This window comes from Lissotriton vulgaris, chromosome 2_1 (assembly GCF_964263255.1).
Source record: "Lissotriton vulgaris chromosome 2_1, aLisVul1.2, whole genome shotgun sequence".
Taxonomy (NCBI): Eukaryota; Metazoa; Chordata; class Amphibia; order Caudata; family Salamandridae; genus Lissotriton; species Lissotriton vulgaris.
Window position 1 is genome coordinate 1,309,748,238 of NC_141687.1, and position 1,107,500 is coordinate 1,310,855,737.

The 1,107,500-nt window shown below is 44.9% G+C and overlaps 2 protein-coding genes and 2 pseudogenes across 3 annotated transcripts in view; 1 reads left to right on the forward strand and 3 right to left on the reverse strand.

Annotated features, from left to right (window-relative positions):
- Nucleotides 1-4,458: 4,458 nt before the first annotated feature.
- SLC49A4 (solute carrier family 49 member 4) lies at nt 4,459-535,019 on the reverse strand. Of its 2 annotated transcripts, none has more exons than XM_086957070.1 (9): nt 534,553-535,019; nt 421,249-421,342; nt 323,434-323,699; nt 292,454-292,583; nt 251,730-251,838; nt 208,703-208,770; nt 154,840-154,967; nt 71,776-71,958; nt 4,459-7,073 (listed from the first exon to the last, which is right to left on the reverse strand). In XM_086957070.1, exons 1-9 carry the CDS (start codon nt 534,839-534,841, stop codon nt 6,958-6,960), a joined length of 1,383 nt encoding a protein of 460 aa, XP_086813196.1. In that variant the 5' UTR covers nt 534,842-535,019; the 3' UTR covers nt 4,459-6,957. The 2 variants fall into 2 exon arrangements, with proteins under 2 accessions (XP_086813196.1, XP_086813197.1); XM_086957071.1 differs by lacking the exon at nt 4,459-7,073 and adding an exon at nt 7,080-7,225 and having other exon boundaries at nt 534,553-535,014.
- LOC147732547 (TSC22 domain family protein 1-like) lies at nt 527,238-529,042 on the reverse strand (annotated as a pseudogene).
- Nucleotides 535,020-724,052: 189,033 nt separating the features above from the next.
- LOC147732548 (serine/threonine-protein kinase mos-like) lies at nt 724,053-769,385 on the forward strand (annotated as a pseudogene).
- Nucleotides 769,386-1,032,481: 263,096 nt separating this feature from the next.
- Nucleotides 1,032,482-1,107,500, reverse strand: part of SEMA5B (semaphorin 5B) — an 848,743-nt gene continuing 773,724 nt past the window's right edge. The window contains exons 20-23 of the mRNA XM_086957072.1: nt 1,101,228-1,101,377; nt 1,100,344-1,100,388; nt 1,069,198-1,069,403; nt 1,032,482-1,034,925 (exon numbers count right to left, since the gene is read on the reverse strand). Of these exons, the coding sequence (XP_086813198.1) occupies nt 1,034,770-1,034,925; nt 1,069,198-1,069,403; nt 1,100,344-1,100,388; nt 1,101,228-1,101,377 (557 nt within the window). The 3' untranslated portion in view covers nt 1,032,482-1,034,769. The remainder of the gene's footprint in view (nt 1,034,926-1,069,197; nt 1,069,404-1,100,343; nt 1,100,389-1,101,227; nt 1,101,378-1,107,500) is intronic.

The window sequence follows — 1,107,500 nt, forward strand, 5'->3', positions numbered from 1 at the left end:
TGAGCCTGCGCTCCGTTCTCAGTATATAGCAAGAAAAATATTAGCAGGATAGCAATAGATGAATCTGGCCTGAGGAATGGCAATTGGCCCAAGAGGCTGTCCTGCAGATTACATAAATTAAAACTATGTCCACCTGTAACGTCGTTTTGAAGGTCCTAACAAAAATACTTCCTTACTTCCATGCCTCCTTCTATAGGACCATCAAATAGGGAACCATTACTTGACAGCTAGACTATTGGAATGACCTCTCTATGGGAATCTCTCAGTATGTCTTCTAGACTTCGATAGGCCCAGACCACTGCAACTCACTTTATTCATCTTAGTAGATCCACTCACTTCACTTCTCAACTTAAATGGCTATCTATACCCTAATGATACCTCGGCATTTGCCATTGTTCTAATAACCACAATGGAACGGTCTTCATCTGCGACTCGCAGATCAGGCATCGGCTTCACAGGTTCACCTGCCTTCCAACGGCAACCTACTCATAGTAACTTATGTATGACATATCCACTTTGGGGTGAGTGGTTTTCTTTTGGCATAGACTGTCAAAGCTTGGAAATTTTCTTGATATTCCTTAAGCTTGATGGACACTCTTTTCTGCAAGGTCTCAAAACCTGCCTCGTTTCATCTCCTCTCTCCATACCTTTTTATTTACCTCTGCACGCTTTCCCTTCTCCTCCTAGGAGAAAACGTCAGGACATTCTGTTCCAGGGTAGCAGCTATGATTCATAAATAACTATTGTTCATTCTTTCATATGAAAAGATGTGTATAAGACACCTCATATTAACTAAAGCCCCTGTTTTCAGGCAACTTTGACTTATCACAGTGAACTCAGGCAAGGGCAGGATCTTGAGAACCAGTCAGTGCAAAAGTTCATCAGATTATGGATATACATGGCCACCCCGACACCTCTAATTACATTCAAGGCAACTACAGTGTTGCTAAAGTCTTTAGGAAAGACCCTGCAACATGGCGCTGCAACATGATCAACAGAAAAAACACTTTTCGTGAGCCAGCAACCTATCTTAATAAAAGAGATACCCAGGGTAGCAATCTTTAAATATTTGGGTGCCATATTTCTCTGTGTTGATGATGCAATCATTTGTTTTGAAGTTAGGGAGGAAGTACTTCTGTATTGGCAACCTTGATCCTAACAAAGATCCTGAATGACTAAACACGAAGTGGAGGCTTGTGCCCTTAGTGTGAGCAAAGGGTTTCAATTCTATAGAAGCAAGGAGGCAGAGAAACATTTAGGATGTTAAAAGTAGTTACTATTTATTTAGCTGGAGAGTTATTAGTTAATTTGTCTTTTGCTGGTAGATAAACCATTTTCGTATCTCAGCAGAATTCCTGTCCATAATGGTGTGGTGCTACTGGTAGGTTTGTTCTGACAATTAACGTCACCCGGACATTTCCAAATAAGACAAACCATTCATTTGGAAAAGTGGATTGCTAGTAATGACAGACCGGAACTTAGGGCTTTATTCAGAGTTTGGCGGGTGTGGGATATCTGCTCAAAATGCAGGGATGTTCTGTTCGCCTTATTAAGAGAGTAAATTACCACATTTCTAAACTCTAAACAAGGTCCTTAGTCATAACATCTGAGCTTCGGACAGAATTTACGTTTTGTTTTCTGACTGTCAAAACAGGTTTTTGCCTGTCAAGGGGAGATGAATGGTCCTATTTTGGGTGTCCACTGTGAACAATGAAGATATAAAAACCAACCTGGTTGACATGGATACAACTATATGTTGGTGGATGTCAATAGGAGAACATGTTGCATTCAGTATTTTGGAGATTCTTTGGGGGTTTTTTGTTCCACAATTCTTTATTGGAAGAGCAGAACAAAATAACATATAAGAGGTATGGGGAACATAAGGCACGATATGTGGAACAGTAATAATGTACAAAAAACAGAGCACAATGGATCACAGCACTAGATACATAGCATGTGGAGGTCCCATGAGGCTGGGGCTCTTGAGTGGGGGTCAAGAAGAAGCAATATCAAGGAGTGCACGTGGGTCCATATCTGTGCACAGGATGAACAGCAGGGGGGTTAGAGAGGGGAAAGGGTGGGAGAGAAGAAAGAGGAGAGAGGCAAATAAGAAGCAAAATGTGGAAAAGATGGGAGTGGAAGAGGGAAGTGGGAGTTGGGAGGGGTTGGGAGTAGGCACACACCCTCGAGGATCATGACCAGGCAGGGCCCCATGAGCAGCGTCAGCTTGATATAATATCTGGTCATGCCATTAGGTAATCAGGGGTGCGCTCAACTAAGAGCTAACAAACTTTGTCCTGTAGAAAAGGGGCCCAGGTGAAGGGCTCTGTCTTATCCTGCAGGTTAGAGATGACACGCTCATAAGAAGCTGTCAGGTACATTGTAGAGAGCCATTCATCACTGGGGGGAGGGGGCAAGGGAGGAGAGCACCAGTGAAGGAATATGCAGATCTTTGCAGTGGCAAGTGTTGTATGCAGTAGACGGCCCTGAATGCAGGAAAGGTCTGGGGAGGTAGTGATGTTATGTAGAAGGATCAAGGGGCAAGGCAGGGGTGTCGTGACTAGTAGGGTCTCACTCAGGGTGGTGCCACCCGTCTCCCAAAAAGGTCATACCAAGGGGCAATCACAGAGGACGTGTACGAGGTCAGAGCAGTTGTGGCCACAGCGCAAATAATTGCAGGAGGTAAGAGCCCGCTGCCCGCAGTTTTACGGGAGTCCAGTGCCAGTCATGCATTGACTTAAAGAGACAGAACTTCAACCATGCCTCACAGGCCCTACAATCCAATGCCTCCAGAAGGTCTGCCTTTAGTTTCATATTCTGTTTGAAGTCTGGTTTGCCATGTGATACAGAAGCTATTTAGAAGAGGCAGGGAGAAAAGATGACGGCTCAAGAGAATATAGAAGCCAGACATCACCCCGGGGAAGCCGCCCTACACTTTAAGGAAGGAGACTACATGAGAGGGCTGGAGAACCCAGGGTTGTGCACCAAGGCAACGATTGAGGCAATGTCGGTGCTGTAAATATCGCCAGGGCTGATGGGATGGGAGACTGAAATCTTCACAGACCGCTGCAAAGTATTTAAGGACTCCCTGTTTGAGGACTTGATGGAGGCCAGTTCACCATCTTGCCACCTATAGGAATGCTAGAGTTGCCCAATAACGGAGCATAGTTGTGAAGAAGAGGATCCACCCTGAAAAGGCGGTGGGCCCGCTGCCAAGAATTTGACCATGGCTTGTAGCCTTGTGTCGGTGGGATTCAGCATAGGTGCACCACTCTTGCAGAGTGAGTGCAGTCCCTGCGGGCAACTCAGAAGGGTGCACCCTGCCAACACCCACTGCCGCGGATCCAGGTCACAGGAAGCATGCAATCAAGCTGTGCCAACTGCAAGGCAAGAGCATAGTGCTCAACCAAGGGGAGGCCCAGGCTCCCACAACATCGGTGACCCAGGAGTTTGCCACTGGCTAACTGGGACCTGGAGGTATCTCAGACAAAAGACTGTATGCTCCACAGAATGAAGCAATGAAAGAGTGACCAACAGGGCCAACATGCAGAGGACGTAGGTGTATTGTGGCAGTGTCACCATCTAAACCGGCTGTACCAATGCCCCATAACAAGAGGCTGAGGTTGGCATACTTCTTGAAGTCCAATTTCATATGTGCCTGCAGGGGATCGAGGTTATCCGTAACTATGAGGTCCAGTCCTCGGTTTATGTAGCCCCAAGACACTTAAGACGCGAGGACTTCCATTGGAAGGGATAAGCAGATACTGCTGCACTGATGGTCACCTGTGACAAGGATAGTGCCTCACTTTTACCCCTGTTAACCTGGTACTACGAGAGAACCGCAAAGCAAGAGAGGATGTTCGGGAGGGCCTGGTGGGAACAAGGGAGGTCTGAGAGGGCAAGCAAGATGTAAAGATAAAACGGGAATCTTTGTTTTATCGAGAAGCACTCTAATAAGTTGCTCAGTTATTTCTAGAAACAAGCGTTGAATCCTCATATCGTGCCATCAGAGAAGCATTCACAGGGGTTAATGAGGAAATGTACACGTCACTCCCTCTTTGCAAGGAGCAAGTTCAGAAAAACTAATTGCAATACAAAAATAACAAAAAGCTGGTATTTAGGTTATGTGCTTAAAGGTAGTGCCTAGAAACAGGCATTTTGTTTAGTGGTTAGTGTGTAATTGAAGTGATGACTAGCATCATGGCCGATGAAATCCTAAATTCACCTTTAAGGAAGATTGTAAAGAGAATAATCTTGTTTGGCAGCCACTGTAAGAAGCTGGATGGACTCACTGGGAGAATATTTGAATTCAAGGAATGAGCTGAGTTAGATAAAGTGCACCTCTTCAGAGTTGGCCTCCACAAAAGAAACACTTGTAAGGGAAATGAGGGAAGGCCATTATGTTCTCCCTTCTTAACAAAATATGTCGATCCTGCAGAAGCAACTGTTGAACTGATCTTTTGTTTTTTTACTAATAACGAAGCAGTGGGCAATCACTTAGTACCTCTGTGGTAACTCATATTGTACTTCTGAGGTCCCCCTGGATTAAAATTCGTATTTTATTTTATATAGCAAGAACAGAAAGGAAATGTCAAGTCCTCGGTTTATTAATAGGTAGAGTTGACCCAAGAACCTGGTGGGGCTTGCCAACATTTCAATTAGTAAATCTTATACATTTACACTTTTGTACTGATGAAGAAATTACAACTACCCATAGTTGGCAGCAAACAACTGCCACATCTTTGGGAAGTAACACAGAGACCCCTTTTGGGGTCAAGACACCTTAGAACAAGATAGGAACTCAATAATATGTGTAAACATAGGAAAGGAACTCTTCGCTCTGCACTAAAACGAGCCTAAAAGAGACAAAGCATTTTTCATGTAATGGGGACTAAAAATAAAGCAGTGATTAGATAACAGAGATTTTGTCAAGAGATTCATTATGGCCTGCGATAAAATGGCAATTATTTTAAAAGCAAAAACAACATTTAAAACAGGGGGCATGAATTCAAAGTAGACAATAGGAGGGTGGTGGGGATCAAACAAAGATCTGACCCGTGCAATGCCCCCACTCCTTGTATTTCAGCCTCTATTGCGTAAACAGGCTAGCAGAAGAACAGGTTTCTATTGGGAGAAGAAGGTGGCACGATACCTGATCATCTACATACCGGAAAGAAAGAACAATGACTCTCAACTACACAGTCCCAAAGAAGAACAAGGCATGGCTGGCTGTGTTGGCAGAGTAACTGGAGTGCTAAGTGTGGCATAAGTGGCATCCATGAAGGGTAAGGCTACGAGTCTGTATATACGACAACAAAAGACTTTAACATAGTAATACTGTTCACTAGGTGCCAGTGCTTCCAATCCCTGGGAATGGAGAGGCAGTAGATGGGATTACAACCTGATCTATCACAAAGTGAAAAGATCCAGTTATGTGGAAGTTTGCCATTCCCTTTTGTTTGCAGACACTAGTTAGCACTGCACTTGTGCAACAACAACAAAAGAAAACATACATAATGTACTCTGTACGATTATACCATAGTCCTGTGGAGTCCAAAATAATATCAATAACTTTTAATATGTAACTGTGCAAGTAAAACTGTGTCATGTGCAGCATTTGATAAGGGTCAACATTCTAAGATGAGTAAACATAGAGGTTAAAAGATCTCTAGTCATTCATTAAAAACAATCAATAAGGATACAGTCATACAGATACTAAATGTTAGTTTCCAGTTAAATGGCCATATATTGGGCATTCATTTAATAATACAACATTTAATAAACGGTTTACTACCTGCTCTTCCTGAAAAGCAGCTAATATTATTCAGGATGGATAAAATCGTATTTATGTGCTTTGACCTCTTCAGAACGAAACGAGTTGCAGACATTAATTCTCTCCAAGGGTACAAACCGATCTTCTGGGACAGCACCCTGATATGCACTATTTATGCACGTTTCACAAAGAAAATATGTCCTCAAACAAAACCATTTTTTGCCTTGTTAATACATCTAGATCCATCAGCTGGGATGAATTTACATGAAGCTTATATTAAATACTAAAACATGAGAGGAGAACATCCGTGAAATTATTAATCAATAAATGCAGTTTGCATTCAAGTAGAAGTAGTTTTTCCTTGGAAAGCTTTACAATACTTATCACAGGGTTTAATCGAGATCTGGTAAATTGCAGTACAGTGGAAGCTGAAATCCATTTGTAGTATGGTGGCTAACATAAATTACAATTTGTGTGCTCATTTTAAAAATTCTTCACGTTAGATTGCTAGATTGAAATAAAAAAACTTTGCAGTCTTTTTCCCCACGGATACTCAATACCAATCACAACTGTTCCTGGTATCTTGCAACCCAGATACTCACTCAAACTGTTTAAAGTGCATTCATAAATTACACTTGATTGTACACCCCACGGCCAACCACCCAGTGAAACGCTGTAATAGGATTTGTATTTTTAAAATACTTTTTCAAATCTCCTTCTTAAAAAAAAATACTACTTTTTGTCACACCATAAAGGGCTGAAGGAAGAGGGAACGAGAACCATCATCATGAGCACTATCAACAGTTAGTTGGTTATCAATTTGTCTCTTCACAAATATTACACAGCCACAAATCGTATATAAAGTTCAGTCGGTGGAACTGGCATGTATTGTACATTCCTTCCAGATACATCCTTTTCGGGTAGGAAAGAAGTATTGTGACCTCGTCCTACATATAGCGTTGGCATCTAATGTTCTCTGCAGTTCAGTCCAGTGTCCATTTTATTATCTTAGAAGCGTACACTATGAAATGACATCTGAAAACCACATATACAAATAATGTCACAGGCGACCAAATGCCTAGGCGGTGCTTGTGGATTCTTCTCCCTTTTTTTCAGCTGTGCAAATCCAAGCAAATGTGCAGTGTACAGAATTACAGTCTCATTAAAATTCCATCACTTCAGTCTTACACCGAAACAAAGACGTCAAGATAGAGTCGATCATAAGATTCCCGGAAGCATAAAATAAAAAGGAGGCTGAGCAAACAGGATCCAGTGAGGCACCAGTTCAGCCAGGACAGTTCTGCAAATGAGAAAACAACACTCAGTGTCTTAAACAATGTCATAAGGCATATTTCCCATGGTGGAGCTTATCGCTGGACTCCTTGAAGCACAGAATACACAGCAGACCAAGCAAACACGATCCAGCGAGGAACCCATTCAACCACGACACGTCTGTATAAACACAAGAAAACAACATACTCTAGTTCAAAAACACTTGTCAAGTAGGCCAGCCCAGCTGAGTCCTTCTTTAGATGTGCTGAATTAAACTCTAGTTGGTAAAGGTCGTTTAATAGCCTGCTATTATCTAGGGATACAATTATTTAGATATACTTTTTTAATATTACTTATGTGACCTCCAATATAATGATAAGAACTTCTCATTTTCATAAATTGTGTCATTTATTGGTGACTATATCCAAAACCAACGTTAACGTGATATTCATGTGAAAAGCATTACAATTTTATTTGATACTTTTATAAACAATCAGATTGAGGACTTCAGTGTGCAATAGAAATGCTGAGACTGTAGAATTCAGGGTGTACATTCCCTAGGTTTTACTTTAATCTGCCGCTTTATAACATATTAAAATGGTTGATTGTAGCTGGTTATGTATCCTTCTTTCCACACAGTGAATTAGAAGTGCATTACAAACCCCTTTGGTAAATGTCATATTTGCGATGCAAAGGGTTGAGAGTGGAGAAAATATATGCACATAACTTTTGCATCAATACACGTATGTATTCACATATATTTGAAATATATATTTGTATTGGAAGTCGCACTGTAACTGACGATATTAATCACAGCCAGTAAATGTATTTTTACATTCTTCAAAAATGTTTCACCTTTGGTGACTTCAAAGGTGTCATGCAGTTAGCATAGTAGCAAAGACATAGTGGTGGCAAAAAAAATAGTAAAAGTTTGACTAATTAAATGAAGACCATATCATATGGTGGGTGTGCATTTGTTGCATTATTCCATGCACACTATAAATAGCATGGAGCAACAGAAAATAGGAAAAAGAACATGATCTCTTATGCATAGTAGAAAATAAACATTACATACAGTGGTCAGCAATTCCTACTATTAACTTCATGGCATCCTTAGCCCTCTCACTAACCAAAGGAGATTTAATGACAACCTGAGAAAGAGCATTGTCTAAATCCACCGAAAATTAAGACCACTTTTTTTGGTAGGGAAAAAAACGAAATTTTGAGAATCAAAGTAATTTTGCTTTAACTTAACAAAGCTGCTTTGTCTGCTGACAAATTGCTACACTGCTTACAGAACAGGCCTAATTTGTTATCTACAAATATAAAAAGAAAAGCATAAATCCAAGCTGGACCACTTGTAGCAGTAACTGATTAGAAACCTTCGCAAAACTATACAAAATTCACAATGCCAAATTCGGAAACCAATTGGCAGCTCAAAAGGTTTAATTATTTATCAAATGGTTTTAATCAGAAAGGTAGGTAATGGAGTCCTCGCAGCATCAGTATTTCGTCTCTGCCTCAGGTTTTCCAAAGGAACATCAATTTTCCTTCGAACGGCCGTTTGCTTCTCCAGGTATTTCTACTGAATTCTAAACACAGCCGCAAGCTTCAGTAATCATATTAAAGGTTTCAGCACTGGTGCCCGGGCGTAATCCATAATTCATGCAGCTGAAGGAAAAGAGCAATTTATGTTCTGGAACGCACAACATAAAAATCAGACACCGAGAAGCCAACCTCCAGAAATTGACAGAGCTAAAAAAAATAAAAAAAATCTCTCCTCATATACTACAGCGGCATTTCTTGCTGTTCAGGGGACATCTACAGCTGATACACAATGCATGCATATCATAGCCCGCCGAACACATGTGTATAACTACTATCGTGGCTTGTGTATATTAATGTATGTAACACGTCAAAGTGTAAATAAGAAAAAAAATGCGCACATCTGTACATAGAGACATCAACCAAGAAATGACTGTCAGTTTAAAAGCAGAGTAAAAAAGACAAAAAACACATAGTGCAAATCATTTCACTGTAACTAATTATGCCAGGGTGACCTTGTGTCCTTGTTGGAGGACTGCTGTCCAATTGCAGAATTGTGCATCAAGTTAGTTCACTCATCAAATTATTATTTTGTTTCTACTTTTACCACAATATAGGAGTGTTGGCATACATGCAAAACTTAAAGATAAGGTGGCCAACTTTAAATGCGCATATTTGTGGGATCGGAAGCCAATGTAGTTTTTCCATAAGGGGGAGATATGTTCCCATCTGGGTTGCTGAAAGATCAGCCCGGCTGCCTGGTGCACCAGTTGCAGTCTTTTAGTGAGTCATATAGAGATGCCAAAATATAAAGAATTAGCATAGTCTATATGTGATATAGCCATGGCTAGGATTACCTGGACCATTGCTTCCTGAGTGAGTAGTCTACCAATCTTCCTTATCTTTCTTTTGGGATTTTGGGTGGTTACATTCTTTCTTGATTGAAAAACCAAGCAGAAAGTGATCAGACCATACAAGGGGAAGAGGTAAGGCAGTTTCTATTAATACGTTAGAAAAGACCTTGCACAATATGTTCCGAAAGTCTGAAGCAATAATAAAAACATGTGCAGTACTTTTCTAAAATAATGTTGTGGCACATTTTATGCCAAGCATGATGTGTGCAAGGCAAAGCAGACTAAAATACGAGCAAATTAAGAGGGTCCTGAGGGAAACACACGAAAAGCTGGGACAATCAAAGCAATAAAAAAAAAACACAAGCATTGTGCCGTTCAAATGGAAGCAGGCTGTTATTACCCCACTCCTGAAAAAGTCCACCCTTGATCCATGTTGGAACTACCAACCAATTTCTCACAGAGACCTGGCTCTCGGAGGATATGGTCGCGGAGCAAGTGCTCGCACTCCCGGAAGGCTGTAAGATACATACCCTCAACAGGGAAACGAGAGGCGGGGTTATTGCTGTCATTCTTAAAACAGGTTATCTTTGCACCTTTATAAAACAACCCGTTGCCGGTTGCGAATGTGCACGCTTTAAAATCACCCTTAATCCCAACTACACTATGGCAGGTTTACTAATCTACTGACCTCCGGGTCCCTCAAAAGTCTTCAGGGAAGCTCTTAGCAGGACTATCAGTGCCCTGGCGGTCAAAGCCTCCAATTTAACAGTCACAGGTGATCTTAATCTGCATCTGAATAACCACCCTGACTCCGAAGTGACACATTTTTTGGCCGATCTTGCAGTTTGTCAGCTAGATCAATGGGTCTCAGGACCAACGCCTTCAGCTGGCCACCTGTTGGACCCAGTTTTTACAAATATACCTTCCCTTACTGTCCGACCCCCTGTCCCGATGGGTTGGTCGGATCATTATCTGGCCCCCATGTCCATTTAGGGCATCACGCCTGATCGTAATTTAGATAAAACATTTCGCATCATACGCCCCTGGCATAAACTGAATTGGGACCAATTCCATACCCATCTCTCCGCCAACTCGCCAGCTTTACCGGCTGACCATAACAATGCTAACTCAGTCTTCTGTAACTGGATTAGCTAGCTCCTGGATAGCCTGATTCCAGCTAAATTGTCCATGAATCGTCAATCTAAATCCAATCTAAATTAGCTGCTTTGCAAAAATCTGTAAAAAGCTGGAGAGAATCTGGAGAAGGGACTATAACCCGACCTCTAAGGATCACTACCGGGTAGCCGTAAGGAGATATCACAGGGCCATCCAAGTTGAGTGTGCAGCATTTTATGCTGAGCAAATCAGCAAGAGTACTAACCCGGCGAAGAGTATCTTCTCGATAGTCTCAGGCCTTAAAACTCAGAAAGACGCTGAAGTCCATTGATCACCTATCACCTCTGATCAGCAGTGTGAAGAGCTTGCCTCCTACTTTATCAGGAAGATAGAACACATATATAAATGCTTCACTATGCTCCAACTCGGCCCCCTGAGGCATCTTGCAATCACACCAATGTCACACTAGAGGCTTTTTCCCCTATTCCTCCGGATCTACTACTTTCCCTTTGTTCTAAAATCAAGTCAGGCTCTCCAGTCGATCCACTGACGCCCGACCAATTTCGGAAAATTCTACCCACTATCTTACTTCCTTTAGAACAGGTGATCAATGGGTCCCTCAGTACAGTGGTCGTGCCTATGGCTTGGAAACAGGCCAAGGTGATACCACTGCTCAAAAAACCTTCCTTAGCCCCAAAGAAGCCAGGAAAACTTTTGGCCAATCTCCCTGCTACCTTGGGCCGCAAAGATCACGGCGGCCAATGTTAACTCCCTCCTCACGGAACAACTAAACTCCAACAACAGGATCGACCGTTCCCAAAATGGTTTTTGCCCTGGTCACAGCACAGAGTTGGCGCTCTTGGCTGTGACAGAATATCTCTGGACAGCTTTAGACGCTGGGCAGATGTCGGCACTAATCCTTCTGGATCTCAGTGCCGTGTTTTTTAAAATGTATTTATAGAGTTTTATATAGCGCAGACTTGACCCCTGGGTATCAGAGCGCTTCACAGTTACATGAGGTACATTTGGAATACAGTTGGAATAGCAGCATTAATATATATAATATTCCGGTACATGACTTTCTTATCGATTTCAACAAAAGACAATTTTTACAAGTTGTAACAGTATTTCTATACAAATGGTTCTGATGTGCTTTCCATGAGTTCTACATCAGAAACGGTTCATGGTCGATGTTTGGGTATTAGTCACGATGCTGAAGGGAGCAGTCGAGCATAAGGAAGGAACTTGCTCATTAGGAAGATCTTCGCTTCCTTCTTGAATGTTGCTTTTTTTGGGAATTTTTCTGATGTTTGGAGGGAGTGAGTTCCAGATTCTGGGGGCTGCTCCCGAGAAAGCTCTGTCATACGTTTTCTTCTTCCGAAAGATGGGTGGTTTCAGCAGCAGCTCTCTGGCACTCCTAGCTGGTCTGCTTCCCCCTGAGAGCTCAATTTTCTGAGCTAAGTACCTTGGAGTTTTGTAGTGGAGCGCTTTGTGAGTAGAACATGCCAGTTAGTTTGAGTTGAATTCTGACTTCGTATGGGAACCAGTTTAATGCTTTCAGGAGAGGGGAGATATGGTCGTATTTTATGGATCCAGTAAGGAGTCTTGCCGTCGCATTTAGACATGCTTTTAGTGGAGCTGTGGACATTTTTGATAGACCTGCTAGAGTTGTACATCCATATTCAATCCTTGAAATAACTGAGGACTGGACTGCCAGTTTGAGGTCCGCTGTAGAAACTAGTGGTTTAATTTTTCTAATATAGTTCAGGTGACACCAGGCACTTTTGTCATTGATTTGATGTGGGCTTTCATCTCTAGAATCTTATCAAGTGTGATTCCCAGTGATTTTGCAGATTCAGGTATGGGGTGCAGTTTAGCGCTGTGATCAGTTTGGTCCATTCCTTCACTTCTGTGGGTTTCTTCGGTGGTGATATTAATAGGAATTCCGTTTTTTGTACATTTAGTTTCAGAACGATTGCTAGTTAACCAGTGGTTTCTTCGGTGGTGATATTAATAGGAATTCCGTTTTTTGTACATTTAGTTTCAGAACGATTGCTAGTTAACCAGTGTAATGACATTTTTAAGGCCTCATTCATTTTCTTTATGTCTTCCAATGACGTTATCTTGATGTAGCTCTGAGTGTCATCTGCGTACATGTGATAAGATATGCTTGCTTCTCTGAGAATTTCTGAGGGGTTAGACATAAAGGTTGAATAGTGATGGAGATAGTGTTGATCCTTCAGGGACTCCAATCGAGTTTGGGCTAAGTATGGGCTGAAAATCCGTTCCGCTCGCGAACAATTTCACGGTCCGCGAATCGCGAGAAATTGTCAAAGAATTCGCGATTTAGCTGATTTTTTCAGCTTGGTCGCGCTTCAAAAATACAACCTCGCGCTTGGCGTTGACATACCGTGATTCTGAGTTCACCAAGTTGTTTTCCTCCCGGTTTGCATGCGCTGCGCCATTTTTGATCTTACTGCGTGATCGCGCTAGACTTTTCGACCGCGAGTACGTCATTGCGTGACCGGGCGAGACTTTTCTACCGTGAGTACGTCATAGCGTCCCGCCATCTGGCACCGGGAGACTTTCAGAACGCGAATACGTCATAAGGGCCCACGATTACTTAGATGCGCCGCGCAGCTGACATCCGGCAAGAGATTTGAACAGCTCGCTTTCCCGAAATAGCAAAAATTGCAATTCTGCACAAGAAATCTATTGTTGGCAGCATACACCTTCTGAAATTGATGATTTGGATCAGAATAACTCCTCAGATTGACATTTGGCTGCATTTTTTTGTGCAAGGAGTCAATTTTTTGGGGGGGTGAGAGGGAGTAAGTGCCCCACAGTCTCCAACTTCCTGTTCCTGTCCAGCAGGCTCCTCCCAGTGCTTTGTCCATGTCCTGGTCACTTTTCATTTAGATCTGGAGCTGGAAAGATTACTCTTTGTGGCTGCTGCTGGATATTTGTATTTGAGGACTTTTTTGGGGTATCACTTTTGAATTTGAGATTTTACATGTAAGTTGGTGTTGTTTGTTTGGGGCATTGCAGTTGCTGCAACTTCAATTTATAAACCTTTTCACAACTTTAAAAAATATATATTGAGGGTACCCACAGTATCCAGTAGGCCCAGGGATAGTCATGGGTGCATGATAAACTGTTTCTGGGAGTTTTGTTGAAATTAAATATAATTTATGGCATGTTATTGAGTAACTCACTGTTATATGTGGATTTTTTTTAAATTTTGGGGTGTGTGTTAAAGCCACACTAGCCATAGTCAGTAGGCCCAGTGGTAGTCAGTGGTGCATGAGCCATGTCTTTCTGTGTGTTCTCTTGAATGTAAACATCATTTAGGGCATGGATGCCATTGGATTGGGGAGATTTTTGTGTGTATTTCGATTTTTTGGGTGTTGTTGGGGCCTGGTCCAGGGCCTGGCCATGTGGGTGGGGTCCATTTTGAAGCCTGGTCCAGGGCCTGTCCACGTGGGTGGGGGTCTAGGGGGGGCCATTTTGAAGCCAGGCAGTGTGCTTTGTTGTGCCATAGGCCTGCACCCAGTCTGCCTTGCTTTCATCCATTATGCCCAGGGGCAGCCAGTGTTGCATGTGCCAAGTCTTCTGTGAGTTCTCTTGATTTTAAACATCATTTAGGGTATGGATACTATTGGATTGGGGTGATTTTTGTGTGTATTTCGATTTTTTGGGTGTTGTTGGGGCCTTGTCCAGGGCCTGGCCATGTGGGTGGGGGCCATTTTGAGGCCTGGTCCAAGGCCTGGCCATGTGGGTGGGGGTCTAAGGGGGCCATTTTGAAGCCAGGCAGTATGCTTTGTTGTGCGATAGGCCTGCACCCAGTCTGCCTTGCTTTCATCCATTATGCCCAGGGGTACTCACTCAGTGGTGCATGAAACAACTCTCTCTGTGTGGTCTCTCTCTCTTTTATTATTTTAAACATCCATTTTGGATTAGAATTGCAATTTTTATTTTGGGTCTTTCCGTTTTTGGGTGTGTGTTGTGTTAATAATAATAAATGCCTAGTTGCAAATTCTAATTGAAGCACGACATATGCAACTTTTATTTAACTGATGTTCCTCTGGCTTTCTTTGCTTTAGGTTCACAAAGACCGACAAAATCATCCTCATCATCATCACTTGCTGTAGTGCCAGGCAGAAGTCCTGCTGCGATGTGTGCACAACGTCACGTGACGTCACGTGTGGTGGCCACAGACAACCCCGCAACTCGTGCAACAGCGTCCTGCTGTTCTGACATCTGAAGAAGATGGGCCCAAAGAAAGGTGGCCGTAGCTCCTCTACGAAGAAAGTTGCCAGTGCCACTGCCAGTAAGAAGGAGCAGAAGAAGCAAGTGGCACCACTTACCAAGGAGACTGGTGTGCCGACAGACACTTTTTTGGGGGAAAAAAAACCGACGTCTGCAGCAGCTATGTCCGCCGGGGACCAAGCGGGGAGCAGCACCTCTGCTTCATTGGTCTCAGTGCCACCACGCCAAGTAAGGCCCAAGTCCATGAGTGCCGCAGAGGCAGCCTCTTTAATTGCTGTTTCACCATCGACCAGTGATGTTGGCGTTGACTCATCGCAAAGTAGCATCCAATCAACGCAGGGTGTAACTCATCTGCCAGTGTTCAAGGAGGGCTAGTACAAGTTCTTCTTCAAGCTCCCTTCCTTCTGATGATCTAGATCTTGATTGGAACCCACCAATGCAGTCTGAGAGGGAGGCACGCCATGAGCCGACAAAGGTAGCTAAAAGGAAGGTTCCCGCAAGGTCTTCACTTATGGGTGATGACGACGAACAAGAAGTAGAAGAAGTGGTGTATTCTGCTGCTGATGAACAGTCTGACGATGACGACCCAGTCATCACAGTCGTCACTCCAGCCCCAGCGGGCATGCAGCAGACAGACATTTTTACCCTATCCAAAAATGCTGCTGTGCAGGATGTGTGTAGCGTTGCGCCACTGGTGGTACCACCACCAACACAGGTAACTACTACACCAACACGACCTACAGCTTCCATATTTTCTCGTCAGAAGGGCCGGCAGGGACCTACATCCAGCTCGACCTCCATTTCCTCAAGTAGTGGTGCTGTAAGTGCACAACAGAGTCAAATTCAGCCACGCCCATCCCACACTTCATCTGGCATTGAAAGTAGCACCTCCACCACCACCAGAAATCTCCAGTACCCAGTTTGGGATTTCTTTAGTATAAGCAAAAAGGCGGAAAACCTAGTCATTTGTTCGATTTGTAAACAAGTAGTTAGTCGGGGTAAGCTTGGTACCAACTATGGTACCGAAGGCCAGAGAGGTAATCTAAAAAAACACCACATTATCCAGTGGGAGGCGCACCTAAGTAACATCCGGAAAGCCAAAAGTACAAATCCAAATGTAGACATTGATTTTGCATCTGATGACGAGGAGGAGCTGATCATGCAGGGGGGAGGTGAACAACCGAGAGACATTTTTTCTGGTACACACAGTACCCCTGGCAGCAGCACTGCAGTGGTAGCGCCCACACCCTCCTTTAGCCCAACAACATCAAGGAGGCACAGTAGTCTGGTAGAGACACCAATGCGAAAAAGTACATCAATGAGCCTAACTGGGTTGAAGAGGTCTGGATCCTCCTCATCACATATGAAAACGGTCCAGACCACCATTAAAAGCATGTTTTGGTCGGAGGCGCCATTTGAACGCAACCATCCAACGGCACGTCTTTATAATGCAATGCTGGCTAAAATGTTAGCGCTGGACCTCCTCCCTTTTTCTTTCGTGGAAGGGGAGGATTTTTTAGAATTTGTGGCAACAGTCTGCCCTAAATGGAAGGTTCCTAGCCGGTCCCATTTTGCCAGAGTTGCGGTTCCAGCACTACATCAAGATGTGCTGGAGGTGATTGGGGCAGTTTTACAGAAGAGTGCTGTTCACACTATCCACCTGACAACAGATGTGTGGACCAGTTGCCAAGCCCTTGATTACATGTGCATCACTGCACACTGGGTCTCTTTTGCGGGGGTTCGAGACAAGATATCTGCAGGTATTGACAGTGCCACAATTTTTCAGGCTAGTCAGACACATGCAACAGTAGCCATGTTTGCCATGGAGAGATCTCATACTGCAGTAAACAATTTGGAGGAGTTTAACAGTAAGGTCTTTAAATGGCTGCATCCAAGAAAGCACATGATTGGTTATGTTTCCACGGATAATGGCAGTAATATAGTTAAGGCCATGAATGATGGTGGATATTTCAGAGTGCCCTGTTTGGCGCACAGTATTAACATTGTTGTTCAAGATTTCTTGAAAAAAGAAAAAGTCAGCAAGTTACTGACCACCTGCCGAAGAATCTGTACACATTTCAGCCCTTCTTTTAAGGCCCGGAAGCAGCTGAGGATAATTCAACGTGTCCGTAGAGTGCCAGTCAGAGGACTCATCCAGGAGGTGGCAACACGTTGGAACGCAACCTTCTACATGCTTGAGCGTCTGTTTGAGCAGTGCTTGGTAATCAATGAGTATGTCTTTGCACGGGGTTCTTCTATGAAAGACATGAGGCTAGAGGTGGAGGAATGAGACCTAGTTAAAAGCCTGACAGACATGCTTCGTCCTTTTGAGGTCTTCACGCGTGAAGTCAGCAGGGAGGACTGTACTTTGGGCAAAGCTATCCCATTGTTGCGCATGCTATAGCACCAACTGAAGGCGGTGTCTTCAACGTTCAGAGATGATACTGACAAGCAAGACGCATATCAGTTGGCGTAGAGCTTATTAACCCGCCTCCTTGACAATGCAAGGCTTAAAGGAATACATTGTGAACAACATTACATTTGTGCCACTATTCTGGATCCACGGTACAAAAAGGCAGTGGCCAGCAATGCGTTAATTCCTTTTAATGAAGCAGATGTTTCAAAGTACAAACATTGGCTAGCTCTGTCAGCCACTCGGTACGAAAAAGAGTGGAAGGAAATTGAAGGAACCGGCAGAAGTACTACTGAATCAGCAGGCCATCCGGCGTCAAGGTCCACTTCTGTGGCCGAAGGCAGTCACTTTCCCTCACAGCCGTTACCGACACCAGCAACCGTATCATCATCATCATCATGCTCACCTGCACCAGGCCCAGCCATAATATTGTCAGAAGCGGATTGGATAACTCATCAAGGGTTTGCTCATTCCAGTGTTGATGCAAAGGCCTCAGATGGTACGCAAAGTTCAGCACCTTATTTGTCTTGCCCACTCGCAAGTGTGTCTTCTGAACGTGTTTTCAGTGCTGCTGGTGCCATTGTAACTTCAAAAAGGACCCGCCTCTCACCCAAAAATGTGGAGAGGTTAATAAGGATCAAGATGAATCAGCACTTCATACCACCAGATTACAAAATACGTGAATCCACGCAGGAAGAAGAGGACACCGACTTAGGTGGACGTTCTTCTCTGTTAGCTGACCTACTCCCGTCTCAATTCACAGAGTTTGAGGACGAGCTCTACTTCCCTGACATCTAGGCCTGAAACTGACTTCCTTTTTTTAGTCCTTATTCACTTTTATTCCTGTGTGTCTTTCTTTGTTTTGCAACTTTTACCACAACAAATCTCTAATCACCTAATCACAACAAGTCCATCAGCAGCACTGTCTTCATCTTATTTCCTTATTGATGGTGCCACTGTCTGCATTCCTGAAGTTCACAACTCAGTCATGCTCCTCTATCCTCCTCCTCCAGACTCCCCCTATCCATTTCCCTCAAGGCAGATGGCTGGATTACGCAGAATCATAAAACTGTCGCTTCGTAGACGAGTCCCCTCAAAAGAAGTGGGACTGGAATTACTGACTATATGCTGATTGCTGACAGTTACTGTTCTGGCCTGTGCACCTTCACTTTAAGAACAAGATGCGGACAAAAAGTGGAACAGGTAATGAATAATGAGATGGCATGCAGTGGACAACACTGGCTGTCTGGCTATGATGAAAGCAATTGCTGTTTGTTTGTTGCTCATGAAATGAATCATATGTCTTCTGTTAATATTTAATCTTTTACACACTAAATGTAACTCAAGTCTACTCTATTTTTACCTTGTTTAATTCAAATTGTACTTCTACTGCAGGGGCCACTACGTTGCATTTTTTAATATGCAAAATGTCCTTGGACTCACAGTGTGTGTAGACTGCGACTGCATGAACAACAATGAGTTTGCCAATATACCATGATGATGATGAGTCTTGATGATCAAAGTTAAATAATATCTTTTTTCTTTACAGTCACTCACTGGGATGGATGGATCATCATCGTCGGTTTACAGAAGAACTATGGCCCTTTTGTGAGTGGCAAACAGGTAAACAAGTCAACAACAACTAAAGTAGAACTTTATGCCTGTCTAGTCGTGGTATAGAGTGGTGGAGCCAGTGTAGTGTTGTTATGCCAGAGTCCAGACAGCAGTTCATGTAAAATTGTGGCTATGTGGCTTGCTGCATACAATTAGATATGCTTTGTCTGTCTGTGTCAAAGAGGTATGCTACATCAGGTTGCTTAACTCAGTGGTGCCTGCCTTGACCATCTGCATGGCCTTGGCCTGCTGTGTGCTAATTACTATCCTTGAAAAGGAGACTCAGAGTGCAGACTTTTGAAATGATGCTTGTATGTAATATTGTCGCCTCTGAAACTTGAAGTGTTGTTTTTGCACTACACACCGTACCTTATATTTTTTTCTGCGTGGTGTTTAATATCACTTCCTGTTTTTCCTTAACAATTACAGGCCGGCTTTTATCCTGTGCGATGGGAAAAACGATTAACTCAGGCTTACCATTAGCGATCCGCAATTCAGCATCTGCCAGGAAGGCAGTGGACAGTGTGTCTGGTCACCAAGATTGATCGATGGAGCGTCAGATGGAATGGAGGAGTACCGCGAATAAGAGGAATGGTTTGATGCATGCAACTTCCCAAATTGAACAGGACAACTACAACATACAGTTACAGTATCCTCTTCACTTCTCCTTATCTTTTAAATGATGTTATTGTTGTGAACTTCTATGAGTGTGACTCTGTGCGTTTGTTTGCTCTCTGCTTCAAATTCATCCCTCCAGTTATTTGATAAGTTTCTTTGCTATTTTTAAAACTAATTTAATGTACTAATAAGTGTTTATTCTCTCTGAGGGCAGATAGGCAAGTTAAATTGCGTAATTACTGCAGCCCTGTACTGTCAAATTGTTTCTTCATAGTTAGTAAGTTGTAGTAAGTACTACTTTTCAGCAACCTAACCATCCATTTAGCAAACAACTTCATGCATGCAGTAGTGCACTTCTTTTATGTCCCCTAAAAGATTTATTGATATCTTCGTATCCAAAGATTTGTTTTTCTTCATTTGTTGTTTGTCCATGCTGTGTTTTTTTTTTCCTCTCTCCGCAAAACTTTCCCAAAAACCCCCATTCCCATCCAATTTTCTAACCCAAACCCTCTTTCCCCGGGCTGTGTGGTTTTCATTGAGGTGTGACTAAATGACAACAATAATTCCACAAACTTGATGGGGATGATAAGGTCAAAGCAACAGAAAATCAATTTTAAGGCTGGTGAAGGAATCCGAGGATATATTCTTATTCTTATTCTGCTTGACACACCCATGAGTATTCTCAAATCAAATCAGAATTTCAAGTGCGCCATCAAGTGGATTGATCATAAACATCCTCCTCCTACACGTGACGAATGCTTACGCTGCTGTGTCGTACACCTTCAGTACTATTTCTTGTAGTAGCCATACTCCACGCAACTAGTACTTATATTTTGAATACTTTAGCATTGCTTAGGCTACAATTCATGGCACTGTTCTTGTGTACTGTACTATCGATCACACTGTTCTAATGCTATGCTCAGGCCACTCTATGTTTCATTTCCTTTTTTTTCATATGCTGCTACTGCCAGTGTGTACCACTACTACTACCACCACAACAATGACATTTAATCCGTCCAGGATTCCATAGCCAACCTTAATCGCCATTTGCCAAGCAGCCAGCCCTATGCCTAGCCCTATTCTCAAACACAAATCACAGGTAAGATAAGCATTTTGGGGGAAGAAGAATAATGGAGTAGGAGGAGAGGAGAGGAGAACCTGACGGTAGTACTAGTAAAGTAGTAGGACAATTGAATTCACTAACTCTGTCAGTGGCACTTTTGTACAAATTTGGGCGATTAGACAATTTGAATCAACAAGTCAGTTAAGTTTCAGGAAAACAAACGTACAGTTAACCCACCCCTGCCTCCCCCACAAAACAGTAAAAAAAAAACGTGGATGCTATGTTGAAGTTGAAATAAATAATTATTTGAACCCTAACAAAAATAAACTATCCCACAAGAAAGACCCGACACCCCCCCTCCCTAACCCCAACCAATGTCCATGAAATCAATGTCCCCAGTCCAAAAACCCCAAAGCCCAATTCCCACCCCCCCAAAAGTCTTTAAAAAAGGGGCAAGGGACAGTCTCTCTACTTCCCCCGGCGGTGTCCTTTGGCCAGGTGGTCACGCTGCTCTCTCCGGATGTCCTTGATCAGGGCATTCAGCCTCGCCACCTCCTGCTCAAGGTTGGACACTCTCAGGGTCAAGCGGTGCACACAACCCTTGCAGGTACTGTGGGGGGCAGCTGTTTTTGCTGCTCGGCGGTGGCGGGTGGCTGCCAGACCGCGGCTCTGTACCGCTGGAGTATTGTGCTGACCGTATGACCCAGGGGCAACGGAGGAGGATGCAGCTGTTGTCGATGTCGACTGCGATTCCTCTTCCTCCTGGGCCACCAGCCGCCGATATTGGGCGACAATTGCCTCCAGCTTCCGTTGCAGGGGCCCGTCTAGCCAACTCCTTCCTTGTTAGTTTGGAAGGAGTATCTATATGAAGAAAGAAAAACATACTGTAACCAATGCTCTTTAACACCTTGAATGCTACAGCTAATTCTCCTGGATGCTGACTTTTCTGGATTCCCATTGTTCATGACGAGCTCAGCTCGTCATGAGTGTATGGAGGTGTACATCATGACGAGCTGAGCTCGTCATGAGCGTCCAAGGGGTTAAGATTAACACAAAATAATTCAGCAGAAAGTTGTTGTGTCACAGTAGCACTAGCAACTTGCAAGCACAGTACATAACATTTGTGGCACCTATCTATCTAACCTCCCACTTCATCACCCTCTGCTCTAACATTAGTGGGAGTTTCAGGAATTCTACGAGCACTATATGGACTCACTACATTAGACTCAGACAGTACACCAGTCTTCTTCTTCTCTCTTGTTTAGCGAAATTGGTACTTAAACTTGTGGAAGCCAGCATAATGGCAGCGCAGTCAACTTGCACCCGAAAAAAACAGAAGCAAGCCATGATGACACAGACTTGCTTTACTGTTACCAGTCCAGTACATGCAGGTGGTGAAGCTCTTACTTTTCTATTATGGGCGGCACTGGCCATACTCTGTTACAAGGGCTACTGCTTAATTAATTTAACTTTCACCCTGCCCTGCCCCTGACTACTACAAAAGGAAAATGAAGAAGATAAATAATATGATCTATCCCTTCACAGGATATTTGCTTACATATGGGATGACATTTAGGTGCTTTGTTTTTGATTGAGTGAACACCGATCGGCCACACCTGAAAGACAAAGTTGTAAAAAATATATTAACAGAGGTAGTGAGTGAGTGGTCACCGTAATCGCCGGATAAATGCTGTGCTTGCAAACTACTATTACTAGTCATGGTAGTATTCTGAAAAATTACAACTTCTACTTTCCTCGGCTTTGCTACTCTGGCACGGACGTGCGGTGTTACATGCTCTTCAAAGTAACACTCTTCATCCAGTGACCCTCTACTCTGTCTACATACACCTATGCTAACTATGAGGAAGATACCATCCAGGCAAGCATCCATCCATTCAAAGTAAATGTCAATCATTCTTCTTAATGTCTGACTCTCAAGTGGACAAACCTTACTTTTCTCACCAAAAAACAACCTTTTCATTTTATTTTGTAAAACGCCAGCCAAGAATCCGTGCTTAACTTGCATTTGACTTTGAACCAAAGGATATATTGTGCACACATACAGTTTCTGTTTCACCAACCCAGGCAGTCCTCTTCTCTTTCTCCTTCCACCCATCCTTGCTTCAGCCTTCAACCGGCCATGCATCAGATTCCCAGCCACCTCGGGCAGCATTCAAAAACAAGTATCATTCTTTGCCAGTCATTAATTTTCACTCGCTCGTCCTTCCTTACACCCTTCTTTCCCTTTTCTTTCATCCCATCCATCAAGTTCATCTCTGATCTGACTTGGCTTCTCGATAAAACTTTCACAGCTGAGTTGAAGTCAAATTTAGAGGAGGCCATTGGCTACTCGTCAACTCCCGCCGCTATTGCTAATGAGAAGTCAAGGGTGACTGTCTTCTACCTGGTTGACAAAAACTTAGTTCTAAATTTGTAAGTCTTCTTAACAGTAACGTGTACTTGTACTGTGCAACATATACACCCCCGCAGAGAGCCCACTCTGCAATCTCAATAAGTAAGGAATATAATAGCTTACCACTGCCCGCCACTACCTTGGCATCCCCCACAGCAGTTCCTGCTGGCTGTGGCACCGCATCTGACCCTGAAGTGCCCACCTCCGCGCTGGCCCCCGACACTGGAGGTTAGCTGTGCTGATGCTGTTACACCTAGAAAAAACATTTAATATTTTTAGATGCCATATACACCACTCCCTATTTTGTCTAGGAATGAAAAAAAGTTACTAGTACTACATAAACAAATTTAATAATTTGTGACTCTCTAGTCTAAAATAAAAATTTCCATTTCTTCAGGATAGGGTGTTTTTTATTCATGCTTAGCCATAAGATGTTATGCTACACTTTTTGACACAACTGATGAATGCTTGCTTTTTAACACACACGATTTTTCTCATTACAGACAGAAGCTTCCTTTCTACGAACAAGAGCAAGATCATCATCATATGTTAGTCGGAGTCGTCAACGATTCATCCCCACAAAGAAGACTTTAAGTCCAACTAGGTGAGGGCTCTCCCACAATTAATGTGTGAAATCAGCCACTTTTCAGTCGTTCACCGTTTATTAGGTTTCGCCTGGTGTTCACTGCGCAGCAGGGTCGCGCAGCCGAAATCTTTTGATCTACAGTATGGGGCTTTAACCCGCCTCTCTCTTCCATTGGCTAGCTCCATAAATGGAGGCTAGCCATTGGAAGAGATGGTTGTCAATCACTCTTTCCCCCGTCACGACGCGATTCGTGGGCGTTTCTGGGTCTTTTTTTAAGTCCCTCCCCTTTTTTCGTCATCTGCTGCAAGTCAATTTGATTGTGATCTCCGGCGCACGTTGTGTAGGTTTTAAAATGACATCGCATCTGCTTTGGTATATTTTCTTTTCTGTATCTGGCACTGTGCAGCTGCTCATGGAATCTGTGTCATTTGGAGTCATATTAAGACTTTCCTGCAGTCCGTGCAAAGTGTTTGGCTCCTGACGTGGTGCCTGGGATGCCGTGTGTTTTATTTCTGCGATTTAAATCCAGTTTATTCTTCTTAATTTGCTGTCCTGTAGAATCGGACTTAAATATTCAGGCGGTCAGACTGGAGGATTGAAATAGTTTTCGAAGATTTTCTATGAATGATGTAATCTTTCAAGCGCTTGTGTCTGAGCAGTAAGGCAGGCCAGCTGAACTCCGGATCCTGCAGGGAGGGATGTCAGACGTGTCTGGGGCAGCAGTGTGCCTATTGCTTGGCATGGATATGAGGGGCAGCCAGCCTATGATGTCATGCACCCTCCCAGGATGACCAGCCTGACGAGATGACGTCAGAGGGTGTTTGAGGCACGCAGCAGGTATATACTCCCCTAGAGTACCGCCAGGGCGCCTGCACTAGAAAGGACTCGCACCATCACCCCTCTCTATGTGCCATCCTAACTGAAGACAGCACCCTGAAGACCTGTCAGAGGGTGTTTGAGACACACCGCAGGTATATACTCCCCTAGAGTACCTGCCGAGTAGAGGAAACCCATAGAGAAGCGCTCATAGGAGGTACGGGAGGCTATAGTGCGCATGCGCTGGAGTCCCCTAACCAGTCACCACCACAACTTTTTATGTGCCATCACAACTGAATGCAGCACCCAGAAGACATGTCAGAGGGTGCTTGAAGTGTACTGCGGGCACCTGGTTACACGCACCTCCCTAGCTGTGTACCCGTTGAGTAGAGCACTGCTTTACAGGAGTGTACCTCGAGGTAAACCCCTTGGGAGTCCAGCGAGCTCTAGCCTTCACCAGCCTGCCCGGTGGGCACCATTCACAAGCCCTCAACTTCTATGTTCTTTATTTATTTTATTGTATTTTTGTATTCCTGTTTATGTACACTGCTCCAAAAAGGTATAGCTGCGCTGTATCAAACACACCTAAATAAAGAGGCCCCGTTTCCGTAAAAGTCTACGAAATCGCGGCAAAGAGACAGATGTGATCTCCCCATTACCATTGTGGCCCTGTGGACATGCCGTCCGAGCTGCCCTGCCCCCAGGGTGGGAATGTTGTGCGAGGCACGCCCAGAGCTCGAACCAAGCCCCCCTGGGCAGGGCGGGGCCCTGGATCGCCCCACCCCCCCGGCCCCCCTCCGGATGTCTATGGGGGTCCAGATACGATCGGCATTTATGTAAAGTGCCTGGAAATGAGGGGGGATGTTGTGAGAGTGAGACTAGTGCCTCTGATCTGTCGAGGAATGCGTGCTCTGTCCGAGGCAGGGGCATCGCTCAATGTCTCTAATCCACACAAATGCTACCTGGGCATCAACACCCAACAGGTGCCCTCCTCCCCCATGGAGTCACGTGCACCAGAATAGTCTGGTTGGGGATACTTTCTGCTGATTTAATGACCGTGAAGGCTGCCATACACTGGGAAGATGGTATTACACCTGATTTGTTCCTGTTTGTTGTACTGATGCCCATTTAATATGGGCACTGCGAACCTAGAATGCTTTTATTCTACAGCATATTAAGGTTAGCTTACTATGATAATAATCAGCAGTAATCATACCCTTCATTGAACATCCAGGAACACTGATAGGCCTTTTTTGTAACACCCACAGGTACTGAGATCTCTGCTCCAGAACTACTGGCAGTCGAAAAGTGTCTTGTTCATGCACCTGTCAACACTCACTCAGAGCTCTGATCAGTCAGAGCTCTTATACCACTGATACTTGGGGCTCTGCTCAGTGAGAGCTCTTATACCACTGATACTCCTGGGTCTGTGCTGGATAACTATCGCACATGCTGAGATCAGTGAGCATGATTAATCCGGGGCTTACTCAGGACTGACAAACTCACTCCATGAAACCCAGACTCACTCAGAGCTCTGGTCTTGGTAATACACTCCCTCAGTCAGCTGTTTATGCCAATGATACTCCGGGCTCTGCTCAGTCAGAGCTCTTTATGCCACTGATACTCCGGGATCTGTGCTGGATAACAAACACAGTTGCTAAGATCTGAGTATGATTATACAGGGGGTTACTTGGACTGAAGAGCTCACTCCATAAAGCTCAGTTAGCTCCCGTTACTATTTCACTTTTTACTACTCGCTCTTTACTACTCGCTCTCTAATACTCTCTCTACTACTCTCTACTTACTCTCTAATACTCGCTATACTCATTACTACTCACACTAGTCCTCTCTACAACTCACTACTACTCACACACTAATAATCACTCTATTACTCTCTAGTACATGCTCTACTACATACTCTCTACTCCTCTACTACGCACTCTCTACTACTAACTATTACTCACTCTAATACTAGGTTTAGCATTTGCAAGAGATTACGCTATTGGCATAGTAAATGACAATGCCATTTATTTATCTGTTTTCAAAAACCAACACATAAATACACATTTTGTCATTTACAATGCCAATAGCTCTAACTTTTGCAAAGGCGAGACCGTTGCATTGTAAATGCTTGTCTTATATGACATTGATTTCAATAAATGTTTTTATATAATGCACAATCTAAATTTTTACAGAGTACACACAGAGCTAGATGTTTTACTTTTAATAACGCTTTAAAACTTACAAAGACTGTGTGGTTTTTGGTCATGCGTGAGTGAGTGAAAGGGTTTTCAATTTGCAAGCATGAGTCCGTAACTCTGAGAGGTCGGGACTCTGAACCCGTAGTCTTATGTTCTGGGTTGTATAATCATTGGGGATCATTGCTGCATTCTGGAGCTAAATAATGACTCTGACACACTAGCTAGTCAGTAAGGAGATTGGGGGTTCAACTTCTGTTATGACTGAGGTATGTGGAAAGTCTAACTGCGCCTATTATCACCAATGCCCTATTTCTTGTCCATAGTTCTGTATATGCAGAATAGTCCCTGCAACAGTAGTAGTATGTCCTCCTATCCAATGAAAAGGTAAACTAGTAGCTTATTCTTGGTGGCATTGACATTTTATTGTTGGGAAATGTCAAAGCATAAACATTTAGAAGACTTCAATAGACATTATGGACAACCCAGAGGACTGCACTCAGTGCCTAGAGCTATTGCTGAATAGGAGTTTTGTTTACCAGTACACCTTTGCCAACTGTGCAAGCTTAGCTAGCTACACAGACAGACTAATAATAATCTAGTAGTAGCACAGAGAGTCATAGTAGAGGCAGGATAAGAATTTAGAAACAGTCTACAAGAAGATCAAAGACGATCTAGGAAAAAAAGAGTTATGAGGAACGTTTGGAATAAATATGTGCTGTAAAAGATAGGGAAGTATAATTAATAATATTAACAGGAAAACTTACTAGGGCCAGCAGAGGAGCCCTTGGCGGACCTATCCTGGCCTTCCTGTTGTTCCTGCTCCGCCGGCGCAGTGACCTCCTCCTCTGTCCTCTTGCCCCCGGAGGGAGCTGATGTACAACATAAAAGAAAGACACAAACATGGATGATTGTTTTCAACCAAATCAAACATTTAAAAAAACAATTGCACTAAATTTATTGACCTATCTGATGTGGTCTACTAGGATATTAGTATTGCTGGATTCGTGGACCGTCTACTTGGAAAGTTATGTAACTCACTAAACCAACTACAAAAAGGTTCTACTAGGACTGGCAGGCAGCACTACGCAGCACGCAAAGTGACAGACACAGTCCGTCATGATCGCAGACCACTAAAAAGTTTCCTACTAAATAACCAGTCATAATATACTCAAACTATCAATCCACCAGCACCATCTCTTCATAGTGGCAGGAGTACAAAGGAAGGACTGGACTCAAGTCTCTAGTGTCTAGCATTACGCAGTTCTGTAAAGTACACTCATACATAATCACGCAGGCCAAATGAGCACAAAATTGAAAACAAGTAAGCATAGTAGCACCGCCAGTGAGCAGGCGAGCACCTGCAATCACAGAAGCTTTTGAAACATAATTTACCTGCAATGTAATCGGCAGCATTCTTGCTCTTCGGAAAAAACAAATATTTGCAATATCATAACAGAGCAGGAGAAAACAAAGTAGGTATTAAATAGCTACTACTACTCACCAAGCCCAGGGATCTCGATGCCAAGCAGGTCGAGCAGGTCTTGTTTCCGTTCCAGGATGTCGGACCACCGGTGCGTCGCCTGGTTGTAGGTGCGCCGGACCCCAGACTCCCGATAAATGGCCCGGCACACCTTACCCCATAGCTGTCGACGCTCCCGGAGCCTGTACCCGGTACAGGGCCTGCCACGACGGTCTTGGGGCGCTGGACAAAAAAAAACAGTGCGGCCACCTCCACCGCGCTGAAGATCTCCCGGGCAGTTACTGCTTCCCCCCTTAAGCGCCCGCAAGGGAGCCGGCTACGGGGTGCGGGACCCTTCCCCCTCAGATTTGTGCCGGCTCCCTTTGCCATGGTCTTGGACAGAAAATAAAATCGGAAAGAATAGAGAAAGTAAGTAAAAGAGAAGAGAGTTTAAAAAAGTAGTTTTAAAGTAACCAAAAGTAGAAAAAAAACACAAAATATAGATGTAGAAAAATAAAGAGATAGATAATGAGTAAAAAAGATTAAAAGAAAGTTCAAACAAACAAAGGATTACAAAGATTAAAGGAGGATTGAAAAAGCATGCCCAGAACCATAGCAATGAATGAAAAACAAGATGGCCGCGCCCATTGCGACCACGTGGGCAAGTTCGAGTGATATTTCCCCCGTGAGCACGCAAAAATGGACGCGAATACGTAATTGCGCCCCGCGCACAACGCGAGCATGCAACTAGCGCCCAGAAACGGAAATACGCAACACGAATAAGATGGCTGCGCCGATGTACGACCGCATGGGTAACTCCGCGGTAGCCGCGCTGAAAAAAACCCAGCGAACACGCAAAAATAAAAAAATCCATAAATTCACACACATTCGCGGATTTTGCGGACAGTGATTTCGCTTTCACGCTAATTCACGTATCGCGAATTTGCTAATTTTGCCCATACTTAATTTGGGCATGATGGGGAAAGAGTCTGGTTGACCAGGATTCTATGAGTTCTGTTCTGAAGGAAGGATTCAAACCATTTCAGAACAATTCCAGATAATCCCATCCTGACTTGAAGCCTGGCTAGCGATTGTTCATGGTTTACTGTGTCAAAGGCAGACGACAGGTCAAGTAGGACTAGTAGTCATGTTTGATTGTGATCTAGGGCCTGCAGCGCATCATCCACTATGTGTAAGATTGCTGTTTCCGTACTGTGGCCTGGTCTGATTCCGGATTGGCAGTCGTCCAGCAGCTTGAAATTGGTGATGTGACTGCTCAGTTGATTTTGTACACATTTCTCAATTAGTTTGGCAAGTATTGGAATATTGGTTACTGGGCAAAAGTTATTTGGCTCTGTCGGGTCAGCTATAGGCTTTTTGACAATGGGAAGGACTTGGCCTATTTTTAGGCATTCTGGTAAGATCCCTTGAGATAGTGAGGCATTTATTATTTTTGTCCATACTAGGACGACAATAGGATTGATTCTTTTTAAGCATTTAGAGCGGAGGGGGTCATTGTAGTGGTTGTTAGGATTGATATCCGAGAAAGTCTTGTCAATGGTATTCTGATCATATCGCTTGAAAATTGCCCATTGTGCATTGTTTTTCAATTTATCATGATCGTTTGTCGTGGTTTCATTGTTCTGTGTTGGTTGTCGGCTAGGAAGGTTGTCAGCTGCCAACCTGAGCTCTCTTTCTAGCGTGTTAGCCTTGTCAGTGAAGAATGCTGAGAATTCTTCGCAGCTCAGTTGAGTTTTAGTAGTTTCTTGTGCAGATTTGGCCAACTTATTTGATTGTTGCTTTAACATCTCAAATAGTTTCTGCGGTCTGTTTTTGGCACTGTCTAGTTCCGATCTAAAGAATTCCTTCTTGGAATTGAGTAACTTTTTGTTGTACTCGTTTCCGATCTTTCTGAGTGTTTTAAGCTGGGGGGATGATGGGTGCTGTCTCCATTTTCTTTCTGCAAGTCTCAGTTCCCCTATCTCCATTCAGTGTTTCATTAAACCATGGATTTTTATCCTTCTCAGATATTCTTTTCAGTTTTAGTGGCATGCTGGAGTTGACTATATTCGCTATTGACTTGTGTAGTGCTCAGTGAGTTCATTAGTGATCAGCAAGTTGTTAGGCGGATTTAGATTCTTCTCGCCTCTTGCTATTAGTAGCTCAATATTAGGGTCTTTGGTATCCCAGGTCCACTTTTTCAGTTTGACCGGCTGCGCGGTCTTGCTCTTTTTTATTGTAGGTATCAGGAAGGTTATGGCACGGTGATCTGACCAATCACAAGGAACAATTGATTGGACTGTAATATCTTTACTCCGTGAAATTACCCAATCTAAGGTTGCCCCTTTCGAGTGAGTTGGCTGTGTGCAGGCTTGAGTAAGGTTTAGATCTGTTAAAAAGTCTTTAAGTGTGTTGATCTGTTTGTCATTATTGTTATCCCAGTGTAAACTGAAGTCGCCTAGGAATATGTTATTACTGTGACTGTTAGAGTTAGCCGTGATGATCTTTATGAACGGTAGCATTATTGCCTGGTGGGTGGTAAAGCGCATGCAGGTTGCAACTTTGATTGTCTGCAGTTCTTATTTTTAGGCCTAGGTATTCACAAGATTCGAGAGGGTCGGACTGTATTTGGTTGACCTCTATATCCGATCGGTGTAGACAGGCTATGCCGCCACCTGTCTTCTCTTGTCTGTCTAATCGCACTATGTTATAACGAGGGAGCACCAGTAGATCCATGAACGGGGAAGAGGATTCCGTAAGCCATGTTTCTGTTAGGATTGTTACGTCTATTTTGTGGCTAACGATGAGGGCAGAAATGTCAGAGGCATGTTTTGCTGCAGATCGACAGTTGATCAGTAGGCATAGTAGTGGTTTCCCTCTGCTACTAGACTTCATCTCTCGAGTATTGGGGTTAGCTGGACTTGTTGAAGGTTGTTAAGGTTGGGTTTCCTATTCTTAGGCCAGGATTTTCCATTAGCATCGACCCGGGACTGATTTAATTTCCTCACCTCTGCTGCTAGCTCCCGGTTCATATGACCGCATTATGGGTAAGGTTTCAGCGTCTGATAAATATTTAAGATTACTGTCTGGTCGGTTATGTCTATTTGATAATGGCATGGCTCTCTCTATACTCTTCTCTTGAGAGCTATGCACTAATTTTTGGACGTATTCGACTTTGGCGTGGGTGCTTACCGTGATTTTTAGTATTTTTTCCATAGTTTGCAACACGTTTAAAATGTCCTGTGACATATTGCCCACTTGTGTTTGAAGAGCTTCGATTTCTTTCTGAGACTGAGAAGATATTTTGGGAGTATGCGTCTGTCTATTTCGTGTTTTGTTTGTGTCCTGGTGCTTCAGAACTTTGATTTCTTCAGTTTTCCTATTTTTGTCATTGGTTCGGGAGTTAGTTCCTCCTCTGTTTGTGGAGTGGGATGTGCTCCCTAAGTCCTGAGCTCTTGATCTTACGTTACGAGGATTTGAGTTTCATAGAGTCATTGATGTACTTCGTGATGTTGTTGAGTGGGGTAAGAGAGGGGTGTTAGCTTTCAAATCCTTTATTTCTGGAAGGAGGTTCCCGCTGACTGTCCTGCATGTAGGAGAAGTCAAATCCCAAGATAAAGGCGTTGATTCTTCTCTCTGTGGTGGCGTCAGGCGGTATTGGCATATGGTGTAAAATTTTCACCTGTCTCGATATCACTTCCGTCTAATGAGCCTCCTGTTAACGTTATGCCTCCTGGCATGATTGTAGGTTATGGATCTAGAGGGTCTCTGATTGTTGCGAAGTCTGTGGTGGTGGTATTGTTGGAGGTGAGTAGGGTGGCTGCTTGTGTGGTCTGTTATTGGTTAGAGAACCTTGAGTTATCTACACACTCTTTTAGCGTTAAAGATAGTTTGTCGAACTTTTCAAGCTTGTTGTTAGCTGCTTGTATAAGTACAATGCCGTTCTCATAGATAGTTATGCATAGATCCCCTCTTAGTCTTGGTGACGGGACGATCATAAATTTTATGCCATGTGGGATGTTGTTTATATTTTTTTATGTTGAGCATCTTCGTAATGACAGTGCGCCATTTAGCCATTTTTCTAGTGAAAAATATCAAGTCATTAATAACTATGCCTTTGTTTAGGTTAAAATAGGGGTTAGAGATCAGCAAGTCTGCATGTTTTCTAATTAGGTTGTGTTTGAGATTTTTGGCTGCATTCTTAGATAGGTTAGTTAGGTACTTTATGACAAAGGAGTTTGTGCCTGCTGATCCTAAGTTGGTTCCAGCCATATTTACTTCTCACATGAGCTGGCGGTAGCCTCCTGCTTCAGTTGGCCTTCCTTGTGCTTGGCTGCCAACACGGGTGTGCCACAACCTGCTAGCTAGTTCCAACGACAGTGGAGCAGCACTGCATTGAATATTGCTAGCCCCATGTCCTGGGAGAACTAGGTAGATGCATGCTGTGTGAGTGCCCCCTTGTGGGGGGTTGACAACACTGCAGGTGTATGGTCGCTCTAGATGAGACTGCACCCATGCAGGCCTCTGCCACTCAGGAAGACCTGTTTTATACTATGCTGTTCTTCTGATAGTCACCCAGGTTCATTTCAGATTTCCTTAGCTTATTGTCTGACCAGTCATCATTAAATACTTTACGGTCCGTAGAGGATGAGATCACCTTTAATCCTTGCTACTAGTCTAAATGTCTAACCGCATCTTCACCTTTCATCTTTCACCTTTCATCTTTTCAGACTTCATGAAAAGTCTTCAAAGTCGTTCATCCTGCACTGTGTACTGTTAATTGAACAACACAGTGGGTGGCTGCTCGAGTACGAGTGTGCTCTCAGCGGCGTCCTCTGCGATCTCGGTGACGTCCTCTGTATCGGAATGCCAATTACGTGAAGCCGAGTGATGCCAGCCTTCATACATTTGACACGGTGTCCCACACCATCCTGTTGCGATGCCTGGAGGAGGCTGGAATCATTGGCTCAGCCTTGAAGTGTCTCGCCTCGTTCCTTACGGATAGGATGTTTCAGGTGATAGCTCCCCCCTTTACCTCGGGCATCCTTCCCATCAGGCAAGGGGTACCACAGGGCTACTCCCTGAGCTCTCTGCTTTTCAATCTTTACGTATAACCTCTGGCCGTAGTAGCCAAGAGCAGAGGGCTGACCATGGTCTCCGATGCCCGACGACACACAGTTGGTGGTGGCTCTCTCGAGCGACTCCAAGCAAGACGATTTTACATTTCAAGGTGACCTTGCGGCAGTCGCCGAGTGGATGACCGCCAACTGTCTCCAACTGAATGCCATATGCAAACAACAATGACCAGGTCCAAATAGGCTATATATATTTTTCTAGAAATGTACTTCTTGTTGCAATACTTTAACAAATATCTACCCTTCATTTATGAACCATGGGGTAGGGAGTACAATGTTGCCATGCCACGTTAAAAGGCCTCCATCCCTTCTAAGACAGTCAAGAAGGACAGACAATAAACACAAAAGTGTAGTGAAAAAATGTGTGAGAGAGCGAGATGACCCCTCACGGGCGAACCACCAAACGGGAACCCTGGTAGGTACTCACCAGTGTTGCCCTGTTATCATCATCGGTGGTCATCAAGCTTTTAAATATAGTGTCTAAATCAATGTGTAAATGGAATTTAAAGTATAGTGAAAAAAAGTGTAGTGAGAAAAAGTGTAAAACACAGAACAGACAGACAGTGCAATGCGACGAGATAGGATCTGCACTTATATATAACTTTTATTCTCCTTCTTAGTACAGGCTATCAATTAAAACGGAGGGAGTGGCTATTAATTATATAACCACATACCACACGCCAACATGTTTCATTGCCATATGTCTTTTAGGCAATTTCTTCAGGGAAAATGAGTTTTTACACTGCATCAATTGCTGGACACACCATTCTTCATGACCTTACAAAGCCAAGGCGACTCCTACCGGCCGTAAGGATGAGATTAAAATTAAGGAACAACCCCTGCAGTGGGTTGACCCAGGTCTCGTGTCGTTTTCTAACGATCTACAGGGACCGCACCAGAGGGATTTTCAGTGCCGTGTGCAGTGTTCCCTGTAACCTGCGCGGCTGAGCGGCCGCGCACTTCTATGACCCGGAGCGTGCAGTGTGCCGAGTGAAGCGCGCACACATCCCGGGAGAGCATTCACGAACACCGGTCATTTTGAGGCTCCAGGGTCGAGTTGTAAAGCTAATTTTCATTCTTAATGGGCCAAGGCTGTGGGCTGATTGTGAGCCATTGTGAAAATATTCCTGTTAATTGCAGCGCAGTAGGGTGCTGCAATTAACAGGAATACATTCACAAATGCCCACAATCAGCCCACAGCCGCGATCTATTAAGAAAAGGCATGCATCAGTTTCAAAAGCACGGCGTGTAAAGCGCACGTCATGCTTTTGGGCTTGCTGCATTCCTTCTCTTAATGTAGCGTGGCTGAGAGCTGATTGTGGGCAATTGTGAATGTATTCCTGTTAATTGCAGCACCCTACTGCGCTGCAATTAACAGCAATATTTTCACGATGGCTCACAATTAGTGCTCAGCCTTGCTTTATTTGGCTGTCCAGTGAGGGCCGCCACATAGGCTGCTGGACAGTCTCCGTTTGGTAATGCCTGCTGCTCGGTATAGCCTGTGATTTCTATTTGTAAAGGAAAATGTGCATACGTTTGAATAGCACAAGTTGAAAAAAATAAAAACAAAAGGTGTGCATCCCATCCCAATATTGTATCTTCATGAACTTTGACCTGTTCGGGATAGCACCCGCCCGTTAAAAAGGAAAAGTAATGAGACACAGATGTGCCTCATGCATCCACAGGGTTTGGTGAAAGATCTTGAGTTCGTCTAGAAAGTCGGTGTTAATGTTCTATTGGAAACAGACTTTAAAGTTGTGATAATTCTTACATGATAATTATTGGTTTTTGAAATGACATTGATTATTATGGTTGGATAGTGCAAATCGATCATGAATGATAATCCCGTTCTCTTCAGAAAATGTTAAGTTGCATTATGGGAAATGAAGTATTTTTTTTTTTTAATGATATTATCAATGTCCGTAAACTGGTGCAGTTAAGGGCCAAATAGGAGGAATTTTGGCGGGTGGATGGGTTTAAAGAGGGGTGAGGGAATGACACAGATGATTACTTGCTAAGAAGGAAGACGCATATGGCCGATTTTAACCTGTGATGGCAGGTAGGGGAATCATGTGGTGTTTAATCCAGTAGATGGGAGGTTTAAAAGGTGGTGATTTCATCAGCTTGTGACTCCTACCGGCCGTAAGGATGAGATTAAAATTAAGGAACAACCCCTGCAGTGGGTTGACCCAGGTCTCGTGTCGTTTTCTAACGATCTACAGGGACCGCACCAGAGGGATTTTCAGTGCTGTGTGCAGTGTTCCCTGTAACCTGCGCGGCTGAGCGGCCGCGCACCTCTGTGACCCGGAGCGTGCAGTGTGCCGAGTGAAGCGCGCACACATCCCGGGAGAGCATTCACGAACACCGGTCATTTTGAGGCTCCAGGGTCGAGTTGTAAAGCTAATTTTCATTCTTAATGGGCCAAGGCTGTGGGCTGATTGTGAGCCATTGTGAAAATATTCCTGTTAATTGCAGCGCAGTAGGGTGCTGCAATTAACAGGAATACATTCACAAATGCCCACAATCATCCCACAGCCGCAATCTATTAAGAAAAGGCATGCATCAGTTTCAAAAGCACGGCGTGTAAAGCGCAAGTCATGCTTTTGGGCTTGCTGCATTCCTTCTCTTAATGTAGCGTGGATGAGAGCTGATTGTGGGCAATTGTGAATGTATTCCTGTTAATTGCAGCACCCTACTGCGCTGCAATTAACAGCAATATTTTCACGATGGCTCACAATTAGTGCTCAGCCTTGCTTTATTTGGCTGTCCAGTGAGGGCCGCCACAGAGGCTGCTGGACAGTCTCCGTTTGGTAATGCCTGCTGCTCGGTATGGCCTGTGATTTCCATTTGTAAAGGAAAATGTGGACACGTTTAAATAGCACAAGTTAAAAAAAATAATCTTGAGTTCGTCTAGAAAGTCGGTGTTAATGTTCTATTGGAAACAGACTTTAAAGTTGTGATAATTCTTACATGATAATTATTGGTTTTTGAAATGACATTGATTATTATGGTTGGATAGTGCAACTCTATCATGAATGATAATCCCGTTCTCTTCAGAAAATGTTAAATTGCATTATGGGAAATGAAGTATTTTTTTTTTTAATGATATTATCAATGTCCGTAAACTGGTGCAGTTAAGGGCCAAATAGGAGGAATTTTGGCGGGTGGATGGGTTTAAAGAGGGGTGAGGGAATGACACAGATGAATACTTGCTAAGAAGGAAGACGCATATGGCCGATTTTAACCTGTGATGGCAGGTAGGGGAATCATGTGGTGTTTAATCCAGTAGATGGGAGGTTTAAAAGGTGGTGATTTCATCAGCTTGTGAATGTGTGAGGTTTGGAACATCACCATCTATATGATCGTTTAGATGGTGGTGAGAAAGTGGAAATGCAAGCAACATTTAAACACACACGGCACAGAGTGATTGTTATTGGAGGAGGAGAACGGAGGTAAATGTTTTGAAGGGCCGAACAATATTTTGAGACATTAAGTGCGTCACGAGAAGGGAAAAAGCTTAACGTTTGGTAGAACGTGATGGAGGGAGGGGAAAGGCTCAAGGGAAGATGAAAGTTTAAAATTCATTGGTTTGTTTTGATAACGGAGGGTGATTAGCTGCATTGATGGAAATGTTTTCCATTCTATTTTGGAGGGAACATTTGAGCAAGCAGTTTAGAATATGTGTTCATTTTAAGAAATCACATATGAATTTGTGCTGTTTTATAGAGCAAAATGCAATATTATGGTATAATTCCACATGTGGATGAGAACTTAAATGACTGTGGAAAGAAGACGAAAAGAAGAAAGTATATAAAGAATACATTGATGAGTAAAAAATAAAGGAGAGGCAGAAATGGCGCAATTAAGCTGTGCGAGTGGTTGGGGGTGTATTTACGCCCCTGTTATCATGTTGTGTTTCAGTCTTTGGTATCATAATAGGTTGGCACTTCACCATTCTGCACGCATTAAAGGAGAATGTGGACAAGTTTGAAAAGCACAAGTTAAAAAGTAAAAACAAAAGGTGTGCATCCCACCTCCATATTGTATATCCCTGTGATTTGTATGTAGCACAACGGTCTTTCATCCCCTGTTGGTTCCTCCCCCCCCCCAACATGGGTGGAATTGGATTGATGATCATAGTAGTTAACCTACTTAATACATAGATACATTTTTGGGAGTTTATTTTAAAACCAGGACATATACAAAGGACCATGTTGGGTTTTAAATACATTGGATTATTGTTTTTTTTTTGTCGGTGACAGGGACGTGTAGACACAGTACTGTGCACTGCCCGAGGCACAGAGACAGATAAGAGACAGAAACAGACAAATAGAGACAGGGACAGACTGATAGAGACAGACAAAGGCAAAGACAGAGTCAGTGACAGATAGAGACAGAGACAGATGGAGACATAAAGAGACAAAACCAGGTAGAGACAGAAAGTTAACCTACTTAATACATAGATACATTTTTGGGAGTTTATTTTAAAACCAGGACATATACAAAGGACCATGTTGGGTTTTAAATACATTGGATTATTGTTTTTTTTTTGTCGGTGACAGGGACGTGTAGACACAGTACTGTGCACTGCCCGAGGCACAGAGACAGATAGAGACAGAAACAGACAAATAGAGACAGGGACAGACTGATAGAGACAGACAAAGGCAAAGACAGAGTCAGTGACAGATAGAGACAGAGACAGATGGAGACATAAAGAGACAAAACCAGGTAGAGACAGAAAGAGGCAGGGGCTGAAGGACTGGGTTCTTTGGACCCAGCGGTGCCAGGGCACAACACCTGAAACCTTCGTGGGTAACCTGCTCCGGCGTACAAGTCACAGAGACACGGGACACTTCCTTCGGCGTCAAAGAGTCAAGGTTTATTTACTGCAGGGAACACAGAAGTCACAGGAAGTACATCGAGTGTAGTTCGGGGAGACTGCTTCAAATTGTATTTGTGGATCGCTCCTTTTATACAGTTTTTACCCATAGGATAACATGATACACAATAGTTTACAACCTGGTTCCCACAAGTCGCTCTCAGAGGGGTCGCTTAGATCACTTTGAAACACACAAGATCCGGAACATAAGTGCGGAAACATTTGGCGATTCCCAACTGTAAAAACCCATCTTCCCACCATTAGCAAATTCCAATCAGCAGTAAAGTAGATCGAAATAGGAACGAAGACAGGTGCAGAGGAAGACGGAGACAGTAGGGAGATCGGAAAGGGTGTAAAAGGGGAGTGTCGAGAAGCACGAGATACAGGCATCAAAGGGACGTGCCTAATGAGATGCACGACTGAGACAATAAGCCCGTGCGGCAAGATGAGCCTCGAGCGGCGCCATCTGCCTTACAGTAGCATCCCCCTCGTCATAAAGACACTTACAAAGAACATGCGTCTTCCGCCATATCTTGGGAGTCCCAGGGTCGCGAAGCGGACAGCGTCCGTTCGCTGGCTACTTGAGGGCAAGAGACAAAATGGATGCCGTATCTAAGATGGAACCCGTGGGTACAGATGACAAACCCACATAACAAACGAACGGTTTAAGTTAGCACAGCGAAACTGCGCACACTTACAAAACTCGTCATTTGCGGTTCATAGATACTAGACTCGACCATATTCGTGCGAGTCGAAAACACCACTTACAATCGTCACGGAACCTCAGACGCTCCTTTTGCCCTCATGTAGGCAAGCACTAGTCGGAATCATATTTGATATTCATCAGACCATCAAGATGTCGTTGTAGCATAGCTCTGTCCAACCGAGTCCCCTTGGTAACAGATGGTTGTCTCATACACGTTGTAGCACAGAGGCCACATAAGGCAGGACCACACTGCACACAAAGGCAACACGTGAACAGGAACACTACCACAACCCCGATGATCGTCAGAATCTTCCAACCCCAAGTCGACATCAGGCCCCAAAACCAACCAAGTAGCGTCCAATCCCCTACATCCACGTGTATGGATTCGGAGATCTTGTGCAACTTCGAGATGGCTTGATAGACAGTAGGAGCATTATCTGGAATGAAAATGCAACAGCTCGAATGGATCACTTTACATACCCCACCGCGATCTGCTAAGACAACATCTAAAACCATACGGTTTTGTAATGTCATAAGTCTCTCCGCCTGAAGTTCTGTGGTGATATTACCAAGGGCACTGGCAGTAATGTTAGCTGTCGATTCTACCACTCGAGTCAAATGTCTCAGGTTCCTACTATTAACCATAGGTCCCCAAAACGGGAGGAAACCCTTGAAAAAGTCTCCTGCCTCTTGACCGGCAGTATCCTCTTCGCTAATTACGCCTCGTACAACTCTAGTCTTATGATAATCGGCATCTACAGTAAACGTCGGAGGCAACAGATTTGCAACAAAACATGAGCCCATGAAGTCTGCGGGCAACCATGTGTATGCACGATCATGACAGATGAAGTACGTACCCTTGGCAGCCAGAAGCACAGGGATCGGGGACATTGACAGAACGTAACTTTCAGTGCAAGCACTTACTCCAAGTGAGGCTTGCGAACCACGACCCACGATACAAAAATTACCAGTGTGGGGTACGACCCATATCGGAGGCGAGCTTTTAAGCTGCTTTTCATTAGTGAACGTACTATATTCCCCTCTATCCGGTGCCCTATAGGCTTGTACCTCTGCCTTAGGGATGAGAAAAGCATCATAGATCTCATCTTCCAAATCCTGTATTATCATCGATACCACCCACTGCCACGAGGTAGGACCCGGTTTGGGGGAACGTTCTGGAGAGGGGTGGAAACCTAGTGCGCTTCGAAGCATTGTTTGGAATGCTCGAGCTGACCCTTGGGAACTATACGGTAACACCAGATATGGAATTCCCTTACCCGTAGTATGTGGCATCAACCCACACACCCAACAATTAGTAGTGTTAACCACTAACTGATGCTGATGGAGGAGCTGGATAAAGGAATTGTTGCGGAATTCTACACGTCTAGCCTGTTCGTGTTCTGGTAACATATGAAAGGAATGAGGAGAAGCAGTAGAAGTAATGTTAGGGTAAGGAGTAGGAGTAGGGGTAGGAAGTAAGAAGTAAGACATAGTGTAATACACCCCACCCGCCAAAAATGCAGAAGCAGTTAAAAACAAAACAAACAACTGGGATACAAAACATTTCGTACGACTAAGTTTCTGCAGCTTGACTCTATATGCCTGAGCTCCTTCCAAATCATTCAGCTTCGAAAATGCCATTTCCCTACGACCGTCCGCAACGTTTCTTGACGCACTTCGTTCTGTGCAGCAATAGTCAATCCCCAGGAGTTCCTAGGAACCGACGGTCTTTAACCTAGTGTCAAGACCTACTGTCCAGAAGGAAGTACGCGTGCGGCCCTACGGCCCTCAATACACAATATGTATATATTAGCACAATATTTCTCAGCTGTGGAAGAAAAAGATACAAGGAAGAAGCTTGATATATATATATATACAAAACAATTTTCAATGATACGAATGTTCAAAGTTGATCATGGGAAACGAAGATATTGCAGTTATCAATTTCAGCAAAGCAAGCAAATTTTTATTTGTCCTTAGTGTGAGATCGCAAAGAATATCGATGTTTCCCGGGACGTGTCTGCACGTCGAACAAAGGATCTGTCGAAGAGACAGCGTCCTGCTGATCAGTTCGTTGGTCTGGTCTTGAGTCTCTTGCTGACAAATGTTCAACAGTGGCTTTCTGCTGCGCTGAGGGTTCTCCAACAAGCTGTGCGTCGCTAAAAGGTACAAACGCCGGCAATGTTTCTGTTTCTGTTGACGCAATGCCTTTCCTTACCCACGGGTCTGCCGACAAAGGAATAGGGACTCGCTTACAATGGGTAGCATGTACCCAATTTTTCCGCCCCTCAAGACGAACGGCAGTCCTCGTGGCCAGGAGCACCTGGTAAGGTCCGGTGAAGCGAGGGTCCAGATTGTTTTTTCGTGAAAAATTTCGGGTAACCACCCAATCTCCGGGCTGGAGCTGGTGGCCTGGACCCTCCGTCTGCGTCGGCAAGGCGTCGTAAACCTGTTGATGAATTAACCTCAGTTTAGCAGTCAAGTCATGTAAGTAATCAATCAACATCGGAAACTCAAGATCAGAGAATATTCCTGGCCTAGGAACCCCCCACACATTCGCAGGACGGCCGAACACTATTTCATAGGGACTGAGCCCTATTCGGGAGTGTACAGTCGCCCTAGTTGACAGTAATGCTAGAGGCAAAGCATCAGGCCACGAAAGTCCAGTCGTAGCTTGAATCTTCGCTAATTTTAGTTTAAGGGTGCCATTGTACCCTTCAACCAATCCAGCTGACTGGGGATGATTGGCGCTATGGAATTTCTGATTTATTCCAAGGCCCTTACACACACTCTTCATCACACTTCCAACAAACTCACTTCCGTTATCTGACCACACGACTCTAGGCATTCCATACCGAGGAAAGTATTCCTTCAGTAGGATTTTTGCGAGGATCAGGCAAAGTTTGTTTCACCTGAAGCACTTCCGATCGTTTCCAAGGGAGGTGTATCCACACTCTCTGGAAATGTGCTGGTATTGGAGCATTAGCATTAGTATTATCAGCGGGTACCCAAACTGGCGGAACTTCACGCATAGGATATTGGCCAGACCCATCTCGTTGTTCAATGTCCTCAACGAACAATGCATGAGGAATAGGAGCGGGACGAAGAGATAGCAACCGCTCAATAGCACGTCGGACATTAGTGTCGACTATCAGTCCAGTTGCGAACTGAAGCCGGAGTTCAGACAGGGCGGTCAGCACCTCGTCAGGCGCATTGGCCGCTATCTGATCATGTAAGAACTTGCACATTTCATCAAACACATATCTCTGAGTAGGTATGTTGAATTGATCAAACGTTTCGAGGACAACACGAGGTGGATTTCTAACAGGGTTTATCATCCAACCCATCGCCATATTGTATAGCGCAACACGTTCTCTATTACCAGGAAGCTGGCTACGTCTCTGTGGACCATCAGAACCTGCAGACCCAAAAACAGGTCCGAGCGACTGAAAGAAGTTTGTCGCAAGGGGAGAATCACGATTACGAGTAGAGGGAGAAGAGTAAGACACAGGACTAACAAGAGAAGGAGTAGAGACGTTAGCAGCAACAGGGGTTAACAACACAGGAGCAGTAGCGTGAGCAGTAGCGGGAACAGGAGTATGTGGAAGCGGAGGAGCAGTAGGAATAGAAATAGGCAAAGGAGCAGGAACAGTCGGAAGAGCAGGTGCAGGTTGAGGAACTGGTGGAGGAATTACAGGTGGAAGAACAGGTACGGCAGGGACCACAGGAGCTGCGGTACCCTGTACGTACGGAGGTGGCGACTTCATAAGATAGGACATTAAAGAATCCTCAACTGCCTCTTCCTTCTTATCCGACTCCGTAGGCAAAACAGGATAGCATTTGTCTATGGACATACGCTGTGATCTCTCAAACACTTCCTTATCCTTATCCTCCTTATCACGCTGAAACTGCTCAGCTTTCTTCACTATAGTAGCAACAGTATCTCGCTGACTACGTTTATTTTGTCTGATCTCTTTCTGTCGGGCTTCTTTGCGCCAGAACCGAAAGGCATCAAACATGGCCGGCCTTGATTTACGTTCGAACAACTTTATTTCCAAATTATCTAAGATCGACGCTTCGAAGCTACCGTGAGGTGGCCAACGAAGATCGCCGTCTTTCTTTGTATATTTGATCCAATAATCGTTAAAAGCAATCGGGCCTAGCCCATGTTTGCTATATAAGTCATATGTAGGAGTTCCAACCGGAGGTATCGGACACGAGTCCTCCAGCAGGGAATCCGCACCACAAGGTCTAAAGCAACTGAACAAAGTACTGCGACCAGGCATCTTGCACACTAGCCGAGTTTCACAAACTTCAAGGGTTACGGGATTTCGGGATTTACCAAGTCCCAGCAAAGAACTAAACCCTCGGTCTTTGGCGGCTGCAGTCGTCAAACAAATACAACAACAACAAAGTACGCTAGCAAAGTGTCACCGACAAAAACACTCACACAGCGTGTACAACAAAGACACCCGCTAAAGTGTCTACAACAAAAACACTCGCTAAAGTGTTTACAACAAAGACACTCGCTAAAGTGTCTACAACCAAGAACTCTGGGAGCGACCCACAAATACTTAACTCAAAGATCAATGGCGTCCTCAGGAAGGCCCGTCAATCGTCTCGCTATACCAAGGTCTACGCCAGGCGCCAAAACAGGTCTACAGTCAGGGCAGCAGTCCGTCGCAGCCGTTAGGAGGCGGGAATCTTCGCGGGAAAAGTCTTCGGGCCACTTATTTCGACAACAGGATCGATGAAGCGGGGTGCACCTTCCCTCGGAGATTTCACACGAAGTTCCTCACGATCGTCGGGCTTGGACCGGTACCACTGATGCAGCCCCACGTTGGGCGCCAACTGAAGGACTGGGTTCTTTGGACCCAGCGGTGCCAGGGCACAACACCTGAAACCTTCGTGGGTAACCTGCTCCGGCGTACAAGTCACAGAGACACGGGACACTTCCTTCGGCGTCAAAGAGTCAAGGTTTATTTACTGCAGGGAACACAGAAGTCACAGGAAGTACATCGAGTGTAGTTCGGGGAGACTGCTTCAAATTGTATTTGTGGATCGCTCCTTTTATACAGTTTTTACCCATAGGATAACATGATACACAATAGTTTACAACCTGGTTCCCACAAGTCGCTCTCAGAGGGGTCGCTTAGATCACTTTGAAACACACAAGATCCGGAACATAAGTGCGGAAACATTTGGCGATTCCCAACTGTAAAAACCCATCTTCCCACCATTAGCAAATTCCAATCAGCAGTAAAGTAGATCGAAATAGGAACGAAGACAGGTGCAGAGGAAGACGGAGACAGTAGGGAGATCGGAAAGGGTGTAAAAGGGGAGTGTCGAGAAGCACGAGATACAGGCATCAAAGGGACGTGCCTAATGAGATGCACGACTGAGACAATAAGCCCGTGCGGCAAGATGAGCCTCGAGCGGCGCCATCTGCCTTACAGTAGCATCCCCCTCGTCATAAAGACACTTACAAAGAACATGCGTCTTCCGCCATATCTTGGGAGTCCCAGGGTCGCGAAGCGGACAGCGTCCGTTCGCTGGCTACTTGAGGGCAAGAGACAAAATGGATGCCGTATCTAAGATGGAACCCGTGGGTACAGATGACAAACCCACATAACAAACGAACGGTTTAAGTTAGCACAGCGAAACTGCGCACACTTACAAAACTCGTCATTTGCGGTTCATAGATACTAGACTCGACCATATTCGTGCGAGTCGAAAACACCACTTACAATCGTCACGGAACCTCAGGGCAGACAGAGCTAGATAGAGGCAGAGACAGGGACAGACTGGCGGAGACAGATAGAGGTAGAGAGCGACAGAGAGAGAGAGAGACAGAGCTAGATGCAGGGAGACAGAGAGAGGCAGAGACAGACAGAGATAGAGACAGGGACAGAGAGACGGAGAGGGAGACAGAGGGACGGAGACAGGGACAGACAGAGACAGGGACATGGACTGACACAGACAGAGACAGACACCGGCAGGGACAGACACAGGCAGAGACAGAGAGGCAGAGAGATGGAGAAGGAGAAGGAGAGGGAGACGGAGGGAGAGAGAGGGAAGGAGGGAAACAGAGCAAGGGAGACAGAGGGTGACAGAGAGAGGGAGAGGGAGGGAGACAGAGAGAGGGAGACAGAGAGGGAGGCAGAGGGAGTCAAGGGAGACAGAGGGAGGGAGAGGGAGACAGACAGAGGGAGACAGAATCACAGAGACAGACAGACAGAGGGAGACAGACAGAGGGAGACAGGGGGAGGGAGACAGGGGGAGGGAGACAGAGAGAGGGAGAGGGAGACAGAGAGAGAGGGAGACAGAGAGAGAGGGAGACAGAGGAGGGGGGGACAGAGACAGAGGGAGGGAGGGAGACAGGGAGGGAGGGAGACAGAGGGCGACAGACAGAGGGAGGGAGACAGATAGAGGGAGGGAGACAGATAGAGGGAGACAGAGGGAGGGAGACAGAAGGAGGGAGACAGAGGGAGGGAGACAGAAAGAGGGAGACAGAAAGAGGGAGACAGATAGACGAGACAGAGGGAGGGAGAAAGAGAGAGAGAGGGAGAAAGAGGCAGGGAGGGAGGGAGAGAGGAAGAGCAGGAGAGAGAGAGAGAGGGAGACAGAGAGAGAGAGAGAGAGAGAGAGAGAGAGGGAGGGAGAGATAGAGGGAGGGAGAAAGATAGAGAGAGCGAGTAAGAGAGAGAGAGACAGAGAGAGAGAGTGAGAGAGAGGTGTGTATGCCAGGTCTGGTGGCTCAGAATAATAAGAAGGCGACCGCTGCAAGGGCCTGTGTTCAACCTCATGTTCAACCTCATGGTCACAGTTTTTTTTTGCTCTAGCCCGCCCCCTTCCCCCACTGACCTTGCCCCCACCGGTGCGGCCCTCGGCCACAAACCACACTGTAAATTTGACCCCGAGAGAAAGTTTGTGAATACCCATGATCTACACTAAATAAAACCAGTTTTGTTTTCTGCCCATCCCCCTTACTTGCTTGCAGCTCCATAATACTATTCTTTGATCTAGTTTCACTTTGGGCCTGCCTTTTCACTAGACATGAGACTCATCTGATCTACCCGCCTTGGAGTCACTCACCACATCACCACCCCCCAAGACTGCAGCCCTGCTCTCGTGTTTTTGGGCACTGAAGGCAGAATGTTAAAATAGGAGAAGGTTGCCATTGCAATGAGTAACCTCCTACTCTGTAAAAAGTGAAAACAAAAACACCCACTTCTTTGCATTTGGGTGTCTGTTGTTTAACACTGCAGGAAGCCGGCATTAAATCTCCCCTCCAGCTAGCTAAATATGCATTTAAAACAGCAATTTAAAAATGAAAAAACACTCAATCTCCACATAATGATTAACAGAAAGAAATGTATCATTTTTTTTGCCCCTGTTAACTACCAATAGTTTGCAACTTACTGCTTTTGATATACGTTTGATACCACATACGTTTCATGCCATAATAAAACAGGCTAGCCACCTGACATAACCACGTGTTTTCTGGGGGCATTAACAAACCATTTGAGTGTCCCCCTTGTATTTTTGTTAATTGAACATTTCAACCAATGGAAACTCCATGTTGTCTTGTGGTGCTACAAAGCCATCGCAGGATTTAGGTGACGTGCAAACTCCTCCTCCTTGGGGTTCCATAATTTACTATCCTGTCACTACAACCCTTCACTGTCTTTAAAAGAAGGTGATAATACCCATTACATTTTACACGTTTTTCTTCGTTACATGTACCCAGTGGTTAAATTGAGCCGGTGGTCTCATCCTCACTCGTTCTTTGGGACTGGCATTTATTTGTCCTCATCCCATATTGACCACCAACAATAGAGAGAGAAACACACCAACTGGAAAGGAGAAGGAAGAGAAAGACAGGAAAACAGGCACAAAAGGAGAAAGCAGAGACAAGCAAGAGTGGAAATTGCTATTTTGCTGCATCTTTTTGTCACTGCATACAGATTTATGATACAACAAGTAACATTACACCTACAGCAGTAAAATCTTATGATGGTACCAACATTGGAGTCTTGTGCTTTTCTAAACTTGAAGTGTACTTGCCTGTGTCACCAATTCATGTCATGCATGTGTATCCAAATTGCAAACCTGCCTTGAGACCCTTAACATGGTGCTGTATTTGTGGAAATGCACCGTCGATTCACTTTTTTAAGCAAAAGTTTGGAGTGAGATTTGACGCTGAACCCACACGCGAGGTCTGGTTCCTGGCGCACATAGCCATGGCTGCAGTGCACAGAGACCCTACATTGCCGCATACAGAGGGAAAAAATGAGAGGGAACATTGGCCGTGTGTGCGGACGGCTCCCGGCCTTTCGACGCATGGATCAGGTTAAAGGCTATTCCAGACATCATGCAGAGCCAGGTGGGATTTAATGTGTTTTGTGAAGTTCATACGTGTTTTCCCAGCCCCCTCACTCTTTTTTTTTAATAAATATTTTTATTAAAACAATATTCCACTCATGGTAAAAGAATTACATCGTAATAGCTTAGCGAGTCCCAATATAATATAATGATAAATCATAAACATTCCTCATATAGTAGTTGATTTCCCTCAAGTCGCCCTCCCCATTCCCTCCCTCCAAATATCTGGATATGCTGTTTCTTGATCATGTCTAAGTCTTTCAACCGGTCTGCACAGCATCCCTCGATATTCATTCAATTTTCCCCAAATCTTGGTCCAGTTGTGCGGGCAGCCTCTACTCTCATAGACCCCCCTTTCCACAACCATACACCATTGTAAATCTGCCTTCCATTTGTTCAAAGTCGGGTTGACCTCTGCCCTATAGCCCTGTGCGATATTATGCTTTGCAACTATAAATCCCAACGTAACCCATAGACGCTCGTGAGGTCCGAGTCTCCCATATACTTAGCAAACACCATCTCAGTGATTTAACCTCCTCCACCTTATAAACTTCTCTCATGTTCAACAATATTGCTGCCCAGTACTCCTGAAGTGCTGGGCAATCCCACAGCAGGTGGAAGAAAGTACCCTCTCGTCCACACCCTCTGGGAGAGAGCGGTGAAATCAGCACTCGCATTTTCCCCTGGGTGGTACATTAGGAGACTCTATGGGGAATCTTGAGCTGCACTAACCTAAAGTGTAGGTGTATGGTCATCTCCCTGGGAGTGGACATATCTTCCAGCCAGTCTTTCTCCTCTAGGGTGCCCTCCCACAGAGACCTAAGCGTTGACGGGGCTCCGGGGAGTTGTTTATAAGTTTGCGGTACACCAGGGAATTTTTTTTTGTCTAAATAATCATCCAGTAGTCTATCCTCCAGTGGAGAAGCGCCAGGCAGCACTGTCCCCTTAGGTATTGCCGCTCTCAATGCATGGGTAATCTGGAGATATATAAATGTTTTTCACTGTGACATCTGGTACTTCTTCTGCAGGGCCCAAAAGGTTTTAATGCCGCCTCCCTCCCAGACGTCGCCAACCCTGGAGATCCCAATCATGTCCCATGTGTGAAAGCCTGTGTTTTGCACCATCAAGCCCAGCCTTCAAGAATCCCACAATGGAGCCATTAAAGCGATTCTGTTATGCCAACCTAGTTTATTTGTTCTCTCCTGCCAGATTCAAAGTGTAGTTGGTCAGCACCCCCCATTGAGCGACTTATGATGGCCATCTGGCTCCATGTTAACACGATCCAGCCTGTATGCCGGTTCAGCTAGGGTTTTATGTACCCAGTGGTTAATTACTGTGAGCTGTGCTCCCCGTAGTAACTCTGAAGGGAGGGGAGAGCTACCCCCACACCCCCCATCATACCATCCCCATGTCAACTTTGTTAGGGAGATCCGCGGCGCACCTCTAACCCATAATTACTGTTACACTGCAGCGTCTATTTGTTGCAAGTAGGGTGGGAGCACCACATAGTGTGCGTTATGGAGTAGGTATAAGAATCTATTTCTTGCCCGAATTCCTCAGTGCCGAAGTTATTTTTCGGTCTCCCTTAGCCAACTTTTTCGCAATCCACGCATCCTAGCAGATGTTTATAGGGATATCTGGAATTGATATCAGAGTTCAGTGAGTCTGTGGAACTTGTCTTGCAAATGTAGCGCTATCATCCATTATCAAAAGCCATCAAACTCCGGTGAGTGAATTTAGGAAAGCAGACCAACTCAAAGTGCCGCCAGGAAAGACAGTTACCACTGCATGTGGGATAGCACAAAATAATGCAATATTCTAGTATCAGTTATCTAAACTTGCAGAGCAAGCTCAAAGGACAATTTCTGCGAATATAGTGTAATACTATTCCTGGTGGTAATCAATTACACAGATTTCAACCTGCAAGTCAATGCAGCAGGATATGTTTTATGAAAGTATGTACCCAGGTAACGCAATTGAAAATCATTACCTTAAGTCTGCATTAAAAGTGACTTCCTCATTTTTACAATATTTCATTTTCCAGCAGACAGTTTTGATCAATATGGACGCAATTGATTAATAACTGTACATTGCTAAGCAGTGGTCTGCAAATAGTGCACTGTTAAATCAGAGGACATTACTGTAAGTCACAAAATACCACCCCTCTCTCTCTAGAACAAAAATCTTGTTTTCATTTAGTATTTTGTATTCATTTATTTGGCAAATGCCTAAAACTCTTCATATGAAATAGTTTCAGAACTTAATAAAAAAAAAACTGAAGCAGCTCAGAAAGAAGCTTGCATTTTTTTTACACTTAGGGCCAGATCCATCAAGCATTTTTCTCCTCACAAACGGGCAAATTTGCAGAATCGGCCTGTTTGCGATCGCAAAAAATGCTTTTGCGTTGCATCAAACCCAATTTGTTATCAAATCGCAAAATGGGTTTGCAATTCGCTATTAGGAAGGGGAATGTTTAGGGCGTCCCTTCCGAATAGCGAATCCTAACGGAATTCCTTAATGTTTTGTGACCATGAATGCGGTTGCAAAACATTCGCATTTTACCACCTACTTCAAGTAAGTGGTAACTCATTCGCAAATGTTCGCAAATGTGAAGGGGTCCACAAGGGACCCCTTCCAAATTAGTGAATGTAAGTTAACTTATTTTTAAGAGCCTGCAGTGGTCTCACGGACCATTACCAGCTCTTACAAAATGAAAAGAAAACGTTTCTTTTTTTTTTAAACGCATCAAGGTTTCCTTTAAGGAAAAAGGCTGTATTTAAAAAAAAGAATTGCTTTATTAAAAAGCAATCACAGACATTGTGGTCTGCTGATCTCAGCAGCCCATCATCCCTGTGATTTTTGCGATTCCTAAGGGGTCGCAAATTGCGAACTACCTCATTGATATTCATGAGGTATGTCATTTGCGATCCCCTAGGAATAACTAAAAGTGTTAAACACACTTTCATGCATTCAGTTTTGCAATTTCTTAATTGCGAATCGCAAAGATTCGCAATTAGGAAATCGCAAAACAGGGCCTTTAAGCATCTGCCCTTAGCTTTCATTTACAAAATCTTTAAATGGACTTTTAACAGTGAGCTGTCAGGCATGCTACAAAGATAAGGATCAATTATTTTAACAGGGGTAAGAATTCTCCTCTTCTTGAACTTGAACAAGGTCAGAATGATGAATCTAAGGAGGATAAAAAAGTTAACATTCCCAAGGTGCAGCTTATGCTTATTCCTCCCTGGGCTAAGACTCTGGTCATATGAAACGTTACAAACACATCTTAGGGTCTTATTATTAACCCACGGTGGCAGTGCAGATACAGCCGCAGCGGAAGTCCGCCCGCCCAATTACAAGTAGGGAGGGGAGACCGCCATGGAACTGTTACCGCCAACAGGGATCTGTGATCTCTGGCGGTATTGCTGCGGTCTGAGGCCCCTAATATGCTGGTGATGCCGTTGTGGAACTGCCAAGCATATTAGGAGTTTCCTCAACGCCACAGTTTTCATGGCGGTGAACGTGCCATGAAAAGTGTGGAGGTAAGGCAACAAAGGGGACCCTAGAGGGCCCCATGTTGCATCTAAAATAGGGGCTGCATGCAGGGGGGCACATGGTTTGTCCCCCTGTCTGCATGCACCCCCAGTTCCTGCAAGGCATGGGCTCAAAAGTGCATGCCCTGCAGGAACTGCCTTTGACGCTTCCAATGCAGTGCCTTGTTCACACGCACCGCAGTGGGAACGCCAAAGAACAGGCTACCTGAGACAAAAAAGTTGTAATCTGGCGGCAGTTTGTTATGGCTTTGAAGTCTTGGAGTGGTGGTGTGATAGCCCTGCTCCAAGACCACCAAAGTCATAATAATGCCCTTAGTATCAAAGTTCTTCACCACAAATACTGGCATATAAAAGCCTGGTCCTTAGTAGTGATGATGGTAATTATTTTTTGCTGCAAGCTGGAGAAGAAATGTAACTGGGGATGCTTTGCAAGACATAAGTGGCCCTGTTTTCAAATAGCTGTGTAGAGCAGTTAGTCACATATGGAGTGCATCTCTCTCAGGCATTCTCAAAAAATAAATCCTGTATTCACAAATACGACTAATGTTTTGAGAGGGCAGGGTGGGCATAGCAAATACACAGCTTGGCACCCTATGCATATGTAATTATTGGCCATGTGCTCAATACTGCAAATATGTGCTAATATATACTCCCAGATTCCATATAGGGATGGCTGTGCTCAATGTAGTAAATTTCTGGCCCTCCGCCCTCATGGATGGAGGGACCACAGAGAAGCAATGAAATAGTTACACCAATATCTGTGCAGTAGTGTTGAGTTAAGACTGCACACAAAAAGTAAGACATAAAAAATGAATAGATCTACATGGAATCCTCTCATGCTCATGGACACACAAGACACAAAAAGGCTATCATGATACTGCTAAAATGAGAACACATGACTTCAGATTGAGGGAACAAACTTCCATGGGGATAGTAAAACTGTAACCACGGTATACATTCATGCCTATGTGCAAGATGTGATTTTGCACACCCAGCATGTCCAAGGAAATGGCTCACATGCAAGACCTGCATGAATGAAGGCAGTCAAGATACAGAATATGAAAAACCGTAAATAAAAAGGAGGACTAATTCACTTTTTTTGAACAGAAAAAGAAAGATGTACATTTAGGGCTTTTGATGTTCAGTTAAAACCGATTAGATCTGATAAATCCCCACAGAAACAGATGTGTATTTCATTAGAAACCCAAAAATATTGAATTATGCTTGAGTGTGATTACTCTTGTTTTGCTTTGGCAGTCTGTGATATCAAAGCAGTGTTATTTGTTTGCTGTTTCACATAGTCTGAATCGGACACATCTGGGTATCAAAGAGCTTTACAGTATTTAACGTATAAACTGAGAGTGTATACGTAGGAGGGAATGGTGGAGATCATGCCCCCAAACCCAAGGGGTATATGTAAATAACATGGAAATCTAGTAGTTATTTACACAAAGGATGTATTCGCTCTCATAATCTATTTGATGTCACTCCAAAAGTCTTGATGAAAACATTCACGTTTTTCAATATTACCCATATATATTTTATAAGTAATAACATTCTGTTTTTAGTATCTTAAGATAAAGAACAGGGACAAGTTAACACTGACTTGCAATAACAGTGCACCAAACACCCCACAACATATGGATTATACCTTAATCAAAAAATCTTCCTTCCGCTGGTCACTACCATTTAACTGAAGAAAAGAGCTGTAGGATGGTGAGTTGCGTGCCAACATTAACCTTTTGTTTGCTACACTAACATCTTAATGTGATGGAAACATATCTCCAGCCATGCACATCCTTAACATGATGTGGGACCGGTCTACTAGGAAGAGGATTTTAAGTGAAAAGAAAGAGAGGCAGTGAGGTGAGAAAACAAATAAAAAGTAGCAAGTTTAAGGAAAGGGTGGAAGGACTGGCTCTGGAGCAGTAATAAAGGAAGAGGTGATTTGGTTGATTAAATATAAACCACACTCTCTACAGAGGGAGTTTAGGTTTTACCAATCTGGAACAACTTTTCCACTTTATGAAATACTGTGTAGCTGCAAAACAATTTCTACTGTTAAGACCATTTCAGATTTTGAAAGTTAGTGTTGCCACATTCAGAAATCGGATAAAGATGTGATTAGGGGTTTAGTTCCAGCTTTATTACGTAGAGCCACACTTGAGCAGAGGCACCACTGATCTGTAAAAAACCTGTGTAAATAGGTAACCTAAGAAATCTATAGATAGGAAGGTGAAAACAATTAATGTTTTTGCATCAAAGCTAAACATAAGGGAAACAGTACATCAAACTTCACTAGCTGTTTTGATTTTTAATAATGTTAAGGTCTAAAAAGCAAGCTAATCGAAAATGCATCCATTCTCATCTTTTTTTGTGATTTTGTATGTCAAAGTGTCTATTTTCCTTAAGCAGCTCGCCTCCACGCCAACCCACCATCTCAGCAACCTCTTTATGTCCCAGTGCCAGGATATGTGAGGCATCTCACACCTTGTACATGTCTTTGTACCTAACTGCATATACAACTGTGTTGCATTCAGTTATAGAGAACATGAGAAGAAACAGGAACTTGGGCTTGGAGTCTTCCCTACAAGTCTCATTATGCATGTTTTCATTGCTGGGCCCAGTCTGAAACTCAGACAAGCTGCTATTGTGAATAATGGGTAACTCAGTAAGTGCTCAAAGATGATCTCCTGTTTTCAACAAACAATGTAGAAGAGGGAACATGTCGCCTAGCTAAGGAGCTGGCCGAGAGCTGATTCCAGACACCCATACCGCAATCGTAAAAGAATGAACTGTAAGATGGATCTCTGCCCGTATATGTAGTCTAAGTTTATTCTGGTAATTTGCTGTACCCTACCGCACCTTACTCGGTCGCCAGAGGTCATATACGCTGAGTGTTGTTCGAGGGTGGCAGTCGGCGGCCATTGCCGGCGGCAGTTTTTCCACTTTCGTTCTCCTCTCTCCTGCTTCTGCCCGCAGTGTCTTCCCCCATTCACGTTGCGGTCTGTTCCGGGTTTGGATTGGTTTTCACTGAGGGTTCCAGCCAGATGTGTGTTGGACCGGCGGGTCTCAGAGCGACGGGTGCACTCGGGGAATCTCCAGCTGCGCTCTGCTTTCGCTCTTTGTTCTTTTGTTCTGGGGGAGGTGGCCTTGCTGCAGGGATCACCCCGGGCCGCGGCAGTGGTGGAAAAAACATTAGAGACAGTACCAGCACAAGTGAACCCTCGAAGGGGGCTTAGAGGGGACAGCAGAGAGAAGCGAAGAAGACCACTCCGACAAACAGAGCATTAAACAGCAGACACAACAGGCAAACCAGGAAAATCATCTTAACAAGGTAAAAGTGGGATATGGCATGACTGCCTATTGCACGGACCGAATGAGTAAAAATTTAAAAGATAAAGAGGCGGGATTAGACAGTGAGACTGTAAATCCGATAGAAAAAGACTCAGTGGAAGGAGAACTGGGAAATACAGAGAGAGAAGTGATCCGGAAAAGAAGGTACAAACTGCGATCAAATCTCTTTCTACGTAAGGTTGCAGACTCTACGTGGAGACACAAGCAGGGCAGCCATCAACTTTCCCACAAGGCAACATTAAGAACAAAAACTTGGCTGCTAAAGCGGGAAGGAGTACATCAGTAAAGGAAAGGAAGAAAAATCTGCTACATTAGCCCCCAGAGTGACTCCATCACTATGGTCCTACTTCAAGCTAAATCCACAAGTTAACTCTCAGAGCAACATGGAGTTGTCTACTCCTACATAGGTTCAGATAGAGCCTGTTACATCGAATATTTTAAACTTTAACCTCACCTTCACCTTTACCTTTACCTACACAACAAGTAGCTATATCAGCCGGTACGCCAGCTATCTCGGTTTTGAACAGGTACTCTCCCCTGAGTGATATTATCACCCCTACTAATGAGGCATCTGGGGGTGTAATAGGGGTAAAGGAGACTGACCCGGCTGAGGACACCCAAGCAAAAGAGGGAGCTAAAGACACCTCAGGCTTAAATATTGTGAAAGACCTACTGAGTCAGCTTTCCCTAGAGATTAAAGACTGCTTTAGTACTTCAGAGATCAATCAGAGAAAAATCCAAGAAACGTGTAGCAGCTTGGAGGAGAATTTGCTAGTGTTAACAAAGCGTACGGAGGATTTAGAAAATAAAGTGCTAGAACTTGGGAAAGATATTCAAGACCAGGCTCAGGAACTAAATAGGCTCAAGATGAAGGAAAAGGATATGTCAGACAGATTAGAGAGGATGGAAAACAACTCAAGAAGGAACAATATTCGGATTCTTGATGTTAAGGAGGGTGCCGAAGGGGAAAACATAAAAGGCTTTGTGATAGATATTCTTTTTACCGCAAATAGCCTCCGCTTCAGTTTGGGATGCAGAAATCCAGTGAGTGTATCGGGACCCTTTCAGGCTTAACCCGGGTCGGAAGAAGCCTAAAGAAATTCTGGTATACGTACAATCATATTCCCTCAAAGAAAAACTTTTAGGGGCAGCCTTAAAACTAACAAATATTCAGGCCCAGAACTTTTCTTTTAAAATAAGGTCTGATATATCCAGGGTCACTGAAGACAGAAGATGGGAGTTAGGTAAGAGGATGGAATCCTTGAGACAAGTTGGTGCCCAAGTTCAGCTGAGATTCCCAGCATTTCATAAAGTAATGAGGGCCAATAAAATGTATAATTTTTATTCCCCGGAGGAGGTAGATGAATTTCTGTTAGGCTGTAAGGCAAGTGGTTAGTTGTGTATAATTATGAAAAATAAATAGATTAAGATGCTCAGATGCGGGAGACCAGTGCTAATACATGTTTTGAAGGTGGGTGCGGGTTTGCAGCTCGAATTGGCATTAGCCAATTTAGTAGGCAGGGAGGGTTCTCAGGGGAAGAGGGGGTGGGGAGCACTTGGGTGGTGGAAGGGTGTTTGGTGGGGAGCATAGGGACAAAACAGAAAAAAAAATGGAAAAAGTGTCCTCTTTTGATATAGCCAATGATACTGTAAACAGAAGGATTAGAATATCTAAAGATGGGGGATAGGAATCCAAGCAAAGGAAGTGAGCGTTTGGGCATATTATGCTGGAATATAAACTGATTGAGGGTTAAGAGGAGACAGAGACTACTCTTGGAATATTTGAAAAATACCTCCATGAATGTGCTCATGCTTCAGGAGACCCATCTATTGAGGTCTGAATGTATGGCATTATTTAATAAGCAGATATGGGTAAATAGGTAGTAGCCACAGACCAGCAATGTTGTTCTAAAGGAGTTGCAATAGTTATTTTAAAAAACGCAGGAATTGAACTGTGTAAAACGCAGGTAGACACTAAAGGGCGCTGGGTTGTTGCCGAGATAAAAACTCGGGCTAACACTTGTACGTTGGCTAGCTATTATGGTCCAAATGAGGATGAGGTTAGCTTTTTGAATAATTTATGTTCCGCCTTGCTAGATTTTGAGGCCCCACTAATAATTGGCAGGGACTTTAACTTACTAATGAATAATGAGCTGGATAGATCCACACCTCGTACCCAAATGTATGCGCCCTGAGTTAGAGCTTGACTTTATGTGATGTATGGCGAAAGAAAATGTGAAATGTAAGGGAGTACTCCTTTTTTAGTAAAAAGAACGGCCATTACTCTAGGATAGATTATATTTTTATGGATCGACTAGAAGCGGACAAGGTAAAGAGAATTGAGTATTTGCCCATCCATATATCAGACCATGGTGCAGTTGAATTAATAATGGAGCTTTCCTCCACGCCAGTAGTGAAAAGGTGGACACTAAATAGAAGACTGCTAGCACAAACTGGAGTTATGTAGAAAATCAAATAGATGCCGCAGCCTTTTTTAATCAACACCTAGAGTCTGCACCCATCCATTTGGTTTGGGATTCCTTCAAAGCATGGCTGAGAGGGACGTTGATGGGGGCGGCTGCAGGGTGGGTCAAATTAGAGAAGGAGAGGATGGCCTCGATAGAGGAACGATTGAGAAAATCTGAAGCAAGTTTAAAGTTTGGTCAAGTCCAAGGGGAAGAAAAGGATAAACTGAAGGGTATAGTGGAGGATTTGCAAAGCAAACACAGGGTGACAGTGGAAGGAATAATGCTGCAGAAGTGTGAAGCAAGCAGAATGAGAGAGTTTGGTCAGGGTGAAGAATGCAGAAAACTGCTAGCAATGAAGAGTAGAATGGAGAGGTCTCAAAATGTTATTAGAAGGATCAGATTAGAAAATGGTGTTGACCCTTCTGCTCAGATTTCTGACAATAAGAACGAGATTGAGAGGGAGTTTTGTAAATTCTTTCAGGATTTGTATAAAGAGGATTTAGAGATAGATAAACCAGGCGTAGATCTCTGGCTTGCTCAAAAACAGCTCCCTAAAGTGAGCCCTGAAGGATTAACACTACACAATCTAGACATAACAGGGAGTGAAATTATAGAAGCGCTCAAGAAAATCAAAAAAGGCAAAGCTGCAGGCCTAGACCGGATTCCTAATGAGATCTATTCGATATTAATGGAAGAAGTCATCCCAATTTGGGTGAAACTATTTAACGATATCCTGAGAGGACGTTTTCCATTACCAGATACTTGGAAGGAGGCAGTCATTACCCTGATCTTAAAGCCTGGTAAAGATCCCACGCAATGCAAATCTTACCGTCCGATATCCCTTTTGAACTCTGACTATAAGGTTTTTACTGGTATTATGAATGCTCGATTAAGTAAAATAGCAGGGGTAATAATACATGAAGATCAGAAGGGTTTTCTTCCTGGGCAGCAGATGAAGGACCGGGTCATCTCTTTAATTGGTGCAATAGATCTTGCAACCGTGGCTAGAGCTCCCTTAACAATTATAACATTGGATGCTGCAAAAGTCTTTGGTCGCGTTAATTGGTCTTATCTTTCGAGTGTATTGGAGACTTCTGGGTTTTACTGCACCTTTAGAGATCTGTTGGGGAAGATATATAATGAACCACAAGCCCAAATATTAGTTAATGGGACCCTTTCGGCCCCGGTTGCAATAGGGCGAGGTACCAGACAGGGCTGTCCGTTGTCTCCCACCCTTTTCAATCTATATATCGAGCCGTTCGCTCAAAGTTTAAGGTTAAACAAAGAAATACACCCTTTTTTAATGAATGGTTTCTCAAGGAAACTTGCTCTATATACGGACGACTTGGTACTTTTTACGTCTAATGTCAACCAAGCCTTACAAAGTCTATTTGGGAATTTCAGGTCTTTGGTAGAATGTCAGGCTATGAGATCAATTGTAGACTGAGATTATGTCATGGAACTCGGCAGTGCAGGGTTTTGAGGTATCAAAGGAGATAAAATATCTGGGAATCAGTATCACACAAGTTCTGTCTGAACTCCCCAAAACAAATATAGTCCGAGTTTCTGAAGAGGTTGATACGCTATTGAAGAGATGGCAGAATTTACAACTTACACTGTACGTCAGGGTAAATTTGATTAAAATGTGTGTATTGCCGAAGCTCACTTACTATTTTAATAACATCCCCTGACTTTTGAAAAAAAACTCTTTTAAATAAAATTCAGGGAAAGATCTCCACTTTTGTTTGGGCTGGTAAGGGGATCAGATTGTCATGGAAAAAGCTCAGACGAAAACTGGCACATGGAGGACTGAGTCTACCTGATCTACAATTATACTGTTGGGCATACCAACTGCAAAACAGTAGAATGCTCCTAAATAGGCCAGATGACCACCTGATTGGCCACATGTTTACGGCTATGTTGCACGAAAGCCCAGCTGAGGGCTTTGTTTACAAGTTTAGCACCCCAAAATTCTTTTGAAAAGTCCGCCTGAAGTCCTTATATGCTGCTGCCAAATTATGGTTTGACTGCCGTAGTATTCTAGGTATTCCTTATTATAGCGAGTGGGCTCCAGTGTGGGACTCCTCAGGCACTCCGGAATGCCTGAACGATGCCTTATCACAACCCTTGAAAGAGGTTGGGTGATCTAGTAGAACGAAACAGCTGCCTTCCCTGGGATACCTTGAGTAATTTAACAAAAGATAGCCTTTTCAGATTTACATTTTATCAAATTTCGACCTGGTGCGAAAACATACATTGGGAGTTCCCAGGAGATTGTGCAATGGAAGATGATCTCCATGATCCAAAGCCAAGAAAGAAGGAGATCGCTCTTTGGTACAACTATCTACTGGAGGCTGCAGAAAAAAAAATTGATCCCCCCACAAGGTCTGGGATAAGTGCTTGCCAGATGAAGAGCGGCAAACCTTATGGCAAGTATCTTTGGATAAATTATACAATTTGATTAAATCCGCTGCCCTAAGAAAGAACAACCTCTTTACCATTTACAGGATATATTGGTCTCCGCTCAGGATATCCAAAATGAGGGGAGGAGGAGAAACTAGCTGTACAAGATGCCATACTCAAGAGGCAGATGCTATCCACATGTTTTTTACCTGTCCAGGGTTAAAGGATCCTGGAAGAATGTGGGTAAGACCCTGACAGAAATACTGGGCAAAGATATAGAGGTAAGCCTCGTATTAATATTTTTCGGCATACTACAGCCTTCTGAGGGGGAGGGGGACATCACAGAAGAACAGGTTAAACTGGTGTTTTATTTGATTCTCCTAGCAAGGAGAGAAATTCGTAAAAGGTGGCGTCAGACGGACACCCCATCGCAGAGGGAATGGTGGAATCCAGTTAGATATTTTAAAGAGTTGGATCAAGAGGCTAATTGTTTTAGCAATAGAAGAGAGTGTGGCCTTTTTTGGGGGACTATTAGATCAGGAGTAAGGCTAAGGGTGGGTAGAACTGTCCAATGATTACACCTCTCGGTCAGTCTACGATGTGCCATGTGGGCCTGGTCCCATAGTACATCAGCTGAGATCAGACCCTCTAAGATATAAGCATTTGGGTTGCTGTCATCGAGAGGATGCTTATACAATAGTATGGAGGTTATATGAAGACTAAAAAAAAAAAAAAAAAAGAAGAGGGTCCACATGCACTAAAGACACAGTAAAACAGCCTATAAATGTGTCTGGGCTCTGTGTTAACTTGGGAAATTTTTCTTTAGTACTCGATACGATGAGACTCGGCTGAGTCGAACCACTTACATGTAGCACACCATTTCTACTTTCCTGTCATGAAAGGATAAAAGGCTAAGTTAGGCAGCCCTAAAAACTGTTAAGTGCACATCAAAGCAAATGTCAGCAGTGAGCATCTAATTCACTGATCCATCTTGCTGGCTTTGTTGTAGCATCCATTATAATCTCACTTTCGAGTTTCCCTCCCCATTTTTATGATGTAAAGCATCTAAGGAGCATGGTCTTCCTCGATTCATGTTATTGTAGCTTCTGTTTCTACCTCTCACTAGAGTCAACTATACTGCAAGTGCCATCTGTAGAGGCTAACTCCTAAGCATTATCCTCTATGAATTGTATGGCCAAAAGTTTATGTTTAAAAAACAGAGATAGTCTAAGATCTACGGAGGAAGAGGGAATGTGTCTACAGACCAAAAGCAAACAAATTGCAACAAAAGGACTATCTGCCTATAAGTTCTTTCAGGCAAATACAAGTTCCCCCCTTTACTGGGCTACAAGAGCCATTAGATATCTTTAGTACAATCAGTAGCATTCCTTGCTTGTAGGTACCCTGTTACTATCTCATTTCAATTGTGTTTTTACCACCAAGGTACAGACTACTTGACTAGATGTCCACATCACTCTGTCAAGCGCAACAGAGCAAATTACAAAGCTGGCTTTGTTGGATACCGTATCCAATGTTTGCTTAGGACTTGGTTCTCTGCGTTAGACCTTATTTTATCAAAGCTCTCTCCTCTGTGATCATTTCTAAGTTAAAAGCCCTCATCAAATGTTTGTTTTCCAGAGGGGGTGTTCTTAAAAGTTGAAGATTACGGAAGTGCCACCTCCATTCAAGAAACTCTCTTTTGATCTAGCTGCACTACCAAAATTGAGCTGTGTTTCTAACTTACTTAGTGACAGAGTAGTTTCACAAACAAAAACTGTCTCCTGGGTAACATCTTTTTTAAATCCATGTATTGTTTTTAATATAGAAATGCAACACCATCAGCCACTCAGATACACACATTTCATCTATAATGCGAATATAAGATACATACCAGTGTACTGTTATTTCCTTTTTTCCCCTTTAGCAGAAGAAAAATCCAGTATAACCAGAGTAAGTGATGATAGGTAAGGATTTACAGACACAGACCATAAAGAAGACCAGCTAATTTAGACCCAACTCAGTGTGATTTTGAAATGTTTCTGGAGGTTGGTGGGCAATCAAGAATTTGTGTACTGGTTAGAGCAGGCAGACCCTGAAGCAGAGGTCAGACCCAGGACCAGGGTTCGATACCCGACGCGGCAGGGTCTTGAGCTCAAATGTCCATGGACTCGATAATTCTCGCTTCGGTGCCTGACCTAATCATGGGTTCACACTCTGCAACTCTGGGCATTAAGCTTGCTTAATCTCCACAACGGCCCCCCGCGGCGGGATGCCTGGCTTTCACCTTGGGGATGCCCTGTAGGGGCTATCTCACAGGGAAAAAGCCAGGACGGGTTCCCAAGGCAAGCGCGGAGATACCCCTTCGGGGGTCGATTCTGGCGCTATATAAGAAATGCAATAATAATAATAATAATGGGGGGATGAGGTCAGTCAATGGCATGCCCTACCTTAACTTTTCCAAGGCAATCTATTCGCTAACTTCACGATTTAAAAAGTTTTATAAGATTTTGTCCCATATTTATACCAGTGGCTCCCTATGAAGGGCCTTTCTTTCTTCTACGTGCGGGGGAAGGGTGCACAAACAGAATATTGAGTTTTAAATATCGATATACACAAATATTGAGTTAAAAATATCGTGATACAGGAATATCGACATCAAGATTATTGTGGTCAAGAATATCAAATTTAAGGTAAGAAATTTCGTTTTTGAAAATATCGAAGTTTGTAATATTGTTTGCAAAAATATTGTTTAAAATATCGATGTTTAAATTAGTGTAATCTATTTTAGTATGTATTTTGAAAGTATGTGGTCTATTTTTTTGTATAAGTATTGCTTTTGTTTTTTAATATATGTGTTACATTTTTAGTAGTGATTAATATTATGATATTCAAATTTTGCGTTTAGTTCTGGAGCGGGTTGTAGGTTTATAGGGGAATAGGGTGGGTAGTAATTTAATTATAATACATTAATTAGATGTTACTTATTAGTATTTATTTAATTTTATAGTGTCAATTGTTGGAATTCATTTATTAATTAATTATTAATTGGTTGATCATTTTAATTAATTGATTATTAATTATGATAATTGTGTTATTTATTAGGAGCAGGTTGTGGGGTTATAGGGAAGTAATTTAATTATAATACATTATTTAATATTTTGTATTTATTAGTAATTATTTAATTTAAATTGTAAAGCATAATTTGTGGGAATTAATGTATTAATTGGTTGTTAATTATTATGAATTAGTTAATAATTATGTTGTTTCATTTTTGTAGGAGCAGGTTGTGGGATTATAGGGGAATAGGGTGGGAAGTAATTTAATTTTAATACATTTAATGATAATTTTTATATATTCATATTTATTTATTTATAGAGTTAATTGTGGGAATTAATTTATTAATGATTATTCCAGTTTGTTAATTATTATTGATTAATTAATTAATTAATTAATTGGTAATTAATTGTTAATTGTGTAATTTTTTAGGAATGGGTGGTGGGTTTATAAGGCAATAGGGTGGGAAGTAATTTATTTAAAATTAATACATAATTATTTGTTAAACAATGGTAATTAATTAAAAATTAAATATGGCATTTAGGTAATTCATTTGAGATGTAAATTATTTTCAATTAATTCGTAAGTTGTTAATTGATACTACGTTAATAATTAGGGCTCCCGGTTTTCCGTTTTTACGGATTTTTACATATAAATACAGACAGAAAACAAGTTTTCCTTTATCTGTATTTATATATAAAAACGGGAAAATACTAGTGGGTTAAGAGGTGTCAGCCCGGGATGAGACAGCTTCCAAGCACACACAGATCTGCCAGCTGCACCTGAGTACTTCACAGGTCTATAAAAGACCATTTGCTTATTGATGAGTCCTTGTTGTTTTTTCAACCCTTCTAAGAGCCCCTGCCAGAGTCAAATTAGGAGCCTCTCTTCACAGCTCGCTCCGAGAAGTGCCTTGGAGGGAGGGCGTTAAACCCTGGGGCACCATGAACACCCTGAGGGCAAAGCTATTGCCTCGTGGGTTGAACTCCACCCCCTGAGGCGTTTGCTATGAAGTTAGCCCCGGGCGCTTTAGCCAGAAGCCCTGCAGTGCCGGGGGCTTTCTGTCAATCAGGGAATTTAACCTCCGTCACGCCGCCCTTTCACAGCTCTTTACAGGGTAGGGTGGGGTTAACCTCACTGCACTCACCCTTGGCCCCACTCATCCCTGTGACAAATGGTGAAGGGGTGGATTATGAGGGTGCAGGCAGGAAGTTGAGCACTACGTCTGCTGTGTAGTTTGCCTGCGCAGGTTTGATGTTGATGGCATGGCACACTGAACACACTCCAGTAGTGAGCTTTCCCCTCTGTGCTTCGAGTGCCTGCCATGCATTTCCAGGGGCAGTTCATTTACTTTAGTGGACAGATCAATCCTTTACAGGAATGCGCACTACAGTGCACGTGAGTTGAGCACTGTGTGCACTGAGAGGTCAGCCACTTGTATTCTGAGCGGTGATCTCTAGAGCGTGCTCTGTTTAAGTTTGCAAAGCTGGTGTCTTTCGGGTAAAAAAAAAGTACCTCTGAACATATACAATCCATGCTTGTTCAATAAGTAATTGAAAAAAATGTCAGTTCGAATGACAATGTGGTTTATGCAATTAAACACTAATTCACATTGTACATATTTACTTCTTTTGCTAGTGGTGTCTTACGAAAGAAAAATCAACGCCCATTTTGTCTTTATAAATGAATTTGGAATGCTGATTTTCTTTTTCCTGCCGAAAACCGAAAATAACACAAATCCATGGAAGAAAGAAGATGAGCAAATTGGCACAGAGATGTGATTTCACTGTTTTCTTTTCGTGCCTTTGCTGTTTTTCAGGAGCAAAACTATGAATTGTTTAGTGGCAAAATGCAAAAAATCATTTTGAGTGCCATAAAACAGCACTGATCACTACAATCTCCCGAGGGTCCCCTCATTGTTTTACTCAATTATGTTTCATAGGTTACCCTGTACATGCCTTTCCTCTTCCAATAGAATTGTGTTTTTATGTGTTCAATGCCAAGGACAAAAAGCAAGAATCATTTCACTTCTTAGTTCATTTCCTGCTTTGTACATGCTATAAATTTCCTGATAATTATTTTCACACCCTTTCAATGACTGGTCACAGTGCTTTGCTGAAAGATTTGTTTCTCTTAACCTGTAACTATGCTCTTAATGCTTTTGTAGGCCTGAATCTCGGCAGTAGGACTAGCACTACAAGCTTACAATTCATTAGTGTGCCTTGCATAATAAACACAGCACACAAAATACATTATGAAGGTGAACGTATATTATATCCACAGAGTGTGTATGTACAACAAGAGAGGAAGGGAATAATGGCTACTCTCCTACCCCAAATTCTATAACTTATATCAGCGAAAGAGCGCCTACAAATGTGAATTGGCTATACGACAGTTTGTCACAAGTGGAAACCTACAACACAGTGGATAAATTAGATTACTCTAAATTAGGTGGTCAAACAACAAACAAAAGGGGGACCGTAGTGAAGAAAAATCTATTATTTTCTAAAAGAACCCTCACTCACCCTAGTGGTGACATGCTTCATCATGGGGTTCAGTCACAGGTGGGACCGACTATCCCCACCTGTGTGCTTCGACGCCTGCAAGTGCAGCGGAGCAGGTGTATGTGAAAAAGTGATCTGTGAAGGGAGGTGTATTTTAAAAGATCGCAACTGTGCCTCAACAAACTTTTTTAAGGGCCAGTTGTTCACAATAAAAACAGTGAAGTTACTGGGATTTGTATTAGAATTCCAGTGACTTAGTGTGGATGGTCGACATGTTTCTGCTGGTAATGCTGTTTCAGCTCAGCTTTCTTCAGGACCAAGAAAAACAAAGAAAAAAGAAAAGCGTCCTACGGGGGTCCAAGCACGCTCCACAGAGTTTATCATATTTTCCAACTAGTTTTTCTGCTAAGAACTGTAAATAATCGTTATCTTTGTCTACATTGGGCCTCCTTCAAAGGGTGATGGATCTTTAAAAGAAAGAGAAACTATTGTTATATGTTTGTGTACCACAAGCAATTAATGCACAAAAAAAGAACACATGTTTGTGTGCTGTGCTTGTACTCAGACCTTATATGTTGATGCTTGTACTTTATGGAAAGGCTTTGCTGTCCACTGCAGTGCATTCAACTTTTTCCTTAGGTGTACTATCCGAGCGCCCATTTCATCTTTTAAATATACTCATTATCTTTAGCAGCTGGGAGACCTGCATGAGAACTAACTTCATGTTATGGGGAGAGGATGTGGCACTCTGCCGATGACAGATACTGCAAGGCTCTGAGACAAATGGCTTGTGATAGTACTTTTAAGCATATTTGGGACATTCTGCAAATGGCAAAGTTTTCAGATGAATGTGTAGTGTTGACCAATAACAACCGAGCGCATGTGTGCAGTGTCACTTTAAATAAATGTGGAAAAATACTAGCTGTAGCGTCGTATTTTGCTGTGGCAAAAATAAATGTGGATAAATACAGAAAAAATGTCCCAAAAATAAGTATGGATAAATACAGACGGAAATGGCAAAAAAATAAATACCATAAAACCGGTAGCCCTATTAATAATGTAAGATTAGTTATGGAAATTGTGTAATGATTTTTAGGTATGTGTTGTGGTATTAATTGGGGTAGAGGGTGGTAAGTATTTGAGTTTTTTTAATTAATAATTAGTTGCTCATTATTATTCATTTATTAATTGATAAATATTTTTGGTAATTGTTTACTTTTATTTTGTGTGTGGATTTTGGTGTTTAAGGGGTAATGTTTGTTGAGTAAATTAATTTGTAACTGTTTTAATTTGTTTTTTAAATAATGCTATTTGGTTATTTGATAATTATGTTAATTATGGAAGTACACTTCTGTTAGAAATGTAGATGTCTGTTGTGAATTGTGTGGTGTTATAGGGTAGGAAATAAATATTAATTTTATGTTAGAATGTTTTTGATTATAATTAATTTTGATTAAATATAGTTATTTGTTTTAAAATTATTTTTGAAATTTTTATAAAAGAGTGTAGGTAATTTTTTAACAGTATAATATCTTTCTATCTTTTGTAATTTTTTATTATTTTTATATATGATTTTTTTTGTTTTTAACATTTTTTGTATTATAGTTGATATTTTGTTTGTTTTCAATTTTGTATTGACTTCAGTGGGAATACTAATTTTGACCCTTCTGCTTACCAACACTTTCCCTGCTGTTTCACTCACTGGAGTGGGAATAGTAATTTTTACATCTTTGCTATTCAACATTTGTACTGGTGGGAATAGTAAAAGTTACCCCTCCGCTATCCAACACTTTCCCTACTGTTGCACTCACTTGAGTGGGAATAGTCATTTTTATAATCTTGCTATCCAACACTTTCCCTACTGTTGCACACACTGGAGTGGGAATAGTAATTTTTACCCCATCACTATCCAACACTTTCCCTACTGTTGCACTCACTGGAGTGGGAATAGTAATTTGTACCACTCCGCTATCAAACACTTTCCCTACTGTTGCACTCACTGGAGTGGGAATAGTAAATTTTACCCCTCGGCTGTCCAACACTTTCCCTACTGTTGCACTCACTTGAGTGGGAATAGTATTTTTTACATCTTCGCTATCCAACACTTTCCCTACTGTTGCACTCACTGGTGTGGGAATAGTAATTTTTACCCCCCGTTATACAACACTTTCTCTACTTTTACACTCATTGGAGTGGGAATAGTAACTTTTACATCTTTGCTATCCAACACTTGAGTGGGAATAGTCATTTCTACAATCTTGCTATCCAACACTTTCCCTACTGTTGCACCCACTGGAGTGGGAATAGTAATTTTTACCCCATCACTATCCAGGACTTTTCCTACTGTTGCACTCACTGAAGTGGGAATAGTAATTTGTACCCCTCCGTTATCCAACACTTTCCCTACTGTTGCACTCACTGAGATCTAGCTATTGTGTCTGATGCCCGATGGAGTTACCTGGTTTAGCTATAGGGGAGACAGGTCAGGGTTTCCCTCCTTGGACGTCCCCTACCCAGTCGGTCTTTAGCCAGACTTCCTTTCGTCTCTCCTGTCGTCTCTTCCCGCATCCTCCCTCTATTAATGTCTCTCCTTCTCTCCTCTCTCAATGTATTGAGACTGAACTATTTTGTCTGATGCCCGATGGAGCTACCTGGTTTAGCTATAGGGGAGATGGGCCGTGGACTCCCTCCTTGGTCGTCACCTACCCAGTCGGGCTTTAGACAGACTTCATTTAGTCTCTCCTTGTTGTCTCTTCCCCTATCCTCCCTTTCTCACCTTCCCTGTCCCCTTCCCTCTACGCTCCATTTATTTTGCCCTTCATGTTCTTTAAATGTTTCCCATTGAGACCTAGCTATTTGGCCAAAGCCCAATGGAGCTATCTGATAGCTATAGAGGAGATGGGTTTTGGGACTTCCCCCTCGACCGCCACCTACCCAGCTGACTTTGGGCAGACTTTCCTTCGTCTTTCTGCTGTATCTCCCTCCCACCCCTTTACCCTTATTATTATTATTATTATGTTTCTTATATAGCGCCTGAATCGACCCCCGAAGGGGTATCTCCGCGCTTGCCTTGGGAACCCGTCCTGGCTTTTCCCTGTGAGATAGCCCCTACAGGGCATCCAAAAGGTGAAAGCCAGGCATCCCGCCGCGGGGGCCGTTGTGGAGATTAAGCAAGCTTAATGCCCAGAGTTGCAGAGTGTGAACCCATGATTAGGTCAGGCACCGAAGCGAGAATTATCGAGTCCATGGACATTTGAGCTCAAGACCCTGCCGCGTCGGGAATTGAACCCTGGTCCCGGGTTTGACCTCTGCTTCAGGGTCTGCCTGCTCTAACCAGTGAGCCACACTTCTCCATACCCTTACCCCCTTACCCTCTATTCTTCACTTATCTCGTTTTCCATGCTCTTGTAATTGTTTGTCTAGCAACTGATGTAAATTGGAACCGATGTAATCTTGTTATTTCGTGGAAACTCATGTAAAGCTCTCTGATACCTCCGGGTCTAGCCAGCGCTATATAAAACTCTTAAAATAAATAAAAAAATAAAGTGTGCAAAATCAAAGTTTAAAAATGTATAATATATTTTTTTTTATTAGATTTTATGTTATAGGTGTGTGTATATATATAATATATATATATATTTGTAAATTTGTATATATTTGTAACATTTTAAAATAAATTAAAATGATTAGTTTATAAATTATTTTAAAGTAAATATACATTTATATATCACTTTTTATATATGTGTTTTAAAAAAATATTACATGTGTTTATAATATTTGTTAAAATGTACATTACATCTTAATTTCTTTCAAGTTAATTTTGTTATTTAATTAATTGAACTTAATTTTTTATATACAATAAAACAATATTTTGTACATCGATATTTTTTACATCTATTATTTTTTCGATATTTTAGTCATTTACATTATAAAGATAGGATGTCGATATTTTGGCAATCAATATTTTTGTGTCAATATTTGTGTATGGGGATATTTTGATCATCGATATTATGTCAGTGATCCGCGGGGAAGACTTTCAGACTTGGTCCATTTGCTAAGATCTCGTCGTCATCTATCAATGGGAAGGAGCGCTTTAGGATTCCAACACATCACTATGCGCTGCATCGCTAGAATTGTTACCAAGTCAATGTATTACTTCCTGCTTTTTGAGTCTTTTGAAAACAGATCCAACTAGCAGACCTGTGGAGTAAGCAGTTGTTCTCTACAGAGCAAAGAGTTAAGCTATTCCACAACATATCTTCAGTATACCTGAATCTCATTACAAACCGAAACCATGTGACAGTAGATGGCATCGCAGAATTACACCTAAGGCAGGCCAAGTCTTCTATACCCGTCATCAGATTAACTTGCTTGCGGGACAAGTTAGTCATATGCTCATAATTAAAATGGGTGTATTTAAGCTTCATGTTTCTGGAAACCTTTTGTGTATGCCCCAAGAACTTTACCCATTTCTTTTCACTGAGAACTATGCCTAGTTCTGCCCCCATCTAACACTGATGTGCACCAAGTCTGGTTTTGTCATTTCCAATAGGAAATTGCAAAATCACTTCAATAGATTAGAGCCGCCCCAAGCTATAAACAATAGCTGCAGTACTTCATGGGTATTTGGTTCTGTCTCATGGATGACATGGAACCAGGAACTTCTACTGAGATACTGCTGGTAATTACTATTCACATGGCAGCAGACAAAAGAGATGTCAGGGACTGATTTTTTTTATGGGGTGCATTTTCATCCTTTCTTAAGGTACATCATTAGATGTCACCTCACTCAGCAGAACCACTAGTGGTACAAGCGGAGTCTGCCAGGAACGTATCTTATACTCATCAATCTATTCATTTAAGAGTTGACTGGGTATATTGATGTCAGGAATAGTTCTATGCTAATTATATTTAGATTGTCCTCTTGGTGGATGGAAGAAAAAAACTGATACCCCCTCCTTTTAAGCAAACGTTTTACTTCAGTAAACTAACTCGGTTGCAACCTACTTAAACTAATTTCTGAAAAGACTGATCTTCTTGCTTTTGATGTCAGTGTTGATACACATTTGGACTATTTTATTTTCGTAAAACAAGTCATAGCTGGCCAGTTTACCTACTAGTATGCTTATATGGGATGGAAAATGCAGCAGTCCATCTGGTCACGATCAGAGCTATACAAGATGCTTTCGAGTGAGAAGCTTGAATACAGTTGGGAAGTTGACACTAGACGTTTGGCTCTGCCAGAAACATGATTTGGGGAAAATCATAAACAGTGGTTCCCAATGAGCCCTTCAATAAGAAAATCAAGCGATTTGTACGTTGCCGGATAAATATATATATCCATGGTGTCACAAAGCTTATTAACGCCATAGTAATTTGAATGAATAGTAGCAAATCAAAATAATGAAAGAAAAGGATCCAACAAATTGAAGACTGGTTTCAGTAGTCCATGCATGCATATATTCTTCAATCCTATACTAAAAATAGGTTTAGAGGCAGATGTGAAAGGGCTGACAGAGCAGTGCATGTTGATAAGGTGAGTGAGCAAACTATATACATTACAACAGAGGAATAATGGGAGATGTCAAACAATTTTGTGAAATCGGAGGAGTCTCTGCTCATGCGTTAATTTCACTAGATCCACTTCCTGTATTTAAATGTTATGTTTTGAACCATAGTGGCCTGAGCCTGAGGGTTACGTGACTAACGGGTACAAAGGACTGGAGGCAGCGCCGAGACACCTCCGGGTATTTGTTGCGCTATAAAAGTTGCGTAAATAAATTAATATATTGCAATGAGTTGGAACTAGAAGTGGGGGACATACCTGTTGATGCCCAGTTACTGGGTCAAACCTGTTCTCACCTACTATATGTGCTTATGTGAGAGAGAGTGAGTATTCTGCCTTCTATATGAACTAACAGGCCCAGGCTCTAAGCGGCTGAAAGACAATAGGGGAGAGTTGTGGTTTAGGCAACTGCTTAGAGGACAACCTCCTCTACATAGGCGTTAATTGCATGTAGTTTGTTATATGTAATAGGCATCCCATAATTCTTGAAGGCAGAGGAAATAAACATGTTCATTTAATGTTCCCCTTGGAAAATTGTTTAATTAGCATGCATTAGAATGCAGAGTGGCCCAGGTATGTTTGTAGTTGTGCAAGTGTCCAGCACAGCCTCTGTCCCACCTCTATACCAACTCTCCTGGGGTTACCATAAGACTTTGTGATACAAAGACTTCTCATTTAAAGGCACATGCTTTCATTTACCAGAAGAGTAGATTCTGAGATTTGTAGATTTAGTTTACCTTACCTGGACTTACTTCATTATCCTTTAAAATTAATATGATACATTAAAAAAGTCCAAAACTGGAAAATGTGTACCCTTGTGACATGGAGCCATATGGTAACCCAGCTCTCTTGTGTGTAGTGACACACGTTCTCAGACACTCAGAAGAAAATATCTGCGAAAACTCTGGTCATTCGCTTAACTCAGGTTGGCTAATCTTAGCGTGGGTTCCAGGGTAATGCTCCCGGTCATTTCCAGGTCAATATCGAAAAGTACCAAAAAGAGGTTTCTTTGAAAGCAGATGATGCCGCCAATGTCAGCATATTAAGTCCCTATCTGGGAAGTGGAAAACAATTGCCCAAAACTGACTTACTTGGAAATGTACAGTACATTAATAGCTAAACTTTGTTAAGGGGCCTTCCTTAAAACAGAAAATAAAACTGAGGTGAGGCTACCTACGTTGTTGTAACATTGGGCAAGCATGAGATGTTTTCCACTAGCCAAAGGCTTCTGGGTTCCTGCACTGGAAGGCATAATTTTATCAATGCACATACAAAGGAGAATTTCACAGGAAATTCTATGCTTCACGATGGTGGAACGATCTTTTAGAAGTAAGTGGCATCACAGAAAAAACATGGTTATCATTTTTACTCAAGACAAACGTTTTGCACATTTTTTTAAAAGTATACAGTCAGCCTAAGAGTCTTATAGCATGATGGATAAATAGCAGGTACCAGTGTTCCAATAAATTATGAGGGTTGTGTTGCCCAGATTCTGTAGTGAACCACCTAGCAGTTATGGTGGTGGGACACACTCCAAAGTCACCTGCACCCTGTAGCCCGGAGTGCCAAAGGGATAAATGAAGGGATTCGGAACCGTTCGTGCCCATTCCAGATATTGACCCAGTGCGTGCATCACCACTGTTGCGGGTGCTTTTCCACATACCTGTACACTTCCCCGCACGCTGCAGTAGACTACAATGAGGTCCGCAGTAAAATACAACCACTCAATAGATTTGGCTTTCTGATGCTTACCTGTGTGGTAAAACGTAAGTAACGAGAGCAGCACGCCCATAAAAATATTGCTTAAGAAGGTGACCACTCCACAGGTAATTCCTTCTGGTATGGGGTACACGGTTTCCACGAACAGCTCGAAGAAGATCGGCACGCTGCTGTTCAGAAACACACCAAGCAAGATGCAGGATGCGTACAGCGTGGCTAGAATCAAATAAACGGAAAAGAGTTAGAAGAGCATTTACTTTTTGCTGATTTAGACGACGATGCTCAAGTAATTACTTCTAAGTGCCACATCTTAATTATAACGCAATGGGAAGGGACTGAACATTTCAACATTTCGATGCTACCGTAATGGGCCTATTTCCTTTTGACTACTGATGAAGGGACCGAGTCTCGGGACGATTAGAACGAGATCCTCGCTCTTCGGGAGCGATTTGTGTCTAGAAACAGATGACGCCATGAAAATGCAGATGAGGAGGCAGCCGGCAGCGGCAGAGAGCTCAGCGTTCTTCGTCGCAGTAAAAAAACAAAACACAAACAAAAAGCATCCTGCTCAGTTTTCTTTTACTTACCAGTGCCAGCGCTAAAATGAGTGTACAAGGGATACAAGAGCGACCCAATGTGCCAAAAGGATACCTTGGTAATTACATAACTTCTTAAGAAACAGTGGTTACCCAGGACTGATATAGCGTCTGTGGCCAGGGAGGGCCGGCATGTTGCTGCGGGAGTCAACCAATGTCGGACTGGCGGCCTATGTTCGGGGCAATCAAGCAGTGCCCGATGGGGCGGGCTGACAGCTCAGTGTTGGTGACATTTTGCTGGTTGTGTGTGTGCTTTTTTATGGTCTACTGGGGGCTGTTTGATTTACCCGATATTAAAACTAACATTGCCTGCAGTAAGTTCAAATCCATGCGGTCATCCATGCCATGCAAAACACATATACAGAGTGTCTTAACGAGTTCAAAACTTCCCCATCTGCAAACATGGGCCACTATTTTAGGTTTCAAATGTAATATTTGTGGCCACTTTTATTTTGGTGCCCGGGCCTATTTTCTGTCCCAGCACAACACTGGCGATCACTGAGCTGGAGGCAGAACCATGCTTTCCTGTTTACCCACGCAATTACCCTATTGATTCCATCTGTGTACAAAGGTACAGGCTTCATCCCTATTGCTAACTTATTAAATTGATTGAATTGGAACAGTGGGGTTCCTACTGAATCCCACCTAATGCCTCTTTTCTCCATCCATTACACGGATTACAGATGGATACCGCTGTACTTTCTGCAGGTTCTCCAACAAGTATTTACAATGCAACGGTCTCGCCTTTGCAAAAGTTCGAGCTATTGGCATTGTAAATGACAATTTTTTTAATGTATGTGTTGGTTTTGAAAACAGATAAATAAATGGCATTGTTATTTACACTGCAAATAGCTTAATCTCTCGCAAATGCGAGACCTACGGCATTTGCACCCACACACACAGAGAGTCTCCCCCCCCCACACACACACACACACGCACACACACACACAGAGCCACAAACACACACACAGAGCCACACACACACAGAGCCACACACACTCACACACAGCCACACACACACAACAGATATGGTGGTGGTGGATCTGGTGGTGGTGGTGGATCTGGTGGTGGTGGTGGTGGATGTGGTGGTGGGTGTGGTGGTGGATGTGGTAGTGGTGGATGTTGTGGTGGTGGATGTGGTGGTGGATGAGGTGGTGGTGGTGGTGGATGTGGTGGTGGATGTGGTGGTGGGGGATGTGGTGGTGGTGGATGTGGTGGTGGTGGATGTGGTGGTGGATGAGGTGGATGAGGTGGCGGTGGTGGATGTGGTTGTGGTGGTGGTGGATGTGGTGGATGTTTTGGTGGTGGTGGATGCGGTGGATGTGGTATTGGTGGATGTGGTGGTGCTGGATGTGGTGGATGTGGTGGTGGTGGATGGGGTGGTGGATGAGGTGGTGGTGGATGAGGTAGTGGTGGATGTGGTGGTGGATGTGGTGGTGGATGTGGTGGTGGTGGATGTGGTGGTGGTGGATGTGGTGGTGGTGGATGTGGTGGTGGTGGATGTGGTGGTGGTGAATGAGATGGTGGTGGATGTGGTGGTGGTGGATCATGTGGTGGTGGAAGTGGTGGTGGGTGTGATGGTGGATGTGGTAGTGGAGGTGGATATGGTGGTAGTGGATATGGTGGTGGTGGATGTGGTGGTGGTGGATGTGGTGGTGGATGTGGTGGTGGATGTAGTGGTGGTGGATGAGGTTGGTGGTGGATGTGGTGGTGAATATGGTGGATGAGGTGGTGCTGGATGTGGTAGTGGTGGATGTGATGGTGGATGTAGTGGTGGTGGATGAGGTTATGGTGGATGTGGATGTGGTGGTGGATATGGTGGATGTGGATGTGGTGGTGGATATGGTGGATGAGGTGGTGGTGGATATGGTGGATGAGGTGGTGGTGGATATGGTGGATGAGGTGGTGGTGGATGTGGTGGTGGTGGATCTGGTGGTGGTGGTGGATCTGGTGGTGGTGGTGGATGTGGTGGTGGTGGTGGATGTGGTGGTGGTGGTGGATGTGGTGGTGGTGGATGTGGTGGAGGGGGTGGATGTGGTGGTGGTGGATGTGGTGGTGGATGAGGTAGATGTGGTGGTGTTGGATGTGGTGGATGTGGTGGTGGTGGATGTGGTGGTGGTGGATGTGGTGGTGGTGGATGTGGTGGTGGTGGCATCCTGCTCAGTTTTCTTTTACTTACCAGTGCCAGCGCTAAAATGAGTGTACAAGGGATACAAGAGCGACCCAATGTGCCAAAAGGATACCTTGGTAATTACATAACTTCTTAAGAAACAGTGGTTACCCAGGACTGATATAGCGTCTGTGGCCAGGGAGGGCCGGCATGTTGCTGCGGGAGTCAACCAATGTCGGACTGGCGGCCTATGTTCGGGGCAATCAAGCAGTGCCCGATGGGGCGGGCTGACAGCTCAGTGTTGGTGACATTTTGCTGGTTGTGTGTGTGCTTTTTTATGGTCTACTGGGGGCTGTTTGATTTACCCGATATTAAAACTAACATTGCCTGCAGTAAGTTCAAATCCATGCGGTCATCCATGCCATGCAAAACACATATACAGAGTGTCTTAACGAGTTCAAAACTTCCCCATCTGCAAACATGGGCCACTATTTTAGGTTTCAAATGTAATATTTGTGGCCACTTTTATTTTGGTGCCCGGGCCTATTTTCTGTCCCAGCACAACACTGGCGATCACTGAGCTGGAGGCAGAACCATGCTTTCCTGTTTACCCACGCAATTACCCTATTGATTCCATCTGTGTACAAAGGTACAGGCTTCATCCCTATTGCTAACTTATTAAATTGATTGAATTGGAACAGTGGGGTTCCTACTGAATCCCACCTAATGCCTCTTTTCTCCATCCATTACACGGATTACAGATGGATACCGCTGTACTTTCTGCAGGTTCTCCAACAAGTATTTACAATGCAACGGTCTCGCCTTTGCAAAAGTTCGAGCTATTGGCATTGTAAATGACAATTTTTTTAATGTATGTGTTGGTTTTGAAAACAGATAAATAAATGGCATTGTTATTTACACTGCAAATAGCTTAATCTCTCGCAAATGCGAGACCTACGGCATTTGCACCCACACACACAGAGAGTCTCCCCCCCCCCCACACACACACACACACGCACACACACACACAGAGCCACAAACACACACACAGAGCCACACACACACAGAGCCACACACACTCACACACAGCCACACACACACAACAGATATGGTGGTGGTGGATCTGGTGGTGGTGGTGGATCTGGTGGTGGTGGTGGTGGATGTGGTGGTGGGTGTGGTGGTGGATGTGGTGGTGGTGGATGTTGTGGTGGTGGATGTGGTGGTGGATGAGGTGGTGGTGGTGGATGTGGTGGTGGATGTGGTGGTGGGGGATGTGGTGGTGGTGGATGTGGTGGTGGTGGATGTGGTGGTGGATGAGGTGGATGAGGTGGCGGTGGTGGATGTGGTTGTGGTGGTGGTGGATGTGGTGGATGTTTTGGTGGTGGTGGATGCGGTGGATGTGGTATTGGTGGATGTGGTGGTGCTGGATGTGGTGGATGTGGTGGTGGTGGATGGGGTGGTGGATGAGGTGGTGGTGGATGAGGTAGTGGTGGATGTGGTGGTGGATGTGGTGGTGGATGTGGTGGTGGTGGATGTGGTGGTGGTGGATGTGGTGGTGGTGGATGTGGTGGTGGTGAATGAGATGGTGGTGGATGTGGTGGTGGTGGATCATGTGGTGGTGGAAGTGGTGGTGGGTGTGATGGTGGATGTGGTAGTGGAGGTGGATATGGTGGTAGTGGATATGGTGGTGGTGGATGTGGTGGTGGTGGATGTGGTGGTGGATGTAGTGGTGGTGGATGAGGTTGGTGGTGGATGTGGTGGTGAATATGGTGGATGAGGTGGTGCTGGATGTGGTAGTGGTGGATGTGATGGTGGATGTAGTGGTGGTGGATGAGGTTATGGTGGATGTGGATGTGGTGGTGGATATGGTGGATGAGGTGGTGGTGGATATGGTGGATGAGGTGGTGGTGGATATGGTGGATGAGGTGGTGGTGGATGTGGAGGTGGTGGATCTGGTGGTGGTGGTGGATCTGGTGGTGGTGGTGGATGTGGTGGTGGTGGTGGATGTGGTGGTGGTGGTGGATGTGGTGGTGGTGGATGTGGTGGAGGGGGTGGATGTGGTGGTGGTGGATGTGGTGGTGGATGAGGTAGATGTGGTGGTGTTGGATGTGGTGGATGTGGTGGTGGTGGATGTGGTGGTGGTGGATGTGGTGGTGGTGGATGTGGTGGTGGTGGATGTGGTGGATGTGGTGGTGGTGGATGTGGTGGTGGTGGATGTGGTGGTGGTGGATGTGGTGGTGGTGGTGGATGTGGTGGTGGTGGATGTGGTGGATGTGGTGGAGGGGGTGGATGTGGTGGTGGTGGATGTGGTGGTGGATGAGGTAGATGTGGTGGTGTTGGATGTGGTGGATGTGGTGGTGGTGGATGTGGCGGTGGTGGATGTGGTGGTGGTGGATGTGGTGGTGGTGGATGTGGTGGTGGTGGATGTGGTGGTGGTGGATGTGGTGGATGTGGTGGTGGTGGATGTGGTGGTGGTGGATGTGGTGGTGGATGTGGAGGTGGTGGATGTGGTGGTGGTGGATGTGGTGGTGAATGTGGTGGTGGTGGATGTAGTGGATGTGGTGGATGCGCCTCGACGCCACCTCCAGCCCCCCAGTATCGCTGAGCCAGAGGTTGACGGGCACGGAAGCAGGAGCTGGGCGAGAGGGCGAAACTCTGAAGCGAAAGTGAAAGCATCCGCTCCCCGAGGTGCCCTGCCCAGGAAGGAGGAGCTGTGGCCACCTAAACTGCTGCAACTGTCCTCACACCACTTACCCAGAGGAAACCATACGCCAAACGTTCCCAGAGGGTGCAGTTAGCACCAGGCCTGGGATTATGACCCAATAATAAGTAGGTTAGCTACAGATGAATGCCAATGCTAGGACCACCAGCCTGGAGGGATGAACAGATTTACCCACTAGCTAACATCTTTCCAGTAAACAAAATCCGTAATAACTGGAGTTGCCAAAGCTTGCTAATTGATGGGTTAACCTCCTTTGAGTGGCGCACTCAGCTGGTGATTATAGTTGGGAGGGGGCTCTTTTCGGGTCATCTGTTGATAACGTGATTATGAACGGATGGTGGGGTTGGGGTGGGGCAGCGAAATGAGCAAACTGGCATGGCCAGAGGGTCCTTATCTGCAGGAAATCACCACACTGATTTGCATTAGGTTGAGTACAGTGCCATCTCGAACATTTATTTTTAGGGTGGGGCGCACACTGGGTCACGGATAAAACTGGTGGGATGTGTATTTATCTTTGATACACATATATACCTTCATACAGAAAGTTGAATCTAATCATTTAAAGCAAATATTGGTGCCTGTGTTGCCTCAAATAGTGCTTTGCATTGAAAGGCACATAGAAAAATAAATGTGCATGGCAAGTTGCAATGTCTGTTTTTAGGTCTTGCCTAAGACAGTACATGCGCTGACAGTTGCGAGACATTGTTATCTTAGTTCTTAAGCCAACCAATGGTAAGCAATGGGTCGGCGCTTGGTCATTCTGATCTCAATCGTTAAAGTGTGTGTCCTATCCATCCTCCTCTTTTTTTGTCTCTCCCCTCCACTGATCGCTTTTTTAAGTGCTACTTTTAAATTTTTGCTGGAGCAGTCTACGAACGTGTATGTGCTTTCCAGCTGTCAGTCTCGTATGCTTTTCTTCCTCTCTGTTCTGAACAGTGTGTTCCAGTCCCTCACCCATAAGTTTCTCCACCACTCCAGGCCAACTATTCTAGACTATTTGCTTTCTCCTTGCCAGCTCCATGTTACTGCCTTTCAGTTGCGTTTCCACACCCCTGAAATGCTGCCCCATCCTTTCCCTGTTTTGCCTCAGCTGCCGTTGGGGATGCTGTGTCTCGTGGCTAAAACCACTGCCAAAGCCCAACAGGTCACACAAGGTGAGCCCAATTGTCTATGCCAATGCTGGTTTTCTGTGTTGCCTCTTGACACATTCAACAGCTGTTGTGATGGGTACAAGGGAGAGCAGGCATTTAATATACAACAAGGGTACTGACTCCATCAGACCCACCTTTGAGGACGCCACAGGAAAATGGGAACCAGGGTAGGCCTGGGGGGACATTTCTAGAAAACAGTAGAGCCACAGAAAGATAGTTAAGTTAGAAGTGTGCCTCTCTCTCACTCACACACACACATTTTACATTTCCGTGCGTTGTGTTTGAGAAGAAGTTGCAGGTAGCCTCGAACGGCCTTGAAATGTGAGCCTCGGCTCGGTTGGGGGAAGAGTTCCCCTTTCAGCCCCATGTTGTACATCACTATCCTGGATGGTTAAGGGGGAGGGGGTTTGGGGCCGTGGCTTCTTTTGAGGCTAACGGTTTTCATTTGGTGGAAAGGGCTGACGGGGAGGTTGGCAGGAAGTACCCCGGGGTCACATTACACAAGAGGCGGCAGGTTCCTAGGGGAAGAGGCGCATATTAATGAACAAAGCCTTCCCAGCACTCCCCAGGGGAGGCGGTGGCACAGCTGCTACCAGATACGGCGGCCTGGGGAGATGGCTGGAGACTGATAGGTGGTTGGGGGGGCGGGGTGGGGGGTCGAATGTCGAATAGAAGAAGGGCTTCGGGTATCACGTGGGATATCAGAGGCGCCATATAAAATCAACAACTAACAATGATCACACATAATATTCTTTTACTTCGAGGTGGTGGATCAAGTGAAGCACTTTCACTTTTAAAAAAGATTATGTTTAGGTTTGACATTTTATAATAAAAAATTAAATCAAAGGGGCCTTTGAGATTCGACAAGGGTGCTAGAGGGTTCGATGCTCCAAGGAGTAACTGTTTTGGGTAAGTGAGACTCAATCAAAAGGGCCAAACTTTTATTCAAGGGCAGAGTCAGTCACATATAAAGAGTGAAATCGCAACAAGCAATAAGCGACTGCATGCAGGTTTTAAGATTCACATTCGAAGAGAAAGGCAGTAACCCAGTTAGACTGTGTGAATGTGTCAGACTGGCACCGAATCTGACCTGCACAAACTATGCGGGGAGTGCACTATTTGGCACTGCATGGGGATGGCGGTGTGAAATGTTGCACCTAGTGCCAGCAGTGAGTGCTGGATTCATGTTTGTCAGGATGCGTTCGAATTATGCAAGGCGTGTTGGTGGGGGTTAGTGGTGTTTTTGGCATCGTACTGTGTTATGTCGTAATTATGGTGTGGGTTTTCCTGGGCGATGTGTTGTTACAAACTTGTAACTGAATTGTAAACCACTGCAGAGCCCAGCCGTTACAGGACGAGGAAGTAAAAGTAGGGCAGCTGTGGTGACCCTTACATATTTTTGGGGAAGGTAGACCAACCTCCCCCGCACACCACACTTTCAGAGCCTAGCTGCGGCATCGCAAAGGCACCTTGAGCTCTAATGCAACAAGCGCTCGCCATTTGTCACTAAGCCCCGTCCTTTTCAGACTGGGGGAGTGTTTTTCTTTCTCGCCTCTTCTCTATTGGCTGGAACGTAAGCAACGGGCGTGTTGTTTACATTCCAGCGAATGGAGAAGAGGGGAGAAAGAAACTAAAAAACACGCCCCCTAATCCGAAAAGGACAGGGGTTAGATCGAGAGAATGTCATCACTGGGACCTCTTCTCCAATGGCTGGCTGCCGTTTAGGAGGCCAGCCAATGGAGAAGATGGGTGGGGCTTAACCTTGCTACTCAGAGACATTAAATCTCGCCAGCGAGACTGCGCATGTGCGCAGCCTACGCTAGCCGAGACCAAAAAAGCGGCCCTCCTGCACTTACAGTCCAATACCTTTGTGATTTCTCCTGGTTCTAAAGCAAAATCCAGCTATCTCTGTGATTAGTACAACAGGAAGTCGCTTATTCCCTAAAGTGGGATATTAATAGACTTCCCCAGTTTCAACCTTCCCACTCTCGCTCCTCATAGCATTTGTGGCTTAAAATTGGACACAGTCCCAGATCAATGACATAATCTACTACAAACCTAAAGTTCTAAGCCCATATATTAATATGGCTAAGTTCACGTTGAGTCCCATATGTGCTAGTCCTGATAAAATCAACAAATAATTAAGAGGTCGAAACACCATCAAGAGCAACATAACCTACCTTTCACCGCCAAAATATAATTATTCAGCTGTGAAAATTATATCCAATCAGACACACAGCATTTTTATTTTGGGTGAATTGGTTGGTGGTTGTTCTCTACATCTTATAACCACTGAATTCTCTCATTGTTGTGAACACTGGGGACCCTAAGCACTTTGCCTTTCTGACATACTGTTCTTAAAACAATTGGCATCTGTGAAATATTTAATATTATCTTTGTGTATTGATAGAATAGATTTTCCTTTTCTTTTAATGTAGTCAAGAGGTTGTAATAGTTTATACACCTGGAATAAGTAGGTGAGTAATGTAAACGACTTTCAGGAAACCAAACTCTCCACAGTTCTTACTGTACACGTAAGAGAACTAGACTCTAGAAAACTTCACCAGTCCATAAAATGTTTCCTCCCGTTAGTGTGCATCAGTTATGAAAGAAGAACACATTCTCCCGTTTGTAAGGTCAGTCTAACTGTCTGTCAGACTTACTGCTACCAATTCTTTATAGTATACTGAAAGTGGTCTGAGATTTTCCCTCTCAGGAGTATTTCCTTCTCCCAACATGCAATTGGTTGCTCAATGCATCACTCAGCCTCTTATTGAGTGCTTGCTGTGCAATGCATCAGGGACTATTTTACATCCCAAGAGTACAATGAAGCATCTAATAATTTCTCTAATAAGTGCATTGCATACAGAAATACATCATTTTCTGTTATCTTTTTTATTCCATCTACCCCTTTGTTCATTCTCATCTTTGTATTACCTACCATCTTTCCATTTATGTTTATTTCTTGCTGTTTATTTCCTCTATGAATGTTCCTGCTATCTTTTCTATCTGTCGCTTATTAATTGTTCTTCTTCCTCTCTTTTTCTTGCAGCAAACTCTATGCCAAAGTGAGTAAGTAGGGTCTTAATGAGCTAACTTGTGCAAATACAGCCACAAACAAAATCTGTTTCCGTGGGTTATCACATTAAACACAATCCTTTTTGGTTTTGACAATGCTTTTTACCTAAGACACGGACGAGAACACAGTATTATAATACCTACTGGAACAGTGTTCTCCTAATACACTATATTTCGAAGAAACTTAGGGCCAGATTCACTAAGATTTTACTATTTCTAGGTCTGATTTAATTTTGAAATGTTCCTGATTTACTCATTCATGAGTACTACATAAGTAAGTCACATGCGAAATCTCAATGACCAAGCTCATAGCACGATCATTTTTATTTCTCCCACAAAACTAATTTATGTTACTGATATATAACATATAAGTGGGTAAAACTAAAACTTTTTTTACTACCTGGTAGGTGCACAATTTGTATCGGTTTGTATCTCCGTTTATTGAGAAATTATCCTTTTAAGAGAAGTACAATACATAGCATCATGCAGTACACAAAGACCTTAAATGTACAGTTAGATGGTTACATACAGGTAGACGGGTGATACATGAATCGAGTAGAAAAAATGTGTTGATAAAAAAAGACATCTGACAAAAGTAAAGAATTTACCTAGATAGCAAGGTACATTTCGTTTCAGAACTTTATTCGATTATTTCACAATAATCATAAAAGCATACAAAATATATACAATATACATTCCTTTCAAAATGTTCTGATACAAATTTACTACCAATTTCAGGTTAAAAACAGTGAATAAAACAAATACTAAAAACAGATATATAGGAGCAGGTGCCGCACATGTTGGTTAAAAAACGGCTTAATTAATTAATTAGAAGACCATACTTTTCCTAGCGGCCATTGATTTTAAGATAAACGTGGCTGTGAAAAAACAAATATCAGGGTCCTCTAGGGAGAATAACAAACTCATTGCTGATTTTATCGTTATAACAGCCTTTTTTTAAATAAGGGTTTCAGATATGCAATGCGAAAGGGTAGAAAAAGGTCATAGATCAATAAAAAATGTGTAGAACTCTGTTTAGTAACCCTGTCACAAGGGCAGGGTGCGGAGGGATGATATTTCATACGCGGAAAGGCCACCAGATGGTGGACAATTCCCAGTCGTAATCTGGTTAAGACAAACCGATGGGATGGCCTGGTAACTATTCTCAGATAATTTTGAAAACCAGATATAGATATGTTGGAGTAATAAAATTGTGAGGTAGCTAGCAACATATTTCCGTTTCTCCGCACTTGTGCTTTCTTATCCATGTAAAGACTCTTTAACTCTTTCTTAGGGAAGTCAGATAAACATTCGGGGTCTGCCTGGACATCTACATTAAATACATCCTTAGTTGTTGTCATTACATAGTCAATCCATGGGATCGTTGAACATTTATCTAGGCGGAGACAATCTCTGATAATACTCCTAGTGAAGCCGGTTCCTTCTTTTGACCAAATTGCTCTCCACACCAACAAAGGTCTTACACTTATCAGGTCAGATAAATACTCCAGCCCCAATTCAATGTGCGTTATCTCAGTTGAGGCTGATTTAGGTAGGCATAACAATTTTTTGATAAAACAATTCTCTTCTACCTGTAGGTCCACATGGCGACAATGCCCCCAAACACCGGATCCATATAATGCAATTGAAACACATCTGCACCTGTAAATGTGCAGCATATCAAGGATACGACGGTCCCCAAGTTAAGTTGCAAATTTAAAAACACCATGGATACTCCTAGACATTTTAGCTTTAACATTGGTTACCTCTTGAGACCACATACCATTGCAGTTAAACGTTATACCCAAATAGCAGAAATTGTTCACAATTTCAATTTTCTTATCATCTATATAAAAGGGTTTCATCTTCCTCATTTTCTTCCTACACTGCATAATAAAAGTTTTTGTAGTGTTAATTTTCAACTTCCTGCCCTTAATAAATCCTGCAAACTTGTCCATTAGCCTCTGCAAACCGAGGGGGGTTCTGGATATAAGCACCGAATCATCGGCGTAAAGCAAGACGGGGGTAGCCAGGCCATCTACTTGTGGGGCATCAGAGTTAACCTCCTTAAGTTCAGTATCAATAGCAATAATAAAGAGAGAGAAGGGGGAGGAGCTACGCGGGCATCCAAGATGGTCGCGTGAGCAGAGAGCTCCCGAGACCCGCGCCGCCCTTCTTCATCTATCCTGCACATATCCTGATTACTTCGACGGGCTTTTGGAGTACAACTCTCACTGATGCTGTTGATCCTTTTTTGGTCGAAATCGGACCTTGGGGACCGTTTTTCTATCGTCCTCCACTTTCTGGCCTAACCACCGACGCAACCGGGGTCTCGTCTGCCTGTTATGGCCGAGCTGTAATGCAACAACAACGGCTGCCTGGCATCTGGCCCACCGGTGGTGTGCCACTTTCACTTTCGGTTTCCGGCCTCATCGTCTCTGTCTCCTCCTACTCTATCTTCGCCTGCCACTCTCACAGTGCACGCTCTCCTTCCTTGGGCTGGAAAGGAGGCCCGTGGCATTCTCTCTTAAAACCACAGTTCAGAGTTTTTGGACTTATCATCGTCCTGCTGTACCTGGGTGTCTTCTACCGCTGCTGAATGCAACATGGCGACAAAACCTGAGGCGGAAAAACGCAGAAAGGCTGTAACTCGGGGAGGGTCGATCCAGCCTAATATGATCGAGCGCTACACCCAGCCGAGAGGCTCCCCTGGTGTCACCAGTGTTGGCTCTGAAGGCCCTCGAACGGACATGTCGTCTTCCTCTGAAGTGTCGCTCCAAGACCTTTTGGCCGCCATTTCTGGACTTAAGGCCAATATGAGTCAGCAATACGAAGCCATCGTGTCCAAGATAGACACGGTGGCAGTGGATGTTACTCTTATTCGAGCCGATCTGGCCAAGACGAACGAGAGGGTGAAGGCACTGGACTTGAAGGCGTCGAGTTTGTAACGGACATGGCGGAGGCGCAATCCGAGATTGGGAACCTGCGTTCCTCACACGACCTACTGCTCAAACGTATGGAAGACTACGACAATAGGGCCAGGCGGAACAACATACGCCTGGTCGGAGTGCCGGAAAGTGATGGTGCTGCCTCGATCGATCTACTGGTCGAGGAACTTATTGTTGCCAAACTCGTTCCTGCTGGACTCAGCAAGTTCTTTGCAGTAGAGCGCGCCTATCGTTTCCGAGGAGGTCAAGTGAAGCCAGGAGGCCCGCCGAGGCCTATCATCGCAAGACTATTTCACTATCGAGACAGAGACGCTATCCTACAGGCCGCTCGTAAACACGGCCCGTTGAAATACGACAATAACTCAATCTCCATCTATCCGGACTTCACTCCCCAAGTGCAACGACAGCGATCTGGGTTCCTCGGAGTGAAGCGTCGTCTAAGGGACCGGGGACTGAAGTACGCCATGTTGTTTCCAGCTCGCCTGCGGATTGAGTTCAGGGAACGAGCTTATTTCTTTGATCAGCCGGACCGTGCTAATGACTGGTTGGACTCGTTGCCGACGGATGATACCGAGAGCGGAGGCCCTGGTGGTGCAGAAGGTGGCGCAGCGGCCCAGGAGTAACGTGGGCCCCCGAAGGTCCGACTTGAGACTATGAACTCTACTGAGTAAATTTATTGTGTGCTTTATGTCTATGCCTGTGGCGGTGCGGGTGCGGGTGATTTCTCCCTTCCTCCTCGGGGGGTTCTTTGTGTAGATCAGATGGGGCGACAGGCACACTGCAGTTTGGGGTGGCTTTTTAGTCAGCAGGGGTGCAGGGTGGGGGGTGTTGTAACGGGTTCTTGGTTGGGGGATGGTTCTTGGGGACTTGGTTGTGTTTCGGTCTGTTTGTTATGTTCTCTTTTTCATGGTATGTCACTGATTGCAAATATTCCACAATTGGGGTTGTGGGGGGGGTCGGGGCAGATTGCCTTTGCTGTGATGGGGGGTGGGGGGGGGGTGAGATGCAGGTTCTTTCTTGGAACGTCAACGGTTTGGGTGACAGAATCAAACGTGGCATCGTTTTACAGTTTTTGAGGCGCCATGCCCCTGATGTTGTGTTCCTTCAGGAGACCCACTTGATCGGTAATGCCTGTAAGGCTCTCGACCGTCGGGGCTACCGATTGGTCGCTCATGCTGGTTTCACCTCTGGGTCCCGGGGAGTGGGTATCATGGTGAAATCCTCCCTAGCCCTTGCGATTGACGATGTTACATTAGACGATCGGGGGCGGTATGCTGCTGTCTCCGGGAGGTGGGAGGGTAAACCGATTGTGTTAGTGGTTGTATATATTCCCCCGGGGCTGCAAGCTACCACCTACGCCGACCTTGGCAAGACCCTCCTTGGTCTCCCAGATGGACTGTTAATCATGGGTGGGGACTTCAACTCTGTTATGTCTGGGGAATGTGATCGGCTGCCCTCCAGAGTCCTACCGCCTTCCCAGATGTGGCTCAATGAGATGGCGGATACTTTTGGTCTGGTAGATGTCTGGCGTTCACTACACCCGTCCCTCCTGCAGTATACCTTCCACTCTGGTGCGCATGGCAGCCTCTCTCGTATAGATTATTTCTTTATGCTGGCTTCCACTCTGTCCACTGTCCGGAAGGTTCGCCATCTTCCCCGGGGTATCTCGGACCATTCCCCCTTGATGGTTAGGATTTCTGTGGGTGGTTTGCTTGGTAACAGGATTCCCCCTGTCCCTCAGATATGGTGAAGGCGATTGACTGTTACTTTGATGAAAATGTGGGCTCTGTCACCTCCCCTACTGTTCTGTGGGAGGCCTTTAAAACGGTTATCAGGGGTTCCGCATTATCTCTCATTGCTGCTGAGCGAAAGACGAAGAGGGAGGCTGTTCTGGCCCTTGAGACTGAGATCACTGCGCTTGAGAATGAGCTGGGTGGAGACGACACGCCTGCGCTGTTGCACACTCTGGAACTGAAACAGGCTGACTACAAGGCTTGTGTTACTGATGCTGCTAAGTTGATGCGAGCGAATCAATTGGGCCGGCTTTATGATGTGGGTGACAAAGCTAGCAAACTCCTGGCATGGCTGGATAAGGCTGAACGAGCGAGTCGTGTTGTGCCTGTTATTGTTCGCGAATCTGGTGTGACTGTCTCCGACCCTGGCGAGATTGTTGATTGTTTTGTGGACCACTTCCGGAAGGTTTATACCCCGGTGAGGGATCGGGATGAGGCTGATTCCAGGCTGTTATTGCGTGATATAGCTCTTCCTACTGTCTCGGAAGAAGATGGCCTTGCTTTGGAGGCTCCATTCACCGTAGATGAGATTGCCCTCGCCATCCGATCGTTACGCTCGGGTAAGGCGATGGGCCCGAACGGGTTGCCCATTGAACTTTACAAACTCTGTCCGGACAAGATGGCCGCCTATCTGCGCAACATGTTTCTCGATGCGTTTGAGGCTGGAAGCCTTCCACTCGAGCAGCGCCTAGCTACCATAGTGGTCATATATAAGGATGGCAAGCCTCGTGACCACTGCACCTCCTACCGCCCCATTTCTCTGCTAAATGCGGAACCCAAAATCCTGGCTAAGGTTCTGGCCAATCGGTTGTTGAAGGTCATTTGCGACTTGATCCATCCGGATCAATCCGGTTTCATTCCGCACAGGAACACGGCCCTTAACCTGCGTAGGCTTCATGGTGTTCTCGCGAGGGCTGCAGCTCTCGCGGAGCCGGCAGTGGTGGCCTCCCTGGACGCCACTATGGCCTTTGACACCATCGAATGGCCCTATCTCTGGGCGGCCCTCTCTAAGTTTGGCTTCGGTCCTAACTTTATTGCATGGGTCAAGCTCCTTTACGAACAACCACTCGCTCAAGTTGTGGTAAATGGTAGATGCTCTGACCCCTTTCCATTAGGCCGTGGCACTCGTCAGGGCTGTCCGCTTTCCCCGCTTCTATTCGCGCTGGCGCTTGAACCCCTTGCGGCGTGGCTTCGGTGGGAACCCTCGATTAAGGGGATCCGGTGGTCGCCAGATCTCGAGGATCGCGTCTCATTGTATGCCGATGATATCCTTCTCTATCTCACTTCCCCTCAAAAGTCTCTTAACGTCCTCTTCGACGTTCTTACATCCTTCGGTAAGAACTCCGGATTAGTCATCAATTGGACTAAGTCCTGTGTCTACGCTATAGCCGGAGCTCTACCACCTCTGCCTCTCAGGTTCCCCATCTTGGTGGCGACGGACGGCTTCAAATATTTGGGGATCTATGTCTCTACGGTCTCTTCAGTCCGCTATGAGCGGAACCTATATGCTCCGCTCCGCCGACTCAAGCAGGATGTGAGAAGGTGGCGTGAACTGCCCCTATCCCCATTGGGTCGAGCGGCGCTCTTCAAAATGATGTCGCTCCCCCGATTTCTTTACGCCCTGCAGAATTTCTTCGACCCTGTCCCTGCTCGCTACTTTCGCGAGGTCGAGAGTCTACAGCGACAACTAATTTGGGATGGTCGTGCCCGTATTGCATTGTCCAAGCTCACCCTCTCCTGGTACGATGGTGGTATTGCTTTGCCGGATATTAGACGCTATTACTGGGCCTCACATCTGAGCGCTATCAATCACGCGACGTACTCTTCAGAACCCGCTCCCGCCTTTGCTTTGGATAAAATGTTATTGCCAGGTGGAAACTTTAATAGGGCTTTGTACTCTAAATCGCCCATCCGTCTCCTTACAGGTCCTACGAAGTGTGCGGTGCGGACCTGGAGGGATGCTACCGTGGCCACGGGCTGGGGTGGTAAGCTGACGCGTATGACGCCATTGTATGACTCGGATCGGTTGGGCAACCTGTGGAAGACGAAAGGGTTTGATAAGTGGGACATGATTGGGATTAGTAAGGTGGAGGATCTGTGGGCGCGGGGCGTTGTGAAATCCTTCGCTCTTTTGAAACTGGAGTACCGGCTCGATGACAGAGAGCACTTTCGATATATGCAGGTTCGACATGCCTTGTCCTCCGTCTTTCCCCCTGGTACTGATATTCCGCAGTCCTCCCCCCTGGAGGACCGTGTCTTGGATGGCCATGTCCCCGATAGCACGATTTCCTTGATATATAAAAAGCTCATTAACAACAGGGCTGACCAACTGGAGAAACTTTGTGCTTCTTGGACGGCTGACGGGCTCGAACTCGACGACGAGGACTGGCAGTCCGCTGTGTCCTCCCCTAAGGAGGTGGCTATTCCGGCTCGGCTTCGTTTTGTCCAGCTGAAGATCCTCCACTGTGTGTATGTGACCGGAATGCGTCTGGTACGAATGGGTTTAGTTACGGATGGACGGTGCAGGCGTGGGTGTGGTATGGATGGTACCTTCCTCCATGTTTTATGGGAATGCCCGCTGGTCTCGGCCTTTTGGTCCAGAGTACATGATGTTATGGGTCGTGTCACCGGAATCCCCCTCCTTCCCGAAGCACGACGTTGCCTGCTTAATGTGTGGGAGCCTTCGGATTGCAATGCGGCTCAGACGCTTTGGGTCACTTTGGGCAATATGGTCGCGAAGAGAGATATAGCTCAGCTCTGGGGCTCCCCTAGACCACCGTCGCTCAGTGCCTGGAAGGAGAACATGGACTGGCGCATGTTCCGAGAAAAATCGGTATACGAGGCACGTGGGCGTCCCAGGAAATGGTCGAGGGTCTGGGCTCAGTGGAATTCGTACCGCGGAGATATTTGCTCCCCTCCACTTGACTATGAGGATCCTCTCCCCTCTTCCCCATGATTGACGTTCCGTTTCCTGTTTTCCGGATTACCTTTGTTTTTTCCCCTTCATGCTCGCCCCCCCTCACCAGATTTGTTCCTCTATTTATCTGTTTCAGCCCCCCTTTCCCCCCTCTTACGACCCTTGCCAGTATGATACCATGTGTTTGTGTGTGGTTGTTCTTCTCGACAAAATCATAAAATTAAACCTTTTTAATCCTATTAGACATGGTGCTATGTTCTACATGACAATGTATGCTCAAGAGATTGCTTTAACGGCGTACTGTCTCCTAATTTCTTCTTTATCCTTCCGTATATGTCATAGCGGCCGGCCCCGCGGGGTTGTAGGCAGACGCTGTGTAATGTGCTTTTATAAATAAAGGTTTAAAAAAAAAATAATAAAATAAAGAGAGAGAAGAGGAGTGGTGCGAGAACGCACCCTTGTCTAATACCCAGGTTTACCTTAATGCTATCCGTACATTCTCCCTCTTGTCCATATCTTATGCGGGCAAATAACTTTATATATAATCTTGCCAAGAAATAAATAATCCCAACTGGAGCGCCTTGTTCTAATAGGGTTGACCATAGCAGTGCGTGGTCGACGAGATCAAACGCGCTGCTAAGATCTGCAAAGCAGAGAGAAAGTGATCCCTGCTTTGCGCGTGTATACTTCCCTATTAGAAGATCTAAATTTATGCACTGTCATATTGTTCCTAAACCTTTACGGAACCCAAATCGGTATTGCGCAAGGATGCCACAACCTTCAGCCCATTCCTCCAGCCTAACCAGCATTACTGGACTCTTAGTTTTAAGTGATGAGTCTAAAAGGGAGATAGATCGGTAGTTCTTCGCCTCCGACCTATCTCCCTTTTTATATATTGGTATCATTATTGATTCCCCCCAAGTAGGTGGGGTGCTCTCCATAATCGCCGCATTGAAAACCTTAGTCAAGACGAGGCCCCATAATTTTATGTCGGCCTTATACAGGTCGATGGGTACCCCGTCAGGGCCCGGTGCTTTCCCACCCTTGCTAAGTCTGATGGAGTGCTCTACCTCAAGAACAGCGATATTCAATGGAACAATTGGCCAATAATTGAACGCCTGCGGCGCCGAGACACCCTCCTCTTCCGGGTCAAATATGCTCATAAAGTGCGATAGCCAGCATTCCTCACTGACCTGGGCAGTGAGGGCAGGGGTATTATCACAATTAAGGAAGGGGCTATTGACAGTATCCCAAAAAAGTTTACTGTCAGAAAGGTCAACAGCCTTGGTAAGCTTGTCCCATGCTTCCTACTGCAATTCATGTTTCCTGCGCTTTAACTGCCCGTTATAAGTAGCCCTAAGGTTCTTGATAAACAACCTATCCCTAGGCCAGCTCGCTAGAGCCTTCTTCAGCTTCCGTAATGCCACAGGACATGCAGTATCAAACCAACCAGACCTCGGTTTCTTACTACTGGGCCTGGGGACAATCAAAACATTTCCAATTATAGTGTTAATCTCACTAAAATCATTCAAAATGCTCCTTGAGTCTGCGTTTTCATCCAAGCCACAATACAGATTAGGCAGACAAGCCACCACAATTTTTACTAGTAGATTTGCGGCATTGTCTCCCCTCCATTTTATCCTATAACCATTTGGTCGACATGGGACAATATCAGTGACAATAGTTTTTGCTACTGATGCTTTGTTAACCCAGATAGTTAACTCTAATGTAATACAATTGTGGTCGCTGATCGCGAGATCCAATACGACCGGAACATTACAAAACCCACTAATGTTGTCTGAGATCAACAAATGGTCGATAACCGTAGCAGCATTCCTTCCAGTGAAAGTCGGAACAATGTTGCCCTCGCAATCCTTTGCAGTTTGCAGGGCAACTAAGTCGTATTTCGCTAGAACTGAGTTCAATGACTCTCCGTACATATTATGAATAAAATGTACACACCCATCACCTCTATCGTCATCGAACCCACATGCCTTAGTTAACGATAGCGGGCACATTTGAAGATTAAAATCCCCCCCCCAGATACATACAAGGTTAGCATGATTAGCATAACAAATTTTGTCCAAAGCCTTCTCCAATTCATTTACTGCAATTGAACGTAGGGGGTCCGGCAAGCTATTATAATAATTAATCAGCAGAACATCACGGCTATTGGTGTGTTGCAGCCATAACAATTGGGAGTGATATCCAACCTTTTCGTACAAAATAACCTTCACCGGAAAGTCGATTGAGAGCAAGATCAAGAGGCCTCCTTTAGCTCTGCCCATAGTTGATCCCTGTGCTGGCAGATTGAATGAAACAAATCCCTCGTAACTTATATCTTCGACACTCCTTGTCTCTTGGAGGCAGAGGTTATCGAATCTATCCATGAGATCTCTCCATCCCAGGGACTCTATTTTACTATTCCAACCTGCGATGTTCCAACATGCTAATTTATAACCGCTCTGGCAGTCTACTCTCTCTAATTCGGGAATTATATTCTGCTCCCTAGATATTACATCTATGGCCCCCTGGTCACCACTTTTTACCATAGAGGGATTATGTTGGGGGCATACCCCCCATAATCTTCCTCCTCTTGCACGCCTGGGTCCATGCTATCTTTAGGGCCATCACCATCCACAAGATTGGGCCATACTTGACTTAAAGGTTCTGCCAATTCCAAGGGGTCCCTACCCTCTCCTTCCAGGTCCCGATGAGACCTTATCTCTTATATTGAGTACCGTCAATCTACCGCATCTAAACAGTTGAAGCGGTTATAGCTAAGGAACCCATCTGGAATGAGGAGGGGGTCCGGTCTATTCCAGTTCCCCCTGTTCGCTCCCCTCCTTTCTACTCTTATCCACTCATTAAAGCCTCCCATAGCTACCCCTGCATTAGAGGGAGGATAAAAAAAGGTTAGTGGGAGGGTCTGGATGGTTTCATCTAGCCCTTGATTTGGCCAGGCACATATATGGGAGATGGTTCTTGGGTCTCTAAAGGTAACCACTATACAGTCACCTTTTATTCTTCTAGCCGTTCTACCAATCCAGGGTGTTCTCCTTACCATTACAATCTCTCCGATGAAATGAGGGGGCAACGGTCTATTCAAACTAAGCCAGTTGATAAAGTTTTTTTTAAGTGAAGCAAAAGATTCTTGCACGTGCTCCCTCAGGGTTGGCACGCCAGCTAAAATAACCACTAAAGGGCTGGCTTCGGGTGGGAGCTCCGGTGTTAGAAGTCTCCCACTCTTACTGAAACCTGCTTCTCCTTTCTCTTTAGACAGAGAATCAGGTTCCTTAGATGTTTCCTGGCCTGCCACAAACGGGCCGCTGGGCGATTTACTTAGGGCTTATTAGTAGGAACAGATTTATTACCACCCTGACATGGCTGAAGGGCAACATTTGAGGTAACTACATTTTTACTTACAGATTTATTAAAAGTTACCTGGGCAGCACCACAAGGGCCCCGTAGCTGATTAGCAATCGCAGGTGTCTTAAGTATCTTAGCAGGCTCCCTTACAGTAGCTAACTTGCCCAATGTGCTGCAGTTTCCTTTTACTAGTTTTTCTAGCTGATTTAATTTACTAATAATCATTCGTGTCCGTTCAACAAGGGGCAATATAAAAGATTTCATCATAACCTCTATTTTCCCCAAAAGCTCATTATTTGTACTAAGTTCAGGATCTGGGATGGTATCGCCAATCGATGCGCTAGGTGGCCGGGGGCTCCCTGTTAGATGAGTTTATTTAGGTATTTTAGCCAAGCTCCCCTTCTGGGCACCATCCCCTCTTTTTCTCTTAGTATTATTATTGTTATTTTTATTTTTATTCTTAGAACTAGGCTTGGACTTCCCTCTGGGAAACGGTCTTGGTGTTACTTCCGGAGAGCTAAGTCATAAAGAGGGAGTAGGGGATAGTGGAGAATTTATGGAAATACCATGCAGGGATAGAGACTCATGGGATCCACCAGGAACTATACTAATTCTGGTGGAATTTAAAGTAGCATCTCCAGCGTCTAACTCTTGTAACGGGGAGTCTGACATGGAGCGTTGGGCGGCAGTTAAGTCAAATAGTCCTGGATCAGGAGAAGCAGCTACCCCAATGTGACCCAAGGATGAGCGCTTCCCTGTCACTAAATCTAGGGACAGTCTTTTTTCCGTCAGGGCTATTTCCTTTTCCAATATAACCGTAGCCCGTTTAAGAAATTGATCCATAGTCCCCGTTACTACCCCACCCGCAGTACTGAGGGTTACCTTCCTCCCCTTCCCTGAGCGGAGAACCATCGTGTTCAGTATTGAATAGAACACAGTCAAGATGAAGAAAATGAAAGAGACAGGGCCTGGCCTGGCCTTGTCCGGCCCCGGACGGCCACAGACGGCCCGCCCTTTGCCCGGGCTTAGCCCGGCACATGCCCGCGCGCGTCCCGCGTGCGGGCGTGTTAGGTGGTGGAGCTGAAATAGGGAGGTGGAGGCAGGAAGAGGACCCAGGTGCGGCTGGTCTCTCGCCGCAAAGCAACCTGGTCCTCGCAGTCCCGCAGTTCGGTCAGTTCTTCTAGCCCTAGTCGGCGTTGGACCTCTCTTCTCCCACGTTGGTATGAGGTCGTGAAATGAGCCCCACAAATGCAGGCAGCCAAGAAACGCGCCGGTAAACAGGATTCACCAAGTCTTTGAGCCTCGAGCGGCTCCCGCGAAGTGGGGGCCGTGAGGCGCTATATGGTGCAGGGAGGCGGGGCGGGAAGAGGACCCAGGTACGGCCGGTCTCTCGCCGCAAAGCAACCTGGTCCTCGCAGTCCCGCAGTTTGGTCAGTTCTTCTAGCCCCAGTCGGCGTTGGACCTCTCTTCTCCCACGTTGGTATGAGGTCGTGAAATGAGCACCACAAATGCAGGCAGCCACGAAATGCGCCGGTAAACAGGATTCACCAAGTCTTTGAGCCTTGAGCGGCACAAGCGAAGCGGGGGCCGCGAGGCGCTATATGGTGCAGGGAGGCGGGCGGGAAGAGGACCCAGGTGCGGCCGGTCTCTCGCCGCCAAGCAACCTGGTCCTCACAGTCCCGCAGTTCGGTCAGTTCTTCTAGCCCCTGTCGGCGTTGGACCTCTCCTCTCCCACGTTGGTATGAGGTCGTGAAATGAGCCCCACAAACGCAGGCAGCCAAGAAATGCGCCAGTAAACAGGATTCACCAAGTCTTTGAGCCTCGAGCGGCAAGGTACATTTAAGTGAAGGTAACAGACAGATTACACATGTACTTTTTCACATTTTGCAGTAAGCAAGCCATAATAGAGACCACAATTCTGCTAATTTATATTCTGAGGAATAGTGGGAGGGGATTTTCGGGATTTCAGACACGGTGTTTCTAAGTTAAAAGGTGGAATTTGAAGTTGCCTACAAACTTAGGGACCGTGGGGTGGCTCTGAGCTGCAGACAGTACATTCCAGAGAAGAGAACCAAGCATGTCAAATGATCGGGTGAGGATAGGGCTGGGAAGATTAGCAGAGGAAAGACACCATGATGGGTTGTGGCATGTGGTTTGTTGGAAGAACTAAAGTGCGACAGTGTCACACGTATCTTCAATGTACCCTTTCTGGGCCACAATACCTATGCACTCTATGCGAGTAATCTCAGAAGTGAACAGTCGTTCTTGTAGGCCACTTTTTCGAAAGCTGAGCCTTAAGGGTGCATGTGACAGTCTTTTCACAATAATGCTTGCCTCCTGCGTTACTCCTCATCCTTATGTACACCAGTATAACAGCCAATTGCCTGATCTATGCTACAGCAAGTAAATCCGTCTGTCAAATGATGACACAGAAGAAGAATCCGGTTTTAAGAGAAGTCTTGTGATGATATGGTAAGGACAAATGCAAACTTTTACTTCAGCCTTTATCGCAGTTAAGCTGTAATGGTCGTTTTTTTTTTAAACAAAAAAAAGGAAACATCTACCTTTATACTTCTAATGCTACGAATTTGTGTTTTTAAAAAAAAAGAAACTAAGTGGCAGAAAGGTATGCAGTGGTGGTCTAAAGGTGATGCACAAAGGTACATGCTTCGGAATCTACCGTACAGTTAAGAGAACATGGAATGATGGACTAGAAAAAAAGTCAAAGGACAGGTAAGAGAGCAGGCCTCTCCCTTTATGTTAAAAAAAAGAGTTAGAGTTAGGAAATATCCTGCAAGCATTCTTATTTCCAATTTTACCACCTTCACCTTTCCACAAAAGATGATGAATCACACAAGTGAAGGCTTAAATAAACAGGACACAGGTGCATGTAAAAGAGTAACAAGCACCTAAGTAAAAGTTAAAGAAATGTTAAGAGTGACGATATGACGCCACAACGTGGGACATCGACGCCCACCTGGGCTACGAAAAGAAAAAAAAAAAAAGAAAAAAAAAGACTATGATTCCGGACCCAACCACTAGACCGTGGAATAATGCACAGCATAGTGAATCCAGAAAGATTCACGCTGCAAAACTGGCAACATTGTGTTCGAATGATGAGGAATAATCTGGTCACTGTGTCTGTGACTCGTGAACGTTTAGTACTACTAGACCCCAAAAGATATTTGGACAGCATAAATAAGAAAGCAATTTTGGGCACATGGGTGCATTTGAGGCCCAGCCAGCAGCCAGAACCCACCTACTAACCCATTTGCTAGCTTCTCCAGCAATCAGCTAATTTTCTCTCAATCAACACCAATTTCAAGAAAGACTAAAATACAGGCATGGCAAGTGGGTCTTTTGGGGAAGGATCTTTCAGAAGATTGCTACAGTAAATTAATGTTATTAATCATAGTTATTAATCATAGTTATTATTCATACATCCAACCTCAATTTTTCCAGAGTAATCCCTATTGGCAAGTATCCAGAAATTCAAATAGGGAGAGGCAGCTATCAATGAATTAGTTCTATCACTCTATCTATCGCCCTCACTCTATCTATCGCCCTCACTTTATCTATCGCCCTCACTCTATCGCCCTCACTCTATCTATCACCCTCACTCTATCTATCTTTCTATCACCCTCACTCTATCTATCGCCCTATCACCCTCACTCTATCACCCTCGCTCTATTTATTGCCCTCACTCTATCTATCTATTGCCCTCACTCTATCTATCTATTGCCCTCACTCTATCTATCTATCGCCCACACTCTATCTATCTATCGCCCACACTCTATCTATCTATCGCCCACACTCTATCTATCTATCGCCCACACTCTATCTATCTATCGCCCACACTCTATCTATCTATCGCCCACACTCTATCTATCTATCGCCCACACTCTATCTATCTATCGCCCACACTCTATCTATCTATCGCCCTCACTCTATCGCCCTCACTCTATCTATCGCCTTCTATCTATCTATCTATCACCCTCACTCTATCGCCCTCACTCTATCTATCGCCCTCACTCTATCTATCACCCTCACTCTATCTATCGCCCTCACTCTATCGCCCTCACTCTATCTATCGCCCTCACTCTATCTATCTATCTATCGCCCTCCCTCTATCACCCTCGCTCTATCTATCGCCCTCGCTCTATCTATCGCCCTCACTCTATCTATCGCCCTCACTCTATCTATCGCCCTCACTCTATCTATCGCCCTCACTCTATCTATCGCCCTCACTCTATCTATCGCCCTCACTCTATCGCCCTCACTCTATCGCCCTCACTCTATCTATCGCACTCACTCTATCTATCGCCCTCACTCTATCTATCGCCCTCACTCTATCTATCGCCCTCACTCTATCTATCGCCCTCACTCTATCGCCCTCACTCTATCTATTGCCTTCTATCTATCGCCCTCACTCTATCTATCGCCCTCACTCTATCTATCGCCCTCACTCTATCGCCCTCACTCTATCTATCGCCCTCACTCTATCTATCGCCCTCACTCTATCTATCGCCCTCACTCTATCTATCGCCCTCACTCTATCTATCGCCCTCACTCTATCTATCGCCCTCACTCTATCTATCGCCCTCACTCTATCGCCCTCACTCTATCGCCCTCACTCTATCGACCTCACTCTATCGCCCTCACTCAATCTAGCTAGCTATCTATCTGTCTATTGCCCTCACTCTATCGCCCTCTATCTATCTATCGCCCTCTAGCTATCTATCTATCGCCCTCACTCTATCTATTGCCCTCACTCTATCTATTGCCCTCACTCTATCTATCTATTGCCCTCACTCTATCTATCTATTGCCCTCACTCTATCTATCTATTGCCCTCACTCTATCTATCGCCCTCACTCTATCTATCGCCTTCACTCTATCTATCGCCTTCACTCTATCTATCGCCTTCACTCTATCTATCGCCTTCACTCTATCTATCGCCTTCACTCTATCTATCGCCTTCACTCTATCTATCGACCTCACTCTATCGCCCTCACTCTATCTATCGCCTTTTATCTATCCATCGCCCTCACTCTATCTATCGCCCTCATTCTATCTATCGCCCTCATTCTATCGATCGCCCTCATTCTATCGATCGCCCTCACTCTATCTATCGCCCTCACTCTATCTATCGCCCTCACTCTATCTATCGCCCTCACTCTATCTATCGCCCTCACTCTATCTATCGCCATCACTCTATCTATCGCCATCACTCTATCTATCGCCATCACTCTATCTATCGCCCTCACTCTATCTATCGCCCTCACTCTATCTATCGCCCTCACTCTATCTATCGCCCTCACTCTATCTATCGCCCTCATTCTATCTATCGCCCTCACTCTATCTATCGCCCTCACTCTATCTATCGCCCTCACTCTATCTATCGCCCTCACTCTATCTATCGCCCTCACTCTATCTATCGCCCTCACTCTATCTATCGCCCTCACTCTATCTATCGCCCTCACTCTATCTATCGCCCTCACTCTATCTATCGCCCTCACTCTATCTATCGCCCTCACTCTATCTATCTCACTCTATCTATCGCCCTCACTCTATCTATCTATCGCCCTCACTCTATCTATCTATCGCCCTCACTCTATCTATCTATCGCCCTCACTCTATCTATCTATCGCCCTCACTCTATCTATCTATCGCCCTCACTCTATCTATCTATCTCCCTCACTCTATCTATCTATCTCCCTCACTCTATCTATCTATCTCCCTCACTCTATCTATCTATCGCCCTCACTCTATCTATCTATCGCCCTCACTCTATCTATCTATCGCCCTCACTCTATCTATCTATCGCCCTCACTCTATCTATCTCCCTCACTCTATCTATCTATCGCCCTCACTCTATCTATCTATCGCCCTCACTCTATCTATCGCCCTCACTCTATCTATCACCTTCACTCTATCTATCGCCTTCACTCTATCTATCGCCTTCACTATATCTATCGCCTTCTATCTATCTATTGCCCTCACTCTATCTATCGCCCTCACTCTATCTATCGCCCTCACTCTATCTATCGCCTTCTATCTATCTATTGCCCTCACTCTATCTATCGCCCTCACTCTATCTATCGCCCTCAATCTATCTATCGCCCTCACTCTATCTATCGCCCTCACTCTATCTATCGCCCTCACTCTATCTATCGCCCTCACTCTATCTATCGCCCTCACTCTATCTATCGCCCTCACTCTATCTATCACCCTCACTCTATCTATCGCCCTCACTCTATCTATCGCCCTCACTCTATCTATCGCCCTCACTCTATCTATTGCCTTCACTCTATCTATCTCCTTCACTCTATCGCCTTCACTCTATCGCCTTCACTCTATCGCCCTCACTCAATCTATCGCCTTCTATCTATCCATCGCCCTCACTCTATCGCCCTCACTCTATCGCCCTCACTCTATCTATCTATCGCCCTCACTCTATCTATCTATCGCCCTCACTCTATCTATCGCCCTCACTCTATCTATCGCCCTCACTCTATCTATCGCCCTCACTCTATCTATCTATCGCCCTCACTCTATCTATCTATCGCCCTCACTCTATCTATCTATCGCCCTCACTCTATCTATCTATCGCCCTCACTCTATCTATCTATCGCCCTCACTCTATCTATCGCCCTCACTCTATCTATCTATCGCCCTCACTCTATCTATCTATCGCCCTCACTCTATCTATCGCCCTCACTCTATCTATCTATCGCCCTCACTCTATCTATCTCCCTCACTCTATCTATCGCCCTCACTCTATCTATCGCCCTCACTCTATCTATCGCCCTCACTCTATCTATCGCCCTCACTCTATCTATCGCCCACACTCTATCTATCTATCTCCCTCACTCTATCTATCTATCTCCCTCACTCTATCTATCTATCTCCCTCACTCTATCTATCTATCTCCCTCACTCTATCTATCTATCTCCCTCACTCTATCTATCGCCCTCACTCTATCTATCACCCTCACTCTATCTATCACCCTCACTCTATTTATCGCCCCTCACTCTATCGCCCTCACTCTATCCATCGCCCTCACTCTATCCATCGCCCTCACTCTATCCATCGCCCTCACTCTATCCATCGCCCTCACTCTATCCATCGCCCTCACTCTATCCATCGCCCTCACTCTATCCATCGCCCTCACTCTATCCATCGCCCTCACTCTATCCATCGCCCTCACTCTATCCATCGCCCTCACTCTATCCATCGCCCTCACTCTATCCATCGCCCTCACTCTATCCATCGCCCTCACTCTATCTATCGCCCTCACTCTATCTATCGCCCTCACTCTATCTATCGCCCTCACTCTATCTATCGCCCTCACTCTATCTATCTATCTCCCTCACTCTATCTATCTATCTCCCTCACTCTATCTATCTATCTCCCTCACTCTATCTATCTATCTCCCTCACTCTATCTATCTATCTCCCTCACTCTATCTATCACCCTCACTCTATCTATCACCCTCACTCTATCTATCGCCCCTCACTCTATTTATCGCCCCTCACTCTATCGCCCTCACTCTATCTATCGCCCTCACTCTATCTATCGCCCTCACTCTATCTATCGCCCTCACTCTATCTATCGCCCTCACTCTATCTATCGCCCTCACTCTATCTATCGCCCTCACTCTATCTATCGCCCTCACTCTATCTATCGCCCTCACTCTATCTATCGCCCTCACTCTATCTATCGCCCTCACTCTATCTATCGCCCTCACTCTATCTATCGCCCTCACTCTATCTATCGCCCTCACTCTATCTATCGCCCTCACTCTATCTATCGCCCTCACTCTATCTATCGCCCTCACTCTATCTATCGCCCTCACTCTATCTATCGCCCTCACTCTATCCATCGCCCTCACTCTATCCATCGCCCTCACTCTATCCATCGCCCTCACTCTATCCATCGCCCTCACTCTATCCATCGCCCTCACTCTATCCATCGCCCTCACTCTATCCATCGCCCTCACTCTATCCATCGCCCTCACTCTATCCATCGCCCTCACTCTATCCATCGCCCTCACTCTATCTATCGCCCTCACTCTATCTATCGCCCTCACTCTATCTATCGCCCTCACTCTATCTATCGCCCTCACTCTATCTATCGCCCTCACTCTATCTATCGCCCTCACTCTATCTATCGCCCTCACTCTATCCCCCTCACTCTATCGCCCTCACTCTATCTATCGCCCTCACTCTATCTATCGCCCTCACTCTATCTATCGCCCTCACTCTATCTATCGCCCTCACTCTATCGCCCTCACTCTATCTATTGCCTTCTATCTATCGCCCTCACTCTATCTATCGCCCTCACTCTATCTATCGCCCTCACTCTATCTATCGCCCTCACTCTATCTATCCCCCTCACTCTATCTATCGCCCTCACTCTATCTATCGCCCTCACTCTATTGCCCTCACTCTATCTATTGCCTTCTATCTATCGCCCTCACTCTATCTATCGCCCTCACTCTATCTATCGCCCTCACTCTATCTATCGCCCTCACTCTATCTATTGCCCACACTCTATCTATTGCCCACACTCTATCTATCGCCCACACTCTATCTATCGCCCTCACTCTATCTATCGCCCTCACTCTATCTATCGCCCTCACTCTATCTATCGCCCTCACTCTATCTATCGCCCTCACTCTATCGCCCTCACTCTATCTATTGCCTTCTATCTATCGCCCTCACTCTATCTATCGCCCTCACTCTATCTATCGCCCTCACTCTATCTATCGCCCTCACTCTATCTATCGCCCTCACTCTATCTATCGCCCTCACTCTATCTATCGCCCACACTCTATCTATCTATCTCCCTCACTCTATCTATCTATCTCCCTCACTCTATCTATCTATCTCCCTCACTCTATCTATCGCCCTCACTCTATCTATCACCCTCACTCTATCTATCACCCTCACTCTATCTATCACCCTCACTCTATTTATCGCCCCTCACTCTATCGCCCTCACTCTATCCATCGCCCTCACTCTATCCATCGCCCTCACTCTATCCATCGCCCTCACTCTATCCATCGCCCTCACTCTATCCATCGCCCTCACTCTATCCATCGCCCTCACTCTATCCATCGCCCTCACTCTATCTATCGCCCTCACTCTATCTATCGCCCTCACTCTATCTATCGCCCTCACTCTATCGCCCTCACTCTATCGCCCTCACTCTATCGCCCTCACTCTATCGCCCTCACTCTATCGCCCTCACTCTATCGCCCTCACTCAATCTAGCTAGCTATCTATCTGTCTATTGCCCTCACTCTATCTATCTATTGCCCTCACTCTATCTATCGCCCTCACTCTATCTATCGCCTTCACTCTATCTATCGCCTTCACTCTATCTATCGCCTTCACTCTATCTATCGCCTTCACTCTATCTATCGCCTTCACTCTATCTATCGCCTTCACTCTATCTATCGCCTTCACTCTATCGCCTTCACTCTATCGACCTCACTCTATCGCCCTCACTCTATCTATCGCCTTTTATCTATCCATCGCCCTCACTCTATCTATCGCCTTTTATCTATCCATCGCCCTCACTCTATCTATCGCCCTCATTCTATCTATCGCCCTCATTCTATCGATCGCCCTCACTCTATCTATCGCCCTCACTCTATCTATTGCCTTCACTCTATCTATCTCCTTCACTCTATCGCCTTCACTCTATCGCCTTCACTCTATCGCCCTCACTCAATCTATCGCCCTCACTCTATCTATCGCCCTCACTCTATCTATCCATCGCCCTCACTCTATCGCCCTCACTCTATCCATCGCCCTCACTCTATCCATCGCCCTCACTCTATCCATCGCCCTCACTCTATCCATCGCCCTCACTCTATCCATCGCCCTCACTCTATCCATCGCCCTCACTCTATCCATCGCCCTCACTCTATCCATCGCCCTCACTCTATCCATCGCCCTCACTCTATCCATCGCCCTCACTCTATCTATCGCCCTCACTCTATCTATCGCCCTCACTCTATCTATCGCCCTCACTCTATCTATCGCCCTCACTCTATCTATCGCCCTCACTTTATCTATCGCCCTCACTCTATCTATCGCCCTCACTCTATCTATCGCCCTCACTCTATCTATCGCCCTCACTCTATCTATCTATCGCCCTCACTCTATCGCCCTCACTCTATCTATCTATCGCCCTCACTCTATCGCCCTCACTCTATCTATCGCCCTCACTCTATCTATCGCCCTCACTCTATCGCCCTCACTCTATCTATCTATCGCCCTCACTCTATCTATCTATCGCCCTCACTCTATCGCCCTCACTCTATCTATCTATCGCCCTCACTCTATCTATCTATCGCCCTCACTCTATCTATCTATCGCCCTCACTCTATCGCCCTCACTCTATCTATCGCCCTCACTCTATCTATCGCCCTCACTCTATCGCCCTCACTCTATCTATCGCCTTCACTCTATCTATCGCCTTCACTCTATCGCCTTCACTCTATCGCCTTCACTCTATCGCCTTCACTCTATCGCCTTCACTCTATCGCCTTCACTCTATCTATCGCCCTCACTCTATCTATCGCCCTCACTCTATCTATCGCCCTCACTCTATCTATCGCCCTCACTCTATCTATCGCCCTCACTCTATCTATCGCCCTCACTCTATCTATCGCCCTCACTCTATCTATCGCCCTCACTCTATCTATCGCCCTCACTCTATCTATCGCCCTCACTCTATCTATCTCACTCTATCTATCGCCCTCACTCTATCTATCTATCGCCCTCACTCTATCTATCTATCGCCCTCACTCTATCTATCTATCGCCCTCACTCTATCTATCTATCGCCCTCACTCTATCTATCTCCCTCACTCTATCTATCCATCGCCCTCACTCTATCGCCCTCACTCTATCCATCGCCCTCACTCTATCCATCGCCCTCACTCTATCCATCGCCCTCACTCTATCCATCGCCCTCACTCTATCCATCGCCCTCACTCTATCTATCGCCCTCACTCTATCTATCGCCCTCACTCTATCTATCACCCTCACTCTATCTATCGCCCTCACTCTATCTATCGCCCTCACTCTATCTATCTATCGCCCTCACTCTATCTATCGCCCTCACTCTATCTATCGCCCTCACTCTATCTATCGCCCTCACTCTATCTATCGCCCTCACTCTATCTATCGCCCTCACTCTATCTATCACCCCCCCTCACTCTATCTATCGCCCTCACTCTATCTATCGCCCTCACTCTATCTATCGCCCTCACTCTATCTATCGCCCTCACTCTATCTATCGCCCTCACTCTATCTATCGCCCTCACTCTATCTATCGCCCTCACTCTATCTATCGCCCTCACTCTATCTATCGCCCTCACTCTATCTATCTATCGCCCTCACTCTATCTATCTATCGCCCTCACTCTATCTATCTATCGCCCTCACTCTATCGCCCTCACTCTATCTATCGCCTTCACTCTATCTATCGCCTTCACTCTATCGCCTTCACTCTATCGCCTTCACTCTATCGCCTTCACTCTATCGCCTTCACTCTATCGCCTTCACTCTATCGCCCTCACTCAATCTATCGCCTTCACTCTATCGCCCTCACTCAATCTATCGCCTTCTATCTATCCATCGCCCTCACTCTATCGCCCTCACTCTATCTATCGCCCTCACTCTATCTATCGCCCTCACTCTATCTATCGCCTTCACTCTATCTATCGCCTTCACTCTATCGCCTTCACTCTATCGCCTTCACTCTATCGCCTTCACTCTATCTATCGCCCTCACTCTATCTATCCATCGCCCTCACTCTATCCATCGCCCTCACTCTATCCATCGCCCTCACTCTATCCATCGCCCTCACTCTATCCATCGCCCTCACTCTATCCATCGCCCTCACTCTATCCATCGCCCTCACTCTATCGCCCTCACTCTATCGCCCTCACTCTATCTATCGCCCTCACTCTATCTATCGCCCTCACTCTATCTATCGCCCTCACTCTATCTATCGCCCTCACTCTATCTATCGCCCTCACTCTATCTATCGCCCTCACTCTATCTATCGCCCTCACTCTATCTATCGCCCTCACTCTATCTATCGCCCTCACTCTATCGCCCTCACTCTATCTATCGCCCTCACTCTATCTATCGCCCTCACTCTATCTATCTATCGCCCTCACTCTATCTATCTATCGCCCTCACTCTATCTATCTATCGCCCTCACTCTATCTATCTATCGCCCTCACTCTATCTATCGCCCTCACTCTATCTATCGCCCTCACTCTATCTATCGCCCTCACTCTATCTATCGCCCTCACTCTATCTATCGCCCTCACTCTATCTATCGCCATCACTCTATCTATCGCCATCACTCTATCTATCGCCATCACTCTATCTATCGCCATCACTCTATCTATCGCCATCACTCTATCTATCGCCTATCTATCGCCTTCACTCTATCTATCGCCCTCACTCTATCTATCGCCCTCACTCTATCTATCGCCCTCACTCTATCTATCGCCCTCACTCTATCTATCGCCCTCACTCTATCTATCGCCCTCACTCTATCTATCGCCCTCACTCTATCTATCGCCCTCACTCTATCTATCGCCCTCACTCTATCTATCGCCCTCACTCTATCTATCGCCCTCACTCTATCTATCGCCCTCACTCTATCTATCGCCCTCACTCTATCTATCGCCCTCACTCTATCTATCGCCCTCACTCTATCTATCGCCCTCACTCTATCTATCGCCCTCACTCAATCTATCGCCCTCACTCTATCTATCGCCCTCACTCTATCTATCGCCTTCACTCTATCGCCTTCACTCTATCGCCTTCACTCTATCGCCTTCACTCTATCGCCCTCACTCAATCTATCGCCTTCTATCTATCCATCGCCCTCACTCTATCGCCCTCACTCTATCTATCGCCCTCACTCTATCTATCGCCCTCACTCTATCTATCGCCCTCACTCTATCTATCGCCCTCACTCTATCTATCGCCCTCACTCTATCTATCGCCCTCACTCTATCTATCGCCCTCACTCTATCTATCGCCCTCACTCTATCTATCTCACTCTATCTATCGCCCTCACTCTATCTATCTATCGCCCTCACTCTATCTATCTATCGCCCTCACTCTATCTATCTATCGCCCTCACTCTATCTATCTATCGCCCTCACTCTATCTATCTATCGCCCTCACTCTATCTATCTCCCTCACTCTATCTATCTATCGCCCTCACTCTATCTATCTATCGCCCTCACTCTATCTATCTATCGCCCTCACTCTATCTATCTATCGCCCTCACTCTATCTATCTCCCTCACTCTATCTATCTATCGCCCTCACTCTATCTATCTATCGCCTTCACACTATCTATCACCTTCACTCTATCTATCGCCTTCACTCTATCTATCGCCTTCACTCTATCACCCTCACTCTATCTATCTATCGCCCTCACTCTATCTATCTATCGCCCTCACTCTATCTATCTATCGCCCTCACTCTATCTATCTATCTATCGCCCTCACTCTATCTATCGCCCTCACTCTATCTATCGCCCTCACTCTATCTATCGCCCTCACTCTATCTATCGCCCTCACTCTATCTATCGCCCTCACTCTATCTATCGCCCTCACTCTATCTATCGCCCTCACTCTATCTATCGCCCTCACTCTATCTATCTATCGCCCTCACTCTATCTATCTATCTCCCTCCCTCTATCTATCTATCTCCCTCACTCTATCTATCTATCTCCCTCACTCTATCTATCTATCTCCCTCACTCTATCTATCTCCCTCACTCTATCTATCGCCCTCACTCTATCTATCGCCCTCACTCTATCTATCGCCCTCACTCTATCTATCACCCCCCCTCACTCTATCTATCGCCCTCACTCTATCTATCGCCCTCACTCTATCTATCGCCCTCACTCTATCTATCTCCCTCACTCTATCTATCTATCGCCCTCACTCTATCTATCTATCGCCTTCACACTATCTATCACCTTCACTCTATCTATCGCCTTCACTCTATCTATCGCCTTCACTCTATCACCCTCACTCTATCTATCTATCGCCCTCACTCTATCTATCTATCGCCCTCACTCTATCTATCTATCGCCCTCACTCTATCTATCTATCTATCGCCCTCACTCTATCTATCGCCCTCACTCTATCTATCGCCCTCACTCTATCTATCGCCCTCACTCTATCTATCGCCCTCACTCTATCTATCGCCCTCACTCTATCTATCGCCCTCACTCTATCTATCGCCCTCACTCTATCTATCGCCCTCACTCTATCTATCTATCGCCCTCACTCTATCTATCTATCTCCCTCCCTCTATCTATCTATCTCCCTCACTCTATCTATCTATCTCCCTCACTCTATCTATCTATCTCCCTCACTCTATCTATCTCCCTCACTCTATCTATCGCCCTCACTCTATCTATCGCCCTCACTCTATCTATCGCCCTCACTCTATCTATCACCCCCCCTCACTCTATCTATCGCCCTCACTCTATCTATCGCCCTCACTCTATCTATCGCCCTCACTCTATCTATCGCCCTCACTCTATCTATCGCCCTCACTCTATCTATCGCCCTCACTCTATCTATCGCCCTCACTCTATCTATCGCCCTCACTCTATCTATCACCCTCACTCTATCTATCGCCCTCACTCTATCTATCGCCCTCACTCTATCTATCGCCCTCACTCTATCTATCTATCTCCCTCCCTCTATCTATCTATCTCCCTCACTCTATCTATCTATCTCCCTCACTCTATCTATCTCCCTCACTCTATCTATCTCCCTCACTCTATCTATCGCCCTCACTCTATCTATCGCCCTCACTCTATCTATCGCCCTCACTCTATCTATCGCCCTCACTCTATCTATCGCCCTCACTCTATCTATCGCCCTCACTCTATCTATCGCCCTCACTCTATCTATCTCCCTCACTCTATCTATCGCCCTCACTCTATCTATCGCCCTCACTCTATCTATCGCCCTCACTCTATCTATCGCCCTCACTCTATCTATCGCCCTCACTCTATCTATCGCCCTCACTCTATCTATCGCCCTCACTCTATCTATCGCCCTCACTCTATCTATCGCCCTCACTCTATCCATCGCCCTCACTCTATCCATCGCCCTCACTCTATCCATCGCCCTCACTCTATCCATCGCCCTCACTCTATCCATCGCCCTCACTCTATCCATCGCCCTCACTCTATCCATCGCCCTCACTCTATCCATCGCCCTCACTCTATCCATCGCCCTCACTCTATCCATCGCCCTCACTCTATCCATCGCCCTCACTCTATCCATCGCCCTCACTCTATCCATCGCCCTCACTCTATCCATCGCCCTCACTCTATCCATCGCCCTCACTCTATCCATCGCCCTCACTCTATCCATCGCCCTCACTCTATCCATCGCCCTCACTCTATCCATCGCCCTCACTCTATCCATCGCCCTCACTCTATCCATCGCCCTCACTCTATCCATCGCCCTCACTCTATCCATCGCCCTCACTCTATCCATCGCCCTCACTCTATCCATCGCCCTCACTCTATCCATCGCCCTCACTCTATCCATCGCCCTCACTCTATCCATCGCCCTCACTCTATCCATCGCCCTCACTCTATCCATCGCCCTCACTCTATTTATCGCCCTTACTCTATCGCCCTCACTCTATCTATCGCCCTCACTCTATCTATCGCCCTCACTCTATCGCCCTCACTCTATCTATTGCCCTCACTCTATCTATCGCCCTCACTCTATCTATCGCCCTCACTCTATCTATCGCCCTCACTCTATCTATCACCCTCACTCTATTTATCGCCCCTCACTCTATCTATCGCCCTCACTCTATCTATCGCCCTCACTCTATCTATCGCCCTCACTCTATCTATCGCCCTCACTCTATCCATCGCCCTCACTCTATCCATCGCCCTCACTCTATCCATCGCCCTCACTCTATCCATCGCCCTCACTCTATCCATCGCCCTCACTCTATCCATCGCCCTCACTCTATCCATCGCCCTCACTCTATCCATCGCCCTCACTCTATCCATCGCCCTCACTCTATCCATCGCCCTCACTCTATCCATCGCCCTCACTCTATCCATCGCCCTCACTCTATCCATCGCCCTCACTCTATCCATCGCCCTCACTCTATCCATCGCCCTCACTCTATCCATCGCCCTCACTCTATCCATCGCCCTCACTCTATCCATCGCCCTCACTCTATCCATCGCCCTCACTCTATCCATCGCCCTCACTCTATCCATCGCCCTCACTCTATCCATCGCCCTCACTCTATCCATCGCCCTCACTCTATCCATCGCCCTCACTCTATCCATCGCCCTCACTCTATCCATCGCCCTCACTCTATCCATCGCCCTCACTCTATTTATCGCCCTTCACTCTATCGCCCTCACTCTATCGCCCTCACTCTATCTATCGCCCTCACTCTATCGATCGCCCTCACTCTATCGATCGCCCTCACTCTATCGATCGCCCTCACTCTGTCACCCTCACTCTATCACCCTCACTCTATCACCCTCACTCTATCGCCCTCACTCAATCTAGCAATCTATCTGTCTATTGCCCTCACTCTATCGCCCTCTATCTATCTATCGCCCTCTAGCTATCTATCTATCGCCCTCACTCTATCTATCCGTCTATCTATCGCCCTCACTCTGTCTATCGCCCTCACTCTATCTATCGCCCTCACTCTATCTATCGCCCTCACTCTATCGCCCTCACTCTATCGCCCTCACTCTATCGCCCTCACTCTATCGCCCTCACTCTATCTATCGCCCTCACTCTATCGCCCTCACTCTATCTATCGCCCTCACTCTATCGCCCTCACTCTATCTATCGCCCTCACTCTATCTATCGCCCTCACTCTATCTATCGCCCTCACTCTATCTATCGCCCTCACTCTATCTATCGCCCCTCACTCTATTTATCGCCCCTCACTCTATCTATCGCCCTCACTCTATCTATCGCCCTCACTCTATCTATCGCCCTCACTCTATCTATCGCCCTCACTCTATCCATCGCCCTCACTCTATCCATCGCCCTCACTCTATCCATCGCCCTCACTCTATCCATCGCCCTCACTCTATCCATCGCCCTCACTCTATCCATCGCCCTCACTCTATCCATCGCCCTCACTCTATCCATCGCCCTCACTCTATCCATCGCCCTCACTCTATCCATCGCCCTCACTCTATCCATCGCCCTCACTCTATCCATCGCCCTCACTCTATCTATCTATCGCCCTCACTCTATCTATCTATCGCCCTCACTCTATCTATCTATCGCCCTCACTCTATCTATCGCCCTCACTCTATCGCCCTCACTCTATCGCCCTCACTCTATCGCCCTCACTCTATCTATCTATCGCCCTCACTCTATCTATCTATCGCCCTCACTCTATCTATCTATCGCCCTCACTCTATCTATCTATCGCCCTCACTCTATCTATCGCCCTCACTCTATCTATCTATCGCCCTCACTCTATCTATCTATCGCCCTCACTCTATCCATCGCCCTCACTCTATCCATCGCCCTCACTCTATCCATCGCCCTCACTCTATCCATCGCCCTCACTCTATCCATCGCCCTCACTCTATCTATCGCCCTCACTCTATCTATCGCCCTCACTCTATCTATCGCCCTCACTCTATCTATCCATCGCCCTCACTCTATCGCCCTCACTCTATCCATCGCCCTCACTCTATCCATCGCCCTCACTCTATCCATCGCCCTCACTCTATCCATCGCCCTCACTCTATCCATCGCCCTCACTCTATCCATCGCCCTCACTCTATCCATCGCCCTCACTCTATCTATCGCCCTCATTCTATCTATCGCCCTCATTCTATCGATCGCCCTCACTCTATCTATCACCTTCACTCTATCTATAGCCTTCACTCTATCTATCGCCTTCACTCTATCGCCCTCACTCTATCGCCCTCACTCTATCGCCCTCACTCTATCGCCCTCACTATATCTATCGCCTTCTATCTATCTATCGCCCTCACTCTATCTATCGCCCTCACTCTATCGCCCTCACTCTATCTAGCTATCTATCTGTCTATTGCCCTCACTCTATCGCCCTCTATCTATCTATCGCCCTCTAGCTATCTATCTATCGCCCTCACTCTATCAATCCGTCTATCTATCTCCCTCACTCTATCTATCACCGTCACTCTATTTATCTATCTATCTATCGCACTCACTCTATTTATCTATCACCCTCACTCTATCTTTCGCCCTCCCTCTAGCTATCTATCGCCCTCACTCTATCTATCTATCGCACCACCACAGCATTACTCAGGGGCACCACAGCATCACTCAGGGGCACCACAACATCACTATGCGCTACCACAGCATCATTGAACGCCACAGCATCACTTGTCGCTACCACAACATCACTCCGCGCCACCACAGCATCAATCTGTGGAACGATTCAACAACAACTGGTTCAAATATGTTCTCTCAATGTTTCAAGCTTTATTAGAAATGTCACAAAATGATGTTAATATTTCACTTCTGTTCTTGGATTTTCGTCACAATAAAATACACTGAACATAATCTTCACAAAAGTTATTTACAAAAGTTTAAGCTATTGCAATTAGAAATTACAATAACTTTTATTTAAGTATTAATTATTTAAAAAAATTAAAAGCCATTGTTATTTGTAATATCAATACATCTAAGTCACGTAAATACAAAACATGTTGCATTACAAATGCTATAGGTGTCACATTTGCAAAAGTTAAAAGTATTGGCATTGTAAATGACAAAGCTATTAATTTCGCTATTTTCAAAACCAACACATAAATAAAAAATGTGTCATTTACAAGACCAATAGCTCAAACTTTCCTAATGCGAGACCTATTGCATTGCAAATGCTTGTTAAGAGATTCTCCATAGGCTGGGAAATGGAGTAGAAGGGACTGCTTTCCCCTCTCCTTTTCATGTTGGCCCTGGTACCTCTGGCGTTTTGGGTGAGGGCGGACACCAAGCTCCAAGGCCTGAGATGGACACCAGATTGGGATATATTTTCTCCCTACATGCAGATAACAGTGTTATACCTAGCCTACCCCTGCAGACTGAGCCCAAGATTCTCATGATTCTCGATCCCTTTGGCAAATTCTCTGGGATATTTATTAATTGGCAGAAATCGGTGATGTTTTCACTGTCCTCCAGGTTCCATCCACCCCAAACAAAGGGGACTGCTCACTATGCTGAGGCCGGGAAGACGTTTAGATATTTAGGGGTCTGGGTTATATTTGAAGTTGTGACATTCCGAGAACAATGCTGGGGTCAGGATCTGGAGGGGTACAGGGGAGATGCTGGACATTGGAGGGCTCTCCTGCTAACCCTGATGGAAAGGGCAGCCATGTACAAGATGATCACACACCCTAAATTCCTCTATTTACTGCAAAATACACTATTTGAAATCCCAGAGAAGTTATTTACGTCAGTAGATGCAACCAACACAAACCCTGTATGGGATGGCAGAACCCACTGCATCACACTTTCGGCTTTTGACTTTGACAAGGAATCCTTACAATTAAAATAATGAAATAAAAAAGTATGGGATGAGTACTGAAAGTAGTACATCATCAAAAATAATTCACCTTGCGTTTGGTAAAGAGCTCAGGAACCATGAGCCAGGCACTGCAGCAACCTCCTACTGATCCATTCTAAAGGCAAAGCACATCATGGGTTGTCTCCATCGTAGGTTGGATGGATGCTCTAGAGCCAACCTCCACACAGCAGTAGCTGGCTTTAAGAGAGACTGAGCAGAGTCTCCCGCTCAGTACAGCAGAACATTGGGAAATAATGGAAAATAAAAACCATAGGAGTGGGAAAAAGCAAATAATGAACTTACTTTAATAAGCAAACCTCAGAAATTCCCTGTAGCTGTCTAAGTAAAAACAAAGTTATGGCCAAAAATTGGCCAGTCCTGGTTAGAAGCATAACTCACACCTGCTATGCCCTACTGACATCTAAAATAACATAACGGATAAGACATAACAATGTAATTCTCGGCGACAACACTGTCTTGAACTCTCGTGAATTCAGATATTGGTTCCACCATGACAAATAATTTTGCAATGGCACAGTTTAGTTTTTACTCTCCCACACCACCCACTAGAACTACAATATGTCCAAACTTTGTGGTTGCCATACACACAATATTTTTTAAACTGATGTAATTGATTTGACTTTAGTCAACATCCATCCTCCAAACTGCATTATAAGTGTAGTCATTAGCCTTCACGAACATCTTCCAATAAGCATAAGACTTCACACCAAGTGGCAAAACCTTCGGACACAATTATTACTTTTTACTCTGTATCTTGTCCAGGTCACACTACCTGCAGTCCTAGTCTACATTTCACTCAATGTGTTGCTTTTTTGTGAACATTTAGGATTAGTTTAATTCAACAAACCAGGGAATATAAAATACCTTTATACAATTATCCAGTGAAAAACACTTAAACACTTCCTCTGCCTAGCACACAAGGACAAGTTTGAGGTTGCCAATAAAAGATTAGCTGCTAAGGTTTAGAAGTAGTTTGCAGATACAAACAAGTGCATGGACATTTAAAAAAACAAGCATTGGAAATGCAATAGGTCTCGCATTAGAAAAGTTGGAGCTATTGGTCTTGTAAATGACAAATATTTTATTTATTTGTTGGTTTTTAAAATTGCTAAATTGATAGCTTTGTCATTTACAATGCCAATAGTTATAACTTTTGCGAATGTGACACCTATAGCATTTGGAATGCAACATGTTTTGTATTTATGTGACTTAGATGGCAGCTCTGGTCGTTAGGCCACATCTCTAGAGAGCAGGAGAGTGCAGCAGGGGAGAGAAGCACAGCAATGCAATAGGTCTCGCATTAGGAAAGTTTGAGCTATTGGTATTCTAAAGGACACTTTTTTTATTTATGTGCTTGTTTTGAAAATAGCGAAATTAATAGCTTTGTTATTTACAATGCCAATAGTTTTATCTTTCGCAAATGTGACACCTATTGTAACACAATATGTGTTGTAGCACTGAGTGGGGTGAGGGGGGTGAGGGTGTGTGTGAGGGTGAGTGAGGGTGGGTGAGTGAGGGTGAGGGTGAGGGTGTGTGAGGGTGAGGGTGTGTGAGGGTGTGCGAGGGTGTGTGAGGGTGGGTGAGGGTGAGAGGATGTGAGGGTGTGTGATGGTGAGGAAGTGTGAGGGTGACAGGGTGTGTGAGGGTGAGGGGGTGAGGGTAAGGGTGTGTGAGGGTGAGTGGGTGTGTGAGGGGGTGTGAAGGTGTGTGAGGGTGGGTGAGGGGTGTGAGGGTGGGTGAGGGGTGTGAGGGTGAGTGAGGGGGTGTGAGGGTGAGGGGTGAGGGTGGTGAGGGTGAGGGTGATGGGGTGTAAGGGTGAGGGTGTGAGGGTGACAGGGTGTGTGCACTGACTGCTGGTGGTGTGTGTGGCTGGTGAAAGCGTGCACTAACGTCTTGTGGTGTGTGCCTGGTGGAAGCATGCACTGACAGCTGTTGTTTTTTGTGCCCGGTGAAAGCGTGCACTGACGACTGTGTGGTTGTGTGTGTGGTTTTGTGTGTGTGTGGTTGTGGTTGCATGTGTGTGGTTGTGGTTGCATGTGTGTGGTTGTGTGTGGAGATTTGGTTGTGTGTGTGTGTGTGGTTGTATGTGTGGTTGTGGGTGCGGTTGCGGGTTCGGGTGTGGTTGTGTGTGGATGTGTGGTTGTGTGTGGTTGTGTGTGTGTGGTTGTGTGTGTGGTTGTGGTTGAGTGTGTGGTTATGTGTGTGGTTATGCGTGTGGTTATGTGTGTGGTTATGTGTGTTTGGTTGTGTGTGTAGTTGTACTCACGAACATATTTCGACTATTCACAGCAGTGTTTCGGTGCTCCAAGAGAGAGCAGTGAAGGTGTTCAGATTAGGCACTGCCACGCTCGCGAATGCCTTACCATGCATGGCAGAAGTCAATAGTGCTTTGGCATTGCACACTGCCACCACCACACCACCAGTGCTGGAGGCCTGAAAGGGAGAAAAGGGGTCCTTGTATCATGCCACAGTCAAGCTAAAAGAACCAGTGAAGGTCTTACTGTAAACAGCAGGAGTCAATGGTGCTTCGGCACTGCACACCACGCACTACCCCCACCACGCCACCAGTTCTGGAGGCCTGGCAGTGTGGGTGGGTGTGTGTATGCCTGTGTGTGAGAGAGAGAGGGAGAGCGAGCGTGCATGTGTGCGTGCATGCATGTGAGAAAGCGAGAGCGCGCATGTGTCCGTGCGTGGATGTGTGTGAAAGAGAGAGTGCATGTGTTTGTGCGTGTGTGTGGCGGAGAGAGAGAATGTGCATGTGTGCATGCCTTTGTGTGAGAGAGAGAGAGAGAGTGTGCATGTGTGTGAGAGGGGGAGACAGAGCAGAGCCTGCATGTGTGAGTATGTGTGTGTGTGTGTGTGAGTGTGAGAGAGCGGGCATGTGGGCCTGTGTGTGGAGGGCTCAGGCGTGCAACTGCTTATCAACGCGTCCACAGTAGTGGCACACACCTGCTTTAGTTCTTTCTATTCCTGGTGGATGCCATTTCAACAAGTTAACCCCTTCAATTTCAACTGGGTTGGGGCCCTTGAAAAAACCTTTTTTTAATGAATTGGTTGATCCCCAGGTCCATTTTTTTTCTTGATGCTGCCGAACAAATAAGGTAGAGCCATCAGGCGTGAGAAATAATTGGCTACCTTGGATGGGTCATCTCAACTAGGTTTTGATGGTAGAGTGTCAGGTGTCCATGGCAGTGTAGTAGTTCCATATAGTAAATGTATATGCATTTATAAAATTGCAGATTTTCACATCAAAAGTGTATTTGTCCACTGGGGGCGCGAGCGGGTTCACAAAATGCAACAGCTGACTACCACACAATTTTAATTTAACGGTGACGCCTGGGGGAGGGTGTGGAAAAGAGTGTCAACATCCTAAAGAACAGCGCTACAGTCTCTTCCAGGGAAGGATAATAACAGGTCGGTTGCAATGCTGGTCTCAAATGATGTTATTATTGCTCGTTCAGACAGAACATTAAGGGGATGAGTACATACAGATAAAACCTGAGCTACGCTCCCCAAATGCTTTGAAATGACAGTTGCAAGTAGAACGTCCGAAAGGGAAACCTTTAGTAGAGTAGAAGGCATCCCCGCCACTTCTTAGAGGGGTGAGAAATTGCAATCTCTTTCATACAACATTTACCTACAGCTGACAATGATTTGCTGTAATTTACAGTGTGTTAAAATGGAAGACTTTGCCTCTCCATCATAATACCTGCATGATCACGCCCAATGCTTTAGGAAACTAACATCTGTTCTGCTGCAGTGGGCACTATACACCGAAATTAAGCATTAACTGACTGCATATTCATTTTGCACATCACAAGAACAATAGTAACATTCTACAAGAAAAATTCTGCATTTGACCATGTGCTTCCACCACGACACATTTTCAACGGAGGAGCCTTAGTTGCTCGTTCTCTTCTGATCTGCCTCAGTAGAACCCATAGGAATATTGCTTAAATGTCCTACCTCTGAAGTAAGATAAGTTGGTGGAAGATTACAAATTTTACCTGAACCTCGTTCTCCCCTGCAGAATACCGAAAGTTCTTTGCCCTTAAAAAACACAAATCACAGAATTTTCCGGAGGTGCATGTGTGTGTACAGTGAGGAATAAGGCATGCAGAGAAGCATGTACATAGTTGAAATTGTATTTAGGTCAGAGTGCTTGCATAGTTGATGTCTGATATAACTGCATTGCAGAAAAACAGACTTTGATAGCAAACTATCAGTTCCGGCCCAGCTATATTATCAACTCTAAACACACAGACCCAACACTGACTCCAACTTAACCTTTACTTTCCGGCTACTATTTTCCTCCGTGTTTGACTCTTTTGTTTACAAGTAACGTCCTGGGGCTGTTGTTAATGCCACACTATTGAAGCCACTTGTCCCTTTCCTCCTGTTCATCACCAAAGGCACCTTCAGCTCAGTCTGTTACACCACCGATAGATGACTCTCTTTGATGTGTACATCATTTAAAAGACAAAGCAGCTAATAGAGGAACTCCAGAGCTGAGACCACAAGCTCAAATTGTGTTTGTTTCTTAAAGGAATCTGAACAAACCCCCATACGGCGATTGGCAAGGAGAAGAGCAGGGTGCGGCAAGAGATGATGAAGCTCATACACAGCAGCGGGTTGTGATGTAGCGCCTCACACTGCAGCTACAATTATTGCAATAGGTGTTTTGCCCACACAGGTAACAGATAACTGTGAAACAGAGTTGTGCGAGGTTTAAAGGCTGTGGGATCACAAAACGCCCAAGCACGGCAGAAACGAGAGTCACCGCCAGCCGGCCGTGAAAAAGCCTTTGATGCAGCAGGGGGCGGAGCGGGAAGAGCTGCTGGCGGCACCAAGCTGACGATTTGATGCTGTGCACGCGCATTTTAACTCATTGCGCTTGCGCAATGAGTTAAAAAGCACATGCACTGCAAGGAATCGCCAGTAGTTAAACACTGTTTAAGGCCCTATAGAGCTTGCCAGCTATGCCCATGCGCACAGCAGGCGAGCCCTAAAAAAGAGGGACTTTCCAATCGCCTCAGTACAAACTTAGACCATTCTTTCACAATTAACATGTTTTACGTTTGGAAAAACCTCGAATACACCCAGTCAGTTGAAAAGAATCTGCAAAATATGCAATATGAACTTGCGCAGTATAAAGCATTGAACATATATAGATCTGTTAAGCTCCACGTGAACATTGTAGAAAAGCTTACGTTCTCAGGAAAAGGAAACGCTGAAACGCTAAATAGTAGAACAGTAAAACAATCGTTGCAAATTAGGTCGTAGAACATTTCGCTGTACTGGAAATATAAATATGACTCATTTCCGTTAGGGACCAGTGATTCTCAATTTACAGACTAGGCTAACGACTCGCATACATTTTGCAGATCTCCTAATTACTGAATTTATATTGCTAATGGCGAGCAATATACTTCTAAGATTGTTGGATTACGATTCTCAGTGCAATTATTAAACAAATCTGAGAATATTATTGGCTTTTACAAAAGCAATATTTCATGCACAATAATTTTTCATTAGGCATTGGGCTTCAGTTAATCAAAAAGCCAAGACCACAAACGCAGCAAGTTCCAGTTTGTTGCAAAACGTAGGTTTGAGATCAGTTGAAGATATTTTTCTTTCCATGGTAGGATGAAGGGAGGTTGTTCTCAGTAGGAGTAGACCTGACTATGGGAGGACTGGCGCATTAAAACAAAGTGAGCAGTCCACATGAACACATTTGACCGAAAGAAAAATTACGTAAAAAAATGTAGATTGATAAGCAAGGGTTCGCCATTGAGTTGTATTATGGTGGATGAAGGGATATTAATAAAGATGTTTGATCTAATCTGACAAGTTTTTTTTCAAAACAATTCTTTTTTAGAGTGGAGAAGTGTGGCTCACTGGTTAGAGCGGCAGACTCTGAAGCAGAGATCAGGCCCGGGACCAGGGTTCAAATCCCGACGCAGCAGGGTCTTGGGCTCAATGTCTGCGGACTCGATAATTCTCGCCTCGGAGGCTACTTTAATCATGAGTCCCACGCTGCAACTCTGGGCAATAGTTGCTTAATCTCCACAACGGCCCCAACAACACTGGGATGCCTGGCTTCACCTTGGGGGTGCACAGGAGGGGCATCTCACAATGAGAGCCAGGAAGGGTTCCACAGCGTTATACAGCGCAGGGATGCTCGTTGCTGGGGCAGCTGTGCGCTTTACAAGTATACTACATTTACATTCGACTTCTGTCCTATTTCAACCAAAGTACCGGATATTTACATTCATGGTTAATTTGCGAAGTCAACACCATAACACTGGGGCATGTATGCAAGTTCACGCCCATTTGTAAGTTATCAGGGGCAGTAAAGAAAGAAGCTGAACATTTTAATATATACTTTATTTCCTCACAAAGAGCGAAAAGCAGTGTCCTAGCTAATGGTCATTTATTAGTTTAAAAGTGTTAATAACAGCACGGGGACGGTTTTAATTAGCTGGTTGGTAAAGAAGAAAACGTACTCAACAGATAGCAGTGCACCAGCACATCAGTGGATCAACCCTACAAAAGCAAACTGGGAAGCATTTTGGCTCTGTAAGTAGTTAAAGGTGCTCACTATAATTTTTCTATCCATCTAACATCCCCGTGGTTTCAAAATCTTTCCGACACTAATCAAAATGTTACTGCCGGTAGGTTCAGAAACACCCATATTAGTGAAGGCGTGGATTTGATGAATTAATCTATCTTTACGGCTCCGAGAGTATATCAGTTTGGTTTGTTATATCAGTGTAAGACTGCCTTTCAAGACATGTGACACGTGATGTGTGCTTTAAAGACAGACTATTCTATCAAAAAACCATGGGCTGCAAACAGTAATTATCTGCACCAGAGCCCTAATTTATGTCTAAACCCCAATGAAGCACTATTATGGGAGGAAGGTTGCTCTTTAAATTGCAAAAAATGTTACATCGCTACATGGAGCCCTGTGGATTAATAGGCATTTAAGTTTACTACTACTCCTGAATGAATACACAAGGACAAAAGCTGTCACGTGTGTCATTATCTGAGTCATCAAATTAAGATTTCACACTGAATGAAGAAAGTAAGTGTTTAAAAAGAGTCTCCCGAAAGACACTTGATGTCACCACAGCCAGGACACTTACTTGATTGGTGTTTACATCAAAAGAGATCAGGAATAACAGAGACCCTTTCCTAACACACTGCACAGCAAAACGTTACTTTTTGTTTATAAATCAGAAATTGGAGCACCTGAAAATAAATGTACAAACATAAAACAAACAGAACGAATATTGCTGGTAGTGGATATGGTAAAAATTCAGTATCCTTAGGGACTATTAATGTCTGGAACACTCCTTGCATTTCAAGGAATAATTGTCACGGTCAAAATACTTTTTCTGAGACAACAACACTACCATTACCAAGTGGCTGTTTTCAAGAGGTAAATGGCCAACTGGATAACCGCAATGATGTTTGGTCTTAAACTTAAATAATTCATAGAAAAAGAAGGCCATTGGCTTCCTACCTTGGAGATGGATGAAATCAATTTTTACTAGCTAATTTAGATATATCCCTCCTCTGTATCTTTGAGCATTAGCTGTCTGGAGGTCTACTCCAACGATACATTAGGCATTGCTTTATTTCAGGTATTGTACTGTATTGAAATTGTATTTATACAGTGCTTACTACCCCTGATAAATCGTCAAATCGCTTTTCAGCAAGTAGCATGCTACTGCAGAACCCATAAAGGGTTAGTGGTGGATTAGTATAGTGAAATGTGAGTTAATTTGAGGGTGGACATGTGAGTCTGTTAGTTAGATTGAAAAGGATGATGGGGGATAGAAGAGGGAAGAGTCTACAAGGTGTTTATTGGGAGATCATATTAGTTGGATGAGGTTTGAAATGATTATAATGATAGCTGGAGGAGGGAGAATCTCTAGAAATGGATTAGGGAAATCACTGTAGTAAAATGAGTTTTGGGATCAGTCAAAGGAGGGATAGGTGGGGGAAGAATTTAGAAGGGTTGTTTGGGAGATCATAGTATTAAAATGAGGTTTGGGGCGATCCAAGGAGTGATAGAGGAGGGGAGAGTGGGGTTATTTTTTAGATCATATGTGAGAAGTTGGTCTGGTACATGCTGTCCACTAAGTAAAGTGGACACCGTGCACCAAACGACCCTTATGATGTATCATGTCTAAGATAACCTTCAGAAAGCTATCCTAGTGGTATCTGTGGAGAGCAGCCTTCTGGCTTAATGATGAAGGAATGTAAAGCAGTTTGTTTTACCAGAATATCACCTCCTAAATTAATTAAATGAAAGGAGAACCATACAGTAGTTATATAAAAATATGTATTTATTAATATAACACTCTCTAGTATCCTCTACCCGAGGATAGAACACAAAGCTCACAATACAAGATTAATAGAACAATTGTAAGCAGCACAGAACAGAATGGGCTCCAGGGGGAGACCAAACCATATACTAAAATAGTGGTATAACAATCACGACTCGGGTCAAGACAAGGTCTGGAGCACATAGAATCGCTGGGCCCCTAAGGAACCACCCAAAGTGAGTAGATAGGGACCCCATGGAGGATGGGTATAGTGTGCCTACACGACGCGGTCTCTGTACAATTCTATGAGAAAGTCGCAGTTGCAATTTTACAGTTTAAGGACCCTTCTAGGTGGACTTCGAGGAAACCCTTCAGAACATAAGAGGTTGGAGAGCCTCCTCACCCGTGGATACCGTAGTACCAGAGGAGCCGGGTGCATAGGGCTGAAGTGGCGTAGGAAACCGCTGTTGTTCTCTATGGAAGGCTCCAAAAAAGTGCTGCTGCGTGAAGGTGAAAAGGGTCTGGTGGAATCCAGGCATGGATTCTGGATGGAAGGAACCTGAAACCAGGTGGAACAGAGTCTAGGTAACTTCAGAGTGACCAGGGGCTCGGTAGGCGAATGTACACCGATGTCGGATGCTTCAGGTGCGAAGAAGTGATGCTTGACTCTGCAGCTAAGAGGACCAGGAGACATCGGCGACTACCAGGAGCCAGGTGCGAGCTTTCCCACGAAGGATGTTGAGTGCTGAGGGGTCTGTGTCTGGCTGGAGCAACCCACACAGGAAGGTCAAGCAGGTTACGGTGTGGACCAGCAAGGTCCAGGGGACGCACCAAGCAATGGGGAGCCAGGGCACGTCTGGAGTAACCAGGAAAGCCTAACAGAAATCAGGATGACCCTCAGGAGGACCCACAGGCCTCATGACCAGGAGTCAGGAGGCGGCCTTAAGCAAGATTACAAAGTACCAGCACTCGGTGCGAGGAGGCCAGAGTTCTTTGGTGCAAATACTGTTCAGGGTCAGGACTACACGAAGTCCAATGCACAAGCTCGGGAATCGCCAACAAGCATATGAAACTGCAAATTGACGCGGTGCAGAGAGGTTCAGGTTATGCAGTCCCCAAGAGTGATACTGGCCTCAAACCTCAGCGACCTTTGTAACCCACCTTCTGTTTTGCCGGAATCTTCGGAGTCTGCAGGAGCTCAGGAGCAGCAGACCGGTCAGTTGTGTTGAGGTGCCTGCGAATGCAGGGGAGTGACTCCTTCACCCCAAGGGAGATTCTTCAGTTGTCCTTAGTGCACCACAGGTCCGACACAGCATGTATGGAACAAGGGCACAGACAAAGCTTTGGACGGAGAGGGGGACGAAGTCAGGCCCAGTCGAAGTCCAGCAAAGTCCAGGGTGTCCAGGCGGTAGATGGTCAGTGGTTTCTTCTTGTAGAATCTTGTCCACGTAAAATCTAAAGAGCTACAGTCAGGTAAGCCCTTTTGTACCCACAGGAGAGGGTTGGACAGATTCAGGGACCTCTCCTAGGGGAGGGGCAGAACAGAGGGAAGGTTACTTTCATGTTCTTTGTCCAGTTTCACGCCAGAGCAGGAGCCAATGGCTCCCAGAACTGGTTTGAGCTGGACTATGCACAGGGAGACCAAATGTGCCTCAGGTGCAGACTTTCAGGCACTCTCAGAGTGCACCCACCCAGCCCAAATACACTAAATCCTGTCTGGGAGGTGGTCACACCTCCCTGTGGCAGGATGCCTATTGTGTTGCCTTCCTCTACTCGAGCTTGGCTCAGCAGTCGGAGTGCAGAAATGTGTCTCTGCTCAGCAGCACCCATTTTGTGCTGTCCGGGTCAGGAAGGCTGGCACTGGATAGACCAGTGACCCCACAAAGCTCGCTTCAGAAGGGTGGAATCATACCTCCCACACTGGTTACTGGTGTGGAGGTATGATTCTAACGTGTTTGATACCAATCACGATAATTTTCCATGCAGCCGTTTTCGAGATAGCTTTTATCGTGAGGTTATATTGCACCTCTACCTATATGTTCGGCTGAGTCACAGACAGCCCGGGAGAATGATCTCCGAAGGCTGCAGAGGGGGTCTGCTCATGCAGGGGTACCCTGTCACGTAAAATCCAGCACCCTCCCTTCAGGAATGATAAGGCCTGCTATAGGGGTGACTTATACATTTTAAATTGAATGACCTAAAGATATAGTGAACCTATATATTTAGTAAGTGGTGCAAGCACCAGCTTACACGGGTTGCTGTAGCAGACCTGTAGGTCCATTTTGCATGGTCTCTCAGGAATGACATAATACATGCTTCAGCCCATGGGAGGCCTCTGGGGTACCTATGCCCTGGATACATGGGTACCATATACTAGGGACTTATAAGGGTACCCCAGTATCCAACCTGCAGTGTACCAAAGTACATGCATAGCAATATAAAGGAAAAAGCAAATATACTGGGGTCTTGATTGACAGGATCCCAGCCAGACTAGTCAAAAACAGTGCAACAACAAGCAAACAGTGGGGGTGCCCATAAGAAGCAGATCATACTTTCCTACATCATAGTAGTAGAATTAGATTTTGGGTGAGTCAGAGTGGAGTTAGAGGATATATTGAGAGAGGTATAGGGTGAAATATGGAGTAGCTCATTGGAGAGAGTCAGTTTTTTTAGTTTTTATTTAAAAAAGTTCCTTTGTTGAATGGATTTGGTGGCTTTTATTCCTGATGAAAAGTGGTCCTGTTCCATGTAATGTTTTGGATTTTGTGTCAACCGGTAACCAATGTAGGGCCCTCAGGGCAAGGGAGATGTAGACTTTTGGCTTTACGTGTAGGAGTAGTCTGGTAGCACAGTTCTGAATCTGTTGTACTCTTTTCATAGTTGATAAAGATGATCCATCATAGAGGCCACTGGCGTAATCAAGTTACACAGTACAAGAGAGATATTGGCTTGGACCTTGTGTGGAATTCCAAGTTGGGGGAAGGTGCGATGTACTATTCGCTGTTACAACATAGTACTTAGTTGCATACATTTTTGATGCACTTTAAGACTCTTTGGGTGTTTAAGAGATCCTTCACGTCAGCCAATTTTCTTGTGCAGCATCCTTATTTATGCCTCTTTTAGTAGAGAAGTTCCCATCTCACAAGGTATGTATTTAGGAGCCAAGTAATCCATCTATGCAAACTGCATTTTTTTCCTTTGTGTGCTATTTTCAAGATGGCAAATCTCCACCATTGACACTTCTAAAAAGTGAGCTCATTTAAGAAATATACCTCTAAAAGAAAACAAAGAAATCTGGAATGTAACTCAAAAGTCACAGGTTGATCAGAAAGGAAAGGTTAATGCTTTCGAAGCATTTGATGAGCCTTAAAGTTCCTTTGGTAGAAATGTGTAACACATGCTTCAATTTTTTTTAACTATACATTTTAGGAATGTTTACGATCAAGTACATGTACTACTGCCATTGAAAGCCCATGTAATGACCGTGAAATATTTTACAGTCTTGGACAGGCATGACAGTAATGACTAGAACCTATCACAGTCTATAATCCGGAGCCGGAATTACTAGGGTAAAAAGTATTTATTTTCTTACAGACTATTTACTTCAACTACTTGTAAAGAAAATGTTTTTTTTTTATAAACTCTGGCTGATTCCTCAAGATAACGAACCTGAAATTCATCAGAGGGTGGGAAGCTCGGGTGGAACAATTTATCTTCATTCACTAAAGGAAAACTATTAAGTGGCCAGTGTTTTCAATTCATGAAGCTATACCTCTGACCAGAGCAACGCCTATGAAAGGAAATCAAGTAGACAGCATCAAAGTGCTGCCAAATGGCAGAGTATACATTAAGAAGGGTGAATTACTTCAACTGCTATGTTCATAAAATATCGCTACCAAGGCATTATAAAAATAAAAGTTCTGTTGTGTAGGAATGTCCTGTGAATAGTCGTGCACAACAGAGTAAATTCATTCAGACAACATGGATAGTGGAAACTAACTATTTGTTTGCAAGTTCGAAAAAAAAATAGCAGATCCCTTCTGTGCCCGGTTAGTAATTTATTTTTTCCGATTGTGAGAGAAATGAGAATACCTTCGCCCTGCCAATCTCCAATCTCAGTTTTTCCTGCAACTCATAGCACTGCATTCAACCCTGTAAACATGGAGATTAAGTAGTGTATGCTGGTGCCAACTCGACGACAGTATTGTTAAAAAGATAATCATGAATAGACTACAAAAGAACATGCTTCAGATGAGTTGGAGAACGCCTCTAAATTAAGTATGTGAAAACTATTGAACCCCCATTGGAAGGTCCTCCAAAGACACAGATGGAATTTGGAAATAATGAAAGACAACTGCTTGGCAGCAAGAGACATATCTACTTTCTGTACACATGGACTGAGTACTAAAGGTCCAGAGATAGGCTTTCGTAAGAACAAAAAAATAATGTTTGAAGTTAGCACTCTTGCCTGGTCCAACAAGCAAGAGGCCAATCAACACAAATAGTACAGATGAAGAAACTCCATGGATTCTTTTTGTTTCCAGCAGGCATCTTTGGAATCAAAGAGACACAGTTTAGCCTTGGATCAATTTTCCCTCAAAGAAATTAGCGGAGTTGTTCCTGAAAGTCCTAGGCCCCTTTCAAACCAAACTGGAGCATCTAAAGCTAAGATAATGTTTTGAGACAAAATGTTTACTTTTGCATACCTCACTACTGTGCCAATCTCTGGTGTTTCAGCCATTATAGAAAGAGGTCCACTATCCCTGTGGATGCCAAACTCGTTTTTAAAAAGGCTGTTCTGCAGTAACATCAGCATTAAAATTGCAAACCGAAGATGACTGGATAAGAGTGCCGTGAACAGATATCACGCTTTGTAAGGGTTAATGATGTGGAACTACCTAACATAAACAAGATCACGCTTTGTAAGGGTTAATGATGTTGAACTACCTAACATAAACAATTAACTTGTTTATGCAGATAACAAGTGACTCATGATGAAGGCTATCCAATCTCTAAAGAAACAATTGATTATATCCAACTAAAAAAGCCTCTATCGTGAAAATCAAGTTACAGTAAAAGAGTACAAAAAAATAAACTACATGATCTATGCTAAAGACAAACAAAAAGGAAACGTGATACCATGGCTATTAGAGAGCTCTATATACGTCCAGTGAAGTCAACCTAACTCAATAGTTAGCAGTAATGACATGAAACATCCCTATTTGTGATGAGATTTCTTCCTGGGAGGATTGTGATCCCTACCCCTTGCATTTAGAAGGTTTGCAGAGACTTCTGTTCTATCTTTCTCAGAGCTGCAGCTCCACTATAACGCTTTCCTACGTTTCCATAGCAAACTGAAAAATGTTTTTGTTATAGAATTAAACCTGAAAATCCTTTAACTGTAAAGGAACACATCTAATAAAGAATTCGCATAACTATAAACCAAAAGGGTCACAGTAGACCACGAACAAAATTACAACACTAGAGGTACAGAACAAGAAATGGCATTGTACTATACTAGTATGAACTTGCATTAGAAAATGTATTATCATCAATGACCATCTAATTCTTTCTCCTGCAGAGGTTAATTTCAACATAATTCAGCTGTTCACTGTCAGGGCTGTATCATTTGCTTAATTTCACTACAAAATCTTCAGATCATTATCATGGTTATCACAATAGTCCATGGAATAAAAGGTAAGCACACGAAGTACTGATTTAAAGTGGGCATGGCCTATTGTCTTCTATTTAAGCAGACCCTTCTTACAAAATCTCATACTTTGCAAAAAAAATAGCTCGACGTGCATACAAAGGCAGGTTGCCTCATTGTTTACTTCGTTTATTCAGGATTCTGACAGGAATAAAACATGGTGAGCTAGTAAGATCATAACTCAAACTCTGTCTCACTCGTCTGCAAAACTCTGTGTCTGCCAAACTCCCCAGTGAAAGCATTAGATGTAGTTATAGGTACAACAAGATCTTAAAGCCACAACTCTAAGGCTGGAGCACTTTTGTGTTCAAAAAGTATAATCTGCCTAGGCAAATAACATACATTGATTAAGAAGGAGCCTGGATCTGTGGAAATGTAAACCCATAGGTCGAAAAAACAATGATATTGCAGACTATCAATAACAATAAATTCAGGGGTTGGGGTCTGAGCAAGCGTTTACCCATGTGTGAGGAACGCAGTGGCCATTTTGAAAAAAGTCAAATTTGACAATATTTAATTTTGTAGATATGCACACCCGTCCCAATAATTTGCACAACTGCACATGGTGCAAAAATGGCTATATAAAATATGCAACTTCAGCCTCTGAAACACCCAAGGACTCTCATGTTTTCCCCACATGGAGGAGACGGTATTTATCACAAATATTTTGGAGATGGAATAAAAAAAGGGAGCAAAATTAAAAAGTGTACAAGCACTTTCACGATGACCGTAGAATGACAGATTTTCTGACGAAGAAAAATCGACAGACTTTGGAAAGGCCAACATGGGAATTTCTATGCAAGGGCTCAGAAAACTGTGAATCTCCAGAAAAGAGTTAGCCAAAACTGTAGATGTAAGTTTACAAACCACAATATCTCATTTTTTTTAAGCTGGTTGAGATAACGATACAGACTACTAATTAAGACTTTCTCTCCTTACTGCCAAACTAAAAATATTGAAACAGATAAAATCATGTATTTCTTGTACTGCATTGTGTCGTAGCTGTGGAAACCGTACGGGTTGTGGATGTGAATGTTGTAGGTTTACAGCAGGTAGCCGTCTGGACACAATAACTCCGGGCGTGAAGGTTTACCCTGCCACGAGCCCAGGTTGAAATTCCAACTTATACGGATAATTGATGACCCTTAGCAATATAAGGAGAGTCTACACAGGTATTCCGTGAGTTTTTATGTTTATATTGTCTATCTCCACAGAGTGGTCACGCCTTAGGGTGCATATACCACTGTGGGATAGCCTATGGTCCTGATGAATGCTGAGCTCAATTAGCTCATTATAGCAGAAACATGTCGACCACAATGACTATATAGGATACTCTGGTTCAAATTCACTCAACCATTAGTTGTCCGTTTGCACTTTGTTTTTATTGAAGGTCAGCTATCCCTTTATTAAAATAAGTAAAGGGAATAGCTGCTTCTTCTTTTAACTCACTGACTCACACGTGGGCACTAATATACAAGCCCTAAAAAATGATACCAATGATGAAGCTAGTAACCAACTTTGTTGGTGCATGAGGGTTCTTTTTTGATTCACAGTTCCTCTCACTAACTCCTCCCGCCTTCCCCCCTTTTTTTGACGTGGGTTATAAGGTAATTAGCTCTTACCCGGTTTGTATTGCACCTGGTTTTGTCACTCTTCTGTTGTTTGATAAAGTTTATCTAAGGGGTACATGAGTGACTGTGTGACTCTTTCTCTCCAGTTGTTCGATTATGTAGCTGTGGAAACTCCAAATAGGTTACATGCAGCAAGCAACTGCCCACACCATACTAACTGTAGAGGCATGTAATAACTGAGGAGATCTGTTGGGCACTAAAGGCTACCGAAATACTTCAGCACAGTCCACTCTCCAGATACAAATTAGCTCTCAGATATGTATTCTGATAACTATGTATCACTTATAATGACAATAATCTGAGGAATGACAATGCAGTCCACCATGGAAGATCTCCTGCGCTATGACCCGACTATGCATACCCAGCTCCAAAAGACGTCAGTGTGGAAAACCCAACCAGCAAACTGGACTGAGAAGATTACAGAAAATCAAAACATCATATAGGGATCTGCAGATCTGATCACAACTACCAGCATCCCTCTCTTTCATACTTGATCCATCACACTACTAAAATAACCGTACCTCTGTGGTTATCACACACGACACGGAAATACTCCCACATGAATCAAAACAAAGACAACACCCTACCAACCTGCATGGTATAGCTTGCTATCAATGCAGGCAAACTCTTCAGCACCCAACACAGGTGTAGTCAAAATTACATAAATGCCATAGTACAACTCAATTAAAACCATTCAGTTGAGATGGCATAACAGCCGCTTGTAAAGCTACAGCTACAACATAGCAAATTTGTAATAACAAGAGCTATATTAAATACATTAATGTTTTTCAACCATTTAAGATGTGCAGAACTGGTTCCACAGAATTACCAGGCTGTCTATAAAGCTGGGTTATTCAGTAGTCTGTGTGAAACATTGGGGGACTTAACTGAGGGGGTTGAACACCCACCTCATATAATACCCACAATCCTTGTCAGGGTGAACCTACATTAAACTGAGATCAACCTACTGTAGCTGTGGCATAGTGTCAGGAATGTTCCTACCCAAAACTTACACAGGAGCAGAATGATGACTGTTCCCAATGCCCTTCCTGAACCCTTCGGTTCTCCAGATGAACAAGATGCCAGGAGTGTTTCAAGGGGGATACAGGATGGGGATAAAGAAGAGACTGGCTAATCGTCTCTGCTTTTCTTCTCGATCTGGAGTCATGCCCTATTTTCTGGCATGTGGACCCAAGTAAGCCTTTGTACTTGATACTCATGCAAGTCTTTAGAAGTTAACTGCACACGAGCATAAATAGATCACAAATATCCTGAAATACAACTGATGTATACCATATATGTATACATGCCTTTGAAACTTATACTTCACTAGATACCCAAAGTGGATTAGAACTACTATTGTAGATAGATGATGGTTTATCTTGTATTATGTGGATTTAAATATTAATCTTTTTCTTTTAGGAATAATGAGTTTTACAATGAAAGAATACTCGCAAAGAACTCGGCTGACGAATTCCCAGGTCAGTGCAGTTCTTGTAATAGTTCAATTTAACTATTTTCTCCAACTTCACACATTATCATGAGGGAAAAAAGAATAACTAAACATTACGGTCTTGTGCAATTAATTTCTCTTCAGTACAATAAACATGTAGTTAAATTTACTTTGCTGCTGTATTTCCTTTAGCTCTCTCCTAAGCGCTGACTCAAGTTGTTAGATTTTAATTCGCCTCAAAGTCTCAGAAGAAGGGACACTGTCCCCTTTGTTTAACAAGCATTGGCTTAGCCAATAGGTCTCGCTTTTGGGACCTTGTAAGTGTTTAGCCATACATTTATAAATACATACATGGAGGGGCCAATCAAAGAGCGACGCACACTTCTGTAGGTCAACAATAAGGAATGTAGAATTGGGTAGAAAAGGCCCCAAGAGGGACAGCTGTGTTTAAAAAGATAGGTCATCTGTGGGAGCGTTGTACGACTCCTACGGCACATAAGCTGGCACTAGTCAGGCTGCCTCCACCTCTGTAAACTCACCACACATAAATTAGAGAATAAAAAAAGCCTATCTAGCCATAAAAAGCTAGGAAGTATTACAGAAGTACAACAGCAAGGGCAAACACAGGCGTAAAATCCATGCCATGGCTTGTAAACGCACACATGCAAGGAAGTTAGCGCTGAATTGGTTTCCTGTAATTAGTAAAAACTAATTTTTTTAAGTGATTTTATGAACACTTTAAAAAATGCAGCCAACTTCAAAATAAACAGTAGTCGTGAACAGTACAGGATTCAGACCTATGACCTATTCCTTACCCACAGTAGGAAACATGCTAAACACCAGCTGTATTTTCGTAGGATATGAAGCCCATCTCCGTTGTGGTTACTTTGCACTGAGCTTTCTTATCAACTGATACACGTGGCTAGCAAATATGGTCATTAATTCTCAAGGTTCATTTTTGCTACTGCAAAAATCTGTAAGCTTACTGGTCAAACGTTAAAAGCTCACTGTGGCCAAAAAGCCTTTTTAAAGCTTCCACACTTGATAAAACATATTTACAATGCTGAGTAACAACAAGACTGGAGTGTAATTGTAATTGCCATTTATAGAGCGCATTATCACCTTCAGGTGCCATGGAAAAATAATCACAAACGTGCCGCGAATACCTCTACAGTCGTATGTGTGTATTATATGAGTGTGTAGATTAGCGCTGGAAAGGGAATTCATTTTTTCACAGTATGTGCACATTCTCAAGGTGTAAACCAAAGACTAAATCTTACATTCACTGCACTGCTTGCACGTACCATGTTACAGGCATTGTTGCAAATGGCCCAAGATTACGGCGCTTTATACAGTCATAGTGTTACTACTGATTTGTTACTCTTGTTGAGGAAGATTGTATTTATACGTTTGTCAAGCACGGTTTTCTGTCCCACGAGTATTAAAAACAGGGAAAACTATGTAGTAAAATGCTAGGTCTACGTATTATTCACAGCATGTAACAAGAATAAAGGAGGTATAAAGAACTATATCCAAAAAGGCATTTTTATGGCCGTGTCACAGGAGAGGTCTGCAGTTCTTGCAGCATAACTCCGATGAACGCTAAGTGTAGGGCATTCGTGTTAATGTGAACTGAATGAAGGTGCTGTCGGTAGTTGCACAGGAACAGGCGATTTGGTCAGTCATTTTACCAAAGCTGAAGAAAGAGTAGTGCATTTATTCCACTGGTGAAAATAAGACAGTAGAGACTCTAGAGTCTCGAACAAGATGGCAACAGTTCGGTAGGTGCAGTCAGGGGTTCCCAAAATGCAAGTATGATGTCAAAGGATTCAAAGGTCCAATTGTCAAATGTTACACAAGGGCACCACTGTCCCATGAGGGGTTGCTCAGCTGACCAAGACCGGCACACACGTTTTTTGCCCAGATATCTCCGCGCTACCTGGGAGCCTGCTTGGGAGACCTTACCCGGGGATTTTGCCTGACGCTGCCCTCCTGCTGTTTCCCCCCACCGCCAGTGCCACTCCACATCAGGTGCAGCCACAGAGAGGGTGAAACAAAGAACTCCAACCTCCAGGAGCCCTCAGTGCATACACGCCCATAACGCGCCCGGAGGCGCTTAAAAAGCTGTGATACCTTCGGCTGAGCGGGTTGCTCAGCTGACCAAGACCGGCACACACGTTTTTTGCCCTCGTATCTCCGCGCTACCCTGGAGCCTGCTTGGGAGACCTTACCCAGGATTTTGCCTGACGCTGCCCTCCTGCTGTTTTCCCCCGCCGCCACTTCACATCTGGCGCAGCCGCAGAGAGGGGGAAACAAAGAACTCCAACCTCCAGGAGCCCTCAGTGCATACACGCCCATAACGCGCCCGGAGGCGCTTAAAAAGCTGCGATAGCTCCCGCCTCGCGGGACGTGTGCGGGACTGCGCCGGGCTAAGCCCTGACAAAGGGCGGGCCGTCTGTGGCCGTCCGGGGCAGGACGAGGCTTGGCTGGGCCCCCCCTCTTTAGTTCCGCTTACCCAGCCTGATGGACTCAAACATTTATCTGATTAATTCAAACCTAGTGGACTTTGTGGTAAGCCAGTCGAGTGGGATTTGGTTCTTCTTTTGTGTGTACTTGTACTGTTGTTTTAGTAACTAGTACTATTAGTCCTCTTGTTAAAATGGGAAGAAAGAGAATACAGCCAATTCATGTGGATACTAGTAACACTATAAATAACTACTTAGTGAAAGCTGTGAGCGCCCTGGCCGATGAAATTGATTGGACAGAAAGGCGTCTCTCACTGGGGTTAAGTACAGCATTGAATGAGATAATTAATCCAAGCCCAATTATGAGAGTAAGCACTGTTGCCACCCCAGGTTCTGATCGAGAAGTGGGCTCGGAAGACGACAGTTCTCGCATGTCAAGGACCCCCATTTTGGTATCAGATAACACCCCTGTTACTACGGTAGTGCCCGCCGTTTCAGGAAAATTAAGGGGGCAAAAAAGAGGGGGTTCGAAAAATGCTAAAAATGCGAGAGTGAATACGGTTACCAGCAAGCCCCACCAAGGCAATATGGCGACAACTAGGTCAAAGCTCACTAGTCCTGCACCCTCAAGTACTATAGATCCAGAGGATGTCTATAATAAATTAATTGAGCTAATGAAACCCATCCACAATAAAATTGACAATATGGCTAGGGAGGTACATAACTTAGAAACCAGATAGAGAAATCCAATACTGCAGCCCATCTGGATGCCCTCAAGCTAGCCCAAAATAGGGATATTATACCGGCTATGGAGAGCAAGAATAGTACGAGTGCACCCAGTCAGGTAATTACCCATCACCCTACCCCCAAAGAAAGCCTCCCAAAAGAAACGGCCCGTAGAGAATCTAGGGGTATCACGGGTTCAGGGACAATTAGCCCAGATCCCATCCCAAAAAAACTACCTCCTAATGATTCCACTAATGTTATAGGGCAGACAGCATTACAAGAGCGCAATAAGCAAGGTACTTTAGTACCTAAGAATGCAGCTAGACCAGAGCCTGCTGGCCGAAATCAAAATGCAATCCCTGCTGTGATTAACTTACCCCCAGAATGTGGCCCTTATGTCGCTGTCCTTGCTAATATCCCAAAATTGAAGCCCACGCAATTTGAAAGTCATCAAATGCTTAAAAATAAAACCCTGCACTGGCTTTCTAAGTACTGCGGGTTCCCTATGTATGGGGCTAATCAGATAATTATGACCCAGAGAGTAGGCTGTCTGGGCCCCCTTGAAAAGAAAATCGAGGGTGACTGTGTGATTATCAATTACAGAACACCAGATTGGGCAAGGGATTGTATCCTGAATGCACTGCCACCTTCCAAATGGGAGTGTAATAGAACTCTATTCCCATTAGATTTTTTCTATGGATAACAGCCAGGTAAACACATTAATGTACAAACAAATGACTATCCCGGGGCTATTCACCACACTAATGCCTATACTGCATTTGCCCAACTAAAATTTCAAGATGGTTTTTCCATCCCAACTTCTAACAATTGAAGTGAACATTGCACTGACTTAGGGCCGATCTATTATTATCCCCCTTTTTAGGGCTCGGACTCCTCCCCACTGTAAAGTGGGAGGAGTTTCGAGAACTAATGTTAAAGAAGAAAAAAAAGTATCTCCTAGGGCTTTGGCCGAGACAAATTCCACACATTCCTTTGCGTGTTCTGTCATCTGGCCAGTGATTCGTGTTCGTTGTGTGGTCGTTTTAATAGGCTTGAAGTGATAGGGTAAATGTAGTTTTGTTCCGCCATTTTGGGCATATTTCGTTCGTGCTCGCGCAAAGAAGTACATTAATTATAATTAGGAGCTGTCAGGGTGCCTCCGTAAGTGAATGCAGATGGCCGGGCGCGTTCACCATTCAGCAGCGCTCAGCGCGCAGCTGCTGCATGCCAGGCCGGGAAAGGGCTTCATCAGCCTCACTCATCCGGATCACAAACTCGGATCCTCACCATGATGGAACACACCCCTTGGCACTGCAGTTTGTGCTTTTCGCGCAACGCGCACCGTGTTGCACAATTCTTGATAAAGCAGTGATTTATATTGTTATCCCTTGCTGTGCCATTGAGAGTTACTCAACCGAGCCTTCTTCCGCCAGGGGGGCATTTGTCTCTGAACATGGAAAAATCTTTGTGTAACAAGAAGACAGGCGTGCCAAAGCATGTACAACACACCCAGGGACTTGCTAAGGAATGGAGAGCACACTGAAGCTGCGGTGTAAGGAAGGAACACGTCGAACGCCTTATTTATTGTGATTTGTTTTTGTCAGCCACTTCGACACGTGAGGACTGGACTTTTGAGAGACGCGGAGCCAGCGGTGCGTCGCTGCTGTAATCTCAGCTCCTTGTCTGTGCCTGCGGCTGGCTGAAGTCTTGGGCAGCTGCCAGCTCCCCAACTCGGAAGAAAGAACCCGTCTACAGTTCCGCAGCTGTAACACAGTCCTGGGAAGGACGGCCTGTGAGAAAGTTTCTCGGAAACAAGGAGGGAGCGAGGCACACCCGAGCCGTACCTCGGGTGCACCTTTCAAAGAGCGGCAGCGGTCACGGAGAGACAGCAGCGGCCCACCGGCGAGGAAATGGATACCGCGGCGTGAGGACGACGCAGGCCCCGGCGAAGCCACCCAAGGGACCGGGCGGTCCCCTGTTGGCCTCTTTCCTGCCAGGTAAGCAGCGCCCCTCGCTGTGATGTGGCACAGCAGCGAACCTCTCTTGGCGCTACAGAGTGCTATAGTTATGTAAAGGCGGACAGACATGGCTGAAGTGTCTCTTCTTTGCTGCCACATACTAACCAAAACAATATGTGCCCTCCTGTGTGTCAATTTGGATCTACAGGTCTTGGGGTAGTCTATAAATGTGGGGGCATTCTGCCTCGCTACTCAATTGGCACTTTCGCTCTGAAAAAGAGAAAAGAGCACCGCAGTTTTAAAAAGGGAAGCACCATTTTTACTGTCAGCTTAGTTTCTCATTTTTTTGCCCACTGAAAATGTATGATTACACGTGCATAAACATGGCACATGTGATTGCTCGGCGAATGGCGACCTACCAACTCTCTATAGAGACGTGGGTGTCGTGTAAGTCGGGGTGAAGGCACTAATCATGGCGGCCGTTAGATACGTTCATCAATTCAAGGCCGATAAACAAGTGGCACTGAATTAGATGCCAATGATGACCCCTATTGAAACTCCTCCGTGCAATTCAGTTCAGACTGCTTACTGAACGAGTTCTCAATAGGCAGAATATAGAATTCAAATTGCAGACAATTTACTTTGTGTTGTAGCCTACATAGTTATGTATTCTAGTATTAGGCCTATGAAGTGTTGTTTGTTTGTTTTGACTCTATAGAATTCCTATTTGAATACTGCCGAGCGTTGATAGCTGCTATCCCATAATGCGCTCTGTGTAGCACTCTAGGACAACAGGACAAACAGATAGCATTTCGGGACATAGAATACTACACTGTACAATGAGCGTTTACCATTTTCTGCATGACATCTTACTTTCAATGGTAAAAGGATGCTACAGCCTCATTTCCCTCTCTATGTAGAATATACTGTATTTTTATGCATTTCTCATTGCTAATATTAGTCTGGGCCCCAAATCTACACAAAGAGTAGCAAAGAGCACAAAAAGGGGAATGGCAGGCGGTCTGACTGACTTCCATTCATTTTCCTTCACATCAATCAAGCGTTCCTGGCCATTATCAACAGGCCTGAAGGGAATGGGATTGCATTTGTAATTGTGTTGTGCAAAGTTGTAAAGTTCTAGAACTCAGAAGGTCACAGTTTTTTAAGAAAAAAAAAACACGGTGAAATCTCCAGTTCGTAGTTTCACATCCTGGAATGGACTCTTCAGCCTTGAAACCTTTGAAGGACTATAAAATTAGCACCTGTGGGGTAAGTAATTAGGGTATCTATTGGTTAAGCACAAAAACTGGAATTTCATGTTATAATGGTTATGTGTTATCCTATGCAATGATAGGCTGATGAGTGGATAATACTGTGTGGCGTGTGGTCATGGTAACACACGCTGAGAACCACCTCATGCCTCTTTCATTGACTACCAGGCACATCCTGCCTTTTTAATTTACTCATGCAGGCTTCCTCCATCTTTACAACTTGTGTATTCCCCTCTCATGGTCTCAGGAAATATACAATGGGAAAAACAAGTGCCTGTCTCCAAAATAAGTGCCGGAGGCGCCTACTAGCAACCACCCTCAACATAGGCACTGAATAGATATGTATTAGAGTCGTCAATAGTGTCTTTCTCGCTATGGCCTGCCCTTAGTCTGTAGTAAAAGCTTCTTTGGACTGCTTAGACATTTGGCCTGGTTTAAAAAAACACGCTGTACGTTTTACAAAAAAGTATGATTTGTACCAAATGTAATCTTGGAAAGCTTTGTGCAGATTTGGCATCAAGGAGGGTAATTTTCAGGGCCTTCAAAATGCATTTCCTATTCATGAAAAGGAACATAAACATGGCCCAGTAGCCAGCTTGAAAATACAGAGGTAAGGTGCTCCTTTTTGAGTCTTGTGTAAATCTGTCTAGAAGTTAACAAAAGAAAGGACCAACATATTTTTTACTAATTATCTGATGGATTCACTAAACACCATTTTATTTTACCTTGCCTTTTGATTGTCTGTCAAGAGTCTAACAATGCTGTTCCTGCTGCCATTTTGAGGTTCACAGAGATTCCAGTCCACGAGCCTCGCTGCTAAAAAAGGTGGTAGAGTGTGTGGACATGGAGACCACACCGCAGCCCTGGAGGAACAAGGGCACGCATACCCTAGTTTGGGGGAAAGTGCCCATATAAAAAATAAATAAAACACTTAATTTTCAGCTGCATGGTTTTGAAACTTTAGCCCAGATTCGTGCATCGATATGCACATTTTCTGTTACAGTGTCAGTTTTTAAGGTGTCCAAAAAGTTTCCATATGCACATAAAACAGGCACATTCATCTGTGAACCACAAAAAATGAGCAGTCAAATAGAATAGGAGATCCAAATATTCACTGATGTCCTTCCCCTTCGCCCATAGACCTTACACTACTGGTACTAGCGATGGGGCAACTGCAAGAAACCCGTGACAGAAGTCATGCCTTATGGCCATTGTCCACTGGGCCTGGTCATTATGCTTACAAAATTTGTGAGTTTCCAAAATTTGTGTTATGAGAATTTCACTTTGGCTGCAGCTTGTATAAAGAGACTCGCCATCCTAAGTGTGCAATTCATTCCTTTCTTAGTTCGTCTCACCTCCTCCCTTCTTTTCTACTCTCCCCCCGCCCCTCCTATTTTCTTGCCATCGCTGGTTGCACTCTCTCCTCTCCGCTACTAGTAATACCCGATGCAGAGTGGGGGTGCAGAGTGGCGGTGCAGAGTGCAGAGTGGCGGTGCAGAGTGGCGGTGCAGAGTGGCAGTGCAGAGTGGCGGTGCAGCAGTGCAGAGTGGCGGTGCAGAGTGGCGGTGCGGCGGTGCAGAGTGCAGAGTGGCGGTGCAGAGTGGCGGTGCAGAGTGGCGGTGCAGAGTGGCGGTGCAGAGTGCAGAGTGGCAGTGCAGAGTGGCGGTGCAGCAGTGCAGAGTGGCGGTGCAGAGTGGCGGTGCAGAGTGCAGAGTGGCGGTGCAGAGTGGCGGTGCAGAGTGCAGAGTGGCGGTGCAGAGTGGCGGCGCAGAGTGGCGGCGCAGAGTGGCGGCGCAGAGTGGCGGCGCAGAGTGGCGGCGCAGAGTGGTGGTGCAGAGTGGAGGTGCAGAGTGCAGAGTGGCGGTGCAGAGTGGCGGTGCAGAGTGGCGGTGCAGAGTGGCGGTGCAGAGTGGCGGTGCAGAGTGCAGAGTGGCGGTGCAGAGTGGCGGTGCAGAGTGGCGGTGCAGAGTGGCGGTGCGGCGGTGCAGAGTGGCGGTGCAGAGTGGTGGTGCAGAGTGGTGCAGAGTGCAGAGTGGCGGTGAGTGCAGAGTGACAGTGAGTGCAGAGTGACAGTGAGTGCAGAGTGACAGTGAGTGCAGAGTGACAGTGAGTGCAGAGTGACAGTGAGTGCAGAGTGACTGCAGAGACAGTGTGTCAGGGTGCACATTGTGTGAGTGTGCAGAATGAGTGTGCAGGGTAAACAGTGTGTGACTATGCAGGGTGACATTGGGAGTGTGCGGGTGAGCAGTGTGTGAATGTTACGGGGCAGTGTGTGAGTGTGCAGAAAACACCACACACACATAACGCACACACAAACCACACACCTCAGTCTCTCAACACCACACACTTGTCACCACTCAACACAACACACTCACCACCACACTCACTCCCCAGGCTCACCCCCACAGACTCACCAGCACACACTCACCAGCACACAGAAAACAACACACACAACAACACACCCCCAGCCGTCAATGAATGCTTTCACCATGCACAAACACCAACAACCATCATCCATCTGTGCACGCTTTTACCAAGCACACACCCACCAGCCGTCAGTGCACCCTTCCACCAGGCACACACACCTCCAGCCGGCAGTGCACTTTTCCACCAAGCAATCGCAGTATGGTACACTTTACTTTTAAACATATTCATATAAAGCACAGCATGCCACCATTGGTAAAATTACAATTCAACCAACATACTTCCACTACACACCACATGCACACACTCCATAACACATGGCAAAAAGACATTGGCATTTTCAATGCCATTAGCTCAAACTCAAATAAATCCGAGCCCGATTGCATTTCTAATGCTTGTTAAAAAAGGCTCCAGGACAGAGGCATGCAATTATCGTCCCATCTCCCTTCTTGACTCGTCGATTAAAGTACTAAGTAGAATCCTCTTAGATAGATTAGAAACATGGGCAGAGGAGGAAAGCATCTTATCACCGGTACAGTACTGGTTCCGAAGGGGGGATGGGTACAATGGAGCAATGTATAAACCTTGACCTCATTATTAACAAATACACAACAGTAAAAGAAGGAAACTTTTTTTTATGTTTTGCGGATTTAAGTTCTGCTTTTGATTTAGTTGAACACTCACTTTTATGGCCTATTTTATTGGAAATGGGTGCACCAAAGGAGGTTATATATTTCCTGGCTAGATTGTACGAAAGATTGACGAGTAAAGTGCGATTCGGTCAACAGAGGCATTAGGCAAGGTTGTATTTTAGCACTACTTTTATTTTCTTTATTCATTAATCAGATAGATCCAACTCTCAGAATGATCGCAGCGGACGCACCCCTACTTGATGGCGAACCTATCCCAATCCTGTTGTACGCAGACGATGCGGTCCTCCTATCACGCACTCGAATTGGTCTCCAACACCTCATTGATAAATTCCAGATATTTATAGCCAGCAGGAAATTGCTAATTAACAAAGATAACACTTTTATAATGTCATGTGGGAAGAAGACTAAGCAAAATAGGAGCTTTTATTTAGAGAACGTAAAGTTAGAAACTGTTAAGAAATTCTGTTATCTTGGCATTACATTTTCCGGAGACGGGGGCTGGACCAACGAGCAAGGGAGTGTACGGCTAAAATTGGTCAGGACTACTAATAGTGTTTTTAGATTTGCCGCCAAACTGGGGAGCCGTAGAATAAAGGACATGGTTTATATCTACAACACAAGGTGTTTGACATCTGCACTATATGGGGCAGGCGTATGGGGGCATCACATCCACAGCGGCAAGCTGATTCAACAAGAGGAAATTTAGTTTTTGAACCGCCTGCTGTGTACCCCTGCATCTGCCTCCATCGAGCTCATTCACAGGGAAGTAGGCCTACATCATATCAGGGATTTAGCAGCTTTGCGTCTGCTGACTTTATGGCGATCTATATGGTCCAAAACCGAAACTAAATTCACACAAAATGTAATTAAAGACTGTCTAAACCTTGAGCATTGTATGTGCATCCCATGGCTTAGACATATTCGGTTTTGGTACAAGTCACTTCTTGATTTACATCCTTTCCTGGAAATAGAACAGGGTGTCTCCATATCTAAAAAAGAGCTTAGGGAAGCCTTTTCAGAACATACAGGGAAGGTCAGGGCAGTCGAATACGCAAAACAACGCACCTTTGCTTCTACCAGGAGCATAATGTAAACAAAGGTTTCCAGCCGTATCTGACAGAAGTCACAAGAAGCTCTCATCGTTTTGTACTGACACGGTTAAGATTAGGTACTGTGCATCATCTTGTGGCTTTCCCTTATACCAGACGGAATAGTACTTCCCCTTGTCCTTGTGACGGCCTATCCAAACAGAGTTGTTGTCATTTCATGCTTTTTTGTAATTTTTTTAATCTTTTTAAGAAAATTATATTTAAAGCCCATTCTTTTAAAGTACAAAATAAGAACAACTAAGGATGCATTGCAGATAATGTTTGAACTGAGAAGTACGGATGTATGCTTTTATGTAGCTACATATATTTTAAAATGTGTATCTGTAAGGAAATCAATCATTATATGAATATGAATTATTAGGTTCCACTTTATGATACCTTTTAGTATGAGAAATGAGCCCATAGGTGCTGTTTATTAGCATGAGCCACTTTAATATTGCAACTTTTTGCACATGCATCACTGCGGAAACTGCACTTTACTATTGCGAGTTTTGCACATGTGTTTTCTAAGGAATTCGTATATATTTATTTTTAGGTTGGCATGAATCACTTTACTGCGAATTTTGCACATGTATTTCAAATGTTTTTCAATCTTATACTCGCTCTTTTCCGGAAAAACTGCCTTATGCTTACGTACAAACACTGTAAGGCCTATCTTACTACAGAAAACTGTATTTTATTTTCTATATGTACTGTAATGTAAAGTTTTATACTTGTTTGCTATATGGTTATATATATATACACCGAATAAAGCATTTTTTGAATTGAATTGGGTGTTGCAGCCAAACCCCTGTTTACCAGACACCCTGCTTCTCCGCCCGGCCCATGGTCGCTTCCTCCGGATGGGCGATCATACAGAGCAGCACCTGGTAGAGCAGCGCATAGCCCCGTGATGGACATATGTCCCAGCTCAAGACAGCGGTGGGGATTAGGCCTTCGGTGCAGGGCAAGAGCAACACATCCTCCCAGTGTGACTGTGCCACTGCTCAGCAGACTCTACACCGGCCGCTCCACTGAGTCTGCTCCAGTGTAGGCCACAAAAAGCGCATGTGCAAGCCCCAGCCCGAGGGGGTGGGAGATTAATTTAGCTAGCAGACAGAAATGACTACGTACAGCCTGATTCACGGTTGCGCCAATCTTGTACTGTTCAAATGTAAGTATATAATCTACAAGCATCACTAAACACAGTCAACTATTTTTTATAAAATAGAACTATTAATGTTGACGAGCATGCATTATTTTTTCAACAAAGATACAGATGTATTTTATCATTAATTGCAGAGCTGATGCAATATGTAAAGCAAGCCATGCAACTGCAATATTGATTAATACGTAAAAATAAAAATTATTAAATATTTGTGCCTAAACTCTAAATACTGCAATTTAGGTTGAACAACGAGTGGCCATGTTTGCAGAAGTGACTGTGAGACCACGGACACGTGATTCATTAGACATCATGGAGAAGAACAATGCATCTGATCTCCACTGTGTATATTTCTAGCTGAGAAGGCAACTGATGTATTCCTGGTTTACAACGAGCGTGTGTACACACCAAAAAGGAGGGCATGGGCTACCAAGAGGGTTTCGAGAGGGAGGAAGGGTGTGAAGACAATAACGGAGCAAGGAGCCGAGGGGAAACGAGGGGAGTGGAAAGAATAGTGGGTGTAATGGGGGAAAGGGGTAAGAGACTTGACAGAATGCAGATATTAAGACTGGAAAAGGAAGAAGTAGGGGGGGGGGAAATCAGCAGTGTTGCGCTGGCTGCAGGGGACAAAAGAGCCTGACAAGGAGGGAGGAGGAGAAGGCAACCACAGCCCGAAGAGAGGGACCAAGCATTGGCTCATGTGAAGAGCTTGGCAAAATAAAAAAATTAAAAAGTTCCCGCCCCTAAAAGTAAAACTGAAAAAAAAGCAGGAGCAGACAAGTCCTGGGGCGATACTCTAGGGGAGTGATCAAGTTACAATCAAGCCGTAATTGCTACTTATTTATGTTATGCAACGAACAACCATTGACAAAGCCAATTGTAGGTATGATGTTACTTGTATCATATATCTGGATGCAATGACATAAATAGCAAAATACAAGTTGGGTGGCACACTCTGCTAAGCAAAGATTTTTAGCTGGGGTTTGTAAGTCACGCCCTTAATTACTTTGGCCACGCCCGTTTGAGAGCCCCCTAGTTTTTTCATCCCACTTAAAGCCCTGCCTACAGCGAAACCAGGACGGCAATCAACAAAACCAACATGAAAGTATTTGCGTGCACTCTCTAGCTTTTCAGAGGCTGTGAAGATGTTTCCTGCAAACCCAGGTTTTTTAGCCGGCACAGAAAAGCACAGATCAGAACAAGGAGTGCACTGACGACAAATTCGGGGCTCCAGCACAACAGCGCCAGCGTCTCTATCTCTTTAATTTGAGGCGAGCTGTAGCGCTAGGCCCCTCATGGGCGAAAGCCATTTGAGCATACGTGCTGGAGTTCTCTTTGACGCACACAGTGACAACTGGTCTGACAAGTCCAATAGGGAGGCAACTGGGACGTTTGTGATGCATGAAAGCGTTCTAAAATCTTTATGTACCTAAGAACATTTTTGGTGAGCGTGAGGAGAAAATGAAAGTAAATTGCCTATGTTGTTATATAGCATTGTGGCATTACCGGGGAGAAGATGGGGTGAAAAAGTTGCGGCAGGCAGTTGCCGAAGTCACGTGGTTCAAAACATGCTGACCTTCTGCACCTGGAGTGGACCGCGCTAAAAAGCGCAAGGAGGCGATAGTAGCTGCCGTGGGGTGCACCCAGCCTGCTAGCTTCGCAATTTTTACTCCAGCCTGATAGGGCATGGCATGGCAGGACCCTCTACTACAGCGGAGGAGCACAGAAGGACCCGAGCACAAGTCCCAACAAGAGATGGAAGGGGGCACAGGCGCGAGATGAGTGGTGCGCGCGTGCTCGCGCAACGCTCCGACCGCAGTGGAGAACAAGCGCGCGCCTCAGTGGGAGGGGATATGCGCGATGTCCTTGCGGGAGCCTGCGACGCGTGCTCCCGCAAGGAAATCTCCAGGCGTGCACGCATTTGCATTGCAAGCAATGCAAAGCGTGCACTTCTTTGATGAAAAAGTGGTGCCAATGGCTTTAGGTCCCTCTTATGTAGCGCGCATGCGCGCTGCGTAGGCGAGACCTAAAAATAGATTGGAAGACACTCCGATATCTCTCTCACTCTTGGCATTCAGGAACATGCTGCAACACACTGCTAGTAAGAAGAGAGCAGACTCAAAGAAGAGACACTGCTCTCTTAGCTTAAAAAAAATTGCAAGACTCTCCTTCCCTCTGATGAGACACTAACATTTCAGAGATGAAGATAGGAAGATTCCTTACTTCACACTCTCTTACGTTTGAGACTCAAAAAACTAAACATTGCTCAGTTGAATTCACTTTCTACACTCGACCCTGCAACAGAGAGGTAACAAAAAGGAACTAAGGCAATGCCCCTTACAGACGCCACTACCCTAAAACTAACTAAGACGAAGGAGAAAGGGGTTTGAAGGGCAGCCAAAGCCTGAAAGGTATGCCCCCGGGCAGATTGGGAGGGGGTGGAGCCGGCCGATTAGCCTGGAATGGAGCGATGGGGAGGGAAGGGGATTTCAGCAATCAGGAAGTGGGGAATTTGTTTAAGGTGGGATGCAGTTGGGCTTAGGGGTCAGTAGGAAGAGGGGAAAAGGGGTAGTAGGGGAGGGGGCATGTAGGCCCAGCACACCAGACCAATCCTTTTTATTGCAGGTGAGGGAGCAACAGCAGGTTTCAGACTTGGCAGAGCTGGGAGAGGTGCAGAGTAGAAGGGAGGGCGGAGCCCCGCGCGGCACGTCCTGTACTGGCGGGGATCCCAGTTGCGGCTGGCAGAAATAGGTCCTGAGCGGTCTCGCTGGCCCCAACACCTGATGGACCTCAACGGTCTACAGGGCGATAAGGAAACAAGAATATGTCGCCGAAAGGTGCCGGGGAGTACCGGCAGGTGCAGTCAGCCCCTCCTGAAGGAGTGAATTGGGGGCCCAATGGGCCACAGAAGGAGGGTAGTGAGTGGCGGGAGGAATTGGATTATGATGAAGAAATCTTAGAAGAGGGCGAAGTAAGAGAAGTGGATGATGGGGACACAGGGGGGCAGAGTAATGTGTCTCATAGTGTGGTACAGGTGACACGTCGGGTGGTGGAGCCTGCGGAAAAGATAACCATGGTGGCCAGGAACATGACCCACATGGCAAGGCGGACTGCAGCATCACGGGCACCCTCCTTAGCGCCACGTAAAGCACAAGGGATTGGGGGAAAGCCTAAAATGATCTCTGTAGGGGTTGGGGGTGGGGAAGAGGAGCAAGAGGAGGCAGGTACACTGAGGAAGGGCAAATACGTGTTAGACATAGGTGTAGGTACAGAAGAGGACGTTAAGTCAGCAACACCGAAAACAGAACTGCCTTCAGAACCGAGATCAGCACTGCCATCACTGAATATTTTGCTCAAATGAGGGCTCTGTTTCTTCCCCGTCGGGTGTATGGGAGGCCTTCAAGGCTGTGATCCGAAGCGCGTGTATCGCCAAGCAAGTAGGGGTCCTCAAGGCGATAAAAGCACGCCTTGCAGTGCTATAGCACAAACTCCGAGTGATCAATCTAGAACTCTGTTAACCTAGGAGTCCCGCGGCTATGGCAACCTTTCACAAAAAACTCATTGAATATAATGAAGAGCAGTGAGAGAGTTAAACTACTTGTCTCGTGAGGCGACAGCACGTTGCTATGGTGAGGGTGATCGCCTCGGCAGAATGCTCACTAAGAAGCTACATAGGCAGGAAGCCTCAGACTATGTATTGGAACTACTTGATGACCAACTGGGATGACAAACAGCCCACACCATGTCATTACACACAATGACCTCTTTGTACACTCAACTCTATCAGGCTATGATGGTACCAAGTCGGGAGGAGCTCACAACTTACCTGGATTCTATACTGTTGCTCTGGCTTGACCACCTCCATCACCCATTTTTAGATTCTCCATTCACAGAAGAAGTACTACAGGTCATACAGAGCCTCCACCGTGATAAGTCGCCTGGCCTTGATAGACTCACAACTTCCTTTTACAAGAAATATGCTGCCCTTCTAATCCCACACCTCCTAGCCATGTTTGAGGCCTCTCTGTAGTCAGATGAATTGCCCCCATTGCTCATGCTACTCAAACTCAACAAGCCGGCGAACCGGTGTGATTCCTATATGCCTTTATCGATGATAAAAAGAGACAACAAAATATTCTTCAAGCTCATAGCTAACCGTCTCCTGACTTTTGTGCCCACCATAGTATGCCCAGACAAATCTGGGTTTGTGCCTGGGCGATCCACTGCACATAGTCTTTGCATGCTGTTAGCTACTATTGAAGAGTGGAGCCCAACTTTGCAGTTGCAGCTCTACTAGACACTACAAAGGTGTTTGATTAATTGAAGTGGGCTTTTCTATTCTTTCTTCCCTCTCTCGATGAACTCAGTCATTGGTTTGTGTACCTTATCAAACTACTATACACCTCCACAATGGCCAGATTACACTAAAATGGGAAGATATCAGATTCTTTTCCGATCACATGTGGTGCTGGCAGGGATGCCCCCTCCTTTCAGTTCTTTTCACTGTTGCGATGGAGCTGCTTGTGGCCAAACTGTGGCAGCATCACTCTCAATGGGGGCTTAACTTTATGGCACGCAGGTTTTTAATTTCCATGTACGCAGATGATGTTGCACTCTGTGTGCTTGACTGTAAGGCGAATCTCGATCCAATCTAATGGGGAGAATTAGATCTGGCAGCCACTCCTGCATCCCAATAAATTGGGCTCAATCCATCTGTTTCCACTCACTGCCAGCCCACAGCCAATTGCATCAGAGTTCCCCTCGTGGTGAGCCTTGGAGCCAGCGACCTATCTTGGCCTCTGGATCAGCCATGACGTGGATGAACTGCGGCATGCCAACTATGGTGTGGCCATGTCCTGGCTTGAGGAAAGAATACCAACATGGACAGGGAGATTAGCTATGGCCAAAATTGTTGCCTTTTCTAAATTCATATATATTTTCCCTAATATCCCCATGCCGCATAATTCACAATAACTTTGGCACTTACGCTCAAATCTTTATGTCTGTGATTAAAGATACTAGCATTGACTTTGCGAGCAGCAATGTCAGCAGCCTTGTTCGCTGAAGAGATCTTGAGTGTCACCAATTTGTCTGTGTGCCATGGATGCAGATGCAAGGCGTCGATCTTGACGATAACAAACTGTTTTCTTGCTGCAAAAGGCGAGGCAAACTTCGTAGGAGGTGTTGTTGTTGTTCGGAAACAGACACAGATTACAAACCTTGTGAAGGTATTTCCATGGAAACTTGGTGTGACACCTTGGGTAGTATAAAAATGTTGTTCTTTCCATAATTTACAGGACATTCTCAAGGACCAAACTGCCTGGAAATGGCCTCAGAAGGGTGATGCCCCGATTGGGAAGTCAGAGGAGTCTTGTAAGTCAAATCAGATGAAAAAAAGTTAATTCAAGACGAAAGAGGAAACATGACAACAACACAATACCGAGAAGTGAAGAGGATCAGAACGAGCCCAAAGACAACACCATGAGGCGTCGACCCAGAGCTTGTTTAAGCATGTCCTACCACAAAGGCAGAAAAAAACCATTCAAGGAATTGATGCCCATGCACATATCCACTAATAGGACGAGTGACTCGAAAGACTTCTTTGAAGAAATACAAGTTGAACATGTCTGATCCCAACACTAGAAGGCAGGAGTATGCACAGCATGTGTATCTACAGCTACACATGCCACGAAGATTAAACATAAGTAACGGTACTGCTCACATAGTGTATACTTAAATCTAAAATATGGGTATGAGGCTTGGCAAAGTGGCCGTCATAACATTCTCATTTTAAAAAATTTGACTCCTTTCTATTATAGCTGTAGTCCTGATGTGTCCCTCAACGTAATATATTTATTGTTCACAACGACTGCAGAAGAGCCTCAGAGTGCTGAACTGATGAGCTATGCCTCAATGTGGAGGACTGAGAGGATGCCCAGTGGTGTGTTGCCTGGTCTCTGTCCGAGCAGGCCTGCATCTTGGTGATCCTACTGAAGCCGGGGCACCAGGTAGGAGGCAATAGGCACTGCCTCTGCTGCTATGCTTTGAGGACTGCCTTCAGTGGCGGGACTTATCAGAGTAGACATGAGAGGTGCGCCTGGAGGAAAACGGAGGCAGAAGTGTTGGAACAGGGTGCAGGAGGCAGCGGCCTGCCTGTGCAGATCTGGTGCTTAGAGCAACAATGCTGAGGAAAGGTACACAGGTGATAAAAGGGCACCACAGACTGTTAGAGGAAACACAGCAGTCATTGTAATGCACATGAGGAAGGGGCCTGCATTGCTAGCTCACTATTTTGGAAGCAGTGGACTCGCTCTTCCTTTCTGTACTAGGGATTAAAAACAGAGCTAACACCTGGATGGCACCTTCAATGCTCTCCAGGTGTTGGCTGGCCTGGCTATAGATGATGGTTGGATGGTGGAAGGTGGGCAGATGGAATGAGCCTGAGATGCAAAGCTAGTGACTGCTGCATCATCATGCCTCTTCTAGCCTCTATGATAAGAGAATTGGAAAAGCAGGCGGGGGTACAGTAGTCTGGTGACTAATTGGAGGAAACAAGAAAGATTGTTTCCTCTACCCCACCTACAATTGAAAGGGGGCGTAAATGAGAACCATCCCTTGCCGCAGGAACTGGGCTCCACAAGATTCACAGCTAAGATGACCCGCAGTGTGTGTGTGTGTGTGTGTGTGTATGCAGGCTAGGAGGGAAAACAAAGGTATTAATACCCTCAAATGGAGGGTGTGCACATCCACTGGGCCAAAGCCAACAAGATATTTTGCAAGCATAAACATTAGGCTGCAGGAGATCTGGGTGATCACAAGGCCAAGGCAAATATGATGATCTCTAAAGTGCAATATGAAAACGAGGAGCAGGAGCTGATGGCAACAGAAGGGAAAACCCAGAGGTGACTGTTGTAAAGCTAGTCGTGCCAGAAAGAGACAGCTGCCCCAGAGAGAAAGCCGAAAAGCACAATGGCTAAGGACACCGAGAACTAATGAAAGCATTAAAATAAGATGGATAAATACACATCAGCAAAGGCGCTGACACAAAGGGATGCAACTGGACTCTTGGGAGCTTTCCTTGCCATAAATACTGCAAGCTCCAGAGAGATCCTACAAAACAAAAAATTACACAATCTCAATCAAACGTTAACCTACTCCGGACAGATTTTGGGAAAGTAGCAGATGAAGCACAGGAAACAGAAAAAAGAATGGACAAATTGAAAATGAAATGTCAGAACTGCAGACACAAGTTAAGGCATTGCTAAACAGAACACATGTGTTGAAAGATCAACGCAAAATAACTTTGTTTTTTTGCGTCTACAAGAGAAAGAGAAGCGCTCGACAGCTGACCTATTCATGAAAAAGTAGAACATGAAAGTTCTCGGGCCAAAGGGTCAATCAAACTTTTTCAAAGCTTGAAATTATCATTTACAACAAGATCACCATGAAATCACAGATCAACGCGGTCTCCTCCGACTGCTTCCCCACTCTGCGTATGCTACGTAAGATCTTCAAGTACCCCTAAACACGAGACGCACAGTGACACAAGCCCTCATCACCAGCCGACTGGACCATGGCAATGCCCTCTAAGTAGGAATCGCCACACACCTTCTACAAAGTCTTCAGACCATACAGAACGCCGCAGCCAGACTCATTCTCTGCCGTCCCCGACAAACTCAAGCCACACCCCACCACAGGACACTCACCTGGCTCCCCCTACAGAAGAGATGGCAATTCAAGCTGCTGTCTCGAATGCACAAGGCTCCACACAACCAAGGTCCAGCCTACAGTAACAACCGCCTGAACTTCCACCAACCATTGAGAAGACTACGCTCCACCTCCCATTCACTTGCCTATAATCCCTGCATCTACAGAAGTAGAAATGGAGGACGCTCCTTCTCCCACATCGCTGAAAGAACTGGAACAGCCTCTCCACGCAACTCCGGACCATCACATCACTTCTGGAATTCCGAATGGCCCTAAAGATGTTGCTGTTTGAATAAGCCTCCAGGGCCTGCAAGCGTCCGGCTTCCCTCTTCGGTGATTAACCATGCTTTATAAATGTTGATTGATTGATTGAGTGATTGGAGCACTGAAAAGGCTCACAGGTCATTGCCCTCACATCTGCGTCCCAGACCACTACTTCAAGTGAGAATAGTGGGGTTACACAATTATTAAATTATGGAAAGATTGCCCACATCTTAACATTGCGAGCATCAACCGGATAGGTATTTTCCAATGTCCAATGGAGGCTGTGGTTTCTGGGAACATTTTCTAAATAATTTTTTATGGAAAATGGTATCAGACTCTTTAAAGCCATACCAGACAGGGACCATCCCCTGATGTTCCTGAGCTGCCCTGGATAGAGGCCTCCGAGGCAGAGATTTTAGTGGGTGGTGTAGGGGATCTGGTCGATTCCCTGAGTATTTTAATGGATCGCGGCATGCTTGGAGGGGTGGGTGGTTATGGGGGGCTTGTTCGGGTGTTTAAGGTTCTGGAGGGTGGGATGGGTATTGGGAGTTTCTTATTTGAATTTATATTATTGGATTGTAACGTACCTGGAGACAAATCGAACTGTACGCTGGTCTGACTATGGGAAGATGGTGGGGAACTGATGAAGCACTCCTGAAGGCCCCTTGGAGAACTTTTGGCTTGCTGCCAGCTCCGGGACAACTGCAAGAATACTGATGTATATAATTGTACTCTGTGGCCCCCTTCCAGCTAAATCTCTAAGGTGCCCATGGGGTTGCTTGTATAGATTTTTTCGGAAAACCAATAAAAAATGTGTTTAAAAAAATCTGAATCTTTAAAGCCATCTAATGCATCACCAAACCAAAATGTTTAGCCCTTTAACTTCAACTCCTGAGGGAAAAAAAGTGTTTTCAATTTTTCTGTATAGGATATCGACAGTTTTTGGCATCAAAGTAATTCATTTTTATTCTTTACTGATACCAGTTTCATTTGTTTTAGAGTAGTACCACCCACCCACTGAATGCAGTTCTAAAAAAGCACTTGAAGAGTCAATTGTTCTGGCATTGGTTGACAACCTATTTTCTTGGCTAGAGTCTGTTTTTGTAATAATTATTGTAAATTTATTTTTAAAAACTGCAGAAATGCACTGTGCATGGACATGCATGCTAATGCATTGACAACAATCTTTAAATGTTTTTTGTTAAGGTAAAAAAAAAACACATTAAAAGATGTGCACCCAAAGTTCCACATGCAGCGTACCTGAGCAGCTATTTCATATTTGTTCTTTAAAAATCACTCACGGTTTAGTTAGCCAATAGATAAAGCAGGTGGACCCACTGCCCCAAGCATTCCTCTATAGTGGGTAGAAGATAAATGTGAATGATACAACAAAAGCCTTTGTATGACCATTTAATCTTGTCCCCATTTTGGTGCGGTAAATAAGACCTTGCCTCTCAGATTAGGAGGTGGAGTTATTTTTAAGGGGTGTGCTTATATTTCACAACTTACACACGTGGAGCCCATGACCTGCTTAAAAGCCAAACTTCTTCGATAAGATACAGACCAATCCATAACTCTGCCTGTCCAAGGCACAACATATAGCAATTTAACCAGGGGCGGCTCCTCCCCTTAAGGCAGAGGAGCGTCGCTCCTTGAGCAGTGCAAAAGAAAAAAGAAAATGATAACAACAAGAAGTTATTATCATTTTACTTTTCTTTGCTCCAGCTAGGTTGGGCGGGGCGAGTTGGTTCGCCGCAGAGGGAGCAGGAGTGGTTTGTACTCACTCCTTACGTTCGCATGACGGCTTGACCGGCCCTCTAGGACTGGCCAAACTGTCATGAGTACTTGGCATGTTCTCCTTTGGGCTGTCCTGCACAGCACCGTGGAGAACATGCCCAGCCTCCCCAGGCACTGCCTGAAAGGCCAAACAGGCCGCTCTGACCAATCACGACGCTTCTCAGGCAGCGTTGTGATTAGCTGGGAGAATCCAGACCACCGGGTGTTTCCTGTGCTGCCAGCAGGCAGAGGAGAGGTGTGCAGCGGCAGGAGAGGCGTGCGGCGGCTGCAAAGGTAAGTTTATTTATTTCACCTGCCTTCCCCGGCTCACCACCCCAGTTCAGAGGCAGCCACCACTGCATTTAATTTGTCGTGTTAATTTGCATTTGACCTGCCAACTGAGAACCTACAACATAGAACACAAACTACTGAAACATTTTTAATTTAGAATCTCAAAGACATCATTAGCCAAGAATCACAGAGAAACTCTGAGCAGGCCAAAGCAATATAACTTGTTTTTGATACCAACAAATAATATTAAACTAGGAAACTTAACTCTTTTCTTTGTCAAATATTTTGTCGTCTTTCTCTTCCTTCTTATATCTATTCCTGTTCTGTTCCTCTTTTTTCACTTCCCTCTCAGTTTCCCCTTATCTTTGTCTGGTCTGCTTTTTTCCTCAACCTCTCATACTCTTCACCAAAGTAGTCTGTATTCCCTAATCCTCTTTTCTGCTTTCTCGCTAGAGAAAGTCTGTGGCAGACGTAATGTGATACTTACAGGTACCTTGGGATCTGCCCTTACTCGTGATTATAATTGCTTAATTCCCTGCTCCTAATCAATAGCTCTCCTCCCTACTTTTGTGTTTGTTCTGCACTAGGAGCATTCGGGTTTACCACAGTTTTTAATTGGTTGAATGTATCCTTCCAATGATGACTTTAGGGAATCCGTTTTCTTTTTACATGTAACTTTAGCGCTTCAGCTTTACTGCTGAATAAGACAGCATATCCTGCTTCTCTTCCTCCTCTTTTCCACTGCCCAACTCCACAGTCATCTTTAGTATTTCCCCCACACATATTGTCTACATATCTCTTCCCTCTTCTTCTTCTGCCACCTCTCCAACTAATGACACTGAGAACTGTGGCTACTCCGTGTCTCGCTCGTCCCTTTCCTCCCATGCTCTGCTACCCACATGATTGGCACAGTACCTGCCACCTTGAAAATATAGAAAATAACATTCCAAGATGGCAGGACGCTGCTAACATACCAATGCACAATAATCAATTCTACATGCACTGGCAAACAGTCAACAGTGCAGGAAGTCAAGTTGAAATGTAATTGTGTACACTAACAAGATGGCCACCACATTTGTTCTATATGCAATGTGATGGAAAATCTTGGAAGCATACAAAATACTAATTCAAAATGGCTGTCCACACTACTGGCATTGCCAATGTATGCAATGCAATTCTAAAGTACTGCAAAAAACCAATGATGGCAGCAAACAAGCATTGGCAAATTGCGACAATTTAATTATGTCAATACTTATTTTCACTCTGCTGTGCCTTTTTTGGGCATTTGACTCATGTTCATGTAACTGAATAATTTGTGAACAGATAGTCCAAGATCAATCGCTGGGTTTAATAAGTCTTACCTCGTCTAACTTTTAAAAATATATGAAGATGAAACATTTTTCTCAGAGTCTGATTCCCCTGGATCAGAACCTGAAGAAGATTATGTGACAAAATAACATCTGCTTTGCTTCTAGATTCCAAACTACTCCTACAAAGCCATTGCATGCTTGTTGTGACAGCTTCCATTTAGTATGATTCTATCCATGAACTCCAGAAGCATTATATTTACGCTGTCTAACATATCAGTAAGTTACTGCAGTAATCAACATGACACTGAAGAAGGTAAATTGGCTGTATTCAAACTCAGTGGGGTCCACATAATTTAGAATCGTATAATTAAATATTTTGCTTGCATTTTTAATAACTGTTTTGTTCTCTCAATGTTGAGACATGTTTTCAGATGCAGACTCCTTGTTTAAGGTGCATATGGACTCATGCTTGACCTCCTGGATGAGATCAAACAATGTATGCCTCTGAACGCGTGTTTTACCATGTAGGTAGAACATGGACTTATCGTGAAAGTTGTACTGCTACTCATGGGTGTGGCCAGGCTTCTTGGTATATAGTCTTCTCTTCAAATGGTTCAGGCTAAATATGATGGAATGGTGAACATAGCTACCCGCTGCAGTAAAGAACCATCAATTCAAGCATTTGAATCACATTTTAGTAGATGATGTTCTATATCAATCACCAGTCCAACCAAGTAAAGTGAAACGCTAATATATTAATCTAGCATAATGTAGTAAGTATACCATGAGGTAGCTTTGGGGTAGTAAACAACCATCTGGGAACAGCCAAAAGGGGTCATATCAAAACTAGTTTTGCCACAAGGGGGAGAGGTAAGGCAAAAACGCTGTTTTTTTTGTTATTTTTGAAAAGCAAATCCCTAGTGGTCTGAGGAAATTAGCTCCCCTTGGGACTCCAAAGAAGAGAGGAAGTAGGAAGGTATTTACCTCCGAAACAGAATTTCAGATGAGCAAAATGTAACTGTTGGAGGGCCAAATGCCAGGGGACACCTCTCGACTGTTTAGAACATGATACTCTACTGCTGTACAGAATTCATTAAGGAGTCAATCACTAGTCACAGCTGCAGTCATTATGCATTCCCTACCGACCACTACGTAACCTTGGGAACCCAGAAATTCTTAGGCATGCTACTTCCGGAGTCTCTTGCATTCAGAAAGCAGAGATGAGCATTGTACTGTACACCTTCACCTCTTGCAGGAAACTGCAACAGAGAAGAGAGAATATTTAAAACCTCTATAAATGTTATGGCAAAACCAGTAATTCAGTTTACCTTGGAATGCCAGCACTGGGAGTGTGCTTCCCATGCCCATCTTTGGGGGACCAAAGAGTAGCCAAATGTGTGTAAAAATGAGGGCACCATTGTTAGAGACCGACAAACAATAAACTCAAAATGTAGAATAAGGTGTAGGGAATGTTATCATCCTCAGAGAGCCCAGTTCAAGAAGTTGCGTGTTCACCTGATCTGAGGTCCCATGGAAGCTATGTGTGATGGGAAGAAGACAATCAGGACTAATTACAATCCACCACATAGTCACACCATGGCTCTCCACCCACTGTGTATTTTTGTCTTCCAAAATCAATACCTGGATTCTGCAGCAAGGAAAGAAGCAGCTCCCTGTTTCAGGTTGTCTTTGCAGTCTGGTTGGGGAACAAATAATATTAAACTAGGAAACTTAACTCTTTTCTTTGTCAAATATTTTGTCGTCTTTCTCTTCCTTCTTATATCTATTCCTGTTCTGTTCCTCTTTTTTAACTTCCCTCTCAGTTTCCCCTTATCTTTGTCTGGTCTGCTTTTTTCCTCAACCTCTCATACTCTTCACCAAAGTAGTCTGTATTCCCTAATCCTCTTTTCTGCTTTCTCGCTACAGAAAGTCTGTGGGTCATAATCCACAGCACGGAATCTTCACAGGAGAAGAGAGTGCCCCATGTCCATCTATTACTTCCGAGTACACAAAAACCACTGGGGGAGAGCACAGAGACACAACTAGGTCCTCATTTGGGTAGTGCGGGAACAGAGACATTTGTGTTGACTTCATTGGTCTGGGGAGTCTATTGCATATTGCAGAAGTGAAAGCAATTCCACTGTTACCCTGAAAGTGTTATTCAAAAATGTTACACAGAAAACCGGCCCCCATGAACTTTGGTCAAAGGATGAGGATATCACTTTCTTAGCTGTGCACATTAAGTTCCAAACACCAGTGGTCCAAAACATAAGTGTCTTAAAACACCCACCAAAGAAGAGGGGGGCACTAGTAACTAACTCGTCAGATTAGTCCTTGTGAATCGGTAACATGGTCAGTAATATTATTTTCTTTAAAAACATGCAGATTTTTTTACTTGTATGTAAACAAAATACACAACTATGCTTCAAAGTACATCCCACAGCACTTGTTCGGAAGAGAAATTACATACTTCAATTGCATATGTAACATCTGAACATGAAATGTATATTTCTGCCTACCTGATGTTAGAGGAAGGTGGGTGACATTACTTAAGGAGGTCAGAGTGAACCAAGTGGCAGACAGAGTTGCACCAGAAAACAGTAACACTAGGATGAGCTTCAGCATGCCCCGGATATAATCCGCAAATCTGAAAGAAAGCAGAAAAGATCAGAAACATAGTGCCATAAACATTTAGAGAAAACATGCAATTTGCAATTGCTAGGCACTATCCATGAGCCAAGGGAACCTTAGTTGGCGCTTGCCTCAGGGTGCTAGTAGCAAATTTAACTGAAATATCTTCAGATAACAGAAAAGAAACTGACACCACCTATGGATGTCAAAATATTGTAGACTTTAATCAAACATTGCCTTTATTTTTAGGCGTGGCATGCAATAGTGCTAGCACCATTAATCGGAATTAGGTTTCAGGTGTTTTATTTATTTTGAAAGTTTTATACAGAGCTAGCTTAACCCGTAGTTATCAGAGCGCTTTACATTCATCCTGTAAAAAGAACAGACGGAAATTGCATTACATAGTAGGCAGGCTGTAAGGAAGCAAACCAAGGATCAAAAAATACAGCATGAAAAATTAGGTGGTTAACACAGTCCGGTCACCAACTATCCTTGAATGTCAAGAGAGAGGAGTAAACTCAAAATTTGAAGACTAGGTTAGTTGACGTTGGTCAGGAAAGGAGATGGAGTTTCAGGTCCCTTTTGAAACAGGAGATGGAGGGGTTGCATCTGAGGGCTCCAGGGAGAGTGTTCCACATCCTGGGAGCGTTGCCAGAAATTAATCTGTATTTTGTGTGGATTTCTTTTTCAGTTTCGGAGGAATAAGGAGGAGTGAGTTGGAGCTTTTCAGAGTTCTAGATTGACCTGCCCATACCAGTTTGTTGTTCAGGTAGTTAGGGGCCGGAGAGTGAAGGGTTTTGTGTGTGATGTAATGGAACTTGTGCCATTCATGGTGAACATAACATATTCAAAATATACTCTCTACATACAAAAAGCAGCTTTATGTCCACCTCCTTCAGCTATTGCCTTCTTTGACTCCAGAACATTCTACCACTTGCTTGAGACACAGTCCCCCATCCACCCCACTGACTTTCGATTTCCCCATCCGACTCCATTTAAGTGCACTAGAAACTATTTTATATGTGAAAAACATTCAACCCTATCACATCTAATCTTTTGTTTTATATAAATGAATCATATGGAGAATCAGTTCGCCCGTAGTGTCTGAAAAAGGCTGGTGTGTCAGTAAATGCATCCGCAGAGGTACTTTTTCAAATTTACTCTGAAATGTATGAACTGCATACATTTGAACTGTGTGCGTGATTTGCAGGAAAAATCTCATAGCACAAACTCGGGTTTAGTCCAAACTATTTTCTGGTGTTTTGTAAGCAAATCACCTGTTTCGAAGCCAGAGAGAAAATTGTTATGTTTTAAACGAGATAATCCTAGTAGGCCTATTATTTTACAAAAGGGCAGGTAGTTTATAAAGAACCCGCTTTAGCAAACAATGTATCTGTTCGAGCAGCACTGTCTCATCTCCTGTGTCATATGCATTCTGGAGAGGAAATAAAAGCTGGGAAACAGATGCAGCGTGCTGCCCGCGGCACTAGAAAAGTATAATGGCAGCAGGGCGAGAAGGCATGTTTGCCTTCCAAAATGAAAAATCCTTCTCCTAGCCTAATTCTCTTTACAACAATGTACCTTTTAGCTAGATAGTAATTTTTGAAGTTCAGTTTTAAAGACAAGTTTTGTGTCGTAGTAAAGAAAATGCACCGAAGCTTGAAGTCATTAAAACTCTTCTGTAATCAGTTAGAGTGGAGCCCACCGACACATCCACCAGAACTAAAATGCCTTGAGCCAGTACAACATTTTGGTTTTGAGCCCAGATTTTTTTTACTCCTGCTGCTTTGCCGTTGAAAAAGGAAAACAAGCATTTGCAATGCAATAGGTCTCGCAGTAATTAAGTTTGAGCTTTTGGCATTGCTTAATATTGCAACACTAATTGCAACAAAAGTCAATAAATTGTAGGCCAAAAAAAAGTGTTCTGAGGGGTTTGAAAGGGTCTATTTTAGATATTTTTTATTCTGGGAGGGTGAATCCTTTATCTTATAGACAGCCCGGTGCAGATCCTGGGTCCCATCGACACCCTCCACATGTAATCACCCCACAAAAAATCCATTCAAAATGCACCCTTCTATGCACTGGATATGCTTTGCTATAGGTCATGTGAGCTATAACAAGACGGAAAAATTCCCGGACAGACACAGGAAAGTAATCCAAGTACAAACACAAAGACAGAGCTGAGACTGGATAGAGTGCGACAAGCGGGCGGGCCTGTAGCTGCTATAAGCATCTATGCACCGTTATGCCAGCCCTGCAAAGTAGGCCGTGTTAGACAAAAAGATGTCAGTACGGCTAAACATGCACAGCAACAAAATAAAAATAAAAAATGCACGCAGAGGGAGAGAACCATGCCTAAACTGTACATAGGGTTTCCTGGCTAGGGCCAGTTGTATCTCACCTAAACATGGCTCCAAATTATAGGTGTCCTTTATTTTCAGGAAGTTAACTGTGAGAGAGCCTATGCATAGTAGCAAATACACGCATATGGGCGCGCTGGTCCCTCGATGTGGCGCAAACCGCACTTGCTGATTCCGGCCACTTATTCACCACCGTCAAGAGCAACCTAATGCCTGCCTTCTCGCTATCACTAGCCTCAAATGGCCCCCAATCCAGCAATTCTGCAAGGCTCATACGGGACTCTACTACCCCCGCAGCAGAGGCAGCTTTTCACCCGCTCCCTCTCCAAACACTTGAGGGGGGGATACGGGGCTGGAGGCAGCGATAGGGCAGGGAGTACGGCGAGCACGACTACGAGGGGTGCGGGGGGACTACCCGGGAGCATTATAACAAACCACCGACCTGTGCTGGGTTCCCAAACCTAGCCACCTTGCTGCCAGGTCACTCTGCTCCGTGCTGCCAGCTGACCGTACCTCGCTTCTTGCTTGAAACGCTGTCAGACTCTGCCCAACTGCTTCCGTAGTCACTTCACTACCCACTCATGTTGACTATTTGAAAATAAAACGTACTCCCTGCATGCTCATCATAACATGTGAAGTTCCTGCGATGTGCTATGGCCTGGGAAGACGGGCTCCAACATGTGCAATGTTGTCATTCTTGCTGAGGTTAGGCCAGTTTGAATACTACAGATCGCCTCTGTATGCAGTGACCTGAAGGTCACAAGTTCGAACCGTTGCAAGGTTCTCAGCCTTCCACCCTTATAAGGATGGTAAAGAGAGTGGTTACATTTTATTTGGTAATAGTATCAATAGGTATGAGTTAGCTGTACCAGTACTCAGTAAAACTTGCTACTAAAAGCACTATGGAGCAGCAAGTATGGGCTTGGAAGGACCATATAACTGAAAAAACTATAGTACAGAAAACAGTGCTAAATTAGTGCAATGCCTGTACTATAGACAGACGTCAACATCCAGCTGAAGAATTTAGTGCAATATCAAAACAAGTACTTAACCCCTTGAGGAACCCAGTTCAACAATTGATCGTGAAACTTTGTCCCTAACACACCAACAATGGAAATAATCTAAAAAGAACCCTAACACAAGACAGATTCCTTATATTTCGACTCATGGAATGTTGCAGGCTTTCAAACATTAAAAGGTGATTGAATTATACACCTGACCCTATTGCGTCACATTTTTTGCACTCAGAAAATAGGGTGCCTGGACCACCAGCCAATTACTGGATTTTATTTAGCTCACAACTTGCGGGGTAAGCTCGGGGGTAAAATGCCAGAACATGCAGGCGGTTAACAATATATAGACTGCAACAAAGATAGGCCTTCATGTTAAAGAAATAGCAACTAATAATGCAATTTATATTGGCGGACAAGAAACCTGATAGCCCACCTCGGTACAGAAGAGTTACCAAGAATAGCGCAGTAGTTATAAATTGCACTTTCGTAATCCTCTCAGTGTTTAAATATATAAAAGATCACAACATACTGAACTGTTTTGAAAGAGATCACTTCATTCAGGCAGCAAACGTGGAGGCTTGATTGAGGAAGACAGCCAGAGCACTGTTAATCGGTTACTTTACTGGTACACACAAAGTCTGAAAAAACCAAAATGGAATACAAAGCCTTATAGCAAAATAAAAACAGGAACAGAAGGCGGTCTAAATGGCAAGATGTACTGCAATTATAAATTTAAAAATTGACAGAGTGGGCAAATCACAGAGTCAATGGCCAATAAAAAAAGCATTTACAATGCAATATATCCTGCATTTCTTGGACTTGAAGCTATTGGCATTGGAAATGACAATCCCTTTTATTTATGTGTTTTAAAAAACCTGCAATAATAGAAGGCATTGTAATTGACAATATCAATAGGTCAAAGTTTCAAAAATGCGAGACCTATTGCATTGCAAATTCTTGTTTAAATTGTCTTTACCGTCCTGTTTCCAAACCGCAAACGCACACGACCCCCCCCCCACCCAACATACCTCCACCCCCCCATCATGCCAGCTACGACTGGTTGTTTCCGATTCTAAGTATTACTTGCAAGGTGGAGTTGGTGCACCTCTAGGATACTGAGTACGGAACACCCAAGTGGGGGTGTAATGAACACGTTTGATTTAAATACACAATACAATCTTTTTTACTGTGGGGCATGAGGAGGGAGATGGTGCACGTTTTTGAGCCAGTCACATTGGATGGCTTGGATTTGTTTCTGACATTGGACTTTAGGAAGGATAGGTACATCCGTACATTTTAACCACTAACACAGCTATATTCATCTTTCCTCACATTGGCCTTTTGGGAGTGTCACTAATGTTTAACTGATTCGTTTTCATGATGAAAAAAAAAAGCCTGCGAGAAGCTGCAGGCGGATTGGTTAGGTTCAAGAGGCAACAGAGTTTTCCTCGGATCTCAGTTGGGGTCTGCAGCCTCAAAGCGAGGTAGAAGTGCTGCTGGGCAATGCATCGTTGTTGGTAAGCAGGCAACGCCGGTAAGTAACCGTCGTGGTGCCCACGAGCTCCATGCACAGGGCACTGCTGTGCGGGGGCTTTATTGTATAGTGCCGTGACACCAGGGCACTGAGGGCCAGCCTCGGCTGTGCAGGGGTCTGTGGTTCTGCGACAGAAATATCCGTGTATGAACTGTTTCCCTTCTCCCCCAAGCACTCTCCCAGCTGACCACTTGAAGTGCAAGCAAAGAGAGGGAGAAGCAATACTTAAAACTGAAGCACACTGCTCTCCAATATACACACGAACTGTAAACAAACAAAAATCCATAAACAGAATACCGCCATACAGTGGAAAACGCCAGAATATTAAATGCACACAAAATGCTCACAGCGTTTGCAGACAAAAAACGCATTGACACAGAAACAGAAGTATACAAATAAAGAGAAAACAGTCACAAAAGGTATGCACATTAATACATATGTGCACAAATATACACAGAATAGGTAACACTAACAGAAAGGAACATACACAGAAGAGACAAAAAAAATTAGGAAGAAGAAACATACACGTAAACAAATAGAATATACATGATAATGCACACAAACAGGTTAAGAGTAGAAACATACATACAGAGAATAAGACTGTATTTACGTAATCCCTCTTAGGCACTAAAATAAACACGCATATCTCACCCGACACACATACAAGCCAGTTCTGTTGTTGGAGCACTGTAAGCAGGCGCCTCCATAATAACACAATGGTAAATCATTCACTGAGGTGTACAGCACAACCTCATAAGAGCGCCATGTGCCAGGAGCATTGTGTTGTGATGGCCAGGGCTGACTTGTCCCTGTGACAACCAAGAGAGATAGAGGAAAAGCCTTATTCCCTGCACAAGCACCATCTTTAATAGTGACGGCACCCGTGCTTAGACTTTGAACATCTTAAGCTAAAGTGCGGGTGTCGCGATTGCTGTGAAAGTAACCATTTTTTTATTTCTATACTTTTAAAGCTATTGCGACACCCGCGCTTTAGCTTAACATGTTCAAAATCTAAGCGCTGGTGCCCTCGTTGTCAAAGAAAAGTTAATAAATAAAAAAAAAATGCACGGCTTTTGTTTCTTGAAATATCACCTGCTAACCAGTAAGGGCTCCGCGAGGAGGCGTGGGGTCGGGGCTCGGATCTGGAGGCCGCCCGAGCGCGAGAGCTGTGAGGTCTAGAGCGGTGTTATGCCCGAGAGTAGGATTTGGGCGGAGCTCGGTTTGGAAGAGTACTCCCGGCCTGCCACTGTAATAGGCCCTTGGCTTGTTGGCGTCGGCCCAGTGAGGCGGGGCCTCCTCTCTGATGGGAAGGCCCTGGTACAGTTAGGCGCGGCGCCCAGAGCTCACACCGAGGCGCACCTTTATCGAAACACGCACCGCCACCAACTCGCGAGGAGAGGAGGCAGATCCCGTTAATACCCCGAGGCACCCAGTCCGACCTAGAGGTAAGGGCTTCCCGTGGCCGCTAGTGTCATTACCACGTTGCCTTGAGTGACAGGCCCGAGCCCGACATCTTACAGTATCCAGCGCTAGGCTGCCTGGCGGGGGTGGGGGGGCGGCGGCGTGTGTGCGCTCGTGTGTCTGTGTGTGTGTGTGTGTGTGTGTGCATGTTTGGGTGCGCGCGCGCGTGTATGTGTGGGGGGGTGTGTCTCTGTATGTATGCGTGCGTGCATGGGCGCTCGTGTGTGTATTTCTGTGTGTGCGCATGCGTGTGTGTTGGAGCTTCCCAGGAGACGGCCACAGCGAGCGCGTTCGCGAGCGCGTGGCCCGCTCCAATCGCCATGGGCGCGGCCAGGTCCTGTCTCCTGGGAAGCAGACCCAGCGACAATAGATCTCTGGCGGACACAGTGCTTACGCGCTGTTAAACGCCACGAGACCTAAACAGTATATGTTTTAGTGCATTTCCAGAAAAGATATGCTTTAACTATATAACAAAAGCTCTTTCACATATTGGATGCAATTTGTTAATATATATTTCAATTCGTTAATACATATTTCACAGACAGCTGTAGAATTCGTATACCACTACAGACCAGCCCTGTTTGCCCCATTATTAGAAATAATGTGAGGGTGTGGCAGGCTCTGTTTGCAGTTCATGTTTCAGAATACATCATGTTTTTGTTATTTTAGAGCAACAGTAGTTATTTTGCTTTAGGGTACTGCAGAAAGGAAATCACGTGTTGGTGCTTTGTGGGTCTCGCCGAGACGGCGTTTGCTCCGTCTCTTCGAGACATGCTGTATTCAGGATATGAACAAGAAAGACTACAAGTGGTTCTGTTGGGGGAAACAATTGCTTAGTACATGCAAAAATGAGTCTGTAAAGTCAAACTCTAATACATTCATGAATAGACTTTGAATGTTTCGTTCCATTCAGCCTATGAATGAATGTATTAGAAAGTGTGATCTGATAGGCACCTAGGTAACCTAGAGCACAAAATTCCCAAGCCAGCTCCCCTGAAATTAAGATGCAGACTTGTCTCTGTTCTCACTGACTACCTCCCTATTCAATATTTACTAATTAGAATAACCACCACAACACATAACCATAATTTTAATTGGATTATAATAGGCTGATATTAAAGACTAATTTATATTTAAATACAAAGTAAGAATTTTACTTTGTAATTGACACATGTTAACTAGAATGGGAAGAAAATGCAGTCATGAGCAGCAATTACATAAAATATACCCTGGAGCGAATTCTGCTTTCCCGAGATGTAAGAAATGGGGGCAGATTTCTCTCACGTGGCGTGGAAATGTGATGTTATACAGGACTACTCTAACACAATGGTGGAAATCGACAGTGGCAATAACGGAAAGATAACTGAGCCCAGAGGCTTATTCCCAGATCCAAACAGAAAGATAACTGAACCCCGAGGCTTATTCTTAGATCCAAACAGAAAGATAACTGAACCCCGAGGCTTATTCCCAGATCCAAACAGAAAGATAACTGAACCCCGAGGCTTATTCCCAGATCCCAAAAAGTATAGGGCCACAAACAAACTAGAGGATTTTGCAGAGAAAAATCGTAATGGGTTGGAAAACATCGGTATCATACCCTATAAAACAGTGGCGGAATCTGCCCCAAATAAGGAAAAAAGTAGAAAGTGAGACATTGATCAAAGTACGTCTGGAGCAAATGAGAGGAACTGAAATTGGTACAGGGGACATGACTATGTTAGCCATTGCGGGCAAAACAAAGACAGGTCAGTGAGGCCACAATAGATGTACACCTTGAGAACGGAGGAGAATAAAAAAACAAATTGACAGCCCAGGCAAGATATCTTAGACCTTTGAAAGAAGGAGGATGTTTGTGTACGGAATGCTGAAGAGGTAGGCATATATTATTATTATTATTATTCTGAGTTTTGTATAGCGCCTGGTTACCAATAGGCATCCTAGCGCTTCCAGAACATAACACTACTGAAAGAATGAAGGGATTAAACGGAGAACAAAAAAGTTTTAAAAAGTTTACGGAACTGAAGCAGACTAGCTTCCGATCGCAGTTGTAGGGGCAATGAGTTCCACAAGGAGGCCACATTTATTGAGAACCTTCTGCCACCCGTTCTGGCCTTTTTCACCCTGCCAACCTGGAGGAGATGTTGGTGGTCAGAGCGAAGGGAGCGCGCGGCCTTGTAAGGCTGGACCATCTCCTCAAGAATAGGAGGGCCTACCCCGTGCAGAACTTTATGGGCAATACAAAGGGACTTGAATTTCACCCTGTCCCTCACAGGGAGCCAATGCAATGCCCTCAACGCCGGGCGAGCAGATTGACGCCTGGGGAGACCCGTCAGAAGCCTGGCAGCCGTGTTCTGCACTTGCTGCAGTTTATTCAGGGTGGATTCGGGCGCGCCCAGGAATAGCGCATTGCTGAAATCCAGCCGCGAGATGATAAGTCCCTGGATGAGAAGCCTTCGAGTAGCCACTGGGAGCAGAGGCAGAATCTTCTGGGCTGAGCGGAGCAGGCCGAAGCACACGCCAGCGGTCTTTTTGGCATGAGTTTTAAACGATAGGTCCTGCTCCAGCCACACCCCAGGTTCTTGATCTCCTGCTTGGGGGGGGGTACCGGTCCCAGACAGTCTGGCCAGCTGCTGGGGGACAGAGATGGAGAAGAGTTCCCCAGCAGCATCAACTCCGTCTTGGAGCCATTTAGCTTTAGGGCTGAGCTGCACATCCACGTGTAGATCTTCTCAAGACACGCGTGCAGTCTGTCGGGATGGTGCGCCGAATATATACACAAATACAGAACAAGGAGAGTAGCTGGGCATTATGACATCAAGCATTAAACAAGGAATGCATAAAAAGGACACCCAGAAGTGAAGAAAAGATTACAGCACGTTATTGTAACACACCTAAAAGACATGAACCCACAGCTGGGTGAGAGCACAACGCTTAAAGTTTTAATATTAATTATTTGAATAAAATGTTCTCTTGATATAAAATGGATTGGGCTGTGGAAACACAGAACTACTGCTTTATAATGGTATAATGAAACAACTACTCCACCTACATCTCACTTTTATCAAGAAACAATACGGGCAAAAGTCTGATCACAAGAGTAAAAGTATGAATTTAAAAAAAATAACGTTTTTTAAAATATATATAAGACAAAAGAGCAGCCGTAAAAGAATGTCAAGTCAAGCTGCTTTTTATAACTCTGTCAGTACAAGCCAACCCACGTTTAACTGGCACTAAGCCTATCTCCAATAATATAGTTCAAACCTTATGCTTTAAATATAGCTCTCAAGAAACACTAACTTGTTATTGCAACTTTTGTAAAATCCTTGCAATCAGCAACCCCACAAAATAATAAAGGAAACTGCAAATGAATAATAATTATACCATCATTTTTACTTACTAAGATCTATCACCAAAATAGATTCGAAAAATGAATGGCAGACCAAAAGGCACATAGTTTCAATGGTATAGGGAGAAATTCTGTTTACAAAGTAAAGTGTATTTCAAGCCTACAATCTTGGAGCACTTTAACCCCTTGCATGTTCATGACGGCCCCCGGCTGTCATGAGTCACGGTGGGCGTGTGCTCACGATGGCAGGAGGCCGTCCGAATCCCGCCCACTATGTAAATTGCCCGCACAGCGCGAAAATTTGCGGCGCATGCAAGGGGTTAAATGAATCGCTCCAAAGTTATCTTATGAAGACAACAAGCACTATAAAAAATATCTGAAGAAATAAATGCAAAATATACATATTTTCAAATGTAATGAGAGAGAACTCTCATTACAGCCTTATTTGCAGTCTGTACTATATTTAGTAGTTCAAAATGATTCAATAGACTCTACCTATCATCTAATTTACCATCATATTATTTTTCCCACAAAACGTCTCTGCAGAAACATACTGCAATTGCTTGTTGAATCTCTTAAACTTACCGTGCTACATACCAGCTTAATTATTTCCAAAACAAAATAAATATGAACAGGTTAAGAAATTGGCTTATTAATTTGGGTGGGAAACTTCCCACATGAAGGAATACTCACAACCTTTAATATCACTAAATTAACCTGAGCTCAACCCCCTGGTAGATATGGCACAGAAAAGACAGGCTTAACCCTAGGGCAATGATTAAAGTATTTATTCAGTAGGAAAACAGTAATAAAGTCAAAATGCAAAAGAATAAAAATTCCAAAACCTTATTAGAAAAAGAGAGTAACATTTAACAAACAAAATGTCACCGAAATGATAAAAATTCAATAAGGGAAACAAAAGATAATAATGTTTAAGGTTTTAAGTAAAAGTAACACCAAGAAGCACATAGTGCCAATGATAGTTAATGGTCTCAGTAGTGGTCAAAGATTCTACCTTCTGACTTTAGTTCTTTAAGTCCCAATTCGCAAGAGTGCACTTCTAAAGTCCCTTAGAGGCCAACCAGTAGGGTCCAGTCCAGTATCAGATGCCACTGGTCCCCTGAGTAGTTGCAGGAGAGGACCTCTTGCAGCTTTTTTGTGTCCCTTTAGCTTTAACAGGAAGTCAGCTTAATGATTCTTGGAGTCCACTTCTTTATCCTGGGTACAAAAGGGAGCCGGATCCAGTTCTTAATGGCTTCTATCAGGTCATACACAATGTGAATAACAAGGACCCCCTGAATTAAAAAAATCATTCAATTCCTAGGTCAAGGACAAATATATATGAGAAATAACAACCTAGGCAATTATATAATCTTGTCTGTAAACTGATAACTAGGAGAGGCAACTGAGGTTCTCGAGGAGCTTCACGCGCAACCAAGATGGCCGCATGAGCACAGAGCTCCCGAGACCCTCGTAACCTCCCGAATATATCCTGTCATTTATCCTGTTTGCTGTCAACATCTTCGTGCAGATAAACCACAGGAGAAGCGAAAGTTGAAATTTGTATCCCAATCGGACCCCGGAGGCCGGAGCTGTGGTGCTGGAAAGTTTGCGGCCTTCGTCTCTTGGATGCCCGGCGCTTGGGTTGGCATGGTGCCCGGGGTGTAATTGAACAACATCGGCCCAAGATCGTGGAGGCGGCCGGTCCGGCTTCACTTTCACTTTCGTTTTTGGCACTTGGTTCGGATCCCGGGCTGGGGACGCCTCATTGAAGCTAAAGCTCGTAGCCCTGTTGGTGCTTGACCATACTGAACAACACACAAGGTGTCAGACTTTGGCCTATAGTGTGAGCCGTCTTTTTCTGGCTAATTCCCGTGCTTTGCCCGAGGGCCATTTTGTACTTTCGCTTTCTGGACTCTGAGTGGATAAGTCACGTTGGTCGACTTCCCTATCAGCTAGGTCTTGTCCACTGCTTGCTGGACTGGACACTTGTTTCCCCCCAGCTCTTGATTTGGACAGCAACTGGGGATTTTCTTGAAATGGCGAGCAAACCGGAGGGGGACAAGCAGAAGTCGAAAACCACCAGACGGGGTGGATATACTCAAACCAATGTCATGGATCGATATGCCCAGGTTAAGGGGTCGCCCAGTGGACCGGGTAGGTCACTGGAGGAGGCGAAGGACTCATCGGCTCCGGTAACTGAACCAACTTTACAAGACGTGATGGCCGCCATCGATGGTATCAGGTCTTCCCTCGGGAAGCAAATGGAGACCCTTGCCCATAAATTAGATACAGTGGCGATCGATGTGAATTTGATTCGCACGGACCTTACAAAGACTAATGAAAAGGTCAAATCGTTGGATGTAAAGACACTGAGTTTAACGGATGATGTCGTCGACCGGCAGACCGAGGTCCCTAACCTGAAGGCCTCGAATGACATTGTTGTCCGTCGCCTGGAGGATTTTGAAGGGAGGGACCGGCGGAATAATGTCTGTATAATTGGAGTTCCGGAAAAGGCGGAATATCAAGCGGCTAACATCTTTGTTGAGGACCTTATCGTCAACCAGCTAGCGCCCAAGGGACTGAGCAAGTTCTTTACTGAGGAGCGAGCGCACAGGGTCCCAGGCGGCAGACCGAAAGTGGGTGCCCAGCCGAGGCTTATGATAGCGCGGATATTCAACTTTCGGGACAGGGATGCTATCCTCCCGGCCTCTCGAGCGGGTGGGCCCTTGAATTTCGACAACTCATCAATCAGTTTCTACCCAGATTTCACACAGACGGTCCAAAAACAGAGGGTACGTTTTCTGGGGGTGAACTGGAGACTTCGTAATATGGGTCTCAAATACACCAGGCTTTACCCGGCCACGTTGAGGATCGAGTATGATGAACGGGTCCACTTCTTTGATAGGCCTGAGGTGGTGGCCGACTGGTTGGACACTCTGCCGGCCCAACAAAACCCAGAGAGACAATCTGGCGGAGCGGAGGGAGGAACTATGGAGCAGGAATGAGCACCGACTGTCTGGTTTTTGGGGACACTAGGGGGTTTACTATTGTGGTGGTTCGAGTTTTGATGTACGGTTAATTGCAGATGGAATGGGGGGTTGCGAGGCTATCGGAGGGTCTCTCTCCTCCTCAGCTTTACTTCTTGTAGCTTAGTTTAGATGTGGGGTCGACAGGCACACTGCGAGTTGGGGTGGCTCTATAGTCGTAAGCAGGGGTGCAGGGTGGGGGATATTGCAACGGGTTGTTTGGGGGGGTAGTGGGGGGTGCTGATCTTCAGGTTACTGTTTTCGCAAGGCGCTATATTGCAAGACATTCTCATTGACGTGCTGGACTCAGGTGGGGGTTGGGTCATCTTTCTCTTTTATGATGGGGGTAGGGGGTTGAGGTTGATGAGCTGGAATGTTAACGGGTTGGGGGACAAGATTAAACACGGGGTGGTATTGCAACTTTTAAAACGACATTCCCCTGATGTTGTTCTACTTCAGGAGACCCACTTGGTAGGAAATACATGTCATGCCATGAACAGGAAGGGATATCGTCTTGTGGCACATGCTGGGTTCTCTTCCGGGTCCTGGGGGGTTGGAATCCTTATTAAGAACTCTTTCCCGCTTGAGGTGGACTCTAAGGTCCTTGATGAAAGGGGGCGCTATGTGGCGGTGTCGGGACGGTGGGAGGGCTGCATGCTTTCCCTGGTGTCTATTTATGTTCCTCCTGGCCTGCAGTCTAAAATCTTCGCTGACATGGGACGGGTTCTACTCGATCTCCCTGGGGTTTTTTAAATTCTGGGTGGTGATTTTAATGCAGTGGTTTCCGGCACGCTGGATAGACATCCACCTAGGGATGTCAGGGGGGCTCATGGCTGGCTGCCTGACTTCATTGACACAATAAGCCTGGTGGACTGCTGGAGACTGCTTCACTCTACTCAGCGGCAGTATATGTTTCATTCGGGCACCCATGGTAGTCTCTCCAGGATTGATTATGTTTTGGTGCCGGCTGCACAAGCGTCCTATGTTGCGGAGGTTAGGCATATGGCTTGGGGTATCTCTGATCACTCCCCGCAGTGGCTTCGGTTTGAATTGGCGCCGGGCTCTGGGGGAAGGATAGCCCCTATTAACCCTTGGTATCTTCGAAATCCTAAGACTCGCAGTGAGCTTGTAAAGGCTTTTGATCATTATTTCCGGGAGAATGAGGGTTCGGTTTCTTCCTCGATATCGCTGTGGGAGGCTTTCAAGACTGTCCTAGGGGGCCAAGCTCTCTCGTTAATTACTGGAGTTAAGAAGCAGAAGGAGGATGTGGTAAGGGTAGAGACGGAGATAGCGGACTTGGAACTGGAACTAGAACAAGAGGTAACCCGCTCTAAACTGCAAGAGGTACTTCAAAAAGGGTTTAGTTTCGCCCCAACCAATATCCATTCCTTATTTAACTTAGAAAGCGATTTAAAAAACTTTTTTAGAAAGGTACAACTGAACAGATTCTTTGAAAATAGAGTTTATGATCCGGCCCCTAGTGTCACGGGCCTCAAACCAAAATCAACCTTCCTCCCCAGTTTACATCAAGTGGACAAAAATGTTGAGTTCTTTGAACGCGTGGTAGAGGTAGAGATTACAACTTTATTCACTAACCCTGAGTATAAGAAATTCAACAATAATCTCTCTAAGGAATAAAGAACAGCCCTAACTAACCTCCAAAATAGTGACGAGCTCCCAATTAAGCCCGCAGACAAAGGCGGTGGAGTGGTGTTATTCAACACCCCGGCATATGAAAACAAAATACGTGAGCTACTTAATGTACAAGAACACTATAAGAGAGCTAAATATATGGAACTTAGCCAACTGAAAACAGAGGTGGCAAATCTTTTAGTTAGGGGGAAGGAAGAAGGCTTTATCAATGAACAAGAATATAAATTTCTTCTCAACACACATCCCACCATCCCAGCAATTTATGGTCTGCCAAAAATACATAAAAACGTAGCAGATCCCCCGATGAGACCCATCATTAGTGGGATTGGTTCTATTCTTGAACCTCGCAGCCGCTATGTAGACCACGTCTTGCAACCTCTAGTGAAGAAACAAAGGTCTTACTTAAAAAGACACTTCCCACACGATTACCACCTTCGAGGGCAGAGTGTTCCACAGGGCGACCCAATTCTTGGTCGCCCTGGACATCGAAGCCCTATATACGAACATCCCGCAAAACGACACCTTGGAGGTGATACAGTCCATTTTAGAAACTGAGGACCTAAGAGGTGGCAACAGTAATTTTTATCATGTCCTGCCTTTACTTTATACTTAAGAAGATTTTTTTCTTATTTAAAGATGAGCTCTATCTCCAAGTGAAGGGGACCAGCATGGGGGCCACATGTGCCCCCAGCCTGGCATGCCTCTATGTAGGTAACTTTGAGGAACTACATATATTCAATGAGATAGCTCCCTTTTACGAAAACATATCCTGCTGGCACCGCTACATAGATGATATCATTTTCATCTGGAGCGGAGCCAGCAGTGATTTAGTCACCTTTCTAACATGGCTTAATCTGGGCGACTCCAATTTAAAATTCACGGGTAATTACAGCAACGAGAGAGTTGCATTTCTGGACATTAATATAAAAGAGGAGGATGGTATTCTTAAGGTGGAACTCTACACCAAACCCACCGACAAAAATTCATTACTCCATTACTCCAGCAACCATCCTAGAGCCCAGAAAGACAATGTGCCTTTCGGCGAATTTCTCAGATTGAGGCGCAATTGCTCTAATCTAGAGGACTTCTATAAACACGCCGAAAACCCCAAAAATAAATTAAAAGCAAGGGGATATCCGAACAAACTCATAAAACATGCACTCAAACGTGCACGTTTTTATGATAGAGACAGTCTGTTAGATCAGAATAAACCAAATAAGAGACAGGACGTGACCTTTGACAGAATAGTCTTTGTCACACAATACTCGCATGTCAGTAATCAAATCAAAAATATCATAAATAGAACTGGAAAATTCTCAACTTCAACATGGACAAACAACTAAATAAACCCCTTTTCTCTTTCCGTAAAAAGAAAACAATTAGGAATAGTCTTGTCCACACTTACAAGCCCATTAAGGACACTCAACTAACCCTAACTGGGGGAGTTGCATCCGGCAATTACAAATGTGGGACATGTTCCATATGTCCCCATTGTATTACCGGAAAAAATCTAGAGTACAATGGCAAAAAACTAACCCCCACTACGTTTAACAACTGTCGAAGCCAAAATGTGGTATACCTGCTCCTATGCCCCTGTAACTTGGGGTATGTTGGAGAAACGAGCAGGGAGTTGCATACCCGCGTGCTGGAACATAAATAAGCAATACGGACCAAAAAACCTAGCGCACCACTAACTGAACACTTCCAAACCTCCAACCATACATGTGACGATTTAGGGTGGTTTATCTTAGAAAAAATTAGAATCAACAGAAGAGGGGGAGACATTGACAAAACTAGAAAGATTAGGGAACAGTGGTATTTCTGCCACTTAAATACCATTTACAAAGGGCTGAACAGTAGGGAAGATTGGACCAAATGTTTATAGAAATCTCTGTGATCTTGTAGGGGAGAGATCTTTCTCTCCTAACTTGCCAGGTAGGATATATCCATTAGGGATCTCCTACCTTTTGTTGCTCTTACGCATCTGTAACTACCCTATAGGCCCCCATGTTGATTCAGTTTCTCCCAATCCCAGGTCTTGTAGAAGTCCATATATTAGAATTCGATTCTAGGACGTTCCATCCCCCTCTTTTATTGACAGCAACGTTTTTCATATGTCTCCTTAACTCAGCAAACATTTGATGTGTTGCCATAATTAAACATACATTACTTAGGTCAATATAATATGCCTGCATCCCAGCAGACATGAGTCGTGATACAAGACATGACAGCCAACAATTTTTATAGGTTTTTCATAATTTAGCAGACCTTTGATGTGTTTCCATTATTATACATACATTACTGAGGCTAATATAATATGCCTATATTCCAATAGACATGAACGGCGATACAAGATAGGACCCCGATATTCTCCTGACAGCTATCAGCTATCAGCCTCGGGACTTAGTCTCGAATTTTGCTACGGTAGCAGCCCGCTACACGCCGCCCAGCGAGCACCGATCCCGATTTCGGGCTCCAATACTTTAAAATGAACGCCTCACAGTAGCGAGCCGTACTCGGGCAATGTATGACCTCATGATGTCTTGGGCTCATCTTTTTCAATTCCAATTCATGCAACAACTATAGGGTGCACTTTGAATCAATTTGCATTGCATGCAATAGTACGGGCCCCGGGCCGCTGGCGGTAACACTGTTTCGGACCAGAAAGTAAACCAGAATGTTCGACATGCATTGTACTCCGATTGGATAATAAGAACCAATGAGCGCCGCAGCCTCTCAAGACTATTTAGCATATCCGGATTTAAACTGTCTTCCCGAGATTGGTGCATAGCACTCTGGCATTGTTCAATCACGACGGAGCTTACTGTTTTTAACCGTGAGGAACACGGGTTGTTCCTGCATACGACGCGGACCCCCACAGACAGCGGAACGAGTAACTACTGACTAGGTGAGCGAGCTGCACGTCCCTGCCCTTTTCGGGATACTTATATAGCTTTAAACGCACGCATAGGACTCTCTAAAAATCTTTATCATGATGCCTGTTTCTACCCATTTGCAGGTAGTCCTTTAAAGGCCAAGAAAGAAATTTAGATGGACATTGGAACCACGTGCCATCCGATTAGGTGAGCAGTAATATGGCCCCAGTCTTGATTCCATACGAGAACCTAAAACAAATGCCTAGGACAGTCTCTTGATAATGGTTTCATTTTAAATTTAAGGTAATTTCTGAAGAGGCCAAGAGAGAGGCACCGACCACAAACAACCAATCTAATCGATAATTATAAGAAGTTGGGACTTTACGGTTACCTCTGATGGTATACCCTCATATAAACCTATGTACTACTGCTTATTTTCAACAGCAGAAATACGTAATTTTAAAACCCATGTATTTCCCTTTTTATTATCTCTAGGCAATTGTGGCCTAATAACAAACAAATCAAAAGATTTTCATTTCATCCAATTTAACTTGGGACAGTGACATGAAGTGGGAGAAATAAAAGCCGTATTAAGCAAAACAGGTAGGCATCGATCTTTACTTAATAGGTCATAGACGTTAATGTGTATATTTAAATTGTACTAATCTAGTAATCCTGGTACTGCAGGACACACTACTGGCAACAGCAATTTAACAGGTTTCCAGTAGACTTCCATGTTCCGATAAGGAATTGATAATTGACCGTAACAAGTGACCATCAGCAGAAACCTAGGGTAAGCAGATACTATTATTTCCAGCTTACACGTCTCACTATGAACTCTGGGTGCTCCATAGTAATGATAAACTGGGAATTGCCCATCGGCCCCCTGTATCTTTTTAATACTTAAACCCTCTATGAAGAAGCACCAGCGTGTAGTTATGTTATGAGTGAACTGTTAGCCTTTCCAAGAGATTGGTTCTCTATTTCTTTACCACTGTTCTATTTGTTTCTTTTTATCTTTTGAAAATACCAGCGTGGAGTTGTGCTATTATTGAATTGTCAACTTTACTCAGTGATCGGTTCTGTTTTTAATACCGCTGTATAGGTTTTATGTTATCCCTTGAAAGTTGGATTATAAATATATACAATAGACAAATGCCCAAGGGCAATATGTAGTGTAACAGGGTTAAGATCAGATACATGTAAGCGACAAATGACTACCAGATATGTTCTGTTGCTCCACAAGTGCTCAGGTTCAGCAGTATGAAAATCTATACATGTTCTTTTCAGCTTAGGATCTCAATTTACTGACGTAACATGAGGGTCCAGAGTTAACTATGTTTTGTACACATGTTGCGATTCATCGATATGCAATAAGTTAACTGCATCAATTTGACGTTCATTGTTTGCATGATATCTATTACAGGGCGATTGTATACATTCCCTGGTGGTGACAGAATATTACTTGTCTTGATAAAGGTGGTAACTATAAGGAGAACCCACCGAAACGCGTCGACGCAAAAAACCGTATAATTCAAGTCTCCAACACCATAATTGATATGCTGATGTCGTAGCGATACAACACTGGTGCTTTCACTACGGAGCAAGAATATACAATTCGTACTCAACAATTTTATGTTGTACCTATTCTGTCTGTTCTCAATCGTGCAGGTCGCTATTGAGTCTACTGTTTTATTGTGTTTTAGACTAGGGATCTAGTTCAGTGCGCCCTATTTTTGTGTCTTTTTAATTTATTCAAAATAAATGAATTTTTAACTTTCAATATGTTTTTGTTGTATGTACTTGTGACATTGTAAGGTCTGGTATTCCAAACCTTTGCTTAGTTCTGCTTCAAGGGAACTTTCTTACTCATGTCCTGCAATTGAAGCAGCTGGAATATAGAACGTTGGTAACGGATGAGGCGAAGGCCATTAGTCAGGAACAGCAGGGGCGTCTCTATGATGCTGGGGACAAGGCGGGCAAATTAATTGCATGGTTGGATAGGAAAGATAGAGCTAGTCGTGTGGTTCCTGAAATCGAAATGGAGAGTGGGGTACTGATCACTGACCCGCAAGGGATAGTGACATGTTTCGCCGATCATTTCCACACTGTGTACTCTTCCGTGTCGGATAGGCCGGAGGAGGACTCTTGCTTGCTGTTGCGAGATATTGCACTCCCGAGCCTTTCTGAGGCGGACCGAGAACTCATGGACTGTAAAATCACTGCGGATGAGGTAGCGTTAGCTATGCGTTCCCTACACTCGGGTAAAGCGATGGGTCCCAACAGTCTCCCGATTGAGATTTACAAGCTTCGTCCAGACAAGATTGCTCTGTATTTAAGAGACATTTCTTGGAGTCCGGAGATCGTGGCCTCCTCCCCCGCGATCAGCGTTTGGCATCGATAGTGGTAATACAAAAGGAAGGGAAACCGAGTAATAAGTGTGTTTCGTATCGACCGATTTCACTGTTAAATGCCGAACCTAAAATTCTAGCCAAGCTGCTGGCTAATAGACTGATCAAGGTCATTAGTGAGCTGGTCCACCCGGATCAGTCTGGTTTTACCCCCTACAGGAATGTGGCGTTGAACCTTAGGCGTCTACACGGGGCTCTCGCGAGGGCCGCGACTCTTCGTGAGCCGGCCATTTTGGTGTCGTTAGATGCCACTATGGCGTTCGATACGGTGGAATGGCTGTATTTGTGGGCGGTGTTGGCTAAATTTGGCTTCGGGTCCCTGATATCCACAAATATTACTGGGCCGCACACCTCTCCGCCATTAATCAGTGTACTTACGGTGACGGTGACGACCCGGCATACGCAATGGACCGCTGGCTCTTACCAGGCGGCAACTTTGAAGCGGCGCTCTACTCCAAACCGGGATGATACCCGCTGACGGGACCAACGCAACACTCGGTACAGCTATGGCATATTGTGCAACGCAAACTGGGCTGGGCTGACACCCTCACGATGGCCACCCCCCTTTGGGTTTCTGAGAGACTCGGAAGGCTAGGCCGTACCAAGGGGTTCCATAACTGGGACCTCATAGGCATATCTCATGTCCGGGACCTATGGGGCCCGAAGGAGATTACACCTTTTGTCTCACTCCAACACACCTACGAATTGGCTCACTCTGAACACTTTAGATACACGCAGATCAGGCACTCCCTCCAGGCCAGCATTCCGGCGGGAACACAGCCCCCTGCCTACTCACCGCTGGAGGACAGACTCCTCGATGGTCATCTTCCCGAACACGCCATATCACTCACGTACAAGAAAATCATTAATCATTCCCCAGACCTATTGCTCCCCCTCAAGGGTAAATGGGAAGCGGACGGTCTAGAAATAGATGAGGAGGAATGGCAATCTGCACTAGCCTCCCCCAAGGAGGTGGCTATTTCGGCCAGACTCTAGCTCATTCAATTCAAAATATTACATTGTGTTTACCTCTCAGGGACTAGACTACAACGAATGGGCCGAAGTACAGACGGGCTCTGTAGACGGGGATGCGGAGAGGTAGGGACCTTCTTCCACATACCCTGGGAATGCCCAAGGCTGCACCACTACTGGACCCCGAGTTACCCGATGCATGCAAGAAGTGTGGGAGGTAGAGGTCAGACTTGAAGCTAAAAGGTGCCTGTTAAACATTTGGGAGCCCACAGACTTATCGCAGAGTGGGAAGGTGTGAGCCACCCTAGGATTTGCGATTGCCAAAAGGAACATTGCTAGGCTCTGGGGGGCGGCTCGACCTCCTAAGATCGGCCAATGGAAACGGGACATGGACTGGTGCATGCTCCAAGAAAAGACAGTGTACGAGACACGGGGCTGCCCACGGAAATGGACACAAATTTGGACCACCTGGAACGATTACAGAGGGAACATTTGCGAACCCCCTCAGAACGCCTCAATTGATGAACCTCTTGTACTATAAATGCTCTTTGATATGCTTGTGTATCCCTCCATACTGATATAATTGTGTGTGCCCTGGAACTCCCTGCGCTTAAATGTAGAATATTATTATTGCCTTGATTGTGATGATTGCCACTTATCTCTTGTTGCTTTTGTTGCTAATAAAAAGAATAAAAAAAAAAAAAATTGGGCTTCGGGTCGGATTTCATTAGCTGGGTGCGGCTTCTTTATGCGGACCCTCTCGCCCAGATAGTGGTTAATGGACGCGTCTCGGCGCCATTTTGTCTTGGGCGGGGTACTCGCCAGGGTTGTCCGCTGTCTCCTCTTTTGTTCACATTGGCCCTAGAGCCTCTCGCAGCTTGGATCCGTTGGGAGCCCTCAATGAGGGGTATTCATTGGTCTCTGCAGTTCGAAGATCGCATCTCATTATATGCGGACAACATCTTGCTTTACTTAACTTCGCCCAGGAAATCTTTGATAGTACTATGTGAAGTTTTTGCTTCCTTCGGTAGAAACTCTGGCTTGGTTATCAACTGGGCAAAATCCTATCTTTATGTTCTTTGTGGTGATGCTCCGATCCTACCGCGTAACTGCCCCATCCAGATAGCGCAAGAGGGGTTCAAATATCTCGGGATCTATGTATCGATGGACCCTGTGGTTCGATATGAAAAGAACATTCTCCCTCCTTTGAGTCGGTGGAAGCAAGATGTTGCGGGCTGGCGGAGGCTCCCGCTGTCACTGCTCGGGTGAGCGACTCTTTTCAAGATGATGTCTCTCCCTCGTTTTCTATATGCCCTTCAGAACACAGTTGATATTGTTCCAGCTAGTTACTTTCGTGTAGTTGAGGGTCTGCAATGGGAATTGTTGTGGGATAGCAGACCTCGCATTGCGCTTGCCAAGTTAACGCTCCCGTGGTATGACGGGGGCATTGCTCTCCCCGACATTAAAAGATATTATTGGGCGTTGCCGTTAGGTGCCATCAACCACGGTATGTATGGCCCTGAGATAAATCCTAGTTTTGCCATGGATAGGTGGCTACTTCCCGGCGGCAATTATTACAGAGCGTTATATTCTAAATCTGTGGTAAAAACTCTTACGGGGCCGACGAGAACGGCCGTACGGATCTGGCAAGATGCTACTAGTTTGTTAGGGTGGAAGGATCGTTTGACCTTGGCGACCCCGCTTTTCAGCTCTAATAGGTTTGGTAAATTGTGGAACACTAAGGGGTTCGACAAGTGGGATCTCATTGGCATCTCCAGGGTGGGAGACCTCTGGGTTAAGGGACAAGTGAAATAGTTCGCGGCTTTACAGACTGAGTTTGAACTGGGAGGGACGGAGTAATTCCATTATGCTAATCGGCGATCTCCTCACCGAAGGAGGTCGCGGTTCCGGGACGACTCAGATTAGTTCAGCTCAAGATATTGCATAGGGTCTATGTCACGGGTCCCCGTCTGGTCCGGATGGGTTTTGCCGAGGAGGGTCTGTGTCAACGGGGTTGTGGACAGCTGGGGACGTTCCTCCACATCATCTGGGAGTGTCAGGAAGTCACTGACTATTGGAGTAGGATACACGAGGTGATGCAGGAGGTTACAGGTGTGGCTCTCTTGCCAGAGGCCAGGCGCTGCCTGTTGAATGTTTGGGAGCCCACGGATCATAATGTGGCACAGACCCAGTGGGTGACTCAAGGGGCCATGATTGCCAAACGGAACATTGCACAGTTGTGGGGGTCCCAGAGGCCTCCTACTCTTGAGGTGTGGATGTGAAAACATGGATTGGTGCATGTTCAGGGAAAAAACTGTATATTTGGCTCGGGTCGCCCCCGAAAATGGCATAAGGTTTGGGGTCCCTGGAATCGATATAGAGGGGACATATGTGTACCACCAGCGACTGCAGTCCTTGATGTCTGACTTTCCCCCTGACCCCTTATTGTTCCTGATTGCTTTCATGTTACTGCTGCACCCTCTTCTCCTCCCCACTTACCATTAATATCAACCTGTGATGGCCATCAGCCCTTGCGTGACGTAGGACGCCGTTCGCCTCTGGTTCTTTCTGGCCAAGCATTATCACAGGTTGATATTGTACCATTGTTTGCTGCTTGTTGTTCATAGATATTATCTCCCTTTCTAAAAATACTCGATATTAATGTGGCTATTTAAACGAGAACCTTTGTAGCTTAGTTTTAGCTTAAACGTCATTTTCTGATATTGTCTCTCTGCTTGACTTTGCAGCTTCGTGTTTTGAAAGTCATTGTTATACCAGAAGGCTATGCCTGTCTCCTAAATACACTAGGTAATCATGCTCACACAACCATGAGGTTTATTTATTTTTCTGCTCTCTGTATCGGACTTTAACTTAATGCGTTATGTATGTGTGTTTATTTAGCTTCACACTACATCTTTTTTGCATAACTATTAGAAATTTGATATAACGTCTCATAATAGGGCTTAAACGTTTTTCTGCTTGATTTTGAAGCTTCTCGTTTTTATCAGTTTTTTCATATACCAGAAGAAACGTTGGTCGTCTTATGACATTAGGTAATTAAGCTTACATTATTATGAAGCTTATTCTTCATTTGATAACGGACATTGACTTGGTGGGTTTTTGACGTGTGTTTATTTAATTACACACGACATTTCTTTTGCATTTAGAAATCTTCAGCAGCCTATTGTCATAAAATCCTACAATAAGGCGCGTTTACGTGACAGTATTATCTGCTTCATCAAATATACGACGTCGCCCCAATGTGTATTTTAGCAGCAAGAGAACACGTGCATAATTGTCTGAATTGTGGCTGGCTTTATTCGACATCGCAAATGTAAACAGCTCGTCAGAATTGAGAAGTACGATTTTAAGAAGAGTAAACCGTAATACTTATGTAAGTAACAAATGAGATCTGGGACTAGTCTCTCCTTAATGATTATGGTTTTTCTCATGGGTGCTTTGTCTATATCGTATGCTCTATTCTCTTACAGATAAACTAATTATCATATCGATATGAAAACGATTTTTAAACATTCCTATTGAACTGTCGAAAGTGTCTGTTAAGTAAGTATCGTAAAAAGTTCTGCCATAATTCAAATAGGTTTAAAATCAATGTAACTAGCTGATATTAATGGTTGTTTGCCCTTGCGATTATATAAAGGGTATGCAACATGGCTCAAACTTTTGCCATAATCCAGATAGGTTTATATCCATGCAACTACCTGGTATTAGTGGCTTTTAGCCTTCACAACTATATAAATGGTATACTACACGGTCCAAAATGAGCATTGAAGTAAACCGTAGGCTTTAACTGTTGTAAGTCTTTCTTGTCCATTTTTAAGTGGGGGGCACCAAGCATATTTCTCAAGCTGTTTAACTATGGGTTCTGCTGTTACTTTGTTTCGAATTGAATTATTTGAATCTGTTTCTTTTGTCATCTTTGAATATGTGATACATTAGATATGTAATGTTTCTAATAAATGTATTTCATTATACACTTTTCCCAGGTAATACGTGGCTATTCCTGAAGAAGGCGCTGGTTCGCCGAAACGCGCATCGAATTTATTGTTGTGCCGCTTTGTTTTTTCTTAATTTTGGGATTTTGTCTTTATAATACTGTTTGATTTGGTCTATATTGCATATGGAAACAAGTCTTTTTTAATGAAATATGTATTTTAAAATGTGTCTTTATAAAAAAAAGTTATAAGTGTGACAATAAAAAGCAGAACCTCAGTTGTTAATGTGTTGCCTCTCTTAGTTATCAGTTTACAGACAAGATGATATAATTGCCTAGGTTGTTATTTCTCATATATATTCTATCAGGTCATAGACACCAGGTCCAGTCCTCAGGTCCAGAAGTGTTCTGAGGTGGGTGATTGGAGATGCCACATTGATGTCTAGCATTAATTAGCTAGTGGGTGGGAATCACTTCAGGGCACACCCTAACCAATGGAGTAAAAGTTCACAAGGCCAACTTCACCAACTTTCGGTATTTTCAAGCTAGCGGGCGTCTTTGGCCACACTATACTTGGACTCTGAGAGCTGGGAGTGAATACTAAATTAATCCTAGTGTCCTCCACCCTTCTAGTACTAAAATCCAGGTTGAAGCAGGTACTTCAACAACAGTGGATCCACATGAATTACCTTGCATCCTGTACTCGCTGCCCTTTGAAAGGTGGCCCGGGTATAATAAGTAAAACCCCGGCAGACCTTTCAAGCAGGATTTGATAATATAATGTCAAAAAGGAGGCTCACAGCCCCAGCCGGCATATTCTGTAAGGTCCAGAGGGGTCATTGCTGCCCATTCACTGCAGCCTATGCTTTGCTTTTGTGAGGCATTTACACCTTTTCACACCTATTCAATTCTAATTACTGGTTTGCAGAAGTGGGAGAACAAACACAAATGGGACTCCAGCGGTTTTGAGTTAAGAAAAGGTAACTTTCTGAAAGTACATTTTCTTTAATATTTACCATAAATCCGACTACATTACTGAATTTGATTTTAATGACTATTAAAATAGTCTCATTTTTTCCCTAGCTGTTCCATACTAAAGTTAGAATTATTAAATGTAATAATGTAACCGGAGTTCAGCCAGACTTGCTATAAGATTTGGGTTTTAGCTTCAGGTCACAATGTTCATTCAGTTCCAGTATCCTAGCTTATAGAGTTAATATATATTCTGCAGAGATCAGTGAGTTGTAAATTGCCCTTGGGACCGCCACCCACCAGGGCGGGCTTCAGCAACGTCCCGGGGTGCCCACCCCGGGAAATTAGAGATTGTTATGCGATGGCGGGAGTACTTTGAACAAGCGGACCATTTTACCACTTGCCCCCTTCCGTGTTTTTTTATTTATAATTTATAAAAAGAAAAAAATGGCCGGACACCGGAGGATGGGGTCCCCAGGGCCAAAATCGGCCTGGGAAGGGGGGCCGACCAGCCCCCTCCTTTAAAATAAAATATATATTTTTTAAAGAAATGGCCATGCCCCAGGGGCATTGTGCGGCCCCCATCCTTTTTATTTAAATTATTTTTAAACTGGGTCAGGTCCCGGGGGATTGTGTCCCCGGGGCCCAAAGTGGTCAAGGGAAGGGAGGGCCTCACAGCCCCTCTTCTTAAAAAGTGGTCATCAGTGATGTCACTGAGGATGTCATGAGTGAAGTAATATGCGAGGTCACATTGCGGGGGCACGTGTTAAAGTTAACTCAACTAACTATAACAGCTGAATTCTCTGGTTTTGTTTGCGTAAAATATGACTAACTATAACATCCCTGTAACATTTGTTTTTTTAGTGAATTATACATATATATATCCCTAATATGAGTTCTAATATATGTATTTATACAGATGGGTCTATGATCTATACTCTAGGTAATGCGCATTTAGGCTACTACTCAAAATCTCACTATGATACATAATCTTATAGTTTTTATACATAATTTTGTATATTTATGTGTTTTAACTTTCAATTGCACAGTTAAAGATTCCTATTGCCTATTTCAGAGATTTATCTCGGCATCTGCTAAATGCAAAAGCTTTGAGTGCAGGATGACAGTATTTCTTCACTTTTGATGGTCACATGACCTGCAATGTGATGGTTGGGTCCGTGCACTTTTGAACATTTTAAAATGTAACATGGTTACTGTGACCCGTATGAGAACAAAGGCTCGTTGGCCCGAAACGCGTCATTGCTGATATCACCTGAATAAATAATATCATCTAGCCAAATCCTGTGGTCCGTCTCCTTCTTCGCCTGTCTGTGTGGACCGGAGGTTGTTCGGAGTTGTTTCTGCATGTTACTACGGAAGTCGGTTTGCTTCCGGTAACGGACCCCCTCCCTGCAAGTTGGCGTCCGCCTTCAAACCATTCTTTTGGAAATCCTTGGCAGAATTTTGGTGAATGCCCCCTATTTCTGCCGGAAGATTCTGTAAGCAGAGAAGCGAAAGCGAGCGGCGACCGGGTTGGAGGACCTGTCGAAGATTGTTTTTGGCTGTGCGGTGAGTCACAAGGCATTGCATAGGTGGGGAGGTTAGGAGATCGGCGTCAAGATACTGTAGCTGTTAATTTTCAAGCTACGTGATTAACAAGAGATCAGGTGTTTCAGCATGTCAGCAGAAACTGTCCGCGAACGGGAGGCGGTGGCCGCGGAGTTATTTGGAAATATGCCGACTACCATGGCAAGTATAAATAATGCTTCTAATAATGACAATGGATAAGAAGAAAAAAACATTAAAATACTGCTAAAAGACCTTGAAAAAAACAAAAGATTAGAAATCACAAAATGTTGGGGACACTGCTCTTTGACAAAGTATGCGGAAGCAGGGCGTGTTCCACGAGGTTTACGTATTTTATTAGCGCCCAGTTTCGACAAACCGAATCCATCGATGTTGAAGGAATGGGGAGAAAGCAACCTCGCAACGTCTATGAATCTGGTCCATATTTTAGTAAAGTATGCTGCAATATACTAAATGCTGAGATTGACAAAATTGAAGAAACAGACGTTATCAAAAAATTGAAAGAGACTATGAATGAAAGACCATGCAAACATGAGGATAATATAAAAATTAGAAAAGCGCATAAGTTCGCACGTGATCAGGCGGACTATAACAGTCAAATTTTCACCTTTGCAAGTAATTACAATGCAATCAAACGACAACAATATAGTGACAAGGGTAGCAAAAAAATAATTGCTCATACATCATCTACTGCAATGCGTAATGCCAACAGGGCAGTTTCTAGGTGTAGTGCCGCCCTAGGCGAGAATTGAAAAATGCCGCCCCCTCCCTTTGCAGTATTATCCTTCTAACTGTGTTTGGTACTCGTTTGTAACATGCACATGTCACTTTTCTCTCATAACACACTGTTTTCTACCTCTTACATTTTGTTTGTTTTCGATACTTGCACAAGTGCCACCATTGCCTATGTAACGTTTGGTGTTTGAGTGTTCTCCATATATTGCAGTATTATACCTCTATGTTTACTTTGTACACTTTTGTAGCCTGCACACATGTCACTTTTTCCTCCTGTAATGCACCGTTTGCTACCTATTGTATTTTGTTGGCTCACGATTGTCACTTTTGCCTCATTTAATGTAACGTTTGCTTTTGTAATTTGTTCACTTGTAATGTTCTCATGTATCAGTTCTGTTCCTATTGTGAAGGGCTCTGACACCTTTGGGTAAAGTCCGCCCTATATAAAAACGCATAAATAAGGTAAGGGGTCCTCTGCTCTTAAGTTCTGCACTGCGCACACTCTCTTCGTGCTTCCTTGTCCCCCTCTCCCGTGTCCTACTACTCCTCCAGGCTCCTTCAGCCTCGCTCACATGCAGGGACTCGGAGATCATAGATTCTTTCCATCATCACCTCACCTCAGTCACAGGCCGGAGGCCTGGACATGGGGCCCACCACCAACGCCATCTTATCTACTTTCAGATCTTTTTAGCCTGCCTGGCCTGCTGCAGCAAACAGACTCGCCCCGCCCGCGCCACCACCATCCAAACCGTCCTCATTCGGACACAGGGGGTCACCTCACCCCTCACAGTGCTGCCTGCTACCCAGCTCCTGCTCACTCAGTGACAGTGTTTTGCGCCACTCTCCAGCCGACCGTGCGGACGGGCTCGGTCCGGAGTCGGAGATAACAGATAATGAATCACCTCACCCGCCCGCCTCCGCCTCATTTACAACATTAGGCCTGAGTGATGTACACATAATTAACACATGATTCATTTACAAATAATTGAATTTGCAGCATGCAAATGCATCTGATTCCGATCCGATCCGAAATATATATTTTTATATTTATTTTCGCAGCCAAGCCCAGCGGCCTTCTGACTGACTCACCGGCGGTGTGTGCACTGACTGACTGCTCAAGTCACGACCTGCTGCTGCGTACGTACGACGGTCCCCACGACACGACCACCACGGCCAGGCCTGACCACGGCTATGCTGTTTTGCAGGCTTGTGGTGCTGGGGAGAGGGCCGGCGGGAGACGGAGTCGGGACTGGACAAGACTCTGTGTGGCACTGGCAGGGGGCAGCTGCAGACCAGTATACTAATTAAATTATGGGCAAAGGGGGAGCAGGGCGTCAGCCGACACACACAGTCCAACCGTCCCCCGCGTGCGCCAAGAGAGATGGTGGCACTGGTGCGCCGTGCGCGTCACCGTCACTGGCCTGCCCTCCCTGGCCGAAGCACTGCTCGTGGATTGGCCAAGAATGTTCCCCAGGGCCGTCATTGGGAGCGCTATCCCAGCACTACAAGATTGACGGCCCTGGGGACCCACACTTACACTAGTGTGTCCCGCATGCCGCTCTTCTTCTACACACACACGCCATCAATCTAGGGTGTGCCGCTCGGCGGGCTAAACGCAACTAACAAGCAATTGCAAACATCAGCAGGTGCGCTACACTTGCACAGTGCACTCCAGACTCCACTGCATGATTACAACAAAATGCCGCCCTCATCATTTTGCCGCCCTAGGCGGCCGCCTAGTCCTGCCTAATGGCAGAAACAGCCCTGAATGCCAATAATGAATTATCAAGCTTAGAAACTGAGTCCTTAACCAGCGAGTCTAGTTTTGATTCAGATTCCAACAAACAAACAGCAACCAAACTAAATTTATAACAGGAATTTGATTTTTTGGTCAAAGAGAGACTGCAGACATTGAGACCGAGACAAAAGAATTTCACAAGAAACGAAGGAATAAAAGAATACGAGAAAGAAGAAGAAGAAATGAACAAAAAACACAAAAAGAAAACGAAAACTCAATGCAAAGGAAACAACAGTAGAGGGCAAATCGATCATGAATTTGTCTGACATAATTTTTAACCAAACCGGAAGAGCAAATGTTATCGCTTGGTCTAAATTTTTGCCCCAATCAATATTTTAAGATGCGTGAACACGAATAGATGTTTTCTGCTTCATTAGGAAATTAAAATTAAAAAAATGTTTTGCATTGCAAACTTTAAAAAACACTACTGAAGCAGATACTCGTCTCACTGTAACGACAATGAAAGAGTTGAATTATTGTCCTCTGATGTTTCCTCTCTCCTTACTGTGCATGACCTCAATGAAGCCACCAATTACCAACCCTCAGGTCCAGATGCGGATTTAACCACACAATCAAGAGGAAGTAAAATCAATATGTTACAAAAAGGCGCTGGGATCAGTCCTTTTAAGGCCAAATCCAGTTTCATTCCTTTAATGATTAAGGATGCAGTGGACACATTTCATGACTGTGTTACAAATGACATTAAGCAACTGTATCGACAAACTAAAGGCAAAAAAAAATAATCATCAACGTAAGAAACAAGACTATGTCAACCTTATGAAAACGCTAAATGACAATACTGAAATTGTGATAAAAAACTCAGACAAAGGTGGCAATTTGGTCATCTGGCCCAAGAAAGATTACATTAATGAAGCCAACAGGCAAGTGAATGATGTCAATTGTTATGAAAAATCAACACAAAGAATATGCTAAGGCAAAGGAGACACTATACAAACAGTTATCCCAATGGCGCAGGGAAGGCCTAATTTCAAAAGAAGAATTTAAATTAATGAACAACGCATTTCCTGTCCTCCCTGTGTTATATTTAATTCCGAAAATCCACAAAGGTATAATCCCAACACTAGGAAGACAGATTATTTCGCACATTAAAAGTGTCAGAGAACAGGTTGGCCAATATATCGATTTCTTTCTGCAAGATGCTGTAAAAAATCTACCCAGCTAAATATAAGGATACTAGCGATTTCCTAGAAAAAATTAAAGATCTTGAGTGGAATGATGGCATGTTATTAATAACTTTAGACGTAGAGTCTTTATATACCAGCATAGATCATGTAAAAGGGTTGGCTGCAGTAAAACACTTATCAATCTAATTGAATGGTGCCGGCACAACAACTTCTTTCTTTTTGGAAAGGAGTTGTTCAGACAACTCAGAGGTGTGGCGATGGGTTCCTGTTTCTCCCCCAGCTATGCGTGCTTGCACATTGGCTGGTGGGAGGAACAGGTTTTAAACATAGAACACAGGGTATGGGTCAACGAAAAGATAGTAAGATATCTTAGATATATTGATGATATTTTCATTTTATGGCAAGGAGATGAGCAGGAAGCTTTACTTTTTGTTAAAGCCATTAATTCTAATTCCCTCAATCTCAATTTCACATCACATATTAATAAATCTAGTATAGAATTTTTAGATGTGAGAATATATGTTAATAATGCCAGAATTGAAACCACCCTGTTTAGAAAACCCACCGCTGGGAATACTACGCTACATGCAACTAGTTTGCATCCTAAACACACAATAGCTAGCATTCCTTACGGGGAGATTCTTAGATTGAAAAGAATATGCAGTTTGACCATTGATTTCGAAACACGTTTGCAAGAAATTATGATAGGATTAAAGGCGCTTGGATACTCTGATAACACACTTAAGCAAGCTATAGCTAAGGCCGATTTGTGTCCTAGAGAAAGTTTGTTTCAACCTAAGCTTAAGGATACTGAAGGTATAGATAAGGATGAAGCTATCAATGACAATAGTGAGGTTAATGAATGTCCTAGGTTAATTACTGCATTCAGCAATGAAGAAAGAAGAATCAGGACTAAATTGGCCCATAGTATTAACTGATATGGTTTTAGGCTCCAGATTACCTAGTACTCCCATGATTACATTCAGAAGAGCTAAAAGCATGGGATCTGTTCTTGACAAAAGTAGCCCGGAAACTAGACAAAAAACGATGTGGCTTCAACAGGCACAAGGTTTTCGAAAATGCTCTACTTGTAGAGCATGCAAATTCGGAACAAATAAAACATTACCACAAACCTTTCAGTTCCTAAGAGATAGCTATTTCAGGCAGCTTCAACTGTAAGACAGAATTTGCTGTTTATGTCCTGACATGCACTTGTGGCTTAAACTACATTGGTCACACAAAGCTAAAGGTGCATGTCAGGATCTTGCAGCATCTTAGAGCTATTTTACACAGTGATCCCGCTTACCCGGTAGCAAGTCATTTTAAGAGAACCCCTAACAATGACGTAGGGCGTTTAAAATATTATGTGGTGGGATCAATTCATAAATCCCGTAGAGGAGGAGATCGGGAACATCAGTTGAGGCAGCTTGAAACCACAATGATTGTCAAATTTGACAGCAAATGGCCCAACGGGTTGAACAATACATAAGACATGTTAAATTTCTTATAACTATAACTAGTGCTTAGTTAGAATATTTATTGTTCTCCATATTATTTATTTCAACTGGTTTTATCTGGTCATCTGCCTTATATATACAATAACACTTTGTCTTGAAGCAGATTTTACATTGACTTTGGTCACTTTTCCAATCTTAATACATAGGTTCCCTATTATTAAGAACATCTTGAATTAAATGAATAACTCCTACAGCCGCTTGTATATATGAAATAACAAAAAGATTATAATTACATGTATATATTTTTTTCACCTCGTATTTTGCACCATGAACCGTTATGATGAATTTCAAAAGAATGTTATTTATATGATTTTAACAATAGGATCCAGCAATGGCTATTTTATGGTTAACAATATTTATACATTACATTTTATCATACAGTATGCACTTTATACAACGTTTTGCACTAGTTTTGCACAGAACTATGAATGCTGCGTAGTTATAGATTTTTGCACTTTAAGAAATAATGCCAACCATCAGATACTGTCTAATCGATTAACAAAGTAAATCATGCAATTGGTAATTTATCTAAGATAGGGTTAGCTGCCTAAATTATGGGATTCATCCCCAATATGAGTTCTAATGTATGTATTTATACAGATAGGTCTATGATCTATACTCTAGGTAATGCGCATTTAGGCTGCTACTCCAAATTTCACTATGATACGTAATTTTATAGTTTTTATACATAATTTTGTATATGTATGTGTTTTAACTTTCAATTGCACAGTTAAAGATTCCTATTTCAGAGACTTATCTCGGTATCTGCTAAATGCAAAAGCTTTGAGTGCAGGATGACAGTATTTCTTTACTTTTGATGGTCACATGACCTGCAATGTGATGGTTTGGGCGTGCACTTTTGAACATTTAAAAATGTAACATGGTTACTGTGACCGGTATGTGAACAAGGGCTCGTGGGCCCGAAACAAGTCATTGCTGATATCACCTGAATAAATAATATTGTCTAGCCAGATCCTGTGGTCCGTCTCCTTCTTTGCCTGTTTGTGTTCGGATATATATATATATATATCAAACACACGCAGGAAAGCCCTCGGAATGACGCCACAGGAAAGCAGAATTACACTGGTAGTTTTATTTCACCAAATGCCAGCAGACGATACAACAGGAAAAGTCTTCAAAAACCAAGTGAGAAGCCAGACGCGTTTCGGGATAAAACAATCCTTTCATCAGTGGCTTGTAGCAGAGGAATGAAAAGCCATGTTTCTAGCGCACGTTTTTAAGTTCCAATTATCTGTCCAGGTGGGCGTGGCTTATTGCAAAGCCATCTGGGCATTGTAGTGCGACAAAGGTTTTCCCCTCGTGGGGTGGCTTGAAAATCCCCTCTGAATTAGCTCGGGGTAACATACAAGTGAATAGAAGCAAAGTCCCATCTTACATCTGCCCCGCTTTGCTGAGGTGAAATGCAGTGTTGCAGCGCAGCGTCACCCTGTAATGGCGCTACACTCGCCTTCCTCCCAAAGTTGCAGGTATTCAGATCAACCTGCACAAGCACGCCTTCAGCGCTGGGCAGTCTTCCACGGCTGGGCAACAGCCGTATTGTATCAAACACACGCAGGAAAGCCCTCGGAATGACGCCACAGGAAAGCAGAATTACACTGGGAGTTTTATTTCACCAAATGCCAGCAGACGATACAACAGGAAAAGTCTTCAAAAACCAAGTGAGTAGCCAGACGCGTTTCGGGATAAAACAATCTTTTCATCAGTGGCTTCTAGCAGAGGAATGAAAAGCCATGTTTCTAGCGCACGTTTTTAAGTTCCAATTACCTGTCCAGGTGGGCGTGGCTTATTGCAAAGCCATCTGGGCATTATAGTGCGACAAAGGTTTTCCCCTCGTGGGGTGGCTTGAAAATCCCCTCTGAATTAGCTCGGGGTAACATACAAGTGAATAGAAGCAAAGTCCTGTCTTACATCTGCCCCGCTTTGCTGAGGTGAAATGCAGTGTTGCAGCGCAGCGTCACCCTGTAATGGCGCTACACTCGCCTTCCTCCCAAAGTTGCAGGTATTCAGATCAACCTGCACAGGCACGCCTTCAGCGCTGGGCAGTCTTCCACGGCTGGGCAACAGCCGTATTGTATCAAACACACGCAGGAAAGCCCTCGGAATGACGCCACAGGAAAGCAGAATTAGACTGGTAGTTTTATTTCACCAAATGCCAGCAGACGATATAACAGGAAAAGTCTTCAAAAACCAAGTGAGTAGCCAGACGCGTTTCGGGATAAAACAATCCTTTCATCAGTGGCTTGTAGCAGAGGAATGAAAAGCCATGTTTCTAGCGCACGTTTTTAAGTTAAGTTTTTTGTCGCACTACAATGCCCAGATGGCTTTGCAATAAGCCACGCCCACCTGGACAGGTAATTGGAACTTAAAAACGTGCGCTAGAAACATGGCTTTTCATTCCTCTGCAACAAGCCACTGATGAAAGGATTGTTTTATCCCGAAACGCGTCTGGCTACTCACTTGGGTTTTTGAAGACTTTTCCTGTTGTATCGTCTGCTGGCATTTGGTGAAATAAAACTACCAGTGTAATTCTGCTTTCCTGTGGCGTCATTCCGAGGGCTTTCCTGCGTGTGTTTGATACAATACGGCTGTTGCCCAGCCGTGGAAGACTGCCCAGCGCTGAAGGCGTGCCGGTGCAGGTTGATCTGAATACCTGCAACTTTGGGAGGAAGGCGAGTGTAGCGCCATTACAGGGTGACGCTGCGCTGCAACACTGCATTTCACCTCAGCAAAGCGGGGCAGATGTAAGATGGGACTTTGCTTCTATTCACTTGTATGTTACCCCGAGCTAATTCAGAGGGGATTTTTAAGCCACCCCACGAGGGGAAAACCTTTGTCGCACTACAATGCCCAGATGGCTTTGCAATAAGCCACGCCCACCTGGACAGGTAATTGGAACTTAAAAACGTGCGCTAGAAACATGGCTTTTCATTCCTCTGCTACAAGCCACTGATGAAAGGATTGTTTTACCCCGAAACGCGTCTGGCTACTCACTTGGTTTTTGAAGACTTTTCCTGTTGTATCGTCTGCTGGCATTTGGTGACATAAAACTACCAGTGTAATTCTGCTTTCCTGTGGCGTCATTCCGAGGGCTTTCCTGCGTGTGTTTGGTACAATACGGCTGTTGCCCAGCCGTGGAAGACTGCCCAGCGCTGAAGGCGTGCCTGTGCAGGTTGATCTGAATACCTGCAACTTTGGGAGGAAGGCGAGTGTAGCGCCATTACAGGGTGACGCTGCGCTGCAACACTGCATTTCACCTCAGCAAAGCGGGGCAGATGTAAGATGGGACTTTGCTTCTATTCACTTGTATGTTACCCCGAGCTAATTCAGAGGGGATTTTTAAGCCACCCCACGAGGGGAAAACCTTTGTCGCACTACAATGCCCAGATGGCTTTGCAATAAGCAACGCCCACCTGGACAGGTAATTGGAACTTAAAAACGTGCGCTAAAAACATGGCTTTTCATTCCTCTGCTACAAGCCACTGATGAAAGGATTGTTTTATCCTGAAACGCGTCTGGCTACTCACTTGGTTTTTGAAGACTTTTCCTGTTGTATCGTCTGCTGGCATTTGGTGAAATAAAACTACCAGTTTAATTCTGCTTTCCTGTGGCGTCATTCCGAGGGCTTTCCTGCGTGTGTTTGATACAATACGGCTGTTGCCCAGCCGTGGAAGACTGCCCAGCGCTGAAGGCGTGCCTGTGCAGGTTGATCTGAATACCTGCAACTTTGGGAGGAAGGCGAGTGTAGCGCCATTACAGGGTGACGCTGCGCTGCAACACTGCATTTCACCTCAGCAAAGCGGGGCAGATGTAAGATGGGACTTTGCTTCTATTCACTTGTATGTTACCCCGAGCTAATTCAGAGGGGATTTTTAAGCCACCCCACGAGGGGAAAACCTTTGTAGCACTACAATGCCCAGATGGCTTTGCAATAAGCCACGCCCACCTGGACAGGTAATTGGAACTTAAAAACGTGCGCTAGAAACATGGCCATTCCTCTGCTACAAGCCACTGATGAAAGGATTGTTTTATCCCGAAACGCGTCTGGCTACTCACTTGGTTTTTGAAGACTTTTCCTGTTGTATCGTCTGCTGGCATTTGGTGAAATAAAACTACCAGTGTAATTCTGCTTTCCTGTGGCGTCATTCCGAGGGCTTTCCTGCGTGTGTTTGATATATATATATATATATATATATACACACACACACACACACACACACCAAAACATACTAAATATAGGGTGGTAAACGCGAAATGCTCAATAACACACATGTAAAGATGCACAAGACAAAGATGTTGTGCAATTAGTAAAATTATGCCAGATGAGCAATAATGGAAGGAGATGACAAGACATGCTGCTATCCAGCTTTTTAAAGGAAGTGAAAAGGACTTCTGCAGTACAAACAGACTTCATGACCAAGTAAAGAAGTGGATAAACAATTAGGTTTAGCAACCTGAGCAGATACTACATAACCTTTAAAGACCTTGGTTTCGCCTAGTCCTTCCTGGCTAGAGAAGCCCACAATTTTGAGCAGGGGTTAGCGCCCCAAGCCAATCTCATGTTTGTGAAAGGATTCCAAAGGTGGACGAGCTTGAGTTGAGCGACCGGAAGTCGGGTTTTGGGTCAAAACTCACTGAGTCTGCAAGTCCCTGCAGAGGCAAAGGTGAGAGACGAAATGCTTGATAGGTTACTGCCCTGACAGAAGAACAAATATGACTACATTGTGTTAACTTTTTTAATTTTCACATGGTGCAATCCCAATACTTTTTTTCAAGATACCAAAGACGTTTGCTCTTTCTGATTTGCATAAGGAGCACCATCTTGCTCTTCCAGAATTACCTTCCAAAGAACCTCCTTTTCATTATGGAAGGGAATGATATTGCAGGGTAAATAACTGATGAAAGGTGAATTACCACGCTTCCATTGTTTCTGCACGGAAAACAGCGTGGCACCGAGTTGATCGGTCAGTTCCCCATACTCTGCTCTCGTCTCTAAGGGAAGCCTTTGATTCTTATAATAGTTACCAAACAGGTGTCGATTCCTGTTCCAGACAACATCTGATTATGCCTCTTTACACAATGACTGCAGCCAGCAAAGTTTGCTGGCTCTGCTAGACAATGTAACTCACACTTCTGACATGGAAGAAAAGGACCCTCTGTCTCCACCTTGTTCATCCAAATACTCTGACATTTGGGCCCAGCAGAATAATTATGTTGAATGTTAAAACAAAACATGTTGGGAAGCCAAAACGCGATTGTGTTTAAAGCAAAAATAGAGAGCAGCAGAGCAAATAATCAAAAGAAAATTGCCATAGTTACTAGCCAAAGCCCTCACTCAAAATGGCCAAGAGCACAGAATTCAGAATTCTAAAATGCATGCAAGCTGGATGACTTCCTTTCTGAATGGTCGGTCCTATCAGGTCTGCGATGGCACGACCCTCTCCGAGTAGATCCCCCTCCAGTGTGGAGTCCCGCAGGGCTCTTCATTGAGCCCGACGCTCTTTAATATCTACATGGCCCCACTGGAGGATGTGGTTTCACCCTTCGGGGTGAAAATAGTGACCTATGCGGACGACACCCAGCTTGTCGTCTCGCTATCCCACCATGAAAATGCGGCAGAAAGATTCGGGTGCTGTCTGACAGGTATCATGGCCTGGATGACAGAATCACGGCTGAAACTCAACGGGTCCAAAACGGAACTTATGCTGTTGGGTAACCTTTCTACCTCCCTTCCCAAAGCCATGTGGCCCCTCTGTCTGGGCGAGGCGCCCCAACCCAAGAATGAGATTAAGAGCTTGGGGGTATGGCTGGAGCCTGACCTGACGTTCAGAGTACAAACTAAGAAAGTGGCAGGTATCTGCTATGGTTTGTTACGCTCTGTCCGGAAGGTGTTGCCTCTTCTTCCCTTCAGCTCCAGGAAACTTCTGATCCAGGGGCTAATACTGTCAAGGTTGGACTACAGCAACGCTTTGCTGCTCGGTGCCCCTGAATCAGCCATTAACACCCTTCAGCGAGTACAAAATGCGGCGGCCAGAGTACTGACAGGCACGGCGAAAAGAACTTCGGCCAAACCTGCTCTCAGATCACTCCATTGGCTCCCCATCCGGGAGAGAATCAAATTTAAGGCCCTTTCCATCGCCTTTAAGTCTCTCCATGGAATGGGCCCCCCCTATTCTCAGGGACCTTATATGCCCCTACAAGTCCTCGCGTTTCCTTCACTCAGACGCGAGTAACTTGCTGACCATCCCCAGAGTGAGGAGAGCACGTTCCGGAGGTTCTCTGTGAATGTTGCCAAGATCTGGAACGATCTTCCTGACGGTCTTCGCCTGGAACCCTGTCTCCAGAAGTTTCGGAAATCCTTAAAGACCTTCCTTTTCCCGCGGGGAGTCTGAGTCCGTTGTCTGAGGATCATGGAAGCTTGCGGTGTGTACCAGCGCTGGGACGCTCTTGGGCAGCCATGCGCTTAAGAAATCAATTTTCATTTCATTTCATGCAAATCTGAACAGTTTGTATATATTTATATACACAGTGCAAGCCTAGAGAACGCACACGTGTGTCTGAAACTAGTTATTCTCACTGGAACATATCTCATAAGCAAGTGGCAGTATCTTCTCAAGGGGGAAATGCAAGATGTCTGTGAGACAGAAATACAATTCAAGAACGCACTGCTGACTTCATTCATTTCTTAAAATCATACTTTTGGTTGCCAATTTCAAAAGGGAGGCTAGACTTTCATACGAGATGCCGGAAATGTGCAAATGTACTACCTCAAATAAAACAGCTTCTAGGCCTACCAGAACCATGAAACTTAGTAACCGGATGTATGACGTTACAACGCATACTTTTACCACGCATACCTTTACAACTCGGTTTTTACAACGCATGCCTTTACAACGCATAGCGCTTTGGGGTGCTGGAAAGTGAAAAGTTTAATTTACTATTCCAACTCCAGTCCCCGTGGACACTAGGGAAGGTGTTGGATAGTAAATTAAACTTATTCCCTATCCTAGAGCGCCCCCCAGCGCAATGCGTTTTAATGGTTTGCGTTGTAATGACTGCGTTGTAATGGTAGTGCGTGGTAAAAGTTTCGTTGTAAAGGTTGTATACCTTAGTAACCATATTGAGGCTTCAGGCAACATCAAATTAGTAACTAAACAACATCCATATTTGGTTATAAAAAATATCAGTGCACATTTTGATATGTGGGTGCAAGAGGACATTCATGTTAAACACAGGGTTCTCCAAAGTAGGTCCTGGAGGGCTGGGTCCATGCCAGATTTTTAACATATCCCCATTTATATAAATGTAGTTTTCCTGAAAATCTGGCATGGATCCGACCCTTCAGTACTGACTTTGGAAAACTCTGTGTTAAGTCAATGTTAATGTTGCATAAGCCTGCCTTGCTGCTTCCTAGTTAAAGAGGTTGCACTATATTTCCAATCCTAGGTCAATAAAGATCAACTTTTTTTATTTGGTGCGGTCACGGCTTACAGTACAGCACATTTGTAAACTCAAAACAATAGACTCCCATCTCTCCAAATGTACTTGTTCTTTCTTCCATCTGACCTAGAAATTAGCGTAACTGACAGGCACTACAGTTAGCTCAAATTGCTTCATCTTTCTCAATACTGAGAAAATTTAACGAAGCTTTTCACACACTATTTACACGATCAACAGGAGCATTGTACTGCTTGTCTTTTAAAACCAGTCTGTATTTACCACATATTTTCTCTTAAAAAATAAACTTGAAGTACATTTGATAAAAGCATGGAAAACTAAGGGTGTTCATAGACTACGACAACATTTTTTAGGGTAGGGGTGGCAACACTGTGGTGGCATAGAACTGGAAGCCGTATGCAGACCAATGCACCACACATGCCTCTCAATCAGCTGCAGGCACCAAGACCAGCTCTAGGGCACTCAAAGTCATCATGGGTGGGTTGTATTGATGGCACTATTCCTGCAGTGGGCAGGAACCAAATCTGAATGACCTACTTAAGCAAAAAGCGTTGGAGGTTTGTTTTTGAAAAACAGCCATCTTAAGGTGGCAACTGAAACTTCTCTGACCAAACCCACTCAACTTTTAGTAGGAGGGGGGAACCTGTTGCTCCCAATCTCTTGGGCATCGTGCTGGGACATACAGAGGCCGCAATGGCTACCAACGGTTGCTGACAGCTACCTTTACATCGCCTAGCCTGCCCCTTACAAATATAGAAACAAGGCAAATAGTACAGTTCATCCTCTCTCCAACATTGCTAGACTTTGAGTAGAGCGTGATACATGTTGGGTGTGCAGTGCTGCTGCCATGCTCTGTCCTGAGCAAAGCATAAATGATAACAGTAGGTAGTTGTACTTTCCACAACCAGTGCCTGGCAACCAGTGCGGTTCATGATAAGGCGCCTCACAAATTCCAATGAAAGCACTTCAAAGACGGGTGGACTAACACAATTAATGACCAATGACGTGCTTGTGAAATGGAAGTACTCCACCAGCCTTATCCAAAGTGTGAATTAGACTTTTTTTCCAGCAACAAAGGGAGCTGCCCAAAACTCTGTGTATATATATATATTCACTTAAAAAACCATAGGTTTCAGGTCATATATAGTTAGGAGTTAGCATTTAAAAAACCTTTGAAATTCACTAAAAAAATTATAGGTTTCAGGCCTTATATAGTTAGGAATTAGCATTTAAAAAACCATTGAAATTGCTCCTATATAGTTAGTTGTACTAACTATATTTCGCGCACCCGCAATCCACTGCTGATGATGTCACATATTACATCATTCATGACATGGTCAGTGACATCACTGATGACATCTCAAATGACCGTGCGCGGACCCCGTGATTTAAAAAAAAAATAATTGGGGGGGGCTTTGGGGGTCCTTGTGGGACCCCCTGAGCAAGCCTAGGGGGTCAGGGTTCTTCTACCCTGCCCCCTTTTTGAGTTCTACATGTTTGTTTTTCTGCTTTCCTGTGCCTCAGTCTACCGAGGCACAAGATGGCTGCCAACAATTTCTGTTTTGGAGTGTTGGCAGACATTGGCAGCCAATCAGCATGCAGCTCGCGCACGCTAAGGTCCGCGCACGTGCAAGGACAGTGCAAGGACGGTGCGCGCACGGGCGCGCACCGTGTCCCGCCCATAGATATATAATTTGAAAAAAGCCGATTTTCTCAACAATTACTGAAGGGATTTTCACCAACTATACAAAAGGCACTTCTGCATACCAGGCTCTACCATTTTGCCAAGTTTGCAGTAATTCCATTCAGCCGTTCGGGCTGTAGCTGTGTCTAAAGGTCCTATGGAAAATTGCATTGGACTCAATTTCACATTCAATTTTCTCATAAACTACTGGAGGGATTTACACCAAACATACAAAAGGCACTGCTCCATACCAGTCCCTACCATTTTGCCAAATCTGGTGTAATTCCGTTCAGCTGTTTGAGCTGTAGCCTTGTCTGAATGTCCCTATGGAAATTAACATGGGGAAAACACGTTTTGGGACCCCCCTTTTTTCTCGGCCCCCGCTTGACGAATCCCCCCGAAACTTTCAGGGAAGGAGCGAGGCAGATTTAAGGAAAATTACAGGCAGATCCCTCAATCGGCGCCAAAGTTATTCCCAATAGAATGTTTGGCATTTCCTATGGCAACTAGGTCCTAACTATATATACCTTTACATATATATATATATACCTTTATATATATATATATATATATATATATATATATATATATATATATATATATATATATATCGAGAGAGAGAGAGAGAGAGAGAGAGAGAGAGAGAGAGACAGACATTAATTCTGGCAGACTGCTAAAGCAGTCTGTACCCTAGCAAAAAAAAGGCAAAAAACCTTGCCAAAACATTGGAAGAACAGATGTTGCAAACATGCATCCAATAAATTATGAACCCCCATTTCCCCAGAGTTTCTAATCTCCAGAAAGAAACATCTCACACATCTCTAAATCATACGGCTCTTCAGAATTCCAATTAACGAATTCAGAAACTCTAAACATAACGTTGTTCACTGATTACAATAGCTAGAAATAATTGCTGCTGTGAGATCTTCAAAGATTGAAGCACAAAGAATGGAGATAAGTGCCAGCTGTCTAGCCCGTTCGGGATATTTCCCTGTACACTGTGAAGCGAAGCATCTCTGTATAAGAAAAAAGAACCAGGCATCTGTGAAAGTTGGTGAGAGAAGAATGCTGTCAGACACACTCCTCATCTCATACCGACTTGGTAACGGAGAAACTCGTGTCCTACAACCTGAGCAGAGATCTTGAAACCCATTGGTGCCAGTAGGCCCCAAAGATGCAATGACAACACTGTGCAATGCACGCCCCAGAAGCAACCAACATTGAGTGATCCTCAACCTGTGTAAAACAAAGACCTGGCACATGCAGCTGCTCCCCAGTGCTGCAAGCCCCAGCTAGTTTGAGCAGCCTCAATGTGTTCCCGGAAATTGATGCAAGTCGTCCTGAAGAGACCTGTGAGCCATACTTATTTCTGCAAACCAGAGGACCATATACAATGCTTCAACAAGGATTTATTGTGAATGATACATGTGCATCTGAACAAAGTTACCCCTAACCACCATGCAAGAGTAAGTCTTAACTGTTAATCCAATCAAAGGGACTATAGCTTAGCTGCAAAGTCTTATGCTTCTGGCGGCACAGGCTCCCCAAGGACAAGGGTTCAAATCCTGACACTGAGGTGAATTTGTTAAGCGTATTACCCCCTGAAAGTTAAAGGGCAACAAGTAGATACTTGGGTATTCAGTGAGCTAACAGTATTACCTGATTTGGATGTTCCCAAAGACGGAGGCAGTATTTATTAAAAGGAGTGCCTAACTAACCTTAAATCAAACATTGCCCCGGCGAAATGGCCTGGCAACCCATACCCTCGCAGCAGTTTCATTCGCTCAATCAACTATTCTACAAGAATAATTTAAATGATCTGTAATTTGGGTTTAATTAACAAATTGCCAGATTTAATATTGTTTTATCTAGATTTATTTACCCCAATAAGAGATCACAAGTATGATAAAAGCAGGACGTAAACATGTTAAGCACCATATCCCACACAAGTGTCTTTGTGTGTTATAAGATTGTACTACGACCCACAAACGTAGTTCTACTAGTGTTAATTTCACAAGACTAGAAGACCAAGGGCTAGACGTAGGTAATTCCCATTTACAGACTCTTAAATACCGAATTTTACCGAATCGGTATTTAAGAGTCTGTAAATCGGAAGGGGGCAGAAGTAGGTAATTCCGAATTTAGGAATACCGAATCTGTAAGATTCGGTATTTACAGATTCAGTAAATACCAAATCGGTATTGCCCATTGATTCCTATGGGCCTTGAAGCCCATAGGAATCAATGGGAAATACCGATTCGGTATTTACCGAATCGGTAAATACCGAATCCTGCAAGGGTGCAGGGGGTGTCACTTTGACACCCTCTAGCACCCCAAGTACAGGCTTGTGTGACATGTGGCACACATACATGCCCTAAGGGCATGTCTGTGTGTCACATGGCACAGGTTTGCATGCACAGATGTGCATGCACACCTGAATTCGGTATTTTACCACACAATAGGAATGTGTGGTAAAATACTGACTCTTAAGGGCCTGTGGCACTCTTAGAAGTGTCAGCTACATATGGATTTACCGATTCGGTAAAAATACCGATTCGGTATTTTCGGTAAATATACCGATTCGGTAAAATACCGAATCGGTATTTTTACCGAATCTGTAAAATTACCGATTCGGTAGGCCCCCTACATCTGAAAAGCCTAATACCGGTCGGAAACGGACGAAATCGGCTGTTTCCGACCGGTATTAGGGCTCCTACATCTGGCCCCAAATTATCTACAATGGTATATGAACCTTTGTTTTCCAGATTGCACACCTATCCCTGTAGAAAATGCATTAAAATCTTAAGTTATGAAGATTTGTACAGCACTCGTATCACCCAGGGGTGAAGTGGGCTTTCCATGAAGAAGAACAGGGGAGCAACCCTGACTGAGGCCTAACGAAAAAGCCAGGTTTTCAGTCTGTGGATATCCAGATGAGGGAACGTGGGCGAGCAGGAGCTTGGCGGAGCGAAGGTGTCTGCTTTAGAATTAAATAGATATTTAGCATTGGGCAAAACATGTGTGACAAAACCAGAATGTAAGCAAAATTCAAAAAGAAGTCTGCCTTTACTTAAACTGAATGGAATGTATCTGCCAAATTTCTCTTAGTTGAATCAATGTAGTGGTCTACAATACCACCTTTGCATTTCCTTGCTCCTGCTTTCTCTCAGTAAGTCGATCAAAAATCAAAAGTATGTGTCCTTAGAAGGCGAGTAATAGATGTTTTTGGTGGTAGGTGCATTACATCTCCAGCCCTGTAACTAACCTAGCTCTTGGAAAGCAGTGTTACTGAGTGACAATTGTTATTTTGCCCAGATTTTTGTATATGTTTGTTAAACACATGCTATTAAACATGGGGTTCCTCAGGGCTCTATACAGAGCCCTACACTTTTTAACATCTATGTATAGCCCCTAGCCCTGCTGGTAAAAAGCAGAGGGTTGCCTTTTCGAGGAACTGCCAAGATAATCTCGTCAAATTGAAAGAGGACTTGGTAGCTTCCTCTGACTGGATGGCAGCTAATTGTTTACAGCTGAATGCTGCCAAGTCCGAAATCCTAGTACTAGGGAGAGACACATCCCTCTGGTCAGAACAGTGGTGGCCTGACATACTTAAACCCGCACCCCAGCCAAAGAAGGCAGTAAAAAATGTGGGCTTTTGGATCAACAGCGAACTTTCATTTGATGTGCAATCCAAGGCCCTGGCGGGATCTTGCTTTGGTCTCCTAAGAGGGTTGAGGACCCTACTTGGCTATTTTGCACCAAAGGTTCGCCAAACCATCCTTCAGGCTACAATTTTGTCAAGGCTGGACTATGGGAATTCCTCATATTTAGGCGCCAACAAGTCCTGTATTGTCTGCCTGCAGAGAATCCAGAACGCAGCAGCTCGTGCCCTGCTAGCTTTGCCTAAATCATGCTCAGTCTCGCACCTTCTGCCTAAATTGCACTGGCTACCGATAGCGAAAAGAATTCAGTTTAAGTCTTTGTGTGTGGCCCATAAAATATTGACCTGCCAAGGACCGCAGATTTTGCCGGATCTGCTGGTTCAATATGTATCGAAATGCCCTTTGCGTTCGGCTAAAGCGGGCTTGGTTTGTACTCCCCGTTTTCTCAGAGCGGGCGGTCGATCATTTAAAGTTCAGGCGGCGCGCCTTTGGAACTCTCTTCCTACCCCCATCAGAGGACTCCAGAACCATCTGTCCTTTCGTAAGGCGTTAAAGACTTTGCAGCTTAGGCTCTCCTTTTTCCTTGGAAGTGTTTCAGCCGTGGCTTAGTTAGCGCTGGGACGTTCCGTCACTGGGGCAGCTATGCGCTTTATAAAACTTTAAATAAATAATAAAATAAAATTTATATTCCTATCCTATTGACAAATTCGTTTTGTAAGATCAGTACAACTTGCATGATAACCTTGGTCTGGGCGGGAAAATAATCTAGATGAAGCTAGACTACATTAATAGAACCCTATGAGCAGGATGGGTTGGGGCCTGATATATGTACCTGTATTAACTTTGTGCACAAGCGCAATTTGCATACAATTGTTACTTTCCAATACAATATTTGCCTCACCTAGCGATGGAATATGATGACACCCATCCAATACCTCTTACGGCCATCCTACCGTATGAGCGAGCATAGATCGCATGACTGGAAATCAACACCATATGCAATTTCTCGAAAGCCTGGCATAAATTGAGTGTGGGGGCAAGTAAGCTCCCGGTGTATGCATCTGCAATGCCCTTGAAGTATTACCCTTTCATCTCTGTCACCCACGAACCTAAAGCTTTCGTCATACTAGAGAGGGTGGGGGAAGCAACATTAGGAGACCGATACCCTGAGGGGATATTTTTGACACTAGAAGCCTTCTCCTCTACGCAACCCCAATATCGGTATTCATATATCCTAGGCTTCGGGCAGCTGTGAGATCTCTGTATCCCTGATTCCTGGAAAAGCGGCTAACGTAAGGGGCACTGCAGACTATGCTAACACGTAGCTCATGCAAAGGCCTCATAACAAGATCATATAACGCTTCTCTGCGGGAGGTGCCGGACGGCTCGGCTGCAGCCCTCGATAGATGGAATTCAGTGCTAGATAGACCGATGTCTCAGGGGGACTGGGTGGCTTGTTGCGCACTCACAGGTAAGCTCACTGCCAACTGTAACCTTAGAATAACACTAACTATTTGCAGCAAATATATTATACACCACTTCAATTACATAAATATGGGCTCCGCGCTAGTTCCAAGTGTGTCAGATGCAGAAAGATAGAAGCAGATTTTCTACACTTAGCCTGTAACTGCACATTAATATACAGATTCTGGACACGGATAGTGCAAGCTCCGACTGCCGTAGAAATGGAGAGGGCAGAATGTCCTACAAGGATAGGTCTCCTGGGGCTAGGTAAAGCTCTACAGCAATGGAATCGTAAGCTGGTGCCCAATACCACACTACTAGCCAAATGATAGGTGCCAATAAACTGGGGGCGGGGGGAGAAGCAGCCCACAAGGTGGAATAATGGTTACAGATGTCACATTCTGTGGAGATCAATTAGACACATACGCAGAGGAGCTGCCAGCAGCCTCCAGAACTAAGGCTATATGGTGCTTGTTACCTAGTGTGAACCCAAGCAAGGACTTAATCGAGATATCATGTATAGACCTAATTCAGGGCTTTACAGGATGGAAATGCAAAATGGAAGTGACTGTACTGCAATAAGAAATGTTTGATGTGATGTGCAACTATGCACTTATCTGTCATTAGTACTGCAATACGACTGCAATGTATGAATAGTTTGTTTGAAAAATCAATAAACTCATTAAAAAAAGAAAGAAAGCAGTGTTATTGCTATGATAAAGGATGAAGATACTTTTATTAGGCAATGAAAACATACAACAACACTATTTTGACAACAGGATAGCTATTTGTTATACTACACCAATTTAATGCGTATGAAAATTAATTTAATTAGAATATTTTACAGAAACCATACAAAGAAATTTTGCTGAGCCAACTATTATGTGTAAGAGGATTATCCAGTCTATATTCGTAGACATCAATATGTTTAGAAGTACACACATTATTCTAAGCACTTTAAGAACTGACAACTGCAACAAACAGGAAGTCCTGAATGGCAACACATAGGCATGTTCTTAATATAACAAAATATAAGTCAATCGGGTACTTGTTACAGACACCATGGGTACTGGAATACTACTACAACCTAGTTCTAAGTCCAGCTTCTCTTCCTAAAACTGTATTTTAGTCTAATTTAATTTGAGTAACTTAAGAGTTAACAGATACTCCAATACATTCAATATTTACACTGAGTTCACTGGTACTATGCATCCATAGGCTCCTGACATTTGTCTGAGCTGAAATCAACACAGAGATATTTATGGAGTTCAATTCATAGTTAGAGGATACTTGTAATCCGAACAAACACAGCACAAATTTGACATGCGTGTCTCGGGTTCTGATAGCAAGATTATGCCTCTCACTCTCTTTTGTAAGCAGCCCTTGGATAAGTCTTTCTTCTCCCCTAGATCCACAGATAAAGTGAAACACATTCCTGATAAACTATACATCTAGAGAAGGGCGTCGCGGAGGGGAGTAGAAGCGTTACCTAAGACTTATTTCAAATCATTTTCTGAACACAGCATGGGCATTCAAATACCTCCAAAAGGACTTCCAAAGAGGGAGAAATCAGACATAATACCTCACCGTAGCCGTCGTGCAGTAGCACACTACAAGCAATATTCAAGACGATTTACATTCGCTCTGGTGTGTGGGTCTGAGGTGCAATAGTCACTTGGTCAAAATGACAGAAGGATATTTATGTGCGACAAATCCTGTAGTTAGAACGCACAAGCTGGATTAACTGAGTTACAGACGTGAAAGCCACTGAGCACTCTTTGGAGAGGTACGCAACCGGTGTAGCACTATGTCTTGAAATCTTCTGCGCTCAGAATGTATCTTTAAATAGTTCAGTTGTGAAAAGATAGGTAGGTGTGTTTTTACATAGTGCAATGCGTGTGCATACAACACAGATGTATCTGAGGCATTAGGTACATGACCAGAGGTGCGATGTCCTCAGGGTCATGCATTCCAATGTTGCAACCTGAAAATTCTGATGTGAAAGGAGCGAATCTTACAAGGTATACACAATCCAGGAGTGAAAATCATATGGGTATGTTTGCTTCTAGTATGTGTATACTGAGAACCTAGCCAAAAGGCACTGCAGCGCTGTGCAGGGTCAAAGGTAAAGATACAGTCAACGAGGGACTGGGAAATTAGCTAGGCTGAGAGGTAACGTGGACTGTTACTGCTTCATTAAATTCATGAGATTTTGGAAGAAGTGTGTCCTCAGCTCTTTCATACAGTACAGCAGAGTCAGAGGGTCATGATGGGCAGAGGGGTTTTGTGCCGAAAGTAGTTACTGTGTCATAGGTATCTAAGGAGGCTTCATAATTAACAGTATTGGATCCTCCCACTGGGCGCCCATGAGTCGTAGTCATCCTTGTAAGTATGTGCTCATACAAATTAGAGGTAACCGTTCACCTCTCCTATCTCACTTCGAAAATATCAAACCACCTATCTATGCTTCCAGATATCTCAGCCTGTGCAGTATTTCCTTCTATTTTTAAGGGCCAAGCTTGTGCTGGGCTTCAGAATGATGCCGAAACACTAAGCCTCAGGACTCATCACGTAATTGGCTTTTTGCCACTTCTAACTTCATAGGTTTTGAAACTTTAAAGGTTATATGATTTTGACCTTATCAGTCAAAAATGAGCTGGTTTTATTTCACGTTATCTCTTGTTAATCACTGAGCAGTATAGCTCCCCCTAATTCTAATGCAACACTTCAAAATTGTCAACAATTGACAAACTTATCATCAAGTCTGCAGGAAAACGGTTTCCATGCATTTAGTAGTTTCCTAAAGTGGTGTTGTGCGGCAATTTAGATTCTGTATGCATTTTCCCGATTCATGCCTTTATATAGGTACAATTCACGTTGCCCTTATATAGGCATAGCAATCCAGTCCTTATTCAGGAATTGCCCATGCTGCCCAAATACAGGCATGGCTACTTCCATCCGTTCATCTACGTCACAATGATTTCTGGGAAAACCAGACTCTTAAGTCATTAGGGACTTCCCCTTGCTTGAATATTGATTTCTCCAGGAACTCAGTTATTATGCTTGAACAACTATTCCTTAGGGATTCATTCATGACGTTCATATGCCCGACTACGTCAAAGCTGGCATTCCTAAACACCTTCAAGGTATAAATATACCTTCACTTGCTATAGCAAAGCACGGTGTGGTTCGATGCAGTTCGACTACCTACTTGCACGACGCAGCTTGTTACAGCAAGTGCTGAAGGAAGCCAACTCTCCAGCTGACGCACTGATTAGAAGCTGTCCTCCTCTGCCGAGAAATCCAGCTGCAGTGTTTCTGACTCCCCTTGCGGGGTGCTGGGAAATCGAGTCCGTGAAAGAGAGACCAACCTCTCTCATTCTAAGGTATGGAGCTGATTAGAACCTAGAGAAACCTTTCGCAACTCTTGGCAAAACTAAACCTATGCTAAAGACCACACTTACTTCTTCCCTCGTACTAGACCTAGGTTAGGTACATTGGGGTAGGTGTATTTTAGAAGCACCAGTTGAGTATTTTAGCCTGTGTTATTTATGTATGTATTTTTATATGTCATAGCACCAGACAATGCTATTACAGTATTATTTTATATTACTGTTTATGCTGTACGCATTATACTTTGCATTCTGTCTAACGATTGTAGCAGTGCACCTCTCTTGCATGAGAAAGAAGACTGTTCAATAAACCCCTTTTATTGAAATGCCTGTCTCTCTATTTTCTCTGCAAATCTGTAGAAACGAAGCATGCACAATTGACTGAGTAAAATAGTTATCTATTGTTTCCACGACTCTGAAGATATGTTTTAACTGTTGGGGAAACAAAGTTGTCATGTCTATGAGGTTGTCAGAAACTAATCCCTTCTTGTGTATTCTACAAAGTTTCTAGTGACCTCTGAGCTAGCTGGCACTCACAATTAAGTTTAGTATACTCGATAGAGACATACTGACCTCAGTCCTATGTCAAACCTATAGTGTATATTATTCCAATGCGCAGAGCCTACTGGGAATATAGGAACTACATTACAGAGGCACAGGCCTCCTTCCAATCACTTCACATTGCTCAGAGTGCTTGTTGCAGACTGTGTGCCATCACAAGTATGCAGGAATGTAGTGTCCATTCAGCTATGGGTAGGATCCATCAGAACAATACTCCAGTTGTAACCTGTTATCTGCGAGGCACTGAGTTAAAGCCGAGCTTGAACAGCTCACTGTGCTAACCCTTCTATAGACGAAAGTGGTTCAATTCCTCCACAAGTAATTATTTAAAGACATTCTACAGCTTGGTGCCCAGGACTCTGAGGGATGTGCCTTCATGTTTCAACCATCCAAAATCTTGCTGACCGATCAAATATGTTGTTGCTGACCGCAAGATGCTGGGACAATGCATGGTGGGATGCATATTTTTAGGGTTTTCTGACCCTCTGCCTCACTTTACAGTATGCTTGATGCAATGGACCTTGAACTTCAGTGGCTTTTTGGCTGACTGTGAGCACCATCAATTTTTGCCCATCTGGTTTTGTAGCTCTGAAAGCCAAATGTGCTATCACTATACTTTTGTTAGTTCTATTTGGAAATCAGTTCCGAGCAGTGGGAGAATATTATGGTGGTTTACACCATTGAAAGTGTGGACTTGTGGGTGAATGAGAGAAGAGATGGCCAGCATTCTAGCTTCCTTACTTTCTGCCAGGTGAGCGGTGGAGCTCACCTGGAGTGGCGTAGGCAAACGGAAAAGCAGTTGGGGAGGCACTTATCCTCAAAGTACCAGACCTTAGTCTTGGCTTCACTCTTGCTCGGGAAGCCCTCCAAAATGCAGATCAACATACGAAGCAAGCAATAGAGTTTCCTGGTTTACTTTCTCATCAGAAGCGGATTCATGTGTTGCAGAATTTTTGGGAATTTGATCTGCTGCTCCTCAAGAAGGTTCTTCTTAAATTAGGACAGCTTATCTAAAACAACTGAAGTGAACTACCTAAATATTTGTCACTGTTCACAGTGAATACTGTGTTAGCTTGTTGTTACGCCTGGTCAGTGTGTGAGTTTAAAGTGTAAGTGTTTAACTTTAGTGGATTTGTATAATTCGTGGCACTGAAGTCATGTTTGAGCTAAATACAGTCTTCATTCCCCTTCAGCAAACACTTATCATTTAGGAATAAGAATTCTGATGCTTAGCCTGCAGGGGTTTTCCATGCATCCAGTTTGACCAGTCCAACCCTGCCTCCATTTTAAATAGGGCTGGGATGGACAGCGTAACCTGCAGAGCGCATCCCCATGGATGGTCTGTACATCTTTCCTGAACAATATCTAGCAGCTACTTCTAAAGCAACCATATCTAAATGCAGAAGTCAGTCATGGCACAGGAAGTACACTGGGGCTGCACTTAGGACCACGAGAGATAGGCGTCTCCTCACGCGAACTTCACAATTTTACACATACGGCTCTCAGACAGGTGAATAAGTTGACTTATTTATTAGAAATAATAGGTTTTCCGCAGTCAGAGAGAAAACAAACAAGGGACCAACATTTATGTTAAATACTAAAATGCGGGGATAAGTGTCAAAATTCATTCGATTTTGGCACACTGGTTTCCAAAAAAAATGGGTTAAATAACACTGCTTTACAAATTAGTAACGTTTAGAACAAAGTACAATATGGAAAACTGGTAGCCCGGGTAAGTTTAATACATCAGTTTGTCCCACTTGATAAGAATTATGACCTAATTTTCCTAATAACAACTTTCAGCAGATTAGAGACGAACACGTCATTGATTCCAAGTCATGAGGAGAAACGCTGAATAGGCCCAGAGTGAGCCATTACCCATCAAAAGTGACAAATACCATCCTTTGTAATGCATAACCTACTATTCGACTGTATACATCCAGAATTGGAAAGTCGTATTTAGAGCCAGACCATTAGCTTTTCTTAATTTACTGAAAAGCGAGGATCGGAATTCAGTAAAATACAGGTCTCGCTGCATGGTTTGAAATCAATTTTGCTGTCGTTATAAAGACATTAGGCATTTTTCTGTCTTAAACTGAGCTATATATTAAGTGAATTAATCTACCATAAAGGTTGAGATTTGCATGAATTGCTGATTCAGCAGGGTATTTTCGTTACTGCTAAAAAAAGGCTAAGACTCCCAAAAACCTTCGGAATAAGAAAAAGGCAGTGTTTAAATTGTGCCGGTTGTTGCAGTTAGTGGACAGTGGCACTCATTTATGGTGACTGAGACTTGTTTTGAATCATCAGACTTTAACACACAAAAAGTGAGAAAAAGGTAAAAAAAAATGGCGAGGAGGTGGACGAAGATGGGAAAACCGTAAAAAGGGAGAAAGCCAGACATGAACAAGAACTCGCAAGAGCGAGATGTACAGAAAGAGTAGTAGGCTGGTGGAACAGAAGGCAATCCCAACATTCAGCAGCACTTGTGACGGGGCCCGTTTGGACCCCTGCACGTTATTTGTTTATACATTAAGTACTGTAAAAAGTTATAGGTGTGGTGTGGAAAAGGTCTGCCTTATTGTTAAAAAAGTAATAAAAATAATGGGATGACCCGGTGTCCCTCAGAACCTGGGTATAAATATAACTCTAACAATTGGTTCTGTCGGGGATTTTCAATTGTTTAGGATATTCAAAATGTAAAAACTTACTCATAACACATATGTCAATAAATGAAATAACACACACCAAAATCAGAATTTCAATAATGTATTCGAAATTGAATATCAAATATTTTAGGAGGGTCACAATTTACAAATTCAATTGTAGTGAGAAATAAATGACCGTGGTGAAAAAAGTGACATATAGGTTGGTGATATTGACAGTACACTATATACAGGACATGACATGTGTTATTGTTAAAAAACACAATACTAGCCTATATTGACTATGATGTGAATGCACGCCTAGTAATTTACGGTAATTCTCTGAAAGTAAAGTGATTGTACACTGCATCGTTAGAACATTGAAAAAAAGAAACGGTAGGAAGTGGATTTATTTTCTACTGTTGTTTTTATCACTTGCATTAAAAGCTACCGCAGATTTTTTTTTAAGCGATTCATAAAAGATTAAAACTTAATTCTCTCACCTTGCCAGAGCTATCCCGACAACGCAGCCTCCAACAATCGACCAAAATCCAATCCAGCCGGCATTCACCTAGAAAAAAAAGTATGAATACGGTTTTTGGTAGGGTGACGGTGGGGGGGGGGGGGGGAATCAGCGGTTGGACCGATTTCTTGAACTGCACCACCATGTTACATGACGAGATGATTTATTTTGCTGGTATTGGTTGCACACCGGTATTATGTTATTGTGCAAAACTTTAAATAAAGTTTCTAAAAAAAATGTAAAGGGGATCAGTACATGAAACATCTGTAATAATTGAGAATTTAAAGGCTGACCCAATGCCAGCACATGTTATTTCTAAATGTGCACTATTTATGGTAACGGTATTTATTACTGACTTGCAGTATAACAGCTAAACTTTCAACATTCTGTTAATTACTCCATTAAGGGAGGGGGGTGCTCATTTCACCCAAATGACAATGCAGCATAGCTCCACTGTACATAAACAGCAGAATGTAGTCCTAATAGAGCTATGGTAGCTGCATTAAGCGGTATTCATTGTTTTAGGGATTGGGCACGGGGGAGGGGATACAATAAAGAGGTACATATTGATTTTGAAGGTTCAAGGAAGCATAGAGTTAAGGGTGGTTAGGGTTCTGTAGGGTTCAGGGTTGGGTAACAGAGCACAGTAAGGGGTTTGTAGGGCTCAAGGAAAATTATTGTAAATAGGATTTTAGGGTGAGGGAAGGGTAACTTTAAGCGATCATACAGGATTTTTATTTGTCAAGGATGGGTAGCATTAAAGGATAGCAAGTACTTTTTAGGGTTCAGGGGAGGATAGTGTTAATGCATATTAAGGGTTTTTGAGGTTCAGGGGTGGGTACCGTTTAGAGGTAGGAATGGGCTTTTAGTGGAATGGTAGCTAAGGAGTTTATAGGGTTTAGGGAAGGGTATCATTAAGGGGTGGTAAGGAGCTTTTAGGGTTCAGGGAAGGGTAGCATTAGGCAGTAGTAAGGGGTTTTAGGTTTCAAAGGGCAGTGTGACAGACATTATTAGTGGTTGATGGAGTTTTAGGGTGCAGGGAATATTAGTGTTAAGGAGTAGTGTTTTTAAGGTTTATGAGATAGTAGTGTTAAGGGGCAGTTTGGATTTTTTAGGATTCAGACAAGGGTAGCATTAAAGGATAGCAACATTTATAATTCACAGAAGAGTAGTGGGTTCAGGGAAGTGTAGCTTTATGGGGTAAGTGTTTTTTAGGTCTCCAGGATAAGTAGCATTAAGGGGGTAGGAAGGGGCTTTTAGGGTACGTGGAAGGGTAGCGGTAATGGATAGGAAGGATCTGTAGTGTTCAGGGAATGGTAAGGATACGAGGTACTAAGGGGTATTTAGGGAAGAGTAATTTAAAATTACAGTAGTATAAATAGGTAATGAATTTAACATATACAATGTTTAATTTGCTGTTAAGTAACTAGAATAGTAGTCATGTAATTTGTTTAAATTAAATAAGAAATTAAAGGAGCTTACAAAAAGTCTCTCCAGCCATAAATCCTGAAAGTAGGAATTAGAAAAAAAATCATTCTCTCAAGCAGTTTAATGCTAAGGTATCCCTGAAGATGATGAGGGAGACAGAATATGGGACTCGACTCAAACTGTAATACAGCAACACATTCCCACTGATGGCTCCCCTCCTAATTGTGTTGCTCCCTGAGAAAAACACCATAATTATCTAATTATTTAGGCGATTTATAGCATTGCACTGGCATGCATCAAGCTGTGCTGTAACATAATAGACTTGATATAGAGCTCTGGGTCAGACACCTTGATGAACAAGTTACTTACCTTCAGTAATGCTCCTTCCGCTCGATACTCTAACTGCAGATTGCCCATCCTGTGAATAGCCCCTGTTGTCTGAATGGATCTGGAGAATTTTCACAGCATTGCTCCTGCACACCAGCAGGTGGCATTGTAAATGTAAATGTAAATGTCAAGGTATTTGTAGAGCGCACTGTCACCAAGCGGTTTCCTGGCGCTATTACTCATACCGCTGAGGAACCCATCCTGGCTTTCCCTGTGAAGTGTCCACTCCTGGGCACCCCCAGGGTGAAGCAAAGCATCCTAGCGCTGTTGGGGCCGGTGTGGAGGTTAAGCAAGCTATTGCCCAGAGTTGCAGCGTGGGGCCCATGATTAGAATAGGCACGAGGCGAGAATTGTCAGGTCTGAGGAAATCGAGACCAAGACCCGCCGAGGCGGGAATTGAACCCTGGTCCCGTGTGGTACTGAAAAATCTGGACCCTGCTCTTGTATGGTACCGAAGCTTTACACTCGTGTCAAAAATATCATCATATCATGACGAATTTGGTATCGGCAGACCGGTAATGACTGGGACATTATACCTATGCATTTGCGTCATGATCGAGTGATGCAATCACCCCAAAATCGTAGTTTTTGTCTTGAACCCTTGGGTTCCATTTTGTGAGCGGCATCCATTTTGTGGTTGCCCTTACATAGTCAAAATGACCAAGGCCGAATTCGATCTGAAAGGACACGTACACCTTTGCTGACTCCTCTGTGACCTGGGCGAGCTGACTCCACTGCCTCAAGCCAAACCTGTTCGGGCAGTTCCCATCCCAATGGCCGAGCGAGATTAGCATCAAGGCACAACATGTCATAAACCGTTCATCGCATACAAGCTACTCTAATCACACACACACCTGTCCCTGTTTCTTCTTTATGACTGGTTTTACAAGGAGGAGGTGCCCAATTTTATTGGGGTTTCATCGATATCTGATGGAAGTTCTGGGCCTTGCCGGGTAATCTATCACGAACTGGACAAACTAAAATGTGGGCTTGTCATCATGACTCTGCTTTTTCTTTGTAGTGAAAATATGTATATGGCCAAACTGTACCCTCCTGGCGACGCACCGCTGAAGATTTAACTTGTAGAGGGTGTGGCAAAACAGCTGAAACTATGTCGCATGTGATCTGCCTCTGCCCAGCTTTTAATTCAGAACGCAGGCGGAGACTAAAACCAGAATGGAATAGGCTGGGTGCCAGGACTTGCAGGCAAGCTATCATGGTAGCTTTAAATCCGGAAAACACATCCCTAAACATAAGACTCATAAACTTCATTCTGCAAGCATACCGTAATTTCAATCAAAAGAGGCCCTGCTAAAGTGCCCCTCCCACTTTCCAACTCTTAGGGAGGTTAAAATAAAATGACCAGTAACCTCAGGAATGTCGGCTGCTTCCTAAAAGTAGGATACCATTGATGCCGAGTATAATATAAAAGGGAGGAAGAGACGACTTTTTTCCCTATACATCATGCTTCAAGCTACTCTATTTTATTTAAAGAGGCTTGAGAGAAGACAATTTCCGTTTTTATAATGACTGTTAACTGACCATGTTTTTATTCTTCAAGATTTTTTAATCTTATTTATTGATACACAATGTGAATTTTGTAACCTTCTTTTAAAGATATATGTGTTATATCTAAATAAAGATAATTGATTTGATTTGAACATGTCATAAACCGTTCATCGCATACAAGCTACTCTAATCACACACACACCTGTCCCTGTTTCTTCTTTATGACTGGTTTTACAAGGAGGAGGTGCCCAATTTTATTGGGGTTTCATCGATATCTGATGGAAGTTCTGGGCCTTGCCGGGTAATCTATCACGAACTGGACAAACTAAAATGTGGGCTTGTCATCATGACTCTGCTTTTTCTTTGTAGTGAAAATATGTATATGGCCAAACTGTAAAACTAGGAATTCTTGCCCGAAGCTTAATATTTAGTATAAAGAGAAGAGGCTGGTTCTGTAAAAACGAGCAGTCTCCTGAGAACATACATGCGCTTCATGCTGTTGTACTTCTAGGATACCGGTTACTGGTTGCAGCCAATAAACTCGATCCTTGACATCACCTAGAAGACTCTGTGTTTCTGTGGTCCAAAACAGGAAGAACTCAAGAGGTCTTTGGGTGTACCCCTGGCACCGCCGGGTCCATAAAAACCCGGTACCTCACCCGGGCCAGAGCTCTGCATCAGGGTCTGCCGCTCTAACCATTGAGCCACACTCCTCCACATCACATTGTGATGCTGCTTGTTAACTCAATCCTGCTCTGGAAGTAATGCGCCAATCAATCAATTGTAAAACGCAACTACTCATTCTAGAGGGTCGGAAGGCCTTTTGAAAGGGGGGGGGGGCAGCTGAACCGTCTGGGTGTGGAGGTTCAGTCGAAGAGCAAGGTCCTGAAATCCTCCCTGAATTGGGTCAGCAATAGGGATTGCCTGGAGTGGAGAGGCAGGGTGTTCCAGGTCTTGGTGGTGAGGTAGGAGAAGGACCTGCCTCCAGTTCTGTTCTTGTGAATCCGTGGGACAGTGGCCAGGGCAAGTTGGGCAGAGAGAGGTTGTCTGGCGGGTACGTGGAATTAGAGGCTGTGGTTCAGATATGCTGCTTCTGCATTGTGAGGAGCTTTGTAGGCATTTGTGAGGAGCTTGAAGTTGATTTTCTTTTTGACTGGGAGCAAGTGGAGCTGTTGTGTTATGTTGCTGTGCCACATACAAGCCTCAGCCCTGTGCAATGACATCATTTTCTTTCATGAATCTGTCAAGACAGATCTCTAATTTGGGACCTTTCTATTGATGGAGAAGGCAGCCTATTCTACACAACAGGAATGTGGGAGGGTGGTGAGGAAACTACAGTTAGTCAGAATATTCACCAGAATAAGTGTTACCAAAGGAAAGTATGTCTTGTGTTTGATACATTTAACCGCAGATTCCTCACCTTGTGAATAGATACCAAAGCAATACATCCTAATAATAATAATTCACATTTGTAAAGCGCAAACAATCACCCGTAAGGGTCTCCAGGCGCTGGGGGTCGTTGGGAAGATTAAGCAAACTATTTCCCAGAGCCACATGGTGCTGGGCTAATCTGTAGCCGGAGCCGGGAATCGAACCGTGATCCCCAGATTCCAGCGTCAGTCGCTCTGGCCGCGGAGCCACACCTCTCCCCTAAGGTGGTGGGTCTGTGGAATGGCTCAAACCAAAAAGTACAGCAGGATTGAACAGAAAAACTTGACCATTTGGCTGATCAGGCTGTCAATTTACTGGAAATAGGAAGTGACATCCTTGTCTTGACAGATGTTTGACAACGGTGCTTTGTGTGTCACCACAGTGAGAGCAGCCTCGACTCTGGTAGAATGAGCTCTCATACTTTTAGGAGGCGCCTTCTTGGACAATGCATAGCAGATCTTAATACACAGGACTAGTCAGTTATAATTTTATTCTGCACCACTTCACCCTGTCATATAGATATACATTGCCTATATGCTGTGTTAAGTTAGCATGAGCTTATTAGGAGTTTAAACGCAATTTTACCTTTCTGCTGCTTCTGCACACAACACATTGCTGTTGCTTTAGCTTTGAGCCTAGTAGAATGTTTTGATTCATGCGAGAATAATATGTTGTTACTCTGATATCAGCCTTGCTTGGTGAGCTGTGTCTGTACAGTGAGTGCAGAAACCTTCAAGGATATCTCAACACAGTCGTTGTTGTGAGGTCTGATCTTCGCACGTTCCTAGACATAACATACATGCAGCTGCGGCCAAGTTCTGGCTTTAGGCACGTTTTATATTGCTTTGCACAAGAGCATAGAAAAACACTTGATGGTGCTTCGCATGCAGAGAGCTGGTGGAAGATGATGTGATCCCTTACCACTAGGATCTATTTGAAGCATGGCGTAGGCCCTATCACATATAATGAAGTGTTGATCCGATACACCAGAAACGATGGTGTTTTAAAATGGCCCCAATATGGTAGTTTCGACACAGAGATTTTAGATAATCTAGAGGTCAAACTTTTCAAGAAGAAAGCCCGGCCGGCGATGTTTGACTCTTTTCGCCTATGGCGCAAAGAAGCCAAACAGAAAGAAATGAAATTAGCAAAGAAAAATAAAAGAGGTATGTCAATGGTACAAGCCGTCGTTGCATTCACGGATAATGAGGAAGAGCAAGAGAATGAACAAACGCTTAGAAGTAAGAAGCTAGCAGTAGATAAATGCTACCCAGTTCTGCCACGTAAAGGACGAGGTTCAAAAGACGAACTTGACAAGGATCCTTTAATGTCTCATTTGCTGAGTTCACCACTTCCATATGCGCAAAGTGCTACAGCACCGCAGCAACCTTTGGTTGTGCAACAGGCTATTGTTGGACAACAGGTCCTACCACAATCACCAGCTCCTCTTCAGCTGGTTTCTACTCCTCCGGCGCAGCCCTCTCAAGGGCCGCCGCCTTTGCTACCTACTCCCATCTGTTTTTCCTACGACTTCGCCTACTGCTTCAACTGCTTATCCTAATACTCCCTCTGCTACTGCCTCCACCTCTGCTTTACATCAGCCTGTCTTTTCTGGCGTATCTACCTTTCCGCCAGCTTCTCCTTCTGTTCGACAGAGAGTGACAAACACTGTCACTGGTCTTTTCTCACCTTTCTTTGGGTCGCCTAAGACGACCCCTAACGCAGAACGTAGACAGTTGCGGAGTCGACTGCCTGACTATCATGAGAGAGAAATACTGAATGAGTTAGCACGTAAATGGGTTACTAACACTGTAAAGTATGACGTTCAGTCCGTTATGGAAGTCTTCCGTCAGTGGGAAGCATCTACACAGAGATATGTTTTTGAACAAATGTGTGTATTTCTCTGTGAAGATTTGGAGGGAAATGATCCGGAATACGACATGCCTGAATTATTCCGTTTGCGGTTCAAGTTCGCGGAGGGCATGATTGTGGGTGCCGACGTTGAACGAGCAATTGAAATTTTGTTGTCTTATAGGAGTAAGGGGAGCAATTCTTGATCACTGTCTGAGCATGATGCACCAGGTAGGAAAAAGGCGCGACAGTATCCCATGAGAGAGGTTCCCCCAGTTTGGAGGGAAGGTGATGCAAATGCTAATCCAGCCATTCCCCCGCAGTTTCAGCGTGTGTGGGTACATGTTCCTTGGAAGAGATCTGAGGTTTTGGCTCTAAAACAGACGTTACCTGATCCCCGTAAAAGTCCTGCAGGGTATTATAAGGAGTTATCACAGACTGCCAGCTCCTGTATCATGAATCTAGCAGATGTAGACATGTTGTTTGGAAATGTTGTTCCACAGCCTTTATGGGGAAAGATTCGTCATGCAGTTCATGATCAAGAATTAGGTGACACATGGGTTAATATTGCTGCTGCTGATGCTAGACAGGTTGGTGGCTCTAAGCCCGATCCTTTGGTAGCAGAGCTTCCTGGTAGAATTATCACATATATGAAGACTTTAATGCCCGAATTGCGTGTGAATTGGGACAAGTTGTCTGCGTGTTAACAGAAAAAAGATGAAAATGTGTCCGACTTTTTCACAAGGTTCGAAGAGACCTTCGTCGATCATAGTGGTCAGGATATGGCTACTGAGGGTGGCCAAAGATTGTTTGTCGACAAATTTGTGCATAATTTGCTTCCTGAACTATGTAATAAGTTGAAGGATTCTGAGAGTGCATGGGCTGTTTCCACGTCAGCGCAGATTTTAGCCACAGCCCAGTACTATGAAAATAGGCGTAAAGATGAGTTAGAGAAAGCAGATAAAAAGACTAAAGAATTGAAAACTAAAGTCCTTCTGCAGCAAGCTTATCCACCTCGTACTGCTAGTCAGCACGATTATCAGCAACCCCAGCAGTATTCGAGGAACTCGCAAAGAAACGAGTCTTCTCAACCACGTTTACCGTATGGACCCAATCAGTGCGCGTATTGCAAGGAAGAGGGTCATTTCAAGAATAGTTGTCCGGCTTTGTTACGGCGTATGAATGGTGTTTCTGGTGCAAGAGGTCGAGGTGTTCAGCAAGCCTCTAGAGGTAGGGGTCGTGGAAATTTCCCCCAGAATGCTCCTTCTTTCCCGTCTCAGAACTCTATGAATAGTTTTGACCAACAGAATAACGCGTCTTCTAGGACAGCTCAGTACTATGCTGATGACTACTATGCAGAAAATGAGAATATGAAGGGTAACGATTGCTAGGACAGCCATGGACAAAGAGAGGGAGTTGTTTCAGTTCCAGTAGATCAGAATGGCCCTTATGTTGAGGTGATTACATCAGGTGTGTCAGAACCTTTTCTGTTGGATACTGGTGCTACAAAGAGTTCTATTATGCACTCAAAACTCCCATGCGCACCTTTGTCTGGCGAAATGAATGTTTCTGTAGGTTTTTCTGGCGCCCCGGTTAGGAACCCAATTTCTAGTCCTATGTCCCTTTCTGTTGGGCCATGTGAATTAGAAGCACCCCTCATTCTTACAACAGGTTGTGGTGAAAACTTGTTGGGATTGGATCTGTTAAAGAGATTATATGCGACTTTGTACTGTTCTCCTTCGGGAGTACAACTTACACTGGGTAAGAAAGTGGTTTCTCCAATGTATTTGTCAAGGGAAAATATTCCAACAGAATTGTCTTCTCTTCCAGATATACTTTGGGCCACTGGTTTCAATGATGTGGGTCTTTTGGAAATAGCACCATATGTTATAACATTGAAAGCCAATGTTAGAATGCCACGTATTCCCCAATACAAAATCTCCAGCGAAGGTGAAAAGGCGTTGTTAGCAATTACTTATGATCTGATTGAGAAAGATGTCATTGAAGAGACAACAGGCAACATTTGTAATAGTCCTGTTTTGCCGGTTTTAAAGCGTACTGATCCTTCCCAACCACCTGTTTATAGGTTCGTGATTGATCTTAGAGAAGTGAATAAGATTGTTGTGCCACAGTTTCCAGTTGTTCCCGATATTACTGCCCTATTGACAATGATTCCAGCTTCAGCCACTTGGTTCTCGGTGATTGACTTGAAGAATGCTTTCTTCAGCATCCCGATTGCCGAGGAGAGCAGAGATATTTTTGGCTTCAATTTAGGAGGCCGAAGTTTCCGCTTCAAACGCGCTCCTCAGGGCTACTGTGAAAGTCCATCAATATTCAGTCAGGCTCTGAAATCACAGCTTGACACGATTGTTTTACCTGATGGCGCGACCCTTATTCAGTATGTAGATGATTTGCTGGTCGCTGCAGATACTGAGGAGATTTGCAGACAAGCCACTTTGTCAATGTTGCATCATTTATGTGATCTGCACCACAAAGTCTCTCTTTCAAAACTGCAATATTGTCGACAAGAAGTGACCTACTTAGGTCACATCTTATCGAAGGAGGGAAGGAAGCTGACCCCAGAGAGAATTCAGGCAATTGCAAAATTGAGTGTCCCGAGGACACAGAGAGAAGTGCGTGCTTTCTTGGGCATTACATCATATTGCAGACAATGGATACCGAATTTCTCTTTGTTGGCCAAACCTTTGGTAGCACTAACTTACAAAGATACACCGAATCCCATTCCATGGTCTGAAGATTGTCAGAAAAGTTTTTCCGAATTACGCAATGCGTTGTGTTCGGCTCCTGTGTTGGGTACCCCCGACTACAGTAAGCCTTTCACATTATATGTCCATGAGAAAGAAGGTTGTGCATTATCAGTCCTGACACAGTCTTTTGGGGGCAAACAGCGTCCATGTGCGTACTTTTCTTCGACTTTAGATCCTGTAGCTAGAGCGTTGCCGAGTTGCTTGAGAGCCACTGCGGCAGCAGGTGTTTGTATTCGTCAATCTGCTGGAATAGTAATGAATAAAATGCTAATCGTCATGGTCCCACATGCAGTAGACATTTTGTTAAACAGAACAAAGACACAGCACTTAACTAGTGCTCGATTGTCCAAGTTATGAGCTGACACTACTAGCGAGTCACATACACATAAAGAGGTGTGACACACTAAACCCAGCCACGTTATTGCCCATTTCAGTAGGAACAGATGAGGTTGAAGAACAGGACTGCTGCTTTAGGACAGAAGAAGAGACAAAAGGGAGAGTAGATTTGCAAGATACTCCTCTTCCTTAATGTGATGATGCTCTATGGGTTGATGGTTCATGTTTCAAGTTGCCAAATGGTGATACGACTGCAGCATATGCTGTGACGACTTTGCATACGATTGTTGAAGCTGCACGTATCCCACACAACTCAGCACAAGTGGCAGAATTGATTGCACTTACAAGAGCGTGTGTGTTGGCAAAAGGAAAGCGAGTGAATGTGTACACGGATAGCCAATACGCCTTTGGCGTGGCTCACAGTTTTGGACGATTGTGGCGTGAACGTGGGTTCCTGACGTCGCATGGTAATAAGATCCAACATGGTCAGTTAGTAAATGAGCTTCTCGAGTCACTGACCTTGCCGCTACAAGTTGCGATTGTGAAATGCAGTGCACACAAAAAGATTACGGATGATGTTGGTCGTGGAAATGCGTTTGCGGATGAAGTTGCAAAAGAGACTGCAAGGAATGTAGTGAGTCGAATGTATGTTGCAGGTCCCGCAAGATGGATTGGTGACATTGGTATGTGTGAAGATACGATTGAGAGTGTGAAGTCCATCCAAGCAGAAGCCACAGAGAAAGAGGTGAATGAATGGAGAGAAAGCAAGGGTAAATTGGATGCGAATGGTTGTTGGATTGAATTGTCAGAGCATCAGAGATGGCTGTTACCCGATGCGTATGTGCTTGCAGTGGTGACAATGGCTCATGGGATGGCTCACATCAGTGTGAAAGGGATCTGTAAGTTGTTGGCTCCAGTATGGCAGAATAGTGGAATCCTTAAGTGTGCAGAGAATGTGGTCAAGAATTGTATGGTGTGTCTGAAATACAACCCTGGTAAGGGAACTCCAACTCCAGCTGGTCATTTTGCACCTCCAACGTATCCGTTTGAGGTTTTGCAGCTAGATTACATCCACATGGAAAGGTGCAACAATTTGAAATACGTACTCGTTGTTGTTTGTGCCTTCTCCAAGTGGGTTGAAGTGTATCCCCTTAAGGACAATACTGCTTTATCCACAGCAAAAGCCCTTGTCAAAGAGTTCTTCCCTAGGTTTGGAATGCCTAGAATGGTCTGGAGTGATAATGGGAGTGGATTCGTGGGACGAGTGATGAAGAGAGTGTGTGAAGGGCTAGGCATACAACAGAAGTTCCACGCTGCAAATCACCCCCAATCAGCTGGATTAGTAGAGTGCTATAACGGCACGTTAAAGTTGAAACAGGCCAAGATTCAAGCAAGCACAGGTCTTAAATGGCCTGACGCTCTGCCTTTGGCACTCCTATCAACAAGAATGACTGTTCACTCTAGAGTGGGACTTAGTCCACATGAAATTGTGTTCGGCCGCCCGGCCAACATATGGGGAGTGCCAAGGCCCACTAGGTTCAGTGAAATAGAGCATCCTGTACTACTTGATTATCTGTATGAATTGACGGCTAAATTGCGTGTTTTACACCAACACGTCCACGACACACTACCTCAGGCCTCTGAAGCCCCAGGACACCCTATCGATCCTGGAACCTATGTCCTTGTGAAAAACTTCCAGTGAACAAAGAATGACCAGCCCCGGTGGACGGCCCTCATCTAGTCCTTCTCTCGACCAGATCCGCCGTCCGAGTGGAAGGAAAGAAAAACTGGGTGCACGACAGTCACTGTAAGAGGGTCCCACTGCCTCTTCCGTATGACCGCTGGGCCCAGGAGGGAATTGCTGATTCTGAGGCTGAGTCTGTGCCTCGTTTCCTGCTTTTTAGTGATGCACGTCTGAAAGGAACTAATTCTGAAAAGGACAGCAACAACATTTTACAAGAAGCTGTGCCTCCGTCAATTCGATTGAACACTGCTGAGCCTGAACTCTTGTTTCAAGACCACACAGCACCTGGTAGAGGTCGCTATAATTTGAGGCCAAGACCTATGACTATGGACAAATAAAAAGTTTTTTTCTTTTTGATTGTGCAGCTCTCTCATCCAAGAAACTTGCTCATTTTTGATTTTCGAACCGCCATCCGGTTCTGCTGCTAGGGTCGCGGCTGCTCAAAGTCTTTGGGGTGCAGCCGAAGATGCTTAGGTCGACGGTTCTGGTTGGTCTAAGGGAGTTGCCCTAAACTGACAGAAGCACCCCTTAGAAGAATCAACCTCCCGCCGCGGGCAGCAATCTAGAGGATGGAGTTTCCCAAGATGGAGAGACCTGCCAGACCAACGAACTTTGAAACCAGAATATGCACTGTGATGGCGAAAAAGCGATTTTTAATAATATGCATTTTTATGTTGTGTAGTATAATGATGATTTTAATAGGCTATGCTTTATTCACCTTTCGGGTGTCATTTGCACACCCCACACATCCTCCTACTGTTTCCCCGCACTCTTTTCACCCTCTACCTGACCACGAGTCTGCCAGAAGATTAGAATTCATAAATAACCCATTCGTTCAGCTCCTGCATCAACACCAGTCTGTAATGAACACGACAAATTGTTGGGTATGTGGACTGATGCCACACACGACAGATAAAGGTATCCCGTATTTTGTCCTGCCATTCAGCTACTATGGTTCTTTGTGGGCATTTCAAACGATGTTCCTATTCGCCATCGAACCATATCCCCCACGTTCCACAGGGAGCAACTCGAGCAACAAGGCACTAGTGGCAGGAATCAGAAATATGAGCAGGGACATCGACACGTTTAGAACGATTCCCAGAGATGAATTGCAGGCTTACAGTAGATGGAATATGACAAAGTGTGGAATTTCCTTGAGCGAAAGCCAGCGAGCACAGAAATCCTCCCCAATTTGGATAGTACCCCATCAGGGTCGCCTATGTCTGCAGGGAAATGGCAAAAACCCCAGAGCTCAGTTGGGGAAGAGTGTCTGTACTGAAACTTATGTCTTCCCGTCTCAGACCTCCCCCTCATTCTTTATCCAGAAAAACAATGGTTCCTGTGGCATATCACTAAATAAATTTATGAATAAATTGGGCACCTAATGCCTATCATGCTATTAGAAACAGGGTGGCAAAGAGAAAAGACACAATTGGGTCCGTATCAAACCATTCTTTATGTAAATTTAGGGTTGAAAAAATCAACAATGCTTTAGACTACAACATATACTACAATATATACAGTGCAGTGCAGTGTGTCCCCAGTGATTTGTGAAGTAACCAAAGAAACAACTGTGTACATGCAGGTGAAATATACAGGTTACAATTGTGATTATTTACAAGAAAAGAGGCATAACTCAAAAAAGATTATTTAAATCAATCGTAGAACAGATGCTACACAATCATAGGCACTGTATGAGTCACATTCGCCTCCAGTACGTCGACGGCGTTTCGACCCTTAGAGTGAGGGTCTCATCAGGACAAGGGGTGTGGGACGTCTAAAAAACATAATATATATTGTGCAATTATAATTATATGTAGTCGCCTTGAATATTAGTAAATATTCTTGGAAAGGTGGGGTGATTTACCTTAGAAGGGCCAATAGATGTAAAACCCATGCGTGTTTAAGTAAATGATTTTACTTACAGTGAACCCAGCCGGGCACTGTCAGGGGGTAGACAAGTAAAGGCATTGAATTAGCCACTGAGCCAAGAAACAACAGGGATACATATCCAAAGTGACACATAATCCACAACTTACCACTGTCATAGACTTTTTAGTGGTTGTAGTGTCTCTGTGTCAAAAAACGAACGATGACGCTGTTTGGCAGAATCACTCAAGGTTCTGCTAGTTTCTAGCGATTGCGCTAGTATACACCGCGCTCAGGTAGGCATCACTACGTGATGAGTATTTAGCACTTATAAATAATTAGATATTGCCTATTTACCACTCACTAAGACCCCAATTGCTAAATTCACAGAACCTTGAGTGATTCTGCCAAACAGCGTCATCGTTCGTTTTTTGACACAGAGACACTACAACCACTAAAAAGTCTATGACAGTGGTAAGTTGTGGATTATGTGTCACTTTGGATATGTATCCCTGTTGTTTCTTGGCTCAGTGGCTAATTCAATGCCTTTACTTGTCTACCCCCTGACAGTGCCCGGCTGGGTTCACTGTAAGTAAAATCATTTACTTAAACACGCATGGGTTTTACATCTATTGGCCCTTCTAAGGTAAATCACCCCACCTTTCCAAGAATATTTACTAATATTCAAGGCGACTACATATAATTATAATTGCACAATATATATTATGTTTTTTAGACGTCCCACACCCCTTGTCCTGATGAGACCCTCACTCTAAGGGTCGAAACGCCGTCGACGTACTGGAGGCGAATGTGACTCATACAGTGCCTATGATTGTGTAGCATCTGTTCTACGATTGATTTAAATAATCTTTTTTGAGTTATGCCTCTTTTCTTGTAAATAATCACAATTGTAACCTGTATATTTCACCTGTATGTACACAGTTGTTTCTTTGGTTACTTCACAAATCACTGGGGACACACTGCACTGCACTGTATATATTGTAGTATATGTTGTAGTCTAAAGCATTGTTGATTTTTTTCAACCCTAAATTTACATAAAGAATGGTTTGATACGGACCCAATTGTGTCTTTTCTCTTTGCCACCCTGTTTCTAATAGTATGATAGGCATTAGGTGCCCAATTTATTCATAAATTTATTTAGTGATATGCCACAGGAACCATTATTTTTCTGGATAAACACTTCATCCTGGTTCCGTTGTGAGTAGGGTTTCCCTTGTTCTTTCTTTTCCCCCTCATTCTTGGCAGCTAAGGGTACATACTTCGTCCGCTATGACAGAGCATATACATGGCTGCCCCCTGACTTTTCGGGCACATGTTTTGTCTCGTTCCTGTTGCCACCCACCTACACGGCCGCAGCAGATTACCATAGGACAAGGACAGTTAGGGGTGTCGTGAGTAAAGACGACACTGCGGAACAGGAGTTTGGGGATTTCGCAAAAGGTTTTCTGCCGTTCCGGGGGCCTATGGTAAACAGCAGGAACATTCGCCAATTGACGAGGGTAGTTGAATCCGCCGTAATTGAAACGGCTGGTGCCCTTAGTAACTTGACTGCGGAGCTCCAGTCTGACCGCCTTATGAGTCTTCAGAACAGGGTTGCCCTAGATGTCATACTTGCAGACCGTGGTGGGGTATGTAAAGTGATCCAATCAAGTTGCTGCATTTTCATCCCCGATAACGCTCCGACAGTATACCAGGCCATCTCCAAACTGCATAAGATCTCTGAATCCATTCATGTGGATGAAGGAGACTGGTCATTAATGGGGTGGTTCTGGGAACTGATATCTGCCTGGGGATGGAAAATTCTGGTAGTCATTGGGATGGTCTGTTCATGTTCTGTCTATGTGTGCAGTGCGCTCCTGCAATATGTGGCCTCTGTGCTACGTCATGTGTAAGGAAGCCTGTATCTAGAGATGAACTAAGCAATAGGATGATGCTACAACAGCATCTCAATGACTTTATGTATACTGACCTGGACTCAGATTAGCATGAGTATAGGTTATTGCCTATATAAGGGCAAAAGGAGTGTCTGTGGTACTGAAAAATCTGGACCCTGCTCTTGTATGGTACCGAAGCTTTACACTCGTGTCAAAAATATCATCATATCATGACGAATTTGGTATCGGCAGACCGGTAATGACTGGGACATTATACCTATGCATTTGCGTCATGATCGAGTGATGCAATCACCCCAAAATCGTAGTTTTTGTCTTGAACCCTCGGGTTCCATTTTGTGAGCGGCATCCATTTTGTGGTTGCCTTTACATAGTCAAAATGACCAAGGCCGAATTCGATCTGAAAGGACACGTACACCTTTGCTGACTCCTCTGTGACCTGGGCGAGCTGACTCCACTGCCTCAAGCCGAACCTGTTCGGGCAGTTCCCATCCCAATGGCCGAGCGAGATTAGCATCAAGGCACAACATGTCATAAACCGCTCATCGCATACAAGCTACGCTAATCACACACACACACCTGTCCCTGTTTCTTCTTTATGACTGGTTTTACAAGGAGGAGGTGCCCGATTTTATTGGGGTTTCATCGATATCTGATAGAAGTTCTGGGCCTTGCCGGGTAATCTATCACGAACTGGACAAACTAAAATGTGGGCTTGTCATCATGACTCTGCTTTTTCTTTGTAGTGAAAATATGTATATGGCCAAACTGTAAAACTAGGAATTCTTGCCCGAAGCTTAATATTTAGTATAAAGAGAAGAGGCTGGTTCTGTAAAAACGAGCAGTCTCCTGAGAACATACATGCGCTTCATGCTGTTGTAGTTCTAGGATACCTGTTACTGGTTGCAGCCAATAAACTCGATCCTTGACATCACCTAGAAGACTCTGTGTTTCTGTGGTCCAAAACAGGAAGAACTCAAGAGGTCTTTGGGTGTACCCCTGGCACCGCCGGGTCCATAAAAACCCGGTACCTCACCCGGGCCAGAGCTCTGCATCAGGGTCTGCCGCTCTAACCATTGAGCCACACTCCTCCACATCACATTGTGATGCTGCTTGTTAACTCAATCCTGCTCTGGAAGTAATGCGCGAATCAATCAATTGTCAAACGCAACTACTCATTCTAGAGGGTCGGAAGGCCTTTTGAAGGGGGGGGGGGCAGCGGAATCGTCTGGGTGTGGAGGTTCAGTCGAAGAGCAAGGTCCTGACATCCTCCCTGAATTGGGTCAGCAATAGGGATTGCCTGGAGTGGAGAGGCAGGGTGTTCCAGGTCTTGGTGGTGAGGTAGGAGAAGGACCTGCCTCCAGTTCTGTTCTTGTGAATCCGTGGGACAGTGGCCAGGGCAAGTTGGGCAGAGAGAGGTTGTCTGGCGGGTACGTGGAATTAGAGGCTGTGGTTCAGATATGCTGCTTCTGCATTGTGAGGAGCTTTGTAGGCATTTGTGAGGAGCTTGAAGTTGATTTTCTTTTTGACTGGGAGCAAGTGGAGCTGTTGTGTTATGTGGCTGTGCCACATACAAGCCTCACCCCTGTGCAATGACATCATTTACTTTCATGAATCTGTCAAGACAGATCTCTAATTTGGGACCTTTCTATTGATGGAGAAGGCAGCCTATTCTACACAACAGGAATGTGGGAGGGTGGTGAGGAAACTACAGTTAGCAGAATATTCACCAGAATAAGTGTTACCAAAGGAAAGTATGTCTTGTGTTTGATACATTTAACCGCAGATTCCTCACCTTGTGAATAGACACCAAAGCAATACATCCTAATAATAATAATTCACATTTGTAAAGCGCAAACAATCACTCGTAAGGGTCTCCAGGCGCTGGGGGCCATTGGGAAGATTAAGCAAGCTATTTCCCAGAGTCACATGGTGCTGGGCTAATCTGTAGCCGGAGCCGGGAATCGAACCGTGATCCCCAGATTCCAGCGTCAGTCGCCCTGGCCGCGGAGCCACACCTCTCCCCTAAGGTGGTAGGTCTGTGGAATGGCTCAAACCAAAAAGTACAGCAGGATTGAACAGAAAAACTTGACCATTTGGCTGATCAGGCTGTCAATTTACTGGAAATAGGAAGTGACATCCTTGTCTTGACAGATGTTTGACAACGGTGCTTTGTGTGTCACCACAGTGAGAGCAGCCTCGACTCTGGTAGAATGAGCTCTCATACTTTTAGGAGGCGCCTTCTTGGACAATGCATAGCAGATCTTAATATACAGGACTAGTCAGTTATAATTTTATTCTGCACCACTTCACCCTGTCATATAGATATACATTGCCTATATGCTGTGTTAAGTTAGCATGAGCTTATTAGGAGTTTAAACGCCATTTTACCTTTCTGCTGCTTCTGCACACGACACATTGCTGTTGCTTTAGCTTTGAGCCTAGTAGAATGTTTTGATTCATGCGAGAATAATATGTTGTTACTCTGATATCAGCCTTGCTTGGTGAGCTGTGTCTGTACAGTGACTGCAGAAACCTTCAAGGATATCTCAACACAGTCGTTGTTGTGAGGTCTGATCTTCGCACGTTCCTAGACATAACATACAAGCAGCTGCGTCCAAGTTCTGGCTTTAGGCACGTTTTATATTGCTTAGCACAAGAGCATATAAAAACACTTGATGGTGCTTCGCATGCAGAGAGCTGGTGGAAGATGATGTGATCCCTTACCACTAGGATCTTGAGGTATGGGGCCGCCCTGCTAAAACCCAAAGAGACCTTCTTAGATATAATATAATATACTATCTAGAGAGGGTGAGAATTAGGTGTTACTGAACCCTATTCGTTTTAGCTTTATACCATGCTTTCACCTTTTGTGTTCTATGGACTAGTGACTATACCGATTACTTTGTTTCTTATAATATGTTTGCTTATATTAGCTAAGATACTGCGTTTCAGAACACTGCATTAGTGAATAAACATTTCAAATATGCACGTGTCTTCTTTGACTCCTTGTTCTGGATTGAAATGATTGTATAACAAAAGAGTGTTCATGTGTTCCACGTTACCTGAGGTGTACTAAGTCCATATTCTGGTTTGTCTAAGCATTGGAGGTTTGTGATCACCAATGAGACACTGTAGCTAGTCTGGTAGGGGATTTTGGGTACTAAGGTGAGTTTTGTACACCCTAATACACTGGGGTTCCAAGTCTCTATGCACAGTTCTGTATGAGAACGGAATCCCTAAGACAACCCTTCTTTACTCTAAAGAACCTCATAATGAGCTGACCATCCACCTGATGGTTCTTGTAAAGATTGATGTAGGAGCTCAAGACTTTTATGAGGTCCTAACGGTGAAAACTCTCCTGCTTTGAGGGATTACGTGGAGAAAAGGATGGTTATAGATTGTCGGATATGAAAATGCATCACAACCTTTGGCAGAAAAGCAAAGGACAGCTGTGCATTGTCTCAAAAGCAGTATGCATAACAAAGGTGCAAACCAAATTAAAGTCCCACTGCAGCAGAAAAAAGGCTAGGGTGGAAACAGAGGCATCACAGCTTTAAGAAAATTCCTCACAACAGGTAATTTAAATAAGGAGGGTTCGTCTAGTAAATGCAAAAAGGTCACAAGGGCAGACAAATAACCTTTAACAGTGCCCACAGCACGTACTTGCTGGGCTAAAGACAGCAAAAAAAGCTGTTTTCATAGATGGACACCCAGCCGCTATGTTAACATTCACTACCTCAGGAGGAAGGTGGAAAGCAGTCAACTGTCACTGCACAATCCTCAAGCATGTAGATGTATATTGCTCAGGGATGGGTGCAGAACCCTTCAATGCTACTGTAACAGGAGAAGTAGACAGATGCTCTTGCCCAGAAGTTCCAGGTACCAAACTCCCCTTGATCAATCTGGTGCCACTAGGATGACTGGGCCTGCTCGTTCCTGGTCTTCTTCAGAACTCTGGGCAGCAGAGGGAAAAAGGCATACAGGAGACCCGATCTAGGTGGAATGAGAGTCCTGCCAAGTATCACGCATCAGACGTGACACTAACGCCTTTCAATGTGGTGCTCCGCATCACCGCACTGAAATGCATTGTCACTCATAATGCATAGTGGTAGTCTCAGGTGTACATTTACTGATGGCTGCAAACATGAGTGTGGCAGCTGGCTGCAGGCACTGCTTGTGGTCTGCATGCGCCGGCGTGCTGCTTCCCTGGTCTTCTTGAGGCAGTGATCCCAGCTCAGCGCCTGCCAGTCCCAGGTTCTGCTTCTCTGCTACAATGTATCACCGGCGGCAGCGCGGCTCTCTGTCAGCCTGCCTGACGTCACGTCCATTGCCCAAGCTAGGGCTCTGAGGGGGAATGTCACATCCTGCTGGCTCAGAGAGTTGGGAGTTTGTTCTTCAGGAAGGCGCTAAGGGGGCCGCAAATAATTATGGGGAAGCGCTGTTGCTTGCACATGGTGGCCCGGCCATACGGACTCATTTGTGAAACATGGTCATTGTCAAAGAAGGCAGAGAGGGTTGGGGGCTGCACAGTTTTAGGCAGAGGCTTAGACCCCGCGCTGCAGTAGAGATGGCTGTGACAGACTGTCAGAGCTTGATACTTTGTTTATTGTATCGGAGGTGTGAGGCCGTTCAGGCCGGAATCTCTGCCACGTGTATCCGATGTGAAATGGACAATAGCGAGAGGAGGGCCCTGCTTACATAGAACCAGTGTTTGGCAGGAAGCAGTAGCATTACTCTTCGCCTCTGTGCCTGCACTCGCAGAACAAGGAGGAGGCACCTCAGTTGTGGTGTAGGATGTTTTTGCTGCGCCAGTAGCAGGAAGAGCAAAGGGTCTTGTATAGTATACCCCCAACACAGTCGCAGTTCACTGGCTTAAAAGTGACAGCGATGGTCGGCCGCACCACCAGTCTGAGGAGATAAACTCCAATGCTGCTGGCAGCAGGATCGGAGGATGACGCGACGAAAGAGAAAGCCAGTGTGATACTGGTTGGCTAAATTGAGTTTGATTATTGAGAAAATCACATTAAACATTATTTTTCTTGGTGCGGTGCCCACTGCAGGCAGAGTGAATATGGGGCCGGCATCATGTGGTGCACGCTGCACCTCATGGACGGTGCACTTTATTAAGTTAGCCTTGAAAAGGGACTTCGGCGCACGACTATCAGGCAGGAAGTTTTTTAATTCTGCTAAATCCTGCCGGAAAACTGTTTGAGGGTTCCCTAACCATCAAAACTGCTGCCAACCAGAGCGAGACACTCCTTAGGGGAGGAGACCTGCCTGTGACCCTCCAACTCGAAACCCGAAGAAACGTGGCAGCTCAAGAGGTTTAAACAAAGCTGCTGGCAAAGCGCTCACCTTTCAGCCCCCCAGGCTCTTGTGTAATGGCAGCAGGAAGGTTAGTCACAGGCTGTGCCCTGTGTTGATTTGATAACAGCAACATGTACTTAAATGGATTAGGTTAACAAATACAATGGCATGAGTGTGTGAGACTTGCTCATTGATAATTTCTTTACCTTTATATTATCTTTATACTTCTTTGCACATTTTAATACCGTATCCATTCCAAATTGTATTCTTTGTAAAACAGCTTGAAAGGGAATGCCTGCTTCTACTTAATTTCCTCCTTCTGCGGCTATGGTTTCATCTTAAACATTTTATTTGGTCTTTGCAATGGAGCAAAAGAAACATTTTGAAAACTAGCATGTGCAGCCATGTATAATTTCTGCCTATGTTTCTTGTAGGAGGGAATCTTGGAAGAGATGTTGCAGATAAAGTTCCACTCTTTCAGTGATTCAGCAGAACACCACCTACATGGATGTTATCTCATGAGCGGCTGACTTTCTTCCTGCTTGGCTTACATGTTTTGATGATGATAATTTAAGTTTTGTAACTGACCGCAGACCACTGCATATTCACTGGATGAAACACTTGTTCGTTGTTCATGAACATCACGTGCCTTGCTGCTATACCCATGCTCTTGTAGGTTATAAGCAGCCGCTTCGCTCACTGAGGGTTTCTGCTGTTTTTGGCCTCCCATTCCACTCAAGGAGGTGTCCATATGTGGACAATGAGCACCCTACTTTCATCATGCTTGAGTGCACAGGCCCTACCCGCAGCTGTCGCCACAGTTTCATCCTACAGACAAGCTTCACTTTGCACACTCTGCAGCCCTTTGCAAACGTTTAGCACAATTGCTATTACATTTCTGACTGCTACAATGTGATATTGGTGGCCTGAACAGTGGTCTCATTGGTATCCGCATCTTTACCTTCTGTTTCAGGGGTTTTGAGCAGTTCCCAGATATTTTAGTGCTTCCCATTGACAAAAGACTGCAATTTCTGATATTTAGCTCTTTTCATGCACTTCATTTTTCTTGTGAGAAAGTGTCACTCGTAATTGTTAAATGTCACTCGTAATCACACTGAAATTATGAAAATGTCACAAACAGCAATCTTAAACCTTGGCAGCTATGGAATGAGCCTCAGAGAGGTTTTTTGGGAACTCCAGAATACAAAACTGTTGACATTGTGCACTTTCAGCATTGGCAAATAGGTCGAGTCAGGGTTCTCTGAGCTGCTGGAAGACGTCCTGGGGCATCTTTGGATCCAGCTGCCACTTTAGATCTGATGGCATCGGAGTTTGTCTGTCATCGCGTTTAAAGATCTCACCAGGTGGTTCACGAGGATGCCCTGCCAACTCAGCGAGTTCCAGAGACGCAAGGCCTAACACAGAGCTCCCACTCTGCCCTGCTTGTTGCAGCACCACATGGCAGTGATGTTATCTGTGAAGAACTGAACGAGTCTCCCTTTAAAGGATGGTAGGAAGGTACTTCAGCACTAGGCAAATGCCCGCAACACCAATAGATTGATGTGAAGGCAGGTCTCTATCATAGACCAGAAGACTCTGATTGCCACCTCTCTGAGATGGCTTCCCCAACCCCACAGAGACACATCTGCCACCACCATCAGCTCCGGGTGGGTTAGGGAGAGGGGTATGCCACCGGTCCATTTGTGGTCAAGCAGACACCACTGCAGGTCTTTTGCAGTCTCCTCTGAAACCTGGATGGAATTTGACAAGTTCCCTTTATGCTGAGGCCACAGAGACTTTAGATCCTGCTGCAGAGCCTGCACGTGCAATCTGGTATAGTTGGAAAGCCCAGGACCAACGTCAAAACATTGAGATTATAGCTCAAATGTCCTACATTCAGTTCAGTTTATAACTTTATTCGACAGTTTAAAAAAACGTCATAAAAGTACACAAATAAAATCAAACATGTAACATTACACAGGGAAAGTACATATCATCATGGTTTGTTTTCAGGGCATACAGAAGTCAACCAATAAAAACAAAAAAATAGCTAAAAAAACATACTTTTTCTTGCAGCAACAGATTTCAGGATAAAGGTTGCGATAAAAAAACACAGATCCGGGCTAGCAAGCGAAAATAACAATTTCATGGCATTTGAAGTAGAAGACACAGAGTATTTTTTAAATAACGGTTTCAGATAAACAATACGTAGGGCTTTATAAAGGGGGCAGATTAACATAAAATGCAGGGTACTTTGTTTGGTTAATCCATCACATGGACAAGCAGATGTTGGATAATTTTTCATCTTTGGAAAGGCCACAAAATTATGGACAATACCAAGTCTAAATCTGGATAGGACGAATTGGTGAGATTGCCTGTAGATAATTTTAAGATAGGTAGGCAAACCAGGTCCCTCGTTTGCATTGGAGGAATAGAAAGCATGGGTTGAGTAGTTACTTGTATCTGCTTTCCGTTTATCGAATTTTACCCTCAGAAATTCTTCTTTCACCTCCTTTTTGGATAAAGTAGTTACAATCTCGGGATCTTTACGTACATCCAAATCAAAGAGTTCTTTAAAGGTAGTGGTCACATACTTTATCCATGGTATATTCTTGAAATTATCCAAAGACAAACAATCTTTGATAATGCTCTTTGTGAAACTTGTTTCATCCTTCAGCCAAATAGACCTCCATACCAGGAGAGGTCTCAATTCGATTAAATCGGCTATATGGTTCAACCTTAGTTCCTCGTGGACCAGGTAGTTAGATGCCGATGAAGGTAAACAAAGTAACCGTTTCAGAAACAAATTTTCCAGAATTTGCAAGTCTCTGTTAGACCCGTACCCCCATACCCCTGAACCATAAAGCGCTATTGATGAACATCTGTGTCTATAAATATTTAACATTGCTGGAATCCGTCGGCTACCCAGTTTATTGGCAAAACGGAAGACACCTAGTGAAGCCTTCCCCATCCTGGCTTTTATGTTAGTTTGTTCTGGTGTCCATGAGCCCCGACTGTTAAAAGTAATGCCCAGATAACAAAAGTTATTTACAACATCAATTCTGTTATCTTTAAAATAGAAAGACTTTCGGTGATTCACTTTTTTGCCACAGACCATTATGAATGTTTTAGAGTTATTGATTTTGAGTTTCTTACCCTGAATAAAATCATAAAAACAGTTCATTAGCCGCTGGAGGCCGATTGGGGTTCTAGATAATAAAACAGTGTCGTCCGCATATAACAACACTGGAATAGGTAGGCCTCCTGCTTGTGGTGCATCAGCTTGGACCTGTTTTAATTCTTTTTCCATAGAATTGATAAAAAGGGAAAAAAGCAAGGGGGCCAATACGCACCCCTGCCTAATGCCTGATTTTACCATAATCTTTCTCGTACACTCTCCTGCTGGTCCATATCGAATCTGTGTGGAAAGATTGGAATATAACCTAGCTAAGAAATGGATAATAGCTGAGGGTGCTCCCATATCAAGAAGGGTTGTCCACAGCAGGGAATGATTCACCAGGTCGAAGGCACTAGAGAGGTCCGCAAAACAAAGGAATAAGGAGCCGGATTTGACCTTAGTATATTTACCTATTAAAAGGTTGAGGTTGATGCACTGGTCAATGGTCCCCAAACCCTTTCTAAAGCCATATTGGGATTGTGCCAGGATATTATTATCGGTCGCCCACTCCTCCAGGCGTAGCAGTAGTACCCGGCTCATAATTTTAAGGGAGGAGTCTAAAAGGGAGATGGGGCGGTAGTTTTTGGCCTCCCCTCTATCTCCCTTCTTATAAATCGGGATAATAACGGATTCACTCCAGGTTGCCGGAGTGGAATAATCAGTGGCAGCATTAAAGACCTGGGTCAATAGAGGGCTCCAAAGGGCCAGATCATGTTTGTATAGATCTATCGGGACCCCGTCGGGTCCTGGGGCTTTACCTCCTTTACTAGAATTAATTGCCGTGACTACTTCTCGGATGGTAATTCCCAAAGGCTGCGGAGTCAGCTGGGGATTCATACAGGTTTTATCATAAGACTCCTCAGGGGGGTCAAAAATTCCTGAAAAATATCGGACCCAGCTATCTTCGCTTACTAATGCGGTAAGTACTGGGAAATCTTCTTTCTGGAGGAATGGGGCGTTAATAGTACTCCAAAACAATTTACAGTCCCGGAGAGCTGCAGCACAATCCAAATTGTCCCAGGCTTGTTCCCGGAGTTCGTTTTTCCTACGTTTAAGTTCTATATTATAATTGGACCTCAAGGTTTTAATCACTTCCCTATCTCTTGGGAGGTTGGACAGTGCTTGCTTAAGAGTTTTTAGCGCTGTTGTACAGGCTTGGTCAAACCAGCCAACCTTATCCCGTCTAGAATTGATCTTATTGTTAGTAAAAATTCTATTAATAATAGTGCCAAGATCCTCAAAATCCGCTATAATACCCATAGGGGGGGCATTGACTTCAGACAGCGGAATATCTGTCTGGAACCACCTACCACAACTGTACTATGTAATTTTTCTGATTTTTCCGTACACCACTTTATCCGGGTTCCATTAGGCCTACTTGGAACAATATTGTCAACAACCCTGCCTGTAGGCGTAATTCTGGGACCCCAGATAAGAATAGACATAGTTAGGGCATTATGATCGCTCAGACAATAGTCCTTAATGATTGGCACTGTACAGAATGGCACCAAAAGGGTTGAAATCAACAAATGGTCAATAACCGACTCAGTATCCCTCCCTTTGAAAGTTGGAACAATATTGCCCATTTTATCAAGAACTGGTTGGTGGATAACTAAATCAAATTTTAGCAGGAGACCATTAAGGGATGTCCCATATGGGGAGTGTCGAAAATGTGCTAAATTCTCCCCCGAATCCCCATCAAACCCACAAACTGGGGTGTGAGAGTGCGGGCACGTTCTGATGTTGAAGTCCCCTCCCCATATGATGTCGTAGGATGTGTGGGATTTATTACAGATTTCATTTAAAAAGGCTTCCAGTTCGTCCACGACTAAGGTGCTGGTAGGATCAAATGTGTTATTGTAATGATTGATCAGTAGAGTGTTCCTACCCTTTTTGGCTTGTAATTCCAGAATTTGTGAATGTGTGCCAACAGTAGAATATGAACCTACGGTTATCGGGAGATCAACTGATATTAGAACAAGCAGGCCCCCTTTTGCCCTCCCCATAACGGATTCCTGTGCAACACAATTATAAGAAACAAAACCATCAAAATGAATGTCTATAGTGGACCATGTTTCCTGTAAACATAAAATATCAAACCCAAGAATAAGTTCCCTCCACCCTAGAGCCGAAGCTCTCTGACGCCAGCCAGCTATATTCCAGCTCGCCATGGAATACCCTTGATCACTTGAAGTAGATATCTCTTCTAAAGGAGAAATCATTGTACATCCCCTATCAGCAATAGCCTCATCGGGTGGTGAAAGATGGACTTCAGTTGGTTTATCGAGTGTTAAGGGGATCAGATCGGGTAAATCAGGAGTTATTTTGCCAACCATTACTGGTAAGGTGTAATGCTCCACAGTAACCCCGCTATCGAAAGAATTAGTCTCGTTGGGTAGAGGGGGGACAGTGGTATAAACACTGGGTAGTCAGTCGACTCCTTCAAGCCCATCAAGACAACTATATCGATTATAATCCCAGAAGGTGTTCTGCGGGGTCTGAAATGGGGGCAATCTGGTGTGTCTGGGGCGAAAAGGCCTTCCCCTACGTTCAACCCTAGTCCAGTCATTACTTCCATCATAGTACATGGGGTTAATAGGTGGTGGGAAGAAAAAGGAGACAGGGAGAGTCTGGATAGTAGAATCTAAAGACCTATTAACACCCGCACATATGTATGACACTGTACGTGGATCTCTAAAACTGACAGTGATACAATCTCCCTTAATGGATTTAGGGGTTTTACCAACCCATGGTACCCTCCTCACCATGATAACTTCATTGTGCAGGTGTGCCGGTAAGGGTCGGTTCCAATTAAGCCATTTTATAACTTGGTTTTTGAGGGAGTTAAAGGTTTCAGTTTCACCCCTATCTAATGGAGGTGCTCCTGCCAGAATTACCATAAACCGGTTGGCCTCCGGTGGGAGATCAGGCCGTCTAATTCTTGGTGTTTTAAGATCTTCGGGTGGGGGCCCTTGGGTATCGATAGACATAAGTGCGGGTGGGATATGCAAACCTGGCGGGGGGCCTTGAATATTCTGTGGGGCAACTAGGTTAACCGAGTTGGAAACTTGGGGAACAGGTTGGGTGCTAACGGTCGTTGGAACAGGAATTTGGGACACAGTAGTTGGAGGAATAATTTGGGGAGTAGGCATGCTAGGAGGGAGACCAGAACTATTAGGCTTGGAGGAATTAGCTAGAAGTATAGCAGTTGATTTCTCTATATTAGACATTCTGAAATCAAGCCTATCTAGTTTGGCCTCTAATGGAAAAATAAACGATTTTAGTAGGGTTGCTATTTTATCCATAGAGATATCGTTACTGGGTGAGCTCCCTTCACCGTTGGAATTCAACAATACAGATTCTCCATCTATTCTAGCTGTTTTTGATGCCCTCCCGGTATATTTACCCTTACTGTTATACTGTCTCTTCCGTTTCTTAATAGCCCCTTCTTTCCCCCCCTGAGTGGCAAGGAGGGTAGTATTTCCATCATTCTCCAAAATTAGAGAGTCTCCCAGGGACCAGAAAGGACTGGGTAATTAGAACTATATCAAAATATTTCCTTTCTGTGTATTGATCTTTCAGTTGGTGACCATACGGCCTACACACTTAAATTGTTGTTACATTATATTTACCATCATCTGATTACCAATGGAACGCCACACATCAATATTATTCTTTATAACTCTCAAAGTTTTATTAAAATTTCATTAAAATGTTGTTTTGTGAAGAAATTTCTTTAGAATCAAACACATATTTCATTGGTACACCATATAGATACAGTTATATTTATAAATTTATAAAAAGTGTGCTCTGTTACAATTTTATCCACTATCTAACAAATCCAAATTACGGTATCTACTGCAGAGTCACACCACAAATTAAGAATCCTGGTGTAATAAAATTAAATGCATTGTACAAACAAATTATACACATTAAAAAGTCCCATTGTCGACGCGTTTCGGTGCGTAGATATACATTTGTGGCACCTTCCTCAGGACAGACGTAATGTTAAAACCAATGATTTGAACTTCTTTCTACAAAAAACACAAATAAATATAATCAATACTTTATACCTCTAGAGAGTTTTTTCTAACTGAGTGTGGACTAATTTTATTGAGGTTCACTTTTGATATATCTGATGCTCTTACTTGAATATTAGATTATGGGGTCCTTATGTTAATCTTTCAGGACTTCTTCACTTTTCATGAAGCGTACAGATAAATTCGTTCTCACCATCTACATTCCCTTTCGATGGCCTTTCTATGGATAGAAAGCATGGAGTTATACACCATACTGAAAATGAGTCCTTTAGCTAATACCTTCCAATCTCATACGTTACTTACTCTTGGGGTTTCTAAATGGCCCCTTAGAGAAAACGTCTTAATATAGCAGAAGTCCTTTTCGATTTAAGGTCCGTTTCTTTTCTGCACTTTTAGCCGCGCCTGTAAATAGTGCACATTTACTTTGGCAGTTTATTGTATTAATATTATGTTTACTGTTATTAATACTGTGTGGGACTAAAGGCACCTATACATACCCGTAGCTTTTGTTAATATAGCCGACACCCAGGCTTTTCTTCTCGCACAGCGCCTCACAGGGTCTAATGTTACCTGTTCCTAAAAGACATGTGCTTATATTTTAGTAAGTCGGGTCTCTTAATTTCTGGATGTTCTGTCCTAACATGCGTTTAGGTTTACATACCTTTTAAGGGTGGAGGTTTCTTTAAAATGCCCAGGATGCAGCTGTTAATATTCTTAAGCCGTTACTGGTGTTCACTGATTGTTGGAGGATATCTCTTCCCTCTTTTTCAACCTAGATGGTAAATACGGCATATATCTGGTGAGGGTCCCTTTTTTTTACACTCGCTTCCTAGTTGTTACATTGTGGCTATTTTTTAAAATTTTAGGATTCTTTATGGCAAATCTGGGACTCCACTCCGTGGTACATGTAAGGGTCCCACTCTGTTTCTTATATTATTACCCTTGAACCCTTTACAATGGGGATGATTTTACATTAAGCCCTAGTCACAAGTCAGGGGTTCCCACAACCTCCCATCGACTCGCCTAGCTCTCGGGGACAGATTGCTCACCTTTTCAGTGCGGGCGTTGTGGTGGCTCAGCATACATCGGACCTTCAACTGGCGGCTTCCTCCTGCTTCTGCTAGCCTGACTCGGAGGTGCCGATCTTTTATACTTTGTTGCTCAATTTAATTAGTCCCAATTAGTACAATTATTCAATTATTCCAAGGGACAGACGCCATACTTGTAGTTTATTCACGATTTTTGATGAGGCTGAGACACTTCCGTCCTCTCGATGGTTTCATGGAGGCTGTATATTTATGCTTAATTGGCGCTACCCTGAGTCGGGAATGCATATTACTTTTTTAATATAATTTTATGAACTTCAGGGTTCTGATTCACCTCGTCTCCCGGATCGTGTTTATTCACGCTAGTACTCGCGGGTCCCGTATTTCCGCGCCATTTTGGTAGTTTTCCGTATTAAATTAAACTACCAGGATCAGTGTTCGCGCCCCGGGGTCGTCAGAACAAAATCTTGCTGGTCTACTTCTTTTTGTAATTTGTGCCCGCTACACAACGGGTAAATGTGCCTATTTATTTAGGGACATCGCGAACCATTTGTTTTTTATCTACACGGGTCAATTTTAATCCGAATCATGTTATCTGTCCCTGAATACCAATTGAGGTATTTGTTGCTGATTCACTCTTCATGCTACGTAGATTTTGGGAAGCATTATTCGTTTTCTAATACAGAAGGGTCAGAGATAGCCACTGTTTCATTATCCATCTATGTTATCTGACAGACAGCTTATTCTTCAATATTTAAGGAGACAGGTCTACTTAAATTGGATTAACCAGTTCATTGATAATAGTACAGTAATACATCTTGCTGCAACTAGTGGTAATAACAGGCTTGTTGTAGGCTGTCAAATACTGTGTACAAAATTCACACCAATACAAATCAGTGGGAAAAATTCACATATGTCATAATCTCGTAGTTATTTTCATATAGTGATTGGTATTGCGAACAGGTGAATTCATATAGGGCTACTACAATATACCTAGTCCACATATTACAACCATTGCGCAGATGTCATATTATCGAATCATTCTGTCCCACTCCTCCCGAGAGTTTAACCCATGGTAGTATGACTTAAATTTGGACATATAGAACTGTTCCCGTTGTTTTCGTTTTTTATTCAAATCACCCCCTCTCGCAGAGATCTTGATTTTCTCCAAAATAAACCACTTGATTTCATCAAGGTTATGTTTTTCCGCTATCCAATGATCTACCAGTGGGGCATTCTTTTTTTGGTTTCTGATCGCGGAGCGGTGTTCTGTCAGGCGTAGGCGCATTTCGCGTCCTGTTTCGCCGATGTAACATTTGTTGCATGGACACAGCAATAGGTACACCACGTTTGCAGTGCGGCAATTGACGTGTTCATTCATCCAGTGGGTTATCCCCTGCACCTCCAACTTATCAGTCTTGATAACATTCTTACAGTGTGTGCAGGAGCCACAAGGTAAATTACCCCTAATGGGATTATTTGTCACAACATCTCTTTGTCCTCCCCGCTTTGGCTCTTTGAAAGTGTGTACTAGATGGTTTCTTATGGTCTTATTCCTCCTGTAAGCATAAACTGGTTTTGCCATAGATGTTGTTCCTGCTTTATTTAATATGGTCCAGTTTTTGTTTATGAGGTTCTTTACTTTATTGCTGAAGCCATTAAAGTCACTCACCATGATGATTTTTTCATCACTACTGCATTTCTGTTTATGTGACACCTCAAAAAAACTGTCACGATTATAATATTTAGCTCGCTTATAAGCTTGTTTTATTAGGCGCTTGGGGTAGCCTCTTTGTGCAAGCTTAGTTTTTAAGTTCGCTGCATGTTTTTCATAGCTTGCCCTATCACTGCAGTTCCGCCTTATTCTCAGGAACTGACTAAAGGGTATCCCATCTTTTTGGCATCTGGGATGATAGCTTTCATGATGAAGGAGCGTATTTCGATCAGTCGGCTTTACAAACAGGTCCACATTTAAGACTCCTTCTCTTTCATGGATTTTGATATCAAGGAAGTCTACTGCCTCTTGGCTTTTGTTTGAAGTAAACTTGAGGTTCGGATCCCCACAGTTTATCCATTCTAAAAAGTTGTCTAGATCTTTTTCTTCGCCCTCCCAAATGAAAAAAATATCATCTATAAAACGTGACCAGCACTTCACATTCTCAAAAAATGGACACATTTCATTATAGATATGTTGGCTCTCAAAGTTCCCCACATATAGGCATGCCAGACTGGGAGCACATGTGGCTCCCATACTGGTACCCTTGATTTGACAATAATAGTCTTGGTTAAAAAGAAAAATGTTATTTTTTAAGATTATCTCTATACACTCTAGTATAAAAGAGTTTTGTGAGGTTAAGTCTCCATTTTCATCACTTAAAATGCCATTCATCATTCTGACAGTATCTTCTTGCGGAATGTTTGTGTATAATGCTTCGATGTCGAGGCACACCAGCCACTGAGTCTCCTTATTAAATTCTCTACCCTCTATTTTTGAGATCATATGGGTGGTGTCCTTTACATATGAGGGTAATTCCGTGACCAAAGGTTGAATAAAGTGGTCAACGTATTTACTGAGGGGCTCAGTCAAAGAGTCTATTCCGGACACTATCGGGCGCATTGGAGGATCCTCCAAATTTTTATGCACTTTAGGCAACCCGTATAGTGCCGGGATTCTAGGATTTTCGTTTATCAGGAATCTGTATTCCTCCTCACAGATAACATTATCTTCCTTTGCGAAGTTTACAATGTCGAGAACTTTTTTCTTAAGATTATTCCATTCCCTCACGTTACTTGGTTTATAATGTAACTCATTATTTAAGAGTGTTAGCATTCTAGCTTCATAATCTTTGGTGTCTAACACCACTATGCTCCCCCCCTTATCTCCAGGTTTTATAGTTATTTCTTCACAGGAAGCCAGGGTTTTTAGAGCATCCCTTTCCTCTTTTGAAAGATTGTTTTCTGTCCATATTTTTGTGTCTAATAATTTTTCAAGGCCTATGGTCACAGCTTTTTCAAAAGTATCTACTTCGGGGCCTACCATCCCTATGTTGGGAGTCCATGTGGATAAAGGTTTGAGGCCGGACTTGTTGGTAGTTTCTCTATCTTCCTTGCCCATAAAGAACTTCTTAAGTCTTATCTTTCTAAATAGGTCCCTCACATCCCTTTCAATATTAAATCTACAGCCCATTGTGCTAGGGGCGAACCCCAAACCCTTTTCGAGGACACTAGTTTCATGCTCACTCAATGCTTTATTAGAAAGGTTTATTATTGGGGCTTTTTGGACTTCACCCTCCCTTGTCTTTTCCTGATTCGGGGATATTGGGTTTTCTCCTATTAATCCCATTCTTTCTGACTGCGGGTCCGCATATAGGGTCTCCGTGTCATTCCTCCTGTTTGTTGATTGCCCTGACGTCCCCTCCCCCGGGCTCTGAAACCACGTTGTTGTCTCCTCTGTGGCTGACCTAAAAAAACTGGTTGGTATTCTCTGTTTGTCTGGCCTCCTTGTCTGTCATCAGTTTTGTTTCTAGGATCTTGATGGTTTTCCCCTTCCGATTCAGAGCTATTATAGGAGGTATCAGAGAATGTGACATTCTTCTTATGATACCGATTCCTATTGTAATTGAAGTGTTTACCGTTATATTCTGTAGGTGCTGGTTGCTCATAATAATCTTTTTGGGTATATGGATACACAGTTTCAATTTTATAATTAGCTATATCTTTCCTTAGCTTGTTTGTTTTCTTATTTATCATGTACTCCTGGTATCCATTGATGTCCTCCTTTATCTCTTCTAATTTCTTCTTAGCTTCCTCCAACGCTGTACTCTCATTTAGCTGTTTTTCAAGGGTCTCAATTTCTTCCCTCTCTATTACAATTATGGCTTGGGCAGTCTCTATTATGAGCAGCATCCAATCGCGACTGCACCTGTTCGCGATTAGAGTCCAGCTTTCCTTGAACTTCTCATTATTGACGAACAAGCCCGGTTCGTTCCTAATTTGAAGTCCTATTGGTATGATCCCCTTCCTACAATATTGGATTATAAACTCGGAGTGTAATTCTGTTCTGATCATCTTTTTCTTTAGGTTCCACAGTTTGTTCCACCTTTCATCATCGTTTTTAGTCAATGTTAAAGAGTTAATTGTTTTAGATGAATCCCCTATCAATTGTTTAAATTGGTCTTCTGAAAAACCAAACGTACGTAAAGTGTCCATTTTATGTATTACAGTGCCCACTCTCCAGCCAATAGGCTGTAGAACAATCTCCAAAATTAGAGAGTCTCCCAGGGACCAGAAAGGACTGGGTAATTAGAACTATATCAAAATATTTCCTTTCTGTGTATTGATCTTTCAGTTGGTGACCATACGGCCTACACACTTAAATTGTTGTTACATTATATTTACCATCATCTGATTACCAATGGAACGCCACACATCAATATTATTCTTTATAACTCTCAAAGTTTTATTAAAATTTCATTAAAATGTTGTTTTGTGAAGAAATTTCTTTAGAATCAAACACATATTTCATTGGTACACCATATAGATACAGTTATATTTATAAATTTATAAAAAGTGTGCTCTGTTACAATTTTATCCACTATCTAACAAATCCAAATTACGGTATCTACTGCAGAGTCACACCACAAATTAAGAATCCTGGTGTAATAAAATTAAATGCATTGTACAAACAAATTATACACATTAAAAAGTCCCATTGTCGACGCGTTTCGGTGCGTAGATATACATTTGTGGCACCTTCCTCAGGACAGACGTAATGTTAAAACCAATGATTTGAACTTCTTTCTACAAAAAACACAAATAAATATAATCAATACTTTATACCTCTAGAGAGTTTTTTCTAACTGAGTGTGGACTAATTTTATTGAGGTTCACTTTTGATATATCTGATGCTCTTACTTGAATATTAGATTATGGGGTCCTTATGTTAATCTTTCAGGACTTCTTCACTTTTCATGAAGCGTACAGATAAATTCGTTCTCACCATCTACATTCCCTTTCGATGGCCTTTCTATGGATAGAAAGCATGGAGTTATACACCATACTGAAAATGAGTCCTTTAGCTAATACCTTCCAATCTCATACGTTACTTACTCTTGGGGTTTCTAAATGGCCCCTTAGAGAAAACGTCTTAATATAGCAGATTCTAAAGAAATTTCTTCACAAAACAACATTTTAATGAAATTTTAATAAAACTTTGAGAGTTATAAAGAATAATATTGATGTGTGGCGTTCCATTGGTAATCAGATGATGGTAAATATAATGTAACAACAATTTAAGTGTGTAGGCCGTATGGTCACCAACTGAAAGATCAATACACAGAAAGGAAATATTTTGATATAGTATTTCCATCATTTACAGAGGGAAAGGAAACATTTGCACAATCAGAGACAAGGCTAGAATCAGCTACGATAATGGGGGGATTAGATATAACAACAGAATCTACACTTAGCGGGGGGCAGAATCGGGAAGTAAAAGTTGGGCATCCACCACAGGCAAGCAGTCAATAGGTCTTTCGGGAGTTTTAGCATTGGCTAAAGGGCCCATACTAGAACGTTTAAGAGACATTAGTTCCTTGGACAGTCGTTTCCCCAGTGTGACAATTTCTTTGTCAATAATGTTATTAGCCCTAGTAAGAAACTTCTCCATACCTCCTGCGGCAGATTGAGACCCTCCGGCCAACAGGGATTTGCTCCTGGTTTCGCGACCGACCATGATCCACGGGAAATCAGGCAGCAGGAAGATTTAGGGGGGTAGCCCGGTCCGGTCACTGCCGGTCACGAACGGGCACAAACGGGCCCGCTCTTGGCCCGGTCTTCGCCCGCTTCGTCGTCCGCGCGCGTCCTGCGTACGCGTTCCAGGCGTGGATAAAATAGAGGAGGAGATTTCCAGGCAGGTTGGAGGGAGAAGGGGGCGGGAAGAGGAACCAGGTGCGCGCGGTGGACGGCGCTAGCACTTCTGGACCTCGCAGTCCCGCTCCCAAGGCAGATGACAGATCAGGCTCTCCCCCTGCCGAAGTGACCGAGCCGATATAGCTCAAATGTCCTACATTCGCTGAACCGGAGGGAACGCTCGAAACTATACCCTTTCAAGAATGGCTCAGGTGAATGGAAGCTTCTGGAAAGGAGTCAGGTGTGACATCGGCACATTGATCAAGAACCCCAAAGGTGTTAGGAGGTTCGCCATTGTCTGGAGATGGTCAACAACTGTGGTGAACCTGCCTTCATTAGCCAGTCTTCCACCTGGAAGACTTGTATCCCCAAACTCCAAAGAAATGCAGAGACCACAGTAGTCACTTTTGTGAACAAATGAGGGGCACTGGTAAGGCTGAAGGAAACCCTGGAAAACTGAAAAAGCTCCTGATCCTCCTTCAGCCGTAGCGAACACTTATAGGACTTTAAGACAGGAATTTGGAAATCGGAGGAGTCCTGCAGGTTCAGTGCCACCATACAGTCACCTTGGTCCAGAGCAGATGGAACTCGTCCCAACACATCCTGACTTTTCCTTTTTTCAGGAAAAATTTGTGAGGACAAAGACCTAAATTAGGATGAAGGTCTCCGTTCTTCGGCAACAGGAAATAACAGGAGTAACAACTAGTCACTTTTTTCAATGTCAGAACTCTCTCTATGGCTTCTTTGTCCAAAAGAGCCTGGATTTCCTTTCACGGAACAGACAAATGGTCCTCCAAAAACTGCTCTTCAGTAGTTTGGATATGCGGTGGGACTGACTAATAGAAGAACATAGCCTGGCTGAATGATTTGGAGAACCTACTGGTCAGATGCAATGCTCTGCCATCCCAGATGATAACTTATCCTGCCTCATACACTGCGGCCATGTGCTGCAGAGAGAAAACAAAAGCCTGGAAGCTGAAGATCGGGGAATGGGCAATATGCTACCCCTGCTGGCCTGGACATTGTCAGCTAGATCCCGGACACCAGCTTCGAAAGGACTGGAAGGGTCTGTTGCAGAGCGGATTACCTTAACACTGCCTTGGCACCGAACCCCTTCCAAAGCTGTGAAAGGAGTGAAATGGATGGGGAAAAATAATAAGTTTCCTTCTCAGATTCCATAACTACTAAGTTAGCTGACTATAGGCCGAACTCAACTCCAAAATGAGTAAGCATTTCTCAAATGGAAGTATCCTTTCTGAAGGAGAGGATGTCTTCCTTAAAGTCGGGGCTTCCTTGAAACCCTTGCCCTCCTAGGTTCCTGAAATTGCTTACTCCTACACTTGTTCCAGCACTTTCATGTTTTTAAAATGAATCACTTTGTTTAGGAAGCTTTCCTGACATTATAAAAAAGTGTGTTCTTCTCTTGCTGATGAAACAATGCTAATTCCAAAGTCCTACCTAATTATAAACTAATTTCTCTTCTCCCAGCTTCTTGAAAGATTCTTGAAGCAAATATTAATACAAAATCTTGCAAAGTATCTAGATGACTCTAATGCTTAGTACACACTCAATCGGGTATCAAATTTGGCTACAAAACGCAATCTGTCTTAATTACATTCCCTAATGAGATCTATCTCTGTTTGGATTGAGGACATTCAGCCATTCTGGGCCTCTTGGCCTTGTCTTGGGCCTTCAACACAGTGCCGGACCCAATTCTCTTCCATGTGTTGGACGAGGTAGAAGTGCCCTGGACTCGAACCATTATTTCCTGGCAAATAGATCTCAAGCAGTATTTAACACTGGCAAGAAATCATTTGATACTTGGTCCTACAGTCTCCTTTATTTAGCATACGCAGCCAAAACACAACTTATTATCAGTCTGGAAGATAATATATCTTCCTGAAACGCTAGGTTTAGAGACTGTATGTCAGAAATTGCTGCATGAGTGCATGAAAATGTGCTAACTAAACTCCTCCAAAACTGAATTAGGTCATGAATCCGTAGTGAAAGCAGTTTGGTTGACCCCTTCTTTTGCCACTGAAAATGTTGCTGCAAGATTGCTGTTAGGCATTAGAAAGTTTCAGCAGATCTCACATCTTTGCGCCCTGCACTGGGGTCCCATTAGGAAAAGATATAGCTTTAAAGTCCTGTGCTATCGTTTTAGAGCCTAAACACTACCCACCATGATCTTTAAGATCGGCATCCGCCAACCTGCGTTCACTTCCACGCATAAAGAAGCTGAGAGCATGTGAAAGCTCATTTCATTATCCCACAACTTCGATTGGGTTAAGAAGCCTATTTCTCTATGGATTAGGACACAATTCTTGGTTTTTAACAAGCAACTATAAATGCTTTTCTTTGCTGAAACATGTGCTCCCAGCAGGAGTCACATTTGTTTTCTGCTTTTCTTAGCACCAAGACAACCTTTCGGGTAACAGTGCACTGTATAAAAGTTCAATCAATCAGTCAATGAGAAAAAAGGTCTATCTCAAGTACTGGATCCAACATAAGGAATGTGCATTCCTTCAAGCCCTGACTCAATGAGGAAATCTATACACACTCGAACGTTACTACACTCTACTTTTAAAAGGAATTCATATGGTTTAAGTCGCACACTATCCAGACCCTCTTCTGAGAATATTTTACGAAGTTGTCAGTTTCACATAACCCATATCCTGAGTGTTACAGTAGAAGAATCTGAAAACCTTTGGTTGTCTTCGCATAACTGTAACTTGCTACTGACATGTTTTCTTGCTCACACAAGCTGGGCAATACCGCACGTGCTCATTTCCGAGCCTCGAATTTGCTGTGCCCTGGAATTCGAGACACAGAAGTTTAAAAACCAGGTTGGACAGCTGAACCTGTTCGCATTTTTGCTGCGTGTGGAGGCCATGTATTAGGTCTCTCATAAGCTCAGCTAAGCTCCTGCTTGCTCTCCCAGTGAGAACTTTGTCATGTCATTGAGACTAAAACCATATGTGTTAGAACGTATACAGTTGTCCTCAGCATTGTATTGGGGACCCTGGCGCTACTGCTGATGTATGAGGGATCCCCTTTTCAGCAATCTCTGTGAGTTATAGACTATTAATTTTTCCTAATAGTTTCATAGTTGAAAGAAAATATAAGAAGAACATTCTTACATAGATTTTGGTGCGTTGGCTGAGAATTGTCTTCACTTATCCAGATGTGGCGACTGAACTCTACCAGACCTCTATTTGACAACCACAGGCAACAAGTTAAGAAGGGATACTCCACTGGGAGCATGGACGGAGGATGATCAAGTCAGACAGTATTTCTATTTTAAAATGTGAGCCTGTCTGTGCCTATTAAGTACTTTTACACCACTTTAAATATGGTTAAGTCTTCTGGGCAGGAGAAGACAGGATCAAATGGCTGGGAAGCAACATATAAGTCCCAAGAACGAAGATGTAGACGTGTGTAAAATCCACAGCACTGGAGCTGGAAACCTGAAGGGATGGCAGTGGTTGTCTAGGTGCCCAGCACAGTACCATACTGAAGCAACATGTTGTAAATCGTACACTGTTTCAGCCACCCCAGAGCTTCTGCCGGCCTCAACAGGCGCAAGAACCCAGTGGATAAGCATGAACGCACTCTCCAACTTCCCTCCTAGGTAGCTAGCAAGAGAAGTCTGTCAGACCCCTTCTTTTCACTCGAACCCTTCTCTCACACAGGACACAAGTGCACTGGAATATAGTGCTACAAAAACAAGATGCATGACTTAATGCTGGAGTGGCATGGAATTAGCTACTCAAAATTGCATTGAGAGTGTAGAATAAAACCTTTAACTCCAACCCCCTGCAGCCCCCAAGAATATCGGATCTAGATCTTACATGAAGAAAATGATGAGCACAATGAAAACAGGTTGTAATCCATAATGTTCAGTCGGAAAAAACGGCAACTAGTAAAATAAAAACAGAAGCGTGCTGCGTATGACATAGGCCTGCATCTGTAGTACTGGTGAGCCGAAATCTAGATCAACAGTGATTAAAGCAGTTTTCTATACAGACAATAGGAGAGCAAATATCCATATTAAGAGTAGGCCGTAGAAAAATGTGCCATTATGGAATTCAGAGATGACATGTGGATTCCCCAGAGTGCACCAAGTTGAGAGTTCCTGTTCAAATCATCATATCCAGTACACTTCATAAACAAACTACAGTGTTTGTCCATTCAGCTACAGTTTAACAGGAACTGTAAAAAGTGTGGTAAGTTTACTTCTAACATGGACCTTGGATCAGAGTCTGAAGTGTTATGCTCATGAGCAAAAGCAAAGCAGTGATTGGTGTTCCAATGCAGGTAGCGTGTCACACCTCAGGTTTGTTGCAGATCGGAATGTCACCTCTACTAACAGGTTTTTGTTCCGAAGATTCCTTCCCAGTTGTTGGGACGATCTACACGGGAACAAACTGGTAATTCAGTTTCGTTTTTGCTACAAACTCTTGAAGATTTTTAATTTGAAGATAACTGTCCATTATACAAGCCTGTGATATAGAAACATAAAAGAGAGACACTGTTGGGCCAAAGGTAGGCAACTGTAATTTACTGCAGGCACAAACAGCCACAATCCGCTTCAGAGGCTCATTACAAGCATGAGCATTAATTATGTCTTGAAGTCGGTCCTAATAAACAGGGCTGGAGGAGAAGATCCTGAGACGCTAAGAAAAAAGACGCTAAGAAAAAGCTAAGAGGGCCATTTGGTGTGCAAAAGACAACTTAATTATTAGGCCTGGGTAGTCCTGGGTAGGAGGTGGACGAAATTGGAAGCGAATGACTGGCTAGAGGCATTGAAAACAAGTGAACCCCAGGCCAATCAGGACATTGACAGGGCAAATGAAGATTTTAATCAATGGATCGAACTATCATTGGATAGTGTGCTCCCAAAAAAACATATTTCCAAAAAGAAAGGTCCCACTAAACAACCCTGGTTTACTTCAGAATTAAGGTCCCTAAAACAGGAATGTAAACGGTTGGAGAGGCAGTGGCGAAAATACTTTGAGGAAGAGAAAAAAACCAAATACAGACTCACTTTAAAGAAATATAAAGCTGCTCTTAACATGGCCAAATCCACCTTCTATGCAGAAAAAATTGAGGTCTCCGCCACCGCCCCAAGAGAGATGTTTAAGATAGCTAAATCTCTGCTAAAAGTCCCTGACCCGTCATCTTCACCAGCATGCGCTCAGGAAGCTGACGCTCACTGCGATAATTTGGCAATTTTTTTTGCCGAAAAAATTCAAAAGATCCTCCTTCCCCCCCCCCCCCTATCCTTGGAAGAACCAATCCCTTCTCCGGTAGACGATACTGACACTACTCCACCTTGCCTCCCTTTCTTTTCTCCCCTTAGTGAAGAGCTTTTACCTCCACTCTTCAACTCTATAAAAAGCGGCTCTCCGCTAGACCCTGCCCCTATGAACATCTTAAATTTAGCCCTGCCTTACATTAGTACACATATTATCCACCTAGTTAACACCTCACTTGAATCCGGTAAGGTACCTCAAGATTGGAAACTGGCCATGGTCAGGGCCTTGTTAAAAAAGCCACACCTCGATCCTCAAGACTTTTCCAACTACCGTCCCATCTCCCTGCTCCCTGGCATCAGTAAGCTTGCTGAAAAATGGGTGAACAAACAGCTAGCATCCTTTTTGGAGACCCATAATTTGCTTCATCCAACTCAAACTGGGTTCCGGAGAGGACAGGGAATGGAGACGGCATTGTTGAGGGTGGTCTAGGATTCCAGGAGGATTCTGGACGCAGGTGGCAGCGCGGCCATTATCCTCCTGGACCTCAGTGCCGCCTTCGACACGGTGAATCACTGTGTCCTCCTGTCTCGTCTCAGAAGGATTGGGGTCAAAGGCAGGGCCCTTATGTGGCTGGAGTCCTTTCTTGGCGACAGATTCTTCAAGGTCTTTTCAGGAAACAGCTGCTCTCCGCCAATACCATTACAGTATGGGGTGCCACAGGGCTCCTCCCTTAGCCCCACACTGTTTAATGTTTATATGGCGCCCCTGGCGGAAGTAGTAGCTCCTTTCGGAGTCCAACTAGTAAGCTATGCTGGCGACACCCATCTACTTGTTTCTCTTAATCAGGTGGAGTCCCTCCCTTCCAATCTTTGCAGCTGCCTGGAGGCGGTTGCAAAATGGATGGACCTGTCCCACCTGAAATTGTATGGAGGAAAAACGGAGCTGATGCTTCTAGGGAAAAAGGCCATATTCGACAACTTGACACACTGGCCCTCTTGCATGGGCCCTGGACCTACTCCAAAGACCGAGATTAAAAGTCTTGGGTTTTGGCTGGATGCAGAGCTGTCATTTAAGATCCAGGCAAGGAAGACAGTGGCCACCTGCTTCGGGTTGCTAAAAACAATTCGAAAAATCCTCCCTCAGCTACCCGAAACAGCTAAGAAAACTATAGTCCAGTCCCTTGTTCTATCCAGGCTGGACTATGGAAACGCGCTTTATCTTGGAGCCCCTGTCTCGGTTATCCGGCAACTGCAGGTTGCCCAGAACTCCGCAGCAAGGCTACTTACGGGCACTAGCCATCGCACATCAGCTAGACCCGCGCTTTGCACCTTGCACTGGCTCCCCATAAAGGAGCGAATCCACTTCAAGACACTTTGCACGGTCCATAAAACACTCTAGGGAGAGGCCCCCCCATTTTAGAGGACATGATTAAGCCATACAAACCTCCTAGGAATCTTCGTTCGAATCAACAAAATCTTCTGGTAACTCCCAGGAACAACTGGGCCCGCACAGGGGGCCGTCTTTTTTCGCATAATGCGGCTAGGTTATGGAATGCTCTTCCTCTACCCCTTCGTCAAGAACCTAGCCTACTCGCCTTTCGGAAAAAGTTAAAAACTTTCCTGTTCCCAAAAAGCTAGATAACACAGACCTCTGCATCTCTGTAATCCACCTCCTTCTGGTTAGCCTAAGCGCTGGGATGCTTCCGAGTAGCCATGCGCTATAGAAGAGCCTTTTAATAATAATAATAATAATGATAGGCTTGTATAGCACTACGTTATTGTAGGTTGACAATAACGGCGTACATCAACCTAACCACTACATCGCAAGTTAAGTATATATTTACAATTCATAATTCTAGATCTACTTAGCTAGGTTTCCCCTGCGATACAACGCAGAGGCAATGTAGTGGTTGCGATATCTGTGTTATTCAATACCACACAGGGCTTAATTTGAGGCAGTCGTTTTAGGTGCTAGGCATCAGCAATTAATTGTCAACATCAGCACTTATGACAGTCTGCCACATAGTTGCTCTGTTTGTCTAATTTAGGGATGAGCACAATCACAGTTGTATAATGATTCAATATACATTGAAAATATTAAACCTGTCACCCAAGCAGTTCTTATAGCTTTGGGGGCATGTAGCAGTCCCAGTTGTCACACTTGTAGGAGTGTGAGGGTTAGGAGTTGTGTTGGTACTGACATTGGCAGCAGGGGCGGCCTTAGGCATGTGCAAGCTGTGCACCTGCACAGGGCCACCAAACCCCAGGGGCCACCACTCCAATATATATCCTTAATTTAATAATCCTCTGAGGATGGATACATATTTGCGTGGCGGCCCCTGGCAGGGATTTGACGGCCTCTGGCTCTGTTCCACTCCCAAACACCCTGACCCCCCCCCCTCTTCATTGGCCTCCGTGCTCCGCCCCGCCCCGCCCGGACCCCCTCTTCCTGGGCCCCCTACCTACACTCCCTGCCCAGGGCTGCCATGAGCCTAGAGCCGCCCCTGTTGGCAGCACTAATGGGGCAATCGGTGGCGCAAGCTGCAGTGGCCTCCTGACAAGGTCCGTGGAAATTTTTTTTTTTTTTTACAAATTAGGCACTGCATATTCTATATAGTGAGTGTGTACCAGTTATCAGAAATAGAAAAAAGGGATTGAAGCGAAATGAACAGGCAAGCAGCGAAGGGAGCAGGGCCCACAGGTATACTTAGTCTGGCGGCTACATCACATCATTAATCTGAAGCATGAGTGACGTGATGTACAGCAAAACAGCCCAAAATGTTGGAAAGCAAATCTACCAGTCTTATTCCAAAGTTGTTTATCTGAACCACTTCCCACATTGGTGAAGCCAAGTGTGAGTTATGAAAAGTGTCAAGACAAATAAAAATAATGCTCTGCATTAAACCATGCAATATACATTACAGAACAAACTGCAGCAGTCAGATACTAAACAACAGTGTGCACAAAAACTTAAAACCCAATACTAGAAATAATATCTGCGACTGTGAGCCTATAAATGTGCCCAATACTTACTTGAGTTATATGAAGAGGTGTCAAAATCAAGTCCAAAACACCAGACCATCCGGCGAACACGCCCAAAGGTAAAGCATATGCTACTGCAATCATCAGAAATCGAACGTTACTAAGAAAGAAAACACACAATAAAAAAAGATAGTTACATAGTGCAACCAAAAGATTTTATGCACGCGGAAGAATAAAGATTTAGCAACGTGGAAGTGTTCACTGCTATTTTTTCTTTTACACGTCAAAGAACATTAGTGTCAAAGATAGCGATTCTGTAGACATTATTGAGTAGTTCTTAACGAAGACAATTAAAAAAAAGAATACACTACCTAGGGCCCTGATCGATGCATCTTCAGAAAATTGGCTAAAATCCACATGCATACAGATCTTTCCCTATTTATCCTGTTATGAATAAAGCGCAAAATCCACCCGCCCGGAATTCAGAACGCAGTGGGCGTCCACAGAAAAGGTTTCAGGGGGCGACAATATTTTTACTTCATCCATCCTTTGACATGTTGTGAGCCAGGTGCGGCCCAAGAAACAGTAGGGTGCAAGAAGCAGGCCACATATGTTCCCTTACACAATTGGTTTGTTGTGCCACTGCCATTTCTTTCTTTTGTGGCCTTTGGTAGATATCACACCTTCTAGCAGTTGGCAAAGAAAAAAGCAGAGCTGCAGGCAGGAGCAGCTCCTGGCCAAAGGTGAAAAAGTGCAGGCATGCAAAGGGTTGAGAAACCGGACGTAAAAGCTTAATAGAAGGATCAAGCTGCCATCGTCTGATTAGCAGTTTCTAATCTGTCACCACTATTGAATGCACCACATTATTCATACACACAAGATCAAAGCACTATAACTGAATTATTAAAAAACCATGTAGAATCTGCATTTGATGTTAACATGCACAAATGAATGAAAATTAAAATATATGACAAATATATTTATTTTGAAAATGTATTAACTTAAATTTATTAACATGCATCCATTGACACAGCGGTATGAGGAGGGGGGACTTGGAAGTCCCCAGGATGGATATATGCTACTATGCAGCTCAGTTACAACATGCAGCCCGGTGGCTGGATGAGGGCGATAACTGGGAAAAAAGACTTCTGCGGGGGCGAGTTCAGCCGATTAGACTCTAAACGGCTTTGATGGAGGGTGCTGGTGTCTCTGGTGACATGCCCTATGTGGAAACATATATGTGAAGGGGCAGGAACCCTCTCATGAAGACGTGCGCACTGTTAACTAGAAACTGTTAGGTTTCTTCTCTTCTGTATCTGCGAATTCATAATAAATTGGGGAGACGTTCGTGAACAGGCACTCGGAGAGTTGCCAACTTCCCGTTTGTCAACTCTCTGAGTGCCTGTTCACCAACGTCTCCCCATACTCCTGAGGAAGGGTCAATCCATCTGACCCGAAATGCATTGGGTAACGAATTAACGTTCAACTTTGTGTATTTTGAAGAAAATCTTTCTTATGAAGGAAAATAAGAAATGAAAATTTGCACAAAATAAATATCTGATACTATTTGGATTAAGCCTCATGGATTAATTTATTATGAACTCACAGATACAGAAGAGAAGAAACCTAACAGTTTCTAGTTAACAGTGCACACGTCTTCGTGAGAGGGTTCCTGCCCCTTCACATATATGTTTCCAGTTCATTAAAGGCATGGATGGGCACCGTGTGACAGTCGTAGCGCCAACCTAAAATAGATTAACCTAAAACATTTGGATTACTTGAGTGCATAGGGACTATAAACTTATTTGTATCAGACATGCCCTATGTGGTCATACAGACTGCAAAAACATGGCAGTCGATTGTTGAACGAATACTAAAACAGGCACCATTCCATAGGAAACATCCCATATGGATACTTACCCCAGTGCGGAAAATGATGGATGGGATGGATGGGATGTCATTTCAAGAATGGAGGGAAGGGGTTGTTAAGTACTGGTGGATCTGAAACCAAATGAAACTTTCATCGTCCTGCGGCTGGGTCAGGTCCAGTTTTTCCAGTGTGCCGGACTCTCAGACCTGGCTAGGGCGACATGGCCCACATATCCAAATGTCCCAACAACGCAAACGCTGGACCTAATGCTTACCAGTGGCTCTGGTCGTTGGCTTATTTCCCTCTTGTATGATGCCATGAGGGATGACACGGCGGGCCCTCCACCTGGGCCAGTTTGGCATGAGATTGGACTTGACGGATCCCCTGACTGAGTCAAAACGGAAAGGGATAAGCACACTCACATATACAGTGCCTTGCAATGTGCGCTTCATGTTTATACATTTCAACTATTTACATCGCACATATATGACCCCGATGAGCCTATGCCGCATCGCCCCGGATTGCTCCGAAGCAAGTGAGGTGCGGTGCTGCGGGGGCAGATTTTCTACATTTGGCGTGGGGCTGCCCTGAGGTACACCACTTCTGGACCTGGTGGCGGAATCGGTAAAAAGGGTACCAGATTTAAGGTACAGACAACCCCGCTGCATTGTTTATTCGGACATGTGAAGAAGCGTAAAATGGAGTATACATTATTGCAACTCCTCTTGGTCCTACCTAAGCGCAGGGTGGCGATAACCTGGATGGGGAAGCTTCCCCCCTCTCTGGATGAGGAATGTGCACGAGTAGACTCTGGTAGAGAAAGCCCAAATGAACAATAGGAGAACAGAACAGATAGTGGCTGGGTAGCTCTTGCGCAACAACAACTAAATTAATATTCTCCTAATAAGATGGCTCAAGGGAACAGGGGAAAGCGGCCACCTGCGTCCCCAAAAAGAGTCCTCTGAGAACAGAGAATTCAATGACAAACGGAACCCCTTTTTGACGACATGAGGAGTACTCTCCCTGATCTAAATCATATATTACCCAATATAAAGAACTCTGAGATAGAATATGGACTGAGTTCTAATTAATAATTGAGGAACAACTGTCTTCTGGAATTGGCCCGTATGATTTGGCATTTGGATTAAATTTCTGCCCTGAAGAAGTCATTTGGGTTATTGTACCCTCTGACGAAACACGTGTTGGCACTGGTCTTTTTGACCTATTGGCTACATTCTGTATGAACTTGATTAAGACTGTGAAGAATTTTCTGACATATGAAGAGAAAAGAAATGGAAATTAAAGGAACTTGATTCGATGAACTTTGAAAGAACATTGATTTGATTGTGGTTATCTTTTCTCTTGAAACAATATAAGAACTTGCATATATGTGCTCGGGAACAATGTATCCTTGAACAATAGGAGAATGGATGAGAAGCTAGAAGATAATCTCACGACTTGGAGGGAGTTATGTCATGTGTTTTTAAACATTTTAAGCATAATTCGGATGCTAGTGCATGTTCAGCTGAAGAGGATGCTTGTTGATATTCTGAAGTTCTCATGAGAAGCTCAGTGTTATTGGATAACTGGTAAAGCTGACAGTGTTCATGTACTGTTTATATAACCTTGCACTATATCGTGGATCCCACCAAAATTTATTTTTTTGACATTATGTGCCTATATTGGTTTTACTGATTGTAAAAATTAAAAATAAAAGTATAAAAAAACAACTTAAATATATTTTTTTTAAAACAATTAAATATATGAACTTAAATAAAATAACAACTGTTCTAATCCAAGTTGTAAAATAAAACATATAAACTTAAACTGGATAACCGTTGCAGGTTACAAACAGCAAACAAACACCCTTGCTCAAATATAACAATCACATTTTTCAATGAGTAGTTTGATACAGTTTTAGTTCACTGGTTAGTGATCTTAAAAAAAGAACTGTAAACGTTCGTAGTTTTGTGAAAATTTATCAATTACTTTTTCAAGCAGCTGTTTGTTTTCATAAATTTTTGCTCGATGTATGCTCATCATGCATAAACCAGATAGGCGATCGTCTGCCATTGTCGACCTCAACCAGGTTTTCGCCCTTCTCGTTGTGCTGAAAGACCTTCCCACTGTCAAGTCGTCACTGGTAATGTGAGAGCAATGAGAATTGCTTGCTGGACTGATGGAAATAAATCTGTGTGGTTTAGCAAATCCAAAATTCCATTTTCAAACTACTTATCCTTCGTTGACTGGATCTCAAACCATGTGACTGCTTTGGCTTCCAGGTTAATGTCGTAAATTTCTCGGATGTGTGCAATATGGCATTTGTATTGCTTGAATGTAATTTTTGCCATGTGTTTTGGATAACGTGAGAACGGACTCAAATCTGTCTTATTTTCATTGCCAAAACGGCTTTGTAATGATGTGATGATAGAGACCATGAATGGCACATAGACAGAATGGTAATAGTATTCTTCCACAGAAGAGGAACCAAAATTCAAACAAAATACTTGCCGGCCACAGTTTGAACATTTGAAAAAAGTTCCTTAAATTGCTTTTCTGAGTTTTGTCTGTGATCACGGAACATAGTCAGAAGGTCTCACATGTGATTACACACCTTGAGGATACCAAGCTGAACAACTTGGCAAGCCTGGCTTACAGATTCCAAGATTGATGAGTGCTTTGAAATTATGGACAAGCAAAAGAGAAAGCTTACTGTGCTTGAGTAACATTGCAATTGATGTGCATCCTGACGTGTTATCCCTAATGCTGTAGTAAACAGTAAGCTTAATTGCTTAAAAATCTCTTCAAAGTTTGAGAAAAAGAATTCTAGTGCTCTTTTGCTGTCCATCGTGTTTCACTCAGCAATGACACATTGGGAATAAGAGATCTTTTTGGACTCTCACGGAAAAACTTGATGAGGGCTTTCACTGTGCCAATAGAATTCCATATATCAGGATCAGCATTCAGGTCATTAACAACAAAATTAAGTTTATGGGGAGCATAATGATCAAAAGCAGCTTTAAGATATTTTCCCTTTATTATGGCTTGAACACCACCACCTTCTTTTCCTGCCATTGGCTATTGAGTTTTTCTACATTGGACCCAGATTTTGAACATGTATCCATAATCATATCTGCAATTGAGATAGCATTGATTTCTTTTAAAGTTGCATATCCAAGGAATTCTTCGCTGATGACAGCTACAGTGCTACTTGTGTCTACAAAATACACTCCAAGTGACACCTGTTCTTTTACGAACATGTAGGCACTTTTCATTAGCAATGATTAAAAATCAATTTGACATTGACTAAGGATACTAAATCCTCCCAATGTTTCTTCACACAATGTAATAATTTCAACTAGAACTGATGTATAACGTGCATTAACTGGTGCATTTTCCACTCGAGGCATAGAGGTAAGAAGGTGCCCGCAGCGTAGGCTGCCTGCTCCTGACGGACTTTGCAGAGCGGATTGCGAGGGGAGAAGTGAGGAGAGAAGCCACCTGATGTTACTGTCGGCAGCGTTACTTTGGAGGCATTGTGGTGTTTTCGGCTTGGTTCCTGGCTTTGTGGCTGCCGAGGACGTCGATATTGGAGGTCTTGCCCGGATTGATGGTAGCTCTGGCTGACCTGACGCTGTTTGTGGGCATTTTCACTCGGCAATCAACACTGTGCCTGGAGGGCGTTGGCGACGCCGTGTATCGAGCGGGAGGAAAGAACAAGATTAGAAATACCCCCGAAAGGGACCCGGGGGAGACCCCGTGCTCAGGACGATGAGACCGCAGACTTAACCGTTGTGCGAGTGTGGTGGTGAGAGAAGGTACTTCGGTTGAAGGAGAAAAAATTGGTAAAACTGCAGCTGATGATACCGCGGTTGCAAACCCTAAGGGGGGCTTGTTGGATAAAAAGAAGATCCCGCCGATGTTTGCTGCCGCTAAGGACAAACTTAAAGGAAAGCAAATTGCCCTCGCCACGGAAGGGGGGCTGATCTGTTTGAACAGAGTCCTGCGGCATTAACAGATGTTGGAGAAATGGTAAACATGGTAAATATGCAGGATATGCTGAATGAGGTGGTAACTGGCAATGAGGAAGTTGGGGGTGAAGGACAAAACTGTATTAAGAATACTCAACCCCGTATCTTGGCTGCCCTACCGCTTGCTCATGATATTACTTTTGATAATGATTTGCCAGAAAGCCATAATATCAATACAGGGGTACTGGGGACCAATCAACACCCTAATATCTTAGCCAATACACAAAGTGAGGATCAAGCAATAGGACCAGAGGCAAAATCGGGGGGGATTTTTTTTCTCTGTCTGAGCAATCTACTTCCTCTTGTGAGGATTTGGTGTCACATTATGCTACTCATATGAGTGTAGTCGATGGTAGTGACCACAGCAGCCAGTTTTTGCACGAATCAGGTGATCTCACAGAGGGTAGTCTTCACACGGTTCGGAAGAGGCTAGAACTGAATAACAGTCAGGGAGATACGGTAAAGGTATCGCAAGTGGCTGATCTTACACAAAATGTTGGGGAAGATATTTCTCTGTCACTAATTTACCAGTTTATTATGTCTCATCGCGCAGAACGAAGGGAGGAGAGTCAGAGAGTTCAAAATATCTGTCGGAAACTGCAAAATTCCGTTCGACGCATGACTAAATCCCATGCGGCCTTTGTATCAAGATGTAATGAGTCGGATGCTCGAATTTCCAGTCTAGAAGATGAGCAGGCCCAACAAAAAACTTTGACTGCTTCAATCCAATCAGTTAGGGATGACACTCAATGGAAGATGGCGGTCTTGGAAAACCGAGCACGCAGGAACAACCTGAGAGTGCTTCAGATTCCGGAGGGGAAGGAAGGATCGGACCCGCAAGGATTTATTGTTGAGTTGTTTAAGAAGGCATTCCCTGAGTTGTCTAAAGTGGATTGGGATTGGGATAGGGATAGGGAGATTAAACGTGCCCACAGGTTTCCTTTTAATGTTCGTCTTCATGCTGGTCAGCCTAATGATAAACCTAGAGCTTTTTTAATTGCATTTAACAGCTTCTTGGCAAGAGAAGAGGTTTATAAACTAGCACAGACAAAAAAAGAGCAGCTGCTGATTTTGAGTTGTTTGTGAAGCCGGACTTCTGCCAATCTACGGTAGAGCTCCGTAGGCAATTGCAGGAATTGATCACACAATTCCATGCTAAGGGGGCCCAAGCATATTTATTGAGTCTTGCAAAATTAAAAGTGATCTTTAAGGATCACACTCGCTTCTTTACAGGTGAAGGGTCTGCTAAAGTGTATTTTATGTTAATTTAGGGAGGCTGTTCTCCGTCTCCTTTTCTTTTTTTTTGCTTTCTGTTAGAAGGGTAAAGGTGTTGTTGACCTTTTCCAGTTCAGTTTATTTTTCCTTTCTCTCCGTTCTCTTTTCTATCTATTTTTAGGATACAGGGTTGTATCCTTCTTTACCTAGGGTTGTGAGCTCTGCAAGGGATGGTAGGGGGGCCACGGAGACTGCCGCTACAGTACCATTTGTCCTAAAGCCTTGTTACAGAGGGGAGGGGGCGGATGGGTGTGTACGGAGCACTGGACTGGGAGGGGTGGGGGTCACTTTGGTAGGGTAGAAGGTGTAAAAAATCCACAGTAACTAGTAAAGAGCAACAAAGACAAGTACAATTTTTTCTATCTCATATGCGAATATATGTTTGTTATCATACTTACTATATCATGTATCAGTAGTTTCTCTTTTTGATTGTCATGATGTTACCTAAGGGGATAAAGATTTGTTCTTTAAATGTCTCTGGCCTTAATAACTGAAACAAAAGGAACAGGTTTGCCGCAGAATTGCGAAACATTCAGCCAGATTTGGTTCGTCTCCAAGAGACACATATACCGTGGAAGCAGCGGTCAGTGTTAGAAACTTTTGGGTTCTCGCTGGTGGTGTCCTCACAGCAATCCTCAATGATTTGGGGGTGGTGATTCTAGCTAAATCTAATGTTAAATCAACGGGTCGGTAGATGGGCTATCGCTGAATGTATTTTTGGGGATATTAAATTCACAGTTTGCACCATCTATGGATCCAACTTAGATGAAGGAACTATTTTGGAGGAGTTAAATATAGAATTGGCAACTTGGGGGACCCTGCTGTTAGTATGTGGGGATATAAATATTAACTTAGCAAATCAAGAGCTTCAGAATGGACTCCGAAGATATAAAGGCCGCAAAACGCGGGTTTTTAAAGCCCTATATAATCTTGTAAAGGATCATGCCATTCTTGATGTTTGGGGGAAATTACACCCGTTGGATCCAGGGTATACATTCTACTCCTTTCCTCATAAAAAGATGGTGTGGCTGGATTATTTTTTTACATCTACCAGAGTTTTGGTAGGGGCCTCTTGCCAAATTTTTCCGAGGATCGCTTCGGATCATTCTCCAATTGTTTTAGAAATTGTTGTTGATGGTTGTCACTCACGCCCAAATGTGTTTTTATTTGACCGGAAACTCTGCTTAAATTATGATTTTAAAGATCATATGTCCCAGGGGTGTGGAATTTATTAAAATATCTACTTGTCCATGGGGCAGGTTGCTTCATAAATCTACTTGTCCTGTAACAAAATCCACTTGTCCCTTTGGTGCCATGTACTGCAGCGACAAATTATGTCAGCAATCTCATTATATAAGAGCTCTGATATAGCTTCTCTGATTATGCCAGGGCTCATACCATAGCAGTGTTTGAATACTTGCAATGCCCTTGTGTTGCTATGTTTCCACAGATCAACATACGGGGGCTGAAGGTAGTGGTAAGCAATAGTTCCAGGCTTAGAATGCCCTTTTGAGTCTGTGCAAACCTACTAACTTGTATGTTTTAAGGGTTTAAAACAACTCTTCTCTAATCTTTTCCCATACTGAGAAATGTTGGAAATTTACTCCTGACAAAGGCAGACGTTAGCCTTCTTCCAGAGTTGGGAAAAATGTGGTTGGGTGGAAAGTAAATTTGCAAACACTCGCATGAGCAAATCTACACATGAATATCTGCTCATGCTAAAATGCAGTTCACAAATATTTTCTAGGAGTACAATTTTTTGTCCTACTTTTGTATATTGTTGGGAATTCACAAAAGCTGTATAGCTGCACTTAATGCAAGGACATATACCATGGGTGCACTTTTGAGACTTTCTTTATAATTAGGCCCCTAATTTAGTCTGGCCCTGACCTTTTACGTTCATTAAAATTCTGTCCCTCTCTCTCTCTCTGTATCAGCTGGATTCACTGTGAGTGACAGCATTCCGCTTGTTCGCAAAGAGCATATCGGCACACAAAGTCGTTTTGATCGGTGCCAGTAACTAGTGTGGCAGTGTGTGCTTTTTGAGACCAAAAAACAATTTTGCTTTTGTCAATGTTTGTTATAATCGCGCGGGCCCGGCAGCTCCCACAACAATAACGTTTTACAAAAACCATGGCAAAACAAATCACACATTGACAAAACTAAAAAGCTGACTACCAATTTTCAGACTTACTGATTTTGCCAATGCTTGTTTATTTTTCTTTGCCATTATCTTATGGAAACTGGTTACACCGATTTTCCATTATGTATATTTTTGGGAAATACTAGCCTGCACCAACACGTTACTAAATGATGCTGCAAAGAAATGGTACCTGAAATTTTACAGTAGTTTAGCTAAATGTTTTTTTGTTCTGCTTTCTTTTTTTTGTCAACATTTTATTTTGAAAGCAAAGAATCATCAATCTTGCTTTCAAGCTTCTGCAAATATTTGCATCACATCAGAGAGCATTCTGGGAGCATTAGATATAGCCTCATATTGCTAAACTTTGAACATGTGTGTACACATTTTTATACTACCACCATTGTCAGTAGTGCGGTCAGAGCTTACAACATTTACATGGAGCGCTCACCCTAATAATAAAGGCTTTCAATTAATGAACCATAAATACAAGTTTGAACATCATTCACATATGGACAAAAATATTACATTAACTGCAGGCAGTGCCCTTCCCTGATGCCTAATGTGATACTGCACACTGGCTTCCAAAGGGTTTGTGTTGCACGGGGCTGGGACTACTTGTCCCAAGGACAAAATCCACATAAAAACTTGTTGCCCTTGACCCCAAACAATATGTCCTGGCCATCTGGCTATAGGAATTCCACATCCATGTGTCCTGTTGGATCACGGAATTTTTTGAGAATAACAGACACTCCGCTCACAGTGCAGTTGTATGGGATACGTTTAAAGCATGTTTCAGAGGGGAGGCTCTAAGTTTTAGCTCTTATCAGCTAAGAAAAATAATATCTGAGATGCAGGCACTATATAATGTTTTGAGAGAGGCCAATAATATCATTATATTAGAAGAGGTTGTTGCTAGAGCCCGGGCTAGAATACAGGGTGTGTGGAAGATGGAGAATGCTTGAAAATACCTGGCTTATAAAAAAGTGAATCATGAGTTTGGGGAAGCAGTAGGCAGGTCTCTAGCGCTACGGCTGCGAATGAAAGAATCTGCCTGCTGTATCAAGGCGCTGAAGGATAAAACAGGGACGGTCTATCAGGAACCCTCAGGGATCCTTTCAATTATTCATCAGTTTTATACTGAACTGTACACGTGTCAGGTAGATAAGGGCACTGATATTAATAGGTGTATGAACGGGGTCATATCATATTTAGATCCGGATGTGGCAGCCCAACTTGAGTCTCCAATCACGATGGAAGAGTTAGAGCTGGCTGTTAATAGTCTAGACTTAGGGAAGGCTGCCGGGCTGAACAAGCTTCTGGCGGAGATTTAGAAGCTTTTCTGCAACCTAATTAAAGAGGATTTGCTGAGTACATATAGGATTGCACAGATAGGGGTGCGCCCCTAAATCTTGGGCAGAAGTCATCATCGTAATTTTCAGTAAAAAGGGTAAAGACCCGGAGTTGGTAGGGTCATATCGCCCAATTTCATTACTAAATTGTGATGGCAAAATTTACACGAAGATCTTAGCCTCCCGACTATCTAAGATTATTAGCTCGTTAGTCTCTCAAAATTGTATTGTATTGTTATTTGTATAGCGCGATTGCTGCCCCAAGGGGCGTCCAAGCGCTGTCCAAAATCAGCATGGGTTCATACCGTCGCGAGGGACAGTTACTCATGTGAACAAAGTGGTGACGCTCCTTGATGATGCCCAGACGAAGAAACGAGACTTGGGGCTAATTTTATTGGATGCGGAGAAGGCATTCGACCGCGTGGAGTGGGAATACCTATGGGAGCTGATGCGTCGACTGGCTTTGGGAAAAGGTTCATGACTGCCCTACAGGTATTGTACACTTCACCGGTTGCTAAAATTGCATCAATGGGTATACTATCGATTCAGCTGATATTACAAGAGGCACAAGGCAAGGGTGTCCCTGCTCACCATTGCTTTTCGCTCTTTATATCAATCCGTTTATTGAGCAATTAGGCAATACGGCTTTGATTAAGCCTTTTGTTGTACATAATATTCATATTCAGTGTTTGCTTACGCTGATGATATTGCGGTAATGTCGGCTGTTCCACATGCTGCAATTTTAGAAATCGAGTGGTTAGCAACAATTTTTGACCAGGTATCAGGATATAAACTAAACGTTAACAAAACTCAAATGTTATGTGCTGATAATCTTGTTACTGATGATGTCAGAATTTTAAAAGAAGTGACTTACTTGGGTATCAAAATAAGAGTGCCAATACTTGAAGTGGTGGATACTAACTGGACTCCGTTGCTACGTATCATCAAAGAATCACTATATAGGTGGGCAAGACTTCATTTTACCCTAATAGGTAGAAGTAACATCATTAAAATGAAAGTCTTACCAAAAGTTTTATACCTTTTTAGGTCATTACTTTTGGAAGTATCTGCTGCTCAATTGCAACATTTGCAATCCATGTGTGCTAAATTTCTCTAGGCACCCGGTAAACCTAGACGCGCCAGTAGATTTATGACACTACCAATTGAACAGGGGGGTTTAGCTATCCCTGATTTTGCTTTGTATTTTTATGTATGCTTTTTGTTAAAGATGATGGTGTTATTGACAGGGGAAGATCCGGCTAATAGGGCAGAGGCTCCTTCGATTTTTCAGATTTTGTCAGACTCTGAGGCACGACAATGTCTCTTTAAAGAAATTGATGGCAGCTACTTTAAGCAAACTAGATTTAAAGTTTTGGAATCTGCTTTCAAAGTTTGGAAGAGAATTCGCAAATTATGCTCACTGGAGAAACTTTTTCAGTATACTCCCACGAATGCGGTGACAATTCTTCCCCCTATTTTTTCGGATAGTGTAGCTCTTTGATGGAGGACTAAGGGTATTCTCCAATTTCTTTGTGGTCGGTGGACCCCTTATGTCTTATGAAGACCTAGGGAGACAGTATAATCTATCAAATCTTCAATTTTTTTAATTTCTTCAAATCCGAGATTTTATAAATCTGAGAAAAGTTTCAGGCGCACCCAATTTAGTTGTTGAAGCAGTCAGGCGGCAGGAGAAGATTGGGGTGCTATACAAGATATTATTATCTTATAGATTAGATCACTTAGAAAAACATAACTCCAAATGGTCTATGATATTGGGGGTCGATAATCTATGTATAGAAAATGCTATTATAAGATCCAGGGAAGCTCTACTGTCTGCTAACCTGAAAGTGCAATGCTTCAAAACTGTTTTTAGGTTGTACTACACGCCAGCACACATGTTTAATTGGGGGGGTGGGCATGATGGCAAATGTTTTCGGTGAGGGGCTGACATGACGGATAGCCTTCATATTTTTTTCAGCTGTTGTAAATTATCAAGATATGTGCTTGGAATTGAGAATTTTATGACCAGGATTATTGGGACTCCGATATGTATCACTCCTGTTATTATGCTTTTGGGAATTGGGCCTGAACTAGAAAAGGGGTCCTTTTTGTATAAACATCAATATTTGACTTTTATTGCAATGACGGTCGCTCGATTATGTATTGCCGTCGAATGGTTACAATCTGAACCTCCTTCTTTTGAATGTTGGCGGGCAAAAATGTATAATTTATTTCATTTAAAATTTACTCTGTTCTCTGTAAAGAAACGCAAGATCAGTTTAGGTATTCGGGGTGCTTTTCCTGATCATATGAATCTGTGAATTCATGAAATTTTGATTGTTTTTTTAATATATCTGTGTTACTGTGGTATAATAAAAAAAAAAAAATAATAAAACTGGTGCATTTTCCAGATGGCTCTTTAGGATCACATCTCCTGCTGCAATGCAAAATTAGTACAGACTTTGCATCTTTCCGGTTGTACTCTTTTTCCCCATGTGAAGCAGTCATGTATGTTACAATATAAGGTAGTGGACAAAATAGGAAATAACTTTTCCTGATTTTCTTAAACTTGCCTTTTCATAGCGCTGTCTATTTGGCAAATAAAACTTGTTTCCCTTTCCTTCTGATCTCCAAAAAGTGAGTTGCGTTCACTTGTGTGCATGCACTTTCATGGAAGTCTATATATTTATTGAAAGGCACAGTTATGAATACCCCTTGAGTACATGGTCAAACCCAAAATTCCAGCGTCTGGGTAGCAGTACGTAAGGCCAGGAAACAATATAAGAAATTAATATGGACTGAAAAGCAAAATCTTGTAAATGAATTCTGGTCTAAACTGCTGCATAATATAAAGAGAGCAGACTCAAGGGCCTTCTGGCTACAAGTTAGCTCCGTAAACCGGACAGCTCAATCAATAAGTATGACCTGTATAACCGAATCGGAATGGACCCAACACATAACGGACACATTTTCAATAAATAATTTGAAGATAGCAACAACTTTGCCAAGCAAAGTAACAGACAAATCAGAGTGGGAACACGTCGCCCAAGCCCACCAAGGGGACCGCGTAAAAGTCCGCGAAAGCACGGTATCATGCTCCAGACAAGACGACAAACACAGCATACTAAAAATAATTAAGAAAAGTAGGCAAGATAGCGCCCCTGGTCCAAACGTCGTTCCGCAAGCTATCTACAAGGAGGACCCACAGTACTGGGCTAGCAAATTTGATTCGCTTTTTCGAACAGTAAACAACACAGGTGGTATCCCAGAGAGCTGGAGGGGAGCGATCATAACTCCAATCTACAAAGACGGAGACCGCAAAGATCCAAATAACTACCGTCTGATAGCTCTCATCGACGCCAAAGCAAAATACTATGCGTCAATGATTCTAGCAGACCTGGCTCAATGGTCAGACATGAATAGCAAAATACCACTGAATCAGTCTGAGTTTCGCAGTTGCATGGGAACAATGACGAATGCTATGGCCCTATGCCTGACCGCAGAGAAAAGCCTACAGAACCGCCAAGAGCTTTACACCTGTTTTGTGGACTTCAAGGCGGCATTTGACGGCGTCAACAGGCAAATGCTATGGGCAAAACTAAAACACCAGGGCCTACCGGACTCAATTCTCTTGCCCATCATTAACCTGTACACTGACACCTGGATGCAGGTAAAAATCGACAATGGGCATCGCTTGACCTGGAAGATCAACACTGCCGACGGTCTAAAGCAAGGCTGTGTCTTGGCCCCACATTTATTTAATCTATTTATGCATGATCTGGCGGAAAGCTTGGACAAGGTCAATGCACATCCTCCCCGGTTAGGTAGCCTCCGTGTAACACACTTATCGTGCGCGGACGACGTGGTACTGCTGAGCCAGACAAAAATTGGCCTTCAACGCCTACTGCATGACATGTCCGATTATACAAAAAAGAATTTGCTAACAATTAACATCAGGAAAACAAAGGTAATGCTCATAACGCGACGACGCAAAACTCCACCAACCTTCCGAATAAACAATGACCAACTGGAAGTGGTAAACAGCTATAAATACCTGGGGGTACATTGAGACAAGCACCTTAACTTCCAAGTGCATTTTAAGGATATGGAAAAAAAAGGATCCACTTTATTGCACGCCTTCACTGGCTTGGCAACCGAGCTAAAAGGTCCTCTTGTCTCCCCCTTGCTAACCGCAATGAAAGCAAAACTATTACCTACAATAGCATATGGGAGTGTATTACATCATGGGAGAAGCGCTACTCTCCTAGACAAAATACAAACTAAAGTCTACAAACGTGTCTTTTCCTTACCGAACAGTTCCTCACCAGCGCAAGTAAGACTTGAATTCGGATTACAATCTCAAGCATTACTGAAAAAATATGAGGCCATCAAATTCTGGTACAACGCTTGGAGGAACAAGGAAAACAAAATAAATGAGGCATTGTGAGAAGCAATCCACACAAGCCCGAACTCAGAGTACGTAAAGTACCTAAAACTCTCATTAGATATAACCGAGCTGGGACCATTGTGGGAAACAAAATTGCTGGTTTCTTCGTTCAAACAAGTGGTTATGAGGATCGCCAAGAAACACTCGTTCCTCAACGACAAAATAACCTTCAGCGCCCGGACCCACGCCTGGATGACTATCAAATCATACATAAAGCCCATATCAGCAGCTTATCTAGATATTGCATTCTCATTGTATATCAAACGCAAATATCTCCAATTAAGGCTGGGCAATCTTCTGACAAGATTTGACCAACCAAAATGGAAACCACAAGAAACAACAGAATGCGACCTTTGCGGTGCAGGCAAACAAGATATCATCCACATAGTTTGCATCTGCCCAGATATGTACCAAGGTCGGCGGCACTGGCTAAAGGAGAAGCTCAATGAGCAAGGAGTACGCACCTGCCGGACTGCGATAGTAAAAATCCTATGCACAGCGGATCCACAACTGATTTGCAGACCAGTTAAATTCCTGGAGAGTTTCGCGGAAAAACAAGGCCTATCGTCATAGGACCTTCATCTTGACTTAAGAACCCCGTTATTAAAGTCTATTTGTGTTCTGAATAAGTTTACTGAAACTCAAGACAGACTCTCGGCCACACAGATTTCATACTCTTCTTCTTCTCTTTTTCTCTTTTATGTAGTACTAAAAGTTTGTTTTAAATATTGTGGAATTTTATACATTGTAATGGTTTTAATTAACCAACAATAAAGAATTACTTACTTACTTACTAATACCCCTTGTGTCCCACGATGAACTGGCTGTAGAAAGAATGTGCATATTGAACGTTTCCGTTGTGGAGAGTAGCTAAGCCATAGTGAATATTGATTAATCCACACATGACAGAAACCTGAATCCTTCTGTAAGTCATACTTTTCAAGTGGGGCATACATATTTATTAGTAGATTGTATTTAAAATCATGTTAGTTTTTGTGATGAATTCAAATACAATCCAATATCATTTATAGGAGCATCAACACCATAGCTACATTCTATTGAAGCTGAAACTGGACCTGCAGAACTGCTTGTGCTTGGTTCTTCTGCTTCCTGTTCACCTTGTCTAGATTCTTTTCTTGCTTCTTTAATATCAGATTCTAAATCATCCAATTTTTGTTTTGAAATACATTTACAGGTTTCCATTTACCCCCAAAAATGGGGATCATTAAATACTCTTTTCATCACCAGGCTGGATTATTGAGTAAGAAGTGAGTTGTAGGTGAGCTGCAGGGAGTTGAAAAAGCCCTTTAAGTTTCTCCTGCAAGGAGATCAAAGCTTACCTTGCATAATGCATAGTTATAATGGTAAGGTGATATTTGTGAATGCCAAATACCTCACCTACAATGCACAATTTATTAAATACAGCCCTGTATGCAGTAATAGAAACTTAACAAAGGAAAAATGTATGTGTGTGGGTATATGTACACATGCACACATTAATGCAAATATATATATATATATATATATATATATATATATATATATATATATAATCCTCCAAAGATTGCAGGTACGAAGCGTAGCTCCAGACCGAGAGGGCGTGTCACAAGACCAGTACCTGCGAACTGGTAAAACATAGCACCTCGACTCCCTCTTGGTCAAGAAAGAGAGTGACACAGCTCCGGGGGAATAAGTGCAGATTTATTGATTTTTCTTGCGCAAGTCCCTGAAACGCTGGGCAGACGCGTTTCAGCCATCCATTGGCCTCATCAGTGCCCGTCTCAGCTGCCTTCTCGTTGTTTCTGGGCGTCCGTTGTGGTGATGTTTTAACCTGTGACCACTCTTGATCATGTGATCACTGGCCCCACCTTTTGCCTCACAGGTGTGAGACATGTTGCGCTATTCTACAGTCCCACTGCATGCTGGGCGTTGAAGTCCTTCGTCAGAGCCCATACAGTGAAGGGGTTTCCAAAACACCAGGTGGTGCTTCCAAAGTTATTTGGCCGAAGATTTCACGCCTTTCTACAGCCGGGATTGCAGGTAAATCTGTCCTTTGTCCCCCTTTATCAGGCAAACGCCGCGTTTGCCTCCTCTCTCCCCATGCGTTCAATCGCCTCCAAGTGGAAATCCAACGCCGGGGGGGGCGACGCGTATTCAAACAATCCTATATATATATATATATACACGCACACACACACACACACACACACACACACACATACACATACTGCAGTACCAGATTTCACTTTCTGCAGCACCATAGTGCATGCACAGCAGTTGCCACAGCACTAGATTGCACCCACAGTTCCAGATTGCACCCAAAACACTTGCCTTGGCACCAGCTATAAACCGACAGCACTTGCCTTGGCACCGTATGGCATACACATCATTCACCAGATATAAGCCACATCACCAGGTATAACTCTTCCACACCAGATGTTCCTATACCCCTCTATGGTGGCACAAATTATAAACCTGCTGCTTTTTCATGCTTTTGCTTAGTTTTTTTCGGCTCTCTCCTTCCGCCCCCGCTTTTTCGGAGTGCAATCTCCAGCTTATGTGTTTGCAGGGGGAGGTGTGGGGGCGGGGCTTGGGGGTTGGGGATTTAACAAAAAAGAAAGTTTCCCACTTAAATTACCACAGGTAATCTTGGTAATGTACATAGAGAAAAAAGCACTAAACAATTTACACCAAACTCAGAGCAGAAAGCAGTGCTTGCTCCACATTCGCAGTCCTTTTCGGGTTTAATGTACATCCATCAGATGAAATAGTCACACAGAACTAAAATTTGAATCCAAACTATAATCTGACTGGCTGAAGGTTTCGATGGTTTTAGCAAGTTTGTGGATTCAAACCTGCTCTCCGGTTTTGAGAAAGATGGTTGTAACAGCATTCCAATATATATATTTCTTTGCAGTAACTGAATGCAGTTGTAGCAATATTCTACTGTAGAAACCTAGAAGTCATAAAATAGTATATAAAGAATTGTATTCTTCTCCACCCAACCAACAGATTTTCCTGCCCATCAGACACTTCCTGTGACAATGCCCTGAGGGCTCTACAGTAGAGACCTGGACTTTGCCTTTACCTATGCCAAGTCTACCTGTCCACAATAGCCACTGTGAACAGCCTGTAGCCATACCCAAAAGCCATTCCATACTGTGCAGAAAGCAAGGCATTGTGCTGAGTCACGTACACCTGCTGCCAGAACCCGACAACATGGCTTGTGTCCATGCCCACCACTTCATGACCCACTTCCCAGAACCCAGGCCTCTTGTGCTTTGAGGCCAAGTCTGGCAGACAGTGAGCAAGGACTGCAGCCATGCATTGTCTCTAATACCGTGACTACAGTTCCCACTGAGAGCTAACTTATATTAGCCCAAGGGATAGCTTTTTGTTATACCCTGTTGCTATAACTATGCCCTGATTCAGTTTTTAACATTTCTATTACATCCGTGACTGTTTTCATACCCCTATGGTCAACACAATTATTAAAATCTCCGAAGTGTTCAAGAACCATGACAATCATGAACTAAACATCTTACATGTCACTTTTCTTTAAAAAAAAATAACAAACTTTTGATACCGTTAGGGCATGCCTGGGTTCCTCTAGGGGTGGGCTGTGCTCTCTACATATGCAAAAAGAACAGTACAGAGATCTGGGCCTAAATCCATCGTTTTTTTGCTCACCATGCCATTCCAGTTTGCACCCAGCCATATAAAAATCAGTCTTGACCCTGCGCCCAATGGGAACAGTTCAGCCCAAACTGCCAGGCCAGGTCCTCCTTATACTGGAAACAAGCATCCTAGGACCGGTTTCAGGCTTTCAGCCCTCATCAGCCAGGCTAGCTTAACTTGAGTGGCATGGAGAGCACGGGACCCATATCTGGGCATACCCGTCCAACTCAGGGTGACAAATGCATATGCTTTGTTTGCCCAAGTTGGCAGGGTATGCCCAGACATGGATCCCTTGCTCACTTTGCCACTGGATTCAAGCTAGCCTAGCTGATGGGGGCTCTTAGTCCGAAACCGGTCCCAGGGTGCTTGTTTCCAGTCCAGGGAAGACATAGCTTGGCAGTTCGGGCTGGACTGTTCCCATGAGGCACAGGGTCAAACACTGATTTGCATATAGCTGTGTCTGAACTGGGGTGGCGAAGTGAGCTAAAGAACGATGATGGATTAAAACCCAGATCTGTGACTGGGGGTGAGTGTCTGAAAAGTTTCAACTCACCGTCCATCATCTCCTTGTGTTCTCCCTAAGTTGGCAGGGTATGCCCAGACGTGGGTCCCTTGCTCACTTTGCCACTGCATTCAAGCTAGCCTGGCTGATGGGGGCTGTTAGCCCGAAACCGGTCCCAGGGTGCTTGTTTCCGGTCCAGGGAAGACATGGCTTGCAGTTCGGGCTGGACTGTTCCCATGAGGCACAGGGCCAAGACTGATTTGCATATAGCTGTGTCTGAACTGGGATGGCGAAGTGAGCTAAAGAACGATGTTGGATTAAACCCAGATCTGTGACTGGCGTTGAGGGTCTGAAAAGTTTCAGCGCTCCGCCGATCATCTCCTTTTGTTTGCTTTGTGCTCTCTACATAGCCAGAAAAAAATCAAAATGTAGTTCACGAAGCCAGCTTGCATGACCGCTCCCCAAGCCAACATGATCAGATGTTCACAGCAAACCAGATTCCAATTTCAGATTGAAACTTCAGTTTGTAAGCCACTTGACAAACTAAAAGGGTACAGTCTATAAACCAATCTGACGGTACATGTAAAAGTATGTGTGAAGCAGATTAACTATTATTTTGTTAATAGAGTCCATCATTTTTTTTTATTCTGAAGTATTTATGGAACCAACTGACATAAGCCTGACTTCCTTTGCCCTGACTGGCTGGCCAGTGGAATACATTGAACAAGATCTGTCTAAGATTTTAAATCTGATCATTTCCTTCAGTGTCTCTTGCACAGAGACCTACCCCTACAAATGCTTGACCGTCATCTGTGTTCTTCTGGGTCACTTGAGTGTAAAGACACTATAATACATGGGTTTTTAAAGGGCTTGGATGTCCACAGGGAATACATTGGGTGCAGAACATTTGGGAAAATTCAAAAAGCAACTGAAATGCAGGTTTAGGGTACCTGCCTTTTAGTCACAGGTATCACCCTTGGAAAGTGTAAACCACAAACATATATGTTTACCATCTACGCATCATAAAGTTTCTGTTGCTGAGTAGTTTTTCCACACCTTCGCTAGGTGGAACAATCCTACATCCTAACCTTACAATTCCTATATCCTGTCTCACTTTGTCTATTAGTAGGGTGTGAGGCCTTCATAAATCCAGAAAACAGTGGACTGAGCTAGTCAGCATAGCTAGAGAAGAGCCGGGGCATATCTGCCCATAGCTGCTTCTGTAGCCACACCCACCATCTTAATTCTTTGATGGACATGGAGAGAATAGGAAAACGGCCCCATTAGTGAGCACCAGGCAACTTCACTAGTTCATTAGTTTTCCATAACCTGGAAGTGTTCATCCACTGGCAAACTCCTCCACAGCACCAGGAAGTTTGCCCCACATCAGGGGGTGTGGCAGACGCAGAATAAAATAAACAAAGGCCACTGGGCACAAAGGGTGTTTTACATTTTTGACATATATGTATGCTATAAGGGATGTCTAGAGAGGGAACGGGTTAAAAACAAAGTTTGCTATCATAACGTGAAATTGCTTAATGTACTGCTCCAGTGTGAATACTTTAGACTTCTAAGTGCATTGCTAACTAAAGAAGATATCCACCACATCACAAAAATATACATCTTAGGCCATTGAGAACATTGTCGACACACCAAATTGTCACTTGCACAACTATATATTGAAGATTCCTAATTAGCTAGATGTGCCAGGTTTGAAAATAGTCTGCCATACAAGCAAACAGAACCATTCACACTAGCGAAACTGAAATAAACACCAAAGCACATGCATCTACAGACATAATACAGTAGAAAAATGACGTATGGAATCTAACACGTTCGTTTTCACATTAACAGATTACAACGGTTTATAAGTAAACATTTTCCAAAGCAGCACTTGCTAAACAAGCTAAACTAGTCAGTGAAAATGCCATAACCATCCAAAAAGTATGGGGTGAAATAAAAAATTGCCATGTGTGTTATCCAAATGCTCGTAAGTAACACTTAACAGGTTTAGCTCCTCCATGTAGGCGGAGGAGCGTCACCCCACTGCTTTCGAGTGAATATTTGGATATTTGGAGGGGTATTTATAGAGCGCGGCGTTCGCTCCGGAAGGAGCATCATGGCGCTGAAAGTCCTTGAAGCCAGTTTACCATTTTATGTTTCTGCTTCTCGCATTGCGATAAAGCAAAAGGAAGGGTTTGGTTGGGGGCGGGTGGGTGGGCTGTCCTGCTGCAGGGCAGGGGAGGAGTAGCTTGCCCACTGTTGTGGGCACTGACTGTTTGGTCTGTCCTAAAGCCGACCAAACCAGTCATGCACACTCTTGGTTTTCTCCATGTAGGCTGCATGCAGCCTGTACGGGGGAAAGTGCCTCCCCATTGCACCTGTGCGGTCAGCGTCCCAGCCAATCACAACGCTGCCATTGCAGCGCTGTGATTGGCTTAGGGGAGGGGAGGGAGGCTGCCGGCTTGGCTGCTTCTTGCTTTGAAGAGAGGACGCGGGACCAGACCAGAGCCAGCCACTAAGGTAAGTTACTTTTTTTTTTTATGCGAGACATGCTGGCCGCAACTGCTTACAATAGGCTGAAGAGGAGAAGGGGACCCGGATAATCCCTACAGACAGCAAAGTGTACACCTTGAGGACCAGTTGTAGGGAAGAAGAGTTAAAAAATGAGCACATATTGAACTGAAAAGAAATTATATATCAGAACCAGAAGAGAGGACCAGGCATTCTTTCTTCACTTTATTTTAGCAGCAGTCATATTAAATATATAACCATAAACTACCTCTCCCATGAAACAATGGGAAAGAAAGGTAAAACGCATGCAGCCAGTGGTAACACTGCAAGTGCCATAATAGTCCTTCTTTGATCACCAGGCCCCCTCTTTCTTCACTGCTGCAGCCATGGGATAAGTGACATCTCCATTGTATGCTTAACTTTCTACTGTACCAAACAAGGGAGATTTTGGTTCTATTGTTTAACCAACCCTTTCCCCCTTAACAAGGGTGCCGCAGGAAGACATCTCAGCGCTCCTTACGCAGCACCGATTCTTCACTTGAGCAGGATGTGGTACCCACGGTACCGGCCTCCACCCACTAGGGGGGCACTCTTACCTAACTAGAGCAGTCATAGAGAGGTGCTACAAGCTCCTCTGTATCTTTGAAAGAATATAAAAAAGAGAGATACTACACCAGTTACAGTTGGTTTTTAAGATTTTACAGATGGCCTAATAAGTCTGTTTTAAAGCTTTCACTGCCCTATTGACATATACATAGGTTATGAAACTGTATTCACAGGACGCCCTTTTGATGTGCATATACATCAACAGGGCAAAGTGGTCCGGCGGTAGTTTTTTTGTGGGGTTTCCTATCTGCCCAATCGAAAACACCTAGCGATTGGGAACGAGTTGCAGGTGCCCAGTTCTTTCTGGGCACCAGCAGAATTCTGAAAAAGGTGGTTCAGTGGTTACTACTAGGCCACATTATTAATATGCAGGTGACATCACTAATGACATCACAATCACTGGGAGAGATTCTCTACCCCCTGATCCATTCAAAGTTCAAGCTGGTGGATAGGGTTGTGTGATGGTCTAGGTTCAACTATTACTGTCCCCAGCTTCTCCCTAACCATACCCACCAGCTTCAGTCACTCTTGTCTATTGGTGGAAAGGAGAGAGGTGAAAGAGAGAGTGGGAGGAGAAGCCAAGTTACTCCCATCCTACCAACAGAAAACACAAACCTGAAGATGGGAATTGAAAGGAGAGAAATTAAGATTGTTCCTAGTCCCTTCTCCATCTTCCAGATTTGGTTTCATGTGGCTCCTTGGTCTCCCAGTGGATCTCAGTCCACGAAAGCAGTAGGACTAAAAGGAGCTGTCTGTGTCCCTCACAGGGAGGGAGACACACTTTGGCTATCCTTTAGACTAAGAAAAAAAGCTAAGAGTTTCAAACCCTTTTCTGGAAAACAGACACAACTTTCCTTAACCACATTACAAACTGATTGTGAAACCCTTGCTAGCTTAACTGGTAAGGAGTGAGTGGATAGAGCCCAGCCTGATCAATTTGCTTCTCCCCGTCCTGTCCAGCCTGTCAATCAAAACGTGCCTTTATATACAAAACGGAAAACGGCCTACTCTCAATAACTCTGCTAATTTAACTAGATCTGCACTTGTTGAGTCTCCCATACTACATGATCATTTCAATTGAAAAGAGGCTATTAGGGGCCTGTTTAAGCAATTTGGCGAGGAGATTATACGGAGTCTAAGTTGTCAGTGTTGTATAATTGTTTGTGATGCATTAAGGCAAATTAAACAATAAGGATACTAAACTGGGCCATGAAGTGGCTGGAGAGGGTGACAACATCCCTGAGCAGAGGCCCCCTAGAACTGCACAGGAACAACAGTGCCTGGATGAGGGGAGGGGCTGTTGTCCACCTGTTTGCCCAGTGTGGTCTCTGTACCCAGACTAGCTATGCCCCCCCGCCCCCCGAGTTTGAGGGCACCCGAACCACTCAACCCACTAGTGAGGGTTCACCGTTTAGCAGGAAATTTTACCGATCCTGACAAACCTACGGGATGAATTCCTGGTTATACCACCAGGATTCTATGACTAAACAACTTTGTGGTATGTGATTATTTGTTGTTCAGACTTCGTTGTTCAGGTAAGTCGTTGTTTGAACTTAGTTGTTTAGGATGTTTCCCACCACCAGATGTGACCTTTCTCGAGCCACGTGTCCTTATGTAATCTGTAAACATCATGGCAAATGTCCCAATGTTGCGCCCTGAAGCGATTGAGTATACCTAGGAACTCATTAATAGAACTGTACATTGTATTAAGGGGAACTCCAGGCTGAAGGGCTGTTTATTTCCGGAGGGCCTTATGGCCAGAAGGGTAGGATTGATTGGGAATATGCATAAGGAATTTTAGGGGATTGCATAATTGTCTCCTTTAGGAACCCCATGATGGCCAGGGACCTAATCTAGGCCTCTCAGCAAGGCTACCTCAAAAGCGGTAAGATTAAGATGCTGCCCCTTCGTTTTTCTATAGGGATCTGGCAAAAAGAAAAAAAATGCCCTATTGTACCTCAACGATCACCTCTCAATATCCGCATTCAAAACCGTTTCTTCCCTCTAGTTGACGTCTCCAAAAATTATTGATTTAGCTCCTGTAACATGATAAATTCTACCCCCAGTCAGGAGATTAGATGTGGTACAGGCTCTTTAGTAGCCCATTCTAGTACATCCCATCTGTGGTGCCCTTCCCGATTAGAACTAACCCCCAATGCAAAGAGATACTCAGGCCACCTAATGAGTTAAACCCAACTACCTTTGTGGACCCAGCCACTGATGCTAATAATCTCTACTGGAACATCACTGGCCTTGCCAGAAAAATAGGCTGTGAAGATGGGGCCACTACATACACAAAGTGTATTATCTTTTTCCAGGAGACTTGGGCCACTGAGGATATTATCAAGGATGGCTATTATTCTCATGTGGTCTTTGCTGTTCCTTTTCCCTCGGGTGGGGCCAGGGCGGGCCTTTTGACCTGGTTCAAAGTGACCCTGGGCTGTAGTGTTACTCCAATCCTTTCTGATAGCCTTCTATTTCAACCGTTTTTATCTACTGGTCCAATGGCTTAAGTATTGTCCGAATATCTCTTTTTAAATGGGTATTTTGATACAGACCATACTGCTAATCTTAATGTGTTGTCTTATTTTATTCTTGGTATTGATGCACAGCTAGCTTTTTAGCTCAAAGGATTTCACATTATTTTAGGCAGAGACTTTAATGTTAAACTAGGGCTTACTCAGGAGGAAGACGAGTGATACATGTTCGGCTGCCTTAGTATTCAAAGCGACAGGCACCCCAGGGAAAAGAAGGGCTAGACTATCTTCCAAAAAATCAAAATGTTTGATTTTCCTAATGTTACTGAACTTTGTTATCAACTATACATGGCTAAAGCTACTTTTGAGTTGGGGGAAGAGGGGTGCTACTCAGTTATAGATTATAATTTTATTAGCCACGACTTGTGTGCTAGGGTATCAAGGTCTGCCCTTAATGAAAGTCCACATAGTGACCATAACCCCCTAAGCCTTGGTCTACGTATTCTTAGGAGGGGGGAGCTCCTAACACCATGGCTACTCAGTCCCTAGTTGTCACATCCCAGGGATTGTGTTTGGCATGGCAAAATGTCATGAGCATCCTTCTAGAAAGAAATTGTTCTAACCTCCTTCCTGTGCTACTTGATTGCCTTAACCAGTCTGAAAGTCATGGGGTTGTGTCCACCCAATTTGTGAAACTAGGTTTAGTGCTGAGAAGTCTACTGATAAAGCCCAACAGAGCAAGGCAAGACGAGTATATGTGGTTTGACCAATCTTGTAAAAAGGGTCTCAATGCGACTTCATAAGGTCTTGAAAGAAACACCCAGGGACACCTATAAAGTGCACCAATGTAGAGTGGATTACAGGGCTACCCAAAGGGCAAAGAGCAACGAACTTCTGAATGAATCCTAGGGGCAAGCAGGTCATGGCTTGTAGGTTGTAAGACACAAGAGCCTTCTAGGCCACCACAGTGAACATTAAATCTGTGGGTGTAAATCCCAACACCGTAATTACCTCCATTAGCCAAGAACCCTGGGTCAACCATGTTCAAACAGTTTATAGATCCATGAGTGCCTTCTCGTCCATTGATGAAGAAGTGGCATTTCCTCTAGCGTTGGAATTTACTCTAGAAAAAGTGAAGGGAGCAATCAACAAAAGCCCTCTAAAGAAGGCCCCCAGACAGGGTTCCCATGTATCTGTATAAATCTGTGCCGGATCTGGGGGCCCCCTGTTGTCTAACTACTTTAATGCCATCTGTAAGACAGGCCTCCCCCAATCACGGCACACTGAGGTTATCGTCCCCAATCCCCACAGTGTTACTGACCGATATTCTTATCAGGCTCTACGGTTAAGCTGGTGGGGAGGGTCGTGCTGGAATACCTTTTAGACTGGGTCGGGGAGACAGAAATTCTGTCGGAGGTGCAGTATGGGTTCCTTGAGTGACTTAGCACGATGAAGCAATGCCTTAACTTGCAGCTGCTGATCAGTAAATACACCATCACTAAGCAGGGCTCAATCTACCTGGCCTTTATGGAGCTCTCCAGCACTTTTGACAATGCAGGGACTAAAACTCTGGGAGATATTGACTGACATGTGGGTCGAGGGGAACTTGGTTTAGTCCTTGAGAGCACAGCATTATGACCTCTCTGCATCAGTCATGTTTGGTCCTGCAGGAGAGAGGACAGACTGTTTTAAGATAGGGAGAGGGGTACGTCAGGGGTGCGTCCTATCTCCATTAATGTTCCTTCTGTATATTAACGGTCTAGGTTTCGCCCTGTCTGCTACAGTTTCTGATGCCCCCTGCATTGATAGGAAAAAGGTTCCTGTCCTACTATATGAAATGAAATGAAATGAATGAAACTTATATAGCGCACGACTTACCCTGGGGCATCTCCGCGCTTGCTTAGGGAACCCGTCCTGGTATTCCCCTGTGAGATAACCCTGGCAGGGTATCCACAAGGTGAAAGCCAGGCATCCCACCGCGAGGGGCCATTGTGGAGATTAAGCAAGCTATTGCCCAGAGTCGCAGAGTGTGAACCCATGAGTCGAGAAGGCACCGGAGCAAGAATTAACGAGTCCGTGGAATTTTGAGCCCAAGAGCCGCCGAGGCGGGGAATTGAACCCTGGTCCAGGACCGAACTCAAGCTCCAGGTCTGCCGCCTCTAACCCCTGAGCCACTGAAGTTTAACTTTCAAGAACCCCCAATGGCCTTAACACCTTGTTTCAAGAATTTGTCACCTTTATGAAGTCTCTTCTGTGGCCACCAATTGAACCAAATGTTTTATAATGACATGTAATACCAAGCAAACTAAGATGCGGGGTGTCTCACTACAAGGTCACCCCATGGCTCTCACGCTGGATTTCTCTCACCTAAGTTTAATTTTTGATGCGAAGGGCAATTGGAGTCCTTGTACTGCTTAAGTCCACCAGGAATTTGCTAGCTAAGCTGGAAATAATTTTAATCTTGCCAGGCGTAATGGTAAAAAACCAGTGGCCCTACTGTAGAGATTTATAGAAGAAAGTGCCTCCCATCTTAATGTATGGGTCAGGTATCTGGGGTTATATTAATTCAAACACCTTCAGGGTGAACAAAATAGAGGGTTAAGAAGACTGCTGGATGTTCCACCTGAGTGTTCTACTTTTATCTTGCACCAGGAGTTTAGCGTGGATTATGTGGAAGACTATTAAATTGGCCCCCTTCCTTTTTTGGTGCTCAATATGGACTAACCCACATGCCTCCTTCAATAGGGAAATTATCAAAGATTGTTTGTCCTATGAGAGAGGTTTAAAAAATTCCCTGGTTTCACTACATTGAGATTGCTCTGACAGACTTGGGATTAGACGCTCTTAATCTATGAGCCTGAGACCTTGATTTAGCACAACCAGGTGCAGTTGCAAATCTCCTATGAGTTGAATAAACATCACCTTAGAGAGGTTCACGAGCTTACCAAAACCTCCACCAGGGAGTACATCTGACTATGCAGTATACCAGGCCTGAAACCATACCTGGAGTGAATTGATCGCTCCTGGGAGAGAGTGTTACTCACCTGCTTTAGATTAGGATTTTCAAATTGGGACTTGTGAATTGGCACCTGGGTTTTCCCTTGGGCAGTTTATCCTTCCAAATTCTTGCTGTGTCCATGTGATGAATTTTCAACCCAGAAGTTGATGGCATTTTACTTTTGTTTGTAAACTTTCTCTTGATTTTACCTAATGGTTTTTAATCCCAATTATTAGGAAAACAGGCATCAGAAGCCTGAAGGTGGCACTGGAATATTTGCAACTGTTGGATTGTAGTCTAACTGTGTTAATATAGGTTCCTTTTTAAAATGCGCTGTTAATAGAACAGATGTGGCTCTTCCCTCTGGGTGGTGTAGTACAACTTTTAAAATATTATTTACACCTACTTTTTATACATTGTGGTTATTGGCTTTTTGTAATTATGTCTTCTTTTATTATTTAATTACAACAAGGGGTGGTGAGGGACAGAGTCTCTGAATTAAGCAGAAAGCTCTCACCCAGTCAAGAGATCAGGGCTAGATCCAACACCGTTTTTTAGCTCACTGCACCATCCCAGTTTCAGAACCTGGCTGTATGCAAATTAGTCTGTTCCTGTCCCAGTGCATGATGGGAACAGGGCAAACCAAACTACAAAAGCCAATTCTTACAACGGTGATGGATCAAGCCCTGATCTTTGGACTGGGTAAGAGTGGTCTGTTTAACTCAGACACTCTGTTCATCACCACCCCCTTTTCTAAATCGTTTTTGGCCACTATAGGTGTGGCAGGGTATACTCAGACATGAGTCCCTTTCTCACTGCTCCATCAGGATTCAAGCAAGCCGGGCCGAAGAAGGCTGAAATGCCAGAAACCGGTCCCCGGTAGCTTGTCTCCTTTCTGGTGAAGAATTGGCTTGGTAGTTTAGTCTGCCCTGTTCCCATGATGCACTGGGCCAGGGACAGACTGATTTGCATATAGCCAGGTTCTGAGCTGGGATGGGGCAGTGAGATAAATAACGGTGATGGATCAAGCCCTGATCTTTGGACTGGGTAAGAGTGGTCTGTTTAACTCAGACACTCTGTTCATCACCACCCCCTTTTCTAAATCGTTTTTGGCCACTATAGGTGTGGCAGGGTATACTCAGACATGAGTCCCTTTCTCACTGCTCCATCAGGATTCAAGCAAGCCGGGCCGAAGAAGGCTGAAATGCCAGAAACCGGTCCCCGGTAGCTTGTCTCCTTTCTGGTGAAGAATTGGCTTGGTAGTTTAGTCTGCCCTGTTCCCATGATGCACTGGGCCAGTGACAGACTGATTTGCATATAGCCAGGTTCTGAGCTGGGATGGGGCAGTGAGATAAATAACGGTGATGGATCAAGCCCTGATCTTTGGACTGGGTAAGAGTGGCCTGTTTAACTCAGACACTCTGTTCATCACCACCCCCTTTTCTAAATCGTTCTTTTATTATTTGGCACTTCCACTTTACTTTCATCATAACGGGATGAAAAGTTGCTCAAAAAGAGGGTCTACATTACTGCCATGTGATATGCTGGTGACTCCTGGATGCTTGGACTCCTGCACTGTAGGGCATTGATGCTTTTATCTTCATACACTGTGCGGACTTGAAATGTTTTAACATCATGTTTTTTTTCTGTGATGCACTTTTATGGTTACCATGGTAACCGAAATAAAGTTTAACTTGACTTGATAGAAACATTAGGATGTGTAGATGTTAAAAATATATGGTTGTGGTTTGTTTCTAGAGCCCACGGTGATATCTTAACCAAAGGACAGGAACCCTAAAACAGGGGTTTTGTTTGCAGTTCCTTTCCAAATTTCAAAAATGCACTACAACCAGTTAATTGCCTGTGGGCATTTCAGGTAGATCCACCCTGAGGTGACTCAAAGGAACAAAGTTCCAAGTCAAGCCATGGCGTGGATGTGTTCCTGTGCAAGGAAGACTAGAAGGAAATACCATGCTTTGGGAACAAAATTCTACAAACCTGGCATACTTCTTCATCGGCACAATCTCGCAGCAAGCCAATAAGGCACCCAGTGATAGAACCTTTCGGGTGAGCAGATGTATAAAATATATGGTTGCGATGAACAGATTAAGACTAGGTGTCCCATCTATCTGAAGGGGAAAACGGCCACCTTTGTTATCAAGCCCTCCTGGGAGCTGGTAAGTATTTCCTATCAGTGACAAGGCTAAAATCCAACAACACGTGGATCAAGTATTTTCGATTCATGCCGCTATTTGTGAAATGGGCTTCCACTTGATACAAGTTCACTCCCTACACTAATCCGGTTTAGAAGGCCTTCAAGACTTTGTGTTCACTGACTGCTGTTGCACCGGGTTATGACTCACATTGTTTTAGACTTGCCATGCGCAGTAAGGTGCTTTAGTAAGCTACGAGGGAATTAAACAAACAAATATTAACAAATAACCTGCAAGCCACTGCAAAATGGACTTTATAACAATTCAACGAGCAAAACTCAGAGATGCCACTCTATGCAGCTAACAAACATGGGCATATTTAAAGGCTTTGAATGGCAATTAATACTTCGAAATGCCTTCTTATAACAGAGGTGGGGCCTGTTCAAGTTACAAGATTTAAGGTAAGCTAACAAACATCCAGGAATGAATTAAAATGTGGATACATATATATATATATATATATTTACCTAAAAAAGACAAATTCACAGAAAAAACAAAGGTTACAGGAACATTATAGATAGGCTTAGATTTTATTTGGACAAAACCAATGAAATTCAGCTGTTATATTTAGCTGAGCTAACTATAACTCATCCTACCCTAATGCATGCTTATGACCTCACATATTACATCGCTCATGAGATGGTCAGTGACATCACTCATGACATCTCAAATGACTTCACTGATGACCAGCAGCGGCCGTTGTAGGTAAGTGCAGTGGGATGGGGTGTGGCGGGGAGTGATGTCAACAAACGGCAGAATAGGATTTATTTAATTTTTCCTATCCCCCCCGCCCCACCCCACCGCGCTTACCTGCACCGGCTGCAGGTGCTGCTGACCTCATCCAGTGAGTGTAAGTGTTTTCTAAAAGTTTATGAGTGTCAAATATATGTACCAAAGTACTACAAAAGGTAACATTGTATATTTTCTTCTACTACTGAGTGATACTATTTCTAACATATGTGAGTGACTTTGTAACTGTGTCTATCCGTGTATGAGTGGGTGTCAGAGTGCTGTATGGGTGTGTGAGGAGCGGATGTCTGAATGGCTGCATGAGTGAGTGACTGGCTGTATGAGTGAGAGGTTGTTTGAGCGGGTGTTTGGTTAGGTTATATTGTACAGTAAGTGTCTGTGTGAATAGATGTATGGGTGAGTAAGCAGATGTGCAAGTGATTGCCTGGATGTGAAAATGGGTATGTAAGTGGTTGTGTGGGTGTGTGAGTGCTTGAATGGGTGAGTGGGTGTGCGAGTGGCTCTATGGATGAGGGAGTGGTTGTGTGAGTACTTGCATGTGTCTGTGAATGGGTGTGTGAGTGGTTGTGTGGGCTTGTGAGTGAGCATATGAGAGGTTGTATAAGGGTATAAGGGGATGAGTGCTTCTGTGGATGATGTCATTCGAGATGTTATCCGTGAGGTCACGGACGATGTTATAAGTGATGTAATATGTGAGGTCATAAGCAGTGCATTGCGGGGCATAAGTTATAGGTAGGACAGTTAACTATAACCGCTGAATTTGACTGGTTTTGTATGAGTGAAATCTGAGCCGAACTATAACATCCCTGTAACCTTTGCTTTTTTCTGTGAATTTCTAACGATTTTTTAAAATATAGTTTCTTACACTATATTGTACCTGTAACCTTTGTTTTTTTAAGTGAATTTATAAGGTATAAAAAAATGTATTGCCTAACTGTAACCACTAACATTTGATAGTGCGTGTGTGCATGACTATCTCAATGGGTCTATCAGTGGGCGTGTCAGTGGGCATGTGAGTGTCTGAGAGGGTTTGTAAGTGAGTGCATGAGTATCTGAGTGGGTCTGCTGGTAATACCACACAGGTAGGTTACAGCGCGGACGTTACATCGTCCGCTTTGTTACCACGCATGGCATTACATCGCAAGTTGTTTCAACAACGTGTGCTAGATGGCGCGCAACCCCAGGGAATGTGTTGGATTTAAACTCGAACACATTCCCTGCTGTTGGGCTAACTGGAGTAGGAATAGTACTTTATACTATTCCTAAGTCCAGCGCGCCATCTAGTGCAAGTCATAGAAACGACTTGTGATGTAAAGCCATGCGTGGTAAGAACGTGGACGATGTAACGTCCATGTTGTAACCTACCACATGGTAATAGCATGCATAGAAACGTCATACATTCGCCTGAGTGGGTTTGCGAGTGAGTGCATGAGTCTCTGAGTGGGTCTGTGAGTGGGTGCATGAGTCTCTGAGTCTGTGTGTAAGTGAGTCTGAGTGGGTCAGTGAGTGGGTGCAAGAGTATCTGTGTGGGTCTATGACTGATTGCATGAGTCTCTGTGACTGAGTGTGTGAGTCTCCGAGTGGGTCTGTAACTGAATGCATTGGTGTGTGGGTGGGTGCATGAGTCTGACTGGGTAAGTGAGGGGGTGCATGAGTCTCCGAGTGTGTCTGTGTGTGGGTGCATGAGTCTCTGAGTGGGCCTGTGAGTGTCTAAGTGGGTTTGTGATAAGTATGGGCGGAAAATCCGTTCCGCTCGCGGATTTTGCGGATTTTTGGTAAATTCGCAATCCGCGAGATTCGCGAATTTCCCGCAAAATCCGCAAATCCGCGAGCAGCGGATTTTATGGCTTGCTCGCACTGTTCGCGTGAGTTCGCGGCTTCCCAGTTAAACTTCGCACCCCGCGAATAAGCGCTAAATTGCAGAAATACGATCTTAGCAAAACTGAAACTACTTACCAGGTTCAAAAGTTCAAGCTCATCATTAGTAGCCATTTCGTGTAGTGCTTCCTGAGGGGCCCCTCCAGAGTTCAGTTGCCTACTTGCAACTATTATGTGACCCTGCTCTGACCCTCAGAATAGTTACACAAAGGTCCTGAATTACAGCTAAGGCAGACAAGCAGGAGCCAGGCTGGAAGTTCAAATCCAGTGACACATTAATCAGCCCCTAATTCATTATTGTCAGTTGGGGCAGGGCAGGTGTTGTAACTAATTTTGCAACAATGAAAGCACTTAGCAAGTGCAAAAGATCACTAATCAGGAAGCACTAAGGAAGCAGGTGCCAGCTAAAAAAATATTCTGTGACACATTAATCAGCCCCAAATTAATTCAGGTCACTTGAGGCAGGGAAGGTGTGCTTTGCTTTGCCACAATAATGTACACTGGACAACCAGAGGGTGCTGTGATGAAACAGAGGGTGGCATGGGTGGGCCAGAGGGTGGCATGAGTAGTCAGAGACTGGCAGTGGTGACAGAGAGTGGCAGTGATGAAGAAGAGTGTCCCAAACAGGCTGGACACGTAGAAACAACAAGTTCGCAAAACTTGCGACCCGACAGGTAAGTTCGCGTTTGCGAAATTGTAAAAAACCCTCGCGAACTGGCAGAAACCCGCGCGAACACAAAAAAAAAATACGCAAATTCGCGAGAATTCGCTGATTTTGCGGGTTGCGAGTTCGCAAATCCGCAAAATTCGCGAACGCGAGATTCGCAAAATTCGCCCATGCATAGTTTGTGAGTGGGTGGATGAGTGTCTCAGTGGGTCTGTGAGCAGGTGTGCGAGTCTGAGTGGGTGTGGGGGTGCTCTCTGTTTTGCCCTCCTCTGCTCTGTTCTGCCTATCATGCTCGTTTTCCCTGCCCTCTGTTTTGCCTTTCCTGCTCGTTTTTCTACATTCTATTTTGCAGTTTTTGCTTATTTTTCTACCTTCTGTTTTTACTTTTCTGCTCTTTTGTGCCCTCTGTTTTGCCTTTTCACCTCCGTTTTTTTGTCCTCTGTTTCTTTTTTTCTGTCCTCCGTTTTGCCTTATTGAGTGAAGGAGTGCCCCATCCACTGAGGCCGGCCTTAACTGAATGGGGGAGGGAGGCTGCACGGACCCCCTCCCCGGGCCGATTTCGGCCACGGAGATCCAATTCCCCGGGGCCTGACCTTAATATACTTAGAATCAAAATCCCCTGGTTCACTGGACGAAATGTGATGGGAGAGGAGGGCCAGGCGCTCCCCTCCACAAGCCGAATTCAGCCCCAAGGACCCATCCCCTGGGGCCCGGCCATGTCTCCTAGGTGCCCTGGAGCTCACCCAGGGTACCCAGTGTGCAGCCTCAAGGACCCCTCCGGTCCCAGCTGGCTCCACGCCTCCTCGGGAGCCGGCATTGCTGCTGCATTATTGCCCCTGCATGCAGGGAGCTGCATTTCCAGCAGCTCCTTGCATGCAGAGGCAATAGTTTATTCTACTTCCCATCCGCATGTCTGCGGGCAGGGAAAGAGATCCAACCTCTGCTTCCAGTGGGCGGAGCACTTTGACAGCTTTCGCCGGCTGGAACCGGACTGTTTGCTTTTGCATGGCGGTAGCTGTCAGCTGAGAAACATATTGATAAGCTTTTTGCGAAAGAAAAAGAGCAAAGGAAAACAGAACATCATGAGCAAACATGGATAAATAGCAGATATGGTGGGCAGTATCTACACCTTATGTAGTGGACAGGTTTTCATCACCTGGACTCAAGCATGCACTGCACTGCTATGTTGATATACTTCATTTAACAACCGATCAAATATGTTTGCGTGAACTGTTCAGCAGTATTTGATTTCATACGCTTCATATACATCGCAAACTTTTCATAATCATTTAATTTTTCATTTAAATAAAAAAAAACAAGTTACAAAACAATCAGTGTTTTAACAATCATTGTATAAATGCTGGTGAGTCTTCGGCCATTGCATTTCGGGAAGGACTGTCCCTTTGTCAGGGGAAAAACGATTCGCCACTGCCACTGCTAAACCAACATCGTGACGGTGCCGCCAAAATCGTCATTACCTGCTTCCCAAGTATTAAGAGCGGAACTCAAAGCTTAAATCTCCTCAATCGTGTAATATCGAAGGAATTGCAGCACAATTCAAGTTTCAACTACTCGCTTCCCAGTGTTTTACTCTACTCAGTATCGACACCTTGCCATCAGTCATGTCATGCATACATATGCTAATATACACACAAAAACTGATAAAAGTACTCAATTCTTCCAGATTTCAAGAGTAGGCTCATTAATTACAACCACCAACAGCAACAGCTCAGCAACTGGCACAGTTTTCATTGGAATGTCATTAGTCACAGAATGATGCAATGTATTAAATATTCCTTAAAGGAGAAAGTAAATTATAACACTTCCCCTTACATAATAATGAATTAAAAAAATTAAACCTTAAGAACTAAAAATAACAAAGACCAATATCAACTTATTAATACAAAACATCAAGGCTTGCTAATACATAACATAATCCTTGAACTTTCCAGGCAGATGTCTTGGTCTTCTCGAATTATTACTCAAATCCCAATTAGAGGAAGTGTCCATGGAATGGCCTTTGCACTCTTTCAGTTCAGTACACTTGGCCAACTGGGACATGTTCCAAGTGCAACCATTGTCTAAAGTAACAGCATTTGTCTTTACTGTGACAATGATAAAAGGGCCAATAAAATTGGAAGTGCCTTTGTAACCATGTTTAGATTTTTTAACTAGCACACAATCACCTACATTCCACTTCCTCATTTTGACACCTATTTTACTGTCATACCGTTGTTTATATCTCTCTTGATACCTAGTTAACACCTCCTTCCTTCTCAAATCATCTTCCAAATCACCTTCCACACTATTCCCACTATCTTTCAGTGGAAGCCAAGCCGGATTGAGTTTAGAACTGGCTATTCTTCCTCTTAAGGCCTCAAAAGGAGACTTTTGCATAATAGCATTAGGCACTGTGCGATGTGCCCACCATGTTTCTCTCTGCACACCACTAAACGAAACCCTAGACTCCAGAGCTCGTTGTGCACAACTCTTCACCACTCTATTCATCCTCTCTGTAAGACCATTGGCCTGGGGAGAATAAAGAGCTGTTTTCTGATGAATAATTCCAAGATTTTTAAGAAAAACATTCATCTCATTAGAGGTAAATTGCACCCCGTTATCTGTAACTAAGTACTTAGGAACACCTTCTGAAACAAATACATCCTTAAGAAACTCAATAACAGACCTAGAATTGACTACCCCCATGCACTTTGAGACAACCCACTTTGAGGTATAGTCTACTAACAATATAACAAATCTTTCATACGAGGGCATCAATTCAAAAGGACCTTCAATATCAAGTCCTACTTTAGTCCAAACTGCAGATGGAATTTCCACTGGAGACAGAGGAGAATGAGATGTGGTGCGAGACTTGTCATTAACAGCACACAAATGACATTCTTTCACTATCGACTCAACCATTCGGTCCATTCCAGGCCACCAGTATCTCTCTCTAACACGTGCTTTGGTGAGACTCCTTCCCAAGTGACCCTCATGAGCCAAATTGACTATCCTTTCCCTCAAATCACCTGGTGGAACTATCCTGTCACCTCTCATCAAATTGCCTTCCCAAAAGGTCAGTTTATCTCGCACAGTCCAGTACAACCTCAACTTGTCATCAAGTACTTAATAATTAGGCCAGCCAGTTGTTATGACTCTTTTTAGAGATTGAAAAATGCTGTCACTCTCAACACACTTCAACCATTCATCCTTAGATATTGATGATTCAATTACCCAATTCACACTCTCACTAACTTCAAAAACATGTTTACCCTCTATGGGTAAACATGACAAGCAGTCAGCAGGCTTATTATTCTGTCCCGAAATGTATTGCACCACAAAGTTATATTCTTGTAAACCCTCACTCCACCTTTTCAACCTGGGGGTCATGTGATCATTTTGGTGACATGAAAATATTTGCACAAGGGGACGATGGTCAGTCTTAACAACAAATGGAATTCCCCATAAATAAAACTTAAAATGATAAATAGCCCAAAATACTCCCAACGCTTCTCTTTCAATACAAGAATAATTCTTTTCTGCTTCCCTAAGGGCCCTTGAAGCAAAAGCCACAACCACTTCCTCCCCATTCACCATTTTAGAGAGTACAGTCCCAAGACCTTTGAGACTGGCATAAAGTAGTCAAGATGGTCTTCAATTTGGAATCAAAGTGACCCAGAGTCGGTATTTTTCCAATTTCTTAATAGTGTTAAAAGCCTCCTCACAATCTTTGGACCATACAAAACTCACACCCTTTTTTAAAAGGGCTCTTATGGGTTCAGTAACACTTGCAAATCCCTTGACGAATTTGGAATAAAATTCAGCCATTCCCAAAAATGACTTTACCTGGTCTTTATCTTCTGGAGCAGGGGCTTTAACAATACTCTCTGCAAGCTCCAACTTTGGTTGTATGCCACTCCCAGATATCACGTGTCCAAGATAAGTAACAGACTCTAACCCAATACGACACTTTTCTTTTTTAACTGTGAGACCACTCTCCTCCAACTTGTCCAACACAGATCTCAACACTTTCTCATACTCGCACTCATCTTTCCCATACATCAAGATATCGTCTTGGAAGAACATCACATTACCCAGACTCCCAAGAACCATTTTCATCACCCTTTGAAAACATGCCGCAGCCGAGGCCAACCCAAAAGGCATCCTCAAAAATTGGTAAGCTCCCAGAGGAGTAACGAAAGATGTCAAATGTCTCGAACCTTTGTGCAGAACAATTTGATGATATGCCGATGAAAGGTCAAGCACACTAAAGATCTTTGCTCCCTTCAACACACTAATGGACTCAGAAATGTTAGGTAGTGGTTGGCGATCCACCCATATCCATTCGTTCAATCCGCGCAAGTCCACACACATTCTCACTGACTTTCCCCCATCTTTGGGTGCCAAAACTATTGGACTCAACCACTCTGAAGATTCAATTTCCTCAATTACTCCCAGCTTCAACAACCTATCAATTTCCAATTTCAAAGGTTCAACCATCATAAGAGCTACCTTTCTGACTTTATGAACACAAGTTTTAGCAAATTTTTTGAGGATTATTTTGTGTTCAAACCCTTTTAAACATCCAAGTGTGTCCGAAAATACTTTAGAATAATCATTGACATATCTATTTAAATCACACACTCTGCCAATTGTCGGAGGATAAGCATTACCAAGCAATTCTTCCAACAACATTACCTAGTTCTGAGGATCTTTGGCGCCAGCATTAAGAACTATTCCTAAATCATGTTGATGTCTCCACCCAAGGAGATTGTCACCCCTTACAGCATCATACACTTTTCCAGTGGTCACTTTACCCTTGAATGTGATCTTAGCCACTATGTATCCTAGAATATCAATTTTGGCCCCTGCATAGCTTAAGGGAGCGATGTCAGGAGGCAAGAGTGGTACATTCTAAAAACCCACAACCTCATCCCAAATTTTGTTCCCAATTAGGGTAAAAGGAGAACCTGAATCTGCCATTAGTTTGAACACATAATCATCAATCCCAACATCACAAAATGGCATAAAAATCTGTTCAGAATCAATGCTTTTCTCATCAAGCTTCACATTTGATACTACCACAGTGCATATAATGTCTGTAGTATCATTACCCGCTTCTTTTTTCCTGCCAGATTTACACATGCGAGCATAGTGCCCCTTAACACCACAATTATTACACATGCAGTCTTTTGTATAACAGTTAGGAAAGTTTGAAGTGTGAGAAAAATTGCCACATCTATAACAACGTATTCTTTGATGTGCAACAGAACGTTGTTGACCAGAATCACGTTCCTTGCTCAAGGAAGACTCTCTACTGAAAGAAGGACGAGATTGACTGTTCAAAATACTCTTCTGAGTGTGAGGATTCTGAGGGTTTTTTTGTGCAGTTTTATTTTTCAAACCAGTCGTCACTCTGGCAACTCCTTCAGGACACTCATCGATAATATCACCATCTTCCAACATGTGTACATTGTCTTGACTTTTCTTTTTACTGTTACTGTTGCTACTCAAGTGACTTCCTTCTTTCTTATTTTTCCATATTTCTTTAACCCAAGAGGAAGCATTCTCCATTCCCTCTACAATAGCCAAAGCTTCCTTCAAAGTTGGATTTTTTGATAACAGTTTTTCCTGAACCCTTGAACTGTTTGTGCACCTTACAAGTTGATCTCTCACAAGTGATTCGGACAGTTCTCCAAAATCACATGTACACGCCAAAGTTTTAAGACCAGCTACGTGCGTTCCAACACGTTCAGAGGGACCTTGTACATGCGTGAAAAACCTATGTCATTCCAGAACAACATTAACCCTTGGGCCAAAATAACGTTCTAACATAGTCATGGACATTTCATATATGTCTGCTGGTTCTCCATCTGCTCCACCAATAGGTATAAGATCCATACTATCGTAAGTATTCCTACCTTCCACTCCTAGATTGTGCAATAAAATTGCTTGTTTCCTAAACGCAGAAAACTTCTCACCCCCAATAGCCACCAAATAAGAATCGAATAAATGTCTTCATCTCTTCCATGGAAGAACTGGCTCCCCTTCATCAGATAGAAAAGGTGGGGGTTGTGACATGCTCGCAGCTGAAGTCATCGTAAAGATACATTAGATACAGTCACAAGGTAAAGATAAAATGAGTCACATGAAATCTTGAATATCTATATACTTTCCACTAGTTCATCCAAAAGAAAAAATGTATATGTCTCACAAAGGATGGATAATAGAGAAAAAAAAATGTTATCCAAAAAAAATGATAAACGAAACCTCACCTTTTGAATGGTCAGAAAATTCACACAACAGCGTGACCAGATTACAATTAATTCAATTCCAACATGCGAAATAATGAAGTATCAGTCAATTTTCCGTTTCTTTATCACAAAACTGCCGGGTGAATTGAAATCGGCAATTGAGTCAATCTAAAATGGCTACCACGTCTCTGACGTCATGCGCTATGCATGAGGACGTCGGGTCAAAGTTGAAGTCACGCGATAGCTTATGCGCGATCACTTCCGAAGCAACAGACCAGACCACACGCGCTGGATTCCTTTGCGCGATTTCATTTGGAGTGGCATGCGAATGCAGGAAGATCAAATGAAAACAAGACGTGACACCAATCCAACGGTGTTTACAATAGTAAGTAAACTTGAGCCAAAAATGTAAAAATTACTTAAAGTTGGTGCCTTACATCGGACAGTCACCGTTTCTTCAGTCATTGAGTATCATCAACGTAAGGTACAATTAAATACCATAGCCCACAGTCTTCTCCAGTGCGATGTTAAAAAAAAATATCAAAATGAATCAAAAACAATCCTTCACGGCAAGGCAATGTACGTTGTGGCCACAATAGGGCAATCCAAGATAGTCAATCCGAAATAAATATCTTCAAAATAAAGGTTTCCAAATCTGTGAAAACAATGAAAACCAAAATCCAAGTTTCTGTTACGCAGGGGAGTTGATGGTTGTAAGAGCTTGTCCCCAATCGAGCATAGGTCCTCGTCGCCAGTGATAAAAGTACTCATTTCTTACAGATTTCAAGAGTAGGTTTATTAATTACAACCACCAACAGCAACAGCTCAGCAACTGGCACAGTTTTCATTGGAATGTCATTACTCACAGAATGATGCAATGTATTAAACATTACTTAAAGGAGAAAGTAAATTATAACACAAACGTAATAACCTAACAGTGCTATATTCTGTATTAATGGTATGTAATTCATTTACTCTAACAACGCTGGAAAATAACTTGCCACTGCAATCGATATTATTTTAATTCCAATTTAAAGGAACTAAGACAAAACCGAAGAGAACATATTTTTAAATAAAAAAGGTCAAATGAATGCCAACATCATTACAGTGCAGGTTAACATACCTTAAGAGTTTCCAGATACTGCTCCTGTAACTGAGCCGCCTGCTCGCTGCAGCCACGCTGGGAGGGACCGGAGGCCGCATGGGAAAATAAGCCACGCTCGCAGCAAATATCAGAGAAATCATTCCGAATTCTAAGGAATAAGAAACACAAATGAGGTGCATTCCTTGGAAATCAAATACAGATAACACATTTAAAACAGTACATGTTTTGCAGAAACGTATGCCGTTTCTACTTCTACAAGTATACATTTATCCACAAAATATATTTATTTGTGGAGAACTCTATGCAATTTCTCTGCTATTTTTTAACCCCAGTCCTGCAAGACCTCACCGGGAGAGAAAGATCAAGTTTAGAACACTCGTGAAATAAATAATCGTGGGCAAAATGTGGCCAGGCAACCCATCGCAGGCCACCTCTCATGCCAGGGATGTTTCTACAGCATCTGCATTGTGACTTGGCCAATTTTCTCAACTACACAGGGGCAACCTGTGCACCCAAACGGACAGGAGTATTGGTAAATGTAATCAACAATGTCCATGTAGGTAACAATATTCTGTGGAATATAAATCGGTATCAATATTATAGGGAACCCACCATTTTCACAATACCATCAATGTATTTTAATCACAGTAAATGTGAAATACTAGAGGCGGTTAAGGACTTGAGCATGTATATACAAATAAACGTTATACAGAACATCAAAATACAGGGGGAAAAACATTCGCTCAGTGAATAATGTAATAATCCGGCATAGTGCAAACAGGATGGTGAGGCGGATTAGCAAATATTATGGGTCAGCTTTTTTAGTTAGGCAGGATCCTTCTGCAAATAGCATAGAGACTAGACGAGAATGCAGAAATGGGGGACTGCCAAGAAAAGCAAAGCTCCATTATTGCATTCACAGTGCAATGTGGCGGTACTGGAACTCTTGTCACTGAGAGAGCGCAAGTTGAGAAAAAATGTATAAGTGCACCATATTTACAAGCTAGATGCACGAATATAGTTAAAGCATTTAGAAGTGTGAAAATATATAGAATTACATACACTTATGAGTGTTTAATCAATGTAGAATGCATATTATAGAGTGTGAAGCTAATGTAGTAATGTTTAGAAATGTTAGAGTGCTGTTAAGACTCCATGTTATGTGACTGTTGCAGAAGAAAATGTAATGCTGTTAAACGTAGAAATGTGCAGGCCTCATGGCAATGTATGAAGAACGAAAACGTGCCTTTGCAGATCACATGAGATGGATTATTTTGTTACTGCTATTATATAGAATGTTATTGATTTTGCGTTAGAAATCATGTTTTGTAGAAGTGTTACATATAATCAGAGTGTATTAAGTAGAACTTGTTTTAGTTTTAAGAAATAAAGGTTCACAGAGTGCAGGCCTCTTGCAAAGTAATTTAGTAGGCCTGGAAAGATAAAGTTGCTTCTTTGATCTGCACGTGTTAGTTAAAAATCGAGTCTCGTTAAGCATAAATTGCCAACCATGTTCGAAGTTTTACGACCTGAATAGATAACTGGAGGTCGGAATTTGGGGCCCAATTCATGGGTGTCTGTTTGCAGGTGCGAGGGGGTTCCAATCAAGAGAGTGATGAATAGAGCTCTGTCCGGGGAGACAGGCACATGCCTGGAGGAGGATCCAGGAATTTAATGGGGGGTACCGGCGAGCGGAGAAGAAGCCTGGGAAGCAAGGTCAACGCTAACAAGAGGCCCAGAGGAGTATCAGTATGGAAGAAGCCAGAACCAAAACCACGTGAGAGGTGTAGGTGAGGGGCGTCTCTGAGGGGCGTTTCAACTGTACTTGTGATTTTGTATTAGGGATAGCACCCTGGGGGGGAGTTAGAGCAGATGGCCTGAGGACCCTTAGAGAGTGGATGGGTAGGCAGAGAGGGCATGACTGCAATGCACAGAATTACATCAGAAACTAAGGGAAAGTGAGTGAACTTCTTTGGAAGTCACCACGGCTGACACCTTTTTAGCTCAAGATTCTGTTAAGTAGGGATGTCACTTAGTCTAGTGTAGGGACAGTCTAACCTGATTCTTTCTCTATTGTAAATGACGCTTAAATTACAACTTGTGTCTATTCTTGTAAACCTGTTGATTTTCGAGCTGGTTTTGGTGATATTTTTCTGTTGCCTAAGATCATTCAGAGAATTTATGTTTGTTTTGGTACCAGTATACCTGATGAACCTTTTATTGAGATGTTTGTATCTCCAGTTAACTTTGGCTTTATAATAAAACTTTAAAACTGATTCGTGGTAAGTGGTTCTTCAGAGTCGTGCCAAATTATTGATTTGCTTAAACTAGTAGTGGATTGCTTTTTACTCTATGACAGGCAACAAAGGTTCAGTCGACCTAAGTGGGGATTTAGATCTAGAGTAATCAAATGCAAGATCAAAAATCCCGCCTTTTCATCACTTAAAGGGACAGGAGTTGCACTCCCCCAAATTAGCAGCTTTTTTGAAAGGGAAATCGGAAACAGCTTGCACTATTTGAATACTGGAAGACTGATACGGGAAGTTAGACACATTTGTCAAAGTAGCTTGAATTATGATTAATTATTATAACCTGCAACATCCACGGTTTCATGGTCATACTTTAACCAACCCTTCTGAAATGAGATGTGAAACGGACCCTGGCACCCAAAGCTAGGATTTAGCAGAATGATGTTGCTTTTGCAGAAAATCTGTTCTTATGCTGATACTTTTAAAGGCCTTCCACTCTTGTTCTCAAATGCACACCCAGCACCTTCTCGCTACAGAATTGAAAAACCTTGAACATGTGACTGATTTTTATAAGTCTATGCATTAGGATACAGTATCCTGGGAGTCACAGATTTTTTTCCAATCTCTGCATTTTCAGATGCAACTGAAACTAAAGTTTCCTTCCACATCTTTCAATGCTTTGCGACCGTCTGAGATTTTGCAAACCATTGGTTTGCATGCTCGTGAATAGCAGAAAAGGGTTACATGCTTCTTTGCATCGGCCTGTTATTCTTTGCCACTTTCAAAGACCTGAAATGTTGACATTGTGAGTCATAAATACATTTACATTTGCAATGTCATTTTAACATACTACAATTTACCTTTAGCCCTCACAAAGAAGCCACCGACTGTTGGATCATCTAAAAGCACGTATAAAGGCTGTGGAAACAAGGATTGGGACTAGGAGAGTCATAGCTCTGGAAGCTGCATAGTGACTTCCTTTCAACTCTTTTGGCAGCCTAATGGCAAACATAACCCCTTAATATTCTCGAAGGACCACAACAGACTGTGGTGAATCCCAGACCTCAGTGAGAAGAGACCCGGTCTTCCAATGAGGTCTTAATGATGAGCAAACCAGGGAGTTAATCGGCCTAATTCAACACACGCATGGCACTTCTGAAAAATGAGCCAGATTTTATGCATCAGATCATAAACCAAGGAGTAGGTCCCTGCCTGTAAAGGGTTTAGTTACAGAGGTAACACCTAGTTCAGACTGAATGTTGACTGTTGGGGATGTACTATGAAACACCCACCATAGGACGATATCTGTGGTGAACCTCTTAGAAGTTTGGTATTGCCTCCAGCTAACATCCTCGACCCCAGGGTGAAGGGTGGTAAGGCAACAACTTGGCCTTGAAAAGTGGACTCAAGATTGGTATGGGAAGATTTGCATCTAAAATCCCTTTTGAAATTACGTCTGTAGGCGGGAGCTGGCTGTTGGTTATTACCTACTTGGCTTTCAACACCATCAATCACCACATACTGCTGGTGACTGAAGGAGGTAGGTCTACACCCATATCTATTGGGGGATCATGGTCTTACACAAAAACAACTCCACAAGTGTCCACAGTAGGGAAGATGTGAAGAGGAGGGTGGTGGAGGGCTTACTGTATTTTCTCCTGTCCAGCAACGAGTCTACAAAATCTCTGTACTTGCCCCACTCCACTTTAATTTTTCATTAATGAATGGTACATGCATTCAGCCCTCCTGCTTCTAAACACCACCATGCTCCTAGCCAGGACACCAAATACTCGGAGGCCATTGCTGCTGGCGTTAGCAACTTACTGAACTAGGAAAAAGCATGCCATTAATGTTAATAAGCCAGAAGTAATGGCATCAACATCTTGGCATGAGGATTCAAGTTTTGCTCTGGAAAGAGGAATCCTGAATAAAGTTAGGGTCTTGCACTACGTGGGTGTACATTTGTTTCAAACATAAACCTAGATCTAACACACAGAAGAGTCGCAATTTGTGTATTACTACAAGAATCACCAATAGAAAAATAGGGATACTTCTGCCAGCAGCAGGAGAAACTCGTATACAGGGGAAATGGTGCAACAATAGTGCAGGTTTCACGCAGTGATTGGAGGGAGGCTGAAAAACAGAGACTTATAGTCTACAAGGATGAAGTCAAAAGAATAGCACTAGTGGCCATTCATAAACGAGATGTAGTGAACAGCATATAAGGAGGGTCTACAAATATAGGGAAAAGGTTTGTGGGGTGGACTTTGGCATTAAAGTATTGCAACAGAGATGATTTTTGGAGTTTTCAAGGTCATTGACGTTCCTTGGGGGGCTTTGTACATTGCTACGAATCAATCACTGGAAGCATATGTTATTTGAAAGGGTTGATACTCATCAAGCACTTACTTTCATTTATACTGACGCATTCTCAGTGAGAGAGCCAAGATTGGGAAACCCATCCTAAAGTTAGACACAGTAATGGAATTTGGTCCCAAAACATGGGGCCCTAGCAGCTAACTAAATAAGGTATACATAGCTAAACACAACATTCGGAAATGATACCTGGCATGTACTGTGTGAGAAGTTGGCCTGGTATATACTGTCCACTAGTTTAAATGGGCACCCTGTGTAGGAAGGTGGATATCTGACTATGGTTACCCCCAAACTTTTTGCCTGGTGTTTAGCTGGTTTTTGACATAGTTGGCCTGGGATCCTGCTATTCAGGGCCCCAGGCTGATTGATCTCTCCTTAAAATGGACTCCATGTACCTTAGGTGCATACACAATTGGAACTGGTTCACCTTATAGGCCCCTGTAACAGTGTACCATAGGTACCCAGGGCATAGGTGTAGCCAAGGCCTACCAGGGGCTGCAGCATGTATTGTGCCACACCTGGCCTGGCCTCCATATTTGACACAACTGGCTGATCACTCAGCTGGGGTAAGTTGGTGTAATCACCTCTTGCTTAGATATAGTATCCCTATATCTAACCTTAACTGGACACATGTTAACCTATAAGCCATTCCTATGGAAGGACCCTGCAATCCTTGGGGCAGAGTGCGTGGTTTCATGTGAGATGGTGCTCTAGCATGAGCTGAGCCTGTCTGCAGCTGTCGGGAACAACTCCCTTAGCTGTTCCGGGATATTGCCATACCATATACTCTTAAGTGCACTACAATCCTCGCGGTTATATGCTAACTTTGGTTTGTCTTTATCAAAACATGTCGAGTAAGGTGTCATACGATTTGGAATACTATCCCCTCGACAGTTCTGTCGACGGGGATAGCATTCCACCCTTCTAGAGGGACACAACATGTACATAGCCTTAACCCCGGTTAAAGTTAACCAGCGCCTCAGCATCACAAAATGGATGCTGCCACCACAGACACAAGTCTGACCTCCTGCTGCTGGGAGTCCTTCCAGCGAGGGAGGCTTGGACAAAGGGTTTCCTGCCTTGGGAGGTGCGAGCACCACCCCAGACAGGATTTTGTGTATTGGGTAGGACAGGGCTGAATAGAATCAGACATGCCCGCGGCACACAAGGTGTCCCCGTGCATAAGCCAGTCCAAACCGGTCCTGGGACTTTCCAGACCCAGGCCTGGCGAGGAGCTGGACAAAGGAAAGGGGGTGTAACCGCCCCCCTTCCTGGTCCCACCCAGAGGAGGGACCTAGCAGGTGATCCACCCCTCAGATTGGGAATAAGAGTGGGAGCAGTGCCATAGCACCTCAGATCATCCTGAATCAACTTGAAATTAAGAAGACAACTGGACTTTGACATTCTGCTGCACAGAAGACTGAAGAGCATCTCCCTTGTGGCCTAGGAGTGGCCACCCTGTGAACACAGGCACCATCCAGCAACTTGACATCTGCTTTGCCGCCGCCTCCCGCCGAAGCCCGAGCCCAGAGCCTGACGAAACCCAGACTCCCAGACTTCTCACAGCCCTATCCACAGTCCCTGCAAAGAAGGGACCCGTGGAGGCACCGAGAGACGTCGGACCGGACATCTCGAAAGACCCCCGAGAAGCTGACTGCGCAGCACCCGAGGCACCCTCGACGCTGTGCTTTGGGGATTGAGAAGCCCCACAACCGAGCAGCCCTCGCACCGAAGATCAGCCCCCCAGCATCTCCACGATCTGCGTGTGGCCCTTTCGCATCGTGCCACTCGACGCGCCATCCTGGCCACTTGCCACGTGGTCAGCGGCCATCTTGGCGACAAAACCTACAATCTACACTGCGGGTCTGGTTGCTCTAGACTTGCCCTCGCACCTGTAAAAGGGAGCACCCGCTCTGACCTTGCTGTCCGAGTGATAAGCCTTTTTCGATTCCTGCGTGGCTTGCATTAGCCAAGGCCTGTTTGCTCCGATCAAGTTGCCGACACCGCCATCAGCTAGAGCCTTCGTGGGACAGCTCGTGACCGACGCCTGGACGTCCTCGACCTCTTCGTGTCCACGTGGCTGCCGAGTGAAGCTACACCTCATCGCCTGTTTGCACCCGACATCGCCTGGTTCCAATCTGGTTCCACGGTAGTCACTGGCTAGTGACTTTGAACATTGTCCCCTCTGCTTTCAGGTCTTCATCACTTCAGATCCACCCTTGGATCCACCGGAACTCTTCACATCGAGCCACCTGCAGCATCTTCAGCTCCAAGCACCATCGACCTGCGTGACGAAACCCGACACTACTTCGCACCTGTGCACCCGGTTCCTGTGGGTGAGGTAACTCAACAACGCCGGTGGTCCTACACTGGTACACACCTCTAGTGTCTGTGTCTAAAGTTTCACTCCTCTAGGTCACTCGGAAGGTTCCTAAAACACTAACTTTGTAACTTTTACGCACCATAGACAATGCATTGGTGAATGCGTGCACTTTAAACACTGCACCCGAGTCCCGCGGGCCTTTCCCGACTTAGTCACTGCTAGTCCCGATCAGCTCCAGCGATTCCCAAGGCCCTAGGCCTATTTCCTTTTCGATTGGTATCTCTTATACCACTTTCTTAGTATATGGTTTAGGTGGCCCCTAGGGCTCATCCATATTAATAATAATAATAATAATAAAACATTTATTAAGCGCCTGGCTGCACAAAACTGTGTAACCCCGCGCTAACTGCTAGTACAAAACAATCCAGAGGGGAAGAGTCAGGAAACTCAGCAGAGGCATTACTATTTAGGGAACAGGTGAGTTTTTAATTTTGCCCTGAATCTCATTTCGGAGGGCTCCATCCGCAAGTGGAGCGGAAGTGCGTTCCAGTGTTTAGTGGCCAAATAGCGGAAAGATCTTCCTCCCATTTTAGCATTTTAGCATATTGTGCAACTTTTGTGTATTTTAACTGTGTTTTGTTTCAACGCTTGTGCTTCTGTGCTCATAAAGAGTATAGGGGATATTTGTAGTTAATAAATATATATATATATTTTCAATATATATCTGTGTGGTGTCATTTCATTGGTATTCAAGGGGGTTGTATATGGTAAAACAGCTTGCTTCACATGCCTTTCAGAGTTTAGCCTAAGACTGCTTTGTCCACGCTACCACTAGGATAGCTGGTCTATAAGGTTGACTTACAACCAATCATCATAAGGGTTGCTTGGCATGGTACAAGGTGATCACTAGAACTAGTGAGCATCACATACCAGGCCAACTTCTCACACCCTGTACCAGTCCAAACAACCCTTATGGTGATTAGGTTAAAGATAACCTTTATGAAAGCAATCCTAGTGGTTGCTATGGAGAGCAGCTTTCAGGCTAAGGAATGTAAAGCAGCTTGTTTTACCAGATCAGAACCTCCTGAATAATCAAATGAAAGAAGAACCACACAAGTGTTATATAAAATATAGGTATTTATTATTAAACACTCTCTACTAACCTCTTTATGAGATTAGAGCACAAAGCACACAATACTTAAACAATAGAACAACAGTAAATAGCACAAAATACAGTGGGCTCCAGGGGGAGACCGAACCATATACAAAAAAAATGGTATAACAACGACTTCACTAGACACAGTGCCTGGAGCACGTAGAATCATTAGGACCCCAAGGAACCACCCAGATGAGTGACACAGGGAGCCCACAGAAGACAGATGCAGTGTGAGAACACAGACGCGTGTTCCGTACAACTCTACGGGAAAGTCACGGATGGAAAATTACAGTTTATGGACACTTCGGAGAGGACTTCTAGCAAACTCTTTGGAACATAGAAGGTTCTAAGGGCAGCACCCTTGTGAGTACCGAGGTACCATTGTTACCTATGCCAGAGGAGCCGGGTGCAGAGGGGTCAAGTGGTGTCAGAAACCCTTGTCGCTTTCAATGGCGTGATGCAAAGAAGTGCAGCTGCCGGGAAGATAAAAAATGTCTGGTGGAATCCAAGCCTGGATCCAAGGTGAGAAGAACCTGAAAGCGGAGGTCTGGGTCACTTCAGGGTGACCAGGGGCTCGGTACACGAATGCCCACCGATGTCGGGTGCTTCAGGTGTGAAGATAGGATGCTTAACTCTGCAGCCAAGGGGACCAGAAGATGTCGATGATGACCAAAGTCTGGAGGTGAGCTGTCCCACGAAGGGTGTCGAGTGTTGAGGGGTCAGTGCCCGGATTGAACACCAAAAAGCCTTGGCAAATACAACCCATGCGGGCAAAGGAAACAAGTTACGGTGAGGACCAGCAAGGTCCAGGAGACTCTCCAAGCTATGGGGAGTCAGGGCACTTCTGGAGCAATCAGAGAAGTCCATGGGAAATCAAAGTTACCCTAGCTAGAACCCACAGGCCAACGGACCAGGGATCGCAAAGGGACCTCGAGCTGAATCACAAAGCACCAGCCTGCGGAGCACTCGAACAGTGGAGGCCGGAAATCTGCTGTGGAAATACTGCGCTGGGTCAGGACTACACGTAGCCCAATGCCCCGCCTCAGAGGTTGCCAAAAAGCATATGCTACTGCAAAAGCACACAGTGCACAGGGGTTCGGGTTGCACAGTCCCCACGAGGGATATTGATTTCCGGATTGGTGAGAGAGCAGATCGACCTGAGAGATGCTTGGGAACCTACCTCCTGTGTTACAGAAATCTTCAGAGTCCTCAGGAGCTCGGGAGATGCAAACAGGTCAGATGCGTTTCGCTGCAGGGGAGTAACTCCCTTACTCCAAGGGAGATTCTTCTGTCGTCCAGCAAAGTGTAGGACGTCGAAGTTCTTGGTTTCTGCTTGCAGAGTTTAGTCCAGGTAAAATCTAAAGTCAGGTTTCCTACTTTATATCGAAGGAAGGGGGTGGACGAACTCTGGGGATCCTCCTAGGGGAGGGGCAGGACAGAGCAGTGGCTACACTCATGTCCTTTGTCCCGTTGCTGTGCCAGAGCAGGAGCAAATGGCTCCTGCAACTGGTTTGAGCTGGGCTATGCACGGTGACACCAAATGTGCCCCTAGTGCAGGCTTTATGGCACTTTCAGAGTGCACCCACTCAGCCCCAATACACTAAAGGCTGTCTGGGAGGTGGTCACATCTCCCTGTGACAGGACACCTATTGTCAGGCCTTCCCCTGCTCGAGCTCAGCTCAGCAGCAGGAGGGCAGACTCGTCTCAGTGGCTGGCAGCATCCATTTTGTGCTTTCCAGGTCGAGAAAGCTGGTACCGGGTAGACCGGTGACCCACAGTAGTGGTTCTAGAAGGGAGGAATCAGTTACTGGTGTGGAGGTATGATTCCAAGGTGTTTGACACCAAACACAACATGTTTCTAAGCAACCGTTTTAAAGTTAGCATTTACCGCTAGGTTTTAATGCACTTAAGTATATATGGTTGGCTGCATCACAGACCACCCCGGAGAATAGGTTCCGAAGGCTTTATAGGGGCTCTGCTCATGCAGGGTCACCCTTTCACACAAAACCCAGCACCCTGCCTTCAGGATTGATAAGGCCTGCCATAGGGGTGACTGATAGGTTTATATGTGCAGGTACTTTAGAATAGATATAGGTAGCCTATATCTAAGTAAGGGGTGCATGCATCACCTTACACAGGTTGCAGTAGCAGACCTGTGGTGCCATTTTGAATGGTCTCTAAGGGGTGGCACAATACATGCTTCAGCCCCTGGGAGGCCTCTGGGGTACCTATGCCCTGGGTGCATGATGTACCACATACTAGGGATTGATAATGGTACCCCAGTATCCAATCTGGAGTGTACCTAAAGTACATGCAATCAATTTAGAGGAGAAAGCAGATAGACTGGGGTCCTGGAGAGCAGAATCCCAGTCAGTCTAAGTCGAAAACAGTGATACATCAGCAAAAAGTGGGGGTAACCATAAGAGGCAGATCCTACTCCCCTACATACTGAATCAATCCATTTGAAAGCAGAATTAGGCTACATGATTCTAGCAATAAAAGAAAGGCAGATGGCAATGGGCAATGTACTAATGTGTACAGTGGGGAACATCAAACGGATCTATCTAGGGTTGAAATGCTTTCACTGGAGCCACTCAACCTGTACACGGAATTGACGGAGAACTATCTGCATAACTTGGACTGTCCTATCTCCCTTTTCTCCAGATGAGGTAAGAGGATCATTTACCAACGATTTAGCTTAAAGAGCAGCAAGACCTGGCCAATGATGCCCTAATTTTTAAGGACAGACAAGACACGAGTAAGTAAGACAAAACATCTATCCTGGAGTGAAATCTAGGAACCCTGGGAACATTCCATGATTACCTGACCACAAAGGGCAATAAAAGGAAATGCAGATGGTTTTAAGGAAGAATAGGTAAGCTCCCCACCGAGGAGATGAGGTTAAGAAGAAACAATTGCATATCCCCAGCATGTGGATGCAGTGAAAAGGAAACTGGAAACAATGCACATTTGCTGCTGAACTGCCAGAGATGGAAATCACTGAGAGCAAGGTTAGAAAGAAGAAACGTAAAGGTGGCAAAAACGATGTTCCTGAGTTTGTATTTTTCCTTCTAACTAATCAGTATGCTGACATTTCAAAGGTAGTGGTAATTTTTATTAAAAAATCCAGCGGAGAAGGATGAGAGCTGTAATTTTATTCAGGTTTTCTACACACCAGACGTAATCCCAAAGGATGATAAAGCTCTCTACAGAGAGTATGTGAACATATCAAATTTGCAATTCTATATTTACAATGGTCACTGTAATTTAAATTTAGATGTGTGTCTTTGAGAATAGACAGTATACAAGTGAAGGGCAAGAAGTGCATTTGCAGTTTTATATTTACAGTGGTCATTCCAGTTAGCATTGAGATAGGCTGCCTGAGTATTGATACAGCATATGATCAAGGAAGGTAAGAATCTAATGCAGTAGTGCATGTGTAGGAAGGCAATGCGACAATAGAAATCATGATTAATCTGGATGTGAGAGTGGGAGGGGAAAAAGAGAGCAATATGGGATTTAAGGTGAGCTAGCCTCTACAAACGGGAGCTGCAACCTTTTAAAAACAAGCATTCACAATGCAACGGTCTGGCCTTTGCAAATGTTAGAGCTATTGGCATTGCAAATGACAACATTTTTATTTATGTGTTGGTTTTGAAAACAGATAAATAAATGGCAATGTCATTTACAATACCAATAGCTTAATCTCTTGCAAATGCGAGACCTATTGCATTTGCACCCACACAGAGCCACACACACACACAGAGCCACACACACAGAGCCCTCCACACATACACAGAGCCACACACACACAGAGCCCCCCCACACACACACAGCCCCCCACACACACAGAGCCACACACAGAGCCCCACACCCACACAGAGCCCCCCCCACACACACAGAGCCCCCCACACACACAGACACACACACACACAGAGACACACACACAGACACACACACACACACACACACACACAAACACAGACACACACAGACACACACACACACACAGAGCCACACACACATAGACACACACACACAGAACCACACACACACAGAACCACACACACACAGAACCACACACACACAGAACCACACACACACAGAACCACACACACACACAGAGCCACACACAGAGCCACACACAGAGCCACACACAGAGCCACACACAGAGCCACACACAGAGCCACACGCACACACACAGAGCCACACACACACACACACAGCCACACACACACAGAGCCACACACACAGAGCTACACATACATACACAGAGCCTCAGAGCATAATTCCAAGAGCCAATATAGTTTAAAAATTACTTGTGAAGAAGCATCCGGGGCACTGTGAAGGCACAGACAGCTCATTTGCTACTGTGCGCCCAGTGGTCCATCACTGGGTGCTGAGGTAAACACCCTGCGTCACGAGGCAGCCAGAGACCTAAACAAAGACCCACTACTCCCAGGCCGGCCCTTCCTGTCACACACTGAAAACATTTTAAAGCATTTTAGCAGATGTCACAAAGAGGTGTGCAGGGGGGGCGGGGGGGGCACTTTTTTTGGTAAATGAGTGCTCAGCTTTAAAGGGAATGAAGAACCTTTGACCATAGATTGGTCATGACCGATATCGGAAAATCTATGAAGCCGATAGATGTTGCTTCTAGGTAACTCCATGTCACTGAAATACATGATGTTTAATGAACGGAGTATATTCTGGGAGCGGTAGCCTTCATTGGGGTATAAATAAACTTGGAATAAACATGCCGAATATTGTCAGAGCATACAGGAAGCAGTCACCAAGGCAAAAGTAAGAAACTGCAACTGGTAAAGGCATCCCAAGAGCAGCTTAGCAGAAAACCCCACTTCTCCCAGGCCCCATCCCTCCACTCATCTCATGCAATGAACGAGCACCAGCACTGCGCCCCCCACCAAGTCCCACTCAACAGAGCTCTCGGGGGTCCCTCGATGACTGGACACGTACGGCTCGCACTGCGGCTGCGGGAGCCCTGCCGCTGGGATTCCTGAAAGCTTCATTGGGGCAACGTCACGGGGCAGGGTTCAGGTAGGAGGCATCAAGGGCAGCAGGGAGGCAGAGGAGTGAGGGATGCACGGGGTTCAGGTAGGAATCATCAAGGGCAGCAGGGAGGCAGGGGAGTGAGGGATGCACGGGGTTCAGCTAGGAGGCATCAAGAGCAGCAGGGAGGCAGGGGAGTGAGGGATGCACGGTGTTCAGGTAGGAGGCATCAAGGGCAGCAGGGAGGCACAGGAGTTCAGAGAGGACACAGGGGCCGCCAGGGGCACTGGGTATGCACACGGTACAGAGATCCAACAAGGGCAGAGATGAAGTATGAGGGGCGTCGAGGAGGCACAGGGGGGAAGAGTGAGGCCTGGGCCCATAATCTAATGATCCGCCGGCCTAAAGGTCTTGGAAACTGAGTAATACGGCAGGGGTTGTACCGGCTAACTCACCTTCACGAGACAGCAGGCTCCGGCGCTGGGCTGCATCCGGGGCGCACAAAGCTCACGCCTGCGGTGGCACCGCTCTTGCAGAGGGCAGCACGGAAGGCGATTCCGTGAAGGCCCAGAGCAGCTGCCATCAGTCACCGTCATGTATAATGCACAGCCCCCCTGCATTCAGTGCGCAAACCTTAGAAAGAGTCACATCTCCAGCTACAATACTCTTCTGTTTTTTACACCGCACCTCACAAACTTAAGATGCCATTAAATTATGATTATCGTGAAGGATGAACGTCTGCAGCTACAGGATACTTCCATTTTTACAACCACGAGGTGGCAATCTCAGAGTGCTCTAAATTATGTAAATCTTGAACGGAATATCATCTCCAGCTACAGGAGCCTTCTGTTTTTAAACCACATAACGTCAGTTTAGAAGACACCAAAAATAAGGTTTTGTAAATTGTGTAAAGAGCCCAAAATTAAGATTCGCAAATTATTCAAAACGTCAAAGGCGTAACATGTCCAGCTACGGGATTCTACTAGCTTAAAAACACAGGGCACAAGGTCAAATGCCGCATACCTTATGCAGATCGTCGAAAGTGTGACGTCTACAGCTACGAGAGTCTTCTATTTTTTAAAACAAACATTAGGTGCTGAATACATTCTGCAAACTTCGAAACAGTAACGCCTGCCGCTGCAAGATTAATACACCCCATTATGCCAAATCAGGAGTGCCGCATAAATTATGCAGGGTTTTGAAAGAGTGATATCTATAGCTGCTGAATTCTTCTATGTTAAAAAAATACACTTAGCAACCTTATTGTGTTGTTAAAAAAATAAACAAATTTAGAAGAGCAGCACGTACAGCTATAGCATTCCTTTATTATTATAGCCAATCCTTCTAGAGTAATAGATTCATTGTGCTAATCTTTAAAAGATTTGCATGTACAACTAGGTTGTTGTATTTTAAATATGATCGTCACAACAAATATAGATTAATTTATGAAACGGTGACATATACAGCTATAGCCTTCTGTTATTGTTAGAACCAATTCCCAGAGTAATCGATATATTGTGCTCATCTTTGACAGAGTAACATCAACAGCCTCAGCATTATTTTATTATCCAAGGCCATAAATCGAGTCATAGGTAAATTGTGCTAATCTTTGTCAATCTAACATCTACAGCTACAACATTATTTTGCAGATAAAACCCGTTGATTGAATAATTGGTAAATTGCGCTAATCTTAAACATAGCAACATCTACAGCTAGATTGTTCTATTAATACAAGCATTTACAATGCAGTAGGTCTCGCAGTTACACGAGTTAAAGCTATTGGCATTGTATATGACAATGCCTTTTATTTATGTTTTTAAAATGAAAACAAAAATAAAAGGCATTGTTATTTGCAATGGCAAGAGCTGAAACTCGCGTAAATGCGAGACCTATTGCATTGGAAATGCTTGTTTCTTAAGCAGGTAGGGGGCACTGGTGTAACAAAGCACAAGGCATGGAGAGGGCGCAATCTGAAGCGCAGAGGTGGGCAAACGGGCAGGAGATAGAACAAAATGGAACTGGATGGACAAGCAAATGGCCAAAAAAGCAAGGAGGAGGGGGGAGTGCATCAAGGACGGCGTGGGGGAGGCACATTGAGCAAGAGACAGCAATACAGGGTGTGGCACAGAGTGGATGAGAAGTACATACGCAAGAAAGCCAGAAAACATGCATTCTTGTGGATTGCCTAATCAAACTGAAAATATGCTTTGGCAAAGCCAATAGGTCTCAGCTTTGGGACTTACTAGATATGACAAAGTTTTTTGTAACGCCTCACAGCTACATGGTTAAAGAACTGAAGTAAAAAGATTTTCACACACTCGGTCAGGTTATATAGGCTGGCACCCACCAAAGTTGGATTAATAACAAAATCATGGGAACTCTTTTTTTTTTTTTTTTTAGCAGCTGAGAAGCAACACAGAGGGTGTGAGGGAGAGGCAACATGGAGGGCACAGGTGAGGGGAAGAAAACAGACAGCAGAGTTGAGCACACAGGCGAGAAAACAACATGGGCATGTTGGTGAAAAGTACATAGCTAATAGAGGAACCTGGAGTGCAGCGGAGGGTGAGGGGGGAAGAATACATGAAGAATACAGATTGAAAACACATGCACTCACAGAATGTTTAAATAAAAAGAAAAAAGTCGTGCCTGAAAAAGTGAGCTGTGGAAGGACAAAATAATGTGTTTATGCTCCAGGGGATGGATAGACAAAAGATGACGAAGGAACGCACAGAGAACTAATGTATAAGAAGCAAGTAAATGAGTGACAATGACGTAAGCCACAGACAGGCGTAAAGATCACCATAAGCTAACAATATGTCTTGCAATGGACAGCGCATGTGGTGTTTTAGGTGAGACCTTAAAAAGTAGTGCCTGAAAGAGTGAGAGACATGAATGACATCTGTGCCTCTGTGGACCAGACGCGCATTCCTCGGTGTCTTTGAGGGAGAGGGAGCGTGGGGTCAACGTGAAACTACGGATCGTGTAGTAGGAGCCCCTCCCCAAATACAAAACACAAAAATATGCCCTGCGAGGATTCCATCCGGAGATGTTTTGAGGGGTGGGCAAAGCGTGCATCTTCCCTGAGAAAATGACTCTCTTAACTTCTCCGCTGGTTTCTGTGGTTCGTTTCTGACAATGTAAATATATATCTCATTAATCGTTTTGCATCTTGCAGGCTCATATTAGTAGGAAATGATTAATAATATTAAAATGTTCACCCAACCAAAATATGTCCTGCATGGGGCACCCAAAAACAATAGGATAAAATGCCTCCATCATACATCCCCCCCACCACCACCCCCAGTGACGCAGTTTGAAAGCTCCCCCAAGTGAACAGCCCTGCTCTCAAAGCACTCATCTCTCCCTATGCTCCCTCATTTTCTGGGGTCGCACTCTACCAGTGTATAAATAAATCTATATTTCTGCACCCTCCCCTCTCCCTGGGTCAAAACCTTACCAGGAGAAATCCTCTACCTGACCCCGACAAAAGACAATCTTACCCCAAGCACCCTCCCATGTTAAACCCCCTGCGATCACGTCCCATGGAGGCGGAGTCCTACTTACGGTCGCTTTCCAGCGGGAACCCGCATCTAATTAGCACCAAAGACAACCGCAGGAAGTTGAACACAGCCCGAAGCGATGAAACAAAGGCTCTCACCATGGCCGAGTCCACGTCCTCTCTGCCGCCTTCTCAGGCCTTAACTCATGCACCTGCCACGCGCCCGTCCTCACTCTCACTCACTCCTTCACGTGCTGCACACAGACCCCTTCCAGAAGGGCCCGGCAGGGAAGGGAGAAAGCAAGCAGGAGGCAAACGGGAATACGTGAGGTAAGGCACCACAAATGAGCTTGTGATGTAAAATAAAAGTGCTAAAAGGCATGGGTGTGGGCTGCGAAAAGTTTGTCTAACGAAATAATGTATTATGGGCAGGATTTAAGGTGCAGTGGTCTGTGAGCAAATCGGGAATACGGTAGTTTGTTGGGTAAAGACCTGTTTGAAAACAAGCATCGCGGCACCTGTGCTTCACATCGGGCCAGGGAGGAGACAGTGGGGGATAGGAGCGCCAGGGCTTCTGGCGCATGCGCTGTTCCTGGATCTGCGGCTCGTGCACAGTGGCGGCGATGCAGACTTTAGGGGGCTCCTGTGATCAAGACGGAGTATGCCGATAAAGACACGAGACCAGCGCAAAGTCACCACAATTGCTGGTAAGTGGGGTATATCTACATTTAAAACATTTAAAGACTTATATGTTGAATGCAGTGTTGTTTACTGTCCACTAAAAGCCTGGTGTAAGTGCATTGTCGACGCGAAAGTGAAACTGCATGCTTTTGCCTCGGGACAGGAAATGTGCACGTCCATAGACCACAATCTGCTCGTGCCCCGGGCTGTCTCCCTTGAGAGGCATCTCAACGACAATAGGTCTCGAGAACCGAGACCTAAAAAATTGGACTATAGGTGGCAACTTTCCCCTGGCAATCTAAGCATTAAGCACTGGAAAGTACCGGTATGTATAATGGGATACACACATGAAAATATTGAAAAAGTATACAATTCCAGTGGTCATTGAGCTACGAGGTGTTCCTCAGGCAATGAGTCAGGCCATGAAAGAGGCAGATTAAAGAAGGAAGGTATAATTCAAGAGGAAGACATTTCTGAGTGGGTGGCTCCAGTGGTCTTGCCTTGCAAAGCTCCGGTGATATTAGATTGTGTGTGGATTTAAGGGGCTTCAAAACGGAGGTAGTCGTAGATGCGTTTTTCACTTGGCGAACATCTCTGACATGCTAGTATAGCTAGGGGGGGCAAAGGTATACTCCACATTAGATTTCCGGGCGGCCTACCACTAAACTGAACTGGGATAACATTCTAGAGACTGCGCTGTATTTATCACAATCTTTGGGGTGTTTAGGTTCACAAGGATGCACTTTAGTTTGCTCTACTGCCTCAGCATTTCAGTGGGCCATGGAGGACATATTGGAGGGTCTTGGAGGGTCTTGAAAGTGACAATGGCTATCAAGGTGACGTTTTGGTCTTTGGGGACACCTTGGAGCAACGTGATCAGCGTTTGAGAAAAGTTATGGAGAGATTTAAGCAATATGGTCTCACATTGAGGAAGTGTAGGATTGAGAGCGAGGAAATCATCTATTTAGGGCCCATTCTGACAGCAACTGGGATCAGTCCAAGTAAATAGTAAGGGGAATAGATCAAGCAGTTGGTTTCCCCAGATAGTAAAGAAGACTTGATCAAGTTTACCCCTAACTTTGCGGTCCAGGCGTATACTATGAGAAAGCTATTAAACAAGCATTTGCAATAAAGTAGGTCTCGCATTTAATAAGTTTAAGCTATTGGTATTCTAATTGACAATGACTTTTGTTTATGTTTTCAAAACCAAAACATAAATAAAAGGTATTGTCATTTACAATGCAAATAGCTTAAACTCATGTAAATGTGAGACCTATTGCATTCCAAATGCTCTACAGAACCGAAGGTCAGCAATGTGAGACAGAGTGCGGTGTCCATGAAGCGGGCATCGCAATCGACATGAAAGTAAAAAAAAGAATTTGTAACGGAACGTGGTGTCCCTAAAGCTGGCACCGTGCTCAGCATGCAAGTTAGAGCGGTATAGCGCTCTATATGAAAAACGGCCACCATTGTCCTGTGTGGGTGCACTACAAATACAAAAAGCAGCTGCCATTGTTCCTATCAGTGTCGAAAAACAAAATAGTTCTCACCCACTAGATAAAGCAGACTGTGTAACGAGCCAAGTAAAAGGTCCTGTCATTATGGGAGGTAACAGATGCAGACAAGGCGGTACTAAGGACGCACTAACAAGCCTATTTACGAATCAGAAGCCAGCATTTACAAAGGACAATGATACAAGGCAATGACAAATATGGCTAGAGAGTGGGCGGGGCTCCCAGTGTATACTCCAATACAGCATGCCTTGAAGAGTGAGCAGCGTATGCGCACTGCCGCTAGGCTCAACCTAAAAAAGGGTAACATTTATGTGGTCAACACAATGTGACAGAATTGGATGATCTCAAAGGGGCATAGTCTAATGCTCCTTTTTGAAAGCTTTTGGAACAAAGGATGAATCGGTATTGGTTACTGATGCCAGTGTGAAAGGGCTAGTTGCTCTTCTAAAACAGGGTATAGAAAAGAAAGAGCACACAGTAATGTTTCTGTCAAGAAGTTTAAAGGGACCTGAGATTCAATACTCTGATCGAGAGAGAAGCTCCATGTATAGTGTGGGTCATAAAAAATGAAATCATTTTCTATGGGGCACACACTTTGTGATCAGAAAGGATCACAAATCATTGAAAGAGATTTTTGACAGAAAGGGTATTGATGCAGTATCGAGAAGAAAATGCAAGTGGATAATTACATTACAAGACTTTAATTTTAAGGTGAAATACATACCCAGAAGTGAGAATAGTGTGGCAGATTTCTTATCAAGATTAGTGAAAATTAAAACGAAGGGGGGTGTAGGATCCCACTGAGGAACATTTGTGGGAACTGAGTGAGCTTGAAGTGTATTAAGTTGCAGAAGGGATTATAGGTTGTGAGGAAAGGTGAACAAAGAAGAGGTGTTAACACAATTGAGAGAACTCCTTGAGAAAGGCTGGGGTGAACATAACCAGTTGTCTCCATTGTACAGGGAATATTGGGAGGTCAGGAATGAGTTCGCAAAACATCATGGATTGGTGTGGAGGGGCACCAAATTGGTTCCTCCTGTGAGGTTGAGGTGTAGGTTGAATAACCTGGCGCATCAGGGACACCTGGGCATCAGCAAGACCAAAGAACGGTTATGACTTTGTTTCGGAGGCGGGGTCCAGGCCTAAGTAAACTGGTCAGTGCATGGAGTGGAGAAGCATTGACAAAGTCTGTAAAGCGAGGAAACAACCTACAATGGTAATAAAATAACCTCAGAGACTATGGGAGCAAATATGCCTAGACATCACTCAGGAAAATATTATGTTTTGGTGGACTTGTTCTCTAGGTGGCCTGGGATAATATCCACTTAGGATATTTAGACAAGTAATGTAGTGACATTTTTAAAGGACATTTTTGCCAGACAGCGGGTTCCAGATTCCATTTTGATGGATAATTGATTACTGTTGGTTTCCTCAGAAATGGAAACTTCCTTTCATAAAAGGGTATTCTCCACAAGAAATGTTCTTTATATCACACAGAATCTAATGGGGTGGTTGAAAGATTTAACAATGTGCTCAAAGAAGCTATACAAATGGCTCAACAAGAAGCAAAAGATGGGAGGAAGGAGATTCAGACAAGCGTGGAAGCGTATTGTCTCAGCCTACACTCAGTCACGGGCAAGGTACCATTTGAATTGTTTTGGGGAGAGAGCCAGCTCTCAGATGTGCCCACCTAGGATTAATTATCTCCAGGGAAATGACGAGGAGGCGGGACATGGGAAAACGAGGCAACAGGAAAAAACATAGTGCAGTAAAAGGCCGTATGACATGAGCTATGCAGTAAAGTGTACAGTAGTATCTCTGGGGGATTTGGTCAGGATAAAATTGCTTACAGGTGTGACAAAGACAACAAGGTATGTTAGTCCTCAAAGAGTGGTTAAACTTTTTTTAAATGCAGTCAAACTAGAAGATAAACGTATTTGGGAAGGGTGGTGGTAGTGGCTACAGAGCATGGAGCAGGGAAACAAAGGAGGAATATGATGAGCAACATGAAAAGGGACCTGAGCACAAACGTAGATGGGAGCTATCCCCTGCAGGACACAAGACATCAGGTGGAGTTAGCTGGCGACACAATAACAGGAGGGCAGGACCACCTGAATGTTTTAAAGATTATGTTCTATTTTGGGTCATCAAATTCAAATATAAGATGTATTTGCATTGGTAAGCTTCCTTGTATATCATGTCTCCCTCACTTCTCTTTCATTACATTTAATTATGAGATGTATCTATTTTGGTAAGCTTCCTTGGATATCTTTTATCCCACTCTTCTATTCCTATGTATATAGTTGTTATTAATGATTTTGCAATTAAGTTGCCAATGATTATATCAATTTGATATAAAAGGGAAAAGTGTGTGGTATCCAGGTATCCAAGGATACCTGGGGAACTTGGTAGTGGAATGTGGGATGCAAGATGTTCTGAGAGCAGCAGTTGGGAGTTGGCAGACCAGAGCTTAATAGAGGCTGAGGCATTGTCCTTATGTACTCAAATAAACCCAATTTAACATATTGCGAAGTTAGTTACATCATTACAAAAGTGTTCTTAACCTGTGGTTCGGAGACCCGTGGGGGTCTGCAAATCCTACTCAGGGGATCTGTGACTGCGTAGAAAATTAAATTATATAACAGATTATTAAAGTGTTATAAATGATAAATGAAGAAGCAAAATGTAAAACTGAAAATGTTAAAACGTTCTGTAAATGTGAATTAATTTGAAGTTGGAGGCTAAAAAGTTTGTTGGTATGCTCAGATGGATTCGTGGTAGCAGTCAGTACAAGTTCATCCAACAAAGTAGAACATGGATGATGAGTTACCTCAGTTGAATTTGGAAAATCTCCAGCCTTCCTATTTAAATACAAATTTCGTTTTTTTTACATTTGTTTGTGAATTAAATAAAATATTTAATCATTCATTTATTACGTTGATGAATGCTTGTGTCTGGATTTGTATATATTGTTTTGAGTTTCCAATCCTCAAAATTGATTTGGCTGAAGTCCCCAGCTTCTATCAATGACTGAGTGCAGGTCCCCGGATTTCAATCATTATTCCATGGGTTCTCTGGATTCTAGAAATGATTAAGTGGGGTCCACAAAAGTCAAAGCGTTAATAACCCCTGATGCAGGCGATGATGTATGTGATATGAGTGAAGCTTTAGTACAGTGTCAGGGAGTAGGGTTTCAGTGCAGTAGTGTGTGAGCAGTAAAAATAGACATGCGGTATATGTGTTGTATGTGCTGTTGTGGATCGTGTTTTTGGTGGCATTGTGTAGTATGTTTGCATCAATGTCGCTTGTGATGTGGTTTGCAGGTGAAGCTGTTGTATTCTTACAGCCTTCAGACCCCAAAAATGCACCAAAGTGCTTTGCAAATGGACATCAAGCTTGGGAGTGCTTTGGATGGAAGAATGTTATGTCTCTCTCTCATGTGGCTTATATGGGTGGTGTTAGAGGTTATATGTAAAGACCAAAGTTGTGCCCGAAGGTGTTTTCTGCTGTGGTGCTTATACGAGAATCTGAAGCAAAAAGTATTGAAAGCTAACTAGTTTTAGCATTAGTAGTTGGTGTGGGGATGAACAGAAGGCACCTTTGTATAGTGTGGCCTATGTGGAAAGGGTTCTGGTGTTGTACAGGTATGGCAGAGACAGGTCAAACAATGCTGTAGGAAGTGTGTAGTTATGCCTGTGCACAGGGTGTAGTAAAAGGACATGATAAAAAACAATATTTTCCAGATACGCGAAACCTACCATTTTTGCACTGGCTGTGTCATACAGTTTAAAGCACAATGAAAAGCAGAATAGCAATTGCCCAAAGCAAATGATGATACCCTTGGACGAGGGTGAGGCACAACCTTGTATCATCTATCCTATATGGTTTGGAGCCCGCATAGGAGGAGAAGGGGAGCTATGCAAGGAATGAATGGGCAACCATGGTATGTATATGTGCTACAGAATCCACCCATGGACAAGTAGGGAACACCCATAATAATAGGCATTATTTAGCTGCCTATAGTGCATGCTGTCCTGGGTCACTGTGGAGCACCTTAGAAGTACACCCTGAAGAGTCCTTTCAGAACCAGCATGAAGGCATCTTTAGAAATATGCAACCATGATATATGCTCATGTGGGTCCATCAAGGAGTGGCAAAGGAGAAACTAGAATGAGAAGCGTTTGCCCTGTCATCCTATATGGTTTGCAGACTTCCCCTCAATCCCTGGACTGACAGAGCAGAAACCTAAGCAATGAAGTGACACCATATACACATGAAATTCTAGGGACCATCAAGGAGAAGTGATAGAAAACAAGAGGAGTAGTCTATCAGTGATTCTATGTGAAGAAAACATTTAGGCCACACAGGAAGGGACAGGGTCGTGGTTCAAGACAACAGTTGGAAGGAGGTGAATGTGGCACAAGTTCAGATCCTGGGCCCTTTAAAAATTGAACCTGCATAAACAGAGATCACAACACAGGACAATGCCCTTAACCTTTCTGCCCTTCATCTGGAAGACCTGCCTAAATACAGTGGGAGAAGTAGGGTTGAACCACAAGTCACGTAAAGTATAGGTAACAGACAATCTTAATGTAGGCGTATGATTGTATAAGTTAAGTTTAGCGCCGGGACACCCCCGCTGGAGGTAGCCGTGCGCTCTATAAGCTTCTTAAATAAATAAATAAATACATTTCAGGTAATATATGAAGTTTGTAGATTCCACTGTGAAAGGGGGATTAAAGCTATATATGAAGCTATCCCCTGTCCCTGTACTTTATAGTGGGAGTGGATTTTAATCCTGTTATAAACATTCCCTAATAAAGGAAACACTGTGTCCTGGAACCAGATATCAGTAATCAAGTTGTAGCCATAACAGGCACAGTTACTACAAGAAAATCAAACTTCAGTAGGACCAACAGCCAAATATTACCATAAGAACCCACCTGCCAACAAATGATCCACCTATGATTATCGTTAGATCCAGAACCACATACATATTCTTTGCTCGCATGAATTTACTAGAATCTTAAACACGACTTTTAGGCCATAATAAGGATTGAAAGTGAATACAATCCACTGGTACTAAATGTTATAAACATTTCCACATGCACAGGGAAATAACCATTAATCTGTGAACAGTTGAGAGGGAGTGGTGGGTTGGGGGTGTCCAACTGTGCTAATTCTGACCGCTAAAATTAGAAAAAGACTTCAAGTCCCAGATGGATTTGAGTGAATGCGTTTCTGGTAACGGAAACTGGTCCTGTCAAAGGATTTAAAATTACAGATAATCTCTGAAAAGTGATGATAAACCAAGGAGAATAATCCAGTTTAGTAAGTGTCTGGCAACGCTTCCCCTCCTGCCAATGTTCGAACCATCACATTGGTAGCAGCATCTCCCACAAGTAGAAGAAATAGATTAGAGCTATAACTGACAGTTGCACTTCCGATGATTTTCCATGGTACTCCTACATCTGAAAGGGCGGGGGGGACACGGTTCAAGAAGTGCTCTTCCAGAAGCCACAGACTCATGACCTCTCACCCACTTAACTTATGGTGGCCTGGGCTAAAATAACAAAGTTTAGGTCTTCACACTAGATTGCTTAAATGTCTTATCTAATGAAATCTATTTAGCCTTGGCCTAACAAGACATGGGTTTGTGTCTGAATGGAACTGGGATCTGTGGCAGGATGTAGAGCCATGTCTGTTAAGCACGAAGATTTTAGTATCCTGGGCTGCTAAGAGGAGTGGGTGAGTCAGTGAGGAGTGAAGTACGGCAGGGGTCCCTGTATGAGGGAGAACAGGAGCACTTTAAAGCATTTTAAAGTGTGTCTTGAGTGAAAATGTGAGTGAAAATGTAAGTAAGTTCCACTTCAGGGGTCTGACTTCGACCCCAATGTGCAGCTGGAGCCAATGCACCTCAAATTTCCAGAGTCATCTGTAAAATAGTAGATTAATGTGGTAAATAAAGATCAATGTCCAGATGTAGGTTCAGGAGCCATTTAATAGACTCATCCACGAACAGCCAAAGTATAACTGACAAAACCAATCTTTGACCATTCTAAGAATGATCAGACAAGAGGAATCTACATTCTATGAGGAAGCAAGTGTTAATGAGCAAAGTAATACATTACACATCTCCCTCTTATACAATGACAATAAAAATAATAAAAGAAATGAGAGAAAAGAGAAGTATGGCAAGAAAACACAAGTCACGCTTAACAGTGGAAACAAAAGAAAGATTAAACATAATCTTTCATATAGGCAGGTGCTCTGCATAATCTCTGACTTCTCATGCGAGGGGAAAAGGAATTGTTGGGACGGGATATAGGGAGCTTGAATGAAGGAGTAGATTCACAAACAGTATCAGAACCATCTTGAGAAACATTTCTCGATCTAATCACAACTACTCTACTTTTATTCCAGATCCTTCCATCTTGTGTCTTAATGGCATTACCAAACACCTTGATAACAGGTCTGACGTTTGTATATTTAGACCATGAACTTCTCCCAACAGGTGCCTTTATTTTTACAAAATCACCTACTTTGATTTCCTGAAATCGAACACATTTTTTTTTATCAAAGTAAGCCTTCCTACATGCTTGTTTCTCTAACTCCCTCTCCCTCCAAACACCAATATGATTGTCAACAAACCCTTTGTTTAGATTCATCCAACCAGGACACAACATTGTGTTGGGTACTCTTCCTTTGAATAACTCAAAAGGGGATTTACCAGTGGTAGAGTGAGGGGAGCTCCGGTAAGCCTCAATTCTTTCCCTAAGTGCTTCTTTCCAATTTAAACCATTGACTCTAGCAAGTTGGATACATTCTTTTAGTGTTTTATTTACTCTCTCTACTGCCCCATTAGTTTCTGGGTGGTACAAAGAGGACAGTTTGTGTGATATGCCACATTTGGTGAGATAGGCATCAAACTGTGCCGAACAAAACTGAGGGCCATTGTCTGACAAAATACTGTTAGGAAAACTTTCTCTCATAAATATCTCAGACAAAAACTTAATAATAGACTCGGAAGTTATCTCACTGACAGCACACACTTCAATCCAACGGGAATATAGGTCAACTAAAACTATCAAATAAGGGGCGTCAGAAACACCAGTAAGAGGACCCAAGATGTCAATAGCTAATTCATCCCAAGGATGATTAGGTAAAGCTCTACAAACCATAGGCATCTGTCTAGTTTTCAGGATTTTGTCACTTGCGCAACACTCTACACAATCTCTGACCATACGTTCTGTCTCCAAATCCATGCCAGGCCACCAAAACTGGGTGCGCAACATTTCCTTAGTTTTTACTATACCCTGATGCCCAGAGTGTGCATGCAACAACAATCTTTTCCTTAAAGTATTGGGAGGGATAAGCCGCAAACCTCGTGTCAGCAGATCATCAGTTATCGATAATTCATGTGAAACTAGAGACCATGGTTTCTCTAAACGCTTGTTATCCCTCAGTAAGGATATTACTTTACTTAGCTCTTCATCTTTTTGTAATTCTTCTTTCCACTCATCTTTCCCAACAACACCCTCAGTAACTTCACAAACATCAAGAAAATCATCGTCATCTACAATTACCTCATCATTGCAAAGATCATTTCCTTTGACAAGTCTTGAAAAGCAATCTGCTGCCTTATTCGATACACCAGGTAAATATTGCACCTCAAAATCAAACTCCTGTAAGGATATTATCCATCTTCTAATCCTTGAAGAAATTGAATCTAACCCTTTCTTGCAAAAAACCTCTTTCAAGGGTTTATGGTCTGACTTTACAATGAATTTTGTGCCCCAGACCAAATTCTTAAATTTTTTAAGAGCCCAAAAAATAGCTAACGACTCTTTTTCAATAACCGAGTAATTAAGCTCGGGACCACGAAGACATCTTGATGCACAGGCAATAAGGGAATCATTACCATCTTTGTTTTGTACTAAAACCGCTCCCAGACCTTTATCACTAGCATCGGTATATACAAATGTAGGCAGGCCAGGAACAAATGCCTGAAGCCATGGAGCATTTTTTAACTCTTTCTTTATCTCATCAAATTCTTTTTTACAGTCAACTGATAACTCAAATGTCACATTTTTAGCGGTGAGCCTTCTCATATTCTTTGTCTTATCCGCAAAATGTAAAATAAACTTCCCATAGAACTCAACCATTCCAAGAAATGATAACAACTCATCTCTATTTACCGGCTCCACCATGTTATCAATCGATGTGACCAACTCAGACTTAGGAAAAACACCTTCACTCTTAATACAGTGACCAAGATAGTTCACTTCCTCTAACCCAAACTTGCACTTTTCCTTCTTAAGAGATAACCCAGAATCTGACAATCTCTTCAACACCTCACACACTCGTTCATTATGTTCTTGTATGTTGGCACCATAAATTAGTAAATCATCCTGATAGCATTTCACACCTAAGAGACCTTTTAGTATGTGAGTCATAATCCGTTGAAATACTGAGGCTGCTGAGATTAATCCGAATGGCATCCTTTTAAATTTAAAGGTTCCCATAGGGGTAATGAAAGCAGTCAGATCTTGGCATGCGGTATCTAGTTCCACTTGGTGGTATGCAGAAGCTAGATCTAAAGTGGTAAAGTACTTCGCTCCTTCTAATGTCCCCACAATCTCATCAATGTTTGGCAATGGAAATCTGTCTACAATTACCTCCTTATTCAGAGCCCTCAAATCAATACATAAACGAATTTCTCCGGTAGGCTTCTTAGCTATAACAATTGGAGCCAACCATTCTGTAGCTTCTACTGGTTCTATTATGTTATTATCAATTAATTTTTCAATCTCTTTTTGCACTTTACCTTGTTCTGCTAAGGGAATCCTCCTTACCTTTGCTATAATAGGTATAGCATTCTTTTTCAACTTTATGCAGTGCTTGTAGCCCTTTAAACATCCTAACTGTTCTTTAAACACATTGGGAAACTTTCCTGCAAACATCTCCGACAAGTTTTCCACCTGTTGTATCTGCACCTGAGGTGAAGCATTGGGATCAAGTGTTACTCCTAAATCTCGCTGATCTCTCCAACTGATCAAGGCATCACCAAAATTAGTCACATAAATGTTACCAGGAATGATGCGACTTCCCAACTCAAGAGTGGCCATAAAATATCCAAATATTTTAATAGGCTTTTTCCCATAACCTAAGGGTATTATGTCGCTTTTGAAGAGTTTGACACTATCTCCAAAAGTCTTACGTAATAATTCTTGGTCAATCATGGTGATTTGGGAACACGAATCAAACTTAAACTCAATCATAGCATGATCGACTTTTACCAAGTGTGAGGGATGTTCCAAAGGACCACTATCGACTTGGAAAGTCACAGTCTTCACCTGTGGTTGAGACCATTTTCTATATACATTATCTCTCTTACCACTTTTAGTCCTACAACACTTAGAGAAATGACCTCTTCTACCACAGTTGTTACAAATTGACTTCAAAGCAGGGCAATTTGGTGAATTAGCTAAATGCCCATTATTTCCGCATCTAAAACAAGAAAATTTATTAGAAACATTAAAGTTCGGATTGTAATTATTCGTTCCATTTTCATTTTTCTCTCCAGACGATTTTTCTTCTTTCTTTACTTGACACACCACTTCCTCAACTTTAGATTCACTTTTCTTTTCAGGCTCATTCATTTTTTCTTTTTCCTCCTTCAACTCATCAACGCATTTTGTCATGTGCTCAACTTGTTTTGCTATAACAAGAACTTCATCTAATGGTGGTTCATCCTTTAGCCAAAGTTCCTTCCGAATACTGTCATGAGCACATTTCAAAACAAATTGATCTCTTATTCTCTCATCCAAAGTCTGTCCAAATTTGCAAGATGAAGCCAACTTTCTTAGTGCAGAAACATATTCCTCAACTGATTCGTCTTTCTTTTGTCCCCTTAAGCCGAAATGATATCTCTCCATTATCGTGCTTAGTCTAGGAAGATAATGTCGGTCTAATTGTTCAATTGCTATTTCATATTCGTTTAAATTTCTTTGCTCAGATGCAGTGAGTTCAGGTAAATGTTCTAATACATCTTGACCTTCTCCTCCCAGACAGTGTAATAGTAATGAATGTTTCCTTTCTGCACTTAAATTCGTGCCACATACTCTTGCATAATTAGCAAAAATCTTTTTCCATTTCTGCCATTTTACGTTTGGCTCACCTGGACTTGTTAAGAAGAATGCAGGTTGTGTTACATTCTGCATTTTCCTCTTTTTTTTTTATTATGTTCTTTTAAATTTGAGAAGATAAAAAAAATTGCTGTTTTCTTTTCAATTTTAATCTCAATGCTCCTTGTAATATGCTCCTTGTAACAATAAATAGAATGTTAATAGCAGTGTTATTTTAAAGGAAAAAAATAATTAAAGAGAAAGACTTCTTTTCAATACTAATATCCTCTTTTTTTTTTTATTGTTGATGTCACAATTCAATAGTTCTCTAGGCGTGCTCTCAGTGTTCTTTTGTTAAGAATTTTAACTTTGTAAAGATTCTTGGGTACTTCACAATGCTCTCTTTCTTCAAGATAAGTACAAAGTTCTTCCTTTGGAATCATCAGGCGTCACAAAGCCCTTTGTTTATGTGACGCGCATTTTCCTTCAACCTAGCACTGTGCGTCAAAGCTCCTTCAAAGAGAGGCTGAGTTCTCCTCAAAACGAGGCTAGGTCTATTTCCTCATTGACGCGCAAGCGCAGCGTCATTGAAACGCACCACCATTTTGTTTTACGAGCAGAGCGAGGAGATGCACAGTGAGCGCGAGGGAATGTGCAAGGTTTTAAAACAAAGACGAGCGCGCGCCTTTAATTTTATTATTATCCCTTTTTTTTAAATGAAATTCAAGTCCCTTTCTTCCAACTATCCTCCCGCTTGCTCCTCACCGTACAAGCTCTTCTTCAAAGACGGTGATGATTTTCTTACTCGGCCGCTGGGAAGACTACGCTTCCTTAAATGTTTGTACAGCCGCTGGAGAGGTGTCAGGGACGGCCGCGTGTTGAGGCAGAGAGGTAGGATCGTCGCCAGTGTAAAATAGTAGATTAATGTGGTAAATAAAGATCAATGTCCAGATGTAGGTTCAGGAGCCATTTAATAGCCTCATCCACGAACAGCCAAAGTATAACTGACAAAACCAATCTTTGACCATTCTAAGAATGATCAGACAAGAGGAATCTACATTCTATGAGGAAGCAAGTGTTAATGAGCAAAGTAATACATTACATCATCCAGTACTCTTAAGCAGGTAGAGGCTTTCAAACATGCAATGCTGCAATTTTCCAGGCAATTCTTGGTCGCCTTGAAGCATCTTTGAGCACCATGGATCCACCGAATCCCACAGTAAGACTTGCGACTGCACCAACGGAACCCATCAGGGCTCCGCCCAGCATCTCAGCGGCACTGAGCTTGAAACAGCAATCAGAAATAGCAATTTCTTAAAGGAGAATCACAGTGAAGATTTTCCTCATGTACACACCCACAAAACACATCAGTTACAGCCTTCCCTCATTCTGCCATGCAAACGCGTATACCCACATTCACAATTTCAACAAAATTCTACCATACAGCACACTATAGTGTGTACCACAGAAGATGACAGTACAACATATTAACTGCCTCAGCAAATCAAAATGCCAAGAGTATACGTGCCTGTCTGTTGCAGTCCCTTTGAGTTGGGAGAGGTGAGTGCTTTCTCAATAACTCACAGTTATATCGATTACCAGCATGAATGCAAGAAAGCACTGGAGCACCCAAACAGTCCAATTATAGCTCAGTGGTGTGTCTGCTGTGGAAAAAGGGATACTCTGTCCACTACCCATTAGGAGATAACTGCACTGTGTGTTTTCTTAAAGATCAGAGATTGCTCCCAAAGAGTTTAAGTTAACCCAAAAGAGTAGTTTTTATTGCCATGGTAAAACTGAAAAATTCCTAGGCTAATAAAATCCTAATCGGATCAAAAGCAGGTAATAGATGGGTTAAATGGAGTACTGCAAAGGGCTCAGTACAAATCTCAACAAACTCGAAGAAAGAACAGTTTCATGTGGTCAAATTTAGTAAATTCACCAAACAATAACTTTTTTGAAGACTCGACACTGGGTAGGTGGAGTGAAAGACTGATAAATATAAAACAAACGTTTCTGTTCAGTAGAACTGATACAATATAGTGAATCAAAGTCTAAAATACCTCCATACATTACAGCTTCAATACGATCCCTCATTTGGCCATTGTGCCCATGAGGCGAGGCCAGAGGTGCTGTTCCATTCGGACCTGGAACAACCAGTGGTCCAACCAAAAATGCGCATGCCCCTCCAAAGTAACTAAGCATTGATGCAATGGCAGTAGCTGTGGCACGCTCATCCGGGGAAAACCATGTTGTGGAGAGGAAAGGAGCAGCATTCATTACAGTTGGGCCCGCTAAGCCATTGAACAGCTGCCCTGCATGTATCAGCCTGAAACAGAGACAATAAGGATAGTTAGAGATGCATGGCATTCAATATCAATGCATAGACATTGCCAGTCAGGATTCTATAGCTGGACTGGAAGCAAGAATTACGTTTTTATCTTTTTTTGTTTTACTCAAAAGCTTCAAACAACCTTAAAGTCTCATTATAGCCACATACACACACACACACTAAGAATCATTTGATAAGAACAACAAAAATCACATGAGAAAAAAGCTGCCTAAACAGATCAGAGTCCCCAGTACAACCCAGATTTCTCCCTTTATTTGCTGCTCAACAGCTTAAGATAAGTGCTATTTTGTCATTTACTTCACCTCACTGCTTCTACTGTTAGAGCCATTTCAGTTTTGTATGCTTTGTACATAACGCAACAGCAACACTGCGGTATGTCATATTCATACATTCATTGGTGCCTCCAGAGAACGCCAAGCTTGATGTAGCAGAGCATTTACTTTTCAGGCACATAGGTCAGATGAGCTCTGCTTGTTATGGCTGCAGGCAGCGAGTATCTGGTCCGCAACACAGGGTAAATGGTGCTATATCTTGTGTTTTACTTTGCATGTTCCCCGGTGCATTCACTGGTCCTTGCTGCTCAGCCAGTATGAATGCACTGTGCGGAATGTTCGAGTGCAGGGTGATGCAATGGGAGTGCAGGCTCATTAGCAGGGAGGTTTCTCTTGGTGGGGCTATCCCAACATCCAAGCTAAGTACCTATAATATACCTGCAACTAGGATCAATAAACAATCTTATATTATCTATAACTGGGCTAATGGACTTCATTACTACAGTGAAACTTCAGGTAATCTAGTCTTTCTTTTCTAAAGGTCCCAGGGACTTTGCAGGTATTGGAGGTACAGGCTGGGATGTGTTTATTTCTTCAAAGAAAGAGTTCAGGCAGACTTTACAAAGGGACAAGCTGGTGCCATGAGCAACTTTGGGAGGCAGTTGCTTCTGGCTGTTCACCGCAATGAACCACCATTATGGAGAAAACCTGTACCACCACAATCTTTCTCTCTTCCAACCAGGGTTCTCCAAACAGTAAATTGTTCGTCTCTATTGCGCTTCTATCTTTCCACAGATGAAGAATCTTGAGAGCCGATTTTTCTGAGATGAGTGATTGCACATTTCAAATGGAGGTACAGTTAGTTATTTGGGCTGCCTTAAAGCCGCTGTATAAGACACTGAAATCAAGCCTTTTCCTAACTTGCTCCCACCACTTTCTCCAAGGGAAGAGGGAAAGGCTTCTCTGGTACTTTGGGGATATGGGTAAAGTGGAAAGGCACTGTCGTACTAAAGCTGAAGCAAAACTTAACTGGCCACTACAATCTGATTTTTGGGAACAATTTTAAAATGTACTTTTAACCAAAGAGTCACCCACCCAGGCTGAATTAACCCACTAAGAAGGTATTAGGTTTCTTGTAAATGGTTCAATCAGTCTAAATAATAACCTAAAGCAAGACAGCGAGCACACAATCTCATATGAAAGAACAATCAGATGGGAATTATGGAAGAATTTACAAGTGATGGCCATATAGGAGGTCCTAGAGAAGCTTCCTCAGGTGACTAAGCCATTCTCCACAATACACTCAATACCAGTAACTCCTGCTACAAGACATGATCAACCCTTATATTGTTCTTTTAGGTCTTTGGACTGGGTGCCACCACAGAAGATGCCATATATGTGCAGGATTTTTTAGGAACACCCACTGATAGAGACGTGCTTATCTACTTTAGGGCAGAAATCCCCAAGCTACCTTGGTATCTTTAAGACCTGAAATACGTCTCAAATGACAGCCTTCATGGGCATATTATTTTTGAGAAACCTGAAGAAGAAACAGACAGGTTGTGGAATTCATATCAGGACAGAGAAGGATAATACGGTCTAACATTTTTGGCTCCAATAAAGAAAAGTACTGAAATGTAGTTAACAGCTTTTAAAAGGGGGGTAAGGGTAGTCTGAGGTAGAAAAGTGAGGACAGTAACGCCTAGGTCACTGAGATAGTGCTAATGTGAGTACAACATAAGGTTAACATGAATGGTCTGCAAAGGTAAGGAATAGGTGTAACTATTAGGATGGGCTTGGGTCATTCTGAAGACACACATTGGCAATAATAGACAGTGGCGCTGTGGGGGCAGTGAGGCGGGCCTGGTGGGTAGGTAGTGGAGTTTGATATACGACAAGAAAATGGAAAGCAAATAAATAAATAAATAAAACCACTTACCTTGCGCTTGTCGCATCGCCGACATGTGGCGAGCGCAAAGTAAGTGGTTTTAATTATTTATTTGCTTTCCACTTTCCAGTCGTATGTCAAACTCCACTACCCCCACCCCCCCACCCGAACAAATCCCGTCCCACCTCACTGCATTACCTGTACGAACTGCCACTGACAATAGATGAAACACTTGAAAGCTGAGAAAAATAAAACTGTGATGAGGGGAATTATTCAAACAATCTCAGTCACTATTAATTACTCTGGCCTGCATTCCACTCCATCAGTTTTAGGACTATGAGGAAATAGAAATTTTACGTGGTCAATGTGTCCCCTGCATGTACCCCACGTTTAGTGTATGTTCATGTCACCCATGCACTTTCCCTCTCATGCCTGTAATAATAATGTCTCTGCATTTCAGTCCCACATTAGAATGTCAGTTACCAAGCCGTCCATGAAAGAAACGTTAATTCTGCACTGAGGCCTATGTTGCCAATGTATTTGCATGGTGCACGTTTAAAAGTCGAGATGAACCCGTTTTGTGGCTCAGCCTGAGCCAGGACCCGAATTTAGGCTCCATGCCTCCAGACCCTCTGAAAGCTGCAGCTCAGCTACGTATCCCTGACCTCTCGCATACTTTCTGCTCAGCCGAGAGGGGCCCAGCCCGGCTTGCCAAGACAGTATTCTGCACACCGTTATCTGCTTGCTCCACAGAAACACATTCCTGCCCAGTGAAGTAGGTAAACATAACCCGCCTGCAGAAGATAGGGCCTAGCCTTTCTGTCTCCGTTTAAGTGATTTACAGAGCTTGCATCCATAGAAAGCCCATGGCCCCCACGCAATGCACGAAGACGTATATGCACACACTGGCTCTTGGTGATGAGCAACCTTTGCTCGAGCGACCTTTACTTCAGACAATACATCCTCCAAACTCAAGATATCAGATAATACCAGACGTGCAGGTCGTCCCGACACTGAAGGTTTCTCTACTAGATCGAAAGTCAGCTCCCCCCAGCTTCCCCCAGTTACACGTTAATTGTACGTCATGACCAAGTTGCACGCACAAGTAGGGTAAAGGTTCCAGCTGACCATGCAGACCCCCTCCATGTATCCACCCACCTATGACTCACCTATGACTCCTCAAGTGAACGCCTCCTTACACGCCCTCTTGCACGCCCACATGCTCTTATCTCTCTCTTTCTCTTGCTCTGCCTGGAGCGCTCCTCCTTCTCTATGCAAGTTAATGTATTTCCAATGTATAAATATTGTACTCTGTGAATAAAGTTCTGAAGACCCTTCCTGAACCTTAGTGGTGATGGAACCCGATTCTCCCTTAACTCGAGTTACTGAAATAAAGCCCTTTTGAATCGGACACCACGGACTCTGCCTCTCATTATATGCACGACCCATTGTTTAAGTATAGAAATTCCGACAGGGTAATATTTAATTTACCACATAATTCTGGCGCCCGAATAGGGACAAGTCCCCTTCCCCACGCGCCGGTGATGTAGGTCCAGCCCTTGCCCCCTTCTACAGCCGTGACGGACTCCAAAGTGTACACGCCAGCGGGACTTCCTGCTTACTCCCTCAGGCCCACGAGGAGGACGGACTGCGACCAGGCATCCACACGAGGCGGTGAGGATTGCGGATCATCCCAACCAGAGCCCAAGCCGTGAGAGAGCAAGGTCTGAGGTTTCCAGAGGCCCACCTGTTCCGAGGCGCATGCGCAGCACCGCAGTCACGCAGTATCGAGTTTCCGAGGCCTTCAAGTTCTGCTTCCCGGTGAGTACCGTTACTACAGGGAACGCATAAAGTTTCAAGACGGGTTCATTTATTTGAGCTCGGTAAAGACGTGTCCGTTCACACAGGCACGGTAAAGACAGGTCCATTTCGGTGGGCACAGTAAAGACGTGTCTCTTTACGAGACCGGTATGGCTGTACTGTATTCCAGTGCATAAAGATTAACAGTTTTCAAGTTCATGTTTTTCCCCATGTATCAGTTAGAATGTATCTGTTTTTGATGTTTTAGTGTTGTAGTATGAATGGTTGTTTCAGTCAGTCTATTTTGGTGTATATTGTGTTTTCGTTAAGTTAGTTTCAACATGCCACTGTTCTCGAAATTACGTCAGATAGGGACCAGGAAAGGGATACTCGAAGAGTCAGTTCCCGTCCCGCCTAGAGACACACCTGGTCATTTCATGTACAATAAACATGGGCTAGATGCCATATTGTTTTTAGACTTATGGGTAGATTACACGAAGGATTTAGAGGAGAAGTACAGATGGCCTGCCTCAGGAACATGGGATTCTGAATGCATTATGAAAGTAGAGGAAGCGCTGTGGAAAAGGAAAGTAAGACCGTCTCAGAAAGATGCCATTGAGTTATGGCGTAAAGAGTCACATAGGAGGGCAGAGAAAGAATTCCACCAAGCAGAGAGAAGTAAACAAGCAGCGGAAAAAGCCAGAGAAAAAGAACTGCGGGAAGAGGGGGAACGGGTCAGGGCAGAACAGGCCGATAGAGAAAGAAATGCCCTTGTTGCTGGTATTTATCCCGTCCTCTCAGAAGAACTAGCTAAAGTGACCCCCTCAGAAATACCCCGTAGGTCGCATACGCGACCACCAGTACCCTTTAGAGTACGTAGAACAAAGCCGACAGCCTCTGAAGCTTTTATTTCCTCCTATCTAGAAGAGCCCGCACCGGACTATGTAAACGCAGAATTCCCTCCGCCCCCATCACAGGATCAGCTCGTACAGCTTCAGCTTCCGCAGGTCGTGAAAGACGACGTAGGTGCCGGGGCAGTGGGAGGGGGGCCACCGCCAACGCCACGAACCCCGCCAACGACACGAACACCGCTAGGGCTAGGGCCACCACGAACGCCACAAATGACATCAACACCATTTAAGTATGTAGGTGTAACGATCCCACGTTGTATATACGATCCAGTACACGGAGAGGGTGCAATGCTCGTGTTTTCACTAAGATGAAGACATGCCGTCGACTATTTGATCACATTACCAGGCATGAAGGAACACCTAGATAAAATATACCATTTCATTAGAACGGGGGAGGGACCCGAGAGTATAGAAGAGGCCATGGACCACAGAAAGGTGGAGGTTAAGAACTTCATTTTACGTTTTATGATCAACTGTCTGATCAGGGAACAAGACCAACTAGACAAAGATGTAAATAAAGGTCTGATGGATTGGAGTGACAACATAGCTGCCGGTCGGCATGACAAACAGGGACAGACAGAAAGTATGTACAGGAAAATATGAAAGGAGATCTTAGAAATACACAAGGAAGAGTCTGATGGGAAGTATGAGTCATCAACGGAAGATATTGAGCCAGAAACCGAGGAAAAGGACAAAATAAATTACGTAGGCAAAGCACAACAGTTTGACAGGCCCAAGTGTCTCGACTACCGCAAACAGGGACATTCTATAAAAGAAAGATATTCCCTTGAAAATCTATTCCAAGCTACTGAAAAGGCCCTGAAAAGACGGGTAGAGAGCGAACGATCCCACACCCCACACGAAAAGGAGTTGGCCCGGTCAGCCGTCCAGTGGGTGTCTAATTCTAAGATATATAGCAATGACATAGTGGCCCAGACTTTCTTGAGCCTTCCGCCGAACGAACAGCGTTTGGCTGGTATTTACATGGTTTAACATTTGATAACGTTGTATGAGAGTCAATATTCTGATCCCGGTCCCTTGTATAAATTACTGGACGATATTCTTCTAGACAGATGGACAGACCTGGGTAATGAATTAATTAGTGTCATTCTGGATCAACGACATAAGTACTTGACTTCTCTGACCACATGCATGTTTCCCGCCCCACACCACGACAGAAAGAACTTACACATAGACAGACAGAACCCCCTACGAGAGGTACATCCCGTCAAAAATACAGCGGGTGAGCTTCAACGAGTGTATGTTTACACACCCTTGACGAAACTAGAAATACTGGAAATGAAAAAGATGTTGCCCTGCCATGATAAAGACCTGGGGGGGGTTTCACCGTGAATTAAAGGACATTCTCCGCATAGGGGATTACACGTACGCTGACATTATAAAATTATTGAAAGTACTGTTGCCTGCTGGTATTTAGGAAAAGCTTAAGGAAAAAGACTGGGAGGTGGGAGAGAAAAAGTTACGTTGGGCAGAATTGGAAGCAGAGGATAAAGACCGGCACCCTGGTGTTGGTCTTGGGGACAAAGCTAAAGCACTACCTGAACTCCTAATACAGGTTTTGCCGAGACTATTGATTACTAAAAAGGAAGATTGGGATGCTATTTCAGCCTGTAAACAGAAACAAGACGAGGACACAAGCGATTTCTATTCCAGATATCGAGAAATGTTTTTCTATTAATAGTGGCCTTAAGCCCAGTAGCGAGTCATATCCACATCTTTTCGTGAGCAAACTAGTAGAGAATTCCTTACCCCCGATCAAGAATAGAGTACTGAAGGTTGAGAGTACTTGGCAAGCAAATAGCCCTTCCCAAATGTTGCAAATGCTACAATATCACCAGAACAGAATTAGAGAGGAACAGGATCATGAAAAGAGACGCATGAAAGACACGAAAATGAAAGTGCTGGTTGCCCAAACGGTACCAGCTAATGCGAACAAAAAGGGCACGACACTTGTTAATGGGAACTGTAATTATTGCAAACAGCCAGGTCACTTTGTAAAAGATTGTGCCGTCCTGAAACACAATATAGCTACAGGCAAGACGAAAGAACGACCGCATCCTCCTAGGCAGAATAGCACCCCACAAAACACGCAACAGACAGTAGCGAATTTTCCACCCCCACCACCACCTGCCACACAACATGCCACACAACAAATGTATCAGTACACGCAGTCAGACTATCCAGAATACCAACAGTTCTCATGAAACAGCCTAGAGAGGGAAGTTGGCTTGCCCCTTATTGAGGTTCCTGTAGATCAAGAGGGCCCTTATGTACATAGTTGTGTATTGGGAAAGTATAAAAAGTTTCTGATTGACACAGGGGCGAGCAGAACTACCATCAGCCATGACGAGGTTCCAGGGGCACCCCTCTCAGGCTCACAGAATGTTTCCCTGGAATATTCAGGAAAGCCTATTGTTAACGAAGTGTCGAAACCAGTTTCCCTAGGAGTAGGTCCATTGTCACGTACCACAGACTTGCTACTTACCAGATCATGTCCAGAAAACTTGCTTGGTATAAAGACATTAAAAGAACTAGGAGCAGTTATATGTTGTTCTCCGGAAGGAGTACGACTGTTCTTACGTGATTTTAAAGGACATTATGTGTTGAAAGATTTTGACCACAGACTCCGGAATGTACCACAGCACCTATGGGCACAAGGTCCGACTGACGTAGGTTACATGCACATTACACCACACCGTGTCACTCTCAAGACAGGAGTAGTACTACCACGTATCCGACAATACAAGTTACCACCTGATGCCATAGTAGCCTTACTGAAAATTGTTGACGAACTCATTGGACAAGGGGTGGTAGTAGAGACTGACTCGAATGTATGTAATTCACCTGTCATCCCTATTCTTAACCGAACAGACCCTAATGCACCACCAGTTTACAGACTAGTTGTGGACCTTCGAGAATTGAATAAATGTGTAGTTCCTCAATACCCAGTGGTTCCAGATATTTCTTCATTACTGACTGCTATTGATTCTGAGGCAACGTTCTTTACTGTAATTGACTTGAAGAATGCCTTTTTCAGTGTCCCAATTCATCCCGATAGTCAGTACCTCTTCGGATTCAGTTTAAATGGACGCAGCTTTAAATTTACGAGAGCTCCCCAAGGTTTTACAGAGAGTCCTAGCATTTACAGCCAAGCATTAAAAAGACAGCTAGACAGTATTCATATGCCTACCGACACTGCGCTGCTCCAGTATGTAGACGACATCCTAATCACAGCACGATCAGAACCAGACTGCGAAAATGCATCACTGACAGTTTTACACTTTCTGGCAGACAAGGGGCACAAAGTGTCCCCTTCAAAGTTGCAATTCTGTGCACAGCAAGTGGTATACCTTGGACACTTGCTGTCCAAGAGGGGTAGACAGCTGACACAAGAACGTATTCAGTTAATTGCTAATCTTTCACAGCCCAAGACACAAAAGGAAGTACGGGCCTTCATTGGCCTCACTTCATACTGCAGACAATGGATTCCCCAGTATGCCTATCTAGCCAAACCACTCATACAGTTGACATCACAGGAGGCAGCGTCTTCGGCTGTCCTCCCTTGGACACAAGAACATACTTTGGCATTTGAAGAATTAAAAAGAGCCTTATGTCAAGCACCAGTTTTAGCGACTCCTTGTTACCGCAAACCCTTTACGCTTTTTGTCACTGAACGAGATGGAACAGCATTATCTGTCCTCACACAAGATCAAGCAGGAAAACACAAGCCTTGTGCTTATTTTTCTAGTACACTGGATCCAGTGGCCCAGGCTCTGCCTGTGTGCCTGAAATCAGTTGCAGCAACAGCCCTAGCTATAAGACAGAGTGACTCCATAGTGCTGGGACACCCTCTGACAGTTCAGGTACCACATGCAGTGGAAGTTCTCTTGAACAGGACACAGACACAGCACTTGACTGTAGCGAGACTGACAGGATATGAACTGACGTTATTTCAGCCACACATAGAGATCAGACGATGCAATATTCTCAACCCTGCTACACTTTTGCCCTCAAGTACAGTAGACACTGCACCACATGACTGTGTGGAAGTGATAAATACAGTGACGAAACCAAGACAAGACCTGACAGACATCGCACTGCCAGACCCTGACCTGACACTTTATGTTGATGGTTCATGCATGAGAACAAGCACAGGAGAGTTAGTGGCCGCATATGCCGTGACCACTGATACTGAAGTCATAGAGACACAAAGAATAGACACACTGTCAGCACAAGCAGCAGAGCTCATCGCTCTGACACAAGCCTGCATAAGAGCCAAGAACTTGAAAGTGAACATATATACAGATTCACAGTATGCTTTTGGTGTTGTTCATGATTTCGGAGTGTTATGGAGGGAGAGAGGTTTCTTAACCTCTCATGGGGCTAAAATTCAGCACGGTCCGCTTATTCAGGCTCTGTTAGAAGCAATACATTTACCTACAGCCATAGCCATCCTGAAATGCAAAGCACACACCAAAGTTACAGACACCATTTCCCAGGGTAATGACCTGGCAGACCGAACCGCTAAGCTTACAGCCCAGACTCTAAAAGACCCGACAAAGACAGAGGTACCGTTACCGACTAAAAGCATGACAGTCAGGGATCCTTCACAAGATGTACTCGACATACAGACACATGCCACTCCAGACGAAATAAAGAAATGGACTGAACAAGGAGGGGTCCAGACTGACCAAGGTTGGATGACAAAAGGCAAAGCTACATGGTTTCTCCCAGACTCTATGGTACAAGTCATCATAAACACAGCACACAGTCCAGCACACTTGGGAGAAAAGGCAATGCTAGACAGCTTACAGAATATCTGGTTTAACAAGCACCTACGTGCAGCAGCGAAACAGAAAGTACGTACCTGTATGATCTGTTGCCAGTTCAATCCAGACAAAGGCATTCCGGTGGAACAAGGTGGATTTCATCCTCCTGACCATCCTTTTGAAGTCCTCCAGATGGATTATATCCAGATGGGCAGATGTAGAGGTTACAAGTATGTCCTGGTAGTTGTATGTGCACTATCCAGATGGACAGAAGCGTACCCAGTCCCAGATTATACTGCTGTGACCACCGCCAGGCAATTGGTGCGTGAGTTTTTCCCCAGGTACGGATTGGCCCGTGTCGTGTACTCAGATAATGGTCAACCATTTTCCTCTGAATTAATGAAACAAGTGTCCCTTCTGTTAGGATACCAGTGGAAGTTTCATTGTGTACGACACCCTGAAGCAGCTGGACTTGTCGAGCGCCATAATCAGACACTTAAGACGAAATTAGCAAAAGTCTGTGCAGAAAAAGGCGTGGATTGGATGGTAGCCTTGCCGGTTGCCCTCTTTTACATGCGTATGGTAGCTCATTCCAGAACAGGCCTATCTCCGTACGAAGTGGTTTTCGGTAGACCACCGAATATGTGGGGTACGCCTATGCCTAAGAAAATAACTGAGGTTGACAGTAACATGCTGACAGATTACCTGGCTTCCTTGATGTCTGCACTACTCTCTTGTCGTTCACAGGTTGCCGCTGCCTTCCCTGACAACACCCAAGTCAAGGAACATGCCATCGTCCCTGGTGATCACGTGTATATTCGGAATTTTGATCGATCAAGCCCCCTTGAGCCGCGCTGGAAGACACCGAAATTAGTACTGCTCACCACGAGGACTGCCGTCAAGGTCGAAGGACGCAAAGGTTGGCTTCATGCCCAACACTGCAAGAAATTCTTTGGAGATTCCGGAACTTTGATCAAGACTAAAGACAGTCCCGATAGTACTGACTCTAAGCCCCCTTTGCTAGAAAAGACTCCGCAACAGGAATATAGGTCCAAGTTACGATCTAGTAAGTCAGACAGTGTTTAATTGTTTAAGTCCACTAGGTGGTGAATCGGTTAGACAGGTTCCTGACATGTATAAGATCGTAGACCAGAATAGTAAAAAGAGAGAAAGGAGAGAAAAGTACTGCAAGACATTACGCAGTAGATGTATAGTAACTGATTTTTATGTCTCTTCTAAGTATAACTATAATATGTATCAGTTTGACACTACATGTTTTCTTTCCTCCTATTTCTTCACGTATACACTTTTCTTTTAATGACACCGTAGAGCATACATTCAGTGATCTGCCACCCCATGAACTGTCATATCGACTAGCCCTGCGCAACAATACCTTTATTTGAATGTTGCACAATTCTCATCAGACCAGCAATGCAACAAATTGCTGGGTATGTGGCCGACTCCCACCTTATCAGAAAACGACGGGAGTTCTGCCCCTTTTTCCTTTTCCGTTCTCGCACAATGGTTCGTGCGGAGCATGGTTTGCCTTAATGTCGTCACTAGACAGAAAGTCCGCAGTTTCTCAGGGTGTCTGGATATGGGGAAACTTGAATACAGTTATGAATGAGGCATGTTTTCCAGACAAAGACGGTCTTCCCCAAAGGAAGGGGACCGATCTAGAAAATGAAGTGTACGAGCAAGGAAATGCTTCCCTTAACTTTATGATTCTGAATGTCCAGCCCGAGCAAAATACAGGTCCACCGTTTATATCAGTCCTACCAGTAAAAGGTGAATTGTGCGTTAGAAAGAAAGGATCAGTGCATTTGGGACACAGTGAATGTAATACTGTAGTCGAGTTTAATGATAAAGGAAAGTCTTCTTTCAAAGCTTCCGGCCATTCCTATTTCATTTGCGGTCAGACAGCCTATGTACGTCTGCCCTTAGACTGGGGTGGGACATGTTATATAGCGTTCCTGCTGCCACCTGTCTTTCTTGCCCCATCCCATTATCATCGAGATTCACGACTAGTACATGTTAGACACAGGAGGGAGATCGATTCCCCAGTGGTTGATCAGACTGAGTCAGTTTGGGAGCAATATACGGATTTTATTAAAGGATACTTCTGGTTCATAGGTCCCGTCCAAAACAGTAAACTCATACGCAGGTTAACAAGAACTCTAGAAGCAGTAGTGAATGAAACTACATCTGCCCTGGCGAACTTGACCGAGGAGCAGTCTGCCATACGACTTGTTGTTCTTCAGAATCGTCTTGTTCTTGACGTCATCCTGGCAGATAGGGGCGGGGCTTGTAGAGTGATCGGCTCCAGTTGTTGCGTGTTTATTCCTAATAACGCACCATCCGTGTACGCAGCAATAACAAGACTCCACAAGATAGTTCACGAGATGCATCAAGACCCATGGACTTGGTCCAGTTGGCTCTGGGGTGTAATATCGGGATGGGGATGGACAGTGTTGTCATTCCTAGGAATTATACTGCTTATGATATTCGGTTGCTGTCTCTGTCTGCAATGTGGCCCGGCGATTTGCGGCCTGTGTGCCACTGCCTGTATTCCCCATCCACGTATACAAAAGAGAAAAGACAAACAAATGATGCTGTATGATCAGGTATACGGTCTCATGAATATAGATGTGTCCTGAAAGGCACAGTAGGGGACAAGGAGGGAATGAGGAAATAGAAATTTTATGTGGCCAATGTGTCCCCTGCATGTACCCCACGTTTAGTGTATGTTCATGTCACCCATGCACTTTCCCTCTCATGCCTGTAATAATAATGTCTCTGCATTTCCGTCCCACATTAGAATGTCAGTTACCAAGCCTTCCATGAAAGAAACGTTAATTCTGCACTGAGGCCTATGTTGCCAATGTATTTGCATGGTGCACGTTTAAAAGTCGAGATGAACCCGTTTTGTGGCTCAGCCTGAGCCAGGACCCGAATTTAGGCTCCATGCCTCCAGACCCTCTGAAAGCTGCAGCTCAGCTACGTATCCCTGACCTCTCGCATACTTTCTGCTCAGCCGAGAGGGGCCCAGCCCGGCCTGCCAAGACAGTATTCTGCACACCGTTATCTGCTTGCTCCACAGAAACACATTCCTGCCCAGTGAAGTAGGTAAACATAACCCGCCTGCAGAAGATAGGGCCTAGCCTTTCTGTCTCCGTTTAAGTGATTTACAGAGCTTGCATCCATAGAAAGCCCATGGCCCCCACGCAATGCACGAAGACGTATATGCACACACTGGCTCTTGGTGATGAGCAACCTTTGCTCGAGCGACCTTTACTTCAGACAATAAATCCTCCAAACTCAAGATATCAGATAATACCAGACGTGCAGGTCGTCCCGACACTGAAGGTTTCTCTACTAGATCGAAAGTCAGCTCCCCCCAGCTTCCCCCAGTTACACGTTAATTGTACGTCATGACCAAGTTGCACGCACAAGTAGGGTAAAGGTTCCAGCTGACCATGCAGACCCCCTCCATGTATCCACCCACCTATGACTCACCTATGACTCCTCAAGTGAACGCCTCCTTACACGCCCTCTTGCACGCCCACATGCTCTTATCTCTCTCTTTCTCTTGATCTGCCTGGAGCGCTCCTCCTTCTCTATGCAAGTTAATGTATTTCCAATGTATAAATATTGTACTCTGTGAATAAAGTTCTGAAGACCCTTCCTGAACCTTAGTGGTGATGGAACCCGATTCTCCCTTAACTCGAGTTACTGAAATAAAGCCCTTTTGAATCGGACACCACGGACTCTGCCTCTCATTATATGCACGACCCATTGTTTAAGTATAGAAATTCTGACAGGGTAATATTTAATTTACCACAACTAGCTTACAACACAGCTGTCGCCAGACCTTAGGTGATCAACGTTGTGCTTTTGGTAGTACTGCTGAAAGAGGGTCTTTGGCTATGGCCTCGTTAATAACCTCGAATGCAGTATTTACTATAGTATAAATTGTGTGCTTGCTTCAAAAAGGAGTTCTTGTTGCCTATCCTATTAGCTTTTTAGAGATCATCCTTTCCTTACAAGGTTTACCACACTGCAATGTCATTATGCAGCAGCTATTGAAAAATTTGCAACTGCCATCTTGTCCTCCAGTTTTGTTATTCATTTTTATTTTATTTATTATTGAACATTTTGATGAAGGTCAGGAAATAGTTGTCTCTTTCGATCATGTCTTGCGTGGGCTTCTGAAGGAGATGGGTGCTGAGGGTATAGTTCAGTTCATACAGTCTAACAAAGGCAGAAACATACCAGGAGGTCCATAAATGGGGGCCACACAAATTATCCACCTCACTTCCTCCTCGGCCTGAAAATGGTGCAGGGGCCACAGGAATGCATGCACATGTGGCAGAAAATAACATATCGGTATAAAGTCCTATGCATCAGGAAAATTGCCTGTTTTCGAAATGCTTTTCAGCAAGGTGTATTTGTCTTTGTGCTCCCTGGGCCTGAAGCCGTTACCTTTACGGATTTACCCTAAAGCAGTACTCAGGCCTGGCCACGGAGTCCAATCTGTACTGTGAACAGCACCACCTGAACCAGGAGTACAACCAGAGACGCTCACAGGGCTTGGAGGCCCTTTCTATCTGGACAAAATATAATACTTAGTAGCCACTCAAGGAATTCATGTGATCCACAGCAATTTAAGGATACAGGGAATACAATTTGTAAATATTGAAGGAATATATATGGCCCATAGCCATTGAAGGGAACAGCTAATTGAGAAAGAATAATGAATTGACTGCTTAGTCCAATCACATTTATTTGTGTCAAATGGGGAATGCATTACATAATAGATACACATGTTTTTATTAGAATGTAAGGATGCAGTGAACGGGAGTGGCAGGAGGTGTAGGACGAATGACAGTAAGTGTGATACAACTATTTTAGAGCGATATATTAGGTGGCATGTGATCTGCAAATTATTTTTCACTATACATTTTAAGAATATTTGAGGTATATTGCACAACATTTTGTCATGTGACTTGTGCTGCGATGCCAAGGAAATGGCCAGATACGCTGGCCCTGACCACTGCACTTACAACCCTAGGATCCAGGGCCGACCATTTGCATGGTGCTCCTCTCCAGTCCTGATTCCACTCCTCAGTTAAGGAGTCGGCCTTGATAGAGCGTCAAGTTATTCTGAAAATTGTAGGGGTGCACCATAATCCCAGATAGTCAGCACCCCCATATCTAAAGGAATGTTTTAACGTGTGGTTCAGTGGCGGTTTTTCTTTAAGGGCGTCGGGGCTCCGCCCTCTTTACCTTTAAAAACGTTCCAAAAATAGCAGCAATGCTAAATCTGTTTTAATTAAAACAAAATACACACTTTTAAGTTGCTTGAATTGGGGGCATTGCCTTCCCTCCTCACCTCGTTGTTGCTGTGAACGAATAACACACACACGACTGACAGCGACTGCGTTGCTCCACCTGGGAACTTGCTCGAAATCCAAGTGTTTGCTGGGCTGACAATCTCTAAGCCCTGAGGCCTGTGAGGTCATCAGCTCTGCAAATACACGTTATCAAGACCGAGTCTCCTCCCCCTGATGCCGTGGTGGTAGAGTTAGCCCTGGGCATTTCAGATGCAAGTCCTGTAGAGCTAATCCCCCACGTCAATCAGGGAGTGGAGAGCATTGTAACCCCACCCTTTCCCAACACGTCACAGGGTGGATTGGGACCCCCTGTGAGGAGTTGGGAAAGGGTGTGGTAGACAGGCTCCAGGCGGGAAGGAAAGAAAATGAGTCTGCGCAGACTCGACTTTTGGTGAGACAGACTGCTTCCCATGCGCGAGTTAGAGGCCATTTTAGCTCTGGTATGTATCTGAGTGTTTATCTCAGTCTGCATACAGTACCAGCAGTGTCTTTGCGCACAGAACTGCAGGTTCGTGTGGTGACTCCGACTGGTGAACATCGTGCACATCTGTGAATGACTCGGCAGAGTGAGGTAAAAAAAAGTAACAGCTACAGGGCCCAGGCCCATTTTAGTTTGTTTCAATTTGGCTGTTTCAGGCCAGGTTCTAATGTTTGGTCCTCCCAGAAATAGCAGAGTGCAGAGAGCAGCTTCACTGATTGCAGTGTTGGTGTAATACAGCCCGGTCTGAGAGTGCAAGAGGCAGTGGGTAGGGATGCCCAGACCATGAGACTAACTCAAACACGGGCCTGTTCACCTGCGATGAGCAGACATGGGAGAAGGGCATGCACCTCATCTGGGACTGGCTGTCCGGGGTTTGAAGAGCCACTGCCTATATTTATCCTATCATTATGGATAGATGACAGCGACTGCAAAATGTGCTGCGACAATGATGTTGTGCATAAAAAGGCTCTCTACACCTAGCCTTTGTTGTTGGCTCAGCGCATGTTCATCTGAGTAAACTGCGTCACACCTACACACTAACTTAGCCTAGGATCGGAGCATAGCTACAAAGACTGCCGAATGCCCTTATATGACTATCTCCACAACGGAGGAGTGCAGAGAGGGTCTCAACACAGAGGTCTATCCGCAGCTGTTTTTGACTGTGCCTGCGCCATGACAGTGCAAAGCGCCTTACAGAGTAAAGCTGTCTAGCAAAGGCCCTTGCTGAGTATGCGAGGCTAGTCCCAGTGCAAAGCATCTTACAGAGTCCAGACTATGTGAGTGAGGCCAGTCCCAGTTCACTGGCAATGAGCAGGATGTCATAGAAAATCTGTTTTAACGTGGTAGAATCTTGGGAGAATTATTTTTTAATTCCGTTAGTAACTCTCTTCTTCACTGATTGAGACATGATTTAAAGTTGTCGCATAGATGGCCTGTTTGAAACATTCAGCCAGTTGTGGGTTTTGGTTACGAAAAGTTTTTAAAAATTCAGCACTGTCTGACAATCTTTCCTTTCACTGGATGGGGAGTTTGCAGTCCGTCAAGTGACTTGGAGCTTGCTAAGTCTGAGTCCAATAGAATTAACGTTGTTTAGTAAACTTAGAGAGATGTCCAGCGGGAATGGTTCCAGTCCGGCCTGTAAAGGGGCGTTTTGGAAAGGGCCTGCTGTCACGAGGCACTCTAGTAATGATGAAGAGCTCAGCTCGTACACCGGAATAGTGATGGGAGGGGACAGTGCTGAGAACCTCATGTGTAGATGCAGAAAGTAGCTCCGGGGGATGTTACAGATCAACAGGATGCCGGCTCCTAGTCCCACAAATAGCCAGAGGTGCATATAGGGTGCACAGCCTCTTATGACTGGAATAGTGTATGTGAGAGTGAAGCAACAGCCCTGCTGTCCGAGGCCTGCTCTAGTTATGACAAGTGCCAAATCATACTCGAATTTGTAAAATCGGTGTAATGTAATCTGAAAGATACATTTGACTAGGCTTGATTTTGTGAGACTGTTGTAAAACAATAACTCTGCTGTCTGTAACTTTTTATTAATGTCATAGTGAGGGACTGTATAAATGGCAAACATATATATATATTTTTGTTACAGAAAATCGAATTTTGGAAAGTTTAACAACTGTTCTATGCGTAGGACATTTAGGAAATTTCTTATAAAATGTTGAAAGTTTTCCAAAGAACCCACAGATTTTTCCTGAATTTTGAGGGAGAGCAAGAGCCTGCAAAATCTTCAGTAATAAAGGAGGAAGGACGGTTTTCGAAAAGAAGGGTCTCACTTAGTTACTAATTTGTGGTGATGCCAGCACGAGTTGCAGATGGGCTGAGGTGTTTGCACTTGCAAATGCTTCTCTTTCAGTGTGTTTTGCAAGTAAGATCTGTGCAATAAGTCGGGCAGGTCTGCTTTCTGAGATGTAAGCATGCGCTATCAGTGTATCCTGAAGGACAGCACTGCCAGCCTGTAAGACCTTGGTAGATCTACTCTCCTAGGCAAGTCATTGCATGACCTCTGTAACCAGAGGTATAATTCTGCATAACATGGCCTGCATAACATGGCCTGTCTAATCAGAGGGATAGCTCAACTGTAAGAGGCCTGGATTAAGATGTCTAAACCAAGCGATAGCACGAAAAGCAATTTAATAAGTATGTAAAATATCTGAAGGTTTTTTCTAATGTTGGATACCCCAAGTGGATAAAGTCTCTAACTCGAAGGGTAGCTCCACTTTAGAAAGGTTGACCCAGCTAGATACATCTAGTCAAAGTGATAGTTGCTCCATCGTGCACATTTAGTGATCACGTGTAGGAAAAAATGTATTCACACCAAATTAGACATCTTGTATGGGAAAGCCCATGGATGTAAAATGTAAATGTAAATTGATACTTGTAAAGCGCACTACTCACCCACAAGGGTCTCAAGGCGTTTGTACGAATACCGCTGTGGAACCCATCCTGGCGCTCCCTGTGAGGCGTCCACTCGTGGGCACCCCAAGGTGGAGGCCAGGCATCCTTAGCGTTGTGGGGGCCGTTGTGGAGATTAAGCAAACTATTGCCCAGAGTTGCAGAGTGGGACTCCATGATTGGAATAGGCACCGAGGCTAGAATTATCTGGTCCGAGGAATTTTTGAGCTTAAGACCCGCCAAGGAGGGGAATTGAACCCTGGTCCCGGGCTAGACCTCTGCATCAGGGTCTGCCGTTCTAATCATTGAGCCACACTTCTCATATAGCTGACTCAAATTAACACAGAAAGCCTTTTCAGTTCTCATTAATGTACGCTGCTCTAGTTTCTCTCAGGCTGCCTGGTCTGGAACCTGTAAGGGGGTGCCCAGGGTGCCCCCTGGAGAAACAGTAACCTGTGACCCCTCCCTCTTATTTTCACAGCCCCAGTGTCCTCCCTCTTGGAACCAGGTGGAGGAGTGCTACAGTTGCGATGATGAAGACCTTGACAGTGGCCCCTTTAAATGGTACCGAGGGCTTGAGGAGGGGCCGACTCCACCTTAAAAGAGGAAGGTGTTCAAGACCAGGTGTGTCTATACACCGGAGGAGCGGTCAGCAGGAGGAGCGGAGTGGTGTGGAGCAATAAGGACGAGAGCTACGAATGGTGGGAGGAAGACGACTCGCTGGAGAGGAGATGGCAATGAAGAGAACAGCGGGACGACTCGAGCCCTGAGGAGGAGACGCTGAGAGAAGTCCGAGGACTTGGAGGAGCGTCTTTGGAGCCGGAGATATACAGAGACGCAAGACAAGAACCGGAGGCGATTCGGGAAGCCGTCACCTTCGAAGGCGAAACCGGAGCGGAGGTGCAACCGGAGAGAGTGGAGGAAACAGACGGATCAGGATCCGAAGAAACACCGAAGCCGGGAGGCCACCGACACCGCGCTCCCCCCAGCCACTCCCCTGGAGGGGCGTGGCTCACAGAGGTACGTTCCCGTATAGCGGGCTGGGTGGGGAGAAAAGCGAAACGCAAATAGACTTCCCTGAGCCCATTATCTAGTGTGATAAAGTAAAACACGGCGTACACAATCCTCACGTTCACTAGAGTGTTTTGGTTTTGAGCACCGGGCGTCCCTCACTACCCACCCCCCTTGTGTGTTTGGGTGTTACCTTTCCCGGCCATGATTCTAACGTACCTCTATTGTTTCTCCCCTCCACCGGTGGAGCCAAGGGCACGACGGAGTCGGAAGGAGGAGAACGGAGGAGGCCTCTAACCAAAAGAAGAGAGGAAGGCGTCCTATCAAAGAGCCGAAAGGAAAGAAGCCGCTCACCTAGGAAAACTGTACCTAGAAAAATGTGTACTGACCATCTTTTGCACAAAATAAAACCACTAAATACAGTAACAAGAACTCGTCTCCTGCCTCTCCCTGTCGCCCCCGTTACAGTGGTGGAGAATGCGGGCACAGGGACCATCTGCCTAACAAAGATGGAAGAGGTAGTACAAAGCCTGATCAAGGGGCAGGAACGGCTCGAATGGGCCATACAGCAGCAGATCCTGACGGCCGAAGCAGACAGAGAAATAATGAAGGCAGCAATGACCGCCCGGGCCCTGGATCCTACAGTTGTAGCCGGACTGGTAGCCTCGGCTACGGCCACCCCCCATATCAGCGGGGTATCTTTGCAAAAATACCAGCCGGGAGAGGACCCGAACGCCTTCTTGCTTAACTTCGAGAGGGCAGCCCGAGCCTGTTGGTGGCCCGTGATCAAATGGCCGTTCTTCCTCGCTCCCCTGTTAGTGGGCGAGGCACAGGCCGCCTACCAGGTGGCCAATCCAACGGGCGATACCGCGTACGCAGATATTAAGCGGATCATACTAGACCATCTGGGCCTAGATCAGGAGGCCTATCGCCTTCGGTTTAGAAAAGAAAGAGGGGTACCGGGAGAAACCCCTAAAACTTTGTTTGTGCGCTTAAAAATGGCCGCCGACAAGTGGCTGACCCCTAATCTCTGCACAAAGGAAGAGATTATGGATAGGGTCTATCTGGAGCAGTTCCTAGAGGCCCTACCATACGCAACTCAGAGATGGTTGAGGCAGCACCACCATCTCACCACGGCTAAAGCAGTGGATATGGCAACTACCTTTTCCAGGGTGCAACCAAGGCTCTCCCAGACATGGGAAAACAAAAGACACAAGCCCATAGGAAGGAGCGAAAAGAAACCACTGAAAACCCCAGAGCCCAGCAAAACTAGAGCATGGAGACCTGAGGGGCCCTTGCATAGTGGGCCCCAATGCTTCGACTGCGGCACGTGGGGACACATAGCCCGCCTATGTCCCAGGAGGAGACAGCCCGAAGAACCGATGGAAGTGGGCTATCTCCCCAGAGCGGTGATGTACTCGAGTGAAATGGGACAGGCGTTTCGAGTAAGTGTTGGGGTAAACGGCACCTCCCTCCAGGCCCTATTGGATTCTGGCTGTCGCCAGTCAGTGGTCCAGTCCAGACATGTGAGACCCACCCAGATAGTATCCCAGGAACAGGCCAATATCCGTTGTGTACATGGGGATGTTAGGCCCTATCCGGTAGCATTGTTGCCCATCAAACCCCAAGGGAGTAGACCCCATACTATAAGGGTGGGGTACTGGCCACTCTCCCTGAGGACCTTATAATAGGTACAGACAACCCCGACTTTTTGGATATGTTCAATAAGAGCATCCCCCTTGAGGAAACCCAAGACAAAGTACGGAACACCGAGCAATACATCCCCGCCCTTGTCACAGCTGAGCCATGGGTCTTGGATCGCAGTTTCCGGTTCTCCCAGAGCAATGATGCCACTCTATTCAATGAATGGGAGGCGGCGGAAAGGACCCGGGACCAGAACCCCATACTGTATCCTCATTTCTTTGTGAAAAATGACCTACTCTACCGACAAGGACAGAAGGATGACCCTGAAGAACTCCTGGTACCGGTGTCCTTCAGGGAGCAAGTGTTGTTCTATTCCCATGCTCATTTGGTAGCGGGTCACACAGGAGCAGAAAAAACCTCTCAAAACCTGTTACGCCACTTTTACTGGCCAGGCATCTATAAGGACACCATGCAGTACTGTCAGGAGTGTGAGGTATGTCAAAAGCGGAATATGACATGCCCCCCAGCAGTCCCCCTACAACCCCTGCCCATTATAGGGGCTCCCTTTGAAAGGATAGGAATGGACTTGATAGGGCCCTTACCCAAAACACGGAAAGGGTTCCAATACGTATTAGTAGTGGTAGACTACGCTACAAGATTCCCTGAGGCTTACCCATTGACTACGACCACTACCAAACAGATAGCCGATAAGATGCTGGAGTTGTTCTCACGAGTGGGGTTCCCTAAAGAGATACTAACTGACCAGGGAACCCCCTTTGTTTCCCGTTTAATGAAAGAGGTCTGCCAGCTACTACACATCCAACAGGTCCGAACGGCGGTATATCACCCCCAAACCGACGGGCTCGTCGAAAGATATAACCGAACTCTGAAGACAACCCTAAGGAAAATGTTGGAGGTCAACGGAGCTGAGTGGGATCAAGTGTTACCCCTGGCCTTGTATGTAATCAGGGGACAGAAGCAAAGCAGTTTGGGGTTCTCTTCATTCGAATTGTTGTACGGCCGGCAACCTCGGTCACTCCTTGAGATGACCAAAGAGGCTTGGGAGAAAGAGACCCCCGAAGAGACATTGAAGACCCTGGAATAGGCCCGGAACCTGAGATCCAAGATCGGAAAGTTGAGAGAATTGGCATATACCAACTTAGAAAGAAACCAACAACAACAGAAGACCTTTTATGATAAAGGAAAACGGTGGAGAAGACTGCAGGTGGGAGACTGGGCGTTGGTTCTCATGCCCTCCTCAACGCAGAAATTTAGGGCCGAATGGGGAGAACCCTATGGGGTAGTGGACACGATAGGAAATATGAGCTATAAGCTCCAAATTACCCCGAGGAAGGTACAGGTATATCACATCAACCTGTTAAAGTGGCTGGGTCCCCCTCCCGTAGGAGTACATCTGATGGACGCCAACCCCCCTGACGTCTCCAGTACCTTGGACCAACTCATTGTGAACGACGACCTAAGGGAAAATGAAAAACAGGGTCTGAGGAAAACACTACAGAAGCACTCTGCGGTGTTCTCGGACATACCAGGTAGAACCATCCTGGCGACGCATCACATCCAGACTCAACCCGGAAAAATAGTGAAAATACGGCCATACCGTGTCCCTGAAGCACGAAGAAAAGGGATCAAGCAAGAGGTACAGGAGATGTTGAAGCTAGGCGTTATTCGCCCCTCGAAGAGCAACTGGTCAAGTCCTATAGTGTTGATTCCCAAACCTGATGGATCACGTCGCTTTTGCATGGATTTCCGGGCTCTCAACAATATTTCAACGTTCGATGCTTATCCAATCCCGAGAATCGACGAGCTAATAGAAAAACTGGGGGAGTCCAAGTAAATCAGCACGATAGATCTAACGAAGGGGTACTGGCAAGTACCCCTTAAAGAAGAAGACGCCACAAAACTGCATTCTCAACAGATGACGGACACTACGAGTTCACGGTATTACCCTTCGGACTGCACGGCGCCCCCGCCACTTTCCAAAGATTAATGAATAACGTCCTAAAAGATTTAACCTTCTTTACCTCGGCATATCTGGACGATATTGTAGTCTTCAGCCCAGATTGGGAAACCCACCTCCCGCACCTTCACCAAGTATTCGACACCCTGAGAGACGCAGGCTTGAAAATCAACGCAAAGAAATCAAGAATTGCTTACCAAAGGGTGAAATACCTCGGGTATATACTTGGTCACGGTCTTATCGAGCCACAAATAGAAATGGCCCGTGCCATAGCGGACACCCCTTTCCCGAACACCAAGAAGGACATGAGAGCGTTTCTGGGGTTGATAGGCTATTACCGAAGGTTTATTCCCCTGTTTGCCCCGATCGCCACCCCCCTCACAGACATGTTGAACAGCAGGTCCCCGGAGAAGGCCCTAAGACACCCCACTCCCGAAATGCGGGATGCCTTCGCTTCCCTAAAAAAATGTATCACCTCCACTCCTGTCTTGTCTTCCCCTGACTTTACTCGGCCTTTTTCCTTACACACTGACGCCTCCGATTATGGGATCGGGCGGTGCTATCACAGCAGAGGGAGGATGGGGTAGATCACCCCATCCTGTATGTCAGTAGGAAGTTGTTCCCAAGGGAGCTGAAATATTCCACCGTAGAAAAAGAATGTCTAGCTATCAGGTGGGCGGTGGACAAACTGGCGTATTACCTGGAGGGAAGACCGTTTGCCCTATATACAGACCATGCCCCCCTGCAATGGATGGCCTGGAACAAAGCCAACAACGCTAGGGTCATGCGTTGGTTCCTGGCATTACAGCCGTATGCCTTTACGGTGCAGCATAAAAAAGGAATAGACAATACGGGGGCTGACTTTCTATCTCGTTATCCCCTTCCCGAACGGAAGTGTCCAGGGGGGAGGTATGTAAGGGGGTGCCCAGGGTGCCCCCTGGAGAAACAGTAACCTGTGACCCCTCCCTCTTATTTTCACAGCCCCAGTGTCCTTCCTCTTGGAACCAGGTGGAGGAGCGCTACAGTTGCTATGATGAAGACCTTGACAGCTGCCCCTTTAAATGGTACTGAGGGCTTGAGGAGGAGGGGCCCGACTCCACCTTAAAAGAGGAAGGTGTTCAAGACCAGGTGTGTCTATACGCCGGAGGAGCGGTCAGCAGGAGGAGCGGAGTGGCGTGGAGCAATAAGGACGAGAGCTACGAATGGTGGGAGGAAGACGACTCGCTGGAGAGGAGACAGCAACGAAGAGAACAGCGGGACGACTCGAGCCCTGAGGAGGAGACGCTGAGAGAAGTCCGAGGACTTGGAGGAGCGTCTTGGGAGCCGGAGATATATAGAGACGCAAGACAAGAACCGGAGGCGATTCGGGAAGCCGTCACCTTCGAAGGCGAAACCGGAGCGGAGGTGCAACCGGAGAGAGTGGAGGAAGCAGACGGATCGGGATCCGAAGATACACCGAAGCCGGGAGGCCACCGACACATCGCTCCGCCCAGCCACTCCCCTGGAGGGGCGTGGCTCACAGAGGTACGTTCCCGTATAGCGGGCTGGGTGGGGAGAAAAGCGAAACGCAAATAGACTTCCCTGAGCCCATTATCTAGTGTGATAAAGTAAAACGCGGCGTACACAATCCTCACGTTCACTAGAGTGTTTTGGTTATGAGCACCGGGCGTCCCTCACTACCCACCCCCCTTGTGTGTTTGGGTGTTACCTTTCCCGGCCGTGATTCTAACGTACCTCCATTGTTTCTCCCCTCCACCGGTGGAGCCAAGGGCACGACGGAGTCGGAAGGAGGAGAACGGAGGAGGCCTCTAACCAAAAGAAGAGACAAAGGCATCCTATCAAAGAGCCGAAAGGAAAGAAGCCGCTCACCTAGGAAAACTGTACCTAGAAAAACGTGTACTGACCATCTTTTGCACAAAATAAAACCACTAAATACAGTAACAAGAACTCGTCTCCTGCCTCTCCCTGTCACCCCTGTTACAGAACAATTCATAAATGTTATCTAAGGCTAGTGGGCATGGCCTGTGTGGGCTGATTAATACGATCAGTTCTGGTCTCGTGATAACTGGAATACTTGAGCCTCTGCGATTAAGTAAATATGGCCCTTGGATGTTTCATAAAGCATGTTTGTAACCCGTTATATGCCTGAATCAGTTCTCAATAAAATAGCCTGTTCTGCATTCGTCCTGGTTCATGGTTCTGGTATTTAGCATATACTGTGTTTGGATTTTAAGCATATAGAGCATTAAGGTATAATTGTCAATTTCTTTTGAACAGTGTTTTTAATCTTGTTAACTCATCCCGTCCAGGTAGTGAGAATACATTTTGTTCACAGACAAGTAACATAAAAATGCAGCTATTTATCTCATTTTTGTTAAAAATGATTTGCACAGGAAATTACGACTTGTGTCCCGAAACATGCCGTGCCTAGTGTCCCCCCTGACCAAGCCCAGCCCCACTACTCACAAAACTCACCAGCCGCCACTGGTGTGGTTATTAAAAGTGTAGTACTAAAGCAGCATATATTAGTGAGAATAGAAATGTAACTATGTCATTTATGAAGCTCAATGTAGTGTTTAATCGAAAATGTATTTTAGATGATGCATAATGAATTAATTCACGTATAAGGAGATGCATTAGAAGTAAACGTGCACCATATTAAAGTCTGCACGTGTAGTTTGCTTATTCATGTATGCAAAGTAATGTAATCAATGCTTATAATGTGATTTTGGAAATGTATGCTTAAACGTGTAAAGATCTAGAAGAATTTCTATGGCTTGCAATGAGAGGCCTGTTTGAAAATTCTTATGTTAGCTGAATAATGCAGGCCCGAAATGTATTTTCCTTGGGAAAGCTCTCAGTCGAAGGTAGTCAGCAGATTTTGTGTGTGTGCAAGGTTGTTTCGCTCACATGTTTCTTGTTGCAGGTGCAAGGACACGCATCTCGTTAGGCAGAATAACCATTTTGTTTTAGGAGTTAGGATGGTAGGAGAAGCTGCTATGGGAGTGTACAGGAATGCAGATATGATACTTTCAGCAGAGATGGCGCCCGGGACCCAAGGACATATCAACAGTTTTTGGATGCAGTCTGAGTTTCAATGGAAATGTATGGGAAAGAAGACCTGTCCGAAGGGTCGTGTGAAGGGCGCGTTTTACTGTTTTGGGATGTTGTATTAGGGATAGTGCCCCAGAGGGTGGAGCAGTTGAGGACTAGAGGGGAAGCTAGAAGGAGCATCTCAGAACGAGCTCTGTAGCTTTGGCTACTTATCTATGCAAAGTGAGTGTACTTCTGAGGAAATCCTCACTACTGGCACCTTTTTCTCTCTTGCCTGGGGATGGTGCTAAGTAGGGATGTCACTCCAGCGACAGTGTAGGGACAGATTAATTGTTTTTCTTTTCTAGGTTAATAAAAACTAAAATGGAGATTGGAGCAGTCATCGCGTGCCTAATGCTTCTAGAATTAACTATTCTTCTTATTCTGAGTAGGATGAAACTCTTGCGTATGACTATGCTTGTATTAGTGCCCATTTATTTTCTTCACCTCCAGTTGAGGTGTTTGTACGTTCGGTTATTTTTGGCTTTGTAATACATCCCTTTAAAATTTGATTTCGGAGTCAGTGATCCTTTAGAGTTTCAAGATTGAGTAGGTCTATCATGTGGTAAAATTTGATTTTTCCTCTTTACACTTCTTAGTAGATAATAAAGATCCAGTGGACCTAGGATTCTTATAATTGGTAAGATATGATAAAAGATAAGATAAGAATCTGGCGTTGTCAGTTGGTAGCAGAGTAGGATGGTTTTCTCTAGAGTAAGGGGAGATTCAGATTAGGATAAGAGATTTGCGAGACCCATAGAATTCAAGTGATGGTTGTCCGGCGGATCGTCAGCGGAGGAGAACGGAGTTCGATGGAAAATGACTGAGAATGACGGTGCGGCGAAAGCAGCAGCTCGTGGGAGAGTGAGTTTGAACAGGGTCATGTGTTGTCAGACTGAGGTGTGGTTCTGATAGTGTTATGTCTTGCGGAGTTGGAGTGAGTGTTGAGTGATTGTGAGATCAGGCTGTGAGCGTGCGCAGCCCAGGAGATCTTATGCTCGACGAGTAGCCTGAGAGATTGTGGTGTAGAAGACACCCAGAGAGTAGTTGTCGACCATTGATTGGGGAGACGTGAGACGTCATTGATTACCCCACCTGAGATAGGGAGCGAAAGGGTGAGTGTCTGAGTGGCTAACGCAGGGCGTAGGTCACTGTGCATGTATAATCGAGTGATTGAATCCTATCAGTGATTAGTGTAGCTGTCTGATCATTTCAGGGACAGACAGTTGCCAGATTGAGGTTGACAATTACAAGAGGCTGTGGACGGAGAGTCAGAGAAGTGATTGATTGGTTGGTCGTTTCGCGGACAAACAGTCATTTCAGAGTATGAAAGGGGCGCGTGAGTGAATACAAGAAAATTGTAAAGGAGGGGAACTGCTGCGAGCTGAGGAAAAGTGGCGTCAGAGGGTGCCTCCCTGCGATAGGTCAGTAGGAGTGAAGCCGCGTTGGTATTGGTGGATAGTCATCAGGAAGTAAATGTGCGCTGCGAGAGGTGGAAAGTAATTTCATCATGAAGTGTTTTCGAGTTTTACGAGATATGTGTAGAGGAGATAAAAGGGGGGTTAGTCAAGGAGGAGAAGAAGCTCCGCCCGAGGATACCCCAGCTCAGTACATGGCTACGAATGTGGGATTGCATACTATAATTTGGCTTGAGAATTGGCACAAAATGACAGAAGGAAATGAGGAATTGACTTTTCCCCCGTTATGGGACTTTTAGATTGGAAGTGTTACATTGGTTGGAGGCAATTATGGCTTTTTTGCGACCTTTACCTACACCAACAGTTTGAAGAGTTACATGCATGGATTAGGGCAGACCATGAAAGAAAGAGAGATCGAAGTCAGGAAAGAGTGAAAAAGTTGATTAGGGCATTTCAGGATGTGAGATGGGATGCATTGGCGAAAAGATGGAAAGTGCAAACTATTGAGGGAGATAAGATGTTCCCGTTGTTGGTAAAGACAGGAGATGCCCAAAAGAAGTGTGCGGAGGAAAGCGATCGCAACACCGATGACAGCTTGATAGAAAGGTTGCTTTTATAGAGACCACCTCCATATAACCCAGACTCGTAAGAGGGAAAGTCAGCGCTGACAGAGGTAATGGGTGAATCACAGGTTCTAGCTAGTGCAGGAATAGTTGGGAAACTCTCTACCGGAGGGATGGGAACACAGACCCCAGCGAGCACGGAAGTTAAGGGGGTACATATGTTAGGAGGTTGCCAGACGCTCTTATGGTGCCTGTTTCCATTGGTCCCATAGTGTCAGTGTACGATCCAGATCAAGCGAGGAATGGGAGTACATCACAGTTAAGAGTAGAAGAGAGAATTAGCCCTGGAGGGAATGGCACAGTGAGTGGAATGGCTCATTTACTGAGGCCCATAGAATTGAGCATGCCATTGACAGCCACTGAAGACTCATCAAGGGGACAGATGGAGATAAGGACGGTGAGGCCGAGATCCCTTGCCGATTCAAGATCAGACCTAAGAATGTGGAAGCCACCCGTGAGGAATATGAATGACAGAATGACAGGAACTTGGGATCATGGAAGTGAAGAGAACAGACCAGCCCTTAGAGACACAGTTGAAGGGACTAGATGCAGAGAACAGAGAAGTGGAAGTGGAGAATCGAGTGGTGCATATGGTTGAGGGACTCTGAAAGCGGCCGTAAGGGCAAATATGTTGGATGTAGTGAGACTGATAGCAGAGGTAGATTAGAAAATTGAGGGAAACTTACCTTTGGAGAGAGTGGAGCATTACGAACCAGATGAGTTATTATTTTTGGCAAACAATGTGACTCGTAAGGCAAGGTCGGCACACGAGAAACTGTCTGATTTGGCAAAAAGATACGAGTTGGATCTGCCCAAAATAAAGATGTTACAGGAGTGTCCCAGGTTGCAGTACAGTGATCAGGAACTGGAAGAGGAGAGTGTCATTGGGCTGAGGACTCACATTCGGGAACTGATGGTAGGGGTACGCGCATGGAGTATGCTCGATAAGTGGGAAGAAAGATGGTCCAAAAAAAAGAGTGCCAAAAAGAGCGTAGGAGAGGCAGTGCCTCCAAGAGAGGGAATGCTGGGAGTACAGAATTACCCTTTCCGAGAGGCAGCTAGTGGAGGGTATGTGCATGTGCCTTGGAGTAGATGTGATCTGGCAGCGTTCACAAATGACTTCCCTAAGCTGAGGGAGAAACCAGTTGAATGGTACTAACAGGTTGATCGCTTTGTTAAGACCTCAAAGGTGTTGTGGATTGATCTGAATATGCTGTTTGACATCGTAGTTCCAAGCGATTTGTGGTCAGCTTCTAAGGTTGCTATTGATTGGCTTACTTCTGAACCAGATAGGGATTCTGCTACAAATGGTCCTTCGCCTATTGTCATGAAGACGTTTGAACAGGTAATCACATGGCTGAAGTCCAAGGTAGCGTCACAGGACATTGATTGAGACAAGATAGATCGAATAGTTCAGGAACCAAAGGAGACAGTACATGAGTATTATGAGAAGCTTGTGCAAGTCTTTAAACAGTACAGTGGGCTAGATACCTTAGACCCAAAAGATATGGGCCAGTTTGTTTCAAAGTTCGTCTTGGGCCTGAGACTAGAGATCAGCCTCATGATTCAACAGCAATTGATCTGTTGGAAGAATAAGCCAGTGGACGAGATACTGCGATATGCCAGGTATTGCAGTGATGAGGTGGACTCATAACATAGGAAGCTTCAAGATAAGCTGATGCTAGTCCAGATGCAAACTGCTGACAAGGGACTTCAGATGCAGACGAGCGGAAGGACGTTAGGGAGAAGACAGGGACACAATCAGGGAGGAACACAGAATGGTCAGAATCAGGGAAAAGGAAAAGCGGTGGACCCAAAAATGGGAATGGATGTGGCAACACTGAAAAAGACCACTGCGTGTCATCTTTGTCACCTGATCGGGCATTGGAAACGCGAGTGTCCATTGAACCCAGCAAACAGCTGCAGCAGGAAGTAGAGACAGTGCAGGTACCTGAAATGGTAAACACCGTGACAAGGCCAAGATCGATGAAAGGGGGGACATTGGTTCCACAAGTACTGGTTCCCCAGCCACGTAGAATCCTGCAAGGGATTCTGACATACCAGCAGATGCCTCTTTTTGATGGACCTGACGAGTACAATCCCGACCCGTTGGCATGACGGTGCCTGAGGGGGGAGGAAGACTGCACTCTTGGGGCAGTCTTGGAGGTAGACCAGAGGGGACCGTTTGTAGAAGCTGATGTTGACGGTCATCCTACCACCTTTTTGGTTGACACTGGTGCTACCCATTCTACTGTGAGATCTGCAGTAGTCCCCAACCTACCCTTCTCGGGACAATCAATCCAAGTTGTAGGAGTAGCGAACAAGAAAATGACAAGTCCATTGACTGAGCCGATTCCTGAGAGAATAGGAACTTTCCAAGATAGGGAAGAGCGTCCACTTGACTTAAAAGGTTCAGTCTCATTGAAGGTGTGGGATATCACAGGAGAGGATATTAGACTCATCAAAAGAGTTGAACCGGTTAAGATCCATGTTAAGCAAAACATTGAGTTTCCAAGAACACCTCAGTATAATCGGTCACCAGAAATTATCGCAGGGATAAAGCCTGTAATCAACTCTATGATCAAGCAGGGAATTCTGAAAGAAATTATGGGCAGTCCATGCAACTCACCTATTATGGGATTGCAGAAACCGAGTGGGAAATTCAGGATTGTGCAAGCTCTGCGAAAGGTCAACACAATAGTTGTTCCATGTTGTCCAATGGTACCGGATACATCAGTGATATTGTTTCATATTTCATGCAAAGCAGAGTGGTTCACCGTGATTTGTGTCAAGCCTCCTTTTTGCTGCCACTCTATGAAGAGAGCCAATTTCTTTTTGCTTTTAAGCTGGAAAACCGTGTGTTAAAATGGTTTCGTATCCCTCAAGGGTATACAGAAGGCCATCGATCTTCAATAAGATTTTGAAGAAGAATCTTGAGAGTCTTGTGTTGCCGCAGAACTGAGTTCTCGTGCAGTATATAGACGATCTCCTTGTAACATCCGAGACAGAGGATGCTTGCAGGATTGACACCATTGCCCTACGGAATCATTTGGCTGAGAATGGACACAAAGTGTCCCGAAACAAGTTACAGTATTGTCTGAATGAGGTGCAATACTTGGATCACCGTATAGAGAAAGGCAAGCGAAAGGTGTCCCCTGATCGAATTGAGGCAATCATGAGTATGGCTATACCTACCACACAGAGGGAAGTCAGGATGTTCATAGGGATGGTTGGCTATTGTCGCCAATGGGTTCCCAACTTCTCTCTGAAAGCAAAGCCTTTGCAGAGGCTGACGCACAAGGATGTGAGTGATACGGTACCATGGGACAATGACTGTATGAAGGTGTTTTTGGAGTTGAGAGAGGACCTATATTGTGCTCCGGCCCTGGGAATGCCTGATTAGAATAAGCCTTTTTCATGATTCTGTTGTGAACAAGAAGGTTGTGTATTATCAGTTTTGACTCAGGATCACAGAGGTGTCCATAGACCAGTTGCCTATTTCTCAGCTACTTTAGATCCAGTAGCTTCAGCGTTGCCCGGATGTCTCTAGTCAGTTGCCGCAACAGGTGTCAGTATTGAAAGGTGTGAAAGCATTGTGATGGGGCATTCTTTAATTGAGTACGTTCTGCATTCTGTTGAACTGCTCATGACAAGGACGAAAACACAGCACCTGACCAACAATAGACTCACACCCTACGAGCAAGTCATACTTGCTGCGAAGAATGTGACTCTAAGAAGGTGTTCTGTTTCGAACCCAGCCACTTTGATGCCTTTACCAAACACGCTTGATGAAGATTGTGAGGATCATGACTGTCTCGATGGGACTGAAATTTGTACCAAACCGAGACCCGACATTGTTGATGAACCTCTGTGTGACCCTGATGAAATATTCTCTGTTGATGGTTCATGTTTAAGAGACAGTATCGGTCAGTTAAGAGCAGCGATTGCTGTATGTACCATTACGGGAGTGGTTGAAGCTGCTTGTCTAAAAGGAGTATACTCCGCACTGGTAGCTGAAATCATTGCTTTGACTTGTGCCTGTCTGGCCGCTGATCAAATTCGAATCACCATTTACACCGACTGCCAATATGGGTTTGGCGTGGTTCATGACTTCAGACAGTTATGGTCAAAGAGGGGTTGTATGGCATCATCTGGATCTCCTATCAGAAACTGGGAGTTTGTGAGGCTACTATTGGAAGCCTTGCAGCGCCCTAGAGGAAGTCGCCGTGGTAAAGTGTGCTGCACATGGGAGGGGGAGGGATTTTGTCTCTCTTGGCAATAAATATTCTGATGAAGTTGCCCGTTTTTGTGCTGAACAAGGTTGCATTTTCACTGGAGATTAGGTAGGAGAGAGCCAAGAAAGAACCAAGTTCAACATGATGTTAGCCATGGCAGACACTTGGGATGAACTCAAGGGCCTGCAGGAACAGGTTTCATACCAGAAGAAAAGTGTGTGGATCAAGTCAGGATGTGAGAAAGGGGATGTTGACATTTGGGTCTCGAATGATGGTCGAGCAGTATTACTGGATGATATGTTGAACCCGATGGCAAGACAAATTCATGGTGCGGTACATTTGGGCAGAAATGCAATGGTGTGAGTGTTCAGACAGACGTGGTACAATCCACGATTTCGTGCACTGGCTGAAGCTGTATGTCAGAGGTGTGTCACTTAACAAATAAATGCTGGAAAGAAGACTGTGGTTACTCTGAGTCACATTGGGAGGTCGGGGGGGACCTTTCAATAGAATGCAGTTAGATTTCATTGAAATGCCTAAGTGCAATGGGTTGAGGTACATTTTGGTGGTGGTATGTGTGTTCTCAAGATGGGTGGAGGCTTAACCAACACGTAGGTGCAACACACTTACCGTAGCTAAGATGCTGTTGAGGGAATTGATACTGAGATTCGGTTTTCCGACCTCTTTGGAATCAGATAGAGGGACACACTTCCACAGTGAGATCATGAAGATGCTTTGCACAGCTTTGAACGTAGACCAAAGGCTCTATTGTAGCTATCGACCAGAGGCTTTTGGGATAGTGGAGCAAATTAATGGGACTTTGAAAGCCCAAATGGCGAAGGTGTGTTCGTCTACATCACTGAAAAAACTTGATGCCTTGGCGCTAATGAGCGTCCGCAAGTACACTCGATAGGAGAACAGGTCTTTTGCCCCACGAAGTATTAATGGGGAGGGCTATGAGATTGACATCAGTACCATCAATAGCCTTAGTAAACATCACACTTATGATCTGATCCTTGATTATTGCAAGGGACTCGCTGATGCGGTCCGTTCTGTGTCTCATCAGGTGCAGGATGCTGCTGTTCCAGCTTCAAGCGATCTTTGTCACGACCAGCCCAGGGGATTGGGTGCTTGTCTGAAAGCATGTGAGGAAGAGCTGCTTGTATGTTTGCTGGAGAGCCTACCAGGTGATACTGGTAATGAACACTGCAGTAAAGTGTGGGGGACTGTCAAATTGGGTGCACGCTTCGCACACCCGCAGAGTTTCAGCACCCTTGGAGAAACAGCTTCTCTCCCGAATGAAAATACAGCTGTGGTGGCAGAGCCACTGGAGGGGACAAGCCAAGCTGTGAGGGTTGCTGAGGAAGCTGGTTACTCACCATGCCAAGCTGAGGAGGGTCGCATTGACAGCAGCACCTATACTGCTTCGGAGGGAGGAAGTTCGTGTGAGAGTGGTCCAGAATCAGATTCAGCAAAAGGAATTGGTGTGCAGGGTGGGAGAGAGGAAAGCAGAAGAACTAAAATCACAGAAGAAGTGTGGCGCTAAAGGCAGAGGCAACTGAATCTACAACTGGTTTCCGAGAGAAATCTTGCTCCTGTGTCTGTGGACTCTGAATCAGGGGAGTGAAGAAGGGCAAACTCGTGGAGGTCTAAGAAGATCAACACGAAGGAGAGGGCTTTGCCAGAGATACGCTACTCCAGAGTAGTCATACGATGTGACCGATGCCAGGTGCGCTGAGTTACGGGAGGCTGAGGGTAGTCACAGTGGTCAGTAATAGTCCTAATGTGAAATAGATGTGGTGTTGTTGGTTCCAGGACTTGAAATCGAAGGAGTACTGACCATCACAGTTCCGAATCCTCCAGTTTTGAGCAGAATTCACCATCTGATTTTGCACAGGTTGACGTTTCCTACGTTTGGCTATAAACCTCCGTCTCACGAAGTGATTGTTCTTCATCTTGAACTTTTGCAGCATGTTCTAGAGATAATTGGAGATAATCTTTTTTTGGACCAAAGGTGAAATTTGTTGTAAATAAGTTAAAAGAAGATAACCTAGGTCCGAGTGGAAGAAGAAGAAATTTAGGGACTCTCCGTAGAGGAAGGAGATGGGTTAAGGAAGTCTTTTTCGGACTGTGTCAAAAAGGAACTGAAAGCATAAAAGGGGACATCCAGCCTTTTCTAAGAGTTGTTCGAACTGGCTTGCAGGCAACTGAAGGAGTAGAAAAGAGACTCTTGAGTATTCGTTGCTGGAACTGGGAACTTTGAGAACTTTTTCTGAGATAATGAAGGCTGGAAATCCAAATCATAGATCCAAATGTATAATAGGTACACTTGTAGGTGGAGTGATAGTTTCATAATCCTAGTAGTTGTAGTTTCATATATTAGTTCCACATGAGCAGGCAATGGAGGTTCAGGGAAACCCTACATCTACCACTCCTAGCCAGAAAGAGGTTACAATAGGAGCTGAAAGAGCTTTGCTACTAGAAGAAAGTCGTACATTTCATGTAGATCTTTCTAGAGGTGATTTTATGCTTAATGTGTATGCTAAGCTGCTATATGAGTATATTGAAGCCATGGATGCGAAGGACTTATGTGTGAATGCAATTACCTGCTTCAGTGGACAAGAGTATTCAAAATCACCACCTTCCACTGACGTAGGGTATTTCATGAAGTTTGTTGCTTAGTATCTTTTATGGAAGAGGTCAGTTTGAATATTTCTTTTCTAATTATGATGCAGTGCTTCCTGAAGTACCAGCTTACAAGCATTTGAAGAAGTATGATTATTACAAATCAGAGGATAGGCTTAGGAAGTATTTTATACCGTCATTAGAATTGGATACAGCATATGCCCATAGGCATAATCTTACATATTCATTGACCGATGTAGAGAAAACGTTTTAGATCAGGTAGAAGATAGATATAGAAAACTAACACAGATCAGAGATTCAGGAGATGGTACGGTGGAGTAGACCGATGAAGAGAGATTGCATAAATCAAAGGGGAGTTATGGTCCTATAGCGCTCGATAAGGAGCAGAGAGGGAAGCGGTGTATAAGACTTAAACAGACTTATTACGAGAATGTTCCAGTGGGACAGACTACATGTGATCATGTTTTCACCTTGGAAGATTCTGCAAAGGACTTTTTGCAGGGTCCTGTACAAGTAATACCAACTGTATATTATATGTATGGAACAAATGCTTACATAAGATTGCCTAAGAAATGGTATGGTACGTGTTATTTGGCTATTATTTTCCCAAACATCTATCATGCAGAAGATTTGGAACTTCTAGAGGGAGGGAAGCATTCAAGAGTGAAAAGAGGTGAAAGTGTGGGAGCAATAGTAGGAGATATTTTTGGAGCAATGATACCAGGCTTGGGAGTGATCTTGAATGATGTAAAAATCAGAAGATTGGAGACTGTGGTTGATGAGTTGTCTATGAACACAGCAAAGTCGTTGGTGTAAGGAGAGATGTTGTCGATAAGGACTCTGTTTTTGCAGAATCGTCTTGCTTTAGATTTTCTTTTAGCAAAAGAGGGCTGAGTCTGTAAAATGTTGAAAGTTCAGGAATGCTGTACTTATATACCAGACAACAGCAAAAATCTGGAGAAATATACAAGTAACATCACTACGTTTCATCATGAAATTGAGGATTTGACTGAGGAAGGAGTTTGGGAGAAAGTTGGCAAAAGGTTTGGCTCCACGAGGATTCCCGACCCGACATCTCATTAGCCCTCCCTTCATACTATCAGTTGACCAGACAGGACAGGAAAGGCAAGAAAGGAGGGGGCATAGGCATAGCCTTTAAAGCCAACACTGGCATACAAACTATTGACACTGTCTAAGCGTCTTGGGGAGATCTCTGCATTTTTAAAATAAATAGTAGCAAGAAAGGAACATGGAGAGGGGCCTTACTCTATCGCCCCCCTGGCAACAAAAGTCTCTTTACCAGCCATTTAATGGAGGCAATTGCACCTCACGTCCTCGCTGCGGACAGTTTACTCCATCTGGGGGATTTTAATTACCACACTGAACTACCATCTGAACCCCACTCAGACGATCTTGTCACAAGCCTCAACACTCTCGGCCTTGACCAAATGGTAATTGGGCCCATCCACACAGCAGGCCATACCCTAGATCTCCTATTCACTAACTCCCGCCAAGTAAAGGTCGCCCAACCAGTCCCTGTCTTATGGTCGGACCATCATGTCCTCAGGTTTCAAATGCCGGGTACTGCAGCCCTACCTAATCCACCAATAGAGTCGCGACCTAGCAGGCCATGGAACAAAATAAACTTACACTCTTTCACCACCAATTTCGCCTTCCTTCCACCACTCAAATCAGAGAGCCCTGATGAGGCGGCCAAGTCGCTTGAACAAGCCATATCATCCACACTCGATAAAATTGCCCAGTTCAAATATACGAAATGCCCTCTCAAACTTTCCCCCTGGTTCACACTGGACCTAAAGAATGACAAACTAGGAACCAAAAAGGTGGAACGTAAATGGAGACACACACAAAGCGCCTCAGATAAGCTGAATTATAAAACTAGCCATCGGCGCTAAAGGGATCATATAGCTGCCGCCGAAAAAAACTACTTAGGGGATAAAATCACAAAAAGAACTCTATACAATCTTGAAAGAATGCACCAATCCTCCCTGCTGCCAACAAACTCTGACCTCCTCACAGGAGTGGGTCGACTCCCTCTTAGTCTTTTTTTGTGAATAAAATCAACATCATCCACAGCTCTTTCCCTCAGTCTGAAAGCTCACCCCCTTCAGCTAGGAATCCTGATACCCCCAGACTCTGTCTCACACCCCTCAGAGAATTCCACCCCACTACAGAGGAAGAAATCCTATTAACACTCTCTAGGATCAAATCTGGCTCCCCCACCGACCCAGCCTCCGCCCACATCATATCCAAAATCAGACCCGCCCTCACACCTAGACTGACTTAACTACTCAACAACTCACTGTCTCCGTCCACTGTACCCAACACCTGGAAAGAGGCCATAGTAAAACCCATTATTAAAAAACCTAACTCTGACCCCAAAGTGCATAATAATTACAGACCCATCTCCCTCCTACCTCTCTTCAGGAAGGTACTACAGACACTAGTAAACAAGCAATTGTCTGTGCACCTTGAGAATAATAACCTGTTTGACCCCTCACAGTCCGGGTTCCGAGCCTTCCACAGCACCGAAACGGCACTACTCAAGATGGTTAACATCAAACTCACCCTCGATGCAAACAACCCGCCATCTTGGTGCTATTAGACCTGTTGGCAGCCTTCGACACCCTCTCCCACAGCATCCTCCTGGATCGACTGTATGAGCTTGGTGTTGAGGGGAATGCACTAAACTGGATCAAGAACTACCTCACCAACCATACATCGAAAGTCCAAATATGATCTTTCACATCCAGTAGCCAGCCTATAGATAAGGGCGTGCCCCAGGGTTCCATACTGAGCCCCACCCTTTTTAACGTGTATCGATCCCCCCTGGCCAAAATAATCAAAGCTCACGGCTTAGTTACAGTGTTGTACACTGACGACACCCAAATATTAATCACCCACGATCCAGATCCTACCTACATATAACTCCAATTTAAACAGTGTCTGATTGACATAAAGGACTGGATGACTACTAACCACCTCCAACTCAATGCCGGAAAGACAGAGATCTTGCTCTTCGGGGAGGCCCAGCAACTGTGGACCGACGACTTGTGGCCCTCCACGTTAGGGCCCTGCACTTCTCCGAAAAAGGCAGCACGCATCCTAGGCGTGACAATTGACACCAAACTTTCAATGCCAGACCACGTCAACCAGGTAGTGCGCACATGCTATGGGCTAATGCACGGCCTGAGAAAAATCTTCAAATGGATACCACTCTCTTCACGTATGCCATTAGTGCAAGGATTGATCATCAGCCCGCCTTGACTATGGGAATGCTCTGTTGGCATCGATAAATGAAGCTCACCTAACCAAACTCCAGGTCCTGCAAAATACTGCGGCCAGACTGGTCCTTAAACTCCCCCCTTGTTCGCCCTCTGCCACCAGTCTGAAGTCCCTCCACTGGCTGCCCATTAAAAAGCGGATCACCTTTAAAATATGCTGCCTTGTACATAACACCCTAAACAAAAAGGGACCCCATTACCTAGCGCAGAAACTAATCTGGTATCAACCCACCAGAACCCTTCGCTCAGCCAGTAAAGATCTCCTAACCATACCAAACACCCGTACCGTCAAATGCGGCGGCAGACCATTCTCCGAAATTGCCCCCACTATCTGGAACACGCTGCCCATACACCTTCGAATAGAAAGCGATCATAAGAAATTCCGTAAGTCCCTCAAAATTCTATTATTCTAATTGCACTCACCCTCAGCTCGTCCTCTCTGTCACTTTCTGCTACTGCTTGTATCAGCGCTATGAGACCGAACGGTGATATATGCACTTAACAAATGTTAAATAATAATAACAAGTGGGAAGTTGGTTTGCGAATTTGGGAAAGGGTTTCCTTGGTTATGTCTTGAAACCTCTCATTATCCTGGTTGTTTGTGTGATCTGTTTGTGGGGTTTTTTCAGAGCTTACGAGTGGTATAGAACCAGCAGGATTGAGAGATCACTTAGAGAGCAGGAGAGAAGGATGGAAAGACTGCAGGAGAGTCACTATCAGAGTCTTAAGAACATGGAGAGACGCAGACGATAAAGGATGGCCACAAGTTCTGTTTAAGTTGGTTCTTTCTCCAAGGAAGTGTGTAAAAGTGTGATGACGCTAGTCATCAAAGGGGGGGAACTTATAGAGGGTCATGTTATTCTGAAAATAGTAGGGGTGCACCATATTCCAGATAGTCAGCACCCGCATATCTAAAGGAATGTATTAACGTGTGGTTATTAAAAGTGTAGTACTAAAACAGCATATATTAGTGCGAATAAAAATGTAACTATGTCATTTATGAAGCTCAATGTAGTGTTTAATCGAAAATGTATTTTAGATGATGCATAATGAATTAATTCACATATAAGGTGATGCATTAGAAGTAAACGTGCACCATATTAAAGTCTGCACATGTAGGTTGCTTATTCAAGTATGCAAAGTAATGTAATCAATGCCTATAATGTGTTTTTGGAAATGTATGCTTAAACGTGTAAAGACCTAGAAGATTTTCTATGCCTTGCAATGAGAGGCCTGTTTGAAATTTCTTGTTAGCTGAATATTGCAGGCCCGAAATTTATTTTTCTTGGGAAAGCTCAGCCGTAGGTAGTCAGCAGATTTTGTGTGCGTGCAAGGTTGTTTATCTCACATGTTTCTTGTTGCATGTGCAAGGACACGCATCTCGTTAGGCAGAATAACCCTTTTGTTTTAGGAGTTAGGATGGTACAAGAAACTGCCATGGGAGTGTACAGGAATGAAGATATGATACTTTTAGTGGAGAAGGTGCCCGGGACCTAAGGACATATCAAAGGTGTTTGGATGAAGTTAAAGTTTCAATGGAAAAGTATGGGAAAGAAGACCTGTCCGAAGGGGCGCGTAAGTGGTGCGTTTAACTGTTCTGGGATTTTGTATTAGGGATAGTGCCCCGGAGAGTGGACCAGTTGCGGACTAGAGGGGAAGCTAGAAGGAGCATCTCGGAACGAGTCCTGAGAGATGAGGCAGCACGCCCTGCAGCCTATGAACTTTGCTTTTTCCCTACTGACGATTGAGGAATCATGAAACACGTGTCTAGGGTTACGAATTGAAACTAATAATACCGCACTGGCTATTAACACTTTGAATTGAATTGAGCGAGAAATAATGAACTACATGAACCATCATGCAAGAGGTAATTACGTTGGGGCGTGTCTGGTGCGCTCCCACCCCCCTAAGAGCATCTCGGAACGAGCTCTGTAGCTTTGGCTACTTATCTATGCAAAGTGAGTGTACTTCTGAGGAAGTCCTCACTACTGACACCTTTTTCTCTCTTCCCTGGGGATGGTGCTAAGTAGGGATGTCACTTCAGCGATAGTGTAGGGACGGATTAATTGTTTTTCTTTTCTAGGTTAATGAATACTAAAATAGAGATTGGAGCAGTCATCGCGTGGCTAATGCTTCTAGAATATCTTATTCTGAGTCGGATGAGACTCTTGCGTAGGATTAGGTTTGTATTAGTGCCCATTTATTTTCTTAACCCCGTGTTGAGATGTTTGTACGTTCAGTTATTTTTGGCTTTGGAATAAATCCCTTTAAAATTTGATTTCGGAATCAGTGATCCTTTAGAGTTTCAAGATTGATTTGGTCGATCATGTGGTAAAATTTGATTTTTCCCCTTTACACTTCTTAGCAGATAATAAAGATCCTGTCAACATAGGATTTTTATAATTGGTAAGATATGATAAAAGATAAGAATCCAGTGTTATCAGCTTAACCACAGTGCAAAAGGTGGGGGAAAGAAGGTGACTGGTGAAAAGGTGGTCTCTGTGCATGAGGACAGTCATGGCGAGCGGTGAAAGCAGCTCCCGTGTGTTTTGCAGCTGAAGTCCTGCTACAATGGTGGGGCCAGTACTCGGGGGCAGAAAAAGGTGAATGCATCATTAAAAGCATCTCACCATAGCCACTACTTGTTAATTGACATGGAGGAATACCAAAGTACCGGTAGCGGGCCAGTAGCAGACTGGAGCAGATGGTAACAATCCTCTAAACAAAACTGCTCTGAGGTGTTGTGTTGTGCTCGCTACTACATATTCTTTTTAGCTGGAGCACACAGAGAGTCGGTGCAGTGAGGTGACCTATTCTAACTTTAACACCAAGGCTGCCTGTGCTGTAAGCAACAGAGGCAGAACCAGCTAAAAGACAATAGGAAGAGATAACATGCTGTGTAGTAAGAGAGGGAATGAGCAGATACTCCTAGCTTAATGCGCACTTGTTGAACCAACCAAGATCCCTTAACTAGTACCTGGCCCCCACTTGTGAATAGTAATTTGAAAATGATTGCAAAACATGAAACAACAATGTACCACATTAAGTAATATATACTAGCCAGCCTATAGAATATAATGACTAAAATGGTTATCATTAAGGTTGAAATTGAGTGAACGCTAAATTGCTTTAATTAAATTTGTAACCATAACTGCATAGAAATCTGCCAATATTTGGATGTGGTTGTTACATGCCTGTATACTCCAGAAAAAGAGGTAACGATTACACCACACTACTTACAAAACAAATGCGCCCGCCCAACTTCTCAACAAGACTAGCTAAAAATGCAATAACAAATCAGCATCAGAGTGCCAATCCCAACAATCAAATGATAAATACATATTAAAATCTAAAGCAAAGATAAACACAAATCATTATATCATAAATGTAGAAACTTAACTGGTGCTTCTGCAACAAATATAGATGTATACCAACTATCTGGGCAGCAAGAGGCTTCCATCATAGGCTTCGACACAAACACCATATCTCAAATATTTTTAAACAAACGCAACCAAATATAATATGACCTCCTAAATCAGCGGAGACAAAAAAACTCTTCCTTTCACTAACAATGAACTCTATCGCGAACACTTCAATTAATAAACAGAAATCGTTCAAGAAACATGGAGGCAGAAAAGAAACGCATTAAGCATCTGCAACAGTCAACTTTAGCTCACACTAACTGACATAAACCTATGGAGTGTGTCTCAAACTGAAGCTGGAGTCATCCTCACCTCGGCTCCACCAGTAAATTCTACAAAGCCAAAACATGCTTTAAGCAAAGCAGAAATACCTAAAGATGAGTCCCATAACATTGAAATAGTGTGCACAAACGAACTCTGTGAACTATTTAATATGACATCCCGGATGAGAACTTACTAGTGATCATGCTAGATGACCAATCAAGAGAGTCCTGGGGAAAAATGAATTATAAAACTTTATGAACTTTAAAAACAAACTCGAAACTTAATACATCTGATAAAGTAAGTAATTGCTTTGAGATGACCGTGGCATTAAATGTCATGATAAAAGCAATGTCAAAACAAACTCTCATTGCGGAAAGACAAGCTAATACAATGGATACAAAAAATAATTCAATACTAGCAAATAATAAAACAAGCAAACTAAAGGCATTGATGAGTTGGGTTCAGGAGGGTGTAAAACCTCTCTTGTGTCCGTTATTAGATAGACTGTTAAAAGTACAACATCTCCTCCAGTCAATGATAGAAGACCTGAAAAAACCGTCTATAATACAATATTATTTTTAAAAAGGGTCCAAGACTGTCAGTCGACATCAGTGCAAACTAAAGAAATCACGGTAACAGCAGTTATCCGCTCTGATGGTATCAAATGACAAGATCCACCAACCCCATTAACATTAACCAAAAATGCTATTAATCTATTAAAATGCAGTGAATCTGCACCAACATAGGAATCTGAAAAACCTACGCCTGTAAAAATATGTATTGAACTCAGAGGGAACAGAGATCGTGGAAGGTAAATCCAATTTCACCTTTTGTATTTTAATGAAAACAAGAAAAAACTAGCACCTGTTCACGAGCAAACTAAAATTATGCAACACACAGCAGATAAATCAAACGTGTATCCAGTCAATCTTCACATTCAAAATAATAAACTCTAAAAAACAGTTGTCTAATACTGGACCACTGACTAGCCCCAAATCTCAGGATCAAACTCCAAAGGTGCGTATACAATCTATTCTATGTAAAAAGACAAATCCAATAGGGCAGTCAAAACCCAGAAGTAAATTGGATAAGGACAGACAAACTCCAACTACACCAACTTAAAGAAAAAACAAAGGAACTAAAGATGGACTAAGTCCCACAAATAGAAATGGTGGCAATTACAAACAATCCAATAAGAGAAATATCAATTAATTCTTATAATTGAATTACATCCACGTTTTTTGAAGCTGTGAACCTAATTTAGATAAAGGCTATTAGGTTGTGCTCAGATGAAAAGGAAAAACAATTGAACAGCAGCAAGACAACCAACAACACACACCAATTAACAAGCGAACAATTCCAGTTAACCCCTTCCATGCTCATGACGGAACGGTTCCATCATGGTTCCATAGCCCCAATGGAACGTTCAGCACTGAACGGGTTAAACCATTATGAATACGTTCCAACAGCTACAAATACAGACCTTAGTCTCTTAAAATATTCAAGAACATGAACTCAGATAAACGACTATAAAGTAACGAAATCCAACCAGACGAATTGCAAATGCCAGATTTCACTTCTCCATGAACAGCAATCAATTACAGTCCGAGTGAGTGTGGAAATAAAATAATATTCAATGAAACAACTAGGTCCTTATACATCACCAAAACATGTCTCCCACAAATAAAGCTTTTTAGATATGCTACGGCTGAAGTAAATTCAATCAACGAAAAGCCTCAATTTGCCTAATCACCTGAGCTAGCAGAAAATTGCGGCAACACAGATTGCACTTCTTCCAAATCTCGCTTGACTCCCCAATACATCTCTGGAGGACCTCATGACTGCTTAAACTGTGGAGACATCTTAAACCTGTTAAAGCCTCTCCCACAGTCTAACAAGTTCTCCAATGCATCAATATAAAATGAGCCCTTTCTACCTTCACAAACAGGTGATAAAAAATGAAACAACCAAATTGACTAAGTACGCAAGATGAACTTCAAAAACTACTATCCAATATAAATTTAATTGGAGAAAAGGAATATCACAATATCTGTGCCAATACCAGAAAGTGATCCGCTCATACTCAGTCAAATTAAAAACAATTACAAGAGAAAAGAGTCAAAACCCGTTTGGTGTGCCTTGCAGATGCCACTGCCCTGGTCTGAGACTCCCTGTCCCATAGCTCATCACTGCTGTAAGGAGTGGTCTCACGCCAATTTCCACCGGGGACAGGGGAGGAATTGACCTGCTGGTATCGGCTGGCCAGAGGTCTCCGGAACCTGCAGAGGCCAGGAGATGGGAGTATGCCACTGGTGAGCTACTGGGACCCCCTCAATCATTCATTTGTTGCAGTCTAACCCACGACTTGCCTAAGGTGCCAGCTGGGTGAGGACTTTGTGTGTCTACGAGCTCTTTAAGGGTCTGTCAGGCCCAACCCACATAGCATAGGGGGGCATTGCATTACCCGCTCTTGTGTTTTTCTAGTGCCAGATCAGTACTGTAGCACGGGACGATCTTGTGCACTCTGGAACTTTGGAGGATTGAAAAGTCGCTGCCTGCCTTACAACAAGAGGCGCCAATTCATTTGTCCTCACACTCCTATGCTTCTAATCTGGGCTGCGCCTCCACCAATTGCTGTCCTAGCTCGAATTCGGCTGGAACTTTATTTATTGATCTGAACTTGTTTTCCCCTCAAACCAAGACCGAAGGTCAGCCCGGTCTTCTTGCTTCCAGGGAGGCAGAATTGTCTTATTCACTTGAACATTTTGCCTATATAAACTGCTGAACTAGTTTTAACAGTGTTAACTGCCTAGTACACAGCCTATCCAAATGGGAAAAAAGCAGGCAATGGAGGAGTCGAAAGGCTTAAGTAGAGCCAAAATGTCTCTGAGAACAGCAGGGGACAATTATTGACAATCTGCTGGAAGAACGTAACATTATTATTAACACCCCTCTCACAGGGGCTGCAAGTTCACCTAACTCCTCCCAAAGCGTTTCATGTACCAGTAACAAGTGTATACCACAAATGTTTACATTGCGGGCTGTACCAGCGAAACCAGAATAGAACCCATCAGCAGACAATGTCGAAGTTGTAGATATCGAGGTCCCGATTACAAAACAGGATAAGCTCACAGTGGGGTGCCACAATCGCTTCTCGGCACTCTGCTGTGATGAAGCAACCCAGGAGGTAAGGGATTTCGACAGTGAAAGAGGGCACCCAATAAGGGGGGCCTGAAAACTATTGAAAGTCTCCTAGAACTAATATATGGTTTGAAAAGGGAAGTCTCCTCCCTCAAAATATGGCTGAAGGTTTGGAAAGAAAGATTGGGGAAGTAACAATCACAAAGTGTGCAAGTTTGTTTGGGAAAGACAGCAAGGAGAGGTCAGAAGGGGCTACTAATAGCGTGAGATCTATGGCCCAAAATCCGGTCTCTAGAGTTTGTATTCCCATTGCCTAATCTGAATGCCTTTCATCAAGTTCTCCTCCTTCTTTGGTAAACATGCTAGATTAGGTGCCGCGCCAAGAGAGAGCTTACTCAGAAACCCACCAGCAGGGCTACCTAAGAAGTGACCATAATAGGTAGGTGGCAAAGGGGCAAGGGGGCCTTTGGGAGGTCATATCAGGAAACTCATTCCCTTGCAAGACCTTGCTCCCAATGGTACCCTTACTTATTTCCCCCAAACCCACCAGATACACAGGGAAGGGTGTATGACAGGGACCAATCCTAGGCACCAATGATTTACCAGACAAGCTACAATCTTCCTCAACCAGGTCCCCAAACTGCCAGTTGGGGCCAAGGAATACCAGGATTCCCTAATTAACAAGGTGACCTACTAGCTTTCAGAAATAAAGCAATGCTATTCCATCATTAGGAGCGATATCAATAGAGTTGACAGGATTAACCCTAAAGGAGATTCCTTTGATGAGCTTACGGTATGATTTATTAGTGAGGGCCTAGTGGTAGGCCTAATGTCTATAGATGCACACTCAATCTGTAATGTGAATACAAAAATCTCAATCAGTTATAAAATGTGCAACAACACGCAAGCTTCTCCAAATCTAGGCAATACATCCAACTCTGAAACAGTTGCAGCCACCAGACCGAAATGACTTAGGGGATCGAGTATGGCTAGGATAAGAGAAGGTACGAGCATCAGTAATAATGTGGTGGAAAACTGAGACTATTCCACAACAGAAACAGCCCCAAGCTTGGAAGGGTCCCAGTGTAGTAGGGGTGATAGAACATGGGACAGTGTCCAAAGAGATGAACCGGTAAATAGGATTAAAATTCTGTCATGGAATGGGGTGCGGATACAAAGTTTGCTGCCAGAATCTGACTGGGCGAAGTTCATTGATGCCCACAACATTTGCCTGTTCCAAGAGACATGGAGTATTGTTCTCATTTACAGGAATGGGTATAAAGCCTTTTGTACCAATGCAGCACAATGAGATATGGGGAAGACAATTGGGTGCCTAGCAATTTGGGAAATGGTCTCGCGCTAAAGTGTAATTTCCCCTATTAGTACAGATTCACCAGATCGGGCGCCAAGCAATTTGGGAAAAGGTCTCGCTCTAATGTCTGATTTCCCCTATCAGTACAGAGTTACCAGATCTTTTAGCAGTCAGCTTAAAGCTCTCAACTCTAAATATTTGTATTGTTTAGAACCGGGTGGAAGGTCATTCACCTGATAAGAGAGTATTAAATGAACTAGAGTCCAAACTGTCAGAACTTCCCGGGCATCCTTTTGTAATAGTGGCTGGGTATTTCATCACCACTATGGAGCCTTTGCTTGCATGTGTCCCAGAGCTGACTGCAGAATCTGATTTCAAATGGAAGATTCTACAGATAGAACTCCCATATGTTAAGTAAACAGCTAGGACAGCACAAGCAATGGCACTGACACTCCATTACGTTCTCAGAGCGGCTAATGGTAGAACTCCATCGACAGAGCGAGTAAGGTTACCTTCAATAAAGTAGGTCACTCAAGTAGAATAGATTACTTCTTAATTAATGTAAGACTCTCGCCATTCATACAGGGTATGGAAGTCTTGGCTAGGAAGGATAGTGACCACAACGCAGTCATTAACATTGTTGGGCAGCGTGGCCCTGAAGCCCCGAGCTTAGCCCGTCTGGATTTGGGGAGGTTTTGCACTCTAACAGTGTAAAGTATATCCGGTGGGACTGGGTTGTTTGGAACCCTGATATGATCAAGAGAGTTGCTACTTTGGTAAAGGATGTAGTAGAGAAATTGGCTGATATTTCCCCCGAAACTAGAAAGATGGTATTACAGGAAGAGCATGACCTGCTTTACACTGGGATTAGAGGATCTCTAGCTACCAAGAAGAGAGTAGAGAAAAATAACTTCAAGGAAGAGGTTTGGTGCAATCCATCATGTAGGGAAGCAAAAACCAAGCCTCCTTAAAGCAGCTGAAGCCAACTGCAGAGACTCCCCCTTGTGAAGTGTAGGTCACTCTATAGGACTGCTGAAGGCAAAAAAAGAATGGGAGAGTTCCCTATAGGAAACCGGAATGTGGCCCTGTCATCCAAAAATTATAAAGCCTTTTTGGAAAGCTATTGCGGTGTGTACCAGCGGACCTAAAAGGATCCTAGAATTCTGTGTGCAACCCCAGCACTGGGCCAACCATTTTATCAATCTTTATATGGATGGCAACAGTCATTACCAGGATGGCTAAGATTTACCCTTAGAGTATGATTTTACTAGGTGTTGTGATTCTGCCAACCTGGAATTTGGGCTTGGTGAAGCCATTACAGCTATTACCTCCTGCCTGGCTGCTATAGCCCCAGTGCCCGACATGATCCCCAATGACCTTTTTGGCCAATGTGGAGATTTGGAGATCGTACCTTAACCTCTGGTCCAATGCCATCTTGCTAGGTATGGAGGTCCCTAGCTCCTGGAAAATGGTGGAGGTGATTCCAATTTTTAAAAAAGGGCAATACAGTGATTCCGGCAACTATAGGCTCATTAGCCTAATTGATGCTGTACAAAAAATATTTTGCAAACAAGTGCTCGCCCATTTGCAAGAGTGGAAAGAGTACCAAGATGTGTTATGTGACTATCATGCAAGCTTTAGAAGTAAAGTTAGCACCGTTGACCAGGTCTTAAGCTTTACTCACATTTATAAGAAAACCTCAATAATCCTTAAGGGCAAACTTTAGGTTGCCTTTGTTGATTTAAGAGCTACCTTTGACTGGATCCCCGGAACTAAGCTCTGGAAGATCCTTGAAGAAATGGACATCCCTGCTAACCTTTTGAACATACTGGTTCGGCTCCACTCAGAAAACTATACCCAAATAAGTTAGGGTGAACATGGGCATCTGACAAAGCTCTTTTGCATCAAACGTTGAGTCAGACAGGGCTGTGTACTGGCCTCAAACTTTTCTCCTTGTATATTAATCCGGTGGTGAGGTACCTGAACCAGGATGGGCGTGTTTCACCAAAGGTGGGTGAACAGAGGGTGCCAGCCCTTCTTTCTGCTGATGGCACTCTCCTGCTCTCAAAATCTGCCAAGGCCTCAGACAGCTTTCAAATAATTTTACACTACTGAAAATAAATGTATTACATCGCTTCTGGCACTACCAGCTAGTACCCCAGGATTCCACTATGCCCAGATTCAGCCCATAGATATATCATCCACAAAGTTGAGTGCAGACTGCTTCTATATTGCCATCAACTGTGGTCAACAGAAGCATTAAGCTCCTATCTTGTGGGTCTGAAAGATCTTATGTCTCCCGCATGTGTACATAAAATTCTTGGCTGAATTTTATAAGAATGCTATTGGAGAAATTGGAGCTAGTGAATCTCCGGGGTTTATTGCGAAAGCCAGCCTTAAAGACATTTATTGAGAATTTGCCACACTTCAATTAAATGTTAACAGTAGAGGTTCCTTCATAAGGGATTTCCTTGACGTCAGGTAATTCCCGAGTTATGAGTCCTCTATAGATTAAAATACGGCCCTCGCATGTACACTGTATATTCAGTTCAGGTACAGGATGCTTCCAACCAGGAAATGTTGTAGTAATTGGTCTAGAGCCGAATCTGGTGAAGCTGTATGTCCGGTCTGTGGAGGGGCTATGGAATCATTAACGCATATTCTGCTTTTTTGCCCCACAATTTCCAGATTCCTGGATCTAGCACAGCCAGTGTCAACGGACAAGAGCTGCTTATGAAATGGCAAAGCAATGTTTTCATGGTTTTAATGATCTTTTATCTTTTTATTTTTTTGTGGCTAAGGAAATGTGAATTAAAATCTAAATGGCCGCTAATATGGAGCTCTACTTCCCGTAATAAAATATCTCTGGTCTTGTCTCAAACAAAACTATGGCTTCTACATAAAGCTTTCTGGACACCTGCTCGCTTGCACTCACAACATCTCCGCGATGACTCTGTTTGTTGGAATTATAAAGAAGGAACAGGCAATTTAGCCCATCTTATTTTACACTGTAAAGCTGTATCGCCATTTTGGGATAACATATTTGATTTTTTAACTAAACTATATTAAAATGTAAGCTAAAAAGAGAATTCTCCACATTGACAACTGGCTTTCTTGATGATGATAAATTAAACTGTGCATACATAACCCTATTAGATATTTTATTTACATCAGCAATAAAAAATGGTCCTAAATATTTGGAAAGACACACATAAGACTTCATATAAAGGATGGATGAATTGGATTATTCACCTCAGGGGTGCAGATAATATTGCTCTTCAAAATTCTCCATGGAAATCTTCTACCAGATACATGTGGGATACCCTAGATATATATTTCTCCACACATAATCCACCATGAACATACAGGCGTTGTCTTTCTTTAAGAGATTTTCCTTTTACATATTCTCTCAATCATAACCAATTTCTAAAGATGTATAATATTCTGATTGGACTCTTGGTCGTATTAACCTAGTAGAGCCTGTTTCACAGGACTTTTTCATTAATTACATGTACTTAGATATTATAAAAACATTAAGTATTCGCAGATCTTAATATTATTCTGATCCGTATTAATTTCTCTACTGTTTAAGTATTAATAGTTTCTTTCTTAGTATTTAGTTTGTTATTCATTTTCTCTCCTTTTTATTTTGATTATTATTTGATGTTTACCTATTGGTGTACAATATTTGATATCAGCTGCCACCTTGGTTCTCACGTCTCTTGTATATTGATGGAGATAATTTTTCTTGTTTTTCCTATTGATACGTTTAATGCTTTCTCCCAGCTGTGGTAATGCGTTAAATGTTGCATGTTTGTACACTCTACGAAGTATGTATTCATCTGTAGTTTTTTTTAAAGAAAATATCTAATAAAAACTATTTGAAGTGGAAATGTGAGTTTGTAGGTCTGACATAGCACTTGGTTGGAAAGTTGCATGATGCAATTAGAATATTTGGTATAGCACTTTATCGCAGCAATTGCATGTCTTTTAATAGAAGGGATTGTAACCTATAGGTACAATTCAGCTCCTATTTTAAACTACCATTAGGGCACTTTTATGAGTGCTTTGTTAGGCTCTCAGCACTGCTAATTCTCAAAGCGATGTTACATAATCCTATATTGCCTTTTGCTTGACGTTAAGTCCATTTGGTTTTATTGATCGCCTCTCTGTCTTCATCTATGTACAAACATATATGGTATACATCGAACTTCTTTTAAGCCTGTAAGAATGTTTTGTGCTGTGGATGTTTTACTTTTATGATCCTGGAGTCGAAATAAAATTATTATGAATATAACAAGAGCCAAAACAGCAGACTGCAAGCGCAAATTTATGAAAACAACAAGCATTGGCAAAGCCAATAGGTTGCGCATTTTGGCTGCCATGAAGACCTATTGATTTTACCAATGCTGCCAATCTGTGTTTGAGACTGTAGCTGTGCGTCCTTGTGAGCCTGAGTGTTTGCTTGATATTTTTCTTCTGTATTTGTGTGCCAGTTCATACTGCCCTCTTTATGTGTCTTTTGTCTGTGTAGGTGTGCCAGTTTGTTTATATAGAGTGACTGTATCAGTCTTGGTTTCTTTCTGACTGTGTCCACATGCGTCTGTACATGCTTGAATCGATCTATTTTTGTGTGAAGGCATTGTTATTTGTGCATACTTTGGTCTGCATATGCCTAGGAGCGTCTCCATGTCTCTCTGTCCGGTATTGGCTGCATGTTTGTGTTTGTGTGTCTGCGTTTTATTGGCGTCTGTGTCCACATGTATGCATGCATGTGTCTGCCATGTTCTGGTCTGTCTGTCTGTACTCGTTTATGTGTCTGAGTGAATGGATCTTTGTACGGATGAGTGTGTAAGTGTCAGTCTGTGTAATTGCTGGATTTGTACGGGTGTGTTGAACTTTATTCTAGTATTTGTGTAGCAGTTTCCTCCTTGTGAGCCTATGTATGGCCAATTGAGCTCATGCGACTATGTGTGTATGTTGTAAGCAAAGGCGCAACTAGAGCCAAATTTCGGGGGGGGCTAAGAAAAAATTTCGGAGGGGGCTGAACCTTTAATCAGTAGGCAGAGTGGAGTTGCAGGGCCTCCAACAAGGGGTGAAACAACAGCAAGGCCTAATTAACATTCAAATGGTCTTTCAAAGACCTGTGAAACGTTCGGGTGCGGCTCTGTGTGTGCCCGGGATCTGTCTCATCCCGGGCTGCCACACACGACGTGGGGGGTGGGGGGGGCGAAGCTCGGTGAGTCCAATGGGTGTTGCGTGCCTGGTTGCAAGTTACTTTATGCAACTGTAGGTCTGTTTCTGACTGTAGGCGTGTCTTTATGTGTGTGTTCATTAGATGTGCATCTGTCTGTTTGCTGAGGTCGAGAGCTAAGAAACAGTTGATTAGTTCTGGAAACAGAGAATAATCAATCAGCTTTGCAGATGGAAAACAGCGAACTTTTTGGTGTGGGTGTGTGCATTTGTATGTGTTTCTTCACCTAAATGTATGTCTCAAATTGGATGGTATGATCGGTGCTGTAGCTTATCCCTAGATGCAGTTCCTTTCCCTAACATTCTGCACTGATCACGCTTAGTAGGAAAAGCCGTAGTAGCTTTGCACCGATAGGCAAAGAGAAGTAATAACAAGCATTTGCAATGCACAAGGTCTCGCATTTACACAAGTTTGAGCTATTGACATTGTAAATGACAATGCCTTTTATTTTTGTTTTCGTTTTTACAACATAAATAAAAGGCATTGTCATTTACAATGCCAACAGCTTTAACCTGGGTACATGCGAAACCTATTGCATTGGAAATGCTTGCTATTTGATACCTGCTGGCCTGCCCCTCATGTCCTGCTTGAGCACATGATGATGTGGGATGATGCAGAGTTAAAAAGATTAATTGAAAACCAAGGAGACAAGGCCTAGGATCGAGTATTACAGCAAGGTCGCTAAGGCCAATGCCGTAGATCATGAATAGTGCTGCCTCACCCACCTTAAGATGGATCAGTTAGTAGGACGTGGAGGAGTGGGGGTGGCCCGGGCATGCAATAGTCTGGCACCCTTGTTGTTCCTGGGCCCCTGCTCTTCGCAATGAGTCGAAACGGTAACTCCTTCCAATGGAGACAATCCAGAAGATAGACAGGCTTCACACAATGTTAGTGAATTAATGTAAGTGTAAGTTAAAAAGGGTCCAGTCCAGTCTCAGGCAACATAAAACTGAGCACAACAGATAAGTGACAAAAGGCAGATGAAACAGGTAGAATCTAGTAAAGGGCAAAAGAAGGGGGAGCTCGTAGCAGGAGACAGACCGCTTAAGGACTTAGTCCGACTGTCTCCGATAGTGCTGCCACCACACCTCACTCTGCTCATCTCACTTTGCGCTTTTTATGGTGGAAGTGCCTCCAAATCCAGATGCTGGAGCTGTAAATGCTGTCTAGGCTTGCGTCCAAACGTCCTCTTTGTATGGGTGCCGAGCCTCACTGCCGCTGACCCGGAAAGCAGCCAACATCCCAGATACTGATGCGCCCCCACTCCTAGGCCTGCTTCCAGCCTCACGAGGACAAGGAGGGGCCAAGGAGAAGACCCACAGAAGCTCCAAGCAGCAACAAACAAGGGGGATAGCGGGGGTAAGGCACCGGACTTCACGAGGCTTGGGGGGCTAAGCCAGGCCGGGAGACACCAAGCGCTGCAGCCTAGAGCAGCTGGTGACAGGGCGGCAGTAAGCAAACTTTCCCGGGGGCCATAAACGCTGGAGCACCGAGCTGGCATGCAGCTCACTCGTGGTTGCCAGCAAAAACTCATACATCCTCCTCCGAATCCTAAATGACTTTAAACAAGCATTTGCAATGCAATAGGACTAGCATTTACACAAGACCTATTGCATTGTAAACGGGAGTGCTGGCGGGCGGGGGCAGGGGGGCAAGAAGGCACGGACAGCTGGGGTTTGGGGGTGCAAGAAGGCACGGACAATGGGAGTGGGGGGATGGGGAAGAAGGCACGGGCAACGGGAGGGCGGGGGAGGGGGTGAGAAGGCACGGAAAAAATAGTGCTCTAAATAACACGTCCGTACAGTGTAACACTCGAAGTAAGGTGGCCAATAGCCATGGGAGGGTACAAATGACGACATGGCATAATAAGGCGGGACTAACAAGCCCCATAATCAATCAGAAGACAGAATTTATGAAGGACAAACACGGAAGCCAAATAAAAATATGGGCGGAGAGTGAGGGCAGCTTGTCTCCCATACTATACTACTGCATGACTCGCAGAGCGAGCAGCGCATGGACACTGCCGCAAAACCTCAAACCTAATAAAGAAGAGTACAGAGTGAAAAGAGCAGCAATTTAATAAGGTGGTAGACGACTCACTCAAGCTCTTTTTTATTGCCACCAACTTAAAGCAGCCGGAACACTGTCAAGCCCCTTCTACAATAAGACGTGCAGAGACTCTGGGTGTGTGTGTGTGTGTTCTTCATTACACATTTTCAATTAATTGGTTCTCAATCCTGTGATACAGACCTCTCAAAAAGAAATGTGTTTGCTGTATTGTACACAGTGAATCAAAGGTTGTTTTTTTGAAGGGATCACTGGTGAATGCCAGGGAATGCAACAACCAGCAAACTAGGAAGTGCTGTTCTTGGAAAAACTAAAAGGATTGGCACCAAGCAGCTCCTCTCTTCAATTAGTACCACAGCAAGAATACAAAAGCAAGCATTGGCAAAGAGTTTATAGAAAAAAGAAAAGGTAAAATGGGAGTGGGTTGCATGTCAGAGGCGAAAGCAGAACAGGAGAGCAGGAAGGGAAAAAGAAGAACAGGAAAGCTGGTGGGGGAGGGAAGTGAAACTGGCAAATAAAGCACACACACAGGAGACGGAGAAAAGTTAAAACTGGTTGGGCAGGAGAAAAGCACATGATGACTGGGAAACACATGCACCCTCATGGAGTGCTTCACAAAAAAAGAAAAAAAATGTTCATGAAAAGCAGATACTGGGGGAAGCTACGAACCTGTCACTTAGAGAGGCGGTAAACAGGTTATGCTCAATCTGAGGTACAAACAGGAGATGGACAGGTTAAAACAAATAAAACCATCAAATAGAAAGCAAGAACATAAAAATTACAAAACAAAAAGCCAATGGAAAGCAATGGTTCGAGTTGCTTTCTAGGTCAGCTCGCAGCATGTCGTCAAGAGTCTTTCGCAACCAGATTGCTGTGCTGTCTGGAAGGCTGCGACCTAGAAAGGATATTTAAGACCATGTACAATCAAAATCCCAAATATTTTGCAACATCTTTACCTTGCAGAGTCTAAAGCGCCCCATGCTCTCAAGATAGCAAAAAACCCTACAATATTAACCTACACAGATGCGGACCTTATAAAAATACACCAACTATTCAGGAGCTAGGCACTTCACCCTAAAAGGAAATATCACACCTAGAATGGAAATGGTTGGCAGCATCACTAAAGAATAAGGATTTCTACTCAATTAGTCAAGTAAAACTATGATCCTGAGACATAGCAAGTTGGTCACAACTCCGTGGTCAAGGAGACACAATGAAGATTATTTCAGGTTTCGATATATGACTCATAGAAACTTGGAAAACTGATACATTAAACCAGACATGCTTAGAAAACTTTGACAACCCAGCAGTAAGAACAGCATCAGTCCTGGTAGCAATAAGGCTCCAACTAAAACCAGAGAAAATTGATAGTGGGCTTCCATCGACATTATTGGTTAACATAAAATTCCAGAAAAACCTGGTTTAGTACTCATCGATAATAATAATGAATTTATACATATAACCAGGAGGTGGAAACAAGAGACAAAACATTACTGACTTCATCAAACTTCAATGGACATTATTACTAGCGAACAACTTAAGTAGCATAATATTAACAGGAGATTTCAATCTCATGTCACTAGGCTCAGAGGATGATGAACACCCAGAATAAGACCTGCTATTTGAAGATCCGGGAGCAAGCAATACTCCCTCAAAGAAGAGACCCATTGGGTAATTTGCTACTCTAATCCTTATCAAACATGAGTCTAACAGTTGTTCACAGTCACTTGGATACGGATATCACAATGGCCATTCTACACATTACTAAGACAACTAAGGCAGTACTAGATTACACCATCACCTCAATTAAAATGTTAAACTGTTTTATCAGCTTAAAGTTAGAATGTCTGCCCGAAAGTGACTACTTAGAGCAAATTATGCCCTTGAACAACAGAGAATTGTTAACTCTACACAAAACCATTAGGAGACAAATTAAAATAAATTGAATGGTCATCTAGTATAAAAATAAAATTGGAAAAATGATTGCGAAAACAGCTTCAGACTTCACCATATTTTTCAGCCATACTGCAGGAAAACACGGATCATATGATCATGCACTGTGGGACAAATTCACAGAGCAACTATGGCCTAATTAAACAAACAGTCCATAAAACACTTTCCATAGCAAAGTAAAAACCTAAATGTATGGTACATATTGGAACTTCGCGAATAGGAAGAGAGAACGTTGACAAAAAAGTCAAAATAATAAACCAGCCATTCAACAATGCCAACCTTGCCCTGGAGCCTGCAAAGCTATGTTAATAATATGAAAATGTGTTTAGGATGCAAAACGCTCACATAAACAATAGCAGTGGCTAGACCTTAACAGAGCTTGTCAATCCAGGAGCTCCAGAGATTTCTGAAGCCATGATAACAAAACATCAGACACAGAAGCCTTTCCAATGAGTAACAATGTCAACACTACAGCATGGACTGTGTTGATTGCATTACTACATATATAAAAGGTGGGTGACCAAAGCGAAGAACTGACATCAAACTCCAACATCTTTTGAGTTCCTCCAAACCTCGACCCAAAACTACTCTAACTAGGAACTACAAAATTAATCAATCACCAAAAACTCACCTACAACCCACTGGGTAATCACAAATTGACCACTAGAGATATATAATAGAAGCAAGAAAGATGCAGCACCAGGGTCAAGAGGAATACCTGTAGTCCTCTTCAAATGGAATCCTACATATTGGCCTGAACTATTTAAAACCTTCTTATAAAGACGTTATACACTAGCACGGTTCTGCACTTCGGGAGAGGCCAATCTCTACATCCATTCTATTAGAAAGGCAACTAACAAGATCCTGCCAATCAAAGTGGCTGAACTATTGCATGTAATACAGTAAATACTTTGGAGTCTTGCAGCTAGAAGCCATGGGGAACTGAGTAGAAGAAAAGGTCTTACTTCCCTGTTTCCACACAGGTTTTCAATCAGACTGCAGCACCATGGACAACATTATGGCAATCACTCACCTTGCATGCAAAACTATATCCAATCGTAGTTATTTACATACAGGGATCTGGAATTCATACTGCAAGAGGTATGCAGTTTTCTGCCACAAACAAGAAGGTTTAAATCTATTTTGTCAAGTGAACAACTAGACATTATATCATGGTAAAACGCGCCACTTCCGTGCTCTCAGTCAATAAGAAACAATGTAAGAAATCCCATCAATATGGGAAAGTGTGTAACCCTGTGACTGGGTATAAGCCTATGACTGGACTTTAACCTGGAATTGACTAGGGAGTGCTGAGCCCAACCTCCCCCCAAGCGATTGGAGAAGATAGATTAGGGGTGGTCTCACGCACAAGCTCTCTTCTACTACTGACTTCTGAAGGGTGGCTTCAGAAAGTAGTCCAGGTCTGCTTTTTCTCCGTAGCTATATTGGACAAAAGAGAGGACCATGCCACTGCAGCTCTTGCTGTACACCTCCAGCGCTCTGTGGTAAGAAGCTGGAAGGTCGAGACTCAAGGGCATATCTCATCCCAGTTCCTCCGATGCTGGCCTTGAACTCTTTGTTTCCCTTACACCCCCTCCACTGCCACTTATGTCTGCCCCCCATGCTCAGTGCCAGTCTGGTTTACTTTGCCCCTCCAGGTGCTTTCATCCTTGCCCCTTGTGCATTTGCCTTGGGCCGCAGATGCCTGACACTTATGGCCCTCCTTTTCACCACTGTGCTCTCACACCTGCTCTTAAAATGCCTAGCCTGCTCAACAGTATTCATCTGCCTCTCCCCTGGGCGGGGGTAGGGGTATATATGTATGTATGTATATCCCATGCTGTGAGGACTGGTTTGGTCATCATAGCATGGGTTAACCTTTCAGGAACCTGACAAATACTATCTTTGTGAGGACCGGTCCCAGTAGTATGTTTAGGTACTTTCAACAAGCATATAAAAAACTAAAAGTGAAGTTATATTCGCCTCGGTCCGCTTTATAACCTACCTTGCTATCAAAGTGTGTATGAAGTTAAAATAGTAACTACACATTTAATTAAGGTCAATGGCCAGTCCCGAGTAAGTGAGAGAGACAGAGTGTGAGACAGAGAGAGTGAGAGTAAGTGTCGCCTTGCTATTTTGGGTCCACTGAATGGCTTTGAGATCTAGGCTTCTGTATCATTTACTTAAGCTTATTTGAAGGGCCTGGTTATGGCATTTGTTTATGAGGTGGTTGTGGGTGGGAGGGAACTGCAACAACACAGACCATATTCAGCACGTAAACCTGCTGAAGCATAGAACTCAGACAAACTTATTTTGTATCATCATCACTATGTATAATTAATATATGCAGGCAAGTCTTGCTTGTACTCAGGATTTGTAGAATAAAATAAACGGTTCAATCCGAACGGCCTGTGTCCTTTGTGAAGCAAGGTCTAAACATTGTATAGTGTGCATTAATTTATTCAAACAGTGTGAGCACAACATTTGTCACCTTGTGTAAGAAATTGGATTAGTGTTTGGGGTGGGGGGGTCTAACCAGCCTAGACAGGGTGAACCTTCAAATTCACTAAATTAACCTGAGCTCAATACCCGGGTAGGTATGGCATAGAGCAGGCAGGCTTAACTTAGAGCAATGTGTAAAGTATTTACAGTATTAGAGTAAAAATGCATAACAATAAAAACTCCAAACCGAATTACAAAAATAAAGTAAAAGTTAATAAACAAAATGGCACCAAAATGTTCAATAGGAGATATCAATTGCAAAAGTCGTAAGTACTAATAGCGGCAAGAAACACAAAGTGAGATGGTAATTAATGGTCACAGTAGACCAGGAACTAGGCGAAATTTGAGGCAGACTGCAATGGAGCACAGATCATACGCACTAACCAGGTTCGTCTTGGTCAAAGACTTACCTTCTGACTCAGTCTTTGAAGTCCCAATCCACCGGATAAAGAGGCCTTACTCTCATTTTTACATGGGAAGACAAGAATGGTGCTACTGCTTTTCAAGTTAAAGTGTGTTTTTTCTGGCTCATGTTACTAGTCCTCAATTTAGGCCTATGCACCATCTTGTTCTAAATGGATGTCTCCTGCATATTCACTGTTCATCATTTCTGCTGCAGCACAAAGTCAAGCAGTCATGTTTGTTAATTTCCACTGACATTGTTTTTGCAGTCTTAGAAACAACTATTTCGATGATGGGCTTAGTAATATTGCACTTCCCAAGGCTCTTCCGCTAACTTGTTGCAGTTTCCGAGGCATTTCTGCTAGCTCACTTTACCTCATTCATCCATATAAGTTTACTGTTGTTCTTTAACTAATTTGTTCTGCTATCACCTGATGACATTAGCATAGAGTGAGCAGAATATTCATGTAGTGGGATAGTGCTTCAATGGTAAGACAATAGGACTTTTAATAGAATCTTTCATTTGCAGAAAGTAGTGATCTTTTGCTCAACACTTTCCATATTAATCTGGGAGAAGATTTACTATATATACCCTCAAATTTGGGGGTGAGCAGAAAAACTTTCTGATGCTAGTAGGGATGCTGCCCATTTTCGTACTGATTTTGCTGCTCATTTTAGACTTAGAATGTATGTACTGCCCTATTTACGGAGAGCCTTCAAGGCAATGACTTTATGTATGTCTTTGCATATACAACCTGCTGCAACTCGCTTTTTAATTCTATAATAAATCATTTGTATTTTTATTTTCGCCCTAAAACTCAATTACTGAGCATGTCCTTACTTAACTGACTATATTTTGATATGTTGGGAGGTATCATATCATGGAGAAATATTGCCCATTGAAATTGTGGTTTAACACCGTCTCAGATTTATCTGCTGTGGACATAATAGTTTGGGGTATAAATCACAGGTCTCAAACCCAAAGCCTTTAACAAAGCTATTGTTTATTTCCTCCCTTAATTAGCAACTTATTGGGAATATAATGCTGAGAGTTGGTGAACTTTAAAAGATGTGCTTTCAACTTTTCATCAACTGAACTGCATATATTCAAATGGTTTAAGTGGAGTTACCATTAGTTTGCTGTATTTCCCACTCTGTTTGTAAAACCTGAACGAGATGCTGATTTCTGGCATACCTCCAGAATCATTGTGCCTGCTATGGGATCTAACATTCTGTGAGCTTAATCATACATGCACAATGTAGACTCTCAGTGTCCCACAGCACTCCAGAATGTCAAACACAAAATTACCTGTGGCTTTCTAGCAGGGCATGTGTCCAATATATGCATAATTTTGGACCTTGAAAAAGCTTGTTGGTTTGCAGCTCAGAATTTCTCAAAAACATGCCTATACACAGCTAGTGATGTGTGTATGACAATACTATGCTGATTCAAGCAGAGAGGGTGACGGGTACACTAATTCCCTAAGTACACCCGCAACATATATTTTTAACCCTATCAGGAAAGTCCCAGGAATAAAATAAAAGGGTACCCTCCTAGACAGTTTTAATTTAATTACTACCTCTGCATAAATGGAGTTTTTTTGAAAAAATAATTTTTGCGCTCCACCCTGTAAGTTGGCCTACAGCAGGGTGTAGAAGCAGCCCTATGATGAAGCATGCCACTAACTAGTGGGTGAGGGCAGTATTATTAAACCCTAAGGATTTCTCTAATGCAGATTGCAAAAAATAAACGAACATAGAGGCTTTCACTCCTTTATGTGTGATGTCATACTATGCAGCTGCCTACTATCCCCTCAGCAGGGGAATGTCAAATTGCTTCTTCTAGAAGTATCACTCACTGTCACGTCCCCATTGCTCCGAGAGAAAAAATTGACTTTCCTAAATATGCCAAATATTCTTGGCGTGCATAGTTGGTATCAGATGATGTTTGCGATGCTTATTCCGTCTGCCATCTCCTTATCTGCTGGGTGCAAAGTGCCTTCGCAGTCTCAAGTCTGTCTCTGTTCCTACAATATGACCTATTGTGACCCAGGGCTGTCAGTGCAGCACAGCGGAGGATAAATCTGTGGATCAACACTTGGGGGTTAGTGTTCATTACTGGAGTACCAGTCCATTCCACGTAAAGAGAGTGGCATGGCAATCCATGATTCTCCTCAGCAGACATTTCCATTTTAAAGCGAGCAAGACAAGAGTCTACAGCTTTGTTCATTAACTCGAATATAACTGTCCTTAGCATGGGAAATCTCAGAAAATCAGTATTAAGAATTGAATCCTTAAAGACCCTTAAACAACTCAGAAAGGCTAGAACACACATACAACCCTAATCCTTCTGCAAGCTCCTTAGATGGAACCATTCTTATTTTAAGCTTGTAGAACAGATCCTGTTTTGAATGGAAACTGCACAACTTCTTCTAGGCCGGTCAGTACATCTTGTGATTTCTGTATGGGGGAAAGAGAGATGAGTGTCGGTAGTTCCTACCCGAGTGCAGGGTGGTGTTGGGGGTGAGTTCAGGCAGCGACTGGGAATATGCAAGCATGCCTGTAGCAGGTGCCGTCTATGTGTTTGAGTGCATGAGGAGCTGCATGAATGTGAGAATGAGAGCGGAGGTGAGCTTTGTGTGAGTGCAGTGTGGTCCTCTGTGTGAGAGCAGAGGCTTGCTGTGAGTGCAAGGGTTGTGAGTAGGGGTGACCGAGTGAAGGCGGAGAGGTGTGACTGCAGGAGTAGACGGGTGCCTTTGTTTGTGTAGTGAGTTGTGTGCCTGTGTGTGTGCAGGTCATGATTGTCGGAGGAGCCTGTAAGAGCAAAGTGAAGGGAGCACTTGTAAGGGAGTACTGGGCAGCGTCGGATTGGAAATGAGGGCAATCGGGCAATGCCTGAGGGGCCGGTGTCAGATCTCCAGCTGTGGGCTGCTTTTTTGAGCAACTTGGGGGCCGATTTGGGCGGTTTCTGAGTTGTTCCATGTCACCAACGGCCCAGTTGGGTTCTGAGTGGCCTTTCTGGAGGTAAATGGGCGTCCATTACCTCCCTTTTACCAAGGGGCAGAGGTGTCACTCCTTTTGTTTTGCTGGGCCGGCCCATTATTGTATGCATATTGAGCGGGGGGTAGGGGTCTGAGCAAAAGTGGCCTCCCTCGTCTTCAGGTGTGTTCCACCTGTGTTAACTAATCCTTGCATTTTCTTTTTAACGCTTCCTCCCCACACCTTTTTAATAACATTTTGCTGAAGCATTGTTTTGCGGCAACGTAATATGCAAATGTGGGCCACTTTTTTTTACGTGCCCGGGCCGATTTTCAATCCCAATCCAACCCTGGCACTGGGCATGCCTGTAGTGTGTGGGTGCAGGGGTGCCTGTGTAGATTCAGGGTAGGGATGCCTGTGGCAGGTGAGTATTCCTGTAAAGGGTGGGTTTGTGGTTGGTGTCTGTAAAGGGAAAATCAAGAGAATAACTTGGAAGTAAGTGTGATAAGTGCCTATAGTGTGCGCATGGAGGGAGTGAATGTGGGAGTGAGTGCAGTGTGTGCAATGAGTTTGGCTGCAGGATGTGCAATGAGTTTGGCTGCAGGATGTGCCTTTGTGCGAGTGTGAGGGATGGGTATAAGTGCATGAGAAAAGTGTTGGTGCGAGGTAACAGTGTGTCTGTATCGGGTGCCTGTAGTGAGTGTAGGGGTATCCGCAGTGATCAAGTGCAATGGGTGCCTGTAGGGAGTGCGTGTAAGGGGTACCACTGTGAGTGGGGGCACCTAGTGAGGGTTACTGAATTGGATGCCTACGAGTGAGCAGGATGTGATTGTAGCGGGTCAGAGCATGGGCTATGTATGAGGGGTGGCCAGTGAAATGCCTGTGCTAGCACAGGGGGAGCCTGTGCATCCCTGTGAGTACAAGGAGGAGGAGCTGTGAGCATAGGGGGAATATGTGAATACAGAGGGTACGGTATACCAGTGCGAGTGTAGTGCGCTGCACATCAAGTCAGACCAATTGTCACTGCCAGTGCTTTTTAGCTCATTATGCCACTCCAGAGGGGACCAACCTTATTCAGCAGTAAAGCCTACAAATGCAAACTGTACTAGAGTGAGGCAGACGCTGAAAGGAGCAAATGGCATGCTCCAGGATTAGATAACTACAGAAAAGTTGTGTTAGGAGAAGGAATTACAACTTTTGTGCATAATAAGGATTTCCTGTTACTGAGGTGGAACTTTGGTTGACACATCAGGGTAAGATCATACATCAAGATATGTTTGGTCAACAAAAGAACTTAAAGGATATGGGATGTGATTCCAGGTGGAAAGTCTTCAGTTTGGCTAGTCCGAGTTAAAAATGTGCATATAGATTGCAGTAACACAAAACGTTTTACAATCACATGACAACTAGTAGATATGTAAGAGAGACTGGGCCATTAGAAAGGACAACTATACTACTGAACGGCACGCACCACTAGAACAAACATTAGTAAATGGATTAGGTTTCACCTATGGTATTAATCATAAATTTAGGTGTGTGGGGGCAGTGTAGTAATGCAGGGAGAATGGTGTGCGTGCTCTCTGTGCAGTGTGAGTGGTGGATGAATGACGATTAATAAGTGTCTGAGTGCAGGGTGAAAGTGCCTCAATGCATGGTGATTGATGTGTGTTCAGTGCAGAATGAGAATTGTGTCAGTGTACAGGGTGAGAGAGGTTACCCTGTACAAAGTAAGAGGTGTGAGAGTATAGGCTGATTGGTATTGTCAATAGTGCAGGATGATGGGACTGCCCCGTTATCCACACCTACTGGGTACAAGTAGTGGGGGAACTGAGTAAAGTACTAGACGATACCCTCCCTCTAGACCCAAAATTCATATTGCTGGGCATATTCGCAGATGTTGATTTGGGTCGCCCCCAGCTTATTTTTTCACTACTGGCCTTGGTGGTAGTGAAGAAGGCCGTGGCACGAACATGGGGGCGTCGCTACCCCCCAATTGGAAGAATAGAGAAGGGGAATGGACATGTATATGGCGGCGGAAAGGGTTACATTCAAAGCAAGAGGATGACCCCGGAATTTCTGTAAGGTAATGTAATGTAATGTAATGTAATGATGATACTTGTAAAGCGCACTGTTACCCCATCTCGGGGTGTCCTGGCGCTGAAGACCGCTGGGGAACCCGTCCTGGCTTTCCCTGTGAGATGGTCCCTTCTGGGGATCTCCAAGGTGAAACCAGGCATCCCCGGCGTCTGTGGGGGGCCGTTGTAGAGATGAGGCAAGCTTAATGCCCAGAGTTGCCGAGTGTGATCCCTGGATAGGGTAGGCACCGAGGCGAGAATTATCAAGTCCGTTGACCCTGGTCCACAACCCTGCCGCGTCGGGAATTGAACCCTGGTCCCGGGCCGTTCTCTGCTTCCGGGTCTGCCGCCTCTAACCAGTGAGCCACACCACTCCACTCCAGGTATGGGGGAAATGGAGAAAGTATCATGGATTGAATGGTGGTCTAAGAGCGAATTAGCACACTATGATCTTTGGACGTGCCTGGGCTTTGGACTGGGGGACCACTGGGCCTGTATCTCCGACTCTTGGAAAAGATATGTAGGGTGGGGAGGTGCCTGCCAGATCTGCAACTCATGAGGGGGTTGTATGTTCCCCTGTTTCTTGGAAAGACGGGGGTGGTGTCTTTTGTTGAGATGGGTGGTGGGCAGATACTTTAGCGCGGGAGTGACCAAGTGTGACATGTTTGTTGAGCTGTATTGGTTGAAAATGCAAATAAAAAGATTTATTAAAAAAATAAAAATAGTGCCGGATGAGCGGTTTGAGTTCAGGATGAGAGGTGTGGGTGGCGGGTGAGAGGAATGCAAGTGCTGGGTGAGAGGTTTGTCAATGGTGTGTGAGTGCGGATTCAGCGCTGTGAGAGTGGTGGGTGATCAGTATATGACTGCCAGCGCAAGTCAGGGTGACTGTGCACAGTAAATGGTGGGTGAGTGTGCAGGGTCAGTAGTGTCTGGGAGTAGGTGACAGGTATGCAAGGGTTGTAAAGACATGTCAGCAGTGCAACCAAAAAACTATCTAGTTTACAAACCGCTCGTTATGTATGTGTAATCAAAACATGATCAATCACTTAAGGTTACTGAATCGCAAAGGCACAAAATGAGGCACAGCTGTGCTGTGTTGTAATATGAAGCTGACATGCTAATCGCTTGGAGTAATGGTGATGTGGTAATATGGCGATTAGATATTAAAACGCAGGGTCATAACGTGAAGCAAAGACATGCTCCTTAATAAAAGTAGACTGGTATGTTAGCCGCTCGTAAAATGTATATGATATGCTGGCATCATCAATAAGGTGCAAACAAAAATTAACACGACTACCTGTTAAAGAGAATCACACAAATGTCTGAAAACTGCACTGATGCACTAATATTGTGAATTGGTATTGAAATGCAGGGTCATAACGTGAGGTAAAGACAATGGAGGATCTAGCTCAGTGCAAGCAGATGGAGAACACCGATGCTGCTTATTCGAAAGAGCAGCAAGAAGGAAGAGGAACAACGAAGGAGCAGGGGGTTTAAAGAAATTAGGCAAACAAGTTGGGAGAGGCAGAGACACAATAGAAAAGCTCTATGGGGAGGGGAAACAAACATTTGAGAGCAAGAAGAGAATATGGGGGTGGGAGAAGAACTAGGGAAACAGCAAGAAAACACAAAGGAATCTAGAAGGAGACGTCTCAACAGAAGAGCTAGAGGCAGCAATATCCGCAATGACCAATAGTAAAAAGATATAAGCAGAATGCTTACTATCTGATTATAGTGGCCATAGTAGCATTATTGTTTGTGAAGCCAGATGAGAGTCCTCAGCCGCTGTCATGGCAATGTGTTACTTTACACTTTAATATCGACAAAGAAAAACGTCTAAAAACTGACTCTACAGTACACAAAAAATGTAATTGTGTGGTCACAGTCTCATTATCATCAGGTTTGCCCACACCTAACATGGCCGCTCTAGCAGTAGTGACGTTGCCATGACAGTGGCTGAGGACTCAGTGCACGTCTTGCCTACACTGTGATCGGTACCTGTGGCCTGTGCTTGTGTGCTGATGCTGGAGCAGAAAAGATGCTGGCCAGCACAGAGGACCCCAAAAAACACCTCATTCTCAGCAGCGCTCGTAATTAATTTGGTCTCTCGGGAAGCGAGGAGGAGGCTGTGGCTGCACTGGTCATACATGTGGAGATGTACCGTTTTTTGGAAGAAGGCAATCAGATCTTGCTGAGTGTATTGTGAAGACTCAGGGGCGAGTTGAGCCTGGACAACAAGGTACTGAGAGAGCTTAATTCAGCTTGCATCAGTCGGGTGCAGACAAGCTAATCCACTGTACATCCTGTAACTCTAATGTATCTACCCTGACTAGTTTGTAACATACATGATCTCCACATATAAAGAATTTTCTCCACCAGCACTGCAGTGAAGTTGAGTTGAAGTTAGTCTCCTGATTTCTTATTAGCGTGACTGCTGCCAGACTCCAAGATGGCAGCAGTCTCACAACAACGAGACGGGGATGTGTTGAAATGCTTGTCATTGAAGCGGTGCATGGGAGGAGGGAAAAGGGATGGGTAAGCAACATGAGGAATGGAGACGAATTGTAGAGAGCCATGAACTCGGCAGAAAGTAAATAACAAGCACAGGGCAAGTGCTGTGCAGGCAAAGCTGAAAAAAGTCCCACAACGCAGATGAATACAGTACTTCGGCCACAGGAGACTGACAAGAGAAAGACGCAAGGAACAACAGGAAATAGTATGCTACAGCCAATAGAAACTCAGGCAAAGTAAGTTGCAAAAACCAATGAAAAGCAAGTGGGAGGGATGTAAGCCCCTTTTAAGATTTATATTAACAATAAATTTTACAAGCACAGCGCAAGTGCTGTGCAGGCGAAACCTAAAAATGAGAGGGGTCTGAGGAAAACCATGAAGGTCGTTAAAAAAATAAGAACAGAAACCATCTCAGATCTTCATATCAACATCCAATACGGCTTTCTGTCAACTAGCTGCAGCCACTAGCTCAATTTTTATAGTACTTCCACCAATAATTAGTTTCCTTTTCAGCTGGAGGTTGTCATTTTACAGGCAAGTTGTTGATATTCGTGTACGTTTTTTTGGGGGGGTGGGGGGAGAGTTTTACATAGCGGGAACTCGACCCGATGGTGTCAGAGCTTTCCATGAGCACCAGTTGTGTTACAGACGGGCACAATAATTTTGTTAGGCACAGGGAGATTAAGTGTTTAGCCAAGAATCACAGGATGTTGAGCGCCCTTGCTGAGGCTTGAACCCGGTTCCCCAGCTTTGAGGTCGACCACTATAGCTGGTAGGCCACATCCTCTTCCCCTTACCGAGTATAGATTCATAGACTGTATGAGATCACTGTCTCCTTCCATTTCCAATCGTTTCTTCCTGTAATTGTCCAAGTCCTCCACCAGGGCACCTGTTTATAGACTGACCTAGGCAGCCTTTTGTTTTCTTCCTCTACCTCAGAATTCACAAAGTAGTGCAAGTGTGATCCCTGATGGTAGACTTGTTACTTCATTACTTCTTGGCCCAGCTTCCCTAAACAGGATTTAGACAGATGCTGTTGCAGTTATTTAATGGGTCATTGGTCCGACAGGAGATGGGAAAGGTGTTTTATCTCTTCACTTGCGTTTCACCTTTGCAAGAATCAACTGGAGAATCAAAGTTACCTTGCCTAGCATGATCATCAATCAGCTTACTTTGTAACAGTTCTCAGTCCTGGTTAAACTCTGTTCCTGAGTGACAATTTTAGCGCCATTGGTTCAAGTGTCCTTCAAAGATGCTGCTACCCATTCAGGGCTGGATGAAGATAGAGTCTACTGCTGCCCAGTGATTATCCTTCAGTCGATCTTAAAATGTGGCTAGACCTCTGTCACATCACAATTACATATTTTCATCAGGTTGCATTTACATTTTTTGGTGGTCGATTTAGAATTTTGATGCAGTGGAGAATGCACCATCTTATCTGAAGTATGACACATTTGTGCTTCAATATGAAACCAAGGAGGGGTGGAGTTCCTAAAAGCATAACTCAGTTGATCATAAACCCACACCACAATTAATGCTCAAGACAGTGGCATTACCAGTGATTGTTATCAGAAATCATCTCCTACCAGAAACAAACGTGTAGTTCACTACAACTATAAAAATTCCCAAAACTGCTATAAGGAATCTTCTGAGTGGACTAGATGTCTACTGTACGAAGGCTTAACAGTGATAGTATGAAGAGAGGTTCTGCAACAGAGTTTGAGATCATCAATAAGACATTAGTGAAAAGAGCTTAGCTTATTTTGTGATTTAAAGGTTCACAAAACGAAGTAAGCACACACTTGAAAGGGGTCCATCAGCCCCATCAGGAACCCTAGATCTGCATCATGTTTGTTAGCCATGTCTCCTAGATTCTATAGTGAAAGACAGGGTGGACACTACTTTACAGTTTTAGTAGTCAAGGAATGAAATCACGTTCCCGCTTGATGCAGTCTATCGGGGACGAGTATGTATTTAAAAAATCCCTTAAAACCTGCTTATTTGAATCCTGTTTGTAGGTAGCGCCGCCTGAGTTCCTAGTGCCTGGACACTGTTTTGAATAGCTGTTAATTTTACAAATCGCTCATTCATTAATTCAAGAACGTTTCTGACACTTCATTTGATAGTTTGTCAGAATCACAAAAAGGTTAATTGACCAATGTTTTGTGCATTTTACAGGTGCTACAAAATACAAGCCGCTCTGTGATTTAAGTGATGGTGATGTATTAACAGTATTAATCTTAAAAACAGCCACATCCCAGCAGTAAAACATGAAAGAATAAACCGATCTTCCTAACCTTGTGTGTAGAAAAGGTTTCTGCAGCATAGCGATAAATATGGTTAATGTTTATTGAAATTCTATGCTCTGCTTGTTTGTTGTATCTTCATTTCACACAATGTGGTTTCAGTCTTCACCATTTATCAAGCAAAAATGCCATTGTCCTTAAACAGTATTAACAGCGAGACGAAAAATAGCTGCCATCGATCAGATGTGGAGAGAGTGAGTAAGTAGAATGACAGCATTGTGTGCAGCATCTCTCATAGAATTTCAAACAGGTAAATGTTAAAGCTAAACTAGTAATCAGTCAAGTGTCAGAAAGAGAAATGCAGTGCACTCTTTAAACATTATAAACATCTTCCAAAACGTATTAAGGGGAGTTACAAGAAAAAAAAAGCCTGAGGGGTGTGCTGTACCTTAGTTTAGGCCATGGGTGCAAACCATAGGAATTATCATGAAAAATCTGGCTTGGAACAGGCCATCCTATGTCCTAACTATGTAAATAAGGATACATTTAGATGACACATATCTTAATGAAACTATATGAATAGCCCCAAAATATGGCATGGATCCGGCATTCATAGTCCACCTACATTGGACAATCCTGGTTTAGACTACTGTCCCACTAATATCAGGTCAGATGGGCTGTTGGGGTGTAGCTATACATGTACAAAGTGAGCCATACTTCACAGAGAGTTGGTAAGATTTTACCCAACTCTACAGTCTAGGTAGAATTTTAAAACTCGTAATATCCAGGGAGCGTAAAGAGCTCTCAGCTGGAAAGAAGGTACTACTGAAGAAAACCGGCAACTGGGATTGATTTTTTTATGTGGAATTCGCATTTGGTCAGAATGAAGGATGTGGTTTTCTTTATTGGAATAAAATACAGTATAATCTATTACAAGGTTCCACAGCTGAAAAAGCTTGCTATAACAGCTGATGTAATAGCGACTAGAAAATCTGTTTTCCATGAGAGGTACAGATATGTTGTTTTATTAATAGGCTGAAATGCAATCAATTTAGATCAACCAACTAGAGTCCCAGGGGGGCGTGGCCAAGCCAGAGACCAAGATGGTCACCCGGCACTGAAGCTCCGCCGCCTATCGTGGCATAGATAGATTATCCCACGCTACAGCGAGGCCACTGAGCACTACAGGGGCCGTTGTGAGATGCTGTGGAGTCCCTGAGCAGACACTATCCAGTCGCTGTGCACAGCAGCACAAGGGAAGAGGAAATGGCCTATGTGACGGAGTGAGGCCCAAAATGGCGGCATGAGCGTGACAATGAAGCTCCGGGAGCTGCAGTAGTGAGACTGACCTTCGGTGGACCCCCAGCGATCGTGGTGCGGTGAGTCGGGGGGGGGTCGCGGGCCGGAGCATCGGGCGGCTGCATTCCGGCGCTTGATCCGGGTGGGGGGTCCGTTTGGCTTCCTGCGGATCGAGCACTGCGCTTCCCCGACGGTAGTGAGCACGGGAACGCGTGGGGATAGGGCCTGCGGCTGTTTCCCTCAGCGCGGTTTTGGTGTGAAGCGAGAACTGCTTCAGTGCTCCTGGGGGCATTGCAGCATGGCCTGCACTCGGCCGCGGCCCTCCTGATCTCCCTTCCACCACCCCTTTTGCGGGACGCACGTGGCAAGATGCTGCTTCCCTGGCTGGTTGGCTGCCAAAGTGCACATTTTGTCAGGCCCCAATTGTTGCACCACTGACAACATCCTTGTTCAGCCAAGAGACACGAGGGGACCACAGCGGCCTGAACATCACCACCAGCACTCCACAAAGTCTGCTCTGAAACAACTGCAGGCATACCAACTGTAAACCCTTCACGCAATTACCAGAGGGAACCGGTCTGAGCATCTAGAGCCTTCCCGGACATCTGGAGGGTGCAGTCACCGGTTTATCGCCCCTACATTACTTGATACCACTGCTGGGATGCTGGCCTGAACTTCTTTTGCCACAATCGCCCTGCTACCTGCCCATCAAGAGATATGCGGAAAATGCTGCAGCCTACTAGCCATCACTCATTGACCGGACAGTCTACTATGGAGTGACCGGAGGCATATGGTCTGTTAACCCTTTATGCTCATTCCACTGGGAAGCAGTAACTGAGCATTTAGACCCCTCCTAGTGACCAAGAAGATGCAGACACCGGTTCCATCGCCCCCATCTTGCTGGACACCACCACAGAGACGCTAGCCTGCAATTTTTCGCCACCTTGCTACACCCTCCCCCGTTACTATAGTTGAAGTGTTCTGATCTGGGTCTCTCTCCTTGCTCTACTGGTGCAACTGCGGCATGGGCCGCAAAGATCCCAAACAACGTCTTCTCCCTTTTGAAAAGATTTCAGAGGCAACCCAGGACGTTCCCGGAACCATGGCGGAGGGTGGGCAGAAGGACGCTGTGCCTGAGGGCAACACTAGCCAGATGGGCTCCCTGCTGCACGAGATGAGGGCGGGGTTTAAGGCTCTGGATGTGCGTTTTGACTCACTTGATAAGCACATGGCTGATCTGGGGTCGAAGATCCAAGTCCACGACAGGCGGCTGGACGTGGATTTGGAAGATGGACCAGCGCAGTCACTGAAGAGGCTTGACCGCATGGAGCGCATCCTTAAAAATGTGGCAATAAAAAATGAGGACTTGGAGGCAGGTATTCGGCGAAATAACGTTAGCATTTTGGGCGTTCCAGAATCCACTGCCACTGGCCGCATAGACACACTGTTTGAAACGATACTGATAGATTTATTCGTCAGGGACGTCTTCACGCCGGGCTTTGTCATAGAACGCGCTCATCGATCGCTGGACCCAAGACCCAATCCTGGTTGTCCACCCAGACCCATCATAGCCCGTGTCATGAATTTTAGGGATCGGGACAAGGCCTTACGTCTAGCACGTGAAAAGGGTGAAACAGTATGGCAGGGCTCTAAGTTGTCCCTATACCCAGACTTTACCATTATGGTCCAGGAAGCCAGGCGAAAGTATAATGGAGTCAAGGCAACGCTCAGGAACTTTGGCCTGAAATATGGCATGCTGTACCCAGCAAGGTTGCGAGTCGAGATCAATGGGAGGGCCAGAGTACTTGACAACCCCACAGACGTACAAGAGTTCTGTCATACGTATAAACTTAACAACAAACGCCCAGTTGAAGTTAATAGTTTATCCCCTCCACAAAGTGGCTCAGATGCAAGTATGGAACTCTTCTCCGGATCGGCGCATGGCTGACCTGTTTCTCCTGGCCTAATATTAAGCGATCTCTCAAACTATTGGGATTTAGTTCAATCTATTAAAGTTCATTTTCTTCCCTTATTGCCACGTAGCCGAAGGGGCGTTGCCACCACCCCTATTGGTGATCACCTTATAAATGATGTGTGCTTTTTGTATGTACCCCTTATGGTTGTGTTCCACTATTTTAAAGGTATTATTGGTACTATGTTTCTCTTGGATGGTAACGGTATTGCCTCTCTGGATGGGTGGGGAGGCTGGGTGGGGGGCAGTGTCAGATTGTTGTTCAGCTACTCTAGGACACTCTTAGGTTTGCAACTCGTTGCAACCGGCAGGTGCGCACAGTTCTTTATTAGATTCTCTTTTTCAACACTAATATGGCTCAGTTAGGTCATAATTCTGGCCCATCGGAGGTGGTTTTGGTAACATGGAATATCCCCGGCCTAAACACCACTCGAAAAAGGAGGCAGATAGCTCAGTATTTACTATGCCACAGGGGAGACATAGCTTTCCTACAGGAAACGCGTTTACCCACTACCCACAATACGTGATAATGAAGGCAGATATATCATTGTCCTGGGCACGTTAATGAGTCACAAGGTATTATTGGTCTGTGTATACAATCCCAATACCGATTCCCCTGATTTTTATTATGCCTTACTCTCTAAACTGGCGCAGCTAGGCTCAGTGCCCCTTCTGCTAGAGGGCGATTTTAATATTGCCCCGGACCAAGCATTGGATAGCACATTGAGAGCACCAGATCCCAAACCGCGAGCGCGGAAGGCATTGGGTGCACTATGTAAACAATTCTCCCTAGTTGACATAGGTCGTACGCAAAATCCTCACTGCACTGACTACACACACTACACTGGCAGTCACAATACCTGGACTAGAATTCATTACTGGGTGATCCGAACACTCCCTCGAACATACTCTGATCACTCCCCTGTACTGTTGACGTTGAAGGTCCCGCGACCCGACGGTTTTGAGCGACAATGGAGATTCCCCAGCCGAGCATTGGACAATGAGGTATTCCGACAGGCACTACGGGAGGCGATAGAAGACTATTCTACCATTAATACTGGTTCAGTAGATTCTGAGGCAATGCTGTGGGAGGGCTTTAAAGCGTACATGAGAGGGGTATGTATCTCCAAGAGTGCCGGCGTGCTGCGAGAACTACAGAGAATGTTGGCCCAATTGGAAAAAGACCTAATGGCGCTAGACTCCAGTCGACACTTATCAAACGATCCCGAATTGGAAAAACAGCGGGTATCCCTGCTCTCAGAATTTAAAGATACCGCCGACCGGGAGATCCTTTTTATGGGTAAATATCACAACGCCAGGCAATATGGTGAAGGCGAATGACCGGGACGGGTCTTAGCACAAATGATTAGGCCCCCTTACAGTAAGGCTTATATTCCAGAGTTACGAACGGATCAGGGAAACAACTCACTGACCCACTGGATATCCAGAGGGAATTTTTATCCTATTTCAAAACATTGTATACTTCCAGACTGGGACAGGATAGAGAGGAGCAAGAGTGCTATTTATCTGAAGTTGCCTTAGTGCATCTTGGAAAATTCATGCAAGACTTCCTCGCTGAACCTATCACAGAGGAGAGTATTGACAAAGCCATCACTGCTTTACAGAGTTCCTCAGCTCCTGGACTGGATGGCTTCACTGCCGATTTTTATAAGTCTTGTAAGGATTTATTGATTCCCTAGCTCCTAGAAGTGTACGTAGAGGCCCTGGAGAGACCGGTCCTACCACCTGCCCTACGTGAGTCTGTCATCATTCTCCTCCCTAAACCGGGTGAAGATCCCCTCTTATGCGGCTCCTATCGCCCACTCTCACTTCTAAACCTTGACTACAAAATCCTAGCCAAGGCCCTGGCATGTCGTCTCTCTCTCCTAATGGAATCTATCATTTCTCCTGCCCAGTCAGGTTTCATACCCCATCGCTCAACGGCTTTTAATCTGCGCACTTTTTTTATTACCTTGCATAGAATAAACCCTGAAATCCCAGCTGCAGCGATATTATTGGACACCGAAAAAGCTGTTGACTCCCTCGAATGGCCTTTTAGTTTATCCATTATGCAACGTATGGGGATGCCCTGACGGCACCTTTTACTCTCGCGCGCGGTACGAGACAGGGTTGCCCACTGTCACCCCTGTTGTTCATATTAGCCATGGACCCACTAATACGACACTTCCAAGAGAAACACCTAGACAGAGGCTTACAATTCAGGGCCATTGTTAGTATCGCTGTAAGCCGATGACACTATACTGTACGTTCGCCACCCCCAGACTAATTTGGATCCTCTTATTCGAGAAATTCTACGCTTTGGAATACATTCTGGTCTATGAATCAATTGGCAAAAGTCAGTGATTTTTCCACTCACAGCCAGCACAGACGAGTGGGACATGGAGTTCCCGCCGGAATGGAGTACAGATTCGGTTAAATACCTGGGCATCACTATACACGTAGAGACTGATCAGATTATCCGCCGCAACTACAGGACAGCTATTTCCAAATTAGAAACACAAATAGAAAAATGGCTTAAGCTCCCGCTGTCCATTGCCGGGGGTGTTGCCCTCATTAAAATGATCGAGCTTCCCAAATTTTTATATTTATTTCAAAATATCCTGATCCCCCTCACAAATAAAACATTTTCTGCACTCTGCTCCCACCTAATTAGATTGGTATGGGGAGACAGAAATGCCAGGGTTAGCTGGCAGGTTATGACACTTCCTTGCGATAGAGCAGGGTACGGTGTCCCTGATTTACATCTATACTATCTAGCTGCGCAGTGCAGTTTTGCACAGGCATGGTATCATCCAGACGCCAGAATTCCCTACCTCCGGCCAGAATCCGACCTAGTACTTCCATAGAAATTAATGGCTATTTTACCCAAGGGATTCCCAAGAGACCCTAAGGATATCCAACCGGTATCCACCACTAGTTGGGCTTGGGAGAAATTACGACGCATCACACACACATCATTGCTTTATGCTTCCGATCTCCCACTTCCAAACGCTATATGGTTCCCTACCACTGGTGAAAAGATTGTACAGAAGACCTGTGCTAAGTTCAATATTGCAAAAGTTGGTGATCTGTTTCCAGATGGCCATATCTTTGATCCTGATAATAAGTCCTCCTTCCCTGACCCCACATTCATGGACAGGTTTGTCCTTCTGAGACTCTGTTCCGCCCTGCGAGCTACACCCCCTGACTATCCCCTAGAGCCTCCATCCTTCCCGAAACTCACGACAGTCATTGGCAGCGAGAGAGGGGTGCATCTTGTGTCACAACTCTACAAGTCCTGTGCTGCCATCATGCCACATAACGATGACAAAATACGTAATGCCTTGGAGACGGACTTGGGTAATTCAATAACGGACGAACAGTGGACGGCCTGTTGCGCTGTCACAAAAAATGTTTCTCTTAATAGCCGCTACAAATTAATTCATTTTAAGTTCCTACGTAGGATGTATATTACCCCATCCAGACTCCACAGGATAGACCCTGCCAGATCACACCGCTGGGCGAGATGCAATGCTCCACAGGCCGACTTTGCCCACCTCGCCTGGACCTGTCCGTGTATATATACGTCTGGGTAGAAGTCCATAAGAAGATAAGTGACATGGTTAAGGTACCAATGATTCCCCTGCCCGAAATTGCCCTGTTGGGGTACGTAGTGCAATTCCCTCGGGCAATTCATAGATTTGTTGCCATTGGTTTGCTGCTGGCTAAAAGGGAAGTCTCCATCCACTGGGGGGGGGGGGGGGGGGCAGATCAGCACCTACAGTTTCGGAATGGCTGAGGAACATGTCCTCTTGCTCTACGAACTCCGACCTGTACACAACAACTATCCCTCCCTCTTCCAGGCCCAAAGATATATGGGGTCCTTTCAGATCCTACCTAGAAGCGCAGCGACAAGACACCCCCACGCAAAAGGAACAGGGCATAGTCCCATCTGGGGTGGGTTAGGCTGCCCCGATGTGCACGACTATTAATCCACTTTGCAGGATAGTAGACCTATTCTTACTGACACTCATGCAGTTTATATATTTCATAAGTCATGCTGTTAAGTATTATTTTTGTCAAATAAAGGAGATGGCTGATATTACTGCGAATATGTTGGGGACTACAGGGAATGATGTGTGTAATGTTAAGTCGGAACAAGACATGAACTGAGCCTGTGGTAACTTGTTTTATGTTTCTATTATACGTGACAAATAATTTGATTTGTCCTAGTGTACTGCTTGTTGTATACTAAAATGCAAACTAAAGTTAAAAAAAAAATAGAGCTCCCAAGAAGGAGAAAGCTGCTATCTAGATTTTATGTCTTCTGTAACCCTTCTAGAATATTTTTTGTTACATGACAAAAAAATTTTTTTAAGACCTTTTCCAATAAGCCTTAATAGCTGTCAAACACACCTTAATAGTACAAAATTGCAATTTTGACTGCGTAAGGTGGAGAAGATATGGTATAGTCACACCTTTGTGAAAAGCGACAGGGTTGTATTTATCACTTTGGCACCATAAAAGAAAACAGTTTCCATTTGAAGGCATAAGAAGCACTTGTGGATGGTCTGTCTGCCCATATATCAGCCACCATTCAGGAGGCCTTGGAGCAGATTGTGGTTTCTGAGCCATAACCGTTGGGATTCAGGCCTTTAACCACTGCTGTCCTGGGGTCTGCCCTACTATGGCTCTGCAAACTGAGCCAACAGCAACCCTATCTGCACTTTACTCAGTAGTAGATAGAGAGGGCAAGCAGTAACAGGCTTCTCAGAGAGGTTCTGGTGGGGATGGGGGTTACTCGGGCTCACAATACAATAGTGCTTCTCTCTGTAGAAAATGTACCACAGAACTAAAAAGAGGTGACAGCAGGCTGCACCCAGCTATTTATGCCCCCAACTTGCAGAGCTCAGGAAGAGAAACAAGAATCTGTGCCTCATCAAAGAGCTCTTTTCCCTAACAGATACTGCAAGCCTCACCCTGTACCCCTTGCGATTTACCTAATGGCAGCTGGTTCTTCATAACCAGCAAACTTTAAGTGAATGGGCCTATATGCAACACATTAGAAAGTAAGTAAACCGCTTCTAAAGAGCGCGTATTTCGAGGCATCTTGGCTCAAGTGTCCTTTAACAGAAGCATATTGGGAGAATTATTTCTTACAAGAAGTAAAAAGCTTATATCAATAAGATTAAAGTGGGTAGCCAGTATGTGGAGGATAAAGATGATATTGAACAGGCTTTTATTGAATTCTTCCAGGACTTACACCAGGAGGATTTACTGGGGGATGAAGGCACCTTAGACCAGTGGCTTGTGGGGAAACAGCTCCCAAAGTTGAGCTCAGATAGCCTAGTATTGCTCACTGAAGATATAACTGGGAGTGAAATCCTCACTTCCCTTAATAAAGTCAAGAAAGGGAAAGCTGCTTGGCCGGATGCAATTCCTAATGAGATTTATTCTTTACTGACAGATAAAATTATCTTTATTTGGTTGAAGCTATTTAACGAAATTTTGAGAGCTACCACTCCTTTACCAGATTCATGGACGGAGGCTGTCATTTCACTAATCCTGAAGCCCAGGAAGGATCCAACCCAGTTCCAGTCTTATCGGCCAATATCATTATTGAACTGCGATTACAAGATCTTCGCTGGGATACTAAATGGCCATCTCTGTAAGATCACGGAGCCGATAATCCATGAAGACCAAAAGGGCGTCCTTCCGGGGAAGCAGATGAAGGATCTGGTTTATACTTGAATTTGTTCGATAGACCTGCCAACAGCACCTGGCGCTCCACTCTCAATCATCACTATAGAAGCAGCAAAAGCCTTTTATCGAGTTAACTGGCATTATTTGAGCAGAGTATTGAAGGCTTTTGGCTTCAATGAGATCTTCAGGGAGGTCCTTAAAAACAAATCTATAAAGTTCCCAGGGCTCAGATTGTGGTTAATGATAACCTCACAGCATCTGTATTAATAGTACATTAGGCCTTTGGCCCATTGTTTAAGGCAGAACAAAACGATCTCTTCTTTTGTTGTAAATGGCTTTATGAGGAAGCTAGCCCTGTATGCTGATGATTTGATTATATTATCATCCAATGTCAGTCAAACTTTAACACAGTTATTCACCAAAGTACAGGCCTTTGGGAAACTGTCCGGGTATGTGGTCAAGTGTGGAGAAGTGTGGCTCAGGGGTTAGAGGCGGCAGACCCAGAAGCTGAGATCGGTCCTGGACCAGGGTTCAATTCCCCGCCTCGGTGGGTCTTGGGCTCAAAAATTCCACGGACTCGATAATTCTCGTTCCGGTGCCTACTCAACTCATGGGTTCACACTCTGCGACTCTGGGCAACAGCTTGCTTAATCTCCACTACGGCCCCTCGCGGCGGGATGCCTGGCTTTCACCTTGTGGATACCCTGCTGGGGTTATCTCACAGGGGAATACCAGGACGGGTTCCCAAGGCAAGCGCCTTGATGCCTTCGGGTGATACGTGCGCTATATAAATCACAATACATTTACATTTACAATGACGACAAGACTGAAGTTATGGTCTGGAACATGGCAGTTCAGGGGGTGAAGGTTTCTAAGGAGATTAGATATCTTGGAGTAACCATAACTCAGGAGCTTACAGAAATTCCTAAAATAAACCTGGATAGAGTCTCTAAGGAAGTGGATGTATTAGTGAAAAGATGGAAGAACCTCACGTTAAAAGACTTTGGGCAGATTCATTTGATCAAAATGTGTGTTCTACCCAAGTATGTTTACCTATTTAATAACATCCCATTTGAGTTTGATAAAGGCCCTTTACTTAAACTCCAGGGCAAGATCTCTTCTTTTGTATGGGCGGGTAAGGGGGATTAGACATAAACTTTCACATGGTGGCATGGGATTACCTGATCTCCAGTTGTACTGTTGGGCATACCAATTAAAGAATTGTAGGATGTAACTTCTTAGGCCAGATAGTACTCTGATTGGCAGCATGTTTAAGGCTATGTTGTCAGACTGCTCTAAGGAAGGCTTTATGGGAAAATGTGGCGATTAAAGGATGTGGGTGTTGCACGCTGGAAGGATATAGTAGACGGTGAAAAATGTTTATCTTGGGATAACTGGAGAAATGTAACCAGTGGTACATTATCCAGATTCAAATATTACCAAATTTCAACATGGTGCAAGAGCCAACAGTGGCACCCCCCGGAGGACAACTTAATGGAGGACTAGTTGCAAGATCAGAACCCAAAAACGAGGGAAGCAGCACACTGGTACAATCATCTCCGTGCTGTAGCAGACAGAAAGATGGATCATCCCTATTTGGTCTGGAAGAAATACTTGCCAAATGAGGAGCTGAAAAACTTATGGCAAGTATCTTCAGACAGACTTTATTCGTTGATCAAATCTCCTGCACTTAGGAGAGATAACTTTTTTACACTCCACAGGATATACTGACCCCACTTAAACTTTTCAAAATAAACGGCGGTGGAGAAGCAAAGTGTACGAGATGTGGTGCCCAGAAGGTGGATGACATACACATGTTCACCTCCTGTCCCCTGATAAAGAAGTTCTGGGGCAATGTGGGTAAGACCTTGTCGGACATCCTGGGTAAAGGTGTGGAGGTAAGCCCCTCTGTAATTTTATTTGGTACTGTCCTTTTGCCTGATGTGGTGGAAGGCCTTTCGGGGTTGCAAAATAAACTAGTGTTTTATTTGATCCTCTTGGCAAGGAGGGAGATCTGTAAGAACTGGCGCCAGGCAGCTCCTCCTACATGGAGAGGTTGATGGAACTCAGTGATATATTTCAGGGATTTAGATCAAAAGGTTAATGTCTATAGAGAAAGAACTGAGCTTGGGCTATTACGAAGCTCCGAGATCCTGAATAGTAGGGACTGGTTATATTAATGCATCCAATGATTATACCTCTTGGTCAGCTCATGATGTGTAGTGCGTGTTGGCTCTCGTGACAAAATCAGCTGAGACTGGACCCCCAAGATATGAGCAGCAGGGGCGGACTAGACTGAGAGGTTGCTTATTCTATGGAGGTTATATGAGGACAACAAAACAACATTCTAAAAAAACGAAGTAAAAAGCCACATTTTTACACATTTCCATATGAGAACCAGACTTGGTTAGGATCTCAGCGTAAGAGGCAACGTATTCCAAAAATTACCTGCTGAGTAGGAAAAGATTCAAGCACCCCATGTAGTTTTCTTTATCTTTGGGATGTACACTATTTTGGCTGTTTCTGATCTGAAATTGCGATGGGGGGTATGCCAAGAGAAAAGCCTCTGAAAATATAGGGGACCAGAATTGTGCAGGGCGTATGGACCATGCACAAGGCCTTATATTTGACCCTCTCACAGACTGGTAGCCAATGAAGGCTAGAGATGCTTTTTGAAACAGAATTTAATTTAGGTATTTTTAGAAGTATGCGAGCTGCCGAATGTTGCAATGATTGAAGTAGTTGCAGACACTTCTGATTTCCCAGATACAATGCATTGCAATAATCGACTTTAGTGAGGACCAAGGCTTCAATGATAGTTTTTTGGATATCTGGGGGAAAGAAAGAAAAAACGTTTTTTAATACTCTAAGAAGATGGAATTAGGTAGAGGTAATTTGATTAATCTTGTCAGAGAAGCAGAGCTGTACATCAAATAGCACTCCTAGTTCTTCACTTTCCGAGCAGGAGAAGCTAGGGGACCAGGATTGGAAGGCCACCATGAGGTGTTCCAGAAAGCAGTGTTGTGACCAAACAGGATCACCTCCATTTTCTCAGTGTTTAATTCAAGGCAGTTTGCCTGCATTCAGACCACAGTCTGGGCCAAATAGTTTTTGAATGTGTTGGCTGTAACTTCGACATCAGACAAAATGTGCGTGTCATCGACATAAGAAACTACAGAAAGACCGTATAATCTAATGAGTTCCCCCAAAGGTGTGACATAGATGTTGAAAAGTGTTGGAGATGAACCCTGAAAAATCTCGATCAGGGGTAAAAGGTTTGGTTTGAAAAAAGTTTGAAATGGTGTTAAAAGATTTAAAATGTTCTCTTGCAGAGTCTCGGGCAGTGTTTATTTTTGCTGTAAAATATTTCGTTTTTTTCTAACATGATTAATGCTTAATACTCTCCATGGAATACATTTTATTTATTTTTCTCTTCAATACTATGCTCCCACCTCCACCTCTGTTCACAACCCATTTCTGTTTACGCTTGCATAGTTCAGGAGATTACCACGGAGCAGATGGACTTTTTCTGTAACTTCTTTTCGTATTTTTCTGAGGCCAATTCTGAAACTGCAGAATCGATCCAATCTGTATAATTGGAAGTAGCATCTTCAATATTGGAGTCCAGAACTGGACTATGAATTTTTTGTCTGGTGTCTAACTCAGAACCATCAATTTTACGACAAGGGTGAACTTTAATGATATTCTGAGGTTTAGAAGAACAAGATTTTCTAGCTGAGATTGCAAGTTTAAAAAAGACTGCACTGTGATCAGACCAAGTCAGAGGGAGAGCTTTATCAAAACTTAAAGATGGATTATTAGTAAAGATCCCATCCAACGTATTGTTGACCTTATGAGTAGGTTGGTTAACTGACTGTGTAAGGCCACGGCTACATAGACAGTCAACCAGAATCTCAGTTTCAGTATTATCATTGCGTTCCAAGTGAAAATTGAAATCCCCAGGGAGAGTGAACTTGGGGAACTCAATACAGGATTCCATGAAGGTCTGCACAGATGTGACAAAACTGTCTTGACACAGGTATAGAGTATACCAGGGTGCCATTAAAGGCAGAAATGTTATAAAATTTGACTGTAAACACCAATTATTCCGTATCTAAGTGGGCACAACTTTAAAATGCGCTAAATTATCGCAACCCCCTCCCTTTCCCTGACTATGTACTCTGTAGATAAACTTCTGAGATGATAATTTTGAAGTCTGGGGTCGACAAATCGTCAGTCTAGGTTTCAGTAAGACATACTATTTCTGGGGCATAACCAACCAAGAATTCAGCGATTTCAAATTGATGTTAATCAAGGCATCTGGTATTTACTAACAACCCGGTAATCAGTTCAGATGAGCCTCTTGGTGCCTGAACAGAGGGTCTGAGATTTGGCAGGACGCCAAGTCATGTCTCACAGGTAAATACCTGCCATTATAATTCATCAATCACCGTGCGCTGCCTCCATTGCGCTCCACGCATAGGACCCACGACAGAGACGGTAGTTCCCAGTCACTATGAGGGTGCGCCAGTCCCCTTTCAGTACTATGTCCAGAACCTATGACTCTCAAAAGACTGGGCCAAGGTTAATATTCACATGCAGGATTAGTGAGTGGCATGAACAAATATCAAAAAACATTATCACAGGAATGCAGTTTGGACCTGCAGGACATCATGCAGGGAACATTTCCATCAAAGCATCATACAAATCTGTGAGAGATTTAAATGTCCCTATTATACGGCCTCATGAGCCCTTCTTCCAAATTCAAGGGGGTCACACTAAGATGGTGAAGTTGGCCCTGTATTTGGTTAATGGAACTGATTTGCACGGAAGCGATGCAACGATACATGAAGACGGTCTTGAACTACCACTGCATTGGCCACTCGTCGGCTATAAGAATCGTATTGGCCTTTGAGTATTTCATTTCCACAAGAACTATCAGAATTAGGAGATTTGGCTTCAACAGCATAGACAAATGTGTGATTAACCTATCAAAAGGGTATTGCTGACAGATCCTGAATCCCACACCAAAAGGATGTCTAGAAGTACACTGTTGTTGAGGAGCCATTTATCGTTTTCCATGAACATCCTCTTGAGAACATATGCTTTGGAGTTCTGCAGGCCGGGAGATGTACTGCGTGTACAGAGAGATTTTTTGCAACAAGACATTTCCAGATTGAATTGAATTCCAGAGGGTTCAGTACCTAGTACTGCCTTGCTTGTTGAGTTAATGCATTGTGGTTATACTTTCTATCAGATCAGAAGCCTGTCAGAGTTACAAAGAAGGCCTCGAAAGAGATGGAGAAGCGTTTTAAGAGGGCTCGTCGAGCAACAGTATAATCCTTTATAATTCTGACAGCCAGAGACAGTGAGGCATCCTGAAATAGCAATCTAAAGGACAATGAGCAGGTGCCCTCATTAGGATTCCCTTGGCGTTGTGCTGGGACGCCTGAACTGGCCACTTGGTGAAACCCCACCGATGGGAGGTAGTGAGCCCAGAGCTGGGTTGTCTTGCTGTGGCCATGTGGGCCGCTCAGCACACGGGCCTGAGACTTGGGTTGGCTCTCACCTTGAAAGCACATGTCTAGGAGGAGGACAAAGGGATGCCTCACCGCCACCCCCGCCCCACTCGAAGTAATAATATGGACGGCCAGGAAGAAGCCTGGGAGAGGTGGGTCATGCTGTGCCCACCTCCTGTAGTATGTCTTTGGGCTGTCTCAGCTAGAGGAGGTGAGCTAGGACCCCGGTGGCTGTAGACCTGGAGCTTGGCTGCAGAGGTGGAACGTGGCAGCTGTATTGTTCCCGGATGGTACGACAGTTGCGGACACTGTAATGGGGTGGGCTGCACCATGCCCCATTCACTATCGCTTCCTGCTTCTGAGCTTCATGGCGGCACCAGGGGAACGTTAGCAGTGGTAGGCGAATCAACGAAGGGTACAACGACGTGTGCAGTGGGCATTTACCATGTTTAAAGGGAACCCGGCTCCCTTGAAGTATAACGTTTTCCCCGTGGCTGGAGCACATTTGCGCTAGGGAGTGCTTGTATAAGGGAGTCAACCTTAAAACTAAGCACATAAATGCTTGAGCATGGGACGACTGCTGGATCGAAATATCTGTGTATATGCTCTGTGATATATAACCAGTGGAACTGTCCTAACTGGGAATCATTGAAATGCTTGCTTATAGTCCTCTTTAAATGAGTAGTGTGGTCATGAGCAAGCGGCCCTAGGCTCCATCTTGGCGATGCCCTTGGTTGGAGTGCGTGAGGACGGACAAGCCAACAAGTTGCAGTGACTCAAAGACCAGCTCAAACCGTGAGTCTCTGCCTATGCAAATTTAAACCTGAAATACAGTGAGATTCAATGACTGGATGAAGCTAATCAAATAGATGTCCTCATTTGGTTACATCTTATATTGTGCATTACAGATTGACTACACCTAACTTCATATGATAAGGAGCAGTAGTGTAATTAATATTAGTATAGTGTTTGAAAGATTATTTATCCCAAATAATACCCCTGTGAGACTTAATTGCAGTATTCTATTACACCTTATGAACTTGAGTAAATTATTAAAACTTCCCTATATAGGTGGTTGCTGTATTAAAATTATGCATATAAGGTATTTTAACTATGAGATGTGATCCCAATCAGATATTGGAGTTCTTTATCAGTGGTTATTGGTCTGTTACCATCTAAAGATGGTGCTTGTCCAAAAGGTAATGGGTAATCTAGGGAGCATGACATCTGCACTTTAGAACGAAATTTAACTAAGATGTGAGGTTGATCAGGTAGCAAAATTAACTTGTGGAGGCCATCACATTTATGTGGTCGAGTATAATATTGAGATTCATTTCAAATACTAGAAGTTATGCGTTCAATATATAACAATGATATCATTCCAAGATGGCGATTACTAGAATGGTATGCTGCCCAAACGTCTTGGGGTCACGTGGTGGGATACATATTAACGTTACGAGGGAAATCCGGAAGTGATAAACAAGTCTGCGGCGGAGAAAGAAAATGTTTTGCCGAATTGAACAACCGCATTTACATGCGGACCCAGAAGTAAAAGGCCATTCTAAATGACTTCATGGGCAAATAAGAACAGCAAGTCTTACCGATAAAGAAGGGAGGTATAATTTAGTGTTGGATATTATGTTTTGTTTCCCTTTTAGGTCATAGGTCCCCCGCCGAACTTTAAATATTTGTGGGAAGTTGTTTAACTCCCCGTACAAGCCTATGCTGATCTAATCTAACAGCCGCCATATTTTAAATATAAATGAAATAATAAGCGTTATACCCAGAGTAATATACCTTATAACAATAGGTAATATAAATATGTATATATTTTTTCATGATTGGTTTTTATCAAAATAATAAGACTACCGAACACGGCAGGATAAGGGGCTGATGAACCTTGGCACTTATGCATATTGCTTTGCACATCATAAAAATTGTCTCCTAGAAATTCATGAAAAAGATAGGCTACTATTCAATATACTAATGTGGAGGAATGGGCGAGTAATTTAGTCTTATCGAGTTTTTACCTGTGGGTGAATAACCATGACTATTGAGCAGGAAATAAAAACAATAGTCGCGGCTGCTAGGATGAATGAGTGGAATGGTTGTTGGTTTTATCAAAACTGGTGATAGTATGAATTACGTTTTTTTAATCCGTTGTGTTGGACCAGCATTTGATTTGATGGATACAGGAACACCTATAGCAATTATGAAGTCAAATTGGATTGTCAAAATAAATAGTTTTGAATTGTAGAAGGTATGATATTTTTATGTACAAAATGTATTTTCTTTTTAATTAGGTTTGATGAATAATTATAGGAGAGGAGAAAAAATAAGTTTGGGTCCTGAAGAAGGTGGTTCCATTGTTTTAAACCCACCGAAACGCATCAATACATTGTTTTGTCATTAGATTTGTAATGTACGGAACAACATTCTGACACAAGAATTGATAGTTTGCACTATGTTGAGTTGATGTATTTTTACAAATTAATGTATTTAATGTCAAATGTGATTGTCTTTTCGAATTCCTTTCTGATTTTTAGATTATGAATTTTGTATGATCCATGATTTTAGCAACTGTTTATTTGATGTATTTGTGATAAAGGACTCTTTTATTAAATTGAATTTATAAGTATTTCGATATCCTGTCAATTTCTGCACTTGTGACTTACAGTTGGATGGTCTGCACTTGTGACTTACAGTTGGATGTATGTGAGCATATATGGAGTGTCTGTTAATGAATGTACCCAAAGGGAATTATATACTTGACATTGAGTCACATGCAAATGTAAACGGATCCAACTATCATTTGGAAAATACACACCCCCCAAAGCCCCTGCACAAAATAAAATAAACAAATATTCCATGTCTATGCTGAAACTGAATGAAGAAGCTGACACAAATCCGCCTGATACTATGGAAATCGCAGAAATTACCGTTAGCATAAGCTGAAGCTATTTTGTTTGTGGCATCAATTTTAGTTAGCCATGTGTTAGCCATGTGCTTCTTCCGTCTTCACTGTTGCCTGCTTTTCTGTTCTGCTTGAGTCGTCAACTATAGTTAACTCTTTCAGTACTGAGCCAGAGCACTGCGCATGCTAAGAAAGGCTTGTGGCTGTTTTAGACTGTAACTGTCTAGCTGTTTTAACTGATGTAAGCAGAAATGTCTACCCTCCCACTTTGCTGACCAAGACATATTTGTATGCCCATGTTAGCCAACAAATATTCCTGTATGTGCCAGTACCTACCCTTTGAGTCTCCATGCTGACTATGCAACAAATGAATATATAAGGCCCCTGGCATCTATATTCGATGGACTACCTCCTACAGTGGCCTGAGGGTACTGTATTGATGTAGTCCCAATCGATTTATTTGATATTACAGCTTCCGTGCCAATCTCTTCTTTGCTGGTATAAGTACCAGTGGACAGATAAGGGTGAACCCCTGCACCAGTGGGCCGCTAAAAAGGCTAATTTCCACAATATGGCAACGTGACAAATCACACCACAACAAACCTTTCAAGCTTATATGCTTCACACAACATTCCTTGGAGAAGTAGATTGGTGGACTGGGAATGGAATGTGGCCTTGTGTAACAGGACCTATGAAACGTTGCTGACAAAGCACAGAGGTGAAAGCCAACTATTGAGATGAAATGAGAAATAACTTAATTTGTTTGCATCTCTAAAGGCCCCCATCCTGAACAATTTATTGATATTTGGCTAATGCTGTGGGTCCCAGCAAATATGTTATCAATCTGATTTGCTAGAGAGAGAGAGCCCACCACTCACCAGCGCGGAGTCCCCCCTCCGGGCCCCCCAAGATCCATGATTATCAGGTTTTTAAACTATGCTGAGAGCGAAGCTGTGCTGGGCCAGTCGTGCATCACGCCCAAACTATCAACTCTTCCATAATCAGCATATATCTGTACTATACAACGTAAGTCCTACAAATGTGCTGATCATTCCAAGCTGTTAAACAGAAACTAGAGGAGATGTATTTCTTTGACTCAGCCAAAGAAATCTGGGATTAGCTGGAAAAGTGGTCGCCGGGGGCTGCCGCCAACCGACTGAACAGTGGACCAGATGGAGAGACTAGGGGGCCACCCTTATGATCTCCGTGCCAAGAGATATCAAAGCTCTGACGGAAAGAACTTGGATCAGCAGCCACTGGGACTCCTAACATGGTGGCAGCTGGGCCATTCCAGATAAGGACAGTGGCAGCAAAAGGTTTTCAGATGTGGTTGGTCCAGGGTATTGCAAGGAGGCTGTGACCTCTGCGCTCAGCAAGCCCTAACTCTAGCCTTTGGGTGTTTTATCATTGCTTTGTTACTTGTGGCAACTATACTAGAGGAATATGCAGACATTAACCCATAAGGCTCCAATTGAAGCTGGGTCAGCAAAGTTCATATGTATTTTTTGCTGCTCTAATTGCTACCTCTGGGTAAGGACCCCAAATCACATGGTTCTTATGTTGGGGGTGGGGCAGATGCTTTAGTTCTGGAGGAGTGAGGAGGAGAGTAGGGAACCTTATAGTTGTTTTAAGTTATCATTCCTGTTTGGTTTGGTCATTTTTCCAGCACTATAAATACAGCCCGAGTACATTCTCAATATCAACACACGCATGCCACCATGCTCCACTACCTCTCTTTCAATGTTAACACTCTTAATAACAAACTCAAGAGTGGAGTAGGATTTTAATTCAAGTGCCACTCACCCTCAAAAGAGCTTCTTCAATAGACACATTTTTGGCACTAAATGTACTATCTTATCCTGCAATGACTACACTCGGGTACTTCACTCAGGATACAGGCGCTTCCCCAAGGGTGTGGCAATATAGATTCTTAAACAGTCCCCATGTATGTTACCGCTAATGAAGGCACTTTGGGAAACACAAGATAGTCATTTGTCTTGGTCTACGCACTGCCCTCTCTGACCGACAATACACAGAAAGCATTGACAACCCTTTCATCTACATTTCGCTCAGGGACTATGGTACTTTGGGAAGGGGGGGGGGGGGGGGGGGACTTCGACCTGATTATGGATCCTATGGCAGATACAATGTGAACCACAGCTTTACGTAGAGCCGCAGCCCTTTCACCTTAGTCTGGATGGCTGGGCTGATCTGACATCTGGCAAGTACTGCACCCTCAAGCCACAATCTTCACATACTTCTCACATGTACACAGATTCTCCTCCAGGATTGATTACATTGTCGCTTCCGCCTCAGTCATAAGATGTTTTACATTACTAAGTATACTTACAAGTGCCTTTTGCTGACTAAGCGCCACTGCTGGCCACCCTTGGGGAACCTGTTGGATGGGCGACACCCTCTGGAGAATGAAAGCCTTTTGGTGACAGTACAGAGATTTGGGGACTTTTATAGACAGCAGATAGTAGAATACTTTAATTTTAACGACAAAATGTCACAGCCCGAATTACACATTGGGAAGCCCTTAAAGGGATCTTGCGTGGGCAAATTCTATCCTATCAGACAGAAAAGCGTGGACACCAGGAAATATGTGACAATCCCCCCCCCCCCCAGGACTTAATGCTTAGCCTTGCGCAATACAGAGTTTTGCTTTGTCAGACACTACTGGCTACTGTGTTGATGTCTGGGAAAGCACTGCATCATAGGATTTATGAACATGGAGACAAGAGGCTGGTAAACTCCTCTGCCGGCTTGGCTATAGAGATTTGGAACTCACATTGATGCCCAACATTCTTAAGCAGAAGGACCAGCTCCAGAAGCCAATCAAATATCTCAAGAATTTGCACACTTTTACTAATCACTGTACACAGCCAGAGATCTCTCTCTGGCTGAGCACAACAATCTAATAGTTGGGGAGTGAATCAACCACCGGGTCACTAAGTGGGATGAAGACCTAGATTAGTGCTGCACAGCCGAAAAAGTGGTGTACCAAAGTATGGGATGCCCATGGAAGTGGGACAAGATTTGGGGCCGATGGATGGCATATACAGGGCCTTGAGGTCCGCCTGACCATCGAGGAATCGTTGGGAAGGGCGCTCCTGCAGGGCTAAAAAATGGTGTGGGATTGTGGCTAGTACTGACTTTGCTAATGTAACATTGTAATGGATTGTTGAATGTGGACGATGTCCCTGACATTCCCATGGAGACTGTACACAACTGATGATTGAATAACTGTATTAGACAACAAAAGAGATGACTGGGCTGTTCCTAGGGGTAGAAAGAGGGAGAAAGTCACTAGGGTATAAGGGCTAGTGCTCAATGGAGGACCACCCCTGGGTATCCAATTTGTTGGATATAATGGCCTCACACACCCTTGCGAGTGTCATGCTTCATAATCGGCAATGCTCCTCGTTGGGCAGGTGGTGCAATGCCAAACGGGCTCACCTCAAAGAGGGGCTCTTTATCAGAGATCTTTTATCCAACTGCCTATGGGTGAAGATGGGGGTGAGGGTCCAGGCTTTTGTTTGAGAAAAATAATTTAAAAGAAAAACAATAATCTAATAGTCGAGCACTTGGTAGTTTCCAGACAGTCTACGGAAGACCGTTTACATTTAGATGAACTGAAGAGGAATTACTTGTAGCGTTGAGTCCGGCAGCTTCCCACATGAAGCCTTTAAAAACCTGCATCTTCTCTCATGCCAACACTACTTGATGCATACAGAGAAGCATACGAATGGGGTCAGGGTAAATGGTACTCTCTACTCCCCAATCGAAATTCACTGGGGCTCCTGACGGTACTGTCATAATCCTTTCTTTTCACCCTCCCTATACAACAGGTGGCTGAGTGGATGAGATAAAAAGTCCTAATATAATGAGGCCTCCTTTAAGAAGGTTGGACTTCTTGAGCCATCATGAAAGCGACTGTTTAGCTGGTAGAGAGCTTACATTTGTCCTCGCAATTGTCTTTCAATTGAGATAACTGAGCTTCTCAGCCTTCTTGTAGAGGTCTCAAAAGAAGAAGCCTCACACTTGGTACAATGAGAATACAGGAGACCATCTATCCTAGGAAAGAAGACATTTGTTGAACTGTATAAATTAGTAGACATTTCTGTCAAATGAAAGACTCTCTCTCCTCAGTAGGTGATACTTCACCTTACTTTGTGTTCAATGAAGCCTCTACATAAGTTAGTATCTGGATTGGTGGAGGTGTTGTTTTCTAAAAGTTGATCTGTAGGACCAGACGGTGAAATTAGGTAGATGTTACATTGTTATTTTGAAGGGCTTTATCTGGAGACTGAGCTTTATTAACCAGTGGCCCAGATAGGAATAAACAATTATCCTCCGTCAACAAAAAGTGGTACAACTCTCATGGCCTTCGAAAAAATGTGCGAGGGGCAAATTTCTGATCAAAGAGAACTCTGTATTGATATGTGCGTTTCCAACTGTGAATTGTGGGTGTAAGAAATTGAGTTAATGGATGAGGGAAGTGAAACCCTTCTCAAGCGGTAACCACAATTCTTCTGAAAGTGAAGTTACAAGCAAACATAAAGTAACCTGTGCTCAACTCTCAAGTAGCTTGGAACAGAGCAGGAAGGCTTAACTCAGAGGCAATGTGTAAAGTATTTGAGCAACACTTCAAAGAGTAACACAGTCACAAAACACCACAAAAGGATACAACACGAGTTTAGAAAACAATAGTCATTTTAATGAACAAAACAAGCCCAAAAATGGCACAATCCCACTCAGTAGAACTGGGGATATGCAGGTTTAAAGTTTCACAAAACACAGCGCTAAACAGCACAAAACGCCAACTGTGGATATCTGGTTGTGCCGACCAGGACAAAGTCAAAAGTTCATGCCGACCAAGATAGAGCGAGTGCCGCCTACAGTGACCCACTTAACAAAGTTCCTTAAATCCTGGTTTGCAGAGAGTTGTGCAGGTCTGTGTCACAGATGCATTGCACAGTCGAATCGATGTGTTGTTCCGACATGTGGTGAAGGAGCGGTTTAAAGTCCTGCAGGATTGTTGAGGATCCCGTTGACAAGGGCTTGCTACATGAAATCCAGCGCCTAGGATGCATCATGCAGTCAGGGTGATGTGTCAGTTCCGAGGAGCTGTGAGGAAGCGATGCAGAGTCTGGCATCGTTGTCGAGTCTGCCGTCAACGAGAGATGCAAAGGATGCGTTGCACAGCGGCGGCTCCGCTGGAGCGACAGGCTGGGATGCGCGTCTTTGCAGTGGTATTGATCCACAAAGCAGCAAGGATGCATCGGTTCTGCTTGGGGCTGCAACATGCAGCGCAGGAGATGTGTTGGTTCTGCTGAACCACAGAGGCTGGCAAAGCACTTCCAAGGGTCCAGGACTGGGACAGTACTACTTGACAGGGTAGACTTACAGATGGCAGAATCCAGGTGCTGGGTTCAAGGTTATTTGAGCCTTTTGTCCCGGAGGCTCAAGTCAGGAGGCCAGTCAACTAGCTCTTGGAATCACTTTTGTTTCCTCGATTCAACAGATGCAGGTCCTATTCTTTTCATCCCAGCAGGAGAGCAGCAGGTCAGCACATGAGGTGTCATGATTTCTCCAGAAAGAAAAGGCTCCCTGCTAAGTTATGCTCGTGTCCTACTAGAAAACCACTCAAAAAGACAACACGAAAAAAGAAAAAGAGTATATTGTTTAAAAGGAAAAGATTGTTGCAAAGGTGGTTAATAGCAGATCATTGTGACTAAGATGGAACCTCTGTTTCGGTGTGGAAATGTAATAGTGTAATATTTCCACTCCATAACGTTATAGGTCAACTCAGTACAGTTTCTTTCATTTCAAGCATGTGAGGAAGATAAATCACGCTTGCTTTTATGTTCATTTGTTTTCCTTTTAAGTTGCAGTCCATGTGCGACGTAGAGACTTCGCGGCTGCCATGATCTTATAAAAATGGCCACACCCTGCTGCTGAGTGCAAATTATTGCAGTTCACAAACTGCTTCAGTTAATAGTTCTTTTTATTGAGGAAGTCATTTCGGGAATGTTTCCTGCGACGATTTGAACCTGTCGAATGACCGGAATCAGGTAAAATATTTTTATTCTTTCTGCCTGAAGTGTTCTCGAGCAGTGCCTGCGTGGTGCAACAACCCAGGAAACGAAAGCCTGACAGTTTTTTTTTTCTTTCATGTGACCAGAAACGGAGTGGCTAATTAATCATAGCAGATTAATTAACATAACCTTTGAGTGAAACGAAAAGTTTCTTTAGACATTGGATTTTATTAATATAATTTAAACTGATGGAGATATTTGAATACATTCTTTTCGTGTGATTTTGGCTTTCAAGCACTTTTCGATATTCTTGGAAAAAAGAGTTATTTTCTCGCCCTTGTATTGGTTAAGTTACTGTGGAACGGTATACCAGTATAAGTGTTCTTCTAAGAAAAAAAGACTGCCTTTAATTACTAACATCTCTCAGGAGAAGAGCACGATTTTACATTTACAGTTAATAAAACACATATATCTTACATATATGAATGATTCAATTCATCTTTTGATTGTGGTTTATACTACCAGTGCTAACGTGTTGGATCATCTGTTCCGAGTCTCCCTCCCCACAGTACTCTCCCTAAATCCTTTCCCCGAATCTGGATATTCTGATCCTCTGTGTTTTATAGATCAGAGTCGGAACAGTCAGAAGGTTGGCCTCTTGAGGGTACTGCTCCTGAGGAACATATCTAGTCTTGACAGCAGGGCAGCAGTCCTTCATAGCAGTTGTCCAGCAGAGTGGCAGCCGTTTCAGCAGCACAGCAGTTCTTCATTCTGGCAGGGTATTCACAGGTCCAGAAGTGTACTGAAGAGTTGGTGTCTGAGGGCCAGTATCTATACCCATTCGTGCCTTTGAAGAAGAGAAGACTCTTCTAGCGGTTTCGCTTGGAAGTCCACAAGCATCCTGCTTTCCCTGTCCTGGCTCGAGACTAAGTACAAGGGGTATGGAGCCCTTTGTCTGGAGTCAGGGCATAGCCTCTTCAAGTGTAAGCAGGACTGAGATGAGGTCCGCGCTCCCATCCAGTCATTGATGGCCCATCCAGGCACACCAAAGCTTTTTGTGTGTTGCTGTCTAGGAGAAATACATAAAGCCCAACGTCAGCTACACCAAGTCATGCGACCCAGACGCAGGCTACAGGAACTAAATGGTTAAGGCAGGAAAATGCCAACTTTCTAAAAGTGACATTTTCTAAATTGTAATTTAAAAAATCCAACTTTGACTGCAATTCCAAAGACACCAAACATTAACTTGTTACCAGCTCCCATTTGCAAATTACAGCTTATTAAATGTAATAAAATAACTATAATGTTATCTTATTAAATGTAATAAGATAACTATAATGTAATCATCTGGGATACATAGGACTTGCAGTAGAGATAAATAAATGTAAGAGATCCTCACTATCATGACATATAAAGCTTAAAAGTATATGCCCTAATTTATAAATACCTTACATCCTAACCTCTGGACTGTCCAGGGCCTACCCTAGGGGTACTACGTACTAAAAAGAACGATTTTGGAACTGGCAAAAGGTTTATTTTGCAAGGTTGACATGGCAGTTTAAAAACTGTACACACAAGCTGCAATGACATGCCGGAGAAATGTTTAAAGAGCTAATTAAGTGTGTGGCAGGCACAAAAGGGGTTCAGGCCCACTAGTAGAGTTTAATTTACAGGCCCTGGGAACATGTAGTACCACCTTAAAAGGGACTTCTAAGTACATTAAACAAGTCAACTGGGGAAAATCCTATGTTACCAGAATTGAAGGGATGAGTACATGTCCTTTAGCACTGGCTCGAAGTGGTAAAGCATGTAGAGTCCTAGAACCAGCAAAAACAAGATCAGCAAAAATGGAGGAGGAATGTAAAACATTTGGGGGAAGACCTACCCAAAGGCTGACAGCTCTAATAGTGGAAATGATATGTATTTCCTTGCCACCAAATTGTGAAACTAAGCACCTTTGAAATGGACTGCACACATCCAATTGTTTCCTCAGATGGAGAAACATATGGTGAAAGGTCAGCATCTGAACGTTTTGATGGGAAATTTAGATATGAAAATTTACCTGAATTCTAAATTTAGACCCATTTGCTAGCCCCAAAATACCATAAATAGATGCATTTTCATCTTTGAGATAAAGACGCAGGTTCTATTGTGCTTTTTTGTAAAAAAAAAAATTGCAGCTTCCTTCTGATGCAGCTGGTATTTTGGGGCACTCTTTGGAGGGATGGAAGGTGGGTTTTTTTGGACCAAAATGCATTGCCGTTTTGAAAAGTGTTTAAACCCCACTTGTTGTATTAATAGCTTGCCTCTCTTTGAGAATCCAGCTTCCATTGGAGTGGCACACAAGGAAGACGAGGTGGGGAAGTATTAGTCAGTAAATAAGCTAGTGGTGTCCTAGAAGATAACAAATGCTCCTGTTCATGGCCTCTTTTAGTTTTGTTGTATGTCTACCTTTGCTGCTAGTTCTGGGTTGGATCATTCTGCCTTGCAGAGATCAGTGACTAAATTGCAATTACTTTTGTTTTTCTTTTATTCAAAGTCCACAGCTTTTAGAGCTTCTTCGCTTTTCATTCATTGCATTTCATTAGCAATCTTAAATGCAACCAAGATGACCTTCTAAGACGGTACTTTGACAGAACACGTAAACCACCAAGTATGCTGTCAACTAAGGAGTTATTGGCTTGAGAGTAGCATGCCCTCCTGGACCTACTGCAAGAAGTCTTGTTTTCTCACTCTTGCTGAGAAAACCAGCAAAACCTTGAAGCAAATTATACAGTGCTCTGTCATGCCTTCCTAAAAATGCTGTTGTGCTTGCTGCTTTAAAAACTGTAACAAAAATTCCATAACTCTCTGCCAGCAGCATCTATTAACTTACAGTTCCAATTAAGTGTAAAGCATGTTTCAGTACTTGTCCTGGAACATCCAATCAAGAAGTGTGCTTCTTTCTGACTACAGAACCAATAGAACATCGGGTTTGAGCTTCTGTTATGGGTATACAGCGTCATGAACCTGTGACTTATCTTTCTTTATGAGCCTTGGAGTAATGTTTCTTGTGGGTGAGGGAGAGAGAAACTTCTCTTCCACTAGTTCTGCAATGCCAATGGAAGTAAAGGCTGGGAGAAACTCATATCTGTAGTGTCCTCATAATCACCAATACTGAAGCTTGATGAAGCTTGTCATTAGAGTGTTTAGCTTTTTTGCTCCTTTGACTAATACATAACAAAGGTGATGATACAATATATCAGTGATGACCTTGGAGGGGAGAAAGCGGGAGCCATATATATGAAGGGGATGATTCGGAGTCTGAAAAGTCATCCATGTATAGGCATAGTGACCTGTTTCTTTGTGTCTGTGATGGGTGTGAACAACTCAGCTCCCTGAAGTTTGAGAAACAGGAGTGTGGAACTCTGGAATAGACATTCATGCTGTGTCATGAGATCTTGGCGGTAGGGGAACAGACAGCTTCCTGTTGGAAAACATGGATATGTGTCTCTGAACCATCATTGGTTTTGGTGGCTGAATTAATGTTTGAAAATGTTGATGGAGAAGATTTTCACCCAGGTTTTTCACCAATGTCGCTTTGGTTAAAACAAAAGATTCCACCAGAGATGGTGGTAAGGGCAAATAAACAAATAATTCATAAATCATGCAGATTGTCTTTCGCTTCCCCTCCCGTAAATATAAATTTTATTTCTTTTGTTTTGTAATCTAGTAGTGCTGCTGAGCTGCTTCCACACTCACGCCACCAATCCATCTTGTGTATCTTCATGGACCCCACCGCCTTGATTTTGTAGCATTGCATATATTTTTTAAAGTGCTGCCTAACAACTAAGCAGTGTGGTGCTGCTTTATGTGGGCCTGCACATTGCAATAGCTACTTTCCTTTTTCCCAGCCTCTCTTTTTCTTAACCACTGTGATTAATTTGACAAAAACTTACACAAACGAACAAATAAATACCTAGATCAATAGATACATACAAGTGTAGGGGCTCAGTTTTACTAAGGCACACACTGGGGTTGCTGAATGCCAGGCTTTCCGAATCCCAGGTTATCTTAGTCTTAACTTCATTTCATGCCTCTTTCTTCTGCCACCCTACACTTACGGTATTCTTCTGTGCTTTTTTTCCTCCCCTGCTCTCTCGCTTTGTCTTACTTTTTCTACCTAATCTTTCCCTTGCTTCTTTCTCCCTTTTCATTATTTCTTACTCTTGCTCTGGGTAGCAGACTGATTATAGAAAGTATGGGCTGGTGCAACAAAAACAAAGCAGTTGCAATAGGGCTTGTGCCCTAAAACACTGGGGGAAAACATCAGCACTGAGGCACTGTTTCTCAGAGTTCCATGATGGATTCTCTGTCTATGTTTTATTGAACCACGGGCTAAAATAAAAAAGGCACTGTGATGCATTTTTAACTGGATATTGCAAATCTCACTAGTAGACATGGCTCAAAACTGAATTTCTCACTCATTTCAATTTCCCCACATTTAGATCCCACTTGGTGGACTACAAATGTGTCTGGTAGTCCAAATTCTAGTCCTAATACACTCACAGCAATAAATTAAAATAAGCAACATCACCTCTCAGTAAAAATCAAATTCACAATGAGGTTGGGAGTGTAGTTGTTGGTGACTAGAAGTCCATGAGTTCTCAAGACACCTGTATGTCATGCACAAGAGGAAGGGAGCATGGCATCACGGTGGTGTCCTTTGTGATCTCTATATTGGAGATATGTATGCATGCAAATCATTTTACACAGCTAAGTATGGAAGAAGAGTGCTTATGTACAATGTTCACCTACAAACCCCACACATTCATCAAGCAGATGCACAAAACTTGTGACACAAGTAGGACAAATGTGCATTAGTGCCTATTGGACCCTAAACCGTATTAAAGGATATGTGCATGAAAATTTGTTTCTCAACAATCAAACTTAAGAAAAAACTGTACAAAAACATAATCGAAAATAGAAGATGAACCACCATGTACGACATAGTTAAAATCTCTGCTGACAGTCTGAAAAGCTTCAAGCAACAGATCAAAACAACTAAAACATCAATAAAGAACGCGCATGAACGAACAAAGTTGTTTAGACTGCAGACGGGCATCGGGGCATGGTGCAGGAAGAAGAATGGCGGTTAAATAAACTACAGGTTTCACTGCTTCTGAAGGAAAAGCAGTGAACACCTAGAAAGAGACACTGAATGTGTAAAAACGATTTCAGAAGTCTCCATCTTCTATTGAACTACTCATGTCTAGCAAGTTTGACCACATCCCTCCTGATCTTAAACTTGTCTCTCTACATGTGAAGCAATTTCGGTCACAAGAGTGATAATATGAAGAGAAATTTCTCGGACTTCGTGCCTTAAAATCGAGATAAAGGCTATATCTTTGCAGATATTTAATGTAGTGCGTGTAGTGACTCCAGAATAGAGGTGTAAGAATCCAACTGAAACCCCAAAACCTATGACTCTTTCCACAAGTCTGAACTCTCTTCATTAGCTTCTAGTGTGTCCGAGGCTATTATAAATCTCTGCAGGCTGATCGAGCTAACTTTCTTTGACCATGGACCACTGCAGGACTACAAACTCAGCTAGCTCGCACTCCTTGACAGGGTGTATTCTCAGTCTCCTCCCGCCACCACCCCTTGGCAACAACCACAGGCATCCAAATTGCACTTCTCTGGAACTCTCTGCCTAAGAACTTACTTGAAGCATCCTCATTTAAAATTTCACAGGGCACTTAAGATATGGCCTTTTAACCAGTGGTATGCAGGACAAAGTGTATTAAATTAATCCCTAGCAACAATAAAACAGATTTGGGCTGTGTTCATGTTATGAGATAACTTACATAACACAATGGACATTAAAACATTTGTGAAAAATGTATTCAAAGGAGCAAGCCTAGCTACTGCTTCTCCAATGTGCTAGTGTATTGAAAGAGTACATTTACAGAACACAAATAACAAAGTTACCAAAATTGTGATGGCAGTAAATTGAACATCCCAAAGCAGAAGCATGGTAGCATAAAAATATAATTTAAAAGAGAGCATCCCTTACCTTTGTTTAATTATTACATTAGAAACTGGGACGCATCTTAGTCCTGCTCCTATTACCATCAAGGCAGAGGTAAGCAACATAACAACCCGTAGTCCTAGGAGAGAAGCAACAGATGGCATATTAAACTAAACACAACCATTACTTTGGTCATCAATATGAAGTAAACAAGTAATCCAAGGAAAATGTTAAAGAGCACCAAAATAGATGTTATAGGCTTCCTGGTTCTTTAATGACCTAACGATGGGTCCAATGTGAAACATTCTAGAACTACAAGTCAGATTCATTTGGATTTTTTTTTTTAAAGTCATAACATTTGATATTAAACCAGCAAGATCGCAAATGCAATATTACCAAGGCCACTGGAATTACATGGAATGAGAGCGCCAAATTATGTGGCAGCACGGACTAAATTATGCAGCAAGAAAAGACAAATTATGAGGCATAATGCGGCTCATTTTTTGACAGGATTACTTCATTGTTTTGTAGTGTTTTTAGGTGAAGCTGTCTGGTATGCTAACGACTTCTTGGAGACATTCTGAAAGCTTCCCTGGAAATACATTATGCCCATTGCTTACCACTGGCTTTCTGTTTATAAGTCACATTTGTTTGGGGTCTATTTGCTGGCTTTATTTGCATTAAGCTGTGCAGCTTGACTTCGTCCCTACCGTGGATCAAAGCCTAATTCCTGTATTCTTCCAAAATTGATCGCTCTCTGTAAACAGGCCTTTAAATCTTGTTCTTATAATGTCACATTTGCTTTGCATTCAGAGGCATAAGTCAATTGTCATGCTATGTCTTCCAAGGGAGCTTTGTTTACTTTTCGTTCTCTGACTTCAAAGTGTGAGGATTTACCCAACAATCTTGCTGTGAAAGGAAAGCCATTTTTCAGCACTAAACAAAATTGAAATGTCTGTAAATGAACTATGCAGATATTTCAGAATATATCATAACTAGGAAAGCACAATTGAAGCACATTTGTTTGTAATTTTGAAGTGTGGTGGAAACAAATTATGTTAATATGATCAAAACAAATCAATACTCTAAGTGAACATTTCCATGTATTATAGCTCACGTTTGTGAGCCATATACTTTTATCAGTAAAACTGTATGTCTAAGCAAATTTAAGGTTATTTCAACTGAAACTTTGTTGTCTGTAATGGCAATGTGCTACAACGCAATCAATACTCCGCACTATGTCACTCCATTTTACACCACGCCACAACACTAACTTCACTCTATGCCCCTCCACACTATGCCACTCTATAACACTCCACGGCCCTCCACTCTAAGACACTTTAAACACTCCACTATGCCCCTCCACTCTATGGCACACACCACCACTCTATGCCACGCCACTCTACTGTACGTCACACCACTCCATTCCCCTCCACTATATGCCCCTTTACGCCACTCAACGACACGCTTCTCCACTCTATGACACGTCCCTCCACTCTATGACACTCAACTCCACTCTACAACACTCTACACAACTCTCTCTACCCTACTAAATGCCATCTACTCCACTAAGCCACTCTATGGCACACACTCCACGCCACTCTGCTGTATAACACTGTTCTACTCTACGCAACTCCCTCTATGCTACTCCAGGCCACTTTAGTCCACTCTATGCCATTCCACTCTACAACTCTCTACCCTATGACACTCTACACCAGTCCACTATTAGAGACTCTATTACACATCACTACTTCTCTCTATAATAGTATAATATAAGACACTATACCAATCCACTATCAGACACTCTACGCTACGCTACTCTACTCTAGGACACTATGACACGCTACACCACAACACTCATAACACACTGTATGACACTCTGAGCCACTCCACGACGTTCTACTCCTCTCTATGCCGGTCAACTGTACAACACTCTAATCCCTCCACAACAGTCCATGCCAGTCTACGCCACTCTGCAACACTCTATGCAAATCCATTCTATGAAACTCTACTCCACTTCTATGCCATTTCACTCTACGACAATGGACTCCACTCTACTCCACAACACTCTAGTCTATGCCTCTATGCGCAACTCCCTTTACACAACTTTACTCAACTCTACGCCACTCCACTCTATGACACTCTACGCCACTTGATCCTATGCCACTACACAACACACTACGCCACTGCGTGACACTCTACTCCACTGTACGACACTCTACTCCCTCCATAACACTCTGCTCTACATGAATAAACAGCAGCCACGCTGGTGTACAACATGGCTAAAACAATATTGGCAAAGATAACAGTTGTTGCATTGGTCAGGTCTAGTGGTTTATAAGTGGTAATACTGTCTAGGCAAATATTTCACCTCAGTGGTACCAGTTTAACATCCAAATGCAGAAATAAGCAACCTTCCAAAGCATGCACACACGTTTAATAACTTTGGATTCGTTTGAGCTAGAAACAACATTTCTTTTTGCTAAAATCTTCCGATTATGCAGGGGATGATGGATTATGTGGCAAATGCAGCAAACCATAATTATGTGCGAAAAACGCCCCTGCTTTGCATAATTTCAGTGGCCCTGAATATTATTGCCGTTTGTGTGAATACTCTGAAAGGAAGTTAGCACAACACTCATGAAATATTCAAATCTAATAGCAGAAATCCTAGCATCAAAATGCATGATTGTAACTTAACAGCTGTATACACTAAAAATGCTGCCTTTTCATTGACTCCTAGCTGTTAGTATCAACTCAGGAGATTCACAGTACTGAAGGCAAGCATTTTTACAGTCTCAACACAAACATTGCTACCCCTCCTTTAACTAACAGCATCGTATGAAGATCATAGCGTTCAAATAAAGGGCTAGAATGTAAACCTAGCTTACAGAATGTGCCTGCACCGGTCGACAAGCTGCTGGAGAAGACAGTTTAACAATAATTAAATTTCCTGTACAGATAGGTGAATATGTCCCTGAAAATGCTGCTGATCTCTGCTGCTGCAAGGTCCTGAAATAAACAAGTCCACATGTTTGCACTAGAAAATTGTAATTATTCCGCAGTTTGTGAAAATTCTGTAGTGTTCAGTGCTTAAAAATAGCAGCCTCACTGTTATGTCAAATTGTCCAAGTTAATTATTTTAAAATAAGTTTTAATTAAATAACCTTCACAGCAGTAATTTAAAAGGTATACAGAGCAATATTTGATATAGAAAAACACATCTTTAAATGTGTATTATACTTTCTTTATATTCAACTAGCAATGCTTCTTAATTGGAATCCAGTGCACATTCATGCAGTGAGATGCAACTACTCACAAAAAAACGAGGAAAAGTATAAAAAGATCAAATTAAATGTCCAAATAGCATCTCATTTGCAGGGTCTCACTACCCATTGGAGAACAAATAGATTTGTTTAAAATACGGGATCTACCTATACATAGCTTCCTGTACTAATAAAATAAACTATATACTCCCATCCATTTAAATGGAGAACTTAAAAAAAAACCTTTGAATTCTATTAAAAACTTTTATGAACTATTTTGATCCCTTTAAAATATATTATGCCATAAATGACTTAAACCCTGTACTTCTGCTCAATTTTGTTTTAACATATGTGTTTTATATATGTTTAAACACCACAATGCTTATTTACTCCAGCCTACTCCATAGACAAAAACTTTAAATTCAACTGCTCCAGTTCCAGCAACATGACCCTAAGGCCCCACTTTTCTCTCAATCTAAGAATCTTAGCACTCTAGTGTATTATGGGTATAATGTTGTAGTTGTACTCTCGTTTATTACGGGGTTTGCTTTCCTCCATTCATCATTTTTTTGTGTGGAATTTTCCTGTGTCATGTATGGGGATTCTAGAGTGTGAGCATATAAGCAGACACTTTATTTATTTATTTATTCAGGAAGTTTTCTATAGCGCTGTCAAGACCCGGAGGTAGCAGAGCGCTTTACAGTAATAGAATGACAAAAATCTGTATAAACATATGCATAACATAAACATAAACATGAACATAACATATGTAAGGTATAAGCATTCAAAGAGTGACATTGTAAGCGGAACATGGGTGAGTTGCCGAGCTTCTTTGGTTATGGGATTCACTGTAGTCACATAGTTCAGGGGTTGCATGCTGACCCCGGTTATCCGCAGCCAAGGGAGCGGATCAGGAACAAGGATTTGAGTTGCCTTTTGAATTCCACAAAAGAAGGAATAGTTCAGATGTGTGGGGGGATGGAGTTCCAGATTTTGGGGGCATTTCCAGTGAAGGAGCAGTCCGCTGTTCTTTTCTTTCTGGTTTTGGGTAGGATGAGCAGGAAGGAGTTAGAGCTTCTCAGATTCCTGGCTTGGCCTGCTTTTTTGAGTTTATTTGCCAGGTATTCGTGTTTGCCGGTATGGAGGGCTTTGTGTGTTAGGCAGGCCGTTCTGAAGTAACTACGCATTTCTACTGGGAGTCATTTGAGTTCCTTGAGTGCTGGGGAGATGTGATCCGATTTTTTGATGCCGGTAATCATTCTAGCTGCAGCATGTAGGGTTGTTTTGATCGGTGCCAAGTTCGATTTTGGGATGCCTGTTAGGATTGCGTTCCCATAGTCTAGCCTTGACAGTACCATGGGTTGAGTGGCCAGTTTGAGATCCTTGTTAGGAATGTAGGGTTTGATCTTGTTCAACAGTCTGAGGTTAAAGAAAGCACCTTTGGCTGCATTCTTGATTTGTGTTACCATGTTTAGTTTGGGGTCTATGATGATGCCAAGAGATTTAACAGAGTCGGCTAGAGTAAGATTTCCTTTAAGCGCATCAATAGCTTTTAGCCATTCAGTGATTTGCGGGTTGTCTTCCTTGTTCGAGATGAGGAGTGTCTCAGCTTTGTCTGGATTCCGTTTCAAGTGATTGTTTGTCAGCCATTGTTGAACATATTTCAGGACAGCATTTAGTCTATGTATGTCAGTGAGAGAGGAAGTTTCCAGATATATTTGTGTATCGTCCGCGTAGAGGTGAAAGCGAATGTTGGCTTTTCTGAGTAGCTTGGAGAGTGGTTCCATATAGATGTTAAAGAGCTGGGGCGAGAGCACTGAACCTTGGGGGACGCCCTTATTGACCTGTTGGATTTCGGAGGTGAAATTCTTGATTTTTATTATTTGTGTTTGGTTGTGTATGAATGAGGAGAACCATTTGAGAACTACTTCGCCGAGGCCTGCTCTTTCTTGAAGAGCCTTGGTGAGGAGTTTGTGATCCACCGTATCGAATGCTGCAGAAAGGTCAAGGAGAATGAGGAGGCAGCATTTGTCTGAATCTAGAGATCCGTGGATATCGTCTATGATGTTCAGCATCGCTGTTTCTGTGCTAAATCCTTGTCTGAAGCCAGACTGGAGGGGGTCTAGGAGATTGATGTTGTCCAGATGGTGAGTCAGTTGCAGGAGTACACATCGTTCCAATGTTTTGGCTAGTAGAGGGAGGTTGGATATTGGTCTGAAGTTGTTCAGGTCTGTTGAGTCAAGACCTGGTTTTTGTCAGCAGGGGGGTAACTTGCCCAATTTTTAGGCAGTCAGGGACCACTCCATTTTTTAGGGAGCTGTTTATGATTTTGCCCCATATAGGTGCAAGAGAGTGTTTCATTTTCATGATTAGTGAGGGAGGAATGGGGTCAGAGATATGAGCTGATGGTTTGGAGGACGAGATCAGCGAGATTATCTCTGCGTCTGGGACGGACGGAAGCTAAGCCAGGGGGTGCTCAGAGAGCCAGGAGAGAGAGCCTGCGGAGCAGCCGCACTGGTCTTCTTGGGGTGTGAATTGTTGGGGTCAAGTGAAAGTTCAATTTTTGTGATCTGTTCGTTGAAGAAGTGGGCGAAATTGTTGCAAAGATCTTTGGACGCTAGCACAGAAGAAGACAGTGGTTTGGACGTTTGTTGCCTGATGATGCTGTAAAGTTCCTTCGGTCTATTTTTGGCTTGGTCCAGAGCCTCGCGGAAGAAGCTGGATTTTTTGTTTTTGATGTGGTTGTTGTATTTCCTGCGGGCTGCTTTCAGTTGATCACGAAGGATGGCCGTTGGGTTGTTTCTCCACTTTCTTTCCTTGGCTCTTAGAGTTCTCCTTTCTGCGTTGAGGTCAGCGTTGAACCACGTTCTGGAAGGGATAACTCTGCTTCTTTTGAGCTTTAGTGGCGCAAGTTTGTCGAGTATGGACACTAGCTCGGAGTTGTAGCAGTCGGGGAGCTCATTGGTGGAAAGGTGCGCTTTATTGGCCGGAAGAAGAGAGCTTAACTGAACATCCAGGATATCCAGGGGTATTTGAGAGTGGTTTCTTGTCCATTTGGGGGGGGTCTTGTGGGGGTTTATGTGAGGTAATGGGGTGATTGATATGAAAGAGGATCATGTGGTGGTCTGACCAGTCGACGGGAAGGATGTGGTTGATCGTGATTGATTTCTTTTGTGAGATGATAGCATCCAGTGTGGCTCCTTTGTAATGAGTCTCCTCTGTGCAATGTTGTTGCAGGTTGTTATCATGAAGGAGGCTGGATAACGATTGGATTAGGGGATTGTGTGTCTCATTCCAGCGAAGGTTCAGATCCCCAAGAATTAGGTTATTGGAGTCGCCGAGTGGGCCTTGTGCAATCAGGTCGGAAAGTTGTTCTCCAAAAGGAGAACCACTTGATGTGCTGCTGTGCATGGAAGCGGTTGTGGGCCCTTTACCAGAATAAATATTTCCTTTAAGAAGATATCTATGTGTGCCAAGATCCATTTTTTAGGTCTCAGCCTGATCCAGCGCATGAGTTGGTCTGGCCAAGACATTTAGTAGCTGCTTGGGAAAGTGCTACTTTCCCGGCGACCAGCTTACTATCACGCGCACAAGCGCGCGCATGACGTGCATAGCTGCCATCGGGTGCTCTCACATTCACCGCACAAGCACGAGCTGTTGCTGAGCTCTTTCGCACGCGCACACAACTCCTGTTTGCGCCTTTGATCGCGCTCGCGATCCCTTTCACTTGGTGGTTTGTTTCCATAGTTGCTTCTTACAGACTACCTGTACCTGCGACGTCTCTGGTTTAACTGTGAATTCAGCAGACACAGCGGGTGTTGCAATAAATCCTGTGTCACTCCCTGGTCTTTAACTGCTGGCCTTTGTATTCTTTTCTAAACAGTTATCTTCAGGGTTCGCCACCTCTCTTCCCCTCGTAAGATGGCGTCACTCTGGCTTCAGTGGTGGGCAGGGTGGGCGTGGCCTGGTCCTTCAGGTCTACCGTAGCACAACACGGCCAGCCGGCCTGGGTACTTGGAGTTATACCGAGTCAGCTATTTCCATACGTTTATTGCCTCTGTTTTCTCCAACTTCGTATTTCGCATTAAATACTTCCCACCTTACATCCCCACCCTTGTATTTTCTCCCTAATATACCCACTCTTACACTTCAAATCTTTATTTCCCAATGATTTTTTCACCCATAGAACTGCACCTTGATATGTCCTCCTTTTGTTTCACACACAGCCTTCACTCTCAGAACTCCCATTGGGCTCTCCTCGGTGTGTCTGCATGTGTATGTGCCTTTCTACGAGACTGAATGTGTATCTGTATGTGGGTTGTCTGTGTATGTGCCCGTGTCTGTATTTGCGTCGGTGTGTTCTTGTGTGTGTCTGTGTGTCTGTGTCTCAGCCAGTGTTTATGTGTGTCTGCTTGTGTGTGTGTGTGTGTGCTTGCGTCTGCACCTCGGTGCGTGTGTGTATGTGTGTTTGTATGTGTCTGTACGTGTGTCTGTGTGTCTAGATGCTAGTGTTTAAGTGTGTTTGGGTGTATGCGTGGTGCGTGTGTCTGCCTATCTGAGTGTCTGTAAATGTGTCTGCTTGAGTGTCTGCGTGTCTAGGTGAGAGTATGTATCTGTGTGTGAGTGTGTGTCGGGCTCTCCGAGTGTCTGTCATTGTGTCTACCTGTGTGTCTGCTTGTCTCAGCGAGATTCTGCCTGAGTGTATGTGGTTTGGAAGCGTATGGGGCTGCCTCTCTGCATGTGTGTCTTTGCTGTGGAGAGGAGGCTGTGGAGATGCCAAGTGGTCCTTTCAGTGCACAGTCGCAAGACTTCTTTGTGTTCCAAATCTGGAGCACACAGCACCTGGGGCAGCCAACGCAGATATCCTTGTACAATGATGTGTAATAATTTCAGCGAAAAGCCCGGGCAGCTCTGTGGGCGTCTTGGGTAATGCACAGAGCCTCGTGTCGTCTGCCTAAGATAACAAACACCCCCTCTGCCATTCTGCCGGCCTCTGATGGACCAGTCTCGCTTCTTTTTTGCAACCCTTAAATAAATATCTGTCTGTCTGACTGTCTGCTTTCTATCTTGCTATCGGTCTGTCTGATGGCCGGTGGGTCTGTCTGATGTATGCACACACTCAGTTGATGCACAGAATGTAAGCTGCTGTTTATTACCATTGTTGAGCGGGTGAGAGGCCATAACTCCCGAGAGATGAATCCTCAAGTGGGTCACGTGCCCCTTTAAAAAATTGTGCTAACTAGCATATTACAAACTGCACATAAGCATAAATGGTTCATGCTAAGGCATTGTTCATGTGGGTTTACCAGTGCCAGGATGGAAGGGGTTACATTTGTGCCATGGGCAACCCACCATAGAAGAGGCCGAATGCTGTGTCACACGGTTGTCACGTAATCTGTGAGGCCATAAACAGTGACCAACCTACATCACTTTTGATATATTGTTGTAATTTCATGAGATTTTAATTTTGCATTTTAGTTATAAATATTAGAATGTGTGTTTATTAATATATTTGCTTGAAATAACGTTATTAGGCCACATTTGTTTTCATTTCTGTGGGGTGTGGGTGTTTTATAGGAAACACACACATGCACACACCGACCTCCCCTTGGCAGTGGGACAATTGCTTGCAGCAATTTCCAGAAAACAAGTTCACACATTTATTACTAAAGTGCAAGGGCCAAATTCAATGTTATCACAGAATACCGTAATTGATCTAAAAAACGCACTACTAATTATTTCACGTGTCACGTGTGACAGTACAAAGAAAAACAATTGAGGTACTGGTGACAAGACATGTTCATTCTGATTATATGTCATTATGTTCATTTAATCTCTTAAACCCTGGTTATCTGCAAATACCTTTACTTATAGCTACTATACATGCAGATGTGCAGCAGAATATGATAATGCTTACTATTGTTAGGGGAGGGAAGTGGCATCAAAACTAGGGCCACTTAAATTATGTGGCACAGGAGCACCATATATGCGGCAGGGTTGACTAAATTCTGAACCAAAAAAAGGCAAGTTATACTGTATAATGCAGCACATTCTTACAGTATTATGTTGTATTCTCTGCACTTATGTTTTGCTGTACCCCTTTAAGTCTTACATTCCATTTTCCTGATGTCATCTTCCACTGTGTTCTCCCCAGTCAGTTAGCTCCCTGCTTTCTGATGGGAACACCAGTTATTCTCTGTAGTGCATAATAAATGCCTTATATTCCTCCATTGGCCTCATTACTTCATTTACTACACATGGCGACGATGAGCAGGGCGAGCTAAACAACTACAGAGGGAGAAGAACTCCACTGGTGAGAGAAGAACCACGCAATTTAAAAAAATATTTGAGACTGGTGAAGAACTTGACAAAAGAAAAGAAAAGAAACTGAAACTTAAAGGAAAGGAAATCACCAGAAGAAAATCTCACAAGAATTAATTCAAGTCACTTTGAGGAAAAGTGCATTATCTTCATGGAAAAGTTCAAGTAAGGAAAGAGACATTCTTTGGGAAAAGAAGAACTACAAAAGAGTAAAGGAAATCGACCTTTGGCTTTGGCACCTTATTCAAACTACTGGTGAGTTTGAGAGACCTTTTAACCTAATTTTGAGTCAGACTGTGTCCCTTAAGAGTAGCGGAGAATCGTCATTAAAACTGTGCATTTAATTGGAATTTAAACGGACCATTACTTTCCCTTTTGATTGCCTATGGATTGACTACTTAGTTCGAAACAAAATGCACAATTTATACTCTATTGATCATTAACGTGAATTGTAATCGTCGGAAAACAGTCTGCTGCATCTTTTAAATCTGTCGGCATCTTTTAAGTAGGAGCGCGAGCAGCGCGAGCAGACAGCGCCTACCTGGTGTCACAGCTCGAACCAAGCATCTTTTAAATCTGTCGGCATCCTTTAAGTACGAGCGCGAGCAGCGCGAGCAGACAGCGCCTACCTGGTGTCACCGCTCGAACCAAGCCATTCGCACCGTAGACGTCACACTGAACGTCTAGCAGGAAGTAGATCGGAGACCAGCGTCAGGCAACGTCAGGCGGAAATGACGCATCGACGCAACGGAGACGCCATTTTGTTTACAAGGTAACTAGGCAACGCGTTGTACGAGCGCTGTTTCCAGTAACTAAACAACGCGTCATACAAGCATCGTAGTAGCTGGCAAAGGACACTTTCCGTGGCTAATTTTCCAAAAGACGAGCGACAGCAAACAACAAAGGAGGTGATTTAAACAGTGAGAAAATTATTTGGAGAAATCAAAAGTACACTTTAAAGGCTCAAGGGTAACCAGAATGTCAAGTAGTCTCTGACACAATCCATATTACTAGACTGTGTACTTTATGACATTAAACTGAATGGCCTACTTAAAGCATCTTTTTGGAATAGTACTTTAATATACTGAACTTAAAGGATTGAGAAAAATATATATTTTATTTTATAAGCAATATATCGAGAGTGTGCAATTAAAAAAAAAAAACTTTTGAAATGGAGAACCTTAATGTTATTGTACCTCCTATGTTCCTACAAACTACTGGAGATCCACCCATTGAGTGGGATGAATGGATAGACATTTTCTAGAATTATATAGAAGCACTTGATAGGAAGGATTTCAGTGCAACTAGAAAAAAAGCCCTTTTGTTAAGTGATTTAGGCAAAGAAGGTCAACTTTCTTTTAAATATCTTCCGGTAGGACTAAACCAAGATGGAAGGGCAATAACCAACGTGTACACAGAAGCAAAGGCTCGTATGAAGAAGCAGTATGCAAAGGAAGTAAACATCGTCATGGCGAGACATAAATTTTACACTCAACCCCAAAGGAATGAGGAATCAGTAGACCAATTTGTGGCTAGGTTACGTGAGTTGTCCATTAAATGTAATTTCGGAGAGATAAGAGACGAAATGATACGAGATCAGTTGATAGTACAATGCCGGAATAAAAAGATGCAGGAAAAACTGTGGGCTGCAAAAAATCCTACCTTGCAAATGGCTATTGACATAGCGATAGTAGTTGAGGAATCGAATGCATGTATGAGAGAGATGGAAAGAAAAGATAACGCAAAGGAAAATGTACAAGGGAATGGAGTTTCTTGTGTTGAACATGATGAAGTTGCTGCTGTGAACAAGAAAAGTGTAGATCTGGGTGAGAGAGGTCCGAGGAGATTTAACAATGGGTTTTCAGGCATTGACAAGAATAGATTCCAAGGGAGGATGTGCAGTAGGTGCGGGAGTACTTTCCATAGTTCAGATTTCAGGAGATGCTTTGCAATTGACAAAGTGTGTAGAAAGTGTGGGAGGAAAGGACATTTCGCCAAGATGTGTAGGGGTGCAAACGCTGATAAAGTGGCTGTTGTGGAAAACAGGGAAGTAGTGAGAGACATTATTGGTGTTGAGGGTGCCAACAAAATATTGTGTTTGGGTGAGGATGGTGTGAACGAAGGTGAGCCTGGTAGAAGATACAGGCCTAAAGCCCTATTCCTTATTGATAAAATAGAGATCCAGTTGATGGTTGATCCTGGGTCATTGTGGACTATTATCCCCAAAGATATGTACTTAGAAAATTGGAAGGACGTGCAATTATTTGCTAGTGATATTAGTCCCTGTGGGTATCAGGGTGAGAGTATAGATGTGATCGGATTTATGGTATGTGTAATATCATTTAAGGACCGTTCCGCTAAAGGAAAGGTGTATGTAGCCAAATCAGGTCCTGCAATTTTGGGGTGGGGGCAACAGTATGACCTCGGTATAATCATCAATCCCAGGGCAGCACAACAGGTGATGGTTGTAGATAGTATAACCACGGATTCAATTGTTGAAGGGATGAATGGTTTGTTTGATGAGCACATTGGAGAGTTGAGAGGTTATGTGCATAAGATTGTACTGCGTGATGATGCTGTATCTATGCGACACAGGGTGAGGAAGGTTCCATTTATTGCACGTGAGGAAGTGAAGAAGATGTTGAAGGAGATGCTAGACCAGGGGGTGATAGAACAGATCGAAACGTCACCCTGGATTTCTCCCGTAGTTATTACGACCAAATCTGACGGAAAATTCAGTTTTTGTGTGGACCTTCACACCCTGAACCAGAACATTGTAGTAGACAACTTCCCATTACCGAACAACAACGAGCTGGTTTTGTCACTAAAAGGGGGAAAGTACTTCTCTAAGCTGGATCTCCGCAGCGCTTATCACCAAATAAAGCTACATCAAGACTCCAAGGCATTGACCGCTTTCATAACAACTGAGGGAATATGTCAATTCACACGTATGCCTTTCGGACTTGCCTCTGCAGCTGGAGTATTTCAAAGAATGATGGGGGCTGTACTGAAGGGTGTGAACAACGTGGTGTATTTCCAGGACGATGTTTTGATATTTGGAGAGACTGTTGAAGAACACAATTTGATTTTAAAAACTGTTTTGGAGAGGATGGAACAAGCCGGATTGACTCTAAAGAAAGAGAAATGTAAATTTGCGGTGGAGGAAGTTGAATACCTTGGATATACTCTGTCTGTTGACGGGGTTAAACCCAAGAGAGATTTATTGGACTCTATCAGGAATGCACCAGCTCCGTGTGACAAAGATCAGTTGAGGTCTTTTCTCGGCCTCATTGAGTACTATGCTAAGTTTGTAAGAGATTTTGCAGAGAAAACCGAAGGGATCAAGGTGTTGTTGAGGAAAGGATGCAAGTTTGTGTGGGGTGTGGAACAAGAAGAGTGTTTTAAAAAGATCAAGGTTGAAATTTGTGAGGCAGGCATCTTAACACCGTTCGACACCAACCGTAAGTCAGTCTTGACGGTGGATGCGAGTGCTGTGGGGGTTGGTGCGGTTTTGGCTCAAGTACATGAATCTGGACTCAAGACTGTAGCTTTTGCTTCAAGGACACTCACAACGGCAGAGAGGAATTACTCTATAATCGAGCGGGAAGCCCTAGCTGCAGCGTGGGGTTGTGAGTATTACAGAATGTACTTGTGGGGGTTCAAGTTTACGTTATTGACAGATCACAAACCCTTAGTTAAAATCCTTTCACCTGGTGGGGCTGGCAAGGGTTCTGCGAGGTTAGCTAGACTCGCTGCTAGGATTCAAGAGTATTTGTACACTGTTGAGTATATTCCAGGTTGGAGGAACTGCCAAGCTGATGGACTCTCTAGACTTCCACTACCTTGAATGAATGAATGAAATATCATTTGTAATGCGCAACTATGCCCAGTGGGCGTCAAGGCGCCTAAGCCAAATAAAAAGCTGTTAGCAGACAGAAACAGAGCCTACTGGTATGCCTTAATAAAGAGCCAAGTTTTCAGTGACTTCCTAAAGAGGTCGAGGGAAGGAAGTAGTTTGATTTCAAGGGGGAGTGAATTCCACGTCAGAGGTGCCAGTATGGAGAAAGCTTTGCTCCCCCATCTAGCCTTCTTGGCTCTGGGAATTACCAGTTGATTAAGCTCGCTGGATCGTAAACATCTGCTCGGAACATATCTGGTGAGTAATGAACCAAGGGCATCAGCCGAGCCTGCAGTTAGAGCCTTATATGTAAGGCAAAGAAGTTTAAAAGTGATCCTTGAAGGAATGGGGAGCCAGTGGAGGTTCTTCCTCGCTAGGGTCATAGATGCCAACCAGGGCAAAGCGAGAGCAAACCGCGCTGCAGCGTTCTGTATGACCTGCAAACGCTGAAGCAGGCCCTTGTTGGCCCCGGCGTATACTGAGTTGCAGTAGTCAAGCCTTGAGCCAACAAGGGCAATCACCACCTGTTTCCGTGCCTGTGGGGACAGATAGTGCACGATCCTTTTCAGGGTCTTGATGACACCCCAACAGGTAGCCACCATTCTGTTAACCTGAAGCTCCATGGAGAGCTGGGTGTCAAAGATGACGCCTAGGTTCCTGGCAGATTGTGTAGGTATAGGGCAGCTACCTAAAGAAGGAGGCCACCAATCACCTGACCACATGTCCTGGTCCTTGCCAAAGACCAGGACCTCTGTCTTGTCCCCGTTCAACTTTAGGGAGTTAGAGACCATCCACTCTGCAACAAGTTGCATGCAGGCCCTAAAGTTAGAAGCAGTTTCACTTACAGAGTGGGTCAGGGATACCATAATCTGCGTGTCGTCAGCATACAACACTACCTCCATCCCCTGAGATCTTACTAGTCTTGCAAGGGGGGCCACGTAGATGTTGAACAGGGTCGGACTCAATGCCGACCCCTGTGGCACCCCACATTGCAAAGACTTAGCAGGGGAGAGGTATTCACCTAGCATGACACGCTGCTCTCGTTGATGTAAAAAGGAGCTCAGGAGGCTGAGCGCCGGTCCATCTACCCCTGCCTCCCTTAACCTAGATGTTAAAGTCAGGGGAGACAGGGTGTCGAATGCTGCTGAAAGATCTAGCAGCACCAGTACGGTGGTGAGACCCAAATCTACTTTTCTGCGGATGTTATCCATGACTTTCGTCAAGGCAGACTCCGTGCTATGCAGCTTTCTGAAGCCATGTTGGGACCTGTCCAGGAAGCCTGAGGTGTCAAGGAAGTTTGAAAGATGGAAATTCAAATGGGTCTCCAACATCTTAGCAGGGGCCGGCAGCAGAGAGATGGGTCTAAAATTCTTCAGCACTCCAGGGTCTAAGGTGGTCTTTTTCAGAAGCGGCTTTACGATGGCTCTCTTCCAGAGTGACGGAAAGATACCCTGTTCCAAGGCTCCATTCATTACTTCCAGCATCGGGGGAAGAATGATCTCTCTGCAGTTCTTAAGTACTTTCAGAGGAACTGGATCAAGTGGGGATGAAGATTTTGTTTTATCCAACAGGCTATTAAGATCTTCTAGAGAGAGAGCAGGGAAGTGTTCAAGGGACTGAGGGGAGTCTTTATTCCAAGCTTCCAGTCGTGTAATTTGCGAGGAGTCCTCAGAACTAAGCAAGTTCCTCTGCGACTTTAGGGCTATGTAAATATCGTCTATCTTTTTGTAGAAAAAGTTTGATATGTCATCACATAGCTCCTGGGAAGCAACTACTGGGTCAGGAACCTGAAGAGAGCAGAGGGAGTCTACAATTTTGAAAAGCTCTTTGGAGGATGTTAGAGAACAGGTTAGGTTGGAAAAATAGTCCTGTTTTTCCTTGATGACTCTCTTTTTATACTCTCGTAGTAGGCTCTTATAGCCTTCTCTATCTTTGTGATCCCAGGATTTACGCCAGCCACGTTCCTTCTGTCTGCATTTTTGTCTGAGAAGCCTCAGATCGGCAGAAAACCAGGGGGCAGATGGCTTCTGTCTAGCTGCAGATTTCAAGGAGGGGGGGGCTAGTTCGTCAACGGCTCTGGTAATGGCATCAGTGAGTTCTTGGGCCGATTCATCTTGGGAGATGGTAGACAAGTTAGGGGTAGAATCACTCAATTCAGAAGGGTCTGTGGCTGCTGTGGATGAGGTAGTGGATATGTGTGCTGGAGCAATTAGTAGGAGTTTGTGGAATACCTCCATGGCTAAGGACGTGGTGTTGAGTGAAGTGAAAGACCTGATTGTGAAGGGTCCAAGGAGAGAGAGTTGCTTATCCCCTGCACTTCGCCCATATTTGAAGGTTCTGGAACAATTGTCTGTCTTGGACAAAGATGGTTTCATGATTTTAATGGAAGATACATTTATTCCTCCACAGGAAGTGAGGTTTACTCTATTTAAGTTAGCCCACAAGGGTCACCTAGGACAGTCCCTCACTAAGAGGAGAGTTAGGGAGAATTTTTGGTGGCCCGGAATGGACTTAGAAATCTCTCAGTGGGTGGAAAAATGTACAGACTGCTTGGAGAGCGAGAAGAGGCTTAAAGTCGGCAGTCATGCTGGTTGTGGCTCAATAGTAGACCCAGGGTGTCCATGGCACACCATATGTCTTGATTTCATTGGCCCGTTTTACCAGTTGAGTCAAGATATGAGGTTTGGGTTAGTAGTAGTTGATGTTTCTTCAAAGTGGTTGGTAGTTAAATTCATGAAGGAGATCACTACGAACAGCACCATTGCTGTGTTGAGTGAAATTTTTAGAGAGGAAGGTTTTCCAACAAGGATTATCACTGATAATGGGACGCAATTGACTTCCCTGGAGATGGCCAATTTCTTGGGAAAGTGCGGTATTGCACACTCAAGGACCTCACTTTACAACCCCCAGGGGAATGGAATAGTCGAGAGGGCGAACCGGATTGTTAAAGGTGCGATTCAGATGGCGATTTCTTCTAGGACGGATGTGAGAGGATTGGTTAATGACCTGGTTTGGGCCTACAGAACTACTGAAAATGGTGTGACTGGTATGATTCCTTTTAGTGTCATGAGGAGGCGTTCAGCTGGTACCAAGCTTGTCGCTGCATGGATGAAGGAGTATCTGAACGCTGACGTTCCCGTTAGCCCTGACAATCCTGACAATGTGAGTGAACCAGATGGAAGGTGTAAATTTGCAGTGAATGATTGGGTGAAAGTCAAACCTGGTCGAGTTGGCGTCGGGTTGACAAAGTTCAGGGGACCATTTAAGGTCAAGTCTGTCCATAAAAGGTTTGTGACTCTATTTAACGGTGAGAGTTGGAATTTGAGGCGTGTGGCACTGTACAAGAAGGCTGAGTGTGGGGGTAATGTGCCTTCTAATGAGATTGGTGTTGGTAGAGCTCAGAGAGTGAGAAGACCTCCGGGTTACTTACATGATTTTGTTTGCAAGTAAGGTCTCTCTCTGTAACGAAGAGCATGTGCTTAGTATTTTTGTTTTTTTTTATTTACTTTTGTTTTTTCTATACGAAGGGAAGAGGATATGTTGTATTCTCTGCACTTATGTTTTGCTGTACCCCTTTAAGTCTTACATTCCATTTTCCTGATGTCATCTTCCACTGTGTTCTCCCCAGTCAGTTAGCTCCCTGCTTTCTGATGGGAACACCCGTTATTGTCTGTAGTGCATAATAAATGCCTTATATTCCTCCATTGGCCTCATTACTTCATTTACTACATATTACTTCATTATTTTGTAATTTGTTCACATGGTTACACTGTCTGGGCAAATATTTAACCCCATTAGTACCAGTTTTACTACCAAATGCGTAAATAAGCATCTGGTAGATGACCAGTTAACCTTTGAAAACAGTCTTCCAAAGCGTGAAAATACATGTTGCCACTATTGTTTAAGTAACCTTTGATTTTACTAGAGATAGAAACAACTCTTTTTGTTAAAATCTGCAGATTACGAGTCAGATAATGGATTATGTGGTACATGGAGCAAATCCTTAATTATGCGAGAAAAGCCGCAGACAGAATCACACAATTCCAGTGATCCACTCAAAGATGCACCTCTCATGAACCATGGCCCCTTCTCACGCTCAGCAGTGGGAATCAGATGCATATTACATTCTGCACGATTGTGTGTGTGAGTAAAGCAAATGGGACCCTGCAACACATGTGTAAAAGCCTGCCTCTAATTTCCTCAATATAGGCTAGTTCTTAAGTATCTAGTTATCTTTAATAAAGAAATGGCAGAGCAGCTAAACTGCGAGGCAGCTGCCATGGTGAGAACCAGGCCATGGAATGTAATAAAACTGCAGTCCAAAAAACAACAATCATTGGCATAGCCAATAGGTCTCACCTTTGGGACCTTACAAGTATTTAATTATGCAGCACAATATCCTTGGTGCAACATCAACTGTTGCATGGCTAAAGACTTCTAAGGTCCCAAAGGCGAGACCTATTGGCTATACCAAAGCTTGTTCTACATTGGATGCTACATTTACATGGCGATGAGCGTTTGAGGAGGTATTGGGATCAAACGACAGGGTACAAGCTACATTTCAATCAGACATGAGCAAACGCAGCAGACCGTGATTAAATCAGTAGTGAATCTGAAGCTTTAACGTGTGTGTTTGTGACTCTTCAACTTCTATATCTTTTATGCTTGACATGTGAGATTCTTTGTATTCATATTTGCGGGGTGCGGCTTTGCTTGAATGGCAGTTGAAGTTGAATTTGAGTAATGCACTTACTGTTAAGCGTGCGAGAGTGACTGTACTCCATTTAAGCAGATTGCGAGAGATATCTTAATTAATGCACTTCCCAACGGAGCAGAGTTGTCGTCTTTCCTCTTATTGTGTGTGTGCATGCTTATGATGTGGAGCCCTGCAATTCAAGATCTATTTCCTTTCGAAAGTAGGTTTTGAGTGGCCATCTTGGAAAACTGGGTTACTTTTCTTGATTGAATTGTGTTTTCTGACGTTTCTGGGCCATATCATCAGCCAATCCTGTTACGCCTGTTTATACTCTCGGATAGGCACACATATTTATAACGACAATCGCACTCACTAGAACGCTTCGGTACCGGCGCAGGAATACCTTGGATAGGGCCTGTTTACACACCATGACAGGCACACGTTTAAAACGCCGTTTTACCTTGATCACTATTTTCCTGCCTATGGAACTTACCTTACATATCTTCTAAAGTTGTATATTCATTTCACCTTCACTTTGGCAACCGCTCAACGGTGACAGGCACACCTTGCTTGTTGTTTTGTGATTATCGTCTTGTTAATTTGTTTCTATTAGGATTTATACATTTCCTCCTAATGGCTATGGCCAGTAATGTGGTACAACCGCCACCTTTACTACAGAACACGAATCATTGATGGCCTGGAATGAGTGGCTTAGGATGTTTGAAAACTTCTTGTAGCAATAGATGCATCAAAATACAATGCCATTACATGGAAAGCTTTGTTATTTAACCATTTAGGTGAAACAGGTATTCGATAATATACCGACTGTAAGTGCACCTGATGGCGATGATAACTGGGATGTTTACATTGGAGCATTAGCCCGCATGGGTAAACAATACACAAATGAGCGAGCTGTCGGTTATGCTAGAAAGGATTTTTTTTTTTACGTAACCAAATGTTAGAAGAGTCTTTAGAAGATTATTTGGCTGTACTCAAGAGTTTTAGCGGCAAAATGTGAATTTGGGGCCCATTTAGATGTATATATACGTGATCAACTAGTCATATGTATTTTAACCAGCAAAAACCCTTCTTTAACCCCTTCGCTGCTGGCCCGTTTCCGCCGCTGTGCGGTAAACAAATGAACAGGGGCGGGCCATGACGAACCCCAGCCGTCATCAGCACACGAGCACCGTAGTGCATGACGGCTGGGGTTCGTCATCAGCATACAAGGGGTTAAAGAATTTATGGATATTGCGCACAGCACAGAGCGTTCTTTGATTTCTTCTAAAATATTAACAGAAGATCTCAGGAGTAAAACTATAGATGTTAAAAATGATATGCAGGCGGCTGCTGGGCAGAAATAGATGATGCTGAAGTCAGTGCAGTCTTCAATAAGAAGAAAGTTCAGAAAAGAAATTGACAGGAGCATTTTACAGGTGCGGATCAAAATATCACATGGGAAATAGTACTACATGTCCTGCACAAGGCAAGAGATGCAAGAATTGCAAAAAGATAGGACATTTTTATACTGTATTCAAATCTGCAAAAAGAAAATCTAAAGTTAACCAGATTAGCATCGAGGATGAAACTTTGAGCGAAAGTTTGAACAATGTGTGGCTAAATGTAGATGCGAATATGCTTAATGGTTCTTTTAAAAACACAAGTAAAGGTCCAATTTCTGAGGTGCGGATTGGTGCAGTCAGTTTAGGTGCAATGGCAGACTCTGGCTCACCAATCACCATCCTTGCGGATCTTGCATTTGAAATGTTGTGGGCTAAGACATTATTGAAAGCTACAGAAGTAAATCCAAAAGTCTTCTGAGAATATGATATCATTATGAAAGGGTACTTTATTGATGCGGTTAAATGTATGGTGTAAAAGAAACAGCAAGCTTTTGATAGCATTAAAAGGTTGATTGTAATGCCTCCACTATCATTCCTTTAACTCATTAGGAAAGAAGTATTGTCACTATGGATGCCAGCTCATAAGATTCAGGGACAGTTTTGAGCCAATTTATGTAAGGGCAAGAATTGACTGAAGCATTTGCTTCTAGAATGCTAAGAGCTGCAGAGAAAAATTACAGCACAATTGAGAGGGAAACAATAGCTTATTCATGTGTGACAGAATTATTCAAAATATATATTTGGAGTACAAATTTTGAGTTATTTGCTGATCAAAAGCTCTATATGTTGGGTGACAGTTGCTCTAACAAGGCCTCTTCTAGACTTATTAGATTGTGGTCTACATTACAAGAGTTCAATTTTGATGTAAAATATCTATTAGTGGGTAAAACTATCAGAGTGGACTGTCTCTCACATTTGCCTGTGAAGATGGTGATAGTCATGAGAAGCACATGGATGAAGATGAATTTGTGCCGACTTTAAGTGATGCTACAGAATAGTTAAGAATAACAGAAAAGGAATGGGATGATAATTGAAAAAATAATGAATGTTTGAACAGTGTTAAAAAGTACTTAGTAAAAGGGTGGTTACGAGACAGGAGCTAAAGTATTGAGAGGCGATTGTTTGCTCAGGTGGCGTCTTAATTATCTCTGATCAATGAGGACATGTTTTTGTGCCGCCTGCAGGACTGCGTAACAAAATAATTGCTCTTGCCTATGAAGGGCATCTAGGGATTATTGCTACTATCAGAAAGATTAAACATCCTGGCCAGAAATAGATGGTCAGGTTAGGAAACTTGTAGAGAAGAATGCAAAATAATTGTGTTCTGATAAACACTGGAAGACTACCACAGCATCTTTATGTCTGGTGGAATGGCTGAAAGGTGCTTGGGAGAACATGGAATTTGCTGGTCCGTTCAATATATTAGGTTATGATAATACATTTCTCATTTTAGCCATTGACTACTTTTCCAAATGGTTGTATTTTGCATTTGTCAAAGTTGCTGACATTCATAATGTTGTAAACTTTTTGGAACTGTTGTTTCTTATAGAAGGTACCATAAAAGAGATTGTAACTGATAATAACATGCACTTTATCTCGTCCGAGATGCCCAAAAATCTCAGAAAGCAGGACATCAAACATGTTAAAGTGCCATTGTATAGTCCCTCTTTCAATGGTCTTGTTGAAGGAGCTAACAGCTTGTTGAGAGTGGGAGTGCAGGCGGCAATTGCAAGCAAACTCAATGTTGCAATTATTTGCAGCATAAAGTGTGGAGTTACAGTACTACCCCGTCCAGTACCACAGGCCATTTGTTCTTTTAAGATGAAGGCCTAGGTCTGCTTTGAATTCTGCTTGGGGGGAATATAGAGCGGACAAGCTAATGGAGTGTTAGATTTGGAGAAGGTGCATGAACATCTGAAGTAAGACAAGAAGCCTGTAATAGCAATTTTGATAAACAAAAACATGGGAAGGATATGCATTTGGTGTCTGGCAATTGGGTTTTAATAAAAAAAAAACATTTGAGTTGTGAAAGGACATTCTAAATTTGCAGAACTTACTAAAGTACTTAAAGTGTCCAAAATGACTGTTTGTTGTAAGACAAAGGGGTGTGGAACAGAAATGCACTTGTCCAATCAAGCAAAGAACAGAAGCGCATTATAAGTAATAGAATCTGGCGTGAGAGTGGGAAATATGACACAGGAAATGAAGACTTCTTTTATCTTGGAAAAATGTTTTAACACATCTAATGTAGAACATGAGACAACATCTAACTCTATTTCTCCTGCCATGAGTGGTAGCGGGGGAGATGATGGTTGTGTTACTACTGCTCATTCTTGCAAAATACAGGATAGAGTAATGCTCAGTGTGGAGAGGGAAGTAGTTTACTAATAAGTGATAGGGTTAGAACAGCTCCTATCAGGTTTAGAGGTTATGTGATTACTGATCCCTGTTTGAGGAGTGTATATTTAGAGCGTTTATTACATACTCTACTTTTGGTTGTTATAAAAAAAAAAAGGGAATGATGTAATATGGCTTTAATGGTGTAACTATTCTCCTTTATTACTGAGTATGCTTTCCTTCATGTATCCTTCTTTTGTGGAATTTGTCTATGTCATGTATGGAGATTATAGAGTTTGAGCATGTAAGCAGAGACTTGTTAGAGAGGAAATTGCATTTAAACGTTTAATGACATGAGAAAACTCTAAAGTGACACTTTCTGTGAAAAAGTTAATAAACGTGCACCACCTGCACCACCTGCACGTTCAATAACATGACAAAACAAGAGTCTTAGTTACTCCACCGTAAAGCATGCAGAAAAAGGTATATTCTAGATGATTTCAATCATGCAAATAATATAGACTGTGATTTACTAATAGAAAAAGAATAATTTTTCTTCTACTGGAGCTAGAAATGAGTAAATGGTGAACTCTCACGTTATGGAGTTTATCTCTAATCATACTTTATTATCATTTATACGTGTGTCTGTGTGTATAACTAATGGAAACTAGTTAATCATCAAGATTTGACCTGAATATTATGACCAATTCAATTTAAATGCATCTTTCATGTGTAAACGCATGCACCAAAATGACAAAAGAAAAGTAGGTGCTACACATTACAAATGAATGATGCCTTCATGAAACTTGCATAGATAGTATTTCATACATGTACTAATGTCATACACTTAGAACAAATTTAATACATTACGATTTTAAATGTACTTACATGTTAGTACATTCGAAAAGCGAAAATATGCCATACTGACACATTGTTTGTAACCATACTATATGATTTTAAGTGCATCATAATTGTACTACAATTCTGACCAATTCCTATTATCTATGATCATAAATGTTTTACATTATATTAGCTCAATATAATGTAGACCTCACTGCATATAAGAAGTCCCTTGACTTGCTGAGTCTACTGCTCGTGAGAGAGTTCCTCAGTAAAACCAATATTCTGAAACAGTGTTTTCTTTCCTGAGTTCTCATGTATTGTAGAAGATATTTGCTACATTTTTCTGAAACAATGCTGAACAGCTGCCTCAGAACTGTCCTCTTGAACTCGCTTATTTGCTCTTGCTAAAGGAGGATTGTAGTAACATATCACATATTGGATTGCTTAGGAACTGCGTAATAGCCCCACCTATTTCTCTACAATTTGTGTCTTCTTTATGTCGCCTGACACCCATCCTATACAAACTGCCCAATAGACTGAGTGGTCTGACCAGATGAGGTGAATCCAGGAGGTGTCACCCTCGGAACTTCAAGACTGTAATATAGCCTGATTCAACTGATGTGAGTTGCTTCTTTTTCCCTGGCTGGAGTTAAGTCTTTTGCTGGTGACAGATGAGCTGGGAAGTCTTAGGGAAACTTCCCTTGGTAAGTTTTGGCTGCTGTGTGGGGGAAGCGGTTGTGGATCCTTTATCAGAATAAATCTTTCCATTAAGAACATATCCATGCGTGCCAAGATCCTTTATTTCTATATTAGATGTGACATCTAGTTGTTCATTAGAATTCTGTGGTGAACCTGCAGTAGAACGCTGAGAAACCAACTGATTGAATTTTGCTTCTGGAAGACGTACAGTTCTTCTCACATGGTTGAAGATGTTATTTGCGAATTCATAGACAATGTTTCCTTGTTTTAGCTTCTTAAACAATGACCATAAATTCCATGAGAAAATAATGAATGAAAGACATAAATCATAGAAGATGATTACAAATTTTCACCGGGAGAAAATCACATTAGAATTCAAAATTCCTTAAATCAGTATAGCACCATCAACAGATGATTTATATTGGATCTAAAATCTGTTATCTCACTTTCTATATGCTTCTTTCTGTGTTCCTCAAAATCAGGCATTCACAACAATGCATTTCAATAGGTTAATAATGTCGAAGCTTCTAACCAAAATATGCAATAGGCATTCTTTTTGTAATCTTCCACCTACATAAAAACACACCATTTACTACACTATTTTGTGAATTTCACACCCCAATTGTAAGGGTCTGGTTTACAAAAGCATTATTATCCAAGGGAGAGAGCTCTCCCAGGTAGTTAAGGACCAGGGTGGAGTAGGGCTCTCAGTTTCGCAACAGGCTTTCTGACTCCTCCCCAGTCTTTCACTACGTTGGAGAGAAGATGGTCCTGGGTGTGTACAAAATAGGAAAGATATGTGATTAAACTGCACAGATGGCCATGATTTTTAAGAATACTGTGGAGGAACTAAGAGACATTTCTATCAAAGTGGAGGGAAGAGGATAAGAGGTCCATTCAGCTCCCCTGGACAGATATGCGATAATCAAAAATAGAATGGACACTGGTATCTACAAAACCTTTGGTTTGTATTCGAAAACCCTCATAGACATCCTGGTTTTATCGTTGCGGTGTATCTTTTATCCGCCCCCTCAGGAGTCATGGCGTATTCATAGGGTAGTCGATTAACGTGCTGGATGCCTGCCTCACCCGAGGCTACCTCCGGTATAGGTAGAAGTGTCCAGAGATACTGGAAAAGGATAGAAGTGGGATAAAAATAGTGTCTCACCTAAGAGTTTATTTATTAGAAAAAAGAGGGGTAGGCACTATTGTTAAATGAAAGTGCGATATGATGGTAATCGTGTTACTGGATTACTTCATGTCTTGAAAAATGTGTCAACATGTTTCAGCTCTCTTGGCCCAGCCGGGTCTACAGAGCTTTCGTCAGGACAAAACACAAACGTAAAAAGGATAGAAAGTTATTAACTTACACCACTTGTGTAGTTTTGATGATAAGTATAGACAGCCTATACTTAGATTCCCTGTGCTGTGGAAACAAAAGCCAACAGTATCCATTATATATGTGGCTCCAGATGTGAGGTGAGCAAGCAGACATGTTGAGAATACATGTGGAGCACAAATCTCCTCATTAGGAGCGTACGCCATACTAGTGGCCTTAATACCGTATTTAGAAAGGAAAGGATTATAAACAAGGTCTAATACAGGAAGTACATTCAGGATTGCAACGTGTGCGAAGTTATATTTATATAAGACCCACTTAAGTAGGAGGTCCTATGTTGGTAGAACTCATTGTGGACGGGAATTTAAACCCTTAGTCTAGTGATCTAATTACAAAACACTACAACACGGTGCAATATAATTACCTGTATTGAGCTCAATGGTAGCTTCAACAGGGGTCGGAGAGTCGCTTGTGGTCTTTGCTGTAGTGGTACAAACAGGCCCGCTGTGTTAGTAAAGCGGTTAACAGTCTTACCAGATAGTAGAGATCATGTCCTGCTGCCATTCTTACCCACGAGGTTCAGCGCTTTGTCCCCTGTGCTGACTCTGCCCCTGGCTATGGGCGTGTCTTGTTTTCCCCTTCTTTTAAAAAGGGCTTAGACATTAAGAGTGGACTACTTGCGGACAAAGAAGCCCCATGTAAGATGGTTGCCTCCCGGTGCAAGAAAATATACACATTAGGTGTTATACAGGATCAAATGTTTGATGTTGTGTGGAAAATGTCCACAACGGACGTAGTTAATGTACAAAGGGTAATTCCGTCACAAAATTACGAGTGTGGTTAAAAATTAGTTATCACAAAGGTTGGGACTCATAGTAAGCACACACTTGACCCAGTAGAATTGGTGCCACGGGATGTTATTGTTCATCCCCACAATGTCTGTTTTGAGACGGTCCACCCACCTTTGTTCTTTTTCAAATAGGACCTGCTCAGCGTTGTTGTTTTTGTCTAGTAACATTTCAAGAACCGTCCATCTCAAGTCGTCACATGAATGTCCTGCTTCTACGAAGTGAGTACACAGCTTGGTGGTATTTTTCTTGAGTCTCACATTGCTTCTGTGTTCTCCTATGCGGAGTTTGATTTTGCGACAGGTCATGCCCACGTATTGTCGTTGGCAGGGGCAGGTCACTAAATAAATTACATGTGTGGAGTTACAATTTGTATGTTGTCTCTGGGTCCACAATAAGGTGTCTGTCAGTTGTAGGACTTTAGAGGTCTTGGTGAACTTGCAAACTCCACAGGTGCCTCATGGGTAGTGGCCTGTAACTGGGGCCATAGTGATATCTCTGATTGTTGATTTCACTGGTTTCTTTTTTGGCCTAGTATGTACGAGGACATCTTTGATGTTTTTTGTTCTTCTGTTGGCTAATCTTGGTTTGGGCCAGTTGAATTTGCCTGACGTAACAATCTGCCAGTTTTTCCTTATCAATTTTTGGACGTCATAGGTCGCAGGGCAGTAGGTAGTGACGCATGTGACTAGATCCTTAATGGGTTCTTTACAGTTGTTTTGTAAAAGGCATTCGTGGGGCTGATGTTTTGCCCGTTTTTTACACTTAGAGATTACTGCTGGGGTATAATCTCTAGATTGTAACTTTCGGCTGAGTTCCTGCGCCTGTTTCCTGTAGTCACTCTCTTTACTGCAGTTACGATGTGTCTTAAAAACTGACTGTAAGGGAGATTATCCCGCAAGTGTCGGTGGTGGTACCTTTGATACGAGAGTAGGCTGTTCTTGGCTGTGGGTTTGGTGAAGGTTTTGGTCTCCAATTTCCCATTTTCACAGAAAATCGTAAGGTCCAAGAAGTCAATGTGTTGGTTGCTCGAGGTAAAGGTGAATTATAGCCACCTATCTCTCCCATTAAGCCATTTCATGAAGGTGGTGAGATCTAATTTGATATCCCAGATTAGTAGAATGTCGTCGATATAACGCTTCCAGTGTATTATACTGGAAACGTAGGGGTTGGTATTGTTGAGGACAAATTCTTGTTCAAACTGGCTCACGTAGAGTCCAGCTACCGAAGGCGCAAAGGCGCTGCCCATGGAGGTACCATGACACTGTAGGAAGAGTTGGCAGTTATATTCAAAATAGTTCTCTTTAAGAGCTAATCGGCAACATTCGAGGATGAAATGCCGTGGAGTGTGTCCATTCTTTCATGAAAAGCAGGTCTTCCAACATCTTTAGGGTGTCTTCTTGGGGTAGGCTGGTGTAAAGGGACTCAACATCAAGACCCACCAGTAGCATCGTGTTGGGATTGAATTCACGATCCGCAATCTGGATCAGGAGATCTCTAGTGTCTTTTAAGTAGGTTGGCGTGCTCTGAACTAAAGGTTTTAGATACTCATCGGCAAATTTGGATAGTGGCTCTAGTAATGATCCAATATCCAAGACTATCGGGTGTCCCGGAGGGGGGGACTTGTTTTTGTGAGTTTTTGGCAATGAATAGAAAAAGGGTACCTTGGGTCCATTGGGTGTCAAGAAGTCAGCCTCCTTCTTTGAGATCCAACCATTGACCTCTGCTTCATGTGTCATGATTGCAATAGTGTTGGTTAACCTCTCGGTGGGGTCGTTGTCCAATTTTTTATAGAAGGTTTCATCTGACAGTAGGGCCAGACATTGCTGATTGTATCCTTCTTTGGTCAGGATAACTACCCCACCGCCCTTGTCCGCTGGTTTAATGACTATGTTGTCATTGTCTCTCAGTTCTGCTAGAGCTTTTCTTTCTTTGTTGCTCAGGTTTTGATAGGTCTTCTTTTTGCTGTCTAATTTGTCAATCCCATTCATGACTGCCTGTTCAAAAGTTTGAATTTCGATAGGTACAGCAGTGGTAGGAGGACAGAATTTGGATTTCCTTCTCAGAGTGGTGTCACCTTCTGTAGGCTGGGTAGTGGAATGATTGAAGAATGCTTTGAGTTTGAGAGTTCTACAAAATTCAGAAACTTCACATTTGAGTTTGAAACGGTCTAATGGAGAGGTGGGCACAAACCCGAGTCCTTTATTTAGGACAGTCAGTTGGTCAGTCGACAGGATTGTATTCGTTAGATTCACTACTAGTGAGTTTCGCTTGTGCTCGGTTGGGCTGAAGCCATGCTCCGTGTCTGCACGCTGAGTTGTTGATCCTGCCATCTGAGGTTTTTCTTTCTGCCCCGGGGTTGATTTTGGCTTCTTCCTAAAAAAGGCTGGGCTTGGTGGTGCTGGTTAGTGGGATTCGTCATCTGGTGGTTACCCATTGGTTGTTGTTGGTTCATGTTCGGATGAAAGGGGTTCATCCATCCCGCATATGGAGGCATGTAAGGTTGATAAAACGGTATTGAATTTCCATGGAAAAAAGGTGGACGTTGCCACTGGTTGCCTTGTCTGGGGCGTTGAAATCTGAAGTTGTTTCGGCCCCTTCTCGGTGTTGACTCGTCGGAGTTGCCATCTGACCCATCAGAAGAATTCCAGCCAGTGGAGTCACCATCTGAACAGTTAGGGTTTGCTGTGAAGTCATCTTTCGAGTATGGGTGCATTTTCTCTTGGCTGAATTTTTTCAGATCCTTAGTTAGTTTCTGAAGTTTATTTTGCATTAAGAACTCCTGCATTTCATCCATTTCTTTTGTTATTTCATCTATCCGCTTTTTGTATACCAAGGGGTTGAGGTTTTTCTTAAGTTCATTTTCACATTCTTCTATTTCCACCAGTAGTGCATCCGATAATCTCTTAGCTGTTTTGACTATGAGAACTAGGTAATCCAAGGTACATTTCCATGAAATGGATGACCAATCCCGTCGCAGTACGAGATCATGTAGAAATACCTAGTTCTCATAGAACAAAAGAAATGGATGAAATGCAGGAGTTCTTAATGCAAAATAAACTTCAGAAACTAACTAAGGATCTGAAAAAATTCAGCCAAGAGAAAATGCACCCATACTCGAAAGATGACTTCACAGCAACCCCTAACTGTTCAGATGGTGATTCCACAGGCTGGAATTCTTCTGATGGGTCAGATGGCAGCTCCGACGAGACAACACCGAGAAGGGGCCGAAACAACTTCAGATTTCAACGCCCCAGACGAGGCAACCGGTGGCAACGTCCACCTTTTTTCCATGGAAATTAAATACTGTTTTATCAACCTTACATGCCTCCATATGCGGGATGGATGAACCCCTTTCATCCGAACATAAACCAACAACAACCAATGGGTAACCACCAGATGACGAATCCCACTAACCAGCACCACCAAGCCAAGCCTTTTTTAGGAAGAAGCCAAAATCAACCCCGGGGCAGAAAGAAAAACCCCAGATGGCAGGATCAACAACTCAGCGTGCAGACACGGAGCATGGCTTCAGCCCAACCGAGCACGAGCAAAACTCACTAGTAGTGAATCTAACAAATACAATCCTGTCGACTGACCAACTGACTGTCCTAAATAAAGGATTCGGGTTTGTACCCACCTCTCCATTAGACCGTTTCAAACTCAAATGGGAAGTTTCTGAATTTTGTAGAACTCTCAACCTCAAAGCATTCTTCAATGATTCCACTACCCAGCCTACAGAATGTGACACCACTCTGAGAAGGAAATCCAAATTCTGTCCTCCTACCACTGCTGTACCTATCGAAATTCAAACTTTTGAACAGGCAGTCATGAATGGGATTGACAAATTAGACAGCAAAAAGAAGACCTATCAAAACCTGAGCAACAAAGAAAGAAAAGCTCTAGCAGAACTGAGAGACAATGACAACATAGTCATTAAACCAGCGGACAAGGGCGGTGGGGTAGTTATCCTGACCAAAGAAGGATACAATCAGCAATGTCTGGCCCTACTGTCAGATGAAACCTTCTATAAAAAATTGGACAACGACCCCACCGAGAGGTTAACCAACACTATCGCAATCATGACACATGAAGCAGAGGTCAATGGTTGGATCTCAAAGAAGGAGGCTGACTTCTTGATACCCAAAGGACCCATGGTACCCTTTTTCTATTAATTGCCAAAAACTCACAAAAACAAGTCCCCCCCCCCTCCGGGACGCCCGATAGTCTCAGGTATTGGATCATTACTAGAGCCACTATCCAAATTTGCCGATGAGTATCTAAAACCTTTAGTTCAGAGCACGCCAACCTACTTAAAAGACACTAGAGATCTCCCGATCCAGATTGCGGATCGTGAATTCAATCCCAACACGATGCTACTGGTGGGTCTTGATGTTGAGTCCCTTTACACCAGCCTACCCCAAGAAGACACCCTAAAGATGTTGGAAGACCTGCTTTTCATGAAAGAATGGACACACAAGACTCCACGGCATTTCATCCTCGAATGTTGCCGATTAGCTCTTAAAGAGAACTATTTTGAATATAATGGCCAACTCTTCCTACAGTGTCATGGTACCTCCATGGGCAGCGTCTTTGCGCCTTCGGTAGCTGGACTCTACGTGAGCCAGTTTGAACAAGAATTTGTCCTCAACAATACCAACCCCTACGTTTCCAGTATAATACACTGGAAGCGTTATATCAACGACATTCTACTAATCTGGGATATCAAACTAGATCTCACCACCTTCATGGAATGGCTTAATGGGAGAGATAGGTGGCTAAAATTCACCTTTACCTCGAGTAACCAACACATTGACTTCTTGGACCTTACGATTTTCTGTGAAAATGGGAAATTGGAGACCAAAACCTTCATCAAACCCACATCCAAGAACAGCCTACTCTCGTATCAAAGCTACCACGCCCGACCCTTGTGGGATAATCTCCCTTACAGTCAGTTTTTAAGACACAAACGTAACTGCAGTAAAGAGAGTGACTACAGGAAGCAGGCGCAGGAACTCAGCCGAAAGTTACAATCTAGAGATTATACCCCAGCAGTAATCTCTAAGTGTAAAAAACGGGCAAAACATCAGCCCCGCGAATGCCTTTTACAAAACAACTGTAAATAACTCATTAAGGATCTAGTCACATGTGTCACTACCTACTGCCCTGCGACCTATGACGTCCAAAAATTGATAAGGAAAAACTGGCAGATTGTTACGTCAGGCAAATTCAACCGGCCCAAACCAAGATTCGCCAGCAGAAGAACCAAAAACATCAAAGATGTCCTCGTACATACTAGGCCAAAAAAGAAACCAGTGAAATCAACAATCAGAGATATCACTATGGCCCCAGTTACAGGCCACTACCCATGTGGCACCTGTGGAGTTTGCAAGTTCACCAAGACCACTAAAGTCCTACAACTGACAGACACCTTATTGTGGACCCAGAGACAACATACAAATTGTAACTCCACACATGTAATTTATTTAGTGACCTGCCCCTGCCAACGACAATACGTGGGCATGACCTGTCGCAAAATCAAACTCCGCATAGGAGAACACAGAAGCAATGTGAGACTCAAGAAAAATACCACCAAGCTGTGTACTCACTTCGTAGAAGCAGGACATTCATGTGACGACTTGAGATGGACGGTTCTTGAAATGTTACTAGACAAAAACAACAACGCTGAGCAGGTCCTATTTGAAAAAGAACAAAGGGGGTGGACCGTCTCAAAACAGACATTGTGGGGATGAACGATAACATCTCGTGGCACCAATTCTACTGAGTCAAGTGTGTGCTTACTATGAGTCCCAACCTTAGTGATAACTAATTTTTATACCACACTCATAATTTTGTGACGGAATTACCCTTTGTACATTAACTACGTCCGTTGTGGACATTTTCCACACAGCATCAAACATTTGATCCTGTATAACACCGAATGTGTATATTTTCTTGCACCGGGAGGCAACCATCTTACATGGGGCTTCTTTGTCCGCAAGTAGTCCACTCTTTATGTCTAAGCCCTTTTTAAAAGAAGGGGAAAACAAGACACGCCCATAGCCAGGGGCAGAGTCAGCACAGGGGACAAAGCGCTGAACCTCGTGGGTAAGAATGGCAGCAGGACATGATCTCTACTATCTGGTAAGACTGTTAACCGCTTTACTAACACAGCGGGCCTGTTTGTACCACTACAGCAAAGACCACAAGCGACTCTCCGACCCCTGTTGAAGCTACCATTGAGCTCAATACAGGTAATTATATTGCACCGTGTTGTAGTGTTTTGTAATTAGATCACTAGACTAAGGGTTTAAATTCCCGTCCACAATGAGTTCTACCAACATAGGACCTCCTACTTAAGTGGGTCTTATATAAATATAACTTTGCACACGTTGCAATCCTGAATGTACTTCCTGTATTAGACCTTGTTTATAATCCTTTCCTTTCTAGATACGGTATTAAGGCCACTAGTATGGCGTACGCTCCTAATGAGGAGATTTGTGCTCCACATGTATTCTCAATATGTCTGCTTGCTCACCTCACATCTGGAGCCACATATATAATGGATACTGTTGGCTTTTGTTTCCACAGCACAGGGAATCTAAGTATAAGCTGTCTATACTTATCATCAAAACTACACAAGTGGTGTAAGTTAATAACTTTCTAGCCTTTTTACGTTTGTGTTTTGTCCTGACGAAAGCTCTGTAGACCCGGCTGGGCCAAGAGAGCTGAAACATGTTGACACATTTTTCAAGACATGAAGTAATCCAGTAACACGATTACCATCATATCGCACTTTCATTTAGCAATAGTGCCTACCCCTCTTTTTTCTAATAAATAAACTCTTAGGTGAGACACTATTTTTATCCCACTTCTATCCTTTTCCAGTATCTCTGGACACTTCTACCTATACCGAAGGTAGCCTCGGGTGAGGCAGGCATCCAGCACGTTAATAGACTACCCTATGAATACGCCATGACTCCTGAGGGGGCGGATAAAAGATACACCGCAACGATAAAACCAGGATGTCTATGAGGGTTTTCGAATACAAACCAAAGGTTTTGTAGATACCAGCGGAACTAAGAGACAGTCACACACATTTTGTTTTCATTTAGCCTCATATGCAAACATTGAACCCATACACTGATACTCTCAAACTTGATGGCAACAGGAGCAGATCTTGGGGATCTGGACTAGCTTTATTACCTAATCACAAGGGAGCACCAATCACAAACTGGCATATCATACAGCCTCATGGGCAGAAAAACAATGAAGAACTGAGATTTTAGGCTTGAAGTTCTGTTGCCTGCACTCCGAAAGCACTAGACTTGTGGAAGTAATGTATAATTTATCAAAGAGTTTAACAAAATAAGGGGTAAGGATAGTAAGAGAGGCCCACAAGACCAGGCAGGCCCACAACCGAGGAAGTAGAGCAGAAGTAAGAACAGCCCCAGCACACTCAAAAGGGGGTGAGGGGAAAGACTGACTTTGTCCTATGCATGAACAAGATTCAAGGCCGCCTTTGGAAGAGACACAGTTCCATGAATATCCCTGAGAAAGATACCTTGTTCTGGAGAATCTTTCACAATGCAATTAAGTGTACATGTCCAACAGCATGCTCAGAAAGAACTGGTGAAAATATTCCTTCAGGAAGTTTCAACTCCAAAAAGTAAACTATCGAAGTCACTGTCTTACACTCAGCAAAAAAGAGAATAATGCTTGGTGTTCGAATAGTACAAACCATATATGAAAGAGAAGTTGATGAATTAAAAGCAAAAGGAAGGAGATGATTTTAAGTATATGGGCTGGTGCCTAATAAACATACCAGTGTACCTCCCCACCCACAAACTATTATACTGGCTTCACAGATCACAGAGATTGCTGGGAATGAAAAAATATCACATGAAGAGAAGGGGGCGGGGGGGAGAGAGAGAAACGTTACGACTACATGGGCACCACTAATTCCAGACAAACAGGAGATAAGGTTGGAGGAAGAGGTAGCTAAATCAGGATTTCTACAATTTTGAGAACCACTCATATGTGGTGCATGAAGGTTTCGTTATAGGTCTTTGTTTACAGGGACGGAAAATATGAGTGTCCTGAGTGATAGACTGAAAGAGACATAAAAACATGAGATTTGATCAGAGGTGGGGGAAAGGTATGTTTCAAACCTACGGCGGGAAGTCTCAATTTTGTTGTAGGTTACACATTCAATAAATATTATAGAAACATAAGAATACCCATGCGGTGGTTGGGTAGCCCTGGCTGCAAGCATGCTATGAGAATAATACATTATGCTACTTGCAACAAAGTCATATAAAGAAATCAAAGCCACATCATACATGAAGCATTTTCTTTTATTGCGCTGGGCAAACCTTTTGTGAAGGAAAATGCGCCGTATTATGATGAATGCTCTGCGTCATTCATGTGAAAAACAGAGCAGCTGCTTTGAGGCCGCTTTGTGTTTTCCCAATGCAGGCAGTAACTAACCTACAGTTTGAAGTGGGATTAGAAATCCCTTTGCGGGTGAGTGCAGTCAGTGACGAGGGGATGTCTGGGTGTCCATAGGACCCCTTTTCGTGCCTCCAGAGGGCTGCACACAGGGAGCACACTGACCGTACGCCACCTTTTAGGTGCTGCACTATCAGTGCGGCTCCTGAGAGTTTCTTTGCCTTTTACGTACGCCAGTGTCTGTAATGCTGTGTGGATGCAGAGGAAAAAGATTGCCCCATTTGCATGGAGAACGCCCCCATGCAAATGATGAACGCCCTCTGAAGATAGCGCTGGTGCTCTATGTGCACCAGCGCTATAGGTATTACAGAAAGGGGCTGTACAAGCTTCTGCAGCCCCTTCTGTAATACCAAAGTGCCTTGGGATGAGCAAAGCGGGCGCAAACGCCCATTGTGCCCCCAGGGCACTTTGTGTAATACGGCCCCCAATATCGATTATGGTGCAAATCTAAGAGATAAAGCATTTTTAAATGGCTATATCTACATGCCAATCTGCATAACACACTGACTTGGGGTCAACAATAGTTAGCTCAAAACACAAAAACTGAAGAACATGAAAGCTGAGAAATTGGGAAAATCTGACATGACAAGGAGTACTGTATTAAATGACTCCAAGCACAACTTCCAAATACCTTCACATCATTTAACAAAACGTCTATCAAAATGGGCAAATATATTCACTCTCCAGTAAAAATACCAACATTCCGAACCTGCCCCAGATTAACTCTGCCAGAACAACTTCAGGATGTTTTAAGAACTGTTGGCTCTGCAAAATTATACTGCAATGGTGAAACTACTGCTCGAAATTAGAGCGCTGAAAATAAAAGTAAGGAGAAAGCATAAAGTCCCATCAAAGATTCACTAGGTGACCTTATTTGGCAGCAATAAGAAAAACATGGACTTACAAAAGTAAAATATCCATAGGTTGCCTAAATTTGGCGTCTACTTACTGGACAACTGGTGCATGGAGTTTATGAACTCACACTTTAATTAATATATTTTTTTTACTATCTTTCAGGTAAGTTTGAAGGCATATTTTTTAAAAATCCCAAAGAGATGGCATACATGTTTTTTAGACTGTCTCTAGAAGCGGTCTCTCCGGACTTGGCTGTCCAGGCAGTAGTGTTTTGTGAATGTGTGCAGAGATGCCCACGTAGCTGCCTGACAGATGTCATTGAGGGGGACTCCATGACCCAAAACAGTGGTAGCTGCCATAGCCCTAGTGGAATGGGCGCGTAGCCCGATAGGAGGCTCCTTCTTTGCCAAAGAATAGCAAGCTTGATACACAAAACAACACATCTAGAGATGGTCCACTTGTGTTTGGCTGGACCTTTCTTAGCACCCACGTAGCCCACAAAGAGCTGGTCATCCACCCGGAATTGTTTTGTGCGATCCAAGTAAAAAGAAAGCGAACGCTTTGGATCGAGACGGTGGAGCCTCTCTTCCAACTTAGAAGGATGCGGAGGCGGAAAGACGGTGGGCAAAGTGATGGTTTTGCCAATATGGAAAGAGGTAAACACTTTGGGAAGAAAGGATGGACGTGTTCAAAGGACAACCTTGTCTGGATGAACAGCCAGAAAAGGCGGTTTTGAAGAAGAGCTTGGAGCTCACTCACCCTGCGCGCAGAGGAGATGGCAACCAGAAAATCAGCCTTGAAGGTCAGAAGCCTAAGAGGACAGTTATCTAGCGGTTCAAAGGGAGCACGCATAAGATACGTTAAAACTAGGATCAAGTCCCACTGGGGCATTACGAAGATGAGTAATGCCCTTAAGAAAGCGATTTACAGCAGGGGACTTGCAAAGAGAAGGCTGATCAGGAAGTCTAAGAAAGGCTGAAATGGCCAAGAGGTAGCCCTTAAGAGTGCCCAGAGCAGAGTCCTACTTGGCCAAAGAAAGAAGACACAAATGTGTTCCATCTACAGGCGTATACCGTCTTAGTGGAGGGACGCCTGGCTGCCAGGATAACATCACAAACTTCGGGAGGCAGGTCAAACGCCGTCAACCGCCGCCACTGAATCTCCACGCAAGGAGGTGGAGGCTGGACAGGTTCGGGATGAGGACCATGCCCTCCTGCTGCGACAGACGACCCTCCCCAAGAGGCAGTCTGATTGGTGGATCGATGGCAATGTGTAGCAGCTCGGGATACCAGACTCCTCATGTCCAATCCAGAGCCACAAGAATAACTTGGGCCCGGTCACACTTCATCTTCAGCACTCTGGGCAGAAGTGGTACAGGCGGAAAGGCGTATAGAAAACCGCAACTCCACTCGAGACGAAAAGCGTTGCCTAGCGAGTTACGCCTTGGAAATTCCAACATGCAGAATTGCTGACATTGAGCGTTCTCTTCAGTGGTCAATAGATCTAACCAAGGCTCTCCCCACTGCTGAAAGAGACCTTGCACCACCTCCGAGTGAAGACTCCATTCGTGATCCATCATGCACCTGTGGCGAAGTTCGTCTGCCCTGTCATTCAGAGAACCTGCCAGGTGTTGAACCACTATGGATATGCCCTTATGTTCCAGCCATGTCCAGAGACAGAGAGTCTCTTGACGTAGGGTCCATGACCCCACCTCGCCCTGTTTGTTGCAATACCACTTGGCGGTGGTGTTGTCTGTGAACACCTGCACTGCTCTTCCCCAGACAGAGGGAAGGAATGCTTTTAGTGCAAGACGGATCGCCCGAAGCTTGATGTGGAGCCCGTACTCCACCGGAGACCAGAGGCCTCTGATCTCTGTTTCTCCTATGTGGCCGGCCCACCCCAGAAGGGATGCATCAGTCACCACCGTGAACTTTGGTTGGGGAAGGAAAAAGGGTCTGCCAGTGACCCAATCCTGGTTTGTTAGCCACCACTGCAATTGCTGTGCAGTGCCCTCCGAGATCTGAACGCGAGATCCCCTGACGCTGTGCCCACTGGAACCACAGTTCCCACAGCAGAGCCCGCATATGCCACCTGACATGATCTACTAGCAGGATGCAGAAGGCCATGAGGCTCTGTAGCCTCAGGGTCATTCTGATCGAAACCCGGGATAGAGGCTGAAAAATCGGAATCATAGGCCGAATATCCCTAACTCGCTGCTCAGGAGGATAAGCCTGAAACTGCGTCGTGTCTAGAGCCGCTCCTATTTAAAGGAGCTCCCAGAAGGGAATCAGGTGTGACTTTGGCACGTTTATAGTGAACACAGCGAGTGCAAGAGGTCCGTCGTAGTCTGGAGGTGGGAGACAACTGCCTGGGACGAGCCCGACTTCAACAGCCAGTCGTTGAGATAGGGGAAGACTGGAACCCCTGATCTGCGCAGATGAGCTGCGACCACCGCCTTCCCTTTTGTGAACACCCAAGAGACGCTGGTAAAGCCAAAGGGGAGCACAGTAAAGTGAAAGTGCTCGTAGCCTACCGTGAACCGCAGGTAATGCCGGTGGGCCAGCAGGACGGCGATGTGAAAGTAAGAGACCTGCAAGTCCTACGCTACCTTCCAGTCTCCAGGGTCGAGGGCAAACAGGACCTGAGCCAGTGTCAACATTTTGAACTTCTCCTTGTGGAGGAAGCGGTTGTTGTTCCGGAGATCCAAGATAGGACGCAGACCTTTGTCCTTCTTGGGCACCAGAAAGTAGTGGGAGTAGCAACAACAACCTACTTCTGGAGCAGGAACACGCTTGAAGGCTCCCTAGGCCAAGAGAGACGCAACTTCCTGTTGGAGAAGGGCCAGATGATCCTGTTATGGTATGTTATTTTAATTTATAGTGCGCACGGATACTCACGAGTGTCCCAGCGCGAAGCCTACAAGAAGTGGGAGTGTGTCTGTTTAAACGAAAAGATGTGTTTTCAAGTTTTTCTTGAATACTGCTGGGTCTTGAATGTTATGGAGGGCGAGGGGCAGCGCATTCCAGGCAATAGTGTCCTTCCTTACCAACGAACTGCCACCTAGCCTCTGATATTTGAATCGGGGAACCTGAACAAGGCGAAGGGATGAAGAGTGCAACTGTCTAGCTGGTATATAAAAAGAGAACTGTTTTTGAAGGTAGGATGGGCCAAGGCCGTGCAGAGCACTGTGGGCCAAAACCAGTGCTTTAAACTTCACCCGTTCCACCACAGGCAGCCAATGTAGAAAACGCAGGTGATGTTGCATGCTGTTCCTGGCAGAAATACCCAGAAGTCTGGCTGCCGCATTTTGGACCACCTGGAGCTTTTTCAACGAGTAACCCGAAATGCCCATATAAAGAACATTAGCATAGTCTAATGGGGATAAAATGAGTGCGCAGGTGACAGTTTCTCTCGCTGCCTTGGGAAGGAGAGGAAAAAACCTCCTCATAGTCTTGAGAAGACCAAAACAGTTGACGGCCAACTTCTTGATATGGTTTGAGAAAGAAAGGCTCTCGTCAAACCACACCCCCAAGTTCTTGGCCGGCTTCCCAACAGAGGCGGACAAGGGAAACTCAGGGAGCAAAAGAGATTCCAGAGAGTTGGGCGGAAATTTACTGTAAAAGAGAATCTCTGACTTCTCCTCATTACATTTTAAATGCGCAGCCGCCAACCATTTAAAAATGGATGATAGACAGTAGTGAACCGAGGAGACAGACGCATCACTATCATCCCACGTAAATAGCAGCTGGGTGTCATAAGCATAAGCCATCACCTTAGCCCCCAGACTCTTGGCCAGATAGACTAAAGGAGTCATATAGATGCTAAAGAGAAGGGGGCTAAGGGAGGACCCCTGGGGGACTCCCGTAGTCACAGGCTGTAGAGAGGAGGAGGATGGAGAAATCCAAATCTGAAGGGCCCACCCCTCCAGCAAGGATCTAAGCCAGTTCCAGGCCTTACCTGACACTCCGACATGCAATGGTACTTAGGTGGCATGGCTGGGGGGGTGGGGGGGGGGGTAGTCTAGAAGGGTAGGGAGTAGTAGCTGTCTGACGCAATGGTGCACCAGTGGGGGAGGTGATGGCAAATCCTGCTGCCCACTGGCGATCGGTGGCCCTGAATGTTTAAACTAGGAGGGTTTGGAGGCTGCTGCAACCAGACCCACGATGGTGGCCCCCATGTCCTCGAGACTGAACAGCTTGGGGCGAAAGGCAGACTGCGCAGGGCGGGTGGTGGAGAGGCCCAAGGTCTTGGCTGTAACTCGTGAGTTCTTAAGGCGTTCTAGAGCATTGTCTGCCTTGTCGCCTAACAGGCAATGGCCATCAAAGGGCATGTCCATAAGGGTAGCTTGGACATCCCCTGAAAACCAGTTGACCTGTGCCAGGCGTAGCATCGAAGGGCTACCGACGTGGAAAACGTCCTGCGTAGCGAGTCGGCGGTATCCAGTCCACAGCGAATGGTAAACTTGGCTGCGTATCTCCCCTTTGCAACTGCACTGGAGAGTACGGCCCAGGCCTCCTATGGGCACTGGGGTAGCACCTGCGCCACCGTATCCCACATGGAGTGGGTGTAAGAGCCAACAGACATGCAGTGTTTACCAACTGCAGTCCCAAGCTGGAGGAACAAAACCTCTTCCCAAGGAGGTCCAGTTTTTTGTATTCCCGATCAGGTGGTGCGTTAGGGAATGTGTATTTTGATGTGGAGGCTTGGACCACCAAGCTCTCAGGGGTGGAGTGTTGGGAGAGGAAAGTGTTGTCGCCCGGGGCCGGGCGGTGGCGTCTGGCAATCCTCCTATCCACAGGAGCCCCTGTTTTGGGCCTGGACCAGGTGCCCAAAAGGATGTTGGTTAGGGCTTCATTAAATGGCAGCAGGGACTCCACAAGTGCTCAATGCCAGTTGAAACACCTCTATCAAGAGGTTAGTCCTGACTGCCACCGTAGGGAGCTCGAGGTTGAGAGCCTCGCCGCCCTACGCAACACCAGTGCATAAGACGCTCCCTCCTCCGTAGCCACTGTCGGAAGAGACAACATGCCAAGGTCTCGCGAGGTATCCAGAACACTGGCTTACCCCAGTTCCTCTCTCCAGTCCGGTTCCTAACCCAACTGGTCAGTCAAAGGGTCTCCAGACCACTCCCTGTCCTCCTCACCCTCCTCTGGTTGCCAATCTGGCCTTTAAGAACCAGGGCAGAACAAGGGCAAAAAAGTACCCTTTGGCATTGTATCAGTCATCGGCCGACGCCGGTCCGACTCCAAGTCTACATAGGGGTGGAGGCCGGAATCAATGCCGGCTGGGGACACAACCGGCATCGGCTGCGGACGTGGTGCTGGTGGAGTTGGTGCTGGTGGAGTTGGCGCCGGGAAAGGCGTAGTCAGGTCGACTGGTGCCGATCCAGATCAGGGCCTGGATCCAAGGGGACCTTGCCGTGCCGTGCCGACGATGCCAGCGTCGAAGGCCCTGGGCACCCAGCCGAGTCCGGGGGGCCCGAAGGAGCGCCAACGGAATCTGGCTGCCCAAATATGGCATGCATCGTTTCGTAGAAACTCCGAAGCTCGGAGGGGTTGCACCGGGTCCCGAGAAAGGAGGGAAACCCAGAGTCGGCAAGGGCGCTGCACGCAGAGCCGCTGGAGGGGTACCACCAACATCACTCATTGCGTTGGTTGAAGGACGGGGAGTAGTCAAAGAGCGATGATGCTTCTTCGACTTCTTCTTGTACTTCGACTTACCGGAGGAGTGCAAAGACTTGGAAGAAGATTGGTCGTGGATCTGCGACCGGGACCTCCAGCGGAGCCAACTGCCAGGCATCGAGAAGCTCTTGGGACCGCTCCCACAAAGACTTCGGATTCATTGTCCGGCAGTCGGAACATGACTTGGAGTCGTGGTCGGGTTCCAAACAGAACAGGCACACATGGTGCGGATCAGTCACCAACATCAACTGTCGGCAGGAACCGCAAGTCTTGAAACCGGGCATCCCTGACGTGCACCAGGAGTCGAAGACTCAAAAACGACATTGATAAAGTCGGCAAAAAGTCAGTCAAAAAGCAACTGGAGGTACCGCTCTATCCAGATCTGCGCTGGCTGCCACAGAAAAAGTAAGAACTGACGTTAGCGCACAAGGGCAGCATCTAAGTAGCTGCTGCAATGTCATCCCGGCAACTATGATGCCAACGACGAAAGCGGAGCAGACCGACACCACCTTTCGACGCGCAGGGGTGCTGCTGACGAAAAAATTCTCTGTTTCCAGTCTGAATCCTGGGGGTATTTCTAAGGTAAGGAATCTATAACTAATTGTATCTTTCAGATAATACTTTCACAATAAAGGAAGTATGAGTAAAAAAAAACAACACAGGCGTGTCCCTGTGAAACATTGTGAACGAATTGAAAAATGCCACAACAATATCATAGCCACTATGGCCAACTTAAAGTTGCAAGATGCAGTTAGCTTGAATGCATTTGGCATTGCTAGATCAAAATAAGAGTCAGAAGAGGCTGTGAGATGGCCTTCTAGGCGGCACAAGTGCATAGGACCGGTCAAATAGCTCATGAGAGCATCTTTAGCGATGGAGGACTCACCAGGTCTGTTCCATTTGTCACCTATAGCCACAATGTAGATTTTACAGGTAAATATCTGAACCTAGCAAACACAAGGAGATTATGGACAGAGTGCTGAAACTTTTCAGACACTCACCCCCAGTCAAAGATCTGGGTTGAATCCATCATTGTTCTTTAGCTCACTTCGCCACCCTAGTTCAGACACCGCCATATGCAAATCAGTCTTGGCCCTGTGCCTCATGGGAACAGTCCAGCCGAACTGCCAAGCCATGTCTTCCCTGGACGGGAATCAAGCATCGTGGGAGCAATTTCGGGGTAACACCCCTCATCAGCCAGGCTAGCTAGCTGTGAGCGAGTGTCTGTAAAGTTTGAGCGCTCCGTCCATCATCTCTTTGTGTTTGCTTGTTCGCCCTAAGTTGGCAGGGTATGCCCAGACGTTGGTCCCTTGCTCACTTTGCCACTGGATTTAAGCTGATGAGAGGTTTTAGGTGATGTGGGTTCGTTTTGGGAGATCCACGACGAGTCAGGCTGCAGTGTTCTGTGAGATCTGCAGTGGGAGGAGGAGGTGAACTGCCATCCCTGTATAGAGAGAATTGCTATAGTCCAGTCGCTGGAGATGAGGGCCTGGGTTATGGTGAGTACTGAACTTTGGGATAGCCATATGAATATCTTACAAAGCATACAGAGGATGAAGAAGCAGGAGGAGGAGACAGTGTTAACCTGAGTCGTCATGTTTAGCTTGTTTTCCAGAATGAAGTCTATGTTCCTAGTATGGTAAGTGGGGGTAAGAGTAGGTCCGAGTTCTGAGGGCCATCAGGATGCACCCCATGGGCAGCTTTTGTTTCTAAAAGTCAGTACGATAGCTTAGGAAGGCTTGGATGTCCTTAGTTAGGTACAGAACAGTGGAAATGTCTTTGAGAACGCTCTCCATTTATTAGTGTAAAGTATGCAATACTTTACCTAGAACAAGAGGTATCAGCACTAATCATCACGTGATATTACAGCAAACATTTTAGATGGGGGTCAGAGTAAACATAGCTTATGTTAGCCTAAGCTAAGTTTCCAATGTATACAGAGCAAAAATGGAAAAAACTGCTCTCATAGTGCTTATACTTCTTTTTGTGCCTCTTGAGCTTCAGTGTGGACTTTGACGGCATTTAAGTACTAGCTGATACCTATCTCCTGATTTTCCGACTCCGAGGTTCACTGGTTGCTCACTAAAGGATGCTTCCCTTCTCATCTGGAACCTGCACCGCACAGGAGCAAGACGCTAACATGCGGGCAGACAAGTCGTCAGGAGAGAGGCATTCCGATTCTTGCAGGATCTTTGACTAAGATCACTCATGGGTGCAGATGGACTCTACTCTCTGTTGCATGTCGCTGGAGTGAGTGGAACACACAGAGACTTCATCTTGAGATCTGAGAAGAGATATTCTGAATTTCACGCTGAAGCAGACTTGTAACACCACCAGGTAGAGGTTGGCTTGACCCTTCAGTGCAAAGGCAGCTTGGGGCTTCTTTGACCAGACAAAAAGCAGAATTCAGTCTTGCAAAAAAGGCTCTGTCAGGGGTGGTGGTCAGGAATGATCCTCTTCTCACAGAAACGTTTTATAATTTTTCTTCCCCAGGACTGTAACCACTGTGCCCAGTTGGGACAATGCATCAGGTGCTGGAAACAGATGGATCTTGGAGAGGGCCCTTCACCTTGCTCAGGGATACTCGCTCCCTTGCTCCACTTACACAGGGCCAGAGAGGGTGTTCTTCACAATGGAAATAGAAAGTCCCACAGAGTAATTTATTACTTTATCAGCTGAAAGGGTGTGCAAAATTGCATTTGTGATTGAGACCAGTACATATCACCCGAGTCTTCCTGATGGTTTTTAGTCTAATTGGCCCACACACGAAACGTGCACCCTTTATCTATATTCTAGCAAGACTGTCCCAAAGGGTTCCTGAACCAATGGTCGAACAAACGGAATAGACGTGTACCTGACAACTATTTACCATGCCAATGGAGAACAGGCTAAGTGGGTTCCACTCAGAGCACTGCATCAGCAGCCACCAGATCTGAAAGTAAAATGAATACTGAGAAACACAGTTCAAGCACAGACCCAAATACGGACACAAGAATAAGTGGCTAGGCTGAATAAAAGCAATCCGCTTAGCATCAAACAAGCAGGTTCTGATCGACACATATGGAAAATAAAAACAGAAACGAAGAGGACACAGAGATGAGGCGTAAAACAGATGCTGTGCACATTTTTAAGGGGTAGTGGTGCATAAAGCCGTGCATTTAAGTAAGCTACAAAAGCAGTTTCAGGTGCCTACACTAAGTAGTAGGGACGCAGACAGGTTATATTAAAATATGTTTAAAGATCATATACAAATAATCAATTTCAAGAAAACAAATTTGCTTCTTTGTCGGTGAAGGGAAAGAAACTATTTTAACAAGGTATGCACAATCTGCACAAGCTTTGTGTAGTCACACAAAGTATAGGAGCAAATGGGTAAAGCCACCCACTACTCCATACTGTATGTAGGCTGTGGTAGGTGAAACCAAAACGTACCAATTCAACAAACAAAAGGATGAAGCCTGTTGACCAAAAGCTCTTCTAAGGATTGCATACAATTTAAGATCGCTGAGAAAAACAATAGTCCGGTGACCTATAAAAATCAACAAGCCTATCAAGTCATGTCCTTTGCTACTGGCTGTGACACCTGGAGACCCAGTCTAAAGCCTTATCTCAATTCCCATCAACATTTGTTAATCAGATGTTTTTCTCAGCTCATATGTTGCTGTTCATCACATTCACCTGTTCAGCTTAACATATGGATTTCACATTTCTCTCCACTTCTAGAAGCCTAGGAGGTTATTCCAAGCTGCAGTCATTGGCACCAAACAGGGATTCTGCCCTGCGGCTGATCTAGGAAGGCAGGCACACTACACTGCAAGTACAAGGATGAGTTGCATGCCGTCAGCAAAAGCTCATAAATCTTTTCAGAAAATGAACTGGCCACTTCTTTTCTCTCTCTCCCATTTCAGTTTCACTGCTGGAAGGAAAATGACATACTTTAACACGCTTCTGCGGGCAATGGTTTGGGAGCTAATGTTTTATGTGTTGCACAGAATCTTATTTTATCAGCAGTATCGCTTTATCGCTATAAATGGTGAAATACTAGAAAGCTGTTGCCATCTTACACACATGATTAGGGAGCATAACCATTATAAAGATAATGGTACATCCCAGCTTTCTCATTTGTTTAATGGGATTTGATTTCCACCGAAACAGCTCTATTAGGAACATGAATAGTGCGTGTCTTTAATTCATTTGTCAAGAATAACTGCATATTTAGCCGTGAAAAATTACCCAGGGAGCAAGGGTACAAGACTGCAGAAAACTTAAGCCACCATGCAATACCAGGGGCAGTGCAATACATCTCAAATTGATAGTACAAAAGGCTATAGTGGAAAACACTCGAACGTGCCTTTATTAGAAGTGTGTGGAAGAAAGCAGGGAGAGTAATATGAACACAACAACTGGAAACCGAAGAAGGTAAGGTTTCCAGAGAATTGTGGATTGTTCACATTTTTAATCACAGACTTTTCTGGAGACAAACTTCCCACATAATTTGTAATGTTGCTTTCAACACAGGGGCTGCCTTTAAGAGGAACCTATACCACCAGGGGAGGCTCATGGCGGCCCTGGGCAGGGAGCGTAGGTAGGGGGCCCTGGAAGAGGGGGTCCGGGCGGGACGGAGCGAGGAGGCCAGTGAAAAGGGGGGGTCAGGGTGTTTGGAAGTGGAACAGAGCCGGAAGCTGCCAAATCCCTGCCAGGGGCCGCCATGCAAATATGTATCCATCCTCAGAAGATTATTATATTAAGGATATATATTGGCGTGGTGGCCCCTGGGGTTTGGTGGCCCTGTGCAGGTGCACAGCGTGCACATGCCTAAGGCCGCCCCTGATACCACTTCAAGGTGGACCTATTGAGGCCTACATTCTACATAGAAATCATGAGTGCAATACATGGAAGCAGCTTCTGAAGTGCTTACGAATGAAACGCCCTTTTGTACCATTGATGGTTTGGTCACTCAATAAGTTATCTTTCATGCACTCTGTCACTCATCGTGTGTATCCATCCATCCATCTGTCCTCTGACTCATTTTGGCATTCATCCTTGGACACAACCACAATAAAAGCATATACAAACTCAACATCATTTTTAAGATAAATTAAAAGTATACAAGTAGAAAAAAGAAAACATGCTGACATCTATACAAGGTGGGCAAATGCTTGCAATAACAAAACTAAATATAGAAGTGGGTAGCCGTCACACAGGTATTGCAAATAGTCTTTTGTTGATTTAAAGCTTCAGCATGGCCACCAAATTTAGGACCACACTGTTGGTTATCTTAGAAAGGTACAACACTATGGACAACAGCATTCCATAATGGTCTCTGGGTTTAGAAGAAATGACCATGAGGGATGCAGAGCACTGCAGATGAAATGAACAGCAAGGCAGCAACTTCTTGGCACTTTTGGGGAGTTGTAGTTTCTCTTAAGAAACATTAAAATAAAAAAGGAGAAGCAAAGAAATGAAAGAGGAACTACAAAAGGAGAACATAGTAAACTAAAGAACTTGCCAGTCTGCCCTCATACTGAAGCACTCTCATTTTCAGGTGAATCTGCACCTGATCAGAAAATGCAGTCATTCACAGGACAAAAGAGCCAATGACAGATGGGCGGTTATCCATTAACCCATGCAGTTCCCCATTATGAATGGAAGCACTGGTGTAAATGACACTCTGTCAGACCAAGTCAGAACAGAGATGACCCAAAGGTCCTCAATATATCCATATGGATATATATTTATTTATATATATATATATATCTGGAAGTATGTAATATTTTATTGTTATTTACAGATCCTGACAGACAGCTAAGAAGAGCCACCAAAAGCTTCCCAACAAAAGTAATGAGTGAAATTTCATTGAACAAAATATCTATCGGTTTTAATACACAGAAATAACAATCCACCTATAAATGCCTTTCTGAGCTTAACCTACACTTCAAGGCAATGTTATGTTATGTTATGTTATAGTGCTAATGAAACTCCTTCCTCCCCAAATCGATTTCTAACCCTTACAGTGGTAACCAATCTAGCCTTAGCCAATAGAAGAATTCTACTAGGAGTGTACCAGCTAAAAACCTTCCATAGTAATTTTGGTCCTTCTCTGTACAAGGCGTTATGAGCACCACAGAGTGCCTTAAATTTAATTTGCTGTTGTACCAGGAGCCAATGAAGATCCTGAACGCCTGCAAATATCAGCTGATATTTGGGAATATCCAGGATCAATCTGGCATCTGCATTCGGCACCGTGTGAAGTTTCCTAAATAATTTAACCTGGAGATTCATGTATACAATGTTACAATAGTCCATTCCTGGTGTTTCTGGGAATAAACAGGAGGCTGTTTGTCAGAGTTCTGATGGTATAGAAAGAGGAGGCCACTACCTTAGAGACCTGGGCCTCATTTGTTAGGTTCTCGTCCATGATAAAGACAAGATTTTTAACTTTAATCACTGGAATGGGGGTGGGCCTAGACTGTCTGGCCACCAGACAGAAGACCATGTTGGAGAGAGGTTACCGAATAATAGAACCTCTGTTTTGCTTGAGTTCAGCTTTAAGCAGTGTTTTCTCATCCAGCTACTCAGAGCGATCATGATCATACAATCGTGTAATCTTAGAGAATAGTTGACATCATTATCAACAACTGAGATCACCAATTGGGTGTCATCAGCATAGGATGTTGGATTCAGGTTGAAACTTTTAATCAAAGGGGCAAGTTCTGAGACATAAATATTAAAAAATCGTCGGGCTCATTGAAGAACCGTGAGTAATCCCACATGGCAGAGTACAGGGTGATGATTTAAACTGGCCCATATTTACAGTTTGAGATCTCCCTGATAGAAAGGATGTTAGCAAAGTAAGAGCTTTTCCTTTTACTCCTATAGAGTTCAGACGGTGGATCAATAAACCATGGTCCACCATCCCAAAGGCCGCAGATAGGTCCAGTAAAATAGGAGCTGCTGACCCTCCACTGTCTAATTCGCATTTCTTCCGTAGTTTTTATCAATGCAGTCTCTGTACTGTGATTCGCTCTAAACCCAAACTGACTGGGATTTAAAAGCTTATTCTCAGAAATAAAATTTGACAGTTCTGCATTGATTATTTTTTCTTCAGTTTTAGCTGGCAACGGAAGTCTTGAAATGGGACGATAATTAGCAGGATCGCTAATGTCCAGGTTTGGCTTCTTAATAAGAGGAAGGAAACAGGCTTGTTTCCAAATAATGGGAAATGATCCTTGTAAAAACATTTGATAAAACACTGATGGCATACAGTCATAAAATTACATAGTATACAAAATTACAGTTGGCAAAGCAAAATACTATCTCTTCTAAGAAGGCTAAAGAGGATTCGGACAGTGCACATCTTCTGCACCCACAGTTTATCAAATGAGGTCACCAGCACGAAAATCCTTGCCTACTACGGTAAAGTGTGAGACTCCATGTAACAAAATACCCATCTGTAGGCTTTAATATAGAGAAGTAACAATCTCCAATGTAATGCCTATTTAACATATGCTTTTCCACAATCAATATGTCAGGTCTACTGCCTTTATCATAACTTTTTTTTATCATGAAGAATCAGGCATATAACCATTATCATTGGCTTAGCACCATAACGAACATGGACCTACTGTGTTGGTTCTAGACTTTCGCACAAGGCAGCCATCAGGTATATCATATTAACATAATACTATGTTTAAAATGCAGCTGTCTGAACAATATAAAAGCCTACTACTACAAGAGCATAATTAAGTATTACCATAGTGCAAACATCTATCAGAATGGTTCACCATACCCCTTCCTATTTCAGTAAACTGCAGGATCCCATGTAAGAAAATACCTGCTACAGCTTTAGCACAGTGTATTAACAATTCTATGTCTGGACCGGAGGCGAGGATTATGCTCTACTTTCTTCCATTTAGTAAATCATGCAGACTTTAACAATAAAACGAACTTTCCCAGAATGCAAAGGGATAAGCACTACAACAGTTCATCCAATCAGAGTGAGATCTCCCATATATGCTGGCTTGCTGGATTAACTAAGTGAAAGTAAAGCATAATCCATTCTTAAAAGCCTAATGCCGGGAGGGGGGAGGGAGGGGGTTTAAGTATTTTCACTTACAGATTGGGTCTAGCCTTTACCAACGACTTGATACTATATGAAGTGTGTATAAATTAGGAATCATCATGCATGCATTTATAAAAGTTACAAATATTTACAAATTTGCAGTTAGCAAAACAATATACAACACCTCTCAATGGGGCCTAAAAAGAATTATCATTGTGAGATTATAATTCCAAGGTTTGTCAGAATGGGTGACTAACATCAAAATATTTTCCTACTACAGTAATCTGTGAGAATGTATTTAACTGAATACCTTTCTATGGCCTGTAACATAATGCCTTTTGACTTCCGCATATGCTTCACACAATTTATATGTGAGGCCCATTGCTTTTATTGTACCTTTTCATACTAAATAATCCGACCTTTAGGCTTTATTATTGGTTTGACATCATAACCAACTCAACAGTTCTGTACCGAGCGCAAGTCTTCCATAAGGTAAACATCTGACACAGTCACAAAAGTTCACATATATACAAAGTTGGAAAATCAAAATATTCTCTCTCCTTACAGAACCTAACAAGGATTACTAAGGTCCACATCTTCAATCACTTCTGTTTGTTTAGGAGGATGACCAACACCAAAACCCTAGCCTACAAGGGTAATCTGTGAAATTCCATATAAAAATAAATACCCGGCAACAGGTTTAGCACAGAGTAATAAAAATTAATCTAGAAAAACATATTGTCTTTAACATATGATTTTCACAATAAGTATGCCAAGCCTACTTGCTTTGTCATAACGTTTCAAATTAAACAGATCAAACCTAGCAAATCAGGCATGACTTTTCTCAAAGAACCATCAAAGCCATTACCTTAACTCATTACCCAACACTGGGCTATTAAATTGGTCACAACCTTGCAACCATAGTGCATAAAGTTATAAAATTATAAATATGTTGAAAATACAGCTCACAAAATATACAACCTGTTGAAATGCACTGTGGTGCAAGATGGTAGCTGGGCTTTGTGATTTCATTAGAATGGCATGTTTATCTATGTTCTAGGAAATCCTTTTAGTGGGTCTTTATGCCTGAGGTTAGGAAGATGTGAAGATTAGTAACTTAATAACTTAATAACGAAGACCTTTGAAGAAACCTACATTTGTGTACCTGATTAGTACAGTTTTGGCGACGAGCGTCCACCTACTCTGCGCAGGGGGCAGAGACTATTAAGCAACCTCGGCCCCTGGAGAAGTACTGGTACAAGGTGCTGGACTGTACTATGAAGAGTATACCATTATACAAAATCTACATATTCTACAAAATCGTGCTGTAACTGCTCTAACTGGAAGTTATCCATTTATTTTCAATATTCCTGGAACACTACTTCGTCGTATCTCCTTAACCAGAAGATAACGTTGAAAGCTTGCTTGAGCCAACTTGTTCTTCGTAGATTTCCAGTTTCCCTCACATAACTTTTTTTTCACTTTTCTTTTGATTTTGATTTTTTTTAATGTATTTGGAGTCCAAAGTAAACAAAATAGCGTTTAAATGGGAAACTGAACTTGAGACGGCATTCAATAACTTCAAACAGTCACTGGTAACAGTGACAAGAATAGGGTGGTCAGGCAACCTCCGTTAGAGTATGTAAAATTTCCCAGTAGGCCGTGGGAGAAGTTGTCAATTGATTTTTTAGGTCCTGTAGAAAAGTTGGGTCATAGAGACCGGTTCATTGCAGTTCTTGTGGACTTTCACAGCAAATGGTTTGTGGTCCAGAAGTTTGACAATATCACAACTAAGAATGTCATAGAATTCTTGAAGAGAGTGTTTTCTGAAGAAGGATACCCAAGGCGTAGGTTACGGATTATGGAGAGCAGCTGGTGTCTTCAGCCATGTCTGAGTTTCTGGCTGGTCTGGGAATTAGGCATGACAGTGCTGCACTTTGTCGACCTCAGGACAACAGATTGGTAGGGAGAGTCAACAGCATTGATATGGATAATATTCAGTTAGCTTTAGCTAATGGGTTGGCATGGAAAGGAGAATTGCTAAAAATTATGTGGGCTCATAGTGACGTAGCTTTCTCCTTTAGTACTCTTAAAGGAAGGGAGCCTGTGACTGAAGAATCTCCAAAGTGGTTACTTGGAAAAAAACTGATCTGGGTTGATCGTGAGGGTATGCTTGCTAAAGCATTTGAATCTCAAAGTTGCAATAAAGGGGATTATGATAACAGGAAAAGAGTGAAAGTTGTTGATTTGAAGTGTGGAGATTGGGTGGGTAGTGAACAAACCGGAGCATGTGATGAAAGGTGAACGTACGTTTTCCCTGCCACACAAAGTGATCAGTGTATCTAAATCTAAGGCCAAATTGGAGAATGGAAAGGAATGAAGCATAGGCAATGAATGTAAGGTCAAACCTTCTATTTAATGCATATATTTTTCTTTTCTCTTGTTTATGTCAAATTCGATGATATGAGTTATGCTATTGTTCCATTCTTTCTAATTGAATACTAAACTTTGGACTAGTTTATATTCCTCGTTTTCAGAGGGGGGAGAAGTGTGGGAATGCACTGTGGTGCAAGATGGTAGCTGGGCTTTGTGATGCCCTATAATGGGATGTTTATCTATGTTCTAGGAAATACTGTTAGTGGGTCGTTATACTGAAGGGTATGAAGATGTGAAGATGCATACATAATAAAGAAGAACTTTGAAGAAACCTACATTTGTGTACCTGATTACTACACAACCCCTCTCAACACAGCCTAATAAGAATCACCACAGTGAAAAACTCCTGGATCTGTCCAAGTGGGTGGCCAATGCCAATATCCTTGCCTACCACTGTAATCAGTGAAATTCCATGTAACATAATAACCTATGAACCAATAAGTCTATTGCATGTAACACAATGTTATAACAGCCAACTGTTAAAGACTTACAGGCCTTAACAAATGCTTTTCAAAATTAAAAAGCTAGTCCAGCTGCCTTTGTCAAAAGGTTTCAAATTAAGCACATCAGACATAACGTTGCCCAGAGCACCAATCAAGCCTATAGTTTGTCACTATAACCAACCCACGCAAATAGGTTTCAAAAGGCAATCATCAGACACACAATCATAAAATTGAAAAGGAATACAAAATAACAGCTGGCTAAGCAAAATATTCCCCTTCATCCTTCTGTGATGAGGGGATAACAAGGACGCCCACAAGGAAACAATTTATATTCATGGTTTGTCACAAGGATTAACAAACACCAAAACCACGGTCTGCTGCAGTAATCTGTGTGATTTCATGTAACAAACCAGCTATCTGTATTTGAATGCCTATTGACCTTACATAAGTTTCTCACATTACATATGACAGACCTAGTGCTCTCATAACATTTTGAAATAAACAGATCAGTCCTATAGCCATGATCATTGGTTTGCCATCATAATTAAATCAGTCCTCCGGGATGGAGCATTGCTTTTGCCACAAGCCAGAAAAGTGCAAAACAAGAAGAATTTTTACTGAAAGCACACAAAAGCAGCTCAATCAAATCCTGTACGTGGGAAAAAATACATGTAGGTGGAGCTTAAGCCCCTTTCTCAGTACTCTGAAAGCTCTTTTTTGATGATTACATGAGGTAAAGCAACAACTGCACTGTCAAGCCAGACCTAAAAATCCATGTACACTAGTGTAGCTCTGACCATTCCATACGGCTCGCAATCCTGAAAACTGTTCTCTGGAGCCTAAAGCTAATGATGGTAGGAAAGGGTGCTGGGAATGCAATAAATACTTATGAATAACCTCCATAAGTTATCTAGTTCCCGAAGACACATTATCAGCATTACAATGTAATGTGTGTACCCCTGAAAGTTCAAGCTCAGTCAGCCATATTTCTAAATAAACAAAATAATCACAGCAGCGTGGAGGGAAAGCACTTTTTTCTGTGGAAGCACGCAACAATACCCACATTAGGCTGAGTAAAAGCCCCTCTCTGTAATACTCCTGAAATCTTGTTTTTAGATTGATCACATTATGTCTGGCGACAGCTGTGCTATCAAGCTACATCTAAAAATCCACCCGATAATGTCTCTACGGGAAAAACATCATAGAATTACTCTAGTACAGGCTCAATCTTTGCTAATACAAACATTGCAAAGTTGCGCATTCTTCAAAATAATCACAAGGTCTATGGTTGAAAACTGCACCTGCTGTTATACAGGATGTTGGCATTTGGCACAAACTCAAAGAGAACTCTGAAACACTAGGCAGGGTGAATTGTCAGCATCACAATAACCCCCTTGTGTGTGCAATCAGAGAGCGTTTTTGATTTTTTTTTAATAAATCTTTCTTATTATTGAACAGTTGCTGAGCACGCATCAGAATATATATTTGTGGTCAGTAACATCACCTTAACAAGATGGAGAGGAATACACCACAACAGCCTCAGGCCTTAGCAAAATTGACAAATCATTTGCACACAGATGTGAACGCGTTAAAAATAGAATGACTTCAATCCTTGTTCGAACTCCTTTCCTCCCACCCTCCCAGAACTCCCAAAACAGGTCTTTATGTTTCCTTATAGAGGCTCACTTTGCGCAACCCCGATTTTTAGGTCTCGCCTGGCGACGCAGCGCGAACCGCTGTCGCCAGCGAGATTATTGTTGCCTCTCATGGGAGACAAGAGATGGGCACGTACAAGAGACGGACTGGAAATGTGGACGCACGCGTGAACACGCGCTGAGCCCCGCGTCCCCACTGCTCCTCTCGGCCAGCCACTCCGTGGGCGCGGGCTTCCCGCAGAAGGCGGATGTCCCGCCCCACGACAGATTGCAATTGTATTGGCCTCTTTGGTTTCACCATGACACCAGGGGCCATAGCAGACAATCCAAGATGGCGAGGAGGGAGAAGGTGCCCTGATGGCCCTATCGGTGGGGCCCGACTGTAGCCAATCTGCAAGGAGACATTTGGTTTCTGGAAGTCGCTTTGAAGGTACAGTAAAGTAAGACTGAAAGAGGGTCACGCCTCACTCTATGTGTCTTCATCCAGTCTGAGTTCGGAGTACACCGTATGCGAGTTCCCCCCCCCGCGCGCCCGGAAGCGTTGACACTGTTGCGATCAGGAAGTGGGAGGGGGGACCCGAGATACCACCAGCAGTCTTGGTCACAGTCAAAGCCCCCTGAATTTTCAAATCTTTAGTAGCGTGCCCTGTCCCCATCGGGTCAGCAGTCTCCACCAGACCAGGGACACTTCTGCCCACAGAGAGTATTCCCTGGGCAGTACAAATATTCCAGGTCAACTGGTGCCCCTCCTCGGTGCCCTCCACTGCTCCCTAGGCCCGTTTGCTAAATATAAAAGGGAGGAGGGCCCATCAGCCTCTCGGTCCCTTCGCCCTCATGCTGCCCCGAACTCAAGGCCTCCTCCTCTGCACTCTCTGTTCCAGCCAAGGAGTATCCTCCTGTATCGCGGGGCAGCATAGATCTCCACCGTACCGATCCCCAGCCTCCAGGGCGCTCTAGGGATCCTTTCTGTGGTGTAGCACCACTCTGACCATCCGTCCCCTCCACGACAGGAGTCACAGGAACACGCAGCGCTCCGCTGTCTGGTCCGGTTACGCAATCCTCAAGGCTGCTGCTCCCTCCACACGGCCAATCACTGAACTCAAGCCCTGGAAAGTGCAGTGCGGCCCACAACAGGTCCAAGGGCTATCCCCAGAGGTACACACTACTCCAGTGGCGGCCTCTTTACTCCCTACTAGCTCGGTGTACCCTCCCCAGGTAGACCAGTTAGGAACTCCTTGGCTCAGGTGGTGCGTGTGCTGTAGATCCAGCCACCGCATGGACCGTAATCCCAGGCATTATTCGGACTCAAATTCACTCCTTGAGCGGTCAGGTACTCAGGAGATCAAAGGCTTGTCCTGTGGATATTGATGGGACCAAAACATGTAGCAGATGTCAGGGTTTAGATAAGGAGGCTCGCCGGAGCTCTCTCATATTACACCCTTCTTGGTTGGTGCCAAGCCACCGCAATCAGAGAATTTAATAAAACTCTGTATAGTAAGCAAGCGGATATTAATTTATGCATACTCATAAACCATATACTAATGACCCTCATACATCTAATATACCTAAATCGCCAAGAAAGGAAAATAAGCATTTATATGCTGGTGATTAAGCAATTTTGCATATGAGCGGAAACAAAAGGGCTGATTTTATTAAAGACACAGATACAACTATAATCCCCTCTAAATTTTTATAACTAAAATAAATAATGTCTATAGTCTCTTAAGTTATTAACCCTTCACATTTCTTTTCTGAAATGATTTGTCAATTTCCTTTGTAGTTCATGTGCCAGCTCCGCCTGGAGCAGCCAAAAAGAGGTCCATGGAGGATTTTCAGTGAGTGAGCAGTTACTTTACTTATTTTCGCAGTTCTGATCCTCTTTTTTTCTCCTCTACAAGGCAAACTTTAACATTTCCATACATCAATATTATATTGTTATATTAAGGATAGTTGAACTGGATTTTTGCCTCATTCATTGATAAACAGATCACTAGTGTCCAATTTTTTTTAGATCTCCCTTGACAGCATGTCTGTTTTCTGACCATAAGTGATCAACAGAGATAGCGGTCTAAAGAGCAGAACTGAGAAAGGGGCATTTCTTCCACCCAAATGCTGGCTTCCTTTAGTAAAAATTTTGATTGAGCGGCAGTTGTAGTTTTGCACGGAAAAAAAGTGTTTGTATTGCACTTTTTGCCTTGTTGAAAAGTGTACGCTCAACGCAGCAGGACTGGGTTAGTTATGGTGACAAGCCATTGATCAAGTCCATTAGCCTGATCTGTTTATTATGAAAGGTAATGGCAAATATGATAGGTCTGATGTATTTATTGTGATTTTTGTTTTTACACCAATTAGTACTTAACCCCTTCACTGCGGCGGCTATTCCGCCGCAGTGCTAAGGGGGCAGGGCGGCCGCGCGGCGGCCGCATGCTGGTGAAGGAACCGCTCCGTCACCAGCCTCGGTTGAGCTGTGCTCATGACAGAGCGGTTCCGTCATGGCCCGCCCCGCTCAATAGAACGCTCAGCGCAGGCGCGGAATTCGCGCCGCGCATGAGCGGCGAGCGGGCCATGACGGAACCGCTCCGTCATCAGCACAGCGCACCCGCAGCTGATGACGGAGCGGTTCCGTCATCACTGTGCAAGGGGTTAAGGAAGGATTCTTATTACAATGCATTGAAGTAGTTATGTATTTTGTTACAGAGATCCTCAAAGATTGCCACAGTAGGCAAGGAATTTGGTGTTGATTACCCTTCTGACAAACCCTACTGGTAGAACACTTGCACTTTTGGAATCCAAAATAGACGTCATTTTAGGAAGCTATGTATATTGTTTTGCCAACTGTAATTTTGTGCACATTAGTCATTTTATCACCACTGAGCGAGGGAATTTGTCTGTGCCCAAATGTTGATTCCTTTCAGTACAGATTTTGTTTGGGCAGAATTTGGGTAGGTCTGCTGAAAAATAGTGCTGGTAATGTGCATCTTCCTGTGTGGGAGAGTTTATGCTCCATACAGCAGGATTGAGTTGGTTATGGACTCAAACACTATAGTCTTGAACGGTTTATAATGAAAAGTTGTGAAAAGCATATGTTAAAGCCAAAAGACGGATAAGGGTTGATTGTAATTACACTGGGTTAATTCCACTAAACAGTCATTCTGTTACATGGCATCTCACAGAGTGCTGTAGTAAGCAAGGATTTTGGTGTTGGTTATGTCCTTTGACACATCCAGGGCTAGACTATAAAGCACTGCAATAATTATTGCTAAGCCCTCTTCGGAGGACCTGGCAGGTGTATTTGTCGGCTAGGCACTTGTAGTAATAATAATAAAAAATAAAAAACTCTACATACAAGGAGGGTCTTTGCGTCAGCCCTCTACAGCCTTTTTGAGCGTAATTCACATTTTGCTACTCCCCATGATAGCATACTAAATGGGGCTATTAGGTATCCCACTTCTGCCATTAGCTCTACTGCTCTCAGAGAATCAGCAGTTTGCCTTATCACACCTATACATCTGCCTGAAAAAGAGGGTCCTTCAATGTCTGCACTGGTAGCCAGACCATTTTTATCTTTCATTTTTTCCCTCTTTCATTTCTTTTGTTCTCTTTTACTTTTTCCTATGTGTCCTCAAGCTCCCCAGACAGCACTACTGGGCAGCTCGCTTGCCACTCACTTCATCTGATGTGTACTGAATCCTATGTAGCCATCTTGGAATGGTATTGCCTATATGGTATAACTGTTTTAATGTGCAGAGATGGAGACCATTTTTAGAAGCATTATGTTGCCCACCTTGGATCAGTACACCAGTGATGCAACTTAGTAGTCACAGCGCCGTGTTTACCGAGCAGCCATCTTGGAATTGCAGTGTGTATAGTGGATTATTGTTTCTCCTGCTGCAAGGCGGTCAACATGTTGCTTCTAAGCGTAGCAGCTATGTTCGAATTTTAAAAAAGCAATACACCGTGCACGATTCAACTTAAAGACAGCCACCCACTGCTATGCTTAATTTTATTATTGAATTGTAAGCCTATGCCCATCAAGGAATAATTTTGTATCTTTTATTCTTCTAATTTGTCGTTCATATTTGTGTTTGTGTCTCAGTTTTATTGGAGATAGGTAAGCATGTAAATGAATTGTTGAATGGTTGACGAGATGAGTGACAGATTGCATGTATGAGGTCTTATTGAGTGTCTACACTCATCAGGGACTAAAAAGGTATTTTCAATTCGAAGCAAGACCTCCTGGAATTTTCGATGCTGGTTTCATGGGTTGCTGGCATGTTTTCTTTTCAACTGGCTTCTGATTAAATGAGTTGGCAAGAGGTAAGCATAATATGAGCCTCATACCATGTCTTAAAATGTATCTTATCCGTCTTAAAGCATTATGTGGCATAGCAAAACTCACATGTGAAGTCCACCATCAATTAAAAGTTAAGAGGTGCTAAGCACAAGACTCTGCATTTTTAGGTTTCGCCTGCGTAGGCTGCACATGCGCATTCTCGCTGGCAAGATCTTTTGACTTTGAGGAGCTTTCACTAGCAGGATTTAAGCCCCGCCCCTGTTTCCCATTGGCCGGCGTCACCGTTTATGCTAAACGGTGGCCAGCCATTGGGAAAGAGGTCATGGTGACGTATTCTTTTCTCTTTTTCTGCTGTTCCACTTGGACGGACTGCCCTGACTTCCTGTTGGCGTAAAAGGTTTGTTATCTTTATGGGGCTAAATACATGGCCCCATAAAGATAATAAAAACCTTTTACCCCAGCAGGAAGTCAGGGCAGTCCGTCCAAGTTGGATGGCATAAAAAGAGAACTCAGCGTCGTGGTGAGCGCTTGTTCATTATTGCTAACATTAACAGCAGCACCCCCTTCCCTCTCGCTTCCTTCCCCACCCTGGAAGTTGTTGTAGCACAATTGACTGTGGATGACCCTATGCGTGGTTTTGGTGTCTGTGACGCTGGAACTCTGTGTGATCTTCGTCTGACAGTTTAGGATCTTTGATCAACACAGGACCTCTCCCCAGCCCAGCACATCGTTAAGAGAACATGCAGGTCTGCCCTGCTTGCGGTATGAAGGCGCTATGATAGAAGACAGATCTGATCTTCTAACGGTACCGCGGCGCTATTACAGCACACAGATCCGTCCTGCTTGGGGTACCGAGGCGCTATGATGTGCTCTCCGCACCGCGGCGCTAGGACAGCCCCCAGCTCTCACCTGCTTGCACAGCTCCACCAGCTGGCTCTCGTAGGGCTCCAAGTCCCGCTAGGCGGGGGTGCTCCGGTTGGCTGAGATGTACTGGATCTCTTCCTCCAGGCGGTGGTTGGCAGCCTCCAGGCCCCTCACCCTCTCCATGTAGCCGGCCAGCCGCTCGTTCAGTCCCTGCATGGCCTCCTGGTGGTTATTGGCAGACAGCAGCGGGTCCATGCCGACAAGGAGCCCGGGCAGGGAGGCAATGCATGTTGGCCCGGAGGGAACTCAAGCGGGAGGTGGAGAAGCGTAGCTCCCTGGGAGCGCCATACAGACTCGAGGAGCTGGAGCGCAGCTTCTGCCGCATGGACACCTGGTAAAACATCTCCGGGGTGTCAGAGACTCTGAGCGGATCTGTCTCCTCTGGCGCTATATGAGGGGAGGCGGCACCCAGCTTTCGCTAATACTGCTCTCTTCTCTGCCCAGCAGTCCTTCACTCTGCCCCTACTTATTTTCCTCATTCTCTCCTTAGTTACCTCCTTTCTTCATTCCCCCCATGTTTCATCTTCTGCCCCGCTTCTTGCATTTCCTCCCTCTATCCCTTTTCCTTCCGTTCCTACTCGTCACCCTCTTCCTTCCCTCTCCCCTTCTTTCTCTCCCTTCCTTCTACTTTACTGTATTTCTCTTCCTTCCCCTCTCTCTCTGAACACTCCTGTTCTTTCAGTTATCTTCACCAGACATCCCTCCACTCACCCTCTTTCTTTTGCTCCATTCTTCCTTCCTCCCCTCACCCCCCACCTCCAGTCCCTCTATCCTCCCTCATTCCCTCTTCCGCCATCCCTTCCCGCTGCCTGTCGTTCTGGTCTTCCGCCCCTCACAAATCCCCTCCAATCCTTCATGCGTGAGGTGGGACCCATTTAGAGGTGCGCGAGCACGGCCTGAGTGACCCACTTGAGGGGGCAGTGCCACAAGATGAGTACTCCATACACCCCTCCAGGGGTGTGGCCTATGCAAATTTGCCTAGGTGAGGATGGCCAGGTACTACCTGATTGGACGGGTGCTGGTTGCAGGTGTACCCTGGCACGCCCGAGGACCCTGGGTGACCCCCCCACTCTTATTACGCCCCCACCTGCAGCAGTCCAGCAGTTGGAGCTGCTCTGCTTTCTTCACTCCTGAGAGACATCGGTTCAGAGGAGCTTTACCCACACCTGGCAGGTGCCCCCAACCAAAGCCCCACTACCACCCTTGGCAGATGCCCCCACTCTGAGGACGTTCTCCCATACCTGGCAGGTGCCCCAACCCTGAAGCCCTGCTACCACACCTGGCAGGTGTCCTCTCTGAGCAGCTCTTAGCTGGTACCTGCACCCCCATGTGGTACTCGGAGCAGTTCCTCCCACAGCGCCCAGTGCTCCACTTCTAGGAGCTCAAGGACTCCCCACAAGTGCCCCTCTCTTTGAAGAGCTCCCACCCCACCTGACAGTGCCCCAGCCCACCCGGAGCCTGCTAGGACTCTGTACGGCAGCTGCTATGGGGACTGTCGCGGCGGCTTCAGCAGCAGCTCCCAGGGGTTGCTGTCCCTGTCTGGCCGCCCCTGGTCCAGCAGCGGGGTGATGGGCTACCAACCCGGGCTCCAGAGGTCCACCAGCGCCCTGACCCAGGCCAGGAGCAGGCAGACGCTCACCCGGGCCACCCCGGCTTCCTGCTCTCCTCCATGCCCACCCTGGAGATCGACCCCCAGCTGCACCAGATCCGCTCTAAAGAAAAGGAGCAGAGGAAAGGTCTCAACAACCAGTTTGTCTCCTTCATCAACAAGGCATGCCCTGGCTGCGGGCCAGTGGAGCTGGGGAGGAGTCAGTCACATGTACATCTAGCGCCTCAGAGAGGCCGGTAGGACTGGGGTCGATCAGGCCACATTTAAATCTGGGGACGCAGAAAGGTCGGTAAGGCTGGGGCTGGGTCACTCACGTGTGAGCTTCCTGCATCAGGAAGGGCAGTAGGGCTGAGTAGTCAGTATTCAGTAACGTGCACGTCTGGCGTCTCTACTAGGCAAGCAGGGTTGTGTATTATTAGTCACATAACCAGGGCCACTGGCATTATGTGATAGGGAGAGGCAAAAATTACGCAGCAGATATGAGTAAATTATGGGGCGCAATGTGGCACATTTTGTGAAAGTATTCATTATTTTGTAATTTTTACACTGCCTTGGTATTGTTTGCACCTCATTAGTACCAGTTTGACACCCCGATGCAGCAATAAGCAACAGTAAGGTGACAGTCAAACTTTGCATTGGGCCTTCCTCTTTGCGGCAACACGTGTGACGTATCGCTGCATTTTTAGTAACTTTTGGATCGCTTGAGATGGATTTTTTTGGGTTTCAATTTCTGCAGAAGACGATGAATTGTGTGGCAAATGCAGCAAATATGCAATTATGCGGAAAACCTCCACAGCCGCACAATCCCATATTGTCAGTGGCCCAGCATATAACTAACTGGGGAGCATGACATCCGGACCTAGGCGCAGCCGAGACACAAGCGGTCCTGTGTCTTGCTTGATTCAGCCATTCATCCTTCGGAGGCCAATAGAATCAGCATACTGGGCTGGCTGATAGAGTGGCATATTGCCAGCCCATCCATCATTCCTTGCCAGGGTACTCACGAAGTGCAGTGTGGGGAATCGGATAGTGAAGCATTTCAAGACAGAAGGTTTTGGGGTTCGTGATTGATCTCCTCACCCTAAATATATAGCTGGAAGGCTTCATGCCCGGCTCGTTTTAGGGTCACAGCCAACTCCGCCATTCACAGTTGGGGTGCTTGGAAGTCAAGCCTGTGCAGTAATGTGGAAGAGGGAGGAGATGCGAGGCGGGGGGGTAGGAAAGAGAGAGGAGAGAGGGTATTGTATAGCAAAGCAAATGGCTTTAACTTAATAAAAGGCGAGACCTATTGCCTTTGTAAAGCTTATTTTCAGGTCTCGCCCTGCCAATGCGCTTGCGCATTGCTGGCGAGAGATAAAGAGGACCACCAGCAAATCCTACCAAGAGGTTTCGGAGTGCGGATTATGCCCAGTTCATGTGAATCATTCAAGCGTGAAGCTTCGCAAGCGCGCACTCGGCCTCACTTCTTGCTCCCCCTCTTACTTTCGTTATCGCTCACACCCCATATGCTCGTTCCCTCCCAGACTTCAAAGGAACGCCGCTCCCCTGCTCCCCCGCAATGCCGAGAGCTTGTTAAGCAGTGCGGCACGCCGCACTTACTCTATTGTTTTTTTATAATCTGCACTTTCCGCCCCCCCGCCACAGCAATGCCGAAGTGCTTGTTTTATTTCTCCTCTCTCAAACATTCCGAACATTTTTCTCGCCTTTGCCTCACTCCTGTGAGCTCTCTCGTCTTTCACGTTCTCTACCTCTTCTATCTCTCCTTTCACTCAGTATTCTCCCATTGGTTCTTTCTAATCCACTTTTTAGAATTCTTTCTCTTGCTTTTTTTCCGTCTTCCCCTCCTATATTGCCCTCCGTCTCTCTTCTCCTTACTCCAATTGTATTTCTCTTTATCTCACCCACTATATGTGTACTTATTTCTTGTGTTTTGCGTCTTCTCTGCTCACTGACTTATCTCTCTTTCACCTCTAGATCATTCCCCTATGTGTTCTCTCTCTCTATTTCACTTTCCGTTTCCCTCCCTCAACCTCTTTCATTCTCTCCTTCTCCCCGTTCATGGTTGCCCTCTCTTTCCATCTAATCTCTTCTCCTCTCATAATATACTTATTTATTTATTTTATTTATTTATTTCAAAGGTTTTATATAGCGCTACTGGACCCCAGAGTATCAGAGCGCTTTACAAGGATGGTGAACATAATGAGATAAAATTAACAATTAAGCGAAAAAGAGTTACAGTATGATAATGCATTCAACAGGGCTAAGGGGCAGAGAAACAGAGAGATAACATTAAGTGGAAAGTGAATATTAAAAGTTAGGAGTGAGAGGGGGTGAAGAGAGGGGGAGTGAGAAAAATGAAGGGATTGAGAGGGGGTGGGAAGACAAGCGGACAAGGGAAGAGAGAGGAGTGGACATGTTCAGAGTCAGTAACATTAGATACCCCAGTATTTGTTGAGAAGGAGTACTTTGAGTTCCTTTTTGAAGAGAGGGTAAGAGGGGTTGCAGCGAAGATCCTTAGGGAGAGAGTGCCAAATTGTATGAGCGTTACCAGCGAACGCACAGGATTGGGTCTTTTGACATTTGAGTCTAGGTGGGATCAAGACAAGGGAGTTTGTGCTCCTCATGGACCTGGAGCAACCTGCTTTGTGTAGTTTCGTTGTAAGGTAAGAAGGGGTGTTTTGGTGAAGAGCTTTGTGAGTGATGCAGGCAATCTTGTAGGTGGATTTTCCTTCTATTGGGAGCCAATTGATATTTTTGAGGACAGGGGAGATGTGATCACATTTTTTACAATCAGAGAGGATTCTCGCAGCTAGATTGAGGACAGATTTAAATCGGTGCAAGATGGATTTTAGGGGTGCCAGCCTAAGTGGCGTTACCATAGTCAATCCTGGAAAGGACAAGCGATTGGACAACAAGCTTGAAATCGTCCGCTGGAATAAATGGTTTAAGTTTCTTGAGGTGGAGAAGGGTGAAAAGCTCACTTGTATTGAAATTTGGATTCTGCAGATTATATAAAGATCTCCGCAGAAGGTGCATGAATTAACCATTCATCTTAGTACAACCGACCAGTGGCTTACGTCCTCCTGCTGAAGCAGTTAGCTTTAAGGTGAACGTTACCTGTTTTCGATTCTGACAGAGTCTGGGGTGACCCTGCAGTACCGACCAGGCACTGGCGAACAATTCGAATTATACAGTCGGCGCCCCTAAATTAATTTCCAATACGGTCATGCCACCGGAAAGGCCTTTGCCAAAATGGTCACTGGAGGGATATTTACAGATTGCTTTGAGTTTTCCAGACCCAGCACACAGCATGCACCAATGTAATCACTCTTTTTGACAACAATGGCATAGCTCACATGATTCCAACTCACTCATGGTGGTCTCACATGTCTGATGTATTTAGTGGTTTAAAAGATACATGGACTGCTTCGTATTGACCGGACCATAACATCAGTTTCTCACATCCTCCCACCAGATAACAAGCTTGCTATGTTTTCATGGTCTGTCAATCTCACTAGAGGTGTAAGTGCTTTATACTCAACGCTTCTCTCCCCTCCAGCATGCAATGAAGGCGACACAAAATGCGGTTTGATGTTACTGTCGATCCAATACCAGTGTTACTTAACTATACACAACACATTAACAAAGCACTCCGGTAGTGGCACAGCGCACAGAAATGGCGAAGAATTATCAGTGAGCAAAAGAGCTCCCCCTCCCCCCCACAGCAATGCAGACAATGTTTACAGTAGCCTTAGTCCTCAAATGCTGTTGCGTTGTTGCCATCTCTCTAGTGACACTCAGCTTGAAAACACTTGACTTGCTAGCTGCAATGATGTCTGCCCTGCCACCATTTACTTCAGACCCTCACACACCCACTCGCCCTCACTCGCCCTCACTCGCCCTCACTCGCCCTCACTCGCCCTCACTCGCCCTCACTCGCCCTCACTCATCCTTACCCACCCTCACTCACCCTCACACCTTCGCCCCCTCACCCCCCTCACCCTCACTCACCCTCACCCTCACCCTCACAATCCTCTCACAATCCTCTCACCCTCACTCACCCTCACCCCCTCACCCTCACACACACACACCCTCACCCTCACTCACCCTCTCACAGCCTCTCATCCCCACCCTCACACACACTCTCAACCACGCTCACCCTCACACCCCCTCAACCTCACACCCCCTCACACCCATCACACCCACACCCCCTCACCCTCACAACCCATCACACACCCTCACCCTCACACACCTTCACCCTCACTCACAATCACACACCCTCTCACCCTCACACACCCTCTCACCCTCACACACCCTCTCACCCCCTCACACCCACACCCCATCACACCCACACCCCCTCACCCTCACACACCTTCACCCTCACTCACAATCACACACCCTCTCACCCTCACACACCCTCTCACCCCCTCACACCCACACCCCATCACCCTCACACCCCATCACACCCACACCCCATCACACCCATACCCCATCACACCCACACCCCATCACACCCACACCCCATCACACCCACACCCCATCACACCCACAACCCCTCACCCTCACACCCCCTCACACACCCTCACCCTCACACACTCTCACCCTCACTCACAATCACACACTCTCACCCTCACTCACAATCACACTCTCACCCTCACTCACAATCACACTCTCACCCTCACACACCCTCTCACCCCCTCACCCTCACACCCCTCACCCTCACACTCCCTCACCCTCACACTCCCTCACCCTCACACTCCCTCACCCTCACACTCCCTCACCCTCCCACACTCACCCTCACACATGCTCTCAACCTCACACCCTCTCACCCTCACACACCCTCTCACCCTCTCCCCCACACACCCTCTCCCCCACACACCCTCTCCCCCACACACCCTCTCACCCACACACCCTCTCACCCACACACCCTCTCACCCACACACCCTCTCACCTCACGCCTCACACTGCTGCACGCCACACACTGCTGCACGCCTTAATCTTCTGCACGCTGCACACTGCTGCATTACTCTACTGCATGCTGCACACTGCTGTCCATCTCACACGGCTGCACGCCTCACACTGCTGCACGCCTCACACTGCTGTCTGTCTTACACTGCTGCACGTCTCATACTGCTGCACACTGCTGCATTACTTACACTGCTGCACACTGCTGCATGCTGCACACTGCCGCACGCCTCACACTGCTGCACGCTGCACACCGCTGCACGCCTCACACCGCTGCACGCCTCACACCACTGCACGCCTCACACCGCTGCACGCCTCACACCGCTGCACGCCTCACACCGCTGCACGCCTCACACTGCTGCACGCCTCACACTGCTGCACGCCACACAACACCACCACATCACTCTGGGACACCACCACATCACTCAGGGACACCACCACATCACTCAGGGGCACCACCACATCACTCAGGGGCATCACTACATCACTCAGGGACACCACCACATCACTCAGGGACACCACCACATCACTCAGGGACACCACCACATCACTCAGGGACACCACCACATCACTCAGGGGCATCACTACATCACTCAGGGACACCACCACATCACTCAGGAACACCACCACATCACTCAGGAACACCACCAGGAACACCACCACATCACTCAGGAACACCACCACATCACTCAGGGACACCACCACATCACTCAGGGACACCACCACATCACTCAGGGACACCACCACATCACTCTAATACACCACCACATCACTCTAATACACCACATCACTCTAATACACCACCACATCACTCTAATACACCGCCACATCACTCTAATACACCGCCACATCACTCTAATACACCGCCACATCACTCAGCCCAACCACATCATCACTCAGCGCCACAACAGCACTGCTTTGCTTGCTACCAACAAGCATTGCCATAGCCAATAGGACTCGCATTAGGAAAGTGTAAGCTATTGGCTTTGTAAACAACAATGCTATTAATTTATATATTTTCAAAGCCAACACATTAAAAACAAGTTTTTGCAATGCAATAGGTCTCGCATTTACGCAAGTTTGAGCTATTGACAATGCAAATAACAATGCCTTTTATTTTTGTTTTCGTTTTAAAAACATAAATAAAAGGCATTGTAATTTACAATGCCATTCGCTTAAACTTGCGTAAATGCTAGACCGATTGAATTGCAAATGCTTGTTAAGCATTAGAGGATCCTTTCTCCATGTTGTCCATTCCTGTTTTGAGGAAGAGTATTATCGGAAGTAGTTTTTTCTTTCAACTTTACTAAATAAAAATAAAAATCAAGAAAAGAATGTACAATGCTTGCCTCAATGTCTTTAATAAAAATGAGTACTTTCCTTCACTACTGAGTTAGGAAAATCCAAATTTGTGCATATCAAAGCACAAATTGAGCTAGTTGCTGGTCTCTGCTCATCTTATGGTTTATTGAAGAGTAAAAAGGCTTAAACATTTCTATCCTCAGCACAACATTTAGAAAGCTATGGCCATGATTGGTTCAGAGGAAATTGGTATCTTTAGGGCTTTACAATCGCAAGTCCGGTAAGTGTCATCCAATTAGTTGCTCACCTGCCTCATTATCTGGGGAATCCATCAGCAGGATATTTAGTAGAAACGTCTTATTGAATTTCTTTGAACTTAACTTCCCTTTCCTCTATTAAGTCTTCAAGTTTGAATGCCACGCTTACAGGAAGCAAAAAAGACTTTTCCCACGTATCTTAGTGGCCAGCAACAGTCATGGAAGAAGAAAATGGTTTCCGTCACAGTGAATTTGACAGTGGAATACACAACACTGGAATTCTATTGCATCAAAAAAGCCAAATATACATCTTCAAAATTAGGTTAAAAACAAATGGAAGGCTTTGTACATATGGAGCTGGACACAAGAGATGTTCAGTAAAAAATAAAATACACTACACAGCCTTTATATTTGAGGCTATTCCAGGGTGCAAAAACCATCACCTTCACGGGCTTGTGCAGTAATTATAGCCGCAAACAACATGGCTTTCAAGGAATGTTATGGCTCTCAGGGGATGGTATGAGTCTCAAGGTTCAGAGGCATGAAATTCCAGATTATGACAGCAGCCACAGAAAGGAAGAACTCACACATTTATATTTCTTTTTGAAGCATTAGCCAATCAACAACAGAGATGAGAAAAATCTAAGATGCCTCAATCGAGGATTGAATGTAATGATAGGGAAATGCATAATGGGCAGTGCGTAAGAGTTTGAATACAATGGGCATCAACACTGGCAGCCAAAGTGTATGCCAGGTATCATGGTACTTTGGATACTAGGCTCGAAGAAAAGTCAAAAGAGTATATAAAGACATTTATCTTTTTACCAATGTGTGGAGCAGAAGAACTTTTTTTTGACTTTTTAGAAAGGATCTTTAGTGCGTTATTTAATGCAGTAAAGGTGTACCTTACTGGTATGACGTGACAGATTCCATACTCTTAGATTGCATACATAGCATAGATCACAGATAGCATGGCATGTGAAAGGCAGAGGAGCCGAGATAGCGGTCCAAAAATTAAAATGGTAACAGACACATAACAAGTATGTCAATAGTGCAAGGCCTTACTGAGCCCCGGCCCTACTGAGATGGACCAGAACCGCCAAAACCTTGTGGACTTTTGTGCCGTCTAACAAGCCGCAGCCGGCCAGGATAACAGCCACTTTCTTACCCATGGCGTGAGTGTATGCACGGCAGGCACAGAGACACACAGGCAGACAAGTGTTAAAGTAGGCGCGGGCGCTGACTTTAAGTAAAAACCGGAATGTTCCATCTACTTAATGTAATGCCGGAGCAGAGCGAAGGACATGGCTGTGCCATGAACCGGAGACACAGTACAACAAGCCCGGGAGTTGTGTGCACGTGTGCTAAATAGAAATAAAAAAAACGCGAGTGGTGGGCACGCGTGCGCGCGGAGGCAAAAGTGAAAGCAGAAATTAAGAAAATATGCGAGTGGTGCACGCTCTTTTCTGCCTCCATTAGATAAAGTACATGTCGCCCATATTCAGTCCCTTTTAAATTAGCAGTACAGATGCCTTGGGGGCCCTGGGCCATAAATAAAATGGTTGTTAAGGCAGCTATGTACAAGGCATATTGCAGTGCACTACTGGAGGCAGAATTTCGTATCTGTTTAAACTGCCGATTTTTTTATTTTGCAGAATCTGTCCGCAGGGATTCTATGTTTATGTGGATATATACATATGTATTCAAATATAAACGGTCATATGCCTCTTAAATTATAGTACGCAAGCAGTTTCAGGGTCACTCCAGAAGTTTCATATAAGTGTTTATTCCACCAACCCAGACTGTAAAATATACCCTTTGGTCTGTCTTTACTATTTACATCTTCATAAAATGTTCCGACCTTCTTAACATTTTATGTAAGAATTTTCTTACACTTACTACCTCTCAGCACTTATTTTTTGTATTTATTTATTTGTGGCATTTATTTTATTCAGTTTCAAGCCCTCCATGCAAATTGTGTTTCATTTTGAAATAATACGAGATGCAGCAGCGTTAAAGGGAGCATGCTGCTCTGGAGGTGCCTAAATGATACTTCGGTTTCCTGCCTTTTCTTTTGGGAGGGTGGCGGGGGGCGCTGTTGAGAATCAGGGGCAGGCAACAGGGATGGAAGCAAAGCGAAATTGCATCAAGCAAGTATTTTATACTGATAACGGGCACGCCGCTGAAGTGAAGAAATTTCACATTACAAGATTAGAACCATCCAACAAAAGATTGACGTGAGAAATGTTGATTCATTCTATAGCCTCACCCTGATAAATTTGTAGGACATACTTAGTTGCTTAAAATAAGTATTAACGTAAGAGCCAATGGAAAGCATGCAGCCTTTTCTTCTCTCACATGTGCATACATCGCACACTCTGCCCTCTACACCACCAAACCTCCTTATTCATTAACTTGCAGTTTTACTTGTGTAATAGATCTGCAAAGCGCACTTCCTGTCCTCCTTAAACACCCCTTGATATTTCAGAGTTCGAATGCAACTCACAAAATGGAGTCCGTGAGAAAATATCTTCCCAAAAAAGTTAATAAAACAGCTTTCAAAAATGTTATTAAAGGTGGGATGTCGATGTGATTGTAATATTGCAAGAGATGAGAAAACCTTTGGATTCCGAAATCTAGGAAAAGCACGGATGCTTTGCCCAAAATTATGAGATTTTTTTACACAGACTCTGAATGCCCCGTATAAATAGCAGGAAATGTAAAGCCAAATATGTTTGTGGTGAAGTAGAAAGATGGTCAGTTTTGTAGATGTGTGTCAGCTTCACCTGGACAATCCTAACACCCACAGGATGTAAGATGAAATTCAAGCCTCATTTTCTTTTCATTTCTTTTTTATACACTGGTCGTGGCGCTGCTGATTTCAGCCAGGAGTTGTGGGTTGCAGGAGTCTGGGGATAATTAATTTGAGTGTCAGCTCTCCAAGAAACTTGTTTTCTCGGCCTCAGGAACAGTTATTTGTTCTTTTGACTTCAAATCCAGGTTCAAAGCGGAACAGATAGCTCACGAGGACTTTGCACACAGGGGTTGTAAAGCGGGAGCGCCCGATTTCATAGCCTCCCCTGGGGCGGGACTTCCGCCTTCTGCGGGAAGCCTGCGCCCACAAAGTGACTGGACGAGAAGGGCAGAAGGCGGAAGTCCCGCCCCAGGGGAGGCTGTGAAACGCTGTAGGCACGTAGGAGGAGCAGAGGCCGCCAATGCAAGTGAGGGAAGCCCCGCGTGACGGAGCCTGTAGCCCGGTGAGTGGGGCGGGTGGGGCTTAGTTGTAGGGGTGTGTTTGTGTGTGTGTGTGTGTGTGTCTGCATGTGTGTGTGTGTCTGCATGTGTGTGTGTGTGTGTGTGAGTGTGTGTGTGTGTGTGTGTCTGCATGCGTGTGTGTGTGTGTGTGCATGCGTATATGTGTCTGTGCGTGCGTGTGCGTGTGTGTGTGTGTGTGTGTGTGTGTGTGTGTGTGTGTGTGTGTGTGTGTGTGTGTGTGTGTGTGTGTGTGTGTGTGCATACGTGAGTGTGGCTGTGTGTGTGCACGCGCGCGCGATTGAGAGAGGCGAGAGGCTGACTTGCTGTTCACAGTTTCTGGGAAGCGCGTTCACAGACCAGAATCTGCTCGTGCACCGGTCTGTACCACTTGGGAGCCAACACAAACACAATAGGTCTCGCTGGCGACAAAGCTTCGCGCTGCAACGCCAGGCTAGACCTAAAAAAATTGTAATTTACAATACCAATAGCTAATACTTTCCTAATGCGAGACCTATTGCATTGCAAATGCTTGTTTAACTGGTTCACAGCCTGCAAGTTTCTCTCCACATATAAACCTTCAATTTTCAATTCTCGCTATGCCCATTTCCATAAACATCAAAATCTAGCAAGAAGGAAAACGTAACGTTTTCCCACTCACATCCTTCTTCATTTCAAGACAACTTTTCAAACCACACTCTGATTATGACTTGTTTGCTTGGAAATTTAACAAACTCTACCAGAACTCATCACGCACACACAGTTCCACTGTCAGCTATTTAAGCCCATTTTTAGGTCAGGCTAGAGCAACCCTTTAATGCCACATACATTGTGTACAAAATAGTTTAAATTGGGCCATCAAAATTACAAACAAATGTTCTCACAGCTACTCATAAAAGATTAAAAACTACAACCTGGTTAAAGAATTTTAGAGGACCTTCAGGGATGATCCTCTAAGAAATATCAACAAAACAGATCCGCAGTATCTAGCACTGTTAAAGCCAATAGATCAGGAGTTGGCTGACAGTTTTATTTTTTTTAAGAGTTTTATACAGCACAAACTAGACCCGAAGATATCGGGTATAAGAGCGCTTTAGATAGCACCAGTTTTGTTACACAAGGACACATTAATTTATTGGTTAAGCACGGGGAGATTAAGTGATTTGCCCAGAATCACAGGATGTTGAGCTTCGTTGCCAAGACTCGAAACCGGTTCCCCAGCTTCGACGTCGACCTCTCTAGCCATAAGGCTACATCCTTTGGAAATTCTTATTTTGTTGTCACATGGGTTTTGCTAAACTTTATTTTTGAGGAAGTTTTGAGGCCTTCATCAGTCTAAAATAAGAATTGCCTAAAGGCAAAAAATTTTTGGGGTTAAATAAAAAATATCACACATTATCACAGTAGCCCTTGGCATTGAAGGAAGCTACTTTGTGAGGGAATGTGCTCCTTGAGAATGAGCAGCATGGGAAGGAAGCTACTTTGTGAGGGAATATGCTCCTTGTGAATGAGCAGCATGCCGTAACTCTCAGTGAGGGAGTTGCATACTCGGAAAAGATTAAATAGATAGAGGGGATTACCCAGATAGAGTTGCAACAATAGAAAAATAAATAGACAATGGGGCTTTGCGGGGGGTGGCCGACCGGAGGGAGGCCCGCCCCCCCGGGGAGTTTTGGGCCCCGGGAGAGGGGAGGGGGGGGATGACTGGCAGGAGACTGGGCCAGGCTGTTTTGGGCTGGTTGGGCTGGTTGGGCTGTCTTTGGGCGGTATTTGGGCTGGGTTTTGGCTCCTTGGGCTTGTGGGGGTACTTAACCGGCCATGTCAGGTCACTGTCCTCCATTTTAGGGACAGTGACACGGCAGCCGGTGTTTAGGCAGGGGCGATTTTGCCCACCCACCCTCCCTATATCGCAGCACTTTGGGGGAGTGTTTTTGGTTTGTTATGGCTCTGCTTTTTGGCGGGTGATAGCGGGGTATCGGGTCCCGGGGGAAAGGGTAACTGTTGGGTGTCTTTCTTGGGAGCAGGTGTGTCCGAGGGCAGGTGGTGAGATTGGGTTTCGTGTCGCTGGAACAGGTGCTGGTGGGATGGTTGCTTTAATGGCGCTTTTTCCTAGTCTAGGGGGGAAAGGGTCAGGATATGAGGACTGAGGTGCTTCTGGACTGAGGGGGGGGGGGGGGAGTTTACATATGACAAGTATATAACAGTTAGCCAGGCATGGTGCAGTTTGCAAATTGTGTGTATGTTGTTCTTCGGGGGGAACCATTTTAGGGGTGGGGGTGGGGGGTTGTCAGGTAATGCATATTTGGTTAGGCCTAGTTTTGTACGGCACAGGCCAAGGGCTTTTGGTATTGTTAGGGTGCACCTGCTTCCAATAAAGCGGCCTTTGTCACACTTTAAATTGGTCTCCGGTTGGTTTGTACCCCCCCCCCCTCTCCTGATGGGCCCCAAATTGGATTTCATAGACTGAAAGGTATACAGACAGAAGGATAGATTGACAAAGCGAAGGTTACACTAAGCCAGACAGGTAGATAGACAGACACAGATGTGTATAGACCGATAACACTGATAGACAGATAGAAAGCAGGTTAGACAGACATGTAGATTTACAAACAACAGAGACAATTAGATAAATAGACAGATAAGACTGGTAAACAGACAGACGGACAGCTAGATAAGTGAAATAAAGGGCACAGCTTCAATTAGTAATAAAAAAGTTACATTTCTTTATACGCACGACATACAAGCGCAGTGAGAGTCAATTAGAAAGACATACAAGCACGGCATACATATTAGATTGGTTCACAAACTATATTCCTCCTTAAAAATACATACCAGCTTGACTTGCAGTTATAAATGCACTTCACTGCATGCATACTAAAAAAGGCTAGCATGAATAAAGAACAGTTTCAAATGGAAACAAACTGGTACGCTGTGAAATAGCAGCAGTCAGTTCAACCAAGGCCACTCCTAAAGAAATTTACATTTTACAACAGCATTAGCCTTATAACGCTGGAATGTGCCCTGTGCTCATATCAATAACATCCTGCCATCACATCAGGCTCTATACACAAAAGCACACTACAGTAATAGTAAAGTTAAAACAACAATAACGCCGGCACCGAAGGGAACTACATAGTGAAAGAGGAAAATGCAGTCACTCAAGGTAAAGCTAGACAGTGGCTCTTTGCCCTATGCTGCAGTGGGCGCAAGCAAAATGTTGATGACAAAGCAACAGACCAACGGATAAAAAGTGCTGGCTTAAAGCTTCTCTAAGTAAGTATATTATATACATATAATATTTTAGAAAAACAAAAAGGCCTTGACGAACACCAGACCCAAAAACTGTCAAAAAGCAATGTACTGTCTTTTCTTTAAAAAATCCAAAATATTAAATGGAAGATATACTGTAAGCAAAGGAGCCTAAACGTGCAAGGGATATTATAGTACACCAAAAACATTTAGAGAAAAACACATTTTTAATCTTTTGTCTTTTATTTATTTTTCACATCAGGTATTATTTTGGCCCCACGTCAACTGAGCCACTTTCTGCCAGTCGAGACATTCCAACCAAAAGCACTTTGCATGCTGGGGTTTATGTGCCCTTACTGCCACTGTGAAAGGCTAAACTACAAGTCCCAAGGTTCAGTACTCTGTGGGTTAAAACACCTAGCCTGGCCGATGGTGTCGCGCAAGACTTAAAGGTCATTCCGCAGCTTTCACAATTCGAACATTGCAGCTGCATCCATTTATCCCTCTTAAAAGCATACTCAAATGAGTAATAGCCAATGCAATTCTGGATGATGTATCACCTTAAGTGTTTACAATATGATCATTTATTCAGAAATGAGGGTGTGAGAAGTGGAGAGGCTTTTGGGGCTCTCTTGGACACGTACTTTGCAGCCAGAACGTGACTGACAAACAGTTACTAGGGGCTTGTTTACGATAGCCCAATTAGGTTTGGCTCACAACTGCTCTGTATTCTTTCACAACTACAGCATATTTTCCTCAGCGTAAGTAATCCTCATTACAAAATATCTTACAACGATAGCAGGAAGAACACCTGCGAGAGCGAGCATGGTAGTTACACTTGTTGTAATCGCTGCGTGGGCAACAGCAACTAGAGCTGTCACACCATTAGGAATTAAAGCAATGACACAGGCTGACACACAGCAGCAACAATAGCTGCAAACACAGCAGTGGCTACCGGTGTGACTACAGCTGTAAAGAGCACACAAGTAAAAGAAGATGGCACAAAAGTCGGGACAGATATTATCACAACTGTAGCCAAAGAAGGCATAGCTAGACCATGGCAGCAACAAAAGCAGCGATAAGAGTTCAAACCACTGCAGAGAACACAGCAACAATAAGAGATGAAACAGAATTAACCACAAACGCTACCACTGTACCTACCATATATATTATGTTAAGAAATGTTATTGGAATTTATAAGAAGCACACGATTACCCGTGGGTGTACTGGCGCCGAGCTAGGCCTAAACATACGTCGATGTGATCAGAGAGAGAAAAGCCAGGTCTTCAGGCCTCTTCTGAAGGAGGACAGATTAGCAGCGTTCCTCAGGTGGAACGGCAACTCGTTCCACGCCTTGGATGTGCAGGTGATGAAGCTCCTCCCTCCCCAGCCGGCTTTCTTGAAGGTCGGTGTTTGGACCAATTTAGCACCCAGGGATCGAAGCGCCCTACCAGGGATATACCATTTAAACCTCTGCCTCAAGTGGTCAGGGCCAATACCATTAAGGGCCTTGAAGGCTATACAGAGGGCCTTAAAACGAACCCTCTGTTTCACCGTAAGCCAAAGTAGCCGAGTTAGTTCTGTTCGGATTGAGACAAATTTAGGTATATCTGACAGTCTTGCCGCAGCATTTTGAACTATCTGAAGCCTATTAAGCAGTTGTTTCTGGGTATTCAGATATATGCTATTGCAATAGTCAAGTCGTGACAGTACAAGGACTGTGACTACCGTCCTAAAATTGTCATCTGAAAGATAGGGTTTTATTTTCCTTAAGACTCGCAGAATCAAGAAGCAGGCGGAGACAACTGAACTGATGTGAGCACAAAAGGTCAGTTTAAAATCCACTATCACACCCAGGTTTCTCACTTTAGAGCTTGGAGTGGGGTGGTTTCCCATATCTGCTGGCCACCAATCTGATGTCAATACATGGGGGTTATTTCCGAATACAATCAACCTCCGTTTTATTGGAATTCAGTTTCAAACAATTTGCTGACTTCCAGTTTGCAATAGCCCCCATGAAGTCATGGAAGCGAGCACCTGTTTCTTTTACCGGCCCGTCCTTGAAGGATAGTACAATCTGAGTGTCGTCAGCATAAGAGGTCAACTAAAAACCATACGATCTAACCAAGGCTGCCAGGGGCGTCACATAGATATTGAAGAGCGTAGGGCTCAGTGACGACCCCTGCGGCACCCAAACACGGAAGGTTAACCCCTTTGCTGCTGATGACGAGCTCAGCTCGTCATCAGCCACGGTGGTCGTGTGCGGATGACGAGCTCGTCATCTAACGCGGCTTTTGGAAAAAAGCCGCACAGCGCAAAAATAACCCCCGCACGCATGTGGTTAAACGGCTGAGATTTGTTATTATCTAGGTCGACCGTTTGTGATCTCCCTGACAGAAAGGAGTGTAGGAGTTTCCAAGCGACCCCTTGCACCCCAGCCCCCGACAACCTGTCCATCAAAACTTTATGATGGACCGTGTCGAAGGCTGCTGATAGATCTTACATTATGAGAATAGCCTTCCCCCTGCAGTCCAAGGCCTCCCTTACTTCCTCACAGGATTTAATGAGGGCCGATTTGGTGCTATGGTCAGCTCTGAAGCCATATTAGGTGGGGACAAGTACATTATTGCCATGAAAAAAGCTACTAAGCTGTACATTCATGGCCTTTTCAATGATTTTGTGTGTACAAAAGAGGGTATCCCCGACTAGAGTTCCTAATTCGGGATAAATCAAACAATTGAGAATACGATAAATTACCGTTAGAGTTTGAATCTTTCTAATATCTCCCTCCACAACCCACAGCTCATTAGCATATCTAGGTGCTTACTTTGCACTACCATGTTTCATTGGGGAACAATAAAAAACATTGACACTTTGCCAATATCCTCCCTTGGTCCACAGATACTATTGAATATAGAAGGTTTCTGATATTCTTCTTCCGAATCTACTTCCCTACCGGACACCATCATTGGAACACCCGATACAGCTTATGGGCAGGTACTTCATTTACATAAAAAGCGAGACATTAGAGGGACTGTTCCTTTCCATCTATTTTTTAATTTTAATTCCAACATCTCTTGTCCCCTCGCTCCAGGGCCTAACAAAACCTCAGCCTCAAGACCGGCCTAGGCAGATTCCAATCCACGTATAAGGTATAACAAAGTATCCATATCTGTGCAGGTTAAAGCCACCTCCATGTCACAATCCCAGGACTGCTGCACCCATATCTCATCTCTATTACTCACTTGCAGTCTCTTTTACTCTTTATTTACCTTTCCTTTTCAAGCTGCTCCTGATATCTACCATCCGTCTTCAGATACCTACGCTCATCACTTTCTAACCTCACTCTCCCTCCTTTTTTCCCTCCTCTTCCCCCCCCCCCACCCCCCTCCCCCCCACGGCCCCCCCTTGCCCCACGCCCGCCCTTTGCACCCATCTGTGCCTTTTTCCGTCCCCACTTCCAAATTGGGCTTATCAGAATGTTTAAATAGTTGCAGGAAATGTAATTCTATAGGATTGTATTATAGCATCTTTTAAGTAGATATATGTGCAGTTGTAGATCTGTATAAGTGTATATATAACAGTAATGTATCATCATGGTCCACTCCAATATGATTGCATTACAGCATTCTCTGTGTGTATATATATGTGTATGACTGTAGATCTGTACAAATGTAACTAAAGATAGTGAGGCCTTATTGTGCTCCACGTCCACTCACAACACACTTGTAAATATTGTACATAGATAGACACTGCTAAGGTTTTCACCTTGTATAAACTCTAACTGTAAAGGACAATAGACTGACATTCTAAATTTGTACAAATTGACACTGATATGTATTTTTGTATCTCTTTATTTATATATTTCCCCATATAGGGTAACTGGAAACAGTCATGGCTTCCTGATGAAGGCTCACAGCCGAAACGCGCGTAGTACACTGTAACCTATAGCCATGTTTTAAATATTTACTGTAATGCACTTTAAAAATCCATAAATTGGAATTCACAGTATGCAATGTATGTAGAAAGTTCTTCACATATACCCAAAAATCATTGTAACTCTTTTTAAAACTTATCATGATTTAATAAAGAACGAATATTTTTGTACCCAAACTTTGGTTTAGATACATTTTCTATTGTCTAATGTCAGTCTAAGTCCATAATTCAACCTGTTCCTAATTTATCGTATTCTCAATCTTTTCAATGATTTTTGCAGGCAGGGGGAGTCGCAAAATAGGCCAATATTCCCCGGGTCTATAGGATCCAAAGTGGGCTTCTTTAAAAGGGGGAGTATCGAAAACTTCTTCCAAGCAGTCGGAAAAACCCCAAAAGTGAAGATATTATTAATCAGAGGGTTCAAAACTGAACAAATCACTTCAGAGATGGATTTGAGTATTAGTACCGGACAAGGGTCAGTGGGACACCCTGAGCGGGCAGAAGATAACAATTTAACAGTTTCATCAAGCCCTAAGGGGGCGAAATGATCAAAAGCAGATCCTGAGCTTAAATCATCCTGACTAAGACTCACTGGACAGAGCTCCTTTCAACTGGGGAGTAAATGCAGAAAATATTGCCTCCACCTTTTGCTGAAAGAAAGTGGCCAGATTGTCACAAAATTCCGGACTACTATCAGTTTTAGTAGTGTGAGGAGAAGATAACCTTTTCACCGTTTTAATAAGTTCTTTCGGGTTAGACTTGGTTTGAAAAATTTCCTTAGAAAAAAAGTTCTTTGTTTTCAGCATTGTCTTTGTACTGTTTTAGACTACATTTATAATTTGCTTTATCAACGGTACAGTAGCCCCTCCTCCGGGCCCTTTCAAGTTTTTTACAAGCCAATTTCTGGCATTTCAGCTGGTCAGAATACCAGAGGGCCGAAGGGTTCGCTCTCTTATGGGTCCACTTTATTATTGGAACCAGTTTCTTACATGCTTTATCAAGCCAATCAGTATAATCATTAGTAGCTTTGTCAATGTTGCATGGGGGAGGGGGTAGAGTATTCTTGAGTTCTTCCTCCAGTTGAACCCTATCTAAATCTTTCCATACTCTTTTTTTCAACCGACTTAAGTAGAGCCCTCTCTGTTTTAAGAACTAGAGGTTCCTTAAGCCCGAATATAATGGCACTGTGGTCAGACCAGGCCAAGGGAAGGACCTCCTGACAGGATACATTAGTGTTAGAAAAAATCCCATCTAGCGTGTGACCTTTTAAGATGTGTAGGACCGGCTACCAGTCCTCAAGATAAAAGTTAAAATCGCCCAAGACCGTAAGGGAACTTTGACACAGGCCATCCTCAAGTAATGTACCTATCATATAAAAAAAAACCAAGTCGTGGCCCCGGAGGTCGATATAAAAGTAGCCCTTTGAAAATACTGTGATGCTCAAAATTAAGATAAATAAAAAGAGCTTCACAAAAGGAATTAGAAGCAGGATGGAAGACTGGATTTAATGAATTGTGGTAATTAACCACTAAGCCCCCCCTTTCCTCAAAGGTCTATCTAAGGAAAAACAGGAGAACCCTGAGGGAGTGGCCTTTATTAAGTCTGGACCAGATGCTTTGTCGGTTCAAGATTCCGTAATAAAAGCAACTTTAATGCTATGTTCTTCTAAAAAAAGGGCACATTCTGAGCTATGTTTAACTAGGGACCTTGCATTAAGAAGCAAACACTTAATATTGACTCTGACATTATCTGGACCAGCGTAAAATTATCATACAGACTGTGAACCGGTCGATTAAGGATAATAGGCAATTGTTCGCCGCATTTGCTGCATACCCCAAGTGAACCCTTAACTCCCCTCTCACAGGCATGTTTAGGGCAATTAACCATACCCCCTCTTGGCCTGAGCTCTACAAGTTTCTGCTTTGAATATTTCTTGACATCTAAAGTCTCACGAGCAGGACGACTGGCCCTGAGCCCGGAACGAGCGCAGACGGGCTTGCCCGCGCCCGCTGCGCGCGTCCGCTGCGCATCCACGTCATGATGCCTCTTAAATAGGCAGCGTGGAAAGCCTAGAGCGCTACCCGACCTGCAACCTAATATGGTCCCCGAGAAACGAGCAAAAGTGCAAATAGGCAGACCCCCCCCCCCCCCCCCCCCCCCCCCTGAAGTGCCCCAGGTACAAACACACACAGTTAAAAGATTTTAAAAAGCAAATTAGCTCAGATTAGCAGCGTCTTGAATGTTTGTAGAAAGCCAGTCAGGCATTGAGCACAGCTCCGACCCGGTTTAGGCAATAGATACCAGTGCAGGTGCCATTGGAAAGTGACAAGGTCTGCCTGAAGGCCCATGGAATTAAAAATGGCCCACAATTTGGATTGATTTACACAGTTAAAGGCACTTGTTAGCTACATAAACACCAACTGTAAAGAGCTGCCCCTGGCAAACGTGCATTTGGTAAAAAGAAGATAGAGATTTAGACATGGTCTATGGTGCCAAGGACTTGCTTGCATCCATATTGTGCTGGGAAAGATGATGTTTTTTTCAGTTGACCCACGAGCAAATGGTCTAGTATGATTCTCCCAATTATTTTAGTAACAGACTCAAGAAGTAAAATTGGGCGGTAGCACTTAGAGTTGTGCATATTTGCCTTTTTAAAGACTGGAACTATTACAGACTTGCACCAGGAAGGTGGGATGACAGCCTTGCAGGTGCAGTTAATGATATTAGTGAGTAGAGGTGACAAAAACCCTGAGTTTACCTTGAATATGTTCACGAGTACCCTGCCCGGTCCAGGAGCCTTTTTGAAGGGCCATTAATGATGGCTTAGACACCTCATCTACAGAGAAGTTGATACTCAAGGGTAACTGGGCATCAAACAATTCTTCCTCAGAACTTGGGGTGCTGGATTGTTAAATGAAATTAAAGTGTTCTATCCAGCTTTCGGGCAATATGGGTGCTCACTTTGTCTGGCGGGACTCCTGGGGAGAAACAAATGTGAACTGCCTTCCAGAATGCCTGGGTATCCTTAGACTGGCAGGCAGTTAAAAGGGGTTTCCCACTTCTCGTCCCTAAGCTCTGGCTTCCTTTTTTTAGGACCAGGGCATAAGCTTTTCTCTATGCACTAATTGCTTCCTAATACCATGGAAATTGATTCAGTTCCCCACACAACTTAGCATTGGTAGACCTGCAGGCTTTGTCGGACCATGACTTATGGTGCTTGCTTTAATCTGTATGGGCCTTGTTAACATATCACTAATAGCCAAGGTAAGATTTGTAAAGCTAGATATTACAGCAGTAGGCTCAGACTCCTCCGATGACCAGATGTGCATATTCCTTGATAAACTGGCCCCTTACTAGCTTTATATCTGTGGACTGCCAGACAAGCCTGCTTCCTGCTTCTTTTGTGGTCAGTAACTGTCTATTCCCCTTGCGGGTCCTTGTGTCCTTTGTAGTCATGTTAATAGTGAGGTCTAGAGGGTGTTGCACATTCACCGGGCTCTCTGCAGTCAGTGGAGTAGATGATAATACTCTGGTTTCTGGTTTCAATTTCATGTATACGTGTACCACGGTTTACTGTTTATCGTTTTTTTCACAATTGCTGTGTACATTTCATTTTTGACCTCTCTTCCAACCTATTGTAAAGCCCTCCATTATCCTTCGGGATCTTGTTCGCGCTATATAAAACTTAATAAATAAATAAAATAAATAAATTTAAGAAGCAGCAACATCTGGAACAATAGTACCAACCAAAAAGTGGACCACAGCAGTAACTATAACTTCCACCAGAGCTGTGACCACAGTGTTAACCACAGCCGCACCATAACAGGGAAAACAGTAATAACCACATCTGGCACTATGACGGGCACAAAAGAAGTAATCAAAACTGTAACCACCACAGACACAATGGCAGGGACCACAGCAAGAACCAACACTGTACTGACAGCAGAGAACAGATATGGACTGGTGCATGTTCTCAGAAGAAAACGTATATGAAGTCAGAGGATGCCCTGGGAAAAGGGGGAAAATATAATGAATCAATCAATTAGCATTTGTAAAGCGCAGCACTGTCAACCCTAGGGGTATCTGGGAGCTCTGGGTGTGACGTCTTTGGTCAAAAAGTCAGATATTGAGTTGCTTTCTAAAGTCCGCCCGGGAGGGTGTTGTTCTAAAGAAGAAGGGGCAGATTGTTCAAAGTTTTGGCAGCAATGTATGAGAAGGAGCAGCCCCATTGTGAGGGATGCAGGGGTGTGCATGGGTTAGTGAAAAGGAGCGCAGGTGTCTTGCGGGTAGATGGAAGTTCAGTCAATAGTTGATGTAGGCCAGCCCTTGACAGTGTAGAGCTTTGCAGGTGCGAGGATCTTGAACTGGCATCTCTTCTGTATTGGGAGCCAGTGAAGGTTTCTGAGGTGGGGGGTGATGTGGATTCATGTGGGGAGGTCCAAGATGTCTGGCTGCGGCATTTTGTATGGGCTGGAGTCTTCCGAGGAGCTGGGTGGAGATGCCAACGCAGGTAGATGCCTAACAAAAACATTATAAAAATGAATGTGTCCTCATGTAACGAAACTGGTGCTCATGTAAAGAGCTGTGATACCAGATGTCTCGGGTCTAGTTCGCACTGCGGAAAAACTCTTAAAAAAAAAAAAAATAGCACTGCCTTAGTCAAGGTGGCTGGTGACGAGGGCCTGGTTGACAGTTTTACTGTTGTCAACTGGGATCCATCTGAATATGTTTGCGTAGCATGTGGAACCAGAAGGAGGAGACTGCGTAAATTTGTCATTTTATCATCAGTTCGCTGTCGAGGATGATGTCTAGGTTTCGTGCACGGTCTGTTGGCTTGGGTGTAGATCTGAGTTCTGCTGGCCACCAGCTGTGGTCCCATACTGACATGTTCTTCCCGAAGAGGAGTATGTCTGTCTTGTCGGAGTTGATTTTCAGGCATTTGTCTACCATCCAGTTGGCTAAGTTGGTTTTGGCATCACACAAGTTGGTTTTGGCCGCAGAGAGTTCTTCGGTGTGAGAGAGGATGAGTTGAGTGTCGTCTGCGTATGAAATTATGTTGAGGCCATGGGATCGGATGATGCCTGCAAGGGTGGTCAGGTAGGTGTTGAACAAGGTTGGACTGAGGGATGATCCTTGGGGTACGCTGCAAATTATGTCTTTGAGTTCGGACGTGAAGGGAGGCAGCCGGATGCTCCGAGTGCGTCCTGTAAGGAAGGAGGCGATCCACTTGAGGGTGTTATGCTGTATGCCAATGCTGTAGAGTCTTGTTGATGTGGACGTGGTGGGAGATTGTGTCGAATGCAGCGGAGGTTCAGGCTGAAAGTCTCTCCACGTTCATGGAGTGTTCTGATGTCATCTGTAGCAGCGATCAGCACGGTCTCAGTGATGTGGTTGGAGCAGAATCCTGAATGGGATGTGTTGAGTAGGTTGTTTTTGTTCTAGGTGTTCGTAAGATGTTCATTGATGGCATTCTCGAGTAGCTTGGATGGTTAAGGGAGCATAAATTGTCCGATAATTCTTGAGTTTGCTGCGCTCTGCAGAGGGTTTCTTTAGGAGGTCTGACCTCTGTGTGTTTCCAACTGACCGGAAAGACTGATGTCGAGATGGAGGTGTTGATGATGCTGGTAAGTACTGTGCTGATTGGTTTGGTTCCGAGTTTGAAGAGAAGATGGGGCAGGGGTCGGTGGGTGCCCAGAGTGGACGGAAGACATGATGCATGTGGTGGTCTGTGTGGTGAGTGGAGGCCAGGTGGTCATCTTTAGCTGCTGTGCGCTGGTTGGTTGAGGCTGTTGGGATTGAGGGTAGTAGGTTGAGGGGTAAAGTTGTTGTTGATGGTGGCGATCCTGCTGTGGAAGTAGTCCGAAAGAGTGTTGCAGAGTTCCTGGGAGGGGTGAACGGTGCTCTCTGTGGTGACTGGGTTGGTGAATTCCTTTACTATTTTCAAGAGCTCTTTAGTTTTGCTGGCCACTGAGTCGATGTGGTCTGTGAAGGCTGTTCTCTTGGCTTCCTTGGTGCACAGGTGGTAGTTGCCGAGGGCTGCTTTGTGAGTGTCTCCATCGGAGGGTTTTCTTGGGGTGCACCATTATTTCTCAAGTCCGTAGCAGCTGTGTGTGGTGGTTTTGAACTCTGGGGTGTACCAGTTGGCTTGTTTTGATTGTTGCTGGTTTCATTGAGGTGACTCTGTTGGTTCATTTGGTGATCCATGCTGAGAAGTTCTGGACAGTCCGGTTGAGGTCTGATGAAGCTTCGAGATGGGTTATGCTGAGGGCCTGTGTCCACTGTGTCTCAGTTACCTTGCCCCAGCTGCGTTGGGCCGAGCTGTGGTGCTTGGTGATGGTTGCTGAGCATCGGTGATGGTGAAGTGAATGATGGAATGGTCAGTCAGGTGAGTTCTGTGATGTGGCTGAACTTGATTCTGTCGCTTGAGGTGAAAATGGGTAGTGTGTGGCTGGCTCTGTGCGTGGGTTCAGTGACCAGTTGGGCGAGGCCAATGTTCTTCAGGTTCTCAAGGAGGAAGGTGGAGTTGGCATTGTAGAGGTCGTCGACATGCAAATGGACTTCACTGAATAGGACGTAGTGGTAGGAGTGGAAGGCTAGCGGGGCGATGAAGTCAGAGATGGCGTTGCAGAAAGCGGGTCGGGGTCCCAGGTGTTGTAAGTGAGAGAGTCTCTGATCTTGGTCTTGGCCTGAAGTTGAGGTGTTCCATGAGTGGTGTGGGGGTCATCATTGGTGGCTATGCAACGGATGTTTCCTTGAAGATGATGGCAATGCTGTCACCGTGTTGGTTGGTGCAGTTTCGGTGTATCAACTTGTATTCTTCGGGCGTGGCTGTGTCGAGGTTTGAGGAGGGGTTGAGCCATGTTACAGTGATGAGGGTATCGTCAGGGGAGAGGCTGGTAATTGTGTCCCAGATTACTGTGGCATGTTTGCAGAGGGGTCAGGCATTGAGCAGGATGCATTGGAGCGGTTCCGGGTTGTTGGAGGTCTTCTGGGCGGGTCCTGTGCGGGATGGTGGTGCTTTGTTAAAGAAGAATTGGTTCTGATGGCAGGTGAAAGGTACTTGGGTTGATCGCGGAGACGAAGAGCAGCAGCTGTTCTGTCAGTGTCCGTGGTCCAGGGCTAGTAGTTCCTCAGGATGTAGCGGCGGATATTAGGAGAGCCAGGTGTCCTGGCACTGTGGGACAGTCCAGGTGCAGAATGGCTTGCCTTTGGCGCGGCCGCACTGCAGCCTCCATTAAGTAGGTCCTGGGCGGGGCGCTGGATGGTGGAAAGCAGGAGGCAGGTGCAGGCAAAGGTAACAGCAAGTTGAGAGCAGTAAAAGAAATAAAGGAAACATACAAAAATTAACAGAGATGCAAGTTAGCAGAGTGCAGACAATGGCAAAGATATGCTGGCTAACAGGAAGGACGCGGATTGTGTACAGGAACTTGGAGGGCAGAGGATGTGTGTCACACAGACATCACTGAGGTTAAGCTTAAGTCAAATGGCAGAGCGGGCATAGGAGCTATGTCTGGTTATACCCTTACACCTAGGGCATCTCACTGTGAAAAGCAAACAAGCACTGGCAAAGCAAGCAGATCTGGCTTTAACATACTAACATATAGAAACACAGGCATGCAAAAATGTGAACAGCCGGACAGCTTTTGTTCATGTATTGTTGCAGATGGATTATTTGTTGAATGCAGGAATGATTCAGTGGCTGAATGAATGAATACATAAGTGGAATGATCAATGTCAGCGCACATTTATGACATATTGAGAGCTTAAACTCACCAGTGAATGAAGAGGAACTTTCAATTTTAAGTTAGACCTATAGGCATTGCTGATACTTGTTTAAAGACAGAATGTGAAGGAGCAGCCAGTTTGATCCACAGGATGGGTGCCAGTAATTTAAAAGACCGAAAACTTGAAGCTGAACAAAGAGGACGAAAATTACAAAGAGTTAATTAGGAACCAGCTCAAAAAGAATGTGATAGAGGGCATCAAGAAATCAGAGAGCATAGATAAGATGGAGCCAGAGAACCTAGATATCTGAAAACAATTGTACGAAAGTTCAGTCTGAACTGGACTGAAACTGAAAAAGTAGTTGAGCTCAGTAAAGTGAATTTGAATTATGACTGAGGAGTTGAGAAAATTAAACTCACACGAATTCTGAATAATTTGGAGAAGGGAGAGCAGGTACGTTGAAAGACCTACATAAAGTACAGAACAAAATTGAATATGGGAAAGAATTGTAGTCAGCAACAGAAGTGTTAAGTAGAGGACAGAAAAATAATTATTTTGTAGCTATTTTACAACTACAAATGACAAGACTTCCACCAAAGAGAATTGAGGAGCGAGATTCAAAGAAGAATCCAACACAAATCCTAGATTTTGGACTGATACATAAAAGTGAATACATTCAGAATAGGTGATATTGGGAGGTGGAGAGAAAATCAGTTAAAGAGGATGAGCACACATTTCTTATTTGAATACAACTCATAAACAAGGGACATTGAGGACAGTGTGCCATGTGTTGCGTATGAACCACTACTCAATAACATATCAAAGCAATGATTGTTTGACCAACTAGCACAATGACTCAGCGAACGTTCTGTAAACAGGGAGTCTGAAGAAATCCAAAACATGACTAAGCTCATCAACCTATCAATTAATATAGACTTACTGCATATACCAACAATTACATTCTTCCTCACCATAAGACATAATCAAGTTCTGCACCTGTCTTCACCCATGATTAGGTATCATCAGCGAGTGGAAATATTACACAGCACATCAGAATGTCAATTGTCTTAAGCACTGATACATTTATAGAAAGGCACTGGGTATTCTCTGGTTGTTCGCACAAGGCAGGATCTTCATGTAGGCCACTATCATCAACAGCATCCTGCTATTTCCTCCTGAACCAAGATTGACAAACGTCACTTTTTCCACTAGATTCAAGACGTCCTGATGGTTCTTACAGTTACACTCAGAATTCATGTCCTTTGCTTCTAGGTCAGCCACATTGTTAGACCTGTTATCCTTAAGGTGGTCTTCCCCCACACTTTGTGCCTGCTTACCTCCTCCTGAGCACTTTACTACGGCTGACTGGTGCTAAAGTGCATGTGCTTCTCCCCTAAACATGGTGACATTAGTGTATACCCAATTGACATGACATATTTAGTTGATCTGTAAGTCCCCTGTAAAGTGGTTTACTATATACCCAGGTCCTGTAACCTAAATGCTAATAGTAGACATGCAGCACTGATTATACCACCCACACAAGTCGCAGTGGCATTACAAGGCCTGTGTATGTGGTGTAGTCTACTGCCCCTTCTTATTAGGGAACCCCAAAGGCAGGCCTTAGGTAGCCCTAAGGGAAGGGTGTTGTGTAGGTAAAAGGTAGGACATGTACTATTAAGTTTCCCTTGTCCTGGTAGTGGCAAACACCCAAATTCGTTTTTCACTACTATGAGGCCTACTACACTCATAGGTTAACATTGAGAAGCTGTAATTCCTGACCAGAAAGCAGTAGCTGCATCATGTTTTATCTTTGGAATGGTAACGATAAATAATCTTTAATGGTGAAACTGGACTTAACATTACTATTTTAGAAATGTCACTTTTAGAAGGTGGGCGTTTCTCTGCTCTTACGGCTCTTTGTGCCTGCAACCTGTCTCAAATACATGTCGGAGATGGGTGACTGCTACACTGTGTGCATTCCCTCTAGAAAGGGAGGGAACACAGGAAGGGTGGGTGCGACGGAGAACTCATCTGCATTTATCTGCATTCTGATAGCTCTTCCTGGGCAGTAGGAAAGAGTGGAGCTGACATATCTGAATAGGCAGTGTCATGTTTCCCACACAAAGAGCTGATTACCCCAACCGAAAATCTGGAGCAACGGCTGGGAAGAAAAGACCTGTGTGCACTTCAAAGACCCTTCTTTGAAGTCACCCCCACTTCAAAGGCACAACTGGGTATAAGTACTGAGGCTCTGACCCTACCGAGACATCACAGTACTAGGGTTGTGAAGAACTCTGGCAGAAGTAAAGACTGCTGTGCTACAAGGATTGCCACTCTGCTTGACTGCTGGTCTGGAAGAACTGTTTTTAGGTCGAGCCTGTCAATGCGCGTGCGCATTGAGCTTGCGAGAGATATTGGGGCTTAACGAGAGCTTAACCATCGGGCGATGTGATGCTGTGCCCGTGAAAAGCAAGCTCAATACGCAAGCGCATTGACCTAAAAAGCGCGTGCACATCAAAGCCACCAGGCTCCCTCCCACAGGCATCCCCCAGCGAGCGCTGTGCCTCAGGCATTTCTCCTCCACTAATTACATCCTGCTTTGATCGTCTCTTGTAGCCTCTTTCCCCCTCCCTCCGTCCCATTCCAACCTCGTCAGATTGCCCTCACATCCGAACGCCTTTCACTACAGGCCTGTAAATCTTGCTCGTATCTGGTCACAGCTGTAGAGCATTCAAATACCTTTCTATTTCCTCTTCCCTTACCAAGGACATGCTCTCACAGTTTCACGTAAAATTATCGGATTACATTTAAATATTTGTTTGTTTCCTCAACTTGCTCTTTTTAAACATTTTGTTTAGGTAATGAACTCTTGTGTTTTAACAATTAGGAGAATGCCTATGCCTTTCTCTTGTCATGAAAATTGTATACGGCTAAATGTGGCCTCTCTAAAAAGGTCTTCGCTGTTTACTTACACCGCTGAAGATTGGTATGTGCCACAGGCTGCCAGCAGACTTACTGCAGCCATGAACTCTCGTGTTTTAACAATTAGGAGAATGCCTGTGCCTTTCTCTAGTAACGAAAATTGTATACGGCTAAATGTGGCCTCTCTAAAAGGTATTAGCTGTTTACTTACACCGCTGAAGATTGGTATGTGCCACAGGCTGCCCGCAAGCTTACTGCAGCCACACGCACTGGTACATATGTCATGGCAGCACTTTGCAAACTCCTCCATGGGCATTACTGGCCCAACTATGGAAGTCACCACATCTGCCTGCCGTCGTCTTCCATCCTCACCGGCGCTTTTTTTTTCTTGTCACTTTTGTAAAGTGCAGCGAGTTATCGATTATTAATTATTTTTGTGGATCGTGCTTAAGTGGCAGCTTTATTATCTATAACTTTGGTCAATGTTTAAAATATATGGTGCTTCACTCACTCTGTCTCCTGTAGCCTCTTTCTCCCTCCTACCTGCCCCATCCCAACCCAGCCAGATGGCACTCGCATCCGAACGCACTGATTTAACTGCCAGGAAATCGATCTTATAGCAATAAACAAGACCTCGGTCTTCCTTCCCTCGTGGCCTCTGGTCCAGCCTGACCCCAGCTCGTCCAAAAATCTACTTTGCCGGCTATGCTGACAAGTTCTGCACCAGTCCTATAGCAATTGACAATAATTTGTTAAAAGATATATATATTTTATGTGCATGGGCCTAATGCTGAACAGCAAAAAACGGCATTAAACAACCACAAGAATGATGTTTACCAATATGATGGTTCTAGGGGAATGGCATGTTACAATGCTTTTGTGGGGGAGGGGTTGTGACGGCATTGTGCATTATTCTACTGCAGCCTTCCCAAGAAACATGTAGGAGGTGTGATGCGCTACAGTTGATGCATTTTCATTATTACCTCCTTGTCAGTCTCCCCACACACACAACCCCCCCACACACACACAAACCCCCCACGCACACAGACAAACCCCCCACGCACAAACACAATCCCACACACGCAAAAAACCCCACACACACACAACCCCACACACACACAACCCCCCCCCACACACAAACCCCCCACACACACACAATCCCACACACACAAACCCCCCACACACACACAATCCCACACACACAACCCCCCACACACACACAAACCCCCCCACACACACACAATCCCACACACACACAATCCCACACACACACACAACCACACACACACACAACCACACACACACACACACACAACCACACACCAGGATAGCAACACATAGTATAACAAAACATAGTATAGCATAACAAAACATAGTATAGCATAACAAAACATGGCATAACAAAACATGGCATAACAAAACATAGCTAGGCATAACAAAACATAGCTAGGCATAACAAAACATAGCATAACAAAACAAAGCATAGCACAGCATAACAAAACATAGCATAACATAAAGCACAGCATAACAAAACAAAACATAGCATAACATAATACATAGCATAACAAAACACAACATAGCATAGCATAACAAAACATATTATAGCATAACAAAACACAACAAAACATAGCATAACAAAACATATCATAGCATAACAAAACACAACAAAACATAGCATAACAACATAAAGGAAAAGCATAGCATAACACAACAAAACATAGCATAGAATAACAAAACATAGCATAGCATAACCAAACACAACGAAACATAGCATAACAAAACATAGCACAACAAAACAAAACACAACATAGCATAGCATAATAAAGCATAACAAAACATAGCACAACCTAATGCATAGCAAAGCATAACAAAACACAACAAAACATAGCATAACAAAACAGAACTTAGCATAGCATAACAAAACATAGCATAACAAAACATACATAACAAAATACAGCATAGCATAGCAAAACACAACAAAACATAGCATAGCATAAAACACAAAAAACACAGCATAGCATAACAAAACATAGCATAGCATAACAAAACAAAACATAGCATACCATAACAAAACATAGCATAATAAAACAACAAAACATAGCATAACAAAATATAGCATAGCATAGCAAAACACAACAAAACATAGCATAGCATAACAAAACACAGCATAGCATTGCATTACAAAACATAGCATAACAAAACACAACACAGCATAGCATAACAAAACACAACAAAGCATAGCGCAGCATAACAAAACATAGCATAGCATTACGAAACACAACAAAGCTTAGCATAACATAACATAGCATAGCATAACAAAACATAGCATAGCATAACAAAACATAGCATAGCACAACAAAACATAGCATAGCATAACAAAACAAAGCATAGCATAACAAAATACAAAAAAATAGCATAACAAAACATAGCATAGCAAAGCATAGTATAACAAAACAAAACGCATAGCATAGTATAACAAAACAAAACATAGCATAGCATAACTAAACATAGCATAACAAAACAAAGCATAGCATAATAAAACACAACATAATAGCATAACAAAACATAGCAGAGCAGAGCAAAACACAGCAAAGCATAACAAAACATAGCAGATCATAACAAAACATAGCATACAAAGCATAGCATAGCATAACAAAACATAGCATAGCATACCATAACATAGCATAGCATAACATAGCATAACATAACATAGCATAGCAAAGCATAGCATAACAAAACATATCATTGCATAGCATAGCATACCAAACACTACAAAACATAGCATAGCATAACAAAACACAACAAAACATAGCATAACAAAACCTAGCATAGCAAAGCATAGCATAACAAAACAAAACATATAGCATAGCAAAACATAGCATAGCATACCAAACACAACAAAACATAGCATAGCATAACAAAACATAGCATAAGAAAGCATAGCATAACAAAACATAGCACAACAAAACATATCACAGCAAAACATAGCACAGCAAAACAAAGCATACGAAAACAAAGCATAGCATAATAAAACACAACAAAACAGCATAGCATAACAAAACATAGCATAGCATAACAAAACATAGCATAGCATAACAAAGCATAGCAAAACATAGCATAGCATAACAAAACATAGCATAGCATAACAAATCAAAGCATAGGATAGCAAAACATAGCATAGCATAACAAAACATAGGATAGCAAAACAAAACATAGCATAGCATACAACATCACTCAGCCCCACCACAGCATCACTCAGGGGCACCACAACATCACTATGCGCTACCACAGCATCACTGAACGCCACAGCATCACTCGTTCGCCACCACAACATCACTCAGCGCCTCCACAGCATCAATCTGTTCAACCATTCAACAACAACTGGTTCAAATATGTTCTCTCAATGTTTGAAGCTTTATTAAAAATGTCACAAAAAGATGCTAATATTTCACTTCTGTTCTTAGATTTTCGTCACAATAAAATACACTGAACATAATCTTCACAAGTTATTTACAAAAGTTTAAGCTATTGCCCGAACTGCCAAGCCATGCCTTCCCTGGACCGGAAACAAGCTTCCTAGGACCGGTTTCTGGCATTACAGCCGTCTTCAGCCAGGCTTGCTTGAATCCATTGGCAATGCTGCTGACGAGAGGTAACAACCTCGAAACACGTGTCCAGGGATGGCCAACGCGACTTTGATTTTTTTGCTCAAGACCCTGGCTGAGGCGCACCCGCTGATGCTGACTACATGGACCACGATGCTTTGGGGCAACACGCTGATAAGACAAGCCGTGTGCGACCAATTGGACTTTTACTTATATTCAAGCTCCTTGGAGCTGGTGGGGCTGACGAGCCGGGTTACGCACCTGCGTGCCACGAGTGGTACCGGACCTGAGGATATTTTTTGGCAGCCTATGCAGCACCCCTAAATACATGGCTATTCCCTGCTGACGAGAGGTAACAACCTCGAAACACGTGTCCAGGGATGGCCAACGCGACTCTGATTTTTTGCTCAAGACCCTGGCTGAGGCGCACCCGCTGATGCTGACTACATGGACCACGATGCTTTGGGGCAACACGCTGATAGGACAAGCAGTGTGCGACCAATTGGACTTTTACTTCCATTGGCAAAGTGAGCAAGGGACTCACGTCTGAGCATACCCTGCCAACTTATGGCGAACTAAGCGGTACAAAAGGGGGTGGTGATAGAAAGAGCATCTGAACCAATCAAACACTCACACCCAGTCAACAGATCTGGGTTTAATCCATCACCGTTCTTTAGCCCACTCTGCCACCCCAGTTCAGAAAAGGCCATATGCAAATCAGTCTGACCCTGCGCCTCATGGGAACAGTCCAGCCCGAACTGGCAAGCCATGCTTTCCCTGGCACGGATTCAAGCTTCCTAGGACCGGTTTCTGGCATTACAGCCGTCTTCAGCCAGACTTGCTTGAATGCAGTGGCAAAGTGGTATTAAGAAACGAGAGGTATTAGTGTTCCCTACAACAGAGATAAGAGATGGAATCGCACATCTAGTGATCATTTGCAGTCAACAATTCACAGTGTGAGAACAAGGAGTTTTTATCAACACAAAATTTTCAACTGTTATCGGGGTGTTATTCTGATCTTTCTGGCACCCACTACCCAAAGAGTACCATTGGTTACAACAAACAAGTTGTGTACACAAATGTATAACAATTAGAAAGACATTTGGAGCTCACCCTTATGTTTACAACAAAACGGCCAATATAGGGGCCTTAGATTCATGAAATCAATATTTCATGTACTCAGCACAAAAATGTTCTTTCTGGTGACCAAGTAAGCTCTATACAGGAATCATCGCCCTACTCCTTAAGAGACTCCAGACAAAACAGACCTCAGCTTCCAGACGCATCATCGACACACGAAAAGGATCCACATCACCCCCACCTCAGGACCTCCACTAAATCCCTAATCAGAAAATATGCCACTTCAAGATGTTGACCCACTCCTACAAGGCCCTCCACAACCAAAGACCAGCACACATCAACCACCGGCTGAACTTCTACCAACCCTCCAGACATCTGCGCTCAGTCTCTCTCTAACTCAAACACACCCCTGCACCCACCAAAGCTATAGTGGAGAATGCTCCTTCACTTAACTCGCTGCATAGTCCTTGAACAACCTTCCCCTATGAACATCATCCTCTCTCTCGGAATTCAGAAAGAGACACAAGACTTGGTTTTTCAATTGAGCCTAGCAAGAACCTAGCACCTGGAGACCCTTACAAGTGACTAGCCGCGCTTTACAAATCCAAGTTGATTGATTGATTGACTGGTGTTCCATAAGTTGGGTACATAGTTTTCTTTGCAAGTTCGGGTTCACCAATTGGCTGGAAGATCAATGTGGTGGTCGGTTGGGTTGCTGATGTTTATGGGTGAATTGTTCATAAACCATCAATTGCAGGTTTGCCAATGCTACTATTGACAAACACTTCAAATCAATTACATTCCTGACCTGAAAAGTGAGAGAGCTTCATAACCCAAGGAAAGTGAGGCAAAGTAGATATGGCATGAAACGTATTCTATTCTCCCCGGCTGGGTCCAATTTACATCCAAATGAGAAAATAGTAAATTATTTGCCTAGTTCAGCTTGCACTTGAGAAGGGTAGTGATACTTATTCGAAGGACTGTCAATTTTAAATCGAGAAAGGTTACTGCAGACTACATTGACAAATAATTGCTGGTGAAGGACTTCTTTTTCGGCACACACTGACCCTCATCAATATTTATGGCCTGAACCACGATTTAATGACTATAATAGATAACACCTTTGACCTCTGCAGACAACACAATGCCAGGATTTTCTCTAGTGAAGGGACTTTAACCTTGTTTTAGACCCGTCGCTGGACAGATCTTGCTCTTCTATGAAATCCTTACTGTATGGCATGGAAATTCTGGGTTAGACAACATGTGGAGAGCTTGACATGGAGTGTCATAGGCACTTTCATTATATCTTACGGTGCACAACACATTATCTTTCATAGACCTGTTTTTGGGACACAGACTCTTGATCACCTAGGGGTCCAATATAATCAATCTACTGAGGTCTTTGACCACTCCCCTCTAAATCTCATGCTAAATTTACCTGCCCTTAGGAACCAGGTAGAATCACTTCCTCAATAAGTCATTGTGTGTGAAGCATGTAAGGTCCTTATTATGGGTTTTAGAATTTCAAGGCACAAAGTGTGTGATGCTACGTGCTTGCATTGGCAACTAGGTATATAGAAACAAATAGTACCAGTATCAATACTGAGAGAATAAACTTTACATTTACATGTCACTGCCCCTCACATTTTTTCTTTGTTTGTATAGAGTTTCTGTGGTGACAAACAGGCACAGTTTGAGGGAGCCTTTCCTGACCGCCAAGCAAGTGCATCTGCCCCAATTAAGGATATAGGAACAAAGACAGGCAGGCTTTCAGAAGCACCAGGAGGTGGGTGGAGGAAGGAAGGTCCATATGGAACTAATCTCATTCTGAAAGAATCCAGAGAACCCTTTTTAAGCCAAGGTAGCGAGGGCTTGGAAATATGGGGAGGATGAGCAGTTGGGTAGGGTAAACAACTTTACAGCAAATCTTTCTCCACGCAGGGAATCACAACAACCGCGTTGCGATTCCGCATACCATTACTCCGCAACTCGGAAAGACTTGCGGAGGGGGGGGGGGTGCGGGGGGGGGGAGGTGTTGGATTTAAAATCCAACACCTTCCCTATTGTCCACACTGACTGGAGTTGGAATAGTAAATTATAGTATTCCAACATCCAGCGCCCCCACCCTCCGCAAATCGTTGTTCCGACTTGCGGAGTAATGGTATGCAGAATCACAACGTGGTCGTTCAAACGACCGCGTTGTGATTACCTGCGGGGAGAAATACAGCGGGATGGCATCACATATTCGTCGGGTAGACCTTTTATGCGGCTTATTCGTTGATCGATTAGTCAGAATGTGGCTACATCCCTCTACAATGATGCAAGGGAGATGATGTTTAGCAATAATTGTATACAAGATACATCTGCTGAGTACTAAAGGCTATTGCACCTTTCAATCTACTCTCATGTCACTCCAGACCAGGAAGAAATTGCTATGGCTTGGATAGATAGATGGGGAATAGAGACATACCATTGTTGCTCCCCTGTAGGATACAAAAATGTGGACTAAAATAGACAATCTGATCATATGTAGAATTACTATGCATGCTATTACTGCTAAATCTTACATAAGTCCTGGAGCTGGTGGGCTCCCATGGGCCACTTAAGGGGCCATTTTTTATCCTGTTGCTTTAACCTTACAGTGAGACATGTCAATCGTATAGGCCCCTGTCTCTTCTTAACATTGGTATTCAAATGCAGGTGTGGGTGACCGTAAATGAACTTTTAATGCAGAGTCTAGAGCTCTCTAATCAGATAGGTTTTACCCCTGGCAGATCAACATCTTACAGCATACATAACTCTTCCCTCATTTGTAAAATGTACCTTCCATTTGCCTCTCATGATGCAGAGAAGGAGTATGACTTCATAAAATGTTTTTAATGAAAATGTTGCCCAGTAGGTTAGGTATGCATGACTGAATGTTAAAACTCATTCAGTTCTTATACTCAAAATCAACAGCCCTAGTCTCGGTTACCGGCTAAATAACCCACCCCTTTGAGATCAGCAGGGCAAGTGGCAGAGAGGTCCCTTTCATCATTCACAACTTCGGGCCTGCCACTGAGAAGCTCACTTCAAGGAGAAGACATTTATACAATTGCATCTATAGTGGGCATTACAGGCCTTATTAAATTTGTGGTTTTGCCAAAATTCCAACTCTCCATCAACATCCCTATTCTATTACCACAGTCAATCTTTTATCAGGCTTCAGAACATACTGTCTACTCTAATTTGGGCAGGAAGAAAGCCCATCTTAGATGGGACACTGTAACCCTGCATTTTGAGATAGGCAGCTTCTCAGTGCCAGACCAAGAACACTACCATTACACCACATAAACCCACTTTGCTTTATAATAGTTCATCTCATCCTGCCTTCCACATATAGTAGAGGAAACCGCTTGTTGAGAATCAGGTACACTGCAGATGGTAATAGTAACCAAGATACCATGCCAAAAGGTCATGGACAGACACAGTGGCCTCCACCAAATGGGCATAGTATACATTGGGCAGGCAATATAGATACACTTGTGTTTATTCTCTAGTTACATGAATAAGGGATGCGCGAGGAGCACTCCTAATTTGTAAGTATTTTAAACCTTCTTGTCAATTGGTGCAATGATTGTAGAGGGTTGTCACTCCTAGGTTCAAATGTAGGTAAGACTAGCCGAACGGTTAGTCCAATCATGCACTGTTCGCTCGGTGTATTCCCACACCTATTCTGCTTTTGACTTTAAATTAATTCATAATACCACCACTTTTCATGCTTTTTAATTTTCCTTGATTTCAAAATTCATATTGCACGTCACAAATCATACGTTCATCACAATCACTTTGAGTTTAGAAATCATATATACATTTATACATTATGATAGTTTTCTCATATCATTTCATATTTCAATCAACATTAACATTTGACACGCCCAATGCATTTCGGTATCGAACCGGTAATTTCCTCAGGGGCAACTCTCAATTGGATGGATATTTGTAAAATCTCGCCCGAGGGTACTTTGGACTGGTTCTCTAGTTACACCACGCTAAAATCACCTGGCTATCCCTCTTACAATTGAACAGGCAGCAATAGAATCTCTTAGAAGACAGGAGTCAACCTGTCTAAGGTACCTCTGTAGAGATGGGAAGTTCATGGCATCTCTATAGAGATGGGAAGTTCGTACATCTAGACTATCTGTGAGAGGATGGTGCTGGCGGCCCTCTTCATATATTTACAGGCTGAGGAACACAGTCAGGTCAGTCAGCTCTTTCTTCCCAAACGAACACCCAACATTCGCTCCCTTGAGAAACTGATACACTTGAAGTACACTAGGGATTGGGTTTCCAGACTATGCAGTATGACTACCGATATCAAAGTGAAGACCTTCATTCCATCAGGAAAGCATTATAGGCAGATTTTGGGGAAACGCTGAAGGACAATAGTTTTCTTTTGCTGCAGTACCAAAATGGCTGTCATCTCTCTATAAATTACAAATGCAAGCTACTTCACTTCATACACCACGTCTATGTCATAGCCGCCATTAAGCACAAGATAGACCTGACTCAAAATCACATATATTATAGATGTTATTTCCCAGCAAGCACACTTTTCCATTTATCTTAGATGTGTGCTTTGATACAATATTACTGGTGCAGGACTCGTTCCTGACCGGTTGCTCCCTCCTCGCTCCTCTCCCATTACTGCTGCTGCCTGCCTGGTGATCTTCGCACCCCTAACTGGACAACACGGTATCGCCTGCGCTTAGTTAATTAGCGTAGTGTGATTTTAAAAGCTGCTCACTATAACGCTGTCCCCGCATTGTAATTGACCGGCTCATAGCGCATGTAATTGTAGCGCCGCCCGCCCTGCTTTGCAATTATCTGTGTTTGCTTACTTCTGCCAGCAACTTCAATTATATTTATTCCACTTTCGGTGACTCAGGCGATTTGCTGCCCCTGCCTCGCCTCCCCTTTGACCTCCATTTTGTTTGCTGTTGTTGTTGTTCCCAGGCACGCCCCTCCTCCCCGCTACCGCCTCCCAGCTGCTGACCCTCCCACGCTCCGCCCCCTCCACCATCCATTTATGGCCAATGCCCCCACGCGCAGCGTCCACGCGCTACGGCCGCGCCGAAGGTGCGCCAAAGGTAAGCCCATCTACGCCCGTCCGCGCCTGGACCGCGCCCAGCGCCAGACCCCCTGGTCCTCGTAATGCCCGCCCCTCCCGCATTACATACGATGCCACCACCCTCCTAGCCCTTAACCCCGGCCGTTCCCCCAACTGCGTCCAAGCCGCTCCTGGACACACCCATGGACCCTTCTCCTGCAACTCCTGCAAGTTCAGCGGCACCAAGAACAACCCCTCATCTACGAACACACAACAGACATCCGACCCCAACCACCTACAATGCATCCTGCTCAACACCCGCTCTGTCCACAGGCACGCCATCGACCTCTGGAATCTACTCGACACCATCTCTCCGGACGTCGCCTTCCTAACAGAAACATGGATGAACGCCACATCAGCCCCAGACATCACCATTGCCATCCCGGAAGACTATAAGATCATTCGCAAGTACCGTACCGGCTACACAGGAGGAGGCATCGCTATCGTCCATAAGAAATCCATCCGCATCTCAACCAGCTCAGACGTCAATCTCGCCAACACTGAACACCTTCACTTCCTGATCCACATCGACCCCAAGACCACACTCAGAGGCACCCTCCTTTACAGGCCACCAGGACCCCGCGCACAATTTAGTGAAGACATCACGGACTTCATCACTCCACACGCGCTCCCCTCCGAGGATTACATCCTTTTGGGAGACCTCAACTTTCACCTTGAAAAGAACAACGACCGCAACACCACCACCCTTTTGGACAACCTTGCCAACCTCGGACTTAAACAACTTGTCACTACCCCCACCCACATCGCAGGTCACACACTCGACCCTATCTTCACCTCCAGCAAACATGTCTCCTTCAGCCACACCACAGCTCTCCTTTGGACTGACCACAGCTGCGTTCACTTTACCTACAACAAGCCCACATCCAACAACCACCCCCAACCTACTCTGCAAAGAAACTGGAACAAAATCACCATCGACCAGATCTCCTCATCGCTTCTTCTAAACCCCCCAGCCCACTCCTCAAACCCCGACCAAGCAGCCACCAACCTCACCCAATGGTTATCCAACAGCGCCGACATCCTAGCACCACTGAAAAAACGACAAATCATACTAGGCAGCAAGAAGGCCTCCTGGTTCAACGATGATCTTAAGAAATCCAAGAAACTCTGTCGCTGCCTCGAGAAGGCCTGGAAAAAAGACCCATCCACCAGCTCCAAGGACGCCTTCAAAAACGCCACCCGCATACACCACCAACTGATCCGGAATGCCAAGAAAGCCGCCTTCAAGGACCGACTAGATAACAACGCCCACAACAGCAAGGAATTATTCAACATCGTCAAGGAATTTACCAACCCCTCAGCCAACTCCAACGACATCACCCCCTCTCAAGCCCTCTGCGACTCCCTAGCCTCATTCTTCCACAACAAAATTGCAGACATCCACAACAGCTTCGACAACCGACCCGAAGACCAACCCACCCAACCCCCTGCAGGACCCCCACCCCCCTTGAACATCCTCAATGACTGGAAGCCAATCTCCACTGAGGACACCATCCGTCTGATGAACTCTATCCACTCAGGATCCCCCACAGACCCATGCCCTCACCACATCTTCAACAAAGCAGACTCCATCATAGCACCTCACCTCCGAGACGTCATCAACTGCTCCCTCAACTCCGCAACCTTCCCGGAAAGCTGGAAACATGCCGAACTCAGCGCCCTCCTGAAGAAACCCACAGCTGACCCCACCGAACTCAAAAACTACCGCCCTATCTCACTCCTTCCATTCCCGGCCAAAGTCATCGAAAAAGCGGTCAACAACCAGGTCGCCGCATTCCTCGAAACCAACAAATCCCTCGACTCCTCACAATCCGGCTTCCGAGCCAAGCACAGCACTGAAACCGCCCTCATCGCAGCAACAGACGACATTCAAACTCTATTGGACAATGGAGACACAGTCGCCCTCATCCTCCTCGACCTCTCCGCAGCCTTCGACACAGTCTGTCATAGCACCCTGCTACAACGCCTCAGAAACATCGGAATCCAAGAAAAAGCACTGGACTGGATCACCTCGTTCCTTGCCGGAAGAACCCAGAGAGTCCGCCTCCCACCATTCAAGTCAGAGGCCACTGAAGTCATCTGCGGCGTACCACAAGGATCCTCACTTAGCCCCACCCTCTTCAACGTATACATGAGCCCCCTCGCGGCCATCGCACGCCAACACAACCTCAACATCATCTCCTACGCCGATGACACTCAATTGATCCTATCCCTCACCAGAGACCCTAACACTGCCAAAACCAACCTGCATGAAGGAATGAAAGAAGTAGCCGACTGGATGAAGCACAGCCGTCTCAAACTGAACTCAGACAAAACAGAAGTCCTCATCCTAGGCACCTCCCCCTCCGCCTGGGATGACTCTTGGTGGCCTGAGGCCCTTGGAAAAGCACCCATCCCGACAGACCACGCACGGAACCTGGGCGTCATCCTGGATTCCTCCCTCTCGATGAACAGACAAGTCAACGCCGTTTCTTCATCTTGCTTCAACATTCTTCGCATGCTCAAAAAAACATTTCGTTGGATCCCCACCGAAACTAGAAAAACGGTCACCCACGCTCTGATCACGAGCCGACTGGACTACGGAAACACCCTCTACGCCGGTACCACCGCAAAACTCCAGAAAAAACTCCAACGCATCCAGAACGCTTCAGCCAGGCTCATACTAGACATCCCGCGTAAAGAACACATCTCTGGTCACCTGAAAAACCTCCACTGGCTCCCCATCAATAAGAGGATTACTTTCCGGCTCCTAACCCACGCACACAAAGCACTCTACGAAATCGGACCCGAATGCCTCAACACACGACTGTCCTTCTACACCCCCTCCCGCCAGCTACGATCCTCCAACCAAGCCCTTGCCACTGTACCTCGCATCAACAAAACCACCATGGGAGGTAGATCCTTCTCCTACCTGGCAGCTAAAACCTGGAACTCACTTCCCACTCACCTTCGCCTCACTCAGAACCACCTAGCATTTAGAAAACAACTTAAAACGTGGATATTTGACAAATAATTTCCCACCCTTCTTCAAGCGCCTTGAGACCCTCTGGGTATGTAGCGCGCTATACAAATTTTTGACTTGACTTGACTTGAAAGATGGTCTCTAAAATTATTTTATATGAAATCCAAACGTTATCACCAAAACCAGTACTGTGATATGTTGCAGAGACACCTAAAGACAGTTAGCAGGTTGACAACAAAAATCCGAAGCATGATCTCTACAAGTGTTTCTTAATCTGTGGTCCACGAATCCTAATCAGGAGGCCTGTAACTACTTGGAAAATTAAATAATTTTAACAGATTAATGAAGTGTACATAAATAAAGAAGCAAAAAAGCAACATTGAAAATTTTAAAAACTTCTCTAAAACTGAAGGAATTCGAAACTGGAAGCTAAAAATTAATTTAGTACTGTCCAATTGATTTTTAATAGCAGTACAAGTACATACAATATAATATAGTATAGAAACGCTCCAACCTTCTCATTTAAATACAAACGTAGTTTGTGAATTCAACAAAATATTTCATTATTCATGTATTTGTTTTACAACATAGCTAAAAACAGAAAAATCTGCTCGTAATTACTTAGAAAATATAGCAGAGAACTAAAAATCTGCAGAATAAGGACTCTTATAAATGAGCGCTGCCTAGATATCCTTTAAAAATCAAATCTGTGTGTAAGTACTTTATCACTAACCAAGTTGAACAGCCAGGCAAAGCACCTAAAGTGCTCTTCAAAATCATTTGTGATTTTACTAGCCCTCGGGCGTGTGTGCAGTCCTTTAGTGTCGCAGGAACTGTGTAACTCTCTAGAACACTTTTTCTCAGGAGAAAATATCTCAGATTTACTTAAACTTCAAGACTCTTCCCATTATAGACAATTCCAATACCAACAGTGTGGCTGATATAGAAGTATTAGAGACACTCACATTGAAAGGGATCAAAGCCTTCTTTTTGGAGGAAGTCCAGAGATCTCTGGGCTGTGCAAAATCAGGCTCCCCCTTAGATATCTGCGCTCCCAGAGTCATGGCTTCACTATTTAGACATTTTGCTCTGGCTATTCAATTTATATTTCATCTTATGGTGTAAACTGGTACAATTCCCTCTGAATGGAAACTGGTCCTAAAATCTTGACCCGAGCATCTCATCCAATTACCTCCCCATATCCTTGTTTCCCCTTCTGGGTAAATTGTTGGAAGGCCTATTCAACAAACATTTAACAGCCTATCTTTTAGGAGGATCAAATTTTGGATCCCTCGCAGTCCGGATTTAGACTATGCTCATGCTGTTTGATCTTTCAGCAGCCTGTGATACGGTCTCTCATTCCAGGCTGTTGAAAAGGCTGTGCGAGATAGGCATTCAGGGGACAGCTCTCAAATCGTTACATCATTTTTAGGACGACAGATTCCAAACGATCACACTTGGCCTCTATACCTCCCGCAAGGTGCAACTGGACACAAGTGTTTCACAGGGCTCATGCTTCAGCCCTACATTTATATGACACCCCTTGCTAAGATTATAGAGCCTTTTGGCTTTGGAATACTGTCCTACAATGACAATACTCAGCTGACCTTCACTTTTGATTCTGATCTGGCTATAACCAAAGATCGCTTTGCTAAGGGAATGTTAGCCATCTCTAGTTGAATGACTGACAACTATCTGCAATTGAACGTAGACAAGACCGAGATCATCCTGTTAAGCAAAGCCACAGCTAAGTGGTCAAGGGAGTGGTGTCCCCCTCAACGGGAATCAATCCGTCTCCCAAATAATCTGTGAAGAACCTTGGCATAAAAATTGACCAAGCCCTCTCTATGAAAGTTTATATTTTGGTTACCACGAGTTTGTGCCACCATAATATGCATCTTCTTCGCAGAATATTTTCTTAACTTCCGATCTCTGCCACAGAACATTAGTTCATGCCCTGGTAGTGAGCTGACTTTATTACAGTAATGCTTTACTGGCTGCAGTAAATGAGACACTTGTGGCTAATGTAAAGGTAGTTCAAAATACGGTACCATGTCGGCCCCTTCGTTAAAGACTCTCCATTGGCTGCCAGTAAGAAAAAGGGAGCATTTTTAAGATCTGCTTTCTCACATATAATGCCTTAAGGGGCAAAGGCTCCAGTGATCTTCAACAGAAAATCAAATCTTATGTACCCACCAGAAGTCTAAGATCCAAGAACAAAGCCCTGCTATGCGTACCCCGCATCTGCTTGGCTAGATGTAGTGGGAGAGCCTTTTCTTACCTGGCTCCTTTTCATTGGAATAGACTACCTGTGCATATTTGTATTTGCACAAAAAACTGCCAATTTAGAAAACTGCTGAAAGCCTCCCTATTTTAATAGCGACCTCTTCTTTTGTCTTGTGGATTCTTGCTTGCTATTATAGGCAGGGCCGAGATGCCCTAGGGTGATTTGAGCGCTATATTTAATATAATTAACATAACAAAGCTCATTTTCGTATTTTTTGTGCATTGTTCTGCGGTTCAAATAATTGAAAAACACTTAGGCCAGGGCCCCCCAGCTTCCAGTATTGACTCAGTAAAGTTGCCCAGATTCCAATAACGATTCGGAAGGGGTCCCCAGGTTCCAGTAATGAATAAGTGAGGATCCACAGAAGTAAAAAGACTAAGAACCACGAACCTATACAATTAAATAGGTAAAGGGGTAAGCATGATTGCGTCTTTCCCTCACACTCTCCACAACATTACATGCCTATGTACTGCGATGCACGGTGCACCATGTTTAGAGCATGTGTCTGACCCTCACGCACCTCAACCAACATTTCTCACAGAATTCAACAAACACATTTCCAACATTACAATAAGAGGCACGAAACACTATACAAAAGTGACAATACAGAGAAACAGTAACATCTCCGAAGGTCATAACGATGGCCACAGCTATCTCGCAAACAGGACTAATCAACAAAATGCATGACTAAGTCTGTTCACTGCACCTTCATGCACCCACCAAAATGCTAAAGCCAATCAGAAGGTGTAGTGCGGTCACATCCAATCCAACTCAACGTAATATACCAGCTGCTGTTCCACGCTTTGTCAATGCCTGATACTCTACAGAAAGCAAGCACCATCCAAGGCGTAACAGTGACGGCAGGTAGCAGAAAATGGCTTTCCTAAAACATAAGCCAAGCAGACAAATAATACGGCCCTCGCAGCACTCTTAAAACAAGCATTTACAATGCAGTGGTTTCGGCATTATTAAAGGTAGAGCTATTGACATTGTTCATGACATTTTTTTTGTGTTTTTTAAAAAAAATCATAAATAGCATTGTTATTTACATTACCAATAGCTTAATTGTTAAATAAATGGCATTGTCATGTACAAAGCCAATAGCTTAATCGCTCGCATATGCATGACCTATTGCATTTACACCCACACAGAGCCACACACATACACAGCCACCCACACAGTCATTCACACAGAGCCACCCACACACACAGACAGAGCCACCCACACACACAGACAGAGCCACCCACACACAGACAGAGCCACCTACAAAAAAAGCTATCCACACAGAGCCCCCCACTCACACAGAGCCCCCCACTCACACAGAGCCCCCCACTCACGGCGAGAGCCGGGGGAGGAGGGTGGAGGGAAGGGAGAGAACCCAAGAGGAGAGCCGGCGCGAAGAGGAAGAGCAAGCAGAGGTGGAGGAAAGCAGCACCAGCGAAGGGAAAGAGCACCGCGAGAAGAAGGGGAGGCAGTTCATGTCTAGGGAGGGCAGACAAGTGATGGAGGAGAAGGAACAGACAGGCGGAAGGAGGGTGATTCGAGAGGCAACAGAGAGGGATTGGAAAGAACTGAGACGTGAGAGACGAGACGAAGACGAGCAGAGGCGACCAGACCAGTCGGAGAAAGAATAGAGAAAGATGGCTTATCTGTAAAATTGCCATTCATTTTAGAAGCGTCGTTAATTATTATGCAAACTTGTAAATGATGTCGATTTTTATGATAAACTGAGAATATATGCTTTTTATGTTTATAGTGTTTAATAAACTGATGATAAACTATTATTTTGATAAACAGTAGATCAGCGGGAGCAAGCAAGAGCCGAGAACTGCGGGGGTAGAGAGCCGGAAGTGGGTTCTAGGTCATGGAATGGAGAGATAGCAGAGGTGTGGAGAACAAGAACAGATTGAGAGTGAGTGTGAGAGTGTGAGAGAGTGAGAGCAGGAGAAGAAAAGAAGTAGGCGAAAGAGGGAGCAAGGAAAGTGCAAAAGCGGGGGGGGGGGGGCAGTGAGCAGAGGGGAGAGGGACAGGTCTGACCGGAAAAGAGAGGGCAGACAGAGACAGAAGAGGGGGAGTTGAGGGCAGCAGCAAAGAGGGGAGGGGGAAGGGAAGGCTTGAGGGATGGGCATAAGGAGGGACATGAGAAAGCGAAGGGGAGATGGAAGGGGCGAGGGTACAGACAGAGCAGAATATATAGAGGGGGTGGAGGCGAGTTTAGGAGAAAGAACGAAGATAGGACTGAAGAGAGGGAAAGAACAGAGGGGTGCGAGGGAGAAGAAACAGCAGCGACACCAGGAGAGAGGAATACATCCAGGGGAGCAGGGAGAGGATAAGAGTGTGGAGAAGCGAGATCAGAGGGATGGAAGATGGGGGAGAGGGCTGGGGACAAGTAGAGAACAGGGGAACTCCAGAAACCGGAGGTGAGGAGGGATGCGTGCACTCTGAGGAGAGAGGGCAGAGGGAGCACGTGGAGGCGAAGGGAGAAATCTGAAAGAGGGTGAAAGAGCGGGCGCTGTGATGAGATATGAGGGGTGGAGGTGAGGGGTGGAGGTGAGGGTGGGTGGGTGGGGGGCAGAGAGGAGCGGATGAGGAGATAAAGTACCGGTCTGAGTTCATGAATGAGAGCTGGGCTGGTGGGGAACTGGAGGTACGCCTTGTAGAAAATACATTGATTCATATCCTGGATAGAAATGAATAACTAGGAAAAAGTTCAGGAGAAAAAACAGACTCATGAGCAAACAACAGGCAGCTGTACCCTACCATCTCAGACACTCTTGATCCTGCTTGAAATCCCTGGAATTCGTCGAAGAGAAATTGCACTTTACTTCTGGAAGTTTGTGTCGCATCACAAACACACAGTAGTACCTAGCAGTTACGGAAACGTGTGCTTTAAGACACACAGTTTCTAAAAGCAGTTTAAATGGAGTTAAGGACATCCAAAAAGTGCCGTCCAAAGTTAACCGATGTATAAATCTTTTTTAACATAGTAGCATTAAATTAGGGTTCAGATCTACAAAATTAAAAACCATGATGCATAGCAAGATGCACAGCAAGATGCACAATTCCCCCCAATACTGTAAGCACAAAACAGAAGGCACAAAAGGTGAGTACTAGAGAGTGTTTTCGAAGTCACAGGACACGCCATCACTGAGTCAACCAAATTGTGAAAGGGTAGAGGGTACACCAAGGCCATCACATGACCTTACCTGTCATCCTCGCCATCGACCAGAGGTAAGGACTTCAAGGGAAGAAGCCAGACCCGCTAGACTGCTACCCCTCCCTTCCAAAGAAGTTGAACCACCTATTCCTGAAATGCCTTCAGCGATGATGGACTGCGGCAAACCGGCCACCGAGTGCTCCATGAGACGCCTTGCATCTGGGATCTGATTTGCCACTGACTGGATGAGCGAGGGCGCAAAGATTTGAGCAGAACTTAAGAGGTATCTGGTGTGGTATGTGCTGAGACACCGGTACACTGGCAGGATAGTGAGCAACACCCTGAGCCCTGTTGTGTACAGTGGGGGGTGTACAGTGGGGGGCTGGGACATGACAAGTGCGGGGCCCAGACCAGCAGAAGCTGTCAAGCTGATCTGGCTAACAGTGGCTGAGGCAGGGGCAATTGGGCCGACAGCCGGGATCTGCTGATTATTCATTCCTTGAAGCACGGGTTCCAATCCTTGAGCCTGGGGTTTTGCGGGAACGGGGGCCTTCTGCGCTGCCATGACCAGTTACTGAGGAAGGCTCCGCGGGCCCATCGGCACCCCCTGGGACTGAAGCGGCTGCAGGAGAGGTGCAGTTAGAGTGGGGGCACTCTGCTGCATGACGGAGGGCATTCCTTGGTTAATAGCTGCTGGAGCTCGCTGCGCCGTGGAGGGCAGATTCAAGTGCTGACCCACTGCCACATTATGACTGGACTGCGACGCAGTGGGCAGATTTAAGGATTGACCCACGCTGTGACTGACAGGCGTTGCAAGGGGGAGATTTATTTGCTGGGGCACATTCTGACTGGTGACCACTGACGTGGGCATCATCGTGGGTGCATGTGCAGCAGTCATAGCAGAGGCCGTGGATTGTGCTTGTGCGGCTGTGGATTGCATGTGTGCCGAAAGATTATGCCCAGGAGCCCTGGCCCTACCAAGGTCTGCAGCTTATGGGGGTGCTGCAAGTAATCAGCCACGCTCCCTGTAACAGTAGTCTGAGTAGCCGGCATGGCGATGAGGGGAATCTGCTGCTGGGCTGCAAAGTGGAGCTGCTGGGGCAGAGTCTGTACAGGCTGTGAATAGGGGGGTTGTTGGTGCACTGAAGGCACGGCCCCCATACTATGACCAGCCGAAGGGTTCAATGGAGGTTGGTAGCCCGGCTTTTGCTGTCCACAGCCGCCTTCAGGCGGGTGCGATTGTGCTGGCAAGGTGGCACTCTGAGCCCCGGGCTCCGAGTACCCCTGCTGCAGACCGGGGCCTGCGCACTCCGTATAGTGGCTCAGAGTGCTGCTGGCCGAGCTCTCGCTGGTGCTTTCCCTCTCCTCGGCCGCCTGCCTGACACTCTCCACCACCCTGTGAGGGGCCTCCACAGGCTGCCCCCGCTCGTAGTACTAGATGCAAGTCCAGCGGCCCTTGCGGAAGGGCTAAGAGCTTGAGTCCAGTTTCACCACCCGGAACCGTGATGCGGCCGCCGCCGTGTCGGGAGCTGCGGGGGGAGGGGGCTGAGTTTGCGGCTGCCCCACGGCCGACCCCAGCGCGGCGGCCGCCACCGCCGCCTGTGCCACCTGTGCGATGGAGCCCCCGGAGGCCGGATGGGGGGGGCTACGTGCACAGCTCCAGGGAGGTTGTTCATCATGTTCACTGCAGCCATGCCCCTGGGCAGGCCAGCGGCAGGAGGCTGCAGGGGCTCGGGGTGCAGGGGCCCGGCGATGCCATTTATGAGCAGCGGCTGAGGAGGGGGCAGGCCGGGCAGGCGCGGCTGGTTTGGGGGACAGCGCCCCGCAAGTGCTGCAGCTGCTCCTCGTCGCCGCGCTCGTCACCGGACAACTCCGGCGCCGCTTTCTGTTGGGAGTCCTCGCTGCACAGCTGAGGGAATCCCGCCTGCTCCTCATCAGCTCGATCCTCCAGCTGCTGTTGAGCGGCACTCAGGATGCCTGAACGAAGGCGCCGCGGCCTGGATTACGCCGTGCACCTTCCATGATTGCCGCAGAGGATTAGGCTCCCGCACACCAGGAAGTGAACGCGGACGCTTGGGTGCGGTCTGCTCTGTCGGTGGCCGGTTACTAAAGGTTTCCTGGCGCTACAGCCGGACGTCAAAAACGGGCAGCGTAAGAGCCTGGGGAAAAGAAACCCAAAAAACACCTAAATATTAACTTGGGACTGCTGCCCGAGCAGAGCAGCCATACAAAGAAGAAGTACTTGTCCGTCACAAAACGCAACGTGACATTGCAGGCGGTGGTGCTTGTGAGTCGGAAGCCCGTGGCGCAGTTAATTTTCTCGCAGGTGGCAGCAGTTGGAGGAGAGCAGAGGAAGCGGCAGCTGTTCGTATCAGCTGAGGAAACTTTGACAAGAGAGGAGCCCTCCACGACCACGTTTCTCCGAGGCAGAAAGGCCTCGGAGAAACCACTGCCATTTTCGTGATTGGGGGGCGTGTTTTCGTTCTCTCCTCTTCCCATTGGCTGGAAGGTAAAATTCCAGCCAATGGGAAGAGGAGAGGGCGTGACTTAAAAAAAGACACGGAAACGCCCCCGAATCGCGTGAAGGCGGGCCCTGAACTCAGTGACGCTCCTCTCCTCCAATGGCTGGCCAGCATTTACGAGGCCAGCCAATGGAGAAGAGGGGCGTGTTCAGGCCCCCTATACTACTAACAAAAGATTTCAGCTCCGCCTACCCACTGCTTACACAGTGGGACGGTAGCCGAAACCTAAACAGCCAGTACTAGTAATCTTGGCTCTGGAGCTGTGTGCTACTCGTTTTAAATCACTTCAGTGCCTTGTCAGGAGTAGTAAGTGCGATATATAAGTAATTACAACACAAGTTACAGGCAGCTACTGAAGCATGTTGATTAGAAATGCTGTACATAATAATAAGGGGTTTGGAGGAAAAACACTAAACAAACGTGCACACAGTGCTTGCAAAGAGAAACAACGAGGCAGCCTGTTTGTTTCCCGAAGAAAACAGAAGGTCACCCACTGGACAACGAGTAAAAACACAAACATATCTCTTCCAGATAAGCACGTCTACTCCTTGGCTACACTGCCAAACATACCGACCCCCATACAACTAACTATACCCTTTATAAAAAATCTTAACTAACATCAATACTTCAAACTCTGGTCTGCACGAACACCCACGGCCATATTGAGCAGCACATTCCAGGGGGTCCACAAGCTACAAGCACATACCAATGTCAACTAAGTTCTATAAAAAGACTTGGAAAATTAAACACCCGAGCACCTCACAGCAGTTTGCACGCACCCTAAAAGTTCGAAAAAAAATAAAGATTTCAAAATGTTCAATAAGTCACAAGGAACCCCAGAACCCATTACATTTTGCTCAATCACCTTTTTTTTTTTAGTTGAAGATGGATTCCTGTTGAACAAGCAAAAAAGAAGGACATTTTGCCAACAAGGTGCGAGACGCTCAAAACAAGTTAGTAAGCCCTGTGTACCTAAAATACCAGGTATTTCAAGCACATCAGCCAAGGGCAATTCTTTAACATTTCATTTGACTTCCTTTACTACCTCTTGTTCATTCCTTTCTTGTTGAACCAGAGGTACAGGACCAACACCACGTTCTGATTTGTATTCAAGGAAGCGCGTCACGCATTCGTAAACAGTGCTTGAAACTATCACGTGAATCTTGCACATAGGAAAAACATCGGACGTCAAACAGATTACGCAACACTCTTAGAATGAGGAACCAGACTACCGGTATCGTGATTTACTGTCTGCAAGTCAGCACTACAGGTGACCGCATCAGATGTCAGAACCCGTGGTAAAGACAAGTGCAAGTTCACACAGGTCTTAGAAAATTCAGGGCACTTAGTAAGGGCTGAAGACTGTGTTGCTTTCAAGTAAAACATTTACTATGTAAGCAAAAACTGCCTAAAACGCAGACTTACTCTGTCCAAAATAACATGGTAGACATTATTTGGGAGAACTCCCTACTCTCTCCCGCTTATCCCTGGTGTACCCTCTCTCCAACGCTGAATTCTTGTTTCATTTAACTATAGCTAAGAGCAATTTTAGGACTGCTGTTGCGCTCTACTAAAATCTGCACTTTTCACTAACTTAATAAAATAAATATATGCTTTTATAGTGGACGATGCTGGGTTTACCTCAACTGACATGTAAATCGATTCACAAGGGTCGTTCGAGGGGGACATAGATTCTAGCTTAAAGGGTCTTGCATTTTATCAAACTAATTAGAGTAACATAAACAAAACAAAAACACAACAAAAGTTTAGAATCAAAAAACCATATCAAGGATTATTATAAAAGTAGGTTACGTGATGAAGGGTTATTAAGTGGTCTTAAAAAGGTATGCATCGATGGGTGGCGTAGATATTAATTTCTGGTGTTTTATAGTACTTTCATGCTGTCAAGTCCCTGTTGTTAAGTCAAACAGATGTTCTTAAGCATTTGGTTGGTCCTACCTGTTTAAACACTTGTTGAATAAGGTTAGTTTGATAATTAAACATTGGCCTGATATAATTCACCAATTTACAGTTCCGGCTTGAAATCAACCTAATTGTACTGAAGAGGGGCGCAAGGGGTTTGTATTGGGACAGAGGGAGATGGACTACAAGCAGGTCAGACTGTGAAGTCATATCTCTGCTCACTTTCTTTTGATCACTATATTCTGCTTACAATATGTGCCAAGTTTTACCAAAACATAAAGGTGATCCTCAAGCTTTTTTCTCTCATCACCGGATTCCTCTTTGCAATTTATGTATTTGGGATCAAAAGAGTAATTTAAATAAAGTTTGGGAAAACTAGTGGTTGGTCAAACTCAAGAGTCCAGTCAAGGGATGGGAGCACACCAATCCTACAGACCTCGGGATTTACATCCTACAATTTTAATACTGAGATTAAAACTAATATGAAAAGTGTGCCTTCAAAAAGTATTCTGCATAGCGGTGGCAAAAGACATTTCTTGTTTGGTCAATGTTGAGCATGGTGGCCAATCACAGGTTCATGGTTATCAGCTAACTGAGAGACCAGACGCTGAAGATGACTAGGGCCATTACTCCAGTAACCCATGTGCAAATAAATGATTATTTGATTTAATCGTAGATGTGAAGAGTTTTTTTAGAGTGGTTTTTATTTAGATTATGTTCTGATATCTCCTAGGAGCATAAACTACTCCTCTTGTGGCACAGTTCTGTAGTATTTAACAGTTTTTTAATAGATCTCTTTGCACACCAATAAAAAGGGATCTGCAAATAATCAATTATGGATTTTGCAACCTTAGATCTGTGCTTCTCATCTTGAAATGGAACTGTGATTGCTTGATAGTTGAATATATTACCTTGAAGAACCTACTACTGTACCTGCATGTCTTTTCATAAACAGGATAAAATAAATAAAATCACATCAAATGCCTTGATTTTCTCCAGAGGAGCAACTATGGTATCAGGAATACATGTCAGTGTTTAAGGCTGCTGGAAACCAAAACCAGCTCTGGCAAAATGTTCAACTCAGCTCAACACTTGAGGAAGAAATTATTAGAATGAAGCTATGAGGGCATGATGGTGTCATGGTAGCCCATCCTGCTCAGACAGCACGCCCATAGACTGCAGCCTCCCAGGTAAATGTCAGAGTGGCATTAAGGAACGTCCGGCCCAGTTTGTATTTAATTTGATCTGGTTTTCTCTCTTCACACAGCAAGAATTACGTTGGGCCCCATTAAGACACAACAAATTACTGTTTAGGCATTCAATATGGTAACAGTTCCAGGCTATATGAAATCCATATCTTGCTTAGGAGATTGAAGAAGATTCTAGTATTGTCTACATAAGAATGGAACTACAACTACAACTTTAACAGGAACTGATGTAAAGACCTGGTAGATCTGGAAAGTATGATGAACGCCATGAGCCCAGTGCGACCCAAGAATAAACCAGTGGCCAAGCAAAAGAAAGATTCCCTAAGAAGACTCTGCAACCTGTGAAGGAATGGGAAAGGATTGTGTAGATTACACTACAGTAGCTCCTCAGGCATTGTATCATCAGTGTTCTTATCAACTAAACTCATTAGAAGGGTTGTGAGATAAGTAGGAGATTTCAGGACAAGGAAAATTAGGAATTAGGGCCCTCTAATGCTTCATTTATTTGGATGGGATGTTTAGTACTAGGTTACAGACTATGCTGAGGTTTTTTACTTGATGTGTTTGATAGCATGATATCTCTACAGAGTTGTGAAACAAGAACTGGGTCAACTTAGCCCTACCATGATCTCTGTTTTAGCACTACTAAGGCAGATGTAGTTCTGTTTCATTCAAACATCGAACCCCAATGTTGAAATACACTCATCTGAGCATAGGGAATTTTTTTGAGAGCACATTTCCCACAGAAGCTTACATGTTGAAGCACCATATATGTTTAACAAACAAAATTAAATAACCTTTTTTAGTGGCGGCGGCTAGATCTAGATCACGCAAGATATTATAAGGTTTTCCCAAATGAATTGCATTTTAACATCTTTTTAAAAATAATCTTTTTTGCTCAAATACCTCGCCATATGAACTTGATTGGTATGAAATTGTTTAATTGTGTTTTATCTGTATAAAAATGTTTTTAATTATCTTTGTATGATTTTTAACTAAATCGAATAAAGATTCTTTGACTGACTGACTGAAATAACCTTTAACATTTCACGTTGTGAAAGACAACAAATGGGTAAATCTTAGAAAGTTTAGCCAGAAACATTATGGGATCCCATATGCTTGTGACCATATGTCTCCAAGATGCTGTAAACAACGCTGCCTACTGAATGTTTATTTAACAAATCAATGCTTGCTGAGTATTGTAGATACAGTTAGCTTTCATTGTCCTATGGAACTAGAATCAGACTATGTCGAGTTGTTAAAGTAAAGATCATAACTTGAAACACGTCTCCTCACTGGCCTGTAACCTCATAGTGAAGATACCCATAAGCAAACAAAATGAGATAGCAAATAAATTCATTGTTACAAATTAGAGATGTTGTCATCAACCAATACTGTATTTTCAATAACAACAAAAACGTTATAGTAGGTATACCGTAAACAAGGGGCAGTCAGAAGCTCAAAAGCCGAGTTGTAAGTAATTGGGCCCAGTAGCCATTAATATAGTTACAGTGGGCACAGGAAGGTAAGTCGTCATGAGGACTGTGGAATAGACAGCGGATGGGGGTGCAGTAGTCAGGAGAGGGGACGGGTACCCGGAGGTCAGCAGGCAGGGTCTCAGAGAACAGCGAGCCGGAGATCAGCAGGGGAACGATGATATTTGGGGAGGGGGAGATCAACAGAGGCCTACAGGTCAGCAGCACTCACCCTTTTTGTCCATAAGCCACATGAAGATGAAGCAAGGCAGGAAGCCTATGGGCCCCCACAGCACTAACAGGGCAATGTCCAGGCTAGAGAAGCCGTACGCCTGCTTGGCCGAGCCTTGAATGGGGCCCCAGGTGTTCCATACCAGGCCCTGCATGAATGCCATCATCGAAAAGAGGCCAAGGACCAGCCAGCGCCGCCCGAACACTCGGCTGCCCCTGGCCGGAGAGGTGGGCAGCCCTAGCAGCGCCTCCCGCTCCTCCGGGGCGCTGCTGCTCCACTGCAGTCCCATGCCGCCGGCACCGGGGAGGGGAGCGCTGGGGAACGGTGAAGGGAAACCGCCGGCCTACGGCACTACCGGGTGTCCAGTTCCAGCTACAACCGGCGAAAACACCTGCTTGCTTCAGCGCTGGGTGCCGGGTACTGGGACTGTAAAAGCAAAACAAGCCCGGTCCCGGCGCATGCGCAGCTGGCTCCTCTTGTTTGAACTCTGCGTTACACAATACTCTGCGAGGAAACCCAGAGGAAGAAGGAGAATGAAGTAGAGCGGTCCCCAGTAGGACTAAAGGCAAGCCAAGGGGTCAATGGGAAGGAGAAGGGACACATGCTGCTACAGAGGAAGGAGAAGAGGCGCAGCACGAGTCGGAAACAGCTCAACGCATTCTAGATTCAGCACAGGGATGATGCACCAGAGGAGGGGGAGACACAGCATCGATGAAAAACAAAGCAAAAGGTTAAAGGGAGAAGGCGCAGCAGAGCAAAGTGGGAAATGTGACGTACACATGGAGAAGGGATTGGGCTAGCACAGGGGAATACATACCAGAAGTAAAAAAAAAATATATATATATGCTATGAGAGAGAGCTGGAAGGAGAAGCAAATTAAACAATCTGTTTATTCCGAGCGTTACCCCTTTAAACCACTTATTCATATAATAATTTTCAATCCATGGTAATATATATAAAACGTTCAGAAGATACAAAAGAATCTTAAGAACCATTAGAATTGTAGTCCAAAATCCCTTTCTCAAGATTAAACGTAGCCAGCAGCAACCTAGCTAGCCACTGCTGGAACGTTGGGGCAGCTTGATCCAGCCAGGCTGAGGCAATGCAGATGCGTAGTACCACCATAGCTAAAAAAGGAAATCGTAATAGGGATTTTGTACTTCCTTACTATTTATCCCCAAAAGTATTAGAGATGGAGTAAGAGAAATGTTAAGGTTCAGTGTTTGGTCAAAAAACATTTCAATTGCACTCATCAGGGCTTGCAACCAAGGACAAGACGAAAACATATGAGTTAAATCAGCATCCACGCTATTGCAGCAAGGACATCAAATTCCCTCCTGCCCCCCCCCCTTGTTGTGTCTAAGTACAAGGATGACAGACAAGTATATGTATATTCATAGGAGCTTTATTGAGTACCTCCTTCAGTGTCCCTGTCCCTACTCTAACTGCCCCTATCCTGTCCATGCTCCTCCTCTTCCCCTCAACCCCACTAGCTCCACCCACCCAACTACTAGACTGCTGACTACATAACATCTCCCCCTTTCTTAACAAAATAACAGAACAGTGTGCTAGATCATATTTCTTCAATTAGTCTTTTCGGTCGTTGTATATCTCGGCGGGGTCGCATAGACATGGCTCCAGTCGTATCATCTACCAGAGGGTCTGTTCCCTTGATAGAGCGCGCAGTTCACCCGGGTCACTGGGTTTCCCGATTCTCACACGCACTGGGCCCTGGCGTGCACTTACAAACAAATGACTGTCGTTTGGCGTGAACCGGGTGAGTTTTTACACGCTACTATGAGTAATTCGGGGGGTGACTTCACACCACTGCTGATCATGTACCTGACTTACCACAGGCACATTATTCCAGACGGATCAGGAGCTAGCAGGGAATAGGTGACAGGGGTCCTAGAAGAAATACACTTTATAAACCAAAATACATTGTCCACACTGTAATCTGTAAAATGACCACAGACACCTGATGAGTTTAAGAGTTTATAAAAAAGATTTCAGAGTGAATATGCCAAGATAAGACAAATACTAAATAACACATCAAGCATTAAGATCACAACCAAAAGGTAGCTATGAATTAGGGCAAGGATCATTTGAGTATACGTGAACACTAAGGGTAAGAATATTAAGAGCCAACTAGTCACTGCAAGTTTATACTAGGACATGGGACATGAACAGGACCTAACATGTATTTAAACTAGACTACCTAGGCTATTCTTAATAAGTTCACTGCAACCACACTAAAGGAAGGGGAAAATTGGGAACACACTAGTATGTATGACAGATCAATGATATCCTACAGGTGGGGAGAGAAGTGGAACAAATCTAAGAAACAATCGCATATAATTGGCATAAAGTGATAGAGCAATATCACAGGCAAGAGTGCTTTATTAAGAAAGGAGAGAAAAAGAGATAAGAAGACGCAAACCCACAGTTTAATATTTACCTAATTAAGAATGAAGACTAACCCTGGCCACGGGTCAGTTGGGAAAGACGGGGACAAGGACCCTCAAGGAATGGAATACCAGGATGCGAGCAGGTACAGCTCACGGGAAATCAGGACAGGATACCCCTCAGGTTTGGGTCAGGACTGGGCTCACCAAGGTACGACCAACTCCCACAGCTTCGGATGCAACGCCTGCGTTACCCCTTTCTGCAAGTAATCCGCCAGTAACCCCAATTGGGTTTTTCGAATTTCCCCAGCAAAGTGCTTCGCCAGCACTCAGGACAATTTCCACCCCTTAGGAGTTTGTGGAAAGTATGGACAGGGTGCTCCGCAGCACTCTTAGATTGATCACCTATAGAGTTCGTAGGGTCAGTGACAGGTCTGCTACTCGGACAAGTCGGACAATTTCTCTATGGAATACCAGGTCAATTATACTGTTTGGGAACCCTCAGACCACCCACTAATGTTGCAAGTGACAATTTCCCACATGGTGATTGGTCAGGAGAGGTGATTCGGTCATTGTTACCTCCTAGAATTCAGTGTTCACATCATAAATATTAAATTTTGCTTATCCGCCCCTTGGGTTCACGTTCCCATCCATAGGAATACAGTAGACAATACGAGAATACAGGGCATAGCAACATTGTCTTTGAGGTTCAAGGTAAAAGACTGCATCTTGTGATGGGTTTCTCAGGCGCATCGGGCTTCAGGAGCCAGCTGGCTTGTTTCAGCTTCTGCGCAGTAGAGTTTCTCCCCGGTCACATGACGGTGCCCAGCAGAGCCTCAAGTATGGCTCCGCTCCCGATTTTCCCAGCCCCAGAGACGCGATACATGAAAAGTAAGCGAGAACAAATTAGAATCACACATAAAATGATCACACTGTATACCGTGATAAAATTTAACACACCCCTTACTTTATAACATTTATAGCATTAAAGTTTAGTGCGAAAAGACAGATAGGCTGAAGCAGCAGTAGCAGGCAGAGTGCGTGGTGAGAAACAAGCGGCCATGTTTGCATCAGTGCGCATGAGCAACAGATTCCCTCCAGAATGCGAGTGCGTCACATCACATGGGTATGACCGACGCATGCGCAGACTGAATTTCAGCGAAGCAGCCATTTCTTCTAGTGCAAGCTTTGTTAGTATGAAAAAGACACACAGGCAAGCCTCTTGGGGACACCCGCGTGTTGGGGAAAATGCTAAATAAATGACGAACAGTTGGATTAATATGATTATACATTAGACGAGGTTCATGAATGAGAGCAAGTCGCTTTACGTGCGAATCCTTGCTCCATCAATCCCCTCTTTGATGATATTTACTATCATCACTACATAACGGAAACAGATGCCAACTTTCATTCTTCCACATCATTCATCTCAATTTCAACAAATTTGTTGTTGATTTTTCTTTCAGCTTCTCTATGAGAGTGGTGATTCTTCACCTTTTTGTAGATTTCGTTCCTTAATTCTTCTAATTCTAATTCATCAATGTTTCTCTTCACCCCTCTTTTGTTTACAGTGTATTTTCTTTTGCATTTTTGACATTTACAGCAGATGAAAATTATCAACACAATCACACCTATTCCAATCATTGGCATCAGTATTTTCCACAGGATGTTTCTACCTAGGTTAGAAAACCAACTACCTATAGAGGAGAGACCTCCAGTCAGTCTCGTCCAGGCACTGTCAACCTCTAATGGTTTGAGTTCCTTTTCCAAATTAGTTATGTTCTTCACATATTGTTTTAATTCGATACTTTTGTCAGGAATGTAGGTGCAACAATGTTGCACCTTCAGCATTCTACAGACTCCACCCTCTTTTGCCAATAAGGTGTCAAGAGCAAGGCGATTTTGCAAACCCATTGATCTGATCGCAACCATTTCAGTATTGACCAGCAGGAATCCAGCAGCAGTGTCAGTTGATAACCGATCCACTACAGTAGACCATTTGCAGATTCTGTGAGTGTTCAGAACTACCCCCATTCCAGGTATCAGTGCACTAAAGATATCACCTATAATTTCACCTACACTTTCACGTTTACTACGCACTAAGCCATTAGTTTCTTCATTGCTTCCAGCTGCATTATTCACATGGTATATTTTCGGGAAAACAATGCCAAAATAGCAGCTTCCATACCAGTGATCCGGCAATTTGAAATAAGCCTTGTTCCCACATATATAATAAATTCCGGGGAACACAGGTTCTGACCCATTTTTGAAACCCCAACCTCCAATTACCTTGTAATTATGTTCACACTCGCTGGAACCGATGAATACATTGTTATAATACTCTGTCTTTTCCCTATGGATACAAAGTTTTCCCTTTCGTTCAAAATCCAGCAACAAAGCAGGATTAGCTTCGCCTTGTGAGGTGTTATCCATGTGCTCAGCCCACCTAGGGACTCTATCCTTTTCGTCACTTGCTTTCTTCTGAAACTTTTCTCTTCTTCTATCTGCCATCTTTATGAACATCTTTTCCTGCTCTTGCAGAGAACAGGTCAGATTAGCTTGTCTTGCTTCATCTAAATCTATGTTACCTATAGTCAGGAAGTATTCTCCCATATGACGAGTTACTTCACTTTTAATATGTACAAGGTTCAGGTGTCCTCTAATAGGAAGCTCAGAAAAGACTACGTCAGCATTTGAATAGTAGTACTGTAACGTGCTTCTATAAAACAAGCTAGCTAATATACTACAGGAAATTCCATAGGTTAGGGGTAAGTGGTGGTATGTCACGCCTTCAGCTACAGAAGTGGGTAGCTTCATGCAGACATAGCAGTCTTCTATTTCCATAGCCTCTACATAATGCACTAACAGGTTAGCAAAAACATTTAAATGCGTCCGGTTTCTCATTTTGTGAAAATGTAGTTCACCCTCATCTGATGCTTCTAAATTAGGTCGTGTGTGTCTCAGACTCACTGGTTTGTCACGTCGTTCTAAGCTACGTGGTGTTTCTGCAGTTTGTACAGCTCCTACGTCTACTGCTTCTGGTTCAGTCGGGGACAAGTTAGGGTCTTTACTTATCATAAAAGGTATGAAAACTGTAAGTCCTATCCATATCACTATTAACATGGCTACACTACATAAGCATATTTTACAGCAAGTTTTACAACACCCAAATCTGGATCTCCCAGCTACGTTTGAATCAGACATTTTTAGCTTACAGGTGGTTTTTGCAACCCCTTTTCTTTTCTTTATACCGAAGGCTCACTTCGGGGTTTTCTCTAGGGGGGTCTTCGTCAGAACTCCGATCAGTGGTGGACTCTTCGTCACTTTTGCCACTGTGGTGTGGTTCATCAGTTTCTTCCAACACCAAGTATGTCCATTCAGGGCTCCGATACAGCCGGTTCTGCTTCTTTACTCTGTCGCTCTTTCTCAGAGACTTCCCTCGGGCTGCTTTTCTTTCACTTTCAGCCCTTTTTCGGTCTTTCAGCTTTTCTTCGACTGTCTTTATTCGGAGCCTCAGCCTTTTGACGTACCGGGGTGCACCTTTGCCTCTGGGACTCCCAGTGGTCGAGGAAACCTGGCCTTCCTTGTGCACTCTTTTTATTTCACTTCGTTGTGGCACCTCTGTATTGTCTGATTTTATTTCCCTTCCTGTCTGACTAGTTCCAGGTCTTTCATCTATTTCTTCTGCCTGGTCCCTAAGCTGGTCCTGTTCAGGTTCGAACTGTATGTGCTTTCTATTTTCGGGCGACTTTATTTCCGTTGCCTGAACACGTTCGTCTATTTCTATCTGTTCCTGTTCATGCACTTCGATCTCTTGGTTTTCTTCCGCATGAACATCAGCTTTAATCACTATCTGTCCCTTTCCAGACTCCAGAGTTTCAGGAGGAGTCTCGATGTCTTGATCTGTCCCTACTTGGCCTACTTCCTGATCAGGTGTGATGTGATTTTCGTTGATCTGACCGTCTTCTTCTAGATCTGTCTCACCTGGACTATCCCACTCACTGTCTAGATAGGAACATTTTCTGGTTCGTATTGGATCATGAACCAGGTCGACGGCGGGGAACCAATCAACGTCTCGACTTGTGCTCGGCAGTTCGATGTCAGCTAGCTCCGGACTCTCTTCCTCGGGAGCCTCTTCAGCTGCGCTGCCTTCAGCTCCAGTCGCGTTTTCTCCAGTTACCCGCTTCGTGTGACTGGCATGGATCCACTTCGGTACACCAGAACACTTTACAGCAGTTGTAGTGACGAGGATCACTTGTCTCGGCTTTCCCCACTTCGGTCCCAGGCAACTCTTCCGGGTGTGTTTCTTTAACGCCACCCAATCTCCTGGTCGCAGTTTATGTGCTGGAGTCTTTGGCCACTCATCAGTCGTCTCTCCAATCTGCTGAGAGAGAGAACGCACTTGGTCACCCAGCTGCTTGCAGTATTCTAGCACCATATCATCAGAAATGCTTAGCAGTTTGTGTCCGGGTACCCACGCCTGTCGCATCACTCTCCCCATTAACACCTCATGGGGGCTCAGGCCAGTTTTCCGGTTCGGGATACTTCTCAAACTCATCAGCACAAGGGGTAAAGCGTCTATCCAGTTCATTTTTGTGGAATCACACATCTTTGCCAGCCTGGACTTCAGGGTGCCATTTATTTGCTCCACTACCCCAGAAGCCTCTGGACGGTAGGCACAATGCAGTCTTTGCTTCATCTTAAATGCTGCACAGAGTTCCTCTAGGACATCGTTGGCAAAATGCCCACCTTGGTCCGTTTCAATCGTCTCAGGGATTCCATACCTAGGTATCAACTCCCTGAGCAATAACTTGGCTGTAGTTAGGGCATCATTTTTCTTTGCTGGGTAGGCCTCCACCCACCGGGAGAACAGGCAAACTATGACCAGGATATATCTATATCCCTTGCATTTGGGCATTGTTATAAAGTCTGCCTGCATTCTGACAAAGGGACCTACTGCCTTTCCAATGGTACTCTGTTCTACTACAGTCCTCTTTCCTGCATTGAATTGCTGACACACTAGGCACCTCTGGCAAAGCCTTTCCGCCTCGTTCCTGAACTTTGAGTTATAGAACACTTTGTCAAACACACGACACATCGCATCCCTTCCCATATGTGTTGGTTCGTGTATCATCCTGATCATGGGGTCTATCAGGCTGTCAGGTAGCACAGGCACCCCAGTCGAGTTTATCACCACACCATCATCCCTCAATTTGCATCCATCCACCGACCACCTGCCTTTCTCTTGCCTGTCTGTTGCCTGTTGCAAGTCTTTTAGTTCATCCCATGTTGACACATTCTCAAACAACATAAGTTGGCAGCTGGTTCCACCCCACAACCCAATTTTGAGGGACATTTGGTATCGGGCACAAAATTGGGCAATTTGGTCAGCGTATCTATTTCCGGCTGTCACATCGTCATTTCCTGATCTGTGAGCCGCACACTTGACCACAGCCAATTCTTTGGGCAATTGAATAGCTTCCAGTAAGTCATGTACCACCTTTCCATTCCTGATAGGGGTACCTGAGGAAGTCATGAATTCTCTTTGCAACCACAATTGGCCGAAGTCATGAACAACCCCGTAACAGTACTGGCTGTCGGTGTAAACAGTTATTCTTTTGTTCTTACCCCTCTTACATGCTCTGGTTAACGCGATGAGCTCTGCCACTTGTGCAGATTTCACCTCGCACAGGTAAGATGCTTCCAGAGTGTGCGTCAATGTGACCACAGCATAGGCAGCACACAGTCCTCCACTTTCATGTCTTAAACACGAGCCATCACTATAGCGCGGAGATACCCCTTCGGGGGTCTAGTCTAGCGCTCTATAAGCAAATAAAATAAATAAAGATGGTAAGATCTCCATCAAGTAAAGCTATTTCGCGGATTTCAGGACGGGGCTTAGTACTGAATTCTGTTAAATCGATGCAATTATGTTCCCCTTCCTCTTCAATTTCTACATCCAGAGGAACAGGTAACAGCGTCGCAGGGTTTAGGACGTTGCACCGGGAAATTGTTACATTTTCAGCACCAATCAAAATCCTCTCATACTTAGTCAGCCGACTAGGTGTGAGGTACTGGGTCTTAGTTTTTGTCAGTAGAATTACAACAGAATGTGGAACATATACGGTGACATGATGTCCCATGACAATATTTTCACTCTGTTCTAGACTGACACAAGTAGCAGCTACTGCTTTCAGACATCCGGGTAATCCAGCAGCCACCGGATCTAGGGTGGCCGAAAAATAGGCCACAGGACGCCGGACCAGTCCATGTTCCTGGGTCAGGACGGAAAGAGCACAATTTTCTCTGGTGTCACAGAACAGTTCAAAAGACTTAGAATAGTCAGGCATACCTAATGCAGGAGCGGTACATAGACAGTTTCGCAACGTTACCCAAGCGTTCATGCTCTCATTGTCCCAACTGACGGGGTCTTCTACTCCTTTCTTGGTCATTTTTATCAATGGTTTCGCTAGGGCTGCAAATCCTACAATCCACTGTCTGCAGTAACCCACGATTCCCAGAAACATTCTCACTTCCTTCTGAGTTCGGGGTAGTTCCATTGCTTTAATTATTTTGATTCTCTCTGTGGTGACTTTCCTGATTCCTTTTTCTATCTGGTGCCCCAGATACTTCACTGAGTTCTTACAAAACTGCAATTTATCAGGCGACACTTTATGTCCTCCCTTTCCTAGGTGATTCAGTAAGGCAATTGTGTCGGTGACACAGTCATTTTGGGTCTTAGACGCCACCAGCAGGTCATCTATGTACTGCACCAAAACAGACTCTCTTGGCAGTACTAGAGATTCAAGGCATTTTTTCAATATCTGGTTGAAAATCGATGGACTTTCAGTGTACCCTTGAGGAACACCATTCCAGACATAGATATGGCTGTCAAATTCAAAACTAAAAAGGAACTTGCTTTCGGGATGTAATGGGATGGAAAAGAATGCATGGCACAAGTCAATGACCGTGAACCATTCCGCATTCCAGGGAATCTGATATAGTATCACTGCAGGGTTGGGCACAATAGGACAGCAAGGTACAACAATTTGGTTTACCTTGCGCAAATCCTGCACTACCCGGTACTTTCCACTAGGCTTTTTAATCCCAATGATAGGTGAATTGCAGGGACTGCTCATTACTTCCTCTATTATTTCTGCTTCGAGCAACCTGGTTATTTCGATTGCGACTCCTGCTTTTACTTCTGCGCTCATTTTGTACTGTCTGGTTTTGGGGTATACAGCATTTGTCTTTATGGCTATTTTAATTGGGTCTACATTTGCCATTAAACCTACATCTTTTCCTGTGAAATCCCATACCTCTGGTACTACTCTTAACTGGAGCTCTTCAGGTAAGTTCTCTACGGACAAAGGTTTAATATCAGAGTCAGGTCTCACTAGCATCAGTTTGTACAAACCATCTTCATCGGGGGTCTGAATTTCGACACCCTTTGGTGTGCAATAGATGGTGCAGTTCATCTTGCACAACAAATCGCGTCCTAATAGGTTCACAGGACTGGAATCACAGACCACAAATCTGTGCATTTCTTTAAAATTTCCTATGGAGATTTCCATAGGCTCAGTTACTGGAGTACTAATAATTTGATTGGAGACACCCACTACTTGGATTGCTTCTCCCGAGAGGGGTAGGTTAGGAACATCCACTGTTCGTACAGTGGACCGGGTAGCACCAGTGTCCAACAGAAAGGTGACGTATTTTCCCTCTACCTTTCCTTCAATGTATGGTCCAGTCTGGTCTACCGGTAAGGAGGCGCCAAGCACGCACTCCTCATCCTCCCCCCTCAGGCCCCGTCAATCTTGTTCTTCACAGAGGAACGAATCGTTTAACAAGTACTGTGGAATTACTGCATTTCTTTCATTCTCGACTTCCCATACCTCCGCCCTCTCATTCTGCTGGCCCTGATTCTTAAAATTCTGTCTAGGAGCGCGAGGTACTGGAGGTAGCTTTACCTGTTGCTGGTTCTTCCTTGTCCCCTCTTTCTGCACCTGTGGATTTAAACCATTTATAGGGGCATTACCGGCCTGTAGGTGTGGACACTCGTCTCTCCAATGCCCTATCTGGCCACACCCGTGGCAGGGGAACTTTTTCATAGCCTCTTCCCGACTCATTTTAGCTCGGGGCTTCCCTCCTCCCCCAGCATTGGTATTCTGTGTATTATTATTAGAATTTAATTTACTTAACTGTTTTTCTTGCTGTTCAGCCAATTTCACTTGAGCCCACATTACTTTCTCCTTGAGGGCTTTCTTTTTATTCTCAATTTCATCTTCGCAGTATTTTGCGTACTTAAGGACATCATCTATGGGTTTTTCTTGCCAACTTATTTTATTGTCCCGAATCCATTGGGATATTTCAGGCCTTAAACCTAGCACAAATCTGTAACTGAAATGGGTCATGTCTTTCATGTCCACATTATCGATTCCACTGTAAGTTTTGAATACTTGCAGTACCCTTTCATAAAAGGAATGGACAGTTTCATCACGCTCTTGGGTAGTTCTATCTATCCGGGTCCAATCTGTTTCCTTTGCGGGCACCTTTTTCTTGAGGTACTGTATGACTTGATCATACTTTCTCATTACTTCAGGTGAAGGAGCTCCTGTTTTCTCATCTCTAGCATATTCCTCACTGGGCCAATCAATTTCAATTTTGCATTCAGTCCACAGATCTACAGGTACTACAATGTCGAAAAACCCATCCAGGTCTTTTAAGAGACATTTCTGGACTTTTATGAAACGCTCGACCTGTCGGTACCAATCGACTGGTTTCTCTCGCAATTTTGGGAAATCATTTGTAAATGACACAATATCCTGCCGGGACCACGGGACATGAACATATTTTCCCCCTGGGACCTCTCTCATGGGACACAATTTTTCTGCTGGGGTTACTTCTTTTAGCACGTATTCTGAAGCCTGAGACTTTGCCCTGCTGTCTTCCTTTTTCTTTGCCCACCGGGTTCTCCACTTTCCTACATCCCCCCATTTCTGCAAGAGTTTCAGTAATTCTTTTATCTGGATTTGTTTTCCTACCACATTCAAGCTTTCTAAGTCCTTGTCTGAAAAATCTACTCTGTAGGGTTTCTGAAGGATTTTGGAGCGACTGACATCTATTCCCATTTCTGTGGCAGTGTCCATTATTCTCTCATGGAGCAATCTAGCGTTCCGGGTAAGGTTTTTGCTGATGAACAATAACTCTTCTTCGCTGAAGGAGTTTAAGCGCTCTAATCCTACATTTCCAGCCATCATCTCTTCTATTTCTATCCTTAATTTATATATCTCTAATGCTTTGGGTTGGGGAGTGGTCTCTTTTTCCAATTCTTTGGTCCATCTATCTAATTCTTCCGGGGATACTACTGTGGCACTCCTAACCCCTGATGTGCTTTCTATCAGAACTTCCTTTGCCTTATTCTGTCGTCGGGTTCCTGACATGCTAGCCCTAGATTCTCTAATGGGCATATCCATCAGGACCACTGATTCGCATTCACTTTCTTGATCATCATCTATGAACACTTCTTTTCTTGAGAGTGGAATGCTAGGAGTCGGCATGATTGGGGAAATAACAGGAGGACGAGGACTAGCCAGGCCATCCCTATACAGAGGAATAGCAGGACCAATAGTTACTGGAATAGTCAGGGAATCTGGATGGGGATGTATCTGGGCTATGGTTCGAACCAAATCATCTCGCTGTCTAGCCAGGGCTTCCTTCTCCTGTTCTCGTAAAGCCTTTTCTGCAGAATTGTCATGCAATACTTGGGGTACCAAAGGAGGATAAATACTTGGGGCAGTCGGGGTAACTAATCGGGGTGGACCTTCTCCAAACGGCTGATAATTTGGGACCGTAGATCTAGGTCTGCAAAACCCGTCCCTTTCACTGGTTTTACTATCCGTACCCGTTCCTTCTGTCTCGCTATCTCTCCTACATCTGGGATATTTAGCAAACGGGTTTGGTGAACTTAAAGGCTCTGACTCTGCTACATAGGGAGGTGGGTTTTTCATTAACAAATCTTCCAGGTGCTCATCCTCTGAGTCCCCTACGGGCATTAAGTGATGGGTCTTTTCTGTGCTTTTTCCTTTTCCTTGTTCTAATACCCCCATCATTGGAAACAATCCCTCTGTCATCATGCTTTGTCTCCACTGTTTCATTTTCTGCTCTTTGGTTTCTCTATGGACCCTCGGATACCATTTGCTTACTCCCTTGTCCATTCTGGGTCTATCTCTTTCCAGAGCCTCAATTTCCCATTCCTCTAGGGCTTCGTACTGTGTTAATCTGGGTCTGGGAGGTAATTCATTCATGCGAGTCCTCAAGTTAAACAAAATTCTCCCATTAAACGTACCATCAATAGGAAATGCTAGGACTCCGTCATCTGCAGTATACTTTGCCCAATTTTCTAACCATACACAGGTATGATACCCTTTTTCAAACATCATGAATGAAGCAGGGGTATTCGGTGGAGGAATGATCACACCCTCCCTCGTCCTAATGGGTTTGTCTGTTTTGAAAAAATTCTTTATTTTATCGGCAAGTGACATTTTTCTTTTTATTCCGTACATCATATGCGGTCTACCTCGTATAATCTGTTCCTTATAAAAGCCTGAGTTTTGAGGATTAGGTAAAAACTCAGGGTACCACATACACCTTTCTAGACTCGCTTCTAACTCGGCCTGATTAATTTTGTTTACCTTTGTGCTTCCAATACTAGCACGGCTTCTATCTCGTAGTAACCAATCAACACTGTGAATACAAAAATCTCTGTCCAATGGGTGCGCGGCCTTTTCGCAAGATGAGGTCTCACGCTTCGGCACTCACCCCTCCTTTACAAATTCGGCTTCACTACACACCCGCTGTCTTGACCAATACCAGCGCGGCACGGAGTGACGTCAGAGCAGTCTTCCGACCGACTCCCTCCTTCACAAGGTAACGGAAACTTTTTACTTTCCCTAAAGTGCGAGTGCAAATTTTAGTTAACAACATGCAACAATTGCCACTGTGTCTGAGTGTTCTAAATAGATAGAAGAACTTTCTCTCTCTACAAGTAAACCACTTCTGTCTACTCTTCATTCACTCCGGACAGACTTCTTTGCCTATCCTCTCACTCTAGTAATATAGAACCTGTTATTCTTCTGACTCATCCACTTCTTTCCGGGATATATACTAAGTCAGAATTTCACCAGCGGACTATTTTACTTACCATTCAAGCCTCGGAGACCCTATTACTCCTCCCGTATGTGACCCTTACTAGGTGATATCACAATGAAAGTTTTATAAAGGACTCGTAGCTATCATTTATTCAGGTGCAAAAAGATCCTAATTAGTGCTTCCAGTTATTCCTAACCCTGCACTAATGACTCTAACAAGTGACCTTAGCAGCTAACCGGATTCTACTCACCGTTAGCTAAATACTTCCCCGGGGATTCGGACTACACTGAACACGTACAAACAGTTCTTTTGTTAATATTACATATAATACTTATAGCAGTAATGCAAAATCATATACACAGTCATATAAATCCTTAAAACATCGCAAAATATTTGAAAAATGCAATAGAAAATCAGCAGCATAGAAATTTCAGCAGCACATTTTAATTTCACAGTTTGTTTATCAACTATCCTGTCTACCTAATTTAACTAGTCTTAACCATTACCTCTGCTACCAGAAAATTACTGATAGAGCGCGCAGTTCACCCGGGTCACTGGGTTTCCCGATTCTCACACGCACTGGGCCCTGGCGTGCACTTACAAACAAATGACTGTCGTTTAGCGTGAACCGGGTGAGTTTTTACACGCTACTATGAGTAATTCGGGGGGTGACTTCACACCACTGCTGATCATGTACCTGACTTACCACAGGCACATTATTCCAGACGGATCAGGAGCTAGCAGGGAATAGGTGACAGGGGTCCTAGAAGAAATACACTTTATAAACCAAAATACATTGTCCACACTGTAATCTGTAAAATGACCACAGACACCTGATGAGTTTAAGAGTTTATAAAAAAGATTTCAGAGTGAATATGCCAAGATAAGACAAATACTAAATAACACATCAAGCATTAAGATCACAACCAAAAGGTAGCTATGAATTAGGGCAAGGATCATTTGAGTATACGTGAACACTAAGGGTAAGAATATTAAGAGCCAACTAGTCACTGCAAGTTTATACTAGGACATGGGACATGAACAGGACCTAACATGTATTTAAACTAGACTACCTAGGCTATTCTTAATAAGTTCACTGCAACCACACTAAAGGAAGGGGAAAATTGGGAACACACTAGTATGTATGACAGATCAATGATATCCTACAGGTGGGGAGAGAAGTGGAACAAATCTAAGAAACAATCGCATATAATTGGCATAAAGTGATAGAGCAATATAACAGGCAAGAGTGCTTTATTAAGAAAGGAGAGAAAAAGAGATAAGAAGACGCAGACCCACAGTTTAATATTTACCTAATTAAGAATGAAGACTAACCCTGGCCACGGGTCAGTTGGGAAAGACGGGGACAAGGACCCTCAAGGAATGGAATACCAGGATGCGAGCAGGTACAGCTCACGGGAAATCAGGACAGGATACCCCTCAGGTTTGGGTCAGGACTGGGCTCACCAAGGTACGACCAACTCCCACAGCTTCGGATGCAATGCCTGCGTTACCCCTTTCTGCAAGTAATCCGCCAGTAACCCCGATTGGGTTTTTCGAATTTCCCCAGCAAAGTGCTTCGCCAGCACTCAGGACAATTTCCACCCCTTAGGAGTTTGTGGAAAGTATGGACAGGGTGCTCCGCAGCACTCTTAGATTGATCACCTATAGAGTTCGTAGGGTCAGTGACAGGTCTGCTACTCGGACAAGTCGGACAATTTCTCTATGGAATACCAGGTCAATTATACTGTTTGGGAACCCTCAGACCACCCACTAATGTTGCAAGTGACAATTTCCCACATGGTGATTGGTCAGGAGAGGTGATTCGGTCATTGCTACCTCCTAGAATTCAGTGTTCACATCATAAATATTAAATTTTGCTTATCCGCCCCTTGGGTTCACGTTCCCATCCATAGGAATACAGTAGACAATACGAGAATACAGGGCATAGCAACATTGTCTTTGGGGTTCAAGGTAAAAGACTGCATCTTGTGATGGGTTTCTCAGGCGCATCGGGCTTCAGGAGCCAGCTGGCTTGTTTCAGCTTCTGCGCAGTAGAGTTTCTCCCCGGTCACATGACGGTGCCCAGCAGAGCCTCAAGTATGGCTCCGCTCCCGATTTTCCCAGCCCCAGAGACGCGATACATGAAAAGTAAGCGAGAACAAATTAGAATCACACATAAAATGATCACACTGTATACCGTGATAAAATTTAACACACCCCTTACTTTATAACATCTATAGCATTAAAGTTTAGTGCGAAAAGACAGATAGGCTAAAGCAGCAGTAGCAGGCAGAGTGCGTGGTGAGAAACAAGCGGCCATGTTTGCATCAGTGCGCCTGAGCAACAGATTCCCTCCAGAATGCGAGTGCGTCACATCACATGGGTATGACCGACGCATGCGCAGACTGAATTTCAGCGAAGCAGCCATTTCTTCTAGTGCAAGCTTTGTTAGTATGAAAAAGACACACAGGCAAGCCTCTTGGGGACACCCGCGTGTTGGGGAAAATGCTAAATAAATGACGAACAGTTGGATTAATATGATTATACATTAGACGAGGTTCATGAATGAGAGCAAGTCGCTTTACGTGCGAATCCTTGCTCCATCACCCTGACTCTCGCTCTCTTGGTCAACTCGGTCAGACTCTTTGGGAGCAAGTGCTCCAGTCACGTTCGTTGAAGTTCTTTGCATGTCCGGAGGGCATTTCTTGAAATACGATACATTCCTGGTAATTCATCGTTGATCAGATTCCGCAGGTAGCATAGTGCCTTTCTGTTGGGTGACCAGCAAAGGTTCATCTCGAAAGCGACAGTCAGTCTTTCTTTGTTGGTCTTGTTTGACGATGACGTAATCTCCTTCATGCAAAGATGGTGATCGCGCCCTCCTCTTGGTATCTGCATATGATTTCATTTTGTCCTTGTTGCAACTATCAGTTGCTGTCACCTCTTGGTGGCTGCGGAGTGGCGACACTGCCCGCAAGGCCCCTTCCAAGGTCGGGATGCGATTTCTTATGGGGCGCCCCAGCATCAGTGTTGCAGGACACTTTCCGGTGGTCGAGTGAGGAGTTGTCCTATATGCTCTAAGGACCTCATTGAGGGCTGCTTGCAGGTCCTTCTTTTCAGCAGTGGCTTGTTGAAACGTCTTTTTAAGTGTGGCCATGAACCTTTCAATGGTCCCATTTGCTTGTGGCCAGAGAGGTGTAATTCTCCTGTGTTTAAAGTCCAGGTGCTTTGCAAATGCACTGAACTCGTGCCCATTGAACGGAGGTCCATTGTCCGTTTTCACCTCTCTGGGTACACCCCATGCTGCAAACACTTCATCTAGCACTTTGAGAGTGCTAGAGGCACTTGTGGATGACACGAATTGCGCGATGGGAAATCGTGAGTACTCATCAATGATGGCTACCACATATTTTCCAGATTGTAGTGGTCCGTAGAAATCCATGGCAAGTTCTTGCCACACTCCGCTGGGTAGGGTGGTCATTTGTAATGGGGCCGGTGGATCCCCTTTGTTGGTCAGCTGGCATAGATGGCAATCCTTCAGAGTAGACTCCACCATTTGGTCGAGGAGGGGAAACCACACTCGTTCCCGGAGGGCTCGTTTTGTTGACACTACTCCTCTGTGCCCTTCATGGGCAAGGTTGATGACGCCTTGCCGTAGTTGACCAGGAATAACAATCCCCTGACCTCGCAGTATCACTCCATCCATGGTGACAGACAGTTTGTCACAGACGTGTCGGAATGCTTGCATTTCCTGCTTGACAGCCGGATCATTGTTGTCTCCTTTAGAATCATGTCTCCACCGGTTGGTCTGAATCCGACGGAGTTCCTTCTGCAAGACAATGTCTTGCGCAGTGGTCTCTCGGATGACTTCCATGGGAATGGCAGGTGGCAATGCTCGATCAGCCACAAAGTGGATGTACTCCTCAGCAATGGAGGGCTTGGAGTCTGACGATGCGTGAGGGTGTCGTGACATGTAGTCTGCCGGGTTCTCCGCCTTCCCGGGTTTGTGGACAATAGTGAAAGTGTATTCCTGGAGTCTCAGGCCCCATCTCCCAATCCTCTGAGGCATTTTGGATCTAGGGTTGCGTAGATGGTGACCAGTGCCTGATGATCGGTGATCAGAGTAAAGTGCTTGCCGTAAATAAAAACATGAAAATGTTCACATGCCCAAACCACCAGCAAGACTCTCCTTTTCAGGTTGTGAATATGCCCTTCCGGGATCGGACAGACTGCGACTGGCGTAGGCAACGATGCGTCTCTGGTCAGAGTCATTGTCATATTGTGCCAGAATCGCCCCTAAACCTACAGGGCTGGCATCCACAGTAATTTCAGTTTTCTGTCGAGGATTAAAGTATGAGAGGTTGTCGGCGGACTCCACCGCCAGTTTGATCTCTCTAAATGCTAGTTCACACAGGGGCGTCCAGTCAAACGGTTGGCCTTGTTTTGTGAGAGCACGAAGGGGAAGGCTGATGGTCGCATAGTCTCTGATGTAACGGGCACAATAGCTGACCATCCCCAGGAACGATCTCAATTCACTGACATCTTGTGGGCTCTTGGTGTTGTTCAGAGTAGCTATCTTGTCCGGATCGGGTTTCATCCCGGCACTCGAGAAAATGTGACCAAAGAATTTCAAAGTGGATTGGTGGAACTCACACTTATCTTTGTTCAACGTCAGGTTGGCATCCAGCAGGGCGTGACAGACGCGATCTAGGGCCATGTCGTGTTCACGAACGTCTGAGCCATACACAAGAATATCGTCGCTGTAGTTAAGAGTGTTGGGTATGTGCTGAATGATTTGACGGATTGCCTCTTTGTTGGACAGGCCTCGTGGAAGGCCCGATCCCTCCCCGCATGGCGGGTCACGGACCCCTGCACCTCCTGTTTCCGGGACAAGAACCACCCCTGCAACCCGCCGGGTCAACCCACGGCCCGTCCCCGACGGAACCCTGGCTCCTGAACCCCACAGTATCGGCTGGCCCGGATCCCTTCCAGAACCCCTGTCCCTGGCCCAGCCGCCATTTTTGGACACTACACGACCAGGCCTCGTGGCCTCGGGCCGACCTCGGCCTCGGACCCAGCCAGGCCCCGACATCGAGGCACCACCATCCACCCAGGGGGTAAAGAGACCACTTGGCAGGTCAATGGAAGGAGGAGTGTCGATGGCTCCCCTCCGCCAGGTTTCGATCGCCCCCAGCCTCCCTGGGCGCTGGCTCCACCCCCCTGCTGGGTGTCTGGACTCCCTCATCCCGGACCTCCCGACCTCCAAGTGCGAGGGTCCGGACATCAAAGGGCGCCAGACCTATAACTGGTATTTACAACAAGGGGTGGTGAGGGACAGAGTCTCTGAATTAAGCAGAAAGCTCTCACCCAGTCAAGAGATCAGGGCTAGATCCAACACCGTTTTTTAGCTCACTGCACCATCCCAGTTTCAGAACCTGGCTGTATGCAAATTAGTCTGTTCCTGTCCCAGTGCATGATGGGAACAGGGCAAACCAAACTACAAAAGCCAATTCTTATGGTGAAGAATTGGCTTGGCAGTTTAGTCTGCCCTGTTCCCATGATGCACTGGGCCAGGGACAGACTGATTTGCATATAGCCAGGTTCTGAGCTGGGATGGGGCAGTGAGATAAATAACGGTGATGGATCAAGCCCTGATCTTTGGACTGGGTAAGAGTGGTCTGTTTAACTCAGACACTCTGTTCATCACCACCCCCCTTTTTGTAAATCGTTTTTGGCCACTATAGGTGTGGCAGGGTATACTCAGACATGAGTCCCTTTCTCACTGCTCCATCAGGATTCAAGCAAGCCGGGCCGAAGAAGGCTGAAATGCCAGAAACCGGTCCCCGGTAGCTTGTCTCCTTTCTGGTGAAGAATTGGCTTGGCAGTTTAGTCTGCCCTGTTCCCATGATGCACTGGGCCAGGGACAGACTGATTTGCATATAGCCAGGTTCTGAGCTGGGATGGGGCAGTGAGATAAATAACGGTGATGGATCAAGCCCTGATCTTTGGACTGGGTAAGAGTGGTCTGTTTAACTCAGACACTCTGTTCATCACCACCCCCCTTTTTGTAAATCGTTTTTGGCCACTATAGGTGTGGCAGGGTATACTCAGACATGAGTCCCTTTCTCACTGCTCCATCAGGATTCAAGCAAGCCGGGCCGAAGAAGGCTGAAATGCCAGAAACCGGTCCCCGGTAGCTTGTCTCCTTTCTGGTGAAGAATTGGCTTGGTAGTTTAGTCTGCCCAGTTCCCATGATGCACTGGGCCAGGGACAGACTGATTTGCATATAGCCAGGTTCTGAGCTGGGATGGGGCAGTGAGATAAATAACGGTGATGGATCAAGCCCTGATCTTTGGACTGGGTAAGAGTGGTCTGTTTAACTCAGACACTCTGTTCATCACCACCCCCCTTTTTGTAAATCGTTTTTGGCCACTATAGGTGTGGCAGGGTATACTCAGACATGAGTCCCTTTCTCACTGCTCCATCAGGATTCAAGCAAGCCGGGCCGAAGAAGGCTGAAATGCCAGAAACCGGTCCCCGGTAGCTTGTCTCCTTTCTGGTGAAGAATTGGCTTGGTAGTTTAGTCTGCCCTGTTCCCATGATGCACTGGGCCAGGGACAGACTGATTTGCATATAGCCAGGTTCTGAGCTGGGATGGGGCAGTGAGATAAATAACGGTGATGGATCAAGCCCTGATCTTTGGACTGGGTAAGAGTGGTCTGTTTAACTCAGACACTCTGTTCATCACCACCCCCCTTTTTGTAAATCGTTTTTGGCCACTATAGGTGTGGCAGGGTATACTCAGACATGAGTCCCTTTCTCACTGCTCCATCAGGATTCAAGCAAGCCGGGCCGAAGAAGGCTGAAATGCCAGAAACCGGTCCCCGGTAGCTTGTCTCCTTTCTGGTGAAGAATTGGCTTGGTAGTTTAGTCTGCCCTGTTCCCATGATGCACTGGGCCAGGGACAGACTGATTTGCATATAGCCAGGTTCTGAGCTGGGATGGGGCAGTGAGATAAATAACGGTGATGGATCAAGCCCTGATCTTTGGACTGGGTAAGAGTGGTCTGTTTAACTCAGACACTCTGTTCATCACCACCCCCCTTTTTGTAAATCGTTTTTGGCCACTATAGGTGTGGCAGGGTATACTCAGACATGAGTCCCTTTCTCACTGCTCCATCAGGATTCAAGCAAGCCGGGCCGAAGAAGGCTGAAATGCCAGAAACCGGTCCCCGGTAGCTTGTCTCCTTTCTGGTGAAGAATTGGCTTGGTAGTTTAGTCTGCCCTGTTCCCATGATGCACTGGGCCAGGGACAGACTGATTTGCATATAGCCAGGTTCTGAGCTGGGATGGGGCAGTGAGATAAATAACGGTGATGGATCAAGCCCTGATCTTTGGACTGGGTAAGAGTGGTCTGTTTAACTCAGACACTCTGTTCATCACCACCCCCCTTTTTGTAAATCGTTTTTGGCCACTATAGGTGTGGCAGGGTATACTCAGACATGAGTCCCTTTCTCACTGCTCCATCAGGATTCAAGCAAGCCGGGCCGAAGAAGGCTGAAATGCCAGAAACCGGTCCCCGGTAGCTTGTCTCCTTTCTGGTGAAGAATTGGCTTGGTAGTTTAGTCTGCCCAGTTCCCATGATGCACTGGGCCAGGGACAGACTGATTTGCATATAGCCAGGTTCTGAGCTGGGATGGGGCAGTGAGATAAATAACGGTGATGGATCAAGCCCTGATCTTTGGACTGGGTAAGAGTGGTCTGTTTAACTCAGACACTCTGTTCATCACCACCCCCTTTTTGTAAATCGTTTTTGGCCACTATAGGTGTGGCAGGGTATACTCAGACATGAGTCCCTTTCTCACTGCTCCATCAGGATTCAAGCAAGCCGGGCCGAAGAAGGCTGAAATGCCAGAAACCGGTCCCCGGTAGCTTGTCTCCTTTCTGGTGAAGAATTGGCTTGGTAGTTTAGTCTGCCCTGTTCCCATGATGCACTGGGCCAGGGACAGACTGATTTGCATATAGCCAGGTTCTGAGCTGGGATGGGGCAGTGAGATAAATAAAGGTGATGGATCAAGCCCTGATCTTTGGACTGGGTAAGAGTGGTCTGTTTAACTCAGACACTCTGTTCATCACCACCCCCCTTTTTGTAAATCGTTTTTGGCCACTATAGGTGTGGCAGGGTATACTCAGACATGAGTCCCTTTCTCACTGCTCCATCAGGATTCAAGCAAGCCGGGCCGAAGAAGGCTGAAATGCCAGAAACCGGTCCCCGGTAGCTTGTCTCCTTTCTGGTGAAGAATTGGCTTGGAAGTTTAGTCTGCCCTGTTCCCATGATGCACTGGGCCAGGGACAGACTGATTTGCATATAGCCAGGTTCTGAGCTGGGATGGGGCAGTGAGATAAATAACGGTGATGGATCAAGCCCTGATCTTTGGACTGGGTAAGAGTGGTCTGTTTAACTCAGACACTCTGTTCATCACCACCCCCCTTTTTGTAAATCGTTTTTGGCCACTATAGGTGTGGCAGGGTATACTCAGACATGAGTCCCTTTCTCACTGCTCCATCAGGATTCAAGCAAGCCGGGCCGAAGAAGGCTGAAATGCCAGAAACCGGTCCCCGGTAGCTTGTCTCCTTTCTGGTGAAGAATTGGCTTGGTAGTTTAGTCTGCCCTGTTCCCATGATGCACTGGGCCAGGGACAGACTGATTTGCATATAGCCAGGTTCTGAGCTGGGATGGGGCAGTGAGATAAATAACGGTGATGGATCAAGCCCTGATCTTTGGACTGGGTAAGAGTGGTCTGTTTAACTCAGACACTCTGTTCATCACCACCCCCCTTTTTGTAAATCGTTTTTGGCCACTATAGGTGTGGCAGGGTATACTCAGACATGAGTCCCTTTCTCACTGCTCCATCAGGATTCAAGCAAGCCGGGCCGAAGAAGGCTGAAATGCCAGAAACCGGTCCCCGGTAGCTTGTCTCCTTTCTGGTGAAGAATTGGCTTGGTAGTTTAGTCTGCCCTGTTCCCATGATGCACTGGGCCAGGGACAGACTGATTTGCATATAGCCAGGTTCTGAGCTGGGATGGGGCAGTGAGATAAATAACGGTGATGGATCAAGCCCTGATCTTTGGACTGGGTAAGAGTGGTCTGTTTAACTCAGACACTCTGTTCATCACCACCCCCCTTTTTGTAAATCGTTTTTGGCCACTATAGGTGTGGCAGGGTATACTCAGACATGAGTCCCTTTCTCACTGCTCCATCAGGATTCAAGCAAGCCGGGCCGAAGAAGGCTGAAATGCCAGAAACCGGTCCCCGGTAGCTTGTCTCCTTTCTGGTGAAGAATTGGCTTGGTAGTTTAGTCTGCCCTGTTCCCATGATGCACTGGGCCAGGGACAGACTGATTTGCATATAGCCAGGTTCTGAGCTGGGATGGGGCAGTGAGATAAATAACGGTGATGGATCAAGCCCTGATCTTTGGACTGGGTAAGAGTGGTCTGTTTAACTCAGACACTCTGTTCATCACCACCCCCCTTTTTGTAAATCGTTTTTGGCCACTATAGGTGTGGCAGGGTATACTCAGACATGAGTCCCTTTCTCACTGCTCCATCAGGATTCAAGCAAGCCGGGCCGAAGAAGGCTGAAATGCCAGAAACCGGTCCCCGGTAGCTTGTCTCCTTTCTGGTGAAGAATTGGCTTGGTAGTTTAGTCTGCCCTGTTCCCATGATGCACTGGGCCAGGGACAGACTGATTTGCATATAGCCAGGTTCTGAGCTGGGATGGGGCAGTGAGATAAATAACGGTGATGGATCAAGCCCTGATCTTTGGACTGGGTAAGAGTGGTCTGTTTAACTCGGGCACTCTGTTCATCACCACCCCCCTTTTTGTAAATCGTTTTTGGCCACTATAGGTGTGGCAGGGTATACTCAGACATGAGTCCCTTTCTCACTGCTCCATCAGGATTCAAGCAAGCCGGGCCGAAGAAGGCTGAAATGCCAGAAACCGGTCCCCGGTAGCTTGTCTCCTTTCTGGTGAAGAATTGGCTTGGTAGTTTAGTCTGCCCTGTTCCCATGATGCACTGGGCCAGGGACAGACTGATTTGCATATAGCCAGGTTCTGAGCTGGGATGGGGCAGTGAGATAAATAACGGTGATGGATCAAGCCCTGATCTTTGGACTGGGTAAGAGTGGTCTGTTTAACTCAGACACTCTGTTCATCACCACCCCCCTTTTTGTAAATCGTTTTTGGCCACTATAGGTGTGGCAGGGTATACTCAGACATGAGTCCCTTTCTCACTGCTCCATCAGGATTCAAGCAAGCCGGGCCGAAGAAGGCTGAAATGCCAGAAACCGGTCCCCGGTAGCTTGTCTCCTTTCTGGTGAAGAATTGGCTTGGTAGTTTAGTCTGCCCTGTTCCCATGATGCACTGGGCCAGGGACAGACTGATTTGCATATAGCCAGGTTCTGAGCTGGGATGGGGCAGTGAGATAAATAACGGTGATGGATCAAGCCCTGATCTTTGGACTGGGTAAGAGTGGTCTGTTTAACTCAGACACTCTGTTCATCACCACCCCCCTTTTTGTAAATCGTTTTTGGCCATTATAGGTGTGGCAGGGTATACTCAGACATGAGTCCCTTTCTCACTGCTCCATCAGGATTCAAGCAAGCCGGGCCGAAGAAGGCTGAAATGCCAGAAACCGGTCCCCGATAGCTTGTCTCCTTTCTGGTGAAGAATTGGCTTGGTAGTTTAGTCTGCCCTGTTCCCATGATGCACTGGGCCAGGGACAGACTGATTTGCATATAGCCAGGTTCTGAGCTGGGATGGGGCAGTGAGATAAATAACGGTGATGGATCAAGCCCTGATCTTTGGACTGGGTAAGAGTGGTCTGTTTAACTCAGACACTCTGTTCATCACCACCCCCCTTTTTGTAAATCGTTTTTGGCCACTATAGGTGTGGCAGGGTATACTCAGACATGAGTCCCTTTCTCACTGCTCCATCAGGATTCAAGCAAGCCGGGCCGAAGAAGGCTGAAATGCCAGAAACCGGTCCCCGATAGCTTGTCTCCTTTCTGGTGAAGAATTGGCTTGGTAGTTTAGTCTGCCCTGTTCCCATGATGCACTGGGCCAGGGACAGACTGATTTGCATATAGCCAGGTTCTGAGCTGGGATGGGGCAGTGAGATAAATAACGGTGATGGATCAAGCCCTGATCTTTGGACTGGGTAAGAGTGGTCTGTTTAACTCAGACACTCTGTTCATCACCACCCCCCTTTTTGTAAATCGTTTTTGGCCACTATAGGTGTGGCAGGGTATACTCAGACATGAGTCCCTTTCTCACTGCTCCATCAGGATTCAAGCAAGCCGGGCCGAAGAAGGCTGAAATGCCAGAAACCGGTCCCCGGTAGCTTGTCTCCTTTCTGGTGAAGAATTGGCTTGGTAGTTTAGTCTGCCCTGTTCCCATGATGCACTGGGCCAGGGACAGACTGATTTGCATATAGCCAGGTTCTGAGCTGGGATGGGGCAGTGAGATAAATAACGGTGATGGATCAAGCCCTGATCTTTGGACTGGGTAAGAGTGGTCTGTTTAACTCAGACACTCTGTTCATCACCACCCCCCTTTTTGTAAATCGTTTTTGGCCACTATAGGTGTGGCAGGGTATACTCAGACATGAGTCCCTTTCTCACTGCTCCATCAGGATTCAAGCAAGCCGGGCCGAAGAAGGCTGAAATGCCAGAAACCGGTCCCTGGTAGCTTGTCTCCTTTCTGGTGAAGAATTGGCTTGGTAGTTTAGTCTGCCCTGTTCCCATGATGCACTGGGCCAGGGACAGACTGATTTGCATATAGCCAGGTTCTGAGCTGGGATGGGGCAGTGAGATAAATAACGGTGATGGATCAAGCCCTGATCTTTGGACTGGGTAAGAGTGGTCTGTTTAACTCAGACACTCTGTTCATCACCACCCCCCTTTTTGTAAATCGTTTTTGGCCACTATAGGTGTGGCAGGGTATACTCAGACATGAGTCCCTTTCTCACTGCTCCATCAGGATTCAAGCAAGCCGGGCCGAAGAAGGCTGAAATGCCAGAAACCGGTCCCCGGTAGCTTGTCTCCTTTCTGGTGAAGAATTGGCTTGGTAGTTTAGTCTGCCCTGTTCCCATGATGCACTGGGCCAGGGACAGACTGATTTGCATATAGCCAGGTTCTGAGCTGGGATGGGGCAGTGAGATAAATAACGGTGATGGATCAAGCCCTGATCTTTGGACTGGGTAAGAGTGGTCTGTTTAACTCAGACACTCTGTTCATCACCACCCCCCTTTTTGTAAATCGTTTTTGGCCACTATAGGTGTGGCAGGGTATACTCAGACATGAGTCCCTTTCTCACTGCTCCATCAGGATTCAAGCAAGCCGGGCCGAAGAAGGCTGAAATGCCAGAAACCGGTCCCCGGTAGCTTGTCTCCTTTCTGGTGAAGAATTGGCTTGGTAGTTTAGTCTGCCCTGTTCCCATGATGCACTGGGCCAGGGACAGACTGATTTGCATATAGCCAGGTTCTGAGCTGGGATGGGGCAGTGAGATAAATAACGGTGATGGATCAAGCCCTGATCTTTGGACTGGGTAAGAGTGGTCTGTTTAACTCAGACACTCTGTTCATCACCACCCCCCTTTTTGTAAATCGTTTTTGGCCACTATAGGTGTGGCAGGGTATACTCAGACATGAGTCCCTTTCTCACTGCTCCATCAGGATTCAAGCAAGCCGGGCCGAAGAAGGCTGAAATGCCAGAAACCGGTCCCCGGTAGCTTGTCTCCTTTCTGGTGAAGAATTGGCTTGGTAGTTTAGTCTGCCCTGTTCCCATGATGCACTGGGCCAGGGACAGACTGATTTGCATATAGCCAGGTTCTGAGCTGGGATGGGGCAGTGAGATAAATAACGGTGATGGATCAAGCCCTGATCTTTGGACTGGGTAAGAGTGGTCTGTTTAACTCAGACACTCTGTTCATCACCACCCCCCTTTTTGTAAATCGTTTTTGGCCACTATAGGTGTGGCAGGGTATACTCAGACATGAGTCCCTTTCTCACTGCTCCATCAGGATTCAAGCAAGCCGGGCCGAAGAAGGCTGAAATGCCAGAAACCGGTCCCCGGTAGCTTCTCTCCTTTCTGGTGAAGAATTGGCATGGTAGTTTAGTCTGCCCTGTTCCCACGATGCACTGGGCCAGGGACAGACTGATTTGCATATAGCCAGGTTCTGAGCTGGGATGGGGCAGTGAGATAAATAACGGTGATGGATCAAGCCCTGATCTTTGGACTGGGTAAGAGTGGTCTGTTTAACTCAGACACTCTGTTCATCACCACCCCCCTTTTTGTAAATCGTTTTTGGCCACTATAGGTGTGGCAGGGTATACTCAGACATGAGTCCCTTTCTCACTGCTCCATCAGGATTCAAGCAAGCCGGGCCGAAGAAGGCTGAAATGCCAGAAACCGGTCCCCGGTAGCTTGTCTCCTTTCTGGTGAAGAATTGGCTTGGTAGTTTAGTCTGCCCTGTTCCCATGATGCACTGGGTCAGGGACAGACTGATTTGCATATAGCCAGGTTCTGAGCTGGGATGGGGCAGTGAGATAAATAACGGTGATGGATCAAGCCCTGATCTTTGGACTGGGTAAGAGTGGTCTGTTTAACTCAGACACTCTGTTCATCACCACCCCCCTTTTTGTAAATCGTTTTTGGCCACTATAGGTGTGGCAGGGTATACTCAGACATGAGTCCCTTTCTCACTGCTCCATCAGGATTCAAGCAAGCCGGGCCGAAGAAGGCTGAAATGCCAGAAACCGGTCCCCGGTAGCTTGTCTCCTTTCTGGTGAAGAATTGGCTTGGTAGTTTAGTCTGCCCTGTTCCCATGATGCACTGGGCCAGGGACAGACTGATTTGCATATAGCCAGGTTCTGAGCTGGGATGGGGCAGTGAGATAAATAACGGTGATGGATCAAGCCCTGATCTTTGGACTGGGTAAGAGTGGTCTGTTTAACTCAGACACTCTGTTCATCACCACCCCCCTTTTTGTAAATCGTTTTTGGCCACTATAGGTGTGGCAGGGTATACTCAGACATGAGTCCCTTTCTCACTGCTCCATCAGGATTCAAGCAAGCCGGGCCGAAGAAGGCTGAAATGCCAGAAACCGGTCCCCGGTAGCTTGTCTCCTTTCTGGTGAAGAATTGGCTTGGTAGTTTAGTCTGCCCTGTTCCCATGATGCACTGGGCCAGGGACAGACTGATTTGCATATAGCCAGGTTCTGAGCTGGGATGGGGCAGTGAGATAAATAACGGTGATGGATCAAGCCCTGATCTTTGGACTGGGTAAGAGTGGTCTGTTTAACTCAGACACTCTGTTCATCACCACCCCCCTTTTTGTAAATCGTTTTTGGCCACTATAGGTGTGGCAGGGTATACTCAGACATGAGTCCCTTTCTCACTGCTCCATCAGGATTCAAGCAAGCCGGGCCGAAGAAGGCTGAAATGCCAGAAACCGGTCCCCGGTAGCTTGTCTCCTTTCTGGTGAAGAATTGGCTTGGTAGTTTAGTCTGCCCTGTTCCCATGATGCACTGGGCCAGGGACAGACTGATTTGCATATAGCCAGGTTCTGAGCTGGGATGGGGCAGTGAGATAAATAACGGTGATGGATCAAGCCCTGATCTTTGGACTGGGTAAGAGTGGTCTGTTTAACTCAGACACTCTGTTCATCACCACCCCCCTTTTTGTAAATCGTTTTTGGCCACTATAGGTGTGGCAGGGTATACTCAGACATGAGTCCCTTTCTCACTGCTCCATCAGGATTCAAGCAAGCCGGGCCGAAGAAGGCTGAAATGCCAGAAACCGGTCCCCGGTAGCTTGTCTCCTTTCTGGTGAAGAATTGGCTTGGTAGTTTAGTCTGCCCTGTTCCCATGATGCACTGGGCCAGGGACAGACTGATTTGCATATAGCCAGGTTCTGAGCTGGGATGGGGCAGTGAGATAAATAACGGTGATGGATCAAGCCCTGATCTTTGGACTGGGTAAGAGTGGTCTGTTTAACTCAGACACTCTGTTCATCACCACCCCCCTTTTTGTAAATCGTTTTTGGCCACTATAGGTGTGGCAGGGTATACTCAGACATGAGTCCCTTTCTCACTGCTCCATCAGGATTCAAGCAAGCCGGGCCGAAGAAGGCTGAAATGCCAGAAACCGGTCCCCGGTAGCTTGTCTCCTTTCTGGTGAAGAATTGGCTTGGTAGTTTAGTCTGTCCTGTTCCCATGATGCACTGGGCCAGGGACAGACTGATTTGCATATAGCCAGGTTCTGAGCTGGGATGGGGCAGTGAGATAAATAACGGTGATGGATCAAGCCCTGATCTTTGGACTGGGTAAGAGTGGTCTGTTTAACTCAGACACTCTGTTCATCACCACCCCCCTTTTTGTAAATCGTTTTTGGCCACTATAGGTGTGGCAGGGTATACTCAGACATGAGTCCCTTTCTCACTGCTCCATCAGGATTCAAGCAAGCCGGGCCGAAGAAGGCTGAAATGCCAGAAACCGGTCCCCGATAGCTTGTCTCCTTTCTGGTGAAGAATTGGCTTGGTAGTTTAGTCTGCCCTGTTCCCATGATGCACTGGGCCAGGGACAGACTGATTTGCATATAGCCAGGTTCTGAGCTGGGATGGGGCAGTGAGATAAATAACGGTGATGGATCAAGCCCTGATCTTTGGACTGGGTAAGAGTGGTCTGTTTAACTCAGACACTCTGTTCATCACCACCCCCCTTTTTGTAAATCGTTTTTGGCCACTATAGGTGTGGCATGGTATACTCAGACATGAGTCCCTTTCTCACTGCTCCATCAGGATTCAAGCAAGCCGGGCCGAAGAAGGCTGAAATGCCAGAAACCGGTCCCCGGTAGCTTGTCTCCTTTCTGGTGAAGAATTGGCTTGGTAGTTTAGTCTGCCCTGTTCCCATGATGCACTGGGCCAGGGACAGACTGATTTGCATATAGCCAGGTTCTGAGCTGGGATGGGGCAGTGAGATAAATAACGGTGATGGATCAAGCCCTGATCTTTGGACTGGGTAAGAGTGGTCTGTTTAACTCAGACACTCTGTTCATCACCACCCCCCTTTTTGTAAATCGTTTTTGGCCTCTATAGGTGTGGCAGGGTATACTCAGACATGAGTCCCTTTCTCACTGCTCCATCAGGATTCAAGCAAGCCGGGCCGAAGAAGGCTGAAATGCCAGAAACCGGTCCCCGGTAGCTTGTCTCCTTTCTGGTGAAGAATTGGCTTGGTAGTTTAGTCTGCCGTTTCCCATGATGCACTGGGCCAGGGACAGACTGATTTGCATATAGCCAGGTTCTGAGCTGGGATGGGGCAGTGAGATAAATAATGGTGATGGATCAAGCCCTGATCTTTGGACTGGGTAAGAGTGGTCTGTTTAACTCAGACACTCTGTTCATCACCACCCCCCTTTTTGTAAATTGTTTTTGGCCACTATAGGTGTGGCAGGGTATACTCAGACATGAGTCCCTTTCTCACTGCTCCATCAGGATTCAAGCAAGCCGGGCCGAAGAAGGCTGAAATGCCAGAAACCGGTCCCCGGTAGCTTGTCTCCTTTCTGGTGAAGAATTGGCTTGGTAGTTTAGTCTGCCCTGTTCCCATGATGCACTGGGCCAGGGACAGACTGATTTGCATATAGCCAGGTTCTGAGCTGGGATGGGGCAGTGAGATAAATAACGGTGATGGATCAAGCCCTGATCTTTGGACTGGGTAAGAGTGGTCTGTTTAACTCAGACACTCTGTTCATCACCACCCCCCTTTTTGTAAATCGTTTTTGGCCACTATAGGTGTGGCAGGGTATACTCAGACATGAGTCCCTTTCTCACTGCTCCATCAGGATTCAAGCAAGCCGGGCCGAAGAAGGCTGAAATGCCAGAAACCGGTCCCCGGTAGCTTGTCTCCTTTCTGGTGAAGAATTGGCTTGGTAGTTTAGTCTGCCCTGTTCCCATGATGCACTGGGCCAGGGACAGACTGATTTGCATATAGCCAGGTTCTGAGCTGGGATGGGGCAGTGAGATAAATAACGGTGATGGATCAAGCCCTGATCTTTGGACTGGGTAAGAGTGGTCTGTTTAACTCAGACACTCTGTTCATCACCACCCCCCTTTTTGTAAATCGTTTTTGGCCACTATAGGTGTGGCAGGGTATACTCAGACATGAGTCCCTTTCTCACTGCTCCATCAGGATTCAAGCAAGCCGGGCCGAAGAAGGCTGAAATGCCAGAAACCGGTCCCCGGTAGCTTGTCTCCTTTCTGGTGAAGAATTGGCTTGGTAGTTTAGTCTGCCCTGTTCCCATGATGCACTGGGCCAGGGACAGACTGATTTGCATATAGCCAGGTTCTGAGCTGGGATGGGGCAGTGAGATAAATAACGGTGATGGATCAAGCCCTGATCTTTGGACTGGGTAAGAGTGGTCTGTTTAACTCAGACACTCTGTTCATCACCACCCCCCTTTTTGTAAATCGTTTTTGGCCACTATAGGTGTGGCAGGGTATACTCAGACATGAGTCCCTTTCTCACTGCTCCATCAGGATTCAAGCAAGCCGGGCCGAAGAAGGCTGAAATGCCAGAAACCGGTCCCCGGTAGCTTGTCTCCTTTCTGGTGAAGAATTGGCTTGGTAGTTTAGTCTGCCCTGTTCCCATGATGCACTGGGCCAGGGACAGACTGATTTGCATATAGCCAGGTTCTGAGCTGGGATGGGGCAGTGAGATAAATAACGGTGATGGATCAAGCCCTGATCTTTGGACTGGGTAAGAGTGGTCTGTTTAACTCAGACACTCTGTTCATCACCACCCCCCTTTTTGTAAATCGTTTTTGGCCACTATAGGTGTGGCAGGGTATACTCAGACATGAGTCCCTTTCTCACTGTTCCATCAGGATTCAAGCAAGCCGGGCCGAAGAAGGCTGAAATGCCAGAAACCGGTCCCCGGTAGCTTGTCTCCTTTCTGGTGAAGAATTGGCTTGGTAGTTTAGTCTGCCCTGTTCCCATGATGCACTGGGCCAGGGACAGACTGATTTGCATATAGCCAGGTTCTGAGCTGGGATGGGGCAGTGAGATAAATAACGGTGATGGATCAAGCCCTGATCTTTGGACTGGGTAAGAGTGGTCTGTTTAACTCAGACACTCTGTTCATCACCACCCCCCTTTTTGTAAATCGTTTTTGGCCACTATAGGTGTGGCAGGGTATACTCAGACATGAGTCCCTTTCTCACTGCTCCATCAGGATTCAAGCAAGCCGGGCCGAAGAAGGCTGAAATGCCAGAAACCGGTCCCCGGTAGCTTGTCTCCTTTCTGGTGAAGAATTGGCTTGGTAGTTTAGTCTGCCCTGTTCCCATGATGCACTGGGCCAGGGACAGACTGATTTGCATATAGCCAGGTTCTGAGCTGGGATGGGGCAGTGAGATAAATAACGGTGATGGATCAAGCCCTGATCTTTGGACTGGGTAAGAGTGGTCTGTTTAACTCAGACACTCTGTTCATCACCACCCCCCTTTTTGTAAATCGTTTTTGGCCACTATAGGTGTGGCAGGGTATACTCAGACATGAGTCCCTTTCTCACTGCTCCATCAGGATTCAAGCAAGCCGGGCCGAAGAAGGCTGAAATGCCAGAAACCGGTCCCCGGTAGCTTGTCTCCTTTCTGGTGAAGAATTGGCTTGGTAGTTTAGTCTGCCCTGTTCCCATGATGCACTGGGCCAGGGACAGACTGATTTGCATATAGCCAGGTTCTGAGCTGGGATGGGGCAGTGAGATAAATAACGGTGATGGATCAAGCCCTGATCTTTGGACTGGGTAAGAGTGGTCTGTTTAACTCAGACACTCTGTTCATCACCACCCCCCTTTTTGTAGACCTATAACTGGGGCAGCTCCAGAGCAGGAAGGCAGTTGTATCCTGGAGTCGAGAGACTCCGAGACAAACTCATCCTTGGAGGCCTGCTGGCTCTGCCGCGGCTCCTCTTCGTGAACGCTCTTGAAGGCCTGCTGGCGCTGCAGCGGCTCATCCTTATCGTAAACCATCGTGAAGGCCTGCTGGCCCTGCCGCGGCTCATCCTTTCATGAACCATCTTGAAGGCCTGCTGGCGCTGCCGCGGCTCATCCTTTAGTGAACCATCTTGAAGGCCTGCTGGCGCTGCCGCGGCTCATCCTTTCGTGAACCATCTTGAAGGCCTACTGGCGCTGCTGCGGCTCCTCCTTTCGTGAACCATCTTGAAGGCCTGCTGGCGCTGCCGCGGCCCCTACTTGCGAACCCACCAGCTCGAGGATTGTGAGCTCCACACCCGCTATCCCCGTACCTGTCCGGTACTGAGACTGTCCCGCTACCCTTTTTCCCAAAGAGACTAGAATTGACAGGATCCTCGTATCCTGGTCCTGCTGTACCGCCAGTTACCTTGCCTAAAGATATATATTAAAGTGTGCAGAACTCATCTCTGTGTGGTGTCTATCTGTGGGGGGGAAGTTACTTGTCTGTCCGATTACCGGAGAGGGCCCTCACCAAGATGCCTCTCCCCCTTTACTCGGCCAACCCTCCGGGTCCCCGTCTAACATTGGTGGCCAGCGGCGCGATCCGAGCCGACGCATAATCGTACAGAGAGTAACTCACCCCACGACACACAGCCACCATGACGACAAAAGAGAGTGGAACAACCGAAACATTTCAGATGGAAAAGCTGGAAGAATACAGCCACAAAAAACTAAAGCAATTCTGCATAGAGCTGGGCATTGCTACCACGGGACTAAGCACGAAGGATGACCTCAAGCACGCCTTGGAATCTTGGGTGGAGACGGAAACATCCCCACCCCAAAATCAAAGCCTCGAGACAACAGAAGCAAACACCACTCCTGTGGAAGAAAGAAGAGCGGGCCTCTCGTCCGAAGAGGCCCGAGAACGGGAGAAAAGCCGGCTCCACGAGTTGGAGCTGGCTCGACTCCGCCTAGATGGAGAACTCAAACTGGCAGAACAAAAAATAACCCTCGAACACTTACGGCTCAGGGAAGAACGAGAAGAGAAAAAGAGCCAGAGGGAGCTGGAAGAAAAAAGACTAGCATACGAGCATGAGCGCAACTTGAAGGAGTTAGAAATTCGACGGCAGAACAAAGACCTCGGCATCTCCGGGCACCAGAGCCCCACTTCCCCTACGGACCCCAAGGTCCACATCCCCAAGGACGTCGTCCGGGAATACTACCGGAACGATGATATCCAGCAATGGTTTAAGGCCTACGAGGTAGCAATGACCTCCCACCGAATCCCGCGAAGTGACTGGGGAGCCGGGTTATGGGGAAAATTCGTCAACGAAGGAAGAGATGCCCTGCTGCAACTCCCCGACCACGAGATGACATCCTACGACCACATAGCATTGAAGAAATTGAAGAAATTGACTTTTAAAAATTGTGTATAATTGTGTTTTTAAAGCGATAGCACTTTACCTGAATAGACTGCTAGAAGCCTCCCCAACAGCGAGTCTTGCACTGGGAAGGAGAGTACATAGGAGCTCTGTCAGGCGCCATCGACCACGCCGAGCAGAGGGCCACGCCCCCTTCCTGATAGTACATCTGCAGCGCTGAAACTCGAGCGCGCCAGAAACCCACAACCCTCCTGAGGCACAGCCGGGAGCGAGATTTTAGCGAGCATTGAAGAAATTGACTTTTAAAAATTGTGTATAATTGTGATTTTAAAGCGATAGCACTTTACCTGAATAGACTGCTAGAAGCCTCCCCAACAGCGAGTCTTGCGCTGGGAAGGAGAGTACATAGGAGCTCTGTCAGGCGCCATCGACCACGCCGAACAGAGGGACACGCCCCCTCGAGGCCACGCCCCCTTCTCGCCCTACAATAATGTGTATGCACAGGAAGCGCAGTGGACGAGCGCAGCGGGCGCGACGAATGCGCGCCGAAGGCGCGCATAAGGCAAGCTCGTCTGCGCTCGTCCGCGCCGAGTCCGGGCCAAGGGCCACATCCCCTGGACAAATAAACCGCCACATAGGGCCACGGAAATACTCAAGTGAGGAACTAAAATGTTGGAGACCTACCACCTTATGCCCCAAGATAGAACCACATACAGAGGGCAAGAAATGTCCGTCATGTCCACTCACTTTCGATTTTCTTCCCGCCAAAAATATGGCTAACACCGGGATACCAAAGCACAGAAATTATAATCTGAAAGTCGGTCTGATCAATACAAGGTCACTGGTTAAGCACAATATACAAACGTCCGAATTAATAAACGGACAGAAAATAGATATATTATTTGTCACTGAAACATGGGCAGACGAGGCATCAGATGCTGACCTAGCCTTAGCCATTCCAGACGGATACTCTCTCTCCAGAGTTGACAGAAAAATTAAACGCGGAGGAGGGATAGCGATTATAGCTAAGGATTCATTGAAGGTAAAAACCTCAGACAAAGGTAATACCGCAGACTGTGAAACATTGTCATTCCAAATAAAGATCACAGATAATCACACTTTTAATGGAATACTAATATATAGACCACCCAGTGCGAAAACCCCCTTAATCAACTTACTAAGCCCCTTTCTTGAATCAAGTGTGACATGTCCCGACTATACCATCCTAGGTGACTTTAATCTACACTTAGAGAAAAAATCAGACCCTAAGATAGCAGCATTTATTGATGCTATGGCTAACTTTGACCTGGAAAACAAAGTCAACGTCGAAACTCATAATGCTGGACATACACTAGACGGGATTTTCTCGTCGTGTCAGAACCTACACAATGTAGAGACTCTCCCGATTCCATGGACAGATCATAAATTAGTAACCTTTACGCTAGAAATTAAAAAGGAGACGGGAAGACCAGTGGACATTATTAGGCAGGTAACATATCAGGACTGGTCTAAAATTGACAACCAGGCGTTCAAGGAGAAACTCCAAATATCCTACCCCACATTGGACGATAACTGTAATACAGCCTGTAAACAATTTAATGAGTGGATAGATAAGGCAGTCAATTCGGCTGTCCCTCAAAAAAAGGTAACTGTGAAAAGAAAAACCCCATCACAACCCTGGTTCTCAGACGCGTTAGGAACACAAAAACAAATTTGCAGAAAAGCAGAGAAAAAATGGAGAACCAAATACGACGCCCACCTCAGACAAGAATATAATGTCACCTTAAATAATTATAAAAAATTAATAATTGAAGAAAAAGGTAGATACTTCACTAATAAAATTAATGAGTCAAAAAACTGCAGTAAAACTCTTTTTGACACTGTCAAAAAACTTTCAAAGTTTGAAAACAATAATCAGGAAGCACTGTCATCGGAATTCTGCAATACACTTGGTGACTTCTTTGTTAACAAAGTCTCATCAGTATACAACTCCTTTAAAAATCAGAACAGTGAAACTCTGGAAAAAGATATATCCCACTCAATTAATTCAGAAACTCAACAAGACCTAATACCAGCCTTTAGTTTCACACCCCCTACAGCTGAGCAGATACAGAAAGAAATCCTTACTTGCAACTCAGGCAGCCCAACAGACCCCTGCCCACCCCGAATAATGCAGGCTTGCTCCATTGAACTAAGCCTGGTGTTGGAAAAACTATTCTCCAAAATTATCATTACCAACACCTTCCCTGACGAATGGAAAATGATATCCATTAGGCCACTGCTAAAAAAAACCAATCTGGACGGCGAAAATCCCAACAACTACAGACCAATAGCCAGGATCCCTTTTGCCGCTAAAATTCTGGAGAAACTGCTAAATAAACAACTATCCCAACATCTGATGGACGGAGAATGGCTGGACCATTCACAATTTGGCTTTAGGGCGGAGCATGGAACGGAGACAGCCTTGATCACAGCAGTGGAGGAACTCAGGACAATAATGGATAACGGATCGAAGGCCGCATTGATATTACTTGACCTATCGGCGGCCTTCGATACGGTTAGCCACGAAATCCTCATAACACGGCTAAAAACAGCAAATATTCATGAGTCAACCTGTGCTCTTATAGCCTCATATCTGGAAAATAGAACATTCTCAGTTGAATCAGGAGAAGCAAAGTCTAATCTGTTCAGCTTGCCATGCGGAGTTCCGCAGGGATCATCGATGAGCCCCACGCTTTTTAATTTATATGTAGCCCCACTCGCGCAAATAATAAGAAGTGAGGGATTCACCCCTATATCCTACGCCGACGACACCCAAATTGTGGTGTCAATAAATAAAGAGGTACAAGACACAGCAGCAAAATTCCAATGCTGCATGACAAAAATCAGCCAATGGATGCAAATGAATTGCTTGAAATTAAACGGCGATAAGAGTGAAGTACTGATACTAGGTGGTGACACAAACATATGGTCACCTTTATGGTGGCCCACAGATATGGGAAGATGCCCAGATTCGTCGGAAAAGGTAAAAAACCTAGGAATAATGCTAGATACTAACCTCTCATTTGACGCTCAAGCAAGCAAACTAGCATCATCACTTTGGTACATCCTGAAAATGATAAGAAAAATATTACCTTATATACCACATGACTCTCGGAAAACAGTGGTGACGGCATTGGCCTTGTCCAGATTGGATTATGGAAATGGTCTATATGTCGGAGCAAGGAAGAAAATTCTTCTTAAATTACAACGCCTGCAGAATGCAGCAGCGAGGCTGATATTGGAAATTCCAAAGTTCGAAAGAGTAAGCCACAAACTTAAGAGTTTGCATTGGCTCCCAATTGCAAGTAGGATAGAATTTAAGTCATTATGCTTGGCATACAAAGCAATAAATGGAACGGGATCAAAATTTCTAAAAACACACCTACAACTGTATGAGCCAAATAGACTTCTGAGATCCGGACAAAGGAAACTCATAAAAGTACCCAGATACAGAAGAACAAACTGGGGAGGCAGAAGCTTCCTAGTGCAGACGGCAAAAATGTGGAACCAATTACCGCTGGAATTGAAAAACAGTCCATCCCTGAAAACCTTCAGAAAGGGAGTCAAAACATGGCTTTTTGCTAAACAGCCCTAACTACATACTTAGGAGTCAGTGGGAATCTCAGCGCCAAGACGCCTTTTGGCATTCGCGCGCTATACAAATTGAAAAATCAAATCAAATCAAATCAATCAAATCACATGAAGGCCGCCCTCCTCACTCGCTATGGGCTCACGCCCGAGATGTACCGGCAGCGATTCCGAGACTGTAAACGCATCCCTGGTACAACCTGGGTGGAGTACGTAAACTTTTTTAGCAGAGCCTTTGAGGGATGGATCAAGGGCAGCCGGGTCACCACCTACGAGCAATTATTCGACCTTATTGTGTGGTAGCACCTCTCCAATAATTGTTTCGTCGAACTCAGACAGCACCTCCTTGATAGTAAGCTGACCGAACCTCGGAAACTCGCCATCGAGGCAGACCGATGGGAGAGCACCCGAGTCCCTCGGAGCTGGCCCAGCGAACAGAACAGAGCCTCCCAAGGGCCCCACCGCCCACGGGGGGAGGAGGAGGCCAGGGTCGGGGCCGGGACACCGTCACGGTGCCCCCGACTAGCAACCCCCCGCCCCCGGCCGGAAGAGGAAGCCCTCCAACGCGACCAGGGTTCCGCGCCAACGTTACCTGCCACAAATGCCAGCGACCCGGCCCCTACGCCAATGATCCCAACTGCCCGAAAAATCAGAGCCCCATGAACCGCCAGATCACCGCCGCCGCCCTGGCAGAAGAGCCGGGCCACGAAGAAGCCGAGGAGTACGAGCAGTACCAGCCCGAGTGGGAACCAGCCGCCATGTCCCTGGTCTGTCTAGGGGAGAGGGACATGGTCCCGCAGGTGCCCATCCCCGCCAACACGCAGAAATACAGCCAGTGGGTCACCATCAATGGACGCCGGGCTGAAGCCCTACGTGACACAGGGGCCAGTGTGACCGCAGTCCGCTGCCATCTGGTGACCCCTGACCAGATCCTACCCAATGTACTTAGTCCCGTGCGGTCGGCAGACAACTCCGAGAGCCTGTACCAGATGGCCCGCGTCCCCTTCGAGTGGGGGGGGGGTGTCCGGCATGCTAAAAGTGACTGTCCGCGACGATGCCCCGGTGGACTGCCTTCTGGGGAACGACCTCGAGAGCTCCCCCTGGTCAGCCGTTGAGCGAAGAGAGCACCTGGGGATGCTTGGTCTCCCTGAATGGGTCTGTGTAACGACCCGATCCATGGCCGCCCGCGCCATCTCCAGCCCAGAGGAACCGGAGTGGCCCGAACCTCCTCCGCCAATCGTCACAGAAGAAACCACCCCTGAGCCTGGTCCTCCGGGGTTCGGCAACGAAGAACCGGATCAACTCCAAGACCTCCCGGAGCTGGCCCAGTGGCGCCAAGAAGGTGGCCCCACTCAGGAACAGTTCCGCCAGGAACAAAGGGCATGTCCCTCCCTCGAGGGACTCCGACAACAAGCCATAGCCCAGAGCGCAGGGGATGCCTCGGGGGCCCACTAGATCTACTGGGACAACGGGCTGCTCTACAGTGAGCAAAAGATTGGCGAGCTGGGAGCCAGCCGGGTGCTGGTGGTCCCCCTCAGCTTCAGAGACTTCCTATTGAACCTGGCACACAATTTGCCTCTTGCCGGGCACCTGGGGCAGGACAAGACGTACAGCCGCCTGGTGACCCACTTCTACTGGCCGAAGATGCGGAACGATGTAGTGAACCACTGCCGGGCCTGCCCCACCTGCCAGGCCAGCGGGAAGAGCGGCCGAAAACTGAAAGTCCCCCTGCAACCCTTTCCCATCGTCACCACCCCCTTTGAACGGGTGGGAATAGACATTGTGGGGCCCCTGGAGCCCCGGACAGCACAGGGACACCGGTTCATCCTTGTCCTGGTGGACCATGCCACCTGCTATCCCGAGGCCATACCTCTCCGGACCGTGACGGCGCCCGTGGTGGGCCGAGCCTTGATGGGGATCTTCTCGCTGGTGGGCTTCCCCCGAGAAGTCGTCAGTGACAGGGGCACGAACTTTATCTCCAGGTACATGAAGTCCCTATGGCAACAGTGCGGGGTCACCTACAAATTCACAACCCCCTATCACCCGCAAGGGAACGGACTAGTAGAACGATTCAACCGCACCCTCAAGGGGATGATCATGGGCCTGGAAGAACCCCTACATCGCCAATGGGACGTGCTGCTCCCGTGCTTCCTGTTCGCTTACAGGGAGGTCCCCCAGAAATCCCTGGGCTTCAGTCCGTTCGAACTCTTGTATGGACACCCCGTCCGGGGCCCCCTCAGCCTGGTCAAAGAAGGGTGGGAGGTGGCCCCTCAGAAGACTCCCCCTGATGTATACAAGTACCTCTTGACCCTCCGTAACCAGACCCGGCGGTTCAGGGAACTTGCCAAGGCCAACCTCGAAGCCAGCCAAGAGGACATGAAGCGTTGGTATGATCAGAATGCCTCATCCATCGAGTTCGAGCCGGGTCAACAGGTCTGGGTGATGTCCCCGGTTGAACCTTGCGCCCTCCAGGACAAATGGACGGGACCCTTCAAAGTGGTGGAGCGCAAGGGCCCCGTCACCTACCTGGTAGACATGGAGTCACCCCGAAACCCCCTACGTGTCCTCCACGCCAACCGACTCAAGCCCCACTTTGTGCGCTCTGAACTTAGCCTCCTGATGGCTACCGACAGTGGTGCTGAAGAAGACTCCGAGCCCCTCCCCGATCTCCTGAAAACGTTCGAGAAAGACGGCTCCGTGGAGGGAGTCCAACTCTCCGATACCCAGTCCCCAGCACAGCGCCAAGACTGCCAAAAACTGCTACTACAATTTGCCGACCTGTTCTCCCTCATTCCGGGGGTCACGCCCTGGTGCCTCCACGACGTTGACACCGGGGATAGCCCCCCTATCCGACACAGGGCGTACAGGGTGCCTGATCGAGTACGCGCCTGCATCCAGTCGGAAGTCTCCAAGATGCTAGCTCTAGGAGTGATCGAGCCGTCCGACAGCCCCTGGGTCCCCAAGGCCGCCGCCCCGGGCGTCGCCCCCGAGCTCAGGTTCTGTGTAGACTATCGGGGTCTGAACGCCGTCACCAGGACCGACGCTCACCCCATTCCACTGGCAGATGAACTGATCGACTGCATGGGGGCCGCCCGCTACCTGAGCATCTTTGATTTGACAGCGGGCTATTGGCAGATCGGCCTCACTCCAGGTGCCCAGGAGCGATCCGCCTTCTCCACCTCGGATGGCCGCTACCACTTCAAGGTGATGCCATTCGGAATGAAAAACGCACCCGCCACCTTCCAGAGACTAGTGAACAAAGTCTTGGCGGGTCTGGAGGAATTCAGCGCCGCCTATCTGGACGATATTGCCGTGTACAGCCGCCACTGGGCAGAACACCTCCACCACCTCCAGAAGGTCCTGAACGCCCTCCGGCAGGCCGGGCTAACCATCAAGGCCAGCAAGTGCCAGATCGGCCAAGGGTCCATGACCTACCTGGGGCACCAAGTGGGAAGTGGCCTGGTGGCCCCCCTCCAGCTCAAGATTGCCGCCATCCAGGCCTGGGAGCCCCCGGTCACCCAAACAGAGGTCCGAGCCTTCCTGGGGCTCACCGGGTACTACCGGCGCTTCGTAAAAGACTATGGCAGCATTGTGGGGCCCCTCACAGAACTCACATCCAAGAAGAACCCCCAGAAAGTCCACTGGACTTCCGAATGTCAGGCGGCCTTTGAGAACCTCAAGTCCGCCATGTGCACCGCCCCCGTGCTCCAAGCCCCCGACTACAGCCGGGAATTCATAGTACAGACGGACGCCTCAGATCATGGCGTTGGGGCCGTCCTCTCCCAACTCAACACCGAGGGAGTCGATCAGCCAGTGGCCTTCATCAGCCGACGCCTGCTGGCCCGAGAATAGCGCTGGAGCACCATTGAGCGGGAGGCCTTCGCCGTAGTGTGGGCCCTCAAGAAGCCCCGGCCCTATCTCTTCGGTACCCACTTCCGGGTGCAAACAGATCACCGACCCCTGCAATGGCTGAGGCAGATGCGGGGAGAAAATCCGAAGCTGTTGCGTTGGTCCATCTCCCTGCAGGGGATGGATTTCACTGTGGAGCATCGCCCCGACCAAGACCACGCCAACGCAGACGGCCTGTCCCGCTTCTTCCGCCTCGGCGAGGAGAGTACCCAAGAGGATGGGTGACTCTCCTTGCCTTCAGCTGGGGGGGGACGCACGTTGGACAGGCCTCGTGGAAGGCCCGATCCCTCCCCGCATGGCGGGTCACGGACCCCTGCACCTCCTGTTTCCCGGACAAGAACCACCCCTGCAACCCGACGGGTCAACCCACGGCCCGTCCCCGACGGAACCCTGGCTCCTGAACCCCACAGTATTGGCTGGCCCGGGTCTCTTCCAGAACCCCTGTCCCCGGCCCAGCCACCATTTTTGGAAACTACACGACCAGGCCTCGTGGCCTCTGGCCGACCTCGGCTTCGGACCCAGCCAGGCCCCGACATCGAGGCACCACCATCCACCCAGGGGGTAAAGAGACCACTTGGCAGGTCAATGGAAGGAGGAGTGTCGATGGCTCCCCTCCGCCAGGTTTCGATCGCCCCCAGCCTCCCTGGGCGCTGGCTCCACCCCCCTGCTGGGTGTCTGGACTCCCTCATCCCGGACCTCCCGACCTCCAAGTGCGAGGGTCCGGACATCAAAGGGCGCCAGACCTATAACTGGGGCAGCTCCAGAGCAGGAAGGCAGTTGTATCCTGGAGTCGAGAGACACCGAGACAAACTCATCCTTGGAGGCCTGCTGGCGCTGCCGCGGCTCCTCTTCGTGAACGCTCTTGAAGGCCTGCTGGCGCTGCCGCGGCTCATCCTCATCGTAAACCATTGTGAAGGCCTGCTGGCGCTGCCGCGGCTCATCCTTTCGTGAACCATCTTGAAGGCCTGCTGGCGCTGCCACGGCTCATCGTTTAGTGAACCATCTTGAAGGCCTGCTGGCGCTGCCGCGGCTCATCCTTTCGTGAACCATCTTGAAGGCCTGCTGACGCTGCCGCGGCTCCTCCTTTCATGAACCATCTTGAAGGCCTGCTGGCGCTGCCGCGGCTCCTCCTTTCGCGAACCATCTTGAAGGCCTGCTGGCGCTGCCGCGGCCCCTACTTGCGAACCCACCAGCTCGAGGATTGTGAGCTCCACACCCGCTATCCCCGTACCTGTCCGGTACTGAGACTGTCCCGCTACCCTTTTCCCCAAAGAGACTAGAATTGACACGATCCTCGTATCCTGGTCCTGCTGTACCGCCAGTTACCTTGCCTAAAGATATATATAAAAGTGTGCAGAACTCATCTCTGTGTGGTGTCTATCTGTGGGGGGGGAGTTACTTGTCTGTCCGATTACCAGAGAGGGCCCTCACCAGGAGGCCTCTCCCCCTTTACTCGGCCGACCCTCCGGGTCCCCGTCTAACACTCTTGAAAAATGTCTGCGGCTGAGGAGACGCCAAAACTCAGTCGCTTGTATCTGAAAAGTCCCAAGTGAGTTGCAAATGTCGTAATGTAGCGGGACTTGATGTCCAACTCCAGCTGGTGGTAGCCTTTGTTTAAATCCAGCTTTGAGAACACCCTCGCCCCATTCAGAGCAGAAATCATGTCGCTTAGATGCGGCCCCAGGGTGACGCTCCCTTTCTATTGCCGTGTTAGGTAGTCGCATGTCGACACACAGCCTCACCTTGTTAGCGGTGCCCTTCTTTGGTACTATGACCACTGGCGATACCCACGGAGTTGGACCATCCGTCCGTTCAATAATGTCTGCTGATAGGAGGTCTTGGAGTTCAACTTCTACAGCTTTTTGGAGATGAAATGGTACAAGTCGAGTGTGCTGTGCCACAGGTCTGATCTGTTCGTTGATGTGCAGATGGATTTGGCATCCCTTCAACTTCACTAGTCCCTGAAATAGTCTGGGAAACTTGCTGGCGATGTCTTGATCATCACTGACCTTAAATAGGATCTCAATGAGGCAGAGACGCTCTGCGGTTGGTTGACTGAGTAAGCAATCTGCCTCAGGGCCTTTGATGACATGTATGACCGCTGGAATGGTTACAGTGTCGTGTTTGAGTGTTGTTGGAAATTTTCCCAAGCAAGGGAGAGGCTTCTTGGACATCCAAGTGAAAACTCGGACCGGTGCATAAGTTAGTGGTGGCTTAGGATTCATTCTAAGACACCATGGATTCCAGAAGGTTTCTATAAAGTTCTCAAAACTGCGATTTGTGCAAGTTTATTAAATCATTTGTTAATCCATGATTTTTAAATTCCTCATTATCTCTTTATCAGACTTCATACATTGAGAAGGCTCCGATGCATTTCGGACTCTCCAAGTCCGAAATGCATCAGAGCCTTCTCAATGTATGAAGTCTGATAAAGAGATAATGAGGAATTTAAAAATCATGGATTAACAAATGATTTAATAAACTTGCACAAATCGCAGTTTTGAGAACTTTATTGAAACCTTCTGGAATCCATGGTGTCTTAGACACACAGAACCTGAATAAGTGTGCCCTATACAGGGATGCGCCTACACTGCTGTAGCACACTTACCCTCATTTACAATTTCAGACGCACCAGAACAGTTGCGTCACCTGTGGGAGCACCTTGAAAACCACAACCATCTACTACTTTCCGTTTGAATTTCAAACTATCAACCCAGTGGTGCGCCGTGCTCATTTCTTTTCCATTAGGATTCATTCTCTCATATTCTGTGACCGGGATGTAGTTTAGCGACGCCCCGCTGTCCAGCACGAATTTGGTATCATGGTTCCCTACTTTTATATCCAGGCGTGGATATTTCTTGAGCTGGTCGGGATCTGCAATCATATTCACGTACTCCACTGTGTACTCAGAGTCTCTGGATGATGATCTGGAGTCTCGGGATGGTGATCTCCGCTCCCATCGAGATATGTGTGACTCTCGGCTGGAGTGTGACAAGCCTGAGGACAATGTAGACTTTCCTTGGACTGCCCTTATGTGATGTTTCCTGGTGTTGGAACGAGATGACCTCGTTGTTCCGCTTCGCCTCTCCTTGTGGTAGTCCCCACACATCGCTTCGAAGTGGTTCGTCCGCCCACATCTCCTACATCGCTGGCCCATGGCAGGGCAGGCATCTGCATGTGGATAGTCATATCCACACCTATAACATCTTTTTGTGCTTTCCGGCCTCCTTTCTCTTCGCCCAGGGTCTCATCTCCTGTGCTCAGTGTGTCTTTGACAGGATGACGCCCTGGGTCTCCATTGCTTTTTCTTCGAGTTTCGTCGGCTGCTGCCGCTGGCTTGGACACGACGCGCTTGTTCATGACTTACGTTGCGTCCTGTTTCAATGCTGGTGGCATGTTCCTCGGCCTGATCATAGACACAAGTCATTTCTTCAATTTCATCTAGTTCATGAGGTTTTCTTAGTAGCCGCCTCCTGAGGGTTTCCGAGTGGCATTCATCTATGATTTGTGATTTTATGGCGGCATCTGTTGAGAAGGTGTCAAATTCACAGTGTCTCGATAGTCCCCGCAGTCGGGTGATGAACGCGCTCATTGCTTCATCCTTTCCTTGGCGTGCTTGATGAAACGCATGATGTTCATAATCAACATTTCTTTTATGGAGGAATTTCTTGTTCAAGGCCTCACGCACCTTGTCGTATGTTCCAACATCTGCAGGGGGAAGATCCTTGATTATCTTGCTTATTTCTCGACCTGCCAGGTTGCGGAGGGCAATCAATTTCTCTTCATCAACTGTTACCTTGGACCCTTTGATGTAGTCCTCGAAATCTTCAAGCCATTCTTGCCACCTTGGGCCCATGCTCCCTCCTGTAGTCAGTGTCAAGGGTTCCGGGGGCCGCAGATGCGACGCTCCTGTGAGAATTGGCTTGACTTCATTTCGCTGCGGGGATGTATTTGGAGTCACCATCGTGATATCACGTGCTTCACACCCTGTTCTCTGACTCTGATTGGCCTGTTGCTTCCTGTTCACAGGTGCTCTGGTTGATCAATTACTGTCGTCTGTAGTCAATATTATTTAACTTTACTAGTGCTTGTTTATATTGTTAAAGCTGCTTGTGCTTGTTTAGCATGGATTTCTTGTGTTGGTTCATGCTTGTTTTACTTCTTTGTAGTCTGTGTGTGTCATTTCTTGCTTGTCACTTAACACGCCTGACCCTAAAATGGCCGCCCCCACACTGCACAAGGGGTCTGTCCTTATGGCTGCCTGACCTCAAAATGGCCGCCGTTGCTGAAATCTCACTTCACACAAGACTTTCTCTCTGTTCATTCTAACCAGGGCCGATTCAAACGGGACTCACCGGCCGCCGGTCTCAGGGACAGTAGTACTTCTCCACACCTTGTGCCACTGCTGCCACGTTCAGGTGAGGTTGGGGTGGGCTCCCACCTTGCTTCTTGGGGTCTCGCGCTCACTCGGCGACGCCTTGCCGAATCTCACGCATCGGGAGTGAGATCTCGATGTTGTGTGCCCCTTGAGCTCCGTCTTTCACCACGCTCAACGTCGCTGGTCCGCAGGCCTTCCACGGACAGTGCTCACTGTTAGGGCAATCCCGGATTGCTTTGGGTGGCAGGCAGAGTCAGAGTGGGCTCCCGATTTCTGCTCCTTCAGTGCGTGCCAACTTGCACGCATCGGGCGTGAGTCGCGTTTTGGCGCGAATGAGTTCTTCTTTTCTCGAGCGTCTCGGCGCTCGTCACTTCGGCTCCTCTTGGCTCCCTCACAGTCGCCTGACTGGGGAATAGGGTCACCTGCTGCTGGCCTCTCACATCAGGCGGCAGCTCCACTCTGCACAGCACCGCTTCTCTTTCTGGACGCTTCTTGGGACGGGACGCTCCTGCAGGGTTCTGTGGGTGGTAGGCACACCAATCCCACCCTCGTCGCCAGTTGTCGTGTCTAAATACAAGGGTGACAGACAAGTATATGTATATTCATAGGAGCTTTATTGAGTACCTCCTTCAGTGTCCCTGTCCCTACTCTAACTGCCCCTATCCTGTCCACGCTCCTCCTCTTCCCCTCAACCCCACTAGCTCCACCCACCCAACTACTAGACTGCTGACTACATAACACCCCCCACTGTGGAATACTTGCTGGTGTGTAGTATAGATAAAAGATTGTTTTAAAATGCTGAGCTTGGAGCCCCTCAGAACAGAGGGCAGTCTGGCCCAGCTCTAAGGAACCACAAAAACTATCTTGATCAATGCCAAGCTTGTCTGCCTATTTCTTCCCATGCTTATCCAAATCATCCTGCTTAAGTAGCGAAAGTTCAGCATAAATCCTCTTAATAGTACAATCTTCTCCTTCTCTTACAACATCAATAATTTTGATTTCTCTAAAACCGTTCAGCCCGCCCTTTTTCCCGCCTAGGAAGCTACGTATTTGAAGGTACTTAAAAAAATTCTCTTATCAATACCATAATCATATTGGATTTCGCTAAAAGGGCGAATTCGTTCTGGCCCAATTAAATCCCCTATTTTCCAGGTCCTGCACTCCTCCCATTCTGACATTATTGTGTCCGAAAAAATTACTGGAAAAATGGGATTTCTAAACAGCTAGGTATAAAAATGGAGTCTCCCTAGACCTGTTTTTTTTCTAAACATTGCCCAAATCTTAAACGCAGCCATCAGAGTCTTAAATCTTTTCTTTTTAAAATAGCTAGGCTCGGTGAATTTCAAAAAGCAATTCACAGCATCCTCTCCTAACAATAACTTATATATCTCTGGTGACCCTCTATTGATCCATGGATCGGTAACATTCCCACCGATTGGCCCACTCATGTATTGAAAGGCCGCTGCCCAATAATACATTTTAAAATCGGGGACAGCCCAACCTCCTCTTTCCCTTGGCAGTGACATATATCTCAGGGACCTCCTTGTTTTCCCCTGTGCCCATATAAGCCTGTTCACCTTATGTTCGAGCGCCGCAAACCATTGCCTCTCGAATTATTCTAGCGGTATAGCCCTGAAGAGGTAGAGTACCTTGAGAAAGGGATCTACGAGAGAAAGAGCAAGAGAGGGAGCATGCTCAGCAGATATATTTGGGGACCCATATATAGATGGAAGGAAGATATGTTCGATAGCAGAGCCTGAAGTAGCTTAAACAGGCAGATTTTAATTTCTACTTTCCGAATGTGAGTAGGTGACATGAATTATGATGGTAACAGTAGTTAAAATAATGATTACTTTTTTCTGTTAAAAATGTAATGTTGTTCTTCTTTTTTACAAGTGCTTTACGTATTTAGAAGGCTTGTTGGAAATGTGTATATATGGAGTTTGATGAACTATTCCTCAAATAATATCTGTTTGTATTATAAAATTTGCTGTGATTTAAAAAATAAAGAATTTTAGTCCAAAAGATGATAAAACTACGTTTCCGATACATCTCCTGTGCTAATACAGTACTTTCTTCTTACATTTCATACAGACATAGAATATTTTAAAATGCTTGAAAGAATGGGTTCCTTAGGATCATGTTCTTAGAGCCTCTTCATAGTGCAACAGTCCTAAATTGTGACAAACCGGTGCAATCCATTTCTTACAAGCATAGGAATAAGCTTTACAGCAAAACATTAGTTGGCCATTGTAGAGTCCTCTCCAGCCCGGTAACATGCAAAGGACCACACCACACACGGAGCTCTTTAGTACACGTCATTATTCTTCAGGGTGCAACCTTTAACTGAATGCACTGTCTCATAAAGTTTATTAACCACACCAAGACACACCCAACCAATAGCATCATTCTCCTACTGAGTCCACCATGGATCCGAGGGGTCTTGCTATTTATATTTACACTACATTTCCCCTTTGTTAAATAAAAAGTACAAATACTACACGTATGCATTATATTTATTCAATGAGTCACTGAGGTGCTCGAACCAATCTTCCGGATTTCGTTGTGTTAGGTTGGTGAGGCGTAGGAGAGAGACCTACCTCGGATACAGGTGATGCAGAGGCAGGTGTATGAGTTGGGCTCTCCAGACTTTCTGGTGGACATGTCTCACTTCTAACATCTGAAGCTGAGGAACATCGAGGCAGGCGCTTGAAATGTGATGCGTCTCTCGCGATGAACTCTCCGGTACGTCGAGCGATCACTGTAGAAAAGTAGGATCATTCACATATAGATACCCCCACTTTTTGCCTTCTGTCAGTGTGTTTTGACTGTAGTTCACTGGAATCCTGCTAATCCGGATCCCAGTGGCAGTGCTCTCTCCTCTCAAATCTCTGGTAAATACCTTGTACCCCCACATTTGGCATACTGGGATACCATTATAAGTCCCTAGCATATGGTATTGAGGTACCCAGAGCATTGGTACACTGGGGGTCTCCTATGGGCAGCAGCATGTATTATGCCACCCATAGGTGCCCATGCAAACTGTGTCTGCAGAGCTGCAATTACAGTCTGTGTGACAAGGTGCAGGCACCCTTCACTTTGGATATAAGGTTAGCCGTATAGCCCGGTCACTGCATTACTAACCTATAAGTCCCCAATGAGGTAGTCTATTCAGTCCAAGGGCAGTGTGCATGGTCCTAAGTGTGTGGCTATCCATGCACTAGCAGAGGTACCCCTACAAACCCCGGACTCCATTCTCTGGGCTTAGTAAGTGCAGGACAGCCATTACAAGGTATGTAGTGGACACTGGCAAGTCGAGATGTCCAACTACATAATGGCTGCCTGAACCTGGTTATGTTTCGTATCTAACATGTTGGAATAATGCCATCCCCCATACCTATCTGTGCAGCCTTACAGGGTCTGCCTGCCAGCCTGCACTGCTGCAGACCCTAGACATGTTTTGCCTCCCTGCTGATGAGCTTAACTCGGACAGGGGAAGCTGAACAAAGGATTTCCTGCAAAGGAAGAGTGTGACCACCTCTCCTTTAGAATTAGGTTGGGTGGGGACGATTCCGAGCGCCACCAGACTGCATTGAAGGGCGCATTTGGTGCCCTCCATGCATAAACCAGTTTTGCACAGTTCCGGAGACCTTGGCCCCCGCAATGGTGCAAAACCACACAAAAGACAGGGGAGTGTGCACCCCCTGTCTAGCTCCTTCCTAGGGAGGTGCCTAGAGATCTTCGAGGTGGGTACTTGATTCTCCCATGTTGAATCTTGGCCCCTGGGAGAATCTGACTGGCTAGGACAGCTGAGTAGCGTCCCGGACCCCCTCTGATAGGTGGATCGCCGTCGAAGAGGTCCTTCGCCTTTTTAGGGTTACTTAAGACTCCCAGGGCCGGACTGGCCATAGCGGGCACCGGGCAATCCCCCAGTGCGCCGCATGGGTGGGGGCCGGTTTTGGGGCCCTGGGGGCCGTTTTTGTTACAGGACCATTTTTTCAGCATAGCTGCAAAATCGGTCCTGTACCAAAATCGGCCAAAAACCGGCCCCGGCAAAGAGCTCGGTGGCACCTCCACCCCCGAGTGATGGGAGGGGGGAGCCGAGCACTTTGCGAGGGCTGGTTGTGGTTCCCAGTCCAGCCCTGAAGGCTCCCCTGAAGGTGGGTCCCTAGATCCGTCCTGACAACAACTTTAGGAACGGACTGCCTGTTGCTGAAGATTGTTCAAAGACTCTTCTGCTAGTGAACACTGGAACTCTGCTATTTTTGCAAGTCAAGACTCACGACAAGACTGCTCCCAGCAGGAAGAATCCTGCTGCATATTCAACCTATGCTTCTCCAAAGATCTGCAACTCCATGGCCATGCATCCTCTGAGTCCCCAAGGACTCAGCCTGCATCCTAGCATGAATGAATCTCCCTTGAAGTGAAGGAGTCACTTCCCTGCATCTGCAGGATCCTCGACACCGATGATCAGTTTGCTGATTTTGTTGGTTGTTCCACGGACATCGTTCGGCTCTGCAACACAGGTGGGGGTTTGTTTGATCTCCAGATGCATGACCAGTCTTTCCTGCAAGTGGGGAGACTGTAATCCCTCTCCAGCCAACATGGACTACCTTCCTGTGCACCACATCTGTTGAGTGTTAACAAGGCTTGTTGGATCACTCAACCAAAGATCTTCAAGCTCCAAGTAGCCTCTGCCTCCAGCACTGTAACACTCCAAGCACCCCATCCTGCCTGCAACCTGTGCATTGTGTGCCTTCATCTCCTGTATGCTGATGGAGCTTCCTTGCGACCTCCTGTGCCTCCTGACAGAGGGTCCTCGAAGGGGGCTCCACCAATTCCTGCTGGCTCTCCATTGTGCTGAGGGCCGGTCCTGACTTACCTATGCTGGGGTAGTCCCTCAGGCCTTGCTGGTCTGCAACCAAGCATCTCCTTCTGCTAACTGTTGTTTGCATTTGCCAAGGCTTGATGGTGGTCCTACCGGCCACTGACCCTCCTGCACACATCAAATGGCGTGGGACAGCTTGTGAAAGGCTCCTGCACTCCTACAATGTCACCTGGTCTCCACAGCTTCTGTTACTTCTACTCAGTGCTGCACCAAGAGCCTTCAACCAGGGCTGGCATTGTCCTTTATTGCCCCCGGTCAACTCCAGGTGGTTGGGACTCTGTCTCCTCTGCTTTCAAGTTCTTCTCATCTGGATTCTTCATCCTGATTCCACCGACCTTGTCCACGAGACGATGTAGCTCATGTACTTCCACGACCCTCTATTGGCATCTACTGAGGTTTTTGACAGGCCTCAACCCTATGCACCCGGGCTCTCTGGTGCAGGTTTCTGTATCTTCTGGGTATCCATGGGTGGGGTGACTCTTTAAACTTCCTTCGGGGTCCTTTGGGAAGGGTCAAAGAACTCAAAATTTCCAACCACGACTTACTGTGTGTTGTCCTATGGACGTCTGACCCGGTGTAACCACTCTGCACCAGGTCGCCTTGGGGTCCCTGGCTACTCAAAAGAAGGGGGGTGGTTGCGCACAAGCTTGGGTTTGAAACAACGTTGGTATTTTTCTAAATTTGTAAGGTGCCTCCAGAGGTCTCACTTTGTTGACCATAAAGTGTTCAAATACATAAAACAAGATGCGAACTCTAATAATAGTGTTCGACCCTCTGGGCACACCGTAAGTGTCGCTGTCTCGCGATTTAAATCAACAAAGTTTACTAAATGCCAAAATCTTTCTACGTTATATAGATGACATCTTTGTATTATGGTTAGGCCCACAAACTACACTGATTCAAGCGCTGGAACAATTGAATACAATAAACGATCGGATACAATTTACTCATCAAATTGATAATAAATCTATTCCGTACCTTGATGTCCTTTTGTACATTAAAGAAAACAGAATTAAAAACTGCTCTCTTTAAAAAACCAATAGATCGGAATAACCTTCTTCACTATAGACGTTTCCACCAAATACCACTCAAAAATAACTTACCACTATCACAACTATATAGAGTTAAAAGAATTGTGTCAAATACCACCGAATCAGATATACAAATTGACAACATGATGAACCGCTTCAAAGAAAGAGGATATCCAGATAGGATCTTACAAGAAGCCAAAAACAAATGCGCTTCAAAAACAAGAACGGAACTACTGAAAAGCGCAGTAAGAACCAATCAGACACGAGTAGTGATAGTTTCAAAATATTCAACAAAAAGCTATTAATTTAAACAATCAATAATAATACATTGGCAAATCCTTACAAATGAATCAGATTTCAATGGTATTTTTCAAAACAAACCTATATTTGCCTACACATGGAGCAAAAATATACAAGAGATGTTAAAGCCCAAAGAACAGGTACAAATTATTCATAAAGGTACATTACCTTGTCACAATTGTAATAACTGTCATTCCATCATTAAAGGTAACAACATTATGCATCCCAGGAAAGGCACACCTATCAAGTTGAAAGTTACAGCAACCTGTGATACCTCTCAAGTTGTTTACATTTTGAAATGCCTGTGTGGCCTAGTTTACATAGGCAAAACGATCAGAAAAATCAAAATAAGACTGTCGGAACATAACTGCAACATCAGAATGAAGAATGAAAAATATGCAGTGGCAGTTCACTTTAATGAGAGACAACACAATATATCACAACTTCAGTTTACCATTTTGGAAACTATAAAACAAATAGAAGGCCAAGACATAAATAAAGTTCTATTGAAAAAAGAAAATGCATGGATATATAGACTGGAAGGGGGCGTGGCTTGGACGCCGATCGGGATGGCGGCGTGAGCTTGCAGCTCCGCGCCTGATCCCGTTACTTCTCCTGAAATCCCTACCATCAGCGCTCCCTGAGGGGCGGTTTCACCGCACGAAGTATCGAAGGAGCAGAGGAGAGCGGCTGAGGACCAGCGGGAGACCGAACATAGTGCTGGGATCCGATCCCGGAGTCCGGAGGAGCCGAGCCGGGTACAAAGAAAATAGCGGCGCACGGGAGCTGTGGAGACTGCTAGCGGGACGAGGCGGGTCGGCACTGAGCCGGATTACAAGCTACTGCTTAATAAGGCGGGCGGAGCAGGGGCCCGACAGAGAGAGACTCCGGTGCAGGGCTGGAGACGTGAGGGGCTCCCGACGACCCAGGAAACGGCGGACACAGCGCCCATCCCCCGCTCCCTGACATGGCGGCTGTGTGAAGGGCGGCCCGCCCTCAGACTGCGACCTCTGCCTCCAGTGGCTGCCGGGACCATCGTGAAGCCAACCAAAGATCCCTCAGGAAGGGGCTGCGAGTGGAAGAAGGTGCGGCCGCTTGCACAAGGGGCACCAACTACCGGCAACAGGCTTACTTATAGCCTCAAGCGCGGACCCTGGACACACGCGGATCCGGATTCTGAGCATCGGTGGGAACAGCTACTGCCGTATGTACTGAGAACCGGTCCTGGCTACGCTCAGTGCACTAATTGAGGCTGCAGGGGGCTGGTGATCAGCGGTGAGTCACCCAACACTATAGGGCTCACTGTATGGTGGTGGGGCCGAATCTGCGCGGCGTTTGGGACTGAGGCATAAGCTTCACACGGCGCAACGCCCGTGGGCGGACAGCACATCCGGCTCTGGCGGACGCCCGCCTGCTCTGTCGGGTTCATATTGCTGATTCCTCTGACACCTGGATTGGACCTTCCCTGGGCCTTGCTGAGGGGGTGTGGTGGGTCCGCACTGAAGACGGCGATAAACTGTATGGAGAGACCCCTGGGCCATGAGCGATCTGCGGGTGCATGAGACGAGAGGCGGGCATATAGAAAGCCTTTTTGGCTAATGGGGCTGAGCCCTTGTGCTGACGACGGCTTGGCCTTTGGAGGTGGTGATCGCTGCTGAGTGGAACTGTTGGGACGCTTAAGCGAGGACGGAGAAAAGAGGGCAGCGTTCCCACGACGGAGGACGTGGGGACTGGTAAAGCCCCTAGAGGCGACCCCATAGCGACACACGAGACGACCAAGATGGCCGCCACTGGCAGTGATCTACCTATGAAGCAAGGTCGTGACGACGCGACCGCTCTGGTCCAAGATAGCGGAGCCCATACCCCCCCGGATGCAACGGCGCAGGAACGGAGGCTGAATCTGCGACTAGACAACATACTAGAAGCAATAACCGCGACAAAGGAGTCATTGCACCAAGACATAGCGCAGGTCGCCACGGGACTGGGTCTCCTGAGGGCGGACCATGCTAAGCTCTCAGACAGAGTAAAAGAAAATGAACAACTACTTCAGGAGCTGAAACCGGCAGTAGTGACCGCGGAACACAAATTGACAGATATCCTTGGCCGCCTGGCGACACTGGAGAGACGTGCAGAAGATGCTGAAAGTCGCAATCGGAGGAACAACGTGAGGGTGGTGGGCCTTCCGGAAAAAATTGAAGGGGATGATGCTGTGGCCTATATGGAGAACTGGTTTAAAACGGTTGTAGCACCGGAGGGTCTCTCTCCCTTCTTCTCCCTGGAGCGAGCACACAGGGTCCCGGCCCGCCTGTCTAGGCAGGGCCGGCCACCTAGGCCGATGGTGGTAAAACTATTGCACTACAAGGATCGTGACCTGCTGATACAGAGGGCGCGCTCACTGGGCCCCTTTCAAGTGGACAATAACCAGGTCACAGTCTTCCCGGATTACACACAGGAGGTTCAGAAGAACAGAGCATCCTTCCTGACCGTGAAAAAAGAACTGAGGGAGGAAGGGATCCAATACTCCTTGCTTTTCCCAGCCAAGCTAAGAGTGATCCTAGATGGGAAAACCCAATTCTTTCAGACCCCGGATGAGGCATGGTCATGGCTCGAATTATACCGCGGTGGAACGGACCGCAATAACAAAAGCGAGAGGGGGAGACAAAAACCGATCTAGGTCCGAAAATCACAGCACATCCGCAAACGAAATAAACTCAAAAGAGCGATGCGGGATGTTCAGATGGCGGCAGACAGGAAGGGTGCATTAGCTGCAACAGCAATCATTACGGGGTCGCAACAAGAGCAGGCATCGGTGGGGTCGGACTCTGACGATGATGGAAGAAAATCTGGAGGAGACGTATCGGAAGCTGAGAGCTCGAAGGGACCAGCGGTCACCCCGCAGACATCAGATGGACTATTTAATGAGTAAATGTAAATGTAAATGTAAATGTATTGGCATTTATATAGCGCACTACTTACCCGTAGGGTCCCAAGGCGCTTCGACCGCTGCGAAACCCTTCCTGGCTTCCCTGAGAGATGGTCCCTTAATGGGTATCTCCAGGGTGAGACCAGGCATCCCCGGCGGTCTGGTGGGGCCGTTAGTGAAGATGAGGCAAGCTAATGCCCAGAGTTGCCGAGTGTGATCGCTGATCAGAGTGGGCACCGAGGCGAGAGAATTATCGAGTCCGCTGACCCTGGTCCAGAAACCTGCCGCGCCGGGAATCGAACCCTGGTCCCGGGCCGTCCTCTGCTCTCGGGTCTGCTGCCTCTAACCAGTGAGCCACACTACTTCACTGAGTGACATTTAAGAGAACAGAACAATTCCGATACTCCTATTGGGGCAGGCTCTCCTGGTGTTTGGCGGACTAGCAGGTATGGTGCTGCAAATGCAGTATGGGATCAAGGGCGCGGGGTGAGAGCTCTGCCCGCCCTGGGTCGGCGCTAACTCACCCTCTTGTGGGCCTTAAGGCCTTCTGTGGTGGCGACCACAGATTAGTGTAATGTATGATGTGTTACAGGTTTGGATCAGGGCTGAAGCTGGGTTATTAGGTCCTGTCCTGGGGAGAGGGGTTTGGAGAGTTTTTCGGGTAGTTTTGAAGGGGGGGTACAACTGCAATGATGTGGGGAACAACTGGTTGTTATTGATATGATACGGTACGGAGATGGCTACTATGGGGACGTTACTAATTTGAAATGCCTTACATGGAATGTCCGTGGACTTCGAACAATGGTGAGACGTCATAAGGTTCATGCCTATTTGGTGAAGCGAGGCGTCCAGATTGCAATGTTACAGGAAACTCATTTAACCAAGCAGTAATGCACTGCACTGCAGAGGAGGTGGCGTGGTCAGGTGTTCGGCACCACGTATTCGGCATTTGCCAGAGGGGTGCTGATATGGGTAAGGGCGCGGATACCGTTCCAGGTCACGAACCAGCTGGTGGACCCTGAGGGTAGATACGTGGTGGTGGAGGGGAGGCTATACGGTCGGGATGTGGTCTTATGTAGTGTATACACCCCTAATGCTGATCAGGCCCAATTTTACGATAATCTAACTAGTTCGCTGGCATATTTCCTGGCGGGCCCCATCATCCTGGGAGGTGACTTTAATTCGATCACTGATGTGATACTTGATAGGTCGCATCCACCATTGGCCGATTCCCCAGTGCGCAGGTTAGCCACACACAGGAAAGACTGGCAGGAGAGATGGGGACTGAAAGATGTGTGGAGGGAGCAGCATCCTGCTACTAGGGACTATTCTTTTTTTTCAGCCTTGCATGCGTTACACGTCAGAATAGACTCCGTCTTATGTAGTGGCCTCCTAGCTGCCGTGATAACTCACACGGAATACCTGACCAGGACTATCTCAGATCATAATCCCTTATTAGTGTCAGTGCAGTGGCACCAGGCAAGATCAGCGGTTCCAACATGGAGGCTGCGGCCTGATACACTAGAGGATCTGGTGTTTAGTGACACGGTCCAACAGGGCATCGAACACTATTTTGAGGTGAATGAGGGTTCAACTTCCACGAGATCGATAGAATGGGATGCGATGAAAGTAGTAGTGAGAGGCGTATGCATGGGCAGGTTCTCGAATGCAAGGACATCAGTCTTGACTGCTCTGGCGAAGGCGGAGGATGTGTTAAGGGCACTTGAATAGCATAGGCCTGAATGACCGGACCTACAGGAGCAATTACTTGAGGCTAAGGAAGTGGTGGTGACTGAAACAGAACGGCTGCAGTGCTATGACTATAAGCTGTACACCACCAAGGTACATGCAGAAGGAGATAAAGTGGGTTCGCTCCTTGCTAAGCTTGCCAACCCGGAACCTAGAGGATGCCCGGTCATGAGCATAAGAACAGAGACGGGGAAAATAGTCTACTCGCAGTCAGTGGTCCTGGCGCGCTTCCAGTCTTATTACACGAGTTTGTATGCGTGCCAACTGGGGGTGGAGGTCTCTGAGATAAGTGAATACTTGGAATCTGTCCCACTGCCAGTGCTGGATGGCGAGGATGCGAAAGACCTGGGAGGACCCGTAACTCTATCAGAGATTAGGGTGGCCATTAAACAGATGGCTAGAAATAAAACGCCGGGGGTGGATGGCCTACCGATTGAATTCTACGTAAAATATATTGATATTTTAGCGCCCAGACTATTGGTGGTGTACTCTGAAGCCAGAAAGTTGGGGCACTTGCCCAAATCGATGAGGGAGGCGCTAGTGGTGCCACTACTGAAACCCGGCAGAGAGGCATTGGATGTGACGTCTTATCTGCCCTTGTCTATGCTGACGGTGGATTATAAGATCTTGAAACGTATCCTAGCCACCAGACTACTACCGCACATGACCAAGCTAGTACACGGGGACCAAGCAGGGTTTATTCCTACTAGGAACACGTCAATGAACATACGCCGATTGGTCCGGATACTAGACAGTGCCGGGGACTCAGATCATAATCCTGCAGTATTATCAGTTGATATCGAAAAAGCTTTCGATAGCCTTGAGTGGAAGTACCTAGATGAGGTGTTGGTGAAGTTCGGCATAGGAGAAGGGTTTGGGAGATGGACAAGAGTTCTTTACTCATCTGCTACAGCGAGGGTACGACTAGGGTCGGTTATATCCTCGGCTTACCCAGTGCGTAGAGGGACGAGGCAGGGTTGCTCGCTGTCTCCCTTGTTGTTCGCACTGGCGATGGAACCACTGGCGGCGCAGGCAAGGTCAGGGGCAATGTACCAAGGGATCAAGCAGGGTGCGGAGTCGCATTACATATCACTGTATGCGGATGATCTGTTACTATACCTAGCAGACACGGAACGGGCCCTGGAGGGAGTGGTAGACATGTTATCCAGATTTGGTCAGTTGTCAGGCCTTAACTGGACTAAAACCTGTGTTTTTCCGTTGCGGGCAGGCGCGCCGTGTCCCCCTCTTACGATGGAGGTGGTCTGGGAGCCCTCCTGCTTCACTTATTTGGGTGTCCGCATCTACCATGAGGCCGCAAACCTGTTGGAGGGTAATATAGGGCGTTGCGTGCGCTCGCTGAGGGGTTGCATAGCCTTTTGGGCCCCCCTCCCTCTATCAGTGTTGGGCCGAGTAGCACTATTGAAGATGGTGGCACTACCGCAGTTGCTTTATTACTTCCGTACCCTGCCGATATGGATCCCACAGCGGATCTTCAAAGAACTGAAGTTGATGGTAACTGACTTCCTTTGGGGTCACGGAACACGCAGGGTGGCATTGAATACTCTGACTAGACCCAAACTCGAGGGGGGGATGGCAGTCCCCGATTTTGAATTATATTATTTGGTGGCACAACTGCAGATATTAACGCAACACATTGCCAGAGAGTTCAGGGGACCGGACCACAAACGAGAGACTGGTACTCAGCGACATGTCTTGTCCTACATAGTTATGCAACAGAAACTAGATATGAGGGACCTCACAATGGAGGAAAGGACTCTCAGATTTTGTTGGCACAGAAGTCTGAAGAGAGCGAAGAGAGCCCGGCCATATACGCCGGAGATACCACTGGGGATGCTGACTGCACTGCCGCATGGGGGCGATTGGTCCCCGTTGTCAGAGTGGGAAGAGTTGGGCTTGCAGATGGTGGGGGACTTATACATAGATGGGACACTGGTCCCCTTTCAGACGTTGCAAGATCAGTTTGGCCTGCCAGACGGGAATTTTCTTCTGCATACAGCAGTGGTTGCGGCGATGCAAAAGCACTGGAAGGGAGGGCTAGCTGAGCCAGACACGACCATGGCCTGCCAGTATGTGGTGATGGCTGCGGGCACTTTTAAAGCGGTGACCTGCCTCCATACTAGAATGTTAAATGAAGGACTGGAACCACTGCAAGCGCTGAAGTCGAGATGGGAGGACAGCATAGGTAAGCTCATACCGGACACGGTCTGGGGCCATATTATGAAACGGACGTGGAAGGGAACCAGGAATGCACGTTTTCAGCAGGTACACTTCTTCGTCATACATAGGGCCTACCTGACCCCGGAGAGGATTAAGCGGTACTTTCGGGTACACGACGCAATGTGCCCGAGATGCTTGGCGCCTAAAGTTGACCTGGATCACCTGATGTGGGGATGTCCGAAGTTAGGGACATACTGGCCTGAAGTGGGAGAACTCCTGAATGTGGTTACTGACAGGGAGGTAGACTTTGACATGGCAGCGTGTTTACTGCTTTGGTTCCCTCACACAACGAGGACGAAAATCACAAGCAAATTTATCGACCTAGGACTCATGTTGGCTCAAAGAGAGATTACCTGGCACTGGAAATCCAAGGAGGGCCCGTCAGTGAGGAGGTGGATGAATGAGCTGTTGAAATGGTCCGGATGTGAAAGTGTAATTAGAATGCGACAGGCTGCCAGGACTGACAATGATAAAAGCTTGGAGATGGCGAGAGCATGGGAAATGATAGTTCAAGCGTTGCGTGACTGCATGATAGAGGATGAAGATTAGGCACATTGAATGAACGGGGCTCCATGAGGCTTGAGCGAACAAAAGCAACACCCGACCAGTGACGTGCTCCGTTATCAATACAGAATGACTATGCCCGCATCAGCAGCAGTTGGGGGGGAGGAGGGAGGGAGGGAGGGTTTGAGAGGGGTTGTTAGGCACCGGGGCAATATTATGGAGGGTACCAGCAGCTGGGACCTAGGGCTGGGTTACAGCAGTGAGGTCCCCGAGGGGGGTAAGGCATTTCCCGGGAGGCGGTAATAGTAAGACCCTGGAGACGGCCACCATAGAAGAACACTAGCAGGAACACGTTGGCACAGGTATTAGAATACCGACATCGCCCCACAGGGCGCCTGGATGTGCTTGACGGTGTATAGGGGGGTGGGAGTTTAGGGGGGAAAAAAAGCAGATACTGAATGGTGTTGTTAACCAGACACCCGTATGAGGTGGCCACTGTGACATTTTTATTGCAAATACGACTTGGTGCACCGCCCGGCCTCCGGGATGTGGGCTAATTGGCTGTGTTCGAATTTACTATTATTTCTATGCTTTGCGATGTCATAAGTGTACTGGTTGACCTACTTCGAGGTCTTGTTTCTCATTCTGCAATAAAAACAAATTTAAAAAAAGGGATATATAGACTGGAAACTATGAAGCCCTTGGGGCTAAATGACCACTTGGAACTTTCTTGCTATCTATGATCATTTGCATATTGAACTCTGTAAGCCACTGACAATTTTTGCTAATTTTTACCATTCAGTTATTATCTTTTGAGTTTATTATTTTATCTCATACTTTTATCCTTTTTATTTATTTTATTTTTCCTTCTACATTCACCCTATATTAGGTTCACACCATTACATTTTACACTAACACCAACTCTATTTCAAAACAAGGGACATTTCATTTAACCGCGTTTTGTTTCATCGGCGATTAGTCGCATTACGAGATACACTTAACATAGAGGATTACACCACTCTAAGATGGCGGCTTCATTTCGAGCAACATCACGTGATGCGGAAACACTCCGCCTTTTTCAATTTCTACTATATTTAAATGCTGTTCATATTGACGGCACTCACAAATTTTGAACGCATGAATACCGCAGAAGAAACCGATACCAGAACATCACCACTATTATAGTCCGGTAAGAAATCTCCGTCTATACCACAGTTTCAAAGTTTATTGGGAGACTTGAGACAACGCGTCCAGTTCCCTTTCACCTAGACTAATCCCTTGTTCACGTCTTAGACCCTAAGGCTTTCCATTTCAATTACATGCCCACAGTTACTATGTTTGTTTATTTCGCTCCTTACATCTTTTGTGCGCAGTTCCATTAACTCAAACACAAGCACTTCTTTTGTTTAAAAACACTTTCACAAGTAATTTTTCCCGATTTCATTCACTAACAGCAACTCATGGATATTTCACGAACATTGACCATAATTAGTAAAGCAACAACTATTATTTATTTAGTACCCTCATTGATTCATGTGTATTATTTTTATCAGATTCCCCTGATGAAGTGCCATGATGGCACGAAATGCATTGGGAAAAATTGAATAAATGTGTAACTATGATGTCTGGAAATATTCCTTTGAAGAATGATATGTGATTTACAACATATACGAACAAATTAATAAAATTAGAGGAAAGAAGAACATCAACTTTTTGTTTACCTTTGGATTATTCAAGTTGTTTTCAAAAAAACTTTATTGATTTAAATCGCGAGACAGCGACACTTACAGTGTGCCCAGAGGGTCGAACACTATTATTAGAGTTCGCATCTAGTCCCTGGCTACTCACCATGGGTGGTTCCTGGCTTCCCCTGGGGTCCTCCAACTTTGGCTACTAATCCTGCTTTGGTACTCACCCTGCATCCCACTATGTTAGTATGTGGCTTGGCCCCCAGTTGGGCCCTATGCGTTTTTCTATGCTACTTGGCTGTTTTCTATGTGTTCTTTTGTATAATTAATATCTCTGTGTAGGAGATATACCAAGTTAGTGTCTAGTGTATAGTAATAAATATAAAGTATTTTTCTACTCACCTGGTGTGGTTCTTTCTTGTGTGAAAAGCTTACTGACCGACTATAGGGGTATATGCTACTGCTTTACGCCCTCCTGGATGAGCCTTAACTGCTCTCCACAGCTACCCCTTGAGAGCTTTGGTTTTCAGGGACCTAAACACCATCACTAAGGGTTGCCTGGACTCAATGCACAGTGCCTCACCATAGGTGGACACTATATACTGAGCCAACCTACTACCATCAACATATGTCCTTTTCTCATCACAACCCTAAGTGGATCTGCATCAAACCGAGATTCAGACTTGTGTTTCCTTTTTTGTTTGACTAGGACCTGGTCTGCTTCCTTGAAAAGCATGTCCCGAAAACATCAGCGTTTGCCAGCATAGGTCTTTATTCTGTACTTGTGAAAGCAATCCGTTGTACGGATCTTGTCAGCATTTGTCAAACTATTAGTGGTCCATTGTGCATATTTTATTCCCATGTCTCTCCCAAACTCTCCCAAACATCAAGGTGGTGGGGCTTTCACCTTTTGTGGAGTGGGAAGTTGACCTGTAACCACAAATGGCCGAACATAAAGCTGACTTGCGGTCACTTCCTTCAAGCGCAGCGCGCTGAACTACTCTTTTTACTGTTCCCATGAATCGTTCGACAACACCATTAGCCTGTGGCAAGAGAGGTGTACTTGGTGTACTTTTCTGATGTTTTTAGAAAGAAACAGACGTCCGGGTTCGTTGGACAGTCAGGATGTTGTCTTATTTTAGTATAGGACTAATGGGTATCACCTTTAACAACCTAGGATAATTACCAATGCTTGGAGGGCATATTTACCACGAAGAAGGCAAAAATTACACACTTGTTGTGAAGCAAAGAGCATACATTTATATAGTTGCTTATGGTAGGAAAAATACATATATGTTGTTTGGTAGAATAATTACGGGGAAATGACAGGATCCAAAAAAGTTGATTCAGTTATCTGAAGCCAATCTTATGCATTTGATTACAACAAAACAGACAAATTTAAACAAGTTAATTGATTAAAAACGTTTTTTGATTAAAAACATATCACCACATTTGTTTGGTAACAGTATATAGGTTTTATTACACAATGCAAAATATAAAAACACATTAAAAGCATTAAACAATGAACATGATCATCACAATGTTATTAAAAAAAGGTCACAGAATCAAAGGGTCGACGCGGCGTTTCGGCTTTTTCTAGTACACCTTCATCAGGACTGATTCTAGACAATTAAAATCATAAAACACAAAGTTACCAAACAGGTAAAGAACGTCTAATACATTATTTGTCTGTCCATTGTTGCTTCTCACAACCCCGATCTAGGATGCTATGTTTTTCCGCATAGTCTAGACACATATTACTAATGAATTACACTGCACATTCTCGCTTTTCTACAATTCACATGGTTTTCTTTTGACATATATTTTTATACTCCTCTCTCTATTTGCCTTCCCCTTGGATATGTGTGCTATTGTATAAGAGACACCCATTTACTCCCTTACTAAAAGAAAATACCTCCTAAATATAATGGAGGGTCCTTTTTAATTATTATTATTACTACCCTATTTAGCAAAAATAGGGTGTTAATAATAATAATTAAAAAGGACCCTCCATATCTATATTTTTATATCCACAGGCATAAAAGGAGAGTATTAAATCTCCGACCGTATATATAATTTTACTAAGCTGATCTGGAAGTGGGGGAAATTAAATTAACCCACGACATTGGTATGTAACAAAAGTTTTTTTGACTATATGCAGCCCAAACATGAAAATCAACATGTACATATAGAGTGGTTATTTAGTATCTGTATGTCTTTATTTAAGAGACCGAGCAACTTTGCAAATACTCAACAAGCAAAGCACCAAAAGTCCAAATTTCTCAAAAAGGACTCCTCATAGAACCAAGAAGTTCCATCCAGGTGGAAAATAAATCCATTTGGATTAACAAGGTACGCACCGAATTATAGGAGGTACTTTCTTTTAGTAAGGGAGTAAATGGGTGTCTCTTATACAATAGCACACATATCCAAGGGGAAGGCAAATAGAGAGAGGAGTATAAAAATATCTGTCAAAAGAAAACTATGTGGAGGAACATGGCGGCGGGCTGAAAGCCGGTCGCGGCAGCTCCGTGGTGTCCGGATGACCAAAGAAAGGATTGCAATTTCACAGTGAGAGGTCGCGTGTCTCCCCGCGTTGCGGTGAGTAACAGATGCGCTTTCCCCCTCTGAAATCGCCGACGGCAAGCCTAATGCCGGTGCCTTTGTTCTTTTCCCTCGAGGAAAACCAGCCGTCCCAGGAGGTACTGCTGCAGGCGGGTTAGATCGGATTGGGGTGTCCGGTTGTGGTCTGCTGCAGGAGTCGTCACAACAGGACGAAATGGAGGTGGTTTGCAGACCGTTTTCTTTCCTCATTTAAAGCGCCTAGAAAAACGCTTAAAGAATCATTAAGGTAATACTGCACCAAAGCGGAGAGCAGCATCAGCGGTAAGGAGAAACACAGGGGGGGCTTAATAGAAGCTTTTGGAATAGCCCTTAATTGCTCATTCCTTATAAGAAAGGATGCAATGAAGATGAGATATAGGTGCAAGGCATTATGGGCATTGGAGTCTTGGCAATATTGGGTTACTTTGAACACTGACTCTGACTTCGAATATTGACTTACTAGCTCCGCTATTGTGAAAAGGAGTGCATCTGCAGCACATGCAACGGAGTATGTATGACATTTGATCCTCTTTTTTTACAAAAAAAAAAAAAAACACAGCCCACTCTAGCCCACTCTAGTCCTCCCTCACTGTGTGACTTAGAGGGTGTATTTAAGACTTTCAAGCAGCTGCCTATCATATTTGCACTTTTAAGGTTGCAGCGGGCTAAGCTTGGTTTAAGCTAGGCAGATCTGACTGTGGACTAGTGCACACTTTCACTCAGTGCACATCTATATCTACATATATGCTGGAAGAACGCCGCCGATGTTTATGGAGCAGGTTTCGCTCTGCACTGTTCAAAATTAAACTCGGAAGCCTAGTAATACAACCACCTAAACAACATCACACTAAAATAGGCCTCGAGAAAAAAAAACTTTACTCTCCTGCAGCAAAGTGCAGGGATAGGGGGACTAGAGGGGAAGAGGCTCCAGGACTTACTACTGGAAGGGGGGGTTGTATGGATCACACGCAGCCTGGTCCCCTAAAGTATTACAGCACGACTGAATTCACTGAAGTCACTGAAAGTTTAGAGCAAGAGCCAGTTCTGCTGAAAGCTCCTGAGTTAGGCGGGCCAGAATCAACAGAGGCAGTATCATTTAAGACCACAGAGCAAGCCAAGGCGGAGATAAGTTTAACTTCGGTAAAACAGGGTTACATTCTTCCAGTAAGAAGAAACAGGTATCAGCTTAGATCCAGGGCAGGATTAAAAGAGAAAGAGGCTCTACAATTTGAAGAGAGAGAGAGACCTATGCCACTAACCCCCTGTAAAAGCAAAAAGAAAAAGAATATTTCAGTCAAAAAGTTCAAAGGTGCACCTCACGAGGGCCAAGTGGTAAAAAGTACTCCATCCCTAAAATCTTTTTTTAAGGTCCTGGATCAGGCTAAGCGTTCCGCAGTGCAGTTGGAGGGCAATCCCGGCTCTACCCCTTTAACAAATAGATACAAGGTCTTAGAAAATATAGACAATATGGAAAATGCAGACGAGGCCGAGAGTGTAACAGAAAACTTGGCTAACTTGACTAAAGCCCTTACAACAGACTCAACTAAAGCCCCCACAATAGATAAAACCCGAGGAAACCAAGACACCAGACCCAAGAGTCAGGTTGCAACAGTTAAATTTACACAGAGCAGTTCTAAGGAGGCAGATGAGGTGATTAGGACATTACACGCAAGTAAAGATAATCATTTAGACATGAGCGAGCAGGAAAGTGACCGTATGGGAGACCTCTTTCGATCCTTGAGAGTAGACATGATGTCGAAATTTGAGATATCGGAAAACAATCAAAAAGCAATACAGGACAGATTCGATATGTTAGAATCTAAGCTTGAGGAGGTCACTCAGCGTACAGGGAAACTTGAAATAGAGACGGCTGCCTTGGACAAAACTGTACATGAAAATAAAAAAGATATAGAACATCTCAAAGCCCAGAATAGATTACTGGTAATGGACATTGAACGGATGGAGACTCATGCTAGGAGGAATAACCTAAGGATCTTGAAAATACCTGAAGGGGAAGAACTGGAGGATTTAAAGGGATTTGTCTGCAAACTCTTGAGAGACGGCGTTCTAAATGATCGTCCAGATATAAATTTGGAGGAAGAAATCCAGAGGGTGCACAGAGACCCCTACAAGAGGCGTACGGACAGGAAAACTCCCAGGAAAATACTGATAAACTTTCAGACATACAGTGTAAAAGAGCTTATCCTAGGGCGATCCCTTACGAGAACAGATCTACGGTATAACTCTAGTCCCTACCTTATCAGGTCGGACATCGGTGCAAAAACTGCGCAAAGACAATGGGAACTGGGCACTAGAATGCCGGACTTAAGGTCTTTGGGAGCACATGTCCAGATGAGATTTCCAGCTATGCTCAGGATTATGTGGAAAAACAGGACATATAGCTTTACACAGCCAGAGGAGGTCGACAATCTTCTAGATCGAATAAGAAGCGAGCAGGAGGAACAGGAACAGGAATAGGTCCGGAATAGGTCCGGATAAATAAGCTGAGTAATTTGTCGAAGATATAACAAAAAGATGAAAGGAATAAAAGGGAATAGAAAGGGGAAAAAAAAAAAAAAAAAAAAAAAAAAAAAAAAAAAAAATTAAAGGAATGGATAAAAGGGGGGACAGGAAAGAAAAAAAAAAAAGAAAAAAAAAAAAAAAAAAAAAAAAAACACTACATAATACAAAAAGGGAAATGGTGGAGGGAGAACTTGAAAGAAAAAGAAAAGAAAAAATAAAAAAAAAATAAAAAAATAAAAGATTGTTTGAGTTGGCTGAATGATAAAAAGGGGACACGAAGATTTATTCGCGATATAATTAGTCTCATTTGAATATAGTAAATGGGGAATTGGTGAGGGGGGAATTTGAAAAAGTAAGGGACTATATAAGTAGGCTGTATGATAGAAATGGGGGACATGAAGATGTATTTGTAATTTAACTTGTCTCACTTGAATACAGTAAATCGGTCAAGGGCACCACATGGGGGCTCCGAAAGGCGAAGTCATCGCCAGGTATGTTAGGGGGGTTCCTCAGGGGGGGGGTGTTCAAGGGGCAGAGGGAGGTGGGGGGGGGAAAATAAAAAATAAAAAATCCTCATATATAAATAATTGCTTGATGTATAAAAAAAAAATAGATGGGTGCGTGAGTACATCAGAACTATGACCAATTTATATAAGCTTAAGGTCCTGTCATGGAATATTAATGGTTTAGGGGAAAGAATAAAACAGAACAGAATCTGTGAATTCTTGAGAAATTCGGACGCTCAAATTATAATGTTACAAGAAACACATTTGGAGGCAACAGTATGTGATTCTCTTTTTAAAAAGTGTAGGTGGGTACAGGATATAATCAGTTCCAGGCAGTTAGGTGTCACCAGGGGAGTTTCTATTATAATTCGATCGAACAGCGGGATTAGTCTGAGAAGTTTTGAGACGGATCAATCAGGGAGGTGGCTAGTTGCACAAGTACACATTCAAACTATCCCACATACTTTCGCAGTGTACTATGGTCCTAACGAGGACAATCCAGCTCCGCTTTCTAAACTAGAACTAGCTTTATTTACAACAACTGGTCCTCTAATTCTTGGAGGGGATTTCAACCTGGTCTTCGACCAAAAATTAGACAGAACTTCTAAGGCCAAATACCATGCTCCCTTAAAATCACTAGCCATCTTGGATGCTTTAATGAAAGACTTCACTCTAGTGGATGTCTGGAGAAAAAAGTACAAATCGCAATTAGGTTTTACTTTTTATAGCAAAAAATACAAGAATTATTCTAGAATAGATCATTTCTTGGCTGACCAACATCTTCTTAAAGATATTAGTTATCTCTCTTTCACACCGTCTGGATTATCGGACCATGCAGTACTAGAAATGGAAATTAAACTTAATATAACTTTATCAAAACCAAGGTGGACTCTGGAAAGATCCTTTTTATTGGATAACCAGTTAAAAGCAGCTGTTAAAGACAACACATCAGAATTCTTTTTAATAAATTCAGGATCCTCCTCTCCCCAGATAGTATGGGAAACATATAAGGCTTACCTGAGGGGTGTTTTAAGTACCCTAATATATCATAAGAGAAAAAGTATAAAAATAAAAAGAAAGGAAGACCTAGCAATAATATCTAGAAAGGATCTTGAACTACAAAATGCAGTACTAACAAACTCCAGAGAAATACTTGCGTTAGAGAAGGAACTTGTTGACTTGCAGCTCCAGTTAAAAATTTCGGATGAAAGAATCCTTAAAGAAAAATGGGAGTCCAGCAGATTAAAAAATTTTGAGTACGGAGAGAAGTGCGGAGCACTCCTGGCCTGGAAAGCTAGAGAAGAGAGAACGAGAAATAACATTAAAGCGTTGGTACTTAGACAGACAGGTAATCTGATAGAAACAGACGCAGAAATAAGAGAGGAAGCTAGGTCCTTTATGAGGAGTCTCTACACGGAAGATAAAGATCCCACGGGGGCGGATTTAGAATCCTGGTTGAGTATAAAGCATCTGCCACAAATGTCCGAATCAGAAAAAGCATACTTGGAATCTGAGATAACAGATGGGGAAATTCTAAACCAGTTGAAGAAAATGAAAAAGGGGAAAGCTGCAGGCTCAGATGGGCTGCCAGTGGAGATTTATACGGACAATAAAGATCAATTAATAACTCAATTAAGAGAACTTTTCAATTTTTTATTGATTCAAGGCCATTCTATACCTTCCTCGTGGGGAGAAGCTATCATTACGCTTATACCCAAGCCTAATAAAGACCCGAAAAAAATTGAGTCCTACAGACCTATTTCGTTACTGAATTCGGATATGAAGATTTACTCAGGCATCTTGGCCACCAGATTATCAAAGGTAATAAAATCCATAATCCACCCTGACCAGAGAGGCTTTATCCCGGGGAGACAGTTAAATGAATTAACGTTTCAAGCTATAGGGGCGGTAGATTATGCAAATGCTAAAAATCTCCCACTGGCGCTGGTGGCCATAGATGCGGCTAAGGCCTTCGACCAGGTCAATTGGAAATATCTTTGGGCCACAATGGCGGCCTTCGGGCTCCCCAAAATTTTCATAGAGGCGGTCAGATCCTTATATCACCGCCCTAAGGCTAAGGTTTTAGTTAACGGAATTTTATCTGAGTGGTTTGATATATCACGAGGCACTAGGCAGGGCTGCCCTCTGTCCCCCCTTCTGTTCGATGTTTATATGGAGCCTTTTGTTTGCGGGATTAGAGAGGACAATATTATTCAACCATTCCAGCTTGGAAATTTGTTTTTGAAGGTGGCGTTGTACGCTGATGATCTTCTTTTATACACCTCTGATCACTCGGAAGCAATCCCAAGGTTATTTTTTTTATCCGAGGAATTTGGGAAACTGTCCGGGTACCAGATTAATAAGGATAAAACAGAGATCATGGGATGGAATAATAACACACATATAGCTGGTGCAAAACAGAGTATGAGGTACCTGGGAATCCACTTAACTCAATCTTTAAATGATACCACTTCTCTCAGTTGGCAGAAGGTGGTTAAAGATATTAATAAAACTTTAACAAGATGGGGGAACTTGCCTTTAAACATTTACGGTCGGGTCAACCTTATCAAAATGACAATTCTTCCTAAATTGACCTTTCTATTTAATTGCATCCCCCTTTCATTTTCACTGAAAGACATCAACATTTTACAGGGCAAAATTGGATCCTTTATATGGGCCTGCAAGTCAACAAGAATCGCATGGAAGAAATTAAGGAGGGGTTTAAAAATAGGAGGGCTAGCCCTCCCTGACATTCTCTCATACTGTCATGCATTCCATTTTAAAAATTTTAGGCTTCTTGCAAACAAGTTGGACGCATCATCACAGGGCCGCCTGTTTCAAGCCTTATTAACTGATTTACCCTACGACCATGATTACTTCACTTTCAAGTTTGGAGACCAGAAATTTTTCAAAAAAATCCGCCTTAAAATCCTACAGACTGCATTAAAAAATTGGGGTTTTATGAGGAAGACATTTAATATTTCCTATTACCATACACATTCCCCGATCTGGGATTCTCCTGGCACACCTCAATGCCTCCAGGATCAATTATCACAACCCTTGAAAACAGCTGGCTTCAAAAAATGGGGAGACCTCTGGGCAGACTCGGGCCTAATGAGTTGGAACACGCTGGCACAGCTTACGGTGGGACAGTTGACTAGGTTTAAATATTACCAGCTGTCCGCTTGGTGGTCTAGTCAAAGTATGCAAAGGGAGGAAGATACAGATATTTTTGAGGCAATCGGCAGAAGGGGGAAATGGGTAAAAGAGTTATCTTTTTGGTACAATTCAATGGTCAAAGAAGAGGAGATTGAGTTGTACCCGGAGATAGTAAAGTTATGGGGAAACAGCATAGCAGAGCCCCCTGAAGAAGTCTGTAAGGCATGGTTAGACTCTTTTTCCCTTTCACAGAGGCTAATTAAACCCGCTAATTTAAGGCGTAATCACCTGTTTACGGCTCACAGAGTCTATTGGACTCCGGCAAAATTACACAGGATAACACAAAACAACTACTATTGCCCCCGCTGTAACCAGAACGCCGCGGATGATATCCACATCTTTCTAGAATGTCCAGCCATTCAAAATTTCTGGAAAGCGATAATGGATTTCTTGGGAGATGTACTTTCAACAACTATTGCATGTTCTCGCAGATTAGTCTTTTTTGGCTTTCTGAAAGAATATAACATCAAGGATTTGGATACTCAATTCATTTTTTACACAATAATTATTGCAAGGAGACAAATATGTATGGAGTGGAAGTCAGCGGCTCCCCCTAGATTTGCAGTATGTTTGAAGTACCTAATGGAAGTGTGTAAAATGGATCAGGCTGGCCGCAGCGAGAGTTTGGAGAATGTCTGGTCTAAACTGATGGTCTGGATAAATAGGTGAGCAGTCCTGTGATTATGCCAGAGGTTGTGTAGGTCCTGTCCTCCACCAGGCCTAGGGTGCCCAAAATAGGTCTGGAGGAGTAGGATAAGGAAAACAGCCTACCTCTGGGAACCCCTGTTCGCTATGATACTGTTTTCCATGGTGGACCAGAAAGAAAAACAACAGTATAAGAGGCAACAGTGAGACCCATCTAGAGCATATATATTCTGGTGGCATATATGAGGACAAAAAAAAAAAAAAAAAAAAAAAAAAAGAAAACTATGTGAATTGTAGAAAAGCGAGAATGTGCAGTGTAATTCATTAGTAATATGTGTCTAGACTATGCGGAAAAACATAGCATCCTAGATCGGGGTTGTGAGAAGCAACAATGGACAGACAAATAATGTATTAGACGTTCTTTACCTGTTTGGTAACTTTGTGTTTTATGATTTTAATTGTCTAGAATCAGTCCTGATGAAGGTGTACTAGAAAAAGCCGAAACGCCGCGTCGACCCTTTGATTCTGTGACCTTTTTTTAATAACATTGTGATGATCATGTTCATTGTTTAATGCTTTTAATGTGTTTTTATATTTTGCATTGTGTAATAAAACCTATATACTGTTACCAAACAAATGTGGTGATATGTTTTTAATGAAAAAACGTTTTTAATCAATTAACTTGTTTAAATTTGTCTGTTTTGTTGTAATCAAATGCATAAGATTGGCTTCAGATAACTGAATCAACTTTTTTGGATCCTGTCATTTCCCCGTAATTATTCTACCAAACAATATATATGTATTTTTCCTACCATAAGCAACTATATAAATGTATACTCTTTGCTTCACAACAAGTGTGTAATTTTTGCCTTCTTCGTGGTAAATATGCCCCCCAAGCATTGGTAATTATCCTAGGTTGTTAAAGGTGATACCCATTAGTCCTATACTAAAATAAGACAACATCCTGACTGTCCAACGAAGCCGGACGTCTGTTTCTTTCTAATTACTTTCCCCACCGTCCTCTACAAGTTAGAGTGGGGTCCTCCTACTTGTTTATACATTTATACCTTTTCTGATGTTTAACATTCATATTAGTGAGAAAGTCCTTAAACTCCCGGATTTTGCAATGTGTTCCATTCTCAAACCTTAGGATGGAGTCAACACCCAATGTTGCATAATTGTCATTTAATGTCCCAATTACTTTTTCATCTGTGGTTAATGATAGATCTTCGACAAGGGCAAATCGTGAGTGTTCATCATTGACTACCATGAGATGATGTCAATTGTTCAGGTGTCCAAAGAAATCAACTGCAATCCTCTCAAACAAGTGGCTTCGGAAGATCAGACACAACTAGAACTTTTTTTGGGGGGGAAAATAGCAGTTTCACTAATGACAGGCCTTTAATTCTCTTTCAACTCTTTCATCAAGGCGAGGACACCACACTCAGTCTCAGAGAGCTCTTTTAGTGGTGACAAAGCCACAATGACCCTTGTGTGCTAATTCAATGACTTGTTGTCTCAGGTTCTCGAGAATGACAAATTTCGAACCTTTTAATATAAGGCCTTCTCGAGTGACAGAAAGTTCTTCTCTCGCATTTTTGAAATTTTGATATTCAAAGTTATCCATAAGAGATGGAGAATGTTTACTCCAGGATTACTGTGCAGTAATGTCCTTGAGGGCAAGCATATCTCGATCAGTGTTCGTAGCAGCAAGAATTTGTTCCACAACTATAGCTGCAGGCATACTTGACTATAAAGTTAATACATGCTTAAGCCACTTTAGACATTGTACTGTGACACTGCAATGGCACTCGTGAAAAATAGTCCGCGGGATTTTGATCTTTCCCAGGCCAATGCACAATAGTGTAATCATACTCTTGCAGTTGCAACCCCCACGTCTCGATGTGGGGGGTCAACTTGGCTTTTGGATTTCGAAAAATGGTGAGCAATGCCTGGTGATCATTGACAAGGGTGAAGGGCTTTCCCTATGGAAATGTATGGAGGTGTTCCAAAGTCACTACAGCTAGGCTTTCGTTCTCCGGTTGGGAATAAGTATGTTCAGTCTGCAACAGACTCTTGGTTACAAATTCCACAATGTGTCTCTGAACATTGTTGTGCCCATTTTGCTGGACAGGGATTGCACCCAGCCCCACTGGGCTTGCATCTACAACAATATCAGTATGTAGTTTTGGATCAAAATAGGCCATTTCAGTCACGTTCTCAATTGCATATTTGATTTCCTTAAAGCTCCAATCACATTCATGTGACCACTTGAACAGAGCTTTGCGTTTTGTTAAATCTTTTAATGGGGCACTGACTGGCAAAGTTACAAATGCACCTGGAACAATAACTGGCCACGCTGAGGAAAGATCGATGCATGTTTCCATCCTGTTTGGGACAAGTGGATGATAAGGCTTGCCCTGAAGCCGGATCAGGTGTCATCCCCTTTTCAGAGAAAATATGCCCAAAGAATTTGAATCTTGTTTTGTGAAATGCACAGTTTTCTGCTTTCCAAGTGAAACCTGTTTCAACAAGTAAATGACTTACTTGTGTAAGGGCTTTGTCATGTTCCTTTTGAGTGGCCCCAAATACCAGTATTTCATCACTGTAATTAAAAGCATGTGTGACCGGCTGTATTATGCGGCAAATGACATCCTGAAAATGTTCTGCAGCTGACGACACCCCAAAACGTAGACTTTGATATCTGAACAAACCAACATAAGTCAAAAAGGTAGTAATGTACCTGCAGTTTCCTTCTAGTTCGACTTGATGATACCCCTTGTTCATATCAAGGCAGGGAAAGACTTTGGCACCATTCAGTTGCGCATTGATTACAGCAATGTGGGGACATGGATGTTGTTCCCTCTCATTTGCCTTGTTAGCATAGCGCATCAACACAAATGCGTGCAGCCTCCACTGTTTGCCACTACCACTATTGGCGAAACCTATGGCTTCGAATCAGGAGAATGTTCAATGATTTCATGCTTGAACAGCATTTCAAGTTCTTTCTCAGCAGCTTCATGTAGTTGGAAACCACTTCGATGATGTTGTTGAGAAACAGGACCAATGTCCGCCTTAATGTGAAGTTGCACTTTCATTGTCTTAAGCTTTCCTAGTCCATGAAACAACAATGGGAACTGACTCACTATTTAAGCATGAACATTTAGTTTATAATTGATAGAGATTAGCCCTATGTCAGCAGCAGTACTGAAACTGAGTAAACATGCACTTTACAAAGTACCTTGAAGAACATAAATTGTCGCATGTACTTTCATCTTTTTATGTTGTATGATTGTTGCAGATGATCCTTGACTTTGCAATGGCGTGAGTCAGCCCACTTGTATACTTTACTCTTGTGTGGGACGGGGCGCCAGAGAGAGTTTGTTGTATTTTTCTGCAAGCATGATGTTTATCCGTGCATCACTGTCAATGATAATAGCTATGGACCAAGCATTCACCTTTACTGTGATCTTAGGGCACTCTCCAAGTGAATTCGGTTCTTTCACGTTGCAATCTTTCTTGGACTTGGGCTCTTTTCAATATGCAGCCAAACCTACATGTGCACATTGTTCAGTGGTTGACATCATCGCAAAGCCACCTTTTTCACTGTTTCCAAACCCGTGGAGCAAGTCTCCAGATCGGCCCTAGCCTAGTGGGGTGTTGCGCAGGGGCCATGATGGAATAGTATGTATTGTCATCATAGTTCATGAACGGGTTACATGTCCTGATGTATTGGGGCTAAGGCAGAAAGGTATGCTAAGAAGAACAGATGAAGGCCTGTCGTTCCTATAGTGTTCAAAAGAAGAGAGTGTGATCATCCCTGGCCATATTGAGGTAGTACTCAGTAGAGGTAAAATCCACCAGTGTGGAGTCAGGAGGGACTGGAATAGACCTGGTCCTCCAGCCCCATGAGAAATGCATATAATGAAAGCATTTACATTGTTGATCATTACTTGGGAAACCGGCGCTTCAAGTTAGCCAGAGCAAGATTATTTTGCTATGGCGGCCCTCAGAGGAAGTAGTGCTAACCAGAGCCAACAGAATTTAGCGTTTGAGCTCGCTCCAAAGTATATCATTGTTTAAACCTGTCAAGTTGGTTGACAAGTGGAAAATACAATGTTGTTCTCTGTGAAACAGGTCAGCTTTGAGTATGGCATCTAGGACTGTCCAGTTCAAATCGTCTGGTGAATGGCCCTTCTCTTGGTAATGGGAACTCATCTTAGTGATGTCTCTACTATATCTAACATTACTGAAGTGTTCTGTTATTCTTGTCTTGACCTGTCTGGTAGTCATGCCAAAATATTGTTTGGAGCACAGGCAAGTGATTGTATATATGCAGATTTTTGTGTTGCAGTTCGTGTGGGTTGTCTGGAACCATGTGCTGGTAGCGCAATACTGGATTTCTTTTGAAGATTATGTTGTGGCACACACTACATGACCCACATGGATAGTGTTCCTTAACAGGTGGGAGACCCCACAGTGTATTATGTGCTGTCCTATTGAAGCTTTTTGGTCTTATGTGTACAATGTTATCTTTCCGGTTGGTAGTGCGCTTGAAGGCAAATCGTGGTAATGCCTGAGTTAGCCAGAGTTAGGCTCCCTGTGTGTAGTAATGGCCAATATTTCTTTATGATTTATTAATTCTCAGGAGAGTTAGGAGTGAAAGATGTTACACATGTGAGAGCATTATCTATTGGTCAGTTCGTTGTTTCCAGGAGGGCCTCCCTGTTATTATTCCTAGCTCTTTTGAATGCTCGTTCCACCACTCTGGATCATATCTCTAATTGATCAGGTTGGTAGTCAAGGTGTATGCCTGTTCTTTGCACTCACTGATCATACTGCAATTACGGCATAGCCGTATAAACTGTCCAACCGGTAGATTATCCCTGAGATATTTCAGGTGGTGGCTATCATATCTAAGGAGGCTGTTACAGTCAGTTTTTTTAGGTGGTGGTGTGTGGTTTACCTTCCTTGATGGATATCAGTAGGTCTAGGAATGAGATGTGTGACCCTGATATATTAATAGTGAATCTCAGAAATGGGTTTTCATGTGCCTACCCAATCACAAAATTGCTGGAAGGTGTCCATATTGCCTCTTCCTAAGACGAGGATATCGTCGATGTAGTGTCTCAGATGATAATGTTGACGGCAAAGGGGTTCTCATCAGTGAGGACATCAAGTGTTTCAAAATTAGCCATGTATAAACAGGCAAGACTAGGGGTGAAGGTGCTGCCCATCGATGTACCCTGCTTTTGGTGGTACAGTTGGTCCTAGAACTGATTTTGTTTCTTTCAGTGCCAGGGTTCCACACTCCATAATAAATCTCACAGGAGTCCGTGATGTCCAGGTCTCTTTGAGTAGGGGCAGTTCAGTAAGTCTAGGGTTGCATCTTGACTGATATTGGTGTAGAGGGCTTCTACATCTAGTTGACGAATAGATCAATAGAAATACCCTCCTCTAGGTTCTCCAGTAAATTAAGAACGTCCTTGGTGCCCTTCAAGAATGAGGGTGTATTGGATACTAATGGTCATAGGAAGTGGTCACAGAACTGCAAAAAGGGTTCCAGCAAAAACCCTATGACCGATACTATTGGTCTACCTGGAAGGGGCATGGTATAAAAGTATGGAATCTTTGATCAGAAACTTGGATTCTTTTTTGCTGATCCAGCCTTGGGTCTCAGCAGAGAAGACTAATGACCCAATTTGGGTTTTGAGTCTTTTGGTTGGGTTGGTTGTGATGGGAGTATAGTACGCTGTATTGGCCAGTAGGCATACGCATTCTGTCACGTAGTCATCAGTATTCATGATAACGGTGGCTCCTCCCTTATCTGCTGGTTTTATGGCAATAGAGGTATCATTGCCCAGGGTTTTCATGGTAAGGGGATCAATTTTGAAATGTTCTTAAAATGAATTCTCTTTGGGAGGTTATTGATCTCCTTCAGCACAGGTCAACACTTCGTTGGGACCAACCCTGAGTTTGGAGTGAAGTTGGTGGGGTTTTGTAGCCCTGTGCCAAACATCTCCATCTCTGGTTTGACCCGGAAGAACGCGTGTAAACGTATCTTCCTGAAAAAGCCATGCAGTTCTCGGGTTGTCAGGAATTGGTTGTCACTAGGAGTTGGGACAGAAGCCAGACCTTTCTCTAGGACCGTAATTTCTGTTGAGGTGAGTGATCTCAAAGAGAGATTAACTATTCGTTTTTCTTTGTCTGGCTGCATGTTTGTCGTGATGTTTCTGCTGTTGTCTCCTGCCACTGTACATGTTTGTTTGATGATCTCTTCTTCTTCCTCTCCCTCTGTCCCAGCCTCTGCCTAAAATAGGCTGGTAAAATGGTTATGGTGATGCCATCCCATTGGTGGTCCCTGATACGGGGGTGGCCCGTAGCCCATTAGTGGAGGCGGCGGTTGGCCTTGATGGGTTTGGCGAAAGTCGCTGGTACTCCTGCTTACTTGGCTGGAGGCATCATTAAGAAAAATGGGGTATGACCCAGAAGGAGTCCAAGGACCTGGGTAACGTATAATATAGAAAACAAAGTGGTCCTAGACACAATTTATCTAGTACATTTCAATGCAATATTCATTTCTGCATATAGGTACTTTTTAAAGGATTCAATCCTAGAAAATGGAAAAAAAACACACAACAGAAAGCCAAATGTGGGTACGCTGTAAAACCCAGGGGCTCCACTTGTGGAACACTTTGTGAGATTTGACCACTCCCCTGAGAGTCTGAGATGGCGGGTTATTGAGAAAGTTACCAGAAACCCACGTGGAGGAACATCACCTTTGGGTGAGTGTCTTCATTTTATTATTCATTGTTTGAAATGTTTTGTGTCAATGCCGTTTTTGAGTTTGTTGGTGATACATGTGTGGCATGATAATTATTTGTATGGATATATATATTTTTTGTTTTTAGTGATTTGGATACAATCCTTTTGTGAAATAGTATAACGGAACCACATGAACAGTATATGAGGGGCAGTCTCAACACTAAGTGAATAGAACCTTATCCTTTGTTCTAAAACCATTTGAATTTCTTCTCTTTATTTTTCTTGTCTCTCTTGAGCACACCCTATTGCACTCTCTACTGCACTGGCAGAACCTCTCTATTCCTGTCATTTATAAATATATATATATTAATATGAAATAAAATGTGAATTAATTTTTTCAAAAAACTCAGTGTGGTAATAATTCCTTTTGGGTACATATGTACAATATTGCGCTGAGACTGCATACACATTTGGCTTTCTGTTGTGTTTTTTTTTTCCATTTTCTAGGATTGAATCCTTTACAAAGTACCTATATGCAGAAATGAATATTGCATTGAAATGTACTAGATAAATTTTGTCTAGGACCACTTTGTTTTCTATATTTTACTTGGCTGGGGGTGCTGCTAAATGAGGAATTCCATCAGTGTGAAGAGTTGCTCTCATCAGAGGATACAGATTCTTCTCGTAGGTACTGGTAGACTTTTTCTTTTTCTGACTTTTTAATGTCCTCTGTCATTTGTTGACTTTTTGTTTCAACAAATGCTCTTTATTTTCATTGATTTCACTGATTATGTCTGGGAATTTTGCCTTGAAGGTTGAAATCTGGATAGTGGTTTTAATCCACTTTCTGCCATCTTGATCTTAATGGTTAGTGCGTCCGTCAGTCTTTTAGCTGTATTTATAATCAGTATTTGCCAGTCCCTGGTGCATTTCCATGCTACCAGGGACCAGTCTTTCTTGAAAATGGGGTCCTCGAGAAAGATGTGCGGCATGTGGGTGACTATCAGGCCACTAGAGGCTATATTTGTCATTAGAACATTGGAATGTGGAGCACTCCATTGAATACAATGGAGTGCTCCATGCTTCAATGGGCCGGTAAAAGACTGCAGAGCAACATTCCAATGTTGCTTTTGTTCACAGGCTTCTCGGAACCCGAGCGGATTTAACCCTCCTCGGGCTCGGGGTTATGTTTGTTAGAACATTCTGCCCTCTAGTGGCAGAAGGCTCTAATAGCCTTATAGCTCTTCGTAGCTGAGCTATACCGGCTTTTAAAGTCCCGCTCCCTTGTTAATGCTGGAGGCAGGACCGGACTGGCCATAGCGGGCACCGGGCAATCCCCCGGTGCGACGCAATGGTGGGGGCCGGTTTCGGGCCCCTGGGGCTGTTTTTGTTACAGGGCCGTTTTTGCAGCATAGCTGCATAATCGGCCCTGTACCAAAATCGGCCGCAAACAGGCCCCAACAAAGAGCTCGGCTGGCAACTCTCCCCCACCCCCCCTCCGACTGGGAAGGGGGGGGAGCGGCGGCCGAGCACTTTGCCAGGGCCGGTTGTGGTTCCCAGTCCGGCCCTGGCTGGAGCGGGCCTTTAATAGCCGGAATAACCCACTACGGTGGACTATAAGGCTATAGTAGATACTCCATCATCCGTATTCCATGCAAGGTTACTTTGATTAGTTGTCTTTTGAGATATAATAGGGATGACCAGCCAACATTCTGGCTGCCAATGGCAGCAGCTCTATCAGCTCCAATGAGAGACGGTGCTTTCAGGATCTCATTGACCATGGCGTTGTCAAAAGCCAGTCATGGATGTTTGTCCGTGTTGATAGGGCATGGGTGACAAGGTTAGGGAGGCAAGGGAGTGATGGGAAAGAAGAGGCAGGACCAGAAGGCCGAAGTCCTGGTGGTCCAAAGGGGGATAGTAAGCTGCTTATAAATCTGATCCTACGGCTGTGCAGCCGTACTAAATATAACACATCAAGAAAGGTGGAATCAGGGCGATAAACGTCGAGCTAACGAGCCCCAAGGTATGAACTGTAAATAGTGAGGTGTGCTGTACCTAAAGGGAGACAGGGGTGGAGTCGCTCCTATAAGTAGCAAGGGCCTTCACACACCGCGAAGAGTGTCATGCTTCATCATATGGCAGCTCCTCGTTGGGTCGGCGTTGCAATGCCCAACAGGCCCCGCAGGGGGGCTCTTTGCTGGAGATCTTTTTACCTGTAAAACCAACCCTCCTTTCCCCTCTCCCTGCTTTCCCGCCTTTTTCTACCTAGGGCCCTACTTGAGAGGACCCTTGTTGCTGTTGGTGTATCTGGTGAGCGCATGGTTTCCTATTCTTTTACCTAGATGTGAACCACCCCGATGAGTAGTTTTTTTTATTGGCATTTTATACAACAAACATTTAAAGTGTAGCACCACAGTCAGTTGAATATTATGAGTACACATGTACACAGCATTATCATACAGAGCATAACAATTCTCAGCAGGTAAGATACCTTGCATGGCGTGGCCGAGCCAGCTAATAACAGTTCTTTATCTGGGTTTTGTGGCAAAGAATTGGGATCTGGGATGTCGTGGAATGTGGGGCCATCAAACTAGTGTAAAGCTGCAAACAATTTTACGAAACAATGAGCCTGTCTCTAATACACACCAAACACCCTAGCCCCTGAAGTTTAAATTCCTGAAAAAATACCAAGATCACACATAGGGTGTAGACTAAGTTCCTAGAACAACACCCCTCCCTCTCACCCTGTGAGTTTGCCCACGTCAGGAAAGGGTCCCATATATCTCTTGGTCTAGATGAGGGCGACATCAACTCCCAAAATGTGGGGAGCTGTGTGTGGCAAAACAATTCATCCTGCAGCCAATCCTCCGTCTTGGGAACCCCCATTCTACCTCAATGTATGGCCAGTCTGCGCTTGGCGAAAAGCAGAAGCATAGCATGCAATTTACGGGTTTCCGCTGGTGTGTCCCTCACATACCCCAACAGGCCTCTGTGTGGCTCTGGTTCCGCTGATGTGCCAATTATCCCATGGATTGTGGTAGAAATCGTTGTCCAAAATGATACCACTGGGGGACATTGCCAGGCTAGATGCAGGAAATCCACCAGAGCATGACCACACCTCCAACATCTCCCATCTGCCTTTATTCCCATTTTATGTAATTGCACCAGGGTTCTATAAAATCGATTAATGTATTTAAAGTGAATCAAACGTAATTTATAATTGAGGGAAAGAACTGTCAATTGACCGCAACAGTAGGACCACTGTTCCTCTGTCAGTGGGGCAGGCAATTCAGAATTCCAAGCCTGTAACGCTTTAGGTGTGGTTATGGGGGCAGTGTTCTGCATCTGACTATACAGTCTAGTTATTAGTTTCCGTGGGGATGCTCTTTAAATGACATTTTCAAGTGCCTATAGTGTCGGTGGAGGGGTAGGAAATGTCTTATGTATTTGCTTACAAGATGCCCTGAGTTTATAGTAGAAGAAAAGCTCAGAGAAGTTCTTTGGTCTTCCCTCCACTGAGCCAGTAGGTGCTAAGAATTTATCCGTAGGATATATGTCAGCAAAGGTACACAGACATAGTTTCCTAGCCATAATTCTATTAGCCCCTTCAGCCATGGCAGGGATCATGGGGTTATACGCCAGCGGGATGGATGGGGCATAAAGTATCGCCAATTTGGCTCTATCTCGAAGTTTTTCCAATGCCCATCTCAGGGTCTTGACTGTGTTTATGCCATCTCGTGGCCTTCTGTGTGGCTTGTATGCTGCCACCTGAAGCTGAGTTGCCGCTGCAATATCCCTCTCCACCGCAATGTGTGGCTGAAATGGGGTCGGTGCAGCTAAAAATGAAGACATTGTGCTTGAGCACAGTAGGCATATAACCGAAAATCAGGCACACCTAGTCCCCCCTGTGTTAGTGGCAGCATTGAGAGTTCCCTAGACACCCAAGCCTGTCTGCCCGCCCAAACCAAGGAAATTAGTACAGCGCGAAGTTTGCCAAAAAAGGCCTGAGAGCGGACAAGCGGAATATTAACAAATATGTATAAAAACTTTGGTAGAACTACCATCTTGGCAACTGCTATCCTACCAGCAAGGGACAGGGACAGCTTAGCCCTAGCGTTGATCTTGTCCTCAAACTACGTGACTGCATGCCCGAAGTTCAGGGCCCAGAGTTCCCGCTCGTCCCTGCTCAGCCATATACCTAAATATTTTATTTGGCCATTAGCCCACTGTAGTGCTTAATCAGTGGAGAATGAGGTGGTTGCTTCTGTAAGTAGAAAGAGAGTGGATTTTTCCAAATTGATGTAGATACCCGATAACCCGACAAACTTTATTAATTCACGTAGAATGGGGTCAGTATTCGTCACAGGATCAATTATGTACAGTGTGATATCATCTGCATAGAGTGAGATTAACAGACCCCTTGTGCTGAAGCCCAACCCTCTCTCAGCATGGTGCTGTTTGATCCGCGCCGCTAATGGCTCCATCGCTACAGTGAAGAGAAGAGGGGACAGGGGGCATCCCTGCCTCGTCCTTCCTGTGATTTGAAAGGGGTCCAATAACATACCATTTAGCTGGATTCGGGCAGATGGCGCTGTGTACAACAGGTGTATAAGGCCCAGGGATAGAGGGCTAAAGCCCATTCTCGCCAGGACAGTACACAAGTAAGTCCATTCCAAGGAATCAAACGCTTTAGTAGAGTCCAGAAATACGGCCACTGCCTGTGTGTCAGGATGTAAATAGTGTACTACAGTGAAAAATCTACATAAGTTCTGTGCTGTGGAACGTTCGGGAATGAAGCCTGACTGATAACAACGTGCGATTAGTGGGAGCAGGGGTTGCAATGTCTGTGCCAGTAGTTTTGCCACAATTCTGACGTCCACGTTGGTCAGAGAGAGTGGTCTATGTGAGTCTACCTCCTCACTTGGTTTCCCGGGCTTGAGCAAAGTTATAATAATTGCTTCACAAAATTGAGGGTGGAAGGACACGAGAGGTCGGTGCCTCTTTAAACACCTCGATAAGGTGTGGGTCAGCTCTGTGGCGTAGGTTATATAAAATGTTGTAGTGAGACCATCTGACCCAGGTGCTTTATCTCATGGAATTCTGTAGAAGTGACATTCCTATCAGTCTCACTGGTGCAGCGACACCCTTTGTCTACGGGTTCACAAATGAGGATCAACACTGGAGTGGAAACAAAAGACAAGTTTATTTCATTCATGAGGGGAGTCCCATCATTCAGACACTGCAAGTGCCCGAGGGAGGGAACTGATAAGCACAAGTTAAAGTACGGCATTTATACAGTTTGGTGCCTCATGAAACACATTGGAAACCACTACGTCATGATGAAATGCAGACTGCTAACTCCTGATAAACCCCCACCCACGTCATCTTTGTAGACAGGCAAGGGTGATTACAGGCGTTGGTGGGCTTATAGATTAAACATCTGTGTGCTCAGGCCTTTCGGCAGGGCAGGGCCTCTACTCTGGCACACAAGCATTATCAGCACAACCAGTTTTCAGTGAGCACGTAACTTCTGACTTTGCAAAAAGTCCCTGCAGAAACACAAAATGGGGGCTGGTAGACAAAATGGAAGAGGAGTAGAGGATAACTTATCAAAATAATTTTTTTACCGTTTAACAAGTCCACGTATTACTTGAGTCATATCCTCAACAGTGAATGGGGCATCCAAATACTCTCTATGTCCCCTACCCAACTACACGAGCTCCAGGGATTCCAGAAAGGGTTGCAGAGAATCGGTTATCTTGGATTAGGTTGAAGTGTATAAGTCTGTATAAAACTGCGTAAATCTGTCTAGAATTTTAGGGGGGTCTCTGATTAGTGTCTGGTGTTCCCCTTTTACCTCAGTTACAAATGTGGCAGTTCACGAAGCTCGGAGCATGTTGGTGAGTGTTTTGCCAGGCCGATCCCCTTCCCCGTAGCGTCGAGCCTGCGAGTATTTGCTCAAAAACCTAACCTCGAGCTGTTCCCCCTCTTCAAATACCAGCAGCTCTGCCTGTAATTGAGCTAGCAAGCCCAGGTCCCCCTTTTGTAGAATTGTGTCTCTAGCTCTGATGCGGGCCTCCAATGAACCTAACGTGGACCTGATCGACTGTAACACCCCAGCCTGACGTGCAATGCACTTGCCCCTGATTAACACTTTGAATGCCTCCCACAAGGAGGCCTGTGACATGACTGATCCAGTGTTTTGTTCAAAATACCCGGAGATATCACATCTTATTTCCTCACTAAAAGCCTCATCCTAGAGGGCATTAGGAGGCAATCTCCAGGTGAACATTATATTCAGTGTGTTGGGGAGAGATAGGTGGACTAAGCAAGGGGCATGGTTCAACAGCGTCCTGGGGAGATGACGAACTTCTTCTGCCCACGAGGCTGCATCCCTAGACAGCAGACAGAAGTCCAGCCTGGACCAAGCCCTATGATGTTCCGAAATACATGTTCCTTCTAATGTGTTCGTGTGATGGTGTCTCTAAATGTCAATCAGGTTAACGTTTGATATGATGGCATTGAGAGCAGTGCTAGAGTGCTAGAATTGGGGTGAAGGGTACTGGAGTCGTCTAGCACAGCACTGAAATCCCCTCCCCAGATCACTGTGTCACATCCCAGGGATCTAATCTTCCCCCATACAGTTTGAAAAAAATCCGGCCTGTCAGTGTTTGGTCCATAAATGGCAGCCAATGTTACCAAAACACCTCTGAGGGATCCCAGCAACAAAACAAATCTCCCCTCGGCATCCATGATTGACTCACAGAGCTTCCAGTCAATGCCTTGTCGTACCATGATTGTCACCCCCCTTAAGTAATTAGAATGTATTGCAGAATAAATGTGACCCCAGCGCTTATGTTTGAGCCTAGTGATAGGGGCACAGTTCAGGAGCGTCTCCTGTAAAAAGCAGACGTCGACATTGTGTCTAAACAAAAAAGCGTGGACCAACCTGGTCTTTCTATAATCATTAAGTCCGCAAAGGTTCCATGTGAGGAAATTTCGTAATGACATTGTTGGCCATAGGGTATCTGTCCGGGTCCCGCGGCACAACTAGCTGTCTTCACAACACCCCAAATATATGTTAGACCCATAGAGGATGTACTCTTAGCCTCCGTAGTGCACCACAGACCAAGCTTAGCAACAAATATGCTGAAGACATGCTTATCCAATTGCAAAGAAAAATTACCAGTACCGACTGTGAACAAAATAATAAAAAATCCTACCCCACCGCCCCCACCCACATCAACCCCCAAACAGATTGTGAATTACCTACCCTCCTTGAACAATGACCCAACATTTTGCTCAAGGTATTGTACCTTAGAAGCAAATGTGAACCCTCCCTGGAGGGCATTAGGACACTGGCGTACCACCCTGCCCGAAGGTAGGGTGGCCAAATGCAGGATGGGGTGCCAGCGCATTGCAACTCAATTACAAAGAATGTCGCCATCTCAAAGGCGCCTCCAAATAACAGTTATCAGTAAAAGTTAACCTCAGCGCAACACATTTCATTACAATTCAGAATACTCAACGGAAGAAGATATCTATCTAATTTCAGTCACTGTCGCTCAGACCAGCGTCAGAAGCAGGACCAGATTTCGACCGGTTTGTGCTCTTCTTCCCTCCCACATGCTTGGCATACTTCAAAACAGATTTGTCATCTGTGAAGAAGTGGACCTCACCTTCATGTGTCACTTTTAGTTTGGCCGGGTAGAGCAGGGCATATGAGATCTTGGACTGTAGTAAATTGCGCTTAGCGGCTAGGAACTATTTGCAAGCAGCCTGCACTGCAGGAGTGAAGTCAGGATAAAGGGAGATGTTATTACTTTTGTAGTTGATAGTCTCGCTCTCCCTAGCCAGTCTCAACACGTGTCTCTATCCTGGTAGTTTAGAATGCGGACTAATATCGATGTGGGTGTTGCACCTATAGGCGGCTTGGGGCCTAGCATACGATGAGCCCTCTCAACCGCGAACACCGCGGAGAGCCAAGGCCAAAAAGCTCCTGCAATAGTTCGTCTACGTAGGTCTCCATCCTGGAAATGGTGGTGGTCTCTGGAATGCCTATAACACAAAGGTTATTTCACCTAGATCTGGCTTCCAAGTCTTTGTTTTTAACCCTGATCAGGCCCAGCACTTTATCCATTTGTAGGAGCTGCTCCTTCATTTCGACTTGGAACTTGTGGTGGTACTGAGGAAATAGAAATTTTTAGGTAGTCAGTGTGTCCCCCACTCGCACCCCATCCATGCACACGTGCCCCATGTATGTCATGTAATTCCTTTTCCATGCCTGCCATGAAGACGCATATGCATTTTCGTCCAACGTTAACATGTCAGTTATTCAGTCCCCCCAGAAAACCACGTTAATTTGGCTTTTAGGCCTATGGTGCCAACGTCTTTACATGGTGCACTTTTAAAATATCGCAAAGCACACGTTCTTCACGTTATTCTGGCTCAGCCGAGCCAGGCCCTTAATTGAGGCTCCGAGTCTCTTCTGTCTCTGAAAGCTGCAATTTAGGTATGCATCCCTGACCTCTACCTTACATCCTGCCCAGACGAGCGGTGCCCGGCTCGGCCTGGCCTGCCTGCCAAGACGGTATTTTGCCTACAGTTATCTGCTCAGCCTCCGCAAAAAAACACATTCCAGTCTAGTGAAATAGGTAAACATATTCCCGGCTGCAGAGCAAAGGGCCCTGCCTTCCTGTCTCCATGCAAGTAATTTACTGAACCCATTACCATGGTAGGCCCATGGCCCCCGTACATTGCATGAAGAACCATATGCACGCACTAGCATACAGTATTGAACGGCCTCTGCCCGAGAGACCTTTTACTTCAGATAATACATCCTCTAAACACAAGATACCAAATATGCTATAGGTGCAGGTCGTTCTGACATCCCAGACACCAGTCTCCTCTACTAGTGCTAAAGTCAAGCCCCCAGCTCTCCCCAGTTACACAGCTACACCACGTCATGCTCAGTTGCGCGCGCATCCGTGGCAAAGGTTTCTGCTGACCCTGCAAACTTTCTCTAAGCATCCACCCACTTGTGACGTTTCTCTGACTCGTCAAGTGCACGCCTACGTGTACGCCCCTTTACACGCCTTCTTTTATGCCAATGTGTTCTTATCTCTCTCTTTTCACTTGTTACGCCTACTGTATTCATTCCAATTGTACAGTTTTACTATATATAATGTGTGATGTTAATAAAATGTTGAATATCCCTTCCTGAACCTTAGTGGTGATGGAACCCGATATCCAGTGTCTCGAGATACTTAATTAAAGCCCGTATGACTCTGATACCACGGACTCTGCCTCTCATTTGATTGAGCTATCCTTATTGTCATTTAATGTATAGAAAAATTCTGTCCGAAAATGTTTTAATGTGTTTAATGTCGTGGTATGAATGATTGTTTGCAATCTATTACTGTGTTTATTGTGTTCACGTTCAAGGCAGTTCAAATATGCAGCTGTTCTCGAAATTACGTCAGATAGGAACCAGGAAAGGGATACTCGAAGAGGCAGTTCCCGTCCCGCCTAGGGACACTCCCGGATATTTTATGTACCATAAACATGGCTTAGATGCCATACTGTATTTAGACTTATGGGTTGACTACACCAAGGATCTGGAAGAAAAGTATAGATGGCCTGTCTCAGGGACAAGGGATGCTGAATGCATCATGAGAGTAGAAGAAGCATTATGGAAAAAGAAAGCCAGACAATCCCAGAAAGATGCCATAGAATTATGGCGTTAAGAAGCGCATAGAAGAACAGAGAAAGAAATCAGGAAAGCAGAGAGAAGTAGAGAAGAATCCGAAAAAGGTAAAGAAAGAGAACTACTAGAAGAAGGTGAACGAGTTCACGCAGAACAATTAGACAGACAAAGAAATGCCCTTATTACAGGTCTGTATCCTGTTCTCGCCGAGGGCCTACCTAAGGCGACCCCGGAAGTACCCCGTAACTTGCCGCCACCATTGGTCCTGACTAAACTCCGTCATAAACAGACCGCAGCAGACATTTTTCTTTCTTCCTATTTAGATGACGTTGCTCCAGAGTATGCCAATGCACGTGTACCACCTACTAATAATAATCTTCAGCCCCCTGTTCATGACACGATTCCCCCCATTGTTTCTTCCCCTACTGTCTCTCCTGTCACTGGTCCTGGAAATCCTTTTGCAACCCAGGGCCAACCCACATTACCTACACCTACATTACCAGCTATGACACCACCAGCGACAGCACAGCTAGTAATAGTTGACGGTCACGCTTCAGGAGGAGCAGTAGGAGGTCTCCCTATCACCCCGCCTCAAGTAAAACGAACAACACTTAGAGAAGCAGCAATACAACGCACCCCAAAAGTAACTACATACGCAGCCCTTAAACAGTACCTTACTGATTGCAGATATGATCCAGTACCAGGCGAAGACCAGATGATACTATATTCAATACGTTTACGACGGGTTACAAACTATTTGACTATTTTTCCAGGTATGAGAGAACATTTAGATAACATATATCACTTTATTAGAACGGGGGAGAGACCAGAAAGTATTCATGAAGCCATGGCACACAGGAAGGTGGAAACACAAAATATGATCTTACAGTTTTTGATAAATTGTTTGATAAGGGAACAAGATCAGCCAGGTAAAAGCAAAGAAGAGATGAAAGTCCTGATAAAATGGAGTGACAACATAGCTGATGGTAAACATAGTAAACAAGGTTGTATAGAATCCATGTATAGAAAGATTCGTAAAGAAATCCTAGACATACACGCAAGGGAAAAAGCAGCGAGGGAAGCCGAGAAAGCGGAGAATGAAGTCTCAGAGGACGATGATATAGAAGATATAGAAACCGAGAACCCAGATAGAGTAGCGTATGTAGGTAGGACAAGACCTTTTGACAGACCCATACGCCCAGAATACAAGAAACATTTCCTTTCTCCCATACCAGAACAATGTTCTCTTGAGCATCTATTCCAAGCCACTGATAAGGTACTGAAACAACAAATAGGTTACAGTGAACTTAGTACCATGCACTAACAGGAACTAGCCCGGTCAGCAGTACAATGGGCTGGAAATACTAGCGTATATAAAGATGATTCAGTAGCGCAAACATTTTTGAATCTTTCCCCAGATGAACAAAGATTAGCTGGTATGTACATGATCCAGCATCTCATTACACTATATGAGATTCAGCATTCTGATCCAGGTCCCCTATATAATATATTGGACGAGTTACTCCTGGGTAGATGGAGAGGCCTAGGTACCAATTTAATTAATATCATTCTAGAACAACGACACAAATACAGAACTTTCCTGACTCCACATTTTGTTCCCGTTCCACCCCCAGTACGGAAAACATTTTACATAGACAGACAGAATCCCTTACGAGAAGTTCATCCTGTTCGGACAACAGACGGTGAGCTTGAACGAGTATTTGTTTACACCCCTTTAACGAAAATAGAACTATTGGAAATGAAGAAATTAGTACCCTGTCACGATAAAGATCCAGCAGGGTTTCACCGTGAATTAAAAGACATGCTCCGCATGGGGGAGTATACGTATCCCGATATTATTAAAATGTTAAAGGTACTGTTGCCAGCCGGCATTTACGAAAAACTGAAAGAAAAAGAGTGGGAGGTGGGAGAGAAAAAGATTGATTGGGCAGAATTAGAAAACGAAGACAATACACGAGTTCCTGGTACTGGTCTCGGGGAAAAAGCCAAAGCATTACCCGAGTTATTAATACAGGTTTTGCCAAGATTACTAACTACGAAAAAGGAAGACTGGGATGCAATCTCAGCCTGCAAACAGAAACAAGACGAAGACACTAGTGATTTTTATTCTAGATTCGAGAAATGTTTCATTATTAATAGCGGCCTGAAAACAAGTAGTGAATCATACCCACATCTCTTTGTGACCAAATTAGTAGAGAATTCCTTACCACAAGTTAAAAATAGAGTACTGAAAGTCGAGAGTACATGGCAAGCAAATAGCCCTTCTCAAATGTTACAAATGTTACAGTATCACCAGAACCGAATTAGAGAGGAACATGAACACGAACAGAGACGTATTAAAGACACGAAAATGAAAGTACTAGTTGCTCAGTCTGTCCCAGCTGACAGTCAGAAGAAGGGTACGGCACCGCCAGGTCATTCTGCAGCTCCCGTTAAAGGGAACTGCAATTATTGTAAACAGCCAGGTCACTATATAAACGAATGTACCGTTCTAAAATACAATATTGCTACAGGCAGGACGAAAGAAAGACCGCGTCCACCTAGACAAGAACATGTTCCACAACATATTTCGCAGAACACGCAACCTCCACAGAATACACAACAGACAGTAGCTGTACCCCAACCCATTGCTGCCACACAACATGTCACGCAACAAATGTACCAGTATGCACAATCAGACTACCCAGATTATCAGCATTACTCATGAAACAGCCTAGAGAGGGAGGTTGGCTTGCCCCTTATTGAGGTTCCTGTAGATCAAGAGGGTCCCTATGTACATAGTCAGGTATTAGGGAAAGACAGAAAATTTTTGATTGACACAGGGGCGAGCAGAACTACCATCAGTCATGACGAGGTTCCAGGGGCACCCCTCTCAGGCTCACAGAATGTTTCCCTGGGATTTTCAGGAAAGCCTATTGTTAACGAAGTGTCAAAGCCAGTTTCCCTAGAAGTTGGTCCACTGTCCCGTACTACAGACTTGTTACTTACGAAAGCATGTCCTGAAAATCTGCTTGGTATCAAAACGTTGAAGGCACTAGGAGCAGTAATATGTTGTTCTCCGGAAGGAGTGAGATTGTTTTTACGTGATTTTAAAGGACATTATGTGTTGAGAGATTTTGATCCAAGACTGCAGACTGTTCCACAGCATTTATGGGCACAAGGTCCGACTGATGTTGGTTGTATGCACATTACACCATATCGTGTTACACTCAAGCAAGGAGTTGTACTACCCCGAATCCGACAATACAAATTACCACCTGAGGCTGTAGCAGCCTTGCTGAAAATTATTGACGAACTGATTGCACAAGGAGTGGTTGTTGAAACCGACTCCAATGTATGTAATTCTCCAATCATTCCGATTCTTAAATGAACTGACCCAAATGCACCACCGGTCTACAGATTGGTGATCGACCTTCGAGAATTAAACAAATGCATAATACCCCAGTACCCAGTGGTCCCAGACATTTCTTCCTTATTAACTGCCATTGATTCCGAAGCAGCGTTCTTCACTGTCATCGATCTCAAGAACGCCTTCTTTAGTGTCCCCATCCATCCGGAAAGCCAGTATCTTTATGGATTCTGTTTAAATGGCCGAAGCTTCAAATTTGCACGTGCTCCTCAAGGGTTCACGGAAAGTCCTAGTATATACAGTCAAGCTCTGAAACGACAACTAGACAGTATTCACATGCCTACTGACACTGCCCTGCTCCAGTATGTTGACGATCTGTTAATTACAGCACGGACCGAACGTGACTGCGAGCGTGCATCACTGACTGCCTTGTATTTCTTGGCCGAAAAGGGGCATAAGGTGTCCCCTTCTAAGCTACAATTCTGTGCCCAGCAAGTGGTATACCTTGGACACTTGCTGTCCAAGTGGGGTAGACAGTTGACACCAGACCGTATCCAGTTAATTGCACATCTTCCACAACCCAAGACACAAAAGGAAGTACGGGCCTTTATTGGCCTCACTTCTTACTGCCGACAATGGATCCCTCAGTATGCATACCTAGCCAAACCACTCATACAGTTGACAACACAGGAGGCAGCGACTTCGACTGTCCTCCCTTGGACTCAGGAACATACACTTGCTTTTGATGAATTGAAGAAAGCCCTATGCCAAGCACCTGTTTTAGCGACACCATGTTACAGCAAACCTTTTACACTTTTTGTCACTGAACGCGATGGCACAGCATTACCTGTTCTCACACAAGATCAAGCAGGAAAACACAAGCCTTGTGCTTATTTTTCTAGTACATTGGATCCAGTAGCCCAGGCTCTGCCTGCGTGCCTAAAATCAGTTGCAGCAACAGCTTTAGCAATCAGACAAAGTGACTCAATAGTGTTAGGACATCCCCTGACAGTACAAGTTCCACATTCCGTGGAAGTTCTTCTGAACCGAACCCAGACACAGCACCTGACCATAGCACGACTGACAGGATATGAATTGATATTGTTTCAGCCACACATAGGGATCAGACGTTGCAACACTTTAAACCCTGCCACATTGTTACCCTCAAGCACAATCGACCCTACACCACATGACTGTGTGGAAGTCATTAATACTGTAACAAAACCCAGACAAGACTTGACAGACATTGCATTGCCCGACCCAGACCTGACACTTTATGTGGATGGTTCATGTATGAGAACAAGCACAGGAGAGTTAGTGGCCGCATATGCAGTGACCACTGAAACTGAAGTCATAGAAACACATCGTATTGACACATTGTCTGCTCAAGCAGCAGAGCTCATCGCTCTGACCCAAGCCTGCATACGAGCCAAGAACCTGAAAGTAAACATATACACAGATTCACAGTACGCATTCGGAGTCGTTCACGACTTCGGAGTCCTCTGGCAAGAAAGAGGTTTTTTAACTTCTCACGGCGCCAAGATACAACATGGTCCCCTCATTCAAGCTCTGTTAGAGGCAATACACTTACCTGCATCCATTGCTATCATGAAGTGCAAAGCACATACGAAAGTTACTGACACCATTACCCAGGGTAACGACCTGGCAGATCGAACAGCTAAACTCACAGCTCAGACTCAAACAGACATACCGACTGATCCGACAAAGACTAAAGTATCATCACAGACACATTGTATGACAGTTAAGGATCCCATACTAGATGTACTCGACATACAGACACATGCCACTCCAGACGAAATCAAGAAATGGACTGAACAAGGAGGGATCCAGACAGATCAGGGATGGATGACGAAGGGAAGAGCCACATGGTTTCTCCCCGACTCTATGGTTCAAGTTATCATAAATACAGCACATAGTCCAGCACACTTAGGAGAAAAAGCCATGTTAGATAGCATACAGAATATATGGTCCAACAAGCATTTACGTGCAGCAGCAAAACAGAAAGTGCGTACCTGCATGATCTGTTGTCAGTTCAATCCAGGCAAAGGCATTCCCGTGGAACAAGGTGGATTCCATCCTCCTGACCACCCTTTCGAAGTCCTTCAGGTGGATTATATCCAGATGGATCGGTGTCGAGGATTCAAATATGTCCTCGTAGTTGTATGCGCCCTTTCCAGATGGACAGAAGCGTACCCGGTCCCAGATTATACTGCCGTGACCACTGCCAAACAGTTGGTCCGTGAGTTTTTCCCGCGATACGGCTTGCCCCGTGTCGTGTACTCAGATAATGGACAGCCATTCTCGTCCGAACTCATGAAACAGGTATCACTCCTGTTAGGTTACCAGTGGAAATTTCATTGTGTACGACACCCCGAAGCAGCTGGCCTTGTCGAGAGACACAATCAGACTCTGAAAACACGGTTAGCGAAGGTCTGTGCAGAAAAAGACGTAGATTGGATGGTAGCCCTGCCGGTTGCCCTCTTTTACATGCGTATGGTAGCTCATTCCATAACCGGACTATCTCCCTATGAGGTAGTCTTCGGCAGACTTCCAAACATGTGGGGTACGCCTATGCCTCGTAAGATTACTGATGTTGATAGTAACATGCTGACAGATTACCTGGCTTCCTTGATGTCTGCACTACTCTCTTGTCGTTCACAGGTTGCGGCTGCCTTCCCGGACAACACCCAAGTGAAACCGCATGAAATCGTTCCAGGAGACCTAGTGTGCATCAGGAATTTCGATCGCTCAAGCCCACTGGAGCCCAGGTGGAGGGAACCGAAACTGGTGTTGATGACCACGAGGACCGCTGTCAAGGTTGAGGGAAGAAAAGGTTGGCTCCATTCCAGCCACATCAAACGTTTTCATGGACTGTGTCCAGAGACTTTTCCCAAGGACTGCCCCGATACTGACTGTAAACTCCCTCTGTTAGAGAAAACTCCGCAACAGGAGTACAAAAGTAAACTAAGGTCTAGTAAGTCAGACAGCGTTTAATTGTTTAAATCTCCCTCGGGTGAAGCGGTTAGACAGGTTTCTGACATGTATAAGATAGACCCAAGTAGTCAGAGAGATAGGCGAATCGAAAAGAGAGAAAAATATTGCAAAAACCTGCACAGCAGATGCGTCATTACTTTAATTATTATGTTTGTTCTGAGTATCTCGATTATATGCTTAAGCTTGATGCTACATGTTTTCTTTCCTCCTCTTGGTTCACATGTACATACTTCTTCTAATGACACCGTAGAGCACACTTTCAGTACCTGCCCCCTCACGAGCTGTCCTATCGATTAGCAATGCGCAACAACACTTTCATTCGTATGTTACACCATACTCACCAGACCAGCAATGCCACAAATTGCTGGGTATGTGGCCACTCCCACCTTATCAGAAATATAAGGGAGCTCTGCCCCTCTTTCCCTACCCGTTTACACATAATGGTTCGTGCGGAGCATGGTTTGCTTTAATGTCCTCCTTAGACAGTAAGTCCAAAGTTTCCCAAGGCAATTGGATATGGGGGAACCTGAATACAGTCATGAATAAAGCATATTTCCCAGACGCAGACGGTCTTCCCCAAAGGATAGGGACCGATCTAGAAAATGAAGTGTATGAATTAGGTAATTTTTCCCTCAATCTCATGATTCTGAACGTTCAGTCCGAGACTAATTCGGACTTGCCGTTTATGACAGTTTTACCAGTGAAAGGCGAATTATGTGTTAGAAAGAATGGTTCAGTACATTTAGGACACAGTGATTGTAATACTGTGGTCGAATTCAGCGATAAAGGAAAGTCTACTTTCAAAGCCTCTCGCCATTCCTATTTTATTTGTGGTCAGACAGCTTATGTACATCTGCCCCTGGATTGGGATGGAACGTGTTATATTGCGTTCTTATTACCCCCTGTTTTTCTAGCCCCACCTGATTATCATCGAAATTCACGCCTTGTGCATGTAAGACATAGAAGGGAGATCAAGTCCCCAATTGTCGACCAGACTGAGACAACGTGGGAACAATATACAGATTTCAATAAAGGATTCTTTTTCTTTGTAGGTCCTGTCCAAAACAGTAAACTGATACGCAAATTAACCAGAACATTGGAAGCAGTAGTGAATGAGACTACTTCTGCTTTAGGTAACCTGACCGAAGAGCAGTCTGCTGTGAGACTTATTGTTCTTCAAAACCGCCTTGTTCTTGACGTCATCCTGGCCGATAGGGGTGGGGCTTGTAGAGTGATCAGATCCAGTTGTTGCGTGTTTATTCCTAATAACGCGCCATCCGTGTATAAAGCAATAACAAGGCTTCATGAAATTGCTCACCTGATACACCAGAATCCTGGCACCTGGACATGATCCGTTTGGCTCTGGAGTGTAATATCCGCCTGGGGATGGAAAGTGTTGTCATTCCTAGGAATAATACTGCTTATTTTATTCAGTTGTTGTCTCTGTCTGCAATGTGGGCCAGCGATTTGCGGCTTGTGCGCCACGGCTTGTATTCCCCATCCAAGTTCACGTTCCCGTTCCCGAATGAAGAAAGATGAGCAAATGATGTTATACGAACAAATAGATGGTCTCATGAAGATAGACATATCCTAAAGGGTGAAGTAGGGGCCAAGGAGGGAATGAGGAAATAGAAATTTTTAGGTAGTCAGTGTGTCCCCCACTCGCACCCCATCCATGCACACGTGCCCCATGTATGTCATGTAATTCCTTTTCCGTGCCTGCCATGAAGACGCATATGCATTTTCGTCCAACGTTAACATGTCAGTTATTCAGTCCCCCCAGAAAACCACGTTAATTTGGCTTTTAGGCCTATGGTGCCAACGTCTTTACATGGTGCACTTTTAAAATATCGCAAAGCACACGTTCTTCACGTTATTCTGGCTCAGCCGAGCTAGGCCCTTAATTGAGGCTCTGAGTCTCTTCTGTCTCTGAAAGCTGCAATTTAGGTATGCATCCCTGACCTCTACCTTACATCCTGCCCAGACGAGCGGTGCCCGGCTCGGCCTGGCCTGCCTGCCAAGACGGTATTTTGCCTACAGTTATCTGCTCAGCCTCCGCAAAAAACACATTCCAGTCTAGTGAAATAGGTAAACATATTCCCGGCTGCAGAGCAAAGGGCCCTGCCTTCCTGTCTCCATGCAAGTAATTTACTGAACCCATTACCATGGTAGGCCCATGGCCCCGTACATTGCATGAAGAACCATATGCACGCACTAGCATACAGTATTGAACGGCCTCTGCCCGAGAGACCTTTTACTTCAGATAATACATCATCTAAACACAAGATACCAGATATGCTATAGGTGCAGGTCGTTCTGACATCCAGACACCAGTCTCCTCTACTAGTGCTAAAGTCAAGCCCCCAGCTCTCCCCAGTTACACAGCTACACCACGTCATGCTCAGTTGCGCGCACATCCGTGGCAAAGGTTTCTGCTGACCCTGCAAACTTTCTCTAAGCATACACCCACTTGTGACGTTTCTCTGACTCGTCAAGTGCACGCCTACGTGTACGCCCCTTTACACGCCTTCTTTTATGCCAATGTGTTCTTATCTCTCTCTTTTCACTTGTTACGCCTACTGTATTCATTCCAATTGTACAGTTTTACTATATATAATGTGTGATGTTAATAAAATGTTGAATATCCCTTCCTGAACCTTAGTGGTGATGGAACCCGATGCCCAGTGTCTCGAGATACTTAATTAAAGCCCGTATGACTCTGATACCACGGACTCTGCCTCTCATTTGATTGAGCTATCCTTATTGTCATTTAATGTATAGAAAAATAGTCCCGGTAATTTTATTTACCACAGTACATGCTGCGATTTTTCAGCATGTTGAGGCGGTGCTCATGAGTGTCAACTTGTTGTTTGACTGCATCTAGTTGAGTGGTTAGAACATCCAGCTTGGCGTCAATTGTCTTTCAACTCGATTGCATTTCCAGCAACAACCTGCGAAGGTCTTCGCCCTGCTCCTCTGACTGAGCAGGAGATTGGCGGTCAGCTGCGCCCTGTATCTCTGCCTTCATCAATCTTGTGTGCCTTTTTGTTTCGAAGTTTAGTTTGGGCTGCTTCGCATCATTCTTGCCCATGACGACTGCCCAACCACGCGCTCCGCACAATGCGTGATCCTATAGCCAGTTGGACCCAAGATGTCTGGGTGTGGGTCTGCTGGACTCTGCAGCTCTACCTGGTCCCAGCGGGTGCCACTTCACCATCAGTGTGTCCAGAACAGCGCCAGGGTGATACCTACAGTGTAGTGTCCAGCAGTGAACAGTGTCCCTGCGTAGTGGCCCCACGAGCTGTGGATGACCAACTGTTCCCCACACATTTTACACCAGGCGTGGGCCCTGGTGCGCAAGTCAGCATGTGCCACTTCCAAGAGAAACCATATGCCTCGGCACTGTCTGTGCCTCTGACCGCTTGTCTACTTACACTGCATCCAGTCCTGCACATAGCATTCCCAGGCCCGGGCTGCTCTGCTAGAACTCACCAGCCACAAACCCTGGCGCGGTATCATCACAAGCCCCAGCTGGTGCCTAAAGGGGGCCAAAATCATCAGCGACCGCCTCTCACCAGCCGGGGCTAATTTGACCACGGCGGCGTCACACCCGCTCACTCGCGAAGCCTTTCTCATCGGGGCGCCTGTCTCCAAGATGGCGTCCACGCTCACCCAGACAGCAGGCAACCCGGCCGTTGGCAGCTAGAGCGGGCCGATCCTCTATCCCTAGGATCACCATGTTTACCTCCACCTCCCGCAGACACCGTTATTGCGACCAAATACACTTTCAGGAACAAGAGGGAGTCAACAGCTGTTCCCCGTCACATTCTATGATTCCCCATCGTTGGTGGCAGGATGGCTCCGCAGGCTTCCTTCAAAGACCGGCTCAGGACTGCCCTCACTGTTAAAATGTAAAATCTGATTCTCTCTTTTTTTGATTAAGCTGTGCCTTATCCAATTTTCACCCCTGCCCTATTTCCAGTCTGGCTCTATCCTTGACACCGCATCTTTATAAACATGAGTAAAGAATCTAGATTTGGGCATTGTAGGCTGTGTATACATGCAGAGACAGTGCAAAATAACAACTGGCGTCTGCTTGGGGTTTTTCAGACAATGGTAAAGCCTCAAGTAAAGTTTACTCAGATAGCATATCTTTTTGTTATGTTATGTTATGTTACTGGGGGTTTTGTATAGCGCACAGCTGCTCCAAAGAGCGTCCCGGCGCTGCAGATCAAGAACAAACACCAGCAACCAACAAAGAATACCACCGGGGAAGGAAAGTGCTCAGAAGAAAAAAAGAATTATTGGGAAAAGAGAAAAGTCTTGAGCTCCTTTCTAATTGCGAGCAGGTTAGAGCTAGCGCGTAAGGTCAGAGGTAGCTCGTTCCAAAGACGTGGAGCAAGGTAGTTGAAGGAACGTCCTCCACATCGTGCACGTCTCACTGCCGGCACGATTGCCTTGGCCAAGGCAGCTGACCTCAAGGGTCTGGATGGAAAGTAGAAGTTGACCCTTTTTTGTAGATACATTGCTCCGATGTTATGTAGAGCTTTAAACGCCATCGTTAAGGTCTTGAAAGTGATGCGTTTACGAACCGGCAGCCAGTGCAACGCTCTAAGAAGGTCGCTGGCCCTAGCTCTTTTGGTTAGGCCGTAAATGGCCCTGGCTGCCGAATTCTGGACAACCTGAAGACGAGTCAGGAGATATTCGGGGAGGCCTAGGATGTTAGAGTAGTCTAAGCGCAATCCTATCAGCGCCTGCACCGTGATCTTTCTGTGCTCCAATGATAGGAACGGCAAAAACTTCCTCAGCATCCTTAAGATGGCAAAACACTTCCCCGTAAGTCCTGCTACTTGAGCCTTAAAGGAGAGAGTGTTATCCACCTGGATGCCCAGATTCTTCGCTGTTACAGAATCACCGGCTGGCGGGAACATGGCCGAAGGCCACCATTCCTTCCATCTCAGGTCGGCGGGACAACCAAAGAAAAGGATCTCGGACTTGTCCGAGTTGCACTTGAGGCCGCTCTTCCCAAACCAACCAAACACAGCCTCAAGACACCTCCGAATGGCAGCCCCGTCGAAGTCACAGCCCTTGTCACATGTGAACAAGAGCTGGGTGTCATCCGCATAGGAGACGATCTGGGCCCCATGCTCCTCCGCTAGCGCAGCTAAGGGTGTCAGGAAGATATTAAAGAGGGAGGGGCTGAGTATAGAACCCTGCGGGACCCCTACCTCAAGCTGCGGCATCACGGCGGAGAAAGGGGGGGCCCAGATCGTTTGTCTGCGGTCGGTCAGAAAGGATTGGAACCATTTGAACACCGTTCCCCTAAGACCTATCTCCCAAAGTCTAGTAAGGAGAAGGTCATGGGGAACGGTGTCAAAGGCCGCCGACAGATCAAGCATGATAAGCAGGGCCTTTCCACCCCTATCCAGAGTTTCCTTCACAGCCTCAGTAACCTCGAGTAAAGCAGTTTCAGTACTCAGGTTAGATCTAAACCCGGACTGTGACTGATGAAGTAAGGAGTTAGACTCTAAAAAGTGGGATAGGGTGGTGTGTACATGCTTCTCTGCTATTTTCGCCAGAGCGGGCAGCAATGAGATTGGTCTATAATTAGAGTGAAGTTTCGGGTCCATGTTAGGCTTTTTAATAAGGGGAAGGACGAGGGCCTGCTTCCAGGGAGTGGGAACCTCGCCTGTGCTAAGAGACAGATTAATAATGGGGTTAATAATAGGGTTAAGATCGGGGGCCAAGGTCGCAAGAAATTTGGCGGGGCAAGGATCTAAGGGAGAACCTGATTTCAATTTAACCAGGAGGTCCAACGAGATATGGAGCTCCAAAGCTGGAAAACAGTCCAGGATAGGACCGGTAGTAGCTGTGACTGAGTCGGAATGGAGTGACCAGGGGACGGGGGAATCACCAGGATTGGAGTTGGAATCAGAGATATTATCCGTTCCCTTCAAGGTCGCTTGGATCGTGAGAATTTTGTGGTGAAAAATTCTGCTAGTTCAGTTATCCATGGTTCCGAAAAGGAAGACGTGGGGATGCAGCAGGTGGGAGAAATTAACTCTTTAACAATCTTAAATATTTCTTTACAGGAGATATCTGCTTCCTCAATCCTTCTAGCTAGATAGGATTTCTTTTCTGCTGTAATATCCCTATGATATTCTTTCACAGCTGCTCTGTAAGTCTGCTTGGAGGTTGAATCATACTGCTTCCGCCAATCTCTTTCGAGCTTCTTGCAGTACCTTCTTTTGCCCGCCAAGGCTGCAGAGAACCAGGGGGCAGAAGCTTTTGCCGAAAGTGGCCTAGCCTGCCGCGGCGGAGCGAGGGCTGCGAAACGTGCAGTAAGCCAGTCCTGAAAAAGGTTGACACCGTCACTCAGCTTGCCTGTGAGTACGCACGGATAGGTCTCTAAGGCCTGAGTGAGCATGGCTGGAGAAATTTTGTGAAAGGCTCTGGAAGTGCGAACCTCGCGCAACTGACCATCACGTGGGGTCGCTGTGAGATGTGCAATCTGAAAATTGGCTAAAAAAATGGTCTGACCAAAGGACTGGGGCGAGGGAGGATATGGTAACTGGTTCAGTAGAGAAGATTTGGTCTAAAATGTGCCCTTTGTCATGTGTAGGTGCCCGTAAGTACAAATTGAACCCCGCGGAGGATGTCATGTCCAGAAATCTTTGCACTTCCGGGTCCTCCGCCTTATCCATATGGATGTTAAAGTCACCTAGGACCAAGCAATGTCTCGACCTCAGGCTAAGTGTGGAAATGATCGCAAAAAGGTCCTCGGCGAATGAGCTGAGAGGGCCTGGGGGTCTGTAAAGCAAAAGCCCAATGCAGGACTGTTGGGGGGAAAAGGACAGGGAAAAGGCTAGGATTTCACAGCCCGGTAGATTGTCCACAGGAAGGATTGTGCAGGGGATGAGTTTATTTACAATAAGAGCCACACCGCCCCCCCTGCCCGTGCTTCTGTCTTTGCGGAAAATCGCATGGCTCGGAGGAATGGCTATGGCCAGATCAGGCTCAGAGCCTTCGCCTAGCCAAGTTTCCGTGAGGAAAAGACAGTCCGTCTTCTCATGAGCTAGGAGGCTAAAGATGTTAAGAGCGTGTTGGGGCAGTGACCTAGTATTCAGGAGCGCACAACTACTGCTAGTAGGGGTGGAATTGCATGGGGAGATACCGGCAGTGCCGGGGCACCACCCACAAGCGAAGCAGTTGACCGAGCCCACAGCAGAATTAGGAAAGACTCGATGACAAGGAGCAGTGTTATTATCATAAGAGATGAGCTCCTCTCTCGTATATATCCTCATCGTGGCGTCACTTACCCGCCTGGCTCGCGCCGCGAGCGCCTCCGGGACGCTGACGGGCGCAGACGGGCTAACTCAGGCTAGACTCTGGCGCTGATGAGGCGCCCCCGCAAACGCGTCCGCTAACGCGGAAGGCGACCGTATCCTTATATGCAGACCACTAGAGCGCTCTCACCGCTCTCGCTCCCACTCAAGATGGCCGCCGTAGGTGCAGCCTTAGGATGCGACAATTGCACAAGACACCAAGGCTGTCAATTCTAACCGTTACCTAATTTGTGGGTTCTTCCCAAAGGTCTATTTACCTCTGGGCATCCCTTGTTTGTGATCTTTTGCTATAAAAACCCATGTACCCATCGTTCGGTGTGCTTCCTCCTAGAGTATCTCTAATGTGCTTGAATGATAATAAATGACCCTTGGTTTGTACTTCACTCCAGTGTTGATTCCTCCTTACTTGTTAAGAACCTGTGGGCCAAGGGTTGTAGTGTAGTTCCTATATTCCCAAGAGGCTCTGCGCATTGGAATAATATATTCTATAGATTAGACGTAGGACTGAGGGCAACTAGGTCTCTATCGAATATATTAAACTTAATAGTGAGTGCCAGCTAGCTCAGAGGTCACTAGAAGCTTTCTCGAATTCACAAGAAGGATTTGTTTCTGACAATGCATAAACATGACAACTTTGTTTCCCATGAATAAGAAATATATCTCTCAGAGTCACAGAAACAATAGATAAGTATTTCACTCAGTCAATCGTGCATGCTTCGTTTCAACAGAGTTGTAGAGAAAATAGAGAGACGGGCGTTTTCAATAAAAAGGTTTATTGAACAGTCTTCTTTCTCATACAAGAGAAGTGAACTGCTACAATCGTTAAGCAGACTGCAAAATATAATGCGTACAGCGAGAATAGTATTAAAAAATAATACTGTAAAAGCATTGCATGGTTTCTAAGCCATATAAAAATACATACATAAATAACATTGATTAAAATACTCAACTGGTGCTTCTAAGTATGCCTACCCCAATGTACCTAACCTACTTCTAGTACGCGGGAAGAAGTAAGTATTGTGTAGCATAGGTTTAGTTGTTTTTGCCAAGAATCTACCCAAGAATTCTCTAAGTTCTAATCAGCTCCATACCTTAGTTAGAATGAAGGAGGTCTGGTATCTCAGTCTCGGGACTCGATTTCCCAACACCCCGTAAGGGGAGCTTGGAAACACTGGAGCTGGATTCTCGGCAGGAGAAGGGTAGCCTCTTGATCAGTGCATCAGCTGGAGGGTCAGCTTCCTTCGGCACTTGTTGTAGTGAGCTGCTTCGGGCACGTAGATAGTCGAACTACTCCGAACCACCGTAGTTTGCCATAGCAAGTGAAGGTATATTTGTACCGTGAAGGTGCTTAGGAATGCCATAGTTTGATGTAAAGTCGGGGATATGAACGTCAGGAAAGAACCCCTAGGGAATAGTTGTTCTTTGCAAAGTTCTTGGACAAATCAATATTCAAGCAAGGGGAAGTTCCCTAACTGCTTAAGCCGTTTTTCCTAGAAATCGTTGTGATGTTTGGTACGGGTGGAAGTAGCCATGCCTGTATTTGGGTCACATGGTCTAGGCCTAAATAAGGGAATGATTTCTATGCCTATATAAGGGCAATGTGAATTGTACCTATATAAGGGCTTGAATCGGAAAAATTCACTAGGAGCTCTAAACGCCACACAACAGGGTGACCCTGCACCAGGGGTTTTTCCATAATCTGCTTCCACATCACCGCCCAGTAACTACTGGGACGGCACCATCGGCAGCAGACTACTCTCTGGTGACTGTTTATTTAAGCGCTGGCACTCAATTCACCAGGATACTGGAAGGATTATGGTTTGGCCGGCAGAGCTCGCCTAGGCAGAGGCCATTTCGGAGCGCGGTTAGCCACGCCCCCACCCCGATGAGTAGTTAGTAGTTTCTTTAGATCTTGATGAAATGCCACGATCTTTCAAGACAACATAAGGCATGAAACATGTCGACAGCTATTCTCACTTAAATGCTTGACGAGACTATTAGAGTCTTTCTATGCAAGCAGCAAGGTTTTTAATCGTGACATGGAATCCACTAATTAAATATAGTCCAGCTGGTTCCCATAGTTATTTTTAATCTCACACGTCTCCTACACACTAATCACACTTGTATATACACCACATGCCCTACACACACCCGCTTCATCCACGGCCAGGAATACAAGTAAAAAGATCTTCTGCAAAGACCCCCCTGTGGGGCCCATTGGGCATTGCAGTGCCGGCCCAACATGGAGCTGCCCCATGATGAAGCATGACACTCTTCAGGGTCTGTTAGACCCTTGCTCCTTATGTAGTTATCAGGGTTCCCAAGGCCTACATGCTCCGAAGATAACCCACTTACACTCAAGAACTGTTGGCACGGAAACTGTAAAAGGCAAAGAACAAGTTTATTAAGACCCCATGGGGTGGTGGTACACTCAAACAGCACCCTTCGGTAATGCAAGAGGTATCACACCGAACACCGGTGTGACCCCGATTTATATACAGTTTTGGGGCAATAAAAGATAGGCGGCACAAGTTAGAACACATTTATGTACATATATGGTCATCTTTTGGAACACAGCCAGCTCATTGGAGGGGGCACAACTCCGCTGGTCAGTTTGGCGCACATTCCTGAAGGGTAACTGGTCAGTTGGGAATGCGCATGTGCAAGCTTGACCAGTACTAAAAATAGCCTGTTGCTGGGCAGACTGAAGTGGTCAGTGGTACGGACAACGGACTAAAGGGCACGCCAGCCACGAGGCCGCTTATGGTCTAAGATGGCCGCCGCAACATTCAAAATGGCGTTTTCGTATATAGCCAAGTTAAGGAGGACAACGTGTAGTTTCAGCTAATCGCTAACGCGGCCATGCCAAATACGACACTTATAGGAGCTGCCCCACCCCTGTCTCCCTTTTGGAACAGCACACCTCACTATTTACAGTTCATACCTTGGGGCTCGTGTCCTGGACCTTTATTGCCCCAATCCCCCCTTCCTTGATGTGTTATTCTCCAAGGGAATCCATCAGAGACCAGAAGGGTCCTGCTATTCATATTCACAAGACACCACAGCCATATGTTTCTCTTTCAATCTCCCTCAGACCATTGCCTTGAGGGAGCATCAGACTGTTAGAGTGAATCAGCGTCAAAAGCAGGCCGGGGGCCTGAGCTCAAGGGCTGCTGGCTGCAGCTGCGCAGACCTAGAGTGCCGCCTGCTTCTACCAGATTTTGGTATCCAGGGGGCCTCGGACACCCCCCCCCCCCAGTGATCCCAGACTCCTACATCTGGTTTCTCCCTCCTGGCACCTGGGCTTGTGCCTCGCTTCGCTCAGCAAGACCCAGAGAATCTGCAGGCTGAAGTGGCGAGGCCAGACTGCCTCCCTGTGCCTTCCCTTGCCTCGCCCTACTCACATCGAATTTTAGAGGAAGTAAGGGGGGTTGAGACTCTGACCTCCAGAGGCTGCAGGCTTCTTTGGGATCCCCTCATCTTTAACCTCGATTCATCTGAGGCCCTCCTGAATAAGAGGCTGTAGTGGTGGTGGCACCAACCCAACAGACACTCATCGGTAGAGAGGTCAGGCAAGCACTGATGCTGTAGTGAGGTGCCGCGAAGTGAGAGCCCAGACCCCTGTGGAAGCATCCCAGCTATGTCTGTGTGTGGCTTGCTTGAGCAGCCGGTGAGCTCCAGCTTGCACCCCCCTCACCTTGGCATAACCACTGGCAGCAAAGAACTAAATGCCAGCATTAACGCCAGCATGCACAATTGCTCCACCCTTCTGTGCTTTGTTACTTCTAACTACGACTGTGCCACAGGAGTCTACATCAATCTTCAAATAACATTGGTGCCTTTTGGGAGTTAGAAGATTATAGAAGGAATCAGGAAGTGGGTGAATGCTCAATCTTTGCACCCCAGCTTTCACCTAGCTGTAGTGTCCTACTCTCAATAATGACAGACACTCATATCTCTTATACAGGAGCCTTTATTTATGCGCCCTACCTCGACCCTGTCCCTACTCTAACTGCCCAGGTTCCTGTCACTGGCTCCTCCCGTTCCTGCTCCTCCCTCTTAACTCCACCCCCCAACCACTAGACTACATCATACAATCCTACATCTCCCCCCTTCTTAACAAAATGAACTTAATTTCCACAGTGTTCGCAATTCTTCAATCCACCACACAGGTTGGCGGACAGCTTGTTCTTCAAGCATCAGTAGTGTCGAATCCGTGGTGGTCCTGACTTTGATCAATCTTTCCGGTGTCTTAGCCAGGACATCCTTGACTACGGGAGTGCACTTTTGAGAATGCAACCCATTTCGTGTGGGCTGCTTATTATCCGGTTCCGCAGTTATCATGGTTCTTTCTTGTTGTGTGACTGCTACTGGCTCAGCTCTGCAGTGGCAGTCTGCTTTCCTTGGTGACTCTTGTTCTATTGACGGTTGATCTCCTTCGGGAGTGGACGATGTTCTGGTCCTCTTCCGAGCTCCCACCTGTAAGGTTATTTCTCTTTGTCTTGTCAGGTTGGGAGCAGCACTGTTCTTCTGTTCACCGTCAGGCATGCCAGACGTTAATGTACTATCTGAAATGAGTGTCCTGTCTTGATTCTTGGACTCGTTTGCTGCCTCTGTTTGTCTCTCCCCCTCCCACTCATGTTTGAGACTGGCGAAACCCTTGACCATCCGGTCATGTACCTGTTTCTCTCTCATTCGGTGACAGTCTATCTCTGTCACCACATTTGGTCCTCCTCGCGGGGTGACAGGATAATCCTTTTCCACTTGGTAGATACTGCCCCATCTCTTTGTTTTCCTTCCGTCAGTTCTTTGAGTCAGCCTCGCTGACCCCATCAGGGGTGACGGTATATTACTCATGTCTTGAAATGGCGATGACTGATATGACATGTTGTCCTTTGGTTCTGTTGTGCGCTCGGGTGATTGATGCCATGGACGTGGTCTGGAACATGATTTGGTTGACCCGAATGATCGGACAGACAAGTTTTCCGACTCGGAGGAGTCGTTCACTGATTCCCTTTGAGAACGTCGTGACTGATAAGTTTATTGAGTTGGTAGTCTGGGATGACATGCTCCTGGAGTTGGAGCTATCTACGGAACATTCCTTTGGGTACATCTCTTTATGTGTCTTCTGTGTTGTTGCGGTGGAGAGATTGTTTGCTAACCACACGTTTACTTCTTTAGTTTGATCCCGTAGCATTTGGTCTTTACCCTTTTCACGGCACATCAATTGTCCCTTCTCCGTTTTCTCATTGACACAACTGTCTTGAGTGCACATGCCCCTCCCTTTTCGGTGTCTGAGTGGCTTACCACTCCTCATGTGGTTGGTTTCTTCTTCTCGCTTGTTGGGAGTGCTGACGTCCGTGCCATTGGGGTGATGTGTCTCACTGCTTGATGCTTCCTCGGACTCATCTACAGACTTTGGTGCAAAGCCTACTTCCTGCTTTATATTGGCCCGCTTTCGAGTGTTCGTACTCTGAACCCGATCCAAACAGATGTGCATTTATCCGTCGAATTAATATATAGCTAGGTGAGTTACTTATAAGCATGCTTCTTTTTATATTTTTTAGACTAACGGATAGATTTGTGTGTGTATTAATACTGGACATACACCTTTTTTTAGAATTTCTCGTGAGTGTTGTTGCCTTTTTATCGTATAATTCGTGAAGGCACCTTATGGTACAATCTGAATCTTCAGTGTTTTACAAAAGGATTTGCATACTTGCATCTTCTACATGTCAGACTTACCTTCACCTAGCATAATGTTTTCTAGCACCCCGTTTTTTTCTGCTTACTTACTCGGTGTGTTAGTATATAGGAGGTATATACTACTTTTGGGCCTTGTGTGACAAACCCCTCTTCCTCTTTTTATTTGTTCGCCAATAGCTTATTTGCTGGGCCGCACTTCTGACCATTGTGACAGTTGCCATAGACCGGAAGACTTTCCCCATTCTCGCAACTTGCTCCATTTTTCACCCTACAACATATATATCCTGGGTGAGTTTATTGCCGCTTCATTTACTGTAAGCATGAATGCTCTATAATTTCCAATCTGCGCATTTACACCATCTTCCATGGGATTGTGTATGCACATTATACGCATAATTATTATGGCATAATTATTATGTAACATCCTTGTGCATTCCTCTTTACGATATGACTATTCTCTGTTATGGACCTCATAGGCAAACTTATAACTCAGCTATCATGCTTTACTAAATTTAAGTTTTTTCAAATATAGTCTCCTTGCGGCCTTAGTAATATTAGGCGTTTGTTTGGACACATGTACCAGTGAGTTGAGATTCTCAATTTGGATCCTTTTTCTTTACATATTCTATCTCCTCAGATACTAAGCTTCATTTCTAAACTACCGTTGGTTCTGCCCTAACTTGATGCCGCGCACACATCTCAGGTCGCCTTACTCATGGTGGGTGTGCTTATATGTATATATATATATATTTCCCAAACTGTATATATGGACGATATGTGTTACACGTAATGCACTTAAACCCCTTAAGGATTATTCTGCTTTGTGAAGATATCCCCTTGTCATTCGGGATACCTGTGTTTTATATTGCTATATTTTGCCTATAACATGTTATATGTCATTATGTGAGACAATACATCACAAGATAAAAAACATCATATGTGGTTTTGTGTTACATACATTATAGGCAATGTTAGCATGTGTTAATGTATTAATGTATATATGTCTTTTTAACTTGTTTTCACACCATGTGTATATATATAAAACTTTTTAAACTTGATATCACATTGTATATTGTTTATACATTTTTTCCAGCCTTGAAAAAGTCCTTGTGTAGGACGAAACACGTGTTGGTGATCTCTATTTTTTGCTGGGAATATCTGTTTTTATGGAAATTGAAAGAATAAAGATTGAAGAAAACGAAATAAGTGGACTATATTTTGAAACCCCTTGTGTCGACAACTTCTATTGAATACAACTTTGTCATCTGTTTCCTTTTTTGAATACTCTATAACTAGTAGAGCTTGATATATTGGAGCCAATCAGGGCTTATAATTTATGCCCTAAACTGTTATCATTATTTGTCTATAGGAGTGCTGTCAATAGTTTCTCAAAATTTTGTTTGAATGTATGTGTCACACTTTTGTGTGCACTAACGGCACCTCTAGGTGGTAGGTGCCCTGAATTTCTGTAGCACCCTCTCAATGATTACTTTCCTTATAAGACATAGACTTTCTGATGTGTACTAAATGCTGAGATAATAAGATTGTTTTGTAGAGTGTGTGCGGGCGTTTCCCTTTGGGAACACTACCACCTGTCTTTTGCGAATAGTATTAGTGAGCCCTGCACCACCCTTTTCTCTGTACACGTGAACTGTGTAAGATTAATCACTGATTCAGAATATCAATAGACGTTCGAAATTTAGAATGGCTAACTTTTCAGATGATAGAGATAAATTATTTAATGACATTTTCCATGACAAGGGGAGTCAATCTAAACCAATCACGAGTGTAGAAGACAAACCTGTTGGTTTGAAACAACTATTTGTGAAATTAGAGAGGCTCCGTAAAGCGGAACTCTCTAGATGGTGGGACTTGGCCACCTTAAAAAAGTACATAGAACTGAAACAAATCCCCAGGGGTTTACGTGTAATAATTTTCCCGACCTTCGAGGATCTTGACCCGGATCTTCTTAGTGAGTGGGAAAAACTAATAGCTGGCTCTTCATTTGGGATGATTGATATTCTCATCCGACATGCAGAACGCAAAAGAGCTAAATTATTGACTGAAATTGAGGCCATAGAAGAGGAGATCAAATCACTAAACCTACCAGAAAATACAGAAAAAAACTATAATGTTCTTAAGGGAATACTTAACTCTCATCAAATTTACATTAGGAACAAGAAATTCAGAAAACTTAAGAGAGACGAAAATGATTATCGTAATGGGAGGATTTTCACTTTCGCTAAAAAGTTTGATGAAGTGAAACCCAGAGCAGGTACAGCCTCTTTAGCAGAAAAGAGAGCTGATACAACTATATCAGCCAGCAACTCTGATCTTTCTAGCTGTGCTAGTGGATATAGTGAAACTAGAAGTGAGATCTCACCTAACGATGCAACTCCTAATGTGGGAAACACTGGTTCGGCTTTTTTATTAGAACTGGAGAGGTTCCGCAAGGGAACCAAGTCGACATACAGTCGAAAAAACACAGGAAACGAACCAGAAGAGGTGGGAGAAAGAATAGGAACAGACGAGAGCAAACGGGTGACAAGATCAGCCTCACGTGTACAGAGAAAATAGTGGAAAATACTGATATTGCCAATACAAGTCATACTGCTGCATGTCCTTCTCAACCTAATGATGTGTCCATTATAAACCTGTCTTCTATTACATTGAGCATTGAAGAGGAAAGTGTTTTAAAGAAGGGCTTGAATTTTTGTCCAATGACCAAACCTGATTTTGTTTCATTACACATTGATTTGTTTAAATTCACTAGAAGACTAAAATTAAAAAAGTTCTTTGATACAAACAAAAAAGTGTCAACTGTTCCTGTGTATAATGTAGCTGAAAGTGGACAATCTATCAAAGATATACAAAACGTGCAGATGTTATTAGAACTTGATGACAGCATAGATAATCCACCAGGAATACATGACATCATGATAGATTTGGGTATTGATGATAACTTTACAACAAATAGTGGTTTGAAACATAAATCTATCTTTATTCCACAACTCCCACATGATAATTTGATTGAATGTTTTTTTAGAGCAGTAACAGCAGAGCTCTACAAATTAGAAGATAAATTTAAATGGTCATCTGTTACAAAATGTGATAACATAAGTTCTCAGGAAAGGAGAGCCCTTAAACAGTTGGGTGGTTATGACAACACGGTGTTTAGAGAGGCCGATAAAGGAGGTAATATCGTCCTCATGGACAAAAATGACTATTTTGCAGAAATAGATAGACAACTTATGGACACTACTTCTTACACTTGCATTGCAGCTAATCCTACTTCTGAAGTCAATTCCTGTTTGGAGAAAATGTTAAAATACTGGCATAGCACAGGGGTTTTGTCTGATGTAGAACTTAAATATCTATATAATCCCAATCCCATGGCAGCGTATATGTATATTCTTCCCAAAATACATAAAAGTACGACCAAACCACCAGGAAGACCCATAATATCAGGAATTGGCTGTCCCACAGAACACATCTCTGAGTATATAGACATTACATTACAACCTATTGTACGCAATTTGCCCTCATATATAGAGGATACTAAGGACCTCCTCAACAAACTGAAAATTTGACATGGATGGATGATGCTATACTGGTGATGTTTGTGCTTTATACACCAGTATTCCAGATGATAAAGGTATGGAGGCCCTCACCTATTTTCTTGCCAAACGGGACGCTACCTTATACTATCATACTGAAATGATCTTGGAATTTACTCGCTTTGCCCTCAACAACAATTACTTTGTTCACAACAAAAAATGGTTCCATCAGCATTTGGGTGTTGCAATGGGGGCCACATTTTCGCCTTCTTTTGCAAATATCTATATGGTTTTTTTGAAGAATTCCACATTTGGAAAAATGGTCCCCCTGATTTGTCGAATCACATCATTTTTTGGTGTCGATTTATAGACGATATTTTTTTAATTTGGGGAGGCGATGAAACATCTCTCAACAAGTTTGTCATGTACATCAATGACAATATATACAATTTAAGCTTTACGTCACATCATAGCAAAAGCAGTGTAGATTTTCTGGACATTACCATATTTGTGAACAATGATAAATTAGAAAGTAAATTATATCGAAAAAGTACTGCCTGTAATGCAGTTCTGCATGCAAGCAGTGCTCATCCATCATCCCAGATTACTGCAATCCCATTTGGTGAAATGACCAGATTGCGCCGTAACTGCAGTCGTGAAACTGATTTTCAAAATGAGATTAGTAACCTAAAAGAACGTTTTACAGTTAGAGGATATGACAGGGCAATACTAGACAAAGCACATGATCGTATTAACAAAGTGGCTAGATCTGAAACTCTTAAAAAGAATCCAAAGAAAAAGAACAAGAAAAGAACTACAGAGAAAGTAGCTTTTATTACTCAGTTTAATTCTCACAGCAATCAAGTGTATAAGACCATCAACAAACATTGGAATATTCTTAGGATGGATCCAGAACTTGGATCTTACCTTACCAACAAACCTAGAATTGTATATAGACGAGGACAAACCCTTAGAAATCAAATTAGTCCCTCTATAATTAAGGAACCAGCACCAACAGGGAACACAAACCCTTGGTTTCCAGATAAACCGAAAGGTTTCTTCAAATGCACCCAATGCTGTGTTTGCCAATTCGCCGATGATAAAAAGAAAAGTTTCAAGTACAATTCCCAACAAACCCACAAGATTGATCAATTTATAAATTGTAACACGAAATTCACTGTGTATTGCATAGTGTGTCAGTGTGGCCTAATCTATGTTGGGAGTTCCACCAGACCCCTCAAAGAAAGAATTCAAGAACATATACGAGCCATTCGAAACTGTAACCAAAGCTACCCTTTGGCAGTTCACTATAACACAGCTCATGCCGGTTCTGAAATAATTGCAATCAAATTTCATGGCATTACTGAGGTAAAAGTCAACCCGAGAGGAGGGGACAGAACCAGTGCACTCAGAAAATGTGAATCCCAATGGCTTATCAAATTACGAGCGGTTGACATGGGACTTAACGTTGACCGCGAGCTTCATGTCTTTCTTAAAGATTAGCTCATCAGTCACTTTCATATTTCTGCTTATTTTTATGCACATATACAGATGTCAATCTTTCCATCTCTATGTGTATGTACACTTGCTTGTAACAACTATGCACTTTGATTATTGTTATGTCTTGATGAATTGTATGTTATACTAACTCTAAGGTGAATACTGTATTAATGAGAAAATATCTCTCTTGGTTCTCTTTTTAGTTTCATATGCCAACATATAAGCCCGACTTTGTTTGCAACTTGCTCTAAGCTCACTTTGACATGTCTATTACGGGTTTGATTGTGTATCAAGGTAAATTTTGAGAACTTAGCGTAGCTGATGCTAGTGTCCAAAAGATTAAATCTACTACTTAATTCTAATTCTTAGGCAAATAGAATGCGCATATTTTTTCGGCATAAATCCACTCTCTTATCTTAAATCTTAGACAAAGAGAATGCACATAATTTTTCGTATAAAATGCTACCGATTAGTCTCTGTGTCTTTTTGACACTCCAATATGGATGCCGTTCTCATATGGATGGTCTGGTACTCTACGAGCTAGTCCTTCCTTTATCTTTCTGGAACAGTGGCCCACGTGGGTGGCGGCGTTTTCGATCTGTCGGCCAGTGCATATAATGCCGCTGGTTGATTCACTTCGCTTCGCGACACAGAGACAATTTGGGTGAAGATATGTGATAGCCGTAAACATGGTAAGCGCCCACGAGTTCTTGGTATGCACGATACTAGTTGGATAATGGGGTTAATTCGGCAAATTTCCTTTATTTTACTCATGTCGTTTCAGCTGTTCAACTTATCATGGTTGTAAATCCTACTTCCTGCTTTATATTGGCCCGCTTTCGAGTGTTCGTACTCTGAACCCGATCCAAACAGACGTGCATTTATCCGTCGAATTAATATATAGCTAGGTGAGTTACTTATAAGCATGCTTCTTTTTATATTTTTTAGACTGACTAACGGATAGATTTGTGTGTGTATTAATACTGGACATACACCTTTTTTTAGAATTTCTCGTGAGTGTTGTTGCCTTTTTATCGTATAATTCGTGAAGGCACCTTATGGTACAATCTGAATCTTCAGTGTTTTACAAAAGGATTTGCATACTTGCATCTTCTACATGTCAGACTTACCTTCACCTAGCATAATGTTTTCTAGCACCCCGGTTTTTTTCTGCTTACTTACTCGGTGTGTTAGTATATAGGAGGTATATACTACTTTTGGGCCTTGTGTGACAAACCCCTCTTTCTCTTTTTATTTGTTCGCCAATAGCTTATTTGCTGGGCCGCACTTCTGACCATTGTGACAGTTGCCATAGACCGGAAGACTTTCCCCATTCTCGCAACTTGCTCCATTTTTCACCCTACAACATATATATCCTGGGTGAGTTTATTGCCGCTTCATTTACTGTAAGCATGAATGCTCTATAATTTCCAATCTGCGAATTTACACCATCTTCCATGGGATTGTGTATGCACATTATACGCATAATTATTATGTAACCTCCTTGTGCATTCCTCTTTACGATATGACTATTCTCTGTTATGGACCTCATAGGCAAACTTATAACTCAGCTATCATGCTTTACTAAATTTAATTTTTTTCAAATATAGTCTCCTTGCGGCCTTAGTAATATTAGGCGTTTGTTTGGACACATGTACCAGTGAGTTGAGATTCTCAATTTGGATCCTTTTTCTTTACATATTCTATCTCCTCAGATACTAAGCTTCATTTCTAAACTACGGTTGGTTCTGCCCTAACTTGATGCCGCGCACACATCTCAGGTCGCCTTACTCATGGTGGGTGTGCTTATATGTATATATATATATTTCCCAAACTGTATATATGGACGATATGTGTTACACGTAATGCACTTAAATCCCTTAAGGATTATTCTGCTATGTGAAGATATCCCCTTGTCATTCGGGATACCTGTGTTTTATATTGCTATATTTTACCTATAACATGTTATATGTCATTATGTGAGACAATACATCACAAGATAAAAAACATCATATGTGGTTTTGTGTTACATACATTATAGGCAATGTTAGCATGTGTTAATGTATTAATGTATATATGTCTTTTTAACTTGTTTTCACACCATGTGTATATATATAAAACTTTTTAAACTTGATATCACATTGTATATTGTTTATACATTTTTTCCAGCCTTGAAAAAGTCCTTGTGTAGGACGAAACACGTGTTGGTGATCTCTATTTTTTGCTGGGAATATCTGTTTTTATGGAAATTGAAAGAATAAAGATTGAAGAAAACGAAATAAGTGGACTATATTTTGAAACCCCTTGTGTCGACAACTTCTATTGAATACAACTTTGTCATTTATGCCCTAAACTGTTATCATTATTTGTCTATAGGAGTGCTGTCAATAGTTTCTCAAAATTTTGTTTGAATGTATGTGTCACTCTTTTGTGTGCACTAACGGCACCTCTAGGTGGTAGGTGCCCTGAGTTTCTGTAGCACCCTCTCAATGATTACTTTCCTTATTAGACATAGACTTTCTGATGTGTACTAAATGCTGAGATAATAAGATTGTTTTGTAGAGTGTGTGCGGACGTTTCCCTTTGGGAACACTACCACCTGTCTTTTGCGAATTGTTGCGGTGGAGAGAGTGTTTGCTAACCACACGTTTACTTCTTTAGTTTGATCCCGTAGCATTTGGTCTTTACCCTTTTCACGGGACATCAATTGTCCCTTCTCCGTTTTCTCATTGACACAACTGTCTTGAGTGCACATGCCCCTCCCTTTTCGGTGTCTGAGTGGCTTACCACTCCTCATGTGGTTGGTTTCTTCTTCTCGCTTGTTGGGTGTGCTGACGTCCGTGCCATTGGGGTGATGTGTCTCACTGCTTGATGCTTCCTCGGACTCATCTACAGATTTTGGTGCATAGTGGGAGGATGCCCGGGGATGTTCGTGTGTCAATTTCCGGCGTTGACGGGATTGGGCCCGTCTTCTGTAGTTTGTCTTTCTTGCCCTCTTGTTGAGCAATCTGCCATCTTGTCCATGGGTGTGATCTGTCCCACTTGACACTTCATCTGCTTCATAACCATTTTCATCATCGGTTGACTGACTCCTTGAGGTTGAGTAACTCCGTGAGGTTGTATCAGTATCATCATCTGTTGACTGACTCCTTGAGGTTGGATAACTCCGTGAGGTTGTATCAGTGCCGCTATCGCAATCCTGATTCATCCTGGTCTTTTGCGATGTTGACTTGGAGTATTCCATGACGCTTTGTCTCTTGTTTCGTCTTGGCTCTGATTCATCCTCCCTCTTTTCAGTTTTGTTTGTTTCCTGTGCCTTGCCCCCAGACATGAGGGATGTCTCTTTCCAGACATCCATGTGTCTTGCATTCGAGTGCACGTCTTTCGATAAGTCTTTTGCTTTTACCCACACTCCAACCTCGGCCCCTCTGATGATTCTCTTTAGCGACCACTGCCCCTGAAGAATCTTGTGCTTCGTGTCTGCGCTTGAACAGCCTTCGATTATCCGGAGCCGAACTGCTTCTTCATTTGTAAATGTATTGAAGTAGCAGCAGGGTACCAGACTTAGCAACCGGGTGATGAATTTCGGCAATGGTTCTCCTGGTTCCTGCGGTGCTGTAGTGAAAGCGATGCGAGCATGATCCACTTCTACCTGTGCATGGAAATGGGCACGTAGCTTCACTTGGAGTCTTTCATAGCTTTCTGTGTCCCTTTTGGGAAATGTTCTGATTAAGCGTCGGCCCTCATGACCGACCAGCTGGAGGAGTAGTATCAGACATTTTCTATCTCTTCGCTCACCAATTGCCTCAAGAAAATCGTCCAGTGATTCCAGCCACCGGTTCCATTTGAGACCCAAACTCTGACTGTCAGTCTGTTGCACTGGGGGTGGTACTTCAATGCAGGGATTGGACCGATGGGTTGCATTTACCACCGCCATGAGGGAGGAAAGGTTTCGTCTGCTACCGTCGCAGGATTGTTCACTTTGCCTCCAGTCTTATTTGCTGACCTTCTTCGCCCGAGATCCTGTGTCTAGTTGTCTCCTTCGACGTTGGGAAGGTTCGCCACTCCTGGGTAACTACTGTATTCTGTCCGCCCTTAGCACGACTGTCTCTGTAGGCTTCAATGAGTGAGGCTTGGATTTCATGATTTCGAAATGCCCACTACTCAGCTGCTCCTTACGTGATGCGTGGCTCAGCAACTTCCCACTTCCGGTAGGGTGACCTGCTAACTGTAGGTAATTTGGGACTCTTTCTTGTTTATACTTGAAGCACGTGTTTGCTTGTGCTTGTTTTCAGTGTATCTCTTGCACTTGCCAGTGCTCGTTGCTAATGGTCGCTTTTGTTCATTCCCCTTCTGGTCACTTGTATTAGTGCTTGTTCTGTTGCACTTCTTGCATTTGTCAATGCTTGTTGATTTACATATACCAGTGTTTGTACTCTCGTGTTTACCAATGCTTGTTGTACTCTCTCTTCTTGTCTTTATCAAAGCTTGTTTTGTAGTTGCTCGTGCTTGTTTATTCTGTTCTCTTGCATTTACTTGTGCTCGTTCCACCTCTTGCCTTATCTTGTGCTTGTTTGCTTGTTTCTGCTGCTTGCATTAGCAGGTGCTTGTTTGCACCTGTGCACCTCTCGCATTTGTATGTGCCTGTTTTCTTTTATACTCCTTGCATTTGCTAATGCTTGTTCCATTACAGGTACCAATGCTTGTTTTCAGTTTCCAATGCTTGTTTCATCAAACTGGAGTTTGCCTGACTCCAAGATGGCCGCTTCACAGTTGTACAGGGATGTCCTTCCCAGTTGCCTGACTCAAAGATGGCCGCCGCTATGAGAATCTCGTTTCCCACGAGATCTCAGTCTCATTTAGGCCTCCAGACTCACGTCTCTTTACTCGGCACTCACCGGCAGCCGATTTCCAGGTAGACAGCACTTCCAGACACACCCTGGACACCAGCGTGGCAGGTAGGATCGGGGTGGGCTCCCGACCTCCGTTTCTTCAGCCGCCCCGCCACTCCTCACGCAACCGGGGTGAGCACCCGGTCCTAGCACTCGGTCGCGCTTTTCCCGCCGGGGCAGATCCAGCGCTCACTAGCTTGGGCTCCACTCACCGCACTCACCGGGTGCAGGGGCTCACTTCTGCATGATGAGACCTCCACCGTCTCCACTCCAGCAACGGACACCAGGGGAAAGATCGGGGTGGGCTCCCGACGTCACGTTCCCCTCCCTTGGACTCACGCTTCAGGGGTGAGTTTTTTTGAAGTCCGTTTTGGCGCACGATTGCGCTCGCTGATTCTTCCAGCGATTCACTCGCAGAGCAGCATGCTCCATGCAGCCTTCTCGGCCACAGAGCTTCAGGCTGGCAGGCAGTGTTTCTGGCGGCTCACTCCTTGCTGTGACGCTCCTTTCTATTGCGGTGGTCGCGATGGCAAACTCCTCATCGGCGCCACCTGGGACAGGGTCACACTGTGTCACGAGATCGGTGTGGGGTGCACGATGTGCTCTATCCCACCCTCGTCGCCAGCTGTAGTGTCCTGCTCTTAATAATGACAGACACTCATATCTCTTTTACAGGAGTCTTTATTCATGCGCCCTACCTCGACCCTGTCCCTACTCTAACTGCCCAGGTTCCTGTCACTGGCTCCTCCCGTTCCGTCTCCTCCCTCTTAACTCCACCCCCCAACCACTAGACTACATCATACAATCCTACACTAGCCTCCGACACAGCTATTTACTCTGCTACTTTGGTGAGTTTTTATTTTGCTAGAATACTCAAAACTCGTGCATGAAATTACTGCTAATGCAATAAGGTGAAAGAGGTTTTGTGCAACTTTTGGGCACACATAAAACATGCTTATGCCTATCTCGGGCTTGACTGGTTTACAATCACAATCTTTGATATTTTAGAAAATCAGTGCCTGTAATGAGAGCTAGAAGCTCCCTCTTCGTAATGGCTCATGACAGAGCACAGAACATGATAAGGAAAAAGAAATCAACCATAAAAGGCCAACTTTCATTGAATTTAGGAAACAACAAAATCTTGTGATCATCGCCGGCTGCTGACCACAAAACAAGTCAAGACACCTCAACTCAAACCGCTCCAGATAGCCAAGCCTTCGGCAAAAAGCTGTCCAAAGGCCTAAGCAGAATCATCAGACGAATCCAAAATTGCAGCCTCACACTAAAATGGGCAAAACAATTTGAAAATATTTTAGCCCTGACAATACAAACCAGGGCATAGTAGCGACACCTCTAAAAAAACCTGATAGGCGCAAATCAATCCTGGAAATCCTTTGGTGATAGTGCAATATCCTGGGACTTGGATTTAGAAAATATGCTTCTGTCCTCATGGCTCCAAGTGCCCATGGCTGATCTAGAGTTTCCCAGAGACCTTAATGTCGTTGAATCCCTCCCTCTACCATGCACCCCCAAAAAGATTTTACTCCTGTCTTCCTGAATTTCAGGTACCAAAGCATTTGGGGCGGAAGAGGGACAGAATCTTATTTGTCGATCAAGAGTCTACAGACCAACCACACAAAACCAATAGTCACAGGATCTGACAAGAAGAAATATTGTCAAGCGTGGAAGACTCCCCTTACATAGCTCCCTTTCTGCCTGGAACCTACAGCCACTATCACGCAGGCATGACATCAAGGGCCCGATGTAGGTACCAAATACCGGTCAGAAACGGCCGAAATCGGCAGTTTCCGACCGGTATTTGACCTACTGAGATGTAGGGGACCTTTTTATGTCCGAATCGGTATTTTACCGATTCGGTAAAATTACCGAATCGCAAAAATACCGAATCGGTAATTTTACCGATTTTTTTAATTTGGGATGTAGGTGGGACTACTTTCAGTCCCACAGGCCCTTCAGATTCGGTATTTTAACACCCAATCCAATTGGGTGTTAAAATACCGAATCCAGGTGTGCATGCACATGTGTGCATGCACACCTATGCCATGTGACAGACAGACATGCCCTTAGGGCATGTCTGTGTGCCACATGGCTCACATGCCTGTTTTGGGGGTGCTAGAGGGTGTCAAAGTGACACCCTCTGCACCCTTGCACAAATCGGTAATTACCGAATCGGTAATTACCGATTCGGTAATGCCCATTGATTCCTATGGGCTTCAAGGTCCATAGGAAGCAATGGGGGATACCGAATCGGTATTTACAGAATCGGTAAATACCGAATCTTACAGATTCGGTATTTACCGAATCTGAAATACCTACATCTCCCCCCCTCTAATTTACCACTTCATAAACACCGATTCGGTATGATTCGGTATGATTCGGTATTTATGAAGTGGTAAATGTAGATTTACCTACATCGGGCCCCATATCCCCTTGGGTTAGCATTAATAGCACAGGAAGAAGGAGTAGGCTGTCATGTATACACGGAAGTGGGGTCAAATTGCAGTCCAAAAGCACAGCAACTAACCAAGCCAATTCACCTGGAGGGCCAAAAGACTAAAAAAACTACTCATACCAGCACGCCCCTAATTAAAAGCCGAACCTCAGACAAGCAAAACTTACCCGGAGAACAGTACAGGGCAGAAATACTACTATAGGTCCTGACTGGAACAGGTTCCTCAAAACACTCTCTGCAATAACAGCCGCAACTACCATGAACACTGACAAATTAAACGTACAGATATCAGTTCTTCAAACACTAGTGTCCTATCAGTCAACTGACTCCAAGCTGGAAAGACTGAAGTCTCTGATAACAAGAGCCCAACAAGCTGTGAAGGAGTGACAGGAGCTCTGTAGCTTGCACCAGCTGTGGAGAAACGGAGTTACCTGAGGTAGTGAAAAATCTGATAGTGGAGTTAAAACATACAGTCTATCCTTATGAAAAACAAGAGCTGATGTTTTATGCGCTCCCTCCACTGCAAGTAAAGGATCACAAAGCTAAAATTATAGCACAAATCGTAACAGACCAAGGAGACCTTCTGCTTCAGGATCCTCTATTGCACTCATCAAATATGGAACCAAAAAACACAGTTCCCAAGGCCAACCATCACCCCAGCATGCACCCCAAATCAAATAGTATCAACTGCACTCCAGTCAGAAGCTGCCACTGAAGAAATCAAATCTCCTTGAGAAAGCACTGTTCCCGAAAATCAGTTACATTCAGTACCCCCTAGAAAAAAAGGCTGAGGAAACTCAATAAAAATCTCCCAAATATGTTGCCCCTTACGAATATGTTGCCTGGCACCAAAAAAACCAAAAGCAACAGAAAACCCTCAAATCTACCCGCTCTTCAAACTGGCACAAATGATCAATACTATTGCCCAACTCTTGGAGCAAGTGGAAACTTCTACAAAGCATAGTGAAGTGGGCAATGTAGGCAAAAGTGTGGCAGAAACCAGCCTGCGCCCAGCAATTAAATACCTGACGAGCAATGTACCCCAGGAGCTTATGAGTCTGCAGTGCCTGCCCGGCCAGGCCCCACACCTGCAAACAACCAACACACAAAGTATGAGCGAAGGACCTCTCCCATTGACTCAAAAGGAATGCAAGCACAAGTTTCTGGAACATACAGACAGGCAAAATAACACCCAGTCAAGTCCTTTCACCGCAGACAGCAACATTCTAATTGGGGCACTCACCGTATGGGGCATTAAAGAACATGATAGGCAAACAGTCAACTAGTCCACAGCAATACGAATCCCCGACAAGGGACCAGCAGACAACACAACATCCCAATAGGGACACCAGGGTGCCACCCACAACAGACGACCTACCACTTCAGAGAATCATCATGGTGATCAACTACAAACTTATCAAATGTAAATGTAAATGTATTTGAGCTTATGTAGCGCACAGCTACCCACAAAGGGTTTCCCGGCGCTTGCTTAGGGAACCCGTCCTGGTATTCCCCTGTGAGATAACCCCAGCAGGGTATCCACAAGGTGAAAGCCAGGCATCCCGCTGCGAGGGGCCGTTGTGGAGATTAAGCAAGCTATTGCCCAGAGTCGCAGAGTGTGAACCTGTGAGTTGAGAAGGCACCGGAGCGAGAATTATCGAGTCCGTGGAATTTTTGAGCCCAAGACCCGCCGAGGCGGGGAATTGAACCCTGGTCCAGGGCCGAATCAAAAACAACTGACTGCACAAAAGCAAGCTCCCAGTAGGAGGCCAGGGGAGAGTGCGATGTCTGAGCTGGCACACTAGGGGCAGGAGCACATAACACTCTTAACCAATGACAAGAGCCAACATGAGGGTCAAAGTCAACCGCTCAAAAACAGCAAACCAAACAAGAAAAAAACGAACTGCCCTGACCCACATGCCCAAGCGGGCTAAACAATTATTCAAGAATTGCTGGAACTCCTTGTCATCTCGAAAGAAAACCTTGGGAGGTACTCAACACTTCAACAAAAACTAAGCTGGCTCTATCCCGTCAATCCTTCAACCTCAACTTTCACCCAAGGGCAGATAATTTATAAACTAGATCCTACTCTTTTGCCCCAAAACCAGACACTTTAGTCTTCTGCCCCATGTACAGTTCCTGTGGCCCCTATGACATACTAAACAGGTCAAACATAATCAAAATTTGTTCAGCCCTTCAAGGCCTGGATAAGATTAATACCAAAGACTTGGCGCCTTGAGTGGGCAAGAAAAGAGAGCCCACCGAAATTGCCTTCCATGACTCCACCATTGCTGGTCTTACACTTAACCACAGCACACAGCTGGAAGAATGGGGAATTACCCTGCGACACGGAGCACCAGAAAACTATCCATATTTGATGAACTCTCAGCCAACTACACACCCACAAAACGATCACCAGTGCCAGAGACAAAGGCATTTAGTAGTCATAGGTGCGAAAGGCCCTCTGTCTTGGCATAATTTGAAGATCACCACTCCCTCAATGCAGTTAGATGTATTAGCAAAAATACAGCTTGCAATCCAAATACTGATTGGCTCACGGACTCACACATGTTCCTAGCACTCGCACAATACCCCTCCCCCCCTCCCTCACCCCCATGAGGGTCCAGCTCTGAGTCCTCTGGGAAGTTCGTCCTGTTATCCAGGCAGATCACAGATCCCGAACTGAAAACTCACCTTAGATTAGCGGTTTCTAACCTCTTGTCCGCGGACCCCAGGGGTCCGTGACCCATTCCCAGGGGATCTGCAAGTCCCGAGCGCCTACAAAAGCCTTCTGCAGAAGAGCTGTGCTCTTCTTGTTTTGAGGCTCCCCACCTGGGGCCTCTCGACAGAAACACTCAATTGTTTTCATATTTGTTACTTCATTTGTGCAGCAGTTTTGAAAGCTCTGCTAAGTTACTTGTTTATTCAGCAGTTTTGGGACCCCAATAAAAGTGTCAAGATAACTCTGGTGATTAATGTACCTGCTGGAGAGAGATGGGAGTTGTGTCTAGTGGCACCTTTGACTTATCTAAAATAGTGCAGATGGTTACTATGCCTGCTGCAAAGAATGTGTACTATGCACATCAAAAACAGTATTTTCTGTGCATAGCCTAGCGAGCTACTGCTTTTGTCTCAGAGCTTCTTTTGTTACTGTGCAGTTCATAAGTTAAAATCATAATCTAGCACACTGGAACCCAACCTTTTTTAGATTCACAAAGAAAATCGATGCTAAGATGAACATCATTGCAAATTTGTATTTAATTTAGAAGATTTTAAAAATGAATTATATCGTTTTATAAGCAATATTACGTTTACGGTGAAAATGTACAGTATGTATATGTATTTTAAAATGGAGAAACTGCAATGGTTTTTATTAACTATGCAAAATAAATTAAATTAAAAAAATTTAAAAAAAAAATAATCTAGCACAGCGAGCTATGAACTGCTATCACCAGCTGCAAGCAAACTGCATGGTACAGTTAGAAAGTTATGTTTTTCCCAGTCTTTATTTATTTATTTATCCTAATGCTGCTATAAAGGTTTTTTTGCAGGAATAAATTCTTATAATTAAAGTCAACGCATCCACTGTGTTATGTTCTGAATCCTGAGTTTGTGCTTCTCCAGACCAAACACTCCTAAAAAATGCTTATCAGAGTGGATGACGTGAATCCTACACCTTGTAGTCCCCTTTTCCTTATGTTACATTTTCTATACACTGATTTACACATGTATTATTCATTGTCTCTTGCTGCACTCGCTATGCACCATACAGGGGCTGGTCTGACAAAATTTCCCAGGGTTGCTTTGGGTTACCGGTCCCTCCCTGGCCGGAGCAGGAGGCTCGTACCTCTAAATAGGCCACTATATGCCTACATGCGATAGACCTGATTCAGGCTGACTCCCGCCTGAAATTGCCTCTGCTTCAATAAAGATGGATGGGGGAAATACATTCTCCTGAATATTTTTCTTAAATCTCCAACTTTCGTTGACAGGTATGTGCATGCATTTATGTAAAAAAGCTTTCTCAGTTTGTACGTATCTAAAAAATAAATACAGAAATCATTTGGGAAACGTAGAATGTGACCTGAGGATTCAACTTTCTGAAATACAACCGCACATTGAAAAGTTAGTTGCTGAGATGAAGCACCAACTTTCCCATTATATTTTTAGTTTTTTGCATATATTTTCAATATAAAATGATTAAATCTTTAGTAATTTGGGTATTTGTTTGGTATGTACTTGTTTGTGTATTTTTTGCAAATCACTGTTTTAATGTTTGAAATGTAATTTCTACAAATTGCTTGCGGGTCCCCTGCTTCCAGTAGTGTTTCAGTGGGGGTCCTCAGAAGTCAAAAGTTTGTGAACCACTGCCTTAGATTATTTGATATAATATGCCTCCAAGAGATCTGGAGCCTCAGAGAAACTCCATTGAATGGCTAAACAGAATGCCATAATAAAAGGCAGAGCCAAAGGCAGGCTAAAAGTTGGGCTAAGCATATATGTGTCTCTTAACAAAGACCTAAATGCAACCGAATTCAGAGCAGATTCTGCCTTCATGCAAGCAGTACAGATCAGCAACTGGAAATCAGATGCACAAGTGAAAAAGGTTTTAATAGTGAATGTTTACCTGGACCCAAAGGAGGCCCGAAAGCAAAAGGCAATTGCATCCCTGGGACACACATTTCTAGAATTAAACAGTCACCGTCATAGCGATGAATGGATATCATCTGGCCACTTTAATTTAAACCTGGCAAACCACTCAAGGAGGAGGAAGGAATCTCGTGTCCTAGATACCTGCTGAGCCTGAGACACACCCAAACAGGTTTCACAATATGCAAAAATAGACGGCTCTCCCCATCAGCTGCTGCCCACAATTGAAGCCATAGAACTCAGAGCAATACATGGAAGATTTGCAACATGGCAGCAACACGAATAACAAAGTCAATGAAAATCAGAATTAGATTACGTATTTGATTCCTTCTACGTGTTTCAGAGGGTCACTATATTTAAAATGCAAGACCGCAGTGAAAACACCCACCAACCTCTGGTGGCAATAATCAAACATGACAATGAACAGGTCGCTCTGCGGTGTAATATAAGCTCCAAGGACTGGGGAACAACATAGATTTGTGTAAGGTGGTTGGAGCTTGCCCAGGAAAAATATGAATGATGAAAGAAAACTGACCCAAAAGGTGGATGGGATCTCCAGAATCCATTAGCCTCTGACTATGGTATCAAAACCGATTCAAAAGTGATTCCATCGCAATATTAACTTCAATATAAATGCGTGAGAAGGTCTATGGATGGCTCTGAAAGTGCTACCATTTGTAGAGGCTAGGAATTCTTGCGTTATGGTGGGTTTGATTGTGGTCAATTACCACCACATCTCTCATCATTGCCCAAATGTGGACATCTCACACTGTATAGTCAATTCTCCTTGTTCATACTATTAAAGAATAGCTTACCCTTTCCCTCAGAGCTAGAACAACCCTTACAAGACCTTAGTCGTAGGGACAGCATTACTCCGCTTAACTGGACTGCAAGGCTCACCAGTGTTTGATTGGGAATCGATCTAATCTTCAGCTCCCCAATTTCTCTTCTTCAGCCTTTGTGATGGAATGTTCAGTGCTGCATAGCAGTTCATATGTAAAATTAAAATCTCTGCCAATATCAATGAACCCCTTTCCATGTTTGTTTTATGTGGTGTTCAAACTGATATATTGTTTCAAATTGTGTGCAACCTGTCACAGAGTAAATTAATTCCTAAAATACCAAATGAGTTGAGTCATGAGATCTTGATTTTACTCTTTAGCAACTTCTTTACCCAGCTTGCTAAGCACCTGGAGGGTTTTCCCATATCTGAAGAAACAGCTGTGATACTGAAGTTTGTGTAGCCATATCTAAAAACCTGCTCGGTACACAAAGGGACAGATCATAATACGGCCTGTAAAGATTCAGGGCCACTCGGCTTCCTTTCTGACTGCCTCATTATGATGGAGGCGGTCAGAAAGGAAACCGGACGGTCATTCCGGCTGGTCTCCAACGGGCTTGGACAGCTTGTCAGCCAGTCAGTAATCTTGGGGGTGGGCTTTCCGCCCTTGAGATTATGATGCGTGGTTTCCAACATGATTTCCATGCCAGCCTGTCCGACATGGAAACCATATCGGAAAGCGTATTTAGGGGCCCCAGCAAGGGGCCCCCTATTGATCCCTGCACCTTGTGGCAGGCACCTTTTGGCTCCTGCCACGGGGTGCAGGGATGAACTGCACCTCCCTTTCCTTGTGTTATGGCTGGTTTACGGCCATAACACGAGCTCCCATTGAGGAAAGGAGGCATGCGACCTAAATCTGTTCGGTCACATCGAAAAGAGTCGGTCGGGAGCGCCGACTAGGTGTCGGTCGGTCCCAGGACTGAGTCGGTATTACATAGAAGCAATTCTGCCCAACATCAAAATAAACCCCTAGGTCTCTTGAAAAATACATATATTGAGCTACAGTCCACAAAATGATGCTCAGTTGCCCTTGCTGTTTGGTCTGTGGATATTCACTATATTCACTGGATTTTTGTACTTCCTCCTACATATACTTGAGTTTGGCACCCAATATCTTAAGCTCTGTGATTTCTGTCTTCAGATGGTTTACTATTCTAGACAGAGATTACTATAGTGGTTGAATTGTTGGGTCTTTCCACGTGCCTTTTTCCGCTAGACTCAACACATAGTTTGATGAGTGCTTCTGGATCAAATGTGTTGCACACTACACTAGGGTCTGGGAGGATGGGGAATTTGGTCCATCATTTATCCCACTCCCCTCTGCTGATGGAATATTCAATGGCAGCGGTTTAGAGCAAATAGTTTTTGAATTTGGTGACCTGTTTCCAAACAATTTCGGAAAGTCTTGTGGGCTTGCTAGCAGGTTTTGCAGTGTGAGCTTTCTAAGAATTTAAAATTATTTCCACCTCTTCATTCAAATCATCTATTTTCCTCAGGGTGCAATTGTCTGGTAACTGCTCAGCATTTTTTAATTGGCTTAACTGCACCCTGGAGGTTGTCGGCTGCCTTCCTATTGGTCCCGACTTTCAGAGTGAAATTCAGGTGAGGAAGCTATGGAGGTAGCCCTGGGGCTTTGCTCAGCAGAGAGATACTACCCTCCAATTCTTAGCTAACACAACCAACAAAACAACTATAGATGTAGCATTAAGAATTATTTGCACTAAGAACACACTTTAAAATGTCTAGGATTTATATGAAGCAACAAAAGGTCTTCGGCAAAGAGGCCCTAAGCAATAAAACCATGGGGCACGTCCCACACTGTGGGAGCCTCATTGTCATTTTATAGCGCTGTGGGGGGCCTGTCTCCTCTCTGCATGTGCTCGGTCCCTGTACCAAGGTTAGAGGACATGGAGTCTCCAGGCAATGTCAAGTGTGTCCTGCGCAGTGGCACTTTATAGTGCTGTGAGTGCCATCTCCTTTTCCCTGCGTGTGAGTTGACCTGGCATGAACGTTTGTGGGCCTTGGAGCCCCCAGCCAATGTCAAGTGAATGAAGCAAACAGGGCCGGACTGGCCGTTGCGGGCACCGGGCAATCCCCCTATGTGCCACAAGGGTGGAGGCCTTGTTTTTTTTGTGCCAAATCGGCCCTGTAACAAAATCGGCCGAAAACCGGCCTCTGCAAGGAGCTCGGTCGTACCCCCAACCTCCCCGGGGTGGGGGGGGGGGGGGGGGGGGGGGGCGGCCGAGCAATTTGCCTGGGCCGGTTTTGGGACCCAGTCCGGCCCTGGACGCAAATAACAAGGGACAGCACGATTTAGTGTTGGTGGGTAGTATGAATGGCAAAGCCTCCCATGCACAACCGATGCAGGAATAATTGGGCATATTCAAAAAGGTATAGAGTTAGAGAGAAGGGGGAACAGGTGTGGCTATTAAGACTGTTGAACCATTCACAACTCTCATAACTGTTGATCCTCAAAATGAGGATGAGGTGAGGTGTTTAAGAGGGTGATGCAATTAAAGTGAACAAAGAAAAAACTATTTTTTTCAAGGGTGGTGTAGGATTTGCAAAGAGGGACACCTCATAGAAGGCTATGGAAGTATGTTGCTTTTTAGGAGGGTGTACATTACAGGGGCGGCTCCACCTCTAAGGCAGAGGAGCATCGCCCCACTGCTCTCAAAGAAGGAAAAATCAAACAACAATAACTTAGTTATTATAATTTTTTGTTGTTGTTTCGGGGCTGGGTAAGGGCGGGGTGGGGCTGGTGGCACAGGTGGAGGAATGGTTTGTGCACACTAAGTGCACATGCCTGCTTGGCTGGCTGCCTGAGACCGGCCAAACAGTCATGCGTACTTAGCATGTTCCACACCAGGCTGCATTACAGAGCCTGGTGGGGAAACTACCTAGACTCCCTGTCCCCATCTGAGCGCCGAATCACGACGCTCAGACCAATCACAATGCTGCATTGCAGAGTTACGATTGGCTTAGGGGAGCCTGGGAGCCCAGGTGCTTCCTGCTGCTTTCTGGTTCTGGGTCGAAGCAATAGAGGAGAGACGGCAGCTGGCAGCTGTGGGGATGGAGATAAGTATTTTACATTTTTTATATTTTGTTCCCTCCCTCCCTCCCCTGCCCCGCACCCCTGTTCCCTGGCAGCCGCTACTGGTACATTATTGAAAAGAGGGTGATAAAGCCAAATGAGGGTAAATTGACAGGTATGAATTGTGGGACTTAAGCTAAGCTAGCCGTGAACAAGCAAATTTGGACTTTCTTATTTAAAGCTGCCGGGCCAGATAAAAGTTGACATTGCCGGAAGTGGGTGAATTTTCTCACTGCCCTAACACAGCAACAGAGGGATAATCAACTGGATAGAGCTAAGTGGGAAACCTGTGTTACCAATTTGTACAGAACTAATGTGGTGGCCTCAGAAACACCTTCTGCGCCATTCAAGAAAACTCCAACAATGTTGCATCGCATCCAACTGTTGAATGTAGAAACATGCTGTAGTAGTGTTTGGACAAAATATTGGAAAAAAAGTGTTGTAATACAAAGCATTGTGTCAAGAATATCAGGACATGAACATTTTGGTCAACTGGAGTATCGAAGGTAAAAATATTGTTTTTAGGGTTTTTAAAATTGTTGTAAAAAATATCGATGTACCACATTTTGTTGTATGCAATATAGTTTGTAAGTGTTAATTAGTATATAATTCATTGTGCTGTGTTTTATTGCATCTGTTTATTTTTTCTATTTGTGTTTTTAGTAAGATTATTTTGAGGTATGAAATTGTTGAAAATGTGTATATTTAGTTGTATTAAAGTATACAAATAATTTTTTGATGCTTTTTTCTAGTGGCTGAAGACTCCCAGGGAGGTAGAAAGACTGTGAAATTTGTTTGGGGGTGGAGGCATTGGCATGCCCATTTATGGCAGCCCCCACCCCTATATACATTAAAAAAAATCCATGGTGCCTGGCGTGCTTTCTGCCACCCCGGGGGGCAGATCGAGGCCATTGCCCACCAGGGGAGGCAGAAGGACTGTGGCAATTTTTGTTAGGTGGTGGCGGCAAAGGCATGCCCATTTTGGGCAGTCTCCACCCCATAAGACATACAAAAGAATCTCTGGTCCTAGTGTGCTTTCTGCCCCCCCCCCCACCCCTCCCTCCGGGGCGGATCGGGGCTGTTGCTCTATTGGCCTCCTGTGGGGGGGCAGGAAGACTGTGGAATTTTTTTGGGGTGGGGGTATTGGCATGCCATTTTGGGCAAACCCCACCCCTATTTACATTTAAAAAAAATCCCTGGTGCCTACTTTGCTTTCTGCCCCCCAGAGCGGACGCGCTTCCTCGGTGAGGCGCTAACAGCTGAGTCACTGAGCACTCTGCTCTGTTTATTTGCACTTACCCTTCAGTCCTTTCACGGCTGATTTTAGGAATACTTGTACGAATTTTTAAAACTGTCTGTGAGTCTTGCACGTTAGTGATTACTACTCATTGTGTATATTTTTAACTCACCTGCACTTCGCTGCCTATCGCTGGTCAATAGCCCCGTTCTACCACGGCTGGTGCCGCTTGAGTGGAGGGCTAAGGGACCAATAGCTGGGCTAATTCGAGCTCCCCTGGTGACGCTTGTCCGGGGGCGGGCTGCAGGCGGGCCTTCCCTGGGATGTCCTATTTTAAGGGAATGGCAGCACCGTCGCGCAGCGGACGCGCTTCCTCGGTGAGGCGCTAGCAGCTGAGTCACTGAGCGCTCTGCTCTGTTTATTTGCACTTACCCTTCAGTCCTTGATGGCTGATTTTAGGAATACTTGTACGCATTTTTAAAACTGTCTGTGAGTCTTGCACTTTAGTGATTACTACTCATTGTGTATATTTTCAACTCACCTGCACTTCGCTTCCTATCGCTGGTCAATAGCCCCGTTCCACCACGGCTGGTGCCGCTTGAGTGGAGGGCCAAGGGACCAATAGTTGGGCTAATTCGAGCTCCCCCTGGTGACGCACGTCCGGGGGCGGGCTGCAGGCGGGCCTTTCCTGGGATGTCCTACTTTAAGGGAATGGCGGCACCGTCGCGCAGCGGACGCGCATCCTCGGTGAGGCGCTAACAGCTGAGTCACTGAGCGCTCTGCTCTGTTTATTTGCACTTACTCTTCAGTCCTTGACGGCTGATTTTAGGAATACTTGTACGCATTTTTAAAACTGTCTGTGTGTCTTGCACTTTAGTGATTACTACTCATTGTGTATATTTTTAACTCACCTGCACTTCACTGCCTATCGCTGGTCAATAGCCCCGTTCCACCACGGCTGGTGCCGCTTGAGTGGAGGGCTAAGGGACCAATAGCTGGGCTAATTCGGGCTCCCCCTGGTGACGCACGTCCGGGGGCGGGCTGCAGGCGGGCCTTCCCTGGGATGTCCTATTTTAAGGGAATGGCGGCACCGTCGCGCAGCGGACGCGCGCAGCGGGCGTGCCGAAGGCGAGCCCGTCTGCGCCCGTCCGCGCCAGTTCGGGCCCAGGGGCCAGGACCCCTGGCTCTGTCATGGTCTATTCTAGACAGTCTTTGCTATGCTGTAATTCACCTGCCCACACACTACCAGATAGGGTAATTCTGAAACTTAATCGGGAAGGACTCCTGAGACCCAACGCTAGCCCCAAGTTAACAATTGGACCATCCCTACAGGACACTCCGCCGAAACAGGCTAGCAGGCAGGGGTGCAAGTTTGCACTGCTTAACGCCCGATCCCTGCAGAAGCACCACCTCGAAGTCTTGTCCCTCCTACAGGAGGAAACTGTTGATATCCTATGTATCACCGAATCCTGGCTGAATGAGTTTTCTACCCCTGACTTAGTGGCAGCCTTCCCCCCGAACTTCTCCGCCATTTATGCCAACCGGCCAGATAATGTCATGGGGGGTGGAGTTGCGTTCCTCTTTAACGACACCTTAAAGACGGAAACAATATACTCTGAATGTATTGAAGGCGTAGACGTCCTGGGCGTGAAATTCTGCTCCCCTACGGACTGTGTGACCTTCCTGTTAGTCTACCGCCCTCCAAGCACAACTGTTAAGTTCATGGAACCATTCTTGAAGATGGTCCAGGACCTTCGCACTCGCTATGAAGGGTTGGTGGTATTAGGGGACTTTAACTTTCATTGGGAAATCACCCCAAAGATTAGTCAGGCAAACCAACTGGATGAAGTCCTTACATACTTGGGACTCACACAGGTAGTTGAGGAGCCAACCCATCTGAAGGGCCACACGTTGGACCTAATCTGGTCCTCCCGCCCTCTCTTAGCTCCCCCGGTGATCTCCCCTTGTCCTTGGTCTGATCACTATTGTCCTTGGTCTGATCACTACCTGATTGAAGGCCATTTTCCTCTCCTGTTAGGACAGCAAGAAGTTAAATCACAGTGGAAATTCCTTCGTAGCTGTAAACAGGTTAAAGCTGATGATTTAATAACCGCCCTATCACATACCACATATCCCTTGTCACCAAGTGACGATGTGAACACTGAAAGCACCGCCCTGCAGGACTCACTCAAAGAAGCCATTGAGGTTGTGGCCCCTGTCCACAAAATCAGAATGAGAGACAAGGGCAAAGCCGTAGGATGGTTCAATATAGATCTCAGGAATCTAAAGCAAGTTTTACGTCAACGTGAAAGAGCCTGGCGGAAGTCCCGTGCGCTCACGGAACGCGAGGCTTACACACTGCAGCTTGCGCTTTATAAAAAAGCTATTTGTTTGAGGAAGGCCGAAATTTACGAACAGCCATACAAATGGCAGCTAACCCCCAGAAAGAAGTTTTTAAAGTCCTGAATGACCTACGTACTATCAAAGAGTCAAAACCTTCCTTTGACTCCAAAGACTGTCAGGACTTTCAAGACTTCTTCATGAGTAAAATCAAGAAATTGGTCACAGAAATCAATCAGATTCCCACCCTCCCGTGCTCTACTGAACCCCTCCCACCCCCTGTCAGACTCACCTCGCAAAACTTATCAGCCTTACCAGCCCTAACCAAGGAGTGTTTAGCGACTATACTGAACCGGGTGAAATCTGGCTCTCCAGCTGACCCCTGTCCACCTCAGATTTTCAAGCTGGGTTGGCCTGGATTGGAGGACAATGTCCTCAAGCTGCTAAATCACTCCTTGGAGAAGGGACTGGTGCCCTCTAATTTTAAAGAGGCAAGGGTGATTCCGTTACTCAAGAAACCGGGTGCGGACCCAAAAGACCTGAAGAACTTTAGGCCGATCTCCCAGCTTCCTTTCCTTGCGAAAATCTTAGAGCAGCATGTGCTACACTCTCTCACCCACTTCCTGGAAAGTAACCACCTCCTTGAGCCCAACCAGGCGGGTTTCAGAGCTCACCACAGCACGGAACTGGTAATGCTATCCGTGCTGGTCGACCTGAGACTCAAGGCTGACAATAAAAAACCTTGTGCCCTGATCCTCTTGGACTTATCCGCGGCATTTGATACCGTTAATCACTTCCAACTTCTATCGCGGATAAAGGACTTGGGGATTCAGGGTACAGCCTTTACCTGGTTGACATCCTTCCTCGAAGACAGGTCACAACGAGTGCAGCTTGCCGACCTTGTATCCAAGTCAGCAAATCTGACCTGTGGCGTGCCCCAAGGTTCGGCTCTGTCACCACTACTCTTTAACATATACCTCCAACCACTGATCGCGTCACTGAACAGGATGGACTGTAGAGTCTACAGTTATGCAGACGACACACAGATTCTGATTCAGATTGACGACACTGCTCAGGCTCATTTGAGAATGCAGAACATACTCAAATTCACAGTTAGCTGGATGTCGAATAACTCCCTAAAAATAAATCCAGACAAAACTGAAGTCCTGGCAATTACTACAGCTGCCAATCCTTGGTGTGACCAGTTCTGGCCTGCTGAATTGGGGCCACTTCCAGCATCAGCGCCAGCAGTTAAAAGTCTTGGCATCAAAATTGATGCCTGACTTTCTATGACTCAGCAGGTATCATCTGTGGTGGGCATTTGTGTGAGTCTGATTCGCCAGCTGCGGAAACTCTCCTCATTTCTATCTTTCTCTACAATGAGGCTGGCGGTCTCCGCCTTAATTCTGGCACGGCTGGACTATGGTAATTCCCTTTACTATGGCCTCCCAAACATCCTTCTGGCCCGACTACAGGTCGTAATGAATGATACGGCCAGGCTTATCTTTAATAAACCTAGGCATACTCGTGCTACGCCCCTACTCCGCAGCTTACACTGGCTGCCCATTGTCCAAGGAACTAAATTTAAAAGTCTCTGCATTGCACACAAAGCTATCTACGGCTCAGCCCCTAAATACATCAAAGATCGGCTCTCCAGGTACCTACCTACTAGGTCCCTCCGGTCGGCTGAGGCATGTAACCTACTTTGTCCTCGGTACAACCTTACATCCAAGGGCGGCAGAGCCTTCTCTAGCACTGTCCCCCTAGCATGGAACCATCTTCCTGCTGAACCTAGGAAGGAAACAAACCTACTGCTGTTCAGGAAAAAGCTGAAGACGGTGCTCTTTGAGGAGGCGTGGGGACCTCTGTGATCTGGCTTCTGTACCCACTGATGTTGTGTATCCGCTGACAACGCTTAGATACCCTTGGGTGATACAGCGCTCTACAAGCTTATTATAACATAACATAACATCAGGGGTTATTGCCCCATCTGCCTCTCAGGGGGGCAGAAAGACTGTGGAATTTTGTTTTGGGGGTGGGGACCCTGGCATGCCCATTTTGAGCAGCCACCACTTCTGTAGCCATAAAATAAAAAAATCCCTGGTGCTTAGTATGCTTTCTGGCCCCCGGGGGGCAGATCGAGGGCTACTGCCCCATCTGCCTCTGGGGAGACAGAATATCTGATGTGGCCCAAAAATATGGGGGGAGCAAAAGCTCTTGCCCAAGGGGCCACTCCCCCCTCCCCAGTGCCTAGTGGGTGGTGATCCTGCTTGGGTATTGCCCTCTTGATGTGATCACCAAGCAGGGATCCACTAGGGATGCTGGGGTGCCATGAAAGGGGAATGAAACGGGAATGAAAGGGGAGATTCTCTCCTTTCCAATGATACTCCTCCCATCTGCCTCGTTGCTAAGGGGGCTGATTTAGCCCCCTAAGCACTGAGGCAGTGAAAGTGGAACTGAAATGAAGCCAGCGAAACGTGCGCACCGATCGTTATTTCAGGAAAACTATCAGAACACCCGGGGGGGGGCTGGGGAAGCTCCTCCCCAGGTCAAAATGGTGTTTTGTCTGAAGCCCCCTAAGCACTGATGTAGTGAAACTGAAACTGAAATGACGTCAGCGTGACGTGCGCACCGATCGTTATTTCAGGAAAACTATCAGAACACCCAGGGGGGGCTGGGGAAGCTCTTCTCCAACTCAAAAGGGTGTTTTGACTGAAAGGAAATCACTCTGGTGGGATTTCCAGTGCCATGTGAGAGGACGGCCAGGAGCCGTCCTACGCACATGAGCACTGTGGCGTCGGTCAGCTCCCGGCTGCCTGACACACCAAACAGGTTAAGCGAAGTGTTCTTATATTAGCCAAAGCAGTAGGCCTGAAATGCAAGCCTCTGACAACTCTCACTTTAGAATTCATGTTCTAAATTTCAGGTGCACTATGGAACTGTTCTCTCTCACGTTTTGCATTGCAAGTGGAGAAGCATTCTTTTGGCAAAATAATGTCTATGTTTTAGCAGCTAGGACAGGAGAGAAGAAGTTACAATCGTATGAATCGAAGGCAATAAAGGAAAGATGTTGGTTTCACATGGGAGAAGGCCTGGGAATCAAGGACGAATTGTTGAAAAAGATGTATATGGAGAACACAGTGGAAAAGTTTGATTGTGACTGTACTCATCGTGGAGTTTGTGCAAAGCTGTGCACCATGAGAACTACCTGTGGATAACTGTTTTTTGGAACTAGGCAAAGTCCCCACATCTTTCTTTCCTTTTGGACGAGGAGCATCTTAGAGCGAGCTCTTTCATTTGTGATAGTGGCTTTATGCTACCTGGCCATCTTGACGGCGGAGAGACTTCTTAGGAACACTCCACAACTGACACCTTTTTTCCTCTTGGTTAGAATTGTTTATATATTAACATAGGGATTTCATTTTAGCGATAGAGTAGGGATACATTTAATGCTTTTAATCCACCAACCCTCGATACAGGAAAATTTGCTTCCTGATAATATGCATTCACTTTCTTGAACTAATAGTTCTATTTACGCTGCACCGCCTGATTTGGGCCGATAGATTTGGCTTCATGCTGTTTCCTTTGTATTTCCATATACTCCTATTGAGGGGAATTTATGTTAAAATATTTCTGGTGTTGTAATAAATCAAACTAACCTGTCTAAATTGTCTTTTGGTTATTATGTATTCGGAAGTAGTGGGTTAAACTGATTGTGTAATAATGATTTTCTTCCCATGACACTTTCATACTGCTAAAAAGATCCATCAGAGAGTGTCTCTAGAAAATTTCAGAAATAATTTATGGGCTCCCTTTCAATGTGCATACCTGGATTGAATAGTTTGTATCCTAGGAGTTGGGTTCAGATTACCCCAGGGCCCGCAATAAAAGAAACAAAACATCTATCCTGGCTTTAGTTACTCCTCAAAAACTGGGTTAGTGTATGTAGGTATACACATCTGGTGCTGAGTTTGTAGGTGTCAGTTTATATATCAATGGATCTGAGTAATCAGTGGCAGTGTGCATGTGTCTGTGTGTCTGTGTGTCTGTCGGTGTGGACGTATGCATGTGAGGGTGTGGAATCATCTGTGGTTGTGTGAATGCATGCGTTTGCATGTGTGTTTGTGTGTGTTTCAGATTGTCAGAATACATGTCTTGTGTGTCTGTGGCTTAGACAAGGCATGAATTGGACCATGCATTTGCAGGTCTGTGTATATGTGTGCATCTCTGTGGGTTTGTCTTATTTGCTATCTGCTGTCCTTTGTGAGTGTGAGCATGTGTGTGTGTGTGTGTGTGTGTGTGTGTGTCTGTGTCTGTGTCTGGGTTTGTGTGTGCATGCCTGGAGTTACCCCATGGTTAGCATCTATATTTGAGTATGCATATGCATACATCTGTGTGTCTGAGTTTGTGTGTGCATGGGTGCGGAGTTATCTGTCTCTTAGTGTGTTTGTGAAAATGTGTCTGTGGGCGGGGTATACATAGCACTGGAGTTATTGTCCTCAGGGTTTTAGACATGGGCATGTCTATAGGTGTATGTCGGTGTACTGTGACTCTTGGCTAGCTATACAGTTTTAATCTTGAACTCTAGTATCAGCATGGTAGTAAACCAGAATATTGTAGGACTGAAGTTAGAATAGTAAAATGGCCCATCTCGACATTTTGCCATAGCATTTAATCGAGTCATAAATGTAAGGCAGACGATACTTCTTTTTGAGATTTCTTTGTCAAGACTTGTCAAGGGGAGAGGAAGAAGCCTAACAGCTAGGGCGGTCGACCTCAAATCTGGGGAACCGGGTTTGAGTCTCGGCAACAACGCTCAACATCCTGTGATTCTAGGCAAATCCTGTAATCTCCCCGTGCCTAACAAAAATGAATGTGTCCTCATGTAACACAACTGGTGCTCATGTAATCGCTCTGATACCTGATTTCGGGTCAAGTTCACGCTATATAAAACTTCGAAAAAAAAGACTTGTTCTCGTTGGCGTGTTTGTAGTCAAGATTATGAAATAATCTGAAATAATAAATAATCTGAAATCATGTGATGAAGCACGGTTGGTTTAAGATTTTATTTTGGGCAAACTGATTGTGAAAGAAATGTATGCCTCAAGCAAGGTTCAAATGCTAACATATTGGGAGACATAGGAACTACGGTGGCCAACTGGCATGGGTGCAAATTCAGGACTATGAGTCTAAAAGTTCAAGATAAAGGGTCAAAATTCAGAACACAAATTCAGGACAGAAGTACAAAATTCAGGATAAAACTTCAGAACAAAAGGTACATTAAAGCGGCACGCATAGGACCTTATGGCCAGGATGCCTATCACCCCCTCCCAACACAATCCCCAAGGATGGGAAGACGGACGCAGTTCTGAACTTTTGGAAGGCGGGAGGGAGTTACCCTCCCGGCCGTATTTATTAAAATATGAAACAAAATTAAAACATTAAAATAACAGTTTCATATCATGTACAATTTTTCATTTATACATTTCACTGCAGTCATGTTTATTGGCTAACCTTAACAAATCTCTAATACAAAGGTTCTCCTAGCCGAGTCTAAACATCCTGCAAATGCATACTTTCTAAAATAAAAATTGTACATCCTAACATTACAGGCCAACGGCAAGGTCGTAACCGGTGTCAGATCCCTACTACCAGAACTCCCCCCTCACGTGTGAGGGGCGGTCGCACAGAGGACTGTACCTCTATGCCAACTTCTAATTTCCCTTGTCTTAGCGGGGGCCCCTTATTTAACTCGACGCCATCTTAGTGGTCGTCCGAGGACTCGTGTGAGGTGTCTAGAAGGTAGCTTGGACCCCCCTCCCACCCCACACTGTCTATCACATCCGCCGTCGCGGATATCCTGGCCCCGGGAAATTCCATAGGAGGGGCATCGAGCCGCCTCCTCCCCTGGGAGGGGCCTATGACCGCCTTCCCTTCGGCGACCCCATACTTAGTGGGTGCCGCCTCCCCTTGTGAGGGGCCCATGGCCGCCTCCCCCCGGGCGCTCCCATCCATAATGGGTGACGCCCCCTCTAGGGATCTTGAAACTACTGCTCACCGATCATGACCTTACCGCCCGACCAAAATAAATACGACGTTTTTTGGACCTAAAGAAGAGAGCGATAAAAGCGGATACCTGGACATTGTACTATTCATCCACTTATCTACACATGCTACACATTTCATTAGACTATGATACTCCGCTCTCCTGGAGAGAAAATTGTTCTGAAGCAAATTACTTTATTGCATTTCAAACATCTGACATCTTTATTACACACTAAAAAACTTTGGAAAAAAAAAGATAATATCAATGCAACTCCATTTTAATGCATTACTAAACTTCGCCATAAGGGGCTGGTGGGTGGGTCAAAATTGCTCCTTGTTCCGTCTAGGGCTCACGTGCAACGAGAGGGTGCAGCTTCCAAGCACAGGAACAAGAGGATGCTTCTCTGGATTGTTTCTCCTTTTATTCCTCTTCGGGAGGGCGTGTACCCTCCTCTGGTACGCCTACGGGGCGTGACCAACAGTGTAGGTGTCTAGGACAACCCTTTCTTGGGCAGGAAAAGGCGCGCCCCGGCTACGCCGCTTCGGCATACCAGCCGAGACACGCCCACCACCCAAAATGGTTTCCCGGGGGATCCGGGCACCCCGCCATACGTTCGGGGGGACCGAGTGGTCGCCCCTTTCCATATGGCCGGGATGCCTATCACCCCCTCCCAACACAATCCCCAAGGATGGGAAGACGGAAGCAGTTCTGAACTTTTGGAAGGCGGGAGGGAGTTACCCTCCCGGCCGTATTTATTAAAATATGAAACAAAATTAAAACATTAAAATAACAGTTTCATATCATGTACAATTTTTCATTTATACATTTCACTGCAGTCATGTTTATTGGCTAACCTTAACAAATCTCTAATACAAAGGTTCTCCTAGCCGAGTCTAAACATCCTGCAAATGCATACTTTCTAAAATAAAAATTGTACATCCTAACATTACGGGCCAACGGCAAGGTCGTAACCGGTGTCAGATCCCTACTACCAGAACTCCCCCCTCACGTGTGAGGGGCAGTCGCACAGAGGACTGTACCTCTATGCCAACTTCTAATTTCCCTTGTCTTAGCGGGGGCCCCTTATTTAACTCGACGCCATCTTAGTGGTCGTCCGAGGACTCGTGTGAGGTGTCTAGAAGGTAGCGTGGACCCCCCTCCCACCCCACACTGTCTATCACATCCGCCGTCGCGGATATCCTGGCCCCGGGAAATTCCATAGGAGGGGCATCGAGCCGCCTCCTCCCCTGGGAGGGGCCTATGACCGCCTTCCCTTCGGCGACCTCATACTTAGTGGGTGCCGCCTCCCCTTGTGAGGGGCCCATGGCCGCCTCCCCCCGGGCGCTCCCATCCATAATGGGTGACGCCCCCTCTAGGGATCTTGAAATTACTGCACACCGATCATGACCTTACCGCCACAGGCCGGATAGTTGACCGGCTATCCGGACCCCCCACACTCCTACTAAAGGTCATGACTATACAAACCCCGTAACCACGCTAAGAAGTCTCCTATGAGTAAGACATTCCCCTCCCGGGACAAATGAACCCCGTCTTCGAGATACATATGATCCCCCCGGATACATCCATGCGGAATACAGTGCAACTGTCCTGAACGAAACAATCTACCCAGCTTGTTATTAACCTTCTTTACTGAATGATTCAAAGCTGACACAGAGAGGGCCCCCCGCCACACCTTCCTTGGAATCATGTGTGACCATGCTATCGTGCACCCCGGAATCCTCTTTGCCAACCAGCTAACAGTGGATAGAACCTGCTCGAGGAGTACTCGTCGACCGAGCGACACCAAGTCATTGCCCCCCAGATGCACTATGATTATAGACGGCGGTGACCTCGTCCGCCCTAACAGTTCCTCGACAAAACACTGAAACCGGTCAATACAGAGCCCGCCCCTTCCATGGAAGGTCACCCTGTACCCGTATTCCCCAGCTGCGTGAATCATGTCACCTGCTTTGAATACGTCCACGGCACGCCTCACGTATGAGTGGCCCACGACCCACTCCACTCTTTCCTCAGCCGGTGGTCTTTGACCGCTGGTCCCCAGGTGTCGGGTCGACTGCACAGTCCGCCCCGCCTCGCAAGCTCGCGAAACTGTAAACCAAACAAAAGACAAGAAGCGTGAGTGCATGACATTAGCTTCACAACATGTGCAACGCACATACCTTTTATAACAGTTCGAGGACCATCGTCCCAATTGTTTCACCATTTCCACACTTTGACCCCTGGCTGTAGCCTCTGTAGCAGCCCCTATCCTGAAGGAATGGGTCCCAAAATCGCTCGGGTCCAACCCGCTGCCGCGATTGCCAAAGTTAACACCCGCTGAAACTGAAACCTTGTCAGTGGGGTGGTGTCGGTGTGTCTCAGCAAGCTTCCCCCCCATGTTACAGCCCTTTGCGCCAGGTATTGCTCGACGCACTGCACCGGGCACATGGGGGATCCTCGCATGCGCTGGACCACAATACTGTCCCCCATTGCGCCCTGGTCGGTCTTAGACCTGGCTATTGTGATTACCATTGAATCACCCTTGATCTGAACGTGCTCCCGGCATAGACCTCCCCCCACATCCTTCTTATTTCTTGCCACCAGCTCGCTCACCCGCATAGCCCCATGGAATGCTAATGCGAAAGCAGCCCGGAACAGCACTACTTCGGACTGGGAGGAACATGTCGTGGGGAGCACTGACATCAGCAGGGACAATCTTTCTAACCCAATCGGGCGCCTCTCGTCTACTTTATGACCCTCGAGGCGTTGCCACCCTCGTAGCGCCTTTTTAACCAGAAAGGACGATGTAGGGTCCTTGATGCCGTAAGCCTGCGCCATGAATGCAATGGCGGCCCGGTGCCTATTGGCCGTCGCTGCTGATCGGCCTGCCTTGTGGAGTGCTACCAAAAACTTCAGTACATACTCCTCCTGTCCCCACTTATCCCCTCCTGCTGGACCCAAAAATGTGAAATAGGAACGAAACGCTCCTTCGTATGCCTTCCATGTCCTGGGGGCTAGGCTGGCTCCCACGAGGTCCTGTAATCCGGGGCACCGAGTAACCAGAGAGCTTCGGAAACGGTGCCGCCACTAGATCCGCAGAAGGTAGATACCCCCTGAAGGCCTGCATGTGGGAACGAGAGAGTGCATCAGCCGCCTGGTTCAATACACCCGGCACACATGCCTTGCCCTAAACTGAACATTCAGTCTCATGCACAGTAGGACAATTTCTTTTAGCAATCTCAAAATCAACTTGCAGCGTGCTGCCTGATTGTTTATGCATTCAACCACGGTCATGTTATCGGACCAAAATACAACTGAGCGATCACGGAAATTGTCAGGCCATGCCTTCAGGGCCACCAAAATGGGGAACAGCTCAAGAAATCCAATGTTACCTGTTAGCCCACTGGTGTGCCACCACGTCGGCCATGTTTGCGCCGACCATTGATTACCAAAGATGGAGCCAAATCCCACGCTCCCTGCCGAGTCGGTCCACAAACCCAGCTCTTCCGAGGATGCTGGCGGTTTGCTCCATACCACACGACCGTTGAAATCCGCCAGAAATGCCAACCATATGCGCATATCCTGGCGAACCTCTGCAGACAGCCTCGTGCGGTGATGTCCTTCTTTGAGACCGACCATGGCTTGTGCAATAGACCGGGAAAAGGGGCGGGCCATTGGTATCACTCTGAGGGCAAAGTTAAGTTGGCCCACCGCTTGCTGCAACTGATGGAGAGTTACCTTCTCTTTGCTAATGCACAATTCTAGCGAGGCCCTAAATTTCATTACCTTGTCCCTGGGCAAACGGAAGCATCCCTCCACTGAATCGAGCTCAATTCCAAGAAACTCGAGTGAAGTAGATGGCCCCACCGTTTTCCCCGGTGCCAATGGCACGCCAAACCGTTTCATGAGATTGCAAAATTCCAGTAAAGCCTGAGCACATTCCGTGTCACCGGCTGGCCCCAAGAACAAAAAATCATCTAGGTAGTGCATAACCTGTGTATAGCCCGTAGCTTTTGTGAACGCCCATTGCAGAAAACAGCTGAATTTCTCAAAATAAGCACAAGAGATGGAGCAGCCCATAGGCATACATCTGTCCATGTAATAGCGTCCTTGAAACACAAAACCTAACAGACGCTGATCTTGAGGATGTACCGGGAGCAACCGGAATGCTGACTCAATATCTGATCAACGCTCCGGGCCCCAGGCGATTCAACATGGCGACGGCCTCATCAAAGGATGCGTACCGCACCGAACAGACTCCAGGATCAATCGCATCGTTCACCGAAAGACCCCTAGGAGCCGACAAGTTATGAATTAACCTAAACTCACCTGGGTCCTTCTTGGGGACTACTCCCAACGGTGAACAAATGAAATTCGGAACAGGCGGGTGCCTATATGGGCCGGCAACCCGGCCCCGGACAACTTCCTTCGCAATCTTGTTTTCTACCACCATCGGGTGCTGCTGAACGGACAGTTGATTTCTGCACATCGAGTCCCCCCGAAAATCCCCCGCCGGGATGTGGAAGCCATATGAAAAACCGTCTCGCAACACCCCAGCGGAGACATGATCAGGGTATTCGTTTAGCCAGGGGATCATTGCCATGATATCCACGGGGGTAGGTAGCGGTGCCCCTCGGCCAGTATTAGACCTGTTTGGTACCTCCTCTACCCCCGGTATCCCTATTCTTGGCTCTGCACGAACTCTCCGGGTGTGAAGAATGTCCGCACCCTGCACACTCATGCCTGAACCTACATGTCCCCTGTGGCCTCGTGCACTTGCCTCTGTTAAAATTCCAACAAACCCCCTTTTTACCTCCATTCCCACTACTCCTGGGTTGGTGATCCCCTGCGGGGTTTGATCGAAAGGGCGCCGCCGATTGAGGGCGGGAAGGCGCCGACCCATACTCGCCGAGCGAGGACGACTTTGTCGTGCCCGGTAAGAGCTGCTTCTGCCAAGAGACGGAGTCGAGACAGTCCCACGTCAGAGACGAATCGTGCTCCTTGGCCTTACGAAACTTACTATCATAACCCCTCCACATATCGCCCTCATATGTTTCATAGAAATCCATTATACGTGTTTGATAACAGGCTAACTCGGTCATAATCTCTGGCTTACGCTCACCCATAATAGCAGTAAACATCCCAAAGGCCTTGGCCCAATTCGAAATCGTCTCATCCACCCTGAAGCTCGCCATTTTTGCGCGCCATACACTCGGATGCAACAAATCCTTCTGAGCTTTAACATACTCAATCTCGTGGTGATCAGTCAGGAGTGAAAACATATTGACATACTTATCAGCCCAAATCATCTCTTTTGGGGCCAGAGGAATATGCTGAACTACTTTCTCCCTCCTTGAGGGCAGAGACCCCCCATTTGCCATTGGCAATGGCTACTTACCAGACTCCACAGCCGGTCCTGCCGATCTATCACCGCTAGCCGCTGGTGCTTCCGAGGGAATCTGTGAGGGGACAAGAGGAACATTCGCATTCGCGGCATCTCGCGATTGCCGTAACTGCTTCATTAGCAACCTAGCCTCTTTGGCCGTGTCTCTGGGCGCCGCTGCGCCCTCGGTATTCTTTCCAAGCCATGCGGCCAACTGGGCGGCCAACTCCGGAGGCATTTCCTCCTCGCTAGTGGGCGTAACTACTACCGGAATTGGCTGGCCCGCATCCGGGATCGGTACAGGTACCGGGGCCTCAACAGGACTAACTGGGCTTACCGGGGGTAACTCAAGAACTGGAGACTCCCCCCCTGCCGCCCTATTCCTGGCCCTTTTACCTCTCCCTGCGGGTACTACTCCCGGCAATGCTGGTCCGATGACCTTCTTCGGTCTGCCCGTATTATTCATGGCCGCCATTTGCTTTTTCATGTTCGCCATGTCCTTCACCAGCATGCGGAGCATCTGCTCCGTCCCTGCCTTCTTTCCGACCTTCTTGCCAGGCATCGTTGTCAGAGACTCGACCCTTGCTGCTTAGCTGCTCAACGAGGTCCTGGATCCAGAGGTCCGCAGACGCTGGGAGAGAAGGCTCCTGGAAGAGAAACAAAAAAAATTACAAGTTCTCAAAATTGCTCCTTGTTCCGTCTAGGGCTCACGTGCAACGAGAGGGTGCAGCTTCCAAGCACAGGAACAAGAGGATGCTTCTCTGGATTGTTGCTCCTTTTATTCCTCTTCGGGAGGGCGTGTACCCTCCTCTGGTACGCCTACGGGGCGTGACCAACGGTGTAGGTGTCTAGGACAACCCTTTCTTGGGCGGGAAAAGGCGCGCCCCGGCTACGCCGCTTCGGGCATACCAGCCGAGACACGCCCCCCGCCCAAAATGGTTTCCCGGGGGGATCCGGGCACCCCGCCATACGTTCGGGGGGACCGAGTGGTCGCCCCTTTCCAGAAGAGCTGGACTAGAGTGCAGTCCTCCGAGTGGCCAGCTTTATGTGTCAGATCACTTCAGGTATTCCATGTCTGTTCAGCTGGCGATAAGTGGTTAAGGGACTGGTACAGTACTGGGTGATGGATAAGACCCATAGTGGACAGGTCTTGTGTGAGGGTAAGAGCATGAAGCAAAAAAAGGGAGTTATTAACAAGCCTGCATGAGCTATAATTGGCTCCAGACTGCTGAGCGTTATGATATTACGGTGGGTTAGGACAGTTAGATAGGAGTTGACATTACTATATAATGATCTGGCTAGTCATGTATCAGCCCTCCCTATCTTACCTGTATATGGGAAAATAGTACACTACTTTGCCTGTTTAGTTTCTGTGAGCTGAAACTGCAGATTCTCCTTGATGCACAGAAGTGTGCTACAGACTAGAAGCTGTATATGTTGTTGGGGCACTATTGTAGGTCAGAAGGAGGAACTGTATTATACATACATAACATTTTCTACTGAATGGAAGCAAAATGCCAACATTCAGTCTTACTTATAAAACTACACAGTGCACAGATACTAATTTGTGGAATGTGGTTTCGGCAAATAAGTATCATTTGAATATCACCAAGTAAAGTGTCTTGATTGTGTTGACCCTATTAAACCTCTGTTTTCAGCACACTTCTGAATTACAAACAAGTGATCCATTTGTGGTTTCCTAACTGCTGATATGTTTTGCACAGTTCCTATGCAGATATTTAGAAGTTGTGTGTTACAAACAAACTGACAGCTTACAACCATTTTTTTTGCAGCCCCAAGAAAATTTACGAAAACATGGTGCATTCTACAACACATTTGTCATTCTATAATACATTGTATTAGCTTCTAAAGCATATTAAATGATGACCTTACCGTGCACCAGGATATGACAATCTTTGATGGGGCTCTTCAATGATTCCCTCACTATCACCAAAAGTGCCTCTCTCTCACATGTATTTCATTTGTTTTATAGCGCTTCTCATACCAGTATAAGGTGCCAGAACACTTTACATCACACACACACAGACAATGAATGATATATGTGTAAATAGGTGTATAGAAAATGTTACATAAGCAACGGGGACTATAAGTTGTAGGGTGCACATCACCCATACTGGTACGCATTTTGTAAGAGTGCTTGGTCTGAAGAAGCACAAACTCAGGTTCCAGAACTTAACATAGTAGTTAGAATTGACTAAATTGATAAGAATTTATTTCTAACCAAAGAAACCCTTTTAGCAACATCAGGATAATGAAAACTGGGATGAAAGCTTAACTTTGTAACCTGTACCATGCAGCTTAAATGCAGCTTTTTGATGGCAGTTCATAGCTCACTGAGCTAGATTAGATATGTAACTTATGAACTGCATGGTAACAAAAAATCCCAGTGACAAAAGCAGTGACCCACTGACCTGTGCACATAAAATGCTGTTTGTTAATATGTATGGTACACATTCTTTGCAGCAGGCATATTAACTCTCTGTGCTACCTTGGATGATTCAAAACTGCCACTAGACAAAACTCCCATCTCTCTCCAGCAGGTACATTAGTCACTGGAGTTATTGTGACACTTTTATTGTTGCCTGAAAACTGCTGGATATACAAGGAACTTTGCAGTGCCAGCCTCCAGTAACAAACCCCCCACCCTTACAGCCTCCCAGGGAAACGCCCGAAGCTGAGTCTGGCCTTGCTACCACCCTCCACTGGTGCCCCTCATCTTCACATAGACCCTCCCTCTCATGTGTATTTAATTTCTTTTATAGTGCTACTCATCCGAAGTATGTACGACAGGGTGTCGATGTGTGTTACATCACACATATTATATAGAGACAATTACTCATAAATGTGAAAGTGGATGTATAGGAAATGTTACTTAAGACAATGAGGGCTACAAGGTGTGAGAGTCAGATGTCATCCATACTGGTAGGCAGTGGCGTAGCGTGGGTGGGGCCAAAGGGGCGGGTGACCCAGCTGCAATATTCTTAGGGGTCAAACATGTTTAAAGAAAAAAAAATTGTGGTATAAGGGACTCAAGTCACGTTAGTGCTGTTGTCTGCAAGTGCAGGTTATGTTGTCTTGCTTGCCTTTCCCCGCAGAAGGGCTGCAGGGAGCTGTGCCCTCATGCATCTCTCATGGCCTCGGGGCAGGTGGAGGGCTGCTTGTGCTGCTTCCCGGTGGCATGGGAGCAGAGCCACCCAGCATCACAACAGCAGAACATCTCTTGTGGTAACACGGTGCTGTTCAATGAATTCGTTTTTGATTTCTGGCAGGCAGAAAGAGCATTTCAAGCCCGAGTTCCGCGCTTGCTGCCTGACGTTATGTGTCGGATTGCGGTGGTGGGTTGGGTCTCCCCGGGGGTGGGGCATCCATTCATTGTTTCATCCATCATTCAGTCTTTCACCATTCAGCTGTGTGCCCATCCATGTCCAAACCTATTCAACAATTTCCAAACCTATCCATCATCTATCCTTCAATCCATCAATTCACTCATCCACCCATCATCCATCCATCCTTTCACCATATCCATTCTTTCACTCATCCATCCACACTTCCACCCACCCACCCATCCATCCATTCACTCATCCATCCAACCCTTTACCCTTTCACCCTTCCAGCCATCCTTTCACTTAGTTATCCATCCATCCACCCATCACTCATTTGTCCATTCATCCACCCATTCACCATTTCACTCATCCATTCCTTTCTTCCAGATCTCCACCATCCCTTTCACTCATCTATGCATTCTTTCACTCATCCATCTTTACACTCATCCATGCACCAATTTGCCCATCCATCCTGTCAATCATCCATCTATACTTTCACTCATCCATCCTCCCATTCTCGCTCCTTCCCCTTTCATTTAGCCATCCCTTCACCGATCTATCCATCCATCCTCTCATGAATCCATCTATTGACCCTATCACTCATCCTTCCTTTCACTCATCCATTCTTTTTCTCATCCATCCTTTCACTTCTCCATCCATCCTTTTGCCCATCTAACTTCCCTCCCACTCACTCATCCATCCTTACATTCACCCTTTCACTCATCCATCCATCAATTCACCCTTTCACTTATCAATTCATCAATCCATCCATCATTTCAATCATCCATCCACCAATTCACTAGCCCATCACCCACCCTTTCAATCATATATCCATCCTTTCACTCATCTGTCCACCCTTTTACCCATCCATCCACAATGCCACCCCTATATTTATTTACCCTTTCTCTCACCCTTTTTCCACTCACTCATCCATCCATTCTTTCTCTCATTATCCATCCATTCACCCTTTCACTCATCCATTCACCCATTCCTTCACTTTCTCACTGACCTTTTCACATTAATTATGAGCTGAGCCTTTGTGCAGACAGAAGAGGCCCATCAAGAACTTCACCCTTGCTGTAGTTCCTAAAGTAAGAGGTGGGGGAGGGTTCACTATGCCCCTGCACATAGGCAATCTGAAAATGTTGATGTCATGAGTCTTGCATGATGCACAGTGCCAGGATGTGAGGTGACTGTGACATGGTGATGTTTCCAAGGCTTTAAGTGAATTGAAAAAACGTTGAGATTTCTCCAAAGGGCGTGTCCGATGTAATTAAGGGCGTGCCTTAAAACACATAAGCTAAAAATCTGTGCTTAGCAAAGTGTGCTGCCTGACTGGTATTCTGCTACTTCTGTTATCGCATCCAGATATATAATACAACAAGTAACATTATACCTACAACATGACAGAACTATTGGCTTGGCCAACGGTTGTTAGTTGCATTAAATAAAAAAAGCAGCAAATATGGCTTCATTGTATACAATATTTAAAATGCTTCAGTTCTAAAATGATGAGACTGTGAAAGAACTATGACCCCTTCTTTTTAACTTCTTTTGCTGGCTTCTTTTCATGTGCTGGGTTCTGAATGCTTCTTCCATCTGGTGAGATGCAACATTTTTATTTATGTACAGTTAAAACAGAATGCCCTGCCATATACTGAGTCAGGAGGAGGAGGCCCACCACATGCTGCAACACCCCAGACTGGCCCATTTGTATTCTGTACTGGCATACAGAATGCCAATGGGCGGATTGGGCCCCATCAGTGACTGAGGCTTCTCGCAGGGGAGCAGGGCTGCTTCCTTTAAATTCCTTCAAATCACGGACGGTCCCTGAAATTTACACCCCAATAGGAACTGATTTATAGGTGGGTGGCAATGGCTAATATGACAAAAATAGCAGATGTCTCTTCCGACCTTTTGCCCATTCTCCTATTTCACAAAGAAATGCGTGGATCACAGCTTTTCCGACAGCACAGCGGTCTCTGGATCTATTGGTGGAAAAACCCTTTTAGCCAACTGTGGTTGATGGGAATGTTGTGTTAGTGATGCGACCCTATTAGGTAGGGTCACCAGATTATGTAAACAAAAAACCAGGACAGGCCGCAAACATAGAAGTAGGACTATAATTATAGTTATAGTTATAGTTATTGATTTACCGGCACAGGAAGACTACATTGACAGCACAGACAAACATAGAAAAGTCGGATAATAGGTACCACAGGGGATTAAAAACTGTTTTCGTACATAGTTTTATCTGTGCTAACTAAATTTCTTTCTGATAAGGGCTAATAATTAATACTGCACCAAAATGCATGAATACTTTCCTCCCTATGTACTATCTTCGAAAAACCAGGGCATGTGCTGGAATTTTATAAGAAAACAGGTCTGGCTGCGCAAATTCCAGGATGCCAGGTCACACTAACTATAGTGACTTCACTTGTTGCCATGGAAGAACTACACTGGCACATCCCATAAATCATTTTGTTAATCTTTGCCTAGCTGAAGGAAGACATTGGACAGGTCTCTAGTTGCCTTATGAGTAGATCATTGAACCTGTTGGCATTCTGGGACTTGTAGTCTTGGCTGCACCTATAAAAGGTACACACATAGCTGAGAGTGACAAAAGCAAATGATAAAACCAAGACTTGATAAAAGTACAGACGTGCCTACAACATATAACGTGGAAGGATGCACTAGGATCCATTAAAAATATACATCTGCCTTTACTACAATATGGAACCAAAAATAAAACATACACGGTTTCTTTTTGAAGATGAGATTACATTAAAGTTGTGCCCATGCCCCACAATCAAACTAAAATAGCATAAACAGTACAGTGTTTCCATTAAATAGACCCTCTCCTCAGGGAGAGGGGGGGGGGGGGCAGGGGGTTCTTTTGTCCTCAAGAATAGCTCAGAGCAGTGGCCAGTATGAGTTATGAACACACATTTGTCTCTTGCCCCCTCGCTTAAATAACCTATTCACAGGGCTTTAAGTGGGGCGGGTCCCTCTGGGTCTCAATGATTTAAAACTGGCATTGAAAAGGGTCTCTTTCGGCCCTGTATTTATGTCCTTAACTTTCCTTGTAAAAACACCAATTGACTTCTGAACGTGTAAAATGCGGTGAGGTAAATCACGTCATTCCTGCTTATGTCCCATGCTTTACTTAATTGAGCTGGGAACCATGTTCAAGTCCCTGCATCAGCTCCACATCCTGTGATTCCGGGCAAATCACTAAATCTCCCCGTGCCTAATAAATAAATGAATGTGTCAAGTTTGCGCTATATAAAACCGCAAAACAAATCTTACATTCCCTGTGAGTGTTTGGTTTTTTCCAGGCTGTTGTATTGCGTTTTTCAGGTAGCATTTTACTCTTGTTTAGCGCATAATTCGAATTGAGTTGCATCCAGGTGTTTATAACTGGATACAATTGAGTTGTGTCTGAATGCAGTGTGAGTTACTCTCAGTGCCTGTCAGTGTGGCAAAAAAGGTGTTCAGAATACGTGATCATCCAATCCTTGGCCTCTCTGTAAAGCTCATAGAGCAATGGTCATATATGCCAATTGCAGTTGTGATTCTATGCAAATGTATGGGTGGGGTGACACACTATGGGAATTATAGTATACATGTTAAACCTCACCCTAAATTATATAGGCCTCTAGAGCTTTAAGTGATCCTGACGGTGTTCAGAACCTGCAGTTCTAACAAGCATTGGTAGATGCACTAGGTTTCGTCTATGTGATTAATAAGCTGTTTTTGTTGTAAGATGTATCTTGCTGAGTAATTGTACGATATAAGTTACAGAAAGTTTGCTGAAGTGTTATGACTTGTTTATGTACAAAAAGGCAATATAGTGTGCTGTTACTAGTGGTATAGTGCGGGTAAGTAATAGCAATTTTTTGAAAAATGAAATGGAAGAGGGAAATAATAGAATTATTTGATGTGATAACAATATTATGTGTTTAGAGGAGTTCTGACAACTTTTGGGCCCGATGCCACTACACCTGCTGCACCATTCAAATCCTGCCCCGAGTGCCGGCAAGATAACTGAATTTGTGACTTCCTGTTTAGTAGGAAAATATAGCAATATTTGGTGTTTAGAGGAGTTATGACTACTATGACAACTTTTGCCCCCCTGTGCCACTGCATCTGCTGCACTATTCAAATCATGACCCTATTGTGTGTAAGGTTACTGACCTTGTGACTGCTTCTTTAGTAGTTAACTAGCAGCCCGCCCCAGCGTTGCCTGGGGCAGAAGGGGGCTGGGGGCAGCATTTCAGGCTTGCGTGCACTCCCGCCCCGGCCCCCGCCCGCCACCACATTGTCTGTATTCCGGACAATGTCGTGGCGGGCGGGGGCCGGGGCGGGAGTGCACGCAAGCCTGAAATGCTGCCCCCAGACCCTGAGCCTTACCGCAGTTGTTCCGGCCCAACCTCCCGCACCGGCTCCCTCCCGTCCCGTGTCCCAGAGCCTTACCTGAGCCGCCGCTCCTCCCCGAGCTCCTCACTTCACCGCCGCTCCTCCTCGCAATCCTGAAATGCTGCCCCCAGACCCTGAGCCTTACCGCAGTTGTTCCGGGCCAACCTCCCGCACCGGCTCCTCCCGTCCTGTGTCCCAGAGCCTTACCTGAGCCGCCGCTCCTCCCCGAGCTCTTCACTTCACCGCCGCTCCTCCTCGTCATCACGTACGTTGCGGTCAGCGCTACGTCGTGGCCATCAGCGTCGCGGCCGGCGCTACTTTCAGGGCACTACTTTTTTTTTAATTATATTTTTAAATTTACGGTTTTTTAAAATTTTCTATAGCCTATGTCCATCTGCACACCCTGAGGATTACAACAATGTATTGGGCGTGTGGATTGGCTCTGTGGTTCCCGAGTTTACCTTGCCAAAAGGTTTCTGTTCTCTCTTTATAATAGTAGTATAGATTACAGCAATACTTGGTGTTTAGAGACATTCTGACAACTTTTGGCCCAGTGCCACTGCCACTGCAACACATGGCCCTAGTGCCTGCTAGATAACTGCACTTGTGACTACCTGTTAAGTAGAAAAATTTAAAAATATTCTGAATTTAGTGGGGCCACTAGAGCTTCTGGTCCTGTTGCTACTGCACCTGCTGCACCATTCAAATCATGACCCTATTGCCAGCTAGATAACTGCATTTGGGACTGTCTTATTTAGGAGTTCTGCGTTTAGTGGGCTCCCTGGAGCTTTTTGCCCCAGTGCCACTGCACCTGCTGCACCATTCACATCAAGTCCCTTTTAACTAGAAGGTAAATGCAAATGTGACTGCCTGTTTACTAGTCAAATATAGCAATATTATATGTTTAGAGGAGTTTTGACAACTTGTGGGCCAGGTGCTACTGCACCCGCTGCACCATTCAAATCATGACCCTGTTGTCTGCAAGATAACTGCACTTGTGGTCGGCTGTTTAGGAATGAAATATAGCAATATTAGGTGTTTAGTGGGGTGCCTCAAGCTTTTGGTCCGGGTGCCACTGCACCTGCTGCACTATTGAAATTATGACCGTAGTGTTTGCTAGATAAATGCACTTATGACTGCCTGTTTAGTTGTAAAATATAGAAATATTAAGTATTTAGAGGAGTTCTGACAACTTTTGGGCCCGGTTCCGCTGCAACTGCTGCACCATTCAAATAATGACCCTGTTGCCTGCAAGATAACTGCACTTGTGGCTGCCTGTTTAGTACTAAAATATAGAGATGTTAGTTGTTTAGTGCGGTGCCAAGAGCTTGTCGCTCTGGTGCCACTATACCTACTGCACCATTTAAATCAAGCACCTTTCAACTGCAAGGTGCCTGCAATTATGACTGCCTTTTTAGTCGTAAAACATAGCAATATTAAGTGTTTAGAGGAGTTCTGACAGCTTTTTGGCCCGGTGCCACTGCACCTGCTGCATCATTCGAATCATGACCCTGTTGTTAGCAGGGTAATGCACTTGGGATTGCCTGTTTAGTAGTAAAATGTAGCAATTTTGGGTGTTTAGTGGAGTACCTGGAGCTTTTGGTACTGGTATCACTGCACCTTTGAAATCATGACCATGTTGTGTGCAGGTAACTGCACTTGTGACTGCCTGTTTAGTTTTAAACTTTAGCAATAATCTGGGTTTAGTGGGATACCTAGAGCATTTGGCCCTGGTGTCACTACACTTGCTACACTATTCAAATCAAGTCCCTTTTAACTGCAAGGTAACTGCAATTGTTACTGCATCTTTAGTAGTGAAATATAGCAACATGGTGTGTCTAGAGGAGGTCTAACAACTTTTGGACCAGGTGCTTCTGTACCTGCTGCACCATTGAATTCATGACCCTGTTGTCTGCAAGGTAAGTGCACTTGTGGCTGCCTGTTTAGTAGTAAAATATAGCATAGCTCTTGTATATTAACTTTATTTTTATCGTGCAATGTTTACTACAACATTTAGAATTTGATCATATTGGCCAAATCGATGAAGTTTAAAAAAACAATCCAACAAAATGCAAAGAAACGTACTGAGGCATGAATAGGAAATACTACAAATATTCTAAGGTAAAGCATTTGCTTCACACAACTAAGTAATAAAAAACAAGCCTTCCAGCATACTGTTAGAGGCTGTCTGCCTTTTCTGTGGGGAGAGATCTTATCTTGATAGTAAATCGGGCTTAAACAGTGTGAATAGCTTTAGTAGAAGTAATGCTAATGCGAGCAGAAAGTGGAAGTTGACAAAAAAAAGCGTCACACAAAAGTGAATGAACACTGTAATTCGGAAAAAGGAACTCATAAGAGCCCCCATTTAAGATATATTAAATACAAGAGATTTCACAAGCAGAGCGCAAGCGCTGTGCAGGAGAAACCTAAAAAGCAGATGCTAATTCTGGCCCCTAGCAAGCTCTCAACTTTTGTCCTCACCCTCAGGGTAATAAAAAATCTTAACTCTGCAGCAGTACCACTCTTCACTGCCATTGATGTAACTTCGTAGAGATTCGTTATAGTTCTTTCACAGCTTCATCATTTCAGAACTGAAAAATTTTCAATATGATATACAATGAAGCTATAGTTGTTGCTTATTTATTTTATGCAACTAACAACCATTAGCAGAGCCAATAGTCCTGGATTTTTGTAGGTATAATATTACTTGTATTATATATCTGGATGCAATGACAGAAACAGCAAAATACCAGTTGGGCGACACACAATGCTAAGCCCTAATTTTTAGCTTAGGTGTTTTTAAGCCACACCCTTAATTACATCAGCTACACCCATTTGAGAGACCCCCTCCCCCCTCAGTCTTTTCATCCAACTTAAAGCCCTATAAGCCCCATCTCTTTCAGGGACACTAACGTTTTTCATTCCGCTTAAACCCTGTCTGTCACGATGTCCAGATGCTCCAACGCTTCGCAGGGGCAGTACTGACGAATGTCCCGATCACCCTTCCACCGGTACCCTCGCTTCAAGAGCAAGACCACCAGCAGCAGGGAAAGGGGAAGTGGACAGAGAAGAGAATACCTGTACTTCGACTGGCACCCTACTTCTAGCGACTGCTATACGTCTCAACGTCGACTCTGTAGGTGCCTAATACACAGAAGGGAGAGAGACAGAGAATATACCACAAACCTTTCTTCACTATGCAGGCTATTCTTAAATGGTAAACGAAACTTGTCCTACCAGTTTCTGCCCAGGTATTTGCCTCTCTTCTATATTGTGGAATGTTATCTGACTGAGCTTCCTGCAGTGAAGACATATACGAACATTAATATTGCCACCCAGAATATTTCTCCACTCTCGCTCACTCTCTCTCTCGGACTGAACTAGTACCTGTGAAGCCCTTCGTCAGACTTGGTCTTGGGGGTTCTATGCAGAGTTGATCTTCTGGTCAGAAGTGCGAGCAAGAGTTAAACAGAATCTCCGTAGCACGCAAAAAGGATATAGGAAGGAACAAGGGGGAGGAAAGGCAAGGAAAAACGCAAGGGGGAATGTCCAGGGGTAAATGCGAGTGCTGACAATACAGTTTTTGTACTTGCTGGCTTGACGAGAAGATGTAACACCTTACTTGTAGAGTTCGGGAATCTCTTCAGTTGAATACTCAACCTCGTCGTGTCTGGTCAAGTCACTCTCGCCTTATCCTGAAGAGCAGTTATGATATCTGGATGCCAGCTGTCACCGCTCTGGGACAGTGGCCGGGAGCTTCGTCTGGATAGAGGTGCCTCTCTGAGCAGTGAGAGCGCACGACAAGGATTTCTCTCACAAACGTCTCTGTAAACTCAAGTACTATGATACTCCGAATGTCTTAGATAATTGCTGTTATTCTCCCGTCATGAATAGTTGACGCGGAGCAGCGACAAGAACAAGCTTCTCGAACGGAATCTTCGTTGAAGTGCGCAGTTAGGAGCGCGCGCCTTCCAGAAGTCCACTAGAGGGCGCATCTATCGAGTACTCTAAATGGAACATTGAGCGGCCATCTTAGGGAGGGGAACTATATACAATCTCAGCAGTTCTTTAGTTCAATGACCCGGATTACCTCTGGAATCTCTCAGTCTGCCAGAGGAATAAGGAAACCACACATTAGATCGTGCAGAACGGGGCCATGACAGGGATTTGAACAACAGTCTTGAGGAAGCTACAGTGGCTACTCGATGAATCCTGACACTGTCTATTAAGCTGATGAACTGGTGATGAGATCCAATAGGAGCAGACAATTGAGAAAAAAGGGTAAGTGACAGACAATCCCAGGGAGCTTAGAAAAGTAAAGAAAACAACATTTTTATGGAGAGCCTTTGAGGTAATAATCTGATTAAGAGGATTTGGCCTTTGGACCAGAGCTGCATACTCTAAAACTTCGGAGGACGAAACCCACCAGCATGGTGGTAAAGTCTAGGTTTGGGCAGCTGAGCTGAAGGAGACCTGCTAAACCTTAAACGACCTCTAAAGTATTAGTTTTGAGTAACCTTGGAGGTCACCTGAGATGTATTACCTGTGGTTAATTCCTCTTATGTGACCCTAGATAAGCTTTTATGAAGAAACACTTTGGAGTCTAGGTGCCCTGTTGTCTAAACCGCTCTGAGGAGTGATTGCGAGGTCTAAGTACCAGATACACATTCATACAACCTTTTAAGTCTTGCTAATAAGGCAGTTTAGAGTGGTGTGTCATAAACAAGGGACCAAGCCTTTACAACTATATCGATAAAACTGAGCATTTTAGATTGATACATCTGATGAACTGGGGTTTAGCGAAGAGCTTTTAAGGCAGGCTTAATATGATGTTACTGATTTAGAGACTTGTTTAAAGACGGTCGGTAATGGGGCATCCACCAAAATGAGGATGAAGTCATGTCCAGCCACTTATTGCAACCCTTGTATCATTTAGAGGTGTGGGATGGTGGTTTTCCCAATGAAGTAGCTGCAACTGACTTTCCTGTTCAAGAAAAGTCTATCAGCAGGGCTCCAGCCCTGGCATCATAGAGGCTAGAGTATCTAAGGCAAGCACTCATACCATGCCAGCTGGCTTTTAAATGTTATCCCTTCTCCACAGTAAAGAAAGTTAAAGCTCTTGGAGGCAGAATAGTGGTTATTGACCACCTACCTTGTGCCAAGGTATAACTAGTTGTGTTTCAGAACTATTTAATTGAAGGAAATTGCCTGACATTCAATCTTCATATTTCAGTAGGTGCTGTAGGTCCAGGGTGGGCTTAAGATCAGGCGCTAATTTGATATAAACCATGGGACAGGAGAGACACCTGGCAGACCAGGAAGAGGTCGATCAGAGAGCACAAATAAACATTCAGTGGGGCTGAAGGCAAAGCTGATCCTTGTGAAACACAATAGTTCGGCTTTCAGGTCCCAGGTCTAAAGGGTTCTAATTGCACCTGTTAGCCGTTATTCAGGAAGGAGGGAAACTATCATGCAACTGAATCTGATTTCCCTGTAATAGAAACCTGAAGCTCAATCAAGATGTCATGGTTAACTGTGCTGAAGGCTGCAGATCGGTCCAGAAACCCGCACAGAGAGGCTGCCCCTTCATTGATGAGATACAAGGTGTTATCCCAGTCGGTCACTAAGGCAGTATCAGTACAATCCCCTGTCCAAAGCCAAACTGACTGTAGCAGGGAATGTGATGATGATCTAAAAAAGTCTGCAGTTGTTATATGATAAACTTTTCCTATATTTTGGAAAGGCATTGTGTTTTGGCAATGGCCTGAAATTCAACCCTTGGAGGTAGCCATAGTAGCTATTTTCAACAATAGATTGACTAGGTCTTCCTTAGGGGGTGACTAGAATCAAAGATACCCTATCTGAAAGACGTAAACAAATGTTGCGTTATCCTGAAGAGAACAACATCCCCACTTTTCACTCCGAATTATGAAATTTGAATCATATATATATATTTGCTTGATGTCCTCTTTTGCTAGTAATCACACTGTAGTCAGTTATATCAGTTATAGGTCATCATTTATTCAGTTTGAGTCTTCATAATAGTAGTGTTGGCCCATCACACTCCAATTGTTATTCAAATGCATTTTATAGGTATCCCAATGCAAATGGGAATGTGACCTGTAATATAATCAACATCTGGTTATCAAATAACCAAGAAAGGTACATCCTGCAAGTCATATGTATAATCATTGAAAAAGCTGTGTATGTTAGTGGCAAGTCATAAGGATTAACGTCAAGAAAAACACTGACACTGAGGATGTGTCATGAATGTGCAGTCCAAAGGCAATCAGTTATCGTGAATTGTCACCGGCTTGTGTAACCCAAAGGAGAGAATATAAGTGAAGCAAGGTATCCAAGAACATGCCCCCTTTTTAAAGAAACGTTCCTCGACCTACTTGACTGAAAATGGAACTGACTCTACCATACATTATGAATTCTATCAAATTGGCACCACTCTTGCTGTGGATTTCCATATGGCGTAGGGACACAGTCCCCCTTATACAAAATGTAATAACAACTATTCTAAAATCAGACAACTACAGCAGGATCAGGTGGATAAAGTATGTGGAGTCAGAACAAACTGCAATCGGTCTAAGTCGCCTTTTTAAAGATCCATCCACCTGTAACTCCATTACAAAGCGGAAAGTCACTGAGATATTCACACAGAGAACCCAATATTTAAGACGAGATAAAAACTTCCACACTCAGTCAGCTCGTCTGTATGAATTACCCCAGTGCTGGAGGAGGGAATCTACTTTTATTTGGCTGATGTTACATTGCCACATTACAAATACATTTTATTAAGATTCCGCCTAAATTTGATGCCACTGATGGTAGGATATCCAAGGAAGAAATATAAACATTCTGATCTTTCCCTGTGTCCATGTGACAAGTTATCCCCACAAAATGATCTTCATCTTTTATTCTTTTGTGGTTTTTACCACCAGGAAAGACATAATTTTATTGTACCGATTTGTAAGCGTTACAATTTTAAATTCTGTTGCGTAGCATGTTTTTTTTCAGATTCTTGCAGAATTCTTTTGTGTGTTTCTCACTAGCATCGTTTTTATGGGCATGTTTGAAAAAGAGCAAGCAGGTTGGCTCATACGACGATTTAGGACTGTTTTGCAAGCTCTTATTGTATTTGTATATGTATTTAGATGTAATGGATTTTAACCAAATTGTATGTTAGCGCATTTTTAAGTATCAGAATTTATGCTACTTTTATCTGTACCTTTTCTTAAACTGTGACTGTAAATACTTTTATGATCTTATGGGTAAAATCGAATAAAAGATTTGAAATTTGACTGAAAATGTCAAGACTAGAACAAAACAGTGCAGTCTAGGACCTGTGATTACTAGAACAACATAAAAACCCATGTTTAGAACAAATGAATCCGTGTTTGTAACAAATGCGCAGGTAATTGCAGCTTGTGTTCATAACAAGTTGAGACTGCATTGATTGGCAAAAATGCTTCAATTTATCTGTTAGTGAGCAAAACATGCAGTCAGCAATACCAAATGTACTGAATGGTGCAACATGTGCCCGCATGTGAGGAATACATCTCAGAAGAGGAGAATATGTGAACGAATGCAGCAGGTGTACTGTGAAATTAGCTACTACACGTACACGGCTGATGCAACCTAACCGCATATGCGAATGGCGACAAACTCCAAAAAGCATGCAAATTAATTGCAGAAAGAGCACTATGAAATTAGCCTAGTGAGAGAGCGCAATTTGAATGAAAAGTATATCTGTACCATATTTACAAGCATATCGCATAAACGTAGAAGTTGTAACATGAAGGAGCACTTGTAGTGTATAGGTTAGCCGATGTAACCTAAGTAATAGGAATTGTATCTGTATTCACTTTAGAAATACATTAGAAAGACCGTGTATATATAGTGGTCTAATATAGAAATGTGAAAATGCTTAAACATGCTAAACTGAATATACGTATGTAATCATTAGACAAAGAAAGAAGACAAATTATAAAGCGAAGAAATGTGTAGATTATAAAACACTGTGTAGAAACGAGAATGTAAACGTTGTATTTTATGTAACATGGATTCAAGTATAATCACCGATTCGCTAATTCGATTATATATATATATGTATGTGTGTTAAAGGTTATACTGTGTAGACGAAGGAGTTTTAGAAAGTGTGGTCATGTGTGATTTTAACCTAATAGGCCAAGCGTTCGCAAGAGTGTAGTCCACTGCATATAATTTCGTGGTCTCACAGGAAGAGGGGGATAGCCTTGATCTGTACGTGCGAGACAAGAGTCAAAGGTCTTGCTAGATTTAAGGTGACAATGCTGGACGAAGTTTATGGCCTAAGTGAGATAAGAGACGCTTGGAATTTGGGGTCTTGTTTAGGAATGACCGTTCACAGGACCAAACGAGGTTATGATCACAACGGTAATGAAGGGAACTCTGTTGAGGTGATAGACTTTGCTCTGAAAGTGTCAACTGGAATGTCAATGAAGGCACCAGCACGAAGACGAAGATGGAGCCTAAGAAGCAAGGTCAACTTAACGGACGACGCGAAGAGATGAAGCTATGGAAAAACCCAAGAATGAGAGCATGTGTAAATGTATACGTGGTGGGCGTCAAGGGGCGTTCCACCCATACTGTGATTGTGTATTTAGGGACAGCACCCTGGGGAGAAGATAGCGTAGATGGCCTGAGGAGTCAGAGAGAAAGAGCAGAGCGCAAGGGAGCAGTAGGCCGAGGACCCTTAGAGAGCGGATGGGTAGGCAGAAAGGGTACTGTTTCTCGATAAATTACCATTAGAGGCTAAGAGAGTTTGAACTTCTTTGGAAGTCAAACTGCTGACACCTTTTTTAGGTAAGGAACTTGCGAAGTAGGGATGTCACCTAGTATAGAGTAGGGACAGATTTAACTTGTTATTCTCTTTTATAGATGACGCAACGGATCCACTTTGTGTCTATGCTTTTAATCTGTTGATTCTGGAATTGATCTTAATTGTATTCTTTTGTAGACTTAGATTCTTTAGGGAATTTATGTTCCTTTTAATTCCTGTACACTTGTTGAATCTTATCCTGAGAGGATTGTATATGAAATTGATTTGATTTTATATTAAACTTTTAAACTTTATCAGTCGTAAGTGGTTCTTCAGAGTTGTGTCAGTTTATGGGGTTGATTTAACCTATGTGGGGTTGCCTTTTACTCAATGACAGAAAATAATCGATCCAAAAGGAAGAATGAGATAGGTATCTAAGTAATCAGAAAAGGTATCAAAATCTCATTCCCCGCAGTTGGTAGCAGAGAAAGATGGTTTTCTTCTTGAGGAAGACAACCTAGGTCAGGTCTAGATTACCCCAAGGTCCCTAGTCATCGACGACCAGAAGAAGAATCCCTGCCGAAGAAGGTGCTGACGGTGCGAGAGAAAAGCAGCAGAGTCGGTCGAGAGTGAGTATAAGGGTCATGCGTTGCCAGATTGCGGTGTTTTGTGTTGTACCTGTATTGTAATGTCAAGCGGAGTTGAATGCCTGTAGTGTGATTGAGGGAAGGTTTTGAGCGCGCGCAACCGGATAAAATCTTAAGATCCAGTGAAGGGCTTAAGTGGTTCGGGTGTATCGAACACCCAGAGTAATTGTCTACCATTGTAAAGGGGGTCATGAGGTACCATTGATCGCCCTTAGGACCGATGATAGGGGGAGTGACGGAGTGAGTGTATGAGTAACGGACGCTGGTCGGACGTTTTACTGTGTGTAAGTAACCTATCAGTTAAGGCGAGCGTCTGAACGTGAGAGGAAAGACGTCTCGTCCGTTGAGGTGACAATTACAGTTAGACTGTGGACGTACAGTCAAGAAAAGTGATCGCTTGGACGGAAGTAGTCATTTTTCGGCGTATGAATGAAAACGCATGCAAGATCGTGAGACGAGTTGAGAAAGGAGAGGAACTGCTGCAGAGGGGACGAGTGACGTCAGCGTAGAGCCGCGCTGAGATTGGCCGGTCAGCGTAGAGTCGCGCTGGGATAGGCGGGTCAGCGAGAGCCGCGTAGGGATTGGTGGTTGTCAGCGGGAAGTAAATAAGAAAGAGAATTAAAGGAAAATCGTAGATTTTGAAAATGAAGTGTTTTAAACGTTTAAGGGCGATCTTTAAGAAAGATAGAGGAAGCTTGTATGCAGGGGAAGAAGCTCCACCAGAAGGCACACCAGCTTATTATATGGCGGTGAATGTAGGGTTACACTCAATACTATGGATATCCGAGTGGAGTAAGCTAACAGAAGGAAATGAGGAACTGACGTTCCCGAGATACGGGACGTTTAGGTTAGAAGTATTGAACCAACTAAAAGCGGTAATGCTAGCAACGAGACCTCTACCGAGGCCAACACAGTTCGAAGCCCTTAGTGCATGGTTTAGAACGGCACACGAAAAGAGCTCGAATAGGCGCCAAGAAAGAGTGAGACGATCGGTAAAAGCAGTGCAGGATGCTAAATGGGATGATGAAGCTAAAAAGTGGAGGGTGCAGAAGATAGAAGCAGACAAATTGTACCCAATGCTAGAGGTTACGGGAGAAAAGAAACCTCTAGAAGAAGATGAGGATAGCGAGCCGGATGAGGATCTGATAGAGAGGCTATTATTAGATAGACCACCTCCGTACAACAGAGAAGCCGAAAGTCCCGAACTACAGCAAGGGGATGGGGCTAGGTGGGGGGAATATAAACCGCTCCCCACAACAGAGTGGGATCCCAAGAAAGGTGAGGAAGTACCTCAATCTAGTCCCGTACAGAGAGTAGTAGGAAGATTCGTGGTCCAGAAGGTGCCAGAAACGCAGTGTGCAAAGTCGTATCAATTGCCGGATGCTCTACAAGTACCTGTTACCATAGGTCCTATAGTGTCAATCTACAACCCGGAGGGAGTCTAGCAGGAGGAACAGGCACGATGGGACAGGGAAAGGGCAGAGATGGAAAGTAGGAATAATACGATCAATTCCCAAAGGCAGTTGCTAGGACCAAAGAGTCGGAGTACCTCATTGGATTCAGCAACGGGTCCCTGGATAGAACAAGGGGGTCAGAGAGGACAGATGGATCTGAGGGGACCGAAACCGAAAACCTGTAAGGAATTAAGGGAGTATTTGAAAGAATGGGATGCTGCCGAAGAGACTCAGAATAAAAGATTAGAAACAGAAGCAGAATGGAGAGATCAGGATAACAGGATCCTCTCTCACTGCGGAGCTGGCGAAAGCAGCCCGGAGTGGGAGGGAGGGAGTCAAGGAAGCAAGGGAGATACTTGCCATACCATCGGTGGCACTAGACAAATGTGTGAGGACAAGAGTGCAGGGTGTGGGGGAGTGCCTCGCCTCATTCTTAGTGAGGGAGGACGAAAGACGCAGGAGTACCAAGATAGCTTCAGGTGCACTCACCATGCCCCGGGAGAAAATGCGCGACATTGGAGTCACGAGAATATAGGGAGTCGCGAAAGGTCTCGCCATACATCCAGTGATCACGGACGGGATCGCGGGAACATGGAGGACCGTGAAGGACCTTACCGTTTATTGAGTGACACCAGACAGCAAGGGAATAGCAGTGATTTAGAACAGAACGAAGGATCCTATCTCGCATCTAGAGAGGCCGAGCTAAAAAGACAGGATGCAGTGATGGGGAATAGAACATTGTTCCACCATACCCCAAGGGAGGATGGGAGAGCTTGGGATCTAGAGAGGTGGGAACAAAGAGAAGCAAGAAGGACGCCTCATAACTCACCTGCACCGAGACGTAGGGCTCGTAGTGGGGGTGAAAGGGATGTATCCGAACCACCTAGGGGTGAGGTACTGAGAGCTGAGATAAAAGCAAAACGGCTTGATGTAATGAGTTTAAAATCAGATTTGGATGAAATATTAGACGGCACATTGCCAATGGAAAGGATAGAGCTGTACGATCAGGGAGAAATACTGTTTATGTCTAAGGATGTTACTCGGAAAGCGAGGTCAGTTCATGAAAAATGATCTGAGTTGGCAGACAGGTACATGATAGACTTATCCCGAACTAAAGCTTTACAGGGTGACTCAGGAGGGTCAGTGGCGGTGATCCTCCTGGACCTAAGCGCGGCGTTCGACACTGTGAACCATCAGGTGTTGATCCGACGGCTGGCTGAGGCAGGGGTCTCCGGGGCGGCCCTGCAGTGGCTGAGATCTTTTCTTTCGAATCGTTCCTACCAGGTGTGGGATGGCCCCGAGAGATCCAAATCCATTCCCCTCCAGTGTGGAGTGCCACAGGGCTCGTCATTGAGCCCTACATTATTTAATGTATATATGGCCCCCCTGGAGGACGTAGTATCCCCATATGACATCAAAATCGTCAGCTACGCTGACGATACGCAGCTAGTGGTTTCCTTATCACATCTGGCCGACAATCCTGACATCTTGAACTCCTGCCTGGTAGATGTTCATACTTGGATGGGAGATTCCTCCCTTAAGTTAAACGGCTCAAAAACGGAAATACTGCTGCTGTGGAGTAAAACTACCCTTCTCCCGCCGCTTAGTTGGCCGGGATGTATGGGCGATCCCCCGGCCCCCAAGGATGCGATCAAAAGCCTTGGAGTCTGGCTGGAACCAGACTTGTCTTTCCGCACCCAAGCCAAGAAAACAGCAGGAGTATGTTATGCCCTGCTCAGGTCGGCTCGGAAAATCTTCCCCCTACTTCCGGTAACATCGAGGAAGTTGTTGATTCAGGGTCTCATAACATCTAGACTCGATTATTGCAACGCCATCTTTTTAGGCGCCCCTGAATCAACCTTTAAGACTCTTCAACAGGTCCAAAATGCAGCGGCAAGGCTGCTCACGGACATTCCGAGGAAACAATCTGCGAAACCAGCATTGAAGGCACTGCATTGGCTCCCCGTGCGGGAGAGAGTGACTTTTAAAGCACTCTGTACCGCTCATAAAATTCTTGCAGGCAAAGGTCCCCTTATTTTAAAAAATCTAGTGACTCCCTATAAAGCTGGCAGAACGTTGCGGTCAGACACAAAACATCTCTTGATGGTGCCCAGAGTCAAAAAGGCCCGCACTGGTGGGAGAAGATTTTCATTTAACACGGCAAAGCTCTGGAACTCGCTTCTCCTAAAACTCCGAGCTGAGCCCTGCACACTGCGTTTCCGCAAGGGTCTTAAAACCTTCCTGTTCCCAGCATAACGCCTTGATGCTGTTTCCTTTTACCATCCGATGTTGTCTTGAAGCGCCGGGATGCCCTAGGGTAGCTGCGCGCTATATAAGATTTTAAAATAAATAAATAAATAAATAACCATAGGCTAAACTGCACGGATCAGGATCTAGATGAGCGTAGGACGATTGGGCTGAAAGTACACATAAAGGAACTGATCCTGAGTATCAGGATGTGGAGGGATTTGGATAAATGGGGGGAAAGATGGTCCAAGAGGGGATCCGTCAGAAGGAGTACACTTACGAGGTCCCCGGATGGAGAGCTAATGCGAATGGAAGCTTTCCCTTTGAGAGAAATCGCGAACGGAAGCTACGTGCATGTGCCCTGGAGTAGGGGGGATTTAGCGGCATTTACCAATTCCTTTCCAAATCTCAGGGAGAATCCCGTCGAGTGGTACAAACAGGTAGAGAGGTTCGTGAAGATCTCTAAGGTGCTGTGGATCGACTTGAACACCCTATTTGATATCGTAGTACCCGGAGATTTGTGGACGGCATGTAAGCTTAGTGTCGAATGGCCCAGTTGTGAACCCACGAGGGATGCCCGGACGAATGGTCCATCAGAGAGAGTCATGGAAAAATACGAGAGGGTAATTGCATGGTTAAAAGAGAAGGTGCCGTTGCAGGACATAGACTGGGTTAAGATAGATCGAACAACTCAGGAACCTAAAGAGACAGTTCACGAGTTCTATGAGAGATTGCTGAAAGCATTCAAACAGTACAGTGGGTGGGATGTGATGGATCCCAAAGACATAGGACAGTTTGTGTCAAAGTTTGTCCTGGGATTGCGACCAGACATAGGCTTAATGATACAACAGCATTTGATCTGTTGGCAAAACAAACCGTTAGATGAGATTCTGAGGTATGCGAGGTACTGTAGCGATGAAATAGATTCAAAAGCAAAAAAACTTAAGGAGAAGCTGATGTTGGTGCAGATGCAATCAGCTGGAAAGGGTGGACAGCGGCAACAGGGAACAGGAACACTAGGAAAGAAACAGAATAATCAGAGCAGAGATGAGGAAGAAAGACCAAGACCGAGGGTAGATATCGCGACACTGAAAAAGACAACGAGGTGCCATCAGTGTAACGAGGTGGGACATTGGAGACGCGAGTGTCCCTATAATGTCGAGACGGGGGAATTAGAACAGGAGGAGGATGAGGTTCAAACCAGCATGGTAAAGGGAACAGCAGTCCCGAAGGGAAAGTTTATCAAAGGGGGGACTCAGACTCCTCGAGCCCCGTTCCCTCAACCGCCTCGCATTACAAATGGAGGGAAAACATATAGACAACTGCCACTGTTCGTAGGAGGAGAAGAATGCTACTACGTTGATCCTCTTACAGGGCAACGAGTGAATAGGGAAGAAGACTGTACTCTAGGAGCAGCCCTGGAAGTAGACCAGAGAGGACCATACGTAGAGGCTGAGGTGGCTGGATGTCCTACGACCTTTTTGGTGGATACAGGGGCCACTCGATCCACTTTGAGATCGGCGGTAGTCCCAGGTCTGCCAATGTCGGGAGAGACGATTCAGGTGGTAGGAGTCGCAAACAGGAGAATGACGAATCCTCTGACTGAACCAGTGTCAGTGAAAATAGGGAACTACAGTGATGAACATCAGTTTGTGATTTGTGATTCTAGCCCTGTGTGTCTACTAGGAAGAGATCTGTTGTGTAAACTAAATTGCACTATATATTGCACACCTGAAGGAGTAGAAGTGCAGACTAACGATGATGATGCCGATTTTAAGGTTGTAAACTCGCAGGAATGCGTGGAACTATATCCTACCCTAACGGTGGAGGAGCTTCCACTGGACTTGAAGGAGACAGTGTCAGCTGAGGTGTGGGATTTTACTGGAGAAGAAATAGGACTGATCAAAGGGGTAGAACCGGTAAAGATCATGGTAAAACCCAATGCTGAGTATCCAAGAACACCACAATATAAGTTGACACCGGAGACAATTGCAGGAATAAAGCCTGTGATCGAATCCATGATTAAACAGGGAATACTGAAGGAGATCGTGGGAAGCCCATGTAACTCCCCGATTATGGGTTTGCAGAAGCCTAGTGGGAAATACAGAATAGTGCAGGATCTTCGAAAGATTAATAATATTGTTGTTTCATGTTGTCCAGTGGTACCGAATCCATCAGTAATATTGTTTCAGATACCGTTCCAAGCTGAATGGTTCACAGTGATAGACTTGTGCCAGGCTTTCTTTTCGATTCCTTTAGACGAGGAGAGCCAGTATTTGTTTGCTTTTAAGCTGGAAAATCGCGTTTTAACATGGTGTCGTATTCCCCAGGGGTATACAGAAAGCCCATCGATTTTTAACCAGCTGCTGAAGAAGAATCTTGAAAGTCTAGTACTGCCCAAGAACTCGGTTCTGGTCCAGTACATAGACGATCTCCTAGTGGCGTCAGAAACTGAGGAAGCTTGCAAAGTGGACACCATCACCTTACTAAATCACTTGGCCGAGAACGGACACAAGGTGTCTCCAAGTAAATTGCAGTATTGTCTGACCGAAGTGCAATACTTGGGCCACAGGATTGAAAAGGGAAAACGGAAGGTGTCTCCGGACAGAATAGAGGCGATCATGAAAATGAACGCGCCAAAAAACACAAAGAGAAGTCAGGATGTTTCTAGGCATGGTCGGTTATTGTCGGCAGTGGATAGCCAACTTTTCACTGAAGGCAAAACCTTTACTAAAACTGACGCACAAGGGAGTGAGTGATCCGGTACCATGGGACAAAGATTGTTTGATGGCATTTTTGCAGCTGAGGGAGGACTTGTGTCGTGCCCCGGCTTTGGGAATGCCTGATTACGAAAAACCATTCTTGCTTTACTGCTGCGAAAGAGAAGGTTGTGCTTTAGCAGTTTTGGCCCAGATACACGGAAATGCGCGTAGGCCAGCTGCGTATTTTTCGGCTACATTAGATCCAGTAGCCGCAGCGTTGCCCGGATGTCTCAAATCCGTTGCTGCAACGGGTGTCAGCATTGAAAGATGTGAAAATGTGGTAATGGGACATCAGTTAGTGGTGTACGTACCGCATTCTGTGGAATTGTTAATGACCAGGACTAAGACTCAGCATCTGACGAATAGTAGGCTCACACGCTACGAGCAAGTCATATTGGCTGCTGAGAATGTGACCCTAAAGAGATGCTCTGTCTTGAATCCTGCTACTTTGATGCCACTTCCAAATGACATTGATGATGAAATCTGTACAGATCATGACTGCCTTGATGTGACTGAACTATGCACCAAACCGAGACCAGATATCGTGGATGAGCCATTGACTGACCCCGATGAAATATTCTTTGTTGATGGTTCATGCGTAAGAGACGATATCGGGTAGCTGAGAGCAGCATATGCAATTTGTACAATTACCAGAGTTGTGGAAGCCGCCTGCCTGGAAGGAGTACATTCCGCTCAGGTAGCTGAAATCATTGCTTTGACCCGTGCCTGTTTGGCAGGCAACAAAATTCGAGTCACTATATACACCGATAGCCAGTATGGTTTCGGGGTAGTTCACGACTACGGGCAGTTATGGTCTCAAAGAGGTTACATGACCTCCTCGGGTTCTCCAATTAGGAATGGAGAATTCGTGAGATTATTGTTAGAGGCATTGCAAGGTCCGACAGCCATAGCGGTTGTTAAATGCGCCGCGCACACAAAGAATACTGACTTTGTGTCACAAGGAAACCGATACGCAGACGAAGTTGCACGTTATTGTGCAGAACAAGGGTATTCTCACACCAATGTAGAAGTGGGGGGAATACAGGAAAGAACTGAGTTGACTATGTTGTTAGACACTGTAGATACGTGGGACGAACTAAAGTGCGTTCAGGAAAATGCACCAGATGATGAGAAAAAAGCATGGGAGACAGCTGGATGTACCAAAAGTGAAATGAATTTTTGGATTTCTGCAGATGGGAGAGCAGTTCTACCAAACGAACTTGTTAGTCCAATGGCAAGGAGATTGCATGGACCAGCACACATAGGTAGAGATGCTATAGTGAGAGTATTCAGACAAACGTGGTACAATCCGAAGTTTAGAGTAGCGGCAGAAGCAGTATGTCAGCGTTGTGCGATCTGTCAGCAACTAAACGTAGGGAAAAGAACACCAGTCACATTGAGTCACATAGGGAGGTCTTGGGGGCCTTTCAATAGAATGCAGCTGGATTTTATTGAAATGCCCAAATGCAATCGACTCAGATACGTCTTAGTGATTGTTTGTATATTTTCCAGATGGGTTGAAGCTTACCCGACACGTAGGTGCGATACACTTACAGTAGCAAAACTGTTGCTTAGAGAGTTGATACCGAGGTTTGGGGTGCCATCCTCTTTGGAATCGGACAGAGGAACTCATTTCAACAGCGAAGTAGTGAAGATGCTATGTTCAGCCTTGAGTATTGACCAGAAGCTCCACTGTAGTTATCGACCAGAAGCTTCGGGGATTGTAGAACAAATCAACAGCACAATTAAATTCAGACTTGCCAAAGTTTGTTCATCGACATCTCTGAGTTGGCCTGATGCACTTCCATTGGTTCTTATGAGCATACGTAGCACACCAGATAGAAGAACAGGTCTCTCTCCACACGAGGTGCTAATGGGAAGAGCTATGAGATTGCCATCGGTTCCGACTGCAGCATTATTGAACATCACAGACGATTTGATCTTGGACTACTGCAAGGGACTATCTGATGCCATTCATTCTGTGTCCCTCCAGGTCCAGGCTGCAGAGGTTCCATCAGCACAAGACTTGTGCCATGACCTGTGTCCGGGGGACTGGGTCCTGGTGAAGAAGCATGTCAGGAAGAACTGTCTAGACGCGCGCTGGCGAGGACCGTTCCAAGTCATACTAGTTACGAATACTGCAGTAAAGTGTGGAGGCTTGCCCAACTGGATACACGCCTCACACACCCGAAGAGTTCCAGCACCTCTGGAAGAAACAGCTCCTCTCTCGGATGAGAATCCAGCGGAAAGCGGAGAAGCCACAGAGAAAAGGCTGCAGTAAACAACACAGCAGCTGCTGCCTGGCTGAAGCCTGCTGCACAAAATAGGATATCCCAGCACAGTGAAACACATAAACTTGCAAATTCAATCATTGTTGGCAGAGAAGGCCCTCAGTAAAACGCACCTCCATGTCTCTTTATGTCAGTGAGGAAGGAAACACCTGCAAAGCCCGGGGCGAGAGAGGGGAAAGACAGCACAGTGAAGGAGAAAGGCAAATGAGATATAGACACTAAACGACATAGGTGAGAGGGAGAAAGAGACAGAGAGAACTGCGAGAATTAGTGTGGGGTAATAAAGAACATGTTACAGAGAGAGGTGGAGACGTGGGAGGATGAGAAAAAGGCAGATGAGAGAGGAGACAGGTGTTTAGACAGAAATAGGCGAGACAGTTGCCAGAGAATTAGAGTAGAGAGGTGATAATGAAGCAGCCAGGTGGAAAAGGAACAGGGTAGAGAGACAGAGAGGAAACAGGTGAGTGAGTGATAGACATGTGAAACACCATGGGGAGCGTTAAAAGGGAGGTCAATTAAAGAGTTACAATAGAGACTGGGGTAAGAAAAGAAATAGCTGAGAGAGAGAAAGAGAGTAAGTGAGATTGGGATTGGGGTTGGTAAAGAGACAGCCATGTTATAAAGGACAACTGAGGATAACAGGGTGGAGGAGACAGATGTGAGAGAGCTAGCAGACAAGTGAGAGACAGTTAAAGATAGAAGGGTAGAGAAGTGATAGAGCTAGAACAGTAAGAAAGAAAGACAGTTGAGAAAGAGAGAGCCAGTTGTTGGGAGGAAGATAAGTTAAACACAGCTGAGAGATATGGAAAGGAGAGAATTGTGGGAGAGAGGTGATAGATATATAGAGGCATATGGGAAGGAGACAGCTTAAAGGACATGCAGGGGGAGCACTGGAGAGGGAGAAGGGCTCGGCAGGGAAGACAGGTGAACGAGATAGACTGGATGATTAAGAGAGAAAAGTGAAAAAAGGACTGCAGAGTAGAAGAGACAAACCGAGATAGAAAGGAGACAGGCATTTGAGAGAGATAAACATAGGTGAATGACAACTCAGAGAGTTAAAAATGGTGGTAGATGAGAAGGTTATAAAGAGACAGCCAAGAAAGCAATAGCCTCAAGAGAGCATAGGTAGTAACAAAAGAGCGCAATGAGAAAGAGACATACAGGTTTGAGAGAGAGAGGCGAGAAAGGGACAAGCTAACAGGTGACAAAGAGACATTGAGGATAGGGGGCAAAGTAAATTAAGAGACATATACAGATGAGAAAGAACTGAGAGAGAGGCAGAGAGAGTGTGGAGATTAGAGAGAGCATAATGATAAAGAGACAAGTTAGAAAGAGAGCAGAGAGGGTGGGGAGAAATACCTAGTTGATAAAGGGACATGCATGATATAAAGAGACATGTATGGAGAGAAGAGGTAATTACATGCTAATTATGTGAGTGAGAGATACCTAAGCAAGAGTGGAGAGAACGGGGCAAGAGGTGATAAAGAGACATATATAACCAAGAAAAAACTGATAGGGAAAGGTAGTAGTGATGATAAAGTGACACTCGAAAGAGAGGGAGAGGTGAGAGAGGAAAACAGGTGGGACAGAGACGAGTAATATGGAAGGGGAAAAGACAGACAACTCAATAGAGAAGAGATGACAAAAAAAGCATGAAGAAAGGGCAGAGGAGAGGAATTGAATTAAATGCCAGAGAAATGGAGGGAGAATCATAGGAAATGGAAGACATGAAGGAGAGAGTAAAAATAGCCCACATGAGGTAGAATGTTAGTAGAAGACACAATGGAGTAGAACTCAAAGGAGAAAATTGAGCATGTCCTATCACAAATATAGATCACCATTCTGGTGTTCTAATATGGAGAATGTATATGTATGTAGAGTGTTGGCCACTGCACAAAGAACAGCATTACCTGTTAGAGCCATAACTCATCCTTAGCTATACATTTTCTTGAAATTGGCTGGTTTTTAACAGTTTCTCGGTTGCCTAGTTATCCGAAGTCAATATGTAACATCGGGAAACCACGAAGATTGACAAAGAAGGCTCCACTGCAATGACTTTTACAGTATCTCAGAGCCATAGGTCTCATTGGAGCTGAAAATCTCAAATGTCTTCAGGGGCAGTATCTTCTAATGACTTATTAAGGCACACAACGCCTTTGTAATAAATACTCTATGTGTCAGGCATAGTACCCTTAAGTCTATGGAGCACAACATAATGGTGCTCCTTCACTCTGTAAATCAATCACATAGCTTGGTCTTGAGCCATCTGGAACACGTAAATCTGTCTGCAGTTATCTTGACATGAAGAACCCTGTCATAGTGCATACAAAATAAAATTATAACCTTCATAATTACAGCCCTTTTCTTTCAGTCCAAGAATGGAAGAAGATTTCTAGCCAGTCTGGACTAAACCTTTCACTTCTGTCCTTATTTTGGGAACTAAAGAGAGTTGATGGCCAGTATAGACTCTCAGGTTCTTAACGATGGAGCTGGTTCATGATGCTGCCGTGTGGCGTGGCCGACTGCCGAACATGGCGGCTGCCATTTAGCTGAGCTCCGTGCCCGGGCTCTAAAATCCTGAATTTCCACTAACACATGCCGCACGGGCTCCTTGCGAGGTGTCCTGGAGCAGCTGGCCAGCACTGATGATCGAACCTGCTTCCCGGCCCACTACTGCCCATACAGTGAGACATCCGCTGCCCAGAGCCTGTGTGCCGGCGGGGGGACGGCGAAGGACCCGGAGTTGAGGATGAGACGTGTTGCTCTATGCCTGGTGCTGTCTGTGGCTTTATCGAGGAGGTAGACCGGAGGAAATTGCCGACGGGTCATAGGGGACGGACCTGGCTGCTGTGAGCCCTGTAGAGCAGACCGGAGTGAGGCAATGGGTGTGCCTGCACCCTGGAGGAAGCCCTAGGGTCTGCAGCTACGCGAGGCCTGGGGATGTGCTGCGGCCTGTGGCTCACGCCTTGAGAACAGACTTGTAAAGCGAACGGTCCCGCTCACATGACAATGCGCAGTGCTATAAGAGGGGCATGAGGAGCAACTGGCGGCGAGTGCAGACCTGGGACCGTATTACAGACAGGAAGAGGTCAGTGTAATTGCTGCGTCATCACACTGGTGGAGGGCCTACTCAGTGGAAATACGGCGGCATGGCTGTGAGGAAAGTTGGGTAGCTCCACTACGAATGTGAGGAGGGGGGCGCGGAGCGCAGAACTCACCCTTGGTGCATGCACTGGAGTACTGGGCACCCCTACATCACTGGGTGGCCCTACCAACGCCATGCCTGTACTATGGGGGACGACTCCTGTGGACCCGTACGACCTGTGGCGGGTCAGAGCAGGTCGTGCCTCTAGGCGAGATATCTAGGCAGATAACGGTCCCACAGTGCCCATACCCACAGAGGGCCACATTTTATACCGGTGCAAACGCCAACTACTTATCTTGAATGTGCAGCAGTGACCGGCTGTGTGCCTCATTGGTAGGATTGCGGCTGGTGGCCTGTTGCTGGGGTGCCCCCCTCCCGGGAGGCGACGAGGAAGCCCATCGCTTTGCTGACCAGGCTAATACGACAGTGAGGGGCCGCCTTAAAGGAAAGCAACAGGACTCTGGGCCCAGTGTGGACAACGGGATGGAGCGAGCAGACTCTAGTGAAGCGTCACAGTCTCCCAGTTGTATACCACCTACAGCGGATGTGGTGCCCCTGGACAAACTGGATCTTATCCTTCAGGAGGTAAGGGACTCCAGCAAGTCCATCGAGCAGCAAATTGGTGCCCTGACAACTCTTTTTTTACGCTGCTCACTGCGGATCATGCCAAACTAGCTGATAAAGTTAAGGATCACACCGTGGCGCTGACAGAACTGTCTCCACAACAGGTCCAGAACACGACTCATACACAGCAGCACCAGAAACAAGAGAATACCATGATGGATCAAGTCTAAGACGCGGAAGGGAGGACGAGACAGAATAACATACGCATAATTGGCCTGCCAGAACGTTGTGAAGGGATGGATTCAGCCGGCTACATGTAGCAATGGTTCCACGAACATGTCAAGTCGGAGGGCTTCACCTCCCAATACTGCGTGGAACGAGCGCATAGGATACCTACAGGTTAACCAAAACCGGGAGCCCCTCTGTGGCCTCTTATCGTCCTCCTATTAAATTATAGGGACCGTGATATGCTATTGCAAAAAGCAAGAGAACTGAAGCAGAAACATTTTGAGAATAAGCAGAATGTCGCTCTATCCGAATTACACGCTTATTGTGCAGAGACAGCGCTCCTCCTTCATAGCAGTCAAAAGTAAATTGAGAGACCTAAACCTAAAATAGGCACTTCTCTTTCCGGCCTGCCTGAAAATGATCTATGAGCGCAAAACCCACTTTTTTGAGAGCCCAGAAGACGCTGAGGAATGGTTGGAGGTGATGGATACTACAGTGGCTGGAGACAACGCCTCCCAAGGCATGCAACATAGCATCAGCCGAACGGAACTAACCGGTACACGTCGGAGCAGGCGAATCTGAGGGAACTCTAGACGGAACAACCTGACGTCACAGCAGCAACAGCAGGGCAAGAAACAGGCACTAATAGCAGCTGCTACGTTTCAAGAGACTGCATTAATTGAGGACTCAGCCTCCTCTGAGGATGAACTGCACAGGTCAGACTCCGAGGGAAGTGTGGCCCTGTCTCCCAAGGTGACCCCGCAGACGGCGGAAGGATTGTTTGGCTGACTGCCATGAGGACACTCATGCTCAATGATTTGCTTCTGCCCATGCTGCAATATCCTTTTTGTTGAACCATGTTGCGGCGATGTGTGCATACATTTTTTCTTGAGCCTGGGCACTTGCTCGGTGTGAGCTTTACAGAGTTCCGGAGTGCGAATTGCACCCCATGGTTGGCGTTAGCGATGTCCACCGAATTGCAAATGCTATTGTTGTACAGGGCATAGTTTTGTTTGCTATAGTTTTGGGAAGGGGTACAGTCCTATTTACTGATTTAGTATGATGCGGCTTACCACTCACACATATAAGACACAACCTGACCACAGGATCACTTTACAAATCCAATGCATACACTCAGCCAATATAACATAATCACATGGAACGTGAGAGGTATGAGTTTGGTACAGAAACGCCATAGAATACATGCCCAATTGCAAAGGCGCAAAGCACACATAATATATTTGCAAGAAACATATCTGTTAGAGCAGGAGGCAGTGAGGCTCCGCAAGAAATGGAGGAGGCAGGTTTTCTCTACTAATTACTCTGGATATGCCCGTGGGGTCACTGTATGGATCAGACATGGTGTTCCCTTTACAGCACTGGAACAACTAGTAGACAAACAGGGACGATACGTTCTCCTGAGGGAGTCCCTGGATGGTCAACGGGTTGTGTTGGGCAGCACATATGCACTAAATACAGAGCAAGAGGGTATTTTAACTACCTTGAACTTAGCACTGACCGGGTGGGAGACACATCCCTGGATTATCGGTGGGGATTGTAACACAATCATGGATGTTGTTCTAGACAGGTCCCATCCCCCTTTGAATGGCACAGGTGTGATTAAGAAGGCGAAGGCACTCTGTAACTGGGCGGAGGGTTGGGCATTGTGCGATGTGTGGAGAATGCAACACCCAACACATAGGGAATACTCGTTTTACTCCCCGGTCCATATGCTACACACTAGGATAGATATAATTTACTGCTCAAACACGATTGTGATGCAGGTCACATATGCTAAGTAATTAGCAAAAACCTTCTTGGATCATAACCCTTTGGAGATAGCTGTCACATGGGGTAGGATACCCACTCTGGTTCCTACATGGAGGCTATGGCCACAGCTACTGGGGGACACAGTGTTCCGTACTGCCATGGCTGACACTATTACACAGTATTTTGTCGAAAATATTAATACAGCTTCTAATGGTTTAATTGAGTGGGACGCTTTTAAGGCTGTCATACGCGGGACGGCGATAAGTGCAACAGTGGGAGCTAGGCAGGAAGTGCATAAGGCCCTTACGGAAACAGAATGTCAGATGGATAGGTTAGGACAGGAGGCCGCACACGACAGGGAGAAACAGGCACCGCTCCAGGAAGCCCGCATTAAGCATGCAGAATTGTTAGAATCCCTACGTGTCATAGACCACCAACACTACATGCAGAGGTGCTACTCCGAGGTGGACAAATCGGGGGCACAGTTAGCCAAATTACTGCGTGATTATCCCCCAGCCATTGTGATCACTGAAATTAATACCATGACAGGGCACATACCCAAAATGACATTAATGCGGCCTCCTGTCGAAATTACGCTACATTGTACAGCAGACCTACAGATGGTGGGGACACGGGAATTGACGATTTTCTCCACGCATTACCATACCCACAACCGACTGCAGAAGCCCTGAAACACCTATTAGGTCCCATTACAAAATCAGAAATTAAGGTGGCAATTAAAGGGCTCCCCCGTAATAAGACCCCTGAGCTGGACGGGTTACCAGCAGAATTTTATGACGTCTTAATGGACTCACTCCTACCACACTTGGAGGCCCTATACAACACAGCACTGGTGGAGGGAACGCTGCCCCTTACCACGGCACAAGCACTGATGATCTCTCTCCTGAAACAGGGTCGGGACCCCACTGATATGGCAAGTTACCATCCATTATCGTTACTAGCCACGGAATATAAAATACTTAGTAAGGTACTGGCAAATAGGCTCCTGCCTATCCTGAATAAGTTGATACATATAGATCAGACTGGAGCACGTCTTTGAATACCAGGAGACTGCACTATTTAATGTCGGCCACCTCCACATGCTACTCTCACGCAGGTTGCATATTACTAGACCTACGCAGGCATTTGATACGCTAAATTAGGAGTACATGTTCAAGGCACTAGCGAAATTTGGGCTCCCAGATGATTATCTTAAGTGGCTCCGGCTCATATATGATACCCCCACTGCTAGGGTTCATACTGGGGGCCATATAAAGCTGAATACCCTATATTTAGGGGGACGAGACAAGGGTGCCCACTCTCACCGCTTCTGTTTATATTAGCACTGGAACCCTTGGCACTAAAGCTGCGCGCAGATGCCCAAGGGGTGGGCATTCCGATCGGGTCTAACACACATCTCTTCTCTGCATACACAGACAACATTGTTCTGTACATAAAGGACCTTAAGTCGGATGTAGACCCCTGCCCGGGATATTTGCCGTATTTGAACGCATATCGGGCCTGGCCATTAATTCATCGAAATCGCATGCCTTTTTCTTTCAAGCGCAGGCCATGCCTATGAGTATCCTGTTTGGGCCCACGACTTTACAGGTGGCACCACAAAAATTTAAATATTTGGGTATTCAGGTATACTGGATGCCCACCGATATGTTAGACGGTAACCTACACTGAGCACTTAGAGCTCTGCGCTCCAGTATTGCCTTTTGGACCACATTACCAATATCGGTGATGGGAAGAGTAGCCATTACCAAAATGGTGGTCCTCCCACGCCTGCTTTATTATTTTACCTACCTACTGGTGTTACTCCCACAGTCCACTTTTAAACTTCTAAACACTATGCTTATTGATCTTATATGGGGACCCGGCAGGAGGAGGTTAAGCCTCAAAAAGCTACAGCTCGATACGGACAAAGTAGTACTGGGAGTACCGGACCTCATAGAATACTACTATGCTTGCCAATTGCAGTGGTTGTCCTTCTGGACGGCCAGGCGTAATTTGCAGGAAATCGGTTACACCGAGCGTGATATGGCAAGAGGAGCTTTGCATACACTACTGTTGCCACCCTGCATAGTCCCCTGGCATCTTCCTCCCCTGATGCACACGGAGCTGCAGTGCTGAAATGCGACACTTCAATATACAGGCCCACACCCTGCTTATGCTGGCAGCATCCCGTTATTGGGAATACCACTAGCATCTGGACACATAATGACACACACTCTCGCTCCCTGGCTTGAAGCAGGGGTTAGCACGATATCGGACTTGTTCAATGATGGACAGCTACTGGACCATGGAAACTTTGTTAGAGAGACCGGGGTGCCGGATCATTTGTATATATTACATGCAGTGCTAATACAATATGTAAAGGCACACTGGGACCCACGCCGGCAGGAACCATCTACGCATGCACTGGTAAGAGCACTTTATTATATGGGACGGGGCAGACACTTAATTAAATGGTTATACGTGGGGATTCGTGTTCATACAGGGATAGCCCTCACTACTCTACGAATCACATGGTCAGATGACATAGGGCGAGCCCTAGAAGAAAAAGAATGGGAGAGAATTCTGGAACATCCTAGGAAAATACAGAGGAACGCAACATTCAGATATATCCAAACCATGATATTACTCAGGGCATATCTCACCCCTCACAGACTGGACAGAATGTTCCCGCAAACACAACACTACTGCCCTAGATGTCACTGGGAGAGGGCAGAGAGATAGTTCATATGGTGTGGGCTTGCCCACATATTCAAGAGTTTTGGGACTTGGTCAGGCGCTATACACAGGCAGCCACCAAAGGGACATACCCGACACCCTGGAAGCATATATCCTGGGCCTCCGCATGTCCTCCACTAAACCCAAAGTGCAATATAGGTTTGTGAACCTATCACTCATCTGAGCAATAAGGGCTATCACCATGCGGTGGAAATCCAAGAAGTCACCTTCCGTACATACGTGACATAGTGAATTGACTCGGTGGGGTAGTACAGAAAGCGCGGCCATCAGACCAGAGGAGGCCAGGGGCTTACGCAAAACCCCGATAGTACTGGAGTGGGATGTTATGCTGGAAACCCTTAAAGCGCAAGAATTACATACTGCAGATGCTCGAACTGGCTCACAATAAAAAATGTGTAAAAATTCCAAACCCACCTCTTAGAGATAATCACAATGGCAAGCACACATACCGATGAACAAATGTCATTATCAACCTAACCCAAGAAGTACTTATGTTGATAAATGATGTGATGTATCAAGCCTGAGGCACCATGGTGTCTTCGGACACTGCTATATGAGGTTAGAAGGACTGGAGGGAGGGGGGAGGGGGACAAGTTAGGGTTTTATTTTTTGTTGTTATAGCATACAAGGTCGTGTTGGGATACAGCCATGCATCCGACTCAGAATATTTGTAAAATGCTTAACCGGGAATTATTTGTAATTGAGTGGACTATATATAGTGTGAGCAAAAGCAGGTATTGGCTTTGTCTGCCTTATTTTCTTTTCTTTTTATACAGCTGAGATCACAAATTTAAAGATACTGTGTGTGCCGATCCACATGTTAATTGTACTGCAGTAGCCTTATTTTGAAAAATGAAAATCTGTTAATAAAATGTATTTAAAAAAATAAATAAATGATGCTGCGGTAAGGAACTCTGGCCAAGAAAACAGAGACTTAGATAGAATAGCCACTCCATTTTGTGATATTTCATTTTTTCTGTCACTGATTGTTGGTTTACTTACTCTCATCCCCGCAAGAAACTGTTATTTGCTCTCTCTCTTTTGTCAGACATGAGGGGATAGATTACAACAACCCTCACTCTAAAATGGTACATGACTCCTGATTTACAAGAAGAGGCAGCACCAAGCCTCAGGATGATGGCAGTGTAATTTCTGCCTTTCAAGATTGCGTCTTCGAACTTGCCATTACCAACGGTTCCGGAGTGAAATGGTAATCAGCAGTAGAGTTGACAAGCTGTAGAATAGCCAGAGATGGCAAAGAAACCAGAAGCCTGAAGTGACGCACTGCTAGTTGAAATTCTGACCTTAAAATGCCTGGTAATAAAGGTATCTGTCTGACCCGGGCTGAATATAGCAGGCAAGTAAAAAAGTAGCACAGTGGCACTGAAAGGGCAAAGAGGACCATTTGGAACTGAAAGAATGTAGGAAATCTGGAAGAGTGAGAGCATACACGCTAAGGGGTAGACAAGGTGAAGAACGTGGAGCAGTGGTAAGCAGGAGGATGCATAGATGAGCTGGAGAGGTTCTGTACTGCAGCGAAATGCTGTGGAACAATGACAGTGGTAGTTAAACTCCCTTTTTAGTGTACTGATACTTGAGCATGTTCAAGTGATCAGAGTTTTCTTAAAGGCATTTGCTGTATTCCGTTTACTGACAAGAAGGCATGTGCAAGACAACAGCTAATTTTCTGCTTGGTTTGGTTGCTGATGCAGGCTCTTGGATGAAGGTAATCATTCCATGATTACATGTTGTCATTCAGAGGCCACAATCTCTGTGAGCCATTAATAATGTGGGACCAGAGCCTGGCAACTACCTTCCTCCAGATGAAACCTGATTCCTGTGTCATATTTAGTGTTGAAAGTTCAGTCCCGTTGGAAGACCAGCCATATATCTTTGAAAAATAATGGATGAACTGCAGAACCTGGTGGTAAGTAAAACTTACAAACATTCTGCTGGATCATTTCAATTTCAATTCAAAAGTGCTTTATTCGAGTAATTACTCATAAAAGCAAGACATACAAATATTTTAAAAAGCAATTAAATATACAATTACATGGAAATTACAAAGTACTTACAAATCCATAGAACCATTGTATTTAAAACACTACAATATTAATAAGCGAATAAGAAGGTGTAAAAGTTAATTGTTAAAATCTTGATTTTAAATGACCAAAGTTAAAAACAATAATATGCATTTCACGAAGACACTGATATAATACATTAGCAGGGAATAGTCGATACACTAGCAATCTCTGCTTATCATCGGTGGAGAATAGTTACATTACTAGCAGTCTCCTCCTGATGATCCAAGCCCACCCAAGATATTTTGCAGTGGCAATTATGATCCATGTAAGGGAGGTTGTACATAGAATGCGCAACGCAACTCTACTGCATGTGGTACCAAGGTTTCTGCACATAGGTGCCAGCCAGACTCGTCTAGGGACACTATAGATTTTACAAGAGAACAAAAAATGTCCGAGAGAATCTCTTCCTAAGCCACAAGCAGGGCAGATAGTGGACCCTCCAGAGCCCCATTTTGCTGTTAGTGATCTTAGGGGGAGCGAACCAGCTCTCATTTGAAACAAAAGTTTCCTGTCTAAGGGTTTAGATATAAAATCCCAGTACATTTCAAATACAGGAAACAATTTGGCCTCCAGAAAACTAACAGCCATGGACCCATTATTAGAATGACGCAAACTGGCGTTAGCAACATATTCCCAATACATATTCTTTAAGATTGACTTAGACGGGAATAACGCTCCTGATGGGTCAAACCACAACTCACTTAACTCGAGCTCAAACAACATCAGTTTTAGCATTTTAAACCAAGTAATCTTATGGAAACAGTCTGCTTTGATGACGTCAGTAAATCCTTCCGCGTAGTGGGCGAGCTCAGGAGTAGTCCAGAGCCTACGCCAGTATAGAATTGGCCGTAGTCTGGCTAAGTCCATAATTTGCTTCCTGCCAAGATCGTATCTCAAGGGCAATAATGGAGTGCTATTCGGGGTACTAGTGATTAATCTCAAGAATTTATTTTCAGATTTTTGGAGCGCACTCAAATTTTCGTAACCCCACATCTCTGCCCCGTAGAGCGCAGACCCGATTGCCTTGGCTTCATAAATCATCAAAGCTGGTTTAACTGGTTTAGTCAAAGACTTCCTATGTTCCAGATTGATAACACCAGCTAATTGTTTATGACGTAGAGTTGCTATATCAATGTGATGGCACCACCTGTTGTTATCCGCTATGTGGATCCCCAGGTAGGTGAATGACTTTACCACATCAAGAGGACGTCCACTCATAACGATTTGGGACTTAAAGCTACGATGTGGATTAAATATCATAAGCTTCGTCTTAGAGACATTCACCTCCAGGCCGTGATCCACACAGAAGGTATCAAAGATGGTCAATGCATGTTGTAAACCACTTAGGGTTTTGGATAAAATTAACGTGTCATCCGCAAACATTAAAATAGGAACTTTTACACCTGCAAGAGAGGGAGCATCCACTGACTGAGATAGCATACGTGGGACAATACCGTTGATAAATAGGGTAAACAGGGTTGGGGCCATTGAGCACCCTTGCCGAACCCCGCGCTCAACGGGAAATTCGGCAGTGTCCTTTCCATAACCCCCCCACTGTGTTTTGCGTAGGTGTATTCATGAAGTCTCATGATCATAGTCAGCAGAACCTCGGGAACCCCCAATTCCGCCAGAACCTGCCATAGTTTTACCCGCGGCACCAGGTCGAAGGCTGCCCGCAAATCGACAAAAGCCGCATAGAGGCTGCCTCCTCCTAATACCACGGTCCTCCACTGGATCAGTTGAAAGCGAAAAACTTGATCCACTGTGCTGGTTGCCCTTCGGAAGCCAGCCTGGAAAGGTGATAGAATATTGTTGTCATCTGCCCATTCGAGCAATCTATTAACAATCACTCGGCCGACTATTTTTTTGTATAGTGTCGATCAAGCTTATTGGGCGATAATTACTTGGCTGAGCTCTGTCTCCCTTTTTATACACAGGAATAATCACAGCCCCCGCCATGATGCCGGAATATCAGCACCCTTAGCGATGTGGTTAGTAAGCAAATGAATGTATCTGCACCATCTCTCTTTATCATTTAAGAAAACGTCCGCGGGGACGCCGTCTAAGCCTGGTGCACGTCCACTATGCACAGATTTGAGGGCAGACAAGATTTCATTAAGTGTAAATGTATTATCCTCTGCTAAGGACTGGCTAGGGGAATTCCCAGCTTCCACCTGGGCACTTGCCGCATACTGGGAGCTAAAAATTTTTAACCCAGTCATCTTGTGGGACATTATTATTGGGTGGCTCCTCAGGTCTTTCGCTACCCCATTTAACTATATTCCAAAACAACCGGGAATTTTTCATATCACTAGCACATTTCAATTTATTTCAATGTGCCTCATCCCAGGTTCTTTTGGCTTTCGCAATACAGGCTTTGTAATTCTTTCTAGCAAGGCGGATATCCACTACCCCCTTAATCCTGATTGCCTTTCCCAAAGATTTTCGAGCCAACCTACAATCATTGTTATACCATTTGGCAGGTTTGCATACACGGGATCCATGATTTTTTACCGGTTTCAAAAAGTGACATTTAATTTTACAAAAAAGGTTATTATGGATTTTGGTCACGTCACCCAGACCAGGGGGCACACCTGCGAATGACTCCAAGGCCAAAATAGCTTTATCTGCTTCCTCTTTGATTTTTACAATAGCCTGCTGATCAGTCATGACGCTAGCCCACCGTAGCCTACGCATATCATTTTCAGGGATAATCAGCGGTGGAACAAGAACATCAGAGCAGTTACAATCATCAACAGTCAACCACCATTTGTGTGCCACACATAGAGGATTATGATCACTTTCAGGTCTTGATATAACTTCCATGTCACAAACAGTCGACCATAGAATTAAACTACATATCACATAATCAATTCGACTTTTGTGTCTCCCATTATCAAATGTCGTGGAGGCTGTCTTGTCTGACTTAGTCCTACCATTTAATGCCCTTAGTCCTAGTTCCAGACACATAGCATTTAGACCTAGGATATCATCTGTCCAGCGTAATACTGGATTTGTCTCTAGGGTAGGGTTGCCCCATTGTAAATCCTCATCAATACCTAGAAGGCCTTCATCAGCGACCAGGGGCTCAAAAGTTCGATTCAGGTCCCCAGCTATTATAATCCTATGACCAAGCGAGTATGTGTCAAGAAGGTTATAAAGAGAAAGAAGGACCTCAGATCTGCCTGTCTTACTGCCTCTAGCATATATGTTATAAATGTCTAGTACTTCAGAGATATCACTGGTAATCCTAATTAACTGAATATCTTTTTGACCAATCACCAGGCTCTTTACTGTCAATTTAAGGGACTGTCGGACCCAAATGGTAAGACCTCCCATAGGTCGTCCCTTTGGTCCCTTAGTAGCTGGTACATAGAAATTTAAATATCCCAAGGCATAGATAGGTTCACAAGCCCAAGTCTCCTGAAACATACAGACGTCATATGTGCTGACAAAGCCTAACCAGTTTCCACATACTAACTTGGAGCTCAACCCTGCCACGTTCCAGGATAATAAGCTACCCGTCCCAGGCGGGGATTCACATGTTAACTTTGAAGTAGTGACAAGATTACTTGGTACAGCATCACCTTGAGTGATGATGTTATACTGGCATGCATGACCCGGGATAACAGAGTTTCCCACTCCCTGTGGAGCGGAGACTAAATCACAACCTTTCCTTGCTGTACCATCAACCGCTTGGCGGTCACTCTCAATATCCCTGCTAGTACACAGGTTAGATGAGGGTTGAACTACAAACTTTGAGCATGCCAGAAGTCAATCACATTCGTTCAAGTTGGAAAGGACAGAGAACCTGTTGTCAAGACTTAATTCCCAGCCGTTAAATGCAGGTGCATTACTCCCCCGATTAAGGACAAAGTGGAATGTGGTGCGTAGAGTACTGGGATTAGTGCCTTTTCCTCTACGTGGGTAGAAAAAATCGAAAGTCAATGGAACAATAGAGGTCGATCTTCTCTGTGGAGGGAATACATTAGGTAGAATATTTGTCAGTACCTCTGGGTTAGAGAAGCTAAGAACAACACAATCCCCCTTAAATCTCTTAGCCCTGTTTCCAATCCACTCAACCCTTCTCGCCGTCATTAGCTCTTCTGATAATTGTTGTTTCCCCCAAGGAGTTATCTCCATGTTATTGGTTAGCCAGGATAGAGATTTGTACAATAAGGATGAAGTAGATTCTTCTTGACCAGAGGCTAGTGGGGGAACATTCGCTAAGACAAGAACAAGGGGAGAGGCCCGACAATAAGCTCGGATGAGCCTATTCCAAAGTTCGTGGCATTAGGTATAGGTGGTGGGGCTGCCAGACCTTGCACATTTCCAGCTAGATTTGTTGGCGGAGCCATTGTCTGGTTTATTCGGGGGATGGCATCAATGCCTCCCTCGGAGTTAGATATACTCTTTAGGGACTCAACTCTAGTCACAACTTCATCAGGTAGTTTTTCCACTTCCACTAGAGTTTTATTCAACAAACCCCCTAATCTGTTAACCTCGGAAGTTAACTTTTCAATTCGACCTACCAACGGCTTTACAATGCCCCTAATTTTTGCATCCAGCATACCACACAACTTGTTAAATTGAGTATTAGTTAGAGTCACGCAAGCTTCGTCGCTCGACCCATCATCCTCCTCCTCAGGTATTCTTCTAGGGGGAGTAGCAACTTTGTTCCTACTTGAACGAAGCCCCCCACGTTTAGGCAGAGTCTTTTTCCACCCCTGGTGGCACGTGGGGCAGGCACTGGCACTGGATCAGGGGGAGTGGGCTCATTCACAGCCTCTCCCTCGCTGTCGCTGCTATCTTCTATATCAGCTACAGTACCACTAGGCTGTATGATAACTACATCTATGGGAGAATCAGAAGTTAGCCCAAATCTATCACTGTTTTCCTGGACAAAAGGATCCTCCGGCTGTGAGTCCCGAGAAGGGGATTCTGTAGGTATATCTAAACCCAGCGAAGATCTTCTTTCGCTGTTTATTTTTGCCACTACTTGGCCGAGATAGTTCTCCATAGTGTTTTTAGCAGGTGAATGTCTTTTAGGTGGCATAGTTCAACGTACTTATTGAATTATTTTAAGTGTACTATACTAATGAAGTAAATAATACCTATATATCACAGTTATCCAAAGTGGGCCTTAAGACTTAAGTCACACAACAGGTTTTCAGCAGAGTATCTTGCCCAGACCAGACGCTGCCAGTCGCGGACTGTCGCAGACTGTCCCGCCCTTGTCCCGGGCTTCTCCCGGGCGCCTCCCGCGCGCGACTCGCGGGGCGCGAGGCGGCGTCTCCTTTTCAGCGCCTCCTGGCGCTCCCTACGCGTCAAGGGCACGTCGCCCCTAGTGCTGCTGGGGACTGGAGTCCTGTGATCTCATGTGGCGCTCCCGCTCCGCTCCTGACACAGTCAACAGCCATTCACCTCATGGCAGCCCGATGGCGCTTTCGTTCAGCACAAGTAAGGCAAGTAAGGCAATGCAAGGCTCAGGGCTCAGTGTTCACTGCGCTGTGGATTATGAGGCTGGATCATTTCATGTACCACTCCCTCCGACACTTGGTCAATACCGGCAAATAAGAACTTGGTCTAAAATTGTCAGTCATCCATAAAACAGACCTTCTTTTTTGAAGGTGGGGTGTCACAACAGCTGTTTTAATCTATTGTGAGACCACATCCTCTTGCCATAAAAGGGGCAGATACCAAAACATGCTGCTTGGCTGTGACCCAACAGTGCCTCACCCAGTGAGATAGGGAGGGAAAAAATGTAATTTCTGACTAGATAGTATTTATATTTTGTGTTGGATAATAATAAAAAGCCTCAAGGTTTCTGCCTACCATGTCCACAAATCCTGAAACAAAGTATTGAGCATGTCAGTGCTTAGTGCTTTTTGCGTTTGCACTACATAAGCCTTCTGATAGATTGATGTTTATTCTGTCTACAGTTGATTGCATTTCAGCTCTGCCATTTCCTCACTTAAATAAAGATCTTTTTAGATCTTCTGATTTCCTCTCTAACCACTCCAGCATTGCATACACTAAAAACAATAGTAATTTGTCTAAGATGCCTCTCATTCTTGTATCAGTAACATACCTACTCCTCAGTTCAGCACCCAGTACGGTCGATTCCATTTAGTGTGTGCAGCCTGAAGGCCTTTTTTACTTTAAATACAACACAGTCTCAATCCACAGCCTGAGGATTTGTGTAATCTGGGAATCGTTCTGCTGAAAGTGTCTATATGTTGTGCAGTTCTGAAAGTCCTTGCAAAGGTGAAAGGTGAGGGACATAGATTTCATGTAGGTGAGCAGGGTCCCTTCATTGCACCTTGCAGGGAGGTCCCCCTAAGGTTTTGTTACGCCACTGGCTATGAGGCCTAGATAGGGGTATTTATTGTCAAAGTTGGTGTTGGAAGGCTAGTCGAGCCGTAAGCTTAATGAGAATATCATAGCAAGATGGAAGAGTTGGTCCGGAGTGTTTGGATGGGGAAAGATGTTTGACCGGTGGCAACGAGTGTCAAATAGGACAAAAAGGACCGTGGATCATGGGTGAGGGATCACCAAAGGCCTTCTGGGAGTGTCAGAGTACATGCTGAGACTTTCTGAACCCAAATGTAATGGGAAATTGATTGAGCGGCAGTAAGGGGGCAACGAAACTCTCTAAGGGTAGATTGTCAATATTTTAGGATCAGCTGGAGGCATTTGAACTAGGGCCTTAACAGGGTTCAATGAGTCAGCCAGAATATCTTTCTACAAATCCGCTGCTTCTGATGGTTCAGGCCTGTGATTAACTTCCATATGTAGGAAAATAGCAAGAGGTAAAACAAGTGAAAACATCCCTTTCTCCAGACTTGGGCCTGTGCTTTAAAGGAATGTTCAATAAAGAGCCCTCGTTGCTTTAAATGTATATCTGCTGGGCTCTGCTGAAGCCTGGATGCTTTCAGTTTCACCTGCCACACTTACAGTGTTTAAGGGGCCATCCAGTAATATAAAGAGAAAAATCTGTTCTCTTTGTCATGTCCTTAATCTCTAACAATCACAAACAGTAGCCATTGTAGAACATTTGGTCGATGATCTCAGCTGGCCATTATAAATACGATGACATCACTCCAGTATGGCCCCTTAAAAGTGAAATGAAAAGCAAGAATATATTTAAGTGGCATGACATGTATTTGCAGGGACTTCTCTGCAGTCTCCCTTTTCACCTCTTGACCTACGCCTCTTGACGTATCAGGTTTTTTTGCTGTTCTTTGCAGTACCTAAAAGAATTTCTGCTAGCTACAGAAAACTAACTAATACAAGGAAATTCTGAATTGCTGGTGATATAAGATGCCAGATTGAGGGCTATATTTTTATGTGCAAAGTTCTCCACCCTGACTGCAGAGTCACCGCAGTCATAAAGTTAATATTAAATTGTAGTTTTGTGAATATTGAAAAAGAATAAATGTACACAAACGTGTACGTTTACCTTTGTGAATTTGGCCCTGATTTGGCTCAGGCAATGGGCATACTCACCTTTGAGTTACTTGGGCAGTGGAGAACACGTCTTATCGAAACTCTGCTTTAGCCCCTTAGTCTTAACCTGCAGCACAGCAGGAAATTCCAGCACTGGAACCCACCCCCAAACAAGCATTTACAATGCAATGGTCACAGCTTTGTTAAAGTTAGAGCTATTGACATTGCAAATAACATTTATTTTCATTTTTTGTTTTTTTTAAAACATAAATAAATGGTATTGTCATTTACAATGGCATTAGGTGAGCATTAGAGAGTAGTAGAGAGTATTAGCGGACACAGAGACACACACACACACACACACAGAGCCACACACACAGAGCCACACACACAGAGCCCAGCTCACACACAGAGCCCAGCACACACACAGCGCCCCAAACACACACAGAGCCCCAAACACACACAGAGCCCCCCCACACACACAGAGCCCCACACACACACACAGAGCCCCCCCCACACACAGAGCCCCCCACACACACAGAGCCCCACACACACAGAGCCCCCCCCCACACACACAGAGCCCCACACACGTACAAAGAGCCCCACACACACAGAGGCAGGGCTCGAAGAATTACGAAGTTCAGTTCAGCCGTGATCAGATCAGCAGGGCTTTCTTGTCCAGGATACAACTGCCCGCTAGTTCAGGGGTGGGCCTTGATATAGTCCAAGGGCTCTTTGATGTCCGGACCCTCGCAGGCGGAGGTCCGAGGCTTTGGGGCGGCCCATTGGTGAGGTCCGGTGGTTGGTCCTTTGATCCCTTTGAGGATGCGTCTGGGGATTCCCAGACGCCCAGCAGGTCTGGAGCCAGCACTCGGGGAGGCCAGAGGTGCAATCAAAACTGGCCCCCAGGGGAAGACCAGAGGTGTGACAGAAACCAGTCTCTCAGGGGAGGCCGGAGGTGCAATCTAAACTCCTTGTCTTCTCTTACTAGGGTAGCCCTCACCCTCCCAACAGGGGCTGACGTGTCTGGAGCCTAAGCTGCGCTGGGGCTGGGGTCATGCTAAGCCCATGGAGTCAGGGATCTTGGGAAGGGAAAATGGCTGCCGGTGGGCCTATGGGGCCTTGCGGGTTTGGGACGCGCGGGCTGGGAAGGTGGCCGAGGACAGGCCGATGGGGGCCGCGGGCGTTTGGTCGGACATGGGCAGGGCAGCCAGGGGTTTCTAAGTACAGAGCTGGGCTAACGGGGAGCTGAGGAACGGGGGGAACCACGCCACCAGGCCAGGTCCAACACCCCCACACACACAGAGCCCCACACACACACACACACACAGAGCCCCCACACACACAGAACCCAACACACAGAGCCCCCCCACACACACACAGAGCCCCCCACACACACAGAGCCCCCCCCACACACACAGAACCCAACACACAGAGCCCCCCCCCACACACACAGAGCCCCCCACACACACAGAGCCCCCCCCACACACACAGAGCCCCCCCCACACACACACACACACAGAGCCCCCCCCACACACAGAGCCCCATGCACACACAGAGCCTCACACACACACAGAGCCCCACACACACACAGAGCCCCCCCCACACACACAGAGCCCGACACACACAGAGCCCCACACACACACACAGCCCCCCCACACACAGAGCCACACACCCACAGAGCCCAACACACACACAGAGCCCAACACACACAGAGAGCCCAACACACACAGAGCCACACACACACAGAGCCCCAAACACACACAGAGCCCAACACACATACAGAGCCCAACACACACACAGAGCCCCCCCCACACACAGAGCCCAACACACACACACAGAGCCCAACACACACACAGAGCCACACACCCACAGAGCCCAACACACACACAGAGCCCAACACACACAGAGAGCCCAACACACACAGAGCCACACACACACAGAGCCCCAAACACACACAGAGCCCAACACACATACAGAGCCCAACACACACACAGAGCCCCCCCCACACACAGAGCCCAACACACACACACAGAGCCCAACACACACACAGAGCCCAACACACACACACAGCCCCACACACACACAGAGCCCCCCACACACACACACACACACAGAGCCCCCCCACACACACAGAGCCCCCCACACACACAGAGCCCCACACACACAGAGCCCCCCCCACACACACAGAGCCCCCCACACACAGAGCCCCTCCCACACACACAGAGCCCCACACACAGAGAGCCCCCCACACACACACACACAGAGCCACACACACAGAGCCCCACCCACACAAACAGAGCCACACACACACACAGCCACACACACACAGAGCCACACACACACAGAGCCACACACACACACACAGCCACACACACTGGCAAGAGAATTGTGCACAAGCAGGGAACAGAGGTAAGAAAAGCGAAAAATACCAGCCGGCTTCCCGGTGCTGCTGCTACTCCACTGCTAGTGCCTGGGCCCGCTGTGCGCCACGTTGGTGCTGGCGGTGCCCGCCCTGGCTTGGCTGGCGCTGGGCGGCCGGTGTGGGACGGAGCCCCCCATTGATCCCCGGGGCCGCACGGTCTTCATCACGGGCTTTGACTCCGGCTTCAGGAGCCTGCTCGCACATCAGCTGCGGCTCCTCAGCACTCTCCCCAATTTTTCAGTGCATCTGGGTTCAAGAAGAAAAGCTGAACTAGGTACAGAGGCAACAGTTCACGTCCACAGAAACGGAGGTAGAATAAAGGTGCATCTATTGAGATAGCGCTGTAGCAAGTGACTCCAGCTGTCTCTTGTTGATGCGAAGCAAGGGGCCCTCCCTACAATCAGTGAGTAGACCTAATGGCGCCTCCGTCCACTTTACGATGTGGTGAAATGGAGGGACTCCAACGCGCACGCTTTCTGAGCCAGCATGCCGTCCCTCGTACCATTGGAGCGCTTCCTCCCGTGGGAATTCTCGCCATCGGTGGAGCTGCGGGCCTACAGCAGCAGCCCAATCGCGCTCTCCCGCAAGGGCGGGCCCCTGTCCTTAACCTTCTCCGATGGCCGGGAGCGTCGCATGCCCCCACGCATGGCCTGGTGCTCCATCAACTGCTCCGAAGTGTCGCTACTGGAAGCTCTCTGGGCCGGAGGTTACAGCCACGTCTACCAAGCAACTTATCGTGGCGAAACGGTGGCTGTGAAGAAGGTGAAGCACTCTGCAAAAAAACAGCTGGCCTCCAGGCGGAGCATCTGGGCCGAGCTGAACGTGGCGCAGCTGCCCCGCCACGATAACCTGGTGCAGGTGCTGGCGGCCGGCCCCTGCAGCCCAGAGGATCCCGACAGCCTGGGCGCTGTCATCATGGAGTACACAGGCAGCTGCACCTTGCACCATGCCATCTAGGGCAATCAAAACCCCAGAATGGCCTACGGGGAAGATGGACAGCCCTGGGAAATAGGCACTGGCACCTCCAGCTGCCTCAGTTACGCCCCCGATGTAGCCCGGGGTCTGACCTTCTTGCACTCGCACAGCATCGTGCACCTGGACCTGAAACCCACCAACGTGTTGCTAGCACAGCACGGCATCTACACCTGCTGCAAAATCGGCGACTTTGGCTGCCCGCTGCACCTGCAGCACCGAGAGGCCCGCGCTCAACCTGCCGAGGCGTGTGAGATTGGCGGCACCTACACGCACCGCGCCCCCGAGCTACTGCGCGGCCTGCCACCCACCTGCAAGTCCGACATTTACTCCTTCGCTATCACTTTGTGACAGATGGTGAGCCGCGAGATGCCCTTCACCGGCCGGGAGAGGCAGTGTGTTCTCTATGCCGTGGTAGCCTATCACCTGCAGCCGCCCCACACCGGGCCCACCTTCAGCAGCCCCGGGGCCCAAGGAGCCCCATTCAAAGGCATCATCGAGCGCTGCTGGAGGGCGAAACCCAAGGAGAGGCCCGGGCACAAACAACAAAGGAGCCCCATTCAAAGGCATCATCGAGCGCTGCTGGGGGGCGAAGCCCGAGGAGAGGCCCGGGGACAAACAGCTCAAGAGAAAACAAGAGAGGAGCGCTGCTCACGCTGCCTGCACGCGCCAGTCGGCCCTCTGATTGGTTAATAAGGAACACCAATGGTAGTGTCTTTTGGTAGTTGTCAACCAATCAGAGAGCTGATTTGGGCGTGCACACAGCATGATGGGGGCTTGTTTTAGACCTATGACGTCAGGGAGAGAAAGAACACAAAAAACACACCCCTGAATCCCAAAAAGACGGGGCTTAAATGGACAGACGCCCCTTTCCTCCAATGGCTGGCCTCCGTTTAGGAAGCCAGCCAATGGAGAAGAGGGGCGGGTTCAAGCCCCCTACTCTAAGACATAAGATCTCACCGACGATACTGCGCAAGCGCAGCCCACGCAGGCCGAGACCTAAAAAGTCTGTCAGTAATGTGCTATTGAACCTGCCTGGGTGTCAATACTCTTGAGAGCTACTGGTATACCTTTGTCTGGGCACGTACCATCCCCCGATATACTGGAGGGGGGGCCTTACAAATAATTCTTCAAATGCACCTCAGTGCCTGATATGCAGTAGTCCTTATTATTCCAGTAATAAAACCCAAGCATTACTGTCAATGAACATCTATTCAAATTCCCTGCAAATGCAGTGCTGGGATGCTACATGTCTCTGCTAATGCACATCATTACTCCCCTTCATAAATGCTTGTTATTCCAGCACTGGCAGCCCCAAATGACCATGACTACTGACCTCTTTCTCATCAAAGTATTGAGCGTAAATGAAGGTGAATCTTTATGGACCTCAGTGCTGATCTGCTTTACACTCGGAACCACACTGGTCCACTGGTGCATCACAGTTCGAAAATCCTCCACCTCCTGAGATCTACATTTCTGCTTGACCTAGATGAGAATGGAGGGCTCACCAGTAGCTATGGTATTACAGGGAGATGGTGAGGAAAGGAAGATTATCTGGTTCCCCCGGGAACAACAAAAACGTACCTCCAACATTAGCCTCAAATACCTGTGTGTAAACATCAGCCTTTGAACCTAAAGCCAGGCAATCAGTAATAGAGTTCCAGGTACAGGTGCGCTATTGAAAAAATGGGAGCAAAAGCTAAACAAACAAGTTCCAAACAGCCAGGGATTCATGGTAAGTAAGAGCGCAAAATGATTCCTCACAGTTCAGGGTAAACTGTTGCACATGCAAAGAGGCATAGACGTGCATTGGCTCAATAGCACCTAAGAAATGTGAGCACCATGATAGATTGGAAACTATAACTAATTATTTGCAGGACTTGCCTGCTGGTGGGTGGTTTGCTTGGCTACTGTGTCCCTCACATTACCTGTCTACTGGAGGGTGCTCTCTTTGGTGGGCCTTGCAGTACAGTTCCGGAGCGCTGTTACAGCGCTGAGAGCCATAGCTGCTGCTCGAGCTGATTCCTTGAATGTAACACGTTTCACTTGGATGTCTATTGATTGAGCACTACTCATCATGTGTTCTGTAATGGATTGGGTTTGTTGTCTGGAACCCATTTTCATCTTCAAGCTTTGTGCTTGTGTGTGGCTACCATCTTAGTTTGGGATTTCTCATTGATTTTTAGAATCACTATTGAAATCTGGCACATTTCACTTCTTTTACTGAACATCACAGGTACTGTTTTTAGGTCTCGACTACAGCATTTCTCTAGCAATGGTTGTTTGTCGAGATTATAGTAAGGCTTTCACAAGTCTACCCAAACTGCGGATTGAGTACAGTTCATGGCATCAGACTTCAAAGCAAAGAAATTTGCTCCCACACCCCCTCCCCCCTCCCTTTTCGACAGTTTCATTTTGGCTTCTCGCATTCCCCCTCCCTTTTAGCCCACTCCCTTTTGGCTCCTCTGCTCCTTGCATTCCCCCCTCCCTTTTCGACAGTTTCATTTTGGCTCCTCGCATTCCCCCCTCCCTTCTCGGGCAACCCTTTGATGCTCTGTTCGCGACAGTTTCATTTTGGCCCCTCGCATTCCCCCCTACCTTTTAGCCCACTCCCTTTTGGCTCCTCTGCTCTTTGGATTCCCCCCTCCCTTTTCGACAGTTTCATTTTGGCTCCTCATTCCCCCCCCCCTCCCTTCTCGGGCAGCCCTTTGATGCTCTGTTCGCATCTCCCTCCTCCCGCCTCCCTTATCGTCTGCTTTATTCAGGCTCCTTGCATTCTCCCCTCCTTTTTAGCCCACTTCCTGTTGGCTCCTCTGCTCCTTGCATTTCCACCTCCACTTTTCGACAGTTTCGTTTTGGCTCCACACGCAATGAGTTTAACACAACCAAGCCTGAAATTGTACAAGTTGGACACATTTTCAGCTTGCACAGTAGTGGTGTTCAACATGAGATACCCATCTCCCACAGGAATATATGGAGTTGTTCACATTTATTCTGAATTCAGCCAGCGCATACACATTAAATGAGACCAGACACGCAATGAGTCTAACACAACCAAGCCTGAAACTCTACAAATTGGACACATTTTCAGCTTGCACAGTAGTGGTGTTCAACATGTTACCTATCTCCCACAGGAATATATGGAGTTATCCGCATTTGAGAATTTACACCATTACAGTTGACTTAAAACAAACTGTGTACGTCACACCTCTATTTCAATACGCTCTCTGCCCCTATTTTTTTCCTCAAATTTCACTCTCACTCGACATCTACCTCACTCTCTTTCCCTCCCTCCCCTCTCTAGCTCTCCTTCTACTCTCTCCCACATTTCTCTTCCCCTCTCTCACTTTCCTCTCTCTCCTCTATCCTCTCCCCCCCTCTCTCTCTCCTCTCCCTTCCCTCGACCCACACTCTCCCATCCCCTCCCTCCTCACTATCCACTCTATCCTCACTCTCCCCTCACTCTCCACTATCCTCTCTTTCCTCTCTCTCCTCGCTCTACCCTCTCTCTTCTCCCCTCTTCCCTCTTCCCTCTCCCTCCTCACTCTCCCCTCACTTTCCCCTCTCTCTCCTCACTCTCCCCTCACCCTCTCCCCTTTCTCTCCTCTCCTCTCTCTCTCCCCTCTCTCCTCTCCACTCCCGCTCTACCCTCCCCTCTCCACTCCCCTCTTCACTCTCTCCTCAAAAAAAAAAGAAAAAAAAACTCTCTCCTCAATCTCCCCTCTTGTCTTACTCTCCCCTCTCACCTCACTCTCCCCTCACCTCTCCTCTCTCCTCATTCTCCCCTCTCACCTGACTCTCCCCTCTCCACACTTTACCCTCTCCCCTTACTTTCCCCACCCCCTCTCTCCTCACTCTCCCCTCTCTCTACTCACTCTCACCTCACTCTCTCCCCTTTCTCCCCGTCCCCTCTCTCTCCCCTCTCTCCTCACTCTCCCCTCTCTTCTTACTCTCCCCTCTCACCTCACTCTACCCTCACCTCCCCTCGCTCTCCCCTCTCACCTCACTATCCCCTCTCTTTTCCCCCTCTCCCCTCACTTTCCCCTTCCCCCTCTCTCTTCACTCTCCCCTCTCTCTCCTCACTCTCACCTCACTCTCCCCTTGCTCCCTTCTCCCCTCCCTCTCTACCCTCCCCTCTGTCCCCTCCCTTTTTCCTCACTCTCCCCTCCCTCATCTCTACCCTCACTCTCCCCTCTCTCCTCACTCTCCCCTCTCTCCTCACTCTCCCCTCTCTTCTTACTTTCTGATCTCACCTCATTCTACCCTCACTTCCCCTCACTCTCCCCTCTCACCTCACTATCCCCTCTCTTTTCCCCCTCTCTCCTCACTCTCCCCTCACTTCCCCCTCTGTCCTCACTCTCCCCTCTCTCTTCTCACTCTCACCTCACTCTCCCCTTTCTCCCTTCTCCCCTACCCCTCTACCCTCCCCTCTGTCCCTCCCCTTTTTCTTCTCTCTTCACTCTCCCCTCCCTCATCTCTCCTCACTCTCCCCTCTCTCACCTCACTCTCCCCTTTCTCCTTTGTCCTCTCTCTCTCCCCTCTCCCCTCCCTCTCAACTTTCTCCCCTCCCTCTCCCCACTCTCCCCTCTCCTTAGTGTCCCCTCTCCTCAGTCTACCTTCTCTCCCCTCTCCCATCTCACTTCTCCTCACTCTCCCCTCTCCTTAGTCTCCCCACTCTCCTCTCTCCTGTCTTACTTCTCCTCACTTTCCCCCCTTCCTCACTCTCCCCTCTCCTCACTCCCCCCCTTTCCCCCTCTCCCTCTCCCCCTCTCTCCTCGGTTGATTGGTGTAATGGATTGTTCTTTAGCCCAGACAATAAGGTCATCTAGAAGGACGTCAGCATACTATTTCGCCTCAATGTCAATTAAAGTCACAAGCCTGCTAAGTTCTTGTCCCCTTTCTTGTATATTGGGTGAATGATTTACCCCCTCCAGGATTCTGGAATGATGACTCCTCCTGCAATTTGGCCATACAGCGGTAGTACAGTGGAAGCCCAGTAATCCGGGTCCATTTTGAATAGAAATGGTGGAATCCCGTTAGGGCCGCGGGCCCCCCTCTTGCCCTTGGCTATCCTGCTCTTGATCTGGAGAGCTGTGAATGAAAAATGATTGTTTCCAGGTGGAACATTTAAATGTAGAGGGGATGCCTCTGGTATATTTTTGGAGGTCTGCCTCCATGAAGCATTAAAGTGTTGGTACAGGTATGAGGCCTAGGCTTCTTCTGACAAGTGGGAATTTATTTTTTGCACATTCTTGTTGGCGAAGCTGTTTATTGTGGGGGCGCTAGAGGGCGCACTGCGGAATGGCCGCACTGTCATGAGGCTCCCGCTGCCCGGAGCTATTATCCGCCTAGGGATCCTGATTACCATCGCTGCGCCCTGATCTGACCCCACAGATCTACTGGGATATCGACTGCCTACCCACGGTCCAACTCCTGGGCCATTCGGAGGTTGCTGGCCGAAGTTACGAGGATCCCAAGTTTCTCCGACTTGCGCTCTGGAAGTCTGATGCCCCCTAGCCCGGCGTCATCGGGCATGCCAGTCCGGGGCTCTGCACGTGGGGTGTAGGCCTCGCTCCGCCCCTCTCCACCGGGCCCGCTCGCTGGCCGGGCAAGCCGTTTGGCTCTTCCTTGCTGTCGGACTTATCTCTTGGATCCTACTTCTGCCTGCCCGAATACCATTGCTCGCGGGGGCGCAACAGATCTTCTTCTTATTTTCTGGAGGCTCGCCCCTTTGGACTGGAAGTGGAGACGGCCATCTTCTCGTCGTTGGGAGTGGCGGGGCGCGCTGGCCTGCTCGTGCCCCCACGATTCGAGCTTTTCTGGCCGTACCCTTTATCCGACCTATATCCTGACTCCTATTTGCTTTGGTCCCCCATTGCATCATTAGCGCACCATTATGGGGAAGCCGGACACTAAACAATCCAAATTGTCCTTTAACTCTGGAGGGGCTAGGCGAGGGACGCGTTTGCACCAGGAGGCCGGGACTTCGCGGTCCCCCCCCCCCCCGAATGTCGCTGACAGTGTCCCGCAACCACCACCACCGGACTTTACCCAAATGATGCAGGAGATGAGGCAGGGGTTTGCCACGATAGTGGACAAAGTGGACAAGATATCGTCACGCATGGATGCGGTCGTCCAGAAGCTGGACGTGCATGAGGAGCGACTGACGGCGGCGGAACAGCGCATTTCGGACCATGATGACACGGCGGCCACCCATACCACCCAACTGGCGAGAATGGACAATATCTTGCGTGTCATTGCCGCTAAGAATGAGGAGTTGGAGGCGAGGAGTAGGCGCAACAACGTGCGCATTGTAGGTGTGCCGGAGTCCACGAATGTGGGCAAAATGGAGACTTATGTGGAGAGGCTACTGGTGGGCGGAAGTGTTCTCGTCCCAGTTCATCGTTGAGAGAGCGCATCGGACACTGGGACCTCGGCCGGCCTCTGGGGCTGCACCGCGCCCCATCATTGCGTGCCTTTTGAACTATCGTGACCGAGATGCCGCCCTCCAGGCTGCCCGCACTAACAGGCCCCTCTCCTTCGAAGGGGTGTCTTTCACCATGTACCCCGACTTCACGCCGATGGTGCAGGACCAGCGTCGTAAGTTCCTGGGGGTGAAAAAGAAGCTTCGGGATCTACAGGTGGACTACGCCTTGCTGTACCCTGCTAAACTTAGAGTGACGCACCAGGCTAAACAACATTTTTTCACCAACCCACAGCATTTTGTGAAGCGCCTCCAGCGCGAGCGAGCAGCTGCGGATCGGGGAGGCGATCGAGACCCTGAGGATGAACATTCGGCGGCTGAGGAGGAGGTCGCTTGATTGTGGTGACTTTGGTCGTTGTCTCTCTTTTTACTGTTTTTTTTGGAGTATTCTGGACGGGTACCTGTTATATTGAGGTCTACTGCCTTCCTTCTCCGCATTTGCGGCCTAACTATTACCCGCTTTTACTTTTGCTGGTGCGGGGGTCATGTCTTTATTGAGATGAGTGAGTGCGTTTTGTTTCTTGGGGTCGGTATGGCACCGCAGGATGGTGCTATCTGGTGTCGCGCTCTGGGCACCCGCGCTGCGCCTGGGGCCGTCTGACACCTGTTGGCGCGGACACTGGCCTGGCGTGAGGGAGTGGAGTCGTGCACCTCTGGAAGGTTCCCCGGAGGGTGTGCCCCATGTGTACCTTTGGTTTGGATTCTAGTCCTATGTTGTTTGACTGGTTGTGTGTTGGGGAATGGGCGGGGGTGGGGGTGCGTGGGGGTGCGTATGGCCTGATGGTTGGGGTGGTATCAGGTGGGTGGATGGGGCGGGAATGAAGCTGACCATGTTTGTTTGCCCAGGACTCCTGGGTCGATGTGAGAGGTGCTGCTGTTGTCTGGGTGCACAGGAGTGGCGTCGCGCCCGCTATCTAGGCTGGTCCGCTTCTTTATCTGGGGGGACTGATCCTGGGGTCCGTGCTCCCGTCCATCTTGGACCCGAGTGCACCGGCCGCCATTTTAGGCTGCCACGTGACGGGGAGAGCTATGTAATGGGAACACGTGTGCGAGTTGCGGGTTGCGTAAGTTGGATTGGCGGCGTGCGGCGTGCAGTATGCTCTGAGTGCTTGTTGCATGGATGGTTTGGCTGGGGGGGGTTGTTGAAGTTTTGGTTGAATGGTTCGGAGATGGCTGGGGAATGTGTGGAGTGTATGTGGGGGGTTGTCCGCGCCCTAGGGTGTGGACCTGTCGCTGGCTGTTGCTGGTAGTTGGATGCCCTGTATTTGGTTATTGGGTCCCATGGGGCCCTGAAACTGGGTAATGTCGACTGCTGTTATAGATCAGATATCGATTCTATCCTGGAATGTACAGGGACTTAATGATGCCAGGAAATGTCGTAGTGTGATCCAGTACCTGGACAGGCATGCTATTCATGTTGCTCTCCTCCAGGAGACGCATCTGCGTCCCGCTCCTTCCCCCAACTTTGGCGGGAGGTGGGCTGCGGCCAGGGGGTTTGCTTCCTATTCTTCTTATGCTCGAGGGGTTGCCATCCTTGTTAAAAGATCGCTCGCATTTCAGGAACTGGGATTTGTGGGGGACCCTGAGGGGCGCTATGTGCTACTGTGGGGGCGGCTTGGGCAGAACACTGTACTGTTTGTTAATTGCTATGCTCCTAATGTCGATACGCCAATCTTTTTTGTCACTTTGTGGGGTCATGTTCTTGCTGTGGATGCCACTTACATTGTGTGGGGGGGTGATTTCAATTTTGCATTTCATGCCCAGTCGGACAGATCGGAGGGGAGTCCTCAGTATAATGTACAGGCTAGAGAAGTATTGCATGGGATTGTGGAGGAGGCTGGGTTGGTCGACAGCTGGAGGTACGCCCACCCTGCCACCAAGGAGGGCACTCATTACACCACACATGCTCGTTCATGGGCGAGACTGGATTATGTGTTTCTCTCAAGAGGGTTGGCAGCTGGCCTGCGGAAGGCTACACATCTGGCTCGGACGTATTCTGATCACTGTCCGGTGAAGGTTGTTCTATCCGTCCCCGGGCTGCATAGGCCGCGCCCACCTTGGCGTCTATTTCCGACTGCTTTGCTTGACCCGGTGTTCATAGAGGAGCTTGGTGCAGAGGTAGAGGCGTTCTTCCCTAGAAACAAGGGCTCTGTGGACAGCGTCGAGGTCATATGGAGGCGTTCAAGGTTACGATCCGGGGTGTCACTATTTCTAAAAGTTGTGGAGTACTTCGACTGATTGTTCGGACCCTCGAGAGCTTGGAGGCTGACTTGCGAGACTTAGAACGCAGGATGCAGGGTGACTCTGATCCCGATCTTTTGGCGCAGTTCCGTACTAAACTCTCCGAATACGAGGAGGAGGCTGCTAGAGAGGCTAAGCATAGGGGGAAATACTGGCCGGCGAGGCGATACTGTGAAGGGGAGCGGCCCGGTAAGGTCCTCGCTGCCCTTACTAGACATCCAAGGCATGGGTCGGACGTGTTGGAATTGGTGTCACCGGATGGCACTCGCTGTCGGGACACTTCGGAGATTCAGCGTCCTTTTATTGACCATTATGCACACCTTTACACGACACAGCAGACGGGTGAGACTCGTTATCGCGGATTTCTTGATGAACTGGCACTTTGTTGGTTATCGGATGGTCATCCGGAGTTCTTAGGCAGGCCCCTAGAGGTGGAAGAGGTCAGGACTGCCATCATGTCTCTGTCTAATGGGAAGGCCGCCGGTCTGGATGGCCTTCCTGCTGAATTTTATAAGTGTTATGTGGACACCATGGCCCCTGTTCTCCGTGAGGTTTTTGAGGAGTCCCTGGAGGAGGGACGTCTACCGGGTTCCATGCGGGAGGTCGCCATTACGTCGCTGCTTAAGCCGGGTAAGGATCCGCAGGATGTGGGCTCCTATAGACCCCTCTCGTTGCTCAACTGCGATGTCAAAATTCGCGAAGGTTTTGGCAGTAAGACTAGCCGAGCTCATGCCCGTTATTATATTGCCTGACCAGTCGGGATTCGTGCCCGGCCGTGCTACATCCCACAATCTTCGCACCTTGTTTTCGCTTGTGTCGACCATTGCTCCTACTGTCCCGGTTGCTGCTATCTTTCTTGATGCCACTAAGGCGTTTGACTCTGTTGAATGGGGCTATCTTATTGATGTTCTTTGTCGGATGGGTTTCCCCAGGATCTTCATCTCATGGGTTAAGCTCTTATATACCGATCCGATGGCGAGGGTAGTGGTGAATGGGGTGTTATCCCCCTCGTTCCCTCTTACGAGAGGGACCCGACAGGGATGCCCCCTCTCGCCCCTCTTGTTTGCTATAGCCATTGAGCCGCTGGCCTGTAGGATTCGTCAGTTCCACCAGCAGAGCGCCTTTAATTGTCTTCAGCGACAGGTCGGTATTTCGTTATACGCCGATGATGTTACGCTCTATGTCAAGGACCCTGAGAACAACCTTAATTCGCTCTTACGGGAGCTGGTTGCTTTTGGGGGTGTCTCCGGTGTCCATATCAACTGGCGGAAGTCTCAATTTTTCCCCCTCACTGCTGCTGTAGCTAGATTTCCCCTTGACTACCCTCTGGAATGGTGTGATTCGGAGTTGCGATATCTCGGCATTGTCGTGTCCTTGGACAGAGAAGAATCGATTCGACTTAATTATGGTGTGGCTATTACTAAACTTGTAGACGATGTCACCAGGTGGATGTCCTTGCCTCTCTCCATGGCCGGTAGGGCGTCCCTTATCAAGATGGTAGTTTTGCCTCGCTTTCTTTACCTCTTTCAAAACCTTCCGTATCATCCTGGTGCTTATTTCTTTCGCAGACTTCGTTCTGAGCTCATTCGGTTGTTCTGGGGGGGCAAGCAGCACGGGTGGCTTGGGCTACCCTTACGTTGCCCTATGCTGATGGCGGTTTCGACGTCCCCGACTTTGAGCTTTATTATCTCAGCGCTCAGGCGCATTACGCTTATCACTGGATGCGCCCCACGCCGTTTATGCCCCAAATTCCTGCTGAACATTGGGTTGCCCACCCGCTCCCATTGGAGGGGATGGTTTTGGGCAAGGTGTCAGATGTGGAGACGCCTCGCACGACGGTGACGTGCACGGTGGATGCTTGGAAACGGGTGGCTCAATTGCTGGGCATTTCCTTTCTTTATTCGCCGGCCTTGCCTCTGTCTTATCATCCTGATTTGTCGCTGTTGTTGGAAACGGGGTTTCAACGAATGTGTAGGCGGCTAGGTATCCTCACGTGGGGCGACTTGTTTCATGAAGGTGCCTTCCGTACGCAGGCTCATTTCTTCGGGACGGCTGCTTGCTCCCCGCTGGAGCTGTTCTACTTTATCCGCTTGCGGCAGGGCATGCGTGCTCTGCTACCAGACTTCCCTTCGGAGCCTGGGGTTACCCTCCCCCTCCACCTGCTGCTGGTTTCAGATGGGCGACACCTGGTGTCGAAATTATACGGGGCTATTCGCAGACAGCGTTCGGTCCCGGCCAATCGGGTGCGCGAGCAATGGGTTGCCGAGTTGGGTGCTCCTATTACCGACGAGCAATGGAAGTACTGCTGTGGGCTCACGGCCAATGTTTCCTCTAGTTGTCGCCTTAAAATTATCCACTACAAGTTTGTTCAGAGGTACTATTATACCCCGGCGAGGAAACTACGGTTTCATTTGGCGGAGGTCGACAGGTGTGCTAGGTGTCGTGCGGAAGGCGCTGACTTCCTGCACTTGGCTTGGAGTTGTGTGGGGGTGTTGGAATATTGGACTCAGGTTCATGTAGCCCTGCAGATTATGGCGGAGGATGGGGTGGCATTTGACCCCTTAGTGATGTTGCTGGGCTACTCTAAGGACGTGCCTGCCTCTCACCGTAGGTTTGTTGACGTGGCCCTGCTGCTGGCTAAGCGTAGGGTTGCTTGTTGCTGGGGACGTGGCAGGGTGCCGCGCTTTCAGGATTGGTTGACTGACCTCATATACTGTCAGGATCAATACAATATCTATTCTGACCTGATGCCTGTCAGATGCAGACCGAAGGACTTTTGGAGCCCGCTCCAGGTGTACCTCCTAACCAGAGCTGCGCAGGACTCTGATTCTGAACTCGGGGACCGGGAAGGGATTGGTTGATGGCAACATGGTGGGCTGGGATTTTACATTACACCTGCTGATCTTCCAGTATCGGGGGAGAGGCTGAGCCGTCTCCTTGACATGCGAGCTGCTGGGGGCTGTAGTTCCCCTTACGACAAGTGTGTGGCTAGGAATCGAAATCGTATCCCTGTAGGGCACCTTTATTTTCTGTGTCCCTTTTCTCTGAGTCTCCTTTGTTTTATTTGCTATACGCTAACAGAATGTGTCCATACTGTATTGCCTTGTTAGCTTGCCTGAACATGCTGGATCGTTGCCCTCTAATTTGCACTGTACATTTCGATGTTGCTCCTTGTATTGCCTGGTATGCTGCCCCGTACTTGCTTGTATCTCATTTTTTGGCTCTGACGTACCATTGTAATGGCCATATGTGACTGTATGTATTGTGTATGCACTTCCCTTGACCCTGCTTGTCTCCAAATAAAGGTTTAAAAAAAAAAAAAAAAAAGCTGTTTATTGTTTGCCAAAATCTTGCACTATTGTTTGTCTTGGAGTCATGCAATAGCCTTGCCCACAGGTTTTTGTCCTTTTTCCTTTTTGCCAGCCAAATTTATTTTTTCTTTTTTGCTTTTAGTTGCAATAGCTCCCTTTGCAAAGTGGGATCCTGGCCTATGCGTTGAAGATTGCGTATTATTTTATTTATTGCATTCTTGAGCTTGCGGAGATTTGGAGTTATAATATTGGAAATATGGTTCTTCTGACAACCTAGTGAACTGGTAGTCGTTGAACCTGGGTGAGAGGTTACCCTATTTACTGCTCCCAATGTTTTGGTTAGGTGTTCCCAGTGCTCTATCATATGTACGTTTACGTCTGTCTGTTCCCGTTGCTCCATATTGCCTTTGCTGATGCTAATAGTTATCTGGGTGATTAGTTTTAATTTTTATCCTCCTGAAATTGTCCATATCAATGGACTCTGGGTCCTCGACTGGCTTATCTCGTGATAGTCTGGATATTCTTGTAGAGATTTCTTGTGGCAAATGCCCGCTTTGATCTTGAGCCTCTACCTCGAAGCCTGTGATCCGGCTGAAGAATGATAAAGATGAAAAAAAGTGTAATCTATCAGCATGCTTGAGGTTGCTCTGTGAAATGTTGCAGCCGGGGACTGGTCTCCAGGAAAGCGCCCGTTTAGTGCCACAAAGCTTAGATGTTCCAGATCCTTGACAAGGTTCTTAAAGTGTAGTGATTGTCGCTTCTTGGAACTCGGCTCCTGACAAAGAATGTTCCAGGCGATATATTGCTCATCAAGTAGCTTGTCCCTCTTCTGTGGCCCCAACAGATGCATATTGAAGTCCCTAGACAGAAGCAGATTAATCGTGGATTCTTCTGTCAACAATCTAGTCATCTATGCCCCCACTATTTTTGCTCCTTTGATTTTATCGCAAGGGTGTATGTAGATGTTTAGGAGTAATAGTTGTTTGATATTACCATCCCTTATGTCCACTCTAAGTGCTTTAATTGCATTTGTTGGTGATGTGAAGATGTCAACATCTTTGGTCGATGTTATGGTTTTTATTGATGAATAAATTGTTAGACCACCCTTTAGATGTGATTATTTGGAACCTTTCACTGCTGGGCTATGATGGGTTTTAAAGCCAAGTAAATGGAAGGATTCTTCTAACCATGTCTCTTGGAACAGAATGAGGTAAAAGCCTTGAAAGTAATCCAGATGGTCTTTACATGAAATGTTTTTGCCCAGACTATTTATATTCCAGGGGCAATTTCGTAGGTGGGTGTCGCCTGATGGTGTTTGTTTTGTCCTGAGTCAAGTGCTCTCGTCTTGTCGATTTATGGTCTTTGCGAGCCATGACCAGTCTTCTGACTGGAGTACTTGCTGTTGATCTTTCCTTTATGCTGGTCGAGCACCCGTGCTTCGGGTGCATTTCAGCACAGATGTGATTGTGTGCCCGCAAAAGCAGGAGCTGAATTCTCTTGCTCTCTTTTAATTGAAATCAATGGATCCGGATAGCCAGGCTTTTGTTTGAGTTGTATTGTTATCACCCATGCTTTTAGTTGGGGTTCTTCAGCTAAAATCCTCCTTGCTACTTCCTCTGAGAACCAGGTTGTCTTGGTTATTTCTCTGTTCGAAATTCCCTTGATGCTTTTGAATACAATTCTTTTGAGATCGTGTGTGTTTATATCTGCCAGATTTCCGATTGCTTGAATCTGTTGTATTATATTCCCTCTGTTAAGAATATCCCCAGTGCTTCTAGACTTATATTTGGGGATAAACAGAATTGAATTATTTTTAAGTTGTGATTGGTTGGAGGTTGTTGGTGTTGCCTGAATAGATGTCTCCTCTTCAGCATGCATGTTGGAAAGGTCAGCTCGATCTCTATGTTCATCCCTGGTTATGGTGAATGATTTCTTTAAAATGTCTGCCTCTCCAGACCTTTCATTGATGGTGTACACAATGTTCCCTCAGCTTTGCTGGCGGTTAACAGTATTGAACCACTCTAACCATATGTTACATACATGGTTTAACATTGCTGCATCTGTCATGTGTATTGTGTCATTCGAGCAGGTCTTTACAATGTCCATAATTAATATCAGCTTGTTTGTTTTGCCCTTTTAATAGACTCTCCTAAACAGATGTTTATTATAGCAAGTTTTAATAGAAATAACAATAACTTCTGAGCATTAGTCAGCAGTTTCCCTTCAATACATATTATAAGATATCTATGACATGCGGTTGCCCCCTTGTATTTCGCTGCACTATATCATCTAAGCAGGCATTGCAAACTGCGTAATGTGTATAGCTATCTGTTGACAAGGAATTTCCCAGCAGCTTTGGATCTTAGGGGGATGGGATGTATCCTAGCTATGTTGAGTAATTTGCAGTTAACCGATGCAGTGCTCTGGTTGGGTGGGTACGTACTGTGTGCATGATGCTGTGGGACGCGTCTACAGGTCCTGCCTTAGTACAGTCTGCCACCCACTACCTCAATGCCTCGGGCGTAACAGTGAGCGGGCATGGGGAGGGCTGGAGAATGAAGACCACCCTTGTAGCAGGGGGAACATCTGGCTGTGACCCCCGTCATGGCTAGCAGAGTCACCAGGTATAGTCGGGGTAGGAGTTCCCACACAATCTGTCTGTAGCCCTTGAAAGTCTTGCAGTATGACTTCCCAGTTTGTTGCAATACGTTTTTTGTGAAGGCCACGGATATCTTCAAATCGAAGCGCTTTGCCTTCTGCCCTGGTCCACACCAGCAATGATTGACTCCACGCTGATACTACAGGCGGATCAAGTTTATTCCATTTTTTTGCAATCAGTCATTTGGCTATCAGCATGCCTAAGTCAAGGAAGCGAGAAGTGACCTTTAGCTTCTTGCCTCTAGGGTAGAGGTTTAGTATGCAGTCCTCCGAAGAGTGTTCCAAAGGACGGCCCGTAGACGTCGATAGGGCACTGCCAACTTGATGTCAGTGAGTGTGCAAGAATGGACAGGCCCACATGTCTAGTAAGGGATATATGATGTTACAACGCGGACTATTACAACGCATACCGTTACAACGCGGATTTTACAACGCGGATACTGTAACAACGCATGTATTTACATAGCATTTTTTTACAACGCAGGTACCTTTACAACGCAGACCATTACAACGTAAGTATTGGTAAGTATATATTAATATTAATATTATAATAGTAACTTAATTTTTAAACATATAATTTAATGTAATTTTAAATAATTTAATTTCCGTTATTTAATTTAAATTAAAATTAATATTACTTTATTTTTACCCTGTACCCCTGCACCCCAGAAACTCAAAACTGACCCTAAACCCCAAAAATAAATTAAAGTAATTTTATTAAATTTAATTTAAATTAATTATTGTAAAACAAAAAAAAATTAACTTTATTTTTACCCTGTACCCCTGTACCCCAAAAACTCAAAACTGACCCTCAACCCCAAAAATAATGTAATGTAATTTAATTTATTTTCTATTAAATTATTTAATTTAAAATTATTTTTAATTTATTTTTACCCTGTACCCCAAAAACTGAAAACTGACCCTGAACCCTAAAAATACCCCTTTACCCAAAAACTGAAAACTGACCCTGAACCCTAAAAATACCCCTTTACCCAAAAACTGAAAACTGACCCTAAACCCTAAAAATACCCCTTTACCCAAAAACTGAAAACTGACCCTGAACCCTAAAAATACCCCTTTACCCAAAAACTGAAAACTGACCCTGAACCCTAAAAATACCCCTTTACCCAAAAACTGAAAACTGACCCTGAACCCTAAAAATACCCCTTTACCCAAAAACTGAAAACTGACCCTGAACCCTAAAAATACCCCTTTACCCAAAAACTGAAAACTGACCCTGAACCCTAAAAATACCCCTTTACCCAAAAACTGAAAACTGACCCTGAACCCTAAAAATACCCCTTTACCCAAAAACTGAAAATTGACCCTGAACCCTAAAAATACCCCTTTACCCTAAAACCCAAAACTGACCCTAAACCCTAAAAATACCCCTTTACCCCAAACATATAACATTTAAAATATAACTATATACTTACCAATACTTACGTTGTAATGGTATGCGTTGTAAAGGTACCTGCGTTGTAAAAAAATGCGTTGTAAAAACATGAGTTGTAACAGTATCTGCGTTGTAATAGATGCGTTGTAACAGTAGTGCGTTGTAAAAAATGCGTTGTAACAGGTGCATACCCTAGTAAGTCAGCTTCTGGGTGCTGATATCTGGGGCACCCTGTGTCTGTTCTCTTATAGAACGTATTGATTTTTTCTGGAGTAAGGTAGGCCATTTGGAGTATATAATGTTGGATATGTCTAAAACGAGAGTTACGTGGGTTGTGTATGAGGCTAAGCAACGCCTCTGTCTACTCCTTGTCTGTAAAAGGTTGCCCCCTGTCTGCCTCCCACTTCTGTCTAACAGGTGTCATTGATATGCCATGTGAATCGGAACGATTCCGCAAACCATCTGGTGAGGTGTCTACCACTACCTATAACATGCAAGCATTGTATGGTAAGGTGTGTAGGTCGTTCTGTATTCATGTCTCCCCATTTATCTCTGAGTCTTGCTAGAAGAGAGTGATATTGTAAAAAATTACCAGGCTATAGGCCATTCGCATCTGCCAGCTCCTCGTATGGTAGAAGTGCCCCTTCTTGGTAAAGATCTCCAAGTGTTTGCACTCCTGCAGTTAGCCAGGTCACCAGTACTTCAGCGGCCACTGAGCCGCCTCCGCGAGGTGCACCCTGCAGAGCCAAAGCCGGAGTGTAGAGATTTGTTGCGCATGTTATAGACCAACTTCTGAAATAAGCTTTGTATGCTACCTTTGGAAGCTGCGCAGGCTGTTTGCACCTGGCACATGGGTGGAATAAATAAACAACCACGTCCAACTCTAAGAGGTTTCCTGTGAGCCAAGATATAGCAGGCATACACAGTATTTGTTAAAATTCCCCTCACACACCAAAAGGGCCCTTGGTGTCTTGCTTCATCATCGGGGTCTTCCCGCCCCGCTGCTGGACGGGGCGTGCTGCGACTACGCTGGAGCACTTAGATATTGCTTTGCCATCTGTACCAACTATTTGAATGTATTATAATAATTCTTTTGTACTGACGGCCTATACCACTGTGTTCGATAGGTACGCCGTAATGATAATGACATCATAAATCAATTATGTGTTCAATAGTTTAACTATCCACCAACCCTTTGACGCATGCCAGCAAGTGTTTTTGTGTATGTACATTTTTGGTTCCTGTTAACAACTTTCTGTATACTAAATTCCATGAGTAATACGCGAGGCTATATGAATGATCGGGACGACACATATTGACTTCCTATAACTCCTCTGCCTTAAGATAGTACACATAAGGAAGCGTTAGTGTAATTTCTCCCATCAGGATTTTATCTTCATCATTAGATTATATATCAGAGGTGGTATACTACTTCCTCTTTCGACTAGTCCTCTTTCTGTGACCATGATTAGTATGGGTCACGTGATCGGAACTCTATAGGAAGCACTTTCAGCGGTTACTGCTTTCTGAGCCTAGCGATGAGCAGTGCCATTTAGGATTTCCTGACTAATCCACAACTTTCCCTGCCACACGGTATGTTTGGGTGCTACCCAGTTTATGGCTCCAGCGCTGCATTTATGCAACTGGGGAGGGTACTAATAAATTGCTTGCCATTTTGCAGACCCTATCATTTGACCTTTAAGGATTGAAAACCGCAGAAGTAACCAGCGGTTTTCGGTACAATCCTCCACGTTCCTTGACACTCCAGCGTTTGCTAGGTATGTTACCTTGAACGCATTGTACGTGACTTTCATTTATGTGGGGACCCAAATACTAATACTCTGTCCCGCTATTTCATAGATTCAGCACTGTGGAACTGACGAGGAACACTTTATTTAGCGGTGACCCATGCACGTCTTTGTTCAAAACCACAGTTGAACCTCAACCCTCCATCCCATTTTTCCTGCTGAATCTCTGCTTCTTGCAGGTATGTTTATTTGGAAGCACGGACAGCTGTTCGTTGGGCTTACAAGCGAAGGTCCGTATATATTACCCGGCAATTCCATAGCTAGGTGTGCTACCTTGACCGCATTATACGTGACTTTTCACTAACGTGGGGATCTAGATACTATATACTGCCCCGCTATTCAATAGATTCTGTTCTATCAAGGTAACGAGGAACGCCACTACATTCGATTCAGCCGTGAACCACTCAAGCTCTTGATTAAAACTACAGCTGAACCCCCTGTTTTCTGCCGCATTTCTGCTATTGGCAGGTATGTCAACTTATAAACGCACATAGCGATTTGTTGTGTTTACAAGCGAAGGTCCTAATTTATTCCTTCGACATTCTATAGAGTCTACATTCCTGTGTCCTACCACTCACAGTCCGACAGAGACTAGTAGTCACCATCTTATACATCCACGTTTGAATCCCCTATTGTCAACAGCAGTTTTTATTGAAAGGTATGCCAATTCACACGCTAAGGCTGTCAAATCTGTATCATTTGTCGATGCTGTATGCACCCGTCTGAGGTGCAAATAGTGAACATTGGGTGTTTTCTCTCTTCACTCCATTTGTTGTGTAGATTCCGAGCTACCTGACACTCTTCATTACCCAATGAGGCATTGACGTAAGGTATGCAATTCGACCATGCATTACTAGTACAGTCAATTGTTTGCCTCTTTAATGTTGGCATCTGTAGACTAGATATACGTGTCGACGTGTACACACTTTTTTTCGTTACTCAAATTGTTGTTACCAGTGAAATTTACACCCAGTCCTGGCATTTGCTATTACCTATGAGGTTTACACTGATGTATAACCTTTTGTTAAATCATCTGAATGAATGTTCTTGATTTTTTAGAACGTAACTTCACTACCGCATCTTCAAGAGTCTACCACTATAGCACTACAGGAAACCTGGGCCTTACAGGTACAGGGGTGCTCAGTGCTTGGGTTCACTGAGATATGGAATTCAGCAACCAGGGACAGCCGATTTGGCCACTCGAAAGGCGGACTGGCAACACATGTATCAAACTCTTTAAAAGCTCAAATCACACGATGGCCCCTTAAGGAAGACTGGGCCTTAGGGGTCAAGATCGAACCCTGGCGGAAACATCGTCCCCTCTTTCTCCTAAATGTGTACATTAACCCCAGTACACGAACCAAAAAGGACCACCTGACCCGTCTAACTGAGATCATGAACGACATAGTCACGGACCAACCCAACTCAGACTGTATAGTTACTGGGGATTTTAACAACTATCTGTTTCAGGGGAACGCAGCAGACAACGACGGCCCCCCTTTAATAAAAATTACCGAGGTCAAAATGCAAACTAAACCGCTAATACAATCTCAAAGTAACCTAGGCGACTTGTGTGTGAGCCAATTTTATAGTGCAGGTTACCTCGTTATCAACGGCAGAACAGCTGGGGACACTCCACCTAAGTGGACATGGTCAAATGGCTCAAAGCAATCGCATTTGGATTATACGATTTGTACCGCACCCCTGCTAAATTGCATTATTGACTTCAGAATACACCCAAGAACTGAACGTGATCACAGGCCCGAGGTTACAACCTTTAATACAAACCCAGAGTATCACAAAACTGCCCCATCGACAACTCAGAGAACCTACACAGAAAACCTAAAGCGGCTAAAGTGGACAGAAGAAATTAGCTTGAATATCCTTCGGGCAAGCTCGGACATAATAAGACTGGGCCAGGAGCAAGAGGCTAATCCAATTGACCTATGGTCCACGTTATGTTCCCACCTGATTCATCTGTTTCCTGCAAGGCACCAAGCTCAAAGGGTAACTCCAACGCATCAATTTACATTATCTCAGACGACGAAGTCACTAAAGAAAGCAAGAAATAAGGCCCTGCGGGCTTTGGCCAAATCCCCAGGAAACAGTGAGTGCATATCCAATTATCAAATCCCGCAAAAATCACTCTAGCAAGCGATTAAAAAGGATAAACGGGCACATGAAAATCAATTCTGGAGTAAACTGGTGTGGGAAAGTAAGCAAAAAAATTCAAGGAAATTCTGGGTGCTTATTAACCACACCAGCTTAGGAACAGTGTGTACGGGATCGGCTAATATTCCGGAATCAGTCTGGGCCGATTTCCTATCCGACCACTTCAAGTCCCCTGATTATCCAAGCTCCATCGGAAACATCACCGTAACTGAGACTAGCCAAGGGCATGGCCCCACATGGAGTATAACACAGGAAAGGGTCTCAAAACTATTGTCAAAAGCAAGATCGGATGGGGCGCCAGGCCCAAACGGCCTGCCACAGACTTTGTTTAACTCAGATATTGCCCCCTGGTCGGGAACATTGGCCAATCTATTCAACTACGCATTAAGAACATCCACAATCCCAGAGTCATGGCGGGGAGCCATAATACACCCGATTTATAAATCCGGATCTCATGCACAACCGAGCAATTATAGACTCATTGCCCTCCTGGAAATTGAAGCAAAGCATTATGCAGGTCTCCTATTAGAGGACCTAAGGTTATGGGTAAAGGACAATAAGCTACTGCCAATGAACCAGACAGGGTTTGTGGCAAATTCAGGAACCCCTACCAATTTGCTAGCAATATCCACCGTAGTCGACAGGGCAGTTTTAACCTCAAGATTAGTTCATTGCTGCTTTGTCGACTTCAAAGCAGCATTTGACAGAGTCCCCAGGGAGGCCCTATGGGCCAAACTAAAGATGTGGGGGATCCCTGATAAACTACTAGAGGGAATTATTCAGCTCCACACCAGGACCTGGGTGCGGGTGAAGTTGGGGACCGGCACACACCTCTCACGTAAAATAATGACAACCAGAGGAGTGAATCAGGGTTGTGTGCTCGCCCCTCTTCTTTTTAACCTATTTGTAGCAGACCTGTCGGCGGCCCTAGACAACATTAACAGCCACTCCCCGAAGGGGGGTGGCATGACCCTAAGCAATCTTTTATATGCCGATGACTTGGTTCTCTTTAGTTTAACCAGGGTAGGGTTACAAAGACTCCTCGACAAACTGTTTGATTATACGATCAACAACCAACTCGAGGTTAACCTAAGGAAAACGCAAGTAGTTACATTCGGCAAGAAACGACACACAGGGGGCGGTTGGTCATTAAATAATGTCAGTCTAGAAACTGGCCAGTCCTATAAATACCTAGGCGTCCACCTGGACTCAAAATGTGGTTACAAAAAACAGCGAGCAGAGATCGGAGCCAAAGCAGTGACCCTAATGGTCTCACTAGGTAAACTTGCGAAAGATCTTTCCGGTCCAACCTTAGCTCCCCTCTTTGAGGTATTGAGAGCAAAGGTTGGCCCTACTTTATCCTACGGCATTGAGATTTTTTGTGGCAAAATGAACACAACCCTGAACCAACAGACAACCAAAATTTACAAAAGGGTGCTCCGGCTGCCAAATAACGCCTCAGCAGCACAGATAAGGTTGGAGATGGGGCTGTTAAACTACGAGGCCTCTGCCAATGGGACATACCTTAACCTGTGTCACAAGTTAAGGCAAGCCGAGCCAGGCACTTTAGAATCCCTTGTCTGGCAAGAAATCAGCCAGATTAACCCGGGGGGTTTGTATGGACGCCTTTTCACAGACGCCATTAAGCAAATGTCAGCAAGCGATCTGTGGGCTCTAAACCCAGGCCAGATAGCTTGTGAGAATGACCTCCTGTCTTACTGACAAAGCACTTTTTCTAAAACGTAGTCATGCCTGGGCCATGATAAATTCCTACAGACACCCAGACCCAGTTTGCTATCTGGCCAGCACATACCCATTATACTTGAAACGCGGCTTTATTGCCATCCGAATGGGCGACTGGCGTTTCTTGCAGGACCTCCCACCATGGCGACGTACATCGGAAGATCTTTCCTGTAGAGGGTGTGGGAAAACAGCGGAAACCATGTTGCATGTAAGTTGCCTCTGCCCAGCCCTTAACGCAGAACGTAGGTCCGGACTAAAATTAGAATGGAACAGGCTGGGGGTTCGGACTTGCAGGCAAGCCATCATGGCAGATGTAAATCCGGAAAATACAGTGCTAAATATAAAATTTACAAAATTTGTTCAGCAAGCTTATTACATCTTTAACTTAAGGAGGCCATGTTAAAATGCTTAACCTTTTTCTCTCATCGTAATCAGTAAAAACTGGCATTATCCTTAGTAAGGTCAAAAAATAATCTGGCGATAATTAATGTAAGCTGGTGCCTTGTTTTAACTTTTGTGATTCTAAAAACATTTTATGAGACAAAATCCCTGTTTTTATAACGATTGGAAATGGATTGTGTTTTTATATCAATATCTGTGTTGTTATTTTCTAGAAGTTTTTAACCTAAGTTTTGGTCAGGCTGTGAACTGTAAATTCTTTTAAAGATATGTTTTATATCTAAATAAAGATTATTATTATTATTATTATTATTAAGAGTCTACCACTATTGAGTCATACCCACTACATTGTAGTATCAACTTAAGGTATGCTGGTTTACGTATACTTACTTGTCCCTTGACCCTGTTTGATTTATATTTGAGCCCATGTCTCGGATAAGTATATCATGTACCACTTGTCTGCATGTAACATTTGGCATCCAGTGACTTTTATTGACCATTGACCGATCGTGCTTTTGAGGCCTTCCAATTAGCCTGCCTCATAAGATATTTATCCCTAGCCATTCTCTTGCTACTACTGATGTATTCCTCTTGTTCATAATGTCTGACTATGTGCCCCTCTCTGCCTTTTATTAATTTTATGAGCTTTTTGGGATCCTTTGTGACCCATATTAAAAATTGAATTTTTTAATTCTCTATACAGATCCATTGCCCCACCTCCCGCAACCCCTGTCCTGATGAAGACCCTCTAGCAAGGTTTATACCACGGCTGCATCTATTCTGGGTCGAAACGTCGACACTTCCTCCTATGTTCAGCCTCCTCCCTGATTTATCATTTGTGATTTTATTTGAGGCATGATTGTTTAAATTAATTGATGAATTAATTGTTCCACTGTGTTAACTTATCATTATTTCTGGTGTATCTTGGTCTTAGTGACCCATATTCTAGTTTCTATACTTTCACTATTCCAGCACTACCCTTCCCTACTCCTTCCTTTTAGGGGCATTATATGTGATTTACTGCGTATTTATTTTTATGAATGAATCTTTTACGATACACATTGTGATTAAAAACAATGTTGTTATAAGTCATGTATGTATGTACATATTTGTTGTCAGGATTGAGTTAATTGTGTGTCTATCTGGGACCGCTTTGTCTGTATCAATATTCCGCCCAGGTCCCAGTGACTTCTTGGGTTAACCCGTGTTTTTGTAGCACATGGTTAATATTAGGGGCAGTAGCGAAAACCTGTCCCTGCCAATGGGCATCAGCTGAGTCTCCTGTAAAAGAGCGATGTGAGCTGACCTGAGCATGAGGTAGGAGTAGACGGAGTAACACTGTGCAGGTGTGCACATGCCCCTCACGTTCCATGTTATTATATTTGCATGTGACATTTTCACTGTAGCAGCATTTGATTTGTGCTGTCTCACACCCCTGCCCTGTAGCTGCATGTCCCCCAAGTATAGTGTGTGTATGAACGTAGTGTATAGGACAATATTTCTCAATAACTAGATAGCTAACACTACAATTAGTAAAACACAACCTATGCAACAATAATGGAGCAGATATGTAACAGTGATCTACCTAAACTGGTGTATCACATTGTGGTAACAAGCTTACTATCCCATTCATGGTGGGTTTGCTATGCATATCCTGTCATTGATAGGGAGGTCCACTATGTCCCTCTGCCCATTTGACTGGATAGGCCGTTGGCCAGTGAGGCTGCCTGTGTTCTCACGCTTAGGTGCGACGTCAGTATGTGTTAACAGCTGAACCCCTCCCAACGTGTGGTTCCCAGCCAATGTTGGGCGCAAGGGAAGAGGGGTAGAGGAAACCAAGGGGGAGGGGGATCCACGCTCCAGTTCCATGTTCACGGGCAATGCAGAATGGGAGTCTATGGCTAGCCACGTTTTGAAGGATATTTCTGAAGGTTTGGTCTATGAGGTCAGATAATATGATCAGCCATCTGTGGCGTCACCTCTGTTGGTGTTGGTGTGTTGGTCTCTGAAGTGTGTCCTATTATAGAGTACCCTTCACTTGTGGATTTCTCTCTATCATTGTCAAGGTCTGAGGTGTGTTGTTTGGTGTGCAGTGTCGCAGCCATACGTATTGCATTCCTTCGCTCTGAGATCATTTGCTCTAAATTAGGCAGTTGTTCGTTCTGATTGGTGTGTCTCCGCCTGCTGTGATTGCATAACCAAGTGGTCCCCAGAACTCTCTCCACCGCAGCAGGCCATGTCACTGCCTCTGCGTGGTCCACCTGTTCCATCCAGTCCCACGCATCTTCTGGGTCGTCAAAGAAACAGTATTGCCACTGTCCACCACACAAAGTCGTGCATAGAAAAGCAGTGAGTATTGCATGTTCAGTTCACATATACATCATTTAACTGTCAGAAAAGAATGTTGTTGTTTCTGGACGCTATGGTTTAATCTGGGAACATCATCAATACAGCACTGTTCACTTTGATCTCTTGCCTATGGTGCGCTTCACGTAGTATACTGTCTCGATCCCTGTAGTTAAGCAGGTGAAACAGAAAGGGTCTGGGGCTGGCTCTTGATCGTGGTTTCCGTGCTGGCACCAGATGCGCCCACTTGACAACAAATTGTGCAGACAAGTCTGCTTGGGGCAACCATTCGCGTAGCTAGCTCTTGGTATACTTCACAGCACTTTGGCCTTCGGTCCCTCTTGTCGGTCCAAATATAAGTATATTATTGCGGCGTGATCTGCCTCCTGTGTCTTCCACTCTGTCTTCTAGCTCAGATATGCATCCCAGAAGCGCTTGCAGTGTAGCAGTATTTTCCTGTGTGGCAGTCTGTAGTTCTTCTAATTGTAGTTTAGCTGTGTGCTGTTTGTCTTCAAGTTTACGCTGATCGGCACGCAACTGGTTAAAATCAATAGTAATTTTGTCTATTTCACTTTAAAGTGACGTCCGCATGTTTTCTAGAGCCGCGTCACATTTCTTCACTGTGGCTAGCACATTACCTATCTTGACGTTTAGTGATGTATCTGTCAGTGCCAATTTGAACTGGGAGTCACCTTCCAGGAGTTTACCCGATACCTGGGGGACTCCCGATGGAGTGGATCAAGGGCTGGAGCGGAGAAGTCCCATGACTAGTTGCTGGGCTGTGGGCTCTGTCAGTCTATGAAGACCATTCACTAGCCGTGTGTGTGCTGCAAGATGTAGTGCCTGAATCTCACACATCAAGTTTCAGGGGGCCAGTGCGCTAGACTGACAACCCCACCACCACCACTGATCCAGTATGACTGCTCTTTAAGCCTATAGGAGAAAGATATGTATGTCAAACCAACACGTCACTGACGTGTCCCCAAGACGTAGAACCAACAGACCTCTTCTGATGCACCTCACTAGCTCTCCCACCAGTAGGGAAGCGCCCCTGTGGGACAATGCCAGGTGACAATAGGTCACAGCTGCCTTTTCCAGGCACCTGAGTATATGGCTAGTGCTTCCTCTTACAAAAACCCCCCAGCCCTTGCCCAACCTCTCCCCAATCTGTTATATTATCTGTGCTAGCACCACTTTTTCTCTACATCGGGACACAGGTCTCCCAGATCTACTCTGACTGGCTGGAGTGTCAAGCCTCTACGGGCCATATGTAGGTAGGGCGTTTGCTCTCGCAAACCACGAAATTCGCAGAATTTCGGTTGTTTGCGCACGCAAAAGTGTGTGATGCGATGTAGGTAAGTTATGTTCCATGCAAAACTGCTAATCGCAAAATTTGCAATTAGCAATTTTGCGATTAATGGGTTCTGCGAATAAATTTGCGAATTCTCAAGCTGCGTCTCTGTTTTAGCAAAAATCGCAAATACCATCACGCAAAAAGCGTAAAAATCGCAAATAGCGAATTTTCTAAAATCGCAATTTTGCACTTCTCAATTACCACCAACTCAGGCCAGGTGATAAGCTGCTGCAACCTATTTAAAGTGGCCCATGATGCAACAGTGGCTTCTCACAATGGCTGGGCTTTATGTTATAGCCAGGAGGCTGCGAATCCGAGAGGCTGAAGAGAGAAAGAGACGCCAGGAGAGGATCTACAGGACACGCATCACCCTCTTCCAACGCACTGAGAAGGACATTGATGTGCACTACAGGCTGCATCCAGAAAGTATCCTGGAGCTGATAGAGGAGCCGACACCCATGCTGGAGCACTCCACATACAGGGCCCACACCATTCCCACACACATACAGGTGTTGTGCTCACTGCACCTCCTAGCGTCAGGGAGTTTTCAGGGGGTAATTGCTGCAGTAGGAGGGGTGTCCCAGAGCGCACTTTCGCGTTTCTTCCACGCTTTCCTCAATGCTATGATGCAGAGGATGCATCAACACATCAAATTTCCAAACACACAGCAGGAACTGGACCAAACCAAACAGGATTTTTACGAAATTGCCCAATTCCCCCACGTGATTGGCTGTGAAGACTGAACACATGTCGCACTGTCCCCCCCATCACACAATGAGTATGTTTTTAGGAATAGAAAATCATACCATTCATTAAACATCCAGGTAGTCTGCAATGCCAAAAATCTCATCACCGATATCGTAACAAAATTTCCAATAAGCACTCATGATTCCTTCATATTTAGACACTGTGCATTACATCGCAGACTTACAAATGGCGATTTTTGGAGAGGGATACCTGCTAAGTAATTTCATGGCACACACAAACAGTGGTATGAAATGTTTCAACTTGCGGTATCTCACTAAACATCGACATTCTTCTTCCATGCAGGAGACAGTGAATAGGCTGTGCGTGACTACATCCTCACACCCTACCTAAATCCAAACACAGCTGCTGAGCGGAGATACAACACTGCCCACAGAGCCACAAGTTTCTCTGCTACACGTATTTTTAACGATATCAGCCTATGACCAATAAAGGTTTTTTGTTTTCATAAGGCCAGGTATTCTTTTAATCTCACTTTTCCTAATCACTCCTGACCCTACTTACACTCACTCAAATGCACCTCACATAGCACTTACAATATCTAAGTGCTCCAGCGTAGTCGCTAGTCGCAGCACGCCCAGTCCAGCAGCGGGGCGGGAAGACCCCGATGATGAAGCATGACACCAAGGGCCCTTTTGGTGTGTAAGGGGTATTTTAACAAATTCTGTGTATGCCTGCTATACCTTGGCTCACAGGAAACCTCTTAGAGGTAGACCTTGTTGTTTATTTATACCATTGACTGGAGGAGGGTGCGTCCACCTGAGTGCTTCCTATCACTACCTCTTCACTCCCCTTTTGATTTTTTTTTTACATGGGTGGAATATGCAGAATATGTCATCAAGGGACCAAGGTGAGCCCTCTCTGACAGAATCAGACAGTTGTAACCCCACAGTCCACTTCGCCACCCATTGAAGTTGCGATGCCAGATATATTGTTCCATATTGTGAACCGTAAGGCCGCCTTTATCAGTGAGGAGGTATGGTTTCGCAAGAGCCACTCGACAGCCGGATTCATTCCAGATGAACCCCCTGTTCTGACCGGGTTTTTGTTCCCTTTTTGAGTGAAGGTGACTTTAGCCTACTATCATTCTAATAGAGGGATTAGAGCCTTAGATTTGGCCTATTTACAAGATGCTTGACATAATTCACTATTATTTTCTCTATTCTAGTGCCTATAAGCTTATGTTAGGGGATAGATTCCTTAGTATTAGTATGATTCTGTCCTTTTGTAAGGTTACTAGTATATTCCTGATAGAGTTATTCATCTTTATGCTTATTTCGGGCCTTGTAGGCCTCGAACAGGAGAGACTCCATCTTTCTTTCTGCCTCGGCTGCTTGAGACGCTTTTAGGTCAAATGAAATGTTTTAGTTATAAGGTGTTGTTCGCTTGGAGAGAACCGGCTCGGGCTGGCCCTTATCGAAAGACTGTATTTTTCTTCGTGTCGAAGACATACATCAGGCCGGCCGGCTGAGAACGTGTCCTTGGCACAGGGTGGTACAAGAATTTGGTGGGCGGCAGGTTACAGGCTGGAAATTTCCATGCATGAACAAGGTTCTATATTAGCGAAAGTACAGAGAGGAGGAGAGTTCATTCAGTCAGTTAGCAGACGGCAGCTAGTCGTTAGCATTATTGCAGTTATTCAACTTAAAGCAGACAGTCCCCATTTTCAAGTCCGAAAAGACCGAAGGCTGATAATCTCTCAGAAAGATTGAAGTTACTTTAGTTGGAGCAGCTGGTGAGCTTTGATACTGAGATCAGAGCATGCAGAGTGAAGAAGTTAGTGGAGCGAACGAATATTAGAGCGGCAGTAACTGATTTATAAGATCGAAGTCGGAAGGTGAAGATAGTTCGTGATCGAGAGGAGAGAGGAGTAGTGCAGAACGACGAGAGTGAGACAGACGAAACAGAGAACAAGAGGGAGGTTCCAGTGACTTGGAGGGGAGCAGAGGAGACAGAGCATAGCGGTGCAGACGTGTATCCGTGACTGCAGGGGTGATCCTAAGATGAGCCAAGGCACAGACGAGAAGGGAACCCAGATGACAACTGAGTCCAGAATTCGTACTCATAAGGTGACGTCGACCCTTTCTTATTAGCGTGCACACACATTCTAATTCTTTCCTTTGCTTTTCAGGCTATATGTTATATTGCAGTATATTGTTGTTATAATTTGCTATTGTGTAATAAAGGGACCCCAGTTCTTAGTGAACCATTGTGTAACTGTTGTTTTTATGGTAAAGTTAACCTTTCTTCTAGTCAGATGCTGTTATGTGGACAGATGCGTTTCCCGTCCGGGTAAGTGGTAACTGAGCAAGGGAGCAGGGAGCACTTCTATCAGAGAATAACCTTTGCATATTGTGATTTGGCCATTCTTGTGTGAGAGGATTGAACTGTCTATCTATCACATAACCTCTAATATTGTATATGAGACATTCCCAGTGGTGTATAGAGAAACTTCCCAACAGAGAGAGAGAGAGAGAGAGCACCGGGAGGATACGGTGTGTATACCCACAGGATTGTGGCTTGCGTGAACACTGATTGTGGTCAGTGTGTAATGGTAAGTGATTAGAACTGCCCCCCTTCACTATGAGGAGGAGGGTAGCATAGTCTGGGCCAGATTGCCGCGAGACTATAAGGTATGAGTGTGGTGTAGAATATGGAATTCCGTAACAATTAGTGATTGTTTCTAATAATCCCAATGGATTTGGTGGTATTTTGGATGATCTAAGCTTGTATATTGCTATTTCCCCATCCCCAGGTAGGTACCCAGGTACCATGGTAAGTAGGTCCTGAGGAGGGAGGTGGTTACGTTTCGGCCGGGTTGGTGGTGTCTTGGTGAGCTGATTCTATCTGGTCCGAAAATCCGGTTATTACATCTGGCGTCACAAACCGTTTACGTAAGCCTGTTAGCGCGGTGTTGTTTATATCTTGTTGATTTGTGCTTGGCGCGTACGGAGTACATTTTGTATATTATTTGTTTATAGTTGTATATATCTTTTTCTTTTGGCACGATTTTTTTGAGAAGGTCAAAATCTACTTTTAAATTGCCTGTTGAAATTCCCGGATGGGAATCAACGCCTTACGAGGCATTGGCCTGTGAGTGGGCTGATTCTACTGGTTTGAGTGAAAATTGGAGTTCTTGTTTGGTACTGGCGGATCCGACTAATGTGATTGCTTGTTTGCAGAAAGCGCCGATTGTGAAGGGTGATGAGCTTCCTATTTTGGGACGCAGAGGTTGGATTGTTTTATCTGCGTACAGGCTTGTACATGAGAAATTTCTGAAATTGCAGAAACAATATGCAGATATTGAAGAGAATTTTGTTGAAGTGCAAAATGCTCACACTCTTTTGAGATGTCAAAATAAATTGCTTGCCTATAAACTTGAGACTTACCAGACTATTGCTGAAAGAGCTGCTGTTCGTATTGCTAAATACAAATATAAGAATGGTCGTGGTCGAGTTTGCAAACGGAAAGTGTGTCTGGTCGTGGCGAAAGCCGGACTGGACTGGAATCCTGATGAATGGGACGGTAATATCTGGGACTCGAATGACTCTGGCTCCTCGGCTGAGGAGTAAATGTAAATGTAAATGTGCTGGACTTGTAAAGCGCACAGCTGCCCGTAAGCGTCCGACAAACGCGAGTATTCTCGCACCGGACGTGACTGTAAATCTAATACTTTTGACAAACTTGATAATTCCGGCGACCATGGTCGGTGTTCTAAATCCGACGACATTTCTCAATCTGAATGTCCCTCTAAATCTGTTGATCGAGTTCCTTGTGCTCCTCATACTGAGGTTTCTGCGCATCCGGTTTTTCAATGAAAATTACATGCAGGCTCCTGGTAATCCAAATGGTATTCCTTTGGATAGCTTAGCAGATTTTACTTAACAGGAAGTTAGTGACATTTTGGAACGATTTTGACAGCGGCCCGGTCAGGCCTTGCTTACATGGATGGTGCGTCTCTATGAACTGGGTGCTGCTGGCATCATGTTGGATGCGGGAGATGCTTTGAAATTTTGTTCTTTGAGTTCTGATTCTACTGTACAGGATCATTTCTGGAACTATAATGGTGCTGGTCAAATTAGTTTGCTTCAATTAGCGACTGATGGTTGTAATCACAAATACCCTACTGAATCTGATTGGCCTCTGAATGACAAGCCATGGTATACTTTGCGAGATGCGGCACAAAGATTAAAGGAGGAGGTAATGAAAACTGCGATTTTTCTGAGTACTTCTGACAGGTTGTTGGATGGTTTGTTGACATCTTCTGTGCGGAATCGCATTATCCGTTCTTCCCCTGTTGCGTATAAACAAGTTATGATGACATTGTTGATCAATCAAACTGGTAATGCTTTGTCCTCGGTGCTTGAATCTGTACTTCAGCTTGGTGAATTGGGCGAATGGCTTAAACCTGAAAGACAATCCAGACCTGAGGGTCATACTGCTGGAAATTATCAGTTTTCTAGACGTGATATGTTTCTTGCCTTGTTGGCTGACGGTGTGAAGAGAGAGGGGATTGATGGTGAACCTAATAATCGCTTGTGGGCTATGTTTCGCAAGCGTGGTTTGGACAGGGAGGAGGATGCTCGACGTGTACGAAAGAATGATTGTGATCGTGAATATTCTGGTGACAGTGGAGATGACAGACGTCGTGATGATTCGGATAGGCATGATAGTCGATGGAATGAGCGTGATGTGTCCCCTCGGCGAGAGAGAGAGAGGGGGAGAGAGGGAGAGAGAGAGAGGGGGAGAGACGCGCGTGTTGAAAGCAGATACAGAGATGAAAGGGATCAGTCCCCCGAAATGAGGAGAAGAGAGGAACGACACAGGTTTTCTGAACGAAATTCACAATACCATGTAGATGACAAAAACCCGTTTCGTGATGGGAATGGATATGAACAGTAAATTACATCGTCCAGAAAAATTGCGAGTATTTATCCTGATTTGTCTTGGTTGTCAGAACGCAATAAAAATGACTAGGAAATAGTTCAAGCTCCAGTACGCAGTTGGGCTCACAAAGATAATAGACCCTATGTAGATATTGAAATTTTTTGGAGACATCGTAATATACAGAGGGCCCGAGCATTGTTAGATACAGGAGCGGAGGCCACTTTAATTCATGGAAAATCAAAGAAATTCAAAGGACAATTTTTTACAATTACTGGTTTAGGTGAAAAAGAAACCCCCGCAGTACAAACAAATGTTGAGATGAAAATAGGTAGAATTCCCCAAAAAGAATATTCTGTTTTAGTTGTGCCACTTTTAGAATACATAATTGGAATTGATATCCTAAAAGGTATGACTTTACATTTAGATGATGGATGTTATCAATTTGGAAGTAGAGGTTATATATCATCCAGACCTGTACGAGTTGGCCGTTTGAGAATGCCTCCTATAAAAATTCCCCAGGCTACAAAAGTCATTTCCCAAAAACAGTATCGTATTCCAGGTGGTCATGAAGAAATTAGTGCTACTATTCAGGATCTAGTGAATGCAGGAGTTATAACTCTGGTTACTTCTGCTTGGAATAATCCAGTTTGGCCTGTGCGTAAAAGTGATAATTCTTGGCGTATGACTGTTGATTACCGCTAATTGAATAAACATACACCCCCTTTGACTGTTGCAGTACCAGACATTATTACTTTAATTGAAAGAAATCAGAAACATCCAGGAATGTGGTATGCGTCTATTGACATTGCTAACGCTTTCTTTTCGATCCCAATTGCCCCTGAGTGTCAGGAACAGTTCAGTTTTACATGGAATGGACGTCAAATGACGTTTAGAAGTCTTCCCCAAGGCTATGTACACAGTCCTACGATCTGTCACTGGCTGGTGGCGGAACATTTATCTGAAATACCCATAAACCCACAGATACAGATGTGTCATTATATTGACGACATTTTGATTCAAGGTGAGACACCTCAAGTTCAGACTCAGTTAGACCAGGTTATCAATCATTTGCGAGCAAAAGGTTGGGAAATCAAGGTCCATCACAAAGTGTAAAATTTGTAGGCATCAATTGGCATAAAGGAAACAGAGAAGTAATTCCACAGGTGAAACAGAAAATTCTTGATTTTGCAGTTCCCCGGAACAGAAAAGAAGCCCAGAGATTCATTGGTTTATTTGGTTTTTGGCATCAACATATTCCACATTTAAGTCAGATATTAGCCCCTTTGTACAGAGTCACTCGTAAAAAGAATGCGTTTGAATGGAGTAAACCACAGCAAGATGCGTTTGATTTGGCAAAAGAAGCGATCCAGTATGCTTTGGATCTGTGGCCTGTACGTGATGGTGATGAGGATCTGAATGTGTCTGTGCAAGGTCCTTATGCGAATTGAAGTTTGTGGCAAAAACAAGGCAGAAATAAAGTACCGCTAGGTTTCTGGACTAAAAAGTTACCCGATGCTGGTGAGCGTTATACACTATTTGAGAAACAGTTACTTGCATGTTATTGGGCTCTGGTGGATACCGAGCAATTGACTTTGGGACATGATGTGATGTTGAGACCTGAAATTCCTATTATGCAATGGGTTTTGAGTTCGCCGAAAACTCATCAAATTGGACATGCTCAAGAGGCGAGTGTGATTAAGTGGAAATGGTACATACAAGACAGGGCGCGTGTGGGACCGAAAGGTGTTGCGACGTTACATGAGCAAGTGGCGCTGGCGCCATCAAATGAGACCGAGAGTGATTGCTCCGTACCTATAGTACAGGAATCCCCTGTTAAGTGGGGTAAGCCATTTGATGATCTGTCCGCGGAGGACAGAAACCATGTGTGGTTTACGGATGGTTCAGCGAAGTACATAGGAGAGAAGAGGCATTGGAAGGCAGTGTCCTATAATCCTGTCACACAAAAATTGCTGAGTACAACTGGTGAAGGAAAAAGTAGTCAATTTGCTGAATTGTATGCTGTTTACCAAGTTTTAAAGCAGGAACTACCTGGTACGTGTCACATTTTTACTGACTCCTGGTCCACTGCTAATGAACTGGCGGTCTGGTTACCAACATGGCATGCTCGTAATTGGGAATTGCATTCTAAAGAACTTTGAGTTAAAGAATTATGGCAAGAAATTTGGGAATTGCTTCCGCAAAGTACTGTTACAATCTTTCATGTGGATGCCCATACACCAATAAACTCCCTTGACAAATTCTTTCACAACATTGCAGATGAGAAATCTAAAATTGCTGAGGCAGTGGTGGACATGCAGAATTCTGATTTGGCAGGATTGGCGAAATGGGCCCATCAGAAAGCAGGACATTTTGGAGAAAGAGCCACTAGCAGGTGGGCTGCTGACCGAGGAATTTATATTCCTCTAAATTTGATCAAAGATACTATAATGCATTGTCCTATCTGTCAACATTCTAGACAACGAAAAGTACCCCAAATTGTCAGAGGACAATTACACCGAGGTAAATTACCCGCTCAAATTTGGCAAATTGATTATATTGGTCCACTTCCCATGAGTAAAAATTGTCAATATATATGCACCATTGTAGACACTTATAGTGGTCTTTTAGTGGCCTTTCCTTGTAAATGAGCTACCCAAGTAAATACCATTAAAACATTGGAATTAATTATGCTGTATTATGGTGTCCCATTTCAAATACAATCTGACAATGCATCCCATTTCAAAGGAAGATTGGTACAGGAATTTTGTGTGGAAAACAACATTGAATGGGTGTTTCATATACCGTACTACCCACAGGCAGCAGGCCTTGTGGAGAGAATGAATGGTTTGCTAAAAGATCAATTGCGTAAATTAACTGACAACAAATATAAAAATTGGAGAGATTATTTATTTCATGCACTGTTAGTTTTGAATAATCGCCCCTTTTTAAATGCTGATTCCCCATTAATGCGTTTATTTCCTCCAGCTGTTGATGCTAAACCAAACACAGTCAAAAATACTGTAATGTATTGGGAAATTTCCCCTGGAGCCCTGGCTCCATGCAGAGCAACCCCAGGTTCTGCAGGCTTAGACCTGCATGCTATGAATGACATTACTATAAAAGGAAGAGATCGAGTTATCATTGAAACTGGCATTGGTGTCAGTATACCGACTGGAAACTTTAGATTAATTGCCCCAAGATCGGGCATGGCCTTAAAAGGCATTCAAGTGCATGGAGGTGTAATTGACAGTGATTATCAGGGAGAGATAGCTGGGAGGCTGTCTGTGAAGAAGCACCCCTTACCTCCCCGGGGCGGCGACCGAGTGTGGGCTCCCTGGCCTCCGGAAACGCGCATGCAGTATCTCGGCAAACCAGGGCTACTCCTCTCTCTTTCTCCCTACAGGGGCCGACATCAACAGCGGTACGCAGCAGACCGGAAGCGACCTCTCGTGACCCCGGAAGTGAGGCGATTCAGGAAAGACCGGAAGTGTCCGCACCCGACCCCGGAAGTAATCACCCAGGTTCCCGTCCGGAAGATAGAAAAGCCGACCAGCAGGGAGACGAGAGGTTCCCAGCAGCGAACTCGTGGTAGGAGCTAGCAGTCAGCGAAGAACCAACAGCGGAGAGCGGAGGAGAGAGGAAGACCCGGGACGAGGAAGAGGAGGAGGACGTTTGGTGCGAAGATTGGTGGCGACCTCAGGAGGTGGCTGGAGAGCGGCCGTAATTAGGAAGAGAGTTACGGTGGGGCACGTGAGCACCTTGTCACCTTTCTCCGTGTTTCCCCTGTAGTTTAGTGTAAATACTGTATATATCTAGGCACAATCAGCATCTCACTGTAAAATAGTCGTACCACTGGCACTGTGAATAGTACCTGATCCCATTTCCCCACAAGCAGCACCCTCTCCCCGTTACCCATCTTAGCCTCCCTTCTCCACCTACCCTACCGTCCCTTCCTCACGCTCGCTTTCTATCCCTCACTCCCCGGTGTGGGTGGAAGTACTCCTAAGTCCGTTTTTGCTCAGGACTAATCGCCCTGTACTTTTTCTCTTCCCGTATACCTCCGAGGGACACACCGTATCCTCTTCCCGAGAAGACGACCTCAGCCCAGCAGCAGACATCCTACAAGACGACCCCCTCGCCAGACTCACACCACGAGGACCCCAGCCTGCATATCCAACTGGGACTCAACACCCAGCCCATGTCTTACAAGGACCTTGTTTCTGTAAACTTAATAAATCCTCGCTGATCATAGCACACTTCATCCGGCCTCCGCGCCTGTTATTCCGGTCCGCCCATACCCCTACTCCACACTGTCCCAGCTGATAAATATTACTTACGAGAATGAATAATGCCTGTATTTGATTTTATTTTCAGATCATTCTCTGGACTGCTGTTGCAGGATGTGCCAGCGTTGGACTCCTTTTGGCCTGCTACGTCGGGAGAGAAGGGAACCCCCAGACTTTGATTGATTCAAGAATCAGAGTACAATGTTACTTTGCTGTGTGGGATTCATCATCTAACTTTTGGACAACTCTGGCACGGAGAGTGACAAACTCCCCACATTTCTGTTTAACACCGATGCGTTCGGTAACGGACATATTAGCGACCTGTTTGGATGCCGTTCCAGCTTCTTTGGAGACCCTTGCCCATATTTTCAATATATCAAATGCCCGTCCTAACATTATTCTAGGTGATTTTGCAACCCATGAATATTGTCCTTTATGTACGGTGCTGTTAGACCCAGTACCACCAATTCATTCCCAAATAACTACATATAATATCACGCAGGGTGATTTATGTTTCTTCCTCACATGTGATCCAAGTGCCATAACTGAATGTGTTCCTTTAAAATTGAAAGGATCTACTTCATTTACAGATCATGAAAAAACTTTATGTTCCCGGAGATTACCGAAGTCGTGTACTTCCGTCAAGAACAATATGACCTGCAAAAGTCTTGTAGTTACCCCTAGCCACTATCGTACAATGCTATTACCTTCTGGATGGCTTTTCTCTTGTGGCAATACATCTTGGCCTTATATCCCTGCTAATATTACTGGAGGACCCTGTGCTATCACTAGATTAAGCTTATTAATGTTTTCTTCACATCCTAATGTGAATTCCCGTATTGTCCGTGATGCTGTAATTTTGAATGACAATTGTGACTCTACACTACATTTATTTTCTGAATCTGAATATCTTAGTTTGGCTTTCTCTATTTTAGGTGTCCCTGCTTTGGCAGTATACAATGCTAAATCTATTGGAAAAATGGCTTGTTGGATGGTTAAATCCATCAATCATACTTCTACGATTCTATCTGACATGCTATTGGATGCCCAGGGTGAGCTTCGGGCAATTCTACAAAATAAAGCTGCTATAGATTACCTTTTACTTAAACATGGTCATGACTGTTCTGACTTTGAGGGTCCTTGTTGTTTCAATCTATCAGACCACACTAGTCGATTCAGGCTCACATTGACAAACTCCACGATTTGACCAAAGAAGTTAGAAAACACATAGACCAGGGCTGGTTTGACTGGCTCTTTAATTGGTTAAACGATTTACATTCTTTACGTAAGATATTAGGGGGTGCCCTACTTACTATTTGTATTTTAGTTGCTATTTGCTGTTTTATTCAGTGTATTCCTTCTTTACTTCAAACTTGCAGATGGCGTACTAGAAATAGATCTGTCAACTTTGTTTCATATTATTCTTCGACATATGTTAGTTCCATTTAAGCGAATAATTAGTAGCCTAAAGTCAAGGGTGAAATGTTCTGACGGGGTTTTTGTTCCCTTTTTGAGTGAAGGTGACTTTAGCCTACTATCATTCTAATAGAGGGATTAGAGCCTTAGATTTGGCCTATTTACAAGATGCTTGACATAATTCCCTATTCTTTTCTCTATTCTAGGGCCTATAAGCTTATGTTAGGGGATAGATTCCTGAGTATTAGTATTATTCCGTCCTTTTTTAAGGTTACTAGTATATTCCTGATAGAGTTATTCATCTTTATGCTTATTTCAGGCCTTGTAGGCCTCGAGCAGGAGAGACTCCATCTTTCTTTCTGCCTCGGCTGCTTGAGACGCTTTTAGGTCAAATGTAATGTTTTAGTTATAAGGTGTTGTTCGCTTGGAGAGAACCGGCTCGGGCTGGCCCTTATCGAAAGACTGTATTTTTCTTCGTGTCGAAGACATAACATCAGGCCGGCCGGCTGAGAACGTGTCCTTGGCACGGGGTAGTACAAGAATTTGGTGGCCGGCAGGTTACTGGCTGGAAATTTCCATGCATGAACAAGGTTCTATATTAGCGAAAGTACAGAGAGGAGGAGAGTTCATTCAGTCAGTTAGCAGACAGCAGCTAGTCGTTAGCATTATTGCAGTTAATCAACTTAAAGCAGACAGTCGCCATTTTGAAGTCTGAAAAGACCGAAGGCTGATAATCTCTCAGAAAGATTGAAGTTACTTTAGTTGGAGCAGCTGGTGAGCTTTGATACTGAGATCAGAGCATGCAGAGTGAAGAAGTTAGTGGAGCGAACAAATATTAGAGCGGCAGTAACTGATTTATAAGATCGAAGTCGGAAGGTGAAGATAGTTTGTGATCGAGAGGAGAGAGGAGTAGTGCAGAACGACGAGAGTGAGACAGACGAAACAGAGAACAAGAGGGAGGTTCCAGTGACTTGGAGGGGAGCAAAGGAGACAGAGCATAGCGGTGCAGATGTATATCCGTGACTGCAGGGGTGATCCTAAGATGAGCCAAGGCACAGACGAGAAGGGAACCCAGATGACAACTGAGTCCAGATTTCGTACTCATAAGGTGACGTCGACCCTTTCTTATTAGCGTGCACACACATTCTAATTCTTTCCTTTGCTTTTCAGGCTATATGTTATATTGCAGTATATTGTTGTTATAATTTGCTATTGTGTAATAAAGGGACCCCGTTCTTAGTGAACCATTGTGTATTGTGGCTTGAGAGAGAGAGAGAGAGCACCGGGAGGATACGGTGTATATACCCACAGGATTGTGGCTTGTGTGAACACTGATTGTGGTCAGTGTGTAATGGTAAGTGATCAGAACTGCCCCCCTTCACTATGAGGAGGAGGGTAGCATAGTCTGGGCCAGATTTCCGCGAGACTATAAGGTATGAGTGTGGTGTAGAATATGGAATTCCGTAGCAATTAGTGATTGATTCTAATAATCCCTATGGATTTGGTGGTGTTTTGGACGATCTAAGCTTGTATATTGCTAATTCCCCATCCCCAAGTAGGTACCCAGGTACCATGGTAAGTAGGTCCTGAGGAGGGAGGTGGTTACGTTTCGGCCGGGTTGGTGGTGTCTTGGTGAGCTGATTCTATCTGGTCCGAAAATCTGGTCGTTACACCCCCTCATCACAGTTTCTAATCTCCTGAAATGGGCTGTTGCCACAAACGTAGGAAGATTGGTAAAGTGATACAGCAATCTGGGGAGCACCACCATCTTCAGTAGTACAATTTGGCCTACAACTGACAGTGGGAGCGCGCACCAGAAGGACATTTGCTAACGCAGCGCTGTAAATGCTCTCCTTAGATTGCCCTCTGACTGATCCTGCTGTTGGTGATAAACACATATTCCTAGATATTCAAAAGTGTCAGGCTGCCAGAGAGTGCACCCACCATTGTACCAGAGTGCAGGGTCTGCATGCCACTGATTAAAAGCGTACAGGCAGGATTTGCTCCAGGTGACCCTCATCCCGGATAATGCAGCAAAGTCAAGAATGTGTGAGCTAGGTGGAAGGGAGCATATATCTTTGAGGTAGACCATGATATTTGAGTGTGCCATCACTGAGGGGAATACCAACGCTCCATGCCCTGCATTCTGAGTATTGCCGCTAGAGGCTTTACTGCCAGAGCAAATAACAGTGGGGATAGGGGGCATCCCTGCCGGGTACCGCACCTGATCGGTTTGGGATTTAGTAGCCTGCTGTCACTCTAACTGTGGGTTGTGTGTACAATAGCTGGATCAGGCGGAGGAATCAACCCATAGTTCCAAATTGGTTGAGTACCGCAAAAAGGTAGTCCCACTCCAGTGAATTAAACGCCTTTTACAGTTCCAAGACCAGGCAGCCAGAGTAGGTGGCGACTCTAAAGCAATGCTCGAAATTCAATGACGTATTACAGGCTGGGGCAAATCCATTCTGATCAGGTCCCAGCAGTGCCGGCACCAGCGGGCCAGATGATCAGTGAGCACCTTGGCCAATATTAAACCCCTTAGACAATATTTTGTAGTCCGTGTTTAGCAAGGCTAACGGACAATATGAGGCGGTTGGGCCTTTGTCCAGCATGGGCAGGGAAATGAGTAATGCCTCCAGCATTGAGGGGGGAAGAGAACCTGTGTTGAGTGTGGCATTGTATAGCTGCTGCAGGTGTGGTGTTACTCCATGTGCATAAGCTTTGTAATAGTCAGAGGGGAGGCTGTCAGTGCCCTGGGTCTTGCCTATGGCTAGTGCCCATATCACCACCCCAATCTCCATGGGAGTGATAGGTTCCTCCAGCTCTAAAATGTGTACTTGGTCCTGGACCCGAAGGGTGCCCAGGGAAAGAATGGCAGATAATTGTATATTGTTGAATGTGTTTCTTGATGTGTACAGGGCCTTATAGAAGCGAGTCAGTTCCGCGTGTATTTCAGCTTGTGTTTAGAGTAGTCAACTAGCGAGTACTCGAAGGGCTACAGGTTGTGATATCTGCTCTTGTTGTATGAGCCATGCTAGAAGACGGCCTGCATGATCCAAATGTGCATGTACTCTGGCTGAGTGTGTTGCATAATTTATGCATCTTAGACACTCCAGTAACTCTGCCAGTTCACCACGTCTGGATTGGCAGCCCAATTTGCCTCCAAATGCTTAATCTCTCTCTCTGCTCTCCCCACAGCTACCTCCAGGTGCCTGCGTATGTTCCAGTTGATACCCAGGCATCTACCCCTGATGGTCACTTTAAATGCCTCCCTTTCCGTGAGCATGTTTCCTGCCGATCCCTCATTAAGTTCAAAGTATTCAGCCGTAGCTGCAACCACTGCTTCCCGAAATTATGCATCCTCCAGGGCCCACGTTAGAGGCACAATGTGGGTATCACTGGACGAGGCGCCTCCCGTTTTAGGTGTAGCAGCAGGGGGTTGTGGTAAGGGTGCGTGCGACCAAGGTACTCTGTATGCTCTATCATGGGGTGAAATACCAGCGAGCCAACTATTCCATCAATGCTCACATGTAGGCTGTGTAATAAGAGTATGTTCCTGTGTTGGGATACCGCATCCACAACAAGTCTGCCACTGACCAGTGATGAATCCAGGCTCTTAGTGCCCCAGTGTTAGTCAGAGAGTGTGTGCCAGGTAGCAGAGGGAAGGATCGATCTAATGTCATGTCAATGACAGCATTGTTGTCTCCCCCTATCAGCCATGGTAGACTGCTCCACCCCTTCAAGATAGTCGAGAGAGAGCAGAGAAACAATGCCTGGTTAATGTTAGGGGCATATACCACTCCCAGCACCATTGTTATACCATTTAGACGGGCTTTATGAATAAATATCTCCTGGTCAGGTCTGTTTTAACCTCCTCTGCTGCAAGCGGGGTCCCCGCCTGCACCCAGATTAACGCTCCTCTCGCATATGAATAGCAGCAGTAGCGAAAACCTGTCCCTGCCAACCGGCATCAGCTGAGTCTCCTGTAAAAGAGCGATGTGAGCTGACCTGAGCATGAGGTAGGAGTAGACGGAGTAACGCTGTGCAGGTGTGCACATGCCCCTCACGTTCCATGTTATTAGATTTGCATGTGACATTTTCACTGTAGCAACATTTTAGGACAATATTTCTCAATAACTAGATAGCTAACACTACAACTAGTAAAACACAACCTATGCAACAATAGTGGAGCAGATATGTAACAGTGATCCACCCAAACTGGTGTATCACATTGTGGTAACAAGCTTACTACCCCATTCATGGTGGGTTTGCTATGCATATCCTGTCATTGATGGGGAGGTCCACTATGTCCCTGTGCCCATTTGACTGGATAGGCCGTTGGCCAGTGAGGCTGCCTGTGTTCTCACGCTTATAGTGTGACATCAGTATGTGTTAACAGCTGAACCCCTCCGAACGTGTGGTTCCCAGCCAATGTTGGCCGCAAGGGAAGAGTGGGAGAGGTAACCAAGGGGGAGGGGGATCCACGCTCCAGTTCCATGTTCACGGGCAATGCAGAATGGGAGTCTACGGCTAGCCACGTCTTGAGGGATATTTCTGAAGGTTTGGTCTATGAGGTCAGATAATATGATCAGCCATCTAGGGCGCCACCTCTGTTGGTGTTGGTGTGTTGGTCTCTGAAGTGTGTTCTATTATAGAGTAACCTTCACTTGTAGATTTCTCTCTATCATTGTCAAGGTCTGAGGTGTGTTGTTTGGTGTGCAGTGTCGCAGCCATACGTATTGCATTCCTTCATGCATCTTCTGGGTCGTCAAAGAAACAGTGTTGCCACTGTCCACCACACAAAGTTGTGCATGGAAAAGCAGTGAGTATTGCATGTTCGGTTCACATATACATCATTTAACTGTCAGAAAAGAGTGTTGTTGTTTCTGGACCGCTAAGGTTTAATCTGGGAAAATCATCAATACAGCACTGTTCACTTTCATCTTTTGTCTATGATGCGCTTCGCGTAGTATACTGTCTCGATCCCTGTAGTTAAGCAGGTGAAACAGAAAGGGTCTGGGGCTGGCTCTTGGTGGTGGTTTCCGTGCTGGCACCCGATGCGCCCACTTGACAACAAATTGTGCAGACAAGTCTGCTTGGGGCATCCAATCGCGTAGCTAGCTCTTGGTATACTTCACAGCACCTTGGCCTTCGGTCCCTCTTGTCGGTCCAAATATAGGTATATTATTGTGGCGTGATCTGCCTCCTGTGTCTTCCACTCTGTCTTCTAGCTCAGATATGCATCCCAGAAGCGCTTGCAGTGTATCAGTATTTTCCTGTGTGGCAGTCTGTAGTTTTTCTAATTGTAGTTTAGCTGTGCGGTGTTTGTCTGCAAGTTTACGCTGATCGGCACGCAACTGGTTAAAATCAATAGTAATTTTGTCTATTTTACTTTCAAGTGACGTCCGCGTGTTTTCTAGAGCTGCGTCAAATTTCTTCACTGTGGCTAGCACATTACCTATCTTAACGTTTAGTGATATATCTGTCAGTGCCAATTTGAACTGGGAGTCACCTTCCAGGAGTTTACCTGATACCTGGGGGACTCTCGATGGAGTGGCTGGAGCGGAGAAGTCCCATAACTAGCTGCTGGGCTGTGGGCTCTGTCAGTCTATGAAGACCATTCACTAGCCGTGTGTGTGCTGCAGGATGTAGTGCCTGAATCTCACACATCAAGTTTCAGGGGGCCAGTGCGCTAGATTGACAACCCCACCACCGCCACTGATCCAGTATGACTGCTCTTTAAGGCTATAGGAGAAAGATATGTATGTCAAACCAACATGTCACTGACGTGTCCCCAAGGCGTAGAACCAACAGACCTCTTCTGATGCACCTCACTAGCTCTCCCACCAGTAGCGAAGCGCCCCTGTGGGACAATGACAGGTGACAATAGGTCACAGCTGCCTTTTCCAGGCACCTGAGTATCTGGCCAGTGCTTCCTCTTACAAACACCCCCCAGCCCTTGCCATACCTCTCCCCAATCTGTTATATTATCTGTGCTAGCACCACTTTTTCTCTACATCGGGGCACAGGTCTCCCAGATTTACTTTGACTGGCTGGAGTGTCAAGCCTCTACGGGCCATTTGTAGGTAGGGCTTTTGCGCTCGCAAGCCACGAAATTCGCATAATTTCGGTTGTTTGCAAACGCAAAAGTGTGTGATGCGATGTAGGTAAGTTATGTTCCATGCAAAATTGCGAATCGCAAAATTAGCAATTATCAATTTTGCGATTAATGGGTTCTGCGAATAAATTTGCGAATTCGCAAGCTGCGTCTCTGATTTAGCAAAAATCGCAAATACCGTCACGCAAAAAGCCAATTTGCAATTTCCTATGTAGGTAAAAATCGCAAATAGCTAATTTTCTAAAATCGCAATTTTGCACTTCTCAATTACCATCAACTCAGGCCAGGTGATAACCTGATGCAACCTATTTAAAGTGGCCCATGATGCAACAGTGGCTTCTCACAATGGCTGGGCTTTATGTTATAGCCAGGAGGCTGCGTATCCGAGAGGCTGAGGAGAGAAGGAGACGCCAGGAGAGGATCTACAGGACACGCATCACCCTCTTCCAACGCACTGAGGAGGACATTGATGTGCACTACAGGCTGCATACAGAAAGTATCCTGGAGCTGATAGAGGAGCTGACACCCATGCTGGAGCACCCCACATACAGGGCCCACACCATTCCCACACACATACAGGTGTTGTGCTCACTGCACCTCCTAGCGTCAGGGAGTTTTCAGGGGGTAATTGCTGCAGTAGGAGGGGTGTTCCAGAGCGCACTTTCGCGTTTCTTCCACGCTTTCCTCAATGCTATGATGCAGAGGATGCATCAGCACATCAAATTTCAAAACACACAGCAGGAACTGGACCAAACCAAATAGGATTTTTACGAAATTGCCCAATTCCCCCACGTGATTGGCTGTGTGGACAGAACACATGTCGCAGTGTCCCCCCCATCACACAATGAGTACGTTTTTAGAAATAGAAAATCATACCATTCATTAAACATCCAGGTAGTCTGCAATGCCAAAAATCTAATCACCGATATCGTAACAAAATTTCCAATAAGCACTCATGATTCCTTCATATTTAGACACTGTGCATTACATTGCAGACTTACAAATGGCGATTTTGGAGAGGGATACCTGCTAGGTAATTTCATGGCACACACAAACAGTGGAATGAAATGTTTCAACTTGCGGTATCTCACTAAACATCGACATTCTTCTTCTATGCAGGAGACAGTGCATAGACTGTGCGTGATAACATCCTCACACCCTACCTAAATCCAAACACAGCTGCTGAGCGGAAATACAACACTGCCCACAGAGCCACAAGAGCCACCATTGAGAGAACCTTTGGAATCCTCAAAAGCCGTTTCCGCTGCCTAAACAAGAGTGGAGGTACTCTACAGTACAGCCCGGAGACGTGTTGCAAGATAGTGGTGGCCTGCGCTATGCTACACAATATTGCTATCAAGAAGGGCACCCCAGTGGATCTGACAGACTCCGACACATCTGAGGAGGAACCAGCCCCCCAAGCAGACGTGCAAGAGGAGCCGGGGCAGCTGCTGGGCGCATGAGACGAGATGACATCACACAGAACTACTTCTAGGTAAGAGAAAAAAACACAATAACCAATGTTGTTTTTCAAAAAATATGTTTACTTCCTTACATGCAGGATATTTAAAGTCACACAGTGCGACTGTACGTTTGAAATTTGCACATGTTAATGTCCTCACAGTGCCCAGAAATTTTAAACTTACGTAGTCCTCGTGGCATGTGTTGCTTCACAACATGCCCTTGTCCATCCCACTCCTTCACCTACGGCGTGAAGGCCCTGATGCACCTCCTTCAGCCTGTTCAGTAGTTTCAGTGTTGTTGTCCACACCTCTGCCCTGACGGCCACTCCTACGCCTTGCTGCAGGAATAGGTGGAGTAGGTGTGCTTCTGCTGGATTGCCCATCAGTGTCTATGCTACCTGGCGTAACAATCCCTCCAGTGACAGCAGCCTGCAGTTGGTCAAGTGCATGGGTTACCTGCACCAGGCTCTTGGCAACGTCCTGACAGCAGAATGCCATCTCATGTTGCATGCTAACAGTTCTTCTAGCAAGCATAGATATGGCTGTTGATTGGCGGCTCACAGCCCTTGCAAATTGGTCCAGGCGCGTGTGTAAGCGACGTTGGTCCCTGAGGTGGGCCTGCCTAGCAATCCTTGCTTCATTCAGATTTGCCTCTTTGACTGTTGCTATTGCTCTAATCTGACATGTGCCGATTGTGTTGAGCCAGCTGACGCTGTATTGATGATATGCCTTTGCTTTGCAGGCGCTGCACACGTAACATTTGGCCCTCCAGCCCAGCAAATACAGAATCAGTACCTGTTGAGGCACGGCAGGTGTTGGCCCGTGCACTCTGTGTGGCTCCACTGCCAGTCGTGTTGGATGCAGATGTTTGAGATCTGCCCTGAGTTGTGCTTGGAGATGCATCAGCCTGTGTGTCATCTTCTGCATCTGTGGATCCGGATGGCATTTGTATCAATGCAGGTACAATTTTGCGCCGTTTGCTTTGCGTAGAAGGTGTGTCACGTGTGGCACCCTGGCTATCCTGCCCTGCCTGGTCCTCTGCTGTGGCTGTCTCCCCCACTGCTGCAACAGTGTCCTGTGTTGTTGGTCCATCTGCCAAAAAATAGCACACATAAGTTGTGTGTCAATTTTTTTTTTTAATGAATAAAGTTTTATAAAATATTATTTACATGCCTGCTTGTCTATTTTGTGTACTTTGCACACTGCTAGGGTGACTGTTCCCTATGTACCCTTTGTATGTGTGTCTGCCCCTATTCACATTACATAGGACTACATTTCCCATTTTGCCCCACTGGGCTATCCTCAAAACATGGACCGGATTCCTATTCATGCATGGGGTTTTTGGGGTCTGGGTGGGATGGGAATGCATTGGGGAATATTGGCATGCATCTTACCTTCTGTGGTGTCTCTGGTTTCAGAGCTGTCCAGGTCGGCAACGCCCGTCACTGCCTCAGGCATGAGGGTTGTCTCCAGCAACTCCTCCAGGGGCGTCGGTTCAGGTGTAGTGGAGCTCCCACCTCCAGTTGCCTTTGCTTCTGCCAATCTCCTGGCCACCCTCTCCTTGGACCTTTGCCTCATTTCGTACCATCGCTTCCTTAGGTCCTCGGTGGTACGATTGGTCACTCCTATGGCGTTTACCTTTTCTTGAATGTCTGACCATATGTTCCCTTTTCTGGCTTCAGGCACAAGAAGTGAGGCTTTTCCAAACAGGAGGTCATGTTGCCTCACCACCTCCTCTGTTAATACCTCCAACTCTCTCTCAGAACATTTCTGTTTTCTTTTCCTGCTCTGTTCATCAGCCTGCTTCTCCCCACCCTGCTTATCAGCACCCTGGGATTCCATTTTGCTAAGTTTGAAGTCAGAGGCAATTCCACACTCCCTCCTCTCTGTCTCTCAGCCAGCAACTGACTCTGGAACAGGTGCAGGCAATCAGGTGCAGCATGGAGACTCACACTTCCTGGTTGTGATGTCATCATTCTGCACCTGAATTGCTCTTTCCCGTTTTTGCGATTCCTTATTAGCCAATTTGCTAATAAGGAATCGCTATTTGGGTAATCGCACAATTATTCTGCGAATTTTGGAGAATCGCAAAAAATTTGCGATTTTTTAACTACATCCGAGTTTGCGATTCGAAAAGTGTGATTCGCCAAAAATTGCATTTTCCGAATCACAAAAAAAGAATTACCTACATATGCCCCATAGTCACTATCCAGGGTAGTGACAGCTCCAGCAGGTGCTATCGGAGCGGGGTTCCTGTGATTTACACCAAATGTATATGAGCAGTGGGCCAAGGGGCCACCACCTGGCCAAGTCCAATGTTGTTAAGGGTTCAGGGCTACCCCTGCAAAGCCAAGTTCAATTCCGCAGGTATTTGCCCCACTCACCGCTAAGCCTGTATAACGTGTTCTAGGCACATTAGGGTTCCCCATGGCACTGCGGCCAATAGTACACAGGTGGGGGAGTTGAAAGTGGGTGGGAGGGGGGTTGAAAAGTGGGTGGGAGGGGGGGGTTGAAAAGGGGGTGGGAGGGGCCCCTTCACAGGTGAATGGTGTGTGGGCACTGTGCTGCTCACTTCCACGCAACTCCTGACCTGGGTCTGATCCGATTCCCAGGTCAGCGGCAGCCCCCACCACACCCCACATGACCTAGGCCCGGTCAGGCCCCCGACCTGCTCAGCCGCAATGTCTTGTGACAGAGAGAAGCAGGGTAGGGAGAAAAGCTCCCTCCCCCAGGTAAGAGCCAAGAGATGCCTCCAGGACCCGGGCCTGATCTGGTCCTTGGGCTCCCACAGCTGCTGCTGCACCAGAAAAGGGGAGGCCTCCAGCTGCCAGGTAAAAGACGGCCAATGCTTCTCCTCCGACTCCAAGGCTCGAGACCTAGAGCCAACCAACCCCTCAGGCACACTCAGTCACTTCCACTCAAGCAGAGGGCCCAGCAGGCGGTAGCAAAGCGATCCCGCAACCCCTGGTCCACGCACTTCGTGGCTGAGGCCTGAACCGACCTGTGGGCTACCCAGCTGCAGACACACCGGGGTAACCCCAGGTCAGTGAACTGGTATGAGAAGCAAGCAGGCAGCACTCATCTCCTGGTACTCGACAATTCGGCTACTTCTGCTCAGCCCCCATGCCACGAGCTGCGCCCATCTCTGCGGCAGCCCTCACAGCTCTGGAGCGCTGTGTCTACAGTCAGCGCCCATCAGGGTGATCGCCAGCCCACAGCCCACTGGTCAATCACGTATCAGGTCACGATCCCAACTTCAGCGAGTCTAGGCGGGAGCGCGGGTAACTGTCGCCCTCCAAGCAGTGCCACCAGACCGGGGCCCGCACACCAAGGATTTGAGCATGAGTTCTGCCTCCAACCTAGGGCATCAAGGACTTGTAGCGTCTTGAGGAATAGTGCAGTGCTCCTCTCCAAACCGCTCTCGTGTCTCTGTTGGCTCACAACGACAGAGGCCCTGTGCCGAATAAGGTCCCAGCACGTAGCAGGCCCAGGCCCAGTGGAGCTTCGGCTCTGTCAGGCGGTGCCCACCACTGCCTCATTCAACAGGTGACTAGTAGGGTGTTTTGGGAGGAATTCGCCTCCCGGTTAGTGGCAGGATGGTATTGTAGAGAACTAGTAGACAAGGATATATGTGGGCTGTAGGGAGAGGGGTTCGGAGCTTCAGGCAAATGTGTCTTCCATCTTTGTTCATTGGACACATTCCCTCAACACTACTGCTCCATATCACGAAAAATATTTGTCTACCTCCTATGGAGGTCATGAGATAGATGGTCAGTTCAGTTTATTTTCTCTACTTAGAGGGATGAGGTTGTTTAGATTTTGCATCTCAAAGGTTGAGCCATATTTATGTTCAAAAGATTCGGCTTTGTTTCGACCAGTGGTAGAGTCCTTCACAAGGAGGACTTGTTTAATAAAGTTGTGAATCAATTTAGATTGTCCAGCGGAAGGGATAGGAACTTAGAAGCTTGGGCGTCTACTGGAGTTGTGGCTCCTCTGGCAGTAGTATTCCATTGTTACATTTTATAGGGATCAATGTACAAACAGAGACCTCCTGATAATAATAACACTTCCTAGGGCAGGGAACAAAAATACAACACAGGAGTGGTACATCGGTTAGCCCGCCTAAAGCACTAATTTGTCTCATCGTCGTCCGATCGATGTAGAGAATATAAATACTGTAGATATGACTGCAATTCAGTTAGTTCGTTGCCAGAGGTAGAGATGCTAGTGATATATGGATTAAAGTTGTGATACAAATTCTGTAGAGCGCACCCACAACGCAGTCGACAAGGTCCTCTAGATTACATTAACTCCACTCTAATCTAGAGAACCTTGCCAGCCGCACTGCAGGTGCACTCTATGGAATTTGGATCACAACTTGAACTGTACATCAATCGTAAAAATGAGGAGACGAATTAGTGCTTATGCAGGCTGACTGATTTACTGTTCCTGTGTAGCCTTTTTTTAAAATTCTTTTTAAAGCGATTTCCATCCATCTGACTGGTATTTTACTATTTAATTCTGTAGCTTTACTGATGAAGGTGCTTCGGGGACCGGAAAGCACATAGGGCCCGATTCACAGATCTAATTTAAGGCAAAATCCTAAACTTACTACCATTTTGGTATTCACAGAAGGCACTTACTCATTTTGGTATTCACAGAAGGAAACTGAGAAAAATCCTAACTTTAAGACTTTCGGTATTCACAGAAGGCATTGAGGAGTCCTAGAGTTAAGAATGCTAACTTTACTACTCCTAAACTGAGAAAAATCCTAACTTTGAGACATTCGGTATTCACAGAAGGCATTTAGGAGTCCTAAAGCCTTCTGTGAATACCGAAAGTCTTAAAGTTACCTTGCTAATCATTGTTTTTAATCAGAACCTCATAACTATTTGGGAGGAGGCCCACAATGTTCGACTGTAAATTTAAGAGAGGTAGTTTGTTGAGGGTCCCAGACCCTATAATTGATAATTAACTGTGCTGCAAGGTTATTTTGGGGTTAATGTTTGCATCATCGTGTTCTGCTATGAAAGTCTCCAGACATTTTTGATGGTAGATGAGTTGTGGCTTGTATTGTTACATGGCAGTGAAGTGATAGATCAAAGAAAAGTATTTGTAAAGTCATGAGTAGATCCTGAAAGCTGTGTGGCAAGAAAGTTTGACCCATCTTCAAAAAGGAACAAGTAGGCATTTTGCTTCATCCTGTGGCAGTCTTATTTCAGTGAATAGTAGTCAAAACATGTGTGTTGATGTCAGAATCCGATCAGCATCTTACAAAATGCAGCCTCCTGGGGTCAAACGCTCCTCCAAAATGCTAGTTGCATCAAGCCTTCCCGTTCAGACCTGGAGTCAATTGGTGGCACGGCAGCGGATGGCTCAGATAAGGTTGGTTCCTGGTTGTGCCATTCCGCTAGTCAGGTCACGTTCTAGTGGTCGGCAGACGGCGGCCATTTCATGTGCGCGTGTGCTTTGCACCGCGCACTTCAACTGACTAAATTCGGCGAGTAGACGCGCTTTTGAAATGCACGTTTAAGACTCTGCATTTTTGCTTAATTTAGAACTCCTAGAAGTACTCTAACTGTTCCGCCTTCAGGAGTTTCATTTGGGGTCTTGATATATCTCGACTGCCCATTCCATTATCGGCGAGTTGCTGTTCCAGTCACTCAGCGTCCTGTAAAGCTTTCCTGATCTTCTTCCTGCGCTGAAAGTACCGGCAGGTGTTCCTGTTTCTCTTCAGCGGCTGTCAAGTAGGATTGTACCGATTTTTTCAGGAGTCACAGTATTATTTCAGAAACGTTTATTCTTCGAATTCTCTGCTCCTGAAATTCTAGTAATTGAAAAGACTCTATGATATGTAACAGTTATATTCTATAGCCCTAACTATTCAGAAAGCTGTTGCTAAGATAAGCAGCTTGAAAGACTATTTTTTCTAAGACTTTTGTTGGGCTTTTAGCAGTGTCAATTCTCTATGCAAGTTCCAGGTGTTGAACTGTACAAGCAATCCGTATTTACAAGGAGTGACGCAACTTCTGTGATACTTATTTGTATTTGCTGCAACGAGCTTCAGCTAGCACCACTACCAGTCTTCAGCAGTTAATGGTAGATGGGGGTATTTGATTATATGCATATGATAAATACAACTGTTTACCAACCTTTCATCTAAGGTGTCTGGAGAATTATCGTTGGTGCATTGTAACAAGACTGTGAAGCTGTCTCTGATTATTTGGACATTTTATTTTGGAGAGAAGCTAAAGCCACACTAGCAAAAGGTATAATCTGAGTCTGGAAAGAGAATAACTAGAGAAGTCAGGTACTCAAGGGGGGGAACTGTATTAATGTTCTTCTTAATGTTTTAGGTGCGATATTCCTGAATAGAAGATTCAGAAGACACCTGTGTGGCAGTCTCTCTTGTCTTCCACTTCCCCTTTCCCTTTCACTCCTGGCCTTAGAGAAATCTGGGTCCAGGGGAGTGGGGGAATTTGGAAATTATCTTCGAGAACCTTCTTTCAAGTCATCTGCTTCTACGGAAAATTCTTGGAGATTCAGGTACACTTCTGACTGATCTGACAGATTGAAGTGCCTAAATTTCTTCTGTCCGAGCAAGATGGCTGAAGGTTTAGATGTTAAGGCATTAGCTTCTATTTTGGAAGAGTTGCAGAAACAACTCAGTGAAACTAGGGAAGAGGTTAGGAAATCAAATCAAGAAGCAAGTTACATGCGTCAGAGGTTAGACCAGATATCTGTAAGTCCAAGCCCTAATTTTGGGGGTCTCAGGGCGCCAGTTTTTGATCCCTCTCCAACTTCGTCATCAGCCCTTACCACTCAGGTAGTGCATGCTATGTCTCCTACCATTCCTTTAGCAGCCCCAGAAAGATTCCAAGGTGACCCTAATAAAGCCCAAATTTTCATGACAGAGTGCTCTCTGCATTTCCTTTGTAAGCCCATTCTGTTTAAGGAGGATCAGTCTAAGGTGGCTTTCGTGCTTTCTTACCTGAGTGGAGACGCTGCTGCTTGGTCCATGCCATTGGTATCCTCTAATAATCCGGTTTTGTATAAGTTTGAAGATTTCAAGGCCGAATTCTTACGGATTTTTGATCGCAGAACAATTTCGCAAGCCACAGACAATGAGTTGTTGGATCTGAAGCAGGGCAATAGAGAGTTGGTGGCCTATCTGGCGCAGTTTAATAAATTAATTGTGGAAACCAACTGGCCATCAGCGAAGAGAGCCGCAATTTTTTATAGGGGTCTCAAGGATGAGTTAAAGGATTGGTTATCGCAAATTCCAAAGAGGCCTAAGATGTGTCTGAACTTATAGATCTTGTGCTGCAAATTGATCAACGCCAAACGGAACGTCGTTCTGAGAAAAGAAGAGATTTCAAGCCTTTCCCTCCTCGTTTAGACCGTGTAAGAACAGAACCAGTCAAGACGTCGGAAGGAAGTGTAGGAGAAGAACCTATGCAGATAGGTACTGTCAGAGGTCCTCTCTCTAAGGAAGAGAGAGAGAAGCGTCAAGTGGGAAGACTCTGTATGTATTGTGGGCAGTCTGTTCATTTTGTCCGAGAATGTACAAAGAAACCAAAGTCCAAGCAGTGGGTAAAAGACAGGCTCCACCAGTAGACGGAGTTGCTCTGGTGGGAGCTCCTTTCGAGTCAACTCCCAAACCTCAATCTCTTGCAAACACTCTCCAGTTAGCAGCCCCGCATCTGATTCTATCTTGTAAAATTCGTTTCGGGGAAAAACGAAAGGAAGAGGTCGCCATCATGTTGGATTCAGGTGCTACAGGGAATTTCTGTGATATCCAGTTCGCTAAATCTTTGAAAATTCAATTCGAAAAGAAACCCTGGCCGGAACCAGTTCGAGCAGTGGATGGTACCAGTTTATCCTCCGGTCCCATTACCTTTGATACTGAGGCCATTGTGGTACAAGGGCCAGGAGAACATCAAAGTGAAATAAGTTTCAACTTAATTGATGCCCCTCAATTTCAGATGATTCTAGGATTACCTTGGCTTACCGAACACAACCCGCAAATTGACTGGGCAAAGCGCACCGTTGAGATGAACTCTACCTTCTGTAAGGAGCATTGCTTTCATGATCGGACAGAAAGAGTTCAAGCTACTTTGTCATCTAGTCTGGCAGATCAAGTTCAGATGATTTGTGCCATTGAGGTTCCAGAGATTCCGCAAGAATATCGGGATATTGCTGAGGTGTTCAATGAACAAGAAGCAAGAAAATTACCGCCCCATCGGGTTTACGACTGTCGAATTGAACTGGAACCTGGAGCAACCTTACCTTGCAGTCATATATATGCCTTGTCCGAACCAGAGAATTTGCATTTGAAAGAATATATCGAGCAAAGTCTAGCCTGTGGATTCATCCGACCCTCCCAGTCACCCGTGTCTTCACCCCTTTTCTTCATTCCGAAGAAGGATGACTCCTTGAGAACCTGTATTGACTACAGGGCTTTGAATCTGGTGACCAAGAAGAATCGCTATCCTTTACCTCTCATTTCGGAGCTTCTAGATCAGGTGAAAGATGCTCGCATCTATACCAAGCTGGATTTGAGAGGAGCATATCATCTGGTGCGAATGGCTGATGGTGAGGAATGGAAGACAGCTTTTCGGACACGGCTGGGATTGTTTGAATATCAAGTAATGCCATTTGGATTATGCAATGCCCCAGCCGCCTTCCAACATTTTGTCAACGATGTACTTCGAGAATTTTTGGATCGTTTTGCTGTAGTGTATATAGATGATATCCTGATTTTTTCCAACAGCCTGGAGGAGCATATCGGTCATGTTCGAGTCATTTTGGAGCGTCTGTTGGAAAATCATCTGTTTGTGAAATTAGAAAAGTGCGTTTTTCATGGATGTATGTCGTTACAACGCATACTTTTACTACGCATACCATTACAACGCGGTTTTTACAACGCATACCATTACAACGCATAGCGCTTTGAGGTGCTGGATAGTGGTAAGTATAATTTACTATTCTAACTCCAGTCCCCGTGGACCCTAGGGAAGGTGTTGGATAGTAAATTAAACTTACCTCTTATCCTAGAGCGCCCCCCAGCGCAATGCGTTGTAATGTCATGCGTTGTAATGCCTGAGTTGTAATGGTAGTGCGGAGTAAAAGTTGCGTTGTAACGGGTGTATACCGTTTTTCATTCTTCAAAGGTGGAATTTTTGGGATTTATTCTGTCTCCAAAGGGAGTTTATATGGATGATTCCAAGCTGCAAGCGATTAGGTCCTGGCCTGCTCCTAGATCCGTGAAGGAAATACAAAGTTTTCTGGGATTTGCCAATTTTTATCGCAGGTTCATCCAGAACTTCTCTGAGAAAGTAAGTCCAATCACACGATTGCTAAAGAAGAATGAGCGTTTTGTCTGGGAACAGGATTCAGAAGAAGCTTTTCAATCTTTAAAAGAAGCTTTCGTTTCAGCCCCGGTGTTACGACATCCAGATTTAAAGGAACCTTTCTACATTGAAGCTGATGCATCCAATTTGGCCATCGGGGGAATCCTTTCACAACGTCATAAGCAGACAGGATAGTTGCACCCAGTCGCTTATCATTCACGAAAATTGACTTCTGCAGAAATCAATTATTCAATTGCCGATAAGGAATTATTGGCGGTCAAAGATGCCTTTCAGGTCTGGAGACATTATCTACTCGGAGCTAGACATGTAATTACGGTTTTCACCGACCATCGCAATCTGCAATTCTTAAAATCAGCACGGACCCTTACTCCTCGCCAATTGCGGTGGTCTCTGTTCTTTGCAGATTATGATTTTGTTTTGACCTATAAACCGGGTTCTGCTAATGGGAAAGCAGATGCCCTCTCTCGTCTCAGTTTTGAAGATGACGAAGAAAAAGACTCTGAAGGCTTTATCATTCCTCCAGAAAAGGTTGCAGCAGTTGTGGCAGAGGATGATTTAGGAAACCGAATCAGAAAATAATTTCAAGGAGAAGGATTCCGAAATTGGTTAACTGAGGGTCAGGATCGAGAAGTCAAGGATGGAACACCATATGTTCAAGGAAAGATATTTGTTCCCAGTGAGGGTTTGCAGAAGGAAGTCATTCGACTGTTTCATGATCATCCTTTGGCAGGACACAAGGGAGTGGTCAAAACTTTGGAACTGGTGAAGAGGACTTACTTTTGGCCTGGAATGGAATCTCAGGTGAGACAGCACGTTGCCACTTGTGAGCAGTGTATAAAGGGAAAAAACTCTAGACAATCTCCACAGGGGTTACTCATGCCTTTGCCCACAGCCCCATCCCCTTGGCACACTATTTGTATGGATTTTATTGTGGATCTCCCTTCCAGTCAAGGTTTTTCTGTGATCTGGGTGGTAGTTGATCAATTCACAAAAATGAGTCACTTTATTCCTTTAAAATCATTACCCACAGCTCCACAATTGGCCACCTTGTTTGTTCAGCACATTGTCAGGCTTCATGGGATCCCGAGGGTGGTAATTTCAGACCGAGGATCACAGTTTGTTTCTAGATTTTGGAGGTCTTTCCTGAAGGGTCTGGGAGTGGATTCTCGTCTGTCTACCAGTTTTCATCCCGAGACTGATGGACAGACTGAGAGAGTAAACCAAGACTTAGAGCAGTACCTTCGTTTGTACTTGATGGATCAGGAAGGTGAATGGCCTTCTTTACTCAGTACTGCGGAGTTTGCTTATAACAACTCTATGCATTCAGCAACAGGTTTCTCTCCCTTCTTCTTAAATTCTGGTCGACATCCTAACATGTCAGTGGGAAGGGAGGAGATTGAGGTCCCGGCTGCTGAAGAGGTGATTCGGAGTTTGCAGAAGACTTTTCAGTCAGCATCTCTTAATCTCTCTAAAGCAAAATCTGGATATAAGAAACAAGCTGATAAGAAAAGAAGAGAGAGTCCAGTTTTCAAGGCGGGGGATTTGGTTTGGATATCAACTCGTCATATGAGATTAGTGGGAAATCGCAAGTTTCAGCCAAGATTTGTAGGTCCATTCCCAGTCGAGCGCATGATAAACCCAGTTAGTGTTAAGGTAATTCTTCCTAGGTCTATGAAGATTCATCCAACCTTCCATGTTGATTAAGTCTAACCCACCAAATCTTCGACGGGAGTTCCCTCCTCAGGCAGTGCAAGTGGAATCGGCTGAAGAGTTCGAGGTGAAAAGAATTTTGGACTCTAAATTGAGAAAGAACAGACTGTTCTATCTGGTAGACTGGAAGGGGTTTGGTCCAGAGGATCGTTCTTGGGAGCCAAGTTCTAATGTTCATGCTCCAAGATTGGTGGCAGAATTTCACAAGACTTATCCACAGAAGCCCAGAGAGGGGGCTTTGGTGGGGGGTACTGTCAGAATCCGATCAGCATCTTACAAAATGCAGCCTCCTGGGGTCAAACGCTCCTCCAAAATGCTAGTTGCATCAAGCCTTTCCGTTCAGACCTGGAGTCAATTGGTGGCACGGCAGCGGATGGCTCAGATAAGGTTGGTTCCTGGTTGTGCCATTCCGCTAGTCAGGTCACGTTGTAGTGGTCGGCAGACGGCGGCCATTTCATGTGCGCGTGTGCTTTGCACCGCGCACTTCAACTGACTAAATTCGGCGAGTAGACGCGCTTTTGAAATGCGCGTTTAAGACTCTGCATTTTTGCTTAATTTAGAACTCCTAGAAGTACTCTAACTGTTCCGCCTTCAGGAGTTTCATTTGGGGTCTCGATATATCTCGACTGCCCATTCCATTATCGGCGAGTTGCTGTTTCAGTCACTCAGCGTCCTGTAAAGCTTTCCTGATCTTCTTCCTGCGCTGAAAGGACCGGCAGGTGTTCCTGTTTCTCTTCAGCGGCTGTCAAGTAGGATTGTACCGATTTTTTCAGGAGTCACAGTATTATTTCAGAAACGTTTATTCTTCGAATTCTCTGCTCCTGGAATTCTAGTAATTGAAAAGACTCTATGATATGTAACAGTTATATTCTATAGCCCTAACTATTCAGAAAGCTGTCTCTGATTATTTGGACATTTTATTTTGGAGAGAAGCTAAAGCCACACTAGCAAAAGGTATAATCTGAGTCTGGAAAGAGAATAACTAGAGAAGTCAGGTACTCAAGGAGGGGAACTGTATTAATGTTCTTCTTAATGTTTTAGGTGCGATATTCCTGAATAGAAGATTCAGAAGACACCTGTGTGGCAGTCTCTCTTGTCTTCCACTTCCCCTTTCCCTTTCCCTCCTGGCCTTAGAGAAATCTGGGTCCAGGGGAGTGGGGGAATTTGGAAATTATCTTCGAGAACCTTCTTTCAAGTCATCTGCTTCTACGGAAAATTCTTGGAGATTCAGGTACACTTCTGACTGATCTGACAGTTGAGGACTTTGTTGTTTAAATTTGCACGTCTAGTTAATGGAACAACAATTAAGCCCCCTTTGGTGGGGTTCTGAGCTAGTGAATGGTCAGATGCTAAATTATTAGAAACAAACATAAGACATGGGCATCCAGGGAGCAATGAGAGATCTCCATAAATAATGGGAAAAAGTTAGAGGTGGCAATGTGTACAAAGCTATGATTAGGCTGTCCTGTTTTAGGTTTAAACTTATAATAACTGATAAAACCCCACAGAAAAAGAAACAGCCCTCATCAGTGTAAACAGATATAAATACCTGACCAACCTCAAACTAAAATGCCATTCAATTAAAGGAAAGTGAGAAAGAATAAATCCATGTTTATTTATTTATAAAGGGGCCAACACAATGTAACTTTGTTATACAAGGTAGCAGGAAGAAAGACTGGTCTAAGATTATTCTGCCTGAGTTTTGTTGTTTGGGGATGTCACTAAAATATTGTTTCTTCTTCCTTGTGTTTCTTCTAGTTTTATTTAATTGGATTGAAGGTGCATGGCTTAGAAGCATGTTTGAGGTCTGATCTAATTATTTATACACTGCAGAGTATCTGGTAATATTGAAATCCTATTTGATCTTTCGGCAGTGTTAACTTTTTTCACTGATTGGTATAATGGCTTGCTCATGGGACATCTCCCAATATGTACTTTCACATTTATCTACAGACACAGAATGAGTAAGGCCCTTTGATACATCAGCCCTCTTTTTAATAACTCACTATTGACAGTAGGTCACCTGCCAAACACACCAGGCTTTAAACATTCAGTTCAAGATGTAGTGACAGGTACCTGTGAAAAGAGTGCACTCACCAAGCACGATGGATAGTGGTGAAAACAAGGCACAATATTATATAAGTGGGGGTGGAGCTTCAAAATCATTTTTTTCCCATATACGCCTCTCCTTTATATGCAGAGGTCGTAACCTCCCACTTTAATGCCTTAAACTTTTAAAACAATCTTGTTTTTACAAATGGCAGTCACCGAACTACAATACCCCTGGTCAACATACAGGAGTATCACTGTGAATGGTGTACCAAAAATAAAACACCTCCATCTATGAAAAATAGTGAGACAGCAAGATGACACCTCACGTGTGCACCACCAATAAGCTTGCTGATTGGTACTCACCAACTATGCTCACTTTTTTCATCATTGGTAGCCATCTTGCCTTAAAAAATTAGTAAAGTGTCCAGAACAAACAAAAATGGTGCTAAGAAAAATGTGAAGTGAATGAATCACATACCACAAATATGACCATGTGAAGATAAAATTGAAATAAGTCACACATTAATTGATGCCAACTTTATTATTTATTGTGTACTTATTCTAATTAAAAATCAGTTGCAAATTATGCATACCGCTTCATACTGAGCCGACATGTTTCATTGCCACCACAATTTTAAGGCAATTTCATCAGGGCAGTGAGGTCGTCTGGCACCAGTACTGGACACTGAAATGTTCTTTTACAGGGACTGCCAAATGCAAAAACAAAACAGATACATAGCCAATCACTCTCAAGGGTTCTCTTTTCTGTACATCGTGTCTGAAACTATGTATTCATTACACATGCGTTTATATTACCATAAACGAGCCACGGTCCTTCCTACCAGCTCTTTTCTTATGTCACGCAGTAGACAAAACTCCATCTGTGAGTCTTCTCAATGGGTTTACACTCTGCCGTAGTGTCAATCTACAGAGTGATAAAATTATTAAAAGACACACAAGATATCTATCTCAAGGCCAGTTCCACTCATGCTGAGGCTGCTCCCATATTAGGAACTCTGTTTAATCATGTTACGACAAGCACAGCTAAAAGTTACCGGCACCCCAATCAATCAATCTACATAGTTCTCAATTGCGTTTTCCAAAAACACACATTTTTCAGTTGTTTCATGATCAATCTCAATTCTGCTAATGCAGCTTCCATATCGGGCACTTAAAAATTTGCTAACATTCGTGCCAAGAATTTTCAATTCTATTAAGGACAGGAGGCGAGGATTATGCTTTCTCATTTCTTTACTGTCCAAATACAGCAGCCAATGAAAACACTGTAAAGAAAACACAAAAAACTACATATCCCATGAGCACCAGTAATGACCATAGAGGTGATATAGTATAAAAGGTGCCATAGAGGACAACACTTCCTCTTTCTTTGTCCAGAACAGTTCAACCAAAAGGATAAAGTCTCAAAACCAAGGGTCCAAGAAGGACACGAAGAGTAGACCAGAGGAATCCGAACGAAGAAACTGAGGCCGAAGATCTCCTGCGCGAAGCACCATCCTCAGGCAACGGGAACTTGAAGGCAGAAGCTCATTTAGGATCTGAACCTGAAAGGCAAAACAGAGCCGTAATAACCCAAACCCACACAGGCATAAAGGCATTGAGAACCAAAAGTAGGGTGGGAAAAAACAAGGCATATATACAGTGGAAAACATATCATAATACAATTGCATAAGAAGCAAACAATACTGTACAATATAAAATGCAGTCATGAAACAAGGGTGGGATAATCCTCGCCCCCTGTCCTTAATTGAATTGAAAATTCTTGGCACAAATGTTAGCAAATTTTTAATTCTATGGCAGGACGGAGGCTCCGATTATGCTTGTTCAAAGCTTAGCCACCACAACTGAAGCAACATCCACAATAGGTTTAAAATAAAAGGTTTTAAAAACAGACTCTGAAGACCAATCAGCGGCCTTCATGATGTCATGGAGACTGACACCCAAAGAAAAAGCTTTAGAGGCCATCGCCCCCCGTGCAGAATGAGCACCAAAGAGGGAAACAGCAATGCCAGCCTCAAGCATGAGCCAACGGACCCATCTCGCCAACGTAGCAGGAGTGACAAGTTTGAAAGGCTTTTGCAAAGCAATTAAAAGTTGACCTTGTAAATTTTGTCGAAAAGGAGCAGTACTCACCTCATAATCCTTGATGCATTGAACCACACAAAGTTGTGGATTGTGAGGAAAAGAAGGATAAGTCACAGAAGACCCGTTACATTTAGTACGTCCAGAATCACAAAGAACACGCCTTCCGGCGAGAATGAACGACCAGCAAGGTCCAAAGCCCGAACATCTGAAACACGTTTGCAAGACAGCAGGCACAACAACATGGTCAATTTCGCAGACAATTGCTTGCGTGACAACAAGGAATTAGAAGGCCATGACTCCAGAAAACGCAGAACAATAGAAACATCCCACAAAGCGACGTACTTAGGACAAGGAGGTTTTACCATCCGAATTCCTCTGAGCAATTTGGAAACCAAAGGATGTTCCCCAACAGGCTTACCATCTACAGAAACATGTCCAGCCGAAATGGCGGAACGAAAATTAATAACAGTTCTGTGGGCCAAACCAGACGAAGCAAGAGACGCAAGAAAATTCAGAACCAAAGTCATATCCGCAGAAGCGGGATCCACTTGCCATTATGAACACCAATCACACCAACGTTTCCCAGCTGACACATAACGTTTCTGTGTGTTGGGGGCCCAAGCCTCACCGATAAATCTGGCAGCGTCCTTAGATAGGCCTGGGATTTGCCAGCGACCCCCGAAATCCTCCACACCACCAGATGGAGCTGACCCGATAGAATGAGGGGATGAGGTTCCAGAAGAGGGTCCAACAACAGGTTCCACTTGTGGGGAAGAAGGAGCGGCGAGGAGCAGCTCATCTCCAGAAGAACCGGAAACCAAGCCTGGGCTCTCCAAAGCGGAGTGATGAGAATGAGCTCGCGCGGGCCAGAACTCCGGGGATCATCACAAAAGGTGGAAACTCATAACCCAGGAGAGGAGGCCAAGACTGGAGAAAGGCATCCGTGGCCAAGGCCTCCAGATCCGTACGCCAACTGTAAAACTGGGGAAGCTGTTTGTTGAGGCGAGAGGCAAAGAGGTCTAGGTGACAGCGACCCCAAAGACGGGATAAGGACCGAAACACCCAAGGGTGCAGCCTCCAATCGCTTTAATCCCGGAGATGACGAGAGTTCCAGTCTGCAATCCGATTGTCGCGACCTGGAAGGTACTCTGCAATAACTGTGATCTGTAGTTGCAGACAAAGATGCCAAAAATCCTTCGCAATCTCTGCTAGGAGTTTGGACCTCGTTCCCCCCAGTTTGTTGACATAGCGCACCGCCGAGACATTGTCCATGCGGAGGTGAATGCAACAATTGGACGTCTGAGGGGTGAGACAACGGATGGCAAAGGAACCCGCTAGAAGTTCCAAACAATTGATGTGAAGGGTCAGATCCTCCTGAGACCAACGACCCCCCGTTGTCACAGAGACTGGCATCTGATTCTATCACCACATCTGGGGTCTTCCCGAACAGCGCCAGACCGTTCCAAGACTCCATGTGCTCCAGCCACCATAACATCTCCCAACGAGCATCCTCTGCTAGAGGAATGAGATCCGAATATCGAAGACCTTTCTGGAGATGCTTGATCTTGAGGTGCTGAAGAGCACAATAGTGCAATGGACCCAGGAAGATCGCTTGGATCGAAGAGGACAACAGACCTACAATTCGAGACACCAACCGCAACGAGACCATCTGTTTGGACAGTACCATCTTCAATTCTCTCTTGATTGCTCGGATTTTCTGACCAGGCAGGAGGAGCTGGCAAGACACCGAGTCGATCCAAAACCCGAGGAAGTCCATAGTCTGAGAAGGCATGAAGTCGGACTTCTGAGGATTCACAAGAAAACCGAGAGACTGTAAGAGATCGATGGACCAATGTAAATGAAGTTGCAACAGGCGAGGACATTGCGCTATGAGCAGAATGTCGTCGAGATACACAATCAAGCGAACTCCGTGGGCTCGCAAAGACTCCACCACTGGACGCAGAAGCTTCGTGAAACACCACGGAGCTGATGAGAGGCCGAATGGGAGGACAGTGTACTCGAACCACTTCCCAAGCCATTGAAATTGCAGGAAGCGGCGATGAGGACCGTAAACAGGAACCGACAGATAAGCGTCCTTCAGGTCGAGGTCGACCTTCCAGTCCCCTTCCTGAAGAAGATCCTGTAGAAGATGGATGCTCTCCACCTCGAAGTGACGATATACCACTCCGCCATTGAAATCCTTCAGATTGAGGACCAAGCGCGCACCGCCTCCCTTTTTCTCCACCAGAAACACATTGCTTTTTGATAATGTTGTTGCATAATGCTTGAGGATGAAAAAGGTGTACATTGGTGTAAACAGTTCGGTAATTATGTCATTTTTATTATCATTCACAGTGACCCCCGAAGAAGGGCGCGAAGCCCGAAATGCATTGGGTTATATGTTTTGAATGAATAAATACTGCTTGGAACCAAATTCACGTTTTATCATGTTCTTGGTAAATGTCCAGAGTGACTCCACATGAACAGTAGAAACTTGAAAATTACGTGTATAGAATGTGCGTGGTCCCGTTTTTCCAAAAGTTGGAGGATTAATGATAAAAGGCTCACGGATTACTTGGACAAAAGTTGGACAAATTAGACTGAAAATAGATAGCCAAAAATGGCATCACGCTGTGCTTTTCTGGGGACAGGAGACAGTCCCACGTCTTTTGCATGTTGTAACATTAGCATGTCCTGCTCTATTATATCAATAGCAGATGATACAATGCTGTCCAGTGAATAGATTCTGGAGGACAGAGTCGTTAACCATTTGTCTACTACAGAAAATGATTTCTCCAAATTGATACGGTCAATTTCCCGTATTTTTTCTGCAGTTTCAATCTGTTTCAATTTCCAAGCTTCATTGTAAGCAGCGTATATACCGGCGTATATGAAACGTTTTTGACGCTGTTTGCGAGGTCCCATTATGAAATGTCGCAAGTCAGCACCTTCTTTAAGTAAAGTTAAGTGTTGCTTTTTCTCCACCAGAAACACATTGCTGACGAAACCGTCGGAATGCAGAGAAGTTGGAATGATGGCCCCTTTGGCAAGAAGAGCGTTGTTCTCCTCGGAGATGAACATCTGATCTCGTTGGGAAAAAACAAGGGGTAGAGGAGGGCGGTGTTGGTGAGGGTGTAAGTAAAACTCGAGTTTGTAACCTTGCACCATCTCCAACACCCAAGCATTGTTGGAGATTAACTGCCAATTGTGGAGGAAAAACCTCAACCTGCCCCCTAGAACAACCTCTGATGCCAGAATCAAGCTCACCTGAGTTCGAGGAATCGTGACGTCCACCTTGGGAACCTCCATAACCTCCTTTCTGATATTGCCCTCTCCCTTTGCGAGAGGGGTAGAAGCGAGACTTGGAACAATAGGAATCCTGACCTCCACCTCGCTGGGACTGGCCAACACGCTGAGGATGTTGGTTGTTTCCCCGGCCGGACGAACGTCCCCTTCCTCCGGCCCGTCCAAAAACCGGGCGGAACGCCCGTCGCAAATTGGCCTGCGCCTTGTCCAGTCCACTGAAGGTGGCCACAAACTTCGTGAGTTCCTTGAGAAAAGGATGACCAAAAAGCATACCCTGGGCCAGGGAACCTGATTCAGAAGGAGCTAAATCAGTAAGTTTCGGGTCGAGCATTAGGAGGATTGAACGACGGCGCTCACATGATATAGCGCAATTTGCGTTGCCCAGCATACAGATCGCTCTCTGCGACCAACCCACTAGCTCATCCGGGTCGATGGGTAGTGTAGTTCCTATATTCCCAATAGGCTCTGCGCATTGGAATAACATAAACAGCAGTGTAGACGTAGGACTGAGGTCGTCTAGGTCTCTACTGACTATGTTAGACTTAATTAGTTTTTGCCAGCTAGCTCAGAGGTCACTAGAAACTTTCTCGAATGAATAGGGAGGGGTTAACTTCCCTGATTTAGACAAGAAGGGATTAGTTTCTGACAACCATATAACATGACAACTTTGCTCCCCCAGAATAAGGAGTGTATCTCCAGAGTCGTGTGAAAACAATAGACAGCTATTTCACTTAGTCAATCGTGCATGCCTAATTCCACCAGAGTGCAGAGAAATAGAGAGACGGGCGTTTTCAATAAAAGGTGTTATTTTATTGAGCAGTCTTCTTTCTCATGCAAGAGAAATGAATTGCCACAATTGCAATACTTATTATGAAGTAAAGTGCGTACAGTAAAAGGAGTATAATAAAATATTACTGTAAAAGCATTGATATGGTTTCTTAGCCATAAGATACTTTAAAACGGATAAAATATTTACATACATAAAAACATTGACTAACAAACTCAACTGGTGCTTCTAAGATACGCCTACCCCGGTGCACCTGACCTAAGACTAATATGTGGGAAGGAGTAAGTAAGTTGCAGTTTTAAGTTAAGTTACGTTTTTTGCCACGAATCTGAATCAAGAATTCTCTCTAAGGTTTCAATCAGCTCTGTACCTTGTTTATAGAATGAAGGAGGTCTTGTATCTCGTTTCTCAGGACTCAATCTCCCAGTAACCCGCATGGGTGACTGGAAAACACGGGAGCTGGATTTCTCGGCGAGAGAAAGGGTAGCTTCTCCAGTGTGTCAAAGTGGAGGGGCGGCTTCCTTCGGCTCTCGCATCAGCTGGGCTTCGGATAAGTAGATAGCCGCTCTGCTCCACACCACCGTGTGTTTGCTTAAGGCAAGTGTTGGCATATTTATACCTGGAAGGTGCCGCGTTTGACATAAGGTTGGACATAAGACGTCAATAAAAGATGTCACTAAGAACTGACTGTTCTTTTAGTGCTCGCAGGAGTTCAATGACAAATCAAAACAAAGACAGGGGGAATTCCCAGGTTGCTAAAGGTTTGGTGTGTCGAAAGAACTGGTTGTGCTCTCTAGGAATCTAAGGAAGTAGCCTTGCCGTATTAGGGCTGCGTGGGCTATTACTGAATATGGGCGAGATTCGTATGTCTTCATTAGGACATGATTTATCATAACCGCATGAAGGCATGTATCAGGGATACTTAATTAGGGTCCTAGATACATTCACAACACCCACTCCACGAATAATGTCCATCATTAATAAATACTAAGCAATATGTAAACATATAGGTATGCATGTGTTTTCCAACCCACCCCAAAATACAATGAAATGCATTTGAAATGGTATAGATACACGAAATGAGTATTATACTGTACGCTTTCAAGCAGAGTTATCATTCAGGAAATGCAAATATGAATATAGGCTGAATGAATTGCAAAATTACATTTATGAAATGGCTCTGAATACAGAAAAAAGCGTTCAGACCATTCCATCACAAAGTTAAATTACATTGTACATATGCTAGAGGCTGATTCAAAATATTGTCTCTAGAGTCTCTAAAAATAGAAGCTCTGTTCTCTAAGAATAGTTCTACTTTAAGCAGAGTACCATGTGCCAAAAAATTGAAAATATTTTGGAAATTAGGGGAAAATAATTTTGTTCTCGGGAAGGGAGAAAAAAATAGTGTCACTGTCTTTTTGGAGTTCTGTTTAAAGTATCAATTCGAATAGAAGAGATATTCACATAAGGCCATATTGCCGACTCCATGTCTGGATTGCTGTTTGGATACAATACTTGCATACAGCAAACAACCCTGGAAGTCACAGTTACGAAATAGGGTTTTCCTGGCACCATGCCACAGCAGCTGTGATCGCTTATTAAAACGTAGCTACCGTTGGAAAGCTGTCTGAAAAATGGCTCTATCTGTGTAGTAGGGGTGCCCTGAAGATGACATGAAAGGTTGTTCGAAGAACCTTCACAGGCCCCATGCAAGTAAATACCTTGGCACAGGAGTGTACTGCTTAGTGATTTTTTACAATCATTACCACTAAGAAATACCTCTTTTTTCCCTTCACTGTAACATTTGTGTGTGTAAGGTCAATTCCAGGTCGATTTGATGTATCCTTTACCCAACCTTTCATACAGGCCTGCTGGTATATATGTTTGGCAGTATTGAAACTGAAAAGTCGTAATCGGGATTGTAATAGTGCCATGTATTATCCATTCAATGACAGGTCTTTCTGACATTGTCAATGGTAATCTCTCAAGTTTTTCAATGCTCAGTATCGTATAGTCTGCTCCTTTTTGTGCCAAACTGATTTGTTTATCAGTAAGGTTAAAGATAGAAAACAATGACGTTGTGTTGATTAAACGACATGTCACATAGCCTGAACGCAGGTTTTGAACGTAATTGGGACTGGCCATGTTGTAACATTGTTTTTTCATGAGAGCAGGATGCACACCAGTCTTTATCCATTTTCTTAAACCATGTTTAAACCGTATTTGTTCTTGCATGCGTGCAATTTTCTGTAGTGCAGTGCCCAAACGCACTAAGGTACTAACATTCAAAAGACGTGGGACTGTCTCCAGTCCCCAGAAAAGCACAGCGTGATGCCATTTTTGGCTATCTATTTTCAGTCTAATTTGTCCAACTTTTGTCCAAGTAATCCGTGAGCCTTTTATCATTAATCCTCCAACTTTTGGAAAAACGGGACCACGCACATTCTATACACGTAATTTTCAAGTTTCTACTGTTCATGTGGAGTCACTCTGGACATTTACCAAGAACATAATAAAACGTGAATTTGGTTCCAAGCGGTATTTATTCATTCAAAACATATAACCCAATGCATTTCGGGCTTCGCGCCCTTCTTCGGGGGTCACTGTGAATGATAATAAAAATGACATAATTACCGAACTGTTTACACCAATGTACACCTTTTTCATCCTCAAGCATTATGCAACAACATTATCACATGCGTGTAATTAAAAGAAACATCAGGGTGATTAGTGATTTCATCAGGTTTCCTATAAACTGGCTATAACAGTCTATCTTTAGAACCCGACCCTATTTGCATTCCCTCTCACTCCTCTACTCTGTTCTGTAATCCCTCTGTTGACATTGGAGCATTCGCCTTTTATCATACTGCAGCATGCTTAACTAGCATTCCCACAACAAGTTTTAAAACAGTTTGCTTTAAACGGAAATCTGTGAGCATTACGCCCGTGTTACTCTCGTGTTATTTAAATAATGGCAGGAAAACTGTCCAGTTCCCTTCAGGATGTCAACCAAAAAGTTATACTAAACATTTGTTAAACCACGTTTGTTTTTTGATTTGATAGCAAGAGCAGGTACGTGGAACTCAGGGGGATGAGATTCAGACTAATCAAAAAACAAACGTGGTTTAACAAATGTTTAGTATAACTTTTTGGTTGACATCCTGAAGGGAACTGGACAGTTTTCCTGCCATTATTTAAATAACACGAGAGTGTTTCTTTTAATTACACGCATGTGATAATGTTGTTGCATAATGCTTGAGGATGAAAAAGGTGTACATTGGTGTAAACAGTTCGGTAATTATGTCATTTTTATTATCATTCACAGTGACCCCCGAAGAAGGGCGCGAAGCCCGAAATGCATTGGGTTATATGTTTTGAATGAATAAATACTGCTTGGAACCAAATTCACGTTTTATCATGTTCTTGGTAAATGTCCAGAGTGACTCCACATGAACAGTAGAAACTTGAAAATTACGTGTATAGAATGTGCGTGGTCCCGTTTTTCCAAAAGTTGGAGGATTAATGATAAAAGGCTCACGGATTACTTGGACAAAAGTTGGACAAATTAGACTGAAAATAGATAGCCAAAAATGGCATCACGCTGTGTTTTTCTGGGGACTGGAGACAGTCCCACGTCTTTTGCATGTTGTAACATTAGCATGTCCTGCTCTATTATATCAATAGCAGATGATACAATGCTGTCCAGTGAATAGATTCTGGAGGACAGAGTCGTTAACCATTTGTCTACTACAGAAAATGATTTCTCCAAATTGATACGGTCAATTTCCCGTATTTTTTCTGCAGTTTCAATCTGTTTCAATTTCCAAGCTTCATTGTAAGCAGCGTATATACCGGCGTATATGAAACGTTTTTGACGCTGTTTGCGAGGTCCCATTATGAAATGTCGCAAGTCAGCACCTTCTTTAAGTAAAGTTAAGTGTTGCTTTATATCGGGAAGTGTGGATTTCTGTAGCCAGTCAGGGCATAGTTTTCCTACACTATATGTTGTTACTATCCCTGGATGTTGTCTCTGGGAGTATCTGGGGTCTGGCCTGTTCTGTTTGAACTCCTGTATTTTGTTCAGGAATCTATTTTGACAGTTATTTGTGTCTATGGGCCCGATCAACCATTTTTTCCAATCAGGATTTGTTCTGTTTTGTTTTAAAATATAGGACACGTCTAACCCCTCATCTGTAGTGGTATTTCTATCAGGCATTGGTTTCGGTATAGACGGGTTGTTTAAATCTTTTATCTTAGCTAAGCCAAGACAGGATGTTTGCTGAATTGTATCATTCAGGAATATTATTTGTTCTGGGATCATGCAGGCTCTGAACAATGCTTCTAGACCTTGTACCTGCCACTCTTTTGTTCCCCAGATGGTTTTTGTTTCAATGTTGTTTTTCCAAAACTCAAAACCAAATGTTGATATTTTGTCATAAAATGTTTCAGAATAAATCAATTTAGTATTTGTCAGCATGTTTTTCCTTCCTGTCTTATTTAACATTTTGAAATAAAACATTTCTGGATCAGTGTGATTAAACCCTGAAAAGTATGGGAATTTTTCATAAAACGTTTTTGAACTGCCTATTGGTGGAGTTGGACAATGTTCCCACTGATTATAGATAAATACATTTCTAGGATTCACAGATTTATGCAGATAATGATGACCATAGTGGTTATAACAGTACATCTCTTCATAATTCGATGAGCCCTGTAAATAATCATGTTCTGTAAATTTTGCTGACATTTCTAAATCTGACATCATATAATTAATATTTTCAAAGTCCCAATCATCAGAAAAAGAACTTGGTGTCACAAAGTCACTTAATGAAATCTTGAATTGATGTGGATACTTCTATAGCTCTACCGGGCCATAGATTTCATACTCAGTTCTGTCCCATGCTATACCACCAGGTATAGGCTTTGCTGTGATGTTCACTGATGATAGTTCTCTTTTCTCTATGTGAGAGGATTTGTGTGGTTTCAGGACCAAGTTGATGTTCTGACTTGCTGTGTCCATTGTGCTGTATTTTCCATCAATACATTTTCCCAAAATTAAAACTAGGATCAGCCACAGTAGAAGGGTAAGTACACCTAACACAATCCATAGTTCAATCCAAGGGGAAATCAGATATGTGTCTTTGAGTTGATGAAAAAGTTCTGTAATTTTCATTTTGAAAGTTTTTGTTGCTGGCTTGTCTCCATGTTCACTCGGATCATCGGAAAAGTCATCAAAGTTGATAAAGTAGCCAGATGCAGTTCTGTCAATTGGTGGGATTGCTTCCGGATTACCATTGATCTTTGCATTTTCTTTTGTTACATTTGTATAGTCCGAGGCTATATCATTGTAGACTGGTGTTTCTTGAACTGTTGCAATTTGGGTATCAAGAGGCACAAGTTCCATTGCTTTGTTGCATATTTCTTTTTTATTCACTGATGGTTTGTCGAAAGTGATTAGTCTTTCAGTTTGAACCTCTTGAATTGTAGCAAGATTTGGTCTTCTGCTATTTCTTGGGAGTCCACTGGGCCTACTACTTATTATTGGCCACATGATTGTGGTTTCACCAGGTCGATGAAAACAACTCTGTTTTTCTTTTTACCAGCAAGTGGCGGTAGTACTACTGATCTTGTTCCGCTGACAGCTAAGACAGGTACTGCTTATCTGTAAGAAGGCCCAAATTCCTTCTTCACCGCGATCTTTTCTCTGACCAGATCCCCAATCTTTGGAATCCAGACAGGTCTTGCTGGGACAGGTGGTTCTTCAGTGGTTGTTGGCTTAGACTTTATATTACTTAGACTTTTTCTTGTTTCATTCAAGTCCTGTAAAACAGCCAAACGATCTTTGATATCAAAGGTTTTTTCTTCTACCACTGAAGTATGACTATCTAAGTCCTGAATTCTCATTCTAGTGCCGAACAATAGTTCGTATGGAAGAAACCTTTTAGAGAATTTCTTGGCAGATTGTTAAGACTACATTGGACACTTGTTAGATGTTTGACCCACCCATCACCCGAACCTAATACCCTCGCCATTATAGATTGCTTTATGTCACGGTTTTTTCTTTCCACAACCGCATTTCTTTCAGGATGGAAGGGAGAAGAGTACCGCAATGCAATGCCCATGCTGTTGGCCTCTTTGTAAGCTCGAGAGCTAAACGCAGGACCCTGATCAGAATGTAGCATGCCAATTGCGTATGTGCCGATAAAGACTCGCAAATCTTTTATAACAGTTCTGGCGTCAGCCGAGCGCTGGGCCACATCTTTAGGGAATCTAGTCTTAATAATTATGGGACCGCATTTGTCCGGTCGGACGTCTGCGCATAGATAGCCTGATGCTGTCTAATAGTGGTGTCTGGGCTGGTGCTTGGTCCGGTTCACAACTGCAATCTCTGTTGCAGTCCTCACAATTTATTGCAAAATTCTAAATTTCTACGCTCATTCCAGGCCACCAGTACTCTGATTGTAATTCTATCAGAGATTTCAGGATCTCTTGGTGCCTCAGACCCAATCCCATATGTGCTTCTTGTATCAAGAAGATTCTCCGGTTTGTGTTAGGAATTACTCTATCCCCCACTCCAGGGATTCGAGCAAACGGAACGGAGTTTGCATCAATTATGTATGTAATATTGAGTGGATAGTTGAGAGGTAATGCTGCATAATCGCCTTTCAATGAGGCTTTTACTGCCAGCATGGTTTCTCCATCTATTTGTTTTTCTGAACGCTTTTTAGTGGCTACGGAAGCCGGTTGACCAGCCACCGCTGTGGCTCTATCAGCCAATGAATTCCCTGCAACGTGAACGCCATCACGTCGATCACTCAGTGTATGTATCACGTGAGTCTTTTGTAGTTCTTTCTGCAAAAGAACTACTTGTTCCCAAAGTTTTTTATGCTTTATTGTGGCACCTGTGTCATCTTTGTAACCGTTTTGAATCCAAGTTCTCAGGATCTTATTGTAAGATTGGACACAGTAATGAGAATCGCACACTATTAGTGTGGGGAATTCGCGATCAGCATTTTCAAGCGCCATCTTTAGGGATCTTATTTCAGCTCGCTGAGCTGTACAGTTTCTGAATGATTCTGTTTTAGTGACCATTGGTCTGAATTTACCTAAGCGCCAACGACTTTTAACAATCGCTCACGCGTTGTTGTAAATTTGCTTTTCCACAACAAAATGTTGTGCAAATCTGTCTGTGTAGATTACTCTTGTGTATTGTTCTAGAGGCAGGATTTCGGTCGGCAGAGGATATTCATATTCGTATTCCAGATTTTCTAGTTTTTTCATATTCGGATAAAAATAGTTTTTCACGTCTTCTGCAGCAAGAGAATTTTCCCATTGTATCCATTTCGGATCTAATGCCACTGCCTATAGATTGCGTGGGCTTCTCAATGCCTCAATTGCTGATTCTGATGTATAAACAGTTATTCTCTTGCCTTGGGCTAGGGCTCTTTCTCTTGCTACAGCAGTTTGAACCGCTGTCGGAATTTTTTCTGTAGAACTGAATTTCATTTCAGCTTGAGTGTACAAATGTGATTTGTAAGCTATAGGTACCGTTTCTCCCTCATTAGAAGTCAGGTATGTGAATCCGCATCTTCCTGGGATGACTCGGATTACCAGATTGCATTCGTTGGCGCATGTTTGCAGTTTTGTTTTCGTTAACATGTCTGTCTGTAATGATCTCAAAATTTCTGTATGTTTTTGAGTCCAATTATTTGGTTTGAAATCAGGTTTTATTAATTCGTAGAGAGGTTTAACCCTCTCTGCATAATTTAGAATGTATGTTCTTCCAAAATTCAGGAAACCTAGTATTGATTGTTAATTCTTCAGCGTTTTAGGTGCTTGGAGTACTGCACATTTCTCTAGGAAATTGTCTGCTAGGCTTTTGCCTTCACTTGATAATTCATATACTAAAAATAGGACAGTTAGATGGGCTATTCTTGACTTTTTAAAGTTGAATTTGTAACCTTCGGATGCGAACCCAAGTATAATGGTGTTCACCCTTTTCAAGTGAGTCTCCAGGTCATCGTCAGTAAGATAGATGTCATCGACATAGGATAATGCCTCATCATCATACATTCGTAGTAATTCTGTTACCCTTGCTGAGAATAATCCTGGGCTATTCTTGAATCCCTGTAGGAGTCGGCAAAATTGTTTTTGCGACCCCATTATTGAGAAAGCGGTCAAATACCTGCTTTCAGGGCAATGCTTTGACAGAAGAATCCATTAGAGATATCTAATGTCGTTTTATATTTTTTGCGCACGATGTTATACATTAGTGCTGCACTGTGAGAGTTTTGGACTGCAAACGTTTTTCAGCTGGAGTTTAAATGTATGTAGTCCAAAACTAGATGATATGAATCGTCTGGCTTGGAGACAGGAAACAAAGGATAGATCATTTGTGAGGTGCATGTTTCAATCACCCCTTGATATTCAAGTTGATCTAAGATCTCCCTGACTTGTTTTTTAGCTTCTTGTTTAACTGGGTACTGCCTTTGTGCAGTAGGTTGATTTTTTAACTAGATTTTGTGGGGAGGAGAGTCCTCATCCCATCCTACATGATTTTTATATAAAGCAGGGGCTTGGGCCACTGCCCATTTTCTTGCAAATGTGTATTTTTTATGAATCGGGATATGATTTGAGAAGGCAGGCATAATAATTTCTACGCCATGAGGGCACTCCCTGACAAACTCTGGTGGCCAGTCTTTTTCAGCTAACAGGATGTCATAGCCTTTAGAAAGATTCTCCCAAAAGAGACCTTTTATTTTCCTAGTTTTATCTCCCTCTATATGTAATGTTATTTCATATAGTTTATGGGGCACGCTAACTCGCGTGTCTGCAGTTTCCACCTGAATGTATTCATTCGTGTCAGGACCTTGCGAGCTATGGTCACTTCTGCTGCGCTGTCTAGCATTGTCTGTGCCCACTCTCCGTTTTCCAGTTGTGTCCTCAGGATTCTCAACATGTTTAATTTTAATACTTGCTACCTTCTTTCTGGGAAATTGTGATTTTTTACTTTGATGAGCAGGATCTTTGTCTTTGGACTTGACGTGCTCTTCCTTCTGTTCTGACCGTCCTCTTCTTTACGATTTCTGTGAGGAAGTCTGAAAAGATCGAGAGGGACGTGTATCAATATCTTGATATCTGTCAGGTTTTCTTAATTTATCCCTATCTCTAAGGTTATATCTTTTTTCAGAGGGCTCCCTTTGGGGAGACTTGTCCCCTCCTCCTGGAGATTTATTTCTCCTTTGGGGAGACCTTCCTCTGGACTGAAATTGTTTTTCTCTGGGAGTAGTTTGTTTATTACCCTCCCATTTCTTCTTCTGAGAGTTGAGATTGTTGTTAATAAAGGTTTTTTCAGGATTTTCAATTAGTTGTTCTAATCTGTAGTTTGTACTGTCAAGTGTGATTTGAACTAAATCTCTATATGCTTTTGTTAATTCTTTTATTTTAACTAAGAGTTCTTCGCTTGACATTGTTTCAATGTCTGGGTGTGGTGTGTAGCTGGCTAGAACCGGCCACGCGGCTCCTGGTCTACCTAGTGGACCGAGCCTGGTGATGTGATTTTGACGTTTTAGGGTGCCATTAAATAAGAGTAGGTGCTCTTGGTATCTTAGTGGAATTTCAATTTCCTCAAAAGGAAAGTATTCCGCTGGAGATTCCGCTACTTTATAGTAGTGGAACTCACGTGTCACAGTATGTGCTGCTGGAAAAGTTATCCAGGAATAGAATACCTCTGTCTGCCGATACTCATGTGCCCCTACCACAAATACAACTGTACCACCTCTTGGTGATACCCCATTTCTATAAGTTTTATAGTTATGGTTTTTCTTATATTGACCGGGATGAGTTTTGCATCAGGGTCTGCATTTTGGAGGGCTGTGTCATCTGCTAAGAGTTGATCTGCTAAAGCCTCTCTGTCTCTTTCATTTTCACTTTCCGTCATTTTTACTAACAGAAACTTCTTTGTTGCAGATCAGGTTTTGCGGAAACCAAGATTAGGTGCACAATATTTTGGAACTCTGTATCCTTCAACGTTGACTATACCGTAAACTAATACATAGGATTCTCATCCTACTAAGTTTCGGCGGATATTAACCTTTCACCCACTCCAGACGTCTATTGGAGTTTTTACGAGAGAAAGGGGTATGTGTGAAAAGCACGACTGAGTTACTCTAGTATCTTGCGTTAGATTATCGCCTTACCAAACGTTGGGCGCCATGTAGTGTAGTTCCTATATTCCCAATAGGCTCTGTAAATTGGAATAACATAAACAGCAGTGTAGACGTAGGACTGAGGTCATCTAGGTCTCTACTGACTATGTTAGACTTAATTAGTTTTTGCCAGCTAGCTCAGAGGTCACTAGAAACTTTCTCGAATGAATAGGGAGGGGTTAACTTCCCTGATTTAGACAAGAAGGGATTAGCTTCTGACAACCATATAACATGACAACTTTGCTCCCCCAGAATAAGGAGTGTATCTCCAGAGTCGTGTGAAAACAATAGACAGCTATTTAACTCAGTCAATCGTGCATGCTTAATTCCACCAGAGTGCAGAGAAATAGAGAGATGGGCGTTTTCAATAAAAGGTGTTATTTTATTGAGCAGTCTTCTTTCTCATGCAAGAGAAATGAATTGCCACTATTGAAATACTTATTATGAAGTAAAGTGCGTACAGTAAAAGGAGTATTATAAAATAATACTGTAAAAGCATTGCTATGGTTTCTTAGCCATAAGATACTTTAAAACGGATAAAATATTTACATACATAAAAACATTGACTAACAAACTCAACTGGTGCTTCTAAGATACGCCTATCCCGGTGTACCTGACCTAAGCCTAATACGTGGGAAGGAGTAAGTTAGTTGCAGTTTTAAGTTAAGTTAAGTTTTTTGCCAAGAATCTAAATCAAGAATTCTCTCTAAGGTTTGAATCAGCTCCGTACCTTGGTTATAGAATGAAGGAGGTCTTGTATCTCGTTTCTCAGGACTCGATCTCCCAGTCACCCGCAAGGGTGACTGGAAAACACCGGAGCTGGATTTCTCGGCGTGAGAAAGGGCAGCTTCTCCAGTGTGTCACATTCACATTCACATTCAAAATGCTTTATTCGGTATATAAGATATAACCATATAGCAGACAATAAAATTATACATTATAGAACATTTAAGGAAGTACAGTTACCATACTATTCAAGGGCATGGGATTAGTCTCCGCAGACAAGATAAGTTTAAACATTTTATAGATGTGCAAATTTCGCAATATCAAACTTGCCGTTGGTTCATATAATTGTTAATTTAAAAATCATCAAAAATATATATTCCCAATTTATAAAGTGCAATATTAAAGTGACCTATACTAATGACTTTAGTGTGAGTTTCATCTAAAATGTACAATTATATTTCGAAAGATATGATTTTAAAATGACCTGTGCTAGTAACAGTATACAGACACATTTCGCGTTATAAAAGAATCATATAGTTCATAGTCATACAATAATAAATTTCCTTCTTGAGACGCATTTTAAAATATAAGTAGCTACATAAAAACATATATCCGTACTGTTCAATTCAAACATTAACCGCAGAGCATCTTTAGTTGTTCTGTTATTATACTTTAAAAATATGGGCTTTAGATAAAATTTCCTTAAAAAAATATAAAATGTACAGAAAAGCATAAAATGGCAACAACTCTGTTTAGATATCCCATCACATGGGCAGGGTAAGATGCTGTTCCGTCCGATGTGGGGGAAGGACACTAGATGGTGCACGATTTAGAAAAAGATTTTCCTGGTGTTGGATCAACCTACAACTATTAGTGTTATGTCCCCATACACCTGCCCCATACAGTGCAGATGACAAGCACCTCATGTTGTAAATATGGATCATCTCTTTTATTCTGCGGTTCCCCAATTTGGCAGCAAATCTAAAGATGCTTTTGGTGTTCCTAATCATTTTTAACTGAACACTCTCCTGTTCACTGGTCCATCCCCCATCACCAGAAAAAGTAATCCCAAGGTAACAACATTTCTTAACTGATTCTAACCTAACCTTTTCTAAGAAGAAGGTTCTGTTTTGTCTAATCTTCTTCCCACATGTCATTGTGAAAGTTTTATCTTTGTTAATTAACAATTTCCGTTAAGCTATAAATAAATGAAAATTGTCAATAAGGCGTTGCAGGCCATTTTGGGTGCGAGATAAAAGGACCGCATCATCTGCGTAAAGCAGAATTGGGATGAGTTTACCGTCAATTAAAGGTGCATCCACGGCAGACCTTCTGAGTATTGCGTCTATCTCATTAATAAACAAAGAAAACAAAATTGGTGCTAAAACGCAACCTTGCCTTATGCCTCTGTTAACTTTAAAATACGGGGTGCACTCACCGGCCAAGCCATAACACACCTTGCATGTCAATGTTTCATATAGTTTGGCCAGAAAATATATAATCTCTTTTGGTGCACCCATATCTAGTAAAACAGGCCATAAAAGTGAGTGATCAACCAAATCGAAAGCAGAGCTTAAGTCAGCAAAACATAAAAAAGATTTCCTTCCTTAACTAATGTAAATTTATTAATAATAAGGTCAAGATTGATGCTTTGCTCCATCGTACCAATCCCCCTCCTGAATCCGTACTGTACTGGTGATAAAAGAGATTCCTCCTCCACCCAAGTTTCTAATCTGTCTAGGAGGACTCTGCTTAGTACTTTGATCGATGAATCAAGGAGGGAGATAGGACGATAGTTGCATGCCTCAGACCTTGAACCCTTTTTAAAAAGGGGTACGATAATCGATTGGCCCCAAGTCTGAGGAAGGTCAAATTCGATTGCTGCATTAAAAAAGCGAGTTAAGATGGGTGCCCATAAGTCCATCTCATGTTTGTACAGATCTACCGGCACACCATCCGGCCCAGGGGCCTTGCCACCATTGCTTTTCTCAAGTCCTGCCTGAACCTCATCCGAAGTAATAGATAATGAAATGGTTGGCCATATACCACAAGTTTCTGAAATCGGCCCATCAGAGTTAAAAAACCTTGGAGAAGTGCTCTATCCATGTGTTGCAATTAACGTTGGATGATACTACTGGTATGGTGTCATTCTTTAAGAAGGGGCAGTTGATTATCTCCCAAAATAGTTTGCTATTTTTTGTAATTCCAGCCATATCAAAATTTTGCCATGCCTCATCTTGTAGCTGTTTTTTCCTTATCTCTAGCATAGCTTTGTAGATATGCCGCTTTTCCCTGACATCTTCCAAATCTCTTGGTTTTGTTGACAATGCATGTTTTAAAGAAGACAACGCTTGTATACATTCTTTGTTAAACCAACCCAATTGTTTAGCCCTGTATTTATGATTCTTTCCAGTCAACAGACCTTCTATTGTTGCATTAATCCTACTAATCATAGATGATACAGTTCCTGGGTTAGTCCCATCCTTAAGACAATAACTAATTTCGGAACCACATTTAGCATTTATTTCTACTAGGAGCTTATTAGAATTAATTTTAGCCCACTTAATTCTTGGGCCATTCGGTCTGGAAGCCGAGATCTCCTGTGGTGGTTTACTATAAATTTGGGTTTTGCAACCCCATCCTAGTAATGTCAAAATAATGCTATTGTGATCACTCACTGCTTGCTCAACAATCCATAAGTCACAGTAGGCTGTGCCACTAGAAACTAGTATATGATCAATGTTGGTATTAAAATCCCCACCTTTAAAGGTAGGGGACCTAGTATTGCCCCTTTTTTTTGAGCAGTCCAATAGTTCTAGGTCTAGTTTGGCGGCTAGGCTGTTCAGTGCCAATCCATATGTGTTGTGTGGGAAGTGGTTATCAATAATAATGTTGCCTCTATCAATGTGATCATGAATGGTACCACAAATCCCCTTCTGAGCGTCTTTGCAAGCTTGCAAGTTGAAATCTCCTACCCAGATAATAACCGGGGGATCCTTGTGATCTACAAGAAGTCCGTCCATTGCTCTTCCTATATCTTGAACCACAGAACCTCTGCTAGCATCAAAAATGTTATTGTAAAAATTAACAATAACTAAATTGTTATTAATGCATAAGGCCCAACCTCAAGGCATTTACCTAGTTTAAATTCTGTGAGCCCTGTAGAAACCAGGGTCAACAGACCGCCCTTAGCCCTGCCTGCAACAGAATTTGCAGCATTTATGTAAAAGGATGTGTAACCTTCAACAATAATTTGGTCTCTATACCATGTCTCTTGGAGACATAATATGTCGTGCCCTTGTGCAATAAAATCATCCCAAAATGGGGTATTAAGTTTGCCAATTATGCCTGCTATATTCCAGGTGGTGATATTCAGTCCATCTCCAATACTGTATATTGTTTGATCCGAGTGTATTAATGTTGGATTTGTGAGATGCAGTATATCAGTTGCTGGCATATTATTATAATCTATCAGAGATTCAGCCTCTGAACTATCATTTATTTCTAGCTCACATTGATTACTACCCGGATTGTTGGAGGAATCTGCATTCAGGACTGTGACTTTGGTGATAATCCTTCCCTTATCTATTATATCCTCCATGGTGCCCATATGAGTCACAGTATTTCCCTGTTGTCAATCCAGATCGTTTAGATCCGAAAAAACATCATATCGACTAGTAGAGGAAGAGGCCAGTGTGGTGCATTAAGACCTTGCTGAATGGACAGATTCCGGGTTTTAATTGGCCCTTCTATGTACTCGAAATGCGAGTGATTAATGTGCCATGGGGTCCACTTCGATGGATGGGAGGAATAAAAATTAGGTTTATATAGTGTGGGCACACCTCGGGAGCCACGTGGAACAATTAGTGCCTCTGGATAAAAATAGGTCAGGGTTCGGGGCACTATGGTACTACGTCCCTGGTTCTGATACCAGTCAACAATGTGCGGGACCACCCTTCTGTCTCTGAAATTAATAACAATTACATCCCCTGCAGTATCTTTTGGTCTTGTGCCTACCCACCCAAGTCTTCTAACAAACACTATGTCTCCGTCTAAATGGGAGGGCAGTGGCCTATTTTTTCTAAGCCAATAAATGGCTTTATTCTTTAGCTCATGGTAACCTTCCTTTTTTCCCTCTATAAGCTCTGGGACACCAGTTAGAATTAGGGCGTATGGAACCGCCTCTGGTGGCAAGTCGATGTGACAGCCTTTAATTTTCATGGGTTTATTAAGATGTTGGCGAATGCCTGTATCAACAGCCTTAATATCTGAATGTGTGGTGGCAGATGTGTGAGTATTGAGTAGGAGGGACGCTGATTCTTTAGGGCCTGTCATAGTGGGGTGTATATGGGATTTATCAGATTTCCCCTCTTTCCCACTAAGGGTGATCTGAGCAGGTCGAGTATCTTTAGTAGGCCTGACATTCCCATTGATCGTGTTGGAGCTAGATGAAGTAGCTTTTGTGGATGCCTTATTTGTTAATTGAAGTCCACTGGTTTTAGTGTTCGTGTTAATGGCTACCAAGCCCTTTAGGAGTTGGGAATTTAAGGTGGTTTCTACCGCTAAATCGTTTATCTGATCATTCAGTCTTTTTACCCTTTCTAAGACGGGAAGGATTAGTGATCTAACTAGATGTTCTATGTCATGCATAATTGACTTAAATTCAGATGGTTGGTTCTTTAACGGTTTTTGGGTATCCTGCAACTTTAATTTTGTGTTTGGTGGTATCAAATGGGCCTGTGATGTATTTTTGCAGGTGCCCGTTTTGGGACTTGAGCCTAGTCTGGGTACTTTAGTTTGTCTGCCCCGATGGTCGTTTCCCCCTCTCTTCCTTTTCGTTAAAGTTAACGTTAACCGTCTAAGTGGTTTTGGGGGGGGGTGTACTCTTTTTAGTCATGTGGGTCACGTTTGGAAGCTGCAACAGAGAGGGCTCTGTTGAAGAGAAGTCCAGGGAAAGATCCGAGGTAGTTGAAAAATGATTGGGACTCCTCAAGGAAACATGCGTTGGTGTTAAGGAGTTGTCCTGAAAGAGCAGGGGGATACTAGTATCTGATGATAAAGAAATCCCTATGCTCTGAGGACTATGAATAGGGAGGGAAGGTATCTGTGTTAGTGGACCTAATGACGAGTGCTTGTTTTGTTGAAGTTCAAAAGACAAGCGTGATTCTACAACAGATATTTCATGATCCAAATTCGAAACCGCCTTTATTAAGAAAGCGTCCAAAGTACCTCTTACCATTCCCCCTTATGATTTTTTCCGCCATTCCCAGGCTTCGGTGGCATTGTCAATATTCCTGGCCTTCAAGATTGAACTGCAAGATAAAGGGACGGGGCCCAGCCCGGCCTCAGTCGTCCTCGGACGGCCTCAGACGGCCTGCCCTTTGCCCGGGCTTAGCCCGGAGATCGCCTGCGCGCATCCCGCGATGGCGTAATCAATATTCCTAATATAGGAGGAGGAGGGGGCGGGAAGAGGCACCAGGTGCGCAAGATTGGTGATGTGCAGAGACCTCTGGGCCTCGCAGTCCCGCTCCCCCGATATCGCCCAACTGGAAAGCAATCAGGAAACACAACAGCAGCAGCTCCCAGGGTCGTGAATAAGGTCAGGCTCTTCAATCAGCCGCAGTCCTGAACATAATGGTAGTGAAGGATTTAAAAGTGCACAGCAGCGTTCCATGACTACGAGCGGCTCCCGCATAGCGGGGGCTGCGAGTCGTATTTAAGGTAGGCAAGGAGCAGCAGGGAGGTGGGGCGGGAAGAGGCACCAGGTGCGCAAGGTTGGTGATGCGCAGAGACCTCTGGGCCTCGCAGTCCTGCTCCCCGATATCGCCCAACTGGAAAGCAATCAGGAAACACAACAGCAGCAGCTCCCAGGGTCGTGAATAAGGTCAGGCTCTTCAATCAGCCGCAGTCCCGAACATAATGGTAGTGAAGGATTTAAAAGTGCACAGCAGCGTTCCACGACTACGAGCGGCGTCCGCAGAGCGGGGGCCGCGAGTCGTATTTAAGGTAGGCAAGGAGCAGCAGGGAGGAGGGGCGGGAAGAGGCACCAGGTGCGCGCTCCCCCGATATTGTCCAACTGGAAAGCAATCAGGAAACACAACAGCAGCAGCTCCCAGGGTGGTGAATAAGGTCAGGCTCTTCAATCAGCCGCAGTTCCGAACATAATGGTAGTGAAGGATTTAAAAGTGCACAGCGGCGTTCCACGACTACGAGCGGCACCCTCCAGTGTGTCAAAGGGGAGGGACGGCTTCCTTCGGCTCTCGCATCAGCTGGGCTTTGGATAAGTAGATAGCCGCTCTGCTCCACACCACCGTGTGTTTGCTTAAGGCAAGTGTTGGCATATTTATACCTTGAAGGTGCCGTGTTTGACGTAAGGTTGGACATAAGACGCCAATAAAAGATGTCACGAAGAACTGATTGTTTCTTTAGTGCTCGCAGGAGTTCAATGACAAATCAAAACAAAGACATGGGGAATTCCCAGGTTGCTGAAGGTTTGGTGTGTCGAAAGAACTCGTTGTGCTCTCTAGGAATCTAAGGAAGTAGCCTTGCCGTATTTGGGCTGCATGGGCAATTACTGAATATGGGCGAGATTCATATGTCTTTATTAGGACATGATTTATCATAACCGCATGAAGGCATGAATCAGGGATATTTAATTGGGGTCCTAGATACATTCACAACAGATGAGAGCATCCGACTTTTTAGCGCGATACACCAAATCCAAAATCTTAGTCAGGGGACCGAGCAGATCTAACATCTTGTCCTGGCAGGACCTCCAAGACCTGTCCAGACCCTTTTTGGGGTCTTTAGAGTACTTCTTCATGTATGTCACCATGGTCGGGTCAACGTCAGGCGTGTCTGCCAACTTGTCAGAGAGGTCCGGACAGGGACATTCCGAACGTAAACGGGCCCGTACATCCTTGTCAAAAGGACGGCGAATATGCGTCTGCACATAATCCGCCACTTCAGGGGAGGGAAGCTAGGCCGAAGAGTTAGGATAAACAATGTCCTCCGGATCAAAGGTCAGAACCTGAGGATTAGTAGGGGCATCTACAAAGTGCTCCTTATGAGCCTTCTTCTTAGGAGGAGGAACCACCGGGTCAGAAGAGGAAGAATCAGAGGAGGAACTTGAAGACGAGGAAGAGTCCTGCTGTGTAGGCACAGATTTGGACGCCTTTTTGGAAGGGTGCGAAGAGGACAACGTTTGTGCCAATTTCGCAAAATCTGCATGATGCGGATTCTTAGGAGACTTTTGGAATGGCCAGAGGAAGGAGGCAACCAACCTTGTTGAGCTGTGTAGTGGGACAAATGCCGCTTCAGCGGGGCAATAGCCTGAAACAAGGCTTGATCCATCAATCCAATATTCACAGAGCCATATTGCTCGTCATCTTCATAACCATACTCCTCTTCATCATAATAGTCTCCCATATTGCCAATAGAAATTGGAGTACGCCCACTAGAGGAGAGAAAATATATATTAACAACCCAAAGGGCACTGCAGGGGGAGTGTAACCCCAAAGCAAGCCAAGCAAAGCAGGACAAACCTGACTGCACCAATCAATTAAATGTGGAGGGAGGGCTTGCTTGTCAACACACATACACTCTACGCAAAGCCTATGCAAAATTGTACAACCCCCACTCTTTTTAATAAAGGAGGGCGTGAAAGGAGGCAAAAACAGCCAGGCAGGTGGGCACAAGCGTTAAAATGCGCAAGAATAATGTCTCTGAAGAGAAACAGCCGTCAGCGCGCACTCTGTGAATTTTGTTTGGGCAGGAATGTCAACAGAGCGTCTGCGCATGCGCGGGACGGAATGCCGGCTGAATGAGAGACGCGCGAGCTCAACGCGCGTCTCTCTGCCCCCAACTCCGGCTCCACAGTAAAGCAATGAGGCATGAAGAACGCGCCTGCAAGCGGGGGGTGAACGCACGCCCCCGTACTAGAGAGACCGAAACGGACGCTTCGAGGAGCCGACACGGATGGGAGGTAAACAGCGCACAGTCACATAATCAACAGTAATACATAAGTAACAGTAGAAACTAAAAAAGTGCACTTAACTAGCTGCGGAGCGGCAAAGAAAGAGGAAGTGTTGTCCTCTATGGCACCTTTTATACTATATCACCTCTATGGTCATTACTGCTGCTCATGAGATATGCGGTTTTTTGTGTTTTCTTTACTGTGTTTTCATTGGCTGCTGTATGTGGACAGTAAAGAAATGAGAAAGCATAATCGGAGCCTCCGTCCTGCCATAGAATTCGATTATAAGATTACGACGGTCGCCGCCAAAAATTACTGGTGCCTCACCCCTTTAATGAGGACCATTCTAAGTCACGCTTTTGCTCAAATTATGCCCTCCTAATCATTCATACAGCAGTCCTTACCACCTACATCCTATGGAAGTGTGTTGCCTCAACCGTCTTTCCCACCGAGTGAATGCTTCACATTTAAACATTCTAAATGGAACCCCGATCACGTGAAGGGTCAGCAGTCATGGGGGCCATATTGGAGTGTGGTGAAAATGCCAAAAGCTCTTTTATTAGTGTACATAGCGAATAAAATACAAAGTGTTTTCGCTTATCATGTACTGTTTTCATGTTATTAAAGCAAAACACTCGTAATCCTTTTCATTTTCAAGAGCGTTTATTATCTAAACCATCTGAAGAGTATATAGCTAGGTGTCCATATCGACAGACTCTCCTTACAAACTCTTACTACTACGACTGCTATTACCTCTAGTGGGCTCACTAGTCCATCGATCTACATAGCCTACCACTATGTTTATGGGCTCCTCCATAATGGTCCACATATCACATCTTAACAAAATTTGTGGGGGCCATCTTAAAAAATGCAACAAGGATGACCTCCATACACAGATAGTTTATATTCACACCCTGTATTCATTGTAAAGAAATTCTGATGTCATATGCAGGGTGTTACGATGCATTGTGAATTCCAAGAAATCAAGTACTTCACTCTCGGGCACCAAAACACAGTTTCGCTATTACCAGCATGATTAATACAAGGATTTTAATACTTGACTTTATTTCATTCTATAAAGTAATTTAACCCAATGTGGTCACTTTTCTCTTGAAAAATCCAACGTGCCTCTTTGGAAGCCAGAACCTTCTCAATATTCTGCGGGTCCCCCCTACTTTCTCCAGTACAAACCAGGTGAAAGAATGTTTCTGCTCATGTCACTGCTGTACTAGTTTGGTAGTTAGCTTCCCTGTCCTGATGGTGCTGAGGTGCTCCTGCACTCTAATTTTGATCTTCCTGGTTGTAACCCCTATGTAGTGTAAACCACATTGGCAAGTCAACCTATATACCACATTAATGGTATTGCAATTGCTGAATCGCGTCAGATGCCAAATCCTGCCAGAGTTCAGGGTCACTTTTAAAGTCTTCTTAGTAAGACTACATACAGAACCTGTTCCACAGGGGTAATGTCCTGGAGGAATAGTTATATCTTTTTGTTTTTGTTGCGGTCTTGCCCGGGTGTATACCAATTTGTCCTTTAGGTTACCTGACCTTTTAAATGCAAATCTCGGTGGAGGCATTTTAAAGTCAGTAGTAGAAAGTAATGCCCAATGCTTCCGTATGGATTGACGAATCCGGATAGCTAATGGCACGAAAATCATCACCACAGGGACACAATCATCCTTAGTTCTTTCATTTTTTTCCTAAAGTACACTGCGAGGAGTATTTAAAGCTCTTTTCTTAGCTTGATTGATTATTTTACAGGGGTAATTCCTCTGTTTAAGTTTCTCACACAGTCCCACTGATTGTTCCAGGTATGACACAGTGGTCGAGCAGTTCCTGCGTTATCGCAGGAACTGCCCCACTGGCAAGTTATCTCTTAGCGCCCTGGGATGGTATGATTGGTAAAGCAGGAGCGAATTCTTATCAGTAGGTTTCTGATTAACTTCAGTGCACAGTGTGTTACCCTCCACACAGATGTCCAAATCAAGGTATACAGCCTTCTGACTGTTATACATCCATGTAAATCGTAGACTGGCATCTTGATGGTTAAGCCAGTTCAGGAATTCCAATAGGACTTCCTCGCCACCAGACCAAATGCAGAGCACATCGTCTATATGCCGCTTCCAGAGACGTAGATTCCTCTGGAAGGGATTAGACTGATGGTAAATGATGTGCTCTTCAAACTGTCCTACATAAATGCAGACCAGATTGGGCGCAAAAATTGCGCCTATAGAAGTCCCCATGGTTTGTAGGTACACCTCATCTTTATAGCAGAAATAGTTACGGGTGAGTGCCAATTCGATGCATTGCAGTACAAAGGACTGTGGTGTGTCATAGAACCACTCTTGTTCGCCCAAGGCCTGTGCTGCTGCCACCGGCGTGGCGTCTTGGGTATAGAAATGTAAAGCAATTCAATGTCAATTGTGCCCAGAAATTCGGAAGCTGGATCAAATTGGATATCCTCCAAAATGTTTAAAACCTCCATGGTATCTTTAATAAATGACCACCACCTCAAAGACAGAGATCATGACCAGTGGGCAATGGCTTAAACACCAGCCTATGCCATATTTCTAAAATAATTTGATGCCCTACCAGTTACATCAAGCAAAGTGGGAAACCTAGGAAAAACGTGGACTTGGATCTATCCCTGTCATTACATGTTAACAAGGTCACACGGAGCACCTTCTACACAAAAAACACTTTCACACATCAAATAAATATCAATAAATATCAAATAAAAACTCCTAACAAGGTCACAAAGAGCATCTTCTGCACAAAGAAAACACTATAACACATCATTAAATACTGTGGATTCCAAAACAAATAAAGGAAATGCTCACAATCCTGATCGCCCAACTTGACTATGCCAATAGTCTACACCTTGGTTCTCCCTGTTCCATCTTAGACAAAATACTACAAATCCAAAATGATGCAGCAGGACTGCTCCTCAGCCTTCATCCTTGAGAACACAATACCAGTCCTATTAATATCTCACTGGCTACCTGTGCTGGTCAAGGTTGAAGACAATTTGCATTAACTATAGAACATCCAAACGAAAAGGATAACTATAACTTCAAATTCAATTTTAACTCTACAAACAGTATAGCTGTAGCGGTAGCTTGTTTCCGGTCCAGGGAAGGCATGGCTTGGCAGTTCGGGCTGGACTGTTCCCATGAGGCACAGGGTCAGACTGATTTGCATATAGCCATGTCTGAACTGGGGTGGCAGAGTGGGCTAAAGAACGGTGATGGATTAAACCCAGATCTTTTGACTGGGTGTGAGTGTTTGATTGGTTCAGATGCTCCGTCCATTACCACCCCTTTTTGTACCGCTTTTGGCCACCATAAGTGTGGCAGGGTATGCTCAGACGTGAGTCCCTTGCTCACTTTGCCACTGGATTCAAGCAAGCCGGGTTGAAGATGACTGGAATGCCAGAAACCGGTCCTCGGAAGCTTGTTTCCGGTCCAGGGAAGGCATGGCTTGGCAGTTCGGGCTGGACTGTTCCCATGAGGCACAGGGTCAGACTGATTTGCATATAGCCATGTCTGAACTGGGGTGGCAGAGTGGGCTAAAGAATGGTGATGGATTAAACCCAGATCTTTTGACTGGGTGTGAGTGTTTGATTGGTTCAGATGCTCCGTCCATTACCACCCCCTTTTGTACCGCTTTTGGCCGCCATAAGTGTGGCAGGGTATGCTCAGACGTGAGTCCCATGCTCACTTTGCCACTGGATTCAAGCAAGCCGGGCTGAAGACGGCTGGAATGCCAGAAACCGGTCCTCGGAAGCTTGTTTCCGGACCAGGGAAGGCATGGCATCGCAGTTCGGGCTGGACTGTTCCCATGAGGCACAGGGTCAGACTGATTTGCATATAGCCATGTCTGAACTGGGGTGGCAGAGTGGGCTAAAGAACGGTGATGGATTAAACTGAGATCTTTTGACTGGGTGTGAGTGTTTGATTGGTTCAGATGCTCCGTCCATTACCACCCCCTTTTGTACCGCTTTTGGCCACCATAAGTGTGGCAGGGTATGCTCAGACGTGAGTCCCTTGCTCACTTTGCCACTGGATTCAAGCAAGCCGGGCTGAAGATGGCTGGAATGCCAGAAACCGGTCCTCGGTAGCTTGTTTCTGGTCCAGGGAAGGCATGGCTTGGCAGTTCGGGCTGGACTGTTCCCATGAGGCACAGGGTCAGACTGATTTGCATATAGCCATGTCTGAACTGGGGTGGCAGAGTGGGCTAAAGAACGGTGATGGATTAAACCCAGATCTTTTGACTGGGTGTGAGTGTTTGATTGGTTCAGATGCTCCGTCCATTACACCCCTTTTTGTACCCCTTTTGGCCACCATAAGTGTGGCAGGGTATGCTCAGACGTAAGTCCCTTGCTCACTTTGCCACTGGATTCAAGCAAGTCGGGCTGAAGACGGCTGGAATGACAGAAACCGGTGCTCGGAAGCTTGTTTCCGGTCCAGGGAAGGCATGGCTTGGCAGTTCGGGCTGGACTGTTCCCATGAGGCACAGGGTTAGACTGATTTGCATATAGCCATGTCTGAACTGGGGTGGCAGAGTGGGCAAAAGAACGGTGATAGATTAAACCCAGATATTTTGACTGGGTGTGATTGTTTGATTGGTTCAGATGCTCCGTCTATTACCACTCCCATTTGTTCCGCTTTTGGCCGCCATAAGTGTGGCAGGGTATGCTCAGACGTGAGTCCCTTGCTCACTTTGCCACTGGATTCAAGCAAACCGGGCTGAAGACGGCTGGAATGCCAGAAACCGGTCCTCTGAAGCTTTTTTCTGGTCCAGGGAAGGCATGGCTTGGCAGTTCGGGCTGGACTGTTCCCATGAGGCACAGGGTCAGACTGATTTGCATATAGCCATGTCTGAACTGGGGTGGCAGAGTGGGCTAAAGAACGGTGATAGATTAAACCCAGATCATTTGACTGGGTGTGAGTGTTTGATTGGTTCAGATGCTCCGTCCATTACCACACCCTTTTGTACCGCTTTTGGCCACCATTAGTGTGGCAGGGTATGCTCAGACGTGAGTCCCTTGCTCACTTTGCCACTGGATTCAAGCAAGCCGGGCTGAAGACGGCTGGAATGCCAGAAACCGGTCCTCGGAAGCTTATTTCCGGTCCAGGGAAGGCATGGCTTGGCAGTTCGGGCTGGACTGTTCCCATGAGGCACAGGGTCAGACTAATTTGCATATAGTCATGTCTGAACTGGGGTGGCAGAGTGGGCTGAAGAACGGTGATGGATTAAACCGAGATCTTTTGACTGGGTGTGAGTGTTTGATTGGTTCATATGCTCCGTCCATTACCACCCCCTTTTGTACCGCTTTTGGCCGCCATAAGTGTGGCAGAGTATGCTCAGCCATGAGTCCCTTGCTCACTTTGCCACTGGATTCAAGCAAGCCGGGCCGAAGACAGCTGGAATGCCAGAATCCTGTCTTCGGAAGCTTGTTTCCGGTCCAGGGAAGTCATGGCTTGGCAGTTCGGGCTGGACTGTTCCCATGAGGCACAGGGTCAGAATGATTTGCATATAGCCTTGTCTGAACTGGGGTGGCAGAGTGGACTAAAGAACGGTGATGGATTAAACCCAGATCTTTTGCCTGGGTGTGAGTGTTTGATTGGTTCAGATGCTCCGTCCATTACCACCCCCTTTTGTACCATTTTTGGCCGCCATAAGTGTGGCAGGGTATGCTCAGACGTGAGTCCCTTGCTCACTTTGCCACTGGATTCAAGCAAGCCGGGCTGAAGACGGCTGGAATGCCAGAAACCGGTCCTCGGAAGCTTGTTTCCGGTCCAGGGAAGGCATGGCTTGGCAGTTGGGCTGAACTGTTCCCATGAGGCACAGGGTCAGACTGATTTGCATATAGCTATGTCTGAACTGGGGTGGCAGAGTGGGCTAAAGAACGGTGATGGATTAAACCCAGATCTTTTGACTGGGTGTGAGTGTTTGATTGGTTCAGATGCTCCGTCCATTACCACCCCTTTTTGTACCGCTTTTGGCCGCCATAAGTGTGGCAGGGTATGCTCAGACGTGAGACCCTTGCTCACTTTGCCACTGGATTCAAGCATGCCGGGCTGAAGACGGCTGGAATGCCAGAAACCGGTCCTCGGAAGCTTGTTTCCGGTCCAGGGAAGGCATGGCTTGGCAGTTCGGGCTGAACTGTTCCCATGAGGCACAGGGTCAGACTGATTTGCATATAGCCATGTCTGAACTGGGGTGGCAGAGTGGGCTAAAGAAGGAGATGGATTAAACCCAGATCTTTTGACTGGGTGTGAGTGTTTGATTGGTTCAGATGCTCCATCCATTACCACCCCCTTTTGTACTACAAACAGTATAAGGCACTCCAGGCTAGCACCATGGCTAATCATACCACCTTACAATCAGAGATCCATAGGAGGCTCCACTATCTCGGTATGCCAAACTTTGGAAGTAATAGCCTGCCAACATTAAAGCATCAAAGAGCATTTAAAGTTCAGATGAGAAGTGAAAACAAGGTTCTTCCCTACTTAATTACAGCAGCTACTGAGCCTGGGATAGAACCCTCTTATCTATGCAAGTATGATTGAGAGTTTTGGAACAAACTGAACATGCACTCCACTCGGTGAACACAGACACCCTATCTCAACTAGGGACCTCTGCCCAACACAGCCTCAGAATAACCTTCATCTAGGAATTGAATATGATACCTATGTCATTTCAACCGTACATAGTGCCTAATCAATCAATCAATCAATCAATCAATCAATCAAGTGGATTTATATAAAGCTGCTAATCACCCGAGAGGGTATCCAGGTGCTTGAGGGTCACGATTGTTCAGGTGACTCAGTTGAGCAGCCGGGTATTGAGTGCTCTCCAGAATTCTAGTAGCGAGGTGGAGGGTTGTAGCTGCAGAGGGAGGTCGTTCCAGGTTTTTGCCATAAGGTAGGAGAATGAGCATCCTCTTCTGTTGCTTCGGTGGATGCAGGTCCTGTGGGTGAGTGATAAAGAGGCAGATTGTAGTTGACTGGCAGAAATTCAGGCAAAGGTTGACATATGCTGGTCTTTGTTTGTGCAGGGTTTGTAGGCATGGATCATCAGCTTGAATTGGCATTTCATCTGTATAGGGGGCCAGTGGATTTTTCTCAGGCGGGGTGATGTGAGTCCATCTGGGGGGGTCGAGGATGAGTCTGGCAGCGGAGTTCTGTATGATCTGGAGTCTCTGTAGAAGGTGTGTGATGATACCAGTAAAATACAACAAATCCAAAATGCTGCAGAAGAACTGCTCCTCAGCCTTCATCCTTGAGAACGCAATACCAGTCATATTAATATCTCACTGGTTACCTGAGGCTGGTCAAGGTTGAAGACAATTTGCATTATCTATAGAACATCCAAACGAAAAGGAGAACTATAACTTCAAATTAAATTGAACTCTACAAACAGTATAGGGCACTGCACTTCAGGCTAGCACCATGGCCAGTCATACCACCTTACAATCAGAAATCTATAAGAGACTCCACTATCTCGGTATGCCAAATGTTGGAAGTAATAGCCAGCCAACATTGAAGCATCAAAGAGCATTTAAAGTTCAGATGAGAAGTGAAAACAAGGTTCTTCCCAAATTAATTACAGCAGCTACTGAGCCTGGGATAGAACCCTCTTATCTATGTAAGTATGATTGAGAGTTTTGGAACAATCTGAACAAGCACTCATCTCTGTGATAACAGACACCCTATCTCAACTAGGGACCTCTGCCCAATACAGCCTCAGAATAACCTTCATCTAGGAATGGAATATGATACCTATGTCATCTCAACCATACATAATGCCTAATCAATCAATCAAGTGGTTTTATATAATGCTGCTAATCACCCAAGAGGGTATCCAGGCACTTGAGGGTCACGATTGTTCGGGTGACTCAGTTGAGAAGCCAGGTATTGAGTACTCTCCAGAATTCTAGTAGCGAGGTGGAGGTTTGTAGCTGCAGAGGGAGGTCGTTCCAGGTTTTTGCCATAAGGTAAGAGAAGGAGCATCCTCTGCTGCTGCTTCGGTGGATGCAGGTCCTGTGGGTGAGTGATAGGGAGGCAGATTGTAGTTGTCTGGTAGAAATTCAGGCAAAGGTTGACATAGGCTGGTATTTGTTTGTGCAGGGTTTTGTAGGCATGGATCATCAGCTTGAAATGGCATTTCATCTGTATGGGGAGCCAGTGGATTTTTCTCAGGCGGGGTGATGTGAGTCCATCTGGGGAGGTCGAGGATGAGTCTGGCAGTGAAGTTCTGTATGATCTGGAGTCTCTGTAGAAGGTGTGTGATGATACCAGTTGAGAGTTTGTTGCTGAAGTTTAAAAGGCTGGTGATTAGGGCCTGAGTGGAGGTATGTTTGGTATTCAGGAGGTGCCATTTGCAAAGTTTTTGTAAAATGCAAAGTATACGAAAGCAAGCAGAGGTGACACGTTGATCTGGGACTTCAGGGTCAGTTTGCTGCCGAGGATTATGCAGAGGTTTCTGGTGAGGTCGGGCAGTTTGGGTGATGGTCCTAGTTCTGAGGGCCATCAGGAGTCGTTCTAAGGGATGATGTTGTTGCCAAAGATCAGTACACCTCTTTTGTCTGTGTTGAGCTTGTGGCAATTGTCCTTCATCCAGTTGACGATGCTCATCATGCACCTCTGGAAGTTGGTTCTTGTGTTGGTGGGATCTTCTGAGAGCAGGAGAATGAGCTTGATGTCATCTGCTTAGGATATGGTGTTTACTATGTGGGATCTGACATTTTTGGTCCTGGGGGTCTTGGAAGTGTTGAAGCAGGTGGGGCTCTGGGAGGATCCTTGAGGTACACTGCAGATTATGCCCTTGGTTTCGCAGGTGAATACGCAGGAGGTAGATAGACCTTCTGCATTCTTCCGGTGAGAAAGGAGGCAAACCACTTGAGGGTGTTTTCCTTGGATACAGGTTGGTTGGTGCGATCTCGGTGTGTGATCTTGTATCTGTCGGGTGTTACTCTGGTGATGTTGGGAGCAGATGCAGATGTGAGTCAGGTCTCGGTGAGGAAGAAAACGTCAAGGGTGAGAGTGAGATGTCGGTGGCGGGTTAGCAAAGAGGGCTGTGTTGAGGAGGAGACAGGCAAGTTTGAAGTAGGTAAGTTGTGTTAGTTGCTTTCCGTGGTGGTAGATGGTGTGTTGGTGGGCGATCGGATGATGCAGGAGAAGGAGCAGTGGGAGCAGCAGAAAGGTTCAACTGTAAATTGTGGGGAGGTGCGGCAGCAGCGGTTGTTGTGGCGTCCGTGGTCCAGGGCTCAGAGTTCGTCTGAGGTGTAGCTGTGGAGTGTAGGAGAACCAGGTTTACTGGTGCTCTGCGTGGTTTAGACACAGACAGACTGGCCACTAATAAGTAAAGACTTTGCTTATGTACTTCAGGGAATTTCTTCTTCCTAATGTAGGAAGAGTCTAACATAATTTGAAGGAATCACAGAGTGGTAAATAAGAAAATCAGTCAATACAATAAAGAAAGATGAGCCAGAACAAAAAAAGTAATTGAAAGTGTTTTCTGATGGATACATCTTCCTTCAAATTCCTCATATTTAGAATATTCCTCAGGAGACAGACTGGTCCAGAAAAGGTTTTTCCAGCAGCAGTTCTCAAGCATTATAATGTTGGGCCATGAGGCTCCAGCTGACACCACTAGTGCATAACAGGCCCAACTTACGTGCTGAAGTCAGTTCCTGTTTTTCTGCATCACATTAATTTGGTTCAGAACTCTATTTCAGTGCCTCATTGACAATATTTTTTATCTCGGTGACTAAGTGAAATGTCTCCTCAGAAGGTTCCAGGGATCAAACCCTACCTAAAATGGGTGTCTTTATCACAGCCAAATGATATCTGCATGTATTGTCTTTCAGGTGACTGTGGTGCTGCAGCCTGCAATTCGTGATCACTAATTCATCACATCATTCCGAGACCTTCCCCAGCCATGGGAGGCAGACTGCCAGTGCATACTCTCAAAGGCCCTGAGATAATGGGCATAGTGGCCTGGCACCAAACCGCTGCAGCTTATACCCCTTCCACAACCAACGTGGGCCCTGACACTGCAGCTAAGGATGACCCCCAACTGAGGTCCCTGTGACAACCAGAGACGGGCACGGCCTAGCTTGGCCCAGCATTGGACCCTCCCCTGCTGCTGGGACCTAGGGGCAACTGCCCTTGGACTGCGGGCCTGGGACCTTGCCGAGGATCATCTGGGGTGTTCCCCCTTAGAGAGCTGGACTGATGCAAGGACTAGGGTACCCTCGTACTGGGAAGCCTTGGGGCGCGCCAGATTCCTGTGCCCTCCCTGCTCTGCAGTGCTGCTGCACGGCACTTGCCAGACCTGGGCCCTATCCCATCAGCGGTCTCCCAGACACTGGTGAGAAAACTTGGACTCTCTGCCTTTCTTTCTTCACAAGAGTTAGCTCCCGGAGGCCCAGAGGATGGACTCAGAAACCAGGAGCCACAAACCTCTTTTCCACAGTGCAGTGGTGCACCTGCAATTGGGCTGGGGTGCAGGGACCCGGCCCTAACCATTGCATCCAGACCAGTCCTCACAGTTCCTGGTCTCAACTTAGGACACCTACCCGGCCCTGCACCATGCTTGCCCCCATTAGAATCTCTACACTTGCACGCAGAAAGAGCGCAGGATGCCATAGAAATTACTTCTGTCTTGTGACACTTTTTCCAATAGACAGAATCCATATGCCATTGCAAGGCAACTAGTCACAAGTGCTCAAGGACGACCCTCAACAGCCTGGCGGCCTGCAGACCTCACAAGATGGTGACTACACATAATAGCAACTTCGACACTGAGCACCCCATCGGCTATGGCTCCTTGAGATTGGGAGTAAGCATGGGCGAATTTTGCGAATCTGGCGTTCACGAATTTTGCGAATTTGCGAACTCGCAATCCGCAAAATCTGCGAATTCTCGCGAATTTGCGGATTTTTTTTTGTGTTTGCAAGGGTTTCTGCCAGTTCGCGAGGGTTTGGTACCAGTTTGCAATTGCGAACTTACTTGTCGGCTCGCAACGGTTGCAACTATGTTGTTTCTACGTCTGGTTCATCCTCACAGGTTCCCAGCACCCTCTGTTTCACCACTGCCACCCTCTGTTTCACCCATGCCACCCTCTGTTACATCAATGCCACCCTCTGGTTCATCATCACTGTAGATTATGGGGGGGGGGAAGCAAGCACACCTGCCCTGCTTCAACTGACATGAATTAATTTGGGGTTAGTTTATTAATGTGTCACTGTTTTAAAATTCCAGGTCTGGCACCTGCTTCCTTATCAGTAATTTGCTTTCTGTTGCAGTGCAATTTTTTTTCCAGGACCTTTGTGGCCTACTTGTAGCTATTCTATGAGCCTGCTGTGAGGGTCAGAGCAGGGTCATACAATTGTTGCAACTAGCAACTGAACTCTGGAGGGGCCCCAGTCAGGAAGCACTACAGGGAATGGTTACTAATGATGAGTTTGAACTCTTGCACCTGCTGAGTGCTTTCAGTTTTGCAAAACTCGTTTTTCTGCAATTTCGCGGAATTCGCGGGGCGCGAACACGCGCGAGATCGGATTCGGAAGCCGCGATTTCGTGCGAATATGCGATTTGTTTTTTTGCGGCGTGTTAGTTCGCAAGGTTTTGTGCGTTTTCGAGAGCCGCTTGTAGCGCAAGGCGCGAAGTTACCCTCGCGGTCGTTCAAGGGCGCGGCCATCTTGTTTGCATGACGTATTTCCGTTTCCGGGCGCGAAGTGTAATCTCGCAAAGTGTGCGGCTCGCCAGTACAATTTCGCGGGTGTTCGCGAGGAAAATCTTGCGCGAACTTACCCGCGCTGTCTTGAACGGGCGCGGCCATCTTGTTTCTCATTCATTGCTATGGTTCTGGGCATGCTTTTGGTATCCTCTCTGTATCTCTGCCATCATTTGCTTGTTTGAAGTTTTTTATAATCTATTTTACTTATTATCTATCTCTCTATTTTTCTTGCTCTATATTTTTGTGTTTTCTGCTACTTTTGGTTAATTTTAAACTACTTTTTTCAACTCTTTACTTTTCTTCTCTTCCCTATTCTATTTTCTTTATTATTTAGCTTCCTTTCTGCCCAGACCATGGTGAAGGGAGCCGGGAAGCATCCCGAGAAGGAGAAGGGTCCTGCACCCCATGCCCGGCTCCCGTGCGGGCGTTTGAGGGGGGAGCAGGTCGTACCCCGGGAGATCTTTCGCCCGGAGGAGGTGGCCGCACTAATTTTTTATGTTCAGCGCCGCCTCCCCAGGACCATCATGGCAGGCGGCAGGATTGGTGTCGGGTACGGGATCCGGGAGCGCCGGAAGCGGTGGGAGAAGGTGTGCCGGGCCATGTACCACCACTCTCGGGTCCGGCGCACCTACAACCAGGCCACCCACCGCTGGACGGATGTCCTGGACCGTGAACGAGATCTGCTCGACCTGCTTGGCCTTGAGATCCCCGGGCTTGGTGAGTAGTAGTAGCTATTTCTTTACTATTCTGTTTTCTCCTGCTCTGTGTGTTATTATATTGCAAATTTTTGTTTTTTACCAAGAGCAATAATGCTGCTGATTACATTGTAGGTAAATTATATTTCAAAATCTTCTGTGCATTTCAGGTGCACTGCTCTCCTTCTCAGTAGTGTTGCTACTATGCTTATTTGTTTTCGATTTTGTGTTCATTTCATTGGCCTGTGAAATTATGCATGAGTGTAGTTTAAAGAACTGCGTAATGCTAGACACTAAGGTTCAGATTTTTAATTACCGGCGCATCCCTGCAAAGTAGCAGGGATGCGCCAGTAATTGTGTGCCACGCCACCACCACCCATGGTGCGCCGTACTTACAATACGGCGCACCATGGGCCCAAAACGTCACCAAAGCGTTATGTATCTGTGCCATAAAGGCGGCGCATTGCTGGAGTTGCGTCGCAACGATGGCGCAGCTCCATCAATGCTCTGGGGTGCCCTATCTCCCCAATGCTGCGTCAAGCCGTACGTCTGCTTCAAGCAGGCGCAGGGTTAGAGTCACGCATCATTGTCGGTGAAGTGAGTGATTGAAATCTTGTAGATTTCCCTCAGCCACTTTTAGGATGCGTTCCTGCGCAGGAACGCCCTCCCTTGCGCCGGAACGCCCCCTGATGGCGCAGGGCTTTACAACGTGATGCATCTCCCATATGCGTCACGTTGTTAATATACGCCGCACCATTGCGCCTCTTTTGTTCTGCCGCTGCGTCACAAAAGTCACGCAACAATGGAGCAAAAGAGCCGCAAGGGGCTTCTGAATCAGCCCCTACAGACTCAAGTCCAGTCCTTCCTTTGTACACATGGCGATAAGAAGAAATAGTAGTGGTGGATTGATAGTTTGAGTATTTTAATGACTGGTTAATGTAGTAGGAAACTTTAGTGTTGTCGCTGATCTGCAATCACGATGGACTTTGTCTGTCACTTCGCATGCTGCGGACTGCTGCCTGCCAATCCTAGGCAAACCTTTTTAGTACTTTGTTTAGTGAGTGTAACCAGGAGGGGTGGCCCCCGCCCCTGTAACCCGGAGTGAGCCCGTAATTTGTGACCCCCCCCCCTCTTGTTTCCACAGGTAGCCGAGGCCCCGACGTGGAACCGATTCGAGGAGAAGTATTGCTGCGACGAGGAGGATATGGAACACGGACCCTTTAACTGGACAGGAGTGAGCAATGTGGGGGAGGAGCCTGCAATCGCCATAAAGGACGCCCATCTCCAGGACCAGGGGTGTCTTTACACCGGAGGAGCGGTCAGAGAGGATTGGAGCGGAGGAGAGGCGTGGAGCGGAGGAGAGGCGTGGAGCGGAGGAGAGGCATGGAGCGGAGGAGAAGCGTGGAGCGGAGGGGAAGCGTGGAGCAGAAGAGAGGACGGCGGCGTGTCCCGGGACAAGAGTGTAGGAGACGAGGAGCCGGCGGAGCGAGGCGAGAGGAAAGCAACATCGGAGGCGAGAGCAGGAGCAGAGGCTGGAGTTACATCGGACGCGGGAGCGGCTGCGGAGTCAGGTGGCACATCGGGTGTGAGACCTACAGTGGAGGAGGTGGAGAAGTCGGGAGACTCACCGGCTGAGGGGAAGTCGTCGGGAAGCAGACGCATCGGGTTCCTACGGAGACCAGCTGGAGCTACAGAGCCAGGAGGCCAATGGACACACGCATCGCCCAGCCACTCCCCTGGAGGGGCGTGGCTAACAGAGGTGCATGACCGAGTAGCGGGGTGGGTGCGGCACAAGAGAAGGGGAGTCCCCTAACCCTAGAGTAAACCCCTGATACACGACCCTCACTGTCCTGTTATCGACCGAGCACTGTGTGAGCCCTCACCCCCTATCCTGAAACTGACTGTTGTTTCGTCCACTGTACTCATACCTCCTCTGTTTTGTCATCCCCTTCGGTGGAGCCTGGGCCAAGACGGATCCCGAAGAGAGAGGAAGGCGGAGCCCGACAAGGCGCAGAGAGGAGGGAGTGATAAGCAAGAGTCGGCGTGAAAGAAGCCGGTCTCCTCGACGTCTCCACATCAGGAAAACTTGTACAGACAGATTGTTCAGCTCAATAAAACCCAGTTTGAATCCTACTAAGACTCGCCTCTTGCCTATTCCCATCCAGCCGGTTACAGTGGTGGAGAATGCAGGCACACCATCCGTCTGCTTAACAAAGATGGAAGAAATCCTGCAGCGGCTGGCGAAGGGACAGGAACGGCTGGAATGGGTGATAGAAAAACAGATTCAGTCGGCAGATGCCGATAGGGAAATCATGAAGGCCGCCGTGACTGCACATGCACTGGATCCGGTTATAACTACCGTAGCCCCGACGTCCGGAGCAGTGCCCCACAGCATTGGCGGGGTCTCCCTTCAAAAATATGTACACATGTGGTTGTTGTTGCGGCTGTGGTTGTTCAACACTCGTCAGATGAGTTACAACAACCTGTGTTGATTCAGGGACATTGCTGCTACTTTCTTGCGAGGAGCCAACATCACTGGTCGATGGTGATTGAACAACTAGACTAAGTGCCTCTGCAGCACTCAAGGGCTTGGACTTAAGTTGGCGTGGTGGTGGTGGTGGCACTGAGCCCAATGGAGTGGGGGTGCTGCTCCCAGCTTGGTCCCCAGCAGATCTCGCTGCTGCTGCAGGCGTACTTTTTTTTTTACTCCCAAAAAATGTGGCGGGCGGCACACCAGTCTCCTTGGTAACTTGCTTCTTCTGCTCCTTACTGACAACTTTCTAGCTAGAGGAGCTATGGGGAACTTTTTTTGGGGCCATCTTCTTCAGAGCAGGTCAGAACAGCAGGCCGCAGTTGCACGAGTTGCAGAGTTGTCTGTGGCCAGACGTGACGTCGCGTGACGTTATGCTTCACACACACACCGCTGCAGGACTTCTTCCTGGCACTGGTGGTTCTCTTGAGTCTTGTGCACCTAAAAGCAATGGAAGACAGAGGAACATCAGTTCAGTTATACACCCCAAAAAAATCGAAAAACACAGAAACATCAGCACAATCCCATGCCCTCCATGATGTTTAAATTCAAGACACCCCACAGAAAGACTAGGCACATGCATCACTCACTACCCCTGGTGAAAAGGCCACAACAACAGCTCAAAAAAACGAAAATCACAGAAATATCAGCACAATCCCAAGCCCTCCATGATGTTTAAATTCAAGACACCCCACAGAAAGACTAGGCCTATGCACCACTCAGTACCCCTGGGCATAAAGGTTGAAAGCTAGGCAAAATGGTTGCAGACCTAAGAACACTGGCTGCATTCAAAATGGCCCCCTCCCTCCCAGCACATGGCCAGGGCCTGTAGCAGCACTCAAAATGGCCCCCACCCACATGGCCTGTCCCCATGAACACCCCAAAAAATCGAAAGACACAGAAAAATCAGCACAATCCCATGCCATCCAGGCCCTCCATGATGTTTAAATTCAAGACACCCCACAGAAAGACTAGGCACATGCACCACTCACTACCCCTGGTGAAAAGTCCACAACAACAGCCCAAAAAAACCGAAAATCACAGAAAAATCAGCACAATCCCAAGCCCTCCATGATGTTTAAATTCAAGACACCCCACAGAAAGACTAGGCCTATGCACCACTCAGTACCCCTGGGCATAAAGGTTGAAAGCTAGGCAAAATGGTTGCAGACCTAAGAACACTGCCTGCATTCAAAATGGCCCCCTCCCTCCCAGCACATGGCCAGTGCCTATAGCAGCACTCAAAATGCCCCCCACCCACATGGCCTGTCCCCATGAACACCCCAGAAAATCGAAAAACACAAAAAAATCAACACAATCCCATGCCATCCAGGCCCTCCATGATGTTTAATTTCAAGACACCCCACAGAAGGACTAGGCCCATGTACCACTCACTATCCCTGGTGAAAAGGCCACAACAACAGCCCAAAAAAACGAAAATCACAGAAAAATCAGCACAATCCCAAGCCCTCCATGATGTTTAAATTCAAGACACCCCACAGAAAGACTAGGCCTATGCACCACTCAGTACCCCTGGGCATAAAAGTTGAAAGCTAGGCAAAATGGTTGCAGACCTAAGAACACTGCCTGCATTCAAAATGGCCCCCTCCCTCCCAGCACTTGGCCAGGGCCTGTAGCAGCACTCAAAATGGCCCCCACCCACATGGCCTGTCCCCATGAACACCCCAAAAAATCGAAAAACACAGAAAAATCAGCACAATCCCATGCCATCCAGGCCCTCCATGATGTTTAAATTCAAGACACCCCACAGAAAGACTAGGCACATGCACCACTCAGTACCCCTGGTGAAAAGGCCACAACAGCCCAAAAAAACGAAAATCACAGAAAAATCAGCACAATCCCAAGCCATCCAGGCCCTCCATGATGTTTTTATTAAAGAGACCCCACAGAAAGACTCAGTCCACCCACCACTGAGTACCCCTGGGCAAAAGGCCCCAACAACAGCCCAAAATTCGAAAATTACAAAATTGTAGTTGCAGCAACTGTAATGCCCCAAAGAAACTTACTTGTGAAATTTCTAATCCAAAAGTGATCCAAAGAAAGTCAAAAAGGCCTCAAATCCAAATATCCAGCAGCATCCACAAAAAGTAATCCTTCCAGGTGAAGAATCCGAATGAAAGTGACCAGCACATGAAGAAAGCACTGCGAGGAGCCTGCTGGACAGGAACAGGAAGTTGGAGACTGTGGGGCACTTCCTTCCTCCCACCCCCCCCCCCCTCCTTGCAAAAAAAAGTGCAGGCAAATGTCAACTTGAGAAATTATTCTGATAAAAATCATAATTTTCAGAAGGTTTATGCTGCTTGCTGGTGGATTTCTTGTGCAGAATTGCAAATTTTGTATTTTCGCGAGTGCGAGATTGTTGCTGCCCGCTGCATGCACGGGTTCGCGATTGCGAACTCCCGCGATACGTGATCACGGCGTACTCGCGTTGACAAACTCTCGCTGTGCAAGGTGGCGAGCGCGATGATGTAATCGCGGTCGCCAAATTCCCGTGGGATCTCGCAGCAAGATCCAAAATGGTGCAGCACTCGCAAAATATCGAGAAAAACAACTCGGCAAACGCTGAATGACGGTAAGTGAACGCCGCGCGCCGCAAAATTGTATCACCAAGAAAAAAAAATCCGCTGCGTGCGAATTTGCGGATTTTCGGTAAATTCGCGAGCGTTCGCGGATTGCGAATTTACCGAAAATCCGCGAGCGGAACGGATTTTCCGCCCACGCTTAATTGGGAGTGCCGATGGATCTCTCCCTCTCCTTCTCGGGCGGGTGTTTCATCGGTAATAGGAGCAATGGCCACTGGATGGGGAAAGAGGGATCACACATTGAAGGACGTGCTCCCTAAACCTGCCGAATTGCAAATCAAAGATCCTTCACAGCATCCAGGCTCAGAAACCATGGCAGATAGCAGGGAAGCAGATGCCGTAGTCACCCTCCCCTTCTAGGAGGCCCTTTTTCCTTCACTTCCTTCACTTCGGGATGATCTCCGGACCATCCAAAAAGATCTCTGAAACAAACTTAAGGAGGTTCGTTGAGACCTCGACAGCCTGGGTGACAGCGTTCCCTTACTGAACAAGCCGCAATGAGGAGTTTGAGCAGTTACAGCAGTTGACTCAAGTACCAACAGCTTGACCTTCAAGGTCACGCCGAAGATTTAGAAAAACGATTGTGGCGCAACAATATCTGTATTAAAGGCATACCCACCGAAGTCAAAGGAACTGCTATAACACTGTGTTTCACAGAATACTTCCGTTTGCTTCTGGAGGTTCCATCAGAAACAGACATCAAGCTTGAAAGAGCACATAGGGTGGAGTCCAAGAGATCGGACTTAGCAACACCAATGGAAATATTGGTGTGTGTCCACGATTTTCTAATAGAGGAAAGCATCTTTTGTGCAGCTAGAAATCGACACCCAAAACTGTTAAAAAGTTCTATGCCAACACTTTATCAGGATTTAGCTGCTTCAAACCTCCAGAAACGCAGAGAATTTCACCCTGTCACTGTTCACCTTAGAAACGCAGGATTAACATACTCGTGAGGGCCCCACTTCTGGCTTGTCTTCTGACTGAATGCCAAACTCCAACAACTTCAATTCTTTGAGGACACCTGTCAGCTGCTGGGAATTGATGAAGTTGCACCTGATCCGTCCCAGACTAGCAAGAGCAAGCAAGGGGCCCATAGAGGTCAACAATGGATGGGCGCCATAGCTCCGTCCTTGGTGCTCCATCCTGACCCGGGTAATATGGCTAGACCAGAGTAACGGAGTAGCAGAATAGCCAAGCGGAGTAGCCAAGCTGAGCTTAGTCGCTGACCGAGCCGCTGACCTGGTGAGCTCCTGCAAGGAGCACGTCATCGCTCATCTGCCGCCCGCCGAGGGTTTGCGGCTGAAAACGTTTTCCGTGGTGGTTCTGCGGGGGGCTGCGAGGGCAGCAGCGAGCCCGGTACTCCGCAAGATCCTTTGGACTGAGGACCAGAGCCTGGAGTGGAGGGGGCATAGGTGAGCCGCTCGCAGTTGGTGTCCAGCGTGCTGCGCGGCTTCCCTGACATACCCGGCTTTCTGCTTTTTGCTCATCCTTGCTCCAACCCTCACTCCAACCCTCACTCAGCACCTCAGACATCTCGAGAGTCGGCACCAGCACAGGGAGAGTTTGCTGCACACAGGTGTGCACAGGTGGCGGAGGTAGGAGGCTTGGGGCTGGTGGCACGAAGCTTGTGGCACAAAGCTTGTAGCACAAAGCTCAAGCTCATCTGTGGCTAGCCTCGCCTCATCTCCACCTCCACTTATCGGTAAAAGCTTATACAGCCCTTAGGCCTCCAGCCCGCATTCCACCCAGCTTTCCTCTGCCATTTAGACTGCCTCAAGTGGAAGTCCGGAAGGCAGTTCTCAAAGCAGTCGAGAGGCGGAGGGGGAATGGGGGGGGGCAAGGCTTGAGCTCAGGAAGAGATTCTAAAATCAGGGAGGAACCTCCTGATAAATCTGACAAACGCCATCAATTGAGCCAAATGACTGCTCTTTATTAATCAACCCCACCAAATTGAGCCAAGAGACTGCTCTTCATTAATTAACCCTCAACATTCAATATAAGACTATAGAAAAACAGGACCACAGGAACGATAAGGCCTGAGACGATGAGATCAGGCAGGGAGAGACATTCTGTCACATTCATAATTAACAAAATTAAAAAAAAGAGCAAAAGTTTAATTGACATAGCCAGCAACGAGAACACAATGACGGAAGAAAACCCATCTCAGATTCTGGTTGATGTTGAAGGGCTAGAGCAGAGAGTCAAATCTAAAACAGCCAGTCACCAACCAAAGATTTACGCAAAATTTGCTTTTTTAAGGGATGCTGGTGTAGTCCTCTGCACAAAAAATGAAAGTCTCAACAACCTTCCGTCCCCTCTGTGCACAGTGAAAACAGACTCGCAAGCACTTGCTGTAGACAAGACGGTCCTAAATAGTGGAGGCGAGAAGATAAGAATGAAAAAGAGGCCAACCGGGATCATAAGCCCAGAGCGATTAGCACCTCATATTTAGAAGGCCAGAAAAAGAGGACGGTACTCAAAGAAACGCTCGCTGAACCCCACCAAGTAATGGACACAGCATCAGGGATCACTCGGATATCAGTATCAACATCAGGAGAAGGATCCAAACCAGCCAGGATTATGCTCTACAAAGAACCACCCCTCGAACCTACTGTCACCATCCTTTCGGGGTACCTTAACTCCACTTCTGATAAATATGATTTTGATTCCAATTATTTCTACAACATTGGAAAATCGCCAACAACCACTCTTGGCATTACCCCCTCATCTATCATGCACAATGAGGTGTGCAAAGGAATCCCAGTTAATCCAATGGGGCTACAATCATTCAAAAATGAAGCTACCCACCCCGAAAAAGAGAAACACTTCGATCGTGTGGAACCACAGCCCCAAATGCCCACGGGTCCAAAGGTTACAAGCCACTCCGGCCCTGAGACAGGTGTGAAAACTCACCAACACGGGACCATCCCCAGCAGGGTGGAGGTTTTAAAGAGTATTGACAAAAGTACATTAGAGTGAGATAACTTGACCACAACCGACAGTCTTAACTCTGTCTCTTCTCCCACTCTTAACACACAAGCCACTGCTTCTTCTCGTAGCTCCAACCCAACAACTGGAGAAAAAGAAACGGGAACAGTAGATCGTATAATGGACTTAGCTGGCAATCAAGCTCATATGACATATAGTCAAGACCAGCAGGAGCTTACCCACTCTTATCAATTTACAGACTTCTGGCAGGCAAAGGCCACTACCACTTCAAAAATCAGCAATAATGAGACTAATCAATTACATTCAGACAAGCTCTGGGAATCCTTACTGGACACCATGCAGCTTTCAGTCAAGTCAATGCAGTACCATTCCGACAAGATGGATGCTCAACTTTCCATCCTTAACTCAGTGGCTAGCCACATCATAAACATCGACAGTAGATTGGCAGACATGAACAACTTGATCAAAAGGGCCCAGGCAGATACGTATCTGGCCCCAACGCAATGCACCTGTTTTTCCATAGTTGACAAACTCTCCACTCTTCCAGTGCTTATCGAGGTTATCCTAGCAGACATCAAAAAACCCCATTAAACAATCTCAGGATGCTCAAACTAACAGTCTTTTGATGGATGAATCCTACACTGAGAAAGAAAAGGTCAACATAGGATTGAAAAAGGGACTACCAAATAGTTTACAAAAGGAAAAACTATCGGGACATCACTCAAACAACAGGCAGACAATCACTACCAAAAAAAACAGAAGATCAAAAGAGGGAGGATCCTGGAAGTCAAAATAAAATAGAGCAAATCAGGGGTGCTGAGCACAGTTATGACCACCTTTCGGGGGGGATCCTCACCAACCAATCCTGAATCAGAGGTTTCTGATAAATCTGATGCCGGTGGGAACAAGGACCACAAATTCAGGCACAAACAGAGGAGAAAGGGTAGAAAGAAGAAAAAGAATATAACGGAGTATTTTCGCACAGGCAGCACAAAACTAGGGGCAAAAGGGTACGCTAAGAGTATCTCAACAGAAGCACTGCACCCAGAAGGTGTTGCAGTGAGCGCTCCGAAGACCCCAAAATTAGAGGATTCCAAATCTAAAAAAACAGTGGATGAATTGACAGAACCACCTTCAACAGAGTCAAAAGAAGCCACACAGAATGTTAGTACCCGATCTCCAGCACCCTCCTCCAAGAACAGATCAGCAGAGAACCCTATCACTAAGAAAACAACAGGAGAAAGGAACCCAAGCCCGTCAACTTCTCCACCATCAGGGGACCCAGAACCGAAACGTAATAACACTGCAGGTGAATCAACAGCGCCATCTGTAACAGTACAGAATGCAGACATCAATTACGCAAGCAGACAACCAGTATATACCAGCAAGGAAAGGCCCAGAGAGGCAGTCATTTAAAGAAAATCATTTACCATAACCAGAGCGGACGAAAGAGATCTCCAAAATACACTCTCAAAAGCACACGCCGAAAAGGAGACATCTATTCAGGCCGCACCCGGAATGGTCAACCAACCACAACTTAAAAATAATTCTATACTGTTTATCCCCGAATATAAGTCCAGAGGCAGAGGGGACATCATCAACAGCGCTAAGAAGACTGTGGTCCGGGCTCTGATTGTGTCCCGTTTAGACTATGCTAATTCTCTTTTGGTCTGTAGCCCTGAATACTTGACTAGGAAACTGCAAGTGGTCCAAAATGGGGCAGCTAGACTACTACTGGGACTTCCATCTAGACAGAGCGTTCGTATCCACTTACGTTCCTTGCATTGGCTCCCAGTGGAGTCTCAATTTAAATTCAAAATGTTGTCTATTGTTCATCGTGCCCTTTATAGGGTAGGTCCTATTTATTTGCAGAAGAGATTTGTCTTTTACAAACCTACTAGACAACTACGCTCATCAGATTAGCTATTAATGCAGAATCCTCAGTTCAATCGCTATAGGGTAGGTGGGAACTCCTTTGTCCGCAAAGCAGGCTTGGCCTGGAATCTGTTACCGCTGGCTCTTAGGAGTGTTCATGACCCATTGCTCTTCAGGAAAAAAATAAAAACTCTGCTCTTTTAGCTTTGGTTCTGAGTGTGGATTAACTTTCTAGAGTTAGCGCCGGGACACTTTTAGTAGATGTGCGCTGTATACATTGAATATAACATAACATAACAGAGGTAACATAATACAATTGATACAAGCAATTGAAAATCTGGCAGATATAAACATAAATGATCTCAATAGAATTGCATTCAAATGTATCAAAGGAATTTCAGAAAGAGAAATAACCGAGACATCCTGGGTCTCAGAGGAAATAGCAAGGAGGATTTTAGCAGAGGAACCCCAACTAAAAGCTTGGGGGATAAAAATACAACTTGAACAAAAGCCTGGCTTCCCGCATCCATTAATTCCAATTAAAAGAGAGCAAGGGAACTCAGTTCTTACCTTCGGGGGCACACAATTGCAATCTGTGTTGAAATGCGCCTGTAGCACGGACGCTCGACCAGCTGAAAGGAAAGACCAACACCAAATTCTTGCGTCTGAAGACTGGTCATGGCTAGCTAAGACCATAAATCGACAAGACGAGAGCACTTGACTCAGGCCAAATGAAACACTGCCAGGGGACACTAACTTACGAATTTGCTCTTGGAACATTAATGGTCTGGGCAATAAAACTTCGGATAAAGAGCTACTGGATTATTTTCAAGGCTTTGACCTTATTTTACTCCAGAGACATGTTTAGAAGAACCCTTCCATTTACTTGGTTTTAAAACCCATCACAGTCCAGCAGCGAGAAGCTCCAAAGTTGGACATCTAAAGGGGGGGTCTAACAATTTATCCTTCAATAAAAACCATAACATCGACCAAAGACGTTGACACTTTCACATCATCATCTAATGCAATTGAAGCACTTAGAGTGGATATAAGGGAAGGAAATATCAAACAACTATTACTCCTAAATATCTACATACACCTGCGCGACACAATCAAAGGAGCAAAAATAGTGGGGGCAGAGTTAACTAGATTATTGACAGAAGAATCCACAACCAATCTATTAATATTGGGGGACTTTAACATACATCTGTTGGGGCCACAGAAGAGGGATGAGCTCCTTGATGACCAATACATCGCCTGGAACATTCCTTGTCAGGAACCGAGTGCCAAGAAGCGACAAGCACCACACACTAAGAACCTTGTAAAAGAGTTGGAACATCTAAGCCTTGTGGCTATAAATGGGTGCTTTCCTGGAGACCAGCCCCCGGCGGCAACATTCTACTGCGCAACTTCAAGCACGTTGACAGATTATACTTTTGTATCCCTCTCATTCTTTAACAGGATCACAGGCTTCTGGATCGGGCCCAAGATCAAAGCGATCTCTTGCCACAAGAAATTTCTACAAGAGTATCTAGAACATCATTAGATATGCCAGTGGAGGATCCTAAGTCTATTTGAACAAACAATTTCAGGAGGATAAAAATTAAAACTGATCATCCAGAGGAACTATTATTAACAGCAAAGGCAATATGGGAGTAACAGGAACAGAGAGACGTAAACGAAAATATAATAGCATACTGGGAACACCTAACCAAAACATTGGGAGCAGTGAATAGGAAACGTGCTACCCCGGCTTCAACGACAAGCAGTTTGCTAGTTCACCAGGATAACCAATTCCTAAATTTCAATACTCCAAACCTCCGTAAGCTCAAGACTGCAATAAATAAGTTAATACGTAATCTTCGGCGTATAGGTCAAGATTGTGAGAAGTTGGTCTGCTATATGATGTCCACTATTCTAGTAGGCACCCTGTATCAGTGCAAACAACCCTTATGGTGATGTTTGTAAAGTCAACCTTATAGACTATCTATCCTAGTGGTAGCATGGACAAAGCAGTCTTAGGCTAAAACTTCAGAGAGCATGTGAAGTCAGATGTTTTACCAATAATCCATTGAATATCAAATGAAAGGACACCACACAAGTTATATATCAAATATATATGTATTTATTACTAACACAACCCCTCAGCACTCTTCATGAGGTCAGAGTTAGAGATACGTTACAAGTTACTCATTAAGCATACTATAAGTTGCACAAATATAATTCTGCCCTAGGGGCCTCACGAACCATATACTAAGTAAGTGGTATAAGAACCACTTCAGGAAAGGTAAATAGGCCTAGGGCCTAGGGAATCGCTGGGGCTACACTGGACAACCAAAGGTTAGGAAGTAGGAGTCCCAGAGGATGCATGTGCAGTGTCTAAACACACACACGAGTTACCATAGAGTTAGAATGGGAATGTAAAAGTTACAAAGTAGTAGATTTCGGACACTTCCGGATGAACTACGGGAAAACCCTGTTAAACTAGGACACTTGGATAGTTAATACCCATGGGAGCACCGGAGTACTCGAGTTACCTCACCCAGGGAAGCCGGGTGCATAGATGTTCTTTCGTGTTGGGTTTCGTTGCTGAATCCTATAGAGAGCTGCAAGAAAGTGCTGCAGGCGACCAGGAGGAAAGTGTCCGGGTGGATCGAAGGGTGGATCGGAGTTGAGAAGAACCTGAAGGCAGAGGGGACAGAGTCTGGGTCACTAGCCAGTGACCAGGAAGGAACCAGGCGATGTTGAGATGCAATCAGGTGAAGAGGTGAAGCTTGTCTCTGCAGCCACGTGGACCAGGAGGCGTCAACGATAACCAGGCACTGGATACGAGCTGTCCCATGAAGGATCTAGGTGACTGCAGTGTCGGTATCCAGATTAGACCCAACAAGCCTTGGTAACCACAACCCACGCAGGAAGTGAAGATGGGCTTCTGTTCAGACCAGCAAGGTCTGGGCCGCTTCTCCCTCACAGGGAAGCTGGAGCAAGACTGGAGCAACCAGTCAAACATTGTTGATTCAAAGGTTCATCTTCATAGGGCTCATTAGCCAATGGGCTAGCAACCGGGAAGACGCATTGAGCTGAAATGCAGGAGCGGGCCCCACGTGGCACTCGTGGAGTGTGGAGGGCTGAGCTTCGGTGCAAAGGCTGCTCGGGTCTGAGGCTTCTCAAACCCCAATGCACAACTTTGAAGGTACCTCAGAAGCTGCACAGGTAGCAAAAAGCAAGTAGTTCATAATGTCCGGTCCCACGTCTCTCGTGACCGCCACGGGTCTCAGCTTTGCTGTGGATGTGGATCAGAGTTGGAGAAGTCTGGAAGTCCAGTTCCTGAGTCGCTAAGTCTTCGGGTTCCGGCGGGAGTGTCGACAAAGCAAACCAGCAAGTTACTGGTGGTGCCTGTTTGCACAGGGTGGTCACTCATTGACCACAAGGGAGATGTCTTCAGTCTTCCAGACGATATGAAACGTCGAAGGTCCAAGAGTTTCATTTCAGAGTTTCTTTTCTGGATAATCTAATGTCTCTAGACACAGCTCCTATCTTTATACTAAACTAAGGGGCTGGATTACCTGCTAGGTCCCTCGTATGGGTGGAACCTGAGAAGGGGGTGGTTACACCCCTTTCTCTTTGTCCAGTTTTGCGCCAGAGCTGGGGCTGGAGTGCCCCAGCAACTGGTTTGAACCAGGCTATGCATGGAGCACCTTGTGTGCCCCAGGCAGTGTCTGGAAAAGCATCTTTCCACCGAACCCACCCTGCCCCACTCCACTACAGGCTGTCTGGGGAGGTGCTAGCACCTCCCTGAACAGGAAACCTATTGTCCAGGCCTCCCCTGTCGGAGTTTCGTCCAGCAGCAGGAGGTCAGACTTGTGTCTTTGGCAGCAGCATCCATTTTATGATGCTGAGGTTCGGTTTTACTTGAACCGGATAAAGCAGTAACTACATGTCTTCTCCCTCTAGAAGGGTGGAATGCTACTCCCACCACCAGGACTGGCGGGGGGTAGTATTCCAAAGTGTTTAACACCTTACACGACATGTTTTGATATAGCCAAACCAAAGTTAGCATTAACCGCGAAGATTATAATGCACTTAATAGTATATGGTATGGCTATATCATAGAACAGCTATAAGAACATGGTTCCGAAAGTTGCAGACGGGCTCAGCTCATGCTAGAGCACCATCTCACATAAAACCAAGCACTCTGCCTTCAGGATTGTCAAGGCCTGCCATAGGAGTGACTTATAGAGATATATGTGTCCATATATAAGGGTAGATTTAGGAATACTATATCTAAGCAAGGAGTGATTACGCCACCTTGCCCAAGCTGAGTGATCAGACTGTGGTGTCAGTTTGGATGGCCAGCCAGGGGTGGCATAATTCATGCTGCAGCCCCTGGTAGGCCTTGGATGCACCTATGCCCTGGGTACCTATGGTACACTATACAGGGGCTCACAAGGTGACCCAATATCCAATTAGATATGTACCTAAAGTACATGGAGTCCCTTTTACAGAGAGAGCAGATAGCCTGGGGCCCTGAATAGAAGGATCCCAGGCCAACTAAGTCAAAAATCAGCCAAACACTAGGTAAAAAGTTGGGGTAACCATATAGTCAGATTTCCACCTTCCTACAAAGATCCCATTTTACAAAGGTAGTTATCGCAACTTAAAGCAAAAAAGAAAAAAGAAATCTGGCAGGCAAAAATGGAAAAGGATGATAATCTGTGGGCAAGACTATTGCACGATTCTAAGACGAACAACAGCTCAAGATTTTAGCAAACAATAAACAGCTTAGCCAACCAGAATGTGCAAAGAGTAAATTCCCACCTGTAAGAAGAAACTTGGGGCTCGCATCTGTTCCAACACTTTAATGCTTCACGGAGGCAGACCTCAGGAAATACGCTAGATCATGCTATCCACATTTAAATGTTCAAACTGGAAATGACCCTCTCTCATTCACAACTACACAGATCAAAAATAGGATAGCCAAGGGCAAGAGGAATGGCGCTCCGGGCCCAAACGGGATTCCATCAATTCTATTCAAAATGGACCCGGAATACTGGGCTTCCACTCTACTATCGCTGTATGGCCAAATAGCAAGAGGAGTCATCATCCCAGACTCCTGGCGAGGTTCAATCATATCCTCAATATACAAAAAAGGGGACAAGAACTTAGCAAAGAGTTATAGGCTTGTGGCCTTAATTGACATTGAGGCAAAATATTACGCTGGCCTCCTTTTGGACAACCTCACTGCCTAGACCAAAGATCAATCAATTATACCAATTAACCAAACAGGCTTCTGCAAGGGCATGGGGACAACCACTAACATTCTTGCATTATCCCTACTGATAGACAGGGCTAGGATAGCAAAGCTTCCTCTATTCATATGCTTCATCGACTATTCGTCAGCTTTTGAAATAATCGATAGAAGCAAACTCTGGTACAAACTCAAGGAAATGAAAATACCACCTGCTCTCCTAAACCAGTTAATACTCCTTCATACAAATATGTGGGTCCAAGTAAAGCTAGGGGATGGAAAGTACTTGTCCAGGAAAATTTCAACATCCATGGGGCTTAAACAGCGGTGCGTACTGGCACCCATACTCTTCAACTTATTTATGTCTGACCTTTCGTCAGAACTGGATATTTGCAACTCTCATCCGCCTAAGCTGGGTGGGCTATCATTGTCCCACCTCTGGTACGCAAACGATCTTGTACTGGTCAGCCAGACCCCCATTGGATCCAACGCTTATTGGACACAACTAGTCGTTATTCAATATCTAACGGACTAACCATAAACCATGACAAAACGAAGGTGATGAGGATACATCTAAAGAAGGAAATCTCTAAATACTGATGGCATATCGCAGACACTCCGATCAAAGCAGTTGACCGATATAAGTATCTGGGTGTGATCATGTATAATAAGGGGACTTTCAATTTACAAATAGAAGAAAATCGATCAAACAGAAAACGGTCGGCCCTAGCCTTATCCCATTGCTAGAAGTCTGGCAAGCGAAACTCATCCCGGCAATCTCTTATGGGAGTGTGTACTTGAGGGGAATAGATGCACTGACTATGGACAGAACTGTCTCAAGAGCTGCCAGAATAATATTTAATTTACCAAAGTATGTCTCGCCAGCCCAAGTAAGGCTAGAATTTGGTATCAATGTCAAGAAATAGCCCGTAAAGGAACCTATGCTAAAACCTGGTATAGGATAAAAAAATCTGAGGCAGGCACAGTGAACTCACATTTATAGATTGAAATACATCTAAAGAGGGAGTGTCCAGCAAGGACTTAGTTGACAGCATCAATAGATCGTCTGGGACTCAAGGAACTCTGGGCCGCCTCAGGGTCATATCATTGTTTTGAACAAATTGTTAATAAAACAGTGAAAAAACTATCACTAGTTGAAGACAAGGCGACATTTATAGAAAGAGCCCACGGATGGTTTTTGGTTCATAGCTATGATAAATCTTCTCCACACCATACTTAGGCACGGGCTTCAATAGAAAGAAGAAAGAAAAATATCTTCACTTTCGACTGGGTGTTTTACCATCTTTACTGCATTTTCCCCTGTGGAAGCGACTCCAGGGTCAGTCATTATGCCGCCTATGTGAGGATGCTAACGAAAGTGTATTACACCTACTATGTATATGCAGAAATTTACAGACCGAACGGCAACAGTTACTAAAGCCACTCTTCGTAACTAAGTAGATAAGAACATGCAGACAAGCTGTGAAAGCATGTTCGGGGATGGAGATGTACAACTAGCGTGTCGCTTTGTTGAATTGATGGAAGCAGCAGGGGTAAAAGATCTTGCGACAAGAAACCAGATTGCTTAATCTTGGCATCATATGTCCCCTTGAAATTAACAGGAAATATTCTCTCATTCCTGTCAACAATTAACTGGCAACGGAACAGTCCCTCTCTCTGTCATTGAGAACTGAGACTCGCTTTTCTTAACCAATGGTCTGTGTAAATATTTACTGACAACTGCTCTGTGCATGTTAATATAACTAAAGAAAGTTTTTTATATGTTTTATTTAAACGGTTTTAGATTATGAATTCTGCTGCTATTACGTTTTTTTTTTACATGGAAATGGTAAAGGTTTTAACTAACCAAACAATAAATATTACTTACTTACTTACTTACTATGGCTAGAAAGTGGCAGACAATATTATAGACGCTCACCGGAGGCTCTGCTGGTGCAGATGTGACATGAACCTGGCTGTGAAGTTTCTGTTTTACCATTTAAGGCAGGTGGTTCTGACAGGGCCTGGGTACCTAGGGTCACTACACACGACCCAACATCTTCCAGATGGATGCCTGACTCTATTCAATAATGTTTCCTTGATTGATAACTCTGTGTCTATTTTTCTTTAGTTTATTTTGGGTGGAAACTGCACATGGCGGTCTCACTTTACTACCTCAACGAGTCCTTCTCTTGCTTTATCACGCTTCACAGCGCAGAATACAGATGATGACTCATCCCTTATCTGAAGGTGACTTCATAGTGAGATTTTCACTCAAGTGCTATGCAACATAACCTACAGATTCTTACCCTTAATGTGAAGGGTCTCAATAACCAGTTAAGCGCTGGACCATACTCTCCTATCTTGAACACTCTGAGGCACACATATTTCTTCTCCAAGAAACCCATTTACTTGCCACTGACTGGCATAGAATGAGCTCAAGGGCCTTTCCGCACCAATTCTTCTCCTCCAACTCTTCTTACACTGCGGGAGTAGTGATACTGGTGTCCAGATCCTTCCCAGACAAGATAAGCTCCAAAAAGGCTTGATTTAGGAGTAGATTAGTAGCTTACTCAGTGTCCCTGTACACTTTTACCCTGGAGACTATCTACACGCCTAATAAGAGTAAAGAACACTTTTTACGCCACACAGTGAATGAGATTATGGCTTTACAAGATCGTCTAGTGCTCAAGGGAGGTGACCTAAATCTGATTTTTGGTAACTATCTGAACAGATCTGCCCATCTCCAAGGTTAAACAGGGGCCCTCTCCCTGGAGGGTGCACTCCGGCTGGGGGAAATGGGTTTGGGAGACATTTGGTGTACTTTACAACCCCATATGTGTGACTCTGATGGAGCAAGTATTCGCATGTGACGTGACTTGCTTGTATCGAAAACCTCAAATAACATTAATAAGTTAATTCAACATGCTTGCCTTACTAATATTGCACTTTTACACTACACGGGGGTGTCCCAGAGACGCTTGCCTATGTGTTTACTAAAAGTAATAACGCTTGCTTCTAATATGGTCGCTGCTTTGCGGGAATCTAGTCTGCGCATGCGTCGGTCATACCCATGTGATGTGACGCACTCGCAGTTCTGGAGGGAACTTGTTGCTCATGCGCAGTATTGCTGAAAATGGCCGCTTTGTTTTTCACATGCTCCGTGCTTGCACTGCTGCTTTTGCAAAGCCGTTTGTTCTGCTTAACTCCTAATGCTATAGTTATTATAAAGTAAGGGATGTAGTATAGCCGTTCACGGTATACAGTGTATTCATTTTTTCCTGTGTTTCTAAATTGTTTTTGCTTACTTTTCATATATCACCCTCGGGGGGGGGGGGCCTGGGAGGCGCTGCTACTCCATCTTGAAGCCCGTAGAGAACCAGTCATGTGATGGGGGAAAAGAAAGTCATGCAGCAATGGAACCCAGCCAGCTGGCAGCCGAAGCCGAAGCCAAGATGCTCCTGGGAACCGACCTGCGACCCAGCTAGAAGAAGCTGACTTGTACCTGCAATTGCTACAAATGTATAATTTTGTTGTGTACCCCATTGTCTTCTTAAACTCTCTTGCCATAGGAACTGGAATGTAAGGGGTGGGTTTGAAAAATGAATATTAAGTCTGAGAAAGTCAAAATTTTAGGAGGTACCATGACCTAACCTCTTCCCTTGCCCAATCAGAAATTAGGGAACCTTTCACTTGCAACATTTGTGGGTGGTACATTGACCCGAAAACAGTATAATTAGTCTAGGTTTAGCTAGAGAAATTGTCCGACTTGTCCGAATAGCTGACCTGTCACTGACCCAACTAACTCTATAGGTGATTGATACAGAGAGCTGCGGAGCACTCTGTCCGTAATTTCCACAGACTCAGTCGGAGTTTGAGAAACCTTAAGTGCTGGCGAAGCACTTTGCTGGGAGATTCGAGAACCCAATCGGGGTTATTGGCAGATTCCTTGCAGAGAGGGGGTAGCGCAGGCGTTGCATCCGAAGCTGCAGGTGTTGGTTGTACCCTTTGGTGAGCCTAGTCCTGATCCAAATCCTGAGGTTATCCTGTCCTGACCGTCCATGAGCTGTACCTGCTCACCTACTGGCAGCCTAAGTCCTTGAGGGTCCTTTCCCGCCTTTTCCAACCAACCCGTGGCCAGGGTTGGTCTACGCTCTGTCCTAGGTAAATATAAAGCTCTGCGTCGGTGTTTGTCTTTGCTTAAACTTCTTTCCCTGTTCCGAATAAAGCAAAATTGCCTATTATCTTTTACCCTGTCTTTCTCCACAATAAGATTGTCGTGAAATCTTGTGTATCAGTATGTTCCAAACTCTTCCTACCCTTAGTCAAATGCAGAATCGTTTGCATGTATAGTTTGTCCCTTTCTTACCCTCCCTTTAGTCAATAAGAACATCTGGACGAATCAAAATAAAGTTTTGTTTCTTATAGACAGTTAGTGATAACTGAAAGCCCGCTTGGATTAGTATGTTCCCTTTCTCTACCCGCCTTTAGTGAAGTTGTGAAAGTCTGCTGATCTAAATTTAGCGTGTTCCTTATTTTTTCCCCTTCCTTTATTTACCAATTTCCAAATGCTTCTTACTTTAATTCATAGTTATACTATCTTCCTAATCTTAGTGATAGATAGTTTGATTTGTGTAAACCTGTGGCTCATGGCAGTTGAAGAAGACGAGAACTAGATAAAGGTTTTTGAAAACCTTTTGCGTTTGTGGTTATTATAAGGTATAACCGTTATTTCACATGTTGTATGTTATCTAGGGTTGTCTACCTACTCCCAAACTAGCTCCAGATCCATTGAGATCTTAGGTACCTGTTACAAGGATTGGTAAGTCAGGTACACGGTAAAAGAAAAGAAAGAAACTGAATTGCTGATAACAGTGTGTAGGTTACCTGATTAAATATATATGGGCCCGAGTGTGCGTTATGTTTGGTTGGGTGACCTGCGCGCTCTATCAGTAATTTTCTGGTAGCCAGAGGATGGTTTAGACTAGTTAAGATAGGTAGATAGGTTATTTGTGGATAAACCGTGAAAAATTAAATGTGCTGCTAAAAATATTTTTCCTTTGCAAACCTGATCGATCAAATGTAAAAATGTTGTTTTGAAATGCTATGAAATGTTTTTTTTTAGGTTGTGATGAAATGCTGCTAAATCATTTTTAAATGTATTAACCAGTTGTTAGTGATCGTTATATGTTGTCTGGAATCCCCGGGGGCAGAATAGCGGGTGGTGGGGAGAATCCACTTTGCAGTGAGGTCAGTGGCTCGAGGAAAATTAGTGCATGGTTAGGTAGAACTGGAAGCGCTAATTAGGGTTTCTGCATGAATAGTTGAAAAAATGATAGCAACGAGTTCGCTATTGAAACTTCAGTTGTGATATTACCTAGTAAGGGTCACATGAGGAAGGAGTAGTAGGTTCATCAGAGCTTGAGTGATAGCAAAGGAGTTCGCTAGTGAAACTTTAGACTTAGTATATATCCCAGAAAGAGTGGATGAGTCAAAGGAGTAGCAGGTTTTCTAATGCTTGTGTGAAGGGTAGGCAGAAGGGTCTATCCGTAGTGTATGAAAAGTAGACAAAAGAAGTTTACTTGCAGTGAAACAAATCTTTTCTTTCTAGACACTCGAGTACAGTGGTGAATGTTATACATTGTAAACTAAATAGAGCACTTGCACTTTAAGAAAGAAATCAAGTGTCCGTTACCTTGTGAAGGAGGGAGTCAGTCGCAGAACTGCGCTGACGTCACTCTGTGCTGCGCTGGTATTGGTCGAAACAGCGGGTGTGTTACGGAGCTGGTATTGTAAAGGAGGGGTGAGTGCCGGAGCGTGAGACCACGTCTCACGAAAAGGCCACGCACCCATTGGTTGAAGTTGTTTGCAATCACTGTGTTGATTGGTTGGTGAAATTTACAAGACGCGCTATCATTGGAAGAAAATTTTGGAAACAAAAGTATGTACTTTAGGCCCGAGTTAGGTTTTACGAGGTATATGTGGTATTCGCTTAATCCCGAGACTCGACCTGATCCTAGGTACTTAGGGTTTGCGAAAGATCAGTGGAAAGGTCGTAGATTAGACGGAATGTACAGGAGCAAGAGAAAAATGACTTTCGCAGACAAGGTCAAGAATTATTTCAAGAAAGACAAGCCCATAAACACTAGAGAAGGTGTAATCGTTCCACCACCTAATACTCCCGCATCGTTTATGATGTTTGACAAAGGGTATCATACCTGTGTATGGTTGGAAAATTGGGTGGAATATACTAAAGATGACAGAGTTTTAGCTTTTCCCTTAGATGGTACCTTTAATGGTAGAATTTCGTTTAATTTGAGGACCCGAATGAATGATTTACACCCCAGACCAAGACTGACGCAATATGAGGCCCTAGAAGAATGGGAGATTGAGGCCTTTGAGCGAGATAGACCTAGAACTGACAAAGGAATAAGTAAATGGTATCCGAAAATGAAGGGAGAAACAAAGGAGAAAAAGATGAAACAGTGGAGACAGAACCTGATAGTAGAGGGACTATTTCCAGTACGTGCTGTAGACAAACCCATAGGAGGGAAAAGGACAGAGAAAACCCGACACTTAATGACTGCGGGTGATTCGGAAGATGAATATTTGGAGGATTTATTAGTGAAAAATCCACATCCATATGACGAGGAGTCTAGGTCCTTGAGTTAAAAAAATCCATTGTTTAGGCCTTCCAGCAATAGAAGAGCCAGTGCATCTGATACGGCAGGAACAGGTTATAGGCCTAGTGGTAATGAGGGAATGAGCATGCCTGATACAACTGTTTCATGTTATAGACCGTCCTGTGGTGAGGGACCAAGTACAACCATTCCAACTGCCCCGAATCTTTATCCACCTTTAATTCCACAAGTAGTACATGAAACCTCTATGGAAAAGGTTTTACAGGATCGAGAAAGAGAAGCCTTAGCTAAGCAGAGAAGTGAACTCATTCAGAAAATATCCCAGTTAAATTCAAGTCCTGAAGCCCTGACAATTCCGGTAACCATTGGCCCAGTTGTTCCTCTTTATGGGGATAGACAGACTAGTCCAAAGACTCCAGTCATTACTCCAGCTGTAGTACAGCCAAGAAAAGAGCCCTTAATAGTTGATGACCAGACAAGTGAATGTGAATCTGTAATTTCCCTAATGTATTTGCCCATAAGGGAACCGGCAGGCAGTGCACCAAGAAAGAACACCCAGACTAGTGCAAGAGAAGTCCTGATAGAGTCATCTTCAGGTACTCGAAGTGCCACGGTAGTGACTCCGGAAGAAATAGATCGATGGATCCGAGAATTGGAAAAAGTAAATCCTCAGCCAAAACCATTAGATATTTACAAATTAAGAATAGAATTGGAAGAACTGATGGCTGGAAATGTGGGATTAGACAGGCTGAACACTCTTAGTGAGGAAGAGCTTCTGTTCATCTGTAAAAGTATTACCAGAAATACTAGAGTGTTCCATGAGAAACTAATGGACACTGCAGCTAATATGGGAAAAGATGTCAGCAAATCCAAAGTATTGCAAAAACCCTACAGAGCAGAATTTTCTGACAAAGATTTAGAAAACATGAACGTGTCAGGGAAAAAGGTGCAGATAAGAGAATTGCTGAACCTGTTATAAAAATGGGGAGACCTAGAAAAATAGAAGACCAGGTGGGCAAAGAAAAGGGAAGACAGTAGAACCAGACAAGTGTCCTCTGAATATGTCCTAAAAGAAGCTGAAAAGGCAGAAATATTGTATCCTATGAGAGAAGTGCCAGGTGGAAAATATGTACATGTTCCATGGTCCCGACATGATATTGTGTCATTCACAAATGATTTCCCAAAATTATGAGAAAAACCTGTAGAATGGTACAGGCAGGTTGAGAGGTGTATTAAGGTTCAAAAATGTCTCCTGAAAGATCTAGATGGGTTCTTTGACATTGTAGTTCCCGTAGATTTATGGACAGAATGCAAAATTGCTGTTGATTGGCCCAGTGAGGAGTATGCCAGAGACCCAAGGACAGGAGCCCCCTCAGGGGAGGTGATGAGAAAGTATGACCAGGTAATACTGTACTTGAAAGGAAAGGTGCCTGCTAAAGAAACTGATTGGACCCGTATAGATAGAACTACCCAAAATCGTGATGAAACTGTACATTCATACTATGAACGACTGTTACAGGTGTTCAAAACGTACAGTGGACTAGATAACATCGAGATGAAGGACATGACCCATTTCATTTATCGATTCGTGTTAGGGTTAAGACCTGAAATTTCCCAGTGGATTAAAGACTATAAAATCTGTTGGCAGGCAAAACCTATAGATCAGGTCCTGAAATACGCCAAGTATTGTGAAGATGAGCTGGAAAATAAACGGAAAGCATTAAAAGAGAAGGTTATGTGGGCACAAGTGAAACTAGCAGAGCAACAAGAAAAGCAGTTAAGTAAAATGAATAATAATACCCAGAATCAAGGCCCTGGGGGTGGAGGGAAGCCCAGAGTCAAAATGAGCCGAGAGGAGGCCAAAAAGAAGTTCCCCTGTCACGGGTGCGGACAGATAGGGCACTGGAGAGACGAGTGTCCAGCGGTACAGAATGGTAACGTGCCCAATAATGATTTGAATCCACAGGTGCAGAAAGAGGGGCCCCGAAAGACTCAGTAACAGGTAAAGCAGCAACAGTTGCCTTGTGCACCTAGGCCAAACTAAAGGAATAGAGCACAACAGAGTGAGGAAGCAGAGGTTTGGTAATGAAGGGAGGATAGAAATGCAGCAACTTCGCAATTCCTGTTGAATGATACATTCCTCTGTGATGAACCTTACTGACGGTGCCTGAGGGGGGAGGATGAGGAGTGCGTGCTTGGCGCCTCCTTGCTGGTAGACCAGTCAGGGCCAGACATTGAAGGAAAGGTTGAAGGAAATGACGTCACCTTTCTGCTGGACACTGGTGCTACCCGTTCTACTGTGAGAACAGCAGATGTCCCAAACCTAACCCTCTCGGGAGAAGAAATCCAAGTAGTGGGTGTTTTTAATCAGTTAATTAATACCCCAGTAACCGAGCCCATGGAGATCACAATAGGGAACTTCAAAGAGATGCACAGATTTCTCGTCTGTGACTCCAGTCCTGTGAACTTACTAGGACGTGATTTGTTGTGCAAAATGAATTGTACCATCTTTTGCACACCAAAAGGCTTTGAAATTCAGACCCCAGATGAAGATGGGATTTACAGATTAATGTTAATAAGGCCTGACTCAGATATTAAAAGACTGACAATACAAGACTTACCTGAAGAACTCCAACAGACAGTGAAACCAGAAGTGTGGGATTTTACTGGAAAGGATGTAGGATTAATGGCAAATGTTGACCCAATCAAAATAGCTATAAGAGAAGATGCAGTATACCCAAATACCAAACAGTACAAAATGAGTGCAGAGGTAAAGGCAGTGGTTGCCATCGAAGTAAAAAGATTATTGGAAGCAAACATCATACAGGAGGTAATGAGCAGTCCTTGTAATTCACCCATATTTGGAATCAAGAAACCGAGTGGTAAGTACAGAGTAGTGCAGGACCTGCGCATGGTAAACAAAATTGTTGTTCCTTGCTGTCCTATTGTACCAAATCCTGCCGTGATTTTGTACCAAATACCATGGAATGCTGAATGGTTCACCGTCATTGACCTATGTCACGCATTCTTTTCAATCCCATTGCATCCAGACAGCAAATTCCTTTTCTCATTTGAATTCGACAGTCATGTCTACGTCTGGAATCGTGTCCCTCAGGGGTACACAGAGAGTCCTTCAATCTTTAATCAGATTCTGAAAAAATGTCTTGAATCTTTGGTCTTACCTAGAGAATCAGTCCTGGTGCAATACATAGACTACCTTTTAGGGGCGTCTAAAAGTCGGAAAGACTGTGTTGTTGACATCATGGCCTTACTGAACCATTTAGGTGAAGGAGGGCATAAAGTATCACCAGACAAATTACAGTTCTGTACCTCTTCCGTAAAGTATCTGGGGCACCAGATAGAGAAAGATATCAGGAAAGTAACCACAGAAAGAATCAGGATAATTAGAAACATGCATCTACCCAATACTCAGAAAGAGATCAGAATGTTCCTTGGTCAATAATGGGAGCCCGCAGACAAAGATCTGCTCCTTGGTTCAGCGAGGTGCTGCGCTGTGCCAAAAAGGACTGCAAACGAGCAGAAAGACAGTGGAGAGTGGCATATGACGACCAGTTGAAAGAGGGCTATCTCGCTAAGAGACGCGTCTATCATAATAAGATCCGGATAGAGAAAGCCACATATTACGCAGACAGAATCCAGGGGGCAGAGAACTCTGCTAGGGAATTATTTAGCATATATAAATCCCTGGCCATCCCGAAAACCTCCTCTCTAGCCGAAGATCACTCGGTAGCAGCATGCAATCGCATTGCCAACTCCTTTGGGGACAAAGTGTCTAAGATTTATTCTGCTTTTCCTGTTACACCACCAGTAGTGGAAGAGCCAGCAGACTCAGCAAGAGAAGAAGTTGGTCAAAACCTGCTACTCAATTTCACTACCCCCACACCCGAGGATCTAGTTAAAATATGTAGATCGGTGAAATCAGGCTCCCCTCGTGATCCCGCCTCCCCAAAAAGGTTGGGGGACAGCCTGAAGACACTTGAACCCTACATTAGGCACCTGCTGGATGTCTCTTTCCCGTCCAGCTCCATACCAGAGGACTGGAAACAGGCTGTGGTGCTCCCCCTCCGCAAGAAGCCCAACATAAGCTTTGAGAAGCTGGACAACTTGCGTCCCATCTCCCTGCTGCCTTATTTTTCTAAGGTAGCGGAGAAGGTGGTAAACAAACAGCTAATGAAATTTGTGGAGGAGAACAACCTTCTTCATCCTACCCAATTCGGGTTTCGGCCTCGTCACTCCACGGAGTCTGCCCTTCTCAGGGCTACTGAAACCCTCAGGCAGGATGCTGACGAGGGCCAAACCATGGCCTTCATTCTCTTAGACCTCAGCGCTGCGTTCGACACTGTAGCACATTCCATCTTGCTACAGTGTCTGAGCAAAGGAGGGGTGAGAGGGGCAGCGTTGAAATGGATCCACTCATTTCTAGCTGGCCGAGGCTTCCAAGTGAGGCAAGGTGACTACTACTCGGAGCGAGTTTCTTTGGACCAGGGGGTGCCGCAGGGCTCGTCCCTGAGTCCAACTCTCTTCAATCTTTATGTTGCCCCGGTTACCACCATAGTAGAGAGTCACGGCCTCCGCATGGTGTCATACGCCGACGACACGCAGCTGGTCATCTCCCTGTCGCGTGCGCCCGGTCTCTCGGCGGACATCCTCAGAGCATGCATGCAAGATCTAGCTGCCTGGATGTCCGCCAATTGCCTCAAGCTCAATGGAGGCAAGACCGAGGTGCTGGTCGTGGGGGGGAGACCAAGCGGCGTGGACGTCGGCATGTTGGCCGCCTTGCCTAGGTCCAACACCTACCCCTTGCCAAAAAGCAAAGAACCTGGGTATCTGGTTTGATACCAACTTGACCTTTGGCCCTCAGATTAATCGGGTGGTTGGATCATGCTTCGGGACACTCAAAAGCCTCAGGAAGGTATTGAAGTTCTTACCGATTAAAGCCCGTCAAACCCTGGTGCATGCACTAGTCACATCTAAGATGGACTATGGCAACCTTCTCTATTTAGGGACTTTGGAGAAGAATCTGAGCCGCTTACAGGTCTTACAGAATGCTGCTGTCCGACTAGTGCTCAGACTACCCAGAAGAGCTGCCTCTACAGCAGCTCTCCGGTCCCTGCACTGGCTTCCTGTTAGAAGCAGGGTAGATTTTAAAGCACTATGTACTTGCCATCGGATTATCAATGGGAGGTCTCCCCTCCCTCTGAAAGGACTGCTGACACCTTACGAGCCGTCCCGCTCCCTTAGATCTCCGGCACGGGGCTCCTGTCCATTCCCAAGGTGTCCAAAGCACGGATGGGCGGCAGATCCTTTAGGTACCTGGCAGCATCTAGATGGAACAAACTACCCATGGCGTTGTGCCTAGAACCATCAGAATCACTTTTCAGAGCTAAGCTCAAAACTGTACTATTCACCCAGTAAGTTATTCCGCTCCGGTAGTTTCCAGTAAGCATCAGCTCCTCAGCGCGGGGACACGCCGCTGTGCGTCACCAAGCGCTTTACAAAACCCCCTAAATAGAAATAGAAATAGAAATAGGGGATTGGGTTGTGCTAAAGAAACACACCCGGTCGAGTTGCCTTGCACCGAAGTGGGGAAAACCGAGACAATTTATTCTTGTTACCACAACAGTGGTGAAGTGTGCAGGTGTGCCGAAGTGGATCCATGCCAGTCATACGAAAAGAGAGACTGAAGACGAAGAAATTGAGGCTGAAGGTTGTGCAGCTGAGGGGTATCCTGACGTTGGTCCTGAAGTAGCTGATGATGAACAACCGAGCACCAGCCAAGACGAGTGGATCCCAGTAATCGACCTGACATTCGATCCCATAAGAACCAGAAGACAAACCTACTTAGAAGAGAGTGGGATAGTGAGGACGAGACAGGAATAGAAAAGGATAATCAGATTATCGAGATCCATGTCAGATCAGACAACGAGGAAGGACAGATAGGGACAGAACAGGTTATCAACACACCTCCAAGAACTCCTGAAATTGAAAAGGGACAAATAGAAAGTAGGGCAAAAGTTCAAGCAGAAGAAAATCAAGGGTTCGAAGTGCTTGAACAGGATCAGATAGAAATAGATAAAAGTGTTCAGAAAGAAGAAACTGAAATAAAACAAAGCCAAATCCAACATACACCTGAACAAGGCCAGCTTAGTGACCAGGCAGAAGAAACAGACCCAAGACCTGGAACTAGTCAGACAGATAGGGAACAAGAAACCATCGAAGCAGATGTGCCACAACTGAACGAAAATAAAAAAATCACTAGAAGAGAGCCCAGTAACAGTGCCAGTCAAAAGATTCAAGAAAAAGAAAAGTAAACCAAGATTCATCAAAAGACTGAGACTAAGACAAAAAAACTGTAGAGGAAAAGCTTGAGGAAAGGAAACAGGCTTCCAGAGAAAAGGAGAAATCTGGAACCAAGCTCAAGAGAAGAAGTGCCCGAGTAAAAAGACAAAACAGTAAATATCAGGATCCTGAATGGACTTTTCTGGTACTGGAAGAGTTCGAAGATCTTGATATAAGTGACGAAAGTGATGAAGAGGTGATTGCTATTCAGAGCACCGAAGAAGAAGAGCCAACCTGAAGTTGCTCGGTGTAAGAAAACCTGTATAAAGTTACAAAGAGGGGTTGAAAAACTTCTTTTGAGCCAAAATATCTGATTCCAGTGTAAATGGAAGACCTAGGCGTAATTGTTGCAAAACATGTTGTCAAATATGTGTATGTAGTATAGCACTAATTCTAATACTCTGGATAGGACTGACTTTAACCATTCCATCTATGATGAGCGAAAACCCAAGTCTGTACCCCAATAATAACCTACCGGATGACACTGTAGAATCACATACTAGAAGCACACCACAAGAGATAGATACACTGGACAGACCATTTAGCCTGAAACAGACAAAACTAGATTTAGAAGCATCAGATGAGGAAGACTTACACTTTAACACAATCCGGAACAAAACTCATTTAAATGTTTTTGCAAACCTATTAGTACATTATGTAGAGACAATGGAGATAGATGACTGTTATGTCTGCATGAAGCTACCCACTTCAGTAGCTGAAGGCGTGACTTACCACCACTTACCCTTGACTTATGGAATTTCCTGTAGTATATTGACTAGCTTATTTTACAGAAGAGGACCGTTACAGTATTACTACTCAAACCTTGACGTGACATTTTCTGAACTTCCTGTTCGAAGAAACCTGAATCCTGTACATACGACTAAAGATGTAGCTAAATATATGGGTAATTATTTTCTAACTGTAGGAAAAATTAACATAGATGACGCACACAAGAATAACCTGACTTGTTCTCTACATGAAAAGGAGAAAGAATTTCTAGATATGGCAGAGAAGAGATGAGAAAGTTTCCAAAAGAAGGCCAGAGACAAAACTCAGAAAGTTCCTAAATGGGCAGAAAATATAGAGAGTACCTCAAATGGCAGAGCAAATGCTGCCTTGTTGCTGGATTTCGAAAAGAAGGGGAGGCTTTGTCTTCACAGAGAAATGACTAGTTACTATAATAACATATTCATTGGTTCCAGTGAGTGGGAACATAATTATAAAGTAATTGGGGGTTGGGGATTCAAAGATGGGTCAGAGCCAGTGTTTCCTGGAATTTATTTTATATGCGGAAACAAGGCTTATTTCAAATTACCGGGCCATTGGTACGGAAGCTGTTACTTTGGTATTGTCTTTCCAAAGATATACCATGTGGGGAAAAGCACTGGAAGCATTAAAAAGACTGTCAAATTAGCACGCACAAAAAGAGAAAGTGCCGGAGAAATAGTAGGAGATATTTTTAGTGCATTGATACCTGCAGTGGGAGTGACTCTGAATACACACAGAATTTGCAAATTGTCAACAGTAGTGGATCGGTTATCTACTGACACTGCTGGAGGTTTCTTGATGGTCAATACCGAGATGGTTGCGATCAGATCTATGGTTTTACAAAACAGGCTTGCTCTTGACACCTTATTAGCTAAAGAGGGCGGAGTCTGTAGAATGTTGAAAGCGCAACATTGTTGCACTTACATACCTGACAAGAGTGTGGAGATCAAAAGGTATGAGAGGAATATAACAAATTTGGAAAAAGAGCTCAAACCACTGGAAGTTGACAGTGCCTGGAAGAGACTAACTGATGGTCTCTCCTCTGTAGGTCATTGGTTTTCTAGCCTAGGGAAAAGTCTTTTGAGTAAAATACTATTGCCTATCATGGGTATAAGTATAGTAGTGTTTTTCATATTAATTTGTTGTAAATGTCGCAAACATCAGAAAAAGTATACTGTGAATAAGAGAGGAGTGAAAATGAAATGTGGATGAATTAGAACTGGAGGAACTGAATAATCAAATTTGTAAAAGGATGAAAAATTCTCACCCTAATAAAGAAACGAAAGAAAAGATTAATCGAATGATTGAGGAGATTGAATTGGGAACTATGTGACAAGTTGGCATCTGGTTCCATTTATAGTGATGAATGTAAATATCATCAAAGAGGGGATTGATGGAGCAAGTATTCGCATGTGATGCGACTTGCTTGTATCGAAAACCTCAAATAACATTAATAAGTTAATTCAACATGTTTGTCTTACTAATATTGCACTTTTACACTACACGGGGGTGTCCCAGAGATGCTTGCCTATGTGTTTACTAAAAGTAATAACGCTAGCTTCTAATATGGTCGCTGCTTTGCGGGAATCTAGTCTGCGCATGCGTCGGTCATACCCATGTGATGTGACGCACTCGCAGTTCTGGAGAAAACTTGTTGTTCATGCGCAGTATTGCTAAAAATGGCCGCTTTGTTTTTAACATGCTCCGTGCTTGCACTGCTGCTTTTGCAAAAGCTGTTTGTTCTGCTTAACTCCTAATGTTATAGTTATTATAAAGTAAGGGATGTATTATAGCCATTCACGGTATACAGTGTATTCATTTTTTCCTGTGTTTCTAAATTGTTTTCGCTTTCTTTTCATGTATCACCCTCGGCGGGCCCGGGAGGCGCTGCTACTCCATCTTGAAGCCCGTAGAGAACCAGTCATGTGATGGGGGAAAAGAAAGTCATGCAGCAATGGAACCCAGCCAGCTGGCAGCCGAAGCCAAGATGCTCCTGGGAACCGAACTGCGACCCAGCTAAAAGAAGCTGACTTGTACCTGCAATTGCTACAAATGTATAATTTTGTTGTGTAGCCCATTGTCTTCTTAAACTCTCTTGCCAATGGAACTGGAATGTAAGGGGTGGGTTCGAAAAATGAATATTAAGTCTGAGAAAGTCTACATTTTAGGAGGTACCATGACCTAACATCCTCCCTTGCCCAATCAGAAATTAGGGAACCTTTCACTTGCAACATTTGTGGGTGGTACATTGACCCGAAAACAGTATAATTAGTCTAGGTTTAGCTAGAGAAATTGTCCGACTTGTCCGAATAGCTGACCTGTCACTGACCCAACAAACTCTATAAGTGATTGATAAGGAGAGCTGCGGAGCACTCTGTCCGTAATTTCCACAGACTCAGTCGAAGTTTGAGAAACCTTAAGTGCTGGCAAAGCACTTTGCTGGGAGTTTCGAGAACCCAATCGGGGTTATTGGCAGATTCCTTGCAGAGAGGGGGTAGCGCAGGCGTTGCATCCGAAGCTGCAGGTGTTGGTCGTACCCTTTGGTGAGCCCAGTCCTGATCCAAATCCTGAGGTTATCCTGTCCTGACCGTCCATGAGCTGTACCTGCTCACCTACTGGCAGCCTAAGTCCTTGAGGGTCCTTTCCCGCCTTTTCCAACCGACCCGTGGCCAGAGTTGGTCTACTCTCTGTCCTAGGTAAATATAAAGCTCTGCTTGGGTGTTTGTCTTTGCTTAAACTTCTTTCCCTGTTCCGAATAAAGCAAAATTGCCTATTGTCCTTTACCATGTCTTTCTCCACAATAAGATTGTCGTGAAATCTTGTGTATCAGTATGTTCCAATCTCTTCCTACCCTTAGTCAAATGCAGAATCATTTGCATGTATAGTTGGTCCCTTTCTTACCCTCCATTTAGTGAATAAGAACATCTGGACGAATCAAAATAAAGTTTTGTTTCTGATAGACAGTTAGTGATAACTGAAAGTCCGCTTTGATTAGTATGTTCCCTTTCTCTACCCGCCTTTAGTGAAGTTGTGAAAGTCTGCTGATCTAAATTTATCGTGTTCCTTATTTTTTCCCCTTCCTTTATTTACCAATTTCCAAATGCTTCTTACTTTAATTCATAGTTATACTATCTTCCTAATCTTAGAGATAGATAGTTTGATTTGTGTAAACCTGTGGCTCATGGCAATTGAAGAAGACGAGAACTAGATAAAGGTTTTTAGAAAACTTTTTGCGTTTGTGGTATTATAAGGTATAACCGTTATTTCACATGTTGTATGTTATCTAGGGTTGTCTACCTACTCCCAAACTAGCTCCAGATCCATTGAGATCTTAGGTACCTGTTACAAGGATTGGTAAGTCAGGTACACGGTAAAAGAAAAGGAAGAAACTGAATTGCTGATAACAGCGTGTAGGTTACCTGATTAAAATATATATGAAAAGTATTTTATGGGCCCGAGTGTGCGTTATGTTTGGTTGGGTGACCTGCGCGCTCTATCAACTCTACATTTTACTCCCATGCACAAACATATCCCCCCATAGATCACTTCCTAGCCATATCAGGCATTCAATCTACGGTCATACCCTTGGAGATAGAACCATGTTCCTTGTCCGACTGTGCGGTGGTGTCACTCACCTTGACTTTTTTGCCGTTGCAACCTTCACCTGGCGGCTAGGAGAAATCCTCTTGCATCGACCTGTGGTAATTAAGAAAATTAACAAAGTCCTAATGGATTTCCTAGAAATCAGTGAAACTGTGGATGTCCCTATATACACAGCAGATATAGATGTGGACGCCTCCTGGACCACAGACTACGCTATCAGCGACAGACCATCAGAGTTTAAACTATACTAGACACAGATGGCTCAGAACGTACTGATGATGCCCACATCGCCTATGCCTTTCAAGACTTCTATAAGGAGCTATACACAGGGCAAGACATACCTGAAGACAGTTTGTGTCTGTATTTCCATGGTGCCCACTCCCTGAAACTAATGCAGACACAGGCGTTCGAACTAGATCACCCAAATCAGGTTCAGTAGGTTATCCCTACCATTGTTAGGCAGAAGCTTCTTAAATCCCTAGACCCTGATGGAGTCCCTGCGCTCTTTTACAAAACCTTCTGCATGGCCTTGGCTCCCCTTCTAACCAGACTGGTCAGTTCCATTAAGGACTCAGCCTCCATAATGCTGTCTATGCTAGAGGCTCCTATTGTTGTCATACCAAAACCAGGCAAGGATAGCACCACTGTACATCTTAGTTGCTGATATCTCTTCTAAACGTTGATATCAAGCTATTAACTGGCATTCTGGCAGCTCGCCTAGGCTCCCTCCTGCCAAGCCTCATTTCCCCTAGACCAGTTGGGCTTTGTGGCCTTTGCCAATGTAGAGATAATACAAAATGGATCCTACATTTAATTGATAAGGCCAAACGATCAAACCGAGATCAAATTCTCTTGGTAGTAGACGCAGAGAAAGAGCTCAATTGGGTCAATTGACCACATCCAGCAGCTACACTTAAACATTTCCGATTCCGTGAACGCTCCTGTTTGTGGGTTCTCAGTAACTATGGTCATCCAGTCACAACTGAATGGACAGACATCAGCTCCGGTCCCAATTTGCACGCACAGGTATGGATGAGGCATGCCCCCTTTCACCCCTGCTCTTTGTGATCTATATGAGCCTCTGGCTCCATGAGTTTGCGATAATCCTGATATTAAAGGGATCTCTTTTGGTGGGGAAGAGTACACCCTCAGCTTGTACAGTCGACAAAGTCCTGATGGCCCTGGAAGAGCTGTCCACTTCACTCCCTGACTTTTTGAACGAGCTGGAGGCTTTCGGTCAGGCAGCAGGATTCTGAGTGAATGTGCACCAATCCCAATCCCTCTAACTCTCTCACACAACGGTCACACAGATAGCCCTTTTCCACAGTTATCCGATACAAATGGCGACAACTTCCATTCCCTACTTGGGTATACTATAGGCTTCTACAGCTCGGACAACTCAGGTATAAGATTATATACCAACAGATCAAAATGGGCTTAACAAGATGGAGGCCATATCGCCTCTCGTGGCTTGGTTGAGTGGCCACCCTGAAAATGTCGCTCCTACCTAAGATCTTATTCCTCTTTCAGAATTCGCCAGGTAAACCCTCCACTGGTACCATCCAAGCCTTGCAACGCGACCTGAATCACTTTTTGCGGGCCGATGGCCACTTTCGCATATGGAAGGTGCTGAGTTACAGATCCCAGATGAGGGTGGCCTGGGTATCCCAAATCTTTTATGCGACTACAGTGCGGCACAACTTTGGTTCCCACTTGAATGGGCTCGGTAGGAATCTGAAAATCATTGACTTTTCATGAATAGGATGATGGTAGGGCAGCACCTTTGGAAGATCCCCTTCTTGCATAAGAATGCACAACTGAGATGTGTCTACTTCTTCCCCATTACCAAAACCTCTCTAGATAATTGCTATTGAGTGGCTGAGCGAGGTGGCCTGACTTCTGTCCCTTCCCCATTGACACAGATTGTTGGTAATGTGTATTTTACCGCAGGAGTAAATTCAACAGCATTCCATTGGCAATGAGCTGGATGCCGGTCTATTGGCACTTGTTCGATGAGGAGGGTTACCTGCCTGTTGGACAATTCCAATCCAACTATGCAATACTTGAAACTGAGCGCCACTGGTTGATGCATCCTACAGTTTGTCCGGGCATGCAAGGATTTCTTAGCACTATTTAAAAGGGGCTGGTGACTAAGGCATCATACTGACGCCTCATCACTGAACTCTACAGCCTCTTGCGTCCCCCCACCCCACACCACTCAAAATCGACAAGCCAGCAGCTTTGGGAATTAGATCTTGGCCGCTCACTGACCCAGAAAGAATGGGAAGAAATATACTATCACACACGAGACACAGCCCAGAAGATGGTAAGCATTTAAACAGCTACCAAGGTTGCCACATAATAGTACCTCACGCCAGTCCACCCGCATCAGGGAAACCCCATGCGCAAACCATAGTGCTGGTAAGGCTGTGGTTTCCCTGGCACCTTACTGCAATTATTATGGGAATGTCCGAAACTCACCTCTTACTGTACACAATTACTAGACGATGTAGACACTCACTTTAACACACAGATTCCTCAATTTCCTATCTCTACCATTTTGGGGTTGCTCAAAGCACTCACCTTCCCGGTCAGCCATACAGGAGTTCCTGACATATTACGAGACAGATTCCTACTTACCTGGGTTGGCTCCACCGTCGCAGGTACATACTGGGGATGGAAATGTTGACCCATGCTCTCTCAGCACAGGGCACTTCATAGTCTTAGGTCTGGCGTCCCTTTATTGGTTTACTAGCTGCCGAATTTCGTAAATTCACCTGCCTCAGCTACATTAGTCTTCTCTGTTTAACGGAGGCTTGTGTTGATTCCAGCTAAGAGAGTACTGATTAGGATGCCACGTCAAGACATGTGAGACCACATTATTCACTACATTCTTTTTTAAAAAAAATCTTTTTATTATAGAACTGAGAGTGCCAATACTGCAGTAAACAACAACATAAATTAAAGCAATCGTCAAAGAGGGTACATTACTAAAAATAAAGGCCTCATAAATGTGATCAATAATAATTCAAATAGACAGTAGCAATGACATACAGACAAATCTCAGTCTTCAAATTCTAAAGGGATTCTCCCTCTACATTATAAGGAGCATCATCTGCAATGGGGGTACATAAAAGACCTGTACATTCATTCCATGGACCCCACACTCTAGTCCATTTGCCCGGGCAGCCCCTACCTTCGTATATCACCCTCTCTGCTTGCATGCACCAGTCCATATCTGCAGCCCAGTCCGTTCTTCGGGGCACGACCCCTACCTTCCATGTTCTGGCAATATTCCTCTTTGCTATAATACAACCCAGAGAGACCCACATTTGTTTATTCACTACATTCTTAAAGCTATTCACTACATTCTTAAAGCACTGTGGTTCCCATTGGGAACTGTTATGTTTATTCATATTTTTACCATGGATGGTGAGCGATATGTGCTCATGGTAACACTATTTTTTTCTGTTCTCAAAATCAATAAAGAGATTTTTTTTAGTCGGCATGTCATGGCCCTGGAGGCCCATTGCGTATATCCAATTATGCAGATTTACAGAATTGTACCGGAATTGCAGTACATCAATAAAAACCAACTACCGAGGCTGGAAACAATTGTAGTGTGGGGGCAGAAACTGTGATAGACTATGCAGTGGCAGCTAGTGTGGGTGACCAACAGCAGGAAATCTCCCCGCAGGAACCGTTGGGGATTTTTTCAAAGAAAGGGACGAGGTTAGCTTTCTGGAATATTGCGGGCCTTCGCTCAAAGATGAACAACCCAATCTGGTCTGATTTTATTAAGGACATAGATATACTATGCCTGCAAGAGACTTGGTCTCTTGATGCTATTCATATCGATGGTTTTAAAACATATCATGTACCATCCAACTCTTCTAAACATGGGAGATGTAAAGGTGGGCTGACCATCTACGTAACAAATATGAAGGAGGTGGTAACACTGAAAACGGTGAACTCGTGTAGTAATTATCAAATCATTGTAATTGAGGTGACCCTTAAGGTTGAGGTAATTATTATTAACATGTACAATAATATAGAGTAGGGTTCAGTAAATGATATGATTAACATCCTTAATAAGGTAGTAAGGAATTTGGTGGACAAATCAACGAGGGACTCCATTCTTATCTGGGGAGGTGATTTCAATCATTATCTTTGCAAACAGTACCAGACCGGTTGTGGTGATCATGATAAGTATAAATCCGAGAACCAACCTCATTTTTCCCATAACAACGGGGGCGACTCATTAAACGACATGATGGCCTCATTTGATATGGGTTTTGTTAATATGCAATGTAGGCCTCCGGTGGAGTTCAACCCCACGTATGTAGGGAGAGGGCACAGCACGCTGATTGATTTTATCACCATTACCAATTCCCATACACACTGGTTAACTGATTTTGCAACCCATATGATAGGGGTGAGTGACCATCTCCCACTCAGTTTTGGTATCCATCTTCCTGAAAATAAAGACTGTTCATTGGTAGAGAGGTTGGCCTGGATAACCAATTGTACTTTAAGTAGACAAAATGGGTATGCTCTTAGATGGTCCCAGAGTAACCCAGAGGTCACCAATATGAACATAATTAAACAAGCATTAACATCCATTTATAAATGTCTCCAGGATGAGGTATCACATTCAGAAGTTTTAGATTCTTTTTCTAATATTACAAGGATTATTAAAGAGAACCTACAGCGCCCCGCCAGAGATAGGAAACCACGTCGAAATGGGTGGTTTGACTCAACATGTACAAAGACCCACGTAAATTAAAGAGGGCTCTGTGTAAAAACCCGAGAAATCAGGCAGAAATTAAAATGTGTAGGCATGTTGATAACTTGGCAAGAAAGTTACGGAAACGTAAAATTAAGAATGACACATGGGTGAATCTACACGAGGCCTCTTTAAAAAGAGATAGTTCCTCCTTCTGGGCAGCTGCTAAGGCTCCGTTCTTTAATTCAGGGGACTTGGTGAGAATGGAAGTAGCGATATCAGAAGATTCATGGATAGATTTCTTTGCAGAGGTCTATAATCCAGGTGGGGTTTATAAACTGGTAGATATGGGGAGTAAAATCAAGGGGCGACCGGAGGATAATTTTGTTCCAATTGATTTAGCAGTTACAGTAACTGAAATCTCAGACGCCATCACTCAGAGCAAGGGCAATAAAGGCCCGGGTGCAGATGGCATCCCTATAGACCTATTTAAACATCAGATTGAGTTGTGGTCACCGCTACTCACGCGTGTACTTGATGCAAGTTGTGAGTTGGGTTTTATCGATACCTGGGCGGATTCTATTATCATCCCTATATTTAAAAAAGGAGATCGGGAAAATCCCTCCTGCTATCGCCCCATATTCCTCCTTGATTCTTTTAAGAAAGTTACAGGGAGGGTAATTCTGAATCGCCTGCAACAATGGGCCGAAGATGTTAACATCTTATCCCCTGTACAATATGGATTTAGGGAGGTACGGGGCACATTAGAGCAGGTCATAAATTTCTCGATGCTCCTAGGTAAATACACCCAGGCTAAGGACGGCAAACTTTACGCAGTGTTTGTTGATCTAAGCGCTGCGTTTGATTGTGTTATCCATAACCGTTTGTGGCAGATTTTGAGGGAGATGAAGGTGGAAGAAGTGTTAATTTCCTTCCTAAGGCAACTCTATGCTGGGGCAAGGGCGAAAGTGAGATTTGGCACTAAAGGTGAATGTACTAAGCCTTTTTATGTAATGCGGGGAGTGAGACAAGGGTGCATACTCGCCCCATTTCTTTTTAATTTGTATACTAACGATCTGGAGAAGGAATTGGTGGCTGAAGTACGTGATTCCCCGCGGATAAACCACCAACAAATTGTGTCCCTCTTGTACGCGGATGATGCCGTGATTATGTCAGGGACCCAAAGAGGGTTACAAACGGCTCTGGACCAATGTTCCCTCTAATTTTTTTCCTCTGTGTGCGGCAGTGTAGGGTCTCTGTGCACAGCAGCCATGGCTATGTGCGCAAGTAACCAGACCGTGTGTGTGTGCAAAGCCAAATATCCCTCCAAACTTTTGCTTAAAAATCTGAAAAGATGGTGCATTTCCACACATACAGTGCCACGTTAAACTATACTATGTTGTGTGGTTAGGTTTGCCGTAATCTGTAGAGCAAATACAAGTCAAATTACTTTAAAAGTATTTTAAAGTTGTGTAAACTAATTACATCGATGATACTCAAAGTCTTAAGCCCTTTGAGCCCAATGGGCGTTGCGCCTGGATGTAAGCACATTCAGAATTTGGACAATTGCGCCTAGAGACAGTGACAGATAGGGACAGATACAGACAGATAGGGAAAGAGACAGAAAGGGATAGAGACAGAAAGGGACAGAGACAGATAGGGACAGAGACAGAGAGGTAGAGAGAGAGAGGAAGGTAGAGGTAGGGAGGGAAGTGGAGGGAGGGAAAAGGGGGTAGAGGGTGGAAGAGGGAGGTAGGGGAGGTAGAGAGGGAGGTAGAGGGAGAGGGGGTAGATGGAGAGAGAGAGGGAGGGGCAGAGGGATGGAGAGGGAGGTAGAGGGAGGTAGAGAGGGAGGGACAGAGGGATGGAGAGGGGTGGACAGAGAGGGAGAAGGAGGGACAGAGAGGTAGAGGGAGAGGGAGGGACAGAGGTAGATGGAGAGGGAGAGACAGCGAGGTAGAGGGAGGTAGAGAGAGAGGAAGAGGGAGGGACAGATAGACAGAGAGGGAGAGGGAGGGACAGAGAGGGAGAGGGAGGGACAGAGAGGGAGAGGGAGGGACAGAGGTAGATGGAGGGGAAGAGGGAGGTGGAGGGAGAGGGAGCTAGAGGGAGAGGGAGCTAGAGGAAGTGGAAGCTAGAGGAAGAGGGAGCTAGAGGGAGGGACGGAGAGGTAGGGGAAGGTAGAAGGAGAGGGAGGGAGAGGGAGGGACAAAGAGGTAGAGGGAGGGAGGTAAAGGAAGAGGGAGGGAGGGACAGAGAGGTAGAGGGAGGGAAAGGGAGAGGGAGGGACTGAGAGGGAGAGGGCGGACAGAGAGGTAGGGGGAGGGAAAGGGAGAGGGAGGGACAGAGAGGTAGAGGGAAAGGGAGGGACAGAGAGGTAGAGGGAGGGACAGAGCGGGAGAGGTAGGGAGAGACAGAGAAGGAGGTAGAGGGAGCGGGAGAGGGAGGGAGAGGGAGGGACAGTGCGGGAGAGGTAGGTAGGGACAGAGAGAGAGGTACAGGGAGAGGGAGTGAGGGACAGAGGGGGAGGGGTAGGTAGAGACAGAGAGGGAGGGAATGGGAGAGGGAGCTGGAAGGAGAGGGAGGGACAGAGGTAGAGGGAGGGACAGAGAGGTAGAGGGAGGGACAGAGAGGTAGAGCGAGAGGGAGAGACAGAGCAGGAGAGGTAGGTAGAGAAAGTGAGGGAGGTAGAGGGAGGGAAAGGAAGAGGGAGGGACAGAGTCTGAGAGGTAGGTAGAGACAGAGAGGGAGTTAGTGGGAGGGAAAGGGAGGTGGAGGGAAAGAGAAAGGGAGGGAGAAGGAAGGACAGTGCGGGAGAGGTCGGTAGAGACAGGGAGGGAGAGAGGGTGGGAAAGGGAGAGGGAGGGAGAGTGAGCTAGAGGGAGGGACAGGGAGGGAAAGGGAGAGGGAGGTAGAGGGAGGGACAGAGGGGTAGAGGGAAAGGGAGGGAGAAGGAGGGACAGAGGGAGAGGGAGGGTGAGGGAGGGACAGAGAGGTAGAGGGAGAGGGAGGGACAGGGAGGGACAGAGTGGGAGAGGTAGGTGGAGACAGAGCAGGAGGGAGCGGGAGGGAGAGGGAGCTAGAGGGAGCGGGAGCTAGAGGGAGAGGGAGGGATAGAGAGGTAGAGGGAGGGAGAGGTAGAGGGAGGTAGAAGGAGAGGGAGGTAGAGGAGGGAAAGGGAGAGGGGAGTAGAGGGAGAGGGGAGTAGAGGGAGGTAGAGGTAGAGGGACAGAGTGGTAGAGGGAGAGGGAGGGAGTGGGAGAGGGAGAGAACGGTAGAGGGAGGGAGAGTGTGGTAGAGGGAGGGACAGAGCGGGAAAGGGAGGGCGAGGGAGGGAGATAGAGGGAGGGAGAAGGTGATAGAGGGAGGGAGAGGTAGAGTATTTGCTACTTCTGTGGACATTGTGGACAATGTGCAGCCTTTAATTTTAAACTTTTGTGTGTTCTAGGAGCGAAGTTGAATGTTTTCAGATATGTTTTTGTCCTACCCTAACAAGGGTGTAAAAGTTGATTTAGGTGTTTCACTGGTAATAAGGTCAAAATGTCCGGTCTTAATTTCGGAGGTCGGTTGTGGGGTAGAACATTAGCATCAAACAGCCCGGGCATTGTTCATAATAAAATCAGTGTTGAGGCGATGCTATCGTTTTTAAGAGAACAATGAGACTTTGTTTTTATTAACCCTATTTTGCTTAGTATTGAGTATAGCCCTCATATGCTAGAGTCTGCATGAGGGCCATCGGATACTTTTTAGGATGACACTATACTTCCTAAATTACATTCCACATCACTATATACCACTTCATAACACACCATACCACTCAACTCAGCGTCATTCCATAACAATACTCTCTACTCCACGTTAGAAGGCTTCACTCCACGCCACTTTGCACCATTAATTTTTAGCCATACTGAATAGCAGCCACACTGCTGTACAACATGGCTAAGACAAATTGGTAAAGCTGTAGGCGAGATCTATTGGCTATGCCAGTGCTTGTTGTTTATACTTAAGCATATATTATAGGATCTCCTTCATATTTTGTCACTTTTGATGTCAATACCAGCTGGGTAACAGGAGTTTTAAATGCATCACTGCACAAATGGACCATCTCAAACTCCTTGCCAACTCCGTCTTGTTTATTGCTCTCTACCAAGGGGTAGACCTATATTAGAAGCAGAGTTGACTGATCTTTTTCTGCACAATAACTACAAGTTAAAGGCATTCAATGCTCTATTATTTCAATCTTCATTTGTTTTCGTTAGGATACTGCTGATTTTCTTTGTGTTGTCTGGTACATCGTTTTCAGATTCCTGGGTATGTTGTGGTAAATATATCATTTCTGAATTGCCTTCAAGATGATGTGGTTCATTAAAAAAATGATGTCCATTCAATGAAAATAGATCTAAAGAAATCTGGCTTTGGTTTAAGTTTCATCTGCTTCCCAAGTCGAATTGAAAAGTGTCTCATCACTTCATCTTTGCAGTGTTTTATTGTCATCTTGTGTCAACAAAAGCAGTATTGGTCCAGACGATTTTGACTCCCATGTTTTTTCTGTTTTTTACATTGCCAGTTTATAGTTTATTCGAGAAAGTCAGAGTTGTTGATTGAGCAGATACTAACCTATGGCTCCTCTTCCTAATTCTCATCAGAATGGGAAATTTGTTCCATTGTGTTAATTTGCTGCAATTGATGTGTAAACCTTTCTTGTCACTACTGAAAACCGAAATCTTTGGACTGTACTCTTCATATTTTGTGCCACTATGAACTATCCTCACTACAGTTTGGTTTAAAAAGAGTGCAGTTGTAACAAATAATATTGTCATGATCATGAGGGAGGCACTGATTGCTGACATCATGCAAACTTAACTTAGGTAACATCATTTACACAGTAGGCAGACAGAAAATGAAACATCCTGAAAAGACAGACACTAAACATAACCCTGTTTTCTCGCAGCACGTTGGAAAAAACTGTCTTCATGTCAGTTTTCAGTGTTTTTTACATCCTCTGCACTTTTTTGCCCATGTTCTGTTTTCTTCTTTTAATGGTTGCTATAAACTCTTTCTGGGACTGATCGTGGAAAATTATTTCTGTTCGTGATTTGGATAGTGCTTCTGAATAGTATGGTGGGAAATATAAACTGAAGCTAATGGGCACTCGGTAGGGAACCCTGGCCTCATGGGAAACCTTTTTATTAAATATACAGACTGCACCTATGGCCATTGCAAAATTATACTTTTTTTGCATGCTCTTTCCTCACCCACCCACCAGCTGGTGGAACGATGCATTGCATGTGAATCCTGAGTAGAATCACACTGCAAAATATTCACAGCCTCAGCCACCAAGCACCCTTTTCGTTAGTCCAAGAATCTTTCCATCAACAGCATAAAGTTAGTGTTTAGAAATTTTGTTTTCCATGTCATGCTTCATCTCATCTTCATCACTCAATGTTGCTACAGTCCTGCTCTTCTCACCGACTAACCACGCCCCAAAAATCCGTTTTGTTCAACTTTTATTTCTCTGTTCCTCAAATGACTCCAGCTTCTTACACCATGTACTCGTTAATCATACCTTTTTTATTGTTACAGGCTTATATTTTACTTCACTCCCTATTCTGAAAGTTACTCTAGGCTTACCCTGATTCAGATTTTATCATTTTTTGACTTAAAGCCAATTGCCATTGACTGACAGTTGCCTTTAAACTAAACAGGAACAGGGTTACGATTAAAATATTAGTGCAGAAATATCTCAAGGGGGGGGCATACTCAAACTGCTACTTATGTGGACATTGTGACAGTGTCTAAGTTATTGCTGCGTGCTTGATAGACTGTCTCTCCAATATCTCCAATATCTTGCCACTTTCTTTTTTACATAAATGTCTTGCATCGTTTTAAATAAACGTTCTTCCAAAGCTATTGCAGCGTTTTAAAATAAAGTTGCTTGCACTTGCCTCTCCTCTTCTTTCTTTCCTCTATCTTCCTCACTCCTTTCTCCTTTCATTCTACTTGTTCACCCATCCCCGACCTCACCTCACTTCTCTCAATTGTATTCTCTGTCACCTATTCCTGAATGAAGAGGCTCAGAGGTCAGAGCATTGCACAGGCCCGACCGGGGCCGCTCGTGCACACTGCGCAATTGAAATATAATGAAAGAGAGGCTCGGGCGAGCCTCTCTCCTGACCCTCGGGGCCCAGGTGTGCGTGTGCAGTGCACCACTTAATCTATTAAGAACCTTAATTTTCATTGATAAAGTGAGGGGGGCCCTGGAGCATTTCACCCCCCCCCCCCCACACAACAGGGGGCTGCGGGGGGCTGTATTACGCCCCTTGTCCTCTGTCTGTTTCGAGAGCAGGGAATCCGTGTGTGTCAGGAAAAGGCAGGCTGAATGTGATTGGTTCCGGATTTCGACTATGCAGATTTTTAAAGCAGTGAGTAACCCATGATCTACTGAGAATGCTTTATTTTGACAAATGCGTCTGCCTGTGCATCTTTAGATTGTTATTTTGTGGTGTTATACAGCCATATGTTTTTGTTAGAGTTGGTGATACTGAACGTTTTCTTACCGTATGTGAGAATGGTTTTTAGGTTTTGCCTGCAAATGCTCACGTAGTGAGCATTCGCTAAAAAACCTATTGAGTTCTATATATGATAGATGACCCGCCTCTGCCTCTGATTGGCTAGCTCCATAAATGGAGGCTAGCCATTGGGAGACAGAGGCTGTCAATCGCGCTTTCTCTCGAAAACGCGATTCGGGGGCGTTTCTGGTGCTTTTTTTAAGCCCCGCCCCTTTGTCCCGGGCCGCGCTGCGATTGGCTGCCGGCCCGGGACACCCCCGTGACGTCATTCCCGGGCCGCGCTGTGATTGGCTGGCCGGCCTGGGACCTGACTTGTTATATCAGTGCTGCTACTGACTCGCTGCTCCGCCTCCTTGGTCACTGTGCAGAGCTCTCGTTTCCCAGGGGCATGCGTGAGTAGCTCTTTCAGCTCAAATTTTGCTCTGCATTCTAGGATTTGCAGTCGTTTGCCATTAGCAAACCTGGACCATATTTTTCCAGTATATAAAGAAATTAAAAACAAAACTTGATCTACTCACAGACGGACCAATGACACTTTAGGGCTCTGCAGCATAGTATTTGTAAGCAAGGTTTTCTACAGAAACATGGAAATGTAAGGCGCACTTGTAGGCGATAATCTTTTTAATTAACCGCATCTTGTTTCTACATTCATTAAAGCCAAACTAGGAATTGTAGCAGCAAGAGACTGCAGCGGAAACCAGTCTTTATGAAACTTGACAGCACACACCATTTATGAGAAATACGTAACGTTAACAAAACACCCAAAACATGGCGAAAATCAAGAGACCGGAAGCAAAGTGTTCTGGAGCCAATCAGAAGAGCCAATGTCACGTGGTAATAATAGCGATTGCTGATTGGTCAAATCGTTTCTCCAACAAATGTGATGAACTCCAAATTCTCTCATGTTGTCCGGAAGAGTCCATGACAGCTATTAGGGGAGGAGCAGTGGTGGTCCGATTGGGAAAGCAGCGAGAAGCATGGAGTCGGGGCAGAACCTCGGGGAACCTAGAGGAAGAGACCACAAGACCCCGAGAGCTGAGGTGAGACCTGTGCGTTTAGCCGCAGTAAGGTAATGCCCTCCTTTGATGGGAGGAGAGCAAAGGCAAGAGAGTAGAATAACAGGTGTAACTGAGGAGGAGAGTGAGGTGAGGGGGTAAACGAGACCGCAGAGAGGCCGTGAGCAACAGGAGTAGGAGAGTGTCAACGTGGGCACGGTTGGTAGTAGCCAGATTGAAGGAAACTGGGTAAGCCGAGTAGAAGCAACACGTAGCAGAGGAGGGCGAGGAAGCACAGTACTTGTTCCCTTCCCTTCCCTAACATTTACCACTTTCCCCCTTCAGAGTTAATGTGGGAACTCGCCTAATTGACACGAGTCGCAGCCACTGACGGAAATAACGGCTGTGCATTCCTAACCCAGTGTCGGTAATCGGCACGCCGCTCTCTGCCCGGAAGAGCCCCATCATTATGACCAATTTAGTCTGATCAATTCAGCCTCCGTTGTGCATACTCAGTAAGTCTTCCACTGTTTTTATACTACCTTTAGTGCTCCCATTAGTCGGGCTTCAATTTACTTAATTTTGCTGGTTATATTACTGCAGTATAGTTGTGTGCAGCTGAGCCAAGTGCGGCATCAGCAGAGGGCTGAGCGCAGTGATTAGCGTAGGTTTTCTTTGATGTTTTGCCATTTTTGTATCAATTCGTGTACATATTCTCCTGTTGTCAAAATTATTGAAATCACCTCTATTGGCTGGGGTGGAAGCTTTCGCATTCTGCTCTGCTTCCCTATCACCTCTTTCTGCATGTTGAAATAGCAGCCGCTTTACCGCTTGCAGCATGGGGGTGATGATTATGATGGGTCTGAGCTAGGTGTTACTGGTGAAGAGGAAGAGCGGGGGCGAGGGCTAGAGTGACCTTCCAGCACCCTCACACGTAAAGGAATGCGTAACCCTTTAGTTTCCTTCCCAGTAGGATAGTGTGTTTGCTCGGCGGCTTGTCACTATCGTGTTTGGCAACAAAAGCACTGCGCATCTCGGGCAGCTGTGTGTGTGGAGGGTTTGTGATGCACGGATGTGAACATGAAGAGGGTGTGTGTGAAACACACTGCGTGTGCGGTGCTTCCCACTGTACGGTCTGTGTCAAACACAATGTAGGAACTTGGGGCAGTCTTGCTTCTAAACATGGACAGAGTGCCAAGGCATGTCAGAGAAACCGTGCCAGCCCCCTGCCCTCTGTCCCGCCCCGCCTCTCTATGCATCTCTACAGCGTCCCCGTGAGGGCTGCAGGGACACCGGCCGTGGTGTCAGCCCCCTTGCCCGAGAGAGGGCTTGCAGACCGAAAATGGACCCAAAACGTGGAAACGGGGCAAAAGGCATCATGTGGCCGTGTTTGCCGTCTTTTTTTATGGATTTCTTCCTATTTTTGAGTAGCTTCATGTAAAATGGTGCGATTTTTTTAAAATCCAGCCCCCAAATAAATAATTTCAGTCGCAAATTAAGTTTACTTTTCCCTATTGGAACTCGCAGATGTTAAACATATCTGGGAGGGGGGCAGACAGTCCTGTGCAAGAAACTGAACGTCGGTGTTTGGCGCATTGGGGCAGCCACAACCTTGTAGTGCAGCAGAGGAGACACGTTTTTGGATGCAGAGGGAAAGAACATTACCCACTACTGGCAATCAGTCAAGCCGGTATCCCGAACCATTTTTCTTTTCACCCACCATGCCTCACAAAATAGAGGGCCTGATTTAGAGGTTGACAGACGAAGTAAAGGCAGACAGAGTGGCAAAGGACTTCACGTCTCGTTTCCTATCGTTACTCCACCTGCCAAATTTAGAAATGTTCACTTGCTCGGTCGACATCTCTATATATTGCCAGGAGCCGCCATCATGTCAGTTACTGACGATGTAGCTAAAGTTTGATGACAGCTCTATCAAACATGCCATCCAACCGTCAAACTTTTCCACAGTCTAAAAGTTACAAAAACAAACTCTCATTGCAAGGTTTTATTTTTTAGAAGAAACGACCTAATAACCTCCCCCACACCTTGGGTGTTCTCTCACAGTGTGTGGGGGGTCTTTTATTTTATTTTTTTACTGTCCCTCACATCTAGTTTGGCGGTGACAAGACGGTGGGGGGGAAGTAATCCCACTGCCCATTCTGAATAGGGCAGACGGTCGGTTGGCTTACCTCCAACAGCCCCTACTCTGTTGGGTCATTGGAGGAAGTTTTACAACATCTGAATACATTTTAATCTTGTCAGCGAAAGCTTGCAGTCCACCAACTCAAAATTGGGTTGGCAGACATTGGGTTTTGTGGACAGGGTATTGGGTCGCCGTTGCAATGGAGTACTTGTCAGCCACAGAGGTCCTTCTAATGCAACCCAGTGCTGACCCTTCTACTTATGGCAACAGTCCATCCTGAACCTTTCGTCTCGTCCAAACACCCTATAGCCCATTTTTTTTTTCCAAGTTGGGAATTTGAGCTCAGCAAACTCCCTGATTAAGCTACGTCCCTGAGTGTAAATCTGAACTATATATTTGTAATGAGCTGGCTTATATGATGTCTTCAGTAAAACAAGACAAATATTCAGAATACATTAAGCTATCGCACAAAAGGTCAATACTGGAAACTGTTCTAAATTTCCTGTAAAACAGATCTTCTTATATATGTGGGTATACAGTGTGAGATTAACTAGCATACTGCATATTCTGCTGTGACAGGAGCTAGCGTACACTAAGCACATCTACGTATGGGTGATTTATTTTAACATATATCCATGTAGTTGAGATACTTGATGAGTTGGTATTTAGGGTGTCCTAGCATATCAGGTTAGTTGGTGTGTAGATTATATCCATGTTGGTAGCCTATGTATGTGCAGTGTGTGGGGGGCTCTGTGTGGGTGGGTGTGTGGGGGGGCTCTGTGTGGGTGTGTGTGGGGGGAGCTCTGTGTGTGTGGGGGGGGCTCTGTGTGGGTGTGAGTGTGGGGGGCTCTCTGTGTGTGTGGCATTTGCGAGAGATTAAGCTATTGGCATTGTAAATGACAATGCCATTTATTTATCTGTTTTCAAAACCAACACATAAATAAAAAATTTGTCATTTACAATGCCAATAGCTCTAACTTTTGCAAAGGCAAAACCGTTGCATTGTAAATGCTTGTTACTTTTTCTGTCCGTGTGAGCAGCAAACACAATTTTTTAAGACCATAATATCAGAAATCGGTTCTGTAGTTTTTAACTGATGAACGGAGTTTCAATTTCTAAGACCATATTATCAGGAATCGGTTCTGTGGTTTTTAACTGAGGAAATGAGTTTCTAAAGGTGTGTGGGTCTTCGCAAACATGGAGGAAGAACTGTAGATTTTCCTTCCGAGCGCAATGCGACTGCTTGCGGCGTACTAGTGCACGGCTGCGAATACAAAATCCCGCATCTGTGCCATCAAATACTCCTCGCATTGTGAAAGCGTGTCGCGGTAGTGCGCGCTGAATACAGCGCACTGCGCGTTTATGGTGACATCTGTGCGCACGTGCTAACCTGCGCAGCTTATTGGGAACAGTGCTCTGGGCCAGGGCCGGCGCTAGGCATGGGCAGCGTGGGCAGCGGCCCAGGGCCTCGCAGCTAGGGGGCCTCGCGCTTTCAAATGCTTCAGAGTTTGGAGGCCCAGGGGGCCCAGGAGGCCCAAGGGATTTAATCAATATCTGCCTGCCTTGGCCTAATCGCTGCATCTGCATGAGGATAGCAGCGATTAGACAGGTAATTAAAGAGCCGTTACGTGTGAAGTGCGCCCTGCCCCTGGTGGAATAAGAAGCAGGATAACCTGCAGGGCGCTAAAGGAAAGATAGAATGACGGCGCCTCACACTGAAAACAGCTCAGCTCACCCAGGACTAGGGAAAGGGAGCACAGAGTAAATGAAAGGGGTGCGAAATACGGAATCAAGTGAGAGGGGGTGGGGGGAGCAGATAGGTGTGATAGCAGCCAGACAAGAGGTGCAGGAAGAGTAGCACAATCAGAATGTAAAATTGGCTGGACTAAGGCTTTCAGTGTGCTAGGTCCCTCGAGTCTTTACCTGGTGGTAAATAAAAATCGACATTGAAACAGGCCCCTACCGGACCCTATATTCATGTCCTTTACTTTACCTACAAAAACAATGATCCTGTATCAGCATAATAATTGTATAACACATTGGCCGGGTTGGAAATTAGGGCAATCAGGCAGTGTGTAATGGTCCAATCTGCCAGGTTATTATTTGACCTGTTTTTTGGGCTGTTTGTTTGCCTGCTTTATGGTCAGATGAATATGTTTTTAATGTTGATTTTCATGATATTAAAACAAACATTGCCTGCAGCAAAATCAAATTATGCAATCTCTCATACCTTACAAAAAACGTAAACAGCATGTCTTTACAAGTTAAAAACTGCTCTAATTTTGACACTTTTCTAGCTAACTAATTCACTAATGGGGGCCACTTTTATTTTTGTGCTGGGCCTATTTCCTGACCCTATGAGGTCACTTCCTGTCAGGTTAAATCTTATGCAAATTATAGGGGCCTCGCATGTTCCTATTTTGCCCGGGGCCCCACAAATCCTCGGACCGGCCCTGCTCTGGACACATATTTAAACTTTATGGATAACAGGGGTCTAAAACTTAATGTTACCAAAACTTTTGTTATGACCTGCGGTACAACTAAGAATAAAGAGTGCCGCTTGTTTGCTGGAAAGGAGAAGATTGCGCCAACCAAAACCTTCTCATACCTGGGTATTGTGCTAGAAGAAACTGGGTCTTGGGGGCCAGCCATTAGAAATAGGACCATGATGTTTAAGGGAGATACAGCTGCACTCATGTCTTTTTCTAAAAAGATGGGGAAGAGACCGCCCGAAATCCAGTTAAAAATTTACCAGGCTAAATGCTTAAGCATAGCAATTTACGGGGCAGGTATTTGGGGAATTTCCAATTCTACCCCCATACAAAAGGTAGAAAACGCATTTTTAAGATTCATTTTGGCAACTCCCGTTAGTTCACCTGTATTTAATTGTCATACAGAATTGTGGATTCGCTATGTGAGCGGTCTTATTAGTATTCAACCACTCTTGCTCTGGCATAGAGTATGGACATCACCTGATCTCTCCTTAAATAGAAATATCATCAAGGATTGTATGGGGTTGGACAGGGTTACCAGGATACCTTGGCTGATGTATATTTATAAATTTACTAGGGATCTAGGAAGACCCGAGTTTTACCACCATCCTGATTCATTGTGCAGGATATCAAAGAAGGACTTGAAGCAGTTATGTTGGTATCACGTAGAATCCCTGAGACTAGGAGTAGAGTTAAACAAAAAAACTTGTAATACAGCATCAACTCATCCTAGTCTCATATACTATTCAGCCCTACTTAATTTGGTGTCTGGAGGGCTTTGACCGTTATTTATTAACAAGATTCAGGTTTGATGTCTTTTTTCGTTTAATCACATTTCCTAAAGTAAACGATTGGGGAAGAAATCTCTGCAAATGCCCGTGCGATAACTTGTCCACCCAATCCACGTTGCATGTAATTTGTTTTTGTATATTTTTTTCGGTGGAAAGATCTAGATGGATCAAACTTTTTACAAAACAAGGCACATGGAGACAATGCCGCCCAGCCTTACTGTTTTTAGTGTCCTTAAATGATGTACATTGTGTGGCAGTTATGCTGGTTTTTTTAAAACATATTTTAAGGAAAAGGAAAAGTTTAACTAATTTTTAACAAAAGCATATGTTTTTATTCTTAACTATACCTGTGCGATTCTTTTGCTTGCCCTTGTAATGAACTTGTTGCTTTTATGATTTTATTTATTTTGAAACCGAATAAAGCTTTTCATTCATTCAAATAAAACCTTGAAAGAAAAATATGACTCTAAAACCCGACCTTGGCACAGGCGGTGCACTCCCACTCCACCTCATCCCATAAGGATTACCTCTCGAACTAATCTGTGTGATCAAGACCGCTAAACCAGGGAAGGTCCTTGAATGCATGGGCGTGTTCCCTGTAGGACTGACAATATTAAGGGCGGCACGGGTGGTAATTTAATACCACTGTATTTTGCCCGGCAGGACCAAATCTTCTGATGCTTTTGTGGGCAGTCCCGTGCCTTGAACACCGCTATCTTCATCCCCATACATTTATCCATAGCACATTTCCACCCGCCCACGGATGGTGGGGAAATCCCTTTCCAGTTTTGGCGATATTTTGTTTGGCTAATGAGAGCCCTAAGAATAAAAGGTGTTGTTTATATCGTTTTTTACTGATCCCATCAGTACTATGTAGTAGGAATAATTTGGGCTCTAGAGGGATATTCCAGGACAAAACCTGGTCTAAACACTGGGACACCCTCCGCCAGAAATGCTGAAGTGCCCCGCAGCTCCACACGGTGTGTAGAAAGGTTGCCTCTGTGTCCCCGCATCTGAGGCAGGCAGAGGACGGGATAACACACATATGCCAGAGACTGGACCTCGTGTACTATGTTCTATGTATATATTTACATTGGATTAGACGGTATCGGTTGGCAATAGTTGCTCCGAGGGAATTCGCCAGGGCCTCAGTCCAGTCATCGTCTGTAAGGTCAGGAATGTCCGCCTCTCACGCTGTGCGAAGTGTGGCGAGTGTTGTGTGAGATGAATGTTTGGTAAATTTGTCTGGTCTTGTGGGCCCCCAAGCCTCCCATCTACAAGCGCCCCTCCAATGGGTGAAACTCTGGCAGGTCCCTCAAGGATTGGATATATGGTGTCACTGCATGACTGAGCTGAAGATATTTATCAAATTGGCTATGGTGTAGCTGATACTCAGTCTGCAATTGTTGGAAGGGCTTAAGTACTGTCCCGTGCATTATGTCACTTAATGTTGAGATGCCAATGACGTCCCACGTTTGGAATCTTTGCATTGTCGTTACCTGGCGGAGGTATGTACTATTCCAGAGGGGGGTCGTCTGTGTCAGTCACCCTTTCTAGCCCCTCTTCCTAACCGTGTTTCGCTATATAAGTATTACCACCTTACATGCTGGTGGTAGGTGGTCTAGATTTATCTGGCTATATAAGAGGTCTAATAGTGTTTGGGGGCTCATTGCTCGATGTTTGACTGCAAAAGCCGGGTCAGCCTGTGCACTGTACCACTCCTTAATGTTAAGCAGGTGAGAGGCGGAATAATACGCATAAATATCCGCTGCAGCGATCGCTCCACACTAAGTGGATTGTGTGCAGGTCCGTAAGGCCACTCTAATGGCATCTCTCCCCCACAGGAACTGATTCAAGAGAGCATCGACCTGCCGGAACCACGATTGTGGGATTGCATATGGGAAGTTTTGTAGATGGTACAGTATTCGTGGAAGGGAGATCATCTTGAAGAAGGCCGACCGTCCATATAATGATAAGGGCAATGATGACCATACCTTTGTCCCTTCTTTGAGACGTGGCAGTATTGGGGATATGTTATGTGACCATGAGATAGTTGGGCATGTCGAAATGAATACCCCCAAGTATTGAAACCACCCGCTGGCATGTGTAAGTTGATCCGCCCATGAGCCTCTCTCCTGATCTCCACGGACCGGGAACATGACCAATGTAGCTGGATTGATTCTGAGCCCAGTGGTTTCCCCAAATACCCAGAGTATTTGCAGAATGTGAGGACCGGAGGATCCTGAGTCTGAGAGAAAAAATTGTATCTGAAAGACTGGGTACTATAGGCGGGAAGGTTTTTGAATAAGGAAGTTACACTCTTTGTATGGTAAATGTGACATGCTATCTGGGCTGTTATGTTCACTTCTTGTAATCATGTGACACCCTAGCAGTTTAAGCCTGATTGAGCACTTGCAAAAACCCTTGCCCAGATTCATCGCAATGGGTTTGACACCTTAAACAGATTCTGAAGTGCAGATTTTGCTGATTCCACAACTTGGTGCATTTACACGACTTTCAAATTACGGTGGAGTGCCTGAATGCATTCTACCAGCTTTTTTTTTTTGAAAACCTTTATTTCGATAAAAGCAATACAGTTGCAGGCCTACAACCACAGGGGCCGGCCGTTGCTAAAACGAAATGGAAACACAAAGTTGCATCGTTACACAGCTCTTCAGCCGACAGACCGGGGGCCCGGCAGCGATTCTGCATATTATTCTGAAAAGTCCTGTGGTGGTAAGCAGGATAAATTCAAGGTTTCATATTTTACATATATATAAATAAACAATAAAAATAAAACGGAAAAAACTAGTGAGGCAAAAAGAGACTATACGGAGAGTGTCCGTCCCAGAAGGGGAAAAGCCGTATCGGAAAATGATATGTTTCGTGAAGATAGTTGAGATCTTGGGAGGGGGGGCCGGGAGCGAGTGATCACAGCATCAGCAGGAATATGCAACAAGCAAGGAATGTGGGGTCACGGAGACAGAAGTACTTCAGGGACATCGAGAAGCGGAGGGGTACAGATCTCCCCGCGGTACAGGTTCCATTGGTTCAATATTCTCCCCCACTTCTTAGGTCTACCACGTGTAACATATACGTTTTTTTCCCTAAGCATGCACCAATCCATGTTTTCTTTCCAAGCTGAAATCGTAGGTGCTCTTTGGGATCCCCACAGTTGTGCTATGTCCCTCTTAGCTACCATATTTCCAAGGGTAGCCCATTGCATCTGTGCCACATTATAATCGCTTGGTTCCCACACATTCAGTAAACAGCGTCTGGCCTCCGGCAACAACAAAACTCCCGTAACCTCTTCCATGACAGCATGCACACGATTCCAAAACACTACTACATCCGGGCACTCCCATATGATATGAAGGAAGGTAGCAATCAAACCACACCCGCGCTTGCACAACCCGTCCACAGAATAACCCATACGCAACAGCCGGGGGCCTGTGATATAGATGCGATGTAGACTGGAAGGAAGAAGGTTTTTGAATCAGTAAGAGGGTGCACTGCCTGTTCATACGCATACAGTTTCAAGTAACATGAATTTTCAGGTGCTATTCGGCGAGTGGACAAACCCAAACCACTCCTGTGAGTAAAGAACTACTCCTATCAAGTAAACGGTTTGCCGAAGCACTCTGTAAAGTAACGACGTTTGTACAATGACAATATACAAGCACATTCAAGAACACCAATTTGACAGAAGTGAACAAAGGAAGGTCGCTTAGCTGGTGATAATTCCGACCCAGCCGGGCCTTCCACTAGTAGCACTGGTTTGAGTGCGTCCAGAAGCGGTGGAAGTCCTTATATATATATCTAAAAGGCATACGAGTTTAAGTCGGGCTCGGAAATCACTCGATAACTTTCCCAGAATTCCGGAACTTCCGTGATCAGAAAGAGTGCAATTTCATTTCTTTTGAAAGGAAACCTGATGCGGTTCCAAATAGATTGTGTATCAAGCCGTGTGCGGCGTCTCCAAAGGTAACAGACGAGTGCACCTCTTCCGGGCCCGGTTCAGTGTATGGACCACGGCTTCTGGACGCACTCAAACCAGTGCTACTAGTGGAAGGCCCGGCTGGGTCGGAATTATCACCAGCTAAGCGACCTTCCGATGTTGACACGGCCATCTAGCCCTGAGGAATCGCGAAGGCGATGAAACACGTGTCGGCTGGCTGTAATCTTCATTAAAGACTCCAAGATTTAATCATCTTGTGGAACTTTGTTCACTTCTGTCAAATTGGTGTTCTTGAATGTGCTTGTATATTGTCATTGTACAAACGTCGTTACTTTACAGAGTGCTTCGGCAAACCGTTTAATAGATGCGATGTAGGATTTTTAATTGCACCAGCCGGAGACGGGCCGGAATCGCGACCTCTTTAGGAGAAGATATCGCAGCCTGCCAATCTTCATCGTCCAACTCCAGTCCATCGCTGGTCCAAACACTCCGAAGCTGTACAAGCAAATCCGATACGTTTTTTGTATATTAGGGAAATGGTGCTATCCGGGACATACCCGTCAAGCACTCTGTCTTCAAGAGGAGAAGATTCTGGAATAACGGTCCCGGCCGGGAAAACCGAACCAAGCGCGTGATGGATCTGCATATAACGGAAATGCTCCTTATCATTAAGCGCATATTCCGATTTAAGCTTGTCAAAAGTCTTGACCCTGTTCTTGACCCAAAGATCCCCGACCCTACTAATACCAATGAGATCCCACTTCTCGAAGCCCTTCGTAGTCCGAAGACTACCCAAAATCTCTGCAGCGTAAAGCGGGGACGCTCTAGTCAATCTGTCCGACCACCCCATAGCTGCGTTTGCACTATGCCACACCCGCACCGCGACCCTGGTGGGCCCAGTCAATGTCTTTCCAGTCGATTTGGAGTATAGCGCCCTGTTATAGTTCCCTCCCGGCAGCTGCCATTTGTCCATTTCGAAGGCAGGATTTGAAACGGGCCGTACATTGCATGATTAATTGCACTTAATTGGGATGCCCAGTAGTAACGTTTAATGTCTGGCAGCGCAATGCCCCCATCGTACCAGGGCAAAGTTAACTTCGCTAGAGCAATACGGGGACGCCCGCCCCATATCAACTTCCGCTGTAGGCTCTCAATCTCGCGAAAGTAACTTGCCGGTACAAAATCAAGCGTATTTTGGAGGGCATACAGGAATCGGGGTAGGCACATCATCTTGAACAGAGCTGCCCTTCCGACTGGGGACAGCGGCAGGCCGCACCAAGCCGTCACGTCGGATTAAAGCCGGAGAAGTGGGGGGAGCAGGTTCCGTTCATACCGAACCGCGGGGTCTAGTGATACAAAGACCCCCAGATATTTAAAACCGGCATGTGAGAACAGTATAGGGCAGACACGTGGCAAGGGGGGCTTCCCCGATGAGTGAATAAATATTAGATTTAGCCCAATTGATAACTAGTCCAGAGTTCTTCCCAAACGAACTAAGTACATCAAACAGTACCCCCGGTGACTTTAGAGGGGAAGTGAGATATAGCAGAATGTCATCTGCGTATAGCGATATGCGGTCTTCGAAGTCGGGGGACCACCTAATGCCTTTAAGCGACGGTTCCCACCGCAGCCAAGCTGCAAGGGGTTCTAAGGCAAGCGCGAAGAGCAATGGAGATAGAGGGCACCCCTGTCGCGTACCCCTCCCAAGAACAAAGGATTCAGAGACCCTGCCGTTGACCACCACCTGGGCCAGCGGTTCCTCATACAGGAGTTTAACCCAACCGATAAACCCGGGGCCAAAACCGAATTTCGCGAGGGCTGCCCACAAATATGGCCATTCCACAGTGTCAAAGGCCATCGTGGCATCCAAGGAGACCAAGATGGCCGGCTCGCGCAATGACTCCGCTCTCGCCAGGACGCCATGGAGACACCGCAAGTTAAGTGCGGTGTTACGGTGGGGAATAAACCCGGACTGATCCGGGTGTATCAGGTCGCCAATCACCTTTATCAGTCGGTTTGCCAAAAGTTTTGCTAAGATCTTGGGTTCGACATTCAAGAGCGATATCGGTCTGTACGACGGACATATGTCCCGGGGTTTCCCTTCAATATGAATAACAACAATGGTACTTAGTCTCTGATCTCGGGGAAGGGACCCGACATCTCGCGATTCTAGAAACATCTGACGTAGATGCGACACCATTTTGTCGGGACACAACTTGTACAGTTTGATGGGGATACCATTCGGGCCAGTAGCTTTCCCCGAGCGGATGGAGCAAATAGTGAGCGCTATTTCTCTACCAGCTTTTTGGGGGAGGCCCAAGCCACCCTTCAGAACAGGCACTTTGATGTGGAGCTCCTTTTTGGCAAAAGAGCTGACTTCTTCCTGGATAGCTTCACAAAATGGACATGGCTTCACCCCTTGAGGCAGTCCCATTAGCAATACCAAAAGTTGTTGGGTTACTCCAAAGCTCAACAGTCCCGGAAGAGATAAGCCTCTCAGCTGGATCACACACTTTAGCAAATGTATCACTTCTTTGGAGATAGTAGTGGATTACAGGTTTCTTTCATCATCAGTAGCAGCAGGTTGAGTTCCATCCATCTTCTATCGGATATACTGTCTCAAAGCTTCTCTGATGTTCATAACTTATACCACCATGTTCCAGGAGAGGGTATTTCACTTTTCCCCCAACTGGTAGTCAGTCACAGCAGATATCCAGGACATCCAATTGATCCTCAAAGGCTACTCCCTACCCTTACTGTCTTAAAAGTGGCATTACTGGCCTTGGGTGCATGATGACATTTCTGTATGATTTGCACTTTACCATCAATGTCCAAAAGTCTCACCACATTCCAACACAGAGTTTGACCTTCATAAGAATTTGACAGAGGTGTGTTTTTAGGCAAACTCAGAATGAAGGCTTTTCCTACTTCACAGAAGACTAGGATATTTGGGAGGTGATTCTGAGTTTTCTGACTCAAGTGCATCTTATGATCATACAGGTCTCATGCCTACTTGGTCTCATCTATCGTTTTGGTTCTGCACACAAATGTCAGATGAGGGCCCTGCAGTGGTGGCTACAACAGCAGTTGCCCCAACAACAAAGGCATTTCTCAGCTCTAGGGCAAATCCAGGCTATTCACCCCTACCTGCACTGGTGGATTGATCTTTCCAATTTTGTGGTGGGTTGTATGTTCAGCCCTCTGCAAGTGCATGCAGTCACAGGGCTGGGGAGCCCATCTGGGTGATAGGACAGGACAGCACCGGGCCCTTAGTCCACGCAAGACCACAGTGTGAACATAAATGTGTTACAGCATCCTGGGGTTTACCCTGCCTTGAAGGCATTTCTTCATTCAGTATATGGGAGTGCCATTCAAATCCTGCTGGTCAACACCATACCCATCCACTACATCAACAGACGGAGTGTGTGGGTTTGTGGATTCTTTGCTCTGAGGCAATTTGACTGAGGTAGTTGGGTGCAGCTAAGGGGAATTTGGTAGAGTGCCTCTGTCACGTTCTCTCAATTTGAGTGCAATGCTTTAAGCCTCCTCTCTCTAGAGGACCACAGCAGTTGCCCCAACAACAAAGGAATTTCTCAGCTCTAGGGCAAATCCAGGCTATTCACCCCAACCTGCACTGGTGGATGGATCTTTCCAATTTTGTGGTGGGTTGTATGTTCAGCCCTCTGCAAGTGCATGCATTCACAGGGCTGGGGAGCCCATCTGGGTGATAGGACAGGACAGCACCGGGCCCTTAGTCCATGCAAGAGCACAGTGTGAACATAAATGTGCTACAGCATACAGGGGTTTACCCTGCCTTGAATTCATTTCTTCATTCAGTATATGGGAGTGCCATTCAAATCCTGCTGGGCAACACCATACCCATCCACTACATCAACAGACGGAGTGTGTGGGTTTGTGGATTCTTTGCTCTGAGGCAATTTGACTGAGGTAGTTGGGTGCAGCGAAGGGGAATTTGGTAGAGTGCCTCCTGTCACGTTCTCTCAATTTGAGTGCAATGCTTTAAGCCTCCTCTCTCTAGAGGACCACCAGTGGGAAGTACAGCCTGAAGTGACCGAGGGGATTGTCTCTATATTGGTGTATCTAACTGTGGACCTCTTCTCTACAGTGCAGAAGAGGGCGTGTTCTCAGTTCTGTGCCATAAAACTCTTGCTGCATGGCTCCCTTTAGGATGTCTTCATGTTATGATGGACTTTGGACCTGCTGTAAACATTCCCCCCAATTTCTGGTGTTGTGGAAAGTGATGGGGCATCAAACACATCTGATCCGACCCCTAACCACCCTAGATTGGGCAAGGATGATCTGGTACACCAATCTATGGCCACTCAGTATTTGGCTACCACTCCTTCTCCCTCATAGAGTGTGCCTGCTCTGGAGGCATGATGGTCGGGTCCTCCACCCCAAATCTCAAACACTGTGGCTGCACATGTGGAAAGTGAGGGGGGTTGTATGGGTTTATGTATTTATTATATGTTGCAATGCTTATTGTGAAAGATAATTCTGAAATTTGGAATGTTGCAAGTTCCATTAGCTGCCTGCATTGGATTTACTTCTGGGCAGATGATAAATGTGCATGTGTTTTATTTTTCTGTCTTGTGGACCACATTCCTTCTTCCTCAAAACTGTTCCTGCTCTTTTGATGTGGACTCCACCACACTACAGGGTGCCAGTTAGAATAATTCCACTGATGGAGTTGCAGACAGACATACCCTTACCGAAGTGGAATACTACATTTAGTGGTTAACCTGTCTTTTTATAGCATTCGAAGACTAATTTATGCCAATTTTAGTATTCAGTAGTATTCTTTTTGGGAAGGCTAGTGCATGAAGACTACTGATATTTGAGTGGAACTTCTTGAATACTAACAGAATACTAAGCACATACTTATTTGTAATCGCATAGTCTTCATTTACAATGCAGAACATTTAGTGAATACAAACAATTTGAATACTACTGGACTTTATCCAGACTACTATCAACATTCTATTCAAGCTGCATGCTGAATGGTAGTTTAATGGTGCCTTATTTATTATACTATTTTGATGCCTTATTTATTATACTATTGTGGTGTTTGTGTAGTATAGGGTAGTGTTTTAGTGTTTAGGATAGTGCTGGGGGATCGTGCAGGGTAGTGTTTGAGAGTAGGGAACAGACTGTGGGTCGGAGAGGGTCATGCTGGGGGTAGTGTTTTAGGGTTTAGGGTAGTTGCGGTGTTTGTGTAGTGTAGGGTAGTGTTTTAGGGTTTAGGGCAGTGCTGGGGGTCGTGCAGGGCAGAGATTGAGTGTAGGGACCGGACTGGGGGTTGAGGGAGGGTCTTGCTGGGGGTAGTGTTTCAGGGTTTAGGGTAGTGTTATGGTGTTCGTGTAGATTAGGGTAGTGTTTTAGGTTTTAGAGTAGTGCTCGGGAGTCATACAGGGTAGTGTTTGAGGGTGGGGACCGGACTCGGTCTGGGGAGGGTCGTGCTGGGAGTAGTGTTTTAGGGTTTAGGGTAGTTTTGTGGTGTTTGTGTAGTGTAGGGTAGTGTTTTATGGTTTAGGGTAGTGCTGGGGGGTCATGCAGGGTAGTGTTTGAGTGTGGGGACCGGACTGGGGGTCGGGGAGGGTCATGCTGGGAGTAGTGTTTTAGGGTTTATGGTAGTGTTGTGGTGTGGTACTCCACTCAATGCCACTCTGCTTTACTCCACTCCACTCTGCTTTACTCCACACAACTTCACTCTGCTTTACTCCACTCAATGCCACTGTGCTTTACTCCACTCAACGCCACTGTGCTTTACTCCACTCACTCTGCTCAATTACATTCTGGTTTACTCCACTCTACTCAACGCCACTCTTCTTTACTCCACTCAACGGCAATCTGCTTTACTCCACTCCACTCTGCTTTACTCCACTCAAGATCACTCTGCTTTACTCCACACAACTCCACTCCACTCTGCTTTACTCCACTCTGCTTTACTCCACTTCATACTGCTTTACTCCACACCACTCTGCTTTACTCGGCTCTGCTTTACTCCACTCAACGCCATTCTGCCTCACTCAACGCCGCTCTACTTGTCCACTCTACGCCGCTCTGCTTGACCACTCCACGCCACTCTGCTTTACTCCACTTCAATCAACGTCACTCTGCTTTACTCCGCTCTGCTGTGCTTTACTCCACTCTGTTTTACTCCACTCCACGCCACTCTGGTTTACTCCACTCAGCTTAACTCCACTCCACTTTTCTCCACACCACACCACATCACTCAACGCCACTCTGCTTTACTTCACTCCGCATTACTCCACTCACCACTCTGCTTTACTCCACACTACTCTGCTTGGCTCCTCTCCATTCAACGTCATCTGCTTTACTCCTCATTCCATAACACATAGGTAAAAGGTATTGCCATTTATGATGCATATAGCTCTAACACCAACAAATGCACGACCGATTGCATTTTCAGTGCTTGTTGAAAGGTGCATTATAGACAGTATCCAACGTCTTGCTTTGTGTTTTTTTTGTTCCTGATATGTAAGGCACTGAGGCTTGTTTTAACACTGTTTGCATTATTCTATATACTTGTTTTTTCATGATATAATACTTGATTGACATTTTAGGGAGAGATTTACCTATTTGCAGATGAATAAGCAATAGAAAATATTGGACTGATTTAATAACGTTGTTTTGACATTTTAACATAATTGCCCAGAGCCTTTGCACACTGGTTCTGATGTGGCAGTAGGCTGTTCAATTTGGGAGGTCTGGCTGTATCAAGTGCCCAGCCCCTGCTTCGTAGTAGAACAATGGGCCACATTTGGGCTACTTTTGGTAGAATCCAGGCAACCATGCCGCAGCCATTTCTAACATTGGTTAGAACGGAAGCGGAAGATGAGTTGTACTAGTCTGAGGCTGAGTGAGGCGAGTACCATGCTGCTGCACCGCAGTGTGTGCACATGGATTGGGCTGAGAGGAAAAAAGAAAATAGCTCCCTTTGTTGGTATTTTATTTGGTCGGGGTGCAGGTGAGACTTGCTGTATTCTTGAGGTCCACTGTAGGGCGTGATTTTGCCAAGACAGACCCGCCGCACTTGCAGTCCTGCCAAGTATCACGCATCAGCCGTGACGCTCACGCATTTCAGTGCGGTGATCCGCCTCACCGCACTGAAATGCATTGTCACGCATTTTGCCACATGCCAGAGTGCGCCGATAGCGGCACCTGTGCAAGGGCTCTTTGGTACTCTGAGAGACGAGCTGCTTGCTTGCTGAGCTCCTAAATAGTTAAACCGATCGATGCCCTCTCAGCAGTCACTACTGCTGTCAATCATCACTGTGGCACACCATGGGGGCCGGGATCCGGATGTGCCAGTAGAGTCAGTGCTGCGTCATGTCCGGAGGAAGTGGAACTGCGGGGGACTCATCAGAGTGTGCAGCACGAGGAGAGTCTCTGATGGCCGCCCGCCACGCAAGAGGCATGAATGTCAATTGCGGCGGGCGGCTGGGCCACGCAAAACAATGCAGCGCACCTCATCTGGTAGCTGAGCAGTCCGTGACAGTCACCTCTCCGCGGTGAAATTGGAGCGGCCAGGTCTGGCCCCATTGCAGTGGCTTGCGGCCTCGCAACCTAGTGAGTACAGCAGAGTGTGTTAATTGAATTTGCTTTTTAGTGGCAGCCCACGATCAGCTGCCTGAAGTGCCAATCGTATAATTAGCTGAAGTTCTTCTGTCCTGGGCTGTTTTTACACTCTTGTGTCCTGAGGCAAAACACAGGTCAGTCATGAAATGGCTCACTGAAAACACATCTTGACATCTGATGAAATAGTCAATCTCAGAAAACATGTTTCACCTGTAGCCCATTTTAAATATTTGCATGCATACAGTACCACAGAAGCGACTCTAGAAAGACGAGCGTTTCAAAAATAATAATCACTAAGCGAGGGTGGCTTTCTTTTGTTTTTTACACAGCATCTAATACGGACAGGCACATGTTTTCAAGCAATCCTATGTTGTTGGTAACGGAGTGGAGTACGAGATCAGGTGATTGAACAAGGATCACACAATACTGATAAGTGGAAAGACCGACCACGCTTATAAATAAGACTGAGGTTTCCAGATTCAATGAAGGACAATGTATTCTTGGGGTTAGATATAGATCTCCTTGCTCAATTGGGTGTAATTTAATATATTTCCCTATTCTTTGTTACTTGATTTCTCACACGAGAAAGTGTCACTCATATTCCTTGAAATGTCACTCATAATTACATCAAAATTATGAAAATGTCACACATAGCAGTCTAAAACCTTGGCAGCTATGCACCTGCATCAGGGGGTGACAAATTACTTAATTAATTAATTAATTCCACTGTTCTTTTGTAATGTATCTGGCTCTATTGTACAGCGCTCTGACACCTTCGGGTAATGTCCGCGCTTTATAAAAATGCACAAATAAATAAATACTTAGAGTAGGCCGCAGAGTAATTCATTCTTCATTTAGTGGTGTCTCTGTTACTGGTTTCTATTGGCTCCGCCCCTATCGTCATCCCCACACCCATCTTGTTGCAACGTGCCACTGTAGTCACTGAAAGAGATGTCTTTGACATCATTGCAAAACTTAAACCCTCCTCCCACACTAAAGACCCCCTCCCTTCTAAACTCGTCCAAAACCTCAAACATATCATCACACCTGCCTGGACCTCGATCATTAACACCTCCCTAGCCACCGGCTGTGTCCCCACCTCCCTTCAACTGGGACAAATCACCCCCATTCTTAAAAACCCTACGGCTGACCCTAATGACCTCAACATCCTCCGTCCTATCTCCAACTTGCCCCTCCTCTCGAAAGCCCTTGAAAAATGTGTCCTTCTTCAGCTTGACAGACACATTGAACTTTTTAACTTACTTGACCCCCTTCAATCAGGCTTCAGGAAAGGCTGCAGCACCGAAACCGCCATGCTTAACATTATAGATGACATTCACCACTCCCTCGACAATGGCGAATCTAGCCTACTGATCCTCCTCGATCTCTCCGCAGCGTTCGATACCGTTAACCACTCTGTTCTTCTTAAAGTCCTTAAAGAACGATTCGGCCTTAATGGCATGACTCATAATTGGTTTGTCTCATACCTGCAGCACCGCGCTCAGCAAATTAAAATCCACAATTGCCTTTCGAACCCCTCCCCCATCTCTCTTGGAGTTCCACAAGGATCCATACTATTTCCCTCTCTCTTTAACCTCTTCATGGAACCTCTCACCCTCATTCTCAAACAAGCAGGGATTAACTATCACCTCTACGCTGACGATACACAACTCTACCATAAGATAAAAACCCATGCTGACATCCTCCACCTCAACAACACCCTCATCAAAATTCAAGCCTGGTTCCACTCGAACCATCTCAAACTTAACCCAAAAAAAACTGAAATTATTCTTTTCTCCCCAAAAAACAACCAGCTCCCCATTCAAAAGTGGATCACAGACCTTAACGCCCTCAACTGCTCCTTGTCCCTAGCCACCTCAGTCAAATCCTTGGGCATCTCCCTTGACAACTGCCTAACTCTCAACGTTCACATCAACAACTCTGCCAAAGGAGCCCTCTTTACCCTCCGTAACCTTAAGAAAATTAAGCCCTTCATCCCAATTGATGACTTTAAACTGGCAGTCCAATCGCTTGCTCTATCGCGCATTGATTACGGCAATGCCATCCTCTCCGGAATTCCCAAAACCCACCTGGCACCTCTTAAATCTGTGCTCAACCTCGAGGCTAGGCTTATCACGGACTGCAAACGATTTGACCACATCTCTCCCGCCCTTAAATCCCTTAAATGGCTCCCCATTGAAGGTAGATCCACATATAAAACCGCCTGCATTACGCACAAAATCCTCCACCAAAACACACCAACATACCTCTCCAATAAACTGACCAAAGCAGGCTGCACGCGATCAATGAGAAGCTCCAACACCCTCCTACTTATCCCCCCCCTTCAGAAAAAGAATTCCACTCAGTCACGCTCCTTTTCAGGCAATGCCCCACTTATTTGGAATGCCCTCCCAAAAGACCTCCGCTGTAACCAGTCCTACCCCAGCTTCAAAAAAGAACTCAAACTTCTCCTTAATAAATACTGGGGTTTCTAATCCCTCCCTGGTAGCCTCACCCCTCTGCATCACCCCACCTAGCTGTTCCGCATATGACTTGTGACCACCCGCCTGGCCAACTCCCTTTCCTTCTATCTGATCACCTTACCTCCCCTCCTCATGACCCTCAGTACTCTTGCATGTTTTTTGTATACTTAAGTGAGGCTTCCCGCCAAACTGTGACCGCTATTTTGCAGGGACGTGGAATTCCTATAGCCCGACGCCCAGGACATATTGTTTGGGGTCAAGGGCAACAAGTTTTAATGTGTATTTTGTCCTTGGGACAAGTAGGCCCAACCCCCTGCAGCACAAACGCTTTGGCTGCCAATTTGCAGTAGCACATTAAGGGCCAGGGAAGGGCACTGCCTGAAGTTAAGTTATTATTTGTGTGCCTATGCTAATGCTGTTCAAACTTGTATTCATGGTTCATTAATTGAAAGCCTCTATTATTAGGGTGAGTGCTCTAAGTAAATGTAAGTTCTGATCGCACTACTGACAGTGGTTACAGTATAAAAATGTGTACTCAGTTTCAAAGTTTAGCAATATGAGGCTATCCATAATGCTCCCAGAATGCTCTCTGATTAGATGCATATATTTGCAGAAGCTTGAGAGCAAGATTAATGACTCTTTGCTTTCAATATAAAATGTTCCTAAAAAAAATAAAAGTAGGAAAAATTTTTTTTTGCTAAACTACTGTGAAATTTCAGGTACCGTTTTTTTGCAGCATCATTTAGTAAAATGTGTTGATGCATGCTAGTATTTCGCAAAAATATTCATATTGGAAAATCAGTGTAACCAGTTTCAATAAGATTATGAGAAACATACAAATAAACAAGCATTGGCAAAGCCAGTAGGTCTGAAATTAGTGATCAGCTTTTTAGTTTTGCCAATACGTGACTTGTTTTGGCATGGTTTTTGTAAAGCCTTCTTGATGTGAGAACTGCCGGGCCCTCACCATTAAAACAAACATTGGCAAAAGTAACAAAAAAAATTGGTCTAAAAAAAGCACACACTGCCACATTAGTTACTGCCACTGAACAAAACTACTTTGCGTGCCAATATACTCCTTGAGAAAGAGCTTAATGCCGTCCCTCACAGTGAAGCCAGCCGATACAGAGAGAGGGAGAGAGAATTTTAACAAACACAAAAGGTTGTGGTTAACGCCCGACCAAATTAGGGGCCCTACTATTTATAGAAGTAGGGCAAGAAATGTACTCCTGGAAAATACTTGTGAACTGCAGTTTATCATGAGCATATATGCATGTGTAGATTTGCTCATGCGAAAACCCGAGTGTTTGCAAGGTCATTTTCCCATCAACCACTTTTTTCCCAACTTTGGCAGAAGGTTTACGTCTGCCATTGTCAGGAGTAAATTTCTAACATTTCTCAGTATGGGAAAAGATTAGAGAAGAGATGTTGAAAACCCTTAAAACATGCAAGTTAGTAGATTTGCACAGACTGAAAGGGCATTCCAACCCTGGAACTATTGCTTACCACTACCTTTAGTCCCAGTATGTAGATCTGCAGAAACGTGGCAACATAAAGGGATTGCTAGTATTCAAAAACTACTATGGTATGAGCCCTTGCATAATCAGAGAGGCAATATAAGAGCTCTTATATAATGAGATTGCTGCCATAATTTGTCGCCGAACCACATGGCACCATAGGGACAAGTGGATTTTGTTACAGGACAAGTAGATTTATGAAGCAACTTGCCCCATGGACAAGTAGATATTTTAATAAATTCCACACCCCTGATTTTGTATTACTCATAGTGTCTAGCAATTGTTTTTACTTTTTTATCTTGATGTCATGTATCCTATGTGGACTTGCTCTTTTATTATTCCATTGTCTGTGCTTATACACACTGTTTCTGTATGGAAACACCTTGTAAAGCGCTCTGATACTCCTGGGTCCAGCCAGCGCTATATAAAACCTCTTAAATAAATAAATAAAATAAAATAAATAAATACGGGCTCTTCCACTGCTCCATCTTGCCGCCCCTTCCTCCTTAGGCTCCCCCCACATGCGAGGCTGCAAGATGGCTGCCTCCACCGCCCTCCCAATGGCTACAATAGCCGATAGCGCGGACGAGGTGCCCGCGCCGCCGGAGCAGGGTGAGCGCGTGCTGGGGCTGCTTGTGGCCAGATGGGTGCGAGGCTGTAAGATAGCCGCATCCACCGCTCTCCCGATGGCTACAATAGCCGATAGAGCGGACGAGGCGCCCGCGCCGCCGGAGCAGGGTGAGCATGTGCTGGGCCTGCTTGTGGCCAGATGGGTGTAGGGGAGCACGGCATCAAGCAGGATTCTTCCACCTAGCAAATCCGTTGTCCTGTGGGCCGCGCCCCAAAGCTGTGGATGAGGACCCCTCCAGATGGACCTTACCGTCTGAACCGTGACATTCAGTCGGTGGGTTGCGGGTGGTTTTAATCATCCTGCCAGGGGGCTTCGACTTGATTATAGGCCCCAGAGGAAATCCCTTTGCCAGCGGGGAGACGACTGGTGATTCTTGCTGTAGGGTAGCAGGAATACAGTATTCCGCAGCACACCCCATATATTCTGCTTGCACATTGTCATTAACCTGTCATGCAGCGGATGCCCTCCTCCCCACCCCGAAGGGACTCAGAGTTTCAGGCCCGTCCTTAAGTAAGAGTTACATATCGGGCCGGGGATGTCGGTGTATTTGGGGTGTGCGCACCATTCTGGAACATTTTAGTTATTTATTAATGTCCAACATTTATTTATTTTTAGAAACCTTTAGGAAAGTGTGGTGAAATAAAGAAAATATATACATTAATGTCACAGCGTGTGCAGATAATGCAATATAATTTTCCTTTTATTGCCACGTAATATGGCCATCTTTGCCACCATTTATGTTTTCCGTAATATGGTCCTTCCATTATTGCATATTTTCAATGGCTCTAAGAATAACTAATATATGTGGTGTGTGGCTGTTATATTAACAGAATAATATTCCAAGTGAAGGTTTGAAACAACTGTTTCTTCGAGTTTTGACCTCTGCTCCACATTCCGTGATTCAGCGTAAATAACTGAACATCCCTGTACCTAAAAAAAAGGTGCAATTATTGACTCAAAAGTAAAAATGTTTTGTTTGCTCGAATGCCAATTGGAGCAAGTTTGCGCTACATACAACTGCAGTTAAATGCTTCTTTCAAACAAATTAAAATGTCAGCAGGGTCTCATCTGCATCTACGAGATTTATCTTAAATAAGAAAAAACATAAAGGCTTGTGCAGAGCGCCCATCTGCAGAGAGGTTTAAGGTGGCGCGTTATATAAATGAAGACACTGGTATTGTCATTGCCAGTGCTTAGTGACTGCGAGGTCAAGTATTTTACTGTGTATTGGCTGCAGTCCTTTGTCTGTTTCTTTTATCCAACATTGTGGCCGTTGCCTCGGAGCGGAAGCGGAAGTGCAGTTGTTTGGTTGGGCGAGGAGAAAGAGAAGGTGCTACTGCGTCGGGTCCCGCGTGAAGTACTGCATTCACTAGCAAGAAGGAGAAATAAGCTATTTCGTTCGGTATTTTCGGTCGGGTTGTGGATGTGGAGAGACTGAAAGTATGGGGTGTGATTTCCTGCCTCTCCTCACCATTTGGGGTTATTTGCAAGTGAGGTGCTAATTGTTTGAAAGACGAAAGCCCGCCATTTAAATGCAGCCATCGGACCGGACCGGCTGCTTTGTTTGGGAGAGGTGGATGCATGAGTCCGCCGATCGCCACTGTGATCTTTACCAATTGTGGCTTTCCTTTTTACAGCGTGGGAACAGGACCCGAGAACCTGTGGCTTTTTGCATGATTGAGTTTTTTTTTTCTTTTTTACATAAGGCACTTGCGTGGTGGTAGAGGTGGATGAGTCAATAAGTTAAGAGGGGGAGCCGATTCAGGCTCTTAAAAATTCATCTTTTTTTTTGGCAAGGGGAGAATATTTTCTTAAAGCCTCGTGTGTACGTACGGATTTCTCACCATAAATATTTGCTTTAACAAGAGGTCTGGCGTTAAGATGAAAGCTCAGATATGCCTGCTGTGTGATACGAAGGAAGGCATTCCTTAACATGCACGGCTTCTGACTTTTCTCACTTTGTCAAGTGTTAGCAGCCCAAGCTTGACATGTGGAATGGCACAGCACGTTTAACTTCGGTTATCAAACTGTTATCTGTTTAAGAAACCTTTACATAGGTGTGTTTGCTTCATGCAAAGCAAGTATCCTATTTATGGAAAAATAATAAAAGGTGAGCATGCAGCATCAATAGGCCAACATTTCCAAAATACCCTAGTACACAAGCGTAACTTTTTTTTTTAACTGAGCAGTTTGTTGTCATTGCTAAAATACGCACATTTAAATTGAACCACAAAATGAATATTCATTTTTTTAAACTCTATTTAACATGAAAACACCAATTGTGATGAGTTAACTGTATTTTCTTTGTTTTAAAAGTGAAGCATGTGTGGTAATGTCTCTGAAACATGCCGATTCTCTACAGCAGTAGTAAAAGGCATTAGCAATGCCAATAGGTCCCAAAGGCGATACCTACTGGACGAAAGGGTGGATTGATGGATGAGTGAAAGGGAAGATGGATGTATAAGTGAAAAGGTAAATGGATGATGGATGGATGCGAGTGAAGAGGTGGATAGATGGATGAACAAGTCACTTGTGAAAGTTCGGCTCATTTAGGGTTCAGGCGAAAGAATGGATGAGTAAAAGTGTAAATGGATGAGTGGATCAATGTGTCGAAGGGTGAGTGAAGGGACGGGTGGCTGAAGGAAATGGTGGATTGATGGATGAGTGAAAGGGAAGGTGGATTGGATGAGTGAAGAGGTACATGGTGGATGGATGGATGTCAGTGAAGAGGTGGATAGATGGATGCATGGATGAATGTGTGAAAGAATGGAGGTAAGGATGGATGAGTAAAGGAAAAATGAATGGATGAGTGAAAGGATGGATAGATGAGAGGAAGGGTGGATGAGGGAAAGAGTAAATGGAAGGACTGAGTGGATGGATGAATGGATGGGCTAAATGAAAGGATGTATGCATGGATGCGTTAAGGGAAGGGTAGATGGGTGGCTGTATTAAATGGAGAGAGGCTGAATGGATGCATAATTGTATTGAGTGAAAGGATGGGTGGATGAGTGAGTGAAAGGGTATATGGATAGATGAGAGGATGGATGGGTAAAAGGATGGACGAGTGAAAGGATGGATCGCTGAGTGAAAGGATGGATCAGTCAATGAATGAGTGAAAGGCAGGATGGAAGGAATAAACGGATGAATAGATGAGAAAAGAATGAATGAAAGGTTCAATGGAAGAAAGTGGGGATGGACAAGTGAAATGGTGGATGTCTGAGTGGAAGGATAGAAGTTTTGTGGATAGGTTTGAAGATGGATGAATAGGTTTGCATGTAGACAGGTATATGGATGGACAGAATGGTGAAGGACTGAATATTGGATGGAAGACAGAATGTAAGGTGAAATGATGATTATCAAGTGGATGGAAGAATGAATAGATGAATGGATAAATGCTTGGATGCAAGAGAAAAGCAAGCCTTTCTGGGTTGGTCCCGATGGCTTGCTTCACTTGCTTGGTGTCATAAGAGTTTTGGTTCAAAGTTGGGGGTATTTACATTTTTTGGCTACTTCCTTGCCTATACTCTTTGTAATACCTCTTTCGAACCTTTTATCCGCTATCTCCACTCACCAAATCCGATCTCTACTGTGCACATTGTTGTCCACATCAGGCATCTTCTCTATACTGCACATGTGCTTGCCACACTATTTATCTACTTTTTACACTTGTGGTACTCATAGTACAGCCCGTGGGCCTCCGGCGGCCCGGCCGGCCTTCATTGGCAGCCCGTGGACCTTGCCTTGCAGTTTACACGGCCTGCAGTAAACACAGAAGATAACAGCAGGAGCATACGTAGTGAATACGTATTAAATAGATATTCACTACTTATGCGCCTGCGGCCATCTTCTGTGTTTACAGGCAGCCTCTGTAACCTCAGGGCACCTTCAGAAAGCTTCCCAAAAGGCCCATTAAAGGTCAGCTGTTAGCGCATTCACGGCTGACTTTTAAAAGGACCTTTTGGGAAGTTTTCTGTTTGCACAGAGACAGATAGAGGCACAGAGACAGCAGGGACAGATAGAGGCGGCAGAGAGGGAGGGAGACGGGGACAAACAGATAGAGGCACAGAGAGAGGGAGGGAGACAGAGGGATACAGTCAGGGGTGGGAGAGGGAGACCGACGGAGAGAGACAGACATACTTTATGTACCCCAGCATGATTGTCAGATAATTCACTTTACTTTCTCTGACTGCAAAGTGAAAGGAGTTCGTAAACAGCAGTTGTTGTGTTAAAATAAGCAGCAGAAGCCCTAGCCGATTTTTTTTGCCTGGATTTTGGCAACCCACAAAATTTGGCTTGCAACCCACAGTTTGGGAAACACTGCTCTACAATACTCTATGCTACTCTTCACCCTTTCACTCCACTCCATCTATGCCATTCCACAACACCCCACTCTGCGATATAGCACAACACTCTGTACCACTCTACTCTATGCCACTCTTCTGTACGACATGCCCCTCCACTGTGTGACATTCTTTTTGTCCTTTGCCAAAGTGTGTTCCCCTCCCTGCACAAGCACCCTCCGCCCTGTATGTCCACAGTCCTCACCCACTATCAATATCTGTTTTCCAATCCACCTCACTATATCAGATGTGCTTGTTGTAGCTCCTCTCTCATTCGTGTGTATGCACACTCTCCGGCCTGTATTCTGTCTCCATTGCTTATCCACTCTCCTGTTACCACCCTGTATACTTGCTTTCAACATTGATGATCCACTTCACCCTGTACTTCCATGTGTGATCTCTGCCATCTGTGTGCCATTCATTTGCTCTTTCCAGTGTAAATCCATTGTTCTCATCTCCAAGTCACACCTGCACTGTATACAATATACTTATACTTTCCACATCCACTCTCTGTTGTTGCTCTATTCTCTCTGCACACTCCCTCTTACGGTGTAAATGCTGCATCCACTTTACCCTCTACATTCTTTGTTCACCCTGTATATCTGCCTTCTGAAAAGGCTCTCCATCCTCCATATACATTCACCACCTACTTTTACACTCCATGTGTGCACCACCTAACGCAGTTACACTCCAAGAGCACAGTCCATACAGTCATTTGCTGTTAATCCTTCACATATGCAATACATATGCACTACACTGTTCACATTTGCTGTCCACTGTGTGCATCCCCTCTCCACCTTGTACATATGCCCTCTACATACATTCCTTGACTTTCACTTGAATTTTACACCCTTTGTCTGCTCACCATCCGCAGGATGCACTCTAGGCTATCCATGCACACCATGCATATCCACGCTCTACTCTGTATATCCACTCTGTATTTTCACTCTCTATTGTCTCTGTGTTCTCCACACCCCATACAACAAATGCAGTGCAGGCTCTACCAGGTACATCCGTACCCAGTGGTTCACATCCTCTCTACACTGCACATCCACTCTTCTAACCCTCTCATCATGCTGTATATCTGCTTTTACCCTAATTCTGTGCTTCGCCTTGTACTCTACCTTTGCTCTCTATGCTGAATAGCCGCTCTCTAAACTATCTTCACCCTCCATATGTAATCTTCACATGCACTTTCAATAATACATCCATTGTCCACTCTTTATATTTGCTCTCTACCATTTACATCCATTCAAAGCCCTCTGCATCCACTTCCCAAGTCCCACTTCCACTCTCCACCATGTACATCGGCTCTCTACATCCATTATTTCCTATCCTCATGCTTGACATTAACTTTCCACCCTCTACATTTGCTTCTTACATTGGCTCGCCTGTCCATATATACTTTCTTGCTACCACTTATGCTCTCCACCCTCTGCATTTTCCCTCCAAATGTGCTCCTCATACAGTACTTGCTCCCTGCCCTCCACATTCTGTATGCTTCCCTGCGTTATCTGCATGCCAACATGTGTATCCGCTCACCTCCCTCCGCAAAAGCGAGACCTATTGTTTTTCATCCCACTTAAAACCCTGATGTCAAACTCTTCCATTCCTTGTTCTTTGCAGCAGTTTTAAGATGATCTTTGAGTTTCTCGTTGCTTAAATGGCTGTAATTTCTGAAATGTCTGTTTCCCTCATCTTCATTGCTTGATTTTGCTCGCAAGAAAATGTCGCTCATAGTCATTGAAATGCCACTCATAATTGCACTGAAATTCAGAAAATGTCACGCATAAGCAATCCGAAACTCTGCGCGAACACCCCTGTTAGACCTGGCACCATTGGCGTGGGTCTCCATTCCATTTTTGTTGTTGCCTCATGAATTTTTGCTGGTGTTAGATGCTTTGGGCACTGTGCCACTGCTATCCAGTGCCACAGTGCAAGTGCTCCCTATTGTAAATTGATTCGTGATTCCATGTTTGGCTCCTTTGGTTTGCTTGTCAGACCGTAGTCTAGTGCACTAAGTGTTCCAGGGCGTGTAATCCAAATGCTGCTGGTGGGCCTGCAGCACTGGTTGTGCTGCCCACAGAAGCAGCCTTGTAAAATGTGTCTACGGTCTGCCATTGCAGAGCCTGTGTGCAGCCTGGTACTGTCATGCTGACTGGGCAAGTGCACCCACTTGCCAGTCCCTAAACCTTCCCTTTTCTTCCTATTAGTCACCCCTATGGTAGGCCAGAGGGAAGGGTGCATTGTAAGCATAAGGTAGGACAAGCCCTGATGTGTGTGGCATGTCCTAATAGTGAATTACAGCCATTTTCGTTTTTCACTATTGCAAGGCTACCTGTTCTCCATAGGCCAGAATGGGCTGTTAGAATTGTTACATTTTATAATCCTAACAGGCTCAGAGAACATGGTAGAAATTTGAGTTTATTATGCCTGAACTCAGAATAATAAAATACATCTTTTAGTAAAGTTTATTTTAATTTTCTGTGTTTGCAAATACTACTTTTAGAAAGTAGGTATTTTCTTGTCTAACCATTCAAACCTGCCTCTGCTAGGTTGTGTATTCCTTTGTCTGGTTTTGTGAGTGACAGGGCTGGGGGATACCAAGAGACAGGCTGAGTCACCCAGTGGTGAATAGAGTGATCTGCATCTAGATGGGAGGGACGAGTGCACCTGAACTCTGAATAGGGCTGTGCCTGCCTTCCACAATGCTGGCTCCGCCCCCTGGGGAGCGGCTGATGTCTCTGCCCTGCACACTGAAAGAAGAGGAGTCCTGTCAACAAAGTGCTCCAGGGCTGTACTTCTGATGTTTCTGCCCTGCACTGTGAAAGGAAAAGAGAAGTTTGGTAAACAGAGTGCTTCAGAACTGGTTTGGACTGGGCAAAGGCCCCTCTCCCCTCAGAGAACAAAGGATTTTGGGGTATAAGTATTGGGACCCTGAGCCCATGAAATTAGATCACTTTTGGACTACAATCAAAACTGGTTTGGACTGGGCAAAGGCCCCTCTCCCCACAGAGAACAAAGGATTTTGGGGTATAAGTATTGGGACCCTGAGCCCATGAAATTAGATCACTTTTGGACTACAAGAAGAAACCTTTACTGAGGAGAGGAACCTGAAGAAACCGAGGAGAGACTATTCCCAAGCTGAAGTGCTGCTGGGGGGATTGGCCTGCACCCCCTCCCTGCGCGACCCCCCCCCCCATCAATCGTTAGTATTCAGTTAGTATTCAGTTAGTATTCAGTTAGTATTCAGTTAGTATTCAGTTAGTATTCACAAAGAATACCACTAGTCTTCAAACAGTGGTCACAAGCAATGAGACTAGCCTTCATTTTGCTCTTGAAATAGCACAAGAGCTGCAAATAAACCCTAACAGAATACTACTAAGCTTCAGATACTATTCTTCTAGAATACTACTAGTCTTCTTTTAGCAATCAATTGAAGTGTTCATCATGTATTTGAAGGGTAGTTGAGTAGAACTAGTATTCCCTCATTAGCATATTTCGGCTCGTGGGCACACTACTTAGCCTTCATGCTTACTAAATGAATACTACATTTTAATAGTAAATGAATACCGCAGTAACCACCTGAATCACACTATTTGAAGATCTTCCATTTTGGTGAGGGTAAGCTTGGCTGTCAGTAAACCCACTGCAAAGTTCATTTACGAAGGTTGAAAGAAAACAAAATTGTGCGATGGTTTGGCTCAAAAGGATTGCATTTTCTGAAGTTGTGTTTTTCTTACATCCTCCATTTCAAACAGTCACTTGGATAGCAGGGATGGACGCAGCCACAGTAGGGGGTACCTGGCTGCCTTGTTGACTTTCATGTGAGTGGAATAAAATAAAACATAGATATAGACTATAAAAGTTCTGCTAATTTAATACAATGTGCAGTAAAGGACACATGAATGTCATGTCACTTGTTCTGAGTACTTGCTTGCAATGTCTACCTTTGCTGGGTGAGCAAAGTAAAGAACATCCCTGTCATAGACTTGTAGAATAATATGTGTAAATACGGTTTCCAATTTTTTCACATGCCGTCTTTTGTTTTTAGGTCGAGGTAATATCCGGTCTGCCGAAGGCAGAACCGGAAGTACCGAGATTTAATGTTTCTTAGTGTGGACTATTTGTCCCGCCTCTGTTTTTGCCTCTCTCCCATTGGCTGGCTTCCTAAACGGAGGCCAGCCATTGGAGGAGAGAGCTGTCCCTCCGAATAGGCTCCGTCCTTTTCGGATTTGGAGGTGTGTTCGGTGTTCTTCTTTCCACTTTCAGGCCACGCCCATTCTGAGAACACCGAACACGCCCCCAATCCGAAAAATTTGGAACGTTGTGCCCGCCATTATTTGTTTTGTCTTCCCATGAGGATCGTCTCGCTTTCTCCGTGATGCAAGGACCGGCAGGTAAGCCATATTGTTTTATTGGCTTACATTCTCTATTTTTTTGTGTTTGCTTTCTGTGTTTCCCTGTGTCCTGTTTGTCCCGTCCGATGTGTCCTGTTTGTCCCGTCCGATTTTTTTGTTTTTGTTTTCTGTGTTTCCCTGTGTCCTGTGAGCTGTTTGTCCCGTCCGATGTGTCCTGTTTGTCCCGTCCGATTTGTCAGCATCACCATCCCGTCGTGTATGGCGATGCCGGAGGAGTCTGTGGTCGGCGCAACTGCAAATGGACCTCGCAGGCTGAGTTAATTTGCGAGGGAGCCTGGACCCGGTTCCAGTGTTCCCTTGGGGCGAGGGAGATGCCGGGCCAAGATGACCCCCCGCGGCCTGGACAGATGCCGGAGAAGCCGGCCTACCATGTGGCCCCTGCAGGTCGGGGACCGGGGCGGGATAAGCCGACATAGACGATGACCCCTTCCCTGCCGTGTCAGAAGCAGGGGGAGCTGGCATTGTTATAGAGGTGGCCCCCCTGAGGGCCACGGTCAGACGCAGCACCTTGTGTGTGAGGGGGTGTGCATGTTAAACATGGGGAGCGTGGCAGGGGGAATCAAGCCTGCCTGTTTAGGGCGCCGCCACCCAGGTACGGGGTAGCGGGCTTGACCCTGATCAAAGATCTCTATCGGGGGATTTAAATTATTGCCCGGCCCAATGGGGGCGGATGTCGGCACGGCCGCTGGCTCGCGGGCCTGCTGAGTGGCCAGCAGGTTGCCAATGCTGGCCACTGCCTTTGCCGGCACGTTGTCGGTTTCAGGGTTTTCTGCCCAGAGATGGCAGCAGGATGCTTTGCCCCGGTCACCATGCAGCAACTCCTGCCTCTTACACCATCCCGCGGGCGCCCTTGCCGAAACCTGAACATGCCGCCATACGGGGGATAGGGGGGGGCCAAGGAGTCAGCAGCACGCAAGGGGAGTTGGCGACCCAGGTGCCCCCCTGTCCACACTCGTCCCCCCTCCACAACTGACGGTACTTTGGGTAGATAACCCCCCCTCTATGCTGTGTCAAGGGGGGGGGGGGGAGTGGCACAGATTAAATTAGCCCCTAGAGGGCCGGGGTAATATGCGGCAGTGGCTAACATCGGGCGAGATTACGGGAGGCCTGGACGATTCTGTCTGCCTCCTATGTCGTGGCAAACTGGGCGCTGCTGCCGGGTGATGCTCTCTATAGGCCCAGTGCGCACTGTCCCTGCGGACCCGGTCCATCCCCGTGTGGGCTGCAAACCCTGTGGTCCTGTCCGCCCTCGCCCTCCCCACCAACACGGAGAGGGGGAGCGCCCTAGCACCACTAACCACCATGAGGGAAATGGGGGCCACAAAACAAGTAATCTCCCCCGCAACTTCCAGCCAGCACACCCGGAGCCCCTGCGGGCCCAGGGGCAGCCTGGCGAGAGAGACTCCGTGCATGCTCGAGGGGTGCTGCTGCTGCCCCTACAGCAGCTCTGGCTGGACCGCCCTGCCCATGATCCACCCAGATGGATGCTCTGGCGCGGGGGGGGCAGAAATGCACTCACCGTTCTAATGGATGCAGAGGCTCCCATAGGACACGTCCAAATGGCGTCAGGGTGAGGGACCACCCTGACGCCGGTGGGCGGGGGAGGAATTTTCCCCTCTCCCTACTTAGGCCAGAAGTGACGAGCGGGACCCCAAAGGGGTCTCCGGACACTAGGCAGCCCAGTGTGCCATCCTGTGACACTAAAGAGGCCGCCCTCTTATGAGGGTCCCCTGCGGGGACGTCTGTAAGCCCACATTCTAGGGGTCCAGTGTATGGGAGGTTGGCGCTTGGACACCAGCAGCTGGCAGCCCACAGCTTACCATTCATGCGCTACCTTGCTTAGGGTACTTGGGCCCTCCATGGGGTGACGGGCAAGGGAATGGAAGCGCAGCGGGTGGCTCTGGGTAATAAAATATTCCCACATTTTCCACAGTGCATCACAGGAGTGAATGCCTGTCTATGAATGGGCAGATTTATAATATTAACTGGTGGTCAGAAATTATATAAAGGTAAGCCACGTAATATACTAAGGAAATACAATAATGAGCAGATTCGAACAGCAGCGTTTTCCCGCCTGTTTAGGAAACAATTGCCATAAATCCCTCATATAAAGCATGGCTCATTGTGCAACATTTTCCACCGCACATTCTGCAAACGGATTCATTTTTCGCCGCTTTTATTATTGTAGGGTATGGATGAAGCAACAGTGCAGACCTTCACCACCTATTGCAAGTCTATCCAAGGGACCTCCGCTCCATGCTGTATGTGTGTATGTCTGTGGCTCTGTATGTGTATGTATTTGGCTCTGTATATGTGTGTGGGTAGCTCTGTATATGTGTCTGGGTGGCTCTGTATGTGTGGCTCTGTATGTGTGTGTGCGTGATTAACTTTGTGTGTGTGTGGCTCTGTGTGGGTGGGTCTGTATGGATCTATGATGATACAACGCATGTTATTACAACGCATGCTTTTACAACGCAATTTTTACAACGCAAAGTCTATTACAACGCAATATTTTACAACGCATACTATTACATCGCAATATAGTGTTACTAATGAAAAAGTGCCAATACAACGAAATCTATTAAAACGCATACCATTACAACGCATTTAAATTATATATATATATATTTTTTGTAATATAAAATCTGGCACGGGATGCAGGCAAATTAGGGGTTTTGGGTAGGGAAGTGTATTAAAATGTGGTGAAAAACTACACGGAAAAGCACTGATTTTCTAAAAAATAATTAAATTAATAACAGTTAATTTATTTATTTAATAAATTAAATAGGGTGTGGCCAAGATGGCGGGCTGAGAGGTCGCACTTGCCGAGAGCTCCCGGACCCCTGAAACCCTGCACCGCTCACAGCCGCTGATTCTCCCCCGGATCGAGCGGTGACTGAGCCTGGTGACCCCCGTGGTGGTGTGGAGCGCTCGTTGAGCCCTGGGTGCCCCGCTAGAGGTGCGATTTGGACCGAGATAGCCTGGGGCGGAGCCCGCTGGTCGGCTTGTGTGCGGCCCGGAGGCCGCAAGACCTTCAGGCTTGGGGTCTCGACGATGTGCTCTGCCGACTGTGAGTGGCCTGCTGGAGTGCCTGCACCGTGGTGATCGAGTGGGTGCCAAGTAGGACTTCGCCGGCGGAGCGGAGCCGAACGGAGGAGGGCGACGGAAGCGGAGCCGGCCTCCGGCTACTACGCAAGTCCGGGGCTTGAGAACGCTTGCGCGGCCGCTCCGGCCCAACCCTGGTCGTGGCGGAGTGGTGTCGCGCCTCCGGAGCATTTCTTCATCCAGACGTGCCGACCCCGGCTGCCTTTGCCCCGGGAGCCTGCCCTCCGGCTGTGTTTATCGCCACTGGACCCGCGGCGGAGGTAGGCCTCATTCCCTGGGCGTTGGCCCATTGACTGTAAGGGCGGCCATTTTGGGAACCACGGACCGGCCGCCCGGCCTTGGTCGGGGCCTCTGTGTGGCGGTGCTTCCTGGCTGGCGAATAGCGGTCCTGACCCTAGTGGCCTCTTTGCCGAGCGACGGCCATCGGTGGCTCCCGTGCCGCCAGGATGTCGAATGCCAGGGGTCAGAGGAGAGACGACCGGACTTTGCCGGACATGTTAGGACGTGGTGCCCTGCGCAGCGGAGGGAGCCAGGCCGCCCCGAACTCCCCGGCCCCTTCTAGAGGCGCTGAAGGCGGAGAGCCCCCGGTGACACGATCGTTCCTGGAGTCGCTGTTTAGCTCCTTAAGGGAAGATTTTCAGACTTTAAAGCAGGAGGTGGCCGGGGAGGTCCGCGATGTACGGAGAGAGGTGGACTCCCTGGGGGAGCGAGTCAACACCGTGGAGGAAGCTGGTCATTCCAGGGACGAAGAGATCACCCACCTGCAGCAGGAGGTCCTACGGCTGCGGGAGCAACAGATTGAGCTGCAGGCCCACGCCGAGGACCTCGAAAACCGGTCCAGGCGGAACAACATCAGGGTCCGGGGCGTCCCATCCGGCGAAGAGGGTGGAGACGTGACCGCCTACCTAGAGGCCCTCTTCCGTGCAATTTTGGGAGAGTCCGAGGATTTTCAAGTCCGCATCGACAGGGCGCACCGGGTGGGCCGCCCTCGCAGAGCTACGGCACCCCCCCCCCCCGGACATTCTGGCCTTCCTACTGGACTTCCCCCTGAAGGAGCGGACCCTCCGCGAGGCGCGGCGGCAGCAGCCTTTCCGCTTCAGAGATCACCCGGTGGCCCTCTATCAGGATTTGTCTACGGTCACGCTGCAAAAGAGAAAATCCTTTAAAATCGCTACAGACTTTCTCCGGGAGCAGGGAATGCAGTACTCTTGGGGGCACCTCTTCCGCCTGATTTTCAGATGGAACGGAATATTGCACCAGCTCCGGTCCCTCCAGGATGTGTGCGCAGTATTGGGCATCACGGCATCGGATGCGGACACTCCGGCGCCGCGCCGCAGACGGAGCACTCGAGATGGTTGGCAGCAGACTGGGGAGAGGCGCTCCCCGCCACCGGAGCGGCCTGACTCGCCCACGATTCGGGCGGACATGTCGGCCGCCATTCAGGAGGCCTCCAGAGCAACGGCGATTGGCGAAGTGGCCTTGACGGCCTGAACTTACTCCGGGGGGAGTCTACACTAGCTTTTCCTTTTTGCAGGTGCGGGGTTCTGGGGGTGGGGAGGGTCGGGATGGCGAGTGCAGGTGGTTGTGGCTGGACGTCCACTAGACTGACTTTCTACGGCCTTGTTCGATAAGGACCGGGCTGGGACAATGGCTTCTTTGAATGACTTGAGAAGCGGGGATGGGAAATGGGAACTGCAGGGGGGTGTTTTGAGTTTGGGGGTTTGCAGGGGGGCTGGGAGTTTGGAGCGGTGTGGGGTTGGGTGTGTGAAGTTCCAGGGGAAGGGGGGTCCACTTAGTTGGGGGTTTTTGGGGTTTGGGGACTGCACTGTGCCGTAAGGATGTCTGCGTTTGCTGTGCGCTGAGGCTTCGTGAGGTGGCCTCTATGTTTGCCTGCTGGGCCTTGCCCACCTTCATGTGCATTTTAAGGGTTCCCCTCCTTGATGGCCCTTAAGGTTGTCACTCTGAATGTGAAAGGGCTGAATAACCCGGTTAAACGGCGGGCAGTGTTGTCTCTGTTAGAGAACTCCCAAGCTGACATCTGCCTGATACAGGAGACCCATCTGCTGGCCAAAGATTGTCCCAGAATGCGTACCCCCAAGTTCCCTACGCAGCTTTTTTCCTCCAGCGCTTCTAAAATGGCAGGGGTGGCACTTCTGTTCTCCAAGGGGTTCAGGGGGGAGATCTTACAAAAGGTAGCGGAACAGAAAGGGAGGCTCTTGGCATACAGGATTAAGGTGGGGGGCCTGGTGATGACTGTGGGCTCGATCTACGGTCCCAATGACCATCAAGATCAATTTTTGCACAAGGCATTGGAAGACGTGGCGTCCACCTCTGATAGGCACATAGTGTTGGGGGGAGATCTGAATCTAGTCTTCGACGCGGCTCTGGACAGGTCTGTGCAATGGCGCCACCAGTTGGGAGAGCTTTCGGGCTCGGTTCGCGCCCGACTTGAGGAGCTGGACTTGCATGACATGTGGCGCCGCCTCCACCCTGCGACCCGCGCGTACTCCTATTTCTCACACGCACACAAGTCCTACGCGCGACTGGACCATCTACTTGTGACTGGCCCGATGCTCGCTCTGGCCTCGAATGCCGATATGGGAGTCCTCTCTCTTTCCGACCATGCGCCGGTGGATGGTTCCTTTAATTTACCCCCGGTGGCACAACCAAGAGGGGTCTGGCGACTCCGGGACACCCTATTGCACAGACGGTCGACGGTGCAGCAGATTCGCGCGGCCATTGCGGACTTTCAGCGCGTAAACGATAATGACGACACCCCCCGCGCGACGCAATGGGCCGCCCTGAAGGCTGTGCTCCGGGGAGAATTTATCGCCATCTCCTCGGCGGAGAACAAGGATCGCCAGCTCAAGAGGGATGAGCTTACCCGACAGGTGCGGGAGCTGGAGCAGGTCCATCTTAGGACGGGAGCCCCCAGGGTCTGGAGACAACTGAAAGCCGCCAGGAAACTCTTGTCTGCCCTCGACATGGACCGGGCTGAGTACGCGATGCTTCGTCTGAAGCACAAGTATTACACCGGTGGCGACAGGTGCGGACGGCTCTTGGCCAACAAGCTTAGAGTGCAACAGCAACAGCACCGGGTGAAGGAGCTGGTTACCCCTGCCGGAGGTTCAGTCACGGAAGACGAGCAAATTGCGGACGTTTTCCGTAGTTTTTACGCTGACCTCTACGCTGGCGAGGCCCCCTCCGCCCAGGCGGAGGCGGACTAGCTGGAGTCGGTGGCGCTCCCGTCGTTGACGCCGGATCAGGCCCAGTATCTGGAGCGGGAGATCCGTATCGAGGAGGTGGTCACGGCGATCTCCCGGCTTAAACCGGGTAAGGCCCCAGGCCCGGATGGCTTCATCCCTCTTTTTTATAAGACCTTCTGTCAGGAGTTGGCGCCTCTGTTGACACGCCTCTTCAACACGTTCTCGGAGCCAGGCGCCATCCCCCCCGAATTTTCCAGGCCACGGTCTCCGTGATCCCGAAACCGGGCAAGGACCGGACTGCCTGTGGATCCTACCGTCCTATCTCGCTACTGAACGTGGACCTGAAAGTGTTCACTAGCATACTAGCGTCACGTTTGGCACTTCATCTCCCGGGCATGGTCGACTCGGATCAAGCCGGCTTCGTGCCTGGCAGGCAAACGGTGGACAACACGAAGAGGGTGACTCATATTCTTGAGAAGGCCTCCAGGATCCCCGGGGAAAGAATGCTCCTTTCCATCGACGCGGAGAAGGCTTTTGACAGAGTGCACTGGCCCTACCTAGAGAAGGTCCTGGGCAAGTTCGGGGTAGGCGAGAGGTTCCGGCACCTGATTTTTAACTGCTACCGGTTTCCGTCCGCAGTGGTCCGAGTAAACGGAGGCAGCTCCCGACCCTTTCCTATAGAACGGGGAACACAACAGGGATGTCCGCTGTCCCCTTTGCGCTTTGCTCTTTATATGGAGCCGTTTGCTCAAAGGGTTCGTCAGAACCCCGATATTATCGGGGTCAAGATGGGAGAATTTCACCACGCGATTAGCCTCTATGCGGACGACATCATTTTGACGCTCGATGACCCACGGAGGTCGCTGCCGGCTTGTATCGCGGAACTGGACCTTTTCGCCGTGGTGGCGGGCTTTCAGGTGAACCTCAGGAAATCTGCTGCCCTCGATATTTCGCTGACCGGCGCCACCAGGGCGGAACTACAGAGGCTTTTCCCTTTCAGCTGGTCCGGGGACCGGATTCCGTACCTGGGGATCCTGTTAGCACCCTCACTCCCAGCGATGGTCACGGCCAATTATGCGGCTTTGAGCACGAAAATTAGGGAGGAACTGGCTCGGTGGGATAAGGGCACGTTGTCGCTGCTGGGTAGGGTGGCTGCAGTGAAGATGACCCTTTTACCCCAGGTGCTGTACCTGTTCAGGGCGCTGCCGCTGCAACCCCCCGCGGGATGGCTCGCGGAGACTCAGTCGGCCATTGCGCGTTTTGTGTGGCAGGGCCGAAGACCGCGGATTAAAAGGGACATTGCTACGCTGGCGCCTGAATCTGGAGGGCTGGGGATTCCAGACTTACGGAAATATTTCCAGGCCGCCCAACTTCGCTATCTGGTGGAGTGGAGCCGGTGGGAGTCAGACAAACACTGGCTGTTTCAGGACCAGGCGGTAGCAGGCAGAACGCTACAGGAGGTGCCATTCTTGCGACGGGCCCATCGACCCCCTAACCTTTACGCCTCTTTTGTGACGCGTGTCCCACTCCGGGTGTGGGACTCAGTGGCCACCAGGCATGAACTCACTACCTTTCCCTCTCCCTTCACGCCGCTGATTGGCAATCCGGACTTTGGTCCGGGAACTGAACCTGGTGCTTACGACTGCTGGCGGGCGGCCCGCTGTTGCACTTTGTATCACCTGTATGGCCCTGAGGGTGTCATCCCCTTCCAGGACTTGCGGCGGGATTATGGCCTCCCTGAGACGGAACGCATGCGGTATATGCAGGCGCGCCACTGGGCGCTGCAGTCCCACGTGCGCGAAAGGGCTGACCGGGAGATCACGGTGTACGAGCGCTGGTTAGTCACTCGCACATCGGACGCTAAGCTTATCTCTGACTTGTACAAGATGCTGCAGCCCCCCCCTTTCACATTCACAACCCGGGTCGGGAGCGCTGGGACCGGGAGCTCGGACAAGTGTTGAGTCATACAGAATGGGACCACATCTCTTACCGCTCACGCCACTCTGCCTATCACACGGGGCTCACGGAGACCTTCACCAAAATTTCGACCTATTGGTATCGCACTCCTGAGAAATTACATGAGATGGATAGGTCAATACCATTGACGTGCTGGCGTAACTGTGGCCAAACTGGCACGCTTACCCATATTTTGTGGGATTGTCCCCTTTTGGCTTCTTACTGGGAGGAGGTCCTTAGCGAGGTTGACAAATGTTTCGGGATAGAGCTGCCACGGTTCCCTGCCTATGTCCTGTTGGGATTGCCGAATGGGTTGATGTACCCCCTCAGGTCTAGAAGGGGCAGACAGATTGCGATAGCTCTGGGGTCAGCGGTGCAAAACATTATCATACACTGGCGCTCCACCACGCTCCCCTCAGTTGTCGGCTGGCTGCATAGATTGTGGCATGTTCTTGGCATGGAGAAAATGTCCTTAGTGGCAGTGGGGGATGTAGATGCTTTTGAGGAGCTGTGGGCGCCTTTCCATGGTCTGTTGTGTTCTGAGTTCAGGGAGATCACCTGCCCGAGGTATCTCAGGCTGTTACGGCTGACACCGCCGCCGGATCCGCCTGTTTGATTGGTTGGAGTCGGCGTCTAGTAGCGGAGTCCACCGGAGGGTCGCTACGAGGGGAGAGCAGATGGTCATTGGCACAGTGCAGGGGGTGGGTTTGGGTGCTGTAGTTGGGGGGTTTGTTGGTTGGGTAGGATATGGAGCAGGGTTGTTTCCCCACCCTTTCTCCCCCCCTTTTTCCTTCCCCCCCCTTCCCTCTCCCCTTCCTCCCCCCCCTCCCCTCCCTTTTTTCCTTTTTTGTCTTTAACCACAGGCGCGCAAGCTGTATTTCCATGCTGGATGGTGCCCGTTGAGGAGACAGAAATGCTTTGATGTATCTAATGTACTGTACACATTGATTGTGGGGCACCTGTGGTTTTTCTTTTCATGTCCTTGTTGTTTCCTTCTTTACCCTGCTTCAATAAAATACTTTAAACCTAATAAATTAAATAAATTAATATTTTTTTTAAAAAAGTGAAATAAATACTGGGACGGGATGCAGGAAAATTAGGGGTTTTGGGTGGGGAAGTGTATTAAAATGTAGTAAGAAACTGCACGGAAATACCGCAAAATCATAGAGATATTCAAATTAATACTCGAGTAATAAAATAAATACTCGAGTAACAATAAAAATACTCATATTTATGAAAATTGACATATTTGACTGAGATAATTTTCCCCCAAAAAATAATTAAATTTTTAACGAATAATTTATTTATTTAATAAATTAAATAAATAATTTTTAAAAAATAGTAAAAAAAAATACTGGGACGGGAAGCAGGGAAATTAGGGGTTTTGGGTGGGGAAGCATATTAAAATGTGGTGAAAAACTACACGGAAAAGCACTGATTTTCTAAAAAATAATTAAATTAATAACAGTTAATTTATTTATTTAATATATTAAATAAATAATAATTTTATAAAAAATAGTGAAATAAATACTGAGACGGGATGCAGGAAAATTAGGGGTTTTAGTTGGGGAAGTGTATTGAAATGTAAGCAACTGCACGGAAATACCGCAAAATCATAGAGATATTCAAATTAATACGCGAGTAATATAATAAGTACTCGAGTAACAATAAAAATACTCATATTTATGAAAATTGACATATTTGACTGAGATAATTTTCCCCCAAAAAATAATTACATTTTTAACGATTAATTTATTTATTTAATAAATTAAATAAATAATTTTTAAAAAATAGTAAAAAAAAATACTGGGACGGGAAGCAGGGAAATTAGGGGTTTTGGGTGGGGAAGTGTATTAAAATGTGGTGAAAAACTACACGGAAAAGCACTGATTTTCTAAAAAATAATTAAATTAATAACAGTTAATTTATTTATTTAATATATTAAATAAATAATAATTTTATAAAAAATAGTGAAATAAATACTGAGACGGGATGCAGGAAAATTAGGGGTTTTAGTTGGGAAAGTGTATTGAAATGTAAGCAACTGCACGGAAATACCGCAAAATCATAGAGATATTCAAATTAATACGCGAGTAATATAATAAGTACTCGAGTAACAAACAAAAAATACTCATATTTATGAAAACTGACATATTTCACCGAGATAACGATGTACTTAAAAAAAAACGTAAACATGATTAATAATTAAATGAAAAATACACTTTAAAGAGAAACAGAAAGATTTTACTTACAGAGAACCGCCATTTTAAACACAGTAGAATGAAATGAAGTCCATCTACCATTTCCATGACATAAAATATCAACAAGACTTTCAAAATGGATGCCAAAACGGAACAAAACAGTCAAAACTTCACTTCAAAAGAAAACATTTTAAATTATACGTTTCCACATCAAATGACTGAAAATAAAATTAAAAACGTAACGGTGTAATTTAGACCAATAATGATGGAAATGACGAAAAAGTATAAATACATGCAAGCCACCATTTTGAAGTCAGTTGATTATCAACTAGCAGAGTGACCAGACGTGAAAACCTGACCCTCTGACCTCTTGAACTTAATATCAACCAAAGCGAACTTTGAAGCATTTCTCTATCACATTGAAGTAAGTTAATAAAATGACGTTATGAAATGTTTAATTATAGCACATCAGCAGTAATATGTTAAACAAATATATTTTTAAAATAGATTAAATAATGGAATAATAACCATTAAGTAAGGAAATATTTGAAAATAATGATAAACAACTGTTACGATTCTGGAAAATAAATAAACGTTAATAGTATAAAAACGATGTAATTTTTTTATAAGAAAATATTCTATTATGAGATATACTATATTTTAAATAAAACAACCCAAAATATTTATTTCATTTATAAACAGTTCTCCAACCAAGTGAGACGAAAAAAACAACTTTTCAAAATAAAGTTTATATTTTAAACAATGAGATTACTGAGCACGATAGAAAAAAAGGTAATTTTTTTACTAATGTTAAAAAAAAAACAGAAGTAAAGACCTTACATTCCATCCGAATAAATAATCCATTCCTTAAAATTATTTTTTTCTCACAGAAAATGAAGTTGGTTTTAAAAATCGACATTCATTTCTAAATACAATCGTCAAGATTTAAAGAAGGTAATTGTTACGAAATTTAATGAAAATATAAATAAAACATGAAATAATGCCATAACAAACAGATTTTTAAAATCTAAATAGTAATTGAAAATACAACAGTACAGAAAGTGTGAAAAAATGTAGATTTTTATTTAATGTAAAACTTGTGAGTTATTACTAGATCACAATCAATCGAAAACAGATTTCTTTTAAATGTTTAAATATTTTTTAGATAGTCAAAAATATCTTCTGAAGCACTGCCAAGTAGAAAAAAAAAAGTGAGAATACCAGTCGACAAAGCACGTCAAAGAAAAAAATATCCAAAAAACTTGGACTATCAGTAAGGTAAGTGCTGGATAGTGTAAAAGTGCCTGTAACAATTCTTATTCAAGAAATGTGCATTAGTATAGTAAGTGAATAAGCATAAGCGAAAAAACATGCCACTTTAGTAAGCCTACCCTCCCCCCACCCCCTGAAAAAAACAACCAATGAAAATATAACTAAAGAAAGCAAGACAGAGTGGTCACACGGTAGCCAGATTGGTTTTATCTACATAGAAAACATTTGCGATACCTTACAGAGTTTACCAGTAAAACGTTTCATTTGTTTTCATGTCCTTTGCTTCTGAAGCAAAACCACTCATTGATTTCATATAAATGTTTAAAATATATTTTAGATACTCAAATTTATCTTCTGAAGCACTGCCAAGTACAAAAAAAACTGAGAATACCAGTCGACAAAGCAAGTCATAGAAAAACATATCAAAAACCAAGGACTATCAGTAAGGTAAGTGCTGGATAGTGTAAAAGTGCCAGTAACAAATCGTATAAAAGTAATGTGCATTAGTTGAATAAGTGGATAAATTAGCGAAAAAACATGCCAGTTTAGTAAGCCTCTCAAACCCCCCCCCCCAACACCCTAAAAAAACAACCAAGAAATACATAACTAAATGAAGCAAAACAGAGTGGTTAGACAGTGGCCAGATTGCTTTTATCTAGACGTAAAACATTAGCACAACCTTGCACAGTTGAGCAGTGAAACGTTTCATTACTTTACATGTCCTTTGCTTTAAAAAGGAAAACCACTCATTAAATATTTAAAATTTATTTTAGAAACTCAAATTTTTCTTCAGGAAAACTGCCAAGTAGAAAAAAAACTGAGAATACCAGTCGACAAAGCACGTAAAAAAAAAACTATCAAAAAGCAAGGACTATCAGTAAGGTAAGTGCTGGATAGTTTAAAAGTGCCAGTAACAAATTGTATTCCAGTAATGTGCATTAGTAGAGTAAGTGGATAAGCATAAACGAAAAAACATGCCAGTTTAGTAAACCTCTCTTCCCCCCCCCACACCCTGAAAAAACAACCAATAAATACATACCTAAATGAAGCAAAACAGAGTGGTTAGACAGTGACCAGATTGCTTTTATCTAGACGCAAAACATTAGCGCAACCTTGCACAGTTTGCAAGTGAAACGTTTCATTACTATACATGTCCTTTGCTTTTAAAGAAAAACCACTCATGAAATGTTTAAAATATATTTTAGATACTGAAATTTATCTTCTGAAGCACTGCTAAGTTGAAAAAAAACTGAGAATACCAGTCGACAAAGCACTTCAAAGAAAAACATATCAGAAAACTAAGACTATCAGCAAGGTAAGTGTTGGATACTGTAAAAATGCCACTAACAATTCTTAAATCAGAAAAGTGAATGAGTAAAGTAAATGCTGGATAGTGTAGGGGTGCCACTTACTATTTAAACTCAATGAAAGTGTATGAGTAGGTTAAGTGCTGGATAGTGTAGATGTACCATTTACTATTATTACTCCAGAAAAGTGCATGAATAGAGTAAGTGCTGGATAGTGTAGGAGTGCCACTTACTATTCTAACTCCAGAAAAATGCATGAGTAGGGTAAGTGTTGGATAGTAAAGAAGTGCAACTTACTATTGTAACTCCAGGAAAATGCATGAGTATGGTAAGTGCTGGAAAGTGTAGGGGTACCACTTAATTTTAAAACTCCTTTAAAGTACATGAGTAAGGTAAGTGCTGGATAGTGTGGGGGTGCCATTTACTATTCTTACTCCGGAAAAGTGCATGAGTAGGGTAAGTGCTGGATAGTATAGGAGTGTCATTTACTATTCTTAGTCCAGGAAAGTATATGAGTAGGGTAAGTGCTGGATAGAGTAGGGGTGCTACTTACTATTCTAACTCTAGTAAAGTGCATGAGTAGGGTATGTGCTGAATAGAGTAGGAGTTCCACTTACTATTCTAACTCCAGGAAAGTGCATGAGTAAGATAAGTGCTGGATAGTGTAGAAGTGCCACTTACTATTCTAACTCCAGAAAAGTGCATGAGTACGTTAAGTGCTGAATAATGTAGGGGTGCCATTTACTAATCTAACTCCAGAAAAGTTCATGTGTACGGAAAGTAATGAATAGTGTAAGGATGCCACTAAGTTTAAAAATTCCAAAAAGATGAGTCAATTTAAAAAAAATTAAAATGTGAATAAACAGTGTGTAAAAATAAATAAAAACACAATAATGTTGTGAATATGCACACCATGAAAAACGTCAAAAAAGAAAAACAAATAAAACATTTTGAAAACATAGAACACATTCTCCAATCGGTTTTTTAGAGCCAAACGAGAAGAAAAAAAACGAAAAAGGAACCGAAAAACAGCCCATACAAAAACAAGTTACAAGAGTAGGAAGAAAACAACAAAGCAAACTACAAAACCCAAAGGTAATTTTTAAATATAAACACATCTCATCTGCAAAATAAATTGCAAATAATACTTTAAGAAAAAAGCTGAATAGTATAGAGATGCCACTTACTATTCAAATTCTTTAAAAGTGCATGAGTACGGTAAGTGCTGAATAGTGTATAAGTGCCATTTACTATTGTAACTCTCGCAAAGTACGTGTGTAGGGTAATTGCTGGATAGTGTAGGGTGTCACTTGCTATTCTAACTCCAGGAAAGTGCATGTGTACGGTAAGTGCTGGATAATGTAGAGGTGTAACTTACTATTCCAACTCCAGGAAAGTGCATATGTACAGAAAGTGCTGGATAGTGTAAGATTAACACTTAGGGCCCCATTAGGATGGCGGGCGGGCTTTGCCCGCCCGCCATCCTATCGGAAATCGGGACCCGCCGCCCTAAGGGCGGGGGTCCCGCATGCACCATTAGGATGTGCCCGCCACTGTGGCGGGCACATCCTTTATTTTTAGTATTGTGGCGGCGGAGCTCTGTGCTCCGCCCGCCACAATACTAAACATGCTTTGCAGCCTTTACATAATCAAAGCGGCAGGCACCGCGCGGTGCCTACCGCTTTGATTATGTAAATGCAGGTGGGTACCACAGGTACCCCCCCGTGTGCCACCCCCCTTTGGCCTTCACTCAGGGGGCCCACAGGGGGCCCCCAGAGTGAACACCGCATGCCTTTCCGTGGCGGCATTGCCGCCACGGAAAGGCATTGAAAAATGCCTATTGTAATCTTGCGGGCGGTGTCTGACAGACACCGCCTGCATGTTACTCGTTTTCCGCCCCGGCCGCAAGGCGACCGGGCGGAAAAGTGGCGGGCGGTGTTTTGCTCCGCCGTGGTCCCCCCCGCCATTCTAATATAGCGGGGGGAATACAGGGAAGGATGGCGGGCGAATTGCCCCCACCAGGCTGGCGGTGGCTACCGCCAGCCTGGCGGGGGCAATCCGCCTGTCATCCTAATGGGGCCCTCAATATTTAAACTCCTTTAAAGTGCATGGGTAGGGAAAGTGCTGGATAGTGTACGGGTGACACTTACTATTCTAACTCCAGAAAATTGCATGACAAGGGAAAGTGCTGGATAGTGTAGGGGTGACACTTACTATTCTAAGTACAGGAAAGTGCATGAGTAAGAAAAGTGCTGGATAGAGAAGAGGTGCCACTTACTATTCTAACTCCAGGAAAGTGCATGAGTAGGGAAAGTGCTGGATAGTGAAGAGGTGCCACTTACTATTCTATCTTCGGGAAAGTGCATGAGTAAAATAAGTGCTGGATACTGAAGAAGTGCCACTTACTATTCTAACTCCAGGAAAGTGCATGAGTAGGGAAAGTGCTGGATAGTGAAAAGGTGCAACTTATTATTCTAACTCCAGGAAAGTGCATGAGTAGGGAAAGTGCTGGATAGTGAAGAGGTGCCACTTACTATTCTAACTCCAGGAAAGTGCAAGAGTAAGGAAAGTGCTGGATAGTGAAGAGGTGCCACTTTCTATTCTAACTCCAGGAAAGTGCATGAGTCAGATAAATGCTGGATAGTGAAGAGGTGCCACTTACTATTCAAACTCCATGAAAGTGCATGAGTAGGGAAAGTGCTGGATAGTGAAGAGGTGCCACTTACTATGCTAACTCAAAGAAAGTGCATAAGTAGGGAAAGTGCTGGATAGTGAAGAGGTGCCACTTACTATTCTAACTCCAGGAAAGTGCAAGAGTAAGGAAAGTGCTGGATAGTGAAGAGGTGCCACTTTCTATTCTAACTCCAGGAAAGTGCATGAGTCAGATAAATGCTGGATAGTGAAGAGGTATATTTACAACAAGGGGTGGTGAGGGACAGAGTCTCTGAATTAAGCAGAAAGCTCTCACCCAGTCAAGAGATCAGGGCTAGATCCAACACCGTTTTTTAGCTCACTGCACCATCCCAGTTTCAGAACCTGGCTGTATGCAAATTAGTCTGTTCCTGTCCCAGTGCATGATGGGAACAGGGCAAACCAAACTACAAAAGCCAATTCTTACACTGGGAAGGAAACAAGCTCCCGGGGACCGGTTTCTGGCATTACAGCCGTCTTCGGCCCGGTTTGCTTGAATCCTGATGGTGCAATGAGCAAGGGTCTCACATCTGAGAATACCCTTCCACGCTTAGGGTGGACAAAAATATTTACAACAAGGGGTGGTGAGGGACAGAGTCTCTGAATTAAGCAGAAAGCTCTCACCCAGTCAAGAGATCAGGGCTAGATCCAACACCGTTTTTTAGCTCACTGCACCATCCCAGTTTCAGAACCTGGCTGTATGCAAATTAGTCTGTTCCTGTCCCAGTGCATGATGGGAACAGGGCAAACCAAACTACAAAAGCCAATTCTTACACTGGGAAGGAAACAAGCTCCCGGGGACCGGTTTCTGGCATTGCAGCCGTCTTCGGCCCGGTTTGCTTGAATCCTGATGGTGCAATGAGCAAGGGTCTCACATCTGAGAATACCCTTCCACGCTTAGGGTGGACAAAAATATTTACAACAAGGGGTGGTGAGGGACAGAGTCTCTGAATTAAGCAGAAAGCTCTCACCCAGTCAAGAGATCAGGGCTAGATCCAACACCGTTTTTTAGCTCACTGCACCATCCCAGTTTCAGAACCTGGCTGTATGCAAATTAGTCTGTTCCTGTCCCAGTGCATGATGGGAACAGGGCAAACCAAACTACAAAAGCCAATTCTTACACTGGGAAGGAAACAAGCTCCCGGGGACCGGTTTCTGGCATTACAGCCGTCTTCGGCCCGGTTTGCTTGAATCCTGATGGTGCAATGAGCAAGGGTCTCACATCTGAGAATACCCTTCCACGCTTAGGGTGAGCAGAAATATTTACAACAAGGGGTGGTGAGGGACAGAGTCTCTGAATTAAGCAGAAAGCTCTCACCCAGTCAAGAGATCAGGGCTAGATCCAACACCGTTTTTTAGCTCACTGCACCATCCCAGTTTCAGAACCTGGCTGTATGCAAATTAGTCTGTTCCTGTCCCAGTGCATGATGGGAACAGGGCAAACCAAACTACAAAAGCCAATTCTTACACTGGGAAGGAAACAAGCTCCCGGGGACCGGTTTCTGGCATTACAGCCGTCTTCGGCCCGGTTTGCTTGAATCCTGATGGTGCAATGAGCAAGGGTCTCACATCTGAGAATACCCTTCCACGCTTAGGGTGGACAAAAATATTTACAACAAGGGGTGGTGAGGGACAGAGTCTCTGAATTAAGCAGAAAGCTCTCACCCAGTCAAGAGATCAGGGCTAGATCCAACACCGTTTTTTAGCTCACTGCACCATCCCAGTTTCAGAACATGGCTGTATGCAAATTAGTCTGTTCCTGTCCCAGTGCATGATGGGAACAGGGCAAACCAAACTACAAAAGCCAATTCTTACACTGGGAAGGAAACAAGCTCCCGGGGACCGGTTTCTGGCATTACAGCCGTCTTCGGCCCGGTTTGCTTGAATCCTGATGGTGCAATGAGCAAGGGTCTCACATCTGAGAATACCCTTCCACGCTTAGGGTGGACAAAAATATTTACAACAAGGGGTGGTGAGGGACAGAGTCTCTGAATTAAGCAGAAAGCTCTCACCCAGTCAAGAGATCAGGGCTAGATCCAACACCGTTTTTTAGCTCACTGCACCATCCCAGTTTCAGAACCTGGCTGTATGCAAATTAGTCTGTTCCTGTCCCAGTGCATGATGGGAACAGGGCAAACCAAACTACAAAAGCCAATTCTTACACTGGGAAGGAAACAAGCTCCTGGGGACCGGTTTCTGGCATTACAGCCGTCTTCGGCCCGGTTTGCTTGAATCCTGATGGTGCAATGAGCAAGGGTCTCACATCTGAGAATACCCTTCCACGCTTAGGGTGGACAAAAATATTTACAACAAGGGGTGGTGAGGGACAGAGTCTCTGAATTAAGCAGAAAGCTCTCACCCAGTCAAGAGATCAGGGCTAGATCCAACACCGTTTTTTAGCTCACTGCACCATCCCAGTTTCAGAACCTGGCTGTATGCAAATTAGTCTGTTCCTGTCCCAGTGCATGATGGGAACAGGGCAAACCAAACTACAAAAGCCAATTCTTACACTGGGAAGGAAACAAGCTCCCGGGGACCGGTTTCTGGCATTACAGCCGTCTTCGGCCCGGTTTGCTTGAATCCTGATGGTGCAATGAGCAAGGGTCTCACATCTGAGAATACCCTTCCACGCTTAGGGTGAGCAAAAATATTTACAACAAGGGGTGGTGAGGGACAGAGTCTCTGAATTAAGCAGAAAGCTCTCACCCAGTCAAGAGATCAGGGCTAGATCCAACACCGTTTTTTAGCTCACTGCACCATCCCAGTTTCAGAACCTGGCTGTATGCAAATTAGTCTGTTCCTGTCCCAGTGCATGATGGGAACAGGGCAAACCAAACTACAAAAGCCAATTCTTACACTGGGAAGGAAACAAGCTCCCGGGGACCGGTTTCTGGCATTACAGCCGTCTTCGGCCCGGTTTGCTTGAATCCTGATGGTGCAATGAGCAAGGGTCTCACATCTGAGAATACCCTTCCACGCTTAGGGTGGACAAAAATATTTACAACAAGGGGTGGTGAGGGACAGAGTCTCTGAATTAAGCAGAAAGCTCTCACCCAGTCAAGAGATCAGGGCTAGATCCAACACCGTTTTTTAGCTCACTGCACCATCCCAGTTTCAGAACCTGGCTGTATGCAAATTAGTCTGTTCCTGTCCCAGTGCATGATGGGAACAGGGCAAACCAAACTACAAAAGCCAATTCTTACACTGGGAAGGAAACAAGCTCCCGGGGACCGGTTTCTGGCATTACAGCCGTCTTCGGCCCGGTTTGCTTGAATCCTGATGGTGCAATGAGCAAGGGTCTCACATCTGAGAATACCCTTCCACGCTTAGGGTGGACAAAAATATTTACAACAAGGGGTGGTGAGGGACAGAGTCTCTGAATTAAGCAGAAAGCTCTCACCCAGTCAAGAGATCAGGGCTAGATCCAACACCGTTTTTTAGCTCACTGCACCATCCCAGTTTCAGAACCTGGCTGTATGCAAATTAGTCTGTTCCTGTCCCAGTGCATGATGGAAACAGGGCAAACCAAACTACAAAAGCCAATTCTTACACTGGGAAGGAAACAAGCTCCCGGGGACCGGTTTCTGGCATTACAGCCGTCTTCGGCCCGGTTTGCTTGAATCCTGATGGTGCAATGAGCAAGGGTCTCACATCTGAGAATACCCTTCCACGCTTAGGGTGGACAAAAATATTTACAACAAGGGGTGGTGAGGGACAGAGTCTGTGAATTAAGCAGAAAGCTCTCACCCAGTCAAGAGATCAGGGCTAGATCCAACACCGTTTTTTAGCTCACTTCACCATCCCAGTTTCAGAACCTGGCTGTATGCAAATTAGTCTGTTCCTGTCCCAGTGCATGATGGGAACAGGGCAAACCAAACTACAAAAGCCAATTCTTACACTGGGAAGGAAACAAGCTCCCGGGGACCGGTTTCTGGCATTACAGCCGTCTTCGGCCCGGTTTGGTTGAATCCTGATGGTGCAATGAGCAAGGGTCTCACATCTGAGAATACCCTTCCACGCTTAGGGTGGACAAAAATATTTACAACAAGGGGTGGTGAGGGACAGAGTCTCTGAATTAAGCAGAAAGCTCTCACCCAGTCAAGAGATCAGGGCTAGATCCAACACCGTTTTTTAGCTCACTGCACAATCCCAGTTTCAGAACCTGGCTGTATGCAAATTAGTCTGTTCCTGTCCCAGTGCATGATGGGAACAGGGCAAACCAAACTACAAAAGCCAATTCTTACACTGGGAAGGAAACAAGCTCCCGGGGACCGGTTTCTGGCATTACAGCCGTCTTCGGCCCGGTTTGCTTGAATCCTGATGGTGCAATGAGCAAGGGTCTCACATCTGAGATTACCCATCCACGCTTAGGGTGGACAAAAATATTTACAACAAGGGGTGGTGAGGGACAGAGTCTCTGAATTAAGCAGAAAGCTCTCACCCAGTCAAGAGATCAGGGCTAGATCCAACACCGTTTTTTAGCTCACTGCACCATCCCAGTTTCAGAACCTGGCTGTATGCAAATTAGTCTGTTCCTGTCCCAGTGCATGATGGGAACAGGGCAAACCAAACTACAAAAGCCAATTCTTACACTGGGAAGGAAACAAGCTCCCGGGGACCGGTTTCTGGCATTACAGCCGTCTTCGGCCCGGTTTGCTTGAATCCTGATGGTGCAATGAGCAAGGGTCTCACATCTGAGAATACCCTTCCACGCTTAGGGTGGACAAAAATATTTACAACAAGGGGTGGTGAGGGACAGAGTCTCTGAATTAAGCAGAAAGCTCTCACCCAGTCAAGAGATCAGGGCTAGATCCAACACCGTTTTTTAGCTCACTGCACCATCCCAGTTTCAGAACCTGGCTGTATGCAAATTAGTCTGTTCCTGTCCCAGTGCATGATGGGAACAGGGCAAACCAAACTACAAAAGCCAATTCTTACACTGGGAAGGAAACAAGCTCCCGGGGACCGGTTTCTGGCATTACAGCCGTCTTCGGCCCGGTTTGCTTGAATCCTGATGGTGCAATGAGCAAGGGTCTCACATCTGAGAATACCCTTCCACGCTTAGGGTGGACAAAAATATTTACAACAAGGGGTGGTGAGGGACAGAGTCTCTGAATTAAGCAGAAAGCTCTCACCCAGTCAAGAGATCAGGGCTAGATCCAACACCGTTTTTTAGCTCACTGCACCATCCCAGTTTCAGACCATGGCTGTATGCAAATTAGTCTGTTCCTGTCCCAGTGCATGATGGGAACAGGGCAAACCAAACTACAAAAGCCAATTCTTACACTGGGAAGGAAACAAGCTCCCGGGGACCGGTTTCTGGCATTACAGCCGTCTTCGGCCCGGTTTGCTTGAATCCTGATGGTGCAATGAGCAAGGGTCTCACATCTGAGAATACCCTTCCATGCTTAGGGTGGACAAAAATATTTACAACAAGGGGTGGTGAGGGACAGAGTCTCTGAATTAAGCAGAAAGCTCTCACCCAGTCAAGAGATCAGGGCTAGATCCAACACCGTTTTTTAGCTCACTGCACCATCCCAGTTTCAGACCATGGCTGTATGCAAATTAGTCTGTTCCTGTCCCAGTGCATGATGGGAACAGGGCAAACCGAACTACAAAAGCCAATTCTTACACTGGGAAGGAAACAAGCTACCGGGGACCGGTTTCTGGCATTACAGCCGTCTTCGGCCCGGTTTGCTTGAATCCTGATGGTGCAATGAGCAAGGGTCTCACATCTGAGAATACCCTTCCACGCTTAGGGTGGACAAAAATATTTACAACAAGGGGTGGTGAGGGACAGAGTCTCTGAATTAAGCAGAAAGCTCTCACCCAGTCAAGAGATCAGGGCTAGATCCAACACCGTTTTTTAGCTCACTGCACCATCCCAGTTTCAGAACCTGGCTGTATGCAAATTAGTCTGTTCCTGTCCCAGTGCATGATGGGAACAGGGCAAACCAAACTACAAAAGCCAATTCTTACACTGGGAAGGAAACAAGCTCCCGGGGACCGGTTTCTGGCATTACAGCCGTCTTCGGCCCGGTTTGCTTGAATCCTGATGGTGCAATGAGCAAGGGTCTCACATCTGAGAATACCCTTCCACGCTTAGGGTGGACAAAAATATTTACAACAAGGGGTGGTGAGGGACAGAGTCTCTGAATTAAGCAGAAAGCTCTCACCCAGTCAAGAGATCAGGGCTAGATCCAACACCGTTTTTTAGCTCACTGCACCATCCCAGTTTCAGAACCTGGCTGTATGCAAATTAGTCTGTTCCTGTCCCAGTGCATGATGGGAACAGGGCAAACCAAACTACAAAAGCCAATTCTTACACTGGGAAGGAAACAAGCTCCCGGGGACCGGTTTCTGGCATTACAGCCGTCTTCGGCCCGGTTTGCTTGAATCCTGATGGTGCAATGAGCAAGGGTCTCACATCTGAGAATACCCTTCCACGCTTAGGGTGGACAAAAATATTTACAACAAGGGGTGGTGAGGGACAGAGTCTCTGAATTAAGCAGAAAGCTCTCACCCAGTCAAGAGATCAGGGCTAGATCCAACACCGTTTTTTTAGCTCACTGCACCATCCCAGTTTCAGAACCTGGCTGTATGCAAATTAGTCTGTTCCTGTCCCAGTGCATGATGGGAACAGGGCAAACCAAACTACAAAAGCCAATTCTTACACTGGGAAGGAAACAAGCTCCCGGGGACCGGTTTCTGGCATTACAGCCGTCTTCGGCCCGGTTTGCTTGAATCCTGATGGTGCAATGAGCAAGGGTCTCACATCTGAGAATACCCTTCCACGCTTAGGGTGGACAAAAATATTTACAACAAGGGGTGGTGAGGGACAGAGTCTCTGAATTAAGCAGAAAGCTCTCACCCAGTCAAGAGATCAGGGCTAGATCCAACACCGTTTTTTAGCTCACTGCACCATCCCAGTTTCAGAACCTGGCTGTATGCAAATTAGTCTGTTCCTGTCCCAGTGCATGATGGGAACAGGGCAAACCAAACTACAAAAGCCAATTCTTACACTGGGAAGGAAACAAGCTCCCGGGGACCGGTTTCTGGCATTACAGCCGTCTTCGGCCCGGTTTGCTTGAATCCTGATGGTGCAATGAGCAAGGGTCTCACATCTGAGAATACCCTTCCACGCTTAGGGTGGACAAAAATATTTACAACAAGGGGTGGTGAGGGACAGAGTCTCTGAATTAAGCAGAAAGCTCTCACCCAGTCAAGAGATCAGGGCTAGATCCAACACCGTTTTTTAGCTCACTGCACCATCCCAGTTTCAGAACCTGGCTGTATGCAAATTAGTCTGTTCCTGTCCCAGTGCATGATGGGAACAGGGCAAACCAAACTACAAAAGCCAATTCTTACACTGGGAAGGAAACAAGCTCCCGGGGACCGGTTTCTGGCATTGCAGCCGTCTTCGGCCCGGTTTGCTTGAATCCTGATGGTGCAATGAGCAAGGGTCTCACATCTGAGAATACCCTTCCACGCTTAGGGTGGACAAAAATATTTACAACAAGGGGTGGTGAGGGACAGAGTCTCTGAATTAAGCAGAAAGCTCTCACCCAGTCAAGAGATCAGGGCTAGATCCAACACCGTTTTTTAGCTCACTGCACCATCCCAGTTTCAGAACCTGGCTGTATGCAAATTAGTCTGTTCCTGTCCCAGTGCATGATGGGAACAGGGCAAACCAAACTACAAAAGCCAATTCTTACACTGGGAAGGAAACAAGCTCCCGGGGACCGGTTTCTGGCATTACAGCCGTCTTCGGCCCGGTTTGCTTGAATCCTGATGGTGCAATGAGCAAGGGTCTCACATCTGAGAATACCCTTCCACGCTTAGGGTGAGCAAAAATATTTACAACAAGGGGTGGTGAGGGACAGAGTCTCTGAATTAAGCAGAAAGCTCTCACCCAGTCAAGAGATCAGGGCTAGATCCAACACCGTTTTTTAGCTCACTGCACCATCCCAGTTTCAGAACCTGGCTGTATGCAAATTAGTCTGTTCCTGTCCCAGTGCATGATGGGAACAGGGCAAACCAAACTACAAAAGCCAATTCTTACACTGGGAAGGAAACAAGCTCCCGGGGACCGGTTTCTGGCATTACAGCCGTCTTCGGCCCGGTTTGCTTGAATCCTGATGGTGCAATGAGCAAGGGTCTCACATCTGAGAATACCCTTCCACGCTTAGGGTGGACAAAAATATTTACAACAAGGGGTGGTGAGGGACAGAGTCTCTGAATTAAGCAGAAAGCTCTCACCCAGTCAAGAGATCAGGGCTAGATCCAACACCGTTTTTTAGCTCACTGCACCATCCCAGTTTCAGAACCTGGCTGTATGCAAATTAGTCTGTTCCTGTCCCAGTGCATGATGGGAACAGGGCAAACCAAACTACAAAAGCCAATTCTTACACTGGGAAGGAAACAAGCTCCCGGGGACCGGTTTCTGGCATTACAGCCGTCTTCGGCCCGGTTTGCTTGAATCCTGATGGTGCAATGAGCAAGGGTCTCACATCTGAGAATACCCTTCCACGCTTAGGGTGGACAAAAATATTTACAACAAGGGGTGGTGAGGGACAGAGTCTCTGAATTAAGCAGAAAGCTCTCACCCAGTCAAGAGATCAGGGCTAGATCCAACACCGTTTTTTAGCTCACTGCACCATCCCAGTTTCAGAACCTGGCTGTATGCAAATTAGTCTGTTCCTGTCCCAGTGCATGATGGGAACAGGGCAAACCAAACTACAAAAGCCAATTCTTACACTGGGAAGGAAACAAGCTCCCGGGGACCGGTTTCTGGCATTACAGCCGTCTTCGGCCCGGTTTGCTTGAATCCTGATGGTGCAATGAGCAAGGGTCTCACATCTGAGAATACCCTTCCACGCTTAGGGTGGACAAAAATATTTACAACAAGGGGTGGTGAGGGACAGAGTCTCTGAATTAAGCAGAAAGCTCTCACCCAGTCAAGAGATCAGGGCTAGATCCAACACCGTTTTTTAGCTCACTGCACCATCCCAGTTTCAGAACCTGGCTGTATGCAAATTAGTCTGTTCCTGTCCCAGTGCATGATGGGAACAGGGCAAACCAAACTACAAAAGCCAATTCTTACACTGGGAAGGAAACAAGCTCCCGGGGACCGGTTTCTGGCATTACAGCCGTCTTCGGCCCGGTTTGCTTGAATCCTGATGGTGCAATGAGCAAGGGTCTCACATCTGAGAATACCCTTCCACGCTTAGGGTGAGCAAAAATATTTACAACAAGGGGTGGTGAGGGACAGAGTCTCTGAATTAAGCAGAAAGCTCTCACCCAGTCAAGAGATCAGGGCTAGATCCAACACCGTTTTTTAGCTCACTGCACCATCCCAGTTTCAGAACCTGGCTGTATGCAAATTAGTCTGTTCCTGTCCCAGTGCATGATGGGAACAGGGCAAACCAAACTACAAAAGCCAATTCTTACACTGGGAAGGAAACAAGCTCCCGGGGACCGGTTTCTGGCATTACAGCCGTCTTCGGCCCGGTTTGCTTGAATCCTGATGGTGCAATGAGCAAGGGTCTCACATCTGAGAATACCCTTCCACGCTTAGGGTGGACAAAAATATTTACAACAAGGGGTGGTGAGGGACAGAGTCTCTGAATTAAGCAGAAAGCTCTCACCCAGTCAAGAGATCAGGGCTAGATCCAACACCGTTTTTTAGCTCACTGCACCATCCCAGTTTCAGAACCTGGCTGTATGCAAATTAGTCTGTTCCTGTCCCAGTGCATGATGGGAACAGGGCAAACCAAACTACAAAAGCCAATTCTTACACTGGGAAGGAAACAAGCTCCCGGGGACCGGTTTCTGGCATTACAGCCGTCTTCGGCCCGGTTTGCTTGAATCCTGATGGTGCAATGAGCAAGGGTCTCACATCTGAGAATACCCTTCCACGCTTAGGGTGGACAAAAATATTTACAACAAGGGGTGGTGAGGGACAGAGTCTCTGAATTAAGCAGAAAGCTCTCACCCAGTCAAGAGATCAGGGCTAGATCCAACACCGTTTTTTAGCTCACTGCACCATCCCAGTTTCAGAACCTGGCTGTATGCAAATTAGTCTGTTCCTGTCCCAGTGCATGATGGGAACAGGGCAAACCAAACTACAAAAGCCAATTCTTACACTGGGAAGGAAACAAGCTCCCGGGGACCGGTTTCTGGCATTACAGCCGTCTTCGGCCCGGTTTGCTTGAATCCTGATGGTGCAATGAGCAAGGGTCTCACATCTGAGAATACCCTTCCACGCTTAGGGTGGACAAAAATATTTACAACAAGGGGTGGTGAGGGACAGAGTCTCTGAATTAAGCAGAAAGCTCTCACCCAGTCAAGAGATCAGGGCTAGATCCAACACCGTTTTTTAGCTCACTGCACCATCCCAGTTTCAGAACCTGGCTGTATGCAAATTAGTCTGTTCCTGTCCCAGTGCATGATGGGAACAGGGCAAACCAAACTACAAAAGCCAATTCTTACACTGGGAAGGAAACAAGCTCCCGGGGACCGGTTTCTGGCATTGCAGCCGTCTTCGGCCCGGTTTGCTTGAATCCTGATGGTGCAATGAGCAAGGGTCTCACATCTGAGAATACCCTTCCACGCTTAGGGTGGACAAAAATATTTACAACAAGGGGTGGTGAGGGACAGAGTCTCTGAATTAAGCAGAAAGCTCTCACCCAGTCAAGAGATCAGGGCTAGATCCAACACTGTTTTTTAGCTCACTGCACCATCCCAGTTTCAGAACCTGGCTGTATGCAAATTAGTCTGTTCCTGTCCCAGTGCATGATGGGAACAGGGCAAACCAAACTACAAAAGCCAATTCTTACACTGGGAAGGAAACAAGCTCCCGGGGACCGGTTTCTGGCATTACAGCCGTCTTCGGCCCGGTTTGCTTGAATCCTGATGGTGCAATGAGCAAGGGTCTCACATCTGAGAATACCCTTCCACGCTTAGGGTGAGCAAAAATATTTACAACAAGGGGTGGTGAGGGACAGAGTCTCTGAATTAAGCAGAAAGCTCTCACCCAGTCAAGAGATCAGGGCTAGATCCAACACTGTTTTTTAGCTCACTGCACCATCCCAGTTTCAGAACCTGGCTGTATGCAAATTAGTCTGTTCCTGTCCCAGTGCATGATGGGAACAGGGCAAACCAAACTATAAAAGCCAATTCTTACACTGGGAAGGAAACAAGCTCCCGGGGACCGGTTTCTGGCATTACAGCCGTCTTCGGCCCGGTTTGCTTGAATCCTGATGGTGCAATGAGCAAGGGTCTCACATCTGAGAATACCCTTCCACGCTTAGGGTGGACAAAAATATTTACAACAAGGGGTGGTGAGGGACAGAGTCTCTGAATTAAGCAGAAAGCTCTCACCCAGTCAAGAGATCAGGGCTAGATCCAACACCGTTTTTTAGCTCACTGCACCATCCCAGTTTCAGAACCTGGCTGTATGCAAATTAGTCTGTTCCTGTCCCAGTGCATGATGGGAACAGGGCAAACCAAACTACAAAAGCCAATTCTTACACTGGGAAGGAAACAAGCTCCCGGGGACCGGTTTCTGGCATTACAGCCGTCTTCGGCCCGGTTTGCTTGAATCCTGATGGTGCAATGAGCAAGGGTCTCACATCTGAGAATACCCTTCCACGCTTAGGGTGGACAAAAATATTTACAACAAGGGGTGGTGAGGGACAGAGTCTCTGAATTAAGCAGAAAGCTCTCACCCAGTCAAGAGATCAGGGCTAGATCCAACACCGTTTTTTAGCTCACTGCACCATCCCAGTTTCAGAACCTGGCTGTATGCAAATTAGTCTGTTGCTGTCCCAGTGCATGATGGGAACAGGGCAAACCAAACTACAAAAGCCAATTCTTACACTGGGAAGGAAACAAGCTCCCGGGGACCGGTTTCTGGCATTACAGCCGTCTTCGGCCCGGTTTGCTTGAATCCTGATGGTGCAATGAGCAAGGGTCTCACATCTGAGAATACCCTTCCAGGCTTAGGGTGAGCAAAAATATTTACAACAAGGGGTGGTGAGGGACAGAGTCTCTGAATTAAGCAGAAAGCTCTCACCCAGTCAAGAGATCAGGGCTAGATCCAACACCGTTTTTTAGCTCACTGCACCATCCCAGTTTCAGAACCTGGCTGTATGCAAATTAGTCTGTTCCTGTCCCAGTGCATGATGGGAACAGGGCAAACTAAACTACAAAAGCCAATTCTTACACTGGGAAGGAAACAAGCTCCCGGGGACCGGTTTCTGGCATTACAGCCGTCTTCGGCCCGGTTTGCTTGAATCCTGATGGTGCAATGAGCAAGGGTCTCACATCTGAGAATACCCTTCCACGCTTAGGGTGGACAAAAATATTTACAACAAGGGGTGGTGAGGGACAGAGTCTCTGAGTTAAGCAGAAAGCTCTCACCCAGTCAAGAGATCAGGGCTAGATCCAACACCGTTTTTTAGCTCACTGCACCATCCCAGTTTCAGAACCTGGCTGTATGCAAATTAGTCTGTTCCTGTCCCAGTGCATGATGGGAACAGGGCAAACCAAACTACAAAAGCCAATTCTTACACTGGGAAGGAAACAAGCTCCCGGGGACCGGTTTCTGGCATTACAGCCGTCTCCGGCCCGGTTTGCTTGAATCCTGATGGTGCAATGAGCAAGGGTCTCACATCTGAGAATACCCTTCCACGCTTAGGGTGGACAAAAATATTTACAACAAGGGGTGGTGAGGGACAGAGTCTCTGAATTAAGCAGAAAGCTCTCACCCAGTCAAGAGATCAGGGCTAGATCCAACACCGTTTTTTAGCTCACTGCACCATCCCAGTTTCAGAACCTGGCTGTATGCAAATTAGTCTGTTCCTGTCCCAGTGCATGATGGGAACAGGGCAAACCAAACTACAAAAGCCAATTCTTACACTGGGAAGGAAACAAGCTCCCGGGGACCGGTTTCTGGCATTACAGCCGTCTTCGGCCCGGTTTGCTTGAATCCTGATGGTGCAATGAGCAAGGGTCTCACATCTGAGAATACCCTTCCACGCTTAGGGTGGACAAAAATATTTACAACAAGGGGTGGTGAGGGACAGAGTCTCTGAATTAAGCAGAAAGCTCTCACCCAGTCAAGAGATCAGGGCTAGATCCAACACCGTTTTTTAGCTCACTGCACCATCCCAGTTTCAGAACCTGGCTGTATGCAAATTAGTCTGTTCCTGTCCCAGTGCATGATGGGAACAGGGCAAACCAAACTACAAAAGCCAATTCTTACACTGGGAAGGAAACAAGCTCCCGGGGACCGGTTTCTGGCATTACAGCCGTCTTCGGCCCGGTTTGCTTGAATCCTGATGGTGCAATGAGCAAGGGTCTCACATCTGAGAATACCCTTCCACGCTTAGGGTGGACAAAAATATTTACAACAAGGGGTGGTGAGGGACAGAGTCTCTGAATTAAGCAGAAAGCTCTCACCCAGTCAAGAGATCAGGGCTAGATCCAACACCGTTTTTTAGCTCACTGCACCATCCCAGTTTCAGAACCTGGCTGTATGCAAATTAGTCTGTTCCTGTCCCAGTGCATGATGGGAACAGGGCAAACCAAACTACAAAAGCCAATTCTTACACTGGGAAGGAAACAAGCTCCCGGGGACCGGTTTCTGGCATTACAGCCGTCTTCGGCCCGGTTTGGTTGAATCCTGATGGTGCAATGAGCAAGGGTCTCACATCTGAGAATACCCTTCCACGCTTAGGGTGGACAAAAATATTTACAACAAGGGGTGGTGAGGGACAGAGTCTCTGAATTAAGCAGAAAGCTCTCACCCAGTCAAGAGATCAGGGCTAGATCCAACACCGTTTTTTAGCTCACTGCACAATCCCAGTTTCAGAACCTGGCTGTATGCAAATTAGTCTGTTCCTGTCCCAGTGCATGATGGGAACAGGGCAAACCAAACTACAAAAGCCAATTCTTACACTGGGAAGGAAACAAGCTCCCGGGGACCGGTTTCTGGCATTACAGCCGTCTTCGGCCCGGTTTGCTTGAATCCTGATGGTGCAATGAGCAAGGGTCTCACATCTGAGATTACCCTTCCACGCTTAGGGTGGACAAAAATATTTACAACAAGGGGTGGTGAGGGACAGAGTCTCTGAATTAAGCAGAAAGCTCTCACCCAGTCAAGAGATCAGGGCTAGATCCAACACCGTTTTTTAGCTCACTGCACCATCCCAGTTTCAGAACCTGGCTGTATGCAAATTAGTCTGTTCCTGTCCCAGTGCATGATGGGAACAGGGCAAACCAAACTACAAAAGCCAATTCTTACACTGGGAAGGAAACAAGCTCCCGGGGACCGGTTTCTGGCATTACAGCCGTCTTCGGCCCGGTTTGCTTGAATCCTGATGGTGCAATGAGCAAGGGTCTCACATCTGAGAATACCCTTCCACGCTTAGGGTGGACAAAAATATTTACAACAAGGGGTGGTGAGGGACAGAGTCTCTGAATTAAGCAGAAAGCTCTCACCCAGTCAAGAGATCAGGGCTAGATCCAACACCGTTTTTTAGCTCACTGCACCATCCCAGTTTCAGAACCTGGCTGTATGCAAATTAGTCTGTTCCTGTCCCAGTGCATGATGGGAACAGGGCAAACCAAACTACAAAAGCCAATTCTTACACTTACTTTGCTTGAATCCTGATGGTGCAATGAGCAAGGGTTGAGGTTCCGTGACAATTGTAAGTGGTGTTTTCGACTCGCACGAATATGGTCGAGTCTGGTATCTATGAACCGCAAATGACGAGTTTAGTAAGTGTGCGCAGTTTCGCTGTGCTACCTTAAACCGTTCGTTTGTTAGGTGGGCTTTTCATCTGTACCCACGGGTTCCATCTTAGATACGGCATCCATTTTGTCTCTTGCCCTCAAGTAGCCAGCGAACGGACGCTGTCCGCTTCGCGACCCTGGGACTCCCAAGATATTTGCGGAAGACACATGTCCTTTGTAAGTGTCTTTATGACGAGGGGGTTGCTACTGTAAGGCAGATGGCGCCGCTCGAGGCTCATCTTGCCGCACGGACTTATTGTCTCAGCCGTGCATCTCATTAGGCACGTCCCTTTGATGCCTGTATCTCGTGCTTCTCGATACCTCCCCTTTTTACACCCTTTCCGATCTCCCCACTGTCTCCGTCTTCCTCTGCACCTGTCTTTGTTCCTGTTTCGACCTACTTTACTGCTGATTGGAATTTGCTAATGGTGGGAAGATGGGTTTTTACAGTTGGGAACCGCCAAATGTTTCCGCACTTATGTTCCGGACCTTGTATGTTTCAAAGTGACCAAAGCGACCCCTCTGAGAGCGAAATGTGGGAACCGGGTTGTAAACTTTTGTGTTCAATGTTAGCCTATGGGTAAAAACTGTATAAAAGGAGCGATCCACAAAACCAATTTGAAGCAGTCTCCCCGAACTACACTCGATGTACTTCCTGTGACTTCTGTGTTCCCTGCAGTAAATAAACCTTGACTCTTTGACGCCGAAGGAAGTGTCCCGTGTCTCTGTGACTTGTACGCCGGAGCAGGTTACCCACGAAGGTTTCAGGTGTTGTGCCCTGGCACCGCTGGGTCCAAAAGAACCCAGTCCTTCAGTTGGCGCCCAACGTGGGGCTGCATCAGTGGTACCGGTCCAAGCCCGACGATCGTGAGGAACTTCGTGTGAAATCTCCGAGGGAAGGTGCACCCCGCTTCATCGATCCTGTTGTCGAAATAAGTGGCCCGAAGACTTTTCCCGCGAAGATTCCCGCCTCCTAACGGCTGCGACGGACTGCTGCCCTGACTGTAGACCTGTTTTGGCGCCTGGCGTAGACCTTGGTATAGCGAGACGATTGACGGGCCTTCCTGAGGACGCCATTGATCTTTGAGTTAAGTATTTGTGGGTCGCTCCCAGAGTCCTTGGTTGTAAACACTTTAGCGAGTGTTTTTGTTGTAAACACTTTAGCGAGTGTTTTTGTTGTAAACACTTTAGCGAGTGTTTTTGTTGTAAACACTTTAGCGAGTGTTTTTGTTGTAAACACTTTAGCGAGTGTTTTTGTTGTTGACACTTTAGCGAGTGTTTTTGTTGTACACGCTGTGTGAGTGTTTTTGTCGGTGACACTTTGCTAGCGTACTTTGTTGTTGTATTTGTTTGACGACTGCAGCCGCCAAAGACCGAGGGTTTTGTTCTTTGCTGGGACTTGGTAAATCCCGTAACCCTTGAAGTTTGTGAAACTCGGCTAGTGTGCAAGATGCCTGGTCGCAGTACTTTGTTCAGTTGTTTTAGACCTTGTGGTGCGGATTCCCTGCTGGAGGACTCGTGTCCGATACCTCCGGTTGGAACTCCTACTTATGACTTATATAGCAAACATGGGCTAGGCCCGATTGCTTTTAACGATTATTGGATAAAATATACAAAGAAAGACGGCGATCTTCGTTGGCCACCTCACGGTAGCTTCGAAGCGTCGATCTTAGATAATTTGGAAATAAAGTTGTTCGAACGTAAATCTAGGCCGGCCATGTTTGATGCCTTTCGGTTGTGGCGCAAAGAAGCCCGACAGAAAGAGATCAGACAGAATAAACGTAGTCAGCGAGATAATGTTGCTACCATAGTGAAGAAAGCTGAGCAGTTTCAGCGTGATAAGGAGGATAAGGACAAGGAAGTGTTTGAGAGGCTACAGCGTATGTCCATAGATAAATGTTATCCTGCTTTGCCTACGGAGTCGGATAAGAAGGAAGAGGCAGTTGAGGATTCTTTAATGTCCTATCTTATGAAGTCGCCACCTCCGTACGTACAGGGTACCGCAGCTCCTGTGGTCCCTGCCGTACCTGTTCTTCCACCTATCGTTCCTCCACCAGTTCCTCAACCTGCACCCGCTCTTCCGCCTGTTCCTGCTCCTTTGCCTATTTCTATTCCTACTGCTCCTCCGCTTCCACATACTCCTGCTCCCGCTACTGCTCCTGTGTTGTTAACCCCTGTTGTTGCTAATGTCTCTACTCCTTCTCTTGTTAGTCCTGTGTCTTACTCTTCTCCCTCTACTCGCAATCGTGATTCTCCCATTGCGTCAAACTTCTTTCAGTCGCTCGGACCTGTTTTTGGGTCTGCTGGTTCTGATGGTCCTCAGAGACGTAGCCAGCTTCCTGGTAATAGAGAACGTGTTGCGCTATACAATATGGCGATGGGTTGGATGATAAACCCTATTAGAAATCCACCTCGTGTTGTCCTCGAAACGTTTGATCAATTCAACATACCAACTCAGAGATATGTGTTTGATGAAATGTGCAAGTTCTTACATGATCAGATAGTGGCCAATGCGCCTGACGAGGTGTTGACCGCCCTGTCTGAACTTCGGCTTCAGTTCGCAACTGGACTGATAGTCGACACTAATGTCCGACGTGCTATTGAGCGGTTGCTATCTCTTCGTCCCGCTCCTATTCCTCATGCATTGTTCGTGGAGGACATTGAAAAACAATATGAGTCTGGCCAATATCCTATGCGTGAAGTTCCGCCGGTTTGGGTGCCAGCTGATAATACTGCTGCCCAGCCAGTTCCGGCACATTTCCAGAGAGTGTGGATACACCTCCCGTGGAAAAGATCGGAAGTGCTTCAGGTGAAACAATCTTTGCCCGATCCTCGCAAAAATCCTGCAGGGTATTACAAGGAATTATCGCAGCTCGTAGACGCTACGGTAATGAATCTTGCCGATATCGATATGTTGTTTGGCAATGTCGTACCGCAACCGGTATGGGCTAAGATTCGTCACCAAGATCACGTAAATGAATTAGGTGGTGATTGGAATGCCCTTACAGCGGCAGGCGCTGGACAAGCGGCTGCTACTAAACCCGATCAGTTGATTGCTGATCTCCCCCAGCGAATCATTACATTAATGAAAACGCTTATGCCAGCTATGAGGGTAAATTGGGATAAGTTGTCAGCCTGTAAGCAGAAGAAGGATGAGAGTGTATCAGACTTCTTCACGAGGTTTGAGGAAGCATTCGTTGATCATAGTGGACAGGATATGGGTACTGAGGGTGGACAACGGTTGTTTGTGGATAAATTCGTATCGAACTTATTGCCCGACTTGAGCAATAAATTGAAGAATTCAGAAAGTGCGTGGGCCGTTTCTACCTCAGCTCAGATATTGGCTACGGCACAATATTACGAAAATAGAGAAAAAGAGGAAACTGACCGTGCTGATAAAAAGACGAAAGAGCTCAAAACTAAAGTGTTGTTACAACAAGCGTATCCGCCGCGTTCTAATCAGAATGCGCCTCAACAGAATAGATCGCAGACGCAATCGAATCGATCGCAGCCGCGTAATGATTCCTCTTTCCAAAGATCTTCGTTAGGGTACAATCAATGTGCTTATTGTAGACAGGAGGGACACATTAAATTCAATTGTCCTGCTTTAAATGGACGTAATAGCGGTAATTTGTCTAGGGGAGGCCGTGGTGGTTCACAGCAAGCATCACGTGGTAGAGGTCGTGGTGCTCAGAACGATCGCTCTGACCATTCATCAAATTCTAATAACTGTTTCGATCAACGCGGATCATCGCAAGGACGATCTGCGCAGTACAATGTAGACGATTATTACGTCGATCAGGGAACTGACGATAATAATTACTAGGACAGCCAAAGACAAGGAGAGGGAGTGGTATCAGTTCCGGTTGATCAGAGAGGGCCTTACGTCGCAGTTGCTACATCGGGCGTCGTTGAGCCTTTTCTGTTGGACACTGGTGCAGCGAAAAGTTCTATCATGCATTCGAAACTCCCTGGCGCACCTTTGTCTGGCTTAACAAATGTTTCCGTTGGATTCTCTGGCGCCCCCGTTAGCAATCCAGTCTCACGCCCTTTGCCCCTTAAAATTGGGCCTCGTGAGCTCGAAGCTCCATTGATTTTGACTACTGGTTGTGGCGAAAATCTTTTGGGTCTGGATTTGCTTAAACGTTTGTATGCAACTTTGTATTGTTCTCCTGCGGGTGTAAAGCTTACGTTTGGAGAGAGAGTAGTCTCTCCCATGTATTTGTCTTTCGATAAGCTTCCACCGGAATTGAATTCTCTTCCTGCATCTTTGTGGGCGACGGGTCCGAATGACGTGGGCCTACTTGATATCTCCCCTTATGTTGTTCAGTTGAAATCGAATGTGCGATTGCCACGTATTCCCCAATACCGTATCTCCCTTGATGGTGAACGAGCTTTGTTAGCGATCATCTATGATTTGATCGAGAAAGATGTTATTGAGGAGACTCGGGGAAACGTGTGCAACAGCCCTGTACTGCCCATTCTTAAACGTACTGATCCTACCAAACCACCTGTTTATCGTTTTGTTATCGATTTACGGGAGGTAAATAAAATTGTGGTTCCTCAATTCCCTGTTGTGCCTGACATCACGGCGCTACTGACTCTGATTCCAGCTACTGCTGCATGGTTCTCGGTGATTGACTTGAAAAATGCGTTTTTCAGCATCCCGATTGCCGAAGAGAGCAGGGACCTTTTCGGTTTCTCTCTCGGTGGACGTAGCTTCCGGTTCAAACGCGCTCCTCAGGGCTACTGTGAAAGTCCATCGATTTACAGTCAAGCCTTGAAGGGTCAACTGGATGCGTTTAGGTTGCCGGTTGGTGCGGCTTTAATCCAATACGTCGACGACTTATTGGTGGCTGCTGATACTCAGGACATTTGCAAAATTACTACGGTATCGTTGCTGCAACATCTCTGTGAGTTAAATCATAAGGTGTCACCTTCTAAACTCCAATATTGTTGTCAAGAAGTAACCTATCTAGGTCACTTATTGTCAAAGGAGGGAAGGAGATTGACCCCAGAGAGAATTGCAGCGATTGCGCGAATGGCTGTGCCACAAACCCAAAGAGATGTGCGTGCCTTTCTAGGTATCACGTCGTACTGCAGGCAGTGGATTCCTAATTTTTCATTGCTAGCGAAACCATTGGTGGCTCTTACGTGCAAGGATGTTTCGACTCCTTTACCATGGACGGAAGAATGTCAGAAAAGTTTTTCTGAATTACGTGATTCATTGTGTTCGGCTCCTGTGTTAGGTACCCCTGATTACACCAAGCCGTTTACGTTATATGTTCACGAGAGGGAAGGTTGTGCTTTGAGCGTCTTAACGCAACCTTTTGGTGGTAAGCAACGTCCATGTGCATATTTTTCCTCGACTTTAGACCCAGTAGCTAGAGCATTGCCGAGTTGTTTGAGAGCAACTGCGGCAGCTGCGGTCTCCATCCGACAATCAGCAGGATTGGTCATGGATAATATGCTTACGGTGATGGTTCCGCATGCAGTCGATACTCTTTTGAATCGAACGAAAACTCAGCACTTGACAAGTGCAAGGTTATCTGGGTACGAATTGACGCTCTTGGCAAGCCACATTCAGATAAAGCGTTGTAATGTCCTAAATCCGGCAACTTTGTTACCAATTAGTGCAGAGTCAGATGAAGTAGCAGAACATGACTGTTACTTGCGGACAGAAGAGGAAACAAAAGGTCGAGTGGACCTTAAAAACACCCCATTGGAAGACCCTGATGGCACTCTGTATGTGGATGGTTCATGTTTTAAGTTGCCGAATGGCGATGTGACTACTGCTTATGCTGTTGTAACGTTGAATACTGTTGTTGAGACTGCGAGATTGAATCAGAATTCTGCCCAAGCTGCAGAGCTGATTGCTCTCACTAGAGCATGTGTGTTATCGAAAGGGAAACGTGTGAATGTGTACACCGATAGCCAGTACGCTTTCGGTGTAGCGCATAGTTTTGGACGATTGTGGAGAGAGCGTGGTTTCTTGACGTCGCATGGCACGAAAATACAGCATGGCCAGCTTGTGAACGATCTTTTGGATGCATTGACTTTACCTGCACAAGTTGCGATTGTTAAGTGTAGCGCGCATCGTAAAGTGACGGATGATGTTGGTCGTGGTAATGCGTTTGCAGATGAGATTGCTAAGGAGACTGCCCGGAACCTTAGCACTCGAATGTATGTGACGAGTTCGGTTAGGTGGCCTACAGAATCGAGTATGTGTGAGAATACTATAGAGAGTGTGAAAGCAATACAGAATGAGGCCACTGATACTGAAAAGACGAAGTGGAAAGAAAGTACGGGAAAGTTGGATGTGAATGGTTGCTGGATTGATTTGTCAGATCAGAAAAGATGGATGTTGCCTGATGCGTATGTGCTGGCCGTTGTGACAATGGCACATGGGTTAGCACATATTAGCGCGAAAGGTATTTGCAAGTTGTTGGCTGCTGTGTGGAAGAATGATGGCATTACGAAATGTGCTGAACGTCTGGTGAAGAATTGTATGGTGTGTATAATGTACAATCCTGGCAAAGGAACCCCAACTCCCCCTGGCAGTTTTGCTCCTCCCTCGTATCCCTTTGAGGTGATCCAATTGGACTTCATCCATATGGAGCGATGCAATAACCTGAAATACGTTCTGGTTGTGGTTTGCGCATTCTCCCGATGGATTGAGGCCTATCCCCTCAAAGATAATACTGCTTTGTCTACTGCGAAAATCCTACTGAAGGAATACTTTCCTCGGTATGGAATGCCTAGAGTCGTGTGGTCAGATAACGGAAGTGAGTTTGTTGGAAGTGTGATGAAGAGTGTGTGTAAGGGCCTTGGAATTAATCAGAAATTCCACAGCGCCAATCATCCTCAGTCAGCTGGATTAGTTGAAGGGTACAATGGCACCCTTAAACTAAAGCTAGCGAAGATTCAGGCTACGACTGGACTTTCGTGGCCTGACGCTTTGCCTCTAGCATTACTGTCAACTAGGGCGACTGTACACTCCCGAATAGGGCTTAGTCCCTATGAAATAGTGTTCGGCCGTCCTGCGAATGTGTGGGGGGTTCCTAGGCCAGGATTATTCTCTGTTCTTGAGTATCCGATGTTGATTGACTACTTACATGACTTGACTGCTAAACTGAGGTTAATTCATCAACAGGTTTACGACGCCTTGCCGACGCAGACGGAGGGTCCAGGCCACCAGCTCCAGCCTGGGGATTGGGTGGTTACTCGTAACTTCTCACGAAAAAAGAATCTGGACCCCCGATTCACCGGACCTTACCAGGTGCTCCTGGCCACGAGGACTGCCGTTCGTCTTGAGGGGCGGAAAAATTGGGTACATGCTACCCATTGTAAGCGAGTCCCTATTCCTTTGCCGGCAGACCCGTGGGTAAGGAAAGGTATTGCGTCAACAGAAGCAGAAACATTGCCGGTGTTTGTACCTTTTAGCGACGCACAGCTTGTTGGAGAACCCTCAGCGCAGCAGAAAGCCACTGTTGAACACTTGTCAGCAAAAGACTCAAGACCAGATCAACAAACTGATCAGCAGGACGCTGTCTCTTCAACGGATCCTTTGTTCGACGAGCAGACACGTCCTGGGAAACATCGATATTCTTAGAGATCTCACACTAAGGACAAATAAAATTTTTTTTTGCTTTGCTGAAATTGATAACTGCAATATCCTCGTTTCCCATGATCAACTTTGAACATTCGTATCATTGAAATTTTTTGTACATATATCAAGCTTCCTTCCTTGTATCTTTTTACTTCCACAGCTGAGAAAAATTGTGCTTATATATATACAAATTGTGTATTGAGGGCCGTAGGGCCGCGCGCGTACTTCCTTCTGGACAGTAGGTCTTGACGCTAGGTTAAAGGCCGTCGGTTCCTAGGAACTCCTGGGGATTGACTATTGCTGCACAGAACGGAGTGCGTCAAGAAACGTTGCGGACGGTCGTAGGGAATGGCATTTTCGAAGCTGAATGATTTGGAAGGAGCTCAGGCGTACAGAGTCAAGCTGCAGAAACTCAGTCATACCAAATGTTTTATATTTCAGTTGTTTGTATTGTTTTTGACTGCTTCTGCATTTTTGGCGGGTGGGGTGTATTACACTATGTCTTACTTCTTACTTGCTACCCCTGCTCCTACTCCTTACCCTAACCTTACTTCTACTACTTCTACTGCTTCTCCTCATTCCTTTCATATGTTACCGGAACACGAGCAGGCTAGACGTGTAGAATTCCGCAACAATTCCTTTATTCAGCTCCTCCATCAGCATCAGTTAGTGGTTAACACTACTAATTGTTGGGTGTGTGGGTTGATGCCACATACTACGGGTAAGGGAATTCCATATCTGGTGTTACCGTATAGTTCCCAAGGGTCAGCTCGAGCATTCCAAACAATGTTTCGAAGCGCACTGGGTTTCAACCCCACTCAAGAACAACGTTCCCCCAACTCTGGTCCTACCTCGTATCAGAGGCTGCTATCGATGGCAATAGAGGATATGGAAGATGAGATCCATGATCCTTTTCTTATCCCTAAAGAAGAGGTACAAGCCTATAGGGTCCTAAGTAGAGGGGAATATAGTATGTTCACTAATGAAAAGCAGCTTAAAAGCTCGCCTCCAATATGGGTCGTACCCCACACTGGTAATCTTTGTCTCGTGGGTCGTGGTTCGCACGCCTCACTTGGAGCAAGTGCTTGCACTGAGAGCTACGTTCTGCCAATGTTCCCGTCCCCTGTGTTTCTGGCTGCCAAGGGTACATACTTTATCTGTCATGATCGTGCATACACATGGTTGCCCGCAGACTTCATGGGCTCATGTTTCATTGCAAATCTGTTGCCTCCGACGTTCACTGTAGATGCCGATTATCATAAGACTAGAGTTGTACGAGGCGTAATTAGCGAAGAGGATACTGCCGGTCAAGAGGCAGGAGACTTTTTCAAGGGTTTCCTCCCGTTTTGGGGACCTATGGTTAATAGTAGGAACCTGAGACATTTGACTCGAGTGGTAGAATCGACAGCTAATATTACTGCCAGTGCCCTTGGTAATATCACCACAGAACTTCAGGCGGAGAGACTTATGACGTTACAAAACCGTATGGTTTTAGATGTCGTCTTGGCAGATCGCGGTGGGGTATGTAAGGTGATCCATTCGAGCTGTTGCATTTTCATTCCAGATAATGCTCCTACTGTCTATCAAGCCATCTCGAAGTTGCATAAGATCTCCGAATCCATACACGTGGATGTAGGGGATTGGACACTACTTGGATGGTTTTGGGGCCTGGTATCGACTTGGGGTTGGAAGATTCTGATGATCATCGGGGTTGTGATAGTGTTCCTGTTCACGTGTTGCCTTTGTGTGCAGTGTGGTCCTGCCTTATGTGGCCTCTGTGCTACAACGTGTATGAGACAACCATCTGTTACCAAGGGGACTCGATTGGACAGAGCTATGCTACAACAACATCTTGATGGTCTGAGGAATATCGAATATGATTCCGACTAGTGCTTGCCTACATGAGGGCAAAAGGAGCGTCTGAGGTTCCGTGACAATTGTAAGTGGTGTTTTCGACTCGCACGAATATGGTCGAGTCTGGTATCTATGAACCGCAAATGACGAGTTTAGTAAGTGTGCGCAGTTTCGCTGTGCTACCTTAAACCGTTCGTTTGTTAGGTGGGCTTTTCATCTGTACCCACGGGTTCCATCTTAGATACGGCATCCATTTTGTCTCTTGCCCTCAAGTAGCCAGCGAACGGACGCTGTCCGCTTCGCGACCCTGGGACTCCCAAGATATTTGCGGAAGACACATGTCCTTTGTAAGTGTCTTTATGACGAGGGGGTTGCTACTGTAAGGCAGATGGCGCCGCTCGAGGCTCATCTTGCCGCACGGACTTATTGTCTCAGCCGTGCATCTCATTAGGCACGTCCCTTTGATGCCTGTATCTCGTGCTTCTCGATACCTCCCCTTTTTACACCCTTTCCGATCTCCCCACTGTCTCCGTCTTCCTCTGCACCTGTCTTTGTTCCTGTTTCGACCTACTTTACTGCTGATTGGAATTTGCTAATGGTGGGAAGATGGGTTTTTACAGTTGGGAACCGCCAAATGTTTCCGCACTTATGTTCCGGACCTTGTATGTTTCAAAGTGACCAAAGCGACCCCTCTGAGAGCGAAATGTGGGAACCGGGTTGTAAACTTTTGTGTTCAATGTTAGCCTATGGGTAAAAACTGTATAAAAGGAGCGATCCACAAAACCAATTTGAAGCAGTCTCCCCGAACTACACTCGATGTACTTCCTGTGACTTCTGTGTTCCCTGCAGTAAATAAACCTTGACTCTTTGACGCCGAAGGAAGTGTCCCGTGTCTCTGTGACTTGTACGCCGGAGCAGGTTACCCACGAAGGTTTCAGGTGTTGTGCCCTGGCACCGCTGGGTCCAAAAGAACCCAGTCCTTCAGGGTCTCACATCTGAGAATACCCTTCCACGCTTAGGGTGGACAAAAATATTTACAACGAGGGGTGGTGAGGGACAGAGTCTCTGAATTAAGCAGAAAGCTCTCACCCAGTCAAGAGATCAGGGCTAGATCCAACACCGTTTTTTAGCTCACTGCACCATCCCAGTTTCAGAACCTGGCTGTATGCAAATTAGTCTGTTCCTGTCCCAGTGCATGATGGGAACAGGGCAAACCAAACTACAAAAGCCAATTCTTACACTGGGAAGGAAACAAGCTCCCGGGGACCGGTTTCTGGCATTACAGCCGTCTTCGGCCCGGTTTGCTTGAATCCTGATGGTGCAATGAGCAAGGGTCTCACATCTGAGAATACCCTTCCACGCTTAGGGTGGACAAAAATATTTACAACAAGGGGTGGTGAGGGACAGAGTCTCTGAATTAAGCAGAAAGCTCTCACCCAGTCAAGAGATCAGGGCTAGATCCAACACCGTTTTTTAGCTCACTGCACCATCCCAGTTTCAGAACCTGGCTGTATGCAAATTAGTCTGTTCCTGTCCCAGTGCATGATGGGAACAGGGCAAACCAAACTACAAAAGCCAATTCTTACACTGGGAAGGAAACAAGCTCCCGGGGACCGGTTTCTGGCATTACAGCCGTCTTCGGCCCGGTTTGCTTGAATCCTGATGGTGCAATGAGCAAGGGTCTCACATCTGAGAATACCCTTCCACGCTTAGGGTGGACAAAAATATTTACAACAAGGGGTGGTGAGGGACAGAGTCTCTGAATTAAGCAGAAAGCTCTCACCCAGTCAAGAGATCAGGGCTAGATCCAACACCGTTTTTTAGCTCACTGCACCATCCCAGTTTCAGAACCTGGCTGTATGCAAATTAGTCTGTTCCTGTCCCAGTGCATGATGGGAACAGGGCAAACCAAACTACAAAAGCCAATTCTTACACTGGGAAGGAAACAAGCTCCCGGGGACCGGTTTCTGGCATTACAGCCGTCTTCGGCCCGGTTTGCTTGAATCCTGATGGTGCAATGAGCAAGGGTCTCACATCTGAGAATACCCTTCCACGCTTAGGGTGGACAAAAATATTTACAACAAGGGGTGGTGAGGGACAGAGTCTCTGAATTAAGCAGAAAGCTCTCACCCAGTCAAGAGATCAGGGCTAGATCCAACACCGTTTTTTAGCTCACTGCACCATCCCAGTTTCAGAACCTGGCTGTATGCAAATTAGTCTGTTCCTGTCCCAGTGCATGATGGGAACAGGGCAAACCAAACTACAAAAGCCAATTCTTACACTGGGAAGGAAACAAGCTCCCGGGGACCGGTTTCTGGCATTACAGCCGTCTTCGGCCCGGTTTGCTTGAATCCTGATGGTGCAATGAGCAAGGGTCTCACATCTGAGAATACCCTTCCACGCTTAGGGTGGACAAAAATATTTACAACAAGGGGTGGTGAGGGACAGAGTCTCTGAATTAAGCAGAAAGCTCTCACCCAGTCAAGAGATCAGGGCTAGATCCAACACCGTTTTTTAGCTCACTGCACCATCCCAGTTTCAGAACCTGGCTGTATGCAAATTAGTCTGTTCCTGTCCTAGTGCATGATGGGAACAGGGCAAACCAAACTACAAAAGCCAATTCTTACACTGGGAAGGAAACAAGCTCCCGGGGACCGGTTTCTGGCATTACAGCCGTCTTCGGCCCGGTTTGCTTGAATCCTGATGGTGCAATGAGCAAGGGTCTCACATCTGAGAATACCCTTCCACGCTTAGGGTGGACAAAAATATTTACAACAAGGGGTGGTGAGGGACAGAGTCTCTGAATTAAGCAGAAAGCTCTCACCCAGTCAAGAGATCAGGGCTAGATCCAACACCGTTTTTTAGCTCACTGCACCATCCCAGTTTCAGAACCTGGCTGTATGCAAATTAGTCTGTTCCTGTCCCAGTGCATGATGGGAACAGGGCAAACCAAACTACAAAAGCCAATTCTTACACTGGGAAGGAAACAAGCTCCCGGGGACCGGTTTCTGGCATTACAGCCGTCTTCGGCCCGGTTTGCTTGAATCCTGATGGTGCAATGAGCAAGGGTCTCACATCTGAGAATACCCTTCCACGCTTAGGGTGGACAAAAATATTTACAACAAGGGGTGGTGAGGGACAGAGTCTCTGAATTAAGCAGAAAGCTCTCACCCAGTCAAGAGATCAGGGCTAGATCCAACACCGTTTTTTAGCTCACTGCACCATCCCAGTTTCAGAACCTGGCTGTATGCAAATTAGTCTGTTCCTGTCCCAGTGCATGATGGGAACAGGGCAAACCAAACTACAAAAGCCAATTCTTACACTGGGAAGGAAACAAGCTCCCGGGGACCGGTTTCTGGCATTACAGCCGTCTTCGGCCCGGTTTGCTTGAATCCTGATGGTGCAATGAGCAAGGGTCTCACATCTGAGAATACCCTTCCACGCTTAGGGTGGACAAAAATATTTACAACAAGGGGTGGTGAGGGACAGAGTCTCTGAATTAAGCAGAAAGCTCTCACCCAGTCAAGAGATCAGGGCTAGATCCAACACCGTTTTTTAGCTCACTGCACCATCCCAGTTTCAGAACCTGGCTGTATGCAAATTAGTCTGTTCCTGTCCCAGTGCATGATGGGAACAGGGCAAACCAAACTACAAAAGCCAATTCTTACACTGGGAAGGAAACAAGCTCCCGGGGACCGGTTTCTGGCATTGCAGCCGTCTTCGGCCCGGTTTGCTTGAATCCTGATGGTGCAATGAGCAAGGGTCTCACATCTGAGAATACCCTTCCACGCTTAGGGTGGACAAAAATATTTACAACAAGGGGTGGTGAGGGACAGAGTCTCTGAATTAAGCAGAAAGCTCTCACCCAGTCAAGAGATCAGGGCTAGATCCAACACCGTTTTTTAGCTCACTGCACCATCCCAGTTTCAGAACCTGGCTGTATGCAAATTAGTCTGTTCCTGTCCCAGTGCATGATGGGAACAGGGCAAACCAAACTACAAAAGCCAATTCTTACACTGGGAAGGAAACAAGCTCCCGGGGACCGGTTTCTGGCATTACAGCCGTCTTCGGCCCGGTTTGCTTGAATCCTGATGGTGCAATGAGCAAGGGTCTCACATCTGAGAATACCCTTCCACGCTTAGGGTGAGCAAAAATATTTACAACAAGGGGTGGTGAGGGACAGAGTCTCTGAATTAAGCAGAAAGCTCTCACCCAGTCAAGAGATCAGGGCTAGATCCAACACCGTTTTTTAGCTCACTGCACCATCCCAGTTTCAGAACCTGGCTGTATGCAAATTAGTCTGTTCCTGTCCCAGTGCATGATGGGAACAGGGCAAACCAAACTACAAAAGCCAATTCTTACACTGGGAAGGAAACAAGCTCCCGGGGACCGGTTTCTGGCATTACAGCCGTCTTCGGCCCGGTTTGCTTGAATCCTGATGGTGCAATGAGCAAGGGTCTCACATCTGAGAATACCCTTCCACGCTTAGGGTGGACAAAAATATTTACAACAAGTGGTGGTGAGGGACAGAGTCTCTGAATTAAGCAGAAAGCTCTCACCCAGTCAAGAGATCAGGGCTAGATCCAACACCGTTTTTTAGCTCACTGCACCATCCCAGTTTCAGAACCTGGCTGTATGCAAATTAGTCTGTTCCTGTCCCAGTGCATGATGGGAACAGGGCAAACCAAACTACAAAAGCCAATTCTTACACTGGGAAGGAAACAAGCTCCCGGGGACCGGTTTCTGGCATTACAGCCGTCTCCGGCCCGGTTTGCTTGAATCCTGATGGTGCAATGAGCAAGGGTCTCACATCTGAGAATACCCTTCCACGCTTAGGGTGGACAAAAATATTTACAACAAGGGGTGGTGAGGGACAGAGTCTCTGAATTAAGCAGAAAGCTCTCACCCAGTCAAGAGATCAGGGCTAGATCCAACACCGTTTTTTAGCTCACTGCACCACCCCAGTTTCAGAACCTGGCTGTATGCAAATTAGTCTGTTCCTGTCCCAGTGCATGATGGGAACAGGGCAAACCAAACTACAAAAGCCAATTCTTACACTGGGAAGGAAACAAGCTCCCGGGGACCGGTTTCTGGCATTACAGCCGTCTTCGGCCCGGTTTGCTTGAATCCTGATGGTGCAATGAGCAAGGGTCTCACATCTGAGAATACCCTTCCACGCTTAGGGTGGACAAAAATATTTACAACAAGGGGTGGTGAGGGACAGAGTCTCTGCATTAAGCAGAAAGCTCTCACCCAGTCAAGAGATCAGGGCTAGATCCAACACCGTTTTTTAGCTCACTGCACCATCCCAGTTTCAGAACCTGGCTGTATGCAAATTAGTCTGTTCCTGTCCCAGTGCATGATGGGAACAGGGCAAACCAAACTACAAAAGCCAATTCTTACACTGGGAAGGAAACAAGCTCCCGGGGACCGGTTTCTGGCATTACAGCCGTCTTCGGCCCGGTTTGCTTGAATCCTGATGGTGCAATGAGCAAGGGTCTCACATCTGAGAATACCCTTCCACGCTTAGGGTGGACAAAAATATTTACAACAAGGGGTGGTGAGGGACAGAGTCTCTGAATTAAGCAGAAAGCTCTCACCCAGTCAAGAGATCAGGGCTAGATCCAACACCGTTTTTTAGCTCACTGCACCATCCCAGTTTCAGAACCTGGCTGTATGCAAATTAGTCTGTTCCTGTCCCAGTGCATGATGGGAACAGGGCAAACCAAACTACAAAAGCCAATTCTTACACTGGGAAGGAAACAAGCTCCCGGGGACCGGTTTCTGGCATTACAGCCGTCTTCGGCCCGGTTTGGTTGAATCCTGATGGTGCAATGAGCAAGGGTCTCACATCTGAGAATACCCTTCCACGCTTAGGGTGGACAAAAATATTTACAACAAGGGGTGGTGAGGGACAGAGTCTCTGAATTAAGCAGAAAGCTCTCACCCAGTCAAGAGATCAGGGCTAGATCCAACACCGTTTTTTAGCTCACTGCACAATCCCAGTTTCAGAACCTGGCTGTATGCAAATTAGTCTGTTCCTGTCCCAGTGCATGATGGGAACAGGGCAAACCAAACTACAAAAGCCAATTCTTACACTGGGAAGGAAACAAGCTCCCGGGGACCGGTTTCTGGCATTACAGCCGTCTTCGGCCCGGTTTGCTTGAATCCTGATGGTGCAATGAGCAAGGGTCTCACATCTGAGATTACCCTTCCACGCTTAGGGTGGACAAAAATATTTACAACAAGGGGTGGTGAGGGACAGAGTCTCTGAATTAAGCAGAAAGCTCTCACCCAGTCAAGAGATCAGGGCTAGATCCAACACCGTTTTTTAGCTCACTGCACCATCCCAGTTTCAGAACCTGGCTGTATGCAAATTAGTCTGTTCCTGTCCCAGTGCATGATGGGAACAGGGCAAACCAAACTACAAAAGCCAATTCTTACACTGGGAAGGAAACAAGCTCCCGGGGACCGGTTTCTGGCATTACAGCCGTCTTCGGCCCGGTTTGCTTGAATCCTGATGGTGCAATGAGCAAGGGTCTCACATCTGAGAATACCCTTCCACGCTTAGGGTGGACAAAAATATTTACAACAAGGGGTGGTGAGGGACAGAGTCTCTGAATTAAGCAGAAAGCTCTCACCCAGTCAAGAGATCAGGGCTAGATCCAACACCGTTTTTTAGCTCACTGCACCATCCCAGTTTCAGAACCTGGCTGTATGCAAATTAGTCTGTTCCTGTCCCAGTGCATGATGGGAACAGGGCAAACCAAACTACAAAAGCCAATTCTTACACTGGGAAGGAAACAAGCTCCCGGGGACCGGTTTCTGGCATTACAGCCGTCTTCGGCCCGGTTTGCTTGAATCCTGATGGTGCAATGAGCAAGGGTCTCACATCTGAGAATACCCTTCCACGCTTAGGGTGGACAAAAATATTTACAACAAGGGGTGGTGAGGGACAGAGTCTCTGAATTAAGCAGAAAGCTCTCACCCAGTCAAGAGATCAGGGCTAGATCCAACACCGTTTTTTAGCTCACTGCACCATCCCAGTTTCAGAACCTGGCTGTATGCAAATTAGTCTGTTCCTGTCCCAGTGCATGATGGGAACAGGGCAAACCAAACTACAAAAGCCAATTCTTACACTGGGAAGGAAACAAGCTACCGGGGACCGGTTTCTGGCATTACAGCCGTCTTCGGCCCGGTTTGCTTGAATCCTGATGGTGCAATGAGCAAGGGTCTCACATCTGAGAATACCCTTCCACGCTTAGGGTGGACAAAAATATTTACAACGAGGGGTGGTGAGGGACAGAGTCTCTGAATTAAGCAGAAAGCTCTCACCCAGTCAAGAGATCAGGGCTAGATCCAACACCGTTTTTTAGCTCACTGCACCATCCCAGTTTCAGAACCTGGCTGTATGCAAATTAGTCTGTTCCTGTCCCAGTGCATGATGGGAACAGGGCAAACCAAACTACAAAAGCCAATTCTTACACTGGGAAGGAAACAAGCTCCCGGGGACCGGTTTCTGGCATTACAGCCGTCTTCGGCCCGGTTTGCTTGAATCCTGATGATGCAATGAGCAAGGGTCTCACATCTGAGAATACCCTTCCACGCTTAGGGTGGACAAAAATATTTACAACAAGGGGTGGTGAGGGACAGAGTCTCTGAATTAAGCAGAAAGCTCTCACCCAGTCAAGAGATCAGGGCTAGATCCAACACCGTTTTTTAGCTCACTGCACCATCCCAGTTTCAGAACCTGGCTGTATGCAAATTAGTCTGTTCCTGTCCCAGTGCATGATGGGAACAGGGCAAACCAAACTACAAAAGTCAATTCTTACACTGGGAAGGAAACAAGCTCCCGGGGACCGGTTTCTGGCATTACAGCCGTCTTCGGCCCGGTTTGCTTGAATCCTGATGGTGCAATGAGCAAGGGTCTCACATCTGAGAATACCCTTCCACGCTTAGGGTGGACAAAAATATTTACAACAAGGGGTGGTGAGGGACAGAGTCTCTGAATTAAGCAGAAAGCTCTCACCCAGTCAAGAGATCAGGGCTAGATCCAACACCGTTTTTTAGCTCACTGCACCATCCCAGTTTCAGAACCTGGCTGTATGCAAATTAGTCTGTTCCTGTCCCAGTGCATGATGGGAACAGGGCAAACCAAACTACAAAAGCCAATTCTTACACTGGGAAGGAAACAAGCTCCCGGGGACCGGTTTCTGGCATTACAGCCGTCTTCGGCCCGGTTTGCTTGAATCCTGATGGTGCAATGAGCAAGGGTCTCACATCTGAGAATACCCTTCCACGCTTAGGGTGGACAAAAATATTTACAACAAGGGGTGGTGAGGGACAGAGTCTCTGAATTAAGCAGAAAGCTCTCACCCAGTCAAGAGATCAGGGCTAGATCCAACACCGTTTTTTAGCTCACTGCACCATCCCAGTTTCAGAACCTGGCTGTATGCAAATTAGTCTGTTCCTGTCCTAGTGCATGATGGGAACAGGGCAAACCAAACTACAAAAGCCAATTCTTACACTGGGAAGGAAACAAGCTCCCGGGGACCGGTTTCTGGCATTACAGCCGTCTTCGGCCCGGTTTGCTTGAATCCTGATGGTGCAATGAGCAAGGGTCTCACATCTGAGAATACCCTTCCACGCTTAGGGTGGACAAAAATATTTACAACAAGGGGTGGTGAGGGACAGAGTCTCTGAATTAAGCAGAAAGCTCTCACCCAGTCAAGAGATCAGGGCTAGATCCAACACCGTTTTTTAGCTCACTGCACCATCCCAGTTTCAGAACCTGGCTGTATGCAAATTAGTCTGTTCCTGTCCCAGTGCATGATGGGAACAGGGCAAACCAAACTACAAAAGCCAATTCTTACACTGGGAAGGAAACAAGCTCCCGGGGACCGGTTTCTGGCATTACAGCCGTCTTCGGCCCGGTTTGCTTGAATCCTGATGGTGCAATGAGCAAGGGTCTCACATCTGAGAATACCCTTCCACGCTTAGGGTGGACAAAAATATTTACAACAAGGGGTGGTGAGGGACAGAGTCTCTGAATTAAGCAGAAAGCTCTCACCCAGTCAAGAGATCAGGGCTAGATCCAACACCGTTTTTTAGCTCACTGCACCATCCCAGTTTCAGAACCTGGCTGTATGCAAATTAGTCTGTTCCTGTCCCAGTGCATGATGGGAACAGGGCAAACCAAACTACAAAAGCCAATTCTTACACTGGGAAGGAAACAAGCTCCCGGGGACCGGTTTCTGGCATTACAGCCGTCTTCGGCCCGGTTTGCTTGAATCCTGATGGTGCAATGAGCAAGGGTCTCACATCTGAGAATAGCCTTCCACGTTTAGGGTGGACAAAAATATTTACAACAAGGGTTGGTGAGGGACAGAGTCTCTGAATTAAGCAGAAAGCTCTCACCCAGTCAAGAGATCAGGGCTAGATCCAACACCGTTTTTTAGCTCACTGCACCATCCCAGTTTCAGAACCTGGCTGTATGCAAATTAGTCTGTTCCTGTCCCAGTGCATGATGGGAACAGGGCAAACCAAACTACAAAAGCCAATTCTTACACTGGGAAGGAAACAAGCTCCCGGGGACCGGTTTCTGGCATTACAGCCGTCTTCGGCCCGGTTTGCTTGAATCCTGATGGTGCAATGAGCAAGGGTCTCACATCTGAGAATACCCTTCCACGCTTAGGGTGGACAAAAATATTTACAACAAGGGGTGGTGAGGGACAGAGTCTCTGAATTAAGCAGAAAGCTCTCACCCAGTCAAGAGATCAGGGCTAGATCCAACACCGTTTTTTAGCTCACTGCACAATCCCAGTTTCAGAACCTGGCTGTATGCAAATTAGTCTGTTCCTGTCCCAGTGCATGATGGGAACAGGGCAAACCAAACTACAAAAGCCAATTCTTACACTGGGAAGGAAACAAGCTCCCGGGGACCGGTTTCTGGCATTACAGCCGTCTTCGGCCCGGTTTGCTTGAATCCTGATGGTGCAATGAGCAAGGGTCTCACATCTGAGAATACCCTTCCACGCTTAGGGTGGACAAAAATATTTACAACAAGGGGTGGTGAGGGACAGAGTCTCTGAATTAAGCAGAAAGCTCTCACCCAGTCAAGAGATCAGGGCTAGATCCAACACCGTTTTTTAGCTCACTGCACCATCCCAGTTTCAGAACCTGGCTGTATGCAAATTAGTCTGTTCCTGTCCCAGTGCATGATGGGAACAGGGCAAACCAAACTACAAAAGCCAATTCTTACACTGGGAAGGAAACAAGCTCCCGGGGACCGGTTTCTGGCATTACAGCCGTCTTCGGCCCGGTTTGCTTGAATCCTGATGGTGCAATGAGCAAGGGTCTCACATCTGAGAATACCCTTCCACGCTTAGGGTGGACAAAAATATTTACAACAAGGGGTGGTGAGGGACAGAGTCTCTGAATTAAGCAGAAAGCTCTCACCCAGTCAAGAGATCAGGGCTAGATCCAACACCGTTTCTTAGCTCACTGCACCATCCCAGTTTCAGAACCTGGCTGTATGCAAATTAGTCTGTTCCTGTCCCAGTGCATGATGGGAACAGGGCAAACCAAACTACAAAAGCCAATTCTTACACTGGGAAGGAAACAAGCTCCCGGGGACCGGTTTCTGGCATTACAGCCGTCTTCGGCCCGGTTTGCTTGAATCCTGATGGTGCAATGAGCAAGGGTCTCACATCTGAGAATACCCTTCCACGCTTAGGGTGGACAAAAATATTTACAACAAGGGGTGGTGAGGGACAGAGTCTCTGAATTAAGCAGAAAGCTCTCACCCAGTCAAGAGATCAGGGCTAGATCCAACACCGTTTTTTAGCTCACTGCACCATCCCAGTTTCAGAACCTGGCTGTATGCAAATTAGTCTGTTCCTGTCCCAGTGCATGATGGGAACAGGGCAAACCAAACTACAAAAGCCAATTCTTACACTGGGAAGGAAACAATCTACCGGGGACCGGTTTCTGGCATTACAGCCGTCTTCGGCCCGGTTTGCTTGAATCCTGATGGTGCAATGAGCAAGGGTCTCACATCTGAGAATACCCTTCCACGCTTAGGGTGGACAAAAATATTTACAACGAGGGGTGGTGAGGGACAGAGTCTCTGAATTAAGCAGAAAGCTCTCACCCAGTCAAGAGATCAGGGCTAGATCCAACACCGTTTTTTAGCTCACTGCACCATCCCAGTTTCAGAACCTGGCTGTATGCAAATTAGTCTGTTCCTGTCCCAGTGCATGATGGGAACAGGGCAAACCAAACTACATAAGCCAATTCTTACACTGGGAAGGAAACAAGCTCCCGGGGACCGGTTTCTGGCATTACAGCCGTCTTCGGCCCGGTTTGCTTGAATCCTGATGGTGCAATGAGCAAGGGTCTCACATCTGAGAATACCCTTCCACGCTTAGGGTGGACAAAAATATTTACAACAAGGGGTGGTGAGGGACAGAGTCTCTGAATTAAGCAGAAAGCTCTCACCCAGTCAAAAGATCAGGGCTAGATCCAACACCGTTTTTTAGCTCACTGCACCATCCCAGTTTCAGAACCTGGCTGTATGCAAATTAGTCTGTTCCTGTCCCAGTGCATTATGGGAACAGGGCAAACCAAACTACAAAAGCCAATTCTTACACTGGGAAGGAAACAAGCTCCCGGGGACCGGTTTCTGGCATTACAGCCGTCTTCGGCCCGGTTTGCTTGAATCCTGATGGTGCAATGAGCAAGGGTCTCACATCTGAGAATACCCTTCCACGCTTAGGGTGGACAAAAATATTTACAACAAGGGGTGGTGAGGGACAGAGTCTCTGAATTAAGCAGAAAGCTCTCACCCAGTCAAGAGATCAGGGCTAGATCCAACACCGTTTTTTAGCTCACTGCACCATCCCAGTTTCAGAACCTGGCTGTATGCAAATTAGTCTGTTCCTGTCCCAGTGCATGATGGGAACAGGGCAAACCAAACTACAAAAGCCAATTCTTACACTGGGAAGGAAACAAGCTCCCGGGGACCGGTTTCTGGCATTACAGCCGTCTTCGGCCCGGTTTGCTTGAATCCTGATGGTGCAATGAGCAAGGGTCTCACATCTGAGAATACCCTTCCACGCTTAGGGTGGACAAAAATATTTACAACAAGGGGTGGTGAGGGACAGAGTCTCTGAATTAAGCAGAAAGCTCTCACCCAGTCAAGAGATCAGGGCTAGATCCAACACCGTTTTTTAGCTCACTGCACCATCCCAGTTTCAGAACCTGGCTGTATGCAAATTAGTCTGTTCCTGTCCCAGTGCATGATGGGAACAGGGCAAACCAAACTACAAAAGCCAATTCTTACACTGGGAAGGAAACAAGCTCCCGGGGACCGGTTTCTGGCATTACAGCCGTCTTCGGCCCGGTTTGCTTGAATCCTGATGGTGCAATGAGCAAGGGTCTCACATCTGAGAATACCCTTCCACGCTTAGGGTGGACAAAAATATTTACAACAAGGGGTGGTGAGGGACAGAGTCTCTGAATTAAGCAGAAAGCTCTCACCCAGTCAAGAGATCAGGGCTAGATCCAACACCGTTTTTTAGCTCACTGCACCATCCCAGTTTCAGAACCTGGCTGTATGCAAATTAGTCTGTTCCTGTCCCAGTGCATGATGGGAACAGGGCAAACCAAACTACAAAAGCCAATTCTTACACTGGGAAGGAAACAAGCTCCCGGGGACCGGTTTCTGGCATTACAGCCGTCTTCGGCCCGGTTTGCTTGAATCCTGATGGTGCAATGAGCAAGGGTCTCACATCTGAGAATACCCTTCCACGCTTAGGGTGGACAAAAATATTTACAACAAGGGGTGGTGAGGGACAGAGTCTCTGAATTAAGCAGAAAGCTCTCACCCAGTCAAGAGATCAGGGCTAGATTCAACACCGTTTTTTAGCTCACTGCACCATCCCAGTTTCAGAACCTGGCTGTATGCAAATTAGTCTGTTCCTGTCCCAGTGCATGATGGGAACAGGGCAAACCAAACTACAAAAGCCAATTCTTACACTGGGAAGGAAACAAGCTCCCGGGGACCGGTTTCTGGCATTACAGCCGTCTTCGGCCCGGTTTGCTTGAATCCTGATGGTGCAATGAGCAAGGGTCTCACATCTGAGAATACCCTTCCACGCTTAGGGTGGACAAAAATATTTACAACAAGGGGTGGTGAGGGACAGAGTCTCTGAATTAAGCAGAAAGCTCTCACCCAGTCAAGAGATCAGGGCTAGATCCAACACCGTTTTTTAGCTCACTGCACCATCCCAGTTTCAGAACCTGGCTGTATGCAAATTAGTCTGTTCCTGTCCCAGTGCATGATGGGAACAGGGCAAACCAAACTACAAAAGCCAATTCTTACACTGGGAAGGAAACAAGCTCCCGGGGACCGGTTTCTGGCATTACAGCCGTCTTCGGCCCGGTTTGCTTGAATCCTGATGGTGCAATGAGCAAGGGTCTCACATCTGAGAATACCCTTCCACGCTTAGGGTGGACAAAAATATTTACAACAAGGGGTGGTGAGGGACAGAGTCTCTGAATTAGGCAGAAAGCTCTCACCCAGTCAAGAGATCAGGGCTAGATCCAACACCGTTTTTTAGCTCACTGCACCATCCCAGTTTCAGAACCTGGCTGTATGCAAATTAGTCTGTTCCTGTCCCAGTGCATGATGGGAACAGGGCAAACCAAACTACAAAAGCCAATTCTTACACTGGGAAGGAAACAAGCTCCCGGGGACCGGTTTCTGGCATTACAGCCGTCTTCGGCCCGGTTTGCTTGAATCCTGATGGTGCAATGAGCAAGGGTCTCACATCTGAGAATACCCTTCCACGCTTAGGGTGGACAAAAATATTTACAACAAGGGGTGGTGAGGGACAGAGTCTCTGAATTAAGCAGAAAGCTCTCACCCAGTCAAGAGATCAGGGCTAGATCCAACACTGTTTTTTAGCTCACTGCACCATCCCAGTTTCAGAACCTGGCTGTATGCAAATTAGTCTGTTCCTGTCCCAGTGCATGATGGGAACAGGGCAAACCAAACTACAAAAGCCAATTCTTACACTGGGAAGGAAACAAGCTCCCGGGGACCGGTTTCTGGCATTACAGCCGTCTTCGGCCCGGTTTGCTTGAATCCTGATGGTGCAATGAGCAAGGGTCTCACATCTGAGAATACCCTTCCACGCTTAGGGTGGACAAAAATATTTACAACAAGGGGTGGTGAGGGACAGAGTCTCTGAATTAAGCAGAAAGCTCTCACCCAGTCAAGAGATCAGGGCTAGATCCAACACCGTTTTTTAGCTCACTGCACCATCCCAGTTTCAGAACCTGGCTGTATGCAAATTAGTCTGTTCCTGTCCCAGTGCATGATGGGAACAGGGCAAACCAAACTACAAAAGCCAATTCTTACACTGGGAAGGAAACAAGCTCCCGGGGACCGGTTTCTGGCATTACAGCCGTCTTCGGCCCGGTTTGCTTGAATCCTGATGGTGCAATGAGCAAGGGTCTCACATCTGAGAATACCCTTCCACGCTTAGGGTGGACAAAAATATTTACAACAAGGGGTGGTGAGGGACAGAGTCTCTGAATTAAGCAGAAAGCTCTCACCCAGTCAAGAGATCAGGGCTAGATCCAACACCGTTTTTTAGCTCACTGCACCATCCCAGTTTCAGAACCAAGCTGTATGCAAATTAGTCTGTTCCTGTCCCAGTGCATGATGGGAACAGGGCAAACCAAACTACAAAAGCCAATTCTTACACTGGGAAGGAAACAAGATCCCGGGGACCGGTTTCTGGCATTACAGCCGTCTTCGGCCCGGTTTGCTTGAATCCTGATGGTGCAATGAGCAAGGGTCTCACATCTGAGAATACCCTTCCACGCTTAGGGTGGACAAAAATATTTACAACAAGGGGTGGTGAGGGACAGAGTCTCTGAATTAAGCAGAAAGCTCTCACCCAGTCAAGAGATCAGGGCTAGATCCAACACCCTTTTTTAGCTCACTGCACCATCCCAGTTTCAGAACCTGGCTGTATGCAAATTAGTCTGTTCCTGTCCCAGTGCATGATGGGAACAGGGCAAACCAAACTACAAAAGCCAATTCTTACACTGGGAAGGAAACAAGCTCCCGGGGACCGGTTTCTGGCATTACAGCCGTCTTCGGCCCGGTTTGCTTGAATCCTGATGGTGCAATGAGCAAGGGTCTCACATCTGAGAATACCCTTCCACGCTTAGGGTGGACAAAAATATTTACAACAAGGGGTGGTGAGGGACAGAGTCTCTGAATTAAGCAGAAAGCTCTCACCCAGTCAAGAGATCAAAATAACCAGTACAAGTCTTTTACAGATAAACAATTCCATCACAGAACCTTACAGTAAATGCATGTGCACATTGAGAATGAACATAAGATTAAAAGGGAAACATACTATTAAAGGGGCAATGGATCGGATGATACACAAAGGATCCTACACAATTGTGGGTATATATATTGTAATGAAAGGATAAGTGAACCAAGGAGACATTGGAGGTGTGTGCAATATTATTCTTCTCGTTGCAGCGGCAGAGCGGTTACTGTTGGTGACAACGTAATCAAGGAAATGCCTCTAGGGGATTTAGCTATTATGCTTTTTCTTATATATGCGGAATATAATGTATTCATGCAGGCGTGTTCCTGTATACGGTCTCTCTGTATCCAGGTGGATGTGTAGGTGTAATTCAATGTTGTTATACAACCATCTTTTGTTTGTTGACAGGAAGAAGACTATCTTCTCCCACCAGTGGACGCCTTAAACGTTCGAATTTCTGGTAGGTATGTATCAGTTTTTTACCCAGCACATTGCTTGTGGTTATAGTTGCAGTAGCTTCCTTATATCTATGGTCCTGAAGAAAGCCGGAATAATGTCCCATAGGCTGAAACATGTCGACCGTCCTGCACAGCGCCATAGGGTAGACTTTTCACCAGGCGTTTTTAATATCTGACACCAAAGTTTCTGTATGTACACTTTGTCGGAACTAGGGTAGTCAATTTTATTTTCACTTCTATTTCACCATTATCACTTGAGCACTGCACATTATTATGTCCACTTTATGGCAAACTTATAGCTGGATTACTGACATCCATTTCCACTACGGCACTACCTGGCCATCTGTGGTATGGTATGATCAACGACTCCCACATGACGTAAACTCCACCAACAAGGGTGGTCTGATGGGATTCTTTCTAGTTATATGTTGCCAATAACTACCAACGGCACTGATGCACACATGCATTCTACTTGTTTCTCAGCCACCGGTACAGTTACACACCATCATGTGACCTGGTCTGCTTCGTTGTATGTTTCATAGTCTGATTAGGGGTGGTAGCAGACAGGTCGGTAAATATGCCCCTTGACCCTCCACACACATTTTCTGTTGTTAGACAACGTAATCAAAACAACTGAACATAACCACTCTGCCTCTGCAATGGAGATAGAAATTCGCGAAACAATAAACAAAATGAAAGATATTGCATCCACCTCCAATGAAACTCCTGGTCAAATTTTAAGAGAGGTTGCACAACATGTCCCTGGACATGTTGCTTGTAATATGCCTACTATACCCAATTTGCGTAGAATTATTCAACGTAAAAAGCAGGCAAGTAACACACACACAGTTACTCCTCAAACTTTTGCTGACATTATTATTCCTCATGATTTAACTCTTTCTTTCTCTAATGAACCTTTCTTACTCTATGACAACCACAACCCTCTTAAACAAATTCTAATATTTAGCACTCCCCGAAACCTTTTTAAATTAGAGAATACTGAAATTTGGATGATGGATGGGACGTTTAAATGTACGCCCCATCCTTTCACCCAAATTTACAGCATTCATGCACAGATTAACAAAAATGTAGTTCCCTTAGTGTATAGTTTGCTACCAGATAAGCAATCTGCAACCTACACTGAATTTTTGTCAGTGATTAAAGAGAAAACATCCAGAAAAAGTCCTAGGAAAATCATTATAGATTTTGAATTGACTATGATCAATGTGATCAACAAATTGTACGTGGATACCCAAATTCAGGGATGTTTTTTTCATTTTTTCCTAGGCATATTGGCGTAAACTTCAAAAAACATCCCTGGTTTCAGATTACTGCTCGGATAGCAAATTACAGGTTGAATTAAAGAAATTAACAGCACTTTGTTTTGTACCTCCTGAAAGTGTAGATGAGTACTACACTGCAATTTCTGAATCAGAATATTTTGTTGAAAATGAAGAAAAATTGGCACCCTTGTTAAATTACTTCGAGGACACATGGATTGGGCGTCTAAGCATATCAGGTCGCAGGAGGAAGCCACGTTTCCATGTGGAGTGGTGGAACTGCTACTCAACCTGCTTGGAAGGAGGAGCCAAAACAAACAATGCCATAGAGGGATGGCACAACTCCTTCAGTCATACAATTGGCAAACATCATCCAAAGTTCTACTCTTTTTTGAAAACTTTGAAGAAGGAGCAAAGTTTTCAAGAAATGAGACTTGCACAGGCATTAACAGGTAGCCTAAATCCACGACCTTCAAGACAAACAAAGGAGATGTCCGAGAGACTATTGGCTGTACTTCAACAATTTTCGTTGAGTGTGGCATTAGACTACCTGGAAAATGTTGCTAACATATTACATTTCTAATCATTAATCACAATCCTGCTTTGTCCTAATTTTTTTTTTTACACATTTAATTCAATTGGCACTTTTAAAAAACATTTTTTAAATTAATATTCGTCGGGTTCCCTTACCTTAAGAAGTCTTCATTTTTTCTGCTGCACCATTTACAAATGGAGACAAATCCATTACGATTTTCTTTCCCAAAAAAACCCCTTACAATCCATTGTAAAGTCACTCTTCTCCTTTTTTTTTTTATAAATACATTTTCATTCCATTAAATTTAAAATGGAATATCTATACTTTTTGAAAACATTTTGAACGTTCCATTTAAAGTTACAAAATTTTCCTCACCACTTAATTTTTCAAAAGTGATGCTGGCTTGAAAATATTTTTTTTTAAAACTTGTTTTTAAAAAAAGTGTGGAATTAAATATTTGACATATTTTCCCGAATAGATAAAAAAAGAACAATGATCTTATCTTTTAAATTTATTCCTCCAAAAAGGTCAAAAACTTATCATAAAATTTTGAAACAATTCTTTTTCATTTTGAAAGTACAAAATCGTTACTTTAATACATTTTAAAAGTAAAGCATTCTTCTTTGCTTTTCTAAAAAATGTTTTTCCTTTTTTCTGTACTTTTTCAAACAGAAAAATTTCAATCTTGCAAACAAATCCATCTTCCTTTGCGAAATCCTTAGGCATTCTTCTTTTTTCTGAAAATCCTTTACTGCAAAATGTGACGTTCACAACCTGTAAATTAATTTTTCAAGGTTAAGTAAAATCACAACCTAACTGCATTTTTTCTCGCTAACTAAATTTAATTTTATCATCTTCCAACAAAACCGTCTACGAAACCCAAATTCATTGGCATTCATCTTTTTATGAAAAATTCCCTTAAAAGACAATTCGATGTTGGCAACCTGTAAAAGAATTTTCAAGGTTATGTAACATCACATCCTAACTTATTTTTTTCTCGCTGACTAAATCATTTCATATTTCAATCAATTCATTTCTTTAAAGCAACACGCAAAATAAATCCTTTAAATTCCTGCTTTATGAAATATGAAACAAAAGCAACCAATCAAACCCCTTTTATGAAAATAACAACAATTTAATCTAAATGTATCTCTCTTCGATTTTCACACTAGCAATTCCAAAAACAAGTTTTCATTTTAACAAACCAAGCAAAAAGCAATCATTTTTCAAAAATCACATAACTATCCTATTACTCTTCTACAAACTTTCAATACCAATACATGTCTATCTCTACACAAAACATTTAACGTTCAAAATGTTTTCAAATAATTTAACAGTAACTTATTTTTCTATCTTTACCCATAACTTTATTCGTAACATAACCCGACAAAGGCATATACAAGTAAAATGTTCGGCGACATGTTGAATTCAAACACAATACAACTATTTTTTAAAACCGCAACCTCTCCTTATCCTTTCATTACAATATATATACATTTTTATCTATGTTTTACTTTAAATAAAGTTATAAAAGTTTCCTACCTTGAGCGCAGATCAGCTTCCTGCTGCTTCCAGCAATCGATGCAATCCAAGATGGCCGCTTACGTCGACGTTAACGTAACGACGTGATCAAAATCTAGCAAGACAAAAAAAAGACTATTTATTTAACTTTTATTGTATTTATCTTTAAATGTATTAAAAATATTATTTGAAAAGTTAAAATGTTACAAAAATATTGAAAATGTAAATAAAATATATATTTTTTTATACATTTTTTTTACAAAATAAAATAAAATAATTAAAAAAACTCATGGTCTTTCTACTTTTATTTTGATTAAATGTAACGTTTTAAATTATTGTATAAGTACTAAAAATTATGTTTATTATCACTTACCAATATGCTAGTCTTGTTTCCATCTTCTCCATCCTGCTTATGTTGTTTTTCGACCTTACAATTCAGTTCCGTGGGTTACTATAGAGTAGTCATTGAAATAATGAAGGACTAAAGCCTTCATTGTAATCAATGTAAAACCGTGGGAAAATTTCTAAAAATACATCTAAAAATATTCCTTTCAATTTTTAAAAATGCAATTTTTTTTAAAACTTATAAAAATAATAACATTATTTTTCTATAACATTTTTATCAATCAAAATAAATATATATTTTTTTTTAATTAAAAAAATGTCCAGAATATTACTTTATAAAATAAAAAAAACTAATATATAAAGCTATTTATATTTTATTTTAAATTATATTTCTTATATTAAAACATTACATATTAAATTTTTAAAAAATTAAATTTTAAAAAATACCTACAAAAAAGATAGAATAAATATATACATTTTCTAAATAAATACCCGAGTATTAATACTACTAATAATATCCATTTTACCAACGAATATAAATATATATTTTTTTTCCAAATTTTAATATTTCCCAAAGATAACTGAATATATAAACATCAAATGAAATACATTTTACCAAAATTAATTCTAAATATTTTAATAACTAAAATAAATATAATAAATATAAATACTTATTTTTTTTAATCCATAATTTCCATCTGAAAATTAATAATAATTAGTTTTTTTTAAATCAATATTTCCAATATTAGAAATTACCAGAGTATGATTTTAAAAAAAATATCTTTTTTAAAAATAAAAATTCAATATTATTTATAATAAAAATAGTAAAACCAAAAAATAAATTAAAGAATACCTGAGTAAATCTCCCCCAAAAATTATATTTATTAATATAAATTTACGATATCAAAAAACATGCGTTGTAATAGCACTTGCGTGGTAACAGCATGCGTTGTAAAAACATGCGTTGTAATAGAACTTGCGTTGTAATACTTGCGTTGTAATAGCACTGCGTTGTAATACTTGCGTTGTAATGGTTGTTTCCCGTCTGTATGTGTGTGTGTGGTTGACTCTCTCTATCACTAGCTCACTCTCTCTCTCCCAACCTCACTCACTCTCTCACTACCTCACACACTCTCTCTCACTAACTCACTATCTCTCTCTCACTACCTCACTCTCTCACTAACTCACTCTCTCTCTCTACCTCCCTACTCAACTCTCTCTATCTCACAACATCACTATATCACTACCTCACTAACTCTCTCAATACCTCATTACATCACTATCTCTCCCTACCTCACTCTCTCACTACATCACTCTCTATCTCACTACCTCACAACTTCACTATCTCTATCTCAATACCTCACTCTCTATATCACTACATCACTATCTCTTTCTATCTCACTATCTCACTCTCTCACTTTCACTACCTCACTCTCTCTCCATCACTACCTACCTCACTCACTCTCTCTAACTAACTCACTCTATCACTCTCACTACCTCACTCTCTCAACATCACTACTCCACTAAATCTCTTACTAACTCACAACTCACTCTATCAAAGCCTCAATACCTCACTCACTCACTACCTCAATCTCACTACCTCACAACTTCACTCTCTCTCTCTAACTCAATACCTCACTCTCTCTATATCTCACTACCTCACACTCTCTTTCTATCTCACTAATTCACTTTCAATATCTCTTTCACTACCTCACTCTCTCCCCAGCTCACTACCTCACACCCTCACTCTCTATTTCTATCTCACTACCTCTAACACTATCCCTCACAAACTCACTCTTGGACTACCTCACTCTCTCTGTCTCTCACTACCTCACTCTCTATCTACCTCACTCGCTCTCTCACTACCTCTCTCTCACTACCTCACTACTCCACTCTATCAAACTCACTATCTCACAACTTCTCTCTCTCAAAACGTAACTACCTCACTCTCTCACTACCCCACTCTAAATCTCACTACCTCACAACTTCACTCTCTCTCTCTCTAACTAACTACCTCACTCACTCTCTATCTCACTACCTCACTCTCTCTCTATCTCACTAACTCACTTTCACTCTCTCACTACCTCTCTCTCTCTCTATCTCACTACCTAACAACATCACTCTCTGTTTCTATCCCACTACCTCAAAACATCCCTCTCCTTCACTAACTCACTTTCACTACCTCACTCTCCCTCTTTACGTCACTCACTATCTACTTCACTCTCTCTCTCACTACCTCACTCTATCTCTATCTCACTACCTCACTCTCTCTCTGCTAATGCAATAGGTCTTGCATATGCAAGCAAATAAGCTATTGCCAATACAAATGACAATGCAATTTATTTAGGGATACAGAAAAAAAACAAAATAATGAGCAATGCCAATAGCTCTACCTATAATATTGCCGAGACCATTGCATTGTAAATGCTTGTTTTCTTCTGGTGGTGCATTTCAATCGTACATTCCCATGTTTCGTTTCGTTTTTATTTGGTATATATAGCCATAAAAAGAAAATGCTGCAACACATACAATTAAAATCTGATTTGTACAGACCCTGTAACCGTAAAAACAGTATAAAACATAATAAAATCCTAATAAAATCGACAAAAGGAACTGGACAAAACCATAGGGAGTATCTAGTTCATTATCAGAAAGGGGAAGGAGTCACCTATACATTTGGTATACATTTGTACATCCACCCTAAATAACAAGGGCCTGGGGTATCCTCGAATATTGGTGACATCACATTTCTACCCCATCCCTTTTAAATGTTTAACCAATTCCTTCAAGGACCCCTGTATAGCAATTAAAAATCGGCCCATTGTACATGTCACATTTAAAAATCTCATATTTATCAGCAAGCTAAGCGCTTGATCCCTACTAAAGAGCCTTCTTTCTTTATTACCGAAATTTAAGGGACAAGGACCATTTTGAACAGGGGTCAACCAGCATAATCGCCACCTCTGTTGTATGCCTGAACTTTCCTCAAGCTGTTTCCTGGTTAGGTTCATGGGTATGGCAGAGATATCTGTTGTCTCCTGTGAGACCTCAAAACCTTATCATACCTGTTCTCTGACGAATTTCAGGCTACAGCTGATGAATCATTTTCATTTCTGACACCTCTGTGAACATCCCCATGGTGACACCGTGTTGCTGTTCTTTTGGCCCTTGATTGCGGCACCCTAAGACCTCTGTGGAAAATTGAGGATCCCAGCATCCGATGTAGCACTCTGGGTGTTGTTTCTCTCTTCCTCTGGTGCTCTGTTGACAATCAATTAAATCATCCAGCATGTGATTGGTGGTCTTGGCGACTGACCTTGACTTTGGCTGAGTATTTGTCTCTTCCCCGGGAGCTGGGGGGGCAAGGAATCCAGTTAGAACTTCCGCATCAGCAGTACCATTTGAAGCAGTAATCATCTGCTCACCATTCTGCGTATTTGAGTCTTTTGTGCACCAATGATGCATCATTGTTTACAGGTGAAAGGGTGGTAACCTTCACCTCAGACAGGCGACCGCTCTGTTTCTTTTGAGTATGATGCACTTCTATGCTGCAACTTTTACTCTTACAGAAATGTAGTCAGCCCTTGGGCTACTGCAGTGTGGAGTCTTGTTTCAGCATCCCCCCCTCCCCCCAATACCTGGCATGTTTAAAACTTCCCCAAAAAAATCTTGATGTATAGAAGCAAATAGTTAACTCATGATTGATTCCTTTCACTGAGATCACATCATAAACGTTTGACTTTAAAAGGTTTGGAGTGCACCGCTCACTATATTGCTTGTTGGTCTGGAAGAGTTAAAATTTTAAGGCTGAGTACTAACCTTGAATATGCAACTTCAAAGCTAATTGCTTGTCTAGAATACCATTCGGTAAGTACGATGAGGAGGAAAATAGGTATTGGTCAGTCGATTTGACCTGTTTAACAAGGATTAATGGGATGAGAGCATGAAAAAGGATTATGTGTTGAAAGGAGTGCTGGAGAACATATGGCCTCGGTGGTGGCCCAACAAATGCGACAGGATACCTGGGAAGGTAAAATGCTGATCAGGCAAGAGATGAGATAATTAGAGGGTAAACTTCCAGCATAATAAATTGGTTCCATCCAAACCTCTTCAAAAAAGGATTGTTAAGGGGGCACTTTGGTATAAGTTTAACCAAGAGTAGGATCACAGCTCCCTCTTGGTGGCATGGGTTTAATTAACTAGTTGAATTAAAAGCAAAGAATTGTGTCCGTGGTTGGTTCTGAGTCGGGCATCCCTTTCTTCAGGAGCAGTTCTGGACAAACAGAGAACAAATTAGCATTTGATCACCTGGGACTAATAAATCCAGTAAGATTCAGTGGCACGGACGTCCTGATTTCAGTTGTCTACCAATCACTTTGGATAGGTACTAAGGTTGTACAGAACATCTCAACTAGTAGAATCTCAGGTTTTGAAGAGAGGTTTTCATTAGAGAAGACGTTACAGAAGACCTAATAGTGGACAGTGAGGCACAATCCACTTCAAAATGTGTATGGAAATTCCTACGGTAAAGGTCAGTTAGCCTTTTGAGGACAGCACTATGTTGTCACAGGGCAAATGGCTTGTAGGGAGAGTAGATTGATTAAACAATGCATTCTGGTGACAAGTATAACTGGCAATCTTGTGGACAAAGCTATATAAAATATGTTGTGGGCTTATCATACCACTTAAGCACCAAAATGGCCTTTTGTGACATACAGTGTGATATTGTTATACATATTTTATTTTATTTATTTTGAGAGTTTTATATAGCGCTGGCTAGACCCGGAGGTATCAGAGCGCTTTACAACAGGTTCCACAGAAATTACAAAATTACATCAGTTACACGTTACATCAGCTACTAGAATTCTTTTTCTTTTTTTTCCCCAAGAGAGTAGAAGACGAAATAAATGGAGCTTAGAAGGGTAAGGGGTTATAGATAAATATATGCGACACATTAAAGAGCGAGAAGGGGAGACAAATAGAGCGGATGGGGGAGAGGAGGAGTGAGAAGGGAGAGGAGAGGTAGACAGTAGGAGAGACGAAGGGAAAATCTACCCAATGACTGACTGGGTAGGTGACGGCCGAGGAGGGAATCCACAGCCAGTCTCCCCTTTAGCTCTCAAGTTTCCAATGTCTTTGGACAGAATTAAAAAGAACTGTAGTGCCTTTAAATGGTATGAGCCCTATGTCAGGAGATGATTTATTATTGTACTTCTCCATTAGGGAGAAAATGTGTTATATTCTTGAAGAATAACCTGTGGACATACGTTTTCTCCTTTTCTTGAATGCTATCCTTCCATGATATGACTATGTTTGGTTTTTTTTTGTCCTCATTTACCTTGAAATCAGACTCTGGGGCCCCCCTATTCTGGCACCTACCAGAGCTATTTATTTATACCAGGGATCTTATTTTCTCATGCAGTTCTCCCTTACTTCTCTACCCTGGCCAGAAGCCGGCCGAACTGCAGATCATCCAGGAGATCCAAAAAAGCAAAAGACGTAATCATTGGACCAAACCCTTCCCTTAACTCCTTCTTTAATTTAAGAACTAACCACTTTAGAGCAGGAGTCCAAAATGTGTTCCTTTTTTTTCTAATACTCTATCCAGACTTATTATGCTTTTAATATCAAATGTATCCAATTTATTTCAGTTGGTAACAAATTACTAATCCATATTTTACATATTTCTCTTCGCGTCAAGAGAATCAAATAAAAAAACTTTTTTCCTCATTGGTAAAATCGGCATGCATAGATGATTAGTCAAAAAATACAAGATGCAGATTTACTTGGAATTCTGTGTCCAGTATAGATGAAATATCTCTACCTACATCGCCCCAAAATTTCTGAATCACAGAACACTCCAGGAACATGTGAATATCATCTGCCTTCTCTTGGCTACATTTTAGACACCTTGACGTTCTTCCCTTCCTCAACTTTGATAATCTGTATGGCATCCAATATACTCTATGAAGACTGAAGATGTAGGGGCATATTACCAAGGCAGGCGAAATGAAATTATCGGCGCTTTTGCGGCCGTTTTCTGAGATAATTTCATCGCCCTATTAGCAAGCTGTCGCTAACATCAGTTAGCGACAGCTTTTAAGTGATAGCGAGTGGTTTGGGGCCCGCTTTGCATGTCAGCGATATTTATCGCTAATGACATGCAAAGTGGACGTACCTAACCTGTTAGCGACTGAAAGCAGTCGCTAACATCGCTATCGCCTATTATCAATGCAGGCATGGCGACAAAAAAATTGCGCTAAGCGCGAATATCGCTGAAAACTAACGCCTGCTCAGACCAGTTCTTAGCCTGTATATCCAATGGGAGGTGGATATTCAGGCTAAGTTCCTATTAGCGATAATGCCTGAATATTGCTGGATTTCCAGCGATATTCACGCATTTAGCCGCTATCGCCGGATATTTTATCGCTTTGGAGATAAACGTTGCTAATAGCGTGTTATCTCTGCAATAAAATCCGACGATGCGCGGCGATAAAAAAAATGTCGCTAAGCTTATTTAGCGATAAATATCACTAGTTGTTGATAATATGCCCCGTGGTTCCTTCTTAAATTAGCGGGATACACAGTGGAGTAAAGACCGTTAAAAAATACTTGCCATAAGTCTTCCAACTGTATCCCTGGGAAGCTCTTGCCCCAAAGGTCACTTGGAAGTTTGAAGACGCCTTCCGATCATTCCACCAATAGCCAGTACCACCTTGCCACTTCCTTCTTCTTTGGCGCCTCACACATTAAACCATCTTCCAGGTCATTTGACAAGCCTATCTCCATCTCAGATGACTGAAACCAACCTTTCATTTGGAAGTATATAAACCTAGAGTATATAAACCTTTACTGCTGCCGCTCAGCAGTAAAGCATGCCGCTGAATTCGCAGATCTCATCCTGAGCCAAAAATTGGACTTAGCGATCCTGACAGAATCTTGGCTGAACGAATCCTGTTCGCCCTGCCTAGACCTCTTAGTCCCACCCAACTATAACATCGTAAGGCTGGATAGGCAGTCTAAGAAAAAAGGGGCGGCATTGCCTGCATCTACCGATTTAACCTCCTTGTTACTGAACTTCTGGCTGGTCCTACAGACTCCTGCGAATACCTTGCACTTTCCATATGGAGCAACACCACCCAACTGTGCAGACTGCACATCTTTTACCACCCCCAGGCATGAATGACACCTTCACTGACCACCTCATGGAAGTCATCACAGCCAAGGTTTCCCCCAACTCTAATGACATTTTCCTTGGCGACTTTAACCTGCATTGGAACGACCCCAAAGACACTCAGGTCAACGCTATTAGAGACTTCGTGGCTGACCAAGCCCTTACCCAAGCATGCACATTCCCAACTCCCTTGAAAGGTGCCACCCTAGACTGGATCATCGCTGAGGAATCAGCTATCAAGCTTATCTCTATAGACCCATGCATTGGTCTGACCACCACGCTATAACCTTCCTTCTGCCTGGCACCCACAAGACATGGACACCGCAACCCATGTTCCCCAAACGCTGGGTTAGAGACAACAAGAACATTGATCTCGGCAACTGGCTGCTCGCAGTGAGACAGACCTCCACCCCCCTCATATCACCACGGTCAACAACCTCACTGACCATTATTCCACGACTATATCCAACATTCTTGATGATCTTGCTCCCCTAAAACTAAAAAGAACCAAAATTAAAGCCAGGAACCCCTGGTTTAACAGATCCTTCAACAATGAGAGGAGATCCCTCCAGCAGACTGAACAAAATTGGAAACAGCACCCGTCAGCAGCCCATCTAAAACATCTCCGCCAATCCAGAATTGCCTACAAGAGGAAGATCCTCAGCTCTAAAAAAGAGTTCTTCATAACAGAATTGGAGAACGCCAAGAATAGACCTTGCAAGCTATTCGAATTCTAACAAACTGGCAATAACCTCAAAAGAAACCCCTAAATCTCTAGTATCATGCGAGGAATTGTACTCCTTCTTCTGCGACAAAATCTCTGCCCTAGGAAATGAACCTAGATCCTCCACTCACTCCCAAACCCCTCCGACTCTGCCTCTTCTCCCCGTGCTGCCCTCCCAGGTATCACCCAAAAACCAAGCGCACTGGTCCAACTTCAAGACTTACGGCGAACATTCTGTCTCACAAATGTTATCCTCTTTACACCTGAACAACCACTTTAATGATCCTCTCCCATCTAACTGCTTAACCGCCCCTCTCAGGCTATCACCCCTACTTGGACTGCAATAATCAACGCATCCCCACTACAGGGATCGATACCTAACTCTCTTAAAGCTGGCCAAGTCGTCCCTATCTTAAAAAACCTACGCTAGATCCTGCTTCCCCCGACAACTATAGACCTATATCTAATATCCCAGTACTAGCTACAGTTCTGGAGAAATGTGTGCAACAGCAGTTGAGCTTTCACATCACCAACTTCCACTTACTGGACGTTTTCCAATCAGGGTTCAGGCCAGTTCACAGCACCAAAACCACCCTCCTCCACATCGTGGAGGATGCCCTCCAAGCCCTTGACCAAGGCACAACCTGTCTCCTAATCCTCCTAGACCTATCCTCAGCTTTCGATACGGTTAACCACGAAAAACTCCTTGAACGCCTCAAAAACAAGATGCGACTGGATGACCAAGTTCTTGAATGGATTAGGTCCTTCCTCCAGAATAGTTCACAGAGATTCCTAATTAACGGCAACTTATCCGATCCTACTCCGATCACGGTTGGAGTCCCCCAAGGATCAACCCTGTACCCTACCCTCTTCAATCTTTACCTCGAACCGCTCACAGAAGTACTACGCACTGCCAACATCGCCTCCCACATGTACGCTGACGACACCCAGATCTACATCAAAATCTCTTCTCCTGAGTACATTCTCTCCCCGAATGAGGCCTTGAAGTTGACTGTCCACTGGCTCACTTCTAACCAGCTTACACTCATCGCAAAAAAAAACGGAATTTCTTCTAATCACCCCACCCAAAACCAAACAAACATTCAGGAATGGATCAAGTCTATCACTGCGTTAAACTGCCCTCCAACCATAGTGGACTCTGCAAAATCCCTTGGAATACCCTAGATTGCGCTTGAATATGCGTGGTCTTATCAACTCGATGGCCAAAACAGCCATATTTCACCTGAGATTCCTAAGAAACCTGGAACCTTTCCTCGACAATCCCGACCTGAAAATGGCAATCCAGGAACTAGTCATCTCTAGACTAGAATATGGATGCTCTACCCTCAAAGGTCTACTCAAGATCTCTTTGGCCCCATTGAAAGCCTGCCTCAACGCTGCCGCCAGACTCCTAACAGGTTCAAAGAAATTCAACCACATCGCTCCCAGTGGTCAAAGTGGGGGGGAAAAAGTAGGGGAACTGTGGTTGGAGAATCAAAGGACAGGAATAACCCGAGAACTGGATCAGTGGGCGGAGTCAGAGGTGTGGCCAGAATGCGCAAAACATCCCTATTTTTTGTATTTGTTTGTCATTTCACTGACCAGTTACAGCTTTTTTTGTTATTCAATTCAATCAATGGATGCACATAATTATTTAAGGTTTAGTATGAGTTATTGACATTAAAATACAATCACAAAGTGGGATATGCTTCCAAACACAGAATGTCCCAAATACGCTTAAAAGTGGAAGCACAAGCCATTTGTCTCTGAGCCATGGAGTTTCTGTCATCAGCGCTTCTCCTCCTTTTTTCCACAAGAGCAGTTCAAATGTGAAGGCGAAAAATATCCTAGTTTGCAAAAGTTTTTTATATAATAATGTCCCTGCCATATTTGCCACTAATACAACATCTGCTAGATAATCTGAGGATTTTAGCTAATACATTGTTTGTAGCACAAACGGATCAAAAGTTTTTTAAAAATGTGACTTGTGTTCCTGCGGAGTGGACGGCCCTTTGCAAAGGTTGACTGATCACCTTTCTCACTGCTGCATTTGTATGTTACACTGATACTAATAAGGCAAAATCTTTCCAGAAACTGTTAGCATGTGTAAAAATGTCAAAATAGTAAGTGTCAGAAAATATACTGCAGCCTTATTTTGCTGCATAATTTAGTTAACACTGTGGCGTAATTTTGTCTTTTTTGCTGCATAATTCCAGTGGCCCTAAAGCAGGCAGCACATCTTAAAAGTGCTTGCGCATGAAGCAGAGAGAATGTGAAGACTGTGAACTTAGTTTTGTGTGCGTGCAAATCCTGCATGCCAATCCCTGGTGAGTTGCAGCTACTGCTGCTGAAACAAGGCCAATGGAGGTACCAATGGGTGAGGCGGACTGGCCTCAAGGGCAGGGTCGGCTTTAGCGCTGGTGGCACCCTGTGCACCAATGTTTGTTGGTGCCCCCCTATGACCACCTCCGCCATGGATTCCCTCAATTCCATCTTGTAACAGTGCCCCTCAAGTCTCCTTAACCACACTCTCTCTCAGATGCATTTAATGTGATATACAGCGCCAATCATACCAGTGTAGGGTTTCAAAGCACTTTACATCACACACACTACAAAGAGACAATCAATGATATGTGTGTAAATCACGATACAGGAAATGTTACATGAGACAAAAGACTAAAAGGTGTAGAAGTCACATGACAACCATACTAGTAGGCAGTATAGTTTAATATTGATTGGTCTGGACAAACAAACTCAGAATTTAAAACGTAATACAATGGTCGGGGGTTCTATTTACTAATCAGAATTGATTTCTATCCAAAATAACACTTTTTTGCAACTTTAGGATAATGAAAGACTGGAGAGAAAACCACAAATGCTCTAATTTATACCTAGCAGTTTGCATGCAGCTCTTGGATGACAACAGCTCACTGTTCTATGTTAGGATTTTAACTTCTAAACTGCAAGTAACCAAAGATCTGTCTGACAAAAACAGTAACCCACTGACCGGTTTACATTATGTGCACTTTGTGATCTGCATAGTACATGTTCATTTGGAGCAGGCACATTAACCCTCTGTGCAACCTCTCCATGAATCAAAACTTCCACTAGACAAAACTTCAATCTCTCTCTAGGAAGAACATTAATCAACGGAGTTATCATAACATTTGTATTGTTGCCAAAAATTGCTGGAGGTCAAAAAGGAGGCAGCAAGCACTTTTAAAATCATAATATACTTGCCACCCAAATTCAGCACCCGGTGCGAACACACCGGTCGCACTGCCCTAGAGCTGGCACTTCTCAAGGGTCCTGTGACCTCAGTGACAGAGTCACTGTTGCTCTAGTGTGTGCTGCTTCATAAGCCTGCTCGCAAGACTAGAGGTGAACTTCAGTATCGATTGTGGTGGACAGGCCTTTAAGGTTAACCCACACTTGCCCCAACTAGGGTAAACCTTCGGGTGCTTAGACACCAGGGCTTCTATGGTCATGCGTCGCATTCTAAGGCCTAGCATGGGAATGTGCTCCCTCAAGAGAAAGGTCTGGGGGACTGGTCATGAACACTGAACCTGGTTTCCCAGTTCCAATTTCAACAGCTCTGACCATAGTGCCACATCCTCTCCCCCACCGAATACAATATTGCCCCACTGAGAGAAACTCGCACGGCCTTCAACTACAACCCAATTGTGCCCTGCTATAAATACGTGGTTGCGACTCAAATTGTATAGTGGCGCTAATGTTTTTGGGTATGAATAAAATCAATCTGGCCGCTTTGTGAACATGGTCTTGCTTTATTTAGTTATTTATTTTTCATAGTTTAACCTTTTATTTCTCTCCGTCCCGAGACTGTACTTTGGGATAGAATAATGTCAGAAAAAGACATTTGCAATAAAAGTATTTTTCTTTTTTGGATCCATTTCACAGGGGAAGAAATAAACGAAAGGAGGAAAGAAAGGAAAGAAAGGATGAGAACCGTTTCTTGAAGTCACAGTTTTCAGTGAGGAGGAGCGAGACAGAAAGAGAGGGAGTAAGAGGAAGAAAGGACGGGGAAGCTGCCAGCCACAGAGCAGGAGTGGACACTGTCCTTGTCTTCTCTGGCAAGAAGGAAAAGACAGAGTCCTTTTCCTTCCCGGCCCACCGCCCGTCCCCTAACGGCCAGGAAAGCCAAGCCTCCTCTGCAGGCCTTGGCTATTTCTGCCGTTCTGGTACGCATAATTAAAACGAAAAAAGTAGGGGCACGGGATCTATTGAATTATAAAAGTAGGGGCACGCCGTGCAGTGGCGTCACTAGGGGATGCGGGGGGTGCCGACCGCACCGGGTGACACCGTCACATGGGGTGACACCGAACTCCCAAAAATTAGGAAGCCGGCCCTGGCCTGGCGTGCTAATAGCTGTGGCGTTGGCGGTGTAAATAATCCGGGCAAGAGAGCCCCGGCACTTCTACCAGAGCGCTGCAGGGCAGTCTGCAGCACCAACATACAGCAGCTCCTACCACGGGCATTGTGTCACCCTGTCCCCGAATGACTGCAACTGATGCAAACTTGCGACCACCTGCTGAGCGCACCACTTCCTACCCTGAGCCTCAGGCAGTTCCCCGTTGTAACCGGTCTAGGGTGTACAGTAAAGGTATTCAAGCCCGTGCTACTGAGACCCCCACTCCTGGCTGCACCCAGGAGCTGTGCTGATGCCGTACGGGCGACTCCTGCTTCAAACTGAAGGATCTTTATGAGCCACCCACCCGCCGTCACCATCATCTCCAGGTAACACTGTCATGCTCCAATTCTGCGTCCATGACCCCGTGCAGGCCCTCCCCCCCGCCCATCACACGCACCACGCTTGCCCTGCATCGTCCTGCTCTATGGCCCGAAGCACACGGTCTCGCGCTCACACTCTCACTGCCACTGCCCCTGGTAGGCTGTCCGTGCCAGGGCGGGTCAGATCCGGCAGGCTTTGAATTTCATTAGCAGACACTTCGTATCTGCTCTCACCCTTGTGCACTAAGTCACCATGTGGTCAACGAGTTGTCCAAAACCCCAGACAGGAGCTTCCTGGCTGCCGCACAGTGAAAACACCACCACTGTCACCCTAGTGAGCTCTGCTCCTCGAAGCTAACGCCCTGAGGCCCGAATATCGAGCGTGTCCGTGGACCGACAACACGCTATATGGTTGGATCAGGCAAGCGGCCCTTCACATCTCCAGATAATGCACCTGTGCCCTGGTGACCATGGGTGCAAACAATACTGTATGACTTTGTTCCGAGAGAGTCACGGTCATTCTGTTGCAGGAAAGGAAAGAGCTTCTTGGAATTGAAACACGTGACTTATGACTACGTTCAGATCTCTGCATGAGCTGTAATATTAGCTCACTCAGTGTTCTCTTCGTGGCTGGCTCATGTTACCTACTGGATACACAGAATGGTCAACAACCCATTGAGCTTTGTCACTGAGTTTGGAAACAGTGACCTACTGGGTTACTTTAACACACACATGCACTACACAGCACACCTCTGCAGTTTGTGCAGTCACGCACTGAGCTTTCTATCTAGGATTAGGACCTGTGGCCTCTAAAATACGCAACAATCTGCAGTAGGTATATTACCCAACTGAGCTATCTCGCAGGGCCATTCTTCTATTCCTATTCATTGTCCTTCTTCTCTTGCAATATCTTCCTTGGCATGTTTTTTCTCTCCTTCCATGATATATGTTCTTTGTGAACAGTTTCACAGGAGCGGTTTATTGCGTTCTTGTTACGAGTAATACATAGTGCTGTATTGTGCACAGATCTAGAGGAGAAGAAAAACACTGGGGCCAGGCAGTACTTAATTTGAGCCGGTGGTTTCCTGCAGTGGCGTCACTAGGGAGGTGCTGGGGGTGTGGACCGCACGAGTGACACTATGAGATACCGCACTGGGTGACACCAACCCTAGTGACGCTGCTGACGCCGTGCCCTGCCGATCCCACCCACTTCGACCACTGATCTCTCCACACCTTAAAGCTCTGAACTGGCTTCCTCTCGAGGCCAGAATCCAACTGAGGCTGGCCTGCATCACTCACAAGGCCTTATACACCAATTCCCCTGCATTTCTCGCCCAGAAACTCGTGGTATCAGAGGAGCCAGACACTCTTAGTCCGCCAGAGACCTTGTGCTCCAACCAGCATGTTTGCGGGAAAAAAACGTAGAATCTGGCCTTCTCTGGGGCCACTCCAAAAACATGAAATTCACTCCCGCCCGTCATTAGAAGACTTCTGTCTCTGGCACGCTTTGAAGAGGAGGCCAAAACGTTCCTAATAGGCGATTTCCTCTTCTGACGCTTGCACTACAATCACCTCGGCGACTTTGTCCTACCTCTTATTACGGCCTCTCCATGGTTGTCCGGAATGATTTCTACCCGGCTCCTCTGGGCACCTCACTCAGGACTTGAGACTGCCTGTTCCTAGTAAATTTTCCCATCTGTGGTTTTTTCCCCCAAATGTATCCTCCCTCACAAGTCTTTTGTATACCACCTGTCAATCCTGTAAAGCACTCTGCTACCCTCACTGGTCTGGTTCGCGCTCTATAAAAATCTTTTAAAATAAATAAATGAATAAATAGAGATGTTATTATTGTACGCCTCAACCATTTTATCCCAGGATGCCAAAACTTTTTTATCTACCACATCTCCCCATCTCTGCATTCCTGCCTCCCTAGAGATCTAGGGTAACCTTCGTTCCTTCAGGCGAACCAGAGGCGATCCATATTAGCGCCCACCTGCTATTGTAAGTAAGTTTTACCTCCTTTCTAATCTTAGACCAATTTCTGTCATTTATTTATTTATAAAGTTTTATATAGCGCGAACTTGACCCAAGAGGGTATCAGATCGCTTTACATTTATGTTTGTTGCGTTAAAAGTTACATCAGTTACAACAGCATAGTAAGGTACAGTACACATAAACAATGTTGCAAGAGATCGTAGATGGGAGGGGAGGAAGGAGTAATAGTGTGGAAATGAGGAGGAACTGTGCCCAATGTCCGGCTGGGTAGGTGACGGTCAAGGGGGAAACCAGGGCCAATCTCCTCATTAGCTGACTAGCAGCTCCACCGGGCATGTTGCTCAGGTCTCAGTGTTCAGGATAACCAGTTTTTGAGTTTATTTGACTTGAAAAGTTTGTATAGTGCTGGCTAGACCCGGAGGTGTCAGTGCGCTTAACCAGAGGATTGTTGCATTACAAGGTTCATCTAAAAAGGTTTATATAGCGCTGGCTAGACCCGGCGGCGGTATCAGAGCGCTTACCAGAGGAGCATTGCGTTACAAGTTACATCAGTTACAATAGCGTAGTAAGGTACTGTAAACTGTGATAAGTTTAAGGCTCACTCTTTTGAAGTATTTGGGATTGCCAAAATTATACATAAATCCTTGCTTTCCTCCTTTAATATCTAACAACATGCACCTAAACATTTTGCCAATGTTTGAATTGTCTGGTTGGGTTAATAACACCTTCCTGTTCCTTAGAAGAAAAGCCCAGGCATAGTACATTAACTCTGGCAGACATTAGCCCCCCCTTTTCTATCCTTCTGCATAGTTTTACCAGGCAATTCGGGGGCCTTTTGAATCCCATATAAAACTATTAATTCTATTAATTTCTCCAACCACTACATTTTAAATAGAAATGGGATCATCAGGAAAAGGAAAGTAAACTTCGGAGGAATTGACATTTTCACCAAATTAACTATTCCAATAATCGTCAATGGAAGATGGGACCACTTTAGCATCAAATTTCTTGCTTCTTTCATTACATTGAGGAAATTAATTTTGGGGAGGTCGTTGATGTTCTGAGTAATTTTTATGACTAGGTTTCTCATTTCCTTTTTGCAGATGTTTATGTTTGACTCCAAGTTCCAAGTCATAACCTCTGTTTTTGCCTTATTTACTGAATACCCAGCAATACGGCCAAATTGTGAAGTTAAGTTGTTTAATAAAGAGACTGTTGTCTCCAAATCCAATGCAAATACCAACACATCTGTATATAGAGCCACCTTCTTCTCCCACTTCTTATATCTAAACGGGAGTATACGATCCTTCCTAATCCTAACTGCCAATGTTTCAATGTATAAATTAAAAGGAGAGGGGATAAAGGACAACCCTGTCTTGTCCCTCTAAATACTATAGGGTCTTTAGGGATTGCCATTTAAGAAAATTCTGGCCCGTGGTGTTCTGTATCTCACGGCCTGGGTCCTGCAGAAGTTTCCACCAAGATTGTAAAATGTTATCACCTACAGGTAAGCCCAGTTTATCTGATCAAAGGCTTTAGTAGCGTCCAGTGAATAACTGCTAGGGGGAGTTTATAGGTGCAAGGCTGCCCCTATTAGGTTAAATGTCAGTTCTCGGATCCCTCAACTTCTTACAAACCCCTTCTGGTCTGTATGTAGAAGACTCCCTACTACCCCGTTGAGTCTCTGGCAGGATTTTTGCAAAGATCTTATAATTGTAATTTAACCCCTTCGGCGCTTATGCCATGCTCAGCTCGTCATGAGGCACAGTGGAGCTGTGCTCATGATGAGCTGAGCTCGTCATAACTGCAGCGGAACACCCACGCGGGGCTAATTCACCTGTGCGGACGTTCCACAGGAGTGAGCTCAGCTCGTCATGAGCACAGCTCCACTGTGCAGCATGATGAGCTAGGCTCGGCACGAGCAATGTGGCATCGCACGTGCCCCCCCCGCACTGTGGGGGAATTAGCCCCACGTGGAAGGGGCTAATAAACAGATGGGCCATAAGAGTCACATTCATTCAAAGCCTTCCCCGGTTTCGGAATTAGTGTGACTCTGCCCTCATCCAAAGATGCTGGCAGTTCTGCTCCCTTCTAAAAAAAAAATTCTGTAAACAATTTTGCAAATATGGCAAGAGGACCTCCTCCAATATTTTATATACTTCTAAAGGCAACGCATCCAGTCCTGCTGCCTTACCTGACTTTCATGCCCTTTTTGCGTTTTTTATCTCTATGGTCGCTATATTGCTATTTAACACTATGCTACTGGTTTCAGAGCTATCCTGGGGAACATCCTGACCCAGCCATGCCTTGACTTCTCCCTAAGTGACTGCCAGCTCCTCCTGATATAACTCTCAAAAGTAATTTTGAAAGGTTTCTTTGATTTCTTTACTTCCAGTAAGAGTATTACACGTCATCTCACACCTAACTTCTTTAATAAAAGGTCTTGCTTGATCTGCCTTCGCTTTCCATGCTAACAACTTTCCACAGCCGTCTCCATGCTCAAAGTGAGCAATTTTACTCACCTGCCATCTTTTCCTTAGCCTGTATTCTTCAAAACCAGACAGAGACTCTTTTACAGCTTGTAGAGAAGCTTGTAGAGTTGATTTTTCGCTGTACCCCACCACCTCTAAAAGCTCTTACTCCTGCTGTTGAATACAGTTTTCTAACAAACTTACTTCCGCGATAAACTCTTTCTTTCTGAGTAGTTCTAGACTAGTTATTCTTCCCCTTAAAAAGCCTTGTATGAATCCCATACTACGCCTGCTGGCGCACTTTCAATATTTGTGGCAAAAAAGTCCTTCAACTCTATTTTAAGTGCTACTATCACTGCCTCGTCTAGCAGCAGCCTTTGGTCCATAGTCTACCTTCTTTGTATTACTCCAGTGAATACTGATAGGACCAAAGAAACTGTTGATAGGTCAGAAAAATTGGCCCCATGTGTGTGATTTTTTGCACATAATCTCTAAGCCCTTGATCCACTAAGAAAAAATCAATTCTCGATTGGTGTCTGTATTTTTTGTTATAATATGTAAAGCCCTTCCTGACCCCCATCCTCTCTCTCCATATATCACACAGTCCCAGTTGTACCATGGATACTTTAATTAATGACTGCATTGTACTATTTATAACTGACTGGCTGTTAACAGAGCAATCCAACAAATTCTCTAGGAACACATTAAAATCACCAGCCAGAATGACAGAATCCGTAAAATTCAATAGTTCTGTCAACAACCCCCCTAATGGCCTCATATCATCGATATTGGGTCCATAATATCAGACCACTGTATACCTTTGATTATAGATTTTAAGCTTTACAATAACCCATCTGCCTGCTCTGTCTACTATGCTATGGTCTACCCTAATATATGGATTTTTCTTTATCAAAATTGCCACCCCTTTATCGTCAACTGTTGGGTAGTACACACCACCTTTTGCACCCAGCCTCTAGCTTTAAATACCTCCTTCACTTCCCCCTCGGGTAGGTGTGTTTCTTGTAGAATTATGATCTGAGCTGAAACATCTTTCAGATACTGCAGGATCTTCTCTCTTCTTCTTTCACTCTTAGACCATTGACATTTCATGACAGTAGCTCTCCTCTAGTTCTCTTATCCCCTGCAATTCCCTATTCAATAATTTCCCCAAAGCGGAAGCTCCATAACCATTTTTATAGTAAATTAGGACAATCATTTTTTTAATTTCTCACTTATATGCTCACCCACCCAGTGTTGCTACCCCTAAAACTACCTATCTCCCCTCCCCATTACCCTGGAGAACCCTTCTTCCTTCCTCATGGCCTAAGCCTATGGGGCCGCTAAGTTGGGACCAACCTTTTAAAAAAAACTGTGATAAAGATTGGGGACATATGACTATTTCCTACAACCTACCCCTATAATTGAAACAATGTGCCAATAAAGCAAAAAAATGTGATACATAATTAACAAATGAATGCCTTTCTAGCCATCCAAACAAAAAGGGTATGGTAGAGGAGACAAGATACCAAGAAGCACACGTGGAGCCCCCCAACCAACCTTTATGAGGCTTCTGCTCTAGGGATAGATTTCATGAATTCCTCCACTTCCTCACCGCTCCTAAAATTCTGCATTTTATTTTTTTTACATTACTCGCAATGTAGCTGGGAATTTTAGGTGTGCAGTAGCACCTAACTGTCTCAGTGGTTCCACCATTTATCCTAATTCCCATTGCTTATTTGCAGTAATCTGGGAAATGTCCGACCTTATCTAAAAGTTTATTCCATCCACCTTAAGGGAGTTCAATTTTAATGCCTTAGCAAGAATTTCTTCTTTCATTGTGTAAGTTAGGAAGTTCACTCAAATTTTCCTGGGCTTCAAATGATTAGGGTTCAACCTGAAGGGATCTCTGTGAATCCTCTGAATATCGTCAATAATGTCCTTTTCAGAGCAATTCACTTGTGTCCCAGCTTTCATCTTTTTTGCCACAAACTTTTTCAAGTTCTCCCCTTCTGCCCCTTCCGGAATTTTCAACAGGTGCAAATTGTTTCTTCTTTGATTATTTTCTAGTGACTCCAATTTTTCCTGCACGCCTCCCCCATTTTCTTTAAGAAGTCTAATGTTTTCTTTGTTTACTCCTGCTTGCAGGGTTTAGTCTTTAACTGCGGATTCCAGCACTTGAGTCCCAACAGTAAGGTAATCAAACTTTATTTCCAAGTTGTCACACGCCAGTCTTATATCTCTTTGGTTTGCTTCTAAGCATGGGCAAATTTTGCAAATCTGGCGTTCGCGAATTTTGCGAATTTGCGAACTCGCAATCCGCAAAATCTGCGAATTCTCGCAAATTTGCAGATTTTTTTTTGTGTGTTTGCAAGGGTTTCTGCCAGTTCCCGAGGGTTTGGTACCAGTTCGCAATCACGAACTTACTTGTCGGCTCGCAACGGTCGCGACTATGTTGTTTCTACGTCTGGTTCATCATCACAGGTTCCCAGCACCCTCTGTTTCACCACTGCCACTCTCTGTTTCACCCATGCCACCCTCTGTTACATCAATGCCACCCTCTGTTACATCATCACTGTAGATTATGGGGGGGAAAAGCAAGCACACCTGCCCTGCTTCAACTGACATGAATTAATTTGGGGTTAGTTTATTAATGTGTCACTGTTTTAAAATTCCAGGTCTGGCACCTGCTTCCTTATCAGTAATTTGCTTTCTGTTGCAGTGCAATTTTTTTTCCAGGACCTTTGTGGCCTACTTGTAGCTATTCTATGAGCCTGCTGTGAGGGTCAGAGCAGGGTCATACAATTGTTGCAACTAGCAACTGAACTCTGGAGGGGCCCCAGTCAGGAAGCACTACAGGGAATGGTTACTAATGATGAGTTTGAACTCTTGCACCTGCTGAGTGCTTTCAGTTTTACAAAACTCGTTTTTCTGCAATTTCGCAGGATTCGCGGGGCGCGAACACGCGCGAGATCGGATTCGGAAGCCGCGAATTCGTGCGAATATGCAATTTGTTTTTGCGGCGTGTTAGTTCGCAAGGTTTTGTGCGTTTTCGCGAGCCGCTTGCAGCGCAAGGCGCGAAGTTACCCTCGCGGTCGTTCAAGGGCGCGGCCATCTTGTTTGCATGACGTATTTCCGTTTCCGGGTGCGAAGTGTAATCTCGCAAAGTGTGTGGCTCGCCAGTACAATTTCGCGAGTGTTCGCGAGGAAAATCTCGCGCGAACTTACCCGTGCGGTCGTGAAAGGGCGCGGCCATCTTGTTTCTCATTCATTGCTATGGTTCTGGGCATGCTTTTTGTATCCTCTCTAAATCTCTGCCTTCCTTTGCTTGTTTAAAGTTTTTTTTAATCTATTTTACTTATTATCTATCCCTCTATTTTTCTAGCCCTATATTTTTGTGTTTACTGCTACTTTTGGTTAATTTTAAACTACTTTTTTAAACTCTTTTCTTTTCCTCTCTTCCCTATTCTATTTTCTTTATTCCTTTCCGCCCAGACCATGGTGAAGGGAGCCGGGAGGTATCCCGAGAAGGGGAAGGGTCCCGCACCCCGTGCCCGGCTCCCGTGCGGGCTTTTGAGGGGGGAGCAGGTCGTACCCCGGGAGATCTTTGGCCCGGAGGAGGTGGCCGCACTCATTTTTTATGTTCAGCACCGCCTCCCCAGGACCATCATGGCAGGCGGCAGGATCGGTGTCGGGGTACGGGATCCTGGAGCGCCGAAAGCGGTGGGAGAAGGTGTGCCGGGCCATGTACCACCACTCTCGGTCCGGCGCACTTACAACCAGGCCACCCACCGCTGGACGGATATCCTGGACCGTGAACGAGATCTGCTCGACCTGCTTGGCCTTGAGATCCCCGGGCTTGGTGTGTAGTAGTAGCTATTTCTTTACTACTCTGTTTTCTCCTGCTGTGTGTTATTATATTGCAAATTTTTGTTTTTTACCAAGAGCAATAATGCTGCTCATTACATTGTAGGTAAATTATATTTCAAAATCTTCTGTGCATTTCAGGTGCACTGCTCTCCTTCTCAGTAGTGTTGCTACTATGCTTATTTGTTTTCGATTTTGTGTTCATTTCATTGGCCTGTGAAATTATGTATGAGTATAGTTTAAAGAACTGCGTAATGCTACACACTAAGGTTCAGATTTTTAATTACCGGCGCATCCCTGCAAAGTAGCAGGGATGCGCCAGTAATTGTGCGCCACGCCACCATCACCCATGGTGCGCCGTATTTACAATGCGGCGCACCATGGGCCCAAAACGTCACCAAAGCGTTACGCATCTGTGCCGTAAAGGCGGCGCATTGCTGGAGTTGCGTCGCAATGATGGCGCAGCTCCATCAATGCTCTGGGTGCCCTATCTCCCCAATGCTGCGTCAAGCCGTACGTCTGCTTCAAGCAGGCGCAGGGTTCGAGTCACGCATCATTGTCGTTAAAGTGAGTGATTGAAATCTTGTAGATTTCCCTCAGCCACTTTTAGGATGCGTTCCTGCGCAGGAACGCCCTCCCTTGCGCCGGAACGCCCCCTGATGGCGCAGGGCTTTACAACGTGATGCATCTCCCATATGCGTCACGTTGTTAATATACGCCGCACCATTGCGCCTCTTTTGTGCAGCCGCTGCGTCACAAAAGTCACGCAACAATGGAGCAAAAGAGCCGCAAGGGGCTTCTGAATCAGCCCCTACAGACTCAAGTCCAGTTCTTCCTTTTTACACATGGCGATAAGAAGAAATAGTGGTGGTGGATTGATAGTTTGAGTATTTTAATGACTGGTTAATGTAGTAGGAAACTTTAGTGTTGTCGCTGATCTGCAATCACGATGGACTTTGTCTGTCACTTCGCGTGCTGCGGACTGCTGCCTGCCAATCCTAGCCAAACCTTTTTAGTACTTTGTTTAGTGAGTTACACAAGAAGTTTCCAATTCGACGGTCCGCAAATCAAGCAATACTAATAACGTAGTAGACCACATGAGATTGGTCAATAATATATCCTGTGGAATAGTTGTCTATTTGCTATTTCGCCAAAATATTTTGTTAGTTCTTTTGAAATGTTTGATTTGGTTGAATAATATCATCCATGTTTTCTGTTTTTCTTTCTTTCATGTTGTACATCAGCTCCCCCCAGGGGCAAGAGGAGGACACAGGAGGAGGAGGAGGGTGCTGTTCAGGATGCAGGCCAGGATCGGGCAGGCGAGGGCTCCTTTGCTGGCCCCAGTAAGTTTTAATTTTAATATAGAGTACTTATTTTTTCCTAGCGTTCCTCATTCGATTTTTTCTAAATCGTCTTTGATCTTCTTGTAGACTGGATCTAAATTCTTATCCTGCCTCGACTATGACTCCGTGTGGTATTACTAGATGATTCTTATTAGTCTGTCTGTGTAGCTAACTAAGATTGCACATTTGTCAATTCCATTGGACTCCCATTCTAGTCAGCAATAGCTCTATGCACTGAGTGCAGTCCTCTGGGATTGTCCATAATGTCTTTTCAAGTCATCTAAATGTTTATGCTTTGACAATTGCCAACAATAAAAAGGTGAATGACCACCAAGAAAGAATAAGATACTACTTTACTTTTGGTTTGGATAGGAGGACAATCCATTCTACTACTGTTGCAGGGACAAATCTGCACAAACAGAACTATGGACACTAAATAATGCATTGCTTAGCTTATCAATTATAATAGGTGCTGTGACTTTCCACATACCTCAGTGATAACAGACTTTGTAGTTGAACCCCCAATCTCCTTACTGACTAGATAGTGTGGCAGAGTCATTTAGCTCCCAAAGTCACCGATGATTGATCCACAATGATGTCAGAGGCACGGACTCATGCTTGCAAAAATTCCAAAACCTTTAGCTCATCCACTCTAGTCTGGAGGACCAAAAACCACAGAGTCTATTTAAGTTTAAAAGCTTTATTAAAAGTAAACAATTTATTAAAATCAAGTTTGTCATAAAAGTAAACGTTTAACTGAAAATGGAAAAGTGCTTAGTGCTGACGATTAATTGGACACATTTCTTGTGGTCGAGCCGAGCTCTCACCTGGTTTGAACTTGATCCTGCTCGTGTTCTTAGAAGTCAAGCTTCTGTCTGTTAGGAGAAAAAGTGGTGCATGTTAAAAATAAAAAGCAAGCATTCATCAGTTGTGCCAAAAAGTGCAGCAAGACAACAGCCTTCCCTGGAAAAAGGGACATTTTTACTTTAGAGTAGACAGTCACAAATTATTAAATTGTATTCTGTTTTTGTCACATTTCTTTCTTCCTCCTAGACCAAATATTATATAGTAGTGAGTGGTGTATTCTAACATTATTAAATGTACTTCGAAGGTGGAACATCTGGAGGCGGGGCCAGCGCGGAGGTGGTGGTGGCAGTGGACGAGGACAACTCTGGGGAGGAGGCGGTGGAAGTGCCGGACAATTCTGTGAGGGATAACACGGTGGTGGCGGGCAGAGGTAAGCTATATATTACTTACTTATTGAGATTGAAGACTGCAGAGTGTGCTTTTTGCACGGGTGTATTATAAATCAACCAGGTAGTAGCCTCCTCTAAATGTACTTCGACTTAGCTGTGAAGTTTTTGGCGAGAAGAATCCCAATCAGATCTGAGATGAACTTGATGGATGGGATGATCGAAAAGCGAAAGAAGGGTGTAAGTACGAGAAATGTAATGATGACTAGCAAAGAAGAATGATATGTGTTTGCTTGGTCCCCGAGGTGGCTGAGAAGGAAAGAATATGGTATGGTGCATGGCTGGGTGAATGATGAAGCAAGGATGGGTGGAAGGAGAACAGCCTGGGTGGGTGAAACAGAAACTGTATGTGTGCATATACTTTGAATGGATGGATGCCTGGATCATGGTACTATCTGACTCTTAGATAGCATATGTGTATCTAGAGAGAGTAGACGGTCACTGGATAAACTAAGTGTTACTTTGAAGAGCATGTAACACCGCACCCGCACGTCCGTTCCAGTGTAAGAAAGGCAAGGAAAAGAAGTTGTCATTTTGTCCAAATACTACCGTGAATAGTAGCAGTAGTTTGTATTGCAACTGCAAGCACAGCATATATCCGGTTATTACGGTGGACACTCCCTACCTCTCTTAATAACTTTAGTTTAGTAGTAGTACGTCATTCATGTGTGGGTGTATCACTGTTCACTCAATAATAAGCAAAGCACCTAAAGTCATCCCATATGTCATCAAATACATCCCATGTGAAGTGATAGATAATCAGATTATTTAGCTTCTTCATTCTCCTTTTCTAATACTCATTTGCACTATAGGGTGAAAGCTAAATTAATTAAGCAGTAGCCCTTTTAACAGAGTATTCTCAGTGCCACCCATAATAGAAAAGTAAGAGCTTCACCACCTGAAAGTACTGGACCGGTACAGTAACGCAAGTCTGTCTCACTCATCATGGTGTGCGTCTGTTTTTCTCGGGTGCAAGTTCACTGCGCTGGCATTATGCCGGCTTGCATAAGATAACGTACCAATTTTCCTAAACAAGAGAGAAGAAGAAGAATAAGACTGGTGTACTGTCATAGTCGACTGTAATGGAAGTCCATAGTGCTCGTAGAATTTGTTCCTTAAACTCCCACTAATGTTAGAGCAAGGATGAAGAAGTCGGAGGTTACATAGATACTGTCCTCAATAGTTATGTACTGTGCTTTCAATTTGCTACTTGTACTGTGACACAACTTTCTGCTCAATCATTTTGTGTTAATCTTAAGGAGCATTGGTTACAGACGATGTCTTTCTTTCTTCATATAGTTGCTCCTTCCAAATCCAACAGACCATCAAGGAGGAGGGAGCTGGCTCGAATGGCCCGACAACGGAGGCTGGATGCCACTGTCGCTGAATATCGGCGGCTGGTGGCCCTGGAGGAGGAGGAGACGCAGTCTGGTACTACAACAACATCCACTGGGACAGCTGCATCCTCCTCCGTGCCCCCACGGGCTGCCAGCCAGCGCAGTGCTCCAGCGGTACGGAGCCGGGCTACCAAAGCCAAACGCCACCGCCGAGCAGCAAAGACAGCAGCTGCCCCCCACAGGATTTGCAAGGCACGCCGGCGCCGCTTATGCCTCAGAGTGTCCTACCTGGAGCAGGAGGTCCTAAGCTATAAGAACTTGGTGGCGGGCCTCCGCTTCGACCATGCCACCCTCCGCAAGGAGCATGATGCCCTGGCTGCTAAATCCAACAACAGCACCCTGCCATAGTGTCCCTTGCCCCTTTTTTAGAGACTTTTGGGGGGTGGGAATTGGGAGTTGGGTTTTTTGGGGACTTTTGAAGGACAATCGTTGGGGTTAGGGAGGGTCTTGCAGGAGATTCTTTTGTTAGGGCTATAAAAATATACTTTTTGAAACTTTATCTGACCATACCTGTTTTTTACTGCTTTTGAGTCTGGTGGGTGGGGGTTTAACAGTAAGTTTGTTTTCCTGAATAGTCCTAGGACTTTAGTAGTACTACCGTCAATCTCTCGTCTCTCCTAATACTCCATTTTACTACCTCCAACCAAACGCTTATCTTAGCTGTAATTTGTGTTTGAAAGTAGGGCTAGGCCCAGGGCTGGCTCCACGGGAAATGGCGATTAAGGTTGGCAATCCAGGGCGGATGAAATTTCCTCCTCATTGCGGTGGTACTAGTGGTGTGACACAGTGGCAGTTGCATGGCTATGTAAAAAAAGAAAATGAAACCTGGTTTGTCCTTACTGTAGCATTACAACGGTACAATAGAGAATATATCAGGTGACAGTACACTAGAACAGTGCCACAATGTAGCCTAACAAATGGTAAAGTATTGATAGTATAACTTGTACTTGTGTAGGATTTCTTTGACATTGGCTACTACTACAAGAAATAGTACTGAAGCTGAATAAGTCTAGAATATATCCTCGGATTCCTTCACCAGCCTGTTGCTATGACCTTATCCTCCCCAGCAAGTGTGTGGAATTATTGATGTCATTTAGTCACACATCAAGCAAAGCCACACAGCCCGGGGGAAGAGGGTTAGGGTTTGTAAAATGGATGGGAGTTGGGGTTTCTTTTTGGGTAGGTTTTGTTGAGAGAAAAAAAAAAAACAGAAGACACCCTGTCCACTGCCTGCCTGGCGGATGCTGAATTGCGGCTCGCTAATGTGAAGCCTGACTCCATCCTTTTTTCCCCATTGCACAGACTGAAAGCCGGCCTGTAAATATTGAACCAAAAACAGGAAGTGATATAATATTACAACACCACTGATAAATAAATATAAGGTATGTACGCTGTGTAGTGCAAAAAGTCACACTTTGATTTTCCTAATAGACAGTACACTATTTTTGAAAGTGCGTACTCTGTCTGAGTCACCTTTTGAAGGATAAATAAGTATGGGCAAAATAATTTAGCGGATCTTTCCCCTCAAGCTAGGTGTACTGTAAACTGTGTTTTAGAACAAAATTAGACCTTCCCAGCAGTGCTCCCACCCAGACCCTTACTAAAGCCAGTCGCAAAAATGTAGAAGACCCCCAATCAGATCTTAAAAAACGAGGCCTAGCAGAAAACTGGTGACAAAACGTACTTTGAAAGTAAAAGTAGGCCCAAATACCCCCTTACCCACCGTGGATTGTATTCAAACAACTTGCAAGCAAGCAAAAGTATCCGTAGCCAGCATCGCTCCAAGACTCGAAAACCCCCCCACCCAAACACATGCAATAGAAATACTGCTAACCCTAACGAGCCCTAAGTTAAGAATAGTGGCAGAGGCTATGTTTAACTATGCCAAATCCCCCCTTTCCCACCATGGATTTTCTTCAAATGACTTGCAACCAAAATTACACATTCTCACAAGTGTTCTAAGACCCCAGAACTCAGTTGCAAAAATCTAGAACACCCCGAAACACATGCAATCCTGCTGCTAGGGCTAACCCTAACAAACCCTAAGTTACAAAAAGTGCCAAAAGGCTTTTCCTTCTGGATTTTGTCCCAACCACTTCTACCCGGTATTAGACCTTCCCAGGAATGCCCCAAGACCCGCCAACCCACCCGCCAAAAAGCACAACACCCCCAAACAGCCCAAAAGGAAAATCTCATACTTACAATATTTCTCGGCCTTCGGTCCAAACGCGCTGTGCAGCTAGGCCATAACTCCCGTTTTCCACCACGGATTTCCTGAAAAGCAAATGCAATCAAGATTAGACTGTCCCAGCAGTGCTCCCAGACCCCAAAACTCACCCACAAACACCCGGAACCCCCCCAAAGAGCTCCTCAAAGGCAAGCAAGTCAGCAAAAACACAAAAAAAATTCTGCCTCCGATTTGGTCCAAACCACTTTTATCTGGTATTAGAGCTTCCCAGCAATGGCCCCAGAGCCGCCAACTCACCCGCAAAGAAGTAGAACACCCCCACAAGTGCTGAGTCTTTCTTCATTGGGCGTAATCCAGCCCTCTGCTTTGATGGAAATAGGAGTCTGGAGGAGGAGGATAGAGGAGCATGTTCTTCTGAACTTGTGAACCTGAGGAATGCAGACTGCGGCACCTTCAAATCAATAAGCAAACAAGTGAAGACAGTTCTGCTGATGGGCTTGTTTTTGTGATTAGGTGATTAAAGTTTGAATTATATTAACTGTGCACAACAAAGAAAGACAGACACACAGGAATAAAAGTGAATAAGGACGAAAAAGAAAGTTATTGATTCATTGTCTCATTTTCAGGGCTCGGTGTCAGGGTCCAGGAATAAGAATAAGGCTTTGTCATCATACTCAGGCAGGGTGAGCTCAGTGTCACCTAACAGAGAAGAAATTCCCTCATCTACGTTGCTGTCCACCTCGTCTTCATCCGGCGTGCTTTCTCGTACTTTGTAATCTGGTGGTATGAGGTGCTGATTCATCTTGATCATTGTTAACCTCTCCACATTTTTGGGCGAGAGGCGGCTCCGTTTGGGAGTTACAATGCCACCAGCAGCACTGAAAACACGTTCAGAAGACACACTTGCGAGTGGGCAAGACAAGTAGTTGAAAGCCAGGTTGGAGAGCTGTGGCCACAATTCTTTTTTCCCATGCCAATACGCCAATGGGTCAGCATTAACATAGACCTCTGTTGAGTCATTCAGATAGTCCTGCACCATCGACTCAAGGTCCTCCTCCAAGGTTCCTCCACTTTGCTTAGCTGTTGCTCTGACCTTTTGAGAACCAAACCCAAGGTGAGCTAGCCAATCCTCTTCAGCCTCCAATGTTACTGTTGTATCTGGTGCAGATGATCCGGTTGCCGGCGTCTTTAATGGCTGAGAGGTCACTTGTGCCACAGCCACAGGTGCAGAAGTGGATTGTTTTGACTGGGGATGGCCTGCTGATGCTGATGTACTGCCTTTTTCTTCAATGAGCTGCCGTTCTCTTTCAAACCTCTTGGCTGACAAGCCTAGCCAACGTTTGTACTGTGTAACATGTTCGTCATCAAAAGGAAAGAATGCTCGGCCTGCCAGCGCCTTTTTGTAGCGTGGATCCAGAATCGTAGCACAAATGTAATGCTGTTCTGAGTGGATCATTTTAAGACGTTCATCACCTTGAAGGCGCTCTAATAATTTCTCCGCCAAAACAAAAGGGTCTTGGTTTGTTTCATTTTTTTGAAACACAGAAGACACCGCCTTCAGTTGGTGCTCCAGCATGTACAACAATGGGATAGCTTTTCCCAAATTACAGTCCTCCTTGCTGACTGCACGCGTGAAGAACTCAAAAGGACGAAGCATGCCTGTCAGGCTTTTAACTATTTCCCATTGCGCCGCATCCATCCTCAGGTCTTTGTGAGCTGTACCCTGTTTTAAGAAATAGTGATCGAGTACCACATACTGCTCATACAGACGCTCAAGCATGTAGAAGGTTGAGTTCCAACGTGTTGCCACCTCCTGGATGAGTGCTTTCAGTGGCATTCGACGTTCATGTAGCAGGCTCCTCAGATGCTTCCGGGCCTTAAAAGAATGGCTGAAATGGTTGCACATTTTTCGGCAGGTGTCCACTACCTCGTACGCTGGACTGTCTTTATCACTCAAGAATTTTTTAACAACCAGGTTTATACAGTGCGCCAAACACGGCACTCTGAAATAGCGACCCAGCTCCATGGCCTTAACTACATTGGCGCCATTATCCGTGGAAACATAAGCAATCTGGCGTTTTTTTGGGGACAGCCAGTGAAGGACCTTTGTGTTAAACTCATCCAAAATGTTTTGTGCTGTGTGACGTTTCTCCAAACCAAACATGGCTAGTGTTGCATGTTTCCGAGCAGCTTTAAAAACTTGGTCCGGGTCAACACCTGCGTTTAGCTTTGCTTTAACCCCTGAAAAAGAAACCCAGTGTGCAGTGATGCACATGTAATCAGCGCCTGCGCCACTGGTCCACATGTCTGTTGTCAGATGTATAGTGTGAACAGCACTCTTCTGCAAAGCTGCCCCAATCACCTCCAGCACATCTTCATGTAGTGCTGGAACCGGCTAGGAACCTTCCATTTAGGGCAGAGCGCTGCCACTAATTCTAGAAAACCAACCCCTTCTACAAAAGAAAAAGGGAGAAGGTCCAGAGCTAGCATTTTAGCCAGCTTAGTGTTATACAGACGTGTCAGTGGGTGGTTGCGTTCATATTGCGCTTCTGTAAACAACATCTTTTTAATATTGCCCTGGACCAAGCATTTACGGGATGATGATATCTTCGACCCAGTTACGCTCGCTGATGAACTTTTTCGCATTGGTGTCTCACTCTCTCCCACACTCTTAGTGTGGCTCACATGGGGTGTGCTGCTGACAGGGGGACTGGTTGTAAGTGAAGTGTTTGACACGTCTTCTTCCTCCTCGTCATCATCAGATGAAAAATCAACGTTTTCATTACGTGCAATTCGGGCTTCCTTGATCGCTTGTAGGTGCGCAAACCATTGGACAGTGTGCTGTTTCTTAAGATGAACTCTCTGGCGTCCGGTACCATAGTTGGTACAAAACTTACCACAACTAACTGCAACCTTACAAATGCTACAAATGGCGAAGTTTTCCCTTTTTGGGCAAACACTAAATAAGTCCCAAGCTGGGGACTTGAATTGTTTGTGGGGGCCGGAGGAGGCTGCGATACTGGTGGCGGTGGTCATGCTGCTAATGCCAGATGAAGTGGAGGATGTGGATTGCCGAACTTTAGTACGTTGTGCACTTTCACCACCACTAATTGAGGTCGAGGTGGATGGAGGTCCCTTCTGGCGAGGAAGAAATATGGAAGCGGTACGTGTTGGTGCACTAGTTAACTCCAATGATTGTTGTGTTTCCATTGCCTCCTCGTTGACATCATCATCACGCTCAGCAGCTTCTCGGGCTAGGGTCAAAATGTCTCTTTGCTGCATGCCCGCTGGGGCTGCAGTGACCTTTATGATGACTGGGTTATCGTCGTGAGAGCCTTCATCAGCAGCAGTATCCGCCACTTCTTGTTGAGCCTCATCACACTCCATAACTATGAGTTTTTCGACGACCTTCCTTTTACGCTTAAGTACCTTTGTCAGATCATGGTGTGCCTCACTCTCAGACGGCCGTGGTGGTTCCCAATTTTCATCCATATCATCAGAAGGAGGTGGGCTTGAAGAAGATGTAGACACCCCCCTTGATCTTTTCCTTGCTAGGGATGTGGAAGACAATGAATGATCATCAGGAGGAGTGGCTTCCTCAAATGATACCTCGGCTCGATTGCCGATTTCCTGATGTGCCCCTACTTCGGGAGGAACAACTATTGTGGGCACTTGCGACCCTCCATGCACCTCTGCTTGCGCGTCTCCTTGCGCTGCCTCTCCTTCCACATGTACTTGGGCTTGTACTTGCACATGTGGTTGTTGTTGCGGCTGTGGTTGTTCAACACTTGTCAGATGAGTTACAACAACCTGTGTTGATTGAGGGACATTGCTGCTACTTTCTTGCGATGAGCCAACATCACTGGTCGATGGTGATTGAAGAAGTACACTGACTGCCTCTGCAGCACTCAAGGGCTTGGACTTAAGTTGGCGTGGTGGTGGTGGTGGCGGCACTGAGCCCAATTGAGCGGGGGTACTGCTCCCAGCTTGGTCCCCAGCAGATCCCGCTGCTGCTGCAGGCGTACTTTTTTTTTTACTCCCAAAAAACGTGGCGGCCGGCACACCAGCCTCCTTGTTAACTTGCTTCTTCTGCTCCTTACTGGCAACTTTCTTGCTAGAGGAGCTACGGGGAACTTTTTTGGGGCCATCTTCTTCAGAGCAGGTCAGAACAGCAGGCCGCAGTTGCACGAGTTGCAGAGTTGTCTGTGGCCAGACGTGACGTCGCGTGACGTTATGCTGCACACACACACCGCTGCAGGACTTCTTTCTGGCACTGGTGGTTCTCTTGAGTCTTGTGCACCTAAAAGCAATGGAAGACAGAGGAACATCAGTTCAGTTATACACACCCCAAAAAAATCGAAAAAACACAGAAAAATCAGCACAATCCCATGCCCTCCATGATGTTTAAATTCAAGACACCCCACAGAAAGACTAGGCACATGCACCACTCACTATCCGTGGTGAAAAGGCCACAACAACAGCCCCAAAAAACGAAAATCACAGAAAAATCAGCACAATCCCAAGCCCTCCATGATGTTTAAATTCAAGACAACCCACAGAAAGACTAGGCCTATGCACCACTCAGTACCCCTGGGCATAAAGGCTGAAAGCTAGGCAAAATGGTTGCAGACCTAACAACACTGCCTGCATTCAAAATGGCCCCCTACCTCCCAGCACATGGCCAGGGCCTGTAGCAGCACTCAAAATGGCCCCCAGCCACATGGCCTGTCCCCATGAACACCCCAAAAAATCGAAAAACACAGAAAAATCAGCACAATCCCATGCCATCCAGGCCCTCCATGATGTTTAAATTCAAGACACCCCACAGAAAGACTAGGCACATGCACCACTCACTAGCCCTGGTGAAAAGGCCACAACAACAGCCCCAAAAAAACGAAAATCACAGAAATATCAGCACAATCCCAAGCCCTCCATGATGTTTAAATTCAAGACAACCCACAGAAAGACTAGACCTATGCACCACTCAGTACCCCTGGCCATGAAGGTTGAAAGCTAGGCAAAATGGTTGCAGACCTAACACTGCCTGCATTCAAAATGGCCACCTCTCTCCCAGCACATGGCCAGGGCCTGTAGCAGCACTCAAAATGGCCCCCAGCCACATGGCCTGTCCCCATGAACACCCCCAAAAAATCGAAAAACACAGAAAAATCAGCACAATCCCATGCCATCCAGGCCTTCCATGATGTTTAAATTCAAGACACCCCACAGAACGACTAGGCAATGCAGCACTCACTAGCCCTGGTGAAAAGGCCACAACAACAGCCCAAAAAAACGAAAATCACAGAAAACTCAGCACAATCCCAAGCCATCCAGGCCCTCCATGATGTTTTTATTAAAGAGACCCCACAGAAAGACTCAGTCCACCCACCACTGAGTACCCCTGGGCAAAAGGCCCCAACAACAGCCCAAAAATCGAAAATTACAAAATTGTAGTTGCAGCAACTGTAATGCCCCAAAGAAACTTACTTGTGAAATTTCTAATCCAAAAGTGATCCAAAGAAAGTCAAAAAGGCCTCAAATCCAAATATCCAGCAGCATCCACAAAAAGTAATCCTTCCAGCTCCAGATCCAAATGAAAAGTGACCAGGAGATGGACAAAGCACTGGGAGGAGCCTGCTGGACAGGAACAGGAAGTTGGAGACTGTGGGGCACTTCCTTCCTCCCACCCCAAAATGGACTCCTTGCAAAAAAAGTGCAGGCAAATGTCAACCTGAGGAGTTATTCAGATAAAAATCATCATTTTCAGAAGGTTTATGCTGCTTGCTGGTGGATTTCTTGTGCAGAATTGCAAATTTTGTATTTTCGCGAGTGCGAGATTGTTGCTGCTCGCCGCATGTACGAGTTCGCAATTGCGAACTCCCGCGATACGTGATCACGGCGTACTCGCGTTGACAAACTCTTGCTGTGCAAGGTGGCGAGCGCGATGACGTAATCGCGGTCGCTAAACTCCCGCGGGATCTCGCAGCAAGATCCAAAATGGCGCAGCACTCGCAAAATATCGAGAAAAACAACTCGGCAAACGCTGAATGACGGTAAGTGAACGCCGCGCGCCGCAAAATTGTATCACCAAGAAAAAAAAATCCGCTGCATACGAATTTGCGGATTTTCGGTAAATTCGCGAGCGTTCACGGATTGCGAATTTACAGAAAATCCGCAAAATCCGTAAGCGTAACGGATTTTCCACCCATGACGTTTCAAATCTGCTCCTTATCTCCATAGTTAACGTCTTGATCAATTCTGACACTGGCTGTGGTGGCACATGCATTTGGGATATCACTGCTTACTCTGTCTCTCTCCTTACACCATCTTGAGCAGATGATCCTCCTCCCTGTACTGAAGAGTTTATCTCCCCTACCTCCAGGTGAGCTTCACATGCTACTGCATTTTGTACACCCTCCTCTGAATTGATACATTCCTCTACTGTCAGGACTAGGAATCTGTTTGGACTCAACAGGTCATACCCTCCCAACTTTGCCATATCCCTCTTAGATTCAGGACGGTGTACCTCTACCACTTCTCTTCTCAGATGATCCTGAGGCTCCCTCTGTATCCCTTCTTCTCCCTTTTTAAGAATCATCAGCGTTTTTGGCAGCACTTTAAGAAAAGTGAGGGGGTAATCTGTGTCTGCTCTTCCAGGGCGACCTTAGAACACTAACATATTTGTTTTTGCTAATTTTGTTTCTGGGGACAACAACGCCTTATCTTGACCTCAACTTGCTTCTCAGCACGTACCTATTATACTTTCCTAGCTTCTCTGTTTTTTTTTAATCCAAAAATGGAGATGCAGTAACAATTTGAGCTGTGTCTGCCATTTCCCTTTTAACTGGGTTGATGAGAGGAGTTGTACCTTTCTGGCTTAGGAGCGCTTCGTCATAGAACCAGTCCTGCTTTCAGCTGCTGCCTGTATGTATGGTTAAGTCAGTAGATTTTCTGATAACATTTCTGATACAATGTTTATAATTTCATGTTATTAACTTTCCTAAATTATTGAAAACTTGGCTACAACCCAACCACAGAAATGTATACATTCTATTGCAAAATGGGTTCAGAAATAAGTACGGAAAATTGGGTCTGTTATTATTCAGAAAATCACTATTAGAAATTAAGATAGCTTTTTATTTTACACTACTGGAGAAGCTGGGATTTTAATCTAGATTTTCGTACCCATCTCTAGAATCCCAAACCCGGCCGATTGAACTTTTTCCCTGTTCTAGAAGTATAAAGAAAGATCTTGCATTGATAACTTCAAACCGCTTCCATATAAATCCAAATGAACTCAAAGGACCACTGACTACCACTGAAATTTTAAAGATTTATTACAAAGCCAAAAATAGTTGAACATACAAGCATCTCAGCAAAAGATTGAAAAAGTAAACTGGCACTAATACAAACATAATTCTACGCAAGAGTCTCAGACGACTCAGAATAAAGTACAAAGTCAATTCGAGTAACATTAGGCAATCAAGAACAGTCCCAGCTTGAAGTTTGGACTGCGCTTACAAAAGGGAAAAAAACGATTAGTCTGTCCCTATGCTATTCTAAAGTGACATCCCTACATAACATTCCCATCAGACAAGAATAAAGGTGTCAGTGGTGAAGACTCCCAAAGAAGTACCGTCACCCCTTGCTAAGCCAATAATCTACCATTGAGCTCGTTCTAAGATGCTCCTTCTACACCTCACTCTACCTAAATTCCCAAGATGTTCTCTCTACAGCTTACTACATCCTGCTCTGTCAATCCCCTCTCAAGATCTGCTCTCCACCCTCGGGTGCTGTCCCTAATACAAAATCCCAAAATCAATCAACACGCCCAGATGTACGCCCCTCTGGCAGGTGAAGATCTTCAGAGTTTTCCAGCATGGCACCTTTCCATCCAGCGTCCATGCACCCCTACAAATTTCAAAACAACATGGTGCTCTCTCAGTTTCCCCCTTTGATGACCTTTGTCATCACACCCTACACCATCTTTTGGGAAGAATCGACTTAGACAGAGCTTGTTGCCACTTTCCCCCTCCTGAGCATTTCCATGTTCTTCAAACTTTGATACTGACTCTCCATACGTCTCTCTTGCTCTCGCATTGACCTCTCCAGTCGACATGACCTGTACCACTTGTACTCTCTGACCAATCCCCATAATCCAATCACAAAACATACCACTATTATTATGGGTTTCAAGATGTAACCAAGAATCCCCTTCCCAAGATTGGCAAACCAACTATTAATCTATCCAAACCCTTTTTCCAATCTTTTCCCAAACAGTTTCTTCTGTCAAGTCCTCAATCTCATAATGTATCGCAGTGATGTCGCTTATATATTTCTCCAGATCCTTGCTATTAGCTGGTATATATGTACAACATTCTTGAACCTTCAAAAGTTTACAGACTCCTCCCTCTTTTGCTAGAAGGACGTCTAATGCAAGACGATTTTGTAAAACCATAGTCCTTATCGACAACATCTCACCCTCAACCAACACTAAGGACTTGGCTGTATTCATGGATAATTCGTCTACAACAGTCGCCAGCCTTCGGATCTTCACATCATTCAGAATCACACTCACCATGGGTATCATTGCTTCAAAAACATCTCCAACTATGGCTCTTGCAATTTCACCGCGCTTCACTCTCACGTGTTGTCCTCCTTCTATTAGCTCAAAATCTTCTGTATGGTTAATCTTAGAGAATATGATCGCTAAATAACAAGTTCCATACCATTTCTCAGGCAATCGCACGTAAGCATTCCTCCCACAGACTAAATACACCGTTGGAATCACTTGCACCACACCTTGCAAACAGTCCTTTGCATAGTACTCTAGACTGAATGTATGCTCACATGTGGTGTGACCTACTTTGACATTCTCATAATATATCTGTGGTCGGTGAATGCACAACTTCCCTTTCTGTAGTTCATCTAAAGCTATTGGACCAAACCTCCCTTTAGTCTTGTGCAACCTTTCCTCATCTGTCCAGTCCACTTTACCTTGTCCTGAATCTCGCAACTGTTTTTGTTTTCGGTATCTATCTTCCACTTGATCAATTAATTTGTTCTCGGTCTCTGACAACAGGCACGTCAAATTATGACGGTGCGCATAAGCTGTATCCAACTCCTGGGTCGGAATAAAATAAGTTCCAACCCTGTTGTCTGACTTATAATAATCTTACTTATTCAAATGCTTATATGCCGGTACTTCAAAAAGCACTGCATCATCATTTGAAAAGAAATACTCAAATGATTGCGACCATAAAATATGCTAAGCAACAAACTACATGAAATTCCATAGGTCAATGGGAGATGATGGTATCTAATACCCTCATCTACAGAAGCAGGCAATTGCATACACACATAGCAGTCTTTCGCATCCATCGCATCAATGTACTCATACAACAACTTTGCATATGCATTAAGCTTGAAATTACCCTTGGACAGATCTACATGTAATCTACAACTTTCTTCTAGCAGCAAAGCTCTGTCAAGTCCTACCTTTACCTCTTCTTTGCTAGGAGTAGTAGGTGTAGGTGTATCCTCAACCTCTACTGCCTGCTCGTGTGGTGCCAAGTATGAGACTACAACTACTAAAACAATGAAGAGTATTACTCCTCCTACAAGTGTGCCTACAATGCAACTAGCTGTACGATTCGGGTTCCCAGCCTCCATGATCTCAGGACTTGTCTCTCGAACCTGTCGTTCTACAACAATATTCAAAAGTCTCTTTCTTCCTTCTTTACAATTGAAGCACTCGAACCACACCTCAGAGGCTACAAGTCCCCTTTGATTTCAGTTCCTTATTTACAGCAAGAACAGGCAACCCTAACACTTCTCCGTCCTCTATGGGAAGTCCCTAAATTTCTTCTTCTTCCACTCGGACCTAGGTTATTTACAGCAAATATTTACAACAGTCTCATTCATCATTAATAAGGCTTGTCCCAACCGCTTCTAGCACATATTCCAAGAGTTCAAGATGAATAACAATGGATTCTTGAGCTGCAATTTCAGGTCCAAATGTAGGAAAAAGCAATCTACTCAAGATCAAATGATGAATTCTGCTTAAAATCAGTGGATCCGGAACAGTGATGGTCAGTACCCCTTCGATCTCATGTCCTGGTACCAACAACAACACGTCCAACTTGAGGTTAGGACTGTTACTGATCACCGTCACTGCCCTCACCTGCCCCTATCTCAGTATGCCTGGCATCAGTCACAGGGTAGGTCCACTCGGGGGTCGCGTATCTCCGGTAAGGCACTCCCTTTTGCCTGGATCTTCTTAATCCCTCACAAGTTTGCTCTTCCTCTCCTCCGTCTGATTCGGACTCTTCAGACACCGGGGCCAGATCTCTTTTGGAAACCAGCCTCAGGTTCAGTCGCCTTTGTCTTTCTGGCCACTGTTCCCCCGCTCCGCTGATCCTCCTGCTCTCGACCCGCTCACTTTGCTCACTGTTCTCTTCAGCTGAGTTCGGCTTTGGGTTACTTTCACAGTCACTTCCCATTTCAGAGACTGTTTCCAATTCACATTCGCTATGACGCTCCTCAACTTGATCCGTGAGTCACCAGCTTCTTCAGACACCCTCACAGCTTGGCTTGTTCCCTCCTGTGGCCTTGCCACTGCAGCTGGACTTTCATCAGGGAGAGGAGCTGTTTCTTCCAAGGGTACTGGAACTCGACGGGTGTGTGAAGCATGAGCCCAATTCGGTAGCCCACCACACTTCACAGCAGTATTCATGATAAGGATGACTTGATAGGGCCCCTTCCAACGAGCAGCCAAACAGCTTTTTCTCACGTGCTTCCGAACCAACACCCAGTCCCCCGGACTCAGGTCGTGGCAGAGATCTGTCCGTTATCAGCAATGGTATTAGTATGCAAGATTATTTGTGGGCAATATTTATTACCATGCAAGGAATCTGTTTAACAGAATGTATAGCGTTTTTATGTGGAGAGTGAACCCATAAGTAATGATATAACTGTCTGCGTTAACACACGTTTAAAAGCACAATATAGAAAATAATTCCGACATGCATAGTATTGTTAATGCACTAATGTACTTCATGAATGAAATAAGAACATTTAGTCATGTACAAATAGTAATAGCTGTATTGTTACTTTACAGTGTCCCCTGACGAAGGGCGTATCCCGCCCGAAATGCATTGGGATTTCAATAAAACACTGCTTGGAAACGAACCTTGGCATCTTTCATGTTTAAACAAGAGGCCTGGATGGGCACAGTTTGCACATGAGAAACCTGGAAAAAAAGTCGACTGATTCCTGCATGTAGAGCGTTGAACAAATATAGGAAAAATATGAGTGGAAAATTCTTTTGGATTAGCTTGTAAATATGGATTAATTGATGGATGAACAGTGGAATGAATTGGCCAAGTAGGCATTCACAGCAATGCAGTTGGTTTGGGGGCGTAAACTCGCCTCACCTTGTTACATTGTTAGAGATCACTGGAAGCCAGAACCACAGCAGCCTGCACCTGATGGGACACAAAACGGATGACATCAGTGAGTCCCTTGCAATAATCAAGGATCAGATTATCTGTGATACTCAGCAAAGCTGTTGACGGTACCGCTGGTAACCTCATTGCCCTCCCAATCAGCACTTCATGAGGCAAGAGACCTGTTCTCCTGTCTGGGGTACTGCGCATACTCATTAGCACCAAAGGTAAGGCATCCGGCCAGTTAAGGGACGTGGAGGAACACACTTTCGCCATCCGAGCTTTCAAAGTTACGTTGATATGCTCCACTATTCCAGAAGCCTCTGGACGATAACTACAATGGAGTCTTTTGATCAATGTTCAATGCCGTACAAATCATCTTCATGACCTCACTATCAAAATGAGTTCCTCGGTCCGATTACAAAGAGGTCGGGACCCTGAATCTAGGCACTTGTTCCCTCAACAATAACTTAGCTACTGTAAGTGTGTCGCACCTGCGTGTCGGGAAGGCCTCCACCCACCGTGAGAACACACACACCACCACCAAATTGTACCTCAAGTGATTGCATCTGGGCATTTGGATAAAATCCAATTGCATCCTGTTGAACGGTCCCCCTGACCTGCCATTGTGACTCATGGTGACTGCCGTTCTTTTCCCAACATTCATTTGTTGACACGTAACACACCTTTCACATACAGCTTTGGCCTCTGCATGAAACTTTGGATTGTACCATGTTTGTCTGAACACTTGTATCATCTCTTCCCAAATGAACTGCACCATGAATTTGCCTCGCCATCGGACTCAACAGCTCATCTGGCAACACCGCTCTTCCATCAGACAAGACCCAAATATCCACATCCCCTTTCACACAGCCTGAATTGATCCACACATTTTTCTCATGTTCGTTTACTTGTTTTTGCATACATCTGAGCTCATCCCAAGTATCGGCCATGGCAAGCATCAAGTCTAGCTCAGTTCTTTCCTCGCATCCTTATATCAGCTGTTCAGTAAATGAATAACCTCGCTCAGCGCAGAATCGTGCAACTTCGTCCGCATAGCGGTTTCCAAGTGATACGAAATCTGTTCCTTTACTATGAGCCGTGCACTTTACAACAGCAATTTCCAAAGGTTCCTGTAAAGCTTCTAGAAGCAGACTGACAATTCTCCATTCCGATTGGTGTTCCTGATGAAGTCATGTACCCTCTCTGAGACCATAGCTGTCCATAGTCATGAACTACACCAAACCCTTATTGGCTGTCGGTATAAATGGTCATCCGAATTCCCTTCGCGGCCAAACAGGCACGCGTCAAAGCTATAAGTTCAGCCACCTGAGCGGAGTATACTCCTTCCAGGCATGCAGCTTCGAAAACTCCTGAAATGGTGCATACAGCAAATGCTGCTCTCAACTGACTAACACTGTCTCATATACATGAACCATCGACAAAGAAAGTTTCATCAGGGTCAAGCAATGGCTCATCAACAATGTGAGGTCTCGGTTTAGTGCAAAGTTCAGTCACATCAAGACAATCATGGTCCTCACAATCTTCATCAAGCGTATTTGGCAACAGCATCAAGGTAGCAGGATTCAGAACAGAGCACCGCTTAAGGGTCACATTCTCCGCAGCAAGTATAACCTGCTCGTAGCGTGTGAGCCTGTTCGTCAAGTGCTGTGTCTTGGTCCTGGTCATCAACAGTTCAACTGAATGTGGTACAAAAACAGTCAATGGATGTCCCATAACAATGCTTTCACACCTTTCAATGCTGACACCTGTTGCAGCAACGGATTTAAGACATCCGAGCAACGCTAAAGCTACTGGGTCTAAAGTAGCTGAGAAATAGGCAACTGGTCTACGGACACCTCCGTGCTCCTGAACCAAGACTGCTAATGCACAACCCTCTCTTTCGCAGCAGAACAATGAAAAAGACTTATTTTAGTCGGGCATTCCCAGAGCTGGAGCACGACAAAGGTCCTCTCGTAACTCAAGGAACGCCTTCATACATTCGTTGTCCCATGGTACCGGATCATTCACATTCTTGTGCGTCAGTCTCTGCAAAGGCTTAGCCTTCAGTGAGAAGTTGGCAATCCACCGGCGACAGTAGCCAACCATCCCTAAGAACATCCTGACCTCTCTCTAAGTGGAAGACACCATAATTTTTAATATTGCTTCGATCCTATCTGGTGACACCTTCCTTTTACCCTTCTCTATTCTGTGTCCCAAATACTGCACCTAGTTCAAACAGTATTGTAACTTATTTGGCGAGACCTTATGTCCCTTCTCTGCCAATGGTTCAGCAGAGCAATGGTATCAATCCTGTACGCATCTTCAGTCTCTGATGCAACAAGGAAGTCGTCTATGTACTGGACGAGAACAAAGTTCTGCGGCAGTACTAGACTCTCAAGATTCTTTTTCAAAATCTGATTAAATATGGATGGACTCTCTGTGTACCCCTGAGGGATACGACACTACGTTAAGACCCTGTTTTCCAGCCGGAAAACAAATAAAAATTGGCTCTCCTCATGCAAAGGTATTGAAAAGAAAGCCTGACAAAGGTCTATCACAGTGAACCACTCAGCTTGGCATGGAATCTGAAATAAGATTACAGATGGAGTCGGTACCACTGGACAACATGGAACAACTATGTTGTTCACCCGGCGAAGATCCTGTACAATCCTGAACTTGCCACTTGGTTTCTGCAATCCCATTATTGGCGAGTTACATGGACTCCCCAATATCTCCTTCAGTATCCCCTGTTTGATCATAGACTCAATCACAGGCTTTATCCCTGCAATCGTTTCTGGGGTCAGATTATACTGGGGTGTTCGGGGAAAATCAACATTCTCCTTGACCTGAATCTTGAGTGGCTCAACACCCTTAATCAACCCAATGTCTTCTCCAGTAAAATCCAGCACCACCTGGGAAACTGAGTCTCGCAGATCATAATGAAGTTCCTCAACTGTCAAGGCAGGGTACATTTCTATGCACACATGCTGATTGGCGACCTTAAAGGTAGCATCGTCATCATTAGTCATCATTAGTCATCATTAGTCTGTAATTCCACTCCTTTGGGGGTGCAATAGATGCAATAGATGGTGCAATTGAGCTTGCATAAGAGATCTCTCCCTAACAAGCAAACAGGACTTGAATCACACACAACAAATTGACGTCTATCTCTGAATGTCCCTATTCTCACAGGAATCGGTTCTGTTAAAGGATTTGTCATTCTCCTATTGGCAACACCTACAACTTGGATTGTCTGTCCCGAGAGGGGTAGGTTTGGGACTACTGCGGATCTCACAGTAGAACGGGTAGCACCAGTATCAAGTGAAAAAGGTGGTAGGGTGACCATCAACATCAGCCTCTACGAATGGTCCCCTCTGGTCTACCTCCAGGACCGCCCCAAGCGTGCAGTCCTCCTCCCCTCTCAGGCACCGTCAGGCTAACGGGGCCAGGTAACAATAATCACCTTCTTCAAGAAGGGGCATCTGCCGAACAGTCAGAGTCCATGTTGATATCTTTGGTGGTTGGGGAACCTATACTCGAGGAGTCGAAGTCCCCCCTTTGATCGACTTGGTCTTTGCTACTGCTGTCGTCGTCACCTGAGGCACCTGTTCCTGCAGTAGTTCCTCCTCCAGCTGCTCCTGATTTGCAGGGTTATAAGGACACTCACGTCTCCAGTGTCCAATCTGGTGACACTGATGGCACTCTGTAGTCTTCTTCAATGTCGCTATATCTACCCTCGGCTTAGAGTCATCCCCGTTTCCCTTTTTTCTGTCCATTTTGTTTCATCCCTAAGGTACCTCCCTTGTCTGCCGATTGCATTTGGACCATCATCAGCTTGTCCTTGAGCTGTTTATGCTTCGAGCCTATTTCATCGCTACAATATCTAGCATATCTCAAAATCTCCTCCAGGGGTTTGTTCTGCCAACAAATTAAATGTTGCTTGATCATAAGACAAATATCAGGCCTCAACCTTAGAACGAACTTTGACACAAACTGTCCCATGTCCCTAGGATTCATCACATCTAACCCACTGTACTGCTTAAAGGCCTGTAACAATCGCTCTATGTACTCATGCACTGTCTCCTTAGGCTCCTGAGTTGTCCGGTCTATTTTCACCCAATCTATATCCTGTGGTGGTACCTTAGATTTCAACCACGTAATCACTTACTCGTATTTTTTCATTACAAGAGGTGAGGGTCCATTTGTGGTAGCATCTCGCTCTGGCTCCACAATGGGCCATTTAACAACGACCTTGCATGCTATCCACAAATCTCCTGGAACAACAATGTCAAACAAGGTGTTCAAATCGATCCACAGCACCTTCGAGATCTTAACAAACCTCTCTACCTGCTTGTACCACTCAACTGGGTTCTCTCGCAGCTTTGGGAAATCATTCGTAAAGGCAGCCAAATCTCCCCTACTCCAGGGCACATGCACATATCCCCCATGGGCCACCTCCCGCAAGGGCTATGCCTCAATTCACGCCATTCCTCCTCCCGCAGGGGGTGTCTCAATAGTACTCCTTCTAACACTCTTTTTCTTCGACCACCTTCTTTCCCATTTGTCAAGCCTACTCCACGCTTATATCCCTATAATCAGTTCCAGAATGTGGGTCTTTAATCCGATCACTCTTTTCTCTTCCAAATCCTGGTCAGTATATTGCAGTCTGTGATTACCTTGCAACATTTTTGTCTTAGACAGATCCACATCATATTTGTCTGCTAATTCAGTCAGTTTCTCGTGGGACGATCTAGCCTTCCGAGTCACATCCTTCGCCACAAACAGCAACTCATCTGGCTCATAAAGCTCAATCCTTTCTAAGGGCAAGTTTCCTTCAACAATCTCATCCACCTCTGCTTTCAATCGCATCACGTCAATTCTTTTTGCCTTTATTGCCGCACTCAAGGTGCCATGACTAGATGCACCACTCGATTCCCTACAATCACTGTCCGGTCCCCTGCGCCTACTCTCTTCAGGGGTGTTGTGAGGAACCATCCCACCTTCTGTACTTCCATGGTCCCAATCCTCCCTTGGCTTGTAGGTCTGAGCCCCTTCAAATGTCTCCCATGTTCTCAAGTCTGGCCTCAATTCCCCGAAAGACTTTGGCCTTGGGCCCCTTAAATCCATCGGTCCTCTTGACGAGTCCGCAGTCGCTGGTAAAGGGGTACTTGATTCTACAGGCCTTGGCATTTGACTCAGTCTGTCCGCCACACTGTTCCTCTCATGACTGATGCTCCATTCCATTCCCGTCTGTGGTAGACTTACTCTACGCACCTGCTCTGGATTGTATACTGATACTATGGGACCAATGGTTACCGGTACTGTAAGAGCATCCGGCAACCTCTGAGAACTGGTACCTTCTATATTCTGGCCCTCTTCTTCCTGAGAGCGTTCCCACTACTTCAGTCCTAGGAGGGGCTTGCGGTACCCTAACTTCCTCTACCGGGGCTTACTTCTCCTCCCCGGCCTCTAAATTATTTGGGGGTGGTCTCTCTGATAACAGCCTTTCTATCAAGCTATTGTCCGTGTCACTGTCATCGTCCTCGGTGCTCTTTCTGTGCGCATCCCCTGCGTTAACTAACAGCAGGTATATCCTGTCTCCCTCAATCGTCTGTGGTTTCCATCTCTTTTCCAAAGCATCCCACCTCGCGTCTTGGACGGCCCTGACTGATCTCTTCACTCTTTCCTGTCGCGTGTCCCTGTTCTTTTCGTGCGCCACCCTGATCCATGCATTCAATGCCTCAAACTGTGCCGGTCTAAGCAGAGGTCGCAAAGAAGCCATAATCGCTTTCAACTGATACAACACTTCCAGTCTGAACGTCCCGTACCTAGGGAAAGTCAACTCCTCATTTCCATCTGTCATTTTTGCCCAGTTCTCAAGCCATAATATAGTGTGCAAGCCAACATTTGTAGCCATATAATGAGCTGGAGTATCCTCGGGTGGGGCTTCTTTCCCTCCCCGGGGTTCTAACCTTTTCTCTTTTCGAAACAAATCTCGTAAAACTTTAAAACATTTCATGATGAAACTCAAAGTCTTCTCCTGCAGCGCTCTTTTTACTTCCTGATGACACTCCACCATCACAGCGCGGCTTCACACTAACCACCCAATCCCAGCGCGGCACCCTCTGACATCACTCGCCTACGCGGCGCAGCAGTTCCCCTCCTTTACAATTCGTTTCTCACTCACACACACACGTCCCAACCATACACTGAAATGATCACTTCCAAGCAACCACTACGCTGACTGTACGTCCACAGTCTCGTAATCGTCACCGAACTGGCAACTGTCTGTCCACGAAACGACTGGACAATCACCTCAACTGATAGGTTACAAACAGTCAGTAACTCATGGCCAGCGTGTCAGTTACTCACACACACACATTCGTTCCCCCTATCTCGGTCCAGCGGGCGATCAATGGTACCTCACGATCCCCTTAACAATGGTTGACAATTACTCTAGGTGTGCAGTACACCTAAACCACTTAAGCTACTCCTTGAGCTTAAGATTTTCCCGGGCTGCGCGCGCTCACAGTCTAATCTCCTTTCATACAACAGGCATTCGAACTCCGCAAGACATTTCAACACAACACAACATATAACCACCGCAATCTAACAACATACAACCCTATTCATACTCACTCTCCCACGAACTGTTGCTTTTCGCCGCACCGTCACTCTCCGTCAGTTTCCATGGAGCGCCATCTTCCACCGACAATCCACTGGGCAATCATCCTCTAATTTCTATGGGCCTTGGGAACTTCTTATCCTAATCTAGATCAGATCTTTCCCTACTCTGGAAAGGGAACCATCCTCTTGCTACCAACTGGAGAAGCTGGGATTTTAATCTAGATTTTCTTACCCATCTCTAGAATCCCAAACCCGGCCGATTGAACTTTTTTCCTGTTCTAGAAGTATAAAGAAAGATCTTGCATTGATAACTTTAAACCGCTTCCATATAAATCCAAATGAACTCAAAGGACCACTGACTACCACTAAAATTTTAAAGATTTATTACACAGCCAAAAATAGTTGAACATACAAGCATCTCAGCAAAAGATTGAAAAAGTAAACTGGCACTAATACAAACATAATTCTACACAAGAGTCTCAGACAACTCAGAATAAACAACAAAGTCAATTCGAGTAACATTAGGCAACCAAGAACAGTCCCAGCTTGAAGTTTGGACTACATTTACAAAAGGGAAAAAAACGATTAGTCTGTCCCCACGCTATTCTAAAGTGACATCCCAGCCTAACATTCCCATCAGACAAGAATAAAGGTGTCAGCGGTGAAGACTTCCAAAGAAGTACCGTCACCCCTTGCTAAGCCAATAATCTACCATTGAGCTCGTTCTAAGATGCTCCTTCTACACCTCACTCTACCTAAGTTCCCAAGAGGCTCTCTCTGCAGCTTACTACATCCTGCTCTGTCAATCCCCCCTCAAGATCTGCTCTCCACCCTCGGGTCATGTCCCTAATACAAAAACCCAAAATCAATCAACACGCCCAGAGGTACGCTACTGTGTCATGTGAAGATGTTCTGAGTTTTCCAGCATGGCACCTTTCCATCCAGCGTCCGTTGGTGTGTCCTTGGGTCCCAGGCACCTTCTCGCTAAATGTTGCACTCCCAAATTCCTTGGCAGCTTTTCCTCCATTCTCGCCTACTATCCTAACTCCTAAACAATGGACTCTTCTACCTAACGAGCCTTGTGGCCTTGCACCTGCAAGCTGAAATACATGGGAACGTTTCTGCAACCTTTCGAAGCTACAATTTCATATTTTACTGAGGACAACTTTCCCCAAGGAGAAAATAGTTTTTCACTGCTGCACCCCTGAAATGTACATGTGTGTGCATATGGCGCGCATACATGCCCTATGGGTATGTGTGTGCATCACATACCACCTTAAAAAATGTCAAATTGTGCATTTTTAAAAGAATTCGCAAATTCACATCAACTACAAGTTGGTGGTAATTTGTGATTTCTTAACCAAAATTCGCAATTGAAAAATGCTACATACATAGCATTTAAGGAATCGCAAAATTGCGATTTCTTAAATGCTATGGCAAAATAAGGAATCGCAAATTCTTGTGATTCCTTAATTTGCGAATTTTTGATGCATGCCAAAACATGCAAATAGACAGTTTGCGATTTACAAAGGCCGAAATTCTGCGAATTTCGGCCTTTGCGATTCGCAAACGGCTTGATACATTAAGGCCTATATGTGTTGCCTTTGCCCTGTGGCACTGCGCTTAGCACTGCACTGAAACATCATTTTGCATTTTTTGTCCGAGCAACACTAGTAGAATCTTTAGCTAGGGACTCCTTGTTGGTACGGAACTGCCCAATTTCTTTATATTTGCTTAATGCGATACTGCACTGTTCTACCTAACTTTTAGTAAATCTTTGTTAGGTGTCTTGCAGTCGTGGGATAAGGTGGCAGTTCTCATGCCAGCCCTACCTTGCATTATGCAATTAAACCCACTCAGGGCAAACCAGAATGCTTCTTGGGTCTATTCACCTCACATGGACATACTTGGTGATTGCTGAAATTGAAGTAATAACTCAGGAGCATTGTATGCTCCCCTGCCAGAAAAAAATGGGAAAAGAGGGTAGGCTGTCGCTGCTGCCAACAACTCACGTGATTATACTAGGCAGAATTATCATACGACAAAATCAGGTTCAGTGTTTGGATATATCTAATAACGGGGTAAATCGGGTGTGGGTATACCATCCAACTTAGAATCAGGCATATCAAAATTCTATACATTAATTGAATTCTGTTCCACCTGACCAATAATCAGGGCCCTAGAGTGGGCTGTGGGTCCGCCCCTTTCGGCCATTGACGTGAGTCAGTCATGTCTTGCCTCAACGTAGTAACGTATTTATCTTTCGCCCAATTCTGTTGGTTGTTTAGGTGTCTCCTTCTGCATCCACTTGAGTGCAGGCATTGAGTTTAATGAGGGATTATTTAATGACCATAGCCATCTTTTTTCTTCAGACTCCCTCCAGTATGTCTTGCTCTAATGTGGTAATGCTGTCTATAATTGTACATTAATCTGGGCCTTTAGGCTTTCCCAATGCTTAGTCTAGGTATTGGAGCAGTTACACACCAGCTTTGGAGAGGGTACTTTAACATTCTGTGTCTGAAGAATTTTGAAACTGTTCCTTTCTTGTCACCCACATTTGCATAGACTGCATTGTAATATTTAATATCTAGATTTTTTTCTTGCCTTCTTGTGACAAGGAAGGCAATGCCAGGGGAAGTGGATGAGGAGGGTTTTATACTGACTCATATACGCTTATAATGGAGCTCCGTGGCAGCCACAGACGGACTTTGACCCCTTAACGGTATTTCTAGCTCATGACGGATTTTACTAAAGGGTGCTTTAGTGCAAAGCTTTCCTCCCCATTTGGTCGACTTATGAAGATTTGCTGTACTGTCATTGTAGATAAATTATCATGATTGTGTGTGCGTTCACTGGGAATGTTGTACCTGCCATTATGTTTTCGTTTTTTAAATGGGAAAGCGTAACGTATTTATATTATGCTTTGGCTTGGAGGTGTTGCCGTATCTTGCATTCCATTTAAAAGTTGCTTTTAAAGGATAATGTACATTAACGTTTAAGACACCCCAGTTAGTTAAAACTGTGTTGAACAGAACCAGAACTAGTAACATCCCCGCAGATATGATTGCCACTATCCCTTTGGGATATTTCTACCAACCTAAACTTTATATCAATGACACAAGGCCATGGATAACATTTGCCAGGAAAACGAAGATGGGCCATAGGTACCTGGTTCAAACCTCTAATCATTTCCGCTGTCTGTCCTCCCTAGATGGTTTGGACTGACTTAATGATCATCCTTCTACAGGTATTATAGAGTGTTCCCTAAGAACTCACCCTATAGAAAAGATCACTGAGGGTAAATGTTTACAATTAATAACTAAGGAAGTTAGATCGACTATAGACAGTAGGACCGACATGGGCAGTAGTAATAAATTAATCCTTTCGATAGGCAAAAATAAAATGAAATTAAAACAAGCAGACGATTGTAAATTAGACACACAGTACTTTTGAAAGTGTCACTTTATTTCAAGTAAATACGACACACCGGGCAGAGCGCTCCGGTCACCAGCTTAATCTCATGGACAGTTGCAACTGTCCTCATTAAGTCGACTAACTGTCAGATGACAACACAACACGCCATCTGACGTAATGTATGCAAATAGGGTCGCGCGGCAGGGACGGGAACATGCAGGGGACAATATCCAGAGAGTAGGATACCTACGTCACACACATGTAAATGCGGGTCGCGCGGCGGGGACAAGGAAGGAACAAATGCGGGAGGAAAAAGTGTCAAGGTAACACATCTCCTTCCGTAGGAAAGGAAGGAAGAAAAATAAAAACACATGTAACAGTTGTAACCTGCGATTCTAGTACTGCAGGAGTCTGTTCATAAAGCGGCCATGTTGTCACGGATAGATGGTTACATTCCACGTTGTCATTATCTGCATTTGGTTCAAACCTTGACGTATAGTTCTCACCAATTCCCAATACTCCAGTGGTGATGCTGTAAACGTGGTAGGATTGTTCCGTGCGGGCAAATACCAAGTCCTGTCCTTTCCCCCACGTGGATGAAAGAACTTCACAAAGGATACGGTATAGTCTACTGACAACCTGAACAGTGCTCTACCGCAATTTCCTGTATGCAACAGGTAACTTGCAAGTATACCTCATGGTGTGGGCAGTGCGGGGTTTGGGTGCCTTCTTATACTTTCCCTCTAATATCTCAAGTGCCACCAGCCTCAACCATCCGCTTAACTATTGTGCTCTAGTCCGCAATTACACGCATCACTTCTCCATCTTGGTGAGTGACAACAGCCTTAGGATCCTTTTTCTTGGGAACTTTCCTTGACCATATTACACTGCGCCTAAACAAGCTCACACAACCGGTTTCCCTCTTATCGTCATCATCAGCGTTAGGTCTAACGTCAGTTCTCTTGTTGCACACTGTACTAGAGCCACTTGTAAATCCATCAGTACATGCCTCATCGAAGACCAGCCTTTCAACCGATTCCATCAAACGAGTTCCACTTGAGAATGTGGCTGAATCCCCTGTGTCTCTAAACTCATATTCTCTCCAGCTTTCTCTCAGCGTACTGTTCTTTCCTAATGGAACCTTGGGGTGCGGACATAGTACGTTTGCGTGTGCCTCCACACTTTCCTTCTCAGATACTTTGCTATATAATCGATCCAAGTACTCTCCATGCTCGTTATACTTTGACTCCATCAGACTCTGACCATCTACTCTTCCCAGGTCAATGTCGTCAGCATATTTCTCCCTTGTCCAAGGTCTGGATTCGACTAGTGCCGTAGCATGCCTTGCTTTCTCATCTTTGAGGCGGGTAGACTTGCAAAGGTCTTCCTCTACTCTCGTGAATTGTGTAACCACACATGTTCCCTTATGGACAAGGTCCTTTTTTTCCACAACCTCATTCTCACTGATCTTTTCACTGAAACTTATACTTATATTTTCTTCAACATCCTTTCCCAAGAATGTATTTTGATTTCTTTTTAATTTGTCAATTGCTGCTTCTTTTATCCACTCATTCCTCCAAACAGCCCTTGTCCATCCTTCATCGACTGTAGATGGTGGTGTTTTTACCCTCAACATCTCCAATTTGGTATTTTGTCTACTGTTTAGTGCCAACCCACTCATTGGTTCTGAACTTTTGGGGTTTTGGGTTATTCTTAATCTCATTTGTTCATCCCATCCCAGTACAGAGAACTCTTCTTCTGAAACATAAACTTTACTCCATGTACTTCTCTTCATGTAACTCAATTCCATCATTCTATATCCCATCAAGATGATGTTTTCACCCGTGTATGTTTCCATGGACGTGTCTGCTATTTCTAATTCGTTTCCTAGGAATATTGCCAATTTACTCTTCCATATACTATTGCTTACTACTGTACTATATGACCCTGTGTCAGCGATAATGTCTATATCTACTCCTCCTATTTTGATGGTATACATATGTTTACTTTCACTTTTGTTCACCATCGTTTTATCATCTCCATCTTCTCTGTGTATTTTGTTCCATTGTGCATCGGTATTCATTACTTGCTTATAATGTTCATCTAACGCATGCATAACATTCTCAAACACATTCCTGTCTGTTCCCTTATTGATTTTCTTTTCTATGTTATAGTACACTTTCCGTCCACCAGCTCCTAAACTGTGTAACAATATTTCCACCTTTTCCTCAGGTTTTAATGGTTCTTCTTCTTCGTCAAAAATGGATATATAATTGTCAAAATATTCCTTCCACTCTTCCCATTCTGCAATATTAGCACCATCCTCTTTCATAAATGGTTCAGGTGGCGGTAAATTAAACATTTTGTTGTTATCCATGTTAATTCCGCTATTAATTTCAATTTATACTCAACAGTACCGTTACTTCTTTCTGTTATACGTGTTACAAATACAAAAAAATAAACCTTTCCTTGTATTTAACTTAAAAGGATACAGTCTTTGAGCTCCTCCAGCATACGATGTTCCAAAGAATATTATCGTGAGAACGCAACTGTGATGCGTCCTGTTCAGATGTTTCAATATACCTGCTTCAGTCTAAGATCATATATTTCTTCTCACGTTAATGGTTTCTTCATAACACAGTGTCTTTTGTACTCAAAATGGCCCCTTGGACGCTCCTACGTAATAACGTTCGCTTATTACTCCTTATTATCGTTTTTTTTTTTTTTTATATCTCAGATAGGGTTAAAGTGTCCACTTTTCATTTCCTTTAACCTGCTTGTTCTCTTTTTAATTTACTTCTCAACGCGATGTCTTCCTCACTCCAAATGGTCCCTTGACGCAATAGCGTTATGACGTTTACGCTTGGCTGCGCGCTGGAGATCTGAGGAGAATCTCAATTAGAACGCTGTTTGCGCGCTTTTTTTTCATCAAATTCAAAATGCAGTTACAGGGACTTTGCCCCCTGCCTCGCTCACTTCACCTTAAAGAGGATCGACATTCATGTACTTTTTCCAGAAATTCCGATCGTTATATTCACTTTGTTACTGCAGTTCAATTTATACTCATATATTATCTCATTTCATTTTTATACACACTACTGGTTTATTGAGGGTATTAACTTCCCTTCAAAATTAGCGCGCACGTTTAATTTACTTCTCTACGCGGTGTCTTCCTCACTCCAAATGGCCCCTTGACGCAATTGCGTTATGACGCTTACGTTTGGCTGCACGCTGGAGATCTGAGGAGAATCTCAATTAGAACGCAGTTTGCGCGCTTTTTTACATCAAATTCAAAATGCGGTTACAGGGACTTTGCCCCCTGCCTCGCTCACTTCACCTTAAATTAGTCACCAAGGCTCTTCACATAAGTTTAACGCAGATTCCAGTATTAAGCATTCACCAGTCACGCTTCTTATGCTACGCATCCAAGGCTCCCTTTATCATCTTCAATAACGCGGTGTCAGAATTACGTTCTCTGCTCCGCTCACATCTCCTTACTCATCTTAAATGGCTCACCTCATGAACTTTTGCAGATTCCAGTGTTCTTCAACTTGGGTCTTACTTTTCTTCAATATTTCAGTTTAACGAGAACGCCCAAGGTTTATTCAGAATTCACTGGTCTCTTTAATTCTCTGTAAGTCCAAGGGAATTCATTTCAATTCACTCAAATTTCAGAATGTGCCGGAAATCGCGGAGGCTGCTCCTTTTTTCCTCAACTCATGAATTCATTGTGTGTGGAAATACACGCTTCACGATGTCATCATTTAAAATAATCTTCAGTGGTGGGTTCTCCGGTGTGCCGTCCTCGTCGCCAAATTTGTAAAGTAGACACACAGTACTTTTGAAAGTGTCACTTTATTTCAAGTAAATACGACACACCGGGCAGAGCGCTCCGGTCACCAGCTTAATCTCATGGACAGTTGCAACTGTCCTCATTAAGTCGACTAACTGTCAGATGACAACACAACACGCCATCTGACGTAATGTATGCAAATAGGGTCGCGCGGCAGGGACGGGAACATGCAGGGGACAATATCCAGAGAGTAGGATACCTCCGTCACACACTTGTAAATGCGGGTCGCGCGGCAGGGACTGGGACAAGGAAGGAACAAATGCGGGAGGGAAAAGTGTCAACGTAACAACGATAACTGCGAACCATTAGGATTCCTAAGTTAGGACTTGGCTGGCTTGAAAAGGAAGGGACATAACACGGAATGGCTAGAGTTTGTGACAGACTATCAAATTAATTCCCTGCAAGAGAAATGGTTCACAGAGTCCGCTCATATTAATGGATATAAGACATATTTAACACCGGCCATTCAATCAATAGTTTGTGATTTACTAATATTAAAATGGTTATCCATAATCCATATTATCAACTATTATTATGCGAGTCGCAAGGTGAGACAAGGTTGGCATTAAATAATTTTTACAATAACACTACAACCAGGGAAATTATAGACTCCTTGAATAGTTTGAGTGCGGAATTGGATCACATTGTTTCAGATAGTGGAATTCAAACCATTATTCTTTTTGGGGGGCGATTTCAATCTGCAACAATGCTCCACTCAGACGGATCAAATCATTGGTATGGTAGACCATGAGGGTGGAGATCAGCTCCATTTCAGTCATTGCTGTTATGGGGATAAGATCAATGACAGAATGGCAACATTTGATCTGGTATTTGCAAAATGAAATATCTACGCCTTATGTGGCTCGTAAAATAACCTTCTATGGAAGGAATAGTCAGAGCACTATTGACCACATTTTACTCTCAGATAGGTGTGTAGGTTACCTTTTTAACCTCTCTACTCACTCAATTCCACTTATTGATCACTTCCCCCTGAGCATGCAGATAAATTTGGTATTATTTTTCAAACTGAGACGAGGTAAAATATATAAACAAGCGAACGAAATTGAGTTAGCAAGGAGTAATGGTTATTCTTTACGCTGGACCCAGAGTAACCCAGAAGGCTTCCTCAATAAGTTGATTAACAATAAAAGGAGTGCCTTCGAGTGCCGTTGAGATGACTTTAGTTCAAATATTGAACTCATTACAGCTTTTGTATCAATAACAGAGGGCATCAAAGAGGGTCTCTTTGTCGTGGGTGAGAAGGCAAAACAGAAGGGGAAGGGATGGTTCGACTCATCGTGTTCTAAAGCATTTAAAAGATTAAAGGAGGTACTACATAAAACACCCAGAATTATTACAGAAGTCCGTAAATGCAGAGCTGGTTATAAGCAGGCAGTAAACCTAAGGAAATCAAGTTTAAGAGACAGGAAACAAGCTCCAGTAATGATAATAGAGCTTTTTGGTGGGTAATTATTTCTACACCCTCTGCTAATCCGAAGCTCCCAGAGTGGAGCTCGCCATCCTGGAGGGAGAATGGATTAGACATTTTTCCAAAATCTATGCTTTGCTTGACACAATACTAGTATCTGAGTTTGCCATAGTTATACTGAAAACACCACCCTATCTCAAACGTCTTCCATTACTCCTTTCACACTGGAAGAAGTTAAAAATACTATTCTAGAAAGCAAGAGTGGTAAAGCACCGGGACCAGTTGCAATACTGGTTGATCTATACAAGGGCAGTATCGATTAATGGGGGCCTGTGTTAACGCTGGTACTAAGAGCCTGTTGTTCAACAGGGAAGTTGCCTACCGGGGGCGAGTCCATCATCGTCCCACTTTTTTTAAAAAGGAGACTGCCATATCCCGCCTGCTATAGACCTATCTCTCTCCTTGATTCCCTTGTCAAGGCAGTAGGACGTGTATTTTTAAAAAGATTGCAGGACTGGGCGGAATCGCAAAACATCCTGTCAGATTTACAATATGGTTTCCGCCCGGGTTTTGGGCCGATAGAGCAGGGCCTCAATCTGAATATGCTAATTGGAAAGTATGTCCATGTCAAAAAAGGAACGCATACCCAACTTTTGTTGACTTACCTTGGCTTTTGAATGTGCCATACATTACAAGCTTTGGCAAAAATTGATGGATATGTGGGTGGAGGCACTGATCATCAGCTTACTGAGGGACTTCTACTCGGGCTGCAAAACCAGGGTTAGATATGGCAGCAGGGGAGAATGTACTGAAGCATTTTGAGTGGAAAGAGTGGTGAGGCAGGGTTGCGTCCTGGTCTCCTTCCTGTTTTTATCATATATCAACTTGTTAGGGGAGGCACTCGCAACATCAACTAAAGATTTACCACAAATAGGACGCACCCTGTCTCTGCCCTCCTCTACGCTGATGATGCCACTCTTATGGCTTGTACACCCTTAGCCCTTCAGTCCCTTCTGTCAAAATTTTCTGACTACATGAAAGATCTTGGTCTCCCAATTAATCTAGGGAAAACATTCATTATGAAATGTGGCAGGACAAGAAAAGATGGTAGAGACATAAAAATAGACGACACCTCTATTGTCTTTACTAATACATTCTCCTACTTGGGAACTTTATTTGATAGAGATTGTCTGTGAAATAAAGCCATTGCCAACAGGAAGTTACTATTTAGTAAATCCTGAATGGCTCTCAGGAGTTTTGCATAACGCCTGGGCACAAACTCCCCAGAGGCAATAATGAAAATCTATAAAGCCAAGTGTCTGTGGAGAGCTACATATGGGGCAGGACTGTGGGGGTACAGAAACTGTATAGACATTCAAATGGTGAAAAAGATTTTTGTTTTAGATATTTACTCGCCATCCCCAAAAGTACATGTTAGTCATGTGGAATTGGGGGCACAATACGTCACAGACTTAATTAAGTTGCAACCAATACTCCCCTGGCATAAAATCTGGTCTTCTGAATATACAGTGTTGAACCAAGCAAGTATTGGGGACTGTCTAAAACTGAGCTTGCACACAAGAATCTCATGGATAGCGTACGTTCAACGCTTTTTCCATGAAATGGGCTGTTGTAAGTATTTTGAAAGACCAGATACTCTTTGCACCATTAGCAAAAAAACTTTGAAGGAGAAAGGGTTGACGCATCCAGATAATATTAGATGGACACTTGAAGCTCCTAAATCAAGTGTATCAAAGAATCAATTAATTTTAACAACTTTTAATATGCAACCCTATCTCAAATCAGTATTGCATGGTAGACATAGATTTGTTTTAACCCGCCTAAGACCAGACATTTTTCATCGACTAGTCAGTCTCCGAAAAATGAATGACTGGGCAGTAAACTTGATTAACTGTCCATGTGATAACTTGCTGCCACAGGATACAATGCATGTGGTTCTCTTCTGCAAGTTTTACACTCACTTACAGAAAAGATATATTTTACTGATACTAAAACCGCATGAATTTACCTAATGTCGCCCGGCATATTTATATTTGCAAATATTTTATACTTGAAAGAATATGGTATTAGCCCCATAACTGGGCTAGAATGTACAGTACTGAACGGTTAATTGATGTAGAAATATCGAAATGAGTATCCGATGGAATTGAGGGTTGTGTACACAATAATTCAATTGCTATATTTTTTATTTGACCAGATTTGTGTAACATTTTGTATCTTTGCATTTTAACTTAATTAGATCAGTCCATTTATGCATTAGAATAGGGGGAACAGGCCCTACAATATACCATTGTACCTTCTATGTGCATGGGCCATGGCAAATCACGGAATGATGGATGATTCTGGAGCTTGGAGTTTTTACCCCCCCAGCACATAATTATTCAGTCTTTTTAACCAATATTAACACTTATGCACTTTATAAAACTTGGTCGGGCCCATTTGCCAATAAAGTTGCCTCTATTGTCTTTTGCACTTAATCAGGATGTGTGAACAAACATAAAACTCCAACATAAATGGTCTCTAAGATTTTTATACGGTTTGTGTATTTTGACTAACCATGGCAGTTTTCTTTTTATCTTAGGACAAGTACTGTATAATGTTGCCTAATGTTTGTTATGCTTTTATGGATGTTTTTATGCATTCGAAAAAAGATTACTATGTCTCGGACTATGGCTAATGTACACTTCAAATGTATGTTCATGACTGGTTGTGACCTTATTTTATGAACTTTTTTAATTCTTGTCGCATATTGCTTCAAACTTATACACAGTTTCACTCCTGTTTCTAACAATTAACTTCTGGGCAACATTACATCTGTTATAACTAAGTTCTATTGTATTCTATGGAGAGATGTGAAACTCATTTCCAATCCCATAGCATCTTTGCTGGGGAAATCTTCATTGCCTGTTTCCAACTCAGTCACCACTATACCAATCAGCATGAAGGACTCAATATATGTGCACTAAATCTCATCTTTCTCAGTCCCTTCTGCAACAGTCAGACCTTCAGTCACGGGTTGTTACAAACGTGGTCGGAAAATAGCAACACTTTCATGCTTTTAGAGTAAAAAAAGATGCACCTTCTCTGGCCAAATCTCCTTTTCTCATCTTAATGGAACTCATAAGGGTTCTCAAACCGTATATAGAGGAAGCAAAAGGCCCCAAAGCTTGGATGATAAATGGACTCTGATGGGCAATAGAGTTACTGAGGTGAAAAAAACAGTGTGGGAGTCTACAGGATGTTGCTGATCAAATAAAAAATTTGCAATCTGATGTTTTACAACTAAAGGAACAAGCCAAAGACCTTAAAAATCGTAATTGTTGGAACAACCTTATCATTTATGGCTTAGAAGCAGGTTCAGAAGGCTCCAACGCGATTTATTTATTTTTATCCTTTATTTCGAAGGTCCTTGGGATGACAGAGCCTACCTCTTTATATTTTCTATGGGCTCACAGGCTTGGTAAGAATCCTCACCATTCAATTGCTTAACAAAATACCAGAGGCATCATTGGTTTCTTCTTGGAATATACCGACTAGCTTTTAGCAGGGATGGCTCCTCCGCTAAGGTGGGGAGAGTCGCCCCACTGCCCTGCGAGCAGTGTAAAAAGGAAAATTAAAACGATAATAACTAACGTTATTGTTTTAGTTTTCCTCCTTGCTTGGGTACGGTGTGGGTCGGGTGGGCCGGGCTGACCAGTGCAGGGGAGGAGTGTAAAGCACACTATAAAGTACGCACAAAGGTTTGACCAGCCCTCACCGTCATGCACACTTTGCATTTTCCCCACGAGGCTGCATTACACAGCCTGGTGGGGATCATGCAAAGCCTACAATCCCCTGTCTGAGCACCAAACTTTGGCGAACAGACCAATCACAACATTGCTTAAGGCAGCGTTGTGATTGGACAGAAGATGCTGGGAGGATGGGAGCTTCCTGTTGCAGCACAGAGGAGACAAAGCAGAGGCGGTAGCACCCGGAGGCACCTAGGGAAGTCAGTTTATTGTTATTGGTTTATTACCCCCTCTGCTCCCCCACCTCTCCTACCCCACAACCCCCAGCCCCTTCCCTACAACTCACGCTCATATTGTTCTTTTTCCTTTTTTCTAGTTATGCCTGGTTACCATGTTTGAGAATTAATCATCTAGGTTATTACACTTCATATATTTTGTTTGTATGTGTAGTTGTTACCTTTTTATATATAACAAGGTATCTACAAATGACTTTAAGAGTCGCACCTTAGAATGTTACGAGATTGGGTCCACCTATTTAAAGGCAGAGTTTGATCACCTTTAACTAAATAAAAAGCTGATGTTGCACTTTTAAAAGAGACATATGTGGCTACAAAAGTTAAAAACATAAACGTTAGTAATGTTTTTCCTCACCTGGATCAAAAAAAAAAAAAGAATTATTGTCCGGCCCTCAGCCTATTGCATTTGCATTAGCCCTACCGCACCAAATGCCCCGTTACTCATAGCGGCACCTCGGTGTAATCATAGGATCACTTGTTCTGCCGGTTCTGGTACCAATATACCACGTCACCTATAGAAGTCAGCCCATATCCTATTTGTCCCACAGGGCTTGCCTTCAGTGTTCAACCGACATGTCCAGTATACCACTTTGAGCCAGACTTTCCCAGAGGGGGGAGCTGGGTCAATCCAGCGCCTACAGATCTCTCTCCTGGCTAAAAGTAGAAGATAAAACAGGTCCCTCTAAGCTCTACTAAAAAGACTGCGTGAGACCATATCCACCCCATCAAAACCAGCAGAACATTAACCCTAAGATGTCCTTCATGACATTCTTGACATCCTACCAGAACCCTCTAATCCCAGAGCAGATGTAAAATAAATGTTCAGAATTCGCTTTTGGATAACCACACCTTCTAGATTTAGGGGTTAGTTCCTGTAACAACTTTGCAATCTTTTGAGGAGTCAAGTATAGTTTGTTGATGGTAAAAAAGTGATATTAGTTCAGATTGTCTGGCATGATCGCAGACTAGAACAGCTTCAGAGATTTTGCCACATAAGTTGTAACGGGCCCCTGGATGATTCCTTCCCATACTAACTGTGACGCTCCCATTTTTCTGTCCTCGGCATCAAAGAACTTCCAATACCAGATGGCAACTTCCCTACTTTTAGGCCTCACATCCTGTAATAGTGACTCATCTTCCCAAGCATTTCCCATCTCCTTAGTGATCTTTACGAGCCAGGAAGACAGCTGCAAATATTTGAACCTCAATAATGATCCCCCGTCCTAGCTTTTAATACTTTCCAGGGTAGTAGCCCCTGTACTGAAGACAAGTCCCCAGGTAGCTATTCTAGCGCTCCTTAATTGAAGACTCAACCCGTCCCGCAAACACTGTGGGGTGCCTTGGGAATCCCAAATGGGTGCAAACTGTTATCCAAGATCTTCCTGATTCTGAACCATAAGCTCAGTGCAGCCTTTAAAAACTGTTAAAAACAAATTTGGGGCAGCACACTTATATAGGAACACTGGGATCCAAACTCCCTGGTCATCTCTTCTAAAATCACCCCCCAGATTGAGCTATTCAGAGTACCCATAAGCATTCTGCAGTTGAAAGGCCAAAAAAAGATTCAGGTCCGAGAGGGCTAGGCCCACCTTCACAAGCCTGCGCCTCAGCTTTTTCCAAGCTAATCTTGTCCCTCCCCAAGCCCAAATAAAGCTTGTTATTTTCCACTGAATCTTTTCTAGCCAATCTTGAGAATGTAAGTGGGATACAATTAAAAAGATATGTGCTACTAACGGAAGAGGCTGCCGGGTTTTCAAGAGGATTGCACTGCCCAGTCTAGTCACTACCCTTCTGGAATATTGCCCACCTCAAATGACCAGCTGCCACTTGACCATAAAGGTAAACATTCATACAGGGGGTATGAGAGGCAACATGTATAGACAGTAAGCTACAAGGTCTCTGTTTTGAAAGAATGAGTCCACGTCGCTGTTTATAGTCTTGGTGTGTTTTGTAATGAGATCCGCAAATTTTGGTCCGTGTCACAACTACCCCCTGCCTCTGACACGGACCTTCGCTGCAGAGACATAGAAACTTGATCGCGGACTCCATGGACCAATAGTTACCTTTACTTTAAGGGTACCTCTCTTTATTCTACGTCCTGACACGGACCACAATTTGCGGATCTCATTATTTTACCTCAGCAAGAGTACAGTATCCCTTTATCGCCCTGAAGAAGCCCATGTTTGGGCGAAACACGTTGGCTGTGCATTAATGAAAACCCAGCATTTCTGCAATAAAGACACATGAAGACTATAAACAGTGATGTGGACTCATTCTTTCAAAACAGAGACCTTGTAACTTAATGTCTATACATATTGCCTCCCATACCCCCTGTATGAATTAAAAAGATATGTCATCATAGGGAGAATCAACATCAATTCACTCACCTGTAGATTGTTAATTGCAGATTCTTCCATCTGACAAGCAAAACATTCACCTCCTTTGCCACCCTCCTTAAATTATACAATGGAATTGCCTCCAGGGGTTTAACAGTGAAAATGCCCAGATACTTAATCTTTTGCCCGTGCCTCCCCCGTCCAATTTGCTACATTCCAGCACATCACATCTGACTTGGAGTTTTTTAAAAATACCCCGAAAGGGCCCCAAACTCCTCTGCCAGCCTTTCCACCCTAGGAAAAGTCTGAACACGTTTCGATGTATAAATGACCAGATAATCCACGTACAAGGCAATCTTATTGCTATAATGCGAACAACAGAAGAAGGTTACCTAAGTGTACTTTCTAAGTAGGTGGGCAAACGGCTCACTGTAAATATCAAAAAGGAGTGGAGACAGGGGGCCCCCCGGCCGCGTGTCTCTGTGAATATCAAAATGTCTAGTAAATGCCCCATTAAGTAGGATTCTAACTGGGGAATTCTCATACAGCCTCTGAAGAGTCAAAATACAACAAGGGCTGAAACACAATGCTGCCAAAACCTCCCATAAGTAAACTCAACATACTCGATACAATGGTTTGGCAGCATCTATTGTGACTATGGTTTAGGGGACCGAATGAGCAGTAGCTAAATTGATAGATCCAATCAACTGCTGGGTAAGCTTATGGAACTGTTGATTTGGCACAAAGACCTTCTGGTCTGGATGTATTAATTGAGACCCTATCTTAGACAATCTCCCAGCCAGAATGCTCGTAAAAACCTTGTAATCTACATTCAATAAGTAGATTGGCCAGTAAAAATCGGCCTTCCTAGGGTCTTTGGCAGGCTTTAAGATCTGTACCTTAAACTGATATACTGAATTAACCGGTACCTCATGTAAAAGCTTGTAGAGCTCCGGGGAAATGGTGTCGGGACCTGCCGCCTTTCCGTTCTTAATACGTGACAAATGTTCCCCAATTCCTGCTGAGTAATCTGTGCCTATGCGCACTCGTTACCCTCCACGTGAGCCCAGGGAGATCCATAACCCTCAGCCATTACCTGAACCTTTCCAGATCTGGAGACACCTCTTTTGTATACAGTGTAGAAAATAGAGAAGCCATGCCCCTGCATGTGCTCAGCCTTTTTTGAAGCATCTCCCTGGGGGCTAACAACAAGCTCCTTAATGGTATTCTTGGACCTCTCCACCCTCATCTTCCATGCCAGTAATGCACCAACTCGCTCCCCTTACTCAAACTGCCTCATGCATCTGGTGTGCCACGTTACTCTACATTTTGTATCCAACTTAATTTTCAAATTTAGCTGCGCCTTCTCAACTGCTTTAATATTCTTTCCTTATCCACTGCCATATTTTGCATCTGCAGGGTGGCCTCCAAATCCCCCACTTCTTGCTTCAATCTGACCGATTCTGCCTTTTCTAACTTATTTTTTAAATGTGCCTGATTCCGTAAAACCACACAAATAAAAGTTTTAAGAGCATCCCAAATTATCCAGAGGGGTGCTGAGCAGGCCATGTCAGGGTGGCTGCCACCCCTGCATCATGGAGGAGAGCTCATTTTTATGTCCACCTTGAAATCTGCCTCCTTCCTGGACATTGAAGTAGCATGGCAACTGGGGAATGGTCTGACATATGCTCAGGGAGACGACTGATCTATTTTATTCTTGCCACCAGATCTACAAAAAGTAATCTAGCCTAGAATAATGCCCATGTTTTTCTTACAATGGAATGTATAGCCTTATATTGGGCCCTTTAGAAGCCTCCATACATCCACCAACCCCAAATCCTGCAGCATGTTTCTAAGAGCCTGCCTGATCCTACGTGTTTGAGCACAGTTTCTCTGTGTCGATCTGTCTAGGGTGGCATCAAATAAGGCATTACACTTGCCTCAAAGGACCAGCAGGCCATTAACTCAACCAAATTCCACTACTGGTTTGCTATATAATGAGGGTCTATTCGAGTTTGGTCCATAAAAACTTACCTACACAAACTCAAAACCAGCACATCTCATGCCTGCCAAGGCTCACCTACCAGAGCTGCCTGTTTTTGAGGATTATGACCTCCACTCCAGCACCTGTCCTTACCAAATCGCAAACCCCCTTTCAATACTGTGCCACATAGCTCTCTGCTCTTCAAATTTTGGAAAAGAAGGCTCTGCGCTCATTTGCAGCCAAGTGAGTCTCCTATAGAATAATGATTTTGGCAGAACTCTCTACAAGATACAGCATCACCAATCTCTGCCTACCCGACTTAAGTCCATTGACATTCCAGGTTAAACAACTTAACTCCTTCCACCTCCCATTATTTCCAGATGAATTTAGCCCACTATTTCAATTGGTTATCTGGGGCCTGCGTACAGAGGAAAGTACTGCCTGGTGAAACATGAGGAATTTCCCCCCTCATTTTTGCTCTACAGCACTCGGCCCTGGGGAACACTCCCAATGCTTGTTGGCATCATGGATGCCTACAAGCTTCCCTGGGAGACACTAAGGAATAAACCACCCTCCAAAGATACTTAGCCGCAACCTACAAAACCTGACATTCAAAAACTTCTCAAAATCAAGAATTTGCCCCCCTTTTGATGGAATCAATCAATGCATCTACATCCTCCACAGCTCTGTAGTTAAACATCTGATTATTCCACATGATGCCGAGCATTGCCGGGAAATTAAATTGCGCCTTCACCCCCAGCTTATGCAGTTCCTCCATTTTCCTCAAGTGCCCACAAATGCAGGTCTACCACTTTACACACATCTGATCTAAAAGTAAAAGAGAACCCCTTAGTAGTGAGAGAGCCACTCCTTAAGGCTGTACTCAATATAGCCTACTTTGTCGCATATGAAAAGAAGTTTACCATCTTCCTTGGCTTCTGCTCTTTAGGATTCCTATTGAAGGGGTCTCTGTATTTCCTGCTCTAATGTGATTATCCTTTCCTTTACAAATGTGTCCAACAAAAGAAAGATTATGAAGGACTTCATGTCAGCACCTTCCTCAGCCCCAGGTATATTCAGGAATTGGAGGTTATTAACCTCCAGGAGTGATTCTCAATCCTCCTGAGACCTTCCCTCAAACCATGATTTTGATTGGTGAACAAACTTATCCCAGTGGTGTTTTATTATAACATCCTGTTTAATCGAATCTACCTCCTCCTCTAATGCTCTATTGCATGCAGCCACTAACTTCAGGCTTCTTAGAGAAGGCAGAGCTGGAGGCTTGGATGCCCACCTGATTGGCCTCAGAGTCCTCAAACCTGCCTTTGATCTCTTCTTTCTAGCTCAGGAGAATGGTTGCTAGTGACTCTTCTGGCCTTGCCCTGCTTATTTTGCCTCCGTCCATCTCTTGCAGTCCCCCTGAAAATGCTCACCAACTTGTCCACACTCTTCTAATACAGCAGAAGCTTCAAACCTGTTGTTGGTAACAATCTGTGCCATTTTACAGAGATCTTCATCCTCCTCTTATCTTCTTTCCACTGTGAGGGCCCAATTGACCCGTCGGGGCATCGTAAACTGCAGCCAGTGAATACATCCATCCTCAAGCCCTGCCCACCTGTGTCCTCTTCAAAGCCCCCCTCATTACTCTTTAGGGCTGGTGAGGTTAAGACTTTAGAAAAAGATTTGAGTGAGGGCGTTACCTTATTCTGGGGAGCTGGCCCCTTCCTGTCCGTTCCTCCAGAGCCCTTACTGGGTGACTTGGCGGTTTTCATGATTTAGTACGGGAGGCTCCAATAACCCCACCAAACATGGACCATTGCCCCTTCACTGTATCTTTAGAAATAGCAGGAGTAAATGTCAGCACATGACTTTACCACGAGTGTGCAGCGTTTATCTCGAGGTCTTGCTGCCAACCTTTCCAATAGTTTACTGTTCTTATCCATATGGTTAAAGCACAATGCCCTTTTGACTTCTTCTGCGGCCTCCCAATCCCCTCTGTTTCCACCTGCCACTTCTCAAAAGCAGGGAGCTACTGTGTGCCGCTGCGTGCACCTCTATGGCAGTCAAGGAGCCTCTCCTGCTTAAGCTCTCCAACCCCAACGCCGGAAACAACGACATCACCCCTTCGCAAGACCTCTGCAACTCCCTCACCTGCAAAAGTCATCGAGAAGACCGTTAACAAGCAGCTGGCCACCTTCCTCGAGACGAACGGATCCCTCGACCCCTCACAGTCTGGCTTCCGGGCCAACCACAGCACCGAAACCGCCCTGATCGCAGCCACCGATGACATCCGAGCGCTGCTCGACAACGGAGAAACAGCGGCCCTCATCCTCCTCGACCTCTCCGCGGCCTTCGACACTGTCTGCCACCGTACCCTAGTACAACGCCTCAGCAACGTCGGAGTCCAGGAGAAGGCACTGGAGTGGATCATCTCCTTCCTCGCCGGAAGGACACAGAGAGTCCGCCTCCCTCCGTTCAGATCTGAAGCCACCAAAGTCATCTGCGGCGTTCCTCAAGGCTCCTCGCTCAGTCCAACCCTCTTCAACGTCTACATGAGCCCCATCGCAGACATCGCACGCCAGCACAACCTCAACATCATCTCCTACGCCGACACCCAGCTGATCCTCTCCCTCACCAACGACCCCGCCACCGCCAGAGCCAACCTTCACGAAGGGATGAAAGAGGTAGCCGAATGGATGAAGAACAGCCGCCTGAAACTGAACTCGGACAAGACGGAAGTCCTCATCCTGGGATCCTCACCCGCCGCTTGGGACGACTCCTGGTGGCCCCCCGCCCTAGGCAGCGCACCCAAACCAACAGACCACGCACGCAACCTGGGCTTCATCCTGGACTCCTCCCTCTCCATGACCAGACAAGTCAACGCCGTCTCCTCGTCGTGCTTCAACATCCTGCGCATGCTACGTAAGATCTTCCGGTGGATCCCCACCGAGACCAGGAAGACGGTCACCCAGGCCCTCGTCACCAGCCATCTCGACTACGGCAACTCCCTCTACGCCGGAACAACCACCAAACTCCAGAAGAGACTCCAGCGGATCCAGAACGCCTCAGCACGACTCATCCTGGACATCCCCCGTCGCAGCCACATCTCCGGACACGAGAGACCTGCACTGGCTCCCGGTCAACAAGAGAATCACCTTCCGTCTCCTCACCCACGCACACAAAGCCCTACACAACCAAGGCCCAGGATACCTTAACAGCCGCCTCAACTTCTACGCTCCCAAACGCCAGCTTTGATCGACCAGCCACACCCTCGCCGCCGTCCCCCGCATCCGAAGAGCCACCACAGGGGGACGGTCCTTCTCCTACCTCGCCGCCAAGACATGGAACTCCCTCCCCACCCACCTCCGCCTGACCCAGAACCACCTCGCCTTCAGGAAGCAACTCAAGACCTGGCTGTTCGAGCAGTAGCGGACCCCCCTCCCCCAGCGCCTTGAGACCCTCTGGGTGAGTAGTGCGCTATATAAATGCGATGATTGATTGATTATGCTTGACCTTCGACTTGTGCTGGCACTACCACCACCATGGAGAGCTTGCGCTCGGGCTACCCTACAATGCTGCAGCTACTGTGTGGCTGCCTCTCATCGCAAGATCGATGCGCTGGCCGGCGCATCAGGAGTGAACTCTGTAATCGTCACAGAGGGCATTTCAGGCCGACAATCTCAAAAACCTAGGGAAGCATACATCCACTACTGTCAGGCATGTGTTTGGGTGGGGGCGGCAGGGACTCATACCTCGGGGCACGAAGCATTCCTTTACCGTGGAGCTCGGAGCCGTTCAGTGCACGGCCGTCACATTCCCCTCACTAATGACACATGACTGTTATTGCAAATCTTGTAATGGCCCCCACTTTAGACCACAATTTCAAGGTTATATTTATTCCGTCTGCTCTGCATAAACAATTTCTACTGCTAAGGAACAAAGATCTCTTGTAGATGCTTAGAGGAGCTTTGTAATCCTTCTTTGAGAGTACAAGCCTTTTTCTCCCCTTTACATTTCTCTCTATCTACATTTCACCACTTATTGTTTCTACATCTTATCCCAACATATTTTGAGTGCTGACATTGGCACAATTTTGATTTCTGATCATGATCCAAAACTTTAGATTTAGATCTTTCTCTGGTTCCCAATAGTGATAGAATAAAGGCAATTTTATAATTTGCTTCTACTAGATAACTGATTAGCTCAATATTTTGAGTTGTTTATAAATTAGTTTTTTCTAATAAACACCACATTTGATATTTTATCCTAGACTATTTGCGATTCATTTCAAGCTACTGGCAGGGATTTTACTATTATGTTTCCAGGAAAAATTTATGTTTTATAAGAAAAAGAATTATATCAAAAATCTAAAGAATTTCTATTTCATCTCAAAACAAAGACTTTTTGGACAACCTAATAAAAGCAAAGTATCATTTCAAAATTCTTTCAACAGAAGATGCTGCCTCCTACTTACTTAAATCAAGTGCTAACTACTACAGTCATCAAAATAATGCTGGTAAACTATTGGCCAATTATCTCAAAGTTAAATACCAAGTAAAAATAGAATCTATTATACAAGATACCACTGCACCCATTTTTAAAGGTGCTGAAATTTTACCTGAATTTACAAAATATTACAATACACTATATATTCCGGAATAAGTTTCACATCAAGATACCATCAACCTTTATTTGCATTCATTCAAAAGCATATGATTTGCATTTTGATTAGTTTTCTTTGGGAAAAGATATCTCCACTCAAAATATTATTGCTGCCATTAATTCATTTAAGGAAAGGTAACACTCCTGATCCAGATTGATTTCTTATTGAATTTTATCTCCATTTATTCAAATTCTCAATTCTTAAATTACATGAATTATTTTCAAACTTCAATAATAAATCAGCTGGCAGCACTTTTCAAGGCACTCAAATATGTCTCATAGTCAAAGTCAGTTGGCATCGTAAATTATGCAAAAACTCCAGATCAATTTCTTTTTGTTAACTCTGATTATAAAATGTTTACAAAAAACGTCACCCTTTGTCTTAACCTGTTACTACCAAATTTGATAGGAAGGGTACAGTCAGGTTTTGTCAAAGGCAGATACATTTCTGAGATGACTAGGCTCTTCTTCAATATCTTAAATAAATATAGAGATTACAAACATTTGTTAAGTGCCATCTCTCTAGACGCCGACAAAGTGTTTGATCACATGGGTTGGAATCTCATATTCCATACTCTTACGTGGTTTGGTTTTGGTATTAACTTTATTGGTTTGGTTTAATTTTTATATTAATTTCCCAAAGCTTCTATTTTTGTTAATTGTCTAGTCCCCTCCTACTTTGTATTACATAGAGGAGTTAGACGGGGTTGTCCGCCTCTCTATTCGCACCAGCATAAGACAAAATACAAGGATACATGATTTTCAATCGGATGATAAGCATGTCAAGATTTCTGTTTATGCAGATGATATTCTTTCATTTTTGTCCCAACTTGATTCTTCTTTACCAGCATTTCTTGAAGAAGTTAATAATTGTGCTACTCTATCAGGGTAGGAACTTAATCCTGCTAAATGTGAGATGTTTGCACTTAACAAAATATTTTTTGAAACATCATTTTATAATCTTCCAACTTTGAGTGGAAGACAAGAAAAGTCAAATATGTGGGTCTTTAGTTTATTGACTCTTTGAATATCTAATGGCTGTCATTACAAAATGATTATCTTTAACCTCTAGCTGGAATGCTCTATTTCAGTCTTGATGCAGAAGAATAGATGCTATTTCCCATTATTCTTCTTACTCTTTATTTAATTCCCTTTCTAAAATACCCAAAAATAATACATCTCACTTCGTATTACCCTTTCTATAATTCCATAATATGTTCAATCGCACTTTAAAAAAAATTCTACTCAATTTTGTGTTCTATTTTATGTAATAACAAAATATCCCTGTAGGGCCCTCCTTAAACTAAAATAACATGAACCATAAGGAGAAATAATCTCTCCCCATTTTCACTCTCATCATTATGCTTTCCTTTTGAAACACACATTATATTGTTAGTTAAATAATCAATTAGAAAATTCTAATCTCTGGTATGACAAATAAGCATTTTTTATTCACTCTTTCAGAGAGTTTTTCATTTTTCAGACAAAAACCTGTTTCTCTTTCTCCTCCTGCACTCAAAAATACTAGCAGAATATTTTATCCAATTTACATTTCTCATCTTACAGATAAAGAACAATTCCTTCATTTATCATTATGGCATAATACATGCACTAACATTAATAATAGAGCTGTCTTCTGGAATTCATGGAGAGAAAATGTACTTTGGGTTAATCAAGCCATATAGAATGACATTTTCTGTCTTTTCAGCAAGCATAACACTTCTTTAACCTTCCATCCAAAAACTTTAATTGTTTAATTCATGCTTTTTTGCAAACTTATCGCACATTAAAATACAATAACTCAATTCTTACTCAAAATTCTCTTTTGTCAGACATGCTTGTATCACCTCCTTCAGCATGTACTATTTACTAAGCCTTCGGATACATTCTCTGATAATAGGGAAGTGAAACTAGAATAAGAACAGGACTTGAAGACTTAATGGCCAATAAATGTATAGAATACAATATGGGATAAAATAAGAAAACTCCAGACAGCAAACATAACCCACCTTTTCTGTATCTATAACAGACCAAAGTTTACCCCAGTCACTTTAAATAAAGTCTACTTTTTTACCTTCTTGTTCGTCATGTAATACTGCCTTTTCTGACTTGAAACATATTATATGTTCTTGTCCTTACACTCAGGACTTTTGGAAGAAAGTGTGGAAACAAATTAATACTATTTTCATTACTAATGTATATTTTACTTTTGCAAATATATAACTCAGCTTTATTGGGCAAGCTAGGTAGGTTAACCAAAAGTACTTGCTTTGCCTTCCTCCATGCTCATTTTCTGGTCTGGGCAGGAAGATATATTTCAGGGATGGGTTATGAACTCTTTGGCTGGAAGCCATGGTGTAGGAATTGGTGCTGAGGGAGATTTGCACATTGGTTTGAGGTGAAAGTTATGCACAAAGTTGACATCCCTTTTTTAATAAGCCTGTTATTTGTTTCTAATAACACATGCACTTCATACAAATACTATGGCCATTGGTCTTCAAGCAAACGAGACAGCTTTATTTTCTGTCAACAATCACCTACTAACTGCTAGGTTCACTCCAATAACAAACTGACCTTTATCCCAGCTTGTATTCCAGGTTGCGATTGTAAGAGATCCACATAGCTTGATCACTTCGGAAATCAAATAAAACCAAATATTGTTTTAATGTATTTTATTAAAGAAATGCAAGTGTTTCTTTTTTGTCCCCACTCAAGTGGACTTACAAAAACACTGTACAACAATTAGAATAAAAACATAAATGGAAAAAAGAGAACAAGAGCAAGTTGAAATGTAAACATTCTAATAAGGCTTTCTGGAAATGGTGACAGTCTTGCATTGTTTTTTTAATTCAACGGCTCGCAGTATAGCATATCACAGCTGAAAGACAAATCCAAACCTTTGGGGGCAAAACTGGAAAAAAATCACCTCCAACATGGTTTGATGATGAAACATATATCCATTGACATGATCTGTGTAAGCTGAAGATTGACATTGCTGGTCAGTGTTGTAAGAGAGCAGTCCAAAACAAGGTGAATTCAAAGTGATGCCAAACTTTGAAAATCATGCCAGCCATTTTGAAAAGGACAATGCTATTCAGATAAAGACGTTGTGTGTGTGCATCACATGAGATGTGTGCAGCAGTACATACTCAAATGAAGAAAATGTAACACTCCAATTGCATTTAAGAATATTATTGTTTTTCTTATAATAATACCTGCCAATGCCAGGTCAGCAGACCTCAGATAGGGCAGGTTGGTGTGCATTTTAACAGCGGATGCCATAATTGGCGCAAGTGAACATACACAAGTGACATCAATCAAAACTGAGAAACCAGCAGGAAAAAAATGCAATATATACAGAAGACAACAACATATAAAGGAACCTCAACGTATCGTTAGTGTTCCGATGAGAGCATGTAACTCACAGAATGTTATTCTGGTTCTGCTTTATTTCAGAATTATTCTTTACATTGTACAATATATAAAAATACTGAGTACCAAAAAAAAAAAAAGAAATTCACAGTGTCTAAAGGCAGTGATTACCATCTAGGTCACATTATATTAGTTGTACCGTCAAGTTCAATTGCATAGGAAGGGTTATGGCACGCCAACAATATCGCACACATGTGTCTCCATGCTCTTTATAGTGGGGCCCCACTGACTGTAAGTTCCATGTGAAAAATATTCTTATACCAACCAAACTGCATTGCGGCTCCTTATATTTTCCTCAACTATGAAACCATTCAGATGACTATGAATATTGATTAGTGCTCACTACATTATTCCTCATCTCTGGTGATTCTAAATATCCTTGCATGGAAGATAGTGGGAGGCTAGCAATTATCACCATGTTTGGCTACTCCATCATATCACTGCTTGATCAGTTTGAATGAGTGAGATCATTTCTAAAGCAACCACCACTCTTGGCTCTGAAAACTGAATACCAAAAGATTTCTGACCCAGGGTTATTTCCCGTATCAGAATTTCAAGAGAAATATTTCTCTGCCTGGAAAGTTTCCTGGAAGTTTGCTCAGTAAACTTAAATAAATTTGAGCCAAATCAATAGATTATCATTTTGGTGACCAGCAATAGCAGCTGAAACGAATCGCTGATGGTTGTACTCTCCCTGTGTCAGAGAAGTGAAACTGCAGAGAGTGCAACAATACTCAACATTTTTTTTAATTCAAAGTAACTCTGGTTCCTTAAATAGTACAGAACCCTGTCTCCCCTTCATTCGCATTATCCTATACCAGTTGGCTTCATATGCCTGGTTCCCAGTAAAAAATGACCATGGCTGCATAAGTTAGGTTTTATGATCTCTTCCTAAAGAGCAATGAAGTGTATTTAAAAACCCTTTAAAATGGCTTCAAATTACCTGTTAATAAGAAATGTCTAATAGCATATCATGAGTGAGTGTGATTGTGCTCAACAAGCCACCAAGCAGCATTTGCCCTAAAGGTAGATTTTTATAATAACATTAGACAGAGCCAAAAATACATATGAGTATCTTTAACACATAGTATGGCAATAAAAGATGTGAGTCCACATAGAATACGTCTCTTCAACTACCTCTAGGTAGGATAAAAAATAGATGTGATCTGGATGTGTACTATGGAACCTGAAGACCTTACATTTAATCCAATCTTCGGACTGACTAAGCTTTGTGATCTTGTCCAATCACTTGATATTCCTGTGGCCTCTGTTCTGCAATCTTTACATGTATGTGAACTCTCTGCTGTGTTCTTCTCCCTGCTGCATGCAATGCAACGAGGGACAAGGCACTTGTAAGCTAGGTAAGGAAAATAAAAACAGAAGTGGGTGAAAGTGGCGGGGGGTGTAACCCATGTAAAGAAAAAAAAAAAGGCTGATTTTTTTTAAAGCAGCAAAAAAGGGGGATGGGCTTCTAATGGCAAAAAAAACCCCTTAGGGTTGCAACATGCCTCCTGCCCTGTACGCTGTGCCTCATAACACAGAGAGAGAAAGGTGGAAGGGTTTTTCACTTCCTGGGGAAGCATACCTAAAAAAAAAAAATGTAAACAACACAGAGAAACACAACCAGGGAGGGAATTCACTGCGGGACAAACACTGGCACTAAACATGTGTTAGTGACTGTCCCACTGTGAAAGTCACAGAACTGTATTTAATGATTGGCAGTACGCAGAAACATCCAGAATGCTACTAGTATGCCCTAGACAAAAAGTGTACATTTTGAATTCTATTTTAATGGTGCAATTGCTTGATCTCATTCTCTGGAAACTCTTATTTTATTGCTATCCCTGAATAGGAAGTCATAACATGTGGAATACGTCTGCCGAATACCAAAGGCAAAAGACTACATGCAATAAAGGCCTTTACAAACTTTAATTTTGTTCCTATCATGCAAACATATAAAGCATGTTGAGGGAGTGGCAGAGCGACTAGTGGCTCTTACTAAATTATACAAGGGATTTCGTTCAGCAAAGCAAACATCCAATAGACTAATTTATGCTTATTTCCTAGTGCGTTCACACCAATTCCGATCATGCTTTGTGGTGCCATTCTGTGCACCACCTAAGCTTAAAATCAGGTACAAATGACTTTCACACACAATTTGTCGCAAATTGTGCTAGGTCATGAATTTTTGCCCTCTGCGATTTTCTCTAGGAAATAGAGAAATCTGTGTGTTAAGGGAGAACACATAGTTTTACCAGTTGCAAAAAATATTTCTGCATGTTATTCTCCATTACCAGGAAGAAACTCAGAGTGAGACATAAAAACCGACTCAATATCATGCAATAATAGTACATTTATTGCCAGTTTTGCATCATATTTTCCCCAATCTTGGAAGGAGGCTGTTTGTTTCTTGTTACTATCACATCCTAGTAGAGCACCATTTTTTCAACAAGATTAGAAGGATCATATGATGTTCCTATACAAACCTTTGCGTAGACATTTCCTACTGTTCTCCTAAATCTACTAGTTTTTCTGTAAGATACCCATCAGAATGCTCATGGTAAGAGGACAAAAAGCGTACAAGTGTGAGTTATGTACGATGAATGGAATCACAGTTTATGTTTACATGCTAGAAAAGCATTGATCAGTACTTTTTCAAAAATCCGAACTAGGTGCATAATTTGAGTGGCATAAGCATGGTGTAAGCCTAGGTGCAGGTTCACATTATACCAGGAAATGAATTTAAAAAAACTATTTGGAATATAGGTCTAGCATAGATGTATGCATACTCCCTCAAATACGCTTGTCATTTACTCAAATAAATTCCATCTGTAAAAGTTTAGGGTATAATCTACACATGCAAGTCCATCTGCACAGAATTGTGTGAACTTAGTTTTCCCGTGCTGGAAATATGTGCACAACTCACAAAAAATTGCTATGTTCCTCATATGTTGGTGGATGCCTGTGAATTTCATAATTTACTGATATTTTGTGTTTCAGAGATATGTTGATCATTCTTAGGTGGGACCTAGGCAATGTGGCTTCCTGAAGGATCTGTAAATTTAGTACTGCAATGCCTGCTGTAACATGCAAGAGCATGCTTTGTCAATGCCAAGACAATTAAAACCTGGTGAATACTTGTCTGACACTCCAGTAGGAACTTTCTCTTTGCTTCCCATCATCCATACTTTAAACTACAGACCCTCCAGTCAAACCGAACACGATCTGCAGAAGGAGAGAGGATGTAGCCTTACGGCCAGTAAAGTCAAGCTCGAATCTGGGCAACCAGGTTTGAGTCTCGGCACTGACGCTCAACATCCTGGGATTCTAGACAAATTACTTCATCTCCCCTTGCCCAACAAAAATGAATGTGTCCGTCTGTAACGCAACTGGGGCTCTGTTAAGCACTGCACTCTGATACCTGATATCTTCGGGTCTAATTCGCACTATATAAAACTCTTTAAAAAAACCAAAAAACAGGGAGTGCCAGCTGTACCCTAAAAAACAACATTTGCAAATTGATACGGTGCTAAAAGTCCTATTTTTCATAAACACCAACTAACTACTGCATACAGTAGCGAGGTCTCACAGTTCTGCCATTTGATAGCGCCCTTCCTTCTGGCAGGAAGAACTAACATTGTTGCTCCTGATACTGATAGACTGAAAAACTAGAACTATTGCCATCACATTAACTGTTGACAAACATTTAAATCACGTTTAATACAAAACACCAGATTGTGGGTTTGAAATGCCAAGGGCATTTTGTTATGTTATTTTAATTTAATATCGCGCACGAATCGCCCACGGAGGGGTATCTCGGTGCTGTATACAGACGCAGGCAGAATAGAATGCCAAGTTAAAATAAAGCTGTCTTGAGCAGTTTCCTGAATTTGATATGGTTAGTACTTCAAAGTAAGTATGCTGCCAACCTGGGCCCTCTTATGACAAGTGAACATGCACATTCTAGAGTGGTTTAAACACTGTTTATCTTTTCACAGAAACAAAACTACCTGCTCAGTGAACACGTAACATTCCTGTAAAGTTCAAAGAGCATGAGCATGTCTCAAAAATAACTTTAATGGTAATTATGCGAGTGAAGGTTGTTGTGACTTTTGACTTTTTTGTCTTGAAATGGTTTGAGGTTAAAGTGACAGCACCTTATCAATTTGACTGCATTTCATCACCACGGGTCCCAACTACATCCTTCCTCAAACTCCACCACTGTATGGTTTTGAGTGGGTATGCAGCGAACCATCCTCAGAACTGGATGGAGTGTGGCTGGATAAGAAAAGGGATGCAAAAGGATAAAAATGGTCAGAGAAAACACCCACTTTTAGTAGGTGAATTTTCTTGGGAAACTTATTTTAAGTAAAGTTTCTTTTGTAAGTGAAAAGGGAACCTTTACAAACTGAGCGAAGTGCAAATGTTGCCAAATTCAGCCAACTCTGTGCAAACTACTTATAATTTTTTTTTAATGGCATCCCATCAACTGCTCCTTTCAATGCAATAAAGCCTGCTACGCAAGAATAGTGGGGGGAGACTACTGTGATGTTGATATTTCTGGTATATATTCCCATTGCCCTTCCTTCTGCAATGAACTCTCAAAAAGTTATTCTAGACACCTGCCTTTGACCACTAAAGGAGTTCTTCTGAACGTCTTTATCATATTAAAAAAAACTCCTGCCTGACAGATACCAGGTATTTATAGAGCTTTGTATTGGGTGGAGCGTAACCATATTCTTCCACATTTCTGCTTATAGCGATTTGATTTGCATGTAGCATAAAGTAGTAGGGAAGGATATCAGTTGATTACACAGAAGGCATCACTGATATCAGTAATCGTCCCATTTAACATGACTGTTTCATGTCACTTTACTTTATATACAGAATAGAGATATATGGGTGTGGTAAATTTGTTGCTCCTGACTATTGATGCAACAAGATGGGAATAAAGACCTTATGCCTTCGGAACCAACTGTGCTGGCACTAAGGAATCGATTAACGTGTTCCTTTTCTCTCTATGTGTGGGTCTGAAATGTGGAACAGAATAATCAATGGCTACGTTGGGGTGGGGGAAGGGACTCCATCCTTTCGTCACCAGGCAGGGGAGGTTGGAGACAGGTATCATTTAGTAAGCTCCTACATGGCCAACTGAATAAAAGGACTGATTCTGAAGGTGCCCTAAACACCATCCATACAAACCAGATTGATGAGCTACATATAGTTTTATACATCAAACCCCCGATTTATAAAGACTGTGGGAGGTTTTCATTATTTGCTTAACGCAGACCAGATTGAAAGAGTAGTGGTGGTATTTACATTCCAACACAAATCATGTGGAATGGTGTGGCTCACTAATTAGAGGCGGCATACCCGGGAGCAGAAGTCGGCCGCGACCAGGGTTCAATTCCCAACGCGTCAGGGTCGTGGACTTGGGTCAGCAGACTCGATAATTCTCGCTTTGGTGCCTACTCTAATCAGGGGTCCCACTCAGCAACTCTGGGCATTAGCTTGCCTAATCTCCACAACGGCCCCATCAACGCCGGGGATGCCTGGCTCCACCTTGGGGACTCACAGCAGGGACCATCCCACAGGGAAAGCCAGGACGGGTTCCCCAGCGTTATACAGCGCCAGGAAACCTACGGGTAGCAGTGCGCTCTACAAGCTCACACATTAATTAATTAATTAAGTAATTAATGATTTGTGTTGTATTGTAACAAAAAGTAACACAAAGTGCTGCCATGCATTACTATGCGGCAAGGAGCGTTCCACGAGTGGTGAATGGGCATTCCCAGGCAAACACCCATAGGTTTTTATGCAAATCTCCATCTACGAAGAAATGTAGACAGATGTGTGTGCCAAAATCCTGCATTTCCTTAAGGCAGGCATAACGAGGAGATATGTTTTAATTTCTCCTAGTTTTTAACTCTATGCATGAGTGTTGCATTCTAGAGCCCAAGTACAAAGTCCAAATGCTATAAAACTTAGTTTTTGTACTGGAAGGGACATCTTCCTGTACAAAAACTATGCTTATTACAACACAGACACCCTTACACTATGGTGCAAGGCTGTCAGCACAGGGAAAGAGACAAACAGTTCTACATCTTAGTAGATATGGTGCTGTTCTGCTCTGTTTGGTTCACGCAAAGTAGCAACTGTACTTGCGGCACTGCATTGCATGATTTTTCAGTAAATCTACACCTTCAAATTCTTCAGTATGGTTTAAACCAGTGCTCCCAGAATGCAAAGCTAAGGCAGTAGCCTTAGGGCACCATTATTAGATGGTGCCAAATTACAACAAGAAGCCAGAAAAAAAAGATTTCTCGGGGAATAGAGGAGTGATTCAAAAACAAAAAACAAAAACATCCTTGCCTAGAGCGCTGTTCATCCTTGCACCATTACTTTGGTGGCATTTGCCAAGTTCAAGGAAATTACAGCCTGGTAAATATTTGATCACCACTTGTTAAAGATGTAAAGGGAAATAGAGTACTACAAGCCTTTAATGGAAGCCTGGCAACATTTGATACCTCGGAGACAATCACTCAAAAATGCAGGGGTATGACCATAAAACTCATTGCATCCTCACTCCTTCCGTTTTTTTTTGTAAGTGTGATTAATATTTCCCTCTCCCCATTATCTCACTGTTCGTACCTTGTTTGAAGCGCTATCTTACGCAACCACCAGGGGAACAAAGAGCAGAATTGTTCTCCACCTTAGCCCATACAGTAGTGCAGGCAAGAGATAAGTAATTATATGAGTGAAAAATGTCCATCTGTTCATAACAACTTTTACAACTAAACACGAATTAAAATTATCTACACTGTTACTATGCATTGAAGTACTGCATTTCAGGAAAGTAAAGGGGATTACATCCTGACTACTTTATGATCGCTACAATAAAAGTGAAGACTGCATTTACATGGAACAGCACAAAAGACAGAGGGTTTAAACTCTGTCAGAACCCTAGTCACTGGCACGTGACCTTGATAGATGGTAACTGACAGAAATAAAAGTGATCATTACATTGGTCCACGGCATTGCAAGGGATAGAACTAATAAGACCTTATGGCCTTTCTCCACGGTCAACATACAAAGTTTCTCTGCCTAGAAAGTATACAAACTACACATTATTGCCAGATCACTGCCAGTCTCATATATTACAAAATGTCAAAGGAACCGGAGAGGCTGCTGAAAAATGTGATGAAACATATGGTGCTATTTCCCAAAATACAGGTGCCTTTTGAGAAACCACTTGAAATGGGTTTTTCTTTATTGTACTTTTTTGGTAAAAAGGAGTACTTAACCAGACCAAAGACTTTCCTTCACATTAATTTTGTTCAGGATTACAAAAAAAACACAACAACATGTTTTCATTCATAGTGGCCCAAAACCAACTATTCTATCTCACGTTTAGGCACATCTTTTAAGGTTAAACATGGCCATGAGACACATTTTTGAAACAGTCAACACAGTTAGCTGTGTTGAAACATTGCAGTTTTTCATGAGCAGCGGATTGACCCTATGTGACCCATATCACCTTGGTCAGGAGTCTGTTGGTGGTGCTTTATGTACATTCATCATGCGTGAAAAAATATATGTCCTGCCTGGAACAGTCACTAACTGATCACATGTATTTTTCACACAGCCTGACAAGATGGCTTGGGTCCCCATTGTGGACAGAAAAAAGTCCTCCTGTGGGGTCGAAGAGGCACAATCATTATGCCAGCCCTTGTATTACAGCCTCAGAAAAGAATAAAAAAATCCTGGCCTATGTACATTAGCATGAAGGCAGTCCATTAAAAGGAAGCCTGGATTTAAAGAGCAGCCATGCTGTGACCGAAGAATCTCTGAAGTGAAAATCAGCAGTCTATGTTAAAAGCAATCAAGGGATATACACCGAATGCATGTCGGTATCTTGGAGAGCATTCAAATGCAACGATCACCGCTATTTGCTGCTCAGTGACTTACTGCTGGAAACTAGTCTATAAATGTAAAAAAAAAATCCCTCAACGTAAGGACTTGGAAAAAGACATGACAATGGTTAGCAAAAACGCATAAGCTTCTATTCAATAAAGAGTTACTGTAGATTGACATGACAGAATTTCTTTAGGATTTTTTTTAGGAGGGCATAACATCTGATGTACAGAAAATGGTTGTCATGCTTCCTGATAAGGGAGGAAGTGACATAGTAGACCATATGAACAGATAACATGTGACAATACAATGTTTGTTTTTTCCTTGGTAATCTCAAAGAAAGCTCAATGATGAACGCTAGCCTTTCTCATACAATGTACCTACTGACCATAGCTATGTACTAACAACTTTGACCAAACCAAAGGCCCTATGGCTTTCTTTTGAGTCAACCATCAATAAGGGATGCAAAAAATTAAATTCTATATTGGTTCTGAAACCTGTCAGCACTATCATCAACACATCTTTTCTTTTTAGTACTGGATAAACATATTTGTTGTCTACAAGGTCAAATAAATCTAGTGGAATTTGTATGAGAAATGCAGAAGCATTTGTATCGTTTGGAAGACATACTGAATGCTTGAGTAATGGACGAACATTGGATTAGCGCGCAATAAAAATAATGCTGAAAACAGAATATAAACAGTGCTGTGTTCCTTCTCGTGGTATGGTCGCTAATATGACCAATACAGGAAATATTGGTATTCAAAGAATAGATATTACCAAAATGTAACGAATGGGGATAAGACTATGGATCCATAGATTTCCACTCTTTTCTACTGGAAGAAATTGTAAAATGATAGAATAAACATCATACCCATCCGCATACTTTAATTGACAGCAATGGGACTCTACTAGTAGAAACAAAACCGCTTCTTTAGGTTGAAATAGGAGCGCTTGTTCTTTTGTCTTTAATTTCTCATTGAAGTAGAACTGAACACTGCAAAGGAAGGATTGTAGGCTAACCTGCTATTGGGTATAGTTGTTAGGCTGTGAACACTGAATTTCAAAGTTAATTCAACAAACTTGTTAAAATATCAGTCAAGCTTATAGCATGAAGGGAGTCTCAGCAGCCTATCATGCAGGGTGTTGGCCATTCGATGTACCGCTATTTGATTTGCCTTTGTCTTATAAACAACGCGCTTCTATACATTGATGGGACCCTACGAAGAGACTCAAGTTCACAAACCTCTTGTCTGGGCTTCTTCAAATGATTGACCCGTGAGGTTTCAGTCCACATCCAGGGGTCGTGTAGCATATCTTCAAGACAATGTAGGGATTTTCCATCCTCCAGACAAACTTACTTGTCCCATGACAAAGTTAGGGTGACTTGTCCATCCAGGATTTCATAAACATGTACACAGAAATAAATCTGTGTTTCAGTAGATTCTTTCCAAGGTAATATCCCAATCATACAGGAGATGTGGAGATCTGAGAAGAACAACAGGGAATGTAGGCTCAATGTATGATAGCAACGTCATGAGAAAGGGCCAGGTATGGTCCACAAACCCAACTGCGCTAACAGTACGAATGAAAAAAAAGGAATCCATTGCTTGAGGGGGTCTGTCCTCAGCTGTTGGTAAAGGTTCGTCCTGGAGAGGTCTCTGGCATGTAGTCATATTTGTTCATTGTTGTAGGGTAATATGTTGTGGTGTACACATTAGTCTGCTGCAAGGGATAGAAATTGGACCTTTCATCTGGGATCAAATTGTTCTTGTTTAACGTCTAGAAATGGAAATAAAAAACAAGCATTTGTTATAGTTTTGCCTTACCATAGAAGCTCTTCATTTTTAACAACTTGATACACTTCCAGCATACCCACCCTTGAGAAAGTCAGTAGGAAACCTGTTTTCAACCCTTTTCATACCATGAATTTTTAATAACCAAAAGGTTTGTGGATGTTCGTTTCCCAAAGAATGAATGAATACATCAAAGATATTGTGAAAATTACCACAGAAAGGATTGTTTAAGCAACAAGACAGTTAATTTATTATATAAAATCGGATGCACAAGAATAAAACAGCAGGGCTGGATTAGGATCAAAAGATGGACAATCTCAACTAAGGAAGGGTAAGTTAACACGTTTTCTACTCTTTGCCATATCTCTCTATTGCTAATTAATAGGAAGCCAGCACATGATTATTTCCTTACAATAATTTCAGTATGCATGCATTTTGGTCATAATAACTTATTTTGCAGTGACATGCAACCATTAATTGCAAAAGTGATTAGAGTATTCAGGGAGCTAAGGCTGATCAAGGAGTGAGTCTGTTGACTCTGGTACATTTTTGCTAGAACCCATATAAAGTCTAGCTGATCTATGAATCCTTCTTCAGTGTCTAGCATCACCAACAATTAAAACTAAAGAAACACTACATGTTCCTCAATTTTTCTTTGGAGTCCAGTCTATTGAATTCCAGATTCACCCACTCCATATACAAAAGACAGCATGGGCATGCACACAAACCACAATAGTTTGCGCCTTCAGGACTAGACACTGAGGAAAGACTTTTTTAAAACTTGACGATCTAGGATGTACCATGAATGCACCATGAATGCAACAAGGAGAGGCAAGGAGGAAATGGCAGAATGCGGAGGAAGGAAGCTCCAGGAGGGACTTCACACAAAGCCAGGGCAACAAATATTTAAATGACAGGAAAAAAAACTAGAAAACAATAATACTCCACAAAAGCGTGGGGAATATTAAATGAGCACTATTAAGTATGAAAAGAAAACTATTTCTACCACAATTACCAACACAATTACTTAACCAAAATAATTGGAAACAAAATAAATTCAAACCAGAATCAACAGCACCAACATAATACATGCTCCAGCCTCATATATTTAGGAGCCAGCTATACAGAAATTGAAGTTAAAGCATGAATGGGATGTAGGAGGTAGCCAAGTATGGTTGGCTGGTTATATGTCTTTACCATGAATTCCGTTGCAACGCATGCCTTTTCCACGCATGCGTTACCACGGAATTCGTTTTCCCCTCATCATCTTTACCACGTCGCTCTTACGTCGTAAAGAGGAAGCGGAAGTTTTTTCAGCTTCCTCTCTTACGACGCTGATTTCTTCGGCACGGCGGGATCGTTTTTTTATGGGGGGAGACCCCCCCCAACCCCCCTTTTTAATCCTACAGGGTTTTTTTTTCATGGTAAAGACGATCGTTGTAGGCATACGCGTTGAAAAGCCGTTTACGTGGTAAGTGCCTCGTTATAAACGTTACACATAGTAAGGCCTTCGTTGTTAATGATGTTTCCCGGTTGGCTGAGGATGAATGATCAGTGGTTCTTAACCTAAATATAGACCACAAAGCAAGAATATTCCTGCGTACCAGAAAGAGAGAGAAATATGCAGTTGTGCTGTCCGATAGGTGAAACCTAAAAAAAATTAAATGTGATTCAGGAGGAGAGTTGGGGGACAGGGAGAGAGTAAAATGAATTTAAAGACTTACAAAGTGCACACAAAGGTTACATTTGGCCCTGTAAAAAGTTAAATATCCAGAGGCAGGGAGGGGTAAAAGTTGAGAATATAGGGATTCTGCCACCCTAATAGCAGACTAAACCATACAGCTAGATATTACATTTTACACTGTCAGTGCAAATGCTGGCTTAAAATTGACTGACCACAAGTGCAAAATTGCTCACTATCTGATGCAAAAAGGCATGTAACCATCCTCTGAAATCACTCTTACAAGATGTAACGGTACTATTTATGGACATTAGAAAGCCAATGAGGGGAATCGACTACGCTATAACCTGAACCGGTGAAGCACAGGTTAGACCGCTATCAGGCCCTAGTGCCTAATTCACTGAGCTACCGGACTGATGTGCATGAAAGAAGCATTTAAAATAATTTAATTAAAAACAATTTAGTACTCACAAACTCCATCACATGCCCACCATTTTATGGTGAAAATAAACAGCAGTTTCAAAGGCTCCCAATCACACCTGTACAGTTATTTTTGGCAAAGAACATTAGAGTTTATGAAAAACACCCAAAAAATTGAAAGTGTTCAGGTATTTCAGAAACTTCTTTCCATATAATGCCCGAAAAGTGTGAAAATCCAGCCAAAGATCAAAGGCACTAGGGTAGTGGCGCGCTCATCATGGCGCAGCACTGAAATCTCTTCAAATATTGCCAGGGGAGGACCAAAGAACGAGTGCCACTACAGCCTGACTGATTTAACCCCAACTAGCATTCATTCTGACCCCGTAAACTGTACCGCCATTTTACAGAGAAGATCCATAAGCGATGCAAATGGCGGAAATTGCTCGAGGTTACAGAAGTATATGATAAGAGTAAAAAAACAGCTAGCTAAATGAGATTTCTTCCATCTATGAGTATTTCGAGTGTCTGCTATCAAGTTTAATTAGAGCAGAGTGGTCACAAGTGTCCATTGACTCCCGCTGCTTGGACATCCATCCAAGCTCATTGCACACGGTCCAATCACATTTTCAAGAAGCACTCTTGCAACCATGCTGGGACACACTGATGGCAGATAATGCAAGCACCTAAAATCAATTCAATATCAGTGATCTGCGCAACGACTCATCAGGCACAGAATACTGAATTTAATTCCAGAGTCTAGTAGCTCAAGTTGTCTGTACCTCAGACTACATGGGTACATCTAGAGTTAAGTGAAATCAAATTAGATGTTTCCAAATTTCGGTAAAAATATACAAAGCTGTAAGCTAAACATTTTTGTGGAACCCTATCATGTTATTATCTTTTTTTATTGATAGTAGGTTTAAAGGCTAGCACTTTAAATTTTGTTTGCACTGCCTACAATAGAAAAAAAAAACTTTCAGATTATGCTTCTTGTTGCCATTCAAGAGGCCATATTATCTGAGTACCCCGGAGGCGCAACAGGTGTTTGTGCATGCTTTGTACGCCCCCAGGGCACTTTGGTATTATCGAAGGGGCAGCAGACGCATGTGCAACCCCTTCTGTAATACCGATAAGGCTGGCGCACATAAAGCGCCAGCGGTATCATTAGAGGGTGTTTCCTCATTTGCATGGGGGCACAGCTCCAAGCAAATGAGGGAATCCCTTTGCCTCTGTGCCATAATACAGACGCTGTTTAATCCTTAGGTGTATATCTTTTATTTATTTGGATTGTTCAAAGGAATGAACCAGTTTTAACATAATTATGACAGTCCGAAGATTTACTTGCTGTCCTACACATAGACAATTGTATTTACAAGTACCATAAACATACATTACTATAAAACACAAAGAATTCGACGTTCATAACAATTTGAAACAAAAACATTCAACAAACAAGTTTCATTTTTGTGGAAGTACCCTGTCCACTGTTTCTGTACAGTCATAATTATGTTAAAATTGGTTCATTCCTTTGAACAATCCAAATAAATAAAAGATATACACCCAAGGATTAAACACCTTAGTGTACGATTCTGCTCTAAATAAAAAAGATAGCAGAACAAAAACAGTGACCGGGTCCTCTCTTTTTTCTGAATCTAAACATTGTCCTACCCGGCCACAGTGCAGGACAAAACCCCACGTGTAATATAATACAGACGCTGGCGCAGAGGCAAATAAGTTGTCAGGAGGCACACTGACAGTGTGCAACCTAAAAGGTGGCAGCCCTCTAAAGGGAGAAAGAGGGTCCCATGTACTCCCCCAGACATCCCCTAGAAGGCGGGTGCAATCACTCACTGAATTAGCCTACAAGGGGATCTCTAATCCCCCTTCAAAGTTTGCTGCCTGCACAATGAAACAGTGAGCGGCTTCACAGCAGCAGGTCCGTTTTTCACCTGCCTGTGCTGCCGACAGGACAGTGCGAGATCGCGGCTGCCCTTGTGGCAGCTCATTTATTATATTGCGGTGCATTTTCCTGGTTAGCGCAGGGCGCACCTTTTGCTAACCAGGAAAATGTGCTGCATACATAATATGGCCCAAGGTGCCTCTGTTTTTCCTCTGCGTTAGGTTTTTTCATTTAAATTCTTCAATTCACAAGTCATTGTTCGACATATAAACATTCTGGTTGGGATAATGTGATTGATTTGTCTTACATTCATACAACTATCTTTCACCAGGTGTCTTCCTTTGATCACCTCCTTTCTGCATACAGCTAATTCTGTTTGTTGGTTTCTCTTTGCTTGCTTGTTATTCTTTTAAGGGGAGACCCTCTTTATCCCACACCTTGATTATTCCTTTCTACTTTTATTTCCATCTCTTTCCAACCTCCTGCCATTGTACTTGATTGATTTATTTATTTATATTTACCTGTCTGTCTAGTTATAACCCTTTCCGTGTCCGGATCAATACTCCCTCCATTCATTCATACCATTGTACCTACTTTGATCTCACTCTGCCTTGGGGACTCTTTTTCCTCGCACTCATATATACCGCCTTCCTTGGCAGTAACTAGTGTTTCCTCTCTGCCAGATACTGTCCTTTTTAAGTCTCCGCTATAGACAGCGTGGCAAGACCTTTTGTTTCTAATACATTACATATAAATTGACCTTTCTGGCAGCTCCTTGCTCGTGATTGGATGGCTTTGTTGTCTAGCTCACTTTCATGTTCCAGATTCAGTGGCTTTCCCCTTTATTCCTCTATTTGTCCCACCCAGGAGCATGTTGGTCTCACAGTATTCTAATGGATGATGTATCCATCCACTATTCACGTCAGATCTTGCTTTGAAGTGCATGGGGGAGCCTGTTATTTTTGTGCTCTCTTCCTGCTCTCCATCCTCCCTGATGCCCATCTCTTCCTTGCCCCTAACCTCCCCACTTTGCATGGTCTTGCTCCTTTTAAAAAACAATTTTGCCCCCACCCACTATTGGCAGGTGGCTGTCTTAAAATGTTGTTCTGACCATTCCAAGATGGCTGCATGCACAGGCACATGCGTGACGGGAATTTCCAAAAAGTGTAAAAACCCCTGTTTCCTTCCTGCCTGTGGGATACTCCTTGTGTTTGTGCCGAGTGGAACCGAGCGGAGCCCGTGGCTGGGATTTCTGAACTTGAACTCACCCTGCCACTCACCGCACCCGCTTCGCGGGTGCCGCTTCGCGGGTGCCGCTTCGTCGTCAAATCAGTGGGAGCAACATTCTACCCAGGCTGGAGGTGTCGTGGACGCTGTGAGGCAACCCAAGATCGTGATAGGTCAGAGAGCGGTGCTGCAGGGACTCAATCTCCCAGGAGTCCCTGCCTGACTGACCTGTAACACCTGGTCCGCTCTCCCTGTCTGCCCCGCCCACAGGACGTCATATGCCCTACTTAGTGGACCTACACTGCCGCTGCGCGGGAGCGGTCTGGGAGAAGCCCGGAACAAGGGCGGGACCGTCCAAGGCCGGAGCAGGCCGGGCTGGGCCAACCCTTTAACATTTTGACTTCCAGAACTTTCTTTTTGGCTTGCAATACTATTCATCTTTAATTTAGCCCATTGTCTTTGTTGGGGGCGATTGTTTCACTTCGGTTGTTTCGCTGCCCATGCCAATGACAACAAGATCTGGAAAGGGTAGGAAGGCGGGGGGGGAAGGGAGTGTAAATGGGACCCTGGACAATTTTATAACCCGAGCTTTCTCTGTACTAGAGAAGGAAATTGCTTCTACAGAACGCAGATTGTCACTTGAACCTCTCTTTCATAAGCGTTCCTCTTTAGGGGCCCTAGCACTAGTAACATCACCAGCAAACAACATTGTGCATGGAGTAGGAGTGCCCCCGGCCCCTGATCGTGACAGTATAGGTGCCATTAGGGCCAGCTTGGATAGGCTGAATGTGATAGTTGTCTCTAGGCTAGGGTCTTCTGTTCCTTCTGAGCCGCTAGAGCTTCTTCCCCCTTCTGTGCCGCTTGTCGTTCCCACAGCTGTTACTACCCACTACCATAACTCTAATACTACCAGTTCCATCCACTCAAAAGGGAAGAAAGCGGGGGGTGGGGGACCTAGACATCCCGCCCTCAAATGGAAAAGACTTACCAATAGAGTAAGGGGTGGGCAGGCCAAACCCTCAAAAAAGTTTAAAGCAAAATACACCAGTGGTGTAGAGGAATTTGTGGCGTCGGGGAGGGTACATCCATTGATTCTACCTGTAGAAAACAGCGTGACCCCTGATCAGCCTAATTTAGCCAATCAAGTGGAGGGTACAGCAGCGTGCACTCCTGCTACTGGTTTTCCCTCGCCCTGTCCCCATATAGAGCAGATCGAGAAGTTGGTAAGGTCCCTGATCCTCCCTGTGCTACAAAGGGCTAAGGATATAGCAGAGAGACTAGATAGATTTGAGCAGTCAACTCTGGACAACTTTTTTTCTCTCAAATCTTTGTTGAAACTACAGGCTAAGAACACCCTGGGAGAGTGTGAGCAGGTTAGAACTCATGGGGAATGTTTAGCCCCTGATGCTGTACGGGCTCAGCCTACCCCTGTAACGGCTTGCACTTCCGGGTCTGTGCAGCAGGCTGCATTACCGGTGGGTCCTTCTACTGGTATGCTGCCGCCAAGCACTAGTGCCCCGAAGGTAACGGAACAACAGCCAGCCACCTCTGCTTCCCTGGCCTCAAACCCAAAGGGGCCCAATAATGCGCGGTCGAAAGAACAACGCTCTAGGAAGGATCCTAAAGGTCTCCCAGACCAACCTAGTAGAAACAGCCTTAATTCTGTACCAATTATCCAGCAGGCCCCGCAGCCACCCAACGAGGCTTTCAGACTCCCACCCGTAAACCTTCCACCGGACTGTCAGCCCTATGTGGCTGTGCTTACTAATGTCCCGTCCCTGAAGGCTGACCAGTATGAATCTTATGAGTCGCTTAAAAATAAATCCATGCACTGGTTAAGAGAGAATAGACCTCTTCAGAGTCAGTTGGATGGCCAGATTCTTAATGTTAGAAGGGTAGGGTGGGTAGGAAACGGACATAAGCAATTCCAGGGAGAGTGTGTGGTGGTAAATTTTAAGGATTCAAGGGTTGCCAAATTCATCTGCAACCAACAGCCAGGTTACGGAGGTGAGGGAATTGAAGTAGTAGATCTGAGCTACTTTTATGCTAGACCACTAGGCATTTCAAATGTCAGCCATCAAGGGTGGGGAGGTAGGCAAGACTCCTTTTTTCCGGAGAACCATTATAATTCTTTGTTCTATCCACCAATTGCATGGTCAGGGAACTATAGGAGGGCGTTTGGTTACTGAAATGATACTTGCTCCTGGGACTCACTCTTGAGCTTGAGCTCAGTAGCTATTCCCACGACCTGTGTTCTGGGAACAATCAGCGCCAACCTTTTACCACAGCCCGACTTAGGCAGTCCCCCCAATTCCAGTTCTTTTAGCCCCAGGCAGTTATCAGACTTAGTACCCAGCCTTGCCGTTACCAACATTGGGAGGTCCGTGAGGGAGGGCTCACCATAGCCATCTCTGGGTGGGTGGGTACATCTAGGTCCGAGTCCCGCAGGGAGCCGGCTGTGGCGGATCCAGTTCTTAGGATTCTCAGCTTATGATTCTCAGCGAGTATCTCTAGGAAGATGGACCTACCTGATTGGAATACCCTAGTGGAGGCTTATTCAATCTGCATCTTTCAAGAAACCTGGAGCAAGGAACACTGCCATAAAGTGGGGTACTCATCGTTTTTTGTACCAGCAGTTCCCCCCCCTCCTTGGGGAAGGGCCGCCCCTCGGGAGGCCTTCTCATATGGGTTGATGTCTCACCTGGGTGCCAAATCGTGAAGCACGCGACTAATTCCCCTGACCTACTCAGAATTTCACTCAAGGGGCCTCGGAGAGGGCTCACCCTGGACATTATTAATATCTATGCTAGGGGCACGAAAGGAGGTTCTCAGCCACCCATAGTCTCAGGTTTGGAGGATCTCCTTAGGCAGTGCCCGGATAGATGGTCGCACGGGACTTTAATTGTACGTTTGAGCCCCTTGCGACGGAGGACATCCTGGGCGCCGCCGACGAAGATGCCAGGGGAGGAATACCGACATTAACCATCCCACCAATTAAAAGGTGGTCACAACGGGTTGTACATCATAACTCCCTGAGCCTGGGATTTGGTCTGAGGGCAATGAATGGGAGGACGACCTCGGACCCCTTGGGAGCCCATACTTACAACAGGGCAAACCACACGTCGAGGATAGATTATATTCTCCTCGACGTTAAGCTCTGGAGTTTTGTGTGGGATATGGAGGTTTTCCCCTCAGTCGATAGCGACCACTGCCCCCTCTCTTTGACTATTCTCCCCTTGTGGTTCGGGGTGCAGGGTGCGCCCATGCCCCTAAACTCAGTTTCTACTTCAGTAGTACGTCCCTCCAATTGTGGGAGGCGCCTGAAGTAGTGCAGGGTCGCCATGGACGAGGGGAAAATGTTAACTATAGGGGCCCTCCTAGCAACCGCTCAGTATGTATGTATGTATGTATGTTCTTATATAGCGCTCGAAGTTACCCTTGGGCATCTCGGCGCTTGCCTTGGGAACCCGTCCTGGTTTTTCCCTGTGAGATCACCTGTGCTGGGCATCCCCAAGGTGAAAGCCAGGCATTCCGCCGCGGGGGGGCCGTTGTGGAGATTAAGCAAGCTTGTTGCCCAGAGCTGCATAGTGTGAACTCGTGCTTAGAGTGGGCACCCAAGTGAGAATTATCGAGTCCGTGGACAATTGGGTTCAGGACCCTGCCGCGTCGGGTATCGAACCCTGGTCCCGGGTCTGACCTCAGCTTCAGGGTATGCCTCCTCTAACCAGTGAGCCACACTTCTCCACTCACTCAGTCTAATTTGGACTCGTCTATCCAGCCAATTAGCGAAGTGACAGCTCTTTTCTGCAATACAATCAAGGCTCTGGGTAGTCTCTTTCTACTTCCAAGCAGGGATCCTCCAGTGGGGGAGGTCAAGAGATCTAAGAACCAACCAGGCTGGTTTACCAAAAGATGCAGGGAGAAAAAATCTGCCTTAATTACCGCCGTTAAAGGCAAATCCCCGGTGGAGATCAGGCTTGCCAGGAAAGAGTATTTTCAGTCCATTAATGCAGCCAAGAAAGAGTGGGAGGACAGGTACTGGTCTGACCTTAAGGAAGCAAGTGCGGGTAGAGACTCTAGAGGGTTTTGGAATCTAATAAGGACTAGGAACAGACCAGATATCTCTTTAATTACGTGCAACATTCCAGCCCAAAATTGGTATAATCACTTTCTCTCCCTTTACACTTCTAATGAGGCGAATACCCAGACGCTCCCCAATAGTAGTCTTTTCCCAGTTGAATCCCCGGGGGACATATTGGGCGATCCCTTTACCCCAAGAAAAGTTGAAAGCGTTATAAAATCCTTGGTGCCCCTTAAAGCAGCTGGGCCTGACAGGATACCGGGTGATCTGATACGCGCCAACTTCAAAGAGTGGGGGAAGTTGGTCTCATCTCTGCTAAATGCTATTAACGGTGCACCTGTCCCTGAATCCTGGAAAGGGGCGGAGGTCGTCCCAATTTTTAACAAGCATTTACAATGCAATGGTTTTGCCTTTGTTAAAGTTAGAGCTATTGGCATTGCTCTTGACATTATTTTTATTTATGTTTTTTTAACATAAATAAATGGCATTGTCATTTACAATGCCACTAGCTTTATATCTCGCAAATGACACACACAAACACACACAGAGCCCCCACACACACACCCACGCACACAGCCACACAGAGCCCCCCACACACACAGCCACACAAAGCCCCCCACACACACAGCCACACAAAGCCCCCCACACACACAGCCACACAAAGCTTCCTACACACACAGCCACACAGAGCCCTCCACACACACCCACTCAGCACAAGCGGGCAACAGGGGCACACGGAGGCACAAGCAGGCAACAGGGGCACACGGAGGCACAAGCAGGCAACAGGGGCACACGGAGGCACAAGCAGGCAACAGGGGCACACGGAGGCACAAGCAGGCAACAGGGGCACACGGAGGCACAAGCAGGCAACAGGGGCACACAGAGGCAACAGGGGCACACGGAGGCACAAGCAGGCAACAGGGGCACACAGAGGCACAAGCAGGCAACAGGGGCACGAAAACAGAGGCACAAGCAGGCAACAGGGGCACGAAAACAGAGGCACAAGCAGGCAACAGGGGCACGAAAACGGAGGCACAAGCAGGCAACAGGGATGAGTGAGCGACTCCGTCAGAATAGAGGAGCCTGCAGTTGGACAGAAGTTGCTGACTGACAACTAAACAGTACGAGAGGAGGTTTTGGCACGCTTAAGGTTAAGTTGTTGACAAGAATTTCGGAAAAGACTCAACATCATTTTGCTTTTCACTGGTTGGGGTTGTGCACGCTGCCTCCTACAGTTAGGACATTTGTACTACAGCCTGCACATGATGATTGGAGGTTTGGTGTGCTAGTAAACTTGTCCTCACCCGGAAGAGACACTTTAAGCCGTGGATGCTTTCACGCACTGTGAGCAGGGCTCACCGGTGGCACATGCTCGGAGCCTCTCAGACGCTTCTCTTTTGCTCACGATGAACTCCCTGTGGAAGGGCCTTGCATGGAGTTTGGTTTCGGAAAGGCTGGGCCTTTCCTGGTGCGAAGACAATGCAGCCTTGCTCGGGGGTGAAGGGAGCCCGCGGCCTTTTGTTGTCATGCATATCTCGCCTGGTGGGGGTCTGTTGGCTGCCATCGCCCCGCCCCCGCCTTGTGCAGGGTTTCGCATACCCCAATCCGACCCCCCACAACAACAACCTGTACAACGAGGACCCGTGCCATCTACAGCAGCCAGCATGCCTGCGCACTGTAACATTTATATAGCGCTTACAACTATGGGGGGCGCAGATACACCGTCCGCAACCAAGTATTAATCGGAATGCACTTAAGAAGCAGACAGCTGACTTCTTGCTACCCTCACTCAACCCGCTCGAGAAGAAGGAATACAAAACTCAAATCAGGGTCCATTTCTTTTACAACCAGTGCGCTGGCATCACCAACATCTGCGCTCATTCGCCCCGCTGGGGGGAGCCCTGCAAGGGGGGCAACGGGGCAAGGGACTTTTGAAAACTAGCACAAACTACCAGAAAGGTTCGCCCCGTGTTGGCACACACGGCGCCTCCGGAAAAGAATATTCAGCACCAGCTGTCCTTAAAACTTAGCAAAAAATGCAAGCAACTTAGCAGCATAATAGACCACGCCGGCGGACTTACATTCGTCGGTCCTGCGGCTTCAACTGCCGGTGCATGGCCAGAGAAAATCCGAAGTAGCTGCCGGGGTCGCCTGTCTTGCGGATGGCGTCGTCCGTGTCCAGGTTGAAAGCGCACACCCAGGCGCACAGGGACAGGAGGTGCAGGGTCAGGTGGAAGAGCATCGCCCTGCTAGCGGCAGCCATGGCTGGGGGTCGTTCAGTCAGCGCCGGTCGGGATCCTGCACCTTGCTCTGTGCCTGCGCTCCCTCACTCTGCTCAGCTCCCGCGATGCTCCGCCCTCGGGTCTCCTCCCTCGCTCGGGTCCCTGCCTGCCACGCTCTGAATGGTGTCCTTGTTCTCTCCAGAGACTCCTCCAGCTTTTAACAAGTACTAGCTGCGCAGTCCGTAAGCCCGCCTCCTGCCCCTCTCCAGAGCCCTGCTGCCGCTGGCCTTTGAAACCATGGCAGCAATTACTGAAACCACCATCACGTTCAGACACCATCCTTCTTAACGCCATCTCCATTACACTTAAAACGCCAGTCACAGACTCGATGTAAAAACCTATCCAGGTTGACAACTCGTTTAAGTGTTTAGCCCTCTTGCTGCACCAAGTGACGTCACAGCCATTTTCAGTAGTACAATTGCAGAACTTAGCCCCATGTCCACCGTACCAATTTAAGACACATTCCCTCTGCCTGCAGCATTTGTTGTCAACCCCCAACCCCAAAATGATCCCCCTCACTTGTGCAGTATCCAAGTGAGACCCACAACACTTACAACGGAATCAGAGGTCGCTAGAATTTATCGTTTGAAAATTCGACGTGCAGGCATATCGCTGTAAATGAAAATGACACGTTTCCTGATGAGAACCATGTCGATGGTTACATAATCTACTTCACGTTAATGCACGGTTCAAGTTGAACGAATAACTGCACAAAAAAGGTGCACCTACTACAACACTTGTAATAACGGTTAGAAATATATAACGTGAGCAGCAGTGGGAAAAAGACAGCGCTGACAGACTTCCGTGTGCTGCAATGTAAACGCTTTAAATAAACACTGTCTAGGTAAAACAAGTTCAGCTCGGAATTCTGCTGCTTCTGTCTGCATGTGTAAGGAGGCGAATGCTTTCTGAAGACGGCCACAGTGCAGGACTGTACACACTGCCATGGGTTTTTAAAAATTGCACAACGCATGGAGTGGCCGGCAGCCATGTGGTTGGGTTAATCTGCTGCCTGTCATGCATGGGCGTGAGGCGGGCGAAGGGGCGGGACAAACCAGGTGACAGCGGCACTAGGAAGCAGCACTGTGACACCTGAACACAGAGGGTAGCCACTGGTTTTGATCTAGCTGCCAAGAACCGGTTCCCCTCCCAGATGTCACGAGGCCCCGCTCCCTGCCCAGTCGCTTGTGAGCGGACTCTGCGTCCTGGGACCGCTCCAGTTTTCTGTCTTTTGGGAACGAGTTTGGGAGTGCAGAGATGCTGAACGCTGTGTTCGGAAGGGACCGCTTCTCCTACGAAAGGGTGCACGCACAGGAGAAGGTAGGGGAAGAACTTCAACTATTGCATGTTGTATTTGTGCAGCTTTCTTGGAGTGAATCTGTTAGCTGGGTGTCGGATTGCAGCATGTAACAATGCCCTACTCCTCGCAGCTACCTGCAATCGATATTATGGTTTGTAAGTAATCCTGTTTCTGTCAAGTTTCATTGAAATGCCGCCCCCGTGCTGTCTGTTGCTCCTTGTGCGTGGTTCCCGGGCGGAGACGCTACAAGCAGTTCAGCGGGATGCAGCGGCTGTCTAGTTTCGAAACTCTAACAATAAGCACCGGCAGCCTCACAGTGATGCAGGCGTTTGTTTACACGCGTGACTGAGGGGAGGAGCTGTGTCATCACTCACTGCTGGGAGGGGGCGGGAAAGGGTAAGGAGAGACACAGAAGACGGCCGGGAAACTCTAATAATAAGCACCGGCAGCCTCACAGTGATGCAGGCGTTTGTTTACACGCGTGACTGAGGGGAGGAGCTGTGTCATCACTCACTGCTGGGAGGGGGCGGGAAACGGGAAGGAGAGACACAGAAGACGGCCGGGAAACTCTAATAATAAGCACCGGCAGCCTCACAGTGATGCAGGCGTTTGTGTACACGCGTGACTGAGGGGAGGAGCTGTGTCATCACTCACTGCTGGGAGGGGGCGGGAAAGGGGAAGGAGAGACACAGAAGACGGCCGGAGCAGGAAGGCGGGTGCCGGCAATGCCGGAACAGATTCGGGGGCGTTCCCGGCTTTTGGCTGACGTCGCGTGACGTCGGCAAAAGCCAAAGAATCTCGGGAACGCCCCCGAATCTGGTCCGAGATTGACGGACAGAGCCCTCTCCCAATGGCTAGCCTCCATTTATGGAGCTAGCCAATCGGAGGAGGGGGCGTATCCCGACCCACACACACAACTCAAGAGGTTTTTTGGCGCATGCGCAAAGCGCATGGCCAGTCAAAACCTAAAAAGGGGTGTTGGGACGACCGCGCCAATTACAGGCCTATAAGCCTTATTGATTCAACACAAAAGGTGGCGGGGAAAGTGATCCTGGGGAGGGTGCTCCAGTGGGTAGACGATAATAACATTCTATCGGACTACCAAGCCGCCTTTCGCTCTGGAACAGGGACCATAGAACAGGCCTTCAGACTGGTCCTTCTCTATTGGAAGGTGGTGGTGCTGGGCAAAGGTAGTCTTTACCTGGCCTTTATAGACCTGAGGACTGCCTTTGACCTAGTACTGCGGGAGGGGCTGTGGGAGGTCCTGTCTAAGATGGGGTTGCCTCCGTACATCTTGTCCCTACTGGTAAGGCTCCACGCTGACAACTTTGCGCAGGTGCGGTGGGGCAAGCACGGCGAGAAAACTGAAAGGATTCCAGTGGGAAGGGGCGTCCGCCAGGGATGTGTGCTCCCTCCCACCCTGTTCTCTTTCTATATGAACGGAGTGGTAGAGCATCTGCTAAGAAATCCTGCAGATACACCATCCGTGGTGGGCAAGCGCATCCCCACACTGCTTTTCGCTGATGATACCCTCCTTATCTCAAAGACCCCCGTGGGTTTGCAGAGCCTCCTGAACAGCTTTCAGGAGTTCTGCTCACATAGGAGTTTGATAATTAACACCAATAAAACCAAGTATCTGGTTTTGAATCCCGCCCAAAAAACTGGGCCGCCCCCAGTGCTGAATTCCGTGCCCTTGGAGAGGGTGGCCGAATCTGACTACTTAGGCATTCGTCTTACGGACTCAATGCACTGGAACTCGCACATCCAAAAGATGGTACTTAGCCACAAAAGGGTGTGCGGCGCCCTTCTCAAAAAGCAACGTTCCTCCTCAACTAAGCCTATTGCCCCAGTCATGGAGATTTATAAAGCAAGAGGGGTTAGTGCTGCTTTGTATGGGGCGGAGCTATGGGGCATGTGTAACATCGAAGTACTAACCAGATCAGAGAGTAAATTTCTGAAGGACCTGATGGCTCTTCCGCAAAGCACTCCAACAGTACCCGTGCTAATGGATCTGGGATGTAGATCGGTCAAGGATCAAACCCAAATTAGTCCCCTCTTACTTTGGGCGCGGCTGTGGCGTGTGCCCGAGCTGGCCTCATATGCAGAGGCTTTGTTAGAGGTTATGACAATGGATGTCTGGTCTAAGATCAAGGGGTTGAGGGATGTGAAACGGCTGTTAGGGGATCTAGGCCTTGGAGATGCGTGGGAATCCAGGACCGCCCCCTCTAAAGCCGTTCTAAAGAAGTTGTACTGGAACTGGATCTCTTGCAATATCTCCACAGAGTCGAAACATTGTAAATCTACTGTTGACTTTGCGAGGATTAAGGACGTGGTGGCTTATGAACTGTATCTAGATACTATTTCTAACCCCATAGATCGGGCTTTGTATTTTAAATTTAGAGTAGGGACTTTACCTGTAAGCGAACTGACTGCTCGCTGGAAATTTTCCCACCAGTCGTCTCCCTTTGTGCGATATGTCCAACACGAGTAGAGTCGGCGGCCCACTTTTTCTTTGAATGCCCGGCTTACTTGGCGCCGAGGCGGCGCTGGCTCAAACCTTTATGCAGACAATTAGGCACCCGGCAGCATAAAGTGGCGTTACGTATTTTAATGTCTGATACACGCACTTTGTTTGTCTGCGGTGTGTCCAAGTTTTTAAAATGGTCTTGGGTAATTCGCTCAAAAAGGCTTTCTTTGTCTATTTAATGCTTGTTTTAACTGTTTATACAATGTTTTATCTGTGTAAATACAATGTGCTTGTTTTAAAATACTGCCTTTTAAACTTGTTGTACAGTGCTTTAATAATATTTTATATATCGAAATAAAGCCTTCAATCAATACATTCCAAAAAGTTTCTTTTTAACAAAAACTCAAAGATGGCCACTCATGTACTACTATGGTGTGTCTTACTACTATGTTATTACTTTGAGCAGGGGAGTGGAGGATGGAAAGGTAGACTTTACCCTCTTTCTGCTCTTTTAAGCTATTTTTAATCCTTATACATTTTGCAGGACAACATCTGCAATATATACTTAGGCGCTTTGCAGAGCACGAAACAGAGCACCATTCATTTAGTAATTATATTTTATTATCGCCTTCCAAGTGGGTGAAGGGCAAAATGGGAAGTTGAGATAGCAGTATGATGCCACAAGCGGGGCGTGGCAAGAACGCTGGCTGGCCACAGGTCTTTGCACAGCATATACAATCATTAACAAGGGCCCTCAAAGCAACTTGAAAGGTACCTGCGGTCAAAGGCTGCTCCTTTTTAATCTGCTATCCAAAAGCGTTGCTAGAAACAACTTGGCGATAAATACCATGAGTCCGAACCATTGTCTTTGGTTGGTAACCAAAAAGGGGGAAACTGAAAATGTAATGGCTTTTCCTGGTCTTGGAATGAAAAATTTAATAAAGTGCAATTAAAAATGTATACATATTCTGTGACAGTCAAGTCAGGCCTGTGCCCGCCAGAAAATTATTCAAGTGATCTTGCTTATTGTCTTCTCCTGACAATCTTGTGCACTCTTTCACTCAAACAGAACAGTGCTCTTTCCTCTATTTTCTCTAAAAAGAGGTTTTTTGCACTGCGCAACCTTTCGGCTTCTTTCACTTTAACAATGCAGTATACTAGTTATCTTTGAGACAACTTTGAATGCATTTGCTTTTTTCCTATTTATTTATGATGCTCTAGTTCACATTGTTCTGTGCCATTTGATTGCCGTCCTGCAACAATAACTTTACTAAAGCCTCAGAGGCATAGACTTTTAATTCAACTGTCTTCAATGATGGAGACATGGCAAGTTTTATCAAGTTTCATTGAGAAAGACAATATAACTTTCCAAATGGAAAACATTTAAAACTTGCATCAGTGCCTGGTAAGTGTATCTTAGTCATAGCTGCACTGGCCAATGAGAATAAAGCTGGTCATTGCAAAAGGTTTGTCTTTCTTTGCTGCTGCTCGATTAATATTATTTTCGCTATTGTCACTGTGAAATCTGAATACGTTTTATATTTAAATTTCATGACCATGTTTGATCCACCTGTTGTAAAGTTGTAAACTCACCCACATGCGCACTCAAGCACGTGTGAAACAATTGCTTTCCCTTCTTTCTAGCACTCAAGTTCTCCCATCCACATATTCGACTTACAAAAAGTAATAAGACCCTTGAGGAGCTTGTTAGTAATTTCCAGCCTCAACGGCAAAAAGAAATTTGGTGGGAAGACGAGGGAGAACGAATGATCAATAAGGGGAAACACTCCAGTTAGCTACAGTGATTTTCTCAATACAGAGAACTAAAGAAAGGCAATCGACATTACCCTCAAATCCAATTATCTAAGAAAGTGAATTGTGTCGATGCTTAGCTCTTTGTTAGTATTTATCTAATTTATTGCAAACTCTGTTTTGTGCCTAGGGCATTCCAGGCCGAACGACAAACCGGAATCTCGCGAGGTAAGCAAAAGGCACTGCTTCCACACGGCGGGGTGCTCTGCATAAATAAATGTTATTGGCTACGCATTGCAGCTTTACGCTCAGGCAACGGAAGTTTCCCTGATACAAACATGCTAAGTGCATCAAAGGAGGCAACAAATAGACACCGAACGTGGGCTGAGGAAAACACCAGGAAATTATACAGCACACATTAAAACGTAATTTTCCAAGAGATGGCTCTTCTGCGTGACCTTCAGGATAAAATCACGCGCGGGAGGTAGGGCAGAAGGCGGTCACAGAGTCCTGAGACTGTGGGAGAAGACTGCGCGAGAGCAGCAGAGCACAGCACTCACACACGTGCACTCTCTGTGTCTGAGTATAAAGCATATTGGGACCTGGGTGCTACAATGAAGGGCGAGGCACGGCCATTGTTGTCTGTCACTGCCCTCGGTGCTGCGTTATGTTTCACCCAGCCTCTGACCTGGCTGAGGTTGGACATTGGTAGAATGTCAGCCCCTGGGTGCAGGAGTTAGAGATGCATTCAAGCAGGCTATGCAGAGGTTATCACAGGAATGGGTTTGCCCCTTGCACAGACCCCGCAACCCTACTGCTATCTGGCAGCACAGTTCTTATAAGCAGGGCAGGCCTTGGGCATGGGCATGGGCAAGCTGGGCCCAGGCCCAGGGCACTAATGTTCCGAGGGGCACAGCAGGGAGCTTCCTGACAATGTAATGCAAACAGCAGCATCCATCCCACTTCGTCTCAATCGTTCCTGTTAAAGACTCAGCCCTGCCAAGTATCACGCATCGGCGGTGACGCCAACGCATTTCAGTGTGGTGTTCCGCATCACCGCACTGAAATGCATTGCCACGCATTTTAATGCCACTGTCTCAACACTGTGCCAGCGCTGAAACTGGCTATGCCAGGCTGCTTGTGTGCACGCCGACGCCTGTGACACCTCTGTGTGCCCTCTCTGCTGCTCCCCGGCAGGCTCAGTAAATAGTAAATGATGTTGTCTGCAGCGGCTGAGCGCTACAATGTTACATTTTAGCCCTGGCAGCCTGGCTGCATTGAAATACCCGCCCACAGTCGCTGCTGTCTGTCACAGATTCACTGCCCAATTATACCGAGACCCGAGGTGGGGCCTGCCATCAGCAGTGGTTGCGTCCTGGCTGGCGCGTGACCTCACGTCCTGGAAGGAAGTGAGGTCAGACTCTTCGAATGTCTTAGGCACATTATGCGTGTGGGAACCTTCAGAGGCCGAGACACATGCTTCCGGAATCTTCCTGAGTTGTTATCAATCTGTGTAAGGATCGCTGGAATAGGACTGAAAGGTCTTTTGGACAATCTAGTGCAATAGGCGCCTCGCCTTCCCTAGTGCTGTGTTCCAACATCATGTTTGGACCGTGAGGCTGAATGGCAATGATCATGTCGTCCCTGGCCGACGGCCGTCCCAGAGAGTCTCTGACTTACTACTCTGTGTCAGGCGCTGGCTGTGCCCGCAACCAGCCTGACTTGGTGCTGTGGTGGCGCGGTAAATACCCCGGCCGGCGAGTTGGACACCGGCGCGGCCGGGGCGAGGTCGGTCACACTCACGGGGGCACTGTGACTACTAGTGAAGTGACTGAGTCATGTCTTCAGTCACTAGTGTCAGCATTGCGTCGACTGCGTGTCACCCGCCAGTGAGACTCTCAGTCTCACACAATCATCATGCAGATGGCTGGCAGTGTCGGCGCGGCATCATCATGAGAGGTCTGGCTGCATAATTCGCTGCGTACAGTGCGGAGAGAGCACACAGAGCCTGCAGCTACAGTCACTGACGAGCAAAAGAAATAAGGTACTGTGCTTTATTACTTTAGTTGTACTTTAACTTTATGCATTTAAAAATGCCCAGCTGTCATCCGGATCTGCCTGTGGCCGTGGAACTGAGAAATAGTGTGCAGTGACAATCTGCCTCAGTAGATTTGTGCGAAAGCGCACAAACTTTTTTGCCGCGGTGACTTAGCTCCACTGATTGTGATGCCACTGAACTTGCAGGTAGTGGGCAGCGTGGCCGACCTGTTTGATGCCGGTGGCTGGTCACCAGGCATTCAGAGAGTTGAGCCAGGCCACATCCATGTATGGCCGCCGGATGAATCGCTGCAAAAAAAGTGTGCCTAGCCCTGAATTAATGACATAAAATTATTTCGCTGTCGGCGGGGTAATGCAAGTAAGTAAAGTTCAAAATGTACTTGCTTTTCACACACATGTGACATACCTACAATTGCAGCCGCAAACTGCCAGTAACACGCAAGCATGGCATGTAGACACCTATCTCAGGCTGTTAGAATTATCATATATAACATTTCTCTGCCGGCCAAAAAATTCACATTGACACTTCTACCAATGCCACCACACTGATGATCTGCCCATTGTATTTGCCCACATCATTGTGCATTCAATTCAAGGACAGCCGAGTGCACCGCCCATTTTTGTACGCATTCACCCCACTTGTTTATTTTTAAGTTACGCCCCCTCCGAATTCAGTCGGCGTAATAACAGGAAGCTCTGGCCCAGCTCATATGGACCAGGCGCCTTCTGATACTTTCCGTTTTATGCAGCAATTCAATTGTTTCCAGGAGATGCAAGTTCTTTGTTTTCATTTTTCCAGTGCTGACCATTTAAATTTATGGTGGTCTGGGCAGTGGGCATCACCCCTTTACCTACTTTTTCACATTTCCCCGTGAATAGTCCTGGCGCCGTGAGTGAGTTGAGCACTGTTTTCAAGTTTATTCCCTCCGCACTAATTGTGTCCCAACTGAGGAAGGACAGCCTGTCACAGGCGCGGAGAGTGAGTCCAAGACTCTGGGTGCTTCAGGGAACAAGCAGAGCTTACAATATATGGTTTAAGGCTGTGCTTTGCACCCGAGAAAAAGCAATGAACTAGCATTATGAAGAGAATGTGCCATCAGTCAGATACTGACTTCAGAATTGAGGTACAGAAACAGGTTTGACTCCCTGCATAGGCTCAACATCCTGTGATTTTGGGCAAATAACTCCCTGTGTTCATAAAATGTAACTGGTACTCATTTAAAGCCGTTCTATACCTTTTGGCTGAGCCAGCGGTACATACAACTGCAAAAAGGAAAACCATTAATTTGGAGAAGCCAAGGTTTTGACCAGGCCAGTGACATTTTTTGGCCTGTTTAAATCTCTTGCATTGGGTTTTACTGTTGATTTCCTGAATTTAAAAAAAAACAACTGGCCTGCAGCAAGCTTAAATACACGTACTCTCCCATCCATACCTTGTTGAGACATTGAGGCAGTAGCTTTCTTTTTATGCCCCCCTCCAATGCAACCCCTGAAGTGACAGTTTTGGGCTAATTGTTTTGGGTTGTTTGTGGGTGTGTTGAGTTTGCTGCACTGGGTTTTACTCTTGATTTTTCTGATATAACCACAAACCTTTCCTGCAGTAAACTCACATGTGCACGCTGTCACCCAGTACAGACCCTGAAGTGTAGGTGTGACAGACAGGTTTTGTGTATGGGCTGAATTTTTGAGCAGCACATTTTGGTGCTGTGCAGCAGTGTTAAGATCTTAGAGTTACTAGTTGCTCAAATGGGTTTAATTTCTGATATTTATATGTTTCTGTCTTCTTCATTACTTGATTTTTGGCTCGCGAGAAAGTGTCACTCAGTCGTTGAATGTCACTCAAATTACCCTGAAATTATTAACATGTCACACATAAGCATTCTGAAACCTTGGCAGCTATGAAGACTTTGTAATCAGCCCATAATTAAGGCACCCTGTTTTCCATTTTTACGGATTTTTGCAGATAAATACAGACAGAAAGCAATGCGTTTTCTGTATGTATTTATTTTTAAAAGTGGATAAATACAGAAAATTGTGCTTCTTTTAAATGACTCTCCGTGCTGTCTTTCATGAATTATAGGCCAGCAGCTGAATAGATAGACAGCACGGGAAATTAAAAAACAGGATGAAATGTCTTTAAATAACGGCATTTGTCAACATACATTTATGATATAATGCTAGTATTTACCAGTGAATGTATTATTATGTAATATTTGGCAGCTTAAATAGCTAAAACACGACAGACATCAAAGGCTGAGTGCCCCGTCTATCAGTTAAATAGATATGGAAATGTACAGTTTTACAACTTCATTTATACTCAAAACACAAAATAAATATGGATAAATACAGATAATATGGCCAAAATATAAATATGGATAAAAACAGATGGAAATTGACAAAAAATAAATACCATAAAACCGGGAGGCCTACCCATAATGTACCTCATCGTAATTGTTAGCACCTTATCAGCCCCCTGTTCTCCTTCCATCTTCCTCACACCTCCTGCCATCGCACCTACCGCAACAAACCCCGCTCCCACAACAAACAACAAACTTTTGTTCAGCCCAGTGCGCTGTCCCATTCAATCCGATTTAGGGCCGACCCTGCTTGCAAGCCCAAGGTGAGTACACTACAGAAAGGGGACGGGAAAGAGAAGCACAATAGTTGAAAAGGCTTAGAACAAAACAAACCCATTCCCCTCTTTTCCTTCTATGCCGCTTTGCAATCGCCTCCTGCTCTTCCATAGCAGAGTACAGAGTACCACATATAGAGCATACATGGTTTAGGTTTTACAATAAAATATAGATTTTGTTATTATCTTGATACTGTGACAAAATACTACAATGCATATGCCATTCCTAATTTTCACTACGTTATTTTAGAACTTGAGTTTATTTTTAATGGAAATATAAAAATGAAGAAAAAAAACACATTTATCCCACATAGTGCATCATCCATTAAAAGACAGAGGAAAAATGAATGCATGCTTGAGCTGTGTGTATTAGCTATAGGAACTATGCATGTTTTCTGTGACATGAATTCAGAGTAGCAAAATGTAGGGCCCAGGCAAAAGCATGAGGAAGGATCCGGCTTTGAGCCAATCTCTCCTATTGCCTCAGCATACAGATAAACAGGGTACATGCGCCATTCCTGTCGCCACTGAACACAAGGAGGCGCTGCACAGATTTCCGTGCGCTGTACAAAAGGCAGCTTGTGGAATGGATGCACAGGACATCAATCATAATAAAAGAGCCTTTACATAGTGTTTCAGATCATTACTCTGCACCCTTACTAATATGTATAGTGCTTCACAGGGCTGGCTTTGGCGCTGGTGGTGTCCTCTGCGGTAACCTGTCTTTGCGCTCCCCCAGTGGCCTCCTTCGCCAGGAACTCCCTCACTACCACCCTCCAAGAGCCCCTCATCTCTCCGTAGCCCCTCTCTCACATGCATTTCATTTGTTTTATAGCGCTTTTCGTACAAATGAAGGGTGTCAGAGCACTTTACATCACACACATTATAGAGACACAATGAGTCATATGTGCATAAGTCTGTATATAGGAAATGTCACATAAAACGAGGACGATTACAAAGTGTAGGAATCACGTCATCACGTTTGGGTTGGCAGTCCCGCCGGCTCCCTGCCTCCTGCAGGAGCCATCATTGCTTTTTCTCAAGGGGAGCTGCTGACATGCAGCTCCCCTTGTGGAAAAGCAATCTGCTTTGGATTTTGGAAACGAGAGCTGGAAACCTGCTCTCGCTTCCAAAATCCGAACCAGTATTTGCTATGACAGGGCAGGAGTCTCACAGCTCCTGCCCTGCCACAGCAAAAAGCAATGTCCCAGAGGTGGGCACCCCGGGACACTGCAGGAGACGGCCCTGAGGGGTGGCGGTCCCCAGGGCCATGGAGGGCTCCAGGAGGGGGGGCGCGGGGAGGTGTCGGTCCTAGGGGCTACAGGGGGTCGCGTGCCCCTGTGGGTATTTGTAAAAGCCCTGGGGAGGTGGCGGTCCCCGGGGCAGCGTGGGGGGGGGGTTGGGACCTTTAAGAACCTTGAAGAGCGCAGGAAAAATGTTAGAAAAACCGTCAGGCAGGTCATGCTTTGCGGTTACAATTAAAATGGTTTGTGTTTTGAGACAAAAAGATATGATTTTTGTTTAGGAAGTAGTGTAAGTATGCTAGTACGTCTTTGCACAGTAGATTGTTTTAAAGAGGTCTTGTATGTAAGGCAGATGGAACAGAAGAAGGTGCACTCAGAGACCTTTTTAGAAGTTTAATGATGAAGATGGTTTTCAAACACTGTAGGCGCCAAGACAGAGCTGGAGATTAAGTAGGTACTATGATATTGCGTAAGGCAGTAAATGAGCAGACAGGATGGGTTTAGCTAAACATTCCAACATATAGAAGGGCTTTCTAACAAAGCCTGTCAGCACCCAGGATCTTCGTGTTTCACAAGTCACAAAATGAAATCATTTGAGACACACATTTCTCCTGCAGCTGGTCAATGTGCTGTTTTTTTTCTGCTGCTGATGTCCACACCGTTTGCATTTGTTATTTTTTTTCAAAGTTGCATCCTAAACAAGGAACTCTTTTCTAGCAGAGGCTTACACAGCATATCCAGAAGTGCAACAGTCGACACAATGAAATATGCTGCACGCATAGTGTGAGAACAATTCTTTTATATTGACAAGAGTTTTAACGAAATGGCTAAAGTCTGTTTCAGCACACCTAAAACAGATTCCTGTGTGAGTTTCCAAAGATAAAGGCAATGAACAACAAAAAATGCCAACGACACGGCAAAAATCTTTTAATGTGACATGTCTGGTTCTCGAGTAATTTACAGGAACCCCTTTTGTTTCATATGCTCCAAAATACGACATATTTTAAAACTGCCACGTTATTTTTCAGCCGTTGATGTAATCGCTTTAATTTTTTCTGCATGAGCTGCACAGCACGTCAGGGTTGATCCACGTCCCCACTGAAGTGCAGCCATCAACAAACAGAGACACCTCCAGGAGGCGAGGATACACCTGCTACCCCCCACCCCAAGCTACAATTATCACCGTGACAGACGCTCTTCCCAGAGAGACAGGCTGATTAATCTGAAAGGGAAGGAGGCGGGGTGGAGGGAGGGATGCAGATGTTTATGCATCCCCGCACTCCATCTTTTTATAATCTCCTCAGATACTCATACTAGATGAGAGCAGAGACAAGAAGGCCATAAAATGAAATCATGTATTTGAAATAAAAAAGAAGACATGACAAAATAACCTCAGAATCAGGTCTAGTGGGGAGCGGTGGCTTGGCCATAATACAGGTAATTTAGTGACAGCCAGAGGTGGGACGCGCCCACTTCTTAACTTCCACTATGCAATTCTAACAGCAGCAATCAGAAAAGGCTAGACCTGCCAACTTGAAGTTAGATGAGTGGGTGGGGCCTTGATGGGGCAGGCTCTTGCGTGGGGGGCGGAGTTTAAGCCCATCACAGGCGGCCCAACCATGGACAGGATGAGTGGCCAAGGAGAGGGGCTAATGCTTAGAACCTGCACTGCTCAGGCAGAACTTCAACTCCCCCCCCGCCCCTAAAACAATTTACAAAGGCTTCTGAGGCTGCTGCTGACACCCTGGGGATCAAACTCTGATCGATGTGGGCTGCAGAGAGTCTCTGCTCGAGTGTACAAGTTTTAAAATTAAGAGGTGGGAGGACTAACCAAGTTAGGCACTGTGCAAGTGACATCATGGCACGCGACAGCACAGTGCCGCATCACAAGTGGCATCGCAGTCTGTGATCTCATAGGAAGTGACATCACAAAAAGTGACATCAGATCTTAACACCTCACACATATATTTAGCAGTTCTGTCATGAGTTCATTTGAGCGCATTATGAGGTTTAACAAAGAAGATATTCCACTGGGGTTGTGCCAAAAATGTGACGCAACCATGGTGCAAAATGTGGGCCCAAATGTATACTTTTTTTCTTTTTTTAACTCTGCTGCAGAGAAATTGGCAGAAAGGAGAAGCAGTAAATCTGGTCTGCTTAATGGGTTGCAAAGTTTGCATTTTAAAATATCTTATGGGGTTAAGGTGACACCTGCTGCAGAAATCTTCGTGTGCCCAATAAATCTCAGGAAACATGAATGGTGAGATAACTCTGGAGATTAAGCATTTCCTAGATAGATCTGTGCTTTGTCTAGTTCCATTTTTTTTTTAATCAAAGTAGCACAGAGGTTGTATTTGTCTCCTGCACAGCACATCATCCAATGTGCAGATGGCAGATTTTTATTTTATATAGCTAGTTAAGTGGGTTACTGATTTTAACAGAGATGCTTTTGTTATTGCAAATCATAAATTGTAATCGTTCTAATAAAGCACAGTGAGCTTGGAAGGACATGTGAATTCAACAGCTCACACGTAACACATCCTGTGCATTAATTTACACACGTGATTTATTGTCAATGTATAACTTGTACATGTGATGTAAAGCGCTCTGACACTCTTGGGATGAGTAGTGGTAGAAAGAACAAAATAGTGATATTTAAATTATTTGTGTAAATACTACGACAGATTAGACATTCTTACAGTGCATGCACATCTCTTGTATACAGGGTCTGAACAAAGAAAAAACATGTCTTGAGTACTTAATACCAAGCTGTGTGCGCCTTTGGTTTCCTCTCCATTGCATTTGCATCTGGGTGTGAGGCTCCAGATCGCTCACAGCAAGGATAGAACAAAAGGAGGCCTGATGGCCCTTCACTTCAGCCTTAAACATCAACCATTTGTTTTTGGCCCCATGCAGCTCAAATTTAAAATAAAGCCCCTCACTTCCGGCACGTTGCTGCTGGAAAAGTGCAGGTGCTGCTGAATGTGTCCAGTGTTGGAAAGGTCAAGTTCAGCATATTTCAGTGGGGTACAATGTCTTGGCAGGGTAGACCGCGTCCGCCCCGTGAAAGAAGTGGGTGGACGCGGTCTAACAGTGTGCACCCCTGACTTGTGCCCTGCTTCACACAATGAGCAGTAAACCTGGTGTCTGCCAGAGTTTCCAGCTGACTGTGTGATATTGGCTCTTCACCAGAAGACCGTGTGAGGATAACTGATATCACGTGACACACGGTGGCGCAGAGTGAGTTGGCAGGTCTGGAAATCAGTTCCTCCTCTTCAGGGAACTTCTGTTCCTCCTTTGGTGCAAGAAGATGGAAACAAAAACCGAGGACAATATATCAGGAATTGTCCATAAACCCAAAGCACTCAACAGTACCCCTGATGAGCATCCAAACTTCCAGATGTTGCTTTGTACTGTGATAAAAATTCCTTCTAAAGCTAGTAGTAATACTCCATGTGAAATATTGAGATCTAGACAAGGTGCAACAGGTGTGGCCATGCTAGTGAAGTCTACTTTGTTTCTTTAGGTGTTATTATATGTCACTGAGATGCCGCCTAATGACAGCGCCAGAAGCATGCATACACACTAAAGGTGCTGCTCAGATATCTCACTGAGTTTGCAAAATGCATGAAGGGGTATGATGTAGGAGATGATTCTCACTCTCTGAACCTCTCCTGGTGAACCCCCATCTTCTACGTTCAATTGTTAGCGAAGTAGCACTGAAAGCGTGCTACTCGGCAAAAAAGCGCTTCAACACCTCATCAGGGGTAACAAGCGCAATATAAATGCAAACCTTTTTCCTCTTCTATCCCTCCACTATCTTTTTAATCCAAATAAGTGACTAACATATCCACCGCTCAAATTACCTTCATATTTAACTATACTAATTTACCACTAATCCTTTATGGGTTCCGGAGTAGCGTACTACTGACCGAAAAAGCGCTTCAATGCCTTGTCACAGGTTTTAAGTGCTAGATAAATGCAATTACAATTCTAGAACTAGAGACACATTCAGGTGAGGATGAGCTTCAGCCCGAAAGTTCTTGGAGTGGAAGTGCGAGACTGGCCTGGGCACACGTCCTGCAAGCAGCCTTTGCCGAAGGCTGGGCCACTGTGGGGCCTGATACACAAATATATCCTGAGCTAGATTCCACAGTAGTAAGTGTCCTAAGTAAATCAGAGAAAAAAAGCAATCTTCTTTTATACTTTATTTATTCATCACAAATAATGTCCAAACTTGATCCTAGACAACACGTGTTTCGTCTATCATGGTGTCAACCTCAGACTTCGTCAGGGCTAGAATATTACAAAACAAACAGTCATTACACCAGAGCCTGAACGACGGTTTGAGTTTTGTGGGGACTGGTCTCATCTGAGGCCGAAGCTGGGCTACAATTAGACTTATACGCTCGCCCTTTTCCACTCTGCACCTGAGCTGCGATTGTGACTCTCCCTCAGAACACAGTCTCAGTGCGAATCCCAAGTGCATGCGTGAGAGAGCAGCCCTTAATGCCAGTCTTGTTGAAACGACTGAAAGGGGATCCTCAGGATTGGGCGAGGGAGATTCTAGCAAGAACGGATGAGTGGCTGAGTGCATTGCCTGGGGGAATGCACGCTCTATTCATCACCAGGTGTAAAAGAGGCTTGGTTTATAAAAAGCCTAAGTTGTAACAGTCATTCAAAGTTTATTTAATTGATTTCCATGTTTATAACAAGCTTAGGTTGTAACAATCGTTTAAAGCTTATTTTAGATTTCATATGCACCCCAAAGTTACTTTTGCTCTCTCTGCAGTCAAGTCATAGTGTTTGCCTACTTCCGGTCATCCAGCAAGGTGTCCGCAGAGAGGCCCACGGAGAGGGCAAGCATGCACCAGTGCCATCTTTTAACTATATCGGAGGTGTACGGGAAGGATGGGATGCTGCAGTTCCTCTGCTCTTGTTCTCTTGAATTTGCGTTGGACAGAAAATGTGCATTGTTGCCGCATGCACTCTCCCTCCTCTGTACATGTGTGCACCATTGTCCTGCCACACACCTGCCGGCTCTGCGTGTGATGGAAGCTTCCACACCTCCTGCCCAAGCTCAACTGCGTGTGTGCTTGAAATAGACGATACTTGGTCACATTCAGGGCTTTAAGTGGGCCGAGTCTCAAGGGGTCGGAGCACCGGCACTTTTTTAAAGGGGGCCTCGAAACGGGTCTCTATCGGGCTCTGTTTTGAGGCCTGGCACAGGTGGTCCGTTTTTTTCCGGACTGCAGTGACAGTAGTTTGCTGTCACTGCAGTCCGGAAAAAAAGTGCCAGGGCACAAAACAGCCCAGTAGAGACCCGTTTCGAGACAGCAGGCACCTCGATGTGCGCTGCCCTCACTTCTCAGTAGCGGAGAAGTTACGGCATGACGTCATGCCAGGTGAGCGTTGTGGAGGAAGGGAAATCCCTTAAACAGTATTTTTCTTAATGGATTTTGAAAGAGCAGCAACATTGTGGTAGGGTCACCAGGGCTTTAATTGGAAGCCTTTTCAATGTTTTATGTAACAAGCCATAGTTGCAGCTTATTTTATCTTATGCAACTAATATCCATTGACAAAGCCAATAGTTCTTACTTCTTGTAAGTATGATGTTACTTGTATCACATATCTGGATGCAATGACGGAAACAGCAAAATACAAGTTGGGCGCACACTATGCTAAACACAGATTATTTGCGTGTTATAAAGCCACGTCCCTAATTGCACTGGCCACGCCCCTTTGAGAGACCCCCCAGTTTTTTCATCCCACTTAAAGCCCTGGTCAAATTTTTTAACTGCACAAATCCATAACAGTTGTCTTTCCCAGTACTTGGTTTCACTACAATGGCACTACGTTCCCGGACACCCCCCCCCCCCCGCCACCTGCTGGAACATGTACAGCAAATGGCAAAAGCTGTTTATTACACCACCAACAATAGACCAATCACCATGCAGAGAAACACCACCATACAATGACAACCAAAGCTGTTAACAATGAATAGAAGGGAAACAAAACACACTTCTATGAGAGATGTTGAAAAAATTATCATAATACCCTACACACAAAAAACACGTTCAGTTCACGCACAGCCTCATAAAATAGTGAAGAGAACCCAATTACGGGCTGGTATCCCAGCAAAATGATTTAAAAAATAAATCGAATCTGCACCAGTATATTGTGAACGTAATGGTTCTTTCTGCGTTCGGATTTCAAGGAAGGGGGTAAGAGGCCTTTGTGTTACCAGAAATGCGCCCGTACATAATGTCCGCTCCCGCCAGATTTACAGTACTGTTCTCGTTCCGGCTGAGGACCTCAGCTAAATCTTCCACTAAGCCGCACCGCAAGAGCGCCGTTCCAGGGGAGAACACTTTATAACTTTCTTTATTGGGCCGCGTTTTTCATCGGCGCCTGACTAATGTCTGAACTTTATGGCCCGCCACCGAGGCCGTCGTTCATTTCAGCGAGGGTCATTGAAGCCACTGTTAACGACGCGTCACCTCACACGGGTATTGTGCCATGACCGCCTGCGCAGGAGAGCTCCGATTCCAACAGCAGCTCATTGGGGCAGGCGAGTGATTTATCATTTGGAGAAAGTGTGTCTACGTCAAGCTTCTCCAACCAGTAGCTCGTGAGCTACTGGTAGCTGTCCACCTCCCTTTGAGTAGCTCTCCTGTGTGCAGCCCACTCTACTAAATTAGAAGCTTGGCTGATGTGAATATATTTATACCAAATCGAAAAAAGTGTTTATTCAAGATAAACATTTATGTATTTTAAGACCTCATAAAATGATGTTTGGAGAAAATGGTTGAATTTCAAAAATACTTTTAAAGCCAAGTGATAAATCATGTGGTGTGGGGAGACTTATTACTAATACTATTACCTTGTGGCCATGAGCATTTCAGCTACAGCGGTTGTGTACTACCTATGTAAAAGGATTCCAAATTGACATAGACTTTTTTAAGTTACTGCTGGCAACCGTGCCTGATGCACTGGGATGATCTCTGTCGATAATGTTGAATAACGTGGCCACTAATATAATCTTGTTGGATGTTGTTGCTATTACAGGGCCTACAATATTAGTAGCTCAGGAAAAGTTCCATTTAAGATGAGTAGCTCTGGTTACACAAAAGGTTGGAGATCTAAGGCTAGTTTGAGGCTTGGTGAGAGGAGGTTCCCACGAGCAGACATAAAGCAAGAGGTTCAACTTGAAACCCAGAGGAAGCCAGGGATGGCCCAACTAGGTCAAGGAGGGCCAGAACAATCCCCGATTTTCATGTTATCCACCTCAGATAACTTAACAAATAGTGCATATAAATTGAACACATTAACGCAGTCAGTGGTTATCCTGACAGACTGCTATGGATCAGGCTCTACAGAACCCACAGTGGACAAGCCCGCGCTAGGCCTTATCAGGCACTTGCTGCTAAAGTGCTGTCCATTACATAGCATGAGTTTGTTTAATTTAAAAAATATAATGCTGATGGAAGTTCTTGTTGGTGGTAATCATGCTGCTCTGTTTAAATTTACAAAGAAATATCCTCAGTAGCGGCCAGTCCCCTGCCAAAGTGGGGGCAGGCAGGGCTTTAAGTGGGATGAAAAAACTGGGGGGTCTCTCAAAGGGGCGTGGCCTATGTAATTAGGGGCGTGGCTTTAAATCACTTACGCAAAAAATCTGTGCTTAGCATAGTGTGCCGCCCGACTTGTATTTTGCTGTTTCCGTCATTGCATCCAGATATTTGAAACAAGGAACATCATACCTACAATAAGTAAGGAATATTGGCTTTGTCAATGGTTATTACTTGCAGAAGATAAATAAGCTGCAACTATGACTTGTATATAATATTGACAAAGCTTCCAATTAAAGCCCAGGTGACCCTACCACAATGTTGCTGCTCCTGAGTTTCAGAAAGAGAAGGGAAATCCAGAAAGAAAATGACTCTTAAAGGATTTCCCTTCCCCCACAACGCTCCCCTGGCATGACGTCATGCTGTAACTTCTCCACTACTAAGAAGTGAGCAGCGCACATCCATGTGCCTGGTGCTATCTCGAAACGGGTCTCTATCAGGCTTTGTTTTGCGCCATGGCACTTTTTTCCGGACTGCAGTGACAGAAAATAACTGTCATTGCAGTCCGTGAAAAAAAAAACGGGCTGCCTGTGTCAGGGCTCAAAACAGAGCCCGATAGAGACCCGTTTCGAGGCCCCCTGAAAAAAACTGCCGGTGCTCAGACCCCTTGAGACCCGGCCCACTTAAAGCCCTGGGGGCGGGCTTGGCCAGAGGAGGGAGGCGAGGAGGATGGTGGGGGAGTTCAGGGGCCAAATACACACCAAAAAATCTACAGCTGTTGTCATCTCCCTCCGCATCTCGGTCTTCCTGATTCTGGGTATAGGCTCTCAGAATGCACTGCAGCCAATCTTGACGCTGCCTGGAAGCCGCGTCGGGATTGGCCTGAGCACCGGCAACTTGCGCTCCCAGGCAGACTGGAGCCTGTGCCTGCTCTCTCCAGCCCTACAAATGCAGCTGGGGATGGAGAGAGCTTCATTGAGCATGAGGTGTTTGCCGGCCTGAGAGGGCCGGCCAAACACCTCATGTACAGTGAAGGGAGTGTCCACCACTCCCTCACCAGCAGTGTCATCCACTGGACCCACCCCCAAGACTCGTCAGAGTCCTGGGGGCAGGTGCAGGGGATTAAAAGAAAATGATAATAAAACGAGTTGAAAACCTGTTTTATTATCATTTTATTTGCTAGTTGTGGCGGGGGGTGGCGCTCCTCCGCCCTAATAGAGTGGCCGCGGCTTATATCCTGACACAAAGGACGCATTCTTATTTCCTACAATATAGCAGACTTTTTGAGATTCAGGAAAGCCCTGCAAATGCACCGAGCAGCATTCGGGGTCAAGTCCTGGACAGTAGTGACATTTTTGCAGGCATCCAATGATGCATTGATAGGCAGACCGGTGTGCAGAAGCCGAAAAGTCCGTTTTTGCAGCCTAGATTACAGTCAGTCTATATTTTAATATGGTACGTTAAGGTTGTCATATGTGTAATAGATGCTGGCACCAAGAAACAACCCGAGAAATAAACATTCAACAGAACACATTAGACAGAAGATTTCACGCAAGCATTACAAAAACAGAACACACTAGTTAGGACACCACACACAAATGTAACCTATAAGAGATCTTTTTCATGCCCAAGGACAACATGCTTAAGCCACTTCCATTGTCTGGGCAATGGTCGGGTGTAGCAGCTTAAGATGCTTCATAAGCAATTGCTAAATCCCTTCGCTTTCACCTCTCAAACTCAGACTCAGACTCATGCTCCCATGACTCAATGAATAAAACATAACCACCAAGCCCATACACTTGCAGAATGCAGTACCCATAACACGTCATCACTTGCTGAACCAGACTTGGTTTTGTGAAAGAAACCTTGGAGTAAATTTTACATCACCCCAGACTGTTGAAAGTACTACAGTGTCATATCCTTGCAGACCATGCGCTATAGAAATGGCAATCAACACGCCTCAAGATTATCTATATACCATACATGTTATTTGCACCTGTGTTTTTCATATGCTTTAACAGTACAATTATCTTTCGACCCACCAGTTGGACATGCTCTTACATAAAATAAATATAGAAGACAAATTTCCTCGAAGTTGCTTTATTATTGGAATCCAGACCAATGTAATTAATTGCAGACCATCGACAAGTAGGATCTCTGGTGATTTATGTGGAAAAAGTTTGAGCATTTTATTAAGAGATCTTATCGCTTTACCTAGTCTGTAAGATGGATTGCGGGCGATGTGCAGTATTTCTTTGATATGTAGCCGTATTCTTTCTTGTAACTCTTCTGCTCTGAGCTGATAAGCGTCACATGTGTAAGAGAAACCAATTCCTCGAGGTTCTAACCTATCGATCAATTGGAGTTCAGTTCTACCTATGCCATTTGAACTATAGTAACTGTTCAGTTGACATCGTGTAATCAGGTGCCTCAGATTGGAATTTCGGACACTGAGCATTTATCCAGCTCTCTTTGGAGTCTTCTGCTTATGTATTTTAGAGCACCAATAGCAAGCCAGCTCAGGTATCTCTAGGTGAGAAGCATAGAAGGTGAACTGTCCAATGGGTAAGGAGGGGCATACAAACAACCACAAACTGTGGATAGTGAGGTCTTGGGAGAAGATCACAACGTTTTGTAAAGAACAGATGTACACGACTGACAGTATTCACATTTGTCTTAATTAGTGTTGAAAAAATTCCCATCTAAGAATGAGGAAGAGCCATGCTCATCCTTCAGTGAACACCCTTAATATGTTCACTGGTCATTAGAGTCGCAATTGCTTCCATGTAAGGGTTGTGAGAGCTCACAGGTGACTTAAATTAGAGGCATTGCACAGAATAGCACACTTGGATGCCATCAGCCCTGAAGAACATCATCATTATACAGTGTGCATACAGGTCCTTGACTGGCTGTGGGTTGATGGAAGGAGCTTTAAGGAGCTGGGTAAAGGAGGGGCCATCGTGGCACTATTAATTATTTATTGATCCACGCCCCTTCTGAATCCGACAGCAAACTGAAGTCTGTGTCTGCTTTTCCAACAGCGACTAGGAGCCACTGCGCTGCTGCTGCATTTCTTGCATCCTATTGTAATCTCACTGAAGCTGAATTATTCTAAATTTGACTCAGCTCTTATATTCCATAATACAAACACAGCCATCTTTCTTTCGTACAGAAAACTAAAAGAGGTGGTGTTGCAAGTTGGCCAAATGCAGACTTCTGATGAATCCATACCAAACCATAAATATTCACAAATGCCACAGAATAGTAAAATGAATACAGTTATGGAGCTTAGGTCAAATGTCCCTAAATTTCATAATTCTCAAAAGCACAGAAGGTTAAAAGAATAGCCAAAAGAATACATTTGGGGAGGATTAGCACATTTCAGTAAATTTCATAATTCTCTATAAGAAGCGAAGGTTGTGCACATGCACAGAATCAGAGACGCGTGAAATGTTGCAGCATTCTGCCATTCCAATTGGCTAGTAGGTGACCCACTGAATGAGGTGAGTAGAGGTATCGGCAAATTTCACCAAAGCATGCATCCGTTAATTCCTCCCATTATCCCAACTATCTGAATCGATTTATCCTTTCTGGCATATTTAGAAAACTATGACATTGAGCCATTCATCCCTTGCAGATGTCCTACCTTGAATTCCATAGGTGTGTACTTCTCGTTTTTGGGCGTGGTGTTGCCTTTATAGTGAAGGTGGTTCGGTGTGGCTGGGTGGATGACCGTGGACTCCTGGGACTGCCTCTGGCACCTTTGGCAATACACGTAGATCACAAAGGTGAGCAGGCTCGAACCGAAAAAGCAAGAGACTCCGGTGGCAATGAGGTGGATCAGGCTGAACCCTGGCAGGGAGAAAGTCAGCACCACAGGGTCACAAAAAAACACAGAGGGCACCAGTTTACAAGAAAGGATTTTGTCTTTGGTTAAGAGTAACATCAAACTATTTTAGAGTAAGCATACAACTGTGTTTTTTTTAAACTTTATTTGTATCATTTTGCAAAAGTACATAGAGGTACATTTTTGTGTGATCCATAATATGCAACATCAGGTATCAGAAATAGAGGCAAGCAATGATAATATTTTGTGCATGGCATTGCTATCAATAACAATGTACAGTCTCAGGAGGATATATCGAACAAGGGCAGAGCAAATCAGGTCAGATGTCCCAGTGCTAGCTGAATATATATACTTTCTGTCAGGGAAAAAAAAAAGATATTCGATAGCAGTATAGAGCATTGTATCAAAGGTCCCGAAACAGTCACTTTCCTTGACACCGGTACAATGTACCCCATAACTCTCCGTACATCACCTCCACAATCACATAACATAGGCCCATAAGTACAAGCTATGACATTACGGCCACTCCCTTCCTGTGTTCATTATCTGGGGTATAAGCATACAACTGTGTTTGACAAAACATTTTTTAATGTGAGTTCTAATCAATTCAGAGCGCACACTTGCAGTGTTCCATGTGAAAAATAAAGAAAACTGATTACAGAAGGCCTTCTGTTCATTGTGAGCCTACGAAATGAGGGACTGTCGTTTGAGAATAGTTGGGAATGGGGGACTATAGCATATGCAAAAAATAAAACACCAATTGGATACCAATTATGGATTATTCTCCTTCTGGTGCAATAAAATCCTTTCAGATGTCAACATTTTTGACTGGCTAAATTATTTGCTCTTAAATCAAAACGGACTTTAATTCATAATTTGCGTCTCACTTTGCTTTGTTTAAAGACCATTCATATTTTACTAGACATTTCCAATTACATCACACATTTTAAAATATTTTTCAATTCTTTGTTAGTTACTAAAAATATCATGCATAGCTCTTGTAGAGAGCCATTAGTGGGAATGAGTGAATTGTTAATACGCAAATTCACTGCTATGATGTAGCAACAGTGGGTAATAGAACCTATTAACCACAGCAGCACCATAAAGGAATTTCAGGCTGATATGGTTGTGCTCTCTAAAAGCCTGTCCTGAGCAGTGCTGGAGAAACAAGTTACTTACCTTCAGTAACGCCTTATCTGGTTAAGACTATCTAGCCGCAGATTCCTTAACTGAGAATATTCACCAGGAGTCAAACTGGATCTGGAAATTTTCGAGTAATACCCCTTTGCGCCAGTAGTGATCATTGTTTGGCCTCACGTGAGCACCATTCATGACGGATGGAACATGTGTGGTGCCAATATAGGCGCCATCCCAGTGTATAGACGTCAGTTTCATTTTTGAGATTTTTCACACCAGAAGCACGGAGCCATGAAGAATGCTGACAAACTGGTGTGCATTACTAAGGCCCTCAGACAGGAGACCCTACTGAATCAGTTCGCAGAATGAGGAGAGTGGGAGGGTCAGTAAGGAATCTGCATCTAGATAGTCTCTACCAGGTAGGCATTACAAAAGGTAGATACATTTATATGACCCACACATTATTGCTCCGTGATGTCATACTCATGATCAGTCAGTATTGTGTTGATAACGAACAGTATTGTAAACCAGGCCATCGAACAGGTCACCCATATATTGTCCTTTGTTTTTAGTCACACATTAAAATTTAAGGCAGACTAATTGGCAATAATATCAGACATAAAATATCCATCCATAGCTTATTGTTGCACTGAATCTTATATTGTTGATAAGTATTGCTACAAGTCAACCTTAACAGTAACATCGGTAAAGAAGATGTATCTATAAATAAACATATATCACCGTCACTGGAAATGCAAATGTAAAAAGACAATTCCCATATAAGTGTCACTCATACGACATGTTGAAAGAAATTCCTGATGTCTACACTCAGATATTCCAATACTTTCTGTTTCATTAGCAAGCACCAGATGCGTCTTGTACCCTTTAGGCCAATGACTCACATATTGGTTTCATTTTATATATGTAAGCTCTTTCTCGTTCACAACTTATTAAATGAAGACAATGCCATTGATCATTTACAGTGCAATCCTATATTGAATAGCATAGGATTGGCTGGAGTACTCACTTTTTTTTAATAGTGATCCTAAGTATATGTCATATGCCTGTCCTGTTCTGTCTCCAGGACAAAGAAGCTATTTGATATAACAATGGTGTATGACTATAGCAAACTTTCTAAATTAACCCAATTCATATTATATTGAATACCAGGTTCCTTAGTCCTCCATTACATGTATAATAAGGAAACACTTACTAATAATAACAATTCTTGTGCTGCATAGGAATTCCGTAATCAAAAGTTTGTTTGTCCTAGTATTAGATCCACCCTGCCAATTACAAGAAATAGTTTAATTTTTAGAGACAGTCTCCAGAATATATCGTATGGACCTAAGTGCTGTACAATCGGACTCTAACATAGTTATATGTAACTTACATGGATTGTAGCACTGCCTAAATTGATTTCAAAAGCTGTTGTACATGTGATCTAATTTCCCGATGCGATTGTCACCATAGTGATTTTGCCGAAAGAAATAATTTGGAAGAATGAGTATATATTTACACATAAAACAGGTGTAGTTTTCTCAATAAAATATGATAAATCCTTAAGTCAACGTATGATGCATTTAGATACAAAACTGCGTGTATTTGGATATTCTGCGATGACACATATTATATCAGCTGAGGACAGTTGACAGTAGGTCAAAGCAAATCTACTTAAGGGAGCTAAGGCATAGAGGCATGTCTTTAACGTGTTGTATAATATGACACTGGAATGGTTTTCTACGAAACTGTCATAAGGTCCCCAAATCTATTCCAGAACGAGATTTTTACCGTCCATGACATATAATATTATCCCAATATAGTGCAGAAAAATATGATCTGGCCAAAACTGGAAGTACATTTACACAGTAATTTGTGTAGACATTCTCAGCATAGTATTTAACATAAATATGGGCTGTTTCTTTCAAATTAAAAATTGAAAATTGTGCATTTGATTTACATCTTAAATTTGGCACAATTGCAGCCTTGACTCTATTTACAATTTATCCTGTGACGAAAACATAGATCGTCTTTACCGTGGAAAATAGTGTTTTTGTTTAACCCGTTAACCGTGGCCGTTTTTTCGCGGCAGTGCTGCCGTTTAAAAAAATGGGCGGGTTCCGTCGGCCATTGAGCGTGCGCAGCACCAGCCCGGTAGTGCTTTGAACGTTCAACGGTAGCACTTAACGGGTTAACAGTCGTATCCTAGGACTACCAACGGTATGATCACACTCCTATTATGGGTATTACATGGACAGTCTAAGATGACGCCCATTTTTAACATTGGGATCACGTGACGTGTTATGACTACGGGGGTGGTTAATTTGGGAAAAAAAGTCTCATAAGTAAGTGCAGAAACCCGCAAACGCGATCAATATATAAATATTAATGGCCTATCATATAATACAAACGTGGGCGCCGTAGATTTAATAATCATGCTTCAGTCCAAATATCCGTGATTTGGCGTGACTAGTGGCATGTTTTTGTTTGTACTACACACATAAATGGACTTTTAAAGATGGCGCCTATTGGGTTTGTTCAGGATCATGTGACGAGCCGTGCCACAGATGCGGGTGATTCAAAGTGAGGTTTAAAAGCAAGTGTGAAAACTTGCTCGTTTCCTCACACTGTGGACTGGCGTGGGCTGTTCCAACATGGAGATGGCGTTTTTATCAGGTGAGCCCTACTGCGACGGTCGCTTTAGGAATACTGACCTTTTGGAGCACGACTGATCTAATTGTGATTCTGAGGCACTTTTTGTTTCCCTCTGATATTGGGACAAAATAATTGTGTGCCAACAATCTAACATATACGCGTTTTTTAGCCACACCATGGGGGTGCGATAGTAAGGAGGGGTGAAGTATCAGGAGATAATATAGACTCACTGTGCAGGACTGCCAAACGCGATTGGTTGGGCCGGATTGTTAATCACGATAACCCTTGTCTGAGATAACTGTGATATTATATTTACAATCTTTTGAGTCACATTTATAAGATGCGTGTCATGATATTAGTAGCCACTAATGGCATTTTTAAATGACAAAATAATATGGGGATACACTGGTACCCATCCATAAAATGCCAATAACTGTAATGGCATTTCCATACAGTAACATAATAAGGGGATATACTGGTGCCTATCCTTAAAATGCTGTGCTATTAACCATGGCAATCATTGTTATATATCGATCACAGCCTTTTAATAATTATGTATATGTTTCATAGAACTCAACTTAGAAATTGGAACACTTCGTGGGGACAACGTGAACAGACTATTGGGAACAGCCCACCCTCCAGGAAGACTATATATAAGCAGTGAGCACCTATTACCTTAGTAAGTCCTATTTTTAAATCTTTACAATTGGGTAGCAGTGATGGTCAATTCAATTGTTAACTCAAATATAAAACATTTCTTTTAAATTCCAGTAGTTTACGATATTCGGAAGACTGTCTCTAAAAATTAAACTATTTCTTGTAATTGGCAGGGTGGATCAAATACTAGGACAAAGAAACTTTGATTATGGAATTCCTATGAAGCACGAGAATTGTTATTATTAGTAAGTGTTTCCTTATTATACATGTAATGGAGGGCTAAGTAACCAGGTAATCAATATAATATGAATTGGGTTAATTTAGAAAGTTTACTATAGTCATACACCATTGGTATATCAAACAGCTTCTTTGTCCTGGAGACAGAACGGGACAGAACAGGACATGCATATGACATATACTTAGAATCACTATTAAAAAATAAGTGAGTACTCCAGCCAATCCTATGCTATTCAATATAAGATTGCACTGTATTGTCTGCATTTAATAAGTTGTGAACAAGAAAGAACTTATATATATAAAATGAAACCAATATGTGAGTCATTGGCCTAAAGGGTACAAGGCGCATCTGGTGCTTGCTAATGAAACAGAAAGTATTGGAATATCTGAGTGTAGACATCAGGAATTTCTTTCAACATGTCGTATGAGTGACACTTATATGGGAATTGTCTTTTTACATTTGCCATTTCCAGTGACGGTGATATATGTTTATTTATAGATACACCTTCTTTACCGAAGTTGCTGTCAAGGTTGACTTGTAGCAATACCGTTCAACAATATAAGATTCAGTGCCACAATATGGTATGGATGGATATTTTATGTCTGATATTATTGGCAATTAGTCTGACTTAAATTTTAATGTGTGACTAAAAACCTAGGACAATATATGGGTGGCCTGTTCGATGGCCGGGTTTACGTTTCGGTTATTGAAGAAACGTCTCGGTCCGTATCAGGGGACCCCCGACATGGTCAGAGACGTTTCTTCAAACGATTCAAACTATTGAATACAGAGCACTTTTGCCCGACGAAGTGTCTACAGGAGGTGAATTACCTTCCTGGCCCCCCCTTTTAAATTGTTTATGAATCAGTACCTTCACAAGGGATTGCACTCTCACACCAGTTTGGAGCCTACGTCCTAAGGAAGACCCTGACGTAAGGGACACACTTACCTTCTACTCTCAAAGGGTCGAAACGTCGACATCTACCACACTAGCCAGTTTGACCAACAGCGATTCATCACTCTGATTTTGTTTGAAACTATGGCTATTTAACTTTTGGACCTAATGTGGATTATCTGGCTCTTGTAGGAGCCCCTTTCAGTAAAGTAATTGACTTTGTAAATCACACACTGTTTCACTCACTTCCTTATCCTCACTTCATTCACCATACCCCCCCCCCCCCCTTCCCCCATGGGGCACAGCTTTAAAATTGTGTTAACAAATGGTATGAACTACTGGTTGTTCAGTGTGATTAAACAACACTGTACATCAAGAATACTACGATTTTTTGTCTAACTTTATATCATTTTGTGGTTTTTTTATGCACATCAATCGTATACTGGGACCATTGTTCTAATGTACTGCTCTGTACCCAGGTCCCAGTGACGTTATTTGGGTTTACGCTTCTAGGTAACTTGAAGATATCCTGGACAGGAGCTTTGCAAGCTAAAACAGTGGTTGCAGGCTTGGCTCTGGTAGCCAAGCCCACAAGCCCTCAGGGGATTGCTTTTAGTCTAATGTGTAGCAGATCTTGATGCAGAGCACTATCCATCATGAGATGGTCAGTTTCTGCACTGCCTTGCCTTTGTTAGCTCCAATATATCCTACGAAGAGTTGATCATCAACCTGGAACTCTCTTGTTGGATCAATGTAGAATGACAACACTATTTTTGGGTCCAGATGGTGGAGTCACTCCTCTTTCATAGAAGGGTGAGGCAGAGCAAGAAGGTACGTAAGGAGATGTTTAGGCCTACATTGAAAAGTTTCACAACTTTTGGAAAGAAAGAAGCAGGGGCCTCAGAACCATCTTGTCTCGGTGAAAGCTGAGTGTACAGAGAGGCCCTGGAGTTTGTTGACCCTCCTGGCTGAAGTTATGGCCACTAGAAAGGTATATTGATAGTTAGCAAGTGGGCAGTTGTGTAATGGCTCAAAGGGAGCACACATGAGGAAGGTAAGAGCCTGGTTAAGGTCCCACTGGGTCACAATGAATTGCCTATGGGAGGAACATGTGTTGTAGTCCTTTGAGGAACCTAGTCACAGTGGGTGACTTTAACAAAGAAGGTTGGTCCGGCAACTGCTATAATGCCGAAATGGCAGACAAATAACCTTTAAACAGTGCCCAGAGCAGAGTCCTACTGGCCAAATAAAGAACTAAGAGACAAACCTGGGATAACTGTGCAGAAAGATGGTTCAATTTTTCTGGATGCACACCATGCCACAAATTTGTCACAATGGCAGTCAACTTTGGAATAAAGTTTGAAAGCTGTCAATTGTCACCACTCTGTCTCCATGCGTGAAGCTGGATAGTGCGCAGATTTGGTTGCAGAACACTCTCAAGCTGCTGCAATACAAGATCCTGCTGAAGGGGCAGCCTGATACCAATCAGGATATCAATCTCTCCGTGCCAAATCCAGAATCAAGCGATTGACTTGGGCCAGGTCGTTCCCGATCTTCCTGATAACTCTGGGCAGGAGTGGCATCAGCGGAAAGGCATACAGGAAGTCAGACGAAAAGCATTTCAGAGCGAGAACCGCTTTGGAAACTCCAGCTCACAAAACTGCTGACATTGCTCTTTCTCAGAAGTACTGTCAATCAAAGGAGGGGGGAGGAAGTACTGATCCTTCAGTTTCCTTTTCTTCAATGCAACTAATCAATGGGGAAGGATCACTTGTCCTGCATGAACCCGGGTATGCAAGAGGTAAGCGAGGTGTCTCCAATAAAAAACCCTCATGCACGTGTTGGGAAGTAATGGTAACGGTATATCTTGATTCTCCGCTCTTCATACACGTGTGTGCATAATCATGGGGTTAGTTTTCGTTATGCAGCCTCCACCTGGAGGTTCTTACCCATGGTTAAAAACAGTAGTGACCCAGTGATGTGGACAGTGTGCAGTTTAAAATATCTGTACAGCCAGGTAAATATCTTTATTCGGTCTGGATTCGGATAGCCCCTGTTAGAGGAATGCTGAAAAAAGAGTGTTCTGTGAAATTGTTAGGAGTTCAGAACGCGCTAGCAATAGGTGAGGTAAAAGATGGCCGACATGTTTCAACCAATCTGCCGGTGAATCGGACTTATGGGCTTTCTTCAGGACCAATAGTGAATCGTGATAGTGGTGCAAGTCTACAATATTCTTGATCTTATTGCAAACAATGTGAGAAATAGGGAAATTATCAACCTGTTTCTTTTCTGTAAGGTCTCAATGTACCTGTAACGAATAAAACAAACATTGACATAGAGACATACAAGGGTAAAGGGAGACACATATAAATAGTACTTGACTACTGTTTCATCAAAAATCAAAATCGATTTTGTGGCAACTCAAAAAATGGCAATACTTTATAGACCCCTTAGTAATTGGCAGTGTCAACTCTCTCTTTCTCCGCAATTGTGTGGCATGCAAAAAGTAACCAATTCATGATATTAGTGATATTGGTCGTCTTCATACTAAGCATGCAGGACTGGTGTGATACCAAATCAGTGCTCGCTATGGCGCGTTCTTTAAAAGGCGTGCATGTTTGTTTAGAACATTAGAAAAAACGATTTTGGCGTGCATGCTCGTCATCTTTGCAATGCGCGTTTTAATGTGGGTCCCGAATCTGGCTCAAAGGTAATAGTTGTAAACATACCTGTAGTGTGATAATGCCACACTTCCTTTGGGTTTAGTCAAGGGCATTGAGGGGGCTAGACCCAAGAGAGAGGTATAGAGACTTTAGTACTAGTTCGTTAATACTTGCGGTTTTGCGGCCCTGATGTCCTGCGATCAGAAACTCCCGCTACCTTCAGCTCCAATCCTCGTGCATCGCTTACGCTGATGCTGCCTCTCGTAACCCGGAAGTAGCTGACAGGCGCTTCCGGGTCTCCTCTTAGCATCTCTGTTGCGGTGAACATTAAAGAAAGACTATCGCGCTCTGCGATGGTTTGGGAGCCGAATTGGAAGTTATTAATGTTAGGCTTCATTTCTAAGGGTTGAGCAAGTATAATTACGAATTAAGAATTTTATGCTTGTTTACAGAAGCACAATTAATAATTGTTTTAAGGTTTTGAGAAAGAGAAAACAGACTGGGTTAGTTTTTGGTAGTCTGTTTTTGTGAACCTAGATATCAGCACGCAATAAAGTGATTATTGGACAACGTAATTAAAATAGCACAGTTTTAGGCTTTTCTATGTTGTGCAGTTAATTGTAATGCCCGAAAGAGGTCTTAATGGTGACAGTGAAAAAACCTACTTGGTGATAAACGGTAGAGTCTCATTTTGTGACCCCTCTACCGTACTTGTTAAAGGGTTCCCTGTCTGATGTATCCTTGTTACGGAGAATATGACCAGAGTCTCATGTTATCTATCATGTAGTGGTGATGATCAATCCGAAAAAGGGGCCATGGTTGTATTGGGTAGTACGCTGTAATGTCAACACCTGATTAAACCAGGTACATAGGCTATTCAGTTTCTGTGGCACTGTGTAAACCACAGGGATAATGGATTGGAGCTGAAGGTAGCAGGAGTTTCTGATCGCACGACATCAGGGCCACAAAACCGCAGATATTAACGAACTAGTACTAAAGTCTCTATACCTCTCTCTTGGGTTTAGCCCCCTCAATGCCCTTGACTAAACCCGAAGGAAGTGTGGCATTATCACACTCCAGGTATGTTTACAACTAGGGGGGGGGCGTGGCCAAGCCGCATGCCGTGCTAGACGTGTGGCCCGGGAGCTCCCGGCCGACGAGACCGAAATCCGTCAATAAATCCTACCACTACAACCAAAATTAACGACCAACGTGTGGCGGACAGCCCGGAGGCACTTGTGTCAGACGGCAGGTGATCTGTGTAGCTCCAGGGCAGAGAAATCGGAGCTTCCTCGGATGGCTGGGTGGCGATCCAGCAAGGCAACATGGCGGCCCTGCGGTGAGAGCCGTACCCGAGTGGCGGAGGAGTGCGCCGCGGAGCCTGTGCTACCGCGCCGGTGAAGACGCTGACCGGCGGCGCGGGGAGAACGAGTGACCACATCGGACAACTGTGAGTCCCGGCTGTACAGGGTGCCGGAGCCTGGAAGCCCCCCGGACATCCCAACGCAAGATGGCGGCCAGTCCAAGAGGTCGGGACGGGAGCTGCGGTAGGCGCTGAAGGCTTTGAGGGGGAGCGCGAAACGAGTCAACAGTGAGCGATTCCCCTGCGGCGGCCACCAGCGGTACAGCGAGGGTGCACGAACGATCCGCCGAGCTCCGGGTACCTTCCGCACCGGCACCCTTTCCCTACAAGGGCGGACTGATCAGGCGGCAGAGACGGCCAGACTACGGAGGTGGCGCCCAGCAGGACGGTTCCCCTATACGGCCTGAAGGACATGCTGTGAGGCCGCCGGGGGAACCGCGGGTGAAGGTGAGGAGCCCCCCCCCCCTGGTGCCCGGTGCTGCCTGCCCCAATATGGCGATCGTAGAGCGTTAGCGGTCGCAAGCTGTATGGGGGTCGGCGCGGAAATAGAACCGCTTCAATCTGGGGGGGCCTGCAAGTAAGCGGAGGGTGGCGGAAACAGGGAGACGGGCACCGGCGCCACGTTCACGCTGCAGGGAACAGATGGTGGTGAGGTCTGGAGAGGCCAGGTAGAAGCAGCGCTGGGACCAGAGGGGCGTAGAGCTGACGGCGGCGGAGAGGGTAAGCGGTCTCCCAGCCCTCCACAACCTGCGGTATAGAGGCCACCGAGGGGTGGATAGCCCATGAACCACCACCTGTGCCCGAATTAATGGACATGGGGCAGACTCCCCCCCCTCCACCCAAAGCGAAGAGAACCCTACCCCACTGATCGGGTGGGAGGCCCCGGACACAAGCCGATCCACGGAAGGGCCGTAACTGAGATCGTGGTATAAAGAGGCGGACAATCATCGCCGCACCCCCAACACGCGTCCTCAAGAGTCAGAGGACGAAATACAGCCGTCTGGTATTCGGGATCCGCGCACGAGGGGAAAGCGGAGGCCGCGGTAACCACCAATACAGGGTGGCGCAAGCTAACACCACCTCACGGCGGACACAGGCGGGCCAGGGAGACCGGTGAAGAACGGCCGAGCTGCACCACCGGAAGCATCACTCAGGGTGAGCTGGGGGAACGGACACAACCACATGATAGCGAACAACACTACTTAGTGGGGAGAGACAAGCACAATACCGGGCCACCACGGGGGTAGGCAGGAGCGGAGAGACGGTACATCCATATACCCCACCAGCATTGAAGGCCATATACTGCAACACCCTTGCACTGCTGATCCACTGCGGCGAATATGGGGAAAAAGGATCCGCCAGCCAGACCACCGAAACAGGGTCCGATGGACAACTATGCGGCGCCACGACAGGCCAGGGGCAACCCGGACTCGTCCTCAGAGGGGCCCGTAGACACTGGGACATTACTCGCGGCAATCCAGGCATCGAGAACAGATATACAGGAATCAAGAGCGGCGCTCGAAGTCAAAATTGGCGAGGTAGGGTCAGAGGTCACTCTCCTGCGCCAGGATTTCAGGAACCTCTCGGCCAGAGTGACGGAGACGGAATCGCGCATCGGGGAAGCGGAGGACTCGATCACCACGATCCGAAAAGACATGGCAGAACTCCAAGCCTCCCACAGACAGTTACTGTGGAAGGTGGATGATGCTGAAAACAGGGCACGCCGTAACAACCTGCGATTTGTAGGATTTAGAGAAGGAATTGAGGGGAACAACATGTCCGCGTTCCTACACACATGGCTCAAGGAAACTTTCCCGGAGGCGCAATTCTCGACGTGCTTCGTGATTGAGAGAGCCCACAGAGCATTACTGGCGAAACCACCAGAGGGGGCGAGACCCAGACCGGTGATCGCACGTTTCCTCAACTTCGCAGACAGAGACCTGATCTTGAGGGAAGCGAGGAAACTAGGAGACATCAGGTTGGAAAATACTAATATCATGATCTTCCCGGATTATAGCCAGGAGGTCCAGAAACAGAGACGCTCATTTGACTCGGTAAAGGCTAAACTCAGATCCATGAACATTACCTACATGCTGCTCTTCCCTGCAAAGCTCAAAGTAATTTATAAGGACAAAACACTCTTCTTTAACCACCCGGAAGATGCATGGCAGTGGCTGGAGGAGAGGCCGATCTTAAATAGTAGGGAAACTGCAGGGCGCGAGGAACTGGATAAAAACGTGAGAGAAAAGTCTCAATGGGGCCTGCCTAAACAGCAAATGAGGAGATCCAGAAGGGCATATTCTCGCACCACAGGGACCCCGTACCGAGCACGCACAGCGGTAGGGGGGAGCAGGAGGGGGAGATCGGAGTCTCCGGGCGCCTCCGGCACAGCTGACCTGCGACTCCGTGGATCCCGCAAACAGGCCTGCTCGGAAGGTGACGATGAAGAGGAGGTGGAACTCAGAGACTCGGAAGCCGAGGATGGGGAGCTGGATAATCATCAAAATTCTGTACACCCCCTAGTGACTGTGATTCACAATATGGAGCAGGAGAACTCTGACAAAATCAGCGGGGCAGAAACGTCCACACAAGACTCACACTCCTGATAACTGTGGAAGTGGACTACTGGAAACGTCGGCCGGGAAGACCGGCGACACGCAAGTTAACGCTACCCCCCTTTCTCTCTTATTCTTGTTTTCTTAGGGGTATCTGTTGGGGGTTATAGGTTTTCTCTTGTGTTTCGAATCTTGACCAAAGATACGTTTGGGCGTTCAGCCCGGTTGAACTGTTCTGCTACACCCTGCCGGGGCGGGATCTGTGCGACGTAATTGAATATAGGGAGGGAGTGGGTGGGCGACAGACTGACCCCTGCTGAAAGCTCGATCCTCCATGGGGATGAGTCTGGAAGCGGAGGGAGGTGGGGAGGGGGGGGGGGGCACGGGGGGGAACGCATTTCACAAGTTGGGGATGGGGGGGGGGGAGGCGGGGGGGGACAGCCACAACCATAATAGCTAAAGCACCACTACTGGCACGCTTCTCAGACACCGTCAGGACATGAGAGTCATTCCAATACATGGCAGGTACACTAACTGAACCACGGCAGGAAGGTAGGGGGGTATCAATCCTCACATGGAATGTAAACGGCCTGGGATCCAGAATAAAGAGGGGACTGGTGAACGCATATATTAAGAGGGTGGCTCCGGACTTTGTGCTCCTGCAAGAGACGCACCTCAGAGGCGACAAATGCGCATTTATAGCGAGAGGGAGGTACGCAGTCCTGGCACACGCGGGGTACACGACAGACTCCAGAGGAGTAGCAGTGCTTTTCAACACAACACGTACTTGGTGCGACCCACAGGGTACATACGCAGGAGTGCAGGGGGTGTGGAGGAGACAAAAATACACAGTGATTTCGGTCTATGCGCCAACGAAACTACAGACACGCACACTCAAGGCTATCGCCTCCATCCTCCTGGAGACGGCGGACACGGTACAAATGGTGGGAGGGGACTTTAACGACGTCATGTCTGAGGAGCTCGATCGCACGGGGCCAACACGGAGGGGAGGGGCACAGACAGCGCTGGCGCAACACATGGATACACTGGGCCTCACTGACATTTGGAGATGGCGACACCCTGCACAAGAGGCATACTCCTTCTATTCTGGGGCACATAAAGTATTCTCTAGATTAGACTACATATTTCTAGCTAGGCAATATCTCACGGTGGGGGACGAGGTGGCCTATAAAGCAAGGGGGATCTCGGATCACTCGCCATTATATGCGAAGCTAGGGGCAGACAGGGGGAAAAGGGCCTCAGAGTGGCGCCTGGCTGCCTGGGACCTCCAGAAGCCAGAGATCATAAAGGGGCTTAGGGCCGACATTACGGTGTACGTGGCAGAGAACGAAGGCTCTGTCAGTTCCAGGACGACCTTTTGGGAGGCAATGAAGCCGGTGTTGCGGGACAGAGCACAGAGTAGATTGAGGGAGGAGTGGAGGAAGCAACAAGCAGAACTAGCCGACCTAGAAAACACAATACTGCACTTGGAGGAGGAATTTCAGACACACAAAGAGGAGGGTACCCTAAGACAGTTGCTAGACAAACAGAGGGAGTACAGGGAGATAGTCTCCAACGAGGCTCGGACACAAGCACTGGCAACCCTCCACCGGTTGTATGACGTGGGTGATAAATCGGGCAGTCTCTTAGCATGGTTAAGCAGGAAAGAAAGTGCAGCTAGATGGGTAGAACAGATCAGGCGGGAGGATGGTCACCTTGTAAACACTGAACAGGAAATAGCCGACGTCTTTGCGTCGCATTTCGAAAACTTCTATAAGGCAAGGGACCTCGGGACCGCTGTTGAGGCATTACAATACATGGGGGAGGTGGATCTGCCTACGCTGGCGGCCTAAACTACTGCGGAGCTAGAGGCGGAGATCACACTCTATGAGATCTCGGAGGCCATAAACAAACTTAAAACGGGAAAGACACCGGGGCCGAACGGATTCCCTGCGGAATTCTTTAAACGCACATCAGATCTGTTGATGCGACACCTCAAGGCCCTATACGCCGATTCCTACCAGGAGGGACACCTCCCGTATGATCTTACATTAGCCACCATAGTCCGATCTACAAACAGGGCAAGCCCAAGGAAGAGTGTGCCTCGTACCGCCCCATATCCCTCCTTAACATGGAGGTGAAGATTTTGGCAACGGTTCTGGCAACGCGCCTGAGAGCGGTGATTCCTGATCTCATACACGCGGACCAATCTGGATTCCTACCTGATAGAGCAACTAAGCTCAATCTCAGACGCACACACAATTGGCTTCAGGAAGTCAAAAACAGGGTGGAACCCCACTGGTTCTTATCCTTGGACGCAGAAAAAGCGTTTGACGCAGTACACTGGCCCTTTCTTATGGCGGCGCTTCAACAGTTTGGACTAGGCCCAAAATTCCAGGGTTGGATAAGGTTATTGTATACAGCACCAACAGCCCGTGTGCGGGTGAATGGCAGGCTCTCCCGAGAGTTTCAGGTGTCCAGGGGAACGAGGCAGGGGTGCCGGTTGTCCCCTCTCTTGTTCACGTTAACGATTGAAGTCCTGGCGGCCAGGATTAGGCAAAACCCAGACATCAGTGGCTTCTCTTGGGACACGCTAGGGGGAACGCAAGAAAAGATATCACTTTATGCAGATGACGTGCTATTATACATAACCGACCCCGAGAGATCGATCCCAGAGTTGTTCAGGGAGTTGGAAGGCTTTGGGGCAAGGGCGGGCCATACAATTAATTGGAACAAGTCAGTCCTTTATGACCCACAGGGGGCCGACAAGTGGGGGATTCTGCCTGAACAACTGCTCACCACCGCTGAGGGGTTTCAATACCTGGGTGTATATGTCACACTGGATGGGGCACTTTCATTCAGCAGAAATGTAGAGCGAGTTATGTCCAATGCAACGGAGGACATGAACAGATGGAGACAATTGCCACTCACCCTACTAGGCAGGGCAGCAATGTACAAAATGATCACCCTCCCAAAATTCCTCTATGCACTTCAAAATGAATACTCCCCACTCCCGGCTACGGCACTCCCCAAAATACACGCAGACCTGCGTTCGTTCCTGTGGCTAGGGAAACAACCTCGAATCGCCCTCCAGACACTTCAACGGCACCAATACAGCGGGGGATCTCCCTGCCTAATATAGAGGCGTATTACTGGGCGGAACACCTGACACCTATAAACGACTGGATTCACGCCCCGGCCGAACACCCGACATACGCGCTGGAGCGGCACAAGCTGTCACCTCATAACATACTCCATTACCTGTACGGAGGGAAGGTGCGGAGAGCGCTCCTGCCGGTGACAACGATCACGCTGCGGGCCTGGACACGTGCCACGAGACGTATGGGATGGGAGGGTAGACCGACACGACAGACACCGCTTTGGCACTGCCAATGGCTGTCAGAACTTAAAAAACTAAAGGGTTTCCAAAGGTGGGACGATATAGGTATTTCACATATTGGGGACGTGATATGTAAGGGAGAATTGAAATCGTTCACCATGCTACAGGTAGAATTTGGACTACATCGCTCACAACTCTTCAAACACACCCAGCTGGCACATGCGTGGAGGGTACAAAATATCACGCTCACAGACATACCGGAATACGCTCCGCTAGAAGGCAGACTACTCCAGGAACAAATGGTACATCAGGCGGTCTCCCTCACATACAAGACACTAACCAACAACATGCTAGGTGACCTAAGGAAACTGAGAGGGATTTGGGAGGCAGACGTGGGGGAGATGGAAGATCTAGATTGGGAGATAGTCCTGATGCACCCCCAGGAGGTGGCGATCAAGTCCAGGCTGCGACTCATTCAGTTAAATGTACTACACTGGACATATTTCGATAGAGTGCGCCTTCTTAAGGCGGGGAAAATAACAGATCCCACGTGTCTCAGATGCCGACAGCAGCAAGGGGACTTCTACCACACTATATGGTCCTGCGACAACATACAAGTATACTGGGCTCACATCTTCACGGAATTAGGGGAAGTCCTGGGTGTGGAATTAGTGCGGGACCCCAAGCTGGCATTGCTGGGCATGACAAATGAAGTGGACCTTCCACGCCCACTACTAATTTTCCTGGTACTAGCACTAGTGGTAGCCAAGAGAGACATCGCGAAGCATTGGGGAGCCGCAGAGACACCAGAGGTAGGGGAATGGAGGAGAGGTTTGGATCTATACATGATGGCTGAAAGAGTGACATACAAGGCCAGAGGCTGCCCCAGGAAATTCAAGAAAGTGTGGGCAAAATGGAGACAATATGACGGTCTTGAAGGAGGCCAGTGAGAGGGGAAGGGCTGTTCACAGGGGACAACGATAATGAGTGGGATTGAACTTGACCCCGTATTGAAATAGAAGGGGGAGGTGCACAACGCCAAGAAGATACCAACATGAGGAGTATTGTAATGCTCTACAGAGCGCTGTCGGGAGGGGGAAGTAGGGGCAGTGTGAGATTCTGATTACGAGGCCGATGAGTCAATTTTAAGGTGCTACGAAAGGTATGATGTGGCGATTTCCAAGTTGGGGAATGTTTTTCTCTAGGTTTTACAGAACGCAGTTTGGGGGGTGGGGGGAGGGAGATAAAAAATATAAAATGCGGGGATTTTGATGAGACATGGAAAGTCCGAAGGGAAGAATATGGCAAATGTTTTGATGACTGATCAAGGATGCGCCGCCCAGCCTCAGGGATGTGGGCTAAAGGGCCGTGCTACAGGTTCTACTCTATGTACATACCCGGGGGTATATATGGATATGATGTTACAGGGCTGATGATACCCATGTGCTTCCTGCTACAAAAATAAAGGTTTTTTAAAAAAAAAGGTATGTTTACAACTATTACCTTTGAGCCAGATTCAGGACCTACATTAAAACGTGCATTGCAAAGATGACGAGCATGCACGCCGAAATAGTTTTTTCTAATGTTCTAAACAAATACGCACGCCTTTTAAAGAACGCGCCATAGCGAGCACTGATTTGGTATCACACCAGTCCTGCATGCTTAGTATGAAGACTACCAATATCACTAATATCATGAATTGGTTACTTTTTGCATGCCACACATTTGCGGAGAAAGAGAGAGTTGACACTGCCAATTACTAAGGGATCTATAAAGTATTGCCATTTTTTGAGTTGCCACAAAATCGATTTTGATTTTTGATGAAACAGTAGTCAAGTACTATTTATATGTGTCTCCCTTTACCCTTACCCTTGTATGCCTCTATGTCAACGTTTGTTTTATTCGTTACAGGTACATTGAGACCTTACAGAAAAGAAACAGGTTGATAATTTCCCTATTTCTCACATTGTTTGCAATAAGATCAAGAATATTGTAGACTTGCACCACTATCACGATTCACTATTGGTCCTGAAGAAAGCCCATAAGTCCGATTCACCGGCAGATTGGGCTGAAACATGTCGGCCATCTTTTACCTCACCTATTGCTAGCGCGTTCTGAACTCCTAACAATTTCACAGAACGCACTTTTTTCAGCATTCCTCTAACAGGAGCTATCCGAATCCAGACCAAATAAAGATATTTACCTGGCTGTACGGATATTTATAACTGCACACTGTCCACATCACTGGGTCACTACTCTTTTTAACCATGGGTAAGAACCTCCAGGTGGAGGCTGCATAACGAAAACTAACCCCATGATTATGCACACATGTGTATGAAGAGCGGAGAATCAAGATATACCGCTACCATTACTTCCCAACACGTGCATGAGGGTTTTTTATTGGAGACACATCGCTTACCTCTTGCATACCCTGGTTCATGCAGGACAAGTGATCCTTCCCCATTGATTAGTTGCTTTCTCAGAAGTAGCCAACAGATCTAACCAATGAACTCTCCACTCTTGAAAAAGACCTTGCACAACCTCTGGGCGAAGATGTAATTAGTTATGTGCTAGGCATTGATGCTTGAGTTTGTCTGCCCTGGTGTTCAGAGAGCATGTCAGGTGTTGAACTTCCAGGGAACGGCCCTGACATTCCAGCATTGTACAAAGGCACAGGGCCTCTTGACAAAAGGTCTATAACGGCACCCTTTATGTTGCAGTACCACATTACGGTGGTGTTGTCCGTAAACACCTGCACTAGCCTTCCCTTGTTCGAAGGAAGAAAGTCTTTCACTGCCAGCTGGATGACGCCAGGACTCTGCCAGAGACCAGAGTGACTTTATCTCCACCGCTCTCAGATGGCCACCCCAACCCAGGAGCGACACATCTATTACTAACCCCTACTATGGATGGGGAAGGGAAAGGGGTCTGCTGCTGAACCAATTGCGGTCTGTCAGCCACCACTGGAAGTCCTTTTCAGTTTCCTCAGAGATCTGGACATGGTCTGAGAGTTTCCCCTGATGCTGTGCCCAGTGGAACTTCAGGTCACACTGCAAAGCCCTTATATGAGAACAGGCATGTTTTACAACAAGGATTCAGGAGACTATGAAGCCCAACAGCCTCAGAGTCAGTCTCATCAAAATGCAGGGTAGAGATTGAAACATTGGAATCATAGCCTGAATATCCTGGACTCGCCGTTCGGGAGGATAGGCCCAAAACTGGACTGTCACCAGACCGGCCCTAAAGAAAGGGAGCATCGGAATAGGAGTCAGGTGTGGCTTCAACACATGTATAGTGAACCCCAGCGGATGCAGGAGGCCCACCATTGTCTAGAGGTGGCAGACGAATGTCTTGGATGAACCCACCTTCAACATCCAATCATCGAGGTAGCTGAAGACTGGAATCCCTGACCACCGCAGATGTGCTGTGACATCTGCCATCACTTTTGTGAACACCTGAGGGGCGCTGGTGAGTCCTAAGGGGAGCACAGCAACCTGCAAGTGCTCTCGGACAACTGTGAATAGCAGGAAGCACTTGTCAGCTGGCAGGACGGGGATGTGGAAATATGCGTCCTGCAGGTCCAACGCCACCATCTTCTCTCCAGGGTCCAGGGCAGACAGGACTTGAGCTATGGTGAGCATTTTGAACATATATTTTTTCAGGAAGAGGTTGAGAAGATGTAAGTCTAGGAAGGCCTAAGTCCTTTTTGGACACTAGGCAATAACAGGAATAGCAATCACGACCTACTCATGATGCCGGCAACCTCATAATGGCTCCTTTGGCCAAAAGTGCCAAAACATCCTGACAGATCAAAAAGTGGAGGCCCTCCATCAGTCAGTTGTAAGTGGGTGGCATGGGGAGAGGGGTTTCCAGAAAAGGGATGGAGGAGCTCTTTTCGATGATCTGCAAAACTCATTTTTCGGATGTATCTACTTATAGTGGGGCAGGTGATTGTGAATCCTGCCTCCCACTGGGTGGCCATGCGGGTGTTAGGGTAAACTAAAGGGGATTGGTGGTTGTGACTGCTGGGAGGTCATGGACTGGCCTGACCTCTGGCAGGTGGTCCCACATGATATTAGAACCGTGTCCACAGCCACAAAAGGGCAGAATACCCTGTTGGCATTCATGGCTGGTCAGGAAAGGACACTGTTGGTAGCCACTACCATTGCCATCGTAGGGGCGAAAGACAGACTGGGGTTGGTGTGGGGTTATGGATAGACCCAAGGATCTGACTGTAACTCTGCTAGCCTTGAAGCACACCAGTGCTGAGTCTGCCTTCTCACCAAAGAAGGGGAGAGCCATCAAAGGGCATGTCCATGAGACATCCTCTGGCAAGCCAGTGGTTCTCAGCCAGGCATGGAGGCTTAGTGCCACTGACAATGAAATCACTCTGCCCAGCGACTCAGCCGTGTTACGCCTACATCTGATGGTGAACTTTGCTGCTTATCGCCCATTAGCAATTGCTTGAGTATGGCAACACTTGCGCAATCAACTCCCTTCAGTGTGTTGCTTTCAGCCCAAAAGGCACACTGTAATAATTGACCACAGTGCTTGGATGGTGAAAGAAAAAACCCTCTTACCAAAGGTATCAACCTAGGGACCGAGAGAAAAGGCCATGTTATGTATGGTTCCCCCATTAATAGGCCCCTGCGTAGCAGTTGAACAGGGGCAGATAATTTTGGAGAGTCATACATAACATAATATTAAAGATGGGTGAAAAGTGAATTATTTGTGATGCTTTCACCTCAGGCTTCTGAGTGATGTCATAGACAACTCTAACTTTGCTCTCATTGTCTATTTGATGTCACTCAGAACCCCTTGGGTGAAAAACATCCCAATAAATCACTGTTCCCCATCTATGATTATATATACTACCACCATGCGGTAAGTGTGCACATATGTTAGCACTGTAAATTTAATACGTTTGTAGTATTTGCATTCATTTTAACATCGCTAAATGATTTCCTGTAAGAGGATGCAACACAGAGTTTTATCTTGTCTAAAGAAACGTGCACTTTATAGCACAATAGTGTTACCTTTGAAAGGACCATTGAAAGGATTCTTAAGCACCAAAAGGAAAACATTAAGCTTGATTATGGTCCACTTTTTCATATCTTACTCATCTTAACTATTTATATGTTCTGAAAGGAAATTCCTAGTCTGTTTTTACATACCACTTCACAACAGAGGTTAACCTGGTAGCACACATTCTCAGTGTTGGTACGTAAGGGAACTGTGGTACCAAGCATGTTATTCAATCTTACACAATTTATTCAAGTATAGAAGCCAGGATTAAAAATCGGGTTTTCACATTCCACAGCCATCAGTCTAGCCACTAGCTCAAATCTGTCACCTTGGTTTTGAAATGCATCATGTTAACAATGTAGGGGAGAGGATGTGGCCTAATGGCTAGGGCGGTCGACCCCAAATCTGGTGAACCGGGTTCGAGTCTCGGCAACGACGCTCAACATCCTGTGATTCAAGGCAAATCACTATTGCCCGTGCCTGACAATGAATGTGTCCTTATGTAACGCAACTGGTGCTCATGTAAAGCGCTCCGATACCCGATACCTTTGTGTCAAGTTCGCGCTATATAAAACTCCCCAAAAAAAGTACGGTCTTGGCTGCAATAACTGTTGAATGAGTAACAACTGCCACAAAATATATGGTGAGTAAGTAAGACTAAATATGAAAGGCTACGTAGAAGTTGGTGGAAATAAAGTCATCTAATCATGTCACCAGGAGAAAGACGTGGATGTACATTTTGACATGGAATCATGTTACTTGGCCAGTCCTTTTTTTTAGCTTGAGTAATGATTACCTTCTGCTTGCTTGTGAAGCCCCTGCAAATATACTTTGTGTATAGCATATACAAATGGTTTTTAGATTGTTGCTTAAGAAGATCATGGAACTCAAGCACATAAATTAAAAACGACTTGTCAAGATTCATACAATTGTGTTTTAAAGGATATGCTGGAGTTACAATCGGGGTCTCTTGGTTTGAGTCAGTAGGAGGCGCCTTAGACCCTATCTCATGTACAGTACTCAGTGCTTAATTTGTAAAGCAATAAGAGCCAGGGCTCAAATATTTCTCAGACGACCAAGGCCAGTGCTACCAAGTATCAGAGATGCAGAATATCAAGGCTGCCGACTATTAATTCTACTGTATGCTTTTCCTCCACCACCATACACTCTGTGTCCCTTCTCTTTTTTTACCCTTGGTTTCTACTTTTGCCACCGTTTTCCCTTCCTTCCCTTCCTTCTTTTCTTCTCCCATTTTCTGCATTTCTCTCTCAATTGTTCTGGGTCAAAGTCTGGTAATAAGAAAATAAATCCTGGTCCCCAAATGTGAGTGCCAGTGGGCCCCACCTGAAACCACTGGCTCAAATGAAGCACTGACTGTACAGCTCATGTGTTAACATCTCCCACAGCCTGTCTTATCCTCCAGGGCCCAGTCCAGGGTAGACTTTTGCAGGGACTCTTTTTCCTGCACACATTGCGGACCATTGCACTCGTGCCGCGTCTGATTTGTGTGGGTCCTGCTCATTAGCTAAAAAAGCTGCCTCCAATAATTTCCTCAACACCTGTTAGAGGTTGGTGAAGCTCTACTACTCAGATGGCCCTAATCCTTCCAAGGCTCGTTGTGACAGCATTAATTGCTAACACGTTTTCGCATTACATCCTCCACTGACAGAAGCCGCAATGCAATCAGTGTCGGGGCCGTGAGCTGTCTGGCAGAGTTAAATAAGTTTGCGCGTTCTGCTCTCTCAGCCCACTTCCTTTCTCCATCCGAACTGAAACGAGCTGGTGTGTCAGGCTGACAGCAGCGAAATGAGGCATGGAAGCAATACACCTTGGTGATTGCAAAAGTATGTGCCTGCCGCAGGGAGCGGCAGGCCTGGGTTGCTGCAAGCCAAGATGTTGCAATGCACAGTCACATATGACGTCTGCTCAAAATGGCTAAAAATAGCTTTGAGGCCCGCACAAATTAAAGCTTTGCAGGATAGCCAACATTAAAACGGAACATCTAAATTTGCATGCAACTGTGTGTGTTTATGTAATTAGTATTAATTACTAATATCCTGGAACCCTGATGTGGTAGCTGCTCTTGTGGGCTAGAGTTGTTTTTTTCTATTTCCTGGTCTTCATTTTGTGTTTTTTTCTCATTTTATTTGACGGTTTTTAAAAAGAAGGATTTTCCTTTCAAAGTCATTTGGATGCTAGTTTCTGTTGTGGATATTACCACATCAACCACCTCCCCTGGAGAAAGATGGTGCGGTTCCATTGCTTACGAATGAACTTTGGAGCCTCTAGTGGTCACTCAGTGAAGAAGACTGTGTCTGTGAGCTTAATTTCTCTACCACCATTTGCACAACCACCATTTTGAAAACGACTTCTTCAGTCTATGTTTTCAATGATAGCGGTTTGCACACTCATAGACGTCTATCTATTTTGGGCAAAAGTCCACTTGAACCAGCATTCAAACAACTACCCTATCAAATAACACACCAAACACCAATGACCCATCTGCGTGCACCCTGATTCAGCATAAAGCTTAGGAAAATATAAATGATAAACAGGAGTCTCAGGGACCCCCCACCACTTTCTGCAGGTGGGGTCATCTTTTTGCCATATGCAAATCAGCCTTGACCCTGTGCCTCATGGGAACAGTCCAGCCCGAACTGCCAAGCCATGTCTTCCCTGGACCGGCTTGCTTGAATCCAGTGGCAAAGTGAGCAATATTTAAGGAAGCCCAGAGACCAAAAAAATCAATAAATCCATGGGAAAGGAGACAAATTTGTATTAACATAGATCGTGAAAAATAAATTCCAGATTTCAAAATGTTTCCATTAATAACTGTGAGCAATTTACAGACGAGAAGAATATTCTCAACACGAAGGAGTGTTACTAAACTGGCCTACGACTGTCATTTTCTCACCAGAGAGGGCATCTAGCCTAGTAAGGCTCTCCTCTACCACATATTGAGTACATCTTTACCTCAAATTCTTGCGATTGAATACTTGAATTGTTTTACGATGACAAGATAAGAGTACGCATTCTTTATGTCCTTCTGATAGTGCTACTTTAATGTCCCACTTTTGAACTGGCGCTATCCCTAAGCAAGAGCAAGAAAGCCCCCGGCCCTGATGGGGTCCCAGTCGATTTATTTAAACATCTTCCTGACCTTTGGGTACCAATAATTACAAGAGTTTGTATGGCAACAACTAAACTTGGTCTGTTAGACTCATGGTCATCCTCTACAATGGTACCAATTTTCAAGAAGGGGGATCGACAAGACCGTAAGTGCTACCGACCAATATCGCTTCTCGACTCTTTGGGCAAAGTAGTGGGCAGAGTCGTCCTCGAAAAACTACAACACTGGGTAGAAGATAAAAATATCCTCTCGGATCTACAGTTCGGGTTCAGGGAGGGTTTTGGAACCATCGAACAGGCCTTAAATCTAAGCCTGTTAACATCAAAATACACCCACGCTAAACCTGGTGCCATTTACATGGTTTATGTGGATTTGTCCTCTGCATTCGACTGTGTCTCGCACGCTAAGCTTTGGTCACTGCTGAGCGAAATGGGGGTAGACCCCCCTCTCTTGGATTACTTATGAGAGCTCTACAGTGAAGCCACGGCGAAAGTGAGGTATGGGACAAGAGGTGAACTGACGAGGCCATTCAAAGTAGAGCGGGGAGTGAGGCAAGGCTGTGTCCTGGCCCCTTTCCTCTTCTCTCTGTATACCAACGGACTAGAAGAGACCATGCTGAGAGGGGGAAGGGACCTCCCCAGAGCAAAAGATCGCCTGATCCACGCGCTACTATATGCGGACGACGCAGTTATATTAGCGCGTACCCCCATTGAACTGCAGAAATCTTTATCTAAATATGCAGATTTCATGGGTGCTCTGGACTTGCACATCAACATCAAAAAAACTTTTGTCATGGTGGTCGGTGGACCAAGAAAAGCACCTAAGTCCATCTACCTGAAAGAACAAAAAGTAGAAAAGACCTCACAATACCCCTACTTAGGGGTTATGATCGATGACGCCCTAAACTGGAAAGCGGCGGTTGAGGCTAGGAGACATCTATTCAAGCGAGCAATTATGGCGTTGATGAAATTCTCAAACAAACTTGGGAAAAGACCCCAAGTAGAACTGCTACAGATTTACGCTGCGAAATGCCAATCCATCGCATTATACGGTGCAGGGATCTGGGGACACATTCCCTCTGGCTCTATTCAAAAAGAGGAAAATATCTTCATAAGATTCCTTCTATCAACACCACGAGGCACTTCCACCTATGCCTCACATATAGAACTGGGAATCCCATATATTGAGGATTTAATTAAAATCCAACCTCTCCTACTTTGGAGGCGAGTCTGGCTGTCGGAAAAAAATAGTTTGACCAAGAGCATCTTACAGGACATTATGGAGCTGGACCACGCCCACAAAATAGCTTGGCTCTCCTATGTAAGACACTTCTTCTCCGACCTGGGTCTACAACAATATTATTATAAACCAGAACACCTAAAAGACATATCCAAAAAAGAACTGAAACAGACCGCATTGAGTCATTTGGAATCTCTGAGACTGTCTTCGCTGATCTCGAAAAAATCTGCCATGCACACAATTCTGATACAGCAGTCTCCAAAAATCCAGCTTTATTTGACATTAGAGATCACCGCATACGAAAAGATGCTCCTAACAAGGTTCAGAATGAACCTCTTTTTTAGATTAGTGACATTTCCGGAAAAAAATAACTGGAAAACTCAGATGGACCCGTGCCCATGCGATGATCTTTCTCAACAGTCCACCATGCATACAATTTTGTTTTGCAAGTTCTTCCACACCCACCGAAAAATATGGCTTATCCCCTTACTAAAAAAATGGGGATATAGACAATGTCGTCCAGCTATGTTGACACTTCAATCTTTGGACTCTGAAACCACCGTGTACCATGTGTTGAATTTTTTAAAGTGTATTATAAGACACAGAAACAATCTGTAAACTAAAAGATTATTTCATATCTCACGTAAACTTTAGGTACTTTTTCTGCTTTTAAATGTATATTCAATTACAATTTTTTTACTGTGAATGTTTGAATACTATCTTTTATGGTTTTGCTAACGCTAAAAAACCGAATAAAGATTATTATTATTATTATTATTACTTGAATTGTTTTACGATGACAAGATAAGAGAACGCATTCTTTATGTCCTTCTGATAGTGCTACTTTAATGTCCCACTTTTGAATGGTTTTGGGTTCACAACTTTAACAATCCAAAAAGACATTGAAGAAAGCTGACAAAAGAATTAGGTAGTGACCAAAAGATCTCAAATGTAATCATCGAGTAAAATCATTCATTTACATATAAAGAAATATTTTCTAAAATTGCTGAACAAACAGGCACAATCTATGAAAAAAGATAAATTGTGAACATTTTGTGAAAAGGCATGTTTCCATACTCTGATGGTTGCCTGTGAGTTAATGGAAGTGATGCTGGCTAAGGCATACTTTTCATAACTTTATGGTGACTAATTGTGGTAAAAACACCTTTTAAAAATGTAATTTGTAAAACCGCTCCCACATCTTGTAGCATAGTCCACGACATATAATTCTGGACTCCTGCTGACAATCAGAGGCTGCTAATACCCCTTTATGCCACTCTGCGATTCGCAGCTCACTCTGGCGTTTAATCATAGCCTAACTTTTTGGGAGGCTTACTTTTGTCGGGGAGGAATTCTTGAAGAGTTTGGCATATTCTGAGCAAATCTTTGAAGGAAATTTAAATTTACCAATAAGGATTTGGAGATTGTGTATTTCCTGAATATGAGATTGTATTTAAATTCAACACCTACCTGGACAAAGACACAGTGTGTGCAGGTTACATAATGGGACACTGACCAATCACATGGAAACAAAGGTGTAAATCTCAGCTACAGTACAAACGCCTTCTGTCTGTGCATCTAGCCAACACACCCTCTGTAATATCCTAATGCACTTACATATCCTCACTTGACACTACAATTGACTCCTTGTTAGTTGTAGTCTTGACACGCTTCTTGCACCTGCCTTTCCTCATCATGCGCCACACAACTGGCAAGTATTTCCATGTCTTGCCGCTTTATTTCCTTAGAGTCCTAATGCGGTGATATACTTAATAATCCGAACGCATTGCTCCTCAACGTTTCTTGAACTACTACCAACAAGCTCTGGACAGATTTACTAAACCTAGTTCCAAGTGGAAGTCAGACTTGCGCCTGATAATAGTGATTTTTACCATTGTGTGCTTTACGCTTGACTCACAAAGTGTGAACTGTGCATAAATGTATGCCAGTAGTGGTAACATGCTTTAGACATGCGGGGCACCCAAAAATATATCTCTGTGTATAGTCAAAAAAATTGTAATGTATTTTCCACACCTATCCAAGTAAATAACTTAAACCCAAATGGCCAGGGCCTACTTGGTGCCGAAAGTGTAGCAAAGCGCCCCAGTGGCTTGTGTTTTCACAATGTTCATGAAGAAAAAACTGTTAGCAAATTTAATACATGCCATCCGTTTGTATGCAGAAGTTAGTGAACCTGCAAAAAACACCGTGCCCCCGATTAGGAGTGGGATTTCTGATGTCTGCGTACACCCGTGTTTGTGCAGGGGTCAGATTTACAAGTTGAGTGGTGTATACTGCATCCGGTAATGATGGGTGCTCTAACAGCTCACCCTTCATTACATTTTGGTAAGCCAAATCTTCTGGAATTTAACAAGGGAAAAGTGTACAGTATTTACAGAACTATACAGATTTTGGTGTGGTAAGCACCAAAATACGCATATTATCTTCCAGAAACTCATAATAGGTGCAATTTATACCCCCCGCCCAATAAATAATATACCCCGGATATCGTTATTTATCAGGCACAATAAAGCACCTGGATTCCAACAAACTCCTAACCAGGGCCCAAATAGCTCAATTACCACTGTGCATGTGTGTGTAAAATATTTGCCATAATTTACAACTGTTTTTTGCGTTTAGTCCCCTTTGTCGCCAACCCTTTCGTTTACTGAGAAGCTGATCTGCCACATCTATGATGTCTCAAATTACACGTTTTACCCTGATCTACTGTTTTACGGGTGGGGGGGGGAAGAGGCCTACCAATCATTTCAACTCATGCATCCATGGCGCTATACCTTTTAAAGGATGGGAATGTGTTCTGGCGAAAGGTGTACTTTAGTGGTGGAAAGCCTGGGATGGACTTGAACAGTTCTGAATTTGAGCCCCAGATCAGTAGACAATGACATTCTGGGCAATTCAAGGTCTCGCTCCATCTCTCTAAGTCACCTTTGGCTTCGTTAGAAAGTATTCCACCTGCCCCTTCACTGCACCTCTGATATACAGCCATGGGCTTATGTGAAGCAATTTCCAAGAAGTACATATTCGTCGAGCAACTGGTACAATGGTCTCACAGTGACACGTTGGCACGCGGCTCTCCATTCATTCATGTTGATACAATGGCTCCCTTTTCTTCTGAAACAAAGACCCATTGTGAGCACAAACATCATTGTGTGGGGCCTTTTCTTGGCAGCACACAGAATAGAATAGTCCCCTTCCTCTGCTCTTCAGAAATATTTCCAACAGTTAATGTGTTCTCCACTCGATGCCACCCCCATCATTGCCATGAGCATTTTAAAGGTGAGGGTCTTTTGCGCAGCCGGCCCCCTTTGCGCACTCTCAGCTCCGCCAGCTCGCGCTTTGATGGACGCCTGTGGCTGAAGATGATAGACGAGCCGGCTCCACTCCTGGTCACAGTTTCAGAATTTCTCTGCAACCTGCCAGTGCGGGGATCACTCTGCCCGGCTGTCGAATGATGTATGGCTCAATTGTGGAATATATTTATGGGCTGGGTCCACGTCTGTCAGTATTAAGACATTGTGGTAGAAGATCGAGTTTTTCCTGGAGCACTAAGGGGCCTGCTAACCCAGGGAAAGGCCCACTGGTGAGCACATGGAGAGCCGAAGGAGCGCACAGTCGAACTTTGCAGTAGGGAAGGGCTTAATGATGAAGATAAACTAGGACAGTGGCATCAATCAAATTTGCACTGCCCATTATTTGTGCTCTTCATCTTCCTCATGCCCTCATTTGTTTTTAGCATTAAAAATATGTTCCTTTCCCTCCTCCCTCCTTCCGTACTGTATCTTGAGTCCCCCCTGCTTGGTCTTGACACCTACCGCACATTGCTAAATAAGAATGTCTGTACCTAAATGTTTTTATCTGCACTATTACTTGTATTTTTTCCTTACAGAAAACTGAACAAATTTTGAAATATATATATATATATATATATATATATATATATATATATATATATATATATATATATATATATATATATATATATATATATATAATATATTTTCCATCCACACAATCCTCATTCGACATGAGACGCCCTCGGTATTGGTACACATTTGAGTTAGTGGGGCCTAGAGCAACTGTGTGTTTATCCCCTTCCCCTGCCACCCCTACCTACTTTAGCATCAATTGCCAGGTGCAGTGATTGCATATCGCATATTACAGTACCTCACCCCACTGTACTTGCAGGGACCTCTCCTGTACACCACCTGATCATTCCACCTTTGATCACCAACATCAGCCGTGCACTACGTTCCCTGCAAGTTTTCAGAACATGCCTTTAAATTCATCTATTTATAAATCCATATTATCAAGCAGTAATTCTTAAGAAAAAAATTAAAAGGCCCATTTAAAAAAGATATTTATTCCTGGAGACTTATGCAATTATAGAGAATTTCAGGAGTACTCCAGGAATGTCCGATTATCTCGGCTTTCCAGGAATACTCAACATGTAGATAGTTACACATGCATAAGTGTAACACCTCCTTGAGTAAGTATAACTCAAAAGTGCATTGCACTTTAAATCTTTTTGTTTCTCTAGCGTAACAGTATTTTTCCTCTCAGGAAAAGCTTTTACCGATTTATTTTATACCCTCATCCCTAGAGATACTTATATACGTCCTTGTCAGGAGTAAATCCTGACCAGATCCAGTGTGGAAACAGGACTTTCACAAGTTTGTCATTACCCATTAACTCACAACTTTGCTGGTAATCCCCCAGTTAGATGCCCACCCCCTCTGATCGGTTTTACCCATATGCCAAATGGCACCACTTTGTGAAAGCCAGAAATTAGCTTACACGCACAAATGAAAAAAAATGGTGCACATTTTCTTTGGTGAGCGAGTGGTGCACGTTTTGGCTCAAGGGCTACCCTAGAAAACTGTGGCTGGACAGGTTATTGTGCAAATGTTGGTAGGAGACTGAGTATTGCAAGCAGTGCCTGGAGAGTGAATTTTGTTAATGGTGGTCGAGTGAACTGTGCACAAATATTTGTTTCCAAAACTGCCTTTGACTTCCCGGAGTGGGAAGAAGATTAACCAAAGTGCAGTCACTTGGAGCGGGACACATGACAAAAGGCCCTTCTGCTACATGTGGTGCGAACAAGTCCACACTTACACATTATATATATATATATATATATATATATATATATATATATATATATATATATATATATATACACATATATATATATATATATATATATATATATACATATAATATATATATATATAATATATATATACATAATATATATATACATAATATATATATATATATATATATATATATACACACATATATATATACACACACACATTTATAAAAAAAATTCCACACACACACCCTTCCTTTCAATCAATTCAAAATCTGAGTTTTCTAAATAAATACAAAATATCTCTGGAAGTGACAAAGCCTTTTGATAATGAAAATGTATTTGGTCAAGGCACTGGCCTATCTCTACCATTCTCAGGCAGGGGACGTACACATGGTATATTCAATTACAAAGAAGAAAAAAAAACATTTTCCCCGTTTTCACATTCCTAAAATTCTTTTATGTAAAATTATAGCATTTCCCTTCTTTGTGTTAAAAGTCTTGGACTTAACAATCTATTTATCCTTAAATGATCAGCCCATGAAAATAGCAATACACTGAACAGCCCTGCTAAGAAATTGCTGAAACACTAAGCCTCGGTTTTCAGTCATCAAATGAAAAAAACATTTAGCCAGGCCATCAATATTTCTGCTAGACAGTTCAGCAGAAAGTGTCGCTTTGAAACGCTGCTGAAGATGGAAGAGGTGGGGAAGGGAGAGCTGGCATGGGACACCCAGATCTATTTTTTTGACATTGAGAATTAGGTAATATGACATCCTGGCAATCTGGCCCAGACAATTAGACTCCCCTGGGCAGGGAGCTCGCCGCTGCATGGGAAGCTGCAGATTAATGCATGTCGCCGGAGGTGTCTTGAATTAAATCAGAGGCCGATTCATAAAGGGAGAGATTAAAATACAAAATGTAGTTCACTCTACCTCCACAGTGCACGCTTTCATCAATGCTGGATGCCGGCAAGATCACTGAGCACAGGAGGGAAAAAAAAGAAAGTTATTCTTCTGAGACGCCACTTTTGTAGTCACCATATAAGCAGACAATATTTTTGTTATTTGGTAGTTGCTGCTGATATAAGGCAACATCAGTGATTCATCAAGTAAAAATAAAAACCCACTATTGTGTAGTATAAAAATTACAATCCCTCTGAGACAGTCACCTTTAGAATGCCACGGCTGTAGGATCATGGCAGGTTTGTGGATTTTGTGCAAAATCACTGAAGCAAAAAGGATGGTCAAAGTGAACATTTCCATATTAACTGGTTTTTCCTTTTGACTTGATTAGCAGTTGAACATTTTCAGTGCACCGCTGCAAAAAGGGGTTGTTTTGTGTGTAGTTGGTAATTAGGGAATGTGCATTTTCATATGCATTTTCTTTGGTGCGATGAATGACAATTGTGAAACAGTGAGCAGACATTAAAATGGAAGCTCTGCCTCTTGTCATCAAGCAGCGGCAAATGTGTTTTTTTCTGAGAGGGAGGGACAAAAGGTTTTTAACTTACTGTACTGTTTCTTTATTAATATATATTGTTTTTGCTTATTAAAGTGGTTCAGCATTTCAACGTCATAATTACGGTGCACTGCCCAAAAACATTTTCAAGAGAACCCTTATGCGATGAAGTTGCTGAAGAGTGCAACATGTGAGGGGAACAGTCAGCTTCACTGTTCTTAGCCGCTCTTTTTGAACACCTTTATCAAGTTTGTTCATTGGCTAGAAAAAATGGAATAGCATACATTTAAAAAGAACAGTTTTGCCTTCCATTACTCTTCCAGGGTTTATGGGCCTTGCGAGTAGGGGTTGTACATACCAGGAATTTCATTGTATAGGCACTCTCGGTACTGGGTACTGTTTCCGTTGCACTGGGAGGGGCCAGGGTTGTGGAATTCACAGTACCGGCTTCTGTACTGAATCCCTTCCTCGTTGCATAGTGTCCATTCTGACCAAGCTGCCCAACCACCTATAAAAAGAATCAAGATGAATAAGGTCATGGAAACACCAATACACATGGGAACAATTCCATATGACCACACAAGGTGGCTTCAGCTTAGTCATTACAACGTTGTACATTACAGGCTCTTCCTGAATTGAACTACATAATTCAAGGCGCTGTGAATTAAGGGCTACCTTCTGAGATTGTATACGCTGTAAAACATGTTTCTCTGTATTGCTTGCAGACAATCACCTGCCTACATCAAAATAACACATGTAGCTCCTTTCTAGAATTACCAGAGGAATTTCTCCATGCCCGCACCCAATTCTAGAAGTTCCTGCAACTTCGCCATGCACGAACATCATACCGTAAACACCATACAGACCTCCCTGAATTCAGCCCTCTAGCAGGAAAGCTCCTTATGGGTGTCCTAGGGGAACATAAAATTCCCCAAAAATATCAGACGCTAATTACCCATAGTACCCCAATGCTGGAAACACTCAGAGAGACCTGGCAGTTAGATGTGGGCTCCATAGATAATGACGATCGGAGGGAGGCGCTAGAATCTCCTCGCCGGGCTGCAATCTCCTCACGTTTGCGTCTGATTCAGCTCAAATACCTACATAGATCATATTATACACACTTAAGGCTCTGGGAGGCGGGGCTTCTAGCATCTCCTGAATACCTGGGCTTCGGCGGGGAAGAAGCCACCTTCTTACATACAGTATGGTCCAGCCCGACCGTAACCAGATTCTGGAGGGGGGTGTTCTCGAGCTAGGCTGAGGTGTTAGGCTGGAACCTTCACTGCACGCCATGACTGGCATCATTACACATTGCAGATGACATAGGTGGGAACAGATATAAGTGTCACTTGCTCTTCCTCGGCCTTACCAATGTAATACCATGGCCAAACGGGATATAGCTTGTGCTTTGAAGGCTGAATCTTTGTCTCTTTTGGGTGTTTGGAAGAGGTGGGGGATGGCTGCATGGGATTGGGGGAGCCAGAATTTCGGGCTAGGCGATGCGACAAGAAACACACATGCATATGGAAGCAATGGGCCAACTAGAGAGGCATTGTGCTAATGTGCTGAACTCATCATGATCAAGCACTGCTTCACTAGACTCAGAGGTATTTTTATATGGCTAACACGCAAAGTATACTTACCGCCAACAGACTGAGGACAATGTTCATCTGCTGGGGATGTGACATAGGGACACAGACAATTCTCTATAGTAAAGTCATTTTTCTGTATTAATCGCAGCTTGTTTATGGTTTCGTTTCCAAAATATGATATTGTTTAATTAACAATAGTACATCTTTGCTTTTATTTATATACAATGATTCCAAGTGCATGACTGTGGCAAAAACCAATAAAATATATTCTTTAAAAAAAATACTACATGTAGCTATCAGGGTCCACCCGTATTCTTATTCCCAATGGCCAACAGGCTGTTAACATTAATAATAAACTGGGGTCTTAGAGCTTGCCACAAAGTACATTTTATCTTAATACTTTTAATAATAAGTGTTCATCATACCCAAATGAATGATGATTGTTTTATCAATATCGAAATTACAGAAGGGAGCGTAGCCCATCGATATTTAAAACGATGATGTGTAAGTTTACTCTTTGTACCTCTATTACAGAAAGCACAAACTGGTGGAACCTCCTTCTCCATCCAGACAGTCAGATTTTGAAACTAACCACCTACTCGAATAAGGAGAACTGACAACCTTCTCGGTTTCCGGATAGCAAGAAACATAGTTTTTTTTCCTGGACTATGCCCACTTGTCTTTATGATCTATGCTAATAAGTTGGAAAGTAGGTGTGGGCAATTGCATCTATCCTGACACTCTGCAACATTACATGCTTAAGCACTGCAACTCAGGCTGCTCCATGTTTGATGCATGTCTCTGAACCTTTACGCACCTCACCCATCTCCTCTCACATACAGCATTCTCTAATAAACACCCTTCAAATCACTCCTACCGGGTATTGATGGATATCAAAGTGCTTTCCAGCCTTCTCGGAGTTATGAAGCACTATGTAATACAATATAATACAACATCAATTTTTACCGAGCAGTAATATGAAACATTGGAATCTATTTACGAGTCTGAAATTATGACACCACACATCTGCTTTACTCCAAAGTCTCTAACACTGTCATTTTCTTTTTTTTCCTGGCTATGAAATCAACAAGGGAAAGAGGTGATTGCTTCACCTTTTAATTAGCAGTTACTAAATTTTTTATAGGTGTGGGTCTCCAATATGCTTTTCTTTAGTAGCAGTATTCAATATATAATTTACAGCACTAAGTTTATAGTAGGTAAAGCTTTAGTAACGATCTGTATTAGTTTCCTGTTACATTTTGGTCATTATAGTGATTTTGATTTTAAATGCTTGATCATTTTCGTTGTTTTTCTCAATGTTTGCCAACCACCAGCCTCCAATGGGCATGTCTTTGGTAGCATGTGATTAAATTCAGAGAATGTAGTTATTCACCTTAAACCCTTTAAATGTGATTTTTTTTTACAGCGACTGCAAAATGCAAAGATATTTGGGTACTGGTATTTAATGATGAGCACTGCATTAGACTAAGAACATGAGAATACCTTTCCTCTTCTGTTCTGCGTCAAGAAGAGTGACCCAAACGTCATGACTTATATTTACACCAAGGAGAAAACATTTATCAAAATATACAGAGCAAATCACGATATCTCCACCAGTTCAAAATGTTTAAAGATTAAAGTCTAAAATGATCATAATGTAGTAGGAGAAGATTAAAGCCATGAGCTAGTGAAGGCTGAAACGTCACAAATGTGGCAGCAGAAACAGAAACATTATGCAAAAGTTCAATGCCCGATCACCTCCACCTGTAGTGTTCAGTAGAGTCTTGGAACTGGTGTTGCCAACATGCAGATGTAGGAGGGACACTCTCACTTATGACAGTAGTGCAGACCCGAGGCAGAATTTTTTATATTCATATATTTAAATGGGTCACATTATAAAAATGTACCAAGCGGCTCTACTGAACATATTACAAAATATAATGCCCAACAAGGAGATCTGCATACTTAACTAAGACCAACTTGAAAAAGTGATAGATTTCACTCTTTTCCTGGGGCTTATAATGATAATATTTTTTTTCCAGGGCACTAATTACGGAAAATCCGTTATCAACTTTCTATCTAAACCCAGCTCTTTGGTTAATTTCAAGTGCTAAATTAGCGGTTTGAAGAGGCAAAACGGGGAAATGTCTGCTGCCTTCAGCCCAGAGGCAGAGTAGAGGCAGATTATTAAGGTGTCTAAAGATTAAGCCTAGAATTGTATCAGGATCTGTTTTGCAGCTGGAAGCCAATGTAAAGAGGTATTACCTTCTGAAAACCTTTCAGTCCTCTGACATTTCGAATCAGATGCCCTGCTGCATTTTGAACATCTTGCAGCATTGGAAAGCCCCTCATTAAAGAATGTTGCCAAGTCTGGAATTTATAAGCCTGCCAACAACCATAATATGGTGTTTCTTGGGAGTAAAAAGAGGTAAGGGAAACATCTCAGGATTGTCCTCGTGTGCCTTGATTTAAGGTGACCACCAAAGAGAATTACCTCTGTTTTTAGTCCCGGCGCTAGCCACAATCTTTTTGATTTTACTAAAATGTTATGTATAATACTTATTTAGACAGGCATTCAGCCAGTTCCTTTTATCCATTGGTCTGTTTTTGTGTCATTTACATTATTCTTTCACCAACTACAGCACACAGCGTGGGGCAATGGTTCAGCCTACTTCAGTCGTTGACTAACATGACTGAGTGACAGCAGTCTACCCTTTCATAAGGAGCACATCCACACACACAGTGGTTCTCTTAAGTGTTGGGGAGCACTTCTGAAATGTGTTCCTTTTGAGACCAAATATATTTTTCTTTATAACTAATTTCTTTTTAAGGATCACAAGGGCTAGACAGCTTTCCCAACATTGATCCAAATAAGCTTTGACAAAGCTTAAAGGCTGGCAGCTAACCCCAGACGCATTGGCTTTGCAGTGCTTGTTACTCCATTGAGCTTACTGCCACTATTGCTTCTTCAATAGGCTGTCTCTTCTAATTATGAACCTAAGGCATCAAAGGCACAATATGGTCCTTTAACACTCAAGTACATTTGCATTAAATTTGCACATGAGTGGCAGCACGTCGTTTTGTCTTTGAGAATTTGTCCACGGTGGTTTAGTAAATTTATTGAAAAGTAAAGGTGGGAACTCATGTGGGTCTCTGCACTTTAACCTCTGCCAAATGAAATGGCCCTAGTTTGACACAATGGTCTTTACCTGTCAAAAAAGATCTGGGTCACCTAGTGCTGGATTAGCATTATTGGCTTCAGTTGGCAACCAATTTCAAAAGCACAATATTATAGCAAACCTCCAAGATCCAGCTTTCCTCGTGGTGGTAATGAAGTAATACACCCAACTTTAGCTTAAGTCATGAAGACATGGACTTTTGTTTTAGCACAAAGTTAGAAGCCAATTATTTTGAAAATAGACTCTGTTTTGTATATTTTCAGGATACTGGAGGGGAAGGTGGATGGAACCCATCAGCGGTTGTAGATAGCAGCCAAGAAGAGGAAGAAGTTCTTTGGGTGAGGGGTATCACTGATGGGCTGGCCAATTTTGCAATAATTTGGCACTTTTATGCTATTGCTTTCAAACCTCTGTCTTTACTTGATGAATGGTTGTCAGTTTTGAACACTGTGGTATTCACTATTTGGAATATATTTCTTAGTATGTTCAAGGTCTTGAGCAGCACAGACGGGTGCTGGTACGTTGTCAAAATGCAAAACCAAAGTTTGATGTTTCAATAATGGCAAGGAATGTGACTCGCCTCCACAACCAGGGAAAACACAGCCAGGTTTGCAATACTTGACGTTATTCTGACATGCTGATTTTGCAACTAGAAATGTTCCTTTATGGATAACAGCTTGATTTGTTAGAATCTGGTTTCTGAAAACAGAAGATTATGTACAACTACATGACACACTTGATGTGTCTATCTCACACAAAAAATACAATGATAAGCACTTTATTTCCTGTATTCCAACTGTTCTGAAAATCTTCAGTGTGCTGATTAGCCTGTATCTGTTACCAGTTATTATGGCGACAACTTGGATGATGAGCACATTCAGTGGATTTTGCAATATAACTCGCTCAGCTACTTGAACCTTATTGGGTGGATGGAAATTTCAATTTAGTATTAGATTACATATTACACCCTGGATACACTTTCTCACACATTTAAAGAGATGGTTGCCAACTACAGTAAAATCTAAGAAGCATTCATGCAATTAATCTAAGATTTCAGTTTAGTATTAGATTACATATTACACCCTGGATACGCTTTCTCACAAATTTAAAGAGATGGTTGCCACCTACGGTAAAATCTAAGAGGCATTAATGCAATTAATGTAAGATTTCAACCTGACATTATAATTTTGAGTTTACAATCCACTATGTCTATTCAAGGACACATAAATTACCCTCTAGAATAGACTCCATAAATCTGTGACTGTAGTGGGGAAATCTTGAGTGTCTTTGTTATGGAAAAGAGAGATTTCAACAATGACTAACTAGAGATAACTGTAGGGGCCGTCTTATATGCTTAAAGCACTCTGGGTTTAAACAAATCTATAAAAAAGGTGCATAACTGAGTTAGGAAATTCCTGCAGGATACCTCATTGTCATACACCCATATGGCACGTGCAAATTCATATATACAACAGTTTTTCCACCACCCTATTCAGAGAAACTCCGTAACTCAACTCATACTAGCAGTGCGGAATAAATTGGAGATTGCGGGCCATACATGGATCCGTATTACCATATTGCAGACAGCAACTCGCAGCATACTGACTACAGGTGAACTACCAAAATAATGGTTCTAGTTGTATCTAAAAATATCGGAATCTACAGTATCCACCATTGACCTTATTCTTTCTCTGAATAGGGTGGACTAGTGGCTTGTACTAAGTATGAGCAACATTGTGCATATTTCGAGAATTGAGATACGAAGACCTGATGAAGTCGTAACTGTAACAAAGCATGTGTTGGCTATTGTGAAGAACCATCTGAAATGCAATTAAGTGCTTGTGAGGAACAAGACTC

What these genes read in the sequence shown, in the direction of transcription:
- SLC49A4 (XM_086957070.1), bottom strand. Translation starts at nt 534,841, where the DNA reads ATGGGACTGCAGTGGAGCAGCAGCGCCCCGGAGGAGCGGGAGGCGCTG. An exon ending in CACCTCTTCATATAACTCAA is followed by an intron (nt 208,771 to 251,729) that starts GTAAGTATTGGG and finishes TTTTTTTTCTAG; the next exon opens with GTGAATGCCGGCTGGATTGG. An exon ending in GTCGGGATAGCTCTGGCAAG is followed by an intron (nt 154,968 to 208,702) that starts GTGAGAGAATTA and finishes GCTTTCTTTCAG; the next exon opens with ATTTGCGGATTATATCCGGG.